This window comes from Schistocerca piceifrons, chromosome X (genome assembly GCF_021461385.2).
Source record: "Schistocerca piceifrons isolate TAMUIC-IGC-003096 chromosome X, iqSchPice1.1, whole genome shotgun sequence".
NCBI classification, from domain to species: Eukaryota; Metazoa; Arthropoda; class Insecta; order Orthoptera; family Acrididae; genus Schistocerca; species Schistocerca piceifrons.
The window spans coordinates 551934300-553087732 of record NC_060149.1 but is presented as its reverse complement, the minus strand read 5'-3'; the positions used below and the strand labels follow the sequence as shown (position 1 = coordinate 553087732).

The 1153433-nt window shown below is 41.0% G+C and overlaps 1 protein-coding gene and 1 pseudogene across 4 annotated transcripts; one reads left to right on the top strand and one right to left on the bottom strand.

Moving 5' to 3' along the window:
• Window positions 1–325708: 325708 nt before the first annotated feature.
• On the bottom strand, window positions 325709–975548 carry LOC124722859 (fibulin-1-like). Of its 4 annotated transcripts, XM_047247988.1 has the most exons (27): window positions 975465–975529; window positions 969056–969058; window positions 817784–817946; window positions 790179–790266; window positions 787951–788140; window positions 784607–784754; window positions 738512–738621; window positions 731340–731471; window positions 687523–687612; window positions 656382–656531; window positions 650191–650328; window positions 641811–641948; window positions 628147–628290; window positions 609833–610022; window positions 576576–576664; window positions 530928–531095; window positions 457794–457994; window positions 418671–418802; window positions 416744–416884; window positions 407368–407562; window positions 363724–363861; window positions 360087–360241; window positions 359871–359970; window positions 353838–353949; window positions 353603–353742; window positions 343568–343697; window positions 325709–326511 (listed from the first exon to the last, which is right to left on the bottom strand). In XM_047247988.1, the coding sequence occupies exons 3-27, from the start codon at window positions 817939–817941 to the stop codon at window positions 326109–326111; spliced, it is 3780 nt and encodes a 1259-aa protein (XP_047103944.1). In that variant the 5' UTR covers window positions 817942–817946; window positions 969056–969058; window positions 975465–975529; the 3' UTR covers window positions 325709–326108. The 4 variants fall into 4 exon arrangements, with proteins under 4 accessions (XP_047103944.1, XP_047103943.1, XP_047103942.1 ...); XM_047247987.1 differs by lacking the exon at window positions 969056–969058 and having other exon boundaries at window positions 817784–817947; window positions 975472–975548; XM_047247986.1 differs by lacking the exon at window positions 969056–969058 and having other exon boundaries at window positions 975465–975546.
• On the top strand, window positions 438918–439035 carry LOC124723595 (annotated as a pseudogene).
• Window positions 975549–1153433: the final 177885 nt, after the last annotated feature.

The window sequence follows — 1153433 nt, the reverse complement described above, 5'->3', positions numbered from 1 at the left end:
CATGTCTGGAGAACATGCTGGCCACTCTAGTTGAGTGACGTCATTATCCTGAAGGAAATAATTCACAATATGTGCACATTGGGGGTGCGAATTGTCATCCATGAAGATGTATGCCTCGCCAATATGCTGCCAATATGGTTGCACTATCGGTCAGAGGATGGCATTCACGTATTGTACAGCGGTTACGATGTCTTCCGTGACAACCAGTGGTGTACACTGGCCCCACATAATGCCACCCCAAAACATCAGGGAACCTCTACCTTGCTGTACTCACTGGACAGTGTGTCTAAGGTGTTCAGCCTGACTGGGTTGCCTCCAAACACATCTCCGACGATGTCTGGTTGAAAGCATATGTGACACTCATCAGTGAAGAGAACGTGATGCCAATCCTGAGTGGTCCATTTGGCATATTGTTGGGCCCATCTGTACTGAGCTGCATGGTGTCATGGTTGCAAAGATGGACATCACGAGTGCAGTTGCACATCATGCAGTCTATTGCGAACAGTTTGAGTCGTAACACGACGTCATATGGCTGCACGAAAAGCATTATTCAACATAGTGGCATTTCTGTCAGGGTTCCTCTGAGCCATAATCTATAGGTAGCGGTTATCCAGTGCAGTAGCAGCCCTTGGGCAGCCTGAGCAAGGCATGTCATTGACAGTCCTTGTCTCTCTGTATCTCCTCCATGTCCGAACAACGTCGCTTTTGTTCACTCTGAGATGTGTGGACACTTTCCTTGCTGAGAGTCCCTCCTGGCACAAAGTAACAATGTGGATATGATCAAACCATGGTATTGACTGAAACTTCCTGGCGGATTAAAGCTGTGTGCCGGACCGAGACTCAAACTCGGGACCTTTGCCTTTCGCGGGCAAGTGCTCTACCAACTGAGCTACCCAAGCACGACTCACGCCCCATCCTCACAGCTTTACTTCCGCCAGTACCTCGTCTCCTACCTTCCAAACTTTACAGAAGCTCTCCTGTGAACCTGCAGAACTAGCACTCCTGAAAGAAAGGATATCCTTTCTTTTAGGAGTGCTAGTTCTGCAGGTTCGCAGGAGAGCTTCTGTAAAGTTTGGAAGGTAGGAGGCAGAAGTAAAGCTGTGAGGATGGGGCGTGAGTCGTGCTTGGGTAGCTCAGTTGGTAAAGCACTTGCCCGTGAAAGGCAAAGGTCCCGAGTTCGAGTCTCGGTCTGGCACACAGTTTTAATCTGCTAGGAAGTTTCATATCAGTGCACACTCTGCTGCAGAGTGAAAATCTCATCATGGTATTGACTGTTTGGGCATGGCTGAACTACAGACAACACGAGCCGTGTACCTCCTTCCTGTTGGAATGACTGGAACTGATCAGCTGTCAGACCCCTCTGTCTATTAGGCGCTGTGCTGCTCATGCGTGATTGTTCACATCTTTGGGCGGTTTAGTGACATCTCTGAACAGTCAAAGGGACTGTGTGTCTGTGATACGATATCCACAGTCAACATTTATCTTCAGGAGTTCTGGGAACTGTGCTGATGCAAAACATTTTTTGATTCATTTCTGGCTTAGAGAGCAGCCAGAATATGTAGACAGAAAGTAATACTACAGAAACCTTCAGTCAAGTAACTACTTTGCATAACTTGCAATGTTAGATTTACACAAACTACTTGTCTTTAACTCGTGAATGGATGGGTTTGATAACACACATCCTGAAGAATAAATGAGTATTTAATTAATTATGGATAGCAGGTGGGTTGGTTAAAATGGTAGATCTTGAATGCAACATGCAGGATGAAATAGACGTTAGAGAGCACAGTAGTTATGCAGATCAGAAAAGAGTTGCACAAGATAGAGTATTGTGGAGAAATGCATCAAACCAGCCTGCAGACTGATGACTACGATGACATGGAACACAGTGCATGAATTGTTTATTCATACTGGACTAGTCCAGTAATTCCGAAACACAAGGATTTGTGTAATGAAGAGGATATATATGGTCACAGATTTCCTTATCGCATGGTTAATGCAACACTGGAACTTTTGCTACACTAAAAGCATGCAAAATATGGTTATCCCTCTGCTGAGCTGTCATCTATCTCTAGCAAAGTGTGAGAAAAATTGAACGCAGCATTCAGTTGAATTATAATATTTCAGAAGAAAGATAAGAGCACTCAAAAATTTGAACTTTGATGACCTTGTGAGAGAAGTATATGTAGATCTAGCCAAAATCCAGTATCACATCTTGTTTTCAAAACACAGTTTAATTTGCACTCCTTGGACTTAGAGAGAGGGTACAGTGATTAAGGCACTGACCTCACCTTATGTGGCAGTGGGGTTTAAATCCCCATTCCAATTTAGGTTTCTCACAATTTCTCTAAACTGATTAAGGTGAAAGCTGTATCTGAGTTTGTGCTCTGTCTTCAGCGACCTCCTTATCACCAGGAAATTAAACTTTAATCTTCCTTTTCCAAGTGTTAAGATTTTTCCAATCCCCACCTATCCCAAACATAGGCATAGAGAAACAAATTTCTATACTACAGGTGTTCCTGAACTACCTCTACTCCTCCGCACCCACAGAATATTCGATTTATAGTTTACCAATTTTCTATCCCCCCTCAGCCATATTAAAGCTCTTCCCCTCCAACAACTAGATCATCATTCCAAATGCTTCCAAGATACTCTTTCATTACTTCCACCTCCAGACATTACTACCCAGGAAGATCAGTGAACACTCTTGAGCACCTGCTTTCTCATCTTTTCAGCTCACCATACCATCCAGACTTGTCCTGTTGAACTTATCTACCTGCCAAAATGACAGAAGCTCTCACTGAATAATAAAAAACGCACAACACTGATTTTAACATACCAACCAAGAACTTTAATGCTGCAGAGTTTTTAGCCCTACCCAAAAACCTCACCTTTGGTCCCACAGACAGTCAACTGAATACCATAGTTTTCAACCTTTGACAGCAGAATCGTCTGATTCACCATGTCAAATGCTTTCAGCAGGTCAACAAATGCTGTTGATTCTGTTTCTTGTCTATCAGTTTAGTATGCAATTGATGCACTCATAAATGGCAGTTGTTGTTGACATTTTAGTTCTGAATCTATGTCAGTCATTACATAGGACATTGTTTTTATTTACAAAGGAGTTGATCCCTGGCAGTGCTTGGGCATGTATTCATTCCAGTCTTTAATCAGTCGAACTCTTCCTCCACTCTCTTACTGTCCATCTCTTCTCTGCTCTCTTAGTTCATCTGCTCCTATTTTACCTTTCTCTGTTCATTTTCTGTTCCACCTCTCTCTGTCCATCTGCTTCTCCCCTTCTCTCTGTCCATCTCCTCTTCCCCCTCCCCCCTGTCCATCCACCCCCCCCCCCCCATCCATCTCCTCTTCCCACCCCCGTCTCTGTCCATTTCCTCTTCCTCCGTATCACTAACTCTCTCTCTCTCTCTCTCTCTCTCTCTCTCTCTCTCTCTCTCTCTCTTCCTCCTCCCTCTCTCTGTCTATTTCCTCCTCTTCCCTTTCTGTCCATTTCCTCCATCCCTCTCTGTGTCCATCTTCTCCTCCCCCAATCTGTGTCCATGTCCTCCTCCCTCCTCCTCTCTCCACATTATCACCTCTACCCCAATTGGATGTTTCTGGTTCTTATCCCCAAAGTATATCTTTCCAGGTAGTAAGTAGTGTGTGTACAGAGATTTACAGTGATGAGCCAAAACATTATGATCACCTGCTTAATAGCTTGTCTGTATGTCTGTCTTTGGAACAAAATACGTCACTGATTCTGCATCTCAGGGATCCAACAGTTTGTTTGTACGTATGTGGCATTAGATGTCTATGCACAAGTCATGTAATTCGTGTAAATCACTGGCTGCTGATTTATGTAAATTGTGATGCCACCGATAGCGACCCATATAGGCTCCATAGGATTTACATCAAGTGAATGTGGTTGCCAAGACATCAATGTGAGATCACTATAATGCTCCTCAAAACACTGTAGCAGAACGCTAAGTGCCCAAAACTGGTCAAGAAATTAAATTTCTTATAGGCAACTGGTTGCTTATTTTTTCATTATATAAGACTAAAGTTACATAAAATAGACAAAATACAGAACTTTTATTCCTTAAAAGTGTTTCTTTATGGTTGGTATGGTGGTTACAGAGCAGCTTACTTATATCTAATACATAGCACTTGGTGTATTCTGAACACAGTTTCTTTATTTTAATGTTTGTTTTCCAAATTTCTTTGTTTACACACAAACTATAAATGAGATTTCAGGTATGATCCACTCTGGCAGCTACCATGTTTCTCGATTTATTTACTTCTAGAAATTCCTGTAGAGTTTTCACAGAGATCTCTGCTTCTTTTTTTAGCTACCATCATTTGAGCCTATTATACAAATGATAAAGTCATTATCCTGTGTTATTTTTGTCCGGAAATCAGTGTCAACAACATAATTAGTTCCTGCTCCAGGTTTCACTACACTAGTCACTGTTCTGTCATGATTTTTCTCGTGGAACAAACTAGATAGATTTCTGCCCATCGCTTTCTGTTAGCGAAAGTACACCAATCTTCTTTCTTGTTCACCCATCTTTGTTGTTATCATTATTTTCAAAAAGACCATTTATTTTCAAATCAATATTTTTTCAATGTTATCACAGTCACTTTATTGCAAAACATCATATTTGTTCTTATCGGAAAATGTAACTATTTTTGCACAGGTTGTTGTTCTTTTTGAGGTTCAAGAACTATCTTTGTTCAATACTTTCATCCACTCAGACAATTTATCAAGTTTGTCTTGCATCACTTCATCTGGCTTTTGCTTAGATCATATGTCCTGATTTTCTTTCTTGAGTGAAACGATGTCTCTTCTTGAATGAAGCATTGACAATGAATTGTAAGCTTGAAATTTGTTCATTTAGCATTGTTATTATCATTTTATAATTATCATGAACTCCCTTTTTAAATGCATAACTGTAACTTTTTCTTGAGCTACAATTATGCACTCATGACCATCTTGTAATCTGCTCCAAATTTGTTCCATCTTTCTTTCCTCAGACCCTTCCGAATTACACACATTTCTCAACAGTGGGAAAAAATGGTTATTTATAGTTTTAAAAGTGAGCCTGGCTTGATCATCCTACCTACAGAAAAAGGTTCCAGTAGTGTCATGTTGCACTGCAGCAATTACCTAGCAGAAGATATCTTTCAGCTGTCAGACACCACCAGCTAGAGGTTTTGGTATGGAAGATGTGTTCTAGGATGTCCAGCAAAACCTTCAACGCCTATTCAAATCTCTTAACTATTTCACCTAAATTCATCACCTTCACTGCCCCAGGATATAAATATCTTCTTTATACACACACATCTAACTACCCCCCCCCCCCCACCCCCTACAACTGGTTATATGCTTTCCCCAGGAGTTTTTTCTAGTAGACCAATGCCTATAATCAATTGTCTACAGCCTAATTTTCTATGTCATGGAAACCAACTACTACTTTTAACACTTCTTCACATTTCTTATCCAATTACCACCAAGTCCCAGCGTATGACTGTTAATGCTGCCTCCCAATATACCACCACTGCCACTACCAACTAGTTGCTGTTACCATTGGGCACTACCTCTCTCAATGTCCTGCTGATTCCAAACCTACCACTCTTGTTCTTATGATGAACCACATCTTCACCCACAGATACATATTATGTGACAGGAATATGTAGAACTAAATTAGTGACACTGTCACGGATTTTTAAAAGGCGTCTTTATGTGCCAACTTGGAGGAATTCTGAACTCCTTATCTGCTTCAGGTTCATGAAAAGTATCCTTATGATCTGGACCCAGGGTCAAGACTCTGTCCTCAGTCCTTCATAGCCTTACCTGTATTTTTCATGTCTGTTTCATTTTAAGCTGAACTAGCCATATTCCTGGGTATTGACCCCCATCTGTTTCTGTCTTCATAAAAACTGTCGTCCATATGACAACTGTTAACAATATTCTGAGTAAAGAAATACCCACCTGGAGAACCATGCCCATTAGAGCACCTGCTTATGCAACAGAGAAGTTCTGGCCATGGTTCAAATCTGCCTGGCAGATTGACAATGAGGTTGGTATGCCAGTCAGCCTGGATGTAGTATTTAGGTCGCTTCCCACATCCCAATAGGGTAATATCAGGTTGGTACCCATGTTCTGCCTCAGACACACAATACACAAATTTTTAGAAAACTTTCTCAAGCATGCAAATATAATTCACTCTAGATGGTAGACAGATAGAATACAATGCTTTCATCCTTGAGGGGGGGAGGGGGGGGGGAAGACAGGAGACTGGTGGGTGACCTAAGACATTTAATCTCCTTAAACCCATAATCAGCAGCAAACTGACTGTCTGAAGATCTTGCTAAGAACTTCAGAAAAGCCAGTATTCCCCCTCCCCTCCCCCCCCCCAACCCTTAGTGCCTCGCCAACCCTAATCCACAAAACCCTAATACTCCAACCACACACAATTACATGCTACAAATTACACCTTAACAACCTTTTCTCATTTCCTGAGATAAAGCAGTGTGTTCCCAAAATCACTCCTCCATTATAAAAGTGATATTCAGGTGCCTACCAAACCTAAGAAACATTCTGGTCAGTCCCTATGTCATTCCTATGTCTAAGTTACCAAAATGGCTCATTTCTGGTGAAAGAGCCAGGTAAAATGCCGCTCCTGTGTACGCACAGAGCACATCGTGTTACAGTCTTGACACAGTATATGGGTATATCCTGTTCCATTGGGAGAGGGGCACTAGTTACAGCAGCCATATCATATGATAACTCTTGTGAAAATACTCCACAGACCTTTAAATGGTGTACAACAGGTTGGAAATCCACTGGAATGTTCTGAGTGCAACACAGTCAGCTTTAATGGCTATTTTGTAACCCATTCCAAATGGCTCACAGCCCTCCCTCTTCTTAATGGTTGCATTTCTAGATTGAATATATGGAAGTCATAGTGATACGTCTACTTTGTTTGCTTCATATACCTCACTACCTAACTCTAGTCTTCATACTTTAGTTGTGTTTTTAAACGTTACGTTAAGAAGTCCATAAATTTTATTTGTGGATTATTTAATTACTTCTTGGAAGAACAATTCCATATTTAGGGTTGAATAACAAGCACACTGTTTTTGTTCTACTTGTTTAGTTTTTTTCTTTTTCAGAATAGTTTTTGGATTGTTGGGATATCTCCAGGAAACAACTGTCATAAAGATTGGCCTTCCTTGTTTAATTAAGGAAGTCCACACAGTTTAGAACCTGCTGGGTTCATGTTGATCAGATGCCCTAGTTTCATATTTAGGTATTATGCTTTTGCAGGTCTTGGTTTCTAAGTGCTTTGTTAAATGTTTTGGTAGGATCTTTGGTGTGGATATAGTAGGAATTGGGTGTGAGGAGGGGTTTAACTTTCTAAACATCACTTTTGTCCATGAGAACCAAAGTACTACTTTTATCTGGTTTTGTGAGAATGTTGTTATTTTGAGTAATTTTCACCTTTAGAGTCTTTAATGTGTTCTGGTCCATAGACAATGATGTAGGAGGGTCTAACTCGAGTCATTTAGTGTATGTCATGACATACTATTGTCTGGTTGCAATGTTTTTGTTTACACTGTATTTTGTATTGACTTTTAATCATCTGACTGTTTTTGGAAGGTTTATGGTGAGTGCCATATTTGAAACCTTTTATTAGCACTTCCATTAACTGTTTCAATAGATTTACTACTCACTCTGAAAAGTTTTGTTTAGATTTTGTTGTTATGGCTGCATTACAATCACACAGGTTGTTTATTTTGTGTTTTTGGTATAAGTACATATCCTGAATTATGTTACAGACTTGTTCACATATTTCGTTGTCAAAACATCTAATTTGTATGGGTGTATAATATGTGGGAATTGCATGCATTTCAGTTTAACATGTGTACACATGATGTCCCTGATGCTGTACCACTTTTTTATTTCTTCCTTTGTCCATGCGTAAATCATGACCTTAATTGCTTTTTCCGCTGCAGTTGATGTGCTTCTTGACTGGCGCACACGTATTTTGGTGTAATATTTAGTTTTTGGCATTATTTGTTGAACACAAACATGTTGTGTTGCCTTTGCTTTTTGCCCGAGTACCTGCTGTACAGGACTGCTTATAATGTTTAGTTACCCAAGAAATAGTGTCACTTTCAGATGCTAGTTAACTGTTTGCTAAAGATGGCCCAATAAGCCAAAAACTAGTTTGAAAGAAGCAACAGTGTAATTGTTATTCAACTTTAAAAAGCCCGTGAATCTTCATCTGCACATTTCTCTTAGTCTTCCTGTTCTGATAATTTTATCTTGCCCATCCCAGTCCCCTGCCCACTATATTACCATGCAATAATTAATTGCCACTTCTGCCTGCAATGAGTGAGCTCTCTCTGATGCTCGTTTCTATCCTCCTTGCCTGTTGTCCTTCTGTCTCCTATTCCTAGAGCCTCTCCCTTCTTTTTCATTTTCCTCACCTCTCTCTCTCTCTCTCTCTCTCTCTCTCTCTCTCTCTCTCTCTCTCTCTCTCTCTCTCTCCCCCCCCCCCTCCCCCCCTCCCCCCCTCCCCCCTCCCCCTTCCCCTCACCTCTTCTGTGTTCATCTTACTCATTCCACACAGCTACTGGGTGGTTATAATTAATGCAACTACTCTTATAGGTTTAGTGTGGGCTATAATTATCATATGGCAGTGAAGCTTGGTAGATATCCTAATGCGTTAATGCAGAACCAATTTATGCTGGAAAAAAATTATTTCCAATTTTGGTCATGGGGTGAAAATTTGGCACTTTGAATGCAAGAAGGATGTATAGAAATGTTTCCATATGTAATGTATTAGAAATGGGACATGGGCAGAAAATGTCAGACAAATTAGAATGGCATAATGTAGATTTTATTATTAACTGTTGCTTACACAATTTGTTCAGTATGAGTATGAGAAACGTCAACAAGATGCTGCATCCATGAAATGATGTGATCAACTGTTGCTTGCAGCAGTTCTGGTGGAATCTGAGCAATGTGTTCCAGTATACTGGCCTTCAGATCAGGTAGAGACCAAACATATCACTCTTCAATGCGCTCTTTTAGGTACTCTCAGAGCCAAAAGTCACATGGATTCACATCACACAATCTTGTAGGCCATGCATCTGAAAAACCTCTGCAGATTACCCATTTGTGTAAGGTTGCATGAAACAGATCTTCCACTGGGTGACCGACATGAGATGTTGCCCCATCTTGCGTAAAAATGGTGGTTTCCACAGAGTTGTGGTTTTCCAGAGCAGAGATTGAATGCTGTACAAGGAGATCTCAGTAATGTGCAGACATCACAGTACACCTGACAGGTGCTCTGGGTGTATTGACTTTATTCTGAGTGAATAAAAATGGATGAGAATAAAGGTTATCATAAATCCAAACTACACAGTCACATATGATGAGTGCAATGGCTCTTAGTGCACAATATGTGGTTTAACAGTACCCTGAATTTGGCAGCTCTGTGTATTCACTGCACCTGTAGTGTAAAATGTGCATTGTCACTCCAACAAATATTGTCTGACAACATGTCATCAGCTGTGATCTGTGACAGAAACTGAAGAGCAGATTCAGAACATTGCTGTGTATCATGTACAGGTACTAATGTAAAATAGACTGCAAAACTCTCCGTACTGCTGACAATGGGATGGACAAATCTTGTGACACTGAATGAGCATTACCATTATCCAGGGCATGTGCTGGATGGTCACTTACATCAACAGCAATTTTCTCTATAACTTCCACCATGAGGGGATGCCTTCCTCCACCAGGTGCCACACCAAGCTCACCCATGTTTTCAAATTTCATCATCATTGTCATCATCATTATTTTTAAGCCATTTAATGACATTAGGCCTCTCCTCAGACCTTTCAGTTGGTGATACTCTCTCAATGCAGCACTTTAATTGCTGCTGTTCACATAACAGTTTCATTCTCTTCTCGATAACTACACTATTCATTCACATTATGGCTTTCAAGTGACAGAGTGGGTGTCACCATTATTGCGCCTGGTGGCCACAACTGGAATTAATTTCTTTGCCAGCATTCCACATTAACGCATTATCAAATATGCCAAGTTCTGCTGCCATATGATAATTACAGCCCATACTTGACCTCCATGAGTAGCTGCACTTTAATTATAACTGCCCTGTATAATGGGATGACAGGATGACTGAATGTGGGCAGTGGTCCACTGTCGAAGATGGGTGCTGGTGTGCAACAGGAGAATGTCCTGGTAAGATTACAATAGCATCTTTAGTACTGATTGTTTACAATTGTGGGACTTGGAAACTGCAAATGATGATGGCAAGTGAGTTGAGTATTCCATCATGACATCCGCCAGTATGACATCCTTTGGTTGCTGACTGTGTGTGCCATTGCTGCTGTTGTTGCTGCATTGTGAGAAGCCTGTATTCCCCGGGTGAAGTGTAGGTGTCCCGTCAACAGTAGCTGTGTGTACATCCAACAGTGTCATGCTTCAGTAGCCCAAAGCCCAGAAGCCCTTCATTGACATCTTGGCAGAGGTGGCAATGGTTAAGCCTTTGCATCATGCACCCAAAATGGCAGCAAAGTGCTGAGATGCGTGGTCATCATTTTGATGACTTGAAATGTTCCCAGATAGCATGTCATAAAATTTTTTGTCTTTGATACATATGCATTGGTTAACATAACCCAGCGTGATACTGTGGTAACACTGCCTGCTGGTTAGGTATGGCTGTTATGGAAATGGAACATGAAAAATTATCAATTATCAATTATTGAAACTTCCTAGCAGATTAAAACTGTGTGCCGGACCGAACTTGAACTCGGGGCCTTTGCCTTTCGCGGGCAAGCGCACTACCACCTGAGCTACCCAAGCACGACTCACACCTCATCCTCACAGCTTTACTTCTGCCCGTATCTCGTCTCCTACCTTCCAAACTTGCCCATGAAAGGCAAAGGTCCCAAGTTCGAGTCTCGGTCTGGCACACAGTTTTAATCTGCCAGGAAGTTTCATATCAGTGCACACTCCGCTGCAGAGTGAAAATCTCATTCTGTTAACAATTAGTGATTTTCTACTGCTCTTTACGCAAATGGTATGAGTACATTCATGCCATTGATTTGAAATGTTTTACCTATGTCTAGTAACTCTAACAACATAATCTTTTGGTGACTGAGTTCTGCCCTTTGAGTGCATGGGACACAATTTTTTATGTAACGATCAACATTCTGCTTGTGTGCCATCCACCAGTAATTTTTTGCTACTGTGTGTTGTGTAGTTCTGTGACCACTATGGCTGGATATAACTAAATCATGGGCTTGCCTCAACAGCTTGAATTGTAATTTTGCTGGTACTACTATATGCAACCCACATCTCATCTATCTTTAAGCACTCTGTCTTCCACACTAAATTATGGTTGCTTAGTGAACTCCTGACACTGTAGACATTGCTCTGTAAATCAGTGACATTCAAGATAATTGCTTTGCACTTCCTTCCATTCCTCTGTGTACACACTGGCACATTCCATGGCAATATTTTGCGACTCAGACTGTCTGCATTTACCTGTGATCTACCTGGATAATGTATTAATTCGAAATCAAATTCACTAAGAAATAATGTCCATCTAGTTAACCTATTAGTTGGATCTTTAATTCCTAACAACCATTTGCATACCACATGATTGGTCATTACTGACTAGATAACAGCAGAAGTAAGCTATACCAAAAATAAGGGCTAGAATTTTTTTGCAGTATCTGAATAATTTTTTTTTGCTTCATCAAGATGTATGTATGCTGTGGAATGTTCTTCTGACTTAGCATGTATTGTAAGGCAAAACTGCTAGCACTACATGACAGCATAATATAAATTGCTTTTGGTAATCTGGAAAGGTAAGTATTAGACTAGAGGTCAGTAAGTCGATTAGTTTTATGAGCATTATTTCATAATCTAGAGACCACTGAAGTTTCACTCCTTTTTTCACCATTTTGGTGAGAAGTCTTGCAATTTCAGCGAATTTTCTAATAAATTTTTGATAAAAATTGTCAAGGCCTAAATATGACTGTAATTCTTTCACCGTAGTGGGCGTCAGAAAATTTTTGATAGCATCAACAAGTCATTGATCAGTGCATACACCATTCTGGCCGATAATATGGCCCTAGTAACGGACTTCTTGCAAATGAAATGGCACTTTTCCAGGCGAAGAGCTAACCACACTGCTGTAGACAGTCAAAAACTTCACATAAACACACTAGCTCCTGGATATCCTTGGACAACATAATGAAATAATCTAAATAGGTCACAAATTGCTTAGATTATAATCCTCACAATACACCATCTAATAGTCACTGGAAAGTAGCTAGCATGTTTTTCAGCACAAAAGGCACGCGTCAATATTAATAATCACCAAAGGGGGTTGAGATTGCTGTTTTCGGACGATCTCCAGATGCTACATCTAATTGATGGTACCTACTTCATAGGTATGATTATTTGTGAAATAATGACAATGGCCCAGATTATCTAGGGTTCCTGTTATACTTTGCATATGGTAGACATTTGAATTGTCTTCTGGTTTAGATAATGGTAGTCAACAGAACATATATGCTTTGCTGCCATCTGGTGATTTCCTTGGGCTGATGACAGTAGTGGGGCTACAGGGGCATCACCCTACCCCTGCAGTGTTTCCAAATTTATTAAAGATGGTAGATCCAAGATACTGGCCATAGACGTGACAATTATTATTATTATTATTATTATTATTATTATTATTAATGTCACACTGACATCATAGTGGGAAATTCAAATTTTGATGGGAAAATAAGTCAATTGGGCCATCTCCACTAACCTAACTCCATCCCCCTGCCCCTCTCCTCTCTCCATCTAGGAATTGGCAGGAAAAGGGCTCAGTCTGTGTTGGGCTGCCTGATAGAACAGATGTAAGTTTGTTTTTTGTATGCAGTGCAGTATATTGTTTAAATAAGCAGGTTGAGCTGCGATTGATCAAGTACTAGGCAATAGCTCCATCCAGTTTCATCAAAAACGCTAGATGTGGAGTGCATATTTTCGCTATTAGTCTATTGAGGTAATAGTGATACATGCAGATTGACTGCTGTCTTTGATGTTCTCCTGGAAAAGGGAACCATCTGCTTCAAAACTGACTTACATCTGCATTACAGGTTGATAGAAAGTGGACAGAGTGACCGGTTAAGGTGTGATTGTAAGAGGTGTAATTTAATGGTAGCCTGATGATAGAAGGAGATATTGCTACAGGTCATTTATCACACAGTTCACCATTTTTTCCCATTATTCTCTTGGGGTGTATCAGTTATGTGGCATAACCTGCATTCAGCTCATATACAATTGTGTGTTCAGTGTGTGAGTTAGAGCACCAGCTACATGCAACCATTAACAGCAAAGCTCTCCATACCACAGTCATCAAAGGACTTCCAGCCCTCCTCTAGACAAATGAAGATTTATGCAACATACACCATTCCCATTCTGCATCTTGGGGCATAAAATTGAGTCTTCAGTTTCATAGCTATGGTGATTCTAAGTTACTGGCAGGTGTTTGTGAGGTACTGCAACACATGTGTATACATCTGCTTGACAGATATTCTGTTTACAGAGTTAGTGGCAGCATGGCATTTAATTTCAGATCTTAAACACTGCTCCTATGCATTTGTCTGTTTCCTTGTAAGAGGCATTCTCAGTTGCTGATGATCATTTTATAGGATTGATGTGAGCATAGTATAATTTCTGAAGTGTGATCGAATGCAAACAGTGGGTGCTATACACCTCTGGAAAGCTATATTGTGCATGTTTTACAAAGATTCTGTTTTTTTTTTTTTTTTTTTTTTTTTTTGTTTGTTTGGTGTAGAAGAAAGTAGTTTTATGTTCTTAAAGTCTGTTACCATAGTAAGTGGGACAGAAAACTCGCAGGGTGGATGTATTTCAGATGTTGAATATTTACGTCCTGCATTAAAATACATGTGCTCATGTTCTATGATCATTTCTCTCTTACCTATACCTTATTGGTACTGAACCCTGACACTAGAACAATACTTCAGAATTGATAGCACAGTTGATTTACATAAAATTGTTCAAACGCTCCATCATGCATAAAACTACACGTTTTCTTCTTAACTGTCTGTTATATCATCGCAACACTCTCATATCTACTATACACAGCAAAAGGGTGCTAACCTCCTCAACATGCACACATATGGAGAGATCTTGTGCACTTGGATGGGTGCTGTGAGTAAGATTGGTGTGGAACAGTATATGTGAACAGCAGTTATGGACTCAGCTCACTCTGTTCCTTCACAAGACTCTGAACATTGAGCATATAGTAGCCTCTTATTTCTGCTCAGCTACAAATTAAATTGGTGACACTGTTGCAGGGAGGGTTGGTCAGAGACAATGTGAGAAGATCTTTCACTCCCTGACTTTATACTAAGAATGCGAGAGTGCTCTGTGACTCCCAGTTGCAAAGGGAATGATTGGCAATCATAATAGTAATTCCAGAATGAGATTTTTGCTCTGCAGCGGAGTGTGCGCTGATATGAAACTACCTGGCAGATTAAAACCGTGTGCCCAACCGAGATTCGAACTCAGGACCTTTGCCTTTCGCGGGCAAGTGCTCTACCAACTGAGCTACCGAAGCACGACTCACGTCCGGTACTCACAGCTTTACTTCTGCCAGTACCTCGTCTCCTACCTTCCAAACTTTACAGGTCCTGAGTTCGAGTCTCGGTCGGGCACACAGTTTTAATCTGCCAGGAAGTTTCATATCAGTGCACACTCCGCTGCAGAGTGAAAATCTCATTCTGGAAACATCCCCCAGGCTGTGGCTAAGCCATGTCTCCGCAATATCCTTTCTTTCAGGAGTGCTAATTCTGCAAGGTTCACAGGAGAGCTTCTGTAAAGTTTGGAAGGTAGGAGACGAGGTACTGGCAGAAGTAAAGCTGTGAGTACCGGACGTGAGTCGTGCTTCGGTAGCTCAGTTGGTAGAGCACTTGCGCACGAAAGGCAAAGGTCCCGAGTTCGAGTCTCAGTCGGGCACACAGTTTTAATCTGCCAGGAAGTTTCACATCAGCGCACACTCCACTGCAGAGTGAAAGTCTCATTCTGGAAACATCCCCCAGGCTGTGGCTAAGCCATGTCTCCGCAATATCCTTTCTTTCAGGAGTGCTAGTTCTGCAAGGTTCGCAGGGGAGCTTCTGTAAAGTTTGGAAGGTAGGAGACGAGGTACTGGCAGAAGTAAAGCTGTGAGTACTGGACGTGAGTCGTGCTTCGGTAGCTCAGTTGGTAGAGCACTTGCCCGCGAAAGGCAAAGGTTCCGAGTTCGAGTCTTGGTCGGGCACACAGTTTTAATCTTCCAGGAAGTTTCATATCAGCACACACTCTGCTGCAGAGTGAAAATCTCATTCTGGGAACATCCCCCAGGCTGTGGCTAAGCCATGTCTCCGCAATATCCTTTCTTTCAGGAGTGCTAGTTCTGCAAGGTTCGCAGGAGAGCTTCTGTAAAGTTTGGAAGGTAGGAGACGAGGTACTGGCAGAAGTAAAGCTGTGAGTACCGGATGTGAGTCGTGCTTCGGTAGCTCAGTTGGTAAAGCACTTGCCCGCGAAAGGCAAAGGTCCCGAGTTCGAGTCTCGGTCGGGCACACAGTTTTAATCTGCCAAGAAGTTTCATAATAGTAATTTATGCACTGTGATCAAAGTGCTAGAAATATATAGATTGGTATAGGATGCTGTCCAGAATATTTTGGTATATATGTTCAAGAATTAACAATGAACGGCTGTAATACATAGCCATCTATCTACATTCACAATCTAGTGTATAGTACTCACAAAGTAGTGAAGGGGTAGTTTGGCGATGGTACAGAAATTGGGAAGCATGCTGCCATGTCTCTGGTTGGCATTGAAATTATGGACAAACTGGTAAAACTGCTAAAATTGATCACACTATTAGCTGTGGTGCTTATTACGGTACATCGACTGTGTCTTTTCCATCTCGTCCATCCACTGGTACTCTGTTGATTCCCACATTGTGTACATGACTGCAACATAAGGAATCAATCTAAATGGAACACCGAGACATCTGCTACCCTATCACTGTGGAAGATGAGATTAAATGTATTGGTCATCAATCACCTTACAGCAGCTGTTTGGAAACGTACCACAATGCCACAAACTCTTTCAGTTTCCATATGTTGTGATGTCTTCCGCATTTTTGTCGATAATAAATACAGTCTCTGTCTTTTATTTCAATCATCCTGGGTGTTGTGGGAGCAACAGCAGCAGCAGCAGCAGCAGCAGCATTATTATTTATACAGTATAGTGTACAGTTTTCTGTGAGAGCCAATGAATCGAAACATTTTAATGTCAATTTAGCACCTGACACACACTGTGAAGTTGTGGTGGAAAATCAAAATGTATGGCCATGTACAAAGCTCCAGTCAGACAGTGTTTCAACATGTTTCAGCAGAAAAACAAATGTATCAAACAACAACAACAACAATAACAATAACAATAACAACACAGGGACCCTCTCTTGCGACTGACAGTCTGTGGGGTATGGTTCCCCTACAGTACAGGCAACGAAATTTTACACTGGTCTGTGCAAGTGACTTCTACCACCGACCAGCTACTCCAGTGGACTAGTACCTGTATATTTAATAGGATTACCACATTTGGTCAGTGTCAACATGCAGATGGTGCTTGTTTTCGATATATCGGAAGAGAGAGCTGCGGTAAAATCTTGTCGTGTTCTCTACCAGGTGATGTTAGCAAAGTTTCTATAGTTCATAGTTTTATTTAGTTGTGTGTTACAAAAATAACAAGGAGGAAGACACTGTGTTGCCAGTGAATACTCGGACACCATTACACTGATGTATTTCTAGTGTGGTAATCATAGGGATACGATAGAGGAGATTAGGTCATGTACAGGAGGGGTATTCAATACTGATGAACTGTGGGTGTTATCCTTCGAAGTCTGTAACTTGGCTGGGGAGGACAACTCTTTCTCGTCAAAATCAGGTGGATTCAAATGCTGTATACTGAAGCCTGGAAGATCTGTGAGAATATGGGAGGTAAGCTGTGACTAAAGTGGAATTGAGAGGCGAGCTCTATACTGTTTCTTCTAAGTAATGTGGGTAAACATATTACAACCTCTCACAGACGCCTCACAAGGCGAGTCCAATGAGAAAATTACAGTTTTCTACAGAGAGAGAGAAATGGCATTAGCAGAAGTTCCATCTTTTGTTTTCTCAATAAATAAGAGACAACATTCTTCCATGAGTTTTGCGCGCTTACAAATTGATGGACTGACATCTTAATAGGCAGACTAAATTTACACCTGTATCCTTACATCACAAGCCATTGTATGGTGTATGGTGGACAGCATCCTGTACTGCTACTAGTCATTCCCTTTCCTATTCCACTTGCAAATACAGTGAGGGAAAAAGACTAATTTCTCATATCTTATCTTGGGGATCCTTGAGCAAAATGTATGTTGGCAGCAGTAGAATCCTTCTGTGCTCAGCTTCAAATGCCAGTTCTCAATAGTGTTCCTCGAAAAGAACATCTTCTTCCTTCCAGGGATTCCCATTCCAGTTCTCGAATCATCCACCCACTAATTTGGCAGGAATCAATAGGAATGCATCTATAGGGCTGTATTCTGAGGGGACCCTAGGTCTGCAGACTGGTACACATTTGAGATGTTGTATCAGTACACTGGTATTTTGTTACTGCTCACAGTGTCAGCCTTCCTGGGATATTTTGAAAACACATCCCAGAATGAAACTTCCTGGCAGATTAAAACTGTGTGCCCGACCGAGACTCGAACTCGGGACCTTTGCCTTTCGCGGGCAAGTGCTCTACCATCTGAGCTACCGAAGCACGATTCATGCCCGGTACTCACAGCTTTACTTCTGTCAGTATCTCGTCTCCTACCTTCCAAACTTTACAGAAGCTCTTCTGTAAAGTTTGGAAGGTAGGAGACGAGATACTGGCAGAAGTTAAGCTCTTCTGTAAAGTTTGGAAGGTAGGAGACGAGATACTGGCAGAAGTAAAGCTGTGAGTACCGGGCGTGAATCGTGCTTTGGTAGCTCAGATGGTAGAGCACTTGCCCGCAAAAGGCAAAGGTCCCGAGTTCGAGTCTCGGTCGGGCACACAGTTTTAATCTGCCAGGAAGTTTCATATCAGCGCACACTCCGCTGCAGATTGAAAATCTCATTCTGGAAACATCCCAGAACGTTTCAGTTTTGCAGGAGGGATGAGGGGAAGAATATTGTTCAACATCCTGGTATTTACCCCAGCGACTATGCTTACTTCACAAGCCACCATACTGTGTGTGGCGGAGGGTATCCTGTACCACTACTAGTCATTCCCTTTCCTATTCCACTTGCAAATACAGTGAGGGTAAAAGACTACCTATATGTATCCCTATGAGTCCTAATTTCTTGTGTCTTATCTTCATGGTCCTCCTGTGAAATTTATGTTGGCGGCAGTCAACTTCAAATGTCAGTACTCAATAGTGTTCTTCGGAAAAGAACATCTCTCCTCTAGGGATTCCCAATCAAGTTCTTGAATCATGTTCATATGCAGTCTGGTGGTGGAGGCATCATGGGGGTGGAGAAGAGAGTGAAACATCCTACTCTCCCCCATAGACCGACATGTCTCAGCAGGATTAGTTCAGTAGCAGTATACCAGAATTCTAAATGACTAACTTCCACCAGGATGACAAGAAAACTGAGAGACAGAACGCAAATTGCATTGAATGTCTTCAGCTATTTGATGGCTACCCATCTTGGTATCAGAGGAAGTCCCTGCACCCCGCCTCAGCTGTTTTCCTCTCCTGTCCTTTTCCTCCCCAGCCCTCCTTTGGCGTGCCTCCCACCTCATCCCCATTTCTCTCCCCTCCTTCTCGCCTCTTTTTCCATTTTGCCTTGTCCTCCTCCCCCTGGCAGATCCTCCCAGGTTTTTATTCATTATCAGTGTGCTGCGTTAGTGTTGTGTTTCAGTGCCGTTATACAGTGTCTCCTAGTGATGTGGTTTTAATTGTGTGTGTGACCTATTTATTGTTCATGACTGTTCCATGCAACGCCGGCCATCATGTGGCTGTTTTCATCATTCTACGACTTTTATGCTCTAGCTGTACTTTGACTGGTGCCCTTTAATCTCATGTGTGTTTTTTGTGTAACATACTTTCTTAGATTTTTATCTCCGATTTAAAGCCACCACTTTGTATGCTTTCTTTTCTTCTGTTCCACCTTTTTTGTTTCTATATTCTTCTGTTTTCTTCTTTACATTGTTTTACATGTCTTTATGTCTCTCAGCTCAAGAGCAGCGCTTATGCTGCTGCCAGCCTACCCCTGAAGAGGAATGGAAATTACAATAAAGGAAAAAGAAAAAAAGTGGCTCCTAAAAATCGATCCTTCCAAGAACCAGTGACTCGCTCCTTCCGGCTCCTTGATTTTTCTCTTACCATCTGCACCCATCCTATCCACCTCTCCCCCACCCTCACCTACCTTGGTCTCACCTCACCTGGATGCCTCATCTCCGATCTATCCAATCCAAATCCCACAACCGCCTCCGTCTCCTTAAACTTGTCTCTGGCCGGATGTGGGGGTTGAATCCCTCTACCATCCCCCACACCTACAAATTCTTGATCTGTCCCATCCTATGTTATGCCAGTCCCACCTGAATATGCCCCTCCCCCCCCCCCCCCTCAATTCTATAAGTCCCTCCAGATCCTTGAGTGCCAGCACTCCGCTTCAACTTCCGTATACACCTCCCGTGGATCCTCTATGACCTGATTCTGTTCCCCCATCTGCTCCTTTTCCTCGAACATATCCGAGTCCTCTACGCCTCCCCTCTGCACCTCCCACAGACTTGATCTCCCCATCCCCTGGTTGCTCCTCTCCTCTCCAACCCCCACCTGCTGCTGTGTCCTCATCGTTGTGTCCCGCCCACCCTCCACCTCTACACCCTTCATCTCCTTTCCCAAGGCGGCTTCCGTCAACTTCCCCTCCCAGATGATGCCCTCTCTCCCTCCATTTATCCCTCCTATAAACTCTCATCTTCACCTCCCCCTCCCTACCTCTGTCCTTCTCCCAGACTCCCTCTTCACCCCCCCTCTCCCCTTCCATCCTGTTTTTCCCTGCCTACTCTTCCTTTGACTCCATTCTCTCCCCTCGAGTCCTTTTGCTTTCCCCACCTCTGCCTTCCCCTCTCCTTCTCGTGTCTGCCCTTCCCCCACCTCCTCCTTTTCCTCCACCATATCCGCAAGCTTTATGCTGTCTGCAGGCTTGATCTCCCACTCCCTGGTGTCCTCCTTCCTCTCCGCCTCCCTACCCATTGCCACATCTCTATCACTGTATCCATCCCTCTCTCCACCTCCACACCCTCCATCTCCTACATCAGGGCAACTTCCAGCACATCCCCCTCCCGGATGATGAACTTCACGTGACATCTACCCTCCCTACCAACTGAAGCCTGGCCTTGTTCCCCCCTCCCTAGGGCCCCACCTTTTCCTCCACCCTCCTTCCCCCAGGATGGTGCCTGTCTACTTATTGTGTGTCCACAGTTCGTGGTCTTGCGGTAGCATTCTCGCTTCCTGCGCACAGGGTCCCGGGTTCAATTCCCAGCAGGGTCAGGGATTTTTCCTGCCTCAAGATGACTAGGTGATGTTGTGTCATCATCATCATCATCATCATTAATCCCCATTACTGTCGGAGGAATAGAATAGCAAACCACCTCCACTAGGACCATGCCTAGTATGGCGGTGCGGGTCTCCGGCATTGTCCCCTATGCTCCTCGGAGTATGGGACCTCATCATCATCACTTACTGTGTGTCTTCATTAGCATTGTCAACACCGTGTTTTTATATTTTAACTTCCACAACTTTCTGCCATTTTACAGTTTTTAAAAAGTCACCATTTTATCGCCTGTTATCTTCTCATTATGTTTTTTTAACTCTTCTGTAGGGTGTTTAGTAGCATATCAAGCTGCCCGGCCCACCTCTGGAGGGGAAATCAAAATTCAATAAAGAAGAAAAAGAAAAAAGAAAGATGTACAGTCCTGTCCAGCTGGACATGGGGATTGCATCCTTACACCATCCCCCAATCCCCCACACCTACAAATCCCACATCCACCCTTTCATCTGTTATGCCAGTGTTGCCTGGATCTCCCCCTTGCTTTTATAAGGGCCTCCAAATCCTAGAACACCACGCACTCTGCCTTGACTTCTCCTCCTTTTCCTCCAACATATCCGCATCATTTACACTGTCTCACCACATCCCCTTCCCCCCACCTCCTTCTTTTCCTCCACTATATCAGCATGCTTTATGCTGTCTGCAGGCTTGAGCCCCCACCCCCTGATGTCCTCCTTCCTCTCCACCTCCCCACCCATTGCCACACTTCTATCACTATATCCATCCCTCTCTCCACCTCCACACCCTCCATCTCCTACATCAGGGCAACTTCCAGCACATCCCCCCTCCTGGATGATGAACTTCGCGTGACATCTACCCTTCCTACCAACTGTAGCCTGGCCTTGTTCCCCCCTCCCTAGGCCCCCCCTTTTCTTCTCCCCTCCTTCCCCCAGGATGGTTTTCTCTCCCCTCCCCACCCCCGAGTCTCTGCACCCCCCTCCTCAGCTGTTTCCCTCTCCCATCCTTCCCTCCCCAGTACCCTTCAGTGTGCCCCCCACCCCATCTACCCTTCCCTCCCCCACCTCTAGCACCACCTATTCCCCATTTTCTTCTCTTCTTCCTCATACCCATACCCCTGGCACATCCTCCTAGTTTGTCATCAGTGTGCTATGTCTGTCGTGTTCGGTGCTATTCTACAGTGACGTCAAGTGCTGTGATTTTAATCATGTGCTGGACTTGTATGTAGTGCTGCTGTCCATGACTGTTCTGTGATATGCCACCTACCACAACTTTTATGCTCCGGCCGTACTTCGCCTTGTGTTCTTTTAATCGTCACAGTGTTTGGTTTTCTGTGTACACTACTTTTTTGATTTTTACCCCCATTTTTACAGTCGTCCCCTTTTGTATGTTATCTTCCATTATGTTCCCCCCTTTTTTTATTTCCTCCTTTATGTTGTTTTAAATCTCTCCCTGCTCTGTACTTACTGTCTTTCGGCTGAAGAGCGGCACCTATGCTGCTGCACAGTGCTCCCCTCCTACTCCTAAGGGCTCTCTCCCCTCCTCCTCCCATCCCCTGAGCAGTTTTCCTCCCTCCTATACCCCCTCCCTCCCCTCCCTTTCCCATGCCTCCCTTCTATGTCTCTGTGCCCCTACCTTGCTTTCCAGTTCCATCTCCCGCCCCGCCCCGCCCCGCCCCGCCCCGCCCCGCCCCGCCCCGCCCCGCCCCGCCCCGCCCCGCCCCGCCCCGCCCCGCCCCGCCCCGCCCCGCCCTTCTCCTGCCTCTTGGTGCGCCTCCTGACTCCTCTTTTTTTCTTTTTCTCCCACCCCTTCAGCCCCCTCCCGCACTGAACCTTCCTCTCCCCTCCTTATCCCTTCCCTCAGGCCCCCTATCCCTCTTGAGGTCCCTCCCAGCAGGTTTTATTCTTCATGTGTGCTCCATCGCTTACAATGGTTTTTAAGTGTCTCTCATTCTGTGTGTTTATATACTGCAGCCAATTCTTAACTTGTGCATATGACTCCAGTGTCTTTTTAAGGCTCCACGACTCGCCAGCTGTGTTCTTTTAACATTATGTGGACTTTTTAACTGCCAAACAATGAACATCTCCATGTCAGTGTATATTTTAACCCCCAGTGTCTCAATTTATAATGTTTTTATATCCCCCTTTTCCCGCTTTTTTATGAATAGTTTCCCACTTTTATTTAAATGTAATGTCATTCTGTTGAAGCGCGGCGATTGTGCCCCTGCCAGCCCTCCCCTGCCCATATGGGGCAGGGGAATGAAATGACAATAAAGAAAAAAAGATGCACAGTGGTACAGTGGATCGCTGGTCTGTTATTATTTTATTCCATCCATATGTTCCTTCCAGCAGCAGCAATTTGCTTGTAGTTTGGCAGGAGGCTAGTCCCCTGTACTTCAGTGATATCTTGCTGTCCTATCATTACTTCACAATTAGGGCTGTTGGCTAGAGGAGCAACTCTCCAGTACTAGAATAATAGCGAAAATAACCACTCGAAATCAATCAGTTATTGACGAAACAGGAAGAAGCTACTGTCTAGAACTCGATCAGTTGCATCTGAAATTGACATGTTGAATAAGTGGCATCTCTGCCGGATATTTGTGTCATTCTCACACGATATTTCGATGGCATAACTTGCTATCTTCTCCAGGTGTTAACTGAGAATGGTCCTTGAGTGGCTCCAGTCCACTATTTATATCTGGATGGTGCTGGGCACTCTGTAAATGGTCGACACTGCGATGAGACATGGCGCGACTCCAGTGGTCCCCTATGGTCGCCAGTGTTCCGACTGCTGTCCATGACTGGCTTGGCGATCCTCTGGGTTGCAGTTATCTGAGGTGCGTCAAAGCCGATGTCTAATGTCTGGTGCTTCGTCACATTGCTGTTTCCTCAGTCTCCACATAGGTTTCTTGTTTTGTAACCGGTCCACAATGTGTCGGGTGTTCCACCCGCTGTCTGCGCCTGTCAGGAGAAGCTACAATGGTCGTCACTATCTGCTCGTGTTCCAAACTGCCGTGTTCTGAGGTTCTTGTCGTCATCTGAGGTGTGTCATATCCGACCTGTAATGTCTGGTGCTCTGTCTCATGGCTGTTTTTTCGGTCTACACGTCTGTTTCTTTAGAAATCTCGAAGTGTCCTACGTTGAGTTTTCAGAAGCTCAAGAGCCCGATTCCATGCGGTGCTGAGCTGTTATACAGTGTCAAGGTTGATGAGATTTTCCATGATCTTTATCTCAATGGATTCTTTTATGACAATGCCCGAGTATCTTGGGGTCTGTGTGATAGTCTTCATGTTATTCTAGCACATCGATTGACCTAGTTCTAAACAGTGTTCCATTATGGCTAATTTTGTTGCCTGTCTGAGTCTGGTGTGCTTCTGGTGTTCTTTACACCTGAAGTTCACAGTCCTGGTGGTCTGGTCGATGTAAGACATGTCTCACTGGCATGGTATATTGTAAATACCTGACTTTCATAGCCCCAGGTCACTTTTTACATTCCCCAGCATTGTCCCAATTTTAATTGGTGGGAAAAATACCCTCTTGATGTCATCTTTCAAGAGAGTTCTCCTGATCTTGGTAGAGATTGGTCAAGCACATGGCAGGTATACCGCCTTCTTCGCCTCTTCTGGTTCTTCTTCTGGATCCTGTGGCTGACTGGCAGGTCGAAGTGCCTTCTGGATGTCACTAGAGGAAAACTTATTTTTGCTGAACACCAATTGTAAGTGTTATATTTCTGTTGCCAGACTGTCGGGATCTGACAGAGTATGTGCCCTGTGGACCAGAGTTTTGAACACTCTATTCTTCTGTGCCGGATGGAGGCAGCTATTGGCTTGCAGGTATACATCATTGTGAGTAGGTTTGCGGTACACACTGCCAAAATGTGCCATCTGCCTTCCTCTTGAGTAGTACATCCAAGATTTGAGTTGTCCATCCTTCTCCAGTTCCATTGGGAAATTTATTTTGGGGTGGCGAATGCAGATGTTCCACAAAATCATCTAGCTTCTACCTGCTGTGGGGCCAGATGACAAAAAAACACTTGGGCTGATATGTGGCCAATGTAAGTTTCTCCTCTTCAAACCTTCCCATTAATAGGTTGGCCACCACTGGCTGCTCATCGCCACCCCCTTCTATTTGCTCGTAAAATAGACTTTTTCCCTGAAGGATTATATCAGAAGACTAGCCATGGAGGAGATGTACTGCAACATCAAGAAGTTGGATACGCTTTGACAAAGGGAAGGGAAGATTCTGAGTTCTCTCAGTTTCATGCTGAGATGCCAAGAGGGGGTACGTAGTTCCAGTTTTTGCCAGGATCAAGCATAACGTTAACTCCAGAGCACCGAACAAGATCAAACACTGAGCTAGACTTGCACTGGTATGAGAGAGAGTGCCTGATATGCACCACTGACTATATGTGATGTCCAGGAAGTTTCTGTTTCTCCTCCTTTCCATAGCAGCTTCCTTAACCAACCACGATTGGGACCAGGTTGATGGTGCCTCCTGGTCTCTAGCAGAATGCACCAGGAAGAAGTCAATGGCGTGCCCAGTCTGAGCACCTCAACGACGAAGTGCAACAGAGTGGGGACACATGCATGGTGGTCAACCTGAGTGATAAGCAGCTCGACGAGACCACCTTAAAAGTACTGAGAAAGGGCCTCACCTTCGCAGAGACTCCCAGAAATGTGCCTGTCGCAGCCCTCATCAGTAAAGTTGAGCAAGCAGCCAACACCCTACCTTCCAGTGTGACCAAAGAGATCCACAGAGAGACCTGCAGGACTCTCACCAAGACCAAGCCATCCAAATCCAACATCTCAGGAGGTGAAAGGGTAACACTGAGGCAACTCCAGGAGGATGACAGCATAGTGTTGATGCCAGCAGACAAGGGTAACTCCATAGTCATCCTAAAGAAGATTGAGTATGACATAAAGATGAAACAACTTCTGGGGGCGCTACATACAAACCAACAGAAAGTGACCCCATGGACAAAGTTGACAAAGAAGACCAGGGCTCTGCTGAAGGAGATGGGCCTTCCTGAACAAGCCAACAAGAAGATGTGTCCCAAAGCGCCACTACCACCCAGACTTTATGGTTTCCCCAAAGTTCACAAGAATGGGGTTCCACTACAACCTGTTAGCAATAACAGCACAGCCACCTATCCCATTGCAAAATACCTGAAGAAGTTGCTGGCACCACATGTGGGCAGATATGCACACCACATCTGCAAATCAGAGGACCTCCTATAATGGCTGAGACAACTATACATTGTGGTCTCTGACATCATGGTCAGATTTGACATAGTGTCTCTCTTCACACAAGTGCCACTGAATGACGCACTCATTCCTATTGGAGAGAAGTTTGATGGGGCTCTTCTCGACTTATTTAGGAATGTACTAACCTTGATGTACTTCCTATATGGGGGCGAATTTTGCAAGCATACAGAAGAGGTGGTGATGAGCAACCCTCTACCACAAGTGGTGGCCAACCTATTTATGGAAAGGTTTGAAGAGGAGAAACTTACATTGGCCACATATCAGCCCAAGTGTTTTTTCAGATATGAGGATGATACTTTTGTCATCTGGCCCCACAGCAGGTAGAAGCTAGATGATTTTGTGGAACATCTGCATTCGCTACCCCAAAATAAATTTCCCAATTGAACTGGAGAAGGATGGACAACTCAAATCTTGGATGTACTACTCAAGAGAAAGGCAGATGGCACATTTTGGCAGTGTGTACCGCAAACCTACTCACAATGACGTATACCTGCAAGCCAATAGCTGCTGCCTCCATTTGGCACAGAAGAATAGAGTGTTCAAAACTCTGGTCCACAGGGCACATACTCTGTCAGATCCCGACAGTCTGGCAACAGAAATATAACACTTACAATTGGTGTTCAGCAAAAATGAGTTTTCCTCTAGTGACATCCAGAAGGCACTTCGACCTGCCAGTCAGCCACAGGATCCAGAAGAAGAACCAGAAGAGGCGAAGAAGACGGTATACCTGCCATGTGCTTGACCAATCTCTACCAAGATCAGGAGAACTCTCTTGAAAGATGACATCAAGAGGGTATTTTTCCCACCAATTAAAATTGGGACAATGCTGGGATGCATTAATTCTTCAGTATTTGCCAGCGATCTGTTGACATGTTGGATAATCAGGATCTCTGCTGGATGTTCAAGCCATTCTCACACGATATTTCGATCGCATAACTCGCTGTCTTCTTCAGGTGCTACCCCAGAATGGTCCTTTGGTGGATCAACTCCAGTATTTATACCTGGATGGTGCTGAGAGTCTCGTAATCGGATCGCGCCACGTCGATGTTCTGTCCACAGTCCGCACCTACATGGCGCGACTCCAGTGGTCCTCTCTGGTCGTCGGTTCTCCGACTGCCGTCAGCGACCGGCTCTGTCGTCCTCTGGGGTTGTGTTCATCATCTGAGGTGCGTCACATCCTACCTGTAATGTCCGGTGCTCTGTCTCAGGCTGTTTTCTCGGTCTGCACTTCTGTTTCTTGAGAAATCTCAAAGTGTCCTACGTTGAGTTTTCAGAAGCTCAAGAGCAGGATTCCAGGCAGTGCTGAGCTGTTATACAGTGTCAGGGTTGAGGAGATTCTCCATGATCTTTATCTCAGTGGATTCTTTTATGACACTGTCCGAGTATCTTGAGGTCTGTGTGATAATCTTCGTGTTGTTCTAGCTCATCGATTGACCAAGTTCTAAACAGTGTTCCATTATGGCTAATTCTGTTGCCTGTCTGAGTCTGGTGTGCCTCTGGTGTTCTTTACACCTGAAGTTCACAGTCCTGGTGGTCTGGCCGATGTAAGACATGCCTCACTGGCATGGTATGTTGTAAATACCTGGCTTGCATAGCCACATCTATAGCTGACATTTTTGATCCACCATCTTGAGTATATTTGACAACAATGCAGAGTAGGGTGATGCCTCTGTTGCCTCACTATGATGACAATGGGTAGAGATCAGGCACTCTTACTTGTTCCTATGACTCGATTTTGAAGTTACTAGTTTAGAAATTTTTCCATGACAGACTGTAATTACTGCGGGACTCCGTATGGTTTCTTAAAGACAGGCACTTCATTTCGGAATACTTTGTTGAGTTAATGGTGTGGCAAGCAGTGGTGCAGGAGGATGAAATTATTCTTCTAAGTCTTTCCATACTCTCCTTGGTCTGTCCTTCTAGAAGTGCAACCTTCTTCCTCAGTATGGTCAAACGGACAGGCTGCCCTACTGTTGCATAATCTTACACAAAATTCCTTTGTCCTAAATTAGCTATCAGAGCAGCATGTGATAGCTGCTCTTGTTCAGAGCTAAAGTTATCAGCACTGATGGGCAAAACTCTGCTTTCACATAGAATAAACTAAGTCATGCAAAACATTATACTTTTTCTAACTCTTCATGCACAGACAAAGGCTGAACCACACATAAAGAATGCACCAGCAGATGAGCTCATACATCAACCCAGATTAACTTTCTAGCACCTTTCAGTATGATATACCGCAATTTGACCTTAAAGGACCTTGTATACAGTTTAGGTGGCTCACCCAGCGTCTCGAGTCGTCCTTGTGGCAGTAATGGTAGTTGAACCAAGCGAATCTACATGACCCCCACATACACTGCTCACTGCACAGCACAGTGGATTTAATTCTACTTTCCCAAGCACTCTGTTACTTGTCACAGATACCTGAGATCCAGTAATACATAACTGATCAGATAAAAAGTCTGCCACTGATTTCACACAGAGGTGTCCTGTGTTAATCTTTAGTAGGAAGTTGTACAGTGATATACTGCCTCCTGTACCCTTTAATGTCAGGGTACGAGTTTACGCTGTGGCCATCTTCCATGACACTACGAATTTCTGTTATTACAATTTCGTTGAAAAAGTGCATAATGTTTACAAGCCTGCCACTGCTGTTTTCTTCAATTAATCTTCATATGACCTATATGATTACTTCTAAGACACTTGATATCTGTGTTAAACTGTCTCCTTTTACCGCAGTTAGATGACCACATCAGTTGCTGCTGGTGCTACTGCAGTTTCTACTATTTCATTCACAATCTTTGGGAATTCCATATGAACACTGTGTAACATTTCTAGCTGTAAACCTCATAAAAATGCATCCAGTCCTCTCAGCTTTCTGTAATATGGCACTGTTAGCGTTAGCACCCTCCCATGAGCTCATATGTACTGATATTAAGTTAGTGAATATGCTCCAAAAATACCCTATTGGTTCCCCGTATTTTAGGAATATCCTATTCAGCTGCTCAAAGTAGTATCTCGATGTACTTTTCCTCCTATATCTGTCTACCAACCCTTCAATGCAGGGACAAACGCCCTTGTATCTCCTGCTAAAATTTAGTTTAGCTACTCTCAATAAATGCTCATTACTTAAACTTGCCAACCTAGTGGCAATCCAAATTATCAAAGAAACACAGACATCATCCCCTGATTTCCCAGAAAATGGAGTGACTTATGATGCACTGTAGGTATCGCTGATGATGATGTTTGGTTTGTGGGGCGCTCAACTGCGCGGTCATCAGCGCCTGTACAAAGTCCCAACTTTTACATAGTCCAATTTTATTCACAGCCCAGTCTAGCCACTGTCACGAATGATGATGATGATGATGAAATGATGAGGACAACACAAACATCCAGTCCCCGGGCAGAAAAAATCTCCAACCTGGCCGGGAATCGAACCTGTGATCCAGAGGCAGCAACACTAGCCACTAGACCGCGAGCTGCGGACTGTTGATATCGAGAAAAGTATGCCAGGATGTGACTGTCCCATCCTTTAGTTGCCCTAATTCTGTCTGCAACTGCGCTGCTTGATTTATCAGCTGCTGAACCGCATCCTGATCCGAAACTTGCTTCTTGCTGAGCTGTTGTAGGCGCTTCAGTCCGCAACCGCGCTGCTGCTATGGTCGCAGGTTCTAATCCTGCCTAGGGCATGGATGTGTGTGATGTCCTTAGGTTAGTTAGGTTTAAGTAGTTCTAAGTATAGGGGACTGATGACCTCAGATGTTAAGTCCCATAGTGCTTAGAGCCATTTGAACCATTTTAAACTACCAGAACAATAATAGAGCATATCCAGAATTAAATTGAAAAGGAAGAAGAAACGATAGAGAAACAATCATACAGGCCCAAAGAAATTGGTAATTCGACACTAACTCATACCACTGCATAGGACACTCCTGCTGCAGAACCATAGAACTGGCAGCTGTCTTCTGGTTGTTCATCTTCTGGCACAAAGTATTTCACGATGACAGGGTGGTTGGGCATAGGCGGCAGTTCTCTGCCAGAGGTGGATGCAGGTGTGCAGCAGAAGGAGGTCTTAGTGAAGTATCAATAACTTTTTTGTATCTGTTTATTTACAGTCATGGAACTTGGAAACTGCACGTGATAATGGTTAGCAATTTAAATAATCAGTCATGATATTGCCCAGACGACACCCTCTGGTTACTGACCATGCATGGTGCTGCCACTGCTGCTGCATTGTAAGAAGCTCGTATTACCTGGTGGAAGTGTATTCAGCACGACAGCGGTAGCTATATGTACTTCCAGTTGCATCATGCTCCAGTGTCCCAGAGCACAGAAGTCTTCCTTTGCACTTCCTTAATCAGGTTATCTTGGTAAGAAATATAACAACATAATGCCAATAAACTTCAACAGTTCTTTATGAGATAGTATGGAACACCTCGCTTATAAATTTCTGTTCTGCATTTATTGGGCAGTACTTTGCTGCTATCATATTCATAGGAGACCACCCTCCATCACAATGTACTGTACCTCCAAGCATCGCAATGATATGAGTCCAAAGCAGCTTGAATTTGACCAATATTTGAACTACTACGTGCAACTAAGCCTGTTTTTATTTTTATGTCTTTTACTCCAGGTTCTGTGAACGATTTGTTTGATGGGTCAGTTAACCCAGCTATCTCAATCCAACATCATAATTAACAGTAAGTTCTTTGGTGCAACAACACACAAATAACAAACTCATGTATAATATGTATATAGCTTTCCCTGCTATAATGACATTATGTATAAAACTGGCCTTTCATATGTTTGTTGTAACTGATGACAGAAGCAATCATCTGAGTACTCAGCTTTGTCTTCAGTCAGTAGGATGGTTGCATAGTTTGTTTATGGTGTTTTAGCTAGACAGTCTGTAAAATGTGTTACATATACTCTGAAGCAGCCAGAACATTATGACCAGCTACCTAATTGCTGGTACGTCTGCCGTTGGCATGGATCATAGCAGCGATGCGTCATGGCATGTAAGCGATGAGGCCTTGGTAGGTCACTAGAAAGAGTTGACATCATATCTGCACACACAAGTCACTTTAACTACCTTAAATTCCAGGGAGGGGGCTGATGAGCTCTGATGCCACATTCAATTACATCCCAGATGTGTTCAATTGGGTTCAGGTGTTGCGAGTTGGGGGGTCAGCACATCAATTGGAACTCGCCACTGTGTTCTTCGACCCACTCCATCACACTCCTGGCCTTGTGACATGCACATTATCTTGTTGAAAAATGTCACTGCTGTCAGGAAACATGATCACCATTAAGGGGTGTATGTGGTCTGGAACTAGTGTACGATTCCTTGGCTGTCATGGTGCCTTGCATGAGCTCCACTGGACCCATGGATGCCCATTTGAATGTTCCCCAGAGCATAATGGAGCCACTGCCAGCTTGTCTCCGTCCTGCAGCACAGGTGTCAAGAAGCTGTTCCGTTGGAAGGCACCGGATTCGTACACACTCATCTGATGAAGAAGGTATCAGGATTCATCAGACCATGAAACGCTCTATCACTGCTCCAACATGCAGTGCCAATGGTCATGTCCCCATTACAGTCATAGTCGCCAGTGTCGTGGTGTTAACATTGGCACATGCACGGGTCGTCGGCTGTGGTGGCCCATCTTTAGTAGTGTTCGGTGTACTGTGTGTTCATACACATGTGTACTCTGCCCAGCATTGAGGTCTTATGTTAGGTCCGCCACAGTTCGATGCCTGTCCCGTTTTACTACTCTGGCCAGCCTACGATGTATGACATTTGTAATGATGGGTGGCCAACCAACCCGATGACGCCTGAATGTGGTTTCCCCTTGATTTTGTCACGTGCTGTAGACATTCATCACAGCACTCCTCGCACTCCCGACCAGTCATACAGTTTCTGAAATGCTCGCACCGAGCCTCTGGGCCATCACAATCTGCCCTTGGCCAGACTCAGATGGATGGGGCACTTTTCCGATTCTACAGACAGACAGCAGGCTCACTGATACTGCATGCACTGTGTGTGTGTGTGTCTGACTAGCAGTCATTTCCCACAAGATGACTCTGCTATTTCCTGGATGGGTTTGTATTGATAGTTGGTCAATGATCATAATGTTCTGTGTAACACAGAGGTGGACAGAACCATACGAACTGAATGTACAAACTTGTACTGCAGTTCACGCTCTTGTCTGTGTACAAATTAAGTGAGGTCTATTTGACATCACGTAAAATTCTGATCGATGTGCTGCCGCTTGATGACTCTTGTACACAATAACTGGACAGATCAGATACATTTCAGAAGTGTGGCAGTTTTAGTCTATCTCAACACGTTATTCGATAACACAACTGCAGAGAACACTACACACAGTATATTTGTTTGTCAGGTTGCCAAAGCAGTGCGAATTGTTTTAACACTTAACGGAGTCTACTGGTACAGAACTAGGGAGCCAAGAGCCCAAGAAGGTTTTCTGCGTAAAGTTTGTAAAGCCAGTGCCTGGTCAGTGTCGTTATACGTCGGTTACACATTTTTCCTCTCTCCATGACCATTTTTTGATTAAGTTTGGAAATTTATGATTTTGATAATGTCAAAGGCAGAGAATTTGAAGGAACTGATAGAAAATTAATTTATGTTTTTCTATTTCTTTGCCTGATTTGTTAACAACATTAGCATCATCTGCAAAATGACTGATGATTCTTTGCCATCCAAATGAAATGGTACATCACCGAGCTAGTGTAAGAAGAGTAAGAAACCCATGATAAAACCATTTGGATTGTTGACAGTAATTTCTCCAAAAACTCCGCCCTCCTCCACCGCAACATTTCCATTACCTTAAGTTAATTTTCTACATCCACATTCTTGAATAAGAGCTAACTTATACATGAGATGAAACGTATATGCCATCACACCACAACACTCTTAACAGAATTGACACAATAAAATGCTTTGCCTCAATGGTAGAAGATCCAAAATGACGGTACTTAGTCACTTACTTTTTTATTATATACTCAGTAAATATATAAATATGCCCGAGTAGAGTAAATCCAAACTGTTATTGACTTAGTATTGCTGTGTCTAATTTTTGACGCAGTTTGCATAAGGAAGGTGCAATGGCCTTGCATGAGGAACCATTCTGTTTTTCTTTCCTTAACAGTTTTAAGGAAGCTAAAGGAAACTTCCAGCATGAATAAATGGGTGGTAAAACCTTAACTTTACCAATTAAAATTACAGCACTTTTTAATACTTAGCCTCGCTATATTAGAAAGGGCTAAGGACTGATTAAGGAATGATGCTGACCACTGCCCAAGCAACGTGTGCCTTACCCTCGAGGTGTAAATAAAAAAAAAAAATAAATAAATAAATAAAAACTGAAGCTCACATTGTACATTGAAACTACAATTTGAACTTGTCTTAGTACATTAAATAAATTACAGGAAAGTGTAGCTATTAGTTGTCTGCTAAAGAAGATGACATGATAACTAATGAACTTTAAATAAGGTGATTACTGGAGTAGACGAATGAACTGTTCCCTGCAAGCGGTGAGATCTGTCACCAACCTACCTGTCGGCTGCTGTCCCGACCGTGGCAGGCACCAAACTTCTTCCTTCTAGCAGAGGTTCAGTTGATAATAGAAATAATGAACAGGACAATAGGTGAAGCTACAGATCAGAAAAAATGCGTCTGTTCTGGTAAAATCATAGTACATTGTACCTCTAGTATCACACACAAGGAAGGTGAGGTAGCCTGACTTACAAATATGACGACACATTTATAAAAAACAGTTCCTGCCTCTTCTTGATTTAGGTCAAGAATGCTACACAGAAAACGTTCAATCTATAGCGAAGACTTCAATTAACTTAGTCCAACTCCTGGACTATGCGAGAATTCGAGCAGAGAAACCACAGAGAACATTGATTATCGGCAAGAAAGGTAACGGAAGCCTGGGCACGGCACTTCACATAATTATTCAGTAATCATCTTAAATAGCGGCCAGTCTATGGCGTGCCGAAAGATAACCAGTATAACCACGAACGTCGCTGAATGAACATATTGACAGAACTTAATATCATCTCGAGAGTGGAAGACCACGGCGGAAAATGCTATATTAAACTTGATCACGGATGCCAACGAAGCGGTTGAAACCGAACTGACGTCCGTCGTAGCTGTTCACATCCATTCGACTCAGTCTACTCGTAACTACTGCCTTTCCTTGCCGACTCTTGCTTCTAAAGACGACTGCAGGGTTGTAGAGCCAACCCAACCAGCGTGACTTACCGCTAGCACTACTGTATGGTGATCAGAGCCCTCAGCTCAGAGGTTGGTGCTCTTACTGTGGCTGGAATTATGGAGAAATGGGGGGCTCTCCTGCGACATTCCGCGGCGAATAGCCGTGACCAGAATTTGAAGCTAACAGGTCCGCCGATAATCGCCATCTAGCGGTGTTGTACACTACTGGCCACTAAAATTGCTACACCACGAAGATGGCCTGCTACAGACGCGAAATTTAACTGACAGGAAGAAGATGCTGTGACATGCAAATGATTATTTTTTCAGAGCATTCACAGAAGGTTGGCGCCGGTGGCGACACCTACAACGTGCTGACATGAGGAAAGTTTCCAACCGATTTCTCGTACACAAACAGCAGTTGACCGGCGTTGCCTCGTGAAACGTTGTTGTGATGCCTCGTGTAAGGAGGAGAAATGCGTAGCATCACGTTTCCGACTTTGATAAAGGTCGGATTGTAGCCTGTCGCGATTGCGATTTATCGTATCGCGACATTGCTGCTCGCGTTGGTCGAGATCCAATGACTGTTAGCAGAATATGGAATCGGTGGGTTCAGGAGGGTAATACGGAACGCCGTGCTGGATCCCAACGGCCTCATATCACTAGCAGTCGAGATGACAGGCATCTTATCCGCATGGCTGTAACGGATCGTGCAGCCACGTCTCGGTCCCTGAGTCAACAGATGGGAACGTTTGCAAGACAACAACCATATGCACGAACAGTTCGATGACGTTTGCAGCAGCATGGACTATCAGCACGGAGACCGTGGCTGCGGTTACCCTTGACGCTGCATCACAGACAGGAGCACCTGCGATGGTGTACTCAACGACGAACCTGGGTGCACGAATGGCAAAACGTCATTTTTTCGAATGAATCCAGGTTCTGTTTACAGCATCATCATGGTCGCATCTGTGTTTGGCGACATCGCGGTGAACGCACATTCGAAGCGTGTATTCGTCATCGCCATGCTGGCGTATCACCTGGCATGATGGTATGGGGTGCCATTGGTTACACGTCTCGGTCACCTCTTGTTCGCATTGACGGCGCTTTGAACAGTGGACGTTACATTTCAGATGTGTTACGACCCGTGGCTCTACCCTTCATTCGATCCCTGCAAAACCCTACATTTCAGCAGGATAATTCACGACCGCGTGTTGCAGGTCCTGTACGGGCCTTTCTGAATACAGAAAATGTTCTTCTGTTGCCCTGGCCAGCACATTATCCAGATCTCTCACCAATTGAAAACGTCTGGTCAATGGTGGTCGAGCAACTGGCTCGTCACAATAAGCCAGTCACTACTCTTGATGAACTGTGGTATCATGTTGAAGTTTTATGGGCAGCTGTACCTGTACATTCCATTCAAGCTCCGTTTGACTCAATTCCCAGGCGTATCAAGGTTGTTATTACGGCCAGAGGTGGTTGTTCTGGGTAGTGATTTCTCAGGATGTATACACCCAAACTGCGTGAAAATGTAATCACATGTCAGTTCTAGTATAATATATTTGTCCAATGAATACCCGTTTATCATCTGCATTTCTTCTTGGTGTAGCAGTTTTAATGGCCAGTAGTGTAATTTAACGGACAACCCGAATCTGAAGTGAAAATTATTGATTTAATTTAAACTGTGCACTTTCCCTAGACCATATGGCAGCATAGGTTGGTGACAAGCCTTGTGAACAATCCGCGAAAAACCTGCACTCTACAAAAGCAGCTGGATAACATCCTTGACAACCGCCGATATTTAGACAGCTGAGCACTTCTCCATTTTCAAGGCACAAATGAAGTGAGAGATCGCTGTGCACAGCAACTTAAAACCTCTGTGGGTAGTGTTCTGTTTTATTTATTTATTTTATTATGGATTCTGTGGATCCATGTTGTGACCAACCATAATGATGTGAGGCAAGACAGGTGTACATCGTTATAGTGATACAATAAACAAATGTACTATAACAAAAAAGTAGGGAGAGAGTGACAGTTCTGTTATGCATTGCGCTGTTGACAGATTTCCCCTCTACATAATTATAAATGACATCATGCATTGTAGCCAGATTTCTCCTAATAGGCCAATTACCCCATGTATAAAAAAGTGGAAAATTGAAAAATTGGCGGGAACTTCAAAAGATTGGCTGTAAATTTAAAATTTGGTGGGAAATAAAAAATAGCCCAGCTGTGCTACTGGGCTTTCTCCTCACTCCTATAATATCACTGTGGGAGTAGGGCTGTTGTCCTAAGTATAAATTGGTTGAAATTTAAAAATTCAAGATGGTTCATTGTCATGTTGGTTTGAAATTCAAAAATTCAACATGGCGGTTTTTGAATACTGGCTAAGCCTCTATGGGATCAGTATCCAAGATGGTGGCAGACTTGGAATGATGACATAGCTGTATGTTATCAGAATCCAGGATGGCTGACCTGTAATACTGGGGAGTTCTGCATTGTTGCCAGATTTTTGGGGTTTTCTCCCAGATGTCAGTCACCTGAGACAAAGGATGTCAGTTTCCCCTGCAGGTCCAAGTCTTCCTGTTAGACAAAAGAAGTTTTTCTGCTGCCAGTCTGAGCCCAAGGTTCTGGGACAAACGGCATTGTCTCCCGAGGTCACCCTCCCTCCCCCTTACTGGTTCTGAGACAAAGAGCGCAGTCTCACCTGAGGTAAAGGATATTTTCCCCTTTGGAGGTCCAAGGCTGTTTCAGTCTGTACTTACTCGCTGGCATACTTTCAGTGACTCAATCAGCTATTATTCACTCAGTTCTGCAGGGTTGTTTATAGCAGTCAGTTCACTTATGAGATTCCTTGATTTTCTAACATCAAATACTTACAGCTTCTCCTAAATTAAAGTACAATTCCCCCAAAGTTTCCACCTGCCCACTTGTGCTATGCTGTGAAAGTTTACATCTTTATTTTTAAACGAACACCACACAGTGGGGAAGAGCCCTCCGCACCAAGCCCTGTGCCAGCCCTGTCAACCTGCACTGCTATGGCTGTCCTCATTTGCAAATGGTGTCCATGGGCACTGTAAGGCAACACTGGGCTGCCACAGTGCCTGATGCCCAAAGCCAGGCCACTCCAGGTGCTGGCTTTACCCCACTTGGGGCAGCACCCATCACAGCTACCAAGCGCACTACTCTCATGCCACCTGTAATGTCACCACCAACTGCTCCAACTGTGGGTCAGCCACTCAATCCACCTGCTACTACTGGCACGGGAGCATGATGTTACACCAATGTCTATTTGCCACCCCATTGTTACCCAGAAACTGTCAGATCCCTGCACCCCGTACAGAGCTCCAACAGATACAGGATGTGCACAACTCATGGCCTGAACGTGCAGTGCGAGAGATATGATTGCTAACAGGATCACTTTTGCCATAATTAGTGGGGCAATGGTGGTTATTAGTGCATTTTCTAAGTGTGGGTTGCATACATTCAGGGGAAGAATCATTTAAGGGCAAACTAGATTGATTTATGACCTTAACCAATTGTTATGCTACTTGATTTATGACCTGCTGGTGGTTAATTTATGCGCCGTGGTGATCATCTGTCCTTCTGAGCCAGCCGGGGTGGCCCAGCAGCTCTAGGCACTACAGTGTGGAAATGCCCGACCGCTACCATCGCAGGTTCGAATTCTGCCTCGGGCATGGATGTGTGTGATGTCCTTAGGTTAGTTAGGTTTAAGTAGTTCTAAGTTCTAGGGGACTGATGACTTCAGAATTTAAGTCCCATAGTGCTCAAAACCATTTGAACCATTTTTTTGTCCTTCTGAGAACCCCCATCCCTCCCTCCCTTTCCCCTCCTCCTCCCCCACCACTGTGGGTAATCCCCAATCAATCATCCCTCCCCCTCATCAATACAAGCACACTTTTGGTATCAAATTAATTGAATAATTAATTAAACTGATCAATTAATTAACCTCTCCCCCTCTGGGAAACCCCCAGCCCTCCACTCAGATTTCCCCTCTGGAAATTGGCGGGAAAAGAACTCAGTATGTGCTGGAGAGGAAGGATCTCATGATATGAAATTGAAGCCAATGTCAATTACACATGAGAGGATATACCATTTACTTATAAAGTTCAGTTTTCATGGATTGGATCTCTCTATCTGCAGGGAAAGGTTCACATCCCGCTATTACATGTCCTAATTACACTGCTGCAGATTGTTGGAAAATTTTTGAGTGATTGCTCAAGTTGACTTGCAGGGATCGACTGAGCTAGTGCACAATACTGTCAGCAGAGGACATCCCACCCTTTCCCCCTCGCTCCCTCTCCCCCTCCCTCCCCAAACCAACCAGAAAAAATTGGTGGGAAAAAGACTCAGTCCTTCCTGGAGAGGAAAGATCTCACAACACGACATTCAAATCAATGTCAATAATATACTGCTGCATATTCTTTGTTTAATCAGTTTGCAGGAAACTGGGCTACTTGGGTAGAGCTCACGTCTGCATCCCACAACCCCAATTCTCATGACGCAATAACTGTAAGCACCAAGGAACAGAAAGAAATGCAGTATAGTAGCCAGTGTTTTGGGTGGGACCACGCATGTGTTTGTCGTCAGCGCGCCGCCGCAGACGTCAGAAGCCACTCAGGGTCCTAATTACAGATCATCATACTAAATACCGCCGACCACGAACTGGAAGTCGGCCTCCTTTGATCTCACGGCCTCAATCGAAGCATCAGGTGGCGGTATGCTGTTGATTGGGAAATTCCAGACTCGCTTCCTGTCTCTGTCCCTCTGGAGAGGCGACTTTCTGTTTGTGTATGTGTGAATCAATGTCTTCAAAAATGTAGGGAAGGCTCCTCAGAATACTGTGTTTCATTTGCTAATGAAGGGAACAAAGGGAGGGCTGACGCAATTTCAGTATAAAAAGTAGAACGGGATAGTCCCTTTGCTCTATAATATCAACGTAATTGTTCGAAAATTCACAAGAGTCAAAGAGATCACTTAAAACGCTCACCTCCACCTTACAGTGATCTATCTTTATAATAAAACATATTTTCAACGTTTGACTATCACATGCAGACATTGTGCAAATCAAGTAATGAAATTTCCGCCACAAATAGACCATAGCACTAAATATATCCGAGTTTTGTATGCATTGACATCTGACAATATAAGCACCCTCCTCCATCACAACATTTCCACTAAACATATCTGGTGAAAAAAAAATGCCATCGATCCCACAAACCCATGATCGCAAAGACCACACCCTCCACCATCCACTGCATCGCAAAATGGAGAAACAGCTCGGCTACACATGTGGACTGCATTGACAATTTAGCACCAATTCCTGGTACTTCCATGTCTGCCATATCAGACGTTCAGGGACTGGAATCATCATCACAAACAGTCAACTGATCAATTTACGTGGGGTGGGGGGATAATCAACCAGTGCAAACACCTGTCATATTTAATCTTCTCAGGCAACACACAACTACTTCTGTTGCCACTCTCCCAACCCACTGGTCACTTTGCTAGCCCAACGCTGCCACAAACAAGAGCAGTCAGGCCCGGGCATTCTATGTACGTAATTGCATGTCACAGGTGAAGCTAATCCATGTCTTCCAGTCACCGAATCCTCGTGACCACTCATGCCAGCAGTCACAGCACACTGTGAGACAAACAGCTACAGGTTGGATGTATACAGTAGTTCTAATCGATTCCACCCTGCCATTTCCTCACCTCCCCCCCCCCCCCAATTTTAAAAAATCCTCTTCACCCAATTCGAAACGCTCTTGCTTAAATCCGCAGGACAGAACAGGTAGTTGGAATTGTGGAAAGGGGCCAAAAGGGGACTATCAGTTACACTCAGACACATAACTTTGTTTAGTTGTCCAAACAATACAGCAAGCATTTTTGAACTTAGTAATTGGCTGAATAGGCCACACTATCTTGTGCCTTAGGGGCACAACCACTTAAATGTAAAAACGGCTGAAAGCCATTAACTTAAAATTCAGACTCAAAACAGAATATTTAGAACGCAGAAGGCCTCACATAAGTAAGTTCTATAACTTGGCTGAAGGCCCAACAAATCTAACCCTTGAAAAGCAAACAAGTTTAATTTAAAGACGGCTGAAGGCCCATGATTTAAGGCTGCTGGTAAAATTAATTAAAAAAAAACACAAGGCAGAAGGCCTTATCTTCAATTAGGCTGAAAGCCCCACGCAGTCTGATACATGAAACACAAAAACTTTAATTTAAAAACGGCTGAAGGCTGATGTCTTAAAACAACTAAAATAATTTTTAGTAGGCAGAAGGCTCAAAGCTTTATCTTTAAAGAATATTATACACAGGCTGAAGGCCCAAACAATCTAAGATTTAACAAGTAAGGAATTTAAATTTTAAAGCAACTGAAGGCCCACTATTTAAAACCCAACTAAAAGCACACAAATTCAAACCATCGGCTATAGGCTATTAAAATACACAAACACCAATAAGAAGAGGCAGTTCAGCCAGCGGCGCTCAGAAGTTTTCGGGGTCGGTCTGTACTTGAAATATTAACGTTCACTTAGGGGAGACAGGTAGTCGGCCCAACTATATCCAATACGCTGGCAACCCAACCAAGAGACAGTCAATGGACCCAACGACAAGACGACTTGCTTTCCACCCAACCAGTGCACAAGGAACTCCAAAGCCAAAACGTAAAAGGCGTAGCCGTCCAAAACCACGTATGTATGAGCTGTCAAAACTACACGCACAGGTTGGACAGCGACAACAAAGTGAGGAAAGGACACTGCCTGAATTTTACGTCAGCAGCCAGGGCAGGTAACTGGAACGCTAACGGCCACAAGGCAGAAAATTCCGCTGGTGCACTTGGACTTCAAAAATCCAAAATACAGTCAAACTCCGCCAGATGGTGGCCAAACTTTCGCCAACTCGAACACTCGCTGTTGCTCATGGGAATACCCCCAAACAGCCAACCATGAAAACGAATAGCACATTGTGAACAGTCTGGCTTAGGTAATTAAACCACCACTCAACGTTGATGTCCTGAGTCGGTGAGCCACGAACCCCGTAGCAATCGGAACAGCTCCCACACACTCCAACACTGCACAGAGACTGCCAGCGGGGCCTGGCCCACTGCACTGCATGGAGCTTTCCTGGCTGATCCACACCAACCGACCGACTGCCACATATCAGCACTAAGACAGCACTAAAATAACTCAGCAGTCGATATTAAAAGCTACACAGTTTCAGGAACACTTGCACGAAGGATTAGACAATACTAACGGCAGCGACTGTGCAGTAACAAGGACGAATCAAGAAGTGGCACATGCAGGCAACCCATAAGCAATCGCTGGCCAATGTACACGTCGTCCGACAAAATGATCGACCGACGACCAACCAAAGTGGTCCACATTCAAGTGATACGTATCGGCAACTGTCAGGCGAGTCATGCCTGTCCAGTCCTCTGCAGCCGCTCCCCGACTGAACTTCTGCCGTGTCCTAAGTCAAAAACTGCTAGGACCGAACTGCACTGCTAGCGCCTCCCAACTCACTGGCAAATCCGAACTAACTCCGAATAAACGACAACCGGGATGTAATAGCTGTCAGCAAAGATAATACACCAGGGCTTATATCGATAAGCGCCGCTGCTGCCGCTCACGGACAAGCAAGGCGGCAACTCTGTGACACCAGTAATTGAAATTAACATAACGAGGTGATAGTACAGTAAAAACAGGATGTCAAATGAGATATGGCACGAATATGAGCCACGCATGGCTCGGTGATGTTACTGACCAAACACGTAGAATTCAGCAGGCGAAACGTAGACTTTCCCCTTTTATACGAGTTATTTTTGAAGACAGAAGAAATTCGGTGCATACACGCATTTTCACATCGCTAAAGTATCGTTACTCGTTGTGAAAATCCACTAAGAGTATTGCAAAGGCTATTTTTCCTCTAAGTATTCTCTCATCAGGTAAAATAAAATCTGTCCTAATCGGCTTAATATCTGTTACATCCTGTATCACAGGACTGGAATATTAAACCCATTTTTGGCTTATGACGGATTGCTACTATTTACCTCTGTCACAAGATCGCACCTAACTTTTGAACTCCCTTAAAGTGATCAAACGCTTCACCACATACTAACTCTCTTAGGGTAACAGCACAGAGAAGTTCTAAATATCAGGTTTATACTACATATCACCTTATAAATTCGGCACTACAGCTGATTTTATTACGATGGTCATCTCTCCCTGTGTAGTGGGAGATTTAAATATTATTAAAAGATATCACTGCAACGAAGAAACGCCCTATTACTGCTCCAACTCCCGAAACATATCCATGGTACCCTGCCAGGCTCCACGTCACTGATATAAAATTGATATGCTAATTAATTAAACTGATCATGAGGTTCACTTTGCATGGCGAGTAATGTTTTTTTTTTTTTTCATCTGTCAGATTACATTCGCCAGGTAGCTCAAATGGGAACCCCTGGAGGGAGGGCAATGTTTTTTTGAGTAACACTACTGAGAACTGTCATTTGAAGCTGACCACAGACTGATTCCACAGCCGCCAACATACATTTCACATAAGCACTGCAAAGACAAGATAGCAGAAATTAGCGCTCGTAAGAAGACTATAGGTGGTCTTTTCCCTTGTTCTATTTGCGAGTGGAATAGGAAATGGAATGACTAATAGTGGTACAGGGTACTCTCAAATACATTCTGTATGACGGCTTGCGAAGTAAGCTCACAGGTGCAGACTATATGTATCTGGGAGCAGTAGTGCAAATTATGTTCTAGCACAGCTTGTTAGTGTAGCTTGCCTACATTCAGGGGCAAACCCATAGTTCTCCTTTGATTAACAGGTCCTTATCCTATTGTCCTGCTAAGTGGATTAACGCCCCCTGGGTATAACCCATCCTTTTGATTGACAGGTTCTAACCCACTTACTATAGTGCTTCCCCTTGATTAACAGATCCTTAACCTATTGTCGTCCCACCCCTCCCACCTCCTCATACCTTCCACCTCCTCTTCCCCCATTCCTCTGGAAACCCACTCGCTGATACAAGCACAATTTTGCTACCAATTTGACTGGCTAATTAATTAAATTGACAAATTAATGAAACCCCCTCTGGGAAACCCCCCAGCACTCCTCTTCCCCTCCCACTGCCACCAACTGGAGGGAAAAAGATTTAGTTGGTTGGCCATTTGGCGGGAAATCGATTGCAGTGTATGGAATATTGTTTAAACAATTTAGACAATTTGAAGAATACTCTTTATTTATTTATGGCAGTGTATGGAATATAGTTTACTTATTTATTTAAAGAATTCGGGGGGAAGCCGATCACGGTGCATGGAATACTGTTTAAATAATTTAGTAAATGTGTGGAATATTGTTCATTTAAACGATTTATGGGATACAAGGTGGTGTACCTAATATTGTTTATTTATTTACTTAAAGAATTTGTCAGGAAATTGACTGCGGCATATCAAATACTGTTTCTTTAAACAGTTTGTAGGTGACAATAAAGTATAGAATACTTAAACAATCGCGGCGCTTTTTTATTCGGATAGCAAATGGAGATGCAGAGTGGGCTTAGTTTATAATTGCTGCCAGAGTCAGAGATGTAAGGGCTCTTACTTTTTATTTTCCCCACTTTTCGAAGCACACTGCTGTCTAAGCACAGACAGGAATATCAGAACAATTATGTATCTAAAAGTTCATGACATATTTCGAAACCCACCACCGATTTCTGCAAATTATGAGAATTTCAGTGGCAAATTACACAACTCAAAAAAAGTTTTGCGTCACGCCAGTTCCCAGAACTCCTGAAGACAGACGTTGACTGTGGATATTGTATCATAGAGACAGTCCCTCTGACTGTTCACAGATGTCACTAAACCCTCCCAAAGATGTAAACAACCATGCATGAGCAACACCTATTAGAAGGAGGGGGTCCAACAGCCGATCAGTTCCAGTCATTCCATGAGGAAGGGGGAACACGGCTTGTGTTGTCTGCAGTTCAACCATGCCTAGATGGTCAATATCGCAGTTTGATCGCGTCTGCATTGTTACTTTGTGCCAGTAAGGGCTCTCAACAAAGGGAGTGTCCAGGTGTCTCAGAGTGAACCAAAGCGATGTTGTTCAGACATGGAGGAGATACAGAGAGACAGGAACTGTAGATGACATGCTTCGGTCAGGCCGCCCAAGGGCTACTACTGCAGTGGATGACCGCTACTTATGTATTATGGCTCGGAGGAACCCGGATAGCAATGCCACCATGTTGAATAATGCTCTTCGTGCAGCTACAGGATGTCATGTTAAGACTCAAACTGTGAGAAATAGGCTGCATGATGTGCAACTTCAATCCCAACGTCCATGGCGAGGTCCATCTTAGCAACCACGACACCATGCAGCGTGGTACAGATGGGCCCAACAACATGCCCAATGGACCAGTCAGGATTGCCATCACATTCTCTTCACCAATGAGTGTCGCATATGCCTTCAACAAGACAATCGTTGGAGATGTGTTTGGAGACAACCCAATCAGGCTGGACGCCTTTGACACACTGCCCAGCAAGTAGAGCAAGGTGGAGGTTCCCTGCTGTTTTGGGGAGGCATTATGTGGGCCTGACATACACTGCTAGTAGTCATGGAAGGCGCCATAACAGCTGTACATTACATGAATGCCGTTCTCCGACCGATAGTGCAACCATATCGGCAGCATATTGGCGAGGCATTTGTCTTCATGGAAGACAATTTAAGCCACCAACGTGCACATCTTGTGAATGAGTTCCTTCAGGATAACGACATCGCTCGACTAGAGTGGCTAGCATGTTCTCCAGACATGAACCCTGTCGAACATGCCTGGGATATATTGAAAAGTGCTGTTTATGGACGACGTGGCCCACTAACCACTCTAACGGATCTACGCCAAATTGCAGTTGAGATATGGGACAATCTGGGCCAACAGTGCCTTGATGAACTTGTGGATAGTTTGCCACGACGAATACAGGAATGCATCAATGAAAGAACACGTGCTAATGGGTATTAGAGGTACCAGTGTGTACAGCAATCTGAACCACGACCTCTGAAGGTCTCGCTGTATGGTGGTACATCATGGAGTGTGTGGTTTTCATGCGCAATAAAAAGGGCGGAAATGATGTTTATGTTGATCTCTTTTCCAGTTTTCTGTACAGGTTCTGGAACTCTTGGAAACAAGGTGATGCAAAACGTTTTTGCTGTGTGTATTTTGTACAGGTGCAGAAACATACATACATATTGCACTGCCAATTAAACCCTGCAAAGGGGTCTACAGATCATGAATGGAATGAAGTGCAGTATCGTTGCCACCATTTGACATGTCCCACGTGAGTGTCTATAGTCTGGGCGATGAGACAAAGGTCTAAACAGCCCAATGTCTTATTTACAGATCACATTACTAAATACCACCGACCATGGACCAGATACCAGCCTCCTTTGATCTCTCACACCCTAAACAAAGCATCAAATGGTGACATTCTGTTGATTGGCAAATTCCAGACTCACTTCATGTCTCTGTCTCTTCCAAGAGGCCACTACCTATTTGTCTGTGTGAACCAACGTGTCCAAACATGAAGATGGAGGTATTCACCTCTCCTCAGAATACTGTGTCCCTGTTGACTAATGCTGGAGACAGCCTGGCCAGTTAGCCATGATGTGTAACACACTGCTTTCCAGGTGGGAAGGCGTGCTGGTCCCCAGCATGAATCCGCCTGGCAGATTAGTGTTGAGGTCCAGTGTGCTGGCCAGTCTGTGGATGGTTTTTAAGGTTGTTTTCCGTCTGCCTCGGCGAATGTGGGCTGGTTCCCCTCATTCCGCCTCAGTTACACTGTGTCAGCAATTACTGCACAAACACTTTCACCATGTATGTGTACACCATAATTACTCTACCACGGAAACATTAGGGTTACACTTATCTGGTGTGAGACATTCCCGGTGGGGTCCACTGGGGGCCGAACCACACAATAACCCTGGGTTTGCTGTGGGCAGTGGTGGAGTGAGTGGACTGCTGAAGCCTGTTGTGGAGTTGTGAACAACTGCGGGCTATGGCAGGGACGAAGCCTCTCCATCGTTTCTAGGTTCCCATTTCCATACACTACAATACAATACAATACAATACAATGCTGTAGACAAAGGGAAAGCTGACGCAATTTCGATATCAAAAACAGAGTGAAATAATCCATTTGCACTACCCTGCAAAATTAATTGTTCAACAATTTACAGATGTACAATAGATCGCTTAAAACACTCACCTCCACCTTACAATGATCCTTCTTCATAATAAAACATATTTTCAACGATTGAGAATCACACGCATACACTATGCAAATCAAGTAATGAAATTTCTATCTCAAATAGATCATACCGCTAAATATACACTCCTGGAAATTGAAATAAGAACACTATGAATTCATTGTCCCTGGAAGGAGAAACTTTATTGACACATTCCTGGGGTCAGATACATCACATGATCACACTGACAGAACCACAGGCACATAGACACAGGCAACAGAGCATGCACAATGTCGGCACTAGTACAGTGTATATCCACCTTTCGCAGCAATGCAGGCTGCTATTCTGCCATGGAGACGATCGTAGAGATGCTGGATGTAGTCCTGTGGAACGGCTTGCCATGCCATTTCCACCTGGCGCCTCAGTTGGACCAGCGTTCGTGCTGGACGTGCAGACCGCGTGAGACGACGCTTCATCCAGTCCCAAACATGCTCAATGGGGGACAGATCCGGAGATCTTGCTGGCCAGGGTAGTTGACTTACACCTTCTAGAGCACGTTGGGTGGCACGGGATACATGCGGACGTGCATTGTCCTGTTGGAACAGCAAGTTCCCTTGCCGGTCTAGGAATGGTAGAACGATGGGTTCGATGACGGTTTGGATGTCCCGTGCACTATTCAGTGTCTCCTCGACGATCACCAGTGGTGTACGGCCAGTGTAGGAGATCGCTCCCCACACCATGATGCCGGGTGTTGGCCCTGTGTGCCTCGGTCGTATGCAGTCCTGATTGTGGCGCTCACCTGCACGACGCCAAACACGCATACGACCATCATTGGCACCAAGGCAGAAGCGACTCTCATCGCTGAAGACGACACGTCTCCATTCGTCCCTCCATTCACGCCTGTCGCGACACCACTGGAGGCGGGCTGCACGATGTTGGGGCGTGAGCGGAAGACAGCCTAACGGTGTGCGGGACCGTAGCCCAGCTTCATGGAGACGGTTGCGAATGGTCCTCGCCGATACCCCAGGAGCAACAGTGTCCCTAATTTGCTGGGAAGTGGCGGTGCGGTCCCCTACGGCACTGCGTAGGATCCTACGGTCTTGGCGTGCATCCGTGCGTCGCTGCGGTCCAGTCCCAGGTTGACGGGCACGTGCACCTTCCGCCGACCACTGGCGACAACATCGATGTACTGTGGAGACCTCACGCCCCACGTGTTGAGCAATTCGGCGGTACGTCCACCCGACCTCCCGCATGCCCACTATACGCCCTCGCTCAAAGTCCGTCAACTGCACATACGGTTCACGTCCACGCTGTCGCGGCATGCTACCAGTGTTAAAGACTGCGATGGAGCTCCGTATGCCACGGCAAACTGGCTGACACTGACGGCGGCGGTGCACAAATGCTACGCAGCTAGCGCCATTCGACGGCCAACACCGCGGTTCCTGGTGTGTCCGCTGTGCCGTGCGTGTGATCATTGCTTGTACAGCCCTCTCGCAGTGTCCGGAGCAAGTATGGTGGGTCTGACACACCGGTGTCAATGTGTTCTTTTTTCCATTTCCAGGAGTGTATTTGAGTTCTTGCATGGACCAACGTTTGAGAACACAAACACCCTCCTCCACTACAACGTCTCCACCTAACGTGTCTGGTAAAAATAAAAAAAAATAAAAAAACTATCTTGCCAGTCACACAAACTCGCGATTACGAGTGCACCGTCTGCCGACTGTAGTGTAGCTCTGTCCACGCCAGCCTGGAGAGAGGGACCCACACCCGCACCTGTCTTGTCTGCCCATACCAAACGAAAGATGTAACTATCGAAACGCGATTGGGTTTTTGAAAGTGCTATAGAATTCCTAAATTGGTTCTCTCCCCTACATTGGGAAGGAGGAAGCCTACTGCATGATAGGACAGAGAAAACAGCAAATACGACTGAGAGACAGAATCCACTGCAATGTATTGAAAAGCTTTAAACTCGACACACTTAAATCACGACCTAGTCCGAGGCAGTAGTTGTCATGGGTAGATATCAGAGATCACTCAAACACTCGCACATCCTGCGCACTCACCTCCCAGATGTCCACACACACCCCCAAACGCCGCCGGCCACAGGCGTCTAAGGCTAGCGAAATGAGGGATGCTCAACTAACGGACTTAACGATAGATGGCTCTACCAGCTGTTTACTGTCGTCTGTATTGCCCGCCATATTCGAATTTGGCAAGAAGTTTCTCTCGGTGTGTACGGTGTATAAGGAATTAAGGACTATCGAAATGGTGATTTCTTGTTCCGCTTTCAATTGTACGAAGCGATGGAGTAAGGAAAGTGACATATCATTTCACAGGTAATAGGACTACCGATACAATACGATAAAAATACAGACTTGTGAGATTGCTAATTCGGTGTTTTTGAACAGGTTTCCTCTAAAGCACCCAGAGCTACTAAAGACGTGGATTACTTCCGCGAAGCGGAAAGATTTTAATCCTACGTCTTGCAGTTTTCTTTGCGGAAACCATTTCCGACAAGATGATTACGCAGTGAGCCCTGGAACGTGGAAGAAACGTCTCAAACCCGAAGCAGTGCCATCAGTTTTTGACTTTCCGACACATTTGATGCCACCAAATAAACAGCCACGACGACATGTTGTTAGGATTTTGAGTGACAACGATGATTCTCCATTTGAGGTAGCTAATTAATTTCCTTGCTATGTGTGTGATTTTTACTTTTGTGAATTTATTTCGTACGGACACAAATGGGCTACATAAGTCTAAGCAATGTTGTAATACAGGTCCATATTTTTGTTTTTAGCGTTCTGTGATGGAATCCGTGCTCTATTTGCCCACTGCAGACGCTACTGATTGCGTGGAGAATGTTGTCAATGAGAATTCTTCCGTGGAAAGCATGTTCCATTTATCCAATGCAGAAGCTGCGAATCGTGTCGAAAACGTTAGTATAAGGATGTTTTCACACCCCCAAAGTTTTCTTATAATATTTTTTCATCAAGCCTTGAGTTGTTTCAATCATACATAACGAAATTATTTATTTCAGAATGCAGTTGGTTCTTCAGTAATTGATTGTGGTATACAGTCGAAAGTAGAAATGGAAGACAAGGCGACTGAAACTTGCACGAATTAAAATGTTAACTGAAGTGTGTCCGTGAAAAACTTCGAAGAAGAAAGTGTTTTCCATGGATGACATCATAAGTTCACTAAAGGAGAAGGGGCATCTTCCTGAGAAGTTACATAACTTCCCCAATCATCAGAAAGGAACACAAGTGAAATTAGTGTGCAATTTAGTGAACAACTCTCTCTCCTCAAAGAGTAATAGATACACAACAAATATGAAAATGTTTGCGATGACTGTCTACTTTTATTCACCAGCAGCATATGAATACCTGCAAAAATTAATGCCTCTGTCCCATAAATCATTGATTTCCAAATGGGTGGCAAGTGTAGACTGTGAACCTGGCTTCTTGAAAGAAGTTTTTAAGTACATTGATTTGAACCCAATTATAAGGGACCAGTTCAGCGATTCATGTCTAATTGTAGACAGTATGGCAATTAGAAAGCAAGTACTTTGGGACCAAGGAACTAAGCAATACACAGGTTTTTTAGACTTTGGTGGGGAAGTGCCTCAGTCAAAAGAAGTAATAGAGGCATCTGAGGCTCTGGTTTTCATGCTTGTCTCTATTAATGGCAAATTTAAATGCCGGATTGCATATTTCTTTATCAACGGTGTACAGGCAAATAATCTAGTGTACAGGCAAATAATCAGGCCACAGTGATAAAATCTGCTTTAGAGAGGCTGCATAGTTCTGGCATTAGGGTTTAGTGTGTTACATGTGATGGGTGTAAGGTAAATATAAGCACTTTACGTTCACTTGGCTGTACTTTAAATTTTTCCAAGGGTGATTTTAAAAGCTACGTTCCTCATCCTGTGGAAAAATACAATGTTTATTGTATCTTGGACATGTGTCATATGATTAAGTTTGCCAGAAATGCTCTAGCAGAAGTATCTGCTATTGAGTCTCCAACTGGCATTATTAGATGGCATTTCATTGAGCAATTGAACAAGGTACAACAAGAAGATGGTATGACATTTGCCAACAAACTATCAGGACAACATATAAGTTATGTAAATAGAAAAATGAATGTTTCATTAGCTGCACAGACTTTGAGTTCTAGTGTGGCAGATGGTATAGAGTTTTTGAGGAGGGTTGGTGATCAAAATTTTAAAGGAAGTGAAGCAACAGTAGAATTTTTGTATTATATTGATAGGATTTTTGATATTCTGAACTCCAGAACTCCGTTAGGTAAACGGTATAAGAGCCCCCTGAGACTTGACAACAAATCTTATTGGCTTTGTATTTTCAGAGACACTGAAAATTATATCAAAAGCTTAAAAATCATTGGTGTTCCATTGCTGCTTCATGCAAGATATACTTTTGCTTTTGGGATAATTTTCAATATGCAATCAGTCAGGCACATAGCTCTGGCAAGTATGCTTCATGCTGAATCTCCTCTGAAGTATTTGCTAAATAATAAACTGTCAAAAGACCATTTCCTGCATTCGGTCCAGAGGTGGTTGGAACAACAATCCAAATGCATGCCAGTTCAAATGTGCCATGAGAAAGTTGCTCTTGGGTAACACTGTCACTGCAATGAATGGGAATTGCTCAAATTTTAATGTGTGGTGTTTGCCACCTGCTTATGATTTTCATGCAAGAAAGCATGTAGTAGAAAGTGATGAAAGTGCTGCAGAAAATGAAGTAGAGAAGTGGTGTGCACTTCTTCATGATAAGATTAAGTTCTCATTTTACAAGCAAAACATACTCTATTATATTGCAGGGTATGTGTCATTGCGCCTTTCAAGGCAGATCACATGCAAAGACTGTCTTCACATACTGAAGCCACCAGTAGCTAAATCTGCCTTAGAATGTATTTCTCTCTATGCTTTTCCTGATATGGCCAATAGAAATGCATTTGTAAATTTTATTAACTGGGGAAAACTGGTTAAAACAAGTGACTGCGTGTACTCTGTTGTAGAATGCTCAGAAACTGTTTCAGATGTTTGTGATTGCTGGGGATATGCGACAGAAATATATACTGGCCAAGATTTTGCATTGTGTTATGTTAAAAATAAATTTGTAGATTACCCATTTCCTGCTCCTGCTCTTGGTCATGGTTACTATTATGAAATTGGGATTGAGGACTTACATTAGACTCAACTTGTTTGTAAGATTGCATCCATGTACTCGTGCACAGGCTTAAAAACACATGAAAAAAAGCCTGTTGAGAAAATTTTAAACAACAAATCAAGTATAAGGCAGAAGTTAAATAAACTCATATTGTTTAATCATGTATAGTGCTCAAATAGGAAAAGATTATGTAATGGGACATTCCATGCAGATGGGTGTGACATTTTGACAGATTTTTAAAACTATTTTGTCCATAGATTTGTTGTTGTATAATGATGAACTTCAAAGGATGAATCACATTGGGTTCCCAGGTTCGATTCCCGGCGGGGTCATGGATTTTCTCTGCCTCGTGATGACTGGGTGTTGTGTGATGTCCTTAGTTTAGTTAGGTTTAAGTAGTTCTAAGTTCTAGGGGACTGATGACCATAGATGTTAAGTCCCATAGTGCTCAGAGCCATTTGAACCATGAATCACATGGAAGTAAAATTAACTCTTTACATCCTATGTAGATATTGTAACAAAATTATAATTGTTTATTATACATGCTTATTTTAAGCTGTTTGGTGTTACAAAATATGCACTTGCATTAAAAACAGGTGATTTGTGTGAAATTAATGGGAAAAAAATGTTCTGAGACTTATTTGACAGATAGCTTTCAGTGTGAGAAAATATTTCCCTCAATAACTATGTTAACTTGAATTTTTCAGTTTAAGAAAACAGTTCAATGGGTGTGACCTAATGGAGTATGCAGTGGCCCTATGTTTCAAACAGTAATGTTTGTGGATACTCTGCAACATAAGAGCAATAAAATTGTTACTCTCTTAATTCTTGTTTTAATACTTGCTAGAATGAACACAATGTTCCAATTGATCGTAAGCATTCTTATTACTTTAGAATCATTCTAGAATAAGGGGGCCTGATTCAGGCAAAACCTAATTTTCTGAATTTTGTCTTTATTTTGCTAGGAGGTCTTTCTATTATATTTTCCTGTGTTGAGGGGGGGGGTGGGGGCGCTACACTCTGGAGCCGGGCGACCGCTACGGTCGCAGGTTCAAATCCTGCCTCGGGAATGGATGTATGTGCTGTCCTTAGGTTAGTTAGGTTCTAGGCGACTGATGACCTCAGAAGTTAAGTCCCATAGTGCTCAGAGCCATTTTTGAACCCCTAGAACGTAGGACTACTTAAACCTAACTAACCTAAGGACATCACACAACACCCAGTCATCACGAGGCAGAGAAAATCCCTGACCCCGCCGGGAATTGAACCCGGGCGCGGGAAGCGAGAACGCTACCGCATGACCGCGAGCTGCGGACTAGGAAATTTCAGTATTCATGTTACATGCCTAATTTTCATCAACATTTACCTTAATTATACAGTTAAACTTTTTGCTGATTTGAACTGTGTACTACATGTTAAAAAGATTTTGTTTGGTCATAGTAATAAAAACATTTCTTCATTTTTTTTAATTTTTTTTAGTTCATATGTCCCATATGGAACTGAAATTATCAAGTTACGATGACAAAGGAAGGAATTAACATTAAGGAATCTTACTTCACAGAAATTATGTAATAATGGTTACACTTTTTGCAAGTTAACTTTATCATAAACCATTTAGTTTTCCATTAAGAGTGAAAGCAGTTGCACAAGTCACGTAAAGAACAAAGTTTCCCATAGGGAACTAAAGTATTTTACGTTTGAGTTATCGCAGACCCAAAGTATTGTGACCTTCATATTTCTATTTAAAAAAGTTTGTAACTCAAATTCACAGACATTTTGGAATCTGTACATACATGTGTGTAACATGTGTGTAACAACATACTCTTCATGTGCCATGTGGAACCTTTAATTTTCTGGTTTAAATATAATTTATTTCATGAATTACCTTTAATACCAACAATATCTGAATGCGATATTTACCATTTAGAAGAAGAAATATTAGTGTACAGAATAACAAACCTCATGAAAAATGTGAGAGATTGTCGTGTACAGAACTTGGAATGGCTCTTTATCAATAGCAGGTAAAAAGAAGGCTTCTATTAAATGTTCAAAGAAACCAGTCAGTACCTCTTAATTCACCTTAGAGGTGATACAGTAATAAAAGAATTTACTTTTTTCAGAATTTCAGCTAAGTATTAAAAGTGTGAAGACCTATTCAATAAGTATTTGCTTTACCAATAACCTGTAGTACAAACACACATATAAGCAGGTAATTATGGGAGTCAAGATTTATGTTAAAATTAAAGATACTGACTGGTATTACTTGCTCACAAAATATTGTAGTTGCTGTACAGTTAATGCTGTAAGTGGTGTACCCAATGTGATTCCTGGAGGACATAATATTCTGTTATCCTATAGGAGTGGACTGCTACCACACCTATTGAAAGTTAGTTTTGCTATGGAATTGATGTATCAGATGTCTGTACCAGAAAAAAATCATGTTCTTAGGAGGAGCAAGCTTTACAGCAGCATATGCTGTTAAAAGCATAGTGAGATTTTCTTTTTCATCATTTCCAACATTGTACACAACTTTCTTGCACTTTTATGTTATCACATTTTCCCCTTGAGAATGGAGAAGAGAGAGGAGGGGAAAATAAATAAACTAATTAATTAATTAATTAAGCTTGCTTTCATAAGAACTGAAAACTCTACTTGTGTCATTTGTTATTTTCAAAATGTTATTATTTTTCCAAATACTGTTCTATTTCTTCAAACCAATTCTGAATTTCTCAAGTTATTACATATTGTTTACTGCACATTGTCCAGCAATACTTCTGTTGTTACTGGATAGTTTGTAATTTGGCACTGCCTTTGTACCACTGGTATTGGCTAGTGTACTTTTGCAGATAAGAAAATCGACTGGACTGGAATGTCCTGTCAGTATAGGACAAATTCAGACAATATGGAACATTTTACACTAAATTTGCAATATAATGTCACCCTTGTCTCACACAGATTGTAGCAGCCATTGGGCTGCCTGTCTGGCCAGCTTCTGCAGCTTTCGCTTTCAGGTTTGTTTTTTGCTTGGGCCATATCATGACAACCAGTCATTCCAGTGATAGACACCATGTCAAAGACTGGAACCAAGATTCACAGAAATAAAATTCCATGGTTGTAATTCATAGTGTAATTAATTTTGCTCACTGACATGTTTTGAATTCAATTTTAAAATAAAACCATGGTACCAGTCACTGTTTGGGTGTCAGACTGGAAAATTACAGTTTTAAGACACCCCAACCTTAAAATTAACAGGTGTGATCAATGTTATTTTCAGCAAGTTCCTTCACTTCCTATATCATCATGGATCAGTCCAATATAATATTAATACTACACTTAACTTCCAAATGATACAAGTTATGCATTTAAGAGGAGACTTAACGTTGGCCTTTGTGTTTATCTCATTTAAATGTATTTCTTGTCATGCATCAAAGACTGAAGCAATGTCAAAAACTGGTGCTTCTACCTTATCACTCAGTTAAAATACACCGTGTCATGTACAGGCGTTAATAAAATCATGGCATTCAAATTTCTGATCAAAGAGAGAGCCAAATTCGTAAGTGCATGTTGCAATTACAGTGTCAGCATATATGCAGATCGGTAATGCATCACTTCAGATAAAGAAAAATAACAATTTTTCCGTTTATAAGTAAGTAATACTTTAATAGCTCAGTTGTAATTTCTGTTGTCAGTAGAGATACCCCTAAGCAAACGATGTCAACTTTTTTTCAAGAGGCGCCTTCACTGTTTTCCACACTTGATTTTCCGAATTATACCTGTAGTTAAAAGCTTCAGCAACCAAAGTAATTTGTTGACCTCCATTGAATCTTAAATAGTATTTTAAAACGGGCAAATAAGTAAAGCACTCATAAAATTAATAGTAAACAATTTATAGGTCAGCTTGTCAAACTTCCGAAACACACTCGAATTTAGGAATTTCATAGCAGAACTGTCACTGTTTTTTCTCGCTAGATTAGAAACACTTCATTATGTTGATGTGAAGATATCTAGAACATCCAATACAAAAGACTTATGAGGGCGCAGAACGAAAAACATTTTCATCCGTGTTTTGACACTTCCTTTTTTGCCAAATTCAGATACAGCGGACACTCAATGATATGATCTTTGGCCGGCACGCGCTAGAGCCATCTATCGGTTGGTCCGGTAGTTGAGCATCCCTCATTTCGCTAGCTTTAGACGCCTGTCCGCCGGCCTTTCAGAGACCGAGCAAAACTGCTGTTGCGGCTGCAGCCGCAGTTGTGGACGCCCGTGTACGCCAGTGCGCAACACCCCTGGGCCATGGAGGGCATCCAGAAATGAATAGAGTGGTAGGAATTCGAATGTTATCAATACGTCCATCGCAAACACCGACCATTCTGTATCTTCTCTCACTCAACATGCACACATTCTCTTCTGTCGCACTCACCCAGCTCGGTAGCACAGTCTAACATAACAGTCGCGACACTTCGCCTCTATTTTGTTGCCTACCGCGCCAGCAGCGCCCCATGCGGCCTATAAGTTAAACTGTTGAGTTCGGCGCGATCGTGAAAGCGAATAGTAGGTGTTTATTTTGACTTCTGCAATGGTTTTTACAAGCGGGAGCGTTTGTAGCGCAATGAATTTCGGCAACAACAGGAAGAAGACACCGCAGGTTTCCTAAGGGTCCGAAGAGGTATACACCATCATGTTACTAAACTGTATCGTCAGGATTCGCGTGCAAACTACATGTGTACTAATGATTAATGTTTCGTTTTAGGAGCAGAAAATGGCTAGTTAATAGCAGACAAGAAGACCTTATGTAAAACGACCCAGTTTACCTGTATAATAATATTAAGTTTTGTTCGGTACATTTCGAACAAAACCAGTTCATGAACGCAGACAATAATAAACTCGTGTGGAATGCGGTACCCACACTGTTTGACATTCCAAACACGCCACCTCAACTGACAATGAAGAGGAAACTGCCACAAAGATTCGACAACCCATCTAAAGCTGTAAAACAGTCCTATGACACAGAAGCAGCCATTGCAACTCTCCATGTATCAGTGCCAGATTCGTCAGAATCGTCAACACAGACCTGCTTTGACGAAAAGTGGTTAGATTAAGTGCAGTTATCCATGTCTTACTATAGCGTGTGGAGTGTCAGAATGTGCAGATCGCTAGACTTCGAGCAAAACTATTACGGAACAAGGAAAGTGCCATTAACTTTAAGTATAGACAGCAACAGAAACTGTATCAGAAAGATCAAGTGAACAAGGACAAACGAATGTTGAAGACTGTAGGATCCCGATATTTAAAAAAAAAAAAAAAAAAAAAAAAATATGCCCTTGCTTGCTGTTAGGCCAGATTAGCATGCCATTGAAAGAGAAACGTGCTGCCAGATGGAAAGATGAAAATAAGCTGTTTGCTCTAAATTTATTATATTACAGCGCTCAGGCATACAGGTTTTTGTCAGAATGTTTTATGCTTCCATCAGTGCCTTCATTAGAAAGGTATGTGGAAGGCATACAAATAAAATGTGGGATAAGTGACAATACAGGGTGAGTCACGTAACGTTACCGCTGGATATATTTCGTAAACCACTTCAAATACTGACGAACCGATTCCACAGACCGAACGTGAGGAGAGGGGCTAGTGTAATTGTTTAATGCAAACCATACAAAAATGCACGGAAGTATGTTTTTTAACAAAAACCTACGTTTTTTTAAATGGAACCACGTTAGTTTTGTTAGCACTTCTGAACATATAAACAAATACGTAATCAGTGCCGTTTGTTGCATTGTAAAATGTCAATTACACCCGGAGATATTGTAACCTAAAGTTGACGCTTGAGTACCACTCCTCTGCTGTTCGATCGTGTGTATCGGAGAGCACTGCAACATACATCGCGTTTCTACAGAATGATCTGCCAACGTTGCTCGAAAATGTCCCACTGGAAACGCGTCGACGTATGTGGTATCAGCATGATGGTGCACCTGCACATTCCGCAATTAACACTAGGCTGACCCTTGACAGGATGTTCGACGGGCGTTTCATAGGACGTGGAGGACGCATAAATTGGCCAGCCCGTTCTCCTGATCTTACACCTCAGGACTTCTTTCTGTGGGGTACGTTAAAGGAGAATGTGTACCGTGATGTGCCTACAACCCCAGAGGATATGAAACAACGTATTGTGGCAGCCTGCGGCGACATTACACCAAATGTACTGCGGTGTACAACATTCATTACGCCAGAGATTGCAATTGTGTGCAGCAAATGATGACCACTACATTGAACATCTATTGGCCTGACATGTCGGGACACACTCTATTCCACTCCGTGCTTTGAAAACGGAAACCACGTGTGTACGTGTACCTCACCCCTCATGGTGATGTACATGTGCGTCAGTGAAGAAGACCAATAAAAAGGTGTTAGCATGTGGACGTAATGTGCTGTTCCAGTCTCTTCTGTACCTAAGGTCCATCACCGTTCCCTTTGGATCCCTACGTAATTCAGTGCTCTCCGATACACACGATAGAACAGCGGAGGAGTGGTACTCAAACGTCAACTTTAGGTTACAATATCTCCGGATGTAATTAACATTTCACAATGCAACAAACGGCGGCACTGATTACGTATTTGTTTATATGTTCAGGTGTGCTAACAAAACTAACAGGGTTCCATTTAAAAAAAAGTAGGTTTGTGTTAAAAAACATACTTCCGTGCATTTTTTTATGGTTTGTATTAATCAATTACACTAGCCCCTCTCCTCACGTTCGGTCTGTGGAATCGATTCGTCAGTATTTGATGTGGTTTACGAAATATATCCAACGGTAATGTTAGGTGACTCACCCTGTATATTCCACCTTGTATTATCTCTGATAATGATAAACCAGTGAACATGTCATTGGATGAAATGTCTCTAATGGCAAATTTAACATATGACAGTCCTTCTGACAATGTTATTGGTTTCGAGGACTCAGGGTTGACACACACAGCTAAAATTGTCAACAGTGTGTTGGTGATAATGATTAATGGCATTGTTTCATGCTTCAGACAACCTTTGCTGTACTATTTTTGTAAAGGAACAGTGGGAACTATGCATTTGACTGCTATATTTTATGAAGCAGTCAAAAGACTTAAGGAAAATGGCTTGGTTGTGAAGACTTGTGTGAATGACCAGGGTTCAAATTTTGTGGACTGTGGAAAGGGAGTGGGAGTTACACAAGACAATGCAAGTTTGATATATGAAGAGCAGAAGATCTACATCTTCTATGACACTCCATATTTGCTTAAGAGTATCAGAAACAACCTGTTTAGGTATGTCGTAATTCATACATCAAATGATGGTTTGGTTGGTACTGCTTCTTGGAAGGACATTTCTGAGCTCTACTCAAATGACTTGCACAGAAAATACAAATTAGCTCCCAAACTCACCAAAAACACTGTCGAACTGACAGCTTTTGCAAAAATGAAAGTGGGTACTGCAGTTCATGCCACACAGTGGCAGCTGGTATTGACACGCTTGTGTTTTGTGGTAGTATGCCATTATCTGCAATTGGCACTTCAGACTTTTGTCAGAAAGTTAATGCCATTTTTGATATCTTAAATACATACAGTGTGAAAGGGCCTGTGCATCAAAGGAACTGTATCAGGAGTGATTCAGAGCATCTGGATGTTCTCCATGTAATGAAGCCATGGATTCACTCTTGGAAATTTGTAGACTGTGATGGGAAAGATTACTGCTTGAGGATAAAATGTGTAAAGGAGCTTCTAAGCAATATATGTGCTTTGGAAATGCTTGCTGTTGAGTTACTGACTGGAACAGAATTGTACTTATTCTCACTTAAAATTAACCAAGACACATTAGAAAACTTTTTTCAGCTATAAGGCAGAGAGGTGGTTTTTGCAGCAACCCATCTCCAAGACAGTTTTGTGCTGCACTTAACAACTGTACACTAAGTAAATTGATAAACTCTTCTAATGTGGCAAGCAGTAATTGTGAAGGAATTGACTGGAGTCAGGCAATATTGGACATGAAATCTGCTCAAACATTAAAGGTCTCACCATTGTTATGCAGTAGTGATACAAGTTCTACAACAAAGCTACCAAATGTGGAAGTTCCAGCAGACGTTGGAGAACAAAACAGTATGAGATATGTGTTTGGCTACATTTTGAAGAAACTTTTTTCTTTACATAATTGTGTCAAGTGCAGGAATCTTCTTGTAGACAACAGCCAGTACTTAGATATAGATGACAAATTTCACTGCCATTTCAAATGTTATGAAGACAATTTTCGAAGCTTGGTTATTTGCAATGAAAATGTTAGATTATTTTTGAGGGATTATGAAGATCAGATGGCTTTAGTTTTTGGTGAACATTCTCACAAGAAACTGTGGTGCATTATATGTGGACTTGTTGATGGCTATCCCAAGTTTTCCTCCTGGATGTAGTGAAGAAACTAAGCTGCTGTTGATGAAGATATTTCTTAAAGTGAGACTCGTTTACCGTCTGAAATATTGGAATCAAGACTTAGTTTCTAACAACAAGAAAGCAAATAAGAAACTGAAGAATAAGACTCATTTGGTCTGCTGATTTCTTTGGTATGTATTTCATTTACTTCTGTTGTTAGCCACTTAATTTTCCTTGCTTCCTTCGTGTGATGACAGATTGTTTGAAAATTATTCAAATATTGGATTTTGCGTGAAATGTAATGTAATCAGCTAATTAAAATGTTTTCAACATGTTTCTCCCACTATTTGGCAGTTGCTTGACCCACTTAGAATAATATAAAGATGAAGATCGTACTTGTGGCAACAGGCGACAATGACTACAACACAGCCACGAGGGATTAGCCGTGCGGTCTAGGACGCTGCAGCCATGGACTGTGCGGCTGGACCCAGCGGAGGTTCGAGTCCTCCCTCGGGCTTGGGTGTGTGTGTTTGTCCTTAGGATAATTTAGGTTAAGTAGTGTGTAAGCTTAGGGACTGATGACCTTAGCAGTTAAGTCCCATAAGATTTCACACACATTTGAACATTTTTTGACTACAACACAGTAGGCCTACGGAACGATAAATGGGCTGTAGATCCCTTTTGCATGTAGAAGTACATGTCTGTGCTTCATAGTGTGAATCTGTGTGTTTATGGCTCAAATGGCTCTGAGTACTATGGGACTTAACTGCTGTGGTCATCAGTCCCCTAGAACTTAGAACTACTTAAACCTAACTAACCTAAGGACATCATACACATCCATGCCCGAGGCAGGATTCGAACCTGCGACCGTAGTGGTCGCACGGTTCCAGACTGTAGTGCCTAGAACCACTCGGCCACTCCGGCCGGCTTGTGTGTTTATATTCTTTTGATATCAACGTGGTAAGCTGCAGTTCTATCCAACGTCACAAGTGTTTCTTCATGAATGTGTTGTAGCTTGCCACTCGATTCATGGTTTTTGTCCATACTTGCGCTTATTTTATAATCATTTTTTGAAACATCTATGCCTTCTGATACTACACAAACTCTTGAAGGCAAGAAAATAACTCAAATATTTCGTAAATTACGTAGAAAATGGATGCAAAACAAACATTATGCTTACGACGCGTCTAACGTTCACCTTTCTTGCCTCTTGGAGCGATAGTGTCGCTCTATCCGTCAAACGGTAAAAGCTTTTACAGCGGTGAGTGTCGCGACTGTTATGTTAGACTGTGCCAGCCCTCGCTGCCTTGGGCAAGATCAGACTGGTCGGCGCATTGTTCGAACCCACAGGCTGAGCTAATCTGTTACTTCCGGATGCGAACTCCTCGTGATCGCCGCTGCAGCCAGCCGCGGTGCACTGCGAAACAAGCAGCTGCAGCTTGGACGTATACAGTAGTTCTAAACAGTTCCACGCCGACATAGACGCCTAGTTTAAAAAGCTCAGATTACTCAACCCAAGACAGCGATGTGGTTGACTATACACGTCGAATTTCTCATGCGAAATATAGATTCCTCCCATTTTTACGAGTTATTTTCGATGGTAGAAGAAATCGGGCAATACGCACGGTTTCACATCCCTAAAGTGTCGTTACTTGTTGTGAAAATCCTATACGGGATTATGGCATAGGCTGTATTTCCTCTAAGTATTCTTTTATCAGGTAGAAAAATATCTTTTCTTGTCTGTCACGTCCTGCATCACAGGACTAGAATATTTAACTCAGTTTTGGATCACAATGGAGAGCTAAGATCTAGCACTATCACAGTATGCCTTCTCACTTTCAGACTCTCCCTTAAGCTAACAGCAAATAGAAGTTTTATATTACATATCACTTTATAAATTCGACACTACATCGGATTTTATTACGATGGTCGTCTCTCGCTGTGTAGGTGAGAGACTCTAATATCGTTAAAAGATATCATTGCAACGAAAAAAGCGCCAAGTCAAGAGTCATATCTGTGGTGCCCTAACCATCACCTCAACCCGCCAGGCTGCATTTCAGTGATATCAAATTGATAGGCTAATTTATTAAATTGATCATGAGAGTCACTTTGTGTGGCAAGTAATTTTTCTTGTTCCAGTAGTCGGATTACACTCACAAGGTAGTTGAAATGGGAATCCATGGAGGGAAGTCTATGATCTTTTCAAGGAGCACTATTGAGAACCAACATTTGAAGCTGACCACAGGAGGACACTACCACCAGCAACAAAGATTTTACGTAAGGACCGCGCTATTAGAAACACCATCACAAGTACCATGTTACCGTCACCCTGCATAAAAGGCGGTCTTCGTTCTGCAGGCACACGCGGGTCCCTGATAGCGTTACGATTTTTAGTAGAAATTCTGACTGTGATTTGGAATCAAATCCGTCCAGTCAACCACTTACTTGCGTTGGATCCTACGGAGACGTCTTTTAACGATTACAGCCACTGGCGAATCATATTCGTGCCACCCTCATATCTCGAAATGAGTCACCTTTTTCGAACCTATCTGCTACAGCAGATGTGTTATGGCCGGTTCCCATGACCCGGTTCCCCCATTGGTGGACCCAGTTTCGAACATAGAACACATCTCTGGACGTAGCGCGTGGTTGACTGCCTCCGCGCCCTATCCCAGACATGAGGTGTTGTGGAGCCGCCTCTCAACATCGATCTGCATGGCAGATCCACTGTCAGACTGTATCGTGGATGTGGTATATTATGGATCTGCATCCCAATATCACTCCGGATATTATGTTTGGGGATCCACCTTCAAGCCCCATTCTGGCCATGATATATAGGGGTATCCGCATCCCAACATCGCTCTGAATATAATGTGTGGCGAATCCGCACTCGAACACTAACTCAGGCCTACTCTGGGTCATGGGAGCTGTCCATGATACATGCACAGGCACAGATATACAGAAAATAGAGCAAGCACACTGCAAGTGTAGAATATGTAGTTAGATGCCGTCCGACCAGAAAATTAGTGCATTTGCACTAGCTGTTGGCATCTGTACTACATTTACAAGCATTTTAAAATACAAAACAAGAAGTGATGTTATGATAGCCTGGATAGAAGTGACAAAAAATAGACAAAAATTACGAAAATTGAGGGAAAATACGTATAAATTGAGAGAAAATACATCGAAATGTGGAGAAATTTAGGGTGAACTTGAATGTCTCGTGCTTGGTGCAGCACAGTTCTTGTACCTGGGAATGTGTATGCGACAGCAAGAGGAATAAGAGAAAACATTGACATGGATGCACCGCCAACCAGGGAAACAATCATTTTTCGTCGACAGCGATAAGGCTGTTGAAATAGAACGTTTAACCAAATGTAGAGTAATAAATTTATATATGTCGGATCACAAGCCCAGGTGTGACCCCAAAGTTATCGGTACCCACTTTTATAAAGTGTCCTTAGCTAAAGAGCATTGTATTACCGTCTGGGATGACTACATTACGCGTGTTTGATTCTGTGAAGGAGTTTACGTGTTATAAACCCTAACAAACAGTATCTACTATGTGCTTCTCTGTACTCTCCGTCAATCACAAACTTGCGGTGTCAGCTAGCAAACAGTTGCTATATGGGGACGTTCTGCTGTATGTGTACTGAGGTAATAGTGATACATGTGAGGTGGCTGCTGTCTTTGATGCTTTCCTGGAAAAAAGAGAACCATCTGCCTCTAAACTTGTATGGATCTGCGTTAAGGAACCCTAGGAAGTAGATGAAGTGACCAGTTGTGAGGGAGACATATCTGCAGAAAGACGGGCAATCGCAATTGTAAATTACGCCCTACAATCAAAGTGCTAGAAATGTGTAGGACGCTGTCTGGTATACTTTGGTATATATGTTCAAGAATTAACAATGAATGGACGTACTACACAGTCATCTATCTACATTCACAATGGTACTCGCAAAGTAGTTGAGGGGCGGTTTTAGCGATGATACAGAAATTGGGAAGCATGCTGCCATGTCATTGGTCAGTGTTGAAATTACGATAATATTTAAAATTGATCCCACTATCAACTGTGGTACTTATTACAGTACATAGACAGTGTCTTTTCCATCCCATCTGTCCACTGGTACGCTATTGATTACCACATAATGATTGACTGATGTCACTTGTGAAATCTGCTTTCGCAGGTCAGAGCAGATCAGGTTGTGGAAAGGGGCCAAGGTCAATTACTGTTAGTTATACAAGAACACACACAACTTTATTCCTCAAACCAATGGAAAGTTTTCTCTTTAAAACAACAAAGATAATTCACAGCTGACGGCCCAAGTAACTCCTCCAGAATAAGTTTAAATGATTTCTTTAAACACACCAGGATTTAGAGTAACGGATGAAGGCCTTACTTAAGTAAAATTACAATATCTTCTCGGCTAAGGGCCGAAATAATATTTCAGATCAGCTAAGGAAATTCTTTAAGGGCAGCCAGCATGATCCATCTCCTCCATTTAATTTTAGCAAATAGAAGGAACATTTTTTCTAAAACAATTAAACATATTGTTCTGAAATTTGGACTACATGTTAAGTGAATATTTCTCTACAATGTTATAATGCCATGTTAAGAAATATTTATTGGTTTTTGTTTTACAATTTTTTTAAACAGATGTTTATTTTTTCTCTAAAATTTTGCACTTTTTCTTCTATAACTCTTGAATTATACAATATTTTTTTACAGTTTGTTATAAAAATGAAGGAAAAGAAGTAAGCAATATTGTGTATAAATTTCATTGATATACTGTTAGCAGTCTTTGAGAAAATGTTCCTCAAAGATGATAATTTTAAAGTTACAGGAAATGGTTTCCAAAGTTTTTTAATACATTCCTGCCCCATATGAAGGATTATCAGCATCCTCTTCTTTTTCCAGTGATAGTTTCCTTTTCACTGGTCTTTCCAGCCCTTTTGTTGCATGTTGTAGGCCTTTGTCTCTTCTTCCTGCCCCCTTAGTCTTCCTTCATCAATTAGGCGCATTGTGGAAATGGTGTTGTGTCCTAGCTGGAAACCTAAACGTTTCAGCACATCACATTTGATAATGTTTCCTTCACTGTATGTTGCCACTGCATCATACACTCCAAAATGCAATGTTTTTATCTGTACAAACACTCTTTTAGGAATCCTAATCCAAATTAAATTATTTACAGTTTCATTTGGATTTTTTTCCCCATGTAAACACTTTTCCAATAAACTTTGCTGTGATAACTCTCTCAATATGGGCTTAATTACATCAATTACAACGTTTGGAAAACTGTTTTTATGGGCATATTCCTTTCCTGATTTGCACTTACACCATGAGTTATCACCTGTGGGGCACAGTGCATGTTGTAGGTGCTCATTTGTTGATAATGACCATACTGCTGTACTCATATGCTCAATGCTTCTTGTATTTTGCCTAATTGTACACCCATAATACCTCTGCAATCTACCAATTGCTTCATCTGTCAATCTTCCTCTTCCTTACCATCACTAAGCTTCTGGGATCCAAATGTCTGCTTTAGTTTGCGCAAGTGACCCCCCATGCGCTTCTGCACATGCCCAATGCACTCCTGTATTTTAATGTGAATTTCATTGCCATAAGGTTTGAGATCCTCTACAGCTTTATATACCTTAGAATCACCATCTTCTAGATAGTTAGTGTATTGTACATTATACCACTCCAGTGATCTGGAAAAAATTGCTTTCACTCCCTCTACTTCGGTTGCTCCACTCGTGCCGCAAAAATTTGCTTCACAACTTTCACTATGATCGTCCTTGGTATTGCCCTTACATCTCCAATGTTTTGAGAGAATAGCAACATCAATTACTTTTCAACTGTCTCCACTGGTAGCTGTCACAACTCCATTTAGAGATTTATGACCTCTTCGTTGCCATGATCCATCTACAGCAACAGTTAAATCTCCGCAATTCCAATTATCTGTCACAGCTTCTTCAACTGCTTTCTTCATTGTTGCTTGAGCAATATCTTCAGCAGAAGATCCCACCAATTCATTATAAAATCCAAACTTGGTTGGTGGTTATGGCAAGTTCCTAATTCCACATAACATTGTCCCTGTAGCACTGCCCTTGCCAATGCAACACAAGCCAAACACTAGCCTAACATTTATAACATACACCTTCTTTCCACTATTACCACTATGAGGAATACTGTTAGAATTAGAAAACGAAACTTCTGCAGCACATTTGTTACACTTCAGCAACGTTTTACATGCCAAACCAATGTGTGAAGTTATTTTCAATTCCAGTCCTATTTCTTTACAAACTTGGGATAATATGTTATGCTTCAAAATATTAGAGGGCAAGAAAATGTTAATTATTTCATTCACATGATTCCTGTCAGTTTCATAGTTTTCAAATTTTTCTTTGGTGTCACAAAGTTTGTAGCTGGAAGAAGTTCTATCACATTCATTTGGAGTAGTCGGTGAAGCAGTCTGAGCAGCATCTCCCTTTGAAGCAACGAAAGGTTTCTTCTTCAACTCATTGTGCCTTTTCCTAAACACTCGATTGCTGAAACGGGGCATATTGATATCCACAAACCAAATATGTAAAATAGGTACAAGCAAAATTCGTCAAATACGCAGAATTGAACAGCTAAACAAAGCAAACTCCACAAGTCAACACACACGGTATAGCATTTATGTTTACCGATATGAACAGTCACTTGTCACAGAGATAAAGCCATACAACGTTGTAAAACAAAACACTGTCTAGGTCCGCAAAGATATCCTGCTTGCAGCCAGCGAGCGGCGCCGTCAGAGCTGTTACACCAAGTTGCTACAACCATTTACACGGCGCGTTAACTTTGCAGCGATTAAAAACACACTTAGAATTCACTTAGAAGGGTGGAACTTGATTTTTTTTATTCAGGAAACTCCAAATAATTTTTTAATAAATAAAGCCAAAAAACCTTAATTTTGTAATTTTCGTCATTCCGGCTCCCCTTAAAAGTCAAGCTTTTACAAATTCCAGCTAAAGGCCATACTAAGGAAAATTCAAGTTAATTCTTTGGCTGGAAGCTTAATAAAAAAATTCTTTATATAATAAAGAAAGACTTTAAAGATAATCCTTTACACAGTACAACAGAAAAACATCTTAAGGAAACTTGAAGTATCTTGTCAGCTGAAGGCCCAAGCAATTACTCAAGAATAATTAAAGACAACCTTAAGATCAACATTTACTGCAATGGCTGAAGGCCATTTCAAGAATTCAAAATAATTAAAGAGAAACCTTACAGACAAGGATTTACATATTAAAGCCACATATTCTAACAAACGTGGCTAAAGGCCTAAGTACAGAGCAACAAGAATTTTAAATGAAACACCGCTGAAAGCCTAATCTTAAAGTTGTTATGAAGTTTGGCGGAAGGCCATATACTAAAACATAGAACAGACAATATTAACACATGGCTGAAGGCCTGGCACAGTACTTGTGACTAAATGAAATGACAATCACAAGCAACAAACAGTGGTGCTCAAATGTGTTCCAAGGGTTGGCCTGCGGAGGAAATTCTAACCACAGCTTAGGTGAGACAGACAGCCAAGGATATCACTAAACAATCGGGTTGCAGCATGACATACGGACGGCTAACAAACCAACCAACCACCTAATGAATTCCCTTCCACCCGAACAACAGCATGACAACCAAAAGTACCTGCGCAGATGAGGATTGCACCAGGGTTACGTCTTTATAATTGGCGTATAAACACAGTCAAGCACAATAAACTCTCAAAGAGAAAGGGAGAACAACACCAAGCTGTCAAACTACATGCCGTGCCGGACAGCATGAACATGGCAATGAAAACACACTGCCACAAAACTACGCTAATGACCAGGGCAGGTAACCGGAATGTTAATGGCGACAAGGCAGAAGATGCCGCTGGTGCACTTCACTAACAAATTATAATCATTTCAAAGGTTAAACACCATATGGGGAGACGGCTGCAAAATTTTGCCGACTCCAGCACACCATCATGTTGCTGCTTGCGGGGACAACCTAGGGTGCAACAACCGGCAATCAACGAAGAGATGTCACAACGGTTGAGCTTTCATGACAGGTTTACTGATTACTCAACTCCAGTATGCAGGTGCGGTGGGCGACGAACTTAGCAATTCCCGCAGCTAGCGCCACACAACTCCGACCGCGCGTGCACGCCGCCAGTGGCTCCGGCCTGGTCACACACCGCAGAGACTTCCTCGCTGCAACTGACCAACTGCCACACGCACCATGACACAGGAATATAACTGCCACACCAAAGAAGTTAGACCAGTATCACTATCGATAAATGCTGCTGCTGCCACTGATGGAGGGAAGTGAGCAACTTGTTCAGATCGTAACTGAGGGAGGAACAAGACGCTACTCGATGGTGACAAAATGCCCAAAAGAAAAAACGGCATTAACGCGGGACGACCAATGTTTGAGATGGAAAAAGAGTCTTGGCGGAGAGGCGACACATTCCAGGGATGGCAAGCAATAGTGATCGGGTATATGACTTCAGTATGAGGAATCAATTGAAATGGAACACCAAGCCATCTGCTATACCATCAGTGTGAAAGACGAGTTTCGTAGAGGCTGGCAGTCACCTTAGAACACCTGTTTGGAAACGCTCCACAACGCCACTAATCTCCATATGTTGTAACAGTCCTTTACTTAAAATCATAATGTGCATATGTTGTGGGAACAGCAGCATAATTAACACCGTACAATGTCCAGCTTTCAGTCAGAGCCAATGGATTGAAACGTGTTAATGTCAGTTTTAGAGCCTGACATAGACCTCGAAGTTGTGGTGGAGAAAACAAAATGTATGGTGGTGTAAAAGCTGTGTCATACAGTGCTTGGACATGTCACAGTAGAAAAAAATGTATAGACACTCTCTTGTGACTGATAGTCTGTGGGGTATGTCCCTCCTACAGTAAAGATGATGAAACTTTACACTGGTCTGTGCAAGCGACTTGAGTCACTGAGTGGATCAATACCTGTTTACTTAATAGGACCGTCACATATGCCCAATGCCAGCAAACCGACAGTGTTTGTTTTTGATATATATGTCGGAAGACAGGATCACGGTAAAATCTTATTGAGTACTCTGTCGGATAGAGTTAGTGAAGCTTTTATAGTTTGCAGTTTTTCTCTGTTGGATGGTACAAAATAACTACAATAGACAGAATGTTTGTGTGACGGACGTGAATGCTCCCTGAGGGATGCTGATCTCCTTCAGACTGTACTACATTTAAGTGGTTTGGAGACATGCAGCAATGAAGTACCAAAATCCTCATCCTCCTTTCAGTTCCAGTACTGTCTTTCATAATAGCTGATGTTGCAGGAGAAACCTTTGTCTTGGCGCTGGCCTTACACATCGTGCACAGTTGGTGGAGCTATGACAATATATTCCCATTTCCACCGAGTGGTCAAAAAAGATGGTCCTGTCGCATTAATGCAGGTCAACCTGTTTCTCCACGGCGTGCAGAAGGTGGTACATATAACGCTCTCTGACTTGTGTTCAGTTCCGACTCAAATTGGGATGATCACATGGCCGAAGCTGCAGGGAGGGCGAGGCGGAGACTGAGGTACAGTCACAAGATGCCGATGGACTGCCTAAAGCCACATTTGAGTTTTGATGTAGCAGATAGGTTCGAAAAATGTGACTCGTTTCGATATATGAGAGTGGCATGAATATGATTCACCAGTGGCTGTAATCATTAAAAGACATCTCTATACGATGCAACACAAGTATGTGACTTGATTCCAAATTGCAGACAGCATTACTACTAGAAATCTGAACGCTATCAGTGACTCTTGTGTGGGCCTGTAGATCAAGACTACTTTTTGTGCAGGTTGATAGTAACATGTTATTTGTGATCAGGTTTTTAATAGTGCAGTCCTTACGCGAAATCTATGTTGTCGGTGGTAGAGTCCTCCTGTGGTCAGCTTCAAACGTCGGTTCTCAATAGTGTTCCTCAAAAAGATCATCGTCTTCCCTCCAGGGATTCCCATTTCAACTACCTGGTGAGTGTAATCCGACTACTGGAAAAAGAAAAATTACTTGCAATGCAAAGTGACCCTCATGATCAATTTAATTAATTAGCCTATCAATTTGATGTCGCTGACATGTGGCCTATCGGGTTGAGGTGATGGCTAGGGCACCACGGATATGATTCTTGACTTGGCGTTTTTTTTCGTTGCAACGATATCTTTTAACGATATTAGAGTCTCTCACCTACACAGGGAGAGATGACTATTATAATGAAATCAGATGTAGTGCCGAATTTATAAAGTGATATGTAGTATTAACCTTATATTTACAACTTCTCTTTGCTGTTACCTTAAGAGAGAGTCTGAAATGAGAAGGCGTCCTGTGACAGCGGACGAAAACTGAGTTTACTATTCTAGCCCTGTGATGCAGGACATGACAGATAAGAAAAGATATTTTTCTACCTGATGAAAGAATACTCATGGGGAATATGCCTATGCCATAATCCCGTATAGGATTTTCACAAGTAACGATATTTTACCAACATGAAAACGTTTGTATTGTCCGATTTCTTGTATCTTCGAAATTAACTCGTATAAATGGGAGGAATATAAATTTCGCGTGAGAAATTCGAGGTGTATGGTAAACAAGATCGCTGTCTCGGATTGGGTAAAGTGGGTTTTTTAGTCTTGGTGGCCTATGTCGGGGTGGAATTCTTTGGAACTACTGTACACATTCAAGCTGCAGCTGTTTGTTTCGCAGTGTTCTGCGGCTGGCTGCAGCGGCGGTCACGAGGAATTGACAACCGGAAGCAACGGATTAGCTCAGCTTGTGATGGGTACAAAGAAGGCGCCTACCTGTCTGATCTTGCCCAAGGCAGCGAGGGCTGTCGAAGTGACCAGTGTGCGGGGTGAGCACGACAGAAGCGGACGTGTGCGTGTTGTGTGAGAGAAGATTCAAAATGTAGAATGTTTGCAATGGACGTATTGATAATATTCGAATTTCTTCCACTCCAGTCATCTTTGGATGGCATCCATGGCTGGGGGTGATGCACACTGGCGTACACGAGCGCCCACGACTGTGGCTGCAGTCGCGACCTTAGTGTTCCCCGGTCTCTGAACAGCCGAGGGCGTTTGAGTGGCTTGGTGTGCTGTGTGTGGACGTCTGGGTGTGAGTGTGCGGGATGTGCGAGAGCTTCTTTGATCTCTGACATCTACCCATGGCAACGACTACGGACTGGGTTGTGGTTTAAGTGCGTCGGATGTAGAGCTTTTCAGTACACTGCAGTGGATTATATCTCTCAGTGGTATTTTCTGTTGTCCCTATCCTGTCACGCAGCAGGGCTTCCTCCTTCAGAATGTAGCGAAGAGAACTACTTTAGGAATTCTAGGTTGCTTTTTAAAACCCAATCGCGACCTCAGATTCTCGATTGATAGCGATCTCGGACATCTAGCCATGAACAACTTATTACTACCGTTTGGACCGCGGTTCATGTGTGTTGTGTTTATTGCTTCTCAATACATCGCAGTGGACGCTGTCTTGCAGCGGTATTTGCTGTTGTCTCTATTCTGTCACGCAGTAGAACCTTCCTTCCTCCTTCCGAATGTAGCGGAGATAACTAATTTAGGAATTGTATAATACTTTTAAAAACCCAATCGCGTTTCGATAGTTTCATTGCGCGCACGCTTTCGTTTGGTACGGGCGGGCAAGACTGGCGCAGGTGTGGGGAGTCTCTCTCTTCTTCTCTCTCTCTCTCTCTCTCTCTCTCTCCAGGCCGGCGCGGACGAGCTACACTGCAGTCGGCGGACGGTGCACTGGTGATCGCGAGTTTGTGTGATCGACAAGATTATTTTTTTTTTTCACCAGACACGTTTAGTGGAAACGTTGTGGTGGAGGGCGTTGTTCGTGTTCTCAAACCTTTGTGCGTACAAGAACTCGGATATATTTAGCGCTACGATCTATTGGTGACGGAATTTTCATTACTTGATTTGCAATATGTTTGCGTGTGATATTCAAACGTTGAAGATGTTTCATTATGAAGAGGTGGAGGTGAGTGTTTTAAGCGATCTATTTGAGTGTTTTAAGCGATCTATGTGACTCCTGTAAATTTTTAAATAATTTATTTGAGAGGGTTGTGCAACTAGGTCATTTCACTCTATTTTTGATATCGAAATTGCTTCAGCTTATCTTTTGTCTCCAGCATTAGTTAACAGGAATACAGTATTCTGAGGAGAGATGAATACCTCCATCTTCTTGTTTGAAGACGTTGGTTCACACAGACAAACAGGGAGTGGCCTCTTGGGAGAGACAGAGAGACATGAAGCGTGTCTGGAATTTGCCAATTAACAGACTGCCGCCACTTGATGCTTTGTTTAGGGTGTGACAGATCAAAGGAGACTGATAACTTGTCTGTGGTCGGTGGAATTTAGTAATGTGATCTGTAATTAGGACTTTGGGCTGTTTCGACCTTCGTGGCAGCGCACGGACGACAGTCACACACACGGGACATCTCAAATGGTGACTACTATACCGCATTTCATTCCATTCATGATCTGTAGACCCCGTTTGTAGGGTTTAACTGTCAGTGCAGTATATATATATATATATATATATATATATATATCATTTTGTACAAAATAGTTTGCCGCTGCAATTCGCATAATTTGTCCGTCTGCAGAAATCGGTGGTGGGTTTCGAAAAATGCCATGAACTTTTAGATACATAATTGTTCTGATTTTCCCGTCTGTTCTTAGACACCAGTGTGCTTCGAAAAGTGAGGAAAATAAAAAGTAAGAGCCCTTACATCTCTGACTCCAGCAGCAAATATAAACTAAGCCCACTCAGCATTTTCATGCGTGATTCGAATAAAAAAGCGCCGCAATTGTTTAAGTATTCCGTACTTCCTTGTCACCTACAAACTGTTAAAAAAAAACCAGTATTTGATAAAGCAAAGTCAATTTCCTGACAAGTTCTGTAGCTAAATAAATAAACTATATTACAAACACCACCTTGTATCCCATAAATCGTTTAAATAAACAATATTCCACACATTGTCTAAATTGTTTAAACAGTATTCCATAAACTGCAACCGATTTCCCGCCAAATGGTCAATCAACTGAATCCCGCCAGTTTCCGATAAGGGGAGGGGTGGGATACGTCTGGAAGTTTTCCCTGAGGGGGGTTAATTAATTTATCGATTTAATTAATTAGTCAGTCAAACTGATATGAAAAACTTGCTTGTATCGGCGAGGCAGTTCCAGAGGGATGGGAGAGGAGGAGGTGGTGAGGGAGGAGGGGGCAGGAATGGGGGGACAGTGGGTTAAGAATCTGTCAATCAAAAGTAAGGGTTATCCCCAGTGGGTCATGACCTGTCCATCAAAAGGATGGATTATCCCCAGGTGGTCTTAATCCTCTTAGCAGAACAATAGGTTAAGGATGATCAAAAGGGAACAATCGGTTTTTCCTTGAATGCATGCCTGCCTCTAAATATAGGCCGTCCGCACTAACAAACTGTGCCAGAATATAGTTTGCCGTACTACACCTGGCGCACTAAAGTCCAAGGACTTTCCGTGATCATTGCCGAATTGATTCTGCTCTTGCTGCCTGCAATGGCCGGAATCCAGGATCCGTTCACCTTGAGGCTTTATACTTCCTTGTTCGAGCTATTCTCATGTTTGTGTATTTCTACAGCTTCTCTGAACAAGTGGGTGTTATAGTTCATCTCTAGAGCCGTGTCAGCGAATTTTACTATATGGTCGACCTGACATAGCGCATCCTCCACCACGCCAGATTTCTCCACTTGCCCCAACCTGCAGTGCCGCTTATGTTCTGTGATCCTGGTGTTGACTGATCGTCCAGTCACTCCAGCATAAACTTTTCTGCATCTACATGGTATGCTGTATACTCTCGACATTGGAAGACTATTTATAAACTGGCAAAGAAGATCAAAGAGCGTCTCAGATTAGCAAAGGAGAAAAGGGACTTAACAATGTCAGGAATATACAGCAAACCATGCACATCTGTAAAAGCTTATGTTGACATGTCTGGACGATCAGTCAACACCAGTATCACAGAACATAAGCGGCACTGCAGGTTGGGGTAGATGGAGAAATGGAGCATGGTACATATAGTGTACAGCCATGAGCTCGACTCCAGCCCACCACCAGCAGTGGAGGGTGAAGCTTTGACAATGCCAGCCACTCAAGCTGGCGAAACATCAGAAAAATCATCAAAAAAACGTCGACTGAAGACCCGAGATAGAAGCCAACAGACAGTTTGTCAACACGTGGCCACAAAAGCCTTAACAATTTTGTACTTCAAGGGAGTTTGAAAGTGAGGAGGCATCCTGTGACAGAGGTAGATCTTAGCACTCCGATATGAGCCAAAAATGAGTTTAATATTCTAGTCCTGTGATGCAGGATGTAACAGATATGAAGCTGATTAGAACAGATTTTTTTACCTGATGAGAGTATGTTTACAGGAAACACAGCCTATGCCACAATCCCATACAGATCTTCATAACCAGTAACGATACTTTAGCGATGTGAAAACGCGTGAATGGCCTGATTTCTTCTGTCTTCGAAAATAACTCAAATAAAATGGAGAAATCTACATTTTGCATGGGAAATTAGAGGTGTATGGTCAAGAAAATACCTGTCTCGGATTGGATGAAGTGGATTTTTTAAACTGGGGGCATATGTCGGGGTGGGATTGGCTAGAAGCACTGTATGCATCCAGGCTGCAGCTGTTTGCCTTGCAGTGCGCCACAGCCAGTGGCAGGAGTCGTCACGAGGCTTCAGCGACAGGAAGTCAGGGATTAGATTGGCCTGTGACATGCGGTTAGGTACAAAGAATGCACCATCCTGTGAGCTCTTGCCCACGGCATTGGGGCCTAGCGAAGTGATTAGTGTGTTGGGTGAGCAGAGACAGAACCAGACGTGTGTGTTTGCTTGACAAGATTCAATATACTGCGAGTCTGCGCTGGACAATTATTCCCTCTATGCAAATAGATCAGTTGACTGCTTGGTGATACTCTCTCCACTTCCTGAGCGTTTGGTATGGCAGGCATTTGAATACTGGCGGATTGGTGCTTAACTGTCAATGCAGTCGATGCTCGCAACACAGCTGTTACTCTGTGGTGCGATGTGGTGGATGGCGGACAGCACGCTATTGCCATTCGCGAGTTTATGTGATCACTAGGGTATTTTTCACCAGATATGTTTAGTGGAAATGTTGTGGTAGAGGAGGGTGCTTTTGTTGTCAAATTTCGGTGCATAGAAGAACTCAGATATATTTAGCTCTACGATCTGTTTATGGTGGAAATTTCATTACTTGGTTTGCATAATGTTTGTGTGTGATACCCAAACTTTGAAAATATGTTTTGTTACGAAGAAGGATCATCGTAAGGTGGAGATTACTGTTTTAAGCGATCTATTTGACTCCAGCAAATTGTTAAACAATCAATTTCTGATATCAAAATTCCGTCAGCTCTCCCTTTGTTCCCAGCATTAGCTAATAGGAACACAGTATTCTGAGGAGAGATGAAAACCTCCATCTGCGTGTTTGGAGAGGTTGCTTCACACACACAAACAGGAAGTGGCCTCTTGAGAGAGAGAGAGAGAGAGGGAGAGAGAGAGAGAAGGTCAGGAAGCGAGTCTGGAATTTCCTGATCAGCAGAATGCTGCCACTTGTTGCTTTGTTTGGGACCGTGAGATCGAAGAAGGCAGACATCGAGACTGTGATCAGTGGTATTTAGTATCGTGATCTGTAATAAGGACCTTGGGCCGTTTTTGACGTCTGTGGCGGCGTTCACACGACACGCACACGTGCAGGGGACCCCAAATGGCGACTACTATGCTGCACTTCTTTCCATTCCTCGGAGCTTACAATTATTATGTCATAGGAAAGGGGGGTGGAGGGTGCAGACTTGAGCTCTACCCAGATGGGGGAGCCCTGTCTCCCACAAGCTGATAAAAAAAGAATATGCATCAATAAGTTATTGACACCGATTTGAAATTCATGTCATGAGGTATTTCCTCTTCAGGAAGGACTGAGTCTTTTTCCTTCCAATTTTTTCTAGGAGGGGTAGGGAGGGAGGGGACGAGGGGTGGGGATATGACATCCTCTGGTGGTAGCACTGGGCACTAGGTCACTCTATCCCTACATGTCAAGGTGAGCACACACATGAAAATTTTCTAAAAAGGCAACTCCTCCAATCTACAGCAGTGTAAATATGTAATTAGGACATGTAGTTACTCGGTGTGAGCTTTTTCTGCCAAATAAAGAGATTGAATCCCTAAAAATTGAATTTTATAAGTAAACAATATGTTATCTTCTATGTAATTGACATTGTCTTCAGTTTCATATCATGAGATCCGGTCTCTCCAGCACATACTAAGTGTATTTCCCGCCAATTTCCAGATATGGGTGGGCAGGGGGTGGAGGTGGGACAGGAGGGCTAGGAGACTTCTGGAGGGAGTGGTTAATTAATGTATCGATTTAATTAACTAGTGAATTAATTTGATATCAAATGTGTGCTTGTATCAAGCAAGGGGTTTCCCAGAAGGGTGGGAGAGGTGGAGGGGGATGGAGAGGGGTGGAGGCTTTATCAGAAGGATGGATTATCTTCAGGGGGTCTTAAATCAATCCCCAGGGGGTCATAAACCAATTAACAGAACAATTCGTTAAGGAGGGGGGGGGGAGAGAGAGGGTGATAAATCAAGTTTGCCCCTGAATGTATGCTTGCACTTGAATGTATGCAACCCACACTAACAAAACGCGCTGATATTCCCATTGCCCTTCTACTGCCATATTCTGTTTATAGATGAATAGGTTGTTATTCATAGCTGGAACTAAAAGTGTTTGTTTGCCTTGCAGGTTGAAAACTGCCTGTCACACAATGATGTTTTTCTTCTACCAGGCTGAGTTTCCAGTTTTTCCACACCTGTACCACATTCCAACACGAAAAAATATATATCTGCAGAGCTATTTATACCAGACAAATGAACATCCACTTGTCAAGAATCTGAAGAAATATTCGACATAATGGAGAAATTTCAGTGCCATCAAAGCAAGAGAGATTCTAACATTAGTTTCCTCGTTACACAGAACTGCAATACATTGATTACCCACTTTATTTCCTTGAAGTTACCTACATTGCATTATCGAAATAATATACATATATATGTACAAATTGTTTAAACTATTGTATATCATCGTTTATACTATTTTATATATATATATATATATATATATATATATATATATATATATATACAGGGTGTTTCAAAAATGACCGGTATATTTGAAACGGCAATAAAAACTAAACGAGCAGCGATAGAAATACACCGTTTGTTGCAATATGCTTGGGACAACAGTACATTTTCAGGCGAACAAACTTTCGAAATTACGGTAGTTACAATTTTCAACAACAGATGGCGCTGCAAGTGATGTGAAAGATATAGAAGACAACGAAGTCTGTGGGTGCGCCATTCTGTACGTCGTCTTTCTGCTGTAAGAGTGTGCTGTTCACAACGTGCAAGTGTGCTGTAGACAACATGGTTTATTCCTTAGAACAGAGGATTTTTCTGGTGTTGGAATTCCACCACCTAGAACACAGTGTTGTGGCAACAAGACGAAGTTTTCAATGGAGGTTTAATGTAACCAAAGGACCGAAAAGCGATACAATAAAGGATCTGTTTGAAAAATTTCAACGGACTGGGAACGTGATGGATGAACGTGCTGGAAAGGTAGGGCGACCGCATACGGCAACCACAGAGGGCAACGCGCAGCTAGTGCAGCAGGTGATCCAACAGCGGCCTCGGGTTTCCGTCGCCGTGTTGCAGCTGCGGTCCAAATGACGCCAACGTCTACGTATCGTCTCATGCGCCAGAGTTTACACCTCTATCCATACAAAATTCAAACACGGCAACCCCTCAGCGCCGCTACCATTGCTGCATGAGAGACATTCGCTAACGATATAGTGCAAGGATTGATGACAGCGATATGCATGTGGGCAGCATTTGGTTTACTGACGAAGCTTATTTTTACCTGGACGGCTTCGTCAATAAACAGAACTGGCGCATATGGGGAACCGAAAAGCCCCATGTTGCAGTCCCATCGTCCCTGCATCCTCAAAAAGTACTGGTCTGGGCCGCCATTTCTTCCAAAGGAATCATTGGCCCATTTTTCAGATCCAAAACGATTACTGCATCACGCTATCTGGACATTCTTCGTGAATTTGTGGCGGTACAAACTGCTTTAGACGACACTGCGAACACTTCGTGGTTTATGCAAGATGGTGCCCGGCCACATCGCACGGCCGACGTCTTTAATTTCCTGAATGAATATTTCGATGATCGTGTGATTGCTTTGGGCTATCCGAAACATACAAGAGGCGGCGTGGATTGGCCTCCCTATTCGCCAGACATGAACCCCTGTGACTTCTTTCTGTGGGGACACTTGAAAGACCAGGTGTACCGCCAGAATCCAGAAACAATTGAACAGCTGAAGCAGTACATCTCATCTGCATGTGAAGCCATTCTGCCAGACACGTTGTCAAAGGTTTCGGGTAATTTCATTCAGAGACTACGCCATATTATTGCTACGCATGGTGGATATGTGGAAAATATCGTACTATAGAGTTTCCCAGACCGCAGCGCCATCTGTTGTTGAAAATTGTAACTACTGTAATTTCGAAAGTTTGTCTGCCTGAAAATGTACTGTTGTCCCAAGCATATTGCAACAAACGGTGTATTTCTATCGCTGCTCGTTTAGTTTTTATTGCCGTTTCAAATATACCGGTCATTTTTGAAACACCCTGTATATATATATATATATAATAGTTTAAACAATCAAGTTTTGAGTTGTGTTGCCTTAAGTTTCATTCCACTTGGCATGTTCTTACCACCTCACAGTCTGGCACACCATGAGCCAGGAGCCACATCACCATCAGCTGGTCAGTTTCACACTGAGCTCTGCAGGGCCACATTGGGCCATGGCAACTGAGTCCTACTTGTTCCAGAGTCGCACTGATGACAGCTCCGTGTAGAGAGACACCATAGGCATATTACCTAGTCCATAACCTAACATGAAGTTGTATGTAGAAGTTCCAATTTCCAACGCTATTTTGCTGTTGTGATTTGCGCATGCATGAGCTGAGTTAAAGTGATGGGAAACAAGAAAAATGCTGGAAGCTTAAAAGTAACTCATAACCTAAACTGAAAAAATTGTGATATATACATTCGTCTTTCTGATGGTGGACCCTTGTGCAGAAGCTCTGAAGCCTAAAAAATAGATTCAGGTACTATGCTTGTAAAATTTATCACAAATAAAAATTGTGTGTGAAATGGATGGCAGCCATTTACTGGCAGTTATACAACCTACCTATCCAGTACTGCTATGAACTCACCATTATTATATGCAGCAGCCTTGTATCAAACACATTTGAGAATGAAACACAGTTGTGCTCATTCACAAGCCAAATCATAACTGTTTGGGGTCCTTTGGTTTGGAACTGAGTGGAGGGTCTCAAACAAAGGCTTCCTCGTCTCTGTAACGGTTTTGGATGCAAATTTCTGGACCCGCATTATCGGCTGGGGATTTGTAGGACTCCCCTTGATATGTCAGGGGTGCACTACACAAAGGAAGAGGAAGAAGCTACTCGGGCAGCAGAGTACTTGCGGAGTTCATAAGGCCATAAGTTTTTTTTTTTTTTTTTTTTTTAGGCTTGGTGGTAGTTTGATGTACCCTCATGAACCCTCACCAGTCGATACACATGTAGGGAAATCAGACTGCGTTCAGAAATCAGACAGTTCGACTATAAAAATTTTACTCGTAAATTGTCGAAGTATACATAACAAATTTCCCGAAATTGGTGCCCTCCAGGAAAGTTCCCAACCTCAAATTATTCTTCGGACTTAGAGATGGCTAAAATCCGAAGTAAAAAGCTCTGGGATATTTAGTGAGTCTTCGAATGTTTATCAGAAACACAGATTAGACATCGAGGGAGGGGAGTGTCGACAAAAATATTGTCTTTACTGAGTTGAAATTGAGTGTGATATTGAAGTTATCTGGTTGCGCATAACAGGTGTAGGTGAAAAATGAAATGTCGTGTGGAGAGGGCCTTCCATCGGGTAAACTGGTCGCCTGGTGCAAGTCTTTTTAGGTGACGCCACTACGGCGACTTGTTTGTCAATGAGGATGAAAAGATGATGAGGACAACACAACATACGGTCCCCGAGTGGAAAAAATCTCCGACCCAGCCGGGAATCGATTCCAGGCCCCACGCATGGCATTCTGTTAAGCTGACCACTCAGCTGTGGAGGCTGACACAGGTGTAGGTGAAACCACGTTAATGTTTGGATGTTTTTACCGACTATCCGACTCCACTGTGACAGTTCTAGAGTCAATCAAAGAAAGTCTATGGTAAGTTGCCTATTAATATCCAGATCATGCGATACTAGTTGGTGGTGACTTTAATCTACCGAGGATACGCTGGAGCATGTATGGTTTCACTGCAGGGGGTACAGACAGATAGTCTTGTGAACCCCTTTCAAATACGTTTTTCGGAATCTGTCTTGAGCAGCTAGTTCGGCAGCCCACACGAAACTGAAATATCTTGGACCTTGTGGCTAGAAACAGGCCAGACATTATCAGTGATTTGTGATAATGATGCCATCAAAGCGACTACGGTTACTAAAGTTAATAAATCAATGAAGAAGGCTAGGAGAGTATTTCTGCTAGATAGAGCAGATAAGCAGTTGTTAGCATCTCACTTAGACAATGAACTGCAATTATTTAGTTGCAGAACGATGGCCATAGGCGACTTATGGGCAAAGTTTAAAGAGATTGTAAATCGCGCTCTGTACAAGTATGTGCCTAGTAAGTGGATTAAGGACAGAAAAGACCCATCGTGGCGTAATACCGAAATCTGGAAAATTCCGAGGAATCAAAGGCTGTTGCACTCTCGGTTCAAAAGAGGACGCACAAATGACGACAGACAAAGGTTAGTAGACATTCGTGCCCCCGTAAAAAGATCTATGCGCCAAGCATACAACAGCTACCATCGTCATACCTTGGCTAAAGCTCTGGCGGAGTACCTGAAGAAATTCTGGTACTATGTAAAATCGCTAAAAAGGTATAAGGCTTCCATTCAGTCATTCGTTGACATGTTTGGTTTGGCAGTAGAAGACAGCAGAAGGAAGGCCAAAATTTTAAATTCCATGTTTAAGAAATCATTCATACAGGAGAATCGTACAAACATAACATAGTTTGACCATCGCAGAGTCTCACGTAACGTAGTAATAAGCATCTGTGGAATAGAGAAACAACTGAGAGAGAAGAAAACAAATAAGTAGCCAGGTCTGAATGGAATCCCAATTCGGTTTTGCAAAGAGTGCTCTGTGTCTTGGGCCCCTTATTTAGTTTCCATTTATTGCGAATCTTTCGACCAGTACAAAATGCTAAGTGACTGGAAGAAGATTCAGGTGACTTCTGTATATAAGAAGCGTAAAAGAACAGTCCTGCAAAATTATAGACCAATATCCTTAAAATCAGTTTGCTGCAAAATTCTAGAGCATATTCTGAATTCAAATATAATAAATTTCATAGAGACCAAATAGCTCATATCCACGAATCAGCACACTTTAGAAAGCATCGATTGTGCAAAACACAACTTGCTCTTTTCTCACATGATACACTGCTAACTATGGATTAAGGGCAACAGGCTGATTCCATATTTCTTGTGCTGGTATAAGCTGCTGCCAGCACAACGGTCGGCAAAGATATAGTGCCAAGATCGATAGTAGGCGCTGGAACAAGTGTGCCTATTACTAGAAAGGCCAGAGACACACCAACAAGTAACACGCCGCCAACACCATCTCAACAGCATCGATTTAGGCCGCCGTCGCTGATTCCATATTTCTTGTGCTGGTATAAGCTGCTGCCAGCACAACGGTCGGCAAAGATATAGTGCCAAGATCGATAGTAGGCGCTGGAACAAGTGTGCCTATTACTAGAAAGGCCAGAGACACACCAACAAGTAACACGCCGCCAACACCATCTCAACAGCATCGATTTAGGCCGCCGTCGCTGATTCCATATTTCTTGTGCTGGTATAAGCTGCTGCCAGCACAACGGTCGGCAAAGATATAGTGCCAAGATCGATAGTAGGCGCTGGAACAAGTGTGCCTATTACTAGAAAGGCCAGAGACACACCAACAAGTAACACGCCGCCAACACCATCTCAACAGCATCGATTTAGGCCGCCGTCGCTGGCCAGAGGGCCTCACTAATTCACTAAGTTACACTCCAGTTTAGCATCTGTCAGTCCATTCGAAGAGCAGGTATAGTTCACATCGCAGGTTATAACAGTACATAGCGGCCAGATTAGTGTGCATAGTGAGACTAGCAGTGACACTAAAATTTGTAATAGCAAGATTACCGATATTATCTGCAAGAGGACTATTACTCATGAGCTTGTACCACAACACATGGACTCTATTCAAGTTAGGTATCCAGTTAATGTAAGTAAAGAACCATATTAATCCATGTGTTCATTTGCGATGTAGAAAGAGCATATCAGCCATATATAAGAACATCCTCTCCCTTGCTTCCTTGCGGTACAAGACTCTACAGTGATGATGAGGATACTACATTTCTAGATTTCTGAAATGCATTCGACATGGTACCCAACTGCAGACTGTTAACAAAGGTATATGCATACGCAACAGGCTCCCAAATATGTGACTGGCTCGAAGACCTCTTAAGTGATAGAACCAGTTTGTTGTCTTTGATGCCGAGAGTTCATCAAAGACAGGGGTAACATCAGGTGTGCCCCTGGGAAGTGTGACAAGGCTGATGATATTTTCTATATACAAAAATGATATGGCAGACAGGATGAGCAGCAATCTGCAGTTATTTGTCGATGATGGTGTTGTGTACAGGAAAGTGTCAAAGATAACTGACTGTAGGTTGCACAGGATTACCCGAGCGGTCTGTCTCGGCAGAGGTTCGAGTCCTCCCTCGGGCATGGGTGTGTGTGTTTGTCCTTAGGATAATTCAGGTTAAGTAGTGTGTAAGCTTAGGGACTGATGATCTTAGCAGTTAAGACCCATAAGATTTCACACACATTTGAACATTTTTGACTTTTTGCTGATACAAGATGACTTAGAGAAAATTTCTACTTGGTGTGATGACTGGCAGCTAGCTCTTAATTTAGAAAAATGCAAGTTAATGCAGGTGAGTAGGAAAAACAAATCCGTAATGTTCAAATAATGCATTAGTAGTGTCCTACTCGACATAGTCACGTTGTTTAAATATCTAATTTTGTGAAGCGATATGAATTGGAACGAGCATATGAGGATTGTGGTGAGGAAAGCTTATGGTCGAATTTCGTTTATTGGGAGAATTTTAAATAACGTGTGGTACATCTGTAAAGGAGAGCACGCTAGTGAGCCGTATTCTTGAATACTGCTCAAGTGTTTGGGTTTTGCACCAGGTCGGATTGAAAGAAGACATAGAAGCAGTTCAGAGGTGATCTGCCAGATTTGTTACCAGTAGGTTTGATCAGCATGCAGGTGTTATGGATATGCTTTGGGATTTCAAGTGAGAATCCCTGGAGGGAGGAAGACATTCATTTCGAAGAACACTGCTGAGAACGTTTGTAGAACCGGCATTTGAAGCTGACTGCAGAACGATCCTTTTGTGGTCGACATAAGTGTGCAGTAGGGGATGATATATGACAAATTAGGGGTCATACAGAGGCGTATAGGTAGTCATTTTTCCTATTCCCTTGCTCTATCTGCGAGTGGAACAGGAAAGGAAACAACTAGTTGTGGTACAGGATACCCTCCGCAAAGTGCCATATGGTGGCTTACAAAGTATGTATGTAGGTGTAGATGTATGAGCAGTGGGACTATGGACACACACACCCCTAGCCTGTCTGCCACTCATGCCACAGCATCGAGGTGCATGGCTTGACTGGTGCCATAAGTTGATTACTTGGAAGATTTAATGCTGTGCTGTGGTATTCAGCAATGAAAGCAGATTCTACCTGCAAGCAAGTGATGGCCGTTTTCGCATACAACACAGACCTGGTTAGTGCTGTTTCATAGAGTGCATTCGTCCAAGACACACTGACCCCACTACAGGTGTTATGGCATGGGATACGATAAGCTACAACTGTCGTTTACCTTTGGTCTTTCTAGAAGGGATGCTAAACTGGGCTCAGTATGTGCAAAATGTTGTTAGACCCTTTCATTTGCCGTTCTTGGAACAGCAGGGTGATGCATTTTTCCAGCAGGATAATGCCCACTCACACACTGCCCGTTTAACTCAGCATACTCTGCAAGATGTGCAGCGATTTCCCTGCGCAGCATGTCCCCAATCGAGCACGTGTGGGATATGATGGAACGAGAAGTGACTCGTGTGGCTAGTCAACCAACAACTCTTACAGAACTTCTTGAACAGGTCAAGTAGGAATGGTATAATTTATCCCAGGATAGTATTCGCCATCTGTACCATCGACTGGATACTAGAGTCATAGACTCAGCTCCTGCAGTTCCGCCCATGTAGGATACAGCACATACTAAAATGGATGTTTCAACATGGGTCGATATCTGGTACCTCAGAACTGCTTGTGCTATTGATGTGTAAATGTAATCATTTCATGTATTCTGTATGCACTGTTGCAACAATTAAACTTGAGTGAATAGGAAACCCCTAACGGGATGTACTAACTTTTTTCCAGCAATGTATATATTATGTGCAAATGAAGTAGTCCATATTCTGGGACAAATTTTTGTACATTTTTTGTTTTAATGTAGGTAGACACACATATCTATAGAAAGTTGTAACGTTGTTGCTTTATTTTGCTATGAAAGTGTTACTGGTAGGCTATAAAAGCGGGTTAAAAGCTGTGAGCTGTCTGGGGAAGTTAATCTTGCATTACTAAGCAACTGTTTCACCAGGTATCTAGTCTAGGTTTACCAAATTCCCAAACAGACTAACATTAATTATAATCTTTTAATAGTCATACAACAACCGGTAATATATATATATATATATATATATATATATATATATATATATATATATATAAGAGAATTTAAATAAAAAGAAAGAAATCAGTTTATATTTGGAAATTTATTTTAAGATTGATCATTGAAATTTCAGCATATTAAACGTGAGTTATAACTGAGCTGGTGCCTTGTTTCGGACTGTGAAAATGTGAGTTTGTAATCTTACGGAACACATCAAATATAGAGCCAAGATTGGGAATCTGCATACAACACTGCATTCATAAAACAACACACAAAGAACATTGAAACATATGCAACAGAAAATTAACCACTACCAACAGATTCAAATTTTCACCCAAAGAAATTACGTTTGTAGCACAATCCTGTCCGTCATGTAATTACCACACACTGGTATACTAAATTCATATTAACTCTTTGTGAAATCTTTGCGAAAAGAATAGCTGAGGGCTACTTTGATGATTACACCACTTGCTTCACGTGGTCAACTTGGTTTACACAAAGAGTGTAACTCCACAATAATTTTGATAATTAAAATAAATTAGATCGAAAAGTAATTTACAAAAGAAAAACCTCGAACTGGTTACTAACGTCTTACTGTTAACCTGACGGGTCAAACAGTTATATAAGCATGTGGTACTGGTCTCCCAAAGTACACCCCACGTGGGTTGAACATAAAGAAAAGTTGCTATATTGAAAAATATTGCCAAGACGAGACGTTTTAATCACACAAGCATTCGCATTTAAGATTGATCGTAGTTAGAGTTACTGATCAACACGTGGTTCCACTTTACTCACAAAGTAGTGACAAAGCAACTACCGGAAAATAATCTGAACTTCACTCGAGAATTACACTGCGCTGCAATTTAAGATAACATTAGATATTTTAGAGCTAAACCTGAAATAAAGGTGATTAAATTTTCAGTTAGGCTGATCTTAAGAAATCCATTGTCCTACGGACTTAGCAGACACGCGCTTAGCCAGAGATCTTACCACTTCAGACGCTCGCCACAGACAGACCGACCTGCGCTCCTACCGAACGTGCTTCCTGAGGGTGGCTCACAGATACAAACGGAAGTGGCCAGAGGGGCAGCTTCCTATACCAACATGACAACGGACGGCCAGGACCATGCTAAGAATGGAAACCTCTCTGCCTTTAGAAAGCATAGCTACCTGTTCCGACGTTGGTCCTACTGTTCTCTAGCAGACAGGCTTGTCTGCTACCCTCAAGCATGCAACTAGAAACACATTTGCTCGTTCATCCTCTCACACAGCAGGGAAGGGGGATGACAGTATCTTATCATATACAGTATATAAAAGAAAGCAGATGTAGGTTCCGTATGAGACTGTGTGACATGAATTACATATAAACTGTGTTTTAAAGTGTAGTAGTGTGACAGATCGTTCTTGATTATGTGTAAAAGTAACACGTTTCACTGCTCAGTCTCCTCCCAGATAGTCAGAAACACCACAGTAAATTTAGAAGCGGAATTTATGCCATAAATGACAACATATTTAAGAAATTAACATGAAAGGAATCCAACAGAGACCTTTCAAAGTGTTCAGTTTTTACAATAGGCAGACGCCACTGCATTGCACACCCCCTTTCCGTCTGAAGGGATGCATTTAAAATTCTTTAAAACTTTTGAACTGTGAATACCTGCACCTAAAAATGAGACAGAAGAGCAGACATAGTTCTAGCTCTGCATTTGAGATGGCAGCAGCTGGAACAGCTGCTGCCTGGCCCAGGTTGGCCAGGGACTGCAGCAGCCTGGAATTGTCTCACAGTTTCTGTGGACATCATCTGCATCCACGGTCAGTGGCGGTAGTGAGGGGCAATTGAGGAGGAACAGGGATGGCATAAAGGACCCTTTTTCCCAGTGTGGTGTTTGTTTCAAAATAAAGACATGAACTTTCACAGTATAGCACAGGTGGACAGATCGAACCTGAGGGGGGATTGGACTTTAATTTAGGAGAAACAGTAAATGTGTGACTTCATTGGATACAAAACCAAGGAATTCTATAAGTGAGCTGACTGTTATAAGCATCCTTGTAGGTTTGAGCTAGTAGTAGCTGAGGAACAGGGGAACATGACGCTGAAAGTAGGTCAGCAGGCAAGTTCAGATTGAGACAGGTTTGTACCTACATGAGGAAGGACCATCCTTTGTCTCAGTTGAGACAGTGCCTTTTGTCCTAGAATTGGTACGAGGAGGGACAGTGACCATGAGAGACAGTGTCCTTTGTCCTAGAGCCAAAGGCTCAAACTGGTAGGAGAAAAAAGTCTTTTGTCTAACAGGCAGGTTTGGACCTGCAGGGGAAACAAATACGCTTTGTCTCAGGTGACTGACACGAGGGGAAAAACCCAGGAAATTTGGCAATGATACAGACCCCTCAGGATTCCAGGTAAGCTGTACTGGAATCTGACATAAAGCTACAGCAGTATCGCAGGTCAGCTATATTGAATCGCCATCTTGAATTCTAACATCACAGAGGATGTGTCAGTATTCAAAGGCCGCCATCTTAAATTTTTGGATTTTACAGCAACATGACACTTCACCATCTAAGATTTTTTAATTTTCCACTAATTTATACATAGGACAACAGCCTATTGTAGCACAATTGGGCTATTTTTGAATTTTCTTACAAATTTTGAATTTCGAGCCAGTGGGGGAGAATGATGATCTGCAAAGGCGTCTTAATGAGTCATTAGTGAATTTGATACTGCAAAGCAGCACTGTGCTTGCAGCTAGCCTTACTTCCCCATTTTCAGGGTTCTCCAGGCAGCTCCATCCTGGCCTTCAGTTGATGGTGCTTTGGATTCTTTGGTTCCCACCTCTGTGGATATGCCAGGCGTACATGTGCACACTTTCATATAAAACTTAATGGACATATGAGAAATACACACAAGGGATGACGAAGTGTTGGCAGAAGTCGCCAAACGGAAGTTACAAGGTGAGGCTCACACTTATGTAAATCCCGTTGAAGGGCTGAGAAATACGAAGTCATCTGATATCTTTGCAAAAGCAATAGTGGATAGATATGGAAATAGGTATAAAGTTAGCTACAACGGAAACAAATTTTTCACCTAATGTCAAAATTCTTGAGTGGTTTTAGAATGCTTTGTTGACTAAATAAATGTTACATTGTGCCACATGTATGTACTGGGGGAAAGTAATGAAAGGAACAAGAAAATACTGAGTGAAGCTGAAGCTCACTATGTGGATGTATTAGTTCACGGGCTTTACCACAGATATTATAGGTGCTGAGGTGAAGTGTGCTTCACTGACCACACGAAGTACGCTGTACTATACGATTTTTCGTTTCTATGTGAAGAGGCCTAACAATTAGTTAAATCTCCCAACTGGGTAACCCCATTACAAGTGCTTTCATTGCTGAAGTGCGCTGTACTCGTTCGAAACGTCCAGGTCACAAGGCTCCTATGCGCTTGGCACCAGCTTGTGACTACTGTAGAAAGATCGGACATGAGAGAGCAAATTGTCTGATCTAACAGCATTACTCAGCAAGCCAAATAGTTTCCTGAGATGGTAAAGGGACTGCATATAGGAATGCGAATACAGGAAATGTGAACAGAAGCAGTTCTGCTTCTGCCCCTCACTCGCCTGCTGAAAGTGAATCCAGTAAGAGAAGTAGTCTTGCTCAGGTGGCAAAAGTAACTTTTCAGTGTGAGATCTATGGTAGACAGTCTTCCTTTATCACTGATACTGGCACACAATAAGTTATACGTTGCACGGACATGTGGTGTCTATTCTTTCGGATATGTCCAAAAGAGCAGACACCATGCGGAATCCGCAGCTGTGATACATATTATGTGAATTGAGTGGAAAAAGGAGGAAGGAAATGATAGGGAAGAAACTACTGATATCAGCTGCATCGGGAATTGATGTGGAATCAACGATGATCAGTGAAAATGTGTGTCAGACTAGGACTCGAACCTGGGATCTCCTGCTTACTAGGCAGTTGTGTTAACCACTATGCCCCTAACCACTGCCCCACCTGGACACAGTGTTTATCACAAATGCATGGTCTATGTCCGTATTCTGCCCAGCTGACTCACACTCCCATCTAGCGCCAACTGTGTGCAGTTCCCGTTCATGTCCTCCACGTCTGAAAGAATAGACACCGTCCATTCATATAACTGATTCATCTCGATGGGTAATGAATTCACATCCTTCAATGAGGATGCACATTTATGTTCGACCTCAAGCAGGAATCTATAATTAGCGAGTAAGGAGGACATGTATGAGTACTATGGATAGGTGGCACTAGGTGGGAGCGTGGGTCAGCCAGGAAAAGTGTTGAGATAGTCTGTGCATTTGTGATAAACAATGTGTCTTGGTGGTGCAGTGATTAATGCAAATGCCAAGTAAGGAGTGGATCCCGGGATCGATTCCCTGTCCAGCACACATTTTCGCTTGCCACTGCTGATCCTGCATCAATTCCAGATGCTACTTAGTTCATTCCCTTTCCTTTCGTTTCACAACCTCATCACCTTCAATTCAGATAATATGTATTACAGCTGCACATCTCTGAAAGAACAGACACAATGCATTCATGTAGCTGATTTGCCTCAATGGGCAATGAATCCACACTCTTCAGTATGGATGCACTTTTACGTTCGACCTCCAGCAGGAATCTATAATTAGCAAGAATGGAGGATACACATGTGGACTGCAGATAGGTGGCGCGAGGTGGGAGTGTGTGTCAACCGGGGAGCGGGCTGCCTTACTCAATTCGTTTGTGATAAACACTCAGTCTGGATGGTGCAGTGGGTAACACAACTACCTAGTAAACAAGAGATCCCAGGTTCAAGTCCCAGTCTGGCACACGTTTTCACTTATTGCTGCTGATTCCACATCAGGTCCTGATGCAGCTGATATCATTAGTTCCTTGCATTTCCTTTCCTTTCTTCCCCCTCCACCCTCAATTTATTCACATGAGTATTTTGTTTGTTAAATCTAGTCACAATCCAGAACTGAAACTGCTGCATTGTTGAAAAAGATAATTTACCTAAAAGGTTTAAAAACTGTGGAACCAAAAATGGATGGAGGGAAAAACTACTTCACACTCGAAGTTGGTTGGGAGCATAATAACGATTTCGATGCCATCTTAGACAAACATTTCCTGTGCCATTTTCAACACACAGTTAATTTCCACAGAGGAATTCCAAATTGGGAGAAATGTTCACCATTTTGGCAATTTTGCCACTAAACAGACAGGAGGGAGCCCAAAACAAGTGACCATGTTCCGACAGTCAACTAAACATATATCAAATTAAAGTTAAAAAAGCCGAGTAAATATCAGCTGGTACAGGGAAAATCGCTTGGATAAGGGTGAAGAAAGAATTTTTAGTTGGAGATTTCTTCTTAGTGGGCTCATTAACGAAAAATGAAGTTTAGATGGGAAGCAGATGTGTGAAGTGAGGTGTAAGTCGAATGAGTGCATGTGAAGAGGGTACATTTTTGACAGAGAGGATAGATAATTTTTGAAGCAGAGCCACTAAAATTCCCTGACGAACCAAACGTGCCACAGCACACAAAGTAAATGCCGATGGAACAATGGCCTGAAAGAACAGTTTATATAAATTCCACCTCACTTACATCATCCATAAAAGCAGCAATTGAAAAGAGACTTTAACACCTGTGTTAGGCGGATTGGGGTGTGCTATACCGTATTGTAGCGGCAACACAGTTTAGGATAGGGAAAGTTAGTTTTGTGCGATATTCTGAGCACAAGTTACAGCCAGGTGGAGGGAGGATTGCAGTGAGTTAGGCATACCAGCAGTTGCGAAGGCAAATAGAGGCCACAGGGGCGTAGAACTGCCGGAGAAGGCACACTCAGCAGTTTTCATGGCGCAAGACACAGGAAGAAGGAGGCCACTGGCCAACCTAAGTGTTGTGCATACGTGACTCGGAGCGGTGTGATAGCAAAACAGAGGCACACAGCCAAGTATAAATAGGTGCCGTTTTCTAACCAGATTCAATTCAAGTGTGACTGCTCTCCTGGACGGCGAGGCATGTCACAGCACCGGCTACACACAGCAGCAGATGGGGCGCCAGCATTCCAGTCCACAGCGGGTCGTTGGTTTGACCCCCTGGTGCTGACGCGGGGCCCGTAGCCAGCCAGCCAGCAGCAGGCTCACTACCGCGGGCAGTCGTCCTGGCTTCCAACAAATGCCGGTGACAACCAGGGCGAGGGTCACAGACTCAGCTGCAGGTCACGGCCACTTGTCGTCGCTGTGTTCTAAGCCACGCCAGTGATGGAACACGGCGCGGACCATCTTGCAGTTGTCAGCGGGCCGCTTGGCGGCTCCTCGTAGCGGCGCAGAGGCAACGAGGACGGGGACAGCTGAGTTGGCAGGGACGCAGACCGCCGAGTCAACTGTGGCACGGCATCCTGACAACATCGCAACTCCGCTGGCGTACAAGGCAGGCTCAACACTGCATTGCATTACACGGGCCGCTGAGGTGCTTCCTCAGTATTGCTGGGCCCTGTGACTCAGACCAAGAGGAACGAGGGCACTGTAGCTAAAAAGAAGTAAATCACTTGGAAAGTTCTCGCCGAGTTTTTATACGGCACCTCCCAGCATGCATCCACTATATTTGGCATTCATCCACTACATTTGGTGTCAGAATATTGGACGTCGTCTCTACAGTATGACATTCAAGCCCACCATCTGCATTAAAGTCACAAGATGTGGTGATTTGTGACCAGTTTTCTTTTGAGTATTGGACATTTTCTTGCCTTTTTCTGTTCTTTCGAGTATGGCTCCTGCCAAACCACATTTTAGATGTTTTGCGTGTTCATAGTATTTTTTGTTTGCAGAGTAAATGTTAGTGTGTTTGGGGTAGTAAGATTTATTAGTTTTTTCGTGGCATTTAATTACTTTTGTATTGATTTATGATGATACTGAGTGTGATGATATGGAGCTGTAGGAAGTCAGGTTGTTCGTGTACTTAAATATTTTGTTTTGGGACTAACTGGGAATGAAAGCAGCACAATGGCAGAGTCAGGGACGTGAGGTGTGTCGGAACCAGAAGCGGTACGGATTTTGATGGGAAAAGTAGCACAATTGACAGCAGACAATACGCAGTTGAGAAATGAATTAACATCTAGAGGTGAGCAGGAAACCGCATCTGATCAGTCGTTGGAGACTGATCCAGCTGCCGTGAGTTTGATTATTCCGTTTTCTGACAATGCATGTGAGGATGTGCGTTCGTTTGTGGAGGACTTGGAAATATCAGCTGTCATGAATGGTTGGTCTGATGAACAGTTGTTACATGTAGCCAAGATTAGATTAACGGGTGAAGCGAAGACATATGTAAGGTGCTCTGAGGCCTTAAGGAAGGCAGGTCAGTCTAAGCAGTTGAAGGAGGGGCTTTTACAAAGGCACAAGAAACAGAATAGCGCTCGGTACTTTAGGGAGAGGTTAAGTACAATGACAAAGAGACAGGGGAAGACGATAGAGAAATTTGCGGACAGGATAAGAGAAATTAACGAGTATACTTACGAGTCGGGTTAGAGCAATGAAGCGAATAGTGTTCTGTTTCCGGAGGCCGAGCAAAGGACACTTGATAAATTTTTGAGAGGGTTACCGGCGCATATGTCATGGAAAGGGCGTGAAGGGAATCCAAAAGATTCAGCCATTCAGGTGGCAATCCAATGTGAGGAGATATATGTGGCAACAGGGGTACGTGATAGTCAAACAGTGTTTACAGCAGGTATAAAATGCTATAAGTGTGGTCGAACGGGACATGTGCAGAGGCAATGTACCCAGTCACCGAGGAATAAAGGAAGGGGGGGGGGGGGGGGGGAGTCAGCAGCGTGGTGGATGGAGATGTGGAGATACGGGAGGTGGACAATCGTTAAAAGGCAGAGGGGGCCCAAGATCCATCTAAGGGAGCTCCCGTTTAATTTCAGTGCTACAAATACTTGTGCAGAGGTGGAATGTTCAGTGGTAGGATCCATAAGAACTAAAAAGTTTAAGATTTTGTTGGACACAGGGGCGCAAGTGTCAGTGGCTACTAAGAATATAATGGGACAAAGGAAGTTAGACCCACCACGTTACAGGTTTCGTGGAGTGGGGGATAAGGAGGTCACACCTTTAGGGTCAGTGACAGTTGACTTTCGAATAGAAAAGTCCGATTTGATGCATACATGGAGGTAGCACCATGGGTAAGCGAGGGCTACGACATGATCCTAGGAGTAGATTTCTTGCATCAACATCCCAAAATTGACCTTGAACTGTGGAACTTGGTGGTATGTTATGTCAGCTAGGGGAAACTGTTGTCAATGCAGAGCTGCCGCGAGGGGCGTTCAACGTAGTGAACAAACCAACTGAACTGCGCATATTAGCATTAAGGCTTAATTCGCGTGAGTGTGTGTCTAGTGGCACCGGGAAGTCGCTTTGGGTAAGTGTGGAGTCGAATCTACCTGTGGGTATGGTATGTGTTATTGAACCATTGGAGGCTAATGATGTTTTGGGTTCACTGGGTTATTTTGTGAAACGTAGTGTTGTACGCGTGCAGGAGGGGAACGACGGGTGAGTAGTTCCCGCGAACGTGGATAATTTTAGCGCTGTAGACGCGAATTTGAGAAAAGGAGTTTCAGTAGCAAATTTGGATGTGCCAGATGACTAAGACTGGTGTTCGAGAGGTAGGCGAGCGATCAACCACTAACTGTCGATAGAACTGCATTGCCTGACAAAATGAAGCATATGAAAGGAGGAGAAAGAAAGCATATGGAAGAATTATTGTAGGAATTTAAGGATTTGATTTTTCCACTAGGGCCGTTACCAGCAACTCCATTAGTTCAACACAGGATACCAACAGGGAATGAAGCAACTGTTTATCGTAAACCATACGGAATACCGAGGTATTTGCAGCCGATTATGGAGAATTTCATTGATCAGCAGCTTGCGGATGGTATTATAGAGCATAGTAATAGTTGCTGGGGAGCGGGATTGTCGCTGTGCCTAAAAAATCTACGGAGGGATCTAAGAAATACAGGTTCTGTTGTGACTACCGAGACCTCAATAATAAGACGGTAACGGACGCATCGGACATATCGGATGGATTTGACAAGTGGTTATCATCAGTTAGAGGTGGCTCCATAGGATCGTCCAAAAACTGCTTTCTCTACATCTGGAGGCCATTACCAGTACATTAGAATGCCATTCGGTGTCAAAAACGCTCCGGCAACGTTTCAGAGGGTGCTAGACAGTGTCTTGAGGGGTTCGAAACCACGGCAGTGTCTGGTCTATTTGGATGACATTATAGTGTTTTCAAGTAGTATGGGGCAACATAAGAGCAGCTCGTTTGCCGTTGAGCCTGGAGAAGTGTCATTTTACAGTAGAAGAAGTAAAATATTTGGGTCATATTATCAGTAAGGACGGAGTGCGAACAGGTCCGAGGTTGGTACAGGCTGTAAGGGATTTTCAGGAACCGAAAACAGTTAAGGAAGAGCAGTCATTCATCGGAATTTGCAATTTCTATCGAAAGTTCGTGAAGGGTTTTGCAGATTTAGCACAGCCGTTGACGCGATTGCTACGGAAGAGTGTGAAATTTGAGTGGACAGAAGCGTGTCAAAAAGCGTTTGGCAAACTGAAAGAAGTGTTTACATCAGGTCCGGTTTTTGTGTTTCCAGATTTTGAAAAGGAGTTTATATTAGCATGCGATGCATCGAATCAAGCATTGGGGTGTGTTCTTAGTCACGAAATTGATGGGAAACAACATCATGTAGCCTATGCGTCTAGGCAGTTGAATGCAGCAGAGAGGAATTACTCAAAAACACAGAGGGAAATGCTTAGTGTAATGTATGGAATCTCATATTTTTTATGTTATTTATATGGGAGAAGATTTCAGGTAGTGACAGATCATGCTGCATTGAAGTGGTTGTTGGGGTTGAAGGATCCGTCCACTAGACTCGCTAGATGGGCTGTGAGGCTTAGTGAATTCGACTACAAAGTGGTGCACAAGCCTGGCAAGAAGCAGGGCAATGCAGATGCACTGGGTAGGAAGGTGCCAAAAGTAGAAGTCATAGGTTATGAGCTAGCAGTATGGCAAGAATTACAGGACGCGGACAACGATTGTAAATTGTATCGGACACAGCCACAATTTAATATGTAGGATGGTCTTCTGTGCAGGGAAATGAAGTTAGGACCAAGGGTAGTAGTGCCAGCGAAGTTGAGGGATGAGGTTTTAAAGGAAGCACATGATCACGTGTTATCTGGTCATGGAGGGTGTACAGCGACGAATAGGAGCGTGGTGGAGAGGTACTGGTGGAGAGGTAGGAAAGTAGATGTGGATCAGTATGTCGAGAATTGTATACCATGTGCGATGAGAGCGGATTTGAGTCGGAAACAGATACAGCTACATCGATTACTGGAAGCGACACGTCCATTCTCTTTGCTGGGGATTGATGTCTTAGGACGTTTTGGGAGAACACCTTCGGGGAACAGATTCGTCCTGACAACAATAGACCATTTTTCAAATTACGTGGAGATGGTGGCTGCGCCAATGGTCGCGCCAATGGCAGCAATGGTCGCGCAAGCATTAGTAAACAACTGGATTTTGAAGTTTGGTGTACCAGAGACAATAATTACTGACCAAGGGACCAACTTCATGTCAGATTTATTGAAGGAACTGTGTAAATTTTTGAACATAAAGAAGCTGAGGACGAGCGCATTGCATCCACAGGCCAACGGAAGGACAGAACGCGTACACAGAACAATCGGGAAGATGCTGAGTTTTTATGTGGATTCTCATCACCATCAGTGGGACGAGTACTTGTAGCATGTTGTATGCGCATACAATGCAAAAGTCCATACAAATACCGGTTTGTCTCCACATGAGGTAGTGTACGGGCGAAAAATGCCAGAGTGGTGAATCTGTGCGTTAATTCACAAGGACAATTCGGGATGTTTGGAAACGGGTACAAACGGCGAATACAAAGGCTCTGGAAAGGCAGGAAGACGCAGTAAAGCGGAAATGAAGTTTACCGCAGTATAGAGTGGGGCAATGGGTAACGCTGTCCAGCCCCTATACGCAAAAAGAGAAAACGAAGAAGTTCCTCACGAGGTATCAAGGGCCATACCAAGTTGTTGGGACCACATCCCTCGTCAATGTTAAGCTTCAGCTGCCATCTAGAACAACGATAGTACACATTGGGTGGTTGCGGCGATTTAAGGGTTGCCCGGATGTGATTCCAGGCGGCCCGGGTTCCCGGGTTCGATTCCCGGCGGGGTCAGGGATTTTCCCTGCCTCGTGATGACTGGGTGTTGTGTGATGTCGTTAGGTTAGTTAGGTTTAAGTAGTTCTAAGTTCTAGGGGACTGATGCCCATAGATGTTAAGTCCCATAGTGCTCAGAGCCATTTTTTTGATTCCAGGTGTGTCACAGGAAGGAAAGGGGAAGAAAGAAAGAGTGAAGAGAGCTGCTAAGCACAGAGAAAACCAGGAAGATAGAGTACAGCATAAAGTACCGTATGCTTTGCGATCCAGAAAGTAGTAGAGTATTTGTTGTTTTTTTTTTTTTTTGTTTTCGTGTCATGTATCATTGGGTTTGCATAGATTAATTTGGAATTGTATTTTATATGTGTTTACGAGTATTGTGAGCCTGCTGGGGCAGCTGCCTTTTGAAGAGGGAGTAAGGGTTATGGTGATCCCTGTCCTCAGGTCACTGAAAAGGGTAGTGTAGCGTCTGACGTATGTGGAGTGTTGTTGGAGGAGAAATCAAACGCAGTTCTGGAGAAATAAATTTTGCAGCAAAGCCGTAATAAATATGTGTTGAAACATGTCATAGTCGTACGATTTCCTGTTTAAATTTTTAGTTATCGACAGTGCTGTGTCAGGGAAGTCGTGTTTACTGCACCAGTTCATATAATGTAAATTTAAGGATGAAAGTAGTCACACAATCGGTGTTGAGTTTGGATAAAATATAGTGAAAGTTGGAGGAAAATCTATGAAGCTGCAAATAGGGGACACGTGCATGGTGCAGTTATTTTTAGCCAGGGGGAAAGGAATAGACTGTCCGAGGGAGATCATGGAGCCAAACTTTAGCTTGCAACGTGTCGGGATGCACTGGATCGTCTCCACCGTCGAGAATTTGGTATACTAGCAAGTTGTTTTGAGCGGGGAGTATTTGCAGAAGCAAAACTTATAGAGCTCGAGGAAAGCGGAATTTTAATCAATGGAACTAAGTATAACATAATAGGACCAACTTTCCACCTGCCAGCGTCAATTTCAGGAGTCACGCAATGGAATGTTACGCATCCACAGCTGTACTGGCCAGAAGCCACTTTAGATTTTTGCCAAGGCAGAATCTGACCTTTTTAAATCAAACTCTGGAGCCAGGTCTGTTAAGATCCGTAAACCAGTTCATTTTAAAGCAAGTGGGGCGCATATCAGCCGAACAGATTGTTCAACATGTCGTGCAGTATAGGGAAAGGCAATGGCAAATAACGATCATGTTAAGCACCTCTGTTCCAGATGTCTTCGCGGCCTTAACTTTGTTATATGTTGTTTTCTTTCTGATCAGGTGGAGAGCTAATTCCAAAAGGGAACCAAGGGTAGTCCAAGTCCCAGTGGATTGGATACCGAGGGCATGAGACGAGTAGGTAAGGGGTTGATCGAGCAGTGGTCGCCCAGTAAGGAATTATTACGTTTTGGTTCATGTCATGGTTTTAAGAGGGCACTAGACCACATTTAAGTTTTCTAGTAGTAAGGAAGTGTGCCATAGGAGCCGACCCAAACATGTTAAGAACTAGTTAAGGGTCGACCTGGGGCCCGGTCTTTCCTAAGAGGGGAATAATGTAGCGGCACCACCGTTTAGGATAGGGAAAGTTAGTTTTGTGCGATATTCTGAGCACAAGTTACAGCCAGATGAAGGCCAGATTGCAGTGAGTTAGGCATACCAGCAGTTGCGAAGGCAAATAGAGGCCACAGGGGCGCAGAACTGCTGGAGAAGGCACACGCAGCAGTTTTCATGGCGCAAGTCACAGGCAGAAGGAGGCCACTGGATAACCTAAGCGTTGTGCATATGTGACTCGGAGCAGTGCGTTAGCAAAACAGAGGCACACAGCCGAGTATAAATAGGTGCCGTTTTCTAATGAAATTCAAGTGTGGCTGCTCTCTTGGACGGCGAGGCGCGTCACACCACCGGCTACACACAGCAGCAGATGGGGCACTGGCGTTCCAGTCCACGGCGGGTCGTTGGATCGACCCCCGGACGTCGATGCGGGGTCTGTAGCCAGCCAGCCAGCGGCAAGCCACTCCACGGCTCACTACCGTGGGCAGTCGTCCTGGCTTCCAACACACGACGGTGACAACCAGGGTGAGGATCGCAGACTCGGCTGCAGGTCGCAGCCGCTTGTAGTCTCTGCGTCCTAAGCCACGCCGGCGAAGGAGCACGGCGTGGACCATCTTGCAGTTGTCACAGTTGTCAGCGGGCCGCTCAGTGGCTCCTCGGAGCGGCGCAGAGGCAACGAGGACAGGGACAGCTGAGTCGACAGGGATACAGACCACCAAGTCAACTGCGGCATCCTGATGACACCGCAACTCCGCTGGCTCGACACAGCATTGCATTACACGGGCTGCTGGGGTGCTACCTCAGCACTGCGGGGACCTGTGACGCAGACCAAGAGGAATGAGGGCACTGCAGCTAAAAAACAATATATCACTTGGAAAGTTCTCGCCGAGTTTTAACACAGCACCTCCTGGCACCCATCCACTACATTTGGCCTCCGTTCACTACACTATTCTTGTTGAATTTGCGACTTTGAAGAAAAGGAACAACTTTCGGTGATCTCCTTAACGTACCACGAGATTCGTTTGGGTGATGCTAGGCCTATAGCCCAGAACCATACCAGTTGTAGTCAATTGTAGAAAAAAATATTACAGATCTACTAGAAACAGGAGTAATCCAACCTTCTTACCGGCCATGGGATCTACCTGTGGTGAAAGTTCCAAGAAACCTTGAAAGGGTCCTGTAGCCACCTTTCATTGCCAACTCTCGTAGTGGTCAAGTCGGCAAAGAGGTTTCCGCTACTTGTGAGAAATCCACCTGCGTTAGGTTGGTGGCGGAAATGGCATCCTGGGGTTTTCCGGTCCACGCGGAGCGTGGAAGAGGCTGGAGAAGCGGGAGGTAGTCTGCCGCCGGTACGGGAAGCGTACACAGCTGTGCTCCAGTCGAAGAAGGGTGAGTTGGACTGACCGCGTGGCGCGTTGTCACATAGAGAGGGGAGCTTTTAGCTTTTGGTCTCGAATTTCGTCTTATAAAGATTTACTTGCTGGGTTGCAGCAGGGAATGCAAGGCTTTTGTAGACTTTCAGTTTGATTCCCAATGCAGTCTTGACTTTGATCCGTGAGAGGAACGCAGCACAAAGGAGTTGCATATGTTGAAGTGCCCTCGGTTCAGTGTGAATGTTTATGTGCCTACAACTGTGTGTGTATGCTTCTAATCTTTTCCGGATCTTGGTAATTTTTGTGTATTTGTGGATTTTCTTTGTCTCATGTGATTAAAATTTGGCCACGGTCCATAGAAATTGTCTCCGCGGACCGAGTGGGCACGCGAGTCTGTTATGAAACGTGTAGTATTTCACAAGCAATTGTACATAGTTAGCATGCAACAGCAGTCTATAGATGCACTACATCAATGTTTTAAGGAATAAATAATTTTGCCTTCAATCTTATCTTGTGTACCGATGTTACGTCGCCGTTACCTTCGCCATTTACCTTGTAGTTTTCCTTGTTGGCCCACCTATAGCGTTTCCATGTGCACAGGTGTAGTGATTAGTGTCCCTTTTTTTATCTTAAACAAATGCTCTGGAATAGATGTGGTGATCCTTTGGCAGGACGTGGGTATGGTGAATGCCCAGTGAACGTCATCTGCCAGCGTGTGTAGTGCCAACAGTAAAATTCGGAGGTGGTAGTGTTATGGTGTGGTCTTGTTTTTACGGAGTGGGCTTGCACCCCTTGTTGTTTTGCGAGGCACTATCACAGCACAGGCCTACATTGATGTTTTAAGCACCTTCTTGCTTCCCACTCTTGTAGAGCATTTCGGGGATGGTGATTGCATCTTTCAACACGATCGAGCACCTGCTCATAATGCACGGCCTGCGGTGGCGTAGTTACACGACAATAACATCCCTGTAATGGACTGGCCTGCACAGAGTCCTGACCTGAATCCTGTAGAACACCTTTGCGATGTTTTGGAACGCCGACTTTGCGCCAGGCCTCACCGACCGACATCGATAGCTCTCCTCAGTGCAGCATTCCGTGAAGATTGGACTGTCATTCCCCAAGAAACCTTCCAGCACCTGATTGAACGTATGCCTGTGAGAGTGGAAGCTGTCATCAAGGCTAATGGTGGGCCAACACCATACTAACTTCCAGCATTGCCGATGGAGGGTGCCACAAACTTGTAAGTCATTTTCAGCCAGTTGTCCGGATACTTTTGATCACATAGCGTACATTGCGCGAAAGGACCACGAAGATAACATACGAGAAATTACGGCTCATGCGGAGGCATACAGACAACCGTCCCTCGCTCTGTTTGCGAGTGGAACAGGAAAGAGAATGACAAGTAGTGGAACACGGTACCCTCCGCCACGCATCGTCTGGTGGCTTGCGGAGTGTCTATGCAGATGTAGATATAAGTGGTGGAGTTATTACATCTTGTGCTGCTGAATATTGTCACATACATAACTTGAAGATGTCACACGAACTAAATGTACCACTGCACAAAGAAAGAGAGCTTTGCACATGGCGCGAGAATATTTAAACACTTACACGTTTTCTTCCCGAGTAATACCGCCACACTCAAACACGGATCCTAAAAGAAAAAGATAGTGACACAGTTCTGAAATCGTCCCAGAGACACTTCACGCGCTTTTGTGGGAAGCACACTTGTCTTAGAGCACGAACTGCTCCAGGAGTTACTAAATCCAACTGAATACATCTGTAAAACAATTCCAAAAATATCGATGTACAGTAGTTTGCCTCAATTATGCAACGTATATCGCAACAGCGGAACATGGATTGTAAAAACAGACTACGACAGACTTGTGAAACCGTTCCTAAGACACTTCGTGCGCTTTTGTGGGAGATCAATTTGTCTTCGCGCACGATCTGCTTCAGGAGTCAACTAAATCCAACAGAATATGTCTCTAAACGCACTTTCAAAAAGATCGATACACACTACTTAGCTTAAATTTTGCTCGAATATGGACACCAAAAAGATCGCAGCACACTTGTGACATCTCCCTGAAAAACTTCACACGCTTTTGTGGGAAACAGATCCCGAAACCGATATCAGCTGCAATTTCTGATTTTACACGTCAAAACGACGATATTGGGGAGTCGAAAAAATATCTCTATAACTCTAAACAGGACGCTCACCAATTTTCGAATTTTAGCTGCTTGTTTGAGGCACTGCCAGAGAGAGAGAGATAGAGAGAGAGAGAGAGAGAAAGCTTTCTGAGTCCTACAGCTGCTGTGATGTTCATCACTTTTCTGAAACGGTCAGTGGGCTCAGTTTGTATTTGCTGCTGCTGATGGAGTCAGGGGCGCTATTTTCCCCACTTTTCTAAGCACATACCGGTGTCCAAGCACAGACAGGAAAATCAGAACAATTCGAAGCACTAGCCTACAAATGAGAAAAACGGCTGGAATTTTCGGTGTCCTACAGCTGCTGCTCTGAGACGCTCAAAAGCCACAATGGCAGATGACTGACAGCTTCCTGCCAGAGATGGATGGTCTGCTTGAACTCGTCTTTGAACACTTGCACAAAGAAGACACAACGTTACTCTCACAGCTTTCGGTAGATGCCTTACCGCCGTCTTGTGCGAATCAGTCTGTAGATGCTCCTGTGCCCTGCGCAAAGGATGTCTTGTGAATGAATGCAGCGTTCTGATCGGCTCTTACTGAATTTACCCGCCAAACTGCTGCTGCTACCAGTGTAGGAGCACTGTCCGCCATTTTCAGTAGATGAGACTTTCAGCAACAAAACTATTTTGTACAGATCGAAAAGAAAAAAACATACAGCGGTCATAGTGCACCGACAGTTAAACCCTGCAAAAGTGGTCTACAGATCATGAAATACGGAAAGAAACTTGTGTGTGTGTGTGTGTGTGTGTGTGTGTGTTCCGACGTGTCCAAAGAAAATGGTTTTGCCCTGTCATAATGGAAGGTATGTATTCGAGATGGAAACTGCGATTATCGTAAGGGGAATTTTTTTACGTGGAAAATTATGTTCAGTCATAAGAACGTTACAGATATTTATATTTCCAGAGTCACAGCCGGCAGGAGGGAATATTTGCGATACTTTGCTCATAGTTGGATGTCGTCCAATTGAGGTTACAATCGTAATATTTAATTGGAAGTACAGTGATAAAATATATGTGGCCAGTTTCCTAGGACGATTCTGCCTGGTGAGTGGGTAATACTCATTGTCAGAGGCCTGTGATGGGAACTATTGACGTTTCCCGATTCTGGTGGGAGTCGGCTGGGGTACACGCATGTAGCTGACTAAACCGTGTTGCCCTCTAGACCAAGGGTTCCCAATAAAATTTTCTCGAGGACCCCCTCATCGAGCATGATTGGTACCTTGTCATATCACAGTATCAAGTACCTAAAAAAGCCCAATTAAGAGTCTTTTTATACGTTTTCTATTTTTGGTACTTAGAAAAAACATTGACATATTCATTACTGAAAAAATATTGAGCTTAAAACTTTTACAACTTAGCCATCATTGTTATTGTTAAATTTTTGATTATTGCTCAAAACCCTTGTCTTCAAATCTGGGTGTTTAGTATAAGAAACTCCTTAAAAAAATAATGGCTGATTGTCGTCTGAAATGCGAGTTTCTGTTGTTAGTTGTAAAGTTAGCTGTCAGCTGCAAAGAGGCGGCGCGCGCAGTCTAAGGCATACAGCAGAACTATTGCCTCTATCTAATTCTAGTTTTGTGCTAGAGTGTGCTAGTGTCAGTTGGCTCTAGGAAGACGCTAGACGCAGAATATAGGGTTCGCTAAAGCTCTGCTCATGCAGGAAGCGGCCAAAAGAAAAAATTTGTTAGCATACGAAATATATTTAATATACTTCATATACTAATAGCATCTTGCGGGCCCCTCTGGCATAGTTCGCGGACTCCTGGGGGTCTGCGAACCACCTGTTGGGAACCACTGTTCTAGACGGCTGAATGGCGAACTAATACTCAGTAATGGTTGGGCAGCCTTCGTGATGGTATGTGTTCTCCGTGGAAATTTGAGAAAATTCAAATGTGTGTTGGCGTTTGACCATTATTCCCTCGCATGTAAATTGTCTGGTTGACTGCTTCCGCACATTTCCCATCTTTATTTGGTTGGAAGGCCATTGATTCTAGTGTGTGCTTCGTGCATCTAGATGGTGAAAAACGGGTGGAAGACACGTTTGCTGCTTCTCTAAACATGGGAAACACCTCAGCTGACTTTGTAAAATAGAAGGGTGATTTGGAATGTGTTATTTCATTGACATCAGTATTCGCAAGTGGAACCATTAGTTTCCTCTATCCATTTCGAGTTTTCATGCAAAGATCTTCGCAAACGAGATACATTTTAGTTACTCAGTGGTTTGCATTACGTTCCACCTCGCTTAAGTTTTAGGTTTCTAGAGGTATAATTTCCAGTCTTTATCTTTGGAATTATACAGTACAAGCGATACTGCTATGCATGCGAAATTGCTGTGTGCTTGATATCGAGAACACTCGCGTAAATCGTATGATATTCTGGCAAACCACGTGAAAATACATATGTTCTTGTAATCGCAGATTCTGGAAATGGGTGTAGAAAGTAAGCAATCAGGTTGGGGCAGGAAACAGTAATGTCTTTGTGCCGAGGGGAACCGGCCCAGCCTTTGTACACCAGTATGGATTGCGACCGCTGTCCATGGAGGGGTCTCTCATTGCTCATCAGGGCAGCGGGTGTGGGAATAGATGACTCGTGGTCATTGGCTGTGGGATGACTGAGCGACCTTGCAGGAGATATCTACTGCTGTGACTATATATATATGGTGAATGTGCTTATGCTGTCTGTCTTCGCGGTATATGTACGAGTGCCTGATGATCAATAGCTATATGCAGAATGCAGAAGTGATGATTTTGCATGGCGCAGGATTTGTTTACTACATCGATATGGTATGTGGTGACATAGCCTGGCTGGAGAGCAGTTTCACACTGAAAAATTCAAGCTTTCCTCGACAGTAGCAGAGCAATGTAATTGAGCAAGTTTCTTTCCATATTTCATGATCTGTAGGCCACTTTTGCATGATTTAACTGTCGGTGCACTATGACCGCTGCATGTTTTTCTTTTCGCCACTGAAAGTCTCATCTGCTGAAAATGGTGGACAGAGCTCCCACACCGGCAGCAGCAGCAGTTTGGTGGGCAAATACAGTAAAAGCCGATCAGAATGCTCCATTCATTCACTTCTTTGTTCAAGTGCTCGAACACAAGTTCAAGCAGAACATCCATCTCTGGCAATATGTTGTCAGTCAGCCGCCATTGTGGTTTTAGAGCATCTCCAGACCAGCAGCTGTAGGACACCGAAAATCCAGCCATTTTTCCCGTTTGTTCTGGTTTTCTCGTCTGCCTGTAGACACCGGTATGTGTTTTGAGAAGTGAGGAAAATAACTCCCCTGACTCCAGCAGCAGCAGATATAAACTAAGCCCAGTCACTGTGTCCAGGAAAGTGATGAACATTACAGCAGCTGTAGGACCCAGAAAGTTTTCTCTCTCTCTCTCTCTGGCAGTGAGTTCCAACAAGCAGCTAAAACTTAAAACTTGAAAATACCCGATATGTTTAGAATTACAGAGATATTTATTTCGACTTCTCAATATCGCCGTTTAGACGAGTAAAATCAGATATTGCAGCTGATATCGTTTTCGGGATCTGTTCCCCACAAAGGCGCGCGATGCGACTCAGGAATAGTGCTTCATGGTCTGTTTTTACAGTCATGTTCGAGTTTTGCGGTATACATCACAAAATTGAGGCAAACTACTGTGCTTCGATCTTTTTGGAAGTGTATTTACTGATGTATTCAGTTGGAAATGGTAACTCCTGAAGCAGTTCATTCTCAGGGACAAGTGTACTTCCACGAAAGCGTGAGAAGTGTCTCTGGGTCGGTTTCATAACTGTGTCGTTATCTTTTTCTTTTAGAGTTCGTGTTCAAGTGTGGCTGTGGCAGTATTCCTCAGAATGAAACGTATAATTATTTAAATAGTCACACGTCATCTGCAAAGCTCTTTCTCCTTTTGCATTGAAACATTTAGTTCATGTGATATCTTCAAGTTATGTATGTGACAATATTCCGCAGCAGCAGATGTAGTATCTCCTAAAGCAGCTCATGTTCAACGACAAAAGGTATCTGTGCACCGGGGATGGGGAGGATGAGGAAGGATGCGGGTATTTCCAACGTGACCGGAAGTGTTTAGCGACTATCACGTGACCGTGCTGTAAGCCAGCACACTCCCTGGCTGGTGCAGAAACTTGGGGCAAAGAACCCGGCATGTTGTCTCTGTTCCAGCAGGGGGCAGATCCTCTGGGGTAAACGTCTTACTTCTTGGACTTCAGAAGACTGGCTGACTGGACTTTTATTGAATTATCTACATTTACAGCACACACATTTATCGGTATGAGTTGCGAAGAGTAACTTAGCCCATATTCTTCTTCATCAAATATTAATACTATTGATGTAATCCTAAAATGCTAATGTCCCTGTTCTCCAGCACACGCACTTAGTCCATTGAACACAACAAACAATTATATCTGTTCTCCCAGGCCAGCAGCTATACACAGAGTGAGTACTTTTCCTGCCAGTTTTTCCCCAGATCGCCATCTTGAATTACGTCATGGGAGCGGAGAGTGGGAGGCAAGACAGCGCCCTCTGGTGGCGGTACTGTGAACTAGATCAGTCAGACTCCAGACCACATGGTGAACACACTGGATGGAGCTAATGCCTCTGACAACTCAAATTGTGTAAATAAACAAAAAGAAAGACTTATGTTCGTCCTATCCAGAGGCCAGCACAGACTGAGTCCCTTTACCACTAATTCCCTGATTTGGGGAGGGGAAAGGAGGGGATTAATGTATAGAAAATAAAGACTTACGTCTATCCTATTCAGCACATCAGCACAGACTGAGTCCTTTTCCTGCCAATTTCCAGATGGTGATGGGAGGGGAGGGGAGGTGGGATGGTAGCGGAGGGGAAGGGAGGGGTGAGGTGGGTAGGTTGGTGGAGGTAGCCTAATAGACCTGTTTTCTCGCCAAAATTTGAACTTCTTGCCATGATGTCATTGTGATTTTGCGACATCTATGGCCGCCATCTTAGATCCACCATCTTGTGTAAAATTGTCAACAATGCAGAGTGGGGCCATTCTCTCTTTGTCCCACTACTGATGTAGATGTAGCACACAGACATCTAATAATGGAAAAAGATCCACACATGCATTCATTGCAGCCTATTACTGATGTCTGCAATGGAAGAAAGATGTAGAACATCATGTTCAAAATTTTCTAAGTGAGTGCAAGCACAGAAGCCAATCATATCTCTTCAATCTTTAATGGAGGGAGCAGGACCTTCTGAAACTTAGCACTTGATACTGTGTGACAGGTGTCTGTATTGGCCAAAAATAACAGATGTGTTTTATCTATCATTGACCATTTCTCTTCCTATAATACAGGGTGTATCAAAAAGAATAATCTGATTTAAAAAAATAGCTATTATGTTATTTGAGATATGTGCCTGAACAACATACTGTAGGAAAGAGCAAACTCTCGAGTTTTACATGGTTCCCAGAAGGTAGCAGGAGTGTGCGCCCACTTCAGGTTGTTTGTGTAAATGTAAATCACCAGGCCATCCCTGAGTGTCTGGCACAAACGTCGAATGCATCCACCATAGTTTCACAAGGAGTCCGCAAAAACTCCGTTCACCATGCAGTTGGATGATTCGAACAACTTAATTTACCAACAGGATGGGGCACTGCCACACTGGCGTTTGGAAGTGTGGGAATTTTTTAATCAGAGGATTACTAAACGATGGATCAGCCACACTGGACCAAATTATTCAGCCTTACATTATTGGTCTCCAAGGTCACCAGACCCGATATATGTGATTATTTCCTGTGGGTGGTTTATAAAAGACTCTGTTGATGTTCCTCCCTTACCAACAACAATGAATGAACTGAGACATCACACAACAACAGCTGTGGAAGTTGTAACTCAAGACATGCTCACTGTGGTGTGGGAACAACTTAAATACTGCATTGACATATGCCATGCAACTCAAGGGGGGCATATTGAACACCTATGAAAAGGTATGAAAAAAAGAATTTTTGAGTTTCCCATTCATCCAAAAAGAAAATTCATTGTGTATGTTTATCAGTTTCAGAAATATAGACATACCAAATTGGATTATTCTTTTTGATACACCCTTTATTGTGATAACAATGGAAGATATAACTGCTGTGACAGCTCCAAAAACACATGTCACTCATTTAGCCTACCATCCCAGACGCCAATATAACATACCAATGAACAAACTTTATGTTCAGTCTTATGGCACAGGTATGGCACCTACTCAAATAAGTGGAGAATTATGCCATGTCACCCTACAAGGGATGGAAAGGCTGAAAGCACCCATAAAATGGCAGTCAAAATGTTTGCACATTATCTGAGCAGTTCACACTCAGACTGGGATCATTAATTGCCATACGTCATTTCATCATACAATGGCAGTGTACGTGATAAGAGGTTTGACTCACTATGACGTTGTTTATGACTGAAAAATATGTTTTTCTTTCGAGATCGAGAAACTGCCATCTGAAATACATTCCAGTGAAGTCAAGTACCTGGCTAAAATATTAAAGGTTACTTGGAAGGCAGTTCTCCAGACCTACACAACCATGTCATGGAGGCAACAGCTCCATAGTCGAAAGAATGCTACGATGTCGCAATACCATGTACGAATTACGTGATGTTATGACACACTATTGCGAAATTGAGCGTAACTAGGAAATTCGTATGTCCCTTGAAGGCACTGTTCCACGTACTGTATTTCTCGTGATCTTTCAGTGTTGAATAACAACTCTCAGTTCACAAGACTGTAGTTCACTTTGATCGCTTAACCAAATGTGAAGGTAGCGATATATCACCTCCTTTAGTGAATCCACCAAAGCTCAGAAATAACTATTCAACACAACAGATAAAGCCCAGTAAAACTGTTATGTAGTGTGCAGTCTTTAAAGGGAATTAGGGGTAATTTATTATAAACTTTTTTTGAATTGGAAACATTTTCTTTCCTTCTACTCAGGAGTCGTCTCCTGGGAAACCATACTCCTAATCATAAACCTCAGGCAGATCATTAGTTAACGGTATTTTTCTGCTTTTCACTCAAGAATATACCCCCATTGGATGTCCACTCTTCAACCTGACCCCTCCCATCCTGTAGACTGTTGTATATGCAGTTAGATAAGACCCACCATTTGATCCTAAAACCAATGCATTTTAGTGACTGGGCGCCATTACGAACGTGATTCATGTCTTTGGGCTTCATAGCTCCCACCACGGCCACATCTGGTTTTTGTTAGCCAACACAGTGGGGCATGTGACTCCCCCATGCCACCTGGCACACTCTGTCCTGATAGATGGCCTCAGTGCCCATCTGATGCTTGCTGCTCAGCACAGACATTTGTGCCTAGCGTGAATGCCAACTGCTGTTGCCTCTGGCCCATGCCAAGTGCCAATGCAGCTTGCAGTTTCTCTATGGCTCGCTTCCGTAGCAAGCTGCCATACCATCTGTCTCCGGACAGTCCTTGCCGCTGTCGCCTCATGTCGCATTCATCCCCGTGAAAGTTCAGCCGTTGATACTAGGTTCACCACCGACTTGCCAGTGTCTCGACATCACCTCGCCACTGCAGTCACACTGCTACCGTCTCTCTGATGGTCATACATTCTCTGCCCCATCACGTCACAATGTGTCTCGATCCGCATGTGCTGCATGTAATGTACGTGTCACCAGCATGTAATGTATGTGCCACCAGCCTTTGCCTTTGATCTCCTGTCGCTGATCTGCTGGTGAACGACTCTGAAAGTGTGGAAGCTGAGAAGGCTAGCAAACTATTTTTCTTGCAGGTGTTGTGTCTGGTCGACATATTCTTTTGTCTTGTTTTGTAATATTGTTAGCCATTACATTTTGTATTCATTTGCTTGTAACTATGCCTGAGACATGCTCCCATCAAGAAAGCGCCTCTGAATGTGGTAGCGATGGGCCTATTAGAACTCTGCATGAGCAGGTACATAAACTCACATTTAGAAAGATAGAGGAGAAGTATGAGCAGGTACAGATGAAGGAAACTGTGATGAGGTCAGATTTGAATGTTCAGGCTGCTCTTGAGGGGCCTATGGAACCTGAAGCCAGTAAGGCTGCCTCACAACCCACCATTGTGAGCAGCTTCCTGGCAGTTACATTCATCCTTTCTTTCTAGGGATGACCTACTGAAAACGTATCTTCTTTTCTGAAAAATTCGACGATGTCAGTCACTTGTTTTTTTGTGGCCAGACAGTTCCCTGTTGAATTGGAGTGAATGATGTTATCAAGGGATGCAGGTACTTGTTTAGAATCATTGGACACACTGAAGAGCGCGAAAAGTTATGAAAAGTTGCAAAGGTGTTAGCAGAGAGGTATTCATGGAAAAGGGGAGTCAGTTATTATCGTGATAAGCTATCCACCTTGTGGTAGAGAATGGGGGACGGTTTTGAGGCATTGGCCAACAGATTCCGAATGATTTCATGTCATACTTCGGGAAGAACATGTAATGATGTCTTGTTACTGGAAGTTGAAGTGTAGGCAGTGGATTTATTTATCCACAGAATAAACCCGCAATTTGGTCATGAAGTCGTGGTGGTGTCACCATCTTCTTTACATGAAGCAGTCCATTTAGGCCTACTGCTTGAGGAAGCATGGCAGTTTGTTTCCACCCATTCATGCAATAACGATTCGCTTCCACTGTTTACAAACGATTCAATGACATACACTGAAGGCAGACAGGTATACCATAGACAGATGTCAGGCTCTTTATTGTCTTAGTTGTAGGAAGACTTGGCATTTGGGTAACTACCCTTGGTCATGGGTAGAGCGAATCGTAGCTGTGACATCTTCGAGAATTACAGAGGCAATGAAAGAATAAACGAGGGAAACGGTCCACCTCTTCCCACTCTCCAGTAAGTGCCCTTAACCCATTTAATTTTTGTGGGTTGAAAGAGGTGGCAAATGTGAGTGTACTTGGAAAGATGCAACAAAGAAAAGTGACTGATGCAGATGCTCAAGTGAGTGCACTGTTCATACCTTCTGGCGATAAGTGGGTGCTAAAGCCATCCCACTGCCATATTAGAGAAAGAGGAGGAGATTAATTAGTGTTTAACGTCCCGTCGACAACGAGGTCATTAGAGACGGAGCGCAAGCTCGGTTTAGGTAAGGACGGGGAAGGAAATCGGCCGTGCCCTTTCAAAGGAACCATCCCGGCATTTGCCTGAAAGGATTTAGGGAAATCACGGAAAACCTAAATCAGGATGGCCAAAGACGGGATCGAACCGTCGTCCTCCCGAATGCGAGGATTTAGGGAAATCACGGAAAATCTAAATCAGGATGGCCAAAGACGGGATCGAACCGTCGTCCTCCCGAATGCGAGTTCAGTGTGCTAACCGCTGCGCCATCTCGCTCGGTGCCATATTAGTTGTTTGGGGGCTCAAATAATTGATCCTGTAGGAACTTGGAATGTGAAATTGGCAATTGATGGGAGAACATATGAATTTGAGATGGCAGCGTTGAGGAAGTGAGGGCAGAATTTTGATGTAATCCAGAGGAATTACTTTCTGCACCATTATCAGAGTTTGATTGACTACTGGTGACACACTGCTTGATTCACTGGAACAATTCACCATTTCAGTGGCCACACAGATGCAGGAAATCTGAGGCCTATTTTTCGCCATCTTACTGAATGGCATATCTTGGTGTTAAAAGCCAACCCCCCTGTAACCAATTGTGGTGGCACTGGAAGCCTTCTCTGGTTGATGGCCAAAACCCAAGAGCCTAAAGGAGCTATTTTTCTTGTTGGCCCACTCACTAAAAATGAGGCTCTTGAAAATCTGGCTAGTATAAAAGAGACAGCTAATGAGAAATTGCCTCCAGTGGGAGGAAAGAAGTTACAGAGGGATAAGAATGAAAATGATTGCCCATAAGAGATATTTCTACAATCATGCCACCCTTGAGAAATCACTTGCAGGAGAAATTGTCACACTTATCAGAAGCAGACTGAGGCCTTTTTCATCCAGTAATAGAAGGGTTCGCGTGATAGTTTGAGCTGAGCTGATATTTCGCAGCCACTGACTTAACATAGCACAAAGTTCCAGGAAACCCAGACCAATCGGGTAAAAATCCCCTCGAATAACATACCACTTTCAGTCAGTTGTGGAGGGATTTTCAGCAAAAGCTTGATGCTGGAATGATACAACCCTCCTTCAGTCCCTGGGCCTCATCTATAGTAATTGTACCCAAAAAGTTAGTTACTGGTGAGAAATCTTATCGCTTGTCTGTTGATATGCAAGCAGTAAATAAAGTTACAACACCTTATACATATCCCCAACTTCATATATATGAAACCTGGGATACACTGGAGAATCTCAACATTTTACTGTTGTTGATATGAGGTCAGGCTAGAGTCAGATTCCTATTGCCCCCAAGACAGGTCAAAGACTACTTTTGTAATGCCATCCATGCTACACGAATTTTTGAAGATGCCTTTTTGTTTAAGACATGCCTGCCACATTTCACCAATTTGCAAATTTGTTGTTACGAGGATTGAAAGCAATTATACAGGGTGTTACAAAAAGGTACGGCCAAACTTTCAGGAAACATTCCTCACACACAAAGAAAGAAAATATGTTATGTGAACATGTGTCCGGAAACGCTTACTTTCCATGTTAGAACTCATTTTATTACTTCTCTTCAAATCACATTAATCATGGAATGGAAACACACAGCAACAGAACGTACCAGCGTGACTTCAAACTCTTTGTTACAAGAAATGTTCAAAATGTCCTCCGTTAGCGAGGATACATGCATCCACCCTCCGTCGCATGGAATCCCTGATGCGCTGATGCAGCCCTGGAGAATGGCGTATTGTGTCACAGCCGTCCACAATACGAGCACGAAGAGTCTCTACATTTGGCACCGGGGTTGCGTAGAGAAGAGCTTTCAAATGTCCTCATAAATGAAAGTCAAGAGGGTTGAGGTCAGGAGAGCGTGGAGGCCATGGAATTGGTCCGCCTCTACCAATCCATCGGCCACCGAATCTGTTGAGAAGCGTACGAACACTTCGACTGAAATGTGCAGGAGCTCCATCGTGCATGAACCACATGTTGTGTCGTACTTGTAAAGGCACATGTTCTAGCAGCACAGGTAGAGTATCCCGTATGAAATCATGATAACGTGCTCCATTGAGCGTAGGTGGACGAAACTAAAATGAGCACTAACATGGAAATTAAGCGTTTCCGGACACATATCCACATAACATCTTTTCTTTATTTGTGTGTGAGGAATGTTTCCTGAAAGTTTGGCCGTACCTTTTTGTAACACCCTGTATGCTTTGTTTATTGAAACGACATTACTGTATTTTTAAAAACAAATGAGGAACATGCCGAATGGCTATGGAGTGTAACTTAATGATTAAAAGAGACATGTTTTTATTTGACATTGGAGAAATATTCTTTTGCAGGATCACAGGTTCATTTTATCATTTTGGCTGGGGTGAAACCAGATCTGCAACTTAAAGAAGCAATAGAGAATTTTCCTACACCTACTAACACGGAGGATTACAAAGTGTTTTGGGTCTTCTGAATTGTTATCGCCAGTTCATTAATAATTGTACCACAGTAACAAAGCTATTAACAAAACGGTTGAAAAAAGGGTTTACTTTTTGGGAGTCTGTGAAATGTGAGACTCCAATGCAACAGGTCAAAGATATTTTAATGAGTTCTGCCTTGCTGATATACCCTGATTTTGAGAAACTGTTTATACTGTCGTGCAATGCATATAATTTTGCTGTGGAATGCATTTTAACTCAGGAACTAAATTGGAAAAGAAACCAATCAGTTAGGCTGCTCACCGACTCAACAAGGCAGAACTTAATTATACTACAGAAGAGAATGAATTGTTTGCCTTGGTGTTTTGAGTTAATTGTTCCACATGCTGCCTGTATGGTGGAAAGTTGACAGCGGTAGCTGACCACACTTCCCTTTTGTGGTTATTGAACTTGAGAGACCGCAATACTCAACTGATGCAGTGGGTTTTGAAACTGAACAAATAAGATTATAATGTGCATCATAAACCAGGTAGATTTCATCAAAATGCAGATGCATTAAGTAGATTGTAAGCAGGTGAAGTGCTGGAGCTGAAAGAAGCTCTGAGCCAGAATGCCGAATGTCAGCAGTATGCCACTCTCCTGGATTTCATATCTTAATATGATATGCTATATCGCAAAACTCTCCTTGGGAATTGATTAGTGAGATTCAAGGCACTTTAGCATATTACAACTGCCCAGTGCCATGATAGTATTAAGTTCAGTAACAGCAGAAATATGCTACTTGCTGTGAGCTACTGGTGGCAAAATTTACAGTGTGACATTGAGAATTACATATGTGCATGGCTTTATGTGCACAGTGGGTGCAGCAGATAGAATCATGGATTCCATTGCAATCTTTGCTGGAAGCTTTTACACTACACTTGATTGTAGTCTTGGATATTATAGGGCTTTTTCTACATACACATCAGTAAAATAACTACATCCTGTCAATTGTTGATCACTTTTCACAGTTCCTGGTTTTGGTTCCAGTTGCCGATACGATGAGAGAGACCATAGCAAAGGCCTTTGTGAATCACTTAGTATTACTGTTCGGAAGTTCTGATGCCATTTTGATGTACCAAGGCACAAAATTTATGTCTAGCTAATTTGTCCTAGTTGCCAAGGATTAAAAAATGGAGAAACATCCCTTCCATCCTAAAACCGCTGGTTGTGTCCAATGGGTTCATAAAATACTGCAATGATGCTGTCTAATTATGTAAGTAAGACACCTAACTTTTGAGAACATTATCTGCCATATATGTTGTCTGCCTATAACAACAGAATTCATAAACCAACAAAATATATGCTCTATGAAGTAGTATTGGGATGCCCAATGCGATTTCCCTTTGATTTAGATAAGTTGCATCTGGTTGTTGATTTGGGTTAAGTGAAAACTTTAGCCCACTGATTTAAAGCGATATGGAGAAAGGTGGACCAAAGTAACCTCAAGGCACCTAAACAGATTTAGAGCGGCAATAAAGGAGCAATATTATTCCCATATCGATGGGGTGACTGGGTCTTGTTACGGAACCCAGCTATTAAGTAGGAAAACCAAAAAGTTCTCTCCACCATATAAAGGAAAATACCAAATTAAGCTTTTGATGTTTCCAGTCACAGATGAATTACGGTTGGCAAATTGCTCCATAATCGTCCATTTTGATAGTTTGGAAACTTATTGTAGACGAACTGTGCCGCCCTTCCCTGTTGTATCTGCAGAACCTCTTTATGACAAACCTAATATTGCAAAGGATACTTGGAAGCAAAGCGATATTCTGTCCCCACTGCAACCTCAATATACTTTGCATTATAAGACCTCTACACTTCATGATAGTGGAAATAAAGAAACTTTTTATTTGCCTTAACTATTACTGTCCTGTGGGCAAAGAAAGAAAACTAATCCTCTAAAGACATGTAACTTGCAAGAAGTGATTGGTTACAATGGAGCATCTCAGCTGATCACAACAGTTCTTCAGTTTCTCTCTTTCCTGTTGTGGTCCATCCTACCATCTGTTGTCTCTCCTGATGTTGAGTCGGCAGAGGACCAAAATTTTGGAAAGTAATGACCTTAATCCCCTTAACTTGTTCCACTGTGGGTGATTCTTTCTCTGGTCTCGTTGGCTTGTTGCTTTATGTCCTTTGTTGACGCCATTAAATGTTTTCTCACCTTACTGTACTGCACTGCCAGCTCCCATGCTGCCAAGATCAGGCTCTTGCCTTTCTCCTCTTGCAAATGAGTGCTACTTAACAAGGCATCCAGCACCACCCTGTGGTGCTGTGTGCACTGGCTTTTTACTTTACTATGTATGTATTATTACATTCTGTATGCACACCTGATGGATATTCCAATGCAAAATTGTTTCAGGTTCGAGAGGGTCATAATTGCTAGGTCAGAGAGTACCTTATTACCAGCCAAAAACACCTAAGTTAACGGCTGATTTCCGGCAAATATAGCACACACCTTTAGCAACCTGCGCAGGTAGCTATGCATGTTAAAGCACCACTTCCAGGACAAGGAGGTGTGCTGGATCTGGATTGAATCTGGCCAGTAGATTGACGAAGAGGGGCAGTGTGCCAGTCAGCCTAGATGTGGTAGTTAGGCGGTTTCCTACATCTGACTAAGTGAATACTGGACCGGTACCCAAGTCCAGCCTCACGTGCACGATTTGCTGATATGTCGAAAACTTGCACACTTTCCAATGAACCACATTAACATCCAGACAGTTGTGGTATGCACATTCCTTCCTGGGAAGTAACGGAGTGGCGGCAGGAAGGGCATTAAATCACCATACCAAATTCGTTAATAACTATACAGACTCTGTGCAGATGCGGGGAAAAGGCACGAGAAAGGAAGTAGGCCATACCCTTAGCAGATATCATTAGGACATGGTAGTGTAATAACACAGTGCAAAATGTACTGCATCTAGAGGTTTATACGTAATGGCACACTACCCCAGTACCCAGACCTCTCAATTACTTATCCTCCTCGACTAATGTGGTTTTTGCAGCAAGTGTTACCATAGTCAACCAGAAATATGTGACATAGATTGTCCAATAAAGATATAATAACTGGTTTCATCATGCAATGATTTAGGACTTTGTTATAGGCTCTAAAAGCAACTCACGTTTTCCGTTAGTAAACTACTATTCCCAGTCTCCAAATTGCCACTCCTCCTTATGGTACCACTGGAAAGTCACTAACACCGATAACTTACTATGTGAGGCAGTTAGAACATTCGCTCACCATGGTATCACAAAATATCTCTAATACAAATGCATCTTCATCACATACGCAACATACTGTATTTTACTTTTAATATGACCACTGTGACAGTAGGACACCTGTTTCTCCCCTTTTCGTGACTCGTCTGGAAGTGGTATTCCTTCACTAGGCAAAAGTTCTAGACTGAACTTTTGACTGTTGTTCGTAACACCTTTTGTGATGTATACAGGGTGTCTCTGTAAGAGCGTGCAAAAATTTAACGAGACATAGAATGGAATGCATTTCTCTGCAAAGAAAAGTGAAATAATCGTCACAACAAGGAAGAAGATTAGGCCAAATGTGGATATAACTTGTGGAGGGGAAAAACTACAAGTGGTAGAGAACTTCAAGTACCTGGGAAGCGTGATTGAAAGTAAGGGGGGAAACGCAATGGAAATAAATGAAAGGTGCAGAAAAGCAGGGCAGTTCTACAAATGCATTAGGGGGCTTATTTGGAGCAAGGAGGTGCCACAGAAATCCGAGGGAATTATATACCGAACCTACTTTGTCCCCATATTGCATACGGAATTGAGACATGGGTAATGCACAAAAGCGACAAAAGTAGAATACAGGCTTGTGAAATGAAGTTCCAGAGGAGCAGGTTGGGTGTAACAAGACGAGACAGATTGCGAAATGTGTATGTGAGGGAAAGACTAAAGGAGGAACCAGTACAGGACAGGATAGAAAAATCAAGACTGCCGTGGTATGGACACATGAAGAGAATGGGTGAGGGAAGAATTCCAAAGAGGATGTTTGATCTGCAACTGGAGGGGAAGAGGCCCAGAGGAAGACCAAGAGATAGATGGGTGAAGGGAGTGAAGGAATGTGTGATGAGAAGAGGAGAGAACTGGACGAAGGTGGAAGAGGGGGAATGGTGGAAAGACAGAACACGATGGAGAGGCTTGTGTTCCGACAGACCCAGCCAGTGGCTGGAAAGTGTCCAAGATGATGATGATGACAGAAGATGCACCTCTAAACAATTTGAGGTAGGGAAGCTGGGGTTGGAGAAGCCAGCTTAAGGAGATAATAGGAACAATACCACATTACTGTGTACTTTTTTTATTTACATTAGTCAACTGCAAATACCGTCAGTGACACAATGACGTACCATTTGTACTGTATGTTACAAAATGTGTTGAAAATGACAGCCACCAACCTCAACACAAGTATGACATTGGCAAACAAGATTCTGACACACCCTGACAAATATCAGTGGTATGTTTCGAATCACATGCAGGCAGCTACAATTCTGGTAATTTATTCCATCTCCATATCCACTGTGGTGAATTGAGATATCCCCATAGCAAATAATCAAGGGAATTCAGGTCAGGTGACCTCTCAGGCCATGGAGTAGGACCTCCCCTTCCAATCCAGCGACCAGGAAATAGTGTTCTGGTACTGTTCTGTTGTATTGTACTGTCGGTCTTTGAACAGCACTGAGTAATAAATGGGTCTGTCGTTGATGCATTACACATTATGTCATGGGACAATGTAAGTACGATATAACAGAGCTACCTTATGGAAAAGTAAACACAACCTGCATCATGACTTCCTGGTAATCAGGCTCGTCCTCCTTGTTTCCTTGCAGGAAATAAGGAATGTACAAGTAAATAAACAGTACAGTACCTGTAAACTTGTACGTGTGTTAGTTGTAAATAAGCTGGAAAACAGTAATGCTAGACAAAGCGGTAGACAAGTTTACTTCCATATCTCCTTAAGCTGGCTTCTCCGACCTCAGGTTCCCTGCCTTAAATTGCTCAGTGGAGCATTCTCTATGTCCTGTTACATTTTTGCACGCTCTTACGGAAACACCCTGTATAAAGACGCACAGCAGTTGGACGAATTTAAAAGAAACGCCGCGAGTCATGCATGCTAGAACATAATCACAGGTGCTAGCTAAGCCTGCAGGTTGTTCTGTTGTATTTGACCACGACTGGCACCTGCGCAATGTCCTCTACAATTGAAAGTTTCAGTCATGGTCAGAACAGTGTTCTGTGTGTTTGTGAGTGTATTATGTTGGAGCTAAGTGAATTCTAAAGTGGAAAAATTACTGGTATTCGTATGGAGGGCTTTAGTAACCAAGGAAGCCGAAGTCTTTGGTGTTTCAAGAGCCACCATATCAAAGATTTATACAGCATACAGGGAAAGTGTAAAAACATCATCTGATAAGTGGCAAAGCAGATGAAAGTGTGTGTTGAATGGTCATGACAGACTGTCATTGAAGAGGACTGAGGTAAAAAATAAGAGGACTACAGCTGCAAAAATCACTGCAGAACTGATGTCGCAGTCACGAACCCTGTCACCACCAAAACAATAGAAAGGGAGCACCATAAGCAGGGAATTACAAGGAGAACTGGAATTCCAATACCACTCATCAGTGATACAAATGCCCATAACAGAAAAACAGGGTACTAAAGACATAAAAGATAGACCACAGAAAAATGAAGGAAAGTCATTTAGCCAGACGAGTCTTGTTGCACACTGTTACCAACTTCCAGCTGAGTATAAGTCTCGAGTGTGGACTGTGGCGGGGGTTCAGTGATGATTTGAGTAGTAGGACTACCTTCGTATGGCCTCACTCTGCATTGTTGCCAAACTTATTCAAGAAGGCGGCCATGACGTCATCAAAATTAGTGGAGTGTGGACTTGGCAACAGTGCATGACATCATACAAGATGGCTGATTTTGGCGGGAAAATAGGTCAATTGGGCTACATCCACTAACCTAAACCCCAGGAAATTGGCGCGAAATTTGAATTTTGGCGGGAAAATAGACCAACTGGGCTACGTCCACTAACCTAACCCCCACCCCCTAGAAAATGGCTGGAAGTTCAAACTCCAACAGGATAATGTCTCGAAAACTGTACTTTTATTTATTATTATCATATATTATCATTTATTATTATTTATGATTATTATTTATACCATGCACATGTGTTCGCTATGAGGTCCAGAGTCCAACTGTGTTAGTTCATACCCCTGCCAACAGAGAGTGCCGCCGTGACGTTATTCAAGATGGCGGATTTTGGTGGGGAAAACAGGCCAGTTGGGCTACCTCCACTAACCTAACCCCCAGAAAATTGGTGTGAAATTTGAATTTTGGTGGGAAAATAGGTCAATTGTGCCATGTGTACTAACCTAACCCTCCAGAAAAAATTGGAGCCAAATTAAAATTCCAACAGGATAATAGCTGCAAAACTGTACTTGTCTTTAATATTATTCATTATTATCCATTATCATTTCTTATCATTCATTATCATTTATTATTACTTATTATTATTCTTTATTTTTATTGGCCTACCTCGACCGGCGGGAAGAAAGCCATTTGCGTTACATCCATAACAAAAATCTCACACAAGTTCAATTTCCAACACCATGATCGAACACATGTACAAAATAGTCCACATCCTATGAACTTTGACTGTCACTGCTAACCTATCAAAATCGCATCAAATAATAAACTGAACTTGTACTAACCTAATTCACATCCTCTGATTCTGCAAGGAAAAAGGACTGAAGTCTTTATTTAAAGCAGTACAGTTATCACTTGTTCTCCAACAGACTTAGTACACATTTTGGAGATGGCGACACCCAGTGCGCTCACCACTAGGTCCAGAGTCCAACTGACTTAGTTCAAATCATCGCTAGAAGAGGAGGCTACCCCTGGCGCCACCAATCAGCGGTAGCCCGCCACTGGTCCAGCGGCCGCCCGGATCGCGCAGGTCCAACGGAGTAAACACGTTTTGCTTGTTCGAACGTGCTGATTCTGACGTCACAGTGGTAGGTTGTTCGTTCACCACGTGTATTTGTCCCTCCCACACGTTTCACGCCAAAATTGTTCGCCTGAGAGTGGAATCTTCCCCCAACGTCACAACAGTCGGTTAGCGATCCACCGCATGGTTTTTGTGACAGATAAAGAACACTCTTGGTGCCAAAGTTGTTTGCTGGAGAGTGGAATCTGCCCTAGTGTCACACAACCACTGGTCCATCACGTGGCGCGCTCGACAAAGAACGCTCTCGCTAAATTAACTGACTCAAGATCATCTGCTCTCTCGCACACGCGTTCTAACCAGACATGCGCCATGCCGCCACCCACCGTCACAAACCCTTGATCGCCACCTCCATACACACACTGGACATAGTCTTCTGTAAATATGCTAACACCCACATCGCGCATCTAAGCTATCAGTTGCTTAAGTACTTAATTGCATTTCAATTTTAATCATATTAAATAATTCAATTTACAATTTAATATATGTATGAAAAGCGGTTCAATTATCTAATCTCAACTACTTTCAAGGTCCAGACTGCCACCTTTTCCTAGGAACCAGTGCCTAGATTGAATTCTGGCAGTAAAGAAAGGTCACTTGCGCTTTCTCTACCAACCTACGAAAATTGTTGGAAAGAAAGGACACTTGTACTAGCCTCAGCCACCTGATCACCACTTCCTCCTAGGAAAAAGCGCCTAGTTTGAATTCTGCTGGTAAAGAAAGGTCACTAGCGATTCCGCCACCAACCTAAGAGCCGCGCAGGATTAGCCGAGCAGTCATGGACTGTGCGGCTGTTCCCGGCAGAGGTTCGAGTCCTCCCTCGGGCATGGGTGTGTGTGTTTGTCCTTAGGATAATTTAGGTTAAGTAGTGTGTAAGCTTAGGGACTGATGACCTTAGCAGTTAAGTCCCATAAAATTTCACACACATTTGAACATTTGAACCAACCTAAGAAAATTGTTACAAACAAAGCTTATCACCACTAACCTAAGTCTCGAGGACGCAACCTCTTCCTACGGGTTTCTGGTAAAAGGACTCAGCCTGCACTAGGCCCATGGATGGAGGAACAAATGTACTTTATTTAGGGATGGAGTATATGTATCACAGAACACACACACTGACATGTACCACACCATACAGACCTGCAAACCATTCCTACATAACTCATTTATAATGCTCTACACAGACGCTTGCTAATTGTAAACAGTTAAAATTAACGCATCGCACAGAGACATACAGAAAGCAGAGCAAACGCTCTCCGAATGTGGAAGTGACATGATGCAGTCAACTGCAGTGCTATATAACATGTCCCGATCAATGCATTTGGGCTAGGGGGTGGCATCTGCGCTACTTTTACAATCAGTTTTACAACACAGAAGGAGATGTTATGTCATGATTGCATGTATAGATCTGACCTCAAATTTATAGAATTGCGAAAAGTGACCAGGGAATAGGTGTATATCGACCGAATATAGAGCCTAATGCGGCGAACTTGAGGAAGTACTTTGCTATGTTCTGGTTCGCACTGAACAATTAGTATATCGGACCAAGTATGCTGCAACAAGAGGAATCCCGGAAAACGTGGACATCGAAACGAAGGGAATAAGGGAGGGAGTAAATTTTTTTCACATTGTGGTTGCATTATATTGTATGTGTATTGGGGTACAAGTGATGGCGGATGTATCAGTCACATGACATAGCCTGCATTCTACTTGTATACAGCTACGTGTTCCGTATGTGTTTTTAAACACTGTCTACTTGCGATCGTTAACGGTAAACCTGTTGGTCATCAGAGGACTTACAACTCATGTGTGAAGAAACTTGACACACTCCTCTAAAGGAGCTTTCATTTATGTGATCACCCCTGTCCCATCTTGCGTGTAAAATCGAGACTTCAGGCTCATAACTAACTTAGTGGTAAGAGCTTATGATGCGCTGCAATCCCTGTTTACGCATTGCCTGACTGATGCGCCATTTACAGAGTTAGTGACGGAATGACTTGTAATTTTCACATGTCGGATGCTGCTGCTTTGCGTTTATCTGTTTCCTTGTAGGATGTATCCCCCGCTAGTAATTATCAGTTTATGTAGGCCTTATGCAGGCATCATATAATTTCTTAACCGTGATCCGATGTGAACAGTGGAGACTATACATCTCCGCAAAGCTACATTGCGCTCGTATGATGCACATCAATTGTTTTACCATTCGATAAGATAGTTCAGTATAAAGAAACTGTGGAGGAGGATGTGTGTCTGCTAGGGGGGAAAGGTTTTAGATCTAACATTATAGCCAGTTTTTAAGTGCAGAACGTCACAGTCTTAGGAGTGTGCGTGTTTATGTTCTCTATCTTACCAATACGTTCCAAGTACAGATCCTAGACTCTAGAACAATAATTTAGACTTGATAGCTGCTTTGATTTAGGTAAAAATGTATCCAACTCAAATCGTCTCGAACTCCATCACGTATAAAAATAAGTCTTTTCTTGTTCTTCTTAACTGTATGCTATTACTTTGCGGCACTTTGAAATCTGTTACTATGCATCGATAAGGAGTGCTAAGCTCCTCGAGATGGTAACATCTCGAGAAATCTCGCACGCTTGGATGGGTTGGGACTTGGAAAGCTATATTCATTCATGAGACGTGGAGTGTAGTGCTCTTCTTCTGATCGCTTGGAGATAAATTCTCTAACAGTGCTGCAGGTTGTGTTGGTCAATGATGGTGTGAGGTTGGTCTTTTACCCTAAGACGGGGAGAATGCTCTGTGACTCCCATGCGCTGAGAGATAGATCGTAAATTAAACATTATGCTCGAAGTGTTACAAATATGTAGAGCGTTGTCTGATGTACTTTGATCATGTATGTGTTCAAGAATTAACAATGAATGCACGTACTGCACAGTAATCCACCCACATTCGCAATCACACTCGCAAAGTGATGTAAAAGGGGCTGGTTAGCTGTGATAATGAAATTGGGGGCCATGCTGTCACATCAATGGCCGGTGCTGAACTTAGTGTAAAATTCTTCGAACTATCAAGTCTGTTGCTTAATATTACAGTACATCGAAGGTGTCTTTTGCATCACATCCGCGCATAGGCTACCATATAATGATTGAGTGAGATAGTCTGTTTGAGTTGGGTGAGAAGTTTTGTGGGTGGGAGACAACTTCTGGGGATTGCTAGCAGCTAAACAGCGATCTCGTACATGAGTGCAGAATTACGAATAACTGGAAATGGAACGCCAAGCCATCATCTGTTCCGTCACGGCGACATATGAACTTAAATGTAGAGGTCATGAAAGACTTTCGCACGCGAGTTTAGAAACTCTCCACAACACTGCCAAACTCTTCTAGTTTCCTTATGTTGTAAGTGTGTTTTATTTAAGAATAATTCAGTGTTATGCTATCCACGGTAAGAATATGATTTACATAGTGTGATGTCTAGTTTTCTGTGAGAGGTCGTGGATCAGAGCGTCTTAATGCCAGTTTAGAATGTTGCATAGAGGTAGAAGTCGTGGCAGAAAAAAGAAATGATTGGCAGTGTACAAAGCGCGTTAGAAAACAGTGTTTCAAACAAGTAAACAGGCCACAGTGGGCGTTTCTTTCGATTTACAGTATAGTACGTGGGATACGATCTTTCTCCGAGAGTAGAGGTGATGAAACTTTAAACTACCCTCTGTAGTGTATCAATAAGTGTATATTTAATACGTTTGTTCGACCCATGGAGCAGTAGCGGCAGCAATTTGAGGGGTAAATTCAGTGAGGGGCGAAGTATGCCGTCAGGGCTGCACGCTGTGCTATTCTGGGAAGCATTGCGAAATCTCTCTCTCTCTATCTCCTTCTCTCTGTCTCTGTCTCTATGTCCGCACTGGACCCCCAACGCAGCTGTGCGTCAACGCGTGAGTAATGGCATCTATGTGAATTCTATATCGGATGAAGTTATTTGAGCTTCTATAGTTGTTAATTTTTGTCTGCTGGGGGGGGGGGGGGTAGAGACAGGTCCGAGATAGGTCACTCATTTCGAGATATGATTCACTTGTGGCTCTGATCCTTCTCAACGAGTCATCACCTTTAACTCAGTGGATATATAACGGAACGTCTGAGATGGTACTGAGACAGAATACGTTACACATACTGGATAAATATTTAGCGGCCTGAGGGAGTTGCAAATACCGGTCACATACTGCGTTCCTTAGCCGAATGATTTTCAAAATTCATCGGGTGTGTGTGTGATACGTACGCATTTGAGGATCGGTTTTATCAAGTATATCTGTTTGTGTCTCCCCCATGAACCATGGACCTTGCCGTTGGTGGGGAGGCTTGCGTGCCTCAGCGATAAAGATAGCCGTACCGTAGGTACAACCACAACGGAGGGGTATCTGTTGAGAGGCCAGACAAACGTGTGGTTCCTGAAGAGGGGCAGCATCCTTTTCAGTAGTTGCAAGGGCAACAGTCTGGATGATTGACTGATCTGGCCTTGTAACAATAACCAAAACGGCCTTGCTGTGCTGGTACTGCGAACGGCTGAAAGCAAGGGGAAACTACGGCCGTAATTTTTCCCGAGGGCATGCAGCTTTACTGTATGATTAAATGATGATGGCGTCCTCTTGGGTAAAATATTCCGGAGGTAAAATAGTCCCCCATTCGGATCTCCGGGCGGGGACTACTCAAGAGGATGTCGTTATCAGGAGAAAGAAAACTGGCGTTCTACGGATCGGAGCGTGGAATGTCAGATCCCTTAATCGGGCAGGTAGGTTAGAAAATTTAAAAAGGGAAATGGATAGGTTAAAGTTAGATATTGTGGGAATTAGTGAAGTTCGGTGGCAGGAGGAACAAGACTTCTGGTCAGGTGACTACAGGGTTATAAACACAAAGTCAAATAGGGGTAATGCAGGAGTAGGTTTAATAATGAATAGGAAAATAGGAATGCGGGTAAGCTACTACAAACAGCATAGTGAACGCATTATTGTGGCCAAGATAGATACGAAGCCCACACCTACTACAGTAGTACAAGTTTATATGCCAACTAGCTCTGCAGATGACGAAGAAATTGAAGAAATGTATGATGAAATAAAAGGAATTATTCAGATAGTGAAGGGAGACGAAAATTTAATAGTCATGGGTGACTGGAATTCGAGTGTAGGAAAAGGGAGAGAAGGGAACGTAATAGGTGAATATGGATTGGGGCTAAGAAATGAAAGAGGAAGCCGCCTGATAGAATTTTGCACAGAACACAACTTAATCATAGCTAACACTTGGTTTAAGAATCAAGGTTGTATACATGGAAGAACCCTGGAGATACTAAAAGGTATCAGATAGATTATATAATGGTAAGACAGAGATTTAAGAACCAGGTTTTAAATTGTAAGACACTTCCAGGGGCAGATGTGGACTCTGACCACAATCTATTGGTTATGAACTGTAGATTAAAACTGAAGAAACTGCAAAAAGGTGGGAATTTAAGGAGATGGGACCTGGATAAACTGAAAGAACCAGAGGTTGTACAGGGTTTCAGGGAGAGCATAAGGGAACAATTGAAAGGAATGGGGGAAAGAAATACAGTAAAAGAAGAATGGGTAGCTCTGAGGGATGAAGTAGTGAAGGCAGCAGACGATCAAGTAGGTAAAAAGAAGAGGGTTAGTAGAAATCCTTGGGTAACAGAAGAAATATTGAATTTAACTGATGAAAGGAGAAAATATAAAAATGCAGTAAATGAAGCAGGCAAAAAGGAATACAAACGTCTCAAAAATGAGATCGACAGGAAGTGCAAAATAGCTAAGCAGAAATGGCTAGAGGACAAATGTAAGGATGTAGAGGCTTATCTCACTAGGGGTAAGATAGATACTGCCTACAGGAAAATTAAAGAGACCTTTGGAGATAAGAGAACCACATGTATGAACATCAAGAGCTTAGATGGAATCCCAGTTCTAAGCAAAGAAGGGAAAGCAGAAAGCGGAAGGAGTATATAGAGGGTCTATACAAGGGCGATGCACTTGAGGACAATATTATGGAAATGGAAGAGGATATAGAGGAAGATGAAATGGGAGATACGATACTGCGTGAAGAGTTTGACAGAGCACTGAAGGACCTGAGTCGAAACAAGGCCCCCGGAGTAGACAACATTCCATTGGAACTACTGACGGCCTTGGGAGAGCCAGTCCTGACAAAACTCTACCATCTGATGAGCAAGATGTATGAAACAGGCGAAATATCCTCAGACTTCAAGAAGAATATAATAATTCCAATCCCAAAGAAAGCAGGTGTTGACAGATGTGAAAATTACCGAACAATCAGTTTAATAAGCCACAGCTGCAAAGTACTAACACGAATTCTTTACAGACGAATGGAAAAACTAGTAGAAGCCGACCTCGGGGAAGATCAGTTTGGATTCCGCAGAAATACTGGAACACGTGAGCCAATACTGACCTTACGACTTATCTTAGAAGAAAGATTAAGGAAAGGCAAACCTACGTTTCTAGCATTTGTAGACTTAGAGAAAGCTTTTGACAATGTTGACTGGAATACTCTCTTTCAAATTCTAAAGGTGGCAGGGGTAAAATACAGGGAGCGAAAGGCTATTTACAACTTGTACAGAAACCAGATGGCAGTTATAAGAGTTGAGGGACATGAAAGGGAAGCAGTGGTTGGGAAGGGAGTAAGACAGGGTTGTAGCCTCTCCCCGATGTTATTCAATCTGTATATTGAGCAAGCAGTAAAGGAAACAAAAGAAAAATTTGGAGTAGGTATTAAAATCCATGGAGAAGAAATAAAAACTTTGAGGTTTGCCGATGACATTGTAATTCTGTCAGAGACAGCAAAGGACTTGGAAGAGCAGTTGAACGGACTGGATGGTGTCTTGAAGGGAGGATATAAGATGAACATCAACAAAAGCAAAACGAGGATAATGGAATGTAGTCGAGTTAAGTCGGGTGATGCTGAGGGTATTAGATTAGGAAATGAGACACTTAAAGTAGTAAAGGAGTTTTGCTATTTGGGGAGCAAAATAACTGATGATGGACGAAGTAGAGAGGATATAAAATGTAGACTGGCAATGGCAAGGAAAGCGTTACTGAAGAAGAGAAATTTGTTAACATCGAGTATAGATTTAAGTGTCAGGAAGTTATTTCTGAAAGTATATGTATGGAGTGTAGCCATGTATGGAAGTGAAACATGGACGGTAAATAGTTTGGACAAGAAGAGAATAGAAGCTTTTGAAATGTGGTGCTACAGAAGAATGCTGAAGATTAGATGGGTAGATCACATAACTAATGAGGAAGTATTGAATAGGATTGGGGAGAAGTTTGTGGCACAACTTGACCAGAAGAAGGGATCGGTTGGTAGGACATGTTCTGAGGCATCAAGGGATCACCAATTTAGTATTGGAGGGCAGCGTGGAGGGTAAAAATCATAGGGGGAGACCAAGAGATGAATACACTAAGCAGATTCAGAAGGATGTAGGTTGCAGCAGGTACTGGGAGATGAAGAAGCTTGCACAGGATAGAGTAGCATGGAGAGCTGCATCAAACCAGTCTCAGGACTGAAGACCACAACAACAACAACATCTGTTTGTGTAAAGGAAATGTCTATGTGCTGTTGTAGGGGGTCTGTGGTGGTATTGATTCGCATTCCCACGTTAATGGTAGCGGTCTTCCGAATGCATATGCCTGTTGGAGTGTAGGAATGTATGATAGTTAACTTTACCGTGTTCTAGACGACCGAATAGCGAACTAAGTATGTCCTGGGCTGCTTTCGTGATCAAGTGCAACTTTGAGAAAATCGCGCGTTTGCGGTGGAACGTTATTCCCCCTCATGTAAATTGTTCGGTCGACTGCTTCTGCACATTTGATGCCTTTACTTAGTTGAGGGAATATGGATTGCGGTGTGTTGGACAGACGTTTGCCTGTTGTCTAGACGTGGGAACGACCATAGTTGGTGTGTAGAGAATATTGATCATCTCGGATCTGTTAGATGACCCACTCCGGTATTCGAGAGTGCGAATATCAGTTTACTCTACTTGTTTCTAGTTAGTCAATGGTTTACAGCACGCTGCACATCGTTAAAGTTTGGTGTTTGTGGAGAAATAATTTACAGTGTATATGTTGTGCATTATGCTGCGTTAGCGATCGGGAGGCTAGTGCGATGTTCTTGATATCGAGAAGTACATCGAAAATTGACGGTACTCGGTGATATATTCCCTGGTTGGAGATTGGTTTGACGGGCCAATATTCTTGGGAGTATCGTTTGTATTTGATGACCTGTACATAACTTTGCGATGTTTAGTTGTCTGTGAAAAATGGTGATCAGTGCAAAATAGTTTATTACCATTGAGTGTAGCGTCTGTAGAAAGAAAGAACAGTTTGAAGGTGTATACATTGAGGGAACTAACTGTCCGTGCAAATTAGCAATCTTTGCAAAATAACGACAGAGAGCCCCAGAAAGAAAAGGTGGATGGTGCTTCGATAGCGACGGCGTTAGTAATTCGACTGGTAAATTCGATAAGAGCTAATGAGAATGCTCGATTGATTGTGATGTGATATAGCAGCGGTGAGAACATTTGCGTAAGTTGCAAGCAGGAAGGCCATCACGTTATGTCCGGGAGGAAGACTGGATTAGGCGATATTTTGGTAAACAGATTCTGTTATGGGAAGAATTTTCGTGCATACAAGCTGAGGCATGAAGAAAGCAAGCGTTAACTATTTCTGGGACACTATTCAGTCCCTGAGAGCTCAACTTGGCTCTTATTTTTTGCAAAGAGATGTGACGTAAGAATAATGATGAGAACGTTTTAGATGCGAGTCGTCACGCAGACGTTTCGCGGCGAGGCGAGAGCCATGCTGGGTAGTTAAGTATGATTAAACGTGTTTGTGCATGTGTGTGTGTGTGTGTGTGTGTGTGTGTGTGTCAACACACTCTGCATTCAACAGCAGGGACAAGTGGCACCTGGAGATGCCTCGAATATGAGACTGGTGTGAGCACTGTTTGGCATACAACTTTCACCGGGTTCGGTGGCGGCGGCTGGCGGCTGCGATGGAGCATGCGGGGCCCGATTTATGGCTGCCTCACTTCGCGGGGGTTGTGGCGCGCGCGGTCAAGCGTCAGTCAATCGTCACTTATGGTCCGTTAGAATCGCTAAGGGGGGAAAGTAGGTTCTGCTATTGTAGAACGGAATTCTGAAGCGTCTTCGCTGGACCACAGTTAGAGTGAGGGGAGAGAGGAAGGCCGAACATGCGCAGTTCTGCTTGGAGTGTGCATTGTGTGTAAATAAACGCCCTGTCATTAACAGCGCCTACATACAACTGTGGCCTGTGTTCGGCTGCAGCTCGCGGTTGCGCTCCTGCCCGATCACATCAGCACGTGTGTGTAGGTGAACACGTATTTGGATAGGAATTTCTCAGGTGTTATGTATGAATAGGAGGTGCCGGCACCTCATGCTTGCGGAAGCCGAGCAGGGCCTGTGCGCGGTTTGACATCTGAGGTATATGTCACGTATCGCTACCTCCAGTGTACTCAATGGACAGGGGGGCTGTGGACTGTGCTTGTGCGCGTTGATTGCATTATTTCGGGAGCGGGTCTGTAGGCCTTCATATGCGCTATTTGAATAGTTTACGAGTACTTAGCGTGTCTACACATCATTGTGCTGTATTATTTAGGAGCAGTTTGGAGGTCTTCACTGAAATTATTTCGGAAAATTAGGAGTTGTTTGGCTATTTAGACGTAAATGTTTTGCACTATTTACGAGCGGTTCGCATGTAGTAAGGCTGTGCGATGTGTTATTTTTAACTGTTTACAATTAGCAAGTGTGTGTGTAGATCATTATAAATGAGTTATGTAGGAGTGGTTTGTAGGTCTGTATGGTGTGGGACATGTCAGTGTGTGTGTTCTGTGATACATATACTCCATTCCTAAATAAAGTACATCTGTTCCTCCATCCATGGGCCTAGTTCAGGCTGAGTCCTTTTACCAGAAACCCGTAGGAAGAGGTTGCATCCTCGAGGCTTAGGTTAGTGGTGATGAGCTTCAGTTGCAACAATTTTCTTAGGGTGGTGGCGGAAGCGCTAGTGACCTTTCTTTACTGGCAGAATTCAAACTTGTCGCTGGTTCCTAGGAGGAAGTGGCGGTCAGGTGGCTGAGGTTAGTACAAGTGTCCTTCTTTCCAACAATTTTCATAGGTTGGTAGAGAAAGCGCAAGTGACCTTTCTTTACTGCCAGAATTCAAACTCAGCACTGGTTCCTAGGAAAAGGTGGCGGTCTGGACCTTGAAAGTAGTTGAAATTAGATAACTGAACCGATTTTCATACTTATATGAAACTGTAAAGTGAATTATTTAATATGACTAAAACTGAAATGCAATTAAGTACTTATGCAATTGATAGCTTAGATGCGCGATATGGATGTTAGCATATTTACAGAAGACTGTGTCTGGCGTGTGTACGGAGGCGGCGATCGAGAGTGTGTGACGTAAGCGGGTGGACGCCCGCGGGGCGGTGGCGCGGAGTGTGTCTGGTTATAATGTGCGCGAGAGAGAGCATACGGTCTTGAGTCAGTTAACTTAGCGAGAGCGTTCTTTGTCGAGCACGCCACGTGATGGACCGGCGGTTGTGTGACGCCAGGGCAGATTCCACTCTCCAGTAAACAACTTTGGCGCCGAGCATGTTGTTTGTCTACCACGAAACCATGTGGTGGCTCGCTAACCGACCGTTGTTGATGTTGGGGGAAGATTCCACTCTCAGGCGAACAATTTTGGCGCGAAATGTGTGGGAGGGGGGGAATGCACATGGTGAACGGACAATGTACCGTTGTGAAGTCAGAATCGTCAGGTTCGAACGAGCAAAACAAGTTTACGCCGCTGGACCCACGCGGTTTGAGCAGCCGCTGGGCCAGTGGCGAGCTATCGCTGACCGGTGACGTCAGGGGTAGCCTCCTCTGCTGGCGATGATTTGAACTAAGTCAGTTGGAATCTGGACCTAGTGGCGAGCCCACTGGGTGTCGCCATCTCCAAGATGTGTACTAAGTCTGTTGGAGAACAAGTGATGACTGTACTGCTTGAAATAAAGACTTCAGTCCTTTTTCCTTGCAAAATAAGAGGATGTGAATTAGGTTAGTAGAAGTGCAGTTTATTATTTGACGCGATTTTGATAGGTTAGCAGTGAAAAAACATAAGTGACAGTCAAAGTTCGTAAGATGTGGACCATTTCGTACGTGTGTTTGATTATGGTGTCGGAATTTGTTATGGATGTAACGCAAATGACTTTCTTCCTGCTAAAATCAGCCATCTTGAATAAATAATAAATGATCATAATAATAAATAGAAGTAAAGTTTTCGAGGCATTATTGTGCTGGAATTTGAATTTGGTGCAATTTTCTAGAGGTTGTAGGCCAACAAAAATAAATAATAATAATAATAATAATAATAATAATAATAATAATAATAATAATAATAATAATAATAATAATAAACGATAGTGAATGATAATAAATGATAATGAATAATAATAAAGACAAGTACAGTTTTGCGGCCATTATCCTGTTGGAATTTGAATTTGGGGCAATTTTCTAGTGTAGGTAGGCCAATAACAATTAATAAATGATAATAAATGATAATGAATAATAATGAATAATATTAAAGACAATACGGTTTTGCAGCCATTATCCTGTTGGAATTTGAATTTGGCGCCAATTTTTTCTGGAAGGTTAGGTTAGTGCACATAGCGCAATTGACCTATTTTCCCACCAAAATTCAAATTTCACGCCAATTTTCTGGGGGTTAGGTTAGTGAAGGTAGCCCAATTGGCCTATTTTCCCAGCCAAAATCCGCCATCTTGAATAACGTCACGGTGGTGCTATCTGGTGGCAGGGGTATAAACTAACACAGTTGGACTCCGGACCTCGTAGCGAACACACGTGTATGGTATGAATTATAATCATAAATATTAATAAACGATAATAAATAATAATAAATGATGGTGAATGATAATAATAAAGGGAAGTACAGTTTTAGAGATATTATCCTATTGTAGTTTGAACTTCCAGCCATTTTCTAGGGGGTGGGGGTTAGGTTAGTGGATGTAGTCCAGTTGGTCTATTTTCCCGCCAAAATTCAAATTTCGTGCCAATATTCTAGGGGTTAGGTTAGTGGACGTAGCCCAATTGACCTATTTTCCCGCCAAAATCAGCCATCTTGTATGATGTCATGCACTGTTGCCAAGTTTACACGACGCCATCTTGGATGACGTCATCGCCGCCGTCTTGAATAAATTTGGCAACAATGCAGAGTGAGACCGTAAGAATGTAGTCCTACTACTGATTTGGGCAGACATACCATAGTATTCCATGGGCCCCATGGGCACTATGCAATGCTGCATTACTGCCAAGGATCTTTTTACCATTTTTGGCTGATCAGGTCCATCCCACTGTACAATATCTGTTCCCCAATGGTAATGCTCTGTTCCAAGACGACAGATCTCTTGTTTACACAGCTCGCATCTCCCAGTACTGGCTTTGGGAGCAGGAGAATGAACTGTCACATCTACCCTGGCCACCACTGTCTTCAGATTACAATTTCATTGAGCCTTTGTTGTCTGCTTTGGAGAGAAATATGCATGGTCACTACCCATCTCCATCGTCGTTACCTGAGCTTGTCACTATTTTGCAGAAAGAATGGTATAAGATTCTCTTGAAAATCATACAGGACCTATATGTATCCATTCTGAGACTACAGAAAGCTGATTTGAGCGCCATAGGTTTCCCTACATTACATCAGCCATGATACTGTGTTGTGCTGTTGTTGATTCCAGATTTTTGTACACCTTCTGTACCTATCAGCAAGGCTACATCAACTGCAATTCATTTTTGATACAGTCACAGTTTGGGAGTCGTCGTTGAGCGAGGCCATCACCAGAATGGTCATGTGGTAGACCATATTAACATCCAGTATGAATAGCGAAGGATATAATGTCTTAAGCACATCTTTCTCTCTTCTCAACTATGTGTTACTGCAGACTGGAAAAATGACTGTGGGTTGTATACTACCTATATGCTTTGTGTTTATACCCAGTTTACATCACTTATGTCATTTACGTCCTGCATTGAGCTAACATTGCATCTGCCCATCCTGAGTCACACCTTGTAGCCACTTCGGATTCATAAGTCCATTAATATAATATACTTATACCTCTCACACAAACACAAATTCTTAATTGGTCCTGATGTGCTTCGTTTGTTTTCATACAGAGACAAGCTGTTATATGCTGACCAGTAAAGGGTATTCCAGCAGTTTGGCTCCTCGACCTCCTTCTGCAACACCTTTGTATGCCAAGTTTCCAGCGTGTTCTGTACTGAATAAACATAGATAATGAATGTGGTCAGTTTCCCTACCACAGGAACAGTATAGTAATTGACATGTGTCAGCCATGTGTCTGTTTCACTTGAACCGCACACAATTTGTTTTGGTTGTGGGCAATCGGTACCCCCCCTAATTACTAAACACCAGGTTGTGTCTTTCACTTGGCAACCTTATTGCTATTCTCTGTGGTTGTATGCCCCCCCCCCCCCCACCATTTTTTCTGACTGTTTTAGTGTGAGGGGTGTCTTTCACATCACTGAAAATATGTAGTAAATTTATGTCTGTATGCTAGCTCCACCTTTCAGTGAGGCTATGCTTCCAAAATCTGGTTATGACTCTAGAGCAAAGTTCCCTCTCCAAGGTAATGGCCTAATTCATACACATCCACAATCCTTCGACAGACCAAAAAATACTTTCAGGCCTGGCAGGTAGTATAGTTGGCCCATGCAGTCGACATGCTGCCATTTATTGCTCGCCAAGGTAGCCATCACGGTTGGCCTAGGCTTCACCCTCTTACTATGGCATGTGGCCATCAGCTTGACGGCTACATGAGAATGTTTAGCGCAAGTAATTGCCTCCTCTCAAGTCTCAAGATTTCTCTATGAGTATTTTCCGTTGAACAATGCTAAATTGTCATTCACATGAGCTTCCCATACTTCATGTGCATACTGTTTCAGCCATTTGAGCTATCAATTACTTATGTCCATGTGCAGAGAGCCACAACACTGTGACACATCGTGGGTGTTGACTTCAACAACCAACGGGAAAGGTGTCATAATGCTATCTTTGCGGTTCTCAGGCACATACCTCTGTGAAAATTGACGCTTGAATAGTGCTTTAAGGAGTTGGAGGAAAAGTGTTTGAAATAAATGCAAAGAAATGCTGAATATTCCTTGACTGATGAGCCATCCTATACATCCTCTCTCCTTCTGTGGAACAGGTAGCTACAAATTTGTGGTTCCATATTATTCTATACATAGCTGGGTTGTCCAGATGAGGCTTAAAAAGCTGTTGGAGAAATATATTATACACAGTTTCTAGAAAAGAAAATGTCTTATTCCCAAAAATCACAGCCTAACAATGTAAATGATCTATGAATGAGAGATAGCTCAAAATTCTTACACACAATTAAGGTCATTAGTCAAAGCATTTCCCAAAAAAATCATTCAGATATTTACTATATTTTGGTACTGACAACAATATTTATAATTTTATAAAAAACGGAACACTATTTCACTGCAGTACTATTTTCATTGGAACCACTGACTGCACAAAATGGTTCAAATGGCTCTAAGCACTATGGGACTTAACATCTGAGGTCATCATTCCTCTAGACTTAGAACTACTTAAATCTAACTAACCTAAGGACATCACTCACATCCATGCCGGAGGCAGGATTTGAACCTGCGAACATAGCAGCAGCACGGTTCCAGACTGAAGCGCCTAGAACCGCTCGGCCACATGGCTGGCTACTGACTGCACAGCTTGGGAAAAGAGTCAGAGTACAGACAACAATCACATAAGTGTTTTATGCCTCCAATTTCCTTCCCTGACGCTGATCTGTGAAAAAGACAAGTAATTTATTTTACTACAACAAAAATACTTAAAAATCTAGCCCAAATATCACCAACATCATAATCATGTTATAAATTTTTCAGCAAATAGTAGGCAAGGGAGGTAGAGGAGGTCATTCTAAATACCTGTACCAATTTTTGTGAGTTTAACTTCAGTTATTTAGGAGAAACGTGTACCTGAATGATGAAAATTCAAGTTTTTGCTAAATCGCAAAAGAAGATTTACAGATTCATTAACTTACCATTAAAACGTTTAGAACATTCCAGCTGCATACTCCAGTTGTCCTCCTGTTTCCTTATCCTTCATACTCTTTCACTTCATCCTTTTCTTTGTCCTCCTGTTTCCTTATCCTTCATACTCTATCTCTTCATTCTTTTCTTTATCCATAACTCCTTGGTAGCACCTTCTGCAGCTGTCTCTGCTTCAGTTACCACTTATCAGTAGCAGTTAGAGCTGAAGATTGCACCATCATTGAATGTTATTATTGCATCCATTACACCAATCTTCAGCACTGTCAGCCCATCAAATACAGTTTTGGTTATTCTCTCCCATATAAGCTGTTGAAGCTTTCATCTGCATTCGGAGAGAGACTATGCATACATTTCCTAAGTAGATTTTTATTTGCCAGATCCCTATATATAGGCCTAATTGTCTCCATTACAGCAAGTGGTAAGGAATGCTTGTGGTATATTGTAAGCCTGTAGCATTGCTCAACCAGTACTTGCGCCACAAATCTTCCCCTTTCGGACACAAACCATGCTGTGGGATTTCATTTGTTGACACTCTCTGCAACCATGTTGCCCAAACAGCTCGTCTCATGTTCTCCAAATCTCCTACATTTCTTCTTATTACTAGTCCATAATATTGGGTCAAAGAATCAGTTTCACTCTTTGTAAAACGACCTGGACCACCTATGTGTTTTCTGTCTGACAGTTTTTTTCCATTGAAGTCTTTACATAATTTTCACAGCTGAACTCCCATTCCTTTTTGTACATGCAAAACCATTCAAGCTTTTCTATCAGAGTATTCCCATATGGTCTGTCATTAACAACAGTAGAGTGTCCTTTACAGTCTCCATCCTCAAGATAGCCTAATTACCTCACACCACAGCTGACCTCTAATCTTCTGAAAAATGTTTAGAACTCCTTTTGTTTCCATGTTTCCACTTGGGTCATCAAATTTCTTTACACAAACATGGGTGCCAATAAATTTACTTGAACAATCCCGGCAGTGCTTTGTTAGACATTCATAATCTAGCATATTACCAGTACCAGTTTCAATAAATGTGGCAGTAACAACCCCATTCAGAGAAGTATGACCTCTCTTAGGCCAAGATCCATCAAATGCTGCTACAATGTCTGTATTCTCAGACAAGGCTACTGCTTCTTTTGCTGTTATTTTCCTTGAATCTTCACTTACACCACATAAAGCATTATGTATTAATTTATTGTATCTTTCAACCCTCAATGGAGGTGGAGGCAAACCCATCACTGCACAAAAAGTCTGGGCATCTCTCCTTCCCCTTCCAATACATCACACTGCATAAGAAAGCTGAATATTTACACTGTAAAGTCGACTATCAATTACTGTCGATGTCACAGATTCACTGTGCATCTTACATGAGGTACAGGCATTCACTAACCGATCTGAAAGACCCTTCCTTCCTGAAAGCCCTCAGAAACGTCAATACTATCTTCACAATTACAGTACTTACATTTCACAGCACTCTTCAAAAGTCTTGACAGCATATTTACGTGCACAATAACATTTCCGTCGTTATTGCTGCTCACAATACTACTAGGCTTGTTCTTATTACATTCAGAAAGCGAAAGTTTACATCTAGAAGCACTGCTTGTAAACACAGTTTCGGCAGGCGACCTTTGAAGCAACTGATGTGCATTATAAGGTTGTGTTTGGAACTGGTTGCCGTGAAACTTTCGTTTGGGGCTAAATTTTTTTACTCTTGGCATTTGTAGCACATGAAACACACACACAGAAACAAGACAACACACAATAACTGCAAAACCACACGTGTATGAAATTCCGAAATCATATATTCTCAGATCTTTGTTTACATTCGAACCATAGCCTTCTAGACACGCCTATACTTTGGTTCTGGGAGTCAGTGCCTTCTAGACTACACCTATGTTAACGATCCGTAACTAACGATGGAAAAAACGGAAGAGCAAAATAATGCATCATGTGTTCTGACACATTTCAGACTGACAGATGGGTGTGGCCCCTGTGCAGCATTATGTTCAACCTCAATTTTAGAACGAACAGAAAACGATAATGCTCATAAACTATACATTTTTGAAATCAGCATAAAACGCTCTTTTGTATAGACCAGAATTTTTTTTCAAATTTTTGGTATTTTCACGAGCATGTCACCTTAACATAGTCAGTAGTATGTCATACAGGAGTAATTGTAGCAGTATTTCTACGCTTAAAAGTCTTTTATGCAACATTTCTTATAAACAAAATGTACACCTACTATGGATTTTTGCACCAGACATAAAATATGGAACATGATGTAGAGCACATAGGATATACGAAGTACAAGTGGAAACTACAAGACGTGACACTTGATGGTGCAACAGTTTCTTGTTCTGTATTATTGACTTACATGCGTCCTGGATAAAAATGGCTTTGACTGACGTTAATGTACACTTGACCTTGGGTATAGTGGAAACAAGTGACCCTGACCATGAGCCTCAGGTTTCCCATCCTGCCTGTACACCATTGCTCCCCCCTTGCCCTCCTCTCCCCCATGGACCAATGAAATTAAAGCTCACCTCCCTCTACCCCTTTTATTACTAGAGCACTTGAGTGCATGCCTCCATTCTTTAGCTACACTCCACAGTGAGGGGGAACCATTATGTTTGTTTGTGGTCAGGGTAAGGGTATTTGTTATAAAGTATTATTATTATTATTATTATTATCATTATTATTAAAACTACGTAAGTTACACAATTCGAGTTTTACAGTGAGGACCAATGTGTGAGTATTTGTTAAAAACAAATAAAATTTAATATTATTACAGTTCCGCGAATTTCATCATTCGAGGTGTCAGCAGAGACCACCACCAGGCAGAAACGTATGTGCTTTCATTTTCCACATGTTTCGTATTACTCCATATTTTCCATTCTTTTACGTTTTTTTCCACGATTTAACTTTTTTCCACATTTTTACATGTATTCGATAGTCTATGTATAAATGTACAAGAATACATGTTTGCATTGCACCGAATTATTTAACAACTAAACCGCTGTTACAGAGACTTTAAATGGTAAACAAAGAGCACAGAACGATTTATAAACAAAATATGCATTATTTAACGGCAAATACGATGTTGCAGAGGCCTTAGAGATAAACAAATACCATAGCACGATAGATAAACATAATAAACTCTTGCTACATCATCACTACTTCAGTTGCTTGTGAATGTATTAAAACGAGTTTGTTCTCACAACTGGTAAAAATAATGATGTCACAGGGAAATCCCAGTAAATATAAACTAAGTTTATGACGTCATAGGCCGCAGGGGGTAGCCGCGTGGTCTCAGGCGCCTTGCGCCACGGTTCGCGCTGCTCCCCCCGTTGTAGGTTCGAGTCATCCCTCAGGCATCGGTGTGTGTATTGTCCATAGCGTATTTTAGTTTGTTAAATTAAGCAATGTGTGAACCTAGGGACCGATGACCTCAGCAGTTTGGTCCCACAAACATTTTATGATGTCATACTAAAAATTATGAGGTTTACCGATTTCCAAGACGCTCATAAATACAGCTAGTATAATAAATACACAGCTAGATCACGAGAAACTCTCTGGGTAAAGATGGGTCGAACGTGACCAGCGAGTTGCCAGTGCGGTAGGCAAGACTTCGAGCGGCTGCAGCTGCGGCCATTACCGCCGTCTACCCCAAGCCGCGAACGGGAGAGCACACCCTGTCCGCTCAACATTGCGCCTACCCATTTCCCCAAGGAATCTGTAATATTTTATAACGCAACAGACCTGGTTGATGGCGGAAAAGACACTTGTACGAAAGCATCCACTCAGTGAGGGCCATCCCGCCCACACGAATGTCGACAGACGGGTCCCGACACGTCGGCGGAAATAAATGGGCGGCTTTGCAGATAAATGACATGCCGTCCGACCCCTTTCACCCTGGACCAGTAAGAAGCAAGCGCCTCTAACCATCCTGCTTTTAATACTAGAGAAACTGTGTGGATGGCACTAGTCTTCGTCAGCCAGCGCTCCAAGTCGGAATAAAAAAGAGTAAGATGACAATTAACCTACCACACACAATATGTTAAAACGGATAATCCATGCGTTCTTAATGTGTGACGCCACTAAAGGTCTCCTAGATAATTATGGAAAAAGTCGAAGTATTTGCACTTCTCTCGCCACCCGAATGAGACTGAGCAATGACTGTAGTGCAGCGAAAGTAAACTACTTCTACTTACCAAGTCGTCGACTTTCCGAGGCCAGCGACACATCTTCCACTAAGCGAATGCAGCCGTAGGGAGCAGCAGCATTCGCGTGCCGTCTGTCGATAAGCCGGGATGAATAACAATTTCGTCGATTATCCCTCGACGACATTCAAAAGACGCACGCGTGAAAAATATGGAACCGAACATGTACGTACAAGGAGCAGCATGTGTCTGCAGGAGCTACAGTCAGCGCTGCCGATGCCGCCCCCACCTGCTTCTGACGCCGCCCCCGCCCGCCTCTGACGTCACCTCCGGCCGCCACCACCGCTGCCACGCGCCGCCGCCTCCACTCAGCCTAGAAAATAACACCAAAGTTGCAACGGGTCGAACACATCTCTTTAGGAACGCACTAGCCTAGGTAGCTACCGACAGACACATATAGGTAGCCGACGGTATTCAAATTGCGGACACCGCGCGCTCATTAGCTGTCAGTAACGACCAGGCAACGATCGAACGGTAACTCGCAGAAGTCTCCCCCTCCACGATCTGTCCGCTCTGTGTGCACATCAAACGGCTGGAAATACCAGTAACGCCCATGCCTACTTATTATCACTCGCAGGCAGAAGGCGACACCGACCAAAAGCGTACTACAGCAGCGCTGTGTTAAACACACTTTAATATTCTTCGTGACATATTCTCAAATTCTTGGAGAATTGTCCAAACGAGGATGCAAACGTTTGTTTCCTCGGTGTCTATTTCGTTGGATGCAAACTTTATGATACTTTGCAGTTTGTAAGTTAGCAGTAAAAGTCCCTCGTCACCTGCAGAACTCTGTAACAAGCTCCTTACTAACATTGTAGAAGGCCTTCTCTGAACCAATCTCTTAAAATTAGATTTGTTAGCGGTAGACCTCATCAACACACGGATGTTTTTGAGATGTTTCATGATCCCAAGAGAGAAGACGTCGCTTTTTCGCAAAAATTTTAGAATCGACATGCGACAGTACCTGTCACTGCTGAGTGGTTGCTCTTCTAAACAGCAGTCCATACGACAAAATGAGTTGCGTCTTCAGTTGCAGTTACTCGTACCTTACGTACTTGGGGTATGCACGGCTCTGTTTAAAAAGAATAGCTCGATGAAGTCATAGGGTCGAGCCACGCACGGCTGCTTTCATGCCCCGCAGCTAAGTCGTTGCAAATAATAGCCTGTAGCTGTGATCCTGCTCTCAAATAGTCTATGCAATGACTATAATTGCGCGTTAATAAATTTTCAGAAATACAAAATAAAAGTTAAATGAATAATTTAATGACGGTGGTTCTATTCTAATGTCTATAATTGGTCTAGACGACAGAGAAAACGTTGAATGATGTTTACTCAAAAAGGGCCGTCTCAAATAAACGGGAAGTGATTCCACAATATTCATTTAAAATGCAGACAGAAAATACCTTTACCAAATGCAGTTAAGTTATATTGAGAGTGGTACGAGAATGGTAGCAAGATTCCCAAACTAAATAATCATAAAAGGTATGAGAAAACTAAGTCAATTTCGTAATCACAATAAACGAAATATTTACCAGCTCAAAATAATTTAAAGTTCAACGTGGTGATTCCCAAGCAGACACACGATACAAATAATAGTAACTCATACTCAGTCTATCCTCAGTTACGTAATTCTAGTGGCAAAAGTTAATGTCCTACTACGGAGCACATTCAGACCTCTCGAAATATAGAATTCCTTGAGAAATTAAAATATGATAAAGGCCGTTCACCGTCCCGGATCTATCACCCAGTCCACACAATACCACAGGCATGTCTGACTTCTTCCAGAGTGAACATCCAGTTGTTCCTTTCAAGATCCAACCGAAAAGTGTCCTCAAAAGTTAAAGTCTCATAGCGACTGTTCACCACCCAGAATCTATCACCCGTATGTCTTCATCACGCATGTTACCACAAGCATCTCTGAATTCTTCAAGAACTCGACATAAAGTGTCCTTAATCGCTCCCTTGAGCTCTTCACTCGAAAAGTGTCCCTGTCCTCTTGACTCCAGCAGTGAGTGTTTCGCAACTGTCCAATTCTCATTGGCTGAAGCCCATCCCCAACAAAAACACGTCGTTATTACGTTCCTCATTCGTTATTTCACTTAACACAACCACTTCCTCGAATAAAGTAATATACTGTAGCAATATTTAAATAAAGGAATGCTATAAATATTCGATCACACTCAGATCCAAGGGCGTACCCAGGATCTGAACTGGGGCGGGGGGGGGGGGGGGGGGGGGGGGGCAGGTCATACTAGTCTCAGAAAAAAAGGACTCGAGACAACATACAGCACTTCTCATTAAATAAAACAGTAAACTAGTGAAAAACTGCTTTTAATAAACATTTTAAATACAAGAATGCACTTGTACAATCCGAGAAAACATGCAGCAATTCTTATTAAATAAAACAGTAAACTAGTGAAAAACTGCGAATATCTTCTAGGGGAGTGGGGGCACTTGCCCCCCCCCCCCCCCCCCTCTGCCTCTCGCTGGGTACGCCCATGCTCAGATCAGTCACAATAATTACAAATAAAGGACTGTTCACAAATAAATAAGCTAGTATCCTTGTGCAAGTGCGCTCACATTAAATGACAACGAATTGTCGTTAAATATTGTATAAACAATTATTTATGCCTTCTTGACGTCAGCGTCTTTTGATTCTCTCTTCAACTGTGGTATCTGCTATGATTCGTTCATCATGAGAATAAACGTGATGTAAGCATTGCACTATGTATTCTTCCGCGTTTGCTGGAACCTCATTGGATTTACGTTTCACGTGGAACTGCGCCCAAGGTGTCTCGAATATTGTCAAATACGATAGTAAAAAAATGGCTCAAATGGCTCTGAGCACTATGGGACTTAACTTCTAAGGTCATCAGTCCCCTAGAACTTATAACTACTTAAACCTAACCAACATAAGGACATCACACACATCCATGCCCGAGGCAGGATTCGAACCTGCGACCATAGCGGTCGCGCGGTTCCAGACTGTAGAGCCTAGAACCGCTCGGTCACATCGGCCTGCTTTCGAATGTCATTTAATTTTTAAGCAAAATGAAATACTACACTGCAAATCTCCCACAATACGCTCCTTAAACGACTAGACGAAAACCGCAACACGTTATTGTTTTTAGCTAACGTACTATTGCAATTAAAAACAAGAATGATGAAAATTCCTGGCTTAACCACGGGGTAATTTTTCTGCATAAACTATGTGTAACTTAAGAGAGTATTGAAGCATTTCACCGTATAGTTGAACATTGAAGGCACTGAAGATATTACTCACAGTCAGTCATCTGGTAATCTCTTAGTTCCTTCCTTATCCGAATCCGAGAAAAATATTTCCGTTCTTGAAGTGTCATCTGCTACGTTGATAACGAGCCTATCAATAACAGAATCTACGAAGCCAACTAGGCATTTTCTCTTCTTTTATGACGAGCTGTTCTACATCCCGCCATCGTTCGGCAGTGACATGTGAAAAAGCTGCGTGCGTTAGTTCCAGTACGTCTGGCAGCTTCACAGTCTTGTTACTTCTAGTGCCAAATCCTGTAACTTGGCTCCAGATCAGTTCTGTTGGGTTCATATTGTAATGGTACAGTAGCAAATGTAAAAATGCAGCATTTGTATGATGTGATCGATGCTCTAAAAATTATTGTTTTTCATGTTAAAACGACGGACCTAGTCCAGATAAAGAGGATTTGGTTTTTCATTTTTGCCTTAAAAATTAAATTGTTATGTTTTCTTAATTTAAGCAACTTTTGTGAACAGTCTTTCATAAAACATCGATAATTAAGAATTTGTATTTGAAATGGAAACAGGAATTTCCGTCCAATATGTAATTAGAAACAAGAAGACGTACATTATTCATAAAAAAGATGATGAGTTTTATAATTACGGGATGTAGGTATTACAAACCGAACGAGAAAAAAAAAATTATTATTGGGAGCGTTGAACTTACAAACCATTACGTGGATTTGGTTCACATCCCACTACTCTATAGACTGTACCAACCGTACGCAGACTATTTCTAGGCACTTTTTAACCATGTTCCAAGCGCGTGTTTCACTGCGGAACAGAAAGCAGCCTCAGCCATTTTCATACTGCACACTGACAGAGCGACAATCAGAGCACAAAGCTGCAGAGGCTGTGACTGTACACGATTTTTAAAGTAGAAACTACAGAGCTGAAGAGTGATTATGAAAAACGTTGATGGCTGTTAGTACATTAGAATATCTTAAAGTTTCATTTAACGTAAATTAGTAGTAAGATATCTAATACATAAGTAGGACCTACTTCCAAGAGCGCAACGACACCAGTGTACATGTGGTACAGCTTCTGACCAAGCATCGCATTTATGTTGGTTTACATCAGGTTTATTCTTATGATGAACATATTATAACACATGTGACTGACCACTTTTAAATTATAACAGTTTATTAATAGCACATACAATCAACGTTTAAGTAAAGTTACTGGCAAAATAGTAAACTATTCATTAAATAACTGCACAAGTATAACAATATATGAGGTTTTCGTACTGTGTTCATTTGCTGTGTAAGTGTGGAGAGAACGATGTTCGCCGGCCGGTGTGGCCTTGCGGTTCTAGGCGCTTCAGTCTGGAACCGCGTGACCGCTACGTCGCAGGTTCGAATCCTGCCTCGGGCATGGATGTGTGTGATGTCCTTAGGTTAGTTAGGTTTAAGTAGTTCTAAGTTCTAGGGGACTGATGACCACAGATGTTAAGTCCCATAGTGCTCAGAGCCATTTGAACCATTTTTTGAAAACGATGTTCTGACAAACATTTACGAAATAAAAAAGATAAAGAGACCATAAGTCAATAAATAAAATAGACACAAATGAGTTACTTTCTAGGATTACAGCTATCGTGCAATGCTATCATCTCAGAAATTGTTTGTTGAAATCACACGAAGCATTTACAAGTTGTTAATTCAGAGGTTCGTTGTGAAAATGTTTATTCACTGTGAAATATTAACTTTTGATGTTTTAAAGATACTGAAATGTTGCTGTGTCACTGGATGTGCCTCGTTTATCTGAGGTCGCCGATGTATACAGATTTGCATTAACATTTGTCTGCGAGTTATTGCTGAATCTCAAAGAGCTGTAACTCTGCCATTTCTTGGCGCATCTCCTGAACAAAGACCATGCGGATAACGACTGTCCAAATTCCCAAAAAAATGGCTCTGAGCACTATGGGACTTAACATCTGAGGTCATCAGTCCCCTAGAACTTAGAACTATTTAAACTTAACTAACCTAAGGACATCACACACATCCATGCCCGAGGCAGGATTCGAACCTGCGACCATAGCGGTCGCGCGGTTCCAGACTGTAACGCCTAGAACACCTTCCGGCCCAAATTCCCATCCTTGGGATTTTCCCCGTTTTCAGCCATGCGTTTCTTGTCTCTGCAGATTCACCCACCTGGGGCAGTCGCGTGCCGTCGTCCCGCCGCCTTGTACACAGCCAAGAAAGCAACTTCAGCTCTCCCTAGTACCGGCCCTTGCTGGACGAATAACTCGCCCTCATACTCGTAACGTTACAGACATTCACAGCTGACTACATACTTGTCACGTAACATATGAGAAATTAGGTCTCATACAGAGGCCATTACATTATGACCACCTATCTAGTAGCCAGTACGTTCACCTTTGGCACGGATAATAGTGGCGATGCATCGTGACGTGGAAGCAATGAGGTCACGATCAGTCACAGAAGGCAGTTGGCACCCAGTCAACACACACAACTCACCTAATTCCTGTAAATTCCAAGGAGGGGGTCGATGAGCTTCAATTACGCCCCAGATGTGTTCGATTGTGTTCCGATCCAGTGAGTTAGAGGGCCAGCACATCAACTGGAACCCGGTACTGTGTTCCGTGAACCACTCCATCACACTTCTGGCCTTGTGACATGGCGTATTATCTTGTTGAAAAATGCCACTGCCTTCGGGAAACATGATAATTATGAAGGGGTGTAAGTGGTCTGCAACTGGTGTATGGTTCTTCATGGCCTCATAGTACCTTACGCGATGTCCACTGGACCCATGGATGCCCACGCGAATGTTCCCCAAACCATAATGGAGCCACTGCCAGCTTGTCTCCGCCCTGCAGTACAGGTGTCAAGGAACCGTTCTTCTGGAAGATGACAGCTTCGCGCTTTACCATCAACATGATGAAGAGGGTATCAGGATTCATCAAATCATGCAACGCTCTGTTACTGCGTCGACGTCTAGTATTGATGGTCAGGTGCCCATTTCAGTCATAGTTGCTGATGTCGTGGTGTTAACATTGGCACATGCACGAGTCGATGGCCGTGGGGACCCATCGTTAGGAGTGTTTGGTGGTGTGTGTTCAGACATCCTTGTACTCTGCCCAGCATTAAAGTCTGGTGTTAGTCCTGCCACAGTTCGCTGCCTGCCCAGCCTACAACGTCCGACATCTGTAAAGAGGCGCCCAACCCCACGACGCCTGGATGTGATTTTACCTTGGTTACGCCACGTGTTGAAGTCACTCATCACAGCATTCCCCGAACACCCAACAGTACGTGCAGATGCTTGTGTCGAGTCTCTGGGTCATCACAATGTGCCCTCGATCAAACTCAGATATATCTCGCACCTTCAACATTCTGCATATGGGCAGCACGCTCACTAAGGCTACATGCGCCATGTATGTGTCTGACTATCAGCCATTCCTCGGCAGGTGACGCTGCTATCACCTGGATGGATTTATATCGATAGCAAGTTGGTGGTCATAATGTTCTGGCTGGCACAATATGCGCTATTAACCGCGACCTCTCTGACAGGAAATCACGAATACCAGTCACATAACTGAGATGATATTTCATAACCACGCAATTTCACTACAAACCCCTTGTGTGGCACAGTGTCAAAAGCCTTCTGGAAATCTAGAAATACCGAATCACTTTGAAATCAGTTGTCAATAGCATGCAACACTTAGTGTGAGTAAAGAGCTAGTTGTGTTCCACAAGAACGATGTTTCCTAAATCAGTGTTGACTGTGTGTCAACAGACCTTTTTCTTCGGGTAACTCATTGTGTTTGGACACAACATACGTTCCAAAATCCTGCCGCATATTGACGTTAATGGTGTGGGCCTGTAATTTAGCGGATTATTCCTACTACATTTCTTGAATATTGGTGTGACCTGTGCAACTTTCCAGCCTTTGGGTACGAATTTTCGCCTAATGAGTGGTTGCATATGATTGTTAAGTATGGAGTTATTGTATCAGCATACTCTGAAAGGAACCTAGTTGGTATATAGCCTGGACCGAAAGACTTTTATTAAGTGATTTAAGATGCTTCCCTACTACGAAGATATCAACTTCTAACTTACTCATGGTGGCAGCTGTTCTTGATTCGAATTCTGGATATTTACTTCGTCTTCTTTGGTGAACGAATTTCGGAAGGCTGTGTTTAGTAATTCTGATTTAGCAGCACTGTCGTTGATAGTATTTCCATTACTATCGCGCTGAGAAGGCATCGAGTATGTCTTGCCACTAACGTACTTCACATACGACCAGAATCTCTTTGGATTTTCTGCCAGGCTTCGAGACAAAGCTTCGTTCTGGAAACTACACTGAAGCGCCAAAGAAACTGGTGTATGCATGCGTATTTAAATACAGAGAGATGTAAACAGGCAGAATACGGTTCTGCGGTCGGCAACGCCTATACAAGACAACTAGAGTCTGGCGCAGTTGCTAGATCGGTTACTGCTGCTACAGGGGCAGGTTATCGGGATTTAAGTGAGTTAAACGTGGTGCTATAGTCGGCGCACGGGCGATGGGGCTCAGCATCTCCGAGGTAGCGATGAAGTGGTGGGGATTTTCTCGCCCGACCATTTCACTAGTATACGGTGAATATCAGGAATCCGGTAAAACATCAAATCTCGGACACCGCTGGGGCTGGCAAAAGATCCTGCAAGAACGGGACCAACGACGACTGAAGAGAATCGTTGAACGTGACAGAGGTGCAACCTTTCCACAAATTACTGCTGATTTCAATGCTGAATCATCAACAAGTGTCAGCGTGCGAACCACTCAACGAAACATCATCAATATGGGCTTCCGGAGCAGGAGACCCCCTCATGTACCCTTGATGACTGCATGACACAAAGCTTTACGCTTTGCCTGATCCCGTCAGCACCGACAGTGGACTGGTCAGACGAGTCTCGTTTCAAATTGTATCGAGCGGACGGACGTGTACGGGTATGGAGACAACCTCTTGAATTCATGGACCCTGCATGTTAGCAGGGGACTGTTCAAGCTGGTGGATGCTCCGTTATGGTGTGGGGTGTGTGCGGTTGGAGTGATATTGGGCCGCTGATAGTCTTGATACGACTCTGATAGGCAACACACACGTAATAATCCCCTCTGATCACCTGCATCCACTCATGTCCATTGCGCATTCCGACGGACTTCGGCAATTCCACTAGCACAATGCGACACCCCACACGTCCAGAATTGCTATAGAGTGGCCCGAGAAACACTCTTCTGAGTTTAAACACTTCCGCTGGCCGCCAAACTCCCTAGACACGGACATTATTGAGCATATCTGCGATGCCTTGCAGTGTGCTGTTCAGAAGAGATCTCCACCCCCTAGTACTCTTACGGATTTATGGACGGATATGTAGAATCCATTGCGTCAATTTCCTCCGGCGCTACTTCAGACATTAGTCGAATCGATGCTAAATCGTGTAGCAGCACTTCTGCGCGCTCGCGGGGGCCTACACGATATTATGCAGGTGTACCAGTTTCATTGGCTTTTCAGTGTATTATAAAAATCTCGCATTGAAGTCCGCGCTACGTTTTGAGCTTCTGTAAATGAGCGCCAGCTTTGGAGAATATACATTCGTTTAAATTTGGCATGCTTTTTTCGTCGTTTCTGCAACAGTGTTAGACCTGTTTCGTGTACCAAAGGGGATCAATTTGTTAATTTATTTGGTATAAATCTCTCGATTGCTGTCGATACCATTTCTTTGAGTTCAAGCCACATCTGGTCTAAATTACATTGTTAATTCGCAAGGAGTGCAGACTGTCTCTCGGAAAGACGTCAAGTGAATTTTTATTTGCTTTTTCAATAAGTTTATTTTTCGTTTATTTTTGAAGGATTTGGCGGTTACAATATTCACTCTCGATATAACAACCCTGTATTCACTAATCCCTGTATCCGTTTTGATGTTCGCTTTTAGCTCAGGATTATTTGTTGCTAAAGGGTTTTCGCAAACTGCTAGAAATAATTTTCAGATAATGCGTTTAGCACAATTTCGGATGATATTTTATGCGTACCTCCAGATTTAAACATGTATTTTCGCCAACATATCGAGGGTAAATTAAGGTCGCCACCAACTTTAATTGTATGAGTCGGGTACATTTTTGAAATTCGACTCAAGTTTTCTTTGGACCTTTCAACAATTGTATCATCTGAGTTCGGAGGTCGCCAAAGTGATCCAATTACACACATCAAAAAAAATTTTGCATCACCTCGGTTCCGAGAGTTACGGAACCTGTACAGAAAATTGGAATAGAGATCAACATAAATATCATTTCTGCCCTTTTTATAGCTCATGAAAACCACACATTGCATGGTGTACCACCATAAGCGAGACCTTCAAAGGTTGTGGTCCAGATTGCTGTACACACCGGTACCTCTAATACCCAGTAGCACGTCCTCTTGCGCTGATGCATGGCTGTATACGTCGTGGCATACTATCCACAAGTTCATCAAGGCACTGTTGGTCCAGATTGTGCCACTCCTCAATGGCGGCGATTCGGCGTAGATCCCTCAGAGTGGTTGGGGGGTCACATAGTCCATAAATAGCCGTTTCCAATCCATCCCAGGCATGTTCGATAGGGTTCATATCTGGAGAACATGCTGGCCACTCCAGTCGAGCGATGTCGTTAACCTGAAAGAAGTCATTCACAAGATGTGTATGATGGGGGCCCGAATTGTCGTCCATGAAGACGATTGCCTCACCAATATGCTGCTGACTATCAGTCAGAGGGTGGCTTCGTGTATCATACATACATTATGACGCGCCCATGACCACTTGCATCGTAAGTCGACCCCACATAATGCCACCCCAAAACAGCAGGGAACCTTCACCTTTCTGCACTAGCTGGATAGTGTGTCTAAGGCGTTCAGCCTGACCACGTTGTCTCCAAACACGTCTCTGACGATTGTCTGGTTGAAGGCGTATGCGACACTCATCGGTGAAGAGAACGTGATGCCAATCCTGAGTGGTCCATTTGGCATGTTGTTGGCCCCATCAGTACTGTGCTGCATTATGTCGTGGATGCAAAGATGGACCTCGCCATGGACGTTGGAAGTGAAGTTGCACATCATGCAGCCTATTGCGGACAGTTTGAGTCGTAACACGACGTTCTGTAGCTGCACAAAAAGCATTACTCAACATGGTGGCGTTGCTGTCAGGTTTCCTCCAAGCCACAATCCGTAGGTAGAGGTCGCCCACTGCAGTATCAGCGCTGGAACAGGCTGAGCGAGGCGTGTCATCGACAGTTCCTGTCTCTTCGTATCTCCTTCAAGTCTGAACAACATCGATTTGGTGCACTCCAAGACGCCTGGACACTTCCCTTGTTGAGAGCCCTTCCTGGCACAGAGTAAGAATGCAAACGCGATCTAACTGCGGTATTGACCGTCTAGGCATGGTTGAACTGCAGAAAACATGAGCTGTGTACCTTGTTCCTGGAGGTATGACTGGAACTGATCGGCTGTCTGACCCCCTCCGTGTAATAGGCATTGCTCATGCATGGTTGTTTACATCTTTGGGTGGGTTTAGTGACATCTCTGAACAGTCAAAGGGACTGTGTCTGTGATACAACATCGACAGTCCAAATCTATCTTCAGGAGTTCGGGGAAATGGGGTGATGGAAAACTTCTTTTATTGTGGGTATAAATTTATTATTCTACATTTGATGGTTACCCACTTTAAACATTCTGTACCAATCGTCTGTTGACAAAAAAATGACTGTTTCCCTGGTTCCGGATGCTTTCATATCAATTTTTTACGTATTACTCTTGCTGTCTCATACTCGTTCCCATGCACAAGAATCTTCTGCACCAAGCGGAAGACATGCATGTACCCACTCATTCCTCTCAAATCGCCCGAATTTGTGACATATTTTGCATCAATTTATAAGTATTTATCCTCTTTTTTCGTAATTTTATCGATTTTATGTCACTTCTGCCCATAGGATCATGACATCACTTCTTGCCACATATTCTAAAATTGCTTGTAAATGTGGTACAGTTGTCAATACCTAGTTCAAATGCACTATTTTTCTAATCGGGCAGCATAGTATAGCACTGTTCTCAAATGACTCCAGTCACCGCCAACCACGTATTCTACAGTTCCAGTGCATCTGCACTATTTTCTGGATGTCCGATCACCATTCCCCCGGCTGGTGGATCCAACTTCGAACATAGATCAGATCTCCGGATGTAAAGCATGATGGATCCACCTTCTAACCCTATACCACGTGTGTTGTATTATGTACGCATCTCTGAACATCGCTCTGGATATAGCACGTGGCAGATCCACTTTCAAACCCTATCCCGGACATGGCATATTGTGGATCCACATCTGAACATCACTCCAGATATAACTCGTGGTGGATCCACACTCGAACACTAACTCGGTCTACTCTGGGTCATGGGAACCATTTGCAACACATACACAGACATCCATAAAATAGGGCTAACGCACTGCATCTGTAGAATATGTGGTTCCCACCAGTTCCTTGGGGGGGGGGGGGGGGGATGTCCGCACAGCCCTGAGACAAAGAAATTACCACCAACGTTCTGAATTCCCGCCAAAATTCGCAATTCCTGCCGATAGGGTAGGTTGGAAGAGAGTGAGGGGTTTGTGTTGGTGGTTTCCTAAGGGGTTGGGAGGAGGAGGGGGAGGGGAGAGGTGGAGAACAATAGGTTAATGACGTGTCAAGCAAAGGAGAACAATATGTTTGCCTTTGAGTGCATACTTGTCTCTGATGTAGGCAATCTGCACTAACAAAATGCACTCATGTTCTCTTTGTTCCCCTACTGATATGAACCTGATCATTAGTCTCAATTGTCCTTCATGGCATGATGGATGTTAGCTCTACTGTTCCACAGACATATCTAATGCATCCTTACTGGCGCTTTACTGTCAGCTGAAATTCTACAGTCCATTCGAGTGCGGCATTGTATCCTTAGGAAGCGCTCATGGTTATTTGTATGTTTAGAAACAACGTCAATGGTGACCTTCTGATAGGCAGAGGATCAGTCATATCAACAACAAACCTTCATGACAAATCATAGTGATGTAAAACTTTTGTTGGTGTGTGTATTTGGAAAAATATGTGTAAAAAGCGTATGGATCTTAATTGATAAACATCCCAAAGGAAAGAGGATGTAGTCATCAGTTCCCAAATAGAAAAATGTATAATTAGAGAAAGGATAAGAGGAGAATCAAGTGTCTTTATGTATTGAGTTACTGTGATGTTTGTCAATGTAGTCTTCTGTGTTTTTGGTGTAATGAGAAGGTATATGCATATTTATAATGAATACGAGGCTCCAAAAAACTCACACTAGGGCAAGGCCATTCACCAAGTACCAGAGTCAGCACTCGGTAGAATGTCCTGGCCACCAAGGACAGAGGAGAGGCGAGGCAGAAAGAATGTCCTGCATCTTTGCACTTCATGTAGCAATAGGAAAGAGCTGTCCCAGTCACAGCCTCGCTTGCAGAGGCCACTACTTGTGTCGTAAGGAATGAACAAGGTATGCATTCTCTATCTATGGGAAGTGTTTGAAGGGCACTAGAGCTGAATGGCATTTATTGCATATTCCTCAAGAACTTCCTATGCATGGAGTGGGCTGGGATATCCTCAAACTACGAACGTCACAAGTCGAAAGCGAATATAAGATTTTGAAGATCTCAGATACAAAAGTTTCAGAAGCAGCAAGTTTAGGCAATGACAATGGCAACATTGACAGTGACGCCTGGGACAGGCTAGAACCATGAATTGACAGAAATATGTAGAGAACAAACCTATGTAATTGGAAGTATTTTACCATGAGCTTGCAGTTCTTTGTAATAAGTTAATGAAATTCAAAAAAAGAGTACAGAATAACTTGAATACCACTTGAATCACTGCTTGAGAAGATTCTTTTGGTGAACTGTAGGTACAATAGTCTGTATGAAGAGAATCAGACTTTTATTGTCCCATGACATAAAACATAAATCATTGATTCAAAATACAGGAGACTCGTCGGTATAGATAATGTACCAGAGATACACACAGTGCATAAAACAAAGAACAAAAATAATCGTAATTTACAAAAATCATTACAGATTTATTTCTTACTCTACAAAGAAATCTTAATCATCATTTAAAAATTCCCGACTGAATAGCAACATTTTTGCACTAGAATGACGCGTAATTTTACCTCCAGGAGACCTAGTTCCTTACAGGAAACGATTTTCGTTTTTAATTTATTATAAATTTTCTTATCCATATATTGACGAGTCTGGAAGTTGAATTTTAACCTATGAGATGACTGCACGGAATTTTCTTTGTTTCTCGTGTCACACATATGTTGAAAATAGTTTTCTCGTTAGCACACATTGATATGTGCAAGTGAGACATTCTCAACAAACCAGCTACAAGCAGCAGCGCCGGTATACCAGTTTCACACATGTGTCATAGAAATTCCTTATCCCAGACCCCAAAATCAGGTCAAGTATCTGGTTAGTGTCAACGTGTTTTCTACCTAGAGAGAAACTGTTACAAAACTGTGGGAGTGAGAAGTAAGAGTGTGGGGCTGCTGTCAAGGAAAGTATAGACAAAAACAGAAACAGTGGCAAAAGCATTTGTCAAACATTTGGTATTACAGACTGATTTGTCATATGGGATGGTGAGCTGCAGGACAGCAGCATCACGTGATGTGTATGCTACTACGTGTGAGAAGAAATTACAAAATGCTGACTTCCTTAGTCAGGGTTTAGCCGATATTTTTTTTTCTGCTTGCAAACAGGTTGTCAGTAGAAAAACGTGATTAAGTTGCTAGCATGCCAAATACATGCTCTTCACCAATACAGTCCTGTTGCATAAGCATAAAAAATTATTGACAAAACCCCAGCTGTGAACTTAGTATATAACAGTTATGTATCAAGAAATAATGACTATGTTTGAAACTGTGTTAACGAAATGAACCCTCTTATGCTCTTACAGAGGTGGTTACGCAGGGTGGGTATGAGCTCCCGTTCAAGGTCACAGATGACGTCACTTCTGATGTTGTGTAATAGGGTGAGATATATTCAAGGACACCCATGGGAGCCCTCATCATACTTGTGCAACAGGTAAGGACTTCTGGTATCATGTTACATAACTGTGCAACTTTGGGAACAAAGGATACCAGCAATCCCCTCCCCCTGCTTCTCCAGGCCAATGCAGACCCCTGATAAGAACTACCAGAGTCATGTTACACAATAGGGCATATGAGTGCAGATCATAGGTCACTGATATCATTCTGGTGTCAGGTTACACATGTTCTTAAGAGGGGGTATTAGGTTACATACACTATGTGGTCAAAAGTATCCTCACACCCCCAAAAACATACGTTTTTCATATTAGGTGCATTGTGCTGCCACCTACGGCCAGGTACTCCATATCAGCGAGAATGGAGCGCTTCACGGAACTCACAGAAATGAAACGTGGTCAAGTGATTGGGTGTCTGTACGCGAGATATCCACGCTCTTAAACATCCCTAGGTCCACTGTTTCTGATGTAATAGTGAAGTGGAAACGTGAAGGGGCGTGTACAGCACAAAAGTGTACAGGCCGACCTCGCCTGTTGACTGACAGAGACCGCCGATGGTTGAAGAGGGTCGTAATGTGTCATAGGCAGATATCTATCCAAACCATCACACAGTAATTCCAAACTGCATCAGGATCCACTGCAAGTAGTACGACAGTTAGGCGGGATGTGAGAAAACTTCGATTTCATAGCCGAGTTGCTGCTCATAAGCCACACATCACGCCAGTAAATGCCTAATGACGCCTTGCTTGGTGTCAGGAGCGTAAACGTTCGACGACTGAACAGTGGAAAAACGTTGTGTGGAGTGACGAATCACAGTACACAATGTGGCAATCCGATGGCATGGTGTGCGTATGGCGAATGCCTGGTGAACGTCATCTGAGAGCGTGTGTAGTGCCAACAGTAAAAGTCGAGGGCGGTGGCGTTATGGTGTGGTCGTGTTTTCCATGGAGGGGGCTTGTACCCCTTGTTGTTCAGGTTGGCAGTATCATAGCACAGGCCTACATTGGTGTTTTAAGAACCTTTTTGCTTCCTACTGTTGAAGAGCGATTCAGGGTTGGCGATTGCATCTTTCAACACGATCGAGCACCTGTTCATAAAGCACAGCCTGTGGCGGAATGGTTACACGACAATAGCATCCCTGTAATGGACTAGCCTGCACAGAGTCCAGACCTGAATCCTACAGAACACTTTTGGAATGTTTTGGAATGCCAACTTTGTGCCAGGCCTCACCGAGCGATATCGATATCTCTCTTCAGTGCAGCACTCCGTGAAAAATGGGCTTCCATTCCCCAAGATGCCTTTCAGCATCTGATTAAATGTATACCTGCGAGAGTGGAGGCTGTCATCAAGGCTAAGGGTGAGTCAACACCATGTTGCATTCCAGCATTACCAATGGAGAGCGCCACGAACTTGTAAGTCATTTTCAGTCAGGTGTTCGGATACTTTTGATCACATAGTGTATGAGGCAATTAGACAAGGATACCCCCTCCCCTCCCCCCAGACCTGCCCAAGAACATGCAATACAGCTGTAGATTCGAGGTCACTTCTGGTGTCAGGTTACACTCGACATTGGGTGCACTGGATACAAATGGCCTTGACAGGGTATATTATGTTATACACTCTGCCCAGGCATCCAGACCCTTTCCGTCCCCCTCCCCGCCACCACCTGGAAAAATGTGATTAAATCTTCCCACTCCCTACCGCCCTTTATGGCTAGAGTGGTATTGCGGGATGCTCCATTTGGGCTGTGTTCATCACAGGGAGAGCACGATCGAATTTTTTTCGCCGTCTAGGTGTTGGTATTTGTTGTAAATAGTAACAAAAGCAAGTTATTACACTTACATAAATTCGATCATTTGAGGTCTAGAGAAAGGATCAGTGGGTGAGCATGTTTTAATAACAAATTAAATTTAATATTATTATGAGGGTTAGCTAAAAAATAATGCCTCTAAAGTTTCTGTCTGGTCTGAATACTGGTTAAGGTATTACATATCATACATATTACTACATCAACTTTCCTGCTTCGCTGAAGCAAGTTGCAACCATCTGCGACTAGGGGGCTTTGAAATGTAATGCGCAGCATGACGGTGTGTATCGTAACTATAATGGGCGATAAAAAAGGTTTGAAGGCAGTACAGTCCAGAATCGTTATTCCAAACATACAAAATCACCATGAACATTGAGGCAATCATCCCACCGCAGCAACAGGTTAAAGATACCCATTTGGTAAAACACTGTGTCTTCTTGTGTGAAGAATTCCGTCACTACTTGCTGCACGTTTTTGGCTGACAGGAATCATCGACCCCTTAAGGCCGTTTTTACTGGTCTGAAAGTGAGATAATCGCAGGGGGAGAGAGCAGGACCATAGGGCAGGTGCTTGAGTGTCTCCGACTTGAGTTGACGTAACTTCTGCATTAAATTTATGACATCAGGCCATACAGTATCATGGAACACCAATAGTCCACAAAAGTGATTTTCAGTGGACATGCTGCCTTCATTTGCCAATGGATGTCTACCAGTGTTTGTCCTACAGCCAAGGAAAGAATAACAGCACTTTGGTCCTGTTTGAACGCATTTGGTAATAACAGTGCCATAGTCCACATTTTCGTATTTACCACACATATATCAGAAAGATACCAATGTCACACCAATCGTTTGCCTACATGTCAGGGCTTATATACCTGCATCAGAGTCGCGACATGTTGCATATATGTTGCAGTATCGCCTTCAAATGGAAACTTTTTGATTGCCCCTAATATATCGGTGTATGTGAAACTGCATGCTGCCATCGAGTTTCTAAGTGCAGAAAACGTGCCTCCAATTGAAATCCATAGGACAATGTACTCTATGAATGGTGAGAGCTGCATTGCGACATCGGCAACAGTCCAACATCTTGGGTTCACTGCCATCGATCATTCTGCATATAGTGCCTACTTGATTCCATCCGATTTTCTTCTGTCTCCAGAACTTAAAGACCACCTTCGAGGACTTTACTTTGAGAGCGATTAAGGGATGTCATCAGAGGTGAGGTTCTCGCTCTGTCAATAAAGTCAAACGTTCTATAGTGCCAATATCAACAAAGTAGTCTCTTGTTAGGAAAATGTGCTCATCGCCAAAGTGACTATGTTGATAAACAAGTATGTAGATATGAAGTATAAAGATGTAGAGCATCAATAAAGTTTGTTTTATTTAAAAATCTTATAGAATTTTCACATTAAAAACACAGAGACATTACTTTTCGGCCGGCTCTCTTACAAATACATGAATTTCGCCTTTCGAGGCATAAGAACAGACCACACCTAGGCAGATATGTACATACTCTCCTTTTCCATATTTTCCACAGTTTTATGTATTTTTCTTATTTTCCATATTTTTCACAGTTTAAGAATTTTGCCAATATTTTCCACGGACTAGACGTAAGTGTACGAGATTATATATACTCTTACTCAGTGGCTAAGCTAGAAAATAAAATAATGTCGCAAAAATTCACAAATTAAAATTTACATTTATGCAAAATATGAAATGTTTTTGCAAAATTCTACTAGTAGAAAATTTTATAAATTGCACGATTAGTGAGGGTTTTAAAACTGAAATATATGTATATAGAAATGAAACTAACAATTATCCCCTGAATAAAATTTTATTATTTTTATTGACTTTTGCACATATAAATCCACACATTCCATATATCTACACTACAGTAAACTATAATCTATTGACTTGTATATTTTTCATTACGTTACATTACATAATGTCACACTAAAATACATCAGTTTTTGTGTATACTCCACACACTGAAAGCCTTTTCAAAATTAAAGTACTTTCGAAATGGCCATTCAGTATTAATCATTAGAAGTTTACTAATTCTTTATGCAGAAAGACAATTCCTGATTTTTGAATTGTTCATGCAACTAAATCATCACCCACAGTCAACTGTGTATAGGTTAATGCTAGCGGCATATTCTATAACTAAATCTATAAGAGGGAATTGTTCACTCATCTCACTAACATTAATTAATTCTACCAGCTCGTTGAAATTCATTCCATTGCATCTAGTTCTCAATACCTTCTTAAATAATGGTTGGTTGGTTGGTAGGTTTGGGGGAGGGGACCAAACAGTGAGGTCATCAGTGTCATCAGATTAGGGAAGGATTGGGACAGAAGTCAGCCGTGCTCTTTCAAAGGAACCATCCCAGCATTTGCCCAAAGAAATTTAGGGAAATCGCGGAAAACCTAAGTCAGGATGGTTGGATGCGGATTTAAACCATCATCCTCTCGAATGTAAGTCCAGTGTGCTAACCACTGCTCATTCCAGTAACAGATCATTTAAATTTATATACATGGCAGAGTTGCTTTGTACATTTATTTCTGTGATCTGCTTATTGCCATACTCATCATATTTTTCGTAGATTTTAGGATATAGTACATTAAATACTCCTGTATTATCTAAATCATTCGATCTCTCATTTAAATGTATAAGCGGGTTATTTAAGAATTTGCAAATTGTGTACTTAATAACACTTCTACGCTACAGTGAATTTTGCATTCTGTTTGCACAAATTCAAACTCACCTTGAAGTTCTGGAGGTATTTTACCAAGAGAATAACTGTAATTTGGAACCATGTTTCAGTTTAAGGTTCATAGCCCTCGTATGCATGAGTTCACACAAATTTATGTGCACCCATTATCTAAATTTATCTTTTGAGAAGTCAAAAACAATTTGTTAACAAATTGACATAGGGACTACTACACTTTCCTCAAGTTTTTGCAGAATGCAGCCAAGTCTTTGACAATATTTTGTGCTTCTAACCCCTCTTGAACTGAATTGTTATGGCCCACCATGATTCCATGCCTCCTGAATGTATTGGATTGACAATACAAAATCCTGAATGTAAAGAAAAAAAGACAATATTCACAAAAATTTCACACACTTTAGATATCTTAATGAGGTAGCCGCTACTGGTCATTTATCTTTTTCCTGCATGGATACCAAAGAATTTTGGTGTATATATTGTGAATTTATTGCCTCTTGCAGCAATTTTTTTCCTTGGTTCAGTGAGTATTTCTTGCATATCTTTTAACACTTTAGAATTCTTTGGCGACTCTTCAAGGTAGTTATAAATTCTGTTTAGAATATCTAGACACTTTACAAGCTCTGAAGAGTATTCAGTTGCTTGACTCACAGCTACATCTAGCTGATGGGCCACACAGTGCACAGATAATATATGGGGTTAATTGTTTTTAAAAAAAGTTGCCATCCTAGATCGAATCCATGTTGTAACAGGTCCACCATCAGCAGCAATTGAGGAGCATTTTCTCTTATCAATGCCATGCCAATGTAAAATTCCTACAACAAATGATATATATTTCTCACAGTACATCCTGTTAGCGGACACAGTGTTAAGTAGTGCATGTGTATCTTCTCGTTCTGCACTATTTTTACACACATAATTAGAGTTTCTTTTTGAGTAATATTAGTAGACTTGTCTATCATAATTTTGGATGAAATATCATCAGTAATTATTTTACGCATTGCATCCTCCATATCATGAATGCTATCATAACTTTCATAAAATACATTGCTACTAAAAATTAATTTGGCCAAAGAAAGTTTATATGCAGTTCCTTTAACACAGATACCTCCTTGTAGCAATATTTACCTTCGTTATCGCATAGATAATTTCATAGGGGCTACTACACTTTCCTCAAGTTTTCACAGGATGCAGCCAAGGCTTTGACAATATTTGGTGCCTCTAACCCCTCTTGAACTGAATTTTTAGGGCTCACCATGATTCCATGCCTCCTGAATGTATTGGATTGACAATACAAAATCCTGAATGTAAAGGAAAATAGAGACCTTTTAGGTGTCACAGATCTACTTATATGAAGCTTAGAAGTTAGAATGAGAAGTAGGATGTACTTGTAACATATGTAATTCAATTTAAAGATTAACACAAGAATAACTGTGAACTGAATTGACAAATTGATTAGTTTGGCATTTATAATTTGAACCATGAGCATCTTCTTCAGGGGAACCTAGTTTGAGTTAGATACAAGAAATCATTTTATAATCAGCATTAGCATTACTGTCTATAACTGTTTTAACCTGGTATGTTCTCCCATTTGTTGTGAATGTTGATTAATACACAGCTTATTTGGTGATCGCCAAACAGCTCTTCTTTTTTGGGTTCTCACAAAAACTACATACAATACGGGGCAACATATCGTTTGTTTGAGTGACATAGTGTTACAGTCTGTTGAAACCTGAAAGGTTATGTTTGTAACCTCTATTGCTCGGTTCTGTGGCAGACCGTTGCCGCATTCTGGAAGGAAAGTCAACATTTCGTTCGTTTTTGACAGACTGTTTGTGTTTATAACCTAACAGGGATCTCCCTGCCCCAGTGACAACTTTCGCTAGGCCCAAAAAACAAAGTTCTACACACACCCATTCTCTCATCTTGAAGAGAAATGAAAGGGGAGATAAAAACATCGTTTATTTCTCTGGCAGAATGTTATCGCATTTTTGCAAATGCTATTTTAAAGTTTGTCCCATTCTTTGACCTCGAGTAGCAAAAAGCAACAAAAAAGACTGCAACTCAAACCATGATTTTACTGAAAATTATCGCAAAGAATTATTAAACAACAAATATGCTGTTGTAGAGACTTTAAATGTTAAATAAGGCCACAGAGCAATTTATAGGGAAATTACAATAAATACAAATTACCACAACAGGTTCTATAACAACAAATATGTTGTTATGGAGACCTTAAAAATAAACAAATAACCACAATGTTATAGATAAAAAAATAACTCTTGCTACACCATTGACTATACTACTTGTGTCTGTATGTGTTAAAACGAGCTTGTTCTCCAATTGGAAAACTCATGATGCCATAGCAAATTCTTCATAAACAGATGATATGATATCGATACGAAATGAGCATTGTCTTGATTTCAACTACATAAGTTTCAACGACTTTTCATGGTGGCCCAACTACCCACTCCCGATACATATAGATCACATTACATGCATAGGAGACTTTTTAGAATATTTGGTATGGTACAGGATACGAAAACAAATATTCTTGCAAAAAAATCTTCATTAGTTTCGACATACACATTTTCACACGAAAACAATTCTTTGTTTATTTTTGTTTAGCTTAATTTCAGTAATATGCAGCTTACTTTTTAACTTAACTTAAATATGCATCTGAATCATGTAATTCTTTCTCCAGCCAGTAATTTGACAAGTGCAGAGAAGGTGTGTTCTCGAATTCTAATGCATATCTATTTTTTTCCTGTAAACTATCTCTTTTATGGCTTTAACAGTTAGCTCTGTTCCTGCATTTGCACATTCTTACGGTATATCCAAGTTGAACTTTAAATTTACGAACTTTGCAAACGCATTCCCCCATTAAATGTTGTCATCCCATTGGTTGTAAATTATGAAAATGGCTGTTTTGTTGCTAAGTGCATAACACCCAGTCTATCAGATCTAGATGCAATGAAACCACCCTTTTTAAGCGGAGCCAAATGGGAATGGAGCTTTATAACCAGATTTTTCGTGTTTCTTTCAATGTAGTAAACAAGCTCGAATCCGTCATTTATGTGAGTACTCAAATATATGACTTACTACCATTGCTATTAACTGTACATGTTAATATATTATATTTTCCATTTGTATGCAGATTTATCCATACACCATGTTGAAAGTGATTTGCGGCCTTGCCTGTACATCTACAATAACTTTTCCTTTTTCCAGTGCAGATTACATTCCTCCTTTGTGGCAGCTATTTCTGTCATATACTCCAGTTTTTTATTTATTTTATTTTTTAGCTTCGATCTTATCCCTTACCTGGTTCCTTTTTCGTGCACATAACACATTAACTGCAGTTAAAGCAGTAATTTCCTTAATGGGGAATGGTTTAAGTCTGTGAGATACCTAGATTATTTCTCTTAGTATTTGTAGGATGACATTATTCGTGGAAATCAAACAAAATTTAGAAATATGTTTAGCTGATAGTATCGTGTAGAAAAATGTCCTGGATTATGAGAAGTATGTGCCCCTGCCTTAATATAGCACTTTTGTGTAATAGTTATATTGTCTTCATTCGAATCTATTTTATGAATCTCCACATAGTTTAAGCAAGTAGTTAAAACTGTATGCAGTCAGAAGCTCTTCTCGTTCTTGATTGTCTAGAAGATTTACTTGCACACAAGTCAGTTTCCAGATATTATTATTATCACAGCAGACAAACTGCAGGACGCTGTTAAACACCACACACCAGCTGTTCTGTAAGTTATTCATTAGTAGAAACCACATGAATATGATAGAAAAGGAACTACAATCGCTTAGTAATGGAAATGCATCAGGACAAGATGAGAAACTTATAAGGTTGGGTGGTTGGTTGGTTTGGGGGAGGGGACCAAATAGTGAGGTCATCAGTCTCATCGGATTATGGAAGGATCGGGTAGGAAGTCCGGCGTGCTCTTTCAAAGGAACCATCCCGGCATTTGTCTGAAGTGATTTAGGGAAAACACAGAAACCTAAACCAGCATGAACGGATGCGGATTTGAACCACCATTCTCCCGAATGTGAGTCCAGTGTGGTAACCTCTGCGCTGCCTCACCCTGAGACACCTATATGTTTCTACAAACATTGTGTGAAATAACTTGCTGCCCATGTAGCAGCAGTCTGTTAAATTCATTTATTGAAACTTTTCAGAACGTTGGTCCGAGTTTTGATTAGTAAATGACTAAAAAACAATTTTTTTACGGTTGCTGGTTTATTTCGCTGTTTTTCTTACATGTAAATATAATACTTGTCATTCTTTTCATCTCATGATTTTTCAAATTAGAGTAATAGTTTAATATATGACAAAACTTCACAAAACAGAAAGAAACCGAAACTTATCTGTGTGGAGCTTTATCATGACAATGACATAACTCACATTGTCCCATGGGGCATCAGCTTACGACCAAGACCAGTTTACATCACAGAAAATTTTGAAAGAAGTTGCACTTACCTGTACTGTGACACAGTGGCGGTTCGTCTTGTGGCACAATGGAGCAGTGAACACCCATAGAATTATTCGCTCCTGAGACAATTTTACAACGCATGAAAATTTAAAATTTAAAATCATCCATTCTCTTGCCTTTATGACACGTAAAATTATTTAGCAATATATATATGATCTTCCCCACCAACGTTTTCAGTTATGTTTGAAACTGGCGGTCATCTCTCAAGCGTTCTGCTCGACGCACCCCGGAAGACAACATTCCAGCAGCTGTGTTTGTTAGCGAGGGAAGGAGATGGGAGGGAGGCAGCAGGTGTCTCCTATCCTGAGCACTGCAGCAACTTTCAGCCGTGTATCCACCAGGAGTCTCCACTTACTCCCCTGCTGTAGAACCTTGCCGTGATGCTGTTCCTCTTACTCCCCAGTCGGCCCGCCAACATGACTCGCAAGTGGCAGACTTAGAATCTAATTCAAATCTACACTATTCTGCAAATTATCATATCTGTTGTGTTACTGATCGCTGTGAGCAGTTATATTTCTGAAATTGAAATATCGACAGAAGTCTAGTCAGTGACGACAGGTAGGCGTTTTCTCTTGTTTGTTATCAATACTGTGAACAGCTTTTACTGTTTGCTACATGGGTAGATTCGATACACAGTTGCGCGTTTGAAAACGTGAGTTTCCAGATGTGCAATATCTACAATAATAAGTTAATATGTGTGATACTTCAGTGCAGATGTCTGGATCAACGACTTAAGGAGACTGATGCCCGAGATCAAATTAGCGAAGCAGACCAAAAAAAAGTATTCAGACCACGCATGTACGAAGAAGTAGATGGATGTGCGATTGCGATATCACAAAAAACTGTTCTGTTTTCTGTGTTGTTTGTTTGCAAAAGAAAATTGGGGTGTGAAAAAAATATGGATGCTAAGAGGCGTAGACAATCTTGGACATTTAACATAGAAGTTAAAAAACGGGAGCAGTTCAGATCATATACGAACACATACGTAGCTAAAGCACAATATTTTAAGGAAACATGATATGATACAACAACTGGGCAGTGCTTATTGGCAATTAGCTGAAAGACACAATGATTATATTCGCAAATATCGTTACACATTCCCTAAAATTGTGTATTGGATTAAAGTTTGCATTTTTTCTGAACTCGCCCTTCATGGACATTATGAATTCAGTGGCTCATCAAATGTAGGAATTTTCCACGGTCTTCTAGATTTCACTGCTGGATTTGATGCTGCACTTAGCGATCATCTTTCGAAGGCTACAGTTTTTAAAGGCACATGTAAAGATAATCAGAATAATTTCCTTTCCTGAATGGTGGATGTTTACCATGGCCAAGTAAGAAAGAAAACTGCTGCCACTGATTTTCTAGCAGTTATCACAAATAAGACAATGTTATTTCAGCAATTCTACTGTTTGTTTTCACAGTTATCAGGATAAACCTATAGAAAAGTTTTAGACTTTCCTCACTCGTCCTGAACATTATCCAAAAACGTTAGCAGAATCGCTCTGAGAAACTTTGCTGTATATTGTGGATAACACAAGTAAAGTGATTTCACAGAACTACGATGGTGCAGCTGTTGTGAGCGGCCGTAGTTCAGGTCTACAGACTCTTCTCAAAGAACATTTTAAACATACCTATTTCGTTCATTGTTATGCTCATAAGTTGAATATATTTTAACCTAAGCAACGAGTCAGAATACGAATGTTAGAAACTTTTTGCTAGCCTTAGTGGTCGAGTAGAAGGTCGCCTCGGTGTGTGCCTGGAGAATTTCCCAGGCGGCCGCATGTAAGGCAGCCCTGTTAGTCTGAACAACAGTTTCCAGGTGCTGTCTGTGGCTGACACTGTCCGTCAGCCAGATGCAGTCGTTTGTCCTGTTTGAGAGGAAACCTCTCAACCTGCAAGATCTGGTCAATCACAGAGGGTGGGATTGTTGGTACTTGGGAGCTCCAGTGTTGGGCTTGTTATGAGGCTGCCAGGGAGAAAGCCAATGTTCGCTCCATGTGCATACCAGTTTGGGTCATTCCAGATGTGGAAAGGGTCCTTCGGAAAGCGTCCTTCCAGAAGCCATGAAGAGCAAAGGGTGCAGCCAGCTGCAGGTGGTGGCTCACGTCGGTATCAATGATGTGTTTCGCTTTGGATCGAAAGAGATTCTCTCTAGTTTCGAGTAGCTAACAGAAGGGCTAAAGGCTGGCAGTCTTGCTTGCGAGACGAAAGCAGAGTCACCATTTGCAGCATAGTCGGCAGGACCGACTGCAGCTCTCTAGTACAGAGGCGAGTGGAGGATCTGAATCAAAGGCTCAGACAGTTCTGCGATCGTTTAGGCCGCAGCTTGCTCAACTTACGCCATAGGATGGTTGGGTTTCGGGTTCCGCTGGATAGGTCAGGAGTCCACTACACGCAGGAGACGGCTACACAGGTAGTATGGGCTGTGTGTCGTGGGCTGGGCTGTCTTTTAGGTTAGAGGGTCTCGGGGTAACACAAAAAGGGCCTCAGTCTCAAAGGGTACAGGTTGATCACAGGAAGTACGTAGATCCAGGACCCATCGATATAACAGTTGTAAATTGTTGTATCTGTGTTGGGAAAGTAAAAGAACTCCAAGCGCTAACAGAAAGCACTGATGCTCAAATCGTTATAGGAACTGAAAGTTGGCTAAAGCTGGAGAAAAGTTTAGCCGAAATTTTTGCATAGAACCTAACAGTGTTCAGAAAAAAATAGGCTAAACACAGTTGGCGGTGGCGTCTTTGTTGCTGTTAGAAGTAGTTTATCTTGTAGCGAAATTGAAGTAGATAGTTGCTGCAAGTGAGTATGGGCAGGGGTCATACTTCGCAAACGGAATGAAATAAAACAGACATAAAAAAAGTTCTGCATCACCTCGGTTCCCAGAACTCCTGAAGGTAGACATTGACTGCGACTATTGTATAATAGACACAGTCCCTCTGACTGTTCAGAGATGTCACTAAACCCGCACAAAGATGTAAATAACCATGCATTAGCAGCACCTATTAGATGGAGGGGGTCCGACAGCCGATCAGTTCCAGGAAGGAGGTACACGGCTCGTGTTGTCTGTACTTCAACTATGCCTAGACGGTCAATACCGCTGTTCGATCGCGTCCGCATTGTTACTTTGTGTCAGGAAGGGCTCTCACCAAGGGAAGTGTCCCGGAGTCTTGGAGTGAACCAAATCGATATTGTTCGGACATGGAAGAGAAACAGAGAGACAGGAACTGTCGAGAACATGCCTCACTCAGGCCACCCAAGGCCTACTACTGCAGTGGATGACCGCTACCTACGGATTATGACTCGGAGGATACATGACAGCAACGCAATAATGCTTTTCATGCAACCACAGGATGTTGTGTTACGACTAAAACTGTGCGCAATAGGCTGCATAATGCGCAACTTTACTCCTGACGTCCATGGCGAGGTTCATCATTGCAATCACACCATGCAGCTCCGTACAGATGGGCCCAACAACGTGCTTAATGGACTGCTCAGGATTGGCACCACGTTCTCTTCATCGATGAGTATCGCTTATGCCTTCAACCAGACAATCGTCGGAGACGTGTTTGGAGGCAACCCAGTCAGGCTGAACGCCTTAGACACTCTGTTCAGCTAGTGCAGCAAGGTGGAGGTTCCCTGCTGTTTTGTGTTGGCATTATGTGGGGCTGAAATACGCCGCTGGTGGTCAAGGAAGGCGCTGTAATGGCTGCACGATACGTTAATGTCATCCTCTGACTGACAGAGCAACCGTATCTGTAGCGTATTGGCGAGGCATTGGTCTTCATGGACGACAATTCGCGCCCCCATCGTACACATCTTGTGAATGACTTCCTTCAGGTTAACGACATCGCTCGACTAGAGTGGCCAGCATGTTATCCAGACATTAATCATACCAAACATGCCTGGGATAGATTAAAAAGGGCTGTTTATGGACGACGTGATCCACCAACCACTCTGAGGGACCTACGCCGAATCGCCATTGAGGAATGAGACAATCTGGACCAACAGTGCCTTGATGAACTTGTGGATAATATGCCACGACAAATACAGATAATGCAAGAGGACGTGCTACTGGGTATTAGGGTTACTGGTGTGTACAGCAATCTGTATAGTGGTACAATCTGCAGTGTGTGGTTTTCATGAGCAATAAAAAGGGTGGAAATGATGTTTATGTTGATCTCTATTCCAATTTTCAGTACATTTTTTGGAACTCTCGGAACTGAGGTGACGCAAAAAATTTTTTATGTGTTTATATGTCGGGTCACAAGCCCAGGTGTGAACCCAAAGTTATCGGCAGCCTCCTTATAAATTTTTATAAAGTGTTCTTAGCTAAAGAACCTTGTATTACCAGCTGGGGTGACTGCAATATACAACTACAGAATGAATCGCGTGTTTGACCCCGTGCAGGCCTGTTTACGTGTTTTAAACTCTAACAAACTGTATTTACAATGTGTTTATCTGTGTCCTCCACCAACCATAGTCATACGATGTGAACTAACAAAAACATTACAAACAGTAGCTGCGTGGATTCATCTTCTTATTTTTTTTAGCAAAGTTCTGCTATATGTCTATTGAGTTAATAGTGGTACATGGGAGTTTACTGCTGTGTTTGATGTTTCCCTGGAAAAAAAGAGCCATCTGTCTCTAAACTGTCATGGATCTGCGTTAAAGGATGATACAAATTGGATGGAGTGATCGGTTGAGTGGGGTTGTAGCGAGGTATGATTTAATGGTACACTGATGATGCATTCTAGGTAGAGGGAGGTGTTGCTCCATGCCATTTATCACGCATTTAACCACTTTTTCCGTTGTTCTCTCGGGGTGTATTAGTCGTGTGGTATAGTATACAATTGCGTGTTTTGTGTGTGTGTGACTTGGAGAATTATCTATCTGCGATCGTTAACAGCAAACGTCTCCATGCCACAGTCATCAGAGGGCTTCCAACGAATGTGAGATGATGAAACATATCCGTCAATGTAAAACCTGTTTCGTTGCCCTCGGAAGAATGAAGATGCCGTACTCCATTTTTCTCACATCTTGGACATAAATCGGGTTTTCAGTTTCATATAGGTAGGAAGCGGCTGTTACTATACTTTTCATGTTCGTCCTATCCCAAATGCATCAAGTGGATCGTTGGAGAGGGGTCAGGTCTTTTTAGTAGGTTGGTGTATAACACGCGCAAATATTCTCGTAGAAAACCAAAAGCACATGGGTATCTCAGCAATACGATCATATACATACGGAAAACTGTGGAAAAAAATATGGGAAGTGACATAAAATCAGAAAAATTCGAGGAAAACCTGGTATAATAAAAGAAATTGACGTGAAATACGTATAAATTGAGGGAAATAGCATGAAATATGTAAAATGACGAAAACCTAGAAGATTATGGAAACTGACTGAGAATACATAAAACTGGAGCCAAATACTATGAAAAGAGCACTGAGCAAAATCAATTAAATTGCTTTTTCCGGAGGAGGAGAGTAAACTGATGTTACATATACACACCTTAATAGTCGAGAGTGGAGGCATTCTAGAGACGTGGCGTGAAGGCGAAACGGCACATGAGCAATACAACCCAACATCGACCATAACTTCTGTGTGCCAGAGGAAGATTACCAGGGGCGGTGGTAAACATCGGTAAGACTGTTACATCTCCTCTGACTACTAATCGACGTTTTTCTTCCTTCGTATGCATTTTCAGCTGTCTACGATCATTTTATAGGGCTGTTGTGAGCGTATCATAATTTCCGAACCGAAATGGGGCTTGAACTTTGTAAACGACAGGCGCCATACATCTCTGGAAACCTATGTAGTGTTTTTATTACAAAGAATCGATGTTTTCTTCGTTGTTCAAGGTAGCAGCTTTATACTTTACAGTTTGTCACCATAGTTTATCATGGAGAAACTTGCAGGGAGAAAGTATGTCAAGCGCTGGGAATATATTTTTCTCACTGGAACATTAACAGCGTTGTATTCCACATTACTTATAGGTCGGAAGCTGCGCCGCTGTAGCAACACATCGTTTTTTAAATGCAGAACCGTGAAGCCTTAGGCCTGCATGTGTTTATGTTCCACGATCATTTATTTCTTACCAATCCTTCTTGGTACTGACCCCAGACACTAGAACACTACTTCTGAAATGACAGCACAGTTGATTTATGTAAAATGCTTCAAACTACGTCCTTCTGGAGCTCCAGCATACATAAACCACACGTTTCTTCTTCATAACCGTATGTTATATCATCACAACTCTCTCATATCTGCTATACACCGACAAGGGGTGTTCACTTCCTCGACATGCGCGTATCTGGAGAGATCTTGTACACTTGGATGGGTGCTGTGGGTAAGATTTGTGCAGAACAATCTTCACTGAGCAGCAGTTCTGGACTCCGTTCGGTGTGCATAGTGTGCATATAGTAGCCTCCTACTTATGGCCAGCTGCAAATTAGATTGGTGACAGAGTTTCAGGGAGGTTTGGTCAAAGCCAATGCGGGGAGATCTCTCAATCTTCAACTTTATCCTAAGAATGTGAGAGTGCTCTGTGACCCCAAGCCGCATAGGGGAAGGTGGGCAATCGTAATCGTAAATAACGAACTGTGCGTGGTACTAGAAATATGTAGCTCATTATAGGATTCTGTCTGGTATAGTTAGGCATATATATATGTTCGAGAAATAACAATGAATGGACGTACTACACAGTCATCTATCTACATTCGCTGTCTCGTATATGGCACTCGCAAAGTAGTGGAGGGGTGGTTTAATGATGATACAGAAACTGGGAAGCACGCAGCAGCCTCATTGGTCCGTGTTGAAATTACAGAAAAACTTGTAAATTTGCTAAAATTGTTCACATTGTCAACTGTGGTTCTTATTACAGTAAATACACAGCGTCTGTTCATTCCCATCAGCCCACTGGTATACTGTTCATTACCACATGATGATCGACTGACATCACTTGTTTGAGATGGAGAGAGAGTGTTAGTGAGAGCAACACCCTCATAGGATGGCCTACACGAAAACAGTGATTGCACACATGACTGCAATATGATGGATCAATCAAAACAGGACACCTAGACACTGCTCCCACATCATTGTAGCAGATGACTTTAAATGTACTTGTCATCAATCACCCTCGGACAGTTGTTTGCCGGCCGGGGTGGCCGAGCGGTTCTACGCGCTACAGTCTGGAACCGCGCGACCGCTACGGTCGCAGGTTTGAATCCTGCCTCGGGCATGGATGTATGTGATGTCCTTAGGTTAGTTAGGTTTAAGTAGTTCTAAGTTCTAGGGGACTGATGACCTCAGAAGTTAAGTCCCATAGTGCTCAGAGCCATTTGAACAGCTGTTTGGAAATGCCCCTCAAAGCCACAAAACTCTACCAGTTTCCATATGTCATCTTGTCTTCTGCATATTTTTGTCAATAAGAAGCAATGCCTCTGTCTTTCATTTCAATCATCCTATGTGTATTGTGGAAGCAACAGCAGCATAATTTACACCATGCGATGCGCAGTTTTCTGTGAGAGCCAATGGATTGAGACGTGTTAATGTCAGGTTAGCACCTGACACAAGCAGTAGGACAACCTTCGTGTCACCCCAATGGCGTCATCCGAGATGGCGGCCATGAAGTCAGTTGATGACTTCATCTAAGATGGCGGCCATGATGACAGATGATGAAGCAAGTGCCAGACCTCCCCTGCCACTAACCCCTGGTGAGAAGTTTGAATTTTGGCGGGAAGATAGTACAATTGGGCTACCTCCATTAACCTAATCCCCACCCCAGAAAATGGAAGGAAGTTCAAATTACATGAAGACAATACAGCACACCTAAGAAAATGGCGGGAAAGAAGGGGCAATTGGGCTACCCCCCACTAACCTAAGTCACATCGCCCTAGGAGCAGGGGGAAGTTTGAATTTTGGAGTATCTCTACTACTAACCTAAGAAAAAATGGCGGAAAAGAAAGGACACTTCGACTAACCTCAGTCACCTGACACACCACCTCCTCCTAGGGATTCGTGGGAAAAGGACTCAGCCTGCACTGGGTGCTGGAGAGAGAAGGCGTGTACTTTACTTATTTTGGAACAAATTATTTTGGGATGCGGTGTATTTATCACAGTGATACAGAACACACGCTCTGGCATGCCACACAGCATACAGACCTGCAAACTACTCCTAAATAACTCATGTATAATCCCCTACACATGTGCTTTCTAATTGTAAATTGTCAAAATAACGCACTGCACAGCCTACAGACATGCAAACCGCTCTTAAATAATGCAATACATTTACGTCCAGAGAGCCAAACAAGTCGTAATTTGTCAAAATAATAATCCATCGAAAAGACTCTGCAAACATGCTTGCTTATCGTCAAATGTCGAAATCATGCACCAGTCTTTATTGAAACAATTGGAGACAGCACCACCATCCAGTAGATTCGCCAGGAGGTCTGCACTTCAACTGACCTAGTACACAGTGCCACCACCAGAGAGCACTATCATCCCTCTCATCAGTTCAACAGCTTTCTCTCTCTCCTGCGATTCTAATGGGACACGTCTGATGTGCCTAGCCTGCATGTGCACATAGTGGCGTCATAGCGTATAGCCCGCAAGTGCATACGGACGTCGCATCTCTATCTAAATAAGCGCCAAGTCGTCCTCTGAGCCATGCGGCTGCGTGTTCACCGCTGCTGACTTCATTCCCTTCTGTACCTGCACTCCAGCGAAGATCTATTTGCAAAGCAACTCACCCTCACAGACGCTATAGAAAAACTGTTCCACCGCTCGTGACATGTGTGTGTGATGTGCCTACTGATGTCTCAGATTATGCAACAGAAATCTGCTCGTGATTGTAATGGTACTCGTGGGACGTGTATAGCCAGCGTGCGCGTAGTGATGTCACAGCGTACAGCCCACATACATATAGAAACGTCACAGATCGAGCAATAGAAATCTGCCCACAATTCAAATGGAACACGTGGATGGCGCTAACCCGGCCCCGACCCCTCCCCAACCGTGACTGCCACAGCATCGCTCTGGCGTCCATGGGTCGCCCTCCCTCAGTCTAGAGGGTTAGGGCTGCAGCAATCACACCTGCCGCCACACTCCCAGTAAGTAGCCGCTCACACCTACTCTACTGTCACGCCCTTGCTGATCACGTGAGGTACAGCTCACACCCATGTCCACCTCACCACAGAGCTCCAGAGTGCACTCACACCAATCCAATACGCGAAATGCCTCTGGGCTGCACGTGTATTTACCATTGCTGCCGCTATACCTATGTATACTGACATCACAGACCCCACTATAGAAACCAGTTCCAGAATAGCACAGGCTGCTTCCCCCCTAGTGATCCTAATGGACGATACAAGCTGCATCCAGCCATGCATACCTGCCACAGCATGACTGACACCCTGCCAAGAAACATCCGGAAGGCAACTCGCCATCTAAAAGGTTCTCTATGTTATTCTGACGTCACATGGCTTTGTAAAATAAGAGCCAAGTCGACCTTCGCAAATTGTATAGGGTTCTAGAAATAGTTAACTCTCGCTTTCTTGATGTCTCAGCTAGTATGCACGAAAATTCTTGCCCTAACAGGACCTGATTACGAAAATAGAGCGGAATAACGCCGAATATATTCCTCACGATAGCTTTAATCTGTCACCCCATCCATAACGTGTTACCCTTCATGTTTTCAACACACACAAACGTTCTCACCGCTATGTAGAGACTACTATATCCCAGCACAAAGGATCTGCATGAATTGAGCATTATGACTGGTTCTTATTGAGTTTACTGATGCCATCGGTATCGAAGCACCATCCACCTTTTCTTTCTTTCTGCAGACGAGACTTTCAGCGATAAAATTATTTTGCACAGATCGCTAAATTGCATTGACAGTTAAACCCCCAAAGTTGTCTACAGATCATTAAATACACACAAGACTCACAAGAATATTGGAAGCCAGGAACATGTTTACCAGTGTAACTACAATTAAATATTACGATTGCTGCTACAGTCTGACACCGAGTGATGTACAGGTAATGTCTCCTCTTGACGGCTGTGATTTGGGAACGAATCTCAGTATCTATAGTGCACATAATTTTCCATGTAAAAAATCTCTCTCAGACCCTCGTGGTTATCGATGTGCTGAACCTATATGTCCCTCACGATAGGACACACAGTCATCCTCCCTAGTCATGCCACAACATAAACCACAGTAACTTTACAATGCAATATATACACATTTTAAACAACATAAGGCCACACTAACTTTGCAATACAATATAGACACATTTTACACAAACAGTGCTGTTAACTTTTATATCTGTACAGCACCCAAAAAAATTGTGGAATGCCTACATTCACACCGGCTATGTGTCATGACGCTCCTCAGTCCTTGGGAAGCACCGTGGGCCTTTTCTTTCTTTCTACAGACGTTACAGTCAGCGGCAATAAACTATTTTACACTGATCGTCATATTGCACTGACAACTAAAACTCGTAAAGTGCCATACATATCGTCAAATAAGCAAAGACTCTTACTCAATTACACTGCTCTCCCACAGAGGACATGAACTTGAATATTAGGGTGCGAAACTGATCTCCATCCCAGCAATATATAACCGTGTACCGTGTCAATGTAGTAAACATACAGTTCATATCCTCCGCCGTACAAAAGCATCCCAAATGGCTCTGAGCACTATGGGGCTTAACATCTGTGGTCATCAGTCCCCTAGAACTTAGAACTACTTAAACCTAACTAACCTAAGGACATCACACACATCCATGCCCAAGGCAGGATTCGAACCTGCAACCGTAGCGGTCACGCAGTTCCAGAGTGAAGCGCCTAGAACTGCACGGCCACACCGGCCAGCAAAAGCATCCCTTTTGGTTCAGAAAGCCGACAGTGGATTGAAGCCACTCTCAGAACTGTTGTGCAAAGACTGTCTCGTTTCCCCTCCTCAGTACAACCGTGTTACTGTTTCTAGTCCGGACCTGCCTGTTTGCTCGCATTTCTACACCCATCTCCAGACTCTGGGATTACAAGAACATATCTAATTTCGCATGGTTTGCACACAGCAGAATCCCACCGATCGGTCACGCAACTTAATACGAAGATATAGACTGGGAATTTTTCTATACAAACCCGAAACATTTAGCTAGTTGGAGGATGCTCTAGACCACTGAGTAACTAGAAACAAACACACGAAAAATAATACTTCCACCCACAAATACCGATCTCAGTGATGTAACAGATTCGAAATCATCCCTATAATTTACAAGGTCAACTAAGGTGTTTCTAGGCCCACCCGGTTAGCTGAGCTGTCTAACGCACAGTTTTCCGGAGCGGGATTGTGCGCCTGGTCCCCGACATGAATCCGCCCAGTGGACTTGTGTTGAGGTCCGGTGAGCTGGCTAGTCTGTGGGTGGTTTTTAGGCTGTTTTCCATCTGCCTCGGCGGATGCGGGCTGGTTCCCCTTATTTCGCCTCAGCTACACTATGTCGGCGATTGCTGCACAAACAAGTTCTCCACGTACGTGTGCACCACCATTACTCTACCACGCAAACATAGGGGTTACACTCGTTGGGTGTGAGACGTTCTCTGGTGGGGGGGGGGGGGTCCACTGGGGGCCGAAACGCACAATAACCCTTGGTTCGGTGTGGGGCGGTGGAGGGGTGAAATGGACTGCAGCAGTCGTCGTGGGCTTGTGGACCACTGCGGCTGTGGCGGGGACAGAGCCTCTCAGTCCTTTCTAGGCCCCCGGTTAACACACAACATACAACATACAAGGTGTTTCTAATGTCTGGAGAACCGGCAAACGTGTCTTCCGCCTTCTAGACGTGCACACCACAGTCGATCTTCTCTCAACTAAGTAAACATGCTAAATGTGAAGAAACGTTAAACGAAACAATTCAAATGGGAGGGAACAATGGCCCAGCGCAAACACATGTCCATATTGAATCTTGTCAAATTTCCACGCGATCACATAAGCTATTCAACACATACTAAGTATTAGTTCGTTATTCGGTCGTCTAAAGGACAACACGGTTAATTCATCTACATTCATGCACTCCAACAGGTCTCACCATTCAGAGGGCTTCTACCGTTAATGGGAAACATGAAGCATCCCTGCACAGGTCACCAGCACTGCACTCAAGCACGCACAGTAGTTACTGCGATAGGGTATTTTTAACATGTGGCCAATTACGTCTCTCTTTCTAAGACACATTGGTAGCAGTCCTGAGACCTCAATTGTAACATTTAGTTGTAAGTACAAGAATAAAATATATATGTGAGTGGGGAAGTTGAGGAAGTACTTGCGTATCTTCTGGTTCGCACCGAACAATTTGTACATGTGAACAAGTGTGCAGCAACAAGAGGAATCCAAGAAAACGTCGACATCGAAATGAAGGGAATCAGGGAGGCAGTCAATTTTTCCCCCACAAGGCAGCATTATACTGTATGTCTATTGAGGTACCAGTGATACACACGAGTTGGCTACTGTATCTGATGCTTTTCAGGAAGATAGATAACCATCTCGCTCTAAACTTACTTGCATCTGCAATAAGGAAAACAGGGGGTGCATGCGGTGATCGACTGAGATGAAGCTGTAACGAGGTACGATTTAATGGTTGACTGATGGTGCATTCTAGATGAACTTCGATTTATGCGATGTACTCCATCCCCCCTGTCGCATCTTGGGTGTAAAATTGAGACTTCAGCGTCATAACTAAGTTAGCAATAGGTGCTTGTGAGGCACTGCAATCCCGTGTACACATTTGCTGTTTACAGAGTTAGTGATGGAATTGTTGTTTCTAGGCAAGACAGCCTAGACACAATGGGAGGAAGCCGAAAGGCACGCGCTTAAACTCACGCAGGCTGGCGTGAGGTCTGAAACAGGATACGTAATGAATGCTATAAAGAAAAGTACGTAGCTGCTGGAATACTTAACTTTAATCCACAATTGGTGAACATTGGTCTTGTTGATACAGGATTATCATCTCAATATTACTTGGTGATGGCGCCTTGCTAGGTCGTAGCAATTGACTTAGCTGAAGGCTATGCTAACTATCGTCTCGGCAAATGAGAGCGTATTTGTCAGTGTGGCGTCGCTAGCAAAGTCGGCTGTACAACTGGGGCGAGTGCCAGTACGTCTCTCTAGACCTGCCGTGTGGTGGCGCTCGGTCTGCTATCACTGACAGTGGCGACACGCGGGTCCGACGTATACTAATGGACTGCGGCCGATTTAAAGGCTACCACCTAGCAAGTGTGGTGTCTGGCGGTGACACCACAGGAATGACTTGTAATTTTCATGTCGGACGCTGCTGCTATGCATTTATCTATTTCTTGTAAGAGGTATTCGCCATTACTAACGATCATTTTATATAGGGCTGATGCAGGCATAGTATAATCTCCGAACCGAGATCGGATGTGAACAGTGGGTGCTATTCATCTCCAGAAAGCTATATTCTACTCGTATCACACAGAGCCATTCTTTTAAGGAAGTAGTTTTTTCGTTTTACAGTTCGATAGCATAGTTTATCGTATAGAAACCAGGAAGAAAGATGTTTGCCCTGCGCTTGAAATATATTTCTTACATTGGAAAATTTAACAGTGCTACATTCCATACGACTGATAGGTTGGAAACGGAAGTGATCTAACATTATAGCCCATTTTAAGTGTAGAACTTTGTAGCCTTAGGAGTGCGTGTGTTTATGTTCTGTCTTACCAATACCTTCCAGGTACCGATCCTAGACTCTAGAACATTACTTTAGAGTAGATAGCCTGGTTGATTTTACGTAAAAATGCTTCGAACTCCATCCGTGTGGAGCTCCTTCGCGCATAAAAATCATTCGTTTCTTGCTCTTCTTAACCGTCTGCTATTACATCACGACACTTTGAAATTTGTTACTATACATCGATAAGGAGTGCTAAGCTCCTCGACATGGGCGCATCTCGAGAAATATCATGCACTTGGATGGGTGAGGACTCGGAAAGCTCCATTCATTCACGAGTCGTGGAGTGTAGCGGTCTTCTTCTGATCGGTTGCAGATTAATTCGCTAACGGTGCTGCAGGGCGGGTTGGTCAACGACAGTGTGCAGAGGGTCTTTCACTCTGTAGTTTTACCCTAAGACAGCGAGAATGCTCTGCGACTCTCATATGCATAGATATAAATCGTAAATTAAACACTGTGCTTGAGGTGTTAGAAATATGTAGAGCCCTGTCTGGTATACTTTGATGATTTACGTGCTCGAGAATTAACACTGTATGGACGTGGTGAGGAATCATCTACCTACATTTGAAATGATACTCTCAAAGTAGAGAAGAGGTGGTTTAGCTATGATACTGAAATTGGGGAAACATGCTGTCACATCGTTAGCCGGTGCTGAAGTTACTGTAAAATTGCTAAAATTGTTCCGACTATCAACTGTGCTGTTTATTATTACAGTACATCGACAGTGTCTTTTCCATGCTATTCGTGTGCCGCACAGGATTAGCCGAGCGGTCTCAGGCGCTGCAGTCATGGACTGTGCGGCTGGTCCCGGCGGATGTTCGAGTCGTCCCTCGGGCATGGGTGTGCGTGTTTGTCCCTAGGATAATTTAGGTTAAGTAGTGTGTAAGCTTAGGGACTGATGACCTTAGCGGTTAAGTCCCATAAGATTTCACACACATTTTTTTTCATCCCATTCGTGCACTGGTGCGCTGTTGGTTACTACATAATGGTTGACTGACCATGCTTGTTTGAGTTGGGGAATGAGTTTTGTGAATGGGTGACACCTTCTGGGGGTTGCTAGCAGCGACCACATAAATCAGTGCAATGTAAGGAATCAGTCGAAAGACAGTGCAGAGCCATAATCTATTCCATCACTGTGAGAGATGAGTTTAAATGTAGAGGTCGTCAGTCACTTTTGGACATCAGTGTGGAAACTCTCCACAGTGCACCCAAACTCTTCTAGTTTCCTTATGTTGTAACTGTTTTTTTTTTTTTTAATCATCCAGTGTTTAGGTAACAGCAGTAATAATATGGTTTACACATTGCAACGTCTGGAGGTGGCCCAATTGACCTATCTTCCCTCTAAAATTCAAACTTCCCGTTATGGGGGCCATGGCAGAGGGTGTGCGACACTTTCCAGCCACCTTGAGTAGTGGTACTCGCATCATCAGATAACGTCACGGCAGTCATCTTAAATGACGCCAATTGCGTCACAGTTCAACGTCTTGGATAACGGTACTTTGGGGGATGATGTCCTTGTTGTCTGCGAGAAGCAGTAGATCAGAACGTCTTAATGTCAGTTTAGAACCTGACAAAGACCTCAACGTCGTGGTAGAAACACAAAATGTTTGGCAGTGTACAAAACGCATTAGAACAGAAAAAAATAATGTTTCAAACAACGAGACAGGGTCACAGGGAGCGTCTCTTGCGGCTTACAATATGGTCTGTGGAGAATATGGTCATCCTCCTACGGTGCAGGTGATGGAACTTTAAACTTGTCTGTGCTGTTGATCAATACTTGTTATTTAATAAGATCTTCACATGTGCTCGATGCCTGCACGCATGCGGTATTTGTTTTCGATATATGGGAGGAGGGAGATGCAGTAAAAACCTTATCAAGTTATCTATCGGGTGAAGTTAGTTGAGCTTTTATAGGCCTTAATTTTTCTCTGATGGATCTGTAGCATTTGTGTGTAGTTTTGAGAAGCACCACAATGCAGTAGCAAAGTCCACGTCCTTCCCCCAGTTCCCGTACTGTCGTTTATACTACTTCGTGCTGCAGGAGCAGGCTTCGTATCCCTCGAATGGTAAAAACACAGTTCTGTCGTAGTAACTCAGCTTTGCCTGTTTCAGCATGGATTGCAGGAGGTGGTAGGTATAGTTTCCTCTGACCCCTACTCAGTTCCAACTTACGCTGGAACGATCACGTGTGCAAAGGTGCAGGGGTGGTATCGTAGAGTTTGCAGGATGCATAGGGGCTACCTAAAACGACGCGGTAATTTTACTGTAGCAGATACATTCGAGAGAGCTGGATCGTTTGGAGATATGAGTATCCGAGAAATATGATTGAATAGTGGTTGTAATCATTTAAGGATCCATTGCAGGTATGTGCGTGAATGGAAAGACTTGATTCCAAATCCCAGACAGCATTTCTAGCGGATAGCTTGGCATTAGAGATCTGAAAAGCTAGTGTACATTTCTTATGACCTCAATCATCACACCATCTAATACTGTTTGTGATCCTTCTCAATCAACCATTGCCTATAGCCCAGTGGATATATCACAGACCCTCTGACATTGCACCGAGACGGAATGTGTTACAAATACTATAGAATTATCTAGCTGGGGCGGTGTGAGGGAGTCGCAAATACCGCTTACGTACCACGTTCTTCAGCCGAATCGCTTTCAAAATGCGGTAATTTATAACGATGTTGCACTGTCGGCGACGTGTTGTTCTGATAATACACATTCCTACGATCACCGTCTCGGTATTTGTCTGGAAAAAAACCACCTCATTCAGAGGTAATGACGTACCTCGATATATAAAGCCAGTATAGCTTTTAACATTGATGCTTGTGTGCAACTGTAGAACCAAGATCGCTTGGGACAGTAACATACAGTTGAAAGGGTCCTGTAGCCACCTTTCATTGCCAACTCTCGTAGTGGTCAAGTCGGCAAAGAGGTTTCCGCTACTTGTGAGAAATCCACCTGCGTTAGGTTGGTGGCGGAAATGGCATCCTGGGGTTTTCCGGTCCACGCGGAGCGTGGAAGAGGCTGGAGAAGCGGGAGGCAGTCTGCCGCCGGTACGGGAAGCGTACACAGCTGTGCTCCAGTCGAAGAAGGGTGAGTTGGACTGACCGCGTGGCGCGTTGTCACATAGAGAGGGGAGCTTTTAGCTTTTGGTCTCGAATTTCGTCTTATAAAGATTTACTTGCTGGGTTGCAGCAGGGAATGCAAGGCTTTTGTAGACTTTCAGTTTGATTCCCAATGCAGTCTTGACTTTGATCCGTGAGAGGAACGCAGCACAAAGGAGTTGCATATGTTGAAGTGCCCTCGGTTCAGTGTGAATGTTTATGTGCCTACAACTGTGTGTGTATGCTTCTAATCTTTTCCGGATCTTGGTAATTTTTGTGTATTTGTGGATTTTCTTTGTCTCATGTGATTAAAATTTGGCCACGGTCCATAGAAGTTGTCTCCACGGACCGAGTGGGCCCGCGAGTCTGTTATGAAACGTATAGTATTTCACAAGCAATTGTACATAGTTAGCATGCAACAGCAGTCTATAGATGCACTACATCAATGTTTTAAGGAATAAATAATTTTGCCTTCAATCTTATCTTGTGTACCGATGTTACGTCGCCGTTACCTTCGCCATTTACCTTGTAGTTTTCCTTGTTGGCCCACCTATAGCGTTTCCATGTGCACAGGTGTAGTGATTAGTGTCCCTTTTTTTATCTGAAACAAATGCTCTGGAATAGATCGTGTTTTCACGAATCTTGCTGCAGGCTGCACTTACGCATGGTGTTCACGACCTATTTACTTTACTCAATATTTGATTCACGGGAAGAATGCCTGGATCATATTAATAACTACATCCCATTCTTTATCAATGACTTTACAATGAATGTTCTTTTGTGAGTTTTTCGTATTAATAAATTAAGTAATTTTCCGACTCAGTGCTACCTCTTCTTTGTCGTGTGGCTAGAGTTGGTGGCGACCCTATCTTTTATATTGATTTCAGTGTCAAATAGCATTTTCTTATTCAAAGTGCGCGTGGGTCTTTTAGCTATCAGGATACATTCAAAGGGCGCTTCATGCTTCTTGCACATAGCGTCCTTTTATTCACGCTACTTACACAGTAGTTGCTGCGATCGGGCTTTTTTAACATGTGGCCGATTATGTCTCTCTTTATAAGATACATTGGTAGCACTCCAGAGACCTCAATGGTAACATTTAGTTGTAAGTATAGGAATAAAATATATATATATATATATATATATATATGACCGGTTTCCTAGGGTGATGATTCTACCTGAGCGTGCTTGATGTGCAGTGCTGGTGACCTGTGCGGGGATGATTCACTTTTTCCTTTAATGGTAGAAGCCCTCCAAATGGAAAGACCTTTTGGAGTGCATGAATGTAGATGAATTAACCGTGTTGTCCTCTAGACGACCGAATAACGAACTCATACTTAGTATGTGTTGGTTCAAAATGGTTTAAATGGCTCTGAGCACTATGGGACTTAACATCTATGATCATCAGTCCCCTAGAACTTATAACTACTTAAACCTAACTAACCTAAGAACATCACACATATCCATGCCTCAGGCAGGATTCGAACCTGCAACCATAGCGGTCACGCGGTTCCAGACTGAAGTGCCTAGAACCACATGGCCATACCGGCCTGCCTTAGTACGTGTTGGATAGCTTTCGTGATCGTGTGGAAATTTGACAAAATTCAATTTGGACATGAGTTTGCGCTGGGCCATTATTCCCTCCCATTTGAATTGTTCGGTTTACTGTTTCTTCACATTTCCCGTCTTTACTTAGTTGAGAAAAGATCGATTGTGGTGTGCACATCTAGAAGGTGGAAGACACGTTTGCCAATTCTCTAGACATGAGAAACACCTTACTTGACCTAGTAAATTATAGGAATGACTTCGAATCTGTTACCTCACCGAGATCGGTATTTGCCGGTGGAAATATCATTTTTCCTCTGTTTGTTTCTAGTTACTCAGTGGTCTAGAGCAGGCTCCACCTATCTCAAAGTTTCTGGTTTGTATAGAAATAATTCCCAGGCTATATCTTCAGAATTATGTTGCGTGAGCGATCAGTAGGATACTGCTGTGTGCAAACCATGCGAAATTAGGTTTGTTCTTGTATTCCCAGAGTCTGGAGATGGGTGTAGAAACGCGAGGGGGGGGGGGGGGAAGAGCCAGTCTTTGCACGACAGTTCTGAGAGTGACTTCGATCCACTGAAGGCTTTCTGATGTAAAAGGGATGCTTTTGTAATGTGGAGGATATGAATTGTATGTTTACTACATCGACACGGTATGCAGTGATATATTGCTGGGTTGGAGATCAGTTTCACGCTCTAATATTCAACCTCATGTCCTCCATGGGAGAGTAGTGGAATTGAGTAAGAGCCTTTCTGTATTTGACGATATATATGGCACTTTGTGAAGTTTAGTTGTTGGTGCAATATGGTGATCAATGTAAAATAGTTTATTACCACTGAATGTCACATCTGTAGAAAGAAAGAAAAGGCAGACGGTGCCTCCCTAGAATGGAGAAGCGTCGTGACATATAGCTGGTGTGAATGTAGACATACCACAATTTTTTCGGGTGCTGTACAGATACAAAAGATAATGGCACTGTTTGTGTAAAATGTGTCTATATTGCATTGTAAAGTTGCTGTGGCCTTATGTTGTTTAAAAAGTGTATACTGTATATTGCATTGTAAAGCTACTGTGGTTTATTTTGTGGCATGACTAGAGAGGATGGCTGTGTGTCCTATCGTGAGGGACATATAGATTCAGCACATCGATAACCACGAGGGTATGAGAGAGATTTTTTACGTGGAAAATTATGTGTGCTACAGATACTGAGATTCGTTCCAGAAGCATAGCCATCAAGAGGAGACATTACCTGTACATCACTCGGTGTCAGACTGTAGCAGCAATCGTAATATTTAATTGTAGTTACACTGGTATACATGTTCCTGGCTTCCAATATTCTTGTGAGTCTTGTATGTATTTAATGATCTGTAGACAACTTTGGGGGTTTAACTGTCAATGCAATTTAGCGATCTGTGCAAAATAATTTTATCGATGAAAGTCTCGTCTGCAGAAAGAAAGAAAAGGTGGATGGTGCTTCGATACCAATGGCAACAGTAATTCGGCGGGTAAACTCGATAAGAGCCAATCATAATGCTCGATTCATTCACATCCTTTGTGCTGGGATATAGGAGTCTCTACAAAGCGGTGAGAACGTTTGTGTATGTTAAAAACATGAAGGGTAACACGTTATGGATGGGGTGACACATTAGGGCTATCATGAGTAATGCATTCGGCGTTATTCCGCTCTATTTTCGTAAACAGGTCCTGTTAGGGCAAGAATTTCCATGCATACAAGCTGAGACATCAAGAAAGCTAGCGTTAACTATTTCTAGAACACTATACAATTTCCGAAGGTCGACTTGGCTTTTATTTTACAAAGCCATGTGATGTCAGAATAACTTTGAGGACCTTTTAGATGGCGAGCCGCCATGTGGAAGTTTCAGGGTGGGGTGTCAGTCACATAGGGCAGGTATGCATGGCTGGATGCAGCTCGTATGTTCCGTTAGGACTGCTAGAGGAAAGCAGCCTGTGCTATTCTGGAACTGGTTTCTATAGTGGTGTATCTAGGTATAGCAGCAGCAATGATTAACACACATGCTGCCCAGAGACGTTTCACGTATTACATCAGTGCGAGTGTGACTTGGAGTTCTGTGGTGAGGTGGACATGGGAGTGCGCTGTACCTCATGTGATCGGCAAGGACATGACGGCAGAGGAGGTGCGGGTGGCTATTTACTGGGGGTGTGGTGGCAGGTGTGATTGCTGCAGGCCTATCCCTCTAGCCTGAGGGAGTGCAACCCATGGACGCCAGAGCGATGCTGTGGCGGACACAGCCAGGGCGGGGTTGGGGCCGGTGGCAGTGGCTCCCACGTGTTCTGTATGAATTGAGGGCAGATTTCTATTGCTCGATCTGACATCTGTATATGTATGCGGGCTGTACGCTGTGACGTCACTATGCGCATGCTGGCTATACACATCACACAAGTACCATTACAATCGTGAGCAGATTTCTATTCCATAATCTGTGACGTCAGTATGTGCGTCACACACACGTCGCGAGTGTTGGAACAGTTTTTCTACAGCATCTGTGAGGGTGAGTCGCTCTGCAAATAGGTCTTCGCTGGAGTGCAGGTATAGATGGGAATGACATCAGCAGTGGTGAACATGCAGTCGCACTGCCCAGAGGACGACATGGCGCTTATTTAGATAGAGATGCGACGTCCGTATGCATGTGCGGATTATATGCTATGACATCACTATGCGCGCATGCAGGCTAGGCACATCAGACGTGTCCCATTAGAATCGCAGGAGAGAGAAAGTCGTCAAACTGATGAGAGGTATGATAGTGGTCTCCGGTTGTGGTACTGTGTACTCAATCAGTTGGATTGCAGACCTGCTGGCGAACCCACTGCATGGTGATGCTGTCTCTAATTGTTTAAATAAATACTGGTGCATGATTTCGACAGTTGACAATAAGCAAGCATGTTTGCAGAGCCTTTTAGATGGATTATTATTTTGAAAATTTACGACTTGTTTGGCTCTCTGGACGTAAATGTATTGCATTATTTAAGAGGGGTTTGCATGTCTGTAGGCTGTGTAATGCGTTATTTTGGCACTTTACAATTAGCAAGCGCATGTGTAGAGCATTATACAGGAGTTATTTAGGAGTATTTTGCAGGTCTGTATACTGTGTGGCATGTCAGAGCGCGTGTTCTATATCACTGTGAAAAATACACCCAATCCCTAAATAAATTGTTCCTAAATAAATAAAGTAGACTTCTTCCTCTATCCAGCAGCGCAGTGCAGGCTGAGTCCTTTTCCCACGAATCTCTAGGAGGAGGTGGCGTGTCAGGTGACTGAGGTTAGTCGAAGTGTCCTTTCTTTGCCCCATTTTTTCTTAGGTTAGTAGTAGAGATATCCCAAAATTCAAACTTCCTGCCAGCTCCGAGGATGATGTGGCTTAGGATAGTGGGGGTAGCCCAATTGCCCCTTCTTTCCCGCCATTTTCTTAGGTGTGCTGCATTGTCTTGATGGAATTTGAACTTCCTTCCATTTTTCTGGGGTGAGGGTTAGGTTAATGGAGGTAGCCCAGTTGTCCTATCTTCCCGCCAAAATTCAAACTTCTCACCAGGGGGGCATGGCAGGGGGTGTGTGGCACTTGCATTATCAGCTAACGTTACGGCCGCCATCTTAAATGACGCCATCAACTGACGTCGTGGCCACCATCTTGGATGACGTCATCAAATGACGCCATGACCGCCATCTTGGATGACGTCATCAACTGATGTCACGGCCGCTATCTTGGATGATGTCACTCGGGCGACACGAAGTTTGTCCTTCTACTGGCACAGACCTTGAAGCCATGGGGGAAAAAAACAAAATGATAGTGGTATATGTAACTGTATTCATGCACTGCTTGGATGTGTTACAGCAGAAAAAAAGACACTTAATCAAACAACATTGGGACTGTCTCTTGCAATTGATAGTCTCTGGGATATGGTCATCCTACAGTACAGCTGACAAAACTTTACCCTGGTCTGTGGAAGCGACTTCGATCACAAACCACCTGCTTTGATGAACCAATACCTGTATATTTAATAGGATCACCACATATGGTCAATGCCAGCAAGCAGATTGCACTTGTTTTCTATATATCAGAGGACAGGGACACGGTAATATGTTATCGAGTACTCTAGTGGATGACGTTAGCAGAGTTTTTATATTTCACAGGTTTTCTCTGTTGGAGGGTACAAAATACTGGGGTGGGAGAGATTGTTTTGGTGACTGACATGAATGCAGCCTGAAAGGTGCAGATCTCCTTCAGAGAGCAGTGCCTGTATGTAGTTTGGAGATGTATCAAAATTCAGTAGAAATCCTCATCTTTCTTCCACTCCCTATACGATATGGAGTCTTCCTAATTTTGCCAACAAGGAACACCACTGTGCTCATACTATCTTTTCTGCTACCTCGTTTTGCAGGGGAAAGCTTCGGTTGGCGCTGGCCTTACACATTGTACATAGTTGGCGGAGCTACGACATCATGTTCCCATTTCCACCGAGTGGTCAAAACTGGTCCTGTCGCATTAACTCAGCTAGTCCTGTTGCTACCTGGGAAGCAAAAAGTCTTATATATAGCGCTCTCTGAGTTCTGTTCAGGTCCAACTTACATTGAGACGATCACAAGGACGACGCTGCAGGAAGGGTGGGGTAGAGACTGAGGAACAGTTACAAGATGCAGAGGGATTGTCTAATAAACAGCGCTGGAGTTTTCGCTGTATGGGATCCTTGGCAAATAGGTTCGAGAAATATGACTGGTTTCGAGATATGAGAGTGGCAAGAATATAATTCACCAGTGGCTGTAATCTTTAAAAGACATATCTACAGGATCCAATGCAAATATATGATTGAATGGATAGACTTGATTGCAAACCGCAGGCAGCATTTCTACCAGAAAGCGTAACGCTATCAGCGACCTGTGTCTGTCTGTAGACGCAAGACTGCTTTTTCACGGGGTGTCAGTACCATAGTCGTTATAATTGTGTTTTTAATAGTGCAGTCCTTATGCGAAACGTATGTTGTGGGCTCTACAATCCCTCTGTGGTCAGCATCAAATGTCGGTTCTCAATAGTGTTCCTCGAAAAGAACATCGTCTTCCCTCCATGGATTCCCATTTGACCTAGCTGGTGAGTGTAATCCGACTGCTCAAAAAAAGAAAACACTCGCAATGCAGAATGACTCTCATCATCCATTTAATTAATTAGCCTATCAATTTGGTAACAGTGATATGCCACCTGGTGGATGGAGGAGATGGCTAGGACACCACGGAATGATTCTTGACAGGCGTTTCTTTTTTCTATTTCGCTGCAGTGATATCTTTTCACGAAGCTTCCATATCTCACCTACATATGGCGAGACAGGCTCTCACGATTTGTTTTGTAAACGCTAGTATGATATAGCATTGCATTGGCGAAACAGGACCTGCCACAGTGTACAAAACAGCTACATTCTGTTGAATTATAGCTTCCTGTTGTCGAACACAAAACGATTGTGTTTTTTTTCCGAATGTGAGCCAATGACGTGAAACGTTGTGCTCTCTTATGTTAATTCACGTGTCTTAAATGTTTGTAATACACATGTGCATGACAATTTATTTACACGCGCTGATTTTAACGCGATAGACGCTCTCAGGTCGTGTTATTTGTCCATAAAGATGAAAGAAATTGATTAACATAAATGTTTGTTCTTCAGAGGTTAAATTCTCGCTGTCTCTTTATTCCGATGACGGTTCTGCAATAACGAGGACATTCTGCGGTGATAAGTAGTTTTCACATGAAAATAGTGGAAGTTTTTCCCGTCCTCAGCTCGTGGTCGTGCGGTAGCGTTCTCGCTTCCCGCGCCCGGGTTCCCGGTTTCGATTCCCGGCGGGGTCAGGGATTTTCCCTGCCTCGTGATGACTGGGTGTTGTATGACGTCCTTAGGTTAGTTAGGTTTAAGTAGTTATAGGGGACTGATGACCTTTGATGTTAAGCCCCTAAGTGCTCAGAGCCTTTTGAAGTTTTTCCCGGTTTTATGCAGGGTGGACAGTCTCTGCAGATCATCTGTAATCGGCGTCAGTGCACTTCGTTTGATGTCGCAAAATGATGAGATGCGAATTGTATTCTACAGTTGAAAGTAAAACTATAATTGTTTTCCTCATAAACTAAAATAAAATGACAACATTTATTATCGTCACAATTGTGTTTTCCTTTTTTAATAGATGCTTGATTATAGGAGATGCACTGATGTTAAATACAATTGTTACAGTCCAGTGTTCAGAACGGCGTGGTGGCCGAGTTCAATAAGCGGTTGTGGCCTTTAGACAGAGGGTCCAGTCTTTCCGAGACATACGATTAACAGATTGCGACAAAGAGTTGTGTTGACGTTAAATGAAAGTGTTTTCCATTGCAGAAAGACAGGCCTATTGGAGGCATTGGGGGCGTGCCTAGTCTGTGTGAAGTCACCACTGCAGGTGCACACCCTAACCATTTGGGGGGGGGGGACATGTAGGGGTGGGGCTTTGTCTCTATACTTTGGATGAACAAGTTGCACTTTGGATGGCCGTCGTTTTATCTCTTATTGTTTAGTTGACTATAGATGCTTTTGTGTTGGCAAAGGACAGTCGTCTCAAGGCTATCAGTGACCGCAGCCAGCTAGTGTGTGCCAGAAGAGCTGTTGGCCATAGAAAAGCCTATGTCCCCCCGTAGGTGGATGGAGGGAGGGATGGGAGGGATGAGGGAGGTAAGAGGGCCTTGAAGTTCGGCAGTTTGTGAGCGCCTGTCGAGGAGAATGCTGCTCAACTACCGCCCCCTCTGCAGTCTTTTGAGACGATGATTTCCCCAGTACATGTGTTGCATTATGGTCCGTTCATTATGAGTGCTGGTTTTTTCATGAGAATTTCGAAGTGTAATTAGAACAGTGATGCACTTTTTTCGATTAGTTGCGCCAGTATGTATTGACTTCGATTACCTGAGCTGCAGGATGATTTTTGAGCAGGTGTCTGTAGTGAACTTCGACATCACAGAGTGATGCATACTGTCCTCAGCTGTATACTTACAGGTAATTCACTTTTCAAACTCCTCTCTGTCCAGCACCAGCATCTCGTCGTTGAACAAAATTAAAGGTAGTACCTTACACCCCAGCCTTTTTCCCACCAGCTTGTAGGTGAAAGACAGAGTTTTAGTGCGTCCGTCACTAATTTTGAGTGGTATTGTGAAATTTTTTCCCAGTAGGATAATCCCATTTGTTTGATATCATAAATTTTTGAACTGTATTGCGATTTGAGGCATTCCTTGTGAAGCACTATGCATATAGTTGTGTAATTAGATCTGACCTTTATGATCAATTATGTAATTAGGATCGATCTTTACATCAGTTTCCCAACCAAAATAAATAAAAGTACACTAACCTAACCTTCCTCTCCTGCATCTGGGCAGTTTCCAGGTGTTGGGGTGCACTTGTGCTTTCCATCCCCAAGGACCAGGGTTTGAGTCCCAGAAAGGTCACCACCATTTTTAATGCCCCACTGATTCCAAGGCAGCAGAGCTGCTAGGCCCGCCTTATATCCCCAATGTGATTAGATGCTGCATTCCTATTGGCTACTGTCAATTTCAGGTGCCCCTGGTGGTATAATTGTGTTGGGGGGGGGGGGGTGCACTTGGGCTATCCTTCCAAGAGGACTGGTGTTTGAATCCCAGACAGGCCAACATCATTTTAAATTTCCCAGCAGTTACCAGGTGGGGTGTGGGGTTGGATGTCAACACAGTCCTGGGACAAAGAAATTCTCACCACAATTCGAAATTCCCCCAACTTCGAAATTCCCACCAATATGGTAGGTTGCGGGAGGTGGCAGGTTGGCGGTTTCCTGAGGGGTTAGGAGGAGGAGGGGAAGGGGAAGGGGAAGGGGGGAACAATAGGTTAAGAAGAACAATAAGTTTCTCCCTGTGTGCATACCTGTCCCTGATGTAGGCAACACGTACTAACAAAATGCGCTAATGCTCTCTTTGCCCCTGTGCTCATATTATCATGTTAGTTGCAGAAGGCCTACAACTAGGAAGCTCCTCGAAGTGTGCACTGGAGTCAAAGTGATTTTGTGTGCAAATGAAATCAGTTATAATGATGGGTAGTGTTGAGAATGTACAGCACACAGGCCATCCATGTTCGACAGGTTCATACAATGACCGATATCTAAGATTTTTGAGTCAAAGCAACCGTGGGCTGACTGCTTCAGAACTGAAATTGGCCTTTGAAAACGCTACACGACATTGTGTATCGCAGCAAACTGTTGGGAGACGATTGCATGATGTGAATCATCTTTCCTGACGACCTTGGCGAGCCCCACCTCATACACCACAACACCACGGACTCTGTTACAGATGGGCAAGAAATCATGTTGAATGGATGCCCCAGGATTGGCGTTGGGTGTTGATTAGGGACGAAATTCGAATCAGTTTGAACGCTGATAAGTGCAGACAATGAGTCTAGGGACCACCCTATAGTATCAAAAGATTCCAACACTGTGTCTCACATGTGCAACAAGGTGGAGATGAAGTGATATTCTGGGGTGACATTACATGGGGCCTCTGTACACCTCTCACAGTTGGTGAAGAAAATTTACATTACTGCTGCACGGTACAGGGACGAGATTCTGCAACCAATAGTAGGTCAACTTCGCCTTGATGGATGATAAATCGCGTGCTCATTGTGCTTCTTGTGAACACGTTCCTTCATTATGCTAGGACCACCCAACTGGGGTGGCCTACCTGTACCCCAGAAAGAACCCAATCAAACATGTGTAGGATCGACTGAAACGAACTGTTTTTGGACGTCCACAATGACCACACACACTGTACGATTTACACAGAGTCGCCATTGAAGAGTCAGACAGTTTTAAATAGGACTGGCTTGATGATCTCATTGACGGTTTGTCACGATGGATTCAAGCCTGCATCTGAGCAAAGGAACATATTTATTTATATTAGCGCAAAAAAAGCTGTTTTAAGGAAATACCTTTTTTATCTATATACAAGAGAAGCGAATACAAAGCGACTAAAGCGGAGAAAATAAAGCGACTAAAGCGGAGAAAGTGTTACATTGTTGCTAAACCATTGTAAATTTTACTACTCCATATTTTATCCAAAGAAAGACATAATTTATAGTTTATGCATAGTTAATTATAATTACAAGGCCTCCAGTGGTATGTCACATACAAAATAAGTACAAAATATCCTCTTTCACACCTTGTAATGACAATATGAGCTTGGCAAGAACCGCGAGCTGGTGCCAACTGCAATCGTAAAATTTACGAGGGTTTAGTAATCTAGGGTTAAAGCAGCAAAAATTCTTTACAACCGAAGTGGCACTAATATGAACTACTTCATGTAGTTGGCTATTTATTTGTATGTATTTGCTAACAATAGTTTTTCACAGAAGCACATTGTATATAAATGTATCTAGAAATATTATACATCAATTGATTCCTATAAACTTTAGCAACAACAGATAAAAGACGATGACATTAAAATCACAATTTTTGGTACACTATTACGACTACTAGTGGAGCTTATGTGTACTAGCCACCCACTTAATTATTATAATTTCCATAATAATACATTGCTATTAGTACTAAAACAAACATTAGACAAATATACTGATCTGCCAGAACATTATGACCCCTGACCTACTATCAATATAAAACCATCCAACTGACAGCAGGACCGATGACCTCAGCAGTTTGGTTCCATAAGTCCTTACCACAAATTTCCAAACTGACAGCAGCGTCATCTGGCGAGGAATGACTGCTCGTTATACACACACAAAGGGCATGTAGTATCAGTGAGCGTGCTGTCGATGTGTAGAATGGGGAAGGTGCAAGATATTTCTGAGTTTGGCCGAGGGCACATTGTGATGGCCCGTAGGTTCAGCACAAACGTTTTGGAAACTGCACAACTTGTCGGGTGTTCGAGTAATGCTGTGCTGAGTGACTTCAACACATGGCGAAACCAAGGTGAAACAACATCCAGACGTCATGGGGATGGTCAGTCACCCCTCTTTACAGAAGTTCGATGTCACATGTTGGGCAGCCTGGTAAAACAGGACAAGTGGTAACTGTGATGGAAATAACATCAGACTTTAATACTGGGCAGATTACAAGTGTGTCTGAACGTGCAGTGCACCAGACACTCCTAATGATGGGCCTCTGCAGCTGTTGACGTATGCATGTGCCAATTTTAACACCACAACATCGGAAACTATGGCAACTGGAGGAAATCTGACCACTTTGCATCCTGCTTCTTCAACAAATTCTCTATCCCTGACGACCCTCATTTTGACTACTTTCTGTTCCATACCATCCATGAACATGCTAACACTGTTGCCCCATCCCTGGTTAGCAGCTTCCACTACTCGGACAACAAACAGAATTAAATATGTGTGATATTCCTGGCTGTGGCCACCAGGATTTTATTTTGCTGGAAGCTCGCCTTGATACAGCTTGAGACACTTGAAGTAACATATGGTACAAAAGTGGAGTGAGGTACAAGCAAAAGATGGTACAGTATGTACCAGTCCTATGGGAGAGTCCGCCAATTGTACTGAACTTGCTTCTTACTGGTAGACACATTCGGGTGCTATGTGCCAAAATGCCTAACTTCTCTTATTAGTTGTTTATATACTGTTCGTTGTATTTACCCAATTTTCAGTATGACAATCTCTTACGGTTACCCTACGAGTTTATCGTTTTTGTTCATTAAATTTCACCGGTTTTGAGAAACATAAGAGCAACGATAGTGCAACCGAAGTGCTTCGGGCACTATCGGGTCGCTTTGGCGCTGGAAAGCGAAGTACTTCAGCTGTGCTAGTCAGACTGTTTCGTGCGTTCGGAAGATCTGGTCACGCAACTCCGTTTCGGTCATTCCGGAGGGCCAGACGCGTAACTCTGTTTCGGGCGTTCTTCAGAGATAGACATGTAAATCTGTTTCGGCGCGGACATGTCGTACTTTATATAGGAAGCTATCAGAAAAGTTACCGTACAGTTAAGCAAGCTATGTCAAGTGTTGTAAAAGACAGTGTAAAATGTATGAAGATGCAAATAATAATGAAACAGAATACATTAATGAGAAGTATCGCCTACCATCATTTTCAGTACTACAGATCTTGCCCTCTGTAGATACAGAGGCTAACCTGGGCAAGTGGCATCCCATAAAAAGCAGAATTACAGGTTCAAGATGACAGCATAGCAGCCTCCACCAAAGAAGATCTCACGACTGACGACCAGTCTTCTGCGCTGGGGACACAACTTTAGAAGACGACAGATTGGTGGAAAGAACACTTAGGGACTCTTATTCAATCTCTCCAGATCTCTGCAGCTTCCAGATCTGACTTCCGAAGGACACACATAATTTATATATGTCAATCTCAGCACATGGCCTAAAGTGAGCAGCCACATGGAGTGGCCACGCAGTTAGAGGCGCTATGTCACGGACTGCGCGGCTGTTCCTGCCGGAGGTTCGAGTCCTCCCCCTAGCATGGGTGTGTGTGTTGTTCTTAGCATACATTAGTTTAAGTAGTGTGTAAGTCTATGGACCGATGACCTCAGCAGTTTGGTCTCTTAAGAATTCACACACACGCCCTTGCGTGAGCACTTCACAAAAAACGCAACACATCCCCCTGTCATAACCGTGTCGCGTATCAACACCCCTTGATACCACTATCCTCACTACAGGTTACTATCTCGAGCTGTGGAAAACCTCTAAAATCCTACTTTTTGTCAAACTGCACAACCCTCTACTGATACCTCCTAATACCTCCCCATCTGCCTTACCTCAGTGTTCAGCAAGTTCTTCAAATCGATCCTATCCCAACACATCCATTTACACCTGACCCAACACCACCTTCTTCCCATTAACGAGTTTAGCTTCTATCCCAATTTCTTCTCTGCTGACCAGCTCCTGCACTTCACCCATCTCCTATTCCACCAACTCCACTCCTGTAAATCCACTATTTTCCTCTCCCTCGAACTAAAGAGAGCCTATGACCATGCATCGAATTCTGGTCTCCTATTCAAACTCCAGACATGGGCACTTCCAATTAACTATGTCTGCCTTATTGGATTCTTTCTATCTAACAGCCCAACTTTTGTCACTATTAACAATACAAATTCCCATATCTTCCATTCCACTGCAGGAGTGTCCCAAGAATCTGGCACTCTCCTCTATCTCCTTTACACTGCTGATATGCCCAAACCACTCCCACCGGCCCACCTCCTTCAGTATGCTGATGAGACCACTTTACTCACTCTCTACACTACACTCTAGATATCCGAATGATCCCTCAAATACACCTGAGTCACTTTACCTGGTGTAGCCAATGGCTCCTCAAAATCAGACCCTCCGAAACCAGACAATAATTACAGGACAAACCACCCATATCCACAACTTCTGCCTCTGTGACTTCTACCTTGCCATGTATGGTCTTCCTATCCAGTTAGGGAACACACTAAAATATCTTGCACTAACCCTCGACCTGAAACTAACGTGGAAACCTCACCTACTAAACATCCAACACAGTGCCCACAATAGACAAACTATTAACAGGCCGAACTTGGTGTTTACACCCATCCACTTGTCTCCACACCTAAAAGAACAGTCATCTGACCCATCCTTTGCTATGCGAGTGTAGCATGGATCTCTGCCCCACCAAAGTTTTACAAGTCCCTCAAATCCTTGAACACCATTCATTCTGTCTTGCTTTCTGCATATACTGTATTTATATTCCCCCACATAGATTCTCCATGATCTCTTCAAATTTCCATCCCTGATCACCTACATCAAAAACCTCCACATCTCCCATACTGTCCCAAAACTAGATTCCAATAACTCCATCATTTGCCCTCTGATCACCAATGCTGGTATGCTGCCATGGCTTCACAAACACATCCCTCAATCCATAAACCTACACACTCTCCAATCCTATCCCAATTCCACTTCAACCAACTCCTTCTCCCACACAATGAGTTCCACTCCAATATTTATCTGTCCTACCAACTTCAACACTTCTCTACCTAGTCTAACTCACATTAGGACTCCTCTCTCCTTTTCCCTCCCCATCCATCCCCATCTCATCCTCTTGTAACCACTGCCCTACCCACATACCACACTAATCCTGCCCTCTGTCTTTCCCATCGTCTATGTTCACACTAACCATCTTAATTCCTACCTATCATCTCCATAGTTTTCCTACCTAACGGACCTCTATATTTTTACCCTCACTCTTCAGTCCTGTGGAATGTATTCGCTCCTCCCACAATATTTCTCACCCAATGCAGGTCCTTCAGATTTTAAGTGAACATGTGGTGCTCCAGTGCTTTTTCATAGATGAATATCACCACATTGTAATTGTGGTTTTTAAATTGCATATATTTTTCATACTTTTTAGCTATCTGTCATTAATCTTTTTAACTCAAAAAGAAAAGGAGTCCTCCTATTTCTTTCTTTCATCTTTGTTAGATTTTTAAGAATGCTCTTGGCTGAAGGGTGAAGTACTGTACTGCTGACAGCCCGTCCCCCATCCATAACGAGCAAGGGGGATGAAATAACAATAACGGAAAAAAACTGAATCCATGCGTTTTTAACCCTCACCTCTTTTTGTCAGCTGCCACAGATGTTCAAATGTATCCCATAAATGGGAATCTCTCATGGTCACCTGCTCATTCGAGTCCCACCAGGAGACGCTCAATGCCAAAAAATCGCGATGTCCTCCAGCAAATCTGCGCACCTACCAGTCTTAAATTTGTGAGGACATCACAGTTGCGTAATGGCCACCTGAAACCAGATGGGAGGCGAAATTTTACTTTATCAGCCGCATCACTCTGCTCTAGAGCAACATTCTCAGCAAATCTACCCTCTAATCATCTGCCAGTCTGTCCCACATAACATGCGTCACAGTCTAGACATGCAGTTATATCAACAATATCTATAATAGTATAATTAATAAAAGTAGAAAGTGTTTCTCACGCTGATGACAGCAGTGCCAATAAATTTATTTGTCTACCCTATTATGGGAAAATTAGTGTCAGAATTGCTTCAGTTTTTGAAAAATATACTACGACCATGGCATTCTTAACCAGGATAATACAGGCTTAATCTTGAGGGACAGTGTTGAAAAAAGAAAAGGATTAAAAGGAACGACTAACGTGCATTTCTACCACCTCGCTCCGCAGTGGCACTCTATCCACGGTATCTTTGCCACTGTCTGGCCTCTCGACGCTGGAATTATCCTCCAGCCATCAGAAGATTCTACTTCCCAACTCAGTCCTCTTCTTTGCGGCGACAGCTATGATTATATTTTGTGTTTGGTTGGGAACTCAAACGAGTTAAGAGTTAAAACTGTGTTCTTTTATGTCAGTACTATACACTGACTCCGACTCTCACTTACATTGCTTATATCTAGATTAAGTTTAAAAGTAACAAAGAATGATGCACCATAGCATTATCTTACAGCACTGTACGCCACTCACAAAGTAGAAAGTTGTTCTTAAGTTGATGGCAGCAATGCTAACAAATTTATTTATGTAGCCTATTTTGGGAAAATTAGTGACAGAATTACTTCAGTTTTATAAATAATAAAAAATATACTTAGAACATATATGCTACAAACTCAAATCACGTAGTAAATCCAGCCGACAAATCCCTAATCATTGAATAACATTTGAGATAGTTACCCCAAACACCGTAGTTTCCAGCTGCACCCTCGATCCCTCCCCCCCCCCCCCCTCTCCCATCTTATTTAGTGATGTTCCACCATTCGTTTGAGAATATATTACTCATGTAACTTTTGTTACCGCTATGAGTCTTTACCAAACCCATTGCGTGTTGTTATGCAACTATCTGGCCCTGTACACCAATATAAGTATATAAAGCTATAAATATCCTATTTTAACTTCTGAATGCCTCACATTCTGCAAAGCATCCAATGAGGGAACACTCTATTAAATACTGACCCCTCATCAGCAATTGCTTCTTGGCTATGGGCCACGAGCTCAACAGTGAGTATATATCATTATAATGTGTGCACTTCATTTTCTCTGCTCATCATGTGTGCCATCTCCACCCTAATTAATCGTATCTTCAGATTGTTATCTGAAGTTAAGTACCTCTCACGTATGTCTCTGAATATACTTCCATAATGCAGACATATTTCCTCACTCGCTGTCGATTGTATGGAGATGTCATATCGACTGCATCTCTTCCCATTAACAATAAGAGAGGTAGTTGAGTAAATACAGATAGCTGCGAGAATTTCAGTAAAATTTTAGTAGCCACCAGTGTTCTCTTTGCACAATTTTGCAGCCTGTGAAATTTTCACTTTTCTCCCCAGAGTGCAGGTATGACGTGAGCTCGTGTAAATTCTGACTTACTTCCAAAACAGTCCCATTTGCCAATTTACTACTAACACAGAACACTTCCATTCTATCATTGTAGAGGACATAAAATGAAACTTTAATCAGTTATCAGGGGAAGACGTCCTGTTCGCAAATGTTTGTTCTGTCCTCTTCATTGCTTTGTTAGTAAGAGATCGCTTAACCTAAGTATCCCTATGGATCCCTATCCTTAATATTATGATACTGTTATATGCCAAACACACACTCAAAATGCCACAATTTTATTATGTTTGACATTTGTTTCCTCTTTTTCTTATCCTGTGTTGCATAATTGTACATGGCCCAGGGGGGTAGTGACGAAAAATAGCGATATGTGGTTCACCTGAGGTCCAGTAATCATAATTAGAACATTATGAATCCTTTACCAAGTATCTATTGCAGAGAGCGTCTGGTGCCAATAGCGCGTGTTTTCAAGACGTGAACGGAAAACTGAAGGTGTTAATAAGATTATATTGAATTACTCATAGTATCCCCACAAGCACACAGCAAGACAGTGCGGCCAGGTTCCGCTTGGTTACTATTCACAGTGGCGACACAAGTCAGTAGCTTCGTTTTCGAGTTGTGTCGCTCTCGTCAACATAATGAGAGGGTATTACGCGAAATATTGAGTTTAAGATGGAGCAGTCAGTAGAAGAAAAAGGGGCTACCCTGCAGCGAACTTGTGAAGCTATTATACACCAACGTTTCGACTTGGTATTTATGGCATCTTAACTTTTTACACATACATTCAAAAAGATAAGGAGTATTTAAGGCATTGTACTACCACACCCACTATCAAATGTGTTGTTTGGCTATAACAATAACAGAACTGCAACTTATGAATATAATTTGTAGGACCCATCTTAAGAAAGGCTTGTGCTGGTTTTAAAATTTATGTGTTATACTTCCCCTTTAATTGTTCTTTTGTTCTTGAAACACCTGAGATAGCTATATGATGTGTTCCTACATTTCATGGTGCATGTAAGTGGGCAGAATTAGTTTAACTATGCAGCTTATATTCAAGCCAACTCTGAATTTTCCTGCAGTGCATTGTCTTGTGTCATAATTTATTTGCTGCATTCGGTGTAGTATTGTGTGTAGGTTATCTGTAATTTTAAAAGGTGAGCTATGAGGAAAGATATATGTATGTAGCAAAAAAATAAAATAAAATAAAAAATAAAATAAAATAAAATTTTACCCATGGAGGTGCATATTGCATAACTTCAGTTAATAATTTTAAATATATTTTAGCTTCTCAATATGCTTAAACCTGTTGTTGTAGCACACATGTCAAATTCACCACGCTTTGTTTATTTATAGCTATTCCTGTTCGTTTAAGCTTAGAGCCCCCACACGTCATTTAGGCAGCAGCTTCCATCTGTGCAGCAGCTGCACAGGTGAGTGCAGTATTTCATTTATGAATTGTTTACTAGCTTCGAACTAGAAGGAACTTATTTCGATTTACATGTGTCCTTTGTGGCTTAAATTCTTAAATTTCTTGCTTGTTTGCGTGTTTACTAGGCACAGTCCCACGTTTTAATAGCTACATAGTATATAGTTCCGCCATCATACAGCGGCAGGGAGGGGGTGGGGGGCCGGAGGCATTGAAACTGATAAAGAAACTTCCAGTGTCATGACCTTAGTTTGCTGCCAGGTCACTTGGAGTGCTGCCAGTTTCTCAGTTCCTCCCCACATCGTTTTCTTACTAGGTGATTTTAAGTGTACCACCTTGTTTTCATTTTGTAGGAAGCAAAAGCTGGTTTCATCACAATATGATCCTACTGGTCACTTATTGTATGTATTACATTCTTTGAATTGCGTTGTAAATATGTTGCTTGTATTCTTTTTGTCAATGTCCACAATTTTGAGTTCTATAAATGATTCCATATTTGTGTTTGTCTCATATAAGACAGAAGCTGCTTTCATCATTTGTTGTTCTCTAGATTGATGTATTTTTGCTTCTACTAAGGACTCCATGTATTAACTGCTCGATTTAATCGTGTTGTAACTACATTGCTCACATTCTGCTTTATTTTTGTTCACAACCTGTTTCTGTGCTTTCTCACATTTACTGGAGAACTCTATGTCAGCAACTTTTGACAGAATTGGTATTCAACTTTATTACATCTTGTCATAGAATGTAATTCTGCTTTCAATGGTGTTGCTTCTTGCCACTGAGTATGCTCTGTAATCTTTGTGATGAGCGCAATCACTTTTGCGAATGCTAAAGTGTAACAGTAGTTAATACAAATGTGTTCATGGGCTACAAACAATCATTTTTGCAGAAATCAATGTACCAAAATCATCCAACCACACCAATGAGAATTTTATAGTCCTTCATTAAACGCAAGAAATCACAAAAAAATGGATGTGAACAAAGATAAAGTAGAATAAAAGCAATATACTTAAAATGAATTTAAATCAAGCAGTTCACATGCAGATTCATAAGCAGGAGCATGAGCTCACAGAACACCATGTGATGAAACCGGATTCTATTTTATATGGAACATAAAGTAATATGGAATCACTTACTTCACCCAGTCTTACAGATGCGAGGAAACAATGAAGGATAATTGAGCGACACACTTACAATGTAATTCAATGGGAGCAACACAAAGAAGAAGTCTTAGTCACTAACGCAATGTGATGAAATTAGTTTCTGTGTGTCATGTAATGTCGCATGATTTTTAGGTTTTGACATGTGCTAAAGTGCAATTATGTCTATTTGATACTGACTGTACTCTCGAAATTGCAATACTGAGTTTTAAAAATAAGTAATTTTACAGTCAAAAGGTGATCCAAATCTCATTTACAAAATTTTATATTAATTACTATCAACCCCAGCTATGAGAAACTAATCTATGTTTTAGATCAAGATTCCTCGAATGTATTACTGTACAAGGTCATAAAAACATTTCCAGGTTTCCAAGCACACACATTACCACTAGTTATCATGCCCATCCATGAAATGAAAACGAAAAATTCTTTCATCTAATATTCGTATTTCGCAAAGCAAGAATATGGATCATTATCGCATGTTTTCTCATATTCGAAGTTTACTGCCAGGCTACTAGGAGTGCTACTGTCATTCTTTGTTTCCCTATTGTAACATGGGATGTGTATTGCACATATTTCTTGTGTTTTGTAGGCAGAAGCTTCCGTCCCTGTGGCAGAGACACAGAGCTAGCGTTTCATTTATGAACTGTTTAACATGCTTTATTTTGATTTACTTGTGTGCTTTGTAGCTTAAATTCTTGAATTCCTTGCGTGTTTGTGTATTTACTAAGTACAGTTTTGCATTTTAATAACTGTGTACATTTCTACTGTCTGTATCACAAAAGTCATTTTTGATTGAACAAGATGTTATAGCTCTAAGGCATCTCAGTTAGACAGCGGCTTCCGTCCCAGCCCCCAGCAAAGAAGAGCACAGAATTTTATTTGTGAATGTTTTATGAATTTTTGACTAGATGCGACTTATATTGATTTACTTGTTTATTTTTTATTTATTGATTTAGTTCGAGTACCATAGATCCATATGTGAACAGATCACTAGCTATAGAACATACCATTTATTACAAATTACTTGCATAAAGACTTTTCAGTTTACTTGCTGTGTCAAATTCAGCTAAAATTCCAAGCTTTCCATGACTGCTAAAACTGACTGTTGTGAACTGACGCTGACGCTCCATTGGCGAGCTCTTCCTTGCTCAGCATGTTGAGTGGTGAAAGCATAAATATGCTGTTCCAGTGGGGAAAAGAAAACAAAATCTTATCTATATATCTTTGGTGATGATTTCCTGTGTTTGGTACCAGAAAAATTATTCTCGCAGCATCTCAGACGAACAGGTGGTTGGCCTGTGGTGTGGTTGGTGGCTCAGTTCTTAGACAAATCAGTTGCAGGATTGGACTGCCTTCTCATAGAAGGATCTCGTGGCGATGAGGAATCTGTCCTGCAGGAGCGAGATACCAGTGTTTTCATGTAGCAGACGAGTGGGATATTCCCTCAGAAGATACAGAGCGATCTTCAGGTTTCAGTTCTGGTCTGTTGTGAACTTTTTATGTTTTTATACTTGTCATTCCTATGTCTAAGGGATACAGGCGGTCCACTGGAGAGCATCTGCTCTATTGGGACCTTAGCTTAACAGGATTATTTTTATTCATTGACTTTATTTGATAAGATCTTATTTCTAACATTGAAATTTAACTTAAAATGTAGTTCTTCGTTACAATATGAGATTCCTTCGGATACATTGACCTTTGGTTGTATCACTATTTGTGCTGCCCATTTGGCTAGTTTTTGTTACAGTGTGGACATATTAAGAATTTGAGATCTGTTTTCTTGTTGTGTAACTTATAAAGTAACATAAAGACCCTAAAACTTAAGCTAATCTTGCGTTTTGTAAAGATGATTCCATGGACTCGTTCAGCATGAAACATTTCTGTAATGTATAAATAAATAAAAGGGGAAATGAATGTTTAAATAATTAAACAATGATAATCAGATGAAAAATAAAAAGTTTTTAGTGCTTGGAGCTTGTATGGTCTGTGTTTTGTTTCCTCTGGAGTTATTCTGGGTTTATGTTGGATCATGGTCCAGATCCAATGCTAAAAGGTGAGGTGATGTTGGCGTGTCTTGGGCCAGAATGTATATTTTTGCTGCTTGATTGTGATCCTGTATTGTGTCTGGGTGTGTTGTGTATGATTATTCATAGTGTGAAGGTGTATTTGTATTTTGGTTTGTTTTTGTGTCTGACGTTGGTCGTGAAGATGTCTGTGAGGTCTGGACAGCTTGTCAATACTTGTTGGTCATAATGCACTCAGAGCAATGAGTCTCTGGTCTGTAGGAATGTGAAATAGGCTTCTTTGTTTACTCTATTCTAGGAGTTGACACTACAAATGGAGCTGAAGCAGTGAACAAGACTGAAAAGATTTTTTCCTAAAACACAACTCAGACAGACATTGCCAGGGGTTACTAGGGGTGCAATAAATTTCTTCCTTCCAACCCTTATTAGAAAGTACTGTCTGTAGAATTCTGCTATCAGATTTTATGACAACGATATCCCACTATTTTTGCATAGAAGAACAAACAACTTTGTACAATATATTGTGCAGCGAATTCCATCAGCAGAAGTTTAATTCACTGCAAGATCAATGAATGTGAATGGACAGTTTGTTTTGTGTGGAGTGCAATGTCCAAAGACTGTAATTACATTGTAAGCTTTGCTCCACCAAATTGCACGTCTGAAGATTTTCAGAGGTATAAATATCCATGCAAGTATTCCTGTACAATAGTTATTTTTCACCCAGAGTGGAGTTTTGATAAAATGTGAGAATGTCTTGATGAGCGGTATGGAGTTGGCTTCAGAATTGACTCTGCAGGAATTTCAGATGAAAACAGTAGCAATAACAAAGCAGCTGAGAAAGCAAATATAGAGCAAGACATTGTAGCATTCATTTGAAGGGTCAGCAATGACACAGAGATTATATGTATTTTTAACTACTCTTTATGTAAAATGCAAATAAGCTCTTTGTCATTTCTGACCCATAAGATAAAATACTTTGAGGTGTTTATGTTGGGCTCTTATTTTAAACTTTGTTGCACTTCTGAATTGTGAAGTAGTTGCAGATAGAATATATGTTTCTGAGGAGTGGAGACAAGTTGGTAGTGTTGAACTTGTGAAATTTTTAAATTTTGAGTGAAAGATTTTAACTTGAAAGAGAGCTTGATTCAGGTATGGGAAAATGTTGAATGGGAAATAAGGAAAAAAGGAATTAGAGATATCATAGAAAGTGGCATTGAGATGTCTTATGTCTGGTAAGAATGTACTTGCTACCATTTGCTTCAATACATTTCTAATGTTTCATATGGACCCGAGAAAAAGATAAAGGTTAGCTTGTTGTTGAACATGTGGAATTGTTCAACATTACACTGACAGACGTGCATAGTACTTCCTGGGTATGGTATCTGGTCAGCAGTGTCATTGAGGACCAAATGAAGTGAGTATTAAGTATCTGAAATGTGCTTTAAAAGCTTCATGTATATCAATTATGTAAGATGGCGGTGAAAAAAGGTACGCGAAATTCGAGTTCCGTGAAAATCATGAAACAAAATGAGTTTCTATGCAACCAGTGCAGAAAAACTAGTTTAATCCAACCAGGGAAATGGTATTGCTGTAAGTTAAAAGTAAAAAACGTACATGAAACCATCACAAGATCGAATGCAAGTGTAAAGACAGAAGCAAGTTCAGTGCACAACAAGTGTAAACATTGTGACGACTTTCGTGTTGTGATATCCGCAAGAAATAATGAAATAGAAGTACTAAAAAGGACTGTAATCCAACTAGAGAAACAGTTGGAAAATCGGGACTGTAATAATCAAGAAGATATCAACACAAGCTCCAAACAATATCGGACACCAGTGAAGTAAACGAAAACAGTACAGCAGCCACAAGCACAAAACTTGGACTTATCAAAGTAACTGCTTCAAACAAAACGCCAAACGAGTCTGGAAACAGTGTAGCTGAAAAACAAGTGAGTCCAGAAACTATTAAAAAAACAACAGGAGTCACGTTTCGTGAAATCTACTAGTGTTTCAAAACATGACCAACGCAAAAAAGACAAAAAAGTAATAATTTTTGCCGATATTCACGGTCGTCAACTGGCGGAAAAAGTGACAGACACACAGTCAAACCTAAGTGTACAAGCCTTTATAAAGCCAGGGGCAGGAATGGAAGAAGTTACGAAGTCTCTTGCAAAATCATGTGATAACCTTGACTTTAATGACTGTGTCGTAATTTGTGCAGGCGCAAACGACGTTGGCAGAGATAAAGGTAAAATACTCATCACAGTTCTCGGCAGTGTGCTGCCCAAACTAAACAAAACAAACGTAACTGTGGTAAATCAACCACATAGGTATGACTTACCGCCCTGGTCATGTGTAAACAAACTGATAGAAAGAGTGAACATTGAGATAAATGAACTGTGCAAAAAATATCCTTATGTGTATCTAATAGATGTAAGTACATTAAACAGAGACATGCATACCAGTCACGTCCTACATTTGAATTGCTATGGTAAACAGTTCTTGGCTTAAGAAATCTGGTGTCTTGTAAACAAGAGTGACAAGAAGCACAAAAAGATTGCAGATCAGAGTACCTCGGAGAAATGGATCACTAGGGAAGACTCACCTCGCCCAACTAGAAGAAACATCAGGCAGCCTCCTCATCTGAATGATTTTTTACTGCCAAAAGCAGTGGCTACAAATTGCACAAACAAGAAACACTTAAACTGAAGGTAGGTGGCACTGTAGATTTTCCCATAAATTCTGTAATAAAGATCTTTCACCAAAATGTTCAGTCCCTAAGCAATAAAGTAGAAGAACTAAATATTTTATTAATGCATGAACTAGAGGATATTTCCGCAATTTGTCTTTCAGAACATTGGCTTGACGAGAACTTAATTAAATCTGTCTGCCTACACAATTTCACTCTGGCTGAGTACTATTGTAGACCTAGTGGTCACTATGGGGGTATAGCCATATATGTAAAAGATAATGTAGAGGTTACTAAAATAGGTAATGCCACCTCCCTAAGCTGTGAAAAAGTCTTTGACATGACAGTGATAAAAATTGCAAAATTAGGTTTGATAATAGCTATAGTGTACCGCTCTCCAACGGGAAAGTTTGAGGTATTTTTTGAAAAAGTCGAAATTTTCTTAAATAAGCTGCATAACACTAGGCATGATGTCGTAGTATGTGGTAACTTCAACATATATTTTCTTAGTAAATGTAAACAGAAAACTGCCCTTGGCAATCTCATTAAAACACATTAACTTACAGCCACAGTTAAAGTTGCAACAAGAATAACACCAACCAGTCAGACAGGTTTAGATCAAATCCTGATTGACAAAGAGAAATTGGAGTGGTCAGTAAAAGTGTTTAACACAGGATACAGTGACCACAAAGCTCAAATACTTACCACCACAAAGGAAGGAAGGCCTGTTAAGAATAACTTACTAAAGGTCAAGAGAAGGATCTACAGGCAGAAAAGCATTGACCACTTTAACTCACTACTGCGTACTGAAGACTGGTCTGAATTCGAAAGTCAATATTTTTCTAGAAAAAATGGTATAGCATTTTGATACAGCCTTCCCTCAAAAAATGGTAAATATAAGAGAGAAGACAAGAGGAAAGGGATGGATTACTAAGGGAATCAGAACTTGTTGCCAGAAAAAAAGGGAGCTCCACAGAATCTAAAGTAATTAGTAAATAAATTAGTAAATAAAAAAAAGTAAATAAATAAAGTAAATAATGCCATTGAGGAAATGCATACTCACTACAAAACATACACTAAAATCTTACAAAAGGTCATTAAACAGGCAAAAAGAATGTACAATGATTACTACATAAATAATTCTACAAATAAAGTGAATGCTATGTGGGACATCATTAAAAAAGAAACTGGCAAAAATAACAGAACTGAGGAGAACATTGTCTTGATACACAACAATAAAAAGATTTTACAGCCTAGAGAAACAGCAAACATATTCAACAAATACTTCGCTGGGATAGCTGAAAATTTAACAAAAACTAAGTTTAGTTCAACTCAGCATCAAGTGGTAAACAAGTGCAACAGTAATAAATTTTCAATGTTTGTGGACCAAGTAAGCAGGGAGGAGACACTGAAGGCTGTCAAAGAACTAAAGACAACATACTCAGCAGGAATTGATGGTATACCGAACAGAATCCTAAAACTCTGTATCCAAAATATAATTGACCCCCTTACTCACTTTTGCAACTGTTCCCTAGAGTCAGGCATCTTTCCAGATCAACTAAAAACATCAAAAGTCATTCCCATTTTCAAAACTAGTGACAAAGATGAAGTAATAAACTATCATCCCATTACATAAACATCCCGTTTCTCAAAAGTAATAGAAAAAAATTATGTATAGTAAGTTGTTAAAGTTTATAAACAAAAATAGTGTGCTATCTAATACTCAACATTGCTTTAGAAGCAAGAAATCAACGGAGACAGCAATCTATGAATGCATATTTACTGTATTAAAAACAATAGATGAAAAACAACATCCAACAGGTATATTTTTGGACCTAACCAAAGCCTTAGATATGGTAAACCACAAAACCCTATTGAAGAAGCTAGAGCACTATGGAATGAGGGGGTTGGAAAATGATTGGATTCATTCATTTCTCAGCGACCATAAACAAAAAGTATCCATCAGACATATAGATGATAAAGCACGAATAATCACAGAATATGTATCATCAGAAAGCCCAATCACTTACAGGGTACCGCAAGGGTCAGTAATGGGACCCCTACTTTTCTTGTTATATATCAATGATTTGGATATACATATTGATTCCCACAAAGTAATACTGTTTGCTGACGACACAACAATACTGGTAAAAGCAGCAAAAAATTAAGATATACAAGAAGAAGTAAACACAGTTACAAAACATCTAAGTAACAGGACAGCAGAAAATCAGTTGATAGTAAACTACAACAAAACAGTAGCCTTAAATTTCCATAACCACCAAAACACCACATTAATATATCCAGAAATAAAAATCAATCAACACCATATTGCAAATGATGAGGTTACAAAATTTCTCGGCATCTGGATACAAAGAGACTTAAAATGGGACAAACACATAGAACAAATTAATGCCAAGCTGAGCACAGGCTGTTATCTTCTTAGGGTTCTCAAACAATGCATAAATGAACAGGCACTATTGTGTGCCTATTAAGTGTACTTCAATGCCCATCTCAAGTATGGACTCATATTCTGGGGAAATTCCCCAGCAGCTCAAGGGACATTCAGAATACAAAAAAGAGCCCTTAGGATTATGACAGGGAGTGGCGCTCGACAGTCCTGCAAACCAATATTTAAAACACTAAATATACTACCTCTACCATGTATGTTTATTGTTGACACACCAATGTACAAAAAAAGTATATGATTGGAAATGATGATAATAATTTAAAACACAAAGATATACATAATTATAATACTCGAATAAAATATAACTTGGATGTACCCCAAGCCAGTACCAGTTTGTATCAGAAAGGTACATGCTATCTGGGTATTAAACTCTATAATAGACTATCAAATAGTATAGAATGCTTACAAAATATTAGTGCTTTTGAAAGATCTGTCAGAGAATATCTACAGTACCACTGTTTCTACTCAGTAAAGGAATACTTGGACCAGAATAACTGTTAAGAAATAAAGCTACTGTAATTTGTAACATTGTATTATTGTAAGAACTACAACTATTGAAATTCGTAGCATGTTGAAAAATGATTATTTAAATATGTATCATTTTGAACTTAGTAATAAGTCCAATATCATCCTGTACACTGTACTACATATGATCAAAGGACTCAATAAATAAATAAATAATTAAATGAGTTACCTACATATTGCCTATCTACCTCCTTGGTTCTAATGTTCTTAATTAATACTGTTCTACTGTTGAAGGTTAATGTAAGTCTGAAATGACATGCAGAGAAATTGCAGATACCACAGATAAACAGACACTGCTAAGTAAGATTTATTAGTTTCAGTTATGGAGTAGTTCTGGGCAGTCAGTCCATGGGAGACTTCACACCAAATTGCATCTATTCCACAGATAGCTTGGAAGATGGATAGTATTTCTGAACAAAAACCATCCATGTAGTGTTTCACATGTTTCTCAAATCCTCATTTGTATTGGCATATAAATGTTTGCAGCTTGATTGTAATTTGTGCATACAGTTTGGCAGAAACCCAAAAACTTCTGTAATGAGACGTATACATTGTTACTTTATGCAGAAAAATATATTTTTCACTACTGCTCCTTTAAAATTCACAACTGTGACAAAGTTTAATCACAGAACCTGGCATAAAAATCTCCCTTATTTGTATTTTATACAGCTCTTCTCTTCTGACCCTTCCTTGATGTATTCCTTAGGAGTTACTTCTCCACGAAGGCACAAATGTATAAACATTACAATAAGAGAGGTCTTTATGCCAGACCTTGTACAACTAAGCCACCTCACTTCATGTTATTGCTGGGAATTTGATGACACAGCTCTGGGGAGACCGTAAACTTGAGGATTTGCTAATTGTAATGCTTTCACAGAGGTGTTGACCAATTAAAGCACTTTTTTAATGTTTCAGTTTTGCTGCAGTTGTATGTAAGGTTATAAACCTGTTTTCACAAGTCCCTCATCTCAAATTGCTCCAAAGAAGTGGTTAAGGTTTCAATATAATGCTATGTTGGATTTCAGTCCACGTGTCAACACTTAAAAATGTCTAGTGCTTTACTGCCAACACGTGATACAGTTTCAATGTTTAAAGGCTATTGTGTTAGATATCAGCTAAACTGTGAACTATCCATTTAAGCAGGGTACCTGTGGTCTAGGGGTAGCGTCTTTGATTCATAATCAAAACGTCTTTGGTCCCGGGTTCGATCCCCGCCACTGCCTAAATTTGGGCATAAGAAGTCAGCCTCATTCTGCCAACGGCCTTGTCAAAGAGGGCGGAGGAGCGGATAGAGGTTCAGGGCACTCTCTTGTCCTAGGGGTGGGAAATTGCCCCTAAAGGCGGAAGAATCAGCAATGATCAACGACATGAGGATGCAGAAGGCAATGGAAACCACTGCATTAAAGACACATAACGTGTATCCACAGGACATGTGGCCTGTAATTGAAGAAGTGTCATGATGATCTCTCCATTGGCAAAACATTCCGGAATAGTCTCCCATTCGGATCTCTGGGAGGGGACTGCCAAGGGGGAGGTTACCATGAGAAAAAGATTGAATAATCTACGGAAGGATAACGTTCTACGAGTCGGGGCGTGGAATGTCAGAAGCTTGAACGTCGTAGAGAAACTAGAAAATCTGAAAAGGGAAATGCAAAGGCTCAATCTAGATATAATAGGGGTCAGTGAAGTGAAGTGGAAGGAAGACAAGGATTTCTGATCAGATGAGTATCGGGTAATAACAGCAGCAGAAAATGGTATAACAGGTGTAGAATTCATTATGAATAGGAACATAGGGCAGAGGGTGTGTTACTGTGAACAGTTCAGTGACCGGGTTGTTCTAATCAGAATCGACCGCAGACCAACACCGACAACGATAGTTCAGGTATACATGTCGACGTCGCAAGATGATGAACAGATAGAGAATGTGTATGAGGATATTGAAAGGGTAATGCAGTATGTAAAGGGGGACGAAAATCTAATAGTCATGGGCGACTGGAATGCAGTTGTAGAGGAAGGAGTAGAAGAAAAGGTTACGGGAGAATATGGGCTTGGGACAAGGAGTGAAAGAAGAGAAAGACTAATTGAGTTCTGCAATAATTTTCAGCCAGTAATAGCGAATACCCTGTTCAAGAATCACAAGAGGAGGAGGTATACTTGGAAAAGGCCGGGAAATACGGGGAGATTTCAATTAGATTACATCATAGTCAGACAGAGATTCCGAAATCAGATACTGGATTGTAAGGCGTACCCAGGAACAGATATAGACTCAGATCACAATATAGTAGTGATGAAGAGTGGGCTGAAGTTCAAGACATTAGTCAGGAAGAATCAATACGCAAAGAAGTGGGATACGGAAGTACTAAGGAATGACGAGATACGTTTGAAGTTCTCTAACGCTATAGATACAGCAATAAGGTATAGCGCAGTAGGCAGTACAGTTGAAGAGGAATGGACATCTCTAAAAAGGGCCATCACAGAAGTTGGGAAGGAAAACATAGGTACAAAGAAGGTAGCTGTGAAGAAACCATGGGTAACAGAAGAAATACTTCAGTTAATTGATGAAAGGAGGAAGTACAAACATGTTCCGGGAAAATCAGGAATACAGAAATACAAGTCGCTGAGGAATGAAATAAATAGGAAGTGCAGGGAAGCTAAGACGAAATGGCTGCAAGAAAAATGTGAAGACATCGAAAAAGATATGATTGTCGGAAGGACAGACTCAGCATACAGGAAAGTCAAAACAACCTTTGGTGACATTAAAAGCAATGGTGGTAACATTAAGAGTGCAATGAGAATTCCACTGTTAAATGTGGAGGAGAGAGCAGATAGGTGGAAAGAATACATTGAAAGCCTCTATGAGGGTGAAGATTTGTCTGATGTGATAGAAGAAGAAACAGGAGTCGATTTAGAAGAGATAGGGATCCAGTATTAGAATCGGAATTTAAAAGAGCTTTGGAGGACTTACGGTCAAATAAGACAGAAGGGATAGATAACATTCCATCAGAATTTCTAAAATCATTGGGGGAAGTGGCAACAAAACGACTATTCACGTTGGCGTGTAGAATATATGAGTCTGGCGATATACCATCTGACTTTCGGAAAAGCATCATCCACACAATTCCGAAGACGGCAAGAGCTGACAAGTGCGAGAATTATCGCACAATCAGCTTAACAGCTCATGCATCGAAGCTGCTTACAAGAATAATATACAGAAGAATGGAAAAGGAAATTGAGAATGCGCTAGGTGACGATCAGTTTGGCTTTAGGAAAAGCAAAGGGACGAGAGAGGCAATTCTGACGTTACGGCTAATAATGGAAGCAAGGCCAAAGAAAAATAAAGACACTTTCATAGGATTTGTCGACCTGGAAAAAGCGTTCGACAATATAAAATGGTGCAAGCTGTTCGAGATACTGAAAAAACTAGGGGTAAGCTATAGGGAGAGACGGGTCATATACAATATGTACAACAACCAAGAGGGAATAATAAGAGTGGACGATCAAGAACGAAGTGCTTGTATTAAGAAGGGTGTAAGACAAGGCTGTAGCCTTTCGCCCCTACTCTTCAATCTGTACATCGAGGAAGCAATGATGGAAATAAAAGAAAGGTTCAGGAGTGGAATTAAAATACAAGGTGAAGGATATCAATTATACGATTCGCTGATGACATTGCTATCTTGAGTGAAAGTGAAGAAGAATTAAATAATCTGCTGAACGGAATGAACAGTCTAATGAGTACACAGTATGGTTTGAGAGTAAATCGGAGAAAGACGAAGGTAATGAGAAGTATTAGAAATGAGAACAGCGAGAAACTTAACATCAGGATTGATGGTCACGAAGTCAATGAAGTTAAGGAATTCTGCTACCTAGGCAGTGAAATAACCAATGACGGACGTAGCAAGGAGGACATCAAAAGCAGACTCGCTATGGAAAAAAGGCATTTCTGGCCAAGAGAAATCGACTAATATCAAATACCGGCCTTAATTTGAGGAAAAAATTTCTGAGGATGTACGTCTGGAGTACAGCATTGTATGGCAGTGAAACATGGACTGTGGGAAAACCGGAACAGAAGAGAATCGAAGCGGAAGGACACGTTCGTAAGCTCAAAGGTGGAAAAGGTGGACATCAAATGATATTACACGTGGACTCCATCCTCCGCCTCCTTGGGTGGGATGGGGGACAACTTTTAAATCTTAAATGGAAACACGCATTTTTTATTGCAGATTCGGATTCTCTATAAAAAAAGTAATCAAGTTTTGTCTGAAACCTTTTTTAAACCATTGACACATGGCGCTGAAGTCGAGAAAAAAGTAAAATTGGGGAAGAACTCTGATTTTTTTACAATTATCCGAAAAAGGCGCATCAAGTCGATAAAGAATGTGCACCATTTCTTTCGTTTCGCCAAATTGAGCTATTTTTCTACAAAATGTACTGTATCCTACTTTTAGCTTTACCCAAGAACAACGACATGGACATAGTAGAATGATGTTCCCATGGGGTGCTTCATTAGTGTGAGTCCCCTTGCCTCTCACAATTTGGAGAGCTTAATTAATAAAATTAGCCACGAAGAAATTGTTCAAAATTATCCCCATTTACTTCAATGCACAAAGCCAATTGTCTGCGAAAGTTGGCCACAGTTTTGAGCAGCACATCCCGTGGTATGGCTGTACACGTTCTTCGAATGCATTGCTCCATATCGTTTCAGGTTGTGGGCTGAATTTCGTAAACAATATTTTTTAAATAACCCCACAAGAAAAAATCGGGAGATGTTAGGTCTGGTGAACGCGGGGGCCACTGAATTGATCCGCTGCATACTATCCACCAACCAGGGTACCGTAAATTTAAAACGTTCCACACATTTTTAGCATAATGGGGAGCTGCTCCGTCCTGTTGGAACCACATTCATTACCTAGTTTCTAAATCAACATCTTCCATTACCTCCAACAAATCATCACGGAGAAGTTGTAAATAAGATTCCCCAGTAACATTTCAGTCAAAAAAATACGGTCCTATCAAGTAACTGTTTAAAATTCCACACCAGACCATTAACGACCATTTGTGTTGATTGTCAACGTGTCTGTGCCAGTGTGGATTGACAGGGAACCAATAATGACAATCATGATGACTTAATTCGTCAGTGTTTTTTAATGCGATTTCATCAGTGAACATAACATATAAAATAAAATCATTGTCACTTCTTATAATTTCCAAGGCCCATTGACAGAAATGCACGCATATTTGCATATCTTTCGGCATTAATGCCTGTGTCAGTGCGATATGATACGCATGATATTTATGTGTCTTCAAAATCCTGAAAACAGTTGATTTTGGTATTTCAGTTTGTCTCAGAATCACATGACTACTACTTTCAGGATCCAGTTGAACACAGGCTAGAACGGTAAGGGTACGAGTATCATTTTCATTGTATTCGCAATGACAAGGTGGCCGGTTCATGTACTCATTTCGAGCTCAACGTGCAATGTCGAATAATGTTTTCACTTGGATGTCGGCTGCTTGGGAAACGATCCGCATACAGTTGCGCAGCTGCAGCGTAATTGTTATGGCATTCACCTAAAATTAACATCATATCATCAATCTCTGTACGAGGATAGTGAGCCATGTTTCGCTAAAGAATAATTTACTTTTGTCAGTTGATGTTTACGGTTCACAATCTGAAAATGAAAATTAAGTGACGTCTGATCGCATTGCACCAATCTTTATACTGAGCCATAGTTCGCAGTTTGGCCATGGTAGCGCCACAGTCTGGTGAGTAATGCAACTGTGAAGAGTTCCCTAACGAGATTTTAATACCATTCCACCTCCCTCCATCAAAAACTGTGGCAGATAGGATACATTTTGTAACAAAATAGCTTAATGTGGCGTAATGGAAGAATTGGTGCACATTTTGTATCGATTTGATGCCTCCTTATGGGATCATTCTAAATAAATCGGAGTTCTTCCCCAATTTCAATGTTTCTCGATTTCAGCACCATCTGTCAATGGTTTAGAAAAATGTTTCAGACAAAACTTGATTACTTTTTTATGGAGAATCCGAATCTGCAATAAAAAATGGGGGTTTCCATTTAAGAGTTTAAAGTTGCCAGTTGGCCCCCGCCCCGCCCAAGGGGGTGGGGGCTGGGGGCTGGGGGCTGGGGGCTGGGGGTCATGTGTAGTATCATTTGATGTCTTCCTTTGAGTTTACAAACTTGTCTTACCCACTATTTTGAGCCACTGTATAGTTTTCGAGATAATCTCCTCAGAAACTTCAGATGGACCACCCTATATATATATATATAATCCTTTAGCTTGGTGACTTGAGTTTCGTATATAAGGTATTACCATTTGATTGGGAATGGGGCAATAACAGATCACAAATTGTGTAGAGCAGGTATCTAAATTAGTAAGGTTTATACTAAAGATTACTCACCAAAGCCAGCAATACAGGCTGCATTTAATAGTACTGCATAATGGTGATGCCTCAGTGAGGCAGACAGAAACCTTGAGCTTTTTAAATAGTCTAGTTCAGCACGCGCAAATTATATTCATCAAAATATGTGTTTCACACGAGATTAAGGAACCTTTTGGTATTGTGTTTCATGTAATTATGCACACTGTTACTTCTCTTACCCTTCCTCAATTTTTTCTTCTGCATTTATTGCATTGTTTAATGAGGCTTCTGTTACAAACTTAAGCAGTTCATGTAGTTACCATAGGTGACTGATATTGCTTATGTATCACAATCTCATATTTCAGCTGCAACCTGTGGTTGCTGGTCACTTTTACTGTGGAAGTGCCCCCCAGGGGGCTCGCCACTCTTTGGTGGGTTTTTGCTTGGCTACCACGGAGCCCCTGCCTTTGTAGCATCTTTTCCTTCCCATGCTGCATGTCTGTCCTCTTGCTGTTCTTTTTCCCCTCCTTTGGGGAACATGTCTGGGCTGTTTATGGAAATGTATTCTGCATTTTTGGTAGTCAATATCAGAATATTCTCCACTGTTTTTCGTTCCTTTTTTCTTTCTTTGTTCATCTTCTCCTATCATTCCTCCACTTCAGCGTTTGAGGTTGCTCTTTTTCTTCTTCCTCCCTGTGTGCTCCTGATGGCTGGCCAATGTGTCTGATGCTTAACAGGTGACTGGGTAAAACGTAGTTCCCAGCCACAGGTCGACAGGTTGCGTTCACACGTACCCTCTGATACAGACCAAGACCAGGGAGAGGTGATTGCCTGAGCTGCTACGTTCCCAAACTGCCGATTGGTCCCTCTGTCAGGTTTTCGGGGGTGTGACCAGAGGAGTGAACAATCACCTAAGGCAGGTGTACCCCCTTCTGAAGGGGGCCCGTAGTTGGAAGGAGCGCACCATAGGAGACGCTGGCAATTATGGAGAATTTTCTCGCAATGAGCCAATCATCTTCACTATCAATGGCTACGAAACATAAACAGAATGAGGCTAACAATTCATAGACCTGTCCAGCTGCATCACATTCCCTCGTGTTTTCACGTACTGAAGATGGTCAGTCCTTTACTACATTAAATCCGTTTATTATTCAGAAAGGTGTTTATACAGTTGCTGGCCCTGTAAAATTCTGCTCTCATTTACGCAATGGCACTTTGCTTTTTGAGACTACTTCCAATTCTTAAGCAAAACAACAGCTTGCAGTTTCACTCCTCCATGGCTATCCTGTTCATGTCAAGACCCACTGGACTCTGAATTCTTCCCATGGTTTTATTTACACTTGGCTGATCGATGGTCTGACTGAGGCAGAAATCCAAACTTACCTCTCTGATCAGGGTGTCATAGCAGTCAATCGGGTGATGAAAAAGTAGGTGCCTTCTTAGTACCGACGTGCAATCTCTTTCTCACTTTTGATAGAGTGATTCTTCTGTCAAAGGTCAAAGCATGCTATGAATTTATCACAGTCAGACAGTATATTCCGAACCCAATGTGCTGTTACCAGAGTCATCATTACAACCATACTCAAGAGTCCTGTCCATACCCAACCAAATGTGTAGCCTGTGATAGGAGTGCTCACTAGGGCGATTGTCCGCCTCCTTCCCCCTGGTGCATCAAGTTCAATGGCGACCTTATCGCCTCCTCCCACGATTGTCTAATGTATCTCGATGAGTGGGCTACCCAGGATATCTGGGCGAAGGAAAGTGCCTTACCCGGTCGCTCGCAAGTTGTTGGCTAGTAGAAAAACACTGCATTCAACAATCTGGCACCTACAGTACTGTTCTTGCTATATATCACTCCACGAAGGATATGGCCATGCAGACATGTGACCTCAGATTTAGGACTGCGGTTGTGAAATCACACTGAATCATGATGGTGGCCCCGTCTCCTCCTCCAGCTACGCAACACGCCACCAGACTTTTTCCTCACGGGGCAAAGTCACCAGCTACACAACTGGCAGACTGGAAAGGACAGAAGACGTCCTACGTCTCTCCACCCAACCAACGTCTGAGTCCTCCTTTGCCAACCGAAACGGCTCCAAGAAATCAGACAAAGGCAAACGGTCTTCTCCTTTGCTAACTCGGAGATCCTCTATGACGGTGTCGCCACATAATACCCTCGCCTGGCCAACCTCCATGTCGCCAGTGCACACAACCAACCAGTTCTCTGCCCTCGACTCCACAGTCTGACAGAAGGAGAACCCGATGCTCCTGTAGACCTCATGGAGCAGGATCCTACTGCCTCTGTGCCCTGTAGCAGCGAGTCTTCGAAGGCTGGCACTCAGCAGCCACCGAGGTGGCACCCCTTCATTTTTTCCTTGTCATCACTCTCTTCCAATGCAACGTTCACGGTCTGCTATCCAACAAAGAGGATTTATGGCTGGTCTTAGAATCGTAGCGTCCACTTGTTCTCTGCCTTCAGGAAACAAAATCGAGTCCTCACGACCGCTCTGAGCTCTCGCATTTCTTCCCAGTCTGTTTTGATCTTTCCCTCGAGGATGGCATTCCATCTCACGGAGGACTCGTGCTGCTCATACAGGATGACATTCATAGTCAACCCATCTCCCTGACTACGCGCCTTCAAGCTGTTGCATTTAGCCTTTTCCTTCCTCAATTGATCTTTTCCCTTTCTACCGTTTACATCCCTTCATCATATGATGTCACCAGGGCAGACTTCCTCCAGCTTATTGGACAGCGACCTCATGCCTTCCTGCTGCTTGGTGACTTTAACACACGCCATCCTCTTCGGTGTTCTCTCAGAACCTGCCCAAGGGGTACACTCTTGGCTGACTTTTTCAGTCAACTTAACCTCTTCTGCCTTAACACAGGAGAACTCACATTCCTTTCAAACTCCACGCCCACCTATTCCCATTTGGACCTATCCTTCTGCACTATCCAGTTTTCCCATCGTCTCGCGTGGTCCCTTCTCTGACAAATATTCGAGCGACCATTTTTCATGTGCTATCAGTTTGCTGACTCCTACCCCACTTATGTGCACACCCAAATGGCAGCTTACTAAGGCCAACTGGCGGCTTTACTCCTCCCCGGCGACCTTAGACGAACAACATTTCCCCAGTTGTGATGACCAGGTAGAATATCTTACAAATATTATGTTTACCACCGTAGAACGTTGGCATTCCTCGCACTCCCTCTTTACCATGCAGTGCCCCAGTTCCTTTGTGAACTGAGGCGTGCTGCGACGCATTTCGCAGGTGGAGATGTGCTCTCCGCGTTTTTAACGCTCATCCACTCCCTTTTCTGTTGTATGGAAAATCTCCAACGGCTCTCTGGGACCAACATACTTTCTCCAATTTCTGACCTGACGGTAGCAGACGATATCGTCTTAGACCATATTGCTTTCTCCAACACTTTGGGCCGCCATTTTGCGTAGATTTCGAGCTCCTCCCGCTATCACTCTGCCTCCTCCATCGGAAACGAGTGGAGGAGACTTGGGCGATACCCTTCTCTTCTCAGAATAGTGAGTGCTACGATGCTACCTTTACTGTGAAGGAGGTAGATCACGCTCTCACTTCATACCGATCCTTCATCCCAGGGCCTGAGGATATTCACATTCAAATGTTGCAGCACCTTTCTCTTGCAGGCAAGCACTTTCTGCTTGATATGTACAACTGTATCTGGGCAGAGGGCACGTTTCCCAGACAGTGGCGTGAAGCCACTGTCATACCCATACATAAACCCAGTAAGGACAAACACCTTCCTTCTAGCTACTGCGCCGTTTTTATCACCAGCTGTGTTTGCAAGGTGGTGGAACATATGATTCATGCCCGGTTGGTATGGTGGCTCGAGTCTCGCATTTACTAACCATTGCACAGTGTGGATTTCGTGCGGGCCATTCTGCACTTGACCATCTCGTCACTTGATCCACCCATATCACGAATGGTTTTCTGCGGAAATCCCAGATTGTGGCCATGTTTTTTGACTTGGAGAAAGCCTATGACAACTGTTTGAGGATTGGTATGCTCTGTACTGTCTACACGTGGGGCTCCCATGGCCAACACCCTGTATCCTTCACGAATTTTTAAAATACTGTGTTTTCTAAGTACATGTGGGTTCTGCCTCGTCGGATACCTTTATCCAGGAAAACGGTGTGCCTCAGGGTTCCGTCCTGAGTGCCATACTCTTGTCTATCGCCATTAACCCTATAGTAGCCTGTCTCCAACTGAGCATTTTCGGCTCCCATTTTGCTGACAATTTTGCCATCTATTGCAGTTCTCCACAGACCTGTCACACTGAGCGGCATCTTCAGCCGTGTCTCGATCGTCTTTACTCATGGAGCATCGACAATGGCTTTCGTTTTTCCACTGAATTTCTGGCGGCGCAATTGGTTACTTCCACCGTCTTTACAGCTTGGGCCTTCTGTTCTTCGATTCGTTGAAACTACGAAATTGCTGGGGCTCATACTCGATAGTAAACTTTCTTGATCCTTACCTGGCAGCCCACTGTACGCTGTCCTTCAGTATCCTACATGACCTCAGTGGTACTTCCTGGGGAGCAGATCGAATTACCCTCCTCCGTTTGTACCGGTCCAATGTCTGTTCAAAACTAGATTATAGTTGTTTCGTTTATGGATTTGCACGTCCATCCCTCGTACGCTGTCTCAATACTGTCCACCATTGTGGCATCCGTTTGGGCACTGGCGCCTTTTACACTAGCCCTGTTGAGGGTCTGTATGCTGAAGCTCCCGAACTTCACTGTCCTACCACTGTGGCTGTCTCCTCAGAAGATAAGCATACCGTTTGTCTGCCATGCATGGCCACCCATCCTATGCCTCCTTCTTAGATGACTCCTTTGATCGCCAGTATGGAGTGCATCCGTCTTCACTGTTACCTCCTGGAGTTCGTTTTCGGCCCTTGCTCCGTCAGCTTAACTTCACGCTATCTGCAACTTTCCCGGTGGGTGTAAACCTTTCACCACCTTGGCTTCATGTGGCGGCGCATGTTTACTTTGGCCTTCATTCGGTTCCTAAGGACACTAATCCAGCCTTGCTCTATTTCCTTCAGTTTCGCGACCTTCACGTCAAACTTGGCGATCGTACCTTTGTGTACACTGATAGCTCTCGCACTGAGTGTGGTGTTGGGTGTGCCTTTGTCATTGGCACCAATGTTTTTCGGCATTTACTTTTGGGACACTGCTCAGTATTTACAGCATAGCTCTTCACTCTGTATCAAGCCACACAGTACATCCGGTGATACAGACTTTTCAATTGTGTCACCTGCTCACTCTCTCAGTGCCCTTCAAAGCCTCTGTGTGCTGTACACCGTCCATCCCTCAGTGCAAAGGGTCCAGGAAAGCTTTCACTTGCTCATTCTTGATGGAGCCACTGTGATGTTCATGTGGGTTCCTGGTCATGTCGGTCTGACAGGAAACTAGGCCGCTGACGCTGCCGCCAAAGATGCAGTCCTCATAACGTGCGTCTCGCGGGCCCCGAGGAATCGCTTCATGACGTCATCAGAAAGGCTGAAAGCGTGACAGCGCTGCCTAGTGACTAGACCTGTAAACAACTCTGTTGACTTAAGTGACATCACACGTTGGCTACAGTGTTTATACAGACTTGCCTTCAGCTGTTGTTTTGGAATGCCAAATCAATCCAGATTGTTTGAATGAAGCTTCTGTTAACAGAATAAAACGTAGAAAGAAGGTTTAAATGCGAATAATCTGGAATATGGTGACGATAAATCCGCAGCGTAGTCAAAGTTACATTTTAGAGTCGTACGTAATTGATTGAAGCCAACTGATTACAAATTATTGGTCAAAAGGCAGAGTGATTTATAGCATAACACATATTACGCATTGCGGACAATGTGTCTAAATGTTTTTAACGCATTAAGTGCATCTTACTAATGTAGGCTAACTACCACTGAGACGTTTGCAGCACGAATTTGTCTTTGAACCCATACCAGCAGTAGCAAATGCGGAGAAACGAATCAAATATGGTAAAGGATGCGTAGTGGAACGCCCATTGCATTTTTCCAGTTTGTGTACGATATCTGTACGTAATATGCATCAAAACACGTCGGATGCTTGTTCATTTTCTAATATATGTTTTTTGGGGATGACCTAGTAGTTTAATTTTTTTTTATTATGAGAAATGCATTAAATGTGGGAAAGTGCATTTAAATATGCCGCAAACAAATACTCGTATTAGGCAAAGACACACGTCTGTCTGTTACCACAACCTTTATTTCTCATTCGCTGTGTTCCACAACTGTCAACGAAATTATCGCTTTTCAACCAAATGTAGACCTCAGACTATGCTACAGATAGTTATTACTCCAGCCAAGGTTTCTAGGGAAAGGGGGGGAAGGGGGCGAAATCCAGTATAGTGCTCTAGCCCAGATATGTGCTCTTGCCCAGTGTGTGTTACCGATATGCTTAAATTTTGATCGCTGTTTTTCTGTAAACAAACAGCTATATGCCAATCACATCTTCCTGTATGTAGTTTCTCAAAAATCCAGTTTATGTGATCTTAAGATAAAAAGAGCTCAATGAGGGAATATTAATAGATCAAAGCAATACTGACGTCTCCAAATTGTAAGACTGCTATAGATGCATGTCACTGATTGTCAGAATGTGTCAGTGGGACAAAACATTTGAAGTAAATCACGAAGCTTTAGGTTAGTTCAACTATTACTTCTTAATGTAGTAGGTAGCCACAATTTTCTTCCGTATTTTTGTGTATATACATACTACACAAGCAACCAAATGGTACCTGGTGGAGAGTAACTTATACCACTACAAATCATTTTCTTTCCCGTTCCACTCGCAAATAGAGAGAGGGAAGAAAGGCTGTCTATCATCCGAGCCCTGATTTCTCATGCCTTCTAAATTTTCTCAATAGTGTTATACAAAATAATACTCGCACACAGTTTGAAACTACTGGTAACCTATCTAGCATCCAGCCTCTGAGTTGCTTCAATGTGTTGCTTAAATCTGACCTGGATCTCAAATTTTTGGAGCAGTACTCATGAATGTGTCATATAAGTGTTTTATACTTGTGGTCTAAGTGATCTTCCCCTCATTTCCAGTCACAAAACATATTCATCTTCCCAGAGGAAGGAAGTAATGACCCTGAAAGCTAGAAATGGTTTTTTTATTCAAGTGTTGTTTTTCTCTCATACTTCGTACAAAGCATTTCAGAATTTTACAATGAGTACTGACATCCCGACATATAATGGTAACATTAAAACACTGTTAATTTGAACCTTAGTGTTAACTGGCATATGCATCCTTGAGGAGACGCTAATAAAATAATTATTTTACTCTGTATTTTTTTTAATATCTTAGGATTTTCAGTTTTCTGCCTGATGTCTAGCAGCAACCTGTTAAAGACTTTTGATCTGAATTTGAAATTCCATTCTGAATCGTAGGCAGGGATGTATAGTCTACATGGACATTGTTTTTCCTTCCAGTATTTTGCCAGTTCATTTCACTGAACAGAGTAAAATTACCCCTATTATGAACACCAAATACTATTAGGGAGTAAATATGTTGACATGTAAATAAAAGACTGCGAAGGCCCTGAAGAGACTTCTGTAAGAAGCTGCACTATCGATTTCACACAATAATTTTACTCACATGTTCTGTTAACTTGCCATATCAGATATGAATGAAATCGCTAGCTTTTCAGAACAGCCTCCACCACCGTCACCAGTATGGTGTACTGTAGCAGCCCATTAAAAGTGTTTCAATTGAATTGATTCTGCATTATTTCTCTTCCCCATGTCCTTGTCATTAATGCTACCAAATTATGTTCTTGTATGGTAATTAGTTTCCATGTTATAACACGTTAAATATAGAAAATTTAACTGTAACCAAGCAGTAGTTTTCTTTGCTGACAATATCAGTTCCAGTGCACAACTGAATTTCAAAATCTGTCTTGTGGGGTGAAAATCTGTTACTGCTGCTATCTTGTGCTGACAATGAGATGACTTTCATAGAAATACTGAATTATTTCATTTGTAATACAGTTTCATAGTTTTTGTAGTTGCTCATGATCTTTACACTTGCATGCAATGGGTGTAACATCAGCATACAGAACGATCCTTGAATTTGAGGAGCAGTATTTTGTCATTTACACAAATCAACAAAAAAAATTATCCCAGTACAAAGTCCTGAGTACCCTGTATTACCTATCAGTAATGTTAGATCTATGAAGAAATTGATGCACTGGATGTGAAGTACACAGTTTAGTCTACCCAGCAGGTGTTCCAGAAGATGGTCCTGCACTGTTCTATACCATCATGAACATACCTGTACATTAGTGAGATATTCATCACTGACAGAAAGTTGAATAATCACATTTTTGCTTCAAGTTTCTGAAATGGCAGTTGATGAGATCATATCTGAAGAGACAGCTATCAACCCACACTTTCAGCATGAGGTAGGACTAGCAATTACCAGAATTCTGAAATGTGGATCTTGTAAACCTAGAGTTGCTCTAGGAAAACAAGTAAGATGTGACACGTGTTCCGGATCAAAGATGAGAAAATAAAAGGTTACTGTATTAGATATAGCACACAAATATGCAGTGAGTAAGAAGTGTGAAATGACTGCGTTCGCCGGCCGGGGTGGCTGAGCGGTTCTAGGCGCTACAGTCTGGAACCGCGCTACCACTATGGTCGCAGGTTCGAATCCCACCTTGGGCAAGTATGTGTGTATTGTCCTTAGGTTAGTTAGGTTTACGTAGTTCTAAGTTCTAGGGGACTGATGTCCTCAGAAGTTAAATCCCATAGTGCTCAGAGCCATTTGAACCAACCATTTTTTGACTGTGTTCAAAGCTATGTAGACTTGTTTAACTCCTGGTTTAAGTAATTCACATTATTTCATTGCTGTGTTTCCTGCTGCCATCCATTAATACCAGAATGTCAACAACTACTTTGTTACTTTAAAATCTTCAACATGTTCACTGTGGCTGACACAAAGGTCAATAAGAGCTACTAGCCACGAGCTTTTAAGTGTCAGCCGCAGTGAATGTGCAAAACAAGAAAATTTTTGCAATTTAATTTAAGGTCCTATTCACCTTCCTTTTTCAGGCTTGTTTATTTTTCAATATTAAAACTGATGACAGTTTCATTACAAGACCCCTAATTTTGAAATCGGGATGACATCATCCCAGCACTGCAACAAAATGTGCACCATACACAACAGGTTCAATGCAATCTCTCCTCTCCACAAATTTGCACCTCAGATGTGTTATATGTCATATATATGTTATATGTCATATAATACTACAGTTAATTTTTCGTATATCTGAGCAAAACGAGTTATTGTGTGTCCATGTTTATCTCATCTAGGCATTGCATCTTTCCCTTAACTTTAGTGTGCTTGACAATAAAATTTGTATGAAAAGTTTTCTGTGTAAATTACCTATTCTACACCTGCAGCTAATGCTTGAGTAACCCAGTGTGCCGTTCAGGTGGGGTTTACTTGTGTGTCAATATAATTGTCAGGTTTGGTTTGAAAGGGCTTCTTGAAATATGTAGCCACAAAAATTTTTAAGTATCTATTCTCAGTTGCAAAATATATTACACACTGTCAGTGCCATTTCAATGCAAAGATTTTAAATCATGCTGGGGAATATACCAATAACACAGTTCCAGCATACCTCAGAAATTTAATTTTAGTTGCTTCAATGAATGAGAATTACGGACCAAGTCTTGCACTGCCCTGTTTTGTGTATTAACCCGTTGGCTGGCATGAATGAAGGTGCTGGTGGTCACAGCAGATTGCTCTGCTGGGGCCAGCACTGATCTCATGGTAACAACCACGTATCAGTAATTTTACACTTTAATCTTACGGAGGAAAAATATTTACTTATATTTGATATCCCTTACCATTTCAAGACGATTTTTCGGTTTGCAGTATTTTTATTTAAATGACTACAAAGTTATTCATGAATTCAGTTTTAGATACATATTTAACATATTATATTTAACTTTGTAAAGGATAATTCCTGAAACAGTAATTAGCATTCTAGCTGTATCTTTTTAGCCAAGGCTGTATAGATGCATATACTTCACACTAGTTCCTAAACGACTGCTTAACACATTGACTACCATGCTGCTGACAGCAGAGCAGCACACTTAATGCCGTATTCCAGACCTGGTGGTGAAACATCCATTATTAGTCATGTCAGGGCCAAGAAATGCAGAAGATAATCTCTCAGGGAGTACTATAATCTAATAATGTAAAATTATAACTAAAAAGGCCATTTCCAATTATGTCTACCAAGCAAATTATGCTTTGAGTCAGTGATTTCTTTTGCCATAACTGACTAGTGAACACGCATGTCAGAGGATGGTGAATATTTATACTTTGCCTGTGAGAAGCAGCTATGCACATAGTCCAATTTATGTTGAAATTATCACCTGGGTATTTTAATTAAATTTGGTCTACTATAAGCGACATGATAAAGGTATCAAAAGAAAGACACACACAGAATTAATTTCTTTATTAACAATGCTCAAATTTCCACATCACCATAGAGGTACCAAGCTGGATGCGTTACTCGTTTCTTTACATGGCGAGTTTCCCCAGTAGGCCTATAAACCATGAAACAGACAAAAAAGCTACTTCTCGTTGTCTTCTCTTCCTTGGACTTTCACTTCAGAAACTCTGAAACATCGATTACAAAAACACATTACACCACTCACAAATCTGGATTCAGTCACTGCAATTCATATCTATTTTACTGTCAAAAATACTGACTATGATCAATGATTAATTGTGAACAGACAAAAGTTTTCCGATGTGCAGGTTACTGTTAGAATACAGTTACTACACAATTTTTGTCAGGAAAAAGTTACAATGATTGCAACTTAAATACCGAAGCCATTTGTTATGATAATACACCGTTACCACAAATAATCCACATAGATGCATTGACAGAAACTTTACTGAGTAACATAATGCATCCGAATACTATAGGCACAAAGAATGAAATTTCTGTAGAATTACCATACATTTTACTTTTCTTGCGCATGATAAGATTACTAACGGAAGTTACTTACTGTCCATTGTCTGGAATATAAACTATCCTTTCTCCTCTGCAAACATGTGCTTTTGCAGCAAGTATTATCAATTTTTTTCCGTGATTGAAAAGCTTTAACGCGCACAAATCCCGCAATCATACACAAATCCACAAGGCATCAGCATGCCATGTTCAAAGAATATCCGCGTTTCGAAAACTACCAGCGATATTGGCTTGCATGAGAGACGACGTCATGCCATGATATGACGTCATGATTCCTCGGGGCCCGCGAGACGCTTCTAGGATCAGCATGCCATGTTCAAAGAATATCTGCGTTTCGAAAACTACCAGCGATATTGGCTTGCATGAGAGACGACGTCATGCCATGATATGACGTCATGATTCCTTGGGGCCCGCATATGACGACATGATTCCTCGGGGCCCGCGAGACGCTTCTGTCCTCATAAGGCTAGCTCTTACATTGCTTCTGACGATCTCTGTATTGCCCGTTTGTCAGCAGGTGGCGTCACTTAGGTATCACCACTGGTCCTGTCCCCCCCCCCCCCCCTTACTTGCGAACAAGCTCCGGATTATTAAGCCTCTCCCAGTGGCTTGGACGACATCCTCTCGGTTCTCTCGCCGCGAGTAGATCATTTTAACTAGGTTGCATACTGGGCACTGTCTTGTTAGTCTTCACAATGTAAGTGGTGCTCCGCCACCACTTTGTGCACATTGTGCTCAACGTTTGACAGTCCACCATTCCCTGATGGAATGCCCTTTTTTTTTATAAACACTTACGTTATCATTTATGTTTGTCACCTGAGTTTTCATCTGTTTTAGCGAACGACACGCTGTCGACCGCGTTTTACTCTTTATCCATTGTAGCAATATGGCGAAGGCTATTTAATTTTTAGTTCTTGATCTCAATTTCTCTATGGCATGTCTTATAGATCTCTCTCCATGTCCCTGTTTTTAGCTGTCGTCTCTACCATGAATTGGGATTGACGTGTAGTCGATTTTAAATCCTCTCTTTGTCTTTGTGTTCTACAGTTTTGTGGTGGGTGCACATGACCAAGGTTGTTATTTCTCCCTACAACAAAACAAAACAAAACGATCAGCAACAGTCTGTATAGAGTTCCCCACATAACTGTTGGCACACTTGCAAGCAATTTGATACATTCATGGTACTCTCAGGCTGAGGTTATCCTTGACTGGTCGCAACATTTCTTTAATTTTTCTAGGTGGCGGGAAGACTGGTCCGATTTCTTGGCTGTTTAGTACTCTACTTATCTTGGTAGTTGTTTCACCACAGAGTGGAAGCCCTGCTCCATGTTAATCCTCCTGGCTTCTTTGAATGGTATCACATCTTTGTTTCCTTGACAGCATTGATCTAATATCACATACAGAATACCCATTACTTCTGAATACCGCCATCAGATAATTAATCTCGGAGACGATGTGGTCCTTGTCTAAAATAGTCCTGGCTCTATGTACTGAGATGTTCAGCCTCTCTCTCTTCTGAGCTGGATGGTCAAGGCTACACCTGTTGAGACGTACAATGTATACTATACAAATAATCAATGAACTGCTGTAGCCTCTCACTGCCATGTGGACAGATTAAGAAGGTATCATCAACATATCTCAAGAAGCAGGAAGGCGAAAAGGGAACAATAGTCAATGCTTGCTCTTCGAAATCCTCCATGAAAAATTTATCTGTGGCTGGTGATTATGGTGAACTCATGGCTATTCCATCAGTCATTTTGTAATACTTTCCACTGTATGAGAAGTAAGCGAATATCAGTGTGCCAAAATAATTTTAGAATTTCAGAGGAGAAATTGGTGGACCACATCAAGGCTGACTGTGACTCCATTCGGCCCTGTCCTCATCTGCTTTTTGGTGCCAACAAACATTTGTGAGATTTTAGTATAATATGTACAGTGGCTGACTATAGGTGTCAGTAATTTAGTTAAGTACTTTGCCAACCTGTATGTAGGAAACCTAAGATACCAGTGGAAGATCGGTTAAAACTGTTGGCCACCCAGTACCTTGACAACATTCCACATATCAATGCAACATGACTCCCTGTCATGACTGTGTAACCTACAGATTTCTGAATGAATGCCCTCTCTCCTTCCTGGAAATCCTAGCCACCATTTACAATAGAATCCTGCACATGGGTCTCTATCCTGAGCCACAGAAAACCTGTTGAATCCTTCTATACTTCAAACCTAATAAACCTGTCACTGAAACCTCTTCCTACCGCCTCATCAGCCTCACCTCCATGTTTAGCAAGGTTTCGAGTACATCCTATCCTGATATAGAAACACCCACAACAACACCTACCCATTCCCACACATCACTGTGGCTTCCTTCCCAGGTTCTCCTCCAAAGACCAACTCCTATACCTTACTCATCTCCTATCCCACCAAATCAACAACTGCAAATCGGCCATTTTTGTCTCCTAAGATTTTGAGAAAGATTTTGACCATGTATGGCATTCCGAGCGCCAGTTTAAGCTCCAGACCTATCAATTTCCCATAATATATAAGAAACTATCAGCCTCGATTGCGGTAATGAAACCAACATTTACCTAGGTTTCAGCCTAAGTAATTGAGCCTTCTTCAGAAGATATACCTGAATCTATAATATGTCTAAAAGGGCATGGTCTAGAAATAAAACTAAAACAGCCTGAATAGGCGTAGTCACATTTCAGGCTGTTTTAGTTTTATTTCTAGACCATGCCCTTTTAGACATATTGTAAATTCAGGTATATCTTCTGAAGAAGGTTCAATTACTTGTGCTGAAACCTAGGTAAAGGCTGGTTTCAATGCTACAATGGAGGTCGATAGCTTCTTATATATTAGATTATCACAATTGCTGTCTGTTCTGCAATGTTGAAAGTACAGAACATTTCCCATAAATTGTATCTGCCTCATCACATTCTTTTGGTTGGCAGCCCTGCAGCCAAGCGACTAGCGCGAGGTTTGGTGTTCTCGTAAAGATAAGTTATTTTAGATTATAAAACACATAGGTTAGTACTGATTACGTGGTAAATAAGTGTATTAGTGTGCCGTTTAAGTGTACCATTAAAGGTTTCATTTCTCTTTACGTAATATAGCAGAAAACGCGAAAAGACCGTACAGTCGTATTTTCTGTTTACGTTCTGCTGCAGCAAATCTATAGAATTTCGTTTAGTTGTTCCTTGCTCTCTCCAGCAATTTAACTTAGCGTACCTCTTCATTATTTAACTAGCATTTCCGGAAAGTAGCGTAAAGTTTAACTTGTTGTTTCAGAAACTTTGCACTTTTGTTTTTGTTTACACACAGTTGCGTATAGGCCAAATTTGTGTAACCATATTTTCGTGTTTATCTGTAATTTAACTGACTTATTCTTAATAAATTATTACGTTTATCATGAGTGAAAAGTGCTTGACTTGCCGTAGAATTGTTAGGTCAGGGCTTTGGTGTGATGGGTGCTGTAGTTTTTTCCATGTGGGTGACTGTAGTGGCGTGGGAATAGGGGAAGTAAATGAGACTCATCAGTGGTTTTGTAGGATTTGTAGTAGAGATAGGAAGATACTGGAACAGGAGGGGAAAATTGCTGCCCTTCAGGCTGAGTTAGACAAGGCCAGGGGAGATCTTGACAGGTTAAGGAGGGAGAAGGGTAAAGAGAGGTGGGAAGTGGCAACAGGCAACAGGAGGAACAGGCCTAGAACTTTGTCTGACAGCTTTATGGTGAATGTGGAAAATAGATTTGACCTGTTGCTTCAGTTTGAAGCTGGTGAGCCTCGAGCAGTTACAGGTGTAGACAGGGCACAACAAACTTTCAGCAGCAAATTGAAAAGTAAGAATGTAGGGAAATCAGTAAAGAGAAAGAAAGTGTTGTTGTTAGGTAGTTCCCATGGAAGAGGTGTTGGCCAACTCTTGCAGGATGAACTAGGATCAGAATACCAGGTCACCAATTTTTTTAAACCTAGTGCTGGTCTGGAGCAGGTGACAGAGGATTTAGGATCACTTTGCAAAGATTTCACTAAGGAAGACACCGTGGTTATAGTGGGTGGGGCAGGTAACAGTATTGACAGAGATCCTGGGTACAGCATAGAGTGTGACCTGGCGAAGATTGCATCAGCATCGAGGCATACCAGTGTTGAGTTTGTATCTGTTCTTGGGCGCCATGACCGACCTCTTTTGAACTCTTCTGTCAAGAGAGTTAATTTGGAGCTGGAACGGCTGCTCATGTCGGGTGCGGGGTCACACATTGGTGTGGTTCATGTTGATTCTATCAGTAGGTGGGATTATACTAGGCATGGCCTTCACCTCAACAGGAAGGGGAAGGGTAAATTGGCTGGGGAAATAGCAGGAAAGTTAAAGGGGGGAGGCACTGTCATGAGTGGTAAAATACCAGTGGTTATAGGATTCAGAAAAGACCCTTTTTTAGGGTAGGGAGGACAGAAAGAAAACAAATTTTAAGAGAGGTTAGAACTGAGACAAACCTTCAGTTTGAGAAAGAAATCAAAAAACATAATTCCAGCTTATTACATCAACATAAACAGCCATTGGTTAAGAATTTTCAACTGTCAGCAGATATTTTAACTCCACCCAATTTTAAGTCAGTCAATGTGAAATGTCAGCTATCTTTATTGCATCAAAATATTCGAGGACTGAGAAATAAAATTAATGAATTAACTATCTGCATAGATGAATTAGAGTCTTCAAACCCAGCTGACATAATCTGCCTCTCTGAACATCATGTGACCACTGGTATAGAACTTTTAAGTGTTACAGGGTTTAGGTTAGCATCTCACTTTTGTAGATCAGAAATGGAGAAAGGAGGAGTTGCCACATTCATCAGGAACTGTCATAAATTTAAGAACATAGACATTCATAAATTTTGCCTAGAACAGCATATGGAAGCATGTGCAACAGAATTAGATTTTCACAAAAAATCTTTCATAATATTAAGTGTATATCGAGCACCTGCAGGTAACTTTAATCTGTTTGTAAACCACCTTGAAGCTGTACTGGCCCATTTAACAACCAAAAACAAAGAAATAGTGGTTGCTGGTGATTTCAATGTAGATTTCCTTAAAGACTCTCCCAATAAGAACCTATTTGAGTTAGTAACACTATCATTCAACTTAATTCCCACAGTAAAGTTCCCCACTAGGATAACCACTTGCTCACAAACAGCCATTGATAATATCTTTATAGAAAAGTCAAATGAACAAAATTATATTACAAAACCAATAGTCAATGGCCTCTCAGACGATGACATGCAGTTCCTTCTGTTAAATGTTAATACTGACCAGGATATAAAATCTGTTAAATCTGAGCTCAAGAGGGTAATCAGTAAGCCAAAAAGTGATTATTTTAGGACACTCCTCAGAGACATTCACTGGACTGATGTTTACAGTGCTCATGGCATGAATTAGATTAGATTAGATTAGATTAGATTTACTTTCATTCCAATTGATCCGTAGTGAGGAGGTCCTCCTGGATGTGGAACATGTCAGAAAAACAACAATACATGACAAATATTTACAACTAAAACAAATAAGCTAATGTACCATTCCACAGGTCCCAAGTGGAATGATCGTCATTTTTAATGAACACTAAGAGTCATTTTACAAATACTAATGCACTGAATTTAAAATAAAAAACGTTTTTTATTTATTTATAAGGTAATAAACATGTAACACAACTACTGTAATACTTATTTACAATGAACACATTACTGCACTGAAATGGTGCAGAAGTCAGATTATACTTACACACACACACAAATTTTCAATGAACACATCACTGCACTGAAATTGTGCAGAAGTTATGTTGTACTTATATACAAATCAGTTGGTTTTACTAAGAAATTCATCAATGGAGTAGAAGGAGTTGGCCACCAATAAATCCTTTAGGCTTCTCTTAAACTGAATTTCATTGGTTGTTAAGCTTTTTATGGCTGCTGGCAAGTTATTGAAAATGTGTGTTCCTGAATAATGCACACCTTTTTGTACAAGACTAAGTGACTTTAAATTCTTGTGAAGATTATTCTTATTTCTAGTATTGATTCCATGAATTGAGCTGTTGGCTTGAAAAAGTGATATATTTTTAATGACAAATTTCATTAAGGAATAAATATACTGGGAAGCTGTAGTTAGTATCCCTAGTTCCCTAAACAGGCTTCTGCAGGATGTTCTTGAGTTCACACCACATATAATTCTTACTGCACGTTTTTGTGCCCGGAAAACTTTAGCTTGGCTTGATGAATTACCCCAAAAAATAATCCCATATGACATTATGGAATGAAAGTAAGCATAGTATGCCAGCTTTTTCATTTTTATATCCCCTACGTCTGACAAAATTCGCATTGCAAACAGAGATTTGTTAAGACGCTTCAGCAGTTCTGTGGTGTGCTCCTCCCAATTGAATTTATTATCAAGCTGTAATCCCAAGAATTTAACACTGTCCACTTCTTCTATCTTCTTGTCATCATATGTTAGACATATACTCTTGGGACACCCCTTACAAGTTCTGAACTGCATGTAGTGTGTTTTTTCAAAGTTTAGTGACAAAGAATTGGCTAGGAACCAGTGATTAATGTCCACAAATATTTTATTGGCTGATCTTTCTAAGACTACACTTGATTTGCTATTTATTGCAATGTTTGTATCATCGGCAAACAAAACAAACTTGGCATCTGGTAATGTTACTGATGAAAGGTCATTGATATACACAAGAAAAAGTAAGGGCCCCAAAATGGAACCTTGTGGGACCCCACATGTAATTAGTTCCCAGTTGGATGATGCCTGATAGACATGTATCAAGCTCTTTCCTAATAACACCCTTTGTTTCCTGCCAGAGATATAAGATTTGAACCATTTTGCAGCATTTCCTATTACACTATAATATTCTAGTTTACTTAAAAGGATATTGTGATTTACACAGTCAAATGCCTTTGATAGATCACAAAATATACCAGTTGCCTGCAATTTTTTGTCTAATGAATTAAGCACATTTTCACTGTAAGTGAAGATAGCCTTCTCAATATCAGAACCTTTTAGAAATCCAAACTGTGACTTTGACAGTATGTTATTTGAGATAAGATGGTTATAAAGACGACGGTACATTACTTTTTCGAAAATTTTTGAGAATGCTGGTAACAGTGAAATTGGACGGAAATTTGATGCTATTTCTTTATCTCCCGTCTTAAACAGTGGCTTAACTTCAGCATATTTCAGCCATTCAGGAAATATTCCACTGATAAACGACTGGTTACACAGATAGCTTAATATGTTACTTAGCTCAGAATCACATTCTTTAATTAACTTTGTTGATATTTCATCATACCCACTAGATGTTTTTGATTTTAAAGATTTTATGATGGACATTATTTCTGTTGCGGTAGTGAGGGTCAAATTCATATTATGGAAATTACTTGAAATGTCTGGTCTAAGGTAATCCATAGCAGCATCTACCGAACCTGACAACCCCATCTTTTCAGTAACAGTTATAAAATGTTTGTTAAAAAGTTCTGCAACACTATACACATCTGTCACCAATGTATCATTTACTCTTAATGCTATTTGTTCTTCTTCATGTCTGGTCCTACCGGTCTCCTCCTTCACTATATCCCATATTGTCTTTATTTTGTTATCTGATATGACTATCTTTTCCTTGTAATATATTTGCTTTGACATCCATATTACAGTCTTTAATATTTTGCAGTATTTCTTATAATGTGCTATAGCATCAACATTGGAAATGTTTTGGATTGACAGATACAGTTTTCTTTTTGTTTTACAAGATACCCTTATTCCTCGAGTAATCCATGGCTTCTTTGTAGATTTTCCTCTAACCTTGGTAAGTTTTGGGGGAAAGCAGTGTTCAAATAAGGTAAGCACTTTATTAGCAAAAATGTTATATTTTTCATTCATGCCATGAGCACTGTAAACATCAGTCCAGTGAATGTCTCTGAGGAGTGTCCTAAAATAATCACTTTTTGGCTTACTGATTACCCTCTTGAGCTCAGATTTAACAGATTTTATATCCTGTTCAGTATTAACATTTAACAGAAGGAACTGCATGTCATGGTCTGAGAGGCCATTGGCTATTGGTTTTGTAATATAATTTTGTTCATTGGACTTTTCTATAAAGATATTATCAATGGCTGTTTGTGAGCAAGTGGCTATCCTAGTGGGGAACTTTACTGTGGGAATTAAGTTGAATGATAGTGTTACTAACTCAAATAAGTTCTTATTCGGAGAGTCTTTAAGGAAATCTACATTGAAATCACCAGCAACCACTATTTCTTTGTTTTTGGTTATTAAATGGGCCAGTACAGCTTCAAGGTGGTTTACAAACAGATTAAAGTTACCTGCAGGTGCTCGATATACACTTAATATTATGAAAGATTTTTTGTGAAAATCTAATTCTGTTGCACATGCTTCCATATGCTGTTCTAGGCAAAATTTATGAATGTCTATGTTCTTAAATTTATGACAGTTCCTGATGAATGTGGCAACTCCTCCTTTCTCCATTTCTGATCTACAAAAGTGAGATGCTAACCTAAACCCTGTAACACTTAAAAGTTCTATACCAGTGGTCACATGATGTTCAGAGAGGCAGATTATGTCAGCTGGGTTTGAAGACTCTAATTCATCTATGCATATAGTTAATTCATTAATTTTATTTCTCAGTCCTCGAATATTTTGATGCAATAAAGATAGCTGACATTTCACATTGTCTGAGTTAAAATTGGGTGGAGTTAAAATATCTGCTGACAGTTGAAAATTCTTAACCAATGGCTGTTTATGCTGATGTAATAAGCTGGAATTATGTTTTTTGATTTCTTTTTCAAGCTGAAGGTTTGTCTCAGTTCTAACCTCTCTTAAAATTTGCTTTCTTTCTGTCCTCCCTACCCTAAAAAAGGGTCTTTTCTGAATCCTATAACCACTGGTATTTTACCACTCATGACAGTGCCTCCCCCCTTTAACTTTCCTGCTATTTCCCCAGCCAATTTACCCTTCCCCTTCCTGTTGAGGTGAAGGCCATGCCTAGTATAATCCCACCTACTGAGAGAATCAACTTGAACCACACCAATGTGTGACCCCGCACCCGACATGAGCAGCCGTTCCAGCTCCAAATTAACTCTCTTGACAGAAGAGTTCAAATGAGGTCGGTCATGACGCCCAAGAACAGATACAAACTCAACACTAGTATGCTTCGATGCTGATGCAATCTTCGCCAGGTCACACTCTATACTGTACCCAGGATTTCTGTCAATACTGTTACCTGCCCCACCCACTATAACCACGGTGTCTTCCTTAGTGAAATCTTTGCAAAGTGATCCTAAATCCTCTGTCACCTGCTCCAGACCAGCACTAGGTTTAAAAAAATTGGTGACCTGGTATTCTGATCCTAGTTCATCCTGCAAGAGTTGGCCAACACCTCTTCCATGGGAACTACCTAACAACAACACTTTCTTTCTCTTTTCTGATTTCCCTACATTCTTACTTTTCAATCTGCTGCTGAAAGTTTGTTGTGCCCTGTCTACACCTGCAACTGCTTGAGGCTCACCAGCTTCTAACTGAAGCAACAGGTCAAATCTATTTTCCACATTCACCATAAAGCTGTCAGACAAAGTTCTAGGCCTGTTCCTCCTGTTGCCTGTTGCCACTTCCCACCTCTCTTTACCCTTCTCCCTCCTTAACCTGTCAAGATCTCCCCTGGCCTTGTCTAATTCAGCCTGAAGGGCAGCAATTTTCCCCTCCTGTTCCAGTATCTTCCTATCTCTACTACAAATCCTACAAAACCACTGATGAGTCTCATTTACTTCCCCTATTCCCACGCCACTACAGTCACCCACATGGAAAAAACTACAGCACCCATCACACCAAAGGCCCGACCTAACAATTCTACGGCAAGTCAAGCACTTTTCACTCATGATAAACGTAATAGTTGATTAAGAATAAGTCAGTTAAATTACAGATAAACACGAAAATATGGTTACACAAGTTTGGCCTATACGCAACTGTGTGTAAACAAAAACAAAAGTGCAAAGTTTCTGAAACAACAAGTTAAACTTTACGCTACTTTCCGGAAATGGTAGTTAAATAATGAAGAGGTAAGCTAAGTTAAATTGCTGGAGAGAGCAAGGAACAACTAAGCGAAATTCTATAGATTTGCTGCAGCAGAACGTAAACAAAAAATACGACTGTACGGTCTTTTCGCGTTTTCTGCTATATTACGTAAAGAAATGTGAAACCTTTAATGGTACACTTAAACGGCACACTAATACACTTATTTACCACGTAATCAGTACTAATCTATATGTTTTATAATCTAAAATAACTTATCTTTACGAGAACACCAAAACTCGCGCTAGTCGAAAATGAAAAATATAACATTTTTGCTAATAAAGTGCTTACCTTATTTGAACACTGCTTTCCCCCAAAACTTACCAAGGTTAGAGCAAAGTCTACAACGAAGCCATGGATTACTCGAGGAATAGGGGTATCTTGTAAAACAAAAAGAAAATTGTATCTGTCAATCCGAAACATTTCCAATGTTGATGCTATAGCACATTATAAGAAATACTGCAAAATATTAAAGACGGTAATACGGATGTCAAAACAAATATATTACAAGGAAAAGATAGTCATATCAGATAACAAAATAAAGACAATATGGGATATAGTGAAGGAGGAGACCGGTAGAACCAGACATGAAGAGGAACAAATAGCATTAAGAGTAAATGATGCATTGGTGACAGATGTGTATAGTGTTGCAGAACTTTTTAACAAACATTTTATAACTGTTACTGAAAAGATGGGGTTGTCAGGTTCGGTAGATGCTGCTATGGATTACCTTAGACCAGACATTTCAAGTAACTTCCATAATATGAATTTGACCCTCACCACCCCAACAGAAATAACGTCCATCATAAAATCTTTAAAATCAAAAACATCTAGTGGGTATGATGAAATATCAACAAAGTTAATTAAAGAATGTGATTCTGAGCTAAGTAACATATTAAGCTATCTGTGTAACCAGTCGTTTATCAGTGGAATATTTCCCGAATGGCTGAAATATGCTGAAGTTAAGCCACTGTTTAAGAAGGGAGATAAAGAAATAGCATCAAATTTCCGTCCAATTTCACTGTTGCCAGCATTCTCAAAAATTTTCGAAAAAGTAATGTACAGTCGTCTTTATAACCATCTTATCTCAAATAACATACTGTCAAAGTCACAGTTTGGATTTCTAAAAGGTTCTGATATTGAGAAGGCTATCTACACTTACAGTGAAAATGTACTTAATTCATTAGACAAAAAATTGCAGGCAACTGGTATATTTTGTGATCTGTCAAAGGCATTTGACTGTGTAAATCACAATATCCTTTTAAGTAAACTAGAATATTATAGTGTAACAGGAAATGCTGCAAAATGGTTCAAATCTTATATCTCTGGCAGGAAACAAAGGGTGTTATTAGGAAAGAGACATGTATCAAGCTATCAGGCATCATCCAACTGGGAACTAATTACATGTGGGGTCCCACAAGGTTCCATTTTGGGGCCCTTACTTTTTCTTGTGTATATCAATGACCTTTCATCAGTAACATTACCAGATGCCAAGTTTGTTTTGTTTGCTGATGATACAAACATTGCAATAAATAGCAAATCAAGTGTAGTCTTAGAAAGATCAGCCAATAAAATATTTGTGGACATTAATCACTGGTTCCTAGCCAATTCTTTGTCACTAAACTTTGAAAAAACACACTACATGCAGTTCAGAACTTGTAAGGGGTGTCCCAAGAGTATATGTCTAACATATGATGACAAGAAGATAGAAGAAGTGGACGGTGTTAAATTCTTGGGATTACAGCTTGATAATAAATTCAACTGGGAGGAGCACACCACAGAACTGCTGAAGCGTCTTAACAAATCTCTGTTTGCCATGCGAATTTTGTCAGACATAGGGGATATAAAAATGAAAAAGCTGGCATACTATGCTTACTTTCATTCCATAATGTCATATGGGATTATTTTCTGGGGTAATTCATCAAGCCAAGCTAAAGTTTTCCGGGCACAAAAACGTGCAGTAAGAATTATATGTGGTGTGAACTCAAGAACATCCTGCAGAAGCCTGTTTAGGGAACTAGGGATACTAACTACAGCTTCCCAATATATTTATTCCTTAATGAAATTTGTCATTAAAAATATATCACTTTTTCAAACCAACAGCTCAATTCATGGAATCAATACTAGAAATAAGAATAATCTTCACAAGGATTTAAAGTCACTTAGTCTTGTACAAAAAGGTGTGCATTATTCAGGAACACACATTTTCAATAACTTGCCAGCAGCCATAAAAAGCTTAACAACCAATGAAATTCAGTTTAAGAGAAGCCTAAAGGATTTATTGGTGGCCAACTCCTTCTACTACATTGATGAATTTCTTAGGAAAACCAACTGATTTGTATATAAGTACAACATAACTTCTGCACAATTTCAGTGCAGTAATGTGTTCACTGAAAATTTGTGTGTGTGTGTGTGTGTGTGCGTGTGTGTGTGTGTGTGTAAGTGTGTAAGTATAATCTAACTTCTGCACCATTTCAGTGCAGTAATGTATTCATTGTAAATAAGTATTACAGTAGTTGTATTACATGTTTCTTACCTTATAAATAAATAAAAAACTTTTTTATTTTAAATTCAGTGCAATAGTATTTGTAAAATGACTCTTAGTGTTCATTAAAAAATGACGATCATTCCACTTGGGACCTGTGGAATGGTACATTAGCTTATTTGTTTTAGTTGTAAATATTTGTCATGTATTGTTGTTTTTCTGACATGTTCCACATCCTGGAGGACCTCCTCACTACGGATCAATTGGAATGAAAGTAAATCTAATCTAATCTAACTACCCTTCATATGTCACCACCAACACCAACTACGGTATCTTCTGTCCCACCGCATGTGTGCCCTAAGGTTCCATCCTCTCACTTCTGTATGTCCTCTACACTGCTGATATTCCAAACCCCCCCCCCCCCCCCCTCCTGCTCATCTCCTCCAGTATGCTGATGACACTGCTTTTCTTGTCTCTACCGTACCATCCAGAAATCCCAATGACCCCTCCACCTCCATCTCAATCAGTTCACCTCTTGGTGCAACCAGTGACTCTTCAAAATCAACCCTATCAAAATAATTATAGCTCAAACCACCCAAAAATTCCGCCCCCCTGACTTGTACTTTACAATTTACGACCATCTTATCCAGTTAACTAACATACTAAAATACCTTTAAATAACACTTGATTGTTGACTAACACGGAAGCCCCATCTACTAACCATTCAACAGAAATGCTACAACAGACTAAAATTACTAACTGGCCAAACATTTGGATTTCACCCTTCCACAATCCTCCACACTTATAAAGTCCTGATTCGAACCATCGTGTGCTATACAAATGTGGCATGGGCTTCCGCTCCTCTCTCCTTGTATCATGCCCTACAGATCATCGAACACCATGCAGTCCATCGTGCCTTTTGGATCCGCTTACCCTCCTCCACACTCATCCTGTACCAACTTATAAAATTCTCCTGCCTACTCTTCCATCTTGAACACCTCCAAATATGCTATGTTGTCCATAAACTCTATACTACCCACTTTGAAGTTTCTGCCTTGCTCACTGGTCCTGGTACTCTGTTACACCTCTACCACCACATCCCCCAACACTACACCTCCACACCCTCCACTTCCCCTCCCAATGAAACTTCAATCACCTTCCCTTACCCAACTGTGAAATCTGCCCTGATATATACCCATCCTAGCAGATTTAGCATATCCCTACCATCCTCCCCTTCTGCTCCAATCCTCTTCACCTGCTTCCTAAGTCTTGGTTTGGAACTGCATCCCTCTCCCCTCTTCATCAATTCCTCCTCAAAACATTCATCCACACAAACCCCCTTCTATGCACTACATTTAAATGATACATTTCCATCATATCCTTATCCCTGACAGTCTACAGCCACTCATCTTTTCACTAATCTATGTATCTATTTTTCCCTTATGCAACTGTCTATCTGTTTTTATATATTTGTGGGCAACACTCATTTTCCATTCATCTGTGCTAATTACCAAATCAACCTTTTATATTTTAGCTTATGCAGCTGATCATCTGTGTTGTTATTGTACAAAATATTTAATTTTGTCAACCGCCATGTCCAGCTTTTATATTATGTTTTTCAAATATTTACTCTGATGCGGCTGAAGAGCAGAAAATTGTGTCTGCTGACAGCCCAGTCCCCACCCTTATGGGGCAGGAGGATGAAATAACTGCAAAGGAAAAGAAGAAGAGAAAGTTCATAACAGTTTGTTTAACCCTTGACAATAATGATGGAGGCAATCATTGAAAGTATGGAATTATATTCAAATTTGACACAGCAAATAAACAGAGAAATTTGTGTGCAAGGACCCTGTTGTGAGAACCTTCATAGCCATATTACCAATTACTGTTTGATACCTAAGTACATTGAACTTGCTGTAGGTCAACGTGTGCTACCATACCATACTGCACTTTGGACTATGTAGAAAAGTAATATATTTACGTTTATGTTACACTGTATACACACAAAGAATGGTGACTCTGCCAAATGAGAAACAAATATGGGTCTAACCATACTAAGGAGCTAAAATAAGCTTCAAATTATTAAGTGAATTTATGCAACATACACCACCTCCATAGGCAAAAATAATTTTTTTAAAGCTATATACACTTATTTTTCCTCACCATTCATTTCTTAAAATTATATGTTCTAATTATATAACATACATTCAGTTCCTTTAGTTTAAAGTTGCTAACGCTATACATCAGTTGTTTTAAGTTATGACATAATTTTACAATAAATATATACAACAAACATACGTTTCATAGACATTATACATCACTGTTTGTGATCATAATTATTGTTAAAATTGCAGGTGTATTACGAAATTATCCATTGTACTAAGAAATTCATCTATACTACAGTTACATACGTTTGTGCTTCGCAGCTTAAATTCTCAAATTTCTTCTGTGTTTCTATGATTTCTAATCACAGTTTTGTGTTTTAGTGTCTATTTTGTGTATAGCCCCGCCATCTGGATTGCAACATTAATTTGTTAGTGTTTCAACTGACAGTTGCAATTGTAAGACATCTCAATTAAGGACTGGCCAAACAGAATTTGGCCTGGTGGTGCGGCTCAGGAATTGGCAGATGGCAGCGGTATACAATGGCAAGGGACACCACATGCGCATGAGCGACTGGCTGCAGTTGCTTTATCAGCTGTCACGCTGTGGAATCGGCTGAAATCTCGTAACAGCTTGGATGTGTTCCACCAGTCGACAGAGCCGCCTACCGCTGCTGCTGCCACAGAGCAGTCAAATGCGCCAGCAATGCACACAGCCACTGCTGCTGGCGGTGAATCTGTATTCTGGTCTGCAGCAGGCTGGTGGTCGCCACGTCAAAGCGGGCTATGACTGACTGATGTGACACAAGTTTCGTTAGTGCAATTGCCAGAGAGAGCCAGAAAACACACGTTACTGAGCATGCTAAGGTACGGTGATGTAGGATTTGCTCTGCTCGTACGCCTTTAGTTGCATTTCTATTTGGAATTTCGTGTGTACTGGGGATCAAGTGAACATAAGCAGCAATGTGGCATGTTTTTCAGAAGGGACATACTAAGTTATGTACTTAGGATAATTATATCCTATCCAGATGAGAAGTGCAAAATAAGAAAGCAGTCCTTGGCATAATGTTCACTCTAAACCCAAAGTACCCTAATATTTTCTTATGTGCTGACTGTAACGCAGATTTTTCTCTATTCGTAATCTGCAATACTGTTATGTAGCATTTTCAATCATACAGCTGCAATTGTAAGACATCTCAATTAAGGCCTGGCCAAACAGAATGTGGCCTGGTGGTGCGACTCAGGAATTGGCAGATGGCTGTGGTATACAATGGCAAGGGACACCACACACGCATGAGCAACTGGCTTCAGTAGCTGTATCAGTTGTCACACTGTGGAATCGGCTGAAATCTCTTAGCGGCTTGGATGTGTTCCACCAGTCGACAGAGCCCCCTACCGCTGCTGCTGCCACAGAGCAGTCAAATGCGCCAGCAATGCATACAGCCGCTGCTAGTAGCTAGTACGAAGGTATACAAATTTCTTGTAAAAATAAAAATAGTTGTTTGTGTACGCCAGAACTAAGGACAATAAGATATAATGTTTTTCATAACTGTCCCAAACTGCATAAAAAATTAACAGTTTGGTCTTTGAAACCAAGAAACTGTACAACTGGCAGTTTATATGCTAAGAATAAATATAAAGCCATTTGGGCACCTAAAATGATAAAACACGTGTGCAGGCAGCCTATAGTTTACCAAAGAATGACATTCTGGAAATTTAAGATGTAAACAAAACAAGTTAAGAACTAATGTAAAGAAGGTACCAGACAGATGTTGAAACACGTCATGGTATCGAAAAACGTTGTGTTTCATGGAAGGCAGATTTGTAAAAGGAACCATTTATTGTGCTAAAACTCTAATATATTTTTTAAAAAAATTATTCAATACTACTGACCAAATTTGGCTGATTAGTCATGTTGGTATGTATATAGCATTAGATATTATATTGTCATAAAAACAGGACATCGCAGAATACTCCATGAGCATCAGAATCCTGTAAACCATACAAGAATGCATAATTCGGCATAACCCTAACGTCCCAAGTGTCACAGACCGCTAGCGTTTATTGTTACTTTGTTGCTAATGCATAATGGTGGGGTAGGAGATTACAAAGTTGTGTAGTTGCTCTTTCCCGAAGCTACCGTGGTTTTCTTTGTCAGTAGCCATTTGAATAAGACGTCTACCTGTACTATTACTGCTTCTTTGATGCTAGCGGTCTCTGGGACCGCACCTGGGACTTTCCGTTATGGATTCATGTTACAGACCCTGATTTTGAGGATGCTGTTTTAAAATGGTTTGGAGACAGTTTAGGAAGTGATGTTGGATCAGATAGTGACAACTAAATTGAATGTGAACATAATACAATACAGGAACAGTGCGAAAGTGATGGCGAATTTGTTTTACCACCTGTGTATTCGTTGAACGAAACAAGTGATCAAAGCGAATAAGACAGAAGTGTAGAAACTGAATCTTTAGCTAAAGGTGCTGCTAGAAATACATCAGGTCGAACAAATATTTCTGGTCGTCGAAGCCTTCTCCAGCAATGGTCAATGGCATTATTTTTTCACATGTTTGACATAAGTGGGGTGAATGCCTTTGTCCTTCACAGTTCACAGAAGGACAAATCTCACGTGAAGCATTAATTTTTTGAAGATGTCTGTTAAGTCATTGGTGACACCACAGATAAAAAGCGGGACAACTAGTATCACATATCCCCTGAACTTCCTGCGTGCCCCACTGTGTTTTCGGTGTAGCATGATAATCTAAAGTCAGTATTTTATATTTAGTGGTTGGTAATACACACCTGTGTGTGGTTGCTCTGTATGTTATTGTTGTTGTACGTGCTTTGTGTATTTTCAAGTACCGGTATTCAAATATTTGTTTTTTAACAAAATCTCAGCAGGTTATGGGCCCAGGTGCGTGTTAAAAGGACACATGTACGAAAGTAATAACGTAACTCTGTGCTAAAGGTTTTTAAATTTATTTCGAAGAAGGCGTTTTTGAAGTTGTTAATTCCAAGCAACCAACGATGGATTCAACGAGAATTATCAACATCGGACTTCGAGAATGCAAAACAAATTGGAACACCTGGAAATACAAAATAAGTATTTGTCTGCGGGGAATTCCTGGCGCACTTGATGTTGTGGAAGGGAGGTTAGTGAAACCTAGTATTCTTTCAGAAAGTGCTACCGTTGAACAAAGAGTGATCTACAAAAGTGCATTAGAAGCTTTTAACAAAGCAGACAGCAACGCTCTACTTGTTTTGACTGCAAATATGTCGGAAGAAACTTTGCAGAAAATAATTCGTCTAAATACAGGGTGTGAAGTGTGAACAGAATTACACAAAATATTTGATGGTGTCTCTGAAGAAAAAGTTTACAACCTTTGTTTGCAGTTCTTTAGTTACAAAAAGGCTCCTGAAGACGATATTGCGACACATATTTCCAAACTGAAAAAGTTGTGGAGTGAATTGAAACAGGAAGTGGTTAAAGATATCGTAAATAATCCAGAAATGCCTGATTTGTTTTTGATTTGTAAAATATTGGGTACACTACCAAAAGACTATTTTTCGTTTAAATCTAGTCGGATACTAATGCCTAGAGATGACAGAACAATTGATAATTTAACAAATCAACTGTTTGCATATGAAAAAGCTTTGAGTACAAAGGAGGATGATTTTAGTAAACAAGAAGCCCTCACTACAGACTCATCAAGGCTGTCATTTCAGCAAGTAAATCCAGTGGAGAGAAAGAAGAAAAAGAAATAAGAAATTAATATGTAATTACTGAAAGAAACCCAACCATACAATTAAAGTGTGTAGAAAGTGGGCAACTGATGGCAAACCTCCAAAACCAGATACCACAGATACAAATATGCTGCTTCTTTCTGTGACATTCTGTGATGAACTCTGAATGTATGGTTCAAAAAATGGCTCTGAGCACTATGGGACTCAACATCTGAGGTCATCAGTCCCCTAGAACTTAGAACTACTTAAACCTAACTAACCTTAGGACACCACACACATCCATGCCCGAGGCAGGATTCGAACCTGCGAGCGTAGCGCTCTGAATGTAGAAATGAGGACTGGTATATAGACAATGGTGCAACAAGACATATTACAAATGATAGGAATTGTTTCAAGACATTTCAGCCTTTTCTAACGCAACACTCAGTTACTACAGCTAATGGTGACATAATTGGAGCAATTGGACAAGTTTCAATAGACATTGAAGCAGCAGTTGAAGAAAAATGGAATAGAATTACCTTGACAGATGTATGGTATGTACCTCAGATTCATGAGAATCTATTCCCTGTTCTTGCAGCACAGGATAAACATTCAGAAAGTAAATTCACATCAACTGTAGAAATTTGTCATCTTAAGATTGATAATGTCACTAGATTGGTAGGTGTCTGTGATCGCTTTGGAGGCCTTTTTAAAGTTGCTGTAAGAAATGTGAAACCTGGCTCCCTCAATTAAGTGAATACCACTAGCAGAGACAATACGTTGCAGCTTTATCATGAAAGATTTGGACACCAGAACAAGCGCCTTGTGAAGTCTGTACTTTATAGTGAGTTAAATATTGAGGTGGAAATGGACAGTGAACTTTGTGAAGGCTGTACTTATGACAAGGCACATCGTTCACCATTTGGCACCAGAAAGAGGACAGCAGAACCAGGTGAGCTTATTCACGCTGATGTATGTGGTCTGTTTCAAATACCTTCTGTGTCAGGGCACCGGTATTTTGTCCTTTTCAAAGATGATTGTACAAAGTTTAGGGCAACATATTTCATACAAGAAAAGTCTGGAGCTGCAGAAAAGTTAAGGCAGTTCATAGCTGAAGCAAAAGCTGCTGGACATACCATCAAGGAACTTCTGAGTGATAATCGGAAATAATTTGACAACAAACAAGAAAAAGAGATTCTTCACAAAGAGGGTATAATTAAACGCCTCACAATACCACACACTCCAGAACAAAGTGGGTGCAGTGAAAGAGAGAACCGCAGAGTTGTGGAAACTGCCAGAGCTGTAATGCATGCACACGGGAACATTCCACAGAAACTTTGGGCAGAGATGGTGAACACTGCAACCTACATTCTGAACTGGACAGGGCCTTCCAGTTTTCCAGGATCATCTCCATATGTACCGTTGTATGGAAAGAAGCCAAGACTGAAACATCTGCGGGTGATAGGCTCCACCTGCTATGCTCATATTCCAAAACAATAGAGAAGGAAGATGGACCGAAAAGCACTGAAAGATGTCCTTATTGGGTATGATCACAATGAGGGTTACAGAATTTATTGTGGAGACGTGTGAAAACTCATTAGATCACGAGATGTCATCTTTTAGGTGAGGCCACTGAAGAATGAGGAAAGTTCAACTCTTCCAGTGAATGTTTTCAATCATCAGGATCCAGCACCTCAGACTGAAGACCAGTATGGTATCGATAGTGAGAGTGAAGAGGGTGGCAGTTCCTTGGATGTAGATTAATACCCTCAGGAAGAAGGTCAGGAACACACAAGTGGAGAAGCTTTATCACATCTGTATGATTGGTTAACCCTCAGAATTCCACAAAAATTTAATGATTATGTAATGCACCTCTCGATATCTTTCCAGGAACCAGAAACTTACAGCGATGCCATGATGTCTGTTCAAAACCATTTCTGGAAGGAAGCCATGGATTCTCAAATAAAAGCTCTTCAAGAAAATAAAACGTGGGATCTGGTTGACCTACCATATGGAAAGAGGACCATTCCTAATAAATGGGTGTATAAAGTTAAAACAAATGCTGATGGCTCAGTCAATAAATTCAAGGCAAGATTGGTGATTAAGGGTTATTCGCAGCAGAGAGGAGTTGACTATGATCAGACGTTCAGTCCTGTAGCTAGAGTGTCTACCATTCGAGCACTACTGTTTCTGCAAGTGAGAGCATGAAACTTTTACAAATTGATGTTTTAACTGCTTTTCTTTGTGGTGATTTAAAAGAAACTATTTATATGTGACAACCTGAAGGATGTGATGATGGGTCTGGGAGAGTATGTCGCTTGAAGAAAAGTCTATATGGACTGAAACAGGCTCTGCATTGCTGGAATAAGTTCAGTAATCATCTGACTAAATTGGGCTTGCAGAGGTGTGAAGCTGATCCTTGTCTTTCCATGAGACAGAAAGGCTGTAAGAAAATATTCCTTGTGCTTTATGTTGATGATGGTCGTATTGCAGCTCACAGTGAACAGGAAGTTGAAGACATTGTCAGTGATTTAAGAGAAGAGTTTAAAATTACTTCAGTGCCTGCTTCATTTTTCTTACGTCTGGAAATTAACCAACAAGAACATGGAACTGTATGTGTAAGTCAAACTCATCACACAGAGAAAATATTAGAGCGTTTCAACACGAAGAACTGCAAGGCTGTAACTACACTCATTATAAACGACAATGATATGGAAGAAAGTAACTTGCAACTGTGAATTTCTGTACAGGCAAGCTATTGGAGCACTGATGTTTTTGATGGCTGGGACACGTCCTGACATTGCATATGCTGTCAGTGTTGTATCAACAACACTTGAAAAACCAACAGATCGTGATGCAGTGAAAGTTGAAAGAGTCTTACAATACCTGAGAGAAACAACAAATTAAGGACTTTTATTTAACAACAGTTCTAAGGAGCAGGGTTTAGAGTGTTATAGTAATGTTGACCATGGTGGTGATCTTGGCTCTGGGCACTCAACGTCAGGTGTTCTTTGTCTGTATTCTGGGGCATCTATCTCCTGGATTAGTCAAAGGCAATCTTCTGTTGCCATATCCACAACTGAAGCTGAGGTTGTGGCTGCCAGTGAAGCTGCTCGGGAAATTGACTGGATCAAAAAGCTTCTGACAGAATTGGACTAATTGGAGGCAACACCAGTTCTGCAAGTTGACAATGAAGCTGCTATCTGGCTTGCCAGGATCCCGAGCTTCACTGAAGAATGAAGCATATTAGCATAAGGCATTTCTTTGTTTGTGAACTAGTTAGTGCTGGTGAAATCACAGTTGCAAAAGTAGACACTGAAGAACAGCTTGCTGATAAACTAACAAAGCCACTGTTTTCCATTAGATATCAGTATTTATGTAATAAGATTGTACTTTGCAAGTTATTAAATGAGGGAGAGTGTTAATGTATTTTACATCTTTGGTGTTCTTTAATAACTAAAGTCAGTATTTTATGTTCAGTGGTTGGTAATACGCACCTGTGTGTGTTTCTCTGTATATTGTTGTTGTACTTTGTGTTGAACCAGTACCTAGTAAGCCATGTGTATTTCCAAGTATGCAAATATTCGTTTTCTAACAAAATCTCAGCATAGCAAAAGAAAAGTCTATATGGACTGAAACAGGCTCTGCATTGCTGGAATAAGTTCAGTAATCATCTGACTAAATTGGGCTTGCAGAGGTGTGAAGCTGATTCTTGTCTTTCCATGAGACAGAAAGGCTGTAAGAAAATATTCCTTGTGCTTTATGTTGATGATGGTCGTATTGCAGCTCACAGTGAACAGGAAGTTGAAGACATTGTCAGTGATTTAAGAGAAGAGTTTAAAATTACTTCAGTGCCTGCTTCATTTTTCTTACGTCTGGAAATTAACCAACAAGAACATGGAACTGTATGTGTAAGTCAAACTCATCACACAGAGAAAATATTAGAGCGTTTCAACACGAAGAACTGCAAGGCTGTAACTACACTCATTATAAACGACAATGATATGGAAGAAAGTAACTTGCAACTGTGAATTTCTGTACAGGCAAGCTATTGGAGCACTGATGTTTTTGATGGCTGGGACACGTCCTGACGCATATGCTGTCAGCGTTGTATCAACAACACTTGAAAAACCAACTTTGCAAGTTATTAAATGAGGGAGAGTGTTAATGTATTTTACATCTTTGGTGTTCTTTAATAACTAAAGTCAGTATTTTATGTTCAGTGGTTGGTAATACGCACTTGTGTGTGTTTCTCTGTATATTGTTGTTGTACTTTGTGTTGAACCAGTACCTAGTAAGCCATGTGTATTTCCAAGTATGCAAATATTCGTTTTCTAACAAAATCTCAGCATAGCAAAAGAAACGCAAAACATTCTCCACCTGTGGCCCAAAAAAGAAAGAGAAAGACACAGTTGCCATTGTTGCAAGAAGAAAATCTAACTTGAAATCTATACAAAAATTTCCAGCGAGTACAAAGCAAACCTTTGAGAAGGAAACTAAACACCTAAAAAGTAGTTTTTATATTTTGTTATTACATGAACAATAAACAATAAAAATACAGCAAAAAGTAAAATTTGAAGTGCAAGGTATTTTTGTTTAAATGCGTTTTTGTCGTAAAAATTAACTTTCAAATTTATTTGACTATATTTTTCTGTGGTATTAATGCAACCTTTAGCATAAAATGTGAACAATTCAACTGAATGTAATTTTTACAGCAATTTAAATATAGTGGTCACTCAGACCGCACCTGGGACAATATGTGACAAGAAAATGACCTGGGAAGCTAAGGGGTAAAGTGCAAATTCGTATGTTCAGATTCATACTGAAGCAGGCCCCTACCTAATATTAAGCTTCTTGGTGTGGTTTTCGGGTAGCCAATTTTCTTGGAATACCAGTGCTGTATTGCCTCATGTTCGGTTTTTGTTATGACATAATGCCATACATGCCTGAAGATGAAAATGTGCACTTGAAATTAAGCAACCAGTTCAAACTAGGCAATAGTGTCGAATGAAACACTTTGTTTCAAGTCAATTGACTGGCTCTGCAGAACAGATTAATAAAAGACAGATTTCATTAGCAAACCAACAAAAATAACTTTAGTGTCGTGCAAGTTTGATAATGCTTGATTGCTAATGATGTGAAAATAAAATAAAATTAGAAAACTGAAACTAATAATATATATTAGTGTTCTGTAATTATGTGAATGTATTTTAATTTACTTGATGGCTCTCAGCCATAGAAATCCATATTGTTTTCATTTGATGTTAGAGTTCTAAATGAAAACAGCAAACTCAAAAAACATAAACACAGGTCACTTTGAGATTATCCCCCTCCCCCCCCAATTACAACTCAAACTGCTTTGTACATGTGCGAATTTGGCAGCCTAGATGCGCCAGAAAAAAAAGGGGGTAGCATCTGGCTGCTTGCTGCTACTGCCCAGACAGCTAACAGCCAATTTTCAAGTAGCCAGAAGTGGGAGAAGGTGCTTTTCTTTTGTGATTTCAGCTCTGTACATGTGCGTGAGCCCACTAGCAATTGCTCTAACGAACCTACTGCAACAAGCGTTTTAGTGACATTGCCCAGTCGTCGTGGCTCAAGACCACAGGCTAGGATGCCAGTCCAAAAGCCTGGCCAGACAGAATGTGGCATGCTGAAATGGCCTATTGCCCTGAGCCATGACAGCAGACCCGTGTCACTGAAATGCATGGTGTTGCATGGTGCCAGTCACATAGAAGGCACATTTGATTCTACAGCCACCAGTCTACCATAGTGGCTGGCACCAGGTTGTCGCAGAATTAAGGTTTGCAGTCTTGGCTGGCGGCTGTGAGCACCTACTGGCCCATTTAACTGCTGTGTTCTAACAATGACAAGTGAGGCAGCAGCCGTGGGAGGCTGGTCTGTCATATCGGTAAGTGCATAGTTCATGCAGTGTAAATCATTGACGCAGAAGAACTTATCAAGAAGGTAAGAAAATACAACTTCTTGTATTAAGTGTGGAGGGATATAGCTTCTAAACTAGATCAAAATAGAAAAAAATTTAATTTTTATGCAAGCAATATATTGCATAAAATTTAATGAAGTGCAGTACAGTATTAAGTACTGGAAATCAGTTATTTCGTATTACATCTTAAAACATCTGAAAGGTATACTGCAAGTATGTTAGCAATTAAAACGGAAACTAACACACAGAAAATCGAAAGAACCACCCCCTATGTTGAAGCTGGACTTAATGTTAGGCAATTATGTGCCTCATTTAAATGAAAATTCATTGGCCAGCCCCACATGGTATTTATGATGTCAGAACAAATTATTTCCCTACTTGTTTCTAACACTAACAACCGGTGCTATTCCATACAGCTGTTATGTAATACAATTTACAGCACTATCTCCAGTCATATGGGGAATATCTTGGACATAATTTTGTCTATGTTCCCAAAAACTGCCGTTTGCTTAACATTTGACGTTCGTAAAAAGTTTGCCTACACAGTTACGTATAAATAACCCAAAAATAGGTTTTTGGATACATTTTTGCAGAGGTGTCGAATGGTTCTATTTTCTTTAAAAGTATCATTTGTTCAAATGTGAAATTGTAATAGTCCAAGAAACTGCCCTTACTGAAAATGCGACATAGTTTTCTCTGCAGTTAATTGCGTTATGATATACTAGAGTGTATGTCTCAGTCGTTATGACACACTCAGCTTGTTAAGTGTTCACACAGATTTCTTGCACAGTCGTGCTAAACATTCCAAATTTTAATACACACTTGCTTTACTGGCAGAATATTCTACCTGAAGTGAAAATGCGGATATTCTGCTTTTGCTAGTTGTTGCCAGGTGTGAGGAAAAGCAACATTTGGTAATAATGCAAATAATAACTGGAAAGAATAAGTTATAAATTTCACAGGATCAGTGCTGAATACTATAGGACTGTACCCTTAGGTGACAAAAGTCATGGGATAGCGATATGTACAGCTACAGATGGCAGTAGTATCAAGTAAACGAGGTGTAAAATGGCAGTGCATTGGCAGAACTTTTGTTTTTACTCAAGTGATTCATGTGAAAAGATTTCCAACGTGGTTATGCCCGCACGAACGGAATTAACAGAAATTGAATGCGGAATGGTATTTAGAGCTAGACGCATGGGACATTCCATTTTGAAAATCGCCAGGCAATTCAAATTTCCGAGATCCACAGTGTCAAGAGTGTGCCAAGAATACAACATAGTGGCCAACGGACTTCACTTAACAACTAAAAGCTGCAGCGTTTGCATAAAGTTGGCAGTGCTAACAGACAAACAGCACAGTGTGAAATAACAGCAGAAATCAATGTGGGACGTGCAACGAACGTATTCGTTAGGACAGTGAGGCGAAATTTGACGTTAATGGGCTATGGCAGCACCGACCAGCGCAAGTGCCTTTGCTAACAGCATATGGCCTGCAGCGCCTCGCTTGGCCACGAGACCAAATCGGTTGGACGACTGATAAACCATAGTCTGGTCAGATAAGAGCTGATGGTAGGCTTCGATGTGTGGCGCAGACTCCACGAAACCATAGTGCAAGTTTTCAACAAGGCACTACGCAAGCTGGTGGTGACCCCGTAATGTTTAACGTGATATTTGTTTTGTGGGGCGCTCAACTTCGCGGTCATCAGCGCCCATACAAAGTCCCAAATTTTACAGAGTCCAATTTTTACACAGTCCAATCTAGTCACTGTCACGAGCGATGATGATGATGATGATGATAAAATGATGAGGACAACACAAACACCCAGTCCCCAGGCAGAGAAAATCCCCAACACGGCTTGGAATCAAACCCGGGACCCCGTGGTCCACTAGATTTCCGTAACAGCGTGGGTTGTGTTTGCATGGAAGGGACTGGGTCCTCTGGTCCAACTGAAGCGATCATTGACTGGAAATGGCTATGTTCGGCGACTTGGAGATCATTTGCAGCCATTCATGGACACGTGCCCAAACATAGATGGAATATTTAAGGATGACACTATCCTATGTCACTGAGCCACAGTTCTTCACAATTGGTTTGGAGAATATTCTGGACAATCCTAGCTGAATCACAGCAAACATTTATGGGCCATAGTCGAGAGGTCAGTTCATGCAAAAAGTCCTGCACTGGCTACACTTTCACATGGTTGGCTATAGAGGGAGCGTGGCTCAATATTTCTGCAGGTGGCTTCCAAACTTGTTGAATACATGCCACATCGAGTTGCTGCACTACACCAGACCAAATGAGGTCTGAGACGAAATTAGGAGGTATTGTATGACCTTTGTCATGTAAGTGAATAGTCAAATGAAGTCCATATTTCAGCGGGAACAGCAGAATATCATAAGAGGCATTTCTGTATGATACTAGCTGTTAAAATCTCACTGAATTTCCACTTGAGACATCTGCCATTATTATTATTTTTTCCTAGAGATTTGAAAAGCATAGGCCTACATAACTGTTTCAGTTTTTATATGCAGTTGGAAACATAAAAATGAAGTAGAAGAACTTAAGAGATGTGCACATAAAACACAAAAACTTGGCTAAAGGTACAATTTTTCAGGATGTAAACAGGTCAGTATCATGGCCATGGAGTGTTATTGTTAGCTGCTCCAAGCAGAAGACGTGTTTTGTTGATGCTGCACAGTTTTCGCAATTTTGACTGAAATAAACTATCGCTGCAGTGTTTATCTTCGGGATGCCAGTGTTAAAGTTGCCCTAGAAGCAAGTAATTAGAAAAAACTATGCGATTTGTAAGTTTATTCACGTATAAAAGGAGACTTACGAATTTTCCTTTGTGTGAGATTACCGGTGCCATATATGTGTACCGATTCGGTATTCTTGATTCTAGTATTTTATGGTTCAAATTACTTTTGCACAATCTTTCACTGATAGTGTCAATTCTCTTTTGTATCGTGATGTATTATGAAATTCTGAACATTTGCAACTGCTGCGATAATCTCATACTATTATTGTCAATTGTATGCATAAATTTAAATTATGCTCTTTTAGAAATTTTTAACAATAGTAAGCCTATCATCGTTCAAAAGCAATAGCTCCCTAATTTCATTACTCAATTACTTGAGAAATAGGTTTGTTTTTAAGAATTTTCGGTTGTTTACAAAAGTATTTTTTGAAGATTTGTGTAACTGACAAGTGTTGCGGTGAAGCCCATATTTCGAAATCCTGATGTCGTTGGGAAAAAATTTCCCTGCTGCCCCCCTGCAGACTTGAAATACAGATATTTATTAAAGCTTTATAACATGTGGGCATGTTTTTGACTGCTATGAATTCCAAACTTAAAACTGTGCTTTAATAAAAATTATGAATAAAAAATCAATTATTACACAATAAATATATGAGTAAACACAAACAGTATCATTGTACTTTTATAAAAATTGAATAGAAACAATACAAACAACTTATATTACATTTAGAATGGTACCAGGGAGAAAACACTGAGTATTTAAATAACAAAGCGATTTTCCTTGCCCTGTCATTTGCAGACAAGCTTATGGTTTCTTCATAGACCAGATTCACTGTCAAGTTTGATTCAGTCGCAAGGACACCAATATAACTAAGGCGTTCCTGTTTTCATGGTGTCCACAAATAATTATTTATGCATCTCCAGAAGGAAATAATCTGTCTGTTGTGCAAGCTTCCTGCAGAGTTCTATAGGAAAGTATGACTCATTTTCATTTTTTGCATGAGAGAAATAGCTTTTGAAATTTGAACATTCAAGTACAAATGCTGAATCTTTAATATCTGAACTGTAGACATGTTGAAACCTGGACGACACTTCTTAGATTTCATGAGGACTTTAGTTCTTCGGGTCTGACAAAAGAATGGTTCACTGGAGTCATTATAGGAAGAAACTTCCTCGTTCAGTTCTTCATTCAGTTCACCCCAAATCACAAGCTAGGAAATCAGCATCTCATCTGATACATTAGTTTCTTCAATGTCTGAATCAGATTTATGAAAAATTGTTTTGTTTTCCGTATCCTGGTCTTCACTCTGTTAAATTTTAGCAATGTTGCAAAGAGATTTAAATTTTTTCCTATCCTAGATTCTTGGAGACTCCATATCACATTTTAATTTCTATCAACTAAAAGACTATACAACTTCAGAACAGTGGCTTGCAACTGCTTACTTGTAACACTGAATCTTTCAAGAATTGAATCCCAAATTACAGTCATAAAAGCTGTCTCAGAACTACACAGTTTCTTCATTATGCCTCTTTCTTCATTATGCCTCTAACTTCAGATTTCAACAAAGACCTGTCACTTTCATTCCCAATGATTGATAAAAGTGCTGTGACGATTGCCTCGCCATTTTTGTTCAAGTTTCCACAAGCTTCTTCTCTAGCAGACGATCAGGTTGTAGAGAGAAATTTAACAGTCAAGTTGTCTTCTCTGAAAAATGTGCTTGGATGTTTTCATCACCGACTAGAACCATGTTCTTTATATAATCACAAATATTGCCACCTCCTGAAACCTGCCACTGTGGGCAGTTGTCCAGTTTGCCCATCTCCCATCTCTTAAATAAGGCCCTGTTTGTGGTTATCTTATTTCGTAGCAAATCAGCGTTTGTGATTTACTGTTAATGTCAAAGAATATTTCACTCCAAATTTCATATTATATCAACATGAGCAAACATATTTTTGAGAATTTTTTGGAAGTTACCATTGGCGTGTGCATAACCTATTTTGTAGGAAATTGGCATTTGTGATTTAGTTACTGTAGCACATATTATAACTAACACTTTGTGTTACGCCTAGTTTTCCTTTCAATAGGTGTGTATGTTATCCACATTTAGAGTAAGTTAACGCTATTATATAGTTTGTTAGTGACTATAACCTCAAAAAGCTAGGAAACTAAATATTTTTACTTCGAATTTTTCTGATGCCTTAATGGAAATCTTGTTTTGTGTATTAAATGCTTCAGCTGTTAAAGGGACTTAGTAATATTTCTTGTTCAACGGAGTAAAAGATAATCAGAAAGTTTATTATATTTTAAAGTTAATTGTTAACTGTCCTGTAAAACATTGCACCAGCCGCAGCGCGGCCCCAGTATGAATGCTGTTCTCAAACATGGAATGAGTGAGTTGACGTCAAATGTGGGATGTGATATTTGATGTTCGTAAGCAGCTGCATATCGCCCTGACTACTGTCTGTCAAATAATTGTCAGCTGCTGCTAATCATTGTTTTGGGACAGATCCCAAGAATCACATATAAGAATTACAGAGAGTATCTCAAGTACTATCGTCTCCAGAGAATCCTGGCTCTCCACAGAAAGTACTGGACATGTCATTAGTTGTCCACTTGACTGCTGGTTTCGTGTCAGTGTTGGTCTAGGCTTCCTCTTCAGAGTAGACAAGGGCTATGGAGGACTCAGGAGGTCACTGTGAAACGTTCCCTTAGATAAATTTATGAATGACTGTGCTGATAAACCCCTTACGTTATTTGATTTTCAAACAGCTGAGCAAAACTGAATGTACTCGGACATTTCTCTCTTTACATATTCTGATCATCACTAAACTGACACACAATATTTTTAGCGCAACGCAATCTGACTTTCAATAATCCCTACAAAAGAATAGCCCTGACTAACAATAACCTATACCTTTCATGAATCACTTACCTCACAAAAATCTTCGTTACTCGAACTACTGCAATACAGCGAGCGTCAATACTGCCAGCTAAATAAAAGATTCTAACAACTGAAGTCACTAACTACTGATAGGCATACTTAGTAAATGAAAGATTTTGATAGAGAACAAACAATGTATTTACCTCAACAGTGTTCAAACGTCATAATATATATATATATATATATATCAGCTCATGACATCCAGTCTTACAAATTTACTCTCTCTGATGGACACATGTCCAGATCATCCGCTCTCAAAACTCTGCCATCTCACTCCCCACATCCACCACTGCTGGCGGCTCACCTCCAACTGTGCAACGCTACGTGTTGTTAACAGCTAACTGCCCAACACTACAATAGCAAATTCCAACGATGCAAACCAGCCACAGACTGCACACAGCACAGTCAGTGATTTTCATATAGAGCGCTACATGGCGTTACCAACATAAAAACCTAAACAGCCTATTTACATAGCCCCCATGCTCCCCGCAAAAATTTTAGAAATTGTTTTGGGCAGTGACTAATACAGATTTGAAAAAAAATTCATAATTACAATAACAAAGAAATCAAATGCGCACACTTATTGATACAATGTTGGTCAAAAGCTAAAATTTTCTCACAGTCCATAAAGACAGTCCTGATCATTCAACACAGTAAAATTGCAGTGTTTTTTTTCTCAAAGTCTGAGCAGTAAAAGAAAGTGTACATGGAAGTAGTGGATTCCCATGCAGTCTTGAAGAAGTAGTGTTGTCCATCCAACAGAAAGACAGTGCTGATTCTTGACATGCAGACAGGTAATGGGTCACAACAGAGCAAACCCACCACAGAGTCAATTGACGTTTTGAAGAATATTGGTAGGTAGGTCATCACAGAGCAGACCCACTGTAGTCCTGGTAGAGATTACGCTATTGGTGGGCCACCAGAGGTGCAGGCCCACTGCAATCCTTGTAGAGATTGCCAGCAGCCATCTGTTGCGACTGTGCAGGTGCACAATCACCATCGAAGAGTCTTTTGGACAATATACCAAGTCCATGAACCACCACTTGTGCACTCACAAAGTTTTTGGAATTGACCTTAGAACCAGCAATGCTGTTAACCAGTCCGTTGCTGAATTATCAACACACGTGCAAATGCTAACAGTCCCCCTTTTTTTCTCACATATTCTGTGTGTACTATGACCAACAAAAACGTGTGCAGTGAAATGAAACTTAATTCGAAGAACTGGTGTCTATACAATTATAAATTTACAGCTTAAGATTACAATTACAAAGGTACAAAATACATCATTAAAGAACATAACAATACAGATAACATTTGTAGTAGTACAGGCTTTACAAAAGAATGGAAATAAACATGTACATCAGTGTTACAGGAATAATGACATAAGTAAATATATAAAATAATGAGAATAGTTTTCGAAACATTAATTTCACACATGGGCATTAAAACAGAACAGAATAAAGAATGTCTAAACATCTTTACATAGAAAATAACATATTATTAGAAAAATTCTACAGCATATCTCTTATTAGATAAACATATAAAGACAGGAAGAACACAAATACACAAGGGTATACAAACACCTAGCAGAATAACACAAAAGGAAAGGAGAGGGTTTGTTTTACTGCAGTATTTTGCAAACAAAACTTTCATTACTTCTTGGTGATCTCCCTTAATTCATCATTATTCCCAAAAAGTCCTATCTATACATGTTGTCCCTAAATCCTACTGTTTTGTTCATATCCACTTTCTAAATAAATTTTTCTCATTCTACAATACTCATTTTTGCCCAAATATTTTTCATATAATTTCTCAATGCATTCTTTCCCTATTCTTCATATTTAGTTTCTTATATAGTCTACAGCTAACATAAATCTACTGAGCTCAGATGCATAAACTAAGGGATGAGGCAATGCAGCAGCACAAAACAATTAACACAGACAGCAATGACAAAAAAATGCAAATTGGCAAAGCAAGCAGCAGTATACAACTAATATGAGATAATGTGCAGCAACAAGAAATTTAAATCAGTAGTAAACTGGCTTAGCAGAGTAACACAAATTAAAATTGAGTAGCACTATGCCTGGCAAACAGCAGCAGCAAATGCAATAACTTATATCTAAACATGACAATGCTCAAGCAGAAAAAAATATTACCTTAAAGATGGCCATGTCTAATACCTATGTCACATCTTAACACTAGAGTGATGCATCACCTTGACTTACTCTACGAAACAAGTTATCAAATCGTTAAATAATTATTTATGCAATTCCTGTGAAGGGAAATGTCTATTTGTGTTCCCCTTTTTTCTTTTATTTTTTTTAAGAAAGTAAATCGTAAATTATTGTTTAATGGATCTGTAGACAGAAAATATTTACATTAGTACATCTATTAAATTTTATTTTAACCAATGCTGCAGTGCAGCTAGAAACTAGATATGAAACAAAATGAGCAAGTAAATACATAAAGCAAGACGTGAAACGTCATTCAGTAGCCATATGGCATTTCACAAGGCAGTAAAATATCTCTCAACTAGAAACACAGTAGTCATAATCAGGTGGCAGATATAAGAATATTTCACATCAATTCATAAGCATTTCAGTAAGTAGCACAAAGTACGTGCTCCACAGTATAATCATATGTTTCCAAGTAATAGTGTGTCATATTTGCGATGCTGTCTACAAAGGAATGTCAATAGCGAGATTAATGGCCTCCTTTTTTTCACCTAATGGCTTTTTCCCCAGGCAACTGGCACAGCTGGGCGCCCATTATGCATTGTGTCAAGATCACATACCTTCCTTAACGAAACATTTACGACAGATGTCTCCGCTACAGTGACAGTTCGATACCAATAAAAATTCACAGGTCGAAAAATTACAGTAGAAATGTGTAGAAACGAAATCTCACGAATAGCAGTGTTGTGATACATTCACGCATGGACACACAAGTCATAACTCTTAAAGTACGATTCTTGGTTTCCAACATCCTTTTTCACAAACCAGAGTCCCTAACCACTACTCATTATTCCTTACCTTATTACACATATGCATAGTCGTCAACACGTCTTCAATATTTCATCATAATAAATACTTAGCTTAATCAAATTCCTCATATAGCATCAGCTTATTGATCATAAACATACTTCAACAGCGTCGTCGTAAAAATATCATCATAACACCTCAGTCAAATCTCAAAAACGTCGTGGCTTTCTGCAATAATTTCAAAACCTAAAAAAATTCTCTGCTCTTTTCAATAGTGTCATCTACCTCAAATGTACTTTAAGAATCATGATCCCATACCAAATACATCATTCAAAGCTCACATAGTATCACAATGGTTCTGAAAAAATATGAACAGTTCACGAAGTACGGACAAAATACAATTTCATAAGTGTGAAGTTATCCAACTGTGTAATTACATAAACGTTTGTCACTGATGTAGTAAGAAAAATGGTTGTCTCTCTCAGTTAAATGATCAGATAGTTGTGTATTTTATGTGTTAGAGAAATATGGTACCAGTGTGTAAAGTTGTATAAGCAAATACCATATTAGCTCGGGCTCCTTGTGCTTGCCAAACACATGGTACACAAAGTTAGCGTGTACCCCCCTTAGGATTAATGTAATTATACCCTCAGCTGTTACCGATTACAGCAATGGAATGAAGTGTATCACGGAAAACCTTTGTATCTTTGTAATTCCCAAAATCTTTAAAAATAAATGTTTTAAGTACAAAATTCATCACTCAAATATGTGTACTGTAGCGCTAAACTGTGCATCTTGTTGTAAGATAAACTCTGTCGTTACCCAAGGGTAAGAAATGTGCCAAGTGTAGTAATTATCGTCGCCCGTAAGCAAAGTTCTGTAGAAGTCAATGTACGTATCTCGTAATAAACAAAAGTGAAATGCTATTCATATAGATATCGTAGTTATTACGTACATTACCATGATCAAGAAAGTAATATACTGTAACGTATTGTTGTGCTACGAAAAAGGCTGTCTCATTGTAGCTATACCACAAAAGTTACTACTAAAACATGTTTTACTTTCCAGAATAATTCAGAAAAACTGTGCAGATATAAAACATACAGCACAAAAGCAACAATGTAAATTGTGTCACACATTAGTAGCGTCGTGATATAATCGTGTAGCTGTCAAAGAAACCAAATACTAAGTCATCTTTAATCTCACAGAAAGTACTTCAAATAAAGAATGTCTTTTCAAGTAAACCAAAATGTTGCATTAAAATCTCATTAGCTGTATATGTTCTACGTATGTAAGCCTTATAGTAGTTACGTAATCATGCAACTAACAAGTAAGAATGTACACACACAGTAATACTGTGTCATCTGTTCACTATAACAATGCATTTGTAATTACTTGTCTAAATAAGTTCCCTAGGTTCTTGACTGGATAGTCAACTTTAAAACATAGTTGCATGGTAACAGTTTCTATGTGTGACAAAGAGTACCAGTAACGTGAAGAGAAAAATTTTATTGCAAAGATTAAGTTAAAAAACAGATGATCTCTCAATAAACGGTATTACATGTGAAATGTGGCGCAATCCTTTACTCTTCCTAGTACGAAGAATTTCAACTTCAAAACAATTAACATGTTATATACGTTGGTAAGGGATGCTAAAAATTTTGTCAAGGCTAGCGTCTATGTTATTTTTCTCTGAGCCAGCCAGCTCACATGGCTGCCTGCGGTGCGAGTCATTGTCTGTCTCTTTGTTGGCGCGCATCGTTATTAGGATTAGGAGACCTAACTTCTACAAATTCTTCTTGTCAAGAGCGCCCTGCCCTGTTTGAATCCCGCCAGTTTTGATGAAATTCAGGTCTGTTGTTTTGTCTGTAGTTTACATTGTTTCTTTTTTGTCGGTCATGTGGTGGTGAATTCCTCGCGGAATCGTAACTGCACGGTGGACCGTTGCGTTTGAAGTTATTCTGTCTCCCTTGATAATAATTATTTTGGTTCCCATATTGTCTGTTTCTCTGATTGTCTCTGTGATAGTCATTACTATGGAAATGCGATTTTTCTCTGTAACTATTACTACTCTGCCAACGGTTGTCATACAGGTGGTGTCTGTTTTGGTCACAATTTGCATTGTAAGAATAGCGTTGTCATGTCCAGTTACTATTTCTTTCATTGCGGATTTGTGACGGATGTAACCTGCAATTGTTGTGCTCCTGTTTTCGCGTTCCGCGATTGTCAGTGTCAATTTCCAACTCTTGAAACAGTCCCTGAAAAGGTCCAATGTCGTTTTTGCAACGTCCTGCCAAAATAATATGTCGTAAATGTTCAGGCTATTTGATTAAGCAAATGCGGATGAGTTCTGAGAGGCGGTATGGGTTTGAAAGGTACTGATTCTTGTGCAATATGTCTTCAAAATATTTGACAAGACTGGAAAATTCAGATTGTTCGAAATGTTTCATCATTATGATGCTGTGTTTTACTCGGTCTTGTGTAGCTTGAGACCAATATGCTGAGAGGAAGGCATGATAAAATTCTCCTTCACTGTGACAATCGTGAATGACCGATCGCATTCTTAAAGCTGGTTCATTCTCTAAGTAGCCACACATAAATTCTAACCTGTGCTCCAATGACCAGTTGGGAGGAAAACAATGAGAGAATGCTTGTGGATGAATGTCGTTTCCAGAATTCTTAAATGTTTTTAATTTACGTGTAGTAATAAAAAGCTTATAGTCAAAATCATCATGTCGGTGAGTCGCATATCGTTCATTGTTACTTCGTTTCGTCGGTTCCATCTCAAAATTCGGTGTACCTTGCCAATTTCATTCATAATTTTCGAACTGCCCTGTGTTATTATTTTGTGGCTGTTCCGTATTTCTATGTCCCTCTTCCAGTATTGGAGCGCGAGTGTCCTCTGAAATATGTAATTCTTGTATTACCTGTGTCAACTGATCTTGTACTTCCCAGATTTCTCTTTTGTACTGTGTATTGATTTGATTTTGATTTTGTTTGAATTTTCTAATTTGTTCATACTCTTCTGTGTCAGTGAAGGCTACCGGTCTTGTGTGATTCAGATCATCATCTACCTTTGTAGATAAGTTAGTGAGCTGATCCAAAAGTTCGGCTACTTTCTCCGATAGTGAACTGATTTCCTCAGTGTGTTTTTCTGAACCAAGTTTCAGAGTGTCCATTTGTGTTGAAATCGTATCTACTGTGTCCTTTAAGTTTTCCTGAGTTTTTGCAAGTTGCGTAACCGAATCGGTAGATGCCACTGAGTCAATTTTAGCTTGCAAGGTGTCGTGATTTTCATGAACAATAGTTTGCAGTTCTTCTATGGCTGCTTCGTGATTCTGTAATGCATTTTCATGACGCGAAAAAATAGGTTGGAAATGCTCACAAATTTGTGTTTTTACGTCATTACAGACTTTTTGACATTTCGATTCGATTTTAAGCAACTCAGCAGTTAAACCTTCACGTGTTTGTTCAAGCGTTTGTTCCACTGAGTCTAACTTTTGAAGCTGTTGCTGCATATTTGTCTCTGATTTTGTTCCATCGTGTCTAACTTTTGAAGATTTTGTTCCATTGTGTCTAACTTTTGAAGCTTTTGTCTCATTTGTTGCATTAATTGTAATAACAATGCACTGGTGTCTGAAACATGTTCCTCAGTGCTATTCGGCAGTGCGTTTGAACCGGCAATATTCGCATTTTGAAAAGCAGAAAATGTGTCTTGACTTATTTGAGAAAACGGTGAGGACACAAAACCTGAATCTACAGTATTTGCAAGATTGTGTCCTGTCATTTCGGTTTCCTGAGGCGAGCTGTTGCTGACCAATCGATCGATAATGCTTCCCTGTTCACTAATTGTTTCACTGTCTACACCATTATTTGCCGCCCACTCCATTTCCCTATGCAAAATTACCAAATTATTACTTTGAATGGCCGGCTGGAGTGGCCGTGTGGTTCTAGGCGCTACAGTCTGGAACCGAGCGACAGCTACGGTCGCAGGTTCGAATTCTGCCTCGGGCATGGATGTGTGTGATGTCCTTAGGTTAGTTAGGTTTAATCAGTTCTAAGTTCTAGGCGACTGATGACCTCAGAAGTTAAGTCACATAGTGCTCAGAGCCATTTGAACCACTACTTTGAATGTCTGTTAATTCATTACACGGTGGTGCTGATAAGCTACGTTTGTCGTCACTATCATTTCTCAATTTACTTTGGAGCCTAGTGTTACGTTTTTCACACGTCATAATTATCACATATTTCACACAATAACAAGAAAAGCACAATTTGAAGAGCAAAAATAAGAAAACACATTAACATAGCACTGAAAATAATACCTAGTTAATTGCAATCGCAGCAGCGAAATACTTGGTGCAAATCTGCATGCATGCCACAACTGTTTTACTGTACAACAATGAAAAACTACATCTACAAAGGAAATTCTCTGTACAATTAAGTGCTAGCAATAAGCAATAGCTACACTAATTACACAAACTACAAGAAAAAATCAGAAGATTCCAGTGAGGTATCCTGGCAGGGTCACCATATGAAAGTCCCCTTGGAAAAATTTATGAATGACTGTGCTTGTTTGTGTGTGTGTTTGATTTTCAAACAGCTGAGCAAAACTGAACGTACTCAGACATTTCTCTCTTTACTTATTCTGATCATCACTAAACTGACACACAATATTTTTAGCGCAACGCAATCTGACTTTCAATAATCCCTACAAAAGAATGGCCCTGACTAACAGTAACCTATACCTTTCATGAATCACTTACCTCACAAAAATCTTCATTACTCAAACTACTGCAATACAGCGAGTGCAAATACTTCCAGCTAAATAAAAGATTCTAACTACTGAAGTCACTAACTACTGATAGGCATACTTAGCAAATGAAAGATTTTGATAGAGAACAAACAATGTATTTACCTCAATAGTGTTCAAAAGTCATTATATATATATATATATATATATATATATATATATATATATATATATATATATATATATATAAGTTCATGAGATCCAGTCTTACAAATTTACTCTCTCTGATGGACACATGTCCAAATCATCTGCTCTCAAAACTCCGCCATCTCACTCCCCGCATCCACCACTGCTGGTGGCTCACCTCCAACTGTGCTACGCTATACGCTGTTAACAGCCAACTGCCCAACACTACAATAGCAAATTCCAACAATGCAAACCAGCCACAGACTGCACACAGCACAGTCAGTGATTTTCATATAGAGCGCTATATGGCGTTACCAACATAAAAACCTAAACAGCCTACTTACAACTGTAAAAAACAGGTTTGAGGTGCTGTTCATCAATGAAACTGAAATTGAGCCAGTGGGATTCATTTCACCTGTTTGGAAACCTGCAAGTGCAAAAGGCTAGGGTCTATTAATCGTTGGCAGTTCAAATATACGATGAATAATGGTACCCCTTAGCGAAATGGTAGAAAGCTGCAGAAAGGAACACCAGCCACACTCAGTGAGTGTGCCTGGACACGTCATTTAACATGCTGTGGAGGCTATTCTAGCAGCCACACAGAGAATGGGGTGCAACTAACTGCAGATTGTAGTGGGCAATGTAACAAACGAAGCCTCTCATCGGTACGCTGAGGTCATACTTGGATCACTCCAGTCACTGGCGAAGAACATTGAGAAGACTGGCCTTGAGCATGGAGTTGTAATGAAGCTCACAATTTGCAGCATTGTCCCCAAAACTGATGGTGGTCCGATGAATGAGTGGAAGGATTGAACCAGAGACTTCGAAGGTTCTGTGACAGGCTAGGCTGCAACATCCTGAACCTGGACCATATGGTTGAGAAGTGTAGGGTCCCCCTAAGTGGATCAGTACACATCAGAGGCTGCTACTCAGGTAGCTGACTGTGTGTGGGATGCACATAAGAGCTTTTCAGATTAGGTGACTCTCCATCCAGTCCAGATAATGATACCTGCAGGAGACCTGGAAATATTAGTGTAAGATCGAAAGGAATTATCTCCCCTCCCTCCCCCCCCCTTCAAGGTGAGAGTATTAAAATCCTAGTGGTTAACTTCTGAAGGTTTCATAACATTGAGACAGAGATTGAAGTGCTCTTAAAAGAACTGAAGGTCACACAATACTAGGTGCAGAAAGCTGGTTAAAACCTGAAGTTGACAGCAGTGAGATTTTTGGTGTAAATTAAAAGAGTACATCGAAAGGACAGGCTAATGGGAAACGGAGGTATTACAGTTTTCGCAGCAGACAAGAAACTGAAACCGACCAAAATGGAAATGGGAGCCGCATGCGAGATTCTTTGGGCAAGAGTCAGTATCAGTGGTTGGCACAAAATTGTAATTATTTTCCACTATCGACCTCCAGACTGAGTTCCTGATGTAATGAAAAACTTCAGAGAAAACCTCGGTTTGGTTCTACGTAAGTTTCCCAATCTTACTATACTGACTTTAATCATCAAACAATCAACTAGGAAAATTATAGTTTCGTTAGTACCCGGTGAGCCGAGACAGCCTGTGAAACATTACTAAATTCCTTCTCTGAAAACTACTTATAACAGAAAGCTCAGACTCCCACTCATGATGGAAATACATTAGATCTAATGGCAACAAACAGACATGACCACTTAAAGAATGTCTGCGTTGAAATTGGTATCAGTGATCAAGTGGCGGTTGTGGCAACAACGTTCACGAAAGTACGAAAGGCAACTAAAACAAATAGGAAGACTGCTAGATAAAAAAGCGGTGGTGTCATATCTCAACGAGGAACCTGAAATTTTTAGCACAGGACATGAGCATGTAGAGGAAATATGGATCATTTTTCACTGAATAGCTGACTATGCACTGTACCCAGTGGAACTGTTCATGATGAAAGGGACTCTCCATGATATACAACACTGTGAAGAAACTTCTAAAGGAACAGAGGCATGTAAAACTAAGCATAGAACTGTAGATAGAGAGCTGCTGAATGAAAAATGTTTGGCTATCAAGAGAGCAATGGGTGAAGCCTTCAATGACTGCTGCAGCAGCATGTCATCAAATGATCTTTCACAAAACCCAAAGAAATTTTGGTCGTATGTGGAGGCTGTTAGTGGCACCAAAGTTAAGGTCCAGTCATACACGGATGAGACAATAACTGAAATTGAGGGTAGAAAAGCAAAAGTGGAAATGCTTAACTCGGTTTTCAAATGATCCTTTGCAAAGGAAAAACCAGAGAAATACCCCAATTTAATCCTCATACTACTGAAAAAGTGGTTGAAATAAGTCTAAGTGTCAGTGGCGTAGAGAAACATCTGAAATCATTGAAACTGAACAAAGTTCTAGGGCCCGATGGAATGCCTATCAGATTCGATACAGAATTTGTGACTGAGTAAACCTCTCTTCTAACTACAATTAATCGAATAGATTCCATGAACAAAAAATAGTGCTCAGTAGTTGGTACAAAGCACAGGTCACACCTGTTTACAAGAGGGTTAGCAGAAATAATCCACTGATTTGCTGTAGAATCTTAGAAAATATTCTGAACTCAAACATAATGAGTTATACATCGATCATGTGAACTCCAACCCTCACTTTTCTCACATGACATTCTGAAAGCTTTAAATCAAGGCTGTCACGTAGATGCAATACTTCTCGATTTCCAAGAAGCATTTGAGTCAGTGCAACATCTACGCTTATTATCAAAAGCACGATCGTGTGGAGGTATCAAGTAATATTTGTGACTGGATCGAGGACTTTTTGGCAATAAGGAAGCAGCAAGTAACATCGAGTGTGCTTCAGGGAAGTGTTTAGGGACCCTTGCTGTTCATGTTGTATATTAATAACCTTGCGAGCAATGTTAATAATAAACTCAGACTTTTTGCAGATGATGAAGTGATCCATAATGAAGTGCTGTCTGAAAGAAGCTGCATAAATATTCAGTCAGATCTTGATAAGATTTCTGAGTGGTGCAAAAGATTGGCAACTTACTTTAAATGTTCAGAAATGTAAAATTTCGCAAAATGAAAAACGTTGTATCCCATGTCTGTAATACCAAAGTGTCACAGTTGTAATCGTTAAACTCGCAGAAATACTTGGTTGTAACGATTTGTAATGATATGAAATGGGATAAGCGCATAGGTTCAGTCGTGGGTAAAGCAGAAGATAGACATTGGGTTTTTGTACAATATTGGTGATATGCAGTCAGTCTGCAGAAGAGGTTGCTTACAAATCACTCGTGATGGAATACTGCTCAAGTATGTGTGGCCCGTAACAAACAGAGCTAACAGTGAATACTGAACATATATAGAGAAGGGTAGCATGAATGCTCACAGGCTTGTTTGATCCGTGGGAGTGTATCACAGAAATGCTGAAGACACTGAATTGCCAACCTCTTGAAGATAGGCGTAAACTACCCCGAGAAGGCCTACTTACAAACTTTAAGAACTGGCTGTAAACGATGACTCTAGAAATGTACTGCACCCCCTCACATATCGCTCCCATAAGGATTGTGAGGACAAGATTAGATTAATTGCAGCACGCAAGGGGGCATTTAAACTATACTCTGTTCATCATAAGAATAAACCTGTTGTAAACAAACGCAAACGCGATGATTGGTCAGAACACTGGTGATGTCATGCTCTTGGAAGGTCCTGCCTATGTATTAGATATGTTATTACTAAGTTACATTAAATAAAACTTTAAAATATTCTAATGTATTAATAGGCATCAACGTTTTTCTTAATGACGCTTTACCTATGTAATTTTTATTCCAAAAATCGTGTACAGTCACAGTCTCTGTATTGTTGTGCTCTGATTGTCGCGCTGTTTACATGCAGTATGGAAATGGCTGAGGCTGCTTCCTGCCCCGTAGTGAAACACGTGTGAGGAGCACGGCTAATAAGTGCCGAGAAATTGGTTGCTCTTTATGTTTTTCATAAATTTACAGAAAAAATCGGCTTTGAAGTATCCGGAGGGACTGTTTTTGATACACCTGAAACACAAATACAGATTGGATATGTAGCAGGATAGGTAGCGCCGTAGATTGGTAAGCGGCTACAACTCAGAGATCGCTGGTTTAAATCTCACCTTGCTCATCTTTTTTGCGTTCAATTTGAAATACCTACAAATCATATTTGTAAAATTCATCATCATTTTTATGGATAACGCACGTCTTATTGTTTCCCATTACACATTGCACGCGCAATTTCTGTTTTCATTTCAAATATAAATCCTTACTTATCGATATTTTATGAAAAATTGTTGACAAAAGTTGCTTAAATTGAGAAACCATAATTTAATTTTTAGGACAAAAATGAAAAATTCAATACTCTTAATTTGGTATATGTCCATTGTTTTATACCACATATGTAATCTCACACGAACCAGAGTGATGAAGGTCGTAGAAACATGAAAACAATCATTTTCACAGCATCGAGCACACCATACAAATGTTGCTTTTTTTTTTTTACATTTGCCACTGTACCGTTACAGTATGAACCCAACAGGACTGATCCGGAGCCAAGTTAAGAGATTTGTCGCGAGAAATAACAAGACTATTAAGCTGCCAGATGTACTGGAACTAACGCACGCAGCTTTCCCACAAGCCACTGCCGAACACTTGCGGGTGTAAGAGGGCACAACATAAAAGAGGAGAAAATGTGACGCAGAGGTGGCTTCGCGGATCCTGCTGTTGATCGATTCGTTGTCAACGTAGCTGATGACCGTTCCTTAACTGAAATGCATTTCTTACTTTCGAATAAGGAAGGATCTAAGAGATTACCAGACGACTGATGTTCAAATGTGTGTGAATGCCCAAGGGACCAAACTGCTGACGTCATCGGTCCCTAGACTTACACACTACTTAAACCAACTTATGCTAAGAAAAAGACACGCACCCATGCCCAGGGAAGAACTCGAACTTTCGGCGGGAGGGGCCGCTCAGCGCAGCCCAGACGACTGTCTGTATTTAATACCTTCAGTGGCTTCAGTATTGAACAGTACGGCGAAATCCCTGCAGTGTGCTTCTGCATCGCACATAGCTCGCTTAGAAAAATTACCCTGTGTTTAAGTTAGGAATTTCCTTTATTCTTGTTTGTAATTAGAATACTATGTTAGGAAAGAACGAGAGCATTTTATACTTTTCAGTTGGTCGCCTTAGATGCGTGCGGTAGTGCTAGAGTTTTGCTGTATGTTATTTCATTCTCTTTAAAAATTAAACGACATTCGAAGCTATATTGTTTCTCTCCTCGTCTCTTTTTACGTCTGAAATTCAACTGCTCACATCTTTGCAGGTTAGTCTGACCAGCTGGCTGGCCAGAGCTTGTCCAAGTTAAATGCACCGGCGAAGCTATTGTCCTGCATTATCGCTCAGTTTGTGTGCATGTAACACAGCATAAAACGTATTCTTATGCTCTTACTTCCGCTCTACGTGAAACGAAATCCAATGAGATTCAAGTAAACGCAGAAGAATACAAGGTGTTATGCTTACAACAGACTTATTCTTAGGATGAACGGAATATATCATTCTTCCCGCTCTCCATACCTGAATGGAGCAGGAAAACGCCCTACATTGTGATGTACCCTCTGCCATGCACTTCACAGTTGTCAGTAAAGTATAGATGTAGATATAGATGTTGTTCATAATCACGACCAGTAAAATCAAATGTTCCTTCTTCAGGAGACACAGTAACAGGTGATAGCGAAAGACCGCCAGTTGAACTTTCAGATTCTACAGTTTCACTTAGACAGTGTTGCTAACAACTGCACATGGAGAGTAATCACAGTACGAATGCACGGAAATTTTGGCACCACCCACAGCGCAAAAGATATCACTAACAAAGAAGTTACGAATGCAAGGGCCAAGTGCTGATGTTGAATACGAAATTAATTACTTCTAAAAAAAGGAAAGTAAAGTAAATCGTTTACTTTCAAGCTATCCAAAAACATACAAACGTTTGATAGTTCGGGCACAGGCAAAACAAAGTACAGGTGGCACAGAAATTGAACTCGCAGAATTAGATGAGCAACTTCCAACACATTTCTCTCCGCCTTTCAACAGACGCAGCTCCACCTAATCACTGTGTCGGCTCCACCTAATCTCAGTGAACTCGCTGCACATGTAATTACAAATATTGGCACAGTAACTGAGAATGAATCTTCGGACATGAATTGCGCTAACATCACACTGCCCAACCTTTGAAACAAATCGTTCACACAAATAATAAAACTGTAGTTGTTTGGAAATAAGAATAATATTATGTAAAGCCACTGTTTTGTAATTGTGAATACACAATATAGTGAACTTGTTTCAAAGAATCTGTTAACTTTCTCTTCACACAGATTGGCTTCCTCTAGTTGGGTTGGGTTGTTTTGGGGAAGGAAACCAGACAGCGAGGTCATCGGTCTCATCGGTTTAGGGAAAGACGGGGAAGGAAGTCGGCCGTGCCCTTTGAAAGGAACCATCCCGGCATTTGCCTGGAGCGATTTAGGGAAATCATGGAAAACCTGAATCGGGATGGGCGGACGCGGGATTGAACCGTCGTCCTCTCGAATACGAGTCCAGTGTTTAACCACTGCGCCACCTCGCTCGGGTGCTTCCCTCTAGTTAATTGTAACTTTACACAAATATGTAATATTGAGTAACTGCTCGAAAAACTCGTGAGGCCTTCTAAAGCAATCAGAACAAACATATTTTAGTTCATAATAATATAACATAATTTGGAACTAAAATTGGAAATAGTAGATTTACGTCTGTGTCATGTAGCTTATTTTCTGTCTAAGTGATCAGTAAAACTGCTCTTTGGGCATTATATGCTTTGCGTCTATGCTTCCAAGGCAGTTCAAGAACCTCAATATTCTGAAAATTCTTCCTCAGATTTCACCCACATCTCTATTGTAAGCGTAGTTAAATACTTGGGCTGTAGAATACTCCAAATTGCATCACATACTCCATTTATAATTTCTGATACTGTTGAGTGTGCCAGTCGAAAAAAAAAAACGATGTTTTGTTGACTGTCACGTGCAGCCAAACATCTGGAAAAAGGTGAAATAATTTTCGCTGACAGAACGAAAAGATTAATTAGAGTGAGGAGTGCAACTAGGTGTGCGTTCCTAATAGCTTAATAGCTTATTTTGTTGGTGGGAATAGTTTTATAGGTAGGATGGAAGTACTGATATCAAAAACTCAAGTTACAGCATTTAATGCTTGTTATTAATGTACACTGCTGGCAAAAAGATTGCAACACAAAGAAGTAGTTGTGCGACATAAACGAAACTTAGTAGGCGTGCGTGTTTCTACATATGAAAAACGATGTCTATTCAGATTTCACGTCAGTCGCATAAGAGTGAACGAGATCGGGTAATAGGGCTACAAGAAGCTGTGTTTCTTCTGCGATACTGCAAAAAGACTTGCAGGAACGTAGCCACTACACATAACTGCTGGCAGCGGTGGTCACGAGAACATACGGTCGCAAGAAGACCGGGCTATGGACGGCCACGTGGCACGGTTCCGCCTCGTTGCCAAGGAGGCCCGTGTGTTGGTTAGGAGGCCAGCTGAGGGCCTGCAACCAACTTGTCTGCATGCTAGATACACTAGACCTGAGGATGCAAGTCGTGTTTGCTTTAAATACACGCTTTAACGATTGTGAGAGAGAGCGTGAGAGTTATTGGCTGGGGTGAGATTTCGTATGACAGCAGGAGCACTCACGTGGTTGTTCCATGCACTCTGACTGCAGATTTATACATCAGTCTTGTTATTCGACTTGTTGTGCTGCCATTATCGAGCAGTACTCCAGGGGTTGTTTTCCAACAGGATAACGCTCGCCCACATACTGCTTTTGTGAACCTACAGAGTGTCAACATGTTGCCTTGGCCTGCTCGATCGCCATATCTGTCTCCAATCAAGCATACATGGGACGTCATCGGACTACAACTCTAGCCTCATCCACAAACAACATTAACCGTCCCTGTATTGACTGACGAAGTGCAAGAAGCGTGGAACTCCATCCCGCAAAATGACATCCGTTACCTGTGCAATAATGCATGCTTGTATTCAACATTCTGGCGGTTACATAGGTTATTAATGTACCAGCAGTTCACTGTTGCAGTGGCTTGTCTCGCGCTTGCAGTAACCTGTGATCTTGCAATGCAGGGTGATTCCAGCAGTGATGGTTCATAGTGCAAGGCCAGTGGATGGTATGGATATAGTTGATTGTTGTACGCATTCAAGAAATTCAGAGTAGGTAAAATATCCCCTTTTCAACGGATAGAACATATATACAAGGAGGGAATGTTCATAGAGCAGCTTTGATATCTGCAGTTGCAATGACGTACTTACGTTTTATCATGAGTTCTCTTCTACTTTTGCGAGAGCTGCTCTCCCGAAAGGTAACCTGTCTGCTCCAACATGCCACAGAGCAGCCGTATCTTCTTTGGAATAACTGCTTTCTCAAATGGTAGTGTATCCATTCCAAAGTGGGGTAGTAGCATCACGAAACATTTGATGGCGTTACAAACCTAACATACTGATGTCTATAGCTGTTCCCGCGTGTTTGGGAACACTGCCGTCCCAAATTGATGCAGCAGCTTACCCAAGCCATGAGATCACAGCTAATCATCAGTGAGGTGCAGCAACCGTTCTGATTATGAAGGCAGGCCTGCCAATATTCCCTGTGTGAACTGACACTTGCAGTTATGAAAGCATATGGTCAAGGTAGTTAACCACTATATTTTGTTTTTTGTATTTTTTTTTAATTTAGGGGAATTCGAATGGTTATTCTGAGTGCTTGCCGTAGACGAGTAGTAAAAGCAGCTTCTCAAGCTATTAACTTGCTACAAATAGCCTATCAATATAACAGCGGAAACTTACGCAAGAATGCATTAGTTCCGCACGAGACAGCTCCCAGCGGTGACATCTAGCAACTCGAAATGATAACTATATTTTGATAGTCTGCTAGCACGTAAAACAAGCACAAAATGAAGTATGAAATGTCTTGGATTTGGCTCTCATACGTAAAGCAATGGCTACAAGAAGGCATTTAATGAAGTATAGGTTGGGAATCTTGGCATAAAAGAAATATTTTTGCTGTGAATAAACAATTTTATTCGACAGCGAACTGAATGTGAAACTATATCGCTACTTACAATTGACGTCTTACAAAAGTTATTACATCACACATTCATAATTTTCTGCAGTTTGACGTTCTTTTACGATGACCGAGATGCAGAAGAGTCGTTTATTTTATTTACTTTTGCTTTAATCAGCACCGTAAAATATTTGTTGGCCAGTAAGAGGAAACAATTTTCGCAAACACCCTCTACGGGAGCACAATGACTTATCAGTGTATGGACCAATTTGTTTGCAACTTCACAAGTGTTTTCCAATAAAAAATTACTAAAAAACTCCTGAAAATTTTGGACATTGTAGAAGACAAGAATTTTGCACACTCATTGCGGAAAAACATTTTGCTTGTTTCATACTTTTTTACAGATATTTAAAGGTGTCTGGGTCTTGATAATTTTGTTCAGTTGATATTAAAGCAATTTTACCCTCATTGTTCTCAATTCTGCTTATGGCCCATCAAATAACGTAATTATCTGCATTTCTTTATGCAGCATTTACCGCATCTTTAACTTCATCAGTGGTTGCATAGCAGATAGACCTATTATTGACACCAACTGTGAGGTTCCTCATCTGCAGATCTTTCCGTGTAATAAGAAATGCTCCAACATTGAATTCACAGCTACTGCTTTGTGATGGGGATAACAAGCTGTTCATCATAACAGCCCTAAGCGAAATTTTGATGCATCTGGGGTAACATTGTTCCTTCTTTACTTCTCACTATGGCAAATGCATTTTCTATACAATCCTGTTTCAGTCTTTTGGTAAAGAGAAATTTAATATGAAGCCTTTCATTTAATTCTGCCCACAAGGACTTTAGAGCAGTGATATTATCAAGCGAACTGTGGATCCACTGTGGATTTTTCCATTATTAAGAACAAATAGCTGCTTTAAATTTTCCTGAATTTCCAACAGTTTCTGTAAATGTTTAGTATCACTACGAAGTGGTTTTCTATACTGTTTGGGATTACTTCATTTTGATGAATTGAAAATGTCAAATAGGTTATCACACATTTCAATGAAATCAGCTGTAACAGCAGCTGAGGGTGGCAAAGAACCAAATACCACAAGCAACATAGTGACTTAGGGTTCTCACTGCTAAACACACCCTCATTGATGAGACTGGTGGGAATGTGATGCATAGTTTTGTGAGCTTGGGGGCAAATCTAGTTGCAACTACTGAGTCTTTCTTATAAAATTCTTCAATGTGAGTCCAGCTATAAACTTTTCCTTTCCACTGAAAGTCATATTTCATGAGATTATTCCTCAGTGACTTGAGTCAATGGGGAGCATTTTAGAAAAAAAAAATATTTTTTCTCCATTCACTTCAATACATGGAGTTTTCTCATTTGTACATTATTTGAACCTTGATCACAAACTACAGTTTTAGGATTTGAACCAAAATGTTAAACAACATATCTTTTATTATCTCCCCTGACATGACTCCTTGGGACAAGTAATAACCTACTGCAAACTTAAAATTTAAGTACAGATCTTTGACCATCACTGCCATGGCTTGGTTACATAACTGGCGATCAGTTATCTTTGAATCACTACAAATTTCTACACCAGTGTCTCAAAACCTACAAATAACTTATTTGGTGCACTGTAGGCCAACAGTAACTCAAGTGACATTTCATCAAATACTACAGACACAATTTTCTCCTCTGGTTTCATTTTTTCAGATTTTAGTTGTAACAAATCAAACACTAAGCTATTAATACCCGCCTTAACCTCTGAATTTTGCAACCAGCTCCCCAGTGTTCTTGGAGTAGGTAAACAAAAATATTTCTGCAAAAACCTGTACGATTTTGGTGAACAGAAATGAAGAACCAAAGCAAAGCTCCTGTCTTGTTTTGTATACCTTCTTCCCTTATAGGTCCTGTTTTTCATAATCTCCTGTAGGTTGATAAACTTGCCTGCCATATCATAAGAAACATACCTTTTAGCTGTGCTGCACTTCATTACTTTGCATTTTAAAACACACAACTCAGATCTCAGAGCACGAATCACTCCTTTCTGTCTCGATACTCTTTTCTGTGACAGTCTACACTTTGCAATTAATGGAAAACATTTTTCACACTTTTTTTCCACTTTGGATATGAAGCTATTGTCCACTTCTGTCTGAATGTCAGCGACTGATTCTTGTTGCTCCACTTCCTCGTCTCGCTTTCTCTTCTTTCTTTCTATTGGGCAAAACTGAGGGAACAGAACCAGACCAAATACTGAAACGAGGAGAAAAAGTGATGTATGTAACAGCAGTAATGTAACAAATCATTGGACTGGCGTTAAGGGGACCCGGAACGTCCTATATCTCCAATGTTAAATGTAAGGAACATTTTCTTATGAAATATTAACACCAGAATGATGAAACTTTTACAGTATAATATTACATATATTTAATTCCATGTACCATATGGATTTTAATTTATTGGTGTTTTTTGGGAAGATATTAATTATTTTGTTACTGAAAATTATTGACACATTTCTTGGCATAGTATCTTTGAAATAAAATCTGTTATCAATTATGTATCACAAAATGGCTATGACACAAGGTGTATATTGGCACTGTTTACATTCCTTGAAAATTTTAAGTCTTTATCTCTAATAGTTTAGCAGAAAATATTCCTTATATGGCAAAAAAGTAAACTTGTGGAAAACGAGTTTCAAAGTTTCAGTAGCATTTTAGTGGGGTCCAGCACCATAAGAGGGGTTTTCACTGTCACTAGACATCTCCCCATTTAGCCTTCTTTTCACACCTTTCATTCTTTGTCTAGCTTGGTTCTCACACTCCATTTCTTTCCTTTCAGCATCCCGTTTCCTCTCATTGTCTATCAACATCATTGCACTCACCATGTACTTTCGGGGCATCACAACCAACTTCTGCAGCACATTGCACTTTATAATGTTACCTTTGTTGTACGTAGCAATGGCATCATATACTCCAAAATGAAGAGTATGAATTTCCACAAACACATTTTTTGGGATTCTGGTCCAAATTACATTATTCACACTCTCATTTTGATTTTGTGTACGTCCATGGAGACATTTCTTCATAAGTTCAGTTGCAGAAAGATCTCTGAAAATTGGTTTTATAGCTTTCGTGACAGTTTCTGGTAGACTGTGATGATGCTTGTATACACGTTCAGATCCCTGATATTTGTTGTACTTGCACCAGGAATTGGGTCCCTGTGGGCATAGTCTATGTAATGATTCCTCGTCAGTCAATAAGGTGTGGTACTAAAGTGCTATTACAGCCTTTTCCATTGCATCAACACTGTGAGTATTTTGTCTTATTGCCAGTTCATAGCCTCTCTGCAATCTGTTGATTACCTCATCTGTCAATTCCATCTCTGAGTACTTGGCCTTTCATTGTGGTCTTCAGTTGACGCAGCCTTGTTCCCATACGTTTCTGAACACGACCTATGCTCTTCTGTTTAGTAATGGTAACATCATTTCCATTAGGTTTCAGCTCAGATACAGCAGCAAAAGACTTCGAATCACCATCACCCAGAAACTGTAGGTATCTGACCTAGTACCACAGAAGAGAGCGACTGAAAATGTCTTTCACACCAGAAACTTCCATGGCCTCACTAGACCCACTGTAATTCCTTCGACAGTTTTCTGCATGCTCATCCTTCACTCTTTTAGAACACCTACAGTGCTTGGATATAATTACAACATCTATAACTTCTGTAGTATCAGCATTTGTTGCCGTTATTATCCCATTATGTGAAGTGTGCCCGCACTTCGGCCACGTACCATCTAGTGCCACAGTCAGGTCCCGAGGGTTCTGCACATCTGGAATTTCTTCATTCATCGCCACAGCCTCCTCCACTGCTTCTTTCATGGATTCTTGGGCAATATCTTCAACACAGGATCCAACAACCGAGTTATATTTTGAGAATTTCGTTGGTGGTGGTGGTGGTAGATTCATTACACCACAAAACATTTGACCAGCAGATTATCCCTTACTGATTGACCTTAGAGCATAAACACATCTAATATTTACACCATAGTAGTTGCTTTTCTCACTATCTGTTTCACCTTGGCCTATTTCGACATATTCTGAGTTCCAAAATGAAACACTGTAATGACAACTAGTACAATGGAGACAGATTTCTGCTGCAAGTCCTATGTGTCACTTGACATTTACTGACATACTCAATTTGCAACATTCCTTACACAGTACTGAACTCTTAATCACATTTGAGAGCAATGAAATGTTAATTATTTCGTTCATATTATCCTCACTACACTTCTCCAATAAACTGCAGTATTTTTCAGTTGATCCATGCAACTTCTTGCTTGTGCTAGAGACAGGAGTAGATTTCACTTCATGAATAACCTCACTATTTTCAGAATCATTTCCCAAGGTCGGAGAAATTGTCACAGTTCCACTAGTGTACCTCGGAGGAGGCTTCTTCCTCATGTAATATCTGTTACTAAATCGATGCATATTTGATAAATTCCAGTTACGCAATAGAAATACAATACAAATCATGCAATAACTACCAAATGCTGAATGTAAACAATAGTATCCAAAGACTACAATATGCAGAGAAAACAATTGCCTATCAAATCGTGTTGCCAACATAATATAAAGTCTTTCGAAAGACCGGAAGTTTTGAAAAACGATGTTTTCAGTTAACATGTATCCATGGAAATTCAATGTCGCGACATGCCCTCTACAGCACATTATTGAAAACAATATTTTCAATACTTGGAGTTGAGCTACAAGTAACATTAATATGTCATTTTAAAGAGGAAGATCTGTAGTATTTTATTTCACAATAAACTAAAAACCCAAAATTTCATCATTTTTAGCCATTTCATTGCTTTACAAACAATTCTTACCCTTGGCTTAGTAAATTCTTGTTCCTGAAGTCCTCAACAAAATGATCAGAGCATACTACACGACTCCTATTTAAATGCTCTGACCCTTCTTATCTAAATATTTCGCCAAGATCTGCCCTCCTACTACGAATAACTACTGTTTGCATTCAAAAATAACGAAAGCAAAGTTAGAAATAATAACTTTCTCTATTATATGATGTACAACTAACTCACTGAAAGACACTAACCACAAATTTACATTAATATTTACATTTCTTTATTCCTTGAGAATCTGCAGACTTTCAATCACTTTGTTGCTGGTAATTATTGCAACCATATGTGGCACAAATAACACCTGTACCAGCCATTTTCAGCTCATAAACAAACAGAAACTTTCTTTCAAGCAACCTTTCCTATGCCAATCTGTTAGTATTCATTTCCAACCACCAGGGTATGCTGCAATTGCTGTCACACACTCTCGGCCATATTTTCAGCTGTTATCTATATAGGCTATTTGCTTACTAGCTAGGACACCTCTCACCAACTTTACAATACAAAAAGAATTAACAAAATTATTTTGAGTCAGACAGTTTTGACTTTAGCACCAGCTAGTCGATCTTCTGGTACACTTAGAGTATAAGGACATCAATAAACACTTTTATTTTCTTTGATATTTCCACTGTCATATTACTAAGTGAAATTTATCCCAGTCAGTCAAGGATATTATAAGATAGTGGTGGTTAGAGTTTAACGTCCCGTCGAGAACGAGGTCATTAGAGACAGAGCTCATGCTCGGGTTAGGGAAGGATTGGGAAGGAAATCGGCCGTGCCCTTTCAAAGGAACCATCCCGGCATTTGCCTGAAGCGATTTAGGGAAATCACGGAAAACCTAAATCAGGATGGCTGGAGACGGGATTGAACCGTCATCCTCCCGAATGCGAGTCCAGTGTGCTAACCACTGCGCCACCTCGCTCGGTATTATAAGAAAGTAAGAGACTATCTATAATAGAACAGTGCCATATCTCAAGTTTATTATTATTACCTTTATTACCAATGCAATGTTATTCACCAGCCACAGTTGGGCAGACAGTGTCAAGATACAACATTATCAAAATACGTGGATACAACTCTACTATGATAGTAATTTAATACAGCAAGACATATTTAAGTTATAAATTAGATTACAACAATATCACAACAATAAAATAGATACAAGTATTCATTACAGCAAGTCTCACTGTAGAAACACTTAAACCGATGTTGTATAGACTAATGGTGAGAAGCAAAAGTAAAACTGAGGAGAGCATAGACAAATCCATTAGGAAGCAGATTATAGAAGAGACACCAGCATCACCTTTGAAAACAGTGTGCATTGGACCCGCTTGATGTCCTTAGTGATGAGCATGCTGAAGTTATTGCAAGTGAAACTCGTAACTGTACTACAAAATCACTGTGTTTTTCGCGTTCCATCAATTTAAAATGATTATGAATACTGTAAATATTATTCTTATTTACACAAAGTTAAGAACTACACTGTTAATTCAAGTGATATAATTTTACTTTTCAAAGCACATAGTTTAAATTTCTGCAGTTTACAAAAATTGTTATAGTAATTTTTATAAGCAGTTTGTTGTGTTCGATAAAGACGACTTTGAATTTTCGAAGTAGCTACATTATGTACCTGAAAACTCAGAGGACAGTCTTACAACAGGGCAACAAATGTTTCTGGCAAGATCTCATGACTGCAGTCACAAATTTGAAAAGAAGAGGCTCAAACATTGTTTATGTATTGTAATGCTCATAATCTTAATCTTCTCATACAATACGGAATTTAAAAAGTTTTACTAGCAAGAAAATGTATTTGAATAATGAAAGATTTAATAAAATTTATTCAGGCTCACCGAAGTGCTGCACTCAGTTCAAAGAGCTATTGACTGAAGCAGAGAAAGGAACTGAAAAATTTATATCTTCTTTATCATCCTATTGTCCAACAATGTACATATCATGCTTAAAATTGTTATTGAATTTTGGTTGATGTTTTATGTTTATATACTTTTATTTTACAGACAGGTAGATGAATAAAATCTCTGAAGGCTACAACAAAAAATTTTAAACAGCTGATGCAGTTTTAGTTTGACCGTTCTATCAACAAGGGATATGATAGTATGGTATTAGGCAAACATCAAAATTCTCAGCTGTTTGCGAAGGATTGAGTACTATTTTAATTCAGCACTTCTTATTGCAGTTTTTCATTGAGCAGGTGTTTTAAACACAGAATTATAGAAGTCGAATCTATGTGTCATCAAACTGTATGAAAACACAGAAGCAGTCAATGATGTTCTAAGTACTTCTCTTGTTTTTAAATTTGAATAAATTTGACATAAAAATTGCCAAGTTGTTGCTGATCTTTATCTTGATGGCCATAAACTTCCACATCTGCACTAAACACGAAAAGTCAAATTCAAAACGCCTCAAGAATTTTACCGAAAATCATATTTTAAAATTTTCGACCAACTGATTGCGTCACTCAAGAGTCGATTCGACAATGATTACGCACAATTTTTTTAAATAGCTGGAAAAATTTATTCTGGAATATCTTAAAGCAGTTGATGAAATTGTAAAATATTGGAAAAACGATTTTGATGGAGAGAGATTCATAAGCAACAGAGATATGTTTTTGCAGTTTTTCAAAAGACGAAATGAACATGCAAAGAACTTGAAGGAAGTCGTGCAGTTTCTTTAAAAAAATGAATGGACTAGGGAACTAATCCCAGAGTTTGTGTTTTCTTCACTTGCATATTAAAATTTTTGGATTTTCATTTTGTAACAAACGAAGTATTTCTTTTTGACTCCAGTTAAAAAATTATTCAAGACCAACAACGTTGCAAGATCGACACAATCTTATCGCTATTTGGCATGTTTACTGCAGCACTACCGTTAAAATAGATTTAAATGATTTGATAAATACATTTATTTCATGACACACAAAGTACAGCATGGATTTTCCATTGTGCAAGCGGTTTCTGGTACTGAATGGCAATTCACAAGCCAAAAACATTCTAGGAATAATTTGTAACTTTATTGCAGTTTTAATACCTAAAAAGTCCTCTTTTTACATATACCAAGTTTTAGGCTGTTGAAATTTGTTATTTCGCTGACCGGTGTCTGTGTTCTAGGTATAAGATACTGATTAGTGCCTGTGTTTTTCTTTTTTGTGTAGTTTATGCTTTCAACATTAGAGTTAACATATTGTTGTGATATTTTTATACAGGTATTTCTCATTGTACCATTGTTTACTTAACAGATCAGGTTGTATTCCTGACATTGTCCAGGATTATAGTGAGCCAGTTTAGTAAGATAGTACTATAATGTATATGAGACTGTTGCTTCTTTATTTGGTAACACACACAGCAGCTCCTACATGCTATTTATTCTGCATTTTATAGTACCCACTATTTATATCACCTGTATACAGAGGTGTAGGTTAGTTGATGATTGCAGTTCAAATGATTACTTCCCAAGATCTAGGTTATATGAGTGATGATTAGCACTTGAGCTCTAATTTCTATAATAATACAGTTTAATTGTGCCACTCTGTCAATATTATGCGCCTTCAGAAATTAATTGATACATGTCCATGTACCTTTATATATTTTATTACACCAATGTATGATTAAATTATCTTGTTCTGTATGAGTGGGCTAAGCTCTTTTTGTTTATTGCTGACACAACCTCATAGTTGACAGTTACATATAAATAATCTATTTCTTGTGATGTCTCTGCTAGGAATTACTAATTGATAGTCTGCTAAGGTCATGTCCAGACATTTATGATTTACAAAATGTTAGAGATTTGTTGATTGGACATATGCCTTTATAGGTTGTAAGTTAGTATATTATCCTTTACCTGTTAGTACCCAATTACTTGCAAGTAAAATTCTTTGGATGGCAGTTTCATCATCCTTCCATGAATGCTCTATGTCTTCACATTGCTGATAACATTGACTCCTTTTAATAGAATGTTCTTCTAAGATAAACCTACAGGTATAAAGTTTCTATTCAAGTAGGCTAAAATAAAGGGAAACAGTATTACCTATGTTGAGAAGACGCATTGGCTGAAACCAAGGGGTGTGGAAGAGCACCATCTATTAGAGATCAAAACATGGGTTTCACCCAAGCTACATTGACTAGAAAGGTAGACTATTTCAGCTAGTATGCTCTGACTGGACAGCAACATGTTATGTCACTTTGTAGCCAGGCCAGTTTAATCATGCCCTCGCTAATGGGAATCTCACATAGTAAAACTATTTTTCATATCTCTTCTCATTCGATTTTGTAGCATCTCATTGATGGGGTTCAAGATGATTTGAAAGAATTAGTTTTTGGAATATTCGAAAGGAAATGTTAAGCAGTAAAAGCACTAATTACAACACTTGTTAATATCATAAGCTAGCTGTAGATTAATGTCAAAAAAACTTACCACTTAAGAACGTGACTATGCTGAATGTTTTACAGTTTTACGAGCTACTTTAGTTCAGCCACAACATTATGACCACCGACCTACTATCGATATCAACCCATTCAGGTGATAGCAGTGTCCTCTGGCGAGAAATGACTGCTACTCAGATACACGCATGGTGCATGTAGTATTTGTGAGCGTGCTGTCTGTGTGTAGAATGGAGAAGGTGTGTGACCTATCTGAGTTTCACTGAGGGTAGATTGCGATGGCCCAGAGGCTTGGCACAAGCATTTCAGAAACTGTATGACTTGTCGGATATTCGAGGAGTGCTGTGGTGAGTGTCTTCAGTGTGTGGTGAAAACAAGGTGAAACCACATCCAGTGATCAGGGGGGTTTGGTGGCCACCCCTCATTACAAATGTCGGATGTTGTAGGCTGGGCAGACTGGTAAAACTGGACAGGCAGCGAATTGTGGCGAAACTAACATCAGATTTAAATGCTGGACAGAGTGGAAATGTGTCTGAACACACAGTTCACCAGACACTTCTGCTCCTCCATGGCCGAGGACCCATGCAAGTGCCAAAATTAACACCATGACATTGGCAACTATGACTGAATCGGGCATGTGACCATCGGCACTGAATATTGGTGCATGGCAGAGCGTTGTATGGTCTGACGAATCTCAATACCTTCTACATCATGCCAATGAGAGGGCACAAATCCGTCGTCTTCTAGGGAAACAGCTTCTTCATACTCATTCTGCAGGATGGACACAAGCTGGCAACAGCTTCATTATTCTCTAAGGAAGGTTTATGTGGGCATCTATGGGTGCAGTGGAGCTCATGCAAGGCACAATGACGGCCAAGGAGTATCGTACGTTGGTTGCAGATCATGTACAGCCTGACATGGTGATGGCCATGTTTCCCAATGGCAGTGAAATTTTTCAGCAAGATAATGTCACAAGACCAGGAGTGTGATGGAGTGGTTGAAGGAACGTAGTGGAGAATTCCAGTTGATGTGCTGGCCCCCCAACTCGCTAGATCTTAACCTGACTGAACACATCAGGGATGTGATTGAACATAGCGTCAGCGTTCGTCGCTCCCCTCCCTAGAATTAACGGAAATTAGGTGACTTGTGAGTGCAGATGTGGTGCCACTCTCTTCAGCGACCTACCAAGACTTCATTGCTTCCATGCTATGACTCATTGCCACTGTTTTCTATGCCAATGGTGGGCACACTGGCTATTAGGTAGGGGGTCGTAATGTTCTGGCTGATTAGTGTATTTAGAGAATCTTTCGATACAGATAAGGAAACATACCTGATGATGGTGACACGGAAACTTTAATTTGAAGCTGCTGAAACACACTTCATTGGACTCCATTTGGCTGTTTTATTCAAAATTCTGATGCAGATGAAAGTTCTCATTCTTACATACAAATCAATGATTTTCTATTCGATTGCTGGAAACCTTGATTGTCCTGGTGATGCTAATGATTCCATCACGCGTTTGCAACGTGAAATATCTGCCCCATGAAAGGATGAACAAATAATTTCGAAATCTGATACTGTAGAGAACCACTCAGGTGATGGAGAAGTAAGCCCATCTTTCGGAAGTACACTTTTCCAGTCTTGTTTAACTGTTAATTTTGCATTGACATGGTATTTTGCTGTTGTTATTCCTAATGAACTGTCAATATTTCTGCACTTGAATGCAATGTATCCTGGCAAGTATTTTAAGGCATCATAAGTAATCTCTACATTGGAGATCACAGAGTGACTAATACTGCAGTCTCTAAGCAAATCTTCTTCATGTAAAGTGTCATGATGTGACGTGTGAGCTACTTTGTTGCACAACTCAGCAGAAATAAAATTCTCGAATTCACCCATTGTTTCTTCTGCCGAAGTTTCATCTTTGTCCTATGCAATGGAAGCACCATGGTACAAAAGTACATTTGTCGCATTGCCAGTCAGTATTAGTAGGCAAATTCCAATTTTAACCTTGAAGGATGTCAGACTATTATAAAATGTACCAAGATCACGAATTCTAGAAAATAAATTTTCAGTACAGTCTAGATTCAGTCTAGCAGTCAGATGTGGGTTTCCCCAGCATTTTTCACATCTGTTAAAAGTCTAAAAAGTGAATTTATTGATGTAACAAATGCTTTTTGGAATGGAAGGAGACTATTTCCTACTCACATATTCGAGCAAATTTCCAAAAAACCCTTCAGCGAATTTTCTTGACTTCTGACGTTGAAACTATAGCCATTTCTAAGAGCTGCTTTGTGATCTTGAGTGTATCTTGAATTCAACACAACTAAAATGTCACTTATCAATTCGATGAAGTTTCCTTTGTGATCTTTATGGAGGATGTATCTCAGAACTTGGGCAGTGTGACGTGAAAATAGCTGTCCACCCACATTCATATGAGCTTCCCATATGTGATAAATGATCGTAAGGTCACTCGTCTGATGCTGCAGAAGATACTCTATTACTGTCTTTGTAAATAACATATTGTCAATCAGGATGATACAGTCATGAACAAAGTGGTTTCTTAACAATTTTAGCAAATACAATATGTCACAAGAAATCATATTTTCCTTATGTTATCTGCAGGATGCGAAAAATATGTGCTAGGACACACCGTGTTGTTTCCACACTCCTGAATTTTTTGCTGAGGCCGAGCGGTCCTAGGCGCTTCAGTCCGGAAACGCGCTGCTGCTACGGTCGCAGGTTCGAATCCTGCCTCAGGCATGGATGTGGGTGATGACCTTAGGTTAGTCAAGTTTAAGTAGTTCTAAGTCCAGGGGACTGATAACCTCAGATGCTAAGTCCCATAGTGCTTAGAGCCATTTTTGTGCCCATATCACATGTAACTGCTACAACACGAACCCCAACTGCTTCAAGTTCTGTAATAATTATCTGCCGACCTAGCTGTAATGAAATCCAGTATAGCCTTTAAAATGCCTGGCTGACACTTAAAGTACTTTTTCCATTTTTGGAACGTTGATTGACAGGGCAAAGGATACTTCTTTCTTCTTAAATAAGCATATGCTTTACAAGACAAAGCTCTCAAAGCAATGCATTATTCTACGAACTCCAATTTACACTTTTTTTTTTTCCTTCATGGGGCGCCGAATTTGTCCGTAATGAAACAGTGATACAGTATAGTTTTCACCTCCTTACTTACTCTTCCCTGTATTTTTACTAGCAGGAACAGATGTTTTGCGGGATACGCCCTGTTTCTCAGTTTTCTTCATAGCTGTAATTTTTCTCTCTAGTAGAGCATTTATGTTCTTCACAATTCCCTAATTTCTGGCTCTTTGATTATAACGATCGGATCAGAAGGAATTTCTGTGTTGACTAGTACAGTTTTTTTTCCGCTGGGAGACGGAACTTCCAATTGTTTAAGAGCCCTCAGGTTTATTTCCATGCAAGATAGGTATTTTCTGGAATGTAATGCACCTGACTTCAGCATCTTTCTTGTACATAAACACAACAACTCATTTTGCTAGTCCCTTCTGTAATCCTGTGGACGAAAATGTTCAGAACTAAGAGATGATGATTCACGTTGGAGTTCTATACTTTTCGGAAACCGATGGTAGAATGTCCTTGTTCTATGCCCAGAGTTCCTGCACTTAGCAATAGCACAGTACGATGTGTTTTTACTCATTTTGCTCAGATTATACTGTGAACAACTCGCAAGATTAGAAAAGATACCACTTCCTACCAGAATACACCAGAGCTCATGAACTAAACTCTTAAGAAGTGAGAACTCAACAACTGTGCGCATCTCATAGACACGGCGCAGTAGCTGCCTAGTGATGTCATGCCTCGCCAGCACGGGCATCTGAGAAACGCACGTGCGGGAATCTGAAATACACTGCCCTGGGTTTCACCATTAAAACCCTGCATGAAACTAGCCCTCTCTACTTAAAGCCACTGAATTCACACTCACGTCTGAGCATTACTTAGATATGACATTATTTTTTGGAGGAATACTGATAATTGTCGGCCGGTGTGGCCGTGCAGTTAAAGGCGTTTCAGTCTGGAACCGTGTGACCGCTCCGGTCGCAGGTTCGAATCCTGCCTCGGGCATGGATGTGTGTGATGTCCTTAGGTTAGTTAGGTTTAAGTAGTTCTAAGTTCTGGGGGACTGATGACCACAGATGTTAAGTCCCATAGTGCTTAGAGCCATTTGAGCCATACTGATAATTAGACAATAGAGAAACTAATTTGTTGTGAATTTTCATTCTTTTAGAGCGAACTAAATCATGACAAAATAGCCGATCGTTTTAGTTTAATTCTATTAGGAGTATTAGTTCACAGTACAAGAGCTATCCAATCATTTAACTAATAAAATAAATGATTTTCAGAATGTCAGTACTGAAAGAACATGACAACGTTGTATGAAAATTGTCTGAGGAGTGGTGCATTTTAAGTAATGCTGTTAAAATGGAAAATGTACACTTAATATCAGGTAGCTCCACTGTCTCTTTCATACACATTTCCCCTCCCTTCCCCTTTATGAGCATGTTTGTGTCAATCTGCACACTGACAACTTCGTTTGACAGTTTTGTGCAGTCAGGAATATAAATATCAATTATGATTTTTAACTTACCATTACAATCAATATTGCACTTACATTCAGACATGATGTCCTTAAAAAGGAATTTAAACAACAAATGAGTTATACGTTTGAATAAATCTTCCATTTGCAACGAAACAGTAATCCACTGTTTTGTGAAATTAAATCTTTATATAACTTTCTCAAACAAAACATGAAACTTGTGAAGCAATGTATGTTACCAAAAACCTAATTGACTGTCTTTCAAAGACGATTAGGTTCATGTTTTGCATCTAGCTTTATTCCTGTGGACAACGATAGTAGTAGGGCAAAGAGAGTTCTGAGACAATTTTTTTGTGATGGTTGCATACATTCAGGGGCAAGCATACATCCAGAGGCAAATTTGATTGATTTATGACCCTCCAGGGATTAACTGATTTATGACACTCTGAGGATAATCAGTCCTTATGAAGAACCCCTCCCCTTCCCCTTCCCTTGTGCCTGCAACCACTTTGGGAAATCTCCAACCTTCTCCCATTCCCCCTCATCGATAAAAGCGCACTTTTGACGACCCCCTGGGGTATTCCATCCTTCTGAGAAACCCCCAACCACTCACCCTCCCCTTTCTTTCTTCAATACTTTACAAAAACCCACCAAGTGAGGTGGCACAGTGTTCAGCAAACTGGACTCACATTTGGGAGGACGATTGTTCAATACTGCATCCGGCCATCCTGATTTGGGTTTTGCGTGATTTCCCTAAATCGCTTCAGGCAAATTCTGAGATGCTCCCTTTGAAAGGGCACAGCCAACTTCCTTCCCGAGCCTTCTCTAAACTGATGAGACTGATGACCTCACTACTTGATCTCTTCCACCAAATCAACCAACTAGGAAAACCCTGCAAATACAAGCACACTTTGATATCAAATAAACTAATTAATTAAATTGATAAATAAATTAACACCTCCTCATCTGAGAAATCCCACAGCATTCCCCTTCCCTGCCCCACTTCTCCTCTCCCCACCCCCATCTTGGGAATTGGAGGAAAAAATACTGTCTGTGCTGAACTGCTGGAGAGGAAGGACATCGGGTAGTTTATTTTATTTATTTTGGGTGCTACTCTGTCGGAAATTTGTTCGAAAAACTGAGCCCCACCCCATTCGTTCTCTCTCCTCCCCACCCTGCCCCCACCAGGAAAAATGGTGGGAAATGCACAGTATATGCTGAGCTGTTGACCTGGAAGGTCCAAGTATTACCTTGTTCAACAACTACATGTTCTAATTATGTATAATGCTGTAGATTGTAGGTGTTGTCTTATTAGAGATTTTTCATTTGCGTGCTCACCTTGATGTGCAGGGATCACCTGAGGTAGTGCACAATGCCACTGCCAGAGGATGTCACAACGCACAACCCCCTTGTCCCCTCCCTTCCCACCCCTTCCAGAAAAAATTGGTGGGGAAAAATGGCTCAGTCTGTGCTGAGCTGGTGGACTGGAGTGATCCCAAAACAGGAAATTCAACCACATTGCATAGAGCATAATAATATATTGTTTATTTATAAAATTCAGTTTTCATATCAATTGGGAGGGGTTGGATCTCTTTATTTGGCAGGAAGAGCTGATCATTCTCTGCTGCTAATGTAATTTTGGAAGATGCAGGTCATATAAAAACCCATCAAAAAGAAGTAATTAAATACATAAATAATTTGCTTTTTTCAATCACACAAGGAATACTCCAATTGAAATCGACCACATTTAATACACTCATACAGGTTGTACTAAGCATATCTGGCAAAAAACTACTCAATCACATCCTCATGCGCCGCACCAACATGCACTGGACTGGGAGGCACTGGTCAGCCACAGAGGAGTGCGTGATACTGGATGTCAGCTTCCTTTGAAATCTGCTACCAGACTCACTTCCTATTTTGTTCCCAAACATGCATCATTCAAATCAGGTCAGTGGAAGCAGCTTCTCTATGCACTCACCCTGGTGTGCAGATACTGACTGAACTATTTCACAGTATCACCAACAGAGGAAGCTGAGAGAGGAAAGCTCCCCAGCCATTGTTCCTCCAACCTCCTCCCCTCACTCTTCTAGATACTTCCTGTCAGACATGAAGTGGTTGCAACTCTGTGATATTGATACCTCAGAGAGCTTCTGTCATGTTCCTCTGGTAACTACACTATCCTCTTTTGTCCTGAACGTAGTAAGGAATACCTGTTAAATCCCCAGCCCTTACCAAAATGCTAGGCTGTGAATGTCTTGAAAATAGTCTATTTGCGCTACTCCCACTCAATCAAACTGATTGACTAATTTATTAAATCGATACCCTATGTGTGTGGCAGTTTTTCTATACTTCTTGTTGGTGGATACTAGGACTGGCATATTTGTCAGAAAATTCTGGGCTATCCTGAATTCAATCCTGCAACTGGCCAGTTTCCAAACCCAACTGTTTCCCCTTCTGGATTTTCCTTGTCTCCTATTGGTGAATACTGGCACAGCCAGGTCGACTGACAGGAAATCCATTATGTTGGAGGTAGATGGAAATGATAGTAAGAATTTCAGATTTCAGCTCAGTTGCACTATGTCTTTAAACAAGTTGCAGGAGACAGGACAGGAGTTTGACTGGTGTGTGCTCGGAATACCACTATCATAAACAATAAATTGGTCAACAGGAAATTTGACGTCATGGCTGGAAGCAGTACTGTATAAAATGGTAGTTGCAACTTCAACTTTCAATGGGAATTTATGCCGTTTTGGTTGTGTAATTCCCGACCACCTAAAGGTACACTAAGTGGATTTTTATAGCACTATATAATTATCAACTTGGCTCTCTCTACCACACCGGGTAGAAAAAGGAGGGGAAAGCACCTACTGTGTGATAAAATAGTAACAACAACAAATCCATCTACATTTAAACAAATATCAATCCACCACTGCAAGGCAGAGTCCACTGGGATGTACTGAGAAGCACTCAATGCTGCACACAGCAGCTGGCACAAAATGGACTGGGCACTTTGGAAACACATACACTTAAACCACGATCCATTCCTCAGTAGATGTCACAGTTAGATGTTCAGTATCATCGAAATTTCCATAGGCCACTGCCATGCGTTGGCCACGCTTTCTACTCCACGCATATCTGCCAGCATCCCCACAGAGGCCATTCCAGATGCTCAAAGGTCAGAGAGAGTGCCTCTATGACTGCCCAGCTATCAACTGATCAATTTACATGGGGGGAATAATTGTCTAACAAAAACACTTGCGATTCTGAATCTTCTCAAATTTCCACATAAAATTCAGAGGATACTTGCAAGCACACGTGATTGCGAATGTCTAACACATACTCAGTATTAGTTTGCTAATCACTCTTCCAGGGGGCGACACAGTTAGGTCAACTGCATGCTTCTACATCACCTGACCTCTTTGGAAGTTTGAGCAGCAGCTTGCAGCTTAGGCCTAAAGTGTCCATTCCTTCCAGGCTCTGGCTACGTCTTCCATGTATCCGTATGCCAAGTTGTATCATCCTAGGAAACCAGCCACGTACTTCTCAGTGCAATTACAATTAAAAATTACGACCATAGCGCCAATCTGGTGACATTCAGTAATGAGCGAAGTATCAGTTTCCCACATAAATCAATATTCTCCTTATGGCTGGACATCATTTTCCAAGTAAAATCTTTTATACCCCTTACGGTTATCAAAGCATTCAAATCGCAGTTTTCCACATCAAATCTATACCTCCCTTTCGACTGGGCATAGTCCCCCCTCCATCTTTTTCCTTGCACATGTCGGACCACTGAGCACAATAATTTAATACTTAACACATACACATCTCTGATTATTGGTTTATATGTGTATAGTGATACAAAAAATTACGAAATGAATCTATGATGCCTTACAGTTGGTACTCATCAATGTGCTGAAACCACAAATCTCCACTTCAAATCCATTGCCCCACCCCCCACCCGCCTTGCCCCGTAGGATATCAACATTACCTCTGATGATTACCACTCCAACAAGCCAGTCATATCCATAGCAACACTCTGAGCTCTATTTCAAAACCAGCTACCACTTTATTGAACCTATCAGTGAAGGATCTTGAGGACAACTCTAGATGGTCCCTCTCAATGCGTCCGTAACACTTCCTCTGTTTTTAACCGACGCTGCTTGCGACACTGTTTCATTTTTATTTGGATCTGACCAGAAGTGGGAGGGTACTATGTATTATACCTGGTATGTTCAATGTCTCATGAAGGAAAACATTGATCTAAGTTCTTCATAATCAATACACCTCGATATTTTGCTTTCAGAAAGAGTATAGTTTGTGATTAAATATTGTACAACTGACAGACGCTAGTGATATAGACCAGTATTCTCGTTTCAGTACTTTAACTGCCATTCTGTGAAGTCTGTTCCTTACCAACCTTACTCACATCACCCATCCAATTACACACAATCTATTTAGATGCATGCAAGCTGAGGTGGTTAGCACTCCCTATAGGTATGTTATAGATAAGAGGCTGATACATTTGAGAGTGTGGTGCTGATGTTTAACAAGAAGATGAAGAGGAAGAAGAAGAAGAAGAAACATATGGTTTACACATGATGGAGCTTCAGGTGGAAGGAGTTTGAAACATTTTATATAAATCAGTTGTGCTATCAATTCTGTAGCATTGTTGTAGTGTTTGGATTCCATACCAAGAAGGTACTAGAAAGAGAGAAATTAACTTAGAACATAAACACGGACTCCTTAGGCTATACAACTCTGCAATTAAATATGCTATAATGTTAAAGCAGTGGGGTTATACTCATAATGGCCTACACCTGGATAGCAGAGGGAAAGATATTGTAATTAGGTATAAGTACAACACAACAGGTAGACTGAACACAACTTTATTCCACGGAATCAGTATCAACTTGAACATGGTATTCAGCAGTAACCAGTAACATACACGAAGAGCTGTAGCAATACACATAGAGAACTGAGGCTGAGCGTAGCTTGGAGTATTCACATGCATTGTTGCACTTCTTCTCTCTTAGGGAGATCACGCATTCTTCAGACATCCATGCTGTCCTCCTTGTCCACTAGGCTCTGACTAAGGTGATGTGCTGCTATGGGAGTCTATGGTCTGAAGTGCTTTAGGTGCTGATACATTCTGTGCCCATCTTCCCGTATCACACTATATGGCAACATATGCGATGCTAGGGCTGTTTTCACGTCGACCTTAGGCAATGTCTCTGGTGACACTGCTCATGGTGCTGATGATACTGGTATCAACAGTTGCCCAGGAACGGGTGATAGAATCCGTGATTATGGTGTCAGAGGCAATAGAGGAACTGCTGGATGGATGCCCTTGCCCAGACAGGAGTGGAGAACTGGCAGCAGCAAGTGGCGGGATGCCCCATGTGGACAGGCTTGGAGGTGATGGTGTGAAATCAGGGGGTGCCAAGCCACCTGCGTGAAGGCAAAGTTAATCATGTGCCTTGAGCAAAGGCCATCCTCCATGTCAATGTTGCAGAGATGCCATCCCTGGCATCTGGTGATGGTACCTGGTATCCATAGGTGATGTCTGAAACCACATGCCAAGACAGCGACACTGAGCCAGAAGAGGTGCGGCAGCCGTACGGGTTGACGTCCAGGTGGAGGATGCAGGAGGTGTAGCAGTGTACTGCGCTGGCACCCATGGAGTAGCTCTGGTGGGCTCTTCTCGACGAATGGCAAGAAACATTATTAGGAGAGAAACCAATCTAAGGTAACGTCAGATGAGGAGCTGGCAACATACTTTTCCATCTGAGTTTTGAATGCATACTCTCGGCTGAAAAATGGTTCATATGGCTCTGAGCACTATGGGACTTAACATCCGAGGTTCTCAGTCCCCTAGACTTAGAGCTACGTAAACCTAACTAACTTAAGGACATCACACACATCCATGCCCGAGGCAGGATTCGAACCTGCGACCATAGCAGCAATGCAGTTTACTCTAGGCATTTTGCCTCACCATTAGATTGTGGATGCAATGCTGGGGCAAGGATCTAACAGATACCATGGGAAATGCAAAATGCCACAAACTCTTGCGATGAAAATTGTGGACTGTTCTCGAACACTAACGTCATGAGCAAGCCTTCAAGGGAAAACATTTTGGGCAAGGCTGTGACAGTGGCAGTTGTGGATGTGGAATCACAATGAATGGCATATAGAAAACGAGAATATGCATCGATGACCAACAGCCAATAAGTGTTGAGAAAGGGGCCAGCAAAATCCACATGTATACAGTCCCATGCATGCGACGCCATTGGCCAATGGGTCAACGATGCCCAGGGAGGTGCTCGGTGCATCGCACACTGTGAACAGGGGGCAATCAAGTGGGTAATGTCACCGTCGAATCTGGGCCAAAACACATCGTGAACAGGCCAACACTTTTGTGCAAGACACACCCCAGTGATCTGCATGTAATAAATGGAGAACCTCTGAACAAAGCACTGAGGGGATCACTACCCGGGGGGCTATGCGAACTGTTTCTAAAAGCAGAACACCATCCATAAGAGAGAATCAATGTTGAAAGACATAATAATTACAGAGGGGGTCAGGTGCATGAGAAGGTGGTACAAATATTATGACCTTGTGCAAAATGGAATCTGACGCTACAGTCTTTGCAATCCATGTGCTAGTTACGGGAAAACCATCACCCATCTGCTGTGCACTGACATCAATGTGGAAACAAAGCAATTCCTCCTGATCAAATCCTAGGTCCAGACCGGCTCGCAGACAGCAAAAAGCATCACCATTTTCATGTTGATTTGTAGGGCATAAACGAATCTCATAGTTTTGACATGAAAAGAAAAGAGCCAAACATAGAATGTGATGAGCTGCTCTATCTGGTAATAACACAGAAGGGTTGAATAAAAAACCAATCATTTATGATTGGTGACCAGGTGGAATTTGGTACCATAGAGAAAAACACGGAATTTCTTCACAACATATACAATGGCCAAAGTTTCCTTTTCTATCTGAGAGTACCTAGTTTGAGCAGGAATCAGCATTTTTGAGGCATACGCAATAGGCCACTCGGAGCCATTGGGATATCTATGAGGTAGCACCGCCCCCAACCCATACTGTGAAGCGTCCACCACAAGGACCGAGTGGAGGCCTGGTTGGTACATCACTAAGCAGGTTGCAGACTGCAACATGGTCTTAAGAATGGAAAACATGCTTTCACAAACCAGCGACCAGCAAAACTGAGCCCCTTTGTGCAGTAGTGCATGTAACAGCTGCACTGTTATCACTGGCCCAGGCAAAAATTTATGGTAGTAGGTGATGTTGCCTAGAAAAACCTGGAGTTCTTTGAGTGACATAGGGTGTGGAAGTGACACAATAGCAGAAACATGTTGATGCAGGGTTTGAGACAATCATGAGAAACTTCAAACCCAAGCAAATGGTATAAGATTGAAAAAAATTGACATTTTTCCAAATTACACTTCATCTCAGCTGCTTGGAGGACAGAAACTACAATGTCATCCAAATAGTTTGCACAACCCAGCACAGACACTGTAAGTTGTTCCAAACAATGTTGAAAAATAGTGGGAATGCTGGCAATTACAAAAGGCAACCACAAGTATGAGTACAATCCAAAAGGAATATTGATAATTAACATACGTTGTGGCTCTGTATGTAAAGGGAGTTGTAAACAGGCATCCAACAAGTCAATTTTTGAGAAATATTGATCACCTGACGACTTTACAAAGAGATAGTCCAAGCATTGTATCGGGTATGTACCCACTGTAGATTGTAGAAACTATAAAATCGCCACAGAGGTGTAACTGGCCCAACTATTTCTTTACTATAAGTTAGGGGGTAGACAATTAACTCAATGCAATAGGCCAAACAGTACAGGATACCATGGCTTGATCTACTTAATCTTTGACTTGTTCCCTAAGGGCAACTGGAATTGGACAGGCCCAGAAAAAATTAGACCAAGCAGAAGGTTTCATGGTAACGTGCACTTGAAAATTGTTGGCTTATTCCAATCTACTAGAGAACAAAAATGACAACTCAGAACATAATGCATCTAACTATATACAGCACTTGTTCAGACACTAAATTCACTTCATCTGAAATGGTAAAACCAAACAGCTTAAAAGCATCTAATCCAAAAACCTTCTCCGTACATGCATCACCTATGACAAGAAATGCTAGTTACCGGATTACTAATTTATGGGTCACTGGGGTAGAGAATTGGCTCAGAATAGGAATACTCTGTTTATTGTAATGTACTAACTTTCATGATACAGGGAGAAGCGTAGGGGAGCCCAAGTTCATATAAGTTTGTAAGTTTAACAGGGTTACTGCAGCTCCTGTATCCACTTGCATGTGGATACAGGACCATAACATCAACGAAAAGCTTGTTTGATGCAACGGAAATAGCTGAAACAAAGTTTGCACCCATATCCATACCAGGATCATTGAGCTGAATCTTGGCATTGCAAACAGAAGCAGTATAACCTTTTTTGTTGCAATTGTAACAGTAGCCCAGCATTTTGGGCAGTCTGAACGTTCATGATTAATGAAACAATAAGGACAGGATGGGAACATGGAATGTGTACATTGTTGTTTACTGGCCTGTGTACTTGGTTGGCGCGGCTGCTGCTGGGACTGAGGCCAGCCATCTTGGTGCTGTGATCATGTGCAGACCACCATGACCATTTCTTCTCCCTGCAAACTATCTGAAGCTTGGTGTGGAGGAGAGAGTTGGATTGCTGATACCTGATAGCATGACTTAATTTTGTTACCTGCAGCCCGCAACACCTCAAACGACTGTGCAATAGATAACACTTTGGCAAGGGATGGATTTTCACACTGGAGGACAAGCTCTCGCACCTCATGACCTGGAGTTAAATGAACGATAGCATCTCTCAACATCAGATCAGCATATGGCTTTTTATGCACATTGGACACAAAATGACAATGACAACTAAACACATGGAGTTCAGCTGCCCATGCTTGATAGAATTGATGTGGTTGCTTCTTGTCAGTATCAAAACTCAACCCAAGATGCAATAATATGTGTGCACTTACAGTAGTATTTTGCAAGAAGAACACACATTTGGTCAAACATTAAGGAAGACAGATTCTGAAAGGAGGTGAGCTAACATAGGACTTGATACATTCTTGACAATATCCATGAAAGGAACAAGGCATGACATAAAACAGCATCAGTAATCTGAAAAACTTGAAAGTGTTGTTGTAGACATTTCATGTATACATCCAATTCCTCAACAGTCTCATGTCTGATCATATGTAGAAAAGGAAAGCGGATAAACCACGGGGGCCACTGAGAGCATAACAGCAGGCAACACAGACTGAAGAGCATGCCGAGTAGACAAAACAGAAGCCAATGATTGAGGTACCTGTGTTTGAGTGTACAGTGCCTGTGATTGGTGGTGAAATGCTGTGGTGAATGATTCTTGATGTTCGACCAACTGATGCAAAGTGTCCTCCATAACACCATGACCCATCATGAGAATAACAAGAGAACCAACCAGAGTAGAAAGTCGTGCAGAGAACAGGACCATACTCGTTCCCAATCATGTAGTAATTAGGTATAAGTACAACACGACCAATAGACTGAACACCACTTTATTCCACAGAAGCATTAACAACTTGAACACAGTATTTAAGTGACATTCAGCAGGTACCAATTATGTACACAAAGAGCTGTAGCAGCACACATAGAGAACTAAGGCCGAGCACAGTTCGGCTAGCTGTAAATAGACTGGGACGCATGGTGGGCTCTGATGGCGATCTCTCTCTCTCTCTCTCTCTCTCTCTCTCTCTCTCTCTCTCTCTCTCTCTCTCACTCACACACACACACACACACACACACACCCAAACGTGCACGTCTGAGGTGCCCTCATGGGGGGGTGGGGGGGGGGGGTGCATCATCACAAAAAGCAAGATCCCTGTGGTTACTGGCGTCAAAGAGACACTATTATTGGTATAGAATCAGGATTCAGGCAACATTCTTTAAAAGAAGTCAAGATAACAGAATAGCCCCACAAAATACTGGTATGCACAAAAAAGTAAGGTTACCTTATTTCATCAAAGTATTAGAGGATTGAGTAATAAGGTAGAAGGGCTTCTTGTCAGTTCGGAAAATTTAAAGAGCTCTGAAAAGATAGACATCCTGTGCCTATTTGAGCACCACATAACCACAGTGTTATGAGTTACATATAAAACATTACACTCCAGCAGCTTACTCATGCAGCACTAATATGGAAAAAGGAGGAGTTTTTACATATATTAAGACAAAATACAAATTCAAAAATATTAATACAAATAGAGTTTGTAGTAATTTTGTAGATAGCACAGTAAGGAATCTAGATTCCTCATAAGCAGTTCAAAATCTCTCAGCGGGAATCTATATACATTTACAATGGAAAGTGAACTGTTTTGCAGTATTAATTCACAAGCATACACTTCTATAGTTTACAAGAGATGACCTGGGATGAAATTTGTAATGAACCATGAAATTTAATCCATCCCATGATAAATTTGTTTCATTATTTGAAAATAGCATTTAGCATAAGCTAATCAGAAAGGACATTAAACAGCCATGTGAAAAATGATGAATAACTGGATGGCTTAAAGTATGTCATGAAAGAAAAAAGGAAATGTATTTGTTGGAATGATCAAGCAGAGATCCTGCAGTAGTTGCAAACTACAAAAACTACTCAAAATTACTAACAAGGGAACCTCCCCATCGCACCCCCCTCAGATTTAGTTTTAAGTTGGCACAGTGGATAGGCCTTGAAAAACTGAACACAGATCAATTGAGAAAACAGGAAGAAGTTGTGTGGAACTGTGAAAAAATAAGCAAAATATACAAACTGAGTAGTTCATGGTAACATATAGAACATCAAGGACAGTAGGATCGCAGGAGCGCCATGGTCTCATGGTAACGTGGGCAGCTGCGGAACGAAAGGTCCTTCGGTCAAATCTTCCATTGAGTGAAAATTTTTATTTTTTATTTTCAGTTTATGTGACAAACTCTTATGTTTTCATCACTTTTTTGGGAGTGATTATCACATCCACAAGAAAACCTAAATCGGGCAAGGTAGAAGAATCGCCAAGTGTACAAATTAGGTGGGTCGACAACATATTCCTGTCATGTGGTGCACATGCCGTCACCAGTGTCGTATAGAATATATCAGATGTGTTTTCCTGTGGAGGAATAGGTTGACCTATGACCTTGCGATCAAATGTTTTCGGTTCCCATTGGAGAGGCACGTCCTTTCGTCTACTAATCACACGGTTTTGCGATGCGGTCGCAAAACACAGACACTAAACTTATTGCAGTGAACAGAGACGTCAGTGAACGAACGGACGGATAATAACTATGCAAAAATAAATAAAGTAAAATTTTCACTCCAGGGAAGACTTGAACCAAGGACCTCTCGTTCAGCAGCTGCTCACGCTACCACAGGACCACGGCGCTCCTGAGCTCACATTGTGCATGATGTTGCCTATGTGACCCATGGACTACTCAGTTTGTATATTTTGCTTATTTTTTCACAGTTCCACACAACTTCTTCCTGTTTTCTCAATTGATCTGTGTTCAGTTTATCAAGGCCTATCCACTGTGCCAACTTATAACTAAATCTGAGGGGGGTGCGATGGGGAGGTTCCCTTGTAAGAAAGGTTATTCAAGAATCAAGCAACATGCTTATAAGGTGATAAATCAATAATTCTCACAACAGACTTAAGGCTATATGGAATGTAATATTAAGTAGAAAGCACAGGGATAAGCAGTTCAAGAGAAAAGTAACAGCTTTATGTGGAAAAAGTAACTCACACAAAATTCAGTCATATGAATGTATCACCAACGTCTCCTTCTGAAATTAAGTAAATTGGCTCAGAAATAAGAGCTCAATGGTTTTGATGGTGTTTCTAACAGATGAACTAAGATTTGTTTACTTATAACAAGCCCAGTCTTATCTGAGATATGTAATGCATCACTAACTTAGGGAATTTTTCCAGAGAGATTGAAATATGCCATTGTTAAACCTCTCTTTATGAAATGTGGTGAGAGAGATGTCAGTAACTACTGAACTGTTTCACTGTTGGCATTTTCCAAAATCTTTGAAAAGATGGGGTATTTGAGAACAACAACAATTATATTCTCAGTAAATCACTATTTTGATTCCAGAAGAGTTGCTGTACTGAGAATGCCATTTACATGTTCACTCGCCAAATTAACAAGTATTAAATAACAAAATTGTGCAGGTTTTTATTTTCTATGACCTATTCAAGGCACTTGACTTTAATCACAATATTATCTTAGATGCTTTATAGGATTGATGGTATACCCGACCAATGGATAATGTCATATCTAAGCAAATGAATGCAGAAAGTTGTAATTAGTAATTTAGCCAGTATGGTCAAGGGACATTCATCTGACTGGGGAGAAATCGTGTATGGGAGCCCAAGGCTCAATGTTAGGTCCACTATAGTTCCTCATATATGTGAACAATCTTCTGTCTAATACACAATAAGGATAATTAGTTCTTTTGGCAGATGACACTAGTATTGTAAACAATCCAAGCATGCAAACAGAAACAGGAGAAATGGTAAACAATGTTCTGAAAAGTATCATTGACTGGTTTTCTGTGAATGGTCTTACCCTCAGTTTTAAAAAGACACACCAATGATAAATGTAACACGTGTAAGGGAAACAAAAAATATGGTGAAAACTTCAAAATTTTTAGATGTCCCTATTCATGAGAATTTAAACAGGAAAAAAGCACATTTTGGAACTCCTAAAGCAACTTATTTCAGCCACATTTGCACTTAGAATCATTGGAAATCTTGGAGAGAGACAAATCAGTAAGTTGACATGTTTTCATTCAATAATATCGTATGGAATAGTGTTCTGGGGCAACTCATCTTTAAGAAGAAAGTCTTCATTGGTCGAAAATGTGCTCACCCAAGATCATCTTGGACAGCTGTTTAAGGAGTTGGGCATGCTGACTAATGCTTCACAGTATATTTATTCCCTCATGAGGTTTGTAGTAAATAATCCAATACAGTTCAAAAGGAACAATGGTGTACATAATTACAATACCAGAAAGAAAAGTGGAATTTATTACTCCACTAAAAAGGGTGCACAATGCTGCAACATAAAATTTTTGATCACTTACCCAGTGATATGAAATGTCTGACAGGCAGTAAAGTAAAAAGAGGAAACAAAATGAAGAAGTTCTCCTTGACAAATCCTTCTATCTTGCAGAAGAATTTCTGTTATTAGAATGTGTAAAAGATGGTGGGATGGGATTAGTAACTCACATCTGTATTTCTTTTTTAATAAAAGCTTATAAATGTTCAGCATGTAGCCATTATAAAAATTAATTTTGCGATGTGAATGTAAAATGACTCTTTCCACATCATCATAATTTATCATGCAATACAATCCATGGAACATGAAACTAACTAATTAATTAACAAAAAGAATTGTCTACATATCAAAAAACCCACTGACACCAGGACACATTCTTCAAAATCTTCCATAAAATGATTGGGAACAGTTGCTGACATAGGGTTCCTCATCCTAATTTCATCTGTCTGCTCACAGAACTGGTCATTGAGAAAGGAAGTAGGTTGAAGTCAATGCATAGAAAAGAAAGTTAGTTAATTCAACACTACACACAGCCTTAATTATCCATAACAAACTTGACACAGGAATGTGAGTAAAGATAGAAACAATTTCAAAACTTACTAAAATAAGCCATTGAAATGTAATCCCTATAACTGATATGTGAAATATACTGAATTCCATATATATACATTGACTTACTAGTGGGCTTCAACAAAGCAGCAAGGAAAGGTGTTTCGCTACACTGTATGTCAGAGCACCTATATTACTGGCATTAGGCCTGAGAGGAAAGACTTCCTTAGGGATTTTCAGAAGGCCTTATAATTTAGGAGAGACAACAGAATATGACGTAAGACTCTTGATAGTAGGTAGAGATAAGGAACTATTCTTCTGGAGGGCGACAGTCTTGCTCTCAACTTTTTGCTATGCCAGTACTGAGTCTGTTATACACAGATAGTAAAAAAAAATATATTTTATCAACATAACCCCACTTGTTCAACACAATCGTAGCATTGCCCTTGTCCATAGAGAAAACAACAATATCGGGGTCAACCCTGCGAGAATGCAAAGCAATCCTCTCTGCTTCTATAACATTACTCTAGGGCAAACATGCACCCAACAACACATGATATTCTTCTCTCTTAACCACCTCGTAAGCATACAAAGCTAATAAAAAACAAACTGTTCAACAGAACTTGCAAAATAAACTGCTGACAAATGTTTAGGTGCTCGTGTAAAATTTAGTCCTTTCCCTAGCATAAATAAAGCTCTCAAGATATAATATCATACTCCAAGCCAGAGACATGTTCAAACTTAGCTGAATGCTGGGCAGTGACAGAATGAAATTCCCAGTTATGCAAGGCCCAAGAAGCACCATCTAGCAAATCCCAAGAAATTGCTGAAACTGTCAAAGCAATCCTCAACTGAAGCTCAAAATAATCCTTAAGAAAAGAATCATAAGAAAATGTTGAAATTGTCAAAGCAACCCTTAAATGAAGCTAAAATAATTCTTAAGAAATATAATCCAACTGTCAGCAAGAATATGTAATTATGTAATGAATTGCTGAAAGATTGTGAAATCTGTATGTATTCTGACAGTCATGACAGAACAACTACAAACATTTTATGAAGCAAGGCAATCAATGAGTAAACACCACTAGGTTCATTAAATCAGAAGCTCCTATGTAAAAAATCATTAAGAACCACTCGAATAACAAATGGTACACAGTAATAATACCAGGTGCCAATGATGTTTATAAAAATGATTTCAAGGGAACATACAAAATGACTGATGCTACTGGATAAGCAAGCAATAATCATTGTAGGAATTCCACACAGATACAATCTTCCACATTTCTCCTGTGTGAACAAAGAAACTGAGAAAGTAAACAGACCGTATTACAAAATCTGCCTTTCAGAACACATTCTTCCTACACACACAGAATATGGACCGTTAACTCTTTACCAGGCATTGTATGCATCTTAATGGGAGGGGGAAAACTGTTATCTGTAAAAAAAAAAAAAAAAATCATGGAAATTATGAAGAGTACTTATCATACATCTAGTTCAGCTGCCATTTCCATATCTCAGACAATCATAACAGTTCCAGACAATGCTAATCATGTTTATACAAAGTGCAGTGAAATGTTCCAAACCTCAGGGACATCATCAGAGAATTCTCCTCAGGCTGACAGTACACAGACAGTGTCAACACCAAATACCTGTCAAGGAATATGTCCCAGGAAAATTTATGCAAGCATTTTGAAGACAGCAACAGCAGGTACAACCTCTCCTATGGAAATGAATACACAGGAAACAGCACCAGCAGCAGTGTCCATAGAGGTGAGCAGAAAGAAAAAAAGTGCCTTCTTCCCACCTGAATGATTTTTTAGTAGGAACAGACCAAGAAAAAACACAAGATAAACAGAGTCAGAGTGTTATCTGAGATAAGTGGTTCATCAGAAGTGACTAAAAGCAGTATTAATAAATAAAACAAAACTAGCTTTCTCCCATTTCATGTAATGCATTATAATGTTCAATCTCTAACCAACAGATTATAAGAACTAGAAATAATACTAGACTCCGACCTAAAAGTTGATGTTACCTGCATAATGGAGCACTGGCTAAAAAAACAGCAAATACAAACTGTTAAATAAACTTGATTGCTCTTAGGCAATTCATTCTGCTGATCTCATTATACAAATCGTGGGACCGCTATATTTGCAAAGCAGAATATAATGTTCAAAAAAATCTAAATACATGCTGATTTCATTAAGGAAAAAGTATTTGAAGTGACAGCTATTGAACTTACTAACATCCACCGTACCATTGTAACTGTATACAGGTCATCTGAAAGTGACTTTGAGGACTTCCTGAGTAAATTTGAAATGATGTTAAATAGTCTAGATCCAACAAAAAAAAATCAATTATGGTGAATTTAACATTGATTTTTTGAAACTGACAAAGTGCATACATGAATTACTGAACATGGCAAAGAGTTTCAATTTAATCCTGAGTTTAAATGCACCACCAAGAATCATTAACCATTGTAAAACAGAATTAGATCAAATTTTTATTCAAGGAATCCACTCTCCGCACAATAATAAAATAGTAAATATAGGCTACAGTGATCATAAGTCTCTGTTGCTAACATTGGAGTTATGCATATAAAAAATATCATCCATCGAAATGATTTGAGTACAGGGATATCAGTGACAGTAATATAGCAAACTTTTGGCACCAATTAAGCTGGGAAGCATGGGATGATGTGTTAAGTGAAACAGATGTAAACAGAATGTTTAAGAAGTTTCATGGAACATGTCAATACTATTTTGGCATAGCCTTCCCACTCAAGCAACGTAAATTAAAACCTACTAGAAACAAAAGTTGGATAACTACAGAAATAAAAATCTCCAGAGTAAAGAAAAGATTTCTGCATTCATATAAAAACAAAATATTGTATCACTGGAGATGCAAAATTATATCAGACAATGTTAACAATTACAAGCCTGTAGCTCAGCTTAGTGGTTTCTCAAAGATCTTTGAGAGAAGCTCTTTTACAATAGATTGCTAGAGTTTATCAACAAAAACTCTTTGTTGTCAAATCATGAGCATAGTTTCAGGCAATCAAGATCCACAACCACAGCAGTCTATGAATTCCTGTATGCTATCCTAAAACCTATAAATGGAAAGGAAATGGCTCCTGGAATCTTCTTGCACCTATCCAAAGCATCTGATATTATAATCACACTATTCTATTATATAAATTGGAAATAAATGGAGTTAGAGGTATTCCGAATGAGTAGGTTAGTTCATATCTCACTAACCGACAACAAAAAAGTTACTCTTAAACAGTATAAGAACAACATACACATAAAAAAGGTACAGTGAAATATAGTATGGGAAAAGGGTTAACATTAGGTCCAATACTCTTCGTTTTGTATATAGATGACCTGAATGAAACTGTCCATGCCAAACATAAAACGTTGTATGCTGATCGCACCAGTGTTACTGATTACAGTGTTAAACCAAACAGACATTCAAACAGCTACAAACACATCGTTGTTGGAGCTAACACACTAGTTTGAAAGAAATAAACGTATCATAAACACACACACAAAACAAAACAGAAGTTTAAAATTGGTTAATAATGTAAAACTCCTTGGAATACAGCTGCAGAGTGACCTAAAATGGAACACACATATTAAAGTTGGTATGGGTACGTGGCACAGGGTGTAACAGAGAAACAGTAAACGGGCATATCATGCACACTTCCAGTCGGGATTCAGATACGGAATACTATTCTGTGGGAGTGAACTTTGTATTCAATCCATATTCAAAACCCAAAAGCAAGTTGTCAGAGTCATATGCAACATAAAGAAACAAGACTTGTGTCGCCCTCTTTTCCCAACTTTACAGATACTGAACAATTCCATGCTTGTACATATTTGAAACGATAGTCTTTACAACAGTATATTTAGGAACCTCCGATGCATGTCAGGTCTGTGCACAGTCATGGAACAAGAAATGGCAATAACATCCATGTCTCCTATGCCAGGACATCTACCTATCACAAAAGTGTTCTTCATAGAGGTATGCAATTACATAATCTCCTTCTTAAAATCAACAAATTATTAAAGGAAGAAAGCTTGTTAAAAAAAGGAAGAAGAAGAAGAAGCAGCAGCTTAAGTCATTTCTGATGGATCACAGCTCCTACTCTGTAAATGCATTCCTCACCAATTGTAGTGGAATCTTATAATGTGTTATTATCAAACATAATGTAGCAGTCACGTCTGTGATAAACCATATTAATTGTATTATAACATTGTATTAACATAGTCATTTGCATTTGTATCAAACTTGTGATAAATTCTATATTTGTGTGTGTGTGTGTGTGTGTGTGTGTGTGTTTTTATCTCCTTTGTATTCTTTACTGACTTGCTCTATATCTGTTCAAGATGTCACAGGACCAAAATTAAATAAATAAACAAATAAATAATGTATCCTCACATGATAATCCGTACCAGATCGGGTTGATGGAGGAGATAGAGAAGATCCAAAGAAGAGCGGCGCGTTTCATCACAGGGTTATTTGGTAACCGTGATAGCGTTACGGAGATGATTAGCAAACTCAAGTGGCAGACTCTGCGAGAGGCGCTCTGCATCGCGGTGTAGCTTGCTCGCCAGGTTTCGAGAGGGTGCGTTTCTGGATGAGGTATCGAATATATTGCTTCCCCCTACTTATACCTCTCAAGGAGATCACGAATGTAAAATTAGAGAGACTCGAGTGTGCACGGAGGCTTTCAGACAGTTGTTCTACCCGCGAACCACACGCGACTGGAACAGAAAAGTGAGGTAACGACAGTGGCACGTAAAGTGCCCTCCGCCACACACTGTTGGGTGGCTTGCGGAGTGTAAATGTAGATGTAGATGTAGATAAAGAGCTAAACTGACCCATTGCTTGGTAATGTTAGCAGCATGGGAAATAATGTGATTCTCTACTTTGGCAAATATAGGAACAACATTATGATCTCGACACTGCATAACTTCTTCAAGCAATGATATATTCCATCCCTGTAGAAGCAAATAATGTGAAATTTGAGCTTATCCCAGTATATCCAATGTGTTTTGTATTTCAGCACGTACAATCTTTTGATTATTGACTGGCATAATCCTACCCACTGATAGTTTAAGGTACCATGTATGGAAATCTCTTGTCTGATGTGTGCCTTGAAAATGATGGAGTATTCACCTGTTGAAATATTAGTTGTTTTCATGGACATTAACTGACTGCATTAATGTAAGTAATTTGAAGATTTTGCAGTTACTTCCTTGAGATGCTGCAGAAGGCGTTCAAACCATATACTATCCAGTACATATTTCTTTATTTATTCATTAGTATTCTGGATGAAAATTGGGAAATATATTGATGATAAACACTACACTGCATGTTTATCCACATTACATTATTGCTTCCTGTCTGTCATCTTCATTTGCCAGGCATTATTTAAAGATTGGTGGATACATTTGCTTACATTACCTGTATTTGCCATACATGTGAACCACTGAATATGTCTACAATCTAATTATTTCGCATCTTGTTCATCATTAGCCTCCATCAACAATTGCTGATGGTTTGTGTACTTGCATATAAAAGTGTAGAAGGAGATTTTCCAGGAAAATATGCAGCCCCTCTTTGATTCCATACTATAAAATTTAGAGGCTATGATTCCAGCATATAAAGGAATTTCCAGTCAAATAGATTTTTTAATTATTTATTTTGGTCAAAAAATGTATTCAGTAGTGTTATTGTGGATACAACTAAGATATTAACCATCAAAATGTTATTAGTGTTGACAGGAAAGTTACAGTGAAGCCTAATTAGCAAAGCAACTACCCTGAAATTTGCATGTCTGAAAGAATCAATCATTTCCTTGACTCATTATTCAACAGCAAATAACCCATTTTTATCCATAATAAATGATTTTATTTCATTTTGAGAGCAAGAAAACTTATGGTATTAACATTTTAATTTTTTCTGTGCTACAGTCTATCACCCAAAACCACTTGTGCATCACAGGATATGCAGATGTAGCTATTTGCCTTGCAAATTTCTGTATATTTGTAACTGTTTTCACCAATAGGTAGTAACCCATTTTACATCTTGACACATTATTTTGAACACCAGATTCCCGTCTGACTTCACATGAGTTATACGAGGGCAGTTCAATAAGTAATGCAACACATTTTTTTTCTCTGCCAATTTTGGTTGAAAAAACCGGAAATTTCTTGTGGAATATTTTCAAACATTCCCGCTTCGTCTCGTATAGTTTCATTGACTTCCGACAGGTGGCAGCGCTGTACGGAGCTGTTAAAATGGCGTCTGTAACAGATGTGCGTTGCAAACAACGGGCAGTGATCGAGTTTCTTTTGGCGGAAAACCAGGGCATCCCAGATATTCATAGGCGCTTGCAGAATGTCTACGGTGATCTGGCAGTGGACAAAAGCATGGTGAGTCGTTGGGCAAAGCGTGTGTCATCATCGCCGCAAGGTCAAGCAAGACTGTCTGATCTCCCGCGTGCGGGCCGGCCGTGCACAGCTGTGACTCCTGCAATGGCGGAGCGTGCGAACACACTCGTTCGAGATGATCGACGGATCACCGTCAAACAACTCAGTGCTCAACTTGACATCTCTGTTGGTAGTGCTGTCACAATTGTTCACCAGTTGGGATATTCAAAGGTTTGTTCCCGCTGGGTCCCTCGTTGTCTAACCAAACACCATAAAGAGCAAAGGAGAACCATCTGTGCGGAATTGCTTGCTCGTCATGTGGCTGAGGGTGACAATTTCTTGTCAAAGATTGTTACAGGCGATGAAACATGGGTTCATCACTTCGAACCTGAAACAAAACGGCAATCAATGGAGTGGCGCCACACCCACTCCCCTAACAAGAAAAAGTTTAAAGCCATACCCTCAGCCGGTAAAGTCATGGTTACAGTCTTCTGGGACGCTGAAGGGGTTATTCTGTTCGATGTCCTTCCCCATGGTCAAATGATCAACTCTGAAGTGTATTGTGCTACTCTTCAGAAATTGAAGAAACGACTTCAGCTTGTTCGTAGGCACAAAAATCTGAACGAACTTCTCCTTCTTCATGACAACGCAAGACCTCACACAAGTCTTCGCACCCGAGAGGAGCTCACAAAACTTCAGTGGACTGTTCTTCCTCATGCACCCTACAGCCCCGATCTTGCACCGTCGGATTTCCATATGTTTGGCCCAATGAAGGACACAATCCGTGGGAGGCACTACGCGGATGATGATGAAGTTATTGATGCAGTACGATGTTGGCTCCGACATCGACCAGTGGAATGGTACCGTGCAGGCATACAGGCCCTCATTTCAAGGTGGCGTAAGGCCGTAGCATTGAATGGAGATTACGTTGAAAAATAGTATTGTGTAGCTAAAAGATTGGGGAATAACCTGGTGTATTTCAATGCTGAATAAAACAACACCTGTTTCAGAAAAAAAATGTGTTGCATTACTTATTGAACTGCCCTCGTAATATCAGTACATCCTCCAAGACCAGCCCATAATTCTGCGCTAAAAACTGTAGTCAATATTCTCATTCTGTCTTTTATGACTGGGAAGTCTTGTAATACTAATTTATGGTTTACTTTACACTTATATTTCCCTGTGACAGACATACAAAACAGTACACTAATATATATCAAAATCATAGCTGCAAGTGCATAGAATAAACTACATATTAAACTGTAATGTGTGACATAATATACACAAACAACAATACTGCTTCAGTAGGTAAACAGTGGAGTCCTTGCATGTCATATTGTTGATGGGACTGTAAAACCTTCAAGTTTTTGATAATGCTGATATTCTGTATTGAACATGAGTCTTCACACAACTTAACTTCTCAGAAGTATGAAGCTTAATTCCAACATTCCTCAAATTCATGCAGTAATGAAAATAATTCAAGGGAAATTCTAAAAGAAAGTATCCTGTTACATCAGGTGTTTACTTTAAAAATAAGAAGCACACTACAGAAGATGGAAACCCAGGACATTTTGCTGTCCCCAAAGAGTGTTTGGATACACCAGGACAATTTCTTAAAAAGAGGGACTGCCCTGGAAAAATCCAGACAGATGGAAACCTTAGTCATGACAGCCTGGGCCATACTCTTTTTCATTTAGCTCTCTGCTTCCTAACTTAACATTGATATCAGGATTAATTTTACTGAATATTTTAAATACAATCTTTGGTAACAGTTAATTTACAAATAACTTATGTCTGAGGTCTTTTGTCAATTTCAAATGGTATTCTTATTATGAGAACCAGTTTTGTAGGCAGTGTGCCATTTATACTGTGTATTAATAGGCCGACAGCTACTGTCTAACAGTTGCAAAATCTAAAAGAAATAAGAAGGTTCTGCTGCAGAGGATGCTGAGCGAACAAAGGGCAAAATGAAGATATGATGATGATTGAACCAACCTGGGCCCTTTTTATATAGCCCGCAGGCAGAGGAATGTAACTGCAGTGCTGCACAGTCAGTACATCTGCGAGAAAGAATGGAACCACCTTGTGTTCAGAAGTCATGGTTACAATTTATTCTTATTGCCATGCAATCCTATTGGAAACTTTATCATTGTTTGAACCATGAAAAAATGTTCCAAAGTGTAGATTTTGAAGTATATTTACATACAAAAAAGTACAGACTGAACTTAGGTGATGTAGGTGTTTCGTTTTTTTTTTTTCAGTAACTGTAAAATTTTGCCATGAGTGAGAAGTGTGGGCTGTCATAGGTTTGCGAGTAGTAGGTTACAGTGTGGAATTTGTTCAAAGTATTTTCATTGGGGGGGGGGGGGGGATATGCAACTGGGAAGCCAGTAGGCATTCTAGTGAGATCTTCTACTGGGGATACAGAATTTGTAGTAAAAATAAGTTGATAGAGGAGCAGGAGCGTATGATCTGTGTCCTTCAGGTGCAGTTACAATATGCAAAGGAGGAACTAGATAGGTTGAGGAGGGTGAAGGGAACTGGAGAATGGGAACTGGCAGTTGGCAAGAAGACATCTAGGAGGAGGAGGAGGAGGTATTCAAATAGCTGTACTTTGCGTATATGCAGTAGATTTGACCAACTGTCAGAGTTGAGCGGAGAGGAGCCTCTTGTAGCTGTAGGTGTAAGAAACAGGCAGCAGTCCTTAGCAGTTAGGAGGCCTAAGTCAGTTGCAAAGTCTAACAGAAATAAGAAGGTTCTGCTGCTAGGTAGTTCACATGATAGAGGTGTGGGCCTGCAGTTGCAGCAAGTGCTGGGGAGGGAGTACCAGGTCACCAGCATTGTTAAGCCTAGTGCAGGGTTGGCTAAGGTGACTGACAGCATAGGGGAGTTATGTAGAAATTTTATCGAGGAGGACCAGGTAGTGATAGTGGGTGTGGCATGGAATAGTCTTGATAGGGACGGGGAATGTGATGTAGGTGGTGCCCTGGTAAAGATAGCTACTCAAACTGGTGGCACCAATGTCCATTTTGTGCAACTGTTTCAGCGTCATGATCAGCCTCATCTTAATGTGGCTGTTAGGTGCGTTAACATGGGGCTGGATGGCAGAGCGCACAGGTCACATTGCAATGGTGTCAGTTGAGTGTATCAGTAGATCAGGTTTCACTAGGCATGGCCTGCATCTCAATAGGTATGGGAAGGGGAAGCTGGCAAAGCTTATATGTGACAGGGTAGTGCGGGGTGGTGGTATCACTCATGGAAAAATTCCTGTAGTAGTTGGTGTTAGAGCTTCACCTGATAGTTTTACCTGCTTAAAGGAAGTCCCTCTAACTAAGGAATCATCTTCAAAGGACATCATGTTTCCAAGTAGAGAAGGAATTAGCATATTTCATCAAAATATCAGAGGTATTAGAGATGGAGTTAGTGAACTGCTTATAGATGTTGACTCTGAAATTATTGGTATATTGGAGTACCACTTAAATAATTTGACAACTCAGAGGCTTCCTTTACGAGGATACAGCTTAGCTGGCTGTTTTTCAAGAAGTTCCTTGCGGGGTGGTGGAGTGGCCATGTACGTAAAAAAAATAATACTCAGTTTGAGTCCATAGACGTATCACGCCACTGCACTGAACATATATTTGAATGTTGTGCAAGGGCAGTTGAATTTAATGAAACTAAACTTCTAATTTTTGTTGTTTATAGGTCCTCTACCTCTGACTTCAGAGCATTTTTGCTCAAGCTAGAGAGAGTTCTTGATTCACTGTATAGGAAGTACCAGAAATTAGTTATATGTGGTGACTTCAATATTAATTTTTTTATGTGATTGTGCGAGAAAAAGGATGTTGGTAGATCTCCTAGGTTCATATGATCTGATGCAGATTGTGTTTTTTCCAACTAGGATGCAGCGGAACAGCAGCAAAGCCATCGACAATATTTTTATTCATTCTTCATTACTAGATGGCTATTCTGTTGGTAAAAGGGTTAATGGCCTTTCAGACCATGATTCACAAATTTTAACATTAAAAGGCTTTTGTACTCAAACAAATGTCACATGTAATTACAAACTATGCAGGGAAGTTAATCCAATGGCAATTGAGAGTGTTTTAAAACTCGTCAAGGAACAAGAGTGGCAGGATGTTTATAGTGCCGATAATGTAGATGACAAATATAATGCTTTCCTTAACACATTTCTCATGCTCTTTGAGTGTTGCTTTCCATCAGAATGTTCTAAATGGGGTACTAGCAGTAAAAGACAGCCTGGGTGGCTGACTAGTGGGATAAGGATATCATGTAGAACAAAGTGGGAATTATATCAAAATGTTATAAGAAGTCACAATCAAGCTGCAGTTACCCATTATAAACAGTATTGTAGGGTGCTTAAAAATGTTATTAGGAAGGCATAGAGTATGTGGTGCACAAATAGAATAGCTAATTCATATGGTCAGTTGTGAATGAAGTGTCTGGTCAGCAGCACAAGGTTGATGATATAAAGTCAGTTCGTAGTAAAAATATTTCTGTTACTGATAAATCAGATATATGTACAATATTTAACAATCATTTTTTGAGCATTGTGCTGATTTTCGGCACAATTGTGTTCCGGCCGTGAGTGTTAAGGTCAGTATTGGCCTTGCCAGAGATACTGGGGTGCAAGTTGGCAACGGAGGGCCGAGGAGAGGAGGGTTAGAGAGTACTGAGCAAGAAGGACAGAACGGCAGAGTGTTGGGGTCCGGATGGTACGAATTGTGCATTAATAATTTTGGCACTCTGTGGTAATGAATTGACGGTGAAACCGAGATGCTTGGGAATTCAACGCTGCTGTCGAATGATAAGCCGTGGACTCTGCAATTGTATGGATGTAATTTACGGTGAGCTGTGGCCGATGTCGTTTGTGGGTGTTTTGCCAAGGGAGATAAACAAGACATCATGGGCCCAACCTCAACACACTGTGCTTTAGGATGTTTGCCCACAATAAAGATGTCATGATACTGGAGAAGAAAGTGGTGGAATACGGTACATCTATTAACCTTCAGTGAATTCTGCGGTGTTAGTTTACTTAACTGTGTGGAGACTGAGCAGTAACTGTCACTTTTCAATGGATTTTACGATGGTGTAAAAGTGTGGCCAATGCCGGATGTGCGTTGTCATAAAGTTATTATATTTCTTATTTGTGAACATAATTTTCTGTAATCAAATTACTCATTGGACAGATTTGAAATTGTCAGTGCTGCGCTGTAGTTCAGAGAGTTATAAATCCTGGAATTTGACAAATATGCTAACTGTGAGTGTGGCTGCCCATTCTCAGTAACATAGCCCCTCCTAACCTGCGCCGTGAACACGCTCTGGTTAGAGAATTTCAAAAAATCATGACCAACCCTCAATTACAAATCCATGAAGATACTCACAACGTACAAGGAAACCGACTCCAGTCTAGGCATCCTCCACTAAAGACCGCACAGGCTCTGCACCAAACCAACTTTAAAATAAATGACCGATGGAAAGAGGAATGGGAGAGCAGAACAGCAGTAAACTGCCACAGTATGCCATGCATCTTTAGTAAACCAAAAGGATTTGATTGCCCTCGCAAAGTTTGGTCAACTCTTAATCGCATCAGAACCAACTGTGGGAGATGCGCCGACTTTTTACACAGATGGGGTAAACTTCCTTCGGCTGCTTGCGACTGTGGCGCTGAGAGACAGACGGTCAAACACATCATGCTGGAATGCCGACTAAGGGCATACAAGGGTGACTCACAGGATTTCCTAATGGCGACCCAAGAGGCAATCGACTATTTATTATCTAAGCTGAATGTCTGCTTGTGATTGCTCTTCTGTGAGTGTAAATTTACAGTTGGCGGTGTCCTTATATACAAACTGTTATTTATTGCTCTGTTTATACATATGTGATTTTTTTTTTTTAAATCGTGTTGTTTCTGTAATTTTTACTGTGATGTTATGAGCCATACGCTAAATAAATAAATAATGTGAGTTTTGGATATGTTTTTATATCTGCATGTTAAATGAAAGTAAGTTTTGAAATTTGTAAAGTACCTTTCTACCATTACAATTCTGTAAGTTTTTATTTGGAAGTGATGTTGTTTGCTACTGTTATTGGTTGAGAATTTATTACCTGATTAATCAAAGGAACAGTTTTTTAACCAGCCTTTCTATGAAGTGTTTTAAGGATTGTTTTTCAGTTAACTATTATTAATAAATTACATAAATCAGTAATGTTGTCTAAGCAGTTATTGAAGGCACCCATCTCCATTAGACAACCAACTATGGCCAGTTGGGAATGGGCATTGATGTAACATTAGGATACTAGAGGCTATTTGTTAAGTTGTGTCAATACTAATCCTGTTGTTTGTTGTTCTTGTTGAAGTGTCTAGTTGCCCCTAAGTTAAATACTAATTCCGCACATTGGTAGCAGAGCATGGTTGATTGGCTGGAGGAAAGTGTCTTCAAACTGTCAATAATTAGGTTGTAGTATAAGATTGCTTGCTACTATTTTGGACCTGATACTGCTGTAATTATTCCAGAATGGCATTGAATCTGGTAAAGGACGCGGATTTATTGAGGAGAAGTGAGTTGATGTACGAACTTCAAAGGAGGGGTTTGGAATCACAAGGCAATGTAACTGAATGTAATATGCACCTCCCGGTTACGATAAAAGTTACTGAGAAAGGAGAAGTAAGTTTGGCCGCTGCTGCTATAGTTGCGCCGCTTGAGGACATGTTGGAATGTGTTGATGGTTTGGATATGGGTTCACTAACTGCAAATCAGGTTAGGAGGTTACAAGCAAGATGTGCCCATTACCTAAATCTGGTGGATGATTTAGTAGGTATGGAGAGGGAGGAAGAGAATGTAATAAGGCATAATTTAAAGCGAATCAGTGATGTGCTGGCTTGCATCAGAGGAGTGGAAGGTGAAGCGGAAAGTGTAGTGGGGCAGGTTGAGCGACGACGTGTGGAGGGGGGGGGGGGGGGGGGCGTTTTCAGATTGGCCGTATTCGAAATTACCTCACCCCATGTAGGATCATTTGACAGGATGTAAGGGATGGTGTTTAGATTCGGTGGAGAATATTGTGGAGTTTTTGTATTTCATCATTGGTTTTCAGTGAAAAGCACAAGCTGTTAACATGACGGACTTGGAAATTTTAAAACTCTTAGTGGGATAGGTAAAGGGAGAGTTGGTACAACACCTGTTGAACAAAATTCAGGAGAGACTAATGTTGCAACAATTTAGAGGAAAAATTTGCACCTTGATTCCACCCCATGCATTGCAAGAATTAATTTAGAGGGAGTATAGTCAAGAGCAGGGGGATAATGAAACGATTGTCGACTTTGTCGAGAGAGTTAGAGAGAGTGCGCTAGCCTTGTGCCTGCCATACTGCGATAAAGAAATTGTGTTGCATATTGTTCAAGGATTACAACCAGTTGATAGACAGAGGGCAATATTTGGCAGGACACCACAAATGTTTGCCGAGCTGAATGAAATAGTAAGGCACATCCAGGCTATTATGTATGTAGACTCATTGACGGTGGGGCAAGCCATTAATTATGAATGGTTACGTGGACAGGAGAACCGATTGGATGAGATGGAATGGAATGGGAATGTTCAAGCGAACAGTAGGAATATGAAGGAAATTACTTCTACGAATCAGCAGTGGGAAAAGGAAAGTAAGATAAGGTGTTGGATTTGTGGGAAGTTGGGTCACATCACTAGGAATTGTCGGAAGAGTAAGCCAGAGATGTCCTGACAATTACAAGTGGTACAATTGGAATGGAAAGAGACTTATGTGATAAGTAGAGAGGAGGAACAGGGTTTACTTTTTCTACGCTGTGTTGTGAATGAAGAACCTGTGTGTGAGTTGTTGGACTGTGGTAGTGCTATTACAGCAATCAAAGAAAATTGGTTTAACCGTAACTGTGCTATTTGTAAGTGGAGCAAAATAGAAAAGGATACAGTTAAATACGAGGTGGTTAATCAGTCCAGTGTAAGAGTGAAGGGTGTCGTATGGGTTAAACTGAGAATTAGGGATTTCACGTAGACTGTGAGGATGCAAGTGGTAAGCAGGCTTGCCACAACATGCATTCTAGGAACTGATGTTATTAAAAAGAACAGACTGGTGACTGTTTGAGGTGCAAGCCAATTTGGCTCCCGATTTAAACCAGGGAAGAGTTTTGAATTTTGTAAGCACCAAGGGGAAGATTCTGTGGCAGTTGTGACTAGTGAAGAGGCATTACAAACCGAAAAGTGACAAGAGAAAGGGTTGTGGTTGGAACATTTGAAATTAGCAGAGAAAGAGGAAATACAGAGAGTATGTAGTGAATTCCCGGATGTTTCGACAGAGAGGTTGGGGGTGATGTCTCTTGTGGAATATCACATTGAATTATTTGGAACGTGCCTATTAAGAAATCACTGTATAGGTTGGCTCCACCTCGAATGAAATTGTCAAAGGAAAGATTGAAAAGATGTTAGATCAGGAAGTAATTTGGCCCTCTAATTCAACATACGCTGTGCCTATATTTCTGGTCCAGGAACCCGATGGGAATTATTGCCTGGTGGTCGATTATAGGGATTTGAATAAAAAAGTGGTATTATGGTCAGTACCTCTTCCTGACCTGCATTCTTGTTTTGGATGGTTTTGCGGTGCAAGGATATTTACCACCTAAGATTTAAACCAGGCTTATAATCAAATTCCACTCGCGGAAACTTCCGAACCGATTATGGCCTTCATGACCGATTGGAATATTTAGAAAGTCAATAGGGTTCCATTCGGATTATCTATGGGTGCTGCAGTTCTGTCTCAGCTCCTAGACAAAATATTCTCGGATATAAAGTTTAAGTTTATATACCACTACTTGGATGACTTAGTAGTTTATAGTAGTTCCATGAATGAGCATTATCAACATTTAAGGGAAGGTTTAGTGAGGTTAACAAAGGCAGGTCTTACGGTGAATCCAGCCAAGGTAGAGTGAGCTTGTGCATCTATGCACTTCTTTGGTCATGTGGTCTCTCCGGAGGGGATAACCATTGCTGAGGAACGGGTGTAAGCTATAAAGCGGTTGTCCATCCCTAGAAATGTGAAGGAGGCTGTGAAGTGTGTCGGGGTAGCAAAGACAATACAGCTCATCTCTCTCAGATAAAGCCGGGTCCATTACTTATTCATTCTGGGAACTTAAGGGAGCCATGATCAGCAATTAAAGGGGGGTAGTATCTGCCGATTTTCAGCACGATTGTGTTCCGGCCATGAGTGTTAAGGTCGATATTGGCCTCGCCAGAGATACTGGGGTGCCGAGTGACCCTCTGGCAACGATGAGAGGAGGTTTGGAGAGTACCGAGCGAGAAGGACAGAATGGCAGAGTGTTGGGATCCAGATGGTCTGAATTGTGCATTAATAATTTTGGCACTCTGTGACGAACTGATGGTGAAACTGAGACGCTTGGGAATTCAATGCTGCTGTGGAATGATAAGCCATGGATTGCCATGCAATTGTATGGACGCAATTTACGGCGAGTTGCGGCCGATGTCGTTTGTGGGTGTTTTGCCACGGGAGATAAACAAGACATCGTGGGCCCAACCTGAACACACTATGCTTTAGCATGTTTGCCCACAATAAGGCGTCATGATATTGAAGAAGAAGGTAGTGGAATACGGGACGTGTATTAACCTTCAGTGACTTCTGCAGTGTTAGTTTATGTTGTGACTCGCCAATCTTTCAAAGTGCCGCCACACAGTTATGCGCGTCCTCTACATGCAGCGTTGTCTGCCAGCCATGCAGCAGCAGTGCCCCCTAAGCGGCCAGCCAACCAGCGGCCGCTAGACTCGGACTCAGTTACGATTTGACTGTTAAAATGTACACACGTCTTACTCTGTTTACTTGATCTGTGACTTTCATGTATTGCGTCTTCCTTGAAATGTATTTGTTCAACTTGAAGTTATTACAATTGGTGACGAGGTAGTGATTTTTCTTTTCCATCGTTGACCCACATGTTTCCGTGGCTACTTTAGAGCAACTATTGCAAGGTCTCATAGAATAGTAAATGCTTCTCACAAATGCGATTCATGATTTCATCACGGCATCAAACGCGGGGCATCTCTCGTTGTTGTCTCTACCTATTTTTCCTCCTTACGACGAGACGGCGGAAGACTGGTCTGATTACGAAAAACGTCTTCGATAGCACTTCTTGGCATTTCATTTCATGTCGCAGACGAACAAACATGTAAGTCTCTGTTCCTTTCATGGATTTCACCTCAAATGTATCGGTTGTTGTCACAATTGGCTCCTTTGAAAGATCCTGCATCTTTGTCCTTTGCTGAAATGTGCTCACTTCTGTCTGTATATTTTCATAAGCAAACGCCTTTTATCGTTGTCAAAAACAACCGAATCAATCCTATCGCTCTTGGGCTGCTGAACTTCACGGCCTCAGTAGAAAGTGTCAATTTGTTACTGAAGTTCACAAAGAATCCTGTGCCGATTCCATGGTACAGGATGCTATTATCCGATCGGCGCCTGACAAAGAAGGTAGGCAACGTGCCCTTCAGTTGACACATCCGACTCTAGATGAAGTCCTATCCATTGTTCAGTCTTTTGAAGTTTCTTGTGCCGCTGGAGCGCAAATAGAGGCATGGGGTGACGTCGGGAAATACAACCTCTGTGCGATGTTGACGAAGCATGTGGCGTGTCCCCGCCAGCCGACGTGGCCGCAGTACGCTCCCAAGTGCAGCTTCGGCCTAACCGTAAACAAACCTCTAAGAAACTGCAGCAAAACCAACGGCAACTTCCTTCATGTCCGTGGTGTTTTACAAAACATTCACAAGAAGATTGTCCACAACATTGGGCCGTGTGTCACAAATGCAAAAAAAAGGGTCATGTGTCAGCCGTTTGCAAATCTGACCGCATACATGATGTTCATGAACATGACGCTGATTCTGATTCTGTGTTGTCTGTCAACTGTACTTCTTCCCTTTCTGGGAAGTTATTCCTCACTGTCCAAATACTTGGTTGAGATGTTCGCATGCAGGTGGATACTGGTTCTGCTGCCACTATCATCAATTATCAGATGTATCTTCTGTTGGGTTCTCCAATCCTGTCACCTGTCACTAGGCAATTATGGACTTACAATGAACAGAAGATTTCTCTCTCGGGACAATCTGATGCTGAGGTATCTTACAAATCTGTTGTTCGCACTGTTCCTATACTTGTGGTCGACCATAGTAACGCGGAAAATATTTTCGGTTTCGATGCCTTTTGCGTTTTTGGGTTCTCCATAGATGACTCTGTCAATATCATCTCTGATGCTATTCCTTATGCTCAATTGGATTCCTTGTCAATGACATTTTTGTCCCTTTTTTCTCCTGGGTTAGGCTGTGCAAATGACTTTGAAGCTCATATCACGCTCAAACCCACTGCTCGGCCTAAGTTTCGGGCTCGGCACATTCCTGTGGCCCTTCGTGATCAGGTCAAATGGGAGCTGGATCGTCTCACTGCTTCCGAGGTCTTGCTTCCTGTCACTTCCAGTGAGTGGTCCTCTCCTGTCGTTGTCGTTGCTAAGCCAAATGGTGGTATTCATCTCTGCGACGATTTCAAAGCCACTGTAAATGCTCAGTGCCTTATTGACACTTACTCTATGCCTCGACCTGAAGAACTGTTCACTAAACTTGCTGGAGGCTAGTATTCTTCTAAACTTGACCTGTCAGAAGCTTATCATCAACTTCCTCTCGACGCTGCTTCCCGGCAGTTTCTGGTCCATAACACACCTTTCGGCCTCTATCAATACCAACGATTGCCATTCGGGGTTGCCAGCACCCCTGCTCTCTTTCAGTGATTCTTGGGACAATTATTGCTCACTGTCCCTGGGTGTATAAGTTACCAGGACGACATTGTTGTCACTGGCTCCACCACTGATGAACATCTTCAAAATCTCTGCACACTTTTTCATGTGTTACAGACTGCCGGTCTTAAGTGTAATCTTCAGAAATCAAAATTTTTTCAGCCATCTATCACATACTTGGGGGTTTCAACTCTCTCGGGATGGTATTTGTCCGCTTCAGCAAACTGTCGCTTCGATCGATGCCCTTCCTTGCCCTACATCTGCTAAGGAACTACAGGCCTTCTTGGGGAAAATAGCATACTATCACAAGTTTTTACCGTCTGCTGCTTCGGTGGCTCAGCCGTTGCATCGCCTGTTGTATAAAAATGTGCCTTTTCACTGGTCCGCGTCATGCGATGCGGCTTTCCAGAAATTGAAGACTATGCTGAAACAGGTCCCATGCCTGGCTACTTATTGACGTGGCCAACATCTTGTTCTTGCCACGGACGCCTCTCAATACGGGGTTGGTGCAGTCCTTGCGTACCGTTTTTCTGACGGTTCTGAACAACCCATTGCTTATGCCTCCAAAACGCTCACGGATGCCCAACAAAAGTATTCTCAAATTGAAAAAGAAGCTTTGGCCATTATTTATGCTCTTCATAAGTTTGGTGTTTTTCTCTATGGCTCCAAATTTCATCTTGTTACGGATCACAAACAACTTGTTTCCTTGTTTCATCCATCAACGTCACTTCCTGACAAGGCTGCACACCACCTCCAGCGTTTGACTCTTTACTTGTCTCGTTTCAATTATGAAATTCATTTCCGGCTGACGGCTCAACATGCAAATGCTGAAGCACTTTCCCATGCGTCCTGATCTGGCATTCGATAGGGACGAACTTTTGTGTTTCCACCTGGATGATGCCGAGCAGCAGGTTGTGGACGGGGGACCGGCTGGTGGCTGCTACGGGTTCTGACCCTACCCTCTCCCGGGTTTTATGCTGTATTCAGAAGGGTTGGCCAGATCGTCCGTCCGCTAAGACTTCTGATCCATTGTGGAACTACTACACTTTGCGTTACCGCCTCATGGCTAGGGATGGTGTTATCCTCTTTTCCACCGACAACGCTTCGCCGCGTATTATGGTACCTGCGTCTTTGCGTGCTTCAGTCTTGCGCCTCCTTCACCAAGGGCACTGGGGTGTCTCTCGCACAAAATCTCTGGTGCGCTGTCATGTGTACTGGCCCAGCATCGACTGAAGACTTTGGACTCTCATAAATATGATGGAGTGCCTAACAGAATATTAAAGCACTGTGCTGCACATGTTAGCCCTATACTTAGCCATGTTGTTGTTGTTGTGGTCTTCAGTCCTGAGACTGGTTTGATGCAGCTCTCCATGCTACTCTATCCTGTGCAAGCTTCTTCATCTCCCAGTACCTACTGCTTAGTGTGTTCATGTCTTGGTCTCCCTCTACGATTTTTACCCTCCACGCTGCCCTCCAATGCTAAATTTGTGATCCCTTGATGTCTCAAAACATGTCCTACCAACCGATCCCTTCTTCTAGTCAAGTTGTGCCACAAACTTCTCTTCTCCTCAATCCTATTCAATACCTCCTCATTAGTTACGTGATCTACCCACCTTATCTTCAGCATTCTTCTGTAGCACCACATTTCGGAAGCTTCTATTCTCTTCTTGTCCAAACTAGTTATCGTCCATGTTTCACTTCCATACATGGCTACACTCCATACAAATATTTTCAGAAACGACTTCCTGACACTTAAATCTATACTCGATGTTGACAAATTTCTCTTCTTCAGAAACGATTTCCTTGCCATTGCCAGTCTACATTTTATATCCTCTCTACTTCGACCATCATCAGTTATTTTACTCCCTAAATAGCAAAATTCCTTTACTACTTTAAGTGTCTCATTTCCTAATCTAATTCCCTCAGCATCACCCGATTTAATTTGACTACATTCCATTATCCTTGTTTTGCTTTTGTTGATGTTCATCTTATATCCTCCTTTGAAGACACTGTCCATTCCATTCAACTGCTCTTCCAAGTCCTTTGCTGTCTCTGACAGAATTACAATGTCATCGGCAAACCTCAAAGTTTTTATTTCTTCTCCATGAATTTTAATACCTACTCCGAATTTTTCTTTTGTTTCCTTTACTGCTTGCTCAATATACAGATTGAATAACATCGGGGACAGGCTACAACCCTGTCTCACTCCTTTCCCAACCACTGCTTCCCTTTCATGCCCCTCGACTCTTATAACTGCCATCTGGTTTCTGTACAAATTGTAAATAGCCTTTCGCTCCCTGTATTGCCCTTAGCCATATTTGTAATTTTTCCTTTAGGAATTATCAGTTTCCTGATCACAGTAGGAAAGTCACATATAAAAAGGGATAAAGGGATAATGTAGACTATTTTAGATCTATTTATTGAAAAGGCTGTGTATGTAAGGATAATTGATTATTTTGTATCACATAATCTGCTATCAACTGTACAGTTTGGCTTGAGAAGTCGTTTAACAACTGAAAATACTATATTCTCTTTTCTCTGTGAGGTACTGGATGAATTAAACAAAAGGTTTGAATGCTAGGCATATTTTTTGATTTAACTAAGGCATTTGATTGTGTTGATCACAAAATATTGCTCCAGAAGTTGGACCATTATGGAATGGGGAGTAGCTCACAATTGGTTCACCTCTTACTTTAACAACAGGCAGCAAAAGGTCATTATTCACAGTGTTGAGAATGGCTGTGATGTGGGATCTGAGCAGGGGGCAGTCAAATGAGGGGTGTCCCAGGGGTCAGTGTTGGGGCCACTCCTATTTCTTATTTATATAAATGATATGCCATCTAGTACTATGGGTAACTCTAAAATATTTCTGTTTGCTGATGACACTAGCTTTGTAGTAAAGGACGTTGTGTGCAACATGGGTTTGGTTTCAAATAGTGTAGTTCATGACATAAGTACATGGCTTGTAGAAAATAAACTAACACTAAATCACAGTAAGACTCCAGTTTTTACAGTTTTTAACTCACTATTCAACAAAACCCAAGGCTTTAATTTAACAGAATGGGCATATGATTGGTGAAACTGAAAAGCTCAAATTTCTAGGAGTTCAGATAGATAGTAAACTGTTGTGGAAAGCCCATGTTCAGGATCTTGTTCAAAGACTTAATGCTGCCATTTTTACTATTCGGAAGGTATGTGAAGTAAGTGATTGTTTGACATGAAAATCAGTCTGCTTTGCTTATTTTCATTCACTTATGTCATATGATATTATATTATATTTTGGGGTAACTCTTCCCATTCCAGAAGGATATTTTTGGCTCAGAAACTGGCGATTGGCGATTTGGGCAATAAGTGGTATAAGTTCGTCAACCTCTTGACAACCCCTGTTCTCTAGTCTGGGTATTTTGACATTGGCCTCTCTCTCTCTCTCTCTCTCTCTCTCTCTCTCTCTCTCTCTCTCTCTCTCTATATATATATATATATATATATATATATATATATATATATATATATATATATATATATATATATATATATATACTGTCATTTCTTGTTAACATCAGCTTATTCCCAAGAATAAGCAGCTTTCACTCAGTGAATTCTTGGAAGAAATCCAACCTACATTTCGATCAGACTTCCATGACTCTTGTACAGAGAGGTATGCAGTATACTGCTGCATCTATTTTCAATAAGCTACCACAAGAATTCAAAAATCTTAGCAGTAATCCACGCACTTTCAAATCCAAACAGAAGATTTTTTTTCATGGGTCACTTCTTCTATTCTGTTAAGGAGTTCCTTGAAAAATTAAGCTGATTCTTATGTTATATTGTTGACTGAATTTACTGAAACTTATGGCTCATCTTTTATGGATCCATAAACATTTTGTTTTGATCTGTTATTACTTTTATATTGTAATTTCATGTATTGACATGTTCCATGACCTTGGAGATTTGCTCCTCAATTTGGTCCTATGGAAGTTGACGTGTAAATAAAAAATAAATAAAATTAAAGAGTAGTGGACTGAAAAAAGCTGAAGAAGGTTATATAAGCCCCAACCCATAATTAATTTGCTTGTAATGGTAAGTGGCTGATTTTGCCAGGATGTTTTTTGCAGATCATACTTTTCTAGTTAATATTAATCAATGACTTAGCAGCTGGGACAGAGGATTATGAAATTGATATTTAAGAGCATGCTCACTGGTCAAAGTGAACATTTCATACATTTGTTTCACGTTGATCTTTCAAGTGAACTTAAGTAGTAGCAATTCATTTAATTAAAGACAGTAATCACATGCTGCTAAATGTGTGTAAATTTTAGATATGTCAGAGTGTGAGGGCTGTTTTGAATGGTCACTTGTACCTCTGATTAACAGTTCACAGAAAATTATAATGATCTTCAGCAAGGTAAAATGTCAGCTTATCGGATTATTGTAACCAAATATTTACGGAAAATCAATGAAGTTCTGTTAAATAAATGAGGGGTGATCAACTTCTACGATATTCTTCTATGTTCTATATCATCTTCTTTGGCAAATTTTAAGTGTCATGAGATACAACTGCTATTATAATCTACTGTTGCTGCCAAGATGGGAGCAAATTATGCAGCCATAAAAATAGTCACCCACCATTCTAAAGAATTTAAGGTAATAATGTAGAGTAAGAACATATTAAAAACAAAGTAAAAAATGTTTTGCTTGTTATCACTGCTACTGAGATCAGTAACAAAACCCTGACAAAAGGAAAAATATGAACTGTATCATTAATTAATAGAACAATGGGAGAAAAAATGCAATGCACAAATTATAAGGTGAGGTAATTACTGGGTTATTCCAGTCAAATCACATGTCCATAATAATAACAATAATAATAATAATAATAATAATAATAATCATGTTCTGTTATTATCAAGCAACAAACCTAGACAACTGGATACAGATCACAAGTATACACAACATTTATTACCAGATACCCAGAATTAAAATTTTTAACAGAACAACGACTAGCTGATCAGATCCGTGTAATAATCAGAAATAACAGGATACCCCAGTCAGAATTAGAAAACATCAAACAACAAGTACAACAAATACTGGAACAAAATAATGTGCAATCAGAAGAAGAAGAGAATACAGTAATGGACTCAAACATCTCAGAGCAAACAAACAAAGAACAACACGCATCAATTAAACAGTCAGAGGAAAACGAAATCTTAAGACAGCCACCAGAACAAGCACAAATAGAACACGAAGTGACACACATGTTAGATATAGAAGAAAAATTTCAGCTGACATATATAGAATACAAAGACACAAATACAGACATTAGACCATTCTTGCATAGACCACCAAATAACCCACAAGTCGAAACAACAATAAAAACTATCAACACAATCATACACAGCAAAATAAATGAAAACACAACTATGGAACTACACTAAATATACACACTAGGCAGAGATCAGAACCAACCAACACACAGAAGAAACCCACAAAACCAGCATGGCAACACAGGCTACAGATCAGAATAGAAAAACTGAGAAAAGACATCGGACAGCTAACACAATTTATAAGAAATGAAATGTCAGAAAAAAAACGAAAAAGATTAGGTAGAATTTCACAACAAGAAGCGATAGAGCAATTAGATGAAAAGAAGCAGAAATTACAAGCATTGGCCAAACGACTTAGAAGATACAAAAAAAGTGAAAATAGAAGGAAACAAAACCAAACATTCAACACAAACCAAAAGAAATTTTACAAGACAATAGATAACACACACATTAAAATAGACAATCCACCAAACATAACAGACATGGAACACTTCTGCAGCAACATATGGTCAAACCCGGTACAACATAACAGGCATGCACGGTGGATACAAGCAGAAACAGATACATACAAGGTGATACCACAAATGCCTGAAGTGATAATTTTGCAACATGAAGTCACCCAAGCAATTAATTCTACTCACAATTGGAAAGCCCCTGGAAAAGATAAAATAGCAAATTTCTGGCTAAAGAAATTCACCTCAACACATTCACATCTAACTAAATTATTTAACAGTTACATTGCAGACCCATACACATTCCCTGATACACTTACACATGGAATAACTTATCTGAAACTTAAAGATCAAGCAGACACAGCAAACCCAGCTAAATATTGCTCCATAACATGCCTACCAACAATATACAAAACATTAACTTTAGTCATTACACAGAAATTAATGACACATACAACACAGAACAAAATTATAAATGAAGAACAAAAAGGTTGTTGCAAAGGAGCACGAGGATGTAAAGAGCAACTGATAATAGATGCAGAGGTGACATATCAAGCTAAAACTAAACAAAGGTCATTACACTATGCATACGTTGATTACCAAAAAGCTTTTGATAGTGTACCCCACTCATGGTTACTACAAATATTGGAAATATACCAAGTAGATCCTAAATTGATACAGTTACTAAACATAGTAATGAAAAATTGGAAAACCACACTTAATATCCAAACAAATTCAAATAATATCACATCACAGCCAATACAGATTAAGCGTAGAACATACCAAGGAGACTCATGAAGTCCTTTCTGGTTCTGCCTTGCTCTGAACCCACTATCCAACATGCTAAATAATACAAATTATGGATACAATATTACTGGAACATACCCACACAAAATCACACATTTGCTATACATGGATGATCTAAAACTACTGGCAGCAACAAATCAACAACTCAACCAATTACTAAAGATAACAGAAGTATTCAGCAATGATATAAATATGGCTTTTGGAACAGACAAATGTAAGAAAAATAGCATAGTCAAGGGAAAACACACTAAACAAGAAGATTACATATTGGATAACCACAGCGACTGCATAGAAGTGATGGAAAAAACAGATGCCTATAAATATCTAGGATACAGACAAAAAATAGGAATATATAATACAAATATTAAAGAAGAACTAAAAGAAAAATATAGACAAAGACTAACAAAAATACTGAAAACAGAATTGACAGCAAGAAAGACGACAAAAGCTATAAATACTTATGCTATACCAATATTGACCTACTCATTTGGAGTAGTGAAATGGAGTAACACAGACCTAGAAGCACTCAATACACTTACACGATCACAATGCCACAAATATAGAATACATCACATACATTCAGCAACTGAAAGATTCACATTAAGCAGAAAGGAAGGAGGAAGGGGATTTATCAACATAAAAAACCTACATTATGGACAGGTAGACAATTTAAGAAACTTCTTTATAGAATGAGCAGAAACTAGCAAAATACACAGAGCAATCACTCATATAAATACATCGGCTACACCACTGCAATTTCATAACCACTTCTACAACCCTTTAGATCACATAACATCAACAGATACGAAGAAAGTGAATTGGAGGGGGAGGGCACTACATGCCAAACACCCGTATCATCTAACACAGCCACACATCGATCAAGACGCATCCAACACATGGCTAAAAAAAGGCAATATATACAGTGAGACGGAAGGATTCATGATTGCAATACAGGATCAAACAATAAACACCAGATATTACAGCAAGCATATTATTAAAGATCCCAATACCACAACAGATAAATGCAGACTTTGCAAACAAGAAATAGAAACAGTAGATCACATCACAAGTGGATGTACAATACTAGCAAATACAGAATACCCCAGAAGACATGACAATGCAGCAAAAATAATACATCAACAACTTGCCACAAAACATAAACTAATAAAACAACACATTCCCACATACAAGTATGCACCACAAAATGTACTAGAGAATGATGAATACAAATTATACTGGAACAGAACCATTATAACAGATAAAACAACACCACATAACAAACCTGACATCATACTCACCAATAAAAAGAAGAAATTAACACAACTAATCGAAATATCCGTACCCAATACAACAAATATACTGAAGAAAACAGGAGAAAAAAATTGAAAAATACGTCCAACTGGCTGAGGAAGTCAAGGACATGTGGCATCAGGATAAAGTTGACATTATGCCGATTATACTATCAACTACAGGAGTCACAATATCCACCAGTACATCAACGCAATACAGCTACATCCAAACTTATATATACAACTACAGAAATCCATAATTATTGATACATGTTCAATTACCCGAAAGTTCCTAAATACAATGTAACATATACCGTACAGTTAAAAGGAAGTCATGCTTGATGAAGGTCCGCGTCACTTTCCATTTTTAACCAGACCTAAGGTCTGAGAAAAATAGAAATAATAATAATAATAATAATAATAATAATAATAATAATTATTATTATTATTATAGTGCCAGCATGAAAATGTTAGTGGAAAACAGTAAAAACCGAGAAAAACAATATACCACTCAATACAGTGTTCGTTTTTTCTTTTTTTCTTGTTTAATTTTTACAGTGTATAATTAAAATTACAGATGTTCACATTGAGGAAATTCTTATGAAAATGTTGCTATACAAATTATTGTTATTTACACCAATGTAATAAAATCATGAAGTGATGATCTTTACAGAAATAAATTTAAATACTTAGTTACTCATACAACACTTGCATACTAATCTCTCCACCTGATTCTAAGTCATCTTCTTCCAAACTCTTTTTTTATTATTCAGAGTAGAGTACATTTGTGATTCAAGCCATGTTATTCACGTAAAATTTAAAGTTTTTATAGTACTACACCTTTCACAATTGATAAAATAATTGCCCAATGTAATTCAAATGAAGGTGGCACTAGTTGCAGCAAATATTTGTCAGGTTCACAATGCTAAAATTAAAATTCATACTGAGAAACTACTATAAATAACCTTGCGACTGCAGATGCAGAGAAGAGTCCATTGTGATACAGCTCCATTGTAAGTTGGAGTTCAATTTCTTGAGGACCTGCCACTGAGCGTATCAAGGAGATTACAGCTTGGTTAACTGCAGTTCGCCGTAGACGGAAGTAATCCTTTGTAGCTTTTGGAATTCCTTCAGGTGCTCTTGCATCTAGTAGTTCCATTTTAAAACTGACTGTCGCAGTAGAATATATTCCTCGCATTGTAAATAAATCTAGATGCCCTTGTGGTATTGGAATGTTTGATACAAATGTTATGAAGTTGAAAGAGTATGTCATTGGCAAGCGAATGCATTCTATATCGGATTCATGACACAGAAATTGGGCTCGCTTGCATCGGCTGTAAAACAAAAAAAAGTTTTCATATAATATCAACATAGTTTTCATTGATTATAAATAAAGAACTTCTGGTATTGACAAAAAATATATTCTATTTTTGTGCTTCATACATATGAACTTCCCAATTCCTAACATATTTCATTAACTAACAATATTTTCAGTTTTACACTATTTTTGTCGTGCATTTAAGAAATATTTAAAAAATTCATTTTATCGTAATGGGTTCTTCAAATGTTTGAACACTAAATTTGTCTCTGGTCATACAGAGATACAGTAGAATATCACAAAGCTAAGCCAATTTAATAATGGTGTCATGCAGAAGTGTGAACTGTATATTTTAAAAATGATTGGGTTATTAATTTTTATGCATTTATTTCACTTGTAAAGTTTACGGTCTTCAGGCTCTCTCTTACACCTAACCACATCTCCTTCATCAGTTAACATTACAGTACGCATAATACATATGCTATACATAATAATAATAATAATAATATTGACCTACTCATTTGGAGTAGTGAAATGGAGTAACACAGACCTAGAAGCACTCAATACACTTACACGATCACAATGCCACAAATATAGCATACATCACATACATTCAGCAACTGAAAGATTCACATTAAGCAGAAAGGAAGGAGGAAGGGGATTTATCGACATAAAAAACCTACATTATGGACAGGTAGACAATTTAAGAAACTTCTTTATAGAATGAGCAGAAACTAGCAAAATACACAAAGCAATCACTCATATAAATACATCAGCTACACCACTGCAATTTCATAACCACTTCTACAACCCTTTAGATCACATAACATCAACAGATACAAAGAAAGTAAATTGGAAAAAGAAAACACTATATGGCAAGCACCCGTATCATCCAACACAGCCACACATCAATCAAGATGCATCCAACACATGGCTAAGAAAAGGCAATATATACAGTGAGACGGAAGGATTCATGATTGCAATACAGGATCAAACAATAAACACCAGATATTACAGCAAGCATATTATTAAAGATCCTAATACCACAACAGATAAATGCAGACTTTGCAAACAACAAATAGAAACAGTAGATCACATCACAAGCGGATGTACAATACTAGCAAATACAGAATACCCCAGAAGACATGACAATGTAGCAAAAATAATTCACCAACAACTTGCCATACAATATAAACTAATAAAACAACACGTTCCCACATACAGGTATGCACCACAAAATGTACTGGAGAATGATGAATACAAATTATACTGGAACACAACCATTATAACAGATAAAACAACACCACATAACAAACCTGACATCATACTCACCAATAAAAAGAAGAAATTAACACAACTAATCGAAATATCCATACCCAATACAACAAATATACAAAAGAAAACAGGAGAAAAAATTGAAAAATATATCCAACTGGCTGAGGAAGTCAAGGACATGTGACATCAGGATAAAGTTGACATTATACCAATTATACTATCAACTACAGGAGTCATACCACACAATATCCACCAGTACATCAATGCAATACATCTACATCCAAACTTATATATACAACTACAGAAATCTGTAATTATTGACTCTTGTTCAATTACCCGAAAGTTCCTAAATGCAATGTAACATATACCGTACAGTTAAAAGGAAGTCATGCTTGATCAAGGTCCGCGTCATCTTCCATTTTTAACCAGACATAACGTCTGAGACAAGATAGAAATAATAATAATAAGTATAGTAATGAATATATGGCATTTCACTGTTGTTAGTCTTATTAACATTGTCATAAATACTGCCCCAATTACATTCATTTTTTATATGAAGTGCATGGCAGCAGTGCAGAAGGTATAAATGGAGAAGGTGAATTGTCAGGAGGAGATTAAGAAGTAATAGGGTAAATTTAGCAGATTAAATGAAAGAAAGAAAACAGAAATAGAAAGCCATGAGGAAAGCATGAATGCTGTTTACAACTTGGGAGATATATTAGTTTGCTGTTAGAGGGATGGATGAGAGGGAAACCATACTGATGATAAAATGATAAGCGTTAATCCTCTTGAATACAGTGTGATTTTGGATCAAACATAGGTTATTGGGAACTATGCTCAAGACTCATATGGTTGGAACTAAGAAGTAGATGTATTTAGTGCTATACATAGTCAGAGGCATGGTGCAGGACATATTGTATTTTGTGCTCCAACTAGATTTCCTGCATGGTATAACATTTTTTTCTTTCCAGTTATCATCCAATATTAACATGAACTCTTTATCTTTTTTCTAAGCAAAGTGAATACACAAAAAAGCACAAAAGGGACAAGAATGAATTTTCACTCTGCAGTGGAGTGCACACTTATTTCAAACTTCCTGGCACATTGAAACTGTGTGCCAGACAGGCCTTGAATCCAGAACCTTTGGCTTTACCTGGCAAATTATTGGGGGGAGGTAAAGCTATGCAGGTTGGTCCTGAATACTGACTGGATCCCTCATTCATTAAAGGCAAAGGTTTCGTGTTCAAATACCACCACTTAATCTACCAGAAAGTTTCATAAAAGAACTGTTTCATGAAAATGTTTACTAGTTAACTTCCAGTGTGACTTATTTGGGTTTAGTTTAAGACAAAAGTTTTATGTCCATCAAGATACTGATCAAAGGTTCTTATCTGGTACAGCAGCAGAATGTTCAAATTGTTGCTGCTTTCATAGAACTGTGTATCATCAGCATGTAAGTGATAGTTATAAGAATATGCCACAGAAGAAATATCATTTATATACAGTGAGAAAAACAGTGGACTAAAAACTGAACCTTATGAGACTCCTCTATGCAAATTCCTGCTTGGAGACTTCTCCAACCCACAGACAACTTGTTGATATTTGCTTTTAAGTTAGCTGTCAAACTACAGTACTGAACTGTTTGAGAAAATCATCTGTTTTTATTTTCATAAGTAATAGATCAAAGTAAAACGTATCAAAAACCTTGATGACATCAAGCAGTGTTAAAACTATCACTTCAAGTCAGTCCATGGCATATTTTAAGTCATCTGTCAATTTGATTAATGCAGTTGCTGTGATATGATATTTCCAGAAGCCTCATTAATATTTGTCAAGGATGTTGTAAATTTTAAGGCAGTCCATCAGCCGTTCATGAACAACATACTCCAAGGCATTAGATATTGTAGATAATATGCTGATTGGCCAACAGTTACCTGGTGTTTTAGGATTATCATTCCTCGGATGTTGGTCTAATTAAGCTTTGTTTCCATTCAGTAGGTTAAGTACCACTAATAAGAGAGAACTGAATATGTATGTTAGAAGCAGAATAATAATTTTGGTGAAGTTTTGATGATTCTTATACTCCTCCATCAATACCTAGGGCCTTATAAGAGATTCTCATGACAACTGCTTTCTATACTGCATGTCTAGAAACACGTTGTACAGAAAGTGCAAATGTTATCAAAGTACTACTATGTGGTTGAAAATTTATTGCTATTTGAGTGCTGACTAGTGCAGAGAAAAAATCAACTTCATCTGCGGAAGATTAAAAAATCAGACTTTGCTTTTTTATGCTGAAGGTGCACAGGATTTCACTTGTTGCATACAACAGAACAAGCATAAATGCTTTTGGCATTGTACACATTTTGCTTCACTTTGTTCCCGACTTTTCTGCCTACTTCATAAAGCTCAAGTACTGGATTTTATTGAATCTTCTGTTAATACAGTCTCACCTACTCATCATCTGACAGTTCTACAGCCTGTTGTGTAGCAGGAGCTCTCTTTGCTCTCTTTATTTTGACTGTGGGTTGAGGGGCATGTTTGTCATGAAGAGCTATATGCCTGTGACTGAATTCCCAGACTTTACAGTGTAATGTCATCTCATTGCTTACATCCTACCATTGGGTATCTCAACTGGCTTTTCTAGGGCACCGTGATTGACTTGTTTCACATGGCATGCCTTTCCTAAGGGTGATCATAGTCACAGTAAACCAGGCTGCCTACCATGGCCATCTGCAGGTTTCAGTAAATGACAGACTAATTGAAAGGAGCAGACTGGTCAATGACAGGAATAGTTGCTGACAATGCAAAATAATACGTACTGCCCTAAGAGGTTGTATTGATCAAGTTGCAGTGATCAAGAATTGGTAGAGGGAAGGGCTTCAATAAAAGTAACTAAATGATTTAGGAGGAAGTGGCACTGAAATAATAGGTTGCTATCAGAAGAGGTAAACTAAATACAAATTTAAATTAATTTCTGATGAATTAATTTACTTAAATGTGAAAGGATATACTACATCCATTGTATTGTCTGAGGACATGCAGCTCGCTCCAGCATCGACTACTCAGGACGATGTAACCATCGGAAGAATGGCTTTCTACAAATCAGGGTATGTAATGTTAGATTCCTTAATTGTACGGGTGAGTTAGAGAACCTGAGAAAAGAAATCAATAGAATGAAATTTGGTACTGAGAAAATCAGTAAAGTATGGTGTCTGGAAGAACAGGATTTATGGTCAGATGATTATAGGGATATCAACACATAATAAAGTATGAATAATGCAGGAGAAGGTCTGATAATAGACAACAAAAAGGAGTGGGAATGAAATACTACAAAAAGCAGAGGGAAAAGATTATCACAGATGAGATGGATACAAAGCCCAACCCTTCACAGCAGAACAGGTGTGTATGCTGACTAGATCTGCAGATTATAAGAAGATTGAAAACATGTAGGATGAGATAAAAGAAATTAATCAGATAGCTAAGGGAGAAGAAAATACACTTCATGGTAAAACTTAAGGATGAGATAGATAAAGTAACATAATATATTAACAACTCAGTGGAAATGAATGACAGTGTGGGAGCATGTTTCCAGAGGTCTTCCATTTATGCTCAGAAAGTTGGACATCACATGGCGTGAGGTCTGCACGAAAGTGAGCCAGTTGAAGGAACAGGAAAATACAGTGTGTCTCAATCAGTGAACAGTTACAGTGCACTGCGGTGTTGTTCTTCATTACAACATCACCTGGAGACAACATATTGATGACTTCATACGGGCAAGGATAACTGAGAAACTGGAAGATGGGTAAGTCTGACGAGTGTAGCAAAAGGGTTTGGTTTTGCTCACAGCATTGTTTCACATGCATGGGGAACATTCCCAACCACAGACACTGCTGCCTGAAAAAGAGGAGCTGGCCGATCATGATGAACTACAGCAGCAGATGAATGGCACCTTCTGCAACAGGCACATCAATCAGTGGGTGCAATACATTTAACAGAACTGCAAAGCATACAATCTCATGCTCCACTGTGGCATGGAGACTGCATGAGGGTGGTCTCTTTGTCTGATGACCAGAATGTTGTGTTCTTGTGACATACACACATTGAAGGCACCAAACGTGATGAGAGCAGATGAAAGGAGATTCAACCTGAGTAGTGATTCTGGATGTACCCTCATACTGCGAGAGGTGGGAACACAGAGTGCACCCAGGGACATTGTCGAACATGGTCATTTTGGTGGTCTAGGTCTTATTGTGTGTGGAAGCATAGTTGAATGAGTGCACTGATTTCCGAACTTTGAACATGATACACTCACTGGCAACATTTAGTGTAACATTGTACTCCTTACCCATGTGTGTCAGAGGTGCAGTCCATCCTTACTTCTTTTTTATGGACGATAATGTGTGACAGCATCGAAAAGCACAGGTGAAGCTCTTTGAATGAGAGGATATTCGGAGAATGGAAAGCCTTCAATACCATCAAACATGTGTGGGATGCATTGGGGACATGTATTGCAGCATGTCCACATGCACCAATGACCATCCAGCAGTTGTCAACTGTGCCGATGGAGGAATGGAATGCCCTAACACAAGAACTCCTTGCCAGTTTTGTGGCCAGCATGGGAACATGTTGCAGAGCAGGCATTGCTGTCTGTGGCGATCATGGACCCTATTAAGAACCAGGTCCCGCCTTTTGCAATATGTGGGAATAAAAGTGTCATTTCTATTTGTCTCATGGTGCATTTCGTTCAATTACCTTCTGTTCTATACTGTAGCAGTTCTTTCTATCCACGGTTGAAGTTTAACTGATCTTGTTACTTGGCAGTTACACACCATGCGAAAGTTACTTTCACACCAGTTTTGCACACCAGTAGATATAATTTTAGTAAGGGACTGGAATTTGACTGTGGGAAGGGAGTGTAAGAAAAACAGGAACATGTACTTGGAAGGAAGATATGAAGGAGGAGCTGCCTGGTAAAATTTTGCACACAGCAAATTTAATCATTGATAACATTTGGTTTGAGAAACATGAAAGAAGACTGTATACATGAAGGACTCCTGGAGACACTGAATAGTTTCAGATAGGTTATAAAATGGTAAGACTTGGATTCTGAAACAAATTAAAAACTGCTAAATGTTTACAGGAACATTCTGAGCATAATTTATTGGTTATGAACTTCAGTTTAAAACTGAAGACATACAGGATACTGAAGAGATGGGATGTGGATAAATTGAAAGGAAAAACATGTTTTTAGAAATTTTAAATCGAGCATTGGGCAACAGTAAGTGAAACAGGTTAAAACAATGCAACAGAAGGTGAATGAGTAAGTATGAGAGATGACATAGTGAAGGTAGTACAGGAACAATGTGATGAAAAGACAAGGTTCCATTGAAACATTTGAATAATTAATCTACATCTACATATATACTGCACAAGCTACCATATGGTGCATAGCAGAGGATACCTTGTACCAGTACTAGTCATTTGTTTTCTTGTTCCATTCACACATAGAGTAAGGGAACAAAGTATGTCTATATGCCTCCATACAATCCCTAATTTCTCTTATCGTTATACCCCCTATGTGAAATGTACATTGGTGATAGTACAGTTATTCTGCAGTTGGCTTCAAATGCTGGTTCTATAAATTTTCTCAATAGTGATCCATGAAAAGCACATAATCTACCCACCAGGGATTCCTACTTGAGTTCATGAAGCATTTCTGTACTACTCATGTGTTGAACGAACCTACTGGCAACAAATCTAGCAGCTTGCCTTTGAATTGCTTCAATGTTTTCTTTTAATCACACCTGCTGGGGATCCCAAAGACTCAAGCAGTACTCAAGAATGTGTCACACTAGTGTTCTATAGAGGGTATCCTTTACAGACAAACCACACTTTACTAAAATTCTCTCAATGATCTGAAGTTGACCTTTCACCTTACCTTGTACAATCCTTACATGCTTGTACCATTTTGTATCACTTTGCAACATTAATTACACCTAGATATTTAATTTGACATGACTGTGTCAAGCAGTACACCACTGATCTACATCTATGCTCTGCAAACTACTGTGAAGTGCATGAGAGCAGATACGTTCCTTCGTACCAGTTATTAGGGTTTTTTTTCCCACTCCATTAGTATATGGAGTTTGGGAAGAATGATTGTTTAAATGCCTCCATGCATGCTGTTATTAATCAAAGGGGGTTGTAGTACATTCCTAGAGTCATACTTTAAAGTCAGTTCTTGAAACTTCGTAAGTAGGTTTCTCAGGGTAGTTTACGTCTATCTTCAAGAGTCGGCCAGTTCAGTTTCTTCAGCTTCTCTGTGGCACTCTCCCATGGAACAAACAAATGTGTGACCATTCATGCTGCCCTTCTCTGTATTCATTAAATACCTCCTGTTAGCCCTGTTAAGTGTGGGTCCTACACACTTGAACAGTATTCTAGAATTCAGACATGAGTAATTTGTCAGCAGTCTCCATTTTAGACTGACTGCATTTCACCAGTATTCATCAAATAAACCGAAGTCTACCATTTGTTTTACCCAAGACTGAGCATATTTGCTCTTTGTATTTCATATCAGAGTTGCACCCACATATTTGTATCAGTTAACCAATTTCAACTGTGATTCCTTCCCTCGATATGTTGGAAAAAATACTTGTTCAAAACCGGTGGTAGGCAGAAAACATCTTCCGAGATTGTCCTAAATGCTTTCTCCGAAAATTATTTCGAGCAGTTAGTCCATGAACCCACGCGAATTGTAAATGGGAACACACTTGACCTCTTAGCCACAAACAATTCAGAGCTAACAGAGAGCATCATGACTGATACAGGGATTAGTGATCACAAGGTCGTTGTAGCTAGGTTCAATACCGTTTCTTCCAAATCCACCAGAAACAAACGCAAAATAATTTTATTTAAAAAAGCAGATAAAGTGTCACTAGAAGCCTTCCTAAGAGACAATCTCCATTCCTTCCGAACTGACTATGCAAATGTAGACGAGATGTGGCTTGGATTCAAAGATATAGTAACAACAGCAATTGAGAGGTTCATACCTCATAAACTGGTAAGAGATGGAACTGATCCCCCATGGTACACAAAACAGGTCTGAACGCTGTTGCAGAGGCAACGGAACAAGCATGCAAAGTTCATAAGAACGCGAAATCCCGAAGATTGGCTAAAATTTACAGACGCGCGAAATTTGGCACGGACTTCAATGCGAGATGCCTTTAATAGGTTCCACAACGAAACATTGTCTCGAAACTTGGTAGAAAATCCGAAGAAATTCTGGTTGTATGTAAAGTACACAAGCGGCAAGACACAGTCAATACCTTCACTGCGCAGTGCCGATGGTACTGTTACCGACGACTGCGCCGCTAGAGCGGAGATATTGAACGCAGTTTTCCGAAATTCCTTCACCAGGGAAGACGAATGGAATATTCCAGAATTTGAAACACGAACAGCTGCTAGCATGAGTATCTTAGAAGTAGATACCTTAGGGGTTGTGAAGTAACACAAATCGCTTGATACGGGCAAGTCTCCAGGTCCAGATTGTATACCGATTAGGTTCCTTTCAGATTACGCTGATACAATAGCTCCCTACTTAGCAATCATATACAACCGCTCGCTCACCGATAGATCTGTACCTACAGATTGGAAAATTGCGCAGGTCGCACCAGTGTTTAAGAAGGGTAGTAGGAGTAATCCATCGAACTACAGACCTATATCATTGACGTCGGTTTGCAGTAGGGTTTTGGAGCATATACTGTATTCAAACATTATGAATCAATCGAAGGGAACGATCTATTGATACGTAATCAGCATGGTTTCTGAAAACATCGTTCTTGTGCAACGCAGCTAGCTCTTTATTTGCATGAAGTAAGGGCCGCTATCGACAGGGGATCTCAAGTTGATTCCGTACTTCTAGATTTCCGGAAAGCTTTTGACACTGTTCCTCACAAGCGACTTCTAATCAAGCTGCAGGCCTATGGGGTATCGTCTCAGTTGTGCGACTGGATTCGTGATTTCCTGTCAGGAAGGTCGCAGTTCGTAGTAATAGACGGCAAATCATCGAGTAAAACTGAAGTGATATCAGGTGTTCCCCAGGGAAGCGTCCTGGGACCTCTGCTGTTCCTGATCTATATAAATGACCTGGGTGACAATCTGAGCAGTTCTCTTAGGTTGTTCGCAGATGATGCTGTAATTTACCGTCTAGTAAGGTCATCCGAAGACCAGTATCAGTTGCAAAGCAATTTAGAAAAGATTGCTGTATGGTGTGGCAGGTGGCAGTTGACGCTGAATAACGAAAAGTGTGATGTGATCCACATGAGTTCCAAAAGAAATCCGTTGGAATTTGATTACTCGATAAATAGTACAGTTCTCAAGGCTGTCAATTCAACTAAGTACCTGGGTGTTAAAATTATGAACAACTTCAGTTGAAAAGACCACATAGAAAATACTGTGGGGAAGGCGAGCCAAAGGTTGCATTTCATTGGCAGGGCACTTAGAAGATGCAACAAGTCCACTAAAGAGACAGCTTACACTACACTCGTTCGTCCTCTGTTAGAATATTGCTGCATGGTGTGGGATCCTTACCAGGTGGGATTGACGGAGGACATCGAAAGGGTGCAAAAAAGGGCAGCTCATTTTGTATTATCATGTAATAGGGGAGAGAGTGTGGCAGATATGATACGTGAGTTGGGATGGAAGTCATTAAAGCAAAGACGTTTTTCGTCGTGGCGAGATCTATTTACGAAATTTCAGTCACCAACTTTCTCTTCCGAATGCAAAAATATTTTGTTGAGCCCAACCTACATAGGTAGAAACAATCATCAAAATAAACTAAGAGAAATCAGAGCTCGAACAGAAAGGTTTAGGTGTTTGTTTTCCCCGCGCTCTGTTTGGGAGTGGAATGGTAGAGAGATAGTATGATTGTGGTTCGATGAACCCTCTGCCAAGCACTTAAATGCGAATTGCAGAGTAATCATGTAGATGTAGATGTAAATGTAGATGACTCATTGATAGTCATAGAATACTACATTTTTTTCATTTTGTGAAGTGAAAAGATATGTATTTCTAAACATTTAATGCAAGTTGTCAATCTTTGCACCACTTTGAAATCTTATCAATATCTGACTGAATATGTATGCAGGTTCTTTCATGTAGTGCTTCACTACAGATTACTGCATGACCTGAAAAAGTCTGAGATTACTTGCGAGGCCATTAATATACAACATGAACAGTTAGGGTGCCAACACCCTGGGGCACATCTGAAGTTAGCTCTACACCTGTTGATGCCTCTCCATCCAAGATAACTTGCTACTTTCTACCAAAAAACCCTTGATCCAGTCGCAAATATTGCTTGATACCCCCTACAATCATACTTTTGATGTAGTACTGAGTCAAATGCTTTTTTTTGTGGCTGAGAAGTACTGTGTCTAGCCTTGTTCCAAGGCATTCAGTAAGTCATGTGAGAAAAGTGACAGTTGAATTTAACATGATCAGTGTTTTTGGAATCCATGTTCATTGGCATAGAGAGCATCATTCTGTTTAAAATACCTCATTATGTTTGAGCTCTTAATATGTTCTAAGATTCTACAACAAATAGATGTCAAGGATATTGGACAGCAGTTTTGTGTATTACTCCAGCAACCCATCTTGCAGATGAGTGTGATAGAGCTTTCTTCCAACTATTGGGCCCGGTTTTTTGTTCAAGGGATCTATGATACATTATAGTTACATAGTTCCTCTATGTGCTCCTGTCCCATGCTAAAAGTCTCTATTTCCACACTGAGATATGACACTGCTGCTTTTTATCTCATTTATTGAACATATAAATCTTTCTACTTGTTTAAGTTGTCCTTTGTACTTTGATAATCATTGTTGCCACAACTGCCTCATGGTCACTGATACCAGTTTCTACACTCCTGGAAATGGAAAAAAGAACACATTGACACCGGTGTGTCAGACCCACCATACTTGCTCCGGACACTGCGAGAGGGCTGTACAAGCAATGATCACACGCACGGCACAGCGGACACACCAGGAACCGCGGTGTTGGCCGTCGAATGGCGCTAGCTGCGCAGCATTTGTGCACCGCCACCGTCAGTGTCAGCCAGTTTGCCGTGGCATACGGAGCTCCATCGCAGTCTTCAACACTGGTAGCATGCCGCGACAGCGTGGACGTGAACCGTATGTGCAGTTGACGGACTTTGAGCGAGGGCGTATAGTGGGCATGCGGGAGGCCGGGTGGACGTACCGCCGAATTGCTCAACACGTGGGGCGTGAGGTCTCCACAGTACATCGATGTTGTCGCCAGTGGTCGGCGGAAGGTGCACGTGCCCGTCGACCTGGGACCGGACCGCAGCGACGCACGGATGCACGCCAAGACCGTAGGATCCTACGCAGTGCCGTAGGGGACCGCACCGCCACTTCCCAGCAAATTAGGGACACTGTTGCTCCTGGGGTATCGGCGAGGACCATTCACAACCGCCTCCATGAAGCTGGGCTACGGTCCCGCACACCGTTAGGCCCTCTTCCGCTCACGCCCCAACATCGTGCAGCCCGCCTCCAGTGGTGTCGCGACAGGCGTGAATGGAGGGACGAATGGAGACATGTCGTCTTCAGCGATGAGAGTCGCTTCTGCCTTGGTGCCAATGATGGTCGTATGCGTGTTTGGCGCCATGCAGGTGAGCCCCACAATCAGGACTGCATACGACCGAGGCACACAGGGCCAACACCCGGCATCATGGTGTGGGGAGCGATCTCCTACACTGGCCGTACATCACTGGTGATCGTCGAGGGGACACTGAATAGTGCACGGTACATCCAAACCGTCATAGAACCCATCGTTCTACCATTCCTAGACCGGCAAGGGAACTTGCTGTTCCAACAGGACAATGCATGTCCGCATGTATCCCGTGCCACCCAACGTGCTCTAGAAGGTGTAAGTCAACTACCCTGGCCAGCAAGATCTCCGGATCTGTCCCCCATTGAGCATGTTTGGGACTGGATGAAGCGTCGTCTCACGCGGTCTGCACGTCCAGCACGAACGCTGGTCCAACTGAGGCGCCAGGTGGAAATGGCATGGCAAGCCGTTCCACAGGACTACATCCAGCATCTCTATGATCATCTCCATGGGAGAATAGCAGCCTGCATTGCTGTGAAAGGTGGATATACACTGTACTAGTGCCGACATTGTGCATGCTCTGTTGCCTGTGTCTATGTGCCTGTGGTTCTGTCAGTGTGATCATGTGATGTATCTGATCCCAGGAATGTGTCGATAAAGTTTCCCCTTCCTGGGACAATGAATTCACGGTGTTCTTATTTCAATTTCCAGGAGTGTATTATGGTAATTACTGAAAGCTTCACACATTTCTCTCATGACAGCCAAACACATTTCATTCAGCATCTCTCTGTCTATAGCCTGATGCTTTGTTTTATAACTACTATGCAGTAGTCTCCATTTCTTTAGAAGTTTCTTTACACTAACTGGAATAGTCTCTTCAACATACTGAATGAGACCGCCAGCATACACACTGAGTGCATGTGGTGTTCCTTCCTGCCATTTTCCTAAAGGGTACCATTACTTGCTGTATGTTTTAACTGCTGATGATTAATAGACCCTTATACTTTTGTGTTTGCCTCCTCTTTACACAGGACTCAGCAGGTTCCCCAACACGTGAAGTGGGTTGCAGTGGCTCAATTTCACTTTCAATGAAAGAGAGCATCTCATATATGTTGATTCTTTGTATCTTCCTACAGTCACTTGACAATGACACCTTTCCATACACCAAAGCTTCTTCAGCAAACAGCCTCCTGCATGGATGATTTCTTAAACATTGTATTTTTTGGCTTTCCTTTTGCTATCTTCTACTGCTATACTAGACCAGTCAATGAGTGATTGGAGAGAAGCCATTGACTTGCTTAGAGATTTTACATAGGACCAGAATTTTCTTGGGTTCTTGGCAATATCTTTTTATGCTTTGTGCCTCAATGTCTCTACAGACATACAATTTTCAATCAACTTTTGCCTGTCATCATTTGCACATTCTTTTTTTGCCAAGAATGCAACAGTCTCTACTTCCTCAGCAATTTCTGAATTTTTTTATTAAACCATGGTGGGTCTTTTCCATCCTTAATCCAATTATGTGACACATACTTCTCTAGGGAGCGATTTACAGTCCATTTAAACTTTGCCCATAATTCCTTGATGTTTATTTTGCTCAAACTAAATGACATCCATTCATTTTCCAAGTGGGATGCTAACAACTGCTAATCTGCTCTTTCTTGCAAAAATACTCTCCGAGTCTTGGATTTATTAACTTTAGTAACCATTGTTACAATGATGGTATCATGATCACTAATCCGTGTCTTTATATCAACACCATCAATAAGGTAAGGCCTCTTCGAAGCTACAAGATCTAAAATATTTCCAATGCTGCTCAATGCAGTTTCCATAAAATGAGTTTGAAATTAATTCACAAGATTGCCTGTCCGTATCATCTGCAATGAATCCATAGATTTCCAAGTCTACACTCAGTAGGTTAAAGTTGCCTCCAACTAATACTGCATGATCTGGGAATTTTCATGCTACTGGGCATAGACTTTCTTTGAATAATTTTAGAACTGTCATGATGGAATTGGGTGGCTGCTAGAAACATCTGATAACAACATGAGCTCGCCTAGACCTGTTTGGTACATGTGTCCAGATAATTCACAGTTAGTCTCAATTTTGACCTCAATAGACACAATATTTTATTTGACTATACTAAACACTACCCCTCCTTTGGTGTCCAATCTGTCTTTTCAATATACATTCAATGCATCACTAAAATATTTCAGAGCTTTCTGCTTCAGGTTTTACTTAGCTCTTAGTTCTGACAATAATCTGAGCATTGCAACTTTCCTGGAGGGCAGGAGACATTAAATTTAGCCGATGAAAGAAGAAAACGTATGAGGGCATGCTGGAAACTAATGCCTCTGAATTTGTTACGTGAAAATTCTGGAAGCTTTTAAATAAAACAAACTTTATTAACATCCTACAACTTTATTCTTCATGTCTATATATTTATTTCTCAACATAGTCACCCTGGCAAATTTCTCCCAACTAGAGACCATATTGTTGATACCATCACTGCAGAATGTTGGACTTTGTTGATGGAGTCACAACCGCACCTCTGCTTGCTCTGCTTCATAACTATCAAAGTGAAGTCCTCAAACGGGTTCTTTAAGTTCTGTAAACAGATGAAACTCACATGGAGCCAAGTCAGGATTGTATGACAGTGAAGTGAACCCAAGGTGTCAGATTGTTGCAGATGTCGCTGCACTGATGTGTGGTCTGGCACTGCCATGCTGAAGGTGAGGGACAAGCTTTTCAAAATCATACACACTGACAATTACATAACACATTGCTATGCAAAGAAGGCTACGGATGTCTAAAATGTGAGACTCAGAAATCACAAAATAGCAGAACAGATATTCTACAGGAGAAATGCAGAGCTATACAAAAGATAGGTACCTCAACAGGAAAATTAAGGAAACCATTGAAGAAAAAGGAGAAGTAGCTTTAAAAATAACCAGAGCTTAGATGGAAAACCACTACAAAAACCACAAGAGGCTGAATTGTGGCAGGGATTTATAAAAGTGCAATAAAAATGAAAGGAACTTAATGACAATATTACAGAGAGGGAAGAAGAATTGGATTAAGTCGAGATGGGTAGAGCAAAACTGCAAGAATAATTTGACAGAGCACTGAAAGACATATCAAAACAAGGTTCCTGGAGTATACAAGATTCCTCAGAATTGTTAAGATCTTTGGGAGAACCGACATTGACATAGCTGTTCCACCTAGTATGCAGGAGATATGAAACTGGCAAAATACTTTCAAACTTCAAGAAGAGTGTAATAATCTCAATACCAGAGGCTGCAGGTGCTAACAGGTGTGCTTATTACTGAACCATCAGTAAAATAAGCCATGGCAGCAAAATGCTAACTCACATTATATACAGAAGACTGAAGACTGGAATATCTTCCAAAGAAAAGTAAGAACAGATGAGTCAATATTGACTCTATGAATTTGTTTTAGAAGATAGACTGAAGAAAGACAAACCACTTCCCCACACAACCCCCAACAAACCACTTCACAGTGGTTTATAGAGTATAGATGTAGATGTAGATATTTACAGCATTTGTATCTTTACACAAATGATTTGGAAACACATTATCAAATTTACAAAGTTATCAGAGATAAATATAGAGAGTGAAGGTTATCTACAACTTGTACCAAAACTCAACTGAAGTTACAAGTGTTGAAGGACAAGAAATGGAGGCAGCAGTTGATATGTGAGGGGGAGAGTTCTAATCCATTCCCATTGCTATTAAATTTGTTTACAGATCATTAATGCAGAAAACTGAGGAAAACATCGAAAAATAAATTAAAATTCAAGGAGAAGAAAGCAAAACATAAAGGTATGCTGATGACATAGTACCTGTGCCAGAGAAGCAAAAGATTTAGATGGTAACTTTAATAGTGTCTTGAAAAGAAGCTATAATATGAACACAGATAAAAGTAAAACAAGGGTAATGGGATACTGCTGAATTAAAACAGGTGATGTGGTGGGATCAGATTAGGAAATGGGGCATGAAAAGCTGTAGAACTGTTTTAGTACTTGTGCTATGAAAAAAATGGTTCAAATGGCTCTGAGCACTATGGGACTTAACTTCTAAGGTCATCAGTCCCCTAGAACTTAGAACTACTTAAACCTAACTAACCTAAGGACATCACACACACCCATGCCCGAGGCAGGATTCGAACCTGTGACCGTAGCGATCGCGCGGTTCCAGACTGAAGCGCCTAGAACCGCTCGGCCACTCCGTCCGGCACTTGTGCTATGAAATAAGTGAAGATGGCAGAAGTGAAGAGTATATAAAATGTAGGCTGGCAATAGCAAAAGAAATTTTTCTGAAAAAGAGAAATATATTAAGACTGAATGGAAGCCTCTTCAGGAAGTATTTTTCTGCAAAATGACCTTATATGAACATGAAACATGAAGAATCTGATACTTCATCAGTAAGAGAATTATAGGAAAGTAATGTTCAGATTGAGAAGGGCTGTAGGTGAAAGATATTGCCTTCAAGAGAATAACAATAAAAAGGTGATAAGGGAAACAGAGGGTAACATATAATGTAAAAAAAAATGACAATAGTGAAATTTTCGAAACCTAGGGAATGCACCTAGCACATCATGTTTTATCTTAAGGATCTGATATTAAAGTAATGTAATGCGTTCATTCATTTCTATAGTTGATACATTCTCATGCCCACTGATATTTTTCTACAAAAAGAGAGAAAAAAGCACTATATAGTAATTTATCAGCATTTTTAAATTTTTACGTAGTAGTGCAATACTTCATCACAACTTCAACTTATTGTAACAGCTGGAACAAACAATTCTACTTAGGAATCAGGAAATGGTTCACATATTCCCACACTGATGTTTGAAAAAGAAATAAATACCACCTATATTCCCCTGTATAGTTCTTGTAAAGCTTTTAAATATACAAAAGAACGTATGTGACTGTATTGCTGACAAAGACTGAAATTATGTTATATGGTTCAGTGTGCTCAATAAATTGTTCGACACAAATAATGCTTCTTGACAGGCAATAAATAGGTCATCATAACACAATGAGACATAGTGTTGAATGGAATCATATCTGAATACTACTCCAAGCAGGAAAATTTGAAATGTAACAAGCCAGATGTACTCTCTCATTTCTGTTATCAAATATACTTACTTCTTATGCTCTGTGTCTCTTACAAAATTAGGAGGACAAACTATTCTGTTGCACTGATAACTTCCTCTGGTATTCAGACAGTTGTCATCTGGGCCATGGCACACATTTCCAATGAGACATTCATCAATATCTGTAAAAATCAAAAAAATAAAAGTTACATCAAGAAGACACCACTAACAAGATTTAAATTATGATTTTCTCAGAACTCAAAATGTGTGTTTTTCAGTCCTAATGATAGCCTTTTCCAGGCAACACTTTCAACAAATATCTTGGTTTGTGGCATGATGCAGCTCTCAAACTACATGGCTTGCCTGCTGATAATTTGTCTTTTGCAGTAAGAGGGTGTGGCCTCTTAGTTTACCCATATTAGATGGTTCAAATGGCTCTAAGCACTATGGGACTTAACATCTGAGGTCATCAGTCACCTAGACTTAGAACTACTTAAACCTAACTAACCTAAGGACATCACACACATCCATGCCCAAGGCAGGATTCGAACCTGCGACCATAGCAGCAACGCAGTTCCAGACTGAAGCACCTAGAACTGCTCGGCCACAGTGGCCAGCTACCCACATTGGATTTAACATTTGAATGTACAACATTAACTTTGATTTGTGGACATTAAAAGTAAGACAGCATTTGCTGAAGACAGATAACTAAAAGCAAAGAACTTACAAGTAATGGCAGGATAAAAAATGCACATCAGAGCAGTTATATGTAAGGACTATTAATCTCATGACATACAATCACAAAAATGCATCACTGCCGCACAGCACCCCTGCCGTACATTGCAGAGCACCCAGTATGTCATGATGTTTGAAACTGATTGGCAACTGGCTCTTATGTGAGATGGATGTCCTGGCAGCATTGAAGCTGCTGTCTGTGGTACAGGTGTATCTGCTGACTGTTAATTGGGGTTCATCAGCATCCTGGAAGTGTGATTTGGAACAACTCTGCATTCGCACAGTGAAACAGGTTGTCTGAGAGAAGTGCAGGTGTGTTTCTCAGATGTGTACACATTGTGGATTTTGTGTAATACCTCGCAAATAGAGCAAACTGTGGTCCCTGATACTCTACTGACACTGTGGGTGCACTGGCTGTTTGAGAAATTGTATGGTGAACTACACTTTGGAGCATGTTGCCCAAAACATTTGTGATACCAACATACTGGTCTTGGGATCGATACTGGCACCCTTTAGTTGCTGCTGCATGCACATCTGTACTACCAGGGCTTCCACTGTAGTTTGCAAGCTTTGGATCTACTCAGAAACACTCAGGGGGTATTGTGTCATAACAGCTGCACAATATGGAGTTGTCTCCTCACATGAGCTGAGAAGGCATCTGTCAGTTTCTGCCTACCAGAGGGCTGGTGTTGTCATGGCAATTGTTGTGGCAACTCAAGTGTCACATAGACTTTATCGGTGACCTATCTACAGCAATTTGTCGTCTGATTAATGGAGCATATTGCCAATGCTGTTTGCACTTGTGTTGGTAGTTGGTGCTGCAAAATTTAAAGTAAGAAAATGACAGAAACTTTGGAGCTGTCTACTAGATTGTGTAGATGTTGCTAGAACTCTAATGAGTATTGTTACCATGTTTGTCCTGATATATTACTTGTGTAACTCTGAGGTCAGTGGATTTTATATAGCAAGAAATTAACTCATTTTTCTTGTTGTAAGTTGTCTGGTGGTGGGTGCACTATAATGTCCAACACCAGTGCTGTGGTTTATTGGTCCAAATTGCTTATGACCAAAGTAAATATCTCATGATATGTGAGCACTGCATAGTGAATGCCACATTATTGTACTGCATAGGGTACGTTCAGAACTGCTGAGAGAGTAAGTTCCAAAATCTGTGTATTGCTGTGTAGCTCATTAATCTTGTTAATGATGGCATGGAGTAGATTAACTTTTATTCATGAATGTTAAAAATACAATATCATTTGGTGAAGATAACTAAAAGCATATTACTTATAAGTGATGGCAAAGATAAAAATTGAACATCAGAGAGGTCACATGTAAGGACAGCTAATCTCATGGCACACAAGCACAGGAATGCATCACTGCTACTTGGGTTTAACAATGCGTGGCTCAAATTCACATGATATGATTCTTGTATTTGTGTATTCTAAAAGATTACACAAACATTGTTAATTGATGTGTGTTACATGCCACTTTGAAGCCACAGCAGCTGTCAACTGCACATTAAGGCTTGGTCAGACATGACGCTGGCTATCAGTGTGGGAAAAACATGCTGATGCCCCTGCAACTGTAGATAGTCAAGCATGTCACAGGCTAATGAGTATATTAGCTGCTGTGCATGACACTGTGTTCTCACTTTCCTGAGGCACATTGCCAATGGTAGACAGTATGCACATGATGTTGAATGATCTCATTGGAGGAACTTGGTTTGAAGGGATACAATGCCAATTACTAAGTTATTTTTATCGAAATAAAGCATTCTTAATTTTGGGTTAACTTGTTGTCTGACTGCCCATCAGTAGTTTATTTATTATTAGCATTACTGTTCATTGTCTGTTGGTGTGTTACTAGCGAAAAAAGTTCCACAGGGGGTCTGAAGCCTGACCTGGCAATTTATCTGGTCAGCCCTGTTGAAAAAACCAAATGACCTAGTGGAGAACTGGGTCGACAGCAACGGCAGCTGCTTTGCGCGACCTCATAATTGGGAAACCTTTGACTACAGCCTGCATTTCAGTATCAAGATGGAAGCAAATCAATTCTTCATGAGCAAAGTCAGGAGCGAGACTCACAAGAATGTGGGACAAGGCGTCTGCATTGGGATGTTTAGACATAGGTGAAAAATGGATTTTGTAATTTTAGTGAGACAAGAACAGCACCCAGCATTGTACGTGGTGTGCTGCCTTGTCAAGCAAGGAAGTGTGAGGTTTATACAAGGAAACAAACAGCTTATGGTCAGTAATAAGGTGAAACTTGGAGCCACACAAAAAACATGAAATTTCTGGAGAGCATATACTAAGACAAGAGCCTTTTCTTTCCACCTGAGGGTAATGTTGCTGTGCTGGAGTAAGAGATTTTGTGGTGAAAGCAACAGGTTGTTCAGAGCCGTCAGCATATTGATGCCCAAGAACCACACTGAGGCTGTACTGTCAGGTGTCAGTCATCAAAACTATTATCCGGAGAGAATGTAATTAAACTAGGGGCCAAGAGTAGTTTGGATTTCAACATCTGAAAATCATGTTTGCAATCTGGTCTCCAGCAAAAAGATACAATCTTGTGTATCTAGGCATGCAACAGGTTAGCCAATTTGGCTGCTCCTAGCAGGAATTTACGGTAGTAAGCTGTCTTCCCTAGGAAGGCCTGAAGCTCCTTTGTGGACAAAGGGTGAGTCATAGACGTGGTCTGGCAGAGGACGAACCCCATCCCATGAGACCTCAAACCCAAAATAAACAATAGAAGGTTGAAAAAACTGAGATTTTGTGAGGTCACTCCATCAGCATGCAGACTGAAAGACAGAAAACAAAGTGTGCAAATTTTTCAAGTGATGAGCCATGGAGGAGCCTATGATAACAATATCATCCAGATAATTAATGCAAACCCAGGATAGGCACTGTCAACTGCTCCAAAAATCGTTGGAAAATAGCAAGGGAACTAACCACACCAAAAGGAAGGTGCAAATAATGATAGAGAGAAAAAAAAAAAGAATATTCAAAACCAGAACTTGCCAAGACTCTTAGTCCACAGGAACCCGCAGATATGCTTCAGACAAATCAATTTTAGACAGGTGCTGGCCACCTGATACTTTTGCCAACAGTTCCTTCTGACATGGGAGAGAATACATGTCCATGATCAACTGCATGTTGATATTAGTACTGAATTCACCACAGAGTCGAACAGCTTCTGAATTACAACCAGCTGAGATGAACATTCACTAGCCATAACAGATTGCACCCCCTAGAGATTGAAGTCTTTCCAGTACTGCTTTCACTTGATCTTTCAGGGGAGCAGCAATATTTGTGCATGACAAAAACAAGGTCAAGCTGGGGATTTCAAAGGAATATAAAAGCAGAAAAATTTGTAACAAACTCTCTACCTTCTGAAAACAAGTCCAAAAACTCCTCACGCAGAGTTTCCAACTGAGAATATGGTATCTGATTGGACACAAGGTGAACTGTGTTGGTGATACAAAATCCAAATGCCTGAAATGCATCCATCCCAAACAAGTTTTCAACACTGGTAGCAGCAACAACCAAAACTGTAATGGAACGAACCATTGACTTGTGAGAGGCAGATACCATAAGTTGTCCCAACAGCACAATGTTCTGTTTGTTATAAGTGACCATCTCCCACATGACCTGTCTCAACAGCAGTGAGCCTAAACTCACATAGGTTTGAGAATTCAATAATGTCACTGCAGCACCTATGTCAACCTATAGCTGGTGCACTTGGCAAAAAATGCTTAACTCAATAAACAACTTGGGAGAGGTCACAAGCATTGGAGTCACACAGTTTATGCCAATGTATGTATCCTGAGCAGCCTTTGGTGAACGACACACGGAGGCGTTGTGGCCTTTCTTCTAAAAAGCATTACAATGAGCCCAGTGCTTAGGGCATGCCAAATGTTCATGCTGGACAAAACAGAAAGAAGAAGATAGAAACAGGGAATGCTGATGCTAGCACTGTGGTGGTCGTGGTTGCTGGGACTTACCTAGGACTGTTCAGCACTGGGTCTGCATGTTTCCTGCCAGCAATGCCGGTTCCTTGTGCAAGATATCTGCCGTCCCAGTGGGAACATCATGTGACCCTACTGCCACATGCCCCACATTTCAGTTTGCTCACCTGCTGCCTGAGAAACTTCAGAAGATTGTGCTATTTGCAAAACTTCTACCAATGGGGGTTTTTCACAAACTAAAGCCTTCCGGTGCATTTCCCTGTCCAGAGCTAAACAGATAATTGCATTGTGCATCACAGAGTCCGCATTAAGAGTCGTTATGGGCATCAATAACGAATCAACAATTATGGCTAAGGCCTTGAAGTTCAGCTGCCCAGTCCCTGTGTGACTGGATTGATTTTTTGTGACATTAGTAGAATTCAACTCATGCTGCTATGACATACATTCATTTGTGATAGTAGTTAGACAATAAACTACACATGTGATCAAAGTAAGAACTGCAGGGCATATAGAGGAAAAGTGGATGGATGGACCAGTGGAACGGTGCTCTGTCTGTTAATGGAAACTAAGTGGTCACAGCTGAAGTAAACTGTTCAATCATGTTCAGTCAGGGCCGGTACCTTGGTGTTCACAATGACTAACTTGATGAAACTGCTCTTAAAGACTGCACATACAGAAACCATTCCATCTTTATCCTCAATCGTGTAGTAACCAAGTAATACACAAAAATGTTCCAAATAACACAAATATGGCTTTATTCATAAACCTCTGAACAATACTGGAAATAAACCTCTTCTGAATCCACATGTAACAAGACACAGAACAACTGATGCGAGTGGGAAACTCAAAGAAAACAGAGAGCATCAGTCAGCACTGCCTGCACATATATAGTCGCCAGTCGCTGGCAGACAGTGGGTGGAGACCACACTGTGCGCATGTCTCCCACCACAAGTGCCCTCCATAGGCCAGCCCAGGCTGTTATAGTTGGCATCTGATTCATGCACACATGTGTGGTGACATCACACTCGCCACACTCACACACACTAGTAGCAGGATGCAGCAGTTATCACAAAATTTTGTTTGGTAGGGCTCACAACACAGGTTGAGCCTAGAGTGTCTATGGATTGTAAATACAGTCCTGCATAACATGCAAGAGTCGTCGTCGTCATCATCATCATCATCATCATCATCATCAACAATAAGAACTTATTCTACATCCATATCTATATCTGTTTGGTACCTTTCACAAGGTGGTGGCCAAGTGAAAAGCATGATAATAGTGCTCATCAAAACATACATTCTGACTATATTTTTTGATCGTGTTTTTGTTCTTTTTTGTCTGTTTCACATTTTTAAAACCTTTTGCATTACTTTTTTGGTTATTATTTTGAAGGTTTCTTGTACAGTGATTTATTTGGATGACTCTTGGAATATACTATAGCCCCTGTATATTGCTCCCATAGGGATTATGAAGATAAGATTAGATTAACTACAGAACAGACATGGGAATTTAAACAATCACCCTCCCTGCACTCCACATGTGAATGGAACAGGAATAAGACCTAATAACTGGTACAATGGGTAGTGCCATCTGCAACATATTTCACAGTGTTTGCAGAGTATGTATGTAGGTGAAGGTATCAGTTATTGCTATTCAGTCTCTCTCTTCACATCAACTTCTTACATTTTAGTTGAAAAAGTAGGGAGTCAAGGATTAGTGACTATTTTTATTTTGCTAGCTAAACTAATTTTTGTAATTTTATTTAGCTTTTGTGAGCTCCTGCTTCTGCTACAGTAACTTGTAAGCACACAAAACTGACTTTTTTAAAAATTGAATGAAATATTTTTATCTACTTCTAAGTCATGTCAGTGACAGGACCTGCTACTCCATTGGGTACTCTTGTCAGTAAATTAGGAGTGGCCAGAATACCTGCAAAAAAGTGTCAGTCCATCATATAGGACACACTTTTCTTTGCACCCCATCTCAGCACTATTGACAGTATCATATTTTTAGATACAGAAGAAGAAGAATGTTGAGTTATTAACCCATCATTCTTCTAAACATGTATCCTTCAGTTGTTCCACACATCTTGCTTGAGGATATCCAGCATGAAGTTGCTTGTATATCACTATGTTTAGTGACCCAGAATCAATTCTGCAGTAGAAAATACGGACTGCAACTACCATTCTTGCATCAAAAACTAATACATGACCACTGTTCCCTTTCATTCAACATCCAAATCAGAAGTGTAGAGAATAGTCATCAACTTAAAAATACAAGTGTGAAAGGTCACAGTACTAACATCATCCATGGAAACCCTCACTAGCTCCCTTGCTACATATCAATTCACTCTTATCAATAGACATAACCTGATCAAAATTTTGCTTGGTAACAGACTCAAGACATTATTTAACATTCTGAGCCTCACACACACCTGATACTTCTGTGGGCTTCCAAACTTGGTGGATTCAAGGCATTGTGATGCCACAGGATGATGTCGGTTTGAAGTTGTGGCCGATATACCACAGGGATCAGCTTCAGCCACATTATTTGTCACAGACTGTGCCCCATTCTAGATGATCAAGGACAGAGACATGCAGGACATCTGAAGGACACATAGTTCCACTGGCAGACATAAGCCAACATCATCCTCACCGCTGCCCACACAAATACCGTTCCCAGAGCGGCATTATGACCTGTACACCTGGTGTGAGCTGCACAGCCTTAGAAAACTATTACAGAGTAACAGCTGATGCACACAGAGACAGAGCTCTGGCTTCCTCTCTCTCTCTCTCTGTCTCTCTCCTGGCACTCATTTTGTCAGATGCAAGTCCATAACTTCACAACCTGTAGACCAGACCTGCCACTCGCCCCCCCCCCCCCCCCCTGCCCCCCAACATTGCTCCCAGCACTACCCCTGCCATTTTGAGGCCTACATGCCTATAAAAGGGGAAAGGATGTAGTATCCTATGAAGCCAATAATGACTCAGACGTGAAAGCAGTGACGTTAGCTATGTCCAAAACCAAAACAGCGTCGTCTTCTGATCCTGTATGCGCAGTGCATCATTGTAGAGTGTGGTGGGTGTGGCCTCTTGTGAGCCAGCACTGGAGGGTAACTATCTCTGTGGAGGTGCATTAAACAGATGTCGCAGCCCCCCCCCCCCCCCCCCCCCCCCCTGACAATGCAGTGCATTGAATGAAGCTCTTAGTAATGGAAATGTTAGTACCTATTATTTGACTTGGGTATGTTATCTCATTTACACTTGTGGATTTCTGCTCTGGTACTATGAAATTTGGCTTGTTATTACTTTGGCTGGTTACTGGATATCAGTTGGTTTGTTAACTCACCACTCCATGCAGCACTCTTCTCATCAAATAGAGAATGACTTTTGCAGTTTCGCAACCCAAACCAGTTACTGCATACAAGTGATACTATCTTCACTGATAGTACAGAAATGAATAAAATATCAAATAGAAGATGAAGAGTTATTAATCATAATTACAATGAGGAATTCAAATTAATAAAAATGAAATTAGGACAAGATAAATAACATGAAAAATTACATCTAAACATAAATAATAACCTTTTCTGTTCAAATAATGAAGGGAAAAAGAACAATGAGAGTTATGACAAAAATGATTTTGCTACAAAATTAAGGAAGGAAGACAAGGAAAGGTAACACATCTAACTCAGACTATTATATCTGCAGTAATAGCTACAATACACAGAACTGTAGGGACCTCTATGTAGAATGCGTAAAGGGGCCTTACACTCCAAGACGTGGGAGAAATCATATGGAATAGTATGTTGTCAGTTTACATCAATTAGTTAGGTCAATGAGAAAAATAAATTCACAGCTAAAAGAAAGACATTTATAGTTGCCTTGCAGAATCTTCCAGAGTTCATCATACACAAGAAGTGGGAGTACTGTTTAAACTACATTGGTGTTTTTACACAAAAATGTTTCTAGGTTTAGTTTGACTTTACTAGACACATTTGTACAGACAGCATATAATATACCCGATGACTTGATGTGTTCAATATCGCTGTACAAACTGACTGAAGTGTAAATAAATAAATAGGTAAAATATAAGTGAGATAGCACTGAGATATTGCAGTGTATGTATTATGATATAACACACTAACTAAGAGTCTTGTTGTGTAGTTTTATGCCATTTCTGAAACAACTATATGGTCAGCTTGGCAGCTAATAAAATGAAATATACTGAACATTTTTGTATCGGTACCATGGGTTATATATGTTTTTGAGAGATAGTAACTAGAAGTAAATGTTTAATCAGCTGTTGAAGTTTTCCATCTTTCCAAGATCCTTGGCACTTATTTATAATCCCTATTTATCATTTAAAATGTCTGCAACTTCAAATTTGGGACATGTTATGGATCAATAACATGCTTGAGATTTAAGTTCTTTCTCAATATATGAATATTCCAGTGCAAAGAAAATGCATCGAATCAACATTGTATAATGCATGGCAGAGATAGTTTCTATCAATATTATCCATTTCCTTTCCTATTCCATTTGCATATGGATCACGGAAAAAAATGACTGTCACTCAATACATATCCTAATTTTTTTTAACTTATTCTCATAGTGTCTACATGAAATAGGAGAACCGTTGTATAGTAACTCGTGAATAGCTCTTCTTTAAATTCACCCACAAGGTTTTTACAAAAGCAGTGTTATTTTTCTTCCAAAAGTTCACATTTAGCTTGCCTGAATAGCTCTATTATGCTTTTAAGGTGTGTGCCAACACCTAGTAGCACATTTTTGAATTCATTCAATTTCTTTTGTAATGTCGACTTGGTTGTAGGTGCCTCCACTGAAACAGTACTCTAGGATACACCACACAAGTATACTGTATGCAGTATTCTTTATTGCTGCATTGCACTATCTTAGGATCCACTCAAGAAGTTAAGTCTTCTTTTTCCCTTTCAAGCTATTGATTTCTCACGTCTGCCCCTTTCCATATCATTTTGTTTACTAATAACCTAATTTATTCTATTTTTATAGGCTTCCTAATAAATTATAAAATCAAGAAAATTCTTAGGAAGATAGAAAAGATACACAGAAGAAAATCAGTAACCATAAAATACTAAAACATTTTACAAGTTGAACACTAATTATAAAACTGCAAAGGACTTAAACTTAATTACTTTGTATGTATTCTGTGAATTAAAACTCTAAAGACTGTAAAATACACAAGAGATTCATTCTGATGGATTTTCATTGGAAAAAGAAAAAAAAGACAAAAAATGTGATAGGACACACACACACACACACACACACACACACACACACACACACACACACAAAGGCAGACATTATTTCTTTAAGATGTAACTGAATCTCAAGAATACATACCATGGCATGTTCTGCCATCAGCACCAAGACGATAACCACTTGGACAGCTGCATCGGTAACTTCCTGGTTCATTTGTACAGAAACCAACACACAGCTTACGGTCTTTGAATTTTTCACATTCATCTATATCATCACATGATCTGTGGAAAATTAAACAGACTTTAATTCCAAAATACACATTTTAAATATGAAACAATCTCTTCTGCAGGCAGATTTAGGTACGCATCTTGCTTACCGATTATCAATATTACGCACATATCCAGCATCACATGTACATCGATATGATCCCCATAAGTTTATACAATTTTGCTGACAAATTCCTGCTGTCTCTGAACATTCATCAATATCTGTAAAGAATAAAGACTGATACAAGTACTTACAAAGAGTGAGCATTTGCTAGTTATTGAGAGACAGAGTACAAGATGATTTATATTTATAATTACTATCACACAATATGGAATTAACTGAATTTCCAGCCTTTTTCATCTGTTAACAGACTGGGAAACTGTAATTACACCATCTTCAATAGAGATGTGAGAAAGTTGTGGTAGTAAATTGCAGTTGTGGATTATTGCCACTTAGCAAGCCTGAAGAGTATGTTTGACAACCTAACTGAAAATTTTATATTAATTCACATGTGATGGCAGGATTATTTCATGGAGTGTGAGTATTTTGTCATGTATGTAACTGCTAAGTGAAGGTTGCTGTGAATATTGCCTGTAGAGCATAGGACTCTGTTGTTGTTGGTTGATGATAATTATGATGAGGTTGATAAATAAGAGTGTGAGAAGGTGAAATTCAGTGCTGGCATAGAGCCCACTTCTCTTCAATTCAAATCTCAATGTTGAAAATAACTTCTTCTTCTTGTTCTTCTTCTTCTTTTTTCCCAGTGCCACCTGTGAATCACAAGGGCCTCATCAAACACCTGTCTCCTCCATTCATCTCTTGACTTCACCAGCCTTCTTCTGTTCTGCACTCCTAATCTTTTCAGATCCATTTCCACATTATACAGCAATCACAACCTTGGACTTGAGCGGTTACACTCTGGCTTTGCAAATAGCACCTTCTTTGTTATTCACTGTTCTTCCGTTCTTTGCATATGTCCCAAACACTTTAACATTCATCCCTAGTTCATGAAGATCTGGATTGGTCCTAATTTCCCAAGCACTGTTATCACAGACTGCTCCATATATCTTCTTCAGTACTTTGTGTTCCATGTATCCACGGTATTTCTGGCTTGTGTTATTGTCCATGTTTCAGATCCATATGTAATAACAGATTTTATAATCATTTTGTAAACTGCCATCTTCAACTGTCTTAAGATGTTGCACAATTGTAGCAGGTTAAGGACACTGTAATATCATCTGTTGCCTGCAGCTATTCTTGCCTTTATCTTTGTTGGTCAAATATTATCTTCCATAACAATTCCTCCCAAATACATAAAATAATTTACTCTTTCAAACCCTTCAAACTGCTCAACATTTCTTCACCTTGTTTTATTTCTGGAGTTGATCATATACTTTGTTTTTCCCTTACTTATGACCAAGACAGGTGCACTTGTTTCACATTCCAAAACTAAATAGTTTCCCAGTAATCATGGTTAGACAATAAGTTGAGAATGTGGGTCTCACGGGAGGCGTGCCAGAGCTAAGTCCCTGCAGTCGCACTATCCTCTGTGTCCTCAGTGGCTCAGATGGATAGAGCATCTGCAATGTAAGCAGGAGATCCTGGGTGCAAGTCCCGGTTGGGATCTTATCTCCCCCACAGATCTACAGTTCCTCATCTCCAGCTAGAGTCACTTCTTCCAATGTTGGTTCCTCTCCATAATTATTGCTATCAACTTGTTCCACCAGTTCTTCTGCATATTCCTAGATTTCCCCAGATTTCAATAGTTCTTTAAAATATTCTTCCCAGCTTTCTATAATTCTGGCTCTTCCTCTGATCTGCTTTCCTTATTTATCCCTACATATCACTGTGCAAGAATGCCGTCCTTATTTTATCTCTTTTATTCCCTTAAATAATCTTCTAATATCCTTTTCATTTCTATGTTTCTCAGCGTCTTTGAATCTATTTTTTTTCCAAATTCTCTCTTTTTCCTTCAGCAAATAGTTTTGCTTTAAATCTTTTCTCTTTATACATTTGTCTGGCAGCCAGAGTTTCTCCCTAGAGCATCTTATTCCCAGCACTGTTCCATCTGTCAATCACCTTCTCACAGTCATCATCAGACCACTCACTTCTTCTACCTTTGTTTTCCAGTTCTAGCTTGGATTCCATTGTCCATGATATTGTTCTTTCCATTAGTTGCCACTGCACTTCAGAGCTAGCTTTCTCCTCAATGACAATCATTCTCCTCCCTTCATCCATTTCTCTTTGGAATTCTGTTCTTCCCCTCTCATTGGTAATGACTGGTTCCACATTAGAATTCCTTTCCCTTTCTACACGGTTATAAGTTGTTGTCAGTGTCTCTGCTTACACCTTGCCACCACCTTGGTCTGAATCAATATCTGCCTTCCTTCTCACTTTAACATTCTTAATGTCTGAGCTATGCCCTATTTGGACAAGTTCATGATCTATTTGGTTGTCCCCATCCAAAGATTTCCATGTCCCTTTATGGATGTTCTTTCACAGGAATATGGTGTTGTTTATGGAAATGTTTTTGCTTATAGTGAAATAAACCAACTCAATCCATTGTCCTCACACTCTTCATGTAGATTGTAACACATTCGGTCTCAACAGGGTTTCCCACCTTGGCATTCAAATCTCCTAGAATCACTGACACATTATTTTCAGCTATATGTGTCTTCAAGCTGTTCATAAAAAGAGTCTTTAGCTGCACATAACTCACATTGCTAGGATTCATACCAGTTGTCCTGTGACATGTATCATCACACTAGCACCTGTTAATGATCTTGCTTTGCAAAAAGGTGATATTTCAGTCATGGCATAATCTGCCTATCCTGATTTAGTTATAAACTGTACTCAAGGGAAGTACTAACATTGCTCCTACATCACTTTCTCTCTGCAGTCTCACCAGATTCATGGCACTGTAATAGTTGCTCAAATATAAGATAGAAAAAATTGGGGCAAGGGGGTTTTAAGTCCAAGAATTCCCTTGACAGTTTTTGATAAACATTTACTCTCTTTCATTCAAAAGAATACAATAATTACACTATACAATGGCAACATTTAACACAGGTACTGGCATTAAATTATCACATTCAGGGTCATGAAAATATAATGTGATATGGTAATTTGATTGCAATAAAGATTTGCATGTCTTCACCCATAGTCTTTGAAAACTAATATTTGTATCACCATGAGTGATAACTACATAAATGCAACAAAGTTTATACAGTCATTCATCTTTAGTTTTTAGTTGTCATTTATGAAAGAGTAAAGTTGCCACATAAAAGAAAAAAATGAATTACAGTTTCTCAAACATTTCTTCATTATACAAATGACTCTTCTAGTAGATGTTTTACACAAGTACTTTTTCTATAATTGGCATTTAGTTCTGTGTGTTATACGAAGTGTGTTGGCAGTCACCAAACACACCAAACAGTGAGACATTACTACAACCAATATCATGACCACTACCAGAGTGTCAGGCTTCCAATTTCTCTTTGTGTGTCTTGTACATCTACATCTACATCTACATCCATACTCCACAAGGCACCTGACGGTGTGTGGCGAGGGTACCCTGAGTACCTCTGTCAGTTCTCCCTTGTATTCCAGTCTCATATTGTTCGTGGAAAGAAGCATTGTCGGTATGCCCCTGTGTGGGCTCTAATCTCTCTGATCTTATCTTCATGGTCTCCTCGCGAGATATACATAGGAGGGAGCAATATACTGCTTGACTCTTCGGTGAAGGTATGTTCTCGAAACTTTTACAAAAGCCCGTACCGAGCTACTCAGTGTCTCTCCTGCAGAGTCTTCCACTGGAGTTTATCTATCATCTACGTAACGCTTTCGCGATTACTAAATGATCCTGTAATGAAGCGCGCTGCTCTCCGTTGGATCTTCTCTATCTCTTCTATCAACCCTATCTGGTACGGATCCCACACTGCTGAGCAGTATTCAAGCAGTTTTGCTTGAACTACTATGAAGTGCCCTTCCCTCTTTTGGTATGATTCACCTGAATCCAATGCTTACTGTCATTCACGTACTCAACTAAGATAGGAAAGGAATCTCAAGGTGATAAAACTTAAATCAGTTTTAAGTATGTCACTATTGACCTACATATTCAGTAACTGTTGGATAAGATTTTCCAAGAGCACTTCACTACTCCTGGAATCAAAATATTCTCAAACATTTCATTAAAGAAATTACTGTTAGCATTGCAAACAGCTTAAAAGTTGCCAATAAGATGTTCATGTCATAAGTTTCTTTCTTTATTCTTGAGTTCCCTTTTTCTATGAACAACAATTGTATGATGAATCAGTCAAAAACATAAACCACAGGGCATCTTGGAATCAAAACACAAAAAATATTTAACATGTACATTTCTGTATAGAAAAAAGATGACAAATTTTCTTATTGTAAAATTTGCTAACTTTTACGCATATTAATTAATTTCATTGTATGTAAAATTAGATACCTCTACAATGACCATCACAAATGTGATATAACCAAGTATACACAACACCAAGATACACTGGCATGCAAAATTTAAGGAAGGAAGTAACTTTTGCATAATATCCCACAGCAAAGTAATGTAGCTTGATGGCACTTAGTCCATATATAGACAGGACTGCTGCATTATAATACAGAAGGTAACTGAAAGAAATACACAATCAGAGGAGCAGGAATGACACTTTTGCTCAAAGTCAATAATTGCAGTGCAGTCACTGCATGATGGTCCCCTGGACATTAAAAAAGATGGGACATGGTTTTTAATAAGGTGAATGACCACCATGGACAGCAATGCATGCTCTGCAAACTGCTCCCTTGCTAGCCACAAGGTTGGTAAGGAGTCATTGTCATTGGGCATTTCATTCCTCCATGAGAGCAGCTGACAACTGCTGGGTGGTCATTGGTGCTTGAGACTTGTTGCAATATGTCTCCAAAATGCATCCCACATGCGTTTTATGGGATTCAAGTCAGGGGAATGGGCAGCCCTATCAATTTGCTGCATATCCTCTTGTTCCAGAGGCTCTCCACCTGCACTGATCAATGTGGTCCTGCATTGTCATCCATAAAAAGCAGTGAGGGCTGAATGCACCCTTGAAAAGATGAATTTGGGGGAAAGAGTACAGTGTTACAATAACACGGACTGGTGACTGTATTATACTCAAAGATTTAGATATCAGTACACCTATGCAACATTATGCCTCCCCACACCACAACATCTGGGTCACCAAAATGATCATGTGTGATAACACTCCTCTGTGTACTACCTGTTCCCACCTCTTACCATATGCAGGTATGTAATGCACCCAGGAACACTGTCCAACATGATCACTTTGGTGGCCATGTTTTATGGTGTGGGTAGGCATAATGCTGCATTGGCGTACTGACCTACAAATCTTTGAACATGTGACACTCACCATACAACGTTGTTGTCATACTGTACTCCATCCTCATGTGTATCTCTTCATAGGTTCATTTGACCTTAACTTCATTTTTATGGATGACAGTGCATGACTGTATCGAACTGCACAAGTGGAGGTGCTCTTGGAGTGAGAGTATATTTGGTGAACAGCCTGGCCTGCCTGTTCCCCTAATTTACATCTCATAAATAATGTGTGGGATGCATTGGCAAGACACATGCACCAACGACCTTCCAGCAGAGTCAACCACACTGGTGGAGCAATGACTGCCGTACCACAAGAACTCCTTACCAAACCTTTGGCCACCATGGGAGCATGTTGCAAAGCATGCATTTCCATCTGTGGTGATCAAACACCCTATTAAGAAGAATGTATGTCCCATCTTCTGTAATGTCCTTGGGACCATCATAAATTGCAGTGAGTTTAGTGAAATTATTGTCTTTGAGTAAAAGTGTAATTTCTGTTTGTCTTGTTGCATATTTCTTTCAGCTAACTTCTGTACTATACTGTAGAAGTTATTTCCACATATGGTCCAAGTTTCATCAAGCCATGTTATCATGGTGACACATCATGTGAAAGTTTACTTTCATCCTTAAGTTCTGCACACTAAAATTGCATGACTTCATTTGTAAATAACACCAACTGATAAAATGCTGATATTTAACAAGCCATAAAGAAAATTTGTACTAAGACACATACTATACAACAGTTAAAATTACCTAAACATGTTCTTCCTCCTGGTTCCTGTCTAAATCCTTCCTTGCATATACAATCGTAAGAACCTGGGGTGTTGCGACATTCTGAATTTCTGGCACATACCTGCTCATAGGAAATACAATCAAAATTAAAAACATTTTGAATTCACATGACTAACATAATTCTGAAATACGATATTTGTGACTTATAAAACAAAACAAATTAAGTGAGAAAATTACCTGTCCTGAATAGCGATTACACTCGTCAATATCATGGCATTCCTTTCTCCAGATGGTGTAGCCACTTGGGCACTTGCATGCATATCCTCCAGCTGTATTTTGACATATTTGAGTAGGTCCACAGTCATGCTTGTTGAGGAGACACTCATCAATGTCTGTAAAGCAATGTGATAATTTGTAATGTTCATAATTATAGAAGATTTAGTAAATTACTATAAAAAAGTAGTTTCTATGCACACCAGACCAAAAATTAGTCACCCCAGAAGACATCATGCTAATACCAGGTAACGTCACCTTTAGCTTTGATAATGACCTCAATTCAGCACGCCGTGTGTGTGTGTGTGTGTGTGTGTGTGTGTGTGTGTGTGTGTGTGTGTGTGTGTGTGTGTGCGTGTGCATGTTGTTCTTAGTATAAGTTAGTTTAAGTAGTGTGTAAGTCTAGTGCCGATGACCTCAGCAGTTTGGTCCCTTAGGAATTCACACGCATTTGAACAAAATCCAGTTCAGCAAGAAACAGAATCCACCAGTTTCTTCCTTATCCAGCTGAAGCAACCAACTGATGATTATATACTGTAGAGTCATTAAATTGCAGCCATGTTCACTGCTACATTTCAAGTGCAGATCTATGAACATGGCTGTTGTAATCCTGAAATAAAGGATACTCACCATAAAGATGGAGATGAAATGGCAATACTTGGCCACTGAAAATGTTGAAATAAACATCCTGGTTCATGATCACAGTGACCTAAATCAGCATGCTCACATCATGCCACAATAAATACCAAAACATCACATAGCTACTTCTGGCCTGAATGACACTCTCCACACACTGCAGATTAAATGTCTCATTGGGCTGTCAGTGCCGTCTCAGTGATTTCCATCATTTGAAAACAAGGAAAAAAAATCATGACTTGTTGGGCCACATTACACACTTCCAATTAGCTACTTTCCATTTTCTTTGTTGTTTGGCCCATTGAAAATGAGTAACTTTATTTGACACTGAGAGCTACAATTTTTTGCAAGATGTCCAACTGAAAATGACCATTGCATGCAGTTCCCTTCACAGTGGTTGCTCAGAAACTGGTTGAGATCAACTGCGTTCATCAGTACCAGAAATTGTGACTGAGTTAGAAATCAACTGTCACTGACAAGGCATGACACTTGTTCCTGGTCCCTATCAGTTAGGATCTTTTTATGATTACTATTTTTACGCAGTGTTACATGGTTGCAAATGGTACACCATTATTTGTGGACATGTTTGACAGTCAGTGGTCATACACCACAAAATCAGTTGATTTCATTAATGGTTTTCTCAAGGACACATCCAAACACAATACATCCATTTTTTAATTTTCTCACTTCTCCTCCTTGAGCCATATTCCTCTGCTGATCCCATACAACCAACTGGTAAGTACACTGAAATTCATTGCCATGATTTACATTAGTGATGGAGGGTAAGATGTAACTGGCCAATGTTTATTTCAAATACTATACTGCCTTGGCAGCAAATCTCATCCCTTTGTCTGTTTTGCTACTCCACTAATCTGCAGATCAAATAAATTTTATATTGAAAGTTAAGATGACATACACCACAAGTTTGATAATGTCAAGTTTTATAAAAATACAATGAGTTGAAATTTGGCACTTGAGTAATTATAAAACTACCTTGGTATGTAATTTATCAACTGTGATGGGTCTTCACATCTTACAATTAGGTCTCATTTGACAGTGTTGATAAACCTAGCTGTATGTGTGGAGAGGTTATACTATATCAAAAGAATTACAATGAACTATGACTCCTTTATTCACACGATGAAGTAAGCTTGATCTGTCAGAAGAACTTTTGGTAGGTTCTACATAGTGACAAGCCTGAGTAGTGCTACTCTACAAACATTTACTCATATGTTAAGCTGAATTCCTTTGGTGAAAAAGAGGAACAAAACAAACTTAATCAACAAACATATGACATCAAATGTGTCTTCCACGTTATAAATTTCATAGTACTTTAACTTACAATGAAATACTGTAAAACACGCACTAAGACAAAAAAATGTCGCACTATGAAGGAATTATCAGAATTTGATGGAAGTAGATGGATGTGATGTACAAATACAGACAAATAAATGATAAAAATTTCAGAAAAATGGGATGATTTACTCAAGAGAAAGCTCTTAACAAATTGACCAAGTCAATAATGTGTTGGTCCACCTCTGCCCTTTATGCAAACAGTTGTTCAGCTTGGCATTGATTGATCATGTTGGTGGATGTCCTCCTGAGGGGTAGTGTTCCAATTTCTGTCCAATTGGTGCATTAGATCATCAGAGTCCCAAGCTGGTTGAAAGACTCTGTCCATAATGCTACAAATGTTCTTAATTGGGGAGTGATCTGGTGACCTTCCAGGCCAAGGTTGGATTTGGCAAACATGAAGAAAAGCAGTAGAAACTCTTGCCGTGTGCGAGCGGGCATTGTCTTACTGAAGTGTAAGCCCAGGATGGCTTGCCACAAAGGGCAACAAAACACGTCACAGAATATCACCAACATGCCACTGTGTTGTAAGGGTGCTCAGATGACAAACAAAGGGCTCCAGCTGTGAAAAGAAATGACACAACAAACCATTGAACCTGGCTGCCAGGCTGTATGGCGGGCAACAGTCAGGTTGGCATCCCACTGCTGTCAGGGGCTTGTCCAAACATGTCTTTGACCTGATATCTCACTGACTGGACTAAACTTGTTTTCATCGATGAGTTCCACTTCAAACTGAGCCCCAATGACCAGCAAAGATGTGTCTGCAGATGCCCCAGATAGTGGTAGGATACCAACCTGACTGTTGCTCCCCATATGGCCTGACAACCATGAGTGATGGTCTGGGGAGTCATTCCTTTTCTTAGCAGGATCCATTTGGTTTTCATCCATGGTAGCCTTACAGCACAGCAACACTGTACACCCTATTTTGTTGCCCTTCATGGTAAGCCATTCTGGGCTTACATTTCTGCAAGGTAATGACCACCCACACACAATGAGAGTTTTTACTGCTTGTCTTTGTGCTTGCCAAACCCTACCTTGTGCAGCAAAGTCATCATATCTCTCTGCAATTGACACTGTTTGGAGCATTACGGGCAGAGACCTCCAACCGGGTAGGGAATTTGACACTCTAATGCACCAATTGGACAGAATTTGGCATGGTATCCCTAAGGGTATATGCAACAACTCTGCCAATCAATGCCAAGCCAAACAGCTGCCTGCATAAGAGCCAGAAGTGGACCAATGTGTTACCGACTTGCTCAATTTTTGAAGTTCTTTCTCTTGAATAAAACTATTTTTCTTAAATTGTAATCATTTGTTTGTCTGTAAATGTACATTACATCACTGATTTCCATCCCATCCAGATAATTCCTTTGTGATGTGTCTTTTTTTTTTGTCATAGAATGTATATGCACCAGTGGATAGGACACAGGAAGCAAGTAGTAATTAAGGCATAAAAATTTTGCTTTGGATACAAAAGAACAATTTTTTAATGTTAAAAGAAAATGGCATTTTGGCAGTCCTGGTGAAACAGATGCAAACTATTATTAAACAAACACAAAGAGTGTTAACTGATGACTTCCACAATTAAATTTTATTTTGTAATGTATCTTACCGAAACACTGTGTTCCCTCTGGATTAAGCTCATATCCTTCAGCACAGTGGAGAAGATTGACACACCTATAGGAGCCCATCTCGTTCACACAGCGCTGATTTCTTTTGCAAGCACCAGGATTCTCACATTCATTTATGTCTGAAAAGTCCAGTATGTGATCTCAAATATTATTAATTTTCTTTGTACTGATATAGTAAGGTTAGTAGAAACATATTTTGTTACTGGATTTGAAGCTGTCCTATGATCAACTTCAGTATAATTATGCCATTTTTAAATTTCTACGTATGCAATAATTTTACGCATAGTTAGTACATTAAGCATCTCTCAATTTTATAGACACAACACAATACATCAAAAACTTTCTCTACAATCATTCATGAAATACATTGATATATGACACAAAGTTATGAGCACAAATGCTCTGAATGGAACAAATGTTGATTGGCTGCTCGCCAATGCACACAGTGTGGTGAATCAATGTTTGCAACCTTCTTGTTTGGAATACTTTAAAATTCACACAGACAGCAAATAATTGCTAAATAGAACTACTGACTGGAGGCATGAGGGCTCTGCTGATTCGTAATTAGCATGCAAACTAGTCATGTTGCTTCCACATTCTGATAAGAAGATTTACTCAGGCCTGGGCTGATGCTGTTTAGAGCATAGATATTTCGAAATTTGGAACTGTTCAGGAGTCTGAGCAACTTTTAAGGTTCTGGCAGGACAATGTTCCCTGGAAAATACATTTTGTTTAGAGACCTTAAGGGGAGATGGTGACAGAAATCATGAAAAATCACAGATCTTTTTATTTTCTTATTTGAAACTAAATATAATTGAGATAGATTATTATCCCAAAATTTTTTTTGATATTCAAACTACAAATGGTATAAAAAATTAAAATCATAAGCAGTGTAATGTGCAATGCCCACTTGTCAAGGTACCCTGTGGAGGAACCTGGAAAATATAGCTTTAGAAGGCTGTGGTTTTTTTTGTATATAACATCAGAGTGCTGTGGAGCCATTTTGTGGTACAAGCAATGTGTTGTAGAAGGCTGTGGAGCATTGTAAACAAGTTTTGTGCTGTTTGGTGGAATTTGAGTGAAGATGGATTTATTGCCTTATTCTTTGGGCATGGTTGAATAAATTGACCGTTTTTTACACTGCCTAGGCCTGGTAAAGTATTCAAAAATATAGTAAGTTCCATATTTCCAATATGAAGCGAAAAACTTACATTAAGGTTATGGTAAGGCCTGCAGATGCAGACATTAGCTTGTCTCCAAGTGCATCTAAACTAAAACTTAGAAAAGGTATTGTATCAGAAGAAACAAATCATAGCAGAAATACAGGTTTCAGAAATGTGGATCTGTAATTGGTGGCAGAAGCACTTAGAAAAGCCTGCAAGTGCTCTTTTTGTGGATTAAATATGAATTTTGTGGGCGATGGAAAGAGGGAGGGTTTGGTTTTGCACATTGCACATTTTATGTCAAAACTGTGATGCTGGCACACCATTCAAGACATCAAAGGCCAGTACTAGAATATATGAAGCCAATATGGGATTTTTTTATGGACTAAGATGTATAGGGATTGGAAGATATGGTGGAAACCTGTTATGTGGTATTATCAACATGCCTGGTCCTCCCCTACAATTTACAGCAATTAACACTATTCTCCCCAACATAGTTGCAGAAGTAAGTGAAGAGAGCACGAAAATGGCAGTCCAGGGGGCAATTCAAGAAAATTGTGTGGCAGTTAATATCAAAGATATAGCAGTTTCCTGTGACAGTCCTGCATGAAAAGGGAGCACACTAAAATGCATGGAGTTTCAACAGTCATTAGTGTCAACACAAGCGCCTTGCACAAGAAATATAATGATGCAGGTAAAGAAACAGAATGGTAAGAAACTCACAAAGTTAAGTCAGTCCTGTGGAAAAGACTGCACTACTAAAAAACCAGAGTGCTTAGGCCATATTCAGAAGGTTATGGGTGGATGACTCAGAAGACTTGTTGCAGAGAATAAAGGCAAGCTACTAGAGGATGGAAAGCAACTGGGAGGTGAAAGCAGACTACCAAAGAAAAGAACTGACAGCCTGCAAGTCTATTATGGTGCTGCAATTAGAAATAACCTCACAGATTTGGACAGTATGAGGAAGGCAGTATGGGCCATTTGGTTTCATTACTTGCTGACAGACACTACCCTCAACAAAGCAAGGAAAGTGGGGAAGCTACAGCCATAAAAATAATCTTCTTTATGAGGTTGCAATGGCCATTAAACCAACTTTTCATACACTGGATTCACCAGAACTGCTGTCTGATGGCAAAACGCAGAAGCTAAAAGAAATTTCCAATGTCTTATTTGGAAGATATGTCCAAAGACTGTGTTTGTTTCCAATTTGGTAGTGAAGATTTCTGCTTTGGAAGCTGTAGCAGTATTCAATTATGGGAATGTGGCAAGACTTCACATCCTCAGCAAGGTGGGCTTTACACCTGGAGTCTTCAATGAGCAGATCATCGCTAGGCAATGAATCACAAAGGCAGAGACTTCAGTACAGAATATAAAAAAAACTGCTAGGCAATGGAGGAGAGGAGCTAAAAGAGCTGCAACAGATGATGAGGAAGAACTGGAATATTGATATGGGCAGTTTTAACTAAGGTATGATTTAAAAAATTTTAAAACATTACATCCAAACCTTAAAATGATTTTTCTGCAACTTAAGGTTTTCTTCTTTCAGGAACACATATATCAGAAACTATTGGAAGGATCTTGATGAAATTTGGCACACCTATTCTTTTACATGGAAGCAATATTTAAATGGGGAAAAATTTAATCTAGATGTTGACAGTTTTATGGTTGATAATACATGGAAAATTTGTATGTAAAAAATGTTCAAATCCAAAATATTGCAGAAAACAATAGAAATAATCTACCAAATAGTTACTGCAGTTAATTGTATATTTATAGTCTAGATTACTTTACCGTAGAAAAAACTGAAAAGTGTACCTTAAAAAATTCAAAATTCTCTCACAGTTTTAAAATGTTATTAACAATTCCATAAAAATTATTTAAAGCATATTGGATCCCTATACATACATGTACAAATTTCAGTGAGACTGAATAAAAAATGACAGAGATATGGATTTACAAATATATAAGTGCATGACTGCCACCACCTCTCCTTAAGCTGTAGGGGCCAATGGCCTCACCACAGGGGTAACACCAGTTCTTGTCAGATCACCAAGGTTAGGCACAGTTGGGCTTGGCTAGCACTTGTATAGGTGACTGTCTGGTCTGCCGATCACTGTTGGCAAGTGGGTTGCCCTCAGCCCTTTTGAGGTAAATTGAGGAGCTACTTGACTGAGAAGTGGTGGCTCCAGTCACGAAAATTGACAATGGCCAGGAGAGCACGCCTCCACACCAGCATCGAATCACTACTAAAGGCTGGTTTTCTTTTTAAAATTGCAGAGCTATACAAAAAATGGCTCTGAGCACTATGGGACTTAACTTTTGAGGTCATCAGTCCCCTAGAACTTAGTACTACTTAAACCTAACTAACCTAAGAACATCACACACATCCATGCCTGAGGCAGGATTTGAACCTGCGACTGCAGCGGTCGCGTGGTTCCAGACTGTAGTGCCTAGAACAGCTTGACCACTCCGGCCGGCGCAAAGCTATACAGCTTCCTAAGATAGGTTGATGGAGGTGGAAGAGAAATTAAATAACATGAAATGGAATGCAGTTAGGATACCAGAAGAGTGGAAAAATGTGAATAGCAAATATAATTAAAAATCAGGGAATATGTTTCACTGCAGAGGTTCAGAGTAAGAAGGAAATTCAGCTGCAGGAAAAAGAAAATTAAAAACAATATTATAGATATTGAAGCTATCACAGATGGAATAACAAGCCTTGTTTTAAAACCAAACAAAATATACTCCATAAACATTATTCAAGTCTATGCACCAGCATACCCACATTCTGATGCAGAGGTAGAAAGCCTCCACAATACAGCAACTCACAAATGACAGAAATACCCACTACAAGATGATAATGAAGAGTATTAATACATAAGCAATAGGAAAAAAGGGCTATGACACCAGAAATGACAGAGGTAATAAGTTGTGGTGCTTGTATACTGCTATGACATATCAAATATTACCCTTACCCATGTCTGCTGGATGCAAGATCAAAGGTGACATGGCAGAGAGATGAGCTTTTGGCATGTGTAGAAATGGCACAAAGGCAATCAGTCTGCCAGATTGGCTAGTAATACAGCAGATTACTATATCACTTGATACAAAACATGATCCAAAACTTTTGAATATAGTAATCTTACATCATCACTGTTAATAATTTATTTCTGTACTTTACATATTCCATGGGTTCATGAATATTGTTATAAACAAAGTATACTATTGAGATGTCAAAATATTATTGTTGGATGTAAAACTGTTTTGGAACATTCTGGAAGATAACATGACAGCCTTAAAAATATTTACAGTGTTCTGACAAAATAACTGACTATAATAATTTGTACAGCATTTATTCTATATTCTGTGAAAATTTAGGAGTCATAATCATTACACAATTAATGATAACTGAGAATTTATTACAAGTAATTGTTATTGCACATAACTTGCAAAAATTCATCTCGAAAATGTTCGTCAGTTAAATTAGTAAACTTATCCAACATTTCCCTCTGTTTTCTGAAGTGTTGGGGTATCAGACTTTTTGTGAAGACTTTTTTATTATAAGTCAAATTAAGTACATGTTCAAATACTGGATTGTAATATTGCAATTTCTGTACGTTATTTATACCATGGTGGCATCACTGTGGCAGTAGTAGCAGGGCATAAGCTGAAGGTGTAGTTTTGAGTGAGTCATAAAGTGGTTTTGTATTTTTGTACTCATCAGTACACAATGTATAATTTTAATTTTCTGAAAATATGGAAAGTTTCTCGGAAAGTGAAAAAACAGTGTTATAAAAACGTAGTGCTAATGCAGTTAACCCTTTAACTGTTCTGGACGTGTTAACATGCACGCCTTTGTACCTGTCCCTGTGTGCTCTGAACGTGTTTACGCACGCCACCAGTCCTTCTACCTGGTACTCTGAACATGTCTACACGTAGACACGTTCAGAGTACCAGGTAGAAGGACTGATGGCACGTGTGAACACATTCAGAGCACACAGGGACAGGTACAAAGGCGTGTGTGTTAACATGTCCAGAGCAGTTAAAGGGTTACTAAATAGAAGTGCAATTGTACACAGTTTTTCAGATTATTATTTATGATGATTGAATCCAGGCAACAATCAACTCAGACTAAAAAAAAGTATCATTTATAAACAATTTTATTCCTGCACCACCATCTGATGCTATTAACTCTCAATGATGTACATCAGTTAGTTCCAATCAGATTACCTGCAAATAATAAATTTAATATTTTGCTAAAACTCAAGTTTGATCTATAATTCCATGGTAATGTTAGAAGCTTGTAGAGTTTGATTTTTAGTACTGTGCACAATGGAACAATGTTTTTTTTCTTCTATGGTGGCAAAACTGAATCAAAAAGAGGAATGGCTAATTCAAGAGAAAATATGAATATTCTGAGTGTTCACATACTCTGAGTACACTTTAGATCAATGTAGGAATATTTTCATGAATTCAAGATATAATAAACCTGTTGTTAATTATAAACTGTTTCATTTCATGACCCCTTTCCATCACAGTTGTTCACTGAGTCAGTCATATTGAAGAGTGGCAGTATCAGGTTGAGAAGACACATGTCACATAGGCACACTGTTATGGAAGTTATTGCAGTGATATCTGTATCTCAACAGTAACTTTTCCAATAATGTTGTCTAAAATAGTCGGATGCTGAATCAATTAGACAGCAAACACCACCTCAAATATGTTAATGAGCCAAATGAGACAGGCAGAAGTGATTAAATCTTCAGATATGACTGCTACAATGAAGAGGAAGACAACAATAATACATGAATTTTCTTGCCTAAAATTGGACTGAAAACAAGTGGATACACTATGGAAAGAACAAAGAAAGAGGACAGAAGAGCGAAGATTGATGAGTACATCCTGGAGGGGCAGATGCAACATCACAGCACACAACAGCAGACAGTAATAAATGTGAGTATTGCACAGGCTGTAGGAGAGTAATTAGAACTGCTGCAATAGATGATAAAAACTGCATGTGATGAAATTTAATATGCTAAACTTCTCTGTGCTGAGTAATACTTCTGGACCAGTATTTGTGAGTGTAGAATACTAAAATAGAGTCACTAAGAGGCAATAAACAAGAGGATATATCATATTTGGAGGATTATCAAACAGGAAATTTAAGTCACATGGAATCTATCCTAGCAGATGGTGAGGCACTGAAAATGTAACTGCATCCCAGCTGATAAGGTGGGATGACACTGGGACAAGGCAAGATGAGGGTGAGAACAAATACACAGAACTCCAAAGACTGGATTGCAAAAAAATACAGATTGCATCCATAGGATAGCAGAGCTTATAGAAAGGAACAAAAATCAATTGAAAGCAAAAATTGCCAGACAAAGTAACAGAAAAAAACTGAAACAGAAATAAAACTTGCAAACAACAGGCAGGAGAGGAATCTGGAAGACCTGAGATCAGATTTGAAATAAGAAATTCAAGCATAAGGAATAATCAGGAAAAACAAAGGATGAGCTTTTGAGAAAACATTTAAGATGTGGAAAATAGAAGTAAATGTGGAGGAAAAAGTAGAAATTGGTAGTGGGGAAAGTGGAGAAAATAATCATGAGGACAGCTGCAATATAGAAATAATTAAGGAAGGAGCTAAATCAGAAATGCAAAATGATTGTGGAAACAGGAAATATAAGACCGCAGATAACTCATTATAAATAATGGGAGTGTCCATCAACAGTACAAAGTCTTTAAATGAGAAGGAGTTAGCTTAAGAATTTGAGGAAAAGGAGGATGAGATCATATTGTTTCTGGTAAAGAAGGAAGATGATGATTATGATGAAGAGGGAAAAGAAGCGGTATACTCAAGAGTAAACAAATAAATGGAAAAAGAGAACTGCAGAGAGAAAGGAAAAATATAACAAGAAAATAAAAGTAACCAGGATAAATATTGGTGACTTAATAAAAATCCAAAAAAAATCAAAAGAGATTAACTCACAAATATAAAATTTTATCACATATTTAAAGCACCATTTCCAAATATCTTTACCCAGCAAATCCAAAGTCAAATAAAAGAATCTGAGATCCTGTAAAATAAAAAAAAAAAAATAAACTTAGGCTATATAGTCATGAAAACATGGAAAAAAATTATGTGAAAAAGACTTGACCAGAAGAAGAACAATAGCAAGGGGCATATATGAGTAGTAATTTTTTCTTTTTTGTTATTTATTACACCTTTCTCAGAATTGCAAACTGAACATTAAATAAAATCTTTCTCTTATATAAACAAACAGTTGCCTTAGACATTTCGAAAAATACATATTGGTACAAGAAGAATATGTAACTTGATTTGAAAATTTCTCACAGTATTTGTCAACTGTTGCTTAAGTGCATCTTTTTCAACTATCCAGTGTGATGAGATTTTCTGTGTATTTTCTAAGTATGTAAAAGATTACTTAACAGCACTGTGTATGATCTGCTACACACTGCCTGAAAAAAAGTGAAGCATAAAGAGAACATAGTCAGAAGTCAATGTAACTTCATACACATACACACCGCCAACAGGAATATAAATGATTAGAGTTGCACTACTCTCTGACAACAGCCAATAGAATGCTAGTGTTGTTTGTGTTTAGTGTTGTTAACAGGCCTGGTGGAGTATATAAGGGGCATAAGCAGAGTCAGATGTTGGGTGATCCCAGTGAGATGCATAAAGATGCTGCATACTCATGGGAGACAGCATTATCAGAACCTCAGAAAAGAATGAAAGGGGCCTCACTGTAGGTCTCCATTTGGATGATTGGTTAAATCAGGCAATATCCAAATCTGTGGGGCATTTGTATGAGATAGTTGCACAATATTGGGCTGCAATGGAATACACAGGCAGACATACTCTGCCAAAGATCTGGTTGACCAAATCTGACCACTATAATGGTGAATCGTCATATTGTGCAACAATTCACATCTGCACCTGCCATCTGGGAAAAAGTAATGGACTCTGTGAAACATTCTGTGTCAGTGGCCACACTAGGGAATTACCATCCCATGCATAGGCTGCTGTTAACACCACAACATAAACAGCTATGTTTGCAATGGTGCAGTAATTGGGATGCATGGACTGTTGTGAATAGCATTTTTTTTTTGTTCAGCTATCTCAGTTGTGCACTATCCCGGATGAACATTGTCATCAGCAAGTATGGCAGTGACCAGGGGAGAGTTCCCATTCTTTCAATGTTTGGGAGAGGTATGGCAGTATTACTCCTGGTGAGCCATTGTATATGGCTTCAGATCACAGTTGGTAGTAATTGAGGGAACTCTGATAACACAACTACACGTTCCAGAGATTCTGCATCCTCATGTGTTACCTCTCATGAGACTGTATCATGGTGCCATTTTTCAACAAGATAATGTTCGGCTACATATGGCACATGTATCTATTAACTGTCTGCGTGATGCTGAGGTACTCCTGTGGCTAGCAAGATCCCCACATCTGTCTCTGATAGAACATGTGTGGGACCAATCCAGATGCCTCAGTTCCAGTATACTGTTGCGCACCAGCTTTCCTCAGGGGTAGATAAAATTGCTTTAAGACACCCTTCCCAACTGAATTAGTGCATGCCTATAGGCCAGACAGGGTGCAACATCATACCAATAAGTGGGCTCATACTGCCTTGTACTTTGCAAATTTGCCTCAGTTTTGTAATCACTCAAATAACACCACATGTCTATTTTTGACAAAGGCCTTGTGGACCAAAAACTCGCTTTCTGAAGGTCTTTTTGTTGTGCCTATCTGCAACTCAGCATCTTTGCTGTATGGTGAGTAGCAACTATCCCTTTCATAATATTGTTACATTCTATCCTGGATTTTCCATTGTTTGATTTTACCCTCCCAACCCAAAAAGTTTCATTTTGCTCCCTCCTCCTCTCCTGGGTGCTTTACTTTTTGTCTGGTGGTGTAGTAAACTATCAATGTGTTTTTGAATTTGAGTCTATATGATAGCATTTATTCATCTTCTATAATTCTGTGATGCAGTGTGTTTTTCTGAATCTTAAAGCATGTCTACACACAATGCCCCTTTCCTCATGTGCAATTGCAGACACACAGAAATAAAAGCAAATGCACAAAAATCAAATGAAAGAACGCACATACACAGGTATGTTCTTGTGTCCATAAGTTGCCTCATTGTGCAAACAGTCTGCTATACATCACTTCTTTGCTCAGGAGTTTGTCCTGTATTTATTGTGATGAAAAGGTGACAGAAAAAGAAAACACAAAGTCAACTGTGCATAAAAAGGTGTCTAAATAACACGAGTATGAGAAATACAAAGTGATTGTGATGTTTTGTTTGCAAATTTCTGGAGGTCACTGGAATATTTCAGATTTTCTACCTGGGAAACTGAGGTGATGAAGGATGGCAATATCATTTTGCTAGTTGGTAAACAGTGACTAATACGACAATTTCAATTGTTTATTTTGCATTTCAAAACAAAGAATTTCTGTGATTACTCCTGAAACTGAAAAACATGTAACGAAGGTTCTTAGTCATTACACGAAGGTTAATTGACTTTCTGTTCATAATTTGTATTTCATTTTATAAAAAAGTTGTTCACACAACTTTACTCATAAAATAATATATATATTAACTTCCCTGGACTTGACAAATTTGGGAATGTTGTAATCACGAAAGTGTTATGGAGATGATAGATAAACTCCAGTGGAAGACTCTGCAGGAGAGATGCTCAGTAGCTCGGTAAGGACTTTTGTTAAAGTTTTGAGAACATACCTTCACCGAAGAGTCAAGCAGTATATTACTCCCTCCTACGTATATCTCGCGAAGAGACCATGAGGATAAAATCAGAGAGATTAGAGCCCACATGGAAGCATACTGACAATCCTTCTTTCCACGAACAATACGAGACTGGAATAGAAGGGAGAACCGATAGAGGTACTCAGGGTACCCTCCGCCACACACCATCAGGTGGCTTGTGGAGTATGGATGTAGATGTATAGGGTTATTATAAATGATTGAAGCGATTTCACAGCTCTACAATAACTTTATTATTTGAGATATTTTCACAATGCTTTGCACACACATACAAAAACTCAAAAAGTTTTTTTAGGCATTCACAAATGTTCGATATGTGCCCCTTTAGTGATTCGGCAGACATCAAGCCGATAATCAAGTTCCTCCCACATTCGGTGCAGCATTTCCCCATCAATGAGTTCAAAAGCATTGTTGATGCGAGCTCGTAGTTCTGGCACGTTTCTTGGTAGAGGAGGTTTAAACACTGAATCTTTCACATAACCCCACAGAAAGAAATCGCATGGGGTTAAGTCAGGAGAGCGTGGAGGCCATGACATGAATTGCTGATCATGATCTCCACCACGACCGATCCATCAGTTTTCCAATCTCCTGTTTAAGAAATGCCAAACATCATGATGGAAGTGCGGTGGAGCACCATCCTGTTGAAAGATGAAGTCGGCGCTGTCGGTCTCCATTTGTGGCATGAGCCAATTTTCCAGCATGTCTAGATACACATGTCCTGTAACGTTTTTTTCGCAGAAGAAAAAGGGGCCGTAAACTTTAAACCGTGAGATTGCACAAAACACGTTAACTTCTGGTGAATTGCGAATTTGCTGCACGAATGCGTGAGGATTCTCTACCGCCCAGATTCACACATTGTGTCTGTTCACTTCACCATTAAGAAAAAATGTTGCTCCATCACTGAAAACAAGTCTCGCACTGAACGCATCCTCTTCCATGAGCTGTTGCAACCGCGCCAAAAATTCAAAGCGTTTGACTTTGTCATCAGGTGTCAGGGCTTGTAGCAATTGTAAACGGTAAGGCTTCTGCTTTAGCCTTTTCCGTAAGATTTTCCAAACCGTCAGCTGTGGTACGTTTAGCTCCCTGCTTGCTTTATTCGTCGACTTCCGCGGGCTACGCGTGAAACTTGCCCGCCCGCGTTCAACCGTTTCTTCGCTCACTGCAGGCCGACCTGTTGATTTCCCCTTACAGAGGCATCCAGAAGCTTTAACCTGCGCATACCATCGCTGAATGGAGTTAGCAGTTGGTGGATCTTTGTTGAACTTCGTCCTGAAGTGTCGTTGCACTGTTATGACTGAGTGATGTGAGTGCATTTCAAGCACGACATACGCTTTCTCGGCTCCTGTCACCATTTTGTCTCACTACGCTCTCGAGCGCTCTGGCGGCAGAAACCTGAAGTGCAGCTTCAGCCGAACAAAACTTTATGAGTTTTTCTACGTATCTGTAGTGTGTCGTGACCATATGTCAATGAATGGAGCTACAGTGAATTTATGAAATCGCTTCAATCATTTGTAATAGCCCTGTGGATGTAGACCCCAGAATACACCACAATGGAGGTTGCATTTTCCAGTTTTGTGTTTTTTGCATCATTATTCTTCATTTCAATTTATAGAAGTTGAGGAGCTACAAATACCTTGCCTTTTTTTTGTTCACATATCAGGCTCATCAATTGTTGTGCTATTAACTGCCTAAGCATGAATATTCTAATGGTTTCAGTGACAAGAGAAGCGGTGCAAAACTGGATTGCGAACTTCACACTTCTCTTACTATAGCTGACTTACTTGAAACGTTTGGCCAATCCTCTTCTATGGATATGAGGCTGCATAAATCTCCAGAACTTCTTCTCTGCAGAAATAATGCTGGTTAGAGGAACTAAAAAAATGCTCTCTCTCTCACTAGAAATAACTCGGTACCCTCATACTTTCAGTTCAGTTCACATATATTTTAATTTCCACGAGTTTCTTATAAGCATACAACCTCTTGCAACTCAACTACGCCAATAACCATCAGATACTATTAAGTATAACTACAATGTGGTGGGTTTAATAACCAACAGAAATTCAAAAACAGGTCTTGCTTCTAGCAAGTCTAACACAAAGATTAAGTAAGAGTCTCTAGACACATCATGTTTCAATTGTCTATAACAATTACAGTTATTTGACAAGCGGCAAACACTTGTTGGTGTTGCTCGTCTGACGCACTTCTTGTCTTCCCACGATAAATGTGCATCCTGCACACACAGACGTGTTGCACAGTAAACAGGCTCTCTCTCTCACACACTTATGTTTAAAACTTCGCGTGTTCAAGGCGGCAGAAGGTCGAGTGGTTGCAGAATTTATGTGGAAATTCTCGAATCTACGTATCTGCCTCCTTAGATTGAACAAGCAATATTTTATACATAATTACCATGTACATTAATATCACATAGGATAACACTTCATTTTACAACAATACATCTTTTTCTATTAATAATCATAAATACTCTTGTTCATATTGCTTGGTCATTCCTTTTATCCAGTCAACTACAATTATAAAATGTGAACCTTTCAATCCATGTTGGAGTTAGCTCTTTCAATATCTAAAATTCAAGAGGACCAAATTTTTTGTTTTCTGCTCTTTTTCCAATAATAAATTCCAGGTGTCATGGACCCTTGAATATTTCATCCTTTATTCTAATTCTCTGTACTACCTCTTTAGTACATAATGGCCTCATTACTTATAGCAATCTGTAGTCTGGAGGAACTCTGGGCAAAATAAAAGTGTTCCTATTGACACTCAGAAAACATAATAATGATAGTGAAATATAGAATTCAAACTTACCAGAATGATACCTACAAAATGTGTGACTTCTAGCATGATACTGTCCTTTTCCCTTCGGATCAGCATTTATACCTTACACGTGGGTTGACCCTATGAGTGCCCTTCCTCACTCTGTTTCGGTAGGTACGCCCCTTTAAATTCCTATTCTCCTATGGTACAGGACAATCCCCTTCTTAGTGCCCCTGTCCACACAGTGTAGGTCAGCCTTTCGTAGGTCTGCCTATCTGCCCTATCATTTCAATAAATGCTGGGTGTGCCCTCCTTATCCTTTATGAGTAGGCCTCTAGGTTCATTACCAGACTATACATCTTTATGTACACTATAATTAAATGGCCTCTGGTAAAATTACAAAATCTATTTCACACTTCACACTCACTTTTTAATACTTCATTTAGTACCCTAGAGTCGTCCTCTACTTTTCAACTTTTATACTCTTGGTATATACTCTATCTCTATACACTATGTATACAAATGTGTTTACTTGTGTTATAAGAGTCCCACTATCCTACAAGTCATCAAAATATTTGTCAAACTGACCTTCCTTAACAATTATCACAAACCCTTCCTCTCTGGCTTTGGTTTACTCACGCTTCCTATTTAGGTATACTCGATGTAAAATAAGCATATTTCTTCTATACTTATGCACATAGGCCATTTGGAATGATCATTGTTCTTATATATCCTTTCCCTCTACAACGCTTGACAGTTCTCCCCTTTCGATGTGTAAGATAATTGTTTGTGTAATTGTATTTTTTGTGTGTATGTATAAGTATGTTTGTGTAGCCTGATTCTTCGGCCTACTTATATACAATAAGTTGTAGGTTATTGGAAAACACAGAAAATGAGAAGGACTTCTGCGATAAAAGTAGCTGAATATAGAAAGAGGGAAAGATAGATAGGTACCCAAAGACAGGAAACCCTTCCCACCCCCATTCCCTAGGATCCCTACTTCGCCAGTACTTGAGTGAGATGCCAGAGGAGGTATGGTGTTAAACGTCTCCTACATAATGGACATTCTCACCTTCATCTTTGAAGTCCCTGAAGAAAATTTTAGCAACCCCTATGGAATGGCAAATGGTGAAGAATCAGTCACACTGCGAGGGTCATTTGAAAGGTGTGGTGTATGTTCTGTGTTAGCCATGATTTATTTGTTAGTGTAAATCATGCTTTAATATATAATACCCACCCCTTCCAAAAATGATAGAAACCCTCCCATCTACATCACATTTCATAAAAGGTATAAAATATTCTATACTAAATAGAAAATTATACACTACGATAAAATAGTTGTTTAGTCATTAAGCTTATACTACATTTTTATACACACATAAGAGATTATGTTCAGTTGATGTCATCTAGATATCATTCTGTTTGAATAGTACCATCCTATTCTGTTTTCCATTCATTGCATTTCATGTTTAGAGATCACTGTTTATCCATGATTCTCTTAAGTGTATTATCTTTTAGTTATATTTAGTTTCCTAGGTACTAACCTTATAGGATAGTTTAAGAATTTAAGAACAGATTACAGAATAGTTTAAGATTTGAAGGGAATTTGGTGCAGGAAAAATAGTACAGAAGAAACACCAAAAACAACTAGGGATCACTCTGCCCATTAACTAAGAATGTTAATGTTCCTGGGGGACAGATGTGACCCTGCCCGATCCCATGGATCTGGCATTAACCTCACTTGATTACTTACAGACCAATACTTCTCATTAAATTTTGTGTGAATGCTTCCCCACAACAAAACAATTACCACTTTATTAGGAAACACAACATTAAGTAAAGTTATTCTATTTTCTACTCTGTCCTGGATAAATTTGAACTCTTCCAACAAGTTGTCCATAACCTTAGTAGCATCAGTAAGTTTGGAAAAAGCAACCATCGAAATGTTTCCGGAGATTATACTCTCGGTAACTTCTCAATCTTTAATTAGTTCAAATTGTTCTGCCAAACTACTTAAATTTATAATGCCAAAGTTGGCTATTTTTCCTTTAAAACTTTGTCCTATATTATCTACTCACAAACTAAAAACGCGTGTAGTAACACCTGAGATCTTCGATTGAATAGTCAACATTACTTCCTTAGGTCAATCTGTGCTCTCTTTCAAAGTATTCATTTCCTCACTTACAGAATTAAATTTAACTTTACATACATTTTCACAAGATTTTAATTTTTTATTTACATTGAGTTCTTTATTATTACATTTGTTTAAAATATCAAATTCTAGTTTCTTTGTCAAATAGTTACTCTGTGTGTCACTACATGAATGTTCAGAGAACTTGTTAATTCTTTCTCTAAATCTACTTTCAGATTTGCTACTTTATGGTTTAGAGTATCAAATTCATTCCTTAGTAAACCTATATTTGTAGCTTGCTGATTTAGGACTTCATTTTGTTTATTTAAACTAGAATATACCACACTCATTTCTTTTCTTAGGGTTTCATTTAGTTCCTTACTTAAAGAAGCCCCCTGGTCATCTATTTTATTATTTAATTGAGTATTCATAGGATCTAATTGAAGACTTTGAGCATTTAGCGTTGTATTTAGTTCCTTTCTTAAAGAAATATTTTGAGCATTAAATTCTTTACTTTGTGCATCTAATCTAGAATTTAATTGTAAACTCTGAGCTCCTAGATTTTTACTTAAAGTAGTAATTTGGGCATTATGAGCTTTGATTAAATTCACTACTTCAGACCAGTCTGGCATTTCCCTACTCACCGTCATGGCCATGGCTGGTTCTGATATTTCTCCAGTTTTTTTAGTAATATCCAAATTCCACTTACTTTTAGATTGAGTTATCATTAAAAAAAATCAACTCTGAGTATAATAACTATACTAACAGTCTATTATTGAACAATGTCCTTAACTTCACACTCAATTAATTGTCTTTCGCTCACCCGCCGTAGAGTTTTAGTCTGCGTCGGCGAGCAGGTGTGCAATCGGCGCCAGTGAACAGCATGGGTGCTGGCAGCATTGAAGGTTGGTTTCAGCATTGGTGACAGTGAACGGATTTGTGGTCAGCACTGGTGAGCATCAGCTGGCGTCGTCGGCGTCGGTTGCTGGTTACAGAGTCCACGCCCCCGAAAAGCGTGCGAGGTCCACACAGGATCTTCATCATCTCATCGTAACTCTTCATAGTCTAAACTGTTGAGATTTTCCTTGTGTCTTTTCTTGTATGGTATTTATTAATTTTCACCCCTTTTTACCATTTATCGAGAATCCAACTCTGCGAAACAATTTCCCTGTCTTGTTACCATTGGTTGCTATGGCAACTCACAATATCTTTTTATCTTGATTTTGTTTGAAAATTCCTCTTTCTTTGAGTCCTGATCCCATCAGTCACCACATTCTAATGGTTTCGGTGACAGAATGTGTAAAGTTGGACTGCCGTCCCTGTTAAATAAGTAGGCAATTCACAATGTGTTTACGCCTCATAAAATTCTCTTCTTAGATGTAAATGTCTCCATCTTGTTGCATTTCACTTGTACTTCGAACTTTAGAAACATATTTCATTAACATTTACAAACGAGTTTGGTTTTAGAACCACTCGGAAATTAAAAAAACAGGTCTTGCTTCTAGCAAGTGTAACACCAAGATTAAGTAAGAGTCTCTAGACACATCATGTTCCAATTGGCTATAACAATTACAGTTATTCTACCGACAATGAATAATATGTAGTTACTCCTTGCATCCTCCATACAGGTTCTATGGTGCGAGCGGCAAACACTTGTCAGTGTCAATTGGCGACTGTCGGTGTTCTGTGCACCACGACCAGATAATGGATATAATTGGAAGGAGAAACAGCATTGGTTGTATTTTTTTGTTTTATTATCTGCAAAATCGATTTTTGGTCACTTAGTGACCATCCTCAGTGCTGTAATATACAACTGAAATTGGTAGGCACTGGTATCAACAAGCTTAGAGTGATCATATAAAACTTGTCAGTGTCGCTCATCTGATGCAACTCTTATCTTCCCACAATAAACGCCCATCCTGCACACACAGACGTGTTTTGCACAGTAAATAGACTCTCTCTCACACACATTTATCTTTAAAACATCACGTGTTCGAGGCGGCAGAAGGTCGAGTGGTTTCAGAATTTACATGGAAATTCTCAAATCACTGCAATATTTGTCCACAATTGGCATTCACAGTGGTGAATGTAGAAAATAGATTTGATCTGTTGCTTCAGTTAGAAGCTGGTGAGCCTCAAGCACTTGTAGGTGCAGATAGGGCACAACAAACTTTCGGTAGGAAATTGAAAAGTAAGAATGTCGGGAAATCGCTAAAGAGAAAGAAAGTGTTGTTACGTAGTTCCCATGGAAGAGGTGTTGGCCAATTGCAGGATGAACTAGGATCAGAATACCAGGTCACCAATTTTTTTAAACTTAGTGCTGGACTGGAACAGGTGACAGATGACTTAGGATCACTTTGCAAAGATTTCATTAAGGAATACACTGTGATTATAGTGGGTGGGCCAGGTAATAATATTGACAGAGATCCTGGGTACAGTATAGAGTGTGACCTGTCAAAGTTAGCTTCAGCATCGAAGCATACTAGTGTTGAGTTTGTATCTGTTCTTGGGCGCCATGACTGACCTCATTTGAACTTTTCTGTCAGGAGAGTTAATTTGGAGTTGGAACGGCTGCTTATGTCGGGTGCAGGGTCACACATTGGTGTGGTTCCTGTTGATTCTCTTAATATGTGGGATTATACTAGGTATGGTCTTCATCTTAGCAGTAAAGGGAAGGGTAAACTGGCTGGAAAAATAGCAGGAAAGTTAAAGGGGGGAGGCACTGTCATGAATGATAAAATACCAGTGGTTATAGGGTTCACAAAAGATCCTTCTTTAGGGTAGGGAGGACAGAAAGAAACCACGTTTTAAGAGAGGTTAGGACTGAGACAAATCTTCAGTTTGAGAAAGAAACCAAAAAACATAATTCTAGCTTATTACATCAGCACAAACAGCTGTTAATTAAGAACGTTCAACATACAGCAGAAATTTCAACTCTACCCAATTTTAACCCAGTCAATGTGAAATGTCAGCTATCTTTATTGCATCAAAATATTCAAGGACTGGGAAATAAATTTATTAATTAGAATTAGAGTCGTCAAACCAAGCTGACATAATCTGCCTCTCTGAACATCATGTGACCACTGGTATAGAACTTTTAAAGTGTTACAGGATTTAGGTTAGCATCTCTCTTCTATAGAGCAGAAATGGAGAAAGGAGGAGTTGCCACATTCATCAGGAACTGTCATAAATTTAAGAACATAGACACTCATAAATTTTGCCTAGAACAGCATATGGAAGCATGTGCAACAGAAATTGAATTTCATAAAAAATCCTTCATAATATTAAGTGTATATCGAGCACCTGCGGATAACTTTAATATGTTCATAAACCACCTTGAAGCTGTACTGGGCCATTTAACAACCAAAAGCAAAGAAATAGTGGTTGATAGTGACTCCAATGTAGATTTCCTTAAAGACTCTCCCAATAAGAACTTATTTGAGTTAGTAACACTATCATTCAACTTAATTCCCACTGTAAAGTTCTCAACTAGGGTAGCCAGTTGCTCACAAACAGCCATTGATAATATCTTTATAGAAAAGTCCAATGAACAAAATTATATTAAAAAAACAATAGTCAGTGGCCTCTCAGACCATGACATGCAGTTCCTTCTGTTAAATGTTAGTACTGAACAGGATATAAAATCTAAAATCAAGAGGGTATTCAATAAGACAAAAATTGATTATTTTAAGACACTCCTCAGAGACATTCACTGGAGTGATATTTATAGTGCTCTTGGCATGAATGAAAAACATAGCACTTTTGCTAATAAAGTGCTTACCTTATTTGAACACTGTTTTCCCCAAAACTAACTGAGGTTAGAGCAAAGTCTACAAAGAAGCCATGGATTACTCAAGAAATAGAGGTATCTTGTAAAACAAAAAGAAAACTGTATCTGTCAATACGAAATAGTTCTGATGTTGATTCTATAGCACATTACAAGATATACTGCAAAATATTAAAGACTGTAATAAGGACATCAAAGCAAATATATTACAAGGAAAAGATAGTCATATCAGATAACAAAATAAAGACAATATGGGATAGAGTGAAGAACTAGACCAGTACAACCAGACATGAAGAGGGGCAAGTAGCATTAAGACTAAATGGTACATTAGTGACAGATGTGTATAGTGTTGCAGACCTTTTTAACAAACATTTTATAACTGTTACTGAAAAGATGGGGTTGTCAAGTTCTGTAGATGCTGCCATGGGTTACCTCAGACCAGACATTTCAAGTAACTTTCATAATATGAATTTGACCCTCACTACCCCAGCAGAAGTAATGTCCATCATAAAATCTTTAAAAACAAAAACATCTAGTGGGTATGATGAAATATCAACAAAGTTAATTAAAGAATGTGATTCTGAGTTAAGTAACACATTAATCTATCTGTGTAGCCAGTCATTTATGAGTGGAATATTTCCTGAATAGTTGAAATATGCTGAAGTTAAGCTACTGCTTAAGAACAGAGATAAAGAAATAGTGTCAAATTTCCGCCCAATTTAACTTTTGCCAGCATTCGCAAAAATTTTAGAAAAGGTATTGTACAACTGACTTTATAACCATCTAATCACAAATAACATACTGTCAGAATCACAGTTTGGATTTCTAAAGGGTTCTGATATTGAGAAGGCTATCTACACTTACAGTGAAAATGTACTTAATTCATTAGACAAAAAATTGCAGGCAACTGGTATATTTTGTGTTCTCTCAAAGGTATTTGACTGTGTAAATCACAATAACCTTTTAAGTAAGTTAGAATATTATGGTGTAACAGGAAATGCTGCAAAATGTTTCAAATCTTATATCTCTAGCAGGAAACAAAGGAGGTGTTATTAGGAAAAAGACATGTATTAAGCTATCAGGCATCATCCAACTGGGAACTAATTACATGTGGGGTCCCACAAGGTTCCATCTTAGGGTCCTTACTTTTTCTTGTGTATATCAATGACCTTTCATCACTAACATTACCAGATTCCAAATTTATTTTGTTTGTTAAATTCTTGGGATTACAGCTTGATAATAAATTCAGCTGGGAGGAGCACACCACAGAACTGCTGAAGCATCTAAACTGATCTCTATTTGCAATGTGAATTCTGTCAGACACAGGGGATATAAAAATGAAAAAGGTGGCATATTACACTTGCACTACATAATAACATATGGGATTATTTTTTGGGGTAATTCATCAAGCCAAGTTTACCAGGCACAAAAACGTGCAATAAGAGTTATATGTGGTATGAACTCAAGAACATCCTGCAGAGGCCTGTTTAAGGAACTAGGGGTACTAACTAATGCATCCCAATATATTTATTCCTTAATGAAATTTGTCATTAAAAATATATCACTCTTTCAAACCAACAGCTCAGTTCATGGGATCAATACTAGAAATAAGAATAATCTTCACAAGGGTTTAAAGTCACTTACTCTTGTACAAAATGTGTGCATTATTCAGGAACACACATTTTCATTTTCAATAACCTGCCAGCAGCCATAATAGGCTCATTATATATAGCACAATCTAACTTCTGCACCATTTCAATTAAGTTAAATGTTCATTGTAAATAAGTGTTGTAGTAGTTCTATTATATGTTTATTACCTTATAAATAAAAAAGATTTTTTTAATTTTAAATTCATTGCATTAATGTGATCTTAGTAAATGAATGTTGTAAAATCATCCTTTCCTATAGTGTTAAAAAAATTGTTTTTCTGACATGTTCTACATCCTGGAGGACCTCCTCACTACAGATCAGTTGGAATGAAAGTAAATCTAATCTATACACTTTTCATATATTTGTAGGCTACTTCTTCTCTGTTTTCCTGCTTTGAGACTTATCTAATTCTTTACAGTAATATGATTGGAGATGTTTTATGTAATACTTGACACTCAGAACATCACATCTCAAATTTTTATTCAAGTAGACTTCCAAAGTGGCATTCCATATGTCTTCACTTTGTCTGTAATCATCCATAAACTTCAGCATGCTGTCCTTGGAGTCAACAGACATACTGCACATAAATCACCTTAAAGCATAACCTCAACATACTATATAACAAACACACATGGGCCCCAGATGCCTGTCATCTACTAAACAGTGCAAGAGATTCTCATCTAACATGCTATACACAATTATACATGGCCTTCACTGCAAGGGAATGATGGAGACACAAATCTGCATGTATAGTTGTGCTATTGGAAATGTAAGCACATGTGCAAAGTTGAACAGAAAAAAGGCATGGTGTGGATGTGCCTTTAGATCTGTTCTCCCCCTCAATGAATGGATAAAATAGGAAATGTCGATAGGTCCTATTCCAATGAAGTGACCTTCCTGACTTATACGTCGCTGTGCTAACGTGGCGAATTCCACAGGAGTTTAATGTAAGTGGGGATTGGATGACTGCTGGTTTAACCATGAGGAAGTCAGGGCAATTTCTCATTGTGGAATCAAGAAATTGAACTTGAAGGTGGATGAATATCACTAAAAATCAATGACGGGAGGCTGCAGAAGGCAGGAGAAACCACCACATTATAGATCCTTAAGGATATCTCCTGACAAACACATGGTTTGAAGTTCGTAACAGAACATGTAAAGCACCAGTTGGTAGTGTTAGATACCAAATCAATTATATTCTCGTGAGACAAAGATATGGAATCAAATCAAATCTGGTCATTCATACTCTGGTTTTGGTACTGATAATGACCATGTAATAGCTATAGCTAAGCACAATATTAGATTTAAAAAGAAACAAAGTAGAACTGAGAGAAACTGATCTATTAAGAGACCAAAGAATAAATATATAGTGGAGAAATTTAGAGTGGAAGTGGATAATATATCTGAGGAAACTGTAAACTGGAAGGAAATACGAAGAAGTACTATTGGAAGGAGTGCAAAATGTACAAGAGAAGAATAAACAGAAGGCAAGGAAACCATGGATTATACAGGAAATACTGAAGGTCATGTAAGAACAAAAAAGGTTGGGAAAAATAGATTTTGACCAATACATAAAAATCAAAAATAAAATAACGTATTTGCCATATAGGAAGAGATACATGGATGTGACAAATAAGAAGGGAAATAGGAGAAGACCTAGCTAAAGCAAATACAGATAAGATGTACTCAAAAATTACATCAGTACTCTTGAAACATACAAACCATAGGAACATAACAGAAGATGAAAAGTAACATTCTCTTTGGACATGAAAAAGAGCTGATGGGTGGAAATAATACCTTGAAGAACTGTATGATAGTGAAAATGTCAAAAGTAGTTCACATTACATAAGTGTAATTGAAGAAGTGAGAAACAAACTACTAGGACCACCAATTACCGGCACAGAACTCAACAATTCTTTAAACAGCTTGAAGAACAAAATGACAAACAGATTACATCGCTGCTACGTTACTGATGAATGCTGGAAATAAAGTGAAAGAATATCTGTACATATTTATGTGTGTGTGCCATGAAGATGGAACACTGCCAATAGAATAAATAAAAAGTAAACAATACTGTAGCTAAGACAGAAAATGCCATGAGTGTTCAAATTATAGAATCTTGGCAGTACTAATCCATGCTTTACAAAGTCTACTCAGTATTGTTAAGGAAAGACCTAAAAGCTAAAATTAACCAGCATATAGGAGAATACCAATTAGTATTTAGGAAAGGAAAAAGATACAACAAAGTTATAATGGCACTATGAATGGTCTCAGAAAGAATTAAGATGAACAGAAAAATCTGTGCCACATTCATAGACATAAAGAAGGCTTTTCATAGAGTGGACTGGAAAGATAAGAAACTGATTCTTATTCTATACAAACTCCAGAGCACAGAAATAGACATCAGTGTCACTGTGAAAGAGGCCAGTGTAAAAGAGGTGTTCAACAAGGCTGTCCCCTTTCTCTCATTTGTTTAATTTATTTATAGAAAGTACTATACAAACAATGAAAAGCAGCACAAAAGGGATCAAAATTAATGGTAAACAAACACATTGAATTCAATTGGTGATCCTATACTAGTGTTAGCAAATTCTCAATAGGATTTGAACTGAATGTTAAAAATTTTTTCTGATGACTCGGTCGACCACAAACTTCAAATAAATGACAGCAACACTAAAATAATGGACAAATAACAGCAAATTAAGGCAAATATAAAGATAGGAAATAAAATGCCGATGTAAGTAAATAGTTTTTGCTACTTGGGAAGTACAATAACAGACTACAGCAGAAGTGTAATGCATACTAAAGAAGAATTGCAATGACTAAACAAGCATTCACAAATTCATAATTTACAAACAAATAACCACATTAATAAACAAACAAGAAATAAATTCATAAAAACATTTATTTGGGACATTTGAAGCTATGGTTGTGAAGGATGGACTCTGGGGAAGTGAGAAAGGAAAAAAAAAATAGAAGCAGTAGAGATATGGTATGGAGAAAAGCCATGGACACATCTTGGACAGAAATGAAATCTAATGAATAAATAATACAAGAAACAAGAGAGAAAATGGCATTGGTTAACGTGATACAGAGGAGAAAAAAATAAATGAACTTAACACATATTTTGGCAAAAAAAAAAAAAAAAAAAAAAAAAATCTTGGGAGGAAAAAAAATCAAGAGGCAATCCAGAACATCCATGGTACAAAGTTTTATCTGTGGAATGAACTGCAGCAACTACAAAAAATTGGTACAGATGATGCGGGACAGAGAAAGGTGGCTGTATCAACAAGTCATAACATTTAGTGTCTCATTATGAGATGAATTTTGATAACTAAACAATATTGCTATATTTTCACATTTGAAATTTTGGAAGTTTTCTAACACACAGACATTTCAGAATGAAAAAGGAAATTTTTGCTAAAGGAGGTGTGACACATTAAACTTTAACATTTTGCTTTTTTATAATACTTTTGTGTTATAAAAACTTTGTAAGACTGTTGTCAAATGATTGAAATAAGAATGTGTATTTGCTGTTTTCCATTTTGTCATTACCAGGATCTCCTAGGATTTTTGGCTTGGTAGGATTTTTTATGTTCAGTTTTGAATTTTCCATAGTGGCTATAGGGATTTTCTTTTATTTAATGGAGATGGACAACAAGTCATAACATTTAGTGTCTCATTATGAGATGAATTTTGATAACTAAACAATATTGCTATATTTCACATTTGAAATTTTGGAAGTTTTCTAACACACAGACATTTCAGAATGAAAAAGGAAATTTTTGTTAAAGGAGGTGTGACACATTAAACTTTAACATTTTGTTTTTTTATAATACTTTTGTGTTATAAAAACTTTGTAAGACTGTTGTCAAATGATTGAAATAAGAATGTGTATTTGCTGTTTTCCATTTTGTCATTCCCAGGATCTCCTAGGATTTTTGGCTTGGTAGGATTTTTTATGTTCAGTTTTGAATTTTCCATAGTGGCTATAGGGATTTTCTTTTATTTAATGGAGATTCTCTTTTATATATTTTTCCATAGTTTCATTTCATACCATTCTGGGAAAACTTTTAGTGGGGGACATAAGCCTATGGATATTGATACTGTTACACTGAATCGTATCTCACCATTATGCATCTCTGCTGGACCCTAGATCATAAGTGGCGTGGGGATGCCCCAGTGGCAAGAGATTGAGGTGAGCTTTTGGCACCTGCAGAAATGGCACATAGGAAGTCAATCTGCCAGATTGACTCATAGAGAGAAAATATATGAGTCAGGATGCATAAATGATGGTGAGAACAGGGGCATGAGTAGTTATCTATGATTAGTATTGTGCAAAATGGAACATTACATTTTTCTTTACAGCTAATGAAGGGAATAAAAAAAGGGCAACAGCTACTTAAAGTGAAAATCTGAATGTTCTGTTTGTTCATGTACACTGAGCGGATTTTATATCAATAAAGGGATCTTTTCATGAACTCATAACTTAATAAAACTGTTCTTAATCATAAGCTCTTTAATTTCAAGATCCCTTTTCATCACACAGTATGTTCACTGAGTCAGTCATATTGAAAAAAGCCACAGCAGTCAGAGAAGACACATGTCACATAGGGACATGATTATGGATGTTATTACAATGACGTGGCAGGAGTAAGTTATTCACAAATGCTGTCTGTGAACTGTCCGATGTTGAATTGATATGACAGCAATTGACTGAACAACTTACATAGTGGAAAGTACATGGTTGAATATAAACTACAGAAAGAGTACAGGAAAGAATTCCTTATAGTGTTGCACTGAGTGGTTAATAGGCACATAAACAACACTGACAAAGTTGCTAAGTTTTGGACAACATCCATCTTCAGAGTTAAAGACATAAAGTAACTTTTCAAGTGAGAGAATAGAAATTTGGCTTATGAGAATTTGTTTTAAGAATATAAAGATTCACTAGATTAAACTAAGCAACTACTTCAACATCTCATAAAGTGAGGATTATGTGGACATAGGTGAAAAGGGGACCTCCTTGGTGGGAGGATTGGTACATGGTGCAATCAGCCTAATGAAGCCAGTAGAGGAGACAGTTGATTGAGAGGGAGTGTCTCAAAGGTCAAGAAAGCCCACAATGGGCAGGAGAGCAGTGTGCTGACCCAATGTCACTCCATACTGCATCCAGTGACACCACTGGCAGAGGATGACACTGTAGTTAGTTAGTCATGATTGGCCAATTAGGGCTTTTTTGTTTTTTACCTGCATCCCTTCATGCTTAATGTCTTCCCTAAAAATGGTTGAATCTTCCGGCAGGATGACTGACATGTTAAAAAGGCCAAAATCATGGTACTGTGGATTGAGGAGCACAGTTATGAATTCACATTGTTGTCTTCGTCACCAAATTATCATGATATGAACTCAATGGAATGCATCTGGGATGCTATCAAAGGGCCTGCTCTACATGCGTAACCACTGGCCTGTAATTTACTGAAATTGTGTGATGTGTGAACAGACATCTGGTTCTTTATACCTCCATAAATCTAAACTGATTTGTTGAGTCAGTGTTGCTGTATTGCATTCTGAAAGTGAACCGATGTACTCTTGAGCCCACAAGTTTTTGGCTTGTTGGTGTATTTAAACCACCTCTGTTTTGCTGATGACACTTTACTGTTGGCATTCAGTGCAACAACTAATGGAAGATAATAATGGAAGATCAAAAGTATACGTGAAAATCAATTATTATAAGATTAACATAACGTCCAAGTGATGCATTGGATAGAAAGTTATACAGATTAATGAAGGACTTTTTTTTATTTATAGCAGTTGGAGATAACAGCTGGATGGATAGGAAAATACATAAACAGAAGAGTAAAACTAGCATAGAGTGCTTGTGATAAACTAAACATACTTTTCAAAACTATACTTTAAACATCCCTGAAATGGAAAGCTAATAATCAATGTGTATTATACATTTTGACTTATAACAGTGAGATATGAACAGTTAATGTAAAAAATCATTGTAAAATGGATGTTTTTGTACTGAGCAGTAGAGAGGTGCATGTTGGAAATTGCTGGAGAGGCAGGAAAATAAACAAACAGATCATGGAACATACAGGAGTGGATGAAAGTATTATGACTGAAATGAAAATGTCTCTTTTTATGATTCCAAGAGATGTAAAAGGACTGAGACCTAACTGGAGGTAGGTAGATAAAATCTGAAACATACAAGAGAAATGTGGGAAGAAATTATGATGAGACATTTATCTAGAAGTGAATGTTAATTAGTTGCTGCTGCTGCGTATGATGACAGGAGTAAGTCATGATCACCTACTTCACAGGTTAGGCATGGATGTCTGTTATGTACCATCAGTTCACCTTTTCCTTGATCTCACCAAACAGTAGCCTGTTTTGGTAGTTCTCCATTTTGGGAAATATAAGTGAAAGATAAACTTTATAGGAGCAGCCAAGTGTGCAGTATGCAACAAAATCAACCTCAATAAGAAAATGGAAATAAGAATATAATACATTAGAAAAGAGATTTTGTAGTACATAAATAATTAGAAAACTACACACCATGGAGGCTGAGAAGTTTTCACATATATGCAACATAATATTCACAAAATAATACAAATTGTGTTGTGGCACAATGGCATGATTCATGTGATCACTGATCTGTGAACTGTGATGAATCAAATATCCTTTATGATTATTATTTAATATGAATATTTATGATAAAATGATACTGAAACATAATTTTAAAGTGTCAAATGCCATAATGGAACTAGTATTGGCATGAAATAGCATGCTCTGTTCATGCTAAGTATAGTTATATGAAACATTCACAAAGAAATGAGCTACAGGCTGTAAAATGTAAACTGCTGAAGGGATAGTGATGCAATTGCCTATGGAAGAAGGTGTGGTCCCTATAACAGTGCTGGCATACTATATTCACCACTAGAGGGACTAGGACATGTGCACCACATGTGATGACGTGCATGTGGTAACCATCAACTGCACTCACTCATGCTAAAAACAGACAAATGAAAGCTTCACAAGAAGAACAATGGGGTGTACTGCATTTCCTTACAACAGAAGGAGTGTTGGGAACAGAAATTCATTGAAGAATGGTGCAAGTGTACAGAGAGCACTACACGTTCATTGCAATTCTGACCATCAATCTGACCTCTGGGGCAATGGCTGCCACTGTAACTTACTGGTCTTCAATTATGAGGGCAACTGCCTACTGGGAATGGTATCAGTAATGCAGTATGGCATTCGAGATTGTACATCATCAGACAATGAAAACTGCACTTCCTTGAATCACTTGGGCCATGCCTTGCCCCTCGCCATGGACATGCAGTGTCCTTCATACACTTATGCCATTCTTTAATGAAGTTCCATTCCCTGCACTCCTGCTGTAAGGTAACACACTATACTCCTTTGCTCTCCTACAGAAACCTCCATTTCTCTGTTTTCAGCACTACAAGCAACTACAATCACTTAGTAGTGGAAAGGTGTTGGAACCAGAGGAGATACCTGTAAGAGTCTACAATGATTATATGAAAGAACTAGCAGCAGATTACTGTACACTGCTGGAGAAACAAAGGGTACCTAGCAACTGGAAAAAAGCACAGGTAATTTTCATTTTCAAAAAGGGTGGTAGGACAGATGTGCATAATTATAGCCCTATATAGCTGACATCACTCTGTTATGAAACATTTTTTATGCCCAGGTATTGTGACATTGTTTGAGAATAAAAATCTTCTCCATAAAATTCAACATGGATTACAACAAACAAAATCTTGTGAAATTCAGCTTGTACTGTTGTTCCATGAGATCCACAGTGCTGTAGACATCAGTATTCAGGCTGATGCCATGTTCCTAGATTTCAGGAAGACATTTGACATCATCCAAAAAAGTAGTTCAATGAAAAAAATTATGAGCTTACTAAGTATTTGATCAGATTTGCAACTGGATTCAAAACTTTCTTGCACATAAAACTCAACATGTCAGTCTTAATGGAACAAAATTGATAGATGTAAAGATAATTTCAAGAGTACCACAAGGAAGTGTGACAGGACCGTTACAGTTTACAATATACATGGTGTTCAGGTTATTCAAAGACACTGAAATATCTCAAAAAATACACATTGGATCCAAACAATTTATAATTAAAATTTGTTCGTCCTGTATGTTGGGAAGGGGGGGGGGGAGAAGCTTTAAAATATGAAATGCGAACCCACATTTTTTATTTCATATTCAGATTCTAAATTTTAAAACATATGTAAGTTTTGTCTGAGACTTTTTTTTCTGTGACAGGATGGTATGGTAATTGGAAAAATTGAAATGAGTAGAAAATTGTCTGTTTCAAAATTCTATTCAATGCCACCTGAATTAATGCCCCAACTCCATGCTGTGAGGGCAGGACAGGCAATTATTTTATACTTTTTAATGAGGAATCCCATTCTCAACATTGCATTCCTCCTACAAAATGAAATGGGGACTGCTCAATGTGCCAATGTGGCCATGGAGCAAACTACAACTTATCATAACAGGCAGTACAGTGCAATCAGAGATTGCTTTTCTTTCAGAAGTAGAACTAAAAGTATCTCTAAACATTTCATTACATAAGTAATTTTTACTGCCTGCACATCTACAATTCATTCCTAGAACAGAGTTGCAAGTGCACAATGACTGTTGCAACTGTAGAACAAAAAACTGGAAGGATTCTCATTTATGGTGAATGTAGGAGAATTGTTGTTGATACTGTTGCCTTGTATGCTGAGTGCTTTCCAGATAATGTTCACTCTCATCCTTTTTTTATTTACAAAGTTGTAAATGCCTTCATGTCTTATGGCACTGTAAACACCGAAAAAGGAAAATGGAGAAAAACTGTTACAGGAGAAGGTAATGACATACCTGTACTAGCAGCTGTTCACCAAAACCCCCAGATAAGTACTCAGCAATTAAAATAACATTCCGGAATTTTGCTAGGTCGTGTTGTGAACATATTGCATTGTTATGAGTACCATCCACATCATATTTCACTGCATCAAGAACTTCATGGGAATGATTTTCATAATTGAGTAGCATTTTGGGAATGGGCACTTCAACAAATTCAAATTAACTCCAATTACTTTGCTAATGTACTATTTTCAGATGAGTCTACATTCACAAATCGTGGTAACATTAACTGGCTTAACATAAATTACCGGAGGGTAGAAAATCCCCACTAGTTACAACAAGTTGACAGCAGTGTCCTTGGTTAGTTAACATTTGGTGTGGAATCATAGGGAACAAACTCATTGGTCCCTATTTTATTGACGGCACTTTGAATGGAATCAAGTACAGTACCAAAATCTTTTGGACCAGGAAATACCAATACTACTTGAGGATGCTGTCTTGGATGTTCAACAAAGTATGTGGTTTCAGCATGACAGTTGCCCATCGCATTACTCAATGCAAGCACAGGCAGTATTAGACTGTATTTACAATGATTGGTGGACTGGCAGAGGGATTCCTTTTAATTGGTCTGCTAAGTTGCCTGATTTGACTTCAATGCATTTCTTTCTGAGGGGTTATCTAAAAGACAAGGTTTATCAACAAGTGCCAACAGACCATGAAAACATGGCAGAACGCATAATAAATACTTGTGCTGAAATTCCTGCAGGTAGGCTTCTGTCCTGTGCACAGTCATTTGAAGAAAGGATCAATAAGTGTATTGAAGTTGAAGGTCAAACATTTGAACACTTACTCTAACTGGAGAAAACACTCCAATGTGTGAAAGGCAAGGGAACTCACATTAATGAAGCACCCCAAAATGAAAAGAAAATTAGTACACCCACATTATGGTTCATGGTAATGCTAACCATAGTTTTTGACTTCGTATTAAATGAAATTGGTGAACATTTTTCAGGTCACAATACACTGCCTTTTAAGATGGTGCACTGAGCAGTCCTTTTTTATTTTGTCAGAGGAATACAACATTGACAATTGGGTTTTGAATTGAAGGTTATGAAATAATTGCCTGTCCTACCCTCACAGCATGAAGGCAGGGATTAATGTAAGTGTCACTGGATAGCATTCCAAAATATACAATTTTCTACCCATTTTGATTTTTCCAGTTACTACATCACCTGTTGTGAAATGAAAAAAATGTTTCAGACAAAATTTTAATACTGTAAGGAAAAGATAGATTGCTACTTATTGTAAAGATGACACATTAAGTTGCAGACAGACACAATTAAAATACACTTACACTTACACTTACACTTACACACACACACACACACACACAACACACACACACACACACACACACACACACACACATTACCATCATCTCTGGTAACTCAGACCAGAACGCTTGCATATTTACAGTAAGCAGCAATCTATCTTGTTGATATTCCAACCTGAGGTTTCCGTTGTTTGATTGAGACAAAACTTCTGTACTGTTTCAACAGAATATGAATCTGCAATAAAAGTGGTGATTATCATTTTAAAATTTCAAAGTTGTCTCCCTCACACATGGGTGGGGTGGGGGACTGACTTTGGTACCACTGATGTCCCCCGCTGAGATGAACAAATTTTAACTGTAAATTGTTTGGATCCAATGTGTAGTTTTTGAGATATTTCAATGTCTTCAGATAAGTGATCTAGTAGAAAATGTTAGAAGCCCCATAAGGCTATTTGCAGATGATGTCATTGTCTACAAGAAGGTAACACTGCCAAAAGACTGTAGTGATTTGAAAAAGGACCTGCAGAGGATTGATGAATGGTGTGGGGATTGGCATTTATCCTGAATGTAAATAAATGTAACATACTGTGCATACAAAGGAGAAGAAATTCATTACTGTACAATTACACCATTGATGAGAAACTGTTGGTAACAGTATCTACCCTACAATATCTAGAAGTAATCAGCCTGAGGGACCTTAAGTGGAATGATCACATAGAATAATACTAGGAAAAACAGATGCTAGACTGAGATACATAGGAAGAATCTTATGGATATGTAACTCATTCATGAAAGAAGTGGCTTACAAAACACTTGTTTGACAGATTCTCGAGAACTGGTCATCACCCTGGGACCCTTACCAGGTAGGATTAATGGAGGAAATAGAGAAGATAGAATGAATAGCAGTGTGCTTCATCACAGGATTGTTTAGTCAAGAGAATTACAGAAATGCTCAACAAACTCCAGTGGCAAACACTACAAGAGAGGAATGATTAACTACTGAAATTTTGAGAGAGAACATTCTGAGGAGAACTGGACAACATATTACTTCCTCCCACACAGGTCTCACAATATGACCACATAAAAATAATTGAGGAATTTGAGCTAATACAGAGGTTTGCCCATGATCATTCTCCCCACACACCATTTGCGAATGGAACAGGGACAGGGGAACAGACAGTGGTGGCTGAGGTGGGGAGGGGAGGCGGGGGAGGGGGGGGGGGACTGGGGAGGATGCTACACCTCACATTACCAGGTGGCTTGCAGAGTACAGATGTAGATGTAGATACTGAGTCCAGTGGATGATCAGAGTGTGCATTTGCTCACTCTGTCATCATGTGGGTGTATGCCCATGTCCCTCTAGCAGTGACTTTGGGGCCTCAGTACTATAATAGGAACCACACCTTCTGCCGTAGACAACTTAATTGCAGTCCTTTCAGTACTTTTCATTTTACAGCCTCCAGCTTGTTTCTTTCCGAAAGGTCCCTATATATTAATGATTGTCAAAGGGATGAAAAAAACTGTGTGTATTCTGTTGTTCATATTCAATAGCAAAGATGATGTGGAAGATGTTAGCACTAGAGAATGTATTTATTTCAAAGCTGAATGAAAAACATACATGTTGATGTTGACAATACATCTCACCAGGTGAGATTTATGCATCTTCCACTTACTCGTTTCATTGAGCTTCAGCTGTTGATAAAGTTTATTTTGACTGAGGTAATGACTTAAGATGGTCTTGATTTGTTATGAAGAAGACATGCTATTTATGCATTATTAATTAAAACATGAGTTTTGCTAAGAAACTGCAGCCTATTTCAATACTAATGACAGCAGTCTTGACAAAATAGATCATAGCACTGATATAACTTATGAAATAGGAGTTTTTATACAGTGATTTAGTGGTTAAGTGATAAATAATGAGACATTGTGCTCTTTTCTAGTGAACTGAGTTCGCATGATCTGCATTTATTTTACTAACTCTTTTACTGCTCTAGACATGTTTGTTGGTGCTGCTGCTCCTATCTCCGTGTGTTCGATATATGTTTAAATGTGCCACTAATCCTTCTGCCAGATGTTTTACATGTGTCATCTTGCTGACCTCTGTGTGCTACAGATGCTATAAATATGCTGTTGCTCAGGTATTTAGGTGCTCTGGATGTATTAAAATGCTGAATTATGTTTCTGTCCTGAACACTTAGTAGCTTTTTGACATCTGGTGGGCACAGTTGAGAGTGTGTGTTTGCTGTTGTGATCCTGTGCTGCCATTTTTATCTTAATTTCTGTAAAGAAAATGGCACATTTTCATCTTAATTTTCTGTGAAGAAAATGGTATGTTTTCATGGTTGTACAGAGGAATAAATCTTGGAGATTGCAACTAGAAGAGACAGTGAGAATGAACCCTTTGATTGCAATGCTAGTGATGACTCTTTGACAAAGTATCAAAGTAACAGTCCTGAGCTGTATATATCAGATGGTACAACACATCCATCTGTTTCTAAAAGAGATGAGAATTGTTCAGAATCTGAAATGTTTGAAACTGAGGGCAAAATGTGTAGCAAAAGATGTTACACTAGAGATACATTTGATTCGACAACAAGTTGATTTTGCCCATTTTGTGTGTGTCTGATCTTTGATTTTCAGGACTCACATTTCGATCAGAGCAAGATTCCAGCATTCCATTATTTTTCCTGATATTTGTAACAGAAGATATGATTAAATCTATAGTAGACAGAACCAACAGATTTTATTTACACACCAAGGCAACTACACCAGAATCAGCAAATTCTCAGACATCAAGGTGAAAAGAAACTGGATTTAAGGAACTGTATTCCTTCATTGCTATTTGTTTGCTTATGGCTTCTATGAAAAAATTAAAATTAGTGATTACTGGTCTAGGGAAATACTCTTGAACAATCAATTTTATAGTGAAATTATGTCCAGGCATTGTTTGCTATTAATTTTTAGAATGCTTCACATTAACGACACCCTCACCAATAATGAAGGAGACAGGTTGTTCAAAATCAGAAACATCATAAATAAATATTATGGAAAATGTGGTTCTGCCTTGAGCAAACACTATTATTCTGTTTTAATGCCCAAACAAGCACTGGAGAATTTTCTCCAAATTAAGTGGGTTCATTTATTCTCTCTCAAATGACACAGAAAGAATTTTTTTGCATCATAATAGTGTGTTAAAGATATGCTAATTATATCATTAATAATTTTCAGAAACTAGTACTTCAACATAGTTAAACAATAAAACAGTGAATCTTTGTTGAGGACAGAGGAATAAATCTTTGAGATTCTACCTAGAACAGACAATGATGTAAGATTAGGAGAAGGAAAGAGTGATAATTTCATTCTAGGACAAAAATTTGGCAAATTACATAACATAACATGAAAAACCTTGATTAACTGCAGATGACAAAGTGGGGCAAAATAACAGCTGTACTGAAAATGTCAGATAGCCACATTCACATAAGTATGTAACACTAAGGAATATGTCTTTCTTGTTAATATTTACTATTAATAATTTTATTAATATAAATACCATAATCTAGGAAATTGTCATTTATTATGATGCCAAAATTCTTTGTGTGTTATTTGATAGAGAGTAAATGAACCCACTGAAGGTAGAGTGACTTCTCTGAAACATGTTTTAGTATTAAAACAATAAGAATTGCATTTGCTCATGACGGAACCACATTTTCTTCATTATGCATTAGGAATCAAATGCAGACAACAAGAAAGAGCTTCAACCACAACATGATTATCATTGATAAAGTATGTATCATATTCCAAAGCACACTTAATCCATATCACAAACTCTGCATTGATGAAATGCCTATTGTTGTTCAAAGAGCAGTTACCTTTCAAACAGTATATTCTACCCAGACAAAGTAGGTGTGTAATAAAAATATTTGTATTCTATGATTCTCAGACTGATTATATTCTGGATTTTACTGTATTTACGGGTGCTATGATGGAAGCTGGTTTCCAGAATTTTGGGAAATGTGGCAATATAGTGGCAACACTCATTAATTAACATTCAGAATGGGGGCACAGTCTTTATGTTGACAACTGGTATTCAACCCAAGACATGTTTCAACAGGTAGGAGATGAGATACTGGCAGATGTAAAGCTGTGAAGACAGGTTGTGAGTCATTCTTGGATAGCTCAGTCAGTGTGCTCCCTGCCGTCGTTGGATAAGCAACTGCAGCAGCAAGTCGTATACTCCTAGCTCACTCATTTGCTACATAGTTTAATTCTTAATTTCTTTGTGTGTTTTTGGTACTTGCATTGTCTAATTCATAAATTTCTAGCGTATTATAGTATTTGAGAGTTGTAGCATAGCGTTTTAGTACCTGAATAGTGTAAAATCGCGTAGTCTCCTTCCGCCGCCGAGCAGTGTGTCAGCAGTGCGCAAGTACCAGTATTACTGCATTTACTAGGCAATCTTGTATTTTAATAACCATTTAAATTTTGTGTCAATTTGTTTGCGCTCTCTGTAGATTAGTTCAGACGTTCTTTGCACAACAGTTTTTAGCATGGATAGGGACTGCAACTGCTGTGTTCGGATGCAGGCTGAGTTGGCATCCCTTCGCTCCCAGCTTCGGGCAGTGTTGGCATCGGTCACACAGCTTGAGGCTGTTGCCAATGGGCATCACTGTGGGGTTCCGGATGGGAGTTTGTCGGGGACGGCCAGCTTGTCCCACGCATCCCCCGATCGGACTACGACTATGGTTGCCCGGGATACTGCCCGCATTGAGGCTGATCCCTCACCTGTGGTAGAGTGGGAGGTCATCTCAAGGTGTGGCAGGGGGCGAAAGACATTCCGGAGGGCTGAACAGAAGGCCTCTCCAGTTTGTCTGACGAATCAGTTTCAGGCTCTGTCTCAGGCTGATACTGATCTACGGCCTGACATGGCTGCTTGTCCTGTTCCAGAGGTTGCCCCTCAGTCTGCAATATCCGGGCAGTCGCAGAGGGTGGGCTTACTGGTAGTTGGGAGCTCCAACGTCAGGCGCGTAATGGGGCCCCTTAGGGATATGGCAGCAAGAGAGGGGAAGAAAACCAATGTACACTCCGTGTGCATACCGGGGGGAGTCATTCCAGATGTGGAAAGGGTCCTTCCGGATGCCATGAAGGGTACAGGGTGCACCCATCTGCTGGTTGTCGCTCATGTCGGCACCAATGATGTGTGTCTCTATGGATCCGAGGAAATCCTTTCTGGCTTCCGGCGGCTATCTGATTTGGTGAAGACTGCCAGTCTCGCTAGCGGGATGAAAGCAGAGCTCACCATCTGCAGCATCGTCGACAGGACTGACTGCGGACCTTTGGTACAGAGCCGAGTGGAGGGTCTGAATCAGAGGCTGAGACGGTTCTGCGACCGTGTGGGCTGCAGATTCCTCGACTTGTGCCATAGGGTGGTGGGGTTTCGGGTTCCGCTGGATAGGTCAGGAGTCCACTACACGCAACAAGCGGCTACATGGGTAGCAGGGGTTGTGTGGCATGGGCTGGGCGGTTTTTTGGGTTAGATCGCCTTGGGCAAGTACAGAAAGGGCAACAGCCTCAACAGGTGCAGGGCAAAGTCAGGACATGCAGGGACCAAGCAGCAATCGGTATTGTAATTGTAAACTGTCGAAGCTGCGTTGGTAAAGTACCGGAACTTCAAGCGCTGATAGAAAGCACCGAAGCCGAAATCGTTATAGGTACAGAAAGCTGGTTGAAGCCAGAGATAAATTCTGCCGAATTTTTTACGAAGGTACAGACGGTGTTTAGAAAGGATAGATTGCATGCAACCGGTGGTGGAGTGTTCGTCGCTGTTAGTAGTAGTTTATCCTGTAGTGAAATAGAAGTGGATAGTTCCTGTGAATTATTATGGGTGGAGGTTACACTCAACAACCGAACTAGGTTAATAATTGTCTCCTTTTACCGACCTCCCGACTCAGCAGCATTAGTGGCAGAACAACTGAGAGAAAATTTGGAATACATTTCACATAAATTTTCTCAGCATGTTATAGTCTTAGGTGGAGATTTCAATTTACCAGATATAGACTGGGACACTCAGATGTTTAGGACGGGTGGTAGGGACAGAGCATCGAGTGACATTATACTGAGTGCACTATCCGAAAATTACCTCGAGCAATTAAACAGAGAACTGATTCGTGGAGATAACATCCTGGACCTACTGATAACAAACAGACACGAACTTTTCGACTCTGTATGTACAGAACAGGGAATCAGTGATCATAAGGCCGTTGCAGCATCCCTGAATATGGAAGTTAGTAGGAATATAAAAAAAGGGAGGAAGGTTTATCTGTTTAGCAAGAGTAATAGATGGCAGATTTCAGACTACCTAACAGATCAATAAAAAATTTCTGTTCTGACACTGACAATGTTGAGTGTTTATGGAAAAAGTTCAAGGCAATCGTAAAATGCGTTTTAGACAGGTACGTGCCGAGTAAAACTGTGAGGGATGGGAAAAACCCACTGTGGTACAACAACAAAGTTAGGAAACTACTGCGAAAGCAAAGAGAGCTTCACTCTAAGTTTAAATGCAGCCAAAACCTCTCAGACAAACAGAAGCTAAACGATGTCAAAGTTAGCGTAAGGAGGGCTATGCGCGAAGCGTTCAGTGAATTCGAAAGTAAAATTCTATGTAACGACTTGACAGAAAATCCTAGGAAGTTCTGGTCTTACGTTAAATCAGTAAGTGGCTCGAAACAGCATATCCAGACACTCTGGTATGATGATGGCATTGAAACAGAGGATGAGTCGCGTAAAGCTGAAATACTAAACACCTTTTTGCAAAGCTGTTACACAGAGGAAGACCGCACTGCAGTTCCTTCTCTAAATCCTCGCACAAACGAAAAAATGGCTGACATCGAAATAAGTGTCCAAGGAATAGAAAAGCAACTGGAATCACTCAACAGAGGAAAGTCCACTGGACCTGACGGGATACCAATTCGATTCTACACAGAGTACGCGAAAGAACTTGCCCCCCTTCTAACAGCCGTGTACCGCAAGTCTCTAGAGGAACGGAAGGTTCCATATGATTGGAAAAGAGCACAGGTAGTCCCAGTCTTCAAGAAGGGTCGTCGAGCAGATGCGCAAAACTATAGACCTATATCTCTGACGTCGATCTGTTGTAGAATTTTAGAACATGTTTTTTGCTCGAGTATCATGTCGTTTTTGGAAACCCAGAATCTACTATGTAGGAGTCAACATGGATTCCGGAAACAGCGATCGTGTGAGACCCAACTCGCTTTATTTGTTCATGAGACCCAGAAAATATTAGATACAGGCTCCCGGGTAGATGCTATTTTTCTTGACTTCCGGAAGGTGTTTGATACAGTTCCGCACTGTCGCCTGATAAACAAAGTAAGAGCCTATGGAATATCAGACCAGTTGTGTGGCTGGATTGAAGAGTTTTTAGCAAACAGAACACAGCATGTTGTTATCAATGGAGAGACGTCTACAGACGTTAAAGTAACCTCTGGCGTGCCACAGGGGAGTGTTATGGGACCATTGCTTTTCACAATATATATAAATGACCTAGTAGATAGTGTCGGAAGTCCCACGCAGCTTTTCGCGGGTGATGCTGTAGTATACAGAGAAGTTGCAGCATTAGAAAATTGTAGCAGGAAGATCTGCAGCGGATAGGCACTTGGTGCAGGGAGTGGCAACTGACCCTTAACGTAGACAAATGTAATGTATTGCGAATACGTAGAAAGAAGGATCCTTTATTGTATGATTATAAGATAGCGGAACAAACACTGGTAGCAGTTACTTCTGCAAAATATCTGGGAGTATGCATGCGGAACAATTTGAAGTGGAATGATCATATAAAATTAATTGTTGGTAAGGCGGGTACCAGGTTGAGATTCATTGGGAGAGTCCTTAGAAAATGTAGTCCATCAACAAAGGAGGTGGCTTACAAAACACTCGTTCGACCTATACTTGAGTATTGTTCATCAGTGTGGGATCCGTAACAGATCGGGTTGACGGAGGAGATAGAGAAGATCCAAAGAAGAGCGGCGCGTTTCGTCACAGGGTTATTTGGTAACTGTGATAGCGTTACAGAGATGTTTAATAAACTCAAGTGGCAGACTCTGCAAGAGAGGCGCTCTGCATCGCGGTGTAGCTTGCTCACCAGGTTTCGAGAGGGTGCGTTTCTGGATGAGGTATCGAATATATTGCTTCCCCCAACTTATACCTCCCGAGGAGATCACGAATGTAAAATTAGAGAGATTCGAGCGCGCACGGAGGCTTTCAGACAATCGTTCTTCCCGCGAACCATACGCGACTGGAACAGGAAAGGGAGGTAATGACAGTGGCACGTAAAGTGCCCTCCGCCGCACACCGTTGGGTGGCTTGCGGAGTATAAATGTAGATGTAGATGTAAAGAACTTGCCCACAAAAGACAAAGGTCCCAAGTTTCGAGTCTCAGTTTGGCACAGCTTTGATCTGCTAGAAAGTTTCATATCAGCACACACTGTGCTGCAGATTGAAAAATTCTTTCTGGAAACATCCCCCAAGTTGTGACTGAACCGTGTCTCTGCAATATCCCTTTTTCTGGGAGTGCTAGTTCTCAAACTTTTGCAGGAGAACTTCTGTGAAGTTTGAAAAGTAGTTGATGAGATAGTGGTCTAAGTAAAGCTGTGAGGACAGGTTGTGACTTATTTGTTGGTAGCTCGGTTGGTAAAACACTTGCTTGTGAAAGGCAAAGGTCCCAAGTTTGAGTCTCAGTCTGGCACACAGTTTTAATCTGCCAGGAAGATGCATATCAGCACACACTCCACTGTAGAGTGAAAAATTCCTTTTGTGGTTCAAGACACATTTGTTTGGATTCTAGCCATGGATCATCTGAATTTGGCTTTGGTATTGCAGCTGATGATCAATGACAGAACACATGTTTATTTGCCTGAGGGCTCAACTTATTGTTAGATGAACAAATTATAGCTGTCTATAAGCACAACTAACAATTCCCATAATGTTATTAAACAGCCACAGAACATTTATTATTGAATGCTTTATTTGTTTACACAACAAACTACCAACCAAAATTTGGTACCAGCAAAATTACTGGCTGGAGGGGCAAGTAAATTACATATCCCCTCCACATTTAGCACTCACTTCCTCCACCATGGCACATTACTTGGGTCCTTAGTTGGCATATATTGGCAAAAGTTTGAAGCCACTGGTCAAACAGCGTAATTATTTGTTTCAGGACCTGATTTCTGACTGTCGAGATTTTACATTACTGCAGCAAAGAGGTAGCAAGACCCAGGGCCAGCTTTAGAACAATTTTCTGCACAAGTAACATGTCATTTGGCACCTGCCCCTCCCCTCCTTAAGACATTAGTTGTCTTTCCTAGAGCTTTCACTCATTTCATAAATGTACTAATCCCCTTCTGTAGCTGAATGGCAACATTGATGCTCCGCATGTAGTGTACCTGGGTTTGATTAGTAGTGACAGCAACACTTCAAACTGACACACCTATCACTGAAATGGTATTAGACAAAAACATATCCACCAAGCTGTGAGCCACATGAGATTTATTACTTATTTATCTGTAAATATTATAATAACATTTTGTTATTACATACAAGGTGGATCACAATTACAGCAAAAACTAACACTTCTGAAAGTACACATAAATGTGAGCCTACAAACAAGCCATTTACAAGACAACTGTGGATGTACAATTATGAGCCACCACTGACTTCTGTATGAAATATCATCCTAGTTAATACAAATGAATTTGAAAAGTAAACCTTCAGATTAAGTATCCACCTACATTGGTTCAAATTTCCCATATGGTCAACTTTGCCTTGTGCAAGGTCAAGGAATGTGGAACATGTATAACAGGACACAGGCACATTTTGCTGATGATGCGAGATGGCATGTAATGCACCAATATGGTCTGAGATAGATAGGTAGAGCACAGCCTGTGTGTATCGTGGTCTCTAAGGCCACATGAGATCAGTGCTATGGATTTTTCTGCCTTGGATCACCTCAAAAATCAAGTGTACAGCACTCTCACTGACACTGTTGAAGAGCAGTGAATTGTACAGTCATGTCAAAATTTATGATATGATCCAGAAAGCTTTCAAAGAATTTGTAATTCACTGCAGTATTATAACCAAATGAGAAGATGAAATGTGGAGAACCTCCTTTTGAAAGGCATGACCATACAGTAAATTGTAACATGTAACTCAATGAAGAAGTATTTTATTTTTTGTTAAGGCAGCCCTTGGGTGAAATTTGAATCCATGTTAGATGAAGGCTTAATTGAAATGTTAATTATTTAATACAGATTTGCACTAACTACGCAGTATGTCATACTCAAGCCAGTGGCACCTTGTGAGGACACATTTACAATTATCTTGCAAATGGATCATTTGTGTACTCATGTTTACTAGAAAGTTCTAGCTTATGTTATTGTATTTCACCTGTATCAATTGTTGATACTAATTATGATATATTCCATAAAAAAATTTTGCACTTCGGCACTTCTGACACCACCCTTAGCTTTGCATCACAAGCGGTCACATGTGTCACTTGGGCTTTGATATGTTGACTGCCATAGAGCCAAGAGTGGACACAGTAGAGATTAGCACTTGACACCATGTGTCTGCAGATACCTGCAATCTCCACTCTGTTTAGTACAGTACATCTTTGGATGGTGCATATGTAATACAATCAGAGTCACATGTGGCTTATTAATGAAATGCATGCTGTGGATGAACATGGTAATGTCAAAGTGATCTTTGGTTGGAGACAACTTATCAGTTTTGCCTTGGTCACAGTTGTGGCTTCTTACAGTTCTATCTGCTGTAGATTTCTTGTGTTAATGTGCATTAATTTATCATTCTTACTTCAGCTGATGCTGGTTTACAGGAAGTTGGGTACAATATCTCATTCAGTGCTCTCTAGCGGCAAACGAAGATTACCACAGTCTCATGGTCCAATATCAGGAAATACAAAATACCACTGCCTGACAATTACACAGGAAAATAATAACAGAATATAAAAGTGTGAAAGAGATGCCAAGAGTGTTATGTGAAGATTTCTGAAACTTATGAAAGACCTGAAGCTTTGAAATGAGTGAAGCAGGTAGTCACAATCTAACACCTTTGCCCATGTTGTTATTCACAGACACACTGATTGCTGTGTACCTCAGTTCTATTCACCTACTCAATAAATTGTACATTGTATACATGATCATTTCCTGTGTTTTTGTTTATAGTTTACCTGTTGTTTACAATTCATTTTTGTTCATAATTCTTATTGAAAGATATGTAACCTGCTGCAGCTAGTATTCTCATGGTGCAACAAGTTACAGTGAGACGTCATATCTGGTCGCATCCTAGATGTTTTTTTTCACAGCTTCATCGTATAAGGGACATACAGAAATAAGGATGAAGAAAATAACTTTAAATAAATGATTTCCAAATTTTTTTCTAACATGAACTGACCTGGTCTGGCTGTGTGGCTGAGACTCTGCTGTGTCCACCAGTGGTAGTTGCAGTAGCCACCAGAAAGATCGCGGGAGGCGCACATCGGCACGGCGCGTCACGGACAGTAGTTGCCGCAAATAGAGTCCCGTCCACCAGAGGGCACGTGAGAATTCGGCCGCGACCTCTGCCAGGGGAACAACAACAACAACTCAGGCAGCATGGGCCGAGCCCAGTCAGTTCACATCGGGCATGCCAATGAGACAGTTCCCGGTCTACTCTGAAGTGCGACGGAAAACGTGAACCATGTTATTACACAATTGCCGACGAGGATGGGATAGTTCTTTTGCATGTTGCGTTGTTGTTCCTGTTTCGCGGCTTATCCGCGGCATGGAGGATTTAGTGCGGGTTTTGGTTGAGCAGCAGACGGAGCTGATGGCCACCATGAAACAAGTGCTTCTGGCATTGCTCTCCACGCCGTCTGCTCCAGCGCCGTTCCCTCCTCCCTTTCCCCTGTATGACGAGACGGCGGAGGATTGGGACGCGTACGAACATCGCCTTCGGCAGCATTTACAGGCGTTTCATGTTGCCGATGCAGAGATATGTCATGCTCTTTTCTTGTCTTGGATATCTCCCTCGCTGTATCAAGTTTTGCGGCAACTACCGTCCATGACGTGCCATGCCGATGTGCGCTTCCTGTGATCTTTTTGGTGGCTATTGCAGTAGTTAATGTGTTAAGGCAACTCTGGCAAGAACTCCATAGTTGAACCTCAGTGAACTGTGATGGGGCAACTTTGTAGACCAAGCACATTGTCACCACATAAACCGTGTTAGTGATAGATGTCTGTTCAGTAGTAGTCAGCTTCAGTTCTTTATGAAGCTACTTGGACAAAATGACACTATGTTCACATTTGCAGGCCGAATGAAAGGCTTCTTCTTGTACACAGAAGAATGAAACACAAGGGGCAAGAGCATTCACATACCTCTCCCAGTTAATCCTTAAACAGGTTTCTTTCTTTTGTTTCTTGATAGGACACATCCTATGGTATGAAGAAATCATCAGTTTGGTAATGGGTAGAAGTGTGGGGTGTAAAATTTGTAGAGAGAGAGAGAGAGAGAGAGAGAGAGAGAGAGAGAGAGAGAGAGAGAGAGAGAGAGAGAGAGAGAGAGAGAGAAAGGTGTAGCAATTCATCAGGAGAAAAGCTTCACACTCTGAAACTGCAATAGTCTAAATAACTTATACATTTACTGTATTTATGTTGTATCAGAGCTGACTAAACACAGAGCAACACATGGAATTGCCACTATGTGTTCCATGAAATACTGAGCACACAGCAAGCCAAGCCATGCAAGTAACTCAACGTCAGGTAGCATTGTGATTGCTATGCCTAATTACTTATGATGATGCAGTGATCAATGTGGCAAGTGGCAACATCTTCGGTAGTCAAGAGGTTAACACTGAATTAGTGCACGAAGATTGGGTAATGCTTCTGCTTGTGAGTGTTGTTATTAAGTTACAATTTATTGGTTCTGATAAATTTAATCTGAAGATGATACAGCATATTTGAACAATATGTGACATCTGTTTGTTGGGTCAACTGTATGAACATCTTACCAACACATCTGCCTTGAGGTCCAATTTCATATCCTGGATTACAGACCACACTTCTGCATTCACCAGTTTTTAGTAGTATTTCTTTGTCTCCACAGCGTTTTTTCTCACAGCGAAATGAGCCAAGGGTATTGCGGCACTGCCACATTGGACCCAGGTTACGACAAGTGTCTGTTCCTAACAGGCATTCATCATCATCTGAAACACAGGCATCTTGCAGAAACATGTAATGGACAAATTAAAATGGCAGAATGGTTGCCTGACGTGCATCTGCAACTTGAGCATTCCACTGCAAGTACACTGCATGGCTAACAAATACTACAGCCACCTATACAAAATGCAACAGTCAGTAATGCTTGAGCATGACTATATCTTTGGTAGTAATCATCTCTTTACAGTCCTTCAAGCAGCAATAAGTGAATACAAAGAGATAATGTAATAGCTCAGGTTAAGTCTATTTTATTGAAAATTGACTCATCAGACTACAATGTTTGTAAATACAGGTAATTTGGTACTAACAATAATGCAGCAATCAGCTGCTATTATTTACTCATTGGACATAATTTGAAACACCACGAAAGCAGTATTTCAACAGTCCCACAGAATTATTTTACACAAGTAGCAGCCTAAACACCTCATTTGTTCTCACATTATCACCCAGTTTTTAGCTCATTATTATGGACACTCTCTCTTTGTACAACAATATGCACCCTGCACATGGCTTTAATGACACTTAACACTTTAACTCAATATCATTCAAACTCCAAACCTCTTATTTACATTATTGCAAACAAGATGATCTACATTATTCTTTGAAATGGCTAAACAACAATCACAGGATGTCACAACACCTTATACAGATGGTACAGGACCCTAAAATGAGTATTTTGAGTAAGGAAACAATGACCTGAAATTAGTGTTTCAGGTGGTACAAAGTCTTTAATGACCAATGCAATTAAGTTACATGTTTGTAAACTGCTTAAGATTTATAACAACTGTCTACTGCATTGCAGTTTCTGGCATTATCTTGAAAAATAACACACTATCATCTGTTCATGGCTGGTATTTTAAGATGGAACTTTTTTATTACAGGGATTTGCAGACATACATATAATGTAAGGTGTAGCAAGACGTAGAGTCTAGAAAGAAAAACACACGTATGGAGAAAAATTTCACAGTAGGCTCATTCTATCTGGAAGAAATGAGTAGCATTTATTATGAACAGAGAAGTTGTCAAAGTTCTCAACAAATAATTGTTCACATAGTAGAATTTAAGAGTATGGTGTTGGATCAAATGGGAAAAGATTAATTGGTAAGCACCTGTTAGCTTACCCATGAAATAAACATATTAAAGAATACTTTGTAGAAAAGGAGCAGTGGTGTAACAGCAGTTACACCCCCTCATAAACATGTGCAAGCAATGTGAGCAAATGATTTTCAAACACAGGTTTCTTCAGTTAATTGATCGCCTAGTGGATTAACACAGTGCAAAACCTACTGAAGTTAGTATTGCTCAAGGATAAGGCATCTAGCAATGTGCTGATATCTTTAACTGTTGCAGTATCTAAGCTTGGAACAATTAAAATCCATATGCCACACTTATCTCAGATCTCCTGGAACAACCTTCTGTCAACTTGTTGACTAGAGTCACCTAAGTTCAATAATAGGACATCTGCTGCTACCCCATTTGAGTCATATATACAACCTAGTTTTTTTCCAAGATGCACTTCAACAGTTGTTTAAGACAACCTCCCACCATTCACGAGGGGATGCAGTTTCATCATGCTGATGCACCAGCATGCTCAGATATTAATACTATGAGCATCTGAGCAACAGAAACCCTTGTCAGTGGGCTAGAATGGGAGGTCTCATGTCATGGCCAGCATGATTTCTGAATCTTGCAGATGTTTCCTGTATGGTTACATGAGTTGCCATTGTATGAAATCCCAGAAGAAACTGAAGGGTAACTGATGTGTAGAGTTCTAACTGCCTGTCTGATTGTACAATAGACAACAGGGACAGTGAAAAAACTGTAGAAAATTTTATGGGCACTGGTAGTAATCACTTTGAACAGTAACTGTAAGCTTAAGTTATTACTATAAACTGTAATTTTTTTCAAAATAAAGAAATATAATGTAATTTCTGAGCATTATTTCACTACCTGAAAATACTTCAATAAGGATCCTCTACAACATTTATAACTCAGCATTCTGTACATTGTTGTACTTAGTGTTAACATAGGTAGCCAGGTCTCATAAGACCATATGAACATCTAGTGAACATGCCAATGTCATTCGTTCACGCCACATGTAGACCAAAAATAGAATGTTACACCTGAAGTAGTGTCACCCACTGTCATTAGCTTACACATTTTGGAAGATCAGGAAGCAGCAGTGAATTTTCCTGCAGGTTTCTTAAATAGATTGTATGGAAGTTCTCAAGATATGTAATACTGTTTCTGTCTTGTGATTTTTCATGTATGAAGGAGTCAAAACTGGTGTTATTGTCTATGCAATACACCTCCAATAATCATGCTCTGTGGGAATTTGCATGCTATCTCATTTGTGTGATGTCGTAAATCCAATTCCCAGAAGTGTAAGCAATTCTGCAGGGGTAGGAACTGTCTTGCATGAAAATATCATAAGGACCACTTGTGCCTTGTTTTGCACCATGCTAGAATTTACATGGAAATGTCCAATCTGGTACAGTCATGACTTTTAATCAGCCATAATAATATGACATGGTGGTGGATGGGAGCCAATGTAATGAACTTAACCATCTTTTGAGCATAAAGACAAACAGTGTTCAGCCATCATGAAATAGATCTATGAGACATATGACTACCATATAGTATTAGTGAGACTAGTGGACTAGTTCCTTTCCCCCCACACAAGTTATCTGCCAGTCTGACCAACAAGTTCTCCATACTCTGTAGCACAGATATCCAGCTATTTCTCTGATAACAGCTGGTCTTTTACATCATGAGGTCACAATTTTTTGCCACTCTTGATGCAAATGCAACGGTGGCAACACATTGTCTCTTCTCATGTTATTCTTCCATATTGGGACAGATTACTTTTAAGAGCCCTTCAATAGTGTGTTGGAGATTGTAACACAATGACATGCACAGAAATTGCATTGTTCTGTACAGAAACTGCATTATTCTGTAGGGATTGCTACACTTACTTTGGAGATTGTGTCTACAATAAAATCAAGCCTTATTTATTTATCTTTATTTGTCCAAGGATCATCTCAAAATGATACAGGATTTGCCATTGTAATGTAGTGCCAATCAGTAGGCCAAACTATAACACACAGCATACATAACATGCTTTAAGATGACAGGACAGGTAGCCTATGGGGATAGAACAGGTTGTCAGCCATGCCCTTGATTCAGGAATCACACCGGAATTTCCCTTAGCAATCTAGGAAAACCATGGACAGTCCAAATTGGAATGGCCAAACAGAGAAGTTCCATCCTCCCAAATATGAGATCAGTGTTATAACAACTCCACTGCCTCACTTGGTAATTCTCAATTGTATAATGTTGCTTCATTTACACACAAATTGTTTCAGGCAACTTGTAATACAAAATATAGTTTCCTTTTTCACTGACCACCCACTGAGAACACCTGCTGATCACTCCTGGAGAATTTCCAGTCACTTTCAATGTAAAACATAGTTCTGCTCTTCATTACCATTCATACTAAGACACCCACTGATGACTCCTAGACTAAGATGGTGCAGCTGTGCACCTTGCCTCAATTCCGGACTCCATATTCAACTACGTGCTACCATCCACCCAAAAAACTATGTCAATGGATATTACTGGCATGCATTATACATCTTCATACATGATCCTTGTGAAAGCAGTAAACCATATTATGTACTGAAGTATGACAAGCTGCTGTAGTTATTCCCTTTCACTACTACCCACTAGTCTGAGTCCCCTAAGTAATTTTTAATTGTGTGATATGGATTACTTGTGAAGAACATTTCAGCTGCCTTATCAAACAAATATGTTTTGGTAATCTTTTTCACTTCCTTTGGCAATTTATTATACAGTTTCATCCCATGATATAAAATGCTGTTTTGAGTAAATGTAATTCCAAACTTGCTCTTGTTCTATCATAGTGTATAGGACTATTAGTGCAGTATTTAGTAATATTTTCTCTGATATGCACCACAGATAGGCATATGTACACACTTGGTGCAGTAAGGATATCCAGAATGAGATTTTCACTCTGCAGCGGAGTGGGTGCTGATATGAAACTTCCTGGCAGATTGAAACTGTGTGCCGGACCGAGGCTCGAACTCGGGACCATTGCCTTTCACAGGCAAGTGCTCTACCAACTGAACTACCCAAGCACAACTCACACCCCATCATCACAGCTTTACTTCTGGCAGTACCTCGTCTCCTACCTTCCAAACTTTATAGAAGTTCTCCTGCGAACATAGCAGAAATAGCAATCCTGAAAGGAAGGATATTGCAGAGATATGGCTTAGCCACAGCCTTGAGGATGTTTCCAGAATGATAATTTTCACTCTGCAGTGGAGTGTGTGCTGATATGAAACTTCCTGGCAGATTAAAACTGTGCCGGACCAAGACTCAAACTGGGTAGGAGACGAGGTACTGGCAGAAGTAAAGCTGTGAGGACGGGGCGTGAGTCGTGCTTGGGTAGCTCAGTTGGTAGAGCCCTTGCTCGCGAAAGGCAAAGGTCCCGAGTTCGAGTCTCAGTCCAGCACACAGTTTTAATCTGCCAGGAAGTTTCAGTAAGGATATCCATTTTTTAAATACCTCTTTACAATGAGCCCGACTACTAACTTCCAGTTATTATTCTTAAGGCACTTTTCTGCAGTTTAAAAACTGTGTCTATGTCTTGTGTCTTTGATCCACAGTAAAGGATCCTATAGCTAAGAACTGAGTGTATGTAGGCATAGTATGCCACCACAAGACACTGGTTGTTGCGAACTGATGCTGACACCCTAACATCATAGTGTACTGATGACATTATTTTTGCCAGTATCTTTGTATGTTGATGCCATGTTAACTGACAATCAATGCTCATCGCTAAAAACATTGTGCTTGCCACACAATCTATAGATTTATCATCAGTGCTTAAAGTGACATAATTGCTTCCTCTCTTTATGCTGAACTGCATACTGTTTGTTTCCTTTATGTTAAATGGTAATTTATTGCTTCAGTTATTTTTGAGAATGAATACAGCCATGAAAATTGCTTTAGTTTTCAATGCTTTCAGCATTACCTTTCTTTAGTAAAGGCGCCACTCGCACATACTTGATGTACTCTGGGAAACACCTCAAGTATAGGATTCACTTATTAATTTTGTTAATACAGCTTGTATGCTATCTATTCATGTCTTCAGAACAGAGACATGTACCTCATCTATACCTGCTGACTTCTTATTTTTTTAATCATTATACTGTCTTCCTAAATTCAAACTCTGTTGTGGGAAACAACATCATTGTGCTTCATGTGTAAGTCATTGTGGGTGCTACATGTGTTTTAGGAAGATTTCACTGCAGGTTCTTCACTAGGAAGATTTCACTGCAGGTTCTTCACAATACCAGAGAAATAATCATTTACAAAATTTGCTAATTCCTGAGGACTTTCTATTAATCTCTCCCCATTGCTGATTCATATGTTTTTATCTTTGTGTGTGTCTTTTCTAGCTTCTTGTTTTATAACATCCAACACCACTTTGTTATTATTTTCTGCATTGTACATTAATTTGTCATTTAATGATTTTTTCCCCACAAGCAGTACTCTCCTGTATATTTTTAATACATGTGATAGTACCCAAGGAACTATGTATCAGTGCAGTTCTTTTGCAAAGAACTGAGAAATTTAAGTCTCTGTGAAGACCTTCTAATACCTGCAGTTATTCACATATTTTCCTTAGCTACTGCTGTAGAAATTGCTACTTTTAGAAATCATCAAAAATCAATTTAAACAATTTGCAAAATTTAGAGAATATGTCATCTATATTGCTTTCCATTAAAACTTCATCCCAGGTTTGATTTGAAAATGTCCTACAAAATGTATGTACAGTATCTTATGATCTAACAAAATCCTTTTGTACACCTGCATTTTTGTAGGTTTCACTGAGCCTGTATTTAGCTTCATTATCTAACAGAAATGATCCAAAATGCCACTTGAGATCTCTTATAAATATTAACAGGGTCTAAAGTTGAAGTTGAACTTTCTGAAATCCTCATAGCTGTGTTTACCATTTGTGTCAAACCAATAATGTTCAAAATATTTAGGAGGTTATTACTAATTTCACCCTCAGCACCTGTGTTGATATTCATGTCTCCATATATTATTACACCGGTTTTGGGGGCTGAGAACCTTTACAGGACTTCAGTTATTTTGTCGAAGAAAGTGTCCACATTACCACTAGGTGAGCAGTAAACACACAGAACAATTAGCTTCTTATAGGCAACTTGCTTCATTATTTCAATTGGTGACAATTCAAAATGTTAAGATGTGTGCTACCCCTGATATACGAGGGTGGTTTGAAAAGTTCTCAGAATCACAATGAGAGGTCAGCACTAGTGCAATGAATTGTTCATGTGATATTCATTGGACTGTTGCCTGTAAACACATGCCACGTCAGTGCTCTTGGAAGAGGGCTGTGACAGTGATGTGGCTCTGTTGTTGTTTCTGCATAGTGATTTGCTAAGATGGAAAAAATTGAGATTCGAGCAGTGATTAAGTACTTTGTAAAGAAAGGTATGAAAGCAAAAGACATTCATGCCGATTTCCAGGATACACTGGGGGTCTCTGCTCCTTCATATTCAACTTTTGCCAAGTGGACAAATGAATTTCAGTTTGGTTGGGAGAGCTTAGCTGATGATCTGCGCAGTGGTCAGTCAAGAGGTGTCAAAACTCCATGGCCGTGTGATTCTGGCGCTGCAGTCCGGAACCGCGGGACTACTATGGTCGCAGGTTCTAATCCTGCCTCGGGCATGGGTGTGTGTGATGTCCTTAGGTTGGTTAGGTTTAAGTAGTTCTAAGTTCTAAGGGACTTATGACCTAAGATGTTGAGTCCCATAGTGCTCAGAGCCATTTGAACCATTTGAATAAAAACTCCAGAAATCATTGCGAAAGTGCATAAAATGGTCACGGAGGATTGATGACTGAAAGTACGAGATTGGTGCCGTGACTCTTGACACTGGATCAAAAATGCATGAGAACTGACGTATTGGAACTATAGTTGGGCCATTTTAGGTGAAACGCACAAGATTTTTTACACTGGTTTGTGACCACAGATGAAACATGGGTGCGGTACTATACCCCAGAGACAAAACAACAGTCAAAGCATTGGAAACGTGCTGATTCTCCACCACAAAAGAAAGCAAAGACAGTTACTTTGGTGAGAAAGGTCATGGTATCAGTGTTCTGGGATTTGAAGGGAATTCTGTTCGTAGACTATCTCCCCACTGGGCAAACAATTACTGGAGAATACTATGCTAACCTCCTGGACAAATTGCAACAAAAGATACATGAAAAAAGGCCAGGTTTAGCAAGGAAGAAAGTCAACTTCCATCAAGACAATGCGCGCCTGCACACATGTGCCATTACCATGGCAAAATGACACGGACAAAGGTATTAATTGTTGCCACACCCACTTTATTCACCTGATATCGCTCCGTTAGACTTCCATCTCTTTCAAAATCTGAAAATTTTCTTCATGGATGAAGATTCACTTCAAACAAAGAATTGATAGCCGGAGTTGACAACTCCTGGCCTGGAGCAAACTCATTTTTGAGATGGAATCAAAGCCCTGGAACATTGTTGGACCAAGTGCATTAATCTACAAGGAGATGACATTGAAAAATAGAAAAGTTTAAGTGATGTAAGTACTTTTTTCTATTCTGTTCTGAGAACTTTTCAAACCACCCTTGTAAAAACATAATCCCCACTCTTTAAGCTAGACCTACAGTAGCAACTTGCACATTCATGTGATGGTAGCACTATATGCTGCAATTCATCATCTCTACACCAGTGCTCTGTAATGCATACTAATATGCTGCTCAAAGACTGTAATTCAACTTTAAGCTGGCGTACTTTAGTTTTAATGGACTGCTACATTCTGATGAATAATACAGAATTCTGAACAAACTTCCATGGTGCTTGCACACTCCAGTGGGAGTACATTCTATTTCCTGCATACACAGTGCAGAAGTCTCTAAGCTGGTTGAGATACTTTTAACACAAGGTAGCCTCTTGTCAGGGTTTATCCTAAAAAGGCCGAGTTCTCCTACCCATGACAACAAGTACTTGACCCACTGACTATACTCTCACTAATCAACTCTACCAATTTCTCTTTCCCAAACCTGTTGAAGTGCAGACCATGTTTAGCGTAGCTCCATCTCCTGACAGTTTCCACTGCAATCTGTGCCCAGCTGGCAGTCATCAGCTCCATCTCCAACTCTGTACTGACATACTTTACACTACCAAGATGAGGGCAAACATGCTATTGGAACAGCACTACCATACTCACACTGGTGCCACTAGCTAGGGAAGCTATCTTATTCAGGCTGCCACCTATGTTGTATGCTCTGCTCCTGTTTAGGCTGTTACCTGCCCCACCCCTATCACTACCTGAACATCTTTCATGAAATCCTTACATGAAGGCCATAAACCCACAGTCACCTGAACCAGTCCAGCACTCAGCTTGAAAATGCTCATAACTGATACTCTTCCCCTTGTAAGCTAATTTGTGTGTGTGTGTGTGTGTGTTTTATTTCAGTTATCACCAAGGAAAGACAATATCCAATAACTGAGAAACATTTTCAGCCTTGCTTAAGTGACTGTTGTCTGCTGACTGTGTCAGCTCGTGTAATTCATATCTGATATAGCACCTAGCTGATGATATTTGGATTTTTTTTTTTGACAGTAATACAATGGGAAACCCATGAAATATTTTTGGTGATATTACTGATTTGTAATACTGACTTTTTAAAGATAAAACACTTATTACCTTATATGATCATGCACAACTAATCATCAAAAGTTCTATTTATTTGAATAAAATATCAGAGAAGAAATTTTATGAATTACGAGGCCTGCCTCTAGCATTTTTATGCAAACTGTCTGAGAAGTCTCAAAATTAGTTCAGAGCAAACATGTGTTTCTTTCAACAATGTCTACAACATACATTCATATTTCTATGAATGCCTCATGTATAAAAGTTATGGATCATTAAATTAATAAAACTCATTTTAACATAAATACCCTTCATTATAGTATTGGAAACCAAACATTCAATGCTCATATGGGAAGAAAACAGGTAACTGCAGCTAATGATAAGACCACAGAGTATAAAAATGATAAAAAAAGCAAACATACCTTCACATTGTCCTGTTTGTGCATTAAGTGTGTATCCTGTACCACAGCTTGTTACACGAATGCAGTGAAATGATCCAATAGTGTTATCACACCTTTGAGTTGGCAGGCAGTCGTGTTTGTTAAGCTGACATTCATTAATATCTGAAATATATTTACATATGTAAATATACATGGATATATCTTCTTTCTGGAACCAAAAGTGCAAACAGCACAACATTCCTGAAAATACAATTAGTTACCCAGTAACACAGATACACTATGTGATCAAAAGTATCCAGACACTTGGCTGAAAATGACTTACAAGTTCGTGGCACCCTCCATTGGTAATGCTGGAAATCAATGTGGTGTTGGCTCACCCTTAGCCTTGATGACAGCTTCCAATCTTGCAGGCATATATTCAGTCAGGTACTGGAAGGTTTCTTGGGGAATGGCAGCCTATTCTTCATGGAGTGCTGCACTGAGCAGAGGTACTGATGTTGGTTGGTGAGCCTGGCACGAAGTAGGCATTCCAAAACATTCCAAAGGTGTTCTGTAGGATTCAGGTGAGGACTCTGTGAAGGCCAGTCCATTAAAGGGATGTTATTGTCGTGTAACCACTCTGCCAGAGGCTATGTATTATGAACAGGTGCTTGATCATGTTGAAAGATACAATCGCCATCCCTGAATTGCCCTTCAACAGTAGGAAGCAAGAAGGTGCTTAAAACATGAATGTAGGCATGTGCTGTGATATTGCAACACAAAAAACCAAGGGATGCAAGCCTCCTCAATGAAAAACACAACCACACCATAACACCACCACCTCTGAATTTTACTGTTGGTACTACACACGCTGTCAGATGACGTTCACTGGGCATTCACCATACCCGCACCCTGCCATTGGATCACCACATTGTGTACCGTGATTTGTCACTCCAAACAATGTTTTTCCACTGTTAAATTGTCCAATGTTTATGCTCCTTACACCAAGCGTGGCATTATTTGGCTGCATTTACCGGCATGATTTGCTGCTTATGAGCTGCCGCTCGACCATGAAATCCAAGTTTTCTCACCTCCTGTGTAACTGTCACCAAGCAAGGTGGCACAGTGGCTAGTGCACTGGACTTGCATTTGCGAGGACAATGGTTCAATCTCGCGTCCGGCCATCCTTATTTAGGTTTCCCATGATCTCCCAGAATTGGTCCAGGCAAATGCCAGGATGGTTCCTTTGAAAGGGCATGGCCGACTTCCTTCCCCATCCTTCCCTAATCCAATGAGACTGATGACCTCACTGTCTGGTCTTCTCCCCTAAACAACTCAACCCAACCTAACTGTCATAGTATTTGCAGTGGATCCTGATGCAATTTGGAATTCCTGTTTGATGGTCTGGATAGATGTCTGCCTATTACACATTACGGCCCTTTTCAACTTTTGGCGGTCTCTGTCAGTCAACAGATGAGGTTGGCCTGTATGCTTTTGTGCTGTACATGTTCCTTCATGTTTCCATTTCACTATCACATAGGAAACAGTGGACCTAGGGATGTTTAGGAGCATGGAAATCTAGCATATAGGCATATGACACAAGTGACACCCAATCACCTGACCACATTCGAAGCCCATGAGTTCCACGGAGTGCCCCATTCTGCTGTCTCACAATGTCTAATGACTACTGAGGTCACTGATATGGAGCACCTGGCAGTAGGTGGCAGCAAAATGTACCTAATATGAAAAACATATGTTTTTGGGGGTGTCAGGATACTTTTGATCACATTGTGTAGGTCTGTACACAGACAACACTGTGATTCAGGAGTTCATTTCATTAAAAAAAAGTTTTCTTAATGCCTGCAATACAAAGCTCACTAAGCCTATGAGTAGCAGAATTATATAACTTAAAGTCTTCTATGAGGAGAAGCTAACAGAAATAAACATATAATTTTCACACAGTGCTTACCAACACAAGCCTGAAGTACTGGATCCAACTGAAAGCCAGACTTACAGACACACAAAAAGCTCCCAGGGGTATTTTCACAGTTCTGTGTGCTGTCACAAGGGGATTCACCCTCTTCATGACATTCATCCACATCTAAAATAAAACAAAGGTGATTTAGGTTGTGTGTGTTTAGAAATGTTCTTTCTACAGTCCTTTTACATTGTTAGTATTTTAACAGAAAAAACTTGTGTGACAAGTGAGTTCTGAACATGGCATGATAACTAAACTATAGAGTGAAACTGCAAGCTACAAATAATTAGAGGATATTTCTCCCTTTCCTCTCTCTCACTTCATTAAGGCTATCAAACTGCCCTTTCAATTGCTTATGGGCTCAAATTAATCATTCACACTACATATTCTTACTACTGCCTGCAAAGCTCAGAAGTATTGGGATATGAACCAATATGGACTTGCAACACTTTCTAAATGTATTCATAAACTTCTGTGAGTCACTCCTTTTTAAGTACACCTCTGTTACCCAATAACTGAGTATTTCTTGTCATTTATGTGATGCCTCAATAGAAAATAGTGTCCGCCTCCATAGCTGAAGGGTCAGTGCAGCAGAATGCCATGCTAGGGTCCTGGGTTCAACTCCCAGCTCAGTTGGAGGTTTTCTTCAATCAAGGACTGGGTGTTGTGTAATCTTCATCCTCATCAACATGCAAGTCATGCAGTCTAACTTACAGGAGGCCCCAGCCATATGAAATTTCATTTCAATAGAAAATAGTCAACTGTTACAGAAACCAAGGATCCTTACCACAACAAATCCACCAATAATCACTGTTTCAAACAGAACTGACCTCTGAAATTGCCTATCATATTAAAACTGGGTGCTAGACTCGCCTCTGGGTGGCAGACTGGCCTCAAATCTAGAATGTTTGCCTTTTGCAGATAGATGCTTTACTGACTGATGTGCCCTCACAGCTGTATGTTCACCAGTAAATTTTTCCTACGTCCCAAACTTCACACATGATCTCCTGAATACCATGCAGGACTAACACTCTTGGAGGAAAGGAAATTGCACAGAAATGGGCTTCTTCCCAAAATGGATTTGCTCTCTGCAGCAGTGTGTGTGCTGATTTGAAAAATTTCCTGGCAGACTGAAAGAGTGTGCAGAACCAAGAATTGAATCTGGAAATATTTTGACAAATTTTAATTTTTATCTTGTGATAAATTATATGAGAAGACTGGTAAAATGATCATAGTTTTCCTTTGTCTACAGCAGTAATCAAGTTCTTTATGAAATATTTCAATAAGCATGCCTTAAATGCATCTGCCCAACTTCTTTCATTAAGTTGACAATGTATTTGTGACCATGCCACATGACTTCAAAGCTCCTCAGCAGTCGGTAAATCAGATTAATAGTTTGTGCCTTAATATCAACTAATAGAGTTGAAGTGAAAGAGATTGAAAGTTGTAATTTTTATAGTGTGTTATTCTATTGTAAATCAGATGGGCAACTTGGCTACTCTTCACATTGCAAGTCAATGCATTCTCAATTATGTTTCAGCAGGCTAGGTCTCTTCTGCCCCGAGCAGAGAGATGTACTTGTTCAATAATGTCAAGAAGATGTGCCCATGGCACCCCTACCTTTCTGTGACAATACATCAAAAACATGCAAGGTTCATTAGTTAGTTTATTACATGTTCTGCAGATAATTTGCATGTTTTTATTTATTTATTTTATAATGACTTCTGTTCATAACAGTATCATTATAGATGCTAGGATATGGTATGAGTCAATTCTTTTCTTACAAAATTTACAATAATAAATTCAGATGAGTAAACATGGAAGAGTCAAGCTCTAGCTCACATCAAAAGACATCTTAATACATGAAAACAAATATAGTATGTTATACAACAAAACAAGTACTCACATTCACGCATTCCCTGAGACATTCATGTTGGTACTCAGATCGACTGATGTAACATCTTGATATATGAAAATGAACACAGTACATACCTTACAACAGAATGTAAGAGTCTGTACTCATGCATAAAATGAGATATCCCAGAATACGTCAAATAGTTGAATAAAATATAAGAATTTGTACTTACGTATACAAAGAATGAGACATACCTATAATAAAACTCTATATTTTTTTAATATTAGATGACTGTCCATCAAGCTCATATAATAATAGTTGTAGGGGACCCACAAGTGTCAGTATAAAATACAAAGAAATTCTCCCTACAGAAGAGAGCAATAAAATCCTAGTGATTAACTGCTGAAGGATTCACAGCAAATTTTCAGAGCTTGAATCTCACCTAAAAAGCTGTGGAGCTCACATAACAGTAGGTGTAGAAATTGCAACTCTATGTGAGATTGTCTGTGCAATTCTCTGTATCAGTGGTGGGCATACATTCATAACTGGATCCTTCTACTGACCAGCAGACTCATCTTCAGATGTAACTGAAACCTTTGTAGCAAAACTTAAGTTCACTAGTATATAAGTTTCCCACTCTTACTGTCTTCACTGGAGGAGACTTTAATCATCCAATAACCAACTGGGAAAACTACAGTTTTATGAGTGTTGGGCATGACAAGACATCCTGAAAAACATTATAGCCTTCTCTGAGAACTTCATAGGGAACATTATTGGGAAGCCCACTCATGATGGAAATACAAGGTATTAAAAAAAAAAGTATTTCATATTCTGAGAGGTGATAGTATGGACCAAAACAAGACAAAAATGACCAGAAAACATGGGCTCCAAAATGTCTACCTTAAGTGCTATGAGTACTAGTTCATCTTCACTACTGTGGAACACATCTCTTCTACAGTATGTTTTTTGCTGTTACAAATGACCTGCAGAATTCAGTAAATAAATGAGGACACATCATTCTGTTATTGTGAATTGGCAAAACCAATAAATGTGAATGCAAAATAAAGTTGTGGTAATATACTGATACGTAGTGTAGAGTGATGTTTATGTTTGTACCATATTAAATACACTTTGGTACATTAGAATGTCTGCTATTTCACACAAACAGAATAATGCATTCTCATTTATTTACTCCATTAAGCAGGTTGTTCATAATAAGAAAGAGCTTGCAATAGAGGAGATACGTTGCTCACTAGCAAAGATGCTCACACTATAATAAATAAATAATAAATAAGTTCTCATAGCAGTTTAGAGCCTATGTTTACAGGATGCTTTTTCTTATTTTGTTCCATACTATCACCTCTCATAATATGGAATACCTTTTTATAAAATCCTGTATCAAAAACAGACCTGACCTCTTTTAGGATTCTGTATTAGACATTGTCACAGCAATGGTTACCAAAGTACAAAGGGCAGCTAAAAAGCAGAAGGTTTTATATGTTGAGCAAAATGAATAAAGCGGCAACACAACTAATGAGGAGGTATTGAATAGAATTGGAGAGAAGTGAAATTTGTGGCAGAGCTTGACTAGAAGAAGGGACCAGTTGGCAGGGCATATTCTGAGGCATCAAGGGATCACCAATTTAGTATTGGAGGGCAGTGTTGTTGTTGTTGTTGTGGAGTTGTTGTTGTTGTGATCTTCCAGTCCAGAGACTGGTTTGATGCAGCTCTCCATGCTACTCTATCCTGTGCAAGCCTCTTCATCTCCCAGTACCTACTGCAACCTACATCCTTCTGAATCTGCTTAGTGTATTCATCTCTTGGTCTCCCTCTACAATTTTTACCCTCCACACTGCCCTCCAATACTAAATTGGTGATCCCTTGATGCCTCAGAATATGCCCTGCCAACCGGTCCCTTCTTCTAGTCAAGCTCTGTCACAAATTTCACTTCTCTCCAATTCTATTCAATACCTCCTCATTAGTTATGTTATCTACCCATCTAATATTCAACATTCTTTTGTAGCAGTAAGGAACTCAAAACATTTAGATCTGGAGAGGAGCATGTAGAAGAACTATGGCTCAGGATTAGAAGAATAGTTGACCATGCACTTGATAAATTTGTATCTAGTAGAGAACAGTTGATTATTGGAGGGACCATACGTGGTAACAGTCACTGTAATGTAGCTGCTAAAGAAAGAGACTATTGCATAATAGGTGTAAAACAGAGCACAGGGCTATTGGTAAGGAGATACTGAATGAAACGTGAAACTTCCTGGTAGATTAAAACTGTGTGCTGGACCGAGACTTGAACTCGGGACTTTTGCCTTTTGCAGGCAAGTGCTCTACGAACTGAGGTACCCAAGCTCGAATCATGCCCCGTCCTCACAGCTTTACTTCCACCAGTACCTCGCCTCCTACCTTCCAGACTTTACAGAAGCTATCCTGCAAAACTTGCAGAACCAGCTCTCTACATCCACATCTACATGATTACTCTGCAATTCACATTTAAGTGCTTGGCAGAGGGTTCATTGAACCACAATCATACTATCTCTCTACCATTCCACTCCCGAACAGCGCACGGGAAAAACAAACACCTAAACCTTTCTGTTCGAGCTCTGATTTCTCTTATTTTATTTTGATGAACATTCCTACCTATGTAGGTTGGGCTCAACAAAATATTTTCGCATTGGGAAGAGAAAGTTGGTGACTGAAATTTCGTAAATAGATCTCGCCGCGACGAAAAACGTCTTTGCTTTAATGACTTCCACCCCAACTCGCGTATCATATCTGCCACACTCTCTCCCCTATTATGTGATAATACAAAATGAGCTGCCCTTTTTCACACCCTTTCAATGTCCTCCGTCAATCCCACCTGGTAAGGATCCCACACCGCGCAGCAATATTCTAACAGAGGACAAACGAGTGTAGTGTAAGCTGTATCTTTAGTGGACTTGTTGCATCTTCTAAGTGTCCTGCCAATAAAATGCAACCTTTGGCTCACCTTCCCCACAATATTATCTATGTGGTCTTTCTAACTGAAGTTGTTCGTAATTTTAACACCCAGGTACTTAGTTGAATTGACAGTCTTGAGAATTGTACTATTTATCGAGTAATCGAATTCCAAAGGATTTATTTTGGAACTCATGTGGATCACCTCACACTTTTCGTTATTTAGCGTCAACTGCCACCTGCCACACCATACAGCAATCTTTTCTAAAGCGCTTTGCAACTGATACTGGTCTTCGGATGATCTTACTAGATGGTAAATTACAGCATCATCTGTGAACAGCCTAAGAGAACTGCTCAGATTATCACCCAGGTCATTTATATCCTGAAAGAAAGGATATTGCAGAGACATGGCTTAGCCACAGCCTTTGGGATGTTTCCAGAATGAGATTTTCACTCTGCAGCGGAGTGTGCGCTGATATGAAACTTCCTGGCAGATTAAAACTGTGTGCCGGACTGAGACTCAAACTCGGGACCTTCGCCTTTCGCAGGCAAGTGCTCTACCAACTGAGCTACCCAAGCACGACTCACACCCTGGCCTCACAGCTTTACTTCCGCCAGTACCTCGCCTCCTACCTTCCAAACTTTACAGAAGCTCTCCTGCGAACCTTGCAGAACTAGTACTCCTGAAAGGAAGGATATTGCAGAGACATGGCTTAGCCACAGCCTGGGGGATGTTTCCAGAATGAGATTTTCACTCTGCAGTGAAGTGTGCGCTGATATGAAATTTCCTGGCAGATTAAAACTGTGTGCCGGACCGAGACTCGATCTCGGGTCCCTTGCCTTTCGCAGGAAAGTGCTCTACAAAACAAAAGTGGAAATGCTGAACTCCATTTTCAAATGTTCCTTTATAAAGGAAAATCCGGGGATGTGGCCCCAATTTAATTCTCAACCCATTGCAAAGATGAGTGATATAGACATTAGTGTTGGCAGTGCAGACAAACAGCTGAAATTGCTAAAACTGAACAAAGCTACAGGAACCGATGCAATTGCTATCAGATTTTATACCAAATTTGCAGTTGAGTTATCCCCTCTTTTAACTACTAGGTTGGTGCATAAGTTTGTAGCATTTTTGTCCTGCAGTTTGAATTCTGAATTGTGGTTTATTTGTATTATAATGTACATAGTCAAAATCATTTGATTCAGGTACAGGAGAGGTGTCAAAATTGTGGCAAAATTTCACCATAAACCCAGAACAGCTGATGTTAACAAATATAATTTCGTTGTATGTACATACAATAAAATCTAACACTTAATTACTCCTTGCTCAAATTCTGGCTTAATATTAAATATGTTTTTGGGCATATACTTGTTATATATTTTCATTCCATTATACTGTGGAGTCTGTGCAAATAATTTCAACTCATGCGTGGCTGGCATAAAATTGTTTTTATTTCTCATGTTATACCTGTGGTTAAATTGATCCTTCTCAAACAATTTTTGTCTGCTGTGTATGAGGATTATAATTTCATATGCTTATATGGCCCCCATGAACCATGGACCTTGCCGTTGGTGGGGAGGCTTGCGTGCCTCAACGATACAGATAGCCGTACCTTAGGTGCAACCACAACGGAGGGGTATCTGTTGAGAGGCCAGACAAACTTGTGGTTCCTGAAGAGGGGCAGCAGCCTTTTCAGTAGTTCCAAGGGCAACAGTCTGGATGATTGACTGATCTGGCCTTGTAACAATAACCAAAACGGCCTTGCTGTGCTGGTACTGCGAACGGCTGAAAGCAAGGGGAAACTACAGCCGTAATTTTTCCCGAGGGCATGCAGCTTTACTGTATGATTAAATGATGATGGCGTCCTCTTGGGTAAAATATTCCGGAGGTAAAATAGTCCCCCATTCGGATCTCCGGGCGGGGAATACTCAAGAGGATGTCGTTATCAGGAGAAAGAAAACTGGCGTTCTACGGATCGGAGCGTGGAATGTCAGATCCCTTAATCGGGCAGGTAGGTTAGAAAATTTAAAATGGGAAATGGATAGGTTAAAGTTAGATATTGTGGGAATTAGTGAAGTTCGGTGGCAGGAGGAACAAGACTTCTGGTCAGGTGACTACAGGGTTATAAACACAAAGTCAAATAGGGGTAATGCAGGAGTAGGTTTAATAATGAATAGGAAAATAGGAATGCGGGTAAGCTACTACAAACATCATAGTGAACACATTATTGTGGCCAAGATAGATACGAAGCCCACACCTACTACAGTAGTACAAGTTTATATGCCAACTGGCTCTGCAGACGATGAAGAAATTGAAGAAATGTATGATGAAATAACAGAAATTATTCAGATTGTGAAGGGAGACGAAAATTTAATAGTCATGGGTGACTGGAATTCGAGTGTAGGAAAAGGGAGAGAAGGAAACATAATAGGTGAATATGGATTGGGGCTAAGAAATGAAAGAGGAAGCCGCCTGGTAGAATTTTGCACAGAGCACAAAATAATCATAGCCAACACTTGGTGCAAGAATCATGAAAGAAGGTTGTATACATGGAAGAACCCTGGAGATACTAAAAGGTATCAGATAGATTATATAATGGTAAGACAGAGATTTAGGAACCAGGTTTTAAATTGTAAGACATTTCCAGGGGCAGATGTGGACTCTGACAACAATCTATTGGTTATGAACTGTAGATTAAAACTGAAGAAACTGCAAAAAGATGGGAATTTAAGGAGATGGGACCTGGATAAACTGAAAGAACCAGAGGTTGTACAGAGTTTCAGGGAGAGCATAAGGGAACAATTGACAGGAATGGGGGAAAGAAATACAGTACAAGAAGAATGGGTAGCTTTGAGGGATGAAGTAGCGAAGGCAACAGAGGATCAAGTAGGTAAAAAGACGAGGGCTAGTATAAATCCTTGGGTAACAGAAGAAATATTGAATTTAATTGATGAAAGGAGAAAATATAAAAATGCAGTAAATGAAGCAGGCAAAAAGGAATACAAACGTCTCAAAAATGAGATCGACAGGAAGTGCAAAATGGCTAAGCAGGGATGGCTAGAGGACAAATGTAAGGATGTAGAGGCCTATCTCACTAGGGGTAAGATAGATACTGCCTACAGGAAAATTAAATAGACCTTTGGAGATAAGAGAACGACTTGTATGAATATCAAGAGCTCAGATGGAAACCCAGTTCTAAGCAAAGAAGGGAAAGCAGAAAGGTGGAAGGAGTATATAGAGGGTCTATACAAGGGCGATGTACTTGAGGACAATATTATGGAAATGGAAAAGGATGTAGATGAAGATGAAATGGGAGATATGATACTGTGTGAAGAGTTTGACAGAGCACTGAAAGACCTGAGTCGAAACAAGGCCCCCGGAGTAGACAACATTCCATTGGAACTACTGACGGCCTTGGGAGAGCCAGTCCTGACAAAACTCTACCATCTGGTGAGCAAGATGTATGAAACAGGTGAAATACCCACAGACTTCAAGAAGAATATAATAATTCCAATCCCAAAGAAAGCAGGTGTTGACAGATGTGAAAATTACCGAATTATCAGTTTAATAAGTCACAGCTGCAAAATACTAACACGAATTTTTTACAGACGAATGGAAAAACTAGTAGAAGCCAACCTCGGGGAAGATCAGTTTGGATTCCGTAGAAACACTGGAACACGTGAGGCAATACTGACCTTATGACTTATCTTAAAAGAAAGATTATGGAAAGGCAAACCTATGTTTCTAGCATTTGTAGACTTAGAGAAAGCTTTTGACAATGTTGACTGGAATACTCTCTTTCAAATTCTAAAGGTGGCAGGGGTAAAATACAGGGAGTGAAAGGCTATTTACAATTTGTACAGAAACCAGAAGGCAGTTATAAGAGTTGAGGGACATGAATGGGAAGCAGTGGTTGGGAAGGGAGTAAGACAGGGTTGTAGCCTCTCCCCGATGTTGTTCAATCTGTATATTGAGCAAGCAGTAAAGGAAACAAAAGAAAAATTCGGAGTAGGTATTAAAATTCATGGAGAAGAAATAAAAACTTCGAGGTTCGCCGATGACATTGTAATTCTGTCAGAGACAGCAAAGGACTTGGAAGAGCAGTTGAATGGAATGGACAGTGTCTTGAAAGGAGGATATAAGATGAACATCAACAAAAGCAAAACAAGGATAATGGAATGTAGTCTAATTAAGTTGGGTGATGCTGAGGGAATTAGATTAGGAAATGAGGCACTTAAAGTAGTAAAGGCGTTTTGCTATTTGGGGAGCAAAATAACTGATGATGGTCAAAGTAGAGAGGATATAAAATGTAGGCTGGCAATGGCAAGGAAAGCGTTTCTAAAGAAGAGAAATTTGTTAACATCCAGTATTGATTTAAGTGTCAGGAAGTCGTTTCTGAAAGTATTCGTATGGAGTGTAGCCATGTATGGAAGTGAAACATGGACGATAAATAGTTTGGACAAGAAGAGAATAGAAGCTTTTGAAATGTGGTGCTATAGAAGAATGCTGAAGATTAGCTGGGTAGATCACATAACTAATGAGGAAGTATTGAATAGGATTGGGGAGAAGAGAAGTTTGTGGCACAACTTGACCAGAAGAAGGGATCGGTTGGTAGGACATGTTCTGAGGCATCAAGGGATCACCAATTTAGTATTGGAGGGCAGCGTGGAGGGTAAAAATCGTAGAGGGAGACCAAGAGATGAATACACTAAGCAGATTCAGAAGGATGTAGGTTGCAGTAGGTACTGGGAGATGAAAAAGCTTGCACAGGATAGAGTAGCATGGAGAGCTGCATCAAACCAGTCTCAGGGCTGAAGACCACAACAACAACAACAACATGCTGATATGGAGGGGACAGTTAGGATTTGTTTCCAAAATAATGGGCAACAAGATTCAGTTTGCTGTGCAATGCACATGTAGCTGACAATTTTCTTTTCCAGTTTCAGTATTCGAGATACACTACTTGAACTTTCCCAGAAAATTACACCACATCTAATAACAGATTTAAAATAACCATGACAACCAATTTTTTTCTGTAACCAAGTCAGTGGAATTTGCTAGTATTTGCAATGCAAATGCAAAACTGCATAGTTTATTTGATAGGAAGTCAATATGTGTATTCCAGCTTAAATTCTTGGTCCTAGGAATCAGACCATGCCAACTTCTTCCATAAGTTGACTGTTAAGTTGAATTTTAAGTTCCACACATTTTGAATGTTCGGTTTTGAAATGTTCAGATTTGCAATGTTCAGTTTCAAACCTTTTAACTGGAACTAGTTTTCTGAGATATCCAGTATGCTTACAATGGAGATCGGAATTATTTCTGCATAGTAACCTTTAATTAAAACAGAAGTATCATCTGCAAGCAGAACTGATGGGGAATATATATTTATGAGTAAGTCATTTATGTAGAATAGGAACAGGACTAGTCCCAAAATGAAGCCTTCAGGCACACCTTGTGATACTGTACTCCATTTAGAATATAATTCACTGCATTTGAAGTGATAGTTGCCATTTGTTTTATGTTGAGTAAGTATGATGTGAGCCAATTTAAAGCATTAGCCTTAATCTTGTATTTGTCTAATTTATAGAAAAGCAAATCATGGTTCACAGAGTCAAAAGCTTTTGTGAGATCACAGAAGACACCTGAAGCTTTACTCTTCTGATACAATGATTTGCAGACCTTTTCGATAAAGTTATTCACTGCATACAGAGTGCTTTTTCCTGGTTCAAATCCAAACTGGTTACTTACAATAATATCATTTTTTACAGTAAAATTTTTGATCTAGTTGGCAGCTACTTTCTCTAACATTTTTGACAGGATTGCAAGAATAGAAATAGAGTGATAGTTTCCCATGTCTTCCCTTGACCCTTTCATGAACAGAGGTCTGACTTCATCATACTTGGTATCCCAATTGCTATAAGATTATTTATAGATCATCATTTTCTCATTTGTAGTTCACTGTTGCTATAAGAGTTTACATACTGTTATTTGGAGATAGTGAGTGTAGCCTTGAATGCTCTAGAAAATGGAGTGCCAAGTGGACACCATTCTGACATATTCGTCTGTTTGGGTTCAATAGAGGGGTGATGGATGCAGAGGCAGCCAGAAACATTTGTGCTCTGTATGGGGGTAATGCCATTGAACAAGCATGGCAAGAAAATGGTTTGCTATTTCAAGAAGGATTGTTTTCACATTAGTGACTTTCCATGTTCAGGAAGACCATTGGGGTTTTATGAAGATTGTTTAAATGTGTTAATGCACAATGATCCAGAACTGGCAGATTTGATGAACTGTGATCATTCCACCATCATGCAACATTTGCATACAGTGTGAAAGGCTCAAGAACTGGGTGTACAGGTACCCATTGCTCTAAGCCAAAATCACAAAAATCAGTGGGTGGTCATATGTGCACCTCTGCTTGCTCATCATCAATTGGCTCATTAACAACACTGACAATTCCAATCTTGTATTGTTACTGGTGATGAGAAATAATGTTTTTATGCTAAGATAATGTAAAGAAAGGAATGGTTGACGCCAAAAAAACAAATCTAAAAAGATAGTGTTATGCATCTGATGGAACAACAATGGTGTGGTGTACTACAAATTGCTTTCTTGAAGTGTATCCATCACTACCGATATTTATTGTCAACAGCTGAGACATCTTGCAGATGCAACCCATGAACAATGACCACAAAGTGTGAAGTGATGCTACTCCACCATAACACCTGCCTGCATTCTGCTAGACTGACAAAGAACAGTATACAGGAGTTGGGTTGGGAAGTCATTTCACACCCATCTTACTCACCTGATCTTATGCCCTCAGATTTTCAAGTTTTCCATTCTCTATTGAACAACCTTCATGCAACTCGCTTTCTGGACAAAAATCACTTTGAACATGGCTCAACGAGTTCCTTGCCTCAAAACCATATGATTTCTACAGTCACTGACTCAAAAAGATACCCCAGCAGTGGCAGACCATATATTATTGAGGACTAAAATCTCTGTTATGTGTATCTGTTGTGTTTATTAAACTTATGGAAAAATATTATGAACTTATGCACCAACCTAATGTAATCTACTGTAGATCCCTCAAACAAAAAATCACGCCCATTACTTGGAAGAAAGCCCAGGTCATACCAGTATACAAGAATGGTAGCAGAACTGGTACACAAAACTTCTGTCCAATGACATTCATCTGATGTAGAAATTTATGAGATATTCTGAGCTCAAACACAATGAGGTACCTTGAACAGAATGTTCTCATTCATGACAATCAGCAATATTCCAGAGACATTGATCATGTGAAACCAAACTTGCACTTTCCTCACGTTATATCCTGAATGTCATGGATCATGGCAGTCAGAGAGACACAATATTTCTTGATTTCTAAAAAGTGTTTGAATCAGTACAATACCTACACTTATTATTGAAAGTAGAGTTTTATAGGTTATCAACTGAAATTTGTGACTGGACTGTGAATGACTTGATAGGAAGGGTGCTGCATGTTATTTTTGATGGAGTGTCATTGACAGATGTAAAAGTAACTTCAGGTATTCCCCAGGGAAGTGTGCTGAGACCCTTGCCATTCATGTTGTATATTAATGATCTTGCAGACAATTTTCATTGGAAACCTGAGACTTTTTGCAGTTTATTCACTCATCTAGAACGAAGAACTGTCTGAAAAAAACTGCACAAATCTTTAGTCAGCTCTCAATAAGATTTCAAAGTGGTGCAAAGATTGGCAATTTTCTTTAAATGTTCAAGAATGTAAAATTATCCACTTCAAAAAAATGAAAAACACAGTATCTCTTCAACAACAATGTCAATGAGATACAACTGGAATCGTTCAACTCACACAAATTCCTGAGTGTAACAGTTTATAGGGATACGAAGTGGAAGGATCACATAAGCTCTGTCATAGCATGTGGCAGACTTCAGTTCATTGGCATAAAAATGCAATCAGTTTACACAGGAGATTGCTTACAAAGCACTTGTGTGACCCATCCCAGAATATTGCTCAGGTATGTGAGCCCTGTACCAAATAGGACTAATAGGGGATATTAATTGTACACAGTGAAGAGCAGCATGAATGGTCACATGTTTATTTGACACTTGGGAGAGATGCTGGAGAAACTGAACAGGAAGATGATGCAAACTATTCCAAGAAAGTCTGCTTTCAAGAACCAGCTTTAAATCATGAATCTAGGAATATAATACAATCTCATATGTATCACTCCCATAGAGATTTAAACAGTCATTCTTCCTGTGTCCCACATGTGAATGGAACAGGAAGAAGTTGTAATAACTGTTGCCATGGGAGGTACCATTCGCTATGCACTTCACAGTAGTTTACAGAGACCGGATGTAGGTGTAGATAAATGGACACACTCATTTATACTAAACAAAGTCAACCATGATTTTTGTGACATGCATTCCTTCAATTTGCTCTTGATTTTGGTGTGTATATCCTCTTTGACTTTTGATTCACTAAATTATGGGAATGTCTTCATGGTTCATTCTTTACAAAAAATTTCATTCGCCCTAACTTTATGTGTAAATGTAGATGTAATACCTTATTGGGATCAACTACTGACTCAGGCAGGATATATTTCACACCTAGCTGTAGTGAATTTCTTCTAGGTCAGTGAGTTTCATATTGTAGGGCCACTAACAGGTTAAAAGTAAAATTTTGAGAAGGGGCACTGGAACACTGCAGTAGCCACCAGATGCTGTGAGCGTGGCATATAGATATTTGGGTTAAGATAACAAGCATGTGAAATTATTGTGAGATGGGTTAGTCTAGCTCAGTGTAACTTTCCAGCATGGGCAAGATGGTGTCTTCATCGTTTGTATTTTTGTGGTGTTGCCAAGTGCATGACTCGGAGCAGCATATTGACACAATAAGGGTACTCCTATCTGGTATTAATAACTGTTGATTTTCTACCAGAGGCAGTCTCAATCCAGCAGTACCACCAGGATGCTGGAGTTATGCCAGATGAGGAGATGACACAGAGCTGACAGCCGCAGGCACAGGTTTGAGTCCTCACCAGGGTACATCCTTAATCCACAAAGTCCGCCATCAGACTTGGTTCCACAGTGCACCAGGGCTGCCAGTCTGCTTCAGCAGCTGCCACACTTCAGCCAGGAGGCAGCGGGTTGCACACTGGGTACAGAAGCTGCTCTCCAACAATCCACTGGGCATGCCTCACTCTGCTCATCTTAGCTGCCCGGGTGTGGTCATTTATCAAAGAGGGGCTACCTCAGCAAGATTCCACTGCATACCACTGATGCCACTGCTGTGGCTCATGCAAGACAGTTCCAAGTCCATTGCCAAGTGCAGATGTCAACAAAGAGGGGTGCCAGCATGTGTTGCAGCTAGCTGGACGGATGCTAGCAGCCGACTGATAGACTACTAGCCCTCTCCTGTGAGGAAGGGGCATGATTGCCTCCCCACTGAGCCACACAATCAATGATAACTGGGAAATAAAGTGTTAATTTTGACAGCCACTTCTTCCTGAGCCTTATCACCCTGCTTTCCAGCCTCATTCATAAGCCACCCGGCCTCCTAATAATGTAGCCACCTCATATCAAATGCAGAGTCAGCTATACACTCAGGCAATAAAAGTCAAGGGACAGCAAGACGCACATTTACAGATGGTGGCAGTATTGTGTACACAAGGCATAAAAGGACAGGCAATGATGGGTATCCGACGTGAAATGGTGTCCGACGTGATTATGGGAGCACAACAGGAATTAACAGGCTTTGAATGTGTAATGGTAGTTGGCGCTAGATGCAAGGGATATTCCACTTCAGAAATAGTTGGGGAATTCAATATTTTGACATTCACAGTGTCATTACCTCTTACCAAAGACAACACAGTGGCCAACGGCCTTCACCTGATGACCAAGAGCAGCAGCCTTTGGGTAGAGTTGTCAGTGTTAACAGGCAAGTAACACTGCATGAAATAATCACAGAAATGAATTTGGCATACAATGAATGTATCCATTAGGATAATCCTGCAAAATCTGGCGATAATGGGATATGGCACCTGACGACTGACATGAGGGCTTTTGCTAACAGCATGACATTGTGATGCAGTGCCTCTCATGGGCTCATGACCATATCAATTGGACACTAGATGACTTGAAAACTGTGATCTTGTCAGATAAGTCCTGATTGCAGTTGATAAGAGCTGATGGTAGGGTTTGAGTGTGGTGCAGACCCCATGAAGTCATAAACCCAAGTTGTCAACAAGGCATTGTGCAAGCCGGTGGTGGCTCCACAATGGAGTGGTTTGTGTTTATATGCAATGGACTGGGACCTTTGGTCCAACTGAACTGATCATTCAATGGAAATGGTTATGATCATCTACTTGGAGGTCATTCGCAGCCATTCATTGATCTCATGTTCCCAAACAACAATGAAACTTTTATGGATGACAATGCATCACATCATTGGGCCACTATTTTTCATGTTTGGTTTGAAGAGCATTCTGGACAATTCAAATCAATGATTTGCCCACCCAGATCACCCAACATGAATCCCATCAGACATTTATGGGACATAACTGAGAGTTCAGTTCGTACTCAAAATCCTGCACCAGCAAGACTTTCGTAATTATGGATGGCTATAGAGGCAGCATGGCTCAGTATTTCTGCATGGGACTTCCAATGACTTGTTGAGTCCATACCACATTGAGTTACTGCACTATGCCACACAAAAGGTCTGACCCAGTATTAGGTTGTATCTCATGACTTTTGTCACCTCAGTGTAAAGGGGCGTCAGAAATACCAACATTATCTTCAGTGGGCAGTAGGGGTTATGTTGTCCACACAGTGTGATGCCTGGAACATGATCTGCAGTGTCAACATGGTGGGGCAAGAAGAGAAACTGTTAATTACTTTTTATGTGTGTGAAAGGCTTGGGATCACAGATGGAATGTCACTGTAACATGAAGGTTACTCTGTTTAGAGTAGAAGAACCAGCTGATGTGTCTGAATTTTGTGGCAACAGTAAAGAGCATTATTTAGGGCCTGTGATGTGTTCACAGTGTAATCCGTTTGGCAATTCTGCATCCTGTGCTGAATCTGTATCTGTAACTTGTTTTAGGGGCAATTGTTTTTGTCATGTTACAAAGCAGTGAAGAGATTCTAGATGGTTGATGGTGATGCACTTGGTGTAATTGTTTTCTTTTTGTCATTTGGTAATTGATGTTTATTTCTATTGTGTATGAATGAAGGATGAAGGCATTGTCACTGGGTTGGAAGCAATTCAAGCATTAGTTAATGAGGCACTGTGATGAAGAGCAGAAAATACAGCCTTGAATAATAAGCTCACAGTCAGAAATGAGGAGTTGGTGTTATTCAGGGCACCTAGCCTAGTAGTAGATCCAACTGCCACTAGCCTAGTCAGTCCCTCTTATGAAAGGTCATCTGAGGATGTTATGTCAGTCGTGCTTCGGTAGCTCAGTTGGTAGAGCACTTGCCCGCGAAAGGCAAAGGTCCCGAATTCGAGTCTCAGTCGGGCACACAGTTTTAATCTGCCAGGAAGTTTCATATCAGCGCACACTCCGCTGCAGAGTGAAAATCTCATTCTGGAATATTTCCTCAGTTTTTGTTTCATTTATGTATAGGGAGTTTGCATTAAACCAATGAACTGATTTTTCAAATACTATATTATTTTTTTCTCATACAGATTCAAGAGTCTGTCCTGAATCGATAAAAGTTGTATCGTCCACATAGAGGACTGTTTTACAGGGTAAATACTGTGGCATATCATTAACATACACTACCAACAGGAAGGGCCCAAGTATGTAGCCCTGTGGCACTCCTCTTTTTATTGTTTGTGGGTTTGCCAGCTGCCCATTTACACTAACAAATTGTACTCTGTTGCTTAAGAAGGATTCTAATAATTTCAGGGTGTCCTGTTCCGTGCCATAGTGTCTTAATTTCATGATCAAAGTACTATGAGATACAGTGTCAAATGCTTTACTCAGGTCTAGGAGAGTAGCATAAGAGATTAATTTGTTTTCAAAGTCATCTTATACATCACTAACAATATTTTCAACCACTTTAACTGTGGATAGTTTAGACCTGAATTCATACTGTGAGTTACTTAACAGGTTATTCGTCTCAAAATAGTGATTCATTTGTTGGTGAACACAGTCTTCGATTATTTTAGATATTATTGGGATTAATGACATAGGGTGATAGTTACTTGGATTTGATTTATCTCCTCTCTTAAATATGGGAATAGTTACTGATATTTTCAAACAATCAGGAAAAATTCCTTGCTGTAATATGCAGTTAATGAGAGTGGTTAGAGGGGACAGAAGATCACTTGATATCTTATTTATGACAAAGTTTGACAGACCATAGAAGTCCTCTGCTCTGGAACTACTTAGTTTGTCTATTGCTTTGCTAACATCATTTTCAGTTACTGTTGCCCAGCAGAATTTATGAACTACATTCTTATTTAAACCTAAAAGGGTTTTTTAATCAAGCATGGCTTTGGGGGGAGACAAATCTTGTTTTAAACTGAAGTTAACAAAGTGTGAGTTTAAGATATCTTGGGCTATGGGTATAGTTAGTTGAGTTGTTGGTCTATTTATTTCACTTTTAATTACTTCCCAGACAGCTTTACAGCTGTTTCTAGATTTAAGAATATAGTTATCATTTGCCCTACATTTTGCGAAGCTTATTTCAGATTTATAAATTTTTCTTATTCTAATGTACTCACTGCTGTTATGAGATCTGTCCTTAAACATAAGAAGCATAATCCTGATGCTGTTGAGGTATGGTGTGAACCAATTATTTAGTCTCTGTGGTTTATGAGCTTGGTTATTGTTCTGTTGTTTTACTAATCTGGGACAACACTCATCAAATATTCTTGCAATTTCCTCTACAAATAATTTGCTTGTGTTATTCACACACATATCTTTGTATAAGATGTCATTCCAGTTAACTGACCTTAATCTAGTTCTAAACTCTCTCATGTTGCATTCATTCATAGGTCTAACAGTTTTGTATTGTTCATCTGAAATGCTGACTGGGACTGTAATCCATAGGCTATCATGGTCAGCTAGGCCTAACTTCACTACTCCAATTTCAACATTATTTTCATGGACATTACTTATTATATTGTCTAAATATGCGTTATACCTACTAGGCTTATCATTTAGACAATAGCAATCAAAACCTCTTGAGCTATCCAAGAATTCCAATATGATATGACTCTGTACCCCTTTCCTAAGGGGTTTGCCACCAGATATGTCAAGGAGTGTGCACACAGGGACATTTAAGGATCTCCATTCAACTGAGAAATTAGCGACGAAGTGTGCAGAGATTCATGTGTTGATGGAGGTGAGGGATACTTGTGGTACATTCTCTGCAAATTTGAAGTGTTACAATTGTGGATGTACAGGGCACATGCAGAATTAGTGCCACAAGCCTCAGTGTAATTGGGGTGGTACGGTTCATCAACACATTATGGTAATGGTAGTAGGGATGGACAGGAAAGAAGCAAGCAGCCATTAAACAAAGAGGTAGCCAAAAGCCCACTGAAAGGCATTGTCATTAAAATTAGCAGCAATAAGTACTTATGCAGAGGCGGAATGTGCAATAGTGGGTCTGCTGAAGGGATGGAAGTATACATTCTTATTAGACACAGGAGTGCATATGTCAGTAGTCAGTAGGAACCAAGTGGATGATGGAACTCAACATGCTACAGATTGTGTGGTGTGGGGGACTATGATACAAGGCCACTGGGATCAATGGAAATATATTTTTTGGTGGAGGCAGTATGTGGAAGTGGTGCCTCATGTAAGCAAGTGTTACAGCATGATCCTGGAGTTAGACTTTTTGCGTGAACATCATGCAATGATTGGCCTTTGGCAAGGTGTGATGGAACTTAGTGGGAAGATATTCCAGTTAGAGGAGACCATCACCAATGTAGATCTGTAGCAAAGTGCATCCATCTTAATGGGAAGATATTCCAGTTAGAGGAGACCATCACCAATGTAGATCTGTAGCAAAGTCCATCCATCATAGTGGGTAATTTAATTAAACCATGTATAAATACATTAAGTCTTTATTCACATAACTAAGTACAAAGTGGCACCAAACACTGCTTTGAGTGAGTGTGGAGCCAGACTTACCAGTCAATATGTTATGCATAATAGAACAGCTGGAAGAGAATGATGTAATAATACAATCCAGCAAGTTGTTTGGTTAAAAGGAGTATCATATATGTACAGGAGAAGGACAGCCAGAAGGTAGTACCTGTCAATATTGACAATTTTGGAGCCAAAGAAGTTCTGAGGAAGGAGGATTGCTGCACAGAAGGTGAAGCCACGAGTAGCCATGGGACACCCACAACAAGGAACCCCTTCAGTGCGAAGTCACAAGTTCAGTCTTTGGTAAGGCTCATTTGAAAGTGTTGCATTAACATTTATGACAGGAAGAATATTAGCTGCAAAAGACTCACCATATGCATCAGGAGGGTGGCAGAAAATGAGTGTCCAAGAGGTGCAAAGGTCAACCTTCTATGGGTTGTACATATTACATTTCATAAAGTGGACATTGAAGATACGTTCAGAACAAACCATTAACTTACACCATGAACACAAAATGAAAAATTGCATGCCACAGTGATCACAAAGGTTCGCAGCATCAAGATCAAAAGTGAACTCCTTGGGAATTACAAATCATGCAGGACGTTTAGCTAGGTATCCGCTATTAAAGAAGGCATATAGAATCAAACTGGTGTAATGGGGTGACGAGAACTAATGGAATGTGATGTCATGCAACCAAATGCGAAACAGTCTGTCGTGGAGCTTATCGTGAAATTGGCTATCCTTTAAGGCATAAGTGCAGATAGTGCAGTAATATGTTTTATAGGCACAGAAAAAAACACACATCCAGAAGCTGAATTTGTATAGTGGTTCCAGGTGGTATGAACTGCAACATCACACACTTTTCGGGAGGGATAGTTTGCTCTAAAGCAGTACATGATTTTTACACACAAACCAGGAATTGAGCAAAAGCAAGTTATTTTGATCAGATATTGGCCAAAAGCAGTGCTCATACCGTAGTTGTAGTTCTCTTATGCCATTTTTCCATGCTTACTTGCAGTGATGCAAATATCCCCTAATGCTCTTGCAAGATCATGCACATGGGAAAGAATCACAGAGGCAGAGCACCTCCAACATCTCTTAGTACAATAAATGACTTTCGAGCTAATTTACCATCCAGATTAAAAGTCAGTATAATTCTTTATGAATGTGTTAAGGCATTGATGTTAGCAAATCTCAATAAAACTTTCTTGGCACCTCTAATTTCCAGGGTTCCAAATCCACAGTTTGTTGTGCATTGTCAAGTTGACTCTGTTTTGTTATCTTATGTCTCCCAATTCTGTAGTCCTATTTGAAGTTAGGGCAACGGCCTTGCCACAGTGGATACACCGGTTCCTGTCAGATCACCAAAGTTAAGCGCTGTCGGTCGTGGCCGGCACTTCGATGGGTGACCATATGGGCCACCATGAGCTGTTGCCATTTTTCGGGGTGCACTCAGCCTCGTGATGCCAACTGAGGAGCTACTCGACTGAATAGTAGTGGCTCCAGTCAAAGAAAACCATAAAAACAACCGGGAGAGTTGTGTGCTGACCACACGCCCCTCCTATCCGCATTCTCCCATGAGGATGACACAGCGGTCAGATGGCCCTGATGGGCCACTTGTGGCCTGTAGATGGAGTGCTTTTTTTTTATTTGAAGTTATGCAACCATGCACAGCTTTCTTTGAAATCACTGTAATCTATGTAACAGGCAATATGATGAGCATAATGTAGTAGGTTACTATAATACACATTCTGTAAATTATATCGAGCAACCTTTTTGTAACAAGTGCACCTTGTCCTCCCTTGAATATCCATAGTTTTTCTTATGGTCATATTGCTCAGTACTTATTCGAAATCTGTTCATAACAGTCTTTTTACTATGCTACAGATGATCTTCCATGTATGTAACTATGTTTAGTGTGTGCTCCTTGCACGACATTTGTCCTTTACTATGTTTCACTGGAGATGGGATTTGTGGCATCCTGTCTGATAAGGATGATGAACTACATGGGCTCAACACCTGTTATCATTGAACTCCTGATGTATATTCTCTGCACAGTCAAGCGTATATGATACCACACATTCTAGTGACTCATCTTGTTGAGTCCGCAGCTCGTGGTCTAGTGGCTGGTGTTGCTACCTCTGGATCACGGAGTCCTGGGTTTGATTCCCGACCAGGTTAGGGATTTCCTCTGCCCAGGGACTGGGTGTTTGTGTTGTCCTCATCATCCCATCATCATCCATGTAACTGGCTAGATTGGGCTATGTACAGATTGGGAATGTGTACGGGTGCTGATGACTGTGCAGTTATGCACCCTATAAACCAAACATCATCATCATCATCATCATCATCTTGTTGAAAAGCTAATATCTCAGCTGCCATTTTTTTCTCAATCTGTGAAAGTCCTTGGGTTCATTTTTGACAAAACGTCAACTTAGGTGACTGTTGTTGTAAATATAATGCAACGTTTCCTTTGTTTATCATTTCATTACTGTGCTTTGTATCAACACCACTAACACTGTGTGCGAGTTACCCATCAACTAAGCAAATCAGCTATGCTCCATGGCCTCATTGCTGTGCTCATCACCAAATAACTCTAGTCCCACCCCATGCTGCCATTAATTGCCAATACTGTGGTTGCATGGCACACAATATGTGGGGTATTGAATGCCACAAACATCATTTGCTTTTTGAGAACTGGCATTCCAGTGGTTCCTTGTAAGACTGCATTATGTAAGAACATTGTATAGCCATTATGCATCATTGCAGTCCACAGTAGCAGTGAACTTGAACCGAAAGTGATTTGTATTATTGGTAATAGTACAATATTTTTGTTATCAGCTAGTTTCATAATGGAAAAAAATTAAAATGTATTTGTATGATTTGGGCTATAAATTGAAAGTAATAGCATATGCTGAAGAATGTGGAAACAGAGCAGCTGAGCTACATTTTGGCCCTCCTCCAACAGAAAAAATCCATTTGCAATTGGCGGGCTAGTAAAGAAAAACTGAAAAAAATTAGGAAGACTAAATGTGCAAATAGACAACTGAATTCAAAATGACCAAAACTAGAAGATGACACATTGAAATGGTTTTCAGGACATCGTCAAAATGGCACTGGAATTAATACAAAAATTATTCAAATACATGCTCATAAGCTAGTGCAACGGTGGAACTTAACAGATTTTAAGGGTGGAGTTAGTTGGCACTGCAGGTTTACAAAGCATCATGGACTTAGGATGCGATCCAGAACTAAAATATCTCAGATAATTCCACAAGAGTATGAAGAGAAAATATTATCTTTTCATCACTTTATTATTCAACATCAAAAGAAAACTAGTGTGAAACTAAGCCAAATAGCAAATATGGACAAACTCCTCTGACATTTGTAAGTGCTGAGTACAAGAACTGTTGCCATGAAAAGTGCTAAAATATTAATTATAAAAACAAGTGGACATGAAAAAATGCACTGCACTGTTGTCCTGTCATGTTGTGCTTGCAGTGCTGCACTTAGCCCAATGATTATTTTCAAACACAAAACAATGTCAAAACCTTCCCAAATACCACCAGGTGTTGTTGTTCACATACATAAAGAGGGTTGGATGAATGAAGCTGATACAAAATTATGGATTTACAGAGTGTGGGAGAGAAGGAAAGGTGCTTTATGGAAGAAGAGTTCTCTTCTTGTTCTAGATCAGTTTAGAAGTCACTTAAAAAATTCTGTGGAAGAAAAACTGAGACAGGGAAATAGAGAGCTTTCTGTTATTCCAGGAGGGCTTACTTCACATCTTCTTGTGCTAGATCAATTTAGTAGTCATTTGAAAAATTCTGTGAAAGAGAAATTGAGACAGGGGTATACAGACCTTGCTGTTATTCCAGGAGGACTTAATTCACAATTGAAACCTCTTGATGTCCCGATAAATAAACTGTATAAAGTGTATATGAAAGAAGAATTGAAAAATGGATGAGGGATAAAACCCAAAATGAATTCACACTGAAGGGAGCTTTAAGACAACCTACAATCAAACAAGTGTGTCAGTGGATAAAACAGTCATGGTCTAGAGTGAGAGAAGACATTATCGTTAAATTTTTCAAGAAGTGTGGCATAAGTAATGCTCTCAATGGCAGTGAAGAACACCTTATATATGAAAAGGACAACAATGATGACAAAGTGCAAGAAGAAGAAGAAGAACAAGAAGAAGAAAGTTCAAGTGACAATTTTCAGAGATTTGAAGGTCAGCTTAGTTTTGTAAACTAAGAATTTCTTTAGTCTGACTTTGCAATGTAATAAGAAAAATGGTAAAAATGTTATTTTTAAAAAAAATTGCTTAAAAATTAAGGTGTGTCGTATAAGCTGTAAAATATGGTGATAGTCCATTGCGATCAGGAATCATGGCTGTGCTGAAAAAAATCTACAGACTGTTCCAAGAAATACAAGTTTTGTTTTGTTTACGTCATCATAATAGTAAGACTGTAACAGATCCATAACACCATAATTCAACATCACAGAGACCATTGATAACTTGAGGCTACACCAGTATTTCTCTACCGTGCATTTAAGAAGTTGATACCATCTTCTGGTTCTGGAGGATTACCTGAGGACAGCTTTTTTGTTACCCTGGGGCCATTACCAGTATCAGATGACCATTAGAGCTGAAGAATGCTCGTGTGATGTTAAGCATTTGTTGGACAGAGTGTGGAAGGGGGTGAAGCCTCATCAGTCTCTAGTTTACATGGATGATTTAATTGCATTTTCAGGGGACATGGAAGGACATAGATGATATTTGAGAGGAGTTTTTAGGAGGTTGTGGGCTGCACATCAGATGTAGAGTACAGAGAAGTGTCATTTTGTGTTGGAGGAAGTAAATTAAGGGCACATAATTAGAAAAGGTGGCATTGAGAATGGATCCAAGGCTGATGCAGCAGTGGGATTTTCCTGTCCTGAAGACAAGTAAGGAACTACAGTCATTCATGGGACACACTAATTACTACAGGTAATTCATAAGGCAGTTCACTGATACAGGTGACCACTCACACAACTATTGAAAAAGGGCTTGAAATTTGTGTGGATCAAGGAAAGTCAGGAGCATTTGAAGAGCTGAAGAGAGTTTTGACATCGAGTCCAATGTTGATATTTCTTGATTCCGAAAGAGAGTTTATGAGTATAATCCCTGCAAAGCATCTAATCATACTCATGGGTGTGTTCTTCATCACTATATCAGTGATGAGGAATATTCTATTGCTTTTGCATCGAGACAACTTAACAGGGCCAAGAGGAACTATTTGACCATGGGGAGAGAAATGCTTAGCCTCATACCCTTAAGAGCTAAAGAAACTGGTACACCTTCCTAATATCATGTAGGGCCCCCACGAGCATTCTGAAGTGCCACAACATGATGTGGCATGGACTCGACTAATGTCTGAAGTAGTGCTGGAGGGAACTGACACCATGAATCCTGCAGGGCTGTCCATAAGTCCATAAGGGTATGAGGGTATGAGGGTGTCGAGATCTCTTCTGAACAGCATGTTACAAGGCATCCAAGATATGCTCAATAAAGTTTGTGTGTGGGGAGTTTGGTGGCCAGCAGAAGTGGTTAAACTCAGAAGAGTGTTCCTGGAGACACTCTGTAGAAATTCTGGATGTTTGGAGTGTCACATTGTCCTGCTGGAATTGTCCAAGTATGTCGGAATGTACAATGTGTATGAATTGATGCAGGTGATTAGACATGATGCTTATGTACGTTTCAACTGTCAGAGTCATATATAAATGTATCAGGGGTCCTAATCACTCCAACTGCACATGCCCCACACCATTACACAGCCTCCGCCAGCTTGAACGGTCCTCTACTGACATGCAGGGTCCATGGATTCATGAGGTTGCCTCCATACCCGTACACATCCATCTGCTCGATATAATTTGAAATGAGACTCATCTGACCAGCCAACATGTTTCTGTTCATCAACAGTCCATTGTCGGTGTTGACAGGCCCAGTCATCAAGGGTACACAAGTGAGCCTTCAGCTTCGAATGCCCATATCAATGATGTTCCATTGAATGGTTTGCACGCTGACACTTATTAATGGCCCAGCATTGAAATCTGCAGCAATTTGTGGAAGGATTGCACTTCAGTCTTCATTGTTACTCTTCTTGCAGGATCTTTTTCTGGCTGCAGCAATGCCACAGATTTGATGTTTTACCTGATTCCTGATATTCACGGTACACTTGTGAAATTGTCATAAGGGAAAATACACACTTCATCGCTACCTCGAAGATACTGTGTCCCATCACTCGTGTGCTGACTGTAACACCACATTCATACTCATTTAAATCTTGATAACCTGCCATTGTAGCAGCAGTAACCAATCTAACAATTGCGCCAAACACTTGTTGTCTTGTATAGGTGATGCCAATGGCAGCCCCATATTCTGCCTGTTTACATCTCTCTGTATTTCATGCCTATGCCAGTTTCTTTGGCACTTCAGTTTATATGGAGTGACATATTTTCAAAGTTACCTTTATAGGAAGCAGTTTAAAATGGTGAACAATTATGTTGTACTGAAATGGTTATTAGAGCTGAAGGACCCATTCAGCAGTCTGACAAGATGAGCGTTAAGACTCAGTGAGTTTGACTATGAACTGATTCACAAGCCAGGAGAGAAACCTCAAAATGCAGTCTCACTAAGCAGGAAGGTAGCAGTAGTGCAAGCACTGAGTCATGACCTTGCTGCATGAAAGCAACACAGAAAGCTGACAGCAACTGTGAACAATACAGGACACAACCACAGCTCAGTATGTGTGATGGTCTTTTGGGCAAGGTACTAAGTGAGGGCCATGACTGTTGTACCAGCTAAGTTGAAGGAAGAAATTCTAAAGGAAGTGCATGAACATGTGCTGGGGAATTCAGAGAAACAAACTGAAGGGTAACGGACAGATACTGGTGGAAAGTAAGGAAAAGAGATGTGGATCAGTATGTTAAGAATTTGTGCAGTATTCAGACTTGAGCCGTAAGCAAGTACCACAGACTGCCAGAAGCTTCAAAACCATTTGAGATGACTGAGATTGATGTGTAAGGACCATTTATCTGGCTTCCAGCGGGGAACTGTTTCGTGTTGATGATAACTGATCATTTCTCTCGGTATGTTGAGATGATATCAATGGTGAACCAGCAAGTGGTTGCAGTCACAAAGGCAATGGTCAACAGATGGATACCAAAGTTCACAGTACCAGAAATGATGATTATGGGTCAGAGGGTGAATTTAATGTCAGACTTGATGAAGGAATTATGTCACTTGTTGCATGTGAAGCAATTAAGAACCAGTCCACTTCACCTTCATTCAACTGGAAGAACAGAATGGGTGCACTGGATGATGAGGAGGATGCTGCACCACTATGTGAACTATAAAAACAATGACTGAGACACATATCTTTCATTTGCAATGCGTGCATACAAGTGAAAGGACCACACCAGTACACGTTTGTCATTCACAGACAGAAAAATTCCATCACAATTTGATATGATTAATTCAAAAGGAAGCAACAGTGGGGAGTCAGTCCATGAGTTCACAAAAACAGCAACAGAGGTGTGGAAGCAAGAACAGAGGGTGAACATCAAGACATTGGAGAGACAAGAGGAAGCTCCCAAATTTATTGGAAGCTTGCTGCAGTATAGAACAGGACAGTGGATGATGTAGTCTAGTCATTATACACTGAAAGGCAAGACAAAGAAATTTATGACGAGGTACCAAATGTTTATCAGGTAATAGGAACCATATCACCTATCAACATCAGGCCTGCGAGGTTGATGGTAGTGTATGTGGGATTCGATCATTCAGACCTCTGTAGCCCATGCCGAGGATAGTACAAGTGGAACAAATATAAAAAGTAAGAAGGAGGAAATGGAGGAGTACATGGGAAAGTGTAAATGAATCTGTGCAAGAAGTGCTATATGCATTGAGGTCAAGGAAGTAGCAGATGTGTTTTTATTGATTTTATTGATGAATATTTACGATATTATGTGTGGGGTACCCTGAATAGCATGTTAAGGGAAAGCATATGAATTTTGTACTAGAACAAGGGTTATTTAGCTTTAATTATATGAAAGATACTGACCAGTGACAGCAGAATTTTTAGAGTGGAGGGAGGAGATGGAAGTCCCTGTTCTCAGGTTCCTGTACACTGATAATTAGGATGGGAAGGATGCTAGTTGTGATTATTTGTGGTGGTGTTGTACCTCTTCATCTGGGGTGCTTCAGAACCAACATCTGGAGGGAGGAGTTCTGTTTGCCAGACAAGCGTATATGGTGATTACTAGTCATCAATGGATATTGTGTTTAGAGTTTAATGCATGGGAATTCCAGAATGAAATAAGCAGGCTGGAGGAGGTGTTTCCTAATTTGTGATGAGTAGCCAAGAACAGGGGAGTACTTCACAAAGTTTCAGGGGAATGTGAGAAATTGCTTAAAGCATATGAGCAGTTGTGAGGCAACGCTGTCTTCCCTACAAAGGCAGAAGAGAGGTTGGATGGAAGCTGGGGGAAGGATTTTGAAGACTGTGTTTAGAACAGCAGATGCTGGTGACATAAAGGAACTGAACAGGACAATGAATGCAGTGAAGGAGCTGTCCAAGGATAATAAGTCAGTGGTGCAGTGGCAAATCATGCAAATAGCGAGATGGGAGAGCAGAGTGTTAAACAACATACATACGCTCTGAAAGCTGAAAAACAAGGTGAAGGACTATGCAAAGGCATCAGAGACCACTGTGAACCAGGGTCTGCAGTCATGCAAGCATGAGTAGAAGTACTGCACACAACAGTCACCATACAAGACTACTGCAATTGCTAGCGGACAGCATCTAGGATGCAAGAGTGAAAATGATCAGCTTCAAAGAGGCTATGCATCACATGTTACATGCACAGTTGAGTCCCATCTTGTTGTATCTGCCAGAATTGAAAAGAGTGCAGAGAGAACTTACTTCAGAGTCAGGATTGAAAGCAGAGCCTAGTGAGCAGAATCTGCATTTCTATTATCATATGGTGTCTGTGGAAGTGAGGACAGATCAGGCATGATTGTACCTTTTGATTGGGACCCTCATGTCAGACAGACATGTGAATTTTAAGTGCTACATCATACACTATTATCAGTTGACATTGGGAGCAATAGGGAAATTTGTGGAGGTGAGGACATGAGGTGTGTTGCTGATGTCTGAAGGACACAGCCGTCCAGTGATGACAGCTGAAGAGCTGTGACAATGCCAGAGGGGGAAAGTTACAGTATTTACAGCTTATGTGATTCAGAAGGGTACGAATGATGCATAGTGCTGTTATTTGTGGGGAGAGGAGGAGGTCGACATTGTCTGAGGGATATCGTGGAAACCAGGCTGTATTTCTAGCAGGCAGGTCTGTACTTGATTTGTTCCATGTATGACAGTGTGGTTGCAGTAGCAAGTTGTTATGAGCAAGAAAGGTTCATGGGGGTGAGATAGTGGGAACTGGAAGATAGTAGGCTGTTGATTAATGGGTCAGTGTGTAACATAAAAGGGCCAACTTTCCATCTGCAAACCATGATGATCAGAGTTACTCACTAGAACATAACACAGCCACAGCAGTACTGTCTGAATGAGCCACTGGAGATACTCATAAGCAGAACCTCAGCATTTCTGAACCATATGTGGAAACCAGGCCTGATCCATTCCCTGAAGCAATTAATAGCCACTCAAGTAAGGTGAATCTCTGTGGAGCAGCTAATGCAGCATGTTAAACTATATCAGGAAGGGCAATGATGAGTAACTGTGATACCTAGTGCCATAATGACTCTTAACTTAATAAACCTCAGGCATTACCTCTCATCACGGACAACACCGGAGCCAATGGCCTTCACTTAATGACTGAGAGAAGCAGCAACTGCATTGAGTTATGAGTGTTAACAGACAAGGAACACTGCATGAAATAATCACAGAAATCAATGTCAGATGTATGATGAATGTATCTGTTACAACAGTAAGACTAAATTTGAAGTTAATGAGCTAAGGCACCAAACAACCAATGCAAGTGCCTTTGCTAACAATACAGCATTGCCTACAGCATCTCTCCTGGGCTTGTGACCGTATCTGTTGGACCATAGATAACCAGAAAACAAGGCACTGTGCAATCTGGTGGTGGCTCCGTAATGGTGTGGGTTGTGTTTACATGGACTGGACTGGGTCCTCTGGTTCAACTGAACCAATCATTGACTGGAAATGGGTATGTTGGCTACTTGGACACCATTTACAGCCATTCATGGTCTTCATGTTCCCAAACAATGATGGAATTTTTATGGATGACATTGCATTGTGTCACCAGGCCACATTTGTTCACAATTGTGGACAATTCATGTGAATGATGTGGCCACCCAGATTGCCAGGCATGAATCCCATTGAATATTTATGGGACATACTCAAGAGATCAATGAGTGCACAAATCTTGCACCAGCAACACTTCCACAATTATGGATGGCTGTAGAGGCAGCATGGTTCAGTATTTCTTAATATTTATGCAGGCAACTTCCAATGTGCCTAGTGACTTGGTGAGTCCATGCCACATTGAGTTGCTGCACTATGCCTGACAGAAGAAGGTCAGACATGATACTAGGAGGTATCCCATGATGTTTGTCACCTCAGTGTAAATCAGAGGAGAGTGATTTTCATTTTGTGGCATCATTATCGTGGGCAAAGAGTTCAAAGCCTAACACAGGACATACCAACATTATGTCATCAAATACATTTCCAAGAAAGAAGTGACATGAACTGCAAAAGTCCTTGAAGTTGCTAAGCTCTTTCATGCATCTGGAAAACTGCTACCAATAGCATTCTTGTGTTTGCAAGATCCCAGTGGAAAATTCAGTGCATGGGTCTCTCAAGAAGGCGAAGCTCTCCAAAGGGAATTTGTTAACATTTTTGTACATGCTCAAAATCTGGAAAGCTGACCTCCCAATTGTATCACTCATATATGGATCATGTTGTGAAACCTTATGTGCAGCAAAATAAATTTTGGCTGATACTTGATCCATAGGGTGGCCAAACTGACATTACAGTCTTTCACAGATAATGATGCTCAACCAATCTGCACTGTGAAAGTGATATCACAGAAATGTACTGTGCTGCACAGGATTAGCCAAGCGGTCTAAGGCGCTGCAGTCATGGACTATGCAGCTGGTCCTGGCAGAGGTTCGAGTCCTCCCTCGGGCATGGGTATGTGTGTTTGTCTTTAGGATAATTTAGGTTAAGTAGTGTGTAAGCTTAGGGACTGCTGACCTTCGCAGTTAAGTCCCATAAGATTTCACACAAATTTGAATATTTATTGAAATGTACTGCTCTTTGTCAGTCACGTAAAGCTTTTGTGACAGGGGAAGAATTTCGTCACATGACTTCAGAATCGTGTGACATAACACCAGGGCAGAGAATTACAATATAGGGCAGATGCTATCAAAATTCATGTGTTGGTCAATAACAATCCATGCTTGTCTATGAAGATATGCTTTTATACACTTGGCACACATCCACACTGATATCTAATAGATCTTTGTCAGCATCATGAATAAGATATTTTTTTCCATGAACAGTGTACCAGAAAATATTTCAATGCAGTGAGATTTTGTTTATTTGTTTGGCATAGTGCAAGAAATACGTTGACAGAGAAAAAGAAAATCCCAGCAGCAAGAAGGAGTTAGGCGACATAAACGAAAGTTGGTAGTCATATTTTTACATCTGGAAGATAATGTCTATTCACATTTCACATCAGTCACATAAGAGTGGTGCTAATAGAGCCACTAAGAGGAGACAAATCATGTTTGCTTTAACTACACCCTGAAATGGTGATGATCGTTAGTTAACTTTGGGATAGGATGTGGTGAGATGATGTTAGTGAAAAATGGCTTTAGGTAACAAAGATGCCATTATCAACACATTTTAATGAAGTCATGTAATAGGGCTATGAGAAGCTGGATATTCCTTCTGTGATATTGCAGAAAGACTTGGCAGGAATGTAGCCACTGTATGCGATTGTTTGTAGCAGTGGTCATGAGAATGTACAGTCACAAGACTAGGCTCTGGATGAGCATGTGGCACTACCAAGAGAGTAGACTGTCATGTTAAGGATATGGCTCTGGTGCATTAGACTGCATCTGTAGCAGAAATTTGAGCAGCGCTTGACACCACAGTGACACAACGAACTGTTATAAATCAGTTACTTCAAGGAGAGCTGCAAGCCAGATGCTCTGTAGTATGAATTCCACTGACCCCAAACCACTGCCATTTTCAACTTCAGTGGTGTCAAGCAAGAGCTCATTGGAGGGTAATGTGGAGGTCTATTTTTTTATCTGATTACTGCTGATTATGTCTCAGTGCCAGTGATGGCTTTGTACTGGTTAGGAGAAGGCCAGTTGAGGGTCTGCAACCAACCTGTCTGCGTGCTACACCCACTGGACCTACACCTATAGTTATGGTCTGGGGTGCCATTTTGTATGACACCAGGAGCACTCTCATGGTTACCTCGTACACCCTGACTGCAAAATTGTATCTTAGTCTGGTGATTCGATCTGTTGTGCTACCACTCATGAATGGCATACCTGGGGGTGTTTTCCAACAGGATAATGTTCACCCACATACCTCTGTTGTAATCCAACATGCTCTACGAAGTGTCAACATGTTGTCTTGGCCTGTCAGTCACCAGATCTGTCTCCAGTTGTACACATATGGGATGTCATCAGACAACAATGCCAGCGTCACACACAAACAGAATTAACTATCCCTGTATTGAATGATCAAGTGCAACAGGCATGGAACTCCCTCGCACACACTGTCATTCTGCACCTGTACATCACAATGCACACACATTAGCATGCTTTTATCCAACATTCTCGCAGTTACACCAGTTATTAATGTACCAGCATTTTGCAGGTGCAGTACCTTATCTTGTGCTTACATAAACCTGTCATCCTGCAGTGATAGTCACTTAAATATGTTACCTAGACTAATTTATTCCCAAAATTTCATTACTCTACATTACTTATTTTTTGGTGTTGTGATTTTTTTTGGTCAGTGTATTTATGTTTTGCCTGTTTCTGTGGTAAGTTCCACCCCACTGGTTGCGAGAACACCTGCGAATAGATGATAAGTTATAACTATGGATTAATATCATTTAAATGTATTTTTGTTTTGTGAATCATGATGGGATTAACTGTAAGTATGTTATATATGCTTATTTGATTATTATATCACAGCTGCCGATGTTTTATTTCAGAAACAGACGAAGACAAGTATTCTGAATATCAGAATATAATCAGATACACAAAAAAAGTGTTGAATGCAAAATATTGGTTGTCTAATGTCTTGACCGCTCAACTACCATGTAAAAACAGGCTTGCTTGTGAAATTACGTATCAGAGTCTCTGTGCCTAGCTGCCCACCTCACTCACAGCTGCAGTGCTCAAACTGCAAGAAAAGGCCATCAGGGTGATGAAAAGGCACTATAGAGCCAATTGAATAGATCTGTTCATAAAGCAAAATATTTTGAAGTTTGAGTGAATATCTTCCAAGCTGCAGATTTCATTATGAAAAATATTGAGCATTATGCACCAAACACCTTCCTACAGAATACTGAGTACAGCTTCATAGAGATATAGTATCTTTAAGAACTGGACAGAAAATCTAAAGTTGGAATTCAAACCAAATTGTTTATCAAATTATATAATAAACTGTCAAAAGATAACGAAGATATAAAGATGCGAGTTAAAATTCATTTGAATATTTCTTCTAAATAAGTATAGTAAGGAAAACTTTGACAGAAAGTAAATAATTTAAGAGTAAAGGAGGCCACTCACTGAATAGCAGAAGCACTGAGATGTTGACAGACCCACAAAGAGAATAAAAACTTTGCCATCTTTCGGAAGAAATGCTTTAACATGATAGAGTACAAATATACATACAAAAAGAAACACACACACACACACACAAATGCACATGCACACACACTACATTGTTTGGTAGGTGCACACTGTGTGTGTGTGTGTGTGTGTGTGTGTGTGTGTGTGTGTGTGTGTGATGATACATGTATAGCTTGTAAATTATCTCATGTTACATAAAAATTTTCAACGTCTTTTATGACATTTCTGATTTTTTTGTGATTGTGATTTTCTTTTTAGTTTTGATCATATAAATTTGTGCTATTTTTGGCAATTTGTGGCAAGGTTCTATGGGACCAAACTGTTGAGATCATTGGTCCCTAGGCTTACACACCAGTAAAACTAACTTATGCTAAGGACAACACACACACTCGTGCCTGAGGGAGGACTCGAACCTCTGACCAGGGGAGCTATGTGGACCGTGACAAGGCACCTCAGACTGTGTGGCTACCCCGTGTACCTTTTGTGTTATTGATGGTGTAAAGATTACACTTATGACTATGTATGTGATTATGTATGTATTAAAATTCACGCAGTGAAAATATTCTGCATATGAATAAATGATTAAAAGCTGCTCAACAACTCACAGAATCAGCTTTTATCACTTAAACAAAATCAGTTAAGTCATTTGTGATTCATGGTAACTTTGAAATTGTGCAGCAGGGAGAAGTACATATTTAAGTCTCATGCTAGCCTAAAAGTACGAGATTACTAAAACTGTTGGTTAAGATTGTGTCCCACCCCTTTTTGTAGTCACTTCTTCATATGTAGGATGGATAAAATGTAATGGCAACACTATTATAATTCATGCCAGACTTTATTGTCAGACATTTGCTGTATTACATGACCTCAAGATAATCACCACTCATCTCGATCACCATCGCCCACACACATGGAAGGCATCATACGCTGTCAGTGCATCCAACTGTGCTGAAGTCTCACAAGGACTTCTCTATGCCACTGTGGTGTCCTCTTGTGTTGTAGCACATACCAACTCGTAATCACATAGGCTCATAGCAGGTGAATACAGTGATAATACAGTATCAGCCCCCACTCCCTCAAACATACGCAGGAGCTGCTGCATGGGGTTCACCATGCAGAATTGTGCATTGTCATGAAAGATGATGAGATGCAGTGCCAGAAAGTGCCATCACTTGTTCTCATGGTGGGATGAAGGTTATGTCACACATTGTGCAGTGACCATCTGCCCCTATGGTACAACATGACGCAGGATTAAGCCATATATAACTTAAGCCACAATAACTATCACTTTGGCACCAGCCAGTTCACAGAGCATTTTCTGTGGGTAAGGAGAATGAGGACATTTCCATTCATTGGGTCAGTTTTGAATGATATCCCTGCCATTCTGAAACACCTTCACTCATTCCGTTGCCATATAGTACATCAATACTGCATCACCAAATGCCCTGAAAACATTGTTGTGCACTCAGACCATATGCCAGTTCAATCCTGACCCATGCATTTTTTCTGGCCATCCACACTTTCAGACAATAACACTGCAACCGACTCAAACAACGGCCATCACCACTAACTGCACTACCTCAACTGACCTTCTGCTATCAGCTACATACAGCGCACATGCCATTGGATGCATATCCTTCATGTTACGGCACTGTTGTCACTACTTTTTATCCAAGTCTAGTAAAAATATATTTTACACTAAGTTTGTTACTACATTATTTGTGTATTTACAAATAAATTTGAATTAACTCATTACACATTTTTTTAAATATAGCTGGTTATCTGTTAATTAACAATGATTTTCAGCTTTTACCTCCTATATGTGTCCAAGAAAAAGTCTCATTTATTCCCAAAGGTGCCAAATCCCAGTGGCCCATAAAGTCCACACTGTTTTCATTTTAAAGTTTCCAGATAAACTTCCAAAATTAAAATTACACAAAACATCGAAAACACACATCATCAACAACAAAACAAGAATAAACTGGGTTACCAGTAAACTGCATATCAAATACAGCAGCCAAAAAGATTGGGAGGATGGATACAGTACAAAATCATGTACTTCCTTTGTATCCCACCTTGCCTAAGTAGTCACAAGCAGTGTAGAAGTCAGTATTAAGCAAACTGCCAAAAGTTCTCAATGAAAAAAGCACTGTGCCTTGTTATATGTTACCACAAAGGCAAGATGTTCAGTTGACCCTGCTTTTGAATGTGACACCATATAGTGGTGTATAGCTTACTCACAAATCTAAGCAGCTACAAATATACACTGCTTATGGCAGCTACAAATATACACTGCTTATGGCATATCACTGAGACCAGCTCTCCATTATTTGAGAATGTATCTCTGGGATGAGTGTGGTGCACATTTTAAAGGTCTGATTAGTGCTGGGCTCCTTCCCATAATCACTAGTTGACAATATTACTTTGTTTGGTTAATGAGCAAATTGTTGCAGTGTGCAGTTTCATAGATCACAACACCATCAACAGTTCCATATACCTTTGGTAGTGTTCTAATGTGTGAATTCACTGAACTTAAAAATAACACCACAGGCACAAAATCTTCCAAATGATAACTCTTGTCCTTTTTTTATTTTTTATTTATTTAAATGTCAAGTTCCGTAGGACCAAATTGAGGAACAAATCTCCAAGGTCATGGAACATGTCAGTACATAAACTTACAACGTAAAAAGTAATAACAGATAAAAATAAATGTTCATGAACCTGAAAGAAAATCAGTCCATAAGTTTAAGCAAACGCTATCAGCAATACAATGAGAATCATCTTAATTTTTCAAGGAACTCCTCGACAGAATAGAAGGAGTGGCCCATGAGGAAACTCTTCAGTTTCGATTTGAAAGCGCGTGGATTACTGCTAAGATTTTTTAATTCGAGTGGCAGCTTATTGAAAATGGATGCAGCAGTATACTGCACACCTTTTTGCACAAGAGTTAAGGAAGTCCGATCCAAATGGAGGTTTGATTTCTGCTGAGTATTAACCAAGTGAAAACTGCTTATTGTTGGAAATAAACTAATATTGGTAACAAGAAACGACAATAAGGAATATACCTATTGAGAGGCCAATGTCAAAATACCCAGACTTGTGAAAAGAGGTCGACAAGAGGTTCGTGAACTCACACCACTTATTGCCCAAACTGCCCGTTTCTGAGCCAAAAATATCCTTCTAGAATGGGAAGAGTTACCCCAAAACATAACACCATACGACATAAGTGAATGAAAATAAGCAAAGTAGACTAATTTACATGTCGAAATGTCACTCACTTTCGATACTGTTCGAATAGTGAAAATGACAGTATTAAGTCTTTGAACAAGATCCTGAATGTGGGCTTTCCACGACAGCTTACTATCTATCTGAACACCTAGGAATTTGAACTGTTCAGTTTCACTAATCATATGCCCGTTCTGTGAGATTAAAATGTCAGGTTTTGTTGAATTGTGTGTTAGGAACTGTAAAAACTGAGTCTTACTGTGATTTAACATTAGTTTATTTTCTACAAGCCATGAACTGAGGTCATGTACTGCTCTACTTGAAACCGAGTCAATGTTGCACACAACATCCTTTACTACCAAGCTAGTGTCATCAGCAAACAGAAATATTTTAGAGTTACCCATAATACTAGAGGGCATATCATTTATATAAATAAGGAACAGGAGCGGCCCCAACACTGATCCCTGGGGCACCCCCCACTTGACAGTACCCCACTCAGATTCCACATCACAGCCATTATCAACATTGTGAATAATGACCTTTTGCTGCCTGTTGCTAAAGTAAGAGGTGAACCAATTGTGAGCTACTCCCCTTATTCCGTAATGGTCCAACTTCTGGAGCAATATTGTGTGATCAACACAGTAAAATACCTTTGCTAATTAAAAAAATACGCCAAGCATTCGAAACGTTTTGTTTAGCCCATCCAGTACCTCACAGAGAAAAGAGAATATAGCATTTTCAGTTGTCAAATGACTTCTAAAGCCGAACTGTACATTTGATAGGAAATCGTGTGATATAAAATGATCAATTAACCTTACATACACAGCCTTTTTGATAACTTTTGCAAACACTGATGGCATAGAAATAGGTCTAAAATTATCTACATTATCCCTTTCTCCCTTTTTATAAAGCGGCTTTACTACTGAGTACTTTAGTCGCTCAGGAAACTGACCATTCCTAAAGGAAAAATTACAAATATGGCTAAATACAGGGCTAACATGTGCAGCACAGTACTTTAATATTCTACTAGACACTCCATCATAACCATGAGAGTCCTTAGTCTTCAGTGATTTGATTATTGTCTCAATCTCCCTCTTGTCTGTATCACAGAGGAGTATTTCAGACGTCAATCTCGGAAAGGCATTTGCTAAGAAATTTTTATGATTTCCTGTAGATACTACATTTTTATTTAATTCACCAGCAATGCGCAGAAAATGGTTGTTAAATACTGTACATATATCTGATTTATCAGTAACAGAAATATTATTACTGCAAACTGACTTTATATCGTCAACCTTGTGCTGCTGACCAGACACTTCCTTCACAACTGACTACATGGCTTTAATTTTATCCTGTGAATTAGCTATTCTATTTGCATACCACATACTTTTTGCCTTGCTAATAACATTTTTAAGCACCTTACAATACTGTTTGTAATGGGCTACAGTAGCTTGATTGTGACTACTTCTAACATTTTGATATAATTTCTGCTTTGTTCTACATGATAGCCTTATCCCACTAGTCAGGCAACCGGGCTGTCCATTACTGCTAGTACCCTGTTTAGAATGTTCTAATGGAAAGCAACTCTCAAAGAGCATGAGAAATGCGTTATGGAAAGCATTGTATTTATCATCTATATTATCGGCACTATAAACATCTTGCCACTCTTGTTCCTTGACAAGTTTTGAAAAACTCTCTATTGCTGTTGGATTAACTTTCCTACATAGTTTGTAATTAAATACAGCATTGGTTAGAGTACAAAAACCTTTTAGTGTTAAAATTTGTGCATCATGGTCTGAAAGGCCATTCACCCTTTTACTAACAGAATGCCCATCTAGTAATGAAGAATGAATAAAAGTATTTTCTATGACTGTGCTACTGTTCCCCTGCACCCTAGTTGGAAAAAACACAGTTTGCATCAGATCATATGAATTTAGGAGATCTACCAACATCCTTTTTCTTGCACAATCATGTACAAAATTAATATTGAAGTCACCACATAGAACTACTTTCTGGTACTTTCTACAAAGCAAAAATGCTCTGAAGTCGGAGTTAGGGGACCTATAAACCACAGCAATTAGAAGTTTAGTCACTAAATTCAACTAATGCTGCACAACTTTCAAATATCTGTTCAGTGCAGTGTCGTGATACGTCTATGGACTCAAATGAAATACTGTTTTTTATGTACAGAGCCACTCCCCCACCCCGCAAGGAACTCCTTGAGAAACAGCCAGCTAATCTGTAGCCTGGTAAAGGAAGCCTCCAAATTATCACATTATTTAAGTGGTGCTCTGGTATACCAATAATTTCAGATTTAACATCTATTAGCAGCTCACTAACTTTATCTCTAATACCTCTTATATTTTGATGAAATATGCTAATTCCTTCTCTACTTGGAAACATTACATCCTCTGGAGGTGAGCCCTTAGTTAGAGGCACTTCCTTTAAGCAGGTATACCTATCAGCTGACTTCAGTCTAAAAAAGGTGCAGCTCTAACACCAACTACTATAGGAATTTTTCCATGAGTGATACCACTACCTCCATCACCACCCACTACACTGTCACCTATAAGCTTAGCCAGCCTCCCCTTCCCATACCTATTTAGGTGCAGGCCATGCCTAGTGAAACCCCATCTACTGATAGACAAAACTGGCACCACTGAGATGTGATCCATGCCCTCCGCCATCAGTGCCCTCCCCAGCCCCACAGTAACGCGCCTAACAGCCGCATTAAGGTGAGGCCGATCATGACGCTGAAACAGTTGCACGAAATGCACATTAGTACCACCAGTTTGAGTAGCTACCTTAACCAAGTCACCACTGACATCATATTCCCCGTCCCTATCGAGACTGTTCCCTGCTCCACCCACTATTACTACCTGATCCTCTTTCGTAAAATTCTTACATAACTCCCCTATGCTTTCAGTCACCTGAGCCAACCCTGCACTAGGCTTCACAATGCTGGTGACCTGGTACTCACTCCCCAACACTTCCTACCTATGCTTATATATTCATGATACATTAATGTCAGATAACATAAATATGACATACTTACCAACACAATTTTTAGTGAATGTGTCGAATGTGTACCCAGTTTCACATGTTCGTGTACTTGAAGATGTATTTCCAGAACTGTGTGCATCAACAGGTGGAAATTGAGTCTGTTTAAGGATGCATCGATAGCCACCAAGTTCATTAACACACTCTTCTGACTCTAGATTGCAAATCTGTAAGCCTTCTTCACATTCATTTATATCTGGAAAAATGATAAACAAGTGTTAATATTTTTTTTTTTTAAATTTGAAGTGATGAGGAACTTACATTTACACTGTGTATCACATCAGAAGAAATATATTCTTCACTGATTAATTTTCCCTCTTCTGTGCAATTAAATAACAATATCTTATTCAATCAATTCTAATACAGGAACAATTGACAGAGGAGTTTCTGAGATTAATAAAAAAGATCTCATTCAATCAATCCTATTACTGAAACAATTGACAGAAGAGTTTCTGAGATTAATAAACAAGATCTCCTGTTCAAATATCTACAAGCCTTGTAAATCTTAAATTTTGAATGCAAATTATATGGGGAGGGCACTATTTTATGATATTCTATATAGTATAATTAATCTATTATACTAATGGTAAACATTGCATGACTAGGGTGTTGGAAGCTGCAAATTCTCAATGAAAAATAACTTCTGAAGTTTTAACAGTATTTATTGATTTCCAAACTGGCAACTTCCTAAAAAATGTGCTAACATTTAATACAATCAGATGAGGGGAAAACACTACTGTCCATTCAGCTTACCTTCATTCTACAGATTTTACATACAGTACTAATCCACTGTTGCAGTCTCACATGAGCTGCTTCCTCCTCAGTTGAGACAGTTTAATAGTCATAAATAACTATTTTTACCTTAGAGATCAGGGAAACTTTTACAGCACACTTCTGCATTGGCTTTTCAATAGAAGATTTGAGTCCACACACTGACAGCCCTTTCTTTCAAATGCGGCAACAATATTTTAGTCCACCCAAATGATGGTGCAATTTAACTGCTAATTTTCTTACAAGGTCCCAGTTCATTATGATATCTTTGATGACCAGCATTACTTATTGTACACCTATCAACAAATAACAGCACTTCGCCATTGTTCCCATGTAAAACACTTACTCCGTCTAGACTTGACATTCATGGGAAATGTATCTGTTCTTCACAACAAAAATACTTGCCAGTCTTATCAACAATTTCCATTTGTGTGGCCAGCTTTCTACACAAGCACATTTTCCATTTCATTTCAAGACCTCTAGAGTTAATCATTCATCTTAACACTTGGAAGGTCCGCCCCAGTAGCTGAGTGGTCAGCGTGACGGATTGCCGTCCTCTGGGCCCGGGTTCGATTCCCGGCTGGGTCGGAGATTTTCTCCGCTCAGGGACTGGGTGTTGTGTTGTGTTCATCATCATTTCATCCCCATCCGGCGTGCAGGTCGCCCACTGTGGCGCCGAATGTAATAAGACCTGCGCTATGGCGGCCGGACCTGCCCCGCGAGGGGCCTCCCGGCCAATGACGCCAAACGCTCATTTCCACACTTGGAAGGAGTGTGACTCTTAGTACATAATACTACTCTAGCCCAGAATCATTAATTTCAGAGAATCATAGTCTATCAGGCAATGTTTTTCTGAAGACAATCACAGATTGAGGCTCCACCAATTTACTCTTTCCCCACTTTCCATTGTTCTACAAAACATCTGCTATCTCCTGCACAAATGTTATGCCCGGTATTAACCCATTACCTTGATATACTGCTCATACTACTGTGATTTTGTTTGCTGAAAAACTTGCCTATGCTGCCATGTATCACTATATTACCAAGCCCCATGAATGGTGAAGTCAAATTTATCTAAGGAGAGACACCTCTGGAGTACTTCGTGTTATATTTCAGTTCATGTGCATATGTTATTCATTTCTCTTTCTGGACTTTTCGATTATGAAGAGATCAGAAGAAACAAATAGGCGTGGGTAGTGTCTAATGGAAAAGAGATAGAGTGCATTCTCTGCAACACAAAGGCAGTAATTATGATGGCTAATCAATAATGTGGAAGAATTAAATTCTTCTTCCCAGCTTCAAAGTCTCAGGATACATCATAAGTGGGAAGCTGTTCTACGGAATCTGCTTGATTTCTATTACACACCAAGTATCAACTTAGACTAATCCCTCTTATTGTTGTCTATCTCATTATCCTCTCTCCTTCCACTCATCATTTCCCACCATATTAATGACAGTTTTACCCACAATCATTTTATATTACTTGTTTCCTCCTTTGATTTGTTTAATATTTTGTATTTTAAGTCATGTCTTTCTTACTCTTTTATTTTGTCTCTTCCATTACCTCATCTACTGTCTCCTCTGTCCTCTTACAAAATTCCTGGCTCCAAATGTTACTTTTTTGCCAGGTTTTTTATTGCATCTGTCAGTTTTCTGTTGCCTAGAGACTTGAAGATTGTCTACATTTATTTGGCTTCAGGTTTTTTATTTAAGATTACAAATCTGTAATATTTCCATGATATAAGACACAAAAATGTGTACTATAACATTATGGAATCTACTGAAGTAAGATACTGGTCTGAGCAATTTTTTTTAATGTACAGTGATCTAATGGTTTTTCAACACAAGAAACAGTTAGTGTTACGTACACTTTTGAAGCCCAAGTTTGTATCTGAATTATAACTATCTACATGATAGTTCTTCCTGTGTATGTGCAATGTTAAAGAACTTAAAAAGTCAAACACACATGTATGCCGTCACCCTCCCCCCACCCACCCACACATGTTATATTGTTCTCTCTCTATCTATCTCTCTCTCTCTCTCTCTCTCTCTCTCTCTCTTTGTGTGGTGTGGTGTGTGTGTGTGTGTGTGTGTGTGTGTGTGTGTGTGTGTGTGTGTGTGTGTGCGCTCTTATTCAAAACTCTGACAATATAGCCAAACTAATTTTCCCTGAGATTATTGTCTTTGAAAAAAAATAATTTAAACAATAAATACTTTCAGGAGAGACACCTAGTCCAAAGAATTCAGTAGATATTGAATGAATTGTATTTTTAATTATGCTCTGGAGCCATAATTTTATAGAAGAAAATTATATTTTTGAGGTATGTCTGTCATGAGTTTCTACACTTTTTTGTTTTGTTTCTTTGATAATGGAAAACTCCAAGAGCCTTACTAGCGCCAATTAACTGAAATAATGTCAGTTGTCACAGAGTGTAACAGAATATTTATTTTTCTAAAAGTAGTTACTTAATGCTTTATGACAAATGTCTGTAGGCTAGCCACAACCACTACATATTTTTAATATAATGAGAGACCCACTTAGGGCTGGGAAATACTTAAGCAAAAAGTACATGTATTATGTGAAGTTCATCTTCCTCCCAAAATGAAGAAAGACTTTCATTATATTACTTTTCACTGGATGTCATTATATTACTTTTCACTGGATGAGAAAATACTTGATATGTTTATGATGTGTTTTTGCCAACAGTCTACAGGCTTTTAAGAGAACAGGATTAAGTTTCTGTACTGTTTAACTAGTATTTCATCAGTACACCCTATCAGAAATAGACAGCTGTTCATCTAACTGAAAATAATATTTTGTATTTCTTAGTAAGGACTGTTAACAGCTTCATCTGGAAGATGTATTTTGTTTGGCTCCATATTTTCACTGTTTTTAGTGGGATAAACTAATACTGAAGTGTTCATCATTGGTACAATATTGTAGAAGGTGTCATGAACCCACACAGAGCAAACTTCAGGCATTTTTGACATTTATTTACATATACAAAATGACTTATGATATTTCCTTTGTGCACAAGTGAGATCACAAGTGTCAGACAAATTTGCTTTGGAAATCTACATCTTAAAATTTTATGTAGAACTTGAGCATTGTTTCCCCATTATCTTTCTATGACTGTATGAAAACTTGTGTGCCTTGTGATACACTGTGTATATTTGAATGTACATCAAATATTAAGCTCTCCTACTAATTACTGTCTCCTTTCCAGGAAGTGCAGGGCCTATCACAACTCATCCACTTGACTGTGAATAACATGTAACTGGTAGGTCTAGGGCCGATGTACAGGAGAGACAGGGGACCAGAGAAAACTCAAGGTACTACTCTCATCCCACTAACCAATAGGTTTGGGGAGGGGAGGGAGGGAGGGGGGCGGGGCGAGGGAGAGCAAATACTAAAGGGTAAGGGTCTGTTATTCATTGGCAGTTTGAATGAGTGATGAGTGGTGAATTACGGTATCTATTGGTTAAATGGCAGTAAGAGATGGGAGGGGTCATCTTGTACAGTCTGTATGTATGTCTGGAGGCATCATTCAACATTTTGAAGAGGTTATTCTGATTACTATTGATGTATGAAAATTGGTTTCACTGAATTGCAAACCAATATCAATGTTGTGAAAATTTCCTTGGTTGCTGAATAAACTATCTTCTATTATTAAATTAATTTACCAACTAAACCACGTTCCACTCTCAAACCAAATTGACAAAGTCCTTTGGGAATATCATTCACATTTATTTATATGACCTTGCACACAATTTTCGTGATAACCTCAGACTTCTTGCAGATGATGCAGTTACCTGTAATGAAGTACTGTCTGAAAGCAGCAGCACAAATATTCAGTCAGATTTTGATAAGACTTAAATGTGTACAAAAGATTGGTAGCTTGCTTTAAATGTTCAGAAATTGTGTATTTCACAAAACCAAAAAACATAGTAATCTGTGACAACAATATAAATTAATCGTAGTTGGAATTGGTAAACACATATAAAATACCTGGTTGTAACACTTTGTTGGGATATGAAATAGAACAATGACATAGTCTCACTCAGAGATAAAGCAGGTGGCAGACTGCAGTTCTTTGGCTAAATACTACGGAAATGCAATCAATATAGAAAGGAGACTGCATACAAAACACTCATGTGATCCATCCTAGAATGCTGCTCATGTGTGTGGGGCTCACACCATATAGGACTAACAGGGGCCGGCCGCGGTGGTCTCGCGGTTCTAGGCGCACAGTCCGGAACCGCGCGACTGCTACGGTCGCAGGTTCGAATCCTGCCTCGGGCATGGATGTGTGTGATGTCTTTAGGTTAGTTAGGTTTAAGTAGTTCTAAGTTCTAGGGGACTGATGACCACAGCTGTTAAGTCCCATAGTGCTCAGAGCCATTTGAACCATTTGAACTAACAGGGGATATTGAATGGATCTAAGTAAAGGCAGCATGAATGATCCACAAGTTTGTTTGACCCATGGGAGAATGTCATGATGATGCTGAAAGAACTGAACTGACAGACACTTGAAGTAAGATGCAAACTATCTTGTGAAGCAACTGTAAGTGAGAATCTAGGAATTTATTAGGAAACTCCTGTGTATAGCTCTCATAGGGATCACAAAGAGAAGATCAGACTAATTACAGCACATACATAGGCATTTAAGCAATCATTCTTATCTTGATCTATATGTGAATGGAATGGAAGAAAGCCCTAATAACTGTACAATGGGGCACACCCTCTGCCATTCACCTGAGAGTGGTTTGCAGAGTATATATATACATGCATATACATGTTGATGTATAAGTAGGTGGGACTCAAATGATGCCTACTGAAAGTAATCCTCTGTTCTCCACTTACACTCTCTCGCTCTCTTATTATCTCGGTCAGACACTGTGATTTCCAAACACAGTCATTATTAATACTAATTAAACTACTCACAATACACAAGCTCCTCCTACAGCTGTTTATCATAAGCAGTCCAGTTCACTACACTTAAAGAGCATAAATTTCAGTAGAAAATGTGGATGTAGCTATTTCAAAATCTAGACAGATGCTTTCCAGCAATGAAACTAGAAGGTAGAGCTAATCCTTTTTTTGTTGTATGACAAAATGAACATAGGAAGTAGAGCGTGTAATTTCATTTAGGTGATGGACCACCTGGACTCTCCTTTGACTATGTCTTTGGTTGGTTTCACTTTCCATTCACCCCCCCCCCCCCCCCTCCAAATTAAAAAAAAATATATATAAAATCCATGCTCCCTTACTATTTTTCCTTCTCTTCCTTTCCTTGCTATTGAATCCTAGTTTCCCATCACAATTAAATTTTTTGTCTGTTTTTAACTCAATATGATACCAGAAATGAGAGATGTTGAATGCAGCCAGAATTAGCTGAGAAGCCCAACTTGATTTTTCTTAGCACAATCTTCCAAAAGGAAACAAATAGTTGAAATAAAAATTAAATTTATTGTATTTTATCAAGTATCATACCCACAATCCCACCCACGCATCCCAAAATGGTACTCTGCTACTCTGTCCACACAGTACTTGAAATGTCCTATTCCATGATTATGCAACATCTACTCTCAACTCCTTGCCATATGAATCGTACCAATGAGGAGAATGCAAGTACAAGCCTGGCCCAACACAACCAACTAGCACATCTATACTCCTGCTCTGTCACAGACATTTGCTGGCCTATCAGAGGCAGGACCACATGTGAAAACAGTCATATCATACAAGGTGTAAGAGTAATCAGGCATATTTTCTCTGGTGTTTCAGCAGATATTTGCAATACCATTTTCACATTGTGTAGCTGGAATAGGACCAAACAACTAGTGCTCATCATATCTTTTATGCAATGCCCAGCATTGATGGAAAGTGTCAGTTTGTTTCCTGTCACAAAAAATATGTTTTTTAAAGTAGAATTTTTGGAACCCATTTGATAGAGTGATCCCATATTAGTCTAGTCTGATATTCGTTTTATCAATATGTGTTAACATGGATAGTAAAACACAAACAATAATCAGTACTTGAGCAGTGATAGAACTGCCCTAACCCATGGTCGCTGCTACTGCCAAGCATCCAGTGCTACTAAGTCACTGCTAGATTGCCATATATTCTTTGTGTTTTACTGTCCATGTTAATGAATATTGGACTAGACTAATCTGGGAATGTTTTATCAAATGGGCATGTAAAATTTTAATTTAAAAATAATTTTGTTTGTAATGGGAAACAAACTGACACCTTCTGTTGTCACTGGGCATTGCATGAAAGACATGATGAGCAGTAATTGTTTGGGCTGACACCTGCTACACGATGAAAAAATGAAATTGCACATATCTGCTGAAACACCAGAGAAAATGCGTCTGACGACACTTAGGAGAGACACTTGGTACATAAACTCTGCTGCAACTTCTGCACAGTATTTTTTCTGGTCATGATCATTAACCAGCTGTCCACCCAAATGAATAGCCACAACCAAGCTGTGGCCAAGAGTAGAGTTGAGCAAGCAGTAACGGAACATGATGCCAAATACTAGATGCTTGATTTCAATGGCTGCTTCACAACCCATACCATCTGGATTGTTGTTCTAACACCAGCTTGTCTAAATTAGGTAGATTGGAACATTCCTTGCAACACATTCTTTGATCTTCCAAGCTTCCTGCCCACAGTATCTACTAGTCCCTCTCCCACATCCATTCCCAATTCCACCCCTGTACCATAACCCTAATGTAACCTAATTCACTCATCTATCACTCACACCCTCTTTGCTACAGTCTCCCTATTCCTCTGTAGTATCCTCCTCCTTTCAGTCCAGTCCTCCACACAACTCCTCCTGCCCGTGGCCAGAATAAGTACACTTGTGTCACATACCTATCCAATGCACCTGCTGCCACACCCTCCCAGCTTTCAGCCATCCTTCCATAAACTCTAATTTCTCTCCCACTCCGTGTCTGCTTTTTCCTCTTGTACACTTCACCGGACACAACCCCTTACTCCAGTCAAGCTGCAGTCTCACCACAATGAAGCTATGCAGCTATATGCAGTGTAAGTAAATACTGTAACTCTGAAGAAAGATTTATCTGACGGATTAGCAACTTTCTCAGTTGTGTTTATGTGTCAACTACATGGTGAGTTGTATCCTTGACTCCTTCCACTGCCTGTATTCTGACAAAAACTTCACATTATCACATTCATGATTAGAGGTTTATCAGATTAAATGACGTTCAACATGTTACAAAATGAAAGTTGTACACAAATAGACAAAAGAAGAAATTGTTTAACAACGATACTTATGTAGACAGCAAAAATGTTGCAATCATGAACAAAGCAAAAGAACAGAAGATTTCAAATGAAACAAGACAGTTCTAAAGAAAAGGGAACAGTTTGAAGCAAATAATAGTATGAACATGGTAGAATGTACAGTATTGAACACAAATATTTGGAAATGTCTTTAACAGGATGTGAATGTATACAGTGAAAGTTTAATAAGGGAGGCTACTGAGAACAAGACAGAAACATATATGACTACAAACCACCATGGGTGCCCGAAAGGGAGGTCAGTGGGGGCAGCTGCCCTAGTGAGAATTTGCTTAGGGCCCCAATTTTTATACCCTAAATTACCTGGAAAATTATGACCAAAATGACCTGAATATATTGATAAAATGGCATAAAATGATAAAAAACATATGTGAGAAGAGTTATAAAATGAAATAGAGTAATGGAAACTTGACGGAAGGCTGTAACTGAAATTACAAAATGAATAATTAATTTAAGATCATATTTTTCTTGAAGAAATATCATCATATGGAGATGTACAGATACTGTTGTATCACCACCTTAGAGCTATTGCAGTTTAAGATAGTACACACGCAGAGGTTCTTGAAGGAGAGGGAATGTCTGTTGTTGGACAATACACGATTGCAGTTACAAAATATTTCATCATTTGCTGTAAACCGGAGTGTGCACTTTTATATTTTCCTTTTGTTGCAAAAGCAAATCTGCAAAACTGACACATGAATATTGATACTTCACAAATGGATATTATGTTTGGTACAATATTGCTACAAAATATTGATATTTTTGTTTCGACAACCCTACCTGGTACATATTAAGTCACATGAGCATGACAATGAGCAGATGATCCATCAGTTTATTTTCAACATGTACGAATTCATTCTTAATCAACATTGTTGCATTTTTCCAAGAGACACATGCATAGTTCATTCACACTAACCTTGAAACTCTGGAAATGTTGTGTCTTAAATGGATGTTGAACACAAATATGTAAAAATTGAAGTAAAAATCTTAAAAATGACAGCATCCTTAAAAATAAAATATGGTACAGTGCCTATAAGACGAAAAGTCAGAATGTAATGAAATGTAGTCAAATTAAGTCAGGTGATGATGGAATTAGGTTGGGAAATGAGATGCTAAAAGCAGTAGATGAGTTTTTATATTTGGGCAGTGAAATAACTAATGATGGAAAAAGTAGGGATCATAATGACAAGAAATCCACTTCTGAAAAAGAGGAATTTTGTTATCATCTAATGTAAATTAGATGTGAAGTCTTTTCTGAAGGTATTTGTTTTAAGTGTAACTATGTACAGAAGTGAAATCTGGACAATAAGCAGTACATACTGAAGCTTCTGAAATGTGGTGTTCCAGAAGAATGTTAAAGATTAGCTCGCTAGATTGAATAACAAATGAGGAGGTACTGAATGGAATTGAGGAGAAAAATTTATGGCATGACTTGACTAAAAGAAGGGATCAGTTGATAGTACATACCCTGAGGCATCAAGGATTTGTTAGTATGGTAATGCAAGAAAGTGCTGTGGCTTAAAAATTGTAGAGAGAGGTCAAAGGTGAATACAGTATGCAAGTTCAAATGGGTGTAGGTTGTGTTGGTTATGCAGCGATGAATATGCTTGCACAGGATAGACTAGCATGGAACGGTGCATGAGACCAGTCTTTACACCACCACCACCACCACCACCACAATGGCAACAAGAACAACTTACCCCAGAATATCTGGGATTTTAGTAGTTGTGACAAATGCATAGCTCATGAGAGCAGAAAGATTTTATGAGAATGAAATTCAGGCATTACTAATAAGATATAATAAAATGAAATGAATCTGCTGACTGACAGTGATGAAACTACTAAATGTGTACATGGTCCCATTAGGATATCCATGGCGAGAGTTCCATCTCAGAACTGTTGCTTTCCTGGGAAAAGGAAGAAAGTCACCAGATGGGATACCAAGTCACTATGTGTGCATATCTTCATAAACCTCAAGTGGTAATGCAACAGCTGCATAACAAACCACACTAGACAGAAGCTAACTTCTTGAAAATTCAAATAATGGTTAACAATTGTCAGGCACTAATTTAAAGTAGCATATTGTGCTATATTTCTTTTTGTTTGCTGAAGGATTGTTGTTTCATACTGATCGACACTTGGTGGTATAGAAATACAGGGTCTTTGTCATAGAACCACTGCTTACCTATGTGATCTAACAATGGATCACGCTTGTAGAGCAATTGTTGTAAAACAGCCTTCTTTAATTAGTTTCATAGTCACTACTGCAGATAAACACCACAACAGAGCTTGAAAATCTCTACATTGAGCTGTCATGAAACTTAGCTGATTGGTACAGTGTGACAGTGTTGTTGGTGGAGAATGAAATCAAGTTATCTCTCACTGTTTCTATTGTCAACAAAGAACTATAAACAAACAGTGGCACATGTATGTGGTTTACTTAGAACATTGTGCAATATGAGGTGTAATAGAGTGAAAAAATTACCAATATTTGGAAGTATTTTGTACCTCATAAACAAATGAAAACCAAAAATGAAAGTGAGGGAACTGAAAAATATACTCTCTCTGATGATATATCACAAGAAAATAGCAACTCAAACTCAATATCTCTATTACAAATCTCAGTAATTATACTGCTGGAGAAAATACAGACCTTGCCAGTACCTCCTGGCCTGTATTTCTGATACCAGAAATTTAATTGAGAAAGAGGATACCTACAATTCACTAAAGTATAAGATTTTATTGTATCCATGCTACTTGACAAAAACTATAATTTCAAGAATGACTTTGGTGGCATAAACATTTAGATTAAAATGGCTGCATTATTTCGATGACTGGTTTATTTTAAAGCTTAGAGGTGCACTTTGCAAGTTGTGTGCACTTTTCTGGGCACATATAATACACAGCAGTCATCACGGCACATCCATAAGCCATTCATTCAACAATTGCAAAAAGCTACATGAATCTGCAAAAATGAATGTGAATTCAGAATGAGATAAAGATGCAGTTGAAAAGTAAAGTAATTTTTGTTAATTTTATGACAAATAAAACTAAGAGTATAGAAGAACTAGTCAATGAGAAATTAGTAGCAATGAATCTTGCTAAACTGAAATCAGTTGTTTGTAGCACATTGTCCTATGCATTACATGACTTGCCTTTTAGAGGAAAAGCATATTCAAATGCTGCATTTGATGACTGATCACAGTTTAGTATGCAATCAAGTGATGACAAACATTGTGGAAACATTTTGAAAGTGCCCATAAAAATGTTGCCCATATTTTCATGTAACCGAAAAGATTTATATTCTGAAACAAACTATATGTTTTTAAGTTATGTATTATCCTACATTGATTTGTAAACTGATGTTGAAGATTGTGGTGCTGGTTCTAAAGTACAAATGTGGTAAATATATCCATACAAAAATATTAATGGCAGTAAAATAGATAATTGACAGAATAGGGCTTATGACAGGACCAATGGAAAATAACATATGTGGTGGGGAAACTTAAAATCTGAGAATGTAAAGCTTTACTATAATTACACTGTTAGCTTGTTTATGTTTATAACACTGACCAGGTACTAAAAGGGTGCTGTCAAAACCTATAAGAGAAAATGATGAACAGATAACAATGTTCTCAAAATTTTGAAATCACATGTATATGGAAAATGTTTGGCCTTAAATAAAGTAAAGCTGTCATCAATCCAAAGATTGTTTTGAACACCACAGTGCTTTACTACACATGGTCCTGTTGGAGATGGTATGCCACTATATTTCTCTGACCTATGAACTGACTTACCATCTATTATAGGAGCTACAGTTTAATGTGGATGCTGAAATATGGTGCAACTCAGCATTTTTCACATCACCAAACATTGCCAGAGATGAAACACGATAGAAAATATTTTGTCCCTATTGTCATGAAGACCTAAGGGCACCCCTGCACACCACATTTCATTAGCTGAGTTTGAAGATGACATGGTAAATTATCAGAGAGAACAGTGTCCATTATCCATGTGGTTTCTATGATACTGTGTGGTATAAAAGGACCTGAGAAGGTTTTTCGTTGGTATTGTGGTGAATATTCTTGTACTATTAGTGCTTCAAAGAGCACAGAGGCAGCACCCAGCATAATGTAATAGAATATCCCCTTCAACACAAGAACAAGAACCTGAAAAGATTTATAAATTATTGTATAGGGAAAAGGAACACAGACATGTAATATGAGATTCACAAAAAGTGCATATTGGCAAAGCAGGAATGGCTAGAGGAGAAATGCAAAACTGTAGAAGTGTGCATGGATGTAGGAAGGATGTATACAGCTTAGTGACAAAATTAAAAAGAAAGACTCCAAGAAAAACATATAATTGCTATTCCAGACAAGGTAGGTGCTGAACAGGTGCGACTATTACTGAACCATCAATTTAATAAGTCATGTTTGCAAAATACTGACATAAATTTTTACAATCTAGTGGGAAAACCAGAATACCAACTAATCCAGCATGTAGTCTAAGGAAGGAGGATGGTGGGTATACAAGAACAGTAAGTGAGACACTGGATATGCTCCTCAAGACTTACTTCCCTCAGTGCACTCTGGCAGATAACACAGACCAGGAGTCAGTCTCTGAGAGGCACTAGTTTACAGGTAATCAAAAGGGAAGACTGGTTATTTAACAGAGAATGTGTTTATTTACAAAAATAAAATAAAACAAAAAATAAAAATACAATGGGCAGTGGGAATATTTCAACCATTCACATCACCAGCCTCAACAGTCTCTTGCCAACTCTACTGCAACAAGCAGGGGAGGCTTTAATTAGATTCCTATGAAGATTGTTTAGGGTCATCCAAGTAGCAGGAATAATTTATAATGCTTGGAGGACAGTGAGGGTTATTTCCATTCTGAAGCCGGGAAGAACTGATCATACCAAGGCTAAGGATATGAGACCAATTAGTCTGGCCTCCTTTCATTTTCTAAAGCTGGTTAATGTGCATCTTATGGGGAAGAGGTAACTGGGGTTCCTCTACATATAAACCAACATGCATATCAACCAGATAAATAATGTAAAACAGCACTTCAACAATTTGTTGGGAACATTGAAAAAGCTCTACACATTCAGGAAATAGCTCTCTGCATCTTCCTGGATATCTAGGGGGCTTTTAGCAATACGACCTTTGACCGCATGGTTAGAGTTGCAGAAGAGCATGACACTGAGACCACCATATGCAGGTGGATTAAGGCCATTCTAAATAGAAAAAAGGTAGAAAACACCACGGTGAATGAGAAAATGACAGTCAACACCACTTGGGGGTGTCTACAAGGAGCGATTTTGTCCCAAGTACTGTGGAACCTAATGGTGAATGTACTCACTGATGAGATAAATACTAGAGGCTTCTTTTGCCAAGGATATGCAGATGATTTAGCCACAGAAATGCTTGGCAAAATTGGTAGTACTGTTAGAACACTGGCACAATGTGCACTAGACACTGTGGAAGACTGGTGGAGAGCTGCATTAAACCAGTCTTTGGACTGAAGACCACCACAATGATAACAAAAACAACAGAGCTGTCTGTATTATTTGAATTCAAGGTGTTATTCTGATCATCAGAATTTTCCATTGTCATATTATTCTGAGCATTTTTTTAAAACATATATACAGATTTGATGGGCAAACTGCTGTAGTATTCCCTCTCCTGGTGCTTAAACTAAGAACTAATGTGCTTTTACAGTATGTTTTCCACCACAGTGGCAAAATGGTCCAGTTTATTCATCACTCTTCTCTGGGAATCACTGAGATATAAATGATGATGAAAGTAAGAGCAGACCGAATAATGAATGCCTGTCACTCACCATCAACAAGAGGAATTGATCAAGGATAAGGCATTGATACTAGTACATAATATGGAGTATTTTCCTAACAGAATTCTCAACATCTGCCAAGAATGGTGCAAAATATTTTCTTGCATTAACTTGGCCACTCTTTTTCAAATAAGAGAGTGTAAGGAAGAGTTAATAAATTTATTAAATGTGAAAAATCACATTTCTTGATAAAAATATTTTTCTAAGCATACATGTTGTCACTATATATGTGAAGACTATTTAGTTAAATGAGTGTGGTTGTGTGATAAACATAAAAACACAGAGGAGCACATTGCAGTCAACACAGCACATATATTCCTCAGGGGACTTCAGTTAGAATAATTAATGATTCCAGGACAAACATTTTTAAAAAATACTTCACTGGAGATTACACGGGATGAAATTTGTAATGAACCTAATGTTGACACAAAATTTAATCCATTCCATTTTAAATTCATATCATTATTTGAAAATAGCTTTCCACATAATCTGATCAGAAAGGACATTAAGCAGCCATGTAGAATACCATGGATCCCTAGAGGAATTAAAGTACATATGTTGTGAAAGGAAAGGGAAATTGCATCTGTTGGCAAGAACAAGTAAAAATCCTGCAGTATGCAAAGGTTACAAAAGCTAATCAAAATTACAAAGAAAAGTTTATAAAAATCAAGGAACATGCACACTATGTCTCAAATCCATAATTCCAACAACAGATGTAAGGCTTTATGTAGTGTAGTAAAATGAAAGGCAGGACAACAAGCCACAAAAGAGAATAAAATCACTAGCAATTTAAACAGAAGGGCTATCAATGATAAGTCACAGGAAGCAGATATATTTAATAATCATTTCTTAAATGTAGTAGAAAATAGGGACAAACAGTTCAAGGGAAACATCAAAAGGGTGTCTTGAACAAGCAACTTACATAAAATTCAATCATATGGTGGATGTTTCACTCACTTGTCCTTCTGAAATCGTGAAAATTATACATTCTCTCAAAAATAAAATCTCATCTTGATTTGACAGGGGTTTGTAACAGAATACTAAAGACTTGTTCCCATACAATGAGCTCTGTTTTTTCTGAAATATATAATGCATCACTAACTCAGGCCATTTTTACAGAGAGATTAAAATATGCCGTTCTTAAACCCTTCTACAAGAAAGGTGATAGGAGAGATGTTAATAACTATCAACCCATTTCACTATTGACATCATTTCACAAAAATTTTGAACTTATTTATTCTGGTGTGGTACCCTACTTAAGCAACACTAATGTCTCCAGTAATGAACTATTTGGATTAATCTTCTCAGATACCCATGAATGTTAAAGCCTCACTTCCATGACAGAAATAAGTGCAAGCCCCAGATAATCAGCCCAGCAGGTTAACAATGAGGGTCAGTGTGCTAGCCAACCTGGATGCGGTTTTTAGCTGGTTCTCCACATCCAACTGGGTGGAGATGAGGCTGGTAGTCAAGTGCAACTAGGTGGAGATGGAACTGGTACTCAAGTCCAACCTCTGTTACATGATTTGCAAATATTTAGGAAATTTTTGTGCATTTCCACATGAATAGCACTACATGCAGATGGTTGGGGTACACACAGTCTGTCCCAGGGAGTGAGTGGGTGGTGACAAGGGGGCATCCAGCCACCCCTTAAATTAACCACGCTACAATGGTTAATTACCATGCCAACAAAAAGGCACATGAAAAAACATAAGTAATCACAGAAGAGTTGCACAACTGAGAATGCCATTTACACATTCACTCACTAAATCTTACAAGCACTAAATAACAAAATAGCACCAGTTGTTATTTTTTGTGACCTATCTAAGGAATTTGACTGTGTGAACCACAATACTCTTCCAGATAAACAGAGGTTTTATTGAAGTAATGGTATAACAAAGCAATGGATAATATCATATGTAACTAAAAAATTCATAAAGTTATACTTAATAATTCAACCAAGTAGGCAGGAAAGAGTCTACTGACTGGGAAGAAATCACTTATGAGGTTCTGCAAGATTCAATCTTAGGTCCACTTCCCAAATCTGTAAATGATCTTCAATCTAGCATTCAACCAACAGACTTAGTTCTTTCTGTGGATGACATTAGTACTGTATTCAAGGCAAACATATATACAGGAAAAGAAGGAATAGTAGATAATGGTCTTAAAAGTATTAATGAGTGGTTTTCTGCTAATGGTCTTGTTCTCAGCTTCAAAAAGATATGACATATTCAGTTCTGCACATCTAGAGCTACTACACTAACGATAAGTGTAACACAAGATGAGGAAAGAATCACTAGGGTTGGTGAGGAAATAATAACTAGGGTGGAATCATCAAACTGTTTTGGTGTTCACACTGATGAGAATTTAAACTGGAAAGACACATTTTTGAACTCTAAAACAAATTAGTTCAGCCACATTTGCACTTTGAATCATTGAAACTTTGGGAGAGACAAATCAACATATTTAACATGTTTTCTTTCAAAAATGCCACATGGGATAATGTTCTGGGGTAATTCATCTTTAAGAAAGAAAGTCCTCATTGCTCCAAAATGGGGTGCAAGAATAATATGTAGTGCTTATCCATGATCATCTGGTAGACACCTGTTTAATGAGTTAGGCATTTTGACTACTGTGTCACAGTATAATTATTCCCTCATGAAGTCTGTTGTAAACAATCCACTGCAATTCAAAAGGTACAATGATTTACATAATTACAATACCAGAAGAAAACAATAATATTCATTACTCCACATTGGGGCTGTCTTTAGCACAAAAAGAGTGCACAATGCTACCACAAAAATTTTTGACTACTCACCCAATGATATAAAATGTCTGTCAGACAGCAAAGAATTTCTAAGTATGTAATGTGTAAAAGGTGGTGGATAGGAATTATCAACTCACAACAGTAATACATATTGTGAGTGCGTGCACGTGTGTGTGCATGCATGTGTGTTGTAGAGGATCAGCATTGTAGCCGTATTTATATATGAATGTATAATGTGAATGTAAAACTACTCATTCCACATAATTATGACTAACTGTACAAGCGATCCACTGAACATGAAACTAACTAACAATAATAATCACTGGCTTGATAACTTCTTTTCCCATTTACAACATGCACAGTGTTGCCCATTAGGCACTGCTCATGAGAGACAAATAGTTGCTTATACTTTTCGTGAATTTCCAACTTTTGGAAACTGTAAACTTCCAAGGTAATTTTCCGCACATGCATCTGTTAGCTTCAGTCTGTGGTCCAAAGACTTCGCTTCATCATAGTATTTACAATAGAAAAACTGAGTTCAACAATAGTATTTCCAAAAATCACAAAGTTGTAAGGATGCATAATTTGATCCCACAATACTCCTGGCTTCAATCTCCATACCTACCTCCATCTCCATCCCATGCACCCACTTCATTCATTCCGCAATTACACTCTTCTCTCTATAATTTCCCTCATCCCCTGTTCTGTCTCCTCCTTCCAGTGCACTTCTGCACTTTATTATTGGACAATTGTATTGGGTGGTTGAGTTTTGATTAGTACAAAAAATGAACTATGGTTCAGCTGAACTCAGCACTCTACATTGTTTAAATGTTATTTCTCTGTCAGCCAGAGCAGTTACAATCTAGTGACACTACGAAAGAATAGAGTTCACTCAATGCAAATACAACTTGAGTAAAGCAAATATTAAGGAAGCAGGTGGTAACATTCCCACAGTGATGGAAAAAAAGCTGAAATGTTAGACAAAGGAGAATACAAGCAATGAAAACAAATGAGTGCAGATCATAATTTGCCTGATAAGAACCCTTGAAGATGTCCTCTAATTAATGTAAAAAAACTTTTAAAAGTCTCTCATGAACAATTAACAGCAGAGTATGAAAGGGAAATTTGAAGCTTTTACAGAGAACAACTGCTAATAATGACTGAACATCTCTTACAAAAATGCATCAAGGTTTGAATAGCAGCAGCTAAATAATTCATGTTAAATTTTTTATTACTGAATGTATGCTGAAACTGCTGTGACAACTGCACTCACATTGACAAACAGAAATATTAACACATGTAAAGTCAGTTACCAAACTCAAATTTTTGACCAGTACCAAAATGAAGTTTTCCTTTATGGCACAGAGTTTACATGATAGACCTAGATTCTGAAGGTCTGTAGTTCAAATAAAGATCAGCTCTTAAGATTTTTTTTTGCATCTGGCAAAGTTTGTTAATGTGCAAAATTATGTGCTGCATTGTAGATTGGAGTCAACATTACAATCTAAGTTCCCATATATCCATATGGATTAGTCTGTTCTGAGGAAGACAAGAGCATACCATCCCCAGAAGGACCATGTTCAGTAAGTAAACTGTTTATTATTTCAAAAGTAATTGCCATAATAGTTAATATATTTATCCCACTGCGAGACAAGATAGTCAATGTCTTTACGGAAAAATGTTTGCAGTTGCCTATGGAACCATGATTGTACCCAGGTGTGCACCTCTTTATCCATATGAATTAATGGCCATGAGTGTCTTTCCTCAGGGCTTCAGATGTAAGGAAATCACATGGGGAGAGATCAGGACTGTATTATAGGTTGTGTAAGGGCTTTTCAGCAATCCTTCTCTGCCCACATTTTGCCAAGATTTTTTAGAGTATGTTGCAGAAGTTTCTCTGGAAAGCCCTTACACATTCTCCATACAGTACATATTTCTCCCCCTGCAACTTACAAAATTTTGGAGCCCTGAAGAAATGAATTTGTGGCCGTAGATTTGCTTCAGATGAAGAGGTGCACACCTGGGTACAATCTTCAGTCTGTAGGCAACTGCAAACATTTTTCCATGAAGGCATTGACCATCTTGTCTCACAGAGGGATAAATGTATTAACAGTTTTGGTAATTACTTTTGAAGTAATAGACACTTGCTTACTTTTTCAGTACTCTGGGTAAAGTCAATATAATTTTTGGTCATCACTGGAGCTGCATTGGTCTGCATATCTTTTAGGTACTTCAATTCAAAGACACACCAATCACACAGGAAATGCATTAAGAGCAAACAAGAAGTAGGTCAATATTCAGTAAGATGTGGATTTGTTAAATTCATGGCACTGCCAGACCTTTGACAAATACAATGATCCTTCAGAGTTGAAGATAAAAATTTTCAAACAAAACTCTGATAACTCACTTCATATGTGACTTTCATTCTTGCTTTCATTTACTAATGAATCACTATCACTATCCATTCTCTTGAGGCAGTAGTAACAGTGGGAATTCAACATTAAAACTCATATTCTTTGACTCTAAAAATGCTATGAAGTGCCACACAACATGAAAAAGCTGTCAGTGATTTTGTCAGTACTATTGTGCCAACTGATATAAGTAATGTCACTCAACAATACATATAAATGTATTACAACCATGAAACAATGGCCACACTTTTGGCAGGGAGTAATTTATTTATGTTGATTACACACACACAACACTGAAATTCTATGTATCATATAACATGGGATAATAATCTGCTACTCATTGCATATACATGAACTAAGGATGAAGTATGAAAGTGTTAACCATATAACTAAAAAGACTGATTACAGTACAGCTCTCCAGATTCACAATGAAACATACTTTATAATGGATGCACCTGCACTGTCAAACATAGACTATAGTAAAAAACCAAAACCTCTTTTAAAAAATGGAAGAAATAAAGAAATTGTGTGCAGTGATTCATTTTCTGCCAATACAAAATGGCTTTGACTGATGATTGTGAAACACAGGAAGTTGGAAACTCCTCCATCTGTTATGTTTCTCCTCCCATGAATAACTAAACATGTCACATCAAAGTGTCAGCATTCTAAAAATGTTCTTCAAGGCATAATTTAATTATTAGCGTGTGCACTGTATTTGTAATGAGGAGATGTTGCTATTATGTTTACTTTCACTGTGAATGTGTTACTCTGGTGAAGTTATTCAGCCACTCAATGTTGTGACAGAGTTTCTGAGATTTAAGTTGATTGTCCTTTGGCATAATGAACTATTGCTAGGTATTTTGTCAAGAGTAGGTTTACTGCCCAAAAGCTTTGGAGTAAGAATTGTAACAAAGTGCAGTATGTACCTTTCCTTTACCTGATTATGAAAGGGAATTGTGAAACAGGGGCTGCCCACCAAATGTGAATATGACAAAAGTAGAGGTAAATGTGACTGATCTCTAACTTTAAATTCTGTATGGGGTATATTATTGGGATTATCCTTTTGTCACTGACAGTTTTCAGCCAGCTGCAACTAATGAATGAAGAGACACCAGCTACTGAGAGAACAACAAAGCAAGCAAATGGGATTAGCTAAAAGTGGTGAGTACAAATAGAAATTTCAACCAAATTATGTCTTACTTCAGGGAAAGTTATCACCACAGTTACAACTTTAAATAACCAGAAACCATATCCCAGCATGCTATCACTATAAAAATGTTAGCTTTGTAAATGTCCACATGCAAAAAATCCCATTTCAGGAAAACATAAATAATTTTCCATTCCAAACCAAATAAAAATTGGTTTCCATACTTTTTGAAGATGATGTATGTGCCAGTTCGCTTTGGAAAACTAAATCTCTTCATCTCTGAAACATACCAAATATATCTTTTTTTACAATTCAAAATTTCTCTCTGACATATTTCATTCACTCCTTATGTAAGTGTGGAGTCTCTCTCTCTCTCTCTCTCTCTCTCTCTCTCTCTCTCTCTCTCTCTCTCACACACACACACACACACACAGGAGATAAGTGCATGTGTTTGCCACATTCACAATTTAAAAGAATCATTCAGTAATGTGAAACAACTCAAATAAATATATTCATAGATCATAGCAGCTAACGGAAACTGCTCCCACTTGCTCCTTTAATTAATGTTTCTTATGGACAGGCAGATAAACCCTTTTAAATTTATCTGTATATACTTGGATTTGACAGCAAAATTAATACATCGCAGACCACCTGCCACTTTTAATGAAGCTTTTGCTTAATCAGCTCTTTAAGAGTAAATGTTAAGAGTTCCATGCTCCATCAACAATGAGCTGTTGTAGTCATACTGGTGAAATACCATTCATCTGCTAATGTAATATGCTGCATAAATAAGTAAGCATGTACACTATAAAATTAAAAAAAAAATTTGGCCACTGTAGACACAATGGCAGAAGATTCGATCTTTTTGGCAACATCAGCAGAAAAACCAGCCCATGGCTAAACTCTAGATAGACGAAAAGTCACTGATACGAGACATATGACATATCCAACACTTGCTGTGTAATTGGTTATGCCTCATGAGCTGTGAATTACTTACTTGGCTGGCTGATAGATGGAGCTCCAGAACTTCAGGTGGCTACAAACCACATTATGGACCTGACTGAATGTCTGAATTGCAGTAACAGCAATTGGACACCAAGGCATAGGAGGCATGGCAGCTACAAAACTTTGAAGAATGTGCTTACAAGGGCTGGCTATCTATCACTCATGCTCAACTGTTTAATTGGAGATAACTAAGAATGAAAGTCTCTTTATACCAATATATACTTTTTTCAAAAATTGAATATCTTTGTCTTTTGCAAACTGAAATTATAGCTTTGCACATTGTGAAATGAAGATTAATGATATGAAATTACCTACCATGAGCATATGGACTCTTATGATCAAGAAGATTACTCTCGAGTTTGTTTTCATAGTGCAATGGGTTGAGCTGTGAAATGATAATATGAAACACAGAGTTCAATTCAACAAGCTCTAATATTGTGTTCTGTTTCAGCAAGCAAATTTACTGGAAAGAAAACGATGGTGAAATTTGGGAGAATGGTTACCCAAATTATACAACTGAGCAAGAAATTAACAAAATCCTTCACCTTACTGTGTATTGGTCGCACTGAAATTCAATGATATTTCTTCTTCAGAAGGCACCAAATGATATTGTGTCTTATGTCTGAGAAAGTTTCCAACAACAAAAGATATTTCTGGAGAGCGATTCTTTAAAAGAAAACAAGCATGAAAATCATTACCAGTTCAGTGTAAGAAATGATACAAATTCACACAGCTACACCAACTAATAGTCATAATCCCTAAGTCTTTAGAAGCAGTCAATTCATTTTTCTGAATAAAATAATCACATGATACATCAACCAACAGTGAATGAATGATGTCATAAAAAATTGTTGTGTACCTACAAACAACCCTTAAGCCTATCATGAATGTGCATGTGCAGTATTATCAGATTAGTAACACTAAAATACTGGATCACTTATTTATCAAGTGAAGTGGCAAAGTAATTAGCACACTGGACTTGCATTTTGGAGGATCAATGTTCAAATCCATGTTCAGCCCACAGTTATATTTTCTGTAATTTTTCTAAATTGCTCCAAGAAAATGCCAGAATCGTTCCCTTGAAAGGGCATGGCAAACTTCCTTCCCCATACCTGAAACATTCTGAGCAAGTGCTCAATGTCATGTCACCTCAATGTTAATGAGACATTAAACACTAATCTTCCTTCCTTCCTTCCTCCCTTGGATCACTTACTTGTCAGAAAATGTTAACTGCAAGAAACAGTCTGTCATGGACTTTTAAATATAAATTATGCTCACAATGATAAGCTTCACAGAGAAGTTTGAGCTCAGACATTTGCATCTTGAATAATGAGGTTAATTGGTTTCCATATTCAGTACATACACTGAGCAGATTCAGATTCAGAAGGATGTAGGTTGCAGTAAGTACTGGGAGATGAAGAAGCTTGCACAGGATAGAGTAGCATGGAGAGCTGCATCTAACCAGTCTCAGGACTGAAGACCAGAACAGCAACAACAACAACATATTCAGTACAGTTTGTAGGATAAAAACCAATCATTAGACCAAAATGATGATAGCAGTAAAACTTATGATGCACTGTATCTTCCAGTCAGTGGTGTAATCCAGCATAACAATGTATCAAAATACACTATTATATGTCTGCTAATCTCTTCTGTCACTGAGTGCCAAACTTTCCACCACAGTGATGAAAATGGATGCACAGAATCTAGTATAATGTTGCTGTTGTGAAATACAGTTCTACCAACCCTTCTATGGTGTAAAACATCCAGTTTCTTCATAATGTTTATAATATTATTCCAGTTTTCACTGTACATAACTTAGGCCTCACACACAAATCCTGGGACACTGCAAATTGCATGAATGCACCTACAGTTATTTACAGTCAAATTAACAACAGACTAACTGCTCCCAAAACGAAAAATGAGAAGGACGAGATGAGGAAGAAGGTGCTGAGTTGAGCTGCAATAACAAGGCAGACCATCATGGTAAAAAAGGCACAAGACACAGAGCAGTGGAAGAAGTTGATAGAGGACTGTACCAGTAGTGGGACACTAGCTGCTAATAACAAAAATAACAAATAAACACAGACAAACAGATGAATACATCATTGGGTTCAACTCAAATCAGCAACCTCCATTTAACTGTAATATATGTGTCATGCTGATTATGGATGGATAGCCATAAGTGAGGTACTATGAAAGGGTTCTAAAATGTAGACTTTCATGGCCGGAAATATCATGTCCATTATAATTATCCGGGCTGTTATGCCGTGGTCGGTTGATGAATTTTGTCTCAATTCCCAACGTTTCGTCTCCGACTGCGGGAGACATCTTCAAGGGGGTCCGTAGGTCGATGGACGGTCCAACACATCCACTGGCTCACTACTGACTGCCGCTAAATTCCGTGTCCGCGCACTCCCGTGCCGCGGTGTGATGTCACGTGTTTCGAAAACATCAGTGCAATTGGCCGCTGTCCGTCACCGTCGATCGCCGTTGCCATCACCCAGTAGTTGATGGGTGGTACACATCTTCTTTAACACCGGCATCCATAAACCGTTTAATTTCACACCCTCCTCCTTTCGGTTGAAATTATTTGGATGTTTAGCGATTTCGATTGCCTCCCTGAAGAGCCTTTCGTAGTATCCGCTTGTGGCCGCTAGTACTTGTGTCTCCTCAAAACGAATATTGTGGTTCCCTGGCTGGAAAGCAGGCTCCACAACAGCTGATCATTCTGTTTCTCCTCTTCTACAGTTTCCCTTGTGCTCTTCCAAACGTTTAGAAACAGTTCTTTTAGTTGTACCCACATAAACATCACCACAACTGCATGGGATCCTATACACTCCAGCTTTTTCCAAAGGTTTTCGAGCGTCCTTGGCAGGCTTAAGGTATTCCTGTATCTTCCTGGTGGGCTTGTAAATTACAGTAATATTCTGCTTCATCAAGATCCTCCCTATTCTTTCTGTTACATTTTTAACAAACGGCAGGAAAACCTTAGATTTTGCAGTAGCCTGTACGTCAGTATGATTTCTGCATGGCTGCCTCAACGCACGTTTTATTTTGGCAGACGAATATCTGTTCTTCATTAGTGCATTGTGGAGATGTTCCATCTCAGCGTCGAGCAACTCAGGTTCACAAATATTTCTAGCTCTGTCTGGTAACGTCTTGATAACACCCCGCTTCTGTTGTGGGTGGTGGTTGTGGTGATGTTTATGTGGGTACAACTAAAAGAACTGTTTCTAAACGTTTGAAAGAGCACAAGGGAAACTGTAGAAGAGGATAAACGGAATGATCAGCTGTTGCGGAGCATGCTTTCCAGCCAGGGAACCACAATATTTGTTTTGAGGAGACGCAAGTACTAGCGGCCACAGGCGGATACTATGAAAGGCTCTACAGGGAGGCAATCGAAATCGCTAAACACCCAAATAATTTCAACCGAAAGGAGGAGGGCATGAAATTAAATGGTATAGGGATGCCGGTGTTAAAGAAGATGTGTACCACCCGTCCACTACTGGGTGATGGCAACGGCGACGGACAGCAGCCAATTGCACTGACGTTTTCAAAACACGTGATGTCACACCGCGGCGCGGGAGCGCGCGGACACGGAATTTAGCGGCAGTCAGTAGCGAGCCAGTGGGTGTGTTGGACCTTCCATCGACCTATGGACCCCCTTGAAGATGTCTCCCGCAGTCGGAGATGAAGCGTTGGGAATTGAGACAAAATTTATCAACCGACCACGGCATAACAGCCCGGATAATTATAATGGATATGAAAGGGTTTTTAACTTATGTCAGCTATGGCATCCAGTGTTGACATGTCTCCCTTGTCATGATTATGATGATGACTATGACAAACAATTTTATTCAACTACTAACCTGTCCTCCATTGTGGTCCTAGTTGTAGTTGTACAGGAGTAAGTAAACATCTGTAGTACACAGCAAAGTGACTCTCTTCATGTGCAAAAGCGACCCTCTCTCCATGTGTGTTACATCAGTGGCACATGTTCTTGTTTTATTTATCCTAAATTTCCACAACATTGATTAAGCAGCAGTCACACATACTGGAAAAGCTATATAAATTCATCTTAAGTATTACTACGGGAACTGAAAAAGAACCCATGTACTGGAAACTGCAGATAAAAATCACTTAGTGTGATGGTGGGAACCTTGGTATACATAGGGTCTACACCTAGACTTGAGCTCTGGATGCAGATAGTTCTAGTGCACAAGATTCTTTTTTACTTTTGACTAAACAGCCCACAGTTGTATTGCTGGTTCATGGTGTCCAGTGGGGATAACAGTTCAGCAGTTGGACAAGTTGCCATCATCAGGTGCACTGATGACTGAGTTCTTGGAGAAGCACAGCCAAGCTATAACCCTCTCCCTACGAGCTGCTTCTATTTGTGAGATGCATCTGAAAGCGTATGTCTGCAGCCAAAGAGGAGATTTCATAGATGGCTGCTGCTCGTGATGGCTGGCAGGGTGCCCTGGCTGAGATAACATTAATGTATCCAATCTATCCATCCTAGCTGTCAGTTTGTTGTGTTAGCTGAATGTCTTCTTAATTAGACCCAGTCCTGATTCCCAAGCATGTCTGAGACTATGGCAGAAGGCCTGGCTGATAATATTACCCCAGGTGTTTATTTCAAAGGCATCTCTAACAATGCTGCCCCAGTATTTTGATGTTTGTGTTAAATTCCTGGTACATTTGTACGCCATCGCACGTGTTTCAGAAAAATGGTTCTATTTGACTACTGACTTCTTAGCATAAACCATTGGAGCATGCGACTCATGTTCTCGACAGAGATCTTTGGTGGTGCACACTGTTTGTCCAATATATGCCTTGCTACATTGCCATGGAATGCAGTGTATCCCAGCCTTCCATAAACTGAGGTCATCTGTTGCACCAGAGTTTTATTGGCTATGCAGAAGACAGAAGTAGGCATCTGATGTTTCCTGATAGAGCACCGGTGTACAACATAAAGGCTGTGGCTGCCTCTTCCTCCATAATGCCATCTGTAATGATAGGGTACAGATCACACCTAGTTTGCCATCATGAGGAACTATTATTCCAGAATGCTGTTCTGAGGTGTCCCAGTTCCTGAGAAAGACTCTCTGCATCAAACAAAGGGCACACTCTATGTACTAGTGTTTTGAGGAGCCCATTCCTCCATGCAGACTGGTGAAAGCTGTCTGTGTTGGGTGCAGATCAGTGTATGTTTCCTTACAATACACATTATGGCCTGGAGTGTCATCCAGTTTTCACTTGACAACAACCAGGAAGGTAGTCTTCCCTCTGCCTCAAGCTCCATTGTAAATTTGATGCTGAGATGTATAAGGTTTAGATGCCACAGCCAGTAACACAATCACCTCTTTGACTGACAATGTGTGCTCTTGAGTGTGGACTGCCTACAGAGTGTCACAATGGGGCAGGGGATATGTGTCGACAGTGCACCCATAAGAGATATTAGTCAACACACCTGACAATGGCGATGTGTCTGATGGACTCTACAGATCAGCAGTATACCTGCAAACTTTTCAATCAACTATTATCTGGAGACAAACTGAAGTATCAGTTTTTTTTACTTTTGTTTAAGAATTTGAAATTGGACACATACCCATTACAGTGGCCCATATTTTTGATATTATCATTTGAAAATTAGGCCAAATAGCCATTCACTCAGTTTTATTGTTATTGTTATTACTCACTAAACATGCAAAAACCAACACATCCGCTACAAGAAAATTATGGTACCTACGGCCGTATTCAAGTTGAGAACCTCCATCTACAGCAGAAGGTTGAACAGACAAGGTTTTTTTCTGTTCATTTAGATATATACAGGGTTTCTCTCCTAAGAGGTGAAGAGTGACTGGAGTCAGACCAAACAAAAGGTGCTCATCATGTCTTTCATGCTGTGCCCAGTGTGGACATAAAGCATCATTTTGTTCCTGTTACATAAAAAATGATTTTTAAAGTGAAATTTTACATGCCCATTCAGTAGAGCAGTCCCAGGTTAGTCTACTGTGATTGTTTCATCGATATGTATGAGCAGAGACAGTAAAAAATTGAACAATAACCAGCACTCCAGCAGTGACACCATTACCCTTTCCCACTCTGACTGCTACTGTGAAGGATGCAGTGCTACTGAGTCATTAGTGAATTGTTGTTTATTCTTCTTGTTTTACTGTCACTGTTAATACAAAATGATAAAATAAATATTGGAGCAGACTAATTTGGGAGAGCTCTATTGAATGGGCACATATAATTCTGATTTAAAAATAATTTTGTTTGTAATGGGAAACAAACGGAGGCTTTCTGTTCACACTGTGTGTCACATGAAACATGTGACGAGCGGTAGTTGCTTGGGCTGACTCCAGCTATGCAATGCAAAAACAAAATTGCAAATATCTGCCAAAACACCAGAGAAAGTGTGCCGGATGACTCTTAGGAAACACACAGTGTATATATTTAAGGCAATCAACCATGGACACAGACTTATTATAGCCACCAATTCCTTTCACTAACTTTTGGAATTTAACAACTTTACAGTACAGCCATCAATGATTTTGTCAAATTCAATCACATTTCTTAAGAATCTGTTCATAATTTTTCACTCAGGAACACTCATAGGCAAACACAACCACTACACTATTGTTGCAACGTGCCCTAGACTGGGGCATTGCACCATCTGGCACAAGTGCAGCAAAACAACCTCATAGGGAGGGATGTGTGGTGACTACACACAACAATGTAAGAAGACATATTCAGTGTACAGGAGCATTAATTCAGGAAGCTAACAAATGGGTGCAATAGCCAACACCTCTGTACTGTGATGTTGGGCTATACTTCTGCTCTGGCTAGGCTCCCTCAGCAGCTGACTAAACAAGAAAAGCAGAATGAATGAAGTCATCAACACCAAATGGTGATGTCCTGCTATTATGCTGCTCTTGTAGAATTACTGGCCAGCAGACTCTCATAAATATCTACCAAATCAGACTCTCCCTCTAAGATATATCCACTTGATCTCAGATGCTCGCCAACATTCTCCGCACACAACCATATCAGTGAGTGTTTTAGAGATCAGAACTGTTAAGGTAGTGTAAATTCACTTCTCTCCTTCTCACTACAGCACTGCAAGTAATACAAGCCTGAAAATAGTGGCACCATGGTCAGTTCCTACTCATTGACTCTTTACCTCTTACTGAAGCATTAGGGAGTGTAAAACTAGCCATGACATAATAAAGAGGTTGAGTGCACAATCTTGTTGTTGTCATGTAGCACTGACAAGGCAAAAATGGTCATCTCTCTGAACCAGATGGCCTCTAATGAAGCTATGTTTTGTGAGACTTTAGAGGATGTAAAAAAAGTGTTAAGTAATGGAGTGTACATTATTACAAATGTTCTCCAGAACAGAGAGAGTGATATCTGGAGAAAGTTTGAGGCTGCAGTCTGTGCTGCAGATGGTAAACATACAAAGTTTGTACAGTGCAAGCAATATGGTTGTATTTTTGTATATTCTACCTCCGCCATGAAAAACATAAGAATACTGTCAAAAAAAATGGGAACAGAACCTTTGTTACATCCCTACAAACAAAACGTCCACTATTTGTGATTCATTAGCACTCATGTGCTGCAAGGATCTTAGATCATTCAATATGGTCTGTATGTCTGGTTTCAAAAAGGTAGCCCAAGCAATCAGATCTGTAGAAGCTGAAATGGGTTGTTAAGTTGCTATGGAGGCTATACTACCTTATCTGACTACTGTTAAGAATTGCGTAATTTCCATTGCACACAATACTATAAAACGTACTGCTCCCACAATTACCGCTGCTATTACTGATAAAATGGCCTCTTTTCGAACTGATTATGAGGACAGATGATGCACATAAATCAACATATACTACAGTGACTGCCTCCACTCTTAGAGGAATGTGTGGTTTGGAGAATAGAGTACTCTTTACCAACCCATTTCCTGTTAAGGAAAAAAAAAACAGTATTTAACATTTTATTAGAGATTGTTCACAATTCTGAGTCCTTGCAAATTTCTGAGGACTTAATGAAGTCAGCACCTATCCCAACAAATCAAGGTTCTAACAAAGTGGCAGCTCTGGACGCCTTCACTAGACTTTCTTGCACTTGTCATTGTCTTAGTACTTTGTTCAAGCATACCTTTAAGTTGGGGATTTTAACATTTCAACAAGAACAAACTCATGTAGGAGAAACAACAAATTTGTGTACTGAATTAGTGTCATATTTTTACGAGGGTTGCCATTTCGAAGAGACTCACAAAACCACTCAAACAAGAAACTGAAGTCTGATGGAACACTTTGTTAGACATGCTGGTTTCATTATGTGATACTCTGATCATAGTTAAGTAGTACCTCCCACAAAAAGAGTTAAGTAGATTCCAGAATATAGTTGAGCAGTGCCTAAATGAGCTTGTCATTTTTCTCAAGTCACTCAAAGAAGCTAGTAATGATATTGAATGAGACAACTATACAACTCTCCATTTAGCACTTCTCTGGTGGTGTAAACTTCTGGATAAGCACTTGAGTCCTATTAGATAGTGATGCCATGGCAGTACTTAAATTAAGATGCATAAGTTATATGGATGAAAGGAATGATAAGATTAAACCGCACTTGTATCACAAGAACCCGAGATTTTTGTGTCCTTCATATTGTGATTTTTTAATGCTGATGATAGAGGTAATGTTTACAAAGAGGTGGAAATCTGTGTAGAAAACATTTCAGGTGAGTGGGCAACTATATATGCCTATTATTCTATGTCTTGAAACATGATTACTAATGAATGCTGCTACAAATGGCAATCCCCTTTCTTCTGAATTACACCAAAACTGCAGCATCCATTCCAGACATATGCCAGGAGACTGGATCATGCAGATGAACACCACGAAGTATCATTGTTGTATCACTTAACTGCTGCTACCAAAAAAGATGCAATGGTGGAAACTGATATTCTTGGATGGTGGAAGGAACATGGAAAGACAGTACCTTCTCTGGTATGTGCAGATATTCAGTAATTTTATGTTAATATGTTACTTAAACTTATTGACCCTTTCCAAAGGTCTCCTAAAAGTACCTAGCTGACAGACCTTGATAACCAACAACAGATATAGTTGATATAGTTGCATTTCTCATAGGCATTGTTAAATGATGCTGGGCTGGTTTTTAATCCAGGTAGCTGAGAACAGACATTTTAAACCAGTCTCTGTTGTTGCAAGAGGTAGAATGCCATGTACAATATTAACAGATTGAGACTACTAACAAATACCAATAAGTCAATTTCATCAGTTTGCATATGTTTTTTGCCATGGTAGCTAGTAGTGAGATGTGTAGCACATCAGTCATTTCAGCAATGTTTTGAAGAATATTGTAAATTTGTTTTAATATTTAATCACTACTCAGATAAACCACCTCATACTCATACCCTGTTTTCTTGTACTGTCTCACAGATGTGGTAACTTGTGGAAAGTCTGTAGGTCAATGTAACTGTTAGATTTTCTCTGGACAGAAAGCATATATTAAAATAAATTTTTGACAGATTTTGGAAACATTTTCTCCCACTCCCACTACCCCCCCCCCCCCCCCCAAACACACACACAAATATAAATACACATGTAGATATAAACCAATCAGTATTAGTAAATAACAAGCGATCCCCTCCGGATTCATACAGGTGGCATTAAGTATTGATGAAAGGATGACTTGTTTTGCAAAGTGACAATAAATTATATATACAAATATTCCTTATGGATCAGTCTTATCTCTTAGTGAAAACTGTATCGAAAATCCCTGCAGTGGTTCCTCAGCTTACCCTTCACATACGGAGTTCAGACAGGGAAACCATGGCAGGGGAGTTAAAAGTTATAATAAACATAGATAATTATCATGCTCAACCATTTTGCATCTAAAGGCATTGCTGCGAATCTTCAGTTATACTGGTGAACTTGTACTCACTCTCCTTTCCACACTTGTACTTCCCAACTGACTCGAGTTAAGTGTTGTTGGTTACACGGACAGTGGCAGAGACTGGCGAGTTGAGTCTCCAAATGATGCTGATTCCATAAAGAGACTACTGTAGCACCTGATTGGATATCCAGTCATTGTCTCACAGACTTTATCTACAGCAGCAGGCAACTGCGTGAGCTGGGGCTCAAATGCAGATGACTTAGCACCTTAGCACTGCTGGGTCTCCCTCTGGGTGACCCCTTCATGCTGGTGGCTACTTGTCTAGTAGAAGGCCTTTCCAGCCTGGGCTATGGTTAGCCCAGTCTCACTGTTGCTGTACATCAATTTCTGAAAGCTTCCACCGATGCCAATGATCACCCAGTGCAGATGTATATCATTGATGTCAACCATGCTGGGGCCTGTGATGAGTCTCCTCTGTACTGTATTTTGCGGAATGAGGTGAGACAGCAATATGGATGGCATTCTCATGTGTCAGCCATGGTGCACAGCCCCTGCCAGCTATGCCAATTTTATTGACTCCAGTGGATGATGCAGCTCACAAATGCCACTGCCCATGTCCACCTACTGGCTACTGCTCACTGAGCTCTGTGGCTCAATATGTCATCCCAGGCTTAGCTGCCTCTCATCCAGCAGCTACCACACCTCTGTACACCACACAAAAAGAAATTTGATTTGACCAAGGATGTTTTACTATTGGTCCACTCCTTGCTTCCAGTTATCATCAGCACCACTCTCAACCAAGACCCCTGAAAAGAAGTGACCTTACTTCCTGACCTTCACATAGCTGTTTCTTCCATCACAATCACAATTGAGGTCCCAACCCTGGCCTCTATGTCTGGCATCAGAAGTGCATAAGTCTGGCACTGCTACATCTGGTGTCAGGATTTGACACTGGTATCTGGTGCTGGCTCCAGGACTGCTTCTCCAGCAGCAGCAAGCAGTCCACCAGTATGAGTTTGGTGAGTGACTTTTTGTTTTGGCCTTTTCTTTGGTTTTTGGCCATGAGGCATAGATGAGATACTGATAGGGATCTCAATGTAGAATCTGTAAAACTGGAGGAAAGCTGGAGGAACCAGCAGATCTACAGCAATTTAGTGGCAACTGTAAGGAATATTAATTATGTCCAATGTGGTAAGAGTATTGTAAGGGCATGTGTTATCAAGTGTGCAGGCAGTGCCTGCTATGTGTAACACATGTTGAAGGTATGAGCGTGAAAAGCACATCAGTGTTCTCGGATGTGTTGGGTTATGATGCACCATAAAGTTTAGTGTAATCTGTTCTTATATCCCTGTTTGTGTGTTTATGGTTGTTATCCTTCATTTATATTCTCCTTTTAGGCAGAGGTTGCACAAATGACAGGTGTAATTGTAGTTGTATGATTTTCTGAGATTATGTGTGTTAGTTTGTACAGTTTGGAATGGGCAATGTATTTTGGTAAGAGCAGGGGTTATGGCAAATTGTGTTAAAATATGTGGCAGTGGCAGTCATGTGTAGCCAGTCAGTCAGAATGTTACGTTGTAATAAGCACTATGCTAGTAGTGTATTTAAGTGTCCATATAATCTTTTTTTGTTTTTTTACAATGTAGGAAAAGATAAATTGCTAGCTACCTTAAAGAAGGCACATCAAGTTGCAGACAGACATGATTAAAAGACACTCACATACAGCTTCTGTCCACAGCCTTTATCAGTAAAGACACACACACACACACACACACACACACACACACACACACACACAAGCAAGCAAGCACACCTCACACATACATGACCACCAACTCCAGCACTCGGGCCAGAATGCAAAATCTGCAAAATCATGTGGGGTGCAAGCAGAAACCTGGGGTTGTGGGGCAGGGAGGTGGGGAAAAAAGGAACAATAAAGGAGAGGAGAAAGGAAAAATGGGCAGATACATTGGCAGAGGGCTGTAAATAAACAGGGTGGGAGACAAGAATGGGGAGGAGATGATAGGACAGAGGTGGTGGAAACTGTTGTGTGGAGAGTATGTTGTACAGCTAACTCCCATCTGCACAGTTCAGAAAAGCTGGTGGTGGATGGAACGATCCAGTGGAGCAGGTAGTGAAGCAGCCATTGAACTGAAGTGTGTTATGTTCAGCTGCATGTTGTGCCACAGGATACTCTACTTTGCTCTTGGCCACAGTTTGGCAGTGGCAGTTCATCCTGATGGACAGCTGGTTGGTAGTCATGCCAATGATTGCAGCACAGATGGTAAATGACATGGCTGCATTCACAGGTGGCCTGGCCCCTGATGGGGTAGAATAAACCTGTGCCAGGAGTGGAACAGGAAGTGCTGGGTGGGTGGATTGGGCAGGGATTGCACCTGTACCTTCCACAAGAATATGATCCTTGTGGCGAGAGGTTGGGATTTGGGGTGGCATAGGGATGAACTTAGATATTATGGAGGTTGGGTGGGTGACAGAACACCACTTTAGGAGAGGTGGGAAGTACCTCAGGATGGATGTCTCTCATTTCAGGACACAATGACAGGTAATCAAAGCTCTGGAAAAGGATGTGATTTAGCTGTTCCAGTCTGGGGTGGTACTGAGTGATGAAGGGGACACACTTTTGTTGAAGGGGACACTCCTTTGTGGCTGGTTTTTGGGGATGGTGGTAGGATTGACATGGTGAGGGAAAATGGCATGAAAGATCTGTTTATGGACTAGGTCTGGGGGATAGTGCCTGTCTGTGAAGGTCTGGGTCAGACCCTCAGCATACTGAGCAAGGTAGTTTTTGTCATTGAAGATACATCATCTTCAGATAGTCAGGCAATTTGGGAGGGATTTTTTGGTGTGAAAGGGATGACAGCTGTCAAAATGCAGGTACTGTTGGTGGTTGGTGGGTTTAATGTGGACAGAGGTGCAGATGGAGCCATTAAAGAGGAGGAGGTCAATATCCAGGAAAGTAGCCCACTGGGTTGAGGAGGACCACATGAAGCAGATGGGAGAGAAGGTGTTTAGGTTTTGAAGAAACACAGATAGGGTGGAAATTGGAAATTTGTGGTAAGGTCTTATGGGACCAAACTGCTGAGGTCATCAGTCCCTAAGCTTACACACTACTTAATCTAACTTAAACTAACTTATGCTTTGGATGACACACACACACAGCCATGCCAGAGAGAGGGCTCGAACCTCCGACGGGGAAAGCCGCGCTGACCGTGACAAGATGCCTCAGACTGCGCGGCTACCCCGCACAGTCAGATAGGGTGTCTTGGCCCTGGATCCTGATATATCATCAACAAACCTGAACCAGACAAGAGGTTTGGTGTTTTGGGAGGCTAGAAGGTCTCCTCTAGATGGCGCACAAAAAGGTTGGCAGAGGAGGGTGCCATGTGGGTGCCCATGGCTATGTCATGAGTTTGTTTATAGATCTTCCCTTGAAATGAGAAGTAGTTTTGGGTTAGGATAAAGTGGGTAAGGTGTACGAGGAATGAGGTAGTGGGTTTGTAGTCTGAAGAACATTTGGAAAGGTAGTGTTCAATAGCAGTAAGACTATGGGCATGAGGGATGTTCATGTATAGGGAGATGGTGTCAACAGTGACAAGGAGGGATCCAGGAGAGAACGGAGTGGGGATTGTGGAGAGTCAGTGAAGGAAGTGGTTGGTGTCTTTGACTTGGAGGGCTAGATTACAGGCAATTGGTTGGAGGTGTTGGTCAATGAGTGATGAAATTCTTTCAGTAGGGGCACAATATGTGAATGTGAGAGTCTCTTAATTGTGCCTGTCTGTAACTGATGTATCTTCTTTATGGTAGGTAGCAATCTATATTTTCCTACATTGTTGATTTTCCTACCTGGACTTTCTGTTATTTGATTTTTGCTGAATTTCTTTCTTCCAGTCTAAAACTCTGTGATGTGTTCCTTTGTTACTCTACTTTATAGCATTACTCTTCTCAATATCCATTCCTTCTCTACTTTCCTGTGTTTATTCACCACCTTCCCAACTGCATCTACTTCTGAGCCACACTGTATCAATGACTGTCCATGCACAACACACTCTTCATGACTGCACAGATTATTGATGCAGCATCTAATGCCCCAGATTCTTTCCTCTGATAGTCAATTACATTTATTCCTATTGATCACATTTCATTCCTCATCCTGACATACTTTACAGTTTTGTTTCCCTCACCTGCCCATGCCCCATTAACTTTCGATCCTCATCCTAACCCATCCCCCTCCCTCTTTGATTATCACAACACACACACACACACACACACACACACACACACACACACACACACACACACACACACACACACGTTTCTGAGTGTCTTTATGTATATTTTACACATCTTTATGTGTCTTTTCACCTATCCAGCTCCTCTCACAACCATCAACAGCAATTTTACCCATTTCTGCATTGGTCCCAATTGCTTTGCACCATTCTTGCACAGTGGAGCCTTGCTCCATTTTTCTGTGCCAGTTCAGAAAACTATCATTTCCCTGGCTAAAACCTAGTCCCACATCCTGTTCCTCAAATGCTTCCTAAACCATGGAATCCTCCCAAATGGCCTTACTATAAAGATTCCTTTCTCTGGATTCCACCACTCTTTTCACAATGACCTACATCTTTTCAGATTCCGCCAATCTCCAGCTCTCACAAACTTGGTAATGCAAAAACAACATCTCCATGGCCCAGGAATCACAGAACCACCTCTGCTCCCTCCACAAAATACTACTACTCTGCAATTAGTACTCTATGCATCACATATGTGAAAATTTAATCCCTTGCTCTCCAGCACCCGGAAGAGCATTCCAGATTACACCTCCATAAATTATCCAACCTGCTGACATCCTACTGCCTCCTCAGGGCGCCACTATTCAACCCCTATCATACCCACAGTGTTCCTCCTCATCCACCCCTCACAGCAGCTAACAGCTAAACTCTGCCTAGGTGACCTTTCCAACTTGCCTCATTCCCGAAAACTCCCCACCAACCCTCCACCAAATCCAGAGCCAAAACATTTCTGTAACACTTCCTATTCCAGTCCTGTTGCAGGTTTATCCTACCCCGTCATGGGCCAGGCCACCTGCGAAAGCAGCCATGTCATTTATCAGCCCTGCTGAAAACATTGCCCAGCTTTTTATATTGGTATGACTACCAACAAATTGTCCACCAGGATGAATGGCCATACCAAACTGTGGCCAAGAGAAAAGTAGAGCACCCTATGGCATGTGATAACACGCTTCATTTGAGTGGTTGCTTCACTACACAAGCCATCTGGATCCTTCCCTCCACCACCAACTTTTCTGAACTGCGCAGACAGGCGTTATCCTTACAACACATTCTTTGCTCCCTTAATTAGCCTGGCCTCAACTTATGGTAACATACTGTCCTCACACTCTCCACTCAACATTTTCCACCCCAACTGTCCTATCATCTCCTCCCCATTCTCATCTCCCACCCTGTTTATTTGCAGCCCTCTGCCAATGTATCTGCCCATCTTTCCCACTCCTCTCCTTTATCGTTCCTTTTTTCCCCATCTCCCTGCCCCACAACCTCATTATGGTGCCCCCATTGGCAGTCTGGTCTCTATACACTCCACCAGACAGTGTTCATCTCTCTCCCCACCCATACGCTACTATCTCTTCCCCTTCACCTTCACCTCCCCCTCCAGATTGCTGCTTCATCCCACTTGATGTTGCATTCTGACCTGAGAAGCTGGAGTTGGCGGTCATGTGTGTGTGAGGTGTGCTTGCTTGCATGTGTGTGTGTGTGTGTGTGTGTGTGTGTGTGTGTGTGTGTGTGTGTCTTTGACAAAGGCTGTGGCTGAAAGGTATATGTGAGTGTCTTATAATTGTGTCACAAAATGCAAACTATCTTTTCCTACATTGTTGATATTCCTACCTGGAGTTTCCATTGTTTGATTCTTTTTAATTATTAGAGAGCCAGTCATGCTAATTTCAATAGCACAGGGGGCTACCATGGAGAAAACATTGCATATTTCATGAGCTGAAATGTTTCAGTTGGTTGCAAGCAATGTGAGTATGTTTATGGAAGTAAAGGCTTAGAAAGAAGACACTGTAGCTTTAGCAGTGGGAGAAAAAGGCAGAAAGGAAAGAAAAAAACGCTGGTGTTTAGATACTCCTGAGGCAATGGAAAATACAGAGAAAGAATGAGATGCTTAGTGGGAGGAAACCATCAATTATGTTTTTCCAGCACCATAGAGTGTTAGGACTTTCAGGAAGCATGAGGAATTCAGAAACAGGGGTGCTTGTGTGGGAGCAGACAGTAGAAACAAATGCCAGGAATTAAGAGCTGTGGAAGGAAACAGGCCTGTGTTTATTTTACCAGCCCCCACAATATGGCCAACTTCTTTTGTACTCATTAAACCTGCTGACACTTTGAGGAATGAAGGGAAACGAGAAAACTGTTGGGACAGTTTCATAACATGTATGAATGAGATTCTTAGGAGATTAAAAGAGATTACTGTCACTTAACTCAGTTCATGAAATAGTTATGTTGCTGAAGTTAAGGAGAGTAGTGCAGAATTATCAGCTTCATTATCTGTTGCAAACATTGTGGATTACGTAATAGTGCAGACACACTTATTTCTGAAAGGTGCAGATTCACCTACACCAGTGGTAATGCTACATCCACAGAATGGGAGAGAAGGGAAGAGAAGAAGGAGCAAGCATGTGTGCTTAAGGCTAATAACTGAGCTGACAAGACCAAATCCTTTGCAGAATGTGTGCCTCACTATCAGATTGCAGTTAACGATACCTGCAATGTTATGGGTACTGAATGTAACAAAACATGAAGTGTTATTGTTCACCAACAGAACTCTGTAGATCTTGGGGAGCATTGTTCCAGTGGAAGAGGGCAGCTCCAAATGTTACTTTATTGCAAGGTTCACCAACCATGAATGTGGCACTAAAACTGCAGACATATACGTTAAGATGGAACAAAAACAATAAAAGGAAGTTTGTTTCAGTGAGAAAAGGTACAAGAAAGTATGGCTTTGCAGGATGTAGTCAATCTGCATTTACTTGTAAAGTAAAATAAAAAAATTGGAACTGCTGACCAGTATGTCATGAGTGGTAGTACTAAATGTAGTTTAAGTATAAGCATAGTTACAAGGATGTATTTTCTGAGGAAATAAAAGGTGCACTTTTATGTAAAAGACATAGTTTCAGATGATGTACCAAAACAGTGAGTTAAAGAACAACACCTGATAAATGAAAGAAGATGCTGAGAATAAGAAATAACTAAGTGGAATCATTTGCTGAGGCATAATTTGCTAATGCAATATGCTGAAAAGGCAGAGTTTGTAGTCTCACTTTATTAATTGTATATAGCAGTTAGTAGATAACCTGTAGCAAATGAGGATTAATTAAGTAGAAAACTGCCTGGTAAACAAGGAGGGAAATCAAGCTCAAGAAAAAAACTGAAAACTGAGTGGAACTATTTCCCATTAAATGATGTTTTAAAGGTAGAGTTTTGGTAATTTCATTGTGCTAATATGTTATGCAGAATAATGTAGGTTAAGGAATAGCCAACGAACCATGTGGTTTATGCTACACTAAGTAGGAGGGAGAGGAGGAAATCTGTATTCATTTTATATTATTACATTAACTTGTACAGGGTGTTTCAAAAATGACCAGTATATTTGAAACGGCAATAAAAACTAAACGAGCAGCGATAGAAATACACCGTTTGTTGCAATATGCTTGGGACAACAGTACATTTTCAGGCAGACAAACTTTCGAAATTACAGTAGTTACAATTTTCAACAACAGATGGCGCTGCGGTCTGGGAAACTCTATAGTACGATATTTTCCACATATACACCATGCGTAACAATAATATGGCGTAGTCTCTGAATGAAATTACCCGAAACCTTTGACAACGTGTCTGGCAGAATGGCTTCACATGCAGATGAGATGTACTGCTTCAGCTGTTCAATTGTTTCTGGATTCTGGCGGTACACCTGGTCTTTCAAGTGTCCCCACAGAAAGAAGTCACAGGGGTTCATGTCTGGCGAATAGGGAGGCCAATCCACGCCGCCTCATGTATGTTTCGGATAGCCCAAAGCAATCACACGATCATCGAAATATTCATTCAGGAAATTAAAGACGTCGGCCGTGCGATGTGGCCGGGCACCATCTTGCATAAACCATGAGGTGTTCGCAGTGTTGTCTAAGGCAGTTTGTACCGCCACAAATTCACGAAGAATGTCCAGATAGCGTGATGCAGTAATCGTTTCGGATCTGAAAAAAGGGCCAATGATTCCTTTGGAAGAAATGGCGGCCCAGACCAGTACTTTTTGAGGATGCAGGGACGATGGGACTGCAACATGGGGCTTTTCGATTCCCCATATGCACCAGTTCTGTTTATTGACGAAGCCGTCCAGGTAAAAATAAGCTTCGTCAGTAAACCAAATGCTGCCCACATGCATATCACCGTCATCAATCCTGTGCACTATGTCGTTAGAGAATGTCTCTCGTGCAGCAATGGTAGCGGCGCTGAGGGGTTGCCGCGTTTGAATTTTGTATGGATAGAGGTGTAAACTCTGGCGCATGAGACAATACGTGGACGTTGGCGTCATTTGGACCGCAGCTGCAACACGGCGAACGGAAACCCGAGGCCGCTGTTGGATCACCTGCTGCACTAGCTGTGCGTTGCCCTCTGTGGTTGCCATACGCGGTCGCCCTACCTTTCCAGCATGTTCATCCGTCACATTCCCAGTCCGTTGAAATTTTGCAAACAGATCCTTTATTGTATCGCTTTCCGGTCCTTTGGTTACATTAAACCTCCGTTGAAAACTTCGTCTTGTTGCAACCACACTGTGTTCTAGGTGGTGGAATTACAACACCAGAAAAATCCTCTGTTCTAAGGAATAAACCATGTTGTCTACAGCACACTTGCACGTTGTGAACAGCACACGCTTACAGCAGAAAGACGACGTACAGAATAGCGCACCCACAGACTGCGTTGTCTTCTATATCTTTCACATCACTTGCAGCGCCATCTGTTGTTGAAAATTGTAACTACTGTAATTTCGAAAGTTTGTCCGCCTGAAAATGTACTGTTGTCCCAAGCATATTGCAACAAACGGTGTATTTCTATCGCTGCTCGTTTAGTTTTTATTGCCGTTTCAAATATACCGGTCATTTTTGAAACACCCTGTACAATGTGTCCACATGTTCTTCACAGAAGGGAGAAGTGATCAATCATACTCTAGTCTTGGACATTGAACTGTGTGGTGCCAGTGTAGCAAAATGAAGTCATAGAGAGAGAGAGGTGCAATCATTGTGGTGAACGCGCACTATGGAGTGAGAAGATGTATTCAGAGTGCAAGGCAACTCATTCAGGAAGCTAATAAAGCACCAAAACCTAGCCAGTGCATCTGAAGAGTGAAGTTTAACAATACAGAATGAGTGAAGTCATCACCACTCATAGGCAACACCTGGCTACTATGAACTGTAGTCTCCCTGGCTGCGAGTGCTACTGTTGGAGAAGTACTGGCCACCAAACTCTCATAAATATCCCCCCAAATTAGACCCACTCTCAGATGTACTCAGGTACTCTCACATGCTTTCCAGTGTTCTCTGTACACAACTGTACTGGGGCATCTATGTGATGCCAATGATCACCACACCCATCTCCTGACTTGGAGACATAGACTACTGCAATGCCTGATGGGTATCTAGCCATCAACCATGGACTTTCTTCCAGTAGCAAGAGGAAATTGCCTATGTTGGGATCGTATGCTTACAACTTAGCACTTTTGCACTACTGGGTCTCCCTCTGGGTGACCAATTCTTGGTAGCAACCACCTTTCTAGTTGGACACCTTTCTGAGCCTGGGCTGGGGGGCCGCTCTGTCTCTCTGTCACTGGGCACCAGTTCCTGAAGGCTTCCATCAACATTGATCATTGCCCAGACTAGCACACATCTTCAACATTAACTGTGCTGGGGTCTATGGTTTGAGTACTGTTTTCTCCTGTGCAGTATTCCACATCCTGAGACAGGTCAGCATTGTCATATACCAGCCACGGCGCATGGTACCAGGCAGCTATGACCATCCTATTGACAACAGAGGGTGATGCAACTTACACTTGCCACTGACTAGATGTTCCTGCTGATGATGGCTCGCTGATCGCTGTGTCTCATTATGTCATCCTGCAGTTGACAGACTCTCCTCCAGCAGTGCCCACACCTCTGTACCGAACATGAATAAAAATCTAATTCAATCAGAGATGTCTTACTAGTAGTCCGCCGCTCACTTCCAGTTACCACCAGCACTCTCAACCCATGTCTGGCGAAGAAGGCAGTATTGCTTCCTGACTTTCAAATAGCCATTTCCTTCACCACAGTAGAGGAGGTCAAACCGCCTGCTTCTAGACTATTTTGTTGTAGTCAAGTGTTGTTGAGTTGATCTGAATCTGTTGATAAATTTTACACATATGTCATAACTGTCTCATTCAATGATACTGCACACATTATCACACCCCACTAGTATTGACACTCGTCACCACAACTATGCACTGCAAAAGTAAGAAAATAATTTCTAACTGGTATTAGGGGTTTGTTAATCATTTAGGGACAGACAAGCTTAGTAAAACTAACAGACACAATGAACTTGCTTTGATGCCTAAATGTTTAATCTGTTCCACTACTATAGCATCTAAAACTGTTGCTTTAGCATTTTTGACTTCTTAATAGCATTGTTGAATTCTTCCATGCTGATATCAATTATGGGATCAATAGTCTTGATATCTGTTTGTCACTGTATTACATTATATTTACGCAACCCTCAATTTTTCAGTTAAGCCGGGGCTGATATGCAGTAGGACCAGATGACAGGCTGATTTTTCCATGAGCTATCTTGAAGGCATTATTCTATCTTTACAAAAGACTCCAATAGTTTTGACTAGTTTCTGACATGTCAATTGCTTTAAGGGCTGTAATTAAATGATTCTGTTTGTCAACTGCTAATACTGGTGTCACTGCTAAACAATTCTGATACCTCTCTCGAATCAAGGGTGTAACTAAAACTGAGAAAAATGTTCACATAACATAATGTACTACATCACGTGATATAATTTACACACCATCCGCTAACTTTGGGGTTGATGGTGACATGATCATCAGAAACTCTTGTTTATTGCTTCCACAATGAGGTCTAAGTTTGCTTCAGAAGAAATTATGTTGTCTACATATATTCTCAATTTATTGAGTTCATCAGGCAATCCAGACAAATCCGAGGATCCTGGGTTCAGCAAAAGCCATCTGCATGCCTGACCTCCCATTCAAAGCAGTTGCAGTGTGATGTCTTCTTTGCGTCAGTGCAGTTGCTTCATTCGTTGGTGCTGCTGCACGGCCAAGCATGCCACTGGGAGCTATGCTGAGGTAACACTCAATAGTCTGGATGACCACAAACTCTTCCAGAATACTCTAGTAAGGAAGTACCGCCAAATGAAGAATCTATATACTGAATGAGATTTCCTGACTCTGCACTTGCAGTGGTACTGGTAGAATGCAACCCACAGTTCCTGTATGTGTCAATCTGGGGAAAAAGTGACCTCCTTGGCTAATAGCAGTCCCCACATCACTGACGGTATTATATTTTGTCTCAGAAGAAGAGTCAGTTACAACAAGAAACATTACAGAACAGTAACTGGCAGTACCATTTTGATGTGGTAAGTGGAAATGAACTCATTTTTATTTTTTTCCATGTGATTAGATTGATCACACAATGTCTAATTGACCAGAAAGGAGGGCTGGTGAAAGGTTCAACTGCTGAAAGGAGCTCAATCAGTGATTTAATTTTTTCTGTGGATGTCAAGTGTTATCATTGTAAGCAACTTATGGCAGGATGCTGTTTGTCACAATTTAGGAAATGTGGACGAGTAGGGCATCAGAAAGAAGATAGCAGACAGAAGCATGGGGCTTTATAGAGCATCAAAACATGGGAATAATAACCTATAGGGCTGCCAAGCAGTGCTCCCAGTAAAATTCAGCACAACTAAAATGAGTGTGGAAGTGGAATTCAGCTTAACTGGCTTAGTGGATGGAAGAGAACATAATTTTTACTGGATACTGGTTTCCTGGCATCTGTTGCAAGTTTTGACATCACAGGAACAAATGAGGTTTCATCCACTGTGACATAAATTATGTGTAGAGAGTGGAAGTGATGTATGTTCAATAGCATCAGCTATACTGGACTTTTGGGTGGGACGCATGGATAGTTTACCTCATATAGATGATAGTTTCTGTGCAATCTCATTGGAACCTTGGACAGCATGTACTGGAATTCAAGGGATCATTGTTTGATTTGGGGAAAACTGCTATCAATGCTACAGGGTTTGGTTATTGCAAAACAGAAATCAAGTAGACTGTACAACACCACTAATGATTAATTTGTATGATGAAGTACTGCAAGATATGGGAAAACTACTATAGGTGAGTGTAGAAGCTGATATGCCAGTAAAACAACTGTATGTGGCTGAGAAACTAAAGCAACATAAGAAGTTAGGTAAGGTACAATGTTTTGCATGCAGGAGTATGGTATGTGTACAGGCACTGGATACTGAGCAGGTAGTGCCCATCAGAACAGATAACTTTGAGACTGATGACTCAGACTTGTTTGAAGGGTCACAGCTGCTTTAGTACCTGCACAAGTGCAAAAATACCACTAAGCAACAGCATTTGCACAAGGGTCCGTATGGACTGACATTTGTGCAACAACAAGCTGGGAAACAGCACCCTGCAGGAAGAAATGAAAACTCATCATGCAAGCCAATCTATGGGGAAGCAGAAAGCCCAAAATTGCACAGTGATGTGCATGAGGATGAACACAATACACAGCATGTGAGGGGGGTTGAAAACTGAGAACACGGACATGACACATGGCACGAGGCACAAGGCAAGGGCCGTGATGGTTGAACTTAGCAATAGAACTGCCCTGCCCAGCTTACTGCGGCTGACAATTAAACAGTTCCATGTATCATGTGTGCCCCCCTGCAGCAGCTGTCCGCACTATTCCACCACAATGACCACACCAGCTCATCTGCCTCCATTGTAGTGTTCACTGGTGGGGTTACTAAATCCCTTCCACTGAAAAGGCCACGTATGGCCATAGATGACCAGGCTTGGGCCACAACCTCCAGTGCAGAACCATCGAGAGTGCCAGAAACTCATTCAGTGGACTGACCATTAATGGAAACAATGCTAATGCCAAAATGGTGTGGAGGGAGAGGTAATGGCCAGTCCACTGGAAGTCAAGTCCATATCCACCAGTGATGGGGGACAGTAAGTGATGGAGGATCAGGAGGGGAAGTGGGCTGTAAGTGGGAGCCAACACCTGAAACAATGTGGCTATCAACATTCTCAGATATAAAGCATTGTTGGCCACTGTTACCCAGGGCATGCAAGCCAGGAAGCAACAAATCCTGGTGACCACATGGCTGGCATCCATGCAAACATTCTGCCAGACAGTACGTGTTGACTGGGATTTAGAGAACCAGAAAATCAACAATGAATCATTGCAGGAAGAGACAGTCACAGACCTCTTCATTAGAGGGTGGACACCCTTGTGACACAAAAATCTTCAACCTCCTGCAAGATAAATTGCTGACAATTATTGCACACTAGGGTCGTGGGGGATCTCTTTATGGCAAATATGACTGACAATGCATGACAGGTAGAATATCTTTGGCTTCCCCCTGACAACCATGCCTCCATCCTTGCTACCCTCCCTGTTTTCCTTTCCCTGTTGCTTCATAACCTGGGTTGTGAGTAACTGAATCCACTTTCCCTTCTTACCTTTCTTTCCCCTCTCTCCTTCCTGATGAAGGAACATTTGTTCCAAAAGCTAGGAACGTAAATTTTCGGTTTTGTTTTTTGTGTATCCATCGGCTGTACTGAGCTGAGGTAAGTACTGGCCAGCCCCTCTATCTCTTTGTTAGTATTTGTTTTAATGCATGATCAGTGGCAGACAGTGATGTGGAGGACAGCTTGGCTATGTATATAAAATGTAACAGGCCATCGACAAGCAACAACCTTATGCTACCCAAAAATGAACCCACAAAATCAATGTGCATCCTGTCCCAAGGGTGCTCCAGGAGCAACCAAGGGGAAACCTGGTATGGTGTACAGCTTGGTTCTGTGTATAGGCCCCAAAAGTCTGCACCAGGTGTTCAATGTCCCAACTGATCATCAGGCAGTAAACGCGATGTTGGGCCAATACCTCCATATGAATCACATCCCAGTATAATGCATACTCCAGTTGCTCTATGCAAGGATGCAATGCTGGGGGATGACCAATCAACAGCATTGCTTCTCTGGAGTAAGCATGAGGACTGTGGACAATGTTGAGTCAATCACATAGGAGAAAAAGCATACATCAAGCCAGAAGTGCACCCGAAAAGATGTGTGTGTGTGTGTGTGTGTGTGTGTGTGTTTGTCTATGGGGGCTATTGACAAACATTAAGAACAGAATTACTTAACAAAGTGCAGTGTCTGTGGATAACACTTTACTAGCTACTTCTAACTTGCATGTGATTGAAAAACTGAGACTGAAGTACTAAGGACAGTTCAAAGGGGTGGAATCAGACCAAAACTAAGGGAGTCAAAGCTGTAAAAAAGTACATTCCATTTTTTTAAGTAGTATCATTAATGATAAGGGAATGCCACCAGATCCTGGGAAATTAAAAGCAACTGAAGATTTTTATCCAACTCATAATAAAAGTCAGTTTACAGCAATGTTTCGACTATTTGGATTTTATAGGAAATTTATTGCTGGTCACTCTTTTAATAGCCCATGCTTGAGTAATTTATTGAAGAAAAATATAATCTACATCTATACTCTGCAAGCCACCTTACAGTATGTGACAGAGGATACTTTGTGTACCACTGTCAGTCAGTTTCCAGTTTTCCTGATCCAGTCCCAAATGGTTCACGGGAAAAACAACTGCTGGAAATGCTCTGTGGGCTCAAATCTCTCTCATTTTACCTTCATGGCCTTTTTGTGAAATTTACAGAGGAGGAAGCAATATATTGGTTGACTCTACTAGGAATGTATGCTCTTGGAGCTTAAATAGTAAACCACACCATCTCTTGCAGTGTTTGCCACTGGATTTTGTGGAACATTTCCATGATGCTACTTTGTGTAAAGAAATATACTGCTCTTCTTTCTATATCCTCAATTTCCTCTATCAGTACTGTTTGGTATGAATTCCAAACTGATGAGTAATATTCAAGTACTGGTAGAACAAGGGTTTTGTAAGCTAACAAATTTGTGCGTGGACTACATTTCCTGATGATTCTTTCAATAAATCTCAGTTTGGCATCTAACTTACCCATGGTTCATTTTACGTGGTTGTTTCATTTCCAGTCATTCTGAATACATACTCCCAGATATTTTATGGATGTAACTGTTACCTCGATTTTTTTTGTAATGTGTTAATCATATAACTATCAGTCTTTCTGCTTTTTTATACACAGTAACATTACATTTGTTTATACTGATGGTCAATTGTCAGTCCCTGAGGTAACTGTCAATCCTATGTAGGTGTTATGGCATTTCACTACAATTTTCCAAGATTGCAGTTTCTCTGCATACAACAGTATCATCTGCAAAAAGCCTCATGAAACCTCTGACATTATACACAAGGTCATTTATATATATATTGTGAAAAGTAATGATCCTATAAAACTTCCTTGAGGTAGAACTGAAGTTACTTTTATGTGAAGATTTCTCTCAACCTATAATTATATGTTATTTTCTGTTTGCTATAAACTTTTCAATCCAATCACACATCTGATAATCCATATGCTCATATTTTGTTCATTATGTGACAGTGCTGAACTGTATCAAACTCCTTCCTGCAGTCAAGGAACATGACACCAACTTTTTTGAATGAATCCACTGCCTTCTGGGCCTCATGAAAAGATTACATGAGCTGAATTACACACAATTATTTTTTTAAAACCCATGTTGATTTGAAGAGAGAAGACTTTTCGTCTCCAGAAATACCACAATATGCAAGCATAAAACATTTCCAAAATTCTACAACAGATCAAAGTCAGAAATATAGACCTTTAGCTTTTTGCTTCTGTTTCATGACCCTTCTTGAAGATTGGAATGACCTGTGCTCTTTTACAATCATTAGGAACACTTCATTCCTCTAGAAACCTATGGTAATTTGCTGTTAAAAGAGGAACAAGCCCTTTTGCATACTCCATGTAGAATCATATTGGTAACCCATAGGGTCCCGTGTTCTTCCCTTCATTGAGTGATTTCAGTTGTTTTCTATCCCATGATCACTTATTTTGATATCTGTCATTTTGTGCAACTGCTTAAAGAACTACAGGGTGATCTGCCTCAGTCAAACAGAGTTGGAAAAATATTTTTAGTTTTTCGGCCTTTGTGTTATCCTCCATTTTGATACCAATAAGGTGTCAGAGTGTCTGGACAAATGGATCTGATCTGTTTGCTGATCTAAGCCAAAAATGTTTTAGGATTTAGCATCAAGGTGGTAGATAGAATTTTACTTTCAAATTTGTTAGTGCTTTGCACTTGACTCCCCTTATACTAATTCCAGCTTTGTTCAGTTCTTCCTTGTCTGTGAGGATTTGGCTATGTTTAAATTTGCTGTGAAGCTCTGTCTGCTGTTGAAGGAGCTTTCTAACATGGCTATTGAACCATGGCCAGTCTTTTCATCCTTCACAACTTTGCTTCGCACATACATACCTAAAGGATGTTTCACAGTTTTCTTGAACTTTCTTCATTGGTACTCAACATTTTTAGCACTGGAGACCATTTAGGTAATCTGAAACCTGTTTCTTATTGCTTTTGCTAAGCAGAAAGATCTTCACATGTTTCTTTGTATTCTTACTTGCTGCGATGTTCAAGCAATGGTGTAATGGCCTTCTGATCAGTAATTCACTTTTCTATGCTAACTGAGTCAAAACGTTTGTTTGTCACAAGCAGATCTAAGATGTTACTATAACCAGTTGGTTCTCTGGTTAACTGCTCATGGTAATTTTTGGATATGGTACTTAGAACAATTTGACACAATTCTTTGTGCATAAAATCCATCCTAATCACTTAAGCCTCCCTGTCTACAGCTGGTAAGTTGAAATCTGCACCTAATATTAAAACATAAGTAGGAAATTTACACAAATATTCTATAAGTTTCCCCTCAAATGTTCCACCACTACTGCTCCTGAGGAAATGGGTCTCCTGTATGCAAACCAAATGGACTACAAATGTATGTCATGAGATGAATAAAACACAATCCACAATTCTATGAAAGCATATAGTGACCTTGTTTGATCCACATTCAACGTTTACTTTCACCCAGATCATTTCCCATATGGAATCTGTACCAACCTCACCAGATTTTATAATGTTTTATATCTACATACATGTCTCCTTAAAGGCATTTAACAGATCCGATATATATTTCTTCCAATGCTGTCGCTGTTCCTATGGCTCCTGCTTCCTATTTTGTAACACATTGTTCACTTGCTCCCTGTAATTACTAAAATTTGGTAAACAAAAAGAACATGAAATTCTTTAGATAAGCATGAGCCGGCCATGGTGGCCGAGCGGTTCTAGGTGCTTCAGTCTGGAACCGTGAGACCACTACAGTTGCAGGTTCGAATCCTGCCTCGGGCATGGATGTGTGCGATGTCCTTAAGTTGGTTTAAGTAGTTCTATGTTCTAGGGGACTGATGACCTTAGCTGTTAAGTCCCATAGTGCTCAGAGCCATTTTTGATAAGCACAAAATACAAATTTTAGCAGTTCAAGAAACAAGATTTTTGGATGAAAATGTTACAGAAACCAAAAACCATAGAATTTTTAAGGGTGAACCAGTAATAAAAATGATGAAAGCCATGCCAATACTTGGTTCCGCTTTCTATGTCCATAAAAATTTAGTAGATAACATTACAGAATTCAAATCTGGTTCAGAAAGACTACCTCTTCTCACAGTTGAATGCAAAAATAAACAGTATACCTTTGTTAATTGTCATGCACCAATCAATGATGACAATAAGAAAAATCTAAGTAATGCAAAAGCATTCTGGGAACTTCTAGAAGAAGAAACATCAAAAATTCCAAAATCAAATGTTGTTATACTAATGGGGGATTTTAATGCAAAAATAGGGAGGGAAAAATCATTTCGAAAAATAGTAAAAGAACAAACAAAAATGGCATAAGACTAATCAGTATTTGTAGAACATTTCAAAAGTTCTTCAAAAAATTACCAAAAAAGGCAAAAACATGGATCTCTCCAAATCCAATGTTAGGGGAGTTGCAGTTAGATCAAGTGGCTATTTCTAAATGCAATTTTAAAGAAATCATGAATGTAAAAGTAGCAAGAAACAGGGTATTTGATTCTGATCATTACCTGACTAAGCTTAAACTGAAACTTCTCCCCAAAAAAACCAAAAGAGACAGCAAAAGTTAATTAAATACACTACTGGCCATTAAAATTGCTACACCAAGAAGAAATGCAGATGGTAAACGGGTATTCATTGGACAAATATACTTTACTAGAACTGACATGTGATTACATTTTCACGCAATTTGGGTGCATAGTTCCTGAGAAATCAGTACCCAGAACAACCATCTCTGGATATAATAACGGCCTTGATATGCCTGGGCATTGAGATAAACAGAGCTTGAATGGTGTATACAGGTACAGCTGCCTATGCAGATTCAACATGATACCACACTTCATCAATAGTAGTGACTGGCATATTGTGATGAGCCAGTTGCTCAGCCACCATTGACCAGACATTTTCAATTGGTGAGAGATCTGGAGAATGTGCTGGCCAGGGCAGCAGTCGAACATTTTCTGTATCCAGAAAGGCCCATACAGGACCTGCAACATGCAGTCATGCATTATCTTACTGAAATGCATGGTTTCACAGGGATTGAATGAAGGGTAGAGCCATGGGTCGTAACACATCTGAAATGTAACGTCCACTGTTCAAAGTGCCGTCAATGCGAACAAGAGGTGACCGAGATGTGTAAACAATGGCACCTCATACCATCACGCCGGGTGGTATGCCAGTATGGCGATGGCGAATACATGCTTCCAATGTGCGTTCACCACGATGTCACCAAACATGTATGCGACCATCATGATGCTGTAAACGGAACCTGGATTCATCCAAAAAAATGATGTTTTGCCATTCGTGCACCCAGGTTCGTCATTGAGGCACTCCTGTCTGTGATGCAGTGTCAAGGGTAACCGCAGCCATGGTCTCTGAGCTGATAGTGCATGCTGCTGCAAATGTTGTCAAACTGTTCGTGCAGATGGTTGTTGTCTTGCAAACGTCCCCATCTGTTGGCTCAGGGATCGAGACATGGCTGCACGATCTGTTACAGCCATGCAGATAAGATGCGTGTCATCTCGACTGCTAGTGATATGAGGCCATTGCGATCCAGCACAGCGTTCTGTATTACACTCCTGAACCCACCGATTCCATAGTCTGCTAACAGTCATTGGATCTCGACCAAGACGGGCAGCAATGTCGCGATACGATAAACTGCAATCATGATAGGGTACAATCCGACCTTTACCAATGTTGGAAATGTGATGGTATGCATTTCTCCTTCTTACACAAGGCATCACAACAATGTTTCACCAGGCAATGCTGGTCAACTGCTGTTTGTGTATGAGAAATCAGTTGGAAACTTTCCTCATGTCAGCATGTTGTATGGGTCGCCACCAGCGCCAACCTTGTGTGAATGCTCTGAAAAGCTGATCATTTGCATATCACAGCATATTGTTCTTGTTGGTTAAATTTCGCATCTGTAGCACGTCAGCTTCATGGTATAGCAATTTTAATGGGCAGTAGTGTATAATACGGACAGGCTCAACATCACCAAAGAGGTAATAAAAAATTTTCAGGATGAAATTAAAGGAACTAAATCAGGGAAATGGGGAGAAATATTGAAAGAAATCAACAGGGCAGCATAAAATGAAGAAGAAATCTGATGGAATGAAATCTGTGAAGAAGCAGTTACAGAAAGAACAAAGCAGTGGAAGAAATGGAAATGTTCTGGGAAGTCTGAACACATTGATGCATTTAGGATGCAAAGGAAAGAAACAGCAAGAATAATAAAGAGTGCTAAAAGATCTTTTGAGAAATCACAACTTCTTGACATACAAAACAACTTTGTAAAAAATAACTCCCAGAATTTCTATCAGATGTTTAAAAGTCATTTAAAAGGCTACCAAGCTCCAGGTATTTACTTCACAGATGAAAGTGGTAAAGTAGGCCTAAGCAACAGCCAAAATTGTGAAATACAAAGAAAGTACTTTGAAAACTTATTAAACTGTGAAGAACCAAACTGTAAGCTAGAATTCCCAGATCTCCATGCAAATACAGAAACAAATTCACCACCTACAGCTGAAGAAATTAAAAAAGCAATAAGTACCCTGAAAAACAACAAAGCGAGTGGAGAAGACTCAATTACAGCTGAACTTATTAAATGGTCTCAATCAAAACTTATAACCTTCAGCTCATGTTTGAAGAAATACGGGAAACTGAAAAGATACCAGAAGACTGGAAAGAGGCTCTCATCCATCCCTTGCACAAGAAAGGTGACAAGCAAAATGTAAATAATTACAGAGGTATATCTTTGTTGCCAGTGAGTTATAAAATATTTTCAACACTACTACTAAACAAGGTAGAAGCAACACTTGATAGCCAATTGGGAGAGTATCAGAGTGGATTTTAGAAAGGGCAGATCTTACTCAGAACAGATTTTCAACCTAAAGTGCATAATTCATCACAGACTTACAAACTTCAACGATATAGATGTAACATTTATAGATTTTAAAAATGCATTTGATTCAGTTGATAGGGAAACATTAGATAAAGTGATCAGAGAATTTGGCATCAAATCTAAATTGGCAAACCTTATTCATGAAAGGCTCACAGACACCAAATCAAAAGTAAAGTTTCAGGGTGAAATATCAAAGGCATTCAACATAAAAACAGGTGTAAGGCAAGGTGATGGCTTATCTCCACTCTTCTTTAACTGCGTACTAGAGAAAATAGTAAGAGAATGGAAACAAAAACTAAAAGAAGAGAAGCTATCACCAATCAGACTGGGAACTAAAAACAAAGGTATTGAAATTCACTGTTTAGCATTTGCAGATGATTTTGCCATTCTTCCTGAAAACCTAACAAATGTTGGAATACAAATCAACCTCTTAGAAGAAATAGCCAACAAAGCAGGTTTAAGAATATCTGTAGAAAAAACAAAATTTATGACAAATATAAAAAATGCTCTGGAATCCCTAGCAACAGATATTGGCCAGATAGAGAGGGTAGATAAATTTAAATTTTTGGGATAATTTATCCAAGAAAATGGCTTAGAAAAATTTGCTATAGAAGAAAGAGTACATAAAATGGAAAGAGCTTATGGAATAACTAGGAATGTCTACAACAAAAGGTGTCTGTCTAAAAATTTGAAGATACAGCACTACAACACAATAATAAAACCAGAATGTCTTTATGCAAGTGAGTGTTTAGTACTGAACTACAAATTACACAAACTTGAAGTCTTAGAAAGAAAAATCTTTTGGAAAATACTTGGACCATCAAAAAATACAGAGGTATGAAAATTAAGAAGCAGTGAAGAAGTTCATCACAACATAGAAAACATAAATGAGACACTACAAAAGAGGCTTCTGCCATTTTTTGGACACTTATACAGAATGAACAGCAACAGGTTAACCAAACAGATTTTTAAATATCTTCAGGACAAGAAGTCAACAATAGCCTGGGTACAAGATGTTAGGAAAGATTTAGAAAGAAACAATATAAGTGAAAAAGATGCAACAGAAAGAGAGAGTTTCAAGAGGAAAGTGTTAAAAACGGAAGGATTTCAAGGCAAGATGGATAAGAAGACAGGGTCAAAATGGTCTGAGGAGAGAAAAAGGATACATAGTGAAAAGATGAAAGAATACTGGAGGAAAAAGAAAGAACAACAAAGAAGGAAGCATTGAAATTGGTGCATGGTCCTTAAATGACCCAAACAAAGAAAGAAGAATGATAATATCGAACAGACTTTGAACAATTGTATGTAATTAATAATTACTGTATACATAAATACATTTCATAAATTTTAAAGCAAGAAAGAATATAATTATAAGTGTATGATTAAAATTTAAGAGCACTGATAAGCTCAGTGTTCAACACCATAAGCTCTACACACACACACACACACTCACACACACATTAAAATTTAACCAAGTATGAAATATACTGATTGTTAAAAGATTATAAATAGGATAAGAGCTGTGACCATGTGGTTGATTTGTGGCTCATTATTACTGAAGACTCAGTTATAGCTCAGTTACATCTTAGTTTTTGCTCATTATTGTTACACTCTTCTATGTTTTGGATTGATTTTTGTTTGGTGTTATATGAATAATTCAAATTTCAGTGCTTTGACGAGTTTCCCATAATTACTGTCACATCTGAAGTGAAGCAGAAAGAGATCCAAAGGAAAAATAACGATCCACTATACAAGCTAAATAAATTTCAATTTTTTATCACATGTCACCCTGCAAATATTATTACTGCACTACATTAACAGTTACAGTTGCTATAAAGTGCTTAGGTTTAACCTAAGAACATGTTTACGACAGAGTAGTGGTTTTAAGTTATAAGGTACATAGGGACTTTCATTCTTATTTAATTTTAGTTAAACAGTTTACCCTAGTTTGAATGGTAGGCCCTGAGCTCTAATAAACACATTATTGAGTTTTATAGTTTTGATGTTCCTAACACAAAACTTAAAAGTCTTATAAATTTGATGCCTCATATGTGTTGCTGTTTCTGAGATAGGAACATTCAGTCATATCCGTAATCTGGTTCGTAGCCAGCAGCATGTCTGGAAGTGCCCTCTACATGGCAGTCAAGTAAGCAATTCTTAGCATATCTGGTAAAGGTAAATAGACAGTGAGCATCAGATATCTCACGTTCCCCATATCAATGACCTGATTTCTCTGCTTAACATAATTTCATGTACCAGGTTTCTTGATGCTTCTGCCAAACGGACCAAATTTTCAGCCATTTTGTCTACAGAGGCCCAATCTTTTTTGTGGTCACATGTACATAAAGTTTAAAGTTGAAGGCATTTAAATATTAATTTATGTTGTAAAATAATTGTAATTGCTTTTGTAGACTTTGCCATATGACAGTAACAGGATTTTTCCCATTAAAACTTTCAACTGACATAAAAGTCATTAGTAACATTCACCTTTATCTAGATTTTGAGTACCTATGAGTCCTTTGTTTCCTGCCACAGATATCTGTTAGGCTGTCAGAGATCATGCCATGGACCAGCTGTTCTCCTGTTATTGGCAAATGGTCTGAATTTTCTGTCATTTTGTCTACATAGGCCCAATCTTTTTGCTGTCACATGTACATACAGTGTCTACTTGAAAACATTTAAATACTAATTTATGTGTAAATGAAATTTTATTTGATTATGCACAGTACACCATACAACATTAACAAGAATTTTCCATTCAAGAACCTCAGGTGACAATGATCTCATTAGTAACACTCACCTTTATGTTGATTTTGAGTACCTTTAAATCTTTTGTATCTTGCCATATACAGACTGAATCACCTAAAACATACACCACAAATACTGTGTTTGTTGTTGAGGTCTTCAGTCCTGAGACTGGTTTGATGCAGCTCTCCATGCAACTCTATCCTGTGCAAGCTTCTTCATCACCCAGTACTTACTGCAACCTACATCCCTCTGAATCTGCTTAGTGTATTCATCTCTTGGTCTCCCTCTATGATTTTTACCCTCCACGCTGCCCTCCAATGCTAAATTTGTGATCTCTTGATGCCTCAGAACATGTCCTACCAACCAGTCCCTTCTTCTTGTCAAGTTGTGCCACAAACTCCTCTTCTCCCCAATTCTATTCAATACCTCCTCATTATTTATGTGATCTACCCATCTGATCTTCAGCATTCTTCTGTAGCACCACATTTTGAAAGCTTCTATTCTCTTCTTGTCCAAACTGGTTATCGTCCATGTTTCACTTCCATACATGGCTACACTCCATACAAATACTTTCAGAAACGACTTCCTGACACTTAAATCTATACCCGATGTTAACAAATTTCTCTTCTTCAGAAACGCTTTCCTTCCCATTGCCAGTCTACATTTTATATCCTCTCTACTTTGATCATCATCAGTTATTTTGCTCCTCAAATAGCAAAACTCCTTTAATACTTTAAGTGTTTCATTTCCTAATCTAATTTCCTCAGCATCGCCCGACTTAATTCGACTACATTCCATTATCCTCGTTTTGCTTTTGTTGATGTTCATCTTATATCCTCCTTTCAAGACACTGTCCATTCTGTTCAACTGCTCTTCCAAGTCCTTTGCTGTCTCTGACAGAATTACAATGTCATCGGCGAACCTAAAAGTTTTTACTATATATGACGATAGTGGATAGAGCGTCTGCCATGTAAGCAGGAGATCCCGGGTTCGAGTCCCGGTCGGGGCGCACATTTTCAACATGTCCCCAATGAAGTACATCAATGCCTGTTTGCAGCTAGGGTGTCCATTTAATTATCATTTCATCTCAAAGTTTTTATTTCTCCTCTATGGATTTTAATACCTACTCCAAATTTTTCTTTTGTTTCCTTTACTGCTTCCTCAATATACAGATTGAATAACATCGGGGAGAGGCTACAACCCTATCTCACTCCTTTCCCAACCACTGCTTCCCTTTCATACCCCTCTACTCTTATAACTGCCATCTGGTTTATGCACAAATTGTAAATAGCCTTTTGCTCCCTGTATTTTACCGCTGCCACCTTTAGAATTTGAAAGAGAGTATTCAAGTCAACATGTCAAAAGCTTTCTCTAAATCTACAAATGCTAGAAATGTTGGTTTGCCTTCTAAGATAAGTTGTAAGGTCAGTATTGCCTCACGTGTTCCAACATTTCTATGGAATCCAAACTGATCTTCCCTGAGGTTGGCTTCTACCAGTTTTTCCATTCATCTGTAAAGAATTCGCGTTAGTATTTTGCAGCTGTGACTTATTAAACTGATAGTTCGGTAATTTTCACACCTGTCAACACCTGCTTTCTTTGGGATGGAATTATTATATTCTTCTTGAAGTCTGAGGGTATTTCGCCTGTCTCATACACCTTGCTCACCAGATGGTAGAGTTTTGTCAGGACTGGCTCTCCCAAGGCCGTCAGTAGTTCTAATGCAATGTTGTCTACTCCTGGGGCCTTGTATCAGCTTAGGTCCTTCAGTGCACTGTCAAACTCTTCACACAGTATCATATCTCCCATTTCATCTTCATCTACATCCTCTTCCATTTCCATAATATTGTCCTCAAGTACAATTCCCTTGTATAGACCCTCTATATACTCCTTCCACCTTTCTGCTTTCCCTTCTTTGCTTAGAACTGGGTTTCCATCTGAGCTCTTGATATTCATACAAGTGGCTCTCTTTTCTCCAAAGGTCTCTTTAATTTTCCTGTAGGCTGCATCTATCTTACCCCTAGTGAGATAAGCCTCTATATCCTTACATTTGTCCTCTAGCCATCCCTGCTTAGCCATTTTGCACTTCCTGTCGATCTCATTTTTGAGACGTTTGTATTTCTTTTTGCCTGCTTCATTTACTGCATTTTTATATGTTCTCCTTTCATCAATTGAATTCAATATTTCTTCTGTTACCCAAGGATTTCTACTAGCCCTCGTCTTTTTCCTACTTGATCCTCTGCTGCCTTCACTACTTCATCTCTCAGAGCTACCCATTCTTCTTCTACTGTATTTCTTTCCCCCATTCCTGTCAGTTGTTCCCTTATGCTCTCCCTGAAACTCTGTACAACCTCTGGTTTAGTCAGTTTATCCAGGTCCCATCTCCTTAAATTTCCACCTTTTTGCAGTTTCTTCAGTTTTAATCTACAGTTAATAACCAATAGATTGTGGTCAGAGTCCACACCTGCCCCTGGAAAGGTCTTACAATTTAAAACCTGGTTCCTAAATATCTGTCTTACCATTATATAATCTATCTGATACCTTCTAGTATCTCCAGGATTCTTCCATGTATTCAACCTTCTTTTATGATTCTTGCACCAAGTGTTGGCTATGATTAAGTTATGCTCTGTGCAAAATTCTACCAGATGGCTTCCCCTTTCATTTCTTACCCCCAATCCATATTCACGTACTATGTTTCCTTCTCTCCCTTTTCCTACTCTTGAATTCCAGTCACCCATGACTATTAAATTTTCATCTCCCTTCTCTACTTGAAAAATTTCTTTTATCTCATCATACATTTCATCAATTTCTTCATCATCTGCAGAGCTAGTTGACATATAAACTTGTACTACTGTAGTAGGCATGGGCTTCATGTCTATCTTGGCCACAATGATGCGTTCACTATGCTGTTTGTCGTAGCTTACCCGCACTCCTATTTTTTATTCATTATTAAACCTACTCCTATATTACCCTTATTTGATTTTGTATTTATAACCCTGTATTCACCTGACCAAAAGTCTTGTTCCTCCTGCCACCGAACTTACTGTAGAAATGGAAAATGCTACTGATCTGCAGTTTTCAGAGAATGCATTGGTAGTCGGGGGGCTCGTACTGTTAGCCAATAAACAGACTGTAATAATACTTTGAAAGTATTTTTTTTTTTTGTGCAAACATTTACTATTTTAAGTGGAACAGTGCCTCTTGACATTAACATACTAAAAGTAGGACAAATTTGAATGTCAGTGGTGTTTGTAGCAGGATTCCACTATGAGTTGTTTGTGAGATATCATATTTTGGAAAGTTCCCAAATTACACTTGAACAATACTTGTGACTTATACAATACCTGTGGTAGCCTGCTCTAAAAAACAACATGAGTGTATACACTAATTATGTAGATTCTGACCAGTAGCGAGACAACTGACCATGACAGTCTGTGTTAAAAATGACCGGCAGTGGTTGTTTGGTTCATTTGGGGTAGGGGACCAAACAGCGAGGTCATTGGTCCCATAGCATTAGTAAAGGATAGGGAAGGAAGTTGGCCGTGCCCGTTCAAAGGAACCTTCCTGGCATATGCCTGATGCAATTTAGGGAAAGCATGGAAAACCTAATTCAGGATCGCCAAATGTGGGTTTGAACTGTCATCCTCTCTAATGTGAGTCCAGTGTGCCAAACACTGCACCACCTTGGTCACTACTGGCAGTGGCAATACATGCTTCCAGTCTGGTATAGAACTACTGCTGCATACGTCCTATCATTTCACCAGAGATGTCCAAGCAGGCTGCAGTAATACGTCATTCCACATCATAGCGTGCAGTTGGTATGTCCTTGTAGACAGTGTCCTTCAGCATTCCCCACAGAAAAAGTCTACAGGCATCAAATCTGGGAACAGGCTGGATAAGGTACAAGCGCTCTGCATCCAATCCAACAATTTGGAAAAAAATTTGTGAAGACATGCTGCAGTACTTCGCATTCTATGGGCTGGACAGCTATCATATTGGTACCACAGGTTCCTCTTGGTCTGCAGAGGAATGTCTTCTAGCATCTGTGGAAGGAAGTTGTGATAGTTGTGCACGTTCAGTGTTCTGTCTATGAAACATGGGTTTATGAGCTGATAGTTCACTATCCCACACCACATGTTTGCACTCCATGGATACTGATGTTCCACCTGATGAAGACAATGAGGATTGTCAGCAGACCAATAGTGCATGTTTTGGCAGTTTACCTGGCCATGATTGGTAAATGTAGCTTCACCACTAAACAAGATACATGATGCACCTGGAGTATCCTGTCTTAATGTCTATGTACAGAAGTTAACACGATTATCATAATCATTTCTATTCAGCTCTTGATGAAGAGAGATGTGATAGGGGTGGAATCTATGTCCATGGAGAATGCTTAGGACACTTGCCTTACTCTACAACTTCCTCGTGCAATTGCACAAGAGCTAACATGTGGATCAACTGCAACAGCAGCAAGAACATTAATTTCCCCCTCTTCTGTCATCACTTGTTTCCTTCTCTTATGTTGCCTTGGTGTTACACTAAAATATTTGTGTGATTGTTTGAAGAGGTTGATAAAAATTCCCAAGATGATTGACATCTATTGGGATATATTGATGCATAAATCAGACAAGAATGAACTGCATTCTTCCTACACCCCCCACACACTATGAGGATGTCAACTTTTTCTGTATTGGTAAATTGCATTGTCCACTCATGACCTACTACTTGAACTGTCACACACAGACTGACTAGCAAGTTGCATTGCACTCAAGGAATACAAGCACACTGTAAGCAAACATAACATCGTCATACCTATCAACTACACAGTTTGAATGGCATAAACAAGTGTAACTTTGGAAACTTTTCACAACCTGAAAAATTGTAAACAGTTCACACCACACTCCTATGACAAACACCACTGACATCTTAACTCACCCTGCTTTTAGATTGTTAATGTCAGTAGACACTCTTCCATTTAAAAAAGTATACAATTGCACAAAAATACACTTTTTAAGTATTATTACAATCCATTTATTTGCTAACAATATGAGCCCCTGACTACTAATCCATTGTGTGAAAACCACACATCAATAGCACTTTCCTTTTCTGCAGTATTTGTGGGTGCATGTTTTAGGTAATTCTCCCTGTATATCTACAGGTAGGCTGTTAGAGGTCTAGTGCTAGAATGCAAAATAAGAGACTGGCTTACTACCTCTGAATTATAACTACTTTTCATTTTGCATTGTATATTTTTAAAAATTTGTGTACCAAAAAGTCAACAAAACAGGAAATTCGCAACTAATAGTATATGGAGTATAATCTTTGTTGATATAATGGTAAGAGCTGGTTGCAAGAATATGCTGAAGAAGATAGTGGGATGGGGCTTAGGGGTAGGAGGTGGCATAACCTGTAATTGGATAAAATATAAATTTTAGAAATACCACAGAACATGCATCACTCATGATTGAAAGGCAAACAAATTTGAAGTGACAGTGAAAGATGTTTAGCTAGAAGTGGGGAGATGCATAGATAAGAAAGCAGCTGGTGAAATCTTTACAAATGAATGAAATTAATTAGGGAACAGGAAGATGAAACAAACAAAAAAACTGACAGCCAGATAAAATGGAAGTAGGTACATAAATGAGGCATGAAAAGAAAATTAGGCTTAGATCTGACACGTTATACATTTTGTCTCATTTCCTTGAATTTCATGAAATTCATTTTCATTTCACACATGTCTATTGTAGTCATTCATACTGTGAGGCTAACTTTAGTATCCTCAGTGGATAATCATGAGTAGTAATCATCATTTTAGCTAGGGCTTCATGTTAGCGGAAAGTATGACACAACCATTGTCTTCAATGTATATATCCTCCTGGCTTAATTCCTCATCTATTCCTGACCATACTGCAATATGCACTTAAAGATCCTACTGTCTACAGTTGATTACAGTAAAAATCCTAGGTCTTGCCATTTTCTGCCGTTACCACTTTTGTTATTAGCACTTAATCTCTCAATTTTATTTTCTGTCTCCTCTAGGTTTACTTATCTTAACTTTTGGCTCCTTTCCTGCAGGAGAAGTAATGCAAATTAAGATGGGGGAGTCTTGTAATGTAAGAGAAAAAGTATGAGTGGATAAGTAATTCAGAAATCATTCCAAGCTATATAGAGCTTATGTGAAAGCAAATAAATAATAGCAAGGAAAAATTGAAATAAAAAATGAACCATTCTGTTACAGCATAATGATTGTCAGTAGAGCAGGTATTTATCAGCTTTGAAGTGGGTGCTATAGAAAAGTCCCTGAAAGTCCCATGAGTAACCATGAAATATGAGGAATGGGAGGCTGATAATGACAGAAGATGAAGCTGCGGACAAAGTTAGTCATAAAAAGCAGGCAATGGGAGTAGAGACAAGGCATGAGGCTACAGTGGAGTACATGAAATCAGAAGATATGAGGCAACTATGTGGAACTGAGATGGAAGAAGATGAGAAAAGGATGGAGGAATGTGCCAGAAGAAAATGTGTATACACATATGTATACTGGTGTGAGACAACACTGAGGATGAGTTAGTAGGAATGATGTACACAGCACAGGTACACACAAAATCTGTGTGTATGTTGAGTTCATGTACAGTTTCCTGTGGATTCAGTAACTTCCTGTTTCATATCCCATTTACACTTTTTCTCTTTAATTTTATCATGCATGACATTAATGAAAATAATACTGCACATGAAATGTAATAAAAACTGGGACAGTATTTCTTCATGACACCAGGGCATGTGGCTTTGCATTAATTTCTCATAACTTAATTTTTTAATTTTCATAACTGGCAAACCCACTTTGAATTATACTCATGAAGCCAATCACTTCCATGACCTAAAGTTTTGCAAAGAGTGGTTGGTTAAGCCTCCAATCACACATTCTTCTTAGGTCAAAACTATGGATAACCTCTGACAATAAATATTGCTGCCACACAATCAAAAAATATAATTTGGAAATAAAGAGTTATAAAATCAGCCAGTTAAGAACCACAGTGCTATGAAGATATAGCTGGATGATGAATGTATAAACTATAAATCGAATTTGTAAGCTCTAACAATGGAAAATCCAGGCTGGAATAATTACAATATTATAAAAAGGATAGATTGTTACTCACCATATAGAGGAGGTGTTGAGCTGCAGTCAGGCACAACAAAAAGACTGCTAACAGGTGAACATTCAGCCAGAAGGCCTTCTTCTACAGTAGACAACACACACACAAACTCATGCAAGCATGACTCACACACATATGATCACAGCCACTGGCCACTGAGGCATGCTTAGCTGCCTTTTTGTTGTGCCTGTCTGCAACTCAACATCTCTTCCATATGATGAGTAGCAATTTATCCTTTTCACAATACTGGATGTATAAACCCTGCATTAAATGCCATGTTGTACCACTGGCACCTGATATTGAACTCTTTTATTATGGTTACGAATTTCGATTATTCCTACATCCTAACCACCACCAGGCATATGACATTTTTCAATTACAGAGGCTGTGTTCACTCTTTCAGTCATTCATTTTCATTCATACATCATGTTTCATGAATCCCATCGTTAAAGAGAGCCTTCAAGGATGTGAAACAAGTCAAGTTATATATTAACATACAGAATCAATCACTGCTGGGTACTTCTGTAAAGGATACTAACAACAAATTATGACAAGCACTAATCTAGTCAAAATTATGATTATGGTAATTACTTTTACATTATTTCATATATGTAAAAAAAATGCTACATTGGAAAAAGTACTACTCAGCTGATGTTATCATCTAATACTTCAAACAAAACATTTTAACTTTACACAGACCAATATATACTGAGGATCTATGTGATAAAGATATTTAAGATCATAGAATTTACATTCCTGAGTCTAAATATTCAAATATATTGTAGAAGGAATGGCGGATGAGCAATTATTTTAATCTGTGTTTAAGTAATTGGGGATTTTCAATTTCTTGCCTTATCTCCTGGCAACCTGATATGGGTTTTCACACCAAAATAAAATAAATAAATAAAAGATTTAAAAAAGATCTCCATTCTGAACCGCAGACAGGGATGCATGGTCTGTATGGAAATTATTTATACTTCTAGTATTTTAACTTCTAGTATTGTGAATTACTGAGTTCATCCTAAATTCACTCTTTTCAATAGCCACAAATGCCATTGGAGAGTATATTTATTGGCATTTTAAGAGCAAGAATCTCTAGGTTCCTGAGGAGGATTCTTCAAAACGTTCAGTTATCAACTTAAAAAATATTCTTATTGCACTTGTCTCACCTTAGCTGCAAACCTCCAGAAGGTTATGTCTCCGAATATGAAACATTCTCATTTGTGATAAACATGACTAAATGAAAAACTACCTGACAAATACTATTTTATATTGAATTGTATTCAGATGATCTGTTTTGTAAGAGATAGTTCAAAATAGGTTAATTTTCTGCATATCACTATCAAAAAAGTAATAAATTAACAGTTCCTGCTACAGCACAACTTCTTGTGAAGCCCAGTTTGGATAGAGTATGTGCATAAGAGTGCACTGCAAAGTAAAGAGCACCCCTGTGCATGAACACAACGACATATCAGTCTGATTGTAAGTTATGCACTGGTGTCACATCAATTGTTGACAGTCTCTATAAGATACAATGAGGTGACAAAAGTCATGGATATCTTCTAATATTGTTTTGGGCCTCCTTTAGCCCAACATAGTGCAGCAAATCAATGTGGCATGGACTCAACAAGTCACTGGAAGTCTCCTGCAGAAATATTCAGCCATGCTGCCTCTACAGCCATCCACAACAGAAAAAACGTTTCTGGTGGAGGATTTTGTGCATGGCTGACTTCTCTATTATGTAACATAAATGTTCAATGGAATTCATGACAGGCAATTTAGGTAGCCAAATCATTCACCTGAACTGTCCAGAATGTTCTTCAAACCAACTACAAACAATTGTGACATGGCACATTGTCATCCATAAAAATTCCATCATTGTTTGGGAACATAAAGTCCAAGAATGGCTTCAAATGGTCCCCAAGTAGCCGATTATAACCATTTTGAGTCAATCATTGGTTCAGTTGGACCAGAAGACCCAATCCAGTCCATGTAAACACAGTCCATACCATTATGGAGACACTAACAGCTCACACAGTGTCCTGTTGACAACTTGGGTCCATGGTTTCACAGGGTATACAGCATGCTCAAACCCTACCATCACCTATTACCAACTGAAATTGGAACTCAACCAACTAGGTCACAGTTTTCCAGTCATCTATGGTCTAACCAATATGATCACAAGTCCAGGAGAGATGCTGCTGGTGGTGTCATGCTGCTAGTAAAGGCACTCGCATTAGTTGTCTGGTGCCATAGACCACTAATGCCGAATTTTTCACTTTGTCCTAAAGGACGTGTTTGCTGTACGTCTGACACTGGTTTCTGTGGTTACTTTACATAGTGTTAACTGTCTGTCGGCATGGGTAACTCTATGCAAACCCGTTAAGTGAAGGCTGCTGGCCACTGCGTTGTCTGTAGTGAGAGGTAATGCCTGAAGTCTGGTATTCTCGGCACACTCTTGACACTGTGGATCTCTGAATATTGAATTCCCTAATGATTTCTGAAATGGAATGTTCCGTGCATCTAGCTCCAACTACCATTTCATGTTCAAAGTCTGTTAATTCATGTCATATGTCCATAATCATGTTGTAAACCTTTTCACATGAATCACCTGAGAGCAAAAAGACAGCTCCACCAATGCACTGACCTTTTATAACTTATGTATCTGATACTATCGCTATCTGCATATGTGCATACTGCTGTCCCATGACTTTCATCACCTCAGTGTAGATGTCTAGTACAGCAACATAGGACCCAGCTGTGGGACTTAGCATTTTACAATAAAGGACGGGTATGTTTGGTAATACTGGTGTAATGCAGACACTTTAATGTACCAGTTTTAGATGTGGAATGATTTAAAGTATGATTGTGTAATATACTGGTAGAAGGCAGGCTTTAACTACTTCATTTACTATGCTATCAAACTCAGCAAGTCCCCCCCCCCCACACCCACCACCCCCCCCCCCCCTTCCGCACCTCCCTGAGTAGATTACATTGGTAAGTTTCCATTTGTTTATCCATGAAAAATGCACTTTAGGAAACAGAAAACAAAACTACTCAACATGTTTTGACCATGACAGGTGTCTTCCTGTAAAGCTTGAATTATGTTCAGTTCCATGTCTACAATTAAGTAACCTTGTCAGTTCTCTCTATAGCATTGTCAAGTATGGGTCAGCTGGCTGCGAATGTCCAACAAAGGGCTCTGTGATATACTAGTCAGGCCATTTATGCTACAGATTCGAAATCAGTATTCTGCAGGTTATTTAATAATTGAACTGGCTGGAAGAATAAAGATAATACCAAGGAACAATCTAAATCACAAAAAAACACTCTTCATTGGGCAAGAAATGCTGCAGCATCTCAACAGAAACAATAATGCATTGAATTCTTAAATACAGCCAAAAGAAGAAAACAAGCAAAGACCTTGTCAGAGAAAAATTGTCAAAGTTTTTGCAAAAGCAAATATTCCAATCACAAAGTTCTTATCATGGAGAATAAGAATTACTTATTCTCCAGAATGAGATTTTCGCTCTGCAGCGGAGTGTGCACTGATATGAAACATCCTGGCAGATTAAAACTGTGCCCGACCGAGACTCAAACTCGGGACCTTTGCCTTTTGCGGGCAAGTGCTCTACCAACTAAGCTACCGAAGCACGACTCACGCCCGGTACTCACAGCTTTACTTCTGCCAGTATCTCGTCTCCCACCTTCCAAACATTACAGAAGTTCTCCTGCGGAACTTGCAGAACAAGCACTCCTGAAAGAAAGGATACTGTGGAGACATGGCTTAGCCACACCCTGGGGGATGTTTCCAGGATGAGATTTTCACTCTGCAGCAGAGTGTGCACTGATATGAAACATCCTGGCAGATTAAAACTGTGTGCCTGACCGAGACTTGAACTCGGGACCTTTGCCTTTTGCGGGCAAGTGCTCTACCAACTGAGCTACCGAAGCACGACCCACACCCGGTACTCACAGCTTTACTTCTGCCAGTATCTCGTCTCCCACCTTCCAAACTTTACAGAAGCTCTCCTGTGAAACTTGCAGAACTAGCACTCCTGAAAGAAACGATACTGCGGAGACATGGCTTAGCCACAGCCTGGGGGATGTTTCCAGAATGAGATTTTCACTCTGCAGCGGAGTGTGCACTGATATGAAACATCCTGGCAGATTAAAACTGTGTGCCCGACCTAGACTCGCACTCGGGACCTTTGCCTTTCGCGGGCAAGTGCTCTACCAACTAAGCTACCGAAGCACGACTCATGTTCGGTACTCACAGCTTTACTTCTGCCAGTACCTCGTCTCCCACCTTCCAAACTTTACAGAAGCTCTCCTGCGAAACTGCCAGGATGTTTCATATCAGTGCACACTCTGCTGCAGAGTGAAAATCTCATTCTGGAACCATCCCCCAGGCTGTGGCTAAGCCATGTCTCCGCAGTATCCTTTCTTTCAGGAATGCTAGTTCTGCAAGTTTTGCAGGAGAGCTTCTGTAAAGTTTGGAAGGTGGGAGATGAGATACTGGCAGAAGTAAAGCTGTGAGTACCGGGCGTGAGTTTTGCTTCAGTAGCTCAGTTGGTAGAGCACTTGCCCCCAAAAGGCAAAGGTCCTGAGTTCGAGTCTTGGTCGGGCACACAGTTTTAATCTGCCAGAATGTTTCATATCAGTGCACACTCCGCTGCAGAGTGAAAATCTCATTCTGGAACCATCCCCCAGGCTGTGGCTAAGCCATGTCTCCGCAGTATCCTTTCTTTCAGGAGTGCTAGTTCTGCAAGTTTCGCAGGAGAGCTTCTGTAAAGTTTGGAAGGTGGGAGACGAGTGAGTTGTGCTTCGGTAGCTCAGTTGGTAGAGCACTTGTCCGTGAAAGGCAAAGGTCCCGAGTTCGAGTCTCGGTTGGGCACACAGTTTTAATCTGCCAGGATGTTTCATATCAGTGCACACTCCGCTGCAGAGTGAAAATCTCATTCTGGAAACATCCCCCAGGCTGTGGCTAAGTCATGTCTCCGCAGTATCCTTTCTTTCAGGAGTGCTAGTTCTGTAAGTTTCGCAGGAGAGCTTCTGTAAAGTTTGGAAAGTGGGAGACGAGATACTGGCAGAAGTAAAGCTGTGAGTACCGGGCGTGAGTCGTGCTTCGGTAGCTCAGTTGGTAGAGCACTTGCCCGCGAAAGGCAAAGGTCCCGAGTTCAAGTCTCGGTCGAGCACACAGTTTTAATCTGCCAGGATGTTTCATTACTTATTCTCTTTTATTAGTATATTTTTCTCCACTGATCCAATTCATAACATAAGGATTCATCTTCAGGCATGTAGCATGGTAACCTTCTTAACTGGTATCTCAAATCATTTGCTTAAAAATTAATTTTGCCAAGAAACATATGCTAGTTTTGCAAAAAAACAGATGCAACATTTTCAGGTCCCTGATTATGCCATCAGACAAAATTCAGTGAAAGTGTGTGAAGTATGCTTGCAATGTTGTTTGCAAGTCAACAAAGTCAGTGAGATTTCTTAAGGTAGAACTGTGTTTTTTGGTTAACATATCCACAAGCTGGTGGCACCTTAGTTTATTAACCAATCAGGAACTTCACACATGGAGACTCATAAAGTGTGTGCCCCTGATACCTACATCTGGTACATATAAGTAATGTTTCTTTGGTTGGAATTTCATAATACAAGTTTTTGCCATATTAAGGGTTACAGTGCTGGCTGTGAAGCATTTGTAAGCCTGTTCCATTATTCTCCTGCCTGTGTGTGCTATGGTTCTGTTTGCACCTTTAGCAACATACTTGTGTAATCAGCAAACATTACAAGTTTTAAAGAGTCTTCCAAGCCCTCTGGTAAATCATTTATGTAGCCCAAGAACAGGAGCAGGATAAGCACTAAACTTTGTGCCACACAATTTTTAATGTTTCCCCACTCTGAATTTAATGTTATGCTTGTTGGAATATTTGCTAATTTGACACTTTGTTTTCAGTTGTTAAGATATGACTCCATCAGTGCAAGGGGGAAAGCCTTCAATGCCACATCATTTTAGTTTCCCCAGCAAAATTTTATGATCTATACTCATAGCCACAGCAAAATCACAGAAAATACCACAAATGTTTGTGAAAGATAGAACACCAAGAAGGAGACATGTTTCCAATTAAATTTATTTCACAGATTAGGGATATGACAATACACAAATGATTAGCAGAACAGAACTTCACTAACAGTGAGAATTCAATATGGTATGAAGCCACCATGTACTGCAATCAGAGCCTCTTGACATAAGGACATGGAATGAAGAGGGCCTGGATATACTGCAGGGGTACATTTGTAGGCACATCCACAAAGCATCAACATTGGGTCAGAAGCTCTTTGAAAAAGGCTTGCATATTCCTTGCCCCATGTGGCTGGGCACTGTCCTGCTGAAATATGGCATTTCAAGCTGCATGCATCCATCTTGGTGCTTAAGGCTCTAAAACCTCTCTGATGCTGCAGTTGCTGTTCAGATTGCCCTCAATAGGTATGAGGTGAGATGACATGTTACAGCTAGTTGTTCCATAAGCTATTGAACTTAAAGAGTTTTTCCTATGACATTTAATGATGCAATCTGTCAGATTGCATTCACCATGGCAGCATCTAACACCTATGCAGCTATCACTGTAGGAAAAGTTATAACTGGCCATTGAAGTTGACACTTACAACACATTGCATTAACACAGATTGGTGTCTTGTGAACATGGCAGATGTCATGCCACATCCCTCTACTACACGCAGATTCAATGGCATGCATACTAGAGTCCTGCATGACCAAGTACGCGAGCACAAAATACGAGATGGGACGAGCACACCCTAAATGGATAGGCTGCCTGCACTAGTTCTAGTGACCTAGCATAGAAGCTGTGACTGAATACATAGCAAGTAACTTCAAACACATTACACGTGTCATTATCTGTGTGAGACTGCAGCCAGCTTCTCATTTGGAGTGTGTCTCTCTCTGTAATCATCCAGCGTGAGGGAGCCAGTGCAGTAAGACCTAAGATTGAAGCCAGTGTTTACACACTGAAGGAACGGGAAGGTCTAAAAAGCCAAGTATGGAGTACATTTCTGCTGGTTGTAGACAAAAACAGTGCACCTACTGGGTACATATTGTGCATAAACTGCTCCATATTATTGTGTTTCCAGTTGGGAACTACTCATTTAAAGAAACGCAGTTGCAGGAAACCTCACAAAGATACAGCTCCTTCAGGGATACCGCCAGTAATAAAAAATAGTATTACAGCAAAGTGTGTTGCAATGTGTACTAAAGATATGAGACCTTTTAATGCTGTTTCCGGTGAAGGTTTCAGAGAACTAGGCCAATAATTAATACATCTAGGTGAGCATTTTGGAGAAGTTGACATGGCAGATGTCATTCCACATCCCTCTACTATACACAGACATGTCAAAGAACAAGCAGATCCAATCCGAAACAGCATAATGCCTTCTGTTATTGCGGAAGTTATTAATAAAACAAGTGCTGCGACAGTTGATATGTGGACTGATTCTCATAATCAGGAGCACTATTTGATGCTTACAACACATTGCATTAACACAGATTGGTGTCTTGTGAACAATGTTTTATTTACAACAAAATTCCCTGACGTTAAGAAGACGGGAATAAATATTATGACATAAATTGAAAAGAGGATGGCTGATTGGGACATTTTGCCACACATGTTGCACAGTTTTGTTTTTGTCTCCAACTAGGTTGCCAATGTAATAAAAGCTTTGGAAAATCACGAAAGGATTCCTTGTGTTGCTCATTGTATAAACACAGCACTTAGCCATACTTTTGATGAAGATAACTTCTTGTTAAATCATGCCACAAACATCGCATCAACAATAAATACTGCAAAATGCATTGTAAGGTACATTAAAAAAGTGGCCTCTGCTCATCTTTGAAATAATCATTGAAACAAGAGGTCTGCACATGCTGGAACAGCTTGTACACTATGCTGGAATCCTTACACACTCAGTATAACAAAGTTGCTGCTTTGCTGATGGAAAAGGACTCTGCTTACAGATTGCAAGGATATGGTAATGAGCTTGCACGAAAAATTGCACATTTTCTGAGACCATTTAAAGAGGCCACAGATGAATTAGAAGGCGAAAAAGAACACAGTCCAGTTAGTTCTTTTGTTTCACAAACTGCAACAAATTTGCAGTGTCAATGACACTGACTGTCAGGTGAGTAATTACTGCAGTTAAAAGCACTGGTTTGTTACGATACCCAATAGATTTATAATTAACTAGCATAATTGATGTGTACTAACAGATATGTATTTTTTAACAGGAGGTACAAAGGATTAAAAATTGAGCCTAGACTTCCGTTTGTGAGAAGACTGTGATCGCTTCCAGACATAAAACCGCTACATCTTCTATCTGTGATCGTATTGAAATATCATTTTACTGTCCAAGTGCTTTATGAATTTAGCTGTGTCACGTACTCATTCTTGGAAACGTTACTTTTGTATTAAAAGAGAGAGTGACAGAGATAAATACATTGTGTGTGTGTGTGTGTGTGTGTGTGTGTGTGTGCGCGTGTGGGTGTGGGTGTGTGCGTGAGAGAGAGAGAGAGAGAGAGAGAGAGAGAGAGAGGCATTGGATTTGTACAGTACAGTGCAGCAAGCCGGGGTGAGGCGAGCAGTGACCGGTCATGCTCGGTTATCCGCATGTCCGAAATCCGGACAATAGACATGGGGCAAGTACATGACTGAGCCAAGTCGTGTGGGGCCAGAAACGAGTGGCTCAGTCTCCCCGTCAACAGACAAGCTGCGACCAGTCAAACATTGAATGTTGCAGCACTCTAATGCATACCAACAGCCCAGCCCACAGTAGATGACATCAAACTGTTGACGCAGACATGTCCACACCCATTGAAGTGCTCTAATGTTTAGCCAACACTGTTTTCTTGGCCATGGGGACAAGATGATGGTCATCCTGTACTGAGGGCACTTTGTGTGGTCCGGTGCTTGCTTGTCACTGTATACTATCCTCTTCAATCCACTGGTCCCACACATGAATCGAGGTTGTAGCAACTCACCCTGTATGAGCCTCACTGTTAATGTATGACAAACACATTTCCTGGGAGTCAATCATTCTCTCCTCTTTGAACTCACTCACATGCTGATATTGCATATTCTGTCATCACTAAGACATACTGGCATTTGCTTGCATATTTCCACTTCATGTCCCCAACTGAGCATGACATAGCACTGACCTGCCAAATCATGAAAAGCTCTTATGCTTATATCCAGGCCAGTTCTCTGGAAGCTTAATAACGGTTATGGTTCCACTGTTCTACACATCCTCCATGCGTGGAATGATTCAGACCATTCCTTGTAGATGTTGCAACTTCCACAAACAGTAACTTATATTGCATTCTAAGAAGAGAAGCCTTTATGTAATCCATACTGAGCAGTTGCTGAAAGATTAATTCCAGACAAATGGTTCAGTATTCTGTTGTAAGTTACTTTCGCACAATTTCTGAGAAGGAGTGAGATTTACCTGTAATTAAAGGTTAGTTGCTCTTTTGTATATTGCTGTTACTGTGGCATATTTCAATCTTTCAGGAAATACATTCTGACCCTTCTACTGATTACAAACATAATTCAAGAGTGGTGCTGTCAAGTCAGCTCTAGATTTCATTACTTTAGCTGAGATACCATCATAGACAGTTAAGTTACTAGTTTCTGGTGATCTATTGATTTTTGTGGTCCCTCTAATTCATGGCTTGCCAAAACAGATATCTAATGGTGGAGTATACATTATGTGTCTAAGTAGTTTATTGGATATGCTTTAAGTGGACAGTTCTTTGTCTCTGTGTTTTCAGTTACTTTAAGGAAAAATTAATTGAATTTAGTATCCAATGGCTTTAATTTTTTATCATCTGTCACACTACTAATGTCATTTGGGAGTTCAGTACCATTTACCTTGCCAAATTTATTCATTTCATATTGAAATTTTGAATTTTTTGTGTGTATAGTATATAGTTTTTCCCTTTTTGAAGACATGCTGAAGAATTCTGTGATATTGCTTATAGCTCAGTTTTAAGTCTTGATTAGACTTAGTCCTTTGTGTTGATACATACATGATGTGCTCTTCATAACATGAACAATATGAACTGGGCAACAAAACTCAAGACACAGCATTGAATCATTGTTCAGAAGATCCAACATGCCAGTAATATAATGGTGCATGAAGTTGTCATTCAGACATCTAATACTGATGCTGTTCCAAAGTTAATAAGACTCCAGAGGTTGGATGTGTTGTACTACTATATTATTGATACATGGGTCTTCTGAACAACATGTAAGTTCTATCTATTGAATAATGCTGTAACGAGTATGTTTCAACATTATGTAGAGTGAAGTCAATCATATTGTGCATGTGTGTGTGTGTGTGTGTGTGTGTGTGTGTGTGTGTGTGTGTGTGTGTTTTCAGACAAATACTGTCACAGAAAAAGAGCTTGTGGCTGATGATGATTAGTAAAAATAAAAATTGATAGAAATAATTAACTGGTGGTTATGTAGGTATAGCATGAAACCAGCCATTGTTTTTGAATCTGATACAATTTATTGCCCCATTAACTAGTTTTTCAGCCACTGCAGGTTCATAATCTGATGCAGGTATTACAAGAACATTATATCTTGGATCAAGTGCAGCTAGATGCTAGAGCTATGGAAGCTATGGAGCCAGCAGAAATAATGGAAATTTAGTTAAGAAAATGTTTATGAAATTAACAAGTCTGCAGGCCCAAGGAAACTGATTAAGGGTAAAATACATATCAATTTCAAAATGTGACAGGTTGCAATTCCACAAACATAACCACCAATTTAAATCACAGTTTCAGTTCATCATCCACAATGGCTATAAAGCAATAACAAAGATTTTCATTGTAGCTGATAGTAGTACAACATCATTTTCAATAAACATCTGCAAGCTGTGGGGCACCAACTACTGAAAATGCATAAAAGTTTTTTAAAATGAATGTTGGTAATAAACTCAAAATGAAATACATACTTCTCTCTAGCAAAAAGAATTTCAATAATACTTCTTACCAATAATGTTTACCAATTATTTCACATACCCACAAGAACTAGCTGTAAAATGTAAGTTTACATTCAGCTCTTTCATCAGTGTATACCTCACGTTTATAACTTTGCTTACCTACACACATGTGCAGCTTAACATCCCAACTGTATCCTGGAATGCATTGGTTGTAACGGGGACTTGGTTTGTTTGGTAAATTCTGGCAATAGTAAGCACCTTCTGTGTTGACACAGACTGAATACCTTCTGTCACAAATATTTGGGCTTACAGCACATTCATCCACATCTGGAAAAATGTTATAACAAATATAATAAACTATTGAACTTGAAAGTATTATTGTAAATTTATTTGTGTATACTACGCAGTAGAGCCCATCATTGGGGAGAACCCTAAGGAATGTGTAATAAATCAAAATATAGATTACCATGGAGATGCAACCATGATAACATGCTACCGCTGGATTCAGTAACTATCATTGTCACAAAGCGGCAGCTCATGTTATTTTTTAATGACAGTTTTTATATTCCATTTATAACTAAACAGCTACAAAAAGTGCTGAAGGGGTAAAGTTTTCATGTACTTTATGAACAGAGACTTATTTACAATGAACATTGTTTCTCACAATGATCAAAGCTTTCCAAACATGACATCCAAACATTCCTTTAATTCATAGGAGGAGTAACTAACATAACATTTTGCATTTAGTTTCGAATTTATGGAGAATCCTCATTCCCTGTCTTACATCTGTGGGCTGTATGTAATTTTTGATCATGAAAAAAGGAACTTTTTCTCTGGATGGAACAATATGTAAAATAAATAACCACTCACTATTCATATTAGCTTTCAAGCTCTTGCTTTTTCTTTCGTGGAAGTGAATACTCATGCACAACCTCACAGACAACCAAATGCATACACCCATCCAAGCAAGAGTTCGAAAGCTATATAAACAGTTTTCTTTTTTTTCCACACATGTGAGCCATAAGTGAGTGGTTACCTTCCCTTTATTTTACATACTTTCCTTTTCCTCTCAATTTAATATGTTTAATTATTAGTATGGATGAAAGTGTGAAGGTGAAGTAATATAATAAACAAATAATTATTGCATCTATTAACTGAGTAAATGAGACATACACTCAGGAAAAATTTGTAATGTATAATTCACCAGTTTATGGAACTGGAGACATGAAAATAAGATTATTCAGTTAGATAAAGAGATGAGTATTTTGATATTTGCAGGTTTCCTAGATTTCTATGTTTAATAAATTGTCCTAATAAGATATTATGTTGTGATTAGTTTGTAGTAGATGATGTGGGATAGGTTGGTTGATTCGGGGGAAAGGATCAAATAGTGAGGTCATTGGTCCCATCCCATTAGGGATGGATGGGGAAGGAAGTCAGCTGTGCCCTCTCAAAGGAACCATTCCACAATTTGCTTGAAGCAATTTAGGGAAATCACAGAAAACCTAAATCAAGATGGCTGGACATGGGTTTGAACTGTCATCCTCCAGAATGTGAGTCTAGTGCTAACCAATGCACCACCTCACTTGGTGATGATGCGGAATAATGTAATTTAATACTGATAGATCACTGGCTTTGATGCTTCTTACCCAGTCAGAAGAGAGTACATTCATGCACATTTTGTGGTCTAGAAAAGTGCTATGTGCAGGCATAGCCATCATAATAATGTAATAGTAGCTCTGAATGTGTGTAATAATTTTGTGGTATTGTTAGTTGAACTTGACCTTAGAGTGCTGTAAATTGATCACAGATGGTTGATAAAGACAAACCCACAAAATTTATGATTTTATGCTTCAACTTTAACTTTTTGAATAACTAAAAATCCCATGGCAAGTTATACAAGTCACAACTGAGAACTGAACATTTGAAGAAACAGATTTGGATAATACAGAGTGAGCATTGGAAAAACATCGATCATACATTTATAAAGATTCCAGCAAAAGTTTGGTTAAATATCATAATTTGGGTATTATGAGTAACTGTAAATGTGTGTGTATGATGAAACTGTCAGATTAGCACTGGTTTGGCCATGTTTTGTATCAAAGAAGTAACAATATATTGAAGTTTTCACTCACAAACTAACTCTCAATCCACAGCTCAGCTATCCTGAAACTAGAAAAACTTTTGATGTAATCTTTAGAGGCAGTTACTATGACTGGTTATACTACAGCTCAACCAGTGATGGAACATTTATTTTTTAATTTGTTAGGTGTGAACTGAACTGTTGAAGAAGAAAAATTCAATGAAAGGTGAATCAACATTTCCTGTAGGCAACACGTAACCACACCACTGCAATGTGTCTAGTCTCTCAGGGAAGAATGTGAAAGCAACTGAAGATTGTGGTGCATGTTGTAACAAAAATGTCTGTCATCTGGACTCCCAAGTGATACTTGGATCAGGAGGGTGAGAAGACTAGCTTTGTTCACAGATTTCAATGAAGCTCACAATTTGCAGCATTGTACCCAGAACTGATCATGGTCCCTGGTTCTCAGTTGAGTGGAAAGATTCAATCAGAGACTTTGCAAGTTCTGTGACAAGCTTGGCTGTGACTTCCTGTGCTTGCACCATATGGTTGGGAACCGAAGAGTCCTCCTACATGAGTCCATATGTACACTCCACATCAGAGGCTGCTACCCAGGTAACTGACTATGTGTGGCGAGCACATAATGGTTTTTCAGAATATTGAAGGGCATCTCTGCTATCATCTGCAGAGGAATATTAAGTGGAATCAGCTGAGCTGAGCAAAAATGTGTACTGGACCGGGATTCGATCACGGGATCTCATGCTTACTAGGAAGGTGCAGTAACCACTGTGCCATCTGGGACACAGCAATATCACAACTGCACAGACTATCTCAGTATGCCTCATGGCTGATCCACACCCTCATCGAGTGCAACCTATCCACAGTCCCTGTCCACTATACTCCTGTTCGCTACTTACAGATTCCCACAGGAGGTCAGACATATTTGTTCATTCACACTGAAGAAAAAGGATCCATCACCCAGCCAGGCTTATCAACTATTTGAATGCATGGTGTCTGTTCCTTAGAAAGAACAGACACCATGCAGATCCAGCAGCTGTGAAACACTATACATAAATTGAAGGGGGATCACTGCTATCATCTGCATCAGAACATTAAGCAAAATCAGTGGCAATGATTGAAAATGGGTACCGGATTCAAACCCAGAATCTCCTGCTTACTAGGCAGGTGTGGTAACCAATTTGTCATCCAGGACACTGTGTTATTGAAAGTGCGCGGGCTATCTCAGAACACCACATGACTGAACCACATACTCATCGAGCATCACCTATCCACAGTTCCTGTCCATATACTCTTGTTCGCTACTTAGAGGTTTTCACAGGAGCTCGGACATATTTGTGCATTTGAGCTGAAGAAAGTGGATCCATTGCCTAACCAGGCTTATCAATTATTTGAATGCACAGTGTCTGTTTCTTATAACAAACAGACGCCATGCAGATATAGCAGCTGTAAAACACTATATGTCAATTGAAGGGTGATCACTGCTATCAGCTGCAGCGAGACATTAAGCAGAGAGCAGGAGATCTCAGATTCGAATCTCGGTCTGGTACACATTTTTACTTGTTGTAGCTCATTCCACTTAATGTCCTACTGCAGCTGATAGCAGTGATCCCCCTTCAATTACACATAATGTTTCACAGCTGCTGTGCATTCAAATAATTGATAAGCCTGGCTAGGCAATGGATCCACTTTCTTCAGTGGGAATTCCTGTGGCAATCTTTAAGTAGTGAACAGGAGTATAATGGACAGGGACTGCAGATAGGTGGTGGTCGATGGGAGTGTGGACCAGTCATGAGGCACACCGAGACACTCCGCAAAGTTGCGATAATGCTTTGTCCCATATGGTGCAGTGGTTACCACACCTACCTAGTAAGCATGACATCCTGGGTTTGAGTCCTAGTCCAGTACACATTTTCACTAGTCAATGCTGATTCCACTTAATGTCCTGCTGCTGCTGATAGCAGTGATCCCCCTTCAATTTACAAATAGTGTTTCCCAGCTGGTGGATCTGTGTGGTGTCTGTTCTTTCAAAGGAACAGCCACCATACAGTAAAAAAAATTTTTTGAGAATAAGCGACTCTCCATCCAGATAATGATAGCAGTAGGGGTCGTGGAAAAGTCAGTATAAAATCGAAAGAAATGTCCGCTAAAGGTAAGAATGTTAAAATCCTAATGATTAACTACTGACACATTTGCAACAATGTAACAGAGTTTGAAGCACTTACAAAAAGCTGTGGAGCTCACATAATATATTATGTACAGAAGACTGGGTAAAATCAAAACCAATGGCAGTGCAACATTCAGGGAAAATTTAAACATACATTCAAAGGATTAACAAATGGTAAATGAAGGTGGTGTATTTGTTGCAGTACACAACAAATTCAAACCCACTGAGATAGATACCAAAACTGCATGCAAGATTATCTGGGTATGATGCAGTATCAAGTGCGGGAATGAATTTATTACTGGATCCATCTATCCATCATCAGACTCACGTTCACTGGTAAGTAATTTTCCCTGATAATACTGTAATTATTGGAGGAGACTTAAATCATCCAAAAATCAATTGGGAAAACTACTGTTTTGTAACTATTGGGCATGACAAGACATCCTACAAAACATTACTAATGCATTCTCATAGAACTACCTAGAACATATTGTCCAAAAGTTCAGTCATGAGGGGAATATATTGCACCTAGTGGCAACAAATAGGCCCATGTCCTCATAGAAACTGTTATCAGTGACAATGAGGCAGTTGTAGCAAGAATGATTACTGAAGTACAATTGTCAACTAAACCAAATAGAATGATTTACATTTTCAGCAATGTAGATACAGGCAGCAGTGCATATTTCAATAAGGAACTCAAAACATCCAGCTCTGGGTAGAATGATGTAGCAGAACTGTGGTTCTGGCTTAAAAGAATAGTTGATTATGCACTGGATAGATATGTACCCAATACAATGGTTTATGATAGGAGGGTTCCTTCATGGTATACAGTCACTGTAAAGAAACTTCTAAGGAAACAAAGACTCCTGAATAATAGGCTCAAAACAAAGCATAGAGTTATAGATAGGAAAATGCTAAATGAAATGTGTTTAAATTGCAAGAGGGCAATGCATGAAGCCTTCAACAACTACCATAGCAGAAAATTATTCAATAATCTCTCACAAAACTTAAAGAATTTCTAGTCATATGTAAAGGTCATTAGTGGTACCAAAGCCAGTGTCCAGACACTCATGGAAGTTAATGGTAATTGAAACTGTGGGTAGCAAAGAAAAAGCAGAAATGCTTAATTCCACTGTCTAATGTTCCTTTACAAAGGAAAATCCATGAGTATTGCCTCAGTTTAATTCTCATACCAATGCCGCAGTTTAATTCTCATACCAATGAACAGATGAGCGAAACAGATATTAGATATTAGTGTCACTGGCATTGAGAAACAGATGAAGCTGTTAAAACAGAACAAAGCTCCAGGGCCAGATGGAATGTCTCTGAGATTTGATACTGAAATTGCAACTCAGTTATCCCCTCTTAATTATAATCTACCATCCATCCCCAAATAGAAGAAAGTGCTCAGTAGTTGGAAGAAAGTGAAGGTCACACATGTCTACAAGAAGGATAACAGAAATGACCCAAAGAACTGTTGTTGAATATCCTTGACAATCACTTGTCAAATTTCATAACATATTCTGCACTAAAACGTAATTATGTATCTCAAACAGAATGATGTCCTCCAGAACAACCAGCATGATTCTGAAAACATAAATCATGTTAAACACAGCTCACACTTTTCTTTCATGATGTCCTGAAAGCCATGGATCAGGGAAGTAGGGTAGTTGCAGTAATTCTTGATTTCTGAAAAGCATTCATTTGACTCAGTACTACACTTGCACTTATTACCAAATGTATGATTTTATGGCATATCAAGTGAAATTTGGGACTGGATTGAAGATATCTTGGAAGTAAGGACAAAGCATGTTATCTTGGATGGAGCATTGATAACAGATGCAGAAGTAACCTCTGGTGCCTCTCCAGGAGACACTACCTGGATGAAGCACTGTCCGTGTGGGTGGAGAGGTTTGTGTATCTGTGAGAAGCTGAAGGCTATGCTGAAGGTAGAAGACCAACTGCCATAAAGGCTGTAGCTGATAGATCAGGTGAAGAGTGTCCCACAACATCCTGTCTTCCTTATCCACTCCTAGTCCTTACCCAATTTCCTTTTCCAACCCAAGGTGCGATGTGATCCATGCCAAGGGGTGCATGACACATAGGAAGATGTGTTGCAAGCGGAGCCTCAGGGGTACCAGGCGACCTCCCTGAGTAAGTAGCCCTACACTGCATGGGGTTTTCGTGGTGTGGACCATGTAGATCCCAAAATCTCATGGGACCAAGATGGACACGAAAAAAAAAATTAATAATAATAATAATTTAAAACAAACTTAGGGGCAAACTGAGACCTCAGTCACCCAAGCATTGGGGTCAAAAACAATGGAATGCACTCCCACTACTGAATCAGGGTCTAGACCTGAGCCAGTAGTGGGAACTGTAATTGAGAAGTTGGACCAGATCAAGATTAAAGCCTTGTCTGGGGCCCAGAAGAGGAAATTCCTCAGTAAACAGAGACAAAAGAAAGGGAAAGAATGGCTTCCCAAACACAAGTGGAGAGAATTAAAAGGGCTTGAGCCCAAGACCCCCAAGAAAAAACTGTCTCAGGTTGAAGGGGATATGCAGACCACCACAACATCAAAGACAGGTAGCAAGAGGATAAGGAAGGAATCCAGGACTCCCTCCTCCCTGGATAAGCAAGCCCAGAAATAGTTGAGGCAAGAAAGAGGGAAACAGACCTATAGTACTGCAGTCCTGGTTTTTAAGGTGGCAGTTATCCAGGAAGCTAGGAAGCTATCCGCTGGTAGCCATCACCTCGCAGCAGGAGGAACTTGTACAGATGGTCCTCTTTGGAAAGATTGGGGGGTGACACTGGTCCAGGACCCAACTTCATGAAGATCTATCTAGATTGTGGTGCCATCATTTTTGTCTGTGAGGGGGTGCACACAGTGGAATGGCTTAAGGACTTAAGGACAAGGTGCCCATGATATCCCTGGGAGAGGATGTGAAGCTGGTGGTCAAGATGGCAGCAGAGCTTCTTAATACTACAAAGGTATCAACATGGGTGCCAAAGATCCTTAAGGATGTCTCTCTAAAGACTCTGTTTGAGAAAACAAGGATCCAGAACCCAAAAGTCTCAACAGAGGACTGGAGAGTAATTAACAAGAAGGCTGTACTGGAAGGATGAACCATGGTGGTGGAGGTCGGAGAGAAGTCCTGTGAGACAAGACCTGAAATTGTTTTTAGGGTTCACACAGGTCACTGTCAGGGTAATCAAAGACCTCAAAGGCAATGATAGCAGCAAGATGGAGACTGGAGGTGGGGCAGATTAACCTGCAGCACAGTAAAGGGGCTACTGCTGCCCTGAGACGCTGCCTGGGGAGACAGGAAGTGGACGGGGCCCTGATGCAAGAAACATCCTTATATAAAGGGGGTGTATCAGGCCTCAGTGGCACTGGTAGTAAGATGATTTATGCTAGAAAGCTAAGAAACTCCAGAACATGCTTCTATGTAAGAAATGGAATTTCTTTCATGCCAGTGATGGATTTCTGGTCCAGGGACCATGACCATCAGGATGCTGCAACGTGACGAAGGTATCACAAGGGAAATTGTTTTGGTGTCAGCATACCTTCCTTATAAAGGCAGCTCTCCTCCTCCGTTGGAGGTGAGGAGACTGATAGAAGCTTGCCATCAGCAAGGTGGCCTACTGTTGGTTGGATGTGATGCCAGTGCCCACAACCTAGTGTGGGGCAGCAAGGACACCAACAGTAGGGGTGGGTATCTTCTTGAATTTCTATTGTCTAACATTTTTTAGGTCCTGAATAGGGGCAATGAACCTACATTCAGGAATAGCAGAAGGGAAGAATTAATTGACACAATCTTTGGTTCCATGATGATGGGCAGCCTTGTGACACAATGGCATGTGGCGTTGGAGCCATCCTCATCAGACCACATGCACATTAAATTCAGGGTTGCAATGGGAATTAGACAGACCATGGCCTATACGAATCTCAGGAAAACAGGCTACGAGACATACAGGAGGGACCTTGACCTAAGCTTATTGGAAATTAAAACCTCAATAAGGAATCCAGTAGAGTTTGAGGAAGTAGCAGAGACTGTTACCTCTGCCATAGTGACCTCATACCAGGACAAGTGCACAATCACCAAGAAGTGCATAAATAGGAGTGTGCCTGGTGGAACAGTATCTTTGAAACACAAGGAAAACAGGTACAACGACTGTTTAACCTTGCAAGACATAAAGGACAATGGACAAACTATCATGAGGATCTTGTCAATTCCAAACTTGCAATTAGACAAACAAAGGAGGCATCCTGGAAGGCATTCTGTGAGGAAGTGGAGAGTACAGCTGCTCAAGCCAGACTTCACAGAAACCTCACTAGAGTACCAACCAATCCAGGAGGAACATCAAGGAAGGAAGATGGGGAATATACAAAGACAGCACACGAGACACTGGAACTCCTCCTCAAAACTCACTTTCTTCAATATGCTCTGGTGGATAACACAGACTGGAATGTGATCCCTGAGAGACAATGGTTCTCAGGCACTTGAAGAGATAACTGGGAATCGGCCAAGGAGTGTGTGGACTTCAAGAAAATTCAATGGGCAGTGGGAACATTCCAACTGTTCAAGTCACCCAGATGGAATCTTTCCAGCTCTCCTGCAACAGAAAGGAGAGAATCTCAGAAGAGTCCTATGCAGGTTATTCAGGATTAGCCTAGCAGTAGGAATCATTCCCAATGCTTGGAGGGCAGTGAAAGTTGTCTTCATTCCAAAGCCAATTGATCATACCAAGGCCAAGGATATGAGACCAGTCAGTCTGTTCTCCTTCATTCTTAAAACATTGGAAAAACTGGTTAATGTATATATTTGGGAGAGGAGGCTAATTGGGGCCCCTCTACATTCAAACCAGCATGCATATCAACCAGGTAGATCATGTGAGACAGCTCTCCAACAACTCATTGGGAAGCCCTCTGCATCATCCTTGACATGGAGGGGGCCTTCAATAACATGACCTTCAATTCCAGGGTAAGGGCAGCAAAGGTGCATGGCCTAGGGACCACTATATGTAAGTGGACTAGAGCCATGCTTAGTGGAAGGAAGGTAGAGGCTACCATGATGAATGAAAAGATGGTAATTAACACCACTTGAGGTCATCTACAAAGAGGAGTTCTGTCCCCTCTCTTGTGGAATCTAGAGGTGAATGAACTCACTGAGGAACTAAATTCCAGGCAATGCTTTTGCCAAGGATACACAGATGACCTTGTCATAGTAATATTTGGCAAATTTGCCGACACAGAAATATGTCATAAGGTGCATTAGACATTGTGCAAGAATGGTGCATTAAACAGGGTCTAAGGTTTAATCCTAAGAAGACTGTCGTGGTGCCATTCACGAAGAGGCATATCCAACACTCAAATTGGAATCTAAAGCTCTTCAATGAAGCTCTATTTGTGAAGGGGATAGTGAAATATCTAAGGGTAACCTTAGATGAGAAACTAACATGGACCCCTCACATTAAGAGCATCTGTTCCAAGGTGAAAGGTACTCTAGTGAGCACCAGAAGGGCTTGTGGCAAAACTGGGTTGCAGCTTAGGAGCTTGCTAAGGCACAGAGACTAGCCTGCTTAGCCATAACAGGCACCACACCAACCCCTGGGATGAAAGCCATGCTGGACATGCCTCCACTACACCTTTGGGTCAAGATGAGGGCAGCAGCTGGTGCATACAGACTTAAAACTGGTAAAAATTGGATCTCATTGGGATATCCAGAATCACACCCTAGGATAGTGAGTGAGGTAAATATAGGAATGGCTGGGGAAATGCCAGCCAACTATATAATAACTCCCAGCTGATTCAACAGGCCTTATAATAATTGGAAGCAGGAAGCAGTGGGAAAAAACAGTTCGAGACCATACGAGGGACACTGTTTGGTTCACCGATGGGTTGAAATCAGACCAAGGTTCTGGGGCAGGGGTGTGTGGTGATCAGCCAAGACTGGAGGGCCTCATATGTCTAGGAAAACAGGCCTCAGTATTCCAAGCTGAAATTACTGCAATCAGAGCATGTGTGGAGGATAATATTGAATAGGTGCTACAAGGACCATAGCATTTACATCTATTCAGACAGCCAGGCAGCCCTGAAATCACCGGCAGCTCCTGTAACAAGATCTAAGATTGCTGCAGAATGCTACAGGGTTCTGGTGGAGCTTGGGGGAAGCAATAGGGTAAACCTAGTGTGGATCCCTGGCCACTCAGGCATCTGTGACAATGAACAAGTCAACAGATTGGCCAGAATGGGGGCAACAACACAATTTGTTGGACCAGAACCTGTCCTGACAATCACAAAGACTATGATCAACTAGAACTACAGAACTGGCTTAGGAAACAGCACATAGAATACTGGACCAAGGTCTATAAACAAAAACAGTGTAAGGTAAGGTTGCCTAAGCTGTGTTTTAAAAGGAGCTGTGTAATCCTAGGATTGAACAGGAAAGAGATTAAACTCATGACTGGACTGATAACTGGCCATGGGAATTTCAAAAAGCACCTAGAAGAAACTGCATCACGCCTAATCTTCAAATGCATGTCATTGGAGAGCAAGAGATACAGAATTTTTGGGACAACTAGACCTGAAGAAATTGCTTCTAACAAAAATCTGGTTAGGGGCTCCTTACAATATTTAAGGGCATTGGTTAGCTTTACTAGATATACAGGGAGCGATACCACACAATAAACTTGGTTTCGGTGTGGGCACTGGTGGGTTAGACCAAAGATGTTTTAGCTTCCCTGTTGAAATGAAATCACATCTACCTCGGGTATGTCCCAGGGAAAAGTGTGTTGGGACCCTTGCTGTTAATATTTTATATTAAAGACCATTCAGGCAACAGTAATAACAACCTCAGAGTTTCTGCAGATGATGCAGTCATCTATAATGACGTAATGCCTAGGAAAAGCTACCTAAATATTAAGTCAGACCTTGATAAGATTTCAAAGTGGTGCAAAGATTGGGAACTTGCTGTAAATGTCCAAAAATGTAAAACTGGGCATTTCACAAACTGAAAAAAACCATAGTATCCTATGACTACAGTAGCAACACATTACAACTCAATGTTAACTCTTACAAATACTCAGGTGTAGCACTTTTTGAGTTAGTTAGTGAGTTATTTACAAGTTCAGAGAATCACTTCTACAATTACTCATAATTATGGGGGAAAAGTCATTTTTATTCAAATTGCAAATTAATTTGTAAATATTGCTACATGCTGAACATTTATAAGACTTTTTAAATACACAGATGTGAGTTATTAAATTCTACCCACCACTTTTTACACATTAAAATAATATAAATGCTTCTACAGAACAGAAGGAGCTGTCAAGAACGTTTTTCAGTTTGTTTTCAAATCTTACTTTTCTGTCTGTCAAACATTTTCTATCACTAGCCAAGTAATCAAACATTTTAGAAACTTCACACCCTATTTATTATTTCCTAACCATGTGTTGCATTTATCATTGGTGTAGCAACACTAGATGTGCAGAACTGAATATGTTGTGTCTTTTTTAAATTGAGTTTGAGACCATTTGCAGAAAATCAGTCACTGATACTTTTAAAAACATTGTTCACCACTGCTTCTGTTTATGTATGCATGTATGGATTGATTGATTACAGTTCTAGTGTCATCTGCAAAAATAACTAATTCTGCTATTATAGGGGTATGAAGTGGTATGGTCATATAAGTTTGGTCATAGATAAGCAGATGGCAGCTGTGGTTTATTGGTATAAAATAGTAAAGAAATGCAATCAGTTCACAAATGAGACTGCTTGCAAATCACTCGTGCAACACATCTTAGAGTATTGATGAAGTGTGTGCAACCTGTACCAAGTAGGAGTAACAAGGGATAATGAATGTATGTAGAGAGGTGCATGTCATGAGTTTGTTTGACCCATGAGAAAGTATCATGGAAATGCTGAAGAAACTGAACTTGCAAGAAACTTGTAGATAGATGCAAACAATCCAGAGAAAGCCCACTTACAAAAATCAGGAGCCAGCATTAAAATATGAATCTATGAATATACTACAACCCCCTACATATCACTCTCATAGAGAACCTGAGGACAAGATCAGATTAGTTACAGCATGCTCACAGACATTTAAATAGTCATTCTTCCCGTGCTACATACATGAACAGAATCAGAAGAAGCCCTAATAACTGGTACAATGGGAAGTACTTTCTACCATGCACATCACAGAGGTTCACTGAATGTGGATGTAGATGTACATTCAGACATCAGTTATTGTTACTCAGGCTCTTCACATCATTTTCTTACATTTTGGTTGGAACAGTAGAGTCAAGGATTGTGACATAATTTTGTTTTGATCACTAAACTAATTGTTGTAATTTTTTAGCCTTTGTGAGCTCCTGCTACAGTAACTTGTAAGCACGCAAAACTGACATAATTTGGGAGTAGCTAACATATTTTATTCATTTCAGGTACGTCCAAACGAGTCTAACAAGAGAAATTGAATGTAGTCAACAAATACAAGAGAAACTATCAATATAAATAGCTTTTGGCTTCAGTTTGCTTAAAATATTGAGAAACTAAAGACTGTGAACACACTGGAAAAATCTCAGCACAGCACAATGAGTGTTCCTTGAGATTTCAGCATTGCAATTAGATGATATTGAGTTCTTGCACTGATTTTTCAGCTGATAACCAGACAGCCATTTTCTGGTGAATTTTAGTACTAGAAATCACTAATGCTATGTTTATACAAAACAACTGGGGTGGCAGTGCATGCATATGGGTCTTAGCTTCATTACCATCCTCTGTTAAATTTAGTGCCCTCTATTGTATTGTGCTGCATCGGAGATGTGCTGGCACACTTGTAATGGTGTTATTAAATGCACACCCCCTTTTGAACTGCACACCTATGGCATTCAAATTTGGTAGTCATACTGAGTAATTATCTCTGGATGTGGTACCAGGTGTGTAATTTTGTCTCTGTGAAAAAATTCAAGAAATGACTGGGTCCTGAAATTTACCAAGATGAAAATCACTAGCCTGAAAATAAGGTCATCCACCAAAAGTACTTCAATCGAATCTCAAAAGTATCTCATTGTTGAAAGGTTTTTGTGCTAGAATAAACCAAATAATGTCTTTGAAACAGATTCACATTTTACAAATCTGGAATGATGTCAGCTGTTTGTGACACATGAAAATATGTGCCAGACCATGACTTGAACCCAGATTTCCTGCTTATTGTAAGTGGTCACCTGAACCACTTCAGCTACATGAGCACATCTCCATGACTGATCCAAACTTCCACATGTCCCATGAAGTTACAGTTGTCACCTATGGTTGGCTTACAGGGCAATGAATGGAGAGTGTGACAATCTTGTTCCCCTCAATGTTCCTGTAGTTCACATTTGGTCTGTCCATTGTAGGCTTTTCCACAATGGCTTGGTATTCTAGATATATTACACAAACTCACATCATCCTTCACTTCCTTGAGAACAACTGAGGTCTTTTTTGATAGTGCATTTGCCATTGTGCCATTTTTTTTTTTTTTTTTTTTTTTTTGGTGCAAACATAGTGATGCATATAAGTATCCTCCAGATGGCAAATTAATCATAAGATGGCTTCCTAGTTTGAAGTTGAAATAATGAGGAAAAATGTCAGCCTCAACCACCTGCTACTCTAAAATTTGATGACACACCCCAAAGTGCAATGAATAACAAGCCACCATTTGACTGGTGACTGATACTACAGTGAATGTAGAGAAGTCTACCTAAGTATTTGAGTAACTAGTTGCAAACCATGGTTGTTCACAGCAGCCTTTACCATACCTTAATAATCATCAATGCAGGAGCACTGCTGATAGCATAGAGCATGTGATACTTTCAGTCACTGTGACAGTTGATATGTAACTTCCATGGAAGATGTATACTGCAGTAGTCATGTAACATTACATGCACTGGCCTTCTGTGCATCAAGCTTTGTATGATGGGAAGTCAAAAAATAAAGGGGCTTTTGCAATTTCTCACTGTAGGGCTTGGTAACAGTGCTAGCATCCAGGAATGAAATATTGTCATCTACAACAATCTTACAGAACGTGTAACTCTTATTCCTGTGTTAGTCATTGTATTGTAGCAAACCATGGAACATAGCAACTCCATTTTCAATTTGCACCAAGCAGGAAATAAGAGCAGTGACTCACTTTTTGTTTGTGGATGGTGTTAAACCTGAAAAAAATATTTGTCGAATGCGAGTGTTGTATAGTGACAGCCCGTTATCGCAAAGCAATATCTACAAATGGATTGAGCATTTCAACCAGGGAAGAAGTTCTCTATGTTATGAGGAAAGATTGGCAGGCCACTGATGTCAACAATTGAGGACAATTTGGAGGTCATTGTGGGTGTGGGGAGGAAAAATAGCTGAATCACAGTGGACAAAATCGTCAATACATTACATATATCATTCATTGTACAATGTATTCCATCTTACACAACAGGCAAAATTTTTGGAAAGTGGTACTCAAAGAAATGGCAGTGCAGCATAAGATCCAAAGCATGGACATCTGTGTAAGCATTTCACCCATTATCATCACGAGGGAGATGGATTTTTGCAGCAAATCATTACTGCACACAAAACGTGGGTGCACTATCATGAACTGGAAAGTTGGGCTGTGAGCTTGCTTTGGAGACACCCATTATCACCAGAAGTTGAGAAATTTAAATGTAAACCATCACCTGGCAAGATTATGCTAAAACTATTCTGGGACATGGTAGAAGTGTTAGCCATTCATTTCACCTCAAGAGGTGAAACTGTGAACAGTGAGAACTACTGTGGCATGTTACGAACTAAACTGAAGCCTGCAGTCAGATCCAAATGTTGCAGAAAACTGTGAAATGGTGTCATCTTCAGCAAAATAATGCTTGGACACATTCTGCCAAATGGACAGCCGAAACAATAAAGAAGTCAATGATGTGGTGCAAAAACGGTTACAGGTGCAACCAAAAACCTTTTTTCTGACAGAATCAAAAAAACTTGTGAAACATTGGACAGAGTGCATTAAAGTGTAGCAAGGTTGTGTAGAAAAATAATGTATGTTTCAGTTTCCTATCATTATCACAGATAATTTCCGGTGATTTCTTTACATATTGCATGGAAGCATCTGTTTTTGAGTCTTCTGTCAAAGGCTGTTTGATAGAGATAACGTACACCAGCACAAAGTGCTGGAATTCTTAAGAATTATCTTCCATAATTTGTGGTGAACTGAAGTCTGTCTCATGGGCAGAAGTTACATTTCTTCCCACTTTTAGCTGTGGTCAGAAGTCCTATATAACTTAAGCACGAAGTTTTCTACTTGTTTTTTTGAAATTGTTATTGTGTTTATTGATCTCCTTGGCTTCTTGGAACAAATAGGTATGGTAACTCCTTTTTACATGTAGAACATGTGTTTTGGTGAATTTTGTACAATATTCTGCATCACTCAGTGTGTACTCAGCCACAGCTGATTCCTTCATCTGTCCAAGACTTCAGTTTAACTTATGTTCCACGTTCCATAATCTGCATCATCCCATCATTCTTATACATAGCATGTCACGTGTGTACAGAATTCAGTAAACACCTGAGAAAAATCAGAGATATTCACTGATTTTCTTCATTGGTGTGTCATGTTTTCTGCCATGTTTTCACAGACTGAACATTATCTGCAGGATATATGGCAGGTGGGCTGTATCCAGAATTTCTCTTTTAAAAGTGTCACTTTGCCATATACTAGGTTTTGTCATACTTTAAATGTCCTCCATGGAAGATCCTTGTCCCTCAGAATAAATTCCAAGTGTTGTGTTTTGAAACCACATGGCCACAGCTTATTCCCGCACCTGTTACAAGATTATTGATTATACACATATTTTGGATCAGGTGATGAGTCAACAGCTTGAGTAAATACTGATATGCATTCATAGGTTTTTTGTTCATGGTGCATCCAAAGTCTGCACCATCCTTCATAACTAACATGTCAAGGAAGCATCTCCATTTCCAAAGTAAAATTATATGGTAAACTGAATGCTGGCATGAAGATTGTTTATGTTTCAGGATGTCACCAAGCCATTCCTTACCAAGTCTCCACTGGATGAAGATATCATCCATGTGTCTGTATCACTCTGTAGACTTCCATATTCTGAGTCCAGAGATTATTTCTTGAAATTAATTCATACAGAAACTGGCCACCACCAGAGTTAAAGAACTTCTCATGACAGTATCTTTCAACTGTTCAGAGAAATTTCTGGTCTATGTGAAGTACGATGAAGTGGGATGCACTCTGGTTAGCTCTTAAGCAATACATATACAAACAACAAAATTGCATTAAAAGTGACTAGCATGTCATTCAGTGAAAAAATTGATTTCTTGATTCTTTCAATGAAGTGCTTGATGAAAATGCCAGTCGCTCCTCCATGTAGCTGTAGCAGTAATGTCAAATGTTTTGCCATTTAGTATCTCAGTGACCTATGAGCACTTACCCAGATGGTATATATCTACATCAATACTCCACAAGCAAGCTGATGCTGTATGGCATGGTGTGTGGTAAGGGTAATGTACGTAGTTATAATGTACTTTTAGTAACTGATATAACCGAGGTGGCAAGGCTAGACAGATGGACACGTTCTTATGTTTCTCCACAGGGAGAGAAGATGACTCAATAGAATGATTTGGCTCTCACATAATATGCTGTGTTGTGTCCACAAGGGCATTACTGCCAACACATAAACTGTTGTCAAGACACTTTCCTGTGAAAAATATGAAGAAATACACACACCAAGATTGCCAGACAACTAATTGGGAGAGATCAAACTGATTGAAATCTAGAAGGAAAGAAGCGATGAACTATTAAGAGGCTTAATGTTGACATAAACATATTGGTTCAGTCTGCTGACAAAGGGAATTCAACTGTTGTCATGAAGACTGAAGACTATGCCTGGAAGATACATGGGTTACTAGGTCTAACAACTTACAGAAAACTAAAAATGGAATGATATCCCTGGAGGGAAGGCAGTGTTCTTTTCGGGAAACACTATTGAGAAAATTTAGAGAACTGATATTTGAAGCAGACTGCCAAACGATTCTGCTCTCACCATCATACATCGTGCATAATGACCATGAAGATAAGATATGAGAAATTAGGGCTGATACAGAGGCATACAGACAGGGAAATGGTCGATTGAAGAAAGACATAAGCAATTCATAGGAGGGCTGCTAGATTTGTTACTGGAGCTTTGAGCACCTGAAGCATCTCTTTTTGAAGTTACTGGTAACAAATCTAGCAGCCCTCCTATGAATTGCTTATGTCTTCCTTCAATCCAACCTGATATGGATTCCAAACACTCGAGCAGTACTCAAGAATAGGTCACAACAGCATCCTACAAGCAGTCTCCTTTACAGGTGAACCACTCTTTCCTAAAATTCTCCCAATAAACCTTCCCTACCACAGTTCCCACATGCTTGTTCCACCTCATATTGGTTTGAAACGTTATGCCCAAATATTTAAATACTGGGCTCTATTATTTAAGAACTCTTTGAGCCACTCACATATCATTGAACTTATTCCATATGCTCAGGCCTTTGTCAACAGCCTGCATTGGCTCACCATGTTAAAAGCTTTCTGGAACTCTAGAAATACGGAATCTGCCTGTTGCTCTTCATCCATAGTTCTCAGTGAGAAAAGGGCAAGCTGAGTTTCACATGAGTGATGCTTCCTAAAACCATGCTGATTCGTGGACATAAGCTGCTTAGCCTCAAGAAAGTTCTTTATATTTGAACCTGAGAATGTATTCAAAGATTCTGCAACCAACATTCAGTTTATCACAAAAGAAAAAAAGCATAAACAGATCAATGTTTTAAGCATGAGGAAAGGTAGAAACCTGTCCCACACCCTGTACCACAACCTAAGCACACAGAATGATATTTACATAAACCATCCAAAAAAATCTTTGAAACTAGAAGAGGAACACAAGGAACAGCTTTGTAACAAATGCAAGAATAATATTTTAGCCTTGGCATCTCGTTTGTGAGATAAAACCCATGCCATTCTTTCTGGGGATTACTGGATATTCCAAGAAAGAATAATTAATGTATGACAAATCCAATCATCAGTCAAAATGATACCTTTAAAAAAGAAATTTGGTCTTTTCTACTATACATACTCCAGGTATGATCCTCTCTGGCATTCATACACAGGTTGGTGGACTGAGTCAGCCATATATTTTGAAAGCATGGAAAAAGATAGTTTGTCTAGGAAAAACATGGCAGAAGCTAGATGGTGTAAGAAAATCAGTAAGCGCCTCAATTTGGCTAAAGACAAATGGGTCCTCCTCAGAGCATACAAGTTTCAAAGTGGGATGGCACTCCAATAATGACTATGGATAGGCCCTTAGACAATGCCTCCACAAGTACATTTTATCTTTCCCCATTACGTACAATTCTGTTCACTGTAAGCAACACAGGACAATTCTTTGAGAATCCCAGCCATTCATTCTGGAAAATATCAGATTGTCAAACAAATGGCCATCAACAGAAATACCCAAATGCATAAAGGCAATGCTTTCTGCTAATATTGTTTACATGTTAGGAATTGTGGGAACTGCCTATCATTATATCTAGTTTGTTTACTGCATGATTTTGAAGACTCTCTCAAATATTCCAGAACAAATAATTTTTTCCACGTGGGAGTGTCTGCTATTTTGAAATTTCCCAGAAGATTAAAATCATATACTGGAATATAAACTTTTGTGGGCACTGCTCCTCCTGACTGAGGTATCTGGGCACAGCTCACAACCTGCCTTCACAGCTATACTTCCTGCCAGTACCTTCCTCCTACTATCCAAGTTTAAAAGGAGCTCTTTTGGATAACTTGTCAGACTAGCACTTCTGGAAAAAAAGATGGCTTAGCCACATCCCAGAGAATGTAGTCTGAATGAACCTTTGACTCTGAAATGACTTTTGCACTGTTGTGAAACTTCCTGGCAGAATATAACTGTGGTACTCAAACTAGGAACCCATCTGAACTATCTTGGCATGATCCACCCTCTTAGTCTCAATCTGGCACACAATTTTAATTTGTCACAAAGGTATATCAAATATTATCCTTTTCTTCAGTATATTCATTTCTTAATGAAATTTCTCATAAGTAATGCATTCTTCTTTCATACCAAAAGCTCAGTTCATCAAATGAATACAGAGTATAAGAACAATCTTTATAATGACTTAAACTCATTCACTTTGGTCCAGAAAATGGTCCATTATCCGGGAACACATTTTTAGTATCTTACCAGCAACCATAAAAATTAAGCTAATAATAAATCACAGTTTAAGAGGAGCCTAAGAGATTAATAGGGGGCCAACTCATTCTACTTCTCTGATGAATTTCTCAGTAAATCATTTGATGAACTTATTAGTAACCGTCTCGTATAATTTAAATGCTATGTAATATCTGATTTCAGCATGGAATCAGTGAAGTAATGCAACTTGTGGAAGTAAGCCTCACAACTATTTTGTTTTTGATGATGCTTGGCTGCAATAACCTTGGTATTAACCTACATAGTTTAGTATGTACATGTTTAAATGTTTGTGCCTGACATTTTATTAATACATTAGAGAAAATTTATGAAATTTTGAATTTTTCCACATGCTTGAGGAATATCTCACATATGATCCGTTGAAGAAACATCAGTGTATTAGTTATTCTGTTAATCTGTATTATATATCACACTTTTTCTAACATGTTTCAGATTCTTGAAGATTTGACCATTGTGGGTGTATAGAGTGAACAGTGTATCTAACCTAAAAAGAACCATGATAACTGGTACTGGGCTATGGCAACATGCACAAAGAGGATCCAAATATTTTTTCAGTAAAATATGATTTCTGAGACCTTGACTATAAACTTATGCATAGGTTTTGTATCATGAAAAGAACAGTTGCATTGTTTAATTGTATTTATGCAATGCCACCACATTGTAATACAGTCGAAACCAATAGTAGCCTTTGACAATATCCAACCTAACAAGCGACAAAATGTTATTCCACAAATTCTGCCTAAGATCATGGTCTAAGTTTTAATTATGTTTCCAAGGAAGTTGGCACTAACTGTTGAAAGTAGCACTGTATGACCAGAACCTTCGTCAATAACATGTCTAACAGTCATGACAAATTGAATTATAGGCAACTGGTGCATTGGAGAGAGGGTGTTCTTGTTGCCACAGTGAATGGAGAAGTTGTACATATAATTCAAATGTGACATTATCAGACTTTACACTAAATACTGACATGACATATGAATGTAGGAGTGGTAAGACCTGTAATATCAGCACATTTGATTACTGCCAGATGTTGAGTTCTTCACACACTGTTATGTCAAAGATGAGCCAGGAGCAGCACAGTTTGGTGAAAATTGCTGCTACCAGAGTCATCTGCCACAGACAACATTGTGTTGATAATGGGTGGACTACGTGAAGTATTATGTATTGTAACAGGAAATAGGTAGGCCACAGTGCAGAAAATCACTAGTCAGTTCAACAGTGGGCAACAACAACCAGTGGGTAGCCATACCACTGAGAACCACCTCCTTGCTACAGGATACAGATGCCATCATTCCACTGATGTACCCCTCTTCTCTGCACATCAAAATGCACAATTAACAGGATTGTATGGTCACTGCCATTAGATGCTCAAAGCATATAAAAAAAGTTACTCAAAAAAGTTACTCATTGTCAGATTGACAAGTTGCAATATGTCAGTACATACTGGCAGTAGCGTTAAAGTACATTTAAAACCACATCAGACAGTGCAGTCCACTTGCTAATAGTTTTCATTCAGGCCAACTGGATCTGGTACCAAGCACTGTGGAAATTGAATCGGCGCCAGACGTCATGGACGTCGAAGACCCGTAGAGGTCTCTGCACCATCGCGTCGTAAGCTGTGACGGCACGTGCCTCCTGGCCCACTTTTAGTGTGACGGCGCCACAGTTGAACAGGCGGCCCCAGCAGCCAATAGCAGTGCCCCCAGTAGCATACTTAAGCACTGGCCTCTCACTCAGCCAGTCAGTCTAATCTTGCTTACATCAGTTTACACCTCGCTTTGCGCTAGACTGCTTACTTCCTGGTTCGTGTACGAGTGGATGTGTTTGTTTCCTTGTGACTCTGTTGTTCGGTCTTGTTGTATTCATTCTGTCCTTCATTGGTCATGTCCATCCTCTTCCATTGTGTTGTTGTTTGTGGGCCTCTCCGCAGGTCCCACCGTGCTTTCCGTCATTGCAACCCCGCGACCGTCCTGGTCGCAGTTACAACATTTTCGCAACGAGATCAACAGTGGTCATTGTTGGTATGGAGGAAAGTTGGTCTGTCTGCTGGAGCAACAGCAGCAGCTCATGCAGCAGCAGCAGCTCCAGTGAGACATCTTACGAAAGTCGCTGCAGTTGCTAACGGACAAAGTCGATGCCCGGGACGCGTTACTGCACCAGCTTCCGAGTCCTCGGGTGTCCGATGCTTTCCCACATCTGCCGTCATTTCCGCCCTTTAAAGACGCTAAAGAGGACTGGGAAACATACTTACATAGGCTGAAACAACATTTCATGGCTTTTCAAGTCACGGACAACTCCTTGCAGTGGTCGTTGTTTTTGTCTTGGGCCTCTCTGGACACGTTCTTTCTTCTTCGCAAGTTGGCACCGTTGTCTGATCCTGTGGCTCTCTCTTTCCAGGAGATCTGCCTTTTGCTGACAAACTATTATTCCTGACACTACCATGTAGTTGCCTCTCGGCTGGAGTTCCACCAGTACCATAAACAGCCTGGTCAATCGTATCGTTCCTGGACTTGCAGGGTCTCAGCCGTCGATGCGACTGTACATGCACCAATCAGCAGTGTAAGGCTTCGTATGTGGACTCCCTGATCTGGGATGTGGTGGTTCAGCTGGCTCCTGACCCTGAGGTCTGTACTGCGGCATTGAAACTCGACAACCCCTCTTTGGAATTGATTCTCCGCATTGCCCACTCCTTTGAAATTGCTCAAGTGGCTAACAAGCGTCTTATGGCGCGACCGCAGGTGGCAGTGATAGCGACGTCACAGCAGGTTCCACCTTCGCAACATCAACATGGCCCGGCTGACAGGGGACAGCGCCATCGGGACTCCACGTGTTCCGACGTATCTATGGCGTCGGCGCCTTCGGTTGCCCCTCGTCGCCGGTCATGCAGCCCACTTCCGTTTTGCCCACAGTGCTTTACTGGCCATTCGTGGGCTGTTTGTCCCCACCACTGGAAAACGTGCATGCTGTGTAACAAGGAGGGCCACACCTGATCGATATGTCGTAGTCGCTTGATTCGATCCAGTCCTGCCCCTCCTGGGCCTCACGATACCGTCCATGCTCTGCAATCGGTCATCCCGCAGGATGACCCATCAGCGCGGAAGCTTTTCCTCATGCTCCGCATTTTCACAGAGGATGTCAGTTTTCAGGTCGACACTGAGGCCACCGTCTCCCTCATTAATATGGTGACATATACACGGCTGGGCTCTCCTGTGTTGTCACCTGCCTCTCGCTGTTTGGTCGCCTATGGAGATGGTTCCATTCCCCTTCGTGGGCAGTTTGTCATCCAGGCGACATACAAGTGTGTTCCGCAGCTCCTTACCCTCTTTGTCATCGACCATCCGTTGGCTTCAAATATTTTTGGCCTGGATGCATTTCAACTCTTTGGCTTTTTAATTTCCGACGAAATTAAGATCGTTTCCACGGCTGTTCCCTTTCAGGACTTTTTACGATCTGTGCCCTGCTTTTGCGTCAGTGTTTGCACTGGATCTCAGATGTGCTTCCAGCTTTCAGGCGCACATCACCCTCCAGCCGGATGCACAGCCTTGCTTTTTCCAGGCCCGGCCCCTTCCGGTGACCTTACGTCCAGCGGTCAAGCAGGAACTTGATCGGCTCCAGGTCGCTGGCATGCTGGAACCTGTAACTTACAGTGCATGGGTGACACTACTGGTGGTGATACGGAAACCCAGTGGGTCCCTTCGTCTTTGTGGGGACTTTGGCGCTACAGTCAATGCTCAGTCCCTCAATGACACTTACCCCATTCCCCAACAGGAAGACCTTCTTGCCAAGTTTGCCGGGGGAGAGTATTTTTCCAAGATCGACCTGGGTAAGGCATACCACCAGTTGCCCTTGGATGCCAAATCTCAGAACATCATGGTTATCAACACGCCTTTTGGATTGTATAAGTACAAGCGCCTTGCCTTTGGTGTCTCTTCGGCGCCGGCCATTTTACAGCAATTCCTGGAGCAGCTTAAACAGCCTATCCCTGCATGTGTGAATTATCTGGATGACATCTTGGTCACCGGGCATTCCCGCCAGGAACATTTGCAAAACCTCAGTGCCTTATTTTACGCTCTGCAGTCTGCTGGTCTATGCTGTCGGCTGGACAAGTGTTGTTTTTTTCAACCGGAAGTGGAATACTTAGGCCACTGGCTTAGCAAAGATGGCATTCACCCATCGGGTCGTAATGTCACAGCTGTTGAGGCCCTTCCTCATCCCAAGGGCTAATCGGAACTGCAGGAGTTTCTGGGGAAGGTTACTTTAAAGTTCTTGTCCCAGGCTGCCTCCATTGCTCAACCCCTCAATCACTTGCATCACAAAGGGGTACCTTTCTTTGGACCCCTGCCTGTGACCAGGCTTTTCTCCGTTTAAAGGCAATGTTGAAGTCTGCCCCTTGCCTTACTCCCTTCTCTTTGGACAGCTCCTTGGTTGTGGCCAGTGATGCGTCGGCATATGGCATTGGGGCCGTCCTCGCGCACCGGGATGCTGATGGCTCCGAACAGCCCATCGCTTATGCCTCTAAGATGTTGACCCCAGCACAACGGAACTACTCCCAGATTGTAAGGGAGGCCCTGGCAATCATGTTCGCCATCCAAAAATTTCACACCTATCTCTTTGGGGCAAAGTTCACCATCCTGATGGACCATAAACCCTTGGTTACACTTTTGAGACCCCACTCTCACCTTCTCGAGTGGACGGCTCAACGTCTCCAGCACTGGGCATTGTTTTTACGTAATTATGCTTACACCATCCGGTATAAGCCCACCGCCCATCATGCTAATGCCCCAGCACTGGGCATTGTTTTTACGTAATTATGCTTACACCATCTGGTATAAGCCCACCGCCAATCATGCTAATGCGGATGCTTTGTCACATCTCCCAGCAGGCCCCGATCCTGCCTTTGACCAACAGAAGGTCCTCTGCTTTCACACTGATTACGCCCGCCGGGATGTGCTAGACGGTCTTTCTCTTATGGCTGCTGATGTTGCTGCGGCTACCTGCCGTGACCGTCTTGCGGCAGGTTCTCAACTACGTGGTCCTATGTTACTCATCGGATGCAGTTGGGTTTCAGCCCCTGGCGCCACCTGTCCCACAGGCTCTCCGTGGTCAATGATGTCCTTCTGTTGGCCACAGTCAGATGCCCACCGGGTAGCCATCCATTCGGAATTGCGGCTTTGGGTGCTCAGTTTGTTACACCGCGGGCACTGGGGTATGTCCCGCATGAAAGTTTTGGCTTGCCGGCATGTGTATTGGCCCGGCATCGATGGTGATATTGAGCACTTGGTCCATGGGTGTACTGTCTGTGCGCGTCACCAGGCAAGCCCCCCCTCACTTGTTTGCACCCTGGCCTGTGCCTAACCGGCCCTGGGATCATATCCATATCGATTTTGCGGGCCAGTTTTTGGGATCCATGTAGTTATTCATCGTTGATGCCTACTCCAAATATGCCTATGTTGTCCGAATGGCATCCACCACCACGGAGGCTACCCTCATGGCCCTGGCCCAGGTTCTGGCCATTGAGGGCCTGCCCCACACATTGGTCTCCGATAACGGTCCCCAATTCACAGCATCCTCCTTCCACGACTTCTGTCAGGCCAACGGTATCAAGCATATCCATAGCCCCCCTTTCCACCCTTCGTCCAATGGCGTGCCGGAGAGGCTTGTCCACACTTTTAAACACCAGTTGACTAGGGCAGTCGACAAATCTTCAACCATGTTGGCCCTCACACTGTTTTTGAGCAATAGGGGTAGGCTGGTCTACACTCATCAAATGTATTTCTGCTGAGCTTTTTTGTACTCACACACAGGAGTGTTGACTGAGTAATTGAATCGTAAAGTTTATGCCTAGTGGTTGGATTGTATTGTTACTTTTGTGTGCTTGAGAAATGCCATTCTGTTCTGAATTTGAAAATTTAACTCTGTAGATGCTTAACAGTTCAAATCAGAATATTTACCATAAGGATAGTGTAGTCGGCAATGGTGGCAGCATAGTTAGTGCAGTTAGTAATCTGATAATATATAGTGAGGTTATCATGGTTTCAAAATGTGAGTTAACCTGGGTGAAGGTTAGCATTACAGGTCAGTCAAAAATGGTAATCTGGTGCTTTTATAGACTGCCTGGGTAAGGAGCTGTAGTGTTAAAGAGCTTCAGAGAGAACTTTTAGAATATTGTTAATAATTTTCCTGATCATGCCACTGTAATAGGGTGTGACTTCAACTTGTGAGGTATAGATTGGGAGAGTCATGCTAATAAAACTGGTGCCAGAGGCAGGGATTCATGTGACACTATTCTGAATGTTTGTCTGAAAATTACTTCACACAGCCGGCCGGGGTGGCCGAGCGGTTCTAGGCACTACAGTCTGGAACCGCGCGACCGCTACGGTCGCAGGTTCGAATCCTGCCTCGGGCTTGGATGTGTGTGATGTCCTTAGGTTAGTTTGGTTTAAGTAGTTCTAAGTTCTAGGGGACTGATGACCTCAGAAGTTCAGTTCCATAGTGTTCAGAGCCATACTTCACACTAATAATTAGAGAACCAACTTGTGAAGATCTCCTATCAACAGATAGACCTGAAATCATTGAATCAATTAACATAGAGTACGGGATCAGTGATTAAAAGTCTGTGATGGCAACTATGACTAAATATTTTACGATGAATGTTAAGAAAGGTAGGAAAATATTTTTGCTTAGCAAGCTTGACAGAATACAAATTGCAGAATGTCTGAGTAGTTGACATTAAAATTAAATATCCAGTGCTGCGGATGAAGATGTAGAAGACAAATGGAGAAAATTCAAAAGCATTGATCAATTTGCCTTAGACAAGTATGTTCCAAGCCAGGTCTTAAGGGATGCAAAAGATCCACCATGTTAGAAAACTCCTACATAAACAAAGAGAGCTCCATCACAGACTCAAGGTAAGTCATAACCTAGCTGACAAACACAAGCTGAGCAAAGCGAAAATGAGTATTAGGAGAGGAATGAGAGAAGTGTTCAATGACTCAGAAAGTAAAGTTTATCAAGCAATCTGGGTAAAAGCCCTAAGAGGTTTTGGTCATATGTAAAATCAGTAAGTGGTTCAAAATCCTCTATCCATTCACTGAATGACCATAGTGGCACCAAAACAGAAGATAATGGAAGATTATAACATGCTCCCTCCGTTCAATCAGTGTACAAATATCAAAATGGCAGATATAGAAATAACTGATCACAAAATAGCAAAGGAACTACAATCACTTAGTAGTGGAAAGGCATTTGGACTAGATGAGATACCTATAAGATTCTACAAAGATTATCTGAAACAATTTGCTCCCATTCTGACTGCAGTTTGTTGTAATCGTTGGAGCAACAAAGGGTACCGGTACCTAGAAACTGGAAAAAGTGTTGGTCATTCCCATTTTCAACAAGGGTTGCAGGACAGATACACACAATTATGATGCTTTTGGAGAATGAAGATTTCCTCTATAAAAATCAACATGGATTTTGCAAACAGAGATCTTCCAAAACTCAGCTTGCTCTGTTCCTCCATGAGATCCATAGAGCTGTGGACTATAGTCTACAGTGATTGATGTTGTGTCCCTTTCTTTGGGAAGGCATTTGATGCTGTCCCAGACTGGACTTTGGTGAAAAAATATGAGCTTACCAAGTATTGGACCAGATTTTCAAATGGATTCAAGACTTCCTTGCAGATAGAATTCAGCATGTCACTTTTAATCGAAGAAAATTGACAGATGTAAACGTAATTTGCAGAGTACCACAAAAAAGTGTGATACGACTTTCATCTCTTACAGTGTATATAGCAGAAATCATCAGAGGCCCTTTCAGACTGTTTACAGATGATATGGAGGTCTATAAGAAAGTAGTAATGCCAGAAGACAGTTAACTGTGCAGAATGACTTGCAGAGGATTGGTGACTGGTATAGGTTCTGGCAGTTGACACTGAACATAAATAAATGTAGCATGTTGTGCATACATAGGGGAAGAACTCTACTATTGTACAACTAAACTAATGACGAAAAATTGCTGGAAACAGTATCTACTATAAAAGTGCAATGACCACAAAAAGCAAATAGTAGAAAAAGCAGATAACAGAGGCCGAGATTCGTAGGAAGTATCATGAGGAAATGTAACTCACACACAAAGTAAATAGCTTACAAGGTGCTTGTTTGACTGATTCTTGAGTATTATTCACCAATCTGGGATACTTACCAAGTAGGACTGATAGAAGAGAGAGAGAGAGAGAGAGAGAGAGAGAGAGAAGATCCAACAAAGAGCAGCACATTTTGTCATGCGATCATTTAATTGGCATGAGAGCATCATTACAGAAATGCAAATCAAACTCCAGTGACAGACATAACAAGAGGATGTTGTGCATCATGGAGATGGTTACTATTGAGCCCAGTTGTTCCCACCGATTGTTTGAAGATTTCAAGACTTCAGTCAATGCTCAAACACAGGTGGAAATTTATCCTCTGGCCAGAAGAACTCCCTACCAAACATGCTGGAGGGGATACTACTCCATGTTTGACCATGTTGATGCATACCTCAGGTTACCCATAGATGAGGCATCACAGAACATTGTTGTCATTAATATGCCTTTTGGATGATGTAAGTGCAAGCAGCTCCCACTTAGCATTGCCTCGGCCCAGCAACTTTCCAAAGGTTTTTGGAACAGCTGACACAATATCCTATGCCTTGCATCAATTACCTGGACAATCGCACTGTTATGGGACCCTCCTCCCAAGTGCCTTTGTGAAACCTCCACATCCTTTTATGAGCTTGCAAGATGCAGGCTTGCATTGACATTTGGAGAGGTGCAGGTTATTTCAGCCAGAAGTTGAGTGTTTAGGGCATTGGATAACTAAAGAGGGAATTAGACCCACTGATCAAAATATCACTGAAACAGACTCCTTACCCTGCCAGACAACTTACATGAACTGCAGGGGTTTTTGGACAAAATCAAAAGTTATTCCAAGTTCTTGCCCCACACAGCTCACATTGCACAATCCCCCAATCAGCCACATAAACAGGGTGTGCCTTACAACTGGATTCCTGCTTACAACTGGGATTTTACCCAATCGAAAATCATGCACCTCACACCATTACCTACTGGTCACCTGTTAGCTCTGGTGGCCAAAGCATCCACTTATGTTATCAGTGCAGTCTTTGCACACAGAAATAGGGATGACCCCTAACAGCCACCTAGCGGCTGGTTCTCTGCAAAGTGAGCCATGGCAGGACAACTTACCTCACGTGACAGTTGGAAAATGAGTTCAGCTTCTGCACAGTGCGCACACATCACAGGCGGTATCCTCACAATCTTTCACTCCATGGCTTACCCCCAGCCCTCCATCCCACCACACACACACACACACACACACACACACACACACACACACACACACACACACACACACACATCTGGAACCATATCCCTCTCTAAGTACCCATATGTTGTTGCTAGGGTGTCCACCACGACTGATGCTACCATCACTGCCCTGACCCAGATTTTGACCACTGAAGGGTTGCCTCGCACAATCTCCAAAAATGGGCCACAACCCACAGCATTCACCTTCAAAGATTTCTGTAAGGTCAATGCACAAAACATTTTTGTAGCCCTCTCTTCCTTCATTCCCAAAATAGTGAAGCAGAACATCTCATTCAGACAATTAAGCAGCAAATGAAAAAAAGCTGCTAAATTCTCTGCCACTACACTGGCCCTCAACTTGTTTTTGAGCACTTATCGAACAATGGTGATTAAGAATTGTAGCCCCACTGAGTTCCTCCACTGGTGGCAACTGTGGACCCTGCTTCATCTTCTGACTCCACCTCCTTTAGAGTCTCCCCTCCTAGTTTTTTGTGCCAATCATGGCTGTGTGGGCCCACTCCTATGAGAGTATTGAGGCTTGGATGCTGGCAACAGTAGTGGAGAACCACAGGCAGCAGGTTATGTTGGTCCAAACACAAAATGAGGTCAAGTGCCACCACCACAACCAGTTCCAGCCTCAAGAACATTCAGTGTCTCCTCCACCGCCTAATAATGACAATGTGTTGAGACAGCTCAAGACCCTGAAGGCTTTCTATGACTCCCCACTGTTGCAACAGGAATCCCTTTTGCATCCATGTGGTCGATGGAACCCCAGGAATGCCCATTGTCAGCGATGTTTCGATGGATGCTGTCAAACATCCTCACTTTCTGCAGACAGCAGTCAAAAGAACTGGGTCTTTGCCCACGCCTCCATTCCATCACCCATGGCACTGCCTGGACCATTTCCTCCCATATGCAGCTGTTTCAGAGGGGGGGGGGGGGGGGGGAAATTTTATTTCAGGCTCCACAGAAGGTGAATGTCTGCCAGAGGAAATGGACCTTGATGCCCATTAGAGGGCATTGTACTACCATAGCACTGTGCTCTTAAAGCAAGCATGCCACCAATCTTGCCACATGGATATGTCAGCCAATAGTGTTTCTTGTGATCAGTACAAATATGACCAGTTCCTTGTTATCAGTATAAATATAACCACCCAGTGAATGGTCAGTCATTTCTGCACTCACATCCAACATTGTCGGTTGCTGTCATCACTGTACTACAGACTATTTGATAACAACCTCACTTGACTTTTGGTTCTTCTCTCTGGTTATGATTCAGATTGTCACTCTCTTTGCTCTTGGCCTGTTGAGATCGTTTTTACAAAGGTTTCTGCTTTGCACTTGGTTGTTGTTAGGATGCTTTGGGCTTGTCTTGATTTGTGTCTAATCCACCATCATTCAGCTGCGTTTAGCTCATCTATCTCTAGGCATCATGTTCTCTTCTGCAGGAGGCCCTTTCATCTTGTGACTTCACCCATTTCTCTCCTGGTTTCTGATGCATGGGCTGATTTCTGATTATTCACTGATATAGCACTTAGGCGTGTCATTGAGAGACAGTTCTATTGATCAAGGAGTATATACAAAGCAGATTATCAGTACTGATCAACATAAAATCACAAGACCCCCCATTAGAGAACACTAAATTGCTAGCAACTTACTGTGTGTTCTGGAATGGCCAAATTTCAATTATTTATGCCTTACTTTTACATGGACAGGTGATGCACTGCAACAGTTAAACTGCAACAATCTGTGACAAAGTTTCTGAATGCCTAAATTGTGATGATGTTACACTTTTATCACTGTATTTCTATTTTAATAAGGTGAGAATACTTTCCATATCTTAAGAGAAGGAAAGGAGGACAGTCCTAAATGTAGCATTCCTGAATACATTAGATTCAGCATACTAACTCATCTGGTCAGGAGGAACATTAAGTATCTCAGTCCTGGTAGAAGGAACCGTCAGGGCATTTGTTTCAATTGATTTACAGGAACAACTAAAAATCTACATCAGCATTGCTGGAACTGAATTTGGAGCTTGTTCCTCCTGCATTCAAAATCAGTACCTAAGTACTCTTTCATTTTGTGTACTACAGCTTTAAGGAGTCAATGGTCATATTGAGTAATTTCTTAGACATCCAATTGCAGTGTATAGAGATACTTATTCTACTTCACAAGAAAGGACACACACAAAACATTAAGTATATACCTACCATCCCCCTTTCGATAAAGTGCAAGTTAGTAACTAACAATATTGAAGAAAAGACATTTTTAAATGTTTAACACCACAGCTGCTATTTATTTGCTGACTGACTACTTTGGGCTTTGCCCATTTTCACAAGCCACCTATCACAGAGAAGAAAATTTGTTATGATTGGATGCACTGAATTTGGATAATAAAGGTATCAGTGACAAAATCATACATATAGTAACTGCTTATATATTTATATTTAGGATACATTTAATGTGGACTGTTCTGTTTATGTCATCATACTTAAATGTATCTCATAATGTAAATGAATATAATAGAGGGAAACATTCCACGTGGGAAAAATATATCCCACATGTGTGTGTGTGTGTGTGCGCGCGCGCGCGCGCGCGCGCGAGCGCGAGTGTATGCCTGTCCTTTTTTCCCCCTACGGTAAGTCTTTCCGCTCCCGGGATTGGAATGACTCCTTACCCTCTCCCTTAAAACCCACATCCTTTCGTCTTTCCCTCTCCTTCCCTCCTTCCTGATGAAGCAACCATGGGTTGTGAAAGCCTGCATTTTTTTTTGTGTGTGTGTGTGTGTGTGTGTGTGTGTGTGTGTGTGTGTGTGTGTGTGTGTCTATCAACATACCAACACATTTGTTTGGTAAGTTACATCACCTTTGTTTTTAGTCATAATGTAAATGGACAGATTCTACTCACCAAGTGGCGGCAGGGACACACACACACACACACACACACACACACACACACACACAAGTCAAAAGTAAATAAGTTTCACAAGCTTTCGGAACCAGTGGCTCCATCTTCTGGCGGAAGAGATAAAGGGGAAAGAAGAGGAGTGAAGGAACTGGACTGGAGAGGTTTAGAGAAAGGTGTACAGTTTATAAGTCACCCAGAACTCCAGGTCATGCGAGACTTACTGGATGGGATAAGAGTGTCATTCCTTCTCATCCCATCTGGTAAGTCTCCTCTGACTCAGGGTTCTGGGTGACTTTTCTAAACTGTACCCCTTTCCCTAAACCTCTCCAGTCCTTTTTGTTCACCACTCTTTCTTCCCCTGCAACTCTTCCACCAGCAGAAGCAGCCACTGTCTCCAAAAGCTTGTGAAAGTTATATCCTTGTGTGTGTGTGTGTGTGTGTGTGTGTGTGTGTGTTCCCCTGCTGCTGCTTGGTGAGTAGATTTTTTATCTTTCCATTTACATTATATTGTCAATAACTGATTATTTTCATTGTTAAATGTATCTCAGATACACAGTGAAAGAGATCAGAATTGTAGTTAGACCTTACTGCTTCGTGTTATTGTACACATATATATTTTCCTTACGATGTGATCCATTTGACACAATATTTAATATAAAATGGTGAATTTGTTCTTGTTGGGTAACACTGTGAATCACACCGGCTTATTTATTGGAGGTTTTAGGGTGAACTTTGACAGACGTTGATGCAAAGAATTTTATTATAAGGTTTTATATAATCTCTGATATATTCAATTTATTTCGTGATTGTATTACTATCACTGGCTATATTCAGTGTGAGACATAGTATTCCATCATGTCAGAGCAGTACAATAAATTTGTGTTTCCTTTTCAGAGCTATTTAACAGGAAACATACTGTTTCATTTATATTTCAATGGAGTCCACCTACAACACTGCAATCAGTAGTTGCTATAATGCAGAGTTAGTCAACAAAGCATAAAAAAAGAAATTAAATAGAAAACAGAAAAGCATTATCTAACATGAAATCATGTTGACAAAGACTGAAGCAAAAAAGAAAGATAAATTTGTAGTACTTCCATACTGGGGACATGTATCAGATAGAATAAACTGCACACTAAAGAAAACAAATCTCAAATAGGGTTCTATATCAGCAATATATTAACAACTAACATCATCCATAAAATGGCAAAAACACAACAAAATAACAATTCTGGCATTCACAAAACTGAAAGCTGTAAATGTAATAAAGCCTATATTGGACAGACAGGCAGATCATCAAAAACTAGATGTAGAGAACACATAAACACTAACAAAAATCACAATTCAGTTTCAACATACACTGAAAATAATGAGAGAAATCTCACTATTTTACATGTCTTCAAAAGCCAGTAAATGGACATTTTAGAAGAAATACACAATCATCTACATTCCAATAACTAAGCACCCAGAATAAATGCTAAATGAACAAATAGAAATCTACAGTAAAACGTTCTTAGGAAACATTCATGACTACAAATGATTCATAGGATTCTTAAATAGTGCCTTAATCAACATATGAATTGCCTACCATCCTAGCTTAACCACCCACCAAATACAAGACTACAAATTATACACTGAAAATTATAACAACATGACAATACTGTCATATGTGGATTCCATTAAAATACAAATAAAATTATATTTTCCCTCCTAAATAGTGCTGAAAAGGAAATGAAAATTTATTGTACATCTGAGACGTGATGAAACACTGTGTCTATCACTGGATATAGTCAGTGATATCAATATAGTTTTGAAGTAAACTGATATATCTGTAATTATATAAGACATTATAATAAAATTATTTGCATTAACATCTGTCAAAATTTCCGATAACACCTATGATAAATAAGCCAGTGTGACACACAGTGTAATCTAATAAGAATAAATTCTCTATTGTATATAAAATATCTTTGTCATATGGATCACATCATTCTGGATACTGGAGGTATTACACTAAAAAGTATGTATACTATGTACATTAACATAATCCAGTAAGATGTAACTACAACTGTGACAGCTTTTAATGCAGATCTGAGATACATTTTAGTGTGATGGCATAAACAGAACAGTCCACACCAAACATATCCTAAATAAAAATATGTAACAAATGTAGAGGGTTGCCCACTCTAGGCTGGAACTCCTACCATTTTGTCAGTCAGTGTGTCAGACAAACTGTAGGCTGGCACTCGTGATCTGGCAGGTTGTCTGCCTGCTCATCTATATACACTTTCTGTGTGGCAGATCACTGCAAATAAGGTGTGACCGTGGTGCATGTGTAATTGGTTCACATGTGACCGTGAGAGTGATCAATCCCGCTGTGGTCACTGCCTGCATTATCCCATTGGATGGACTACAGTGTCTGATGCTGTGAAATCTAATGTGATGTACGCTGATCTTGGACCGTCAGTCAGATAGGTTCTCTGGCTCATACAAAGGTGAAATATAAGAGCAGCTGTTGCTCTGAACTGGTGGTAGTAGACTCATGGATGACTCATCAGTGGCAGCTGGACGCTGGTGTCAGTTATCTGTAGTTTCAAAGCTGCTGTCATTATGTCAGACATCAAGAATATGACTGGCACAGTGTGATAATATTGGAACAATCTTACACAAGATGTTACAATACAATAAACAGAGAATTGAGTGTGAATGACACGGATGCCATCAATTCTACTGATCAACTGTCTCTAAACTAACTGGTCAGGGTACTTATATTGAACTGAGGAGAGGCTTTGCTGTGAGATATCATTCATAGTCACTGAATTGGTCCCATATATTATGAGTGGTCAGCAGTCTCTACCTGCTACATCTGCTTAATGGCTATATTTTAGTACTGTATCTGCTCCATCAGTTCCCTGATACACAATATTGCATACATGTAGTGTATCTTACTTAATGTTATGGGGGCAACAAAGGCAGATTGGCATGTGCTTGTCTTACACTCTTCTGCTCAGCTCACTCACAATCACATATGGAACTGCTGATGTTGCACTCTTGGTGATGAACTGTGTCGAAACGTTTATGCCTTGTGTCTGATTTGTGTTGACATATCCCTGTGCTGAAGCAATGATGGGCTTGGGGACTTCAACAACTTTTTACTCTCTCATTCCCATACTATATCAGTGCCTAACAGTAGTTACCAAATGAAGCATTTAATCACCTTTATTACCCCTATTTGACACATTCACCCATCACAAATTTTCTTCTCTGTAATATGTGACTTGTCAAAATGGACAAAGCCTGAAGCTAGTCAGCCAATAAATAAATAGTAGCTTTGACGTTAAACATTTAAAAACATATTTTCTTCAATATCTGAGAGCTGCAAGACATGACATAATGAAAAATGTTTATATAACTGAAATAACTTTTTAAAGTAAAAAATGAATTTGTACAAAAGAGAAAAGTGTGAGAGTTACCACTTTGCACGGTTCTCATAAATTTTGAGAAGGCTTTTGGTTCAGTTCCAACAAAATCTGTACTAAAATAAGGCACTAATTCAACTTGTGCTAGCACGCAGATGAGTACATATCTAAATGTTGGACTTCATTTGGGTTGCAGTACACTCATAATAGAAAGATGATGCTGGCAATGAGACTCCATATCTCCAAAACTATTCCCAGAAGCCTGAGAAGAAGTTTTCAGATCCATGAAGTTTCAGGCATTACCCATCACCAGCAGAATCGTCATTGCACAAACAACACGTATTTCTTGTAATAAGTAACTTACATCCATCTTTCATGTAATATTTATACCGCTGATCATGGGCAACACCCAAAACTAGTCCGGCAAGATAAAGAAAAAGAATTTCTATTCTTGTAATATCTAAAAGGTGGTGGGAAAGAATTAATAACTCACATCTGCAGTTCTTTTTTTTTTACATGTCCAACTTACAAATGTTCAGTTTGTAGACATATTTACAAATCAATTTGCAAAGTCAATGTAAAATGACTCATTCCAATTGATTATGATTTATTGTGCATATTGATCCATCGAACATGAAACTAATTACTAAAACACTATCACAAAGCAGTTTTGTTGAACAGTTAATTCATAAGATGATGTAATTACAATTTATACAAGCTGCAGAGCACCAAACATACACAATATAAGGAATATACAGGGTGAAGCAAAATTCGCGTACTCAGGCTTCGCAGTGCGACTCCTCACATGCCAGCTATAAAAAAATGTCTGTCACAAAATTTCGTCAGGCGAGTGTATCTGGAAGAAAAAGAATGCTAAAGAGTGGCAATTTGGCAACACTGTAACTACATGTATGGTAACTACCTCTGTCAGCACATCTCAGTTGTGCTGTACAGTTGGTGTAGTGGATAGAGTTTTGGGTTAGCATGCAGGAGGTCAAGGTTTCGGTCTTGTGTTGAGGTGCATTTTATTCTTTTTTTTTTTTATTTACATGTATCCTAAATTTATAACATTTTGTAACACTGAACATAACAAATATGTGGTTAGACAAATAAGAAATAGTTGAAACAAGTGACCTGTCATAGGACAGAATAACTACAAAACCAATGTCAATTTCGAGATGCTAAAGATGATAGCACAGTAAAATAACACAACATCTACTTGTCGTTTATACTATATGAAATATGAGCTCTCAGATGTACACATTAGCATCCAGTGACAATAATAATGTCCATATTAATGACCACATTATCTTCACAATCGAATACATTGTCCTCAGAGCAACAAATGCTCAAAGCAACCTTCCTGTTCATCCAAACATTGCGCAACTTGCCGGATCATAGGGCTCGAGATCCTTTGCAGCAAAGCTGCATCCACAGTAACAAGAGCAGCATGAACACACGCTACCAATTCTTCCACATTCATCAGCGGGGTAGAGTACAAGTGCTCCTTCAGGTGTCCCCAAAGGAAGAAATCCAGGGGATTTAGGTTAGGTGAACCTGGTGGCCATACAATTGGACCTCAATGTCCGAGCCATTTCCCTGGAAATGTTCTGTCCAAATACTTTCGCACATTGATTCCAGAGTGTGGAGGTGCACTATCATGTTGGAACCATATCCTCTGCCAAACATGTAGTGGAACATCCTCCAGCGCATCAGGCAGATAGTTTGAGAGGAATACAGTCAGGCAACATGTAGGTGCCCAAACACCTGTTGCCCATTATTTCAGCCCAGACATTGATACCAAAGTGAACTTGATATCCACGGTCATGAGTGACGTGCAGGCTAATTTCATACCAATGGTGGGCACTGTGCATATTGAGGACACCCTCATGAATGAATGCTGCAGCATCTGACCATATAACAATGTTTACGAAATCATCGTTGGCTTCTTGTTGTTGTTGGAACCATTCACAGAACTGCATCTGCTGATGGTGATCTGCAGGATACAGGTGTTGTGTGAAAGTATAATGATAGGGGTGCAGCCCATACTTGTGCAGCATGTTAATGACCGTGCATTGCGGGACACGCAGCTGACTTCCTACGCTACGTGTACTTCACTGAGGTTCTTGGTGTATGACCTCCAGAATAGCTTCATCAGTAGCTGGAGTATGATGAGTCCACGGATGACCTCTGTCACGCAATGTTGGAAGGAGAGAACCTGACTCCCAAAGGCGCAACTCCAGATGACAAAACACATTTTTATCTGATGGCTTTGATGAGGATATCTAACAGCATATTCATGAGCGCCAACACTAGCCCTGTTATCAGATGCACCAAGGACATGAGGCATATCTACATATTCATCGTTTGTGTATACGTCTGCCACACTGGTTTAGAGGTTTACAATGAAAAAAATTTGATACACGTACGCGTGTACATTGGAGTCTGCCAAAGACACGTTACTCCTTTCACAACTAGTTTCCATCAGGTGCACAGCACATACAATATAAACACACCATCAGTCCTGCGCACTGTTCCACCTAATGTGCATTGCCCCTCTGACAGATACTGTTCTGACTGATTCATCCCGACACTGATAATTGTGAAACTGTGAAATTTTTGGTTTTGAATTGCACTGTTTCCCTAATGTTAATAGACATGATTTTTCCACAATCTCATAAATAGAATAATAATAATAATAATAATAATAATAATAATAACAATGCATTGAGATACATACTAAACATCATGTGGTTACCAGACTCAATGTTGAAAGGCATAATTAGTGGGAACATGGTGATAAAACATACAAATAGTAACCGAGTTTGGACATTATTCGCAAAGCACATTGTTAGTCCTACCGGTAACATAAGTCCCTAATGAAATGTAATGGATCTGAATGAAGCAAGAATAATAGTTGGTACTAATCTATGGGACCATTGGAGAAGAGTACAAAAAAAACTGGTTCCGCATCTAATAGATGAAGTGGTGCAAATAAATTGATGCTCATGATATGAAAAGGGCTTCTTTCAAAGCTGACCAATCTTCCATTCCTATGACTGTAGTATGTAAGTGAAAATGTTTTCTGGAGGACAAGCTGCAATCACTGTTGACTAGTAATATGCCAGATACTGTACCACAGGGACTACATTTACCATGTGCCTCAACCAAGGATTGAACCATCAACCTACTGCACGCTAACTCAAAACTCTAGCCACTGCACTAACTCTACAGCACAACAAATATGTGCTAATGGAGGTAGTTACCATATATGTGGTTACAGTGTTGCCAGACTGCCACTCTTTAACGTCCTTTGTCTGCTGGATGTACTCACCTGATGAAATTTTGTGACAGACATTTTTTTATCATTAGCATGTGAGGAGTGGCACTGTGAAGCCTGGGTGCACGAATTTCACCTCACCTTGTATGTTAACAGAACATGTTTGAATCATCTAGTTCTGCTGATGACACTGTACTGCTTTCCTCTAGTGTAGATAAACTTCAACAACAAGCAAGGGAAGTTATCATAAACTAAATTAACATATAACCAACATATTGACAAATGGTTCAAATGGCTCTGACCACTATGGGACTTAACTTCTGAGGTCATCAGTCCCCTAGAACTTAGAACTACTGAAACCTAACTAACCTAACGACATCACACACATCCATGCCCGAGGCAGGATTCGAACCTGTGACCGTAGCGGTCACGCGGTTCCAGACTGTAGCGCCTAGAACCGCTCGGCCACCCTATTGACAAAATAGTACAAATTATATATAAGGTCATGAAACCAGTTCATGAGTTTTCTTATATAGGGCTGCTGATGGTGAGTGGATGTTGAGTAAAAAATGTGAACTGAACAGTGGCCTGGGGTGTTTTTGGTAACTTAAATAGTTTTCAAAATTAAACTTCCAATGAATTCAGAACAGAAAGATCACAATAAATGTTCATTGACACATTAGATTTATCACAGTAAGAAATAGACTTCCAATGTGAAATCCATTCAAGAACTAAGGGGTGCTCAGTGAGTAATGGAAATACTGGATGTTGAGAATTACTAGAACAGACATGAAAATAAACAGATGGATCTTGACAGGAGTGGTATATATAATTATGACCACAGTAACAATGAGGAGGAAGTGGATGGCATATGAGGCAAGGGAAAGAGATGGCAGATAGACCAAGGATGTTCCTTGATGGATTCCAAGAGATAAGAAAAGAGCAAGATGATAACTTTATGGAAGGTGGATAGATAAAATTAGAAAACATGACGCATCAACATGGACACGTATAGCTGTGTGTGTGTGTGTGTGTGTGTGTGTGTGTGTGTGTGTGTGTGTGTGTGTGTGTGAGTGTGTGTGTCTTTATGGCGTTTCGATGAGTGGTCATTTTTACTCCAAAAGTATCAACATTCTATGAGAACTTTCCCACAAAATTGAAGGTTATAATGTGTGGAAATGTCTACATGAACCATTCAGGCAATTGTAGAAGTCATATGGCTGATGATGATAAATAGATGATGATGATGATGATGATGACGATTATGATTATGATGCTCATAACAAGTGAATAATTTACACAAAATAATATTTAGAGATGCCACAATGGAAGTATTTCAGTCAGATGCAGATTACCTGCCATCTTTTCTACAAAAAGTAAATTATTAAGGAACAATCAACCAATGGAAAATCCAAGATGGAATGTAAGAATATTATGAAAAGGAAAGTTGCTACTCACCATATAGAAGAGACGCTGTCACAGATAGGCAAAACAAGAAGACTGTCACAATGTAGGGTGAGTCACTAACTACTGCCATCAAGAAAAACTCCTAAAGTATGATAGGAGCTGAGAAGTTTGTGGGACAAAAGTTAAGTTGCATAGGACAATGGCGGCCATAATATGACATTGGTGTTTTTATTGCTAGGTGGGGTCACTTCAGAGATATGAATATATAGTGTGATAGTGTGTGCAAACGTTTGTCCCACAGACTTTTCAGCTGCTATCATACTTCTTGTTGTGCCTATCTGTGACTCAGCATCTCGGCTATATGGTGAGTAGCAACTTCTTTCCTTTTCATAATATTCATATATATATATATATATATATATATATATATATATATATATATATATATGATGCTATAGTTTGGTCCTTATTTTCTGACAGGGGCCATTGAGACGAATCCAGTGATGTGTAAGAGTAAGGTCTTTGAAGGTCAACGATGGTCACAAAGGTGGCATGAACGTCTATTTACAGAAGGTGTTTGAAGTGGTGACCATTGGTATCAACACAGTGCTGCAATCTTCTTATCATGGATTGAGTGGTATTCCTTATCACATCGGCACTTTTCAAAGTACATGCTCTGACAATTCTCTCTCACATATCTTAAGGTGTAGTTGGAACGTCTTTATAATAAACAATGTTTTTTGTAAATCCCCACAAGAAAACATCCAGAGGCATCAAGTCAGGTGAACAAGCCAGCCACAACACATCTCCTCTGCATCCAATCCAATGATTTGGGAATTGTCTCTGCAGCTCCTTTGTAGCCATCAGTGAAAAATGTGCCGGACACCCATCGCTGTGATACCACATTCCGTTCCTTGTTCCTACAGTTATTTCTTCCAATAACAGACCTAATGTTTCTTGCAGGAATGTGGTGTACATCCTACCATTAAGATTTCCTTCAATGAAATAGAGGCCTATAATTCTGTTCTCTAGAATCCCACACCATACATTCACTGACCACGGTTTTTGGTGTGCAACTTGCCACAGCCAACGTGGATTTTCAGTTGCCCAATAATGCATGTTATGAAAATTAACATTTGTGTGGTTCATGAATGTAGCCTCATCAGAAAATAAAATCAAATTAATAAATTTATCATCCCTTTGTATCTGAAGTTGAGCAGATCAGCAGAATTCAATGCAACGCATATAATCCATACCAGTTAATTCTTGGTGGAGACTGATATGGTAAGGATGATATTTATGGCGATGCAGAACACAAACAACACTACTCTGGCTCAAGCCAGACTCCCTTGTGATGTGACATGAATTAACACAACGTTCTTGAACCACAGTGCCGAGAGTACCAATTTCCATTTCCTCGTTAGTAACTTTCCTTTGCTGGATATGTTTCCGATGAGTTAAAAATCCAGTTTCTCTCAATTTATCATACACTTATTTAAATGTACGATATGTAGGGTGAGCACATTGAGGCTATCTTTCAGCATATAAGTCTAGCTCTCACTGAATTTCGTTGGCATTCTTCGTAAATGAGAAGCATATCGACTTGTTCTTCGAAGGAATATATCATTCACATTCACTTGATTCGAAGATACTCGTCTTACCATTCCTATTAGTGTTGTATTCCAAACCCGTTGAACAGTGTTTACTTGTCAATGGCATGTTAGAGGGATATGCTGTATTCGACAAATATTTACTATTTTCACGATACATAAGAGAGAATTGTCAGAGCACGTGCTTCGATAAGTGCTGAAGTGATAAGGAATACCACTCAATTCAAGATAAGAAGATTGCAGCACTGCATTGACACCAATGGTCATAACTTCAAACACCTTCTGTAAACCGATGTTCATGCCACCTTTGTGACCTTCAAAGACCTTACTGTTACACATGACTAGATTTGTCTCGATGGCCGCTATCAGAAAATAAGTACTAAACTATAGCATCCCATTTAAAAAAACAAAGTTGACCTTCATATCTCTGAAGCGACCCCACCTAGCAACAAAAATCCCAATGTCATATTATGGCCGCCGTTATCCCATGCAACATTTGTCCCACAAGCATTTCATCTACTATCATACATTCAGAGTTATTCTAGGTGGCAATAGTTAGTGACTTACCCTATATAAGCTTCGGCCAATGAGGCCTTTGTCAGAAATATATGACACACACACACACACACACACACACACACATACACACACAAGCATATGCAGCTCACACACACATGACTGAAGCCTCTGCCAGCTGAAGCCAGTGTGGCCTCAGCTGCCAGAGGCTGCAGTCACGAGTGTGTGAGTTGCATATGCGTGTGTGTGTGTATGCGTGTGGATAGCTTATATTGCGCCAGTCATTTTGTTGTGCCTATCTGCAACTCAGCATCTCCACTATATGGTGAGTAGCAACTTTCCTATTCATAAGATTAAAGAGTATAAACACACAAAATTTCCTACTCTTAGAATCAGTTTTGATGTAAAGATACAAAATGTACCTGGAATGTACCATGCAACAAAGCTTTCTAGTTGCTAAAGTGCTCTGCTGCATAAAACTCCAGATGGGTTGGAAAAGCCCATAGCTTATGCTTCTAAAACATAACTAAATTGCTTACAGATAATGAAGAAGACAGCAGCTATCAATTTTAAGTTAAGAAATTTCATGTACTATTTTTGAAACACAATCACATTTGATAACAGACCAAAAACTGCTGATCACACTTTTTAAGCCAACACTCCCTCGATAAAAAACATAGTGCCTCTGTAGGTGTACTCTGTTTCTTATTACTTACAATCATTCACTGCATTACAGTGCCACCACACAGCTCAGCACAACAACAGTGACACCTTTTATGTGTGCCCTCATAAACAGTTAGTCTTGTATGAAGAATTATTGGATGACAGTCTTCAGCACACATTAGCTAATTTTACTGTTCAGTATTCAAAGTGGTGAAATTCTCATAGTGAGTACTTTGAACAGTGGTCAAGTATGTCTGGCATTGATGTTCAGATCACCTACCACAACATATTTTTCACTCCACTATCACCTAAATGAGAACTATAGCTTCATTCTGCTGTAAACAGAAGATACAGAATGTAAGGTGACATTCCAAATGCCCTTCAGCTGGTGATTACACCTGCACCACCCATCTCACTGGGGGATAGAAAAAAGAAAACTCTGGCCAGGTGGCACATTTCTTTTTCTGGCATCAATGCTGATATTGATTGAGTACTCTGGGATTGGTATCACTTGTGTCCACAACCAAGTGGTGACTCTTTCAACTTTCTGTACATCACATGGATGATGGTCACATCAGACACCACAGTCTTGACTCTGGTAAATAAATTCAGTGGGGCTTCAAATACCACAGTATCAGTCAGAGGCCTTCAGTTTGCTACCACAATTTTTGCTGGAATTTAGCACCTGACCACTATTCCATTCCAACCAGTGTCTGCACAGAAGTCAAGTTGCTTAATGTTGAAAGTGATGGTAATGGCATCCTCTGAGGAAGCCATCAGTATCTCCCTCACTCTATTTTCGTTCATGACCATGGGCCTATGGAGGTGTTTCATGAACTTGGGCTCAGGAAAGACTTTGGATCAGCTTTGCCAGTCAAAATAATGCCAGGAAACAAAGCAGGATGCCACATGTTGCACAAATGACAAAAACAGATGGAAATATGGTTTCCTCATTCATTGTTATCGTTATTAGTGTCTGTAATTTTTTATTAACACTAAGAAAAACTACTTTTTTGCAACATGTAATGCCTCATGAATGAAAATATAGATAGAGCTCCTAAAATTTCACATTTATTTCTGACTGAAATCTTTTTAAACCAGTTGCAATTATTTTTACTTATGTAAGCTGGTTAAAATTTGATTTAAGTGTTCACACCTATTTAACTGCACTATATTTAAAGCATTTAATATTGAAACTTCCTGGCAGATTAAACCTGTGTGGCCGACCGAGACTCGAACTCGGGACCTTTGCCTATCGCGGGCAAGTGCTCTACCATCTGAGCTACCGAAGCACGACTGGCGCCCGGTACTGACAGCTTTACTTCTGCCAGTATCTCGTCTCCTACCCTCCAAACTTTACAGAAGCTCTCCTGCGATCCTAGGCAAAGGTCCCGAGTTCGAGTCTCGGTCGGGCACACAGTTTTAATCTGCCAGGAAGTTTCATATCAGTGCACACTCCGCTGCAGAGTGAAAATCTCATTCTGGCATTTAATATTATTTTCACTTACATCACCTAGCTAAAATTCATTTTAAGTGAAGCAACTAGTTGCCACTTATGGCTAGCAGAAGCTAAAACTGTTGTATATGATCACACATGAACATAAATGATTGAAGCAACACATTTAACCTAAAGGAAACCAATAAAAAGCCATATATATTCTGATATATCATTATGTTATTACAGCATTAAAAAAACAGTAAAGCATCCAGAAGATGATGAGAAAACAAAATGAAACTTCTTGTGTTCAGGGGGTGTGTGACATTAGTTCAATGATTACAAAACTGAATCAAATTTACATATAATTTAGTAGTATGAACCAATTATCAGTATGATGTTAAAATCACTCTGGCCTGGATGCAGGCACTGACTTGGTTGGTAAGGGAGCTATAAAGCCATTGTATCCTCTCCTGAGGCAAGCTAGCCCACAACTGTTGATACTGGTCCTCGATATCCTGGGTAGTGTGACTGGGACTGAGTTCATAGTCAAGCTGGTCCCACACGGATTCTATCAGGGACAGACCTGGGGTTTGCTGGCCATGGAAGTACCTGAACATCATTGAGACAGTTCATACAGACACTTGCAATGTGTAGGCAACCATTGTCCTGTTGAGAGGTGAAACACAAAACTGTCACATGAGAGAGAACACTTGAGGACATGGGATGTCTGTGATGTACCATTTTTGTGCCATCAGAGTTCCCTCAGTCACTATCAGTTGTAACCTGAAGTCACTACTCATATCATGACACTAGGAGTGACACCACTGTGGCTCTCCAAAACACAACAGGAATGGAACCTTACCCCAGGTCGCTGCCGTGCTTGCCGACAACGGACACACGAGGTAGTGCAGAACTGTGATTCATCACTGAACACAATGCAAAGCCATTTATCAGCAGTCCATGTTTCCTGATCATGGCACCACTTCAAATGTATTCACCTGTGTTGTAATGTTAATGACAGCCTATGCTTGGGAGTAATTCTCTAGTTGGGCTGCTGATAATCTCCAGCAAATGGTGTGGGATGACACAGAACATATCAAGTAGTCCGTTACTTGTTCTAGGATGGCAGGTGCATAATGTGGTGCTCCTTCCTTGTGGTGGTTAGATGTGGCTGAACAGAATCTTGGCAATAAGTATGTCTGCTTTCATGTTCCCATGCACTCCAACATCCTGCCACTGTCCTGTCCAAATGCCCTACAAATCTGGAAACTGTACAATTCGACAAGCTAGGCAAATGGAGACGTACAATGAGGCTCCTTTCAAAGTCTGTCAGGTGCTGATAACACTGTCTGACATGAGTATCCAGTATGTCCGTGTCCTTCACAGTGATAACTCAACTTATGATGCTTATATATCCTACCAGGCCTGGTAACAACACTATATATTAACAAACACAATTCACTCTGGTGCCTGTTCTACCAGTCAGAGAGAATTGCGTATCTAATCATTTACATATGCGACCAACGGTGTGTACATGTACAAAGTTACATTGACATCCAACCATTTCTTCTGGGTGCTTTCCTGTTTTTTGTCAGGCAGTGTTTTTCTTAAATGTGCTTCACCTTCACACTCCCCAGAAAGTGATTTCTTATATCCTTGAGGACAGTTGACATTTGTGTCACAGATGAAGCTGCCATTGGTATTTCTGCATCTGTAAGAAACAATTAATTTCTTTCTAATAATAATCATCACATTATCATTACTAAACAATGATTATTGTAGCTGAAGAGAGGTGTTGAATTAATTGCAGAAATACTGTTTACATTCTTTGCAAAGGACAAAAACCACTTTAAGTTGGCCAGGCACTGCGAAAACTCAGACAGACATGATTGTTAATGCAACAATAATTACGTACAGCCTCAGAATTCTATATGGCAATCTACACAACCTACCAACACTGTAGTCTGGGGCAGTTTGTAGACAGATGAGCTTCCTTTTGCAATACATGTTAATGGTCAAGTGGTGAATGATTTACAATCAGATTACTTCAGTTAGCTTGAGATCAAAACTGCCCATAGTGTAAGGGAATATAACATTATCAAGCTTCGAAACTGATCTACTTTAAATTCATAATCTATCCAAATGTGGGACGATATAAACAATCAATGACATTAGACTTTATATTGATATGTTACTCATTCACGTTACTAATTTCAGATCTGATTTTTTTGTCTTTGAGGTTCTACTTTCGAGAAACTGTGCAGGAAAGCTGTAAGGTGCTAAGCAGAACTGAGATATATGCTGGCCACCCAGGATGAAAGGGAATGGGCAAAAATCATGAGGTAAAAGAACTTCAAACGCATTAAGAATATTAATAGCTCTCCCATGCAAAAATGGAATGCAGTCTTTCTTGCAATAGTATACATCTCAAAGGATTACTGTATTTAATTATGAAGTATGATTATGATTTCATTTTTCAACAAAGGAAGAGTGATAACTGCAGTAGCTACCAGAAGGACCGTGGGAGGTGCACATCGGCACGGCGTGTCACAGACAGTAATCGCCGCAAGTAAAGTCCCGTCCACCAGAGGGCACGCGAGAATTCGGCTGCGCCCTCTGCCGGTAGAACAACAACAACTCAGGCAGCATGGGCCGTGCCCAGTCAGTTCACATCAGGCAGGCCAAGCAGACAGTTCCCGGTCTACACTAGGTGAAGTGTGACGGAAACGTGAATCGTGTTACTACACAATTGGCGACGAGTAGATCATTCTTCCGCATGTTGCATCATCGTTCCGGTTTCGCAGCTTATCCATGGCATGGAGGATTTAGTGCGGGTTTTGGTTGAGCAGCAGATGGAGCTCATGGCTACCATGAAACAAGTGCTTCCGGCGTTGCTCTCCACGCAGTCTGCTCCAGCGCCGTTCCCTCCTCCCTTTCCCCTGTAAGACAAGACGGCGGAGGATTGGGACGCATATGAACATCACCTTCAGCAGCATTTCCAGGTGTTTCATGTTGCAGATTCAGAGGTATGTCATGCTCTTTTTTTGTCTTGGATATCTCCCTTGCTGTATCAAGTTTTGCGGCAGCTAGCGATGTTGCAGGAACCGTCGTCCTTGTCTTTTGATGCATTGTGTTCATTGCTGTCTTCATATTATCGCAATCACATGCATGTTGTGGTGGCTAGGGTCGAGTTCTATCAATGCAAGAAACAGCCCCATCAGTCTTACCGGGCATGGGCCGCTATCCTGCTCTGTCTTAGTGGCAAGTGTCATTTTGTCACAGAGCAGTCGCGAGAGTCGTATGCCCACGTTATGGTGTGCGACATCATTGTTCGTTCGGCCCCCGATAGGGAGGTCCGGCAATGGGCCCTGCAGTTGGAAGACCCTTCCCTTGAGGAAGTCCTGTCCATTGCTTAATTGTATGAAGTCTCTCATGGTGCAGGTCAACAGTTGGAAGCATGGTGCGACGTCGCGGCGGTTCAGGGTGTCCAGGGTGGATGACGTGCGAGCGGTACAATCCGGCTGCCGGCCCCTGTTACTGTCCTGTGTGTCATGTTATATACATCATGATTGGTCAGAGTGCCCCCAGTGTTGGGCTGTTTGTCGCAAATGTAATAAAAAAGGACACATTGCTAAAGTCTGCGCTCAGCTTCAAAAGAATCGAAGGAAGCAGGTACAGAGGACATGGACGTTGACATCCAGGAAGTTTCATTGGGCCAGGCTCCCAACACGTCGGCACACAAACTCTTTATCGAGGTGTCGGTTCGGTCATGCCAATTACAGCTGCAAGTAGATATGGGTGCAGCAGTTTCCTTGTTGAATGCACAAATTTATTCCGACCTTGGGTCGCCCCCGTTGGCGCCAGTTTACCAGCGTCTATGCGGTTATGGTAACCAGTTCATTCCCCTACTGGGTCAATTCACTACCGACGTTACTTACAAATCAGTCACTCGGCCTCTTACTTTTATTGTTGTCAGTGATGCGAGCTCCGCTAACCTTTTTGGGTTGGATGCCTTTCAAGTTTTCAGTTTTTCTATCGCAGACACCATACAGTTGGTCTCCGAAGACATTCCCTATCAATCATTGGAATCTTTGATCTCTGACTTTAAGGATATCTTTGAGGAGGGCCTGGGGCAAGTTTCAGACTTTGAAGCTCACTTGATGTTGAAGGCGTCGGCTCGCCTGCATTTTCTATGAGCAAGGTAGATCCCCTTGGCTCTCTGCCCTCAGGTAAAAGCAGAGCTAGACTGGCTGACAGCCCTCGGGGTCGTTCTTCCCATTTCTTCTAGTGAGTGGGCTTCACCCCTCGTTATTGTCAGGAAACCCTCGGAAAATTATGTCTTTGTGGCGATTTCGAGGCTACCATTAATTCCCAATTGGTGGTGGACACCTATCCCTTGCCTCGTTCTGATGAATTGTTCTCCACCATGGCGGGAGGCCAATATTTTTCGAAAATCGATCTTTCGGAGGCTTATCATCAGATACTACTTGATGAGGACTCCAAACGGCTGGCGGTCGTCAATGTCCCCATTTGGCCTTTACCAATACCAGCGGTTGGCCTGCGGAATATCCAGTGCTCCGGCAATATTTCAGTGTTATCTTGAGCATGTCACGTTGACAATCCCTCATTGTATTAATTACCTGGACAATATAACTGTCACAGGCCGCAGCACGAAGGAACACTTGCACAACCTTTGAACCCTCTTTCTCAAATTCAGGGTCGTAGGCCTGCGTTGCAACCTGCGTATGTCGAACTTCTTCCAACCGTCCATTGAGTATGTGGGCTACACCATCTCTCGGCATGGCATCCAGCTGCTAGGAAGTTTGGTCCAAGGTATCATCAACCTTCCGTGGCCCGCTTCGCTGAAGGAGTTACAAGCCTTCTTAGGCAAGATTGCCTATTACCACTGGTTCATTCTCAGGGTTTCCACCATAGCCCGCCCCCTGTACTGCCTTCTGCGCAAGGGTGTTCCTTTTAATTGGTCGCCTGCATGTAAGCGAGCGTTCACCTCGTTGAAGGGCCTCCTCACGTCAGCGCCTTGTTTGGCTACTTTTGACCCCAATAAGCCGTTGGTCCTGGCTACAGATGCTTCGCAGTATGGGGTGAGGACGGTCCTGGCCCATTGAAATGCGGATGGCTCCAAACAGCCACTGACATTTGCATCTAAAACTCTTAGTCCCACGCAGGCCCATTACTCCCAGGTGGAAAAAGAGGCTTTGGCCATTGTCTATGCTGTTACCAAGTTTCACCCTTTCTTGTATGACACGAAGTTTCAGTTAATCACTGACTATAAGCCATTAATATTGTTATTTGGCCCCGCCTCTCAGATTCCGAATAGTGTGGCCCACAGACTACAGCGCTGGGCCTTGTTCCTCTCTAAGTACCATTATGACATTCATTTTCACCCTACTGGACAGCATGCCAATGCCGACGCTCTTTCCCGTCTTCCGGTGGGCCTGGATCCTAAGTTCAATCGGGAGGAGATTATGCATTTTCATTTGGATGTGGTGTGCCCCGAAGCGATTGATGGCTTCCCGATCACTAGTTCTAGAGTCACCAGGGAAACGGCAGCTGACCCGGTTCTCCAGCAAGTAGTTCACCTCGTTCAGCACAGCAGGGGTGGTCGTCCCAACCTCCAGGTCGGGCTTCGGACCCTCTTCATAATTATTTTGTTCTACGAGACCGCCTCTCAGTCTTGGAAGGAGTTCTCCTTCTGGCTACTGATGATACAGCTCCTCGCATGGTTGTTCCTGCAAGTTTGTGAAGGGAGGTCCTCACATTATTACATGAGGGGCACTGGGTTGTTTCCCATACTAAAACCTTGGCTCGCAGACTTGTGTACTGGCCTGGTATTGACAGAGAAATTGAGCACTTGGTGGCCGCCTGTTCCCAGTGTGCGAGCCAACAGGCGTTTTCCAGGTCAGCGTTCTCTTCATGGCCCCGTGCAACCCAGGCATGGGAATGTGTTCACATCGATTTTGCAGGCCCGTTTCTCAATGACTTTTGACTCATTGTCATTTATACTTATTCCCGATTCCCATAGGTGATTTGCTGCTCCTCAACCCCTTCAGAAGTTGCAATCCAGGCACTAGCAAAAATCTTTTCTGTGGAAGGTCTGCCAGTCACCCTGGTATCGGACAATTGACCTCAGTTTATTTCGCAGACCTTCCAGGATTTTGTAGGCGCTTCGGTATTTGGCACATTTGCTCTCCCCCCTTTCATCCACAATCGAATGGGGAAGCCAAGCGCATGGTGTGCACATTTAAGACGCAGATGAAAAAGTATTTGCATGAATCTCCTGCGGAGGAGGTGCTGACGTTTTTCCTGACGGCATACCAAACCACACCGATGGGAGAACGCAGCCCCGCAGAGCTCCTTCATGGGTGCCAACCTTGGACTCTGCTGCACCTCCTCCAGCCTGGTGCTCGCCAGTCTTCGCAAAACAGGATACCCGGCTTTCCACCAGGTATGTTGGTCTGGGCACGTGGGTTTGGTCGCAATCCGAGTTGGATACCGGCAGTGGTCCTGCGCTGCAATGGCCGCCGGCTCTATACCTTGCAGGTGGGGGACCAGGAGGTACCTCGTCACCAAAATCAGCTACGTCCACGTTTGGGCACCCACCCTCCAACCCCTTGGGCGCCGGCTTCCCCATTGCCAGCACCCGTGTTGTTTTCTCAGGAGACGCTACTGCCACTCCCACCTGTGACTCCGCCACTCTGCGATGGTTCTCAGCCTTGGTGGCCTCCAGTAGCTCCAGCACTGGCCTCACCATCGTTAGAGATGCCCCGGCGAGAGCTGGCCCCCCTAACAGGACCGGTTTCTCAGGAGGCTGGTTCACCTGTGGTTGTCCCTTCCCCATCGTCCCCACCACTGGGTCTTGCCCCTCCCGAGGTGGACGGGGATCCGGAGTTCGACAGCTTGTTGCTCGTTCTGTCCTGGGCTCCGGTGGTGGGATGATGGGGGCCCTCTTCCTGTGGGTCACTTCCAACCGTATTCGAAGGTTCCGGCTCAAGGATTGGCAGATCCCCTTGACTCCAGCCTTCCAATGGAAGTGGAGGTCATCGCTACTGCACGACGCTCCACCTTCCAATGCAGTGGATTACAGTGGCTTCACCCCCTGAAGGAGGAGGAGTGCAGTAGCCACCAGAAAGATTGCGGGAGGCGCACATCAGCACGGCGCATCACGGACAGTAATTGCCGCAAGTAAAGTCCCGTCCACCAGAGGGCACGCGAGAATTCGGCCGCGCCCTCTGCCGGCGGAACAACAACTCAAGCAGCACAGGCCATGCCCAGTCAGTTCACATCAGGCAGGTCTAGCAGACAGTTCCCAGTCGACACTAGGTGAAGTGCGACGGAAACGTGAATCGTGTTACTACAATAACAAAAAATATTGTAAGAGCCATTTTTTCACAAAACACATTTTCAGTGCTATTGTGTTCTCAGTACTCTGTTGCATGTCCTTAGACGTGATGCAGGTGCTAAATTGTGGAGGAGGTCTTTCACACATCGGTTAGTGGATAGCACATGGTCTTTGTGCCAAGCTGTGCTTGTTTTGTGATTCCATGATTGTGGTTTTTGCTAAGTACAGTCCAAATAGTTAAAACACCTAATGCTGTATTTCTGTACTTGTAATACCACAAATTAAATGTAGAGCCTCAGCATTGATGCAACTTGGAACAAATATTTTCTTCCGTTATTTTGTCGCAAACTGGCATTTTTGAGACTGTAGTTGAGTACAGAATACACGATGATTCTTGCAAAGAAGAAAACACCAACCAGTCACAATTAATAATGCTTTTCATTACACATTTAGCACTATTATGTTTCAAATCAACATGTTAATCTTCAGATGGTTGCACACAGTTACATTACATTTGCTTTTGTTTACATTAGTTGCTAAAAAGCAGCCAGCAAAAAATGTACATAACAATTTTAACATAAATGTGAAGATGCACCTGTCAATTCAGAACCAATAACAGCACCACTTGTGTCAATAAACAGCATTATTAACCATGGCTGATTGCCGTTTTCTTCTTTGCGGTTGTAAAAACTTTCTTGTTGTGACTTTCTTTGCAGCTGCAAAAACTTTCTTGTTGTGACTTAGAACCAGTTTCCTGGTATGATGATGTATTTATGTTCTAATTTACCAAAGAAAATTATCAATTTTTGAAAATATAATGAAAATGGATAGATGGAAAAGCCCATTCACCAAAAGGCATAAGGAGAGAACATGTCTAAAGATAACGAAATTTGCAAACTTTTGGAGCCAGTGACCTCTTCTGGTAGAAAAGCAGAAGGGGGAGGAAGGTGGGTGAAGGAGGAGGACTAGTGAGGTTTAGAAAAGGGGGAGAGTGCCTGAAAAGCTGCCCAGTACGTCGGGTCAGGGGAGACTTCCAGGAGAGGATGAGAAGGAAAGACCAATTGTTTGGGACTCCACCAGATGAGATATTCAAAGCTGGGAGCTGAAAGATGGAGGATAGGTAATATGCAAGACCAAGATTACTGACAAAACATTGTGCACAAGTTAATAAGAGCAGAAACCTAAGTGCATTGTATGTGGTAGATGTGCTGGTGGGAAAAAAATACACAGGTCAGATAATACAAGATATAGAAAACTGAAAGGGAATGAATAAAGGAAAAGTTACTGAGAGAAATGCTGAGACTGAAGAAATTAAACAAAATTAAGGCCAGATGGGTGGTGAGCACCAAGGATATATTGTAATGCCAATTCCCATCTGCAGAATTCTGAGAAACTGGTGCCTTGGGGAAGAATCCAGATGGCACATGTAGTGAAACATGCACTGAGGTCACAACTGTGATGTTGTAGAACATGTTCTGCAACAGGATATTGTGTGTTGCCATTATACACCCTCTGACTATGCCTATTCATCCTAACTGATAATCTGGTGGTAGTCATGTCAATGTAAAATGCCAAACAGTGTTGACATAACAGTTGGTACACAACGTGTGTCATTCCTGAGATGGCTCTTTCTTTGATATCATATGTTTTGCCAGTTACAGGGCTGGTAAAGTCACAGGGAGAGGAGCCACAGGGTAGGGAAATGGGTGCAGAAGGAGCATAGGGTCTGACAAGGACACTGCGGAGATTGGGAGGGCAACTAAAATCTTTTCTATGTGTGATGGGCAAAATATCAGGCAGAAGGGACCTAATTTCAGAGCAATATTTTACAGAGTCATAGCCTTGTCTAAGTAGCTGACCAGGATAACACTGAGTGAAAAGAGATGTATTTCCACCCCAAGATCCAAGGGGTGGCAATTTTAGGGGATGAGAACCACGTTGTGATTTTTCAGTGTGTGCATAGTGTACGTGATGTCTCTGCCAGGGAAATCCCTGTTGTACCAAGAAATAAAAAAAAAAAAATTCCACAGACAAAAGGGGACAGTGCTATACAATCTGAGCTGAATAAACTTGAACTGGTAAATACCAATCATTGTTTGTTTATGTGGTTGATGGTATGCATGTGATAAGCAATGTTATAATTATAGTGAAATGCATAGAGTCAGACTACCAGAGTGGAAATAAACCACTAACAAGACTAACAGATAAGAAAAATTACATACTATCTTCTCAGTGTATCCAAGAAAATGAAATTTTGATAGAAAAATTTTGGCCAGATTCCTTCACTACTAAGGGCCAGTTGTCCAGTTCCTGTTTAGCAGCCACGGAAGTTCTATTCTTGGAATAGCATGAAAAATGCATTGTACGAACATGTAATAATGCCTAATTGGAGAATAAACACAGGATAACTGCTGAGTCTGGCAGGTTTGATGAAGTTAACAGGAGAATAAGTTTTGGCAACGGCAGAAATAGCTACAGAATTAGTGATGACAAGATCGTTTGTTAGAACGAGGAAGGAGAAGAAAGGGTTAAATCACACAAATTATATGGAAAAATATGAAGATTCCAAGTTTGTATAAAAACTTTTTACTACTACTAATTTTAAGACCTATGCTTGAGAAACTGAAGAATATGAATGAAATATGAAACTATTTCCCAACATAAAACTTTTTACTTGTAGTAGGCCTAATAGGCATTTGATACTGGAACCTCATCAATTGTATTCAGTCATGTTATTTATGTAAATGGGGTTTTAAAAATAACCATTTGTGTCAAAACAGAATCAATTATTTGGTGTGTGTTACTATTGCTGCAATATTAGAAAAGCTTATTTCATTTTACCTAGCAGACAGTCACAAAATAGATGTAATAAAATTGAGAAACCACACCAGTCCTGGGTACTATTCATATTAACAGCTTTTTCAGTATCAGACAGTGAAATTTTGGTTTTTCGTGTAACAAAACGTTTGACAAAATTTGATAAGGTAATAGATTCTTGTGCATAAAGGAAAGTATGCCATGTAAAGCTGTAGCAAGAGTGAGAGAAAAAATGCTGGGATCTAAGGATTGAAGAAATGTGTACTATCTTACCTGTATCTTGTCTTTACTGGTTTTATGTTTCCTATATTTAATTTTATGTCACACAAAACAGAAAGTTCTTAGCTAACAGGCAATAAAGAGTGCAAATTTTCTATAGAGTTCTTTTTCTCCTGGTCACAAATAATCCCACCCAGCATTAATTGTGAGTTTTTTTAAGGATAGTGGAATGTCAAAGTAGCTGACAAGGAGCAGGAAAGCCACCACAGCACATTTTAATTTCCACTGTCCTAAATATAGGTCTGATGGCTACCATTACAAAATACACACATTTAGATTCCACAGAGTGAAATACAATGACATGCAATAGAGAATGCTGTGTGCAGAGGTGTGGCACTGCACTTTGGCACACTTAAAACCAAATAAGATGTCTGACATTTTCTTGGACGTATATGTTTTATATATCAACCTTTAGAAACATGTGCACTACAAAATGAACACATTTTCGATAAATCGATTTTTTGTTCATTTTTTACATCCTCTCTCAAATGCTTGAGTGGGTGGAGGGAGACACCATTACACAAATTTTACTCCATTTCAGAAATGTCGTAGATCTGGGGTTGTGAATTCCTCTGTTTTTTGGAGGGATCAGCAGTGCTAGGATTGGATGTGACAGCCTGGGAAATCTGCTTTTTAACTGAGCTGGTGGGGTAATTACATCCAGTGAAGGTTGAAGTGAGAATGGTAGCGTTTTCCTGTAAAGAGCCTACATCTGAACAAATATGTTTGCCATGAATGCCAAGGCTGTATGGGAGGGAACATCTGACATGGAGAGAATGATAACTGTAAAAATATAATTAAACCTACTAACACAGGACAGTACTTACATTTTGATAGCTGCCATCCTTCCCATGTCAGCCAGTCCCTCTCATACAGCCTTGATATTTGAGGCAAATGTATTTGTTTGGATGCAGGCCCTTTACAGCAGGAGAGCACAATGACTCTGAACATCAGATGTTATCAGAGTAACAAATTCATTAGGAACATTTCAAACCTTATAAAGCTGCCCAAATTGATTGTTAGTGATGTGATTGTGAAGTGGAAACATGAAGGGATGGCCACAGTTAAACCAAAATGAGGTAGACCCCATGTGCTGAGAGACAGGGACCATTGAGCTTTGTGGAAGGTGGTTGTAAAAAATTGCATGTAGTTAGCAGAAGGAATCTCTCAAAAGTTTCAAAGTACTACCAGCAGTATGACTAGCACAATGACTGTGTGTAAGGATTTAAAAACAATAGAGTACAATAGTTGAGCAGTTCTTCACAACCCACACATTTCTGTAGTCAGTGTCAAGTGAGACTTGAGGTAGTGTAAAGAATGATGTCACTGGAGAGTGTATGACTGGAAATGAGTGATTTAGGGAGATGAATCATGCTGTATCCTGTGTTAATCTGATGGCAGGATTTGGGTTCAGTGAATCCTTGAACATAGCCTGCCATCATGTGTAGTGCCAACTGTGAAGTACTGACTGGATGGTGTTATGGTATGGGGGTGTTCTTCATGGTTAGGGTGTGGTCCCCATATTGTTTTGAAGAAACCTAAATACAGAAGAATATGGCAATATTTTGCAGCATTGTGTACTGTGTCCAATAGAGGAACAATTTGGAACAATGACTCTTTGTATCAGCACAACAATTCACCCTGCAATAATCAGCATCTGCAAGGCAATGACATTCCTGATATAGATTTGCCTGCACATATTCCTAACCTGAACTGAATGGAACACCTTTGGGATGAGTTGAAACAATGATTTTGCTCCAGACCTGAGTGTCCAGCATCACTACCTTATCCGGTTTTGGCTCTTGAGAAAGATTAGACTGTCATTCCATCACAAGCATTCAGACACTTCATTGAAAGTGTTCTCAGCAGAGTTCAAGCTGTCATAAATGTGAAGATTAAATACACTCCATAGTAATGTCCACTAATTGGTGTCTGGATACTCCTGATCAGGTAGTGTATTGCAGAACAGAGGAAGCTAGAAGTTTGTATAAAGGATGTTGTAGGAGTAATGTTTAGTATTCAGGTATATCACAGGAATGAGCATTCAAAGCAAAAATGTCAAATAAACAAGTGCCCTAAAATGCATAACTTAAGAGTTATGAGCACTTACTCATTTTTGGTACTATAAAACAAATCTCTTCTACTGCAAGCTCTTTGCTTTCCATATTTTGGGAGGGGACAGTATGGACCAAAACAAGAAAAAAATGTTTAGTTAACATGGGCACTGAAATGAATACCTGATGAGCTATAATCACTTGTTCAGTAGAGGAGATGTGTTCCACAGTAGCAAAGATGAACAAGTGCTCATAACTCTTAAGGTGAGCATTTTAGAACATGTTAAGTATACATTTTTGCCATGATGTTCAGTTCTGTCATATCCTTGAATACTGACCATTCCTACTGGGACACCCCATATGTAAATTTGAGAACTTTAGGTATTCTGTGTTCGGTGTAGTTGAATGTTCATTGATACTGAACGATATAAAAGGCTGTTTGTTTTACTAACCACATCTGGGTGTTGTAGAGAGTGTAATAATGCTGATGACAACATTTCCAACATCAGAAGATAAGATAACAAATACAGTGATGTTGCTAATGAAGCTAGTGATGGGGATTCACATCATATTTGACAGGATAATGACAGTGAATGGGATGTGCCATTGCATACATTGTCATGAAGTGCATATGAGTGTCTTAGTACTGTCAATAGCTTAAGATATGGCTGTTGAAGGACCCTTGCAAGGCGAGCATCTGCATGGTAGAGGTGAGCTGCATTGTATTACTTATAGAGCACACCCAGGATTGCTTTCCCATGTTAATGCTATGGTGGGCAATGCACCCAGAATATTAGATTGTTTACAGATTAGCGGACAACCAAGTTCAAACTCTGCATGAGCCCACATGCCTCACAGGCGAGGCCCCAGCTGCCACTCACATTCACCTGAGGTTGAATCAAACATAGGTATAATAAGTGTGAAAATCGTACTTGGTAACAGTTGACAGTCATAGTGGCGATGGTAAGGAGGTTTTTTTCAGAACAGTGTATTCTTAGTTATTCTTAGAGTGTTATTTTGCTGAAAAAAAAACATTTGCATGGGTAATGATATACATATGCACTGCTGTATATAGTTAAAACATAATGAGTATGGTAAAATATATCTGAACCCACATTGAGTGATTGTTTGGAGATAGGTGCAAGGTATTGCACTGTGTACAGTGCGTTATTGCAGCCTACATATGTTCCAAACCTGAGTAACTTGTATAAATTATCTCACATTCTGATTAGACATTAACAAAAATGCAACTGCACCAAGTACATTTCACTTTGTACGGCACCATGTACAAGTATAGGCAACATTAATATTCTAGCAAAATAATACTGATACACAACAAACAGGGACTTACATGGAAAGAAGTGTTTTGACTCTGTGGTTTTCAGAAATGATGCATAAGTGAACATTTGTTCTTCATAGGCAGCAAATTTTGGTGAACATTTATTTTTAAAGTACAACATATTTTGATTGTTGGAATTAACATAATACTACAATAAACTACTGAAGACTGTATCCAAGAAGTACCTCTAATACAGATTTCCACGAAGCATTCCAAGGCTTATACTAATAATGCCAAGTGAGTAGATATGTTGTATGATTTGGAGTGTCACTCCTCCTTCACTATGTGGAACAGCAGTTGCTTAGGATTATGATTAAATAGTGTTGGTGGACAACAGGCAGTACAAGGTACTGGTAGCTGTCATTCTGAAGTGTCAGCAAAGTGGACAATGATACTTCAATGAAATTTCTACTCTGTAACCAGCTGTGACTTTGTGACAACTCACCTCACATGACCATGTACACTTGAGGAGAGGGGGAGAGAGAGAGAGAGAGAGAGAGAGAGAGAGAGAGAGAGAGGGGGGGGGGGGGGGGGGGAACACCACCTCAAACAAATTATTCCGACATGGATGTGTGTGAGCCTAGTTGTTTTTGTACCCTAAAACAAAACAAACAAACATACAAATGAAGAAATTACCCTAATGGAACAGAAATTAGTAGATGTGATGCCCAAATGAGACAACTGACCCAACTGTAAATGTTTTCTACCAAAATATACAATAAACACAAAATATGTTCTTGGAAATCAGATTTTAAAGAATTATACATGAGAGTTAGTACTGGCAGTGCAGAACCAGGAGAAAACTAGGTCACCTGCAAAGTCATTTGGTAATTGCTAGTGGGTTGTGTAGTCAGCACCTTTACAATGCCTCTGTGATGACAGGCTGCATGTGCTGACACTGAGCCAGCATGCAGGAAGTATTGCATCCTGATTATGAGAACTGAGTCTCCACCCCATTCCTGACAATTTGGCAAGACTCACTAACACCATCATTACCACGAAATCAGCAGGGGGCGGCAGTATTTAAGGACATGTGAGCCAGCTTGTCACCATCAAACAGATGGGCAGTTATGTGATGTTGAGTCTGAGCTGCTCAGTACTGTGCCGATGATGCAGACACCCCTACCTTTGCTGTGGAACATGAACTGCTGCCTGCCACCTAAGCATGCAGGTGCCACCTGTAGGAACGTACTTTGTCATCATCCTGAGAGTATGACATGAAGGTTCAGTCATTCCTGTCCTCACCAGGGTATATTCTGGGCCCTGCAGCACAGCATCCTCAGAGCCACCACCAACAGCCACACTTGCTACTGCCAGTAAATACAGGAATCTGGTGACATGGAGGCAGCTGCAGCAGTAGAATACACAGTGAGCACACACTATTGAAATACCATGATATTTTCAATGCTGCCAAACAAATTGTAAGCAAGCCTCAGGAAAGCACCCATTGCAACCATCATCAGTCCTCCTTCAGGAACACATTCTTCCTCGGCAGGGAGTCCTAGCTCACACTATCCCATCCTAGACATACTGTTGGAATTAGCTTCAGAAGTGTGCCCTTTACCTCTACTGTGGTTACAATTTTTGTCAGAATGACTGCTGAAAATGAAGACGGTCAGCCACAAGGCAGCAGCCAGAGACATGGAACTCTTGCAGCAGGGATGCCCTATGCAGAAAGATGTGTAAGGGTTGAATTCAAAGTTTTTGGGCCTGTATAGTGTATAGTTATTTACCTATCCTTTCTTCTTCCTTTTCATATTTGTTTTGGGTTGGTAGCAAGAAGACAATATGAAAAATGCAACATTCAGCTCATGAAGATATTAAGCAGTTAGTACATCAAGTAACTCAGTTATAGGCAGAGCTAGGGCAACTACTGGACACTAAAATTGCTGAATTGTTCACCCCATTTCAAAACAAACCAGAGGAGGATGTCTTTGTATTTTTCAATAATTTAGAAACAGATACCAGGTTGCAAAATTGGGCAGCTGCTGAGTGTAGTCTACCTAAAACTAGCAGGGAATGCTAGGATGTACATTATGAGGCACAAAAATTTGCATGAAGCACAGTCATTCGATAACTTCAGAGGAGAGTTGGTGGACAGATATAGGAGAAAGAATGCATTGAGTTACTACCATGAACAACTTAATAGTATGCTTCAAAAGCAAGGGGACTCAATACAGAGTTTTGTAGCCCATTTTCACAAGATTAATGTAAATACAGCTGAGTTCAAGGAAGACGATAATCCAAGAAAGTAATTTTACAAGAAGCTGAGCAGACAGCACTTGACACATTTTTATGGGGGTTACAGCAAGAAATGTCATGAAGAGTTCAACAGTTCACAGTTCAATGATAACAAGTTTCTAAGTGGGGGAAGTAACTTCTGGGTTGATGTAGAAGTGATTCCCATGCTTGGAAATGGTTATGAAATCATTCTTGGGTTACATTTCCTTGTTGCGCATTACACCAAAGTTGACTTGGAATGCCGGCCGCAGAGGCTGAGCGGTTCTAGGCGCTTCAGTCCGGAACCGCGCGACTGCTACGGTCACAGGTTCGAATCCTGCCTCTGGCATGGGCGTGAGTGATGTCTTTAGGTTAGTTAGGTTTAAGTAGTTCTAAGTTCTAAGGGAATAATGACCTCAGATGTTAAGCCCCAGAGTGCTCAGAGCCATTCGAACCATTTGACTTGGAACAGCATATAGTAGAAATGCATGGAGCACCATTTCATCTTTGTTTTACAGCTGAAAAAACATTACTGTCACAAGGATCACCCCTAGGGCAGGGGTGGCTAGCTAAACTATGTAAAAGGTCCCTTAAAGCCAACTTACAGGATATCATACTGACAGGTACTGGAAAGATAATCTGGATTGATGCAAAAGCTGATTTGCTGGTGAAATCTAGGTGTATTGTTGAGCCTTTGTCTGAATATGAAGACTTTGATATGGTGAAATGTTTTGCAAAGAATAGTTTATCCTACATCAGAGAAATTGAAAGATGCAAAATAGTGCCTGTCAGTATTGATAACTTCAGCCCTGAGGACATACAGACATCATGTGGGTAGCATATTTAGAGGGACAGAACAAGGAGGAGATGGAAACATTTTGAGAAATACATAGAGCTGTTTGATCCTCGTGGCCCACTGCCTGCCACATCACTAGCTCAACATTATATTCATACTGTAAATGAAGTTCCTGTTTATGAGAAACCATATCATGTTGCTCAATACCTACAGTGTGTCACGGAGGACTTTATAAGTCAGTAACTTAAAGACGGGATCACAGAATCAAGTAATAGCCCCTGGTCATCACCTATTGTCATTGTACCCAAAAACTCAGCAGATAGCAGCATCTACATCTACATCTACATCTACATGATTACTCTGCAATTCACATTTAAGTGCTTGGCAGAGGGTTCATCGAACCACAATTATACTATCTCCCTACCATTCCACTCCCAAACAGCGCGTGGAAAAAACAAACACCTAAACCTTTCTGTTTGAGCTCTGATTTCTCTCATTTTATTTTGATGATCATTCCTACCTATGTAGGTTGGGCTCAACAAAATATTTTTGCATTCGGAAGAGAAAGTTGGTGACTGAAATTTCGTAAATAGATCTCGCCGTGACAAAAAACATCTTTGCTTTAATGACTTCCATCCCAACTCGCGTATCATATCTGCCACACTCTCTCCCCTATTACGCAATAATGCAAAATGAGCTGCCGTTTTTTGCACCCTTTCGATGTCCTGCGTCAATCCCACCTGGTAAGGATCCCACACAGTGCAGCAATATTCTAACAGAGGACGGACGAGTGTAGTATATGCTGTCTCTATAGTGGACTTGTTGCATCTTCTAAGTGTCCCGTCAATGAAACGCAACCTTTGGCTCCCCTTCCCCACAATATTATCTACGTGGTCTTTCCAACTGAAGTTGTTCGTAATTTTAACACCCAGGTACTTAGTTGAATTGACAGCCTTGAGAATTGTACTATTCAATGAGTAATCAAATTCCAACGGATTTCTTTTGGAACTCATGTGGATCACCTCACACTTTTTGTTATTTAGTGTCAACTGCCACCTGCCACACCATACAGCAATCTTTTCTAAATCACTTTGCAACTGATACTGGTCTTCGGATGACTTTACTAGATGGTAAATTACAGCATCATCTGCGAACAACCAAAGAGAACTGCTCAGATTGTCACCCAGGTCATTTATATAGATCAGGAACAGCAGAGGTCCCAGGACGCTTCCCTGGGGAACACCTGATATCACTTCAGTTTTATTCGATGATTTGCTTTCTATTATTACGAACTGCGACCTTCCTGACAGGAAATCACGAATCCAGTTGCACAACTGAGACGATACCCCATAGGCCCGCAGCTTGATTAGAAGTCGCTTGTGAGGAACGGTGTCAAAAGTTTTCTGGAAACCTAGAAATACAGAATCAACTTGAGATCCCCTGTTGATAGGGGCCATTACTTCATGCAAATAAAGAGCTAGCTGCATTGCACAAGAATGATATTCTCTGAAACCATGCTGATTACGTATCAATAGATCATTCCCTTCGAGGTGATTCATAATGTTTGAATACAGTATATGCTCCAAAACCCTACTGCAAACTGACGTCAATGATATAGGTCTGTAGTTCGATGGATTACTCCTACTACCCTTCTTAAACACCGGTGCGACCTACACCATTTTCCAATCTCTAGGTACAGATCTATCGGTGAGCGAGCGGTTGTATATGATTGCTAAGTAGGGAGCTATTGTATCAGCATAATCTGAAAGGAACCTAATCGGTATACAATCTGGACCTGAAGACTTGCCCGTATCAAGCAATTTGAGTTGCTTCGCAACCTCTAAGGTATCTACTTCTAAGAAACTCATGCTAGCAGCTGTTCGCATTTCAAATTCTGGAATATTCCATTTGTCTTCCCTGGTGAAGGAATTTCAGAAAACTGCGTTCAATAACTCCGCTTTAGCGGCACAGTCGTTGGTAACAGTACCATTGGCACTGCGCAGCGAAGGTATTAACTGCGTCTTGCCGCTTGTGTACTTTACATACGACCAGAATTTCTTCAGATTGTCTACCAAATTTTGAGACAATGTTTCATTGTGGAACCTATTAAAGGCATCTCGCATTGAAGTCCGTGCCAAATTTCGCGCGTCTCTAAATTTTAGCCAATCTTCGGGATTTCGCGTTCTTCTGAACTTCGCATGCTTTTTCTGTTGCCTCTGCAACAGCGTTCAGGCCTGTTTTGTGTACCATGGAGGATCAGTTCCATCTCTTACCAATTTATGAGGTATGAATCTCTCAATTTCTGTTGCTACTATATCTTTGAATTTGAGCCACATCTCGTCTATATTTGCATAGTCAGTTTGGAAGGAATGGAGATTGTCTCTTAGGAAGGCATCTAGTGACACTTTTTCCGCTTTTTTAAATAAAATTATTTTGTGTTTGTTTCTGGTGGATTTGGAAGAAACGGTATTGAGCCTAGCTACAACGACCTTGTGGCCACTAATCCCTGTATCAGTCATGATGCTCTCTATTAGCTCTGGATTGTTTGTGGCTAAGAGGTCAAGTGTGTTTTCGCAACCATTTACAATTCGCGTGGGTTCATGGACTAACTGCTCAAAATAATTTTCGGAGAAAGCATTTAGGACAATCTCGGAAGATGTTTTCTGCCTACCACCGGTTTTGAACACGTATTTTTGCCAACATATCGAGGGAAGGTTGAAGTCCCCACCAACTATAGCCGTAGGAGTGGGGTATTTATTTGTTACGAGACTCAAATTTTCTCTGAACTGTTCAGCAACTATATCATCAGAGTCTGGGGGTCGGTAGAAGGAGCCAATTATTAACTTAGTTCGGCTGTTAAGTATAACCTCCACCCATACCAATTTGCACAGAGTATCTACTTCGACTTCACTACAAGATAAACCACTACTTACAGACACAAGCACTCCACCACCAATTCTGACTAATCTATCTTTCCTGAACACCGTCTGAGACTTCGTAAAAATTTCTGCAGAACTTATTTCAGGCTTTAGCCAGCTTTCTGTACCTATAACGATTTCAGCTTCTGTGCTTTCTATTAGCACTTGAAGCTCAGGGACTTTCCCAGCACAACTACAACAATTTACAACTACAATTCCGACTGTTCCTTGATCCAAGCACGTCCTGTATTTGCCATGCACCCTTTGAGATTGCAGCCCACCCCATACTTTCCCGAGGCCTTCTAACCTAAAAAACCGCCCAGTCCACGCCACACAGCCTCCACTACCCATGTAGCCACCAGCTGAGTGTAGTGAACTCCTGACCTATTCAGCGGAACCCGAAACCCCACCACCCTATGGCGTAAGTCAAGGAATCTGCAGCCAACACGGTCGCAAAACCGTCTGAGCCTCTGATTCAGAACCTCCACCCGGCTCTGCACCAAAGGTCCGCAGTCAGTTCTGTCAATGATGCTGCAGATGGTGAGCTCTGCCTTCAACTCGTAAGCAAGACCGGCAGCCTTCACCAAATCAGATAGCCGCTGGAATCCAGAGAGAATTTCCTCAGATCCAAAGTGACACACGTCATTAGTGCCGACATGTACCACCACCTGCAGCTGGCTGCACCCTGTGCTCTTCATGGCATCTGGAAGGACCCTTTCCACATCAGGAATGACTCCACCTGGAATGCACATGGAGTGCACACTGGATTTCTTCCCTTCCTTAGCCGCCATATCCCTAAGGGGCCCCATTACGCGCCTAACATTGGAGCTCCCAACTACCAATAAGCCCACCCTCTACGATTGCCTGGACCTTGAAGGCTGAGAATCATCCTCTGAAACAGGGCAGGCAGCTGCATCTGGCTCAGCCAGAGACAGAACCTGAAACCTGTTTGTCAGACGCACCGGGGAGGCTTTCTGATCAGCCTCTGGGGACGTCTTTCGCTGCCTGCCATGCCTTGGAATGACCTGCCAATCAACCACAGGCGAGGGCTCAGCCCCACTGTGGGCAGCAACTGGGGCAACCACAGCGGCAGACCGATCTGGGGACAGACGGAACCAGGTTGACATCCCGGTGATACCCAAGTCCGGCTCCCCACAGTGGTGCCCATTGGCAACAGCCTCAAGCTGCGTGACCGAAGTCAGCGCTGCCTGCAGCTGTGAGTGAAGGGATGTCAACTCAGCCCTCATCTGAACACAGCAATCACAGTCCCTGTCCATTCTAATCGATGTTGAACAACAGTTACTTAAACACGAGTCCGTGCCTAGATAACGCAAGGGAAACACGCAAAGAATGTATGAACTAACCTGTACAAATGCCTAACGACTGCGCTACAATCTGCCTGAATTTACGATTACAGTAACTAAAACTCAAAATTACACCTCCTATATGAAACTATGTAGCAAATAAGTGAGCTAGGAGTATATGACTTGCTGCTGGCAGCTGCTTATCCAACGGTGGCAGGGAGCACACTGGCTGTGACCAACCGACACTGGCCGTTCAAAACAAAAACAGAAGACAAACAACTACGCAAATTTACACTATTCAGGTACTAAAACGCGATGCTACAACTCTCAAATACTATAATACGCCCAAAATTTATGAATTAAACAATACAAGTACCCAAAAACACGCAAAGAAATTAAGAATTAAACTATGTAACAAATAAGTGAGCTAGGAGTATACGACTTGATGCTGGCAGCTGCTGATCCAACGGCGGCAGGGAGCACACTGGCTGTGACCAACCGACACTGGCCGTTCAAAACAAAAACAGAAGACAAACAACTACGCGAATTTACACTATTCAAGTACTAAAACGCGATGCTACAACTCTCATATGTTATAATACGCCCGAAATTTATAAATTAAACAATGCAAGTACCCAAAGACATGCAAAGAAATTAAGAATTAAACTATGTAACAAATAAGTGAGCTAGGAGTATACGACTTGCTGCTGGCAGCTGCTTATCCAACGGTGGCAGGGAGTACACTGGCTGTGACCAACCGACACTGGCCGTTCAAAACAAAAACAGAAGACAAACAACTACGCAAATTTACACTATTCAGGTACTAAAACACGATGCTACAACTCTCAAATACTATAATACGCCCAAAATTTATGAATTAAACAATACAAGTACCCAAAAACACGCAAAGAAATTAAGAATTAAACTATGTAACAAATAAGTGAGCTAGGAGTATACGACTTAATGCTGGCAGCTGCTGATCCAACGGCGGCAGGGAGCACACTGGCTGTGACCAACTGACACTGGCCGTTCAAAACAAAAACAGAAGACAAACAACTACGCCAATTTACACTATTCAAGTACTAAAATGCGATGCTACAACTCTCACATGTTATAATGCGCCCGAAATTTATAAATTAAACAATGCAAGTACCCAAAGACACGCAAAGAAATTAAGAATTAAACTATGTAACAAATAAGTGAGCTAGGAGTATACGACTTGCTGCTAGCAGCTGCTTATCCAACGGCAGCAGGGAGCACACTGGCTGTGACCAACTGACACTGGCAGCTCAAAACAAAAGCAAAGCATATAATTTCTGTTGAGACTACTGCTGGTTTGTTTTGAACATTTCTTGAATGTCAGTGATGTCCATTTTGTGAAGTGTAATAAATACATCCTATAGAAGGTTAATTTCTGCAACTCACGGTGAGTCATTAGCAGCTAATATTTTTAGTGAGACATGCTGGTCACGGGATAACAGAATGCACAGCAGCACAAAATTGCTGGTGGGTAAAACGCAGACATGATGTTGAATGGTGTGTCAGGAACTGTATTCCTTGTGCACAAAGGCTGAAACTCTGTCAACAAAGGATTATCTTAGAAAGATTACCCAAGGCAGATAAACCATATCAGATGATTGGGATGGATATTTTTGGGCCATTCATGCAAAAACCAACAGAAAACCATTATGTTTTGACAATAACTGATCATTTTTCATGTTTTATTTTGAAGACAGCAACATCAAACTAGCAGGCTGAATCAGTAGCACATGCAGTGAAGAACCAGTGGATATCATAGTTTGGAATGCCTGAAACAAATAATAACTGGTGAAGGATCAAATTTTATGTCTGAATTAATGTTGCACTTACAACAATTATTGCACATTAAGCAACTTTGGACTAGTGCTTTACAACCACAGACAAATGGTTGAACAGAGTTCCCCTACCCTCTGTGACAGTTCATGTCAGTTGAATTCATCCTTTTAAGAGAACCATAAATATGCTGCCTCAACTGTCAGTCACATCTTTGAAAGAGGGGAGGGAAGAATGTGGGAAAAAGGAAAGAAGGAAAAAGTTAGGAGTTAGGCAAGAAGAATGAGGTAATTCTGTCATTACTGTCACACATCTCTACATACTTCAGTCGTGAGCCAGATTAATAAACTAACAACAGGATTTCCTCTTCCTTTTGGGAACATGGCTCTACCCTAGGGCAGAAAGAAGCAGTTTCAGCATCAAATATTGGGCTTGGGACAAAAAGGAAAAGGAACATGAGAAGTTCGTCACAATTGGCCTACTATGCTGTTGCTGGGTAACAGAAGCCCTCAAGATACATCCTCTAACAATGTCAAATCACCAGTGAACCTTAAGATTAGATTGTAATATTTGGGCACAAGAGAATGAAATTTGGAGGTTGGAAGACACATCTGGCAAATTGCAGCTCACAGTAAATAATCAAACAGTGATATACAGGGAGAGTATCACATACTGTGGTCAGCTTTTGCACAGCTACAGGCATTACTACATCAGATGATGTAGTTAGACCAACGAGTGTGATGAAAAATGGGGTTGTTGGACACAGTCAGTTATATTTTGACAATTGTTTTCAAAACAGCCAACACAGTGGATCTAGAAAATATTAACAGGTCATTACAATAAAAAGGCAGTGGGGAAACAGCTGGCTTGCACACTACCCAGCTCGCCAGTCTGGAAAAAGACAACTGTGCATTTTGGCCGCAGCGCTAATGGACCACAATCAGGCAGCAGCTGATGCAACTAATCATGACTGAGACATATTCAGTGACTGTCCAGATAACTTAGACAGTTAACGATTGCAAAAATAGTCTGCAACATTGATGACAGTATCACTGATGCATACATGGAACAACAGGAAGCCATGTTACACATTTTTCTTGGGCATTAATACCAATAAAATCCAAGCCATATTACTTGTACTATTATAATTACTAATAGGAGTAAGGAAGAATTTCTATCACTATACCTGACCACCATTATGAGAAAACAAATGGACACGAATTTGGAAAGTCATACTCAGATAGCATGGCGTGGAAAACTGTACAAAAATTTGTGTAGTTGAAAGTGCTCAGAATACTACTGGTGCCACCAAACAGACAAACTCATGCCCTCCTCTTTGTGAATAACAACACTGCTGAGCTTACCAGTCACCAACTGCACTGCAAAACATGTGATACCATTCTGGGATCATGTAAGTTTTCCTTGTTGCACTCCCAAAATTATGCTATAGAATGTCTGAAAGTAGCAATGTCTGGCAAAACAGAGTTTTTCCAAAGAGCAGGTCTACATTAGTTATATTCTGTAGCAAACCAAAAAGTTGTATCTTTATTTGTTACACACAAGGTCAAAAAGTGGCATACAGTGAATAGAGCTACATGGTCAGGGGTTGTTAATGGTACCTGCCTCTCAATGGCACAACACTTCTGCTATTTAGTGAGTGGTCTCCTTTATTCTTAAGGTTCAATTCTCTTTTCTATTCCTCCTTAAATTATCCTGGTCAGCAGCTTGGATGCATTAGCTGTCAAGCTGATTCTGTGTTAGTTCTCACATTTATCTGCCCTTGCTGTCTTCAGTACAGTGTGTATGACACTTTTTCAAAACTCCAGTTAATGTCTCCTGTCTTATAGAATATACACACTAAAAGGAGTACCCATTTGGTTGCCACTTCACCCCAATGATTTTAAAAATTCTGTAGGAATGTTGTACACCTTATCTGCTTTGTTTGATTGCAAAAGTCCCCTAAAGCTCTGCCAAACTTCTACTCAAATACTTTGTTCCTATGTCCTCCAAGATTTATTTTGCCTTTTCTATATGCTGAATCTGTGTATCTGATGAATATTTTCTTCTTGATTCCTTTGCATTTTTCCTGTATCCACTTTGCTTTAGCCCTTGAACTGCCAACTCATTTCATTTCTGAGGGACTTACATATCTATATTCCTTTCATCTCTTGAACATTTTAGTATTTCCTTGTTTTGACAATCAATTGACATATTTCATCTCTTGCCCATGATTTCTTCACCTTTCTTATACCTGTATTTGATGGCCCAATGTCTGTGATCACTCTTTTTATAGACACGCACATGCACCCAAGGTGCCTACTGTGGTATTCAGTATTGCAATACCAACAGGCTCCACCTGTTCCAACATGCATCATCATTCATCAGTATTTCAGTACCCACCCCCTTGTGTGTTGATTCTTTGTGATGATTGTCTTAAACTTCAGCCTACTCTTCATCATTGCTAAATTGTGATCTGAGCCTATATCTGCTCCTGGGAATGCCTTACAATCCAATATCTGATTTCAGAATCTCTATCACACTATGAAATAATCCAGCCTGTATCTTTCACTGCCTTCTAGTCTTTCTCAAGTGGAATCCTTTTGTGATTTTTGAACAGTGTACTTGCTGTTACTAGCTGAAACTGATTGCAGGTCTCAAAGATAATTTTTTCCTATCTCATTTGTATTATTGAGCTCATTTTCTCCTATATATCTCTCTTCTGTTGCATTTCTCACTTTTGTTTTCCAAGTATCACGATTTTATCTCCCTTTGCATAGTTAGTTATCCTCAAGACTTCTTTAATCTCAGTACCTTCTGCCCATGATCTCAGCCTACATCTACTCCTTGGAATGCCTTAGAATCCAGTATCTGATTTCAGAATCTCTGGCATGAACACTAGAGCTGTAGTTGATGATGTTGTGTAGGGGTACACTGGATTACCCCCCCCCCCCCTCCTCTATGAGGGTTCAGGACAGTCAAGTGGAGAGGTGGTGGTGAGGACCTGTATAACACCCATTGTGTCATGAGACAACATAAAAATAAATATCAATTTATTGTTGAGAGTTTTACAGTGACAGTCTCATCCTCAGTACAGTCTGGTATCAACCAGGAGGGTGCCGCATGGCGCATCAGCACCAGTCATGGAATCTGTGGTTCCAGCGCTTGGTGTTGCCTTTATGCCTTTAGTCAGTTCTGTGGCTGTGTGCAGGGTGGAGTGGTGGACAGTGTGTCCCCACAATCTAGTGTGACTGTGGACATCTGGCGAAGCCTCATCACTCTCATAGAGTGTAGCTGCACTTAGGTTTGCCTCCAGAAATTGCCATAACCCTGATAACAGTTCTCATGATGGTGAGTAGGTAAGGTGCTACAGGCACTAAAAAGGAGTGGTGGCACCAGGTGCCCTGCTCCCAAGTTGAACAGCTTACAGCTGGACAGATAAGTTCTTCATCCACAGAAGTAGACTCGATGATAGCTGGCAACAGGTGGCCTTGCAACAAATGGAGCTGGCCTTCCATCAGTATCTGTGATGCAGATGGAAAGACCAGACTCTGTGCCTTGAGAGTAAGGAAGGGGAAGGATATAAGGTGGTTTTTGACAGGATTTCCCTGTAAGGCTGAATGAATGTGTTCCAGTTTTCTGAGCCTCTTAGCATTCACTGCTGAACTAATGTTATGGTTCAGAGCATTCTTTTATGCAAGGTTTGCAGCCTGAAAAGCATTCTTGTATAGTCTTTAGGTGTAGTTACTATTCACAGCCCCATTAACGGAATATTGTTATGCCTCCTTTGCAAAGAAGTTATGGTGTGGATTCAGGTGATCCTGATGCTCTCTCTTGCACAGTCTGTGGCAATGTGCTCCTTCCTTGTTTGTGTTCCAGCACCATCAAGTGTTTACACTTGTTATGCAGCCACTGCATATCGGGTAGTTCATTCCAAGCAGCTCAAAAATTTTATTCTTTCCTCTAATACTATTTAGCTGTGCAACTGTTGATTTGGTTTTGATTCTGATGAGAATAATCTTATCACTTCACTGTTAACAGTAACTCACTCTTCACCTCATCTTCCTATTCAGTACTAATCCTATTCTAGTTAGATCGTTTTCTATTCTTATTTGTAATGCTGTATATTTGTCACACAAGATATCTTTATTTTCTTTCCATTTAACTTCAATGTGACCACTATTACATATAGATTCAGCCTTTGCATTTCCCTTTTCAGATTTTCTAGTTTTCCTATCGTAACCACATTTCCCATATTCCAAGATCCAACTCTTACAATATCATCATTTCATTCATTTTTCAGTCCGTTATTTGTTTAATTACAATTTCTGAGCATCAAGCCAACACAATGATGGCTTTTGCAAATGTCAGACATAACAATATGACAGAAATTGTGTTACGTATTTCAGATGTTGCATCTTACATCTATGTTATACATTTATTACTTTGCGCCTTGTTACTGTTTCATATCACAAGCTATGTCTTAGATTTCACTGAATGAATATAAACATTTTCCTCATGGCTACCTCTTATGGAGATCCAATTGGGGGACTAATCCAGAATATTTTGTCAAGGGAAAGATCACCACAATTACAGGCCACATTTCCTTTGGGTAAATATTACTATGTCTTTAACACATGGATTTCCATTGCTTTCTGCATCCTTATATCATTGATAACTGCAAATTCATCTGCCTTTTATGAAAGTTTCCCATCCCACAGCCAGAGCATGGCCTGAACAGTTGTCCATTCCTCTGTACCATTCTGACAAGGCCATTGGCAGAATAAGGTCAACTTGACTCCTTATACCAGAAATCTTCAGCCACTATAGCTGATGACTTTTATTCTATATCAAACTAGTGTCTGGGATCAAACACAGGTCCCAGGACTTTCAGAATACCATTCAAAGATAATATCCCTAGACCATGATAGCACACTGTGATCAAGAGTACAGTAGCTGAAATATACCAGTGTGCAAAACGTAAGGACAAACATAATTTTCACTCGATGTGCCATTTTGCAATAACATAGCTCAATGAAACTTGAAACACCCATGGAAAGAAATGCTACAGTATAGTACAAAAGGTAACTGAAAGAAACACAATGAGAAATCAGAAATGGCATTTTCATTCAAATATAATAATTACACTAAAGTCACCTTAATTTATGACAGTCTCCTGAACATTAAAAAAGGTGGAAATCATTCTTAATATGATGTGTGATCACCACCACCAACACTGGATGCTCTGAATGTGCTCCCATGCTAGCCACAAGGTTGATAAGGAGCTCTTGTGATAGGGCATTCCATTCCTCCACCAGCATGGTTGAGAGCTGCCGGGTGGTCACTGGTACATGTAGTCATGCTTCAATGCATATCCCTAACACATCCACATGTGTTCGATGAACTTTAAATTGGAGGAACAGGCATGCCTCTCTATTCACCACATATCCTCTCATTCCATGAGCTCTTTCACCTGTCCTTTTTGATGCAATCATGCACTGTCATCCATGTAAATGTAGTTAAGGCTAAATGCACCCCAGAAAAGATGGACATGTGAAGGACTACAGTTACACAATAAGGCTGACCAGTGAGTGTGCCATGTTCAAAGATTTGGTGGCCAGTACAGCCATGCAACATTATACCTCCCAACACCGTAACATTTGGACCACCAAAATGATCATGTGTGACAATGTTCTTGAGTGCATTATGTGTTCCCACATCTGACCATATGAAGGCACATTCAGAATCACTACTCAGACTGAATCTACTCTTGTTCAAGAAGAAAATGTGACCCCAATCCTTGTTGGTTTAGTTTCTATGCTCTTGGCACCATCTCAAACGCTGATGCCAAAGTGCATTTGTCAACGGAACACAAGATACTGGTCATCAGGCAAAAAGACCACCCCCATGCAGTCACTATGCCTCTGTGGAGCATGAGATTGTGTGCCTTTCAGGCCTGTTAATTGTGGCTGGAATTGCATCTCCTATTTGACATGGGTACCTTCTTGCCAGCTGCACAATATAATGGTCATCTGTTAGTGTAGTTGATCATGTGCGACCAACTCCTCTCCTTCGGCCAGCAGTGCCTGTGATTCAGGACACTCTACAGGCACATGAAACAGTTCTGTGAGCAATACCAAACTAATGGGTTACTCTCATCCCACTTCATCCTTCTTCCAGTTAATAGATCATTCTTCTGCACATGAAGTCACCCAAATGTTGTGTCTGGGCCATACTGCAATTAAGTACACCACCACAGTGCTCTATAAATGCTTGCTGATACACAAACTGTCTTTCTCCATTCCATAAACTGCCTGGTGTTGTGGGGCCTGCTCCATCTGTTGCTATAGTCTTGCTGACCTCACATCGTATGATGTCTTCATTATGTGCACAAATGGGAGACATCTGGCAACAAGCTCCCACTTTCATCCATTTTCACTGGGTTTTTAAAATGTTATGTACTTTATCTATTTCATCCTTTAGTTTTGCACAGCAGTGCATATAACTGTGAAAATTGAAAGAGTTAATTGCTAAGGGATGGTGGTGGCTGTATAAGGCAGTAAGGTGACTGAAATGGAAATGGGATAACACTTTTGTAATGTGTGTAGACCTCTGACCACAGAGCAGAGTAACAGCAGCAGCAGCTTATCTGTAGTACATAGTTTGTTTACATTGTTTAATTTAGTGCTATTCTAACTTACTTCTCAGCAGAAGTGAACAGTAGCTGATCATTTAGCTGTTTTTAGTAGCACTATATATTTATGTTGCAAAAATTTGCATATTTTTCGATCTGTTGTCTTGAGTGAGTTTACTTCGTAGTGTAGTTTCCCGCGGCAGAAGTCCCCAGTGTTGCTCTGTTTACTGGATTCTATGATCTTTGCAAATAGTAAATATTCAGTAGACCTCCAGCCTCAGATCCTCAGAGTTTAATCTTGTGTTTTGTAAGTGTATATTCAATTAATCAGTAGTGCAGCATTTATTCAGCTGTTTGTTTTGAGACTAGTGACCATTCTAATCTGCATAGTTAGCTGCTCAGTTCTGTGTCAGCTACTGCCTGTGACACATTTCCGAGACATCAAGTAATGTATTAAGATTTTTCTGTGTTTTTAATAGTATATATTTTTTTGAAACATCAGGAGGGTAACAAGTTGCTTATCTCAGTTTTTGCAAGCTTTTACGGTTTACTCTTCAATTAGTCTTGCTAGGATGGGTAGGACATGTGCCTGCTGTGTGCGGGCACAGGAGGAGCTGGCCATAGTTCATGAACAGTTTAATGTGGCTTTGGCTGTGATCAGTCACCTTCAGGCTACTGCCTTGGGGTGTAGTGTTGGTGGAGATTTTGGAGCATTGCATGGGATACCTCAGGTGTCACCTGTTTTGCCCAGGGGCTCTACTGCTGAGGCATCTTCTAGTGTACCTAAAGCAGTGGACCCACAGGATAAGTGGCAGGTGGTAACAAGTTAGCGTTGCTCAAGACGGAGGACCAATATGGAGGCTGGCTGTATGGCATAGCCTTTTCACCCTGTGAGTGAACAGGTGGCTGTTCCTTCAGCAGGGTCCAAGCAGGAACACATGGGCAGGAGTTTGCTAGTTAGTGGGAGCTCCAATGTTAGGCACATTATGGAGCCCCTCAGAAAAATAGCATTCAGGGCTGTAAAGAACGCCAGTATGTGCTCAGGATGTCTGCCAGGAGGGCCTCATTCATGATGTGAAAGTGGCCTTGCTTGTGTCTATTGAGTGTGCAGGGTACAGTTGTCTGCAAGTTGTGGCTCACATTGGCACTGACAACGCCTGTTGTATGGCTTCTGAGGTCATCCTCAGTGCTTAAAGGTGGCTGTCAGAGGTGGTGAAGACTGCTGGCTTCGCATGTGGGGGTGCAAGCAGAGCTTGCAACTTGCAGCATCATTCCCAGAGTTGACCAGGGTCCTTTGGTCTGGAGCCAAGTGTAGGGTCTCAGCTGAAGGCTTCATTGTCGCTGTGATGGTCTTGGCTATAGATTTCTGGAACTATGTTATTGGTTTGGGATTTGTAGGACTCCTCTTGATAGGTCAGTGGTGCACTACACAAAGGAAGCAGCTACTTGGGTAGCCAAGTACTTGTGGAGTGCACATGAAGATTTTTTAGGCTAGGCAGTAGCTTGAGGTACTCACATGATCACTCGTCAGTCAAAACACACATTGGGAAATCAGACCATGTTCAGTGTAAAGAAAGTTAAACTGTAAAAATTTTGCCAGTAAACTGTCGAAGTACTCATAACAAAGTCCTAAAATTTACTGCCCTCCAGGAAAGTTCTCAACCTCAAATTATTCTTGTGACTGAGAGCTGAAGTAAAAAGCTCTGAGATATTTAGCTAGTCTTGGAATGTTTATTGGAAAGACAAATTAGATGCAATTGGAGGGGGGAGTATTCACTGTAGGTGACAAAAATTTTGTCTCTACTGAGATTGAAATTTAGTGTGTTAGTAAAGTTATCTGGTCATGCATAATAGATCTAAGTGAAGCCAAGTTAATTGTTGGATGTTTATACTGACCATCCAATTCTACTATGACAGTTCTAGAGTCATTAAAAGAAAGTCTATGGTTATTAATGCATAAATAGCCAGATCATGACTTCAACCTACCAAGTATAGGTATGTGTATGGACTCATTGCAGTTAGTCTTGTGAAGTACTTTTGAATACATTTTCTGAAAACTGTCTTGAGCAACTACTTTGGCACCCCAATGGAAGTATCTTGGACCTTATAACTAGAAACCGGTCGGACATTATCAATGGTATTAGTATATACATGGGGATTAGAGATCATATCATCATAGCGACTATGGTTACAAAAGTAAATAAATCAGTTAAGAGGGATAGGAGAGTGTTTCTGCTAGAAAGAGCAGATAATCGGTTGTTAGCATCTCACTTAGACAACGAACTACAATCATTTAGTTCCAGAATGATGGACACAGAGGAATTATGGGCAAAGTTTAAACAAACTGTAAATTGTGCACTGGACAAGTATGTGCCTAGTACAAAGTAAGTGGATTACAGATGGAAAAGAACCACTGTGGTTTAATAACAAAATTCAGAAAATGCTGCACAAGCAAAGGCTGTTGCACTCTTAGTTCAAAATAGAACATGCAAATGACAACAGGCAAAGATTAGTAGAGATTCATGCATCTGTGAAAAGATCCATGTGCAAAGCATACAACAACTACCACCAACGTAGCTTGCCTCAGGATCTGGAAGAGAACCTGAAAAAATTCTGGTCCTATGTAAAATTGCTAAGTGGGTCTAAGGCTTCCATTCAGTCACTCATTCACCTGTCTGGTTTGACAGTAGAATGTAGCAAAAGAACAATGAAGTTTTAAATTCCACATTTAAGAAATTGTTCATGCAGTAAAATCATACAGACATAGTGCTGCTTGACAATAGCACAGAGTCAAATATGAATGACATGAGAATAAGCATCTCTGGCATAGAGAGACAACTGAAAGAGTTGGAGACAAATAAATCAGCAGGTCTGGATGGAATCCCTATTCAGTTTTACAAAAAGTACTCTACATCATTGGCCCCTTACTTAGTTTGCATTTATCATGAATCTCTTGACCAGCACTATGTATCAAGTAACTGGAAAGAAGCACAGGTGATTCCTGTATATAAGACAGGTAACAGAACAGACCCACAAAATTACAAACCAATATCCTTAATATCAGTTTGCTGCAGAATTCGAAAGCACATTCTGAGTTCAAATTTAATAAATTTCCTAGAGACTGAAAAGTTCATGTCTACAAATCAGTACAGCTTTAGAAAGCATCGCTCACATGAAATTCAGCTTGCTCTTTTCTCATATGACATACTGTGAACTATGGATGAATGGCAACAGGCAATTTCCACATTTCTACATTTCCAAAAAGCATTCGATTCAGAACCCCACTGCAAACTGTTAACAAAGGTACATGTATATGGAATAGGCTCCCAGATATGTGACTGGCTCAAAGACTTCTTAAGTAATAGAGCTCAGTATGTTGTTCTCAATGGTGAGTGTTTATTGGAGACAGGGGTAACATCAGGAGTGCCCCAGGGAGGTGTGATAGAACCGTTGCTATTTTCTATATGCATAAATGATCTGGCAAACAGGGTGGACAGTAATCTGTGGATGTTTACTGATGATGCTTTATATATCTGAAGGTTAAAGATAAGTACCTATATGTTGATACAAGATGGCTGACCTAGACTAAATTTCTAGTTGGTGTGATGAATGGCAGCTCACTCTTACTGTATAAAAATATAAGTTAATGTGGTTGAGTAGGAAAAACAAACCTGTAATGTTCGGATACAGCATTACTAGTATCCTGCATGACAGTCATGTATTTTAAATATGTGGGCGTAGCATTGCGAAGCAATATGAAAAGGAAAGAGCATGCGAGGATTGTGGTAGAGAAGGCAAATGGTCGACTTTGGTTTATTGGGAAATTTTAGGAAAGCGTAGTTCAGTTGTAAAGGAGACTGCATTAAGGACACTGGTATGACCTATTCTTGAGAACTGTTTGAGTGTTTGGGATTTTCACCATGTCGGATAGAAAGAAGACATCAAACTAATGTTACCAATAGGTTTGATCAGCATGTAAGTGTTACAGATAAGCTTCAGGAGCTCAAATGGGAACCCATGGAGGGAAGAAGACACTCATTTCAAAGAACACTACTAAGAAAGTTTAGATAATCGGCATTTGAAGCTGACTGCTGCGCAATCTTACTGCCACCAACATAAATTTCGCATAGCGACCATGATAATAAGATATGAGAAATCACGGTTCATATGGAGGCATATAGATACTGTTTTTTCCTTGCTCTATCTGCGAGTAGAAGAGGAAAGGAAACGACTAGTTGTGGTACAAGGTACCCCCCACCATGCACCGTGTAGTGGCTTGTGGAGTATGTATGTAGATGCAGATGTAGATGTAGAGATATTGCTCCTCATATCAGAGATCATAGGATTCAGTAGTAAAAAGAATTTCTTTGCTGTAAATAAAGTAAATTACAAAGATAGTATATCATTAGAGATGCAGCACAAACTCAAACTAGAAAAGGTTGTGACAGGCAATTAACAATTGCTTTTGAAAGGGAACATGCTGGCACTTGCATGCAGTGTGTAAGGAGTGATGAGAGATACACCAAATGAAAGACATTATTTCAAGAAAATCTGCTGCATTAAAACTGATAGCACAGTTTCTTTTGCATAGTGACTGATTAATGTTTTACATGATGACTAGTTTAATGATAAGAAAGTCACACCAAGATTATCTGAAATATGTAATAGAGTTCTATGCAATGAGTTTGAGGTGAACTAAAGACGATTTAAGCCAAAAATCTGTTGGAATTTGGACTCTTCACTCTTGTGTCTCAATCAAAAACTAATGTGTGAGATCAGCTCACTTGCTTAGTGCCCTGACCTACTATTTCTCCTTTAAGATCAAGAAAAATACCAATGGCTAAAGCATTCAGTCTCTGAAGATTCTGTTATGAGAGATTACATAAGACAACAAACAAATTTTGGTGTAGCTAAATGAGATTGAAAAATGAAGTGGTAATTATTTGAGATCAAGTAGAAATTTGGGCAGTCAATACTTATATGCCATTAGTAATTAAATATTCCTTATCAAATAAAAACAAAAGAATTTTTGTAGAAAAAGTATGAGAATGAATAGTTTCTGAGGAATTGAAATCGGTGGCTAAAAGGAACCATAAACTTTATTGTCAAGGACCTATAACTATTCTTATGAATTAAGTAATCATTAAGTTCTATTCTTCCTAACAAATGTCAAATTAAGCTTAAGAGAGACTTATGTACACAATAATGAGAATATATTTTAATCACTAATAGTGCTTACTAATTTTAAGGAAAACTTTTTCAATATTTTTCTCAGTATATTGGCATTATAAACTACATAGGGTAACTTTCACATAAAAATAAAAAAATCATGTATTAAAGGGTTTGTACCTCTCTGCTGGTTTGTTACAGTTATCAAGTCCTTCTTGGCACTCATCAATGTCAACACAGTTCTGAGGGTTTTCTGCATCAGTTCTGTAGCCTTCAGTACAGGAAGGATTGCACCAGAATCCTCCTAATGTGTTTACACATCGTTCTCCAGGGCTGCATGTATGTTTACCCATTACACATTCATCAATATCTGCCAACAATGGAGTATTTTTATATTTTTCATTGTTAAATAAATAATTCTCTTCCTACATAACTGCTTGAAACAATTTTACTTGTCAGCTAACTGGTATACATGCATGAGCTTTTGAGATAGAGAGCATTGGAGAAGAGCACCCTTGTGACATCAATGTGAATGGGAAAGTAGACATATCATGAAAATTAGATATTGCCAGTCCTTGTACTAGCCATCAGAATTGACATTCCCAGAAGCATTAGTCTGAAATTTCCTGGCATATGAAAACTGTGTGCTGGGCTCTGATTCGAACCTTCAAACTTTGCCTTTCACATAAACACTGTCTATAATCCTGCATGCCAAGAATGTATTACCAAAAAATACTAGAGGCAGAGGAGTAAACTTCATGCCAAAGATGAACTGAACACTTTTAGAATGGTTTTAGCAACAGCAGCAAAGCTTCTGACTTATTGGAAAGAAATTCAATTCCACCCGCCTATCTGAATGTGGGAGCTAACATCTGACATAGCTAGCAACAATTAATTCAGTATACCACAAATTTCTCAAGTGAGAATTTAAAAAAAAGATCTTCCTGAAAAGCAATTTTACTTAACAAACAAGTGCAAAATGTATTAGTGGAAACTGAAACTTAACAGCTCATTCTTCATATTATTCCATGAACTAATTTAGCTTATCTTTTACACAACACTGAAGCTAATTCAGGTTGCTGAAGTAACTAATATATCATCAGGTAGGACCAATATAGGTAATTTCACCTTTTGAACATTGAAATGTAATTTACAAAAACATCATGTCAAATAAGTCATTGATATTACATCTATCCATCACTAGGAACATATATAATCAATTTCCTTGGTTACAGTAGAACCGTTCAGTTATGAACAATAAAATAATGAAAGATACTGAAAAAATACTGTTTTTGTAATGTCTGAAACCAGTAACAACTCTGATTAAGATGTTGTCCACTTACTATGCAACTACTAATCGTAACAGCATATAATTACTTAGTAATTACTGAAACTCACAAAATGAAATCTTATTGACAATATGAACAAAGTGGTTATTTGGACTACAGTAATACTTATTCAAATTCTGCTCACACAAAAAATAATTTATGCATATTTGAAACCATAAACATGTTAGGAAGATTTGGGATGGAGTAGTTTCTGTGTAATTAACAAAACTGTAGTTTTTCAGGCTTTTCTGATGAATCTGTTGCAAACACACTTCTCAGGTTTTCCGCTGGATTGTATTGTGTAAATCCCATAACATTCCATCGATACATCTGCTTGATATCTTCAGGTGATGTTAGTTTCTGCTTTCACTGCTGGAAGAAGCAACTGACGATAATCGGGTGGTGGCATCAATATCTATCTAGCCAGGAGCAGGCAATATGCATGCACAGAAAATACTCATCGTTGGAGGACAGTAATGCTCCTAGTGCCTCCTGCTGGGAGCCGCAGGAAGGCCTCCTTTGCATGCACTGTGGGCAACAACTGTGCTGCCAGACACTCCTATGGTTAAAAGCTGAATTAAATCTCAGCAGCACATTGCGTCGAGTCACGAATTGGAAGTTCTTGTTTTCCCTGTTTTGATTTAATGGCAACCAGTGCTGGATATTAGGCAGTGCTCAAATGAAAACCTGCATCCCTGTTGATAAGACTATCCACTGCATGGATGTGTATGGCCTCCTTAACAACAAAGTCCCAGAAATATGATACTGGGGATAAAATTCCAGTCTTTTCATAAAACATGCAATGCCCCATGTCCAGGCAATGTTCTGCCACCGCCGATTTATCATGCCACCCCAGACATGTATGACAATGGTGTTTGACACAAAGTTCGTGGACAGTTTGGAGTGTCTGCCCAATATAAGATTTTCCATATTGGCATGGGATCTTATGCATGCTACATTTCCTAAGGCCAAGGTCATCTTTGACTAAGGGCAATAAATTCCTCAGTTTTGTTGCTGGCTGAAAAACACACTTAATGTCATGCCTTTTGAGCATTCTTTCTATTCTTGAATACATGCCACCAATACAGGGCAACAATACAGTTGCAATGGGTGCCTTCACATTTTCATTTACATCCCTGCTTTGAATTTGCTTAGAATGGAATGCTTGGCATATCAGAGTAGTCATTCTGTTGGAATACCATTCTTAGCTGTTGTAGCTCACCAAGTAAACCATCGGCATATCTGACCACATGTGCTCCATGCACCAAAGAGTGTACGACACTACTGCGTTGTCCAGGATGATGACAGATTGTGGCCTGCAAGTGTGACCACCATATCCAAAATTCAGAGGGCTTCATTGGATGCCTGAAGACACTTAAGCTACAACCATCAAATCTTTTGTTTGGCTTTGAAGCTGTATCTTTATTTACAAAAGTACCTCTGCAGGACTCGTTAGAGTTTATCAGCAGCAAGTTTGAGAAAGACGTTGTGGAACTGTCTAAACATGTGCTTACATCAACTTATTTCTTATTCAGTGACCAGTATTTTGAGCAAGTGGATGGTCTCACCATGGGAAGACCTCTGTCTCCCACGGTGGCCAACTATGTTTTGGAAGACTTTGACGGAAAAGCACTGCAGTCGGGAAGTCTCAACTTTCCTGCTTCTAGCAGTTTGTACATGATACATTTGTGATATGGTCCCATGGAATAGACACATAACCTGTGTTTCTCTGGCATTTTAACTCGCTCCATCTGAATATTCACAAAGGAAGTGAAAAAATACAACATTTTATCATTCCTGGATCTTATGATCAGAAGAAAAGTTAATGGTACGCTGGGACATGGTGTCCACTGCAAACCAGCCCACAGGCCACAAGTTGTCATCTTTTGGTTGGCTTTGAAGCTGTATCTTTATTTACAAAAGTACCTCTGCAGGACTCATTAGAGTTTATCAGCAGCCAGTTTGAGAAAGACGTTGTGGAACTGCCTAACGCGGACACTCTTTGGTACATAGAGCACATGTAGTCTCAGATGCAGACAGTCTACCTGGTAAGCTGCAACACCTAATTACAGTATTCCAGCAGAATGGCTATTCTAATAGACAGATACGCCATGCATTTTGTTCTAAGTGAATTCAATATAGGGATGTAGATGAAGGTGTGGAGGCACCCACTGGAATGCCGTTCTTGCCCTTCGTTGGCAACATGTCTTCAAGAATAGAAAGAACCTTCAAAAGGCATGACATTAAGTGTGTTTTTTGACCACCAGCAAAATGAAGGAATTTACTGTGCTCAGTCAAAGATGACCTTGGGCTTAGGAAATGTGACATGTATCAGACCCCATGCCAATGTGGAAAATCTTATATTGGGCAGACATGTTGAAGCACACAAGAATGTCAAGTTGAACACAATCGTTACATACACCTGGGGCAACCTGATAAATCAACAGTGGTGGAGCATTGCCTGGACACAGGGCATTGCATATTTTATGAAAAGATGTAATTTTTATCCCCAGTATCATCTTCCTGGGAATGTTTTGTTAAGGGGCCCATTCATATCTGTACAGCAGACAATCTTATCAACAGGGCTGTGTGTTTTCAATTACACACCACCTGAATTCCAGCACTGGCTGCCATTAAATCAAAACAGGGAAATAAAGGACTTCTGAATCATCTCTTGAGGCAATGCACTGCTGATGTTTAATTCAGCTTTTAATCTGTGGAGTGTCCAGCAGCAAAGTTATTTAACTGCAGCTCCCAGTAGGGGGCACTATGAGTGCTGCTTTCCTTGAACTGTGGGCATCTTCCCACACATGCATATTGCCTACTCCTGGTCTGATAAATTTCAGTGCCGCCATGCACTTATCATTGGTCGAGTCTTGAAGCAGTGACAGCAGCAACTACCATTACCTGAAGATGCTGAACAGTTGCATCGATGAAATATTGTGTGGTTTACACAGTATGAACTGGCAGCAAACTGAGAAGTGTATTTGCAACAAAAATGTAATCTGCATTGTTTGTTCAAAGTATTTCAATGATGTTTCCTAAAAACAGAAGAACTGTGGTTGAGTTTGTATCACATTTCATGAATTTCATTTTAACTACCGGATGATATTATTTTGTGTAACTATAGATAATTTATGCAATTGTAATTGTAACTGGCAGTTTGCTGTATGTAACAAGGTACTGATTTTTATAAAAGGTATACAAAGAGTGTAAGTGGCGGAGTAGGGTGGGGGGGTAGGCTGATGCAACATTTCAGTGAGGACTCTGTGACATAATAAATAGTACACCTGGAACAACAACAACTGTCTTTAGGCAATTATTGAGAATCATGCATTTCTCCGGCCTGTTTTCACTTAACAAATTTCCAGGAGACTGCACCTGCTATACAGCATCAAGAACAAGAATAGTTGATGACATTAATTATTAGTCTGATGATACTGAGTTAAACCCACCAAATTACAAGAAAAGGTTCCATTAACATTACAAAAAAATGATTAACATTCAGTTTATTTTCATTCTTTGACGACCTTTCTTTTATCCCCAGTGCTGTTTCCATTAGACCACAAAATTTAAGAATTATCTTTAATGTAACTATTTTTGTGATTTGTTAATTATTGCTTATATCCGGGCAATATGAATTCCTATTAGTATTATGTTACAGAGAATCAGATTACAGCGATGAAAATCTGAATCATGAAATGTGGAAGAAAATCATATAAATGTCCAACTCTCGAAAACACAATTGTGGAAGACCTTCAACATATTCTATGTCAACCAAAATCAGACATCATTCTGCAAACCTTCAATATTGACAAAAATCAGGTGTTGTAGTTCACTGCTTGCACTTATTTCTAAATTAATAGGAAATTTGAATTAAAGCTTTAAACAACTGTTTTCTACAATTATTCATGCTGATAATATTTTATGTAAATTAATTAATAATATCCTAGACAGTTCTACAGTTTATGTCAGGTGAACTTATTTTTTTCTTATGTCCAGTTCAGGAAGTACTCATAAGCAATGGCATCATGTTATAGTGTGACTTTACCCAGGCAATCATGCAGTATTATAGTTGGTAATAAAGCCACAAATTAATCATATATTGTGATACATTATCTGTTCCTATTATATTTCATAGCTTTGGCAATTCATATTTTTTTGATGTTGATTAATATTCATGACTGGAAACCTTCAATTTTTCTGTCATGCTGTCTACTGTCTTTTATTTTAAAAATCTTTCAAAACCATCAGATTATTCAAACTTAAGAGAATGTAATTATAACTCAATGTATTTATTGAGGTGAATCACAGTCTGTAAACTGTCAATATAAATCTATCTTTGATGCATGTTTACGTTGCTGCAAGCTGTAGTAGAAAGTCAGCGTTGTGCTGTGGAAGAAAGTAGCTGAAATGTAACCTGTCTCCATAGCACCAAAGTGGGATATATTGTTAATGTATCAAGAAATGTGGAAAAGTTATTTTGTGATTACTCAAAAGTGAAGAACAGAAAGGGAAGTTATTTTATCTGGTGTTACATTTTCAAGAAGTAACATTTAATACCTGTTTATGTTATTTTGAGGGCACAGCTAATCAACATTATTGGTGACTTCATTTACAGAAAAAGATTAACATATTGTCATTAAACATTTACAAGACCCAGGTAATCTGTTGGCAAAATCATATACAATTAAATTACAGAACAACAGGTTGCTACAACAACAACAACAACAACAACAGTACCTTCAGCAACTGAACCATCAGACAAAAATATGAGTATTGTTATAATTATGAAAAATCCATAATAAACAGTGTTAACAAAAACTTCCCCCCCCCCCCCCCCCCCATGAACCATGGACCTTGCCATTGGTGGGGAGGCTTGCGTGCCTCAGCGATACAGATAGCCGTACCGTAGGTGCAACCACAACGGAGGGGTATCTGTTGAGAGGTCAGACAAACGTGTGGTTCCTGAAGAGGGGCAGCAGCCTTTTCAGTAGTTGCAAGGGCAACAGTCTGGATGATTGACTGATCTGGCCTTGTAACAATAACCAAAACGGCCTGTGCTGGTACTGCGAACGGCTGAAAGCAAGGGGAAACTACAGCCGTAATTTTTCCCGAGGGCATGCAGCTTTACTGTATGATTACATGATGATGGCGTCCTCTTGGGTAAAATATTCCGGAGGTAAAATAGTCCCCCATTCGGATCTCCGGGCGGGGACTACTCAAGAGGATGTCGTTATCAGGAGAAAGAAAACTGGCGTTCTACGGATCGGAGCGTGGAATGTCAGATCCCTTAATCGGGCAGGTAGGTTAGAAAATTTAAAAAGGGAAATGGATAGGTTGAAGTTAGATATAGTGGGAATTAGTGAAGTTCGGTGGCAGGAGGAACAAGACTTCTGGTCAGGTGACTACAGGGTTATAAACACAAAATCAAATAGGGGTAATGCAGGAGTAGGTTTAATAATGAATAGGAAAATAGGAATGCGGGTAAGCTACTACAAACAGCATAGTGAACGCATTATTGTGGCCAAGATAGATACGAAGCCCACGCCTACTACAGTAGTACAAGTTTATATGCCAACTAGCTCTGCAGATGATGAAGAAATTGAAGAAATGTATGATGAAATAAAAGAAATTATTCAGATTGTGAAGGGAGACGAAAATTTAATAGTCATGGGTGACTGGAATTCGAGTGTAGGAAAAGGGAGAGAAGGAAACGTAGTAGGTGAATATGGATTGGGGGACAGAAATGAAAGAGGAAGCCGCCTGGTCGAATTTTGCACAGAGCACAACATAATCATAACTAACACTTGGTTTAAGAATCATGAAAGAAGGTTGTATACATGGAAGAACCCTGGAGATACTAAAAGGTATCAGATAGATTATATAATGGTAAGACAGAGATTTAGGAACCAGGTTTTAAATTGTAAGACATTTCCAGGGGCAGATGTGGACTCTGACCACAATCTATTGGTTATGACCTGTAGATTAAAACTGAAGAAACTGCAAAAAGGTGGGAATTTAAGGAGATGGGACCTGGATAAACTAAAAGAACCAGAGGTTGTACAGAGATTCAGGGAGAGCATAAGGGAGCAATTGACAGGAATGGGGGAAATAAATACAGTAGAAGAAGAATGGGTAGCTTTGAGGGATGAAGTAGTGAAGGCAGCAGAGGATCAAGTAGGTAAAAAGACGAGGGCTAGTAGAAATCCTTGGGTAACAGAAGTAATATTGAACTTAATTGATGAAAGGAGAAAATATAAAAATGCAGTAAATGAAGCAGGCAAAAAGAAATACAGACGTCTCAAAAATGAGATCGACAGGAAGTGCAAAATGGCTAAGCTGGGATGGCTAGAGGACAAATGTAAGGATGTAGAGGCCTATCTCACTAGGGGTAAGATAGATACCGCCTACAGGAAAATTAAAGAGACCTTTGGAGATAAGAGAACGACTTGTATGAATATCAAGAGCTCAGATGGAAACCCAGTTCTAAGCAAAGAAGGGAAAGCAGAAAGGTGGAAGGAGTATATAGAGGGTCTATACAAGGGCGATGTACATGAGGACAATATTATGGAAATGGAAGAGGATGTAGATGAAGATGAAATGGGAGATATGATACTGCGTGAAGAGTTTGACAGAGCACTGAAAGACCTGAGTCGAAACAAGGCCCCCGGAGTAAACAATATTCCATTGGAACTACTGACGGCTGTGGGAGAGCCAGTCCTTACAAAACTCTACCATCTGGTGAGCAAGATGTATGAAACAGGCGAAATACCCTCAGACTTCAAGAAGAATATAATAATTCCAATCCCAAAGAAAGCAGGTGTTGACAGATGTGAAAATTACTGAACTATCAGCTTAATAAGTCACAGCTGCAAAATACTAACACGAATTCTTTACAGACGAATGGAAAAACTAGTAGAAGCCAATCTCGGGGAAGATCAGTTTGGATTCCGTAGAAACACTGGAACACGTGAGGCAATACTGACCTTACGACTTATCTTAGAAGAAAGATTAAGGAAAGGCAAACCTACGTTTCTAGCATTTGTAGACTTAGAGAAAGCTTTTGACAATGTTGACTGGAATACTCTCTTTCAAATTCTAAAGGTGGCAGGGGTAAAATACAGGGAGAGAAAGGCTATTTACAATTTGTACAGAAACCAGATGGCAGTTATAAGAGTCGAGGGACATGAAAGGGAAGCAGTGGTTGGGAAGGGAGTAAGACAGGGTTGTAGCCTCTCCCCGATGTTCTTCAATCTGTATATTGAGCAAGCAGTAAAGGAAACAAAAGAAAAATTCGGAGTAGGTATTAAAATTCATGGAGAAGAAATAAAAACTTTGAGGTTCGCCGATGACATTGTAATTCTGTCAGAGACAGCAAAGGACTTGGAAGAGCAGTTGAATGGAATGGACAGTGTCTTCAAAGGAGGATATAAGATGAACATCAACAAAAGCAAAACAAGGATAATGGAATGTAGTCTAATCAAGTCGGGTGATGCTGAGGGAATTAGATTAGGAAATGAGGCACTTAAAGTAGTAAAGGAGTTTTGCTATTTGGGGAGCAAAATAACTGATGATGGTCGAAGTAGAGAGGATATAAAATGTAGGCTGGCAATGGCAAGGAAAGCGTTTCTGAAGAAGAGAAATTTGTTAACATCGAGTATAGATTTAAGTGTCAGGAAGTCATTTCTGAAAGTATTCGTATGGAGTGTAGCCATGTATGGAAGTGAAACATGGGCGATAAATAGTTTGGACAAGAAGAGAATAGAAGCTTTCGAAATGTGGTGCTACAGAAGAATGCTGAAGATTAGATGGGTAGACCACATAACTAATGAGGAAGTATTGAATAGGATTGGGGAGAAGAGAAGTTTGTGGCACAACTTGACCAGAAGAAGGGATCGGTTGGTAGGACATGTTCTGAGGCATCAAGGGATCACCAATTTAGTATTGGAGGGCAGTGTGGAGGGTAAAAATCGTAGAGGGAGACCAAGAGATGAATACACTAAGCAGATTCAGAAGGATGTAGGTTGCAGTAGGTACTGGGAGATGAAAAAGCTTGCACAGGATAGAGTAGCATGGAGAGCTGCATCAAACCAGTCTCAGGACTGAAGACCACAACAACAACAACAACAAAAACTTATCTAGGTTCCTTGTCCTTTTTTTAACAGTGTGGCCTTGCAGCACTGATGCTAAGTACAGGATTTAAGTTAACATCTTTCAGTTTCAGTATACTGTATAACAACGTTAACAATCATGACAATAACAGAGAATATTAAGGGGGGGGGGGGGGGCAGGTGGCGATGGGGAGAGGGATCAGCCAAATCAATACAATGTGAGTGTAAAATTATATGATTCAGAAATAGACAAGAAGCCAGAACAGGAGGACAGATTCTCAGTACTTTTGGCAACAATGGGAGAGATGCAATCATTAATGAAAACAAACAGTGATAAGGACAACTTTATATTAGAAAGTGTAGAATCTGCTATAAAAGCAAACAGTGGATCATGAAGTGGAATGGAAATCAACAGTGATAAAGTAAATTCCAAATTAGAAAATATGGTCTCAAGAACAGGAGGGCTAGAAAAACTCATGAAAACTAACAGTGAACAGGTTAACTCCAAGTTAGAAAAACAATAAATTCCAGTTACAACTGTTTGAGAGAAACAATTAGAAATAAAATGACAGAAATAAAACCTGCATTAGGTAATATTCTAAAAGAAACTTCTGTTAAGGTCAAACCTGTGGTCAGAGAAGAACACACAATTGAAACAGACAGTAATATTCCTGTTGTAAATGAAACAGTGTAGAATCAACTTTACTATTCGTGAACTTGCCCATTACAAAACTTAATCAAATTTCAGACAGTACAATTGTGTCAGACAATAGCAATCTTATTTTACAGGAAACAAGTGTGAACACTTTACCATCTGTGAACTTAGCTGCAATAAACTGTAACAAATCCTTAAAAAATGCTTGAAAATTCTTTAGAAAAAGAAGTATTTTTAAGAGCAGAGTTGAATTAAAGACAGAACTATAAACAGAAAACATTTAAAGGAAAATCAACATCTGTGACCCTATGATGACCAGCTAACATGTAATCATTTCCATTGCATGTTATTGTGAAAATTATAGTTCTAAGAATGTTTTGACAAACTTAAAAGCAGGATAGTGGGAATGTGCATATGTTGGCAGTGTTACTAGTAAGAACAACTAGGGCTAATCAATACACCAGTACCAAAATCTGAAGCAAATGAAAAAATGTATGGGGTGTCTGTAAATGGGAGCGCAACTTATAAGATCTATGGCAACAGTGTTGGTCATTTTGAAGTCCACCATCTTGGATTTTGGTTATGTGTTTCATATGCAAAGGGAATCATGTGGCACATAGTTTTGAACTGCCTCTTTCTCAGGAATACACATATGAAATCTGTTTTAAAATATCTTCAATTGTGTAGGAGTTATGACCTGTTAAAGTTTAGGACACTTGTCAGAGTTGGCATTACAGAATATGCTCAATATGACCTCCACTGTGCTGGACACACAGCTGGCAGGTCCTGCTGCACATGTCACAGGATCTGTGGGTAAACAGGAGACACACGCATCCTCAATACACCAGCAAAGATGGGCTACATTATTGATTTTTAACTTATACACAATTGATTTCAAATATTCCCACAGATGAAAGTCAAGAGGTGCAAGATCAGGGGACCACGGTGGCCATTCAATAAGACCCCTCCTACCTATCCAGTGATTTCCAAACTGTTCATCCAGAAATTTTCTGACTTCAGTAGCAACCATCTTGTTGGAAGAAGGTTGAGAAACCACCCTGTGGATTCAACAGCACTGAAAGCACCCAATCATGCAGCATGTTAAGATATCTGTCCCCATTCGAGGCTCCATGAATAAACAACAGACACAAAATTTCCACACCAAACCATCACTTTTTCAACACCATACAGGGATCCAACCCCGAGGGGTTTGCAGCTGACCAGTAATGATGATTCTGTTTGTTTACTTCTTGCACATAAAAATTATCTTCATCAGTGAACAACACCTGTTGTTGAAGAACCCATTCTACAAATTGCTTCCGATGATCAGGATCATCTGTGCAACTGTAACTTGTACAGGTGTCACTGAAGTGTGTGCAACACATGCTGGATTGAACGCTGACTGGACATTGCTGTTAACCACCGCTTACTGCAATGTGGGCCTTTCACAAATGATGCAACAATCACTGCAGCAGTCTGCTCATCAGTGGCTGTTCCTGGATGTCCATTGTGTGACTTGTCCACCACAGAACCTGTTGCCCGAAATTTATCCAATAACTTGGATACTGTCATATGCACATTGTCATTACTTTCAGGATGCCGGGCAGTGGAGTTAGCAGCAATCACTCTGGTACTATGTCCACCACTCATTAACCCAATCTCAATGCGTTTCTGCTGTGTAAGTACCACTGTGGATCATCCTAACAATGGACAGATTTGATCACTATGTAATTTCAAACTTTAACAGGTCACTACACAAATAAAGTTACCTTAAAACAGATTTCATATGTGGATACCTGAGAAAGAGTTATTCATAATGCTGCACCATATGACATTCTTAGGGTTTGTAACACACCACCCAAATCCAAGATAGTGGATTTCATGATTGCCACTGCTGCCGCCATAGCTCCTGTAAGTTGCAGCCTCACCTGCAGACACTCCATACCAAACATCATTATGATTCCTCCCACCATTCAACTTGTGTAGGGGTGTATCCAGACACCCTGTATATGATTTATCCAACTACTATATACTAATAACCTCATTTCAAGATCACGAACTTTTTCATTGTAATTAAAATACCTATGCCTTATTAGTACAATTAAATACGGGAGTCAGACTGAAAATAAACTTAACTGTCAATATGAGATTAGTCAGCAATTATTTTTGCAATGCAGGGAAGAGTAATAACATGAAATAAAAATGTAAGGTTAATTTTTGCAGTCTACGTCAATTGTCAAGTTTTGATATTGTTGGAAGAATAAGTTTAGCAGAAGTATTGTCAGATCCAAGGGTGTATTATGTGATGTTTGAAAACTGCAAGGTAATGTACAGGGTGATTCAAAAAGAATACCACAACTTTAAAAATGTGTATTTAATGAAAGAAACATAATATAACCTTCTGTTATACATCATTACAAAGAGTATTTAAAAAGGTTTTTTTTTCACTCAAAAACAAGTTCAGAGATGTTCAATATGGCCCCCTCCAGACACACGAGCAATATCAACCCGATACTCCAACTCGTTCCACACTCTCTGTAGCATATCAGGCATAACAGTTTGGATAGCTGCTGTTATTTCTCATTTCAAATCATCAATGGTGGCTGGGAGAGGTGGCCGAAACACCATATCCTTAACATACCCCCATAAGAAAAAATCACAGGGGGTAAGATCAGGGCTTCTTGGAGGCCAGTGATGAAGTGCTCTGTCATGGGCTGCCTGGCGGCCGATCCATTGCCTCGGGTAGTTGACGTTCAGGTAGTTACGGACAGATAAGTGCCAATGTGGTGGCGCTCCATCCTGCTGAAATATGAATTGTTGTGCTTCTTGTTCGAGCTGAGGGAACAGCCAATTCTCTAACATCTCCAGATACTGTAGTCCAGTTACAGTAGCACCTTCAAAGAAAAAGGGACCAAAAACTTTATTGGCTGAAATGGCACAGAAAACGTTCACCTTAGGCGAGTCACATTCATACTGAGTTGTTTCCTGCGGATTCTCAGTGCCCCATATACAGACATTGTGACGGTTGACTTTCCCGTTAGTGTGGAAAGTTGCTTCATCACTAAACACAATCTTTGAAACGAAAGATTCATCTGTTTCCATTTGAGCAAGGATAAAATCACAGAAATCGATTCTTTTAATCTTATCAGCTGCAGACAGTGCTTGAACCAATTTCAGACGATAAGGTTTCATAACTAACCTTTTTCGCAGGACTCTCCATACAGTTGATTGTGGAATTTGCAGCTCTCTGCTAGCTCTGCGAGTCGATTTTCCTGGGCTGCGAACAAATGCTTGCTGGATGCGTGCTACATTTTCATCACTCGTTCTCGGCCGTCCAGAACTTTTCCCTTTGCACAAACACCCATTCTCTGTAAACTGTTTATACCAACGTTTAATACACCACCTATCAGGAGGTTTAACACCATACTTCGTTCGAAATGCACGCTGAACAACTGTCGTCGATTCACTTCTGCCGTACTCAATAACACAAAAAGCTTTCTGTTGAGCGGTCGCCATCTTAGCATCAACTGACGCTGACGCCTAGTCAACAGTGCCTCAAGCGAACAAATGTACAACTAAATGAAACTTTATTGCTCCCTTAATTCGCCGACAGATAGTGCTTAGCTCTGCCTTTTGTCGTTGCAGAGTTTTAAATTCCTAAAGTTGTGGTATTCTTTTTGAATCACCCTGTATTTCTTGAGTAAAAATATATGATGTTGTCATGTGTAAAATAAGTAAATCACATGTATAGCATTATTCATTTAGGGTGTTATAAGGATGAAGATTATGGCACTATGGAGATATTTGATGTTATGATGATTTAAGTGAAGGGTTGTTTGATACTAATGATAAGATGCTGTGTGTAGTTATGAAAGATGACATGGTGAAATTAATGTTGCTGTAGCAATTAAGTTTCTGAAGCACTTTTTGATGGTCGAACACATCTGTGGTATGTTCATCTCGATTAGAAACATTACAGAATTGACAAAGGAATGATCTGAATGAAGCAACTAAAGTGAAAACATGAAGTGATGATCACAAGAATATAGCTTACTATAAAAAGTTGACAACAAAATATACATCTAGTAAACTGCCTGACTTAGTACTTGCAAAATTGAGATTAAGTGAGAATATGAAACAGTTTCTTCCTGTGAGACCAACTTAAAATAATTTCTAGATTAGAATTAAATACTCTGCAATTCTGTACAATATTTTCATTTAACATGGGTTAGACATTGAGACAAACTACTTACAATTTGAGACTTAGAGTGAGTAACTATCTTACTGCTGAGAATCATTGCAGATTCTGCTTTCATGGTTTTTTTGTTTTTTTTTTTCCCTGCCTCCCCCCCCCCCCTCCTCCCATGGAGCTCCTAACTTAGTTGTTAATAGTGAGGATGTAAAGGATTGGAGTTGGAGAAAGTTTCTTTGATTATGTCACATCCTCTTCTGATTATACCTCTTTGATTATACCACATCCTCTTCTGATAAAACTGTATGGTAATATGCATAAGACTGGGGAGGAAGGTAGAATTTATAAAAAAAAGAGCTTGATACCTTATTATACGATGCATGTCCTTTAGGCAATGAAATATACATTTGCTTTGTCTTGAAATTAGATTTATGATTACTTGCTGTATTTATAACCTATGCATATATGATGGGAAGATATCAACAAGTTTTTTATTATGCAATGGTGTTTAATTTTAGTGCTTACTGGAATTCATACTTTACTTTATGCCTTTTCTCTTTTGTGATCAAACTTTCACATTTGTTATGTCATACCTTCAACAAAATGAATCTTAGAATAGATATATTTTCAGAGACTTATGTTTGACTGTACCTAGATGATGAAACTGGTATACAGACCATGACAAGTATAGCCAAAGTCATGATATAAGTAAGGAATATGTAGAATGGAACTGAGAACCAATGTGGAGTAAGATGCCTGTACTTTAAACTTACAGTGGACTAAAATGAGTATTTGTGAGTGACAAAAACAATAATGTTTACTGAAAACAGTTGTAAAGGAAATGTTCTTGAAATCAATCTGAACTTAAGACCAGGGTGTGAAGTGACGTGTTGGGGAAAAGTAAGAAATAACTTTAAAATATTTTTGTAATAACTATGTAAATGTGTTACTATGTCATTATCCACACAGAAACAGTGAAATTCATAGAATTACACAATTTGATGCAGCTTTGTGCATGATATTTGTGTGTGTGTGTGTGTGTGTGTGTGTGTGTGTGTGTGTGTAAAAGTGGCAGGGGGGGGGGGGGGTGGGGGGGGGTTTACAATGGGTCTTTGCTCAGGCAATCATAGAGAATTGTAGTTGAATTGAATTGATGATACAGCCACAAATCAATCATATATTATGATACATCATCTATTCTCATTACACTGAAGCACCAAAGAAACTGGTATAGGCATGTGCATTCAAATACAGAGATATACAAACAGGCAGAATACAACACTGTGGTTGGCAGTGCCTATGACAGACAACGGACAACAAGTGGCTGGCGCAGCCATTAGATTGGTTACTGCTGCTATAATGGCAGGTTATCAAGATTTAAGTGAGTTTGAATATAGTGTAATAGTCTGCACACGAGTAATGGGCCACAGTATCTCTGAGATAATGATGAATTGGGGATTGTCCCCTAAGACCATTTCATGAGTGTGTCGTGAATATCAAGAATCTGGTAAAACATCATATCTCTGACACTGCTGTGGCTGGGGAAAGATCCTGCAAGAACCAGACCAATGACGACTGAAGAGAATCGTTCAACATAACAGAAGTGCAGCCCTTCCATAAATTGCTGCAGATTTCAATGCTGGGCCATCAACAAGTGTCAGCTTGCAAACCATTCAACAAAACATCATTGATATGGGCTTTTGGAGCCAAAAGACCACTCATGTACCCCTGATGGCTGCATGACACAAAGATTTACACCTTGCCTGGGCCCATTCAACACCAACATTGGACTGCTGATGACTGGAAAAATGTTGCTTGGTTGGATAAGTCTCATTTCAAATTGAAACGAGCGGATGGACATGTACGGTATGGAGACAACCTCATGAATCCAGGCTCCATGCCTGTCAGCAGGGGACTGTTAAAGCTGGTGGAGGCTCTGTAATGGTGTGGGGCATGTGCAGTTGGAGTGATATGGGGCCCCTGATATGTCTAGATATGACTCTGACAGGTTATATGTATGTAAGTGTCCTTTCTGATCACCTGCATCCATTTATGTCCATTGTGCACTCCAATGGACTTGAGCAATTCCAACAGGACAATGCGACACTCTACACATCCAGAATTGCTACAGAGTGGCTTCAGGAACACTCTTCTGAATTTAAACACTTCCGCTGGGCACCAAACTCACCAGACATGAACATTATTGAGCATTCTGGGATGCCTCGCAGCATCTTGTAGGCGCTCTACACGATATCAGGAAGTTGTACCAGTTTCTTTGGCTCTTCAGTGCATATTTCATAGCTTTGATGATGCATATTGAGAATATTGATTAATATTCATGTTGGAACCTAGAATTTTTGTGCTGTTAATTTAATACGTGGTATGTAATTTTGAGAGCACAGATTATCAACATTAATAGTGACTTTGTTTAACCCTCAAGAAGGCATGCTGTTTTTTATAACAAGAGCAGATGCATGGCATACTTTGTACACATGTAAAGAATAACTGTCTTTATGATACAAAAGTATACTTGAATGAGCAAAATCACAAGTTGATCTTAGTTTCATTAAACAACAAACATACATCACAAGTTGATCTTAGTTTCATTAAACAACAAACTTACATTATATGAGCTAAGTCACCATTTCATTAAACAATAATAAAATAAAAATTCTTCATATCACTGTTGCCACATATAAGTGTTATCCCACAGTAATGACCCACTCAAATCACTGAACAATGCAGTTGCATCAGATCCCAGTCAACCACTTATTCAGTTGCTAATTGTCTCTTAGACAGCTATCTCATCGTACAATTGTGCTGCTAGCTTAGAATCTGAGTCATTTTCTTGCACAGATCGTAAATATTTTTCTCACCTAGCTCACTGTTTGTTTTATACTATTGCTGCCTCACTTGGACATATGGCAATAGAACTTATCAATGCATTGACAGAAGCAATAATGAAGGAATAGATATGGGCTCACGATTGTAAACAGGTATGCCTCAGGTTAAGGAAGAAATTTAACATAGTGTCATTAAACACTTATAAGACCCAGGTAACCTCATGGTGAGGTACACCCCGATCAAATTACAGAATGATGAGCTAAAACAACAACAAAAACTGCAGCATCGAACAAAAAGGGGAGTATTGTTACAATTATGAAAATTCCACAAAAAACAGAGTTAACAAAAACTGCTCTAGGTTTCTTGTCCTGCAACTAATTTAAACAGTTCTAAGTCTGGTAAACTTCCTCCAACAGAATTTCATATGGACTTTATTTTGACGGATTTTAACAATATTTTGATTACAAGCAGTATTGGTTCCCATTAGAAAGTGTAAATTGTGTTGTAGAAAAGGTACAGACTGATTTCATATGAATGAAATACAAAGATTTAGATTACAAGATCAGGACATTTCTCACCACACAGATGAAGCATTGAGCACTGTGGAAAACAACATGTCACACTGAGAATTCCTGAGAACAATTCTTCTTCTGATCCCAAATACTGAGGAGCTGGGGTAGGTGGTTATGGTTGATGAAGCAGAACAGCATGGGCATAGGAGTACGAACACATGTATGGCACTTGAAGATGCAAACTAAGGTACTGGCAGACTCATATGCTGGTGGGAGGAAGATGGCAAAAGCAAGATAAAAGGAGGTCATATGAAAGGAGGAAATATGACACAATGAGACAGAAATGGCAAGGGATGAACAGCATGTTAAGTTGCAAATGAAGCAAACAGAAGGCAGAAATGTTAATCAAGATGGAATAGAGAACGAAGGGTAGGGATGGGACAGAAAAAATGCCAAGGGTGAAGACAGAACAGGAAACTAGAAAAAGGATTAAGTCAGGTGGAGGAAACGAACTGCTAGAGGTTGAATCCATAAGGATTATGAGAGCATATTTTATATGGAACCCATTTTGTTAATAATGCCTTGCTCATTTAAGCAGTTTAACAACTCCATTAAAAAATCATCTCATTGATTATACTAAAAGATAACTGCAAAATTTCTTGTTGCTGGAGCCCCATACTAGTGATTTTTGATATATTCAAACAAAACTGACACATTATTCATTGTTTCAGGTATTTTTACAGAGCATGATTTCAAACTGCATCTACAGCTGGTATCTCTCTTATTGATGAGTAAGAGAATCAGTTAAAATTTGCGTAAATGATAAATATATATCAGACTACTATTTACCTTCACACTGACGTGTATTTGCATTTATCTGATAACCATCTGGACAGGTGGGTGGTCTGCAGACAAAGCTTCCAGGTGTATTCACGCAAATGTCTCCAGTTTCCAATGAACAGTTATGTAAGTTACTTATACACTCATTTACATCTGCAAATCATAAATATTGTTACTGTTATTTTCAACTGAAGATCTTTAAATAATGTCTTATTGAGAAAGAAAATCAACTCTTTAATTGACTCACATGATAAACTGAAGCATGATGGGGCTGGATATTGGAAAGAAAAAAAATATATATTTAATTTTAATCCACTGCATATTATGGAATTACCTACATTTGTGTAAAACCAAAAATCCTTGTTTTTGAGATCTAGTTTACTGTCTCAAGATGGTCTCAATATCTATGAGGCCTTGACTGTTGAGATCTGAGGGAAAATATGTCAAACACTTCTACGGGAAAGAAGGAGATATCAACACAAAAATAATTCACAATTAAAACAGAGACTAATACACGGAGTTTTTAATGTTTAGGACAACTGATGACAATGAACAGATGGACAGCAAAAGAAATAGAAAGAGCAATTAAAAGAGGCTGTAGTGCTTTTGGTAAATTAAATGGAGTTTGCAAAACTAAGCTTCCAATGTACAAACTTTACAGTTAGTTTTAATTACCAGTTTTAACTTATGGCAGAGAGATATGGACTTTTAATTCCCCATTCAAAAATAAGTGTTTGTCAGTGAGAAGTGCAGAGATGCGTGTTGGTAGTGCTATGAGAGGTGGGAAAAACAACTAAACCAGCGAATAGACAGAAGAAGAAAATGAAATCATGACCATAATTAAAAATGAAATGGAGCTGGTCAGGAGATGTAGCCAGGTGAATGGATGGTAGATGGATAAGGGAAATAACAAAAGACCAAAGTGATGACATAATGAATGGTGGATATATGACATTATAAAACATACAGGAACAACATGGACTGTATAGAGGAATGTTGGAAACAGTCTGTAAAGCTTGTAAGGGTGTTGCAGGGAAGGCTGTGCTGAGTAATAATTGTTAAAAAACTAATACATTGTGGAATTTCTGAGTTAATTAAGACTGAAGTTACCCAATAAGGGTATTGTGCATGCAAATTGAAGTGGCCCACTAGATACAATTAGTGTCAGTTGTTCTCATAGTGTAGATGATAGCACACAAGGCTGCTCAGCCTTTAGTTTTATTCAGTCCTTACTACCATCTCACAACCAACTTTTGTATTACTTTCTTGTTTGGTTTTGGGAAACCATATGAAGAATGCCATCCCTAGCGTGCCTCTTGAATTTGCATGTGCAGTGACCTGACTGGATAACTGCAATCTAACTAACTTGGAAACAGTGAAACATACCAATTTTTTTCTTAACAATTATTTCTCAGCACAATCTACCTTAAGTCACTCTTACAAGCTTTCCAGACTGTTTCTGACCACACTGTGCAGCTGAAGCTGGAATGTATAGAAAAGTATAGAGTAGGCCTTTGGTCTTTATTTAGTAGTGGAGATCAAACTGCTGTTGCTGTTGACAGTGATGATATCAAAATATTAAATCAAACAGAATTACACACATATAAATTCATTTCATTTATTTATCCAAAAATATCTGCATACACAAGTGTGTACACACACACACACACACACACACACACACACACACACACACACACACACACACACACTTACAAGAAGTACAGAAAATTTGATAGTAATATTGCAGTAAAGAAACAATTTCTTTGATATATCTACAAAAGAACTTGAACTACTTGCATCAGGAGATTTTGCACTGGCCAGCTTCAAGTCTTTTGCATTTCACATTTTCTAAAAATTTGCTACTGAATAGAAGCAGTGATCTAATAAAACTATCCTTAAGGATTTACTGAAAAGAGAACATAATGAAATAATGATTATCTTGTGTGGAAGACTATTGTAAATTTGTAACAAACAATTTGTAATGGAAGTTTTAAAAGCAGATATTTTTACTGACTGGACATGAGACTTTTACTTTTGGCTCTGTATCATGCTCATGGGTATTACAAGGTTCTAGCATATTCATACAGTGGAGTGAGATGATGACGACTAGAAAAATTGGCTTGCAAGTATCTGTTGGTTGAGTATGTTAGATTGCTCTTACAGTTCTTTTCTGAGTTAAGAAAATGACAGAACTATAGTCCTTTCAAAATAACTTCAGCATTGACACTTTGGCAGGAACATGCAAGTGGCAGTGGAGGCAATTAGCATCCTTTCAGGCTGGAGCAACTGTGGTTATTATATATAACTGGTGGTGACCTGGCAAAGACCTACCACATCTACCCGATTGCATGGATGGTCCATCGAAGTTAGTTTGTGGATTGCAAGGAGCATGTTTATACATTGTTTTTCCTATGAGTTTACTAGAACATGAGAATAAGGCAGGTGCTCCATAGCTTTGTACATCTGTTTTGTTTCCTTTTTTATGAATAGGCACCAATTTGGCAGTTTTTAGACAGTCTGAAAATGTGCCTACCAGAAAAGATGAGTTGACTGCATCTGCACGATAAAATGTTTGTAATGTGTCGCTTTATTATGTTACTCTGGAATACTATCAATTACCGATGACATTTTCTTAAAGTTGCAGCCAACTTTCATGTAGATTTACTTCAGAAAGATAGACTGGAGAGACACAAGAGTGTGATTTGTTTTTCTGTTTGTTTGTTCTACCTCTTGAGGCATGGGCTATTAAACTGTTTGTGATATCTGCATAACAATGATGGAAAAGATATGCCATGTGTTAGGGGTCAGTAACTCTCATGTTGTCATGATTCAGATTGACATTTTAAGGGATATTTTACATTCTTCCTTCTTTATTACATTCAAAGCTGCATGGCTTTTACTTGCTGAATCTGATATACACTTATCAGTGGCCCTTTTCCTATTTTTCATGGTGTATAGCTTTCCTGTAGGCATGAATGTATATCTGAATCTAACTGTTCAGATAAGGGGGCATTTTACTGTATTGTATTGCATTTGAAAAATTCTTTTTTCCCCAACTGTCAGAATTTTGATATGTTTTGTTAAGCATCCCTTTACTCTTGGACTTTTGCCTCTTATTACTTGTGTTTTAAGTGAGAAGAACTGCAAAATAATAGTTGAAAGTACTAGAGAATTTCTCAAAATTTTTATTGGTGTCTAATATTTCTGGAACTTCTTCTCATCTCTCTTTTGACAATAGGGAATAGAATATTTGCATGTCATGTTACCGAATCTTCTTACTGTTACAGTTCTTTAAACATTCTGAATGCACAGCAAGTAGCATGGAAGGAAAACAAATTAGGTTTCACAATCACTAAGACTCGAGCTTTGAAAGACTTGCACTCAAATAAGCCAAAAGACATACATATAACACTTTTTACAGAATTTATGGATTCATTAGGGAAAGTGGCACCAAATGACTATTCAAGTTGGTGTGTAGAACCTATGAGACTGGAGACATACCCTCAGATTTTTTAAAACACACCAACCACACAATTCTAAAGATAGCAAGGGCAGATAACTGACAGAATTATCATGCAATGAACACCCAGTCCCCAAGTGAAGAAAATTTCTGACCCAACCAGCAATTGAACCTGGAACACCATGATTTAGAGGCACTGATTGTTAATTGCAGACTTGGCTTTAGGAAAGATAAAGGTAACTGAGAGGTAGTTCTGACATTGTGCTTGATAATGGAAGCATGATTTAAGAAAAAGCATTAGACAATGCAAAATGGTGCAAAAGTCTGAATTTCTCAGAAAAATAGTTATAAGCTGTAGAAAAGTCTGTTAGTATACAATAAATATATGAACCCAGAAGGAGCAGTAAGAATGGAAGACCAAGAATGAAGCACTTGGATTACAAATGGTGTAAGACAAGGATGTAGCCTTTCTCCCCTACTGTTCATTCTGTACTTCAAAAAAGCAATGGCAGAATAAAACATATGCTCAGGGGTGGGATTAAATTTCAAGATGGAAGGACATCAATGATAAAATTTGCTCATGACACTGCTATTCTCAGTGAAAGTGAAGAAGAATTTCAGGGCACACTGAATGGAATAAAAAGTCTAACAATCAGAGAGTATGGATTAACAGTAATCTGAAGAAAAATAAAAGAAATGAGGAATGGCAAAAATAAGCTTACTGATGAAGTTGACATCAAAGTTCATGACCCCGAAGTATCCAAAGTTAAGGAATTCCAAGTTTTTCCGTGTTCAGAGGTTGGTGATTCCACACCTTTATATTCAATTAATGAAAAGCCACTCCAATTTGTAATACAACCTGTAGTAAGTCCACAACCAGTTTCAGCCTTCACATCAGGCCATTTTTAACAGGATCTGAAAACTATGCTGTAGGGAATGAATGTCTTTTGACATTGATTCTCTAGAGCAAAATTTTCAGATGCACTTGAAAATGGCCTGATGTAAAGGCCAAAAATGGTTGTGGACATAATAACATTTTTATTAGCAACTGAATTGGCTTTTCATTAATTAAGGAAATCTGCTAACTACAAAGCAAAATACAGGAATTCTGCTAACTACAAAGCAAAATAATGTATGACAGATGAAGCAAGCAGGGCATAAAAAGCAAACTAGCAAAGGAAAAGAGGGCATTCCTGGCAAAGGATGTCTGCTAGTATCAAACATTGGCCTTAATCTAAGGGAGAAATTCTTTATATGTATGTCAGGGGCATAGCATTATGTAGAAGTGAAGCATGGACTGTGCTGGAAACAGAGAACTCAAGCATTTTATATGTGGTGTTATATTCCTGGCCAAGGGAAGTCTGCTAGCATCAAACAGAGGAAGCAATTTCTCAGAATATACGTTTGGAGCACAGCATTCTATGGTAATGAAACATGTACTGTGGTGACACCAATACAAAACACAATTTAAGCATTTGAGAAGTGGTGCCACAGACAATTTTTGAAAATTAAGTGGACTGATAAGGTAAGGAATGAGGAGGTTCTCTGCAGAATCAGTGAGGAAAACATGGACAAAAGAAGGGTTGAATATAGGACATCCGTTAAGACATCAAGGAATAACTACCATGGTACTAGAGGGAACTGTAGAGTGTAAAAGCTGTAGAGAAAGACAGAGACTGGAATACATCCAACAAATAACTGAGGACATAGGTCACAACTGCTGTTCTAAGATGAAAAGGTTTCCACAGGAGAGGAATTCATGGTGAGTTTCATCAAACCAGTCAGAAGACTCATGACTAATATAAAAAAAATAAAAAAGAATGCTGAAAATTTGGTGGACTGACAAGATACCAAAGGAGAAGATCCACAGAACTGAAGAGAATAGAAATATGTGGAGACCACTGACAAGAAGCAGGGAAAGATTGATACGACATGGATTAGACATCAGGAAGTAATGTCCATAGTACTAGATGGAGAAGTAGAGGGTAAAAACTGTAGGGAAAGATAAAGATTCAAATACATCAAACTAATCGAGAATGAGATTTTCATTCTGCAGCAGAGTTTCACATCCAACTAATAACTGAGGGAACTGGGTGCACATTTTACACAAGAGAGGAAGTCATTGTGGGCCACATCAAACCAGCCAGCTGATTGATGGGCAAAAAAACTTATATTTACACAATTTGCAGTAAAACTTGTATTTACAAATGCCTGATTGAGGGCAGTAGCCATAGTTTTACTTATTCTTATTGTGGATGTTATTGTTTGTTTTAAGTTGAAAGTATCTGTGATGTTCAGCAATAGTTCTTTCTTTCTGTTGGTTCCAAGAAAAGCCATGTTGAAATCTCCACGCAGCACTATTGATTTCCTGTCTAGATGAAATCCATTATGCATGAGTCAAAATTTCAATTAGCTGATCAATAGATACATTTGAATCACTGACTTCAACAAGTGTTAGCAAAAAGTTGCTTTTTGAATTGAGATGCTGAAACTTATCTGTAGTGTTGCAGTTCAAGCCTTGTTTGATTAAAATTACTTTTATGATATTGTTGAAACTTAGTGAAGAAATATGCTGAAAGAGAAACATACATTGCATACAATGTACAGCATTATATCAGTGTTGTTTCTCTCTCTCTCTCTCTCTCTCTCTCTCTCTCTCTCTCTCTCTCTCTCTCTCTCTCTCTCTCTCTCTCCCCCCCCCCCCCCCCCTCCCCTCCATTTTTTTTGGATGCACTAAAATCCTTACCACTTGTTCACTATCATTTCACTTTCAAATTTTAATTTTTCATTGTCAGGGATGCTAGACTCTGAGAAGCTCATCTGTAGAAACCAGCACAGTTTTAGGAAACAGCAGTCATGTGAGACACAGCTGGCTCTCTTTGTGCATGATATAGAACAAGCTCTAGATACTGGCTCCCAGGTTGATGCCATATCCCTCGACTTTCGAAAGGCATTCGACTCAGTTCCACACTGTTGCTTGCTCCAAAAAGTGTGCACTTATGGTCTATCTGATGTCATATCCAGTTGGATAGAAAGTTTTTTAACAGACAGAGAGCAGTATGTTGTCCTGAATGGGGAGACTTCAACAGAAACAAGCAGAACATCAGTTGTGCCCCAAGGCAGCATAATAGGTCTACAGCTTTTTATCATTTACTTAAGCAATCTGGATGATGGTATTGACAGCAGCATTAGAATGTTTGCTGATGATGCTGTAGAATACAGGAAAGTAGTATCACATGAAAGTTGTGAACAAATCAATGAGGTTTTCCAGAAAACAAATGCTTGGTGTAACGACTGGCAGTTATCTCTCAATATTAGTAAGTGTAGCCTACTGTGTATAACAAAGAAAAAATCCCCATTAATGTACAAGTACAAAATAAATGCCCAGTCTTTGGAAGTGGTAACTTCTATCAAGTATCTGGGTGTGACTATTGGAAATGATCTCAAATGGAACAATGAGATTACACAACTAACAGATAAGGTGAACCCTAGATTGTGGATTATTGGTAGAATCCTGAAGCAATGCAGTCCTTCAACAAAGGATATTGCTTACAATACTTTAGTTTGTCCAGTCTTACAATATTGTTTGTCTGTATGGGACCCTTAAAAGTTGAGTCTGAGTCAAGTGATTGAGAAGGTCCAAAGAAGAGCGGCAAGATTTGTGACAGTTACATTTAGCCATCATAAGAGCATTACAAATCTCACAGAAAGTTTGAAGTGGGACACACTTGCAGATATACATGCTAAAAGGAAGGGGCTGCTCACTAAATTCCAAAATCCAATCTTCGACGAGGACGTAGAGCATATATTATTACCAACAACTTTCATATTGCACAATGATAAGGGAAATCAGAGCTTGTACTGAGGCATTCAGACAGTCATTTTTTCCTTGCATGATCCGAGAGTGGAACAGAGGGAGAAGGGGGGGGGGATGTGACTTTGGCACAAATAGTGCCCTCTGCCACACACTGCTAGGTGGCCTGCGGAGTATACATCTAGATACGTAGATGTAGAAGAGAGCTACTGGAATCTCAGATTAAAGGGCACTGGGGATCAGCCGATGCTCACAAAGCCTTCACACATATCTGGACTGTGGAACTATACAACTATCAGAGAGAGAGAGAGAGAGAGAGAGAGAGAGAGAGAGAGAGAAACCGCAACTTTCAATGCCACTGATTCCACGGCACATTCCTCACAATCTTTCATAATGAAGCATCAATAACAGGTGACAACGGGTTCCCCATCGTAACTTCAATACATGACAATGGGTTCCCCATTGTAACTCCATTTGTCTGTTCATGTACTGGTTATTGAATGAAAGTAAGCAGATGTCAGTGCAAGCTGAAACAGGTTCATTAATTCAACACCAAACCCAACCTCAATTAACTATAATGAATCAGGCAGAGGAATGCACATGAAGAGAGAGTCAACATCAAAAGTTACTAAAATAGCCCCTGGTATTTATCCAATCTTGTTGTCTTATCAGAGCTACTTTTGAGATTGTTACAGGTGTAGTTCACTGTGTCTGCTGAATTTATGTTGCAGTTTATTAGACTTGTCTGGTAAATAGTGTGCACATAAGACTTTTACAACTTTTTGTATTTGTATTTCTACACTCACATATCTTCATTTAATATAGTAATAATTTATTCTTCGCTGTCCATGTTAAATTGCAGATTTAATTTCAATCCACAACATTGCATGTGAAGCCACATTTTTTTCCTTTGGATCTGATTTTGCAGAGATTATGAGATACACAGATTTATGTTTCACACAAATGGTTCCTTTAGAGGTTCATTTTTTGTAGTAGCATTATTTGTATCCTTCTGTTTGAACATTATCTACAGACAATGTTGATGCTATACTTCCTTTTCAGATTCAAACTTATATTTTTTTAGTCACTTTGTTAATTATAGGCATTTTGATATGAAATGTGTTTTTTTGATAATAATTCACAATCATAATTTTACAAATACGGCACACTTCCAAACTATTGCTGATAATATTTTTAAAACTAAGACTCCCACTGTTAATATTCAGAGTAGACAACATGGTGACTGTGTCTGTAGATTACCCACTTCTTTTGTTAATTTGTCAATTTCCGTACTGAGAAAATAATTTTCACCAGTTATGCTTACACATAATAGTGATAGTTCAAGTTTTTCACTTTCGTTGTTTACTTAACATTTTTCTGCACCATGAAATGTATGTGCCACTACCTCCATGAATCCCTTCACTGAGGGATCAATGTTTCCACAACAAAAATGAAAAATACTATTAAATAGCACACAGATAATAATATTAAAAGACACCTCTAATAAAACAAGAACAAAAAACACATCATGCCTGAGCCATCCACTTCTTTTCTGTGTTTAGAATCTATTGGCAATGAAGCCCTGGCTATATGATAACAGCAGACAGAAAAAATGAAGGACTAGTAAAAAAAAAAAATGTTGTAAAAATACTTAATAGCAAGATAGTTTGCATCCATCAAATAACACACATTAGTTTTCATATCTACCCTACTTTCCTTACAACTTTGGGCTTTATAGCAGGTGGATCTATCATGATTCAGGCTACCTCATTAAATTTGAGGACTGTTAAAAAATTCCAGAACTTTGTCCACAAGAATTTTCTATGCTTACCTTTTACTTTTTGTGCCTGATCTCCTTTGAAATACTCTACTCCACAGTTGATACACCACTCCCAATGTCATTTCCACTGCCAGATGCAGCCTTGGTATGCCTCTTGCTGGATCATGTGAAGCACAGTCTGTGAATTTTTTTTATCTTGTCTTTTGTTGCAAATCTTCATCCTTTCTGCATGGTTTTCAACTTTGGAAATAAAAAAAAGGGTCCACATGGGCCAGGTCTGGAGAGTATAGAGGATGAGACAGCACAGCTATTTCATTTTCTGTGCAATAGTTGTGGCCAGAAGGTATGAATGTGTGGGTGCACTATTGTGGTGCATGGGCCATGGATTGTCTCACCACATTTCAGGCCGTTTCCTTCTCACATTTTCTCACAGGTGTCACAATACATCCCAATAGTACCATCAATTAACTGTGTGTCCTTGTGCTACAAATTCATGATGAACTAATCCTTCAAAGTCAAAGACGCTATCAGCATGACTCTCACATTTGACCTGACATCATGAGGTTTTTTTTGTCTTGGAGAATCTTTCCCGACCTATTGTGAAGATTGAACATTGGTGTCAACATCACAACCATAAGTTCACGTCTCATCACTAGCTATGATCTCTTAAGGAACATCTCATTCTCATTTGCGAATCCAAAAGCTTCACTCATGAGCCAAGGGACAAACTTGGCGGCAACACAATGCATTACAAGATGCTGTGTCAGGATTTCATGACATGATCCAACTGAAATGTTATGGTCTTCTGCAGTCTCTCAGACAGTCAATCTTCAATTGGCATACAAACTTTCATTAGCATTCGTGACATGAGCGACATCGGTAGATGTCGAAGGGTGTCCTGAACAAGGATCATCTTTAACTTCCATCTGGCCATTTTTAAACCATATGTACCATTTGTAACACTGAGTAAAGCTTAAGCACTTATCACTGTAGACTTCCTGCATCATTTGGTGTGTCTTGTAAGTTTCATGCAAAATTTAATGCAGACGCTTTGCTCCTCTAACTCTGCCATCTCAAAATTCACAAACTGTGTGACATAGCTTTCCACTCAGTACACCATTGAACCATAACTAACAGACATATAACAATGAAACTTTCAGCAGTTACACATTAAACACATGCATGTGCATGGATGCCAAATGCATTTAGCTCCAATGCGCCATTGCCTCAAAATTACGAATGTTCTGGAATTTTTTGAACAGCCCTCGTATAAAAATAATGAAATGAGTTCATTCATTTGCCTAAATCACTGTGCATGTAAAATTATCTTTGTCCTTTTGTCTCCCTGCAGTTCATTAGAGATGTGAACTAAAATTTGGGCTATTATATTCTATTATTCTTTGCAATGCATTTTGCATAACTCGTTTCTTTCTTAAACCAGGGTTCCCACTTCATTTCTCACACATCAGTTTATTTTATATTAACTATTAATGTATCATGCTTTTTGAGCCATTTAAGACACGATAACTTTGTCATCCCTTGGTAGAATGCTACGGCATTTAAAAATTAAAATCTGAAAAATGTGAATATTCAAAATGTATATTTTCATGCTGCAAATAGGCATTTTGTGCGTAAAAGGAGTCAGATAATTTATGTTTAGTTTTATACACGAGATAAAACTTAACTTGGGTAAAATGGATTTTATAGTATCCTGAACAGGATATTAAAACCACAGTTGTAAAGTAGTTAAAATCTGTTTACACTGTGGGCAAACTTAGCAGATATAGTAATTTAATGAAAATTTATAGTGCATGACTGGTGAAGAGAATTTACACAAAAATTAGTAAGACTTGGGTGTCAGAAGATACATTGAAAATTTTGACCTTGGTTTTGCATTTGAATGGCTTCCCCTGGACAAAATATAATTTGCAGAAAATATTAAAATTATTTCACAGCTATGGGATAGGTTCTTCTTAGTACTTTATAAAAGTGATTATATAGAGAATGACACTGGGACTAAGGCAAGAGAGAAGTAGATGCCATTTAGCAGGCACCCATGAAGAAATCATAAGATTCAGGTAGGCTAGGAAGAAGGATTCAGTTCGTTTCTTTATTAACCACTTATAGTGTAATAGGTTTGGACATTAATAACAATTTTTACATAGAAGAAACATTCTTAAATACTAATGTCAATAGTTTTGATTTCAAATAGCTATGATATCCTGTAAAATGCATGTTTTGGTAAGCAGTCATAAATCTTAACTTTGAAAATATTATAAAACAGGGACTGTGCATATATCAGAAGTTTAATGAAACATTTTAAACCTGTTATTTTATGTTAGTTTGCAGTTTATGTGCCGGCCGCAGTGGCCATGCGGTTCTGGCGCTGCAGTCTGGAACCGCGGGACTGCTACGGTCGCAGGTTCGAATCCTGCCTCGGGCATGGGTATGTGTGATGTCCTTAGGTTAGTTCGGTTTAAGTAGTTCTAAGTTCTAGGGGACTTATGACCTAAGATGTTGAGTCCCATAGTGCTCAGAGCCATTTGAACCATTTGCAGTTTATGTCAGCCTGTTTCTTGGCATATTGAAATCTTGTTTGAGTTTACTGTTGTGAAGGCATATGTTCTCTCTGGTATTGCTCTCACTTAATGCCACTTTTGACATTAAGCAATGCTGTACAGATGTATAGGTTTACAACTGTCACTATACTGGGCTTGATAAAGAGGGGTTAGGTTTTATTTTACTCATTACTCTGATTACTTTCTTTTCAATGTTCAGATTTTCACTGACATAACAAGAATGTCACCATATCAGTATGCCATAGGAAATTTTTGACAGGAAAAGGCCAAGCTATGCCATTTTCAGATATTCTTTTGTGTGACTGCATCTGTCAGTTCCTGCATGAGATGGCACACACTTGTTATTATCTTGCAGACATGGCTAACATGTTCCTCCCTGTTTCATCTGGAATCAATGTAAAACCATAACAATTTTACTGATTTACTTTCTAGAGTTTTAGTTAAACCCAGAAATGGTTCAAATGTTTTACCAGAACTACAAAGATTCAAAGAAAATCTGCATAACACACTACTGAATTAGCTCCTACATGTTAAGGTAAATTATTAACGTCAATGATGAACAGAAAAAGATCACACATTTCCTTCAGAGAAGAACATAAATTTTTTAATGAGATGAACTGTCTCTTGTTGTTTAAATAGGTCTTGATTATAGCTAAAGGTGGGTTTTGCATGGCATAAAATTCCAGTTCTGGAAGTAGGGTGTCAAAGGATATACAGTCAAAGACTTTGCTGAGATTATACAGTACAACAGATACCAAAGCTTTATTTTCATATGCAGTTACCATCTGGTTAACAATAGCAGTGACAGAAGGGAGAACTGATAGAGGTACTCAAAGTACCCTCCGCCACACACCGTCGGGTGGCTTGTGGAGTATGGATGTAGATGTACATGGAGACAGCAATAATGGTATTTTTACCATGTTGGAATTAAAACTGTCTGTTGGTGAGGAGATCAAAGTAGTTATTTAGTGGGTTGTACATAAGTAACCCAAAAACTTTGGAGAAAATAGGAGCAGCAGTAATTGGTCATTGGTTTCTGAACAGATGCTTATCTCCCTTTTTAAAGGTTGATATAACTAACAGTTTTGGGTTCATCAGGGACAACTCCTGATTCTAAACATGTTCTTCTGGAGTTGGAGAACCTTGACATAGCTTTTATAATACCTTTGGGGGTGACAACATTCCAGTGGAAGGCAAACCTTCTGTGTGGCTCAGTACAAAGCAGATCTAATGCACATCTGCCATTTTCCTTGATTTTGTTTTCCATCATGCTAACTGAAGTTAGAAAGTACTTGTTTACTCCTTTTGGGTCCCATACTGCATCTTGTGAGTGGAAATGGAAATTTTCTTGATTGATATGGCATAAGCATTTATTGGGTGCATCTCTTAAATAATATTCATGAGTTTGTCTTTATTTCACATTCATAAGCTCCAATTACCTTCCGACACACTTCTTCACCTTGTTTGTCTAAATCAATAACAGAATTAAATATACAATATTACTGAGTTGGTAGATAATATTACATATTAAAATGTCATACCATAAATTGAGATTAATGGAAATACCAAGATGCAATAAAATTAAATGTTGGAGGATTGATCATTACTAATAGAATAGACAAGCCACCTATCAGCAGACAAGCATAATATACAAGGGATGATAAAGTAATAAGCTTTTAGATAAAGAGTATCTTCAGCTAGCCACCCCCCCCCCCCCCCCCCCACAACCTAACCCTCTTAATTCCCCTGCACACCCACAAACTTTCCGTTTTTCCGTTTCATTCCCCCCCCCCCCCCCCAATTGCAGTATCATAAAAATGATGCTGACTTAATTCAATACTAACAGTAGGGAAATAAGATAGGAGTGGAGTCTGGAGGAGTTTAATAGCTAACTGGGATGATCACTGGTGCATTAGATGTATCCAAAAAAATTTTTTAAAGACAACAGATATTTAAGAAAAAAATTTATTTAAAATTATATTAATAATAAATAAGTAAAAAAAATATACTGGTGAAAGATAAATTCAGCTAACTTACCAGTACACTGCCTAAGAAATTCATCATACTGGAAGCCCGGCATACATTTTATTTCACATTCATAAGCTCCAATTACATTCCGACACACTTCTTCACCTTGTTTGCATCCATGGATGTTTTCCATACATTCATCAACATCTGCACAGAATGACATGAATACTTTAAAATAGCAAGATCAACATTTGCTCCACTGTTCCAATAGACTGGTACTGTGGAAATTAACTCCATGCTCAATAAATCAATTTGTACATGGGTATACTGTGTAAAGTTGTTTACCATACACTGAGGTGAGAAAAGTCATGGAATACCACCTAATATTGTGTTGGATCGCCTCTCAATGTGGCAGGGACTCAACAAATTGTTGGAAGTCCACTGCAAAAATATTGAGCCAGTTGAGCCAGTCTTCCTCTATAGCCATTCATAACTGCGAAAGTGTTGCCAGTGCAGGATTTTGTGCATGAGCTGACCTCTCAATTATAACCCATAAATGTTGAATGGGATTCATATCAGGTGGTCAGGGTGGCCAAATCAATTGCTTTAACTTGAATTTTCTTTGAACCAGTTGTGAAAAACTGTGGTCCAGTGACATGGCGCACCACACTCAAGCCCTACTATCAGCTCTTACCATCTGTAACCAGAACTCATCTGACCATGCCATGGTTTTCCAATCATCTATGGTCCAACTGATATGGCTCATTAACGTCAGATTTCACCACACTGTCCTAACAGATATATTCATCATACATCCCAGACTAATTTCTATGGTTATTGTATGGAGTCTTGCTTGTCTATTAGCACTGACTACTCCACACAAACACCACTGCGCTCGGTTGTCAAGTGAAGACATCAGCCGCTGTGTTGTTCATGGTGAGAGGTAATGTGTGGATTTGGTGTACTTCGCACACTCTTGACACATTGGATATCAGAATACTGAGTTCCCTAACGACTTCCAAATGGAATGTTCCCATGTCCCTAGCTCTGACTACTATACCTCATTCAGAGTCTGTTAATTCACAGTGGGTCACCATAATCACACTGGTAACCTTTCAAAATGGTTAAAATGGATCTGAGCACTATGGGACTTAACATCTGAGGTCATGAGTCCCCTAGAACTTAGAACTATTTAAACCTAACTAACCTAAGGACATCACACACGTCCATGCCTGAGAGCCGCTCGCCACTGCGGCCAGCTGTAACCTTTTCATATGAATCACTTGAGTACAAATGACAGCTCTGCCAATGCACTGTCCTTTTATACCTATTCAATACTACCATGATTTGTATATGCGAATATTGCTATACCATGACTTTTGCAACCTTTGTGTATAGCTACAAGTCATGACCAAGCACTGTATCTTTTCATGTTGATGGAGTAATATACAATGGAAAGAAACAAGATATTCCTTACTGTGTTACCATTATAAGATCATTTTCCATTTACCTTCAAGTGACATGAAGCCACTGGAAACATGAGCCTAGATGTCCCACAAGAATTGACTGAAATTCTCTGTAATTAAATTTGGCCACTAAGTGTCAAGAACTGTAATACTGTTTGGATATCTATGTGATGCTGAATGTGTAAATTTTAACCACAAACATTTAATAAATAATTACTCTTCAGAAATGATGGTTTCTGTGAGGTATTTATGCTTCAGAAAACTGGCATAACCAAAAAATACCTGAAGAATTAAAAAGTACGTCAGCTCTGACTCAACAGGCACACAAAATCTATATATGTAGACAGGAAAAAATCATTTATTTGTATGGAAAATTTCTGCATAAGTATTTACATATTTTTGTGGAATTTTTTTATGATACAGTGTTAATTTTCTGTGAGCCTATTTGTCTCTATTGTTCTTTATATTTGGCTTTTTTCATTGTTTCTCTGTGTTATATTTAGCAGGAGTATCAGATGGCTACCAACAGACTGAATTAATCTGCAAATTAGTTTGCCCAGATTTCTCAACAGTTTCACAGCAATACTGTGTTCTGTTGATGGGGAGTGTGGATACTACTCTTTAAATTACAATGGAGAATATTTGAGGTTGATGGTCTCTCTCTCTCTCTCACACACACACACACACACACAAAAACAAACACAAACACACACACACACACACACACACACACACACACACACACACACACACACACACACACACACAGAGAGAGAGAGAGTATGATTTAATAATACAACAAGGGTATATTTAACATTATGATGAGTTCATCTATAAATATGAGACAAATTGAAATATGGTTGTAAGTAATTATGACACTCTATAAAACAATGGCTATAGTAATCTTGATTCAGTGTAGCGAATCTAAGGGAGATAGAAACATATTGGTAATGTGTGTAATCTAAATCTACAAGTGTTACAAAAAAGTATAAATAGATGCACAATGAACTAGCAATCAAATGTCCCTCTTTAGAACAATTAAATCTCATTGGTATTATAAAATCACTTTAAGGGATATAATCACTTTAAGGGATATCAACTATTAGTCATCTCTACAAAATGTATCACAGTACCATTACTTTGACGTCAATTAGTTATTTCATTATCATTTCCATCACATTGTTTGGGCCTCATTTTGCTACCAGTGGCAAACATTTTAGTTCTTCTTTTCCCCAATAGTGCTTTTGTGTTTGACTATTAGAAACCAAAAAGAAACAGTTTATTCCAAGATGGTATCATCTGTCTTTCTCACAATTAATAATGAATTCCACAAATGAGCATGAAACTATAGGATAACAGATAGACTGATTGAAAGATATGAGTATCATTGCAATGGATTAACTTGTGAAGCAACAGTGCAATTTAAAGTCACTCTAAATATCAATTGGACAGGGGGAATCTAATGTAGATGAAAACACTGGCTGAAGTTATTGTAGAAAGTAGATGTATGTGGGTGGGATGATGGCAAATTTCTTTACTATATATGTGTAATATTGTGACACCATGCAAATTTAGTAATTCATCTCTGTAAACATAAATCAGTGACAGCAATATTAAGAATAACAACACGTAAAAATTCTTTATGCATGAATGCAATGACTATATAGCATTTGTGAAAATTTTTCTCACTCACAGTTATGGGTTAAACAAGGTACTGCACTTTCCATTTTAGCATTTATTACAGGGAAAGACTTATTCCAATTATAATTAACTTACCCTTTCTGTAGGTGGTGTGTTAGTAAAGCAGAGCAGCTTTGTCCATGATAGGAGGCAGATAAGGAGTAATTGCTGCAGACTGAAGGCAGTAGATGTAAATAAAAAAGTACATATTCTTCAAAAGAGTTACAAAGCTTCCAATACTTTGGTTAATGTTCAGTAATAATTTAAAAAAATTATTATGCTAGATGTTAAATAATTACTTTACTTGCAGAAAAGTAAAATTCTACATTAATTTGCATTTATGATATAAATGTGTTAGTTACATGCAATAGAAGTGCAGCAAAACCGAAAGAAGTTATGATTTTTAAAGAAATATTCAAAAATCAATCAAGTAATTTTACACACACATGCCTAATACTGAACATTTACATGCACGTACCTTGAACTAACACAAACTCATAATTAGACTTTCCCCCAACATGCATTAGTCAAGGATTAAAGAAAAAAATACTGGGAAACAAAACAACTGTTTCCAATAATTATTCCTCAATGGATCACTTGTACTTTCCTATGGCAACATATACTCTCTTATGACAATATAATCAAAATTTAGTACATTTAAAAATAATAGCAGCCAGTTTCACTCAGCATTATCCTGAAAAAATATTCTGATTCAAGCAGTTAATCACTGTGTGAGCAAATACTGTCAAACAGTTCATAGTTAAGGAGCTATCATTCTCACTGAAGCATTCAGTGAATATTTGTGCTACCATTATCAGGTGATGCCAACAAAATCATGCTGCAAATTTGCTATTAATGTACTAGTCATTCTTCTTCACTTCCACCAGTGACCTGCTTCTTTAGCACCATAACTTGCTGATATTATAAACAAATGCTTTCTGAGTACAAATTTGTTGTTGTTTCACATGTTGGGTGGACCATGATTCATAAATGTACAAACTCTTATTTTGATGATGGAAATTTCAGGATGGAATCAACAACAAAAATGAGTAAAGGCAACCAATCACCCACTGATTATTGGCTCACAAACTAAAGTATTTGTTACTTGTACAGAAGGGGGTAAAGTATGCTAGCACTAAAATCTTCAACACACTGTATAGTGATATTAAATGCCCGAGAGGTAATATGTTTTTGTAGAAGACTTTTCTGCAGAAATAAATAAAATCTGTTGAGAGTATGGTACTGAAAATTCTTGTCGAATGTAAGTAATTTAGGAGTGAAGTCAACAACTTCTGGATTAGTAGAGACATGAATAAGACTGAAAACTCTGCTAGTTTTTTGGCCTAATCCTTATTCAAGCTAAAGTGTGTGTGTGTGTGTGTGTGTGTGTGTGTGTGTGTGTGTGTGTGTGTGTGTGTGTGTGTGTGTACATGCACCCCTCCCCTCCTCCCCAATTGTACAGCTACATTGTGCAGCTTGGCAGATAGACTAGGGTGTGGTGTTGTATCAGACAGTTTGTGTGTGTGTGTGTGTGTGTGTGTGTGTGTGTGTGTGTGTGTGTGCACATGTGTGTGCATTTGTGTGCATGTGTTACTCTAGTTTGACAAATAATTAGTCAAAAAACAGAGAAGAGTTTATTAAGTTAATATTAAAATGTCTAACTTGAGAACTTCACTTAATTATTCATTTATTTTCTAACCTTCTAAGCTAATCTTGCCAACAATATTTTTGTGCGAGAGACTTACAGAATCATGGTGAATCTGCTACTTTTTGTAATTTTCTCCTGATTACTACTACTGCACTCTTGTATTGGAACTATTAATATACTGTAAATGTATCTATATTCTACATATTGATTGCATATGTATATGTCTCTTTTTTACATGTACTAAGATTATATTTTATGTATTGATTTGTTGCACATCCAGATAACTAGTTCATACTTATGAATCTATGGAATGCATAAACCAATTTTAAAAACAATAAAGAAATAAAAAAATAAAAAATGTGTGTGCTGTTGCCTTTTCTAATTTTTGTTTGATGTGTGGTTTTCAGAGTTTTCAGTGCTGGATTTAAGTTGACACTTGTGCTTGTCAAACATACCTTTGGTGATATTAATTTCCTCTCTGCCCTTGATGAGAATCACTGAAATCTGTTACTATGACAAGGGACATTCAGCCAGTTGCATGTCAAGGAAGGCCAACTTTGACTGTAGGACTTTGTAAGTGTGTGTGTGTGTGTGTGTGTGTGTGTGTGTGTGTGTGTGTGTGTGTGTGTGTGTAAATTGGAAAAATTGAGCTGTGATTATAAGGTTTATGTTTATTTTTGTGTTTTTACCCACTGTCCAGTGTCTTGGATACAAAGTGTGTGTTATCATAATTCAATGCATTATTTACACAGTAGTTTGCACATATGAGTGTATTTTATTTAGAAATACTGCCTCTCTCAAACTCTGCAGTATACTCATCACCATCACACAAGCTGAGAACCATTATATTTAGTTTTGCACATGTAATCCATCAAAATAATAAGTGAGTGGTCAGCTACAAACGCTATATTTTACATATATGAATTGACTACATTTTAACATGGTCACAATGGTGCTAGAGGAGCAGGTGCGGATCAAATGGTGAGGGGGGGGGGGGGGGGAGAGGGAGGGCTCCAGGAACACCATCTCCACCCCTTCCAAAAAATTACACATTTATATGTCATATATTTCAGTTTGCAAATTTATCAGCTAACTTTTGATAAACAAAGAACATAAAAACTAAGAGTCTTAATAATTGCAGAAATTCAAGAAAACTGAACTATTTCTTAATGCAGGGTACTTTTCAGTTGTTTGCCTGTAGGCTTGTGCATGTAGATTGCCTTGGAGAAAACTTTCCAGTCAGGTAAAGTAGAGCATTCACAGTCTAACTGTACCTGTTGCCAATGAGAAATTCCACATGGTTTGTGAGTACACAAGTAGAGCCGACAAAACACAGGAAGGTGAGTGCAGCAAGACAGAAAGGTAAAACTCATCCAACAAATGAAAAATGATGGTGAGATTGCCATCACCAAATGAAGGTGGAAATAACTGAAACAAAAAGCACTCCCCGTGATTTACACACTTGCATAGCCATAGTCTGCAGACCTTTATTTGCAATGGTAGTGCTAAGTAAATTGCTGTTAATGGTGAGGGCACACTTTGATTTTATGCTATACAAATTATCATATTGTGAGGAACAGTGCTGCTATAGCTCTCAACACAATTATATGACACATCAACTTCTCAAACTTTTGTATGACAACTTTTAAAATGATTTATTTTTACGAACTGTATTTTTTGGAATTTATGCTGCAGTGTTGTATTAAGCACTAATGTAAACAAATTATTATTACATTAACACCACTTTTATATCTTAGTGTTGTGAAAATCCTATTATCTGTCGCATTGGAAAGTGATAGTGACAAAAGATTACATTTAGGGGAGGAACAAACCAACTGTGACCCCCTTACCCCAACAAACAAACAGTGGCTCCCTACCTGTGTATCATTTTTCCTTCTCTCTCTCTCTCTCTCTCTCTCTCTCTCTCTCTCTGCAACAATGTTTTCAACCTTACTATCTGGGCATTTTTTTAACGTGGCCCTGCTGTTCCTCATTTAACCATAATACCTTATGAGACCAGGAAAAAAGATATATGCCTCATTTTATGAGGCCTTGCAAAAGCTACACAGGCCCATTAAAAACAAATGTGGCATGCTGTCTTCAGCCAGTGTTTTGCTGCAAGACAATGGTTGATCAGTTCCAGTTTCATCAACTGAACAAATTCAACCAGTCAAATGGAAGTGATGGATCACATTTCCTACAGGCCACAGACAGAACCACTAGACTTCTACCTCTTCCTGGAGGTAAAACAGTAGTTGGGTGTATGGCATTTCACCTCAAATGAGAAACTGGAACACTGTGATAGCATGACTCAAAATATTAGCAGCAGTTTCCCCCTTTATTTATTTACTGTTGGGACTAGGGTAAACCGTATGCCATTACAAAAAAAAAAGTCTCAATCAACATGGTAATGATTTTGTTGAAATATAGTCTGTACATGTAAGTAGTATAAGTACGTAAATTATTTTAGATATTCACACTTATTTTAAATTTGAACTCCACCAAAAATTGAAAAAATACTGCCTTCATATGTCAAACAATGGGATAATCTGTTGCTGAAGATCTGTGACTCAAACTCATGCTCATCATTCATGAAAGTGGAGAGATTGGACTGAGCAAATGTTGGGAATTTGTACAGGCACTGATAACCGCACATTTGAGCACCCCCCCCAACCCAGACATCATCATCATCATCATCATCATCACCATCATTATCAAACTCATAAAAGTTGTGTACTTTCAAAAACTGCTATATATCCAAAAAAGAAGAATCTCAGGAGTCTTTTTTATCTTCTTATTAGTGGACAGCGAAAGTGACCTTTGAAATGAGGATCTACCAAGTGCTGTGGCAAAACATACACTGCCACCGTTATTAACATGGTATAAGACCAATGTAAAAGACAAAAGCTTTTAATGTTTATCAGATCAGTTGTCACTGAAGGCTGCATTAACATGTATTTGTGTCAGTAAGAACACTGTATTTGCATTTAGGAGAGGTGTCATAAATTGTCAAAACAGGCAATTGCTAGAAAGGTTCCTTGAAAAGAACACGTGAATTTCCTTACCTACCTTTGTTCTATCCAGTATGATTCATCTATAATTATCTCATCAGCCACACGACATTAAACATCAATCAACCTATAAATAGACAGCAAAACTTCACAAATGTCACTGTTCCAGTTACAACTTTCTGAGGCTGTTTGCAAGGGAATGGTCCAAATACACTTTACTGATGACATTAGTGGCAGAGATAAGTCATGCAGAACTGAAAACTTTTAAAATGTGTGCTATCGACTATGCTTCAGAACATTCAGAGTAGCAAGTCTCTGCCAAGATAGGAGTGTATTGCTTCCATCACCTTGATCTCCAGTGATTGTAGGAAGCAGAGCTTAATGACAGCAGCAGAACAGAAAAATGACAGAATGTACGTACTGCCCACAAAGCAAGAGGAATTGATGTCACCAGTATCACCAGTGGGTTTTGGGATGATTTCTGTTTGTGGTTCATCGAGAGCCTCTCAAATCTTAACTATGCCTCATCACACTAAAATTGTTTGGAAGAGGTGAAAATCTTTCTTTATTTTTATTTTTGGAAAAAAATAATATCAGTCTTTTTCAGGAGTAACTTAAGCAACAGATAATTTTAGAGGTCTTACCTTCACATACTGCCAACTTCTTATTGAACTTGTATCCAGCTGGACATGAAGCAGAGCAAGTGAAATTTCCTTCTGTATTTTGACATACTGGTTTATCCCCTTGGCAATTATGAAGTCCTCTCTCACATTCATTTATGTCTGGAAATTTTTGGAATATTTAACATTGATGACATTTGTTGCAACAAAGTGCTGTTTAAACTGCTATTTTCTTCTTTATTATTACCCTCTGATGAAAGTGTTCTTCAAGCATATTCCAGCAAGAATTCATATATTTTCATTGTGCGTCTGCTTTGGGTATAGAATACACTAAGACCAATAAGCATGTGTTCCTACGCAGAGCCATGTAACAGTACATATAAACACAGATCATTAGAATATACAAGGCCTGTTACTTGCAGGAAGATGGTACTTTTCTATGTCAATCTGCTACCATTAAACTACAATATTTGTACACACAGGGACATGACAGAGACTTTGTATCAGAACCTGTACAACCTACAGTGCTGAATATGCTTCAATGGAAAGAAATAATATTGATCACCTTAATTTGTATAGAGATATTTGTTTAGCTAGCATGCTTTATATTGAAAGCACCCTGCTAATTTTTTTCTTTTTCTTTTAAGATGCATGTGAATTATTGCCTTCTTATATTGGATAGAATATAAAATGATACTACTGTAGGGTTAACAAACCTTCTATTAGGGTGTAACACAGTTCACCCTTTTCATATACATGGCATCATGCTAGTAATAGATGTAGGCAAACAGGTAGATTCTGTCTTATACATTTCTGAAATGTGTTTGCCACTGTACCACATCACTGGCTGCAATATAAGATCATACTGAGCATCTTCATAGATGTCTGACTGGTTCAGTTAATATGTAGTTAATAGCACACAGTTCATTATAATGGATGGAAAACATTTTTCAGAAATGAAAGTAACATCAGGTGTGTTCCATGGAAGCATAATAAGACATCTAATGATCTCAGCACACAGAAACAATTTACCAGATAGAATCAGCAGACCTATGGGATTGTTCACTGACAATGCAGATGTCTGCAGGAAATTACCATAATTGGATGATTGTAAGGAAGCAGATAGACTTAGATGAAATTCCGTCTTGGTTTAATAACAGTTGCCCTCTTTAAATGTGGATAAATGTCACATAATACCTATTATGAAGGTAAGAGAACTCAGTAGTATCCACTTACAAGATTATATATGAACATTTTCAGCATGTAAAGTTGTATAAGTAATTAGTTTTAATACTAAGAAGCAATATGAAAGGATTAACACATACAATTAGTATTAGGGTATGAATAAAAGATTTGGATTTGTTGAAGGCATTTGGGAAAGTGCATTGCATCCGTAAATGCAAAGACACTAGTGTGATCAATTCTAGAGCATTGTTACAATGTTTGAAGTTATTATCTGGTACATATCACAGCAGAAAAATTCCAAGTTGCTAGGATTGTAACAGGTCAGAATAGCCCATCCGAATGTGTAAGAGATATTATCGTGGAACATTCATGAGAATACGATGGCATAGATCTCACAGAAAATTGTTGGGTAAATTTAGAGAACATTTATTTGAAAAAGACCACCATCTTATACCTGACGTAGGGATCATGAGAATAAGATGAGAGAGATTAGGGCATACACAGAACCATACAGACAGTAATTTTTCTCTCACTAAATATGCAACTGAAATAGGAGAGAAAGCCAATAATACTGGAATGAAGTCCTTTTCTCTATGCACTGTAAAGTAGCTAGTGGAGTCTCTATGTGGATGTTGGCCAGTGTGCTTCAAGCTACAATAGTTAAAAAGTTGCACTGCTTCTTATTTCCAAACTGCAGCTTTCCAAAATGAGTGTTGCAACTGAAAATTCCATAGAATGAGAAATTCATTCTGCAACACATTTTTAGAGTTAAAAATCTTAAAATTGTTGACAATCATCAAGAAATTTGTGCTGTACAGAGAGCAGATTTAAAGAGTGAAGGTGTAGAGCATCAATGGTGTAATCTGTGTACAAGTGGAAGGACAAATGTCCATAGCAATAACAGCTATGGCCATCTATAGTCAACAATGAGCTGGAACAGAAAACTGACAAATGATTCATAAAAGACAGCATTTTATGTTATCTCAATTTTTTGCAGATTTCTCAAGATGATTTGTATGATGTGGTGACCAAATAATTATGATAGCAAAAGTTCCCAGAATTTCCTTCTGAGAACCACAAGACTCACAGTACAACTGTTTCTCTGAACTAACTTTTTCGTTATGATGCAAAAGGTGAAGTTCTGTTGAATGGAATCTTGACTGGAGATGAAACTGAAATGTTTCTCATGTTAACACAGAGACAAAAGAGGAGTCAAGGATGTGGGTCATACTGTCTCACCCAACAAATCAAAGCAGTATGCAAACTCTGTCACCCAGAAAGGTTATAACTATCATTCTGGGAAGTAAAAGGAATCTTCTTAGTGTATTTCATGAATTTTGTAAGGGTAATCATTACTGAAGCCTACTGTGAGACATGATTAAAACTTATAGAAGCCATTCAACACTATAATGTTCAGCTACATTCTCGCCAGCAAAGACAAAAACTGTTGCATCAGTTCAAACGAAACATTAATTTCAGACAACAGAAGTTTAAGTTGAGGGAATTTCTCAACTTTCTGTGATATGCAATACATGCTTAAATCTGAATGGTAATTATGTAGAAAAGTAGCGTACTTTTAAGATTTTCTAATACATTTTCTTTAACAATTCCAGTATTTTATTTATTGCCTAATGGGAGTTACTTTCGAGACAGCCTTCATGGCAGATAAACCACAACTTCTGAAGAGCTTTGATTATGAAACTTCCTGGCAGATTAAAACTGTGTGCCCAACCGAGACTCGAACTCAGGACCTTTGCTTTTCACGGGCAAGTGCTCTATCATCTGAGCTACCGAAGCACGACTCACACCCGGTCCTCACAGCTTTACTTCTGCCAGTATCTCATCTCCTACCTTCCAAACTTTACAGAAGGTAGGAGACGAGATACTGGCAGAAGTAAAGCTGTGAGGACCGGGCATGAGTTGTGCTTCAGTAGCTCAGATGGTAGAGCACTTGCCCGCGAAAAGCAAAGGTCCCGAGTTCAAGTCTCGGTTGGGCACACAGTTTTAATCTGCCAGGAAGTTTCATATCAGCGAACACTCCACTGCAGAGTGAAAATCTCATTCTGGAAACATCCCCCAGGCTGTGGCTAAGCCATGTCTCCACAGTATCCTTTCTTTCAGGAGTGCTAGTTCTTCAAGGTTTGCAGGAGAGCTTCTGTAAAGTTTGGAAGGTAGGAGATGAGATACTGGCAGAAGTAAAGCTGTCAGGACCGGGCATGAGTCGTGCTTCGGTAGCTCAGATGGTAGAGCATTTGCCCGCGAAAGGCAAAGGTCCCGAGTTCGAGTCTCTGTCGGGCACACAGTTTTAATCTGCCAGGAAGTTTCACATCAGCGTACACTCCGCTGCATAGTGAAAATCTCATTCTGGAAACATCCCCCAGGCTGTGGCTAAGCCATGTTTCCGCAGTATCCTTTCTTTCAGGAGTGCTAGTTCTGCAAGGTTCGCAGGAGAGCTTCTGTAAAGTTTGGAAGGTAGGAGGGGAGATACTGGCAGAAGTAAAGCTGTGAGGACCGGGCGTGAGTTGTGCTTCAGTAGCTCAGATGGTAGAGCACTTGCCCGCAAAAGGCAAAGGTCCCGAGTTCGAATCTTGGTCAGGCACACAGTTTTAACCTGCCAGCAAGTTTCATATCAGCGCACACTCCGCTGCAGAGTGAAAATCTCATTCTGGAAGCTTTGATTATGTTCATTGAGCACCCAAATGTGAAATATAGAGTCCACCAGAAAAATGTACACACTGTTTGTCAGGCTCTATTGGGATATCAATACTGTCATTCAATTTGAGTTACGAGTGTGTTGTAGTATGGCCCTTGGCTCAACAGATGTTATTACTTTCATCTCAGTAATGAGAAAACAAGATGGCTTGAGCATGCTTGACATTTGAGCAATGAAAATGTATTGTGAAGTGGTTTTTCAAGTTTGATAATGTCATTGAAGTGCAGAGTCAGTAGAGGTGGGAATTTGAAACAGAACCACCAATCCACCTAACATTAAATGCATCATTGACAAGTTTGAACTGCATGGAACAATTTTTGATATTCACAAAGGAAGATCAGGAAGATAGTGTACAGCTACAAGTCCTGCTTTGTTGGCTCTTGTGTTGGAAGAATTATATAATTCTCCACAGAAGTCTGCTATGCAATGTGCACATGAAGTGGGTGTTAGCAGTACAAGTGTACGAAGAATTCTGAAAGATGAAAAGTGGAAAGTTTACATTCATGGTTACTGCATGTGATTAATGGTGATCCTGACTGCCAAATGCAATTTTGTGAGCAGTATCAGCAAATGGTAACTGATGACGAGCAATCTGTTATGAAGGTAATGTGGAGTGACGAGGCACAATTTAAAATTAATGGAACCATGAATCAGCATAACAGTGTGTACTGGGCATTGGAAAATCCACATGTTTATGTGGATAAAGTGGTCAATCTACCACGGGTTCATGTGAGGTGTGGACTATCATCTAGGGGCTTACTAGGATCCTTTTTCTTTGATGCTACTGTCACTGGAGAAATGTACCTGGAAATGTTATGCACATCAATTTTGCCAGGTACACATACTTTATGGAGCTGATGAACGGGTCTTCTACCAACAGGATGGGGCTCCACCACACTACCATCTAGATATATGAGCTTTCCTGGATGACAGTTTTCTGGAGCACTAGATTGGACGAAGAGGGTCCATTGAGATCCCTCCATGGTCGCCAGATCTAACACCTATGGACTTTTACTTGTGTGGAACTGTGAAAGATAACATCTATCAACGTAAGCCATGCATGCTGGAGGAACTTCACCAGGAGATTACAGGAACATGTGCTGCAATCTCCACTGTAACAGTGACTGCAATAGTTGCGCGACCGCTTGTCATCCTGTTATGTATATAACCACCAATGGTGAACATTTTGAACATTTAAAGTAACCATGAACTGAAGGTTGTACAACATGTAAGATCAATTATTAAATGTAAAATAAACACGAAAGTAATATTTTCATTTCTTAAAGTGTGTATACATTTTTCTGGCAGACTCCGTACTCTCCCCAAAGTTATATCACAAAGTGATACTGCACTGCTCCCTGTCTCTAATCAAGTCCTGCTTTCAGTGCCCACACCAAATGAATAATTTTGATTTGAATGACACGTCCCACATACCCAGCCAGTGCATCATATTCTAGACCTGTCATACTTACATCCTACTCCATTAGAGACTGGGTCATCTGTGAAGTAGCATTGTATCAACCAGCTATGCTGCAACCAGTGCACAGCTTTTTATGTGGGCATTAGTACCAACCAGGTATTCACACTGATGAATAGGAACAGATGAACTGTGGCTATGGGCACAGTTGACAACACAGTGACAAACCCTGTTACTCAGTGTGGTTGACCCTAAAGGCTGCTTCTTAACAGATACCATCCAAATCATCACCTCAAGCACCAAATTCTCACAACTGTGGAGATGGGAAAGTTCCCTTGAACACATCCTTTAATCCCATTGTCCCCTGAACTCAGTCTTCATTGATCTCTGCCCTATATGCTGTGTGCCTCTGTACAACACCACCTCCCCAGCAGTCTGCTTCCTATTCCTATTTTCCTTCAGCCAGTATGTTTACCCTGCAGCATAAACACACAGTCTATTCTGAACTACTCCCACCCTTGATATTTGTGTATAAAATTCCATTTGTAGTATCTTAATGTGTTTGATGAACGACTCATTGGATACACATACATTCTGCCAATGCACACAGTCTGACTATAAGACCGTGTACTTCCTGAATTCAGAAATGACTTCACATCCTTTCACTATTCTATGCACATTTTTACTTATATAATGCATGGCACTAAGAACATCAGAACACAATGAGTCCCTTAAAGACAATTTTTCTTTTCATTCACTTAATGTGAGGAGAATATTATTGAAACAATCCTCAGATGAACAGACTGAAGGGAAAGAAATCAGAAAAACAGTTGTTTAGCTGTGCATTTATATTATAACCTTTACACAAATAAATTTATGAAACTATGTCAACAACTTTACCTTCACAGATTTGGTCTGCTTCATTGAATGTGTATCCTGGTCTGCAATCTTCAGCCAGCACTTGTCCAAAGCACACAAATGATCCAATTGTATTTTGACATATACTGAAGTTTCCACAGATGCCCCAGTTCAGGTCACATTCATCTATATCTTTAATAAGAACAAACATCTGACATGTACATAATCCATACAATCTTACAGAATTATCATTAGTTAGTGAATGGTGCTTTATGACAATTATTTGACATAGGGTTAACTCCTGTGAGTCACATAAAAACATTGAATTGTATACTCGGTATATTTCCAGTCAACTATCTTTCATTTAAGACATTCATATTATATTATTTACTTTGGGATTATGCAATTTTCATTTGAGATGTCATTCGAGACACCAAAAGGCACACAATACAATACAGATGTCTATTGAAAATAATGTAGAACAGCAGAGAATGTCATCTTACGAAAGCATAAGAGTGGTATATTTTCTTTCTGTAAATTATTCAGTTGTATTAAAATATTTTCATTTACAATAAAACTTCTATATATAAAGCATCACTGGGTACAAAAAGAAGAGAAGGAAATGGTTTCACATCTGCCATGTACTCATATTGTAATTGTTTGATTGCACCGAATTTATATCATCTCCTCATGTATTAAAGTTCATTCTATTGCATTGTCAGTGGAGTACATAGATACATTTACATTACATGGTTGCATTTCTACTATTTAAAATAAATGTAATATCTAACAATAGTAGGTTGCAAAAGGAACTGTGATATTAATCATCATTATACCAAACAAAAGAAAACAAAATGGCTGCCACCCTCTGAGCTGCTAGCTACCCATCTCCAATCCCTCTCCTTGCCTCTCATCTCCTCCCGCCTTTATTCACCCCACACTACACAACCCTATCGCAGTCAGTCGACCTGTTGAAATGCAGCACTGGCACTGACAGTCCAGCCGGCACCATTTAGGGGCACAGGCATGTGTATGCATGCATGCATATGTGTATGTGTTTTCTGTGTATATTTTCCTATAGCTTGTAACAGGATTACTCTGAAAGCTAACACTTTTTATTTCTTCTTGTGTGTGCCTACTGACAGCTCAATGCTTCTGCTTTTCAGTGAGTGGTCTCCTTTACTGAAAAGTATTTACACCCTACCAGAACTTTCCAAAATATCTAAACAAAACAAAAACTTACTTTTGACCCAAATAAACACATCCTTGTGCCAAAAAGGTCCTTTTTAAATGGGAGTTCAACTTTATAAAGAATTTCCCAAAGAGATATAAGCAAATAATGGGGCCAAAACGTTTGCAATATGCTTAAAGTCATATGTACAGTATCATTGCTTTTACTTCATTGAAGAATTTTTAAATTTACGAAGTGTATTATACAAATATTTAATATGTAAAGTGCATTATTTTTTAATTAAATATCTACTCACAAAAATCGCTTTTACCTGTATACATGTAAACTGATGTCTTATGCACAGGCAGTTTTTGTAGACAAGAGCACCAATTAAAATACAGTATGTTGTTGTTGTTGTTGTTGTGGTTTTCAGTCCTAAGACTGGTTTGATGCAGCTCTCCATGCTACTCTATCCTGTGTAAGCTTCTTTATCTCTGAGTAACTACTGCAACCTACATCCTTCTGAATCTGCTTAGTGTATTCATCTCTTGGTCTCCATCTACGATGTTTACCATCCACTCTGCCCTAAAATACTAAATTGGTGATCCCTTGATGCCTCAGAACATGTCCTACCAACTGGTCCCTCCTCCTTGTCAAGTTGTGCCACAAACTCCTCTTCTCCCCAATTCTATTCAATACCTCCTCATTAGTTATGTGATCTACCCATCTAATCTTCAGCATTCTTCTGTAGCACCACATTTTGAAAGCTTCTATTCTCTTCTTGTCCAAACTATTTATCATCCATGTTCCACTTCCATACACGGCTACACTCCATACAAATACTTTCAGAAATGACTTCCTGACACTTAAATCTATACTCGATGTTAACAAATTTCTCCTCTTCAGAAACAGTACAATACACACTCAGTTTAGTAGCTTGTGAGAGTTTCCCAAAGAAGCCAAATGAAAAGATTCATCAAAGCATCTATGCTATCATGAAGAAAAATATTTAATAAAAGCAACTCAAGTGAAAAGGACAGATAATATAAGCCAATTTGCCCATCTAATTTGTGAGGTGGTAGTACTCATCAAAACAGTAAAAATAAGTCCAATAAACATGGGTAGAAAAATGAATAGTTTCCAAGATGGCTGTGTAACACTTGGTTGCAGATATTAGCACAATTGTTGCTTTGGCGCTCCACCAAATGTGTTGGCAGGGTATTATGGCATCTTACTCACAGTGCTGTACCTGTCATTAGGTGGTCTGCAGTCAGTTGTGTGGTTTCAGTTGTGTTATGGGCTACATTAGTTTTCATCATGTTTGTGTGCCATATTGTACAGTACTGTCAACGCTGGGTATGTATCATGGTGTTTTACCTTCTTCAATAAATGGATTCACTTGTGTGTTTTTGTGCTGTTTGTGCAAACAAATGGTGTAGTATATTTACATTTTCTCTCTTCCACAACTTGTTAACAATGGAAGCTTCTACTCGACAAGTGAAACTGTGGATATGATACTCTGCTATGGCTTAGCAAATGCAAGTAGCCTGCAAGATCATGCCTTCTACACTGAAAAATATCCACAGTGCAGAGTGTCCCTGGATAAGCTGTAGAATGAAGGCTTTCACGACCGGGTGACATGGCTGTTGTTATACTTTCTGGGATGTGAGGTCGTGGTCCAAGAACTTTTCTGCTCCTTACGTTTCGTCCAGAACTGCACTGGACTTCCTCAGAGGCGCTGCTCCGCTGAGTCTTGCCGGCAAGACTCAGCGGAGCAGCGCCTCTGAGGAAGTCTAGTGCAGTTCTGGACGAAACGTAAGGAGCAGAAAAGTTCTTGGACCACGACCTCACATCCCAGAAAGTATATCAACAGCTTGGATAAGCTGTTCAGCAGACTTCTCCACCATCTCAGAAATACAGATACCCTTACACCTCAGAAGATAGACAGTGGAAGGCTCCACACAGTCTGCGTGCCTGACATGGAGGATCATGTGCTACATTGGAGAAAAAACCCCTGAGACCAGTGTGTGACAATTAGCTGCTGTGGAAGGCATGACTCACTCTCTTATCTGTGGGCACTTCATGAACAATTGCTGTACTTACATCATATACAGCACATTCAGGCCCTAGTTCTGTCAATGGCTGTTGCAGAAGTGTGCCACGGATCCACTGTCCACATTCAAGATTTGATTTACTGATGAGGCAGGATTCACAAGAGATGGTGTTGTGAATATCCAGAAATAGCATGTATGGGCAGATGTAAATCCCCAAGAAATTCAGGAAAGAGGCATTAACACTGATTTTCTATCAACATATAGGGCAGGCGCACTTGGCGATAGATTAATAGAGCCACACGTGCTACCACAAAGGTTAACAGAGGCGCATTATGTGGACTTTCTCATTAATTTATTGCCTAACTCATTTGAGGCTGTGCATTGCAGCAACAAATATAAATGTGGTTCATGCATGATGGTGCACCAGCACACTTTCATCACAATGTGCACAAACATTTGATGCAGAGATTTCATGACTGCTGGATTGGTCGGAGGGGGGAGAGGGGGGGGGGGGGGGGGCGTTGCTCACACATTGGCCTGCTTGTTCCATAGAACTCAATCCCTTAGACTTTTGGTTATAGGGCCACTTGAATGAATTGGTCTATACCACACCAATCAATGATGTGCAAACACTATAGGGTCACATATTTAATGTGTGCCAGCAGGTACAACAACAATCAGGTGTACTTCAAATGGTGCATCATTCCTTACACAGGAGGCCAGAGGGGTGCACTGTCATGAATGGATGCCACATTGAACACCTCCTCTAAACACATGTTTATTGCACAAAAAAATGCATTTCTAGACCCATGTTTATTGTACTTATCTCAGAAAGTATGCATTTACAGACCCATGTTTGTGACTTATTTTTCTTGTTTTGATGAGTACTACTACTTCTCAAAGCATTCAACACTTTTTTGAACACTCTGTACTCTGAATGTCTAGTGAAAATAATATAAATCATTTTCTTATTATTGCTTTAAAGTTTATTCTTTCAATATGATTTTTATTACATGAGCATGCTGAAAAGTGGAGCCTCCAAATATTTTATGTGAATATTCTTAAGCTTTTTAAATAAAGCAAATGTTATTCTTCATGTCTACATAATTGCAGTCCTTGGCCAGTAGAGGATTCTGAATTCTAGTATGTTGTCTATCTGCTTAGCTGGGTGGTTATGTGTGGGTTATGTAGCAGGGCCAGGTTCGATTCCCGGCCAGGTTGGGGATTTTCTCCACTCATGGACTGGGTGTTGTGTTGTCCTCATCATCATTTCACCTCATTGACAGCACACAAGTCACCCAACGTGGCGTCGACTGAAATAAGACTTGCACTTGGCGGCTGAACTTCCTCGATGGGGTCTCTCGGCCAACAATACCATACACTCATTTCCATTTATGGCATGTTAACATTGTGATGTGTAACATAACTATGTCAGTGCAAGAGAAATAGCGTGCTGTAATTCAGTTTTGAATTCAAAGAGTTTATCCACATATGGAGCACCCAATCCTTCAGCATAATAATGCAAGACCACACACAAGCACTGCAACATATTCAACAATTCGATACATTTGGTTCACTGTCATTGACCATCATCCACACAGTCCCAACCTGGCCCCATCAGGTTTTCATCTGTTTCCAAAACTTAAACAACATCTTCAAGAATGTCACATTCATTGTGACAAAGGTGCAAGCAGAGGTGAGACCGTGGCTCAGTCAACAAAATCAAACATTCTACAGTGATGGTATCAACAAACTGGTCTCTTGGCAGGAGAAATGTATGTGTCGCCATGGTAACTATGTTGAAAAATAAATGTTTAGAAATGAAGAATAATGATTTAGAATGTTAATAACATTTGTTTTGTTTAAAAAGCTTTAAGAATTGTCATCTAAAAAATTTCAGAAGCATACTTCTCAGCATTTCCATGTATTTTTCATTCTTTATTTGCAGGTGGTATGGAGGATACAATGAATGGGAGGCAGGCCTGCACCTGCAGCAGAATAATAAAGATGGTGCACCTATATCTGGATGTGCAGCAGCCCAGTGCATCATCAGTGATGATGTACCTGCAGCCCGGCCTGTCATCAATGATGTACCCATGGCCAGAGATGCAGCAGCCTGGTACATCATCTACACTGTATGCATGGCCAAATGTTTATCAGCCTGGCCTGTCGTCTGTGATGTACCCATGGCTCATCCCATCATCTGCAATGTTCCCACAGCACAGCATCACAGCTGTGGCCCATTTGCTGTGGGATATGTCCAGCGGCTGGCTACAGTCGACTAATCCATGGTTGCTGGTGCATGTGAGGACAGGATCTCACTCCCCTGTTTTGGTAACTTGAACGTGGCTACTGAGACCTTACCTCTTCCCTTAATGCTTGCCAAAGTGTCCTGGACAGGGAGCTGCCCAGATACATTGACTCATGTATCCTACCATTAAGTGAAAAGCAGTTCAGTACTGTGAACTCAACCCCATCACCTCGCCTCCACACCAGCCCTCAAAGAGGGAAGTGAGGCTGGTGAGGAGAAGAGCACTGTCCAGATTTGGAGGGGGAGGGGGCTAATGGTGTACAGAAGGATAGGAATACAGCAATCAGTCGCAGTTCTATTGGTATTTTATTATTCTTGCATATCCAGATTTCAGCTATAAACAGCTGTTTTCAGTGCTAAAATACAAGGAAATCACAGAACCAGAACTGATTTATGTAAAACAATAAGTAAAACATCACATTATCCAACAGAAATGGTGGGGGTGGTTCACGTACCCCAGCAATACAGATAACCGTACCATAGCTGTAACCACAATGGAGGAGTATCTGTTGAGAGGCCAGACAAATGTGTGGTTCCTGAAGAGGGGCAGCAGCAGCCTCTTCAGTAGTTTCAGGGAAAAAAGTCTTGACTGATCTGGCCTTGTAATATAAACCAAAATGGCCTTGGTGTGCTGATACTGAGAACAGCAAGGGGAAACTACAGCTGTAATTTTTACTGATGACATGCAGCTTTACTGTATGGTTAAATGATGATGGTGTCCTTGTGGGTAACATATTCTGGAAGTAACATAGTCCCTCATTCGGACCCCTGGGCGGGGACTGCTCACAAGGACACTTATCAGCAGAAACAAAACTTGCATTCTACAGATTGGAGTGTGGAATGTCAGATCCCTTAATCAGGCAGGTAGGTTAGAAAATTTAAAAATGGAAATGGATAGGTTACAGTTAGATATAGCGGGAATTAGTGAAATTTAGTGGCAGAAAGAACAAGACTTCTGAACAGGTGAATACAGGGTTATAAATACAAAATCAAATACGGGTAATGCAGGAGTAGGTTTAATAATGAATAAAAAAGTAGGAACATGGATAAGCTACTACAAACAGCATAGTGAACACATTATTGTTGCCAAGACAGACACCAAGCCCAAGCCTACCACAGTAGTAAAAGTATATATGCCAACTAGCTCTGCAGATGATGAAGAGATTGAAGTAATGTATGATACTATAAAAGAAATTATTCAGAGAATTAAGGGAGACAAAAATTTAATAGCCATGGGGGACTGGAATTCGATAGCAGGAAATGGAAGAGAAGGAAAAGTAGTAGGTGAATATGGACTGCGGGTAAGGAATGAAAGAGGTAGCTGCACGGTAGAATTTTGCACAGAGCATAACTTAATCAGACTTAACACTTGGTTTGAGAATCATGAAAGAAGGTTGTATGTGTGGATGAGGCCTGGAGACACAAGAATGTTTGAGATAGATTAAGTAATGGTAAGACAGAGATTTAGAAACCAGGTTTTAAATTGTAAGACATTTCCAGGGGTAGATGTGGACTCTGACCACAATTTATTGGTTATGAACTGCAGACTAAAACTGAAGAAACTGCAAAAAGGTATGAATTTAAGTAGATGGGACCTGGATAAACTGAAACAACAAGAGGCTTTAGACAGTTTCAGAGAGAGAATGATTGACAAGAACAGGGGAAAGATGCACAGTTGAAGAAGAATGGGTAGCTATGAGAGATGAAATAGTGATGGCAGCAAAGGATCAAGTAGGTAAAAAGATGAGGGCTAGTAGAAATCCATGGGTAACAGAAGAGATACTGAATTTAATTGAGGAAAGGATAAAATATAAAAGTGTTGTAAATGAAGCAGGCAAAAAGGAATACAAACATCTCAAAAATGAGATTGTCAGGAAGTGCATAATGGCTAAGCAGCGATGGTTAGAGAAGAAATGTAAGGATGTTGAAGCATGTATCACTAGGAGTAAGATAGATACTGTCCACAGAAAAATTGAAGAGACCTTTGGAGAAAAGAGAATCACCTGTATGAATATCAAGAGCTCAGATGGAAAACCAGTCCTAAGGAAAGAAGAGAAAGCAGAAAGGTGGAAGGAGTACATAGAGGGTCTATAGAAGGGCAATGTACTTGAGGGCAATATTATGGAAATGGAAGAGGACATAGATGAAGATGAAATGGGAGATATGATACTGCATGAAGAATTTGACAGAGCACTGAAAAACCTAAGTTGAAACAAGGAACCGGGAGTAGATAACATTCCGTTAGAACTACTGATAGCCTTGGGAGAGCCAGCCATGTCAAAACTCTTCCATCTGGTGAGCAAGATGTATGAGAAAGGCGAAATACCACCAGACTTCAAGAAGAATATAATAATTGCAATCCCAAAGACAGCAGGTGCAGACAGGTGCAAAAATTACCAAACTACCAGTTTAATAAGTCACAGTTGCAAAATACTAACATGAATTCTTTACAGATGAATGGAAAAACTGGAAGAAGCCAAGAAAGATCAGTTTGGATTCTGTAGAAATGTTGGAACACGTTAGGCAATACTGACCCTATGACTTACCTTAGAAGATAGGTTAAGGGAAGACAAACCTACATTTCTAGCATTTATAGACTTAGAGAAAGCTTTTTAAAATGTTGACTGGAATACTCTCTTTCAAATTCTGAAGGTGGCAGGGGTAAAACACAGGGAGTGAAAGGCTATTTACAATTTGTACAGAAACCAGAAGGCGTTTATAAGAGTTGAGGAGCACATAAGAGAAGCAGTTGTTGAGCATAGCGTGCAGATGTTAAGAGCCTCCAGACACAAATATTATGCTGATTAACTTTCCTGATACATGGAGGTTGCATGATCTCAGAATAAACATCCTCTCAGGAAGCTGGGATTCATGTCAATATGCTATAGCATAGGTGGAGCAAATTATTGTTGGCATGGTTTGCTGTTCTGCATCAGATGCAGAATTTGCACTTAGTAAGCATACAAATGATGATACTTGTGCACTACATGATGGAGTGTTGATCGTGGTACATTTAAGCTGCCCAGATACCTACCAAATTCACTTATGTGGGCTTCTAAAAAATGCTTATCTTAAGTCCTCCACTGCCTCTTCCGAAACAATATGACATTCACCATCAGAATGTTTCAGAACACTTCTAGTTGCCAGAAACTTATGATACCATTGCCTGACTGATTAGACATCCAGTGAATCACATCTGTACAACCTACAATCTTTTCTTTGCACAGTAATCAGCAATCTGCAAACCACATCACTGCTTACACAGACTCATGTGGAGTCACCATTTTTGCTTCATGTGATCATGCTGCACTCTGGCGACAACTGTTGAGAGTTCTGAGGAAGAGATATAAATTCTTCGTGATGTTCTAGCACATGGTGTAATTTCAGCCAGCCATGCTTCACAAAGGTGCTGCATGTAACCTACACAACAGGTAACACAGGAAGCACACGGAGCTCGAGAAAGAGCTGCAATTGGATGGCAGTTTGTCCCCTACCACTTGTCTCACAGAACTGTCAGTCACAAAGTAATTTTAATCAGAATATAGTCAGAGCTTTTTGTAGTATTGTCTTTCTACAGCTTTCCGTCATACATATACTCCTATCTACTCTGCCTCTTCACTGTTACCTCTGCCACGATTTTGAAAAGCATTACGTTAGATTTACCAAAATAGAGAAAATCCTTTGAGTGAGTAGGCTCACCAATATAAGGTGTGTAGGAACAGCAATACAAATGTACTCTTTGGGCCAGTCATGCAAATCAATTTATGAACACAGAAAGCCTACTAAAAACTTAATTTTATTCTTAATGAATGTCACAGCACAATGTATGATGATGAAAAAATAGAGAATTTCATCAAGTGTGAGGTAGAACAGAAGAACAATGTGACAAGATTCCACTACCTATGGTTTGCTGTGACAGCAGCAACCTCAGTGGTACATGAACTCAGTGCTGGAAGGAGAGTCTCATCATTTTAGCAACAGTCTCCCTAACATTGCCAGTCTAGAAGTTGGCACATGGTACAATGTGATAACACCTACGAAACTAACCTATACCACATTAACTGGTGTATTCAGCGCCACAGTTGTAGATTCTAATCACACATTGTGTGTATTGAGTGGTTTCTTTATTCATATGTCTTCTACTGTAAGAATTTTATTTCATGTTTATACAATCTTCAGCTAATTATTCAATTTTATTATAAAAATTAGTAGGTCAAGAAATATTTTTGTGATTGTTGTGTAGTCAATAGTTCTGGGAAATGAACTTTAACATTTTCTCACATCAAAAGTTAAATGTGCAATAAAACACAATCTATGCACAAAAACTGAAATCATATTAGCAATAAACTGTCTGACATAATTAAGCCGTAACTAAAACTTTAGTTGAAAACATTGTTAAGACATGTAAAATAATGCAATTTCACATAAAAACTGTAATATATTCCAGACTATGATTATGACAATATATTTTCTGTAATGTACAGTGCTCCATGATGTGTGTAACTGTTTGCAGAACTAGTACTTATTATTCTCAATTATCAACTGCACAGTTTTCAACAGTGTAAAATAATACTTGTAATTACTGTGAAGTTTTTTAAGATGATGTGGCAGTGACCACCTTAGTTAAGCCCAGTCTTTGTAGAGTCAGTGAAGTGGAGTTCAGTCTTTGTCAAGTTCAGTTGTGATTTTAAATCTGTACAATGTTTGTGAAATCTGATGTAATTTTAACTTTCATAAGGATACTGGAAATCAAAATAAACACCTTGGGTACATCAATTTTTAGTTACAGTGCTACTTTCATATTACAATGTGTGGAGAACATTCTCAGCTACAAAAGTTACTCCTCCAGCACTTATGACTAATGAATTACCACCACCAACAATGGACTACTATGGAAATTCAGTTAAATTAAAGTAAATGCAAAACTTATATTGACTATTATTCTTAAAAAGCTGCTTAGTCTTTAAGTCAAGGACAAATTGGATTTTTTTGGTAGATCTGGAAATATAACCCAGATTTGTTACAAAGAGACTTCTTGTTTCACTATGAATACCATTGGCCTCCCTTTTGCAGTAGACTTTAGGAAACCTTCCACGTTTACTCATCCCACATTGCCAATCTAACTGGTCATGCATGCATGCTCCTTTTTCAGGAACAACATAAGGATAAGTTTCTATTAAGTTTCCTGGTAAGGTTGAGAAGGTTGATTTTGCATGTTATTAACACCATGTCTTCTTTGTCACATTTGAATTTAATGGCTTTGCATGACACGCAAGCAGCAGTCAAATGTGTACTGTGCTGTTCCTATGTTATCTCCCTCACTTAAGTCACTGACTGTCTCAAAACAATAGTTATAAATATATTCGCACAAGTCTAGCAACACAGTAACAAATGAAAACATTCATATCATTACAGTTACAGTCATATCAATAACACTTATAGAAAAGTGAATTATCAAAAGTTTTTAGGAAACTTGATTTTATATGAATTATATAGGAAAAGAGGAACAAAAACTACTTCAAAGAATAGATCTCAGTCCCAGTCTGATACACAGTTTTAATCTGCCATGACTTTTCATTTTAGCACAACACTCTGCTGCAGAGTGAAAAATTCATTCTACATACTTCAAACAAACTTATTACATTTTTCACATTGAGAAAACAGAATGTGGTGTTCAAATAATGACAATGTGTTCATTTTATGGAGAAATGATGATGGCAACTAAGTGACTATACTATCCCTTTACTTTCAATATCTAACACCCAGTGTACTATGGAAAGTGAGAAAGTTTGTCAGTTAGCCTTAATTGGGATTCTAGTTACAAGAAATGAAGAATACATAGCCCTCATGCTACACAGCAAGCCAATATACATGTACTCATATCAACAGTCCCACTTAAAAACAGTATTATAAGCATGATGGTAACATATGCTAAATATTTATAACACCATCAAGACTTTAAAAATGAGGTGCAGGATTCCAAACACAGTTATTAAAGAAAAAATATATACGAGATTAGGCTAAAAGACAACCAGACTGATATTTTACAGCCAAACACTACAATCCTCATGGTCAAACACGACAATGTTGAGTCACGTGGCTGCTCCCCCATAACATTTCTGCTACCCGTTCACCTGCCAACCCCTCAGCAGCCAGCACCAATAGAGTTGATCTAGAGCAGCAGCTGACACTGACATTGTTTTATGACTTAAGCAAAATCTGTCATTGTTACATACAGCAGCATGGAAAAAGGGTGATGAAAAGTCTACTCAGTGAAGGGACCATCAGTGTGAACTTGTTGATTGCTCCAAGAAGAAAGAACATAATCGTAGGCTGGTCCCTCCTCTCTACATTGAATGCAGAGGCATAGGATGGACCAAGCTACATGGCAAGGTATCGAGCTGCTGCGATCTCAGTCTTAGCATTGAGTCTGCTGACACAGATGCTGTGGTAGAGATTCAGATAGTGAACATTGCTGATTTCATGGCGCTAAAAGGTGCTGTGGCTGCCTACACTGCCATAGTACCGAAGAAGAAGAAGAAGAAGAAGAAGAAGATGATGCCATCAAAAAAGTGAGAGATGATGACCAAGGTGCTCCTCCATGGGCTACCTCGGATCTGCAACAAGACAACAGTCAAAGAAAGGCTTCTACGTGCTGTGGTTTTGGTGATACAGCTGTCAAACTGAGTAACCATATGAACTAGAAGAGGCTGCCATTGTTTGCCACCACCATGCAAATAACAGGTCACATCTTCATGTTGCAGAAGTTCCAAGGCTTCCCAGAGCAAGTTGAAGCTCTACCTCCAGGCCTGGCCCCTAAGCTCCAGTGCATTATGTGTCCAGGACAGGGACATGTGGCTAAGTTTTGCCACAGTGCCCTGACATGCATCAAGATGGGCCAAAAATCACAAACTGGCATGGCTGCCCGGCCTTCTCTGGCCAGTGCAACCAAGTGGTGAGCAGATGACCGCAGGTTCCACTTACCGTGAATGGCCGGGAAACCAGAGACCAAGAATATGCCTTTAGAAGTTAACTGCACTCACTGCTTTGAGGAGTGGAAAATATGCATGGAGTGACATAAGGATAATGGAGGGCAGTATATTGTAAGGGATAATGTCAAGTTGTGAAGAAGAAAAAATACAGAATGTCTTATACCTAATCCTGCTATTTATGAAAAGGATAGTTGCTACTCACCATGTAGCAGATGTGCTGAGTCACAGATAGATGTGCCTATCTGCAACTCAGCATCTCTGCTATATGGTGAGTAGCAACTATCCTTTTCAGAATGTTGTTACAGTCCATCCTGCATTTTCCATTGTTTAATCCAGCTATTTTTTAGTCAAACATTGTGCTCAGTAGGACAGATTAAATGGAGACTGAGAGGTGAGGCATCTTTTGCACTACACTTTGCTTCCAAATTTTCTTGCAGTAAAAGATATAACTGTCTGTATGTTTGTAAACACAATACAAATCAGTCTATAATCCACTGAATAAAATTATTAAGTGATAGCTAAAAACATAGATTTCCTCATGGCTTTGGGATGGATCCATATCAAATCCTATCTGCAAGCAGGAAATTATATATGAGATGATTAGAATATTCTGTGAACACTAACATTTTGGGCACAAAAGACAATGCAAATAGGAACAACATGAAATCCTGCTATGCAAAGTTGTGTAAAAGTGATAATGTCAGATTTGGGAAAAGTACTATAGTTCAGAATAATGTCAATGAATATTACACTCACTTACTGACTGTGTCATTTCTAACTGTACAGTGAAATAGCACAAGATTTTGTAGTCATTAATCCCATTATTAATGCACATGTATTTTGAATTCTTTATCATTTTTTGGCACAATGAACTAATCTATCTCAGTCATCTTGAGTGCTACAACAGTTCTCATCAAGCCTACTTTCCAATGATACAGTTTAATCTGCAAATAAGCTTAGAGAGTTGCTAACACTGTTAACAAAGTTTTTCTATTTAATGTAAAATGCGGCAGTTTAATAATTACCTAGCAATGACAGTTCCAAAAAAGGCAACTAAAACTGGCTCTACAGGATTCAACTTATTTTGAGACATTATTTTGGGTTTTTCCTTCAGATAGTGCAGTCAATAATTTTCAGAAGTGATCAGTTTCATGTGCTTCATCAACACAAATCAATCCTTGGTAGCTGTTGTGAGTAGAAGTATTGTGTATTTATACCCGCTGCTGCTGAATGAGTGGCTTTATGAAGTCGAATGACCGTGTATGGTGTGCAGGTATTTGAAGATTGTGTTTGGAACCAACAAACTTTGCCTAGAATTCTTGACTTTGACACCTGGGGTTTCAGTAAAATTGGTCTTGGAGAGGACTTCAGCAGTTACCACCACCTCCTACATCACAGTTATCAGCAAAGAGAAGTGAGCAAGTATCCTGGACTCAAGGGGTGGAACTTCCACCTTCATGCAAAGCAACAATGATGTGAGTACTATGCACTTGAGTTATGCTGGTTTTGGGCTGGGGACTGTTAAGTTATACAATTTACCTTCCAAACTTGAGCATACTATCTTGCATCAGATGTTCAGGTTTTGGGAGCCCATTGTAAATATAATGATTTGAATTAATTCAAATTACCACCTCCAAAAACAATTAGTTCGCAGCATGGGCAAAGCCAGGATTTCACTTCAGGGAGGATTCAACAAAACAGATATTGTAATTACATGGACTTGTAATAGAACACAACAAAAATCTTTTAATGCATAAATCACATTTACATAAGGAAACTGGAATATGATGATTGACTAGTTTTGATTGTAACTAACAACTACCTTCAGATAATGATCATATTATGAGGACATGCTGAAAAGTAATCCCTCAAAATTTTGTGTGTGTAAACTCCTAAAGCTTTTTAAATAAACCTGGTGTTATTAACATTCTACACATTTGTTTGTCATATCTACATATTTATTTGTCAACATAGTCACCCTGGCAAAGAACACATGTCTCCCAACAAGAGACCAGTTCATTGATACCAGCACCATAGAATGCTTGTACTGCTTCATCTCTGTTAAGGTGTTCTGAAGGTTTTAGAAACAGATGAAAATTAGATGGGGCCAAGCTGGGACTATATGGAGGATGATCCATGACAATGAACTCAGGGCATCAGATTGTTGCAAACATCACAGCACTCATGTGGGGTCTGGCATTGTCATGCTGAAGGTGAAGATGCTTCATGTGTGGATGAATTCTTCAAAATTGAAACTCGATTACAGCACACTGTTTTTCATACTCCTGCATAGTTACATTACACACCATGTTACATGCTACAATTCAGAGCTCTCTGGTGGCAGAGGGCTGCAAATATGTAGACACAAAGAATAAAGATTTAGAATGTTAGTAATTTTGTTTTATTTAAAAAATTGTGAGTTTTCCCATAAAATATTCAGAGGCATTACTTTTCAGCATGTCTTCATAAATGCAGGTTTAACACTAACTGTATGCACTGGTAATGAACATCATGCAGTGACATGCATTTCTGTAAGTGACATGAATAAGAAATTTGGTACTAAGTGTAATAACATAACTGAGTCTGGTTGTACACCATACTCTTATGAGACTCGGGTTGAACAAATTGCTTGTACCAGTGCAAATCACATCAATCATTAACTTGCAGTTGTATGACATTTTTTCCCTCAGTTAGCAATTCATACAGGTTATTGATTGATATGATTTGTATGGTACAACCAGTTTGTTCAATCTGTCTCTCATACTAGTATGGTGTATGGCAGGCTCTGTTCTGTTGTTACTGTTAGCACCAAATATTTTACTCATGTTGTTTTCTGCACAAATGCATGTCACTGCATGATGAGTTTTACTGGTGCATCCAGTTTGTGTTCACCATTCTATGTGATCATGATCTGAAGATGATTGTTTCTTGCAGCTAAAACTAACTAGCTTATTTTTCTTGTGTGAATGTGATCCAAGCATTAATAGATTTTGTATTTTTTTTTAAATTTTATCAAATAATGAGTTAGTGAGTGGGGGAAGCATCACAATGACCATCATGAAGAGAGAAGTACATGGAAAAGAATTCACATCTTGTTCAATGCTGACAACACACACATACACAACTTCCACTTAGTAGGTCCACTGGTCATAGGGCATATGCTATGGTATAAATAAGGAAGTAAGTTTTGCGTTTTATGCATCTTTGACAGTTAAAGTCAACTGACATGGACATTTGCTCAGATTTGTCATTACTGGACAGAAAGGAAGCAGCATGGCCTTTGCAAGGAACTATTCTGGCATTCACCTAGTGTACACTGGGAAACTACTGAAAACTTAAATCTGGATGGCTGGCTCTGTGTTGAACCCGGATCTCCTGAATGTGAGTCTAGTACATTAGGCAATATGTTACCCCTCTCAGAGCTATGGTAGAAATGACAGATGAAGATTGCAAGCCTTCACGAAAGTGCAGAATAGGAACATCTATGTTTGAATATGGTACTTATTGATGGTAATGGGATACTTACTGATAGTAATGGATATGAAATTTAGTTAACTATGTTGTAACAATGTTAGATAACTAAGATTGGCAATGGCCAGCTACTGCATGAAGTTGACATTCTTTTGCTGACCCTTGGGCTGACTGATTTCAACTACGGCTTGTAGAAGTTTTCTTGGCAGGTCTGCCCCCTTTTTCTAATTGGTGCTTTTCAGCAGAAGTCAGAAGTCATCGTGCTGTGTATGTTCTGTCTAAGGTCTCTGTCAACTGTAACAATCAACTTACTAAGTGTGTTAGAACAGGATTAATACAATTTCATCCTCATTACTAAATATAAGTGTCACAGTTGAATGTATCTACAATGTATCTTCATGAAACATTGATACTTCCATATCTTCCATGCTACATCAAAAAATGCTAGTTGTTTATCTTTTGATAAACACTTGTTTCATCACCACAAAACATGCTATATCTGAGAATTTGCCAATTTGATGAAAGTATTTCTAGAAGGATAGTTCTAGAGCATTAAAATGAGTTTTCAATAAGTAAAATAAAGTGTCAAAAAACTTAACGGTTAGTAAATATCACCATTTATCAGTTTTATGGATGTCGCATTCTTAATGACTCAATTTTTTACCTTCCATCCAACATGTTTTTTCAGTATTCACTCTAGTGGTTTCATTCATTTACCAGTACATTATGTCTCTGGATTTTGTTGCTCCACTGTCAAAAACATGCTTTCTGCCAGGTATTTTGTTGACCGCTGCTGAATTTGGCAGTGGAGGAGACACTAAGTGTATACTGAACATTTTTTATTTATGTTCATCGTGGAAGCCTATGCGATATCTGACTGTTTTATTTGTGGTGAAAGTGGACTGAGAAGATCTGACATAGTGAAGGAAAAAGGCATACAAATATTTATTGAGACAATTAAGATAAGAAGGGACAGTAACATGTTGCTTCGGTGAACTTAAGGCTTACTGCCGTTGTTGTTCATGAGAAGTGCAGAAGGATCATTATGTTAAAAAGGGTATGGTGGAAAATGAGTCCCACATTTATCAATCATCTTCTCAAAAACTTTATCTTGAAACAAACTGTTTATTTTGTGGGGAAGAAGCACACAGATAGGATTATAAGCACATGAAAAACAATAAACATAACTTTTTTGCACTCATCTATCGATCTTGGTTTTTGAGATATTTAATTTTGAAATCAGGAGCTCCTTCGCTAGACAGCCTGTATAAAAAAAATTCATAAGTAAATAGTAAGAAGTAACAACAGAGTGGGCTTCCAGGAATGAGTGTCTCAAGTAAAATTTCGTGTAGGACCAATTGAAGATCATCTTGTTGTTGAAGATAAATACAATGGTAATTGTGCAGAAGGATTTTTCAAATATGATGTTGCAGTTCACAGTAGCACTGGACAACCAAAAGCACATGAGGCATCTGCCTGGGCAAATTTCATTTTTGAGCATTTGGAAGCAAATGAATGAGAATGACAGTTCACACTCTACAATATTCTGAAAATTATATTGGATACTTCCTAAAGATGAAGATGAAACAAAAATAACTGTTCTAAAAGTTCTATGAAGATTTGTTATTCATTGGAAAAGTAAATCACCTTAAGAAAATCATATGTGCTTTCGAAACACAGGCTATTCCACCTTAATGAACATGCAGTATGAGGCCAGAAGCGAAGCCCAAAAAGAAGGAACAGAACTGAATGGTTGAAACCACTGCTGCAATTATTGAGGGCATTAGATCATGAGTTTATGAAGTGGAGATGTATCTCCCTTCAGACATGTTCTTAGATAAAGTTGAAAGTGGCATCCAAAGTCACTGAAATAATTTTTTTGGGTGATCATTTGTCCAAAAAAGAAAGAAGACCATTCAAATCTAAAGATCACAGCCAACTGCAGGCACACTCTGTTATTTCAGCTGCAAGACTGAGATACTTTGTTGTTAATACACAACTAGGTCTTGAGAAAATGGTACATAAAAAATATTTTACATTTACAGAAAACCCACAACAACAACTGACATTATCTTAAATGCAACCTCAAACTACCTGCAGAACCACAAATAAGCAGCAGTCAAATACATGTTAAACAGGCTGAACAGGAATCCCCTAATCATTTCTGATTATCAGAAAGAGCTAGCCATTATAAAACAAATAGCACTAAAATGGACACAAACAAACAATGGTAGATAAACTAAACAAAAAAATAAAGAGATAAATAATGGAAAAACTAACTAAACCACACTAACTCATACTACTTGCACCACAACAAAAAAGGGCATACAATGACCTACCACAACAAATTCACACATAAAATAGGTAACATATTCAAAAAAATAAGGCATAAACATTGCTTACAAAACAAACAACTCAATACAAAAGCACATCCCAAATTTGAAATCAAAGCCAGACAGATACCAACAATCTGGTATCTATCAGCTCAGTTGCAGAGACTGTGAAAAGATATACATTGGAATGACTGGCAGGACATTCCACACAAGATATAAAGAACATAGCACAGCATTTAAATATGGTACAAACAATTCAACATTAGCAGATCATCTAAAATGAGAACACCATAAAGCAAGCAATATTGTAAAAGTTATGAATATTATAAAAATCAGTAAAGACAGACACCTCCTCCCTTTCCAAGAAAATTTCCACATACAAAAAGCATTAACACAAAATAAACAGTTGCTCAATGACCAAATAAACATTGGAAATCAGACTCTATATAAAATAATTGATGAAATTACATGAAAATGAAAAGAGCCTTTTCCATTCTTCACCCCATCCCATTCTCCCATAACCCCCCACCCCACTCACAATTTCATTTCATTTCTTGCTCCTCACCATCTCCTCTAACTCACACTCCATCACACTGCTATACACTTACATCTGCTCATCAAGGTTTTTCCCTCTCCTACACTAGAAAAAAAAAATCCCCCAATCACTATTCCTTCCCTACTCTTACATAGTATATAAATAAACAGAAACAGGTCAAAGACAAAGTAGTGGAAAGGTTATGTTGGCAACATTACAAAACACAAACCACAACACATACCTAGGAGTAAAAAAAAAAAAAAAAAAAAAAAAAAAAAAAAAAAAAAAAAAAAAAAAAAAAAAAAAAAAAAAAAAACCACAGAATACAGTGTGGTGCATAAAAGTGTGTTGTGAAAAACATAAGAAATGCGTAGTGCTGCAGAACAACGTAAAATTAGACCAAAATTATCAGTGTCTAACACAGCAAAACAACGATGAGCTAGCAGAAGGCATTTACCAATGTAAGCAAGAAATCAAGAGAAAATCACGGTAAGTACAAATCAACCTATTCTTAATGAACTGTTTTTTTTTATCAAAAAGCAAATCAAAATGTAAATAACTTAAATACAGACCACTGAGGGTGCTGTACCTTAATAAATTGAAATACGCCTGGTGAAAAAAATCATGCATTTTTGTAATTGCAATGACAGAACAAAAATACCCTCAAGAATGGATTAACAGATCGTGTAGATATGCTATCAGCTTTTGAATTAACTACATAATGACAACAGACAGTTTGATGTATCCAGTATGCAAAAAACAGTAGAAACACTCTACACAATTCCTTTATCCAGTTTTTGTTCAACAATTTGGACATCCATTTGAAAAAATTAATAATAAACATACCAAAAGACATGTAAACAAATTTTTGTCCTTTGTTTAATGTTATTCTGTTAATTTTATTGTTTCCAAAATTGTTATATTGATGCATGTGATATCGATTAAAAAAATAAATGGCAATACTTATTTTACAGTTACATTTCTCTTTCTTAGATGTTTTGAAAACCCCCTTTGATGCTTTACTACTTTCTCTTATAAAATTTTGCATCAAGCTAGTCATGTATCTCATATGGCATGTATTATATGATGGGCTTATTCCAATAGTGGTACAAGTACATTTTTGTTCATTCTGAGATACAGGGTCCTAAAGTTAAATGAGCACTGAAAATTCTGCAGTTCAGATACCAGAAATATTCAAGCATATGGCTTCTTGCTAGAGATGAACCTTTCTTTCTGTTTGTTTCAAATATTCATTTCAGAAAAGCATCAAAGACAGAAAAGTGGAGGTAATGGACTTGTACCACTATTGAAATAAGCCCTTCATATAACTGTAGAAATAATAATAATAATAATAATAATAACAATAATAATAATAAGCAGAAAGGAAGGAGGAAGGGGATTCATCGACATAAAAAAACCTACCTTATGGACAGGTAGACAATTTAAGAAAATTCTTTCTAGAACGAGCAGAAACTAGCAAAATACACAAAGCAATCACTCATATAAATACATCGGCTACACCACTACAATTTCATAACCACTTCAACAACCCTTTAGATCACATAACATCAACAGATACGAAGAAAGTAAATTGGAAAAAGAAAACACTACATGGCAAGCACCCGTATCATCTAACGCAGCCACACATCGATCAAGACGCATCCAACACGTGGTTAAGAAAAGGCAATATATACAGTGAGACGGAAGGATTCATGATTGCAATACAGGATCAAACAATAAACACCAGATATTACAGCAAGCATATTATTAAAGATCCCAATACCATAACAGATAAATGCAGACTTAGCAAACAACAAATAGAAACAGTAGATCACATCACAAGTGGATGTACAATACTAGCAAATACAGAATACCCCAGAAGACATGACAATGTAGCAAAAATAATACATCAACAACTTGCCATAAAACATAAACTAATAAAACAACACGTTCTCACATAGAAGTATGCACCACAAAATGTACTGGAGAATGATGAATACAAATTATACTGGAACAGAACCATTATAACAGATAAAACAACACCACATAACAAACCTGACATCATACTCACCAATAAAAAGAAGAAATTAACACAACTAATCGAAATATCCATACCCAATAAAACAAATATACAGAAGAAAACAGGAGAAAAAATTGAAAAATACATCCAACTGGCTGAGGAAGTAAAGGACATGTGGCATCAGGATAAAGTTGACATTATACCAATTATACTATCAACTACAGGAGTCATACCACACAATATCCACCAGTACATCAACACAATACAGCTACATCCAAACTTATATAAACAACTACAGAAATCTGTAATTATTGATACATGTTCAATAACCCGAAAGTTCGTAAATACAATGTAACATATACCGTACAGTTAAAAGGAAGTCACGCTTGATGAAGGTCCGCATCACTTCCCATTTTTAACCAGACCTAAGGTCTGAGAAAAATAGAAACAATAATAATAATAAAGATGGATTGTAATATTTCACACACCAGCCATTTCTCTCTCTTGCATAATAATAATTAATATACACATATAAAAGACACTCACCATTGTAATAACAATAATTTCTGCAGTTTCAAGGAACCATAACAAAGACAGTAGTTCTGAGCTACTGCCGGGTGAACAAATGATTTTTTACTGTGTCCAGCCTCAACAACGGGTGACAATTAGTATGTGTCTGAGTGGTGTCTGTTTTGTCAGATATGTCCAACACAACAGACATCACATGAATCTACACATATTTACAAAAGGAGATAACAGCTCCTCGATGTTTGTTGCAGTGCAGATGCATGAACATTGTCCGAAATCCTGAGGGAATCAGAATTTGTGAGCAGAGAGTTTAATGGATGAGAGATGCTGCATTGTAGCATGTGATAAGTTAGAAATTTGATTCAGTCAGGGATCATGTCTAGATGGCCAAAGCATTTAAGCAGCTGCTCATGAGAAGTGGTACATCCAGGTTTGAGTTCTGGTACAGCGCAAATTTTCACCACTGCATAGCACAATGCCATGTGCAGCTAGCCGTCATGATTTCCCACCCATACTTCTTTTCATTTACTTTCTATTCCTATATCTCATGTTTACATGTGACAATTAGGGTAGCCCTCACGCAGGGACAATGCTACCTGGACTTCATTTGACTCCATACTAACCACATTGCTTTAAGGCTCAAAAAGAGAACACGACAAGTGGTATAACCCAATTTCACAGAAAGTTTGCTCATTGGAAGAGGAGTCACAATATGTGAACACGTATCCTGGCTCATCCATAGATACTCAACTGTTCATGAGAAAATAATGGTCAAAGCTTTTGATGAAATTTAGATGCCCTTAAGGACACAATAATCTCAGCTGAAATGGCGGCACAGTGCCTGGGATTGTGGCTTCTAACATTTGTGCCTTACATTTGAAAGTCGATTATTGTTTTTATTTTTTTTTTTTATTTTATTTATCTACTCATGTCCATAGGAGGTTACTACACAAAAGTGTCTTTTCAAGTTAGGGGATACAAGGGCATTACATTAATTGCAAAATCACAATTTGGTTTCACAATAAGGGATATACATTGTTGTTCATGAAAAATGCAGTCTTCATTAAGATTATGTTTTGTAACTGACTGGCCAGTGCAGTACTATGTGAAAGGATGGAATCTCTTAGCATTCAAGTAGAGAATCAATATAACCCATTTAGCTTACCACACCAAGCAAAAATTTTTTTGGTTAGACTAAATGGATCCTAAAATGTCAGAGGAATTCTAATACCATTATTCTGTTGGCTACAACACTTAGAATGACAATGTGTGCAAAGTGGACAATAACACTGCAGGGAGGAAGATCTTTGAAATGAAATCTGCGGCAAGTAATAAAAGGGATATAATGTGTTTTTTATAGATTTAAAGTGACAAACAACATATAGAGCCCTTGCAGTGGGAAAAATAAATTTATTTTTGACTGAATACAAAAAAAATGGGCCATACAACTTGAACAAACCATAGAATATTGATCTGGTGATTCTAATTTAATTGTTTCAAAGTGTTATATGAAAAAGTTAACACAATGAGTTGCCAGTTTGTTTCCTGTAACTGCAATCTTACTTCTTTTTGTCTGGCCTTCAAATGAGAATGGTTAGCGACTAAAAAATTCATTAAAAATTCAGTTATCTATTCACATACAGGTGGCTCTGACCAAAGGAAGTGTTTAGCAACTGGCAGGCTATATACAAGTGGTAGTCATGAATTTTTAATAACAACCTAAAAAAAGGTTACATGATAATTTTTCAGTTTGTTAGCAGGTACATGTCTGTATAGTTCTGGAACACAATGAATCTACCATGCCAATGCCACAGTACCACTGCACACCATAGAGGAGCCAACAGAAAATAGCACAGCATATTGATGAAGTGGAATATTGTTACAGTAATTCAATATCAGCAGCAGTTAAAATGATGCAGGAATCCAGAAGACTTAATTATTAATGTGCTGTGGCATTTTGCTTTGGATCCTCTAGTGGCACTCTCTGAGATGCAAGTATTTCAATATTTACCAGAAGTGCAGACATGCACCTACAGCAGAGAGAGAGAGAGAGAGAGAGAGAGAGAGAGAGAGAGAGAGAGAGAGAGAGAGAGAGAGAGAGAGAGAGTGGGGGGGGGGGGGAGGAAGAAACTTCCTTTTTTACTTTATTTTATTATTCCCTTTTTTCAAGGTGATAGTTAAATCTTTTAACTATTCCTCATACTTGGCACATGCATGGAAGAAAAAATGAAGAAATATATAAGTTTGATATCCCATCACTTATAGACCCATTACAATCAGACCACAAGTGGTGTGTGAATTGCACATGACGTAGACACTGTTTTTTTCAAAGGGACAATCTCAACATTTCCCTAAAGTTATTTTTACTTAAATCAGAATAACAAAGTGACTGACATTTTCAAAATTACAGAGTAGTAACATGAACAAAACTGAGCATCCAGGTGTGTGATGAGGTGATAGTTAGATTTACTTTAATCAATGGACATGATAATGCTGTGACAGCAACAGTTGTGTTGTTACTCTTAATATATAAGAATGAATGTGATTTGCAGGACTGTGATAGTCACATCATTTTCAGTGCACTTTCCCTGCTAGCTTACGCTGAGTAAAACAGTGGAAAATCCATGATGATATGTAACAATATTGTGAGAAGGAAAGTTGCAACTCACCATATAGCATAGATGCTGAGTCACAGATAGGCACAACAAAAAGACTTTCACAACCATTAAGGCCTTCTTCAACAATAGACACACATACTCACACGCACAACTGTTGACTAAGTATTGTTATGTTGAGTAAATATGTCACACAAGGAAACAAAGAACATTTTAAAAATCAATTACAAGAGTTATGTTATTGGCTTCAAGAATCATACTCAGTTGCCTGATTCATCAGGAATCTGAAATAAGAAAACAATATGACAAAGATGAAAAGAATAAAAGGCATTACTAGGATCACTCTATGATGGGCTGTTGCTGTGGTAGGAATCCCACAAACATTAAGCAGTGAGTCTGTTACTCTCTCCTACATATAAGGAAGAAAGAAAAATCACAGTTTATCATCCTGTTGATCATGGGGTCATTAGAAACTGAGCACATGCTCGGACAGGAATGAAAATCAGTTCTGTCCTTTTCAAAGGAATTTTATCAGCATTTTCCTTAAATGATTTAGGGGAACCACAAAAATTTAAATCTCAATTTTCAGGCATGAATTTGAACTGCTATAATTCCAAATGCAAACCCAGTGTCTCACTACTGTGTCACCTCACTTGAAAACTTAAATCTGGATGATCAGATGGGGATCTGAAACTTGCTTCTTGCAAATGGGAGACCAATATCCCAAAACCACTGTGTCACTACACATCATGGTACACGGCAAGATGAAAGGCTGTAACACAGAAGTAGCAAAGGGAAGGCTTTGACAAGTATAGTCTAATTTAGATGTAAAACTATGAGTAAATCCTTTTTCAAGTATAAGTGTATTTAAGAAAAGGCAAATATATGGAGTAAAGAAAAAGAGTCATTACGAAACTACAGAATAAACTACAGAATTAAGAAAAACAGTAAGAAAAGAAGAGCGCCACATACAGAATATGAGTAAATGCAGAAAAAGAACAAATAATAGAAAAAAGGAAAATCAAATGAGAAAAATAGAAAATGACAGAAGTACAAGGTGTACTACAGCTTTGCTTCCGCCATTTGCCAACAGGTGCCAGGTAAGTAGCAGTCGAAAGAAACAGATCGCAGATGTCAGGCAGTTAGCTTGGACCTTGGTCAACATAACCTCATTCAAACATTTGTCAATTTGTGTCTGCATCATAAAGTTGTTCTCGACTGAAAATGTCAGTTTACGAGTCTAATTCTCGTCATTTGTGGGAGGTGTTACTGTTTTTTTCAATATGAAGAAAACAGCGGCTGACTCTCATCTAATGCTCTCAAGTATGTATGGTAAGGATGCTATTAGTGAAAGAATGCGTAGTAAGTGGTTTCAATGCTTCAAGAATGGTGATTTTAATGTTGTAGACCGGCATAGCGGTGGAAGAGAGAATGTTTTCAAAGATGCAGATTGGAGACATAGCTGAGTGAAGACTGGCGTCAAACTCAAGAAGAAATGACATGATTAGTGGGAGTGACACAGCAAGCCATTTCAAAATCTCTCAAGGCTATGGGGATGATTCAGAAAGAAGGAACTTGGGTCCCATGTGAGCTGAAACCAAGAGACGTTGAACGGTGTTTGTGAACAGTTGTTTCAGAGGCAAAAACAGAAGGGATTTCTTAATCGCATTGTGACCAGGGACAAAAAATGGGTTCATTATGATAACCCTAAATGCAAAAAAACATGGGGATATCCCACCCATGCTTCCACGTCGATGGCCAAACCAAATATTCCTGGCTCCAAGGTCTTGCTCTGCATTTGGTGCGACCAGCTCGGCGTTGTGTACAATGAGGTGTTAAAACCAAGTGAAACAATCACAGGTGCTCATTATTGAATGCAATTAATGTGTTTGAGCAGACCATTAAAAGACAAATGGCCGCAAAACAGCGAGAGGCACGATAAAGTGATTTTGCAGCATGACAACGCTCGACCCCATGTTGCAAAACTGGTCAAAATGTACTTGGAAACATTAAAATACAAACTCCTACCCCACCCGCTGTATTCTCCAGACATTGCTCCCTCTGACTATCACCTGTTTAAATCAATGGCCCTTGGCCTGACCGACCAACACTTCCAATCTCATGAAGAAGTCACAAATTGGATCGATTTGTGGATCACTTCAAAAGATGAACATTTTTTTTCGGCGTGGGATTTATACACTGCCTGAAAGATGGGAGAAAGTAATGGCCAGTGATGGAAAATACTTTGAATGATACATGTGTAACCAATTTGTTTTATTAGAGCCTCAAATGTTGGGGAAAAAATGGCAGAAGCAAAGTTGTTCACCTTGTAAATAAAGGTATAAAATAAGTACTCTTTCTCTCTGCAGTGGAGTGTACAGTGTTTTGAACTTATTCTCAGATTAAAACTGTGTCTTGGGCCAGGGTTCAAACCTACTACACTATTTCGAACATATTCCCAGATTAAAACTGTGTATTGGGCCAGGGCTCAAACCTGGGACCTGAGCTTTTGCAGATAATTCTGAACCATCCAGGCATGGCTGCTGTATATCTTACTGGACAAGTTAGGATCACTCAGTTGATAATAGTATTGCTTACATAAGGCAAGGTTCTGGATTTGAGTCCTGCTCCTGCAAATATTTTCAATATGCAAGTTTCAAGTAACAGCAGATCAATGCAAGTATAGTCCAGAGATTCAATGTAAATAAAGTAGAAATCTTAACAGTTTTGACATTCTGGTGTAGGAAAGTAGAATAATACTCTTGTATTGCAGAGTATGTTGTACAGTTTTGTACTTTACATCATCTGTGACTATGCCCATTAATTTCTACAGAGTGGTGATGGCCTTCAATCAAGGACACATCTGAATCCATATATCTGTCTTCAGTCTTTGACATTGTGCAGCAGCTTTAGTGTTTTTACCATCCAGTGGGGCATTTGAACATGCCTGTAATAAACTGTTTATCAGCTGCTATGGAATATATTGTCTTTGGCAAAACTTAGAATAGTGACATTAGTCAAATAACTGCACATATGGAGGCTTTTAAGCAGTCATTCTTCCTGCAGTCCATATTGTGACTGAAATGTGAAAAACCCTAACATGTCATACCATGCACTTCAATTTAGGTTACTGAATACATGTAGATGTACAAGCTGAAACCATTTTCCCTGAAACCCAAACAATATCAATGAGCAGTGTATTAATATGCAATAATAAGCATTTCTGTGGCAATAAATGTATTCTCATTTTTTCCATAAACTTAGTGTGCTATGATTTTCCCCATTGGTAGCATGATAAAGTTGAAATGCCAGTAGTATTATGGTTGGTGTCAGTAATGGTAAATAATTTGGTATGAGAATCCAGTTTTAGGACTGTTTTAGCCCAAAAACTTATATCTATGCAGTCATGGGAAAAATTATATGCAAGATTAGAAAAAGCTTGCTTGCACTGCACATACACTCCTGGAAATGGAAAAAAGAACACATTGACACCGGTGTGTCAGACCCACCATACTTGCTCCGGACACTGCGAGAGGGCTGTACAAGCAATGATCACACGCACGGCACAGCGGACACACCAGGAACCGCGGTGTTGGCCGTCGAATGGCGCTAGCTGCGCAGCATTTGTGCACCGCCGCCGTCAGTGTCAGCCAGTTTGCCGTGGCATACGGAGCTCCATCGCAGTCTTTAACACTGGTAGCATGCCGCGACAGCGTGGACGTGAACCGTATGTGCAGTTGACGGACTTTGAGCGAGGGCGTATAGTGGGCATGCGGGAGGCCGGGTGGACGTACCACCGAATTGCTCAACATGTGGGGCGTGAGATCTCCACAGTACATCGATGTTGTCACCAGTGGTCGGCGGAAGGTGCACGTGCCCGTCGACCTGGGACCGGACCGCAGCGACGCACGGATGCACGCCAAGACCGTAGGATCCTACGCAGTGCTGTAGGGGACCTCACCGCCACTTCCCAGCAAATTAGGGACACTGTTGCTCCTGGGGTATTGGCGAGGACCATTCGCAACCGTCTCCATGAAGCTGGGCTACGGTACCGCACACCGTTAGGCCATCTTCCGCTCACGCCCCAACATCGTGCAGCCCGCCTCCAGTGGTGTCGCGACAGGCGTGAATGGAGGGACGAATGGAGACGTGTCATCTTCAGCGATGAGAGTCGCTTCTGCCTTGGTGCCAATGATGGTCGTATGCGTGTTTGGTGCCGTGCAAGTGAGCGCCACAATCAGGACTGCATACAACCGAGGCACACAGGGCCAACACCCGGCATCATGGTGTGGGGAGCGATCTCCTACACTGGCTGTACACCACTGGTGATCGTCGAGGGGACACTGAATAGTACACGGTACATCCAAACCGTCATCGAACCCATCGTTCTACCATTCCTAGACCGGCAAGGGAACTTGCTGTTCCAACAGGACAATGCACGTCCGCATGTATCCCGTGCCGCCCAACGTGCTCTAGAAGGTGTAAGTCAACTACCCTGGCCAGCAAGATCTCCGGATCTGTCCCCCATTGAGCATGTTTGGGACTGGATGAAGCGTCGTCTCACGCGGTCTGCACGTCCAGCACGAACGCTGGTCCAACTGAGGCGCCAGGTGGAAATGGCATGGCAAGCCGTTCCACAGGACTACATCCAGCATCTCTACGATCATCTTCATGGGAGAATAGCCGCCTGCATTGCTGCGAAAGGTGGATATACACTGTACTAGTGCCGACATTGTGCATGCTCTGTTGCCTGTGTCTATGTGCCTGTGGTTCTGTCAGTGTGATCATGTGATGTATCTGACCCCAGGAATGTGTCAATAAAGTTTCCCCTTCCTGGGACAATGAATTCAAGGTGTTCTTATTTCAATTTCCAGGAGTGTATGACTTTAGTTTCCAAAAAATTTCTTACCCTCTTTTACATTGTTTTAGGATTAGTTGATAAAGCAGTTTGAGTCTGTGGAATTTGGTTGCATTGTTATGGGACAGTCTGGGTTTAACCAGAAACAGACATGACTCCAAGCTTTGGAACTGTTTATTGCACATTTATTAGTATATGATGTAGCCAAGGATTTAGTTAGACTCCATGTTGGGCATTATTTATGAAGTAATGGAGTTTGCTCAAGCCAAGACTCATTTTTAGTGAATGACTTTACGTTATAATTCCACTTAAGGGAGACATTAAAAGAAAGTAACTCCACAATCATTTCCATTGGCATCCACATCATCTTCTGCAATATGATGTCATTTGGATATGGTAAGGAGGGTTTGGGGAAGGCACAATGCTCCCACAGCTGTTGTCAGCTTTCCAGAGCTTGAAGCTGCTACTTCTCATTCAAGGAACAGAGGCGGAATGCATCTGTTCCTGTCCTATCACCAAGGAAAACTACCTTCATGTGGCAGGCAGACACCCTGACCTCTTGGCTATAGAGGCAGACCCGAGTGTGGATTTTGCAAGGTAATAATAAATAAAGGGATTAGGGATATCAAGTCCCGAAATGAAATTAGAGTTTATTTTCACAGTATGTTATGTTTGGGCCACAGCTATGAAGTTCAGGTACCCTTTATGAAAAAGTTAATATATCTCCACCCCTATGATTAAAATGATAAAACAATAATAATATGCTCATTATATTAGTGAAAACTCTTCGAACTGCTTCCAGGATCATTAGTTATTGTTACTCTGAGACAAACAGAACACTGGGATGTGGAATGCTGGAGTGCGTGTTGTTTAGCCATCTCTCAGCACCACAGCTTGTGTGCAGGAGTCAGCTGGGATTTCCTCAGTGGCTGCATGACGTGGTCCCCAGTGTCTATAGCCTTGGCAGAGACAGATTTCTGGCATTAGTGCAAATGTCTCCCTCTGACTGTCACTGTGCAGCAAATCAAATTCTTGAATGTTGTGTGAACTGTCGTAAAGTCCCTTCCATGAAGGCTAGCATTGAAGAGTCTACCCTCAAATTTTGCAGTGAAATCTATCACACAAAGTGAATCTCTCCCCTTGCACTCGCAGGTGTGTTCATACATCTGATGAGTCATCTCAGGATCTGCTTCTGGTAAACTGTTTCATTTGCAATGGTTTTCACAGATATTTCATAATGTCCTCTTTTTGTGCACTACTGTGAAAGCATTCTTTTCTTGTGCCAAGTAGTATTTTTTCAGATACCTAAAAATTCTGTGACCAGCGAATATGTCATTTTGACAGCTTGGTCTTTGAGAACTGCCTTTTGCCTCTGAACTGTATGTGATCCTACAGCTAGCTATAACACGTACTGGCACATCTCAGTCCCATCTGACAATGACTCTGAGTCCCTCCTGTGGTGTGGTAACTTTCTCATCTTCTCTGTCTGTGGCTTTCACTGAACGTCTCCAGACTCCTAACAGCTATCAGCAGCTAAGGTGAGCTGTGCCTGGGATAGTACTGTGGGGCGACAAAGCTTTCTCCCTCTGTCCCTGTACAACAGGCATCCTACTTCGTGGGCAATAGGTGTCTCATTTGTCTCTTCACTATAATGTCCTGTCATTAGCAGCACTTGGATTTTGTTAATTGTTTAAAATTTTGAATGTTTTCTATTTCACATTTCTAACCCTATATGAGGTACACAAAAACAGTACACCAGTTGATAACCTTCTGAGACAGACAATTTTTCCTGTACTACTTCAGATTTCTTTGATAATATATTCATTACCTCTTATTTTGTTGTCAGAGAATTTGTTAGATTGTGTTCTAGTATGCATTTTATGCATGTGTAACATTTCAACAGTTCTGTGTTATTTCTACACTTGAGATTTACCTTATCTTATTTACCACAATACCGGTGTTTGCAGATGGAGCATAAACCAACTCTTATGCCTTTTTTGGAGAACATATTACATACAAAATGACCATATATTAACAAATCAAAATTATATGTTTTTAGAACTGTCTTATCTGGTTCCACCTAGCATACATCATCTGTAATTAATTCAAGTGAAAAATAAGCAAAAGCAATATAACTACACAACAAATAATGATGAAATGTAGTGCAGGACCATTCATATTAAGCTTCTTACAGTTTTCATGGCACCAAAACTTGTTAACCTATGATTTACTTTTTATACTTTATGTATTAAACTAACACCTGTTTGGAGTATCTTGAACTGAGCTTGTACTTACCATCACACAGTTGTGAAGATATGTTATATTTGTAACCTACAGGGCATCTTCCCAAATTCATATCACTACCATCATCACCTATACCATCCCCTGTAAATGAGATCATCATAAATGAAGAGAAATTTCAAGAAAATCCTAAAATGAGATAGTTCACAAGTATTAATTAATCCTGCTAGAAAAGTTTGGTTCCAAACAAGTAACATATAAAGACAAGGAAAATATTTTTCAGTTATCACAATTTTTTAAAACTATTAAATTTTTGTTCATTCACATCTGAAAACAAGATTTATTTTTTCTCTTGAAGCATTTATTGCCAATGAAAAAGCATGTAAAGATACTGAACAATATTATAAAAAGTATAGTTGCTACTCACCAAATAGCAGAGACACTGAGTCGCAGATAGGCACAACAAAAGACTGTCACAATAAAAGCTTTTGGCCAACAAGGCCTTTGTCAAAAATAGATACACACACACACACACACACACACACACACACACACACACACACACACACACATACACGCGCGCGTACATGCAACTCACACACACTACTGCAATCTCCGTTAGCTGAAGCCTCAGTTACTGAAGATTTATAAGATGTATAAGAAGTCTTCCCCAAACTTCAATAGTTAAAATATTGCAAATGAACTATATCATTGACATGCTTTCTTGAATATGACCCATATGGTGTCAGTCACAAAACTGCAATCACAGGTGATAACACCAAGAATGTCAGTACTAAGAAAATGGATGATCAAGGAATAAAAGCATATAAAATAGCTACCACCTCAGGCAAATTGGAAGAAATAATGCAGTACACTTTTGTAGAAGAATAGGCCATGCAAAGACTTCCCACAAGATGAGTATCATATTTGTTGATGCTAGTCAACAGTTTGAACTGGTTTGAAATGAACCCAACTGACTTTATACAATGATTGACTACTGCAGGTGACACATGGGTTCAACACAGCATGCCAGAAATTAAACACTTATAAAAACAGAGGATAGAAGCCACTGATGTTGCATTTAAAAAAGCTGATTCCATCACGTGGACTGCCTATGACTAATATTTACTGGAATATAAAATGAGTTGTTATGTCTATTGCATCACAACATTTAGAATAACTGGTAAATACCATAATGGGGTCAACAAAGGACAGACATTGCTATCTCTGAACCTGGGTGCATACTAACTATACAAATACTTTGCAAGAAACTGTAATAAATGATTTCCCATGGGAAATAGTCAGAAGTTTTATTAATAATGACTAGCAGCTAAAGGTGATCTTCTTTGGAGGGTCTGATCTGTCAACAGGCTGTTTTTGATAATTCACTTCCAGGCAATGTAAGAGAAAAGCAACTTTTGTCCAAGTTATTTAGATTTGACATACTGCTTGGGACTAACCAACACCCTCTGAACAAATGACACATAAAATGAAGTGTAAATATTATCTACTCATCAAAGACATGTAGGACAAAGTACACTGATCTAAACTGGGGCTAAAGGAATGATTTAGGTCCCCTGCCATGCTCCTAAGGAACATACATGCCTATATTGGGGGTGCTAATCAAGAAAAATTACAATAAATAGTGGGGTATGCTAGAAAAGCCATGCAAGCTGGTTTGAATACATTATTTGTAAAGGCTAACAACTACAGTAAAATTTAATAAGTTACTACTGCTTAATCAAGGAAGGCCCTCACTCATGGTGGAGTCTTTGGACAGGGCAGACTACGAATGGCTTATGGCCTTTGTTCCTTGTCACTTGGTGGTAAATGGGTGGTGCAATCTAGGAATGGCGAGTGGCTGTCTGTATACTAGCTTGGTGGCAGAAGTTCCTAGGTCAGTTCTGTGTGTGATCTGGGTACAGCAGTGGAACATTCAGAAGAATAACATGTGAGGGTGGCTTTATGTGTATGGTAGAAATGTTCCACCATGCCGTTAACTGCAAGGTGGTAGCTGGTGGTATGGTTGAAACTGGAGCCACAGGTGGCTGTCAGAGATCTGAAGAGAGTTGAGGGGAACAGGTGCCCACAATCTGTAGTGATGTGTGGGCATCCAAAGCAGGACACCCAAGTCCGAACAAAGGCTGCAGCCACAGTTTCAGCTGAAATGGCAGGGATAGGGGTGGCCTCCAGCAAGCACATAAATCTGTCAGTAATTATCAACAGATACTGTTATCCTTTGGAGGAGGGTAGTAGGTATCTGTATCAGGCTTTGTACAGCCGCAGTCAATGGAAGCACCTTGAGGAAATACAGCTTGGGAAGGTGGCATGGAAAACACAGCAGCACTCTTCTTGTTAAACAAACCATGACAAAACACTGACTGCTGTTCATGCATACTCCGGCAAAGTGTGTTCTGTGGGATGAGCTGCTGAGAGCATGGCTGGGAGTTGTTGCCTTACTGAAGTGGAAGAAGAGACTGCTCAAGTGACGGTACAACAAGTGGGACATCTAGAAAGTGTGGCCATCTAAGCTCTACCTCTAGCAGAAGTGACCAGCGAGAATGTTGGGAGCTGTGGTGATACCTGGGCTGTCAAGAGCTTGGTTGATCACTGTTTTTCAGTCTGTCTAGCCCGTCATCTATTGCTACAGCTGGAGATGATGGAAGGAGTCACCACAGGGCTGCATAAAGGTGCACTTTTGGTACAAAAACCACTGCCAGACCAAGATATTTTCTCATTGATTTTGTGATATTTCTTTTAGATATTGCTATAATGAGTGAATAATATGAAGGCATGTTGAAAAGTAATGTCTTCAAATTTTTTATGTGAATATTCTTAAAGATTTTTACATAAAACAAATTTTATTAACATTCTACATCTTCACTCTCCATATCTACTCATCTGCAGCCATCTGCCACTAGACAACTCTGAACTGTAGCACGTAACATGATGGTGTGTAATGTAGCTATTTTGGTGCATGTGAAACAACACGTTGTAATGTCAGTGCCAGACCACACAAAAGCACTGCAACATCTGCGACAGTCCGACGCTTTGGGTTCACTATCATCAATCATTCTCCATACAGCATCAACGTGGCCTCATCCAATTTTCATCTGTTTGCACAACTTGAAGCATCCCTTTGAGCACCTCACTTTGATAGTAATGAAGCAGTGCAAGGAGAGGTGTGATTGTGGCTCCGTCAACAATGTCAAACATGCTCCAGTGCTGGTATCAACAATGAGGTCTCTCAGCAATTAGAATGACTGTGTTGAGAAATAAACATGTAAACTTGAAGACTAAAGATGGAGAGTGTTAATACAATTTGTTTTAACCAAAAAAGCTTTAAGAGTGTTCACATTAAAAAATTTCAGAGGCACTAATTTTCAGCACATCCTTGTACTTCAATAAGTTAGATGCCAGAGCTTTCACAGATTGATTACAAAGCTATCACAATGTAGAACTTTTAAAATCTTTGTTTGTGTTTTATGTTTAGGATATGATATTTTTGTAATTAATAGTTAACAGCATCAATCAACAGCTGAGTATTAAGTGTGCCCACTGCTGTGAAGAGTTCTCTAGTTCAGGAATTTTTTTCTTCATTGAAGTACAAGAAAGGGGTGCACACAGCCTTGTAATGATAGTTAATAGTGTTGACTGAAAAGCCTGGGAAGCAGACACTCATCGGGAGATCCATGTGCTTACTTTCACCTCCATACTGCATCTGAATGTCATCACTGTCAGAAGATGACATGGTAGCTGTACACCAGGATGAGACTGATTGACTGAGGGGGTTATGGGACTAAATAGTGACATCATCAGTCCTGCAATTCAAAAGTTACTTGTGTAAGTTAGAGGGTCCACTAAAAGTGGGCACATTCAGTCAGAGGAGTCAAGCTATAAAGCGAGAAAGTTAAAGCACGCACAGCAGAAGGCAGAAAGGGCAGGCCAAATCTAAAACCTTGAGAAACAGAGGAATAAAAGAGCAGTATTTGCATCGGGGAGTGGCCATGGGTCCCAGACCCCGAAAAGATGAAGAGACACCCCAACAACAACAACCCTGTCCCCACTCCAGGAGCAAAGCAAAACCTTATAACTCAAAATAAAAACAACTTTCATGTAGGAAACTGACAACCAGTTCTACCATCCATGAATTGTCTCCTAAAATTAAAGACAAGGGATCTGGAAGGCTATACTTAGTATGAAGGGTCAAAAGAAGGGGACATTCCATCAATATATGGGATACCGTCAGTCTGGCTCCACAGTTACATTAAGGGGGTTGGCTCATTACACAAGAAAAAACAATGTGTGAGCCCAGGATGACCAATGCATGGACAGAATAAGATAGTGGACTCCCTCCAAGACGAGTGGAAGGAAGAGCACCAAACTGCAGTAGTCTCCTCAATTGTGTGGAGCTTATTACTGAAAGCAGTAGCACACCAGTTGTCATTCCACTTTTTGGCAAAGACAGATTTGATGTGTACCCACATATCTGCACCTGGAATCATGAGAGGGAATGGGGAGGGGGGATAAGTATCTGCCTCTCTAGCCAAATGGTCAGCCAGTTCATTCCCTGGGATGCCCACATGACTTGGGACTGTAAGGAAGACAATGGAGCAGGCAGCACAGCCAAGAGCAGAGAGGAGTTCATGGATAGCAAAGACAAAAAGGGTGATGAGAGTAGCATCGGTCTATAGCCTTGAAGCTACTAATTGGATTGATACATATTAAAACAGTGTGGAAGGAGGCCTGAGAAACAAAATGGAAGGCTCTGTTAATGGCTAGCAGCTCTGCTATGAACACATTACATGATCCTGGTAGTAAATGGTGTTCCATTCCAGTAGGAGACAGAAAAGAGTATCATACCTTATTTACTGTTTTAGAACCATCAGTGAAGAAGATCGTAGCACCCTGGCACTCTTCAGGCATGGAACATACTAGGTTTCAGAATATGATAGGGGTAACATAGACTTTAGGACCCTGGAATAGGTGGGTCCTAATCTGTGGTCAAGGCACCATCTACGGGTTTGTGTGTGTGTGTGTGTGTGTGTGTGTGTGTGTGTGTGTGTTTGGGGGGGGGGGGTGCATGAAGAAATACACAAGGGCGCATTCCAGTGGGTGGGGCTGGAGATCCTGACAGAGGAAAGTGAGTGAGATGCATTCCAACTAGCAATCCCATCCAAGAGCAGTTATTAGGAGGGAAAAATCCCATGTTTGCAAAGAGGACAGGGTACACAGGATAGTCAGAGAATCATTGAATAATGATTGTGTAAGAAAACAGGAGTTGGCTGCATCATATTTGTAAAGTGGGAATCCCTGCTTCTGTGAGGAGACTGTCGACAGGACTAGAGTGAGAGGCACAGATAGCCATACGCACCCTACAATGATGAACAGGGTCAAGTAGTTTCAGAGTGGATGTAGCTGCTGAGCCATAAGCCTGACAACCATAGTCTAATCTGGTAGAAACCAGAGCATGCTAAATATGGAGAAGAGTGCCATGTTCTGCACCCCAAAATGTGTGAGCCGGGAGGTGGAGAGCATTACGTTTCCACGTGCAAATAGTCTTCAAGCCATGTCAGCTTTTTACCAAAACTAAGGCCCCAGATACAGGGCTGTACTACAACATCTAGGCAATGGTTGCCTAAAGAAAGTTCTGGATCAGGGTGTACTGTGAGTTGATAGCAAAAAAACCATAGCCAGCGTTTTGGAGGAAGAAAGCTGGAAGCCATGGGAGAGGGACTACGCAGAGGCCCATCAGATGGTGTCTTGGAGCTGGTGTTTGGCATATGCTGCTGAATGGGAGCTGCACCAGATGGAAAAATCATCAACATACAATACTGGGGAAATCAGAGGCCCAACAGAGGTTACAAGCAAATTGATGTCAATGAGGAAGAGTATTACATTTAACACAGAACCCACTGAGAGATTGTTCTGCTGGATCTAACAGGTGCTAAGTGAAGTGCCAACTCAAACCCAGAAGAGCCAGCAGGATAAGAACTCATGGATAAAAATAAGAAAGGGGCTGAAAAGCCTCAGTTATGGAGGGTAACTAAAATGTGATGGCACCAAGCTGTGTCATATGCCTTATTTAGGTCAAAGAAGACTGCGACAATGTGTCAGCAGTTAGTAAAAGCCTGTAAGATTCCTGTTTCCAATCCGAATAAATGGTCAGTTGTAGATCGTCCTTCCTGGAAGCCACAGTGATATGGGGCCAATGGCCCTGAGATTAGAGTACCCAACATAATCAGAAGCTAACCATCCTCTCGAGCAGTTTACAAAGTATGTCGGTCAGGCTAATCGAGTGATAGCTGTCGAGAGATGTTGGGTTCTTCCCAAGCTTAAGGTCGGGATAACTATGCTGTCTCACCATTGTGAGGGGAAGACACCTGTGAGTCAGATGTGATTGAAGACCCTGAGGAGATGTTGCCTTTGGGCAGTGTCCAACCGTTGGATCATTTGGTTGAAGATGGAATCTAGGCCTGGGGCCGTGTCATGTGAAAAGGTAAGAGCCTGCAAGAATTTCCATTCAGTGAAGCATTCATTAAAGGGTTCAGCTTCATGAGAGATGAAACAGAGGGGGGGGTTGTTCAACTTAGTATTTCTGCCAGAGAAAGATAGCACTATAGGAAGGGGATGCCCATACTGTTGCAAAGTATGTCGCAAAGCGTTCTGCAAGGACCGATGGATCAGTACACAGAGCACCCTGTAGGATAAAACCCTGGACAGTTGATTGTCGCTGGTGGCTCAGAAGGCTATAGGGCTTTGATCAAACCTGTGATGAAGTGGAGGAAACACAGCACTCCCTTTTACTCTGCTTAAGAAGGTAGTGATCCTTATCACTGAGATGCTTAAATGTGATCAGGTTGGTCTGGGAATGGTGTCATTTTAATCATAACAGAGTCCATTGGTGGTCCTGGATAGTGACTGCTACACCCTGGGTCCACCACAGTACCAGCTGACAATGAGGGGGACCTGTGCGTAGGGGGATAGCAGTGCCAGTGGCATGAAGAAAAATGGCTGAGATGTCTTGCACAACTGTATCAATGAAATCCAAGAGAGAGGTGTCAAAGTGCACATTTGAAGTATATAAAGGACAATTGACTCTACAGAATGCCAACCATGTGGGCTTGTCTGCCTGGTGGCAGCAGAGGAATGATAGAATCACAATGATCCTCATGGGGAGACCAACATAGGAAAGCCAGAAGAGCAGGGAAGATGATCATGAGATTGATAGCAAAAAAAGGTGCTGTGAGCAGTGCTGAAGTGGGTAGGGGAACCATCACTGAGGATACACAAATCATAGTCTGTAATAATTTGGTCGATTAGAAGACCCCTACCTGTCAAAGTGGCACTCCCCCATAGGGGATGGTGTGCACTGAAATGCCCAAGGAGGTGGTACAGGAGTGGGAGTAGCTATATTAAATGGTGACTGCTGGGGTTGTTTGCACTTGTACTGCTATTGCTTCCAGGTTGGTATGAAGTGGGATCCAGTCAATAATGACATTGGTACAAACCAAACTGCAAAGCCCTTCAGACGCTATCCCACAGCCAGCACAGTTCTGACAGAACATTAGCAATGAAACTTTGTAGAGTGGTCATCGCAGAAGTGCACTTCACGAAGAGCAAGACAGAATGCAGAATAAGAGGAAACAAGATGTTGTATTTCCGATAGGTGACGGTAATATTCATTGCAATTCCAACTTATTATCATGTAGTGAGAGTCCAGATTAGACATAAAGAAGTAAAGGGGGGTCATTCACCTTGTCAATGGTCATCACCAATGAAAATGGGGTGACATCCATAGAAACTGTGTCAGATTTGGAATTAAGAGGAGGGGGAAACGCCGCTGCCCCCCCTCCCCCTGGGATGCCCAGGAAGCCTCGTCATTAGATTTGCTCTGCTTCTTATTCTCTCTCGGAGGGTGGGAGGAGGTGTTATCAGTAAGGGAATGGGTGGCAGTAATGTCCAGATTGGACAGAGAGCAAGCAGCTTTGGGCCCTCAGAGCATGGGTCCCTCGTCTGACCTGAGGCTGCAGGCTTCCGATCTTGAGAATGCCGGGGAAGGTGTTCCAAGAGGGAGCTCCATCCTTAGCAGGAGCCAGAGAAGATGATGTCTTGAATGTATGGTTTGACATTGCACCTGTATACCATTACCTTGACCTTCTTGGGCAGGGTACCCCCTCAAATGCCAGACTAAAAGCACCAGTGTCTAAACAATGATCCTTTGGGCCTCTCTGGACACACTGGATGAAATTAATGCCATGTCATTCTAGATTAGCCCCAAGTCCATCATCATACTGGAGGAGAAGGTCCCTATGAAAATTTACACCCTTTGTCATATTGAGAGACTTTTGAGGAGTGATATTCACTGGGAAGTCTCCTAAATGGTCACAGGCATGAAGCAGTGCTGACTGATTGGCACAAATTGTCTTTATAAGGAGGAAGCCAGATCTCACCTTGCTTAAGGACTCAACTTCATCAAACTTGTTTTCAACGTGTTCCACAAAGAAAAGGGGTTTGGTGATGGCAAAAGTCTCCCTGTCTGTCCTGGTACAGACCAGGAGCTGCAGAAAGGGTTTTGCCTCAAGCCAGCAGGCCTGGCTCTCCTCTCAGGGGCTAGCCAAGGGGGGAAATGCCAGGTAGATAGAAACAGGAACTGAGACAAAATTATTCCTAGGAAGAGACACGGCCGTGGAAGACCAGCCAGAGAGTTTAACATGTTTAATGTGCTAAATGTCTGCCCTGGTACCACCTGCTCTGAAAAGAGGCTCATCTTGTGGGTGTCACGCAGCCACAGCAAGGCCACCTGGCAGGACAGCTGTTGCTGGGAGTTCTGATGCCCCAAAAATATGGGCATCCACTCCTAGGCTCAAAAGAGATGTTCGCAATGCAGGTACTAGCAGTGTGATTCCTGTTGTGTCAGGGGCTCAGCCAGATGGTACATAACAGCCCCACCACACAGACTGGCTACTGAGCTGATGACCTAGCAAGGAGGTGAAAGGGCTGTGGCAGGGAGGGAAGGGAAGGGGGAAAAGGGAGAGGGAAAAGGGAGAGGGATATGGAGAGGGAGAATAGATAGAGTGGGAGAGGGACCCATGGCAAAGACAACAGAGAGGGAGTTCCTCCCCATCTGGCTCACACTACAGATTTCAGATTTGGAGGTGGATGTCAAACCCACGAGGACACCAAAAAAGAGAGGCCAAAAAGAGGAGGAAAAACAAACAAACCAAAACTGCAAGACAAAGCGAAGTTAGGAAGATAGCCAGGCTGACATAAATAAGAACACCAAGAGAGGGAAAGGAAGGAGCAAAGGGAAAGGAATAAGGACAGGTAGGGAGAAGGAAGAGGAAGGTAAAGCAGCCCAGGAAAGAAGAAAGGCTGGAGACTTGTGCATGCCACACATGTACCCACAAAAGAGCTGTAGGCCGCCTTGGGGGCCAGGATGAGAGAAACCCATCTATAGTGAGGCAACATTCATGAAATTAGAAAGGAGAAAACACAACAAAATTTTTGTAGGGGAACCAATTTTGGAAAAAGGGATTTAAGAATTGGGTCTTCTGTATGTCATCATGTCTGCCTTCATAGGTGATCAGATAATGTAGATGACTCCCATGCAGGGGACCTAGATTCAAGTCCCAGTACTGCCAGGGATTTTTCCTTGGTAGGAAGACTGGAACTGGTGCACTCAGCCTTGTGATGCCAACTGAGGAGCTACTTGAATGACAAGTAGTGACTCCAAGGTCTGCAGAGCAGACAACCTTGGGCAGACTAGTCTGCTGACCCCACACCCCTCCATAATGCATCCAAATGATGGCACTGGCTGAGGATGACATGGCAGTCAGTCAGTCCTGATTCGTCTTTCTGTGGCCACAGTGGAGGAGTTTTGGATTTTTGCTTTGTCTGTCATTGCCACTATGTTTACAGAATATATAGAAAGACAGCTTTGATCGATTACTGATTTAATATTTAGCCCAAACGTTCTTAGGATCTTCAGTCTGGTTGGCAGACTGACTTTCACTTTCAAAGTTGTTGAAAACTTCATTATGGTTCTCTGTACACTAATCCTGGCTTCGTTCAGTTTTTGTTTGTCTATGAGACAATTTGAAGTGAAGCTCTCTTTGCTCTTGGACCAACTTTCTAACACAGATGTCAAACCACAGCAAGTATTTACCATCCCCAACTTCACTTAGCACATACCTGTCTAATGTGTATTGTACTACAAGGATTGACTGAAAAGTAATGCCTCCACCTCCGTAACTCTTCAACAGTTGGCAGCATTGGTATGCGGCAGGTACTGGCTTGTACCATATAGCTTCTTCTCTACAGCTCCAGTTGGTGGGAAGCCTTGGCATTGAATGTGTTGGTACAATGTAAAATATGGAACCCTGCGCAGACAGTCGGTCAATGCAATTTAAGCAATGTGCAGTCATTGAATTCTTGACAGCAGAAGGTGTCACCCCAAAGTAGATTCATCAGAGAATGAAAGCAGCTTATGGTGATTGTGTTGATGTGAGTACTGTGCATTATTCGACAAGTAAGTTTAAAGATGTTGAGGTGGGAACATCTGACCTGCATGACAAAGAAAGAGTTAGACATCCCGTGACAGTGACCACCGTGTTTCACAAGCAAAATGTTGACAAGATTGATTCAGCACAATTGTCTTATCATCCAGAGAGCACTGCGAGCACAGTCAGAATTTCACAAGAATGTGTGGGTCACATTATTGCTTTGCTTGGCTATTGGAAGATCTGTGCACAACGGGTACCCCAGATGCAGAACTTCAGAGACTGGCATCCTCCATACAGTCCGGATTTAGGACCGTCTGACTTCCATCTGTTCCCAATACTGAAAGACAATCTGCGGGGACATCATTATGCTTCTGATGAAGACGTTGAGAGAACTATGAGACTGCGGTTGCAGAAACAGAGTGTCGACTTCTTTCATGACAGCTTCAGAAAAGTTGTTCATCATTGGCAGAAATGTATCCAATTGGCTGGTGATTATGTGGAAAAGTGAATATTGGTAATAAATGATCACATTCTAAGGATAATTTCTGCATTTAATTTATTAAAATATTCCCATCTAAACCCAATTAATGAAGGAGGAGACATTACTTTCATTCAACCGTCATATACTCTCATATTTTGTCCATTTATATTCAGTATTTTCAGTCTCGGAGATGACTATTTTGTGCTGACCACTAAGATAACCTGCAACCTATTTCTTGTCACATTTGTATTGCAGAAGTATCTTCCTACCTATCTTTAAATTCCTATTAACAGCAACATTCAGTGATGCCACAATGACCTTCTGATCGCTAATTCTCTGTTCTATGTTAACTGAGTTGAAAATTAAACAGCTGTCTGTAAGTAAGAGATACAAGATGTTACCTTCATAAGACAGTTCTCTTATTAACTGTTCAAGATTATTTTCAGATAAGGCATTTAGAATAATGTCATACACTTCCCTGTCCCTAATACCTGTCCTACTAACTCAAATCTTCCAGTCTGGTCTACTATTGCATGACTGGGAAACTTCTCCTTGTTTTCCCTCAAATGTTACACCACTACCAATCCTGTGTCCTCCTGAGACACATCACATAATCTGCTACCACAATAGCCACATTTTGCAGTACATCAGTACATGTCGTGCATGCCTGACCTACTAAGAGAAGTCCTACAATTCTCCAGCCAATATCAGAGATCATGAAATCCGCATACAACACTAAAAGAATTGTCTTAGACTCTGCTTCATACATTCAACTTGGTTCCAACCAGAGAACCACAATCAATCCTGGGAATGAGCTGGAAAACTCTACTTCCACCCTGTGCATAAGGCTGGCTGGCTTCAACAGAGAAGCCAGTAGCCCATAAGAATAGAGGATGACCTCTGAAGCTAGGTAGCAGATGTCATTCATGTGCCATGAGCCACAATTTGCAGCTGGAGATACTCAGTGTGCTCAATCATTGCTGCCCTTTTGCACATCTCAAATGAGGTACTCTGCATTCAAACAGAGTGGACACTGGCTTTCCTTGCCACACCTGACCACAATTTTCCTAAATGCTGAGTAGTTCCATCACTTACACAATGTTGACCACCAATGACCAGGAAACCCATCCTTCATACTTGTCTGGACCCGACCAGAATGATCAAGAAGATTGCTGATAATGTATACCTAGTGTGAAATAGCTCTGATAACATTAATAAAAGCAGCAGTGAAGAGTGTGCAAAATGTGAAAAGTTGAACATTTATAATGAAAAGAAGTGCAGTGCATGTTGCATTATTGTATTATTGTAAAAATATCAGATGAAAGAATGAAAAAAATGGGAAATTTTGCTAATGTAATCATGAACATTGTGTCCACATCGTAATGTGATGAACCTCATGCTGTTCAAATCATATGCATTCTGAAAATTGCTATTGCAATAAGTGTGCCATAAAAGATATTATGTATGTTAAATGAAAAATTTTACACCCCTAAAGATGTGCAAGTGCCACTGAAATAAAAATTTTGGATTTGTTGCAAGTGTTTTGAAGAAGACTAGAGATCAAAAAGTGATCAGTGCAAAATGTGAAAGTGAAGTTATAACATAGCTATTAAATGAGAACATAAAAGTAATATGAAAATATGACATCTTGAAAGAAGAAAACCTGTAGTCTTATGTCTTAAAATATAAATGCAAACTGAAAATGCAAAAACAACAATAGGTGTTAACTAATGAAATACAAAGACAGGACACACTTAGCAAACACACTGAGAATGACGATGTTCACTGGAAAATTCATACCTGTATTATGATTTATTGATAGGTGGAAGGATGTATGATATTAGGAATGGTGTACCCAGTTCAGGACAGCCAGCAACAGTGGTTATCTTTCATAAAGACTGTTTGCTAATGAATTAAACATTTCCCTCAACTGAAGGCTCTGTTAAATGTAGAAGCTTCTAGCAGCCAAGATAAAAAAGTGCATACCGGGTATTGATGAAAAACTGGTTTGAACCACATATGTCCTGACATAAACATGCTAGTCAGTGAATTCAGCGATGTGAAAAAATATGCCCCTAGTGAAGTGTTTGTCCTCACAGAAAAGTAAGAAAATTTTAGGGAATACCATATTGTACGAACTTTAAGACACACTTTTTCCTTTGAAAAATTGCCTCCAAAATTCAGGTGTGTCTTATACTTAAAATTAATATAAAAAAGATCAGTGTTTGATTTAAAATTCCCATCAGTCTTAAAAATGGCCATATATTTGATGCCATGGAAAACCTATCTCTATATCTGAGTAGTGAAGCAACTTAACTCACTTAAAAAAAGCAAATATTCTGGTCCTGACTGTATACCAATTAGGTTCCTTTCCGAGTATGCTGATAGAATAGGTCCATACTAAACAATCACATATAACCATTCACTCAAAGAAAGATCCATCCCCAAAGACTGGAAAGCTGCACAGGTCACACCAGTTTTCAAGAAAGGTAGTAGGTGTAATCCATTAAATTATAGCCCAATATCATTAACATTGATATGCAGCAGGATTTTGGAACATATATTGTGTTCAAACATTATGAATTATCTTGATGAGAACATTCTATTGACACACAGTCAACACAGATTTAAAAAAACATCTGTTCTTGCGAAACACAACTAGCTCTTTACTCACATGAAGAGTTGAGTGCTATTGACAATGGATTTCAAATTTATTCCATATTTCTACATTTCCAAAAGGCTTTTGAGACAGTACCACACAAGTGACTTGTAGTGAAATTACGTGCTTATAGAATGCTGTCTCAGTTATGTGACTGGATTTGTGATTTCCTCTCAGAGAGGTCACAGTTTGTAGTAATTGATGGAAAGTCATTGAGTAAAACAGATGTGATTTCTGGCGTTCCCAAAGGTAGTGTTATAGGTTCTTTGCTGTATAAATGATTTAGGAGACAATCTGAGCAGCTGTCTTGGTTTATTTGTAGATGATGCTGTCATTTATCAACTAGTAAAGTCATCAGAACATAAAAACAAATTGCAAAACGATTTAGAGAAGGTATCTGTATGGTGCAAAAATTGGCAATTGACCCTAAATAATGAAAAGTGTGAGGTCATCCACATGAGTGCTAAATGGAATCCATTAAACTTCAGTTACATGATAAATCAGCCACAGCTAAGAGCTGTAAATTCAACTAAATACCTAGGAATTACAATTATGAACAACTTAAAGTGGAAGGAATACATAGAAAATGCTGTGGGGAAGGCTAACCAAAGACTACACTTTATTGGCAGGACACAGAAAATGTAACGTATCTACTAAAGACACTGCCTACACTACACTTGTCTGTCTTCTTTTAAAATACCGCTGTGCAGTGTGGAATCCTTACCAGATAGGATTGACACAGTACATCAAGAAAGTTCAAAGAAGGGCAGCATATTTTGTATTATCACGAAATAGGAGAGAGAGAGTGTGACTGAAATGATACAGGATTTGGGGTGGACATATTAAAACAAAGACTTTTTCATTGCGGTGGAATTTCCTCACATGATTTCAATCACCAATTTTCTCCTCATAATGCGAAAATATTTTCTTGATGCTGACCTAAACAGGGAGAAATGATCATTGCAATAAAATAAGGGAAATCAGAGCTTGCACGGAAAGATATAGGTGTTTGTTTTTTTCGCATGCTGTATGAGAAAGGAATAACAGTGAATTATTGTGAAGATGGTACAATTAATCCTATGCCATGCACTTGAATGTGATTTGCAAAGTATCTATGTAGATGTCGATGTATCTAGTTACAAGGGATTCAACTGGCAGCAGCTAACATTGTCTCCCTCCCACCCCGCCAACACAAACCCAGAATACTGTCTAGCCTATGATGCATTGCTGCAGTCTATGGTGTCAGTGAACTTGAATTGAAAGTGATTTGTGCTATTGGAAACAGTACAATATTTTTGTTAGCAGCTAGTTTTGTAATGGAAAAAATAAAAGGTATTCATATGATGCAGGCTATAAATTGAAAACAATTGAATATGCAGAAAGACATGGAAACAGAGCACTTGTGTGGCATTCTGACCCTCCACCAACAGAAAAAACCATTAATGATTGACAAGCTAGTAAGGAAATTTGAGGAACATGAGGAAGACTAAATGTGCAAATACAGGACTGAATGCAAAGTGGCCAAAACTAGAAGATGACATATTATCACATAGAGGAAGGTGTAAGTAGATGAATGACGAACACTGACTTCACTTAACAAAGGTTTATTCAGCACTTGCACATACAAGCGTGCAGAGCGAACAGCCTCCAGCCAGAACACATGCAGTATATATACAGCTACAGAACATTCCAGTACAATGATTCTTGCCATTTGTGGATACTTCTAGAACATACTAGAACCAAAGATAGAAATTAAAACATTTCAGTTCAGATGAGTTGTGAACTCACGAACCTCCATGCAACAATCTAGTATCATAACCACTACACTATGGTGACTGCACTACTCAGCTTCTTCTGTGACGTTGCTCCCTCCTTAAGAGAACAGCATCCCAGTGTTATGTCCTCCTAGTCTGCGAACGAGTAATTGGTCCTGTATACTCCGACTCCCGATGACTGATGTTCGCCCCGGCGGTGATCGTCTTACAACTTCCCTTGCCACTACAGTCTTCACCACCTTTCCACTTGTTGCCTCTCACTGGAGCTTTGAATTTACCCTGGGTTGCAGGATCCTTATAGGGCTTCATTCTTAGGATGTGGATCATATCTCTGATCTTTTGTCATCTTGTGTCGGGGTCAAAATCCTGCTTCATAAGTAACATCAGATAAGTGTCTTACAAACTTATAAGGTCCTAAGTAGTGCCTGATGAGCTTCTCGGAGAAACCAACCTTCCACACAAGAGTGAAGATCCAGACGAGGTCACCAGGCTGATAGACAACAGGGCAGTTACTTACATCATTCCTTCAGTAATCATTTTCTTGAGCCTGCAGTGTGCAGAGTCGAGCTAACGATCAAGCTTTCTCAGCTCTGGTTAAAAACTGGCTGATGGAGTCATCGTCCACGTCATCCAGAAGTAATGGAAACACAGTGTCCATTGTCGTCATTGCCTCCAGCATACTCCGACCACCAATGACTGATTCTCACCCTGGCGGTGATCTCAGAACCTCTTTTGCTGCTACATTCTTCACCACCTTTCTGCTAGTTGCCTGTTGCTGGAGCATCGAATTTACCCTGGGTTGCAGGATCCTTCATTTGATGGACGTGGACAGTATGTCTGATCTTTCATCATCTTGTGTCGGGGTCAAAATCTTCAACTTTATAAGTAACATCCGACAATTGTCTTACGACATTATAAAGTCCAAAGTAGTGCCTCAGGAGCTTCTCAGAGAGACCAACCTTCCAAACAGGGGTGAAGATCCAGACGAGGTCACCAGGCTGGTAGACAACAGGGCGGTGGCTCACATCATACCTTCAGCGAACGTTTTCTTGAGCCTGCAGCGTGCAGAGTTGAGCTAACTGCCGAGCTTCCTCAGCTCTGAATAATACCTGGCTGATGTAGTCATTGTCCACATCATCAGGGTGTAACGGAAACACAGTGTCCATCGTCATTGTCGCCTCACGCCCATGCACCAGGAAAATTGGCGTAAATCCTGTGGTGTCTTGTTTGGCCATGTTGTAGGCAAACGTCACAAAATGTAGCACCTTATTCCAGATGCTCTGCTCAACATTGATGAACATTGAGAGCATGTCAGCCAAGGTCTTATTAAGGCATTCAGTAAGCTCGTTAGTTTGCGGATCGTAGGCAGTCATCATGTGATGAGTAATGTTGCACCAGCCATTTATCTCTGTCACAAGATTCAATTGAAAAGCTTTCCCTCCATCTGTAATAAATGACCTTGGGGCACTGTGTTTTAATACTATGTCTTCCATGATGAATTAGGCTACCTTGGATGCTTCAACTGTTTTCATGGATTTTGTAATGGCATAGCATGTCATATAATCAGTGCAAACAATAATCCATCTATTGCCACTACCAGACATTTGAAATCGTCCAATGAGGTCAATCCAACACATTGGAAAAAGCGTTTCGGCTGGTGGAATTGGTATGAATTGGCCAGGTGGTTTCTGAGGAACTGCCTTTCTCCTCTGCCTCTACTGACAGTGCAACACACAGTGACGGACATTCCTAAATAAACCTGGCCAGAAAAATCTCTTGTGAATTTTATCGCATGTCACAATAAATCATAAATGTCCAGCCTCAGGTGTGTCATGGAATTTCTGTAGAACATCTAAGCGCATGTGTTTAGGAATCACTGGTAGCCACCTCTTTCCGAACGGATCAAAGTTTTTCTTGCAGAGTAATGCATTAACTACCTTAAATTGTCCTTTCACATTCTCTGACCAATTTTAGGCAAGCATAATTTGAGATAGCTTGACGTCCTTCTTCTGCTCAGCAGAGAGATCCTGGAGTGCAGTGAGACAGTCACTATCTTCATCAAAGTCTTGATGGTCTTGCACAAGGTTTCTTGAGAGACAGTCGGCATCTTGGTGTTTTCTTCCACTTTCGTACACTATGGTAATGTCATACTCTTGAAGGCGTAGTGCCCACCTGGTGAGTTGGATCCTTAAGACGTGTCAACCAATAAAGTAAATGATGGTATGTAACAACTATGAATGGCCTTCCACAGAGATACTGTCAAAATTTGCACATGGCCCAGATCACAGCAAGACATTCTCTTTCTGTAGTTGAGTAGTTACTCTCAGTTTTTGTAAGTGTCCTAGAAGTGTAGGCTATAACCTCTTTTCCATCCGAGGAAGCTTCTCACATTTCTAATACTTTTAGGAATAGGAAATTCCGTTATACCTCTCACCTTTTTTGGATCTGGCCACACACCTTCATTTGACACAAGTTGTCCAAGTATTTTGATTTATTTTGCTCCAAAGAGACACTTTCTTGGATTAAGTTTCAGTCTGCCTTGTTGGAGACACTTAAGAACAGCTCTCAGTCTTTTTATGTGTTCATCAAATGTCTCTGAGAACACTTTAATGTCATCTAAATAACAAAGACACATTGTCCACTTCAGATGCCTTAGAAGATTATCCATCATTTGTTCAAAAGTTGCTGGTGCATTACACTAACCAAACGGCATTACCTGAAACTCATAGAGGCCTCAGGGGTGATGAATGAAGTTTTCTCACGATCATCCTCATCTACTTTGATATGTCAGTATCCCGAGTACATGTTTATGGTGTAGAAAAACTTAGCCCCCTTCAGACAATCTAGCATATCATCAATTTATTTGACAGAATGTTGCCATCAAATTCACGTATGTGTTTATACGCACCAATGACGATACGACTGCGAAAAGCTATAATAGGGTATTTGACTGTTCAGGAAATCATCCTCACAGATATTACCATTAAGTACATATCATAACGTAAGGTTCAGCTGAGATGAGTGAGAAGTATCTCTTGTCTCGTCAAAAAGTAATGAATAATATTGTGATGAGCGTATGCTACTCAAAATTTTCTCTAAAATCTCTTTCCCACAGCATGAACTGAGAGCTTTTTGAGTTGTCTTACTAACATATGTAGCATTTGACGAAGCTCCCTCCCAGGGGACACCGCCTTATAGTAGGAACCTTCAGTGCCGGGCGGGAGGGTTTGCGTGCTTCGGTGAAGTCGAGAGCTACGCCGGCGGTAGCATAGCTACTGGCAGGGTCTCCCAAGCTGGACTGGTCTCGACAGAGGAGCCAGACAAAGTGTGTCCCACAACATAGGGCAGGGAGGGCTCTAGAGGCGTAGTGAAGCCAGCTTCCCTAGAGGAGTAAACCTCATACAAATCCTGGTCCTCCAGGTTGGGGGTTGGGCATGGGGCTAATAACCCCATACTGTAAAAAAAGAATATTATGGAAATTCAACAGAAGCCTCGGAAACTGGATGGAAAGCATGTATCACGACCCCGGCAAAGGAAACAGATAAAGGATCTAACAGTAGCATCATGGAATGTGAGGACAATGCTTCAGCCTGGAAAAATGAAAGAAATAGCCAATGAAATTTTACAATTCAAATATGATATTGTAGGGCTACAGGAAATAAGATGGCAGGGGAATGGGCAGATAGATAAACCTGAGTACTCATTGGTATATAGTGGACCAGAAGAAAGAACAGGCCAACTTGGAACAGGGTTTATAATAACTAGGGAAGTTAGGAAAAGCCTTCTAGAATTTGAACCCATAAATGAAAGGATGTGCAGACTCAGACTAAAAGGTAAATTTAGGAATATATCAATAGTTAATGCACATGCACCAACAGAGGAAAAAGAGGATATAATTAAACAACAGTTCTACGAAGACTTGGAACAAGTATGCTGTGCAGTACCTAAATATGACCTGATGCTAGTAATAGGAGATTTTAATGCAAAAATAGGGAGGAATGAACATCCGTATGGAGTTTCTGGAAAATATTCACTACATGAAGAAAACAATGAGAATGGAGACTTACTATGCCAATTCGCAGCAAGGAATAATATGATTATTAAAAGTACCTGCTTTCCACATAAAAGGATCCATCTGGGTACTTGGAAGTCTGCAGCCAATGGAGTAGTCAATCAGATTGACCATATTTTAGTGATTGCACGCCACTCCACGGATGTATGGAGCTGCAGAGGACCAAACTGTGATTCAGACCACTTTTTGATAAAATCAGTCTTGAGAGAGAAACTGTCACTAACAAAGGGCAACAGAATGGGAAAGATGATGAAATGGAATACAGACAAACTGAACATCCCTGATGAAGTAAAAAAATATCAAGTAACACTAAGCAGAAAGTTGAGCAATGAAGAGACCACAGTAGGAGTAGATGAAAGGTGGAACAGGTTTGAAAAAGCCATTAAGGATGCTGCACAGGAAATAATAGGCATAAGAAGGAACACAATAACCCAGGAGTGGTTTGATGAAGATTGCAGGTCAGCAATAGAGGAAAAGAACAGGGCAAGAACAAAAGCGCTACAGAGAGAAACCAGAAATAATGTGGAACAATATAGAAAATTAAGGAGAAGAGCTAACAGACTGTGCAAGAGAAAGACAAGAGAGTGGAATAAGAAGAAATTTCAAGAACTAGAAGAACTAAAGGAACAGAGTGAAATAAGAAAGTTCTATCATGCCATAGGCAAAATGAAGAATAGATTCCAACCAAAAACAACAGCCTGTTCCAGTAAAGATGGGAAAATGATAAGGGAGGAAGAACACATAGTGGGAAGATGGGCAGAGTATTTCAAAGATACACTAAGCACCAGCCTAGAAGATGAAGAGACAGCTGCACAGGCGGGAAGAGTGGAGCTGGAAGTAGACAATGAAACCAATGAGCCAAGAAAGCCAACACTACAAGAGGTCTCCCAGGCTGTGCACAAGTCAAAAAACAATCGAGCCCCTGGGGAAGACAGCATAATTGCTGAATTAATAAAAACTGGTGGTGAGGCTGTAATAAAGGAACTGCACACATTAATATCAGATATATGGGAAACAGAAACTATGGCGGATAATTGGAAAATTGGAATAATAGTCCCCATTTATAAGAAAGGGGACAGAACAGCATGTGAAAACTATAGAGGTGTAACACTCCTAAGTACAGCTTATAAGATCTTTACAAGTATATTAAACGAAAGGATACAGAAGTGTGCAGAAGGCATACTAGGGGAATATCAGTGTGGCTTTCGACCAGGCAGAGGAACAACGGATCAAATATTTGTGATAAGGCAAATGATGGAAAAGTTCTATGAATATGATATAGATCTGCATTTCTTATTCATCGATTTCAAACAAGCCTTTGACAGCATAAATCGGCAAGAACTATACAGAGTACTGAAAGAAGTTGGTATATGTGCTAAATTAATAAGACTAATCAGAATGACAATGACAGAGACAAGAGCAAAAGTAAAGGTCCTTAGCAGAACAAGTGATAGCTTTGACTTTAATAAAGGTGTGAAACAAGGGGATAGTCTCTCCACTGTCCTATCCAACATAGCCCTGCATAGTGCAGTAAATAAAATCAACAAAAGAGGCACCATATTTATGAAAACTAGCCAGATATGTGCATATGCTGATGACATTGCTATAGTAGGAAGAAATACCAATACACTCCTAGAAACATACCGGGCAATGGAAACAGAAGCCTTAAAAATTGGCCTCATAGTAAATGAAAACAAAACAAAATATATGGTAATGTCACAATCTGAAGCCAGAAGAACCCCTAAAAACCTAAACATCAATGGGAAATGCTTCAATGGAGTGTCCTCTTTTAACTACTTGGGAGCCCTAATAACAAATGATAACAGTATTGGAAAGGCTATAAGGGAAAGAATACAAGCAGGAAACAGAGCTTACTTTGCAAATATGCTGCTTTTCAAAAATAGCATTGTTACAAGGAAAACTAAACTGCTAATATATAATTCCCTAGTCCGCCCAGTTATCACATATGGCTCAGAGGTATGGACGTTGACAGAACACGATAAAAATGCTCTAAGAAGCATTGAGCGGAAAATACTACGCAAAATCTATGGGCCAATAAGGGAGGAAGAAGGCTGGAGAATACGCTACAATGCCGAATTACAAGAGTTAATACAAGGCAGGGACATAGTAAAATTTGTGAAATCTCAGTGAATACGATGGCTAGGACACTTTGAGAGAATGGCAGAGGATAGAATTCCAAAGAAAATGATGAAAGGTATGATCCATTCAGTTAGGCAAAAAGGGAGACCTAGAAGAAGATGGATCGATGAGGTAATAATGGATATCAGCAATATGGGAGTCCGGGGGTGGAAAAGAGCAGCAAATAACCGAGAAGTGTGGAGGGAGATTGTTGAAGCAGCCAAGGCTCACCAAGGGCTGTAGAGCTACTGAAGAAGAAGAAGAAGAAGAAGAAGAATTTGACGAAGCTGACTGCAGGTGTTGGCTCTGAGCACTATGGGACTTAACTTCTAAGGTCATCAGTCCCCTAGAACTTAGAACTACTTAAACCTAACTAACCTAAGGACATCACACACATCCATGCCCAAGGCAGGATTCGAACCTGCGACCGTAGCGGTCACGCGGTTCCAGACTGTAGCGCCTTTAACCGCTTGGCCACACCGGCCGGCTGACTGCAGGTGTCTCTCCAGTTTTGTATCACCAGGAGACACTCTAAATCTTAGCAGATCTCTAAAATTTCCTTCGTTCACAGCAACAATGGGGCTCTCAGAATTTGCCTGTTTATGAAATATCTGTCCATCATCTCTGTGTCCACGGAATGGTAGATTTTGCCGCCCAAGGAAAATAACCGTTTTGACTATAGGACGAAGCCGTTCCCTGTTTCCTTCCACCTCTTTGCTGCACTGTTGGTGTACACCAGGGGTCTCCAAACTATGGCCTGCAGGCCGAAACCGGCCCGCATTAGTTGGCCGGACACCCCCGGTATCTGGCCCGCCAAATATTCGAGGTGGTACCTATACTGCCAACAATTGAGTTTCGAGGCCTATCGTGACCAATACACCCAGACATTCGCTCTGCTACCTGCTACAAGACTACATAACTACACTTATTGTTGCACCGCTTGAAATAACAATGCGTTGACATACTCTACCTCTGTTACATCTTGCAGTAATAGTGTTGCTAACAATGATTTTGAGATTTCATTAACTTCGCAGGACGCTTTCATGAAGAATGTGCAGTGACATACTTTTTTGTCAGTAAAATTCGCCAGAATAAAATACGCCAGAATTTCGGTCAGGTACGTCCACCAATCAAAATTATGTAATTAAATAAAAATCGTAGTTCGTTTCAGTGCTAGCTATTCCCACAACCTTACATTTTTGCGATTTCATCTTTCGTTTAGCCTTACATTATGGTGATCATGGAGTGCTAGGGTGCTTTAATCGCACTAGGTAGATCTTGGCCCTTACGACTTCGTGGAGGAGTCAACGTGGCCCGCAGACTAAAAAGTTTGGAGACCCCTGGTGTACACGGTTGATTACCTCCAAGTGACGTTTATTGAACATATTGCATTCCCCCATTCTACAGCTCTTCTGTGATAAATGTGACTGGCATGTGCTTCCAAATCGCCATTCTGCCCTGCAATATCCTTGAAGTTTGTCAGCAGTTTGGTCACAAGCTTTCGCAACGGCACAGTTTTTTGACCTCTGCCAATGCAACCAGTAGCAAAAAATGGACAGTATTAACAAAATAAAGCTCTTCTTGCATTGAAAAGACAAGTCAAGGGGATCTGCTGAGGTATTTATTCCCAAAATATCACTTCACCTCTTTACCTTTGATCATGTGTAAGGAAAATGGGAACTCATAGTCATCTTTCGGTTGCCAAGGTTTCGATAAGAGTTGATATTTTGTGCAGTCATCAACATGTTTATCTAAGAAACTTCCAAAGTCATAGGGGACACTATGACCCAGTATATGAATTAGACTCAGAAGAAGTAAGCGACCCCGGCACATTACTAAAACTGTCACACGCAGTAGACTCAATGGGTTGGGAAGAAGCTGAAGCAACAGGAGTCACAACTTCAGTACTTTCCTCAACATCAAGCCAAGGTCCAGAAGGTGGAGTACAAGCCAAAACTGCCCACTTATGGACAGGCTGAAAAAAATGAGTCGATGTTTCGGGTTCATTTCACTGACAACGGTTGTCGTTGATTTGCCTGTGGGATGAAGGAAAGTAGTGTTAAAAGCGGTAAGTAGTTCCATATTCAAAAAGAAGAAAGGAAAGACACACAGGGGGCATAAGCAGAATGGAACTCGCAGCAATTGAAGTGGACAATTTCTTAATTCATATCATTAAATTTTAATTTTGTAATGACCAATTAAATAAAACAAAATTCTGAGTCAATGAGTTATGAATTCTAGTACAATGTGCTACTAACTGATTTCAGGGATATAACGGGGAAATGTAGGCTACCCTTTTTTTCTCATTGAAGCTATTACAGTAACAACGAATTCCTGGACCGTAATAAATGAAGTAAACCACTAGCAGTAACATAAAATCAATTTTTATTTAAGCTAATTGAAAATGTAAATGCAACGCAACGAGTTACCAGTGACATGTGTGGCATATGTTAAAGATAAGGCGTGAAGTTTATTTGCTTTTACTTAAAATTTGTTGTGTTTGTATTGAAATCTAAAGACAAAAGTCTGTTGATGTGACTGATACAAAAATTTGCTTGTAGCAGAATGGCCTTTTCTTAAAATTTGTTGCGTTTATGTGACCGATAAACCATTTCCGAAGACATGATGATTCTGGGAGAACTCTAAGACCATTTGTTTATTTGTTTCTTTGTCTGTTCTTATCACACTACAGGACGTGTTGCCATGTTTTTTTGGCTTGAATGTTTGAAGAAGGACTCGTGAGGCACCCACCCTTTGTTGTACAAATTTTGACTTCTAATTTACATACAGCAAAAGTTTTGTGAATGCTGAGTGAAATAGGAGTTTTCAATCTAGAACATGCTGACATTGCGCTATCAATATGCAGAAAGCCGAACACGTTCTCTGAAAAGCAAACTAAGTAAAGCTTGATGTTTTACGTCTTGTCAAAAGCTGTGGTTACTGGAGAAAGAACTTTCAATCTGAGGTTTTAGATTATTGGAGAGGAAGGAACTTTTCAAGGCAACATACCAAAAGTTGCCTGGTGCAATAAGCGAAGCCACAGATCTCCACATCTTGATGGCCCGACTGAGGACTGAACACGGGCTCCAAACGGTTCATTACGTGTTTTGCACCAAGCTTTGATATGTCAAGAATGAAACATTTGAATTATGTGAGGGTCTTATTTCAGACTCAAAACACTGTATATAAGATGCAAACAACTGGGTCCTTGACAAATTTTGGACATAAAATTGAGTTCTCAAAACAGAAAAGAAACTTAGAAAAAAATGTGCTCCATTACTAATTATTCGTGGTTTGCTATCACTGTATCAGATGCAGATGTACAAACACACCATACCACAGCTTTCTCTATTAGATAGTCCTTTAGCACGATTTGAAACCAGCATACTATTTGCAAATCAGTCAGATCTAGGAGTACAAAACACCTTAGTTCATACAGTTGGAAACCTGAAGCACAATGCCAAAATGTTTAGCAAGCTCCCACATAGCGGCCATATCATGATGGTCTATAATGCGCTTTAGTGAAAGATTGTTACATATTATAAGTGATCATTATCTGCAGTGCTAAATATGTCACACAGAAGTAATCTTTTTCTGTGAATGTAGCATTTGTTGACATTATGATCTGCTATACAAACGAAGTCGCAGCTATCACATAGTAGAGAATAAAGTGCAAATGCTTCTTCATAACAAAATCTGTTGGGACAACAGGTTGAAGAATGGGACTGTCCCTATCAATACAGGATGTCTGGGCACTTTACCTAAACTTTGGATTATGCTTTTTGATACAACCATATTCGGCACATTTAGGGCTTTTAGAAACTGGAAAATGTTCAGAATTTTTGGTATTGTAAATGTTCAAAATAAGGAGAGGGTTATTAATTTTTTTTAAATTTTTGTTCGAGTTCGATGTTTTATACCACCAGAATAAATTGGAGATGAAAAAAGAAAATAAATAAAATGATTGTTTTTGCATAGCAATCGCCCCGGTACCTGAGGCCACCTACTGTATGGCAAATAGTTCAAACGACCGAGCTGAATGTCAGTTGTCACCTTTATCTGTAGTGCACTATCAAATCCATAAGTTATGTATGACATCCTTTCCAGCAGCAAAAAATATACCAGTTCATATAATCAATAAAGTAATGAGACTATCATTTGCACAGGAGAGGTCAAGTGATGAGAAAGCGTACTGTACGTCTTTTAGAGCAACTAGATAACTTTCTATTCCTGTACTTCCAGAAGTATGGGGGTGTTTGCTTGTACTCCCACACCTTCAAGATGTTTCTATAAAAATAATTCCCCACTGAAAACTACGGGTAACGATAACAAATTTGCACTGCACTTAAAATCAATTGGGTCACAAATACAAACAAACAGTAATCTAATGAAATTGGATAACTCGCTCTCTCTCCAAACTTCATTACAAAAAATTAATAAAGTCTATGAAAACTCACCATGGTATTTCTAACAATTTCCACAAATAACAGAAACGGCGAAGGTTAGCAACTGTAGACGTCTTCCAACTGCGAAGTGCGGCCAGACTACTGCATTCATGCAGAACGCTGCGTGTTTGTAGACTAGCAGGTAGCAACATAACGGGGAGTCCTGTAACCTGCCTCAGCCAAAAGCCAACACGACACAGGTCAGACTGAGACCACCGGCTGGTGGCCAACCAAAGCGTTCGCACACTGTCAGTTTCTTAACAGTCAAACCACACCTCAACACAACCTTCTTGACTTCAGTGGTTCGTAGTAGTTTCTAATATATGAATGTTTTCTGTCAAATCACGCTTCTAGGCCTGCTACAGTGGTGACATACAGTACATTATCACTATCATGTTTCAATGAATTTGAGAAGCAAAAAATGCGAAGCCTACATTTTTTTTACGTTATTTAACAACTTGTTGAAGATGTGGTCATTTGAGACAGCTTAGTGCTAACTTATTGTAGCTTAATCTACAGACATCACTAACCTTCGCGTACGCGTGTCTCATGACAACGCCTAAAGCTGTTCCGCTACAGCGTCCGAGCACCATTGGGTTTTCAGAGTCCTGTGAAATACTTATGAACTGGTGGCGAAATATATATTATCAATAAAATCATGTGGGAGGAAAGCAGGTGGGGAATGATGGCATTATAGGATTCAGAAACAGGATGTAAACAATAAAAATTCATGAACTAGCAACAGGAGCTCATTTTTTCTTTAAATATAGTTATGACAGTTTAGTAAGCTCGAGAGCAGATTCTTCCTTCTACTCTGGCAGTTTCCTTGGCTGTTTGCAAACACCAGTTTGTTTCTTCAAGATTTGACTTCCGAAATAAGCAAACAATTTAAAGCAAAGCCACAACTCTTAAGTTCTAACACTGTTATGAAATTCATGCTTTTTTCAGATTGCGGTAGAAGCATACACTTAGTACCTCAGAATAAATTATATTGATGAGGAAAACGCACCTTCCTCAGTCTTTGGCAGAGTTGCCCTCTTCACTTTGGAGAAAGAGAAATGAAGCTGAGTTTTCTAGATTTCAGTATCTGTTTCAATCTGCTGACCGTAACATTTATATTCTTACTGTATGAGAGAATGGATTGTGAATGAATCCACAGACATTATTTTTGTGTACATTATTACATTTGGCTAATTAATATTTGTTCACATTCCGCATCAAAAGTGAGAAGAAAGCCAAAATGGGGGAGAAGCGTTCATCCAGATCGAAAACGTGCAATTGCAGAATAAAAGGGACTGTCTTAAGGTTCTCACTATTTTCAACTAATGAGAATATTTTCAAGTATTCCTTTGGTGTTCATCGCTTAATTATCAACAACATCTCTTTGCAAATTGCCACTAGAAAAAAATCTTACACACACTGCAGGGAAAGTGCTAAAAAAGGGACACAGATCGCTCATGCCTCAGTGAATATTATCATTTTATTCGTAAGTATAGTTGTTTCTTCTGTAGTTTATTCGCTAAATGGAAGAGGCTTCAAGGTCTCTTTTTGAATTGTTACATCAAACTGCATGCCATTGTTTACACCTTCGACTTCAAGTAAAACATGCTAGATAGGCCGATGTAATCAGACCCTAAAGCAGTCGGAAAAAAAAGATTGGTCACGCACTGGGGGGAGGCGAGGGGGGGGGGGGGGGGGGCAATTGCCCCCATTGCCGCCGCCCCCCCCCCCCCCCCCCTCCTTGGATCTGCCCCTGATTCCAGTACAATGATTCTTGCCATTTCTGGATACTTCTAGAATGAACTTGAACCAAAGATAGAAATTAAAACGTTTCAGTTTCAGTTTTGAACTCATGACCCTCTGTGCAACAATCTAGTATCATAACCACTACACTACGGTGACTGCGCTACTCTGCTTCTTCTGTGACAATATTGAAATGGATTCAAGGACACTGTCAAAATGGCACTGGAATTAATACAAAAATGATTCAAATACCATAAATCTTTCAAGAAGCGCAGAATAAGTAACACTCTCGATGGCAGTGAAGATCATCTTACATACGAAAAGAACAACAATGAAGAGGAAGAGGATGAAGAAAAAAAAAGAGGAAGCCTATAGTGTCTTATAGTCTGTAAAATACAGAATAACTGTGGTAAATATCTACTCAGCCATGGATGCAGATTTACAGAAGTACTTTGGAATTGTTATGATCTAAAAGCATTTAGACATGCAAAATTAGGTGAACCAGAGTGAGAAATCATCAAAAACGTTTTAATGAACAAATCAAAAAACAAAAACTGTCACATTGTTTTAATTGTTGACATGAATGATGTGTATTGTAATGAATTAGGAATGCTGTTCTCTGTCTAAAAAGTACAAACAGTTCAGTGGAGAACCAAAGCATAACTGTTATTGGAATACCACATAGGTGTGTTCTCATATCTACTTCATTGTAAATGCAAAACTAAAGTAATAAAGAATCAGATCCAAACAGTATGCAAAGTTTATCCACACCCAAAATTTTTGGCGTCGCTTTCTGTGAGAGATACAGCTCCACAAAACATGGCTTGCACCTCAATAGAAGAGGCAAGTCACTGCATGTAAAAAAATGTGTGAAATGTTGAAAACACATGGAAAGCAGAGTAGCAATGAGTCACTGCCAACCACAGCAATGAACTTCCAATACATTTCTGAGGGCAACCATACAGGAAATATATCTTTCTCGAATGCAGCAACAGCAGCAGAATGACCAATGGCTGTAGTACCACCATCAGTATCAACAACAACTGCAGTACCAACAAAACTAGCAACATCTACACCATCAACATCATCTGCAGCACAAACATCAGTAACAGAAGCAGTATCACCAGCAGCAGTTACAGCAGTACCACCACAAACTGTAACAAAAGTTTCACCATCAACAGCAGTGGCACCAGCAGTAACAACAGTGCCATCAAAAGGAAGGAAAAGAGATACAATAGAAGAAGCAGTGTGAAGTGTTGTGAGTAGATGTAAAACAGTGCCTCCTCTTCATACGAATGACTTTAGTCCAACAACACAGGAAGAGGAAGAAGTCCATAAGATAAATAACGTGTAAAAGCTTTAATAGCCTCTCATCAAACTGTTCAATCCAAAAGGAACAACTATTTTGATCTTAAAATTAGCTACTTTATCATTTAAGGAGTAACTGATTAAAAATTATTGTAAATAATTATGGACTAGATAGTGAGTTTGATGTTTTTTATCTGAATGAACACTGAGCTACTGAGAGTGAAAATGGCCTGCCACAATTACAGGGAATGGGTTACAACCACAATTCTCTTCTTGTCTGAAGTGTTAATCATCCATGTTTCACTTTCATAAAAGGCTACTGTTATAACCTTTAATCACTAATAAATTGCGTGGGTATACAAAAGTAGAAACAATAGCGGGTTACATGCTATTAACTCCGTATCTGTCATTCGACTGCCGTGCCGTGACATGCGGCCGGCGCCGTTAATAGCCAGGTGGCGCTCCCGCGCTCGGCCGAGCTGCGGAGCGCCTCTATCGCCGTGTTCATGTACTGACGTAGCGGCACTTTTAAATCTCGTGGCACTGTCACAACACTTTTCCCCCCTTGAAAAAAAACACTCACTTCCTTGGAGACACGGACAGTGCGGAGACATCCATGGCCTCTTGGGAGGCCCCGAGAAGATCCTGCAGAGAAACACGAGAGTATGGTCGAAAATGTCCAGGACGGAAGCTGGCGCGTGGAACGCGCCTCCTGGACGAGATGATGGGTGAAAACTCCGGAGCAGCATCATAGGTGTCGTGGACCTGGGGGTGTGCCCCAGCGAGATGAGTCCCGGAGAAGGCGGCGTCGCGACTGGGGCTGGTTCCGGAGAACCCGGAAGCGGTAGCGACGTCGGCTGCAGCAACACGCCCGGAAGATCGGCAGCAGCGACAGGACTGGCTTCTCGGGCTGGTGGAGACGGAAGAAGGGGCGGTGGCACCGGCGTGGCCACCACTCGTGGGCGCATCTGGTCATAATGGCGAACAACCATGCCATCGTCTGTACGTATTTCACAAAGCCGGCGGCCGCGAGGAGCCTGGACCACCCCTGGAATCCATTTAGGGCGAGATCCATACCCTCGTGCCCACACGTCAGCGCCCACCGAGTATTTTCCCGCACTAGGGGACACAGTACAAGGCCTGACAGGTTGAAGCAGGTGCAGTAGAGTGCGCGGTTGGCGGCCATGCAAGAGTTCAGCAGGGCTGTGATCACCCAGAGGCGTGAAGCGATAAGAACTCAGAAATTGCAACAGAGCGTCATCTGTGGAAAAATCACTAAGGAATTTTTTCATCTGGCTTTTGTAAGTGCGGACAAGGCGCTCGACCTCCCCATTTGATTGCGGATGGAAGGGCGGTGCTGTAACATGATGAATCCCTTGTCCAGTACAAAAATCACGGAAGGCCTGCGAAGAGAGGCTGGCACCCGCAAGGAGTGTTGATGACGAGAAATTCCTTGGAAGACGCATCCAATGGCAACTGATGGTATGCCTCCGATAAGTTAAGTTTGGAAAAGAACTGGCCCCCAAGCGAGCTTGGTAAATAACTCCTCAGGACGGGGAAGAGGATAAGTGTCAATGAGGCTCTGAGCGTTGACAGTGGCTTTAAAATCACCGCACAATCGCAGACTCCCGTTTGGTTTAGAAACCACCACGAATGGCGATGCCTATTTGCTGGAGGTAACAGGAAGGAGAATCCCTGAAGCTGTTAACCTATCTATCTCAGCCTTGACAGGCGCACGCAACGCCATCGGAATAGGGCATGCCCGGAAAAACTTAGGGCGAGCTGTAGGTTTAAGAGTAATGTGGGCTTCAAAATCCTTGGCCCGACCCAGACCAGCAGAGAACACGGATGAGAATTCAGAATACAATCCATCCAGCTGTTGATACGGAATATCCTCAGATATGAGGTGCACATCATCATCAATGGAGAACCCGAACAACTGGAAAGCATCGTAACTGAACAGGTTTTCCGTGCCTGCATGATCCACCACATAAAACGTGAGGGGCCTAACAGACTTGTAGGCAGTGGAAGCATCAAACTGGCCAACGATAGGAATTGTCTGCTTATTATAAGTTCGCAGATTTCGCATAACGGGAGACAAGGGAGGGGAGCCCAACTCCAAATACGTGCGAGAATTAATGACAGTTACTGCAGAGCCAGTGTCCACTTGCATGCGAATGTCTTTATCCAGAACACAAACAGTAAAAAACAACTTATTTGTTTCAGAAAGCACACAGTTAACATCCATGTCCGATGCCTCGTCCTCGTCGACAGGAACTTTAGGGGACTGACACACAGAAGCAATGTGGCCTTTTTTCCTACATGAATTACACGTGGCCCAACGTTTTGGACACGCGGACCTGTCATGCTGTACGAAACAACGTGGACAAGAAGGAAGTGCGGAACGAACCTGCTTCTGTGGTTGCTGTTTTCGCTGCAAGCGTGGTGGCCCAACGCGACGTCGTTGACGCGAGTGAACTGCCGCCACATCGTCGTTCCCCTGTGAAACAGGCAAATTGTCCGCGTCGAAAGTGGTCTGTACAGCGGCCACATCACACCACACGTCTATTTGCGCACCAGCAGCGTGAGACACTTCAAAAGATTGAGCGATGCTGAGAACTTCCGACAACGACGGGTTTGGCAGTTGTAAGGCATGTTGCCGAACTTCTTTATCAGGAGCAAGCCGTAGAATAGCGTCCCGAACCATTGAATCAGCATAAGACTCATGATGAGTGTCCGTGACAAACTGACATTTCCTACTCGGACCGTGTAGTTCCGCCGTCCAAGCCCAGTAAGATTGATGGGGCTGTTTACGACACCGGTAGAACGCCACGTGGGCGGCAACGACGTGGGTGTTTTTTCGGTAATAGTTAGACAATAATTCACACATTTCTTGGAAGGACAGAGAAGCAGGTTCCCGCAGAGGGGCTAACTGAGATAGCAGCTGATAGATCCGTGGGGAAATCCAAGATAGAAATAACGACTTACACATAGGAGCGTCGACAACGCCGAAAGCCAAGAAGTGTTGCCGCAAACGCTTCTCATAATCCTCCCAGTCTTCAGCGGCCTCGTTGTAAGGAGGGAACGGAGGCGGAGAAGAGGAAGACAGACGATGAGTAAGCGACGTCGACAACGCCTGAATAGCAGCCGTCAGCTGTGTTTGTTGTGCCTGAATAGCAGCCATCAGCTGTGTTTGTTGTTCAATGAGTGCTTGCATAAGCTGTTCCATGTCTGCCCCGACACGAACACACAATTCCACAACGCAGGAAAAAAAAATATCCGACCTCGTCGCCAAAAAGTGTTATAACCTTTAATCACTAATAAATTGCGTGGATATACAAAAGTAGAAACAATAGCGGGTTACATGCTATTAACTCCGTATCTGTCATTCGACTGCCATGCCGTGACATGCGGCCAGCGCCATTCATAGGCAGGTGGCGCTCCCGCGCTCGGCCGAGCTGCGGAGCGCCTCTATCGCCGTGTTCGCGTACTGACGTAGCGGCACTTTTAAATCTCGTGGCACTGTCACAACAGCTACACTTCAGAAAAATACCTTCCAGAATGACTTCCTGAGACTTAAATCTATATTTGATGTTAACAATTTCTCTTCTTCAGAAATGCTTTTCTTGCCATTACCAGTCTACATCTTATGTCCTCTCTACTAAGGCCACCATCAGTTGTTTTACTGCCCAAATAGCAAAACTCATTAACCACTTTTAGTGTCTCATTTCCTAATGTAATTCCCTCAGCATCACCTGATTTGGTTTGACTACACTTAGCAGTTATTGAATTTGATAACAGTAATATAGCAAATAGTTAGTACAGAACATTGCACATGAAAAGTGATGTGGTAATCTGTGTTAAACAATAACTCAGTTACTTAGTCACCAGACTGGATCTAGATTTTTTGTGCGAAGAAGAGAACTTTGAAACTGCTAGTATAGTTATTGACAGTTTTAAGTTAGTAGTAATATCCTTGTAAAGATCACCACAGGGTATCATCAACATATTTTTGAAAAATTTGACATGCTGTTGAATGTACTTAGAGAGAGACTAGTTGGATAAATAATGATATTGTAATTGATAGATGTCTGAAAGCAGGTTTTAATGAAGCAACACATAAATGTGGTGTTATTTAACTGAGAAACCTACTAAGACACTACAATTTACACTCTATCTACAACAGGCCCACAAGACTCAAGGATGTCTTGATCATATTTTTGCCATTTTTAAAAATACAGAAGAATTGACTAAACTTTACTGTAGGCCTTCCATGCTCTGCTTTTGTTTGTAGCATAGTGTACAATCACTTGTCAGGTTGGTGGTAGTCAATTGGAGGATAGTACATAGTTGCCAATGATGAGCTATTAGCCAGAAACTATGAATCACTCAAGCTACTTCTTTACATAATGCTTTCCCTGCAACTGAGATATATGATATATAGGAGGACGATAACAGTCTGAAAAGCTTGTAAAGGTTTTGCCAGGGAGGTTATGCTGAGAAATAATTTTTAACAAAAAAAAAAAAAAAAAAAAAAAAAATTCAATACAGTGTAATGTTTCCAAGTTATTTAGAATTGAAGTTAGCCAATTAAGTCATTGCATGCACAGATTCAAGCACTTGCATGACGCTAAAATGCAGTAACACACAGACATCTGTGAGTCTGTTAATTATCATTTGTTCAAAAGCTCATTACCAGTTAAAATGTGCCTTTTTGAGAAGTGATAAATTTAAGCTATGTGAGCAAAAGCTACATCTGTTCAGTCTGAGGAAACCAAATGAGGAATATGTTTGGTGACTCCATCACAGGCAGGCCACTTTAATTTGTGTGCATGACAACCTCACTGGCTAACTTTAATGCCAAATAGCTCAGAAATGGTGCAACGTATCGAATTTTTTCTTAACCATTATTTCTCAGCACAGTTTCCTCTGCAACACCCTCTTGAGCTTTTCAGACTGTTTCTGACCAATCTGTATATAAAAGATTCATTCTGGGTGGTTCTGTAGTTAACTGTGTACAGGAATTTTATGATTTTGTATTGAAATGGATCTCAACAAATGCTTTCAAAGTATGAAATATTTGTAATCACGGGTGGCTGATACTAATTAATTGATGCTAAATACAGAATTTTGCTTGAAATGATGGATGCACAAGAGTTTCTTGCATTGTTTTGGTGGCCTTTCCTTAATTTTTTGCTATTGCAGTGTAATGGTGTTCTGTTATTGGTATACATAGTATTTTATGATGAAATGTTATTAATGATGTAGTCTGAAATGTGGAATCTTCATGGCAATGACAGACTATAGTGGCTGTCATGAAAATAACTCCAAGTCACACTTGTAGTCTGCAGGCATGAAGCACCATGTTTCTGTAGCTTCGTAGCTTTGTTGACACTTATCCACTGTAACAGTGAAGAAGGTCAGCACCAGCTGAATGTTCAGTGTTCCTTTGCAGTAGCATGTGTTCACGTGTGGTGTCAGTCTTCTGTGGATAGGTACACTAACATGTTTTTTAGTGAGTGAAATGCAGAGCATTGGTCTATGTATAGTGCTACTCTGGTTGGTGTGTATAAAATGCAAAAAGACAATTGGAAGCAATCAAAAATTGTTGTACAGAATGTACTGAAGTCTTTTACTGATTTGGCCAACAGTGAAGAAGCCCTGAATAATATAAATTTTATGCAAATTCATAAACTGACAGCAAAAGCCTGCGGTATTTTTGAGTTTTCTGTAGGCCATATTAACACAGCAGTAACACTGGCAGAACCTCCTGATGTGAACACATTGTGATTATCCAAGAAAAAGATATAAAAAAATTGAAATTTACAGAATTTGACAATTTTAACAAAGAGCCCATCCCATGCAGAGAAATGTACTTGGATGATCTCTGTGGCGAAAATTAATTATTATGGCTCAGAAGCTTCCATCTTTCATCTTCTCCATTCATTTGGTCCCTGCTTCAGAAAGTGTAATGATGGACAAAAATTTTTAATGGAACACAGAAACATTGCAGCAGCAAGAGCAAAGTTTTTGAATACAATACATTTATTGCATGCTAAGAACAATAGGCCTTTGCTGTACTTACAATGAATCCCTTGAGTGCAACGTCACAAGTTCAATCTTTAATAAGACTCACTTGAAAGTGTTGTGTTAACAATTATGACAGGGAAAATGTTAGCTGCTAATGAGTCACCATTTGCATCATGAGGGCACTAGAAAATGAGTGTCTGGGAGGTGCAGAGATCAACCTTCTATGGGAAGTGCATATTACCCTTCACATGGTATGCCACAGTGATCACAAAGTTTCACACCATCAAGATCAAAGGCAAACTCGTTGGGAGTTACAAACCATGCACGACATTCAGCTAGGCATCCACTCTTAAAGAATGCATATAGAATCAGACTGGTGTAATGAGGTGATGAGAACTGATGGAATGTGATGGCATTCAACCAAACACGAATCTGTTTGGTGCTTATCATGAAACTGGCTATCCTTTAAGATGTAGCTGCAGATACTGTGATAATATGCTTTATAGGCATGGAAAAAAACAAATTTCCAGAAGCTAAATTTGTCCAGTAGTTCCAGCTGGTATGAACTGCAATGTCACACACTTTTCAGATGATAGTTTGCTCTAAAGGAGCACAATTTTTAAACACAGACCAGGAATCAAGCAAAAGCAAGTTATTTTGACCAGTTATTGGCCAAAAATAGTACTCATAGCACAACTGTAGTTCTCTTACATCAATTTTCCCACTCTTACTTGCTGTGACATAAATATTCCCTGCTGCCCTTGCAAAATCATGCACAAGAGAAAGAATCATGGGGTAAGTTTGTTTATCTCATCTATAAATTTTTGGGCCAATTTTGCAGTTTGCTGTGCATCATCAAGTTGACACTTTGTTTGAAATTTTTTATCTTATGTCTTCCAATACCGTAGCACTAATAGAAGATATGCAACCAGCTACTGCTTCCCTTGAAATCATTATAATCTGTGTTGTGCACAATTTGATGTGCATAACATAGTACAGCACTATCACACACATCATGTAAACTGTATCAAGCATTCTTGAAATGTGCAAACACTACTTTTTGTAACAAGTGCACCTTGTCCTCCCTTAGTTTCTCTGATGTGCTACATGGTCATATTGCTGTGTATTTATTCAAATATGTTCACAATTGTCTTTTTACTCTGCTGCAGATGATCTTCCATGTATGTAATTATGTTTAGCACCCACCCTTGGACAACAACTGTACTTTACTTTGATCAACTGAATTTGTGGTTCCCTGTTGGATAAAGATGATGAACTACATGGCTTGACACCTATTTCAATATCACTTTCACTTGTTAAGCACTGGATCCTCATCTACATTGTCTGCACAGTCGAGCACACATGACAACACACATTCCACTGACTCATCTTGCAGAAATACTAATATTTCATCTGCCAGTTTTTTCTCACTCTGCAAAAAACCTTAGGTTCCTTTCTCATGAAATGTCAACTTTGGCAACTGTTGTTGTATATATAATGCAATACTTGCTTTGTTGGTTGTTGTCAGTTCTCTGCTTTGTATCAATACCACTACCACTGTGGTGAGTTACTCACTGACTAAGCAGTTTGACTACACTCTATAGCCTTGTGCTGTTACGCTCCCCACTGGATACCTTCAGTGCCACCCCCTGTTGCCATTAGCAGCCAACAGTGTGGTTGCATGGTAGACAATATGTGGGGCACCAAATGCCATAAATATCATTATCCTTTTGTCACCTTGCACTCAGGGGGTTCCTTGTTGGATGAAACTTTGGTTTCACGAAACCATACCAATAAGTATACGTGGCATGATTCCAAAAGAAATGGTTGTTTGAAAGTGTATATTGGTACATGTGGCAAACTAACCATTGCCCCTACAGGTTCATTGAACACAGGCTCTGTACCAGAGGCCAAACTTGCTTTTTGTGGTTGTAAAAATTCTTGTCAATCCAACTATCATTCAGAAATGAAAGGAGAAATTTTTAAGAATAGGTTCATTTGACTATTGTCTGTGCTGGAAAAAGGCTCTATTACTGTGATGAATAATGCCATCTATCATTCCATTTAAATAGAGAGGCTGTCACGTTCAATTTGTCACAAGGTAAACATTATGGAGAGGCTGCATAGGAAGAATGTTTAAGTTTCAGTCAATGAAATGAAAGCTGAACTTCTGTCTAAAGCAGAAATCCTACATGCCAAAAACATATATGAATTAAATCAGATGACAAACAAAACTGGGCACAAAGTGGTATGCCTACCAGCATATCACTGCCAGTATAACTCTTCTGTGCTGATCTGGGCCAAGGTTAAATGAGAAGTGGTGAAAAGAACACCACTTTCAAACTTGATTATATTCAGCAGCTAAGACATGATGCTCCACAAAGTTACTCAGTATGACTGGATGAGGTCTGTAAAACATGCTGAAGTACTGCAAGCAGATGATTTTTTGAGCCAGGGCATCAGAGACGGTTTAGTGAAACCTATGATGGTACACCAGGCTGAAACAAGCCATAGTGAAATTGAAGACATGATGATGACCACCACGCTCGAAGCTCAGTGTACAGTCCTAACTGTCACATCACTGTATAGTCTAAGTAATAGCATTACTCCCACATTCTCTAATTATTTTGCTTGTTTGTTTTTCCTTTTGGTGTTTGTTCTACCTGTTCTAGAGCAGTTTACATATATTTATTTAACCTATGTTTGTTACAGCAGATGATTTACTGCTGAGGTAGGCAGGGTCATTGAATGGTCTTCTTCCTATGTCACTGGTTGCCCAGGTTCCCTGAGTGCTGCAACATTTCATGAAACTGCCAACCAGTCAGTGTAAACCAGTCTCACAACAGTGGGGCACCAGCGACCTTGTCCAATTCCCGTGTCATGAAATCCTGCAGGAGATGCATGGCAAGCTTTAGAACTCTGCCTTGCAGGCCTTAGATAACAGAGATGACTATCACCTGCATCCCACACATTATGACCATGTATTCAATTGCTGGTTGGGTCATCGCTAGATATAGCATGATGTCACAGTGAGGTGGCAATGTTGACTCAAGAGTTTAGTAAAGGGGAAAGTGCTTGTAGACAGTCAAGCAATCTGCCCCTAACCTCACTAATATGTGTTCCCCAGGTGAGACAACTGTCTAGGGTTACCCAAAATACTTTGCAGTGCGATACCATGGAATGGGGCTTCCCTTAATCTGCACTGACTGAAGGTCCAAAGGCATTCTGTGCCTCATAATTATTATGACCTGGCTTTTTGCAGCATTAAATTTCAGACACCACTTAGTGTCCCAGGTCATGTTGCGTGTCCTCTACAGATAATGGCACAAGATATAAACTTCTAGGTAGTGAATGTTGAGTGCTGTATCATACGCATAAAGTTTGATTGTCGTTCTCTCCATCTTTTGGACATCCGAGGTATACAGAGAGTACAGCAGGGGGCAAGGACAGACCCTCATGGCACTCCCACTTGTACAGGCCTTGCTGCCGATACATCATCTCTGACATGACACTGAGTGTGCGATTACACAGGTAAGATGCGTGATGTTGATACCTCCAATAGAAAGAATTTGTAGAAGAGTCCCTCATGCCATATATATTCAAAGGCCTTGAAGATGTCCAGAAGCACCATCCCTGAGTACTTCTGATGCTCCAACACTCCCATTGTACAGATTCTGAAAGACTTTCAAAATGGCAGGGAACAGTCAACAGTTTTGCAGCAGTGTAGCATCTTTTCCATGTTCAGGAATGGCAACTACCTCTGCATGATTTCAAGTAGTGGGGCAGTCACCAGTCCTAATGATTAAAAGGGTACAGAAATGGGTCAGAGGGTGCCAGGTGGCAGCTGCTTAAGCGTAGAATACAGCACCTTGTCGTAACCTGCAGCCTTCTTAAGTTACGTTGTGCAAGACGCGACAGTTGGCTGCGACTGCGACGCTGCCCCCTCCTCTTTTCCCACCCTGACAGACGGCGACACGGCCGCAACGCGACAGGAGTCGTCGCTGTTTCCCAAGCTCCGGTCGGCGGCGGCGGATTCAAATACATAAGAAAAATAAGAATTCCGATTTTCTTGCTGTAAAAAATACTGTATGTTAATGCAACAAAGTTACATCGGCTCCCAGAGTTAGTTTTTCGATACAGATTCTCCTTTTACTTTAAAAAATTGAAAAGTATCTCTTCCGGTTTTGCGTGTTTTTTTCGCTGTATATTACTTCTCTATCAATTGTGAGGAAAGTAAAACGCACAAAAAATTGAGGTTTGTGTATCTTACAGTTTCACATCACAGCTTGATAATGAGGTGTCTATTTTTCCGATATTCGTCACAGTTATTCCGATACTTAATTTACAAGCGACCTACTGCATAAAATTTGAATTGTGTACAGTGAAAAATGTGGTCGCTGGCTACTATACGTATGGTTCGCGTTAGGTCATACATCGTTGCCGATGAAAAGAAGCTAACATATCGAAATTATTTTTAAAGTTGAGATCAGAATGATATCGATCTCCGTTTCCGAGATTTGGGCACATATATCTCCGGGAGCGTCGCGACTAGCCGCCAGTTCTGTCGACGCGCAACGAGAATCGTGTGGTCATCACACGATAGAGAATGCATTTGTTTTGTTTCGCTGACACATTTGGACCTAATGAAACCATTTTATGTCATATTTCTCCGGTATGAGTTACTAATATTTCTCCATATGCTCTTGACAATTTCATTTAAAATGCCACGAAATGTAGGTTTCTTAAAGCCAAGTGATCAAGCAGAACCCATTTTCTTGGTTTTGCTGAGGCATCTGAACCTGTTCCAAGCTTTCTTTCTCGTTTATTTCTCTGATACGAGTCCCGAATACTCCTCCATCTGTTTTTGCACATTTCACCTAAAATTCCAATGAAAGATAAGTTTATTAACAATAAGCGCACGATAGCGTCATTGCATTGTTTCAAGTTCTTGACAACAAGATACGGTTACACCTTAAACATCTCTAGAATTTTCATTCTGAACGTCTACAGTATACACTGGCAGAAATGTGGAAGAAATAATGTCCGTGCTTGTTCACAAAATTTCCCCAAATTATACTTGTCAGTTTCTCCCATGCAGAAATTTTTGGAACAAGCTAAGGCAACTTTCATAGCCGACTGACTCTTTATTCCCATCCAAATGAACTTCCATATTCTTATAATCTGACAGCATACATCGTTATGGATGACATGAACATTTAATACTGCCAAGCTGCACTCAAAAGATGACTCCAGGATTTACAAAAGACGAATTTCAATTGTGAACTGTGTCAGACCAGAAGGGCCTTGTAAAACAGTAGAGCACTTTTGGCACAAGTTTTTTGAGCACCATCTTCTACCAATGAATTGAAGTGAAGTGAATGTGACAAATTACTTATTGCAGCATACTGTTTGCGCAATCTGTTGTGAAACGCCTTCCTCAAAAACGAACATCTATTGATTACAGAAAGCTGTACAACAATCTGGTGGTGGTTTTTCACAATTAGAAGGTATCATCAAGACACCAATCTACCGTTTACTTTCAAAGTGAAGGTATTGTAAAATGTAACTTTCTCGTTGTACTTTACATTGTTCATTTTATAATGTACTTGCCGTTTTCAATTTTTATCGTCACAAAAAAGAGTAATGCGAAAATTGACCTTCAAGTTCATTTTCATCATTCTAATTCTACATGTGCATGGATTATACTGATTTTCATAACAGGCCTGAAAAATTTGCATTAATGGGAAAATATTATATATTTCACTCACCTGCCAGTTTCAACTGTGCACCAATTTCTTCCCAAATTCTGTCTCTGAACATAGTGTCTCTATATTTAGGGTTCTTCAAATCGTAAAGGCAAGGATGTTGCGAGAGCAGCTCACAGAGCATCACATCCTGTGAGTGGCTCATTTCAGTTTTCCTTGACTGGCTCGACCTCTTTCTGGCAGCCGTACGTCTTTGTGTCGTCCGACTTCCGTCGCAACACTGCTCACTGGTGCAGTGCTGCGACAGCTGCCGCAACAGTCGCGCGTCGCATCCCAAACTCGAACTGTGCATGCGCCAGCAGGCAACTTCTGACGTCACGTAGCGACCCGTCGCAGTCGCTAGCGTCCGTCGCGTCTTGGACAACGTACCTTTAGGGTTTAGATTATGAACTTGGATATCCACTTCCTCCCCAGTAATGGTGTCTATGGCATAACCTGCTGCATTGTCCACAATAAATAAAGCTAATCTTTGCCGCATTTACGAGTGTGCTCCTCTACTGGCCTGAAGTCATCTACAGATGTGTCAGCCAAAACACTAATCTTGGTGTCAGGTTAACAGACAACTTTTTTGCCGACTTGCAGGGGAGGAAGTGCACTGCCATTTTTGTAGTTATCCAGGTAATGCCACTGTCATGTCAAAGTGTGGCCACCTTGCCTGCCCAGTGTCTGTTTCTGTGGTTTTCCACTGGCAACTTTATCTCATGCCACAGCTTGGCCACCTTGCCTGCCCTGTCTCTGTTGCTGTGGTTTTCCATTGCCACCTTCAGCTCATGCTGCAGCTGATTGAAGTGGTGTTTTGTGGTAGGGTACCTCATTAACTGCAGTCACAGAAAATTCTATTTGTTGTGTTTTATCGCTTTTGGTACCTCAGAGGGCAGCCGGCACCATCGATTACTTACCCTGTGTAGCCCCTGGAAATAGCAGCATCTACTGCTTCAGCTTTATGTCAGTTAGCTGCCTTATAGTTTCATCAGCACTGACAACATTTGGATCTGGCACAACATCGAGCCAGTCTTGCAGGCTCTCCCAGTCCACCTTGCCTAGCTCACTGCACTGTTTTGGTGGCTCTACATCATTGATTTCCACACCGAAGATGACTGGGAGATGGTCTGCTGGCAGAGCACGCATCATCATAGCGATAATGAGGTGTCTAACACCCCTCAGTACCACTACATCCAGCATATCTCATGGCCATTATTGTTGGGACAGATAGTGGAGTCATATGACCCCAGGCTGGCCACGGTGGTCTCGTGGTTCTAGGCGCGCAGTCTGGAACTGTGCGACTGCTACGGTCGCAGGTTCGAATCTTGCCTCGGGCATGGATGTGTGTGATGTCCTTAGGTTAGTTAGGTTTAAGTAGTTCTAAGTTCTAGGGGACTGATGACCACAGCTGTTAAGTCCCATAGTGCTCAGAGCCATGGCCATATGCCCCCAGGATTGCTGCATTATGCTGCCTAACCACACACAACAGGTGGCATCCACTGATATTTGTGATGCTAGAATTCCATTCAGAGTGTTTGGCTTTGAAGTCCCCTGGGTCAAAAAGTTTGAAACATAGAGACATAAATGCCTCAAAGTCTGCTGGATCTAGGAACCTCATGGTGGCTGCTATGCAGGCACAAAGGTAATTTAGCCTGACGATGTTGATACTGCAATGACAGTGGCTTCAACCGTTCTGAATTGTGGCAGCTGCACTACAGCGTGCTTGAAGGAGGTCTTTATGTAAATAGCCATACTTCCTCCTGCAGTCAGCCTATTTGCATAGTGGCACTTATACTTGCCCACTCACATGAAAACACCAGGCTTAAGGTGAATTTCTGAGACTTGCCACACGCTGACTGCTTTGTCTCACAAGAACTGCTGAAATTTCCTGGCCTGTGTTCTTATGAAGTTTGCATTCTAGGCTCAAACTGTTAACCCAAGTGTGGTTCATCAGTAGGGGAGACGGCATATAGAGCACATATGCAGCACATTCTTGAGTACAGCTTTAGTGTTTGGGATCCTCTCATTAAGGGACAGCATCCAAGCATTTCATAAATGTGCTGCTAGATTTGTTGCCAGTAGATTTGATCCTTATGCAAGTGCTACAGAGATACTGCATGAACTCAAATGGGAACTGCTGGAGGGAAAGCAATGTTCTTGTCATGGAACCCTACTGAGAAAATTTAGACATGGCTGACTGTAGAACAATACTATTGTTGTCACTGTAGACTTTGTTAAGGACCATGAGGAGCCATAAAGACAGTTGGTTTCCCATTCTTTATTTGTGAGTGGAACAGGACAGGAAATGACTAATAATGGTACAAAGTACCCTCATTCTTGCACTATGTTGTGGCTTGTGGAATATGTGTGTAGATGTCAATCTAACACACAACCATTCCTTTGTATGGTGTTTATGGTTCATTCTCATACCATTATTTGTGGTAAAATAAACACCATTCATGGATTAGAAATTATGCCTGTTCTGACTGTGTGACTGCTGTCCACAAGGCAGTATGACAGGCTATGATCATGGAACATGTGATCAGCATGTCACCAATCCTTCCAGCCATTATTGCCAGTAGATAAATTGTGTTGATGCTGCTACTTCTTTATTGAAGCAGATCCTCATTTTGCCTCACAAGCAAAAATATTTAAAGACAAATTATAAATCTACGAGAAAGAAAATATACACTCAAGAGAAAGTACTGCAAATTGCTTCAAGTTCCTATCCAAATATCAATATAATGCAGAAAATTAATTAATTTTAGATGCATTTGTCACAAACTATGACACTACACCATCATCATGGGGAAACTTCTGGAAATTCTTTTTCTTCCATTCACTATCAGCTAATATCATGTGATACTAGAAAAATACAACCTAAACAAATAGATATGATGCTAATAAAACTATATTTTGAAATACATGCCTTGACTGTTTATTGCATATAAACAATAGCTGCCTTACCATGATGTGTTGGCTGGTGGGGCTTGCTGATTGTTCCATCTCTATTCACACAGACATATCCTCCAGGCTGATTACGACATTCCTGTGTCTGGATATCACAAGAATGAACTTCTAGTGCACATTCATCAATGTCTACAAAAGTAAAAAAGAATATTAATTGGACGATTAACAAAATTTTACCATCATTCTTGTCTGCTACACAAGTTGTATAGAATAACAAATGAACTAGAAGTGAGAAATGCCAGAGCAAACAGGTGTAATGAAGGTCTTTTTGTGGTTTAAATTCATATAACATAAAAGTATAAGCAAAAACCATTAACAAAATTACTAACAGAAATTGCATTAAATGGGAAAACATTACTCCAATTAGTGTTATATTTATTGACTAAACTGAACACAGCTGACAATTTTTGAAATATTTATAAAGAAAAATATGATTCACTTGCTGTACACTATCCCAGAATGCTCCATTAAATGTAACAGATATCATTATGGTATGGAGAATTACATTTTAAGGTATTATGTACTTTTCCTCTTCTTTAGGTGGTACAGTAACTACCAAGAATTGATAATTTGCCTCATAAATGCTTTATATTTCTTGTCATTTAAAAAGTAGTTCTACACCACATACGTTCACTAACATCTTGAACTTTTGGTAGCAAGTCAACTATGGTCTGCAATATACTGTACCAATTTTGTCTCCTACAAATCACTAATTATGAACAGCAGAGTTCAAATATTTGTGGCATTGGTAAATGAGCTATGTAAATCAGTTCCTAAGCTCAGTAGCTTTTATGTATTGACAAATAATCAAAGATGGAATACATTATGTAAATGAAGATAGACTGCTACTCACAAAATAGACTAGATTCTGAGTAGCATGTAGGCAAATAGAAAAATGGAAGAAGTTTGTTTTACAACAAAACAAAATCTTCTTCACAGTTAAGAAACACACAACTCACACAGCCAATCTTGTCTGCAGATACTACTAACTCATTGGAGCAATTACAGATCTAGCCTTGTTTAGATACTGTGGAAATGGAAGAGGTGTAGAGTAAGGTTGAGAGGAGCTATTAATGATGGTGCTGAGGTACAGGTGCAAGCAAGGGCACATTAGGAGGAGAAATGACAAGAGGAAAAGGACAAAGTACAAGGCAAATTTAGAGAATACAAGGTAGGAGGAAAAGAGAGTGGTAAGAAAAGGCTACTATGTGTGAGTTGGATGGAATGATGAGTAATAAAGTAATAGGGGAAATGCGGGAAAATGAGGGTGGAATAAGGTGGTGAAAGTTTTCTATCCAGTCCTGTTACAAAACTGTAAGCTGGAAATAAAGCGAAGGTTGTCATATGCTACATACTAAATGAGTACCAATACTCAAAACCAGTACATCAAGTAACAGGTACAGGTCATAGCATGTGTAGCAATATGATGAGGTGAGAAGCACTTCATATACCACAGAACAAAATGATACTTGCCACTGTGCAGGTGGCATGTGACATGCCAGCTCTCCCCCTGCCAGCTGGCAGCAGAAGCTGCCACAATATCAAGGTATTTATCCCAGTGTCACTATCGATATCGACTGTAGACAGGGATACTAAACCCTTCTCCCCTAAAATCAGCATGTAGGGCCAATAATGGTAGTGTTTGTTCTGTTGCTGGCAGAAAAAGGTGGAGGAAGATGGGGTGGCATGGTAGAGTTTCTTGGCTTCTTGCCAAGGGATTGAGCAAAACAGCCTCATCCGGACTGCCCAACTCAGACGTCCCAGATTGGTACTATGGGGAGATGGAGCTGGCAGCATGTCAGAGGCAGAGTACTACTGGGGCTAGGAGAGACATAGCTGGTGCGAGTGGTTCCACATCCATGTGCTTCCACACACTGGCCCACTAATTTGCATGCTTTTGAGTGGGGTAAGGAGGGTGCAGACCATAGCAGTGGGTTGGCAGTACAGGTTGCAGCTAATGGAGGTGTCAGGCACCTGGGTCAAATGTGGATGTGCCATTTGCAACAGCAATCATTGCCAGAACTGGTTTTGGTGACAGGGCAGGAGCTCGTGACTGACCACATTGTCAAACAGCTTATGCCCCTTGTAGCCTACAATGAACTCCTGTGTCGCCATGGATGCTGGCCAAATGTACATGGCCAGACACAGGTGCCCTACATGTAGATGACCTGCACTTCATCTAGGCATACTACAAGGGGTGCAGGAGGCCTAGCAGGGTTCAATGAATGCAGCTGTGCAAGATTTTGGCTACATTGGTACCTTTGATAGGGGTGGACCGGTACATGGTGAAGAAGCTGTGGATCGATTCATGGGCTGAAATGTCCATACCATCTGCTCCACCTCAGCATTGGTGTCTGGGTGAGAGGGGGTGTTGGTCAGATGCTCAGTGCCGTTGCAGAAATGGAAAGCCTCAAACTGTGAGGATGTGAAAAGGGAAATGTTGTCAGATACAAGTGTGTGTGATGCTCCCTTGATCACAAAAACTTATAGAATTGCTACCATTTTAATGGTAAAATCTATGAGAAGATACAGTGGAATACTGCATTAGCTAGCAGTAGCTGGTGAACATGCAGTGTCATCATTTGAGCAGTGACGTTGATTTATTGTGATATGGGCTAGGCTCGCATGGTGTAACCTGCCAACACAGCAGTAATGCATGGCACAGGCAAGACAATTTCTCCATCATCAGGATTTCTGTGGTATTGTTGAGTATGTGATTGGAAGTGGTGCAGTGGCATAATGACTAGCCTGATATCTGGAATAAATAGCTGCAGATTTTGTAGTCGATTAATTCACAGCCCAGCAGTCTACAAAAATGAAGGTACTACACCAGATGAGGAAGTGGCATGAAGCTGCCATAAGCAGCCACCAGTTTGGGTCTCTGTGGTGGTACCAGCTTCCTGCACTGAGTGTACCCTCTGAACTGGCTGCCACAACACAGTAGGCCTTTCCAGCTCACTCCAGCTGCAGCTGTACTTTTGCCCATCTGCAGTGGGTCACATCCCAGGCACAGTAGCCACCTTCTGACAACGGGGTGGTGGGTGCACCTCCTTGCTGTATTCTTTGACTGCCTCTGGAGTTGGCTACCTCTGCAAGATTCCTATCTCTATATGCCAGTGATGAAAGTGCTGAGGATCAAACAACAGTGGGTGCATGCAAGGCACCAAGTGTAGGTTCCAGTAAAATGAAGTGCGAGCATGCATTGCAACCAACTGGCCAGCTACCATCCCTTTTTTCATGGGTTGGAGTTACGGTCACAACCAGGCCGAGGGTCGCAGACTCAGCTGTGGATTGCGACCACTTGTCGGCGCCGCATCCTAAGCCACACCAGCAAAGGAACACGGCGTGGACACTGTTTGAACACTGGACAGACTTCCATATGGATGACATGATAATAAGCATTCCTGGTGTAAAGAAACAACTGTCCAAAGTGAAGACAAATAAATCACCAGGTCCAAATGGAATCCTAATTTCGTTATACAAAGAGTATATGCAGCATTGGTCCCTTACGTAGCTTGCATTTATCATGAATCTTTCACCCAGTGCAAAGTCCCAAGGGACTGGAAAAATGTGTAGGTGACTAATGTTTACAAAAATGGTGAAAGATTGGACTTGAAAAATTACAGACCAATATCCCTCATGTTGGTTTGCTGCAGAATCCTTGAACATATTCTCAGTTTGAATATAGTAAATTTCATTAAGACCAAGAAGCTTATGTCCAAGAATCAGCATGGTTTTAGAAAGCATCATTGTGTGAAACTCAGCTTGCCCTTTTGTCACATGATATACTAACAACTATGAATGAGGGGCAACAAGCAGATTCCATATTTCTAGACTTCTGTAAAGCATATGACATGGTGCCTCACTGCAGGCTGTTAACAATGCTACAAGCATATGGAATAGGTTTCTAGATATGCAAGTGGCTTAAAGACTTCTTCACTGATAGAAACCAGTATGGTGTCCTGGATGGCAAGTGTTCATCAGAGACAAGGATATCATCACGAGTATCTGAGAGAAGTGTCATAGGAAAGCTATTATTTTCTATATACATAAATGAACTGGCACAGTGGGCAGCAATCTGCAGTTGTTTGCTGATGATGTTGTGGTGTGCAGCAAGGTGCAAAGTTGAGTTATTGCAGGAGGGTACAAGACGACTTATGAGGAACCCCTCGAGTGCAAGGTCACAAAAGGCCAATTATGTTCACAGCATTCGAAGCACCACATATTGTCTACCACGAAACCACAATATTGGCTGCTAATGGCAACAGGGGACAGGACTGGAGGTATCCAATGGTGAGCACAGTATGAGGCTACAGTGCATAGCTGAACTGCTTAATCTATGAGTAACTCTCAACATGGTACAGTGCTTGCAGTGTTGATGCAAAGCAGTGCAATGGCAATGATAAACAAAGCAAACATTCTATTATATCTACAACAACAGTTGCCAAAGTTGACATTTCATCAGAAAGGAACCCAAACAATTTCACAGAGTGAGAAAAAAGTGGCAGATGAAATATTAGTGTTTCTACAGGATGAGTCAGTGGAATGTGTGGTGTTGTATACACTCAACTGTGCGGACAATGTACATGTGGAGTACAATGACGACAATACACACTCAACAAGTAAAAGTGATATTGAAATATGTGTCAAGCCATTTAGTTCACTGTCCTTGTCCGACAGGGAGCCACAAATCCTGTCTCCAGGGAAATGTAGTAAACGACAATTGTTGTTCAAGGAGCAGGTACTAAACATAATTACGTATATGGAAACTCATCCACAGTATAGTAAAAAATATTATGAACTGGTTTTCAATAAGTGTGCAGCAATATGAGTGTGTAATCCATCAGAAAAACTAAGGGAGAGAAATGGTGCACTTGCTACAAAAACTGGTGTTTGCACATTTCAAGGATGCTCGATACAATTTAGAGGATGTGTGTGATAGTGACCTACTATGTTATGCACTACAAATTGTGCACAAGATAGATTATAATGATTTAAATGGAAGCAGTAGATGGTTGCATAACTTCAAACAGCACTACAGAATTGGTAGATATAAGATAAAGAAATTTCAAACAATGGATCAACTTGATGACACATGGCAAACTCCAGAATTGGCACAAAAATTTGTAGATGAGATAAACAAACTTATCCCATCACTCAATAAGGAATTTTTTTTCAGCACCAACAAATTGGGATTTGAAGAGAAAACACATATGGAAGGAACACTCGAAATTAGAGGTAACAAGAACAAGAGAGCTGTATCAAGATCAGCTAACATCATCACTTTAAAACATTCATACACAATTACGCTGACTGTTTATCTTGGAAGTAAATTTTCTGGAAAGTTATTTATTGTGCTGCATGAAGTTGAAGGTGCTCTGCCCCCTGTGATTCTGTCTCATGTGCATGACTGCAAGTGCAGTAGGGAATATTTACGCCACGGTAAGCAAGAGTGGGAAAATGGTTGGAAGATAACTACAACTATGGCATTAGCACTACTTTTGACCAATAGTTGGTCAAAATAACTTGCTTTTCCAATAGTTGGTCAAAATAATTTGCTTTTGATTGATTCCTGGTCTGCATTTAAAAATCATCCTCCTTTAGAGAAAACTATCATTTGAAAAGTGTTTTTTTCCATGCCTATAAAGCATATTATCACAGTATCTACAGCTACGCCTTAAAGGATTTCCAGTTTCATGACAAGTGCCATACAGATTTTCATTTGGTTGCATGCCATCATATTCCATCAGTTCTCATAATCTTGTCACACCAGTCTCTATACGCATTCTTTAAGAGTGGATGCCTAACTCAATGTCTTGCATGGTTTGTAACTCCCAAGGAGTTTGCCTTCAGTCTTGATGGTGCAAAGCTTCAGGATCATGGTGGCATGCCATTTTTCAGTCAGTGTTCATGGTACAAGTTAATGGTTGGTTTTGAAGATTTCTTAAATGTCAACAATGTCCATTTTGTGATGTGTAATACATACTTCCCACAGAAAGTTGATCTCTGTACCTGCCAGACACTCATTTCCTAGTGCCCTCATGATGCACATGGTGAGTAAATGGCAGTTAATATTTTTATGTCATAATTGTTAACACAGACTTTCACATGAGCCTTACTAAAGGTTGAACCTGCAACCTCACACTCAAAGGGTTCCTGGTTAGACAAAATTCCTAGTTGGTGTGATGAATGGCAACTAGCTCTAAACATAGAAAAATGTAAGTTAAAGCAGATGAGTATGAAAAATAAATCCTTAAGGGTTAGATACAGCAATAGTAATATCTTGCTTCCCGCAGTCATATTGTTTAAGTATCTGGGCATAATGTTGCAAAGTGATATGAAATGGAACAAGCATCTGAAGATTTTGCTAGGGAAGGCAAATAGTCAACTTCATTTTATTGGGAGAATTTTGAGAAAGTATGGCTCATCTGTAACAGATACCTCATATATGATGCTACTGTGACCTATTCATGAGTACTGCTCCAGTGTTCCAGATCCGTACCAAGTCAGATTAAAGGAAGACATAGAAGCAATTCAAAGGTGGGCTGCCAGATCTGTTACTGGTAGGTTTGAGCAACATGATAGTGTTACAGAAATGGTTTGGGAACTCAAATGAGAATCCCTGATGGGAAGGTGACGTTCTTTTCAAGAAGCACTATTGAGAAAATTTAGCTAAGTGGCATTTGGAGCTGACTGCAGGGTGATTCTACTGTTGCACACACACACACAAATATATATATATATATATATATATATATATTTTTTTTTTTCTTTTTTTTTTTTTTTTTTTTTTTTTCGTAAGGACCACGAAGATAAGAAACAAGAAATAAGGGCTCATGTGGAGGCATACAGGCAGGTATTTTTCCCTCGCTCTATTCATAAGTGGAACAGAAAAGGAAATGCAGAATGACTAGTAGTGGTATAGGGTACCTTCTGTCATGTACCATACTGTGGCAGATGTAGAATAAATCAGAAGTCTTTCTTGTATCAACCCTACACTTAACTGAACCATCATGCTAGGTCAGCTACCTGTCTAAATATTCTTACAGTGCATAGCCATAATTAATTCTGTAGCTTTTGTGCTTCTGTATCTTATTTTTTAACCATGGTGCTCATTAAAAAGTACACATCCAGATATACAGTTCAAAATAAGTGTCATCAGTTCTTACCATTGCAGGATTTCCCATCAGCATCCAGCTGGTATCCAGGATAGCAGGTACATTCAACAGCTACTCCTGTATCCAAGCACTTGTGAGCACATGGGTTATTCTGCTTACATCTGTGAAGTCACAATAAAGAGTTTAAAATCAGAAAATTATTGGTGAAGTGAAATATTTGTGTTGTCCACTATGTTACATTGAACGATTTTCAGCACGGAAGATGCGTCCTTTAAAATCATACAAGAAATTCTGTGTCATCTCATGTCTAGGATTACAGACTTGCAACCTGATGATGTGTGGTGGAGTCAACGATGGAACACTTGCAGCCGGCCGGAGTGGCCGTGTGGTTCTGGGCGCTACAGTCTGGAACCGAGCGACCACTAGGGTCGCAGGTTCGAATCCTGCCTCGGGCATGGATGTGTGTGATGTCCTTAGGTTAGTTAGGTTTAAGTAGTTCTAAGTTCTAGGGGACTGATGACCACAGATGTTAAGTCCCATAGTGCTCAGAGCCATTTGAACCATTTTTTTGAAAAGTTGTGGCAGAGTGATGCTGAAGAGAGTGAGCTGGAGAGAATGTGGGAGGAATGGCTATTGTGCTAGACGGTGGACCATTAACTGTCTTTTGAACTTTGGGAGGAATTAATTTCTCTCGTATGTTGAGGAATATGGCTCCAAAGTCTGGTTCCTGATTAGAAAATAATTTAGAGAACATGGCAGTATTATGTTATGGTACACAGAGAATTCTACTTTGTTGAGAATGTCTATTTCTGCTGTGCTGCTCATGTAGTAGTGTAACAGTTGAGGACAAATAAGAGGGAAGCAGTGATTGAGAAGATAACACAGCAAACATAAAGTATGATAGTCTCTCTGCTTATCAGCACATGGCCACGATAATTTGCCAGTGTGATATGATCGAAAAAGTGTAAGCCACAAATATATGTTACACAAGCATTCATTGCCAGTTTCAATGAATGGCAGTTTCTGAGAATGTTGACACATCATGAACATATAATGAGAAGGGCAATGGGGCCCAATACTGATCCTCATGGGACGTCTGATATGACATCCCTCCAGTGTGAACTTTTTGTTCCAATCATTACACATTATTGGCAAGTTGTAAATTATGAATGGAACCGTAATATGGCACTAGAAAAATTTTGACTTGTGAGTTTAGCAAGTAGAATGAAAAAAGAAATTAATGGAATGAAGAAACCATAGTTCTTATTTAGACGTTTTGTGACCTCAAAAGAACACCTCATGTGGTTTTCATGCAGTACAGCACATTTTTAAATGGTCTTAAATTTCAATAATGGTCTGCACTCAAATAGGAAGGGTTTTGGGAAACAAGTACCAACTTTCTGCCTGCTCCTCTTAGCCAGATACAGTGAGTTTTCAAACATAAGTTACATAATTTGAAGCCATTTAGGAAGAGCTATGTTGTTCTACTCTGCAAATTGCCCCTTCACAATTGCTGAAATGTGTGTTGAAAACTGGTGCTATGTGAAGTGCACATGATTCCCTCAACATATAGTTCTCACAGAGCGACTCACCAAATTATGCCATATGAAGGGTACTACAAGATACCTCAATAACTAGGTGCAGTGGTGTAAGAGCATGCATTCAGTATGCTGACAATGCAGAAGACACTGTTCAGGATCTCTGAAACAACGAGTTGCTACACATTACATCACTGACAGGCCTACTAGAGGCACTGACATGATGGTAAAGCTATGGCTGAATCTGTAATGATTACACCTGGCACTTCAAACCTCTTATGAGTTAGTGCCCAGGACCACTACTGTTTCTGCTACATCTGCGAGATGCCAGATATGGTGCACATGTCAGAGAAACTGGTGAGAAACAATGATGATGCAAGGAGAGAAGACCGTCTGCAGTCAGGCCTCTAACCCATGCCGCAGTTGAGCAACAGGGCAGATGAATGGCAGACCGAGGCAGTAGTTATCTAGGCTACAACAAAGTACGACAAACTTTTGACACAACGATGTCAACAGATCATGCATGGGCCACAATCCAAATCAAGACCAGAGAGGAAAACCAATATCAAAGTGAAGTTGTTGGCAAGTAGTCAGTAGTATGATGGAGATAATGATGAATGCTATCAGACAAAGAACATGACTGCCTGAATGGTAAAGGTGATGGAGTACATCACTGGAGATGGGCATAAGTGCTCAATAACAAAGTAAGGGCTGCCACAGTGGTTGAGGATTTGATAGCATTCTTCATCTGCTGCTTAAAAGTCTGGACCAGACATTCAGCTTCCCATTGGAGGAAGGATGGAAAGGAGGAATACAGATCTGTTCGATGCCATTAGTGGCACAGAAGTCCTCGAAGGCAGAAGTCATGAATTGTGGGACACTGTCGGAGACCAATGTGTGGGGCAACCCTCCGATGGCCAAAACTTAGGCCAAGGCAGTAAGAGTAGTCTGGGTCATGGTGGATGCCATGTGTATGACATAGGGGTACTTTGAATAAGCATCCACAATAAGCAGCCACATAGAACTCAAAAATGTGCTTGCAAAATCGATATGAATGTGGTCCCAAGGGAGGCAAGGAGTAGGCCAGGGGGCAAAGGATTGAGGGGCACCATCTGGCAGTGGGTGGATGCTGTGCATATAGGGACCATCTTCTCAATGTTGCTGTTGGCCAGTACACAGGGGGCTGTGCCAGTGTCTTCATGCAGGACATGCTCCAATGACCCCAGTGAAGCAAACTCAATACCCAACAATGCAGTTCCGCCGGAATAACCACTCGATGTGCATCCATCTCAGTAACCGAAGGGATGACACCATCTGCAACTGAGAAGTGGTAAAAAAGCTGTTTTCATTGGCAGATTTCTGTTGTGAAATGATGAGTGAGGTAATAGGGCAAACCATGGATTACATAGCAAAGGTAGGGAGGGATCCTGGTGTGTTGCAGCAGAAACACATATGGCCATAAGGGGAAAACTGTCCAATGGATGTTGATGTTAGACATAGATGTGGAAGCAGAGGACCTCCTGTGAGTGAAATCCAGGTCTGAGCCAGGTGGTATATGGTACAATGCATCAGCATTAGGATGCTGGGCTGTCTGCTAGTACCAGATAGTATAATTGTAAGCACTGAGGAACAATGCCCAGTGCTAGAGGCATTGTGCTGTTCATCATTGGAGATTGGAATGCAGCCTGAATAATGCCACCAATGGCTTGTGAGCCATAATTAGAGAGAACTGTGTGCCACTCCTCCACAGTGTCACTCAAAGGGAGAAATGATGGAGGACACAATGTGGTGTCAATTGCAAGGGGTGCCAGTCCATGGGGCACAGCAGGCTTTTGCACATGAAGTTTGCCCGCTTAGAGTTCAAGAGACTTTTGTAACATCAAGATGGATTAGCAAGATGGCTGCCAAGTGAGATCACAGGTATTTTCTTCGTCTGCTAAAAAAATTTATTTAAGAGGGAATAGTGTCAAATTTAAATCTCCTTTGTTTTGTATACTTGCTGTTTGTTTCCTTCGTCACACAACTGAATATTAGCATTCCAGCAGCACTTGTTCTTGAAAAATCTTGTTCTTTAGCTAAAGTCCTGATAATCGTGATATAATGCAAAATTTTGCATGACATAAACACAAAAAATTCTATTCAAGTCTTCTTGATAGCGCAAAATTCATTTCAAAGAGTCTGCTACAAGTTTCATCAGTGTCTATTGTGCAGTAAAAGTGTAATTAAATGTTTCTAAATAGTATTCGTATTGTTTACTAGTTAGATAGACTCGATCTAGGCCTAAAATGTTCCAGTTATAAAAGTTTAAAAACCTGACCAAACATGTCTGATAATGTAAATTCTCTAAAAGCAAATTAATTAAAAATTCATTCTTCTGTTATTGTATCTCTAAATCAGTACAAAAAAAACAATCACCACACATAAGACCTTTGTGTTGTTTTTTTTTTTTTTTTTTTTTTTTGTTTACACACAGCCAATCTCGCATCCTTGACAAATTTAAAACATTCTTTAAACTTAATTATTATTTTGAAACTGCCATGAGTGAGAACTGTGGGAGCTGTTATAGGGTAGTGAGTAGAGAGATTTGTTGCCAATCTTGTAGGAAATATTTTCATTGGGGTGGGGGATGCAGTCAGGCGAATGTTGGGAGAACAGAACAGGCTCTCTCCTAGAACTGCAGAGTATGCAGTACGAACATGTTGTTTGGGGAACAGGAAAGGAAAATCTGTACCCTTCAGGCACAGCTGGAGGAAGCAAGGAAGGAACTCATAAGGATCAAGGGAGATAGAGGGGAGGAGGATGGTTGGGAACTGGCAGCTGGTACGAGGATAGGAAGAAAGAGAACAAAATCTGACAGTTTTATCATCAACACCAAAAACAGGTATCTACCACTGCCAGAGTTAAGTGGAGAAGAGCTTCAGGTAGAACGAGGAGCAGGAAATGTAGAGCACACTTCAACTGAGGCCAAGAAGCCTAGGAATGTACAAACTGTTAGGAAGAAGAAAGTGCTGCTGCTAGGTAGTAGCCACGGGTAAGATGTAGACCCTCAGTTACAGGAAAGCCCCTTAACAAATACAATAAATGAATCCTTCACATCAGGGACATTTCCAGAGCAGTTAAAACAGGCAAGAGTTTTACCTTTGCTTAAGAAAGGTAATGCAGAAGACATAGAAAATTACTGGCCCATTTCCCTGCTGTCAGCATTCTCAAAAATAATAGAAGCAATTATGAAAGACAGATCAATGAATTACCTGAATAAATACAATATTTTAAGCGAATCAGTTTGGTTTCCGAAGTGGCAAAAATATGGAGTCAGCCATAATAGAATTCACAAAAGTTGTATTTGATGCTCTTGATAAAGATGAGTGTGTCACAGGCATATTTTTGGATCTTTCTAAGGCATTTGATACAGTCAATCACAAGATTCTATTAAATAAATTAGAAGCATTAGGAATAAGAGGGGTAGCTAATGACTGCTTTTGACCATACCTAACAGATAGGGTACAAAGAGTAGAGATAAAACATACTTCAAATAGATCCAAACATTTAGTAAAACACTTATTAGAACCAAAATACATTAATATAGGGGTTCTGCAAGGTAGCATATTAGGACCAATACTGTTACTGATATACATTAATGACTTTCCCAGTAGGGTTACTCACGGTGAAAAAGTCCTCTTCACTGATGACAGCAATATTTTAGTCACTGAGAAAACAAGAGAACCCCTTGCCGAGAAAGCAAATGAAACTATCAAGGAAGTTTATGACTGGTCAATAAGTAATAAAGTGACATTGCACACAAAGAAAACTAATGCCATGGATTTCAGTTTGAAGAGGAAAAATGACAATGTTAAATTAAATGTAGATGGCAGCTCTATAGACTGTGTAACAAATGCAAAATTTCTAGGAATGAATACTGATTCTCAGTTGAAGTGGTGTGAACACACAAAGTTACTTGCAAACAGAATGTCAGCAGCATGTTATGCCCTTAGAATCCTATCATCAGTGTTTAATATGCAGTGTCTTTTAGTTACTTATTATTCACATGTACACTCAATTCTTAGATATGGCATTCTTTTTTGGGGAACAAATGCACAAAATATGAACACAATTTTCAAACTCCAGAAAAGAGCCATACAAATAATAACCAAAAATACTAGTCGAGCTCATTGTAAAGATCTGTTCAGAACACTGGGGATTTTAACTGCTCCATGTGAATACATTTACCAGTCAGTTGTACACATCAAAAATAACACTGGTAATTACTGTACAAACATCTCTGTCCATGAGCATGCAACAAGAGATAGACTCAACTTACAATTACCAAGAAAAAAAACATAAAACTCAAAACAGCATTTTCTACCAAGGAATAAAACTGTACAATAACTTACCAAAAGATATTAAAGAAATTGCAAAAATACACTTATTTAAAAAGCAGCTAAAAAGTACCTGTTATGCAATACATTTTATACATTGAAGGATTACTTAGATAAAACAGAGTTGGGGTTTGATAAAAAATGTTATACAAATAAACAAATAACAATAGTACTGATTATAAAATATCCAACATTCCACATAACACCTTCACTTTATGATTTTTCCTTCTTTTTTCCTTTCTAGAAAGTCTTGCCCCCAAGCTATGCATAGCACAATACTAACACCTCTTCCTCTTTCTGAGCTCAATATCTCCCTCATTATGGAGGGATGCTGACTCAGTTTTCAGGATAGCAAATGGGGAGTTGTGATACAGAAAATGGCCCAGAGATCACAAGAGTGTGTGTGTGTGTGTGTGTGTGTGTGTGTGTGTGTGTGTGAAGTGTTATGAAACAATGTGTGTATAGTGTGTGCAGTGACTGATAGTGAGATATGAGTGAGCAATGTGGCATTACATTATTTAATAAGTTATTTGTAAAAAAAGTATTGTATACCAGGAGTAAATCAATGATTGTCTCTAACTAGAAGTCTGTAAATATACGTGTATACAAATTAGCTTAGTTTAAATTGATCCTAATTTGGAAATACTTTGACATGTCCTATATCCTTGTAAAAAGAGATCTACAGATGAATAAAGCTACTACTACCACTACTACTAATCTCTGTTGGTCCATCACAGCCAGGGGACATTGGCTGGTAAGTACTTTTCAATGTCAATAAACTTCACCAACAGTCACATATTTTATGATATTTTATTTTATTCTGAAAGCAACCAATTTCAGCAATTCATTTTGCCCTCATGTCTTTGTATGAAGCATTTATATGACTGGAATTCACGATATCCAGTGGTTTATGGTGCTATACAATAAGTTTGTTTATTTGGATAAAAGCGTATTGGGCCTGAAGATGGCAAGATGAATTGCTGAAACTGGTTGCTTTCAGAATAAAATAAAATATCTTAAAATATACAGCTGTTGGTGAAGTTTATTGACATTGAAAAAACTTCTGTAACAAGTCTGTCTGTATCTGCTGCTGGCGCATCAGCTGCTGCTTTTGCTCGAGCAGACTAACCAATTTAGCATCCATGCTACAAAACAACTTCCTTTTTCCTCATCACCAATTGCTATATCTGCAAGTACCAGATACTGGTGTTCACATCAGAGAACAGGCAAGAAAAGATGATGACCCAAGGCGGGAAGACCTCCTGCAAAAAAATGGCTCTGGGTACTATGCGACTTAACTTTTGAGGTCATCAGTTGCCTAGAACTTAGAACTAATTAAACCTAACTAACCTAAGGACATCACACACATCCATGCCCGAGGCAGGATTCAAACCTGCGACTGTAGCGGTCGCTCGGTTCCAGACTGTAGCGCCTAGCACCGCACGGCCACTCCGGCTGGCAGACCTCCTGAAGTCAGGACTCAAATCCATGTCAGAGTTGAGCAACAGTGCCGACAACGATGGACTCAACACAACAAGAGCAAGGCAATAGCTATCTAGGCTACAAATAAGTGCAATGAACTTTCAACACAATACTGTCAACAGATCAACTATGAGCCTCAATCCAAATGGAGACCAGACAGGAAAACCAATATCAAAGCCAAGTCATTGGTGGCTAGCCAGTAGTATGGTGGAGATAGTAACGAACACTATTCAGCAAATTACATGACTGATTGAATGGACAGGGTGCGGCGGTATTTATGCGAGCCATGAGGGGCATTACTGGCCAGCATATTCACGTGGCAAGACAATGGCACACTCACTAAGTGAGTGCAGCACTGTGGCAACACTGTCCTCTGTTGGCTATGGAGATCCATTTGTTTTGGCAGGCATTCAACTTCCATGTGGCCTGATACCAGAGTTTCAGAAGCATTACATTAGCTAGCTTGTACATACACTGCCAAATTCAGTATGACATTCTCAGTTAAGCAGTGATAGCCAGCTGTTAGTAACCAGTATACCTGTCTGCCATCTGAGATGAACCATCACAAGCTGTTACCATCAGACTCTGCCTCAATGGCTGCTGACCAGTGCCTGCACCAACTCTGAATGCTGCAGACTTGGCACCTTCACACCACTGGGCCAACCACTGGGTGACTACAATCTAGTGATGGCCAACCTCCTGATGGGCTGTGGCTTCAAGTATGGGCCATCTAGGAACCCAGTCAGAATCATCAAAGTGGGCAAACATTATTGTTGTACACTTAGGTGACAAAAATTATGGGATACTGATACGCACATATACAGATGGTGGTAGTATCAGGTACACAAGGTATGAAAGGGCAGTGCATTAGTGGAGCTGTCATTCATACTCAGGTGATTCTTGTGAAAAGGTTTCCAATGTGATTATGGCTGTATGATGGGAATTAGCAGATTTTGAATACAGAATGGTTGTTGGAGATAGATGCATGGGCCATTCCATTTTCGAAATTTTTAGGTAATTCAATATTTTGAGATCCACAGTGTCAAGAGTGTGCTGATAATATCAAATGGCATGCATTACTTTTGGACAATGCAATGGCTGATGGCCTTCACTTAAGGACCAAGGTAAGGTTTCACATAGTGTGAAATACCCACAGAATTCAATGTGGAATGTACTATGAACTTATCCATCAGGACAATGCGCTGAAATCTGGTGTTAATGGGCTATGGCAGCAGATCCTATGAAGCCGTGGACCCAAGATGTCAACAAGAACATGTGCAAGCTGGTGGTGGCTCCATAACGGTGTGGGCTGTATTTACATGGAATGGACTGGGTCCTCTGGTTCCAATTGAACTGATCATTGACTGAAAACTGTTATGTTTGGCTACTTCAAAATCATTTCAGCCATTCATGGACCTCATGTTCCCAAACAATGATGAAATTTTATGAATGACAGTGCATCATGTCACTGGGCCACAATTGTTCAAAACTGGTTTGAAAAACATTCTGGACAATTCAGGTGAATGATTTGACCACCCAGATTGCCCAACATGAATCTCATCAAACATACATGGGACATAACTGAGAGGTCAGTTCATGCACAACAGAATTCTGTACTGGCAACACTTTTGCAATTATGGAAGGATGTACAGGCAGCATGGCTCAATATTTCTGAAGGGGACTTCCAACGACTTGTTGATTCCATGCCACATCGAGTGGCTGCACTACGCCAGGCATAACAAGGTCTGACACAATATGAGGAGGTATCTAATGACTTTTGTCACCTAAGTGTATACTGGCCAGTGTGGGCACAAACCACCATCATAATTCATGCTGGAGGCCATGGTTTGATCCTGCCTCAACCAGTACATACCACGTTGAGCAACATGGGCCAAGCCAACTACTTCAGCCCACATGCTGTCTGTCCACCATGTGCCACACAGTGATGCTCATGAGTTAGTGTTGATGCCACTGTGCTGATAGCAGCACCTTGCTGGATGCCTCCATCACCTGAGGGAACATGTAGTGTGTGTCCTTCTGGCAGGCTACTACCGACATGGGCACACTTCACAGGCCATGGCTGCCTACTTCACGGAGGCACTGGTCAGCTATACAGTTCTGCATCCACTGCTGTAATTATTATGCAGTAAAGGAATAATTCAACCAACATTGTTTCCATGACAGTCTGCCACTGACACACTCCACCAGTTCCACAGCAGCCATGCCCTGGGAGGTGAACTACATACATCCTGACCTCTCACAGACACCTTTACCTGCCACCAGCAGAAATTGTAAACCCTGACGTTAACAGGTGGAGTCAACAGTTCTCTGCTGCCGAGCAGTGTGTCAGCAGTGTGCAACTAGCAGCATTACTGCATTTACTAGGCAGTCTTGTATTTTAATAACCATTTAAATTTTGTGTTGAATTGTTTGTGCTCTCAGTAGATTAGTTCAGACATTCTTTGCACAACAGTATTTAGCACGGATAGGGACTGTGACTGCTGTGGGCTGAGTTGGCATCCCTTCGCTCACAGCTTCAGGCTATGTTGGCTTCAGTCACACAGCTTGAGGCTGTTGCCAATGGGCATCACTGTGGGGGTCCAGACGGGGGTTTGTCGGGGACGGCCAGCTCGTCCCACGCATACCCCGATCGGACTATGGCTGTGGTTGCCCAGGATACTGCCCACATTGAGGCTGACCCCTCACCTGTGGTAGAGTGGGAGGTCATCTCAAGGTGTGGAAGGGGGCGAAAGACATTCCGGAGGGCTGAACGGAAGGCCTCTTCATTTTGTCTGACAAACTGGTTTCAGGCTCTGTCTCCGGCTGATATTGGTCTTCGGCCGGACATGGCTGCTAGTCCTGTTCCAGAGGTTGCCCCTCAGTCTGCAAGATCCAGGCGGTCACAGAGGGTGGGCTTACTGGTAGTTGGGAGCTCCAATGTCAAGCACGTAATGGGGCCCCTTAGGGATATGGCTGCAAGGGAGGGGAAGAAAACCAACGTGCACTCCGTGTGCATACTGGGGAGAGTCATTCCAGATGTGGAAAGGGTCCTTCCGCATGCCGTGAAGGGTACAGGGTGCACCCATCTGCAGGTGGTTGCTCATGTCAGCACCAATGATATGTGTCGCTATGGATTGGAGGAAATCCTTGCTGGCTTCCGGCAGCTATCTGATTTGGTGAAGACTGCCAGTCTCACTAGTGGGATGAAAGCAGAGCTCACCATCTGCAGCATTGTCGACAGTACAGAGCCGAGTGGAGGGTCTGAATCAGAGGCTGAGATGGTTCTGTGACCATGTGGGCTGCAGATTCCTCGACTTGTGCCATAGTGTGGTGGGGTTTCGAGTTCTGCTGAATAGGTCAGAAGTACACTACACACAGCAGGTGGCTACACGGGTAGCAGAGGTTGTGTGGCATGGACTGGGTGGTTTTTTAGGTTAGATAGCCTCAGGCAAGTACAGAAAGGGCAACAGCTTCAAAGGGTGTGGGGCAAAGTCAGGACATGCGGGAACCAAGCAGCAATTAGTATTGTAATTGTAAACTGTCAAAGCTGTGTTGGTAAAGTACCGGAACTTCAAGCACTGATAGAAAGCACCAAAGCTGAAATCATTATAGGTACATAAAGCTGGCTGAAGCCAAAGATAAATTCTGCCAAAATTTTTATAAAGGCACAGACAGTGTTTAGAAAGGATAGATCGCATGCAACCAGTGGTGGCTTGTTTGTCACTGTCAGTAGTAGTTTATTCTGTAGTGAAATAGAAGTGGATAGTTCCTGTGAATTATTACGGGTGGAGGTTATACTCAACAACCAAGCTAGGTTAATAATTGGCTCTTTTTACCGACCTCCTGACTCAGCAGCATTAGTGGCAGAACAACTGAGAGAAAATCTGGAACACATTTCACATAAATTTCCTCAGCATGTTATAGTCTTAGGTGGAGATTTCAATTTACCTGATATAGACTGGGACACTCAGATGTTTAGGACAGGTGGTAGGGACAGAGCATCAAGTGACATTATACTGAGGGCACTATCCGAAAATTACCTCAAGCAATTCAACAGAGAACCGACTTGCGGAGATAACATCTTGGACCTACTGATAACAAACAGACCCGAACTTTTCGACTCTGTAAGCGCAGAACAGGGAATCAGTGATCATAAGGCCATTGCAGCATCCCTGAATATGGAAGTAAATAGGAATATAAAAAAAGGGAGGAAGGTTTATCTGTTTAGCAAGAGTAATAGAAGGCAGATTTCAGACTACCTAACAGATCAAAACAAAAATTTCTGTTCAGACACTGACAATGTTTAGTGTTTATGGAAAAAGTTCAAGGAAATCGTAAAATGTGTTTTAGACAGGTATGTGCCAAGTAAAACTGTGCAGGACGGGAAAAACCCACCGTGGTTCAATAACAAAGTTAGGAAAATACTGCGAAAGCAAAAAGAGCTTCACTGCAAATTTAAATGCAGCCAAAACATCGCAGACAAACAGAAGCTAAATGACGTCAAAGTTGGCATATGGAGGGCTATGCGTGAAGCTTTCAGTGAATTTGAAAGTAAAATTCTATGTACTGACTTGACAGAAAATCCTGGGAAGTTCTGGTCTTACATTAAATCTGTAAGTGGATCAAAACAGCATTTCTTGACACTCTGGGATGATAATGGCATTGAAACTGAGGATGACACGCGTAAAGCTGAAATACTAAAGACCTTTTTCCAAAGCTGTTTCACAGAGGAAGACCGCACTGCAGTTCCTTCTCTAAATCCTTGCATGAATGAAAAAGTGGCTGACATCAAAATAAGTGTCCAAGGAATACCAACTGAAATCACTCAACAGAGGAAAGTCCACTGGACCTGATGCGATACCAATTCGATTCTACACAGAGCATGCAAAAGAACTTGCCCCCCTTCTAACAGCCATGTATTGCTAGTCTCTAAAGGAATGGAAGGTTCCAAATGATTGGAAAAGAGCACACGTACTTCCAGTTTTCAAGAAGGGTCATCAAGCAGATGCGCAAAACTATAGGCCTATATCTGTTGTAGAATTTTAGAACATGTTTTTTTTCTCGCGTATCATGTCATTTCTGGAAACTCAGAATCTACCCTGTAGGAATCAACATGGATTCCAGAAACAGCAATCATGTGAGACCCAACTTGTTTTATTTGTTCATGAGACCCAGAAAATATTAGATACAGGCTCCCAGGTAGATGCCATTTCCTTGACTTCTGGAAGGCGTTCGATACAGTTCCTCACTGTCGCCTGATAAACAAAGTAAGAACCTACAGAATATCAGACCAGCTGTGTGACTGGATTGAAGAGTTTTTAGCAAACAGAACACAGCATGTTGTTATCAATGGAGAGACATCTACAGACATTAAAGTAACCTCTGGCATGCCACGGGGAAGTGCTATGGGATCATTGCTTTTCACAATATATATAAATGACCTAGTAGATAGTGTTGGAAGTTCCATGTGGCTTTTCGCGGATGGTGCTGTAGAATACAGAGAAGTTGCAGCATTAGAAAATTGCAGCGAAATGCAGGAAGATCTGCAGCGGATAGGCACTTGGTGCAGGGAGTGGCAACTTACCCTTAACATAGACAAATGTAATGTGTTGCGAATACATAGAAAGAAGGATCCTTTATTGTATGATTATATGATAGCGGAACAAACACTGGCAGCAGTTACTTCTGTAAAATATCTGGAAGTATGCGTACAGAATGATTTGAAGTGGAATGATCACATAAAATTAATTGTTGGTAAGGCGGATGCCAGGTTGAGATTCATTGGGAGATTCCTTTGGAAATTTAGTCCATCATCAAAGGAGGTGGCTTACAAAACACTCGTTCGACCTACACTTGAGTATTGCTCATCAGTGTGGGATCAGTAGCAGGTTGAGTTGACAGAGGAGATAGAGAAGATCCAAAGAAGAGTGGCGAATTTCATCACAGGGTTATTTGGTAAGCGTGATGGTGTTACGGAGATGTTTAGAAAACTCAAGTGGCAGACTGCAAGAGAGGCGCTCTGCATTGTGGTGTAGCTTGCTGTCCAGGTTTTGAGAGGGTGCGTTTCTGGATGAGGTATTGAATATATTGCTTCCCCCTACTTATACCTCCCAAGGAGATCACAAATGTAAAATAAGAGAGATTTGGGTGTGCAAGGAGGCTTTCCGGCAGTCGTTCTTCCCGCAAACCATACGCGACTGGAACAGGAAAGGGAGGTAATGACAGTGGCATGTAAAGTGCCCTCTGCCACACACCGTTGGGTGGCCTGTGGAGTATAAATGTAGATGTAGATGAAAGACTGGATTGTGGGCATCATTGACAGATTCAGCTTGTGATTTTGATGATACAATGTGGTGAAGGAAGATTACACTGTCATGTGGCCAGTGAAATGCATGCAGTGCAGTCTGCTGGGTTGCAGCATACCACATGCATAGTCAGCAACCGTTAAGTGTCACATACTGGTCTAATGGTCACTTAACCAAACAGTAAAGGTAAAACGACTACATGCAGTGTGACCACTGCAAGGGCTAGTTGAGGGCCAACAAATGAGGCCCCAGCTGTGTTACATTCTGCACATGGGCTGGCCGAGGGGAGTTCTGGGCTGAACACTGTATGTGGCTTATTGTGCTACATAGCAATGGCACAGCAGGAAAGCAAAGACCAGCTGGGATGAGAAAGTGTTGGTGTCTTTCACACATACTGCTAAGAGTGGAGTGCCCTTCAGAGGAGTGATCTGGAGGCATCACCGGCACCAATGAGATATGTTTGAAGCACACAACTAAAGACAATATTGTTCCCTTGCTTACGACCAAGCAGGTCACATTCTTTAGGAGTGCCCTTAGCTAAACTGCTGGTCCTATTGTTTACTCCCTACATTCTAAACACTACACTGACACCAAGGGAATGCTTGTCTTAAATGGTGACAGAAAAGTCATTCTCTCTTCTCAAATGTAGGTGCTTGCTGCACTCTTTCAAAGGCAAATCATTTGGAAACCAGCAAACTCAATTAGTTACCAGTTTGGGTTGCACTGTGACTGAAACTGATAGTATCTGTTAGATGCTTCTTGAGGTCTAGGCATCTCCACAACAAGTGGTTTTAAAAGGGTTTTCATAGGGAAATTTTCTCCTCAAATGCTCCAGATGGTCACACAATTTTGCCCTACAAAAGGGAAAAGCTGGCATTGTGTATTAGTTATCTGGGCTACTGTTAGCATATTTGTCAAATGCCACAGAAAGGATTGTCACAAGTACGTCATACTGTCTTATTTTGCTTTCAAAAGACCAATGTATGTTACGTTGGCTCTGGTCAAGAGCGACTTCCACATATAGCTAAGTAATTTTAGCATTAGACTCACTGTTCACTTTTTTTGTTTTTCATCTAATATATTGTTATATCGAAAGATGAATGGCAGTGTCTATCAGTGGACTGTGAAGAACAATTGTGTAGTTAATTCAATGACAGAATTAACATAGGGTAGTGAGAGTTCAAGATGACATAGTAGTTGAGAGTGGTTAGATATAACAACTATGTAGTGTTTGCTGTAATTAATCAATGTTAAGTGTGAGTTAGAATATAAATTTTGTTTAATTATAGTTTTAATGGTGACCAATTGGTTTACAGTTGTATAAATTTGTATCTAATTGCACGGCCCAAAGATGTAATAGAATGATGGGAGAGGCACAGAGGCAGCCAGCTTATAACAGATGAACTGAAGGTTATGCAGAAAATATTGAATGTTTAGTTGGACACTGATATTAAGAGAGAAGGGTACATTGGTTGAGGACTCTAGAGAGGCCAGATGTTGCTTCATGTAGGTTGCTGTTTTAATGAAATGGGGACTTGGTTGGGAGACTCCAGAGGGTCCACATAAGTTGAAATAAGTGGTTCATGTAATGTTAAAACAACAGCTGATTCCTCAAACTGGGGGGCTATCAATCACGGGGTCCCACAGGGTTCGGTCTTAGGTCCTTTACTGTTCTTGATATACATTAATGACTTACCATTCCACATTGATGAAGATGCAAAGTTAGTTGTTTTTGCTGATGATACAAGTATAGTAATAACATCCAAAAACCAAGAACTAAGTGATGTAATTGTAAATGATATTTTTCACAGAATTATTAAGTGGTTCTCAGCAAACGGACTCTCTTTAAATTTTGATAAAACACAGTATATACAGTTCCCTACAGTAAATGGCACAACTCCAGTAATAAATATAGACTTTGAACAGAAGGTAGAATTTTCAAAATTTTTAGGTGTGTCCATTGATGAGAGGCTAAACTGGAAGCAACACATTGATGGTCTGCTGAAACGTCTGAGTTCAGCTACGTATGCTATTAGGGTTATTGCAAATTTTGGTGATAAAAATCTCAGTAAATTAGCTTACTATGCCTACTTTCATTCACTGCTTTCATATGGCATCATATTCTGGGGTAAATAATCGTTGAGTAGAAAAGTATTCATTGCTCAAAAACGTGTAATGAGAATAATTGCCGGAGCCCACCCACGGTCATCCTGCAGACATCTATTTAAGGATCTAGGGATTCTCACAGTAACCTCACAGTATATATATTCACTTATGAAATTTGTTGTTAATAATCCAACCCAGTTCAAAAGTAATAGCAGTGTGCATAGCTATAACACCAGGAGAAAGGATGATCTTCACTATGCAGGGATAAATCTGACTTTGGCACAGAAAGAGGTAAATTATGCTGCCACAATAGTCTTTGGTCACCAACCAAACAGCATCAAAAGCCTGACAGATAGCCAACTAACATTTTTGTGTAATGTAATATCTTGTACAGACATCTTTTATTAACCTGACACATTCCACATCATTATGAAGTGTCATATTCATGATCTATGGAACAAGTATTAATCTAATCTAATCATATTTCCATTTCCAGAGGAGCTGAGTCTCTTACATTCAGATTTCTGTCTGCAAGTCTGAAGACTCAGGACGTTTTGGTTCTAGTAAAAGTGAATTTGGGTCATAGACATGAGAAGATCGAGACTATCAGTTTTAGAAGGAGCAGTGTTTCCCGAACTGTATTGGGTCCAAACTTTGCTTTTATTCAAAGCATATCTTGATTTAGAAGATATACATGTGGTTGAACTGTTAGAATTTTGAGCACTCAATGCATTTGTCTTGGCTTGGCATACTTATGCCAGTGGAATTAAATGTGAGCATTAAATTTGTTTTGGGAAGTGTGGTCATACTCAGGAACTATTAGAGAAATTATTTGCAAATTGTTACTGAGACTTGAAGTCTGTCTGGTAAACTGCTGCTGAAGTGATAGAAATAATTAGTGACACTGATAAAATTTTGGTATTAAATAAACAGAACAATTTAAATGAGTTTGTTGTGCCACCTAGTTTTGTTAGAGAAATCAAACCCTAGCTACATAAATTTAATCACAATACAGCTAGCAGGTCTCCTAGGATGTTATAAACTTGAGGGCATGATAAAGGGAACTATTTTGCAATGATATAAAATTGCTCCTAGACCAAAACATCAAGGAGCAAAAATTTAGAGTAAATGTACTTGTATGTAATAATGCTCCCCTACATAGGGAGAGTTGTAGTTCTCAACATGGAGTCAACGCTCACACTGCATTATTATTGTCTTTGTTTGTTCTCTGTCCTTGAATTATTTTTTTTTAATTTGGTGGAAAAAGGTTCCACAATGTTACAGTCAGAGCCATAGGGTTTTTCCTCACAAGAGGCATTTCAGGCTTTGGTAGATCAAAAAGAACCTCTAAAGGTAAGGAACATATAAATGCATAAGGTGTTAACTGAAGGGAGGGAAGGAAATCTTCCTTCCAGTGTGAGCACATGTTTACTAGTATATATTCTTCATTTGGGCAAAACTATGGAAAATATGTTGGGATTCATAGATGACTATGAAGCTGACATAAGCCTGGATCTTTGGAGAGATGAATGGCTATTGCAGATGGTCAAATTGCACTTATTATACAGGGTGTTTCAAAAATGACCGGTATATTTGAAACGGCAATAAAAACTAAACGAGTAGCGATAGAAATACACCGTTTGTTGCAATATGCTTGGGACAACAGTACATTTTCAGGCGGACAAACTTTCGAAATTGCAGTAGTTACAATTTTCAACAATAGATGGCGCTGCAAGTGATGTGAAAGATATAGAAGACAACGCAGTCTTTGGGTGCGCCATTCTGTACATCGTCTTTCTGCTGTAAGCGTGTGCTGTTCACAACGTGCAAGTGTGCTGTAGACAACATGGTTTATTCCTTAGAACAGAGGATTTTTCTGGTGTTGGAATTCCACCACCTAGAACACAGAGTTGTTGCAACAAGACGAAGTTTTCAACGGAGGTTTAATGTAACCAAAGGACCAAAAAGCGATACAATAAAGGATCTGTTTGAAAAATTTCAACGGACTGGGAACGTGACGGATGAACGTGCTGGAAAGGTAGGGCGACCGTGTACGGCAACCACAGAGGGCAATGCACAGCTAGTGCAGCAGGTGATCCAACAGCGGCCTCAGGTTTCCGTTCGCCGTGTTGCAGCTGCGGTCCAAATGACGCCAACGTCCACGTATTGTCTCATGCGCCAGAGTTTACACCTCTATCCATACAAAATTCAAACGCGGCAACCCCTCAGCGCCGCTACCATTGCTGCACGAGAGACATTCGCTAACGACATAGTGCACAGGATTGATGACGGCGATATGCATGTGGGCAGCATTTGGTTTACTGACGAAGCTTATTTTTACCTGGACGGCTTCGTCAATAAACAGAACTGGTGCATATGGGGAACCGAAAAGCCCCATGTTGCAGTCCCATCATCCCTGCATCCTCAAAAAGTACTGGTCTGGGCCGCCATTTCTTCCAAAGGAATCATTGGCCCATTTTTCAGATCCGAAACGATTACTGCATCACGCTATCTGGACATTCTTCGAGAATTTGTGGCGTTACAAACTGCCTTAGACGACACTGCGAACACCTCGTGGTTTATGCAAGATGGTGCCCGGCCACATCGCACGGCCGACGTCTTTAATTTCCTGAATGAATATTTCGATGATCCTGTGATTGCTTTGGGCTATCCGAAACATACAGGAGGCGGCGTGGATTGGCCTCCCTATTCGCCAGACGTGAACCCCTGTGACTTCTTTCTGTGGGGACACTTGAAAGACCAGGTGTACCGCCAGAATCCAGAAACAATTGAACAGCTGAAGCAGTACATCTCATCTGCATGTGAAGCCATTCCGCCAGACACGTTGTCAAAGGTTTCTGGTAATTTCATTCAGAGACTACGCCATATTATTGCTACGCATGGTGGATGTGTGGAAAATATCGTACTATAGAGTTTCCCAGACTGCAGTGCCATCTGTTGTTGAAAATTGTAACTACTGTAATTTCGAAAGTTTGTCTGCCTGAAAATGTACTGTTGTCCCAAGCATATTGCAACAAACGGTGTATTTCTATCGCTGCTCGTTTAGTTTTTATTGCCGTTTCAAATATACCGGTCATTTTTGAAACACCCTGTATGAAGCAAAGGTGTACAATATGTATCACAAGGAGTTGAAAAATGTGTGTACATTCTAGCAGTCTAAGGAAGGGCTGTTATAGCACTATAGGAAACACAGTAGCATGAGGCTGTTTTGTGAGCAGCTGAGTGGAGTGTCTCACAAGGTGAATGAATTGGTGAAAAATTTTCTGGACAGGATAGGTAAAGTAAATACTAAGTTATATCAGTTGAGGGAGAACAGTGAGGCAAACAGATTTATTATTCAGGAAGCACAGCATATTGCATTGGATGCTTTTCTAAAGGGGCTCCCACACAACATGTCAAAGAGGATGGTGGCTACAGAAAACCTAAGGACCTGGCCACAACCATTAGTGTAGCCATGAAGTCAGAAAAAGTGTACATAGCAACAGGGATATAAGAGAAAAGGGGTGTATTCTCTACGGACATAAGGTGTTGTAGAGGTGGACCACATTTAGAAGCAGTTTTGCCAACTACAACATAATCAGTATGGAGTGATCAGACAAGCTGAGCAAGATAGTAGGAATAAAAAATGGAATTGGCAATTATGTAATAACAGGGCATTAAATGACAAGGGGAAATCCAAATCTACCAGAGAGCATTTTCAATAAGTTTCAGTGTCATGAAGAAGATGAATGCAGAGAGAGAATGTTGCTTAATTAGCATAATAAATGGTTAGAAGCATACGTTGTTGTTGGAGACTGAGTCTCATGTGTCTGTGGCAAGTTTGGACCCGTTGGGTAAGAGGAGACTGAACCCTCCACATTGCAGGTTACATGGGGTAGAAAATAATGATGTGGCATTGCAAGGTTCAGTGACTAGGTTTTTGCATCAGAGCAAAACAATTCTGAGAGCATACTGAGGCTTTGACCTATGTACACGAAGTAAACTGCACAATCTTAGATTTAGATTTCTTAAATACACATTGCAAAAATTAATCTTTTGCAGTGCATCCTGGAACTCTGCAAAATTTTTTCTGGTTGTGGAATACTGCCGCCAGTGGTGTACTGTTGCAAGGTTCTCCTGTCATGAGGGTAGAACCAATGAAATGGTGTCCAGTGTCATTAACTAATTCCCCCAGCCCACCATGTATCCCAATGCAATTCTTTCTTTCCTATAGGAATGAAATTTGGCTGAAAAGTATATATTTATTCAGCTTAAGATAAAGAATTAAAATATGTTGTTGCTTCTCGGCCTACCAGTGACCTGATAACACCTTTTCATGCTGTTTTTCAATTATTTGATTCAACCTGTGTCCCGATTGTTGTGCTGCATTCTTTGCTGTGGAAAACAGATCACTTGTTGGACATTAAAATACACAAACTATCATTTGTCAGTGGCAGGTTAGTTTTTTTAAGGTACATAGCAATATATAGTAATTATGGTTGGGCACTAGCTCTGATCATGTTTCATCACATGTTTAGCTAGAAATGGATCCATCTACTTCTGAGCTGCCTATAACAAGGCATCAAAGATGTAGTACATCTACATCTACATCTGCATCTTCATCCACACTCCGCAAGCCACCTTATGGTGTGTGGCGGGGGGTACCTCGAGTACCTGTATCGGTTCTCCCTTCTATTCCAGTCTTGTATTGTTCGTGGAACGAAGGATTGTCGATATGCCTCTGTGTGTGCTCTAATCTCGTTGATTTTATCCTCATGGTCCCTTCGTGAGATATACATAGGAGGGACCAATATACTGCTTGACTCCTCAATGGAGGTATGTTCTCGAAACTTCAGCAAAAGCCTGTACCGAGCTACTGAGCATCTCTCTTGCAGAGTCTTCCACTGGAGTTTATCTATCATCTCTGTAATGCTTTCATGATTACTAAATGTTCCTGTAAAGAAGCACGCTGCTCTCCGTTGGATCTTCTGTATCTCTTCTATCAACCCTATCTGGTACAGATCCCACATCGGTGAGCAATATTCAAGCAATTGGCAAACAAATGCACTGTAACCTACTTCCTTTGTTTTCAGACTGCATTTCCTTAGGATTCTTTCAATGAATCTCAGTCTGGCATCTGCTTTACCAACAAGTAATTTTATTTGGTCATTCCATTTTAAATCACTCCTAGTACATACTCCCAGATAATTTATAGAATTACCTGCTTCCAGTTGCTGACCTGCTATATTGTAGCTAAATGATAAAGGATCTTTCTTTCTATGTATTCACAGCACATTACACTTGTCTACATTGAGATTCAATTGCCATTCCCTGCACCATGCATCAATTCGTTGCAGATCCTGCTGCATTTCAGTACAATTTTCCATTATTACAACCTCTTGATATACTACAGCATCATCCACAAAAAGCCTCAGTGAACTTCCAGTGTTATCCACAAGGTCATTTATATATATTGTGAGTAGCAATGGTCCTACAACACTCCTCTGCGGCACACCTGAAATCACTCTTCCTTCGGAAGACTTCTCTCCATTGAGAATGACATGCTGCATTCTGTTATCTAGGAACTCTTCAATTCAATCACACAATTGGTCTAATAGTCCATATGCTCTTACTTTGTTCATTAAATGACTGTGGGGAACTGTATCAAATGCTTTGTGGAAGTCAAGAAATACAGCATCTACCTGGGAACCCGTGTCTGAGTCTCGTGGACGAATAGTGCAAGCTGGGTTTCACATGGTCATCTTTTTCGAAACCCATGCTGATTCCTACAGAGTAGATTTCTAGTCTCCAGAAAAATCATTATACTCGAAGGTAATAGGTGTTCCAAAATTCTACAACTGATCCAGGTTAGAGATATAGGTCTATATTTCTGCACATCTGTTCGACGTCCCTTCTTGAAAATGGTGATGACCTGTGCCCTTTTCCAATCTTTTGGAACACTAGGCTCTTCTAGAGACTTACGGTACACCACTGTGAGAAGGGGGGCAAGTTTCTTTGCATACTCTGTGTAAAACTGAACTGGTATCCCATCAGGTCCAGCGGCCTTTCCTCTTTTGAGTGATTTTAATTGTTTGTCTATCCCTCTGTCTTCTATTTTGATATCTACCATTTTGTCATCTGTGCGACAATCTAGAGAAAGAACTACAGTGCAGTCTCCATCTGTGAAACAGCTTTGGAAAAAGACTTTTAATATTTTGGCTTTTAGTCTGTCATCCTCTGTTTCAGTACCATTTTGGTCACAGAGTGTCTGGACATTTTGTTTTGATCCACCTACCGCTTTGACATAAGACCAAAATTTCTTAGGATTTTCTGCCAAGTCAGTACATAGAACTTTAATTTTGAATTCATTGAACGCCTCTTGCATAGCCCTCCTAACACTAAATTTCACTTTGTGTAATTTTTGTTTGTCTGCAAGGCTTTGGCTATGTTTATTTTTGCTGTGAAGTTCCCTTTGCTTCCGTAGCAGTTTTCTAACTTGGTTGTTGTACCACAGTGGCTCTTTTCCATCTCTTACGATCTTGCTTGCCACATACTCATCTAATGCATATTGTACGATGGTTTTGAACTTTGTCCGCTGATCCTCAGCACTATCTGTACATGAGATAAAACTTTTGTGTTGAGCTGTCAAGTACTCTGAAATCTGCTTTTTGTCATATTTGTTAAACAGAAAAATCTTCTTACCATTTTCAGTATTTCTATTTATGGCTGAAATCACCAATGCTGTAACTGCTTTATGATCACTGATTTCCTGTTCTGCATTAACTGTTTCAAATAGTTCAGGTCTGTTTGTCACCAGAAGGTGTAATATGTGGTGTTCGGAACATTGATGACCTGCACCACATTTCAGCAAACTTTTTGTCAGGCCACTGTTGGGCCTGTTATATCCTAGCCAGTAATGCCACCCGAGCCCGCTGCCAAAAGGTTGGCAGCATCAAAGTCCGGACGCCGTCCGCATAAGCAGCGCCAGCGAGACAGGAAATCGCCGCAAGTCTGCGCGCGCCACCGCTGGCTTCTGGCTTCTTATTAAGCGCTGGAGTCGCGAGCGCGAGGACAGTTCTGTATTCGCCGCTCAGTTGTATACTCGCCACCGAATTGTGTACTTGCGAGTCAGTTGTGTGTTCATCGCAGCAGAGTTGTTGTTTGTCGTCAGCCGACGCTGACCTAGCCGCTCCGACCCGAACTAGACAGATTTCTGTAGACACGGAGTTCACTACTGTGTTTCTGTATCTTCGTTAATAAAGATAAGTACCGACTTTTATTTAATCAGAGTGTTTGGGTTTTCATCTTTCTGTTCACTGTTCCAGCGGACCGGTCGGCCCGCTATTAAAAGTGTGGCGGTGACTTCGTAAGCCGTTTCTACAACGAATTGTTTGTCGCTACGAACACCGCCACAAAACTGGTGACGAGGACTTTCGAACTCGTGTGCAGGGCTGGTTCAACTTGTTTCTGGTTATACTAATTATAGCGATAAGATTTTGGGGGCTGGTTTAATTTGTGTTCACTATGTCTGCCGAATTACAACAGTTGATCTTGTTACAGAGTCAGCAAATACAAAGTCTGGTGGAAGCAATCGCCAAACAAGCGGCTAATCCTCCAACACAAAAGGAACAAGCACAGGCAGCACCACCTTTCCGTGCTTTTGATCCATCAAGAGAAGAATGGCAAGAATATTTCGCGCAGTTGCAGGCGCACATGACAGTCTACAAAATCACAGGTACTGAGCGGCAGCTTTATTTAATTTCCACTGCAGGCGTGGAAGTCTATCGACTACTTTGTAAGTTGTTCCCGGAATTCCAGCCAGAAGCTTTAGACAATGACGTTGTTGTTAACAAGCTTGCTGAGTATTTCGAGTCGCGAGTTCATGTGGCAGCAGCCAGATTCAAGTTCTTCAGATTAAAGAAACTGCCACATCAATCTAATAAACAGTGGTTAACAGATTTACGGGGCCTCACCCGTCAGTGCCGATTTAATTGTGTGTGTGGAGCTTCCTACAGTGATGTCATGCTACGAGACGCTATTACTCAAAACATTGCAGATTCTCGTATTCGTACTGCTATCTTAAAGTTGCTTGACCCGTCATTAGAGACTGTGATAAACATCATTGAAGCCCAAGATACTTTTGACTATGCTGAGTGTGAGTTAGATCAGCCATGTATTTCTCAAATTGCCTGTGCTAAGCAAGTTCTGTCACGCCCGCGGCCCCACCGGCAGAGTCAGACTGTAAACACTAGCCGGCCGCGTCATGTTAAACACATTCGTCAGCCGCGTGTGCAAAATGATAAAGTTAAGTCTTGCCCTAAGTGTGTTCTTGCTCATCCTCGTGAACGTTGCCCGTTAAGAAACGCAGTTTGTCACTTTTGTCAAAGGAAAGGACACATCCAGACTTTTTGTTTGCGTAAAAGCAAGAACAATTCTAGTGCTGCCCAGCCCATGGATATTCATGTTCTTCAAAGCCAGCCCGCCCAGAAGGTCGCGTTTAAAGACTCTTCCACGGTTCGTGTGGGTAATAAACTTGTTCGCAATAAGCCACCCACCCAGCCCTCTGCTATGCGACCCAAGCGTAATTCAACCGCTGTAAAAAGTACTGTACAGACTGCAAGTGAAGCGGGAGTTGTTGTTCCACCCGCCCAACCCACGAGTTGTCGTAAGCAGCGAACACGCGCTAAACGCGCTGATTTTGTGTCTTCCGCCTCCACTGCACCGATCCAGAGACAGTGTAATAAACTATTTGTGAAGCTACGCATCCAGGATAAGACCTTCAATTTTCAATTAGACACTGGTGCGTCTGTGACTCTCATAAATAGTGCTACGTATGCGGCTATCGGCCGCCCTAAACTTTCAGCGGTAAAACATTCTTTGGCTACTTATAGTGGAGAACAAATTCCTGTGTTAGGTGTATGTAGCGTGCCAGCCACATTCCGTGGCAATACAAAAACAGTTTCATTCACAGTGCTCCGCGCTACAGACAGTGTAAACATTTTCAGATTAGACTGTTTTGACTTGTTTGGCCTGTCTATCCAAGACAATGTGTTGCAAATTAATTCTGTTGTTGTTCCTCAAGACAGCATAACTGATTTGTGTAAACGGTACAGTGACATATTTAAAGACGAACTAGGTTGTGCTGCGAACTTTGCCGCTCATATTACGTTAAAAGATAATGCTCAGCCTCGATTTTGTCGTGCTCGTCCAGTGCCTCCCGCCCTCCGGGCACCTGTAGAAGATGAACTTCGTCGTTGGCAAAACAACGGTGTTATTCAACCCGTTTCAGCGAGCCAGTGGGCTTCTCCCTTAGTTATTATAAAGAAACCGTCTGGCAAGTTACGTTTGTGTGCTGATTTTAAGTCGACAGTTAATCCTCAGACTGTCATTGATTCTTTTCCTTTGCCTAGACCGGACGAGCTGATGGATAAGTTAGGGGAAGCTCGTTTCTTTTCCAAAATTGATCTCCGTGAAGCATATTTGCAATTGCCCCTCGACGAGCAATCACAACAGTATTTTGTCATAAACACGTCGTTGGGGTTGTTCCGTTTTCTGCGTTTGCCTTTTGGTTGTGCGTCAGCTCCAGCTGTTTTTCAGCGTTTTTTGTCACAACTTCTGGCTAATGTGCCATCGTGTTGCAACTATTTAGACGATATTGTTGTGGCCGGTCGGACGCCTGCTGAACATTTCCGCAATTTGGAGTGTTTGTTTACAGTGTTGTCTCAGGCAGGCCTACGTTGCAACATCGATAAATGTTCATTTTTCCTTACGGAGATGGAGTATCTGGGACATGTTATTAATGCTCAAGGCATTCATCCCTCCCAGTCACATTTAGCAGCTATTCGTGATTTGCCCGCCCCTCGCAATCTGCATGAATTGCAAGCAGTTCTTGGCAAATTGACATATTATATTAGGTTTATACCTAATGCATCACAGATTGCTGCACCGTTGCATCGTCTCCGCCGTAAGAATGTTCCGTTTGTGTGGTCAGCTGATTGCCAATCAGCCTTTCAGCAGCTTAAAGAGGCTTTATTGAATGATCGTTGTCTGGTCCATTACGACCCTAACAAGCCTCTGGTGTTAGCTTGTGATGCCTCTTCTTTCGGCCTCGGTGCTGTGTTGTCTCACCGAGTCAGTAACACCGAACGTCCTATTGCGTTCGCATCTAAATTGCTAAACAAAGCTCAGAGTAATTATAGCCAATTGGACAAGGAAGCGTTGGCTATTGTGTTCGGTGTCACAAAATTCCATCACTACCTCTATGGTAGACCATTCTATTTAGTAACAGATCACAAGCCCCTGACGTCACTGTTTCATCCGTCTAAACCAGTTCCTCAGCGGACAGCTCAGAGACTACAACGTTGGGCTCTTTTGTTATCACAATACCAGTATGAGATACTGTATCGCCCTACAGCTCAGCATGCAAACGCTGATGCGCTTTCTAGATTGCCGATTGCTGCGGATGATGTCTTCGATTCCTCTGACGACTCTTGCCATCAGATTGACGCCGATGAGCATCAATCCCTCCTGGATTTTCTGATTGATTATCGTCAGGTGGCACGTGAGACAGCTACGGATCCTCATCTGAGTTTACTATTACGTTTTGTTCAACGTGGTTGGCCGTCCAAGGCAAAGGACATATCGGATCCTGTGGTTCGTCGCTATTATCCGCAACGTCATCTGTTGTCTGTTTCGCACGGAGTTTTGCTGTTACGCACCGAGAATGACCAGCTTTGTGTAGTGGTTCCCCAAGTGCTCCAATCCAAGGTCCTCGACTTGTTGCATCAAGGTCATTGGGGAGTGGTCCGCACCAAGCAGCTTGCCCGCCGTCATTGTACATGGATCGGCATTGATAAGCAGATTACGCAGATGTCTACAGATTGTTCGACGTGTGCCGAACACCAAGCTGCTCCGCCTCAACGCTATTTTCAGTGGGCACGCCCTGCCGGTCCCTGGCAGTGAGTACATATTGATTTCGCTGGTCCATATTGGAATTCTCGTTGGCTCATCGTGATAGATGCATTTAGTAATTTTCCGTTTGTTGTGCCCATGCAGTCTACAACGTCTGCACAAACTATACAGGCGTTGACTTCAATTTTTTGTATTGAGGGTCTTCCAGAAGTTTTAGTGTCTGACAATGGTCCACAATTTACCTCTGCTGAATTTGAAAGTTTTTGTTCTGCCAATGGCATTCGCCATGTTCTTACTCCGCCGTTCCACCCTCAATCGAATGGTGCAGCGGAACGTTTTGTACGCACATTCAAGGATCATATGGACCGCCTTCGTGCTACGCACTCTCGTCAGCAGGCCCTCATCACGTTCCTGTCGTCGTACCGGACCACGCCACGCGACGGCCCTTCGCCTGCGGAGCTTCTCCACGGCCGTCGTCATCGCACCCTACTACGTTTGTTGCACCCCCCAGATCGACCCGCTGCTTCTGAGCATCGCACGTGTTTTCAGCGCAACGACGCCGTTTTTTTCAGAGTTTATCACGGTCGCCGTCGTTGGGAACGTGGTACCGTGATAAGTGTCCAGAGTCGCGGTTTTTATACTGTTCAAGGTGCTACTGGGGTGCACAGGAGGCATCAGAACCAGTTGCGCCGCGCTGGCCGCCCGGATTCTGCCACTCGTTCTTTGTCCACAGATTTGGTCCGCGGCGGGTTCCAGCCGCGCCTTCCGACTTCGCTGCCGCCCCCAGCGCAGCAGCAGCAGCCGTCGCCGCTACCACGCCGTCAGCCCGTCCTGTTGATGCCTCCCGCGCAGCTTCATCCGGGAGCGCCCCAGGTGGTCGCTCCGGCGCCTGCGGTCCCTCTTCAGTCGCCACCGCCTTCGGAGCTGATGGACGTCGACCCCTCAGCCGGGCCGCCTTCCCAAGCGGTGGCTATGCAGCCTGTCCTGCAGCCGCTTTCCTTGGTTACCCCCAAGGAGTCTGACACCGCAGCGCCTTGTCCGGCGCCCACTCAGCAGCCGTCGACGCAGCGTCACGAGACGCTGCCTCTTTTCGTGGGTCCTGACGCCCCGTCGCGTCCAGTACCAGAAGCTGCGCCCGTGGTCACAGGCGTGCACCCTGACCTTGGTTTTCAGTCGGTGTTTCCCGAGGCCCCGCACAGCCAATGCTGGGGTGCGGACCGGGGACTGCCACCGACAACAGTCTCCGCCCCGGTCTCTTCTGCTACGCCTGCGGCCAGACCCCTCCCCCGCCGTCGACGCTCGCCACGTCATTACTCAACGACGGTGCGGCGATTTGGGGGGGGAGGAGTGTTATATCCTAGCCAGTAATGCCACCCGAGCCCGCTGCCAAAAGGTTGGCAGCATCAAAGTCCGGACGCCGTCCGCATAAGCAGCACCAGCGAGACCTTGATTTCAACATGTGTTGTAAGCATTCAGCACAGCACTCCTCAAATTCCTGACAATTTATGCAGTTTCCAAAATGCTCGTGCCAAGCCCCCAGCCCATTGCAATCCTCCCTCAGTCAAAACTCAGATAGAGCACATGCCTTCCCCATTATAATCATGGACAACACACTCACTGATACTACTTGCACCATGCATGTGTCTAACTAGCAGTCATTCCTCGCCAGGTGGTGCTGCTATTGTCTGGATGGGTTTATATCAATAGCAGGTTGGTGGTCCTAATTTTCTGGCTGATCAGTGTAAGACACATTCTTCCTGCCACCACATATCACCAGTTCTCACTATGTCTAACTTCAACCCATCTGTTTCTCTTTTTAAATTCTCTAATAACCTACTACTAAGTAAAAGGATCTAATATTGGATGCTCTGACCTGGAGGATGCCAGTTTTATTTTTCCTAATGACAACAAACTCCTGAGTATTCCCCACTTCTATATCTGAATAGGGGACTATTTTATCTCCAGAGCATTTTAGCCAAGAGGCTGCCCTTTTCATTAAGCCATACAGTAGCGCCGCATTATAAAAAAACAAAAAATAAATAAATAAATAATAATAATAATAATAATGGGTTAGTTACCCCTTGCTTTCAGCCATTCAAAGTGCCATCACAGCAAGGCTATGATGGCTATGTTACATGGTCAGATCAGATAATCATCCAGACTATGGCCCCTTGAACTACTGAGAAGGCTGCAGCCCCTTTTCAGGAACCTTGGGTTAGTCTGGCCTCTCTACAAATATTCTTCTGCTCTAGTTGCACCTATGACACAGCTCTCTGTATTGTATAGGCACTCAAGACCTCCAACCTTGGCAAGTTCTGTGGTTCATACATTATGACAAAGAATCTGTTCAGCCATCTTGATTTAGGTTTTCCGTAATTTCCCTGATTTGATTTGATTTATTTCGTGTTCCATAGGTCCAACTGTGTTGGATACACAAGGACGTGGAACGAGTCAGTTTTTTACAAATACAATCAGATAATCTTATAGCATACACAGAAATTTGAGTAAATAATTATATAAAAATTTATACAGTAAATTCTTTGGGCAGCAATACAGAAAAAGAAAATACATATTTTCTTAGAATCATTAAAACACTACAGAAAACAGATACAGAGCACACACAGATACAGAGCTCAGGCTAACTAAAATTATTAGGGGCATTATGTCAACTTGTATTATATAATATTAAAATATTACACTTTATTTAGTTAAAAATTCATCTAGACTGTAAAAAGCTTTTTCTAGCAGAAATATTTTTAGTGCTTTCTTAAACTCACTCTTGTTATGAATCTTTGTCTTTATTTCGGGAGGAAGAGCATTGAAGAGTTTTGCTCCAGTGTAGTGGACACCCTTTTGTGCCAAGCTCAAATTTCTGAAATCGCTCCAGGCAAATGCTGGGATGGTTCCTCTGAAAGGGCATGGCCGACTTCCTTCCCTAATCTGATGAGACCGATGACCTCACTGTTTGGTCTCTTCCCCCCAAACACCCCAACCCAACCCAACCAAAGAATCTGTTTCCCTTCTGGAAACAGTTTATTGTTAAGTTTATGGAGTAATGAAGCTCTCCAAGAAATTAAAAAAAGGTTCAAGTCACTGACATTTTCAAAAGTGTAATCAAGCATATGTGTATAGCTACAGGTCTGTATCGCCAATATCATTCTGTTGTAGAAGTATGGAACATGTTTCACGTTTGCTGTTTAACACATTTTTGGAGACTGAATATTCCGTCAGAAGAAATCAATATGGATTCTGCAAAACAGCAAACATATGTAACTCACTTCACTATGTTTGACCATAAGATCTGAAGGGCAGTAACATACTGGCATCCAGACTGATGTCATGTTTATTGACTTTCATAACATACTCATATCTATTGTCTTTTGGATCTCATGTGTCAAAAACACACACACACACACACACACACACACACACACAAAACAACGACAACGACAGTGAAGCACCCAGGAACAGGAAACAAAGAGAAACTTCAAGGGTTGAGAGGATATATGATGTTGAGTGACTACAAAATCAAGTCAAATTTACAGGGAACTTGGCAGTATGAGTCCACCTATCAGTATGATGTTGCACCCCCTCTGCACTGGACGCATACACTGATTTGGTTGGGAAATGTGTCATAAATCAGTTTTTATCCTCTCCTGAAGAAAACTGGTCCACAACTGTTGTAACTGGTCCATCATAGCCTGGATGCTGACACTGGGCACAGTTGATGTCCAAACTGGGCTCACACATATTGGGGAAACATATGACACGCTTCCTGGCCACAGGAGTACCTCAATTTCACACCAACAGTTCATAGTGTGTGGATGAGCATTGTTCTGTTGAAAAATTGCACCATGTTAACCTTGAGAGTTGTGTTTCCTTTGCACCATTTCACTCATACATACAGGAAAATATGTGCAAGCCAATTTGATTAATAACCACTCTGCAACAATCCAGAACTCCAAACTGCTCCAAACTGTAATATATCATTATGATAGACACGATGATGTTCAGAGCCATGAATATATCACAAAACAAGATGAGTATTAAAACTTTTCTACTCATTGCAATAACCATTTGAGAACTGTCTTTCTACACTATTGTTTCCAACAACTACAATTTTGCATTTTAATAGCTGTTTTATCTAGCTGAAGAAATGCAGTTTATTCCAACCAAGTTATATAAGACAGATTTTTGAAGTGAACATAGGGAGTGGTTGTGTCAGACCATGCAGTCCAACATCAGGCCATTGCACACCCAAATGCCCTGAAAATCTGGATACTGCACAATTAAACCAATCAGCCAAATGGAGACCCAAAATGAAGCCCCTTTCAAAATGTCAGGTGCTGATAACACTGTCTCACATGAGTACAGAGGACCACTGTATCCTTCACAGTCCTCACCCAGTATTTGACACTCTTCATGTCTCTTGTATGTCCTACCAGAGCAGCAAGAGCACTCAACACGAACCACAATAATGCTCTACGGTGACACTGACCATTCTAAGTGTCACAGGGAATTGCAACTATTACTACATATAAAATTGCTGATTGTGTGTGTGTGTGTACATGTCCTAGTATGTCAGTCCCCTGTTGTTCAGGTTTCTGTCACAGTTCATTCAAGACTCAAATCTTGAACAAACTGTGACAGAAACCTGAACAACAAGGGACTGAACAACAGGGCACTGATACTATGAAATAGTGCATTGGTAATGGCTAGGCACTAGCCAAAATCTAGATTGGCCTAATAAAACCTGAAAGAAAAGGACAGCTGATTGCTGTGCTCTATCACTTGAAGCTTTAGAAACAGTTCCCGGCTACCGGCTGAAAAAATCGTTATTGTAAAGTTTTTGAGATGTAAATTTTTGGTACATAAACTTTCAGTTTGGACCTAAGGTCACTGACTACTTTTAAAGATTCTGAAATTCTCAGTATGTTAGACCACTGTTGTTTGGGTTTCTGTCACAGTTTGTTAAAGACTTGAGTCTTGAACAAACTGTGACAGAAACCTGAACAACAGGGGACTAATGTACAAGGAGATGCATTCATACTATGAAATAATGCATTGATAATGACTAAACACTAGCCAAAATCTAGATTTGCCTAATAAAACCTGAAGGAAAAGGATGACTGTTGTGCTCTATCATTTGAAAGGCAAATAAGAGCCATTGAGTGCACCCACATCCCTAATGAAAGGTAACTTGATGTTTTTAAAGTAACATATTCCTCATTAGTCTTATGAAGCCCTCATTTTCTGCAAGTCACATTGAGGGAGATCACAGTTTTTCATTTTCCCACAGTTTGGAGACACCTTGCAAAATCTAGTGCCAAAATACGTAGATGCAAGGCAGATATCAACACAAAGGTTTAACAAAACTATCAGATTTCGTGAATGAGAAGACAGGAAGTTTAATCTGAACCTCAAGCAGCAGAATGTGCTTAATGAAAATGATGATGACAAGGACCATGAAGTGCTGGAATAGGTCATTGGAAGCTCCATGAGGCTGTTCACAAATGATGCTGTTGCAGATGCCAGTTTATCATGAGAATAAATAAATGTGACATATTATGCATAATAGCTGAAATGAACCATTATTGTTGGATTTCACAATTAGCACTCTATGGTTGGAATCAGAAATAGTCATAAAATGTCTAGGAGTGTGCCTCTGGAGTGACCCTGAATGTTTTTCAGTAGCCCCCCCCCCCCCCCCCCAACACACACACACACACACACACACACACACACACACACACACACACACACACACACACACACAGACCATTTATTTTATTTATTAGTAAAAGTCATTGTATTTTATTTTTAATTTTTGTGCCATAATCATTTCAAACATACCTTTCATCATGGCCATTCACTATGTGAATGGTATTTCTACTTTTATTAGCTGCAAAATTAGAACATTAATGTTATATTTCGACAGCATATCTTACTATCATCTTCAGGTGATACCTGTAAAATGAACGACTTTGCTACATCACACCTCTCTTAGAATAATCACTCTGCATCCCTTCTCTCACTATCTAGCTACATGCTACATCAGTTTGAGTGCTGTGGGATGTGACAGCTAAATGATCGGCATGAGCTCCGGTCCTCCATTGTTTCTGCTGATCCTATTGGTTATGAAAGTTGTTTTCTGTCAACATTGTGACTTCAGTTGTTCAAGTGCTGGGGGCCCCACTTTACTGAGAGTGAAGCCACTGTCTCCACTGATCAACCATTGACTACTCTTATTTCAACAGCCTCTTTTAGAGCACATTGCTGAAAATATGATGTATGTCGTAGCACTTCCATTTGTTCATATTTCATTGAGCCCCTGTAGTTATGCAGTCTCCCAAAACCATAGCTTCTGTAGGCTCTACAAAAAGCTGGATTAAAGTTTACATGCTTCTTCAGTTATGTTCATGACACATTTGTAGTGTGGTCACATAGATGTAAAGGGTTTCTCGAGTTCCTCCAACATCTGAACTCTCTGCATCCCAGCATGGAAGAGAATGGCAAAATCACCTTTTTTGATGTCCTACTTAAATGCAAAGTAGTCAGAACTATAGGACACACTGAGTCCAGGAAAGCCACCCACATTGATTGATACCTGCATGCCTCAGTCTGCTATCATTCTTCATAGCGTGAGTATGTGCTACATATACTGGTCAACAAGGCCTGTTTAATACTGGGTGAAGAAAGCCTGCTACTTTAACTCAACCATCCTAAGGACATATTAAAGAAAGGATAAGATGATAAATAAGTGCAGTATGCTTTCAAGCAGAAGGCACAGGGCCAGAAAATAGAACACAATGAGGGGGATAAGATAATTAAATGCATTTTCCACCTGCCTTTGAAAACACATGTGCTATCAGGTATGGTGAAAGGTGACTGGGGGATGTATAAACTGCGGTCTATCTTATTCGGTGCATACATCAGGCAGACTTTACAGCCAGTCGAGGAAAGATGCCAGAAGCACAGAACACACACCAAACTCAAGATATCCACAAAAGCTAAAGTTGCACAACATTCAAAGAAATATGAGCAAACAGAAGTGATAAGACAGATCTCACCTTTTGGCATTTTGTTCTACAGGAGGCTGCTGAATTATGAGTGGCTGATGGGCTAAACAATACAGAGAGTGGCTTTACTCTCAGTAAAGTGTGGCACCCAGTGTTCTGCCAACTGAAGTCACACTATGGGCTGAGAACAACTTCCACATTCAACAGGATCAGCAGAAGCACTGGAATTTATATGTAGCATTCGGCAGTCATGTTTCCCCAACACTCCACCCCATGCGGTGAGCAGCTGGGCAGTGAGGAAAAGGGTGGGGAGCGATAATAGCATAAAGGAGGTGAGATGCAACAAAGGTGCTCACTGTACAGGTATCACTTGAAGATGACAGTATGATATGCTGTTGAAATATTGATTTTCATAAATAACTGCGCTTGGCTGGACACCCAAGAGCAATACATATAACTAGAACATAATCAACAATGTAACATGCATTCACACAGTGAGACACTGTGAGGAAGTTTTCAGTTCAACCCAGGACAATGTTTGTCACTATGGTTAAAAATGGTTCAAATGGCTCTGAGCACTATGGGACTTAACATCTGAGGTCATCAGTCCCCTAGAACTTAGAACTACTTAAATCTAACTAACCTAAGGACATCACACACATTCATGCCCGAGGCAGGATTCAAACCTGTGACCGTAGCAGTCGCGCGGTTCCAGACTGAAGCACCTAGAACCGCTCGGCCACCGCAGCTGGCTGTCACCATGGTGACCAGGAACATTATGACAAGATCTTTCCTCTCATTGCTTACCAATTAACTGTGATAAGAATTTCTACATACACCAGAATTTTAAATGGTTACTTCCAGATCAAGAGAGCTATGCTACCACCCATTAGTGACTTTCCCTCAGATAGCATATGAAAAGCACTTCAGATAAATTAAAATGTTAATCATACTGTCATGTAGAAGAAGCTGTAAATAGATAAATGACGAACACTAACTTTACTTAATGAAGGTTTATTCACCACTTGCACATACAAGAGCGTGGAGTGAACTGCCTCTGGCCAAAACTCATACAGCATATATACAGCTACAGAACATTCCAGTACAATGATTCTTGACATTTGTGGATACTTCTAGAAGGAACTTGAACTGAATATAGAAATTAAAATAGTACAGTCCAGGTGAGTTTTGAATTCATGACCCTCCATGCAACAGTTTAGGATCACAACCACTACACCACGGTGCTACTCGGCTACTTCTGCAACATTGCTCCCTCATTAAGAATATAGCGGGAACGAGTCATTGGTCCAGCATACTCCGACTAACAATGACTGATTCTCGCCCTGGCGGTGATCTCAGAACCTCTTTTGCCACTACGCTTTTCACCACCTTTCTGCTAGTTGCCTGTTGCTGGAGCTTCGAATTTACCCTGGGTTGCAGGATCCTTCATTCGATGGACATGGACCGTATGTCTGACCTTTCATCGTCTTCTGTCGGGGTCAAAATCTTCAACTTTATAAGTAACATCAGACAATTGTCTTACAACCTCATAAAGTCCAAAGTAGTGCCTCAGGAGCTTCTCAGAGAGACCAATCTTCCAAACAGGGGTGAAGATCCAGACGAGGTCACCAGGCTGGTAGACAACAGGGCAGTGGCTCACATCATACCTTCAGCGAACGTTTTCTTGAGCCTGCAGCGTGTGGAGTTGAGCTAACTGCCAAGCTTCCTCAGCTCTGGCTAATACCTGGCTGATGTAGTCATTGTCCACATCATCAGGGCGTAATGGAAACACAGTGTCCATCGTCATCGTCGCCTCATGCCCATGCACTAGGAAAATTGGTGCAAATCCTGTGGTGTCTTGTTTGGCCATGTTGTAGGCAAACGTCACAAAATGTAGCACCTCATCCCAGATGCTCTGCTCAACATTGATGAACATTGAGAGCATGTCGGCCAAGGTCTTATTAAGGCATTCAGTAAGCTCGTTAGTTTGCGGATCGCAGGCAGTCGTCATGTGATGAGTAATGTTGCACCAGCCGTTTATCTCTGTCACAAGATTCAATTGAAAAGCTTTCCCTCCATCTGTAATAAATGACCTTGGGGCACTGTGTTTTAATACTATATCTTCCATGATGAATTAGGCTACCTTGGATGCTTCAGCTGTTTTCATGGGTTTTGTAATGGCATAGCATGTAATATAATCAGTGCAAACAATAATCCATCTATTGCCACTACCAGACATTTGAAATCGTCCGATGAGGTCAATCTAACACGCTGGAAAAAGCGTTTCGGCTGGTGGAATTGGTATGAGTTGGCCAGGTGGTTTCTGAGGAACTGCCTTTCTCCTCTGCCTCTACTGACAGTGCAGCACACAGTGACGGACATTCCTAAATAAACCTGGCCAGAAAAATCTCTTGTGAATTCTATTGCTTGTCATAATAAATCATAAATGTACAGCCTCAGGTGTGTCATGGAATTTCTGTAGAACATCTAAGCACACGTGTTTAGGAATCACTGGTAGCCACCTCTTTCCGAACGGATCAAAGTTTTTCTTGCAGAGTAATCCATTAACTCACATCCTCTGACCGATTTTAGGCAAGCATAATTTGAGATAGCTTGACGTCCTTCTTCTGCTCAGCAGAGAGATCCTGGAGTGCAGTGAGACAGTCACTAACTTCATCAAAGTCTTGATGGTCTTGCACAGGGTTTCTTGAGACACAGTCGGCATCTTGGTGTTTTCTTCCACTTTTGTACATCATGGTAATGTCATATTCTCGAAGGCGTAGTGCCCACCTGGCGAGTTGGATCCTTAAGACCTGTCAACCAACAAAGTAAATGATGGTATGTAACAACTGTGAATGGCCTTCCATAGAGATACTGTCAAAATTTGCACATGGCCCAGATCACAGCAAGACATTCTCTTTCTGTAGTTGAGTAGTTACTCTCAGTTTTTGTAAGTGTCCTAGAAGTGTAGGCTATAACCTTCTCTTTTCCATCCGAGGAAGCTTCTCACATTTCTAATACTTTTAGGAACAGGAAATTCCGTTATAGCTTTTCTGGGTCTGGCCACACACCTTCATTTGACACAAGTTGTCCAAGTATTTTGATTTCTTTTGCTCCAAAGAGACACTTTCTTGGATTAAGTTTCAGTCTGCCTTGTTGGAGACACTTAAGAACAGCTCTCAGTCTTTTTATGTGTTCATCAAATGTCTCTGAGAACACTCTAATGTCATCTAAATAACAAAGACACATTGTCCACTTCAGGTGCCTTAGAAGATTATCCATCATTCGTTCAAAAGTTGCTGGTGCATTACACTAACCAAACGGCATTACCTGAAACTCATAGAGGCCTCAGGGGTGATGAATGCAGTTCTCTCATGATCATCCTCATCTACTTTGATATGTCAGTATTCCAAGTACATGTTTATGGTGTAGAAAAACTTAGCCCCTTTCAGACAATTTGTGGAAGAGGGTAAATGTCCTTTTTAGTTATCTTGTTAAGCTTCCTGTAAACAACACAAAAGCACTAACTGCCATCATTCTTCCTGACGAGAACCACTAGTGATGACCATGGGCTCTGCGAGGCTGCATGATGTCATTTTTCATCATTTTCTCTACCTCATCACGAATCATTCAATGTTTCATTGCTGACACACGGTATGGTCTCTGGCTTATTGGTTGATGGTCTCCAGTTCTAATCCAGTGCTTCACCATTGATTTGTCTAATTTGCTCTTCACCTGTGGATTGACGCATTCAGAGAACTCTTGAAGAATGGCAAGTAGCTTCTTCTGTTGTTCCTTAGTGAGATCTGGTGATAGTCGAGCTAGAAGATCTTGTCTCGTTGTGGTAGTGCTAATTTCGCCCACAGACTTGGTATGTGAGGCTTCTATGATGCCCAGCTGTTCTGCAATTAACGGCTCATTGTTTGCTATGCACAAGCACATGGATCTGCGGTTCTCAGTGACAGTTAACTATCCAATAATTCATCGAATCCATTCTTAAATGAGATAACAGAGGTTGGGATGACCAAGTTATTCTTCAGTGGTATGCTTCTCTTACATTCCACTACAAGATCCATGGGTTGACACATGGCATGACACATGACAGTTACTTTTCTAGTGCCAACTGCAAGAATGATCACTTCACCCAGCACACATAGTCTCCTCCCATTCAGATGCGCATCTTCCTGTCCACAGTTTCTCATCTCATCTAGCATAATCTTCGAGCAATCACAATCTATAATTGCCTGAGAAGCTTTCAAAAGGTCCCATCCATGAATGACATCATGCCTAAACTCTTGTAAGACGATGAATTCTAAGGGCTGTGTATGGCCACTTATACCCACATGAATGGTACATCTTCCTATAGGTTTTACATATTTCCCATTAGCCATCTTCAGCAGAGATGTTTTGTTGTCAATGAACAGGGTTTTCTGCAACTGGTAATGGTACTTCTCCGAAATGACTGAATGTGATGCTCCGGAGTCCTCAAGAGCTTGGGCTGGTCAGCCATCCATGAGGATATCAATGTAGTTTCCTATCATTTTTATAGTGATCAGTGGAGGAGGATTTTTCTCTTCGGTGGCCTCACCTCCAAGTAAGGTCACACCCTTTAGTTTTCCAGGTTGCGGTGGCTAGGTGATCGGCTGGAGCTTCTAAATGGCGGTGTAGACCTTGATCAACATGTTGGGGAGCATCGTCTCCAGTGGCTAGCTTGTGATGATGGTGACCTACATCATCCTGCACCCCCATCTTTTTGTTCGGCTTCATCGTCCAGAAGTTGGCGTTGGCTAAGATTGGTCTGCTGTCTTCTGGCACAGGCATCATCAAATATCTGCTGCCTTTCTCTACAATATAACACCACATGTCCCAGTTGTCCACAGTGGAAACATACTGGTTGGTTACCCTGGGTCCTCCAGGGGTTAGTCTTCCTCGGTGCCCAAAAGGTTACTCATGCAGCATTGTAGGAACGAAACTCCACCTGGGTCTCGACTTTTTCACTGTTTTAAAGGGAAATGAAGGACAAGAGATTGGGTTCAATGTCTGTTCCACTTCCTCCCTTATGACCCCTTGAAGTGTATCGGTTTCTTGCTCGCATGCAATCCAAGTGCCTTCTGAACACGTGGTGTCATCTCATATGTTAAATTTGGCTATACACTCATATACCTCCAGCCATTTGTTTGGTCTTGGCCATCATCACCAGAGAATCTGGAAGGATGTCTCATGTGGTGGGACACAGTTGCTGTCTCTGATAGATTGAGATCTGTTGAATATGGCTCGAACTTGGGTTACTCACCACATAAACGGTGGCTCTGTCGTGGCCTGATGGTCGCCACTATGTCGTCGATAATGTGCACTATCACAAGGTAAAATACCCAGTGCCTCCACCAGAATAATGTCATGTGGAAGTAGGTGTAAGTAAATGAATGATGAACACTAACTTCACTTAACAAAGGTTTATTCACCACTTGCACATACAAGAGTGTGCAGCGAACTGCCTCCGGCCAGAACACATACAGTATATATACAGTTTCAGAACATTCCAGTACAATGATTCTTGACATTTTTGGATACTTCTAGAACGTACTTGAACCAAATACAGAAATTAAAATTGTACAGTCCAGGTGAGTTTTAAACTCGCGACCCTACATACAACAGTTTAGTATCACAGCCACTACACCATGGTGTTACTCAGCTTCTTCTGTGACAGTATAGTTAGTTTCAAGTTCCACTGATCATTAGTAAAGTTAATTATAGTTGTGGGGGAATGAGTCATTTTACATTCACACCAAACATTCATGTGTAAGTATGGCTACGTCCTGACTATTTACAAGTGCTTTCTTTATTTTTATTTTTTTTAATAAATATGTGAATTATTAATTCCTACCCACAACTTTTTACACATTACAAAAATAGAAATTCTTTTTACAGAATAAAAGGAGTTGTCAAGGGGAATCTTTTTCAGTTTTTTTTTTTCATATTTAACTTTGCTGCCTGCAAGACACTTTATATGACTGGGGAAGTGACCAAAAATTTTAGTGGCAGCATTGTGTCCCTTTTGATGCTAAAAATAACGTTACTGTGGAATAATGAATGTAATTTTTTTCTTCGGGTATTGAAACAATTATGTATATCGCTGTTCTGAGCTGCAGTGGATTATTTACAACAATCCTCATGAAGGAATAATTATATTATGAAGTAGTATTTAAAATGATTAACTCCCTAAACAGTTGTCTGCCAGATGATTGTGGGTGAGCTCCACACATTATGCTTACAGCAGGTTTTTAAGCAATGAAGACTTTCTTAGAGATGAATTGTGCCAGAACATTATTCCATTTGACATGTCTCTCTGAAGATTTGTAATGACTCAAAGTGCAAATATGACTGAAGTGAGTCTTTTTTGGAGTTCAAATGTGTGATTTTTCTAGTTTAAAGTTTCATCAATATGGACATCTAAAATATTTGATGTTTACACCCTAGTTATTATTTCCTCATTGTGAATTACACTTATCATTGGTGTAGTACATCTAGATGTGCAGAACTGATTACGTTGTGACTTTTTGAAATTGAGAGTAAGTCCTTTTGCCGTAAGTAGGTTTGGACTGATTACAATACTAGTTTCATCTTCAAAAAGAACTAGGTCTGCATGTTGCATATTGGATGAAAAGTTGTTTGCATATGTGAGAAACAGTAGTGAACATCAGATTGAGGCTTGTGGAAGCCCTTAACTGGTTTATCCCCACACAGAAGAATATCCCCTCCTTACATTTGGTAAAATTATTGAGTACAATTTTCTTAATTCTTCTAGTTAGATATGATATTATTGATTGGTTGGCTATACCATCAACTCAACAAAGCCTCAGTTTATCTGGAATATTGTAATTCACACAGTCAGGTGCCTTACGTAGGTGACAGAAAATACCATCTGGTGCTATTTTGCTATTTAATGCCTGTAAAATTTGGTCTCATTCTCAGTTGATCAACTCGTCTGAAATCCAAACTTTGATTAATTGAAAATATTATTGTTGCTCAGGTTGGATACTATTATAGCAGGACTGGCCATAACATGCAAAACTGTAGGTGTGCACAATGTGCAGGCCATGTGTGGGCCAGGGCTCGGTCTGTCTCAACTTCTCTCAATCCTTCATGGAAGTACTCAGTATGGCACAACATTTCATGTAGTAGAGCAACATGGCACTGTTTCATCTGATATATGGTGTGGTATTTTTCAAAGTGCCATCACTATTTGCTTGTGGTTTAAAGGAAATGTAAAAGAACAATGGTGGTTGCAGTGGCATATACACTCAAAAAGAGGCAGCTAGCAACATACTGTCACGATCACTGAAATATGAATGGGAATTTTAGCACTTTTTCAAAGAGAATGACAAAAATTCTCTGTGTATTATGCAGTAGCACCACATATATACTATACAATGGCATTACACCACAATGCATAAGGAATTTAAAGATTTAGTTATAATGAAAGAGAAAATCTAGTTGGCAGTACTGCACAGTAACTTGATCTCAATATGAAAATCATTGTGTTTGTGTTCTTTGCATTTTTTAAGTATTTCCCCATAGAAATCCAATGTGTTTACAGTCTGCTGTACTATTTCTTTAGTTTTAGCCAGCAAAAAACTGTAGCAGCCCATCATTAAATGCTAGCTACAAAATAAAGCTCAAAATTGCCAGATCTAATAAACCTTTCAGTGATGATGAGTTCATTAAAGTGCACATTGTTGGGACAGTGGAACTCATGGTGCTATTGGAGGTACAGAAGTTCTTCAAAATCAGTCTTTCATGACAAACGATAACTCACCAGATAGCTGTTATGGCAATGGGTGTCTATGTCTACAGGCAGTTAATTGACAATCACAGCAAGTTCATTGCATTCTCAATTGCTCTACATGTCGATCGACATTTTGGACACAGTACAACTTGCAGTTTATGTTCAGGGAGTCAACAGCAATATACATATGACAGAAGAACTATTAGATATGGTGCCAATGCAAGACATAATCAGAGGGATAGACTTGTCAAAAATCATTGAAGAAGCAATTGAAGCCCTTGGCCTGAATTAGAACATGATGGTCTTAGTTACTGGGAGTGTTACTGTGGAGTGCTAGTGATGTGAGTGGCACAAAATGGGCTCCTAGCATTGTTGCACAAAAAATTACAATGATCAACAAACCATTTGTGTTTAAGCCATTGTTTTGCACACCAAGAAGCATTTTGTGCTAAGTTTTCGGGGATAGAGCATGTCATATGAAACTGATGGTCTGAATAGTAAATTTTCTAAAGTCAGATGGACTCTTACAATGTCACTTTAAGCAGTTTTTGATGGAACTACAGAACAGTATAGAGATTTTCTACTGTGGTTAAGTTGAGGGGGCACACATGGAATGATTTTTTGGGTGAAGATCTACTATTGTTCAATTCGTGAAGCACAAAGGAAAGCATGAACTAACATTAGAAGATTCAGAATGGATTACAAACCTCACATTTTTAGTTGACTTGACTGCATTTAATATCTGATTTAATGGGAAAGGTGGATGTATTTACAATCAAAATCACATTGTGAAAGAAACAACTTCTGAAAAAGAAAATCTTCCATTTCTCTAAGTTCTCTGGTGTTAAAGAAAATGTGAATTTTCAACAACTCATTTTGGTGCTGGAAGAAATACAGGAACATTTTTCAAATCATTTGTGGGACACTGCCAACCTCACATCTGTTTTTGAGACATTTCAGGACCATTTCTTGTATCAGCTGATACTGCCCCTGCTCATTTGCAAATCAATTTGATTAATCAGGAGTGTAATTTCTGATTAAAGACCAATTCTATTATGTTACATCTGTCCAGGAATTCTGTGAAGGTTTTCCTCAGGAAGAGTTTCCACATCTCTATACTGAGACTATAAAAGTGATATACTGTTTGGATCAACATATGTGCGCGAAAGATTTTTTCGATAAGGGAACTAAATATGTCATGATTACATGGCAGCCTGATTGATGACAATCAGATAAATTACCTGTACCTGTCAATGTGCTGACAGTTTATACCAGATATCAATTTTATTTTGTCTTCAGTGAATCAGAAGTAATTAAATCATGATGAGAATTGTCTTTTTTTCCTGATATATTTTATTGAGAATTGTAGCCATGATACCATGACTAGAGAAGTGATAGGTAATAATTTTTCCCCTTAACATGTAGATTAAATCCTTAATGGGATTCTATAGAGACTATTTGTTTTTGCATCTTTTTCTATATGTAAGTTGAAATGTTGTAAGAATTTTACATGGGACTATGTGGCTCACACAATATTAGTGATGTAATGTAGTTGCAAACTCAACTTCAATTTAATTTTTATTTTTATTTTTGTAGACATATGCACTTGTACCAACAGTCAGTAAGAGTGTAACACTGCTGTCCATGATACATAGCTTAAGTTTCTTGAATTTTCTAATATGGCATAATATGAAACCAAGTCACATGCGAGCCAGTCTGTGTTCTGGGCACAACTCTTCTACTGTCTAAGCTAAACAGTGCATCTGCAGTTCCCACTCAGACAGCATAGCAGGATGGTTGGGGAAATGGGCACTGAAATGAGAGAGAGTGGCCAGTGTGCCAAAGGGCCGCACATATGCAGAGATCCTGGTTGCCCCTATATTATAGAATACACTAACTGCTCAAACGTGTTTGAAAATTATGTCAGTATGAAATGTAGCAGTAGGTACTGACATCTCTATCACCTAGTGCTGATCCAACAGACCAAAACCACAGGGCAGAATATTTTGTGTTTATGAATAGATTTCTTAATTTTAGTTACAGTTCTCCTAATTTTTAAGATAATACAGCTGTAACTGAAGGAATTTTTTTCATGCAAAAGCTATCATTAAGAAAACTAAGCAATGCAGATGAGTGAGCAGCTTGAGAGAACTACTACAGAGACCAACTTAATCAATCCCCAGCAAATTTACTCTTTCTTGAGATTTGTTCCTTGTAATCAAAATCATAACAAATAAGTTGCAACACACACAACCAACAGGAATGATACAAAAATAATTCCCACATATACTTCAATTCCTTATCTGGAATTCAGAATTGGTTCTTCATGTTCTGGTACAGAAGTCTTAACAGCATGCCTACAGATGTGAAACAAGAAAGTGGGTACCACTACAGATTTAAAGAAAAAGTAAATTAAAAGCACATTGCAGAATAATATCTTCTGTAAATAATCGGGGTTCCTAGATTCAGGGATAAAAAATCACTGTTACTAACATTATTTGTTACAGTACTGCTTACAGCCTAACTGTTCACATAAAAGTTAAACAAGGACTACTGGTTAAACAATAGCTCCACAGTATAAATGGTACTTCTACTCTTTTTTAGGCACCAACAGATTATAGCAAGTAATCTTTGATGGCTGTTAATTTTTAATATGAGAAAACTTGCTGACAAATTAAATCATTGTAGTGGACTGTGAGTTTACTTGTACATTTATCTTTCATGGAAAATGCCCTTACCACCTGAGATATTCATGCAAAAATTGTGTCACATTTTTAATCAGTTGACACACTATGTGATCAAAAGTAGCTGGACACCTGACTGAAAATGACTTACAAGTTCGTGATGCCCTCCGTCGGTAACGCAGGAATTCAATATGGTGTTCGCCCACCCTTAGCCTTGATGGCAGCTTCCACTCTCACAGGCATACATTCAATCAGGTGCTGGAAGGTTTCTTGGGGAATAGCAGCCCATTCTTCACAGAGTGCTGCACTAAGGAGAGGTGCTGATGTCGATCAGTGAGGCCTGGCACAAAGTCAGCGTTCCAAAACATCCCAAAGGTGTTCTATAGGATTCAGGTCAGGACTCTGTGCAGGACAGTCCCTTACAGGGATATTATTATCATGTAACCACTCTGCCACAGGCCATGCATTATTAACAGGTGCTTGATTGTGTTGAAAGATGCGATCACCATCCCCAAATCGCTCTTTAACAGTGGGAAGCAAGAAGGTGCTTAAAACATCAATGTATGCCTGTGCTGTGATCGTACCATGCAAAACAACAAGGGAATTTTTCCACTGTTTAATCGTCCAATGTTTACACTCCTTACAACAAGCAAGGCATCGTTTGGCATTTACTGGCGTGATGTGGAGTTTATGAGCAGCCGCTCAACCACGAAATCCAAGTATTCTCACCTCCTGCCTAACTGTCATAGTACTTGCAGTGTATCCTGATGCAGTCTTGAATTCCTGTGTGATGGTCTGGATAGATGTCTGCCTATTACACATTACGAATTACGACCCTCTTCAACTGTCAGCAGTCTGTCAGCCAACAGATGAGGTCAGCCTGTACACTTTTGTGCTGTATGTGTCCCTTCATGTTTCCACTTCACTATCACATCATAATCAGTGGACCTTGGGATGTTTAGGAGAGTGGACATCTTGCATATAGACGTATGACACAAGTGACAGCCAATCACATGACCATGTTCGAAGTCCCTGAGTTCCAAGGAGTACCCCATTCTGCTCTCTCACAATGTCTAATGACTACTGTGGTCACTGATTTGGAGTACCTGGCAGTAGGTGGTAGTGCAATGAACCTAATATGACAAATGTACGTTTCTGGGGGTGTCCAGATACTTTTGATCACATAGTGTAAGAGAAAGGATATGAGTCATGGATAGATAGTTCAGTAAGACATCACCAATAAAAAACTACGTCCTAAGTTCGAGTCCCCATCTGATGTACAGTACTGATTTGTCTGTGTGTTTCATAACAAAATCAATCTTGTTGCTCAGTGAAAAGTTCCCTCTAGAAATTTTAATGCAACCTACATGTGAGCTCACTGGCTACATTTGGATGAACAAACCAACTATGTGTTCACTGAGGTTCTTTCAGTAGCAAACTGTAGTGTTTGAGCAAGAACACAACCTTCAATAATTCTGGCTCAACTATTCTTAGGGTCGGTTCTGTACTGCTGCCTTTTGGCCCAAATAATTAAACATCAATGTGACTTTGTACAACAGTCAGTGGAATTTTATAGAATTAAGCACATGTTATCAAATATATTAAATTAGAATTATTAACAAATGAAATGAGGTGTAGTATCTCAAAGGATAATCAAGTAGCCTAATGCAACTTGTAAATTCAGTTGCCAAGTGAAGAATCAAACAAAGAAAGCATGTACAAAAAGTTAGCAATACATTTCTAAATAGACTTGCAGCAGATACTTAAATGAATCAATCAACAGACAAGAGCAGAGCAAAGCAAGCAAAGCTTCAAATGAAAAGTTCCAAACAGTTAATGGACAGAAAGTTATTTTTTGTGGATCATGGATGATTCAAATCAATTTTGAACCCTTATCACCAATGCTAAAGCTGTACTCTTGCCTGAATTTTAGTCATACCTGTTAGGTAAATTATCTTGCTGGCATGATTTTCCATCAGCCATTAAAGAGAAGCCTTCTCTACATTCACACCGGTACGATCCTGGAAGTGGTATACAGATGTGAGCACAAAGTTCTCCAGGCAATGTGTCACAAAGGCTCTCCAAAGCTGAAACAACCAGTCATGGCATACAATATGAATTATTCTTACAGTAGCAAGGAAAGTGAATTTTAATGTATGCATTGACTTCAAATGTATTATGTATAACAAGATAAACATTAACAGTTATTACACTAACAGCTCTAGTTATTAAAATGGGAAAAGAATCAGACATAACTTAAATGTACTAAGAAAAATTAAAAAGAAAATATGAAACAGTGTTTTCTGCCAGGGAATCAAACCATACAACAAACTGCCCAAGCAAATGAAAGGTATAGCTAAAACCAAAATGTTTAAGAAATACCTCTTTAATAATACATTGAGCATTACTTACATAAGCAAAGTAAGGTTTAATAAAAAATGTTGCAGCTGACAAAAATTTACAAAATAAAACATCTCTGTCATTCCACAATATATTTTCAGAGAATAATGCATGTTACTACAAAACAAAGATTTGTGATGGAAAACGCTAACCTCGTTTCACACCCCTGAGCTCAACATCTCATGTATTGTGGAGGGATGCTCATTCAGATTTTACAGAGAGACAAATGAAGATGTACAAATAATGTAATGGAGAGGCAGGTGTATCAACATGGTCCTGATGTCAACTGAAAGGATGTGTGTGCAGTGCTATCATTCCTGAATGAAATTTGGCATTAAAAATATATCCCTTTTTCAAAGCAAAAGCTCAGTTCATGGAGCAAATACTAAAGGAGTGATCAAGAAGCTTCCATTCAAAGGCTGTACAGTCCAGAATCAGCGTGCCAATCAGGCAAATTCACCATGAATACTGAGACAGTCATCCCATGATGCACCAGGTTGAAGATATCCATTTGGTAAACACCATGTCCTGCTGTGTGAAGAAGTCCGTACCTGCCTTCTGCATTCCTCGACCATCAGGAATCATTGACCATTCAAGTCCTTTTTTGAGGGACTGAAGGCATGATAATTTCATGGGAAAGAGACCAGGACTATAGATGGGGTACTCAAAAGCCTCCCATTTGGATGAGACTGGCGTCCCAGATTGACCAGCATCTTGTGTCAAATCTCAGCCACCACAGAACTTTATATGAAGATAGTAACTGTTCTCAAAAGAACAGATACCATTGATGATCATGCAGCTTCTCCAAAATAAATGATAATTAATTAAAACCCTCAGCTGCTGACAGGTGTTGTTGGTATACCTTGATGGGGGCAGCTGAAAATGTGTGCCCCGACCGGGATTCGAACCCGGGATCTCCCGCTTACATGGCAGATGCTCTGAGCCACTGAGGACACAGATGAATAGCGTGACTGCAGGGACTTATCCCTTGCACACTTCCTATGAGACCCACATTTCCAACTGTCCACAATCTACATACATAATGTTCCTAACAGATATTTGCCCATCCACTCATTACTTGTGCCAACTAAGGTGACGATTCCTGTCTCACAGGAAGCGTGCAAAAGATAAGTCCCTGCAGTCACACTATTCATCTGTGTCCTCGGTGGCTCAGATGAATAGAGCGTCTGCCACGTAAGCAGGAGATCCCAGGTTCGAATCCCGGTCGGAGCACACATTTCCAGCTGCCCCCATCGAAGTATACCAACAACACCTGTTGGCAGCTGAGGGTTTCAGTTAATTATCATTTATACCACAGAACTTGGTGCACCATTCCACAATGATGATTTTTGATGGACATGTTGCCCCATACACACTCTTCATTTTATGATGGATATCTACTGGTGCTTGTCCTTCAGCAGCCAAGAAAAGAATAACAGCATTTTGGTTCTGTTTGGATCCATTTGGTAATAAGGTCATCATAGTTAACATTTCTGCACTCACCGCATGCACATCAGAAAGACGTGAATGCTACACCAACCCCTTGCTACATGTCAGTTCTTGTATAACCAGATAGGAGTCACGCAACATTGCATATACACTGCAGCAATGCCCTGAAGTGGAAACTCTCTGATTGCCCCTTACTAAAATAAGAATAATCATCATTACGACTTAAAGTTGCTTAAGTTGCTCCAGAAGGGTGTCCATTATTCAGGAATGCACATTTTCAGTAGCTTACCAGCAGCCATAAAAAGTTCAATTACTAATAAAATTCAGTCTAAGATGAGCCTAAAGGATTTATTGGTGGGCAACTTCTTCTACTTCACTGATGAATTTCTCAGTATAACCAGCTGATGTGTACGTACAAACTTGCAGCATGCTGGAATAATTGCAGGTCAGCAATCAATACAGTGACAAACCAGGCAAAGATGAAAATTTCACTTTTTTTATTTACTCAATGACTAGTTTTGGGCTGGGACCCATTTTCAAATCATTGTGCCAGAAAGTCAAAATGGTATGTCCAAAAATACAAAAACTGTGTCAAAAATATATGTGTGTTATGTAACTGTTCATCTGCAGTTCATAATACATATATATTTTTAACATGGTTTTTGTATTTTTGGAAATACCATTTTGACTATTGGCATGATGATTTGAAAATGCATCCCAGCCCAAAACTAGTCACTGAGTAAATAAAAAAAAAAAGTGAAATCTGCAACTTTGGCTGGTTTTTCGTAGTACTGATGTGTGTATATTGCTAATAATATCAAATAATGTGGGTGTTAGAACTCTCTGACTTCTATACAAATTAAGTGCAGTAATGTGATCATCGTAAATAAGTGTTGTAAAATGATTTTTCTATTTGATGATGCATGGCTACAATAGCCTAAGAATTATCGTATGTAGCTCATTGTATTGAACAAGGCTGCTATCACCTTTCAAATGAAAATGTATTTAGGATTTCTGGATTTATTCCACATCCATGAGGACCACTTGGGATCTGTGGAAGGTACTTTACCATATTTACCAGTATTTTTCTTTGTAAATATTTATTGTGTATTCTCATTTTCTGACATGTTCTCCTCACCATGGATCTATTGGAATGAAAAGTACATCTAAGCTAATCTAATGTAAGTGCAATGTGTGCAGTAACTTGTGATGAAATGTTAATAAGCTGTGTTACACTAGTAAATCACAAATGGACATTAACAAACTCTGAGACAGCAAAGGAACCTCTACTACCAGCTGCCACCAGAGCGGAATTTACAGACAAAAAAATTACTATCACAAAAATTGATCTCACTTTTCCTCTTGTTTCTTATGCAGGTATCCATCACAAAAAAGTAAATAAATAGTTTTTTCAAAGACGTGATTAGTGCTCACCTGGTAATGGTGGTGTTGATATTATCCCAGGATTGTCTGCAGGTTCTGAAAACTTTGTACTGGAGGATACTTCAGCACAGCAAGTCTTGTATGCTTGATCCCATGGATGACCCAAGGAAAATGACTGAAAGGTGCATCCCATTGCCATTGATCCCGAAAACAGTCCTAATTTGCATGCTTCACAGCAGTCCTGTACAGAAATTTAAAAAAAAAAATTAAATAACAAATAGACCAGAGATAAATATATATGATTATTCGTTTCAATGAAAAAATTACTGTTTGTTTCTATTCCACTGACAAAATTTCTTAGTAGACTGTTTGATTTATGTCTTATTAATAATATAAAATAATATGGTGTTACTGCTCCACATCTTCAGTGCAGTAATGTGATCAATGTGTGTTGTAAAATGATTTCCTGATGTAATGATATGTGGCTACAAACAGTTTAAGAAATATAATATGCATGTCAATGTATTGTACATTTACATGTTTCATGAGAAGTTTGTTATTACCTGCAAAACGGAAATATGCTTAAGATGTTTTATTTATTCCACATCGTTGATGAACATTTGACTTAGGATCTGTGGAAGGGACATTAGCAGATCTCTTTTTTTGTAAATATGTATTTATTCATTTTTTATTAGATGTCCAACATCCTTGGGGAACCCTTACCATTGGCCTATGGAACAAAAAGTATTTCTTATCCAATATAACACAATCTTTCTTTTGTGTACGACAGTCATTAGCCCCATAATTATAAGTGCTCAGTACAGGCATGTAGATGACCAAGTGTACTTTCAACAACAATTGATGAATGGAGCATTTTGTTTTGTGTTTTCTTATAGGACCTTTCTAACTGAAATGCTGGACTTTCTAATTGTTCTTTACAATGCAGGAAATGCTGCAAAATGGTTCAAATCTATACCTCTGACAGGAAAAAAAGGATGTCACTTGGGAAGAGACATGCAATGAGGCATCATGCATCATTCAACTGGGAACTAATTACATGTGGTACAATACAAGGTTCCATCTCAGGGTCCTTACTTTTTCTCCTTTATCTTGATGATCTCTCATTAGCAACATTTCAGCTGCCAAGTTTGTTTCATTTGCAAAGGATACAAACATTGCAGTAAATAGCAAATCAAGTGTAATCTTAGAAAGATCAGTTAATGAAGTTTTCATGGACATCAACATATGGTTCCTAGCTAATTTTTTGTCACTAAAATTTGAAAAAAATGCACTATATTCAGTTCAGAACTTGTAAGTGGTCTAAAAAAGACAATAAAAGTGGACAAAGTCAAATTCTCGATATTACAACTTGATAATAAATTCAACAATGAGGAGCACAACACATAACTGCTGAAGTCCTATACAAATCTCTATTTGGAATGTAAATGTTGTCAGACATAGGGAATATAAAAATGAAAAAGCTTGCTTATTATGATTACTTTGATTTATAATGCCATACTATTTCTTGGGGTAACTCATCAAGTCAAACTGAAGTGTTTTAGGTCCAAAAATGTGTCACAATAATTATTTGTGGGATGAACTCAGGAATATCCTGCAGAGGCCTGTTTAGAGAACTAGGGAGATTAACAATTGCTTCCCAATACTTTTATTCCTTAACAAAATTTTTCATTAAAAATATATCTATTGTTCAGACTAACAGCTCAGTTCAGGGACTCATTATTATAATAAGAATAATCTTCACAAAGATTTAAAGTCTTTTACTTTGGTCCACAGGGGTTCATTATTCAGGAACACACATTTTCAATAACTTGCCAGCAGCCATTAAAAGTTTAACTATCAATAAAGCACCCAAAAGTCTATATTGGTGCCCAATTCCTTCTACTCCATTGATGAGTTTAAGAGAGAACCAACTAGTGTGCACTTGTTACTAATAGTATCAAATAATGTGAGTATTAGTACAATCTGTCTTCTCTACAAATTCAATGCATTGATTTGATCTTTGTAAATTAGTGTTGTAAAGTGATTTTTCAATTTAGTATTTATTGCATTTTAAATTCAGATACATTTAACATTTTTTGAGTCGTTCCACATCCATAACAATCACTTCACTTGGGACATGTGGAAGCTACATCAGCTTATTTGTTTTTAATTGTAAATATTTATTGGGTGGTTTTGAGGATCTGCTCACTATGGATCAATTGGAACAAAAAGTATCTGTCATTTAATCTAATGTAATAAACTGTGTTAAACATTGTTACCTTGTGAAACTGTCCTCCACATTTATCTTCTGGAGTACAGTCTTTCCCTGATCTTGCTGCAGTTTTTCCACTTTCACACTGTTCGTCTCTGAAAATAGTATGTACACAACATTACAGTCATTTACATTTATTGTCTGATAAGAGGACAAAATTGGAGTGGTTATTTGGATTTATTGTAGGTGTATTTGACATTCAGTCATGTAAGAATAGGAAATCAGCTCTCATACATATTACCAAGTATGATCCATAACCATATACAAATTGTAATCAATCTGCAATGTCTATTTCACCAACATACCCACAGTCTTTTTATTTCTCTCCTTTTCTGCTCCTCCCCCTCCCCCCCCCCCCCCAAATCTCTGACAAACCACCCAACTGTACATAGTTACTCTAACCTCTCCTCACTTCATCCCTCTCTATGCTCTCATAAGCAGCACTTTACCATCCCCCACCACTACCCTACTATCCCTCCCTCTCCCCACCCCAGCCTCCTCTTTAACTCCACCACTCAGACTGCTTCTGCCACTATGCTGTATGCGTTTTGTTAAAATGGATAAAATCAAATACAGCACAACCAGAAAATTATTTGTTTTGTTTTGGACTGTTTATTGCCTGAAGAAATACACAAAAAACCACAAAGGAACTATGCAAATAGGATAGAAATCAATAGATTTAATGTACATTTAGAGACAAACAAATGATTACAATTTCACAGAAATAAGATGGTTATTCAAGACAAAGAGAGAGAAAGAGCTTCACAAATTGAGCAAGTCAATAAGTATTGAGCCACCTATGGCCCTTATGCAAGCAGTTATTCAGCTTGGCATTGATTGATGTTCTCTGGGATATCATGTCAAAATATGATGATCATTGCAGTAATACTTCGGATATCATGACTTTCCCAATACCAAAGCACTTTTCTTCATTCTAATACAAGGATTTTCATCATTCTTAGTTCACAGCTATGGGCACCTATCCAGTCTTTGACTACTGTTTCATTTATGCCTGAATCGTGGATCATGTCTCATCCATAGTGATATTCTTATCCTCAAAATCAGTTGGCTTCTTTCTAAGATGATCCGGATATTCAATTTTGTTTTTGTTTTTTGTCAGTATTCAATAAATATGGCACTGAGCTTGCAAAAATCCTTATCATCTTGAATGTACTTTATTTTAAAGCTGTTTATGCATAATGCCACCTGTTATTTCAAACACTTTTGATTGCTAATCATTAAATTTCACATTATGAATGTTCTTGTTGGTTGCAGTTTTGGGACAATGAAGCACTGAAAGTAGCTAGCTGGCTCTTAACTCCCAGTTCTAGGGAACTGTTAATTGCGTTTGACACCTCACCTCAGTTATGATTAACAGAAGTTTTTATAGCTAGGCTCAGTTATAGTGAAATATTTTATGAGTTGAAATTTTATACCCCTCACCTCCTCCTGAAACACAAATATGGCACTGCACTGCATAGTCCAACAAATGTAAGTCTTCGGCTTGTTGTTCTTGATTTATTCATTTATTATTGCCTTTAATGCAGTTTATACTTAAACTAGTTTCTAATTGTCCCTAATTGATGATGCATAGAAAAGGTGAAATACAGCATATGAAGATTAAATAAACCTATCTTGTGCAACCAAGACGGTTTTTTCTGTTCTAAGTATCTATTACAGTTGTTGCACCAATGCCACTGTGGTAATCATGGAGTGGAGTGATTTTAATCTCAGAAGTTTTGAAGAAATCTTTCCCAAAATCATAAAGACCCATTCTGTATTCAAAGAGGAAATGATATGCTCTGTGTCCCTGTGCCAGCAATAAAAAGATCAATCATTACTGTACTTGATGCAATCATCCAGTTTGCCAGATTGATCATTTGGTGGTGTGTGGAGAGAATTTCGGGCGAATGCTGACCATTTGTGAAAGACTCTGTATGAATTTATATTTGATGTTCATTATATGCTGCTAATTTTCCATACTCTATATGTTCATCTCACAGCAATCTATTACTGCTTCCTGTTATTTCTAACACAATAAACTAGTTTAAATTTTTATGTTTCATTTCATTTCATTTCATTTCAGTTCACTGTTATGCAGGATTATGTAAACTTTTTTTCCTATTTTGATTTATGTTGAGTTTTTTTGTGTTAAACTGATGTTTGCATTGTAATATACACTCCTGGAAATTGAAATAAGAACACCGTGAATTCATTGTCCCAGGAAGGGGAAACTTTATTGACACATTCCTGGGGTCAGATACATCACATGATCACACTGACAGAACCACAGGCACATAGACACAGGCAACAGAGCATGCACAATGTCGGCACTAGTACAGTGTATATCCACCTTTCGCAGCAATGCAGGCTGCTATTCTCCCATGGAGACGATCGTAGTGATGCTGGATGTAGTCCTGTGGAACGGCTTGCCATGCCATTTCCACCTGGCGCCTCAGTTGGACCAGCGTTCGTGCTGGACGTGCAGACCGCGTGAGACGACGCTTCATCCAGTCCCAAACATGCTCAATGGGGGACAGAACCGGAGATCTTGCTGGCCAGGGTAGTTGACTTACACCTTCTAGAGCACGTTGGGTGGCACGGGATACATGCGGACGTGCATTGTCCTGTTGGAACAGCAAGTTCCCTTGCCGGTCTAGGAATGGTAGAACGGTGGGTTCGATGACGGTTTGGATGTACCGTGCACTATTCAGTGTCCCCTAGACGATCACCAGTGGTGTACGGCCAGTGTAGGAGATCGCTCCCCACACCATGATGCCGGGTGTTGGCCCTGTGTGCCTCGGTCGTATGCAGTCCTGATTGTGGCGCTCACCTGCACGGCGCCAAACACGCATACGACCATCATTGGCACCAAGGCAGAAGCGACTCATCGCTGAAGACGACACATCTCCATTCGTCCCTCCATTCACGCCTGTCGCGACACCACTGGAGGCGGGCTGCACGATGTTGGGGCGTGAGCGGAAGACGGCCTAACGGTGTGCGGGACCGTAGCCCAGCTTCATGGAGACGGTTGCGAATGGTCCTCGCCGATACCCCAGGAGCAACAGTGTCCCTAATTTGCTGGGAAGTGGCGGTGCGGTCCCCTACGGCACTGCGTAGGATCCTACGGTCTTGGCGTGCATCCGTGGGTCGCTGCGGTCCGGTCCCAGGTCGACGGGCACGTGCACCTTCCGCCGACCACTGGCAACAACATCGATGTACTGTGGAGACCTCACGCCCCACGTGTTGAGCAATTCGGCGGTACGTCCACCCGGCCTCCCGCATGCCCACTATACGCCCTCGCTCAAAGTCCGTCAACTGCACATACGGTTCATGTCCATGCTGTCGCGGCATGCTACCAGTGTTAAAGACTGCGATGGAGCTCCGTATGCCACGGCAAACTGGCTGACACTGACGGCGGCGGTGCACAAATGCTGCGCAGCTAGCGCCATTCGACGGCCAACACCGCGGTTCCTGGTGTGTCCGCTGTGCCGTGCGTGTGATCATTGCTTGTACAGCCCTCTCGCAGTGTCCGGAGCAAGTATGGTGGGTCTGACACACCGGTGTCAATGTGTTCTTTTTTCCATTTCCAGGAGTGTATGAAAATATGAAATTTATGAATAAATATTTGTGATGAAACTAAAATAAATTAATCTTCATGGCTAAAACAATGTGGTATCCTTTTGGACCCCACAACACCATTTATGATACAAAGAAGTCACCACTCCATTTGAGGGTTAAGGGTGGATATCCAACTGAACATCCTGCATGGTTTGTAGCTCCCAAGGAGTTTGCCTTTGATCTTGATGTTGAAAACCTTTGTGATCACTGTGGCACGCCATTTTTCATTTGGTGTTCATGGTGCAAGTTAATGATTTGTTCTGAACATTTAAGAAATGTCGACAATATCCATTTTGTGAAGTGTAATACATCCCACAGAAAGTTTATCTTTGAACCTCCTGGACCCACATTTTATGTTACCTTCCTGATATTCTCCTGATTCACATGGTGAGTCATTAGCAGCTAATATCTTTCTTGTCATAACTGTTAACCCAACACTTTCAAATGTGCTTTACTTGAGCTTGTGACCTCAAACTCACGGAGTTCCTTGTGAGACACAGAAGAAAATGCACAATGAATAAGTTCTAAACCAGTAATAATGATAAACAAAAGGAGCATTTGATAAATCTCTTATATTCATATAGCCTGGAAGCAATGGTACCTGAAATTACTAGGTACATCTAACACAGTAATTGACCACATTTATAATTTTGTGGATAGCTGTAGTTCAGCAGCTGCAGAATATTACATCACAGATAAAAAAGTCAGTGATCAGTTGCACAAGAAAACCTTTATTTGGTTCACCTAACCAGTTTCAACAGTTTAAACTGTTGTCTTCAGAAGTGGCGCAAATCGTTAACAAACCAATGTCAACAATAAGAATCGGACATTCATGCTCTTTGCTACAGAGTCTGTTTCATTGACTCTGTAGTAAAGGACACAGCCATCTGATTCTTATTTTTGACATTTGAGCCTATTTAAGTTCTGAAAATGACAATTTAAACTGTCAAAACCATTTAAGTGAATCAAGTATAGGTTTTCTTGTGCAGCTGACTACTGACTTTTTATCTTTGGAGGAATGGACAAAGTGTTTATAAACAGCCTTGTTATAATGATACTAAAGCAACAGAGACTGGTTTCTGCAAGAACTTGACAGTTAATTTGGAACTAAGGAAAATAATTAAGTAGAATTCTGTGGTCAATGACAGATATATACAAAGAAAATTCATTACTGATAGCAGCATAAGTGTTGTTAACAATATGCTGCAGAGAGCTAAATGGGACAAAGACCCACTGCAAAATGCAGATAAAAAATTTGAGTAATGTTTCTCTAATTCTAAATATTGGTATGATGTGGCATTCAACATTGTTGTTGTTGTTGTTTTGTTGTGGTCTTCAGTCCAGAGACTGGTTTGATGCAGCTCTCCATGCTACTCTATCCGGTGCAAGCTTCTTCATCTCCCAGTACCTATTGTAACCTACATCCTTCCGAATCTGCTTACTCTATTCATCTCTTGGTCTCCTGCTATGATTTTTACTCTCCACAATGCCCTTCAATACTAAATTGGTGACTCTTTGATACCTCAGAACATGTCCTACCAACTAATCCCTTCTTTTTGTCAAGGTGTGCCACACATTTCTCTTCTCCCTAATTCAAGTCAATACCTCCTCATTAGTTATGTGATCTACCCATCTAATATTAAGCATTCTCCTGTAGCACCACATTTTGAAAGCTTCTATTCTCTTCTTGTCCAAACTATTTATCATCCACATTTCACTTCCATACATGGACACACTCCATACAAATGCTTTCAGAAATGACTTCCTGACACTTAAATCTATACTTGATGTTAACAAATTTTGCTTCTTCAGAAACGCTTTCCTTGCCACTGCCAGTCTACATTTTATATCCTCTCTACTTCAACCATCATCAGCTATTTTGCTCCCCAAATGGCAAAACTCATTTACTACTTTAAGTGTCTCATTTTCTAATCTAATACCCTCAGCATCACCCGATATAATTCAACTACATTCCACTATCCTTGTTTTGCTTTTGTTGATGCTCATCTTATATCCTCCTTTCAAGACACTGTCCATTCCATTCAGCTGATCTTCTAAGTCCTTTGCTGTCTCTGACAGAATTACAATGTCATCTGTGAACTTCAAAGTTTTTATTTCTTCTCCATGGATTTTAATTCCTACTCTGAAATTTTCTTTTGTTTCCTTTACTGCTTGCTCAATATACAGATTGAATAACATTGGGGATAGGCTACAACCCTGTCTCACTCCCTTTCCAACCACTCCTTCCCTTTCATGCCCCTCGGATCTTATAATTGCCATCTGGTTTCTGTACAAATTGTAAATAGCATTTTACTCCCTGTATTTTACCTCTGCCACCTTCAGAATTTGAAAGAGAGTATTCCAGTCAACATTGTCAAAAGCTTTCTCTAAGTCTATAAATGCTAGAAACATAGGTTTGCCTTTCCTTAATCTATTTTCTAAGATGAGTCATAGGGTCAGTATTGCCTCACATGTTCCAACATTTCTACGGAATCCAAACTGATCTTCCCCGAGGTTGGCTTTTACCAGTTTTTCCATTCGTCTGTAAAGAATTCGTGTTAGTATTTTGCAGCCATGGCTTATTCAACTGATAGTTCGGTAATTTTCACATCTGTCAACACCTGCTTTCTTAGGAATTGGAATTATTATATACTTCTTGAAGTCTGAGGATATTTCGCCTGTCTCATACATCTTGCTCACTAAATGGAAGAGTTTTGTCAGGGCTGGCTCTCCCAAGGCTATCAGTAGTTCTAATGGAATGTTGTCTACTCCCGGGGCCTTGTTTCAGCTTAGGTCTTTTAGTGCTCTTCAGCTTAGGTCTTTTAGTGCTCTGTCAAACTCTTCATGGAGTATCATATCTCCCATTTCATCTTCATCTACATCCTCTTCCATTTCCATAATATTGTCGTCAAGTACATCACCCTTGTACAGATCCTCTATATACTCCTTCCACCTTTCCGCTTTGTCTTCTTTGCTTAGAACTGGGTTTCCATCTGAGCTCTTGATATTCATACAAGTGGTTCTCTTTTCTCCCAAAGTCTCTTTAATTTTCCTGTAGGCAGTATCTATCTTACCCCTTGTGAGATATGCCTCTATATCATTACATTTGTCCTCTAGCCATCCCTGCTTAGCCATTTTGCACTTCCCATCGATCTCATTTTTGAGATGTTTGTATTCCTTTTCGCCTGCTTCATTTACTGCATTTTTATATTTTCTCCTTTCATCAATTAAATTCAATACATATTGTGTTACCCAAGGATTTCTACTAACCCTCGTCTTTTTACCTATTTGATCCTCTGCTGCCTTCACTATTTCATCCCTCAAAGCTACCCAATCTTCTTCTTCTGTATTTCTTTCCCCCATTCCTGCCAATCATTCCCTAATGTTCTCCCTGAAACTCTCTACAACCTCTGGTTCTCTCAGTTTATCCAGGTCCCATCTCCTTAAATTCCTACCTTTTTTCTCCATTACAATCATAGAACTAAAAATCAAATTCATGGTTAACTCCAGATATAAAAAAGTTGGCAATCACACTTAGGAATCTGGGAAGGTAGGAGAAGCATAATGACATACAGCCATACCTTAAATGTTAGGGAAATGTCTGTCAGAAGCCTATATATGCTGCATAAAAAGTTGAATGATGACTTTTTTACTAGAAATAGTAGCAAAAAACAATCAGTTTGGATGGCAGTAAATGGCAACTTGGCTAAATGTAAAGTGGAAAACAGTAAGCTAATCATAAATGAAGAAGGAAAAATTATTAAAGACTGTGAATATGTTGATGACATATTTAATGATGACTAGACAACTGCAGTACAAAACGAAATTAAGAACGGATGAAAAACAAATAATAAAAACATAAAAGTTACCATAAATGGAAAGATTGTGTTTTTATGCAGACTCATATCCAGAGATAGTGAATAGAGGAAAAAAAATCTTTTTCATTTGATGTCATTCCTCAGAGAGTGATTAAACATAGGTCAGAAAATATAAATACCCAACAAGCTGATATAATGAATACTTCCTTTTCTAGTGTATTCCCATTTACACTTAAACAATCAACAATGAAGCCACTTTGTAAAAAGGACTATACATTTAACAAACAAAATTACAGACCAGTATCTCAACCGTATGGCTTTTCTAAAGTAATTGAAAGAATATTATTTACAAGACAGTTAAACATTGTGAATAAATACAAAATAGTCACCAATGTACAGAATGGTTTCAGAAAGAACAGATCAATATTGAAACAGCTGTGTATCACTTCTTGAAACAGGTTCTAACTGCATCAGATAAGGAGGAAATAAACTGTGAGTTAGTTTTATATCTGTTGTAGGTGTTTTGTCTTACTCATCCTGTGCTGCTGCACAAGAAACTGTATTGTTGTGTCTGTGGAGCAGCCCACAGTTGGTTTAAGTTGTAGCTATGTGCTAAGTAGCAAAGAGCTGAAATATCTCATGATGGTAGACTGTATTACTCAACATGCCAGAAAGTTAAGTATGGAGTGCCAAAAAATTCTGGGTTGGTTTCACTACAGTTAGTTTTCATAAATGTGCAGAGACAATGAAGTTGTTTAAATTCCAAAAGAAATCAATCAGAACAATGTTGTTCAAACAGCAAAAAGAAACATGTAAACCATTCTTTAAGAAACTGTGTATATTACCCCTCTCATGCCAACACATACTAGACCTGTTACATTATGCGAAGAAAAACATCAGTAAATTGGATAAGAATGCAGATAGTTACCACTACAATACAAGATCAAAACATTTACAAAGGTTGGTTCCTGATTCAACAAAAATGTACAGCAAAGATATTAAATATATGGGAACAAAATGTACAACCATCTCCCAACGCAAATAAAGATCATCATGGGGTTAAAGTATTTTACAGCAAATTTAAAATCACTCCATCACTGTTCTCCTTCTGGCCCTAGTCATGTGGGTCATATCCCTGTAGAAGGCCCAGGTGCAGGATCCGTTTCGTACATCGGTTCACAATCTATCCTATCCCTGCCACTGGCATTTCCTATCAAATTAGAGACAGCAGCTACATCATGTACGAACTCCACTGAAATCACTGCACAGCATTCTACATGACTACAAAACAACTATCCAACTGGATGAATGGGCAGAGGCAAACTAAGAAAGTACATAGTACATTTGCAAAGAAAAAAGGAAGAAAGTAAAATTAAGGCTTAATATCTCAACAATGATGGGGGCATTAGAGATGGAGTTCAAGCTCAGGTTGCAAGAGGAGAGGGAAGAATATTGGCTAAGTACTTACTAAAGGAATCATCCCTGCTTTTGTCTTAAGTGATTTAGGGAAACTACAGAAAACCTAAACCTAGATGCCCAGACAGGGATTTGAACTGCCTCCCAAGTGCAAGTGTAGTATCTAAATCACTACACCATCTCACTTGGTCTATTGTAGAGAATTCAGTGCAACATAATGTTGTTCTGTTGACTTCTTCATTGTCTGTACTACATGGATACTGTCCCCATCAACACAAGATTTTCTTAACTGCAACATATCCTTCATTCTCACAACCTCCCTGACCTGAACAGTGAGGTCATGTCAGTTTATCATTTTAGATTTTAGCAAACCACAATTATAAAAAATATTATTGCAGTTAAAGTGTATGAGTGTTGATAATTACTTGACATGCATACAGAATGCACATCCAGAATTTTGATCTTGTGGAGCATCAATTTTCACTTTTACAGGACGTACACTATTTTTTTCCAGTAAACCTGGGAAAGTATTCATTACTAGGCATTACGAACGTGAATTGCTATTTTTCATTGTTTGTTTGTTGATTAATACAATTTCAGTTATATTATTATGATGTTCAGTTTTTGAGCAGCATTTAGTAATTTTATATGAACCTGCTTCAGCTAACCACTTCAAGGTTGGCTCAGCTTTGCAGATCATGAAGAGCAAAATTTTGTACTATGAATTTTCCTCATTGGCTTACTGTTGTTCTTTTTTCTTTTTCAAAAAAGATATCAGATTTGTAATGAGTTATGTGACACACATATAGTCCATTAACTTATCGTAACAGGGCTCCACAGCTTCTACAAACTTTTTAAATGATGTCATGTTGCATTCGGCTGTCAGTGTTTTATTTCACGATAGCAATTTCACCATTATGCCATTTTCAAGCATAGGATTTTGACATACAGGTTCGTATTAGGCAAAAATAATGTAAATCTATATAATGCCACAAGATAATGTAAACCTACATTTCAAAATCTTATACTTGACAACAACATAATGCCACAATTGCTATTGTCAAATAAAACACTGTCAGCTGAAAGCAAGATGACTTCATCACAAAAACACATACATTCAGTTTTTGAAGGGGATATCAGTGTTACAGGTTTGTGTTCCCCAGCCATTTCCTGTGGTGGTTGTTGTGTGTAAGTAAACAAGAAATTCACTGTGGCCCAGCCACAGAACTACAGTCTATAATAGAGAGATAAAGGAAATGCTGAACAAGAGGCATACTCTTCAGACTGGAATAAAAATAGTAAATTGTGAGTTAAATAGAAGGAAAAGTAATGTCTGTGCCAGGAATATGTAGTCATATCTTCTTTTTCTATCTGTCATCATCTTGTTCTCCTTCCTCTTCTTTTCTGCATACATAAATCAAAGAAAGCCCTTTGCCCACTTTTGTTGCCCAGTACGCACATGAAGTGGAGGCCAGATTCATGCTAATCTCAGGAACAGCTGCAGGAATTTTGTTACAGTTTTACTGATAGTTAGATTGATTTGCAAGGAAGGCTTGTGTATATAATTCATAAATATTTAATGCTAATTGGCTGGATTATGATGAATTAAAGTCCACTCTCACATTCCTTTGTCATTCAGTGGTGATAGGTGAAAGGCTGCCCGACTGCTGCCCCATGCCAGTGCGAGCATCACAACTTGTTTGTGAATTGCTCATTCTAAATTTAAACTTCCCCTGAAATTTTATGCTGGTGACACTTGCAGCATCTGTAATGCTTCAGTGCAAAGAAATAATGTTACATTTATGCAGTATTGCACTCTGATTGTTTGGGATGAGTTTCTGACGTCCCCTAAAATACTTACTGAAGCATCACACAGAAAAATGCAACACTTGCATAACAAGAATAGCCTTATGGATGGCTGCAGCATTTTCTTCTCTCCTATCTAATCTTTACTACTAATCACAACACAGATGACAGCACATGAAGTGGAGGCATCTGTCACTGCCACCTCGTGTTGAATTGCACAACTATTTAAAAGCATCCATACATTTTATACATTAAATTTTCTCACTGTGTTTTCCTGTCTGTATGTGAAAGCTACTCTCAGGAACTATTGTAGGGTTTCTGATACAGTGGTCAGTAACAGACTGATTCACATATTGTCATTCTTGGTTCAAGGCTCTGTCACCATTGCTCATGCCAGTGTTCATTATTTCAGTAGCTTGGCTCATAGTTGTTTTCATGCAACTGCTGTCACTGTCTACTCACAGAGCAATATGAGTGGCTTTTGTCTTGATGGTTATCTTCATTTTCATTATTATGGTGACATCTCGGTGATACACAATCAAGAGAGTTTGCTCCATCTTTACCACTCTCTGTGGCAGTGATGTTTCTCGACTCACTTAAAGACACCATTGTCGTGGGTGTGTGACCCATTGTCATTTTCCATTCTGGAGTTTGTACATTTTGTGCTATCTGTGCATCCTGATGGAACAAGTCGGTGTTGTCCAGTACAGGAATGAAGTGAAGGCCACTGAGTCACACTGAATAATTATTGCCATAATCTATACATATCTACTTCTTCTATACATATTATCATTTAAAGTTCCCCACCTAGGTTTCTGTCAGCATGTTCACGCTCATCTTAGGAACTTCTGCAGGGATTTTCATATGGTTTTTCACAGACACACAGCTTGATTCAGATCAGACCTGCCAGGATATGATTGTCACTAATAGACAGACTGATATGTGAGGAAAGTTTATGTATACAATTGATAAATATTTCGTGCAAATTGTCAGAACTATGATTAATTAAAGTCCCACACTACTGAGAAAACAACGGTATTGCCATCTAGTGGTGAGTGGCAGAATGCAAAGGAATCACACTATCTTCAGCAGCCTGGTGCTGCAGTGATGCTACCTACAAATTTTACATTGTGCCGGTACTTCATAACAGCATTGCATGGCAGAACATACTTTGTTTCAATGCTGTGCAGCAGATGGTACTTTGTATTAATGTGTTATGTCATTAGGTACTTCGTATCGATGTTGTATGGCAGACAGTACTCCAAACTAATGTTGTGTGGCAGATGGTACTCTGTACCAATGTTGGGCAGTGGAGATTGATTTTTATCAATGTTACTCGGCTGAGGGTAACCATACCAATAATAGGTGGGCGAGAGTGCTTTGTGCCAATGTTCCATGGCAGAGAATGCTTGGTAATGATGTTTCATAGCAGAGATGCTTCGTATCGATGTTGTGTGTTGCGTGGCAGAGGGTGCTTAATACTAATGCTATGTGGTAGAGGGTGTTTTGTACCAATGTTATGTGACAGAGGATGCTTTGTACTGATGTTGTGTGGCACAAGGTGCTTCATAGGGGTGTTACATTGTTCAGAGTGCTTTGTGTCAATGTTGTATGGTCAAGGATGCTTCTTACCCATGTTCCGTGGTGGAGGGTGCTTCTTATCAATGTTATGTGGCAGAGTGGCTTTATAATCACGGTTTGTGGCTGAAAGTACTTCACAGTGACAATGCGTGGCAATGTTATATGGCAGAGGGTGCTTTTAGTGATGTTTCATGACAGAGGGTACTTCATACCAGTGTTGCATGGCAGAGGGTGCTTCATATCAATGCTGTGTGGGAGAGTGTGCTCTGTAACAATGTTACATGGTGGAAAGTGCTTTGTACAAACTTGTGTGGTGGAGTTTGCTTTGTATAGATGTTATATACCACAGGGTGCCTCATAACGAAGTTCCATAAGAAGCTGCATATTGATTTTGTATGACACAGGGTGCTCCACAGCAGTGTTGCATGGCCGTGAGGGCTTCATACCAATGTTGCTTGGCAGAGGATGCTTTGCACCAGTGTTGCATGACAAAGGCTGCTTCATATCAATGTTACATGGCTGAAGGTGCTTCATAACATTGTTTCATGGCAGGCTAAAGACCGATGTCACATGGAAGAGTGTGCTCCATACCAACTTTGCATGGCCAAGAGTGCTTCGTACCAATGTTGCTTGGTAAAGGATGCTTCATACTAATGTTGCATGGTAGAGGGTGTGTTACACAGATATTGTTTGGCAGAGGGTGTTTTTACTGATGTGGAGGGTCCTTTGTACCGATGATGCTTAGCAGAGGGTACTTTTTACCGATGTTTATGGCAGAGGGTGCAACTTCGTCATGTTATATGGCAGAGGTACCGTTGCAGTGATGTTACACTGGGAAATGTGGAATAAAGTCACACAGTAAATGACACTCGCTTTGGACTGGCATGGGAGCCAGGGAGCCAACAAGTAGGCATAGCTCATGCTGAACTCTGTAGCATCTGAGTGCACCATACTGTACTGGCATCGCAGTTTGGCAGCCAGTAAATGGCTGTAGCTCATGCCCAACTGGTACTGCAATGGGATGTGTGGTAGCTCACAGCTCCTTTCACTCTTACGAGGTAGTCACTCCAAACACCAGTTAAATGTGAAACAGGTAACATTTATGCCTCCTGAGAATTCCCTGGCACGTGTGGCTTAAATCATTTCAATTATACAAAAATGATAATATTCAGTCACCTTATATTGTTCTCTGAATTTCAATCACAACTCTATCTAGTGGCCTGTAAACAAAATTACCCCTACGCCAGACAAGTTTTCTGGCCACAGATAGGTAGTGTGTTTCTTCAGCTGCTCCTGCTGTGCTTCTTAATGAAATAGTTCACAGGCGAATGGCCAGATGTCAGTATCCAACAGGCACCATATTTCAATATGTGACCATGTTGCTGTCATTAGTGGCACTGATGAACTGACTGCTTAGAGGTCAGTGTGGCACTTCTGTCTCTTCCTCTCCTCCCTCTGACTTGCTACTCTGTCTGCTGTCTGTGCTGAGCATCTCCGCCCCCACTCTTCCTGCTGACACACTGCTCCATCCTCCATTCTCACCCAGGTACACAAGCAGGTGGAACTTCTGCTGTTCCTCCGCCTGCCACTAAGGTCAGTTTATTGAGGGATATATCCTTCCTCTTCTTAATCAGATTAATGTAGGTTACCAGGCCTTACTAAGGATGCTTCCCATGAACCATGGACTCTGCTGTGGTGGGGTGACTTGCAAGCCTCAATGATACAGGTGCAATGCCAGGTGCAACTGCAATGGAGGAGTATCTGTTGAGGGGCCAGCAAACATGTGGTCCATGAAGAGGGACAGCAGCCTTTTCAGTAGTTGCAGGGGCAGCAGTCTGGATGACTGACTGATCTGGCCTCGTAACATCAACCAATATGGCCTTTCTGTGTTGGTACTGTGAATAACTGAAACCCAGGGGAAACTGCAGCCATTATTTTTCCCTGAGGGCATATCGCTACACCATATGATTAAATGATGATAGCATCCTCTTGGGTAAAATATTATGGAGGTAAAATAGTCCTCCATTCAGATCTCTGGGCAGGAACTACTCAGGAGGATATTGTCATCAGGAAAAATAAAACTGGTATTCTATGAGTTGGAGCATGGATTGTTAGATCCCTTAATCACAGAGGTAGATTAGAAAATTTAAAAAGGGAAATGGATAGGTTGAAGTGAGAGGCAGTAGGAATCAGTGAAGTTTGGTTGCAGCAGGAGGAAAAGGACTTCTGGTCAGGTGAGTGCAGCGATATAAATGCAAAAACAAATAGGGGTTACGCAGGAATATGTCTAATAATGAATAAGAAAATAGGAATGTGGGTAGCTACTATGAACAGCATAGTGAATGCATTATCATAGACAAGACAGATGCTAAGCCAATGCCCACCGTGATAGTGCACATTTATATGCCACCTAGCTCCACAGATGATACAGAGCTTGAAAGAATGTATGATAAGATAAAAGAAACTATTCAGAGAGTTAAAGGAGAGGAAAATTTAACTGAGGCAGATGAATGAGATTTTATAGTAGGAAAAAGAAGAGAAGACAAAATAGTATGTGAATATGAACTTGCAGAAAGGAATGAAAGAGGAAGCTGCCTGGCAAAATTTTGCACAGAGCATAATTTAATCACATTTAAAACTTGATTTAAGAATCTGAAAGTAAGCTGTATACATGGAAGAGACCTGGACACACCAGAAGGATTCAAATTGACTATGTTATGATAGGACAGAGATTTTGAAATCAGATTTTAAACTGGAAGATATTTTCAGGGGCAGATGTGGGCTCTGAGCACAATTTATTGGTTTTGAAATTTAGATTATAACCCAAGAAACTGCAAAAAAAGTAGGAACTTAAGGAGATGGGACCTGGATAATTTGAGAGAACCTGAGGTTGTTGAGGCAATGGAAACTTTGCGTAGGAATATCAACAATGTAGGAAAACAGATAGATTGCTACTTACTGTAAAGAAGACACTTTAGGTTGCAGATAGGCATGATTAAAAGACATTTACACAAAGCTTTCAGCCACAGCCTTCATCAGCAAAAGAGAAACAGAAAAACACACCATTCATACATAGAAGCAAGCACACCTCATGCACACATGACCGCCAACTCCAGCAGCTCAGGCCAGAATGCAACTATAATGTGGGAGGGCAGTAGCAATCTGGAGGTGGTGGGGAAGGGGACAGTTGGGGAAGGGACAGTTGTGTATGGGTAAGGGGGCAGAGGAATGACCGTCTGGCAGAATGGGCAGGGACTAGAATGCCAACAGGCACAGCACCAGGAGACTGTGGGGTGTGGAGGTGGGGGGAAAAAAAGGAGCAGAAAGGATAGATGCAGGAAGTGTTGGCAGAGGGCAGCAAAAAAAGAGACTGGGGGACAAAAACGGGGAGGAGATGATAGGACAGAGGGGGTGGAAATTGTTAGGTGGAGTGTGGGGCCAGGATTATTATGGGAGCATAGAATGTGTTGTAACAATAATTCCCATCTGTGCAGTTCAGAAAAGCTGTTGGTGGAGGGGAGGATCCAGATGGATTGGGTAGTGATGCAGCATGTTATGCTCAGCTCCATGTTATACCAAAGGTGTTCTCAGCCACAGTTTGGCGGTGGCCAGTCATCCTGGTGGACAGCTGGTTGGTAGTCATACCAATATAAAAAGCTATACAGTGGTTGCAGTAGAGCATGCCTGCTTTCACAGGTGGCCCAGCCCCTGATGGGGCAGGATAAATCTGTGACAGAACTCAAATCGGAAGTGCTGGGCGGGTGGATTGCGCAGGTCTTGCATCTGAGTCTTCCACATGGCTATGATACTTGTGGCAATGGAGTGGGACTGGAGTGGCATAGGGATGGACTGGGATGTTGTGGAGGTTGAGTGGGCAATCAAACACCACTTTAGGAGGTGTGGCAAGGATCTCAGCTATAATGTCCCTGTTTCAGGACATGATGATAGCTAATCAAAGCCCCAGCAAAGGATGTGGTTCAGTTGCTCCAGTCCAGGATAGTACTAAGTGATGGGGAAGGCACTCCTTTGTGGCCAGTTCTTGGGGGGAGTGGGAGGATTGGCAGTATGAGGAGAAATGGCGCAGAGGTCTGTTTGTGGACTAGGTCTGGGGGATAGTGCCTGTCTGTGAAAGCCTTGGTGAGACCCTCAGCATTGTGAACAAGAGAGTTTTTGTAACGGCAGATATGCCATCCCCAGGTGGCTAGGCTGTATGGGAAGGATTTTTTGGTGTGAAAGGAATTACAGCTGTCAAAATGCGGGTACTGTCAGTGCTTGGTGGGTTTAATGTGGACAGAGGTGCAAATGGGGCCATCGGAGAGGAGGAGGTCAACATCTGTCTTCATTTCTTCATAACCTCAACACCATCTCTGCCATCCACTTCACCTGGTCCTTCTCAACCCAGTGTGCCACCTTTCTAGATCCCATGGAAGACCCAGATGCACAATGGCTGCTTCACTACCTGAGCCATCTGGATCCTCCCCTCCACCATCAGCTTTTCTTAACTGTGCAGATGGGAGTTATCCTTACAACACATTATCCACTCCCATAATTATTCCGGTCTCAACCTATGGGAACATACTGTCCCCACACCCTTCACCCAACAGTTTCCATCCCCCCATCCCCCGTCCTATCATCTCCTCCCCATTCTTGTCTACCAGCCTCTTTGTTTGCTGCCCTCTGCCAACACACCTGCCCATCTTTTCCTGCTTCTCTCCTTTTCACTCCTTTTTTCCCCACCTCCCTGTCCCACAACCACCTGATGCTGTACCTGTTGGCATTTTAGCCCCTACACACTCCCCCAGCCTGTGTTCGGCTGTCCTCCCAACCATACACTACCATCCCTTCCCCACCCCATCCAGATCACTGCTGTAATTCCATGTGATAGCTGCATTCTGGCCTGAGCTGCTGGAGTTGGCAGTCATGTATGCATGAGGTGTGCTTGCTTCTGTGTATAAACTGTGTGTGTTTCTGTATTTCTCTATTGCTGGTGAAGACTGTGGCCGAAAGCTTTGTGTAAGTGTCTTTTAATTGTACCTATCTATAACTTAATGTGTCTTCTTTACAGTAAGGAACAATCTATCTTTTCCCATATTGTCGATGTTGCTGAGAGTTTCAGAGGGAGTATCAGGCAATGATTCACAGAAATAGTGGAAAGGAATACAACAGAAGATGAAGAGGTAGATTTAAGAGACGAGACAGTGAGGGCAGAAGATATTCAAATGGATAAAAATACAAGGCTGAATAGAAAGCCTTGGATGTCACTGAAGATACTGAGTTTAATTGATGATAGAAAATTAAAAATTCAGCAACTGAAGAAGGTAAAAGGGAATACAAAGTCTAAAAATGAGATTAACAGTAAGAGCACAATGGCTTAATACCAATCATTAGAGAACAAATGTATGGCTATATAAGTATACATAACTAGGGAAAGAAGAAACTGTCTATAGGAAAATTAAAGAGGCCTTTGGAGTAAAGAGAAGCAGCTTTTTGAATACCAAGAGTTCAGGTGGAAAATCAGTACTAAGCAGAGAAGAGAATGCTGACAGGTGGAAGGAGTATATGTTGGGGGGATACAAGGGAAATGAAATTAAAGGCAATATTATAGAAAGGGAAGAGTATGTAGATGCAGATGATATGAGAAATATAATTCTGAGAGAAGATTTGACAGAGCACTGAAAGAGCTAAGTTGAAATAAGGCCCCTGGAGCAGATGACATTGTCTGAACAACTGATATCTTTGGAAGAATAAGCAATTACAAAACAATTCCATCTGGAGTGCAAGATGTATGACACAGGTAAAATGCCCTCAGACTTCAAGAAGAATGTAACAACATAACTCCAGTTCCAAAAAAAAAGCAGTAGCTGACAAGTATGCATATTACCAAACTATCAGTTTAATAAGTCATGGTTGCAAAATACTAAGATGAGTTCTTTACAGAAGAATTGACAAACTGCTTGAAGTTGATCTCAGGGATGATAAATATGGGTTCCTGATAAATGTAGGAATAAGTGACACAATGCTGATTCTACAACTTAGAAGATAAAGTAAAAAGAGACAAACCTACATTTATAGAATTTGTTGATTTAGAGAAAGCTTTTGACAATGTTTACAAAACTATACTCTTTCAAATTCGGAAGGTAGCAGGGACAAAACGAATGGAGCAAGATATTCATTACAACTTGTACAAAAAAATAATTGCAGTTAAAGAGTCAAAGGTTATAAAATGGAAGCGGTAATTGAGTAGGTAGTGAGACAAGGGTTGTAACATATTCCCAGTGTCATTCAATTTTTACATTGAGCAAGCAGTAAAGCAAACAAAAGGAAATTTGGGGAAGGAATTAAGAGTTCAGAGAGAAGAAATAAGAAGTTTGAGAGTTGATGATGATATTGTATTTCTGTGAGAGAATGCAAAGGACATTGTAGAGCAGGTGATCAGAACGGACAGTAACAATGGTAATGGAACAGAGTTGGATTAAATAAGATGATTCTGAAGGAATTAGGTTAGGAAATCAGAATATAATAGTAGTAGATGAGTTTTGCTATTTATGTACACTATGTGGTCAAAATTATCCGGACACCTGGCTGAAAATGACTTACAAGTTCGTGGCGCCCTCCACCGATAATGCTGGAATTTTGTGGTGTTGGCCAACCCTTAGCTTTGATGACAGCTTATATTCTCACAGGCATAAATTCAATCAGGTGCTGGAAGGTTTCTTGGGGAATGGCAGCCCATTCTTCATGGAGTGCTGCACTGAGGAGAGGTATCGATGTTGGTCGGTGAGGCCTGGCACAAAGTCAGTATTCCAAAACATCCGAAAGGGTTTTTTATAGGATTTAGGTCAGGACTCTGTGCAAGCCAGCCCAGTACAGGGATGTTATTCTTGTGCAACCACTCCATCACAGGCCGTGCATTATGAACAGATGCTTGATCATGTTAAAATATGAAATTGCCATCCCTGATTTGCTCTTCAACAGTGGGAAGCAAGAAGGTGCTTAAAACATCAATGTAGGTCTGTAATGTGAAAAACATGAAAAACACAACCACACCCTTTTACTGTTGGCACTACACATGCTGGTAGATGATGTTCACTGGGCATTCGTCATACTCACACCCAGCCATCAGATCGCCACATTGTGTACCCTGTTTCGTCACTCCACACAACACTTTTCCACTGTTCAATTGCCCAATATTTATGCTCCTTACACCAAGTGAGGTGTCATTAGGTATTTACCATTGTGATGTGTGGCTTATGAGCAGCTTGTCTGGCTATTACACATTAGGACCCTCTTCAATGGTCAGCAGTCCCTGTCAGTCAACTGACAAAGTTGACCTGTACACTTCTGTGCTGTACATGTCCCTTCACATCTCCACTTCACTATCACATTGGAAACAGTGGACAAAGGGATGTTTAGGAGTGTGGAAATCTTGTGTACAGACGTATGACACAAGTAACATCCAATCACCTGACCACATTCCAAGTCCGTGAGTTCTGCAGTGTGCCCCATTCTGCCCTCTCACGATGTCTAATGACTAGGAGGTTGCTGATATGGAGCACCTAGCAATAGGTGGCACCTGATATGAAAAACATATGTTTTTGGGGGTATCCAGATACTTTTGATCATATAGTGTAGTAAACTAACTGACGATGGCCAAAGTAGAGAGGATACAAAATTCTGACTGGCAATGGCAAGAAAAGTGTTTATGAAGAAAAGAAATTTGTTAACATTGAATATAGATTTAAGCATTAGGAAGTCTTGTCTGAAAGTATTTGACTGAAGTATAGCCTTGTACAGAAGAGAAACACGGAGATTAAACGGTTCAGACAGGAAGAGAATAGAAGCTTTCGAAATGTGGTGCTGCAGATGAATACTGATTAAATGGATAGACATGTAACTAACAATGAGGTACAGAATAAAATCTGAGGAGAAAAGCAAATTGTGACACAACTTGACTAAAGGAAGAGACCGGTTGGTAGGACACATTCTGAGACATCAAGGGATTGCCAGTTTAGTATTGGTGGGAGGGGCAGTTATATTGTAGAGCAAGACCAAGAAATGAATACAGTTAGCACGCTCAAAAGGACGTCAGTTGTAGTAGTTACCCTGAGATCAAGAGGACTGTACAGGATAGAGTAGTGTGGAGAGCTGCTTCAGGCCAGTCTTCAAACTGAAGACCATGACAAAGACAACAACAACAATGACAACAACAACAACAACAACAACAACAACTACAACTACAACTACAACTACAACTACAACTACTACTACTACTACTACTACTACTTTTAAGGATGTACCCACATTCATGATTGATCAGTGGTTCTCTGAAATGAATCTTGATGGATTCTTTGATGAGCGGAAGTTACATGCTGTGTCAGAACCTTAGTAAGGTTGTAACCCAGCCCCTGTAATTGTGACAGGCCATGATCCATGATTGTGTACTTGTTAGGCTGCTGCAGTGTGGTATGCCATTCACGTTCTCAGCAACAGTATGCACCATCTGACCTACATATATGTCTTGCCACATTGGTATGGTATCTGATAGACCAATAATTTCAATAGTCTGAGGTCTTCTTTGATATAACCCAGCAGTGACTGTGTTTTCACTGGTGGGCAGAAAAATGTCTTTGTTCACTGTTACTGGACAATTTGTCCTATCTTTCCAGATAATGAGCCATAAAAAGGATAAAAAACAATGGCCGCATACTCCTGAGGTGTCTCTTCTGTTTCTGCCATTTGTACAGTGGATGTAGGATGTAGGGCTGTCCAAGTTTTCCACTTCTTGTAGTTGTTCTTCTGGAACACTGTCCTCAGATGGTCAAGTTCTTCATTGAAAATTTCATTGTAAAATAGGATGTGATCCCTATCTACCTATGTTGTGAGCATGTCACCCCTCTGTGCTGGGTGGTGGTAGCTGTCTGCAAATGAGCATAGGTCTTCTTCCAGTACACGCTATGGGCCAACATGCTGTTTGCTCTTCTTTTAATCGGGACAGCCTGAAAGGGGATGTCCTGGTGTATGGAACTAAGACTTATGAGGAAGTCATTCATCTTGGTTCTTCCATGTGGTCATATGACAAAAGTGTCACCTACAAACACAAAAGAAAAAAAAAACAAGCAGGTTTCCAAAACTTTGATTCCAGGAATTCCTCCTTGAAATGTTGTAAACATACAGTGACAGAAAAAAAATCACATCATCAAGGAGAAGTTGTGCGACATAAACGGAAGTTGGTACACATGTTTCTACATCTGAAAGATGATGTCTATTCAAATTTTGCACCAGATATGTTTGAGTGGAGCTATTAGCATCACTAAGAGGATGCAAATTGCAAATTAGGTTTTCTTTAACCCATTAGCTTATACAGCCGGCTCACAGCTGGTCACAGGCTTCAAGTATATTCTTACATTGCCAGTTGTGAGACAGGTTGAGCAGCTAGAGTTTCTTCTTCTCTGTTAATACATGGCATGACATGTCACATAACAATGGAAAGTTGAGAAATTCATCTATTTAGTGTTGTATGACACATTGGACTTCTTTCAATATTTTGAGTGGTATAAGCAATTGTTTTTCAGGTTTCGTTATGTTTATCTGCCAGACCCCCCCCCCCCCCCCCCTCCAGTCCCAGAAAGAAAACATCTCCAGAAATTGTACATTGTGCAAACAAGGAAGGAGAAAAATGATACGTGGTACAAATGTAAGAAATGTCTGATGGCGTTCACATGCCTGTAGTTTTTCAGGCATACCATGCCAACAAAAACTTCTAAAACAGTATTACATTCACTCCTCATCACTTCAATAAATAGTAAGGATAGATTTGTAAAGAATTCTTATCAAAAGATTACATAATTCTGAGAAAAGTGTGTAAGACAACATGCTGATTTTTGGAAATTTAAATAGTAAGTAGTGGGTTGACTATGGGGAAAAACATTATTAAGTCGATGAGTTAAATACATGCTGTAACGACGGTGAGTGTTAGTTACCTCTGAGATTGGATGTGATGAATTGATGTTAGACACCATTGTCAACACCTCACTGGGTGTGAACAAGGTTGCGTAGTAGGGCTATGAGAAGCAGGATGTTCATTGTGCAATATTGCAGCAAGACTTGGTAAGATTGTAATGTACAGTCTCTTGAAGACCAGGCTACTGAAACCCACATGGCACTACCCAGAGGGAAGACCATCATGTGCAGTGTATGGGTCTGGCACCAATCTAAGCAGTAGTTGGCACCACAGTGACACAACGAACTGTTATAAATCAGTTACTTCAAGGACATCTCCAAGCTAGAGGCCCTGTAATGTGCATTGCACTAACCACAAACCACCAACATTTGTGACTTCAGTGGTATCAAGCGAGAGCTCACTGAGAGCAAGGTGGAAGTCTGTTGTGCTCTCTGGTGAAAGCCAATTCTGCTTTGGTGCCAGTGATGGTCATGTGTTGGTTAGAAGGGGATCAGTTGAGAGCCCGCAAGCAACCTGCCTGCATGCTAGACACACTGGTCATAAACCAGGAGTTATGGTCTACGGTGAGACTTCATATGAAAGCAGGGGCACTCTCATGGTTCTTCCACACACCTTGACTGCAAATTTGTATGTTAATCTTGTGATCTGACCTGTTGCGATGCCATTCATGAACAGCATTCCTGAGTAGTAACTGCACAAAAAAAAAAAATAGTTTGCGTAAAGAGAACTTATGTTAAAGTGACACATTCCATATCATTATGAATAGTCGTATTCATGATCTATGGAACAAATATTGATGTATGCATGTATGTATGTCTAATGTGGGTGTGACCCCCCCTGACTGACTGACCCGACAGCCATGCATGTATAATTCAATAATTAAGTGAGCACATCACTTTTCATGGCTTTGCCTTTTGTTTTGGTGTATTCACCCCATAGTTCTTCTATGCCAGTAGCTCCTCCTTTCATTCACAGTTGGTGGCACCTGAAATGAAGCTTTAGGCTTTGAAATTGGTCATGCATAAAACAATAAATTCTGACAATTGAAGCAGTTTTTTTATTCTGTTAAAATCCAAGAAAGTCTACTAACAAAGCTTCAAGAACCAACTCTTTAAATGATGACTCTAGGAACATACTACAACTCTCCACATACGGCTCCCATAGGGATCATGAAGATAAGATTAGACAATTACTCCATGCAGAGAGGAATTTAAACAATCTTTTTCCAGTACTCCATATGTTAATGGAACAGGAAAAAGCCCTAACAACTGGTACTGTGGGGCACACCCTTTGCCATAAACTTCCCAGTGGTTCACAGAGTATACACTATGTGATCAAAAGTATCCAGACACCTGGCTGAAAATGACTTACAAGTTTGTTGCACCCTCCATTGGTAATGCTGGAATTCAATATGGTGTTGGCACACCTTTAGCCTTGATGACAGCTTCCACCCTTGCAGGCATACGTTCAATCAGATGCTTGAAGGTTTCTTGGAGAATGGCAGCCTATTCTTCACAGAGTGCTGCACTGAGGAGAGGTATCAATGCCAGTTGGTGAGGCCTGGCATGAAGTCAGTGTCCCAAAACATCCCAAAGGTGTTTTACAGGATTCAGGTCAGGACTCTGTGCAGGCCAGTCCATTACAGGGATGTTGTTGTCATGTAACCACTCTGCCACAGGCTGTGCATTATGAACAGGCGCTCGATTGTGTTGAAAGATGCAGTCACCATCATCGAATTGCTCTTTAACAGTGGGAAGCAAGAAGGTACTTAAAACATCAATGTAGGCCTGTGCGGTGATAGTGCCACACAAAACAACAATGGGTGCAAGCCCCATCCATGAAAAACATGACCACACCATAACACCACCGCCTCTGAATTTTACTGTTGGCACTACACATGCTGACAGATGGTGTTCACCCGGCATTCACCATAACCATACCCTGCCATTGGATTGCCACATTGTGTACTGTGATTTGTCACTACACAATGTTTTTACATTGTTTAATCATCCAATGTTTAGGGTCCTTACACGAAGTGAGGTGTCGTTTGGTATTTACAGGTGTGATGTGTGGCTCATGAGCAGCTGCTCAACCATGAAATCCAAGTTTTCTCACCTCCAGCCTAACTGTCATAGTACTTGCAGTGGATCCTGATGCAGTTTGGAATTCCTGTGTTATGGTCTGGATAGATGCCTATTACACATTACGACCCTCTTCAACTGTCAGCGGTCTGTCAGTCAACAGACGAGGTCGGTCTGTATGCTTTTGTGCTGTACGTGCTCCTTCATATTTCCACTTCACTATCACATCAGAAACAGTGGACCTAGGGATGTTTAGGAGCGTGGAAATCTCATGCTCAAACATATGACACAAGTGACACTCAATCACCTGACCGCGTTCAAAGTCCTTGAATTCCACAGAGTTCCCCATTCTGCTCTCTCACAATGTACCTGGCAGTAGGTGGCAGTGCAATGCACCTAATATGAAAAATATATGTTTGTGGTCAATGTGGATGTGTTCAGTAAACTACAGAAAGTTGCACCAGTGTCATATCTCAATGAGGAACTTGAAACTGGGCATGAGCATGTAGTGGAACTGCAGTTCAAGTTCAGAAGAACAGGTGGCCAAGTCCTGGATATATATGTATGTAGTAGTTGTAACAGGACACCCTCCTCTAACATTATCTTTCTTTACAGAAAACCGATACCATGTATACTATCGATTCTTGTATAATTGAACATTGTACCTGCTGTTTAACTAAATGGATTTCATTGGATTTTGTATATGATGTATTATATTTCAGGCTAAAATTTATAAAAAGAAATTAATTTGTTAGTACTCTGTACATACAGTTAAAGATACTCTTATTTTAGAATTATTTCAAATTACAAAATATCTGGCATACTTAAAATTCATATTATTAATTACACAATCTAATGCTAATTATTAAATTTATTTCTGGATTCATTTATAAAGTAATGTTATATCTTGATGATGATTCCTGTGTTGTCAAGAAAGTATGTAAACTCATTTCGCTTTGTAAAGTCTTTGGAATACAGTTAGTACTGCAGAATGTAAGTAGTAGTGGGCATGCCTCTGATGGAAATGCATGTTTCTAATCTTGTCAACAACAATGTAATTTGCATTCTGAAGTGAAAATCATGAAGTTGATGTGACATAGAAGAATGGGATAAAATAAAAGAAAATCATAGCAACAGATAGTACTTCATCAGTTATTTAGCCATCTGGAACCCTATAAGTCAAAATTTCAGCTGCATGGATGTACCCCTAGACTCAAGGACTGCGCCAACAACAAGAGGAAATGAAGATAAGTAAAAAGTTTCTTTTTTCTAATGCCTCTGAAAGCTTTCAAAACTTGTGCAGAGACAGAGAATTTTAATAGTGGTGTGTACATGGGTAAGATTACATAGTACAGTTCAGATCAGGAGGGACTCTCCTTGGTGTAAAGTCTCTGTGAAAAACTTCTACGCTAACAACAACTGCACAATAGGTTTAATACAAATCATAATGAAACTGAGGATATATGACAAATGAAATATGTATGGATGTCAATAGAGTAATGTTTGAAGCCTACAGTGACTATCAGACGTATCTTATTGAAAGCTCATGAAACCCAAATAAATTCTGGGCTTATGTGCAGGCTGTTAGTAGCAACAAAGTTAGTGTCTGCACACTTACAAAGCAAAAGCAGAACCACTGAACTCCATTTTCAAATTTACCTTCACAAAGGTAGAGCCAAGAGTACTGCCCCAGTATAAGTCTTGCACCAGTGAAGATGAGTGATAGGAATGCCAGTCAGATTCTGTAGAGACTGAGTCTGACCCTCTCTTAGTATAGGCCTACCACAGAGCCTTCAAAAAATAAACTATGCCCAGTGACTGCAATACGACACAGGTTACACCCATCTACAAGCAGGATATCAGATGTAATCCACAAAACTACTGTCCAATATCATTGACATCTATCAGTTGTAGAATATTGGAACACGTTCAGAGTTCGAATATATTGAGGTACCTTTAACAAGTTCAAACATATTGAGGTATCTTTAACAGAATGCCAATCAGCATGGATTCCAAGAACATCAGTAATGAGAGACCCAATGTTTCTCATAAGACACCTTGAAAGTGACTGAATAAGGCAATTAGATAGATGCAGTATTTGTTCATTTCCAAAAAGCATTTGGCTCAGTACAATACAAATGTTTTTTTTAACGAAAGTACCACCATGTGAGATATCAAACGAAAGGTGTGAGTGGACTGAGGATTTATTGATAGGGAGGATGTAGCATGTTATCTTGGATAGAAAGGTATCAGCAGATGTAGAAGTAACTTCAGCTGTATCGCAGGGTAGTGTTTTGGGAGTCTTGCTGTACAAGTAATGTAATTAATCAAGTGTATTAATAACCTGGTGTGGTATACTAATAGCAAATTAAGACATTTAGCTGATGATGTATTAGTCTATAATGATACTACACCTCAATACAATTGCACAAGTTTTAAATCAGATGTTGATGTGATTTAAAATTGGCGTGAAGATTGGCAGCTTGCTTTAAATGTTCAGAATTATGAAACTGTACACTTCACAAAACTCAGAAACATAGTATGGCAACAATAGCAATGATTCACAATTAGCATCTGTCAACTCATATAACTACCTGGATGTAGCAGTTTGCGGGAATACAGGATGGAATGATCAGTCCTCGGTAAGACATGTGGTAGACTTCGGTTCATTTATAAAGTACTGGGAAAACACACTCAGTCTAGAAATGAAATGCTTACGGAACACCCGCACAACACACCTAGAATATTGCTCAAGTGTGTGAGCACCGTACCAAATAAGATTAACAGGGGATACTAAATGTAAACAAAGATAAGCAGCATGAATAGTCTCAGTGTCATTTGATTTATGTAAGAGCATCATGGAAATGTTGAAAAAACTGAACTGTTAGATGCCTGAAGATAGCTGTCAGCCATCCTACAAAACCCTACTTAGTTTCAAGAAGCAGTATTAAATGAGAAAACTACAAATTTACTACAGCCCCATAGACATCACTCTATTACCAGTAAAGACAAGATCATACTAACAGCAGTATGCCTAGGTGCATTTAAGTAGTCATTCTTTGTACACTCCAGACATGAATGGTATGAGATGAAACCGTAATACATGATACAATGGGAAATAACATTTGCGATGAAAATCACAGTGCTATGCAGTGTATGAATGAAGATTTAGAGAACAACAGCTCTGTTAGACAATAGCACATTGGTGCTCGTTTCATTTTTTCTTCTTTTTGAACAATTTGATGCAGTCAGAGAGTGACTTAGGTATTCAAAACAATCATCTGAAACAAATGATGAACAATGAAGGAATCCATGTTATGCACATTACCTTTTAGTTCGAGTACAACAAATTTCAATGGCTGATAAACAAACACTCTGCTGCTCTCTTGGTATTCCAGCAACAGGACTGGGATATTCACTGCAGAGAAATGAGTTTCCAGCCCAGCTTTCTCCTAGTGAACAACACATGGATAAAACCATCTCCATGTCACCTGTAAAATAAACAGTCTACATCAATTTACTTGCTACAGTAGGTATTCCAATAAATTCCTCATACAAGATTTTTCAAAGTACCAAAATAAGAAAACGTGTAATGCTGTAATTATCAGGGCCATCCAGTCTGCTAATCCTCATCCAATGAAAGACAAGAAGGCACTGTAGAAGGGAAGAGGATTTTCACAAAATAATTGAATGACAGATGACATAACACTGATAAAATGGGTTGACAACAAAACAGTTGTAGTAGATTTAAGTTTTTTGGTAAAGGAGAAACTGAAGATGAACGCTGATACAAGGAAACAAATAAATGATACTACTTGTCGAACCAAGACTGTAAAACTCTACGACCCTAGCATAGGTGTAGTTGATCTTTTTGACGTGTTGCTGTCATATTACAAAATTTTTATAAAATCCAAGAAATGGAGAGAGAGAGAGTAATTTTCCATGATGTTGATTTTGCTGTGGTACAGAGTTGACGGGAATACAGGACAAGTGCCAAAGTAATTGATCACAAAAATGAAGAAAATAATATGTATATCTGCTAAATATCAGGATGAATGTGACTGATGTTCTGGTGTTAAGTGGGAAGGATATCTCCAATAACGATAAGTATAATAATAATAACAATAAAAGGGGGAGAACTGCGGGCATCTGCCACACCTTCAGATACTCCTCTTCAAAGGCAACGAGGAGAAACTAGGCCTCCTGTAAAGATTCAGTATGATGAAGCAAAACACTTGCCTCTTCACGAAAATGGTGCAGTGCCTACTATGTGCAAATTTCCATAATGCAAGGGATGTCGTGGAGTAAAAATGTGAAAATTGTAATGTAGATCTTTGTTTGTCAAAGGAAAAGAATGGCATTCATTCATTTCATTTAAACTGAAAGGAGACTATGAAGCTAATTTCCTCCGACATACTTGTTAACTAAAAACATGGACAATTTTATATCTATTGTGTCCATAAAACAATTCACATTTAAGTGCACTATGTAAAAATATTTTTGTCTACAATGATTTCAGTGTTGTTAAGAGTAGATATATTATGCAAAATGTAACTTTTACAAAGAAATCAAGGGACCACAATTAAAAAATCACGAAATTTCAAGCAGTACACACCATTCATCAAAAAGTCAGATTTTAATAATAAAAAAATTAAATCAAAACACAAGAAACGATCGTCATCTTTTCAGTCATTTCAACGTCTTTTGTGTTTTCCTCAAACATTATCATCACTTTTTGAGCATTTTTACCAATGATTTTGAACAGTCACATCCTTTGTTCAAAGCCTTTTTATAAATTTCAAAGAAAAACATCGTTAATTTTCAAGCATAAAATGTAGATATAAAAGTTTCAAATCATTTCCTCATATTTAGTTTAAAAATTTTGTCATGTTATTCATTATAATCTACTTGTTTGTTTTCCCTTCCTTTATATCTCAGTTTAATATTTTCATATTAAAAAACTGAAAATCCATCTCCTTACTAGTTTTCGATATTTGTTTGGAAAAATAGTTTTAAACACGTTATTTTGTTATAACCAATTTTTTTCCATATTTAGTCTTCTAATAACGACATCCAGTAAAGTTATACAAATCATCTATTTTTATGTCGTTAAGTTTCTTAAAGAATTTATTATTGTTTACATTAGAGCATAAGTGGGGACTCCATTCTTATAGAAAAAATATTTAATATATAAATCTAAATTTATTCGTTATAGAAAAATAAAAAAAATATTTTCCCTGATAAAAATTTTTTCTAATACATTAAGATAAACAATTGACAATTTTTCTAGGACATCGAATATGAGTAATGTATGGGATGAATTGAAATTTGATAAAAATAGTTTTGGTGAGAGAAATAATGAACCACAAGAGAAACATACGATATTAAAGTGTATGTATTATTCTTTATTACGATGTAATGTTCCTTTAGACATGCATGCATGGCCGAAGAAACATGCACTGCAGTATTTACAACTATTATGAAATACATTACACGCATTCGCAGTTGCGAATATGGGTTACCATCAGTTGTATACTGGAATGGTAAAAGTCAAAATTTGTGCCGGACCCAGACTCAACCCCAAATTTTCCGATTATTGCGAGCAGTGCCTTACCATTTGGCTATCTGAGCACGACCACAGCCTGACTCAAATCATATGTCATCAACCATGCAAGTCATGGACAGGTAACCTAATGGTAAGGCACTGCTCGCGATAAGCAGGAAATCTGGGTTCGAGTTCCAGTGCAGTACAAGTTTTCATAGTCGCTGTTCCATTATACAGCTGATGGTAAGCCAAATTTGCAACTCTGAATACATACCATGTACAAGAGAAACAATTCAGTGTAACATTCTCAAATATTATTTCAAATCATCTTTAATTGTAGAACATTTCAGAAATATAAAACATAATAATGTGGTTGATTATATTAAAGATACTTACAGAGATTGTGTAGATGAATTTGAATATTATAGTTATAACCAGGGGCGATTCTAGAAGTCGGTTGGGAGGGGGGGAGTGGGTTTGGGGAAATGGGATATGGCTTCATAAGAAACAGTTTATTAATATGAATCCACACGCCTCAAAATTGCATTCCAAGTTTGAAGCACATAAAATTTACCACCAATATGTCTGATCATACAGAGTATGAACAGTGCATATCGTAAGTTAGCAAGGTTTCTTCATGAAAAAAAAAATTGAAAAAGTCTCTTGCTTTTCGAAATAATTATTCTGTCGTCAACAGTCAAAATCTAGGCAGTAAAATCAAATCCGCAGTTTGTTCAAGATACTAAATTGTTTTCACTAGATATTACAAACCTATATACAAATGTACCTGTTCTGACACCTGTTGACATCATTCAAAAAAATCTACGTACTTTTAAAAAAGATATTTCTGATGAGGAGATAACTGACCTAATTCGTTTGCTAAGAATAGTGGTAAAATACAACTATTTTGTTTTCAATGGCAAACTATACCATCACCCTGAGGGCCTAACAATGGGTAATCTACTGGCAGGCACCTTGGCCGATATTTTCATTAATTCGCTGGAAGAAAAATCCTACAATAGTTTTTCAGCTGCTGATCTGCGTATTTTGTCGTATTCTCGGTACGTAGAAGACATTTTGATCATATACAGCGGTTCCCTGGAATGAAATGAACAGCTGTTTGAAATTTTTAGTAGTCTTCATGAAAAAAATCAGCTTCACTTGTGAATTAGAAAATAACGATGGTCAGCTTGATTACTTGGACATTTGTACAGCTATTGACAACGACAGACTTTCTTTCGGTAGTTTTTGAAAAGCCACTAATACTAATCAGATTGTGCCCAGTAGTTTACTGCATCCTCAATCCTATAAAAAAGCATTTTTACATTCAGCTATTCATCATGCAGGTTCTATAAGTTTTTCACCTGACAAGCTTAATGAAGAGCTGAATTTATTAAAAAAGCTATTGCAGTTAATAATGGCTATGATCCCTCGTTAATTGAAAAGATCTTCAAAGTCAAAACAGACGCTGAAGTGACTACGGTACTTTAGGCATCAGTGCTGTTTCTGACAATAACAAGTAGCTACAGAAAGTTCTTTCTGTTCCATTTTTGGGCCCTATTTCCTATAGAATTCGTCGTCTTCTAGTTAAAAAATATGGATGGAAAGTTACCTTTCCCTCTGACAATAACGCAAAAAAATCTTATTCACAATCTCAAGACCACAGTTGCTCTTATACACAATTCAGGAGTTAATAAAATCACATATGATACGTGTCCCGTTTATTATATAGTACAAACTGGAAGCTCTTTCAGTGAGAAGTACAAGGAATATTTATTGGGAAAAATAGGGATTAATGCACATAATTCCATTTTTGAATATTATCTTTTAATTTCTGGTCGCAAACCGAAAAGTGTTGATGAAATTTCCATTATGCATAGGGAAAAGAAAGGTCGTAGGCTCGACGTACTCGAAGAGCTGGAGATTTTCAAGTATATTTCTAACAAGGGAACCTCCTCATCGCACCCCCCTCAGATTTAGTTATAAGTTGGCACAGTGGATAGGCCTTGAAAAACTGACCACAGATCAATCAAGAAAACAGAAAGAAGTTGTGTGGAACTATGAAAAAATAAGCAAAATATACAAACTGAGTAGTCCATGTTGAAGATAAGCAACATCAATGAGAATGCAAACTTAGGAGCGCCGTGGTCCCGTGGTTAGCGTGAGCAGCTGTTGAACATGATGTCCTATGTTCGAGTCTGCCCTCGAGTGAAATATTAAAATTTTTATTTTGAGCACATGTTCAGATTTGCTTGGACATATGCAGGATTTGACGGTCTACACACGGAAAAATTTGAAAACGTTAAAAACATATGTTATGACAGAGCACAGGGAAAACTATGCTACTGTGAAACTTGCATTCATTTGTTGTAGTTTATGTGACAAACTCTTATGTTTTCATAACTTTTTTGTGAGTGATTATCACATCCACAAGAAAACCTAAGTCAGGCAAGGTAGAAGAATCTTTTTACCCATTCGCCAAATGTACAAGTTAGGTGGGTCGACAACATATTCCTGAAATGTGACGCACATGCCGTCACCAATGTCGTATAGAATATAACAGACGTGTTTTCCTGTGGAAGAATCGGTTGACCTATGACCTTGCGATCAAATGTTTTCGGCTCCCATTGGAGAGGCACGTCCTTTCGTCTACTAATCGCACCGTTTTGTGGTGCGGTCGCAAAACACAGACACTAAACTTATTACAGTGAACAGAGACGTCAATGAACGAACGGACAGAACAAAACTTTGCGAAAATAAACTTTTCACTCGAGGGAAGACTTGAACCAAGAACCTCTCGTTCCGCAGCTGCTCACGCTAACGACGGGACCACGGCACTCCTGAGCTCACAGCATCCTTGATGTGACATATCTTCCGCATGGACTACTCAGTTTGTATATTTTGCTTATTTTTTTCATAGTTCCACACAACTTCTTCCTGTTTTCTCGATTGATCTGTGTTCAGTTTTTCAAGGCCTATCCACTGTGCCAACTTATAACTAAATCTGAGGGGGGTGCGATGGGGAGGTTCCCTTGTAAGTGCGATGGCTTCATCCTCAATGAACGGTTACAATTACGTAACAGAAATCTTTTCAGTGGCTTTAATCCGCTACTCGTGGAATTTTGATTCCTTAATTTTTTTTACTATGTTTCCCTTCCTCTAGTTCCGAAACATCTTTTTCTTCGAATCTCATGGATGTACGGTACTAAAGTTGCCTTCATGTAGATATTTTCAGGATTGTGCAGCCGTTTGTATAAATATTCCTTAATATCCTGTGTTTTACGAAGTGGTAATTTCTGGACAGCCTAATAGATGGCTCTGTTGCACATCATTTGCTCGACTTTTCTGTATTTTCACCAGTACATTAAGCTCACTTCCTTTGTATTTTGTTTTTATAATTAAGCGTTGTGTAATTCAGTTATTTCTGTTATAATGTCTCAAATTGGCACATGTCACTGTCCGCGCCCGATAGGAGGCGCAATTTTTATTGCCTTCATGGCATCAATGTAAGCCATTGAACTGCTCAGTCTGATGTTGTTGCTATCAAGGCATACGTGCCAAAGACTTGAACGTATTTCATTTTGATTCTTGAATGGAGCATATCTGCTCGAAACTTAGACCACTGCTTTCTCGCAATGTAATTTTACATAAGTAACCTTTGTATGCCACGACAGTTGTCATGTTGGTTAATAATTTTGTCAAACTTAATTTTCTATGTATTATTTTATAGGGTTTCTTAAAATTTTATTCTGATGAAGACATCCTTAGTGGTGTCAAAACCTAGGTCACTGTAACAGTTATTTGCAACCGGCTGGCTGTGTGATTCCCATGCTGAAACTTATATATGGTGGCTAAGAGACAGGCATGTTTAAAACTGTAAACTATCTACAGCAGTTTAATGTTAGGATTGGAATCGTTGTTTGGAGACTGGTAGAACATTGGGGTTGCAGTTCTTCAGTATTTCACAAGGCAGCGAAGCGGTACATAGAATTACAAATAACATTCAATAACAGTCAGTGCATAAAAATACACTTGGATTTGCCTGTGTCGTCCAAAACCCGCGTTGATCAACAAAAATATCGTCCAAACGACGGTGGTTGCATTTTCTACAAAATTACTCAAAATCCGTCATTATCAACCCAAATGACAAAATATAGGCCAGTCTGGTCACCCAGGCGGTACTCAATTATGATAACCCGTTGGGATGTGGAACGATGTGGAGGGGTTTGTGGAGAGTTGAAAGAGTATGTGATGACAGCACATTCGATGCGTAGATCGTTCGTTTCTAAGATAATTTTTTTCAGCTTACAACTTGAATTCGACCGAGCCGACTGCACCTTCGTCCCGCCACCCCCCCCCCCCCCCCCCATTCGTCCAAAATCTATTTACGCTTTTGGAATACTATAATAACTGAAGCCACGAATTCCCTGCATAACTAAATCTTAAAATATGCTTGCATTAATGCACTACCAAATGACGAAACATTCACAATTAGAATGAAAACATCAAACACGAGAATTCCGTCTTTTGTTGTGATGCATTTTGTTCTGTTTGAAAAGAATGTACAACAACCAGTTTTCGTAAATTCTCCACCAACTGGGGTAGCTCTGGGCCATGGCGTGCTGAGCTAGCAATGCCTGAATTGTGGAGGAGAGGGGGTTCGAATCCATCCGCTGGAAATCTTGAAAATGGTTTTCTATGGTTTCCCACTTTTTACTTAGACAAATGCCAGGGTTTTTCCCTTACTATAGGCCACAGCCAATTTCTTCCGAATCCCTTTCATTCCTTGAAAGTTTCCATCCCGTTAAAGATGTAGTCTCTCTGCTTAAATGAAAAGAGCTTCATCGAATGCAGGTGGATCATCTCCTCAGAGACTCATGGTACTAAAACCCGTAGTTATACTGGAACGTGGCTAGCGATCGTCATTTTGTAGAACGTATCTGTGCATACAGATGGCTCACCTAGGGAACGGTGCTATCATGTGTTCAAGCTTTACTGCAAGAACGACGTTCTAGTGTGAAATGTCTTATTCGTAATAACATGGAACAGTGAGTCCAACAGTCATAATGCTAATGCATTCCTCAATAAACGTCACTTAAGCGACAAAGTATGTTGTTCATCGTAGAAGATTTTATTAGCATCGTAGACTGTATAACCTTATTGTCATGGATAAATACTAACTCATTTATGAGGTCGCATATATTAGAGGTCTACCTGAAATTAATGCGTGACCCCATGAGAAGATCCTAAAACTGTAACTCATGGTACTTGTGTATTACATTTTGTTTTATGAATAAATTTGGTTACTATAGTTTCAGATTGACTGCTAAAATAATATTTTTTTTTTAAAAAGAACTACTCGATCACTTACGGCAATTGAGACTGAATTGAGAAACTTGGGATGCTATGACGTGCTGAAGAAATTCTGACTTGGTTTCAGGAATGTTGTAAGTTTAAATATAAGATTGTTGTACGAGAAAATAGCTATTTTCAAATGAGATTTGAACCCTTTTAACTTTGTAAGATATTGAACCCAACGTTATGATTCTTTCAATATGCGACAGAGAACATTATGTTAGAAGAGAGAGTTGTCTTTTGTTAGCAAAGAAGCAATACATGACATGATAATTTTAATGGAGTGAAGTTATACTGCCAAATAAAGAAATATTTAATTGCACATTTGGGTATTTCTTGTACAGGGTAAGAAACAATGCCGCACTTGGAGGTCGACATGTGAGTCCTCATTCCAACTGAAGACAAAAGTATATCTGGCAAAACCTAGTCCTACTAACAGATTTAAAGTAAATGCGATTTGAAAAACGAGGTCCCGGCAACAGAGTGCGTGCAGCATGGCCAACAACACGTAGCATGAACTCAGCGTTGTGCCAGAGCTATCTTATTAGCTCACTGAGACGACGCAATACCATAGGGAATGGATATACACATTCGTCGATGTACGAGTCACGTTCGTCCCAAACTTTTTTTTCCAGTGAAACAAAAAAAATTGTATCCAATTCACACCGCCATATGCTGTATCTTGTATACATCTTTATGTTACTCTTACCTTTATTTAAACATTAAGACATAACATGAACGTCTTACGGACATAAATGACCACTTTGCTTTGTCCATGGCACAAATAAAGCCTCTATAACATACACTGAGCTGACAAAAGTCATAGGATACCTTCTAATATCACGTCGGACCTCCTATTTCCTGGTGTAGTGCAGCACATCGACTTGGCATGGACTCAATACGTCGTTGGAAACCCCTACAGAAATACTGAGCCATGTCGCCTTTATAACCGTCCATAATTTCAAAAGCGTTGTTAATGTAGGATTTTCTGCACGAACTGACACCTCAATTATGTCCCATAAATGTTCGATGGGTGGCCAAACCATTTGCTCGAATTGCCCAGAATGTTCTTCAAACCAATAGCGAACAATTGTGGCCCGGTGACATGGCGTACTGTCCTCCATAAAAATTCCATTGTTGTTTGGGAAGAATGTCTGCAAGTGGTCTCCAAGAAGCCGAACATGACCATTTCCAATCAATGATCGGTTCAGTTGCACCAAAGGACCCAGTCCATTCCATTTAAACACCGCCTGCACCATTATGGAGACACCACCAGCTCGCACAGTGTCTTGTTAACTTGGGTTCGGGGCTCTGTGGCGTCTGTGCGACACCCGAACCCTATCATCAGCTCTTACCAACTGAAGTCTGGACTCATCTGAGCGACTCACTGTCTTCCGTTCACCTAGTTTCCAACCAATGTGGTCACGAGCTCAAGAGAGGCGCTGCAGGAGAAGCTGTGCTTTTAGCAAAGGCACTCGCATAGGTCGTCTGCTGCGATAGCCCATTAACGCCAAATTACGCAGCACTGGCCTAAGAGATACATTCGACGTACGTTCCACATTGATTTCTGCGGTTACTTTACGCAGTGTTGCTTATCTATTAGCACTGACAACTCTACCCAAACGCCTCTGCTTTTGGTCGTTAAGTGAAGACCGTCGGCCACTGCGTTGTCTGTGGTGAGAGATAATGACTAAAACTTGGTATTCTCGGCACACTCTCTACACTGTGGATATCGGAATATCAAATTTCCTAACGATTTCCGAAACGGAATGTCTCTTGCGACTACCAGGTTGAGATTCATTGGGAGAGTGCTTAGAAAATGTAGTCCATCAACAAAGGAGGTGGCTTACAAAACACTCGTTCGACCTATACTTGAGTATTGCTCATCAGTGTGGGATCCGTACCAGGTCGGGTTGACGGAAGAGATAGAGAAGATCCAAAGAAGAGCGGCGCGTTTCGTTACCGGGTTATTTGGTAACCGTGATAGCGTTACGGAGATGTTTAATAAACTCAAGTGGCAGACTCTGCAAGAGAGGCGCTCTGCATCGCGGTGTAGCTTGCTCGCCAGGTTTCGAGAGGGTGCGTTTCTGGATGAGGTATCGAATATATTGCTTCCCCCTACTTATACCTCCCGAGGAGATCACGAATGTAAAATTAGAGAGATTAGAGCGCGCACGGAGGCTTTCAGACAGTCGTTCTTCCCGCGAACCATACGCGACTGGAACAGGAAAGGGAGGTAATGACAGTGGCACGTAAAGTGCCCTCCGCCACACACCGTTGGGTGGCTTGCGGAGTATCAATGTAGATGTAGATGTAGATGTATCTCCAACTACCATTCCGCGGTCAAAGTCTGGAAATTCCCGTCCTGCGGCCATAGTCACGTCGGAAACCTTTCCACAGGAATCACCTGAGTACAAATGACAGCTAGATAAAGGCACTGCCCTTTTATACTTCGCGTACGCGGTACTACCGTCATCTGTGTATGTGCGTATCACTATCCCATGATTTTTGTCACCGAAGTGTTACAGTTGATATCATAATATCGTCTGTACTCAATGGGGTACAAAAAATTACAATAGGTAGGCTCCACTAGATCGCGCACTATGCTATGTACAATAATTCCATTCTCTCAGAATATTGAACCTCCACAACCAATCCATTTCCCTGGGAATGCTCCATTTAAATAGTTACGTGTGCGGTCCTGAGGCATCGACTGCACACCGGCCGCGAAACGGCATCAAGAAGGCACTGACTCGCGCCAATGGAAAGAGCGGGCAACGTCACACCCTAAGGAAGACAGAGCTCAGCATCATTACTGACAAGTGAGTAATAGGAAGGCGGTACTTACCCTGCGTTCAGCGAGTAATAGGGACTAAAGTAACTGCATGTAGGAAACACAGGAAGCCACCTCATAACGAGAAGTTTTGTTTCTTTCCTTTTTACACAAAGTTTTGCATTAATTTGGAAGCGTTACGTACAGATCATTTTGGATTCCTGCCGCCGGCCATAGCAACTTCTCTCCTCCTTTGTTTGTTTCGCTGCTGACTCCCACAGTAGTCGACACATCTGACGCCGCAGATTACAGAACCAACGCTGCCTTCGCTCTTCGCCGCTCCGTCACAGCGCGTCACTAATACTTCTCCCTTTTCTTTCAGAGGAGCATTGCTACTAGTTGTGTTCTTTCTTGCAGACTAGCCGCAACGATACCGCTACCTGTATATTTGCATTACTTATAATTTGTTGCGGCGCTCGTCTCGTTAAAATGGCCTCTAGCCTGCCTCCTACACCACCTGCGCCTACACCTCCGGCTGCTGCTGGCTTCGATCTAATGCAGTTTATTCAGTTTCAGAACCACAAAATGTCGGAGTTGATCATGGCAGTCCAGCAGCTCATTAAAGCACAAGCTGCTACTTCATCAACTCCGTCACAACAGCCAGCCCCAACCATAGCACCGGCTCCGTGCATTCCATCCTTCTGTGCTTTCAATGAACAACAAGAGGAATGGAACGAGTGGTACGCTCAGTTCGGCGCTCATTGTGCTACACATCAAGTGCAAGGTACTGTGAAACTTTCTGGTTTCTTGCCAACAGCCGCCACGTGTCGCTCGGAAGTTATTCCCGACTAGTAGGCCGGAGCTGCTAGTTTTTGAAGATTAAGTTTCCGTCCTCAATAAGTATTACAAGGATCAGACATCCCATTAGTGGGTCCCAGAATTTCAGGGTTTGACACGCAAGTGTTGTTGTCAATGTAGCTGTGGATAGTAATATAGTGACGCCATGATTAGTAACGCCATTAAGTACACTGTACTAGAGAGTAGCATTCATGAACAAATTCTCAAACATTCTGATCCTACTTTAAACAAGTGTTACAATTATTGAACATCAAGATCCATTAGATAGTGCTACAGAAAACTTATGTATCGCTCTCATTTCCAGTGTAATGCAAAGTAACGAACAGGTACTGAACATCAAGATCCATTAGATAGTGCTACAGAAAACTTTTAGATCGCTCTCATTTGCAGTGTAATGCAAAGTAACGAACAGGTACGCCTTGCAACCGGCCACCACGCATAAACAGTCCACCACACCGTGGACGGTGTAAAAAAGTATCAATGCGTGTGTCTACTGTGAAAACATGTCCCTGCTGCTTTTCCACCCTTTCTTTCTCCTTTCATTTGCTTGTGTCTTTGTCCCGCCGTTTTCGCAGGGTCGGCCTAGTTGTGATCGGATTTGCCACAGTTAATTGAAAGGGTGGCTAAATGCCCTTCTTGCCACCACTCCGTACCCCCCTGGGATGGAATCAGTGTACCCCAGCTGTCTGCGTATAGAGTAAATCATGAAATAGTGCAAACGTGGTGCAAATGTTCAAATGGTTCAAATGGCTCTGAGCACTATGGGACTTAACTGCTGAGGTCATCAGTCCCCTAGAACTTAGAACTACTTAAACCTAACTAACCTAAGGACATCACACACATCCATGCCCGAGGCAGGATTCGAACCTGCGACCGTAGCAGTCGCGCGGTTCCGGACTGTAGTGACTAGAACCGCTCGGCCGCTCTGACCGGCGGTGCAAATGTCTGCGAGTCGTTTAACTGAAGTGGGGACGTGGGGACCAGCCTGGTATTCACCTAGTAGGATTCGGAAAACCGCCTAAAAACCACATTCAGGTTGGCCAGCACTCCGGCCCTCGCCGTCAATCCGCCGGGCGGATTGGATCCGGGGCCGGTGCACCTAACTGAGTCCAGGAAGCAGCGCATTAGCGCTCTCGGCTAACCTGGCAGGACCCTCTGCTTTCCCACACATAAAAGACAAAATTGCCCTTCGCGGAATGCGACTTGCTTTACCTGTGGAAAGCCAGGTCATGTACTGTTTGTGTGTTTGCAACAGAAAAATACCTCTACCCACGTTCCACATTTGACAAAATCTTGCTCGAAACTTAGTTCATATAACGGTCAGGACATTCGAGTGCTTGGTACATGTAGTTTGCCTGCCACCTTACGGTATCACACCAGAACACTGACATTTACAACTCCGCGTTCACGAGACTTTGAAAATATTTTTAGGTTAGGTTCATTCGATTTGTTTGGTATTCGTATTCAGGCCAATGCACTTTCTGCATCCTGTTGGTCCTGATTCTGAATTCGATGCTACTGCCGCATCTTGTCAAATTGACGCGCACAACACTGAAGTTTTACAGACTTTTTCCACTGCGCTATAAGAAAATTGCACAAGCCACAGAAGCAGACATTGACTTGAACCTATTCTTGTGTTACATCCATACTGTTTGGCCCCATTCCGTGTAAACTATTCAGAATTCTTTTTCGCGCCGATGTTATGCTCGTCGACATAACTTCTCCGTCCAGCACAGTATGATTACAGAATGACTCTGGGCAATCGTGTTTGCCTGTTTCTCAAGTGTTGCAAAAAGATGTGTTGAAACTGCTCCACCGTGGACATTGGGGAATTGTCCGCACAAAACAGCTCGTCAACACTGCACTTGGCCAGGCATCGACGCCCACATTGAACAGATGACATCACAGTGTCGCACTTGGGCGGTTCCTCCCCAAACGTTCTCAGTTTGGCCCCAGTCCCAAGCTATATGGCAACGAGTACATATTGACTTTGCTGGTCCCTTTCGGAACACTTGGCTTATTGTTGTGGACTCTTTTACCGAATATCCATTTCCGGTGCCCATGAACTCGACTACGTTGGGTAGTACCATTCAGGATTTGTCATCTATTTTTTGTTTGTAAGGTTGACCTGAACTGTTGGTCACAAATAACGGACCACAGTTTATGGCACAGCCGATGGTATCACTCACCTTACCAGTGCTCTGTTTCATTCTCGGCTGAATGGAGACGCTGAGCGATCTATGTGTACGTTCAAGCAACAGATGAACAAACTGCATGCCTCCCACATACGGAAGCAAGCGCTGCTGCTCTTGCTCTCAACGTACCGCTCCCAGCCCCGCGACGGAGCTTCTGCTTGGCCGGCGCCACATAATACTGCTCCAGTTGCTACATCCACCACAGCACATGGTACATTCCAAGTCTGGAAGTATCGCTTTGTGCCTAATAATTCTATTCTTTGCCAGCCGCTGTGACCGAGCGGCGCCAGGTGCTTCAGTCCGGAACCGCGCTGCTGCTACGGTCACAGGTTCGAATCCTGCCTCGGGCATGGATGTGTGTGATGTCCTTAGGTTAGTTAGTTTTAAGTAGTTCTAAGTCTAGGGGACTGATGACCTCAGATGTTAAATCCCATAGTGCTCAGAGCCATTTGAACCATTTCTATTCTTTTCAGAGTTTTTGGTCACACCAGGTGCTGGGAGAGAGGAACAATTCTTCGAAATTTGGGCGTCTTTTCGGGATTTTCAGACCGACGTTCCCCTCGGAGCGTAGAACAGATGGGGAGCGGACTGGGGTTCGGTGTCTCCGTTCGCCTCCCAGCTCCTCACGCTACCCTCCTTCCTGTCTCCCCTGCCCCGTTGTCGTAAGATGACCCCCATACTCGACAACGGTGCGGCATTTTTTATTTGAGGGGGGGGGGAGGGGGAGGAGTGTGCAGTCCTAAAACATCTACTGCATACCGACCAGTGCAGCGCCGCGAAACGCATCAAGAACGCGCTGACCCGTCCGCCAATGGAAACAGCGGGCAGCGCCACACCCCCAGGAAGACAGGGTTCAGCGTTCCCTTTCAACGCTGATTTAACCAGCTGCCCATCGTTGGTCGGCCCCATATTGGTTGCAGACCTCGAGAACATCAGTACTGAGTAACAGGAAGACAATACTTACCCTGCGCCCAGCGTTCTGCGAGTAGTGATTGTGGGTAAAGTAATTCCATGTAGGAGGCATAGGAAGCCACTTCATAACGAGGAGTTATGTTTCTTTCCTTTTTAGAACTAGAATGCCCCATTAATTTGAAAGTATTATGTACAGATTATTTTGGATTCCTGCCACCGGCCATCGCTACTTCTCTCCTTCCTTCTTTGTGTCAGTGCTGACTCCCACAGTAGCTGACACAGCATTACGCACATTCAATTCAAACTATGGCGGTGCACCATCATGCTGAAACCATAGACGTCACCAAACGCCAAGCGCAACCTTTGCTAATGCGTCAGGCAAAACACTGCAAAGAAACATACGATACAGTGGCGCATTCTACTTGTCCAGCATTAGGTAAGAACCTAACAGCACTCCCTCGATTCCAGCAAATAGGTTTATATCAAAGTGTACCTGAAAGTCGGGTTCATCGGTGACCTGTGGGTTGTGTTCAGACTAATAATGGCTGTTGTGGAAGTTGAAAATACCTTCACGAATGAAACTCGATTCGTCAGTCCATATCACATTATTTACAAAATGATCGTTGTCTTCCACTTGGTGCAAAAGCTGTTCACAAAACTGTACTTTTCGGATATGGTCTTCTTGCCGCTGGTGTTGAATTAACGTGTAAGGCTGTGGATGCAGTTCATCGTGCAACACTTCAACAACCAGTCTTTGAGATATCTGGAACAGCCTTACAATATCACAGGTACTTCGACGGGGTGATTGGTGAACGGTTGCAAGAATCGTGTCCTCTGAGGAGCACGTCTAGTCTTTGGACGAGCTCAGTCCATTACATGCGGACGAAGATTAGCGGTTTCCTGAATGTGTTACTCCACGCGACGATAAACATTCTTATTAGGATGGCTCCTTTGAAGCTACTGTGCAGCATACGCACGAGGAGCAGCAGCTTGTTATTGGGTGCATCCAGCACCAAAACCATATCAACGTATTCATCAACTGTGTACTTCATAGGGGAGCCGCCCTACATGAACCTGCCAGGACCAGTTACGGCTGTACACTGCTTATAAACGACGAGAACTAAGAAACGGCCGTCTCAAAAATAGAAAAAAAGGAACCGGACGAGAATTCGAACCCTAGTTCCATAGTGGATGTGGATTTCATGTTCAAGCAGAGTACTCATTGAGCTACGACAACTGGCAAGCTAGTGCAGGCTGGTACATGTACCTCTATACATTCTGATGTGCTGCACAGTAAGAATCCGCTCTCATTTTGCTAGATACACATTTGTCTTGAATCTGAATGTGGAACTGCATGCCTACATACGAGTGCCGACTTTTCTCTTCAACCTATACATGTGGTTTCTCACCTAACTTCTAATTTTAGGAATCTTAACAAGAAAAGATGTCATGATCACGTAATCAACATATAAACTCGTATTATGTCCCAGCAAACAAAGCTGTAAAATGTAATTAAGACTAGATATACGGGAATTTGAATAGGTAATAATCTAAGTCTGCTCGACACAGCATTTTGGTAGAAATAGAATGAGTCACGTTTACATGACCAGGGGTTCTGTAACCTGACGTCACGCTCAACGCATTCTGTGATTGACGCTGCTGCCCTGCAGGTGCAGCACGCATCAGCGGTAGCGGTAGTGGTTCGAATGTGCAAACTGCGATACAGAGCCTGCTACGAAACGGCACCGAGGGCATTTCCATGGCAACCTTGCCGCTACCACACCATTTGCCGCGCCGTAGACCCTAATGGGAACCCGGACTAAGGCGGCATTCACGTTGCATGCCAGAATGGGTTGGGATGGGATGTACTGGTCCACGCCACGTCTAGGCGGCACAATCCACCGTCTTAGAGTATACACACTGTTCTCCGATTTTCATGCTGTAAAAACTCTTGACCTTATATCAGAATACACCACATCGTTTTATGAACTTACTTTTTTCTTCAAAACTTTACTTTCCTCGAGAGAAAAAACACCTACTTTTGGTTTCGCATGTTTTTTTAGTTCTGTAATGTTTCTCAATCGATTTCAAGAAAGTATGCGGTTAAAAAGTCTGATTTTTGTATACGTGATATTGTAGCATCTTATCTTCTCAATAAAACATTTACCTTTTCGCAATATGTAACAGTCAGTGTGAAATGACGGCATATTTGTCAAACATGTGCACTTGATTTACAAATCTTCTTGTGAAAAAGTTTGATAGCGGGTAATTTACTATTAGATACGTTTTAGACCAAATATCATTGCGAGAAAAATACAGCTAATACTACAAAAAAGTTTTTGAAATGATAGTGGTATCTTTCTCCGTTCACACGTAAATATGAGTTATTGAATGGCGTCATTGCCACGATCATAAGCCTATGAGTTCGTGCGTATTTACCGTAGTGTCAAACTTTTCAAGACAGAAAAAACGAGTTACTAGCGGTCATTGCAGGTCTAGTGTCGGTCTCTCGCGTTCTTTTTATGATCCTTGTTCAGAAAACTCCAACTATATACGATTTTTTCCCTCGGTGATTACAGTAGGCCACACTGCACATTATAAAAGGCAAGGAATTGTTTATTGTCAATATCCAGCAATTAGTAGAATGTACATTTAGTATTTTGAACTATAAGATAAGAAGAAATTAATTTGAAACTTTGCTGTGGATGGATTGTATCAAAAGCTTGCGATATTGTACATAATTGCTTTGTAGTGGGAGATGAAAAACGACAGAGGCCTAAAAATAGAATGACAATTATAGATGTTTCCAACTCTAGGGTGAATAATGCACAACAAGATGTTCCGTTTTGAAATTTTCACATTTGTATTTCTGTGAGAGCAGTGTACTACAAGTTGTAAATAATTACATCTCATTTATATCCCTAAAGAGCACTGACTTAAATTTTTCTATTTTAACAGGAAGTGGGAGTTAGGATTTCATGTCTGTCGATATCTAAGTAATTGGAGACGGTTAACAAAAAGAATAATGGGTAGGTTCAGCGTACCTTCAAGCACAGTAGGGTCATCACACATTGCTGCCGATCGGCGATCGATGATGATGTGCGTCTCGTCGATTTTTTTTTTTTTTTTTTTTTTTTTTTTTTTTTTTTTTTTTTTTTTTTTTGCCCTTGACGCGCCAAGCTGCATTGGTAAGTGGTAAGGGAATCCCCACTCCTCGACAACATAGGTGCAACCATCAGTTTTTCACCGCCATCCAATCTATGCTTAGTCTAGAACAATGAATTTATTCTTGGTATTGTTTTGACAGTTTAGTGAGTCGTCGAGCTTTTATGCACAGAAGAAATAAGAGGTTATGGACTCATCCAATGCACAGCAACAGAATTTAGCAGCGTTTTTTACTTTACATAAGGAAGTAAAAACTTCCTTGAAAAATTTTGTTCATATTTCAGGCTAAATCATATTTCAGTATGTGCTGCAAAACATTCAAGACCGGAGGCACAACAGAGAAGTAATTAGCGTCATCATCTTCATTAATATCTTTGTGTCCCTTCACCAAAAGTATTTTGTTCATTTCGAGTTGCAAAAATTCAGTGTTTTTGCCACTAGTGTTTTCTTTTCTCCTAATGATGCAGTAGTCGGCAGTGGCGATGGTTCATTGACTAGAACCAATGACGACATCTCTGACTGGAAAATTCTTGAAGTAATGCCATTTGGCTCACTGGTTCTCTTTCCATTGACAAGGAACTGTGCATAGTTCTTTGAATTAACATAGCTTTTGAGAAACCAAGGCTAAATGAACCTACTTTTCGATCGATCACCTGCCCTTATTTTTCCAAATTTTTCATGTTTTTCTCTGTTACTGTGTTTAAGTTGTTTCTATTTTAATGCCACCGTTTTGATATGACTAATAATAAAATGATGTAAAAACGTGGCTCTTTAGTTCTCTATTGTTACAGATGTATGAAAATAGATGGAATATGTAGATGTAGATGGACCAGGTAACCTTGCATGTATCATGACAATACTTGTAATTTATCCTCACTGATTGTGAAACGTGAAAGAACTATTTCTTTGACGAAAAGAAAGTTTGTGCAGTGATACTTCCGATAAAGGCATACAGGAAGCGTCTGATATATATACTGCACAAGCTGAAGCAGAGCTCAGCAGCTTGTGCCGGCAGTCGCCTCGCGCCGGAAATAATAAACATTGTGGATGACCATGATCAACTGTCCGTGGTTTCCTTGGGGGAGGTGAGTGGGGGTTGAACATGAATACATCTAGACAATGTGTGTAACCTGACACTGGAAGTCTTGGTGATCTTGGGAGATAAGATCGTTATCTTGCCTTGAAACGGCACAGATGCAAGCTGGAACAGAACCAATTATTTCTGGTATTACTGTTTTATGAACGACTGGAAGTTAATTATGACAGTAGAGAGATATTAGAGAGATGATAAGTCATACTATTAAACGACATGTAGCTGTGGTTTCGGTGCGGTGTAGGTCGATGGCGTGTAAGTTGAGAAGAATTCCCTGGAGGAATATGGTGTTGGCGTTTAGTTCAAATTTCAAAGCTGATTTGAGAGAACAACAGTCAAGAATTGCTCTGTTGGCCGTTGGTGCCGACGATTAACAGGAAAATAAAAAACCTTTCAACAAAATCTCTGGAGGTGAGGCTGTATTATGCTAGGAAGTATATCGGAAATTACTAGGAATAGTCAGTTAAGTATCATACAATGTAGGCTTTCTCGTCCAGTCCTTACTTCAGTTAACGAATCTGGCATGGGACCTGATGTAATATACCAACAATGTCAATCTCAGCTGTGTACCAGTGGCTCCTTTGTTTTATAGCCTTTTTTGTTTTCAGCAGAGTAGAGAGCGATCTGGACTATTCCAAGTTACTTATGTGAGGCTCACTACAGTTGTCGAAGTAATCGCCAGTGAGATAGTAGCTAAAGTGAACCACTTTTTATCTTTATCTCGCTGTTAATAGCAGCGCAGTCGCCCTTTTTCTAGCGACAGTGGTGGCGGAATGTAAGGACTCAGATCGGGGCTTGCTGTGCTTCCTATCAGTGTTCATTCGTCATATTTTAGTACGTGCAGTGGACAAAAACTATACGGTTTGAAGGACATTGCACGCCGTGCATCGTTGATACCGGGATTTAATGATATAGCAAAGTTTTGTCTAAACCGTGTTATCAGAAATTGCTTGAGCAATGCTTGCTGCTACAGCTGTGCGTTGTTACGTTTGAAGTTGGGGTACTAGCACGTCTAGATAATAACATAAAAGTTTTGGAAGAGCTTTAATATCAACTGTTTAGCGCAAATGCAAGCAGTTGAAAACATGGGGGTCCGCAGAATTTTATTGAAGAGGGTAGAAGTTTATAAAACTGCTACTGTTGATTTGGTGATTCTGAAGACGTGTCATGTCCCAAAAACTAAATATTACAGGAGCTGCACAAAACGTATTCTACACAAAGAGAGGATAATGTCACGGCCCGTATTAGCCTTTATACCCTTTTATTCTCTATTTTACGTCAAATGAGTTGTGATTATTATTCAGTCTGTCTATGCTGTTAGAACTATGCTATTATTTTTACCTAATTTTGTGGTTTTATTTTATTCGTACACTCATCTAACAATATTTTTATAATCATTTACATTAGCTAGCAAAACACGTGCAATGACGGAAGAAAATCCCAACACCAATAAGGAGTTGCGCGAGATAAACGAAAATTGTTTGACATGTTTCTCCGTCTGAGAGATGATGTCTATTCAAATTTCGCGCCAGTCGCATAAGAGTGGCGCTAGTATGGCCACTCTGATGATGCAAATCACGTTTGCTTTAAATACGCACTGTAACGGTTGTGAGCGTTAGTTACGTTTGAGACTGGACGCAGTCAGTTGATGTTAGTCAAGAATGCCTTTGAGACGACGACGAGGCCAATTAACAGCTCACAGAGTTTGAACGAGATCGTATAACAGAGCTGCGAGAAGCTGGATGTTCGTTCCGCGATACTGCGGAAAGATTTGGCAGGAATGTAACCACTGTACATGACCGCTGGCAACAGTGGTCATGAGAATGTACGGTCGCAAGATGACAACGAACGGCTATGCGACATTACCGAGAGCGGAGACCATCGTGTTCGGCGTACGGCTCTGGTGCATCGTACTGCGTCTTCAGTAGCAATCTGAGCAGCAGTTCGCATTTCAGTGACACAACGAATTGTTACAGATCGGTTAGTTCAACGACAGCTCCGAGCCAGATGCCCTGTAGCGTACATACCACTGACTCCAACCAACCGCCATTTGCGACTTCGGGGGTGTCATGCGGGAGCTCTCTGGAGAACAGGGTGGAGGTATGTCTGTTGCGATTTCTGACGAAAGCTGGTTCTCCCTCGGTGCAAGCGAGGGCCATGCGTTGGTTAGGAGGGGGCCAAGTGAGGGCCTGCAAGCAACCTGTCTCTGGCCTAGACGCATTGGATCTACCACATGGAGTTACGGTCTAGGGTGTGTTCTCGAATGACAGCAGCAGCACTCTCGTGGTTATCTCACGCATTCTGACTGCAAATCTGTACGTCAGTCAGGTGATTTGAATGGTTGTGCAGCCATTCACGAACAGCATTCCAGGGTCTTTTCTCCAACAGGATAACGCTCACCCACATACCGTTGTCGTGAGCGAACATGTTATACAGAGTGTCGACATGTTGCCTTGGCCTGCTCGATTGCCAGATCTGTCTCCAATCGAGTGCGTATGGGACATCATCGGGCGACAACTCTAGCGTCAGCCACAAACAGCGTTAACCGACACTGAATTGATCGGCCAAGTGCAACAGGCATGGAACTCCATCTCACAAACTAACATCCGGCACCTGTACAGCACAATGCATGCAAGTTTGCATCCTTGCATGCAACATTCTGGCGGTTACGCCGGTTATTAATGTACTATCATTTCACATTTGCAACAGCTTATCTTACGCTTGCATTAACCTTTGCTCTTACAATGTTAATCACTTAAATATGTTACCTAGACAAATGTATTCCTGAAACATCAGTAAACTACGTTAATTATTTCTTGGTGATCGGATTGTTTTCCGTCAGTGTGCAATCTATTGTCACTTTATCACAGAATCTAACAAGCTAACTAATGAAACACCTAGAGTTTATCTAAAGCGTGATCTATTCAACACTCGTAAATCATTAGTAAGGCAATTGAAATCAGAAGATACACTGAAAAATGGCCGTTTAATTTTTATATCCCTTCCTACACTTCCTTCCTGCTTAGTAACATCAACAGGTGTGTGGCAGTGCAGAACACACAGGCTGAGACAGAAGCCAGCATTTACGATCAGACAATCCACCTGAATCTTTTATATTTTTAAAAAAGCTATAGAAACTCTGTATTGAAAAGTTAAAGCTGTTTTCAATGACAATGTTGTCTTCTACTGACTGAACCTCGAGAAAGAAGAAACACTCCATTTACTACCAGTTTTGATTGCATACCTATTGGAGCAGATTCCTTACACTTCACTGAATTTAGTTACAATGTGGAACAATGCATTGCTGAAGGCTCCTACTGTTTTATGCAGTCAAAAATAAAAACACACTGCACACTTAATTTCGCAGCTGCAAGCAAAACTGATAATTGTGTACTTCTCTGTACTGTTAATGAAACAAATGCTTGATAAAATTTGTTAATACACAATGGGATAAAAATTACAACTTGGATAACAGGGTAGTTTGCAGTCAATTGACCATGTTGAACTTGGTTCGTGTTATATTACCAAATTTTTGAAAAACGTCAACCCTCCCCCTGTTACAAAAGTAAGTTGAAACAAATACCAGCTCTTGCCTCTTTTAGGTGATGTTGGTGAGATTTACGTTCAAACATGCTGCGTCGTATTGACAGCTCATGAACCATTTGCACGTTCTTCTTTCCCTCGTACTATTTTACGTGCAATTGCTATCTCAACAGCAGTACTTATTAGAGGACAATGATCATAAGCCGATAATCATTTTCTTGAGCAGAACGCAGCCTCATTTAGTCTGTTTTAAGTTTTAACCTTGCCTCACACGTAGCACAGAACAGCTCTGTCTTCCCAGGGGTACACACCACTAAGAACTGTTACGTACTGAGCGCATATATGCAGCGCGCCACTGCCTCGCGGGGGTGGGGTTCCCCAACTTGTGGCCGGATACATCCGAACATTTGCAAATTATCGGCTAATCAGGGCGAGATTACACTCTTTGGCAATCAGTATTTCTCTGGCATAATTACTATACATTTCTAATGAAGCAATTTTAAGTACGACAACAATATAATTACTACAGTCATATAGAGTCGATAAATACAGTAAACGGTATTAGACATATGAAAAAAAGTTCGACAAAAAAATATAAAGCTGTGGTAGATGTGCGTAACGTGTCAGAGTAATTACGTTGGTTTAAGTGTTAACTCGACATTTTTTTGAAGGTCGATCCATTAGGTGGCTAAGAGCTAAGCAGATTTCATTACCTTTTGTAGTTACAGTTTCCTACTGCCTTAATTAAGATGACGTATTATATGACATATAAAGCACACTACCTCGTCTTTAACACAACGAAGATGTCCAGAAAACCAATCGAAAACTAAAGTAAAACTTCCAAAATTATCACCAGAAGTTCTGTGAGGGCACAATACTAAATTATACGACGTGAAGATGGTCTCGTAGCCCGATAAAGGTCCGGCCAAAACAAAAATAAAGCAAGCAGCTTTGTGTATGTATCTATAAATAATGTCATTCGTGTATTTCATTAGGGTGCAGAGTACACTGTATTAATAATAGATTGCAGATGCCACTTTTTGAGTTAATTATTCAAAGTATCTAAGAATTCACGACATAAGGCTACAAAATACTCACAAAATATCTCTTTATTCATATCCCTATAACGTTATGTTTACACTGAAAATTAAAAATCTTAAGTTCGAAAAAACTGAAGTGAGAAGTTCCTGTTGGATATCAAGAAAACGAACAAAAAATACGACTGAGCAATACTTCTCAAAGAGAAGACAGGAAATAAACTTACAAAATACCTTATTCAACTCTGATGCCATATATAACATTGTTTGCTTACAAAGCCTCACATCTGATCATATTAATAGATTTCTTGCATTATTTTGATGTCCCGACTTTTCTAGTTGTCGACTGACATAATGAAAGCTAAATCAAATATGGTTTTAGCCTATATTTCTTCGCCTTGAGAGCTATTACAGGCCACGTGTACACATACATCTTGGAACTTTGGCCAATGCCGCAATTAACGGCCGAGGAGGAGAAACAAGAAATGCATTTTCAAAAACGGCGGAGAAGGAGAAACAGGGGACGCATTTTCAAAAACAAAAAACAATGTTCAGCACACTGACATATGAACATCAGTATCAGGTCAAAAGTATAAGGGCACCCCTATGTAAACGGAACTGACTGCTATATGTCATAAGAAGCAAACCCGCCAGCGTACAAAGAGTGGGGAGTGTTGTGTTGTCAATGGATCAGCACTAATAGCAGAATGGGTCGGCAGGCGGTACAGTGACTTCGAACGGTGGCTTGTCACTGGATGTCACTTGCAGACATTTCAGCTCTTCTAAAGCTGTCCTAGTCTACCGTTGCTGATGTGACTGTGAAGCAGAAATGCGAAGAAACAACCACAGCTAAACCAAGATCTGGGAGGCCTCAGGTACTGACGGACAGGATCCGTCGAACAATTCAGATGGTCTTGTAAAAAATCGCACGAAATCTGCAGAAGGAATCACCTATGAGCTCCAAAGCGCCACCAGCAGTGCAGCTAACTCAGTGACGGCGAAAAGTGGACGAACCTCATATTAATGGTCACTAACTAATAGCTGTCTGGATACTTTTCGTCAGATAGTGTATATCTGCATCTTTATATGTACACCACAAGTCTTTGTTCTCCACATGGTGGAAGGGCACGTAATAACACTATTAGTGGCCTTTAGTCCAATTCCATTGCGGCATAGGGTCAGAAAAAGATGATTGCCCAAGCTATGCATCCAAGAGATACATTATGGAGGCAAGAAAATTCTTGCACAGTCTTCCCCGTACAGCGTGTATCTAAATTTACCCTGCAGCGTTTCGTTGTAGCAACATCAGCCCCTTCCAAAACTTCTCATTTCACTATCACCAATACACCTTTCGACAGGCTATATGAACCTGTTTCAAATCCAGGAATATGTCTCTGAATCTGATCAACGTCTGTTGTCATGCATTTCTGGCAAATACTCCAAACACTGAGCAGTTTTCTAGCATACATCACTCTAGCAGCTTGCACGCGCTTTTTATTGTACACGCATCACGTTTTACTAGAATCCTCCTAACGAACTTATATCTTTGACACTCCCTCCCAAAAACGGACTTCATGTATTCACCAGATTATATATCGTCCAGCACAGCGCACTGGATTTTTTTTTCAGTCAAAAATTCTTTGAATCAGTTTCAAGAAACTCCATTCCAACTTTATTTGACCTCTGACATTGCAACAGGATATCGCAGAAAACACCTGCTGCTTATTGCCAGCTCGCTCGCTAGAACCCGCAGTTAACTACTTTTTCTATGGAAGTTTCATCCGAGAAAAGTTTACATTCCTCTAGGTCTAGCATCGTTCCCAAACCGAAACAGCGCATTACCACAGCTTCAAGAACATCATGTCGACCTGTATGATATGGGTTCACAAATCTAAAGTAACTGTAAATGTTACAGTCTACCCTCTTTTATGAGATGTAAGAGCTTGTTCTGTGCTGATGAACATAATGTATTACGAAATCAGCACATATCTTGTAACGTATTTTGTACGGTACCACATCTGTTATGGGCAACGTGAGAGTAAGCACTAATACAAGCACATTATTATTATTATTAGCAGTAGCATTAGTGGTAAAATATTATCTTATGTTATTATTATTAGTAGTAGTAATATGGCTATGGGAGTCATGGCACAGTTGACTTTTGCATTGGGGTTACCTACACACAAACTCGGGGGCAATGACCTTGAATGCATGTCATGAGCCACATCCTCTTATATATGTTGTCATCATCAAGCCACACACCCTCCCTTTCCCTCTCCCGTCCCCCACTCCTCCCTCCCCCCCTCTCTTCCTCCTCCCTCTCCCCAATCTCCTGCCACCAATCACAGCAATGGAACAAAATGAAACAATCAATCAAATATCCAAAATGGTGTAACTAGCCTGTTTATGCTAGTGTGAAAATTAAATTAAAATAAACAGAAAGAAACAGACCCCCTCCCCTCTCCCTTCCAGTCAGTCACGGCATAGTACTGAAATAATGTGTAAAAATAACAAGTTCATATAAAATGGCAAAGACACAGGGGTGAGCTGGAAAGCAATGCCTCCAGATTTTTTATGTGAAGACTGTTAAAGCTTTTTAAATAAAACAAACGTTATTAACATTCTACATCTTTATTTTTCATGTCTAGATATTTATTTCTCAACATAGTCACCTTGACAAAGAACACATTTCTCCCAATGAGAAACCAGTTTATTGATACCGTCACTGTAGCATGTTTGACTTATTTGATGGAGCCACAACCTCCCCTCTGCTTGCACTACTTCATCGCTATCAAAGTGAAGTACTTAAAGGTGTCCTTTAAGTTTCGGAAACAGATGAAAATCGGATCGAATCACGTCAGGACTGCGTGGAGGATGATTGATCATAGTGAACCCAAATCACTGGATTGTTGCAGATGCCGCAGAACTCGTGTGTGGTCTGGCATTGTTATGCTGAAGGAGAGAGTGCTCCAGGCATGGTTGAACTCTCCAAATCCGAAACTCAATCACAGCACGCTGTTTCTGACACACTGACGTAGTTACGTTACACACTGCCTTGTTACATGCTACAATATGGAGCTCTCTAGCGGAAGAGGGCTGCAAATATGTAGACATGACGAATAAAGACGTAAAAAGTTAATAACGTTTGTTTTATATAAAAAGCTTTAAGAGTTTTCACATAAGAAATTTGGAGGCATTACTTTTCAACCTCCCCTCATATTTGCCAATGCATGCATGCACGATCGCGCTCGCGCGACTGTACACGCGCACTAGCGCCCACGCCCACACACACACACACACACACACACACACACACACACACACACACACACACACAATGCATAATGTACGACACCTATCTCCTCTCCTCTCCTCTCCTCCAGTAAGAGCCTGGTATTTTAGCCACCATTTAAATGAGAGAACCAATTTTAATGTAGGCTCATCTGGGCTGTATTCAAAAGTACCCAAATGATCAGAATTATGTATCAAAAAATACGTCACACACCCCTTCCTCCTCTCCTTCAATCAGAGCCTAATATTTTAGCCACCATTAATATGAAAGAGCCTATTACAACGTAGCCCCATCTGGGCTGTGCATCTGAGTGACCTGAATTTTTAATCAAAAAATGCGTCACACACTTAAAATAACGAAAATTTTGCCAATTGTATTTTTATTGCTGACTTAAGTACACCGTTTATGGACAGGCTCACCAACCACATCGGTAAATTTAATTTGAATCTACATATCACTCACTATATAATACGAGAACGCATATAAAACACACTCACTATAAACAGTCGAAAATCAACGTTTCATTGTGCAATGTAAGTAACAAATTAATAATATGTAGTTGTTGAACATGGGTTTTACTTCAAATACTCTTCTGCAAAACTTCAAAAAAGCGAAATGAAATCAGCCAATGGTGTAAACTCCTATTGCTCTTCTTCATCAACAGATGGCTGCACAGGTAAAATGTCGACTGTGCGATCTTACATGGGAACCTCCCCATCGCGACCCCCTCAGATTTAGTTATAAGTCGGCACAGTGGATAGGCCTTGAAAAACTGAACACTGATCAATCGAGAAAAGAGGAAGAAGTTGTGTGGAACTACGAAAAAATAAGCAAAATACCCAAACTGAGTAGTCTATGCGTAAGATATGCAACATCAAGTCTGACATCAGCTCAGGAGCGCCGTGGTACCGTGGTTAGCATGAACAGGTGCGGAACGAGAGGGTCTTGATTCAAATCCTCCCTCCAGTGAAAAGTTTAATTTTTTTTTTTCAGTTTATGTGACACACTCTTATGTTTTCATCACTTTTTTGGGAGTGATTATCACATCCACAAGAAAACCGAAATGGGGTAAGGTAGAAGAATCTTTTTACCCATTCGCCAAGTGTACTAGTTAGGTGGGTCGACAACATATTCCTGTCATGTGACGCACATGCCGTCACTAGCGCCGTATAGAATATATCAGACGCGTTTTCCTGTGGAGGAATCGGTTGACCTATGACCTTGCGATCAAATGTTTTCGGTTCCCATTGGAGAGGCACGTCCTTTCGTCTACTAATCGCAAGGTTTACCGGTGCGGTCGCAAAACACAGACACTAAACTTATTACAGTGAACAGAGACGTCAATGAACGGACAGATCATAATTTTGCGAAAATAAATAAATTAAACTTTTTAGTGGAGGGAAGACTTGAACCAAGGACCTTACGCTCCGCAGCTGTTCACGCTAACCACGGGACCACGGCGCTCCTGAACTCAAGGTAACCTTGATGTTGCCTATCTTACTCATGGACTACTCAGTTTGTATATTTTGCTTATTTTTTTCATAGTTCCACACAACTTCTTCCTGTTTTCTCGAGTGATCTGTGTTCAGTTTTTCAAGGCCTATCCAGTGTGCCAACTTATATCTAAATCTGAGGGGGGTGCGATGGGGAGGTTCCCTTGTTAGTAGCATGCTTGGTTTAAGAGACAACAGAGCTTTAAATAATTCTTTTCCACAGCAACAATACTTGTCAAGTGTGACAATGTTTTTTCCAAGTCTAAAATGTCGGAGAAAACACACCAGCAACGCGAAACAATGCAATATTTACGTCAAGTACCTGAATGTTATTTTCCACATACACACATGTTCTGCAAATTAGTGCCTAAAACATCATTTTTAACTTTAAAGTAAGCCTCGTCCTTGTTTTTCTTAATCTGCCACCACCATATATCTCCTTCTTAAAGAGGGAACCGTGATATACCACCAGGGCAACAGGATCGAACTTTTCAAGTCCCATTCCCACTTCCACTTCCACTGTTGCCAAAAATGTCTCCCTTACAATGATCACCTTACTGCAGATTGTAAAAATCCACCTACCTGTCCACACTGCAAAACCTCCCATTTTCTTAAACAGTGACCTAACCAAGCTACCCCTCCTATATGCAACGATTTTCACACCACCTCTTCTGCAAAATGTAAGCTAAGCCACAACCTACCAAATCTGAACTAATTCTGTTGCTACCCCCATTTACCGCAAAAATTTCCTCAGTCCAATTCCACTGCTCAAGACATTATCTAATTCATCACGACCTTACTCCACAACATACAACATTCCAATGTCCACACACCCTCCAACAAATTTCCCTAGCTGAAGACATCCAGTTCATGATGATCGTCCTTCAAAACATCCAACATTCCGATGTCCACACACCCTCCAACAAATTTCCCTTTCTTCCTGCTCCATTTTCCGTCTTAGCACTCAAACTAACTACTCCCACAACCAGGTCCACTTCGTCTTTACTCGCCTCTACACTTTTCTATAACCCTTCTTTAGTTCTCACTCACACAAACCACACGTATTCTTCACAATGGCATGACAGCACTACCAAATCGTGTACCACAACATCCGCCCCCTACCTACCAATAAACATGTTTTAATGCATACCCTGTCCCTAAACAATGTCCATACCTTTATCCTAAATGAAACATTCTTCCAACATTATCACACCTCTCCCTATATCCTCACTGCATAGACAACCCCCTTCCCTTGGCCAGACGAGGTTTAGATTCGCCAACACAAGAACATCTCTGTTCGGCCACAGCCCTTATACAATACTCTCACTGAACACCTTATCATTCCCTCTCTTTCCAAGCCTATGCCACCATCCACATTTGACATAATCAGCTCGTCCTCTATGACTTTCTCACCCACATATACTGTACCCTTCTCACCTATATTATTGCCTTTGACCTCAACATCCATATCGCATCGCCAATAGAACTCCTGCAGTGGCATCAGTTTACTGATTTTCTGCAAGGTGGCAGTGTTCCAATCCCATACCACACCCGTCCTGAAAGCAACATCACCCCACATGTCGTCCCAGCATTTCCCAATTGCAGGAGTCCCAACTGCAGAAGTCCGCAATCCAATTGGAAGTGACCACCCACCTATACTCCTCACCATCTCCTACACACAATCTCATCCCTGTGCATCCCACATGAATCTCTATCCATAAGTTATCCAGGACTACTCCTGCACCATCTGGAATACCTACCAGGACTCCATAGACAACTGACTGGAAGCCACTCTGTGACCTACCAACGTCTAATGTAGAACCTGACAACATCCCTCATGCCAAATAGTTCCTGCAGCAGACCTTGTCAGATACTATAGCCACCCACATTCCTACCATGGCCATATACCCTCACCATTCCATTCTCTCCCCAGAAGTGCTACTCCCCCTTCGAGAACCCCATCGCATGTACTGCTTCTTCCTGAGAACTCATGACTGGGATACAGTTGCATGCCTGAGGCAAATACAGAGACATATCATTACTGTAATAAATGGAAACAAACGCCAGGACTAGCGCCAGACATGTGCCAGACTCAAGACTACACTCCCTATTAACTTTCAGGTACTGGACAGCATTCTATCGATTCAATTGGCAATAACCCCATGTCTCACTACCAACTCCTTTACAACAATCATTCGTTACCTGACTACCTAAGCAAAGCTGTCCACTTTGCATCCTATCTCTGCAAGATATTCTCTGTCTCTAATTACCCTCACTGATTATTTTCTGTTCCCCACCATCAATGAATGTACAACCACTGCTGTCCTTTCCCCAGCTCCCGGCTTCCAGTACTTGGAGACCATACCACAAACAGAATTAAACACACCAGTCACAGTACCTGACATACAGCAAGCACTTTACAAAAAACCAACACATACCCTGGTCACAACTCCATCACCTATCAACACCTCAAATAACGCCCCTTCTCCTTCATAGTCACCCTTGCAACCCTTTATACGACTGTCCTCTCCACAAGTAACTGTCCTGAGCTGTGGAAAACCTCCATAACCCTACTTTTCCTCAAACTGCACAAAACCCCTACAGATATCTCCTCCTATCACTCCATTCGGCAAGGTTTCCGAATCGATCCTCTCCTGATGCCTCCATCAAGACCTGAAACAACGCCACCTCCTTTCCCTTAACCATTCTGGGTTCTGTCACAATTTCTCCATCAATGACCAGCTCCTGCACTTCGCTCATGTCCTACTCCACAAACTCCCGTAAATATACAATTTTTTCTCCCTCGATCTAGAGAAGGCTTACTGTTGTGTATGGTGTTCCCGTCTCCTTTTCAAGCTCCATAAATACACACTTCTGGTTAAGTGTGTCCACCTTGTTTCATCCTTCCTATCTAATCAGCCATTCTTTTGTTACTATTAACAATAGTAGCTATTAACAACAGTTACTACGAACCTTCCATCCCTCAGAAGGAGTGCCCCAAGGCCTTATCCTCTCTCCTCTCCTTTACCTGCTCTACATTGCTAATATGCCTACATCACTCTCATCAGTCAACCTCCTTCAGTGTCCTGATGAATCCACTTTCCTCGCCGTCTACGCTACACACAGAAATCCCAACGATTCCCCCAAATCCACCTCAAACAGTTTACTTCCTGGTGTAACCAATGGCTCCTCAACATCAACTCCTCCAAAATTCAGGCAATAATTATAAGAGAAACTGTGTGCACTTTCCACCTTCATGACTTCTACCTTACCATTTACGACTGTTCTATCCAATTAAATAACACACTAAAATATCTTGGACTAATCCTCAAACGGCATCTAACATAGAAACCACACCCACTAACCATCCAGCAGAAATCCCACAATAGACTTAAACAATTGAAACTACTAACAGGCTGAACTTGGGGATTACACCCGTCCATTGTTCTCTGTGCCTAGAAAACCCTAATCTGACCCCCTCTGCTATGCAAATGTTGCATGGATCTCCACCCCACTAAAGTTGTATAAGTCCCTCCAAATCCTCGAACGTAATGCACTCGTTTTTGCTTTATGGATGCATTTACCTTCCTCCACATGGCTCCTCTACCATCTCACCACATTCCCACCCTTCCTGCCCCACGTTTTGGCCGAACCCAGTTCCCCCTGAGCAGCCATAGCGTACGGATCTCCGTGCCGGCACGTTCACAGGAGCTCAGTCCGTCAGTTCACCTGATGATGGCGACATGTATGATCGCCGAAATATTGTGCCCGTTGGACACTGTAGACCGGCAGTACACCCGTGGATATTCTGATTATCAAATACGCCGGGAGGAACTCAAGAATCACAATAGATACACTGATTCACGAGGAAGGTTTTTGTGTGTAATTTATAAATATTTCGCACAGACTCTCTAAATTACGATGAATTAAAGTTACGTAGTGAAAACGAGACCATTTCCGTCTAGTGATAAGCTGACATAACTCGAGAGAGCAGCAGTAACGCGAGAGAGCGGTGAGTCTGATTAAGTTCGCGTCTGGTCTGGTGAACTGGCGGTAGAGCATGTGGCTGGAAATCGGGAGGTTCTAGGATCGAAACTCGCATGGGTTACCTATTTCACTCTGCCTTTTAACCTAGCACTCACCTCTCAACGATGTGGAGATTCGCCAGAAACAAAACGTGGCTTACATTCCACGTTACACTGTAGCTTGCCTTTCCCCGTTTGGATAATTGGTTTGGGACATACAAATAACTTAAGTGAGATCCACTTGACTGTAATCGCTTGAAACAGCTACATAGCGAAAAAACATGAGAGTCCAAAACGTGTGGTTTTCAGTTCTTTATGTGTAAAGTAAAACGTTTTCCCATAATTTATTTCAGCATGGGAATCAGTTTTGCTTCGTTTATATAAAAAAAAGTTTTGCAGTAACGAAGCAGATGACTCAGCTTTCAGCTTTCTGTTTTCCTAGAGCTAGCTTGAGTTAAACACAGACACAAACAATTCTTTGCGTGATAGAGCGCAAGATAATATATATATATTTCGCACAAACACTCTAAATTACGATGAATTAAAGTTACGTAGTGAAAACGAGACCATTTCCGTCTAGTGATAAGCTGACATAACTCGAGAGAAGAGTGGTAGACGAATCTACAATGGTGGAAGAGAGATTCAGGCCTTTTAAAGATCATAAAGACATGGGATCGATCTTTCTGAATGGAATCCAGAACTTCTTGCGAATGAATTCACAAGATTGTGAAATACTTCTACAGATGGTTGAGGGACGAATTTAGAAACATGATGACAATTTCAGAGTGCCAATTTCTGCTTCCCTTAGAGTAGCAATTGCAAAAATGGCTCTGAGCACTATGCGACTTAACTTCTGAGGTCATCAGTCGCCTAGAACTTAGAACAAATTAAACCTAACTAACCTAAGGACATCACACACATCCATGCCCGAGGCAGGATTCGAACCTGCGACCGTAGCGGTCACGCGGTTCCAGACTGAAGCGCCGTTAACCGCACGGCCACACCGGCCGGCAGTAGCAATTGCAGTTCGCACTCGTAATTCACTGCAAGTTCTTCGAACAACGAGCAGTAAGACGCTCAACGTTGAAGTATTGTAATGAATATGATCAACGACGAAAGGATAACCTCTTCGTCCTCAGGCTGTGAAGTGATACTTACAGTTTGAAATAATCAATTTTTTTTATTAATAGTTACCCTACAATCGTTTGCGAACAACAGCGTAGCGAAAAAACATGCGAATCCAAAATATATTGTTTTTTCTACAATTAAATCGTTTTCCGAAAACCACCTTCAGCAACTTTGCTTCTTTTGCATACAGCGGTCTAAGGCGCCTCGTCCCGGTTCGCGCGGCTCCCCCCGTCGGAGGTTAGGGTCCTCCCTCGGGCATGAGTGTGTTTATGTTTAGTCCTTAGCGTAAGTTAGTTTAAGTTAGATTAAGTAGTGTGTTAGCTTAGGGACCGTTGACCTCAGCAGTTTGGTTCTGTAAGACCTTATTAGAAATTTCCAATTTTTTTTTTTGCATACAATACTTTCTTCCAGCAGCGCAGCAAATTACTCAACTTTCCGCTTTCTTCTTTCTTTGAATCAAACCTAGATGGGGACACGATTCTTTGCGTGGCACGGCCAAGAAGTCTTCCATAAAATGTTCGCGACGAAGAATTGCGGCAGTGAGTCTCAACAACGCATCACAGTGAATACTAAGCTTCACAAGAGAAGTGCTGTAACACGAGCTAAATATGTACAAGTTTTTTCTTCTTTTTTTCTTTTATTTGTGCCACCTCAAACAACATTCAATACATATTGAATCACTCATGCACACACATGATTCGCATACAATACTCATGTTGGTCGTGAACATATTACTTGAATCACGTTGTGCTCCCGTAATTGTTGTCAAATGTCACTCCAAACGCCAATCAATAAGGAACACATGACATTGAAGCCACCAGGCAACTTTCCCGGCATGCACTGCTTACATCGCCTAAGTTACAGGATAGTGATGATATTCATTTACTTAACATAATTCTCTGATTTTCACTCATAACTCTACGCAGTGGTCAGTAAACAAGTCAACTGGCCGTAGATACTTAATGCTAGCCGTGCGAACCCGGGTTGGGTCGCTAGTACAGTATATACTGCTGCCTATCCCTACCATGCAGCCTTGCTCGTTCACGCGTATTCGCAAGCGGAGCATGCGTTCATCCCACATTCGCCCTTCTGGTGACTTCTAAACTCATTACTGACAAATACACTACTGGCCACTAAAATTGCTACACCAAGAAGAAATGCAGATGACAAACGGGTATTCATTGGACAAATATATTATACTAGAACTGACATGTGATTACATTTTCACGCAATTTGGGTGCATAGATCCTGAAAAATCAGTACCCAGAACAACCATCTCTGCCCACAATAACGGCCTTGATACGCCTGGGCATTGAATGAAACAGAGCTTGGATGGCTTGTACAGGTACAGCTACCCATGCAGCTTCAACACGATACCACAGTTCATCAAGAGTAGTGACTGGCGTATTGTGACAAGCCAGTTGCTGGGCAACCATTGACCAGACGTTTTCAATTGGTGAGAGATCTGGAGAATGTGCTGGTCAGAGCAGCAGTCGAACATTTTCTGCACCAAGAAAGGCCCGTACAGGACCTGCAACATGCGGTCGTGCATTATCCTGCTGAAATGTAGGGTTTCGCAGGGATCGAATGAAGGGTGGAGCCACGGGTCGTACACATCTGAATTGTAATGTCCACTGTTCAAAGTGCCGTCAATGCGAACAAGAGGTGACCGAGACGTGTAACCAATGGCACCCCATACCATCACGCCGGGTGATACGCCAGTATGGCGATGACGAATGCACGCTTCCAATGTGCGTTCACCGCGATGTCGCCAAACACGGATGCAACCATCATGTTGCTGTAAACAGAACCTGGATTCATCCGAAAAAATGACGTTTTGCCATTCGTGCACCCAGGTTCGTCATTGAGTACACCATCGCAAGCACTCCTGTCTGTGATGCAGCGTCAAGGATAACCGCAGCCATGGTCTCCGAGCTGATACCCCATGCTGCTGCAAACGTTGTCGAACTGTTCGTGCAGATGGTTGTTGTCTTGCAAACGTCCCCATTTGTTCACTCAGGGATCGAGACGTGGCTGCACGATCCGTTACAGCCATGCGGATAAGATGCCTGTCATCTTGACTGCTAATGATACGAGGCCGTTGGGATCCAGCACGGCGTTCCGTATTACCCTCCTGAACCCACCGATTCCATATTCTGCTAACAGTCATTGGATCTCGACCAACGCGAGCAGCAATGTCGCTATAGGATAAACCGCAATCGCGATAGGCTACAATCCGACCTTTATCAAAGTCGTAAACGTGGTGGTACGCATTTCTCTTCCTTACACGAGGCATCACAACAACGTTTTACCAGGCAACGGCCGTCCACTGCTGTTTGTGTATGAGAAATCGGTGTGAAACTTTCCTCATGTCGGCACGTTGTAGGTGTCGCCACCGGCGCCAACCTTTTGTGAATGCTCTGAAAAGCTAATCATTTGCATATCACAGCATGTTCTTCCTGTCGGTTAAATTTCGCGTCTGTAGCACGTCATCTTCGTGGTGTAGCAATTTTAATGGCCAGTAGTGTACATTAAAACGCTTATGACACGACACACGTGCTTCACAAAAGAAACATGTCCAATGTGTTCGAATAAGGAAATCCTTACTGGATTGGGTGTCTGAACGCCAACGTGTTTATTCTATTAAACAATGCTGGACGAGATATGCAGTTTAACATATCGGCTCTAGATTACCAGATAGAGAGACACGGAAATGATAGACTGCTTGCACATAAAAGTCAAATAGCATTCCTGAACATTTACCTCGGGTTGTTCATCCTATACAAAATGACGTTAGGTGAAAATTCGCCGTGAAATGGAAGGAGTAGCCCATATTAAAACCATCAAAATCTTCGTCAGTTTTTTAAGGCGCAACAGAAACACTATAACACACGCTTAGATAGTCTGGAAAAATTCAGCAATCCAAGAATTGGTAACAGCACAATATGGTAAGCAACAAGTGAATAACAAATAAATACGTAACATAAGAAACGAAACAGGAGTGATTTCGTTTTGGGCAACTTGTGATCATCAATCTATCAACTGACTGTTAATACATGGATCAGGGAATCCAGTTGTTTCCGATCTAAAATTCAAAACTACCTGCAATAATGTGTAAATATCCGCGCTTTGCTCCAACCGTCATTATTGCCTTTTTAGGAAGGAAAATACGAACGGCACAACATATCTCAGTGCCTAAGGCTTGAATTTTTCCTCATATAACCACCAGCTGATATGTCAACACTATAATAAGTTTTTATTATGCAGTATACGTATACTCCTGTCCGACAGTATTTAATCGTATCATTATTATTATCTTTAGGGAGAAAACGCTTGCTGTAAACAACAATGATTACACAGAAACAGTTACAAATTTCATAGAAGACTGGTCGCGAACTAATTAAAGGCTTTCTACACACGCATTTTATTTTATAACACCTTAGTGTTTATTGCGAAAGTTTTACACACGTTAACACAATGATGTATTCTTTTCGTACTTTGTTGTTGATCCGTGTAACTGGACCACATGTGGGCGAGCGACCACACACAACGCGCTTACTGGTAATGGTAAGTAATGCTGATACAGCTCCTTTCGCAAGAGTGCCTCCGAGTGCCCGGAGTCAAAATATCAGCGGCCGCCTCGATGTGTCGAGGTCAGAAAACAAGCGTGCCGCTTGTGCGATACGCGCCATTTGGCACGGCTCTTAGCTTCTTTATGGATTCAATTACTGCAGTGAGGCCATCCCCGCGTCTTTTTTTTCAAATGGACTACCGTACGCTTAGCGTAAGTGGCCTAGGACGTCGGTTCCAGACGCAGCTTGTGATAGACACTGACATTCAGCAGGCGTGCCTCGGGAACACAACCAGCCGTTGTATCGCCGTGTTTCTTTTCCATGTTGCAGAGAAGCTTTCGTATTTTTCCTGGTGGCTGATACTCGCAGCGAACGCCAACACTTTCCTTTACAGTTTACCGTCACACTCCTTCACCACCGACAAGAAGTTGTATCAGGACGCTGTAAGTCTTGTTTTTCCTGGACGATTATGGCCAGTGACGTAGCAATTCTTTCAGCTAGGCCTTCGCATATTTTTGGCAACTGCTCGCTCTTCTTGTTAAAGATTTCAAGTATTGTTTTCTTTATTCATTTTGTATTACAATTCAGTAGTACCCTAAAGTTTATGAAAATAATCTTTCTTTCATATTAAGGATCGAGTCTTTCTCCAGTTCTAATAAGTTTTTCGTTTGTCCAATTTATCTGTGACTATTGGGCTTTCCGATTTAAACACCCAAAAGTACAGTAGTTGATGCTGTGTAATTTAATACGTGGAAAAATCATATAATTACATTTTACATGTTGACCATGTGAGTACTTTGGACTAAATCATAAAAAGAAAAATATCCAAAAGCTGCCTACAAGGGCCCTGGGTTTTGATACTCGATCCACTGCTAGGAAAGCTATATGACTACCGGTCAGTTATGGGCCTGATGGCATATGCCGATAATGTAATGATCCTCGTTGGTTGTAGCTCGAGAAGCAATGTAGTTCTTCATCAGGTTCGCGATTGGAGACAGATGGTAAAGTTAGCAGTGGCGCCCCAAAAACCGACATTCCCTTTTACCTTAAGCGCCACCTGTTCAGAAATCCATTAATGCGACATAACAACATGCGAATAAAAAGAATAATAGCATCCAGATACTTAGGTATCATATATAAGAAGTGGGTAAGAGAGGAAGAAAGTGATACCAAAAAAATAATAAGCTTGGGTAGATGTGAGTATAAGAGCCGGCCGAAGTGGCCGTGCGGTTAAAGGCGCTGCAGTCTGGAACCGCAGGTTCGAATCCTGCCTCGGGCATGGATGTTTGTGATGTCCTTAGGTTAGTTAGGTTTAACTAGTTCTAAGTTCTAGGGGACTCATGACCTCAGCAGTTGAGTCCCATAGTGCTCAGAGCCATTTTTTGAGTATAAGATTCCAATACTAGCAATATGTTTGTATCGCGAGGCAACAGTGGTAACAGTAATAACAACAATAATCATTTTTGCAGTACTTTTAACGATGGAGTCTTTCCTACCTTTCATAAAGTGAATGTAGAAATACTGTAAAACTGTAGACAGGAAACAAAGCCTACTGTAGAATATTAGGTAATATGCTGTAATACAAGTAAATAAATAAATAAAATGTTCACAGTCGTGAAATGTGAATAGCTCTATGTGATAGTTAACTCATTAAACAAAAAAGTGGATAAATATATGGAGAAGAGGCTGAGCGGCTGCTTCACTGTGAACTCGAAGGTATCTTGTGATGAGTGGTGATGTCAAGCGGCAATATAGTTTCTAATAGTAGTCGCATCACACGACAGCTGCCGACTGCAGCTGTTCGAGAATAACTTCTAGACTCTTATGATAGATAATTGTCTGAGAATTATCCTGCCGAGATAGAAAGCATACTTCCTAAACTATAAATACATAATTGACTGTATGCTAGTACATACATCAAGGCACGCTGTAAAATCGTAGTGATTCCCAAAGCAGCCCAAACTGTTAGTACTTGTCTTTGAGTGGACAAAAACATGGAAAAATCAAAAACACGACACATTATAATGCCTAATACTGGGCAGGTAAACCGTTGACATTCGAAACAGTTTCCAGTCGTCTCGGAATGGATAAATACTAGTCCAGTATGGTTTTCAAGGGTATCTTATACAAAGTTTAATAATCTTCTGTTTTGCTACTGGTTGGCTGTTATTTCTAATGCACTGAAGAATCTTATACCATTATTCCGGCAAAACAGTGTCAAGTTCAGATAATGACTATGGAGTTGGATAGCGAATATTCACCCTTCTCTCCAATTTAGATCGCAGAGGCTCAATAATATTGAGATCTGGTGACTTTGGTGTCCACGAGAGATGCGACAATTCATCCTCGTGTTCAGAAAACCATTCCTGGACAACGCGAGCTGTGTGAACAGGGGGACTGTCGTCTTGCAACACAGCATCACTATTGCAGAATAAACATCGGGCCATGGAATGGATCGATCAGCCAAAATGAGTACATTATTCTTAGCAATATTGCGACCTTGTAGAGTACCCATTGTGCCCACGGAATACCGCGATATGGCTTCCAACTTATCACAGAACACCCGCCATGTTTCACTCTTGGGACGTAAACTCTTCCCGAAGCTGGAAACAGAGCGCAACGAGGCTCATTCAACAGAATGACATTCCTCCATTGCACCACAGACTAGGTTTCATGGCTTCAGCACCATGTTTTCCTGTTACGAGCATTTGTATCACTGATGGGTGGTTTTGGAATTCCAGCTCGTTTCGCAATTCCCAGCTAATGGAGCTCCATTCGCGTTGTTTTGGCGCTGACAGACTTCGCGAGTGCGACATTCAATGCTGGTGTGAACTTTGCACCTGCTGTCTTGTTTTTGTCACAATCATCTTCAATGACAGTCTGCCAGTATCGCTCAACACACACTTTAATCCGTGTCGTGTCTTATCGGATGAAGTTTTTACGCTTTCCTGTATGCCGCATAAATCTTCGACGCGGTGTCTCTTGAAACACAAAACGGGACCGTACGTATTTCCCTTCACCTCAGAAATGGCTCAAATGGCTCTGAGCACTATGCGACTCAACTGCTGAGGTCGCCTAGAACTTAGAACTAATTAAACCTAACTAACCTAAGGACATCACACACACATCCATGCCCGAGGCAGGATTCGAACCTGCAACCGTAGCGGTCGCCCGGCTCCAGACTGTAGCGCCTAGAACCGCACGGCCACTCCGGCCGGCTATTTCCCTTCACCAATTTGATTCATAGTGACAGGATGTGCAGGGTATGGCTAGGGGTTCGACATAAATAAAGAGAAGGCGCAACCTTCAACCGTTTAAGGGGAGTACGTATGGCGGAACTGGTCAAAAAGTGACATTTTCGGATTATTATCTCTTATTAATATTTGATCTCTCCTGCATAATTTGATGCATTATTTGTCAAAAAATTCCAATTGGAAGTGTAGTTTTTATCATTTCAAAGTTAATAGTACGTGTGTAAAATTATCCAGTCATTCTGCAATGACTTGCCTAAGTATCTCTCTCTCTTGAACTATTCAATCTAGAAGTCTGTGGTTTTCAGCTATTTATTCCTTGAAATCATGTTAATGTTCGCAAACAAAAATGGCGGTATAGCACATGCATTTTGTTTATTTACTTTGTGGTTGTCGTGTTTCATAAGTTTTGAACTGGAAACAAAGTGGTTTGGTGTGTTATTATACGCTCTTATACCTCTTTTCAACATGACGAAAAGAAAGGGTTGTTTTAAGAAGCGACGTTTCCATGGAAATCAGCATATCACAAAATCTGAATCCAGTGTTGATCCCGAAATAGATTTTTCACAGACCCGTGATAAGGACACGCCTACTAGTGCTTCGAAGAGAAAACTTTGAGACCATGAGGATTTATTTGTTGGCAAAGATCAAAATAGTTTAGGTTATGTTCTTTTAGATTTGAGTGTGTTAGGACAAGTTTTGCAAGATGCTGTGTCATGTAAGGTTTGTGGTGGGCAAATTAGCATCTCTAAGGACTTATCTGCAAGGACTGGACTGGCTAACAAACTTGATATTCAGTGCGAAGTTTGCAGGCTCTCGACATCATTTTGGACTTCTGAAAAGTGCAAGAATGACTTGTTTGAGATCAATGTTAGATTCCTATATGGAATGAGGTGCACTGGGAAAGGATTGACTGCAGCTGAAGTATTATGTGCAACGCTGAACTTGCCAAACCCACCAACCAGATCAAGTAAGTACACAGAAGTAATTGGCGAATGTGTCAAATCTGTTGCTGCTGCTTCTATGAAAGCTGCTGCTAAAGAAGCAGTAGAATTAAATAACACAACAGACTTATCTGTGGCAGTTGATGGTACATGGCAGAAAAGAGGTCACACATCAAAAAATGCAGTTGCAATTGTCACTAGTGTTGACACAGGTAAAGTTTTAGATATTGAAGTGCTAACTAAATACTGTCATCAGTGTAAATCAGTTGATGAAACAAGTGAAAGCCATAAAACAAATTGTGCTAAGAATTATGAGGGAACTAATGGGGGTATGGAGGCTACTGCAGTTGTTTCTATATTCAGACGTTCACTGAGTACTTGGGGGATGGTGATTCAAAAGCTAAAAAATCAGTAGTGGAAAGCCAACCATATGGTAATAAGCAGAGTGTTAAGATTGAATGTGTGGGCCACGTTCAAAAACGGATGGGAACACGTCTCCGAAAATTGAAGCAGACAAAAGGAAAAGAGAAGTTATCAGATGGAAAGACTCTAAATGGTAAAGGAAGACTTTCAGACAAAAACATTGATGGACTCCAGCATTATTATGGAATGGCAATAACAAACAATACACATGACTTACAAGGGGATGAAACGAGCAGTGTGGGCTACATTCTTCCACAAATCTTCCACTGATGATACACCTATACATGGTCTTTGTCCACCTGGTGCTGATTCATGGTGCAAGTACCGCAAAGTTCAGGCAGCGGGTAGCGAGGAACAATTTAGGCACAAAAACAGCATACCATTTGCAGTGATGGAAGGTATTAAACAAATACATAGAGAATTAGCTCATCCTGACCTCCTTTCCAAATGTCTCCATGGTCGAACACAAAACACGAATGAGTCTTTCAATAATGTAATTTGGACCCGCATACCAAAAAATGTCTTTGTAGGAAGGAAAACTCTATTTGGTATCACTCCAGGTGCCAACACACTGCAAGCCTTTCAGGGAATGGATCGACTTAGGGTCATGAAAGCCCAGAGTGCAGCAGAGGAAATGACTAAAGAAGCAAGAGGCAGGAAAAGAAGTAAGCTTCTAGGTTTGCAGGATAGTCAAAAACAGGATCCAGATAATGCTGATTATGGGCCTGGCTGTTTCTAGAAGCTGGCATGCCTCCATGTGTAAGTTAATATCAAATAAAATGTTTGAACTTGATTTGCCGGAAATGACATTTTTAAAATTATTTGAACCATTATCTCAGGAACTATTACAGATACATATCTCTAATTTTACACTATGTTACCACTTAGTATACTGCAGCTACTGAACCTCCCAAAACATCTCTATTTCTAACGGTTTTTTACTTGCGGAAGAAAAAGTGGACTTTTAAAAGAAAATATTCACCAACATTTTAAAAAAAATCATAACTAGCTAATTATTTCTCTATACATTTTGATTCTGGTTCAGTAACCAGAAAAGAAGTGATACTATACATCCCAAAAATTTCAGATCTCTATCTGTCACAGGTTCTGAGATAATGGGTCATCAATACTACAAATTTAACACTGTGGGTATGGGACGTACGTACTCCCCTTAAGAAAAATTCGAGTTTGAAAATTTTACGCATGGTAACGTACATAGTATTGTTACTAGCACTGAAGGCGTCTACAGTCGAGCGAGTAAGAGCTTACTGTCAAAAGCGGGAGGTCTTTAGATCGAAATTCCCTGCTAGCACCTACTTTTTTTCGTTCCCACGTAATTATAACAACAGATGTATTATGATTGTGCAAATTATCAATTTTTAATGGTTCATTTATCATTTTCATAATCCATTTCCTGAAAAAAGGAGGAAAAGCTTTCGTAAGGATATTAGAAATAAACGAATGCACGAGAACTTTCAATCAAATCAGTATAGTCATTTTATTTATATTATTGTATCCACATTTGTGACAACATGATGTGGTACTACACGAATCAGAATAATACTGATCGTAGAAACACTGGAGACAACAATTATTTGCGACATACAGCACTTGTGATGAACGCAGAATTTTTGCACGTACATGGTTTTTTCAGTGCGTCTACCGTAAAACGAACTTGGGTTACCTTTATAAATGGATGTTAATGGTCACACAAGTTCGTGGCGTATCACGCATATCTGTCGTTAGAGTTACGTGGTAGAAAAAAAAAAATTATCTGAAGCAAGCCTCGATCCACAGTCCTAGCACTTTCGAAACTTCGCGCTTTTGCGCTCGGCTGTGGAATGCTTAAATACTAGTGAACATACGAAGTATATTAGCACACTTAAAATTCTTAAACTAGATTTCCTTAAGAACAGTTGAGAGTTGCGTATTCCTGTTTACAAGTCGAAATCTCAGTTGTGCCTTACACACCCTGTCAGTATGAATCAAATAGATGAGGGAAGTTCGTACGGCCCCCTCGTTAGCTCCGACATACACTCAGTTGACGAAACTCATGGGATACCTGCTAATATCGTGTCGGACCTCCTTTTGCCCGGCCTACTGCAGCAACTCGACGTGGCATGGCCGGTGGAAGCCCCATGCAAAGATATTGAGCCATGCTGCTTCTATAGTCGGCCATAACTGTGAGTGTGTTCCCGGTGCAGGATTTTGTGCACGGAAAGACCACTCGATAACGTTCCATAAATGTTCGATGGGATTCATGTCGGGCGATCTGCGTGATCAAATTATTCGCTCGAATTCTACAGCACGTTCTTCAAACCAATCGCGAACAACTGTGGCCCAGTTACATAGCGCATAGCCATCCATAAAAATTCGATTGTTGTTTGGGAACATGAAGTCCATGAATGGCTGCAAATGTTCTGCAAGTATCCGAACATAGCTATTTTCAGTGAATGATCTGTTCAATTAGACCAGAGGACCCATTCCATTCCATGTCAACACAGTCCACACCATTATCGAACCACCACCAGCTTGCAAAGTGCCTCGTTGCCAACTTGAGTCCATGGCTTCGTGGGATCTGCGCCAGACCTGATCCCTGTCACCGGTTCTTACCAACTGAAATCGGGACTCATCTGAGCAGGCCAAGGTTTTCCAGTTGCCTAGGGTCGAACCGATATGGTAACGAGCTCAGGAGAGGCGCTACAGGCGATGTCATGCTGCTAGCAAAGGCACTCGCGTCGGTCGTCTGCTGCTGTATCCAATTAATGCCAAATTTCGCCGCACTGTCCTAAGGGATACGTTAGTCGTACGTTTCACATTGATTTCTGCTGTTATTTCACGCGGTGCTGCTTATCTGTTAGCACTGACAACTCTATGCAAATGCCGCTACTTTCAATCGTTAAGTGAAGGTCGTCGGCCACTGTGCTGTCCATGGTGAGAGGTAATGCCTGAAATTTGGTATTCTCGGCACACTCTGGACACTGCGGATCTCGGATTACTCAATTTCCTAAAGATTTCCGAAAATGAATGTCTCGTGAGTCTAGAAAATGCATCCAGGCGTGGCTAGGATCTGCATTTATGTTCATCGGTGCATTTCTCGCGGTATTTTCACATTTTTGTCCAACCCCTGTAGAAATCAAATGGACACTTTGAAGTGGTGCTCAGTTCGAAATCTAAGATTTTTCTCTACCTGATTCTACAAGTTGAAAGAAACTATTACGAAATTACTGTTTATGGCATACATACCAGTGGTTGGAATAAATAGGAAGTATTGGTGTTATATCCTCCACCTTGTTCAGAGAGGCGTTGGTATCAATGAGATCTTTTTCATATTATGTTGGTATATATTTCGAAATGTAGAGGGAAATATCAACTTCGAATGTGCAATACGTTTGTTCATATGGCTTTTGAAAGTGGTCGTTCTGCATGTGTTTCTGTGGAATGAGCAAATGACGAGCCGTCATAGCTTCTTTAATTTGGGTGGTTTACAACCAGTGGAAGATCATCCGAAGCTGATAATAAAGGCTGCTGAAGTCATTAGAGGTTGTTAAAGACGAAGCACAAGCTCATATTGACAATGATGGGGAAAAATATCCGCTGTGTCCTTTTTAGAGGCGCAGTCGTGGCATCTGCCTTAATCGATTAAGAGAAACCACGGAAAACCTAAATCGGGATGGACAGACAGAGACATGAACACCGTTCCTCTCGGACGCAAGGCTGCTGCTCAACCAGTCTCAAGCAATTCGGAAAGTCAGCAGGCCACTTTGGGAGTGACAATGTGTGAGGGTAAAAATGCTAGAGATACCAATGATAACAAGCGATTAGATATAGACTCTCCTGCAGAAATAAGTTTCAAAGTTACACTAAACTGCTCAGAAAAAACTTCGTCCACCCACGTGCCTATCCACAGACGTGTGTGGGCTTGGTTTGCAGGCGAGCACGGAGTGAAAGAATAAGCGACAGAAAGAACCAAAATAAAGGCAGTCCGTTGAAAAATGCACATCTTTACACATATGCGAAGGCAACGTCTATTGCTGGGTCACTTTGAACACTGCATTACTCCACATCGTGCGCGGCACTGCTTGAACCTTTCCCGCTCTTTGAGGTGATCCAGTGTGTGAAGAGCGTTCCTGCGACAAGGCACGCAAAATTTCAACTGGCTCCAACCATACTCAACCGGGTTCATGTCAGCAAATGGCTCAGGAGGTTCCATTTCGTTAATTCTTAGTTTCTGGCTCCTGGTGTTCAGGAGTTCTGAATGTTAGTGCATTTTCGTCTTGAAAGACGAACCCATCGCCAAAACGTTGAGAGATGGAATGGGCAGTAGGTTGGAGGATTCTGTCCGATATTGCACAGGTTTCAAATTACCTTCGATAGCGATAAGAGGCGTCCTACATCCATACGTGATAGCAGCACAGAACTTGTATGAGCCACCTCCCTGCTGAACCTATAGGAGTGCATGTTCTTATTGACTCCTGGCAGTCTCAGCACGCTTCCACAACGATCATTAGGCGTCAGACAAATTCTGCACTCGTCGATGAAGAGAACCTGACGTCACTGACCCCGGATCCATTCCAGTTGTTTCTTTGGCCACCTTTTTCGAGCACCGCCCTGTAGGAGCTTTTGCATTGTTCTTCGTAATAGACGCCTAGACCCCCTGACTGATTGTGTGGAGACATTTGCGTACAGTCTGTGTTGATATAGCCGTTCCAGTTGCCTTTAAAAACGCAGCAGACAGTGATGTTGCACTCTCTTCAGGATATCTATGAGCCATAATTTGTAGGTATCGGTCATCAGCTGGTGGTGTTGACTGCGGGCAATCACTAACAGTCGAACTTCAATTATTTGTATCTCACGGTACAATATGAATGCTCGAATGATGTCACTGTGGTGTACTCCAATTCGGCGAGCAGCTTCTCATGTTGACAACGTTTGTTGCTGTAAAATGACAACACAACACTTTCTAAGTTGGAAACGGCCCTTCCAGGCAAGTAGACAGACTGAAACGTGTAGACAAGCCGCACTGCCCATTCACGCACGATTGGAGACACAGCACACATACTGAACCACACCTTTACAAAGGTGGTTATACGTAAACATTTCCTGTGGTCAAAAGAGTGCTGAGAATCTGTTTTCGAATAATGATAGATTGGAGTATCTTATTTAGTTCTTGTGTTATTTGCAAATGTATGAATGGTGGTTTAATATGGGAACATTGACCAATCTCTCCCTAAATACTGTCAAATGTAGGTAATGAGTCTATCTCTCAAAGGACAATGTAAACATGTAAAAACGGAAAGGAAGTGACTGAGCCAAACCAGTAGTTACTTCAGTCAGTCAACAAGTACTCTTATGGTACAAGACTTTCTTCGCCTCTGCTCCTCCTACAAAAGACAGATCAATGACACCAAATATCTAATTTGTTTAGATGTTTGGATGCCTTTTGCCTAAATCAATTTTTTTTAGTTTTTATATTTCTTCTTTCTTCCGTTAAATCCAATGGTTTTTGTCTAGTCGACCCTCTGTTGACTTCACTATTCCATCTCTCAAAGCTATCCATTCGTCTTCTACATGATGTCTCAGGAATGGTCAGTATTCAAGGATATGTCAAGAATGATCATTCGAAGCAAAGAAGTCTAGTAAATATGGACTCTAAAATGCATACCTTAAGAGCTAAGAGCACTTAAACAAATGTCTTCTTCTGCAAGCTCTTTCCCGTCCATATTTTGGAAGGAGGTAGTACAGACCAAAAGAAGGAAAAAACGTCCAGTAGACATTCGCTACTACACTGTGCAACACTTGTCTTCTACCGAACTAGTGCTCATGGTTCTTGAGGTATGCACTTTAGAGCCCAAGTTCAATAGACAATATTTTCTTGTTTTGGCCATACTACCTCCTCCCAAAATATGGAAAGGAAAGACCTAGCAGTAGAAGAGATTTATTTCACAGTATCAAAGACGACGAAGTGTTCGCAACTCTTAATGTATGCACTTTAAAGCCCATGTTGAATGGAAATTTTTGCATCTAATTACAGTTCTTGTCAATCACTGAATGTTGACCATTCCACCTGGGACACCCTGCATTGTGCATCTTTCCTCTTTTTCAGCCGAACTGATACCTAATGCACTCAGTGCAGCGCTCAAAACCTCGGGTTCTTTCAAGTTATTCTGGCCCCGCACCTTGTTGTTTTCATTTGCAGTTCACAACCAAAAACTATTTTTCCAAGCGAATGTTTTGCACCTTAAAATCTGGTTTCTAAAACTATGCCATTCCCTTATACACTCAAGCGCCAAAGGAACTGGTATAGACATGCGTCTCCAAATACAGAGACATGTAAACAGCCAGAATACGGCGCTGCGGTCGGCAACGCCCATATAAGACAACAAGAGTCTGGCGCAGTTGTTAGATCGGTTACTGCAGCTACAATGGCAAGTTATCAAGATTTAAGTGAGTTTTAACGTGGTGTTATAATCGGCGCACGAGTGATGGGACACAGCATCTCCAAGGTAGCGATGAAGTGCGGATTCTCCCATACGACCATTTCAAGAGTGTACCGTGAATATCAGGAATCCGGCAGAACATCAAATCTCCGACATCGCTGCGGCTGGAAAAAGATCCTGCAAAAACGGGACCAACGACGACAGAAGCGCAACCTTTCCGCAAATTCCTGCAGATTTCAATGCTCGACCATCAAAAAGCGTCAGCGAGCGAACCATTCAATGAAACATCATCGATATGGGCTTTCGGAGCCGAAGGCCCGCTCGTGTACCCTTGATGACTGCACGACACAAAGCTTTACGCCCCGACTGGGCCCGTCAACACCAGCAATGGATGGACTGTTGATGCCTGGAAACATGTTGCCTGATCGCACGAGTCTCGTTTCAAATTTTATCGAGCGGATGAACGTGTACTGGTGTGGAGACAACCTCATGAGTCCATGGACAGTGCATGTCAACAGAGGACTGTTCAAGCTGGTGGAGGCACTGTAAAGGTGTGGAGTATCTGCGGTTGGAGTATATGGGACCCCTCATACGTCTACATACGACTCTGACAGGTGACAAGTACGTAAGCATCCTGTCTGATCATCTGCCTCCATTCATGTCCATTGTGCATTACGACGGACTTGAGCAATTCCAGCATGACAATGCGACACCACGCACGTCCAGAATTGCTACAGAGTGGCTCCAGGAACACTCTTTCGAGTTTAAACACTTCCGCTGGCAACCAAACTCCCCAAACATGAACATTATTGAGCATACCTGGGAAGCCTTGCAACGTGCTGTTCAGAAGAAATCTCCAACCCCTCGTACTCTTACGGATTTATGGACAGCCCTGCAGGATTCATGGTGTCATTTCCCTCCAGTACTACTTCAGACAATAATCTAGTCCATGCCACGTCATGCCGCGACACTTGTGCTCTCTCGCTGGGGCTCTACTCGATGTTAGGCAGCTGTTCCAGTTTTTTGGCTTTTTAGTGTATAATCTGTCTGAAACCCTCAAGAAGTTTTAGGTCTCTTCCACGACTACAACCTTCTTTCGTTATATTTAAACAAAGGATTGACAGTTATAAAATTGTCCGCTGTGCAAAATTCTAGCAGGTGGCATTCGCTTTCATTTGTTCCCCCCCAGCCCACGTCCTCCTATTTTTTTCTAATTCTTTTACTACCATCGAATTATAGTCCTCCTCACCGCGGCCCTCCTTACCGCGCCTCCATCTGTCTGTTCACAGAACTGGTCATTGAATAAAATGTAAGAACTAAATCCATGTCGAAATAGGTTTGGTAATTCAACACCAAACCTACCCTTAATTAATCATAACGAATCAAACAGAGGAACACATTTAAAGAGTGAGACTTCATCAAAACTTATTAAAATATGGTCGTTCAATGCAATCCCTCTATTCGATGTATGGAATCAGCCGTGTTGCATACGCCGACCTATTAGTGGTCTCAACAGAGTGGCAGTGATTTGCTACAAGGTATTATGGAGCACCAATGTTACTGACAATAGGTGTGAGAGAAACCTCTTCCTCCTGTATCTTCGGAAGGCCATATAAATTGTGGCAGGGGGAAGCGGACGACGCAACGACAGCACAGTAGGAGTTAGGGTTCTTCATAGTCTCTCGTGATAAGGAACTATTTCTATAGGAGGTTGTTAATCTTCCTCAGAACTCTTTTTGTGAAGTCAGTACTGAGTCTGCGATGCATTGGATCAAATAGCAAATACTGTATCTTTTGAACAAAATTGTTCAAATGGCTCTGAGCACTATGGGACTCAACTTCTGCCATGGTCTCCGAGCTGATAGTCCATGCTGCTGCAAACGTCGTCAAACTGTTCGTGCAGATGGTTGTTGTCTTGCAAACGTCCCCATTTGTTCACTCAGGGATCGAGACGTGGCTGCACGATCCGTTACAGCCATGCGGATAAGATGCCTGTCATCTTGACTGCTAGTGATACGAGGCCGTTGGGATCCAGCACGGCGTTTCGTATTACCCTCCTGAACCCACCGATTCCATATTCTGCTAACAGTCATTGGATCTCGACCAACGCGAGCAGCAATGTCGCGATACGATAAACCGCAATCGCGACGGGCTACAATCCGACCTTTATCAAAGTCGGAAACGTGATGGTACGCATTTCACCTCCTTTCACAAGGCATCACAACAACTTTTCACCAGGCAACGGCGGTCAACTGCTGTTTGTGTATGAGAAATCGGTGTGAAACTTTCCTCATGTCAGCACGTTGTAGGTGTCGCCACCGGCGCCAACCTTTTGTGAATGCTCTGAAAAGCTAATCATTTGCATATCACAGCATCTTCTTCCTGTCGGTTAAATTTCGCGCCTGTTGCACGTCATCTTCGTGGTGTAGCAATTTTAATGGCCAGTAGTGTAATTAACGTTCTTCAAAACTGTATAATAGAATTTTGTAATAATTTGAAATTTTGCAAAATACCCCATCCCCATTAATTAATTCTGAAAAATGAAAAATTTTGTTATGCCATAAATTAAAGAAGCTTTCAAGCAACATACATCCATGTGTAATAAAGCTGGTTTCTGAAATACTGTCACATAGAACAAGGTGTAATTAAATGAACGACGAACACCAACTGCACTTCACGGTTTATTCAGCACTTCCACATACAAGAGCGTGGAGCAAACTGCCTCCGGCCAGAACACACACGGTATATATATATAGTTACAGAACATTCCAGTACAATGATTCTTGACATTTGTGAATACTTCTAGAATGTACTTGAACCGAATATAGAAATTAAGATTGTACAGTCCAGGTGAGTTTTGAACTCACGACCCTCCATGCAAGAGTCCAGTATCATAACCACTACACCACAGTGACGGTGCTACTCAACTTCTTCTGCAACATTAGCTCCTCCCTAAGAGGACAGCGTCTCGGTGTTACGTCCTCCTAGTCCGGGACTGAGTCATCGGTCCTGCATACTCCGACTCCCGATGACTGATGTTCGCCCTGGCGGCGATCATCTTAGAACTTCCGTTGCCGCTACGCTCTTCGTCACGTTTCCGCTTGTTGCCTGTCGCTGGAGCTTTGAATTTATCCTGGGTTGCAGGATCGTTGTAGGGCTTCATTCGAAACACATGGACCGTATCTCTGATCTTTCATCGTCTTGTGCCGGGGTTGAAAACTTCAACTTCATAAGTAACATCCAACAACTGTCTTACAACCTTACAAGGTCCGAAGTAGCGCCTGAGGAGCTTCTCAGAGAGACCAACCTTACCAACAGGAGTGAAGATCCAGACGAGGTCACCAGGCTGGTAGACAACAGGGCGGTGGCTCGCGTCATACCTTCGGCGATCGTCTTCTTGAGCCTGCAGCGCATGGAGTCAAGCTAACTGCCGAGCTTCCCCAGCTCTGGTTAATACCTGGCCGATGTAGTCGTCGTCCACATCATCAGGATGCAACGGAAACACAGTGTCCATCGTCGTAGTCGACTAACGCCCATGCACCAGGAAAAATGGAGTAAATCCTGTGGTGTCTTGTTTGGCGGTGTTGTAGGCAAACGTCACGAAAGGTAGCACCTCATCCCAGTTGCTCTGCTCAACAATTACGAACATTGATAGCATGTCGGCCAAGGTCTTATGGAGGCGTTCAGCAAGCCCGTTAATTTGCGGATGGTAGGCAGCCGTCAGCTGATGAGTAATGTTGCACTAACGTTTTCTCTCTGTCACAAGATTCGATTGAAAAACTTTCCCTCGATCCGTAATTAACGACCGTGTTTTAATATAATGTCTTCCAGGATGAATCTGGCTACCTCGAATACAATGAATTTGGCTATCTCGAATGCTTCGGCTTTTGTAATGGCATAAGATGACAGATAATCAGTGCAAACAATAATCCATTTATTGCCACTAGCATGCGTTGGGAATCGTCCGAGGAGGTCAATCCCAACACGCTGGAAAGGCGTTTCAGCTGGTGGAATTGGTATGAATCGGCCAGGTGGCTTCTGAGGAACTGCGTTTCTCCTCTGCCACCCTCGACAGTACGATACATAGCGACGGACACTCCTAAATAAACCTGGCCCGAAAAATCTCTTGCGGATTCTATCGTATGTCTTAATAAATCCTAAATGTCCAGCCTCAAGTGTGTCATGGAATTTCTGTAGAACAACTAAGCGCATGTGTTTAGGAATCACTGGTAGCCACCTCTTTCCAAACGGATCAAAGTTTTTCTTGTAAGGTAATTCATTAACTACCTTAAATGGTCCTTTCACATCCTCTGATCACTTCAAGGCAAGAATAATTTGAGATATCTTGACGTCCTTCTTCTGCTCAGCAGAAAGATCCTGGAGTGCAGCGAGACAGTCACTATCTTCATCAAAGTCTTGATGGTTTCTTGAGAGACAGTCGGCATCGTGGTGTTTTCTTCCATTTTTATGCACTATGCTGATGTCATACTCTTGAAGTCGTAGTGCCCACCTGCCAAGCCGTCCTGTTGGATCCTTAAGACCTGTCAACCAACAAAGTGAATGATGGTATTTAAAAACTGTGAATGGTCTTCCATAGAGATACTGGCGAAATGTGCACATGGCCCAGATCACAGCAAGACATTTTCTTTCTGTACTTGAGTAGTTTCGCTCGGCTTCTGTAAGTGTCCTAGAAGCATAGGCTATAACCCTCTCTTTTCCATCCGAAATATGCACCAGAACAGCACCGATCCCATACCCACTGGCATCTGCGTGTAGTTCTGTAGGTGCTCTCTCATCATACAGACCAAGTACAGGGTCAGTCGTCAGAACTTTTCGCAGCACATCGAAAGAATCTTGTTGAGCACCACCCCAGATAAATTTAGCATCGGCTTTTAACAACTCTTGGAGTGGTCTGGCTTTGATACCAAAGTCCTTGATAAAACGACGGTAATAAGAACATAATCCGAGGAAGCTTCTCACATCTCTAATACTTTTAGGAACAGGAAATTCCGTCATAGATCTCACCTTTTCTGGGTCTGGCCGCACACCTTCGTTTGACACAAGGTGTCCAAGTATGTTGATTTCTTTTGCTCCAAAGAGACACTTTCTTGGATTAAGTTTCAGTCCTCCTTGTTGGAGATACTTATGAACGGCCCTCAGTCTTTTTACGTGTTCATGAAATGTCTCTGAGGACACTATAATGTCATCTAAATAACAAAGACACATCGTCCACTTCAGGTGCCTTAGAAGATTATCCATCATTCGTTCAAAAGTTGTGGTGCATTACACTAACCAAACGCCATTACCTTAAACTCATACAGGCCCTCAGGGGTGATGAACGCAGTTTTCTCACGATCATCCTCATCTACTTCGATTAGCTAGTATCCCGAGTACATGTCCGTTGTTGAGAAAACTTAGCCCCCTTCAGACAATATAGTGTATCGTCAATTCGTGGAAGAGGGTAAACGTCCTTTTTAGTTACCTCATTAAGCTTCCTGTAATCAACACAAAAGCGCCAACTGCCATCTTCTACCTGACGAGAACCACTGGTAACGACCATGGGCTCTGCGAAGGCTGAATAATGTCATTCTTCATCGTTTTCTCTACCTCTTCGCGAATTATTCGACGCTCCGTTGCTGACACATGGTATGCTCTCTGGCGTATTGGTTGATGATCTCCAGTGCTAATCCGGTGCTTCACCGTCGATTTGTCTAATTGGCTCTTCACCTGTGGATTGAAGCATTCAGAGAACTCTTGATGAATGACAAGTAGCTTCTTCTCTTGTTCCTTATTGAGATCCGGTGATAGTCGAGCTAAAAGATCTTGACTCGTAGTGGTAGCGCCAATTTCGCCCTGACTCGACATGGGAGGTTTCTACAAAGCTCAGCTGTTCGGCAATTAACGGCTCAGCGTTAGCAACGTACATGCGTCTTGGACGGACCTGCGGTTCTCGGCGACAGTTAACTATCCACAATTCATCGAATCTGTTCTTAAACGAGACGGCAGAGGCTGGTATGACCAAGTTATTCTTCATTGGTATGCTTCTCTTACATTCCACTGCAAGATCCATGGGTTGATGCATGTCATGACACATGACAGTTACCTTTCTAGCGCTGACTGCAGGAATGATCTCTTCATCCAGCACACACAGTCACCACACACTCGGATGCGCATCTTCCTGACCACTCACTGCATCTCATCTCGTCTAACATAATCTTCGAGCGACCACAATCTATAATTGCCTGAGAAGCTTTCAAAAATTCCCATCCGAGAATGACGTCATGACTACACTCTTGAATGACGATGAATTCTAAGGGCTGTGTGTGGCCACTTACACTCACACGAATGACACATCTTCCTGTAGGTTTTACATATTTCCATTAGCCACCTTCAGCACAGATGTTTTGCTGTCGACGAATACGGTATTCAGCAACTGGCGCCGGTACTTCCCCGAAATGACTGAATATGATGCTGCAGAGTCCACAAGAACGTGGGCCGGCCGGCCATCCATGAGGATATCGACGTAGTTTGCTATCATTTTTGTAGTGATCGACGGCGGAGGATTTTTCTCTTCGGCGGCCTCACCTCCAAGGAAGGTCGCACCCTTTAGTTTTCCAGGTTGCGGCGGCTAGGTGATCTGCTGGAGCTTCTAAACAACGATGGAGATCTTGATCGGCGTGTTGGGGAGCGTCCTCTCCAGCGGCTAGTTTGCGGCGATGGTGACCTACGTCGTCCTGCACCCACATCTTGTTCATCTTCGTCGTCCCGGAGTTGGCGTCGGCTAAGATCGGTCTGCTATCTTCTGGCGCGGGCGTCATTAAATATCCACCGCCTTTCTCGACAATAGCGCAGCACATGTCCCGGTAGTCCGCAGTGGAAACATACTGGTTGGTTGTACTGGGTCCTCCAGACGTCAGTCTTCCTTGGTGCCCAAACAGGTACTTCATACGGCATTGTAGGTACGTAACTTCGCCTGGGTCTCGACTTTTTTACCGTTTTAAAGGGAAATGAAGGACGAGAGATTGGGTTCAAGGCCTGTTCCACTTCCTGCCTTATGATCTCTTGAAGCGTCTCGGTTTTTTGTTCGCCGTGCAATCCAAGTGCCTTCTGAACCTCCTCTCGCACTATCTGACGAAGAACACTTGTGAAATCAGTTGCTTCCTCCAACTCAGACATCGATACGACGTTTGGAAGCCGTTCAAACTTCTTGCGCGTAATTCTTTTTTGATGCATTGTCTCGATATATTGGCACCATTTTATGAAGTCGTCTGTTGTCGAAACTTCCTTCTGGAGTAGGGCTTGATACATGTTCTCAGCAACACTCTTCATGAGCTGTGCAACCTTACCTTCTTCCTCCATTCTAGGATCCAGTATTTTACACAGCTCCAAGACGTCTTGAATGTAGGATGCTGTAGTTTCTCCTGGACGCTGTGCCCTGCACTTTAATTTATCTTCAGTCTTGCACTTCTGTCGTCGTGTCGCCAAAATACTTGCGCAATTCCGCCTGGAATACTTCCCAGCTTGTTAACTTCTCCTCGTTGTTCTCATATCATTGCTTGGCAGTGCCCTCCAAGTAGAAAAATACGTTAGCCAAACACACGGTGCCATACCATTTGTTAAATTTGGCTATACGCTCATAAACCTTCAACCACTTGTTCGGATCTTTGCATCGTCACCAGAGAACCCGGAAGGATGTCTCATGTGGTGGCACACAGTTGCTGTCATCGTAACGTCCTCTTCTTCTTCTTCTTCTTCTTCTTCTGTCTCCGATAGATTGCGATCTGTTGAATATGGCTCGAACTCGGGCTTCTCGCCACGTAAATGGCGGTTCTGTCGTGGCCTGATGGGAGCCACTGTGTCGTCGATAATGTGCGCTATCACAAGTTCCAATACCCAGCACCTCCGCCAGAATAATGTCACGTAGAAGAAGGTGCAATTAGATGAATGACGAACACCAACTGCACTTAACGAAGGTTTATTCAGCACTTGCACATACAAGAGCGCGGAGCGAATTGCCTCCGGCCAGAACACATACAGTATATACACAGTTACAGAACATTCCAGTACAATGATTCTTGACATTTGTGGATACGTCTAGAATGTACTCGAACCGAATATAAAAATTAAAATTTTACAGTTCAGGTGAGTTTAGAACTCATTACCCTCCATGCAACAGTTTAGTATCATAACCACTACATCACAGTGACGGTGCTACTCAGCTTTTTCTGCGACAATACCAATTTTGGAAAATAAGCTGTACACAATGTGTTATCAGAATATTTTCAACATACCTAATTAAAATATCAGAGCATTCATTCATTATTAGTCTAGTTATTTATTTTACTTATTTTATACATTTTAAATTGTAATTATACGTTTTACGTTCATTTTTGTGTTTTGTTTTTTAGCTTATTGTTTCACATGTGCGTATTTTCAAAAATGATTCAAATGGCTCTGAGCACTATGGGACTTAACATCTGTGGTCATCAGTCCCCTAGAACTTAGAACTACTTAAACCTAACTAACCTAAGGACATCTCACACATCCATGCCCGAGGCAGGATTCGAACCTGCGACCGTAGTGGTCACGCGGTTCCAGACTGAAGCGCCTAGAACCGCACTGCCACACCGGCCGGCGCCGTGTGTATTTTAATAATTGAAAATAATAAGTAACTCACTATTTTGATACAAAATCGTTACAATGATGATAGTCTGTAAATAAATGCTTAAAACATAACGTGTTCTTACACTGTGCACATAAAATGAATGAAATTTCTTCACGTAATATATAAGTTGGAGAACACATAAAATAAAATTTAGCAACCTTTCGAATTGTCGCACCTGATCTTCTAAATATCCTTATGTATATCAGGAATATTTCAGTACACTGATTAGCCATGGTGAAAAGAATTGATTATGTACTAGTGACTGTAGCTTAATTATATTCTTTTTCAAGTGGTGACATCAAAATCATTCAATAGAACTAAATCTCAATATCGTCTCTCAAAGTTCTTCCAACACCTAAAGTCATATACATGTCACTACTGTACGTGTGCCGTCGAGCTTTTTTGGGATCACCATATGAACAAGTTATTTCACCTCAGGTATGATGGTCTATATGGTTCTCTCGCACTGACAGCCCTAAGAATCTAACAATAATACACACTTTTCTTTCTCACTGGGAAAGAAAACATCTTTCAAATATCCTTTGATCTTATCAGACATTTTTAACAAATTTATATGCTGTCACAAAGACATCAAAAAGAGATCCTCGAAATTTCGGCCCAAACTCACCATTAGTTTCTTTTAAAACTACGAAAAGACGGGTGGTAAGTGCGGAAAAACCGTTTTGGCCATCATAACTGAGGACAAGAAACTCATTCATCTGGTGACCCCAAAGGACTTGACGACACAGGTACAGACGTGGTAAGTATACGGCTTTCGACCTTGGAAGAACGTTGTGAGAAGATTTTCAGATCTAGGTCTGTTGAATAATTTTGATGTCAATCTCCACTTGAGAACCAATATAATTAAGCTGAAGTCACTAGTACACAATCAATTATAATTTCGATGTCAGTCTCCGTTTCAGAACAAATATAATTAAGCTGCAGTCAGCGATACGTAATCAATTATTTTCACCAAGACTTACCAGTGTACTGAAAAATGCGTTATATAAATGAGGATATTCAGAAGATCATCCGAAAAAACTTGAAATCCTGCTGAATTTTGTTTTATATTGTGTCCTCCATCGTGTATATTATGTGAAGAAATTTCGTTCATTTTGTGTGCACAGTGTACGAAAACGTTATGTTTTGAGCATCTGTTTACAGATTATCATTATTGTAGTGGTTTTGTATCAAAATAGTAAGTTAGTTATTAGTTCCAATTATTACACGCAATACACGTATGTGAAACAGTAAGCTAAAAAACAAAAATGAATGTAAAACGTAGAACAACTTAGTAAATAAAACAAAAAAAGTAAAATTAAATACCTAGACTAATAATGAATATTAAGATATTTTATTAGGTATGTTGGAAATACTTTGACAGCACATTATGTACAGCTTATTTTCCAAAAATGGTATTTCAGAAACCGGCTTTATTGCGCATGGATGTATGTAGCTTGAAAGCTTCTTCAATTTAGTTGTAACAGAAGTTCTCATACTTAAATTAATTAACTGTGGTGGAGTATTTTGCTAAATTTCAAATTATTACAAAATTCGATTATGCAGTTGTCAGGAAAGTTAATATGTAATGAACTTTTACATCAGAAACATTTTTCATACATCATCATTTCGCAGATATTACCTCCAAACCTAATATGGTAAATTACATTTTGGAATGTGTTTCATCCCCTAAAGTGAAACTGGGCGCACAAGCACAATCATTATTTTATCCTCTCTACATACCTACCAAGTTTCATCAAGATTGTCTATGAAAACTTGGTAATGTTCCCTTGTTAGCTGTGGAGTTACGACTGTACAGAAAACATCAAGTAGTAAATTACTTGACATGTCTGTGGAAAGACTTCTACCGCCCCATGTCCAGTTTTTGTACCGCTCTCTTGTTTGGTTTTGGGACACCACACGAAGAACATGTTTGGCGACACCGTCTGCGGAGGGCCGCTTAAATTTCAGCGTGCAACGGCCTGGTCAGCTAATTAACTCGGAAATGGCGCAACGTCTTGAATTTTTTTCTTAACACATATTTCTCAGTACAGCCTACCCTGCAAGACCCTTACAAGGTTTTCAGACTTTTTGATCACATTGTATACTGCTACTTCTAATCTGTTTTATTCCTGTCAGTGGTTCAAAAGGCTTCCATCACAATTGAAAAATTTGATAGATACCTTCAGATTTTAAAATATAAGTTGCCTTTCTTGTCTCATATTCGATTTGTTCAGTATACGAGTACCTCGCAATCGTTTAGGGGCTTCCGTTACCACTGCTAATCGTTTGTATTTACTATAGGAAATATTTTGTTCCCTTTCTGCATTTCTTGTTTTTCCTTACTTTTTATCAGCATTTTTTGCATCATTTACTGACATACTGAATGACCAGGTGGCTTTGGCACACATGATCCTATAGAATATGAAAAAATACTGACTGTTTACAAATCAGGAAATGTCTTAACATATCCTCTGGTAACAAGAGCCCTGGCCAGTAATATCAATGTAAAGGAAATTTCAGGAAGGGTATGTAAAGTTGCAGCACGATGTCAATAGTCATGGTGTGAAAATATCAATATAAAGGGTAAATCATCTAAAGCTTGCACCGCACACATTGCAGAAATGGAAAGTGCTACTGGTGTGCGGTCTTCACGGAATGAACTGTTAGTTAGGGGCTCGTATTGTTAGGTAATCAGCGTATCGTAATAATACTTAGAAAGTGTATTTTTTGTGCAAACACACTTTTTGAAGTGGAGCAATGCCTATTGACTGTAACAGACTAAAAGTAGGGTAAATCAGAATGTCAGTGGTATTTGTTGCAGGATTCTAGTGCGAGTCATTTATAAGATATCGTATTTTGAATAGTTCCCATCCGACACATGCACAATACCCGTGATAGCACACAGTAAAGAACACCACCATACACTAGTTACGTGGATCTGACTAGTAATGAGACAACTGACCATCGAATGTTCTGTTCAAAATGACCACTGGCAGCGGAAATACACACTTCCAGTCTGGTATGGAACGACTGCTGCACACGTGGTAGCATTTCAGTGGAAATGTCCGAGCAGACTGTAGCAGTATGTCGTTGTATATCATTATATGTAGTTGTTACATCTTTGTAGACAACGTCTTTCAGCTTTCCCCACGGAAAACAGTCTACTGTCGTCAAATCTGGGGAAGGGGCCAGCCAAGGTACAGGTCCTCTGCGTCCAGTCCAACTGTTTTGAAACAATTCGTGAAGACATGCTGTTGTTGGTTGGTGGTTAGTGTTTAACGTCCCGTCGACAGCGAGGTCATTAGAGACGGAGCGCAAGCTCGGGTTAGGGAAGGATTGGGAAGGAAATCGGCCGTGCCCTTTCAAAGGAACCATCCCGGCATTTGCCTGAAACGATTTAGGGAAATCACGGAAAACCTAAATCAGGATGGCTGGAGACATGCTGTTGTATTTCGCGCATTATGGGCTGGACAGTCATCATGTTGGTACCACACGTTTCTCCTAGTCTGCAGAGGGACGTCTTCTAGCATTCGTGGAAGCTGCTCTGCTAGGGCGCTGCGGTAACTGTGCACATTCAGTGTTCCGTCTATGTGAAACGGATCTTTGAGCTGATGGTTCACTATCCCACACCACACGTTTGCACTCCACGGACGCTGACGTTCCACCTGACGAAGCCAACGACAATTTTCAACAGACAAATAGAGCATGTTTTAGCAGTTTACCTGATTGCTAAATATGGCTTCATCACTGAACAAGATAAATGATAAATCTGGGGTATCCTATGCTCATGCCCATGTACAGAAGTTAACACGATTCGCATATCGTTTCCATGTAGCTTTTGAAGGAGAGAGATGTGATAGGGATGGAACATATGTCTATGGTGAATGCATAGGACACTTGCCTGACTCATGCCACATCGTCGTGCCAGTACGCGTTCAACTGTAACAGCAACAAGAACATTAATTTCCCGCTCTTCTGTCGTCTCTTGTTTCCTTCTGTTACATTGTCTAGGTGTTACACTACCACTTTCAGGTAAATGGTTGAAGAGGTTGATAAATAACTGCCCAGACGGATGACGTCTTTTGGGGTATCATGCTGCATACACCGTACAATAACGAACTGCATTCTTCCTGCACTACATTCTCCATGCACCATGAACATGGCAGCTTTTTTGCATTGTAAATCCCATCGTCCACTCACGAAGTACTCCTTTAAATGTTACACACAAACTACCTAACAAGCCGCAGTGCCCTCAAGGTACATGCAAACACAGTGTGATCAAACATAACATCGTACACCAACTTCGCAGGTTGAATGACACAAACAAGCGTCAGCGTGGGAACTTTTCAAAATACGATATCTCGTAAACGACTCGCACTAGAATCCTGCAACAAACGACACTGATATTACGATTACCTGCTTTTAGTTTGTTAACGTCAATAGGCATTTTTCCATTTAAAAAGAGTATATTTGCACAAAAAATACACTTTCTAAGTATTATTACATTCTGTTGGTTGCCTAACAGTACGAGCCCCTAACTACAAGTTCTTTCTGTGAAAATCGCACATCAATATCACTTTCCATTTCGGCAATATTTGCGGTGCACGTTTTAGGTGGTTCACGCTGTATATTTTTCTTGGTGACATACCGACAACTGTTCGATCAGCTCAACAGGGAAAGTGGAGCAGTTGGACACAGTAAATCTTTGATGCTTTCTTTCTCAATAACTCTAAAATGAGGTAAATCTTTCTTATGTGGATGATAATGGCCATCCTTTTTCTGACGAGACGACATTTTATGTCGGTATAATGAAGTGAGGCGTCTTACAAATCTGAAATTGACAGAGCATGGAGGCAGCCAAATTCGAAGGTGAGGTAGATGCTTTCACATAATAAAGCAATTAGGTTCTTCTATGTCTGTGGAGAACGTAATGGAATTATTAGCTTTTCGTTAGACATTACTGCTGTACAATACATTATAAGTGGACATCATCATCAACATAATCATAAGTTTTCAGCTATATTCGCAGGTCCTTTGCGTCTCCATTTCCTGTGATCCATGGCTTCCTCCTTACTGTTGGTGTATGTGCTGCCGTCCATCTCATCATCCAGGATCTGAAATCTCTTCCTCCCTCGCCACCTCTTTTTCCTTCCACATATCCTTCTAAGACTGTTTCTATAAGCCCTTCGTATCTTAATGTATGTCTGGTCCAGTTTCGTTCCCTTCTTTCTATTACATATAGTAACTGTCTTTGCTCTCTGATTCTTCTCAGTACCTCGTCATTTTTCATTCTACCCATCCAACCTATTGTTTTCATCCTCCACAATGTCCACATTTAAAAAGCCTCCAAGCCTAACTGCCTTTCTTCTCGTTTCCACGTTTCAGCACCATTAAGGAGGACACTCCAAACAGAACATTTTATTATTTGTTCATATTGCTGCAGACATTTCTCCTTTTCTTGTAAAATGCCTCTTTCGGCACTGCGATTATCGTTTTAATTTCTGACTCCGAGCGAGCGGCTGCAAAAGACGTCTGTATCCCACGTTAGTGGCGGCCGCCAGAAATGAGGAAGGCAATGGAATACCTGCATAACACACTCTCCATTTTATACGTGGAGATACGATGCTATATTGATAGTCTTGTGGATCGGTCATCACAGTCGAAACGTTTGATATCCTTACGGCGTAAATTCATTAAATTTTCGTATGAAATTCTGTGAAGACAAATTGTCGGGTCTGGTGGGCCAGCGGAAATGTGTGTGCCAGGATACTGAGAGGTCGCGGGATCGAATGCCGGTCGTGTCGGAAATTTTCAAATCGCCTTTAATCTGGCCTTCACCTCTCACCGATATGAGGAATCGCCTGGAACGACCTGTGGTTCGAATTCCATGTTAAACTGTAGTTCCTCTTTCCCAGGCTTGATAACTCGGTAGATGAGGTATGTACGATAGCATTTTACCAGTTTGGAACCAGGGGCAACGGGGATAGGCAACATGCACGTCTGGTGATATGATAACGCTGAAACAGGTAAGTGGCAGATAATCAGTGTATGTGCTAGGCAAGATAACAATCTTCTCCATAGTTCACTGATAAGGGCTGCCGCTGTCAGTTTACACGCTTTTGCTATATTCAAGGTCACCCATGACTCCCTTCTCCCACACAATTATTCAAGGTCATATAGGGCAACCCGTGTTCTACTGACACATCTTGGGCAAGTGGACTAGGTCAGGATGTACTATGACACTGGTCACATGATATAAACTTAGTGGCAAACCCCTGGACCAAAGGAAGCTCAGTCAAATGGGGGAAACCCCTTCCCTCCCCCTGGACAAAGAAGATTCCAGCTCCCCCTTATCATCCTTTATATCTAGCACAATAGTGTATGTGTCTTCATTTGAGGACTGTGCATCATGGAGACAGGTACAGGTTTGTCATAAACAAATTATTATTAACAATAATTCTATAGTCACAGGGTTTGGGAATAAAACAATGATTTAATAAATTGACTAATTGTTTACCATTAACAATTTATTTTGCCATTCAATTTTTTATAGTTATTTTTTGTTTATTAACAATTTTTCCTTTATTTACAATGCTATTTGTTTCTGATGACATACACACAGTAATTTTTTACAAAGCTGTTTTTTTCTTAAATAAAATAATTTTCTAAGCTAATTTATTACAATTTTTCTGTATTTACACATCCATTTTTCTTACATACATACAATAGTTTTATTTAAAAAAATACTATTTCTTTCTGCACACACACACTATATATATACTCCGTTTTCACTCTATATATGACCGAGCGAGGTGGCGCAGTGGTTAGACACTGGACCCGCATTCAGGAGGACGACGGTTCAATCTCGCGTCCAGCCATCCTGATTTAGGTTTTCCGTGATTCCCCTAAATCGCTCCAGGCAAATGCCGGGATGGTTCCTTTGAAAGGGCACGGCCGACTTCCTTCCCCGTACTTCCCTAACCCGATGAGACCAATGATCTCGCTGTCTGGTCTTCTTCCCCAAAGAACCAAACCAACCATTCTATATATGATGTTTACATTTATTTAATCAGATCATACTGATCATTTTTTTCTTTATACAGTACATACAGGTCTTGAGAACTAGCTGCAGCAAGCGAAGAAGGACCCCCTCCCCCCCCCCCCCCCCCCACACACACACACACACACACACACAAATACTCGTATATACAATATTTAAAACACAAGCACAGTGTTCATATAATATGTACACTCTAGTGTGAAATCGGCCTTGCATTCTCAAATGGTTCAAATGGCTCTGAGCACTACGGGACTCAACTGCTCCGGTCATAAGTCCCCTAGAACTTAGAACTACTTAAACCTAACTAACCTAAGGACATCACACACATCCATGCCCGAGGCAGGATTCGAACCTGCGACCGCAGCGGTCGTGCAGTTCCAGACTGTAGCGCCTTTAACCGCTCGGGCACTCCGGCCGGCCCTTGCATTCTCACACACACACACAAATATTACAAGCTGTTCATCTAATAATTCCACACACACACACACACACACACACACACACACACACACACACACACACAATTTACAAATAAATTACCGAGCCGCATATTCAGTCACTCAGTGAATAGTGTGAGTATGGGAGAGTCCCACTCCACACAAGACCCGTTTGTATGAGAACATACATACACCTGTACACTTATATATAAAATATGGTAAAAATGGGGAAAATATGAAATTATGGAAAAAGTGGAAAATATGGAATAAACGGTAAAAATGCAAAAATAAGGTAAAATATGTGTACAACGTAATCACACAGGATATCTATATGCATACACAGAAAGTAGTAGAAATTTGCAATGGAACTATGTGCCTGTAGATCTCTTTGATACTTTCCTAGAAGGCTAAAAGTACTGACCAAGGAAGGGAGCTATTAGAGTCATAACACCATCTGCTCCAAAATTGCCAAATATGTGCACTAAAGGTTGATAGAGCTCACAGATCTCTTGAAAAAAAATATATGGGGCTTGTTACTTTTACAAAAGGTTGGAGAGACACCTGCCACACATACACTTACAAATAAAATCCACTACACAGATGGAGTAACTGGTATATGTAATAGAGTGTGGTTTTAGGTCCTTAACATAATGATTAGATACAAGAGTTTGACTGACTCCGAACGTGCTTTAATAATGGAAAGATGGTGCATTCTAGAGCGACATGGTGGCAAGACGAAACCCTCATACTCCCACTAGTTCTGTGTGCGTGAGGAAACGGTAATGTTTCCCATTTGAATTCTGAATGCTGTGGCATTCGCTCCAAATACATACGAGTTTGCAAGTCATATTTGTTTGGAATCGTAATTATATTTGGATGCAATGTAAAGTGTCATTATTCCATAAACGAAAATACATGTGGATCACATACTGACACTACTACAGATGAAATCGCGAGATGCTTGCTCATCACAGGTAGCATGAATATTTTGTCTAAATTAGTTATATTAACTCCTAATGTTATTGTTAGGCGTTTGTCTAATCTTTTTATGATTTATTTTACTTTTAACCATATTTTCGACTGTTCTCTCTAGGAGTATCAGTTGTGGGATATACACTGATTTCGACACATATGCAATTGGCCGTTTTGTAGGAGAATTACCACACACTGAAGGGAGAGGAGTCCAGAGATACTGTCAGCTCCATTGCTGTTTTACATCTCATCGCTACCGTAAGGAAGGTTAAGTCTGCCTCTGCTGATTCGTCAGGGTCGCTAAGTATCCCTATCTGCTAGCCTGCGAGCTCCTGTAATCGTCCTATAGTTCTTAATTTTTAACTTTTAGCGTCGTGCATTATTATTCTCTCTTTTTTTTTAAAAAAAAAAGCAATTACACTCTTGCAATAAAGTGTATCTGGGCACAGTTAAAATTATTTTCCTACATTAGCATGTTTTGGTGCGTTGCATAACGAAGTGTATACAAAAAAAATCACATCCACCCTAACTCTGGCCCTGGGGTATCCACACAGAATAATGTAATTACATCCACACTTCGAGGGTATGACGGAAAGTGCTGCCATCTTGGTTCTTTACTCTGAGGTTTTTGCTACCGACCCAAATAACTGACTGAACTATTTTTCTGATAGGTAAGGGTCTAATGAAGAATATTGTCTGTCTTTCTATAGCTTTAATTATTTAACGTTGTGCGACGGATTTTACGTGCGTGCGTGCGATGCACCAATTGCGACGGATTATACGTTGCTGATGCAATGTAATTTCTTTTATGATTTTTGTTCACCTACCTCTTTACAGCGGTAGATCTTCGCACGTAAACTCCTGACTGCAGCTACTTACGAGATCACAGAAAAGCAGTGTTGAGGAAACTGTAACCTAATAGCTACACGCCGGAGGCCGCTATAAGTAAAATTTGCTGAAAATTGTCTATGTACTTTAAAGAAATGATTCGGAAAGGGGATGTCACTCGTACTTTAAACATGAAGTTCAAATTTAAACCTTCAATAGATATTTATTGCCGTTAAGCAAGATCATCAGCCCACATTTACGAAAATTACTAAAGTTTCTGCTCACAGTTATCACCGTACCTAAAATAGCTAGAACTTTTACCTTCCCAAATTCCGAAACCAATTACTTGTAACACAGTCAATGATCGGCCAATTACTTCTGCACACGATATTCAGTGGTTGTCTTTAGTTAAAGTTTATGCTCGCCATGAAATACTCAGAATATACTCAGTACCGCCACGCTATATAATTCAAAGTTCACTCGCGATTTTCGTCGGAACGAATTATCACAACACTCTAAAGTTTTCATAAACAGTTTCTGGTCACTACCAGATACCATTAACACTGGACCATAACGCGGAAGTCATCCCAAGACTTCCTCTTACACATAATGCGCAAAGTCACATCCAGCATAACCGCCTCCAATCAAAGCTAGCTCGCGACTCTCCTCTCACTCTCCCACTCCTCAAAACTCTATCTCCTCGCTAGGCGGCCAACCGTCTCGCTTCTCATTGGCTGTCAGCACTTACGACCAATGAGAACTCACTTCTAGGGCGCGGCTCGCGCCAAAATCTAGCAAGCACCAACCACTTCTCTAGGCTCATTGACGTCATCAAATTAAGTAACACAAAACTCTCTAATTAAATAAACAAAACAAAATGAACTCTAAGCTTTACTCTATATCTGGAAATTTATTATGTAGTCGCGAATGATCTGGCTGTCTTATACATAAGCATACATACTTGGACATCCGACATTCACTAGTAGGGGAACCCCAAGTGGATTCGTTCCCACGTTACAGAGTTGGAACACTTGCCAGTTCCTGTAGAGAATTACATGAATGATTTTTAATAATGCCGAACGTCCGACATACTCTCACGCACGCACTCTCATTCACACGCACCCTAACACACAATACACATATTTACTTAGAATTATTGAAATTATTATTGTAGAAAAGTCACAGCGGTTTTCTGAAACTAAAAACTTTCCAAATTTATATATGAACACTGAAAGTGTTATCAGATCATCGTACATAGTCACTGAAGGTGAACTATTACATCACTGTATTTATTTAAATTCTTGACTGTCGGAAAATTACGTTCTTTTATGGAATTTTACTAACTTCCAAAATACAACTATTTTTGATCTCAGACTTTGACATATTGTTTGTTTTCCCAACAGAAGGTTGTACATCAAATATGACGTTCCTCAGGTTATTCCTGTATTAGTTATTAATATTTTTAGTTTCGTATAATGTAAGTGGCCTGCCAGCACTACTCCACTGCTTTCACACGCGCAGCTGCAACAGATGGTCGTGACGTCGGTCTGCAGGACACAACTCGTCCGTTACTGACCGTATAATACTCTACCGGCTTACATTGCAGCCCACATACATTCTGAAGTAAAGCTTTTAATAGACAAATAGGCGATCGCGCACTAGTTGCGACGCCACAGTGGGAGTCCAATACGCAAACTTGTGCTGTGTACTTGCATAAAATACCGCAGAACAATTTATAAACACTCCTCACAGAGTGCTACTGGTGAAATACTTTGGTTTTTATAATATTTTTCTACACACACTTCAGAAGTTAGTAACGTCTTGATACAGACATGTGGCTGTTTCTTCAGATAGCGCCCGCAGGACTGGGCATCCTCAGGGAGATAACCATCCGCTACATGACCTGCGCAGCTCTAAGGTGTTGTCTCGCTGGCAGAGTAAAGAATCATTCTCACTACCTTCTGTTACTATTGTTATTGCGGAAGCTGTGCGTATCGAGATAGTAAAGAATTATTCTCACTACCTTCTATTACTGTTTTTCTTGCGTGCAGCATATGATGCATGGTTAATAATCCTAGGATACAGGTCACGGCGCACCAAAGTTTCAAAGCCGTGAAAAAATGATTTTCTCTTACATCGTCGGATGCATCATCCATGTAATAAACCAGCGCATACCTGAACTGAAATACAATTCTATATTTAAGAGCACCAGCAGAAGCGATGGAAGGTATCATTGCCACATACAGCTGTAAGCCAGTGCTATCATGTCTGAAACCACATGCCTACAGATAATCATACTCATTTTCTGTTGGTTGAAATAAGCAAAGGAACGTAGTTTTCGGCTGTAATGAAACGCCATACCTGAAATGACGGTTCATCAGTGGTTAATAAGCGACCGCTATTTGACTCTAGTGGTCCTACAGGTATGTAGTTAAGAATATTTTCTTTCCCGTGTTTGTGTGGGCTCGCTTTAGCTGTAATCATCGTCATCATCATCATCATCTTCTTTTTCTTCTTCTTCTTCTGCTGCTGCTGCTGCTGCAGATTGTGATGCATGTGTGTGGACTCTGGGTTGCACCTGCACTTTCTGAAAATAGCGTGGTCAAGCTTTTAATTCCTAAATGCAGTATCTCGAGCCAACATTCAACATACAGCTCTGTGGCAGCGAGTTCTTGCACAGTTCTGTTATTAGTGATAGAAGCTACAAATAACGTGTATTACACCTGAGCTGGTCGCAAAGACATTTTGTTTGTAGGTGAGAAAACGTGTCGGTAGATTTCCTGGAAATTTTCTGCTAGTGCCGGTAAATTTGAAGGACTCACGAACGAAAGGTAAATAGCTATAAATAAGCCACAAGTGCAGACCCTTCTGTATAAGAATTCAATTTTACGAGGCGTGTTTTTTAAGTAAGGCCCGTCTTGTTGTAGACACTAGTAGATCGCGCGCATACCGCAACGAAAGCGTGGGTCGTGTACCGGCATACCTGAAATGATGGTTCATCAGTGGTTAATAAGCGACCGCTATTTGACTCTAGTGGTCCTACAGGTATGTAGTTAAGAATATTTTCTTTCCCATGTTTGTGTGGGCTCGCTTTAGCTGTAATCATCGTCATCATCATCAACTGTGTTCCGTTTCAACTCTGTAGCTAACCTGTACGGTTATGTTCTGTGCTTTCAAAATGTAAGACTATCATCTCGCCCGCCGCTTGTGAGGTTCGCTCAGTGATACGGTTTTTGTCAGCAAGGAACCTGTCTGCTGCAGAAATTCATCGACGGATTTGCGAAGTGTACGGTGATACTGTTATGGGTGAAAGCAAAGTGCTTAAGTGGGTGCGAGAATTCAAAGATGGCCGTAACAACGTCAATCATGAGGACCGCTCCGGTCGCGCTTCTTTTACAGACAATTTGGTGGCTTCAGTTGAAGCGGGGATTCGTTAGAACAGGCACTTCACAATAACAGGTCTCCTGACGTGTCGAGATCAGTGCTTTACAGCGTTGTTTCTGAACACCTAAAGTTTAGGAAACTGTGCTCCCGTTGGGTCCCGAAATTCCTAACAGAGGACTACAAAACCAAAGATTTGAGTGTACGATGAAGTTCTTGACTCGTTATCACGAAGAAGATGATGGCTTCTTGAGTCAGATCGTAACTGGAGACGAAACATGGGTTTCGTGTATCACGCCCGAGTCGAAGCAACAGAGCATGAAATGGACACACACACACACACACACACACACACACACATCACGCACTCGCCTGTAAAGGTGAAAGCCAAACAGACTCTGTCCCAGAGCAAAATCATGGCGTCGGTGTTTTGGGATAGGCATGGTGTTTTGTTGGTCGACTTCATACAACGAGGAACCACTATAAATGCAGAAGCATACTGCCAAACCTTGAGAAAGCTACGCAGAGCGATTCAAAACAAAAGCTGCGGCATGCTGACAAAGGGAATTGTCCTTCTCCATGACAATGCAAGACCACACACTGCAGGTCAGACCTGCGATTTATTGGACAGTTTTGGCAGGGAAGTTTTAGACCACCCATCCTACAGTCCTGATCTTGCGCCGAGCGACTACCATCTGTTCCTCCACCTCAAACAACACCTCAGAGGCAACCGTTACAATGATGACGACGTGAAAACGGCAGTGAACTCTTGGTTATCGGAGCAGGCGGCAAGTTTTTATGAAGAGGGTATTTTAAAATTGGTTGAGAGGTATGATACGTGTTTCAACAAACTTGGCAACTATGTCGAAAAATAGAGTGAAGTATGTACTTTCTGAAAATAAATTTACTTTTCTAAAATAACCTTTCGTTGTGTACTTACGTTAAAACGGACCTTACTTAAAAAACACGCCTCGTACAAAAATTTTCTTCAACCATTGGCAAGCCAAAAAAATTATTTCTGTGGATTATAATTTTGTTATAGCAAACACAGCTGCAGAAACAAGTGTGATAATTCAAACTGTAGAAAGTAAGTCTCATTAATGAAATTAGGGACATTTGTGAATGGTTTAGTAAAAAAGGCAGAGTTACATTTCACGTTGTAACTTTGTATCTAAATACGCCATACATTTCCTCATAATACTGTATTAAATGTGACATGATCGTTTTTTTTCTCATACCAATAAACATGTGAGTAATTGTCTGACAGTTTGAATTAATTACCTTGCCTAGGGGATACCGTGTTAATTTTTTTCACGCGATTCCACTGAAAAGATACGTAAATACTGGTGTAAAAGCATTGTTTCATTACCTTTTGTAATACAGTTAAATTTTTCATTCTTATTACGTTTCAATGAGGATAGGTCTATAATAATTTGAATCTTAAGAAAATTAGAAAAATTAATCTCACCAAACTGTAAAACTTTATAACAAATGTTTTACTCTGTACTGATAAAACAAAACCGAGCAAATCTGAAGCAAATTTATGATTGTGTGACATACAGAAACTCTAGGTGAGTCCATCTTAAGGACAGATGAATTTTACTCGCAATTTCCCTGTCTTCTAGTCACAATATTGTCCTGAGGGGAGGGTGGGGATAAATCTGTTAGAATTAATATTCCACGTTCTGAATACATCACTGAACACAAAAACTTCATTTCTGTCAAAAGTAAAGGATAAAAGTAATAAAATTCCATATATGCGGAAATTAAATGTCACAGCATATACACTCCTGGAAATAGAAAAAAGAACACATTGACACCATGTGTCAGACCCACCATACTTGCTCCGGACACTGCGAGAGGGCTGTACAAGCAATGATCACACGCACGGCACAGCGGACACACCAGGAACCGCGGTGTTGGCCGTCGAATGGCGCTAGCTGCGCAGCATTTGTGCACCGCCGCCGTCAGTGTCAGCCAGTTTGCCGTGGCATACGGAGCTCCATCGCAGTCTTTAACACTGGTAGCATGCCGCGACAGCGTGGGCGTGAACCGTATGTGCAGTTGACGGACTTTGAGCGAGGGCGTATAGTGGGCATGCGGGAGGCCGGGTGGACGTACCGCCGAATTGCTCAACACGTGGGGCGTGAGGTCTCCACAGTTCATCGATGTTGTCGCCAGTGGTCGGCGGAAGGTGCACGTGCCCGTCGACCTGGGACCGGACCGCAGCGACGCACGGATGCACGCCAAGACCGTAGGATCCTACGCAGTGCCGTAGGGGACCGCACCGCCACTTCCCAGCAAATTAGGGACACTGTTGCTCCTGGGGTATCGGCGAGGACCATTCGCAACCGTCTCCATGAAGCTGGGCTACGGTCCCACACACCGTTAGGCCGTCTTCCGCTCACGCCCCAACATCGTGCAGCCCGCCTCCAGTGGTGTCGCGACAGGCGTGAATGGAGGGACGAATGGAGACGTGTCGTCTTCAGCGATGAGAGTCGCTTCTGCCTTGGTGCCAATGATGGTCGTATGCGTGTTTGGCGCCGTGCAGGTGAGCGCCACAATCAGGACTGCATACGACCGAGGCACACAGGGCCAACACCCGGCATCATGGTGTGGGGAGCGATCTCCAACACTGGCCGTACACCACTGGTGATCGTCGAGGGGACACTGAATAGTGCACGGTACATCCAAACCGTCATCGAACCCACCGTTCTACCATTCCTAGACCGGCAAGGGAACTTGCTGTTCCAACAGGACAATGCACGTCCGCATATATCCCGTGCCACCCAACGTGCTCTAGAAGGTGTAAGTCAACTACCCTGGCCAGCAAGATCTCCGGATCTGTCCCCCATTGAGCATGTTTGGGACTGGATGAAGCGTCGTCTCACGCGGTCTGCACGTCCAGCACGAACGCTGGTCCAACTGAGGCGCCAGGTGGAAATGGCATGGCAAGCCGTTCCACAGGACTACATCCAGCATCTCTACGATCGTCTCCATGGGAGAATAGCAGCCTGCATTGCTGCGAAAGGTGGATATACACTGTACGAGTGCCGACATTGTGCATGCTCTGTTGCCTGTGTCTATGTGCCTGTGGTTCTGTCAGTGTGATCGTGTGATGTATCTGACCCCAGGAATGTGTCAATAAAGTTTCCCCTTCCTGGGACAATGAATTCACGGTGTTCTTATTTCAGTTTCCAGGAGTGTAGTTGTGCACGTTACAAAAAGTGCTAAAAGTATAACAAAGCAGCCCAATGTCATGGTATTAAAATACCTGCTACTCGGGAACTGTCTTTTACAATGTTCCTGTTATCTTTAACAGAAATGTCATCTTCTATAGCTTCATTTCCTGTCTCTCTTTTAAAAATATTGCATATTGATTTTATTCTCTGATCTGCTATTGCCACACAAGTTGTGCATAAGCCTTGAATTTTTTTACAGCAATTATTTATACGATACTTTACTGTTTAGAATATGCAAGTACCTCTGGATCATCACTTGTTCTGGTAATTTTGTCCAAGTCTTTTTTTTTGTGAAGAGACTCTGATACATAATGTGATCCAGGTTTATTTAATGACTCCCTCTTATTACATTTACAATTAAAAAATTACTTTTATAATTGAATATAAATGTATTAAGAAATATGTTAAATTTAGTGCTACTCCGTATTTTTAAGCTTTCTCTAAAATTTTCTTTACTTTTGCTATTAATCAACCTCACCGTTTTGTTGGTGTGTTTCTGAACTTCACATGAAGGTAACTTACGTGATGTGACTGCGCATTTTTTACCTAACAACCCGTTTACCATAGGATAGGAATGTATCTAACTTCTGCGTGCTGTATGAATAATACATTATCTATAAGTGTGCTCCTATCTTGAGGGGGTCTGGTAGGGTAATTTAAGGACGATCAGAAATTATAAGTAGCTAACATTACCTCTTAATCACTTTTTCTGACAGTTCCCTCAAGAAATTCATATTAAGATCACCAGAAGTGAATAATCCCTTCCTTCTGTCTGCCAGGCAGTACAATAATGCCTCAAAATTTTTCATAAAGTTTTCTCAGCTACCCAGGGAAGTTCTGTATACTTTAACAATCCCACGTACACCATTTTTCAACATGAACTCAGAAGCACCTGCTTGTATGTCCTGAGCTGTGCAGAATTTGATTATTTCTATACTTTTCTATTTATATTCCTTTTTTATGAATGTGATAACTACTCCTTATCCTCTTTGGATCTGCATGAATGTGGAGCTAATTTTGTAACCACTTATTTTTAGATTTTCTATCCCACTGATTATATGGTGTTCAGAAAGATAAATGACATCAGTCTATCCAAATACTAAGATCTTGCAAATAAATTAACGACTCATTTACTTTATTTTTGCCTCTTGAAAGTAAACATATACATATTTATACGTGTACATGGTGCAACTGTCGAGCGTTCAACACTACCCTGGCATCAAACTGTTAGCTGCAACCTTGCAAATACTGTTACCTGTGTCCTCCAGAGTTCCAAATGTTTTCCATTACACTAGAGGACCAGATTCTCCAAGGTTAGATCTTATATCATGAAATGTCGATTGGCAAATATCTCCAAACGATTTTCAGAGAAAATAGTATTGATTTAGGATAGTACAAGAGTATTTGAAGAGTATCATTTCCTACTGGATTAATTAACACTGTTCAGCTCTTTTTTTTTCAATATAACTTACAACCTTGAGTTGTTTACTGTTCTAATGACACACACATTTTTTAAATGTCAATAAATATATTTAACATAAACAGAAATATTATTTAAACCAAATTTGCCTACATTCTCATACACTCCCCATTTTGTGTTAGACTTGGGCCTTCGAATGCCATTGGATTTTCTTATCGTCCCCGTTTTCAAATTTTAAAATAGCACAAGCTTTCATTTTCTGTACATATGACTTACTGACTTCACATCCTAGGGCGTAATTGCTATAAATGTAGCATACGATACTAACGAAAATTATAAAATTTTAACATTATTGCTTTAATAGAGTATTTATATATATCTTGATGCTTCCAATTATTGTCTACAAACACCTATGAGTACAAGTCTGAGTCAATCTAGTAACAACTGTATGCAACACAGAACAGTATCGAACTAATATTTGATTCACTTTACCGATTTCGACAGTTTATACTGTAATCTTCAGAAGTGAAATAGGGTCAAATCATTAGCAAGCCAACGTCAAAATAAGAATCAGACGGTAGTGTCCTACAAAGGATTGGCAAAAAATACATCTATAAAGCAAGTATGTTAAAAACAAAAGTACAAAGATTGAACAGTAGAAGGAAAACAGGTTTTTTTATAACAGATGTAAAATGCTTAAGCTTAAGAGCCACAACATCTCTTTGTTACAGAGTCAATAAAACAGAGTTACATTTGTAAAAATATATGATACGTGTGATGAGTGGCAAACAATTGACTGTCAAATTTCACATCGCACATAGCATGTGCGAGAAAAGTCAGTCACGAAATTGATAATATGAAGGGCGTTGAACACGCTTATATACAAAGTGTACATGCATACTGTAATAAATTCTGCGACAGTTGAAGCACAAGTATGCATTAAACCTTATAAAACCATCTAAAATGATTGACAAAAGACAATCAACCATGGACCAAGTGTTAAGCAAACAGACATATAAAAATAACATCTTTACTATGTAATGGGATAAGCGAAGGAAAGTGAACTACTCAAATTTTATTATCATTTTATGGTGGCGCCATGGGCCACTGGAAAAGCGGCGATAGGTTGAACTGTTCAGTATCCGGGAGATGCGTCCGGCCGCTGGACGCGCGTTGATAGGAAACGCGAGTAAGTGAGGTGCAGTTCGGCTTCGATAGCAGGAAGTGGACGTCGCCTCGTCCTAGGCGTGCGAGGGACCCCAGCACGTGTTTAAAGTTGACTTACTGTGTGGAAACGTATCTCTAGCACATCTAGCTGCTAAGTAAAACTTGGTGTGTGGGAACTAATAAACCTTGATAGGCGTTTAAAAAGTCGGCATGTGACAGTTACACTTTAAATAGTAGTTCGTGGCTATACCTAGAAGACATCGACAAAACGTAAAAAAAATCTACGTTACATAAATGCCGTTAGTACATATTCGATAGAAAAAATATAATAAAATTATTTTAAAATGAGTGAGCAAACCAGCTTCAACTGTGTAATCAGATACAGCAATCAGACACAGCAAGAACTGGACACGAGGTAGGCCACTGTAAATAATTGAACAGAGAAGTTATACAATCAAAAAATAATCTGTTTTACTGTGCCAGTTGATCATTCAGCAGACCCGTAGCGTTCAGGCGAGAATGTTTATAAATGTCAACTTGTTTTAAAAAAATTCATTTTGCACCCTTTGTCGACTATATGCAAAAGTAAGTGTGTTTTTCAGTTTTAAGATGTTTTGCTAAGGTTGAGTTAAAAGTATTTTCAAGATGTTTGTTAAGTAAGTGCTCGAGAAAACGGGTTTTAAAAGCCCTCCTTGTCTGTCCTATATAAAATCTCTAGCACACATTGAATTAAATTTTATATATCACAGATTTGAGACATTTATCGGTTGCAGGTCTCCCGTTATGCATAAAAAGCGATTATTAGTGGCAAACGCCATATTGAGGTCACATTTTCTTAACAGCTTGGCAATCCGAATTTATTTGCCCCCTGGGGAAGGAATTGAGAAATATTTTTTCCCAGTGACACCATCCTTATTAAAGTAAAGCAGAATTGGTGTGCTTACTAGTTTTAGCCTTATATAGTTTTTGTACAAGACTAGCCGGATACCCGTTGTTGACAGCAATGTACTTAAGGTTGTTAAGCTCTGTGGAAATAGCAGTTGGACTAAGAGAAACTTCAAATATGCAGTCAATCACAGCAAGTGAAAATGACATTTTGCGCCTAAACGCGTTATAAGAAGAAACATTAGATTTCCTATGGATGTCAGAAGTTCAAAAATGGCTCTGAGCACTATGGGACTTAACTTCTAAGGTCATCAGTCCCCTAGAACTTAGAACTACTTAAACCTAACTAACCTAAGGACATCACACACATCCATGCCCGAGGCAGGATTCGAACCTGCGACCGCAGCAGTCGCGCAGTTCCGGACTGAAGCGCCTAGAACCGCTTGACCACCGCGGCCGGCAGATGTCAGAAGTAATTTTTCTGTCTGCCAGTCGCAATCTCAAGTCGAGGTAGGCCAGACACAACTATAGCGATGGACCACTTACATATTGTCCTCACTCAGTGGTCAGACACTGTGATCCGACTGCTACTTCTACGACGACTGCTGCGACTGAACTGGACTTAGCGAGGTTTATTGTGCTGACTGGATTCTCACCTGCAGTTCATGAACGACTACGACTGGGCTTGGTGTCGAGTATTGTACTTGTGTTCTGCGTAACCTGCAGTTTGGGCTTAATAAGCGAGCCGTGTACCTCCACTCAACAGTGGCGACGAGACTCTGCAAACCCAGAATGCTACAAGATGGACGATGCGGTACTTGAAATTCCAACAACAGGTAGCGGCTCAAGTGGAATGACATCAGAAGCAGATGGCCATGCAGCAGTAGCAGACTGCACCGTTGACAGCGGCTATCGTGACACAACCTTCAGTGCCACCATTCCCGTCGTTCCAAGTTGGAACTGATGACTTGAAAATGTACCTGGGGTTACATCATCATCACTCCGCTAAAGAGTGAAAATCTCATCATTTCACCAATTTCAAAGTCAACTATCATTATCTGCAGAAATCCTTGTTCCTGTCTTGGTCATCTCAGAAAAAATTGTGACCTCTCACGAAATTAGGTCCCTTGAAGTTGTTAATAGTTTGTCGTTCGCTAGGATTTGTGAATTGCTTTCGAATATTATGGACACAAACCGCTTGCGGTGGATCCACGTTAGAATCCTATCGCCATCAAAAAGTGTAAACTGAGTCTTACCGTGACTAGGTAGCTTATCCTACAGGCCTGAGTCATCAGTGCAATTTTGTGTGTGCTAACTAACAGTGTAAGCAGATTCTGTGATTAGGGACTGGGTTATTCCATATGCTCCACAGAAAGATGTTCGCAATCAAACGTTAAAGTCGTAAGATTCTTCCCTGGAAAAAGTGCTCAGAATTACAGAAGGTTTAGAATTAATGCAAGAAAGTGAAGAACAGCGGCAAAAATATTTGGAAGTTTTCACTTCATACAGCGAAGAAGGTAAGAGCTACAGCCAAAACATCCCAAGACCATACGAATCCCAAAAATTACAGTTCAATTAGTCATCAGTAGTAAAGCAGGACAGCTTCTGGAACACATAACGATCTTATCACATCTGGCGTCAGGTTACACACATGGGCTCCTTGTTGACCCCCACTCATCCCTTAGGCAACAACTGGGAATTGATCAAGGTCACACAGGTGAACCCTCAACACATCTTAGGAAATTGTGCGAATTATATTCAAGGTCATGACATAACTTGGTCACTTGATATGAAATTGGTGGGAAACACCTCCCTCTCAGCGAATGGGAGCACAATAAAATGGCGGGGGACCCATGGACCGATGAAGGACAGGCATCCCCTCCTCCTCCTCCTCCTCCTCCTCCTCCCCCTTATCTTTCATAACTGGGACACCTGAGTGAGAGCAGAGACCTTGATTCCTTTTGGTCCACTGGGCTTCCTGACATTTTATTGTGCTCCCATAGGCTGAGAGGGGATTGCTGCCAATTTTATGTCATATGACCACTACACACAATTGCCTAAGATGTGGGAGGCGATTCTCCTGGGTGACTTTAATCAATTCCCAGTGTTCCCCAGGAGGGAGGGACTGGGGGTCACCACGGAGTCCAGGTGCCTAACCTAACACCAGATATGTAATCTGACATCACATGCGATAAGATTGCTACCTGCCTTAGAAACTGCCCAGCTATAACACGATGTCTTCTCTAAATAGGAAAAACAGTCTCCTACTTTATAAGTCATGCTACACACCTGTCCCATACGAGGACATTCAGCTTCTATGTATATCAACAAACTCCAGGTTATCCAAAATAAGATACTGCAAATAATGTTAAAAGCCAATGGTTCATTAGAATCACAACAATTCACAATGACTTGCGTATTAAAACTGTTCAGATGAAACCCGCCCCATATCTGAAAGCTTTTACACTAAACTTTCTCATCCTCAGCCAACATAATCATTCTTCTTGATGCAATAATTTACCAACAGCCGTATGTATTGTACAAATTTATTTTATAAACTTCTTATGTGCTACCAGTTTCGGCATTACATTGCTGCCATCTTCAGGCCCCACACGTCATAGTCGTAAAATCCCTATACACGGAAGTAGCTATATAACTGGATCCGTGAATCAAATCGTTATGCAACAGCTCTTGGTGGCCAGGCGACACAGACTGGGGCGGTTAGCAAACATGGCCACAAAGAGCTGTTGCATAACGATTTGATTCACGGATCCAGTTATATGGCTCTTTCCGTCTATAGTGATTTTACGGCTCTGACGTGTTGGGCCTGAAGACGGCATCAATGTAATGCCGAAACTGGTAGCACATAAGAAGTTCATAAAATAAATTTCTACAATACATACGGCTGTTGGTAAATTATTGCATCAAGAAGTACATGCCAGCCGTTGTCCCATGGTCCATAATGGATCAACGAAGATTAATAATTCTTCAGTTATCCGCATATATCAGTCACCAGCACAAACATAAACGTCCTAAATTGGTACTGTTACGTCAGTAATACGAACTGAGGCTGACATATGACATACAACACAACAACCATCGTTCTCACGTATTCACAAATGTTACAGACCACAGATAATTGTAAATAATGTTTTGTAATATTATAAATTGTTATACTGTAATAATGTAAATTGTAAATAATGCTTTGTTCATTTTATAATAACAATCTACGTTGTCCAGTACTTGTGTATAAGGATCCTTGTAAAACCACCAATACTTACAATTTAATTATGATCTAGTCCTTGTAACACAAAACTTGAATAATTGTTTATATTTTCACCTTTAACTTGTCATGTTGCGGGGTTTTTCGAAATTTTTATGTACTAGGCATAAGGCCCCTCGAGTCGAAACCCTGCAGTACGAACAAATTAAAAAAAAAGGAACATCTAGGAACGACAAACAACAGGCGCCGCCGACAAGGAATCAGGCTGCAGTAAAACAATGTTCTCGCAACCAACCAAGCACTCAGATGTGCACCCTCCTGGAACAGAGGTGCCAAGAATTTCTAATCCAGTAACCACACTGATTACACGACCGTTACATTTCGGTATATGTCGTGGATGTAGTTTTTACTTTTAGGATATCTGATTTCTGTTATTGTGCTAGCCACATGTTTTGTGTTTACAAGACGTGTGGAACAGTGGATAGACTTATAGCACCACGTGTGTTTGGTTTCATACTGCTGGGAACTATGTTCCAGTATGTCAACATTTAATTTTGCCATTTTTAAGGATTTAATCCCGACGAATATAAAAGAATAATTATTTTAGACATTAAAGAAATCTTCCTCCTGGTTTTCTACAGTTACAAAGTGGGATACTAAAATTAAGCTAGATGTACGACAGTCGAGATTGTGCAAAAAGTTTCAAGATTATGCCCAATGATCGCCAAATTCAGCTATGTGAGATATTTGCCCGCATCTCGTGGTCGTGCGGTAGCGTTCTCGCTTCCCACGCCCGGGTTCCCGGGTTCGATTCCCGGCGGGGTCAGGGATTTTCTCTGCCTCGTGATGGCTGGGTGTTGTGTGCTGTCCTTAGGTTAGTTAGGTTTAAGTAGTTCTACGTTCTAGGGGACTTATGACCACAGCAGTTGAGTCCCATAGTGCTCAGAGCCATTTGAACCATTTTTTGAGATATTTGAGTGTGCATGGATCTCGACAGGCTTTGTTCAGCACACAAAACATGGAGTTTTCAGAATGGCAATACTACATTGAGGGGACAAAAGTCATGGGATATCGAGATGTACATATACAGATGGCGATAATATCGCCTACACAAGGTATGAAAGGACAGCGCATTGGAGGAGCTGTTATTTGCACTCAGGTTATGCATGCGAAAAGGTTTCCGACGTGATTGAAGCCGCACGACGACAATTAACAGGCTTTGAACGCGAAGCGATAGTTGGAGCTAGACACATAGGACGTTCCATTTCGGAAATCGCTAGGGAACTGAATATTCCGAGATCCACAGTGTCAAGAGTGTAAAGAGAATACCAAACTTCAGGCATTACCTGTCACCATGGGCAACACAGTGGCTGACGTCCTCCACTTCACGATCGACAGCAGTGGCATTTCCGTAAAACTGTCAGTGCTAACAGACATGCAATACTGCTTGAAATAACCGCAGAAATCAATGTGTCACATACGACGAACGTATCCGTTGGGACAGTGGGCCGAAATTTAACGTTAATGGGCTATGGCAGCAGACGACCGACGATAGTTCATTTGTTAACAGCACGACATCATCTGCAACGCCGCTCCTGAGCTTGTTACCATATCGATTGAATCCTAGACAACAGGGAAACCATGACCTGGTCAGGTGATTCCTAATTTTAGTTGGTAGGAACTGACGGCAGGGTTCGTGCGTAGCACAAACCCCACGAAGCCATGGATCCAGGTTGTCAACAGGGCACTGTGCAAGCTGGTTGGCTAAAAACTGGTGCAAATTGCTCTGAGCACTATGGTACTTAACATCTGAGGTCATCAGTCCCCTAGAACTTAAAACTACTTAAACCTAACTAACCTAAGGACATCACACACATCCATGCCCGTGGCAGGATTCGAACCTGCGACCATAGCGGTCGCGCGGTTCCAGACTGAAGCACCTAGAACCGCTCGGCCACAACGGCCGGCTGCAAGCTGGTGCTGGCTGCATAATGCTGCAGGTTGTGTTTACATGGAATGGACTGGGCCCTTGGTTATGTTCGGTGACTTGGAGACCATTTTCAGCCATTCATGGATTTCATGTTCCCAAGCAACGATGGAATTTTTATGGATGACTATGCGCCATGTAACCGGACCACAACTATTCGCAATTGGTCTGAAGAACATTCTGGAAAATTGGAGCGAATGATTTGGCCACGGAGATCACCCGACATCAATCCCATCGAATATTTATGTGACATTATCAAGTGGTCATTTCGTGCACCGGCAACAATTTCGCAATTATGTGCGGCTATAGAGGCAGCATGGCTCAATATTTCTGCAGGGGACCTCCGACGTCTTGTTGAGTCCGTGTCACGGCGAGATGCTGCACTACGTCGGGCAAAAGGAGGTCCGACATGACATTAGGAGGTATCCCATGACTTTTGTCACCCCAGTGTATTAAAGGTGCCGTGGAAGAGTGCTACCAAAGTATCAACAACTTTTACACAGTGTACCGAAATGGGCCTCAAAACTGATAGCAGTACGAAGGAAATGTCGCCAGAAATAAAACAGTAGCAACAGCACCTCCAAAAACAGTACACAAACCATCTAGAATGGCTCAGTAAGTCCACTGTAGCAACAGTGACATGTTGTATTATAAAATACCCACAGCTGAAAGGGATTTACAGTTACAGACATTACAAAATGTGTGAAGTAGATTAACGCTTACTGACGATGCTACAACTGGAGAGGAATGTGTTTAGGCATAAAAAAAGATAAAATTGTGTTCAAGGATTGTATAGATTGGTTTAAGCGCAGTTCCAGTTTACTTTCTCCGACACTTCATAGCCGTGAATGAAACATGTGTTCACCACTGTACCCAGAGATGAAAAGAGCAGTAATAACACATCAACAAAAAGGCAAGTCTGTTTCCGTCCATAAGGAAAGTCTTTGCTATCGTTTTCTCAGATTATAACTGTGTGGTGCTCACATACTACTTCCAAATGATGAGAACTGGAATATTAAAGTGCAACACTTCTCTAGTGGACAAACTGAAGGTTACTGCTGCAATTAGTGAAAGGAAAAAAATTGGTATCCCAACACAATAATGCGCCCACACCGACAACTCGAATCGTTATTGTAAAATTCTTAGTCTTTCCTTTAAAGTTCTCCTTCTTCAGTCGCATTCGTAGTGTTTCACTCTCGAAGATATTTTTTTTGTACCCAAGCCCTATGAATTGTCTAAATGGTTCAAGATTCTTATCAAATAACGAGATTGAAGTTGATACAGACTTTTATTTTACACCACTGAATAAACCTTATTTAGAAGTTGTGGCTAAATACGTACGTGGTCTGGCAATGAAGTAAGCGGATTATTGTTACAAAACATTTTATTAAAAAAATACATATTAAATTACTGCCACCCTCCATATACTCCCTTCCTCTTTTCTTACAACGTTCCATGCTAATTTTCCATTGATGGAAACAGTGCTGGAAGTCTTCCTCTATGAGCTCCTTTAGAACACATGCCGCTCTTTCTTTACTGCTTCAATGCAGATTTGACCTTGGGGAATAGATGAAAGTCACATCATGCTAGATCAAGCGAATAAGGTGGATGATCTAAAGCTGGGATCCTGTACTTCACTACAAACCTCTTAACAATCAAGTATGTGCCAGTGTGTTCTTGGTTGGTTGGTTGATTTGGGGGAAGGGACCGAACTGCGAGGATGGTAGAGAGCATCGAAAGAACAGCACAAACAGCGTAGTCCAGTAAACGTGCAAACAAAGAGGGAAAAGGGAAGTCAGGGGAGCAAGAAGAGGAAAAACAGGAGGGGGATGTGTGGAAATGGGGAGAGCAGGGATGCCCCAGAAACGCTACCTGCAGTGGGGCACTAGCATCACCACCGACCTGTCCCTACACCCACACCATACTATTATCACGATGCAACGTGGACAACACTAGGGGAAGGATTCACAAGAAAAGGGGAAACAAAACAGCACAACAGACCAGAAAAAATGTAGGGAAAAGGCGGGGAGAACCTGGTCAGTGTTCAGGCAAAGTCAGGGCCTCCATTACCAATACCTATGCTAACTGAGGGTCTAAATCCAGAGGAAGATTGAAGGACTTATACCGGCGAGTCAACCCACTTTCACAAAGAAAACCTAGAACAGTCGTAACCATACAAGGGTCGTCCACTAACACCCGAGACAAGGCAGGTGGGAGGCCATATTTAATGCAAAGGGCCAAAAGGCAGAGGCAGTCCAGCAAAGTATGGCTCTACATCTACTCTACATTTATACTCCGCAAGCCACCCAACGGTGTGCCACGTGCCACTGTCATTGCCTCCCTTTCCTGTTCCAGTCGCGTATGGTTCGCGGGAAGAACGACTGCTGGAAAGCCTCCGTGCGCGCTCGAATCTCTCTAATTTTACATTCGTGATCTCCTCGGGAGGTATAAGTAGGGGGAAGCAATATACTAGATACCTCATCCAGAAACGCACGCTTTCGAAACCTGGACAGCACGCTACACCACGATGCAGAGCGCCTCTCTTGCAGAGTCTGCCACTTGAATTTGCTTAACATCTCCGTAACGCTATCACGCTTACCACATAACCCTGTGATGAAACGCGCCGCTCTTCTTTGGATCGAAAAGTTCGGGTCTGTTTGTTATCAGTAGGTCCAAGATGTTATGTCCACGAATCGGTTCTCTGTTTAATTGCTCGAGGTAATTTTCGGATAGTGCTGAGGAAATTTACGTGAAATGTATTCCAGATTTTCTCTCAGTTGTTCTGCCACTAATGCTGCTGGGTCTGGAGGTCGGTAAAAGGAGCCAATTATTAACCTAGGTAAGTTGTTGAATATAACCTTCACCCATAATAATTCACAGGAACTATCCACTTCTATTTCATTACAGGACAAACTACTACTAACAGCGACAAACATGACACCACATCCTTTCTAAAACCGTGTGTGCCTTTGCAAAAATTTCGGAAGAATTTATCTCTGGCTTCAGCCAGCTTTCCGTACCTATAACGATATCAGCTTCGGTGCTTTCTATCAGCGCTTGAAGTTCCGGTACTTGACCAACGCAGCTTCGACAGCCGGTGTAGCCCCACAACTACAAAGGAGGGACGGCTCATTGCGGAGTAAAGAACCATGGGTCAACCTGGTATGGCCAATACGTAGACGGGAGAGGATGGTAGATTCCCGCTGTGAGATGCAGAGGAAAGAACGTCACATGGTGGGAGTATCCTTGATGGCGCGAAGTTTACTGGACGCAGGGTTAGCCTCCCAAGAATCTGCCTACGATTGAGCAAAAAGGGATTTGATGTAAAGCCGTAAACCTGCCCCCCGGAGGGATCACGGAGAATGGTGGGTAGGTGGTTGCCCCCGAGCCAGATAACCAACAAGTTCGTTGCCTGGGATACCTAAGTGGCCAGGAACCCAAAGGAAATCAACCAAACAAGTAGCATCACGAACATAAGCGAGAAGGTCGTGAATGGCAGAGACCAAGGTGTGGTGGGAAAAAAACCGAGTGATAACCTGAAGACCACTGATTGAGCAGAAAAGCTCGGAATCTTTTTACCCGGCGTTCATTGTCCGTCAGAGAAAAACCCTGCTACAAAGCGGTACGTCGTGGAATAAAACAGCCAGATTCCAATATAGTGGTTTTTAGTGGATGGGGCCGGCCGAAGTGGCCGAGCGGTTCTAGACGCTGCAGTTTGGAACCGCGAGACCGCTACGGTCGCAGGTTCGAATCCTGCGTCGGGCATGGATGTGTGTGATGTCCTTAGGTTAGTTAGGTTTAACTAGTTCTAAGTTCTAGGGGACTAATGACCTCAGAAGTTGAGTCCCATAGTGCTCAGAGCCATTTGAACCATTTAGTGGATGGGTCCACTTTTCCGATCTACGCGGTTCCGTATAGCGGACCCATCCACTATATTAGAATCCGGCTGCTTTATTACATAACATACCGTCTTTTAGTGGTGTTTTGTTCTGACGGACAATGAATGTTGGGTAAAAAGATTTCGAGCTTTTCTGCTCTAAGTTTTTTGTCATATGTTCACTTGAAAATGTGGCTTTTAGTGCCATGAAACTGGTAGTGATCCAATAATAAAGCACTAAATACAGCTGAAGAGGTTATTAATATCCAAGAAGGCTGCTTAAGATGTTGCAAGGTGGGACGACGATCACAGATACCACTAGCAATAGCCGTGCCCCACCATGGAACCGGCCGACGGCGAATGGGGCCTGTCAAGCGAGGAACAGCAATGCCGGCTCTGCAGGTTATCTTGTCGGACAGATCACGGACGACTTCATCAATGCAACCCGACAAAGAAGGTGGAAACACGACCTCGAAGGCATATAGAGACGAATCAGCACGATGGAAAGCCCAGCGGGGTAACGTGGCCATCTGAAAGCGGGAAGGGAATGAGAGAATCAACAGGAAGTGTTCACAATCACAGAGGTCATCATGTGGCGACCAGTGTAAGGGAGGAAGGAGGAGAGGGGAAGAGAGCAAAAGATCAATGGCAGGGAAAGTGCCGTATAAAGCACCAGAATGAGTAGGTAAAGCATCATTAAGAATGCAAAAGCTGTGGTCCACAAGAAATTGGAGCTAGTCATATTTTCAATGAGCCTCAGTGTAAGAGAGATGATCCAGGGACTTTTACAGTTGTATCAACTTATCTTTCTTGTAAAATGGGCGATCTGGCGAGTGTGGAGAGTGGCAGTCATGAAAATTTACACACACAGGTGGCGGTACACAGGGGCTTCCCTCATGGAGTGTGTGTTCACAGAAACCGCACAGAAGGTCCACCGTACAGTGGGGAGACATATGTCCAAAACACAGTCACCGAAACCACCTCATGGGGGATGGGACGTACAGCTGCACATCATATCGCTAACACATAACCTTGACCTTCTCTGGGAGGATATCTCCCTCGAAAGCCAGAATAAAAGCGCCAGTATTGGTGTAGTTGTCTTTACGACCTTTCTGCACACGTCGAACAAAATGAAAACTGCATCGCTCCAGATTAGCTCAGAGTTCCTCATCAGTTTGAAGGATGAGATCCCTATAAAAAATAATTCCCTGGACCATATTCAGAGACTGGTGAGGGGTAACAGATACTGGTATGTCGCCAAGACGATCACAAGCATGAAGAGCAGGGAGCCTGACCGTATCTTACTGACAGACTCCAATTCGCCAAACTCGTCCTCCATATTCTCCAAAAGCAGAACGGCTTTGTGGCGGTCCTAGTACAGACTGGGTAGCAGAGAAAGTGGTTCATCCCAAGACAGCGAGCCTGGCCCTCCTCCCAGGATGTAGCGTGGGAAGGGAAGTCTGCAGTGTCATACGAAGCAGCATTCAATGGTCCGTTGCAACTTGAACAGACGGCCATTTGATAACGGCCAGATTTTTGCAGCTTGATACGCTTCATGCGCCGAGCATCCGCCCTGATACCACTCACTCTTACAGTGCCATGAGTGCCACCCAGATACAGCAAGGGCCATCTGGCACGGCGGCCGTTACCAGGAGTTCTGATGCTCCAGGATGACAAGCAACCACTTCCTGACACACATGGGGAGGAGACAGCTCAGTTATCAGTAGTGTGATCCCTGTGTTGTCAGGGAGCTCAGCCAGATGGGTACACAACAGCCCCACCACACGGTCTGGCTATATGTGCTAGTGACCTAGCGGGGCTGAGAGGGCTATGGCGGAAAAGGAAGACCAGAAGGAAGTGATGGAGAGGAATCCACGCCATAGACTGTAGTGAGGGAGTTCTTCCCCAAATGGCTCACACTAAATGCAGAACATTTAGAAGTGGAGGTCAAACTCAAAAGAGGGGGGGGGGGGGCAAAACGCCGAAAAGGATGAAAGAAAGAACAGACAAGAGGAACAAAACCAGGTAGATAGTCAGGTCGATATAAATAAGAACACCAAGAAAGAAGGGGGCGAGGGGAGTGAGGGGCACAGTGAAGAATGAAGAATATGCAGCCCGCCAAGGAAGGATGGGCTGCAATAGCACGGAGCCTGCGCTACTCACGAAAAAAAAGTACAAAAAGAACCGTGAGCCATCTTGGGGGGTGGGGGGGGGGGGGGGCAGAGCGTTGTCTGGATGCAGAACCCATGACTTGTTCTTCCACAATTCAGGTCTTTTTTTTCTTATGGAGTTGAGGAAGAACCTCAAGCTAGGAATGTTGATTAATGATTTGACACTCAAGAACACAGTGAAGATACACAATCATATGGATATCGAAAAAAACATTCATCATTGGCATGAATCTTGATTTGCTCATTCGAACTTTTTTCCGCTCTCGGTGAAGCTGGGCCGCTCCACTGCATAGACTGGCGTTTAGTTCTGGAGCACACGTGAAAAACTAAGATTCTTCGCGTTATCACTCTATCCAAAAAGTTTTTGGATCATTTCAATGGTATTCAGAGTGTCAGTACAAACATTTTCACGAGCTTCTTTTTGTTCGGTCGTGAGAATTTTCGGTACCAGTTTCGCACACAATTTTCTCATGTTAAATTGTTATCTAAAATTTGCCTTATGCACTTTTTGTCAATTCCTACAGTTTCAGCAATCGATCGAATACTCAACTAACGATCAGTAACAGCATCAGTTTCGTTGTTTTATAGCCACGCGTAGTATACGAAGGTCCCAGGGTTATCTCAACCATGTATCGCTTCATTCACATCCAGCAATGAAAAATGCCGATTGCACCGAAGTTCTGCATGAACGTTAAACTATAGCTCCTCCCACAAACTGCCCAGGTAAGGTCGGACGGAGACAAGGGCACACTTCTTCCAATAGAACCATACCTAGTATAGCAAGCATCGTTCGACCTGAAGGCAGTTTTGCCTCCTTTTATTACGAAGTAATTAAGTAGCTGAATTGAATGTATTAATTTGCAAAATGATAAATGAAATCGCATAATTTTTTAAGTCTTGTTTTCTTTGCGAAGGTGAGAACTTTTGAATGTCTCAGTGTACACCGCAAACGCACCATTAGCTTAATGGACAAAAATTGAGAAAGACCTAGTCGAGCATTCACCTGAAAAGATCCAGTGAAACTGTGGAACATATAGCAAAGTGAGTGAACAAAACCAGTTCATTGGTTCAGGCGATGTGTACATCACATGCTATCGAATGTCAGCGTTTCGTCTAACAAATCTTGTTCTGAGAATAATGTTAAATTTGGAAATGGGATCTTCTGTATTTGTGGTGAAAGACGGTTTATATACAAGGTGAGGGAGCTAAGACAGGCCAACCCAAATACATCCACAATGAATAAATATATCGATATGTGGTTTTCGCCACGTTATAGTGGACAACATGGCGAATTTTCTGACGTTCGCAAGTAATGTTTATCGTTTATAGTTGCCGAATTACGACAACGACTTTTTTCTAACGAACTATGTATCTTTTTCTGTGGAATTTGAAATAATGTTTCTACGAGAACTTCCACGACATAAGATGTATGTGCACTACACATCAGAGGCTGCTACTCAAGTGGGTGCACACAAGGGTGTTTTAGATTAGGCGACTCTCCATACAATCCAGATAACGATGGCTGTAGTAAACCCAGAAGAATCAGTGTAAGATTAAAAGAAATGCCTCCCACAGGACAGAGTATTAAAATCCTAATGGTAAACTGCCGAAGCATTCGTTACAAAGTACCAGAGTTAGATGCGCTCATGAAAAGCAATGAAGATCACATAATACTAGGTACAGAAAGCTGGTTGAAACGTTAAATTGGTGGCAGTGAGATTTTTGGGGAAAAGTGTATATCGAAAGGATAGGCAAATAGGAAATGGAGGTATTTGTCGCAGTAGACAAAAAACTCAAATCCACCGAGACAGAAACTGAAGCTGCATGCGAAAGTGTTTGGGCAAGACTCAGTATCAGGAGTGGGTATAAAACGATAATTGGATCACTCTATCTTCCAGCAGACTCTTCTCCTGATATAACCGAAAACTTCAGAGAAAACCTCAGTTCACTTGTACGTAAGTTCCACAATCATATTGTAATCTCCGGTGGAGACTTTAATCATCCAATAATTAACGGGAAAAATTAAAATTTTGTGAAACTTTACAAAATGCTTTCTCTGAAAACTACCTAGAACAGATAGATAGGAATCCCACTCACGATGGAAATATATTGGATCTAATGGCAACGAATAGACCTGATCTCTTCGAGGGTGTCCACATCGAAACTGCTATCAGTGATCACGAAGCGGTTGTGGCAACAATGATTACGACAGTACAAAGGACAAGTAAAACAAGCAGAAAGATATATATGTTCTGTAAAAAAGATAAAAAATCAGTAATGTCTTATCTCAGTGATGAACTTGACACTTTCAGCACAGGTCTAAACTAGAAAAAAACAGTAATGTCTTATCTCAGTGAGGAACTTTAAACTTTCAGCACAGCTCAGGAGCATCTAGAGGAACTCTGTCTCACGTTTAAAAGAATAGTTGATCACGCACTGGACAGATATGTACCCAGTAGACAAGATCATAATGGAAGGGAGCCTCCATGGTATACAACCAATGCAAAGAATCTTCTAAAGAAACAGAGTTTGCTGCATAACAGGTGTAAACCAAAGAGTAGGGCTATAGATACAGAGATGCTGTCAGGAGAGCAACGCGTGATGCCTTCAGTGACTACTGTAGCAATATATTGTCAAATGATCTTTCACAAAATCCAAAGAAATTCTGGTCGTATGTAAGGGCTGTTAATGGCACCAAAGTTAGTGACCAGTCCCTAGCGAATGAGACAGGAACTGAAATTGAGGGTAGCAAAGCAAAAGCTGAAATGTTCCTTTGCAATGGAAAACCTAGGAGAATTGCCCCAGTTTAATCCTTGTACCACTGAAAAGATGAATGCTAGAAAGTATTAGTGTCAGTGGTGTTGAGAAACAGCTTAAATCCTTAAAATTGAACAAAGCTGCAGGGCACGATGAAGTCCCTGTCAGATTCTATAATGAATTTGCGGCTGAGTTAGCCCCTCTTCTCACTATAATCTATCGTAGATCCATCAAACAAAAAACCGTACCCAGTTCTTGGAAAAAGGCAAAAGTCACACCCATCTACAAGAAAGATAGTAGAAGTTATCCACTAAATTACTGTCCAATATCTTTGGCATCTATTTGTTGTAGAATTGTGGAACATATTTTGAGCTAAAAAATAAGGTATCTTGAACAGAATGACCTCCTCAATGCCAACCAGCATCGTTTTCGACAACATTGATCATGTGAAACCCAATTCGCAACTCTCTCACATGGCATACTGAAAGCTTTGGACCAGGGAAACCAGGTAGATACAGTGTTTCTTGATTTCCGAAAAGCATTTGACTCAGTACCACGCCTACGCTTATTGTCAAAAGGACGATCATATGGGTATCAAGTGAAATTTGTGACAGGATTGAGAACTTTTTGGTAGGGTGGACACAGCATGTTATCTTGGATAGAGTGTCATCGTCAGATGTAGAAGTAACTTTGAGTGTGCCCCAGGGAAGTGTATTGGGACCCTTGATGTACATGTTGAATATTAATGACCTTGCAGAAAATATTAATAGTGAAATCAGGCTTTTTGCAGATGGTGCAGTTATCTATAATGAAGTTGTATCTGAGGAAAGCTGCATAAATATTCAGTCAGATCTTTATAACATTTCAACATGGTGCAGAGATGGGCAACTTGCTCTAAATGTTCAGAAATGTTAAACTGTGCACTTCACAAAACGAAAAAAACGTAGTATCCTATGAATATAATATCAATGAGTCACTGTTAGGATCGGCCAGCTCATACAAATACCTGGGTGTGACACTTCGTAGGGATATGAAATGGAATAATCAGGTACGTTCAGTCGTGGGTAAAGCAGGTGGTAGACTTCGGTTTATTGGTAGAATGCTAGGGAAGTGCTACTAAAGAGGATGATTACAGATAACTTGTGCAGCGGGTTTTAGAGCATTGCTCAAGTGCGTGAGACCTGTACAAGACAGGAGTAACAGAGAATATTGAATGTATAAAGAGAAGGGCACCACGAATGGTCACAGGACTGTGTAATCCAGGAGAGAGTGTCACAGAGATACTAAAGGAACTGAAACGTCAGGCTCTTGAAGACAGACGTAAACTGTCCTCAGAAAACCTATCAACAAAGTTTCAAGAACAGGTTTTAAATGATTACTCTAGGGATGTACTACAACCATCTACGTATCGCTCACAAAGGGATCGTGATAATAAGATACGAGGGCACAGAGGCATTCAAACAATCATTCTTCGCGCGTTTCATACGTGAATGGAACAGGAAGAATCCCTAGTAAGCCGGCCGAAGTAACCGAGCGGTTCTTGGCGCTACAGTCTGGAACCGCGCGACCGCTAAGGTCGCAGGTTCGAATCCTGCCTTGGGCATGGATGTGTGTGATGTCCTAAGGTTAGTTAGGTTTAAGTAGTTCTAAATTCTAGGGGACTGATGACCTCAGAAGTAAGTCCCATAGTGCTCAGAGCCATTTGAACCAAACCCTAGTAACTGGTACAATGGAACGCACCCTCTGCCATGCACCTCACGGTGGTTTGCAGAGTATAGATGTAGATGTAGATGTATGGGACTTGATCAAATAGTACCAAGGTAACAGCACCGCGAACCACTGTCCCGCCGTCGGGAGAGGAGGTTCCACAGACGCCTGCCCTATCATAGCAAGTGTAAACAAACACGTACCTCAGGTCTGGTTCGTGTGCAGACGATTTTACGCTTCCTCAACGACCATTGCAGTGTCCACCAAATTTTCTCTTAAGAGGATCTAGCATTACGTGTAAGGAATGGGACATCCGTCATGTTGGTACCACGCTGATTCCCTTATGTCTAGTGGGACGTCTTCCGTTGACTGCAGCAGCAGCGTATCTTAGGAAAACGATATACTTGAGCGCATTTACATTCCCATCAATAAAACAGAGATCAATGATGCTGGGTCTTGAAAAACACGCACCAAACGTTGATAGATCACTTCTTTGAGTGAGCGTGGGTTTTCAGCTGACGATTAGTGCACATTTCGAAGACTGACTTGCCAATACGATACTCATCCTTTAAACAAAATTTTGCGCAGGTATGGCACATCACATTGCACTTTTCGTAGATAACACTCTGAGAACGGTAAAACAATTTTGGTAATCATTGTCATGAAGCTGTAGATGCAGCGAAATGTGAAAAGGATGTAATGCGGTGTTCGGAGAACACTCGTTTGGTTGATCCCTCCCGTATTTCCGAGATGCCTCTTAGTGACATTTGCACTGTTTGTTACCGCTGCTAAAATGTTAGTTTAATTTCTTTCAACACTTGCTCTTCTTGTTCTTTGCCGTAGTTTATTCTCCACACTTATAGTTTCTAAAGCTTTATTATAATTTTTACAAAGACAGATCGTGAGTGCTTGGCACTGTCTGGGTACACATCAGCATACAACCACACCGCGGCTATAATGGTTTGGCAACATTCGTAATAAACGATACATTTTCGACTGTCGTATACATTGTTATGTTTCTATGACCTTACGAGCAAGTTATCTGGCAGCTACAACAGCAGAATACAGATCAATAGGCTTCAAACGCACAGATAAACTCAAGAACCATTCCTGTGTTACATATTTGCTTACATTTGGTGTAATAGGGTAGGCGATTGTGGTACCTCTCCTCCTGACAGCATGCGGTGGCTTGTGGCGCTGTTACTTTGATCGAGTTCAGTACTTGTTATGTCGTTGAAGTTCTTTTAGAAGCTTCTTTCAAATGCGGAAGAGAAAAGTATATAGCTTCATTAGAGAAAAAAAATCGATGTCGTAATTCGGCGACTATAAACGATAAAAATTACTCGTGATCGTCAGGAAATTCGCCATATTGTCCACACTAGCTCACATCGATATATTTACTCTTTCTGGATATATCTGAGGTGACCTGTCTTAGCTGCCTTACCCTCTATGTACAGGGTGTTTCAAAAATGACCGGTATATTTGAAACGGCAATAAAACTAAACGAGCAGCGACAGAAATACACCGTTTGTTGTAATATGCTTGGGACAACAGTACATTTTCAGGCAGACAAGCTTTCGAAATTACAGTAGTTACAATTTTCAACAGCAGATGGCGCTGCGGTTTGGGAAACTCTATAGTACGATATTTTCCACATATCCACCATGCGTAGCAATAATATGGCGTAGTCTCTGAATGAAATTACCCGAAACCTTTGACAACGTGTCTGGCGGAATGGCTTCACATGCAGATGAGATGTATTGCTTCAGCTGTTCAATTGTTTCTGGATTCTGGCGGTACACCTGGTCTTTCAAGTGTCCCCACAGAAAGAAGTCACTGGGGTTCATGTCTGGCGAATAGGGAGGCCAATCCACGCCGCCTCCTGTATGTTTCGGATAGCCCAAAGCAATCACACGATCATCGAAATATTCATTCAGGAAATTAAAGACGTCGGCCGTGCGATGTGGCCGGGCACCATCTTGCATAAATCACGAGGTGTTCGCAGTGTCGTCTAAGGCAGTTTGTACCGCCACAAATTCACGAAGAATGTCCAGATAGCGTGATGCAGTAATCGTTTCGGATCTGAAAAATGGGCCAATGATTCCTTTGGAAGAAATGGCGGCCCAGACCAGTACTTTTTGAGGATGCAGGGACGATGGGACTGCAACATGGGGCTTTTCGGTTCCCCATATGCGCCAGTTCTGTTTATTGACGAAGCCGTCCGGGTAAAAATAAGCTTCGTCAGTAAACCAAATGCTGCCCACATGCATATCGCCGTCATCAATCCTGTGCACTATATCGTTAGCGAATGTCTCTCGTGCAGCAATGGTAGCGGCGCTGAGGGGTTGCCGTGTTTGAATTTTGTATGGATAGAGGTGTAAACTCTGGCACATGAGACGATACGTGGACGTTGGCGTCATTTGGACCGCAGCTGCAACACGGCGAACGGAAACCCGAGGTCGCTGTTGGATCACCTGCTGCACTAGCTGTGCGTTGCCCTCTGTGGTTGCCGTACGTGGTCGCCCTACCTTTCCAGCATGTTCATCCATCACATTCCCAGTCCATTGAAATTTTGCAAACAGATCCTTTATTGTATCGCTTTTCGGTCCTTTGGTTACATTAAACCTCCGTTGAAAACTTCGTCTTGTTGCAACAACACTGTGTTCTAGGTGGTGGAATTACAACACCAGAAAAATCCTCTGTTCTAAGGAATAAACCATGTTGTCTACAGCACACTTGCACGTTGTGAACAGCACACGCTTACAGCAGAAAGACGACGTACAGAATGGCGCACCCACAGACTGTGTTGTCTTCTATATCTTTCACATCACTTGCAGCGCCATCTGTTGTTGAAAATTGTAACTACTGCAATTTCGAAAGTTTGTCCGCCTGAAAATGTACTGTTGTCCTAAGCATATTGCAACAAACGGTGTATTTCTATCGCTGCTCGTTTAGTTTTTATTGCCGTTTCAAATATACCGGTCATTTTTGAAACACCCTGTATATGCCTAACACGGCTTAAAATACGATATAAATCTGTGAATAACCTATTTAACTATGAGATTCTTCTCTATTACTTCAACGCGACGCTATGCTCTAATCTTACTTTGTTTTTCTTCGTCAATACTGCACTAAGTTGTGAAGTGGCGCAATTACGAGAGAAGAAATCCTATGGACTTACAATAAGTGACTTCCCCTCTGAGAATATTTGAATGTGTTTTGGAAAAATGGACCTACGAACAGGTTTTGATGCCAGCTGAGATGGAACAGTAAAAATAGCCAGTGTGTATGGCAATACCAGTTCGTTTGTGGATCATTGACAGCTATCTTATTCTGACAAAGTAACAGAACAAGTGTGAAACGCTAATGCTTCAACAATCCTTTTTGCTTTAATCAGCTGTGGATGTGTGATACGTGACAATTCTTCGGTGCCACCTGTTGGCAGCTCGTGTAACTATGTACAATATGTAATATTACTCTTGTAAGTTAATGTATTTAAGTCTTATTTGTTGTATACATACATGCAGCTTACTTGTGACAAGAATATTTTAACACTTTGTAAGACTTTTTATAAAAATATTTGTGAACAACACGCATTTTGCCGAGTGGTCAATCACGAATCGTAGTACAGGGTGAGCACGAAGTCTTGCCCTGATTATAAAAATTAATAACAGAATAACCGTTTCACATAATAAGTTACATTTGATTCCGTTACATAGGTTAGTGTTACTAGTTGTTGTGACCAATAGATGGCGCTAGTGCTCCACAACACCGAAGCGGTCTGTTACATCACGTTAGTTGCTGGCGAAATGGCGTTGAAGCAGGAAAAAGCGCAATGTGTGCTTTGGTTTCACAAAACGAAATCGCCCACAGTTTTCAGTGTAAATTTCAGGCTTCTTATGGACGCAGCTCTCCTGACGTTAAATCAATAAAGCGATGGTATGCAAAGTTTAACGAAACAGGCAGCGCTGAAGATCGTCCTCGAAGCGGCATGCCTCGTGTGAGTGATGCAACTGTTGATCGTGTTCGACAATCAAGCGATGGGAATTCACTGATGAGCAATATTAAGACGATTGTGTGAACGTGGAAGATGCTCATAGCAGTACTAGACATTATCCAAGACAACGAAGCGAGTGTGTGTTCCATTATTTAAGAAACTGGTGGCACCGGCAGCATTTCCTACGACTCAACGTCAGCGCACTGCCTTAGTTCTGCTAGGACGCTAGGGCCTGCTCAGTGTAAATTGTGCACTCAGTGCACGCATAAACTCAGAATATAGTTACTGCAGTAAACATTAATTCTGTCGTTCCTTGTGTTTTATTTTGTCCCAGCCTGAAATTTGACCTTCTGCTCTGAATACTAGTAAAAGTCATGAGGCAATTATTACTCTCATAGTCAAAATGCTTATCTAAAGGATCAGATATCAGAAACTTGGTTTCATGGTTGATGGCTCAAATGTATTAATCAGAATCATGTTGCATTACACATGACCATTTGCACTGGAAATTATGCTTTATTTTAAGTCACGACGTTGCATATACATAAATTACGTTCTTCATTCTGACTACCATTTAATGTGTTCAGTGCTGTATGCTTTTGATTACGTAAATGATATGTATTTGTGCTGACGGTATGAATGAATGTGTTTTTAAATTTTGTCCTGATGGCTATGTATCTTTTGCAAAGCTTTATAAATGAAACAAACGTTATTAACATTCTATAGCTTTATTCTTCATGTCCACATATTTGCAGCCCTCTGCCGCTAGATGGCTCCGGATTGTAGCGTGCAACATGGCGGCGAGTAACGTTAACTACGTCAGTGGGTGAGAAACGGTGTGTTGTAATCGAATTTCGAATTCGAAGAGTTCGTCCAAACATGGAGCACCCTCTCCTTCAGCATGACAATGCCAGCTCACAGACGAGCGCTGCAACACCTGCAACAAACCGATGTCTTCGGTTCACTATCATCGACCATCCTCCATACAGTCTCGACTTGGCCCCGTCCGATTTTCATAAGTTTCTAGAACTTTAAGAATACATTCGAGGATTTTGCATTGATAGAGATGACACGAAGCACACATGTGAAGTTGTGGCTCCCTCAACGAAGCCAAACATTCTACAGTGACGCTATCAACAGACCAGTCTCTCGTTAACAGAGATGTATTCGTCACCAGGGTGATTTTTTATACACCCAGCCAGCCTCGATGTGGTTTTTAGGCGGTTTTCCACATCCCGCTAGGAGAATACCGAACTGGTGCCCATGTGCCGCCTACGTTACACGACTCGCAGACATTTGAAAACGTTGGCACTAATCCATGGCTTACACCAGACGCAGACAGCTGGGGTACACTAATTCTGTCCTGGGGGGGTTCGGGGTGGCAGCAGGAAGGGCATCCGGCCACCCTCTGTAACTAACACTGCCAAATCAATAGTAACACGGCCGATACCGCGTGACGCGGGACAAAGGCCCCAAGAATATATATGTATATATGGGTGTACATAAAATCTGGGAACACTTTTAATTATTTATTGCACAAGAACCAAACTTTGTACAGATAACACACATATGTCATTTTGAAGAGAAACCCTAAAGTTGTTTTTTTTTTTATGTATACCGCCAGAGCGTAGTTTGGTAATTTGCCGACAGTCAGCGCTAGTCGCAAACATGGCGCGTTCAGGTGCGGAGCGAGCTGTTTCATGAAATGGCTTCCCTAATCACCAGATCTCACTCTGTGCGACTTTCTTCTGTGGGGACACATTAAAGATATGGTGTACGTACCGCTTCTACCACGTGATGTAACAGAGCTCCGGGAGAGAATACGGGAAGCGACTGCGACAGTCAATTCCACGCTGGGACGCGTATGGCAAGAATTCCATTACGGTATTCACGTCTGCCGGATCAGTGTTGCTTCGCATATCGAATGTTTATATAAAAAAAACTTTCAGAGTTTCTCTTCAAAATGCAATATGTATGATAGCTGTACAATCTTCAGTTCTTGTACAATAAATAACTGAAAGTGTTGGAAATGGAAATTTGTGGTAAGTCCTATGAGACCAAACTGCTGAGATTATCGGTCGCTAAGCTTACACACTACTTAATCCAACTTAAGCTAAGTTACGCTAAAGACAACACACACGTTCATGCCCTAGGGAGGACTCGAACCTCCAACGGGAGCAGCCGTGCGATCCGTTGCAAGGCGTCTTACACCGCACGGCTACCCCGCGCGGCAATTGAAAGTGTTCCCGGACTTTACGTAACTATAGCGCTGCCCGTCAACCGACGAACGGCAGAGTAATTTTGGTTCCTACTGGCATCAGCTATCCAGGGTTAAAATTTCGTGACAATTTTTCTTGGTGGCAACAGCTCGTGATGTTTCAGTTTAATGCAGTTTAGCATGACACTGAACCGGCGTTCGGTAGTTACGCGAACAACATACAAAATTAATTTTTGACAAAAGTTTCTCAGTTACGTTGTATGGCACTGTGGTACTGAAGGACCTGTTTCGCTATAAGAACTTTGAACTAAGCACTGTCAATGCTGCAGTTGCATTTGCATCAGAGGTAGTATCGAATTTCGTCTTTTTATTCTATATCACTATCTTACGCGTATGAACAGTGCTTCAATATTATCACCAAACGAAAAATGTGTATTAGTGTCGGTCATTACACAAACACAATCCCGAAAAAAAAATATCGCAATGGCAAGGAGTCGTGCAACATAAACTAAAGTTGGTAAGCATGTTTCTACATCTGAAAGGTGATGTTCATTAACATTTCGCGTCAGTTGCTTAAGAGTGGCGCTAGTGGAGAAATTATGAGGATGCCAATCAGTCAAGAATGCCTTTAGGACGACGAAGACGGCATTATCAATAGCTCACAAAGTTTGGCCGAGGTCGTGTAATGGGGCTACGAGAAGCTGGATATTCGTTCCGTGGTACAGCAGAAAGACTTGGCAGGAGTGTAGCCACTGTATATGCCTCCTGGCAGCGGTGGTCAGAGGAAGGTACGACTGCAAGAAGACCAGGCTGCGGATGGCCACGTGGCACTACAGAGAGGGAAGACCATCATGTTCGCTGTATGGCTCTGGCGCATCGCGCTGCACCTGCAGCAGCAATTTGAGCAGCAGTTGGCATCACAGTAACACAATGGACTGTTGTAGATCGGTTACTTCAAGGGAAGCTCCGAGCCAGACGCCCTTAGCGTGCATTCCACTGACCGCAAACCACCGCCATTTGAGACTTCAATGGTGTCAACGAGAGCTCTTTGAGCAGGCTGAACGTCTGTTGTGTTTTCTGACGAAAGCTCGTTCTGCCTCGGTGACAATTGAGGGCCAGCAGCCAACCTGTCTGCATGCTAGACGCAGCAGACCTGTACCTGGAGTTATGGTCTGCGGTGCGTTTTCGTATGACAGCAGGAGCACTCTCATGGTTATCCCAAGCAGCCTCGCTGAAAATTTGAATATCAATCTGGCGATCTGACCTGTTGTGCTGCAATTCATGAATAGCATTCCAGGGGGTTTTCTCCTGCAGGATAACACTCACTCACATACCGGTGTCGTAAGTCAACATGCCCAATCACCATATCTGTCTCCAATCGAGCGCGTATGAGACATCATCGGACGACAACTCCTGCGCCATCCACACAACCAGCATTAACCGTTCCCGTTGATTGGTTTGCTGATTTGGGGGGAGGGGGGGAACCAAACAGCGAGGTCATCGGATTAGGGAAGGATGGGGAAGGAAGTCGGCCGTGCCCTTTCGAAGTAATCATCGCTGCATTTGCCTGAAGCAATTTAGGGAAATCGCTGAAAACCTAAATCCGGATGGCCGGACATAGGTTTGAACCGCCGTCCTCCCGAGTGCGAGTCCAGTGAGCTAACCGCTGCGCCACCTCCCTCGGTAACCGTCCCTGCATTGACTGACCGAGTGCAACAGGCACGAAACTCCATCCCGCAAACTCACATCCGGCATCTATACAACATAATGGATGCACGTCTGCATGCTTGCATTCATCATTCTGGCGGTTACATCGATTACTAATTTAGCAGCATTTCACATTTGTAATGGCTTTCCTCGTGCGCACATTATCCTGTGATGTTGCAACGTTAATCACTTAAATATATTACCTAGACAAATGTATTTCCGAAGTGCCATTACTCTACAATAATTATTATTTGGTGTTGCGATTTTTCTCCCGTCAATGTATAATCACCCTGGGGAATAAATTCTCTAACTATAACCTTTCCTGAAACTGGAGTCTCGAGGCACAGGTTGTTTTCTATTGGGGAGAAACGATCAATAGCACGGCATTGTTTTCGGTTTGATTACGGTTTCCTGAATTCTACTTCTTCAAGTGATGCTTCTATCTCAGACGGATACTAATCCTAAATGCATGCATTTCCTCTCCTTGATTAAATAGTGATTTAGGCTCTTCGTGGAAATAAATGTTGGCTGGGCTCCTCATACATATGTGTACAGTCTCTAGACACCAAGTGTGGCCCTCACAGTAAAGAGGATGATGATTCAGGGTTAGAGTTACACGTCACGTTGACGGCAAATTTATTGCAGGCAAAGCAGAGTTATGGAAACAAATCGGCCGTGAACTTTCCGTGGCAGCCATTCCGGCATTCGCCTGAATTGATTTAGGAATGCCATGGGAAACCTTAGTGGGGATGGCTGAGAGTCCAATGTGCTTATCATTGTGCCAGCTTGTTCGATGTCACCATAAAGAATCGATGAAACGGAAATGAGAAGCGCTTCCAATTCTTCCTGTGAAACGTGTGACGTTCAATGAACGTACAGCGCCGCTTATTTTTTGTCGATTAGGGAAAATGACGATATGTAGATTTGTCTGAACATTACACAAGAACCACTGCGTGACAAACTAATCAGTGCAAAGATAGAAGCACTCGCTAGTGCAGTACATATCTCTGCTGGAGCGTATCAAACTTATCACGTACTTTTAGAGGGTACAAATTTGATAATTTATATAGCTTGGTATTGAGATTGGTAGTGTACAGAATGGCTTATTTGCGACTCTTCACTCGTGTCCGGGAGGAAGGAGGTTCTAACACTCGTGATTTAACATTTCCGTGATTTCCTTAAATCATTTTAGGCGAATGACGCGATAGTTCCTTAAGTGTGGAGAAGGCATATTTCTTTTCTTATCTTTGTCTGATTCGTGCAAATTTATTACTCAGGGCCAACTACCATATCACTGGGTTCCATGAGGACTCACCTGACTTAACTGTACAGAAGGCGATGGCATAGTTACCGGGACCTTGTAATTCACAAGTTCTTAACCTTTACAGGAGTGCAAGTGGAAGAAACAAAGCTATAAGTCGTGGTTAATGGAAAATATTTTTAGGGCTTCGTTGCAGGAGGAGGAGCACAAGGCCCTTCATTCAGTACTGATAACGTCCCCGTATCGATGCTAGCGGCTGCGGCTAACAGGACATCCGGTTCAGTAAAGAAACAGAGGACTACACTCAGGAACAGCAGCTGATAACAGAAACAATTGTCTTTGCTATAGTTTTTTGTTTATCACAAGTCGTAAACTGTATGTACTATAAAAAGCTCTTGAGAGTAGTTCACACAGTGTCGCTAAAATCATCAGTTGAAAAATGCTACATCGTGTTATCACACTTGCAAGCTATAGCGCAATTCATATCCTAGCCTACTGTCGGTATTCAGAGTGGCGTAGCATTTGTGTTCCATAAAGATCATTACTAAATGAGTTTGTTAGAGTAGCAATGTCTGATACTCTCTGAAAGACTGTAAACTGGCTCTGCATCGCATGTGCGGCAATGACAGCACTGAACTTCTTTTCACGTCATTTCTGATTATACAATACTCAAGCGAAAGTGTCGCATTTGGTGGTTTCTGTATTATAAGCTTGCGTGTTGGTTGACAGAAAACCCGCCACAGAAGCATACTAGTTTTAATTAAATGTCAACAGATGATGCGTCAGCTATTAAAAGGAAAAATGGAGTTTATATAACAATCCAACTCCGTTTATACTTTCATATTTAAGTTGTATGCGGTATAGAGGTTGAGGAAACTGGTGAAGATGTCTACGCTTGCACACATATATCTCTAGAAAGCAAGAAAGAAAAGATGGTTATTTTAGTAGACCTAAACAGAGTTTATTAACACATCTGTTTCTGCGTGGAATCAAGCTGGAAATGGTCTCCTTTACGTTCTGGTAAAGCGCCGCTGCCTAACCTCAATCACAGCTCATGGCAAGTCTTTGAAGCAGGGTCCGTTGCGCCCGCTTGTATTCCGACCTAAGTAGCTACACTTGGACCGCCGTATCCAAGAACAGTTCCTCAAGCCAAGTATCCGTGAACAGTTCCTCAAACCAAACATTCAATTCCGAAGCGAAGAGGTTCTGCAATGTTTTGCTGAAGGTGAAGGCCGCTGGCTTATTGCTGACCAATGGCTGGTAAGAGACGACGATTTTAAAACTCGTAATATCGCTGATGTTGTTGAATGCGACAGTAAGAAATTCCAGTTTGGTACCGTTTCAACGTACGTAAGAGACTTTTGAGAAACCACGTAGGGCGCACAATACTTGCCAACAAGCTTATAGCCGGCCGCGGTGGTCTCGCGGTTCTAGGCGCGCAGTCCGGAACCGTGCGACTGCAACGGTCGCAGGTTCGAATCCTGCCTCGGGCATGGATGTGTGTGATGTCCTTAGGTTAGTTAGGTTTAAGTAGTTCTCAGTTCTAGGGGACTGATGACCACAGCTGTTAAGTCCCATAGTGCTCAGAGCCATTTGAACAAGCTTATATGCAGTAGATGAGAGGCGTCTTTATCCACGATGTTTGAAGTAAACAACTTTGCAAATACGCTGCTGTCGCCGGCATCCCACTCTGAGTCTACACTTGTTAGAGCACATAGTAATAATTAATATGTCTATTGAGAAAACTGGGTATACGCGCTGTTGACATTCACCAAGCACAGTGGTGGTTCAGATTTAGATTTTCAATGGTTTCTATAATTCGCTAATGGCCAGTGCCGTGGAGGGGGGGGAGGGGCTGTCTTAGAAAGGTGCACGCTCATTTCCTTCCAAATCAACGCTTGTCGTCGTCGTCGAGTTATTAAATCTTAATCTTCTTTCGTTCACTATCGAGTCTGTAGACGACTAACATCTCAAAACAATGAACAACTGGAACGATGCGTGCCATCCTCTTCAGCGTCATACGTGCCCCTACGTTTCTACGAAACAATGGAAGTTAATTAAGCCATCACTCAATATCATCTGACTCAAAAGACTAGCCCTTAAAATAACATTGTATCCATATCTGTAGTTCATTTAGTAACGTCCAGTGTATGAGGACCAATGTTACGGCAACATACAATTCACTAGCGCTGGGTGGACAAGAACGTAGAAGGAAATCGGCCAAGGGTTGTTCAAAAGAGTTTATAATTTACGGATACCACTGAAAAATAAAATCAGTATGCTCTGACAAGAATCTGAACCCCACTTCTACCGAATATAACTACTATTTTGCCCACTGCGCAACCTACTCGCTCCGAGTAAATAATTTTAATGTCTTTCTCTTTGGAGGGGATGTCGGTAACAGATGCATATGAAGGGCATAGTCAGCTCTGTGTTGTTTTTAGTACATAATAATGTGAAAGGGAGGGAGCGCAACTATCGCGAAAAGCTCGTGGTCAGTTTCCGCAAGCTCGTGGTCAGTTTCCGCATCTGATGCGCAATTCACAGCCAACAGTTTCTTATGACACATTTCGGATATGATGCAAAACACTGGTACAAAGTCTGCTTATCAGAAACTCGCTCCAGATACCAGCAACGGTTTTCAAATCTGCTTCCTCCTTGTTTAGTAACATTCCTGCGTGATTTTTCTATTTTTTCCTTGGAACAGAGTACACATATAATATCACCGCTTTCAACACAGTAAGCTTAAGGTAAAGTTTGTAGTGCGGACTACCGGCGTGGCTGGGGGCAGAGTACCTCCCTTCTATCCCTCGCGGCATTAAAAGGAGGAGGGGTGGGCACTCCCAAACCGCGGCCGCCCTTTAAGCGCCCCCGCCCGGGAAATATCCACGGTACTCATTCTGACAGACGTCTGTGAGTGAATCCAGGTAGGTCCTGAAGGGGCGAGAACGAGGAAACATCCCCGTCTCTACCCAGAGTCTTGCGCTCTACCCACTAGACCACCACGGTCCGACATTCATTATAGTACCGTAGAAAACTGTCCAAGTATTTGTTATTCATTTATCCATGATGACGGTAGCTATGGATTAAATTACTTGAAAAAATACAGGAACCAACCGCTTTTTATATTATGAAAAGACCGGTTTCGGGTTTATCAAAAAATGGATCAAATGGCTCTGAGCACTATGGGACTTAACATCGGAGGTCATCAGTCCCCTAGAACTTAGAACTACTTGAACCTAATTAACCTAAGGACATCACACACATCCATGTCCGAGGCAGGATTCGAACCTGCGACCGTAGCGCCTAGAACCACTCGGCCACACCGGCCGGCTTCAGGTTTATCACTCATCTTGAATTGGCGGAATACATTTGTATTTACATATTTATATTTATAATATAGTTTATTCCAAATGCATTTTGAACAGTACAACAGTGTTTTATCCTGTAATTTGCGCATCTCCTTGTTTTGCATTTATATGCATACCACGCACACTTTTAGGTTCACTAATGCAGCGCAGCATTCGCCATGTGGCAATATATAAATGGAAGGGTGAAGATACAAATATATTACGCCAACTGAAGATGGGTAAATAGCCGAAACGCGTCTTGGCGTAAATAAAGCTGTTTGAAAAGTTGCTGGTAGCTGGATTTCTTCACGTACACATTTAGTTGTAATGTTCCAAACGCTAAACGAGTTTCAGCGTATTGCAAAAGACAATCGATCAGGGCGATAATTACCCGCTTTATATAAGGGATAGACATTAATCAGGGGCATTTCTGTGTGACATCCGCTTTGCTATTAGGCTTATCGTTACATCCTTGCCTATATGTAACACATACTTTACACTTAGAATAGATATCCTACCGTGCTAAACTAATAGCGATGTAATTCGTAGCGTCATCACTTTCCAATTCATAGTCATTCAGCTATATCTTCTTGAAAGTAGCCAATTTTATAAATACATCAAAAAATTTGAAAGATTTCCTCTAATAAACAGTAGGGGAGAGTGTTGTACATGGAGGGTGGAGAGTAGTGTAACTACGCGCGCATTAAGTTTCCTAGTCTGTGTTTCAATCTAGTGACCGATTTTAGAATCATATGAAGACATGCACACTAGGAACTGTGAGAAGCAGATTCCGGCATTTTCTACCGTTTCTGTTCTTGTGGGACAAGAGGCTATACTTTCTGTAGCGTTTGTAAATTTTACGTGAAAAGAAACTCCGCATACAGGCTTCGGCGGACCTATCAATACCGAACGGCTGCCAGGTCGACCTCTGCCAATGACATCAGTGGGTGCGGAATGGAGGGGAGGGCAGGGTGTCAGCAACAGCTCTCCAGGCAGTTGTCAGTTTTCGTCACCTGGAGCCGCTATTACTCGGTCAAGTAACTCTTCAACTGGCATCACGAAGGCTTTGTGCACCCCATTCTAGTCCTCCCACCAAGGAAAAATCCCGGCAGTACCCGAAATAACACGCATCCTCCACGTGGCACTCAGCCGCACTTACGACTCAGCTATGGTGGCCGACGTAAGTATTATGAATTCTCCGTATGTAAGTGCTGAATAATGTGCTGTTTGGAGCATACTTCAGTTACAGACTGCAACGGTGATTAAAATTTTGTTCATTTCTTAAACGAGTTACATAACGTGTGGACGGTGAAGCCACACGTAGTCACTCATGCAACACCTTGTAACTTGAAACGGAAGGAGGTATTCTACCGTGGAAACGTGATATTTGCAAATGAATGAGTTTCTTCAACATCTTCACAGTTTTTCCTATCTCGAAAATGGAAATTTGTGTTAGCCAACAGCTTCTATTTAAAAAAAACTTTTAACTTGTAACTGGATTTTTGATAATACATCTTCTTAATTTGATTTCATTTACTGATTATTGGTGAAGAGTAGAGTGATACTGTAACACATAGACTGTTCAATACAATATTAACAAGATCTTCTGGACTGCAGCACTTTCAAATTTGAATAAAATATTTCAAAGTGCATGTACTTTGAACCAGTCTTTCACATTTTGAAAAACCTCACTTTTTCGGTGTAAATTTTGAACCTTCAGAATAAAATTGCACCATACAAAGTCAATGCTGTTATACCAAAATGGAATAAGAAAATACACTGCGCAACAAAATTAAACGGTCCCTTTTCGAAATTCCATAATTGCCTCCCATTACGTCGTAGAAATCTGAAATTTGGCTGAAAGGTACGTACGACCTTTCTTTGTAGTGGTACAAAAGCTTGGAGCCTTGAGAGTCGTCCCCAGGCTCGGCGACGCTTCAAACAGCAAGATGTGAACACATGTGAAAAGAAGGTCAAAGATCAGAGTTTCATGCGAGGTGCAAGGTGGGTTAATGATGTCACTTTGGCATTAAGTTTCATCACAATCCTACCCACGTCACCGAGGACGTGTCTCACGATAGAAATGTCGCCATACCCCCTATTATCCACATTTTACCCCTTCTTTTGACACCTCTATGATGGGGGTCAAAACCGCGACACCCACAGTTGAAATAGCGCGGTTTTCTTATTGGTGGCCGATGAAAACATTTCAGACACACCACCACTCACAATCGACACGCAAAAGCCTGAGAGGGTGGCTCAGAGGGCGTCAATGAAACCACCCTTTTCCTTCGGACTCTGATTCCCACACATTTAGCAGTCCAAAACGACAGTTCACAGTGCGATGACAACAGGACGACGTTCTTGACAACCTTTGACACGGCTGACATCCCTCGGGCGAGTCAACCTTTCTGTAAGGAAACTGTGAGCTTGAAACCCCAATGAACGTGAGTGCACCCTTTCACAGTGCAATGTGACAGCAATTTTTGCTCTGGTGTACGTTCAGTGGGGTCGCTGACACACAATATCCTTAGCGAAAGGTTGATTGGTCTGGCCATGTCAGCAGCGTCAAATGTAATCAAGAGAATCGTCCTGTTGCTCATCACACTGTGAAGTATCGTTTCCGCTGCGAAATATGTGTAAACCAACGCCCAAATGGAAGAGCTGGTTAGTCCCGTGAAACTGTCAGAAAAAAAGCCTGTACCTTGCAAAAGGTGGGGTAGAAGATTTTATTTTTTTAACTCGTTCATATTGTTGGAAAGGTTAGAAAACCAAGTTTTGCCAACCAAATTTCTCTTGGGTAAACTTTCTGCAGTCAAAAAACTTCGAAAATTTCGGACTTTCTTCAGTTTTTTTCAAAATATCAGTTTCATTTCTACTCCCAGTATCTAAGGCGCTACAGCGCGTCAAAAAATACAAATTTTTCAAATTTCGAGCAAAGTGACAAATTACCTAATTTTTGAACACTGTCATTTCAGTTTCTATTTGTGTAGTATAAACATATTACTCATCATGTTATTCATCACACCGGTAGCGGGAGAAGACAGCGAACCGTGTGATACGTTAGTATCGGCCGTGTCTGATCGGTTTATTGCCTGACGCAACTCATCATCCATTGTTGCTTCCTCGGGCCGTTCTATTGCGTACGCTGAAAGTGGCCACCTCTATTTACAGGATATGTTGAGACTCGAGGAAAAAAATGGATTTATCAGAATATGAGAAGTTCACAACGAAAGGACATTTTACAATCCGGCGATCAGAAACGTGTTGGTCAGGGGTTCCTTCTGACATGACTATAGAACAAACATTGATGAGAACCATGAAGAGTTCTGGAGGACATACTTCTGGCCGAGGAATTACGGATAGTATATTAACCAGATGGACATTGGGTATGATTCACATGCAGAACATTTGTGAAGAAATTGAGTCGTATTGCGAAGTGAGCGCAGTAACATCAGAACAGCATGTAGATGTAAGAAGTTGTCGCATCGAACGAGATGGCATAGACTTGCGTAAGCTGCGTGATTGGTTTTCAGTGCACCCTCCCTTCCCTGAAAGTGATTTTATAATGTCTATCAGCAATGGTGTTGTCGGAACAGAGGATGTTAATTGTCGTATGTGTCACGAAGAGGGGAAAAAGGCATGAAAAGAATAGTTGGTGACAATTTCCACGATGTAAAGTTCCGTAGAAAAGATAAAGTTGTGACACTCCTTTCTGCGTTCAATTCTGTAAAAGCTGGGAGCACTAAAATTAATCCTGTTGATCCTTTAACTATTTTCCAAAGGATTTGTGTAATGAAACAAAGTGAAGAAGAGTTAAAAGCCTTTCTGAAATATGAACTTGCTCCTTACCCAATGTCCCTATTCTCAGAAAAAGGCATGCGAAAAGGAACAAAATCTTCTTTCTACAATGCCTTCGTTCCAGTGGAAGATATGAAGTCAGTTGGACCGAGTAAATTTTTTGTCATTGATGGAGGGTACCTTATCCACAAAGTGACTTGGACTCGAAATGTTTGCTTGAAGTCAACAGCCCAAAGCTATGTTTCTTACCTGCAACGTCATTTTGGATCTCAATTTGCTATTTTATATGATGAGTATCCATGTGAAGGAGACAAAGGTAGCACAAAGAGTGCTGAGAGGATTCGTAGGTCCAAAAAACATTCTTCTGTTGACGTTGTGGTTGATTCAGAGATGGTAAACCAAGTCCCTCAGGGTTAGTTCTTGTACAACGAACGAAACAAGATGCGTTTGATCACACTTCTTAAAAAGGAATTTCTGGAGTGTAGCATTGAAGTACACCAGGTACAAGAAGATGCTGACGTTATGATTGTAACATCTGCCATTTCAAGAACCAAAGATTTTAGAAGTGTTGTCATTGTAGGAGATGATGTTGACCTGCTTGTGCTCATGACCGGTTTGGGGCGAGGCATTGAAAACTTATTTTTCTTAAAGCCAAGAAGAGGAAATGCAGAAGACAAGTGGTTTTCCACCGCATCTTACAAGTTTGACAGTGAATATATTCTGTTCACTCACGCCTTTAGCGGATATGATACAACATCCGCTTTTTTTGGTCAAGGAAAAATTAAGTGCTGCAATATTGTTGCGAAAAATGAACACCTAACCTCAGCTCTTTGTACGTTCAAGAAACCACGTGCTACCCGTGAAGAAATAATAACAGCAGGAGAACAGGTTACTATCGCATTGTATAGTGGAGTTGCCAGCAGTTCCCACACACTAGACCATTTGCTGTACCAGCTATTCGCCAAGTCTGCCACAAAAAGCAAACTGAATCCTGAATCTTGCACGGTTGCCACCTACACAAGATGCTGCATAGCATCATTCGTTGCGGACTTACCAACAAGTCCAAATTTCGATGGGAAACTGGAAACCTCCTGAGAAATGGGGCTGGAATTACAGTGACCACGGTCCAATACCCGTTATAATGAGACAAGATCCAGCACCTGAAGCACTTCTTCACATGTTTCATGCTCATGCAAGCTGAACTGTGGAGGGGCGTGCTCCTGCAGGAAAGCGGGTTTGAAATGTTCTTCAGTTTGCAAGAAATGTATTGGGGTCAACTGTGAAAACGTGCCAAAATTTTTATATGAAGACAGTGAAGAAGATGTCATGGAGGATGTTGAGGAAACCGCTGACGAAGTCAACGAATTTGCTGAGGCTGACTCGCTATTTAAAGAAGAGGTCAATCTGGGATCAGCTCTATGTACTGACCCTGAATCCGTAAGTCAAGGTATTTCTGGTGACACTGCGGAACCTGGCCCATCAAAACGTTGAAAGTTATGCTCATATCTGCCTCAAGTGCGCTAAAGTGCGATATTACAAGTATTACACACCCAGAACTGTCAACATTTTTTAGTAACTGACAATGCATTTTAATTGTAATAAAGCTACTTATTTTTAATGTCAACTGTGTGGCTTTTATACACAAGAATAATTACCTACCTAATTAGGTCGCCTATTGCAGCTAATAATAGTTCAGTTTCCTGAGACTATTTTGTGCATGTGTGTGTGTGTGTGTGTGTGTGTGTTCAAATGGCTCTGAGCACTATGCGACTTAATTTCTGAGGTCATCAGTCGCCTAGAACTTAGAACTAATTAAACCTAACTAACCTAAGGACATCACACACATCCATGCCCGAGGCAGGATTCGAACCTGCGACCGTAGCGGTCGCTCGGTTCCAGACTGTAGCGCCTAGAACCGCACGGCCACTCCTGCCGGCTCTGTGTGTGTGTGTGTGTGTGTGTGTGTGTGTGTGTGTGTGTGTGTGTATGCCTCTTAATGATGTATTTTTATATTTATAGTTTTACAAATACCAGGGCTGAGGTGGCCCATAGTGAACTTCAGGTAGTGATGTAAGAATCACAATAGTTGGGTGCCCAGCAATCCTCATGTTGCATACAGAGAAATTGAATACCTGAAAGTGAGGTGGTAAATCCCAACATATAATGTATTTATACTACACAAACAGAAATGGAAAAAATAGTGTTCAAAAATAAGGTATCTTGCTACTATGCTCAACATTTGAAAACTTTGTATTTTTTAAGGCGCTGTAGCGCCTTAGATATTGGGAGTAGAAAAGAATGGCAAGAATCAAATTTGTAGAGAATTTTGTGCTCTTTAAAAAAGAAAATAGACGTTAAAACGCTAGGAGCAAAAAAACTGAGATATTTTGAAAAAACTGAAAAAAGGCCGAAATTTTCCAAATTTTTTGACTGCAGAAAGTTTTCCCAAGCGAAATTTTGTTGGCAAAACTCGGTTTTCTAATCTTTCGAACCATATGAACGAGTTGAAAAAATACTCTTCTACCCCACCTTTTGCAAGGTATATCTGCTATCGCGCGAGTTCAACGCTGAGTGTCGCGGTTCTGACCACCATCGCAGAGGCGTCAAAATAAGAGGTGAAATATGGGAAAGCGAGATGTGACAACCTTCCCATCGTGTGACAGATACGGTGACGTTGGGCAGAATTCTGGTGAAATTTAGTGCCAATATAAACTTATTAACACACCTTACACCTCACATGAACTTCGAACTCTGGCCTTCTTTCCTCATGTGTCGACAGCTTGCTGTTTGGAGTGTCGCCCTCCTTTTGCACCATTACAGAGTAAGCTTGTAGGCACCTCTGAGCCAAATTTCAAACCTATGCGTTGCAATGAGACACAATTATAGAGTTCCGAAAAAGTGACCCATTAATTGTGTTGCACAGTGTATATTTAACGTCTATTGCCGTGTTCTCTCGAGGCGAAAGTCAGAAGAGTGTTCCAAGATACAGCACTCTCCTGTTCACTAGGAGCAACAAGTAATTACGTTCTACAGATAGACTGTCTCAATAAAACCATCACGGAGTTGGTCTCTAGGAAGAATATTGCTACAGCCTCGTGCGTGGCTGTCGTAGTTCCTAGTGAGTATCTATACCTTTTCTCAGTTGAAACGATGAAATTAGTGATAAAATTGAAAACGTTCGCCGCCAGAAGCTACGAGGGGACTTCAAAAAATAAGTTATACCTTACTGTGGCAAGCCAAGTCACATCAATCCCGAGTCCGGCCATCCTGATTTAGGTTTTCCGTGATTTCCCTAAATCGCTCCAGGCAAATGCCGGGATGGTTCCTTTGAAAGGGCACGGCCGACTTCCTTCCCCGTCCTTCCCTAATCCGATGAGACCGATGACCTCACTGTCTGGTCTCCTTTCCCAAACAACACAACCAAGTCACATCAAGTTTCTGTAAACAACGGTCGGAGAGTTCTACCAGTCGTTCAGTTCCTCGACGATAGAAATCCGGTTCCTGGTCACGGAGCCATTCGAGAACCGCTGTACAAACGACTTCTGCGACTGATGCGAATCAAATCCTCGATTGGCTGTATACAAGAAATGTATTCGCAGTTGCGAATATGGACAACCATCGGCTGAATAATAGATTGACAGCAATGAAACTTGTGCCGGATCAGGACTCGAACCCGGATTTCCCACTTATCTCGAGTGATTGTCTTATCATTTTGCTATCAAATCACGATTCACACGCAAACTTCCATATGTCGTCAACCATGTGTCTGTAAGCTGTACTCTTACATCCATTATGCATATTCCTGTACAGAGGAGACATTTCACTTGAAAGTCGCTTGCCCGGTGTCCGAGGACAAATACGACATTGCAGTGCCTGTGTTATTCCGAATTACAATGCAAAGTTCCTTCGGGCATGCATATTGCGCCGACTACAGCTATTATGAAATATCAGAAATATATTCGCATTTGCGAATATGGCCAACCATCAGCTGTATAATGGATTTAAAACAATGAAAATTTGTGCCATACCGGGACTCTAATCCGGATTTCCCGTTTATCGCAGGCGGCCGCCTTATCATTTGGCTATCCGAGCACGTCTCACGGCCCAGCAATATTGTATTTATCCGCCAATGTCGGGAAATGGACTTTCAAGTAAAATGTCTTCCCTGTACGGGAGTGCACATAATGGGGTTGTTTGGGGGGAAGAGACCAAACAGCGAGGTCATCAGTCTCATCGGATTAGGGAAGGATGGGAAAGGAAGTCGGCCATGCCCTTTCAAAGGAACCATCCCGGCATTTAGGGAAATCACGGAAAACCTAAATCAGGATGGCCGAACGCGGGATTGAACCATCGTCCTCCCGAATGCGAGTCCAGTGTGTACACATAATGGATGTACATGTACTGGTTGTAGACACATAGACGTCGTATGGAAGTTCGGGTCTGGCCGTGAGTCGTGCTCGGATAGCCAATATACTGTGATAATTTTACGGTGAATCCGTGTGCAATTTAGTTTTGTCTACAAGAATGTACCGTCCCGTTTACTACAACTTGTTGCAACGCGCGTTATGGGCAGCGCGTTACAACGCTATCATGTGTACAAGGCCTTAGTTGAGGAACAGCCCCGGCCCCACTTCGTGGAAAGCGGTCGGTTAGCCGCGTACGCTAGGTTGGAACTGACTGTCGCACGCGGATATGTGCCGAGCAAGACGGCGGATCATGCGCATGCGCGCACAGAAAGTCAGAGGTGCCTGCCATTGGCTGTCTATATGTTATGTACTGGCAAATTACCTATTATATTAAACCGTAATTTGTGGGAGAACAAGGCACTAAGTAGATAAAATCCCGATGAGTATTAACTGTTAAACGAGATCTTATTAACTGATAAGAAATTTACTTAGATGTTAAATTCAGCTTGTTAGATTATAAAACCACATATGATCACCGCTGTATTGTATGGTTCCGCACTATATCGTGAAGGGATGAACAAAGTTACGGTATATGTCCGTAACGCGAGAACTTCTCAGGATTAGGAGAAGGTGGAAATAAAATAATTTCCATTATACATGGAGTAATGCGTCATTTTGTTAACGCGAAATTTGACTAACGTTGTTATGTTATGGCACCACATTGCTACGCATTCATGATTGACTGGGTGTGTAAAGCTTAGGGCATCATTTATGACTTTATGCACAGATGGTCAACGTTGTGTTAGGAAACCTGAAATAACTTAACCAAACATACATTAACTATAAATATAATATGTAAGATCGTCACTGAGCGTATGCTAAAGGGAATTGTGCAAATGGTCACAGGCTTGTTTGACTTTCGAGAGACAGCAACAGGAATGTTGAGAAAAGAAAAACAAATACGCCGCACATCTCGCATAGAAAAATTCAAATTCAGGGCAGAAATTATACGTATATATCAGCCCCCTTCGCCAGCCAGTGGAGATAGCGCAGATAAAGTACGAAAATAACGGCTGGTATAGAGGCGCACAAGCAGTTCTTATTCCCTCGCTCCATCCGTGACTGGAACAGGAACTTTGGCTCTGCGACAGCGACTGGTGCAGTATAGCCGCAGCTTGGTCCACAGCGTTGGCTCGATTCCAAGGCACTGTCTGTTAGCTGGGGTGCTCCCTCACAAGCCACAAGCCCTCATCGCTGGCGTACTGAGTGTTACAGAGAGACTATTCCTGTGCTACAGTGACAGTCGATGGCGCGCCGTGGTGTTTCCTACGAACTGATGGCATTGCGAACATTAACCATTACATGAGGAAGGTTTAGAACCAGAGGTACTACCCCTTCTCCAGGCAACTGCACATGCCATACTTCTGGCCATATGTGGGCAACAGCGTTCTTCGAAGAACGAAAGATATCACTGTTTCCTTGTCTGAGTGTCACCCATCGCACACGTCACGGATGTGGCTGTTCTCCAGCCGACGTTGTTAATGCTCGCCTAGAAGCCGAACAGAGGAAGATTATGTTGTGTCCGTTGGTGTAACGTGGTGGACTAACACTCCAGAACACATCAAACACTATAGGATGATTAAGATATAATAATTTATTTACAATATATATAGTATAGAGTATACGTAATTTTGTATGCTTTAGCCTCTCTGCAGTCTCTCTCTCTCTGTTCTACCACTACTTTTTTTGCAATATTTACTAGCAGAAGCAGTTGTAACAGCGTTGTGCTAGGCTCGAAAAGTCTTGCTACCGTCGTGCCAGGTTCGTAAGATCTCACTGTACTGTCGTCAGTACGCCCGGCGTGATCTGACAGTAGTCTGATGGTCATCTGAGAACAATCTGAAGCGACGCGTTGTCGCTCTCCCTTCGACGGGTTCTTCGTAACTCCCGTTGTTGGTTAGTCTCGGCACTTGGTGCTTTTCCTACCAGCGGCTTCGTTGCGTCTTCTTCTTCTTGGCATTGACGATTGTCATGATGGTTTGGGGTGAGACGGGTCTCAGCATGTGGTAACTAGAAAAGCGCACGTAACAATCACTATTACAGGCAATGAGGTGATATGAATTCAGCGTCCTCTTGTGATGTGTGTAACAAGACCTGGCGGCTTTTGGAGAGCCCTCCCCAAAAACGGCGCGGCGGCTGATAATTGTTTCTTCTGCGGGAACACGAGCGGCGCGCAACGCGCCTTGTGCGGTCGATGAAGACGCCGATCATACAGCAGATGACATAGCAGCATATTCAGGTCCTCTTTTATTTTAAACAGCAACGTAAAGACTATTAGACTGCATCACAGGGAGGCTTCACACCATACTGATTTCTCAAAATCAAGAGATGCTCTGCAGTTCTGTACTCTGTATAATTTGTGCGTTGTTATTCACATAATTTCTACTCTAAAATGCGTGTATACCATTTCTTGGTAGTTGTATTTTCATAGAGCCTAGTGTATTTAATTTTTATTGACGACGAAAGCCAAATGATGGTCTAACAACCCACATTGGATCCACGATGCCATGCGATCTTTTATTTATAAAGTGAAAAAGACAGGAAATTTTTAGAAGAAAACAAACATATAATTTCTTCGAGTGTCATTCAAATAAAGTCGGTACGTCCAGTAAGTGCTTATCAAACAAATGAAAGTTCTCCTCGCAGTCTACACTGCATGATCACGGAACCCATGTGGCCTTCTGACCTTCGTTTATCAATGAGCCGGAGAGCATGCTGTCTTCTTGTTTCTCGTTTCTTCGGCGCTAACAGGACTTTTATCACTAATGGTAACAACAGATATACATTCTGCATGTTAATTAATAGCGAAATCTGACAGGGAAAGTATACGATAATACAAGCAGAAGCGTTCTAGTTAACATGGGTTTGCGACACAATTGCAAAAGTGTGGTCACTGATTTCAGTATAAAATATTGTCCTAGGCAGCACAAATGTATTTGAAATGTTAACTTTTCGATTAATTTCCACCTAATTTGGCTCAAATTTCCCTCGTGATCTACCTTAACAAGAAATGCATTATTATTTAAGCACGTTAAATGATACTGTATACTCTTAGCTGCTTAAGAATGTGTTCGACGTGCCGTCCTTACATTCAAATGCAACGCTACACTCGTCTCTGGAGAGAATTACCAATTATTTGAGACATCCTCGGATCATCTCATAAAGACTGTACAATTCGTTGATACAGTTCTTCAACCGTATCAACGGAAATGCTGTACACTTGGCTTTTGTCACGACCCCAAACAGAACTATAAAGAGGCTGTAGGTCAGATGATCTTAGAAGGGCGTGGTACAGGCTCTACTTGACGTATGTATCTGGGTCCATATTGGCGCGTTAGATGTCTTACGTCTGCAGCAAAATGGAGTGGCGCCCCTTCACACGTGTAACTCTACCAACATTCCCCATCCATTAGCAACGGGCGAATTGTGTACCCAATTAGACGCAGACTTAATCGAAAAGAAAACATTTCAAATAAATTCAGGGGTCGGACAAACACATGGCAACATCCCTAGAAATGCATGTTTGTACATAATGCAGATGTTAGCCAACCCTGCAGGCTACGGTGACCCCGAACTGCGCCTGTGCAATGTCCTCAATACGTTGCAAGTGTCAGTCACGGTTAGAATGGTGTTCTGTGTAGTTGTGAGCGCATTACATCAGAGCTAAGTGAATTCGAACTTGAGTAAATTGTTGGTGCTCGTATGGCGAATACTTCCGTAACCAGGTGAGGCGAAGTGTAAGGTGTTAAAAGAGATACCGTATCTCAGATTTACACTGCATACAGGGAAAGTGAAGAAAAATCTTCCACTACGTCACAATGCAGACGGAAGTGTGTGTAGAGTGATCGTGGCAGACTGTCATAGCAGAGAATTGTGACAAAAAATACAAGGGCAACAGCTGCAAAAGATACTGCAGAACTGGATGTCGCACTCGCGAACCCTGACAGTGCCTACACAGCACGAAAGGAGCTCCATCAACTGGGAATTGTATAGCGAAGTGGAATTCCGAAACCACTCATTAGTTATGCAAATGCCCGTAAGAGGAAGATGTGGTGCCGAAGCCAGGCAATAGAAGAAAGCCTTTTAGTCGGACGACAACTTGATGCGTACTGTCTCCAACTTCTGGCCGGGTATACGTCCCAAGAGTGAAGCGTGGCGGGTGTTCGGCGATGATTTGGGCAGCCATATCGTGGTATGCGATGAGCGCCATGCAAGGTCGCATTACTGTCAGGAAGTATGTGACCATTCCGGCTGATCAGGTCCACCACACGGTACAATGTTTGTTCCCCAGAGGTGATACTGTGTCCCAGGGCGACAGGGTCACTGTTCACACAGCTCGCATGGCCCAGGACTGGTTTTTTGAGCAACAGGAGGAATTTTCGAATCTCTCCTGGCCAGCACAGTCACCCGATCTCAATATTATTGAGCCTTTGTGGTCTACTTAGGAAATACGGGAGAGTGATTGCTATTCACCACCATCATTGTTACCTGAACTTACTATTTTGCAGGAAGAATGGTACAAGATTCCCTTGAAAGCCATACAGGTCCTATATTTATCCATTGCGAGGCACCTGGAAGCTGTTTTGAATGCCAACGGTTTCCCTACACCGTATCAGGCATGGTAATGCGTTGTGTATTTATGTTTCCATATTTTTTCAATCCCTGTATGTTCTCACTAGAAAAATATTTCATACTGAAGTCCGAGGTGTCTCGTAGTAATGTAATCACATTTATCTCTTCAACGACTAGTTTGCGGAATAATGTTTAATGGAGCGATTTTGCTTCTATTAAAACATACTTTCTCCGTGTCAGTTGTCGCTATTGATTATGATACACGCTACATATTTCAGTTTCTTCTTCTATCTTCAATGTTATGTACTTATCACCTAGCAATCAATCTTTCTACGTAGAAATCGATACGACAATACATCGGGAGTCTGAAACTAATTGTTGATAGTTTTGAACGAACCATTTTATAAACATTCCAGAGACAATAACTTATTTTATTATTTTTTATGATATACGCCTGGCAATCTGTAGCACGTAACCCTAATCGGGACCAAGGGTGAACAAACATTAGTACTTAACATTCGTTGATAAGAAATAAGGATTAGTTCCCAATGGGCAAACATGGCTAGAAAAATCCCTGCTACCAGATTCGAGTCCAATGACTTACCAATTGCGTCACCCCGCAAAAACACGATCTGAAACTCCCGTAACATTACAAGAGAAGGTGTGGAAATACTGATAGAAATTCAGGCAATCGAGTAATTTGCAGAGGGGGCTTGTGAAAATGGTGGTGTGTGGGCGAGAAGACCAGCCAGTAATCATGCGCTTTGGACTGGAGATTAACGGAGAACGCTTCTCTTCACGGACAGCTATCAGCGTGACTGCAGACAAGCTTTTATTTGATGAGAAGCCGCTGCACGAAACATTCATGAAAGAGTTGCCTTTCTATAACGAAATGTTTGTGTGATGGCGGGCTATCTTTAGGTGGACGTTAAAAGTCATTGTTATCGACGTGAAATACTAACTGAACATATGTATATAGATGATGATGTCGATTCTCATGTACATCTTCAGGTTGTAATCAGATATTCAACAGCAGACAGTTTAGCGCACTGGCTGGTCACATGGCTGAAAAGGGCAAATAGCAAGCCCTAAAACAGCCCGCTCTGTCCCCTCTGGGCAGAAAAAAAAAAAAAAAAAAAAAAAAAAAAAACTGGCTGGTCGGCTCTGTCTGTACCTGCCGCAAGGTGCCTCTGTCACTAGCGATGGGAACAACTGAATGAAAATAATGAATATGATCGCTTGTTGGAAAACAAACGACTCATTCTGTTGTAATTTTACGCATTGGTTGAATTACTATTCATTTACTTCTTTAGAGTGAAACCCACCCAGCGAGGTGGCGCAGTGGTTAGCACACTGGGCTAAAATTCGGGGTGACGACGGTTCAAACCCGCGTCCGGCCATCCTGATTCAGGTTTTTCGTGATTTCCCTAAATCGCTTAGTGCAAACGCCGGGATGGTTTCTTTGAAAGGGCACAGCCGGTTTCCTTCCCCATCCTCCCCTAAACCGATGGGACCGATGACCTCGCTGTTTGACCCCTTCCCCCAAGCCAACCAACCAAATACGGCACTCTTCCGCATTCTAACGATGTTGCTCTCCGCGGAATCCACACCATAAAATGAAAAGAGGTCTTGATCTAGCGAAATTACAAGGTCCACTCACACAAATGTGACCACGGCCTATGATCCGCGTCAACACGGAATAAGCATTCACAGAAGGCAGGTGGAGCACTACCACTGTAGGGTAAATAAAGGTTGTCAGTTATCGTCGTAAGGCGGAAACGGTATGACTTATCTAGCGTCCAAAATGGCATGATCATCGGCTTCCCGGCTTATGGTGGAAGCATTTCCGAAACGGCTAGTTTGTAAACTGTTCGCGTGCCGCTGTGATTAAAGTATATCGCGCACTGAAAAATGGCGCTATCCAAAACAGGCGCCGAGGCGAATTTAGTGCACCACGGGCCATAGATAACAAGGGTCAAAGATGGCTGCGGAAATGTGTTCGGGAGAATTCACGTCCAACTGCTGAGAACAGACCGCCCGGATGAACCAAGCGGCTACCAACAGTGCGTCCTCAACGATAGTTCATCGAACGTTGCTGCGTATGGGCCTCCGCAGAAGACGCCTGGTTCGCGCATCCATGCTGAGCGCTATTCATCGACGACGAAAGCTGGAATTTGCACGCCAATACCGCAACTGGATGTCCACTACGTGCCGACAGGTGGCTTTTATGCGTTTTGTGCTCCGTCGGACAGATAGCCCTTGACGTGTACGGCATGAAACGTCTGTAAACAAACAAGGACGGAGCAACAATCGTCGGAAGGGTCCAAGCCAGAGGAGGGAGCGTTATGGTCTGGGGAATGTTTTCGTGGCATTCCCTGGGTGATCTTCTCATTCTGGAAGACACAGTGGATTAACGTATGTTTGCCTCTATCCTTCGGGACTATGTCCACCCCCCACATGCCGTTTATTTTTCCTTGGCACGATTGCATCTACCAGCAGGAGAACGCAACGTGTCACACAAGACAAAGTGTACGTGCGTGGTTCGAAGAGCACCAGGATAAGTTAATTGTATTCCCATGGCCACCAGACTCCCCGGATTCAATCTGTGGGACCATCTCGATCGAGCTGTTCACGACATGGATCCCCAACCGATAAAGAAAGCGCAACTGGCTACAGCACAGGAGTCGGCATGGCTCCACATCCCTGTCGGTACCTTCCAGAATTTCAGTGACACTCTTCCTGCACGTCTCGCAGCGGTCTGCGCTGCAAAAGGTGATTATTGAGGTTTTGACAGGTGCTCATATTAATGTGACTGGACAGTGTATTTGAAAGCCCGCTTCAAGACCCTACAAAGTTTACCAGCTGATAAGTTAGGAATCCATTTCGATAGATGTGGCTAGTGTTATTTGGTATCATCTATGAACGTTATCAGTATTTGCTGTCACTTTCCAATGACGGATTGCTTCTGAATTCTTGCCTACAAGCAAAGCGTGCAACAGTAATTTCTATTTCCATTTCCTCTGCAGTGACTTGTGCTTTTCCAAATAATTCACTAGTTTTGCGCCTGCTTCCTTTCGGTCATTACTGAGAACGTCAAGGATTCCTGTGATGTGTTCTCACACCGCGACCATTTCTATAGGCAGACAGATTGCAGGACATTAGCTACTGGTTCCAAAACTGCCGAGCATCTGGCTATTGTTTATAAAGCAAAGAGGAACACTGGTTTTGTAATGGCTGAATGCAACTGATACGCATATTTTCTCGTTGCATAACTTCCCTACGTGCACAAGTTTTCTAGAGCTCTCACAGCCTTTGGGGAAAGTTGAGAAAATTGTCTGATGGATTTGTATTTTTCAGACCATTTGTGATAAAGTGGGGGCATATTTTATTCTCTAAAAAGTTCACAGTGTCTTTCAATGGCAAGAGTATTTCTAATTTCCGCCACTGCATTTGCATCGTTCACCACAATGTTGAGTTTGTGACTTGAACAAAGAACGTATGAGGCTCGATAACATTTCTTTCTAAAAAGAGCTTGTACACCGCTCTCTCTGCCTGCCATCGTAGAACAGTCATCGAAGCCAAATCCTACACTATCTTCTGCTGAAAGATTATTACTGACCAAGAAACTGTCAGTTGCTTAGGCGATTGATGAAGCATTTCGTGGCTTTAGTTACAAAAACCTACAAATCCTTCCCAGATGTTCACATTGCTTTCATCGTGGAACCGCACGCCTACTGATCCCCGGCTATGCCTGCTGTTTCATCAGTAAAGACGCAGTAAAACATTGCTTTTTTATGTCAGGAGCTATATCATCACCACACAAATTTATGAGTTCATTTTGTATTTTCGGCGCTATGTAATCAACACTGCGGCGACGCTTTTATAGATCTGACTCCTTAATTCGCCGTGCCGGCCAATGTGGCCGAGCGGTTCTAGGCGCTTCAGTCTGGAACCGCGCGACCGCTATGGTCGCAGGTTCGAATCCTGCCTCGGGCATGGATGTGTGTGATGTCCTTAGGTTAGTTAGGTTTAAGTAGTTTTAAGTTCTAGGGAACTCATGACCTCAGATGTTAACTCCGTTAGTGCTCAGAGCCATTTGAACCTCACTTAATTCGCCGTCGCAAGAATCGATTCTTAAATTTAATAAATCTAATAAAACACCTTCATCTGCCTGTTTTCCACTAGGACACATATCACATGTACCTCAAAAAACTTTACAAAAAAGAATTGATGACAGTATTTGCTGGTTTTCGTCGATCACTTATTGATGTACGTTATGTGACGCCGTTAAGTAAAACTCGGTTTTAACATGTTTCCGATAGTCTTCATGCATATTCTTGAATTTTGTGAATGGTCTAGTGACAAATGATCCCAAAATGCCTCTAATTGTGCCAGTGACAGGAGTAAACAAAACACAGTGCTTGCATAGGGCACATTGTAGTAGCTTGGAATATGTTACCCATGGTGCATAGTGATATAACCAAGCATTATTAAATTTTCCTTGCATCACTTTCAAATTCATAATTCTTTCAACGGATGTAAGGATTTAGTAACAGCTCCGTTTTCTTTTCTATTGATATCTGGGTAAATAGCCCAATGCAACGATCCAGGTCATTTTCATTGCAGCCACTTTTAATCCAATTTCCGAACCGTCTTTGGACATACATGCTACTTGGGGTGCCGAGTGAGAATTATGAACAGGGTCTGTAACAGTTACAGGTATTGCTGTTGAATCTGATTGTTGTTCAGTGTCAGCCTTAGGTGTTAATTGTGATACTTAATTTTTGTTATGATCGTCATCGCTTCCACTGCCAATAAATCGTCTCCTTTTCCTTTCACGAACAGTACACCCTACAATATAGTCAAATGTAATCCATTTCCTACTATTTAGCCATAGAATGAAAATAGATTTAATATAAATGGAAGACAGATAGATTATCGGAAATATACACTCCTGGAAATGGAAAAAAGAACACATTGACACCGGTGTGTCAGACCCACCATACTTGCTCCGGACACTGCGAGAGGGCTGTACAAGCAATGATCACACGCACGGCACAGCGGACACACCAGGAACCGTGGTGTTGACCGTCGAATGGCGCTAGCTGCGCAGCATTTGTGCACCGCCGCCGTCAGTGTCAGCCAGTTTGCCGTGGCATACGGAGCTCCATCGCAGTCTTTAACACTGGTAGCATGCCGCGACAGCGTGGACGTGAACCGTATGTGCAGTTGACGGACTTTGAGCGAGGGCGTATAGTGGGCATGCGGGAGGCCGGGTGGACGTACCGCCGAATTGCTCAACACGTGGGGCGTGAGGTCTCCACAGTACATCGATGTTGTCGCCAGTGGTCGGCGGAAGGTGCACGTGCCCGTCGACCTGGGACCGGACCGCAGCGACGACGGATGCACGCCAAGACCGTAGGATCCTACGCAGTGCCGTAGGGGACCGCACCGCCACTTCCCAGCAAATTAGGGACACTGTTGCTCCTGGGGTATCGGCGAGGACCATTCGCAACCGTCTCCATGAAGCTGGGCTACGGTCCCGCACACCGTTAGGCCGTCTTCCGCTCACGCCCCAAATCGTGCAGCCCGCCTCCAGTGGTGTCGCGACAGGCGTGAATGGAGGGACGAATGGAGACGTGTCGTCTTCAGCGATGAGAGTCGCTTCTGCCTTGGTGCCAATGATGGTCGTATGCGTGTTTGGCGCCGTGCAGGTGAGCGCCACAATCAGGACTGCATACGACCGAGGCACACAGGGCCAACACCCGGCATCATGGTGTGGGGAGCGATCTCCTACACTGGCCGTACACCACTGGTGATCGTCGAGGGGACACTGAATAGTGCACGGTACATCCAAACCGTCATCGAACCCATCGTTCTACCATTCCTAGACCGGCAAGGGAACTTGCTGTTCCAACAGGACAATGCACGTCCGCATGTATCCCGTGCCACCCAACGTGCTCTAGAAGGTGTAAGTCAACTACCCTGGCCAGCAAGATCTCCGGATCTGTCCCCCATTGAGCATGTTTGGGACTGGATGAAGCGTCGTCTCACGCGGTCTGCACGTCCAGCACGAACGCTGGTCCAACTGAGGCGCCAGGTGGAAATGGCATGGCAAGCCGTTCCACAGGACTACATCCAGCATCTCTACGACCGTCTCCATGGGAGAATAGCAGCCTGCATTGCTGCGAAAGGTGGATATACACTGTACTAGTGCCGACATTGTGCATGCTCTGTTGCCTGTGTCTATGTGCCTGTGGTTCTGTCAGTGTGATCATGTGATGTATCTGACCCCAGGAATGTGTCAATAAAGTTTCCCCTTCCTGGGACAATGAATTCACGGTGTTCTTATTTCAATTTCCAGGAGTGTAGTAACTTTCAAGTGCCAAGTACCTGCATTATTTCTTTCACCGGTCCCTGGGCCATAAGAAATTATTACGGTAGTTTGTGAACTTCTTAATATATACATGTCATTTAAACCAATACGATTTTTGGTTCAAATGGCTCTGAGCACTATGGGACTTAACATCTGAGGTCATCAGTCCTATAGAACTTAGAACTACTTAAACCTAACCAACCTAAGAACATCACACACATCCATGCCCGAGGCAGGATTCGAACCTGCGACCGTAGCGGTCGTGCGGTTCCAGACTGAAGCGCTTAGAACCGCTCGGCCACACCGGCCGGCATAATACGATTTTTGATAAATTCAGCACAAAGCAGATAGTATTTGTAATTCAGGCAACAATCGATTTTATGTGTGGAACTAAAATTAATTTCCTGTTGTAAGCCTCTCAATACATTTCATGCACATTTCATTACGTGTTGTAGAATTTAGTAGAGCTGTTCCATTATACGCAGCATCAGTTTCTGAAGGAAGTGTTACAAGCCCTCTGCTATTCCTAATCTATATAAATGACTTGGGCGACAATCCGAGCAGCCTTATTAGATTGTTTGTACATGATGCTGTCATTTACCATCTAGTAAAGTCATCAGAAGATCAAAACAAATTGCAAAATGATAGCGCGAAAGGGGCAGTTGGCCTTGAACAATGAAAAGTGTGAGGTCATCGTGAGTACTAAAAGGAACCCGTTAAATTTCAGTTACACTACAAATCGCACAAATGTAAAGGCTGCCAATTCCACTAAATACCTAGGAATTACAACTACGAACAAGTTAAATTGGAACAACCGCAAAAATAATGTTGCGTAGAAAGCTTACAAAAGACTGCAATTTATTGGCAGAACAATTAGAAGATATAACAGGTCTACTAAAGAGACTGCTTATACTGCGCTTGTCCCTCCTCCGCTAGAGTACTCCTGTGCGGCGTGGGACCCTTACCACATTGGACTGACGCAGGGCATTCAAAAAGTTCAAAGAAACGCAGCTCGTTTTGTATTATCGCGAAATAGGAAGACAGTGGGTCGTGTGAATAAAAAGGAGAATATACTTTATTCTCGAAATTTCAGATAACATTCGCAGAGTCAGTGGCGTAAATAACGGTCCGGCAATGTGGGGAAGGGGAGTGACATGTCCCCGTGAGGAGAGGGCCCCCAGAGAACAGAGGCCCCAACTACTTTAGTGAGTTTTTTAAAAACATATTCTTATATTCGACTATGCCCTGAAAGTCATTAATGAGATGCGGACAGATGCGTGCCAGTAGGCGTTTCGTATCTTTTTCATTCAGTACTAACAATAACGCTACAGCATGTGGCGGTTAACATGCGCGTTGCACACACATACATCCCGTGAGTACTGTAGCTGTTTCTGTACACAAGCAGTGGCCGGTACGGCAGCTAGCGCTTGGAATGCGGTACCTTCTTCATTGTGCATTTCCTTCAGTTGGTGTTGACACAATAGGCTCTCCTACTAACAGTCCCTTAAGTAGTTGTTTTTTGGACAGGCGAAATGTTACTGGGTTGGTGAATAAGTTCAAAGGAAATTCAAGGCTGATCTACAGAAAATGGGAAAGGTGAAAATCTGAGGGCGCAAGATAAGAAGAATAAGGTGGGTGCGAAATGATTTTCCAACCCAACTACTAGCAAAATGCGGGCGGGCGTTATCGTGGGGTAGCATCACTTCACGCACGTCTTCCTGGTCGTTGTTCTAGGATTTCGTCCACAAGACGTCTCACTTGTTGACAATAAATGTCAGCAATGATGGTTACACATCGGCGAAGCAGGTCGTTCCACGAGACGCATAGCATTATGTTTTTGTGGATGTGTGCAGATCTTTGTACGGGAAGTTACTACTTTTGTTTGTGCTCAATCACTCTTTTTTTCCCTTATGTTAACACAAGGATACCATTTCTTGTCACCAGAAACGATACAGGATAGGAATGATCGGTGTTGTTCACGAGCCAATTGATGACGAGCAAGCAGAACAGCACATATGGCCACGTACTGATTTTTGTAGTTCTGGCGCGGACGACGGCTTACGTACTTGACGCTGGAATGGACCATTATGCGTCATATTTAAACAAAATTATCTCATTTTAGGAAACTGTGACAGAGTTGTTGGCAGCGCGGGACTAGCCGAGCGGTCTTAAGCGCTGTTGTCATGGACTATGCGGCTGGTCCCGGCGGAGGTTCGAGTCCTCCCTCGGGCATGGGTGTGTGTGTTTGTCCTTAGGACAATTTAGGTTAAGTAGTGTGTAAGCTTAGGGACTGATGACCTTAGCAGTTAAGTCACATAATATTTCACACACATTTGAACATTTTGAACAGAGTTCCTGTTTGGAGCAGACAAAAATATGATATATTTTTAAGCTTTCGTTCGCATAATGTGTTCACCTAACTTACAATAACGAAAAAGTTTCCCGCATGTCGAAAATTCTGTAACATCGACAGAAAATGCGTTTTCATAAACTGCCCGCATATGACTTAATAATTTGTTGCGGCACATAAAACTAAAATCGAAACGTAGTACGTACTCTTCTATGACACTGATATCAGTTACATATTTGCACATTGAATAGTTTGCCTGTTTGACAGAGTTTAATAAAATATAAGGTTATGTGCGTGTTGTGTGCCGGACGCGGCAGGCGACACACACTGAGAACCTTCTCAACAAGGAGGGAGATAGTGAGGAACTCCGTCCTCAGACAATATGCTTCAAGTTGAGAACTTTCACAGGGGATGTATTTTTGCTTTGAGAATCTTCTCCAGATAATGCTTTATTTTTCATTCACACGACTGAGTTGGGGTGTCAATCATTAAAACAGAGGCGTTCTTTGTTGCGGCGAGATCTTTTCACGAAATTTTTGTCTCCAACTTTCTCCCCTCAATGAGAAAATATTTTTTTCACGTCCAACTACATGTGGAGAAATAATTATCGTAATATAATAAGAGAAACAAGAGTTCTCACGGAAAGATTTAAGTGTTTGTTTTTCCAGCGCTATTTGAGTATGACCGGTAGAGAAATAGTGTGAAAAGTGGTTCGACGAACCCTCTGCCAGACACGTAAATGTGCTTTGCAGAGTAGTCAAGTAGATGTAGAATTTGTTTATGCATTTTATCGTATGCTACGTCAATTTATATACAGCACATCAAAATATTAATAGTCCTACTGGTGACTCACAGATTACAGTACAATAAAATAATGACTTAGTTTAAATTACACATAAAAAACTTTATTAAATATCCTACTTTTTAAAAGCATTATCAAAGAAGTAGGTAATGTAACTAAACTCACACTTTTTTAAAAAAAATCCTGGTATTCACTTGATGATTACAATAACTACACGGAACAATCAAAAACTTGGTAACTGATAAATTCAAAAGACTGACTCCCAAAACTAATTGTCTGCCTGGACTTCTGCTTTTTAGGCTGTTGCGGTGCGCACGTCTTTCTTGGCGCCGGCGTTCGGAATATTTGCTGGCGCCAGGGGACGCATTGACCCGTGTGTGTGCAGAGGAAAATGTGTTTTGATTGCTGTTCGCATGACGACGTTGTGGAATACTTGGTGTAATTTTTGTATGTCGGAAGGTATACTGAGTTTACCAGTGTTGTCGTTTTTGTTTTCCATCGTTTCAGGTACTTCGATGCAGGGCATAGTTTGCACGTAAAAGTGATCGTAGAGTCTTCAGCAATGCTAGGCTGTGCTGTTGTAAGCTGTAATTTGCAAGATTATAACACAAAATGAACTGAAATTTTTCTTCATATTTTCCTAGCACGCAAGATTAGAAAGAGTTTTCTTGTCGAAATTATGTAGAAACGACGATCTGAATGTATCAAACAGTCGTATTTGCTCTTATTTTCAAGAATCTGGTTAAACAAGAAACTTTCTTTAGTCATAATCGATGAAGTTATTGTATGAAAGTGTTCAAAAGAGATACATTCCATCAAGTACTTTGCCATGCATTAGTGCTCGAGCCCTCAGAAAAGTGACTTTGAATTAACGTTTGCTCTTGCACATATATGCGCCAACTTATTCAGAGAAAGGAGTTTCCTTAGAAATTTGTGTTCAACACCTTCAGAGTGGTTCCCACTATTCATCCAGAAATTTAAAAAAAATCCTACAGAATGAGAACATTCATCCTCCAGGCTGTCATCAAAAACAAGAAAGAAAAGCATCTCACCTCGAGAGAGAAGAATATAGTATTTGTATCCTGGTAATAGGGAACAACCGAATAAAAGTTTGGGAAAATAAAAGTGCTGTAGAGAATTTCAATTTATGTCATAACCGTAATGCAGGCAGCGTATCTCCTTTACTAACTTGTATGTAACCTTATACCACAACATCTTCCACTGGTCATGCTGTACCTTGATGTTACAACTAAGAGTTCTTGATTATGACAGGTATTTAATCCACTTGTGTAAACAGTACTGTCGTTTGACGACGGTTATATGAAATAACCGAAACCGGTCAAGAGCAAAATAAATGTTTAAGTGGAACCGGTCTGTTTTCTTCTTACCACATGTCTACAATTATTTCGCAGCATTACAAGACTCATAATTCCACAGTTTGGCATATTTACCGCACTGCATGTTACCGTTACTGAAAAGAATATGAACACGCATTGTTTTCTGTAGATAGTAGTGTTCAACACTTAACTCCTTGTGTTAACTTATTTCAATAGTTTGTGTTTCAAGTTTCTGAATTTTTAAGTCAACGATCCGAATTAGATTGGTTCAAATGGCTCTGAGCACTATGCGGCTTAACTTCTGAGGTCATCAATCGCCTAGAACTTAGAACTAATTAAACCTAACTAACCTAAGGACATCACACACATCCATGTCCGAGGCAGGATTCGAACCTGCGACCGTAGCGGTCGCTCGATTCCAGACTGTAGCGCCTAGAACCGCACGGCCACTCCGGCCGGACAATCCGAATTAGAAGATGGGCCAGTGACAAGATAGATAATTAATTTGATCTATTACAAATGTACGGGGCATGACCCTATCATAGAAAATGACACATTTTAAAATTAATATTTTTGCAGCAGAAAAGCAGTTGATATTTAAAAGAGCTGGGAAGAACGATGTTGTTCATGGTGGCGGCACAGTGCCCGACAATAGAAGATCGAATTGCCGAAATTTATTATTTCCATAAACTTCCCTGCCGACAACCATGAGCCAAAGACGTAAAAACAACGGCCGGGTCTGCGGGAACGAGTTCAAATATCTTCTCGGGGCCCGCATCTCGTGGTCGTGCGGTAGCGTTCTCGCTTCCCACGCCCGGGTTCCCGGGTTCGATTCCCGGCGGGGTCAGGGATTTTCTCTGCCTCGTGATGGTTGGGTGTTGTGTGCTGTCCTTAGGTTAGTTAGGTTTAAGTAGTTCTAAGTTCTAGGGGACTGATGACCATAGATGTTAAGTCCCATAGTGCTCAGAGCCATAGCCATAGCCATATCTTCTCGGGGACGGAGGAACTGTTGCGCTCCCCCCCCACCCCTGCCCCTCGCTGGATACGCCCATGGAACAACGTTAGCCAACTGAATGTCATAACTTTAGTGTAAATTAAACTATTTGAGCAGCACGCACCACTTGCCGACTTATTGCAGCGCCAAAAAGGCTTGAGGGGACTGCCAGACAGCTGACAGGATGCCGCTAACGCTGCGAGCTGCGCATCAAAGGCGCCGTACTAATTTGTCGGCGGGGCGGTCGCGCCATTCCGCCTCCGGTATCAAAACTTTTGTGTTAGCAGAAGAGCCAACACCGTGTTACGAGTGGAGGCCGAAATGCACGGGTTTTAGCTCACGCAGGCTGGCGTGAGGAGGGAAGAACTATACTGACGTGAGGTCTGGAACATGACAAGGAATGAGAATTCCGAAAGCGGACATAGATAGTTTGATACTTAACTTTAATCCATTAATGATGAACGTCGATCTTGACGGTACATGAGTCACAATATTATCTGTTCAGAATACATTCTTGAAGACAGTACTTATAGTAACTGAATATGGCGCCTCGCTAGGTCGTAGCAAATGACGTAGCTGAAGGCTATGCTAAACTGTCGTCTCTGCAAATGAGAGCGTATGCAGACAGTGAACCATCGCTAGCATAGTCGGCTGTACAGCTGGGGCGAGTGCAAGGGAGTCTCTCTAGACTAGACCTGCCGTGTGGCGGCGCTCGGTCTGCAATCACTGATAGTGGTGACACCCGGGTCCGACGTATACTAACGGACCGCGGCCGATTTAAAGGCTACCACCTGGCAAGTGTGGTGTCTGGCGGTGACACCACAAAAACACCTAGAGTAGCCTTCACATACAGTGAGAAAAAAAACAGGGTAGAGGAATGTAGCTCATCATAGTTCAGCCAATTTGCACCAAATATTTATAAATTATATACACGAACCTTCCGGTGATTGTTAGGTCAAACAACAGGCATCAGAATATGTAGCTCTACCGAGATTCGATCACACGACCTTTAGGATACTAAGCTTACACTTACCGCTGGACAACCACAGCCAACCTCGAGTCCACTCTAGGAAAATGAGACCCACTGATTAAAGTGGTATCCGAGACGTTTTCGCTTCTGGTGAATGTACACGTCGCTGAGAGATGATCGCTTGGTTACAAAATCCGTGGTCCGACCGGGATTCGATACTGAAATCTTGCAGTTTTCAGGCACGCACTACACCACCAGGCCCTACTCGAATCCTGCTCAAGCGTCGCTGCTGAACGCAGTTGCGGCAGCTGCATGGCTAGCTGCAAATCCCGTCGTTTTCACAGCGGCGGCGGACCTTAATTCATTACAGTTCAGCCAATTTCCACGAAATATTTTTAAATTATATACACGTACCTTCCTCGTGAATGAATCTATCAACACTGATGAAAAAAAAACAAAAAAAAAACGCAAGACGCAAGACGAAGAAGGAGCTGTGCGAGATAAACGAAAATTGATGGGCTTCTTTCTGCATCTGAAAAATGACGTCTATTCAAAATTTCACGCCAGTAGCTCAAGAGTGGCAATAGTATCGCCACTATGAAGATGCAAATTAGGTCTGCTAAACACGTGCTGTAACGGTTGTGAGCGTTATTCACCTTCCAGATTCTACGTTGTGAGTCGATGTAAGTCAAGAATGCCTATAAGACGACGAAGACGCCATTATCAACAGCTCACTCAGTTTAAACGAGATCTTTAATGGAACTGCGAGAAACTGGATGTTCCTTCCGTGATATTGCAGAAAGACTTGGCAGGACTGTAGCCACTGTACACGATTGCTAGCTGCGGTGATCACGGAAAGGTATGGTCGCAAGAGGACCGGGCTCCAGACGACCACGTGGCACTAACGACAGGGAAGAACGTTGCTTTTGGCGTATGGCTGTGGTGCATCTTATTGTGTCTGCAGCAGCAATTCGAGTAGCACTTGGTGCCACAGTGATACAACTGTTACAAGTCGGTTACTTCAAGGACACCTCCGAGTCAGGCGCCTTGTATTGCGCGTTCCACAGACCCCAAACCACCGCCGTTTGCGACTTTAGTTGCGTCAAGCTAAAGCTCATGAGAGGGCTGATTGGAGATCTGTTATGTTTTCTGATGAAAACCAGTTCTGCCTCGGTGCCAGTGATGGTGCGTGTTGCTCAGGAGGGGGCCAGGTGAATGCCTGTAACCAACCTGTCTGTAGCCTGGACACACCGGACCTGCACCTGCAGTTAAAGTCTGGGGCGTGATTTCGTACGACAACAGGAGCGCTCTCGTGGTTATACCAAGCACCCTGACTGCAAATCGGTATGTCAGACTGGTGATTCGACCTGTCGTGCTGCCATTCATGATCAACATTCCAGGGGGTGTTTTCTAACAGGATAACGTTCACCCACATACTGCTGTTGTAATTCAGCATGCTCTACAGAAGGTCGACAGGTTGCATGGCCTGCTCGATCACCAGATTTGTCTCCAGTCGAGCATGTACGGGACATCATCAAACGACAACTCCAGTGTCATCCATAACCAGCATTAACTGTCCCTGTACTGACCGACTTAGTGCAACAGGTTTGGAGCTCCATCCCGCAAAGTGACATCCGAATCCGACTTCTGTACAACGTGATGCATCCACTTTTGCAGGCTTGCATTCAACATTCTGGCGTTTATACCGGTTACTAATGTACCAGCATTTCACATTTGCAATGTCTTTTCTCGCCCTTACATTAAACTGTGATCCCACAAAGTTAATCACTCAAAAAAATGGTTCAAATAGCTCTGAGCACTATGGGACTTAACATCTGTGGTCATCAGTCCACTAGACTTAGAACTACTTAAATCTAACTACCCTAAGGACATCACACACATCCATGCCCGAGGCAGGATTCGAACCTGAGGCCGTACCAGCAGCGCGGTTCCAGACTGAAGCGCCTAGAACCGCTCGGCCACAGCGGCCGACAGCACGGAAATGGTACAAACTCTCCGTATACTAACATCACCGTCCCGCACCCATCCAGCAAAAGCAACAGACTAAATCAACGATGTGAAGGCTACACCTTCCAGATGTTCGGGCTTCAGTCCGGAAGTGAATCTCTCCAATGTAAATGGCAGCTTGACCTTTAAAACAGGCATTGTGATGAAAGGAATAACTGGGATTCTGAAAGTTGATGTTGGACACCAAGCTTCGCCTTCTAAAGGTGAACCGTGAAAATGCTGGAAATGGTTTTCAACCAGACGATTGGGCGAGTATGACTCGCCTGACTTAGTTATGCGCATGTGTACGTAAGAATGACCCCACTGGCATCTCACAAGGCATCTGCTTTAGTCTCTGCTCTACGTGTTGGGCACGGTCAACGTTCCGCCATCATAGTTAAGTACAATTTTTGTTCCCTACGCTTACGCCGATGGTATGATCGTATTTACAAATAGCATAAGTACCCTCCTCATGCAGTTCGCATTTTCTTTCACACAGTACTTGAAAAAGCAGATGCATTTCCTGTTGACAAAGATATCAAATTGAGGTTTATTGTTAAATATGTTCATTGTTAAGTAAAGTGGATTAACAAGAAATATTAAATGTGTTTACCACATCTACGAGCATTAGAACCGTATTAAGGGATAAATTGTGTTCTGGCGGTTGTAACAGGTTGTGAAGGGAGGAGTGGAGGTTAGAAGCTTGAGGGAAGGTAGTTCGCTGGACTGTGGTCATGCACTTCCCCCCTTCATAGATCTGCTAAATGAAGAACGAGCACGCAGTTGCCCTTTCTCTCTACCGCATTACATCACAAAAAGCAGATACAGGGTGTTTCACAAAGCAGGGTATTACTGAACGTTCCGCAGGTCGCCTGCGACGCAGTATGCAAGTATGCCCGAAGGTGTTTATTTTCCGCAAAGTGCGTTAACACTACATGGAATACAGATATGAATTATTAATAACACTAACGTAAAAAACGCATATGGGCAGAATCTGTGTATATCTCTGCATGTTCTACAATGGTTCAAATGGCTCTGAGCACTATGCGACTTAACTTCTGAGGTCATCAGTCGCCTAGAACTTAGAACTAATTAAACCTAACTAACCTAAGGATATCACACACATCCATGCCCGAGGCAGGATTCGAACCTGCGACCGTAGCGGTCGCCCGGCTCCAGACTGCAGCGCCTAGAACCGGTTCTACAATGCTAGAGGGGAATTGATTCTTAATCATCATGCAGGACAGATGTGGCGTTCTTCCGGAAAAGGCGACTTCTACCATCATGTGCCCACGTGCTCGCTTTTCAATTTACAGACTATATCTCCCTAGGATTTTCAATCATGTTCTCTTATGTAAGTAGACAAAATAACTTTACTGAGCTCGTGTTTATATAGTTATTTTCAGTTTATAAAGTGAGTTCTTATTTGCAGTTGTCTTGTAAAATACATTCCTACAAACAATGGCCGAGAAGTACGTAATTTGTAAATATCATCTTGTCAGTGACCTATGTAGTGCTGGTGGGAAAAGTATTGGATTGGTAAATGTCGCATCTTGCTGCTGTGCTGGCAGCATATTGTAAAGGAGTGTTGTAGTCACTTGGTGGGAAATTAATAAATGGCTGGAAAGTTACTGCACTTCTCTCCCCATTAACATTGTGTTACTAGTAGACTGTATAAATCTATTCTATTCATGAATTCCTGGCACTTCTACAGTGGACGGCATTGAATGGAGGTGTTTACCACACATTCTTCCAAGATGGTTATCAATGTTTCTGATGGAGCAGGACTGATTATGTTTAAATCTAGAACAATAATCCATCAGATGTGTTCGCAATTGCGAATAGACACAACCTCATCAGTCAAAGAGAATGCCGAGAATGAAAATTTGTGCCGGACCAGGATTCGAACCCGCATTTCCCACTTTACACGAGCGTTCACCTTGAACATTTTGGCTAACCGTGCACGACCCAGAGCCAGGCCCAAACTTCATATGTCGTCGTTACTGCTTAGTACACGGATAGCCAACGCGGTTAAAGCAACGGCTCGTATAAAGCACGAAATCTCGATATTTTCATTGTCGTCATTCCCTTATGCAACAGATGGTTGTTCGTCTTCGCAACTGCGAATACATTTCATGTGTCCCATAATGTCTGTAGTCGCTGCAGTGCCAGAACATTGCATCGTTGTTCTTAAAAACACAGGCACTGCAATGTCGTGTAGAACAGTAATCTGCTGTAATGCATCGCGTGACTTGTATTTGAAGTATCTGCAGTTCCATACCACCTAGGCGACCTTCTTCTGTTACAGAAGGATCCAATTTAATTCTCTGGGCCGTTTCTGATGTTGGGAGTTTTGAGGCTGGGGTGATGCATTTGCTACTCTCAAGCTGGAAATCACGGAAAGCCATTGGTGGTGGAGACAATGAAATGGACATTGTCGAATACATACTGACAGTATGTAACACTCCGGGCAGACCGTTGACAGCTCCAGCTGTTGATCTTTTTTATATAATACCTCACTTAACAACTGCAAATAAATACTTAATCAATAAACTGAAAATAATCCACTATTTAAACACTAGCTGAGTGAGGTTATTTTGTTTACTCACGTGCGAGAACTGTACAGGAAAGGCTGTGGAGGTACAATCTGTAAAAGGAAAAACCAACAGCACTCGTGGTGGGGGAAACTGCCTTTCCTAGAAGAACGCTACAGTTGCCGTGATGACTGAGAATCAATGTCCCTATAGATAGCACTGTTGAACAGTGTGCAGAGATTTACGTAGATCCGTTCATAGGCGTTTCTTGCATTAGTATTATTATTAATTCATATCTGTATACCACGTAGTGTTAACGGGCTTTGTGGAAAATACACACATGCGGACATATCTGCACACTGCGTCGCCAGTGATTCACAAGGCGAGCTGCGGAAGGGTCGGTATAACTTTGTGAAAAACCTACTTGCTTTTTGTGGCGTAGTGCGGTACAGATAATGGGGAATTGCCTGCTAGCTCTTCATTTTGCAGATCTCAGAGGGAGGGAAGTGCACGACCAGAATCCGGCGAACTCCTTTCCCTCACGCTTTTAACCTCCAACCCCGCTTTTTCGCCCTATTACACCCCCAGAACATAATTTATTCCTCAATACGGAACCACTACACTTAGATGTGGCACAAACATTTAATATTTGTTCTTAACCCACGTTGTTAGCAATACACATTAATTTTATATCGTTAAAACACTATTTTTAATAATCTGCGACTGTTCCATTCCTTACAATACGGAAACTATTAGTTTTGGGGAAAAAATGAACAGGATATATTTTATAGGAAGTTTAATACGGTTTAATTTTGTACCAGGAAAAATTCTCGCTAGAAGCCGTGGTTTTCGAGATATTGAAGAAAAACCTAAAAAAGTAATCTTTAACCACACCCCTTCCCCCTCAAAAAACACACACACACACACACACACACACACACACACACACACACACACACTACTAACACGCTCAAAACCAACGGGTCATGAATTTTAGTTCGTTATTCATTACACTCCCCCGTACTCCTGTACAAAAATTTGCGACTACACGAGTTTTTCCCCAATTTTCGCTATTTGACTGGACTGTAAAGGAACTAAACTTGAGGACAACATTAAGATGTGGGAATAGAAATTAGATGAAGCTGAGATGAGATGAGAGATGTGATACTGCGAGAGGATACTGGCAGAGCACTGAAAGACCTACGCCAAAACAAGGCACCTGGAGTAGAAGACATTCTCTCAGAATTATTAAGATCTTTCGTAGAATTAACTATGACAAAACTATTCCATCTGGTGCTCAAGACAGGCGAAATGTTCAAATCTGTGTGACTTTCTAAGGGGCCAAACTGCTGCGGTCATCGGCCCCTAGATTTATACACTACTTAAACTAACTTATGCTAAGAACAACACACACACCCATGCCCCAGGGATGACTCGAACCTCCCTCGGGAGGGGCCGCGCAGTCTGTGACATGCCGCCTCAAACCGCGTGGACACTCCGCGCGGCCAGGCGAAATGTCTTCACAATTCAAGAACAATATAATAATCGCAGTTCCAAAGAAGGCAGGTTCTGAGAGGTGTGAATATTACCGAACGATCACTTAAATAAGTTACGGTTGCAAAATATTACAAATAAAATTTATAAAAGAATGCAAAGACAAAGACTGATATAAGCCTATGTGGGGGAGAATCAGTGTGGGTTCCGCAGAAATGAAGGAACATGCGAGGCAATACTGACAACACGGCTTAATATAGAAGAGACTGAAGGAAGGCGAACTTACATTTTTAGCAAAAGCTTTTGGCAATGCGGACAGGAGTACATTAATTGGAATTCTCAAGGTAGCATCGTTAAACTACAGCGACCGAAAGATTAGCCACAACTTTTACAGAAATAAGACAGTTTGAAAGGACGGCAGTAACTGAGAAGGAAGTGATACAGGGTTGCAGCGTATCATTAATTTATCCTCTCTGTATATGGAGCAATCAGCTAGGGTTGGAGAAGAGGAAATAAAAACTGAAAGGTTACGCACAGATGAAGAGACCTGCGTCAAAAAGCTCTATCGAACCAGTCTTCGGCATAAATACCACAAGAAACATGGCGAATTACTTTATAGGATGTGCAATGCCAATCACTTTAATACACAGTACCCCTGCTGTTATAATGGCTAAACGCAGAATAAGTACAAATTACAACAATTACTGAGGTACAGACATTGTTGAGATTACGAGAAAAAACTCGTGGATAGGAATAAAACACGTGTCCACTACGTTTTCATGAAAGTGGCTTCTGCGCGACATTTTCTTTGTTGCTGATACGGTTATCTTGCGCGAGTTTGAATATTACTGGTAGTAAATGTACATATCATGGTTGCGGATTAGGTGGCTGACTATTTAAAAACTGGTGTTTGTTTTTTCCATGGCCGCTCGGGAGCGACATTTGACGAAAACATAATTTTTTCACGAAACTACATCCTAAAACGGATCATCAAGACTTCGTAGAAGTATTGGCATTATTATTTAGAACATGCCGGACGTAGATTTAAACAGACGTCATGCAGCGACTCTGAATTCGTCCAAAGGTCACAGCGGTACAGAATTGAATTAAATCCTGTGACATCTCAACTGATTAGAGACGGAACACAAGCTGCGCTAGAGGGAAAATTAGCTGCGGCTGTTTCCAGGATCTCTACGCCTTGCTATTACCAAGAAGTTAATCAGCGACAAAACTGCTAATATTTAACGTCAACCAAGTAGAAAAATCGCAATCGTTAGGTGTGCATTGTTTTGTAACGAGGTTAGAAAACTTTGACAAGAAAATTACGGGGAAATCACGTCCTTCTTATAATAATAATAATAATAATAATAATAATAATAATAATAATAAACTCCTAATCAATGCGATATGAATATATTTTTATAACATTTTTCCGTGGTGCAATGGCTGAAGTTCTTTACTCCAGAAAGTACAACATGTTATGAATCACAGTCGCCATGTTTTGTTTTATGCAGTCACTATGATATAGTACTTTTATAACACTTATAGTCACATTGCTATGACCTCTGACCACTATGAGGCTGAGGGGGCAGTTATATATCATAATAAGTTACTTATGTTTACTATCCCCCCCCATGAACCATGGACCTTGCCGTTGGTGGGGAGGCTTGCGTGCCTCAGCGATACAGATAGCCGTACCGTAGGTGCAACCACAACGGAGGGGTATCTGTTGAGAGGCCAGAAAAACGTGTGGTTCCTGAAGAGGGGCAGCAGCCTTTTCAGTAGTTGCAAGGGCAACAGTCTGGATGATTGACTGATCTGGCCTTGTAACAATAACCAAAACGGCCTTGCTGTGCTCGTACTGCGAACGGCTGAAAGCAAGGGGAAACTACAGCCGTAATTTTTCCCGAGGGCATGCAGCTTTACTGTATGATTAAACGATGATGGCGTCCTCTTGGGTAAAATATTCCGGAGGTAAAATAGTCCCCCATTCGGATCTCCGGGCGGGGACTACTCAAGAGGATGTCGTTATCAGGAGAAAGAAAACTGGCGTCCTACAGATCGGAGCGTGGAATGTCAGATCCCTTAATCGGGCAGGTAGGTTAGAAAATTTAAAAAGGGAAATGGATAGGTTGAAGTTAGATATAGTGGGAATTAGTGAAGTTCGGTGGCAGGAGGAACAAGACTTCTGGTCAGGTGACTACAGGGTTATAAACACAAAATCAAATAGGGGTAATGCAGGAGTAGGTTTAATAATGAATAGGAAAATAGGAATGCGGGTAAGCTACTACAAACAGCATAGTGAACGCATTATTGTGGCCAAGATAGATACGAAGCCCACACCTACTACAGTAGTACAAGTTTATATGCCAACTAGCTCTGCAGATGACGAAGAAATTGAAGAAATGTATGATGAAATAAAAGAAATTATTCAGATTGTGAAGGGAGACGAAAATTTAATAGTCATGGGTGACTGGAATTCGAGTGTAGGAAAAGGGAGAGAAGGAAACATAGTAGGTGAATATGGATTGGGGGACAGAAATGAAAGAGGAAGTCGCCTGGTAGAATTTTGCACAGAGCACAACATAATCATAACTACCACTTGGTTTAAGAATCATGAAAGAAGGTTGTATACATGGAAGAACCCTGGAGATACTAAAAGGTATCAGATAGATTATATAATGGTACGACAGAGACTTAGGAACCAGGTTTTAAATTGTAAGACATTTCCAGGGGCAGATGTGGACTCTGACCACAATCTATTGGTTATGACCTGTAGATTAAAACTGAAGAAACTGCAAAAAGGTGGGAATTTAAGGAGATGGGACCTGGATAAACTAAAAGAACCAGAGGTTGTACAGAGATTCAGGGAGAGCATAAGGGAGCAATTGACAGGAATGGGGGAAATAAATACAGTAGAAGAAGAATGGGTAGCTTTGAGGGATGAAGTAGTGAAGGCAGCAGAGGATCAAGTAGGTAAAAAGACGAGGGCTAGTAGAAATCCTTGGGTAACAGAAGAAATATTGAATTTAATTGATGAAAGGAGAAAATATAAAAATGCAGTAAATGAAACAGGCAAAAAGGAATACAAACGTCTCAAAAATGAGATCGACAGGAAGTGCAAAATGGCTAAGCAGGGATGGCTAGAGGACAAATGTAAGGATGTAGAGGCCTATCTCACTAGGGGTAAGATAGATACCGCCTACAGGAAAATTAAAGAGACCTTTGGAGATAAGAGAACGACTTGTATGAATATCAAGAGCTCAGATGGAAACCCAGTTCTAAGCAAAGAAGGGAAAGGAGAAAGGTGGAAGGAGTATATAGAGGGTCTATACAAGGGCGATGTACTTGAGGACAATATTATGGAAATGGAAGAGGATGTAGATGAAGATGAAATGGGAGATACGATACTGCGTGAAGAGTTTGACAGAGCACTGAAAGACCTGAGTCGAAACAAGGCCCCCGGAGTAGACAATATTCCATTGGAACTACTGACGGCCGTGGGAGAGCCAGTCCTGACAAAACTCTACCATCTGGTGAGCAAGATGTATGAAACAGGCGAAATACCCACAGACTTCAAGAAGAATATAATAATTCCAATCCCAAAGAAAGCAGGTGTTGACAGATGTGAAAATTATCGAACTATCAGCTTAATAAGTCACAGCTGCAAAATACTAACACGAATTCTTTACAGACGAATGGAAAAACTAGTAGAAGCCAACCTCGGGGAAGATCAGTTTGGATTCCGTAGAAACACTGGAACACGTGAGGCAATACTGACCTTACGACTTATCTTAGAAGAAAGATTAAGGAAAGGCAAACCTACGTTTCTAGCATTTGTAGACTTAGAGAAAGCTTTTGACAATGTTGACTGGAATACTCTCTTTCAAATTCTAAAGGTGGCAGGGGTAAAATACAGGGAGCGAAAGGCTATTTACAATTTGTACAGAAACCAGATGGCAGTTATAAGAGTCGAGGGACATGAAAGGGAAGCAGTGGTTGGGAAGGGAGTAAGACAGGGTTGTAGCCTCTCCCCGATGTTGTTCAGTCTGTATATTGAGCAAGCAGTAAAGGAAACAAAAGAAAAATTCGGAGTAGGTATTAAAATTCATGGAGAAGAAATAAAAACTTTGAGGTTCGCCGATGACATTGTAATTCTGTCAGAGACAGCAAAGGACTTGGAAGAGCAGTTGAATGGAATGGACAGTGTCTTGAAAGGAGGATATAAGATGAACATCAACAAAAGCAAAACAAGGATAATGGAATGTAGTCTAATTAAGTCGGGTGATGCTGAGGGAATTAGATTAGGAAATGAGGCACTTAAAGTAGTAAAGGAGTTTTGCTATTTGGGGAGCAAAATAACTGATGATGGTCGAAGTAGAGAGGATATAAAATGTAGGCTGGCAATGGCAAGGAAAGTGTTTCTGAAGAAGAGAAATTTGTTAACATCCAGTATTGATTTAAGTGTCAGGAAGTCATTTCTGAAAGTATTCGTATGGAGTGTAGCCATGTATGGAAGTGAAACATGGACGATAACTAGTTTGGACAAGAAGAGAATAGAAGCTTTTGAAATGTGGTGCTACAGAAGAATGCCGAAGATTAGATGGGTAGATCACATAACTAATGAGGAAGTATTGAATAGGATTGGGGAGAAGAGAAGTTTGTGGCACAACTTGACCAGAAGAAGGGATCGGTTGGTAGGACATGTTCTGAGGCATCAAGGGATCACCAATTTAGTATTGGAGGGCAGCGTGGAGGGTAAAAATCGTAGGGGGAGACCAAGAGATGAATACACTAAGCAGATTCAGAAGGATGTAGGTTGCAGTAGGTACTGGGAGATGAAAAAGCTTGCACAGGATAGAGTAGCATGGAGAGCTGCATCAAACCAGTCTCAGGACTGAAGACCACAACAACAACAACAACAACAACAACATGTTTACTATATAGCATTTGAAATTTTGACGGTAGCAGGGCTAAAATACAAGGAGCGAACGGTTATCTACAACATGCACAGAAACCAGACAGCAGATATACGAGTCGAATCGCGAATCGCGGTGTAGCTTGCTCGCCAGGTTTCGAGAGGGTGCGGTTCTGGATGAGGTATCGAATATATTGCTTCCCCCTACTTATACCTCCCGAGGAGATCACGAATGTAAAATTAGAGAGATTCGAGCGCGCACGGAGGCTTTCAGACAGTCGTTCTTCCCGCGAACCATACGCGACTGGAACAGAAAAAAGAGGTAATGACAGTGGCACGTAAATTTTTTTTTTTGTTTGGGTAGGGTTTAAGGGCGCTCAACTGCTGAGGTCATTAGCGCCCAGTCACTGGTGTTAGAGCACATGGAATCTGCTAAAACTCAAGGGGATGGGGGGACATCAGAAGGACCTGACAAAGATGCAGATAAAATAAGTAAAAAGGTTAAATGTCTTTGGACAAGCCAGTTAAAGTTATAAAACGCAGAATACGAGCAGCTGCTCGAGCGTCATCAGCTAAAATATCCGGTAAAGTAGATGGCAGAGACAGGATAACACGAAATTGACTAAAACGGGGACACGACAATAAAACATGGCGCACTATTAATGCCTGACCACAAGGGCACTGCGGGGCTGGGTCACCGGAGAGCAGGTAGCAGTGGCTAAACCGGCAATGCCCAATCCGCAACCTGGTCAGAAGGACCTCCTCGCGCCGAGATGGTCGGGAGGATGTTGTCCAAGCAGTTGGGAGCGGTTTTACTGCCCGGAGCTTGTTTCCTTGGAGGGATGACCAAGCATCCCACCACAACGACACAAGCCTCTTACATACATCCCCACGAACGTCAGATGACGGGACACAATGGGAGGCTGGCCGAGGCAGGAGGACTGCAGCCTTGGCTGCAGCATCCGCAGCCTCATTCCCAGGCACTGCTACATGTCCGGGAACCCACAGAAAGCTGACAGAACCACCATTATCAGCGAAAGAATGGAGGGACTGCTGTATCCGTTGAATCAAGGGATGGACCGGATTGGGAGCTCCAAGGCTCTGAAGAGCACTGAGTGAGTCAGAGCAGCGTACATACGATGAATGGCGGTGGCGGCGTGCATACTGAACGGCCTGACGGACAGCAAAAAGCTCGGCCGTAAAGCTGGAACATTGGTCGAGGAGCCGGTATTTAAAGGTGGCGGCCCCGACGACAAAGGCACAGCCGACACCGTCGTCAGTTTTGGAGCCATCGGTGTAAATAAAGGTGTGACCGGCAAGTCGAGCACGAAGTTCGACAAACCGTGAGCAATACACTGCAGCCGGAGTACCCTCCTTTGGGAGTGAGCTGAGGTCGAGATAAATAGGGACTGGAGCCTGGAGCCAAGGTGGTGTCGGGCTCTCACCCTCTCTGAAGGTGGTAGGGAGGGCAAAATCCAATTGTCGAAGCAGGCGACGGAAGCGGACTCCGGGGGGCAGCAGGGCAGACACATACAACCCGTACTGACGGTCGAGAGAATCGGCGAAGAAGGACTCGTAAGAGGGGTGGTCGGGCATAGACAACAGCCGGCAGGCATACCGACACAGCAGTACGTCGCGCCGGTAGGTCAATGGTAACTCGGCAGCTTCAGCATAAAGACTCTCGACAGGACTAGTGTAGAAGGCTCCGGTCGCAAGACGTATGCCCCGATGGTGGATGGAGTTGAGCCGGCGTAAGAGGGAGGGCCGAGCGGACGAGTAGACGAAGCTCCCATAATCCAGCTTCGATCGGACTATGGACCAATACAAGCGAAGCAGGACAGTGCGATCCGCTCCCCAAGATGAACCGCTAAGAACTCTGAGGACATTAAGGGAACGTGTACAACGGGCCGCCAAATAAGAGACATGTGGAGACCAACACAGTATCCTGTCCAACGTCAGCCCTAGAAACTTGGTTGTTTCCACGAATGGGAGAACAACGGGACCGAGATGTAAGGATGGCGGAAGGAACGCTTTATATCGCCAAAAGTTGATACAAACCGTCTTCTCTTCAGAGAACCGGAAGCCATTTGCCACGCTCCAAGAGTAGAGGCTGTCTAGACAACGCTGAAGGCAGCGCTCCAGGAGGCATGTTCTCTGGGCACTGCAGTAGATCGCGAAGTCATCGACAAAGAGAGAGCCTGAGACATTAGGTGGAATGCAATCCATAATTGGATTGATCGCGATGGTAAAAAGGGCTACGCTCAAGACGGAGCCCTGAGGCACTCCGTTCTCCTGGAGGAAGACGTCGGACAATACGGAACCCACACGTACCCTAAACTTTCGTTCCGTTAAAAAGGAATCAATAAAAAGGGGCAGGCGACCGCGTAGGCCCCACCTGTGCATAGTGCGGAGGATACCTCCTCTCCAACAGGTATCATAAGCCTTCTCCAAGTCGAAGAACACGGCTACCGTTTGGAGCCTTCGCAAAAAGTTGTTCATGATGAATGTCGACAAGGTCACAAGGTGGTCAACAGCGGAGCGGCGGCGACGAAAGCCGCATTGGACATTAGTAAGTAGTCGTCGAGATTCAAGAATCCAGACTAACCGAGCATTAACCATGCGCTCCATCACCTTACAGACACAGCTTGTAAGAGAAATTGGGCGGTAACTAGAAGGAAGGTGTCTATCCTTCCCGGGTTTGGGTATAGGAACAACAACGGCGTCACGCCAACGCATGGGGACTTGACCTTCGGTCCAGACGCGATTGTAGGTACGAAGAAGGAAGCTTTTGCCCGCCGGAGAAAGGTGTGCCAGCATCTGAACGTGAATGGCATCTGGCCCCAGAGCAGAGGACCGGGACAGTGCAAGCGCACGTTCGAGTTCCCGCATAGTAATGGGGGCATTATAAGTTTCCAGATTCAGCGAGTGGAAGGAAGGTCGCCGAGCCTCTTCTGCCTCTTTCCTGGGAAGGAAGGCAGGATGGTAATGGGCGGAGCTTGAAACCTCCGCGAAAAAGCGGCCAAAGGCGTTGGAGACAGCCACAGGATCAACAAGGACCTCATTACATGAGGTCAGGCCAGGTACTGAGGAGTGGGCCTTAATGCCCGACAGCCGGCGCAGGCTACCCCAAACGACGGAAGAGGGAGTAAAACTGTTAAAGGAGCTGGTGAAAGAGGCCCAACAAGCTTTTTTGCTGTCTTTGATGACTCTACGGCTTTGCGCTCGGAGTCGTTTGTATTCAATAGAATTCGCCAACGTAGGATGGCGGCGAAAGGTGCGTAAAGCACGTCGTCGAGCACGGATAGCGTCCCTACAAGCCTCGTTCCACCAGGGGACGGAAACGCGACGTGAAGAAGAAGTAGTACGAGGAATGGAACGTTCGGCAGCATTGATGATAACAGCCGTGAGGTATTCGACCTGACTGTCACAACTGGGAAAATCGTGGTCCGGAAAGGTCGCCAGGGAGGAGTAAAGTCCCCAGTCAGCTTTCAGTATGTTCCAGCTCGAAGGACGTGGGGATGGGGTGTGGTGCAGGAGACGAACGACACAGGGGAAGTGGTCGCTCGAATAGGTGTCAGAAAGGACATACCACTCGAACCGACGGGCAAGAGTGGTAGAACAGATCGAGAGATCCAAGTGGGAGTAGGTATGAGTAGAGTCCGAGAGGAAAGTCGGGGCGCCGGTATTGAGGCAGACAAGATTGAGATGGTTGAAGACATCCGCCAAGAGTGAGCCTCTTGGACAGGATGCAGGAGAGCCCCAAAGGGGATGATGGGCATTGAAGTCGCCAAACAATAAGAACGGCGGGGGAAGCTGAACGATCAGGTGCATCATGTCAGCCTGACTAACAGCAGATGACGGTGGAGTGTAGATGGTACAAACTGAAAAAGTAAAAGCAGAAAGAGTAATGCGGACAGCTATTGCTTGGAGTGGGGTGGTCAATGGGATGGGATGGTAATAAACATCGTCCCGAACGAGCAACATGACCCCACCATGAGCTGGGATACCGTCCACAGGGGTGAGGTCATACCGCTCCGAGGTATAGTGAGTAAAGGCAATACGGTCAGTCGGGCGCAACTTGGTTTCCTGGAGACCAAGGACGAGCGGACAGTGCAGGCGGAGGAGCAGTTGTAATTCCTCCCGATTAGATCGAATACCTCTTATGTTCCAATGAAACAACGCCATCGCTAGTCAAAAGGTTGGGGGAACGAGACGGGGGAAGAGCTGGTCACCTCGACGGCCGCGGAGGGCCAGGTTGCGAGGGAACAACGCTACAACCGACGGGAGGCGGATCCGGTTCCATCGACTCGTCGCCAGCCGCGGCCGCTGTCCCTGGTTGTGTAGGAGGGGCCGCATCATTTGCCGACGAAAGGCCGGCGGAGCGCCTGGCAGCAGAGCGTCCCGGCGAAACTGAGGACGGCCGGGAGCAGCGACTCACGGATGGAGCGTCAGACGAAACGCGCCGGGGTGGAGAGGGGGATAGAGACTTCTTCTTGGAGGCCTTCTTGGAAGGCCGAGGAGGCACAGGGATGGTGGGCTGGACCCGAAGAAGGTCCTCACACGCGGGGTCCGTTTTGGAACGCTGGACCTCGGAAGCTGGGGTCCAGAACATTGCCCCGATAGACGCCTGAGAAGAGGATCGCTTCTCAGGTGGCGTGGGGGGAGGGAGAGGAGGAGGAGGAGGAAGGGTGGCCCCTGGGGCAGAGGGGGTGGGGGCCACGGGGGAGGAGGATGTGGAAGGGAGGGATTTGGGAGGCGGAGGCAGAGCCCCCTGATGGGCGGAGGAGGCGGAGGGGGGACAGGATAGGGGTGAGGATACCGCAGAAGGAGTGGACACAACTGAGGCGAACGAAGTGGTCAATGACACGGGATGGAGGCGGTCGTACTTCTTCCGGGCCTCAGAATAAGAGAGCCGATCCAAAGTTTTGATTTCTTGTATCTTCTTCTCCTTCTGATATGCGGGGCAGTCTGAGGATCTAGGCGAGTGGACGCCAGGACAATTAACGCACCGAGGTGGTGGGGTGCATGTATGTTCCTCACGAAGAGGACGCCCACAATCGCCACAAAGGGGCTCAGCCTCACACCGTGATGACATGTGCCCAAAGCGCAAACACCTAAAACAGCGCATAGGAGGCGGGACGTAAGGGCGCACGTCACACCGGTAGCACATCACCTTTACCTTCTCCGGGAGAACGTCCCCCTCGAAGGCGAGGATAAAGGCCCCGGTGTCGATGCGACGGTCTTTGGGGCCGCGCTGGACTCGCCGGACGAAATGCACGCCTCGGCGGTCCAGGTTGGCCCTGAGCTCCTCATCAAATTGTAGCAGGAGGTCACGATGAAAAATAACCCCCTGCGTCCTATTTAGTGCCAGATGTGGGACAATGGATACTGGGATGTCCCCTAGGCGGTCGCACGCCTGGAGCGCCGCCGACTGTGTGGCGGAGGTGGTCTTGAGAAGAACGGACCCTGAACGCATCTTGCTGAGAGCCTCGATTTCCCCGAAGACGTCCTCAATGTGCTGAACAAAGAACATGGGCTTGGAGGTGGCGAACGTCCCCCCATCGGTTCGAGAACAGACCAAATAGCGGGGGAAGTACTTCGCCCCAAGCCGGCGGGCCTGTCCCTCCTCCCATGGAGTGGCCAAGGGGGAAAGGGCTGGAGAACCAGAACTAGAAACGGTACCTTTTCTTTTGAAAGACTCGGCCGCAGAGCGACCTGATACATGTTGACGTTTCATCTGCGAAACGTCCGCCCCGATACCACCCACTCCGACCAGGGGCTCTCCCCACGGGCGCCACCCAGCCGCAGCAAGGGCCACCTGGCACGATGACCATTGCCGGGAGTCCTGATGCCCCAAGGAGACGGGCATCTACTCCTTGGCCGACGTGGGGAGGGTGCAGCTCAGGTATCGGCAGTACGATCCCTGTGTTGTCAGGGGGCTACAACCTAGAGGGTACATGACGACCCCACCACAACGGGCTGGCTACCGTGCTGGATTTCTGGTGCCATGGAAAGTCCATCATGATCGCTGGTGCAGATGGAATGCACGATGGGCGTAACTTGGACAACCCATCACGCGTTGAGGCCCAATTTGAGGAATAGTGGGTATGGTTACAACGCCAGTGCAATGCTGAGTGCCAAGGTCTTAGTGCACTTAGGACCAGTGGTACACCATGTAAGGTGTCCTTCCCCAAAAGGCTCGTACTTCTGTAGAATTTTGAAAAATGGAGGTCAAACCCCAAGGGGGACCATCAAATGGAAGGCCGAAACGGTTGAAACTCCTTTTAGTCGCCTCGTACGACAGGCAGGAATACCGCGGGCCTATTCTAATCCCCAGACCCGCAGGGGAGGGTGGCACGTACAGTGCCCTCCGCCACACACCGTTGGGTGGCTTGCGGAGTATAAATGTAGATGTGGAATTAAACTGAAAGAAAGGAGTAATTGAGAAGGAAGTTAAACACGGTTTTAGCCTATCCCTAGTGTTATTCAGTCTGTACGTTGACCAAGCAATGAAGGAAACTAATCAGAAATTTGGAGAGAGGTGAAGGTTCACAGAGAAGTATAAGACTTTAAGGTCTGCTGATGACATTGCGATTCAGTCAGAGGCAGCAAAGGAACTCCAGGAGCAGTTTTACGGAATGGATAGAGTCTTGAAAACAGATAAGATTAATTTTAACCGAAGTAGAACAAGGGATATGGAAATGAGACACTAGAAGTATTTGAGGGGTTTTGCTGTGGCCGAACATAAAAAGCAAGAAAAGCTTTTCTGAAATGGAGAAATTTGAGAACATCAAGTATTAGAGTAAGTGTTTAGAAGTCTTTTGTGAAGGTTTCTACAGGTCTGGACTGTAGTCTTGAACGGAAGTGAAACGAGGATTCTAAACAGTTCGGCCAGGAATATAGTGATTCGAAATATGTCGTTACAGAAGAATTCTGAGGACTAGACGGATAGATAGGCCTAGTGAGTTAGTACTTAACCAAATTAAGGAGAAATGATGTTTATGACACGACTTCGCTAAAGGAAGGGATCAGTTGATCTGGTACATCCTGAAGCATCATCAAGTATTCGTTGGTGTGGTAAAGGAGAGAAATGTGGGAGGGGGGAGGGGCGGGGGAAAAAAGTGTAGAGGGAGACGAAGGCTTGGCGACAATAAGTAGGTTCAGACGGATGAAGGCAGCAGTAGTTATGCAGAGATGAAGAGGCTTGCACAGAATAAACAGGCATGGAGAACTGCTTCAAGCCACAATAACAGTATTTATAGTAAAGTCTTTCTCAGCCTGTAAATGAAGACTGCAGAACCACAGATGCTAACAGTCACAAGTGATGATCAGTGGTGTTACCAGATTACTCCAAAAGAAACTTAAAATCGTTCCTTTTTTTAAATCATGTTCAGTTCCCTCCATAAATATATCCGAATTCAGGAAACATACTTCACATCTAATGAGAATCGTGTCAATGATACAGGTACGATACATTTGGCGTTTACACAGAAGGACTGCACAACTGAGGACAGACATGTTTGACTTATAGAGAAGCTGAGAAGAGTGACTATCATATCGAGGCAATCCACTTCGAGAATTTAATAAGGAATGTTGAAATGTGATGCAGCTCCTTCTAATAATGCTCCTATACAGTTCGTGAATAAAAGATTTACGTAACAGCAGTTCGCGCATCGGATAATAAGCTGTCACCAACCCACCGTGACATGGGGGTGCCACGATTAGCTCTATTCGATGAAAACTGTCTCCACCAGAGTCAACTGCCGTTGGAATAATAAAGTGATGACCTCTTCGCTATAGGTGCAGATGCCATGTTTACTTCCGCTCACTGCACTTCACAGGGCAGACATCAATGGCGCACCGTTCATGAATGGACAGCGATCGCTTTGACTCATAAGTAGAGGTAATCGTTGGCATGCACGAGTACGAGAACGTCGACCACATTAGGCGATGCTAACAGACCACCGTTCAGGGAGATGGTGAGAGTATTCTCATGTGAAGGATGTTATGTGGATTAAAAAGGAGATCTTGATATGTCTACCTTTGTCTCATGCCGGCGAACGGCACATGAACACACTTCTCGTTCAGGTGCATCCATCGGTTTGCCGGAAACATATTACGGGCCACTTGTAACTGTAGTACACCAGCCCTTTCCACCAGTACTGCACGACATTGGTTTGAGGCTCACCTGACCTCAGTCTTATTGAGCGCATTTGGGATACCACCAAATGAGAAGTGCGCCCCTGGGATCATCTCCGACAACCCTCCTCGAATGTGGACGGCGGTTGGTGGTCACGAATCGAGATAACTACCACACGTCTTTGCCTTGTGAAGCTCATTTAATAACACGTCACTAAGGCGCTGGAAAGGCTGTTCACGCTGCCAGGTAGACGCCTCATTCAGCTGTTCAGCAGTGAATTGTATTGGCAGTGAGTAAAGGTTCCATTTCTCCGGTGTACTGATATCAGTCTCTCGTGACGTGTCTTCTGTAAATGTGTATCATCGTGCACGTAACTGAACAATGAGAAACTAAACAATTGTATCACTAGCTTTAAAAGCATGTCTGATATCGAAATCACGCTGTGGAACGTAGAAGACTTAAAATTCCTACTCAGTATTTTGCCCGATGAAACGATGCTCAGCAACGATATTCTTATCTTCTGCGAAACCTTTCTCCGAGAAGCCTGGAACATGAACGATTTCTACGCAATACATGCACTGACCAAAGATGGGACAGATGGAAGAGAATCAGGAGTGACATGTTACTACGACCCAGCCCTAGGACAAGCAAAGCCCGCAGGGACAAGAGAAAACACCGAGCCAGTTGAACAACCTGCAAATCACAGGATTCTATTTAAGATCCTAAAGTTCAGCAGACGAACTGATAGAAATCATAATGATTGCACTGGACCAGAACGAGACACACATCCCCGTTGGCAAGAGATATCAACTGCCGAATAGTCCCACCGAATAGCAAAACATTGGTCCTTATAGAGCTCATGGAAGAGAAAGGCTTTAACCTCAGTCAACGAAGCTCAGAATAAAAGCTAAATTTCACACAAAGGCTCTAGTACCATAGACCTTCTGTTTTTCCGCGGGACTTCAGATAAAGCTCCAAAGCTGAACAACCACCGCAGATTCTACGAGCAGTCCGATAAGGAATCATCAACCAGTAAAGGCAAAATTTCAGATCACGTCAATAAAGAGTGACAAACAAACGGAGCAGCGATGGAATCCAAGAAAAATTAATCTCCGACCTACTAGTGCAAAACATAAACGATGAAGAACCACCTCACACAATAGAAAGAGGCAACATTAACGATGTTCTGTGGAACCTAACTAAATCCCTGATGCAGTCAGCGTCCCCTGTCATAAAGAAAAAAAGAAAACACTGGTTTGACAGTGAATGCTATGAAGAAGACACGTGGGCGTGAAAAACTGAACGAGCTGTAAAAGGCAAACGCGAACAACGAAAATCTGAGACGCAGCTACATGCATACAACAAGAACAAGATGTAAAACACTCCTAAAAGAAAAAAAAACAGTATACCCAGATGAATAAAGAGGCATTACATCAGGAAGCAGAAGCAAAGGCCTACACAGCCTGGAACCACGGAGAAAACAGACGACCCGAAATATCTCCCCGACAGTATGGGGAAAAACCCTTCATAAACCCACTTCAGAAGAGGAGCTCGTATTATCACATTGAGGAATGCATCCTCTTAACCGAAAACGAAGGAATAACAGCTGATGAATTCTGACAAGCAACTGAAAAAAGCAAAGGAACAATGCTATACACTGTGAAACTCTGGACAGCCTATACAGCAAATGCCTAGAAGTCATAGACATCCCCAGAATATGGTCAGAATCGACAGTTAAAATGGTCTACAATGAAAAAGGATCGCAGAACTCATCGGATTCCTATAGAAGGATCACCTTGGAATGTGAACCGCACAAGGTAATGAATGTCATACTTAAAAAGACCATGACAACATAACGACTGTGATACCGTGGGAACGGCACGGATTTAATCCTGGAAGACATGAAATATACTCGCAATTGCAAATATGAACAATCATCAGCTGTGTAATGAAATGACAACAATGAAAATCTGTGCCGGACCCAAACTTCCATACGTCGTCAATCACGTGTCTACAACCTGCACTCGGATATCCATTATGTATATTCCCGTACAGGGGAGACATTTTAAACTGAAAGTCGCTTGCCCCGTGACAGCGGATAAATACGTTATTGCAGTGCCTAGGTACTGCATTATTCCTGGAAGGTCACCTACCCAAGCATGGGACACGTTCTCCAGTTCACAAGAGAAGTCCTGTCTAAACGCAACGGTCACGAAACGCAATCTTTGTTGACTAAAAACAGATATTCACTGGGTAAACATGAGTAAAGTACTAGAAAAACTATAAAAATTGGTTCGAATGGCTCTAAATACTATGGGACTTAACATCTGAGGTCATCGGTCTCCTAAAATTAGAACTCCTTAAACCTAACTAACATAAGGACATCACACACACCCATGCCCGAGGCAGGATTCGAACCTGCGACCGTAGCAGCAGCGCGGTTCTGGACTGAAGTGCCTAGAACCCTCGACCACAGCGACCGGCTGGAAAAACTACACCCAGCACTATGGGCAGAAAGTCAGATCCTCAAGTTAATAGCAAGCATCCTCCGAAGAAAAACACAATCAGAAAACATGATGGGCTGACACAATCAAAAGGAATCCGGCAAACGAATGGAGAACTGCACGGAGGTCCTACAGGTCTATCATAATCAGCTTACACTCTACGAAAAAAAGAGATGCTCCACGAAGTAAATATCCCAATGAGAAGGAAATCGGTTGATGTGACGTACATGTGCAGACAAACAAATGATTACAATTTTAGGAAATTGGACGATTTATTCAAAAGAAAAAGCTTCAAAAATTGTGCAAGGTAATTATTCGTTGGTCCACTTCTGGTCCTTATGAAAGCAGTTATTCTACTTGGCACAGATTGATAGCGTTGTTGGATGTCCTCCTGAAGAAAATCGTGCCATATTCTGTCCAGTCGGTTTGTTAGATCGTCAAAATCCCGAGGTGGGTTGGACGGGCATGCCCACATGCTCCTAGCATTGTCAACTGGGAGAGATCCGACGACATTGTTGGCCAAGGCAGGGTTCGGCAAGCATGAAGACAGGGGGTAGGAACTCTCGCCGTCTTGCTGAAATGTAAGCCCAAGATGGCTTACCATGAAGGGCAACAAAACGGGACAGAGAACTTCACCGACGTACCGTTGTAATGTAACGGTGCCGTGAACGACAACCAAAGGGAAATGAATGAAATGGTACCCCAGACCTCTGGCTGTCGGACCATATGGTGGGTGACAATCAGGTTGGTATCCCACGATTGTGTCTTCAGACACGTCTTCACTGTTCACCGGGACTCAGCTCGAGGTGGGGTTCGTCGCTGAAGACAATCCTACTCCAGCCAATGAGATTCTAGGCCCTGATGACCAGCGAAGTCGTGACTGGTGATGCCCCGCACAACGGTGGGATACCAATTTGACTGTCACCCGCTATACGTCCTGTCAACTAGGAATGATGTTCTGGGGTCCATTTCCTTCCAGATCGGGTTGGCATCCGCGCCATGCTTACAGCACAGCGGTACATTACGATATTCTACGCATGATTTTGTTGCATTTCATGTTAAATCATCCTAGGGTTACATTTCACCCCGCCCGCACACAGCGAGACTTTCTTCTGCGTATCTTCGTGCTCGCCGAACCCTACCTTCAATAGCAAGGTTTCCAGATCCCTCCCAGATTGAGAACGTTTGGAGCATTATGGGCAGTGCCCTCCAACCAGCTTAGAGTGTGACCCTTACGATACAGTGAGAAGAATTAAGAATGCCGCTGCATGCCCGCTATCAGAAAGAAGAGAGCCCCTGCAAGAAGCCATTAACAAACTGGAAGAATGAATGGTCCCAGAGACACGACCCCGTTATAAATAGGGATAAGACAGCAAAATACACTCAAAACAGGATGCCCTACATCTTAGCAGACACCATCTTCATAACTGAATACTTGATGGCAGCTCTTAACTTGATATCAACCCAGAGACCTTGTAAAAATAACTATAAACCCAAAGATCTTGCAAAAGTAACTAGACTCCTCGTGGAAGCTGCAGTTGTGGGATATTTTGAACCTTCAGTTGGACGCCATTGTGGTGGTAGGGGTCTGGTAACTAGAAGTGTATAATGACTTGTAATGAGACAGACCGAACATTATATATTTATTGGAGCATATACAGTATTTGTTAGTCGTAATTATACTGCATACACATTCCAGTTTACGCGAAGAAAAAAGGCGAAGAGTTGCACAGCGTTTAACTGCAGAAATAAATTCGAGAAAGGAAGCAATATTACCTTCCATAGGTAGATGGATATCCTTAGGTGTTTTCTATCTTAATGCAATTGCTTGATAAACATGTCTACAAAGTAACACTAATATAATGAACGTGCATTTATGAGCAGGTTTCCTGTTTCAAAACCACAGCTTTTAGAAAAATGGTTAAATACTGTCGGGAGGAAGGTTTCCGACTGACAGAAAATCATTTGCAATGCTTGGAACTTTTCGAGGAAAGTTGTCTTCTTGCGAACTATGTAAACTGCAGAAGTATGAAAAATGGAGCTGTATCTCTCGTTTCTCGGACCATATACAGCAGAAGGTAAATTATTTCTGTGAACCATAGGAATTGTCATACACTATAGAAATTTAAAAGACACTGAGATACAAGCAACAGGAGATTTCGCGCGAAAGTTTAGCACCACAATGGCCACTATTCAGTTCGCCGTAGACCACTTACGCGATTGTCGGGCCTTGTATCAGCTCTACAAAGCGCCACGCTCCTGGAAGATAGATGGCAAAAAGAATAAGAGACATAGATCACTGGCTCCTCAACACCCCAGCGATGACAAATAATGAATGGAAGGAAGTCAACTTCCAGTTGCATCTACACACGAGGGTGGCAACCCTCGGGCTACATCACCAACTATGCTCAGCCAAGGGATATTACAGCCCCATCGATAATTATTAGTGCACCGTATGCGGAGGACTTTACAATACATATCAAACCACCGAGTAACGAAAGGACATTGTCACTACCTTATTATGCAATTACGTATAACTTTAGTTAACTAATTAACACCTTACATAAACTGTTTAATAATATCTTTAATCAAAACATGTAATCTCCACATTTAACCAGGAGACTATGCTTCATCTATGGACCGAAATGTTTCAATTGATAAAATGTATTATTTTGTGAACCAGAAGTCGAAAAAATGTGATATTTTCTTCAAGTTCGATGAGGTATCCTCTTCAGGAGCTAATAACTCCAAAAATACGACGTGTCGGTAACATCGCTCAAAATGCGATTACATTGCTATGAATTTCATAAGCCACAGCCGTGACTGGACGATGACGTCTTAAACAGGAAAGATAAGGGCTATCACAGTCGACCAGAGGTTGTTAAGAGTCGGTTCTACCGACCAATGTCAGTGTGGTTTGCGCAGGTATCCTAACTTATCTAGGCGAATACTGATATTGTGCTTAACGCAATATTATACATATATAGCTTCGATGAACAGTTTTTCAAGTTTATTTATGGCAGTCGGCGTTAAAAAACAGAAGAACATATTAACATCAACGAACGTTAATTGTTGTAAGCAACGCAACGCAGTTGAATTAGTTTTTAAAATCTATTTCCTGGTTCCTCACTTTTGAGGCATTAATTCTCTGATATATGGCACTTTTTTGCTGTACGTTTTGGTTCTTGACGTCTTAAAACTTGACAAATCAGTTATATTTATAACATTGCAATTTTCGGATTTTGGCCCGCAATAGCTAAATTTTCAACGTTCTACTTGTAATAAGGAGCCTTCATGTATTAGGAACAATAATTACGGAAACGAAGTTAGAAATGAACATAATTGTAGAGTCATTTTTACAGGGAAGTAGCAAACGTGAGCCAAAAAGTTATTGTAATCTGGATACAACGCAAAGTCGCTGTAATGGGAAAGACTCTAGGCTACGGTATTGAATTAAATCAAGCTAATATAATGTTTGTGTCCCTCTAGTGAAAAGGTAGTGTGATACAATATACTGGACACATTAGAAAATATAACAAACTAAATCTCAGAGGAGTAAAAGAGTCTGTCTGGTGAGGTGCCATTATCGCCCTTCCTGGAGTTTTTGTGGAGATGACTATTTTACAGGCCTTGTAAAAGAACTTTCATTTTCGAAGACTAGTGGTTTTTAATGATTCGAATTTAATTGGCTGATTACTAGAAAATAAAATCAGGATCGCCAGACCGTAGCTTGTACGCATCTCGTATGAAAATACTATGATGCTACAGAGACGTGATGTGAAGCTGGTCGAATGTGACGTATATCAAAGTCTCAGTAGAAAAGTATGAGTGTTATGCACTGCTAGGCATTCCGTTACTCAGTGTTACACAGAAAACACAAATTATGCAATTACACTTTAGCGCTATAACGAACTTTAAAAAAAATGGATTAAATTTAATTTTTCTGCGTTTAGCAACAAGATCCATACAAAAAGTTATACAGTCATCTGTGTTATGAACAGTTTACGTGATGTGTATTGGTCTGAGCATTACGATAGGTGCACACTGGATGTAGGTAACAAATTCTTAAGCATACATACTTTCCGACAAGTGCATTGTTTCAAATAAGTGGATACCTCTAATATTGCACAAAAGATTGAGGATACAGAAATAATGCTATCGACAAGCCAGAATAGGTAAGGTATTTTGAAGTATGGCTAATGCATTTTCCTTGACTACCGAGATATTGAAGAAATTCTTTTTTAACGGGGGGCATATTTTTAGAGACATTAGGTAGTACTCGAAAAGAAGAATGCAGTGATATAGTTCATTATCTGTGTTTCTTGCTATCATTTCACAAGAAAATCGCCGTGATTTGTGATTGTGAAGACCAGAACCTGCTTCATTCCCATGCGAAAATCGAAAATGGGGCGGACAATGCGCTTAGTCAGCTGATTTCTTTTTCTTGTGTCTCCCTATTTGCGATTATTCTTGAGCAATGTTTTACTGAAAGTATCAATAGCGTTGTTTCATAGTACTGTTCCTTCAAAGAATTTACAAAAAATGGCTCTGAGCACTATGGGACTTAACTTCTGAGGCCATCAGTCCCCTAGAACTTAGAACTACTTAAACCTAACTAACCTAAGGACATCTCACACATCCATGCCCAAGGCAGAATTCGAACCTGCGACCGTAACGGTCGCGCGGTTCCAGACTGTAGCGCCGAGAACCGCTCGGCGAAGAATTTACAGGGCTGATGGCAATGGATTATTATTCAGTTTATCAAAGGCATGGTTCAGTCAATATTTTGATAGAAAATAATAATTACCAACCATACTGTGTCATGGTTCTTTCTTTGCGAATTAATACGCTGCGTCAAAATTAATCTAGCCCACTTTATATAATTCTCTATGTATTTAAATGTTTACACTTGCATTGTAACAATAATTTCCTTCAAACTTGCGATAAAGCTATTGGATATCTGGCTAGGAGAAAATATTTGATGTACAAGTTACACTTTCTTTTTGTGCAACGTAACCACTGCAAATTCTAACGATCTCTTGACAGGTGATGGGCATGCATGGATTTCTGAGGCCATTCACACAGAAGTTAGCTATAGTATGGATTTACAATGAATAAAAATTCAAAATATATTTACACACACACACAGAAAAAAATATATCACACCAAAACACACACATACACACACACACACACACACACACACACACACACACACACACACAAATGCATACACCAACAGACCACAGATACTTCAATAATTACACTCATAAGTTTGGCAATAATATTCGATCTTTGGCAAAAACATTTGATAGTCGGCAACAGAAACCAAAACATTGCATTAAAACAAGCGTTCTGTTCATAGTGCTGTGGAATGTGAAAAAAAACCGCAAATTGGCATTCATAAGAAGAAGAGCAACACCAAAAATGCAACAGGAGCGTAGTATATAAGGAATTGTCCACGCAACCTGTAAGTACAGCTCAAAACATTACTACTTAATACGAAATACCAACCACCAGAACTGTTTGTAACTTATAGCCACAGTGACAAAAATGTAAATTAAATAGCTAACATAAGTACATATTCCAGGCCACTGATGATGCCTTGCAGAAAATAAAGGCGAAACGCGTATGGCACTAAAATTGTGTTTTATTCAGTTGCTGTCAGTCGGTCCATAAGTAAAAATTATCAATATACCCTAATATTTACTTGTGTATTTTAGTTCAGTTGCATAATATGTTAAACCGCTGGATTATCATTGGCATTTGTGTCACATGAAAGTGTGCTATTTAAATGGTTTGTGAAAGTTCGGAGTTAATGGATACAGGATGTTTTTCAAGTTATTATACAAATGTACTTTCTGTTTAAATGAGAATTTTTCACACACTACTGTGAAAAAAAGCGAACAGTAATTCTGACAGGGCTTCAGCCACGGCATATATGACCTAAAAACTAACACAGCATGGAAATTTGGTCACCTCACGATACCTCGTTTTGTGCAAATCTAGGTAAAACACAATCAACTGTCACCTAATAGGAGTGAGAAAAGAAATTCTGTTTTGTCTGCGAATTTCCATTCAGATATGGATCGGTCGTTAAATGGGCAAATGTTGGTAAAGTTCTGGGAATCAGTCCCAAGTTATTCCTCGGATTTTTCCTGTGATATGTATACATATATGTAAAAATACATAGCTGCGCCCTGGTTTGGACTTCTCGCGGGTTGTTAAGTCCGCCTCTATCAGGCTCGGTTAGTCAGTTCATGTAAAACCATGTCTAGAATAGTACTAGCTTGGGTTCAGACCAACTTCTTTCGTTAAGGATGGTAGTGCCCCAGAGTCATTACATTAAAGATATCCAACACATGCAGGGAATGCCTGTACGTACCGGCGGCGGCGGCGGCGGCGGCCACGACAGCTAGCACCGCGACAGCCAAGCGTAGCGCGCGCGATCCCATGGCGCAGCGGACTGTCCCTGTGTACAGTCGACTGCCGCCAGCCAACGAGACCCCCCTCCAGATTCACCGCCGGCTGCGGCGCGCGCACCCTCGCCTCCTTTCTTTGCAACCACTTGGACGGCAAGGCGACCTTTGTCCCGCCACTTATCGTCCCTTCCTGAGGACAAGGGCATGCTCTCTAGTGCAACGGCAGAGCGTCTTGCTCTGGACATCCGATCCCCAATAAGGTCGTGGATTTTTATTCGCCTCGTGTTCCTCTCGCAGCTGTCATTAAGCATTCTGTCGTGTTATTAATATAAGTCTCCTCTCAAACACAACACATTGTTGTTAGCTACTTACGGGAAAGTTCCGGTTTCAGTTCGCGGTGATCGTTTCGAATGATTTAAGATTAGTACGAGGTTATTAGAGACGGTGCATAAGGACATTGGCTGTGTAATTTTCAAACGAACGATTCTGGAATTGCCTTGGTGTTTTAGGGAAACCACAGAAAACCTAAACCCGGGTGAGGATTTGGACTGTAGTTCTCCACTGTATTAACCCTTAACTGATATCAGACGTTTGATACCAGTTTTTGGCGGCCATCCCTAACCATCCGGGTTCATTCTGTCTTTTCCTTCGTCTATCTTTCAGTTGAATTGCTGGCTCCATGTAGTGAAAGAGGAGTGCCGTCCGCTCTATTTGACCTTCTGTGAATGGCAGGGCAGGTTTCAGGCACAAGCTGTTGATTAGGGGCGCCGAGCTGAGAGGGTCTCCACAGGCATCACAACTGTAAGATTTGTATACAGAATATATCACCATAGTAGCGGCCGCTTGGGGCGCCAGGCTGAGCGCCCAAGTGCAAGATTTATATACAGAGCGCATCGTAATTAGTATCGAAAACTGAGACGGGTGAAAGTGTACGAGAGAAAGGGGAGGGTGGACGCCACATGATAAGTCACTTGAGTGATAAAATATTCTCGAAGCGGCCCTGGTAAAAAGGCAGCAAAATAGCATGACGTATAACACAAGATCTGTGAGCACTCTTCGTAAGACATTTTCATAAATGTTTTGGTTTTTTTGTGATTATTGTGGTTTACTATATTGTTGTTATTAGTGACAGTGTCTCGTAATTAATTCGCACAAAGTGGAGTCACGACCAGGTCTATCTCAACATTCAGAACAGGCTGAGTATTTTGCCGTTGTAAGACGAACATTCTAGGTGTTATCACTTTTTATGTGCATCGTACGCTTTGATATTTTGAAAATTTTACCTACATCTCTCACACTGAACATTTGGATTTAACAGAAAAAACATTAAGATATTATATGCCAAAAAGCTTTGAATTCTTTCGAGCCGGCCTAAGTAGCGGAGCGGTTCTAGGCGCTTCAGTCCGGAACCGCGCGACTGCTACGGTCGCAGGTTCGAATCCTGCCTCGGGCATGGATGTGTGTGATGTCTTTAGGTTAGTTAGGTTTAAGTAGTTATAAGTTCTAGGGGACTGATAACCTCAGATGTAAAGTCCCATGGTGCTCAGAGCCATCTGAATTCTTTCGAAACAGAATATTGAAAATTAAAACGTGAATTTATCTTTTAAATTTTCCGTTAAGTTTGATTGTGTTCCTGATTTTATGTCCTATATGAAAGATAGTCATTACATAGGAATCATAATTAAATGTTTTACTGATAGATGTTTGAGAACTACAGGAAGGTCCATTTCTACAGAACGGAACTTCAGTACTTCTTTCTTAGTTTGTTACGTTTGCTCTAAGTTATGTTGTGATATGTTTGGTTCAAATGGCTCTAAGCACTATGGGACTTAACATCTGAGGTCATCAGTCACCTAGACTTAGAACTACTTAAACCTAACTAACCTAAGGACGTCACACACATCCATGCCCGAGGCAGGATTCGAACCTGCGACCGTAGCAGCAGCGCGGTTCCGGACTGAAGCGCCTAGAACCGCTCGACCACATCGGCCGGCAAATACGTTTGAAACCGCATGGTTCAAATTGTTGAGTGCAAAAAGCTCTGACAAACAATTTTATACCACTTTCCTTTCAATCTTGTGATACCAGTCGAGGATTAGCTGAACAATTCTGTAAAGTCTTACTACTCCCTCAGAAGCTATATGCTCAGTTTACATTTACATTCATATGCTACAAATCACTGAGATGTGCGTGGCAGAGGGTACTTAGCAGGATATGGAATGCTTACTGAAATTTTGTAAGTAGGCTTTCGTGGTATAATTTGCTTCTATCTTCAGGAGTCTGCCAATTCAGATTTTTCGACACTTCCGTGACACTCTCCAGCGAGACAAACATGTGGTCGCTTTTGCCAACCTTCTTTGTACACGTTCAGGATACTATTTTAGTTCTATCTGGTATAATAATAATAATGTCGTGTGACTAGGGCCTCCCATCGGGTAGACCGTTCGCCGAGTGCAAGCCTTTCGATTTGACGCCACTTCGGCGACTTGCGCGTCGATGGGGATGAAATGATGATGGTTAGGACAACACAACACCCAGTCCCTAAGCGGAGAAAATCTCCGACCCAGCCGGGAATCGAACCCGGGCCGTTAGGATTGACAATCTGTCGCGCTGATCACTCAGCTACCGGGGACGGACTCTATCTGGTATGGGACCTACACATCTGAGCAGTATTCTAAAATGAGGTGCACACGTGATTTTTAGGTAATCTCCTTTGTGAACTCACTACATTTCCCTAGTATCCTGCAAATGAACTGAAGTCTGCAACCTGCCTTACCTACAATTGAGCCTATGTGATCATTCCATTTCCTGTCCATACAAAGAGCTACATGCAGGTATTTGTGCGACTTTTTGTGTGACTTCACTTACACTAGTTGTAAATAATAGTAATTGTACACTCCTGGAAATGGAAAAAAGAACACATTGACACCGGTGTGTCAGACCCACCATACTTGCTCCGGACACTGCGAGAGGGCTGTACAAGCAATGATCACACGCACGGCACAGCGGACACACCAGGAACCGCGGTGTTGGCCGTCGAATGGCGCTAGCTGCGCAGCATTTGTGCACCGCCGCCGTCAGTGTCAGCCAGTTTGCCGTGGCATACGGAGCTCCATCGCAGTCTTTAACACTGGTAGCATGCCGCGACAGCGTGGACGTGAACCGTATGTGCAGTTGACGGACTTTGAGCAAGGGCGTATAGTGGGCATGTGGGAGGCCGGGTGGACGTACCGCCGAATTGCTCAACACGTGGGGTGTGAGGTCTCCACAGTACATCGATGTTGTCGCCAGTGGTCGGCGGAAGGTGCACGTGCCCGTCGACCTGGGACCGGACCGCAGCGATGCACGGAAGCACGCCAAGACCGTAGGATCCTACGCAGTGTCGTAGGGGACCGTACCGCCACTTCCCAGCAAATTAGGGACACTGTTGCTCCTGGGGTATCGGCGAGGACCATTCGCAACCGTCTCCATGAAGCTGGGCTTCGGTCCCGCACACCGTTAGGCCGTCTTCCGCTCACGCCCCAACATCGTGCAGCCCGCCTCCAGTGGTGTCGCGACAGGCGTGAATGGAGGGACGAATGGAGACGTGTCGTCTTCAGCGATGAGAGCCGCTTCTGCCTTGGTGCCAATGATGGTCGTATGCGTGTTTGGCGCCGTGCAGGTGAGCGCCACAATCAGGACTGCATACGACCGAGGCACACAGGGCCAACACCCGGCATCATGGTGTGGGGAGCGATCTCCTACACTGGCCGTACACCACTGGTGATCGTCGAGGGGACACTGAATAGTGCACGGTACATCCAAACCGTCATCGAACCCATCGTTCTACCATTCCTAGACCGGCAAGGGAACTTGCTGTTCCAACAGGACAATGCACGTCCGCATGTATCCCGTGCCACCCAACGTGCTCTAGAAGGTGTAAGTCAACTACCCTGGCCAGCAAGATCTCCGGATCTGTCCCCCATTGAGCATGTTTGGGACTGGATGAAGCGTCGTCTCACGCGGTCTGCACGTCCAGCACGAACGCTGGTCCAACTGAGGCGCCAGGTGGAAATGGCATGGCAAGCCGTTCCACAGGACTACATCCAGCATCTCTACGATCGTCTCCATGGGAGAATAGCAGCCTGCATTGCTGCGAAAGGTGGATATACACTGTACTAGTGCCGACATTGTGCATGCTCTGTTGCCTGTGTCTATGTGCCTGTGGTTCTGTCAGTGTGATCATGTGATGTATCTGACCCCAGGAATGTGTCAATAAAGTTTCCCCTTCCTGGGACAATGAATTCACGGTGTTCTTATTTCAATTTCCAGGAGTGTAGTAATAGGATACTACATGTTTTCGTTTTTGACGTGCGTTACTATATTTTACATTTCTGTACATTTATAGTATATTGCCAAACCTTGAACCATTTTGAAATCTAATCAAGCGCAGCTTTTTTCAGACAGTACTTCATTATAGACAACTGAATCATCTGCAAAACGCCTCAGGTTGCTGTTAGCATTGTCTGCCAGGTTAATGATATGAAGTATGAACAGCAAAGGTATCTTCTCTTGGGAACGTATGAAATTACTTGTACATCTGTCGACGGCTATCCATGACATGTTGCGCCCTCCCTACCAAAGAATCGTCAATCTGCCGACAAATTTCACTTGATTCCCCATATGGTCGTACTTTAGATTATAAGCGTAGGTATGGTACTGAGTCAAATGCTTTTCGGAAGTCAAGAAATAATGCATATACCTAACTGCCTTAATCTATGGCTTTCAGGATGTCATATGAGAAAAGCGCGAGGCCAGATTTTTTTGGAAACACATGCTATTTGGCCACGGAAGAGGACATTCTGAGCAAAATACCTCATTATATTTGAGTTCAGAATACGTTCTATGATTCTGCAACAGATGGATATCAATAAAATTGGACGACAGTTTTGTGGATCACTTATGTTACCACTCTTGCAGATAGTTGTGGCCTGTGCTTTTTTGCAGTCACTGGGCAGTTTTTTGTTCAAGGAATCTACGCTATTTTATGCTTTAAATGAAAGCTAAGTCAGCTTCACATTCCGTATAGACCCTGACAGGCATCCCATAGGTCCATGGAGTCTTTTTTAATGTTAGTTATTTCAGCTGTTTCTCAATCCCACTGAAACAAATATCTGCACAGCCCAGTCACATTAATGTGACCACCTGTCAAAGTCCTGAATAACCACCTTTTGCGGCGCGGAACGCTGCGAGACGTGAACGAACAGAGTCAATGAGGTTCTGAAAGAAAACGACAGGGGTTGGAGCCAAGCCGACTCCAGTGCCTTGGCCTGTTGACTCCCACAGTAGCCGACACATCTGGCGACGAGGATTACAGAACCAGGCTGCCTTTGCTCTTCGTCACAGTGCGGCGTCACTAATACTTGTCTCTTTCCTTTCAGAGGAAATTACTACTAATTGTGTTGTTTCTTTTGCCTTGCTACTACACTATTGGCCATTAAAATTGCTACACCAAGAAGAAATACAGATGATAAACGGGTATTCATTGGACAAATATATTGTAACACCCCATCCATCACTTAGCTGGTTTTGGTGTGTGTTCACCCCTACTAATTGACTAACAGATCAACAGAGAATGCAAAACTGCCGCAATATCGGATAACGCAAAAAAGTAATATGGCCCTGTGACTCCTGATTGAACTGCGGTGGCAGTGTTGACATTAATTTATTCAGAATTGATCACTTTTAATTAAAAAAGGGTGCACATTGATGTTATATTCAGCTATTGAACACCAGATGCAAATTTTTAACATAAAATTAATTAAGAAAGTGACTTGGGATTTCAACTACTTGATTGAAAACAGATGCAGTCGATTAGCACAAATTTATTTTAACTCCCGACCTTCAATCATTACATTACAAGACTCTCCTATCAGGCAGTGGTAATAAATTGCGTTTGCGTGGAGTAAAGGACGATAACTCAGAAGTAATTCCTATCGACTGACCCAGGCGCAATGCGAAGTGCGAGAAAAATTCTACAATACACGGCCCGTGAATTCCTCGTGGAAACTTTCCCGACGTGATCCAACAAATTAATCAGAGGCCGGAGCGGGCGCAATATCACCGAATACAGTGTGGCGGAGCGGCGTCATTGTGTGGACGTCGGCCGACCTCGTGGTGCTCAAGGCTACGCTCGTCTATTCACTCCTAGCTATCTTGCTCAGTACATAGGTGAACCAAAACTTCCTATCTCCAAGCTCAATCGTTCCCTTTGCTAAGTCCTAAACTGCAGAGATGCTCACTCTTTCTCAGGCAAGCTGAGTCAAGAATGCCACGTCCGCACTCTAGGCAAGCTGGGAACGGAAGACCTCTACGGGGACTTCTCACAGTCTACTCTTCGCCTCAATTTCCCCTCCAGCAAAATCACTTATGCCAATTGCAGCGGAAGTCGCGTTAATTATGCGTCGCTTCCCAGCGCCAACCAATGCCTGCTCTGGGAAGTGAACAAATTCCCACAAAACTTCCCTTCCTCTCAACTTCTGTTATTTAGCTCCTCCCAGGCCACCCATCAAGGTTAGCGTCTGCACAACACCAAGTTTTCCCGAATTCTGACTCTCAGGAGAGTACTTCAAATTCCTTGGTCCTACGTTCCCATCGGAGGCTGGCGTATTTCATTCTGTCACTCTTCACCTGATTTGCTTCAGACTCTGCGGACAGTGATTTCAGCGTGAAGTTGCTATAGTCACGAACATGCATATTTTGACCTCTGTTGACCGCTCCACCGTAGCTTTGCGCAGCTTTCTCGCATGTTTCACAGAAAACGGGACGTCAGACATTTATCAACAGGCATACAAGTTCTCCGTCTGTTTCCCGGCACACCAGCATGGAGTCGGGGTCAATCGCCCACTCACTGTCACTCATCTTAAGGTGGCTGGAGGCCGCGCCCCATTACCGCTTTCTCAGAGCTTCAGCCGCCCGAAGCTGCCTATTGTCGCTTCCCTTAGCCGCTCCCCTGGCGGCCAGAGTCAATTCTGAGCACTTCCCTGGGGTAAACTAGCCTCCAGTAAATCGATGCATTTCCACAAAGTTTTCATGTCGTGTGAATTACTTTAAAACCATCACCTGACATTAATTATTCCAATACGTCCATACTATACCCCCTACAAGATGCATTGTGCCTTGTCAGTCATTTTTGTTCAGCCCTACAGTTCGCTCAACGTGAGTTAGGTAATCTTTAATGACTTCATGTGAGGGGCATAGTTCTTGCCATCTTACAATATTATACTAGAACAGACACGTGATTACATTTTCACGCAATTTGGGTGCATAGATCCTGAGAAATCAGTACCCATAACAACCACTTCTGGCCGTAGTAACGGTCTTGATACGCCTGGGCATTGAATCAAACAGAGCTTGTATGACGTGTACAAGTACAGGTGCCCATGCAGCTTCAACACGATACCACAGTTCATCAAGAGTAGTGACTGGCGTATTGCTCGGCCACCATTGACCAGACATTTTCAATTGGTGAGAGATGTGGAGAATGGGCTGGCCAGTGCAGCAGTCGAACATTTTCTGTACCCAGAAAGGCCCGTACAGGATGTGCAACATGCGGTCGTGGATTATGCTGCTGAAATGTAGGGTTTCGCAGGCATCGAATGAAGGGTAGAGAGGCCGGCCGAAGTGGCCGTGCGGTTAAAGGCGCTGCAGTCTGGAACCGCAAGACCGCTACGGTCGCAGGTTCGAATCCTGCCTCGGGCATGGATGTTTGTGATGTCGTTAGGTTAGTTAGGTTTAACTAGTTCTAAGTTCTAGGGGACTAATGACCTCAGCAGTTGAGTCCCATAGTGCTCAGAGCCATTTGAACCATTGAAGGGTAGAGCCACGGGTCGTAACACCTCTGAAATGTAACGTCCACTGTTCAAAGTGCTGTCAATGCGAACAAGAGGTGACCGAGACGTGTAACCAATGGCACACCATACCATCACGCCGGGTGACACGCCAGTATGGCGATGATGAATACACGCTTCCAATGTGGCTGCACGATCCGTTACAGCCATGCGGATAAGATGCCTGTCATCTTGCCTGCTAGTGATATGAGGCCGTTGGGATCCAGCATGGCATTCCGTATTACCCTCCTGAACCCACTGATTCCATATTCTGCTAACAGTCATTGGATCTCGACCAACGCGAGCAGCAATGTCGCGATACGATAAACCTCAATCGCGATGGGCTACAATTCGACCTTTATCAAAGTCGGAAACGTGATGGTACGCATTTCTCCTCCTTTCACGAGGCATCACAACAACTTTTCTCCAGGCAACGGCGGTCAACTGCTGTTTGTGTATGAGAAGTCGGTTGGAAACGTTCCTCATATCAGCACGTTGTAAGTGTCGCCACCGGCGCCAACGTTTTGTGAATGCTCTGAAAAGCTAGTCATTGGCATATCACAGCATCTTCGTCCTGTCGGCTAAATTTCGCGTCTGTAGCACGTCATCATCGTGGTGTAGGAATTTTAATGGCCAGTAGTGTACTTATAAGAGGGCGGTTCAGAAAGTAACCTCCGATTGGTCACAGTGCGGGTTGTGGGGGGAGTAGCGACGCCATCTGTGCGTTCACGCACTCAACAGGTCAGTCGGCATCAAGCCGTGGTCGAGTGAACGTCGTACCTGCGCTAGTTTAGTTTTTGTGGCAGTTTGAAATGTGTGCTGCAATAGAAAACCCCGCCAAATGTGAAGTACGTGCTGTCATAAGGTTTTTTACAGCCAAAGGATATTCTGCAGCAGCTATTCATCGTGAGCTTTGTGCCGTGTACGGACCAAGAGTTATGAGTGAAGGAGTTGTCCGTGAATGGGTACGTTTATTTAAAAGTGGACGAGAAAACGTTCATGATGAAGAGAGGAGTGGTAGACCATCATTGGTGACTGACGAAATCGTTCAGACAGTTGATGCAAAAGTTCGTGAAAATCGACGTTTCTCAATGTCGGAGTTGTCTACTGGTTTTCCACAGATTTCTAAGACTCTCTTGTACGAGATAGTGACAGCAAGATTGGGTTACCGTAAGTTCTGTGCACGATGGGTGCCCAAAATTCTTACAGACCACCACAAAACTCAAAGAATGGCCTCTGCATTAGACTTTCTGTCACATTATGAGGACGAAGGAGAACCATTGTTAAACAGAATCGTGACCGGTGACGAAACCTGGATTAAGTACGTGGACCCTGAGACAAAAGAACAATCAAAGATGTGGGCACATTCAAATTCGCCTACCAAACCAAGAAAAGCCTCGCAAGATTTTTCTGCCAGAAAACTGATGGCAACGGTGTTTTGGGATGCCAAAGGGGTGTTGTTGGTTGAATTCATGGAATGTGGTACGACCATTAATCAAGACGTGTACTGTGAAACAATAAAAAAGTTACGATGGGCTATACAGAACAAACGCCGTGGTATGCTGACTTCCGGTATCGTTTTTTTGCACGATAACGCCCGTCCTCACTCTGCTCGCAGAACAACGGCCCTTCTTGAGTCCTTCAAGTGGGACGTTATCAACCATCCACCTTACAGCCCAGACCTGGCGCCAAGTGATTATCACCTCTTCATGCATTTGAAGAAATGGCTCGGGTCACAGCGGTTTGATGACGACGAAGAGCTCAAAGATGCGGTCACAGGCTGGCTCCAGGCACAAGCGGGTGATTTTTATGCAGAAGGAATTTCAAAGCTTGTGAAGAGATACGATAAGTGCCTCAATCGCTATGGAGACTATGTAGAAAAATAGTGCAAAGATGTAGTTGTAAGATGTATATATTAAAATATTTTTATTTAACTTGGTGTATATTTTTAAATCAACCGGAGGTTACTTTCTGAACGGCCCTCGTACTTTGTTGCGGCGCTCCTCTCATTAGTTTGGCCTCTAACCCGCCTCCTATACGATCTGATCGTATGCCGCCTGGTTGCTACTGGTTTTGGTCTAATGCAGTTATTCAGTTTCAGAACCATCAAATGCCGCAGTTGATGATGGTAGTCCAGCAGCTCATTAATGGACAAGTCGTTGCTGCATCGACTCCGCCGCAACAGCCAGCCATATCCACGCCACTGCCTGCGTGCATTCCACCGTTTCGAGCTTTCGATTACCAACAAGAGAAATGCAACGAGTACCACGCTCAGTTCATCGCTCATTGTGCTACACATCAAATGTAAGATACTGTGAAACTTTCTTATTTCTTGTCAATGGCAGGCACAGGAGTTTACTGCCCCGCTCAGAAAATATTACCAACTAGTACACCGGAGTTACTAGTTTCTGAAGATTTAGTTTCTGCTCTCACTAAGTATTACGAGGATCAGGTACAGGTTGCTGCAGCTCGTTCCAAGTTCTTTCGATTGTGTAAAAAGCCAGAACAGACATACTATCAGTGGGTCACTGAACTTCAAGGTTTGACACCACAGTGTCGTTTTCATGTAGCTGTGGATAGCATTGTAGTGATGCAATGATTCATGATACAGAGAGTACAATGTGCCTCACAGGCAGATTCATGAACAAATTCTCAAACATTCTGATCCTACTTTGAAACAAGTGTTACAAATTATTGGACATCAGGACTCATGTGATGCAGCTTCCGTCTGCAGTGCAATGCGAAGTTACAGATAGGTGTGGTGGGCTTGTGACCGACCACAGTGCGCAAATGGACCAACCCACCGTGGACAGTGTAAATAAGTGTCAACTCGTGTGTCTGCTGTGAAATCACGTCCCCGCTGCTTTTCCACGCATAAAAGACAATATTTCACTTCGTGGAACGCGACTTGCTTTGCTTGTGGAAAGCCAAGTTACGTACAGTCTGTGTGTTCGCAACAGAAAAAGAACTCTACCCATGTTTGCTTTCGTAAGCGCGCAACCCCTCACTCAGCGAATGCAGCTTTTTTCCAAACCGGCTACCGCTGCTGGTAATGACCAAATCCAAGAAGTGTCTTAACCCCACCGAGGGGCTGTACAACGACCGTTAAATAAACTGTGACCTTAGTCATTGCCGAACGCTGTGTGCGACTTCAGTTAGACACTGGCGCTTCCGTTACATTGCTTGATTGTGCCACTTATGAACAGTTGGGTTCGCCACAATTGACAAAATCCTGCACACAACTTACTGCTGTCTCGCACCAGAACAGTGACATTTACAATTTTGCTTTCATGAGACTGTGAAAATATTTTTGGGTTAGACTGATTTGATTTGTGTGGTCTTCGTATTCAACACAATGTACTTTCTGTTTCTGTTATCAATCCAAAAGACAGCGTTGCTCAGTTGATTGAGGAGTTTTCTGATTTATTTTTTGTAGGACTTTGCACGGCAAATAATTTTCCCCGCAGAACGTGACGCAACTCCAGTCAGTACTCGAGAAGTTGACAAATCATATCCGGTTTGTACCCAACGGAGTCCAGAATCGTGGCTCCGTTGCATCATTTACGCCGGAAGAATGTGCCTTTTCTTTGGACCTAAGAATGTCAAGATGCATTCCAGAAACTTAAAAAGGCCTTATTGAGAGACAGTTTCGTTGTTCATTTCGATCCCGCTAAGCCTTTGGTTTTGGCAGTGGATGCTTCTTCGTACGGAATCGGAGCTGTGCTCTCGCACAGATTTGTTTCACAGAACAGGCCGATTGCTGTCGCTTCCAAGTTATTGACCAAGTCTCAATGTAACTATCCCCAAATCACGAAGGAAGCGCTCGCTATTATCTATGACGTGACAAAGTTTCGCCATTATCTGTTTGGTCGGTAGTTTTATCTAGTGACGGATCATAAGCCACTTCAGTCTTTGTTTCGTCCGTTCAAACCTGTTGCTCCGCGCACGGCTTAGAAACTGCAACGTTGGGCATTGTTATTGTCACAGTATCAGTACGTAGGACACTGAAGTTTTGCAGACTTTTCCACTGCACTATAGGAAAACTGCTCAGACCCTAGAGGCAGACCCTGACTTGAACCTGTAGGTGCACAACATCCATACTGCTTGGCCTCTTTCGCTGAAAAACATTCAGAATTCTTTTGTGCTCCGATATTTTGCTCATCGACATAGTCTCTCCTTCCAGCCTAGTGTGATTTTATTGCAAAAGGACTCTAGACAATCGCGTGTACTTATCCCTAAAGTGCTTCAAAAAGACGTGCTCCACCAGGGACACTGGAGAATTGTACGCACGAAATAGTCAGCGCTTCGGCACTGTACGTGGCCGGGCATGGACGCCTACATTGAACAGATGACGTCACAGTATCGCGTTTGTGCTGAGAATCTATCGGCCCCGCCGCAAACGTTTTCAATTCGGGCAAAGTCTCAATCGCCGTAGCACCGAGCGCATATTGACATTGCTAGTCCATTTTGGAACACTCGTTGGCTTATTGTTGTGGACTCTTTTAGCAAATATCCTTTTGCAGTGCCCATGAACTGGACTACGTCGCGTAGTACCATTCAGGCTTTGTCATCTATTTTTTGCTTGGAAAGTTTACCTGAAGTAGTGGTTACAGACAAGGGACCACAGTTTATGGCTCAGGACTTTGAACAGTTTACTACAGCCAATGGTATTACTCACCTTGCCAGTACTCTTTTTCATCGCCAGTCGAATGAAGAAGCTGAACCATATGAGCTTACGTTCAAGCGACAGATGAACAAACTACGTCCTCCCACACACACGCGGGAGGAAGCGCTGCTGCTCTTTCTTGCAACGTACCCCTCCCAGCCCCACGACGGTCTGTCGCCAGCGAAGCTTCTGCGTGGCAGGCGTCACCGCACGCTCCTCCAGTTGGTGCGCCCACCGCAGCGCACAGCACCTCCCACGCTCCGGAAGTATCGCTTTGCGCCTAATGGTTCTGTTCTTTTTAGAGCTTCCGGTCGTACCAGGTGCTGGGAGAGAGGAACGATTCTTCGAAATTGGGGCACTTGATTCAGGTTCCTGCTGGGTTGCTGCGCCGCCGTCAGAACCAGATTTCTGCTTGTCGTTTGCGAGATTCTTCCGCAAATTTTTTGTCCCCCCAGATTCGTATCTTACTGGAATATTGCGACCGGCGCGGCCGCCCTCTGAATGCCTCTCCGACACCACCTGTGGAACCCGTGGAGCTTGACCCATCCCCTTCGGCGCCGCTCGTCCCGGCACCCGCGTGGAACCGGCCCATTTGTCGTCGTCATCGCCTTCGTCTCCGTTTTTCATCGGACCAGCTCAGGTAGAGGGTGGGCGCCTTTCCGGAAGTTTTCCGAGCGACGTTCCCCTCGGAGCGCAGGACGGATGTCGGGACGCGGCCAGAGGCTCGGCGTCGGTCGCAGTTGTAGCTCCCAGCTCCTCACGCCACCCAGCTTCCTGCCTCCCTCCCCCCTCAATGGAAAGGGCGGGCAGCGCCACACCTTCAGGGAGACAGAGGTTAGCGTCCCCTGTCAACCCTGATTTAACAAGCCGCCCATCGCTGGTCGGCCAGTTCGGTCGCTGACCTCGAGAGCATCAGTACTGAGTATTAGGAAGACGATACTTAGACTGTGTTCTGCGAGTAGTAATAGTGGCTAAAGTATTTGCAAGTAGGGGACACAGGAAGTCACTTCATAAAGAGAAGTTGTGTTTTATTTTCTTTTTAGAAATAAAGTGCTCAATTAATCTTCAACTTTAATGTACAGCTTATTTTGGACTCCTGCACCTGCCTTCCCAACTTCTCTCCTTCCTTGTTTGTATCGGTGCTGACTCCCACAGTATCCGACTCAATACACAAAAAATGTGCAGCCCATTCGTAAGCACATTCAGGAGGCATGTGCCATGTCCAGGTAGTTATGAGAGTTATTTTATGGTGCCCCCCACCTACCGCAGGCGGCTGGCTGTTTCACTACAAAGCACTATCCCATCTGCTGCACGGAATATGAACGCTGTATTCGAGAGCGCAGCCAGAGACCTAAAGGAAATTCGTCGTGGGTATGTTATGCGTCACTACTGCAGCAAACAGCTGCTCCATTTGGGCATTGGATCTAAAGATGCCATACCATCGGACAGCGTGTGTGCTCCGTCATATACACGTTAGTCTGCGTCCTCCCTGAGACGTGTGCTACACCTCTTTATCAGTTTCTACATTTATTACAAAACGCGATGGACCCCCTAACAATACAGTTAGATTGGAGGTAGCCACTGAAGCAATTCAGAGTCGAAATCAGGGATATCTATGGTGAAACCATTAATTTTTACGTCGAAGTCTGTCAATTTTGTGCTGCAATAGGTGAATAATGAACCAAAATCAATGAATTATATGATCGTGATAAAGATGAACTTAGGTACATTACGGAGAGACATCGCGAGAATAGATCAGTGGGATGTAAGGCCACGAGAGAGGTGCCGTGACCTCTGTGAGTCGAGGACTACGTATGTAGCAATTATATACTCCCTATCTTATTGTGACGTCACACTCTCATACTGCGAGAGTTCGTTTCGTGTTACATGTCTTTTTATTGTGCCTGGCAGCACTCCCAGATCTTGCCCACTATCAGTGTGCTCGCACGATTGTATTTTTTCGCTAAATTTTTCTCGGTATGCACATTGTGATCCACATGTAGGGGGAAATATAGCACTTTCGTCGCATTGTGTCAGTCCTGCAGACTGACCTTACCAATATGATGGACACGGAAGGATTGGTTGCCCTCCTACTCGAATTTTTTATGTGTTTTCTAGCACTGTCACATACTCTTTAATAGTAGTGGAATAGTTTACATCGTTTTACGTGTCTTCAATACACCTGGTAGTTCTGGCTGATTCCTGCTGTTGCTGGTGTTTCGTAATGATCCACTCCCTATGGTGAGCAGAACAAGAAAGATGCCGCTCACGCGTAGGGTCTTATATTAAGTACATGATTGTTGGAAGAGGAGGGGCAGCTTTGTTTCTTATTGTCCAGAGAGAAAGGGGGAGGACAGGCGAATGCTTGGCGCTTAAACTGTTAGCAATGTTTATCTGCAAAGTCGCCCATAGATTTCTGCAAGTGAACTTGCAGGCGTCGGAGAGTTAGGGCTGGTTTGTTGTGACGGGGTGCCCACTCCCTGAATGCCTGATTTTGTAGCAGTGCCTTTTGAACCAGCCATCAGGTCGGTCGTGTCGGAGACGATTAGGCCTACACATACGTATTGTTTAAATAACGCCAATTTCTCTACCATTCCACTGTGTATTACTTTCCCGTCTCTTTCCCACTGTTACTGTCTGCTTCTCTCTCAGCAGAAAAAAGCGTGAATATGCTCGCCTGCCAAATTTTTTGGGAAAACTTTGAAGGGTGCTGAGGAAAGAAGGAGAGGCAGCTGGTACCACACTTATTAGCCAGAGTCTTTTAAACAGAAGATGGTTCAAATGTCTCTGAGCACTATGGGACTCAACATCTTAGGTCATAAGTCCCCTAGAACTTAGAACTACTTAAACCTAACTAACCTAAGGACATCACACACACCCATGCCCGACGCAGGATTCGAACCTGCGACCGTAGCAGTCCCGCGGTTCCGGACTGCAGCGCCAGAACCGCACGACCACCGTGGCCGGCTTAAACAGAAGAATACTCGCCTTTTTTGTGCACCGATAGTATCGTTTTTCCAATGGTTATCCAAAAAACCCTTTGATGATAATGGAAAACATTTACAGCATATATTTCCATGCTACGTCACATTATAAACTACGTTTTCGCTTCATACCGGATTTCATGTGGGTATTTTACGTGTACAGGTAGGGTAATTTTGAACCTCTGCCTCGTGGAAACGGATAAAGATATCAATAAAATTTTCAAGGTTGTTATAGCCATTTGGTATGTATAGCCGCCTTGGAATCTGCTGCTCGGTTTTGGTACTAAAAAATCACGTTTTTGGAGTGTTTCTCGATAACGGATAAATATTTTTGAAAACTGGTAGATGACACTTCCAGACAAATGCCTAGAGAAAGTAACGTTAAAATTAGAGCAGTTTTCTGCTGTTTTTATTATTTTAGTTTTACCTCACACTAGACTTTACGTACATATTTTATTTCTACATGTAATGTAAATTTTGAACCGCTCTATCTCTGAAATGGATAACGACACCCATAAAATTTTCAAGGCTGTTCGTGATCATGATCTTAGGAATATGTGGTAAAATTCCAACAATTTTCTGTGCATAGTCGTCTTGGAATCCGCAGCTCGGTTTTGGTACGAAAAAATGGCAAAAAAACTTTTTGGGATTTTCTAAGGAAGCATCCATGAACTATTGGTGCCTCCATAAACCACTAAAGGCCAACCGTAGACAACATCAAATGCAGAGGGAACCAACCTACTTGCGTCATTTGTCTAAGCAGGGGGAAGTGTTTAATATGCATACATTGACCATGTACTGTAGGACAGAGACAAGAAGACGATCATTCCGTTGGGTGTATAAATGGTGCCTAGCTCAAGTGGTATCCAAAACATTTCACCCTACTTTTCTATCACCAGCAGAAGCAGAGGTATGAGCCCTGAAAGAATCCTGTTTCTATGCGTGGTGTTTTCAAAATAAAATTTTGAAAATAGCTGCCTCCTGTAGGCCTTAAATTCGGCCACTGTGGCATGCAGACCCATAGGGTGGCATTCCCCAGATAGGAATTCCTTCAGTTAACTCACTCTCTACAGGTTCTACACTCACACACTTTGGTGTAGGGGGTGTAGGGGCACTGATAAATAGTAATATTATTTTTCCTCAAATAGTCTACAGCCTCGTTGTGAGCCACTCTTATATATAGCTGGCGGCATCCCAGCGTAGTGTAGCAACTCGACATGGCATTGGCTTAACAAGTCCTTGGAAGTCTCCTACAGAAATACTGAACCATGATGCCCTATAACCGTCCATAATTGCTAAAGTGTTGCTTGTGCAGGATATTGTGCACGAACTGACCTCTCGATCATGTACCATAAATGTTCGATGGGATTCACGTCAGGCGATCTGGATGGCCAAATTATTTTCTCGAATTGTCGAGAATGTTCTTCAAACCAATCGCGAAGAATTGTGGCCCAGTGACATGGCGCACAGTCATCCATAAAAATTCCATCGTTGTTTGGGAACATGCACTCCATGAATGGCGACAAATGGTCTACAAGTTGCCGTACATAATCGAGAACTCAGTCCATTCCATGCAAACACATTGTACACCATTATGGAGCCATGGAACCACCACCAGTTTGCTCATTGCATTTTGATAACCTGGGTCTATGCCTTCGTGGGGTCTGCACTACACTCGAACCCTACGATCAGCTCTTACCAGATAAAATCGGGACCCTTCTGACCAGGCCACATTTTTGCAGACGTCTAGGGTCCAACCGATATGGTCACAAACCCAGGAGAGGCGCTGCAGGTGATGTCATCTTGTTAGCAAAGGCACTCGCGTCGATCGTCTGCTGTCATAGCCAATTACTACTAGAACAAAGTATGTTTGACCCCACTCTCCACTGTTGCCAAATTTATTCAGGATGGCGGATCCAAGATGGTGGCGATAGATATGGCAAGGTACAATGACGTCATGATGGGAAGTTCAAATTTTGAGAGGAAGATAGGTCAATTCAGCTACCTCCACTAACCTAATCCCATCCCTTCCCCCCCTCCCCTCCCCACCCCCAGAAAATAGTGGGAAGATTAAATCCCATCAGGACAATGCAACACACCTTGGCTACCTCCACTAACGTAAGAAAATGGCTGGAAAATACACTACTGGCCATTAAAATTGCTACAACAAGAAGAAATGCAGATGATAAGCCTGGGCATCGGTTGGAAACTTTTCTCATGTCAGCACGTTGTATGTGTCGCTACCGGCGCCAGCCTTGTGTGAATGCTCTGAAAAGCTAATGATTTGATATCACAGCATCTTCTTCCATCCGAGCGCCACCTCTTCCTAGGAACTGGTGGGAAAAGGACTCAGCCTGTGCTGGATATGATGGACATAAGTCTTTATTTAAACAGTATTTATTTAAGCAATTTGAGGCAGTATCGCCATCAAGTGTGTTCACCACAAAGTCCGGAGTCTAACTGACCTAGTACACAGTACCGCCACCAGAGGGCACAGTCACCCATCCCATGACATAATCCAAGAGGGCGGTCTGGAGGGAAAAGTGGCAGGAAAAGGACTCAGCCTTTTCTAGGCTGCTGGAGAGAGGAAGGAGAGTACTTCATTTATTTAGGATCAATTTAATTAGGGACAGGTTGGGTTGTTTGGGGGAGGAGACCTGACTGTGAGGTAATCAGTCTCATCGGATTAGGGAAGGACAGGGAAGAAAGTCAGCCACACCCTTTCAAAGGAACCATCCTGGCATTTGCTGGCTCTGAGCACTATGGGACTTAACTACTGTGGTCATCAGTCCCCTAGAACTTAGAACTACTTAAACCTAACTAACCTAAGGACATCACACACATCCATGCCCGAGGCAGGATTCGAACCTGCGACCGTAGCAGTCTCGCGGTTCCGGACTGCGCGCCTAGAACCGCTAGACCACCGCGGCCGGCTGGCATTTGCCTGGAGCAATTTAGGGAAATCACAGAAAAGCTAAATCAGGATGGCCGGACACAGGATTGAACCGTTCTCCTCCTGAATGTGAGTCCAGTGTGCTAGACATTGTGCCACCTTGCTCGGTATTTAAGGACAAATTTGACATAGTATATTTATTACACTGATACAATGCACTCGCTCTGACTTGCTTGGGGTCACAATACATAGTTTACAGACCTAAAGACTACAAGTAAGTAATGCAGTACACTGATGTACAGGCACGCAACGAACTCGTAAATTACCGAAATAACACAGTACACAGCATACAGACCTGCAAACTACACGTAAATCACCGAAATAATGCAGTACACTGATGTACAGACATACAAACAACTCGTAAAATACCGAAATAGTGCAGTGCACAGCGTATAGATATGTAGCAACTCATAAATTGTCAAAAACTATTGCATGTGTAGCGCTATGCAAACACACTCACAACGCTTAAACAGCCGAAAATAATACAGTGCACAAACACTCACTGTATGTAAAAAAAACAGTTTTGAACTATCATCAAGCATGATGTATCAGACGCTCCAACTCCCTTACGAGTCGAACCCGCCGCCAGCTATTGCCACTGCCAATGGCAGCCAGCAGGTGAAAGTTGCGTCTACAGTTAGAGTTCTTCGAGTGAAATACTGACATCACAGAGCTAAGACATGCACACACACAGCCCTTCGTACACTCTCCACTGGACTGCACAGAACGCTACCTTACATGCTCCCAGGAGTTGGGATGCACCAGTGGCCCCCGCAAAGTGTGGATGCGGCCGTCAGCTGCCAAGCCATGTACAGGTATCCATTCGGGTCCCGCAAGAATCAGGCAGTGGCATCCCTTTCATACTCGATACCTGAGAAATTTCTATCAAAATACGTGTTCACCTAGGCACTGTTGCTGGCGCAATGATGCATAGCAGCAGTGCGGATCCATCACTGAGAGATGTTTGCATACCAACTAAAAGGTTCTCTTTGTTATTCCCAGGTCACATATGTATGTAAATAACAGCCAAGGCCCCCCTCTGCACACACTATAGAAATCTGTTCCAGAATAACATCGACTCCTTTCTCCCTAGCAATCCTAAAAGGACATGCGACATGCATCTAGCCATGCACGCATAGTTACCTGCCCAGCACAGCTGACCCATCACTGTGAAATGTTCATCCTGCTGTCAACATACATCTCAGAAACGTTTAACGTTCTCACACCTAAAAGCCTTCATTATGTCTGTGCACGCTCACAAAAACAACTTTAACCATAAAAGCATTCTTGTTGTTTGGAAACAGACAACTGTCAAAGCACAGATTGGGGGGGGGGGGGGGGGGGGTAAATCAGAACAATTGTGCAAACAGAATTCGAAGCACAGTCTTACAGAAGAGAAAAATGGCGGGAATTTTCGGTATCCTATAGCTATTGGTCTGGAGATGTCCTAATGCCACAGTGGCGGATGTGTGAAGTCATCCCCACCAGAGATGCATGGTTTGCTTCAACTTGTCTTTGAACACTTGCTTTCTCAGAACTTTCTGTAGATACCTTGCCTCCATCTTCTCCAAATCAGTTTGTAGATGCTCCTATGCCCCAGCATGAAGGACGTCTTGTGAATGAATGGGGCATTATGACAGGCTCTTATTGAATTTACCCGCCGAATTGCTGATACCACTGGTGTGGGAGTACTGTCCACCTTTCTTTCTTTTCCTTCTGGAGAAGAGACTTTTGGTGGCAAAAACTATTTTGTACAGATCATCATATTGCACTGAGAATCAAACACTGCAAAGTGGCCTACAGATCATCAAATATGGGAAGACTCTTACTCAGTTACACTGCTCTGCCACTGAGGATGGAATATTAGAGCATGAACTCAATCTCCAACCCGGCAATATATCACCACGTACCGTGTCAATGTAGCAAACACACAATTCGTATCCTGTGCCAAACAAAATCGCACCTTTTGCATAATTGCGTTACAAATACTGGAGAAATATCTACTGGCGGCATGAGGGAGCTGCAAATAGCGGTTTAATTCCACATTCCTTAGCTGAATCACTTCCAAAATTCAGCGATTTTATCACGAGGTTGCATCGTGGGTTACGTGTAACCGCACTGCTAGTCTGATAATATACACTCCTACAATCACCATCTATATTCAGTGTCGCGGTATTTGTCTAGAAAAAAACATTTCATTTGGAGGTAATGCCATACCTCGATTTATAAAGCCAGTATAGCTTTTAACATGGATACTTGTGTGCAACTGTAAAACCATGACTGCTTGTGATAGTAATATGATCATGTTTTTTAACATCTGGCGGTTTGTAAGACGATTACGTCCTTCTTTCTAAGACACAGTGGTACCACTCTCGAGAAATCTTACGAGACATGTCCACCCTGCGTTGATTTTCGGTCAGTATTATTTCGTATCACCAGCAATCAGTTATTAGTGAAGTATTATACTTAGTAGTAGGGGATGCATGATAGGCTCACCTTGAGCATAAGGCTTATAAAGTATGTGTTTGTGTTCCAACATGTGTAAAGGAAATAAGTACGTCCAGTCGTAAGAAAGGTATGGATTTGATGTGGAATATTGTGATAGCAAAGGGAAGAGTACTTCAAGACATAAGAATGGTGCAGATATCTCTATTTCCAGAGCCACACCCGTCAGCAGGGTGTATTTCCAATAGTTCGCTCATTGTAGAATCTCGTTCAACGGTGGTGTGTGCCGTGTTTCATCGGTCGCCTGTGGCGGGAATGATTCACGTTTCTGGATAACAGTAGGAGCTGTCCAAATGGAGAGACCTGTTGGGATGCAGGAATGTAGCTGACTTAACTGTGTCGTCTGCTAGACGGCTGAATAGCGAACTAATGCTTAGTATGTATTGGACAGGTTTTGTGATAACGATGAAATTTGAGATGATTCAATATGGACATGAGGCTGCACATTCCGCGCCTTTATTTAGTTGGGAGAACATCGACTGTGGTTTGCGCGTCTAGCAGGTGAAAGACAGGTGGAAAGCACGTTTTCCAGTTCTCTGGACATGAGAAACACCTTAGTTGACTTTGTAAATTATAGGGATGATTTGGAATCTGTTATATCACCGACATTGGTATTCCTGATTGGAAATATCAGTTTCCTCTATTTTTTTCGAGTTTTCACATAAAGGTCTTCGAAGACAGGATACAATTCCAGTTACTCAATGGTTTACAGCACACTACACCTGGCTAAAGTTTCGGGTTGCTAGAGAAATAATTTCCAGTCTATATTTCTGGAATTATGTAGCGCAAGAGGTACTGGTATGCAAGCGATATTGCTATGCGTTTGATATCGAGAAGTATAGCGAAAATGTTATGATAAGCTGACGAAACATGCAAAATTGAATATATTCTTGTAATTCCAGAGTCTGGAGATGGGTGCAGCAAATGAAACAAGCAAGTAGGTTGGAACTAGAAACAGTAACTTCTTTGTGCCGAAGGGAACCGACCCAGCCTTTATACAACAGTTCTGAGAGTAACTTCGAGGCACTGAGGGTGCTCTTGTCACACATCGGGAGCGGATGATGCCTGACCTCACAGGAAATATCTAGTGCAGCGAGGAGTATACCTATGACGCAAGTGCTTATGCTGTCGGTCTTTGCAGTATATGTATGAGTGTCTGGCGGTCGATAGCTATACGAATTATGTAAATGGGTGGATTTTGTATGGTGCAGGATACGAATTGTATGTTTACTACATCGACACAGTACATGATGATATAATGCCGGGTTGGAGATCGGTTTCACGCTCTAAAATTCATCCTCCCATCTTCAGTGGTAGAGCAGTGTAATTGAGAAAGACTCTTTCCATATTTGACGATCTCTAGGGCACTTTCCAAGGTTTGATTGTTGTTGCAATGTAGTGATCTGTACAAAATAATTCTTGCCACTGAAAGTCTCTTCTCCAGAAAGAAAAGAAAAAAAGGCGGACACCGGTGGTATCGGTAATTTGGTGGGTAAACTCAATAAGAGCCAATCATAATGCTCCACTCATTCACAAGACGTCCTCCATGCTGGGACATAGGAGCATCTACAAACGAATTTGGAGAAGATGGAGGCAAGGTATCTACAGAAAGTTCTGAGAGAGCAAGTGTTCAAAGACACATTGAAGCAAACCATGCATCTCTGGTGGGGATGACTTCACTCATCTGCCACTGTGGCATTAGGACATCTACAGACTAATAGCTGTAGGATACCGAAAATTCCCGCCATTATTCTCTTCTGTAAGACTGTGCTTCGAATTCTGTTTGCACAATTGTTCTGATTCCCCCCTCCCCCCCCATATGTGCTTCGACAGTTGTCTCTTTCCAAACAACAAGAACGCTTTTATGATTAAAGGTGTTTTTGTGAGCGTCCACAGACATAATGAAGGCTTTTAGGTGTGAGAACGTTAAACGTTTCTGAGATGTATGTTGACAGCAGGATGAACATTTCACAGTGATGGGTCAGCTGTGCTGGGCAGGCAAGCATGCGTGCATGGCTAGATGCAGCTCGCATCTCCTGTTAGGATTGCTAGGGAGAAAGCAGTCGATGTTATTCTGGAACAGATTTCTATAGTGTGTGCAGAGGGGGGCCTTAGCTGTTATTTACAGAGATATGTGACCTGGGTATAACAAAGAGAACCTTTTAGTTGGTATGCAAACATCTCTCAGTGATGGATCTGCACTGCTGCTATGCATCATTGCGCCAGCAATGGTGCCTAGGTAAACACGTATTTTGACAGGAATTTCTCAGGTGTCAAGTATGAAAGGGATGCCGCCGCCTGATATTTTTGGGACCAACACGGACACCTGTGCATAGCTCGGCAGCTGATGGGCGCATCCATGCTTTGTGGGGTTCACTGGTGCATCCCGACTCCTGGGAGCATGTGTGATAGCGTCCTATCTGGTCGAGTGGACAGGGGCCGGCAAGCAGTGCAAGCACACACTGGAGTTCTGTGACATCAGTATAACTCTCGGAGAACTCTAACTGTAGACACGACTTTCACCTGCTAGCTGCTATTGGCGGTGGCAGTGGCTTGCGGCAGCGTCGGCGAGTGTGCGCGTTGGAGCCACTGATATGTCACGATTGATGATAGTTCGAAAGCACTTTTTACGTGCAGTGAATGTTTGTGCACTGCATTTTTCCGGCAGTTTAAGCATTGTGAACGTGTTTGCATAGCATTACAAACGCATTATTTTTTGACAATTTACGAGTTGCTTGAATGTCTATATGCTGTGTACTGCATTATTTCGGTAATTTATGAGTTGTTTGCATGTCTGTACATCGGTGTACTGCATTATTTACGACTAGTTTGCAGGTTTTTGTTTTGTACCAGTGTAATAAATATACTATGTCAAAACCATCCTTAAATACATCCGAAATAAATAAAGTACACTCCTTCCTCTCTCCAGCATCGCAGAACAGGCTGAGTCCTTTTCCTGCCATTTTTCCCCTCCAGATCCCCTCTTGGATTATGTCACGGAATGGGCGACAGTGCCCTATGGTGGCGGCACTGTGTACTAGGTCAGTTGGATTCCAGACCTCATGGTGAAAACACTGGGTGGAGCTACTGTCTCTAACTGTTTAAATAAGGATTGCCTGCAAAATAAAAATTTTCATCCATCCTATCCAACACAGGCTGAGTCCTTTTTCCAACATTTTCCCAAACCCAGACCGCCATCTTGGATTTCTTCACATGAGAGTTGACGGTGCCCTGTGGTGGCAGTAATGTGTACTAGGTCATTTGGACTCTGGACCTCATGGTGAACACACTTGCAGGCAGTACTGCTTCAAATTGTTTAAATAAAGAACATTTAAATAAAGACGTCCATCTTATCCAGCACAGGCTGAGTCCTTTTCCCGCGAATTCCTAGAAAGGGGTGGCATTCGGATTACTTAGTTTTGGGGAGGTAGCTCAAGTGAGCTATCTTACCGCCATTTTCTTAGGTTAGTGGGGGTAGCTGTGGTGTGTTGCATTATCCTGATGGAATTTAAACTTCCAACCATTTTCCAGGGGAGGGGAGGGGGAGGAGTTAAGGGGATAGGTTAGTAGAGGTAGCCCACTCGACCTATCTTCCCATCAAAATTTGAACTTCCCGCCAAGACGTCATTGCGAGGTTGCCACATCTATCGCCGCCATCTTGGATTCGCCATTTTGAATAAATTTGGCCACAATGGTGAGTGGAGCCAAACATACTTTGTTCTACTACTCCCATTGGCGCCAAATTTCGTCGCACTGTCCTAAAGGATATGTCCGTCGTATATCGCACATTGATTTCTGTTGTTATTTCTCGCAGTGCTGCTTGTCTGTTAGCACTGCGAACTCTATGTAAATGCCACTGCTCTCGTTCGTTAAGTAAATCTCATGGGCCACTTTGTTGTCCTTGGTGAGAGGTAATGCTTGAACTGATCTATTCTTGGCGCACTTTCGACACTGTATTTCTCGGACAGTTGAATTCCCTAACGATTTCCGAAATGGAATATCTCATGTGTCTAGCTCCAGCTACCATTCCACATTCAAAGTCTGTTAATTTCCGTCGTGCGACCGTAATCACGTCGACACCCTTTCACAAGAATCACCTGAGTAAAAATGACAGCTCCACAGATGCACTGCACTTCTCTGTATATGTACAGTCATGCTCAAAAACGACCTGAATTGCATTTTGCCTGATTCACATGCAACCCCCAAAACGCAGCTGTCTAGCAGATCCTCTAATCGCTCCTTGGTACAGTCATTTGACTATTGAAAATGGGTCCAACAAGTCACCACTAGAAAACACTGCTCTGTATCGCAATAACTCAAGATGTAAAGTAATACCACGATACTAGAAATATCAGGGAACACCTTATCACAGATAAGACTGTCCTGACGGCTTGTAAGCTCACATATATTGCAATAAATGACATACCTGAAATGTTACCACTCTCATTATTACGTCAGATAGGTAATGCACGTAGGAAGTTCGTCGTATTCATGATTTCCTCTTGAAAGTAACATACCGTACTTGTTATTTAACACCAAATGGCATTAGAAATTGAAGTTATTCACCAGCAACTAGTTGAGAATATGTATGAACTTCAAATGACACAACGAACCGTCTCGTTCTGCATATGGATTCAAACCCAAGTCATGCAGACTAAGATTTCGTGACTGACGGAAACTAACAGTCATTCCTGACAAGGCATACAGAGAGGGATATACCTCGATTTTAGACAGTATCAGTTAGCAAATATCAACTTTAAATTACATAACGTAAACATTTTTAACGGGCGCGAATTCCTACCCAGCATCTATTGTCCCTGTTAAAGCACTACGAGAGATGTTAAATATTGCTTCTTCACAAGTAACTTACTTGAAATGCCGTGAGGTAAAGCTTTGTGTTGGACAGGGATTCGAACCTAGAACCTAATCGGATTGTTATCGAAGCACAATCAACTGTGACATATCGGATTTTCTCGGCAGTAGCTAGATGTTTTAACTGAAATGACGAGACGAAACATTAATTTTTTTCCTTACCAGCACTCCAACCCGGCACCTATCGCTGTTATATTCTAGAGAAAACGAACGTTAAATACGGGTTTGTTACACCAGCAGCGACATGTGAGCATGTTTGAACTAGAAATAATATGACGAAGAGTTCAGTGCTGACTGGGAATCGAACCCCACACATATCGTTGTTGACTACACACAAACAGACGTCAGCTACCGAATTTTTCTCCACCAGCAGCTCGGAATAACATCTTTGAACTTACAGTGATCTCGCAAATAGTTATATATCTCACAGGTAGTCAAAAACGGCAGATATCGTTAGTGTTGACAACGAATGAAAATGTATTAAAAATCAAAATTATTATCCACCAGCAGATAGGTGTTCTCATGCTAGAGCTTGATAATTCATAAGGAAAACCATAGGGCCCGACCAAGATTCGAACCCATTCACGCACAATATGTGGAGATGTTGAGGAATTTTGAACAAACAACAAATTGTAGTCGAGCTGTATTGTGACGAATGGATCAAATTCCGCGTTATGGGCGGTCTGAGTTGCATTCCCAGCTCAGAACTAATTTTATCGGCATACAGAAGCTCAAATAAAAGGTGGAATAAGTGTCCTGTGACCCTAAATAGCATTTGTTTCGTCACTAGAAATGATTAACTAGTATAAGAAAGGACACTGGTGATAGCGTTTCTACATTTCGCCACCCCTGACTTTATTGTGGTCCAACCTAACGTCTAATTGATAGAGAAGGAATATCATGTTTAATGTGAATTTGAGACCACAATTCCATTATACCTTCTTCACTTGACGTAGCCAGAAGCGAATAGAATCTGTCTCTCCCTATCAAAAATCATTGTCGGAAGGTCGAATCGAACCGAGACCGTCGGTACATTAACCTACCACCAATCCAACAGACCACCTAATCCTCTTCTCGGATACTCATTTTCCTATCATAACTCCTATGCGTCACACCCGATGAGAACTCTGACACACAGGCTCCCTGTAGTGGTTTGCAGCATGTTCAGTACAGTCTTTTACTTGGTTGACCGAATCGCCATGAACTAGCTGCCTCGGCTATCCAGTGCATACATTCGACTCTCTTCTGTAATCACCGAAATAAAATAACGTAACTCCCACCTACACAGAACTGCCAACAGTGTAGGATGCAGAAATTGAAATAGGATGTGTTCCTTTCCATTTGAGCTACTCTATTGCGCTATCTGTTTGTTGAAACCGTCGTGCAGTGCAAACGAAAAGCTGTAACTGTCTGCCCCTCAGAAGTCTAGATCCGGCATTATGCATTCTCACATAGCACTGTGGAATGCGGCAGATCTGGTGGAACTGTTGTCGACTTCTGGAGCTGCTAGCTACTAGCGTAACGGTAACCTTCGCACACTGTCGATAATGCGTCGCGAGTTGTATTACAGCCGCTGCTACATTTTTTAAAACGCAATTCTGCTGTCTGCTGAAGTTATCAATTTAATGGAACTTCGAACATAATTCCCTTCACCTCTCAACCCAAAATAGTCGCATGTGGAAAAAGGGCTAACTTCTGCGACATTTAGTTCTTTTCAGGTTTAATAGACGGCCAAGCAGCAGATGCATCTCGAAGCTTTTGTATTGTGCCTGGGGAGAGCGCGTCGTGCCAAAATAGTCAGAAAAGTATTTTCTACATTAGCTGTCGTCTGGTAGTGGCATTTTATTCTTCTCCAAACCTTGTTTGACAGCTTTAACTCAGAACAAGTTTTGTACATGCATGTAATCAATAAACTGCATGTGCATTGTCAGACTGTTATAGATAACATCAGAGAATGTTGCATCAGAGAATGTGGCATTTCATAAATAAAGTTATGTATTCCTAGAAACCCAAAAGTTGCTTGTCAGCAGCGGAAAGAGACGTTACCTGTTGTGCAGCATTGTAAGTTTTTCACCACTGCACTATGACCTGAAAGTATTTCTTGCAATTTGCTTATACACTCCTGGAAATGGAAAAAAGAACACATTGACACCGGTGTGTCAGACCCACCATACTTGCTCCGGACACTGCGAGAGGGCTGTACAAGCAATGATCACACGCACGGCACAGCGGACACACCAGGAACCGCGGTGTTGGCCGTCGAATGGCGCTAGCTGCGCAGCATTTGTGCACCGCCGCCGTCAGTGTCAGCCAGTTTGCCGTGGCATACGGAGCTCCATCGCAGTCTTTAACACTGGTAGCATGCCGCGACAGCGTGGACGTGAACCGTATGTGCAGTTGACGGACTTTGAGCGAGGGCGTATAGTGGGCATGCGGGAGGCCGGGTGGACGTACCGCCGAATTGCTCAACACGTGGGGCGTGAGGTCTCCACAGTACATGGATGTTGTCGCCAGTGGTCGGCGGAAGGTGCACGTGCCCGTCGACCTGGGACCGGACCGCAGCGACGCACGGATGCACGCCAAGACCGTAGGATCCTACGCAGTGCCGTAGGGGACCGCACCGCCACTTCCCAGCAAATTAGGGACACTGTTGCTCCTGGGGTATCGGCGAGGACCATTCGCAACCGTCTCCATGAAGCTGGGCTACGGTCCCGCACACCGTTAGGCCGTCTTCCGCTCACGCCCCAACATCGTGCAGCCCGCCTCCAGTGGTGTCGCGACAGGCGTGAATGGAGGGACGAATGGAGACGTGTCGTCTTCAGCGATGAGAGTCGCTTCTGCCTTGGTGCCAATGATGGTCGTATGCGTGTTTGGCGCCGTGCAGGTGAGCGCCACAATCAGGACTGCATACGACCGAGGCACACAGGGCCAACACCCGGCATCATGGTGTGGGGAGCGATCTCCTACACTGGCCGTACACCACTGGTGATCGTCGAGGGGACACTGAATAGTGCACGGTACATCCAAACCGTCATCGAACCCATCGTTCTACCATTCCTAGACCGGCAAGGGAACTTGCTGTTCCAACAGGACAATGCACGTCCGCATGTATCCCGTGCCACCCAACGTGCTCTAGAAGGTGTAAGTCAACTACCCTGGCCAGCAAGATCTCCGGATCTGTCCCCCATTGAGCATGTTTGGGACTGGATGAAGCGTCGTCTCACGCGGTCTGCACGTCCAGCACGAACGCTGGTCCAACTGAGGCACCAGGTGGAAATGGCATGGCAAGCCGTTCCACAGGACTACATCCAGCATCTCTACGATCGTCTCCATGGGAGAATAGCAGCCTGCATTGCTGCGAAAGGTGGATATACACTGTACTAGTGCCGACATTGTGCATGCTCTGTTGCCTGTGTCTATGTGCCTGTGGTTCTGTCAGTGTGATTATGTGATGTATCTGACCCCAGGAATGTGTCAATAAAGTTTCCTCTTCCTGGGACAATGAATTCACGGTGTTCTTATTTCAATTTCCAGGAGTGTAGATGTTTGGTCTGACTGCTTGCAGTTCTTTCACAGATGGGGTAAAAACCGTACACTTAGCGAGACTGGAACCGCGAAACGTAACAGACTCGTTTCCCGGGGTCAGCACGCCACCACAAGTCTAGCGAAGAAGTATGTGTAATGCCTCTCTCTTACAATGCCAATAGTGGCTAGAACTCGTAAAGTACTCGTAATCCGCTATTTAAAGGACGAGATTAGTTGCAATTTCCACGTGCAACGGCTTTCCTGTGCTGAAAACGGTAAATTTACAATCTTTTGTTAGCCCTCAAGCGATAACAAATCTGATTATTCAATGGAAATGACAGGTAAAATCAAGTGAACTTCGAGGCTTAATTCCGTGCACACCAGGAAGTAACTCGTCGATCACAGAGTTGCCAAACATACCTTGGCTTGTTGCCAAATCTCAGTTACAGTACCAGCAGGAAGAAGACGAACCGATGTGATTCTACAGCGGGCTGGGATGTGACCATATCTGGCGTCTCAAAGAAGCGTCTGCTACGGCCTGGAATATGTAATGCGTCTGATTCGCATTTCTGTAACTAGGTTTAGGGAATGGAGCGTAGTTTCTAATAATACTCAGAACTGACCGCTAACTAAGTATCATAAATCAGTAACTCTAATTGTTGTTTTTATATTTCTTTCGTGACTGTACGCAAAACTAAGAAACTCATTCACGGACGTTTTCGTGCCTCGCCGATAGTCGAGCACAAGAAACAAAAATAAAAAGAGAGAGAGAGTGTGTGTGTGTGTGTGTGTGTGTGTGTGTGTGTGTGTGTGTGGGTGGGTGGGTGGGTGGGTGGGTGTGTGGGTGTGTGTGTGTGTGAGAGAGAGAGAGAGGGAGAGAGATAGAGAGATAAAAAAAAAACGAATGAGAAAGAGGATAAAAAACTGTTGTACAGAAATTGAATACTGGTATGTAAAGAAATCTTTCATTAAAATGACACGTTCCACATAATTATGAAATGTCGTATTCTTGATCTATGGAATAAGTATTAATCTATGCTAATCTAATCATATTGCTGAGTAGCCATGAACAGTCATGATTTACCGAAGTTTTCGCCTATATCAGTAACTAAATCTAAACTTGAAAATAAAAGACGACAGTTTTTGTAATAAACCGGGAGTCCTATCAAGACCCTTTCATCCCTCTTAACTAACCACGAAAGATGTCTGATACACCTCAATTCAGAAGTAACAAAGTGTGTATGAATTTAAAGATGAAGCGCATGATGTGAAGTTCTGTGACGGAGATGCGAACCCAACACGTAATCGGACTGTTAACTAAGTAAAATCAAATGTTACGTATCGGTTTTTCTTGGCAGCTGCTAGATGTTTGAATCTAAAATAAGGATACAAATTTTTGTACCTGAGCGCAATCGAACCGCACTGCTGTCGTTCTTCTTTATCGTCCGCGAATATAGCTTAAGTATGAACTGCTTACTCACCAACAGTAAGATGTTAGCGTGTTTGGCCAGAAGTTGTTGGCAACACATGAACAGACATTAAAAATGCACGTTAATTTTCACTAGCAGGCGGGTGTGCACGTGATAGGGCTTGAAATGAAATTATGAATAATTTTGTACTGGATCAGGGTCCGGAACCACATAGTTACCTTTGGAGGAGACCCAGAAAATACTGCAGTCTTGGGAAAAGGAACGAAATGATTGAACTATACTGTTCCGAGAGATTCAGACCCTCGAAAGAGGAGATACGAATTCGAATCACAGTGCAGCACCAAATTTTTCAACGTCTCTAGTTCAATCAAGTACAAGTAAAATAAGAGCCCTGTTCCTTTAAATGGCTATCGGTTCATCAAATAAAATAAAATTTTCAAATGTAAGTAAGTTTACTGGCGACAGTATTTCTGTTGACCATGACCTCCACCTATGTCATTTCCCAATTGAAACCGGCCCTGTCCATTTGGTAGTGAAGGAACGTTATGTGTAATGCGTATTCTGGATTATAACATCTTTCTCCTGAGGTTACCAGAGGTAAAGTAAATCTGTTTGTGCCTCTTAAAAGTAAATGACTGAACCCACGCATTGTTCTTGTGATAGTTCGTTCCACCAGACCATTGTGGCCACATTTCCCAACCCCAGGCGTGTGCTGAAACGGATGATGTGCTTAGATTACAAAATTAGTCACGGTGGAAAAATTCGAGTCTATTAAATGGTTAAGTAGAAGCAAGCTTCTGACGTGGAGATTACGCTAGTCTCATGTCAACAGGATATAAAGACTCTTCTAGGCATCATAGCCTCGATGTGAAGCCATTTGGAAATTTTCACTAGTTCAGTAAATTTCTTAGTTAGAGAAAATCCACTGTGAAGTGTGAAGTTACCGGATAATTCGATTATTACCGTCATTATTACTACCATTTTCTTCATACCGCAGCTTTAACCCATGTGCTTGAAGATCATTTAATGCCTTTTGGTCATTATAGAAGTAGTTGCCCAAGAACATGTTCTTTCCCTGTCTACGGAATCCTTTTCATGTTAATATCAAACATCAGCAATTACTCGTAGATCACATTAAAACTAAAGTAATTGATGAAGACGTTACGTGATAACAAAAATGCGCATCCTCTCTTCATTTACTTTCGCCTAGAAATGGCTGTCGAATACTGCCCAACCAAAAACCAAGGGATCTTACTGCCTTCCGATATACGTCGCTGTCAGTTCTTCGATATGATTTCGCCGACGTGGCCTGTTTCATGTTATGTATGACAGAGAATGTTTCAGAAAATCCATTGTTTTCCTTTGCAATGACAGAAAGATTTTCATTCAAAGCTATCCAAATCCAAAATGTTCGCAATATTAGTTGAAATTTAATATTCGCTTCTATAATGTAGGAAAGTATTTCACAGTTGCAAAACCAACATCCAACTCATTGTCCTTACACTTAGTCGCTGACCATAAATTCTCGCTCAGAGTGACACCAGTTTAAGTAACCTAAAGTAGCGAAGACTGTTTGCCAGTGCTCTTTCTCACCGAAAAATATGCAATTCACTCAGAGGGCTCCATAAGTACACTGTAACAGTAATTTCTGTGTGTATGCAATGTATACGGATTGTAGAATTTAGTGGTGCTCTTTCTTACACTTCAGTACACAATAAGCCTGACCTAAACGGGACCTTTATCATTACAGGCCCTGGGCGGTGCAACATCATACTGACAACAGTAATGTGCTTATACTGACAACTTCGCTGTTCGTTTTACCTGATTTTATAATCATTTAAATAAAACAACATGACCTTCCTGTGGGAAACGTTTCGTCCCCCTTTTCCTTCTATGAAATTTGTCAGTAAGCTTTTTGCCTTCCAACCAGCGAAATGCGGCAGAGTACGACCGGTAAACGATTCACAAACCAGACGATTTCTTTAAACATTGGCGTAGTTGAAGGAATTTAGTTTCTTCTTAAATCGTGTTATGCAGCAACGTTCACAGATATCTCAAATAGGAAAAGCTCTTTATCCAGGTAAGAAGGTTGTAAAACAAACTTCCCACAGTTTGTGTCAGGTTGATCTTTTCGTCTGACAGCACTGTGTAAGTATTTTGTCTGAGAGGTATCACAAATAGTGTTCCTGTAGCTGTAGGAATCATTAGTTGTAAACGATTTTAACACCAATGGGTACAGTACTGCTAAATATTCAGAATGATTATCAACCTAAGTCTTCATTCATCCACAAACTGAGGCGTATTTGTAATATTGAAGCTAGACTGTGTATCCTTGTCTTCCTTGAGTGGGCATTGGAAGGCGTTTACACACGTATACGAGGGTAAACCCAAAAATAAGGTCTCCTAAGAGACACGCAAGTGCCAACGCAGGCACAAACGGAGATCCTAATTTTAATACCAAGCAGAAACCACAGTGTTGGCTGCATGGTGGCAAGGTGATAAAGAACAAGACTACGGATATAAAGGTCTCAGGTTTGATCCCTCGTCAATCCCACGTTTTTATTTATGTGCCATTTTATACTTATTTCCCCTCGGGCAGTGTTTTTTGATGTGATAAATGCCGAGTTGCACTGTGGTTCGAAAGCCACGTTAAACTATAGGTTCCCCTATTAACTGGCTAGGTAAGTCAACTCACAGGTCGGAGGAAAGCAACGGCATACCACCTCCAACAAGACCGTGCCTATTAAAGCACTGTGGTGTACAAACAACTCTTCCGACAGATGACTGCTTTACTTTCTATGGGTTCCAAAATTAATGATCTTCGGGTTATTAGCATTTTTGTGTTTTCATGCTGTAGCTTTGATACCAATAAACGTAAGTAACCGGCCGAGCACTGTCACCGTTCGAGTTGTCAAGGTGGTAGACGACGATGCTGTCGACCCCAGTTACGATCTTGGTCATGGCTATGTTTCAGTCGAATACCTCTATGTGCCTTTCTGCGTATTTCAAGATATACTTTTATACACTTGGTACGCATCCAAATTGATATCTGTTAGAGCTGTATTCAGCAACATGAATCAGATATGTTTTCCGTGCAATATATCGGACAACACGTCTGTGCAGCGAGATTTCGTTTGGGTGTTGCGCATGGTGCAAGAAATATTTGTGCTTTGCTTGCTTCTCTGTTAGGTTTCACCGCACTGAATGCGAGCAAACTCACGAACAGACTGTCAATAACTGGAATTTCGCAATAATACAATTAAAAGTTGTATTTTTGCATTATGTATCCCGATGAAAATAACTGTAAACAGGTTATATGCCTACTTACTTATTAGTCGCGCTTCTCGATGCTTTCCTCAAAAAATAAAAGTAAAAATAAAAAGAGAGAGAGAGAGACAGAGAGAGAAAACAGAAATGTATTTCAAATATCAGCTCAGTGACGCCATTCTCGTCTCGCGATGTAAAGCAAAAGTAGTTGATAGGTAATATCTCATTTGTACTAGCGCTGTGTATGGCTACAGGCTCCTTTCTTTTCTCTCTGCAAACAACAATCCTACAGTGGAGGAGCTGAGACTGGACGTAATCTGCCTACAGGAACCATACTCTCGGGCAGGGCAAATCCCCTTCATTTCAGCCTCCTGGCAAGTCATTTCCACCGGGGAAGAACCCCAAGCAGTAGTAATCATCACAAATAAAGGGCTGAGAGCAACAACAATAACGCAGCTGTCAAACAGCCACTGTAACGTCGTGGAATTACAGACGCCTCTTGGTCTGGTTTTCATAGTAAATATGTATTTCCAGTACGGAGGGAATTTTGAGGGCCACCTAGATCCTCTTGCGGAAACGACCACGGCGTTACAAGGCAAGAAAGTTATTATCACGGCAGATATGAATGCGAAATCCCCCCTATAGCACAGCGGCACCGGAGATGCAAATGGTGGAAAGGCTGAGGAGTTTATCATGGCCCAGCAGCTTGTTGTGGCCAACAAACCAGAAAATCCCCCCACCTACACAGGTGGAGGCGGATTAGGGACCAACATTGATGTCACCCTGGCCACATCTAACATCAGTAGCAACATACAAAGTTGGATAGTTAAAGATCAAGTTACCACAAGTGACTACAATCTAATCGTTTTCCAACTCAGTCAGGAAGAGTGCCGCTGGGACCTGGGGTGGGAAACACAGTATAACTTCAATAAAACCAACTGGGAACGCCTGGCTCGAGGGTGTAGTATTCCTCCATTGCCCGAGGGTGACCTGGACGTGGATAGGTATGCCGAGGAACTGGTGGGATCAGTGGTTAGGGCGGTAAAAGCCGCTGTTCCGACTAGGAGAAGGGCCGTAGTGGCCTCTCCATCACCATGGACTGCTGACCTCGAACGTCTGCGCCAGTCTGTCCGACGGGCGAGGAGGTACTTCAAATGGTTCAAATGGCTCTGAGCACTATGGGACTCAACATCTTAGGTCATAAGTCCCCTAGAACTTAGAACTACTTAAACCTAGCTAACCTAAGGACATCACACACACCCATGCCCGAGGCAGGATTCGAACCTGCGACCGTAGCAGTCCCGCGGTTCCGGACTGCAGCGCCAGAACCGCTAGACCACCGCGGCCGGCAAGGAGGTACTACCAGCGATGTGCCGTCTGGCCGGAAAAACAATATTGGTTGCAGCAATATAGAGAAGCAAAGGAAGCATTCCAGAAAGAACTAAAACAGGTAAGAATGAAGAGCTGGGAGGACTATGTACTTAGTCAACTTGAAACTGACCCGTGGGGAGTACCCTACAAGTTGGTCAGGGAGAAGATAAGGTCCCCAGCGGTCCTCTCCACTCTCAGAGAGGCTGGAAGAACTACAGAGTCCTGGCGAGAGACCGCTGAGGTCCTCCTGAGGACTCTACTTCCAGATAATGAGGAAGATGGAGAAACAGAGACCCAGCAGCAAATCCGCAGGGCAGATCAGCAGGAGTACACCAACAATACCTGGGTGTACCCTTTTTCTGAAGAAGAAATTGCTGCACAAAAAAAATCGCTAAAAAAGGGGAAAGCACCAGGCCCAGATGTTATAGTAGCGGAGGTGGTACAGTTCCTCGCCCCACAGCTAATAGCACCTGTTACAGGGTTATACAATGAATGTCTTAGGACTGGCAAATTCCCAAAGATCTAGAAAAGAGCAAATATGGTCATTATCAAGAAGGGCAAGGACAAAGATCCCATGGAGCCAAAGTCCTACAGACCGATATGTCTCCTAGACATCATGGGGAAACTGTTAGAGAAGCTGTTGGCTGACAGACTGACCGCACACAGAACTTTGTGCGGGATGAGCGACAGGCAATTCGGCTTTCGGCCGGGGCGATCGGCGTCTGACGCAATCGCCCTGGCGGCTGACGTCTGTGGCTCTGCCCCGCACAAATATGTGGTCGGCATCATGGTGGACATCAGTGGCGCCTTTGACAACCTGTGGTGGCCCTCGCTCTTCTCCCGCTTGCGTGAGAAGGAGTGCCCAAGGCCCCTCTATGGCTGTCTCAGGAGCATGGACAGAGAGGTCTGGTTATCATCGCCTAGCGACAAAATAAGCAAGACCATTACGAAGGGGTGTCCCCAGGGCTCCGTACTGGGGCCACTCTTTTGGGACGTAAATGTAGAACCGCTGCTAGAAAACCTACAACTCAGCGAGGACGTGCTAGACGTGATAAGGCTACGCTGACGACCTCCTCCTGTTGGTCGGCGGCCGTAGCCGTGAAGAACTCGAACCAAAAGTAGAAAGAGCAATCAACATACTAGCTGAATGGTGTCAACAAGCTAAAATGAAAATTGCACCAAATAAGTCAACATACCTTCTCTTAAAAGGCAGTCTGGTCAGGAATCCCACAGTAAGAATTGATGGAACACCAGTTCTTCGGCGTCGCGAAGCGCGATATCTTGGAGTAATTATTGATGAAAAATGGAGCTATACATTTCATATAGAAACCATTACACTACGCGCAATAGAAACCCTGAACAACCTCATCAACATTGGTCATAAAAGATTTCACCTGCCACCTGCTCTCATCAAATTATATCACAACAGCATCCTATCATCAATAGTAGGTTATGCGTGTGGGGTCTGGGCTCACAGGCTCACGAGGGTGATGCCGGCCATGGCCGTGAGAAGGGTGCAAAGAAACATGATAATGCGGTCTGTAGGTGCCTACAGAACGACACCTGGGGGGGGGGGGGGCCTCTATTGGTGCTAATGGGATTATGCCCGTTAGACATAAAGATAAGGGAACAGGCCGCATGGTACTGGGTCACTAAGGGAAAGATAGATAAGACAAGGGACATATTGGGGGCTCAAGTAGGAAATAAACCTGCCATAAAGAGAAGGGGGGAGGAGTTATGGCAAACATCTTGGGAGAATGAAGAAACTGGTAGAAGGGTCTTTCAGCTGCTGCCAATTATCAAGGAGCGACTTGGGATGACCTACTTCGAGCCAAGCAGGGGACTATTGCACTTTCTCACGGGACATGGACCATGTCCGACATATCTATGTCGGTTTGGAAAAAGAGCTACACCAGCGTGCGACTGTGGCGCTCAAGACGGAACACCTGAGCACATCATCTATGACTGCCCGCTATATGATGATGTGGCGCATGACCAGCGAGCGCAATTACCCGATCACGACACTTATGCCCTAATACGACGTGCCGATACCTTCAGTATCCTCAACACATTGGCAAACGAGGTATCACATAAAATCTTGCGAGAATTCTTAAGAAACCAAGAAAGATGATATCGAACCGGAATAGACTGAGATGTACTCGCCATACCGCCGGGTGCGGAGCAGGCCAGTCTCCCCTGACTGGAATCCGCCGCACTACTGGGCCAGGACAGCGAGTGCATCACCCACCAGGCTACGACAACTGCACTCAACTTAGACATAGAACCAATTACATTAGTAGTAGTAGTAGACTTAGAACACTAACAATACTAACAAGTAGGGACTGCACCGACAATACAGACTTGGCCAGCCCAGTGCCAGGGGCACGCTCACATGGGTTTAGCTCAGTGAACAGGCCTTAAAACAGTAGGTTTGTAACACCAACTGGCACACCTGTAATCGCTGCAGATTACAACAAAATAGTAGGATAGTCCAATAGATTAACCTTGTCCACAAGTTAGCCAGTTACAATAAAAAAGTAGAACTTGCTGTATTTTTAGTAGTAGTATAATACATAGACCCACTAATTATTGAGGTGGTGGGTTATTTTTGTATTTTTCATATAGTTGTAATGTATTGTGTTAAAAAAGATTTTTTTTAAAAAAAAACAACCAGATCAGAATTCAGTAACAAAGTGGGAAGAACACCTACGCATTGCGCCAATTAAACACTCAGCCTTTCTTGGTTATTTTGTTAATCGTCTGTAATGCAGTAAACATCCTTGAGTATTGATTTGTTATTACTACCATTGTTATTGTTATTCGTCACCTCACAACAGCTATCCTATCACTCAATACCGCAGATACACGTAACGAATGGATCAGGATGAATGGAATGTGGGATGTTTCGTCACGGAGAATATACACATTTATCCCGGCGTCTTGTGTTCAGGGTAACATGAAACTCTCAATAAGAGAAGACGACAATGGGACGCCGGTGATGCAGGCAATAATACCCAACTATTTCTGTCGACTTAACACCATGACGACAGACAAATTGGCGTCTCACTGTATTTTGATTATAATTCATTAGCCTTCTTGCGACCTCGTTTTAATACCTCGTGGGAGCAGGCGTAATGTTTTGCTTTTTGAACACCGAACAATAACACACAAAGATAGTAGATGGAAGGATACTAAGAAACAATCAGACTCATGGGTGTGGATCCAGTTCATCATTAGAAGACTAAACAAGAGGGAAACATTACAAAAGCAATGAATACGCTGATTAGTACACATTATTTGAATAGATCTGAAGATGAATAAGCCCAGATCTGCACAGTGCCCGCATCTGCACTTTAGTTTCTGTCTTAATAGGCATTATTTTAAGTTTCTTCTCTTCTGAATTTTCAAATGAATTGATTATTACGTGGTATAGAATAATCAGTTAACTGTGTTTCTTACAGCTTCCATTCACACCAACATTTTTCTACTTTCTCGTGCATTTCATGAAATTCTACTTGTATGATCACAAGACTGCACATAGATGAAATCGATTTCGAAGTACAAAATATTTGTTATCTTACTTTTCGTGACAGCTGGGCAAAGTTGGATTCCAAAGATATTTTATTGTACTGAAATAATCTTTTGTAACAAAGTAACAAGGTAAGTGTTTTATTCGTATATATTTTGTGGGAAACTGTAATCGTGAGGGAAGATTACACACCTGAATGTTTAACGCAACTGGTAGGAGAAAACGCAGCATATTAACCGAACCCCGCGCCTCCTCTCCGTATCCTCCCATAACACCAGCACGGGACTCTCCTCCTATAACGCTACAGAGCTGTTCCTAGCACAGCTGAGAATTGGCAACATCGTCACAAACATTTGGCAAACACTTTGACAGTGCAATCACTTCCGCGTATGGTACTGAATTGACTCGCTAATTTACTTGATATTCCCGTTCCATTTGAATGACTCATGCTGTATAATCCTCATGTAAACTAAGACACTGAGACAGAAAATTCAATTTTTTGAATAATGGAATGCTATTCTTCACATAAGTGACAACTTTTATTATCGTTCACGATGCGTTATGAGGCTGAGAGACCAATGCCATGATGAGAGTGGCGTACTGCTAGCGGTGTGTCCGTAGCCCCGTGGTACCTCCTATGTATAGTGTTGCAACACTTGAAGGAGTCGTCAGTTCTAACCGTGGCAAAGGCCAGCGTGTCCAAACATTTTTCCGTGGTTTATTCTATGGAGCTGTGAATTTGCAGAAAACATTCTGTAACGAAATCAGAAGAAAACCTTCACACATCAAATCCTCTTGGCAGCTCGACTCAGTAAGTTGTGTTAATGGTCATAGATCACGGCTTTCTGACTGCCAAGCTGCTTCACAATACAAGCATCGCTGAAGAAATTCGAATCGACCGTCAACGATACGAATTCAGTATTGTTCTTCACTTAAGACTCACATGCCAGGGTGATACGTATGAATGTAGTGCAATGGTGAAAAACTTACAATGCTGCACAACAGGTAACGCCTCTTTCCGCTGCCGACAAGCAACTTTTGGGTTTCTAGGAATACACAACTTTATTTATGAAATGCCACATTTGCATACCTGTTGAGTATGACACGGCATACCAATTAAACACAGACCAAATTGAAATCTAAGTGAGTAGTATTTTACTAATTCGTGCGGATAGAGGCACGCTTGTGTACAGATACTCAGTTTTATTAAAACAGACTTTCGTCGTAAGGTTATCGTGGGTAGTTTTATTTCATTTCTTATAATACAGTGCACAATTTTCGTAAGGTTTCTTTTAGTGTTGTTAAAACAATACTAAAAGTGAGAGAGAAATTAATCATCAACGATATATGCGAATTATCTGATGTTATCTATAACAGTCTGACAATGCACATGCAGTTTATTGATTACATGCATGTAGAAAACTTGTTCTGAGTTAAAGCTGTCAAACAAGGTTTGAAGAAGAATAAAATGCCACTACCAGACGACAGCAAATGAAGAAAATACTTTTCTGAGTATTTTGGCACGACGCGCTCTCCCCAGACACAATACAAAAGCTTCGAGATGCATCTGCTGCCTGGCCGTCTATTAAACCTGAAAAGAACTAAATCTCGCAGAAGTTAGCCCTTTCTCCACATGCTACTATTTTGGGTTGAGAAGTGAAGGGAATTATGTTCGAAGTTCCATTAAATTGATAACTTCAGCAGACAGCAGAACTGCGTTTTAAAAAATGTAGCAGCGGCTGTAATACAACTCGCGACGCATTATCGACAGTGCGCGAAGCTTACCGTTACTCTAGCAGCTAGCAGCTCCTGAAGTCGATAACAGTTCCTCCAGATCTGCCGCATTCCACAGTGCTATGTGAGAATGCATAATGCCGGATCTAGACTTCTGAGGGGCAGACAGTTACAGCTTTTCGTTTGCACTGCACGACGGTTTCAACAAACAGATAGCGACGAAACAAATGCTATTTAGGGTCACAGGACACTTATTCCACCTTTTATTTGAGCTTCTGTATGCCGATAAAATTAGTTCTGAGCTGGGAATGCAACTCAGACCGCCCATAACGCGGAATTTGATCCCTTCGTCACAATACAGCTCGACTACAATTTGTTGTTTGTTCAAAATTCCTCAACATCTCCACATATTGTGCGTGAATGGGTTCGAATCTTGGTCGGGCCCTATGGTTTTCATTATGAATTATCAAGCTCTAGCACGAGAACACCTATCTGCTGGTGGATAATAATTTTGATTTTTAATGCATTTTCATTCGTTGTCAACACTAACGATATCTGACGTTTTTGACTCCCTGTGACTTCCGGAAGGCGTTCGATACAGTTCCGCACTGTCGCCTGATAAACAAAGTAAGAGCCTACGGAATATCAGACCAGCTGTGTGGCTGGATTGAAGAGTTTTTAGCAAACAGAACACAGCATTTTGTTATCAATGGAGAGACGTCTACAGACGTTAAAGTAACCTCTGGCGCGCCACAGGGGAGTGTTATGGGACCATTGCTTTTCACAATATATATAAATGACCTAGTAGATAGTGTCGGAAGTCCCATGCGGCTTTTCGCGGATGATGCTGTAGTATACAGAGAAGTTGCAGCATTAGAAAATTGTAGCGAAATGCAGGAAGATCTGCAGCGGATAGGCACTTGGTGCAGGGAGTGGCAACTGACCCTTAACATAGACAAATGTAATGTATTGCGAATACATAGAAAGAAGGATCCTTTATTGTATGATTATATGATAGCGGAACAAACACTGGTAGCAGTTACTTCTGTAAAATATCTGGGAGTATGCGTGCGGAACGATTTGAAGTGGAACGACCATATAAAAGTAACTGTTGGTAAGGCGGGTACCAGGTTGAGATTCATTGGGAGAGTCCTTAGAAAATGTAGTCCATCAACAAAGGAGGTGGCTTACAAAACACTCGTTCGACCTATACTTGAGTATTGCTCATCAGTGTGGGATCCGTACCAGATCGGGTTGACGGAGGAGATAGAGAAGATCCAAAGAAGAGCGGCGCGTTTCGTCACAGGGTTATTTGGTAACCGTGATAGCGTTACGGAGATGTTTAACAAACTCAAGTGGCAGACTCTGCAAGAGAGGCGCTCTGCATCGCGGTGTAGCTTGCTCGCCAGGTTTCGAGAGGGTGCGTTTCTGGATGAGGTATCTTCTTCTACCTCCCGAGGAGATCACGAATGTAAAATTAGAGAGATTAGAGCGCGCACGGAGGCTTTCAGACAGTCGTTCTTCCCGCGAACCATACGCGACTGGAACAGGAAAGAGAGGTAATGACAGTGACACGTAAAGTGCCCTCCGCCACACACCGTTGGGTGGCTTGCGGAGTATAAATGTAGATGTAGATATAACTATTTGCGAGATCACTGTAAGTTCAATGATGTTATTCCGAGCTGCTGGTGGAGAAAAATTCGGTAGCTGACGTCTGTTTGTGTGTAGTCAACAATGATATGTGTGGGGTTCGATTCCCAGTCAGCACTGAACTCTTCGTCATATTATTTCTAGTTCAAACATGCTCACATGTCGCTGCTAGTGTAATAAACCCGTATTTAACATTCGTTTTCTTTAGAATATAACAGCGATAGGTGCCGGGTTGGAGTGCTGGTAAGGAAAAAATTAATGTTTCGTCTCGTCATTTCAGTTAAAACATCTAGCTACTGCCGAGAAAATCCGATATGTCACAGTTGATTGTGCTTCGATAACAATCCGATTAGGTTCTGGGTTCGAATCCCTGTCCAACACAAAGCTTCACCTCACGGCATTTCAAGTAAGTTACTTGTGAAGAAGCAATATTTAACATCTCTCGGAGTGCTTTAACAGGGACAATAGATGCTGGGTAGGAATTCGCGTCCGTTAAAATATTTACGTTATGTAATTTAAAGTTGATATTTTCTAACTGATACTGTCTAAAATCGAGGTATATCCCTCTCTGTATGCCTAGTCAGGAATGTCTGTTAGTTTCCGTCAGTCACGAAATCTTAGTCTGAATGACTTGGGTTTGAATCCATATGCAGAACGAGACGGTTCGTCGTGTCATTTGAAGTTCATACACATTCTCAACTAGCTGCACGTGAACGACTTAAATTTTTATCATTTATTGTTAAATAGCAAGTACGGTATGTTACTTTGAAGAGGAAATCGTGAATTTGACGAACTTCCTACGTGCATTACCTATCTGACGTAATAATGAGAGTGGTAACATTTCAGGTATGTCATTTATTGCAATAAATGTGAGCTTACAAGCCGTCAGGACAGTATTATCTGTGATAAGGTGTCCCCTGATATTTCTAGTATCGTGGTATTACTTTACATCGTGAGTTATTGCGATACAGAGCAGTGTTTTCTAGTGGTGACTTGTTGGAACAATTTGCAATATTCAAACGACTGTACCGAGGAGCGATTAGAGGACCTGCTAGACAGCTGCGTTATGTGGGTTGCATGCGAATCAGGCGAAATGCAATTCAGGTAGTTCGGATACTTTTGAGCATGACTGTACATATCGCTATATCATGATTTTTGTCACCTCGGTGTATATGCTTGCATCCCATTAAGTTAATTCTAACATGGCCTCAACTGTTGAGACGTCAAACGTATGAACGGATGTTGGAGTATGGGGTGGATCATACTCGTCCGTTATTTTATTCTTATAGAACCGATCATGTTACACAAATATTCCCACTCCTATGATGAATTCTAAACCCTGGCACCGACGCGTAACACTCATTTAATAACTTCAGTCACCACAGCGTTCACGATGGCACTCATTTAGAGCCACAAACATTCGCTTTATATAAGTTGGATGGTTTGTTGATTTGGGGGAGGGGACCAAACAGCGAGGACATGGATCCCATCGGAGTAGGGAAGGAAGTCGATTGTGCCCTTTCAAAGGAACCATCCCAGCGCTTGCCTGAAGCGATTTAGGGAAATCGTGGAAAACCTAAACCAGGATGGCCGGACACAGGTTTTAACCGCTGTCCTCCCGAATTCCGAGTCCAGTATGCTAACCACTGCACCGCCTACTCGGTCCTTTATATATGCTGGCAAACAGCAGTCCTCTTTATGGGGGACTTGCCTGGGGTTCTGTGAGCTGTGATAACTCCAGAGATGGCGGCGGCTGCTGCTGATGCTGCTGCTGCGTCTATGGCAGTGCAGTATATGTGAACGACATCACGTTTGATAAATCGGGAAGACCACCTGTGGGCTGCTGTGGCAGTGCGATCAGCAGAAGTATAACCGACTGTATATATTTGTTAATAACAATAATAATAATAGATACTTACTTTCAAATCTAACAGTCTTATTCCTCTTGTGCCTGGATCGCTGGCTGGTACCTGCTGCTGGCACCTCGTCATCCTCTCTCTATGAAGATGAGACTTCCAGTGAGGGTGGCTGAGGACATCTGGATTCATAAAATAATAAAGGGCAGAGGGTGGGGCATCTCTATTGGTGTAGCAATCCTGTTTTTCCATGGGGAGGAGAGGAGAGCGAGAAAGATGTGGGGATTGTCCTGGTTGCCCTTCATCAATTGATGGTGGTTCCCCGAGACAGAGGATTGGCATATGACCATGAATGTAAGTCGCCCGAATGTGTAACATGACACTGGAAGTCCTTATCAGTGACCTTGGAATGAGAAACTGGCAGTGATAAGGTGCTGAATTTGAGTATTCAATTTGTTGAACGCGTTCTTTTTTGCATACTAAATTCAGTATGGGTAACTGTTTCTCTCCCATTTTCTTAATTTTTATCCTGATCACAACAGTGAACTTATTGCATTAAACATGTTACACACATCCAAAAGTTCGAGTTAGAAGATTTATGGAAATCCAGTACACATGTTTAGATGAAGTTCACTTTTTATTCCGTGCCATTCACTGTTGATAAGATGAATTACAACATTTATCGTTGAAGACGTGTGACGTAGCGATAAGTACTGACAATTAGAAATCTATAAGATTCGTAAGATCAGTGGCCCAATGCCCTAAAGAACGCGTTTCCACGCTACACGTTGCAAGCCTAGTCACTCGCGTATAAGGTTTGCAGATCAGTTTAAATCACACACCAGCCCATCAGTTAATGAAGTCGTCTCCCGTATATCAGTCGTGATGAAACTTATATAATCTCTCAGAATAACAACAATTAATTTCTGTACGCGTTTCACCTCTATACCTGCAATGATTATGGAGATATTCAAATTTACCTAAAACCTAAATTTTGTAAGTTACTATTAGAAGCAACGTCCTGACACATTAATATGATTTTGTAAATAAATCAGAGGATGAGTTAAGCTAAACACTTTGTCACTAAATCGATAGTTAGATAGTATTTTGTTCCTAACAGTGTAAGTTAAGTAATGTTTTCTATTTTTAGCCAGTAATTGTTATTTTTAGTTATTTGACAGTCTCATTTTCATTTATTCTGCTATCAGAGTGAGTGAGGTGGTGACTGCAGCAAGTGATTGATGTATGAATCTTGAAATTAATTAATAATTAGTGATGAAAGTGCGTGTGAATCACATTGTTTAATCGCGCAGTGAGTCACATAATGGCATCAAACGCTTATTGTGAAGTTGCCAATTTAAGGATTCCAGAAACACAATCCTTATTTCTATCCTTATGACAAGTAAAGATGTGGTTGTTTTGAGTTTATTTGCTATTTCGGAAACTACAAAGTTTGGGTAACAATTAAATGAAATACGAAGTTGGGTAAAGCAGATACCTGCCCTAACTGGGAATCTAGCTGTTTCTTACAGCATTTAGTATTTACGGGTGAAAGGGGGGGGGGGATTTGAATTGAAAGACACATCCCGCCCCGCCCATCCGTCATCAATGGTGTATATTGTGTCTGGTAAGCTACATTATCGACCTATATCGGTACTGCCTGCGGTGGTTCCTGATTATAAGATTCCTATTTGCATGCCTGATTATCATAAATATGTATTATATCGAATATTGCTCCTTTGCAAAATTCGCAAGTGAACCTAAATTAACTCACTGTCAGTTTGAATAGTAACAGGCCTTCTGCCTAGTATTCTTTCATTTGAAAGTAATTATTTAACTTACTTTAAATTCCGACACTAAATTAGTTAAATATCAGAATAAATTCTCTTTTGCTTCCATGTTATTGTGTGTTGAACGCTTGGGATGCAGTATTTTGGCGTTGTTTCAACAGTTGATTTTTCATAATGAGTTTCAGTGCTGTGAAAGTTTCATTTTTCTGTACTTCATAATCCATTAAAAAACTAAATTTGTGAAGTTAAGTGTTAGTGTGCTGTGACGTCAATTAATCTTCGTGTTCAAGGTCATTTCAGAGTTACAGTTCATAGTACGTTTCAGCGAATTAAGAATGTTCTGTCAAAATTATTGAGCAGAGTAATTCAGGCACTCTAAATTTAGTAATCGAATGGATAATAGAAAATTTCTTAACTGACAAAGAAACATCACCAACAAGGCCTTATATTTTATGGAGAGAAAGCATACTTGCAAGATATCAGCTCCAGCAGCCGGTCCCGCCCGAAAATTTGCGTCTTAATTATGAAAGTGCGCAGTTATGACCCTCTGTAGGTACAGTTTTTAAACTTGGCGCATTGCGGCTGTTCGCCACTCTCTCCGCCCTGCTGCAGACGCCTAATGTCCCAGAGCCAAGTACTGTGCAGCCGAGTGGGTTAAGAGATTCATGTTCGTAATGTCGATGAACAAACAAGCGATAGTGCTTTGCTCACTCTGTCAAAGTGTGCGGTTTCGACCTGTAGTCTGTGTCAGAGATCTCTTTGCTTTAAACACTTTAATGTTGCGATTCACAAATGCAGTGTAAATTAATGAGCATGTCATTAAAGATGTACAGTAGCGCTATCCAATTATTAACTTCGCTGTTGAGCGTTATTTTCTTTGGATTGAAAAGTTGAGACTGTTAAAGTGTAGTATATTTGCAAGAGTTGCGCTGTTCTCCTTGATTAAATGTTGTTGTTGTGGTCTTCAGTCCTGAGACTGGTTTGATGCAGCTCTCCATGCTACTCTATCCTGTGCAAGCTTCTTCATCTCCCAGTACCTACTGCAACGTACATCCTTTTGAATCTGCTTAGTGTATTCATCTCTTGGTCTCCCTCTACGATATTTACCTTCGACGCTGCCCTCCAATACTAAATTCGTGATCCCTTGATGCCTCAGAAAATGTCCTACCAACCGATCCGTTCTTCTAGTCAAGTTGTGCCACAAACTTCTATTCTCCCCAATCCTATTCAATACCTCCTCATTAGTTATGTGATCTACCCATCTAATCTTCAGCATTCTTCTGTAGCACCACATTTCGAAAGCTTCTATTCTCTTCTTGTCCAAACTATTTATCGTCCATGTTTCACTTCCATACATGGCCACACTCCATAAAAATACTTTCAGATATGACTTCCTGACACTTAAATCTATATTCGATGTCAACAAATTTCTCTTCTTCAGAAACGCTTTCCTTGCCACTGCCAGTCCACACTGATTAAATAGCAAATCGAAAATCATGAAGCCCACTTCATCATAGCTGTTCTATAATTTAATCATGCCAATCACGGTGAAGAACAGTTTAACTCCTGCGTTGTCATGTGTTACCTAACGCATATATATGTATATATAATTACTGTTTTCGTGTAAAACAATGTGTTCACGAACAATATTTCGAAACAAGTTCGGCAGAAGTGACCCTTCCCCTACTCTTCCCTTACTGTGAACATTCCGTGGATAGGAGGGCTCTGGTTGTATCTCCGCTGTACACTACGCATTCGGGTATTCAGTGGCTGTAGCGGAGAGGAGCGAGTGAGGAACAAACGGGGCGCGAAGTTTAAAACATGTTCATTCAGAAGATCATAACCGTGCACTATAACAATTATGGCTCAAATTTTCGCGCGGGATCGATTGCTGGTGTCGATATCTTGCAAGTGTTCTTTCTTCTCCTTAAAACATGAGGTCGAGTTGGCGATGATTCCGTGTGAGTTATGTACGAAATTGTGGATTACGCGTGCTAGTGCTGTAACCAATTGAGTTCGCAGTGTAGTTCACGTGCTGAGAGCGTATGTGATTTTATGTAAGTGATTTCACCGTCTCTAATGATCTCGTTGTCGACGGTCCGTTAAACACTAATCTCCTCCTCCTTAAGTCATTTCAAAATCGAGCGAAATTTACTAAGCACTTGACTGTATACACCCAGTTGACAGGGTAACATGCGCCGTCTCTAACTTTGATGCATGCACTGACTCGACTGAGAAGGATATCATTAAGGTATCGTACCTCTTCCTGAGGTAAGCTGGCCAACAAATGTTGTAACTGGTCCGTGATATCCTGGATGACGGCACTGGGACGGATTTGATGTCCGAGGTGGTCCCACACATGATCTAGCGGGGACAGATCTGGAGGTATTGCGCACCACGGAAGTACGTCAACATCACACAGACAGTTCACAGAGGTACGCGCCGTGTGTGGATGAGCATTGTCATGTCGAGGAATGGCACCACGATATGTCGCATGAGAGGTAACATATGCCAACGCAGGGTGTCCGTGACGTAACTTTGTACTGTCAGCGTTCCGTCAATAATTGCCACTCGTGAACGGAAGTCATACGTCACCACGACGACAGGAGTAACGCCAATGGGCCTCTGCAAAACATCGGAAGAATGGAACCTCTCTCTGGGTTGCCATCATACTTGCCGACAATGGTCGCCCGAGGTAGTCCAAAACTGCGCTTCACTACTGAACACAATGCGCAGCCATTCATCAGCAATCCATGCGTCCCCGCTCCAAACGCAGCCGTTTGTGATGTATTGTTAACGGAAGCGTACGTATGGGACAGGAATTCATTAGTTCAGCTGCTGCTAATCTCCGACAGAACGTTGCAGGGAGTCCATTGCTTGCTGTCGGATGGCAGGCACAGATGTAAGGGTTTACGGTGTGCTTGGTGCACAATACAGCGATTCTCCCTTGTGGTGATCAATCGTGGTAGACCGGGAACTCTGACGATGATTACGCTTGCCCGCAGTTTTCCATGTAGTCCAACATCGGGCCACTGTCGCATCTGAATGCCCCGGAAATCTGGATATTGAATATTTCGACCAGCCTGCCAAGAGGAGACCCACAGTAAGGCCCCTCTCAAACCTTGTCAGGTGCTGATAACGCTGACTCATACTAGTACGCGGCATGTGAGTGTGCTTTGTAGTGGTCACTCAACATCTGACGCTGATAGTGCCCATTTTGTATCTTTCAAAGCACGATAACAACACTAAACATGAGCAGCACTAATGCTCTCTGGTGGGCGTTGCATCAGCCACAGAGAACTGAACTCTAATCATTACATACCCGCTGATGGTAGGTGCGTTTAAGAAGTCACATTGACTTCCACCCACGTCTTCTGCATGCGTCACGTTTTGTCAGACAACGTATGTAGATTTACTGCATGCGTTTTGATTCAGCCCCTCTTTGACAATGAGTATGCCAATTTAGAACATATCGCCACAAGACAAATCGATCACAAAAAGTGCGATACGTCGTCGAATATATGGGTGCTGGAGAAACTTCCACATAGAATAGTTCTTTATATACACTCATGGGCCAAACCACTATGATCACCAGCTAAATAGTGCACTGGACCACCTTGGGAACATAATACGCAGGCTACTCTGCGTGACATGTATTCGGCAAGTCCTTGGCAGCTTTCCAGAGATATGTGGCAGCAGATCTATATTCACAGGTCACACAGTTGCAGTAAATTACGGATCTGTGGATTGAGAGCTTGAAGTTGGCGCGCGATAGCATCCCAGATGTGTTCCCGCGGATTCAGATCAGGTGAATTTGGTGGCCAGGATATAAATTTGAGTTCACTCTTCTCAAACCACTGTAACACAGTTACAGCCTTGTGACACCGCCAGTTTTCCTGCTGGAAGATCTCATCGCCATCCGGGAAGATATCAGTCAGATGGGATTGCAAGTATGCGCAATAACCTTCACGTAATTCATAGGTGACATTGTGCCTTCGATTTCTACATCAGGTCCCATAGAAGCAGAGGAGAATGTCCCCCACAGCATAACACTGACCCCAATGGGCTACCTGTACGGCGCGGTGGACTTTTCGAGCAGCCTTTCTCTTGGACGATGACGTGTCGAGGCACGACCATCGACAAGCGACTCACTTCCATTGATCCATAGTCCAATCTCGACGATCCGGTGTTCACTCCTATCGTAACTGACAATGTAGTTGGGTCAACACGAGGAAATGTGTGGCTGTCGCTGCGGGGCCCCATGTTCATCAATATGCGCTGAACGGTCGCCTCCGAAACACTTGGGCGTATACCAGTATTGTCCTCTATCGTCTAATCTGGCACAAGTCGGCACCTATCCTGCTTCACAGAGCAGACAAGCCTCCAACCTCCAACGTTCTGTGATGAGCGTGGACGTCTAACAGCTTGTCACCTATTCTTGGTTTCGCCGTCCTTCTACCGCCTTCCATAGATACTCAAGCTAGTAGCACACGAACAGCCAAGCAGCTTCTCTGTTGCCTAGATGCTCGTTTCAGGCGCGGAATCTGCCCTTTGTTAAAGTTACTTACGTCCGTGGAATTCCTCATTTGCAGTACGTATCATCGTGAGAATGAGTCCCCATTCGTCTTTGTACGCTTACGTTCTTTCCTTACCGCGAGACGTATCTGCAATGCTACCAGGCAGCACTCAACCTCGCAGTGGGCAGTGGTCATAATGTTTTGGATCTTCACTGTATGTTGTCGTGGAATATGCGTCTGAACTATGAAATCGTCATTTCACAAGAAGAATGTGAATTTATGCAATGTTGTTAACAATCTGTACATTATTAATGTCAATAGATTTAAGCATTCTATGAAGTCCAATCGTACAGCTTGTTGTAGAGCACGCTAACTTGAGAGACTGGAAAGAGATCAAACCCGGATCGAACCTGCGCTTTCCGGCTTAACGACAGTTGGTGTAATACACCGCTAGCCTGAATGTGGTTTTTAGGTTACCTTGACATACGTCTAGGAATATGTCGAGATGGTTCTCTAAATGCGCATCAGAAACCCTTCACATAAACATTTAAATCACACACCATAAAGTTTACACGACCCACCGATATGTGACGCACACGAGTTACTTCCCTGACTGATGATTGCAGATACAGGAAGATTGTCTCGTTGCAAAATTAAACTTAAACTTGGCAGGCACATGGGCAGACTCTGTTTCCCATTAGCGGGATCTGTTACGGCGTAACAAAAAAAAGAAAGGAATTTAAATTTGATGATTTGATGACAGGGGCACTGTTCCAGTCAGTTATCCGTACAATACTTTTCGAAAAGAAATCGGACATGGGATCCAGATTTACGTAATAAATTAAAACATTTCTGCATTCAGCAACTGAATTACAGATAGATGGTTTGTCGAAGAGAAAGAGTTTTTCTGTTTCCACCAGAAATAGAGTAGTTGCACGTTATCACGTGGCTGTTACGTCGTGAGGCTTTGCAGTGGCTGACGCCGCGACGTCGTGTCACAAGTTGGGCTGTCAGAAAACGTAATGATGACAGACTTCGTGCATACACTAGCCGCAGTGTGGCACTCACTCACCAGTTCACGACGACCAGTGAGAAACCATACTGTGCAGAACAACGTTTTCGCTTGGGGCTGTAGAATCCACAGCACATCACATGGCTCTAACAGGACGCCTTTTTCATCGAAAATCACATGCAGAAATGTATTGCTCTTGCCAACAGGGTATTCTTCAGTGGAGAATGTTTACACGAGATGAGATGAAGATCGTGACAAATCTGCCAGGGTGTACTACCGGTGAATAATATAGGAACCTGCTGTCCGATTTCGTACATTCGTTTGTTCGAGTATTGTTTTCCTCTGGAAACCTGTTCCTTTACCTACGCAGTACCGAGCGAGGTGGCGCAGTGGTTAGCACACTGGACTCGCATTCGGGAGGACGACGGTTCAATCCCGTCTCCGGCCATCCTGATTTAGTTTTTCCGTGATTTCCCTAAATCGTTTCAGGCAAATGCCGGGATGGTTCCTTTGAAAGGGCACGGCCGATTTCCTTCCCAATCCTTCCCTAACCCGAGCTTACGCTCCGTCTCTAATGACCTCGTTGTCGACGGGACATTAAACACTAACCACCACCACCACCTACGCAGTCCGCCGAAATGAGGGTGGCTGCATAGTCGCCAGGCTACTTGATCTAAGTCCTACTGAACGCATTTGGGATACCGTCGAGCAAGGTGTGCTCGTCTTGGACCCAGATTCGTAAACTGAGGGGAGACCTTAAGCACTTATTGATCAGGATGGCTCCCAAACGAATAAGCTGTCCTGCGAATGCTCGCTAATCCGCTATCAAGGCGATAGTGGCTGAAGCACGCTATTAGGTAACCTGTTTTCAGCCCGACGGATTATTTGCACATAGCAGTACTTTTGTAGGCATTGTTCTACGGGAAGTGGTATGTCGTTGCCAACATTTCAATTTCCCTTTTTAGTCTCTAGTCTTTTATCGTTCTATAAGGGGCAGTAAAATTAAAACGAAACAGACGGAAAAAAGTAAGTAAAGTGTTTATTATTTCAAAAGTAATCACAGTAACTGTTAATACATTTCTCTCACTGTGGGAAAGAACGGTGAATGCCTTTATAGTAAGATGGTTACGGTTGCATACGGAAGCGTGATTGTACCCAGGCATGCATCACATCTTCCGAAGCAAATGGACGGCTATGAATGTCTTTCTTCAGGGTTCCAAGAATATGGAAAACCCGTGGGGCCCACATGTTGCCTAAGTTGTCTCGAGTGTGCTGTAGAATTTTCACTGGGAATTCCTTACACATAATCCATACAACCCCGATATCTCCCCATGCGATTTCCATATTTTTGAAGCCGCGAGGAAAGACATTAGTGGCCGGTGATTTTCTTCGGACGAGGAGATGAAAACCTGTACACAATCATGATTCCGTAGGTTTCCGAAAACATTTTTCCACGAAGGCGTTGACAGTCTTGTACCACAGTGGAATAAATGTATTAGCAATTGTGACGATTAATTTTCAAATAATAAACAGTTTACTTACTTTTCTCCTCCTGTCTCGTTTTCATTTGACTGTCCATTGTGCAACAAGCATTATGTCATTCTGTAATTAATTCAATTGTGTTTGTATACCGCTTATTTGAATAGCACGAATGCCTATTTGATTATTTTCCATTTTAAAAATCACATTATATTGACCAGGAAGTCGAAAAATTGTTCACCATTTTAATTCGTACACTTGTCGGTCACGAGTCCCAATCTCTTACGACCTACGCTGGGATATCACATATGCATTACTGAAAAAGTTCAGTGGTGAAAGACATGCATCTGTTTTATTGAGGACACGATAACGAGTGAACATTCCAGAAAGCAAACAGACTATTGATGGCAGCAAGAACGTATATCAGAGAGTACGAAGGGTTTCTTGCCTAGTAAAAACAGGAGACAGAGTAGGCAATACGCATTCCGCAGTTCTGCAAGTCGGGAATGCAAAGAGAACGGGGCCAAAAAGAAGAGTGAAAGGAGAGCCATACATGTTTCATGGAGGCGACCGCTATCTACTTATAAATAGTAAATCCTGGAAAAAGTAGCAGGCGCACAGCTCTGTAAGCTCAGTATTCACAAAGTGCTATACAGATTTGGGTACTATACATTAACTACTGGGTAATGATTCTTTGTGCGTCAGAAGAATAGCACGCAAAGACTCAGACTGCTACCAGAACACTTTAGAACCATGAACACTAAGCAGAAGAGTGCGAGAACAAGAGCCTGAGCTCATTCTTCTTTTCTATTCTCATGATGATTATCGTATAAGTGTTAGGCGATAACGGTTATTATTTACAGACTTCACATACAGGACATGTAACGTTGCAAGGAATATATTCCTCGTTTCTTCACACAGACCAAAAGGGCGCAGCGGTTAACACGCTAAACTGGCGTTGAAGAGCATGGCGGTTCAAATTCCCGTCCGCTCATTCTGATTTAGATTTCCTGTGGTTTTACTAAATCGTCTAAGGAAAATTATCGGTCGTTCCTTTGAAAAGGACACGGTTGTTCCTCAATCCGAGCTTGCGCTTAATCTCTAATGACTTGGTTGCCGGCAGATATGGCCGAGCGCTACGGTCGCAGGTTAGAATCCTGCCTCGGGCATGGATGTGTGTGATGTCCATAGGTTAGTTAGGTTTAAGTAGTTCTAAGTTCTAGTGGACTGATGACCTCAGATGGTAAGTCCCATAGTGCTCAGAGCCATTTGAACCATTTGATTTTGACTTGGTTGTCGCTGGGACGCTAAACTCAAATCTTTCTTCGTTCCCGTTCCGTTTTGTTCAATGTAGTTACGCGTGTGTCTGTTTATATTATGTACAAGGCTGTAAGAATACTAATGATGCATACTGTAATTTGATGAACGTCAACAAGGAACAATAAATCAACAGCAGTTTACTCCTTCTTGTCATTTTCAACGAAGGCATTCCTGAAAGGAAATAACGATGATACCAAATACTTTTCAGTTTGTTATGGGCCTGCAATATGTCGAAATAGACGTACAGAGAGAGATGAGTGTAGCTTAGATACTCATATTATTGATATTCAAAGATTCGCCCAATCCATTTGTAAGGCACGAGATTTCAGACACAGCGTGCTCCAGTGAGTGATGATGTATTGAAATGAAAACCCCAGGGAGTTGTAAGACTGCAGCCACGATCGTGAAGTTGAAAAAATTCACAGACCTGTGATGAAGTGAAACAACGAGGAGCATTCAATAAGTAATGCGAAACTTTTTTTCTGAAAGCAGGCTGGCTTGATACAAGATTCCAATACACCATATTATTCGCCACTCCTTTGACTACAAAATCCAATTTTTCATCGTAATCTCCGTTCAGTGAAACGTCTTGCTGCACTATCAATAGATACACCCAGCTGAGCAGCCAGGTGTTTGGCTGTGATCCATCGATCACCTCGAATGAGAGTGTCTGCACGTTCCAACATTGCAGGAGTCACAGCTGTGTGCGGCCGGTCGGCACGCGGGAGATCGGACAGGTTTGCGCGGCCTTGTTGCAATGATGACAGACGCTTCGTCCAACGACTCACCCTGCTTTTGTTCACTGCCAGGTCTCCGTAGAATTTCTGCGATGCTCTGTTTTTTCGCCAAAAGAAACTCTACCCCCGTCACATACGCCATTCTAGAGGCTACGTATAGTGTCACCACCCATCGGAAATTCATGAAACTATAGGGGCTGACGTGGGAATGTTCGACGATGTCCCACAACGAATTCCTCATTTTTTCAACAGGAATTGGCGGCGAAAAAAATGTGTTGCATGAATTGTCGAACTCCCTGGTAATAAGATTATTTTGCAAACATAGCCGCAGTATTTTTTTGACGTCTGAAAGTGATTCAGTACTACAGGTCGACGCAGGCGGTCTCCGATGTGGCGCGGGAGGCAGTGGCTACGTAGGCAGGTTGGGGCTGATACTGCCATCGCCGCACGACTCTCCGGGCGTTGCTCCGACAGTTTCACAGGTGGCATATCTCCAGCACACATCATGTTATCAAAAATACCTCGTATTACTATCATAGTGATAGAATAGTTCCTACCATCAAACACACCTAGTAATACCGTCAATGACGCATTTGTGGTGTGTGCTCTAGCATTGTCCTGCACGAAATAGCCGCATGTATTTTCGTTAGTTGCTAGTTCTCCCAAATTGGTTGCTACATATTTTTCAAATTTCTGACAGTAGTTAAGATATGGTGGAAAAAGATGGGTTCAGTAATCAGCGTTCTGTTAATTGCAATCCTGTTTACACATGTTGCGAATGCTTTTGAAATGACTACTCAGGATTTTCGGAAGTCCTACGTCGCTTATTCTGCTACTGACACATTAGTCTGAAGTGATAATTATAACAACGATTTCCTCGTACTTATTTCCGAAGTTGATCCTAACCTGTTTTAGTTTATTCCCTGTTAAAATCGACAAGCCGCCTGCCACAATGTCCAGTGATGGCAGCTTGCGGGGTACTGTCACAATTGGCGTCTGTGTCGTATGTGTACTAACGTTTGTTGAAAGGTCTTTGCGTTTGGATGGTGCGGTCTGAGCTGTAACTCATAAACCAAAAAAGTGAGAGTGCTTACTGTAGTCGTAATAAAAGGGGAAAGAAGGATAATTGGGATTTAGCGCACCGTCGATGAATGGATCGTTAGAGGCGGAGCATAAGCTCGGATGGCAATGATGTACAAGGAAAAATGTTCTTGTCTTATACAATGCAAGCATCCCTGCCTCAGTCGGTGTACGAGATCTACTGAAAACCTAAATCATCAAGCTCTTGTGAGGATTTGAACCTCGCTCCTTCAGAGTACCAGTCCACCTGTCACAGCTCTAAGGAAGTTTGGTCGCACAGCAGTTTTGATTAGCTTTAGAAGTTTTTGTAGGAATTATGGTTAGAGTTTAAAATGTGGTTGACTTCGAGGTCACTGGAGACTAAGCAATAGCTGCGTTTGCTTGAAGAAATCATCTTGGAGTTCTTCCGTAGGCTATTTGATACTTGAAGCCAAGAATTGGACTCTCATCTACTAACAGAATAATTTCCTTAAGCAGGTGTTAGGTGTGATGGCTGCTTCCTGAACTCCCGAACGTATACATAACAGTGCATCGGCGAGTATCCATTCGCTTATATAAATATTGCCACAACCACGATATTTTTGTCTATAGGGCTTGTCACTCGTTCGGAATGTTAGTCTTCCCGGCAGTTCAGTGGGAAGTTTTGTAATCTAGAGCCCGAGATGACGATTTTCGAAGACAGGAGGGTAGTAGGGAGGATGTTTCAGAAGAGGTCAGTGTTCCGAGGGAAGACGGGAGAAGTATAGTACTATTACCTTCTAAGCAATTTAGTTATTTTCAGTGTAAGATTGGGACTGTATGGGAAACTCCTTCTTATGACGATGGGAGATGGATATACTTTACATCTACATCTACATCTATACTCCAGAAGCCACCTTATGGTGTGTGGCGGTACGTCGTGCACCACTGTCATTTCTCCCCTTTCCTGTTGCAGTTGCAAATGGTTCGCGAGAAGACTGATTGCTGGTAGGCTTCCATGCTAAAAGAAACATGTATTTTCGAAACAGAAATTATCATACATCCTACGATATAATTGTTTCTTAGGAAGTTCTCACAGTAAGAAGTATCCTGCCCGGATCGCCACATGAAACATATGTGTATTATGTCCAACTTCTACTTGTTATATTTGAATATCAAGGTTTAAGTCCAATTGAGGTCATTCATATTTCGCTCATGCTCATCATTTCACAGCCATGATGCCCATCTGATAATTTACGTTCAAAAACCAGAACTGGCTCAATAAGCAAACTTATTATTGTTCTTCTTTATGTGCAGTCTGTATGGGGCAGAGGGAAGAAGACGTCGTGAGCCAAGCGATACATTCTGATTTCCTATCGAATTATTCAACACACAACGACCCTTTAACTCAAGGTATACCTCAGAGCAAGACCTATATTTATACTGTGGTGTCTCATATAGCTTGGATTTGGGAAGGTTATGAATTATAGGGGTACGGTCAGTTATCAGAAGCTTCATTAAGCATGAGATGATTTTACTTGTGAGTTATTAATCGTCACATAAGCATGAAAATAATTACAGGGCACAATCCTACAATACATGCACACAAACAAAGAATTAATATCGTGCTATAATCCTTTAATGAACAGTCCTTTACGAAATACTAAGAACACAACAACAAATATAATCAAGCAGAATCTGATGTTCAAGGTTGAGGAAACAATATGGGGGAACGGAGGTGGAAAGCATTCAACTTGATTGTGTACTGACATATGCAGGATTCCAACTACTTCAGTTGTACGGCATATCTACTTACTGAGACTCAGAGAATGACTGGTAGTCTATGTGTCTATTCTGGGGAGGTGTACGCAAGACCATCACATAAAGTGGGACGAATATATAAAACTCAGAAACTAACAGTAATTTCCCACAGATATAAGTAGTCATCGCATTCACAAATTACTCGATCATAAAACCGCTTGAATTGGCCGCCAGAACAGATCAAATTCTATGCACACGGTCGGCTGACAGCCAGAACTTAGATTATCAGTTACAAAGAAAACTTCCCCAAAACTCGCGAAATTACACCACTTAGAACTTACTACATGAAAAACAAAAGGATAGAAACATAACGTAAGTAGAATCGCTTATGATACTCTAACATTATAATCACGAAATGACAGCTTTAATAGCTACCCTAACCTCACAAAGTGAATCACTCGAAGTTACGTTTAGCATGCGAATTTATGCATGAAAATTAAGAATAATAATTGATCCCGGAACATTTTCCTAATCTCTGCAAGAAATGAAAAGACTTAACTACGTATAATCTCAATTTAAACTAAGTTAACCAAATGCCTTTGTCCACGAATCCAGAAAAACACTTCAACAAATTCGTCCAACACTTACAAGCCCCTATGGAAAAGTGTCAACAGTTGGAAAAGGAGTAGGGAAAGTACCTACTACCAACCGAGCACCTGCGACGTGCAAAGCCAGACTTCTAAAAATAGTTCAAATGGCTCTAAGCACTATGGGACTTAACATCTGAGGTCATCAGTCCCCTAGACTTAGAACTACTTAAACCTAACTAACCTAAGGACATCACACACATCCATGCCCGAGGCAGGATTCAAACCTGCGACCGTAGCAGCAGCGCGGTTCCGGACTGAATCGCCTAGAACCGCTCGGCCACGGCGGCCAGCACCAGACTTCTACCTCATGTCACTGACCAGCCTCTCTGGTTGCAGCAGTACCTTTCTACAAGTTGTACATGTAAAACGTCCCCTTAGAAAAATTATTGAATTACTGTGCTGGTAGACCCCTTACGTTTTTTGATTTTCAAACAGCTGAGCAAAACTGAACGTACTCAGACATTTCGTTCTTTACTTATTGTGATCAACACTAAACTGACACACAATATTTTTAGCGCAACGCAATCTGACTTTTAATAATCCCTACAAAAGAATGGCCCTGACTAACAATAACCTATACCTTTCATGAATCACTTACCTCACAAAAATCTTCATTACTCGAACTACTGCAGTACAGGGAGCGCCAATACTGCCAGCTAAATAAAAGATTCTAACTACTGAAGGCACTAACTACTGACAGGCATAGTTAGCAAATTAAAGATTTTGATAGAGAACAAACAATGTATTTACCTTAATAGTGTTCAAAAGTCATTATATACATATAAATATCAGTTCATGACGTCCAGTCTTACAAATTTACTGTCTCTGATGGACACACGTCCAGATCATCTGCTCTCAAAACTCCGACATCTCTCTCCCCACATCCACTACTGCTGGCAGCTCACCTCCAACTGCGCAACGCTACGCGTTGTTAACAGCCAACTGACCAACACTACAATAGCAAATTCCAACAATGCAAACAAGCTACAGACTGCACACAGCACAGCTAGTGATTTTCATACAGAGCGCAAGGTGACGTTACCAACATAGAAACCTAAACAGCCTACTTACATAGCCCCCATGCTCCCCACAAAAAAAATTTACAAATTTTTTTGGGTAGTGGCCAATACAGACTTGAAAAAATGTTTCATAATTACAATAACAAAGAAATCAAATGCACACACTTATTGATACAATGTTGGTCAAAAGCTAAAATTTTCTCACAGTCCATAAAGACAGTCCTGATCATTCATCACAGATTAATTACAATTTTATGCACAAAGTCTGAGCAGTAAAAGAAAATGCACACGGAAGTAGTGGATTTCCATGCAGTCTTGAAGAAGTAGTGTTGTCCTTCCAACAGAAAGATAATGCTGACTCTTGACATGCAGACAGAGCAAACTCACAGCAGAGTCAGTCGAAGTTTTGAAGAATATTGGTAGGTAGGTCATCACACAGCAGACCCACTGTAGTCCTGGTAGAGATTATGGTATTGGCGGATCATCAAAGGTGCAGACCCACTTCAGTCCTTGTAGAGACGGCGAGCAGCCATCTGTTGCGACTGTGCAGGTGCACAATTACCATCGAAGAGTCTTGTACTATATAGCAAGTCCATAAACCACCACTTGTGCACTCACAAACATTTTGGTATGTCCTTAGAAGTCTTGCAGACAATATAGCAAGTCCATAAACCACCACTTGAGCACTCACAAACTTTTTCGTGTGTTCTTAGAACCAGCAATGCTGTTAACCAGTCCCTTGCTGAATTATCAACACACCTGCGAGCACTAACAGTCCCTTTTTTTCATATATTGTGCATATACTATGACCAACAGAAACGTGTGCAGTGAAATGTAACTTAATTTGATGGACTGGTGTCAATTACAATTTTATAACATGAGAATACAATCACAAAGGTACTGAAAACATCATTAAAACATAATAATACAGATAACATTTGTGGTAATAAGGGCTTTACAAAAGAATCGAAATAACATATACATCAGTGTTACAGGAATTATGACATAAGTAAATACATAAAGGGTCAGAATAACTTTCGAAACATCAACTTCACACGTGAGCATTAAAACAAAACAGAATAAATAATGTCTAAACATCTTTATAAAGTAAATAACATAGTATTAGAAAAATTCTACAGCATAACTCTCTTCAGATAAACACATAAAGACAGGAAGAACACAAATACACAAGGGTACACAAACACAAAGCGGAATAACATAAAAGGAAAGGACAGGGTTTGTTTTCAGTGTAACATTTGGTACTGCAGTCCAACCCAAAACTTCATTCCATAGATCTTTCCTCTTATTTCAACATTTGTTTCCACCAAAAAAATCCTATCCAAGCATGCTTTCTGTAATTCTATTCATATCCTCTGTGAAAATAGTTATTCTCCTCTGTACACTACTTTCTTTTGCCAAACCATTTTCTTATAGCTTCTCAAAGCATTTCTTCCAATTCATCACAGTTAGTTTCTTATACAGTCTACCCCCTCTTAAGCTAACTTACATCTACTGAGTTCAGATATATATACTAAGGGATGAGGCAATGCAGCAGCACAAAACAATTAACACAAACAGCAATGACAAAAAAATGGAAATTGGCAAAGCAAGCAGCAATATATCTAGATTCGCAAAGCAAATGCCACATTACAACTGATATGAGCCAATATGCAGCAACAAGAAAAATAAATCAGTAGTAAAACTGGCTTAACAGAGTAATACAAAGTGACATTCAGTAGCACTATGCCTGGCAAACAGCAGCAGCAAATGCAATAACTCATACCTAAATATGACATAGCTCAAGCAGAAAAAATAGTACACTAAAGACAACAATGCAGATAATGGAAACGTCTATTCACATCTTAATGTCTATGTAATTAAAGTGGTGCACTACAACTTATACTACAAAAAAAATTACCAAGTACTTGGAAAGAAAATTATGTATGCAGTTACTGTTATTAGTCCCTTCTTGTTGTTCTTTCCTTTCCAAGTGCTCCTTTTTCGAAGAACGTGGATCATAAAATTATTATTTAATAGATCTGTTGACAGAAAGTGTTCACATTAGCAAATTCATTTAATTTTATTTTATAAAACCAATGCTGCAACACAGCTGGAAAACAGATATCAAATGAAATAAGCAACTATGTAAAGCAAACCCTAAAAATATCATTCAATAGCCATGTGGCATTTCATAAATCAGTATAAATTCTCTCAATTCTCGTAGAAAGACACTTGTCATAATCAGGTGTGCAGATGTAAGAATATTTCCTATCATTTCATTAGGCACTTTAGTAAATATCATAAATTAAGAGCTCCACAGTGTAATCCTATGTTTTCAAGTTTGAGCGTGTCGTATTTGCGATGCTTTCTACAAAGAAATGTCAATAGCGAGGTTAATGGTCTCTTTTTTTCTCCACCTAATGGCTTTTTCTCCAGGCAGGTGGCACAGCTGGGGGCCCACAACGCATTACGTGAAGGTCACTTAACTTTCTTACCGAAATATTTACGACAGCAGTGACAGTCTCATATAAAAAAATTTCGCAAGTTGAGAATATGGTGTCACCGCCAGACACCACACTTGCTAGGTGGTAGCCTTTAAATCGGCCGTGGTCCGTTAGTATATGTCGGACCCGCGGGTCGCCACTATCAGTGATTACAGACCGTGCACCGCCACACGGTAGGTCTAGAGAGACTCCCTAGCACTCGCCCCAGTTGTACAGCCGACTTTGCTAGCGATGGTTCACTGTCTACATACGCTCTCATTTGCCGAGACGACAGTTTGGCATAGACTTCAGCTACGTCATTTGTTACCAGCTAGCAATAATATAATAATTACTATATCTGAACAGATACTATTGTGAATCATGTACCGTCAAGAGCGACGTTCATCATTAATGGATGAAAGTTAAGTATCAAACTAATTATGTCCGCTTTCTGAATTCTAATTCCTTATCATGTTCCAGACCTCACGCCAGTATAGTTCTTCCCTCCTCATGCCAGCCTACATGAGCTAAAACTCGTGTATTTCGGCCTCCTCTAGTAACACGGTGTTGGCTCTTCTGCCAAAACAACAGAGAATATGCGTTACAAATGTGTAGAAACAAAATCCTATAAATATAGCAGTGTCTAAAAGATTTTCGCCGGCATTGTGAAACATTCACACATGTACACACATTTCATAACTCTTAAAGTACGTTTATTGGTTTCCAACATCAGTTCTCACAATTCAGAATCCCTAACCACTACTCATTATTCCTGACTTTGTTACACACAAACATATTCGTCGACACTTCTTCAATATTTCATCATAATAAATACATAGCATAATCAAATTCCTCATATAGCATCAGCTTATTGATCATAAACATACCTCAGCAGCATAATACACAGTGTCATCGCAATAATAACATCATAACACCTCAGTCAAATCTCAAAAACGTCGTAGCTCTCTGCAATGATTTCGAAACCTAAAAAAAATTCTCTGCTCATTTCAATAGTGTCATCTACCTCAAACGTAGTTTAAAATCATGATCTCATACCAAATACGACATTCAAAGCTCTCACAGTATCACAATGGTTCCAAAAAATATGAACAGTTCTCAAAGCACAGAAAAACACAATTTCATAAGTGTGAAGTTAGCCAACTGTGTAATTGTGTAAACATGTGTCACTAATGTAGTAAAATAAATGTTTGTCTCTCAGTTAAATGATCAGATAGCTGTGTAATTATGTGTTAGAGAAATATGGTACCAATGTGTAGAGTTGTATAAGCAAATACCAAATTAACTAGGGCTCCTTGTGCTTGCCAAACACATGGTACACAAAGTAAGCGTGTACCCCCCTAAGGATTTACGTAATTATACCCAAAACCTTTGTATCATTGTAATTCAAAAATCTTTAAAAATAAATGTTTTAAGTACAAAATTAATCACTCAAATACCTGTCCTTTAGCGCTAAATGTGCGTCTTGCTGTAAGATAATTCTGTGGAAGTGTCGTAATTATCGTCCTCCGAAAGCTAAGTTCTGCAGAAGTCAATGTACTTACCTCATCATAAACAAAAGTGAAATGCTATGCGTATAGATATCGTAGTTATTACGTACATTACTCTGATCAAGAAAGTACTATACTGTAACGTATTGTTGTGCTACGAAACAGGCTGTCTCATTGTAGCTATACCACAAAAGTTACTACTAAAACATGTTTTACTTTCTAGAAGAATTCAGAAAAACTGTGCAGATATAAAACAGATAAAGCACAAAAGCAACAATGTAAATTGTGTCACACTTTAGTAGCGTCGTGATGTAATTGTGTAGCTGTCAAAGAAACCAAATACTAAGTCATCTTTAATCTCACAGAAAGTACTTCAAATGAAAAATGTCTTTTCAAGTAAACCAAAATGTTGCAATAAAATCTCACTAGCAGTATATGTTCTAAGTATGTAGGCCTTATAGTCGTTACGTAATCGTGCAACTAACAAGCAAGAATGTACACACACAATAACATTGTGTCGTCTGTTCACTATAACAATGCATTTGTAATTACTGTCTAAGTAAGTTCCCTAGGTTCTTGACTGGATAGTTTACTTCAAAACATTGCTGCATGTTAACAGTTTCTAAGTGTGACAAAGCGTACTAGTAACGTGAAGTGAAAAATTTTATAGCAAAGACTAAGTTAAAAAGCGGATTATCTCTCAATAAACGGTTTTACATGTGAAATGTGGTGCAATCCTTCACTCTTCCGAGTACACAGAGTTTCAACTTCACCGCAATTATCATGTGGTATACGTCGGTAAAGAATACTGGAATTTTTCTAAAGATTAGTGTCTATGTTATTTTTCTCTGAGCCAGCCGGCGCACGTGGCTGCCTGCAGAGCGAGTCATTGTCTGTCTCTTTGTTGGCGCGCGTCTTTATTGGGATTAGGAGACCTAACTTCTATAAATTCACCTTGTCGAGAGGGCCCTGCCCTGTTTGAATCCCGCCAGTTCTGATGAAATTGAGGTCTGTCGTTTAGTCGGTAGTTTACATAGTTTCTTTTTTGTCGGTCATGTGGTGGAGAATTTCTCCCGGAGTCGTAACTGCACGGTGGACTGTTGCGTCTGAAGTTATTCTGTCTCCCTTGATAATAATTATTTTGGTTCCCATATTGTCTGTTTCTCTGATTGTCTCTGTGATAGTCATTCCCACGGAGAGGTGATCTTTCCCTGTAATTATTAGTACTCTGCCAACGGTTTTCATATGGGTGGTGTCTGTTTTGGTTACGATTTACGTTGTAAGAATAGCTTTGTCGTGTCCAGTTATTATTTCTGCCATCACGGAATTGTGACGGATGTGACCTGTAATTGTTGTGCTCTTGTTTTCGCGTTCCACGATTGTCAGTGTCAATTTCCAATTCTTGTAACAGTCCCTGAAAAGCTTCAATGTCGTCTTTGCAACGTCCCGCCAAAATAATATGTCGTAAATGTTCAGGCAATTTGATTAAGCAAATGCGGATGAGTCCTGATTGGCTGTATGGGTTTGAAAGGTATTGATTCTTATGTAACATGTCTTCGAAATATTTGACAAGACTGGAAAATTCAGATTGTTCGAAATGTTTCATCATTATGATGCTATGTTTTACTCGGTCTTGTGTAGCTTGAGACCAATATGCTGAGAGGAAGGCATGATAAAATTCTCCTTCACTGTGACAATTGTGAATGACTGATCGCATTCTTACAGCTGGTTCATTCTCTAAGTAGCCACACATAAATTCTAACCTGTGCTCCAACGACCAGTTGGGAGGAAAACAGTGAGAGAATTGATGGAGCCATGCCTGTGGATGAATGTCATTGCCAGAATTCTTAAATGTTTTGAATTTACGTGTAGTAATGAACAGCTTATAGTCAAAATCATCATATCGGCGAGTCGCATATCAGTCATTGTTACTCCTTTTATGGCGGTTCCATCTCAAAATTCGGTGTACCTTGCCAATTTCTTTCATAATTTCCGAAGTGCCCTGTGTTATTATTTTGTCGCTATTCCGTATTTCTATGTCCCTCTTCCCATGTTGGAGTGTGAGTCTCCTCTGAAATATGTAATTCTTGTATTATTTGTGCCAACTGATCTTGCATTTCCCGGATTTCTCTTTTGTGTTGCGTATTAATTTGATTCTGATTTTGTTTGAATTTCCTAATTTGTTCGTATTCTTCTGTGTCATTGAAGGCTATGGGTCTTGTGTCATTCAGATCATCATCTACCTTTGTAGATAAGTTAGTGAACTGATCCGAAAGTTCGGCTACTTTCTCCGATAGTGAACTGATTTCCTCAGTGTGTTTTTCTGAACCAAGTTTCAGAGCGTCCATTTGTGTTGAAATCGTGTCTACTGTGTCGTTTAAGTTTTCCTGAGTTTTTGCAAGTTGCGTAACCGAATCAGTAGATGCAACTGAGTCAATTTTAGCTTGCAAGGTGTCGTGATTTTCATGAACAATAGTTTGCAGTTCTTTTATGGCTGCTTCGTGATTCTGTAATGCATTTCCGAAAGTTCGGCTACTTTCTCCGATAGTGAACTGATTTCCTCAGTGTGTTTTTCTGAACCAAGTTTCAGAGCGTCCATTTGTGTTGAAATCGTGTCTACTGTGTCGTTTAAGTTTTCCTGAGTTTTTGCAAGTTGTGTAACCGAATCAGTAGATGCAACTGAGTCAATTTTAGCTTGCAAGGTGTCGTGATTTTCATGAACAATAGTTTGCAGTTCTTTTATGGCTGCTTCGTGATTCTGTAATGCATTTCCATGACGCGAAAAAATAGGTTGAAAATGCTCACAAATTTGTGTTTTTACGTCATTACAGTCTTTTTGACATTTAGATTCAATTTTAAGTAACTCAGCAGTTAAACCTTCACGTGTTTGTTCAAGCGTGGTGTCTAACTTTTGAAGCTGTTGCTGTGACTGTTTTTGATTTTGTTCCATTGCGTCTAACTTTTGAAGATTTTGTTCCATTGTGTCTAACTTTTGCTGTGTTTGTCTCTGATTTTGTTCCATTGTGTCTAACTTTTGAAGCTTTTGTCCCATTTGTTGCATTAATTGTAATAACAATGCACTGGTGTCTGAAACACGTTCCTCAGTGCTATTCAGCAGTGTATTTGAACCAGCAATATTCGCATTTTGAAAAGCAGAAACTGTGTCTTGACTTATTTGAGAAAACGGTGAGGACTCAAAACCTGAATCTACAGTATTTGCGAGATTGTGTCCTGTCATTTAGGATTCCTGAGGCGAGCTGTTGCCGACCGATCGATCGATAATGCTTCCCTGTTCACTAATTGTTTCACAGTCTACACCATTATTTGCAGCCCGCTCCATTTCCCTGTGCACAATTACCAAATTACTACTTTGAACATTAGTTAATTCATTACACGGTGGCGCTAACACACTGCTTTCGTCTTAACTGTCATTTCTCAGTTTACTTTGGAGCCTAGTATTACGTTTTTCACACGCCGTTATTGTCACAATATTTCACACGATAACACAGAAAAGCACAATTTGAAGAGCAAAATATGAAAACACATTAACATAGCATTGAAAATAATATCTCGTTAATTGCAAGCGCAGCTGCGAAATACTTGGTGCAAATCTACATCCATGCCACAACTGTTTTACTGTAACACAATGAAAAACTACAACTACAAAGGAAATTCTGTCTATAATTACGAGTTAGCAATAAACAATAGCTACACTAATTACAAAAACTACAAGAAAAAATCAGAAGATTCCAGTGAGGTATCCTCGGCTAAGGGTCGACACATGAAACGTCCCCTTAGAAAAATTATTGAATTACTGTGCTGGTAGACCCCTTACGTTATTCGATTTTCAAACAGCTGAGCAAAACTGAACGTGATCAACACTAAACTGACACACAATATTTTTAGCGCAACGCAATCTGACTTTTAATAATCCCTACAAAAGAATGGCCCTGACTAACAATAACCTATACCTTTCATGAATCACTTACCTCACAAAAATCTTCATTACTCGAACTACTGCAGTACAGGGAGCGCCAATACTGCCAGCTAAATAAAAGATTCTAACTACTGAAGGCACTAACTACTGACAGGCATAGTTAGCAAATGAAAGATTTTGATAGAGAACAAACAATGTATTTACCTTAATAGTGTTCACAAATCATTATGTATCAGTTCATGATATCCGCAGTGCTTGTTCCTTCGGACATGCATGCATGTCCGAATGAACATTGATTGCATCGTACTTCTAACAACACGGTCACTGCAATATCACCGAGCGAGGTGGCGCAGTGGTTAGTACACTGGACACTCATTCGGGAGGACGACGCTCCAAACCTGCGTCCGGCCATCCTGATTTAGGTTTTCCGTGATTTCTCTAAATTGCTCCAGACAAATGCCGGGATGGTTTCTTTGAAAGGGCGTGGCCGATTTCCTTCCCCATCCTTCCCTAATCCGACCTTCTGCCCCGTCTCCAATGACCTCGTTGTCGATGGGTCGTTAAACACTAATCTCCTCGTCCTCACTGCAATATCGTATCTGCATGTTAAGTCGGCACTGTGATAGCACCGCTCTATGAAACTCTGGACGCACTTGGGAAACTTCCAAATACTCCCAATCTCACATTTACTCACTCACACAGGATAAAGTGGAAATCAAAATCGACTGTGTAGGGGGAAATAGATAAACACGGTTGCTTATCGAAATAAATAAACACGGTTGCTCATCCCTTCTACAGAGGCTACGTGTTGCGATGACAGAGGGCAACTAGACACTGTCAGCATGTTAAAGTACTAGACGCACTTAACATCTATGAAATAGATTGTATTGACCCGTTTCATCACACTCTGCCTTGGGAAATAAATATGCAGAGGTTGTCCTTGTAATAGAAGGGCAAGCTCAAACATTTCTTTTTGCATTATCTTATTACACATTGAGAAGGGAATCCTAACCCTTCATTGAAATCAAACCAACACTGTAAACATATAAAGAGATCTAAATATATCTGTGAAATAATCGCTTTCAACAATCATTTAACTATGTAACAAGATACGAAACAGTCATTAAATACAGCCGCACAGACATCCATCATTAAAATCTCATGGTTAGCTTTAATTTGGATAATTCAATAATTACAAAATAGATAAAATAAAAGTATGGATCTATTTGCCTCTATAGTTCTATAAATGTAGTAAGCACACAAGTAAAAATTATTATTTAAATAACACATAAGTCTCATGGCCAAATACAGTTGATCATAAAAACCACAAAGAGTCATAAAACATCACAAAACATGAAAGTTGACAAAAATGAACACATTTTTGATCATTGCGAGAGAAAAGACAGTAGTAGTTGTGTCAGCTGTTTAGCTTACAAACACACAAAAAAAATCAATAATTTATTTAAAACTGTATAAAAATTAAAATAACTTAGAAATATATTACTATTTACCAGGTTACCAATCAAGACATTTACACAATGCACAATATAGCTAATGCTCCTACTGGAATGCCCTTACAATTGGGCAGCGGAAAGTATATTAATTGTCCCAAGTGCAGATGCAGTTGACTTTCTTATTGAAAATAATCTGTGCACAGTATTTATCCCAAAAGAACGTAAATACACACAGTATACTCAAATTTCGAACTGAAATAAGAAGAAGCAAGAACACATACATTTATGTGACAAAAGTCATGGGGTACCTGCTAATATCGTGTCGGACCTCCTTTTGCCTCGTGTAGTGCAGCAGCTCGACGTGACAAGTCGCTGCAAGTCTCCCGCGCAAATATTGAGCCATGCTGCCTCCATAGCCGTCATAACTCGAAAGCGTTGCCGGTGTAGGATTTTGTGCACGAACTGATCTCTCGATTGTGCACCATAAATGTTCGATGGGTTCCATGTCGGGCGATCTGGGTGACCGAACCCATTCGCTCGAATTGTCCGTAATGGTCTTCAAACCAGTTGCGAAAAATTGTGGCGCAGTCACACGGCGCATTGTCATCCATAAAATTACGTTGTTGGTTGGGAACATGAAGTGCATGAACGGCTGCAAATTGTCTCCAAGAAATCGAACATAGCCATTTCTAGTCAATGATCAGTTTAACTGGACCAGAGAAACCAGTCTGTTCCACGTAGACACGGCTCTCACCATTATGGAGCCATAACCAGCTTGCACAGTTCCTTGTCGGCAACTTGGATCCATGGCGTTGCGGGATCTGCGCCTCACTCGAACCCTACGATCAGCTGTTACCAACTGTATTCGGGGCTTATCTAACCAGGGCACGGTTTTTCAGTCGTCCAGGGTCTGCTGACATAGCCCATTAACACCAAATTTCGCCGCACTGTCCTACCGGATATATTCATCGTACGTCCCACATTCTACAGTTACTTCACGCAGTGTTGCTTGTCTGTTAGCACTGACCACTCTACGCAAACACCTCTGCAGCTCGTGGTCTAGTGGCTAGCGTTGGCGTCTCTGGATCATGGGGTCCCGGGTTGGATTCCCGGCCGTGTTGGGGATTTTCTCTACCTGGGGAATGGGTGTTTGTATTATCCTCATCATTTCATCATCATCATCAATCGTGACAGTGGCTAGACTGGATTGTGTAGATATTGATCTGCGTAAAAATTGGGAATTTGTACGGGCGCTGATGACCGCGAAGTTGAGTGCCCCACAGCTCAAACATCGTCATCATCATCTTGGTCATTAAGTAAGGTCGTCTGGCAGTGCGTTGTCCATTGTGAGAGATAATGCCTGAAATTTGATATTCTCGGTACACTCCTGACACTTCCCTAACGATTTCCCATGCGTGTAGCTCCAACTACCAAATTGCGTTCTAAGTCTGTTAATTCACGTCGTGGGCCATAATAACGTGGCAAATCTTTTCTTATGAATGACCTGAGTTCAAATGACTCCTCCACCAGTGCACTGTTTTATATCTTGTGTACGCGATACTACCGTAATCTGTATATGTGCATTTCGCTATCTCATAGCTTCTGTCACCTCAGTGTAAATGGAAGTCGTAGGCATAACTGCAAATAAAAACATACGTATATAATCAAAAAAACAGAAAAAAGTAAATACACAGTACAATAGGAACAAAGCCAGTTAGACATGAAGCAATGGTAATTTAGTGAGTGCACTGTATGAACACTTCATCATAGTTACACATACATCTAATTAGTGATTGGCCGTGATAAAAGTAGAGTCGTTACACAACGTGTACACTAACTAAAACGACACTACGTCTCTCACATGATACATATTTCGTACACCACTCGCTGAACAACAAGTTATCATAATATTTGACCCCACCGATCTATCTGCACGAATTATTATCCACATGGTATTAATGATGATTTCACAATATTTAGAGAGCGGGAACATTTTCACACTGGGCAGACTGGTCTGAGCGAAAAAATACTGAACGTAATGTTCAAAAGTGTGTGAATTCCTGAGGGACCAAACTGCTGAGGTCATCGGTCCCTAGACTTACACACTAATTAAATTAACTTAAACTAACTTATGCTAAGAACAACACACACACCCATGCCCGAGAGAGGCCTCGAACTTCCGGCGGGAGAGGCCGCGCAATCCATGACTTGGCACCTTAGACCGCGTGGTTGCGTAATGTTCTTGAGGCCAACCCGTATTCTCCCTTGGAAGCATCAGGCATCACATCTCGGGCTGACCTCTACATACTCACAAGGGAACCTCCCCATCGCACCCACCTCAGATTTAGTTATAAGTTGGCACAGTGGATAGGCCTTGAAAAACTGAACACAGATCAATTGAGAAAACAGGAAGAAGTTGTGTGGAACTATGAAAAAAAAAAGCAAAATATACAAACTGAGTAGTCCATGCGCTTGATAGGCAACATCAATGATAGTATGAGCTCAGGAGCGCCGGGGACCCGTGGTTAGTGTGAGCAGCTGCGAAACGAGAGGTTCAAGTCTTCCCTCGAGTGAAAAGTTTAATTTTTTATTTTCAGACAATTATCAAAGTTCAGGCACTCACACATAATCAACTTCACTCTCCAAAATTCCAGGACATGTTCAGATTTGCTTGGACATATGCAGGATTTGACGGTCTACACACGGAAAAATTTGAAAACGTTAAAAACATATGTTTTGACAGAGCACAGGGAAAACTGTGCGACTGCGAAACTGTTGCATTCATTTGTTGCAGTTTATGTGACAAACTCTTATGTTTTCACCACTTTTTTGGGAGTGATTATCACATCCACAGGAAAACCTAAATCGGAATGGCAGAAGAATCTTTTTACCCATTCGCCAAGTGTACAAGTTAGGTGGGTCGGCAACATATTCCTGACGTGCGACGCCAGGGCCGGCGCAAGCCCAAGTGCCGCCCCGTGCGAACTGCTAAATTGCCCCCCCCCCCCCCCCCCCGTTTTTTTTTTTTTTTTTACTTTTACAAAACGTTTTTGGAATTTGATTTAAACAAATCTGTAGGAAATGTCAGCAATCATTCGCAATTTTTGTTGTTACTTTTCAGGTCTACCTAGGTTTCGGCCACTGAGGGGCCAGTCTCAAAGCTTTTAATATGTGCTTACATCTAAACCGTCATGAAGATTTCGTCTTCTGCAAAATTAGTTGTGAGTAAACGCACGACGCGTAACAGGCTGGCCCATAAGAATACTGGCGTGTAAACCAGACTGCTTCCCCCTCTCTGTTCCTCCGGCGTAAACACGACGGTGCTGCCACAGTAGCGAGGAAGAATTTAGTCCTCCTCCCTCCCCTTGTTCAACAGGCGCGGCCGGTTGGGAGTCGAGGCGCCATGCCACAGTTCCCGAAGCCGCTCCGTCCGAGTTTTGGTTTCGAATCTCGGGCATGAATGTTGAGTTTGTCCTAAAAAAAGGGGGGGAGGCAGATTTGCCGCCCCTCGGAAAGTGCCGCCCCGTGCGCCCGCACGTTTCACACGTGCCTTGCGCCGGCCCTGTGTGACGCACATGCCGTCACCACTGTCGTATAGAATATATCCGACGAGTTTTCCTGGGGAGGAATCGGTTGACCTATGACCTTGCGATCAAATGTTTTCGGTTCCCATTGGAGAGGCACGTCCTTTCGTCTACTAATCGCACGGTTTTGCGTTGCGGTCGCAAAACACAGACACTAAACTTATTACAGTGAACAGAGACGTCAATGAAGGAACGGACAGATCATAACTTTGCGAAAATAAACTTTTCACTCGAGTGAAGACTTGAACCAAGAACCTCTCGTTCCGCAGCTGCTCACGCTAGCGACGAGACCACGGCACTCCTGAGCTCATACTCTCCTTGATGTTGCCTATCTGCGCATGGAACACTCCGTTTGTATATTTTGCTTTTTTTTCGTAGTTCCACACAACTTCTTCCTGTTTTATCGATTGATCTGTGTTCAGTTTTTCAAGGCCTATCCACTGTTCCAGCTTATAACTAAATCTGAGGGGGCTGCGATGGGGAGGTTCCCTTGTCAGCATATTAGCAAGTTTGATGTGCGGCTATTATCAGCACCCTAGTGGACTATGACTTGGAAGAGGCCCAACGGGATCGTTTTACAATGTGGCTCCAAAACGCACTAGGTTGGCGTGTGCCATCTCGATGACGGTTCTGAGAGGCCGAAGCTGAATTTTGCAGATTAGGTGGGGTGATGACCACCAGGGTGCGAGTCAATTGCTTTGTTACTTACTCTTTAGTTTTCTATGAGGCAACTTCTTCCTCTTCGACTATTCTGTGGCTTTTCAGCTACTGACATCTTTCACTATCCAATATTAAATTGAGTTTAATAACAGTCATAAATTACGTTTTCTCAGAAAGATTTGAATTGTTCTCTCGAAAGAATAACAGAATAAATTATATGGTCCTCTAGGAAATAAATAAATATATTTATTCGTCGTTTGGTATTATAGTTTAAAAATATAAGTCTTTTCTACAGAGCAAAGATTTATGGCAGTGATCGAAGTGAAATACTACATGATACAAAATTATGAAACAGAGACCTGTATTTGTATAACTTTCACTTATACAAGGCGATTCAGCTGCCGCTACCTATGTCGTTTTATACTCTCTGCAATGTGGCCATCAAAAGTCACGCGCCAGGTTTTCATCTTCTCTTGCTCCTACAGAAAAAATGTACTGATCTTTTTGTAGGAAATTTAATTCAGTTCAGTTTTGTACTGGTATACGTTTTCGCTGGAGGCCATAATTTTCGAGTTTTTAAAAAAAAGAAATAAAATAAAAAAGTGATCTTCAAACGCTCTCCCACTCCCACACTCAGTCCCTACCGGTCATGATTTCTAGTATGTTGTCCATGGCACTCCCTCCTGCCACTGATCACAAATCTGCTGTTGCATGAATTATTTCCACATATGACCTTGTTTGGTTTTCATTGACTGGCATTATTTCACAACCAACTTTGTCGGGAACTTACAAATTGTAAATTTCACCTAACAGTTTTGTGAATTTTAAATGCATAAAATAAACAGTTAAATCGTTGTATTCTTCAGGCCTACCGACAAAGGAACTGCCGTGCTCGTAAAGGATTAAGTTTTGATCGAATTTTCAACGTAATTAGTTGTAGTATAACGTTTACAAAAGTCGGTTTCTTTCATTCCCATCACTGGCACGTTAATAATGTTAACGAAATGGCCGACTATCGTGATGACGTAATAGCCCACTCAGTAGAGACCAGAAAAAATGGATTACCGGGAATAGTTCGTGTAGTTGGAAATGTTTGTACCGTGGTAGGAGGAAGTGCCACGAATTACATACTAGACATACTGACTGGTGAGGGATGATTGTTTGGGGTTCAGGTTCATCTGAAGATCACTTTTGTACATTTTTGTCCAATAACTCGAGAAACTGTGGCCTTTAGCGAAAACGTTTCCCAGTACAAAATATAACTAAATTAAATTTCGTACAGAAACGTTCTGTTCATTTTTTCTGTAGAACTAATAGTTTGCGCGTACCGAGCAAGAGAATATGAAAATCTCGAGCATAATTTTTGAAGGCCAGCTAAAACATTGTGGGTTGCATAAAACGACATCGGTAAGGGCAGCTGAATCACCCTGTTTATCAAAGAAGTGATTTTGTATGTTTTGTATGTGGGATTTTTTTTTCTCTCAAATAAGTGAAGGTTGGGTTTCGTATATCTTTTATATGGGAAGTCAGGTACTAAAGTGGGTACAGAAGTACTTATGACATATATGGAATATGTTGTGTAATCACGTACATACGTATTTCCTCCCCCCCCCCCCCCCCCCACCCTCCCTCCTCCCAGGCTTCCGTACCTCAGCAGTACAAATAGCCGTACCGTAGGTGAACCACGACGGAGAGCTGTTTGTTGAGAGGTCAATCAAAGGTGTTCCTGAAGAGGGGCAGCAGCCTTTCAGCAGTTGTAGGGGCAACAGTCCGGATGTTGGTACTGCGAACAGGTGAAAGCAAGGGGAAACTACAACCGTAATTTTTCCCGAGGGCCTCCAGCTCTGCTGTATGGTTAAATATTCTGGAGGTGAAATAGTTCTCCATTCGGATCTCCGGGCTATGACCACTCAGGAAGATGTCGTCTTCAGCAGAAGCAAAACTGGCGTTCAACGGTTCGGAGCGCGGACTGTCAGATTCCTTAGTCGGGCAGGTAGGTTAGTAAATTTAAAATGGAAATGGATAGGTTTAAGTTAGATACATTCGGAATCAGTGAAATTCGGTGGCAGGAGGAGCTAGACTTACGGTCAGGTGAATAAAGGGTTATAAATACAAAATTACGTGCGGGTAAAGCAGGTGTTGGTTTAATAATTACCAAGAAAATAGCAACGAGGGTAAGCTACTAAGAACAGCATCGTGAACGCATTATTGTAGCCAAGATAGACACGAAGCCCATACCCAACACAGTAATACAAGTCTATATGGCAACTAGCTTCGCAGATGATGAAGAGATAGAAGAAATGTACGATGAGATAAAATAAATTATTCTGATAGTTAAGGAAGACGAAAATTCAATATTGACGAGGGCTAGCATTCGATAGTAGGAAAAGCAAGATAAGGAAAAGTTTTAGGAGAATATGGACTGAAGGAAAGGAACGATAGAGGAAGCCGCTTGGTAGAATTTTGCACAGAGCATAACTTAATCAACCCTAACACTTGGTTTAAGAATCATGAAAGAAGGTTGTATATGTGGAAGAGACCTGGGGACTCAGGGAGGTTTCAGATTGATCATATAATGGTAAGACAGAGATTTCAGAACCAGATTTTAAATTGTAAGACATTTACAGTGGAAGGTGTGTCCTCTGACCATGATTTATTGGTCATAATCAGCAGATTAAAACTGAAGAAATTGCAAAAAGGTAGGAAATTAAGGAGGTGGTATCTGGATAATTTGAAACAACCAGAGGTTGTTGAGAGATTCAGAGGGAGCGTTAGGAAACGATTGACAAGAACACGGGAAAGAAATACAGTGGAAGACTAATGGGAAGTTTTAAAAGATAAAATAGTGAAGGCAGCAGAAGATCAAATAGGTAAAAAGACAATGCGTATTAGAAATCCTTGACTAACACAATAAATATTGAATTTAACTGATGAAAGGAGAAAACATAAAAAATCCAGCAAAAGAATCAGGCGAAAGGGTAATAAAAACGTCTAATAACTGAAGTCGCCGGAAGTGCTAAATGACTAAGCAGGAATAGTTATAGGAGAAATGTAAGGATTTAGAAGCACATATCACTAGGGAAAAGATAAATACTGCCTACAGGAAAATTAAGCAGGCCTTTGGAGAAAAGAGAAGCAGCTGCCTGAATATCAAAACTCAGATGAAAAACCACTCCTAAGCAAAGAAGCTAAAGCCGAAAGGTGGAAGGAATATACAGAATGTCCACACAAGGGAGATGTACGTGAGGACAGTTTTTAGAAATGGAAGAAGTAGGTGAAGATGAGATGGGAGATATGATACTGCGAGAAGAATTTGACAGAGTGCTGAAAGACTTAGGTCGAAACAAGGGCTGGGAGTAGACGATATTCCGTCTGAACTACTGACAGCCTTGGGAGAGCCATCCATGTTAAAACTATCCCATCTGATGTGCAAGATGTATGAGACAGGCGATATAAGCTTAGACTTCACGAAGAATATAATAATTCCAACTCCAATGAAAGCAAGTGCTGACGGTTAAGAATATTACCGAACTACTAGTTTAATCTACATCTACATCATTACTCTGTAATTCACAATTAAGTGCCTGCCAGAGGGTTCATCGAACCACCTTCAGGATAATTTTCTAGCGTTCCACTTTATAGGAAACCGTATCATATTGCGAGATATTTACAGCTGTTAATAGAGGAGTTCATTGAACAGCAACTACGAGATGGGATCATAGAGCTTAGTGACAGTCCATGAGCACAAATATTGTTGTTGTTCCTAAAAAAATCATTGAATGGTTGAAGAAATATAGGTTTCCCTGTGATTATAGGTTTCTGAATGCACGGGCCGTTCAGATGCTTATCCAGTTCCTAATATTACGGACTTTGGATAACTTAGATCAATGTTGTTACTTTACTACAATGGACCTCAAAAGGTGGTTATCATCAGTTAGAAGTAGCACTTGAGGATAGGACAAAGACAGATTTACTGTTCCAAGCGAACATGATCAGTACAAGCGGATTCCATTCGGTTTAAAAAATGCACCTGCTACTTTTTAGCAGTTCTTAGATGAAGTTTGAAGCTGCTTAAAGCCTAAGGCCTGTATGGTCTATTTAGATGACATAACTGCCTATTCAAAGGATATACCGAGACATGTGAGACGACTGGCGGTTGTTTTTAGCAGATTACGGCCAGCACGTTTGCGGCTCAGCTTGGACAAGTGCCATTTTGCTTAATCTCGAGTTAACTATCTGGGACATGCAATTAGTGAGTATGGTGTGCAGACAGATCCCCGTCTTACAGAAGCAATTCAACAATTTCCAGCACTGCGGAAAACCAGATAGTGTCGTCGTCGTTTTGTGCAACTACTCTGTAAATTCGTAGAACGTTTCGCAAAAATAGCCAAACCTCTGAACAGGTTACTCAAAAAGTACGTAAAGTTTCAATAGAAACAAGATTGTCAGCCAACATTCGAGAAATTGAACGAGGTATTGCTTTCGGATCCAATATTCGTTTCTCCAGAAATTGAAAAAGAGTTCACGCTCTCTTGTGATTCTTCCTAAGAGGCAGCCGGCAATATTTTGGATCAGATGATTGATGGACAGGCGAATTCAGTTGCATATGCTTTGGGGCAGTTAAATAAGGCGGAATGTAAATACTGTTAATAGACCTTATAAGGGAAAAAAACTCTGTATGGAATATATACTCCGAGTAGCGGCAAAGAATTAATTTATATAAATGTAATAGGCGTAAGAAATAATATCTCAGATAATTTTTATTTCTAAAAAAAAATACATAAACTTCCAATTATTATTTTTCTGTTCTGTCTGTTAGACTTTTCAGAGGAACGTCTTAGCGTAATCTACCAAGCGCTGTACAATTATTTAGTTGCTAGGGTAAGTCATCAAAAGTATGGGTGTTTCATTTAAAATGACAGTATGCCGAACTTAATTGCTTCTGTCATAAACAACGTGTATTTGTGTAGTAATATTTCGCAGCAAACAGTGCGAAGATAATTGACGAAGAATAATGGTCGTTACGTAACATTTTACTGGCAGTCTTATATTATAATACGCGTCCTCCCAGATCAGCAACCTGTATCTTTTAAATATTGAAGTCTGATGTTTCCTTGTCCGTCTACCGTAAGTTACAAAATAAGATTTTACTTGTTTAAATTACAAGAGCCATTATTCCTTCGAGACTGCAAAAATCACTAAAACGAAAGTCACCATAAAAGTCAAGAAAACTTACATTAATGTTGAAATTGAAATTCTATTTGAGAGACCGCTTCTGAAACCTATGATACGAATATTTATCTCATTTCACGAATAAGACAGTCTTTAATTGGCGACTTGCGCGGCCGGACTATTGTAATTGTGTACTAATGTTTATTTTATTTGCTGTTTCATGCTACAAAACTCTTGATGTGCGTAGAACCACTGGAACCGAAAAGTAAAATTTATCTGATGAGAAAATTAAAAGGAGAAGAACCGAAAAAGTAACGTCCAGCAATGCTTAGCGACACCACATTAGCGAGAGCGCATATGTGTCGTAGATTTTATTATATGAAATGTAGTTTATTTTGAAGTTGATTCAGCACTTTTCATTTCAAAGTTCACGTAACATAGACTCACACTACAACAGAGTATAAGAATAGAACGTAGAACATTGTTCTAACAAGGTGGCTTCATTTGTCTACAGCATTCATAAAATGGCGGGCCGCCATTATGAAAACAATATTGGGACAGATTTTTTTTTTAAATTTCAATTTATGAATTTTCGTTGCAGAGGATATTTAAAAATTAGACGGTTGCTATCAAAATAAAATTTTATTAATAGAATTTTTGTACAGGGATGGCTAAAACACGTAGACAATTAGCGAAAATGGAACATAACATTGAAAATACAGATTCCGACATGGACAGTGTTGTAGACGACGGAAATGATCAATGTGTGTTACAGAACATCACAGTAACTACACAAAACGTAGAAATAATAAAAATCTGTTTAGAAGGATGAATGAAGCTACATCAGAGTCTGATGGGGGCCGACGTCTATGGTATAGCCTGCGCCGTCGTCTCGTATTATGTGGCCTCTCAGACCAGTACCTGTATCTTTTAAGTATCGAAGTCTGATGTTTCCTTGTGCGCCGACCGTAGGTTACAAAATAACACTTACATTCTTTTCATTACGAGAGCCATTATTCCTTCGAGGCTTTGCAAAAATTCCTAAAAAGAAAGTCACCACAAACGTCAAACAAACTTACGTTAACATTAAAATTTAAATTCTACACTCCTGGAAATGGAAAAAAGAACACATTGACACCGGTGTGTCAGACCCACCATACTTGCTCCGGACACTGCGAGAGGGCTGTACAAGCAATGATCACACGCACGGCACAGCGGACACACCAGGAACCGCGGTGTTGGCCGTCGAATGGCGCTAGCTGCGCAGCATTTGTGCACCGCCGCCGTCAGTGTCAGCCAGTTTGCCGTGGCATACGGAGCTCCATCGCAGTCTTTAACACTGGTAGCATGCCGCGACAGCGTGGACGTGAACCGTATGTGCAGTTGACGGACTTTGAGCGAGGGCGTATAGTGGGCATGCGGGAGGCCGGGTGGACGTACCGCCGAATTGCTCAACACGTGGGGCGTGAGGTCTCCACAGTACATGGATGTTGTCGCCAGTGGTCGGCGGAAGGTGCACGTGCCCGTCGACCTGGGACCGGACCGCAGCGACGCACGGATGCACGCCAAGACCGTAGGATCCTACGCAGTGCCGTAGGGGACCGCACCGCCACTTCCCAGCAAATTAGGGACACTGTTGCTCCTGGGGTATCGGCGAGGACCATTCGCAACCGTCTCCATGAAGCTGGGCTACGGTCCCGCACACCGTTAGGCCGTCTTCCGCTCACGCCCCAACATCGTGCAGCCCGCCTCCAGTGGTGTCGCGACAGGCGTGAATGGAGGGACGAATGGAGACGTGTCGTCTTCAGCGATGAGAGTCGCTTCTGCCTTGGTGCCAATGATGGTCGTATGCGTGTTTGGCGCCGTGCAGGTGAGCGCCACAATCAGGACTGCATACGACCGAGGCACACAGGGCCAACACCCGGCATCATGGTGTGGGGAGCGATCTCCTACACTGGCCGTACACCACTGGTGATCGTCGAGGGGACACTGAATAGTGCACGGTACATCCAAACCGTCATCGAACCCATCGTTCTACCATTCCTAGACCGGCAAGGGAACTTGCTGTTCCAACAGGACAATGCACGTCCGCATGTATCCCGTGCCACCCAACGTGCTCTAGAAGGTGCAAGTCAACTACCCTGGCCAGCAAGATCTCCGGATCTGTCCCCCATTGAGCATGTTTGGGACTGGATGAAGCGTCGTCTCACGCGGTCTGCACGTCCAGCACGAACGCTGGTCCAACTGAGGCGCCAGGTGGAAATGGCACGGCAAGCCGTTCCACAGGACTACATCCAGCATCTCTACGATCGTCTCCATGGGAGAATAGCAGCCTGCATTGCTGCGAAAGGTGGATATACACTGTACTAGTGCCGACATTGTGCATGCTCTGTTGCCTGTGTCTATGTGCCTGTGGTTCTGTCAGTGTGATCATGTGATGTATCTGACCCCAGGAATGTGTCAATAAAGTTTCCCCTTCCTGGGACAATGAATTCACGGTGTTCTTATTTCAATTTCCAGGAGTGTATTTGAGAGACAGCAATATGATCATATATGTAATACGAAAATTTCGCAGAACCTTTGAACAGGTTACGCCAAAAGTAATAGTGGAAACAAGACTGTCAGTTAACATTCGAGAAATTGAAGGAGGTATTGTTTCGGATCCATATTGGTTTTTCCAGATTTTGAAAAAGAGTTCGCCATTTCTTGTGACTCTTCTAACGAGGCAGTCGGCAATATTTTGGACCACATGACTGATGGACAGGAGCATCCAGTAGCACATGCTCTGAGGCAGTTAAATAAGCCGGAATGTAACTACCCGACAACTGAAAAGGAAATATTAGCGGTGATATATGGTATTACATATTTCTGGTCTTACTTGTTTGTCAGAAGATTAAAAATTGTGCCGATGATGCGTCATTGAAATGGTTGCTTGGTGTAAAAAACCCATCTAGTCGTCTAACATCTTGGGCTCTCAAGCTTAGTGAGTCTGATTACGAGCGTGTCAGTAAGCCAGGTAGAAAACACACAAACACGGGCACATTATCCCGCCAAGTACCCATGTTGAATACATTGGGAAGAGTGTGTTCGAATGGCAGCATGCACAGGCAGAGGATAAAGATTGTCAAGCTTTTAAGTCAGCCGCACTTTATCATGCATGAGGAATTGTGTAGTCGCGAAATTCAGACCACGTTTAGTTGTTCAAAAGGAATTGTTACCACGGGCTCATGACCATGTGTTGTCAGGTCACGGTGGCCGGCGAGCAACAGGTAGGAATGTTGTGGATCGGATTTGGTGGAGGAAATGGTTCATATAGCTCTGAGCACTATGGGACTTAACTTCTGAGGTCATCAGTCCCCTAGAACTTAGAACTACTTAAACCTGACTAACCTAAGGACATCACACACATCCATGCCCGGGGCAGGATTCGAACCTACGACCGCAGCGGTCGCGCAGTTACAGACTGTAGCGCCTAGAACCGCTCGGCCACCCCGGCCGGCTTGGTGAAGGAATAGGAAGCGCAACGTGAATCAGCATGTCAGAGACCATGTACCATGCAGGCAGGGAGTGGATATTTCGCAGCATAAAACGCCGTTGCTCAGGTTACCAGAGGCGTCGAAGCAGTTTGAAATGCTTGGGCTTGACATTTGCAAACCATATAACAGAACACCTGCAGGGAATAGGTATGGCTTACGATAATCCAACATTTTTCACGGTTTCTAGTAACTGTAGCAATTCCAGACCAACAGGCCGGTTCTGTGGCACAGGCATTACTTAGCAGTTGGGTATTGAAATTTTGAGTTTCTGATGCCTTAGTCGATGATCCAGGTGTGAACTTCGTTTCAGAGCTTTTGAAACAGCTATGCCATGTGTTACAAATTCGGAAGTTACGAACGAGTCCGTTCCACCCTGAATCTAACGGTAGGACTAAGTGAATTCATATCTTGTATATGTGGTTTCCGCGTTCCGCGAACAATCATGTCATCATTTGAGGTAGTGTACGGGACAAATATTCCACCGGCCTCTAACGTTTTAAGGACACAAACAGGAACGAATTGAGAATGACTGAAGAAGTTTGCGAGAAGAATACAGGTGATATGGAGAAACGCGCAAGGTGCGATAACGAAGGGTCTGGAACACCAGGAACAGCGGAACAGGCACATGGGCAAACTACCACAGTACCTTACAGGGCAGTCGGGATTGGCCACTAATCGCTATACACCAAACAGAAAGATGAAGAAGTTCTTGACCAGATATCACCGACCATATCAGGTCATGGAGATGATCTCACCAGTTAACGTAAAGGTACAGTTTCCTATTAATACATCTATTGTTCACGTCAGTCGGGTAAAACCATTTAGGGGTATGGTGGATACGTTACCACATTCAGCTGCGAGCGACCCACTATGCAAAGGGGCAGTATGTAGGGAGAAGAAGCCTATAGTAGTTAGACAGTGCAAGGCACAAGACATACCTTATGCTTTGAGGACATGTAATTGGTAATGTTGTTAGATTCCCTGCAGTGTTATGTTCATGTTAGGTTTATTACTGATATTTATGTTATGGCTACGTTTTGCATTGTGTAGTGTTCAAGTATTTATTGTTTTCATGTCATTACCATGTGTATTTTTCTCTTGTTATTGTAGTGTTACTATCAAGCTTTTGTTCCTGTTGTTTCTGCTTCCATTTGTCGTTAGTTACACGTTTCGGAAGGAGGGAGGGGATGATCGATGGTTCTTCTCGTCAGGTGACGAATCCATGGACAACAGGGTGTAAGGTGGCAGAATAAATGGTCAGATTTGCACCTTACATGAGACCTTCACAAATCGAAAAGATAAGGTGAAGATGACACCTAACGTAAATCGACAGTTATGGGAACATTTGCCTATCAATATGTAATGCAAAAAGGGATGACAGTCAATCGACGGCAATAACGCACCATTCCTATACAAGGTCTGTCTTTGAGCAGAAGGTAGAACAGGGAACACGAGTCGAGTTGCTTTTAGTTTTGAAAAGCCAGCTCCACAATGGCGTAGCGAAGCTGATACCACTTAAAGGGGTGGCAGGAATGAGGACAGCGACCCCGGGCCAGGTGACTCAAACCGGAGGACTGCCTGTAGCGGAGCAACTGCACAAGGGCAGAGAAGAAGCTTTAGTAAACTGCGTTTCGGAATTGCAATGGGATACGAGCAAAAGAGTGACGCATTTTCGTCCAGTGTGTGCGATACATAGAAAGGTCAATATACTTTAGGTATCAAGAATGGGCACAAAACGTCTGATAGGCGGAAACACACTAGGATGGAGAAAAATGCTGAAGTTTCGATGCAGTTTGATAGAAGGGACATTGCAATTGGTAGAGAGAGTTTCTACAAAATAAGAGGAATGCTCCTATTGGTCGAAAAGTAGCCATGACATGAAAAAGGAACCCAAATGGAGGGAGGCAGTTCTGCCATGAGTAGGAGAGGAGAGAAATTTTTGAGAGGACTTGTTCTGTGAACTGGACCCAAGTGCAGAACGGAACGATTAACGCTCAGCACGATGCAGAGAAGAAATTTGTGTGGACACTGCGTTCACAGCGGCTGCACTCCAGCTAAAATTTAGCTGTAGCAATGTTTAGCTCCAACTGTGGAGAAACGAACCAGCCAAATTAGTTAACTGTTCTTGCGAGAACTGAGAGAGCACCATAATATGCATGCTGCTCCAACCATGTGCGTGTACATTGCCACATAATGAGACTAGGCCTGATTACATGTTTTCTCGCATAACGAGAATCGAGAAAGTTTCCACTGGAAAGTTTAGCAAAGGCCAGATTAGTTTTGTAGGAATTTCAGTGGGAGAGAGCGTCCTTGCAGACAGCAGCATGTCGCAGCTTATTGTAAATACCATGTGCAGAGGCGTAAACTTTATTGGTTCACCAGCTTGCGTCCACTGTAAACTCGAGCGGCCTTGAGTAATCTTGCGCTCAGATTTGTCACTTGACCAACCATCCACCGTAGACTTGATTGTCAGCCTAAATAGTACCGAACTTTGGACCAGAATCGGACGATTTTCGTAGTACTAACCAACATCATAACGTATGTGTAGGAGCAATTTTGTAAAAAAAACGTCCAATTAAACTTTCATAATATTGTGCTTAGGATTAATGTTCTTTCAGAGAGTTAATATTTAACATTATTGTGCATAAAATTATTTCCCTTTTTATTTTGGCAAGATGTATTATCCATTGCGCTGTTTTATGTTATCGAGTTGAAAACTGTGTAAAAGCCGTAATTTGGTGAGAAACATTGCGACATTAAACTTGTCATTTCACCTCACACAGTTGTTCTCAATTCTAGAATAAGCAAAAACAAAACAAACCACACACTTACAAGGGAAATGGATACGAATAAGGAAGCAGGAGGTATTGTTCACTTCAGGTAACACAGAATCGCATATCAGTATGTCCTTAGCGAATTTGGAGAAGCGAACTCAAGGGAGTATTGGTGTCTGTCCATACAGACCGGTATAGACTGATATGCGGACATTTGAGGGGAGCAGGTTTCTCGGGAAAACCAATGAGACGCGTTACAAAAAGGAACTGAGCAAATCACGTGGTCTTACTTCCAGAAGCTGTGGAAGCATTGACTGTACTCGGTCTTCTCGCCAGAAGCTATGTTGAAAATTGCTAAGGAAAAGGGAAACCTGAGAGATTGAGAAAGTTAGAGTTGCAGTGAAGTGGTATTACCATCAATGGTACGGCTTGTGAAATAGTCGGAAAGGATTTCCGCCATCGGGCTACACTCACTGGTATGACTGTCATGACATTGACATGGAATACGTTGTATTGGCCAGAAGGGTCACTAAGGATATTACTCACCCAGTATTTAACTTTCATTAATGCCGCCCTCAACCATGAACTTTTGCGTTCATTAGACAAATTTCTCGAACCACACTAGGTGGAAATTTCAATTGAGCAAATGTTACAACATGTCCAGAATTTTCAAGAAAATACTCAGCACAAGGTTATATCGAGAAGTATTTCAGCTACCAGTTTTGGCATGCAGGTATATGCATAATTTACTTCTGTAATAAACGCAGACAGGCACAGTCTACAATTAACTGACGAATTAGTTGACAGTCGAGTGGTTATCCAGCATAGGCCGTGAGAACGATTGATGGAAGCAGAATCTCTGTATTAAGTATATAAACGTTAGATTAAGGATTGTGTAATAAGGTCTTGGAGACTGCGCTTTTATTTTTCTTTATTGTGATTTCATTCCCCTGCCCCACATGTGCAGGGGAGGGCTGTCAGTGGCACAATCCACGGCTCTTCAGCTGAGTGACATGACAGCTAAAACAAGAAGGAAATGATACATATAAAGGTGAGAGAAAGGGGGGGGCATAAAAACAGAGTTATGGGAGATAATGAAGGTAAAAATACACTGACGTTAATGGGGGGACAATCACAAAATTAGACATAAAGTTATAAAACACAGTTGGCGATTCATAGAGCACAGAAGGGCACTGAAGTCACACATACTGATTAAAAGTTGGCCACAGTATTAAAAACACTCCACAACAAGACATTTTAAAACAACATGAAGAGATGAAGCACACATGACGAAGAGTAAAACTGCCAGGAGGGACCTGCCGAGGGAGAGGCCAGAGAGGATGGAAAAGGAGGGAAGAGCAAGGTGCAGCAGGGGAGGGGGCGGGAGGAAAGGAGGAGGGACGTCAGGGGATGCACCAAGAGGCTGGAGATGGGTGGGGTGGGAGATGAAAAAGGAAGACAAGGCCGGAGGGAGTGCAGAGACACTGAAGGGGAGCACAGGAGATGGAGGGGGCATAGAAGGGGGAAAGCCACTCAGGAGAAGGGAGGGGAGGAGAGGAAGCCCTGAGGAGGAGGCAGGAGGAAGGAGGGGTTAGAGTTGGTAGGAAGGGTAGACGTCAGGGTGAAGCTCACCATCCAGGAGGGGTGGATGCCGGAAATTGCATTGGAGGTGTGGTGTGGAGATGGAGAGAGGGCGGGACACAATGGTAAAGGTGTGGCAATGGGCTGGGGGTGGAGAGCAAGGAAGACACCAGGGGGTTAGGGGGATCGAGACGGTGGACAATATACAGGGTGCGGATGTGTTCAAGGAAAAGGAGAAGGTGGGAGAAAGAGATGAGTTTGTAGAGGATTCACGTGGAGGCTGGAAGGCGGATGCAGAAGGCGAGGCAAAGTGCCTGGTGTTCAAGGATTAGGAGGGCTTTATAGAACCTAGAAGGGGCGGAAATCCAGGCAACACTGGCATAACAAAGGATGGAACGGATCAAGGATTTGTAGGTGTGAAGGATGGTGGAAAGATGCAGACCCCATGTCCGGCCTGACAGGAGTTTCAGGAGGCGGAGTCTGTTGTAGGCTTTGAGTTGGATGGTAAGGAGATGGGGGTCCTGGTGAGGTGGCAGTTGAGGGTGAGGCCAAGGTATTTCAGGGTAGGAATGAGGTGAATAGGACAGCCATAAATGGTGAGGTAGAAATCATGGAGATGGAAGGAGCAGGTGGTGTGGCCTATGATGGTCACATAGGTCTCAGAGGGGTTGGTATGGAGGAACCACAAGTTGCACCAAGGGATGAACTGGCCAAGGTGGATTTGGGGGGTACATTGGGACTGTTGAAGGGTAGGATAAAGGTCTAGGAAGGCGGTGTCATCAGCAAATTGGAGGAGATGAACAGGTAGGGGAGGTTGGGGCATATCAGCAGTGTACAGGAGATAGAGGAGAGGCGGAAAGACGGAGCCTTGGGGCACGCCGACAGAGGGATAGAAAGTACGGGAGTTGAAACTGTGGATAGTGACATAGAAGGGACGACAGGAGAGGAAGGAAGCAACGAGATGGACGAAATTGATAGGGAGAGCATAGGTCTGGAGTTTGAAGAGGAGCCCGGGATGCCAGACACGGTCGTAGGCGTTCTGGAGGTCAAGGGAAACAAAGTTCGTGGAGCGACGGGAGCTGTATTGGAGAGAAAGAAGATTGATAAGGTTAAGGAACTGTTCATTGGCTGAGAAGTAAGGCCGGAAGCCACACTGAGTAAGGGGGAAGGAGGTGGTGCTGGTTAAGGTGGCGGTGAATACGGTGGGAGAGGATGGTCTCTAAGATCTTACTGAACACGGAGTCAAGGCAGATGGGACAATAGGAAGTGGTATCAGATGGGGTTTGTTGGGTTTAGGGAACAGCAGGACATGGGAAATCTTCCACATGTCAGAGTAAAATCCAACCGCACTTTGAGGGTTAGCTCATGTTGATAGTGGATATGGTCGAAATCCATTTTGGAAAGCTCATGGTTGGAGCTGGGTGGTGCTATCAGCACAACACAGAGTTTTCCATTTTTTTTGTTAACCCTTTGCGTAAAACTTGTTTCACAGTGAGACCACCTTTAATTTAATGTCTCAAAAGCGGTTCAGTGGCTGCTCCATGAAACCACCATGGCACTGGAGTGTGCTACCCTCTGTTGTCAAGACAAACAACTCGCTGCCGGCTCAGGCAATGGGCGAAGGCAACAAAGGTATTCAGCTGTGCAGTATGTGCTGAAGTTGGCTGCTGCTGTGGATCGTGAGGTGACATATATTGGGTTTTCCGCTGTATTATCATCTGAGCCGGCGTAGTTCTGGTAAGTTAAGAAAGGTTATGCATTGTAGAGTAGAGTAATATTTGAGCTTGATCTATTTCTTGCATAGTTTTTACGTAAACACAAAAAATATGTGTGGTTTCACTACGAAACCACTGTGACACATCGGTTAGTGAGGGCTGCTCTTTGTTGTAGGTGTAGTGTGTTTGACCATGGCTTCTAGAGGAAGATTCAAAGCAAGCGAATTGAATACCGAAATAGTGATGCAAATATTTAATGACATACCAAGTGATACTGAGTCTTGCATATCAGATAGTGAAAGTGACGACAGCAAAATACAAATTTCTGAAGCACCAAACCGACTTCGTTTTGATGATCAAGCTGTACCATCTTCTGTAACTGAATGAGACCCTACAAATGTTGAGCAAGCTGTGCTGGAAACAGCTGTTGCTGCTGTTGTATGGGAACAGTTTCCAATTTCCAAAAGTTCAAAACAGTTTAGTGGCGCTACAGGCTGTAATATTGAAGAGGACAAAGAAACACCAACAGACATTTTTCTAACACTATTCGCCCTAGAGCAGTTACAAATGATAGCATATGAAACAAATCTATATGCAATGCAAAAGATGGGTGGCTCACCAAATTTTGTCCATACAAATGAAGACGAAATACGTAGATTTCTTGCAATAAATTTACTAATGGGCATAAAGAAATGACCCAGTTACTGGTCTTCTGATTATGCAATGCGAGATACGTACATTTCGGCAACATTTTCACGCAACATATTTTCTTGGTTGCTATGTAACATTCACCTAAATGACGGTGACAAGCAACCAAAGAAAGGAGAAGAAGGCTATGACAAATTATATGAGGTACGCCCTCTTCTAAGTTTCCTCTCCTCCACTTTTCACAACTCTTATAAACCAACAGAGAACCAGAGTGTGGATGAATCGATGATTAGATTCAAAGGACGTTCCAGTTTGAAGCAATATTTACCCCAGAAGCCAATAAAAAGAGGGTATAAAGTATGGGTTCAAGCAAATGAAAATGGCTTCATCTCACAGTTTGAGATATATACTGGAAAGGTGGGAAATATTGTAGAAAAACATTAGGTGCTATATTTGTCAAAACTATGACTGAAAGTCTACATGGATTGGGTCACAAGGTATATGTCGATAATTATTTTACTTCTTTACCTCTGTTGAAACACCTCCTGCAACATGAAGTGTATGCATGTGGAACTCTTTGACAAGGGCGAGCTGGGATGTCTAAAGATTTCACCAGTGAAAAGACAATGGGTAGGGAAGACTTCCAGTTCAAGTGTTCTGAGACAGGAATTGTTGCTATGTTGTGGAAGGATAAACAAGAAAACTTGTTTCTCTCCAATTATCACAGTGTAGAGGACGTGTCAACACCCACAAGGAAAAATAATGATGGTTCAAATGGCTCTGAGCACTATGGGACTTAACATCTGTGGTCATCAGTCCCCTAGAACTTAGAACTGCTTAAACCTAACTAACCTAAGGACATCACACACATCCATGCCTGAATCAGGATTCGAACCTGCGACCGTAGCAGTCGCGTGGTTCCGGACTGAGCGCCTAGAACCGCTAGACCACCGCGGCCGGCAAAACAATGATGGTACAGTCGCTGTAATTTCATGTCCACAATTAGTCAAGAATTACACCAACGATATGGGTTATGTGGATAAAGCGGACATGTTGAAATCCATGTATGAAATTGACAGAAAAAGTAAAAAGTGGTGGCATCGTATATTGTGGGACTTCGTAGATGTAACTGTTGTCAACTCATACCTGATCTTCAACGACAGATGTCAAGAGAGCAGATCCACGGCACTCAAAGAGTTTCGCTTTGCAGTCATTACAGGTCTGATAGGAGCTACAAAGTTGTCTCCCAGTGGAGGAAAGAGACTTTCAACAAAACAAAACTCTTTCAAGCCCTATGTAGCACCAGAGAAACGTTTCGATAATGCAAAACACTTACCTGTGAGAGACGCATCCCATAGATGTGCACTTTGTAGGACAGCAGCTTATCCTCATCACACAAAATGGAGTTGTGAAATATGTGGAGTAGGTCTTTGCATCAATTATGTGAAAAACTGTTTTGCTTTGTACCACAAAACGTATTGAGTACCGTACATCAGAACTTTTTGTACTAGACCATGTCTTATAAAAAAATGTGCAAACACTCGAGTACCTTTCTCACTTTACACATTATTTTTAGGTATAATTTGTAATGTAATTAAACAAAATAATTTATTTTCAAAACTCAATTTGGTTCCTTGGGCCACAAAGGGTTAAGAGTAATTTTAATTAAAGATTCGTCTTGGAAGATGCAGGACGAATCTTGCAAAAGAGGAAAGTCCTGTTGTCCCCCAAAATTTTACAGCGCCCAAATTATTATTTTTTTAACGTTTTATTCCTACACGCGTCCAGGCAGGAAAGGCCAGCCCATCTGAATGCTAATAGAGTAAGCTGCTGGACGGTATTGTTGACATTATGACCAAACATTTCGGGAAGACGGGAGTTTGCGATACTGGTCAGTGGTCGAGTGCGCGGAACAGCTAACTCAGTGTGATCACGAATGAAATAGTATTTTGTAACTTGAGCACTTTAGTGCTACTAAGAAACTCACACATTGCTAATTTAACTGGTCATAGTAAACCGTACTCAGGGCAGAGCGAGCTAGGAAAAGCCAAAAGAACAAGTACAATGAAGAAAATTTACTTATCCCCCTCCAGCAGGACTATGACATACGCATAGCTATAAGGGTATAAATAATCGAGCTTAAGGACTCAAAGCATTCAGTCGTGTCACCATTCTGTCTGCTTCTTAAACGAGAGAGAATGACGGACTTTTGAGATGCAGAGAAACCACGCCGCTCTTGGTGGTGGAAGTCAATTGGCAACTGATTAACTCATCGACTTCCAGCACAAGGTGCACCATACCTGTGGCATGGTGGCTATGGGACTTGTGGAAAGTTTTGCTGATGCGGGGAGTTGGGAGTCCAGCCAGCCTCCGCCCTCTGCGCGACTTTGCCCATTGGACTTCTATCTGTCTCTCATCTGGCTGGAGAGGCGCACCCTTGCGCCCTTGGAGTCATCTAGATATCTTTGACCACCGTCCCTGTCTACCCCAGGGGGCGGGGGAGGGGGGGGTAAGGACTGGGGCATTTCTGCTCGGTATCAGGACAACTAGCGTTGGCTAACCTACCCAAGCGCGCGATGCGGGGATAACGAGTGCAGCTGGCAGCCCATGGGCGCTGCAGCAGCTGCCACTGTTCCACTGTTACCCACGACAAAAGCTGTCACAAGGCGTAATCGAGGCATCAGCGCATTCCGCGATCGGCTGTGTTCGTATGCACATAGTGCGGCCCTGAGTCAGGCTGGAGTGCTGTATAAGGCTGCAAGAGTAAACATCTGTCAATATACTCACTGGTAGAAGTTATCTGTATGTGCTGTAACATTTTTGACATGGTTTTCACGTTTTTGGAAATGCAATTTTCAACTGTGTTACGATCATTTGAAGATGAGTATCGAACCTGAAACTACTCATCCATCGAGTGAAAAAAAATGTAAAATTTTGCAACTTAGAAATGGTTTTTCGTTCTGCTGATTAACAGAAGCTGATGACACACAGCTACTCCAGCATGGTGAAAGTTCGTAAATACAATCACTGTTTCACTGTACACCCCGGCGTGATTATGCCTGCTCCCTCACCATTTCTCTCGCCCATCCTGACGCGTAGCGACCCAGAATAGTCTAGGGCGTTACATGTGGATGTAGCAACAACAATAATTTATTAATTGGTCCAATCTATCAGATACTATAATTAGTTACATAAGACGTTTCACACGACATCTTTCATTTTAGTGGGGTTATATGTAGTGGTACATGTTGATATGTAATACAGCAACATGTCTCACTTCTTCTTACTACGCCGCCGGCCGGGGTGGCCGAGCGGTTCTAGGCGCTGCAGTCTGGAACCGCACGACCGCTACGGTCGCAGGTTCGAATCCTGCCTCGGGCATGGATGTCTGTGATGTCCTTAGGTTGGTTAGGTTTAAGTAGTTCTAAGTTCTAGGGGACTGATGACCTCAGAAGTTAAGTCCCATAGTGCTGGGAGCCATTTGAACCTTACTACGCCAATGAAAGATGTTCATAGAGAAATATGATCTTAATTAGCTGTGTAGGAAGAACGGCTCACTGTCCACACGTTTTTTGGATTTATGTGCAGGTATGCAGAACACAACGTGAGCACAGTGCATCCACAAAATACGACGACGACAGTGGACTTTTATTTGCGATGGAGTGAGAGGCACCCACATGCCTTGCTCATACTGTGGCATCAAGCAGTCAGGCCTGCAAGATGAGTGGTCTGCCAAGCGAGTGGATTCATTTTTTATTTATCAAGTAACATGAGCTCTAGTACTCACAATTAAGTTACAAATTATTCTCCTGTTTGAATATTAACCAACGGAAACGGATAACGCAATCTGACTATTAAAAATTTACACAACTCTGATTGTTCACTATGCACTGGCAGTACCACATTTTCTTTCTTATTGAACGGCTTTGATCAACACTTGGCCATCGCACTGAATATGAATGGCGCACACATTATAAATTCTGGGTATCATGACAACATACTATTCGAAGGAAAAGGCCACCAATCCTTTTCTTTTCACTATCTTATTTATTCCGATAAATTCTACAACCTAAACACACAAATTCTATAACCTACAACAATAACACATGAGAAATTCCGCCCAGTTGGCATGGCTTTACATTGGTGATTCTCTATCTTATGGTCTCGTAGTTATTTAACGCTGCAGCGCACTTTCTGGATAGGATGGTGGATCTTTTGCTATATCTCACACTTCGACTCTCACACCCATCATCACGAAACTTTCCTCCAGACCGAGTGGTACAAAAAGGAACATGCATAACCCACTGCCTCTGAAACTATCTTGTTACTCTCCCATGCAAACCACACATACTTAAATTTCATGAAATACATCATACTCGCAACATACAATACAAAACAAGTAATAGTCACAGCGTTATAATCACATCACTTTCAGCTTTCCCACTTCAATTAAAATTCATCCCAGTTTCACACGACATTGCCCCACTTCGTAACTTTTCTTTCCTACTACGAACTCTGGAGGATATATGCACGTCTTCCTGTGCAATGCAAGCCAAGTGGCGTTGCTGGATAGACGGCTGACTCACCTTGCTTCACTCTCAGAGTATTATAGTTTGAATCAAGCGTCACACGGAAACATAACACGCAAAGTAATATTAAGAACATATTCATCACACACGCGAGTCCTCAACTGATACCATGGATGAGTACTTCTCTTTATCCTTTGTCTCATACACAGATTGAGACTCACACAGTACTCACCATGTGGAAGTACTCGTCTCTAATTTCAAGTCCTGCACACGCCATTTCTTAAATATATCCAACTTATAGTACACACGCTAGTAAATCAGCTTAACTTAAGCACTCGGAAGTATTTCAACTTATTGCTACACGTGGTTTCATTGTGACCGTTGGTCACTTCCGAAGATTACTACGATCCCCTTAATATTACCTGCCTGACATTTAATTCTCCCCACAAAAGTTCCTGAAATAGAGAAATTATTATTCCAAACTACTCTTAAGTATTTCACATGCATACCATGTCTCCACTCTTTTGTCCTTACGGAGCACACCTAAGACAGGTCTTACCAACACTAGATCCAGCGGCAGAGTGCTGAAACATGGCCGATCTCGCACCTCCGCCAAGGTGGGGGAGCACCATGCTACCGTATTGGTCAGCCACATTCCAGGCAGCTTAAAGCTCAGGTAAATTTCATCTCTTTGGTTCCACCAAAGGTGACCAAAAGACCGTCTCAAAGATGATCATATATTGCACATTCATTATCTGCAGTTAGCAGACGACCATACATTCATTCATTTCACAGATCTCACCAAATTGGGTGTAGCGATTTATTTTGTGGGAGTGCACATGTGATCAATTAAATAAATAAATTGTCATTCTTTCCTACACTGGTATCCGGCTTCGGTGTATTAAGTGAAATTGAGTTATTATTACAAAAAATATGTTGTTCTGACAAGAATAACGAAGAATGTTGTACCTATTTTCAATGTTGGGCGGTACTGTGTAAGGTGTCAGACAAATCCAACACCTTCCATGAAAACCCTGACATGATAAGCAAATCCAGTAGTATGTCACATAGCTCCGAATAAATCGTGACATTAAATTAACCAAAGTAATACGAGTAACGAGTGAGCAAATGGAATACCACAGATTAACACAAGAATGCCTAAATGCATGTCATACCTTTCCACCGTGAGACAGACGCAGTTCCGAGGGGAGAAACGAGAACAGAAGCTGAGAGCAGAACCGTGTTAAGCTGGAAGGCCCTACGATAAGGGACGGACTCCCACTTCGCCAGCTAACCGCTAGGACCACTCAAGCCGCAAGTTTTAGCGTGAGACTTTTTCGCGTCTTTGTTACGTCAGGACCACCCCCCAGCCCATGTTAAAAGATAGAGCCCTCCAGAAGAACAGTATAGATCTTACGATAACACTAAAAGGACCACACCAGCTGCAAGTTTTAGCGTGAGACTTTTTTGCGTCTCTGTTACGTTGCAAACTTTAAAAACATTGCCCCACCACGAAAAGTATAACGTTTCTCATTGGATAGACAGAATTTTTGTAGGCGGAGCTTAAGGTCAACATTGAGACCCTGATTGGTCAGATGAAAACAGAGCCAGATAGTTTTTTTAAACCAACTTCGGTAAATTGTAGTAAGGAGAAGTTAGGTGAGAGTTGCTTCTGAGACAGCGAGGTGAGCGGAGCTGTGCTGTCCGCCGCCCCCTGACGAACACCGACAAGGTAATGAACGCACGCGATGCCGCATAACAGCGCATAAAGCTTCACTCAGAACTGCAGAAGTCTCATCTGTTACACCCCCTTTTTGCGTAATACTAGTGTCGATCGTAAATTAAAGCTCATGGTGTTCACATTTGCCACTTGAAGTAAAAATCTGAAACGCGATGATTTTTCTGTTATATAGTTATTGAGAAGCCACATCAGCCACTGTAATTTACGACAAGTTAGATAAGTAATTAAAGATAATTGAGGGTCACTGTAGACCATTTTGATAGTTTTCTCTTTTGTGAAACTTAATTTAAACCTAGATTATAGATGTGATATGGCATAGGTCATCCTTCGATCCATTGTAGAACTTGGAAACCCATTCAGGGAATATTCGTTCACATTTTTGTTGAACGCAGTTGGTTTTTTCCATCCTGTTTTAAAACATTTCCTTTTATCAACAGTGCGATTTATAAACAATGTTTTGTGAGTAGAATAAAATTTCCAATGGTAAACTTAACTGCTTTTTCGACGTTATTTTACCAGGTAACTAAAAGTAGGAAAGCCTTGAACCCCTTCCACTAAATTTAGTTAGTATTAAGATTCTTTTACAGGGAGTGCAGTGGAGCTGACGCTGAAATCATTAAGTATTTGGTTATATCATCGCTAGTCTCACTGAACTCTTCTGAACTCTACATGTCATGTGTGGTCTGGCGTCTCCTTACCAGCAACAGGTCCCAGGTTCAAACTAGTCAATTCCTTATAAAACACGCTCAGAGCGTCGTTGCGTGAAAGTGGTCGGGAGACACGATATAGAACAAACAGACACCACGCAGAATGTTACAACTGTACCCTTTCAGGAGAAGTCGTTTACACTTTGTAGTCACCGTTTGGGAATGCTGTGGATTCCCGAGAAGAAGGGGCCTGATGGCAAGGGTCAAATCCCAGAACAAATGAAGGCATATTACATAATCTCTTTCTTACTTGTTATCTGTCATTTGATGACTTATCATGTCTAGACTGGCTATTAGCATATTATAAATGAGAGGACTGTGCACTCGATGTTATTATGGTTTATGAGAAACGTTAAATACAGAAGAATTCTTTAAAATGTGATTTCGTAGCTAGTTGCCAGAGAATATGAGCTTCTTCTTACAGCCCTCATCTCCCTGCAGTTGGGAATGGTAGTGGTGGTGGTGGTTTTTGGGGGAAGGAGACCAGACAGCGAGGTCATCGGTCTCATCGGATTAGGGAAGGACGGGGAAGGAAGTCGGCCGTGCCCTTTGAAAGGAACCATCTCGGCATTTGCCTGGAGCGATTTAGGGAAATCACGGAAAACCTAAATCAGGATGGCCGGACGCGGGATTGAACCGTCGTCCTCCCGAATGCGAGTCCAGTGTCTAACCACTGCGCCACCTCGCTCGGTCGCAGTTGGGAATGAAGTTTCACAGTAGTGGACTGCATAGAGGGGCCACAGCATCACGAATCGGCGACTAGGCGACCATAAGAAGATGTTGAAGATAAACAATATCACGAGCAGCATCAGGGTGACAGATCTCTGCATGATGTAGATATTCTCAGTGAGGCAAACATGAACCCGTGTGAATCCTACCACTTCACTAGCTATTCTTGGGTTTATTGTGACATCAAATACTAATAACATATGGTTTATATGTTTAAAATAAAGTGCTGTGGTAGATTACTGTTTTTATCTACCTGGGTGGACTGTCTGAATTTTTTTTTTAGTATATACATACTCCTCAAACCACCATATGGCACCCTGTGCTACATGCAAAAACAGAGCGAGAGAAGAAGAAAACTACTATCTATATGCCTATGTACGGGTAATAATCTCTCTTATCTTACCCCTAATGTATACTGGCTATAAACGTCAGTACTCAATAGTGTTTTCCCCAAAAGAACATTGTCCGCTTTTGGGTTCACATACGACTCGCGTGTTGACCGAACTTACTGGTAATAAGTCTAACATTATGTTACTGGTTTTGGGAAAGCCTTTTACTGAGTTAGTAAGGAGTGTATTATACCATTTCTGCAAGCAAAAAAAGATTTACCACTAACAAGTGTGGGCAGAAATGTTAAAAATCGTATGGGTTGACAATAACTTTTTTATTTCAGTCTTCGTTTTTCTTCATAGGAACTAGTGTATGGACCTGCCTTGTAATACAGCAATTGTAGCTTAACTAGTCTATGTGTAAACAAAACGCATATTTAGTGATCCCATCATGGCAGTCAGGAATTCAGCATTACACAAATTACTGTGGATTTGCCATCGTTAATGTCTCAGAATTTTTTTATCTTAGTACAATAGTGTTAAATTCATGGTGTGCGAGAAAACTCTGCTACCATTAGTAGTATGTCATTACTCGAATTATTCTTTATACTTGGATGACGTGTAAAAACTAAGTTTTAGATATCAGACTACTGTGCATGCCGCTCGTATCATGACACCGAGCGAGGTGGCACAGTGGTTAGCACACTTGACTCTCATTCGGGAGGAAACAATTCAAATCCCCGACCGTCCATCCAGGGACCGATGACCTGGCTGTTTGGTCCAGTCCCCCAAATCAACCAGCTGACCAACCGACCCTCCAGACTTAGGTTTTCTGTGATTTCCCTAAATCACTCCAGGCAAATGCCGAGATGGTTCCTTTGAACAGGCCACAGCCGATTTCCTTCCCAGTCCTTCCATACTCCGAGCTTCTGTTCCATCTCTAATGACCTAGCTGTCGACGGGACATTAAATTCTAATCACCTCTCCTGGTACTGCGACCTCTTTGCTCCATAGCATGGTAGGCAGTCACACACCCAGAGACCATAACTCGGTCTATTATCTGAAGCGTGAGTAATGCTATTGAGTAGCGTCTTTAAGAAGTGGCGAAATGAATATCTGGGGGATGCATGTATGCCCTTTGAGGCAGCATGAAGAATTCCACAGTTACCATGAGCGACACACAGGGCGGGAAATCTTTGACACATAGGAAGATTTCCTGTGGTTGCTTGGAGCCAATGAGTGGGCAGTTGTAAACATGCTGGTACTTCCCCCTGCTATATGGCTCGTATGTGGTCAAAGTGAAGACACACTGTGATTCTCAGAGACATGGGAGCGCTCATTACATTAATCAGCACTTCCTCCATGGGGGTCCTCCGTACACCACCTGCCACTGGGATTTGCATGGATCGTGCAGTGGTGGTGGGCCTGCGCTTGAGCATCGACGCTTAGTATATGGAATTGGTTTTATTTGCCCCATTGTGTTTGGACTGTTTAGGTCATCGTTTTTTTATTACTAAGACGATGAATATTAGTAATGCTGGGCTACCACAGCCTTGATGTTATCATGTGGGTATTTGGTGGGAAAATAGGTATTTCAGAAATCAGTTGCCATATTATCTTAACATAATGAGTTGCAGTAGTAGTTATTTACGAGTCTTATAGTATCATCACAAACTAATAATATTGCAGGGTATATCATGTTGTGGCAAGTTAGTAGTAATACATCGGCTTTCCACTATTACAGCATACATATATTATTAATACGTAGATAAGTTTTACATAGCAATAGCTTTTTTAAATACTGCAGTGTCCTAGCTGTCCAGTGTTTGTCTTTTGAAATCTGTAGGTTGGCTGAAATAGTGTTAATAGAAATGTGAATACTAGGATTTTTTTCTGTACTTAATATACAAGTCTTACAGCAACGTCGTATATATTAGTAGTATTGGAGCGCATATTTGTTTATATGTCATAATTGTAATTAAGTTTCTTCATTCGACGTAGGAGTGCTGTTTGGCTGAAAATAGGGTTACCGACGCATAAGCATTAGTCTTGAAAGCAGGATGGTTGGGGAGCTTGATTGGTCAAGAGGGGTAGGAGGGGATTGCTTGGCGCTTATCTGCATAACCATTGAAATATTTCCGCCGACAGGTTACGACCATCGCGGGGTGGTCCTCCCTGAATTCTCAATTACGTAACAGTGATTTTTCTGTGAGCAGCTAGGAAATTCACCTCAAAGATACATTGATGAAATAATGCAGATTTCTGGACCATTGCTGGGTTGTCAGCAATTGTAGTGTTTGCGATAGCGGTCATACTATAAGCTCCCTACATGTCGGCATTTGAAGTGTGGCCTACCCCACAGACGCCACAATATTCTTCCGTTGCAGAGTTATACCCTTACTTAGATCTATCTACCTCGAGTGACACGCAGTGGTAGGAGATATTGGACACCTCTCTAGGTGCGAATTTTGTAGCGCTGTGCTGATCTTTATACACGTACCGTATCTTTTGTTGACAACCTTGGAAATCGGTAAACCTCAGAATTCCGCTATGACAAATTTACCGAGATTTTGCCGCGACGTCATCATTTCTAACAACACTCTCGTTTTAACACATGCACTATGACATCACACAATCTAGTAATGTAGTGATGGCTTATCAAGAGTTTGTCTATTGCGCTGTGATGTTTCTTTAACATTTAGTAAATATTTGGAAATCGGCAACCCTCAGAATTTTTCTATGACGAAGTAAAATTAACCGATATTTAGCACAATATGTAGTGACATCTTTATTTTTAATAATGCGCACATTTTTACACACATTGAGAGTGATGACGCACAATCTAGTGTTATATATGTGACTTACTAGGGGTTTAAGTGTTTATTGTAGTATTTGTTTAACATGTAATGTCCCAGCGACAGGGTATTTGTTGTAACATAATTCGTTGCAATAAGAGCATATGTATTTTTGCACATTTACGTGGGAAATATGGAAAAAATACGTAAAAAATGGTTAAATTAAGAATAATACAAAACTTGTAAAACTGTGCAAATTACAAAAAATGTTGAAATTTACGAAAAATATGGGAAATGAGGGAGCTTACGTATCTGCCCCCATATGATTCCTGCTAGTGCCTTGAATGATGAAAATCGCGTAATACAAAATTTAATTCTTTATTAACAAATACCCTAGACCTTTAGTGATGTGACTTAATTTAACTGCAATAAAATTAATTTGTTATTAACAAACAGTCACACACCAATTCTCTTCTGTGATGCACAGCCCAAGAATGAAGCCACTCACTCAAATGCTCTAGCTGCAAAAGCCAGAGGGAGGGTTGTTTGAATCTTATTGGTCCAAGGGGAGGGGGGTGTATGGGTAGTAGAGGGAGGTGGAGGGCTTTCCTACAATTTTAATGTGTTCCCATCGGCTGAGAAATGGGAGGTGTTTCCCACCAATTTTATGTCACGCAGGATGACATGACAAGTATTCACTTCCCTCCTGTACCTAGTCCAATTGCCTAAGATGTCTGAGTAGAACAGGGGTTCCCCTGTGTGATCTTGATCAATTCCTGGGGATTCCCCAAGGGGAAGAAAGTGGGGGGTGTCCTTGAATATAACTAGCACAAGTGTGCAATCTGACACCGGAAGTCCTTATTAGTGACTTTGAGATAAGATGTTTATGTTGGCTCATAATCCTACTGGCTAATTACTGTATAACACTAACGCAATGGGTCGTTGGGTGCAATCTAAGTTCTGCTGCTACGCTTTCTTTTTCTCTTCTTTTTCTTTAAATTACAGCCCAATGTCAGCTCACACAATACAAATGCAATAAAATTTACACAATAACTTAGAGTAAGGCTATATACACTTGTCAACATAGTAAAATACACCGATATAATTCACGTCTTTGTAGAGGCACGTGACACAAAAAAAAGACTCTAAATCCTGTGTATTAACAGAAACTGTTTTGGTCACACTGACTATAAGAGCACTCTATTCAATGGTCACACTCAGAAAAATGTTTTCTATTAGGTTGTAAAAACTAAATTTTGGGTTGAGAGGACGTATGGGACTTATATATCTCATGACGAGCTCTGTTATGAGCAGAGGCGGTGCCGGTATCATCCGACCAACCAGATATACGGTGGCTACTCTGGCGTCCCAGACACACCAGGTTAATGTCAGGGTGGACCTTTTGAACAGTTCACAGTTGAATATCTTCCTTATTCTTAACCAAAAGACGTAGTGCTCCTTTTCTAGTGCCCATGGACAGGACTGTGAACTCTAACATTCCTTCTTTCATTCAGGTCATCTATTGGAGTTTTAGTGTAGACTTTGTTAAACGGTGATGTGTAGACTGGGTGTGAGAGAGTCACAGTGTTGATTAGTATCGAAGGCTAAATTTTGAGTAGTTAATTTGATGCTCGGAGTTCTTTCTCAGTGAAGATGGTGCTCAACCGCTGATCCAATTCCTCTTGTTTGGGTAGAAGTTTTAACTGTCCTGTGTTGATTTCAATTGTAAAACTTATGAAGGTCAAGACAAATGTATTAACATGTTTGGATATGGAATTTTCAGTCAATAAAATATTCCAGTGAGTTTAAATCTAATTGGAATGTTTTCTGCGATTAAGGAACTTCATCAGTTTTCTTTTATCGACAATGGTCTCATCAAAGGAACCATCCTTTGCAATAGCTTGAATGATGTAGACAAAGCACGGAAAACCTTAATGAATACAGCTGAACGAGTACTTATATCATGTTCTACATCTACATTGATACTCCGCAAGCCACCCAACGGTGTGTGGCGGAGGGAAGGTGTGAGAATGACTGCCTCATTTCGTTTGATAGGCTGAAAAAATTGCGGTTCATAGCGAAGAGGCCGAAAATTGTTCAGTTATCAAAAGGCCTGACTCCTGATAGCGTTGCGACTCGTAAAGCGGAGGCCGTCAGTTGCAGGATGTGCGTTTTCAGGTAAATAATTGAATGGCAGAAGGGAATACACACGAGTAACGAATATACAATCTCGGAAATATTTCCGGTTGCAACAAGTAAGCACAACGTATGATAAGTATGTCCAAAAGATGGTTGAGATTCATCACTCATGTGCTGGCTGTGTGGCCGAGTTGCAGAAAGCTAATAATAATAACAAAACTGACGGAAATTTAGGTGGAGTAGAAGACAGATCCGTCCCTGCTACTCAACTGCACATTTGACAGCACACCAAGTGACGGCGGAAAATTACTGTCAGAGTCAAAGAGTCCAGTACAACACTAACGCTAATGAAATGTAACAGGCTATTTTTCCAGATTATATTGACAATCACGCGGAAGAGGAATAATTACATAAAATTTTACGCAGCAATGATCCTGCCTGCATTCTAGACGTATTCCAAGGAAACACAAACGCAGGTTGGAGAGCGTCACCTGTCATAGTCACCCATTGAACGCCACCACTTTTGACAAAGCACAGGCCTTCCCCGCGTCGTCGTCCGCACCCACACTACAAGACAACGGTGTGAAAGTTTGAAGAGGAAGCGCGAAGATGTAGGATCGGCAATGTTTACGCTGACCGCACACTACGCTGACGTCGAGCCGCTCCTAAATCAGCCCAGCATGGAAATTCCGGGCTGGTCTCAAGTGGCCGCTTCGCTCATTCCGCAATCTCCGTCACTCGCCGCAAGATGACGGGTGGCGCTAGATATGCAGAAAGAGGTCGCCACAAATGGGCAGGCCCTCAGCGGAGGATACTGTAACCTTCTGCGACTCTTTATATGTCGACGCTCGCAGAGATCTGACGGAAGACGAACCTTGGAAGACTGCCAGCGACGTCTGTGCTACAATCATTAGTTACTAGAAGCGATTAGTAAGTCGAACTAAGAACAGTGAACGGTTAGACGAACAATTTTAATTGCAACAAAAGAAGTTAAGTACTTGCCTTTGCACACTGGCAATGTGTAAATACTGCAAATCATAGTGTGAATTTTAACATTCAGCTGTATGTCTGTGTTTGTAGTATGAAGATCTCCCTCGTATCCGCCTCCTACAGCTGCAGGCACAACAACGAATTTGCGCTAGTGGAAGCTAGCAACGAATTGCTTACGGCAGGTGTAACACGACTGTCTCACTGGAACTCTTGATGTGACGAACAGAAACCCATCGTCTAAGGTAACAGCTGTAGTCAGCGGCTCCGGCCGCGTCACCCGGCCGAGGGAGTTCCAGGAATGGAACTGTAGTCGGTGAGATCCCAACAGAACGTTTGTGTTTCTACTGTTTGTTTATGCGTATCAGTTAGCACTTCTGGTTTCGCCTCTGTTTCTCCCACGCTAAACTGCAGACCGTTCTCACAGACCACTCCAACGGTCACATAGGTAACTGAGCGATTAATTGTAGCGCTGGCCACTCTGCTGAATCTTCGTACTAGCGATGTGCAGGAAAAAATGTTTTCTGGGAATGCTGGCAGTGAGAGTAACAAGCTCTAATGAATCGACATAACAAGTCTTGGATCGGATTACTGTTAATAATAATAATAATAATAACTTAATGTTTCTCCATGGCCTAGAGAAAGTCCTTCAATAGGGCGCCAGTTCGGCGAATTGCGTGTCCTTACCCTACCCCAGTTATCTAACAGCGGAAAGGGGCCTACAATTTAACGTGGAATCTGAACTTCTTGTGTTTCTGGCGAATCTTCACATCACTGAGAGATTAATGGTATATTAAAAGAGACTGAAAAAATCCGTGTTCCGACCAAGATTCGATCCCGCAAACTTTCCGTTTCCAGGCACATGCTTTACAGCTACATCTCCAAGTCCGACGTCGGAGCACTGGTTCTGGTAGACTGTGGTAATAAAGACAATAATGAGCATTGTCAAAATTGTGTTTGGTGGAGAGCACCTTTCCTGAGAAATCTTTAAAAAACGACAGGTGATCAAACTTCGTGTTTTGTATTAATCGTTCCTTGAATATTATTTGGAATAACAGATGGTGCCCAACATCGCAGAAAACTCTTTCATCAAAATTCAGTACGTTTTACTTGGAATACAACGACTTAATGGCACAAACTTTAATATACTGTACATCAAATAACCAGACTGTTTTACATTTAGCTCACTGGTACCTAAGATTCACTTTCAAATATAGTAATTCTGCTAACAAACAAAATAAAGGTTGTTGATTTAGTCGTAGAAGTGGCTTTAACTTCAATTACTTTCTGATGAAACAGTAAAATATGAAATAAAGCCAACTAGAGCATTGTGCTGCGGTCAGTTGACGACACCCACAAGGTCCACACACTTACGCACATCAAAAAAAGTTTGGCGTCATCTCGGTTCCCAGAACTTCTGAAGATAGACGTTGACTGTAGATCTTGTATCACAGACACAGTCCCTTTGACTGTTCAGAGATGTCACTAAACCCGCCCAAAGATGTAAACAACTGTGCATGAGCAGCACCTATTAGACGGACGGGGTCCGACAGCCGACAAGTTCCAGTCATTCCACCAGGAAGGAGGTACACGGCTCGTGTTGTCTGTAGTTCAAGAATGCCTAGAGGTCAATACCGCGGTTCGATACGGACCGCATGTTATTTTGTGCCAGAAAGCGCTCTCAACTAGGGAAGTGTCCAGGCGTCTCGGAGTGAACCAAAGCGATGTTGTTCGGACATGGAGGAGATACAAGCAGGAAATGCCGAGTGGACCGCTCAGGCTTGGCATCACGTTCTCTTCTCCGATGAGTGTCGCATGTGCCTTCAACCAGACAATCGTCAAAGACGTGTTTGGAGGCAACCCGGTAAGGCTGAACGCCTTAGACACACTATCTAGCGAGTGCAGCAAGGTGGAGATTTCCTGCTGTTTTTGGGTGGCATTATGTGGGGCCGACGTACGCCGATGGTGGTCATGGAAGTTGCCGTAACGGCTGTGTGATACGTGAATGCCATCCTCCGACCGATATTGCAACCATATCGGCAACATATTGGCGAGGCATTCGTCTTCATGGACGACAATTCGCGCCCCCATTGTGCACACCTTCTGAATGACTTCCTTCAGGATAATGACATCTCTCGACTAGAGTGGCCAGCATGTGCTATAGACATGAACCCTATTGAACGTGGCTGAGATAGATTGAAAAGGGCTTTTTATGGGCGACGTGCCCCACCATGCACTCTGAGGGATCTACGCCGAGGAGTGGGACAATCTGGAGCAACAGTGGATAGTATGCCATTACGAATACAGGCATGCATCAATGCAAGAGGACGTGCTATTGAGTATTGGAGGTACCGGTGTGTACAGCAATCTGGACCGCCACCTCTGAAGGTCTCGCTGTATGGTGGTACAACATGCAATGTGTAGTTTTCATGATCAATTAAAAGGGCGGAAATTATGTTTATGTTGATCTCTATTCCAATTTTCTGTAGAGGTTCCGGAACTCTCGGAACCGAGGTGATGCAAAACTTTTTTGATGTGTGTATATTTCAGCACGTACTACTCACAATAGTTATATCGAAAACAGAAAATCTAAAAAAATAACGGTATAATATCCTCTCAAAGCTTCTCCTAGTATAAAGTTTCACCTTTTGTAGACCCCAAAAACGATATCAACATAAGAGGAATAACAACCGGTAAAATCGCGTCTGATTTCTACCATCGACAAAGCTCAAGCGACTGGATGATGTGCACATGAGTCATCGTGCAGAACAGACTTGCCAAATTGCACTGGAAGCGTCCAACTCACTCACTTACTGCAGAGAACTAATATCACAACGCCTTCTCATGTGCCTCTTACAATATCCCGTAAGTGTGACTATTACACGTAAACACCTTGTTTAATTGTAACAAGGAGCAAGGAGACAATTTTAACCTTGGTATTCGTGTTCATCTCACCTAACTCTATAAAGCATGGCTACTTTCGTTTCTCTAAAAAATAAAAGGTGAAAGTCAGGGACCAGTGTCATTTAATCTGTTTCAAACCTATTTCCAGGTCTCTTCCACCTATACAATCTTCTTTTATGATTTTTAAACCAAGAGTCAGCAATTATTTAATTGTGCTCAGTGCAAAATACTAGCAGTCAATATTTCCATTCATTCCGCTCACCCAGTGCATGTTGTCCTAGTACTTTTCATTCCCGTGCTTTTGCTACCGTCAAATTTCAGTCCCCCTTTCACGACCAAGTTTTCATCCCCCTTAACTATCTGAATAATTTCTTTCATCTTATCATAAATTCTTTTTTCTTTCAGTTTCTTATTCATTTGTGAAACTACAGGGTGTTTCACAATGTTCTGACGATTTCAAATTTGAATAAAACACAAACTAATCGCGAAACAACGTTGAACATTTTACAACATTTATTGAAGTTTACTTATGAAATACTACATCGGCCTACGTGATACTCGACGCGTTTCACCTAGTACTTGAAAATATCTTTCGTAACTGCTGGAGGAATTATGGAAATTTCATAGTGACTTCGATCTTTTCATTGCTGCAAGCTTCTCGGCCGCTCTGGGTTCAGTCTCGCTTTCAAATAACTACATAGGTAAAAGTGTGGCATCTTTAAATCAGGCTAGCATGGTAGCCATTCGACACTCGAGTTTGGAAATTATGCGGTTACCAAATGCTTCATGGAGAACATCCAAGGCCTCGTTGGATGTGTGACATGTCGAGCAGACTTGTTGAAACGCTTTCGTAATGAACTACGAGCGCTGCCCTATAACTGCTACACACATGTTCAATGTTCTCGGGAATTCGGACGGTTTTCCGAGGGCCGGTTGACTTTCAATTCGATGCACTGGCACGGAAGCTTCTTACGCAATTCAATATTGTTCCACGAGCAGGAATTGGATATCGCGATTGAATCTTGAAATACTTAGTAAAGACACGTTGCACGAGGACGACAGATTCGCTGTAGAGAAAACAGCACTCCATCGCGAACGCAGGATGTTGCTTCGACCAGTACGACAGATTACTGACCTGAATATGAGACGAAACTTCACTCTGCACTACTAACAGACGGCGCAACCGTCGCTGTATCTTGCTTTTACCGCGAGTTAATCAAATTTGAAACACTCAAAACATTGTGAAACACTCTGTAGTAGGCATCTAAACTTGCACTACTGTTACGGGTGTTGACTTTGTATCTATCTTGGCTTGCTTCACTAGACTATTCATCGTAGGCTACTCGCATTCCTGTGTTCTTATTCATTACTGGACTTACTCCTGTTTTGGTCCTATTTGATTTTGCGTTGTTAATACTCTACTACTATACAAGATATCCCATTCCTCTTGCCAACGCACTTCACTAACTACCCCTTTATCTAACTTCAATCTATTGATTTCCCTTATTAAATTCTCTAGCCTACCTATCCGATTAAGGGATCTAACATTCCACGTTCCCACCGATAGACCGCTAGTTTTGTTTCTCCTCATGCCCGAATATCCGAATACCTGCGGAATATCTTACCCAGGAGGATACCATCGGCCATTCGCCTTGAGAATTTCCGAAACATCTACTGAAAAACAGGAAATGGGAAGCACACCCACAGTCACAGGAGACTGCAGCGTTGGCGTTGATGGTGACGACGATAACGTTCTTGATATCTCGATGTTCCACGAAGGCAGAGTCTAATAGCGGAGGCAGATCCTGAGGCGGCGAATGAGGCGGCTGCTGCGTAGGTGGCGGCGGCGTGGGCGGACAGTGGTCGACTTCCGTGGCGCTGCGTCCTTGGTTAACACGTGCGACGGGACTTCTGGCATCGACAACGGTCGTCTACAGGCAGTGGAATGTTCTTTTAACTTCAGTGGCTCTGAAAATCTACGACAGGATCAAAATGTTCACGCAACTGAAGATGATTTTGGTGCTACCTATGAGTGCCTGTTTTGCTCCGAATTGTGTAGTTTTCCTTGACGGTCGTGTGAATGAGAATTCCTGAATCCCAGTTTTGTGGTTTGATGTAAACTCCATAGAAGATTTTGTCATTTTTGTGAAACTTCGTTGTGCCTCTCAAGTACCATTCTAAGGTGTAGCAAATGCGCTGAAGTACGACGAGGACGACCATCCAACAGTTCTGCGAGAGATTTCTCCGAAATAGGCATTGTAACAGAACATTTTCCTCTTTTGTACGAAGCACGAAGTTTAGACATCTATGCCTCAAAAGGGCATACAAAGCGCCCTGCTTCGCCGTTCGACTGAGGAGAGAATGGAATCGTTCCGTTTCGTTGACGGAATATTTGGAATTCCAATGATTATAGCTGTGGACCATTGTCTGAAACGATAGCTTGAGGCACTCCTTTGAGACAGATAGTGTTAGCGCAGGTTGTAGAGGTCATGGGGATGACAAAAGCATATTTACTGTAAGTGTCGACAGTGATTAGTCGTGGTGTGTTCGGAAAGGTACCAGCTAAATCTATGTGAATGTGTCCTCTACAACCTTGGTAGCGTCAGCGCGTGGCGCTGCTTGGTTTTCCTCGCAAGTGTAGCAGTGCGAAGTCATCGCTTCAGTTGGTTTGTTCATCCCTTGCTAGGTGCAATGTTGGTACGCTAGTTGTTTTGCATAGACCACACTTCAGCGTCATCTATGTAAAAGATGTGAAATATTATGCTGTACTACTGTGGGACTCTGGACTCCAGCTTGTTCACTCGGCAAGTGTAACAAAATTACAACGTGTTTCGCAGTAAAACTGTCGCGTTGCACATGGTATTGTCGAAGTAATGAATCTGAGATTGAATTCTTGTTAGGAGTCCAACTCTTCCGAATGTAATTCTTTGAATGATAATTTTCTGTTGCTTGAGCGATGGGCCAACGATCAGTGGGTAAGGCCTGTAGACTTCTGATTCAGACTGATCTATTGGAAGACATGCTGTTTCTGATGTATCATAGTGATCAATGCTGTAGCTTTCGAGTTGTTCGATCTGGTACATCTTTTGCTGGATGGAATAGTGTACTCAGTAGTTTGTGATCAGTGACAAGAAAACAGCTTCTGCCACGACGATACCAATGAAACTTTTTAAGTCCATAAATACTCTCTATCTCACAGTAATTTACGCAAGATGCGTTCAAAATATTCGATGTGAATGCGTGCTTGGTGCTGCCAACCATGTGCGATAAAACTGTACCGTTGTTATATGAAGATGCAGCTACTGCCAGTACTACTAGTTTGCCCGGATTGAAGTGCATAATACACGCAACTAAGCAAAGCATACTTCAATTTCTAAAATGATTGGCCACACTCCTGAGTCCATTTGACAGGAACATTTTACATCTGAGGCAATGGAATGGTGCCGCAATTTGAGCTGCGTTTAGGATATATGTTATATAATAATTAATCTTCCCAAGAACTGCTTGTAATCCTCAACATTGTTATGAGAAGGTAATATCCGAGTGCACTCTAAATGTTTGGTGGTGAGATGTGCGCCCTGAACATCAATGATATGTCACAAATAGTCAGTTTCTGGATTAAGAATGAGCATGTTTGGTGATTGCATTTCAATCCTGCGTTTGTTAGGACCTGGAAAAGGCCTTCCAAATTACTGAGACGTACTTTCGGTGACTTTGGGGATATTATTATGTCACCCAGCTAATTAGGAATTGCCGGGACATTCGTCGTCACTTCGTCTAACAAACGTATGTTATCACGAATTTCTGGGTTCCGTCATCAAGAGGAATTTGCAGGTAAGCATCTGCTAGATATATTTTAAAGAAATATCTTTCTCCTCTGAATGCATCCATTAATTGCTGGTAAATGGGAATGGAAATGAATCTGTCAGCGTTTCAGCAATTGCAGCTGCTTTGAAATCTGCACTCCAGAAGAGATGCCCATTGGCTTACTGAAACGGGATTCAGGCCACCAGTTCTTTCCTGTCATTTCAGTGTATACTTACTTCGAAGATCGTGCGGTACAGGACGCGTTCTGTAAAATTTAGGTTTGGCATTATCTTGTGTAAGCTGAATATGCGCTTTGAAATTCTTTGCATAACCCAAGGCGCCATCGAACATTAACTTCAATTTTCAGACCTAACGAATCGAGTGCGGCTATTCGCCATATGTAGGAACTAGAGCAAGACTGAAATATTGGTCGTATTTTTGTATTTTGCTCTTCTTCCGACATTGTAAGTTGTGCGTTTACTGATGAAGAAAATAACTGAAACACCAATATCCAGCTGAAATTTCACGTTTTGATTGAGAATTTGTAAAGTAATGAAAATTTTTCTGACGTGCCATGGAATTTGGGTGTCAGTACTCTTTCTTGAAAATCAGGCATGGTTTAAATCTTGGTCGACTGCACGAAGGGACTTTGATATGTTTGGGGAGAGCTGATTTGACTTTCCAACACTGAAGTTTTGCTTCGCATTTTTAGTGTCACGTTTCGTGCGATTTACTTTCTGTTTGTACTAAGTTCTGCTAGGAAGCAGAACTCAGTCGAAACAAAACAGAAAGGAGCGCCTTTAAATTCCGATTTTGAAATCGTGTTTATTTCCATTTTTTTGCAGTTGCTGTCTGCATGGAATTGGATTCGCTTTACGGTTCTTCTGTAAGGATACATGCTGTGTGTATCCGATTTTATGACAATGTCGGCATGGCAATGGCAGAAAAAGCAGTGTTTAGGGCTGTGCGTTATGATACACTGAACACATGATGGGTGCGCGGGATCTTTTACACCCGCTCGGTTGTGCTGCGAATTGTTTGTGCTCGCGGCGCTGAGCAACATGAAATGTTTGCGACATGTGGGTCCATGTAGAACACTTAGCATTCTCAGCTGCAACTACTGCAGCGTGAAAATCAAACTCGGCGAAGTACTGTACTTTCTGAACATTGGCCACTTGTAAGAAGACAGAGATTACGATGCGTTGATTTCTTTCTTTTGTCTGCTATATTTTGGACAATGGCATCGCGAAGCATTTCGTCGTGAAATGATGCTTCACAAGTGCAATTAAATTTGCAGTTTCTACTGGTACCTTTAAGTTCTGCTATCCATCCTTGTAGGAATAGTAACGATCTCTACGCATTCTGTAAAAACTGTAATGAACAGCAGCCACGTGTATCTGGTATTCGTAATATTCATCTACTTTATTCACTAGATCAGCAGAGGATGAAGTCTGTAGTTCTACTTGAGAAAATAATTTTCTACTGAGTCTATGGGTTTCTATTCCAACTTAAGATAATAAAAGTGAAAGACGAGTCTTACCCTGAGTGTTGTATGCAGAGAAGTGCTGCTCAAGCTGCGTCTTATATTCAGGCTATTTTTCTACTTTGGCGCCGAATGGGTGAAATCGTGGAGGTGGCACTGGACCCCCGTAATTCTGAGCGTTATTAGACGCTTTCTGTGCTACTTTCTGGTTCTATTGTGCTTGAAACAGTTGTGTAAAGCACGTTAACTGCTCATTAATTTGACGACTCTGGAGCTGAATAAGCGTCGTGAGTGATTGCTCTTCATTCAGTGCCATTTTTGCGCAAGTATTCAGTAAATTTAATAAACAGAATGTGCACTGTAGCTGAAGTATTTGATCATCTAATGCGTCACAGAACAAGGACGAAAGAAAAAAAATTCACTCTTTCAAATATGGCGCACCGATCTGAAAATAAAAGTCTAATATACGCTTCTTCCACCTTCTGAAAGAGAAGAAAAATAACAATTGCTGCTGTCGATAGAGTTCTGAAAAAGAATGCAGGACTCGTATCCTATTGGTTTCAGCACGGATTAATTCAGTTGCAGTCAAGTACTTCTCAGTTCCATTGATGACTCAGTGCTATGGATGTCTCAATCCGGTCCTAATCGCCAGAGATGTCAGTTGTGTCTGCAGTTGTAGTAGGTGGGTACGAGGTAGATCTTTATACAACAAACACAACGATTCACAGTTGCGTGTGTAGAATTCACAATATTTTATTTGCAATAATTACACATAGCCAAGCTGGCAAGGGCAAATACTTTCTTCGTTGCAGTTAGAGTTACTCGTCTAACTGCATACTGTCGGGAAGGTATTATGTAGCTCCCTTGGCATGTACCGGTCAAAATTCCTGGTCAACTTGCTCCGCCTTCGCTTTAACCACATACAGTTTCGACTGCACCTCTATCGGCTGTAAATGAATGGCTGATCACTTTGTAATTATGGCATGGAGCAGGACATCGACCACATCATTCTCAGCTGCCACTGAGATAACACTCGACAACCGTATTGCTGTAGTGCTTCGTGCTTAGTGTGAAGACACTACTCGCAGCACATGTGTCATTTAATAGCTACATTATCATTTTTTGGCAGCTGAACCCATCGTGATTTAATTGTTCTGTATAAACGAATGTAAATATTCTACGTGCGTCTTGGTGTACACTGATCAGCAAGAACATTGACCACCTACCTAATAGTCGGTACGTCCACCTTTGGCACGAATAACGGCGGCGACGCGTCGCGGTATGGAAGCAATGAGGCCTTGATAAGTCGCTCGAGGGAGTTCACACCACGTCTACACACACAAAAGTCTCCCAGTAAATTTCGGGAAGGGGGGCGATGATCTCTGACGCCACGTCCAATCACGTCCCAGATGTGTTCGATCCGGTTAAGGTCTGGCGTTCTGGGGGGCCAGCACATCAATTGGAACTCGCCACTGTGTTCCTCGAATCACCGCATCACACTCCTGGTCATGTGACATGGCGCATTATCTTGTCGAAAAATGCCTCTGCCGTCGGGAAACATAACTGTCATTAGGAGGTGTACGTAGTCTGCAACCAGTGTACGATACTCCTTGGTCGTCATGGTACGTATCACGAGCTCCACTGGATCGATGAATGCTCACGTGAATGTTTCCCAGAGCATAATGGAGCCACCGCCAGCTTGTCTCCGTCCCGGAGTACTGTCAAGGAGCTATTCCCCTGGGAGACGACGGATTCACGCCCTCCCATCGACATGATGATGAAAGTATCGGGATTCACCAGACCATGCAACACTCTGCCACTGTGCCAACGTCCAGATCCGATGGTCACGTGCTTAATTCAGTCGTAATTGTAGTACTTGGTGCACTGTGTATTTAGACACAGATGTTCTCCGCTCAGCATTAAAGTCTGTTACTTCCGCCACAGTTCGCGACCTGTCCTGTTTCACCAGTCTGCCCAGCCTTCGACGTCCGACATCTGTAATGAGAGGTGGCCGTCCAATCTCACGATGTCTGGACGTCGTTTCACCTTGGTTTCACCACATGTCGAAGACATTCACCACAGCACTCCTCGAACACCTGACAAGTCTCACAGTTTCCGAAACGCTCTTGCCGAGCCTTTGGGCCATCATAATCTGCTCTCAGTCAAACTCAGATAGATCGCCCACCTTTCCCGTTCCACACACGGACAGCACGCCTACTGATGCTACACGCACCGTGTGTGTGTGTGTGTGTGTGTGTGAATAGCAGTCATTTCTCACCAGGTGACGCTGCTAACGCCTGGACGTGTTTATATCGTTAGAAGATCGGTGGTGATAATGTTCTGGCTTATAAGTGTATGTATGTGTGTGTGATGAATGGGATTGGATGTATCTTTTAATTTGTAGCAAATCATGCACTGAAGGCTGGCTGAGTGAACAATGTCAGAAGAAGCCAATAAAAGGAACTTCTAGTGATTGATGACTGTAGGACAGGCGTCGCTGGCAGTGTTCCAACGTTCGTCGTGCCTTGTCTCTGATCTTTGCGTATGTCCACTTATAAAAAGTTTCGGAAGGATACTATTTGTTCCGTTGGGGGGGGGGGGGGTGGCCAATTAACGACAACCTCTTCCTGTATATGTACAGTCACTGGTCGGGCATGGGCAGCGTAACGGAGATTTTGGAGCGATGTACAGTGATTGCAAGAACCAACGATGTTATCAATACATTACTAAAAGAAAATAACACATTCATACAAACTAAAATGAAAAATCTTCATAAATCAGGTAGTTTTAATTTACCGGAGAAAGACGTATGCAAAGATTTATTTGTGAACAGACTGCGAAATAACTCACTTTACATACCAAACAATACTCTTGACATATTAACTTTCAATATAAAACACTTTCCCTCTTAGGTCATTTGCTCATATGAATTTGTTTGCAATTTTGGTAATATCAACATGTTTAGTAATTTCCGTATGAACACGTAAAATTGCCAAATCATTCAATCCTTTTTGTGTCACTGTTGAGCGCAAAAACGTTTTCAATCATCTAAGCTCAAAACGACGGCTCAGAGGTACAATAAGTAACAGTTATAGTTAAAATCATCCCATCAAACTTCACAAATTCTGTGAGCGTTTCACTCATGGGACCACAGTTTTCTCTATTTAAAATATTTGTTGTGTCTGACAAGTTGGCCACTCATTTCCTCTTTCTTCGTTCTGTGCATATCTAGAAACATGTCGCTATGCAATGTTAGCTTGCCTTTATCAAACTCTGCACCATAGAACTGCAGGATTCGGTCAGCACCAATCTGTCCAATAGCAAAAACTTTAAGTTGTGAAATACTGTAAGTTCCAGAACCTTTGAGTGAAATCTACGATTTAATGAATCCACAGCCACATCAGTTATTTCAAACAATATTTGCCTGTACATATCCTCTGGCGTTTGATACATATGAGGATCACTAACTTCGTCGTAGCGTTTTGGCGTCTTCCTTTTTCTAGGCAAAACTGATTCATCAATGATAAATTCCTCCGCTTCCATTAATGTTTCATTCCACAGCTCAAAAATATATCCCACTTCACTAGAATTCTCACCGACTTCCCTTGTTTGTTCTGACATATCTTCCAATAGTTTCAAGAGAACGTCATAATTATTTTCCAAGGATCTTAGTGGTTGTATCCTCACACAGCTCCTCGTAGGACGAAATGGTCGCAAAGTCAGTCTGTGAACGTTTTTTAAAACACTATCTACGTTGTCATCTTGTAACAATTGAAACACCGTTAGCCTCTTTGGCGAATGTCTTACAAATGATATTAATTCGCGATGGATCACCAGAAAGTCTTGCACATGACTAGTACCTTGCATCGCATCTTGTACTATCAAATTCAAATTATGAGCCGAACAATGAACAAATATAGCTCTCGGTTCCAACTGAGTAATCCTACTTTGCGATCCCGTTAAATGTCCACTGACATTCCTCGCGCCGTTATAACATTGACCACTACAGTATTTTATGCCCAAGGATAAATGTCTCGATATCCTGGACGTCTTCAGACAATGTCCTACAACTTGTTGAAGCTATTTCATAGTAGCCAATAAAAACTTCTTCAACTTGAAGATTTTTATCGACATATCGGAAACATATGGATAGTTGTACCTTCCTGATATTTTGGAAGTCTCATAAGAGGGTCTCATAAGAGAAAAATATAGTGCCACCTCAATAGATTTCACAATGTTTTGCTGTGCATCGCTTGATAATAACTAGACAATTTCATTCAATATATCGTGAGAAACCCACTTATATGTAGTTCGCTGCAGCCAAGATTTCAAATCAGGAGCATCTTCGTCTCTAAGCAGCAGAAACTATTGACAATTTGATGCTTCATTTGTGTAACCACGAACTGCTATTCGTTGCAAACTTAAAAACTGCAGGGATGTTATTATCTTTAAAATAGCTTGTATGCATTCTTCATATCTGCTAATTTACGTGTTGAGATAAGGGATGACACATTGGCACGTTGTTTTTTAGTTGCCAGAAGAGTCATGGAAGAACGGTGAAGTGCACATTTCTCATGAACTCTGAAACGTTCAAGTGCCTTTTGCCACTGACTAAATCCGCTTCGAACAAATGCATTACACGAAGCCCCCCCCCCCCCCCTCCTGGTCTGCTGACACTTCTTGCCGATATGCTGTTGTGCTGTAGAAAGTGGCAGAAGACACATTCTCGGGTTCCTTATTTTTTGGCTGGACATGCTGTTCACTATTGTCGGTGTTAGTAGTATCCACCTATGACGATGACGACACCATATGACGAATTAATCCATAGCGACTAAGAAACTGTTCGAATTCCAGAGTATTTACAGAAATAATACTCAATGTTGTGTTTCAGATTTCCACACGCGTCCTGTAATCGCGCAACATCTGAAAACTGCGAAAATTTTTGCCCGGCGAAGAGCTTTTGCTCCACACATCCCGTCAGTAGGTCCTCTTCTTTGTACTAGCTCTTAATGCCGTAACACCACTTCGGGCTACAGTAAGTCCGCCCCGAGAGCTGAGTGGTCAGCGTCACGGATTGTCGTCCTACGGGCCCTGGTTTAATTCCAGGCTGGGTGGTGGATTTTCTCCGCTCAGGGACTGGGTGTTGTGTTGTCTTCATTATCATTTCATCCCCAGCCGGCGCGCAGGTCACCCAGTGTGGCGTCGAATTTAATAAGACCTGCACCGTAAGGGGCCTCCCGCCCAATGACGCCAAACGCTCCTTTCAATTTATTCGTCTACAATAAAAGCTCCCGCGTCCTCTTTGTCCTCTTTCAAAGCCATTGCCTCAACAAACAAAACGATAACAATCCAGACTACGAGAAGATAATTTCACTGAAATCTTAAAACCACACCGCTGTTGTGTAAAAAAAAAAAAAAAAAAAAAAAAAAAAACTATTGACGTAGTCTGTAACAGCAGACTTCCTTGTATCTCGCATTATTCTTTATTATTGTTCAATATTGGAAAGTAGATTTTTTAAACAGTTTTGAAGGATGGAGTGGACGTATTGTAGCGTGTCACTGAAACATGAAAGCAAGCTGAAAAGACGGGACTCCATTCATAGTATAGTGTGACTGTTATTCTGAGAATAGGCAAGCAGCGGGATATTGTGTTGCTTGGTCGCCTTTGCACAAAGACATCTGAAACAAACAAATATGCTTCAGAGGTCAGAAATTTTAACTCCCATCTCAGTGTTTTAATAATTCATTAATTTTTGATAAAGGCAAATGAGAAATATTTGTTTTATTTTGTTCTCATCAGACTAAAAATTTGGTGGGTGGGGCGCATCCGCAAGATTATGTATGTATGCCCCGGCGCACCCACGTAGTAGGCGCGCATGTTACTTACAAAACCAAAAAAGAAAGTAAAATAAAAGGTATTCTTATCCTTTCAAAGCAATGTTTTTCCACCTAAATTCCGAGGATCTTAGACACATATAAGGTAAAGAGACGCGTTTTAGGCAACACGGTTAGATTTCGCTACAAAGCGTGTTCTCAATGTTAACTGTCTCTTGTCCATGTCTAATTACCACATAATGAAACATTGAAATGAAGCCTGAATAAAAAATATAGGAGAAGGGAGGTAACAATTTCAAATTCTACTGTTATTAGTAGTTACATTCTACTCTGTATCCATAGTATCTGCACGCAAACTATATCCTTTGTTTCACTGCAAAAAATCTGATGATCCTCTGAACATAAAAATGGCTCTAAATCATCAATTCTATTTGCTTCTTGTTACACCACTGGGTACTGGTAATAAATTTCTCATTTGGACCCTATTTAATTAGCTAATGTCTTAAATTACACTATGTTGAAGAGGCCTATTCATTTTTAACGAGCGAAAGCTGAGAAAAAAGATGATTTTCTTCCAAGCAAGTTATCAAAGATGAAACAAAATAAATTGGACGATTCCATGCAGTACCTGTTCTTATTTACTTACGTCTAGTTACAGTATCCATACCTATTCGATCAGAAGAGTGGATGTGGTAACAATAACAAATAAAAATTTTTCTAATTTGTGTGGATTCTTGTAATCAGATTTCTTAATTTCCCAAAAGCGCGAACAGAACATAGACTGGTGGAATTAAAGCTATTGCATTCTTGTAGGAAGGAGTCACTGATAACCGTAATGTGAGAATTCACTTGCGTATAGTAGGAATCGTGTAGCACTCGAATCATTCCTTATCTGCAGTACATTGGAGAGGCTGGGTTGGTAAATACCATAAGCACAGCTGGCGGGTGTGCAGACAGGCTGGTGGGCCGGACTGCTAGCCGTCTTTCGGTGGTGTGGCGGTCTGGCCTGATAACCCGTTATCTGTGGTGTGGCTGGCTGTATTCACCCCAGTAAGCCGGTGGGCCCGGCGGGCTAGCCCGTGATCCTTGTGGGCTGAGGCTGAAGCCTCTCAGACTCTTTCAGACCCATCGGAAACATAGTTTTAGACATTCTGTATGGTGCAGCAAAAGCATTTGAGGTCATTTTTTCTCTTATATTTATTTCTTTTGGTTCTTTCCAGCCATTGTCTCTCACAGTCCTGTAAAAACAAAATTTCAGCAATCTGTTTTGGCATATTCCTTACATGGTGTCTGGGGGCGATCTGAAGTGTGTGATAACTGAAGAAAACTTCTTGTGTTGTGAAGGTTTCTTCAGTTACCAGTTTCTAAGAGTTCATTGCTAATTAGAAATATTTTACTTTTGAAATGTTGATTGTATAATCGTAGTCTTACTATAACTGATTTTCAGCGTTACTTTTTAGCTTTTACGTTACGTTCTAGCCCAGTATCACATACAGGGTGGCCCAAAAGTCTGTTAATATTTGGAAATGCACTAATCAACGGAATAATGTGGGTAGAGTCGTAAAACTTGACACACATGCCTGAAATGACATAGGGTTTTATTGAAACCAAAAACAAGTACAAAAACAAGTCAACTGATGGCTCTCGGCTGTAACATGACAGTGACGCTGCATGAGGGTGCTAGGTGTGTCAGTATGCTACAGAATCACATCATCCCTACACTGGCTGTTAAACATCTACTGTAAGATATGACTTTTATGTAGGATGGTACTCCGCCCTGTATTTCTGCATGTGTGAAAGATTTCTTGCACACATAGTTCGTAGGAGGGTAAAGATGATACAAGCATTGTTTGCATTCTTGCCAAATTTGCTCCCTCTCCCCCAACCAAGGCTGTAGTGGCAGACAGGGCAACGTTGCAATTTAATTATGCGAATTAATCAGTTTAATTATGCAAATTTGCTTGCCGCCCCGGCCCTCTCCCCCTCCCCTCCCCTCCCCTCCCCTCCCCTCCCCTCCCCTCCCCTCCACATTCCCTTGCCCCATCTGACCTATTGGTGGATATTTCAAATTTTCGAGGGAATTCTGAATTTTCGCAGTAAAACCGAATTTCGCAGAGATTTCGAAGTTTCGCGGTGAAATTCAATTGTCAATTCAGAGGACGTAATATTAATGGAAATTACTGGTGGAGATTGTTTATAAAACGGAATTTGTTGATAGAAATTGTTTATAAAATGAGAATAGGTAGTATAAATCGAAGAGAATTCAGAGATCGAAAATCGGGAAATTATGCACTACAGAGGACATAATTTGCATTTCGTAGGCCAGGGATACTCTTGTTTAACATCTGATCACGTTGTATACTGTGGTCACACTGCTGTTAAGACACTCCTCACTGCGCTGCTGGTTCTAGCGCAGTGGCGGTTAAAGCTGCCACACACGGCGCTCGTAATTACGTATTTCACGTTCAGCACGGCATTGCACATGGCCATGGACTGTCGAACGCACAGCGCATCGCGCGCTCCGTAACTGCCCAGGTAGGGGTGTTGCTCGTGTAGTGACAGGACGAGTAACCACGCGCGCCGCTTGGCGCAGTATCTGATGGGAGGCAGCGGAATCATGGGATCCGCCCTAGGCCAGGCCGCAGATGCCTCACGCGACCTTGTGGGCTCTGCCCACTCGTGCAGCAGGTACCCTCTAGACGAACAATAGAATCATTTTCGAAAGTTAACGTCTTCATCCTACAGCTGTACCCTGAAAAACAACATGTATCTCAAGGGATGCAGCTGCTGGAAGTCAGACGCCAAAGCCTGATTTCGAAGAAAATAAACTTCCTAAGAACAAAAGATGAGGTTCCCAGCTACCTGTAGCAGGATCAAAGGAAGTCCACGCTATCTGTTTGTCCCAGCATGAACAGTGGGTGTTTTTCGAAAGATAGCAACTGTATACTATTTTACAACCACATGCACTCACTTGCCAGCAAACAGAGGATCTTTCCGAACGTTCCATCTATCTGCTTGTCTCAGAATTTTTGCGGCCAGCAGCAACGCTAGTGGGTGATGGGAAATGACCAGACCTGGAGCAATTACCCTAAAAGTGTTTATAAAAAAATTGCGACAGCTATAAAATTTCTCAGCAAAGTATTAAACTTTTTCGAGATCGTGCTACATTTTCATAACAAGTGGTTATAAAAGTTCTCTTTCTTGCTGTTGCAGCATTCATTCTCAAAATGCTGGCCGACCTAGAGCATCAGCTGGGAGCTGAGAAGCAGCCGTGTAAGTACACTATTGGCCATTAAAATTGCTACACCACGAAGATGACGTGCTACAGACGCGAAATTTAACCGACAGGAAGAAGATGCTCTGATATGCAAATGATTAGCTTTTCAGAGCATTCACACAAGGTTGGCGCCGGTGGCGACACCTACAACGTGCTGACACGACGAAAGTTTCCAACCGATTTCTCATACACAAACAGCAGTTGACCGGCGTTGCCTGGTGAAACGTTGTTGTGTAACGAGGAGAAATGCGTACCATCGCGTTTCCGATTTTGATAAAGGCCTGATTGTACCCCATCGCGATTGCAGTTTATCGTATCGCGACATTGCTGCTCGCGTTGGTCGAGATCCAATAACTGTTAGCAGAATATGGAATCGCTGGGTTCAGGAGGGTAATACGGAACGCCGTGCTGGATCCCAACGACCTCGTATCACTAGCAGTCGAGATGCCAGGCATCTTATCCGCATGGCCGTAAAGGAGCGCCGGCCGTAGTGCCCGAGCGGTTGTAGCGCTTCAGTCTGGAGCCGCGCGACCGCTACGGTCGCAGGTTCGAATCCTGCTTCGGGCATGGATGTGTGTGATGTCCTTAGGTTAGTTAGGTTTAAGTAGTTCTAAGTCTAGGGGACTGATGACCTCAGAAGTTAAGTCCCATAGTACTGAGAGCCATTTTGTAAAGGATCGTGCAGCCACGTCTCGATCCCTGAGTGAACAGATGGGGACGTTTTCAAGACAACAACCATCTGCACGAACAGTTCGACGACGTTTGCAGCAGCTCGGAGACCATGGCTGCGGTACTCAACGACGAACCGGGTGCAAAACGTCATTTTTTCGGATGAATCCAGGTTCTGTTTACAGCATCATGATGGTCGCATCCGTGTTTGGCCACATCGCGGTGAACGCACGTTGGAAGCGTGTATTCGTCATCGCCGTACTGGCGTATCACCCGGCGTGATGGTATGGGGTGCCATTGGTTACACGTCTCGCTCACCTCTTGTTCGCATTGACGGCACTTTGAACAGTAGACGTTAAATTTCAGATGTGTTACGACCCGTGGTTCTACCCTTCATTCGATCCCTGCGAAACCCTACATTTCAGCAGGATAATGCACGACCGCATGTTGCAGGACCTTTATGGGCCATTCTTGATACAGGAAATGTTCGACTGCTGTCCTGGCGAGCACATTCTCCAGATCTCTCACCAATTGAAAACGCCTGGTCAATGGTGGCCGAGCAACTGGCTCGTCACAATACTGCAGTCACTACTCTTGATGAACTGTGGTATCGTGTTGAAGCTGCATGGGCAGCTGTACCTGTGGACCCCATCCAAGTTCTGTTTAGTCAATGCCCAGGCGTATGAAGGTCGTTATTTCGGGCAGAGGTGGTTGTTCTGGGTACTGATTTCTCAAGATCTATGCACCCAAATTGTGTGAAAATGTAATCACATGTCAGTTCTAGTATAATATATTTGTCCAATGAAATCCGTTTATCATCTGCATTTCTTCTTGGTGTAGCAAATTTAACGGCCAGTAGTGTATATCTTCAAATTCTGTGCGTGATATTTTACATGTTCAGAAAACATCTCTTAAAGTATTCATATCGTAACAAGTGCTTATAACATTATTGTTATTTTCTAGCATTAGATCGGCAGCTGGATGCTGAAAGTCAACAGCAGAAGCAAGCAGAGGAGATTAGTGTACCATCACGTAAGTACAGCTCCAAATTCTGTGTGTGTAATAGTTGACGTGTTCAGAAAACAGCCCTTCATGTATTCAAACTACAACAAGTGTTTATAAAGGTTTTGATCTCATTACAGTGGCAGCTGACTAAGCTTGAGTCGCTGCTGGAGGCTGAAACGCAGCGGCAGCAAGAAGGTAAGTACATTTGTAATATATCACTGTTAGACAATTCTTTTTATTGTATGCAGTTGTGTGAGATATATATTCTTCGTTGTTGTAGATGTTGCTATGGAGCAAGAGGATAATTTAACAGGGGTATGTGTCGAGGATGATGACCAGACGTCATCACTTCCATCTGGTATGAACTTTTCTCTGTAGTTATGTATAATCAATATCTCGTTGTAGACAATTTCAGTAACGACTTTTTGGTGTTTCTTCAGTGAGATAGATCGATGGGTGTATGGCAATTTTGCGTGAAACGCCTAAGTGGGCCAAGGAATTAACCTCTGGGGAAGAGGCACAAAGGCATTCTGACTTGGTCCTTTTAGATGAGGAGGACTTACCTAAGTGGGTGTGGCGTATTCCTGATAATGTTTATGAAATGCTAACGCTGTGGACATATAGCGTGAAATCTAATTATTTCTTGTTTATACTCACTCTGATTATAATGCTGCAATCATCGATCTGCGTCTGGAATGTTGTATCTAATTGTTGTTATTCTTTCAGAGAGCTTGCTGTGGCACGACTGCCGAGGGCTGTGGTGGGCGTGAAGCACCCGCCACAGCGGCACGCACCACCATGTAAGGCCTCGCTGGCGGCTGCACGGGAAACAGCGGCTGCAGCCGCCGCCGCCCGTCCTGCCCCAGCACAACCGCTTTGGCATCCGTGGATCAGTCAGCAGGAGCAATGAATTCCCATCCCTCAGGAAAACGGTTCAGGGCTGGAGCATCAAGAGCAGGGACGACCACGGCGTGCCAAACCGCACGCGTGTACAGATGTGCTGCACGCGTGCCGTCCAGGGCTCGGTCCGCCTCGCCACTACTCGGCTTTCCTCGGCCTTTCGCGGCACTGCTCGGCACGGCGCGACATTAGACTAGCTGTGCGATGCGACATCTTTTCATCCGGCATAGGGTGCATTTATCTTAGAAGAAAGATTAAGGAAAGGCAAACCTACGTTTCTAGCATTTGTAGATTTAGAGAAAGCTTTTGACAATGTTGACTGGAATACTCGCTTTCAAATTATGAAGGTGGCAGTGGTAAAATACAGGGATTGAAAGGTTATTTACAATTTGTACAGAAACCAGATGGCAGTTATAAGAGTTGAGGGACATGAAAGGGAAGCAGTGGTTGGGAAGGGAGTGAGACAGGGTTGTAGCCTATCTCCGATATTATTCAATCTGTATATTGAGCAAGCAATAAAGGAAACAAAAGAAAAGTTCGGAGTAGGTATTAAAATCCATGGAGAAGAAATAAAAACTTTGAGATTCGCCGATGACATTGTAATTCTGTCAGAGACAGAAAAGGACTTGGAAGAGCAGTTGAACGGAATGGACAGTGTCTTGGAAGGAGGGTATAAGATGAACATCAACAAAAGCAAAACGAGGATAATGGAATGTAGTCGAATTAAGTCGAGTGATGCTGAGGGAATTAGATTAGGAAATGAGGCACTTAAAGTAGTAAAGGAGTTTTGCTATTTGGGGAGCAAAATAACTGATGATGGTCAAAGTAGAGAGGATATAAAATGTAGACTGGCAATGGCAAGGAAAGAGTTTCTGAAGAAGAAAAATTTGTTAACATTGAGTATAGATTTAAATGTCAGGAAGTCGTTTCTGAAAGTATTTGTATGGAGTGTAGCCATGTATGGAAGTGAAACGTGGACGATAAATAGTTTAGACAAGAAGAGAATTGAAGCTTTCGAAATGTGGTGCTACAGAAGAATGCTGAAGATTAGATGGGTAGATCACATAACTAATGAGGAGGTATTTAATAGGACTGGGGAGAAGAGGAGCTTGTGGCACAACTTGACTAGAAGAAGGGATCGGTTGGTAGGACATGTTCTGAGACATCGAGGGATCACCGATTTAGCATTGGAGGGCAGCGTGGTGGGTAAAAATCGTAGAGGGAGACCAAGAGATGAATACACTAAGCAGATTCAGAAGAATGTAGGCTGCAATAGGTACTGGGAGATGAAGAAGCTTGCACAGGATAGAGTAGCATGGAGAGCTGCATCAAACCAGGCTCAGGACTGAAGACCACAACAACAACAACAACAGGGTGCATTAGTTGATTCGTAGTGGCAGCCATGTTTATTCCTCGCTATTTGTTAGCGATTCGTAGTAAGTTTATAAGTACTGTACAGGGGTTGTTGCAATGGAACACACGCTCACAAAGAGGCTGGGTAGTGACAACGTCACGAGCCTTCAGAGCTGAATGGGAATCGCAATAGTTTTTCGAAGAGAAGGATGAAAATTCTCAATGTCTATTATGCAGTCGCATACTCGCCGGGCACCGCAAATTTGCAATAGAACGACATTGTAACACCACACACAAAGGACTTAATGATTTAGTTGGGTTGATAGATCAAACAAGTTGGCGGAATTAAGAAGACGTAGTGTAATGCAGCGAGACAGACCGAACACGAGTACCACTTACAAATCTTTGTGTTTCTGATGTTTGTATTTGTACATATTTGTCGTTAGAATTCGAATTTAGAGTTCACTCAATTTTTGTTTCCTTTTTTTAGCCTGCAACCGAACGTAGCGATCTGTCTTTAAGAGCTAGCTACAAAATAGCGCTAAAATTGCAAGAGCGAATAAGCCTTTCAGTGATGATGATTTCATCAAGGAGTGTATTGTTGAGGCGACGGAACTCTTGACGCCACTGGAAGTAAAAAAGTTTTGTGAAATTAGTCTTTCCAGCAGACAATAGCTCGCCGCATAGCTGGTATGACAGCGGATGTCTACAGACAGTTAATTGATAGCGTCTTCAAGTTTATTGCATTCTCGATTTCTTTGGACGAGTCGACCGACATTTCGGACACAGCACAACTAGCGATTTATGTTGGTGGAGTCGACACAAATTTGCACGTGACGGAAGAACTGTTAGATTTAGTACCAATGAAACACACAACGAGGGGTACCGACTTGCTAAAAGCAGTTGAAGAGGCAGTTGAAGCCGTTGGCCTGAATTGGAAAATGTTAGTTTCAGTCACCACGGTTGGAGCGCCAGAAATTCGAGGTGCTCAAAATGGGCTTGTAGCATTGTTGCGTAAAAAAATAGGACGATCGACAGAAGATTTGTACGGAATTCATTGTCTTGTACACCAAGAAGCTCTTTGTGCTAAGTATGCAAATTTGGAGTACGTGATGAAGTTGGTAGTCACCATAGTACATTTTTTGAAGTCGCATGGCTTAGTACACCGTCAGTTTCAAAAGTTTCTCATGGAACTGAACGAAGAGTACGGAGATGTTATTTACCACTGGGAAATAAGTTGGTTAAGTCGAGAATCATGCCTCGAAAGATTTTTCAATTTAAGACTCGCTGTTGTTGAGTTCCTGGAGGAAAAAGGAAAGGCAGAGTTAAAATTAGAAGATCCAAAATGGATTGCAGACCTCGCCTTTTTAGTTGATCTGACTGCACACTTGAACGCTCTCAATAAGACTTTGCAAGGTGAGTAGCAGCTTATTTCTGATCTGATGAAAAAAGTGGATGCATTTAATAAGAAACTCGCATTGTGGAAGGAACGACTCATGGAAGTGAATACCGTCCATTGCCGTACGCTCTCTAAAGTCAGAGAGAACGCAACTTCAGACGAATTCGTTTCTGTGTTGGAAGAACTACAGGCACAATTTTCTAAACGTTTTCAGGACACTGCCAGTCTGACATCTGTTTTTGAACTATTTTCTAGACCCTTTGCCGTTTCAGTTGAAAATACTCCAGTACATTTCCAAATGGAATTGATCGATCTGCAGTGTAATCCCGTTTAAAGGACAATTTTTTTTACGTAAAAACTGTCCAGGAATTTTATGAACGTTTTCCTCGGGAAGAGTTTCCCCGTCTCCACAATGAGGTTGCAAAAGTTATATCAGTGTTTGGATCGACATACGTGTGCGAAAGGTTTATTTCGATTATGAAACTGAATAAGTCAGGACTATGTGGCAATCTGAGTGACGAAAATATGAGGAACTGTCTGCGTTTGTCCGTGTAGCGTCAGTTTGTGCCGGATATGTACTTTATTATGTCTACAGTGAACCAAAAATAATTAAATTAATGGTGATAATTTTGTTGTATTTGTCATATGTTTTGTTGAGAATTGTAGTTATTGCAAATTTTGTACAGTAGTTCCAGAATATAAAATTTGCTTGTTTCACATATAGTTGGAATCACTTATTCCACATCATACTGCATGCTGTAGACTGCTTTCAAGTCTGTTTCTATATCTCAGCTTAAATGTTGTAAGAATTTCACGAGTGACGATGTGAGAAGCACGATATTGTTGGTGTAATGCAGTTTCAAACCCAGCGTTATTGTTATTTTTCTGTAGGTGTACGAACAGCCAACAAAGATTCAGTATTGCTCAACATGATGTGTTGTACAGAGCTTAATATTATCAAATGTCGTAATATGAAACTAAGCCACATGCTAGCAGGGCGGTGTTACTTACGCGAATGCACTGTCGCGTGCGACGTGTTCGCAGTTCCGCGCATGCGCGCGCGGTCAGCTGGTGTGGTAGTGGGGGACGTGTGACGACAGAAGGGAGCGATCCGCATGCGTGTTAAAGCTCGGCACGCGTGCGGGCAGACGTGCCACGTTCTTGGCCGTTCCTGATCAAGAGCCATGCTGCTTGCACTGGCCTTCTCCTCTGCCTCCTCATGCGGATCACCCTTGCCGATGCAAGGTAAATGTAGGTCTGTGCACACCCCTGCCCCCCCATCATCCCTGACACCATCATCGACTGGATAGACACTTCGAGCTACTTGTAGTAGTAGTGTTAGTAATAGTGAAGAATCTGTGACAAGTTGCAGTTCCCTCCCCCATCCTATTAGTGATGGACATCAGGTCCTGCCACAACTAAACTACACAGTGATTGAGGATGCCTTTGATGAGCGTATTTCGTTTTCTCGAATTGATGATGATGTTTGGTTTGTGGGGCGCTCAACTGCGCGTTCATCAGCGCCTGTACAAAGACCCAATTTTTACGCAGTCCAGTTTTTACACAGTCTAATGTAGCCACTGTCACGAATGATGAGGACAACACAAGCACCCACTCCCCAGTCAGAGAGAACCCCAACCCGGCTGTGAATCGAATCTGGGACCCCGTGAACCAGAGGCAGCAACGCTAGCCACTAGACCACGAGCTGAGGACTTTTCTCGAATAGACAACGCGACGGGAGAGTATCGGAACCCAATTAGGTTCCTTAAAGCGTGCCTTCCCATTGTATAGAGACAGAGCTCCTCAAAATCATAATCCCTGGTATCCTGCCATTAAGTGCAGCACAGTACTCTGTTGCGAGATCACTAATTCCTGCAAACAGGACGGTGGTGTTGTGGAGACAAGTGTTGTCTATATGTGGGGGGATAATGGCATGATATCATGGAGCACCTCAATAGTTGAATGGTTCAATAAATCCACTTTGAGTGCTATACTGGGTCAGTTTTCTTAAATGGATATTAGAGGCTCAGGAAATGCACTAAGCCATGTACTACACCTGGATCTCCACACATGTATGCGGTCCTGTAAACGGAGGATATAGCTATATCAAGCTTCCTGACGATATAGCTGCTAAGCATGCATGTATTAATGTCAGAAATGAAACCGATACCTTTTGTTTTGTGTGGTCCATCCTGGCTTGTGAAAGAAATTACAAGAAACATCCGCAGCGACCATCTCGATACGGCAGGGGTGTTGATGTTCGTGGGATTTATAACTTTGACAGTATCGAGTTCTCTGTGAAACTTCACGACAGACCAAAATTTGAGAGGCAGAATGAGGGTATTTTGGTTAACGTTTGCGGACTGAAGAAGAACAAGCCGGATGATGAAGATGATGACTATTGTAAGTTCACACGTAAAGTTGCCGGACCCCTCCATTTGTCAAAACCTGCAGGTCAGCGTATTTTACATGTGAATATGCTGTTATTCTGCAATGGACACAATTTTCATTATGTCTGGGGCAAAGATTTCTCCCGACTCCTTTCACCCCAAGAGAGTAAACGTGGACATAAACAGCATTTTTGCTTCAGATGTCTGAATGCCTTCTCCACTAACAAGCTATTAGCAAAGCATCTTGTAGATTGCTCAGCCCAGGACGCGGTATGTGTCGAGACGCCCACTGAGAAGAATAAATTCTTCAAGTTTAAGAGCCCCCACCCCCAGGAGCGGTACTCTTTGTAGTGTACGCTGACTTCGAGGACCTCCACGTTCCTGTGGCTCGCTGTGAAGGCGACCCCACTGCCACACATACAATTTTCACAGAAAAATACATACCGTATGCAGTTGCTTACCAGGTAGTGTCGTTGTCTGATTCGAGTCTTAACGGCCATAGACCATTAGTCAGGGATAATCATGCAATTTGGCTGCTCACTGAGCTCGAAAAACTCTCATGGGGGGTTGATGGGCTTTACAGCTGCAACGTTTCCATGACCACATCAACCATAATTTAAGCAGGTATGACGCTCACTTTCTAGTTGAGCACTTGGCGAAATTCAGTATGGAGCCTGATAGCATTGAGAAATACATCTCCAAACGAATGACGTCTAGTATTACGCACTGCCTCCCGGACTCGCTAAGTTTTATGCACGCGCTATTCCAGAAACTTGTTGAAACTTTGCCTCAAGAGGACATGCACATCACTTGAGGTGCATACCCCGATGACGCAGGGTTTCAATTTGTAACCAGGGAGGGTGTTTTCACGTATGAGTATCTGAATCGAAACCAAGGTATCCTACATAACAGCATTCTTCAGTAACCTCACAGACGATGCCACTAAGAGTGCAGAATGTGAGCATGCTGTGAATGTCTGGCGTGAATTCAACATCCCAAATTTCGGTGAGTATGCAAAACTTTACATGGACACTGATATGCGCTTGCTTGCTGATGTGTTCGAAAAGTTCCGGAGAATATGCATGACCACCTATGCTCTGGATCCCGCCTGTTAATTACACAGCACCTGGGTTGTCTTGGGACACTATGCTCAAGAAAATGAAGCGTATTATCGAACCAATGACCAATGTTGATATGCTTCGTTTCTTTGAGCGTGGGATTCGTGGAGAACTTTGCCAATGTGTCCATAGGCACTCCAAGGCGAATAATCCACGGATGGGTGCGAGGTTCGACATGCCGCATACTAAGACTGTTGATATTCTTAAAAATACCGGGAGTGCGATATACCGATATTTAAAAAAATGTGACTAACGCTCCGGATATATGGAAAAATGGTTCGATATATTGACATATCGACTGAAAAATTATCGATGTACCTGCCTAAAAAAATATCGGCTGGGCATTGTAAATATACTGCCGGTTTTAGAGCTGTAGTTTAAGTATTGAATTATAATTACATATTCTGTACATCAACAAGCTAGCAGCCTGCCTATCCTCTTTAGAGCAAGAATTGAAAGGAAAATGATGGACGTTCACGCTGGGTGATAACCACTCTGCTGACAGTGATAACTGCATGTAAGTGGCACAATAAAAGCCGTTCGATGGGTCCGACGTTCGGTTTCGTTACATGTAGGATTTGTCCGGAATACTTCATGTCGATTTCCCTGTTTTTTCATTTCTGCTAAAGCCAACGATTTCAAAATTGCGTGGTGAAATTAAAGGTTGCAGTTTCTGTTGGTAGCGCCGAGCGCCAGTTACATCGGCATCTACCCTCCCACGTCTCCGCCCACCGCAAAGATCAGTTTTGTCATTTAGATTTTTGCTCATCATTTTGACCATCTGTTTTTGAAGAATCTCGATGCTAAGAAATAGCCCGACAGCGATTAACTTCGGTGATCTCACGGGAACCGGGTTTCGAGAGGGTGCGTTTCTGGATGAGGTATCGAATATATTGCTTCCCCCTACTTATACCTCCCGAGGAGATCGCGAATGTAAAATTAGAGAGATTAGAGCGCGCACGGAGGCTTTCAGACAGTCGTTCTTCCCGCGAACCGTACGCGACTGGAACAGGAAAGGGAGGTAATGACAGTGGCACGTAAAGTGCCCTCCGCCACACAACTTTGGGTGGCTTGCGGAGTATAAATGTAGATGTAGATGTAGATCCACTGTGCCAAGGCCGTTGCCCATAAGACTTCTTTACACGGTGAAAGTAAAATTCTAATCTACTACAGATTCAAAAGAACAACATCAAGAATTTACCGAAGTTTGTGATATATATATATATATATATCGGTATTTATTGGTACAAGTATCGATGTGTCGCTATATCGATATTTTATCAACAACCCTATTAGATACTCGCACTGGGGCGGCGTTGACGTCCGGGCTGGCCCCACACACGTTCTATCGTGAACAGATCTGGGGATTCTGCTGACCAGCGGAGTACCTTAGAATCACACAAACGGTTCATAGAGACACATGCCATGTGTGGAAGAGCATGGTTCTGTTGAAAATGTCACAATGATACTGTCACGTAAGAGGTAACAAACGAGGACACAGGACGTCCGTGACGTGCCATTGTGGCGTCAGATTTTTCACAGTTACTACCAAACGTGACCTGAAGTCATATTCGTTCCATTATCCCAGGAGTAACATCGCTGTGCCTCTCCAAAGCACTGGAAGAATGTGACCTCTCCCTGGGTCGCCGCCATACTTCCCATGATGGTCATCCAGGGTACTGCAGAACCGCGATCATCATTGAATACAATGCGATGCCATCCATTAACTGTCTTTCCCTCCAAACGCAGCCGTTTGTGTTGTCATGTTAACGGCAGCCTAGGAATGTGACATTAAACTGTCAGTCCTGCTGCTGACTGCCTCCTACGAAAGGTGCGGGATGATACAGAATGTTGCAGTTAGTTCATTACTTGTTCTCGGATGTCAGGTGCAGATGTGAAGGGATTATGATGTACTTGGCGCAGAATACGGCGATGCCTCCTGGTGTTGGTCTCATTTGATCGACCGAACTTTGATGACGAGTATGTCTGCCCTGACATTCCCATGCAGTCCAGCAGTGGGCTACTGTTCCATCTGAATACCTCACGTACCTTGATATTGCATGATTAGACCAGCCAGAAAAATGGATACCCACAATGAGGCCACTTTAAAACTTTGAACCATGCTGATAATGCTGTCCCACACAAGTACGCGGCATCCGATGCTGTTCACGCTCTTATATACCGTACCAGGCCCAGTAACAACACTAAACCCAAACAATACTAATGCACTCTGCTGGTAGTGCTGCTTATCACAGAGAGTTGCAACCCTCATCATTTACATACCTGGTGGTGGTGTGTAGTGTACAAATTTACATTGACTTTCGAGCACGTCTTTGGGTGCTTCATTTTGTTTGTCAGTCAGTGTATTTTACGTATTATGGTTTCTTCGTCGCTGGAAAGATTGTATCAAGTTTGCTTTCGCATGCTTCCAATCTGCTGCTTATCTGAGAGTTGCCATAAACGATAATTATTTGTTTTAAAACATAATTATGCCTGCCATAGGAATTCCGAAGTCTTCCTCCCGAGCTACCTCTCAGAATTGTTGAATATTTGGCTTTGTAGCAAAGTATTAAACGTGACAGACATCTTTCCGCAGAATCTGTATAACATTTCCAGTACTGCACATGGGTAATTGTACCTGAAATTCCCAATGATTCGTGTAGTTGTTGTTGCATTGTTCTGCAGTTAAATACAAACTCCTATTCTGAAGCATTATTTCTGATCTTTCTTCGAAACGTTACTTGTATAGTTTCTCATACCTGGTTTTCAAGTAAATTTTATCTGAAATCCAAATTGTAGTATTCTTTAGCACATCCAGTACTTTCTTGTTTAACAAATTTGTTCACATTTGTGCGTCTCTGCTGTGTTTCCAATGCACATATTAAGTTCAGAAGATGATGGCCAACTACTTTTGAATTTCGTATTTGCTGCGACTTCACACAGAAACTCAGTAAGTCCCCAAGACAAACTGGATTTATTCACAGGAAATAGTTTTCAGTTCAGGTACAAAACTGATATCCGAAAATGCTATTGGACGGTGAAAGCACTGTTACTGCACATGAACAGATTGTGTTTTACTGTCCCGAGCGAGGACTGGGTCCCGCAGCCACACACAAGTGCTAACTGCGCGCAGATCATTAAGGTCACTTCCGTGCCGGCCCGAACACAGCGTTCCACGAGAATTACAAGGCGGCGTGGCCACTTCCTCCAGACCTATAGCATTCCCCTCAGCGACACTACATTGTTCTTGTTTTTGCAATTTTGAGAAAAAATATTTTTTGGGAATTTTTGGTGGAATGAAAACCTTTGGGAAACTTTTGGGAAGGAAAGTTCGGTACTAGGGAAGTTGGGGAAGTATTTCAGCTACCTAACATTACTACTAGTGCTGTCACTGATATTTTAGTTCAAAAAACACCAACTTAGTTTTCTAGATATTCACTAGATGCCACTCTCCTTCTCTTCAGATCAATAGATAAACCTTTCCTTTTATCACTCTGGTGTAAGCTTCATATCGATGGCTGCAAGATATCGATAGAGGTGTCGCACATATCGATTTACGGCGGGTTCTATCTTTGCTAGCCGGTGCTGTCGGTCCATGCAATAAACTATGTTAATTCTCCTTTACGGAGCTAAGAAGAGTTGCGTGTTCACGTGATTCATAATTCTGTAGGCGCGAAAGACTATAAGCAGTGATTTCTGCCAACATTTGACAAGAGGTTGTCATTTCTCCAACCTTAACTACAACAATGTAGGGGCTTCATTGCTGTGCATTACGTCCATTCCTGGCTGTTCTCTCGCATTCAACAAAGAAGTAACTTATTCCGAACCTTTGATGTCAGATCTACTGTTTTTGCAGGAGATTTCCTTATATGTTTCATAAAATTCTAATGCTCTGCTGCTAAAAAGCAAACAAAAGGGCAGATCGTCAGTTTTTTAATCACATTCGTGTCTGTTCCTTCAAAGTAATTCTTATTTTGGCGAATACTGATACATCAATTGACTAATTTTTTTACTTATGGAAATACTAAGAAAATTTTTTACATCCCTTCTGTGAATTCCTCACCCCAGGGACTTTTATCAGCTTCAAGTGCTGAATCAGGTCGCTTTAAATTTCTTCCTCCCATGGATGTTACTTAACACACGTGTCTGTCTGTTTATAATATATGCCTAGTCTACGACAAGCTACTCTATTGCTGACTGCAAGAGCTAAACAGATACTTAAAGTAGAGTGAAAAGAAGAAATGAAATGATCATGTGGCATTGGTGGCCGGTGGTCCCCTCCTGGGGAATTTTGGCCGCCAAGATGCAAATATTTTCAGTTGTCACCACATTGGCCGACTTGCGTGTTGATGGTGGAATGATGATGAGCACAACACAACACTCAACCCCCAAGCAGAGAAACATTTACACTGTAAACATAAGTAAATAAATAAAAAATATTAGTTAACAAAAGTAAATAAAAAAATTAACTACATGATTCTAAGATAATAAAATGTATTAGTTAAAACAAAAGTACATTATTTTAAAAATTTTAGATTGTGAATGTAAGTAAATTAATTAAAATGTATTAGTAAAAAGTATATAATTTTAAATTTTCAATTTGTATTTTTTCTATCTTTCTTAAAATGTTTCACAGGTGTATATAAGCATTAAGTTAACACTTTTATAAATTTATAAAGTTTTCCATTCATTTATTTAGAAGAAAATGTTGATAATAAAAATTTTCAGTGAGTAACCTATGTTTGTACATCATATGTAAGATTCTTTTCACCATACATAATTACATAAATAAGTGTATCATTTGGAATCTTATCTTTAAATGTTGCACAAAGTTTCATATTTCTTCTTTGTGCAGTTATAATATTTTTTGTACTTGTTGTATTTAGTACATAAATTGTATAATTAGTTATAAAACTAAATGGATTAATATCAATATCTGATTATAGTAAAGTAATTATTTTAAAATCTAGAAATACATCATATGCTTTTAGAAAATCATTTGGTGGATTAATATTCCACATTTCTTGAGGGAAAACTTCATTTTTACTATTTTGTAAATATATATTCTGTAGTTTAACATTATCAAATAATGATAACTCAACTAATTGATTATGTTTACGATTTGTTTGAAACACATCAAAATAAAATATGGCATATCAAATTCTGTAGAGTTATAGTAATTTGTTATATCTAGTTTAAAATTGTTTCTACCAGATAATCCTGCAACTTCTTCTGTTTGAAGTTCATTAAAAAGAAATAGGAATTTTAGGATTTTTTAAAATATTTTCACATTGTTCAAGTTTGTAATTTGGTTCATACTTAACAACTGGTACACAAATTTCCATAGATTCTATAATAATTTTTCCTTCTTTAGGAAGTGTATCTTTTATTTCAACATCAGCATCATCTTTATCAAACCAATGTAGAATTGCATCTCCAGAAGACGAACTATGTGTAAAAACTACAGTTAAGTTTCCTTCAAACATAATTTCTTTATAATGTTTAAAAAATCCACCAATTACTGACAGTGGATAAAGTACTTCTTTTTTTACTAGTTATTTTTCATGTATTAAGAATAGTTCTTATAAACTTATTTTGTCAGTAACAGTTGAAGTTTGATGTAGAAAAACTGTTGATGAAATAAAAGGATATTCAGTTCTAGGTAACACATTATTTCCTTTTTTATTGTTATACAGTCAAACAATGTAGTTACATAATTATCAATTAATTTTTTGTTTGATTTTCCATCATAAGTTGGATAATCTGTACCATCATTTCCAATAATACTAAAATTCATGTATAATTGTGCATGATTTGGATGAAGCCAAACATCACCAATGTATATTTCAATTTCTGTATCTTTGTTAGGAACATTTAAATTATTGTTAGTTTTTTCATTAACAGGAAATGGACACAACTAAGAACTTTCAATTTTATTCATAATTTATTAAGGAAATTTTTTTAAGATATTTCTAAAATAACTGTTACAGTAGCACCATTAAATTCAATTAAATTATCATTTTCATCAGTTATAGTAACTTGAACTGTATTAAAAATAGGAACATTTACAGGATAATTGGTTCATAAATAAGTACCAAACTGTGCATTCTGTTTAAATGAAGCAATAATGTTAGTTTCTTTATGGAAATGATCATTATGTTTTATATACATTCCATCAACAAGATTAAAATTTGTTAATTCAAAAGGAATTATTTTAGGATCATTTTAGCTACAGCTTTTTCATTAGCTTGACAACCAGGTTATTAAAACCAAGTAAACTTCCAGTACTATCTTCTATATCCATATACAATTTTCCATCATTTTGAATAACAATTCTGTTTAAAATTTCGTCTTCTGTAATGTGTATATTAGGTTTTTTCAAATGTATTAGTTTTTTATATTTTTTAAACTATATTCACCTATATGTATCTCTATTGTTTCTCCATCACAATTAAGATTTTTTTTGTTGTAATATTTGGTGTTAAAAAAGCTCTATAAAAAAGAACTAATGAAACATTAGTTTTATTATCAGATATTGGAACAGTTAATCACTTTTTAAATATAGAACATTTATCACTAAGTTGAAATAATCTACTCATTAACTACTGAAAAAATTCTTAAAAAATGATAAAATTATTAATAAATGAAAAAATTATTAATAAATGAAAAATATTAATAAATGAAAAAATTATAAATAAATGGACAAAACACATTGGGAACTACAAGTAAGAATTGCAGAAAATAAGTTAAAAACAAACATGGTAAATTTTTACCAAATTTGATAAGATGTGTAATAATATCAGTCAAGTGATTGCGGAAAAAAAAACATTAATGATTGATAGTTATATTTTAGCTGCAGAATTGTTAAACTGGAATAAAATTTACCATTTGTATGTTTATTCAAGAATTTATAAAACAATGTAAAAAAATTAACATAAAATTAATGAAAAAATTGTTAGTTTTATTGAAAATAAATCGATTAGACGAATGTGAAAATAATTGAGGTCTTGTATTTGATGACGTTATTCAAGAAAATCAAGACATTGTAAGAGAATATTTTACTAGAGGTAGACGCAAAGACAGAGATTGCTTTTACTTAGTTCAATCTTATTCAAAAATACCATAAACTTAGTTAGAGACAATTTAAATATTTTTAGACAAGATGATACAAATTTAAATTATATTTACCATTAGTTTGTTGGTGAAGATTTAAAGTTCAATAATTTTAAAGAAATGTGTAGTAAATGTTTGAATGATGAATTTGGTTTTTTAGCAATAGGTATGTCTAGAAAACCAAATGAAAGTAAGTTTAAAAATGCAAAATTTCTTAACAACATAAACATTAAACGTCAACATTTAAAAAAACATTTACTTTAAGATTTACTAAAAACATTAAAGATGAACATAAATATAATAAATGTTTTTTCTTCATTAATAAATGTTTGCAAAGTCTGATGAAAAAGTTGTTAAGCAAGCTAGACAAAATAGAAAGATATAGATTGTTAAACTAAATAGTAAAATAATTCTTTCTAAAATTCCTTTACCTTTATTTATCCAGCTGTTGTGTCTATTATTAAAACTTAACCATTTGCCATAAACATTATTACCTTCCTTTCTTTAAACTTTTTGAACTAAGTATACATCTGAATATTTTTTTCTGTAGTTCTTGTTCATAAAAATTTCCGTTTTTATATCTTTTAATTTATATGTAATTGGATTAGAATAAATAACATCTCCAATTTCGAATGTTTCTGTTGAGCAATTAGCCGTATATCTTCTTTCAAAAAGATTTTTAAGTTTATGAATTATAACTTTATCAACTTTTTTAAATTTAGCATTTTCATTAGATATAATGTTACTTATTTTTAATTTTTTTCACTAACTTCTATTTGTTTCATTTTTATTGTAGAATGTGTTGTATTATTGTATTCATCAAATAGATTTTTAACTGAATTTAACCATTTATAATTTTCTTGTAAAGCAAATTTTTTCCACATTTTTTAAGTGTTTTGTTAAATCTTTCAACAACAGTTGCTTTTAATTTTGAAAAAGTTGAATAACGATTAATGTTATATTTTTTCGTTAATTCTTGAATATCTTTGTTATAAAATTATTTACTATTATCTGTTGTAAATTATTTGGCTTTCTAACTATAAATTTTTTTTGTAAAGCATCAATGACACTTTTAGATTTTTATCTTTAATAGGACCAGCAAATGCATATTTTGAAAAAACCAACAATTACTGTTAATAAATACTTATAAAGTTTATTTATTTTTTAAATTTATTTTTTTTTTCTTTTAAAATTCTTTCTAATTGGTTTATGTAATTCATTAATTATATTTTAACGAATATTATTTTCATTAATATTATTTAAACATTCACCACATACAAAGTTTTTTTAATGATTTTTTCCAGGTTTGCAAGTTATAGGAATTCCATGCATTCTTTGTCTTCCATTTGTAGTTGTTATCCTATGTGGAGTATGAGTTTCTGTACATTTTTTACAATTCAAACAATAAAGATGATAATCTTTAAGAACTCAATGTGAATTGTGATTATTCAGTTGTATAGATAAAAAATTTATAAAATATTAAATTATTTCACCAAATCCAAATTATTTACATCTACAGGATCAGTTTTAATGTAATCTTTCAATGATACAATTATAAAATTTGATTTTAGTACTATTATTACCAACACTTACTATTATATCAAAATTATCGAAGATTGAATACCTATTATTATTTTTACCAACAACAATAATCCTTTTAAGGATGAAATTATATTCGACATCACAATTTTTTACTTCATCTTCTGATGTAAAACTATATTCAATTATTTGTATATCATATACTTTTTCTTTAAGATTATATCTCTCTTTAATGTTTTTAGCTATATAATCTGTATTTCCTGTGAAAAGTGTTTCTATTTCTTTTTTGTTAAAGTAATTATTGAATTGTGTTGCAATGCTTGTTAAATTTTGTTTAAAAGTTTCATTATTCTGTTTTATTTGTTCATCAAAGTCTTTTGTAGTAACATAATTCTTCATTGTGTTGTGCATTCTGGTTTTGTAACATATTCTTCTTCTAAATATTGTTTGTTAATTACATCTTTTACATCAATTGGATCATTTACGTTAAGAAGTCTTGTATAAATTTTAGTTTTTTTAAAAATTGCATTAAATGCTTTTTGAAATGGTTTAATTGCATTAGTTTTCTTTGGATCCATTGATGATGGTAGTTGGTTAATATTATTTTCAATTTTTTCAATTTCTTCTAAATTGAATGTATGTGTATTTACTACATGTCCAGTTCGTTTAGTTAGATGTCTCTTATTTCTAAAATGTCCATTTATTAAATCTAAAATATCATTAAAATTATAATTCTCACAAAGTAATTGTAAAACAAATAAATATAAAAGACCATATATTAATTAAAGAAAATTTTGTATTTGTTTCTGTATTGTAGTATTGTATTTTTTTCTGTGTTGTAGTATAGTTCATTTGATCCTAAATAATTAAGTAACTGTTTAAACATAGTACCACCAAATGAGTTAAAAACAAATTTTTTATCATTATTTTTATAATAACAAATCCAATGAAACTAGGATTATAAGATGTATCTAAATTTTCTATACCATATTCAATTTTTAATGGTTTATTTACTAATTCATCAATCACGTATACACCACAAAAGCGTTAAATTTTTAATTGTTTAGTAAGTTTTTCTATATCAAAATTACTCAATGCATTAGAATTTTTATCAATTACTTTTAGAAATTTTTTTCTTTATTCCTTACCAACTTTTTTCCATTTCTAAGTTATGTCCTTCTTGTTCTTCTAGTTCTTTTATCTTTGTTGTTTTTGTTTAATACTGCCTTTGCAATTGCTGCAGATCCTCCAGCTAATGAACCAATCGTTGCTGAATATGGTAATGCAGCTAATAGTAATGGAAGATATCCACCTTCATGTTGTGTTAATCCTTTACCATCTTTCTTTTTTGCTAAATATTCAATATTTTTTTAACAACATGAATACCTAATGTTATAAGTAAATTTCCACGAGATTTTTTCTCTTTTTTGCATTTTTCTTGTTCAGTTAAAAATGGTTCAATTGCATTTAATTGTTCATTATTTAACTTTAATTTAATTGATTTTGGTTTAGTTTTACCACTAGGTAGCGAAGTATAATCAATTGTAAAGTTATTCACTTACATATTGAAAAATTTAATAAAGATTTTTTTAAATAGTTAACAATTTATAAAGATTTTTATATAGATTTAATTTTACAAAGAATTTCTTATATAGTTAAAAATTCAAAAGATTTCTTATATAGTTTAAAAATTTATATAGTTAAAAATTCAATAATGATTTTTTCTATATATTTTAAAAATTTATGAGGGTTTTTTAATTCCCCACCCATTTTCATCAATATTAACATTAATTCCCATACCTAATTTTCTTTTTCCATACATTATTCCTCTAACAGCTGTTGCTGCAACGTTTTCACCAAATGAAGCATAATTTGCATACATTCTTTATTTTGGAGCTATCTTATGTTCTTTATCAGCTAAATGTCTTTTTTCCAAATCTTTATTATCTCTGTAAGCTTCATCTAATGGATTTATACCTTTATCACGTTAAGCTAATCATTCTTCTAATTTTGTACCCGGACTACAAAATTTATAACCTGGAAGATGCATTTCAAATGATAATTTGTTAATTAAGGTATTTACTAATCTTTTTCCATATTCATCGCTTTTCCAAAATGTATGTGGAATATTATTTTTAGACTCACATAATTTCGTGTCAATTTCTTCTTACACCCCTCATCATACATGTTACAGGGGTTGGGTTTAAGAGATGTCACTACACTTGGGAAGTAGTGTTAAATCATAAAAAGTATGAATGTGTCAAGATGATTTATTTAAATGTCCTTGAAGCTGTCAGATAAGTCGAAAAGCTAGTTCCCTTTTTTTGCATCCCTAACCCTGCCCAGGACCTATTCTCCTTTTTTGTTTTATGACAGGAGCATTTTCCATTTTGGTTCCCAACTTTTACTCTATCACGTATTTTACATTTGAACACCATGCTTGGCAACCGATGTAGATTGTTGTTGATTCAGGCGACGACTGATCCAGTATAGGTTTTTTATTGTCTTTAGAACCATGTTGTTTATGTCATGTCAACAGATAAAGCTATCACAAAACAGCAAGACGACCATTAGCTACAAGTATCTGTCCACAGATGTGAACAGATTCGCACTAGTTTGAAACATAGGCGTGATGCATGTAAAAAAACTCTCAAAAACGGATATAGCTTACAGCATGAAAAAATTTCCTTTGACTTCATCCAGTCATCTACAATAATGCAAAGATTGATTCGATTCATTCACGTGTAATGAATAGCAGTGGCGTGCTTGAAAAACCTTTCAGAAATCATTTGTTTTTGGACGTAAAATCCGAATCAAGCAAAGATTTTTCCAAAAGATTCAAACTTGCCTTAGACAAAGGTCCGATGCACGGGTAGACCACATTTGAACCATTAGTCTCCCTCCAGTCTTGAATTATTTAAAGGTGATTGTTTTTGGACGTAAAATCCGAACAGACCACATATAAATGGTGCCATCAGCGATAATTTCATCCCAGCTATAATCTGTTTCATTAGAATTAATCAATTCGCATAGCTACAGTAAGACAGATGTTCGAATTGCTATACAAATGGCTATAGAATTTAGGCTAAACCAAAAGCTTTTTACCGCATATTCCTAGCTCAAATAGGAACCAAGCACCAAAATCCTACCAAACCGTGATTCTGTAAGCAGCCTTCAAATACATATTTGTTACAGCAATTGCGCACTGTAACTATTAGCAAAACTTTATATGTTTCACTGTCGATTGAGCTGGTGTCATGATGAGCAAATACAACTTTCTGTCTACCCTTCTGAAAAGAGATATCCCTCATTTGTTCATAAAGCAACACATTTATTATCCTTTCAGTGTGTGCTCCTCCTATCCGCATGCAAAACTGCCAAGGGCACCTGAAGATCTAGTTCTAGATACATTCAACTACTTTCACACATGCGCTAAGCACATGGATATATTACAGGAGTTTCAAAATTTTGTGAGGGTGATGCAGCACAAATTGCTATATCCAAGTCAGTGGGAATGGTTGTCCTTAGAGGCGATAGTTCCTCTAGTGTTAGAGCAATATGATGGCCATTTCCTTTTCAACACACATTCTGCTTCCAGAAATCGGTTATGGTTATTCAAAACCTGAACTGGCCTTATAATAAGCTATATTTAGAGTTCTTAGAATTTGTTCTACAAATTCTCTGTCAACGGAACAAACAAATGAGAAATGCAAAACGTAGAGCCTCAGATGCATATATTTAGAGACAACATTTCTGTTTCACTGCTCACACCACTTTGCTATGTCAAACCTGAACACCTGCAGTCGTCAAATTTGGAGAAAATGCATATCTGTCTTCCTCCTGAAGACATGTATTTCGGTGCAAAAGTGAAAATATCTTCTGGAGAAATGAAAGTTATGAATGAAGACTTTCATGTGGCCAAGGTACATTGCTTGGATTTTTATTCTGAGGCAGTCCAGTAATTTTGGTCCTGTTACTCCTTTGGAGATCCCACAGTTAAGTTGCTGTAAGTACGGATCCTACAAAAAATTGCAGCTTCCAGTCAGTGGCCCAAGTTGCTGCAATTTCCAAGTACTGTGGCTAGCAACGAACTTCAGAAATTTTATACTGAATGGTGACTTCTCTGGTGCATCGTAGTCGCATACAACCCAGCAGTTGGGGTACAGGAATTTTGGAAATCTTTGAACAATAAAGTTTACACAGACTCAAAACCTGTATGTCCTGAAGTCGTCAAAATTATTTGGTGCCTTCTACGTCTTCCCCTCTCTACTGCTGCTGCAGAAAGAATATTTCCCGCAAAGAAGAAATAAGTTATCTACCAAAACATTATGAGGAATATTGAACACAGGAAGTATGGCAAACAATTGCAAGGGTTTTTTCCATTGAAATTACAAATTCAGTGAAAAAGAGAAATAACAGCGCTATTTATACCGACACCGAGTAATAATAAACACACTTTACAATCTTCAGTGGAAAAAAATTCGTGACACATGTAAATTATGAGTGATTTTTATCTATAATCTTATATTGTTGCTATTCTGCAGGTAATAAGCATTATTACGAACTTCACTGTCAATAGTGCTGTTATGTGAATAAGTAAAATGTGGCTGTCATAACAATTTCGACAAACTGTATCTGAAATGGCTCATAAAGCAGAACAATGAAAACCATGTGCATTAGCACCTATGTAAGCCAAGTTATTACATCATATTGCTCTTGTGTGCACTTCTATTTTATTGTACGAATAATAATAATAATAATAATAATAATAATAATAATAATAACAATAACAATAATAATATATGTGGAGTATGTATGGGAACAAAGGATAAACGAGTCAACATTATGTGCCTCGTTTTTGGTGATAACCTAGCAATAATTACCCAGACTCCCGAGGAAGCCAGCCACGCCATCGAGAAGCTTCATGAGACTGCCATCAAGACCGGACTCCAAATTGCTTACGAAAAAACACAATACATAGATACATAGACTGCAAGACTGCAGATCTGGAATCCCTTGCAACAAAATATAAGAAAATTGTACAAGTTAAACACTTCAAACATGTATTGGAAATTATTGGAAACACTAGCAACGAAGGATTCATTAACGAGACATGTGCAGAAAAATTGCATGAAGCCTACACAATTACCTGGAATTTGTGCAACAAGAAATCTCTGTACATCTAAGCCAAACTTTGTCATTAATACACAGTCTTACAAAAGAACTCTACGCTCCTAAGACATCATTATTAATTACCAACATCAAAGACAGAAACAAAATTAAAAGACAAGTAATGAGAAAAATATTTGGACCTAAAATTAAAGATAGTCTCTAGATGCCCAAAAGCTCAGAAAAACAGTTTCCACTGACTGTGCAGGTCACCTCACTTACACGGAAAAGATGTATGAAATTCTACCCCATACAGCTCGAATGGCTGATACTTGCGTGACCAGGAAAATCTTCCACATCACCAGCGGAATCCCACAATCCAAAATATGGTGGCTGGTGGACGCCCAAAGGCACCTCACAGAAATCGGTATTGACCCACTGGCGACCATGTGGACTACACACAAGCAGAAAATCAATGTACATTACTTCATGCCCAAGACCGCGACAGCAAGAAATTTGAAACTTAAAACGTGTAGACGTATGAAAATAGGCTGGCTCAAAGTGAAAGGATGAGAAGTTGCGGGAAGATAGGAAGAACAGAGAAGACAGTGTTAGTTAGAAGGTGAAATGAAATTTTACACACACACACACACACACACACACACACACATACACTCTCACACAAGGAAGAAGCTGTAGTTAAGTTTCATGTCCCTCATACCACGATTGTACTGTCCTGGCTGTGTGAATGAGTGCATTATCGTCCTGAAGTACGTTGGGGAACAACATTTGGATCATGGGGTGCACCTGATCACTTAAAATATTCACATAATAGTTGACTGTAACACGGCCTTTGATAGTAATGATGGGACCAGCAGAATAACATGATATGACTGCCCACACCATCACACTTCCACCTCCATGCTTAGCCGTTGGAATCAAGCAGTCAGGATTATAGGCTTCTTTTGGCGTTCACCAGACGTAAACGAATGTTGACTCGTTGGACCATATGATGTGTTTCCACTGATCAGCCGTCCAGGATCTATGCTCCTGACACCATGTTTTACGCTTCTTTGCGTTGGTAGTCGTCACTAGTGGTTACGGTATAGCAGCTCGTCCATGAATATTCGCTTTATGAAGTTCTCGCCGAACAGTGTCCGTAAATACGGGGATTCGAAGACGACTATTTAGCTCTACAGTCACTTTATCCCGCGTAGTTTTGTGTTGCTTTGACACAATTTGTGTTAGCGTCTCTGTCATCTAGTTTTGATTTGCGCCCCCTGTTACGTTTACACGATGACGTCTTTCCATGTGTGCCTTACTTGCTACAGAAACTTGAGATAACTGGTTTAGGGATTGATTTCGGAGGATGGAGAGATGTATTCAATGTGGCGGAAATTGCATCGAAAAAATTAAATAAATAAAGCTGTATTGCAAAACTTTCCTAGTACCCTTTGTAGTGGAGTATCAGTATGGAGAATGGACTATTTGGTATTTACTGCTATCTCCTCCTTTTTAGAATTTCTGTCTCCTGATTTCGAAAATGTTGCATCTGGCAACACTGTTCCGAAACAGCTGTCGAGAGTTGCGGGTTTGAATGTACGTTTTGTAGTGGGTGTTTTGTAAGTGTTTTGCTTGCTATTGTGTCTGCGTGTTTTTGACATTTTTAGAGTATATTAACTGAAAGTGAAAAAATAGATATCTAGTAACAAAACTATTTATTATGCGAAAATGTCAGCCTATGTGGAGTCCGAAATACAATTTTCTGTTAAGTTTCTAAATTTCTACGGTTTCCTGATCTGATGTGTTTTATTTCTAGAATAAACAGTTTCAAGTATGGCGAAATCACACCGTAAGAAATCATACAACCGCGATACCTACGTAATGAGTGAGTCATTGAGTACTCAGTAGGCTGATGAAATATGCAAGGTTGGGTTTGGTTGCCGATTTGTGTTTTTATTTGTGTTGAATTGGCACTGCTGGGTTTCCGGTTGGTTTGTGTGCCACTGTCGTTGTGGGCTCGTTTTAGTTTTGACGGATTTATTTGACTAAATCGCTAAAGTGGCTGTAGACGATAGGACCAGATGAATCCGACCGACGGAGCAAACCATGCACCACGGAGCGACCAAAGAAGTACACATAAATCTCTTTCACTCTCGGTGAGAAATGAGGGGCGCAGAGTGGTCCTTCGTTTAGTCTGTGGTTCGGACTTCGGTATTATCGTCTGTGGATCCTTTCCGTTTGCTTGGTGTGGCGATAAAGTAAAAACTGCCCGTTAGTGGGCAATAACGTCTATTTCGATATTTGTTACATGGTGCCTCATATGCTCAAAAAGCGATGGAACCAAAGCGTTTTGCAAATTGTGTAAATGCACGCAACAACCGCATATTAAATTCTTGTGTAACCATGAAAGTCTGAAAATATCTGGGCCTGTAAATGCTTCTTACAAGTTGGTTGCAACAACTCAGAATCAACAACATTTTATAGTGCAAATGTATTTAGAGAAAGATAAATAGCAGAGCTGAAAGTGGTGGTATTCATTGCGCAGCAACGTTCAGTATCAGCAGTAGACCATCTAGAAGATCTGTTGCCAACTTTGGACAAGTCATCTATTGTACTCAGTGGAATGAAGCAACATCACAGTAAATGTGCAGTGCTAATTATTAATGTGATTTCGCTATGTTTCCTTGAAGGCATCGGCGACAGTCCTTCTTCAGTGACAACAGATGAGAGTACAGTAAGTCAGGGTTACTTGAACCCTGTGGTGTTACCTGAACCCAAAACGAGCGGCGTGGTCCAAGCAACACTTAGATTTGCATCAAAATAAAACCCTGGTTACCGATTGAGACAAATTATTTCCCATTTGTATGTAATACAAAATACGTTTGAAACTAAGGACAATGATTTTGCAGAGGAACGACTGGAAAAATGCTTAAACGCTATCAGATCAGGTACAACGTCCGAAAGATTATGTGTTGAATATTGAATGTATCAATTTTGGATTAATTTTCAGTGAAGTGACATGTGACATGGATAAAAACGATTTAAAGTTTGTAAAAGAATGGTGTGTATTCTTTCTTTGTCATCTATCTCAAGAAATTCAGAACTCAATTCTAAAAAATCTGGCCCGAAGTGCGGGATATTTTAAAGAATTTCTTGAGCTTACAGCTCTTTGCATGAATGGTGTGTCCTCTGATTCCAGTAATGAAACCAAGTTATCTCAACATCAGAGATATTTTGGCCCAAAATGGAGGCCTTTGAAGATTTTGCTGGAGAGAGGAATTACTCGACTAAGAGCAAACGGGTGATGGGAGTGTCGAACCTGCCATTCTCGAATGCTAGTGTAGAAATTTGGAAGTTTGTGTTAAGTTCCTATGGGACCAAACTGCTGATGTCATCGGCCCCTAGGCTTACACATTATTTAATTTAAATTTAAACTAACTTACGCTAAGGACAACACACACACTCACGCCCGAGGGAGGACTCGAGCATGCGACGGGTTGAGCAGCGGGAACCGTGGCAAGGCGCCTAAGATCGCACGGCTACCCCACGCCGCTGCTAGTGCAGAGAGAGCGTTTTCCATAATGAAGGTGGTAAAAAAGAAATTGTGAAACAGAATGCTCACATAATTAGACTGCAGTACAGTTTGAAAAATGAAGGATGTGATACATTCGGGCCAAACACTAAAATGCTTACCAAATTTAAATCAGAAGATGTATACAGTAATCATTATGATGTCGATGTCATGTCGCTTGTGGTATAATAAATATGGTTATACTGATTGTACTGTTGCTTTATGTCGTTATATCTCATAATAAGCAGTGTTGGCATTACTACGACAATTATAACAGAAGTTTTTGTGTCATCTCGTTGTCACTGTAGGCTTGTACCAGGGGAAGCAAGGAGAGGATATTGCTTGGTGGCCGGTATCCTCTTTCTACAACACAACTGCACGAATGTATTAACATGGTTCTTTATTAACTTATCCACGAAGCTACTTAACTGAAGATAGTCCAGGTGTTGAGGTACAAGCTCTTCCTTAATAGTCCACGTTAGCCTCATTGCTGGTGAAGTACAAGTGCCGCTATTGCACACTACTGTGGTCGCTAGGTACTGACTGACTGAGCTAGAGGCTGAGCTAACTGCGACTGTGACTCCCACTGGGCTGCGACTAATAACTCGCCTCGTTGATGCACTGGATGACTGACTGGATGACATACTGGGCCCTGTGGTCCGCGGCAGCGATCTAAATACTGGCAGTCGAGAGGGCGTTAGCTGTGCGTTGTTTGCGAGTCAGTTTTTGGCCTCTCTCCTGATAGCCTCGCTTGCTCCGGTGCCTACTGTCGATCTACTCGCAGCCTATTTGCCGATCGGAGTGCTGGCGCCAGCTTACGCCATCGCAGAAGTCACAGAACTTCGTTCGTTGTACTGTTTAAGACAATGCCTTTTCAATAGTAGATCACTGTACTATAATTTTCATAGCAGAGAAAATTTGTGTTTTGTGTTGGTATATACCTAAGAAGAAAAATTATGCCACCATAATTATACCTCATTAAGCTATGTTATAGATCTCTTATCTATTTCTCATATCTATTTCTAATAGTAAATGAGTAGAACAATGAAAAAATCAGGAAGAGAACAAATGTGGCGCCCTAGGGGAGATTTTTATTTTTGTGGTCAGGCTACGTGGTTTTATTTACTAATTAAACATTTCAGTTTATGTACTACAATTCCCTTGATATGTACGACAATTTTACGACCCTGGACACATAATCCCACCCACTCAAGCTGGAAAAAATGATTATAAATAACAGTTGAAAAGAACAGGTATGTTGAAGGTATTTGGGGAAAAGTTGCCGAAATGGTATCATTTTTGGGAATTTTTTTGTCTGCTATGGAGGAATTTCGAAAAGTCAGTCTGGAAACGCTGATCTCTCAGCTTAACCCCCCACCTCATGCAGAGATCCATAGGCCATAGCTTATTGCATTTGGTACCTTCTCCTACTCCAGCCTCTCTTTGGCAGCCCTCATGCTTTAGTGACGTGTAACGAACGTGATATCCACTCTCTACCACCTCACCGACAAGTGGATTTTTTGTTGAAATATGCATCTGAATGGCGCATGCCAGTTCTCTCATTGGACTGTGCACTTTTTAATATTTTGTGTCCAACGTTTAAACTGGATAATATATACACATCACCCCGGTTCCCAGACCTCCTGAAGATAGACGTTGACTGTGGGTATTGTATCACAGACACGGTCCCTTTGACTGTTCAGAGATGTCACTAAATCTGTTCAAAGAAGCAAACAACCATGCGGGGGTCCGACAGCCGATTATTCCAGTCATTACACCAGCAAGGAGGTACACGGGTCGTGTTGTCTGTAGTTCAACCACGCCTAGACGTTTAATACCGTGGTTCGACCGGGTTTGGAGGAACCCTGACAGCAACGCCACCATGTTAAATAATGCTTTTCGTGCAGCCACAGAACGTCATGTTACGACTCAAATTGTGCGCAATAGGCTACATGATGCGCAACTTCACTCCTGACGTCCATGGCGAGGTCCAACTTTGCAACCACGACACCAAGCAGCCCGGTTCAGATGGGCTCAACAACACAGCGAGTGCGCGCCATCTACGCATACGACCAAAATACGGTCTACTCAGATTCGTCCGTCGGCGTATCCAACGCCTCGGGCGTTCAGCGGGAAACTTGCGGATCATCCTCATCCGACGATATGCATAGGACCTCCTCCGGGGTTTCCACATCCGACGAGTCCGACGCATCGAGTTCCGCCTTTAAAGAACGACAATGAAAAATGTGACAGTGAGCGTGAATAACATTCAACGGTGAAATAAGAGCTTCGTCACCGATATTAAATTCGTTTGATACAAATATGACGAGACCACGATGCTTTATAACCATCCCGGGTTTATTTTTTTACATTGACAGTAACAGGTCTTCCTTCAACAATACGCTTCAAAATAGAAGCATACTGCCTCCACCTAGACCATTCGAATTCCTCAAAAACAATAACATTATGAACACGTGCATCATATCCGCCAAATCCGAATTCAGAACAAAACGGCAGATAAACATGCTGTTTTCGTGAAATAATTTTTTCTATTAAGGTGGACTTGCCAATATTTGTATCGCCATAAAGGTACAACTGTTTCTTACGAACCTCCGTGGACCGAAAGGCCTTGTTATACCAGCGTACAACATGCCCCGCCCAGCCATTGTAATTGAGATGACACTCGCTCAAAGACCTGACAACCAACCGATTCGGCTGAAAATTCGACAGTTTATGGAGGCATACAGAAAATTTGTTTTTATGCCTAACGGTATTAGGTGTGCCAATAGGTACTTTGATTTTAGACAGGGTCGTTATAGGCCTTTGTGGTATAATTATTAGAGCCTCAATAAGAGATCCTCACAAGTCATACCTCAGACGCACAGCCGAAGGCCATCCTAGAAAAGGGCCTCACGGGTAGTGAGGTCTCCTGATCAGGGTAAAAATAAATATAGGCTTGTACAAATATTTCTCTTCACCGACGAGTGTCACATATGCCTTCAACCAGACAATCGTTGGAGACATGTTTGGAGGCAACCCGGCCAAGCTGAACGCCTTAGACGCACTGTCCAGCGAGTACAGCAAGGTGGAGGTTTCCTGCTGTTTTGGGGTGGCGTTGTGTGGGGCCGACGTACGCCGCTAGTGGTCATGGAAGGCGCCGTAACGGCTGTACGATACCTGAATGCCATCCTCCGACCGATAGTGGAACCATATGGGCAACATATTGGTGAGGTATTCGTCTTCATGGACAACAATTCGTGCCCCCATCGTGCACATCTTGTGAATGACTTCCTTCAGGATAACGACATCACCTTAATAGAGCGACCAGCATGTTCTCCAGACATGAACGATATCGAACGTGCCTGGGATAGATTAAAAAGGGCTGTTTATGGACAACGTGACCCACCAACCACTCTGAGGGCTCTACGCCGAATCGCCGTTGAGGAGTGGGACAATCTGGAGCAACAGTGCCTTGATGAACTTGTGGATAGTACGCCACGACGAAGACAGGCGAGTATCAATGCAAGAGGACGTGCTACTGGGTATTAGAGGCACCGGTGTGTACAGCAGTCTGAACCACCATCTATGAAGGTCTCGCTGTATGGTGGTACAACATGCAATGTGCGGTTTTTCATGAGCAATAAAAAGGGCCGAAATGATGCTTATGTTGATCTCTATTCCAGTTTTCTGTACAGGCTCCGTACCTCTCGGAACCGAGGTAATGCAAAACTTTATTAGATGTGTGTATATACACTAACAAACCCGGATATGCTTCGCAGTTGCTGAATATGTATGGGAATTGTATAAACGTCCTAATCTCCTTCCTCCCCCTCTCACTGTCCATCTCCTCCTCCCCCTCCAATCTCTCTCCATTTCCTTCTCACCCCTCTCTCAGTCCATCTCTGCCTTCTCCTTCTCCTCTTCTCCTCGCTCAGTGACCTATGGCCTAGCTTACTGTTGTTGCAAACGACTCTTGATTGGGAAATGAATTCGCTTAAAATGAACGGTAAATCGGTTGGGAACGTTGGTGTAAGGGATATGGGAGAGACCTCTCCAGCTGCTGGATCTGTGAGGCTAGTAGCTACAATTACAGAATTTCGCATAGTTTCAATCTGCAAACGGGTAGAATTACAAAGTTTAAGAAGGCTTAGATTCCATAGTAATATTCTAATCATATGTCGATAAGCCATAAATATAACTTTCATCTTTCGTCTTAAAACTGCGAGGATAAAAAAAAAACCAATGTTGTGTATACAAGTTTTGTTTAAAATTATATATAAGGAGAAAGAATATTTGTGGACGAAACAACTTGTTTAACGCAACCATTCCCAACCATTTTAGCTGTGCGGACCACCTATTTTGTAAAAAAAGCTTACAGGCCCAATAACAAATTATACAGTAGGCCTAATCAGTTAGCAGCCACAACTATATGAAACTGAAAATCGAGTGGTCATTGTTACAAAGGAATCAATGGGGTTTTACCATTGTTTGTCCTGCAGAAGACAAGCAATATTTGGATTGAAACCGGGGAATTTTGCATCAAATCACTACCTACATTCAATCTATACCTGCACTTAATTTTCGAAGAATTAAGTAAGTACAGTCTTCATCAAACAAAGCATCACTTATTACTTTTGCTGCGGGTGTAGTAAATTCGTTTTCCACAGGGTGAATTTAACCCTTCTTTGCAGTTAAGTGCGATAGCTCTAAGAAACTCTGGTACTTAGTATGTTGTGTTCTCAAGACTTTTGCATGATGGACTTACTCATAGAAAAATTTCTTTTCTTGATTTGAAAGAAATCGCGAAACTTTGTTATACATTCAGGATGTTTAGTTAATAGGTGTGTTTCAAGTTTTGATAGCTTCATACATTTGTTGGATAATGTTCCGAAATAAAACACTCACTGAAGGACAGGCTCTTCCTCGGCACCGGGGTACACAAGCCTGAGTTTTAAAACATCGGGTTTGTATTTATTAAAATATGTTTTACTCTTCTTTGCTATTTTGCTACTACTTAGACTCGACATTGACTTACCAACAGTCTCACTACTTACAGAATCTGATGTAGAAGTACGTTCATCACATGGCTGCTTTGTCTTACGGCAAGAGCCCTTCAGAAGTCAAGCATCCATAGTGACGCGAAATAGCAATAAATAACAGCAGACACAACGCTAAGATACAACACACAGTCACTGACTAAAAGTTGTTTTACGCACATAAGTGATGCAACAGGGCCGTGACTGGGATTTTATAGGTAAATTAACAAAGAAAATAGTATATAAAAATCACTAAAACGTCAGTCATTACAGTCATTCACGAAGTTTCCATTCATTCTTTGTAGCTTTCAAGTTTCATTAAATCCGTATCTGCACGCGAAGTACACCGGCGTTAATGCTTCCTCTGTTGCAGCTTTGCATAAGACTATCGAAGACAGTGAACGATGCACAAAGCTGCCGGACGTCAACTGTAACAGTGAATAAATAATTTTTGAGAACATTTCTCACTGGAGAACACCGCTTTCTTTTACTTAAAAATAAATTTCAACATTCACAACCTCAAGAAACTTCTTTTTTTTATGAGGTTACCGGTTTCGGTCTGTTTTAGACCATTTTCAGACCTACCACCATGATGGTAGACGGTGATGGTGAACGGAGCAGGTGTAACGGCTCCACAAACGTTAACTTAGCAGTTAGCAGTTAACGCTTGTGGAGTCGTAGCGCCTGCACCGTTCACTACCACTGTCTACCATCACAGTGGTTGGTCTGAAGATGGTCTAAAACACATCGAAACAGGTAACCTCATAAAAAAATGAGTTTCTTGTGGTTGTGACTGTTGATGTTCATTTTTGGTGTATAAGTAATATATAAATTGAAATTAGCCGAGCGGTCTAAGATGCTCCAGTCATGGACTGTGCTGCTGGTCCCGGCAGACGTTCGAGTCCTCCCTCGGGCATGGGTGTGTGTGTTTGACCTTAGGATAATTTAGGTTAAGTAGTGTGTAAGCTTAGGGACTGATGACCTTAGCAGTTAAGTCCCATACGATGTCACACACATTTTTTTTGAATTTTCGATGAATTCTGATATTTTACCTATGAAAATTACAGGCAACATTCAGTAACAACTTTCTCTTTTCTCTCTGTCTTTATTTTGCAACGACTTAGTTATAAAAATTATTGTACATGGCAAAATGACAGTATCTCAATATCAGTTCTAAAAACCTGCACAAATACAAATTCTATTAGCAGCCAGTTGTGAAGAAAAATCAGTGAATTCTAGTGCAGCACTATTTCCACGGGCATTGAGGGAGATGGGATCGCGGCTAACGCTCTCAAATCGCATTCAAGAGAGACTCGAGCTCAGTTCTCGACTCAGACATCGGTTTCCTGTTGTCACTTGGATCACTAAAATCGAAATCTGGATAGCCAGACGCGAGTTTGAACCGTCGCCTTCCCGAATGTTGAGTCCAGTGTGCTAACCACTGCGCCATCTCGCTCGGTCCTTCCTTCCTTCTTGTTGTCTCTAAAATTAAATGAGCAGATTGAAGTTAGTCGTTCTTATGAACAACTGTCTCCGAGAAAGTACATCTCAACAAGTTACGATCGTATTGTGACATGTTACGCGTTTACGCCAATAGCAACCAGCCAAGTTGAAAGGGTACAGTACCGCCCGACACTGAAAATAGGTATAACATACTTCATTTTTTTTGTCAGAACAACACATTTTTTTGTAAAAAAACTCAATTTCAATTAATACAGCGAAGCCGGATACCAGTGTGGGAAAGAATGACAATTTATTTATTTAATTGATCACATGTGCACTCCCACAAAATAAATCCCTACATCCAGTTTGGTGAGATCTGTGAAATGAATGAATGTATGGTCGTCTGCTAACCGCAGATAGTGAATGTGAATATAAGGTCATCTTTGAGACGATCCTTTGGCCACCTTTGGTGGGACCAAAGAGATGAAATTTACCAGAGCTTTGAGCACCTGAAATGTGGCTGACCAATACGGTAGCAAGGTGCTCCCCCACCTCGACAGAGATGGGAGATGACCTGGAGAACGGCCATGTTTCGGCACTCTGCCGCTGGATCTTGTGCTGTTAAGACCTGTTTTAGTTGTGCTCCGTAATGACGAAAGAGTGGAGACATGGTATGCATGTGGAATATTTAAGAGTAGCTTGAAATAATAATTTCTCTATTTCAGGAACTTTTGTGGGGAGAATCAAATGTCAGGCAGGTAATATTAATGGGATTGTAGTAATCTTCGGAAGTGACCAACGGTCACAATGAAGCCATGTGTAGCAATAAGTTGAAATACTTCTATGTGCACCATGTGTAGCAATAAGTTGAAATACTTCCATGTGCTTAAGTTAAGCTGAATTACTAGCGTGTGTACAATAAGTTGAAATATTTAAGAAATAGCGTGTGTACCATAAGTTGAAATACTTAAGAAATGGCGTGTGCAGGATTTGAAATTGGAGACGAGTACTTCCACGTGGTGAGTACTGTGTGAGTCTCAAACTGTGTATGAGACAAAAGATAAAGAGAAGTACTCGTCCATGGTATCAGTTGAGGACTCGCGTGTGTGATGAATACGTTCTTAATATTACTTTGTGTGATATGATTCCGTGTGACGCTAGATACAAACTCTGAGAGAGAAGCAAGGTGAGTCGGCCGTCTATCCAGCAACGCCACTTGGCTTGCATTGCACAGGAAGACGTGCATATATCTCCAGAGCTCATAGTAGGAAAATAGAATTACGAAGTGGGGCAGTGTCGTGTGAAACTGGGATAAATATTAATTGAAGTGGGAAAGCTGAAAGTGATAGTGTTGTGACTATTTAGTGTTTTATATTTCTTATTGCAGTGTGATGTATGTCATGTAATTTGGGTATGTGTGGTTTGCATGGGAGAGTAGCAAGGTAGTTTCAAAAGATCAGTGGGTTATGCTTGTTCCTTCTGTATCGCTCGATCTGGAGGAAAGTTTCGTGATGATGATTGTGAGAGTCGAAGTGTGAGATATAATAAAAGATCCACCATCCTATCCAGAAAGTGCACTGTAGCGTTAAATAATTACGAGACCATAATATAGAGATTCACCAATGTAAAGCCATGCCCACTGGGAGGAATTTCTCATGTGTAATTGTTGTAGGTTATAGAATTTGCGTGCTTAGGTTATAGAATTTATCGGAATAAATAAGATAGTGAAAAGAAAAAGATTGGTGGACTTTTCCTTCGAATTGTATGTTGTCATGATGTCATGATGTCCCGAATTTATAATGTGTGCGCCATTCATATTCAGTGCGGTGGCCACGTGTTGATAAAAGCCGTTAAATAAAAGACAAAAAGAAAATGTGGTATTGCCAGTGCATAGTGAACAGTCAGAGTTCTGTAAATCACTGATAGTCAGATGCGTGTTTCCGTTGCGTATTAATCATATAGGAGGATAACTTGTAACTTAAGTGTGAGTACTAGAGTTCATGTTACTCGATAAATAAGAATGAATCCACTCGCTTGGCAGACCACTCATCTTGCAGGCCTGACTGCTTGACGCCACAGTATGAGCAAGGCATGTGGGTGCCTCTCAAAGTCAACGCGCCAGCTCTGTAGTGCAGTCTGTAGGAGAACAGCTATCCAGCCACCTGGTGGCACACGACATCAGTAATTTTTAACATTAAAAAAAAAATACTGGAGGAACGACTTAGCAGCTTCTTGTGATGTGTTCTTTCTGTGTAAAAAAAGAAACAGAGAAGGTTTCCCTTGTTAGTGGTGTAGGGGGTAGCGACAGGAGAGTTCAGCTCTTATTTCATTCTGTACTCACTAATCTTGACGATTGAGGGTGAAATCCCTGAAGCTCCCGAGAGATTTTATCTTGTCTTCGACTCTCGACCAGCTTGTAGTGGGCCGCGGCCCAAGGGTTGGAACCGCCGGTCTAACGGTGTAAATGGGCTGCCACGTAAGTTGAAACAGACTGCGGGAAAGAAAACGCAAGCGCATAATTGCACAGCACACAGTTTTCTTTCTCGCAGTTGGTTTTAACGGAAAATCTGTACATTTTTGTTTAAAAAAAGTATATAACCTATGTCCATCTGAATGTTTAGTGGAGTATTGTTTGGTATTCCACTGAAAATGTTCAATGCCTGCTCTGTTATTCCACGTGATGTAATAAAAAAATGTAAACACTGAAGAAGAATTGGAAACAATGTTAAACACCACAACGTCTGACTCACAAGAAAGGGAAGATTACAGTGAATCAAATACTGAAACCGAAGGAAAACAGGTAAAAAGTGCGGTTGTAGTATGTGAAGAAGCACCAGAGATGCAGGATTTCATGACAGTTAACACCGAGACGCTAGCGGTTGTAACGAGACACTGACAACTTCCAGTTAATGAAGTGAATCTGGTCTGAGAGGCTGTCAAAGAAGGTCTTCAATTGGTAGCAAAGGAAATGAAAGCAACCTCATGTAAAAAAATTTCAAAACCTTCAGTTGGATAGAATGTGAGAATTAAAGTACCACATACAGATCAGGAAAAAAAACTGATGCAAAATCAGTAATAGGAATGGTGATAAAATATTCAGGATGATAAATTTTATCATCTTGGTACCAAAGCTGACTAACTGGAGTAATTGTACACTATGAATCAATTTCAATTCTTCAAGAAAAATTTTATCAGCATCGAAGAAGTAGGAACAGAAGAAGTTAGTGTACAGGAAATATATTCCAAACCGTCTTTCATTGGAGGACAAAGGTTCAAAAATTGGAATTGTTGAAAAAAGTGTTCAACTAAAAAATACTCGTGCGAATCGGCTTCTACACTGAGGTGACAAGAGTCATGGGATACCTCATAATATCATGTCAGATCTCCTTGTGCCCAAGGTAGCGCAGCAACTCGATGTGGTATGGATTCGACAAGTCGTTGAAGTCACCTGCAGAAATATTGAGCCATGCTGCCTCTAAAGCCGTCCATAATTGGGAAAGTGTTGCCGGAGCAGGATTTTGTGCATGAACTGAGCTCTCGATTATGTCCCACAATTGTTCAATGGGATTGATGTTGGGTGATCTGGGTGGCCAAATCATCCAGAATTGTCCAGAATGTCCTTCAAACCGATCGCTAACAATTGTGGCCTGGTGACATGAGACATTGTCGTCCATATAAATTCCATCGTTGTTTGGGAACATGAAGTCGATGAATGGCTGCAGATAGTTTCCAAGTAACCGAACATAACCTTTTTCAGATTCATGCAAACAGAGCCCACACCATTATGCACCCACCAGCTTTCACTGTGCCTTGTTAAGAACTTGGGTCCATGGCTTCGTGTTATCACACTCGAACCCTACCATGAGCTCTTACCAACTGAAGTCGGAACTCAGCTGACCAGGCCATGATTTTCCAGTCGTCAGTGGTCCAACCGATATGGTCACGAGCCCAGGAGAGACGCAGCAGTCGATGTCGTGCTGTTAGCAAAGGCATTTGCACCCGTCGCCTGCTGCTATAGGCCATTAACGCCAAATTTCGCCGCACTGTGTTAACGGACACATTTATCGTGCCTCACACATTGATTTCTGCGGTTATTTCACGCAGCACTACATGTTTGTTAGCACTGACAACTCTATGCAAGCGGCACTGTTCTCGGTCGTTAAGTGAAGGCCGTCGGCCAGTGCATTGTCCATGGTGAGAGGTAATGCATGAAATCTGGTATTCTCGGTACACTCATGACACTGTGGATTTCGGAATACTAAATTCCCTAACGATTTCTGAAATGGTATGTCCCTTGCGACTAGCACCAACTGCTACTCTGCGTTCAGTCTGATAATTCCCGTCCTGTAGCCAGAATCACGTCAGAAACTTTTTCACGTGAATCACCTGAGTTAAAATGACAGCTCCCCTATCCACTGCCCTTTTATACCTTGTGTACGCAATACTAATGCCATCTGTATATGTCCACATAACTATACCATGACTTTTGTCACCTCGATGTAAATGGCACAACAGACTACCTAACTGTAACAAAAATTAACATTCACAAGTTAACATTTTTTATAACTTCCATGCACAACTATAACATTTTTCACTAATTTTTATATGGAATATTGTTCATTATAATCATATTGGAATGCAAGAATATTTAAATAACGTAATTTTTAAATCAATGAAAACTGTTTCAATAATTAATAAAGTGACTTTTTTTAATGAATACGGTTTTACCAATTCACATAGGAAAATCCCAACATTCACAAATGTCTCTTGGTAAAAGTTCGAAGTCTTTGCGTACAATACGAAATTTTGGACTATTACCACACTATGATAGTAAATTTTAATTTTACAGTACCCATATATAGTTATATACCATGTACATTATTGCCAGGTAAAATAAATGGACAAATAAATAAAATAAATAAATATATTAGAAAAATATGTAGCCTATGTCCGTCTCCACGTTTATTAGAGTATCATGTGAAAGTTGAAAGTAAATTGCTCAAGAGTGTTTCGAGATTTTGGTAACATGGTTAGTCATCATCCTGTCTTGATATAGTGGTATAGACTGTAAATATATACTTAAATACCATATATATTAAAGAATATGTAAGTTATGTTTATTAGAATACCATGTAAAAATTTGAAGTAAGTTGGTCAAGAACTCATCGAGAATTGTGCTAATAACATTGCCTCTTTATATGGCATATATATTCTTATGTACAATACATATTTAAAAAAACATGTAGCCTTTCTCCGTCCAAACATTTATTAGAGTATTATGTAAAAATCTGAAGTAAATCAGTCAACTACTTATCGAGATTTTTGTAACAATATTAAAAATTAACTTGTCTTTATATAGTAGTATAAATGTATAATTTAACAATTTTATAACTTTCCTAACTTTCCCCAGGATTATAAGTAATGACTATTCGTATATTGTTTTTTTTTTTTCAATCAGCGCTTAAGTTGACACTTAAGTTTAACTTGTATGTTACATTTCCCTTATTAATGCGTATTTTAGAAATTTCTACTTTGATTTCCGACTTGACAGAAATGCATTAAAAGTTTTTTTCAAGTTCATAAGTTCTATTCAGGATTCAGCTGACACTTATGAGTCTGTTCACTAACTGGACTCTCTACGCAGCTATAGCAAGAACTCTGATGAAAGTTAAGAGTGATTAACATATTTTTGAGCCAATGCTGAAAGTGGTAGTTGAATTTTTTGTTCTTAGCTGAATGATTAATGAATATTTATGATGCCTACTGTAACTACCACTGTCGGTTCGATCATTTATAGTTGTGTAAATGTGGTTAAGAGATGCTGACAGACTTTATGAGTATATTTAGGCTACATGTTTTTTTCATTCATTTAAACTTACGAGTTGGTACCTTGAACATAATAGTTATGTTACTTCGTGCTAATTTCATTTTGAGTATTTAGCTTTATTGAAATAGGTTTTTAGGAATTGACTGCAATGGATCTTAGCTTTTCTTTCTGCAAATGTTATGAGAAAATAAATTACATTTCAGTTACTTTTTTACATTTTCATAGAATTATTCATTTAATCTTTACGTTTTAGGAGTCAGAATATTAATGATGTGGACAACTGATTTACTATATTAGTACATTTGTACTGAGAATTTCTGTTTTTATATGAAAGTGTTATGGACTTAACATTCGATAACTGAAGTTTGAAATTCAGCACACTTTTTACAACGTTATAGCTATGTATAACATTATAACTATGTAATGCACATGCTGAATGCATTGGCATTTACGTTATTACGTTTATTTACGTTTTATGTTTTATTTATGTTATTCCATTTATGTTACTCCATTCTGTTATATCCTTATTACTTAGCACTTTGTTTAATGTTAATTAAATCAATTAAATTAAAACATTGGTTATGGTTGTCCCTCAGTATACAAATACAATATTAATTTGTAATATGTTCGCTAAGGTATTGTCTCATGTTAGTTGACCCAATACTTCAGACATTGCTGTCCTTAGCAGCTCACACAACAGGCATGCCTTATGAGCGGTCATCAGATCAGCAAGACCACATTGACAGACCTCAGTACTGTGAAGGCCAGAAAAAATTATTTTATATTAACTATTTGTTATATTTCGTATACTTTAAATGTGAAGCAAATTGAAATATTATCGAACTCTTGCTATAAGTCTCCCACAGGACTCTTTCGTCCATATATCATAGGATGTCCGAAAGGGAGAATGGTTATACAATCCCAGTTGTCAGTGACAACATGGAGTCAAAGAATTTAGTGATTTTTATTGTCTTTCTACCCTGTTAAGTTTTTATGGTCATTACCCTGTCGTACTAGCTAACTAAACATACCGCTATATGCATACTGAATCGATGAATCAAAGTCAAAGGGAAGCGCAATGTTTGCACAAAGCGGCAGCATAGCCCAATATTCTTTAAATAACAAATCAAGAGGTATGGGAGAGAGGCATTGTTGTCTCCCACATCTGCTTGCAGAGAGACAATTCTGAATTATGCTCTTTTGTGATTTAGACCTGCTCCAGGACAGACGCCTTCATGCTGTCAGTTCTTCCTTCTTGTAGATTGTCTCTGCCTCTGTCTATATTCTAACACACGCCTGCCTCAGTGACTTTATATTGTTCTGCATTCCCCCTGTAAGATCTGTGTTCCTTTTTTACATCTATTGATTTTTGACCACCCACCCTGTTGCCTGTGTGATTGGCGTATGGAGAAACTACATCCTCGCAGGAAGGTCCCATTGTAGACCAAATCTGCAATAAATGTAAGCATTTTCTTTAACTGCGCTACCTTAAATAACTGCCTTCAGACGCCCATATTCCTTTTCATCCTGACTGAGACCCACTGACAACAATACACCTCTTTCGAGTTTTAGTATTTTACTACACTGAGAAACTTGAGAGGAAGTTGTAGCATTAACGTACATGTTCTTGACTGTACTCTCATTGACGTTGCTTCTGAAGGACAGTTAGTACAGAATGAAAAAAGGTTCGCGTAAATAGCCAACGTGTTTCAGTCTTTACTGACAGTCCTTAAGAAGCAAGGATAGTTACATTATCCTCTGCTTTTGCGGGCAAGTATAGTGCAAAATATAGTAGTTCTGACAGGCTGCACTGCATGGCTATGTGCGGAATTTATCTCTGGGTGGTCGCGTATGGGATATCTCTTGGAGTACAGAGACCTATGACTGCCGGAACCAGTCAGAGTGCTCACCGCGAAAATTTTTATTGCGTTTGTGTTGTGGAGACAATCTGGAGCTAGTTCTCGGACGGGTGACGCAGATCTGCGGTTTCAACATCCTGTATCATATATTTGGATGAAATAAATTCATGGGTTTTGCTTAATATTTGTATTTCACGCCTTTTATTTACGTTTTTTGCAGGTGGTATTAGTTGTGAGTCATATTTATGCAGAATAAATTCTCGTGTTGCGTATTTGTTAATATTGTAGTGAAAATGAGCATTATTTTGTGATCAGTTTGGAACCCTGCGTCCAAATAGATAACGATATCCAATCGTAATTAATCCATTCATTAGCAGTGACGACATTCAACTCTCTCTGTCAACTAAACATAGGAATAACGCTTTCGTTTTATTATTTTTTAGGTCTTGTTAAATAAATACACCATTGATGATTAGCGTGCAGTATTTGAGAAGAACTGTAATCTTTCAAATGAGGTAGTGTCTCCTGTAAATAATCTTTTGGAATATTAGAATATCTTTCCACCACAATTTAAGTTCGTCTTTTCATTGCATTAAAGGTTTCCATTTGGTTCAAATGGCTCTAAGGATTATGGGACGTGCTCCCTGCCGCCGTTGGATAAGCAGCTGCCAGCAGAAAGTCGTATACTCCTAGCTCACTTATTTGTTACATAGTTTAATTCTTAATTTCTTTGCGTGTTTTTGGTACTTGCAATGTTTAATTCATAAATTTCGGGCGTATTATAGTATTTGAGAGTTGTAGCAACGCGTTTTAGTACCTGAATACTGTAAAATCGCGTAGTCTCCTTCCGCCGCCGAGCAGTGTGTCAGCAGTGCGCAAGTAGCAGCATTACTGCATTTACTAGGCAATCTTGTATTTTAATAACCGTTTAAATTTTGTGTCGATTTGTTTGTGCTCTCTGTAGATTAGTTCAGACGTTCCTTGCACAACAGTTTTTAGCATGGATAGGGACTGCAACTGCTGTGTTCGGATGCAGGCTGAGTTGCCATCCCTTCGCTCCCAGCTTCAGGCAGTGTTGGCTTCGGTCACACAGCTTGAGGCTGTTGCCAATGGGCATCACTGTGGGGGTCCAGATGGGGGTTTGTCGGGGACGGCCAGCTCGTCCCACGTATCTCCCAATCGGACTACGACTGTGGCTGCCCGGGATACTGCCCACATTGAGGCTGATCCCTCACCTGTGGTAGAGTGGGAGGTCATCTCGAGGTGTGGCAGAGGGCGAAAGACATTCCGGAGGGCTGAACGGAAGGCCTCTCCAGTTTGTCTGACGAACCGGTTTCAGGCTCTGTCTCAGACTGATACTGATCTTCGGCCGGACATGGCTGCTTGTCCTGTTCCAGAGGTTGCCCCTCAGTCTGCAAGATGCGGGCGGTCGCAGAGGGTGGGCTTACTGGTAGTTGGGAGCTCCAACGTCAGGAGCGTAATGGGGCCCCTTAGGGATATGGCTGCAAGGGAGGGGAAGAAAACCAATGTGCACTCCGTGTGCATACTGGGGGGAGTCATTCCAGATGTAGAAAGGGTCCTTCCGGATGCCATGAAGGGTACAGGGTGAACCCATCTGCAGGTGGTCGCTCATGTCGGCACCAATGATGTGTGTCACTATGGATCGGAGGAAATCCTCTCTGGCTTCCGGCGGCTATATGATTTGGTGAAGACTGCCAGTCTCACTAGCGGAATGAAAGCAGAGCTCACCATCTGCAGCATCGTCGACAGGACTGACTGCGGACCTTTGGTACAGAGCAGAGTGGAGGGTCTGAATCAGAGGCTGAGACGGTTCTGCGACAGTGTGGGCTGCAGATTCCTCGACTTGCGCCATAGGGTGGTGGGGTTTCGGGTTCCGCTGGATAGGTCAGGAGTCCACTACACGCAACAAGCGGCTACATGGGTAGCAGGGGTTGTGTGGCGTGGGCTGGGCGGTTTTTTAGGTTAGATGGCCTTGGGCAAGTAGAGAAAGGGCAACAGCCTCAACAGGTGCGGGGCAAAGTCAGGACATGCGGGGACCAAGCAGCAATCGGTATTGTAATTGTAAACTGTCGAAGCTGCGTTGGTAAAGTACCGCAACTTCAAGCGCTGATAGAAAGCACCGACGCTGAAATCGTTACACGTACAGAAAGCTGGCTGAAGCCAGAGATAAATTCTGCCGAAATTTTTACAAAGGCACAGACGGTGTTTAGAAAGGATAGATTGCATGCAACCGGTGGTGGCGTGTTTGTCGCTGTTAGTAGTAGTTTATCCTGTAGTGAAGTAGAAGTGGATAGTTCCTGTGAATTATTATGGGTGGAGGTTACACTCAACAACCGAGCTAGGTTAATAATTGGCTCCTTTTACCGACCTCCCGACTCAGCAGCATTAGTGGCAGAACAACTGAGAGAAAATTTGGAATACATTTCACACAAATTTTCTCAGAATGTTATAGTCTTAGGTGGAGATTTCAATTTACCAGATATAGACTGGGACACACAGATGTTTAGGACGGGTGGTAGGGACAGAGCATCGAGTGACATTATACTGAGTGCACTATCCGAAAACTACCTCGAGCAATTAAACAGAGAACCGACTCGTGGAGATAACATCTTGGACCTACAGATAACAAACAGACCCGAACTTTTCGACTCTGTAAGTGCAGAACAGGGAATCAGTGATCATAAGGCCGTTGCAGCGGCCGTTGCAGCATCCCTGAATATGGAAGTTAATAGGAATATAAAAAAGGGAGGAAGGTTTATCTGTTTAGCAAGAGTAATAGAAGGCAGATTTCAGACTACCTAACAGATCAAAACGAAAATTTCTGTTCCGACACTGACAATGTTGAGTGTTTATGGAAAAAGTTCAAGGCAATTGTAAAATGCGTTTTAGACAGGTACGTGCCGAGTAAAACTGTGAGGGAGGGGGAAAAACCCACCGTGGTACAACAACAAAGTTAGGAAACTACTGCGAAACCAAAGAGAGCTTCACTCCAAGTTTAAATGCAGCCAAAACCTCTCAGACAAACAGAAGCTAAACGATGTCAAAGTTAGCGTAAGGAGGGCTATGCATGAAGCGTTCAGTAAATTCGAAAGTAAAATTCTATTTACCGACTTGACAGAAAATCCTAGGAAGTTCTGGTCTTACGTTAAATCAGTAAGTGGCTCGAAACAGCATATCCAGACACTCCGGGATGATGGTGGTATTGAAACAGGGGATGACACGCGTAAAGCTGAAATACTAAACACCTTTTTCCAAAGCTGTTTCACAGAGGAAGACCGCACTGCAGTTCCTTCTCTAAATCCTCGCACAAACGAAAAAATGGCTGACATCGAAATAAGTGTCCAAGGAATAGAAAAGCAACTGGAATCACTCAACAGAGGAAAGTCCACTGGACCTGACGGCATACCAGTTCGATTCTACACAGAGTACGCGAAAGAACTTGCCCCCCTTCTAACAGCCGTGTACCGCAAGCCACTAGAGGAACGGAAGGTTCCAAATGATTGGAAAAAAGCACAGGTAGTCCCAGTCTTCAAGAAGGGTTGACGAGCAGATGCGCAAAACTATAGACCTATAACTCTGACGTCGATCTGTTGTAGAATTTTAGAACATGTTTTTGCTCGAGTATCATGTCGTTTGCCGGCCGGAGTCGCCGAGCGGTTCTAGGCGCTTCAGGCTGGAACCGCGGGACCACTACGGTCGCAGGTTCGAATCCTGCCTCGGGCATGGATGTGTGCGATGTCCTTAGGTTAGTTAGGTTTAAGTAGTCCTAAGTTCTAGGGGACTTATGACCTCAGATGTTAACTCCCATAGTGCTCAGAGCGATTTGAGCCATTTATATCATGTCGTTTTTGGAAACCCAGAATCTACTATGTAGGAATCAACATGGATTCCGGAAACAGCGATCGTGTGAGACCCAACTCGCTTTATTTGATCATGAGACCCAGAAAATATTAGGTACAGGCTCCCAGGTAGATGCTATTTTCCTTGACTTCCGGAAGGCGTTCGATACAGTTCCGCACTGTCGCCTGATAAATAAAGTAAGAGCCTACGGAATATCAGACCAGCTGTGTGGCTGGATTGAAGAGTTTTTAGCAAACAGAACACAGCATGTTGTTATCAATGGAGAGACGTCTACAGACCTTAAAGTAACCTCTGGCGTGCCACAGGGGAGTGTTATGGGACCATTGCTTTTCATAATATATATAAATGACCTAGTAGATAGTGTCGGAAGTTCCATGCGGCTTTTCACGGATGATGCTGTAGTATACAGAGAAGTTGCAGAATTAGAAAATTGTAGCGAAATGCAGGAAGATCTGCAGCGGATAGGCACTTGGTGCAGGGAGTGGCAACTGACCCTTAACATAGACAAATGTAATGTATTGCGAATAAATAGAAAGAAGGATCCTTTATTGTATGATTATATGATAGCGGAACAAACACTGGTAGCAGTTACTTCTGTAAAATATCTGGGAGTATGCGTGCGGAATGATTTGAAGTGGAATGATCACATAAAATTAATTGTTGGTAAGGCGGGTACCAGTTTGAGATTCATTGGGAGAATCCTTAGAAAATGTAGTCCATCAACAAAGGAAGTGGCTTACAAAACACTCGTTCGACCTATACTTTAGTATTGCTCATCAGTGTGGGATCCGTACCAGATCGGGTTGACGGAGGAGATAGAGAAGATCCGAAGAAGAGCGGCGCGTTTCGTCACAGGGTTATTTGGTAACCGTGATAGCGTTACGGAGATGTTTAACAAACTCAAGTGGCAGACTCTGCAAGAGAGGCGTTCTGCATCGCGGTGTAGCTTGCTCGCCAGGTTTCGAGAGGGTGCGTTTCTGGATGAGGTATCGAATATATTGCTTCCCCATACTTATACCTCCCGAGGAGATCACGAATGTAAAATTAGAGAGATTCGAGCGCGCACGGAGGCTTTCAGACAGTCGTTCTTCCCGCGAACCATACGCGACTGGAACAGAAAAGGGAGGTAATGACAGTGGCACGTAAAGTGCCCTCCACCACACACCGTTGGGTGACTTGCGGAGTATAAATGTAGATGTAGATGTAGAACATCTGAGGTCATCAGTCCCCGAGACTTAGAACTACTTAAACCTAACTAACTTAAGGACATCACACACAACCAAGCCCGAGGCAGGATTCGAACCTGCGACCGTAGCAGCAGCTCGGTTCCGGACTGAAACGCGTAGAACCACTCGGCCACAGCGGCCGGCTCCCTTTGTTTGAACTTAGAACCATGTGACTTTATGTTCTTGGACTTATACTGGTTTTCCTCTTCGTATGTTGTCCCTTTTAACTGTTTTGCTGCAGTAATAAGTGAATTTGGTTCACTTAGCCACACGTTCTTCCGATATGCTTTTTAGCATTCATGGCTGTCAGGTAAGTCGGTGTGATGCATTTTGCTGATGCACGCAGTTCATAGCAGTGCTGTTGTCAGAAATAGCGTGTCAAGGCCAGTTCTAGCCCAGATGACGATCTAAGTCGAGGTCGCCACACATGCGTTTAGGGCAGTTGTGTGTGGTAAATTTAAGGAAACGATGTCACCTAATACCTATCACATGTCAAGATAATGCCCTTCACCCACACCTGTTCTAGGCCAATTGTATGACATAAAAATGGCGGTAAAATGAAAATCATCTATGCACTAGACTGGTCCTAAGATCAAAATGAAGATTGCCATTCCCCATCGAGCCAGACCAGTAGGATCATTTAATATGCTGGGAAAATCAAGTGTTCGTCCTCTCTGCCCTCCACCCTCTCTCTCTAGGCACGTTGTGTGAGTCTCACAATTTGAACTCTGTACACCATAGTGAAAGAATCACCATGAAATGCCAGCCACAGAGATTAGCTGCAGTTGAACTGCCAATGTGATCTGGTCTGTTTTCGTTTGTATATAATAATATAGATATAAATGATAAAATATTAGTTTTTGGTTTACTTTCAGCTCGTACATATTGTATTTCTTTTGCTTAAAGGGTTTTTGTAAGACATCTCTAGTTGGTAACAATTTTTTTTGTAAAAAGTACTTTAAAATGAATAGAAACTCAGACATACTTTATTACACTAAGACTATGAAAAAAACTGAAATACTAAAAAGAAGAATGTATTACCGCGTTCCCTATGGCTGTCTTTTTAAAAAGTTTCCAAAATGATTCTCCATTGATGTGATTGTCACGTAACAGAGACATTTTTGATACAGTTAACATTCTTTTATACCACTGTTTCAATACAGAGGCTTTTATTATGCACGCTGGAAAAGAAACATAAATTTAATGGTACAAGTAGAGATAAGTGAATAATAATAACAAAACTAAAGTGATATTTAATGGAAACTAAAATTTACATGCAAGGCTAATTAATATTGCCACTTATTCAGTGATACACGTCATTGCAAGACATGCAGTATTTGCATGTGTATGTTCAGCATTCTTTTACCATCCCTCTCCTACGGAGTGTGCAATCAAATTTTTCAGCTTTCATGTCTATACAAGTTCTTAATCTATTGATCATACTCCCATACATCCTAAATGTTTTAACACGTGATGTATGATATTCCCAATTAAATACCTTATTGACGATAACCCAGTTGTCAAACACAGTATCAAGGTAATACTCACAGTCTTCATCAGCATACATGCATGTGAACATTGTAGAACCTGGTCTCTACATAAAAAAATAATGGATACAGTTTTGATATGAGGCCAATAAACTCCACAGTCTGTGACAATTCGTCTCGCCTTTCATTAAATCAGTAACCTTTCCATTTTTAGGGGTTAGACCATAAGGGATATCGGTCCCAAATGCAGACATGTCTCATCTGTTGGGATGACACCTTATTGCTTCAGATGGACCACACTCCTTAATTCAATAGATGAAGTTATCCGTATCCACACAAAATAACTTTGGCTCTGTAAGCTGAGTCTTCACAAACTCATAATTAAAGTGATGCATGTGAAGTTTAGATAGTTCCATTATACATGTACGGACATCAACAGCTTTTTTGATTTCCGTCAAAACCCTAGCCATTCCAGAGTGACAAAATCTTTATTGGAAATTGTGCCCATTTAAAATTTGGTCTGACGATATAATGTGTTGCCCCATAGCCTCCTCCCAATTTTTTATTACGTGAATTATTATGGTTTCTCAAATTCTTCATGGTTCTATAGAATATTGCTTTGTTCACTAATTTAAAGAACGTTTTCGAAATCACACGTCATGGAAGCCCTCTTTTCGCTGTTAACATCAGAATACTCCTTCAGCCAGCACGACTGACAGAAGAAAATAGCATAGGCTACTTTAACAAATTCCATTCCCAAACTGAGACACTGCTGGATGTTTCTGTAGTGCGTTAGACATCTCAGTTTATTCCCCAGCATCGTCGTCAGCTTATAGATGGAACCACTGCATGGAACCAGTCGCTCTGGACTAAGTGTCAAGTTGCTGTTCACATCATGTCTTCATGACATATTGTACTAAAGAATCTGCAGCCACAACTTTGAATTTACCCGTTCCAGTGATTTCATCAACAAACAGCTATCAAAACCCTACTATCAACAGAGGTTGTTGCATGTGTGCTTGTATAAGTTGTTTACATCCAAGTATAAAATGTAACTCAAATCGTTGGATGCTATGTCGTCCTCCTTGCTCAATCATGAGTTATTTTTCTTTGAACGCCTATGGACACATTGGCAAAGTTCCACCACGAATTTTGCATTTGAAAAAGAGCAGTTTGTCGACATTGGTCAATAGTTCGATGTTGACTCATGTCCTTTTTGACAAAGCATCCCACGAAAGCCCTGGCATGGTATAATAGAAGGCAGGATCCAGCGTGTATGTGGACATCCATACACTCTGGAATTCATCAAAAATGTGTCTGTGTAAAGTCCTGCATGCACACCTAAATTAGAGATGTTGAATTCCTGCCAAATATTCACCGCATGTACATACTCTGAATGTGTAATTCACGGCCTGTAAGACTACGTGTGAATGTGGTTTTAACAGGCAGTGTGATTTCACTGAGTCTCTCCATCACACCCAAATTTTTGTATGGGAAGGCTCCCTTCTTCATCAGAATGGAAACTTTACATCATCGGGATATGCACCTCGAGGGATTTACATGGTCTCTTGGTGCACTGTCTCAGCAAGTTTCTAAAGTGGTGCTTGCATAAACTGAAACAAATCTAGGTTGGTTCAAATGGCTCTGAGCACTATGCGACTTAACTTCTGAGCTCATCAGTCGCCTAGAACGTAGAAATAATTAAACCTAACTAACCTAAGGACATTTCACTCATCCATGCACGAGGCAGGATTCGAACCTGCGACCGTAGCGGTCGCTCGGCTCCAGACTGCAGCGCCTAGAACCGCACGGCCACTCCGGCCGGCGAAACAAGTCTAGGAAGCAGAGTATAGTGTTCCGCTGATTCGTTTGGAGAATCAAATGAATTTCAGGCGCATTTGACAGCCTGTAATGGCCCACAATTTTTGGCTGCCTGAGCCAATTACAGTCCCCAAAATGTGTGTAGAGCAGGTTTCCAGACTACTGTGAAGGGCCCACTGTGGGGTGAGGCACAACATCCAGTGCAGTACTCAGGCGAATAATTGAGAACTGTCCACATGAATCTACACTCCTGGAAATTGAAATAAGAACATCGTGAATTCATTGTCCCAGGAAGGGGAAACTTTATTGACACATTCCTGGGGTCAGATACATCACATGATCACACTGACAGAACCACAGGCACATAGACACAGGCAACAGAGCATGCACAATGTCGGCACTAGTACAGTGTATATCCACCTTTCGCAGCAATGCAGGCTGCTATTCTCCCATGGAGACGATCGTAGAGATGCTGGATGTAGTCCTGTGGAACGGCTTGCCATGCCATTTCCACCTGGCGCCTCAGATGGACCAGCGTTCGTGCTGGACGTGCAGACCGCGTGAGACGACGCTTCATCCAGTCCCAAACATGCTCAATGGGGGACAGATCCGGAGATCTTGCTGGCCAGGGTAGTTGACTTACACTTTCTAGAGCACGCTGGGTGGCACGGGATACATGCGGACGTGCATTGTCCTGTTGGAACAGCAAGTTCCCTTGCCGGTCTAGGAATGGTAGAACGATGGGTTCGATGACGGTTTGGATGTACCGTGCACTATTCAGTGTCCCCTCGACGATCACCAGTGGTGTACGGCCAGTGTAGGAGATCGCTCCCCACACCATGATGCCGGGTGTTGGCCCTGTGTGCCTCGGTCGTATGCAGTCCTGATTGTGGCGCTCACCTGCACGGCGCCAAACACGCATACGACCATCATTGGCACCAAGGCAGAAGCGACTCTCATCGCTGAAGACGACACGTCTCCATTCGTCCCTCCATTCACGCCTGTCGCGACACCACTGGAGGCGGGCTGCACGATGTTGGGGCGTGAGCGGAAGACGGCCTAACGGTGTGCGGGACCGTAGCCCAGCTTCATGGAGACGGTTGCGAATGGTCCTCGCCGATACCCCAGGAGCAACAGTGTCCCTAATTTGCTGGGAAGTGGCGGTGCGGTCCCAAACGGCACTGCGTAGGATCCTACGGTCTTGGCGTGCATCCGTGCGTCGCTGCGGTCCGGTCCCAGGTCGACGGGCACGTGCACCTTCCGCCGACCACTGGCGACAACATCGATGTACTGTGGAGACCTCACGCCCCACGTGTTGAGCAATTCGGCGGTATGTCCACCCAGCCTCCCGCATGCCCACTATACGCCCTCGCTCAAAGTCCGTCAACTGCACATACGGTTCACGTCCACGCTGTCGCAGCATGCTACCAGTGTTAAAGACTGCGATGGAGCTCCGTATGCCACGGCAAACTGGCTGACACTGACGGCGGCGGTGCACAAATGCTGGGCAGCTAGCGCCATTCGACGGCCAACACCGCGGTTCCTGGTGTGTCCGCTGTGCCGTGCGTGTGATCATTGCTTGTACAGCCCTCTCGCAGTGTCCGGAGCAAGTATGGTGGGTCTGACACACCGGTGTCAATGTGTTCTTTTTTCCATTTCCAGGAGTGTATATGTGGACCATTTTTCTGTGACTTTACCCTTGAGCCGTTGCGAACAAATCTGAATGAAAATGCTTGGGTGTTAGGAGCGGTGGTCTATGCTGGTTACACACTGGTTTTAGTGGCAGAGACCTCAAGGGCCAGGCTGGAAAGAAAAGGGTGTGATGTGCTTGTTCAGATGCAAAAGTGGTCCTCAGATAATAAATTACAAATCGCAGCAAATAAAATTAACTACCTGCTGCTCAAAGGCAGCCTCTCAGCTCGCTGAATTCTTCTCTCAGAATTAGGGGAATTCCAGTGTGATGCAGTGAGGTATGTAAGTGTTTGGGAATACACTTGGACGATAAGCGTAGCTTTGAGACACATATATATATATATATCAGATATGTCAGAAAGCTACCAAAGTTACAGACAGTTTGCCAAGACTGAGCATCTTGGACTTTAAGATTCCTATGCAACGTCTTAGGCTCTCTCATCACGCAATACACAGTGCTATCGTAAGATTTTCTTACAGGTTCTGGCCATACAAGCTGCGATGCAATCGATACAGATCAGTCCTAAGACTAAGGAGCGTGCTGCGAGGCTCACAGGGGCCTATGCGACAACAATAGTGGAGGCTCCATTACTCGTGTTAGGCATGTGCCCAGTGGATATTTCTGTCAGGTATAGAGGTTCTCTCTACTGGCTTCGAAAAGGGAATCTTATAAAGTTGAGAGCAACAATGGGTCAGCAAATAACAACCAAACAAGACTTAAAATTATGGAAAGCGTTTGAGTGGCAGAGACACAGGACACTGTCACATCATGTCGCAGCGTATATGGGATATTTCCAAACAGCAAAGAGAGAATGCTTATGATCCATGGATTACTTCCTGACAGGTCACTGACTATACCCTGATTATTTATACACGATAAAGAAATGTCAGGCAAATAAGTGTGCATTTGGCGACACTGGTACACCAGGACATATTGTACTAGAGTCTCCAGCCTGTCTACATATGATGTTTGTGGACTCAAATAACTGGCATTGGTACTCAAAGTAACAGTTTTAGAGGTAAAGACAAATGGCATTTGGTGAATGTGGTGGTAAATAAGATATCTGGACGGGAACTTAGAAAATACTTAGAGTTTAAGAGAAACCCAGTACATCTACTTCTACATCTACATTGATACTCCGCAAGCCACCCAACGGTGTGTGGCGGAGGGCACTTTACGTGCCACTGTCATTACCTCCCTTTCCTGTTCCAGTCGCGTATGGTTCACGGGAAGAACGACTGTCTGAAAGCCTCCGTGCGCGCTCTAATCTCTCTAATTTTACATTCGTGATCTCCTCGGGAGGTATAAGTAGGGGGAAGCAATATATTCGATACCTCATCCAGAAACGCACCCTCTCGAAACCTGGCGAGCAAGCTACACCGCGATGCAGAGCGCCTCTCTTGCAGAGTCTGCCACTTGAGTTTGTTAAACATCTCCGTAACGCTATCACGGTTACCAAATAACCCTGTGACGAAACGCGCCGCTCTTCTTCGGATCTTCTCTATCTCCTCCGTCAGACCGATCTGGTACGGATCCCACACTGATGAGCAATAGTCAAGTATAGGTCGAACGAGTGTTTTGTAAGCCACCTCCTTTGTTGATGGACTACATTTTCTAAGCACTCTCCCAATGAATCTCAACCTGGTACCCGCCTTACCAACAATTAATTTTATATGATCATTCCACTTCAAATCGTTCCGCACGCATACTCCCAGATATTTTACAGAAGTAACTGCTACCAGTGTTTGTTCCGCTATCATATAATCATACAGTAAAGGATCCCTCTTTCTATGTATTCGCAATACATTACATTTGTCTATGTTAAGGGTCAGTTGCCACTCCATGCACCAAGTGCCTATCCGCTGCAGATCTTCCTGCATTCCGCTACAATTTTCTAATGCTGCAACTTCTCTGTATACTACAGCATCATCCGCGAAAAGCCGCATGGAACTTCCGACACTATCTACTAGGTCATTTATATATATTGTGAAAAGCAATGGTCCCATAACACTCCCCTGTGGCACGCCAGAGGTTACTTTAACATCTGTAGACGTCTCTCCACTGATAACAAGATGCTGTGTTCTGTTTGCTAAAAACTCTTCAATCCAGCCACACAGCTGGTCTGATATTCCGTAGGTTCTTACTTTGTTTATCAGGCGACAGTGCGGAACTGTATCGAACGCTTTCCGGAAGTCCAGAAAAATAGCATCTACCTGGGAGCCTGTATCTAATATTTTCTGGGTCTCATGAACAAATAAAGCGAGTTGGGTCTCACACGATCGCTGTTTCCGGAATCCATGTTGATTCCTACATAGTAGATTCTGGGTTTCCAGAAATGACATGATACTCGAGCAAAAAACATGTTCTAAAATTCTACAAGAGATCGACGTCAGAGATATAGGTCTATAGTTTTGCGCATCTGCTCTACGACCCTTCTTGAAGACTGGGACTATCTGTGCTCTTTTCCAATCATTTGGAACCCTCCGTTCCTCTAGAGACTTGCGGTACACGGCTGTTAGAAGGGGGGCAAGTTCTTTCGCGTACTCTGTGTAGAATCGAATTGGTATCCCGTCAGGTCCAGTGGACTTTCCTCTATTGAGTGATTCCAGTTGCTTTTCTATTCCTTGGACACTTATTTCGATGTCAGCCATTTTTTCGTTTGTGCGAGGATTTAGAGAAGGAACTGCAGTGCGGTCTTCCTCTGTGAAACAGCTTTGGAAAAAGGTGTTTAGTATTTCAGCTTTACGCGTGTCATCCTCTGTTTCAATGCCATCATCATCCCGGAGTGTCTGGATATGCTGTTTCGAGCCACTTACTGATTTAACGTAAGACCAGAACTTCCTAGGATTTTCTGTCAAGTCGGTACATAGAATTTTACTTTCGAATTCAATGAACGCTTCACGCATAGCCCTCCTTACGCTAACGTTGACATCGTTTAGCTTCTGTTTGTCTGAGAGGTTTTGGCAGCGTTTAAACTTGGAGTGGAGCTCTCTTTGCTTTCGCAGTAGTTTCCTAACTTTGTTGTTGTACCACGGTGGGTTTTTCCCGTCCCTCACAGTTTTACTCGGCACGTACCTGTCTAAAACGCATTTTACGATTGCCTTGAACTTTTTCCATAAACACTCAACATTGTCAGTGTCGGAACAGATATTTTTGTTTTGATCGGTTAGGTAGTCTGAAATCTGCGTTCTATTACTCTTGCTAAACAGATAAACCTTCCTCCCTTTTTTTATATTCCTATTAACTTCCATATTCAGGGATGCTGCAACGGCCTTATGATCACTGATTCCCTGTTCAGTACATACAGAGTCGAAAAGTTCGGGTCTGTTTGTTATCAGTAGGTCCAAGATGTTATCTCCACGAGTCGGTTCTCTGTTTAATTGCTCGAGGTAATTTTCGGATAGTGCACTCAGTATAATGTCACTCGATGCTCTGTCCCTACCATCCGTCCTAAACATCTGAGTGTCCCAGTCTATATCTGGTAAATTGAAATCTCCACCTAAGACTATAACATGCTGAGAAAATTTATGTGAAATGTATTCCAAATTATCACTCAGTTGTTCTGCCACTAATGCTGCTGAGTCGGGAGGTCGGTAAAAGGAGCCAATTATTAACCTAGTTCGGTTGTTTAGTGTAACCTCCACCCATAATAATTCACAGGAACTATCCACTTCTACTTCACTACAGGATAAACTACTACTAACAGCGACGAACACTCCACCACCGGTTGCATGCAATCTATCCTTTCTAAAAAGCGTCTGTACCTTTGTAAAAATTTCGGCAGAATTTATCTCTGGCTTAAGCCAGCTTTCTGTACCTATAACGATTTCAGCTTCGGTGCTTTCTATCAGCGCTTGAAGTTGCGGTACTTTACCAACGCAGCTTCGACAGTTGACAATTACAATACCGATTGCTGCTTGTTCCCCGCATGCCCTGACTTTGCCCCGCACCTGTTGAGGCTGTTGCCCTTTCTCTACTTGCCCAAGGCCATCTAACCTAAAAAACCGCCCAGCCCACGCCACACAACCCCTGCTACCCGTGTAGCCGCTTGTTGCGTGTAGTGGACTCCTGACCTATCCAGCGGAACCCGAAACCCCACCACCCTATGGCGCAAGTCGAGGAATCTGCAGCCCACACTGTCGCAGAACCGTCTCAGCCTCTGATTCAGACCCTCCACTCTGCTCTGTACCAAAGGTCCGCAGTCAGTCCTGTCGACGATGCTGCAGATGGTGAGCTCTGCTTTCATTCCGCTAGTGAGACTGGCAGTCTTCACCAAATCATATAGCCGCCGGAAGCCAGAGAGGATTTCCTCCGATCCATAGTGACACACATCATTGGTGCCGACATGAGCGACCACCTGCAGATGGGTTCACCCTGTACCCTTCATGGCATCCGGAAGGACCCTTTCTACATCTGGTATGACTCCCCCCAGTATGCACACGGAGTGCGCATTGGTTTTCTTCCCCTCTCTTGCTGCCATTTCCCTAAGGGGCCCCATTACGCGCCTGACGTTGGAGCTCCCAACTACCAGTAAGCCCACCCTCTGCAACTGCCCGGAAGGAAGTGATAATACTGAAGTGGGCAAAGAAATAAATATATCTAGGATTCACCGACGCCAGAATTAATTTCTACAACAGAGGACGACCACAAGCAGACAATATATGACCAGAAACGTGAAACGCGAAGCTATTGGTGACTTACATGGGTCTTCCAGCAGGAGTAGGCTGCAGGGGATTGGTGTGGTGAATCTGTCAGATTCCACTGACTGACTCCACTTGGACAGCAGACGACAGCGTTGGCTCACCATGGCGTCATCACAGGGCTGACACGTGGTGGGTTCACAACTGCTTGGGAATGGTATGAAATTCCTGGAAATTCGCTCCTAGAGACCTGGCGTGCTGTCTCTGGCAATGGAGGATCCACCCACATATAGATAAATAATGGTAGCATGAGTCATGGATGTAGAATTCCGCAATAATCGCTTCCTGAGGAATATATGTTGGTGATGTTAGTGAAGATAGTTAATGAGTATAGTATCACGGTTTAAGGGTTCTGAGGTTTTGAATTTTCCTTTAATATCCGTTAAATTGTCTATTTCCTTTCCTTAAATTACAGATCTTGAAGTGAATGTTTATAATAGTTGCATACAACTTTCTGTAGCTATGTGCAGTATGACTCACATTGGATTCCAGATGGTCGGTGTCAGAATTTTAACCAATAATAAATAATAAAAGATATTCGTATATATCGTCAATCATACTAGTTAAAAATTATAGTCATTCTGATTTGCCATTTTTCGCAAATACTTGTTTTCTGCATGCATTAAGTTCACATTTTATCACATTCAAACTCGTAGAAGAAACAAAATGCTTAGGTATTCTCTCTTTAAATTCTGCTTCTGTGTATTTAATACTTATGGGAACGACAGTAGCATATTTTGGTACTGCATGGACACATGAATTTATACACTGTTCTCATGCATTCACATGTACACTATGATCACGCAGATAGGTTACAAAGTAATGGAATATCACTCTGACATACGACTGCCAGTGACTCGATCTGTCTGCCATGATCAGTAATGTACCGTATGTCACACAAGTTCACAGCACTACAATAATGTAAATGAACGCACGAGTCCTCACATGTAAAGTTCCATACACGTCGATAAAGGGTGGCTTCCTATCAAACATATGTGCATCGACAGGAGTATGGGAGAGGCCTTACTCGTTTATCATCTTACTCTTGATGAACCAAGTGGAACATTGCCCACGTCTACTATAACTTCGAATAGTCCCACTGAAACCATGTATGCTGCACTTCAGCATCACGTTGGACATTGTCTACTTTCACCACAACTTCAAAGTTTATGTCAGGCACTAAGCCCACATTCACGTGTTTCAATCCACTGGCAATCACGTGATATTTTTGAGGCATCCCATGGATGAGGCCTGCCGCCTTCACCACTTTTTCCAGCCTCCTGTATGAATTGAGGATGACCTCAGAACCCATGCGATAGGTTTTCTTTCCGGCCGTGAACGCTATCTGCCTAAGGGGCTCCATAACATACCGAACACTAGGGCTCCCGCGTCGAGTATACTAGGAGGTGCCTAGGGAGCAGATCCTATGGACGTAACAAACGACACCTGAGGTGTCCTGCGACACGCCAGATTCTCCGCCACCGTTACACTCTGAGATAGCAGCCTTAAAGTGACTGACTGCAGCCAAAAGCGCATTCAGCTGTTAGCTGAACTGCGGCCAGATCCTCCTGCGTCCGCACACAGCATGCACACATCGTACTCATCCCAGCAATGCTAACTGAAGAAGTGAACTATAAAAGCAGACGGAATACTAGATAGGTTACTTGCTACCTGCTGATGTGTCACCAATGGACGCTGGTGCCTCAATGAACTATGTAGCTTCAATATAAATTTCGTCATGGTTTCGTAGGATTTGAAAGTTCTTGTCCTAGATGCATAGTTTCCGGACGTAGAGATGTAAATACATTGTCTTGCACGAGCTTCGTATACAAGAGAGGCTCATTACACATATATTCATTAGTGCAACAGAATTCCTGGTTAAAACTTACTAAGCCGGTCCCTTCAGAAACTTTTCAAATAATTCCTAGTGCACTAGCGTCTTCATTAAAATTTCCGAGTCAGATTGCATTATCAGGGAATCTTGCCTGAAAATTGGCTGAAAATAAGGGTAAAACTTGTTTCAAAATTTTGATTGCATATTTAACCTTATTTTCAAGACGGCAGTAGGCTTACAAGATTTAGTTGACCCTCAGTAACAGCTCTCTGAAAATCAATAAATCCAAAGGAAAGTGGTAATGCATAGACATTGGGCCCCTCTAAAATCTAGGCCACTACTTGAAAATGATAATCCTAGAGGCAGCTTGTTCTTTTACTTGATTCAAATCAATGGTTTTTTCTACGCAGCTGCTGATAATTTCACTGAGTTTCTCTTACCTTATAGAAAGGAGGGTGATTGGTCTATAGTGGTTTATTTCGTGCCTGTCTCATTTCCGTGTTGCAAAGCAGAACAGCATATTTACTTACCCTAATGAGCTACACGTAAGACGCCAGACATGCAAGCCTAAATGGGGAGCATGAAATGGGATGTGAATTACATCTATGAAGAAATAAAACGAAGCCTTCGAAGTTCCCTAGCTTTCTTTTTTTCTGTTTTGTTGGTGTAAGGGAGGGGGCGCTAAGCTTTTCGTCTCGGTAGCATGATTGTTCAAATGTAGCGTTGTTAATCAGATAGTTCAAGATGATACTCTGTGTTGGTAATGGAATGATTTTGTCCATGCAGTATTTTGTCTAGGCACAGGATGTCGATGTTACGGGTGTACTGTTTCCCTTGGATGTCATGGTTATCAAGGCGGGTCGAGGCATAAGGAAATTCCAGCTTCAATACGATCAACCTCAATTCAGTCCTCCAGGATACAAACCAAACTTCAGCTGATGAGTGTTTTACTTTTAAGTGAAATTTGTCACTGAGTATACAACTGTTTTTGTTTGTGGTACGAAAGTAAAGAAGAGAATGACCAAAGGAAAGGTTTCTTGATTCTTCTTTTGTTTGAGTAACATTCCTGGTTAGGTTTCTTTGTTGTATGACGCAGTTTTTAATTGAT

Coding starts and splice junctions, on each gene's coding strand:
- LOC124722859 (XM_047247986.1), bottom strand. CDS start 975,534: ATGGGATCGCGCGCGCTACGCTTGGCTGTCGCGGTGCTAGCTGTCGTG. Junction 359,971..360,086: donor GTAATCGCTATTCAGGACAG/GTAATTTTCTCA, acceptor TCCTATGAGCAG/GTATGTGCCAGAAATTCAGA. Junction 353,743..353,837: donor GTGCGTAATATTGATAATCG/GTAAGCAAGATG, acceptor AATTTTCCACAG/ATCATGTGATGATATAGATG.